Consider the following 1,153,433-nt stretch of genomic DNA (forward strand, 5'->3'; position numbering starts at 1 on the left):
AAGTATTCCTTTCTGTCTGCAGCATTCCATATTTATTGAAGACAAAAGAAAAAAGTGGCATCGCTTTACATGTGGAACCAGCGCTGGATGCCTTGATGCCATGCCTCCTGCACCACCTGAGTTGGCTGGTTGCCACTAAATCCCAGTCTCTGCCATTGCTCCTGCCTGGGTGGCAGCAGCTCCCACTTCCAATCCAGGAGACGGAGCTTCAGGTCTTTCCCAAAATCAGCCCTTTGTTAATGTTTATTTTACATTGTTGGTATAATTGCAAATTTTTGTATCAGATGCCACCATGAGTACACATATTCAGAGTAGGATTCATATTTATGAATATAACAATATGAATTGCTAGCTCAGCCTTTGCAGCATCACAAGAATAACTAAGAAATTCACGACAGCCAAATGAAGAGAAAATTGAAAGTGACATTTTGTGGCTTTCTTGATGTAGAGAATGTGCGTCCAGTCAATTATATAAATACACTTTGCAAAACATTCCACACATTTCATTGGTATCCCAACTAAAATCAAAATGTCACAGAAGAGACAGCCAGGTATGAAAGGGACGATGCCAAATCTCACCGATAACGTGAAATATTTGTTAGTCTGTTCAAAAAACATTTGGGTTGGAATTAATTTCTCCAAATATTAACATATTTACATGAAGTGGATAAACACCTCTGTTATATTGGTGGACAAAGTTATTTAATATTAAATGCTCAAAGAGCTTAATTTTAACTGGGCCACCAATTAAATTTGTGGAATGTTTTGCAAAGTGTATTTATATAATTGACTAGACGCACATTCTCTACATCAAGAAAGGCACAAAATGTCACTTTCAATTTTCTCTTCATTTGGCTGCCATGAATTTCTTAGTTATTCTTGTGATGCTGCAAAGGCTGAGCTAGCAATTCATATTGTTATCATCCTCAACACCGGTGCCCCACAAGGCTGTGTCCTCAGCCCCCTACTATACTCCTTGTACACCTATGACTGTGTGGCCAAATTCCCCTCCAACCCGATTTTCAAATCTCTGATGGCACCACAGTAGTGGGTCGGATTTCAAACAATGACGAGATAGAGTACAGGAATGAGGTAGAGAATCTGGTGAACTAGTGCAATGACAATAATCTCACCCTCAATGTCAACAAAACGAAGGAGATTGTCATCGACTTCAGGAAGTGTAGTGGAGAACATGCCCCTGTCTACATCAATGGGAACGAAGTAGAAAGGGTTGAGAGCTTCAAGATTTTAGGTGCTCAGATCACCAACAACCTGTCCAGGTCCCCTCATGCCGACACTATAGTTAAGAAAGCCCATCAACAACTCTACTTTCTCAAAAGAATAAGGAAATTTGGCATGCCACCTCCGACTCTTACCAACTTCTACAGATGCACCATGAAAAGCATTCTTTCTGGTTGTATCACAGCTTGGTATGCCCAAGACCGCAGGAAATTACAAAATTTTGAATGTAGCCCAATCCATCACACAAACCAGCCTCCCATCCATCGTCTACAATTCCCGCTGCCTCGGAAAGACAGCCAGCATAATTAAGGACCCCACGCACCCCGGACATATTCCCTTCCAGCTTCTTCCGTCAGGAAAAAGATACCAAAGTATTTGGACATGTACCAACCGACTCAAAAACAGCTTCTTCCCTACTGCTATTAGTCTTTTGAATGGACCTACCTCGTATTAAGTTGATCTTTTCTCTACACCTTGCTATAACTGTACCATTATATTCTTCAGTCTCTCCTTCCTTCCCTATGTACAATATGTATTGTTTGTATAGCATACAAGAAGCAATACGTTTCACTGTATACCAATACATGTGACAATAATAAATCAAATCAAAAAAAATAATCTTCAATATATGACACCCCACATCTGTGTCAACTAAGCAACATCTGTGTGGAATGTTGTGAGAAGCAGTGATAGTCCCATTTAGAAGATTGTTGATGTATTCCCATGAAAAGGAATTGTTATATTAAGGTCATAGGTGTGAAACCTTAAACTGTTCCGTGCTCACTTCTTTGCAGCATCGCCACTTTAATAATTTTAAATAATTTGGCACTTTGAATCTTGTAGCTCAGAATCAGTTATTAACAGTTTGGTTGGATCAATTTGTGGAGAGTTCATCAATAGAAAATGTGTTTATTTACTCAATAGCATCATGAATGACTGTCACAAGAGTCTTAACATTCCGCTGCCATTCAACCATCAGTATTGTTGGCAGACCTCTCATAGCTACTCAATATTGTTTGATTTTGTTGCAGGATGGCATTGAAGGCCTTTTATTTTGCTTGTGTTAATCATCAGCATATGCTTTAACTTCTCACTTTTTGTGGCCTCTTGATGTTTGAGCAGCTCCAGTATCCTTCTGCCAATTTAAGATAGGTGCACTTTGGCGTACTGTTCAGTGACAAACGTGGGAAATCTTGGAACAGGAAAGGGCAATCTTGTTGCATTTGCTCAGCTGCCTGTAGTGCAGTTCAAGACAAAATGGTACACTGCTGCCTCACAGCGCCATGGACCCGGGTTCAATTCTGGCTTTGGGTGACTGTCTGTGTGGAGTTTGCACATTCTCCCCATGTCCTCCGGGTGCTCTGGTTTTCTCCCACAGTCCAAACTATAGAATCCCTACAGTGCAGAAGGAGGCCATCCGTCCCATCAGGTCTGCACTGACCCTCTGAAAGCGCACTCTACTAAAGCTTATTCCCCACTCTTTTCTCGTAACCCCACCTAACCTGCAAATCCTTGAACTCGAAGGGGCAATTTTATTATCTTGGCCAATTCACCTAACCTGCACATCTTTGCCTGTGGGAGGAAACCAGAGCACCCGGAGGAAACCCATACAGCCAATGGGGAGAACATGCAAACTCCACACAGACTCCACTCCCCCAAGGCCTGAATTGAACTCGACTCCCTGGCGCTGTGAGGCAGCAGTGCCACCATGCCGCCCATGCAGGTTAGATGGATGAGCCATGCTAAATTGCCCCAAAGATGTCTAGGCTAGTTAGGGTTTCGGAGATAGGGAGAGGGCATGGACCTAGGGAGGGTGTTCTTTCAGAGGCTGATGCAGACTTGATGGGCTGAATGGCCTCCTTCTTCACTATAGGGAATCTATGGTTTTACTGTATTGTTCTATGGCAATCATTGATGATTTGCTTGTTCAAATGTAGCACTATGTTTGTAGTGAATATATTGATTGAGAAATTGTTGCAGATAATATTTATTTTTCCCTTTTGATGAAGGGTCCACCCCTGAAATGCTAATTTGCCTATTCATTCAGCAAATGCTGACTATGCCAAATAGTTTCCGTTTTTTGTTTCACGTTTTCATCTTTTTCTGCTATTGCTTATGTTACTGTTCTGTCTGTTGAGATACAGGATTCACTTTTGCTATTCAGAGTTGATTTGATTTCCTTTATGACTGGAGATCCGCCAGTTCTGATGATGGTTCTTTCATTTCATCCTCTTATGACTTGGGGAAACTTGCAGTATGAACTGGCAAATCTGTTGTGTTGGTTGTGGTGCAGACACAATGAATTGTTGCAGCATTACAAAATTGCTGGCACTTAAACCAGACATATATATTTATGCCAGAAGTACTAAAGCTATTGTAATAGCACATTGACGTTTTGCATGAGTACTAGAAAGCCTACCTGGTATATTAGCAACAGCATCCCGCCCTCTAGGCAATATCATCAAAGTTTGATCCTGTACACAGAAAGTAAAACCGAAGTTTGAATTCCCTCCACGGATGTACGCAATTAGGATGCAAACCAATTGTGCATCTCAGAAGACCAAGGTATTTTGGGCAGAAGTGATTTAATTCCAAATATTCCAGAATCTTCTCAATCATTTGTCATTTTGTTATTTTGTTAATCCCAGCATCTTGAGTGCATCTCCACATATAGGTAAAATCGCCATAGTCCCAGATGACCAGAGGCTGCTTTCTCCTTTGAGGATGATATGCCTTTATGATAAATGTACAGAACTGTAAGGGTTAATGTTATGTCTGAATCAACCACTAGAGGTAGGGGCTGTTTAGCACACTGGGCTAAATCGCTTGCTTTGAAAGTAGACCAAACAGGCCAGCAGCATGGTTCGATTCCCGTAACAACCTCCCCGAACAGGCGCCGGAATGGGGTGACTAGGGGCTTTTCACAGTAACCATTGAAGTCTACTTGTGACAATAAGCAATTTTCATTTCATTTCATTTTCAGGGAGCTAAATCTTCTGGGAGAGTGTTGAGGAGAAGGCAAGAAGACAGACTGTAGAAAAGCTGGTGTGAGTGAGAACAGATCATAGCTATTGTATTAATGTAGAGATTAGTGGTAGATGAGAGTAGATTGTACATCTTTTGTCAATTGTTTATTATAGTGTAACGATTAGTGGTAGATGAGTGCGGATTGTATATTTATTGACAATTGTTTATTATATAGAAGTAACAGTCGAATTCAATGAGGTAGTGTAAATAAATCTTTAGCTTTGTTCAATACAAAAGCTAGTTGTGGTCTTTGTGAACACTACGCCAACCATCCTCGGATCTGAACAACAAAGAATACCACATGATACCAGGAGTGTATTTCTAAAAATATAGCAATTAGTACAGATAGTATAGCTTTCAAAAAAATAAATTTAGAGTACCCAATTCTTTTTTTTCAATTAAGGGGCAATTTAGCGTGGCCAATCCACGCACATCTTTGGGTTGTGGCGGGGGGGGATGAAACCCACGCAGACATGGGGAGAATGTTCAAACTCCACATGGGCAGTTACCCGGAGCCGGGATTGAACCCGGGTCCTCGTCACCATGAGGCAGTAGTGCTAACCACTGCGCCACCTAGCCACCCTAGAAAGTATAGCTTTAAGACAATTGAGAAAAACAGTCACGCCGCAACACTGATTGAACAATGGAAGATCTGAAGAAACATGACCACTTCAGAACGATCGGTAAATCGTGCTTCTTCTGAATTTGACTGGACCGCAGGCATTAGAGTTGTTCAACTCATTTGAGTTTTCAGAAGATGAAGATAAAAAAAAGTATAACATGGTGCTGGAAAAATTCGATGCTCAGTGCAAAAAACAAGTGAACGAGACATACGAGCGCTATATGTTGAGAAAAAGGCTGCAGCTGAAAGGGGAGTTGGTAAATTCTTTTATTACTGCTTTAAAATTAAGAGCACAGTCGTGTAACTTTTCCTCTATTGCTGATTCAATGCTTCGCGATCAAATTCTCTTTGGAATTAATGATGGACGATTGTGAGAAAAAATGCTGAGACAACTGATTTTGACTCTAGATCAGGGGTGGGCAAACTTTTCCATGCAAGGGCCGCATTCAGAAATTCACAATTCACAAAGGGCCGCATAGTATATTAAGTAAAATAATTACGTCACCCGGTTATGATTCTGGGCGCCTCATATAGAACATAGAACAGTACAGCACAGAACAGGCCCTTCGGCCCTCGACGTTGTGCCAAGCAATGATCACCCTACTCAAGTCAACGTATCCACCTATACCAGTAAGTAACCCAACAGCCCCCTCCCCCACCCATTAACCTTTTAAAAAAATATTTATTTTTAAAAAAAAAAAAATTTTTTTTTTTTTTTTAAATTGTTTTTTTTTTTTTTAATGACTTGGTGGGCCGCAGAAATACCTTTGGCGGGCCGCATGCGGCCTGCGGGCCGTAGTTTGCCCATCCCTGCTCTAGATGAAGCGATTAATTTGTGTAAAGCTAATGAACAAGCACCCTCTGAATATGCGGAGATCAGGGCAAATGAAAAAGGTGCAAAGTCGGGAAACATGGCCGACGCCATTAGTGCTCCAAATGTTCCAAATGTTGCAAATATAATGGGTGGGATTCTCACCGGCGGGATGCTCCATTTTGCCGGCAGTCTGGGGTTTCCTGAAGGCGTGGGGCTGCCCCACAATGTGAAACCCCACTGACCAGCCGGCGCAATGGAGCATCCTGTCAGCGGGGTGAAACAGATATGTGGTGCGGCAGCGCGGAGAATCCAACAGAATCTCTTTGCAGCGCAGTGCCCTCTCACAACAGCCCCAGCAGCCAATAAATTTTAAAGATTGTACGATGAAAATCGGAAGATTCAGAGTGTGCAGAGTGAAGGAAAAGAAATAAAAGTCTGACCTGATGATGATGATTCCACCAAATATGCACTGAAAGATACTTTCATGGTCGATGCGATTACTAGGGTCAATGCTCTGGATTGTGATATTGAAAATGACACAATGTTTCGAAGGAATCAAAGAGCATTATTGAAGATAAAAAATTACAATCTGTTTCAAACTCCTAACATTGTTGCTCCAGATGCAGTATTCCACAACATTGACTTTCCAAATCCTTCACTGTCGACAAGAAATCCAGAAAACATTTAAAACAATTTGAACACTTCAACAAGTGCATTAAGGAGATCGATGAGAACAAAAAAACCGCCAAATAGACTGAATTTATAATGACATGTTAATAACTATTACTCTGTAATCACTGCTGTGATATGATATTTAGCTTTTACCAGTGAATGGAAAAATAATAATGATGCATTCTCGATAGTGTTATATTGAAAAAATGTTACAAACAGAGTTTATAACCTTTTTTTCGAAGAAAGGGGGATGTGACCGTATGAGAAATGTACGGAACTGTAAGGGTTAATGTTATGTCCGAACCAACGACTAGAGGAAGCTAGATGGGGAACTATATAAAGCTAAGCCTACTGGGAGAGTGTTGAGGAGAAGGCTAGGAGACAGACTGTAGGAAAGCTAGTGTGAGTGAGAGCAGATCATAGTTATTGTATTAGTGTAGGTGAGTGTGGATTGTATATTTATTGCCAACTGTTTATTATATAGAAGTAAGAGTCAAATTCAATTAAGTAATGTAAATAAATCTTTAGTTTTGTTAAATACAAAAAATAGTTGTGGTCTTTGTGAACACTATGCCAACCATCCTAGGATCTGAACCACAAGGAACACCATAGAGGAGAGCTGACTGGTGGTGATTTAGCCTTGGGATCACCACACCTCAGGCAAGTGGCAAGGTTGAGAAGGCAGGGCCTTCATGAATAACCTATAACACCAGGCTCTGCTCCAAGTTACAGAGCATCACATAAGGGGTTTCTGTCATTGTGGTCAACTCTCTATTAAAGTTGCAGAATTTCAGGTGTAGCAGGAATTAATGTGATTCTTCTGGGATTTTATCATAATTTTTCAAGCAGCTTTTTAAATTCCTCACTTAGATCTGCCAAGTTTTTTTTAAAAATCCATTTATATGATGCAAGTAACTAATTCAATAATTTAAGGGGGGCTGGTATGTGTGAATGATAGCTTAAAAAGTTAAAATGGTAGCATCCTTGTTTCCAGCTTAACAAATGCAGGATTTAAGCTTCTCTCTATAATTTGAACAAATACCATGTTTGAGCTACACTACCAGTGAGCTGTATTGTTCGAGATATCCTGGATGGGATTCTCCAATTGCCGACGCCAAAATCGCGTTTGGCGATTGGCCAGAGAATTGTTTTTACGTTCTTCGGATGCACCGCCCCCTCAGAAATGGCATACAGGCTGAGTACACCGCACACCATTGGGACAGCCTCAGGTTGTCACCTAAGGCCCTCCCCTGTTGCTCCGCCAACTTCTTGACGGCGTCGATCACGTGTCCTTTCAATTTTTGGGGACTTTGAGTGGCGGCTGCAGACTGTGTCCAATGTCGCCACAGTCGGGGGGAGGATCCGTTCCTCTGGCAGGGGGGTTTCGGCAGGGGCTGGACGGTCTGGGGGGGGGGGGTGGGGGTTACAGGGGGGCACTATCTGGCAGGCTGGGTCTGTGTGCGGCTGGCACCATGCACCGTCATGGACCTGGCCATTCTCCGCCGGTATTTGCAGGTAAAGCTGGGGCCTATACATGGCGCGGCTGCTACAACTGGTCTTAAGCTTCCTCTGGGACATAGCCGCAAAATCGGAGAGTCCTGCCCCCTATTTCAGATGAAATGGCTCCCATTTACCTGGTCAATATTCAATTACACTATTAGTAGAGGAGCTGCGATTTCTCCTAGTGCCCTGGACAGGATTTCTCCCTCAGTCAAAATCAAATGTATTTATCGCTTGTGGAGCTGTGTGGTGTGAAAAGCTAACAACACTTCAAAGCTACTTAATTGGCTGTGAACATTCTCAGGCATCTGAAGGCATGATCAGGTGCTGGATAAAATGCAAGTTTTTCTTTTTCTGTAACTTTAAACAAATTCTTGCGACTGAAGCATGCAACTTAACAAACTGTAGACACTGCAATATTGACGTAACTGACAATTGGATCAATTGCTCTGGTGGGCAATTGGTGAGTAGGAGAAAATGCAACAAAATAATTACTAGATTGGTGACATTTCACTTGAGCTTCTTCTCATAATTTATTGTGTTGGCTGAATCCCTCGATGTGATATCCCTCATGTGATCACTCTAAACCCCACTATTTCTATATAGGTAGCAGGTGTCTTTTTAATGACAGATTTATCCAAATATCATGCAGAAGACTAATATCTGGAAGCCGTTGTCATAACATCTCTTCAGCTAAGATGTTTCATCTATTTGAACAGTTATAACATCCGTGTGAGGAGGATTAAACCTTTCACATTATGACTACAGGATTGAGATGTAATGGCCTAACCGTGGGCGGAATATTCTGCCAATATGTTGTAATTTATCGGGAAATAATACTCTGTATACTATAGCAATAAAATGTTAGTGTATATTGTGTTGATTAGTTTCTAAAGAGAGTGCCGGTGTTTAATTCTTCAGACAGTTTCTAAGCTCTCAATCAAAAGTATATTCGCTCAGTGACCAGCCTCTGCTACTCTGTCTGGGGTACTAATTGTCTTTTTCGATAAATTCTGGCCAAATAAATGCTCTGTAAAAATCTACAATTTAAATCAATAACCCACGTTAATGGGGACTGGATGGCAGTGTGGATTACTGCACAGTTCTTGCTCCATTTTTCTTCCTATCATAAATATACCTGGTTTTATGTTTTTTCCTGTGAAATCTTGGATGGGTCAATATATCTCAAATTTAAACTTGACTTCAGCCACAGATGCTTGAAGAAGAGCTCTTTGAATTTGTAGCCTGGGAAACATCAGCATATTGTCTGGACAGATGCCTTTGAATTCTCACTAATCAAGTTTATTGATCTTTCGAAGAGTAAGGGATGGCTTTTTCGGATTTCCAAACAGATGGGCAAATGGTTTTCATTGGCGAAAGGTGACAAAGAACGCAAATTTCTAGACATGCTATTAGCACTAATGGCTGAGCCATCAAACTGAACTTTAATTCTATTGAGAAGAATAACTGTGTATTGTTTAATTTAATTTGAAGTACCTAAGAAATGCAGCAGATAGGTGTCTGTAACTTATTAAGGTAAAAGTAAAATGTGAGTATTTGTGAATTTCTGAATTTTTCTATTCTATTTGGCATGTTGTAGAAATGCAGAAATTTAAGCATAGAGCAAAATAATTTTGGCCAATGCACCTGTATTGCTGTTGGGTTTTACACAGGAGACGTCTGTTCCAGTTTGATCTTTCTTCTCTTTCCTCACATCCGGTAATATTTTATGTCATGTGGTTATCTAATGGACAGTGGAATAGTCGGATTGTCACTGGACGTGTTATCCACAGACTCAGGGTGAAGCTCTCTGGACCCGGGTTTGAATCCCATCATAGCAGATATCGCAATTCAAATTCAATAAAAATCTGGATTTAAACATCTAATGATGGCCATGACATTGTCGATTCTCATAAAATCCCATCTGGTTCACAAATGTCCTTTAGGGAAGAAAATCTGCCATCCTTACCTGGTCGGGCCCACATGTGACTCCAGATCCACAGCAATGTGGTTAACTCTTAAATGCCCTCAGGGATGGGCAATGAATGCTGGCCCAGCTGGCAATGTCCACATCCCACGAAAGCCTCCTAAATATTGTGTCTGAATTAGCGCACAGACCACTTTTTACATTTGGATTAACTATTCCAATTTCCATATTTCTGCTATTAATCTAAATTCATGCCTCTGCTGTTCCAGAGTCACTGATTATCCTTCACTCTGTACCCTTTCATATCCTTCCATCATTTTGAATGTTTCTGTTAGATCTCTTATTTATCTTATCTGTTCCATAAGTTTAATTTAAACTCTAAGTTATCTTCCCCGCATATGAACATCATAGCAAAAATTCTTGCAATTTATTAGACTTTCTAAGAAATATACTCCAATGAGTTTTTATTAAACTTTTCTGAACAGACTCACTTTTTTATGCTTTAGAAGTATCTGTCCTGTCAGCACCTTGTTGTATTTTTCTTTGCTTCTGTTCTGATCCGAGGTCAGACCTACAATTTCTGTTATGATCCTAGACCAAATCCCCAAGGTTTTGGCTAGATCTGATCTTGAACCAATAATGTTTTTTTTTAAAGTAGAGAAAGTTTGAGATTCAAGACACTTGCTCAGTGAACAAAGCCCATCCTTGGGAACATGGATCTGTTGACAGAAAGTGCAGTTGTCTTGGAACATGAATAGAAAGAATGTGGGAGAGCCTGAATCGCAATTCTGAACTTGAGTCAAGCTGGAATAGAAACAAAAAATGCGTGAAAAATTCAGCAGGCCTGGTAGCATCAGCAGAGAGAGAAACAGAGCTAGTTTCAAGTCCGTGTGACTCGTCGTCAGAGCTGAAGAGAGGTGATGGATTCTAAACTGTGCAAGAAGTGGAGCAAAATAAAATGTCAGGGGTCAGTGGAAGCTCAGGAGAGGTTTGACAGTGATATCATGGACACAAGACAAAGAGAGTGTTAACGGTCGTGTCAAAGACTTCAGGCAGGTGTGAATCGTGACCGAAAGGTCAGATGGCAGATTGCGTTAATAGAACAAGGGTCAGTGCTCTTTCCAAAAGCAAAGCATAAGAACAAGTTGGAGGTTGGCCTTGTAGATTTGGGGAAAGAGAAAAATTAAAAGAGAGAAAGGAAGAATGATGAAAATGGAGGACTGAGCTCATGGTCTGAAGTTAAGTCTCTCTGAGATGGGAGTGAGATCTTCTCTGTTCACCAGCTATGAAGGTGCTAAGTGGAGGGGTTTCTGGTGTCCTGCAGAGTTGGAATCTCTGTAGAAGAGAGGATAAGAGGGGCACCCAGAGAAGTCTCGACAAGGAGACAACAGAGAAGGCTCAATGGTGAACCAGAGACGGACAGAAGAGATGTGCAAAGACGACCTCTGCAGATGAGGGCCCTGAGACCACGGCGACTCAGAGGATTGGGCCCTCAGCTCGATCAAGTTCATCGTCACGAGTAGTGTTAAAATCTTCGGCAGTGCGCGGCACGGTGGCGCAGTGGTTAGCACTGCTGCCTCACTGCGCCGAGGACCCAGGTTCAATCCAGCCCCGGGTCACTGTCCATGTGGAATTTGCACATTCTCCCTGTGTCGGCGTGGGTCTCACCACCCCCCCCACAACCCCTTAATTGAAAAGAAATTGGGTATTCTAAATTTATATTTAAAAAAATCTTGAACAGATAATATTGGAGATAATTTGGGAGAGTAACTGTTTTGTTGTGTTTGTGAATACATTTGGGTTGAATCGTGAACCTGTGTTTGTCTCTTGTTCATCTCATAGTTGAGGGCTCCTGCGTAAAAGGTTTTACGAATAATCTGGTCAAAGTTCTGACAATTTCCAGACAACAATGGCTTAACGTCCGACATTTACTCCACAAAATAATTTCTCACAGTCTGTTAGCTCATGTGAATACTTTTCTGCCTGTTGCCATGGTTACAGAAGTGGCCTTTAGTGCCCATTAATGCCCATGGGTTCCAGGTACGTGTATAATGACAGTCCTGTGATCACACTGGTAAACATCAAACCAAAAATCAGTCACCTTCACAGAGTCGTGTCCCCGGGAAAATGAGCAAGTGACCAAAGCTTTTCACCTTCCTAACCGACATATTAGCTGGACGCAGAAGCTAATCCAGGATCCGCCTTCGTGCATTTGCACCTTTCCATTGTTTTTCTGGTGGCCTGTACCATTAAGAAAAACGGCAATCATTGTGTTCCACGCTAATAGCATTTCTCAGGCGCTGGTTGTACAGTGTGTCTTGCAGATCCAGGGTAGAGGAGTGCAACTTCGCTGAAAAACAAAAATCAAAGCAAAATGCTGGGACACCTCAGCAGGTCTGGCAACATCTCTGGGTGCTGCCAGACCAGCTGAGTTTTTCCAGCATTTTCTGTTTTTATTACTGAAGGACAGTAATGATAAGGGTTCAGTAGCTGTGGGGCAGGGTTGGGGCACAGATGGAAGTCGGTGCAAAAAGTAGAAAAGAAATTGGGATAAAGCAGATTTTAGAATGATGAGGAGTAATCAGCCAAGCAGAATTGGAAGGACAAATGTGCACACAGCACTGTCGAACGTCAATAGGGATCTTTTGGACAATACATTGATAAAGTAGAGAATAAGTATACTAAATTAAAAAGAAGCCAATTACTGGGAGCTTTAGAATATTATGGATAAATATAAAAGTTTTAAACCAAATAAAATTCAAAAGGGCCTGTGGTTTTTATTGGATTGGCAATAAGGTAATATTAAAAATGTAAGGTTCAGAGAAGGAAAGGGAAAGCTAAGGTTGTAAAAGAAAAATAATTATTTTCTAAGTATATCAGCAAACATAAAATTGTTCAAAATGAGATGTGCCATCTTTTGAAAAGATGATTGTTAATTATCAAAAATGGCAGTGGTATTTAAGAAGTGCTTTGCATTGATTTTTTTTCCTAAAGTGATGGGCTTTGGAGAGACGCTGAATTCTAAAGTGATAGTAGGTAATTAGGATGGATAAAAAGGAAAAAAATTAGATAAGCTCGTTATGCTCAGGAAAGGCAAAGCACGAGGTCCCCAAGGAGTACACTCTCGAAACTTAAAGGCAATGAGAGACTTTAAACCACATCTCTTAAATATTTAGTGGTTATGAAAGATTAATATAGCCATTAAAGTACCTTGTTTTAAATCTGACACATCTTAGAAATTTCTATATAAATTGGTAATTTTTCTGTAAAAATGGCACGATGTAAAACAATTAAAAGAATCATAATTTACCCATTAAATGTATTTTTACATCAAGTGCACAAATTACAGAGCAGATAAGCTGCTATGGAGTAACCCTATTAAAATATTATTATTTCAAAACTTGTTTCAGACAATGTTCAATCTGTAGATTATTGTGCTTAATATGTACAATTCCTGCTGATTCTTTTAAGCATTAAGATGAGGAAAAGTATTATGGAACATAGAACATTTCCCCACTATTTCTATCCAGTGTCAGTTTCAAGTATTATCAGACTATGGAATATGTTTGATGTTAAGTCAAACTGCTACAACAATGGGTGGAATCTTACCATATTTTTTCAAAGTGTCGGTTCTGGTGGGAAAACAGGGGGTGGGATTCGGCGTTTCTGGGAACGGAGAATCCGTAGGGAGGTTCGCGTCAGGAGAATCGATGCGAACCCCTCACCAATTCCGGTGCCAGTGAGGGGCTAGCACCAGTGCCACATGAAACACCCGCGAATCGCGCCAAAAAGGGCCGAAAAATGGCCGGGTCCTGGGCCGCGCATGCGCACGACTAGCGACCTGCATCGATCATGCCGTATAACATGGCGCCAGCCGTGCGCGAAACCTAACCCGCAAACCCCGACTCCACAGCCCACCTCCTGGCCACCTCCCACCAATTCCTCCAGGCCTAGCAGACGCCCCCCCCCCCCCCCCCCCCCCCCCCGGCCAGTGGCACGGATCCCGGCCAAGTGTGGCGGTGCTGGACACAGTCCACAGGTGGCACCCCGGCTTAGACCACACATGCCCTGCGCCGTTAGGAACTCGGCCCATCGGGGGCGGAGCATCGCGGGTGGGCCAGCTGATGAGGGTCCAACGGCCTTGCGACTGCACGTGGCACGCATCACAATGATGCCAATTTGGAGGGTGCGGAGAATCGTAAACCGGCGTCAAACTGCCTCCTGCCCCGATTCCAGCGTCGGATTCGATTCGCTGCCCGATCCCCACACATGATTTCAGAGTCGGGCAACGGAGAATGCCGCCCGGGAAATCGCATGGAATATTCAGCTTCTTTAGCAAATTTTTTTTTTAACCATGTGAATCACACCTGCTGTGGCGAATAGTGGCAGCTAGCCAATGGTTCGTTCGCACTGGGACAACTTAATTTTTGCAGTCAGTGGGATGCTCCATATAAACACCTTCCCAGCAATTGTTCCAGATCCAGTCAGGGAGGGCTGCCAGAAAGTGTGCTCCAAGATCCAGCGCGGAAGCCCTGATCAAACTTTGGATGCTGTGCAGCAGAGGCAGGACGTCCCTATCCCTATCTTCCCGCGGACGTCCATTCACCAAAGTCACAACCCCACCTGGGAGGCAGTGCCATCTTTAGTGAGCGCCAGCCCACTGCAGAACAGGACTGGGAAATAGTGCCGCAACAGGTGAATGACCTTCTTCGTGCAGTCAGGGTACATCTGCCTCAAGTCTCCTGCTGCACCCCATCACAGTCACTTCACACTCCAAGTCATCTCTCACCCAGCCAACTCACGGGTTCCCAACATCTATTAAAAAGCCCGCTTCCCCACACCTCCCCCCATATACTTCCCATGTTCCCCCAGTACCTCATCTTCTCCTCACATCCCCGCTCCCACTCAAGTCCCAAAGGTGCCAGATTTCATCACTATCCGAACCAGCCTCCACACCCTCTCCCCCTGTCGCCTTTTAGGGTAAACTCGAGCAGAACCGCCATGAGTGGGCTCAGCCAGCCAGAATCATGCGCAAGCTCAGATCCCTCACGCTCTTTGCAGAAAGAGCCCTGAAGTTGGCCGGCGATAAGCAGGACAACATCTGCACAGAGGGTGAAGTGAGGCAGCAGACAAAAACGAGAACCCTCAATGCACACAGTTATGGTTCAAGCCTCACATTAGTAAACTTACACCCTTCCGTTATCCCCAGCAATGCACTAATGCCATCACCCTTCCTTTGCAGGGCAATCAGTCAACCAAGCTGGACCATCCTTGCATCCTCTGGACACCATAGAACCAAGCAGGTTTGAGGGAGACACCACGGAACCCAGCATAGAATAGGTGGCACATCTGTCACTCGCACCCTTCACCAGCACAGATATTCGCACTTTGGTGAGTACCATGAGTAGGCAGGCTTGTGGATCACTCTCTGATGGGCACCTCACAGCTGATAATCCACAGCAGGTGGATGCAGGGATGTCGCAGGAGTCCGGCACTCAAAGATGCCGGAGCCCAGGATTCGGCTCAGCCCTTGACCAATGACATGGCTCTGATTCCAGTCATGCCAGAGCTGCTGGGTCGTGAGCATCAGGAAGGGATCAAAACTTGTGTCCTTGGAGTGCAAGACTGACTGGAGGAACCCCATCGAGGTGATGGTACAGTCACTCCAACGCAATGAGGCCAAAACTGCAAAGGTGGTGTCCACGGTGGAGACCTTGATGCAGGACCTACACTCCATGGCGGGGGGTGTCCGCTCCAGGGTTCAGCTCATAACTCCATGGCTGACAGCATGATTTCCATGGTGCAGGGCTTCAACTGCATGGTTGCAGGCAATGGTGGGAATCCACTCCAGATGCCCTTTGTCCCATGAAGGAACACAAGGGCTCCAGGGTACCCGAATGGGAGAGGATCGGCAATAATGCAGCCCAGGGCCTTCCACCCAGAAGATCCTTGGGGTGACCAGCCGGTCTGATGCCCCCCTCCCTGTGATCGCCACAGTCTAGCAGACCAAGGGCAATAGCAACACCTATGCAGCCTGAACGTAACCCCCAACCCTCATGGTTCAAGCATCCCAGGGGAAGAAAGGCAATATCATCTCAGGAAACAGGGAATGGAAGGCAAAAGGCTGTAGGTCCATGCGTTGCACCTAGACGTAGCGGAAGGGTAAGGAAGAGTAAGAAACTATCGGCACTTAGTGGGCATGGGGAACCTAAGTGCTAGTAGAGATTGGCCACCATTGTAATATAGCTCGAGCATTAAGCATCCCTTTGTTCACCTACAGATCGTCCGCCCAAGCATTTCATGGCACCACGCTCCACGAATCCGGCATGCAAACCCTGCACTTCATCCCCATGGAGTATGGCAATGGCAACGCTATGTCTCTCCCAACTCCCACAACGATGACACAGTAAAGACGCCATGCTACGGTAGAGGGGTGGACTGCCAGATGACCCACAATCAGTAACACACTCATGTATTGCTGTGCTGACTTAATTGGTACAGCTAAATTGTCAAGGAAGGTTCAGGGGACTGATCAAGCAACTGACTTCCTCTAGTGGCCAGCAAGGCACACCTGCTTTGTGTGAAGACTGAAATTAGCATGTCAACTTCATCCTTAGAGGGCAGCCTCATTCCCCCAGCAGACAAGAGCCTTCCATCTGTAACAGCCTTCTACTCTGACACTAATCTTTGACAGTCAACCCTCCATACCCAGTGGGCTTGACCTTCCATGCTGCTTATCCACTTTGTCCTAAAACTGCTGCCTGATTGTGGGGTTAGAATCTCACAGCAGTCGTTCCCCCATTGAGAAGAACCTGATTGATTCCCATTCAGATTGATTCAGATTCCCATTCAGATTGTTTCTGCTGCTCATTCAGACTGAGCCAGATTCACATTCTGAGGGGGATCAGAAGCAATCTGAATGAACATCTGGGGGAGGGACCCGCTGGGTCGGAGAATCGCTGGGAGCTGGCGTCAATCCCGCCCCCGCCGTGTCCCAAATTCCCCGCCACCAGAGATTCGGCGGGGGCGGGAATCGTGCCGCGCCAGTCGGCGCCCCCCCCCCCCCCCCCCCCCACCGCCCCCACCGATTCTCCGGCCCGCGATAGGCCGAAGTCCCGCCGCCGTCAAGCCTCTCCCGCCGGTGGGAATCAAAACACCTACCTGACCGGCGGGACTGGCAGCGCTGGCGGGCTCCGGGGTCCTGGGGGGTGTGCAGGGCGATCTGGCCCCAATGGCCTGGCCCGCGATCGGGGTCCACCGATCGGCGGTGGGCCGTGAGCCGTGGGGGCAGTCTTTTCCTTACGCCTTCACCATCTTCTTCACCCTGGCGGAGGCGGAAGTGACCCCCCTCCCCAGCGCATGCGCGGGGATGACGTCAGCAGCCGCTGACGCTCCAGCGCATGCCCGGACTTACGCCGGCCGGCGAAGTCCTTTCGGCCCCGGCTGGCATGGCGCCAGCCGGCGGAGCGCCAACCGCTCCGGCGCGGGCCTAGCCCCTCAATGTGAGGGCTTGGCCCCGAAAGGTGCGGAGACTTCCGCACCTTTGGGGCGGCCCGCGCTGGAGTGGTTCACGCCACTCCAACACGCCGGGACCCCCCGCCTCGCCGGGTAGGGGAGAATCCCGGCCCAGATTTAATCTGAATGCCAATCTAAACCATTCTGTATGGGAATCCGAATGACTCTGAATGACAAATGGAATCATTCAGGCTTCTTGAGGCAAAGGAGAACCCCTTTCCTGAGCCTCCCGCTTTGCCCTTGCAACCTGGCCTCTCATGGGACGCCATTCTGTGACACCACCCTGGGCAAGTGCGCAGTTAATTCCATGCCCTGCAGTCACATCACAAGTGAATTAACCAATAATTCTTATAACAATTCCCAAAACATTTGGCCCTTGGCAGCCCAATAATTACAGTCACCTGGCTTGTAAGTTGAAACACAATTGCTGATTATTTATAGCAAGATTAATGGTGAAATATGCAACGGACAGCTGGTTAAATATGAATATGTACCTAACTCTTACTGTAACTTGCCTCCCCACCCTCTAGACACACACACATACACACACGCGCACACACACACACAAGGCAGACAAACATCAAGGGAGGAATGTAAATGAAAGAGAAATGAGCCTTTGCTTCAGGTGATGGATCCTTGCAGTCTGAGGCCATCCCAATGGTGTGCGACATACTCAGCGATTACGCCATTTGTGAAGGGATGGAGCGTCTGAAAAATGGCGCCGTCCCCAATTTTGGCGTAAAAACGGATTCTCCAGCCAATCACCGGATGGGATTTTGGCGTTGGCAATCGGAGAATCCTGCCCTAAGTGCTGACGCAGGATCAGGATTCATGGACTTCAACAGCAGCAAAACTGGTGCCACACTTGGACCGATTCCGCGTCTGTTAAGGGGCTAGCACCGGTGCCACATCGAACACAATCGACTCCAATGAGAAATGGTGCTGGATTGGCTGGATTTGCGATTCACACTCAGGAGGCTGATAAGCTGCAGCTACATATATACACTTCCCTCCCCACACACACCATCCCAGCCAACAAGATGGAAGCAAGACGCGCGGCTCCACCTTTCGCAAGTGCCTAGCTGGAGACCCTTCTGGATGCCATAGAGGAGAGGCGGACCACCCTGTACCCGGTCCGGGAGGGAGGCTGCCAGCCGCAACTCTTCGCTGTGCCTGGGTGCTGATGGCAGAGGCAGTGAGTGCAACTAGCTACTCCATCCAGACCAGCCTGCAATGCTGTAAAGAACTGCGCAACATACTCAGGGTGGCCAAGGTGACTAGGCAGCACTGTGTCCCTGGTATCCTGTCCCGAACATCCGTAAACCACCTCCCACCCACCAGGAGGGCAGCCAAACTCCCACCTTGCATCACATGCTGACACCCATACCATGGTTGGGTCCCTAGCCAGCTACCCACTCCCAGTGCTGCTTGCGTGGACTGTCTAACACTGTTGTTTTCTGTTTCCCCCCAGGAGAAGGCCGTCCATTTTCGCCAGGAGCAGGAGAAAACTGGAGTGGAGCGTGGACCAGCAGCCCCTCATTGTGGCAGAGAGCAGCAGGCCCTGGACGTGATTGGAAGAAAGCGTGGTCGTCGGGGTGGAGGTCGACCATAGGGGAGGGAGGGAGGGAGGTTTCCATGACAGGTGTGTCACCCCCCACCCCCCCAACACCACCATCACCACTTTCACCCCTCCCCCACCTCCACGCTACCCTCACCCTCCCCCCACCCTCCCCCCACTCTACCCTCACCCCCAAGCTCACCCCCACACCATTCTCACTCACACCCCCACACCACCCCCACTGCAACCTCACCTCCTCCGCCCCCACTCTACCTCGGAGCTCGAGTCCACGAATGGCACTGATTTACGGTCACAGCTGTCTCCAACACACTCCATCATCTCAGAGACGCTCACCTCGGTTGGGCACTTTAATGAAGTGACTCCTGGGACACTCTCTGATGTACACCACACAGCAGTTCCGGTACATCAGGTGGAGGTAGAAACTCCCGAGGGGGCGGATGGTCGGCTGCCGTCTAGTCGGTTTTGAGCTTCTGGAACGGACAGTCCCATCCATAGAGGAGATGCAGTCGCCGAGCCAGGGACTACATGAGGGGTCGTTGCTAAGCATCCAGCATCTGGAGGTACAGTTGGAGGGGTCCAGCCACCTCAGAAGATGGCCACCAGTGAGGACCCAGGTTGCAGGGCGAGAATCAGAGCAGGCTGCCTCCACTCTTGATGTAGCCTCTGGGGTACCACCTAGACGTAGCATTAGGGCCTGTAAGGGAAGAAAGTTAGATGCCAGATAAGTTGGCGATAGGGGCTAGGGCAAGTATATGTAAATATTTGTTCACAGTAAACACTTGTTCACACTGTTACAACCTGCCTTGGTCATCTATAAGACGGGTGTGAGGGGTGGGCTGGTCTGGGCTAGCCAGAGAGGGGGAGCGGGGGTGGCAGAATAGGCGTACATTGTGGCTGGCCAAGGTTCCCTACACTCTCCCCGACTGTCCCCACCTCCGCCGCCCCAGGGATCCAATGGGACCGTGTGATGGAATGGCTAACTCGCTTGCAGGCATCACCCAGGTGGACGTTTAGAAGTGTTACTGTGGGCAGGAGTCAGACGTTGATGAACAACGCGAAGCACCAGAGCTCATTGCAGAGTGGGTTGGCATCATCCTCCATCCTATTAACCAGACCCGCTATTACTGCCAACCCAGGTCCCACCTGCCCATTGTGCGGCAAGTATGTGTAACGGAGGGGGTTGCAAGCAGGGGGTGGCCAGAGTGGGGGGTTAGTGGGGATGTGGGGTTGGGATGTGCAGTGTCTGTGCCCCTGGACAGTGCCCCTCCCCCCCCCCCCAACACACAGTCAGTGAAACTGGAAGCGATCAGAGTGACTCGTGCACATTGGCTCTGGCGCACACATTGTGCAGCTTCCCATGCCTGCCTGGGCCCCATGTCCAGTTCATACTCACTCTTCCCCTCATCCCTCGTCTGAGGAGGCCTGGCATTCATCCTCCTTCACAAGCATATCGCCCCTCTGCTGTGGGATGTTGTGGAGACAGCAGGCTGATATGATGCGGGCAACCTTCTCAGTGTCATACAAGAAGGCCCCTCCCATGCGGCCCAGGCACCTAAACCGCAACTTCAGATGTCGAAGCACCATTTGATCATGCCCCTGGTGGCTGTAAGGGCGTCCTTGTAGCGAGTCTCTGCGTCAGTCTGTGGCCTTCAGATAGGTGTCGTCAGCCACGTGTGCAGTGGATAAACTCTGTCACCCAGGAACCAAACCCCTACCCGGGAGTGCACCTCGAAGAGATTGGGAATTGTTGAGTGTGCCAGGAAGAAGCTGGTGTGCATACTGCCCGGGTATCGGGCGCAGATATGCATGATGCGTGGCTGATGGTCACATATCAGCTGCATGTTCATCGAGTGGAACCCCTTTCAGTTTGTGCAGAGCGGCCTGTCATCTGCAGGTGCTCACCCCCTGGACCCGGGGCATGTTGGCGAAGGTGGCGAGCCCAGGCATCCTGGTGGGCTCGGTCCACATTGAAATGATGTGGACATAATATACACCAGTATATCATGGTGCAGACACATACTGAGGGACATACACTAGGGGCAATCAACATGCACAAACACCGCAGCCAATCACCAGTTAGAACACACACACTATAAAGGCATCACTTTTCCTGCTCATTCTGGATGCTGCCTCTCAGAAACACAACAGCTCATCAAGTATAATACAGACTCTCACCACGTGCTGAGAGATTCAACTGGTTCAGACAGGCACAGGTCTCTAGTTAAACTAGCATCGTTTAAACCCACAGTTCTCGTATGTCTATTTATTTTAGTAGTAGTTAATAAAATAGAGTTAAACCTTCTTCAGTGTTGGTGGCATATGTTAGCTTCACAAGTCTACACTGCCCAACACTTCAGATGTATTGTGCCGACCGGGCCTAAAAAGGACCTCCGTAACGATGCGGATGCACCTGTGCACTGAGCTCTGTGAGATCCTGGACAGATCCCCACTCAGCATCTGGAAGGACCCCATGGCGTAAAGGTTCAGGGTGACTGTCACTCTGATGGCCATCGGGTGTGGGTATCCTTCCCCAATTCCCTCGGGGTGACAGGTGCGCCATGATCTGGCAGATATGTCGCACTGTCCCCCTGCTTCGCCAGAGTGTTTGACACCATGCCCGGTCTGTCAGGTCCTCAAATGAGTGGCGTTACCGGTATATGTGAGGTCTCATGCCGGAGGAGGAGGAGGCGCCTCTTTTGCACTTCCACCTACTCTTCCTCCTCGGCCTGTTGGGCAGCCATCTCTCCATCCTCAGTGGCTGCCTCTTGTTCTGCTGCTGCCTGCGCCGCTGCTGCAGCATCCTCCTCTTCGAGCAGCTCGAGCTCACACAGCTGCAGGGCATCCCCCAGGGCTGCGACGACTTGGAGGTTGCTGGTTGAATTCCAATATCCATTGTCTGCAGAGGTGAAAGGCCGACATGTTAGCATGGTGACTACGCCTGTGCCCAACCAGGTCCAATGGGCTAATTTGTGCCCCCGGTTGGCACTGTAGATGCTGCCGTCGCATGTTCACCTCCCCATTCCCACACCCCTGGAACCATCAGTGCCGGGCACCATGGGAACCTCTGGCCCTGGCGCCCATCTCTGCTGCCAGAGGTACCATCATATGGTGCTACCCTTGCCAGTGGTGCACTCCGCAGCACTCATCTGGTGCCCCCGTAGGAGTTACTGTCGGTATTTTCCCTTGGGTGGGCAGCGTGACAGCCCATCCACGGGTGGCAGGGTTATGGCGGAGGGAGGGGTATGGGGGTGGGTATTGAGGTGTGGAGGGTGGGGCACCCATACGGCCAATGTCACCCTGCAGAACCAAGGCCAAGGTGGGTAGTTAGTGGAGTGCGCAGCAAGATGGTTGCCTTGCAGGGCAATGGCGGTTTGTGCCTGGACACCGCCCCAGTCCCGTGGGGGGTCATCCCGGCCACCTGGCCTGTTCCCCCATCACCTCCCTCACCCAGCCCTGGCATAGCCCCCACCCCCATCCCAAACAGCCCAGCCAGTGTCCAGCCCGGGCAGCCCACGGTCGCGCCTCTCTGTGTTCCATCTCCTATCTCTCCCTCATCAGCCTCGCCGCCGGTTTCACGATTTTTAAAAGCACAAGTGAACCTCAGCATTGGGAATTCCCCCGGTGGAGGAGGAGAATCGCGGAGGCCCCGGAACATACTGGGTCGGGCTCACTAATGATATCCCAAAGGTGTTTACTGTACGTGTGTTCCAGAACGCATTAATGCAGCTGTTGAGGCAACGGAGAATTGCGATTTGGTGTGAATCCGGCGACAGAACCGATTCTCCGCCCAATCGCGTTTCCCAATTCCGGCATCGGCCGATGGCGAATCCTATCCCTAAGATTTAGAGTGGATTGCAATTAGCAATGGGCATTGTGCATTTTCACTCTGCTTTCCCTCAAACTGCCAAGAATCTACACAAGCCATTTTAAAATTGCACTGTTCATTTTTATAAAGGGTTCTCCCGAACTGTTTCAATAGCTTTTACCGTGATATATTTGTCTGCTGCCTGGCATGAAGCAGTTATATTTTTCTCTGTTATGCTTCTGAGAATTAATATTGATCGGAGGTATGGTTGTTCTATAATATATTTACATAACTAATTTGATGTGCAACTGGAAAAATAGAAATTCGAACTTGCTGAAATAACGTTGCCACTTGTAAAGGGGAATTTGCTTTTCTTCTATAATGCAGCTGGAAGTGTTTTGAAGGGGCTCTACATAGTCAAACACAAATGTGAAGGCTGGTTACCATTCCATGACTGGTGGCTAATGCAGGATATCAGCTTGTCGTCAGGTATGCCATGGATTTTCCAGTTATTTGATTATAAATGCCCTTGATGCTGATAGGATTTGGTCGGCTGATTTACAAGAGCCATCACTGGGCTCTATGAGAATCCTTTTCATGGAATCAAGGCAGCTTGGCCAGATTTCAGGCTTGTGTCAGTTTGCTGCTGTTAATGTCCTTGCCTCACCTTCAGGAGTTAAGGGATACAAACCACAACAGAATTCATTTTCATTCTTTCACAGGGTGTGGGCTTTGCTGGGCAGGGCAGCATCTATAGCCCATCACTAACTGCCCTTGAGTCACCTTCTTGAGCAGCTGCAGTCCATGTGGTTTGGTGCACCCACCGTGCTGCCAGCAGCAAACGGAAGAGAAACAGGCTGTGGTCAGAGGAGCAGTGAAAAACTGCAGCTGTGAGCATGTGGAGACAAAGCAAGTGAGAGAGGCACTCTTGGAACGTGCGGAACCCCCATCCGCTGCTTTCCCACCTATCCAGTCACATTTCCATGGTCCTTCCTGCTATCCACCAGTTCTCCCTGCATCCCACTGCTTCTTAGCACTTGCTGTAACCTCCAGTGTCTTTGGCTCGATGCGAATACTGTCAGTGGTTGTTTTATTTTATATATTTTTTTAATTTAGTGTATCGAATTATGTTTTCTCCAATTAAGGGGCAAACCCGCCCCAACAGCCCTGGACACACCTATACCCACTATTACAGCCTCAGAGGTAAGAGCTGCCTCCTTGAAAGTGAATCCGCGGAAAGTGACAGCCCCCGACATTCAGAGCATTCAGAGCCTGCGCAGACCAGCTGGCGAGTGTATTCGCAGATATCTTCAACACCTCACTCCTCCACTCTGAGGTCCCCATCTCCTTCAAGAAGACCACCATAATACCAGTACCAAAGAAGAACAAGGTAGCCTGCCTCAACGACTACCAACCGGTGGCCCTGACGTCTGTTATCATGAAATGCTTTGAGCGGCTAGTCATGAGACGGATCACTGCCAACCTCCCAGACGGTCTCGATCCACTGCAGTTTGCCGATCACCGCAACCAGTCCACAGCAGACGCTATCTCACTGGTTCTGCAATCAACACTCAAACACCTCGACAACAAGGACACCTATGTAAGACTGCTGTTCATCGACTACAGCTCCGCCTCCATTATCCCGACAAGACTAATAACCAAACTCTGCAATCTTGGACTTGACCCCTCCCTGTGCAGCTGGATCTTCGATTTCCTCACCAACAGACCCCAATCTGCCAGGATCGGCAACAGCACCTCCTCCACAATGGTCCTCAACACCGGAGCCCCGCACGGATGTGTGCTCAGTCTTCTACTGTACTCCCTATACACGCATGACTGTAGCAAGATTTAACTCCAACTCAATCTATAGGTTTGCGGATGATGCGCCTGTGATGGGCCATATTTCAAACAACGATGAATCACACAGCAGGAGGGAGATAAATCACTTGGTTGCATGGTGCACCGAAAACAACCTCTCTCTAAATGTTGGAAAGACCAAGGAATTGATCATCAACTTCAGAAAGTGTAGGACGACACACACTCCTGTCTGCACCAATGGCTCCAAAGTGGAGATGATCGATAGCTTTAAGTTCCTGCGGGTCACCATCACCAACAGTCTGTCCTGGTCCACTCACGTTGATGCAACAGTCAAGAAAGCCAAACATCGCCTCCACTTCCTACGGAAGCTAATGAAATTTGGCATGTCTGCATCGACTCTCGACAAACTTGTACAGATGTGCAATAGAGAGCATCCTATCGGGCTGCATCACAGCCTAGTATGGAAACTGCTCGGTCCAAGATCGCACAAACTGCAGAGTGTGGTGAACTCAGCCCAACGCATCACAGAAGCTTGCCACCCACACATTGATTCTGTATAGACCTCCCGCTGCCTCAGGAAGGCAGACAGCATTATCAGAGACTCCGCCCACCCAGACCCTTCCATCAGACAGAAGGTTAAGAAGTCTGAAGACCCGCACATCCAGACATAGGAACAGCTTCTTCCCCACAGCTACAAAACTCCTCAATGACTCCCCTGATCTGGCTCTTGCTCAAGTATTTTCTTTGTTTGTCCTTTTGTCCCGCACTGTAACCAATCACAGTTTGTCGATGTACCATTTGTCAATGTTCTCTGTTGATTATTATTTTGTCTACTATGAACGTATTGTGCACGTTCCCTTGGCTGCAAAAAAATACTTTTCACTGTACTTCGGTAATGTGACAATAAATCAAATCAAATCAAATCAATTTAGCGTGGCCAATCCAACTAACCTACACATCTATTGGGTCGTGGGGGTGAAACTTACGCAAACTTGAGGAGAATGTGCAAACTCCACACGGACAGTGGCCCAGGGCTGGGATTCGAACCTGGTCCTCAGTGCTGCAGTCCCAGTGCTAACCACTGCGCCACATGCCGCCCTGTTTTAACCGGAGTTGATATTATGATTTGAGGTCAACTTGGTGCTTAATTTGTAATCGAGGTGCTGTTTCCCCCAATCAGTTCTGTTAGTGTCCAGTTTTTGGGAACAACCACGTAGTCTCATAGGACACTTGGATTCAGACTTTCTGAAGGTTCTGCTTCTGATGGACTGGTTCTCCCCGCCAACAGTTGATCCACATGCCTCCTCCAGATGACATCGTCGCGGGCTTGGACGGTATCAGAAACAGGTCCAGTCTGTGTTATGGTCGTGGCAGAAACCCATTTCCTCCTGTAGTATAGTTTCTTGCCAGAGCTTCTTGTCCCTGTTGGAAGACATGGGCGGGATTCTCCGTTAGCTGATGCCGAAATTGGGAAAGGCAATTGGCGGAGAATCGGATCCAACACCAAAATCGCAGCAGGTCCGATTTGACACCAAATCTGAATGCAGCAGCATCTTGACAGCAGCGTCAATGCATTCTGCAATGCACATACATAGACAGTGTTTGCATATCATTAGCGAGCCTGACCCGATATTCTCCGGGATCTCAGCGATTCTTCGCCTCTGGTGGGCCGAGTTCCCGACGGCGTGGTTCACTTGTGCTTTTAAAAAATTGGGAAACCGGTATGGTGCCTGCTGAGGGAGAGCATGGGATTGTGGAAGGTGTTCAACATCGCCATAGTTTGTTGACAGTTGTGCCGGGGGGCTGCTGCCAGGGCCAGGGTGAGTGGTGGGGGTAGCCAGGAGGTGGGCTGTGGGGTCAGTGTGGATGGGCAGGGAACACCATTGCCAAAGCTGGCATGCCACTGCGCACACTGCTGAGTGCCCATGGTGAACATAGGGCCACAGTCGTTTGGGAGCCCACCAGACCAACCCCCTTTGGTGCCCTCTGGCCCCAGCTGATCCATCAACTGTATGGGCACACTCCAGCACAACCAGTGCGTGAGTGAGGGCAGGTGAATGAGTGTGAGGGTGGTGAGTGAGGGTGGTGAGTGAGGATGGGTGAGTAAGTGGTGGGTGAATGAACGAGGGTGGATGAGTGTGAATGAGTATGAGGTGTGGGTGAGTGAGTGAGGGCGGGTGAATGAGTGTGAGGATGGTGAGTGAGGATGGGTGAGTAAGTGGGTGGGTGAATGAGTGAGGGTGGATGAGTGTGAGTGTGTGTGAGGTGGGTGGGTGAGGCCGAGTGAGAATGAGGCTGGGTGAGAGTGTGAGGCTGGGTGAGTGTGAGGCTGGTAAGTGTGAGGCTGGGTGTGAGAGTGAGGCTGGGTGTGAGAGTGAGTCTGGGTGTGAGAGTCAGGCTGGGTGTGAATGAGGCTGGTTGTGTGTGAGGCTGGGTGTGAGTGTGAGGCTGGGTGTGAGAGTGAGGCTGGGTGTGAGAGTGAGGCTGGGTGTGAGAGTGAGGCTGGGTGTGAGTGTGAGGCTGGGTGTGAGAGTGAGCCTGGGTGTGAGTGTGAGGCTGGGTGTGAGAGTGAGCCTGGGTGTGAGAGTGAGGCTGGGTGAGAGATTGAGGCTGGGTGTGAGAGTGAGGCTGGGTGTGAGAGTGAGGCTGGGAGTGAGAGTGAGGCTGGGTGTGAGAGTGAGGCTGGGCATGAGAGTGAGGCTGGGTGTGAGAGTGAGGCTGGGTGTGACAGTGGGGCTGGGTGTGAGAGTGAGTCTGGGTGAGAGTGTGAGGCTGGGTGTGAGAGTGAGTCTGGGTGAGAGTGTGAGGCTGGGTGAGAGAGTGAGTGTGAGGCTGGGTAAGTGTGAGGCTGGGTGAGAGAGTGAGAGTGAGGCTGGTGAGTGTGAGGCTGGATGTGATAGTGAGGCCGAGTGAGTGTGAGGCCGAGTGAGTGTGAGGCCTGCTGAGAGTGAGGCTGGGAGAGTGTGAGGCGGGTGAGTGTGAGGCTGGGTGAGAGAGTGAGAGTGACATTGGGTGTGAGAGTGAGGCTGGGTGAGTGTGAGGCTGGGTGAGTGTGAGGCTGGGTGAGTGTGAGGCTGGCTGAGTGTGAGGCTGGGTGAGAGTGAGGCTGGGTGTGAGAGTGAGGCTGGGTGAGAGTGAGGCTGGGTGTGAGAGTGAGGCTGGGTGTGAATGAGGCTGGTTGTGAGTGTGAGGGTGGGTGTGAGAGTGAGGCTGGGTGTGAGAGTGAGGCTGGGTGTGAGAGTGAGGCTGGGAGTGAGAGTGAAGCTGGGTGTGAGAGTGAGGCTGGGTGTGAGAGTGAGGCTGGGTGAGAGTGAGGCTGGGTGTGAAAGTGAGGCTGGGTGAGAGTGAGGCTGGATGTGAGAGTGAGGCTGGGTGAATGTGAGTCTGGGTGTGAGAGTGAGGCTGGGTGTGAGAGTGAGGCTGGGTGTGAGAGTGAGGCTGGGTGAATGTGAGTCTGGGTGTGAGAGTGAGGCTGGGTGTGAGAGCGAGGCTGGGTGTGAGAGTGAGGCTGGGTGTGAATGAGGCTGGTTGTGAGTGTGAGGCTGGGTGTGAGAGTGAGGCTGGGTGTGAGAGTGAGGCTGGGTGTGAGAGTGAGGCTGGGTGTGAGAGTGAGGCTGGGTGTGAGAGTGAGGCTGGGTGTGAGAGTGGGGCTGGGTGTGAGAGTGAGGCTGGGTGTGAGAGTGAGGCTGGGTGTGAGAGTGAGGCTGGGTGTGAGAGTGAGCCTGGGTGTGAGAGTGAGGCTGGGTGTGAGAGTGAGGCTGGGTGTGAGAGTGAGTCTGGGTGTGAGAGTGAGGCTGGGTGTGAGTGTGAGGCTGGGTGTGAGAGTGAGGCTGGGTGTGAGAGTGAGGCTGGTTGTGAGTGTGAGGCTGTGTGTGAGAGTGAGGCTGGGCGTGAGAGTGAGGCTGGGTGTGAGAGTGAGCCTGGGTGTGAGAGTGAGGCTGGGTGAGAGATTGAGGCTGGGTGTGAGAGTGGGGCTGGGTGTGAGAGGGAGGCTGGGAGTGAGAGTGAGGCTGGGTGTGAGAGTGAGGCTGGGTGAGAGTGAGGCTGGGTGTGAGAGTGAGGCTGGGTGTGAGAGTGAGGCTGGGTGTGAGAGTAAGGCTGGGTGTGAAAGTGAGGCTGGGTGTGAGAGTGAGCCTGGGTGTGAGAGTGAGGCTGGGAGTGAGAGTGAGGCTGGGTGTGAGTGTGAGGCTGGGTGTGAGAGTGAGGCTGGGCGTGAGAGTGAGGCTGGGTGTGAGAGTGAGGCTGGGTGTGAGTGTGAGGCTGGGTGTGAGAGTGAGGCTGGGTGTGAGAGTGAGGCTGGGTGTGAGAGGGAGCCTGGGTGTGAAAGTGAGGCTGGGTGTGAGAGTGAGGCTGGGTGTGAGAGTGAGTCTGGGTGTGAGAGTGAGGCTGGGTGTGAGAGTGAGGCTGGGTGTGAGAGTGAGTCTGGGTGTGAGTGTGAGGCTGGGTGTGAGAGTGAGGCTGGGTGTGAGTGTGAGGCTGGGTGTGAGAGTGAGGCTGGGTGTGAGAGTGAGGCTGGGTGTGAGAGTGAGCCTGGGTGTGAGAGTGAGGCTGGGAGTGAGAGTGAGGCTGGGTGTGAGAGTGAGGCTGGGTGTGAGAGTGAGCCTGGGTGTGAGTGTGAGGCTGGGTGTGAGTGTGGGGCTGGGTGAGAGTGAGGCTGGGTGTGAGAGTGAGGCTGGGTGTGAGAGTGAGGCTGGGTGTGAGAGTGAGGCTGGGTGTGAGTGTGAGGCTGGGTGTGAGTGTGAGGATGGGTGTGAGTGTGAGGCTGGGTGTGAGTGTGAGGCTGGGTGTGAGAGTGAGGCTGGGTGTGAGAGTTAGGCTGGGTGTGAGAGTGAGGCTGGGTGAGAGATTGAGGCTGGGTGTGAGAGTGAGGCTGGGTGTGAGAGTGGGGCTGGGTGTGAGAGTGAGTCTGGGTGAGAGTGTGAGGCTGGTTGTGAGTGTGAGGCTGGTTGTGAGTGTGAGGCTGGGTGTGAGAGTGAGTCTGCGTGAGAGTGTGAGGCTGGGTGAGAGATTGAGGCTGGGTGTGAGAGTTAGGCTGGGTGTGAGAGTGGGCCTGGGTGTGAGAGTGAGTCCAGGTGAGAGTGTGAGGCTGGTTGTGAGTGTGAGGCTGGTTGTGAGTGTGAGGCTGGTTGTGAGTGTGAGGCTGGGTGAGAGTGAGGCTGGGTGTGAGGGGGAGGCTGAGTGTGAGAGTGAGGCTGGGTGTGAGTGTGAGGCTGGGTGTGAGTGTGAGGCTGGTTGTGAGTGTGAGGCTGGGTGTGAGTGTGAGGCTGGGTGTGAGAGTGAGGCTGGGTGTGAGTGTGAGGCTGGGTGTGAGAGTGAGGCTGGGTGTGAGAGTGAGGCTGGGTGTGAGTGTGAGGCTGGATGTGAGAGTGAGGCTGGGTGTGAGAGTGAGGCTGGGTGTGAGTGTGAGGCTGGGTGTGAGTGTGAGGCTGGGTGTGAGTGTGAGGCTGGGTGTGAGTGTGAGGCTGGTTGTGAGTGTGAGGCTGGGTGTGAGTGTGAGGCTGGGTGTGAGAGTGAGGCTGGGTGTGATAGTGAGGCTGGGTGTGAGTGTGAGGCTGGGTGTGAGAGTGAGGCTGGGTGTGAGAGTGAGGCTGGGTGTGAGAGTGAGGCTGGGTGTGATAGTGAGGCTGGGTGTGAGTGTGAGGCTGGGTGTGAGAGTGAGGCTGGGTGTGAGAGTGAGGCTGGGTGTGAGGAGATTTTGGTTGGGTGTGAATGAGGCTGGTTGTGAGTGTGAGGCTGGGTGTGAGAGTGAGGCTGGGTGTGAGAGTGAGGCTGGGTGTGAGAGTGAGGCTGGGTGTGAGTGTGAGGCTGGGTGTGAGAGTGAGGCTGGGTGTGAGAGTGAGGCTGGGTGTGAGAGTGAGCCTGGGTGTGAGAGTGAGGCTGGGTGTGAGAGTGAGTCTGGGTGTGAGAGTGAGGCTGGGTGTGAGTGTGAGGCTGGGTGTGAGAGTGAGGCTGGGTGTGAGAGTGAGGCTGGGTGTGAGTGTGAGGCTGGGTGTGAGAGTGAGGCTGGGCATGAGAGTGAGGCTGGGTGTGAGAGTGAGGCTGGGCGAGAGATTGAGGCTGGGTGTGAGAGTGGGGCTGGGTGTGAGAGTGAGTCTGGGTGTGAGTGTGAGGCTGGGTGTGAGTGTGAGGCTGGGTGAGAGATTGAGGCTGGGTGTGAGAGTGGGGCTGGGTGTGAGAGTGAGGCTGGGTGTGAGAGTGGGGCTGGGTGAGAGTGTGAGGCTGGGTGTGAGATTGAGGCTGGGTGTGAGAGTGAGGCGGGGTGTGAGAGTGAGGCTGGGTGAGAGATTGAGGCTGGGTGTGAGAGTGAGTCTGGGTGAGAGTGTGAGGCTGGGTGTGAGATTGAGGCTAGGTGTGAGTGTGAGGCTGGGTGAGAGTGAGGCTGGCTGTGAGTGTGAGGCTGGGCGGGAGAGTGAGGCTGGGTGTGAGAGTGAGGCTGGGTTTGAGTGTGAGGCTGGGTGTGAGAGTGAGGCTGGGTGTGAGAGTGAGGCTGGGTGTGAGAGTGAGGCTGGGTGAGAGATTGAGGCTGGGTGTGAGAGTGGGGCTGGGTGTGAGGGGGAGGTTGGGAGTGAGAGTGAGGCTGGGTGTGAGAGTGAGGTTGGGAGTGAGAGTGAGGCTGGGCATGAGAGTGAGGCTGGGTGTGAGAGTGAGGCTGGGCGTGAGAGTGAGGCTGGGTGTGAGAGTGAGGCTGGGTGTGAGAGTGAGTCTGGGTGTGAGAGTGGGGCTGGGTGTGAGAGTGAGTCTGGGTCTGAGAGTGAGGCTGGGCGTGAGAGTGAGGCTGGGTGACAAAGTGAGAGTGAGGATGGGTGGAAGTGAGCGAGGTTGGTTAAGAGGGTGAGGGTGAGGCTGGATAAGACGGTAATTCTGGATGAGTGAGGATGGGTAAGAGGGTGAGGGTGAGGCTGGGTGACAAAGTGAGAGTGAGGATGGGTGGAAGTGAGTGAGGTTGGTTAAGAGGGTGAGGGTGAGGCTGGGTAAGAGGGTGAGAATGAGAGTGGGTGGGGGGTTAGTTTGTGAATGAGAGTGAAACAGAGGGCATGTGAGTTTGATAGAGAGGGCGAGTATGTGTGTTTGTGCAATGATGTGAGAGAGACGGCAATTACGTGTGTGACTGTGAGAGATAAAGGGTGAATGAGTGCGTGTGTGTGTGAGAGAGGGTAAGTTTGTGTGTGAATCTGAAAGAGTGTATATGTGTGAGAGATAAAAAGTGAGTGTATGGGAGAGAGTGAGTGTGTGTAAGATGGAGAACATGCATGAGTGTGAGATAGAGGGTCAGTGTGCAGGTGAGAGAGAGGGTGAGTGTATATCTGAGGGAAAGAGGATGAGTGTGGCTATCAGTGTGAGAAAGAGAACAAGCGTGTGTGTGAATCATAAAATCGTAGAATCTCTAGTTGATGTTGTGCATATGGGGCGCGATTCTCCGCTCCCACGCCGGGTGGGAGAATCGCGGGAGCTCCGCTCTGGCACCCCCTGCGATTCTCCCACCCCCCACCCCCAAAATGGCGTGTCGCGTTTTGCGACACGCCGCTCGGAGAATCACCGCTCGCCGTTTTTCCCGGCGACGGGCGATTCTCCGGCCCGGATGGGCCAAGCGGCCTGATGACCCCGACGGATTCAAGCCAGCAGCAACCACACCTGGTCGCTGCCAACGTGAACAGCGCGCAACAGGTAAGTGCGGGGCCTGTGGGGGGCGGAGAGGGGATTGAGCACCACGGACGTGCTCAGGAGGTGACTGGCCCGCGATCGGTGCCCACCTATCGTCGGGCCGGCGTCTGTAAACAACGCACTCTTTCCTCTCCGCCGCCCCGTAAGATCAAGCCGCCATGTCTTGCGGGGCAGCGGAGGGGAAGACGGCAACTGCGCAAGCGTGGGTTGGAGCCGGCCAACCTGCGCATGCGCGGCTGACGTCACTTAGGCGCCGCCGGCCATGTCATTCTCGGCGCGCCGCTTTGACGCAAGCGTCAAGGCCCAGCGGCCGAGTTTCCCGCAACGCCGATCCTCGTCCCCTGGGGGGGTGAGAATAGGGGGCGAGGAGCGGCTCCGACGACGGAGTGAAAGACTCCAGCATCGGCCGTTGCGGAGAATTTCGCCCATGGACTTTCAAAAGACATTTGACAAAATATCATACAATAGACTTAGTAAAATAAAGCTCATGCCACAACAGAAGGACAGACATAAAATTGGCTTAGGGACAAAAAGTAGAGAGTGATGGGGAATGGTTGTTCCTCAGATTGGTGGGAAGCATACAATTGTGTTGCTCCAAAGATCAAAATTAGGATTACTGCATTTTTGATACATATTAATGACCCATATTTGGGTGTACCAACCTTCACGATGAGGATGACTGCCCACACTGATTTAAAAAGAACAGAAGTTAAGATGTGGACTGGAGGTTTAATAACAAAGGAAGAACTGGGAGCCAGAGCTGGGATTTAAAAAGAGTGGGAGCTGAGAGTCGGAACAGAGTGGGATTGGGTTGTACCGGAAGTGAAGTGACAACACAGGACAAGGAGTCACGTGTGGTGAGTTTTCAGGTAAGTTTTTCATTTAATCTAAATTAATCAATGATAAAGTAAGGCTTGATTGATTAATTAGTGCAACTGAAGCCTATTTATCATATAATTACAATCAGTGCTCAATCAACTAATCAGATGCAGGGAATAAAGTTACAATTAAATAACAAAGGGTAGTTACACTAAAGGAGTCTGAATTTTTTCAGGAAGGTTCTTAGATAATAAGAGCCAAGTAAAGGGGCAAGAGGTTTAGAGGGGATGTGAGTAAAACGTTTTTACCCAGAGGGTGGTGGGAGTTTGGAATTTGCTGCCTGAAAGGGTGGTAGAGGCGGAGACCCTCATTACATTTTAAGAGGTATTTAGATGTTCACTTGTGACCCCAAGGCATTCAAGGACATGGGCCAAGTGCAGGAAACTGGGAATAAAATAGTTAGGCAGTTGTTTTTGTCCAGCGCAGACACGATATGCCAAAGAGCCTTTTCTGTGCTGTATGACTTTGTGACTATGACTCTCAATTTCAGTTAAAGTCCCTTTAAGATTCTCATGTCTGGGACAATCACATGTGGAGGAAGTGTCATCAGCCGCAGTAGCTCGAGCATTTGGTTTTGGTGCTTGAGCAGCCGCTGGTGTCACTGCGGTGCATCCGTTAAATTAAGAGTTTTGTGGAAAGTACGTTTATCGATGTGTCCTGCATTAGTGGGAGTGAATCCAGAAGAATCACTTGAAATTCTGCTATGCTTCAACGTCAAATGGTTTGTTACTCTAGCGAGGAGCAGTCCACTGAGAATACCAAGCGTCTGATCGCTGGACATACTGAAATCATAAACATTTTATACAGTCATCGAAACACCTACACAGCCCATGTCAGCTGGATACAATTCAATAACAATTTCCATGTCTGTACATGAGAACTAACAAGGTTTCACAAATTGACAAGTCCGTTCGCCATAAACCCCATGATGCCTCACATACTGCTATGTTTCACTTCGAAGCAGGTTTTACGATTATATAGGATTGTCAGTGTTTATTATGGTATGTGTGTTAGTAAGCATGCATGATTATAGTTCGCATTATCAACGTGCATTTGTAATTAGTGTGAGTCTAAAGATTGTGCATTGATATGCATTCAACACATATACAAAAATTGCAAGTGCCTCTGCCCTAGGCCCCACACCTACAATCAGAATGCAGCTCAGGAGCATGCAGGCAGGATAGGCTACTGCCGGGCAATCAAGGGGGCAAGTAGCGCAGGAGTTTCCTGAGTGTATCATTCTCCAACCAGTATTCAAGTGAGAGTGATGACAGCCAGAGCCAAAGTCCATGGCACCATGCCGGATCAGCTGTACAATTTTGCTCAGTTGGCTGGACAGCTGCTTTGTGATGCAGAATGAGACTAACAGTGCGGGCCCAATTCCCATACCTTGCCTCCTCATCTGAGGTGCGGTGATTCTCACGCTAAATCACCACCAGTCAGCTCTCCCCCTCAAAGGGAAAAGCAGCCTATGATCATCTGGGACTATGGTGATTTGACTTTGGGGAGTTCGGTTAGCTCAGTTGGCTGGATGGCTGGTTTGTGATGCAGAGCGATGCCTCTGGGACAATTGTGACTTTCACAGGATGACAGGAGGAAAATTGGGAAATCGGTAGTGATGGGGCACTCAGTAATAGGGGAACAGACAGACACTTCTTCAGTTGCAGACCTGAATTCAGCATGGCCCATTGGCTTCCTGGTGCCAGGGTGAAGTGTGTCATTGAAGGAAGCAGAATTTGGAACACTTGCAAAAATGTTGACTAATTAAGGAAACAGGAAAAACCTGGATAACTAATATGCTTGAGCTTTCGGTGTGATGTAACAATGAGGATTGTTGAAAGTTAATGTGGTATACATCAATTTCAAAAAGGCATTTGATAAAGTGCCACATAATGATTGTTCTTTGGATTGGAGGAAGATATATTTTAGTGTTCCCACTTATCTGTGTTAGGACCACTTGCTTTTCTTAATCTATATTAATGACCTAGACTTTGGTGAATAGGGCAGAATTTTAAAATTGGTGGATGCTGCAAAATGTGGAAGTGTTGTAAACTGTAAGGAGGACAGTGATAAACGTTTAAAGAACATAGACAGGTTGGTGGAATGGGTGGACAAGTGGTAGATTGAATTTAATGCAGCGAAGTATGAAGGGACTCATTTTGGTAGGAAGAACAAAGACAGACAATCTAAATTAAAGGGTAAAATACAGAGGTAAAGTGACAGAGGGCCTGAGGGTATATATGCACCAATCATTGAAGGTGTTTGGGGAGGTTGAGAAAGTAGTTCATAAATGAGATATGGAATTCTGGGCAATATAAACGGGGACATAGAGTACAAAAACAAAGAAGTTATGATGAATTTGTAAAAACCCTAGTTTGACTTCAACTAGAGTATTGTGTCCAATTCTGGGCACCAGAGTTTAGGAAGGATGTGAAGACATTAGAGAGGGGAGGGTGCAGAAAAGATGAGTAAGAATGGTTCTCAAGATAAGTAACCAGCTAATTTGTTAGATTGAAGAATCTGGGGTTGGATTCTCCGCTGTCGGGATTCTCCGTTGCACCGGCAGCCTGGGGGTTTCCCGATGGTGTGGAGCTTCCCACAATGGGAAACCCCATTGGCCGGCTGGCACGATGGAGAATCCCAGTGTCACGCTGCTCCTGAAATCTGGTGGGGTGGGACAGAGAATCCCATCCCTCAGCTATACTACTTCAAGAAGAGAAGATTCAGGTTTTTATTGGAGATTTTTGTCCAGAGGTCTGGACAAAGTTGAAAGGGAGAAACCATCCCCACTGTTGGAAGAATCCAGGACCAGAGGACACTGATTTAAGATGACTGATAAAAGAAGTCATGGTGAGGTCGGGCAAAACAGTTTTATGCAGTGCTAGAATCAGGAGAGATGGAATCGGATGGCTCCCTTTATTCCTCTTATTTGATTGTGGCAGTTCTTTTGAAAAGGATATATTTGCCAAGTTAATGTTTAACTGTTTATGCACTGAATCATAAAAGAAACAATCAGACAGGTGTTTTTGAATATAACAAAGAAAGCGGTTTGCATTAATATACTTAACCCACTCTGAATAAAATAATAAAATACACACCAACCTTCACGCACAAACACATAATCGAAGTTTGCACATGACAAGCACACCGATAGATTGGTGCTGCTGCATGAAGAGAACAGGGAGTGAGCCACTGGGATCTCCTCACCTGTAAATGGGCATTTCTCTTTCTTAACACTCTGAAAATATGGGCCGGAATTCTCTGGCCGTTGGAATTTTCTGTTCCCACCGACAGTGCAGCCCTGCCCGCGGGTTTCCCGGAGCTTAGGGTGACTTCAATGTGAAATTTCATTGACAAGCGGTAGGAAGAGAGAATCCCGCCACCAGCGAACGGTGCCCTGCCGAGCAACACGTGGCTGGGAAACCACAGAAACCCACCGATGATGTCAAACGTGTGAGCTTCCGTTCTTTAATGGCAAGACACAAAAAGAGGTAAGGAGCATTGAAGGGAAGCAATTGACCTTGAAGGAGCAACAAAATCTCTGGACAAATGCACATCATTCATCGGTGGTAAGAGTGGATCAATTTCAGACTATGACTTTCATGAAAGTGTTCTTAGGCAACACAAAGTGAGTTCAGGATCATGCCATTCCTCCTGGGTTAAATGGGTTCAGTTGAGACATGACTAAATGAGGTGATCCCTGATGTCGATGGCATCATAATGAAATCCTTGAATTTTGTGTGCCCGTGCATCTTCCCTTTGCAGCTTGGCTACCTCTGAGTTCTGCATTTTCCTGTTGTTCCCCATCCTCTTCCACGTCCTGACCCTCCTCATTCCTCTGATCAGCTGTGGCTTTCCAGTGCTTCATCCTCTTCAAGGTCCACACCTTTCTTGAGGGCCATGATATGGCCAGCAAAGTAGACCACTACACTGAGCGGGATCTTTGCAGGGGTCTGCTGCAAGGCACTGCCCAGCGGGTCCAGGCACAGGAACCACATCTTCAGCAGCTCAAAGGACGACTTGATGGTTCACCTTGTGGGTAGATAACTTTGGTTGTCATGCTTCTGTGGATATGTCTCAGTCACACAAAGTGTGGGGGAGAGTAGTCATCTCTTCAAGGGATTTTGTTTCACCCCCACAACCCAACCAGAGAGCTGAGGGGGGAGGAATGCAAAGCTGTGACACTCCAGGGGTGATGGGGTCATGGCAGCTGCTCAAGGAGTGAGCACACACATTCTTGTAAAATGCTGAGGGAGTGGAATCCTTCCTATTGAAGAATCTCATTAGCCAGTCACTGGTGTCTTGATGGCCATATGGGTTTAGGTAATTATACCCTGCTCCCGGGGATATCCAGGAAACAAGGAATCTTTGTCCCTGTGAGGGTCCATTTGTCTGAATTTAATCTCCTAACCAACTCTTGCAAATTGGACGTTGGTGGCCTATAAGATGCAGTGGTGCTCAACTGTTTGTAAGATTCCATCAAGGTCACAGGAGCCACTGGCGAGGAAATCCAAGGCCACAGTGACTTTGACAGTTATTGGCAGGGACTGGTGAGCAGTGCTGTGAGGTGTGGAGCATTTTGCTATGAGGGAAAGTCTCTCTGACCAGTTGTTTGGACAGTCACAGTCTCCTGCATTGATTCTTCGACATCTCCAGTTAGCTATGTCTCAAAATTCTTGAGTCATGCTCCCATCTGCTACCTTCCTTGCACTCAGTTGGACTCTCAATAATGGCCCTGCGATGCCAAGCACAATTTGACCATTCATCCTGAAATCCATGCATAGTTGATGGCAACCTTGTGCCAATGGCTGAGTGTCCTTCTCTGACATGTACCCTTTTATGGGACCAATTAATTGTAGTAGGACACCACGACTGGCACCCGATTGTGTTTCCATTCACGTGCACCTTGATCGAGCCTGCAATTCGTGCAGCCAGATCAAAATCCCAACTTCACCATCTATGATCCCTCAATGAACACTTTAACTAGCTTAACTGACAATATCACTGGAATGGCTGGATGTCCTCCCCTGGCCTATTTCAACTTGCCAACTGCAGGAATGGTGATGGAAAACTGGCACGCTGGCTGGAGAGACAATTTCCTATGCCTGCTGCCACCCGCTATTCCTGCCCCAGAGGAACCTAAAAGGTAGGCCCTATTTTAATAATGCTACACAAATGCAAATTGTTGCTGTTGAATTTAGTAAGCTGCTAACTATGTTGAATTCAAACTTTGTTTTCAGAATTATATTAACTTGCTTTGATAAATGGAAGGATGGAACAGAGCCTATATATTGTGAAATTGTTTAATATTAATCTCTGTTCCACTGCTTATTGATAACAGTTACTGAATATTGTTGTAAATGAGTAAAGTAATCCAAATTAATTTGTAGTGGTGACTCACCCGCATAGCTTTGTATTTCCAGAAAGGTATTTTGTTTTATCAGTGAATCTCTGCTTTCAAAGTGAAGGGTGTTGGTACTAGACATTGAAATATTTGCAATCTTTGTCACAGTATTGGGAATAACATGAGTTCAATATAGAACCAGAACCAGGTCTCCTTCTGCTGCATTCTTTAATCAGAAGGACAATATTTCAGAAAGCTACTAACATGTAATCTTTCATTTCAATTTCACAGAGTGATGTTACCAATTTGTGCCAAATTATGGCAGTTTTGTGCTCTGAATTCTTGTGGATTTGCACAAATCTTTACAGGTGAGACATCTACAGCTGGATGAAAGTGGAAAATTACATCTCATCTGTCTGGGCTGAATTGAACCAAGGTCCCAGGAGTGAAAAAGGACATTTGCTAACCTGCTATGCAACTCTGTCCTCTTGATCTAGATGTATGATGATGCATTAATACTGCACAATCAGAATCAGTAAATGACATTTATTTAATTAATATCGTAACTGTTCATCAGAACCAGAATAAAATATGTAGTCCACCATATATATTTTCTGCATTCTTTTTGTACAATGTGTGTCAAGGTAATCAAATGATTGCCTTTTTTCCTTTTTTTTCTAAAAGCAGTGACTTGTGGTAGAATCCTGGTTGAGGTGCCTTCACGTTACTTGTTTTATAAAGTATATCAGCAAATGAGATAAGTACTGGTGAATCCAAGCTGAAGCCAGTTCTCTGTCCTTTGCCTCGTGGCAACACTCTTACTTGAATCAGCAGCTTGTTAGTTCAAGAGACTTGAGCACATAATCTCGAATGACACTTCAAACGAGACAAACTGTCCCTCTCAGGCGGACATGAATGATCCTGTGGTACCATACAAAAAAATGAGTGGGTGAATTCTCCCCAGTGTCTTGGCCAATATTTATCCCGGAACCAATATCATCAAGTAAAGATTATCAGGCCAATTTCTTTATGGAAGTTTACAATGTGCAAATAGTCAGCTGTGTCAGAGTGCATTCCAGCACTTCAGAAATGCTTCATTGGATGGTAAGTACTTTGGGTTCTCTGAAATGTTAATAGGTGCTATATAAATGCAAGTCTTCCTTTTTGCATTCACATTCTGACTGATATCATTGACTAATATAGAAACATAAAAAATAGGTGCAGGAGTAGGCCATTCGGCCCTTCGAGCCTGCATCATCATTCAATATGATCATGGCTGATCAAAGAAATTCAGTGTCCCACTCCTGCTTTCTCTCCATACCCCTTGATTCTTTTAGCCGCAAGGGCCACGGCCAGCTCCCTTTTGAATATATCCAATGAACTGGTCCCAACAACTTTCTGTGGAACAGAATTTCACAAGTTCCCAACTCTCTGAGAGAAGACGTTCTTCCTCATCTCAGTCCTGAATGGCTTATCCCTTATTCTTAGGTGGTGACCTCTAGTTCTGGACATCCCCAATATTGGGAACATTCTTCCCGCATCTAGCCTGTCCAGTCCCATCAGGATTTTATATGTTTCCATCAGATCCCCTCTAATTCTTCTTAACTGAGTACAAGCCCAGTCGATCCAGTCTTTCTTCATATGTTAGTCCTGCCATCCCGGGAATTAGTCTGGTGAACCTTAGCTGGGCACCCTCAATAGCAGGAATGTCCTTCCTCAAACTAGGAGCCCAAAACTGACACAATACTCAAAATGTGGCCTCACCAAGGCCCTGTATAACTGCAGCAATACATCTCTACTCCTGTACTCAAATCCTCTCGCTATGAAGGCCAGCATGCCATTAGCTTTCCTCACTGTGTACCTGCATACCAGCCTTCAGCGACTGATCCACCATGACACCCATGTCTCGTTTTCCTAAACTGCCACCATTCAGATAATAATCTGCCTTCCTGATTTTGCCACCAAAGTGGATAACCTCACATTTACCCACATTATACTGCATTTGCCAAGCATTTGCCCACTCAGCCAGCCTGTACAAGCCTGTTACCCTTTGCATCCTCTTCACAGCACATACTGCCACCCACTTAGTGCCATCTGCAAATCTGGATGCGTCCAAATCATTAATGTATGTTTTAAACAGCTGGGATCCCAGCACTGAACTCTACAGAATCGCACTAGTGACTGCCTGCAACTCTGAAAAGGACCCGGGTAGGTGGTGGCATAGTGGTATTATCACTGGACTAGTAATCTAGAGACCCAGAGTACTGTTCTGGGTTCCCAGATTCAAATCCCGCCACTGCAGATGGTGAAATTTGAATTCAATTAAAATCTGGAATTAAACGTCTAATGATGACCATGAAACCATTGTCGATTTTTGTAACAATCCGTCTGGTTCACTAATGTCCTTTAGGGACCAGATTCTTACCTGGTCTAGTCTACATGTGACTCCAGACCCACAGCAATGTGGTTGATTCTTAACTGCCCCTCAAGAGCAATTAGGTATGGGCAATAAATGCTGCCACAGCCTGCGATTCCCTGAACGAATAATAAAAAAACTATTCTCACTCTCTGCTTCCTGTCTGCCAGCCAGTTCTCTATCCACATCAATACATTACCCCCATGAGCTTTAATTTTTGTCAAAAGCCTTGTCAAAATCATTGAAAGTCCACATACAGTGGTCACCCTTGTCCACTCTACTGGTCGCATCCTCAAAAAATTCCAGTAGATTTGTCAAGCATGATTTCCCTTCAGTGAATCCATGCTGATTTGGACCGATCCTATCCATGATTTCCAAATGCTTAGTTATTTCATCCTTAATAATTGACTCCAGCATTTTCCCCACCACCGATGTCAGGCTAACTGATCTACAATTCCCCGCTTTCTCTCTCCCTCCTTTTTTAAAAAGTGGGGTTACATTAGCTACCCTCCAATCCATTGGAACTCTTCCAGAGCCTATTAAATGCTAGAACATGATCATCAATGCACCCATTATTTCTAGGGCCACTTATAGGAACTCTGGGATGCAGAGCATCAGGCCCTGCCGACTTATCGGGTTTTAATCCCATCAATTTCCCCAGTACAATTTCATGACTAATAAGGATTTCCTTCAGTTCCTCCTTCATGCTAGACCGCCTGTTCCCTAATATTTCCAGAAGGTTATTTATGTCCTCCTTAGTGAAGACAGATCCAAAGTAATTGTTCAACTGGTCTGCCATCTCTTTGTTGCCCAGTATGTATTCACCTGATTCTGGCTGTAAGGGACCTGTATCTGTCTTCACCAGTCTTTTTCCCTTCACATATCTATAAAAGCTTTTGCGGTCATTTTTTATGTTTTCTTCAAGCTTACTCTCGTATTCTATTTTCACCCTCTGAATTAAACCCTTTGTCCTCCTCTGCTTGTCCTTCCTTTCTCCAAGTCGTCAGGCTTGCTGCTTTTTCTGACCAATATATATGCCTCCTCTTTGGCTTTAACACCATCCCTAGCCATGCAAAAGGAAGCCATTCAGCCCAAGTCTGCACCGACCCTTTGAAAGAGCACTCAACCCATTCACCCATCCACCCAGCCTTATCCCTGTAACCCTATAACCTAACCCGCAATCCTTGGACACTAAGGGATAATCCACCGAACCCATACATCTTTGGACTGTGGGAGGAAACCAGATTACCCAGAGGAAACCCCTACGCAGACATAGGGTGAACATACAAACTCCACACAAATAGGGACCCAAGGCTGGAATTGAACCTGTGACACTGGCGCTGTGAGGCAGTAGTGCTAACCACTGTGCCACCACGTCACCAATGGTCAATGGATAGTAATCAGTGCAAACGCCGTCTGATATCCCGTCTCTGCCCTGGAATATTGAGCACAGTAAGAAGTCACCAGGCTAAAGTCCAACAGGTTTGTTTTGAATCACTAGCTTTCGGAGCACTGCTCCTTCCTCAGGTGACCTCTTACTGTGCCCACCCCAGTCCAACACCGGCACCTCCACATCCTGGAATATTGAGATAGTTATTATGGATTTAGTAGTCTAAGATCAACTAACTCAACACAGAGCAGTTTAATCCTGGTCTGCCTGGTTCCAAATCACATAGCTGGGGGAGCTGTGTGTAAAAAAAAAGTTAACTTTTCATTTCATGTATTGTTTAAAGGAAGAACCATCTCTTTTCTCGCTGCCAATGCTCCACACCCCTACATATGCACAGCAGTTAGGGCAGCAACTTTTGGCGGAGTTTGTGCAATTTAAAATTTGCTCTCCACTCATCCATCCCAGCATGTGTCATATAAAATGGACAGAGGTGCACAACTTTCCAGGACAGGTTTGCACAATCAAATGCAGAGTTCAGCAAAAAGAAACTATGGGAATTTCGGCGGAGTAGCTCCTTGAAATCGGTTGAACAAAATCAGCAGACCTGCCTATAGATATTACAGATGGTTTATGAATGTAATATCGCACACATTCTGAATGATGCATTGTCAGAATGAATAGCAGAAGCAGGGAGTTCGCTCATTCGCTATCTCGTGCCCTGAATCGTTGAGCTCCAGAACTCATCAAGGACTGACCCCAACGCCATTGCCAGGTATTGGTTAGGGGGCGGGCGATATGCAGATCTGGAGTAGCGCCAGGCAACGCAGTTATTGGTTGGGAAGGACTGATGGGTGTGTCGGAGCTGTGCAGCGTGCTGCCATAAAAATGAGCAGGGGAGGTGGGAGCTGCTGCTGACGGAGATGCAAAGCGAGGTGCTAATGCTGCTGCTAATACCGATCCTGAGCCCAAAGCAGGTCGCCCACTGCCCTCACTAGTTCTGTGCTGATCCTTTCGGACAACGAACGAAGAATCTTTGACATTGCCTGCTCCTCCGTTGTGACTGCAGGATTTCTCCAGTGACTGCGGGTATTTGCAGGTAAAACTCAGTCAATGCAAGTGTCACCGCTGCATCTGTGTGTGTGTGTTTCTGCATTATGTTTTAACGTGTTACTGTCACCACACAGGAACAAGTTGTCACAATATATTGCTTGTTTTAACCTCCCGAGAACCTTGGCTGACTCGATTTGTCACGAGAATGAGTGGAGCACTTGGAAGAAATGATATTTTTCAAAGTCTAACTCCAGACAGTTTGCTTTCTCAGCGGGCGAGTGGAAACGCTCCACTCAGCAGTGAAACTGTAGAGGACACTGCACTGTGGGCCATTCGGCCCGCGGCGCCTGTGCCAGCACTTTGAGCAATCGAATTAGTTCCCTTCTCCAGTTTCCCTGAGCAAATTCATTAAAGAGGACCCTCTTGACCATAAGGTTGTTGTCTTCGGGGGCGCTGTATTGCTGTCATGATTTTTAAAATATGTTAAAAGTGACTTCAATCTTTACTTACTTAGAAATGCCAATTAAACCTGGCCGTGATTGATAATAGCAGGCGGCAGGAACGGCGCCACATCTGTTCGAAGTCGCTTCTTTCGTTAGTAGTTCTGCCACTGCCTTTAGATGCTGTAACTTGGACTTTCTCCTTTTGTAAATAGTCGACGTTGAATCGGCGCCCTGGGTTTTACCCAGCTGCTTGCAGCAACGTGCCATTGATAGATTCACACTATCTGTGGCAAGACCTTCACACTGTGCACCATGACTTGTGGAAGGAAGCCCTCTGCCTTGCGCCCTAGTTACTAACATAGGGCTTCAGTGTGGAAGAATGTGTGCACGTCCCAATCTGGTGTAGGGCAATCATTGACAAATGATGTAGGGCAATCAAAATAACGTCCTTATGAGAGAAACAAAATTAGAATCAGTTCGAACATACCCTGCCCCTTGAAATTCGAAATTGAGTGGAGATTTATTGCGGACCAGACGGATATGCCTAACACCCCCCCCCCCCCCCTCACACACACCACCACAGGGAAAAACAGCGGAGTTTACCATTCTTCCTTCCATTACCAATTGGCCCCAGGGAATGCAGTAACCTTTCTGTCGATCATGTCTCCAGTGTGTCAATTGAATTATAGATGCGATGTTGAATTCCATTTCTACATTTGAATGCCTCGTCAGGGGCTATGAGAATGGATTTTTTTGAATGTTTGGCACAACTTTTTTTTAAAAAGTGGTCTAGTCCCACCGAGGGGTTGAAAAGAGCCTTTGAAAGATTGAGGTTGTATTTCCAGTGTTTCGATTGATGGGCTCACACTTTTAGGGATTCTCTCCTTCAGCGAAGCAGTTCTCCGAGATGTGCGCAGGGACTGGCGCAATACCGGGTTGTACCTGGCGTTTGCTGTGAGGAGCGTTGGCGGAGCAAGTGGAGGAGACGGACCAAATTTATATTAAAAAGAAAAGCGCGGGGTGCAGGTATTCGCCAGTTCCTGGGTTGAGTCGAAGCCCGGCCCACAGAGATCTCAATCCCAATAACAAACATGTAACTAGAATGACAATGACTAGAATGCCGACGCCACAATATTGATGGTCACACCACTTGACTTATTCACATTTTTGAGGTAGTTTTTTTTTGCAGTAAGATTAATCGGGTATTTCACATGTTAGGCGGGTTTGATTTAGATTTTTTTAGGTGATCAGTAAAATGGGTTGTGTTGGGTTAATTTTCACAGTTCCAGGGTAGAATGTTCCTCCAGGCAACACTTGTGGAGCTGAGTTCAGCCACCCACCACCTCCCGTCTGAGTGAGTGTTTCAGTAGCTGAGCTGTCCACATGGCGGAGTTGGTGTAGCAGTCAAAGTCCAGAGCAGGTTTGTGTTTTGGAGGGGGTGAGTTACTCAATGGAACTTCAGTGGAGTCAATCGGCTCAAGGCGATGTGCCAGTTCAGGGAGTGCTGTGGCGATGATGTTGGACAGCGAAGGAGCTGTCCTCCTGCTCCGGTGCTGAAACGTACCCTCGCTACCCGTTCAGTTCGTGCAGCTCAATCCCCCCCGCCCCAGTGAACAGGGGCAAACTGCCACGGATTAATGAAACGAGACATTCACATTAAAATGCCACCTCAGTCAAGATGAGAATTGCGAGAATTCTGAGCCTGTGTGCGAGGGTGTCTGTAGATGGGTGTGTATAGCCATTCAAAATGTGCATCTGTATTGTTGGGAGAATACTTTTGTGGAGCAACGTGAGGAGTAGATTGTATGTATGTGTGTGTGGGGGGGGGGGGGGGGGGGGGGGCGAAGTGGTCAATATATCAGACCTGTGCCAGCGATTCGCCATGAAATTGTGACCCTCGGATTCAGGAGGATTCAGGATTCATTTTAATCCACTTTGAAAATCCTGACCATCTCCCAACAACCTTCCAGAAACAATCTTTTCAATTCAAGTGAGATGTATGTTGGTCTTCTCTCTTCACGCTTGATCTAAATTAAAGAATGTTAGTGCTCTCTGACATGTTTTTTTCTACAGCTAAACAGGGGCACCGTACTGGATTCTTGTGTCTTAATACCTTCCCGCAATACTGGAGAACAATATGAATTTGAGGGACACTTTTTTTCTTTTCATATTCCAAATGCTTTAATACTTCCACCCTGCCATTTGCCAAACCGCATTCCCCCGCAGCCCAATGAACAGAACTCCCGATGCTGTGGCGTTCAGAGATGCCAGTCAGCAAGAGGCAGAGAGATTCAGGACCTTTCCCAGGGGCTTGTCGGTGTTGGTTTATTTCAAATTGGCTTTTCATGGCCCGGAATCAATTCTATTAACGTTGCTTTTATTGATCAGTTAAATGGACCAATTGCACGACCAAATATTGGAGCTTTGCTTCGGGGTGCTAACATCAACGTTATTGCTCATTGCAGCCCTTTATTTGAATACGAATTATAGACAGACTTCCCGTGGAAAACAATCTGTCTGCGATCTTTACACCCTGATGCCAGAATCCATTTCGCAATCATTTTCCGTGTGATTTGGGCTTTCAGTGGGTGATCTGTTCAATGTACAGACTGATTTGCCTGTTCCAGCAGAAAGCGGGATAGCGGCTCCATCTGCTCATTCTCAGCAGTCCGGGCCATTGGTGCTGTATGTCTGTAATAAGTTTTTCTGCAGTCGGATGTTCTTGCGAACACAAATTGAAGCAAGAGAATCGATATCTCCGTGGACTGTTGGGAGAAAAGTTATTTTTGCAGAGTTGTATTAAAGGTCCGCTGTCTTCATGAATTCCTGTCCAAACGTAAAAACGTATCGCTTGTTGCAAAATTACACATGACCTTCCTAGTTTATTTTGTTTACTCATGGGGTATGCCATCACGGGCGGGGTCAGCTTTTATTGCCCATTCCTAATTGCTCTTGAAAAGTTGGCCTTCTTGAACCGCTAGAGTCCATCTGGTGTGGGAAACCCACTCTGATGTTCGGGAGGGAGTTCCTGGATTTTGAACCAGGAACTGCAAATATATTTCCAAGTCAGGAAGGTGAGTGGCTGAGAAGGGAATTTCCAGGTGGTGGCATTCCCATGAATCTTGGTACTGGGTTTGGAAGGTGCTGTCTAAGGAGTCCTGGTGAGTTCCTGCAGTGCATCTTCTGGATCATACACACGGCTGCTACTGTGCATCAGTGGTGGAGGGAGTGAATGTTGAAGGTGGTGGGTGGGCTGCCAGTCACGTAGGATACTTTGTCTTGGATGGGATCAAGTTTCTTCACTGTTGTTGGATCTGCACTCACCCAGGCAACGGGATGTCACACATGCATGTCTCAGCAGAACTCAGTTATCAGAAACCAAGCTCGTTAACCCCTTCTCCCAGGCTATAGTATAGCGATCCCACTGCTCCTCTGACTGAGCATTGCTGAGAATTGCCACCACTGAAGTTCAGTTGGAAAAGGTTTCTCACTTACATTGTGCTATGAGCCACATAATATTTGCAAATCCATAAGCAAAATTATGCTCCATATTTGGTGCATCATTGTGAAGCATTTGTCTCACCTCTTGTAATTATCATCTTCACTCTCTATGTAATCATTAACTGCTTTATACATCAGAGATGCTTATCATAAATTGGTTTAAACTATACACCAGACAATGATTTAACTTAATCATGCCACTTAACTCTTTTCATATTCAAAGGATGTGACCAATCATATGAGTAATTCTGACTGCCTGACGTTGCAGCTGCAAAATAGTCACTTAGATGCTCAGTTTTTAATACAAACCAGTGTGCTTGTGTTAACGTGTATGTGTTTAATATATCTATCTATCACTTCTAATGAGGAGCAACATCTTGAAGCAGTTCAGACAGGAATAAAGGAAAAGAAACTTTAGAGTGAGAATTACAAGAGGTGATGGAAAGCATGGCCGAAGCGATGGGTTTTCAAAAAGATTTTAAAGGCGGACAAAAAGGCAGAAGGGGTTTAGGCCAGAATGAAGGGTATAGAGCTGGCCTAAAGGAAGTAGGCGAGATCATGGAAAGGGAGGATTTTAAAAAGAAATGCTAAATGCATACCTTTATGTGTGTACGTATGCATTTTACAAAGATTTTGGTAAACTGGAGAAATGTATTCTCCGTATATTTTGGTGCATTATAGCCATTTTGATTTCATTATAGATTGCGATAAATGTCCATTTTCTTTTGTTCAAAAATAATTTTAAAGATATATGTCACAGTTGCTGCTGTATCAATAAATCAAGTTTAGTCACCAGACCCTTTCTTTTAATAATACCATTGGATCATATCTTGGCATCAGCATACATTATAATGCAAGTTATCAATTATTAGGATTTAAATTTTACTTACAAATGTGTTCACAGCTGCCAAGGACAGTTCTGAATCTTTCTGTCTGCATTAAGTCCACACCCATGAAACCCATCATTGTCATACTCCAGTGGTTTCTTATGCTGCAGTGAATCAATTTGAACATTCTCCAGATCCTTGCACCACCCTAGCTGAATATTTACTCCAGCCATGCATCCTTGTTTGCACCCTGCGTTTCTTCAGTCCAAGTCCACTGTTCATTCCCTGCTCCATCTGCTGTGCCATTAGACCTTAATTTTTCTCTACAAATCCACTCTTTGCTAACAGAGAAAGAACTGTATGCTCAACCTCTTCTCAATTCAGCAGAATATTTGTCATTTTTTGTTTTGGTCAGTTTAGCATCTGATTCGCAGATAATCATCATGTTTATGAATCCACAGATCGAACAATGGAGGAAATCACATCACACGGGCTTTTGGTTACAGGTGGATTCCAGCTCAAATGTCACTTCTTTGGATTAACCTTTCGTCACTGTTCTCTCTTCACATTGGCTGCTCCTATCACTCTCTGATATTCATTACTCTTCCGGATCTGTAATAGTCTCCATTCTTCAATCTGTGATATTAATCCCTCCTGTAATCACAGCTCTTGTGATTTTTTTTGTGGTCAGCCTACTTGACCAATCTAGTAAAAGGTTAATGTATGAGCCAAAAGGGTTCAGCTAAATATATGGCAATCCCATGTCTTTGTGCTATTATGGGGCCCTCAGTCAATACTGCTTGTTTGATGGAGTGGGTTGCGGGTGACATTGTCCAGAGAGGTCATGAATGTACTTGATTCCCGGACCTGGCACTTGAAGGCTGACTCTCTATCATAAAACTGTGCTAATGCAACAGTCTACAGTCTTGATATTAGCCGGTGTTGTACTTCACAGGCATTCTGCTCTACTTTGCCAGCTACTCCTCATTATATTTCAGACCTACCTTGTCTACCCCACCCTTCTTGCCATAACCTTACCTAGTTTTATGTTTTTACTCTCTCAAGTGTAAAATCATGCTTTTCCTTATCATTTTGTCTTATTATCAATTTGGCCTTTTTAATCATGTTCTGATTTACTTTTTAGCACTTTACATAAGAACATAAGAACTAGGAGCAGGAGTAGGCCATCTGGCCCTTTGAGCCTGCTCCACCATTCAATGAGATCATGGCTGATCCTTTGTGATTCAGCTCCACTTTTCCGCCTGAACACCCTAACCCTTTATTCCATTATTCTTCAAAAAACTATCTATCTTTATCTTGAAAACGTTTAATGAAGGAGCTTCAACTGCTTCACTGGGCAGCGAATTCCATAGATTCACAACACTTTGGGTGAAGAAGTTCCTCCTAAACTCAGTCCTAAATCTACTTCCTGTTATTTTGAGGCTGTGCCCCCCTAGGACTGCTTTCACCCACCAGTGGAAACAACCTCCCCACATCTATCCTATCTATTCCCTTTATAATTTTATATGTTTCTATAAGATCCCCCCACATCCTTCTAAATTCCAATAAGTACAGTCCCAGTCTCTCAACCTCTCATAATCCAACACCCTCAACTTTAACAAGATTAACCTAGTGAATCTCCTCTGCACACCCTTTAGTGCCAGTACATCCTTTCTCAGGTAAGGAGACCAAAACTGAACACAATACTCCAGGTGTAGCCCCACTAACAGCTTATACAGTTGCAGCCTAACCTCCCTAGTCTTAAACTCCATCCCTCTAGCAATAAAGGACAAAACTCCATTTGCTTTACTAATCATCTGTTGCACCTGTAAACCAACTTTTTATGACCCATGCACTAGGACACCCTGGTCCCTCTTCACAACAGCATGTTTTAATATTTTATCATTTAAATAATAATCCTTTTGCTGTTATTCCTATCAAAACGGATAACCTCACATTTGTCAACATTGTATTTCATCTGCCAGACCCTAGTCCATTCAGTTAAACTATCCAAATCCCTCTGCAGACTTCCAGTGTCCTCTGCACTTTTTGCTTTACCACTCATCTTAGTGTCGTCTGCAAACTTGGACACATGGCATTTGGTCCCCAACTACAAATCATCTATTTAAATTTTGAACAATTGTGGGCCCAACGCTGATCCCTGAGGGACACTACTAGCTACAGATTGCCAACCGGAGAAACACCCATTAATCCCCACTCTTTGCTTTCTATTAATTAACCAATCCTCTATCTGTGCTACTACTTTACCCTTAACACCATGCACCTTTATCTGATGCAGCAACCTTTTGTGTGGCACTTGTCAAAAGCTTTCTGGAAATCCAGATATACCACATTCATTGGCTCCCCGTTGTCTACCACACTGGTAAGTCCTCAAAAAATTCCACTAAAGTAGTTAGGCACGACCTGCCCTTTATGAACCCATGCTGGATCTCTCGAATTTCCATCTAGATGCTTTGTTATTTCTTCCTTGATGATAGATTCCAGCATCTTCCCTACTACTGAAGTTAAGCTAACTGACCTATAATTACCCACTCTCTGCCTATCTCCTTTTAAAAAAAGTGGTGTCATGTTTGCTAATTTCCAATCCGCTGGGACCACCCCAGAGTCTAGCGAATTTTGGTAAATTATCACGAGTGCATTGCAGTTTCCCTAGCCATCTCTTTTAGCACTTTGGGATGCATTCCATCAGGGCCAGGAGACTTGTCTACCTTCAGCCCCATTAGCTTGCCCATCACTACCTCCTTAGTGATAGCAATTGCCTCAAGGTACTCACCTGTCATAGCCTCATTTCTATCAGTCGCTGGCATGTTATTTGTGTCTTTCACTGTGAAGATCGACATAAGAAACCTGTTCAATTCCTCAGCCATTTCCTCATCTCCCATTATTAAATCTCCCTTCTCATCCTCTAAAGGACCAATATTTACCTTAGCCACTCTTTTTTGTTTTATATATTTGTAGAAACTTTTACTATGTGTTTTTATATTCTGAGCAAATTTACTCTCATAATCTATCCTGCTCTTCTTTATAGCTTTTTTAGTAGTTTTCTGTTTCCCCCTAAAGATTTCCCAATCCTCTAGCCTCCCACTAATCTTTGCCATTTTGTATACTTTTTCCTTCAATTTGATACTCTCCCTTATTTCCTTAGATGTCCACGGTCGATTTTCCCTCTTTCTACCATCCTTCCTTTTTGGTGGTATAAACGTTTGCTGAGCACTGCGAAAAATTGGTTGGAAGGTTCTCCACTGTTCCTCAATGTTTCACCATAAAGTCTTTGCTCTCAGTCTACCTTACCCAGCTCTTCTCTCATCCCATTGTAATCTCTTTTGTTTAAGCACAAAACACTAGCGTTTGATTGAGCTTCTTACCCTTTATCTGTATTTTAAATTCCACCATATTGTGCTCGCTCCTTCCGAGAGGATTCCTAACTATGAGATCATTAATCAATCCTGTCTCATTACACAGGGCCAGATCTAGGATCACTTGTTCCCTCATAGGTTCCATTACATACTGTTCTTGGGAACTATCGCGGATACATTCTATAAATTCCTCCTCAAGGCTGCCTTGACCGACCTGGTTAAACCAATCGACATGTAGATTAAAATCCCCCATGATAACTGCTGTACCATTTCTACATGCAACAGTTATTTCTTTGTTTATTGCCCGCCCCACTTTAATGTTACTATTTGGTGGCCCGTAGACTACTCCTATCAGTGACTTTTTCACTTAACTATTCCTGATTTCCACCCAAATGGATTCAACCTTCTCCTCCACAGCACCAATGTCATTCCTCACTACTACCCAGATGTCATCCTTAAATATCAGAGCAACACCACCTCCCTTACCATCCACTCTGTCCTTCCGAATAGTTTGATACCCTCGGATATTTAACTCCCAGTCGTGACCATCCTTTAACCATGTTTCAGTAATGGTCACAGAATCGTAGTCATTCACTATGATTTGCACAATCAACTCATTTACCTTATTCCGAATACTACGAACATTCAGGTAAAGTACCCTTATTTTGGCTTTTATACCTCCATTTTGAATCTTAACACCTCTATCAGTAACCTCTCCTGAGTTATTTTTCCTTTTAACTTTTCTCCTAATTTTCCTTATCGTTGAACCCATAACTTCATGTAATAACCTGCTGCTTCGCTTTCCATTATTTTTACTTCCAGTTTTATTCCTTTTAGTATTACTCGGCCTATTCACTGTGCTCTCCTTAGTCACTTTACCCTGTACTGTGGCCCTTTTGATTTTTGACTATGGTTTCTCTGCCTTACACTTTCCCCTTTACTGCCTTTTGTTTCTGTCTCCGTTTTACTTCCCTCTGACTTCCTGCATCGGTTCCCATCCCCCTGCCACATTAGTTTAAACCCTCCGCAACAGCACTAGGAAACACCCTCCTAGGACATTTACAAGTTGTTCCACTGCCTTTCACATATGTGCCAATGTTCCTCACCACCCTCCTTTCTTTTTTTTTCTGTTCCTTTTATAAATGCTGTCCATTGTGATTTTTTCCAGTTGTGATAGTGTTATACCTGAAACATTAACCCGTCCAGTCTTTCTCAGATGCTGTCACCTGCTGCTTGTTCCCAGCGTTTTGATTTTGTTGCATCGTTCCGAATTTTGCACTTTTTTAAAGTAAAATTTCAGCTTGCGTGTTGTCGAATTGCAAACTTTCACTCTACCAGGGTCACAGCCTTTTTGTCTAAGCCAGAGTCTTTAGGTGCTGACTGTTTGCCAAGAGATAGGCTTAGGTTTGCATTGATATACAGTTGAATTTAATTCTAGCATTAACACTAGCATTGGCGTACGGATTGTCTTGTACAGGGAGCAGCACACTCCCTGTTATGTCAGCAGCATGCTCCTTGTTATGTCTGTGGCTTATGTTTATCTGGATCTGAGTGAGAAAAAATTCAGTTTCCAGATACAGGTCTACCTTTTCAGGTCCCCAGATACGAGTCATCAACAGTATCGCGGAGTACTGCAGACTTGTCTGGCACAGATGACTGAGTTTCACACTGAAAACAAGGGTGCATTTTTGATTCTCTGCAAGTATTGATTAATATGAGTAACGTCATCATCGCCTCAGCAGGGCACCTGCCAGTATGTTGTTTATCTATTTAGTGAGTCTGAAGAATGTAATTCAGAAGGTGGAGGGTTTTGTTTAAAAATGAGATAACTGGAATGTCTGCAAAAGCTGCCTGATATCCTTCTGTAACTTCAGTGATAAATCAGCAGAAACTGTAGAGAGGACATGCAAAGATTTTGTCATTTTTCCAGTGATTTTGCTGGTCTGTCATCAAAGTCATGAAATGAAATGGGGAGACCTATGTCGAAATTTTCCTCATGAATGAGTTATACGAGGTGACACAATGGTGCAGTTGTTAGAAATGCTGTCTCTCAGTGCTGGGTTCGAACCCAGCCCCGGGTCACTGTCCGTGTGGAGTTTGCACATTCCCCGTGTCTGCATAGGTGCGCTGGATTGGCCACGCTAAATTGTCCCTTAATTATAAAATTTTAAAAAAAAATATTAATGAATTGCACCACTGAACTATGATGTGTACTTGCCCTAAACAAAGGTTTAATATAAAGGCAAAGGATGGAATGCATGTCAAAACTGATACTCCAGTATTATTATTTCTATAGACAGTTTCATTTTGGCTGAATGCTACTGCACTCACCTCTGAACCAATCACATCTGGGTTCAAGACCCAGGATGTAAACAGATTGTTTAGGCTGATGCCTCAGTGCAGTCGTGTGATAATGCTGCATTGTTGGAAGTGCTATCTCTCGAAAGAGATATCTGCCTGTTCTGGGGAATATAAATTAACATGTGGCTTTTTTTTCAAGGGAAGGTGCAGGACGTTCTCGTGTTGTCCTTGCCATTCAATCATCAGTCACTGTTTATGAGGTTCATTGGCTGGCCATTGATCTCATTGCCATTTATGAATCCTGACTTGCACAGATTGTCTGTTGTATTTGCTTAGAAGATAATTCATAAAATATAAAAACAATTATATTCTTCCATAAAACAGTGAAACTTTGATTTCATACCACTGAAATCTTTTGATGTTCTCTTTCTGTGGGATTTTCAATTTGGTAGCACTCATAGCACCTTTCACAACCTTAGGATGGTCGAAAACACTTTACAACAGTGACTTCAAAAATACTGCATTGACTTCAATGTAGGGGAAGCTACTTACTAGGAGTCTGTGGAGAATGTATGCAGCTTGCCCCGACCAATATAATGACAAAGCAAACTGGAATTGCCCTCAGCACCCCTTCAGAGTGAGATGATCATAATGCAAGACTTATTGAGGTAGATCTTAACTTGCATCAAAGGACAGGAATCTGGAAGTAGCAAATTGGCTGCAGGTGCACATCCTGCCTGATTTTACTTTTCATTGATTTCTTTAGGGAGAAGATTCAAGCAGAAAGTGTCATTCCTTATCTGAAATCATCTGCTTTCCACTACAGCCCTAAAACTGTCCCTATTGTTTATTTCCCGTAGTAAAATGCATGGGGTACCATATATTCCATTGCTATCTTGTCATTTTTGCATGCAACTAACTAGACAACAAACATTCTGGTGGATGCAAAATAATTCTTTATCCCAAAAGGTTCCCTGGCAATGTCCACTATTAATGCATTGGAAATTATGTTAATTTCAAATTTTAGTTTTATTGTCAAAAATAATAATGCCATGAAAATCTTCATTCTGTTCTCCTTTTATATTACCGTACTAAAATGTTCAGAGTTTCCAGTGACAATACGATTTATATGCTTAGTTTTCATAAAACCTATGAAACATTCAGCATTTGGACTTATAAAACTGTCATTAAGTACTCTGGTATCGTTAATACTATAATGCACGATTAATATTACATCTATGTCTAAACATACAATGTTCATGATGAAGAGTTATTACAGAAGACATTAAGATTAGATAATCAATGCAAGTTTATTCAAAATAAAATGCTGGAAAGAGTAACAATGAGTGGCAATTTTTATCTTGTTTCTGACAGATTTGATCCAATGAAGTCCAATCTGTTGTGGTCATTTCTTTCCTTGCTTGGGTTATGCTTGTTGATGGCAGAAGGATGGTTGGAAAAGAAAACGGCGAGGAAGCTTTATGTACGTGGAGTCTCACTCCCGAAAGAGGTAATACTGTTTTGCATTGCTGGCCATTATTGACTGACTGACGTGTAATCCAGGTTTGCCATAAATGAGCTATCTCAAAGTAAGAATTACCAGCATTGAAAAGCTATTTACAAAAGCCAAATAAACCACAGAATTGGACCCTATAATGTTGGTCAGTTTGTATACAATTTTTAAATGCTACGATGTGGGTCTATAATGAAAGCCTATAGTAAGGTTGCATGCTGTTAGTTCATGGCGTGGACAAGGTAATTGTGTTTATTTTTCATTTCCTTCCATTGTCTTTTTTAAAAAATAAATTTAGATTACCCAATTATTTTTTCCAATTAAGGGGTAATTTAGCGTGGCCAATCCACCTACTCTGCACATTTTTGGGTTGTGGGGGTGAAACCCACGCAGACACGGGGAGAATGTGCAAACTCCACACAGACAGTGACCCAGAGCCGGGATCGAACCTGGGACCTCAGCGCCGTGAGGCGGTTGTGCTAATCACTAGGCCACCATGCTGCCCCCTTCCATTGTCTTTTAACTGACATTCAGACCCTGGAAGTATTGCAGAATCTGATCCGTCGTATTAGACAGCTAGGGCAGAAGTGGATGGGGTGGGGGTTGATGTGGTGGATGATGGATGTACGATTTTACATGGGAATGCACTCCAACCAGTTCATTTCTAACCCATCAGTGGTCTTATGAGGCCTTCACTCATCCTGGGGTTTATTTAAATGTTGTTCGCCAATTCCTTACCTGGACACAGGTAAGTGTTGGAGAGGGACTCGAGGGAGAGCTTTGTTGCAGTTTCTGGCCCAACAATGGAACATTTCTGACTAGACTTTTGAGGATTTTCTTCAGCCCAATAACTACCTAACTACACTCCCCTGGTATGAAAGCTGTGATTACTGCCCCACCGATGTGTGGTTTCAAAACAGTCAACAGCACTATTGATCGTAAACTATTTAAAATCCTATTTTTACAATTGAAGTAACCATTTAAAGGCCATTTACAAGCTTGCTGACAGATAAACACCATAACTCAACATGAGGATGGCTTAATTAATTGTGAATTCTAGGCTATTGAGGTCGCTCATGATGAAGGCATGGGTTCAGTAGTGTAGAAAATGTCACACCAAATAAAATCCTATCTACAGAACCAGTATGATCACACAATTCATACAACCAATCTCTGGATTAAACACTACCGTAATTAAGCAATTTTTGAAAATTATTTTCAATTAAACAGGGATGTTTGTATGATGAATAATCATATTGGTGATATGAAACATTACAAAATTTTACAGGAGATTCTTTGTGGAAAAATGCTCTAACTTTTATGAAGACAGAACGATAATGTGTGCAACAATGGATTGAAATCTAAACCTGGGGACATTGCCCTGATTATACTGGGAGGGACCATTTATTCATTCCAACTTCATACTTGAACATAATTCAGGTTCTGTATAGTTAAAAGGATCATGCATTTGCTGTAACATTTCTTGATCTGTTTGGGTGCTGCACATGTACATGGAGCTTCTGTCATTGCATCATAGAACATAGAGTGCAGAAGGTCATTCGGCCCATCGAGTCTGCACCAGCCCACTTAAGCCCTCATTTCAACCCTATCCCCTTAACCAAATAACCCCTCCAAACCTTTTTGGACACTAAGGGCAATTTATCATGGCCAATCCACCTAGCCAGCACCTCTTTGGAATGTGGGAGGAAACCGGAACACCCGGAGGAAACCCACGCAGACACAGGGAGAACGTGCAGACTCCGCACAGACAGTGACCCAGCAGAGAATCAAACCTGGGACCCTGGTGCTGTGAAGCCACAGTGCTAACCACTATGCTACCGTGCTGCCCAATCTATTGCAGAGTTCAGCCATCCCAATTTGAAAGCTTGCATTTTCCAGTCATGAATTCTGTTGACATTGTCACCTGAGTCTTCAATTCTCCAAGCGTGTGGCCTCGGCAAACTCTTCCTTTAATGTGATGTTTCAAATGCAGCCAGGTAGATGATTGACACAAGAAGGTGTGAGAGCTAGAAGTTCTTTATTCACTTCACCCATTTCATCTGAGAGTTAATGTAAATTTGAAACACTTGTAGAAAATAGAATCCTCAGCTTCCGTAGCTGTCACGTTATCAGAATATGTTAGTCAAAATGACATGTGTGCAGTTGCTTAATGGCTGATGAACATTCAGATTGGAAAGCACATTGATACAAAAAATTGAAGGTTATGTGCGATTACCTACTGGTTTTGCAATGCAGCAACAAAGTGTACTTGTACTAAGTCTTTAACATTGCAAGCCTTTCTAAAGCACATCACAAAGTGAGTGATGGTAGGGCTCATGCTAGAGATGGGGAAATGCCAGATCTTTAATGTTGTGTTTTGACAAGACTTTTGAAGAGGAAGAGGGATGTGCCAAGGTGCATGCTTTATGGAGAGAATTCCAGAGTTTGTTTCTGGGATGAAATCATCCCGAGGATAATCTTGAAGAAGGATTTGACTGCAGATGAGAAAGGTGATATCTGGTTTGAAGGGTTCAAGTTAAATCCAGCAGTGTAATTGGCCAGGTGTTTCTGATTTGTGCCCACATCTGTGGCATTTAGATTCAAGAATGCAAAGGTGGATATTGCACTTGGAGAGCAGTGGAAGTGGGATGTAGTGATTGAAAACAAAGTTTTAACGTTCCTGAGTAAGCCAATGAACCACCATGCTAAGAATCAGTCAGGAGTTGCATGTTAAAAATATCTATTGGCAGAACATCATTAACACAGAAACTCAGTTTGTATTACGATTCTTTAGGATAATGTACACTTTGCCCCATGGATTTAAGATCTATTCCAACAGAAATTAAAATTTAACAGATTCTATAGTCACAGAATTGTTAAGAGGGCAGAAAAAAGCCATGTGACCCATCATGTCTGCATTGGCTCTCTGGAAGAGCGACTCACCAAGTGCCATCCTTCCACCTTCTCCCTGTAACCTTTCACATTCTTTTGTTTCAAATAATCTTTCATAATCTTTTTTATTAGTGTCATAAGTAGGCTAACATTAACACTGCAATGAAGTTACTGTGAAAATCCCCGAGTGGGCGGCACGGTAGCACAGTGGTTAGCATTGTTGCTTCACAGCGCCAGGGTCCCAGGTTCGATTCCTGGCTTGGGTCACTATCTGTGCGGAGTCTGCACGTTCTCCTCGTGTCTGCGTGGGTTTCCTCCGGTTTCTTCCCACAAGTCCCGAAAGACGTGCTGTTTGGTAATTTGGACATTCTAAATTCTCCCTCAGTGTACCCGAACAGGCGCCAGAATGTGGCAACTAGGGGATTTTCACAGTAACTTCATTGCAATGTAAGTCTATTTGTGGCAATAAAAATTATTATTATATATTTGCCACACTGCGGCCCCTGTTCGGGTACACTGAGGGAATATTCGGAATGTCCAATTCACCTAACGGCACGTCTTTTGGGACTGTGAGAGGAAACCAGAGCATCCAGAGCAAACCCAAGCAGTCACAGGGAGAAAGTGCAAATCCGCACAGACAGTGACCCAAGCCGGGAATTGAATCCTCTAGTTCCCTTTGGAATGGTTCAATTAAATCTGTCTCTAGCACACTCTCAGGCAGAGCAATCCAGACCCCTGTCATTTTCCATGTGCAAAAGCTTTTTCTCACGTCACTATTGCTTCTTTCACTAATTACTTTAAATTTGTGCCCTGTCATTCTTAACCGTCAATGAGTGGGAACAATTTCTCCATATCTGATCTCTCCAGGACCCTAATGTACTCTAATATCTCTATCAAACCTCCTCTCAGCCTTCTTTTCTCTGAGGAAAACAGTTCTAATTTCTGCAATCTATCTTCATAAATGAATTTCCTCATCACTGGAACCGTTCTCTTGCATTTTTCTGCACTCTCCAATGCACTTTCCTAAAGCCCTAGCCTGGGATACTGCATGTTTTATGAACCATACTCTCCACCTTCAATGACTTACGCACATATACACCTAGGTTCCTCTGTTACTGCAGTCCATCTAGCGTTATTTTATGCTGTCTCTCTATGTTCTTTTCACCAAAATGAATAACTTCACATTTCTCTGCATTGAACTTCAGGTCACCTGTCTGCCCACTCCACCAACTTGTCTATACTATCCTCCACACGGTCAACAATTCTTTCCAGTTTTGTATCATCTGAAAATGTTGAAATTGTGCCTTGCATACCGAGGTTTAGGTCATTAAAACACAGCAGAATATCATGGCCTGCACCATCAGCTTTAGGTTTGCTCAACAAGTTAAAATTCTGCCTCTTTAAATCCAATATGAACACCTGAAAACGTAATAGGTATCGAATTGAGCTGTTGTGTTTCAGAATCCCACATTGTACAACTAATATCAGGGGCTGGATTCTCCGCTGTAGGGATTCTCTGTTACACCAGCAGGGCACCCACGCCCGGAGATTTCCCGACGGCATGGGGCTGCCCGCAATGGGAAACCCTATTGGCCGGCTGGCGGGACGGAGAATCCCGCTGCCGGCGGGATGGAGAATCCCGCCCTTACTGTTGAATAATAGTGTTCACAGAATCACAGCATTGTTACAGTGCAGAAGGAGGCCATTTGGTCCAGCATGTCCAGACTGGCTTCCAAACCAGAATCATGAGTTAGTGCCATTCCTTGTCTTTTCCCCGTACCGCTGCACATTGTTTCTACTCAAGTCATAGTCCAATGCCCCCTTGCATGCCGAGATTGAACCTACCTCCACCTTCCTTCCAGGCAGTGCATTCCAGATACACAATACTCCTTGGGCGAAATTCTCCGGTGACCGTCGCAATGCCCGGGACCCGGCACCAAAAACGGCGCTGATGACTCCGGCGTCGGGCCCCACGAAACATCGCGTATTCTCCGGGCCCAAATGGGCCAGCAGCAGCGTTACCCCCATTCACGTCGGCGTCACCCACTGACGTCGGGAGACGTAATCAATGCCTCCCGGCATGACTACGCAAAAGAGCTCTCCCCCCCCCCCCCCCCCCCCCCCCCCCCCCCCCCCCCCCCCCCCCCGGCAACCTACCCGCACTCTGTGATCTCTCCCCCCAACCCACCGGCACTCGCACTCTGTGATCTCTCCCCCCCCCCCCCCCCACCCCCCCCCCCCCCCCCCCAACCCACCGGCACCCGCACTCTGTGATCTCTCCCCACAACTCACCGGCACTCGCACTCTGTGATCTCTCCCCCCCCCCCAACCCACCGGCACCCGCACTCTGTGATCTCTCCCCCCCCCCCCCCAACCCACCGGCACCCGCACTCTGTGATCTCTCCCCACAACTCACCAGCACCCGCACTCTGTGATCTCTCCCCCCCCCCCCCCCCAACCCACCGGCACCCGCACTCTGTGATCTCTCCCCCCCCCCCCCAACTCACCAGCACCCGCACTCTGTGATCTCTCCCCCTCCCCCCCCCCACAACCCACCGGCACCCGCACTCTGTGATCTCTCCCCCCCCCCCCCCAACTCACCAGCACCCGCACTCTGTGATCTCTCCCCCTCCCCCCCCCCACAACCCACCGGCACCCGCACTCTGTGATCTCTCCCCCCCCCCCACCCCCCCCAACTCACCAGCACCCGCACTCTGTGATCTCTCCCCCTCCCCCCCCCACAACCCACCGGCACCCGCACTCTGTGATCTCTCCCCACAACTCACCATCACCCGCACTCTGTGATCTCTCCCCCCCCCCCCCCCCCCAACCCACCGGCACCCGCACTCTGTGATCTCTCCCCCCCCACAACCCACCAGCACCCGCACTCTGTGATCTCTCCCCCCCCCAACCCCCCGGCACCCGCACTCTGTGATCTCCCCCCCCCCAACCCACCGGCACCGGCACTCTGTGATCTCTCCCCCCCCCCCCCCAAACCCACCGGCACCCGCACTCTGTGATCTCTCCCCCCCCCCCCAACCCACCGGCACTCGCACTCTGTGATCTCTCCCCCCCCCCCCCCCCCCACAACTCACCAGCACCCGCACTCTGTGATCTCTCCCCCCCCCCCCCCCCCCAAACCCACCGGCACCCGCACTCTGTGATCTCTCCCCCCCCCCCCCCAACCCACCGGCACCCGCACTCTGTGATCTCACCCCCCCCCCCCCCCCCAACCCACCGGCACCCGCACTCTGTGATCTCTCCCCCCCCCCCCCCCAACTCACCAGCACCCGCACTCTGTGATCTCTCCCCCTCCCCCCCCCACAACCCACCGGCACCCGCACTCTGTGATCTCCCCCCCCCCCCCAACCCACCGGCACCCGCACTCTGTGATCTCTCCCCCCCCCCCCCCCCCCACAACCCACCGGCACCCGCACTCTGTGATCTCTCCCCCTCCCCCCCCCCCCAACCCACCGGCACCCGCACTCTGTGATCTCTCCCCCCCCCAAACCCACCGGCACCCGCACTCTGTGATCTCTCCCCCCCCCCAACCCACCGGCACCCGCACTCTGTGATCTCTCCCCCCCCAACCTACCGGCACCCGCACTGTGTGATCTCTCCCCCCCCCCCCCAACCCACCGGCACCCGCACTCTGTGATCTCTCCCCCCCCCAACCCACCGGCACCCGCACTCTGTGATCTCTCCCCCTCCCCCCCCCACAACCCACCAGCACCCGCACTCTGTGATCTCTCCCCCCCCCCCCCCCACAACCCACCAGCACCCGCACTCTGTGATCTCTCCCCCCCCCCAACCCACCGGCACCCGCACTCTGTGATCTCTCCCCACAACTCACCGGCACTCGCACTCTGTGATCTCTCCCCCCCCCCCCCAACCCACCGGCACCCGCACTCTGTGATCTCTCTCTCTCCCCCCCAACCCACCGGCACCCGCACTCTGTGATCTCTCTCTCTCCCCCCCAACCCACCGGCACCCGCACTCTGTGATCTCTCTCTCTCCCCACAACTCACCGGCACTCGCACTCTGTGATCTCTCCCCCCCCCCCCCCACCCCACCGGCACCCGCACTCTGTGATCTCTCTCTCTCCCCCCCAACCCACCGGCACCCGCACTCTGTGATCTCTCTCTCTCCCCCCCAACCCAAAGGCACCCGCATTCTGTGATCTCTCCCCACAACCCACCGGCACTCGCACTCTGTGATCTCTCTCTCCCCCCCAACCCAAAGGCACCCGCATTCTGTGATCTCTCCCCACAACCCACCGGCACTCGCACTCTGTGATCTCTCTCTCTCCCCCAACCCAAAGGCACCCGCACTCTGTGATCTCTCTCTCCCACCTCCCCAACCCACCGGCACCCGCAATCTGTGCTTTCTCACCCCCCCCCACCCAACCCTCCCCCAGGACCTGTCACCCACCTCCACGATGAAGGGCGTCAACCATCAGCACTGGTTGACGCCGTTAAATACCAGTTCTGATTAACACCGACGTGACCCATGGCCACGTCGGCGGGACTTTGGCCCATCCGGGTCGGAGAATAACGGCAGCACAGAAACCCATAGCCTCCCGCCAGCCCCTGCCATTCTCCGAGGTGGGCGGCGGAATGGCGACTTTTTGCGGGTGGGAGAATTCTGGACATGGCGGGGGCGGGATTTTCGGTGGCCCCGTGTGATTCTCCGACCCTGCTGGGGTTCGGAGAACTTCGCCCCTTGTGTGAAAAAAAACATCTCTCCCATCACATTTGAATCTTTTGCAAATCACTTTAAATCCATATCCTCTCATTCTTGATCCTTTTGTGCGCGGGAACAGTTTCACCGTATCTAATTTGTCCACCCCCACATGATTTGAACATCTCTATCAAATCTCCTCAACCTTCTTCTCTCCAAGGAGAATATTTCCAACCTCCAACCGATCCTCATATTTGTTGTTTCTCATCGTCACACAAAGAGTGTTGGAAGTTAAATTCTTTTCCACAAATTAACCTTTCCTTTTTAACTGAGTATCAATCTATTCAATTCCCCAGTACGAATATTTAACTTAAGTTTCAATATTATACAGAAGTTCTAATAAGGGAGGGATTTCAATTCATCTTGGTCACCTTTCGACAAGGTTTATGTTTTCCTCCTATCGCAGCATCTCATTGGCTTTTGAATGACTCCAGAGCATTTTTTTTGTTTGCTACCCTAATTGGAAGAACATTCGGTTATTCATTTATCTCGCTAAGTCAGTCTTGAACTTGTATTTTACTCTAACGTGCTTCCATGTTAGTTTGCATCTGCTACACATTTTCAGCTGAGTCAGGAAGTTGTGGCTTCAAGCCCCATTCTGATTTAAGTACATAATCTAGGCTAGCACAGTACAAAGAAAGTGCTGCGCTGTCAGAGATGCTGGCCATAATTAAGTGTTGCACGGGCGGGCGCATGTCCAACCCGGAAGCGCGCAAAACCGCACAAAAATAAGTTGACACGCGGCCCAATATCACCGCACACTCATGCAATATTTTGGTTGGCAGGCTTGCCTGAGAGCCGGAAGCACACCCGCCGACAATCAAGCCGGCAATTTACTCCATTAAGGGGCCAAATGAATGCAATTTTATGTGGCCTGTCTGTTTTTGCGATTGGCAAAGTGGCCTTTACGTTTTCGCTTCAACCTTGACCCAGGGCAGATGAACTGTCCAGGCTGAAATAAAATGTTAAGAAGGTGTCTGGGGACTGAGGTTTGTGTTTGAATGTGCTGCATAGACACACTTTGCATGGCTGTTCCATTGCAATTTTTGCCTGCGACAGCTCCACAGCAGCTGCCCCCTGAGGGAGTGCATTAGAAACGCTAGTCCACACCCTCCCTTTTCTCAGCACCCACTCTCTTCCCGCCTTCCCAGCCAATGCTGAGCCTTACCCAATGTGTCTCTTACTCTGAATAATGATAAATGGACAAACAGAGACAATCATATTCTGCGGCTGGAAGCACATTTTGCACCGAGTGTGCGCCCCTGACAGATTTTCAAATGTGATTTCACAGTGCCGGCCCATCTGTATAATATCCGTGGCATTATTTGAAGAAAAGCAGGGGATCTCTGCCATTATCGGTCCCTCAGCCAACTTCACAAAAACTGACTAACTGATAATTTATCTTGTTTTGTTACTCATGGGGATTCACGGAATGCAGGGTGGCTAGTGTGTTTGTCTGCATATCAGTGAGCGCACTTCAACAGTTATTTATTTGAATGTTCAGGGTTAATATTTCTTATTCCACTCAGTGTCTTATATGCATTAATTATAGTTCCCTCTCATTCACCTTTATTCAAGCCTGAAAAGTTTTATTTTTTAATAATTCCCCATGATTCAGTCTTCTGACAGAAGGGATCAGCTTCATTCCCCTTGTATGCAATGCTTCCATTTCTTACAGTCTCTCTTCCTTAACTAGTTAGATGCCAATCATTCCATTTAATAATTAAGACCATACATTTATTTCTATGAAATATTAATTGAGCTACTGGAAAGTATGGGACCAATTTTAGATTTCAGGGACAGAGTTAGACATTGCGGATTGGGTCCCTAACATACACCTTACTGGAAAGGAAATTCGGGTAGGGTCATAACGGGCAACCAACACGTGACAACTCATTTTTCATTCTGTCAAAAATTTGAGTAAAATTTAAATGCTTTGAGTGCAAATAAGGGGAATAAGATTTTCCTGTCGAGCAATCGATATAGCAGAACAAACCTCCATTAAAATCTTTTGGTGATAGAGGGGCTGGTTTAGCTCACTGGGCTAAATCGCTAGCTTTTAAGGCAGACCAGCAGCATGGTTCAATTCCCGTACCAGCCTCCCTGGACAGGCGCCGGAATGTGGTGACCAGGGGCTTTTCACAGTAACTTCATTGAAGCCTACTCGTGACAATAAGCGATTTTCATTTCATTTCATTAATCCTTTCAGAAGTAAACTCAATAAGATTTCCAGTTAGGAATGGAATTAGGAATGGAATTGAAGGTTTTACAAATAATTATGGACAGAGGTGATGAAATACTCTGTGGAACATGGCCCTATCTGTGCTGTGGTCATTGAAATGCCTGGAACAAAACTGGTCAGGCTTGAGTAATGCAGCTGTAATAGAAATAAGGATTGTGGAGTTTGGCTTTCCTTGAGGATTGCAGGACAAAAAATGCATTTCTTGTGTAATTAGTCATGCAGAGTTCATTTTTTTAAAAATGAGAGTACACAATTCTTTTTTCCAATTAAGGGGCAATTTAGCGTGGCCAATTCACCTACTCTGCACATCTTTGGGCTGTGGGGGCAAAACCCACGCAAACACGGAGAGAATGTGTAAACTCCACATGGACAGTGACCCAGAGCTGGGATAGAACCTGGGACCTCGGCGCCGTGAGGTCGCAGTGCTAACTACTGCCCTATCGTGCTGCCATGCAGAGTTCATGATGGGGGAATATATGATTTGTGGAGTGTTCCAAATGTCTCCTACGGGTTGCATGGCTTCTTATATTCCAATCTATGAATCTGTGTGTTTATTTTGATAAGTTTAATTACTGTCAGTGATTACATTGTTATAATCTGGTCGCCTCATTATAGGAAGGTGTGGATGCTTGGAGAGGGTGCAGAGGATTCTTGGAGAGGGTGCAGAGGAGATTTTCCAGGATGCTGCCTGGACTGGTGGGCTTGTCTTATGAAGAAAGTTTGCGGGAGCTAGGGCTTTTCTCACTGGAGCAAAGAAGGAAGAGAGGTGACTTGATAGAGGTGTACAAGGTGATGAGAGACATGGATAGAGTGGATAGCTAGAGACTTTTCCGCAGGGTGGAAATGGCCGTCATGAGGGGACATCATTTTCAGGTGAATGGAGGAAGATATAAGGGAGATGTCAGAGGTAGGTTCTTTACACAGAGAGTGGTGGATGCATGGAATGGACTGCTAGAGGAGGTAGTGGAGTCAGAGTCATTAGGAACATTTAAGCGACTCTTCGACAGGTTAGGATAAATGGCTGGCACAAGCTCCAAAACCTAGGACTTGGCTCCTCACTCAGCAACTGGATCCTCGACTTTCTGATCCACAGACCACAATCAGTAAGAATAAACAACAACATGTCCTCCACAATAGTCCTCAATACTGGGGCTCCGCAAGACTGCGTACTTAGCCCCCTACTGTACTCCCTGTACGCAAACAAATGCAAAATTTTCAAAACTCCATCGACAAGTTTGCTGACAATACGACCAGTGAGCCGAATCACAAATAACGACGAGTCAGAATACAGGACAAGAATACAGGACGGAGATAGAGAAGCTAGTGGAATGGCGCAGCGACAACAATCTATCCCTCAATGCCAGCAAAACTAAAGAGCTGGTCATTGATTTCAGGAAGCAAAGTACTGTACACACCCCTGTCAGCATCAACAGATCCAGCAGAGGGCAGCAGAGCAGAGCTTCTGATTGGCTGTTCCGGGGAGATTTGCATACGTGCAGTGCGGTCAGCGTAAGTTGAAGGTGCACCTGCATCAGTGACCCGAGGAGTTCGACGGAAGGTGAGCATCCAGCAGAGGGCAGCAGAGCAGAGCTTCTGATTGGCTGTTCCGGGGAGCATACGTGCAGTGCGGTCAGCGTAAGTTGAAGGTGCACCTGCATCAGTGACCCGAGGAGTTCGACGGAAGGTGAGCATCCAGCAGAGGGCAGCAGAGCAGAGCTTCTGATTGGCTGTTCCGGGGAGATTTGCATACGTGCAGTGCGGTCAGCGTAAGTTGAAGGTGCACCTGCATCAGTGACCCGAGGAGTTCGACAGAAGGTGAGCATCCAGCAGAGGGCAGCAGAGCAGAGCTTCTGATTGGCTGTTCCGGGGAGATTTGCATACGTGCAGTGCGGTCAGCGTAAGTTGAAGGTGCACCTGCATCAGTGACCCGAGGAGTTCGACGGAAGGTGAGCATCCAGCAGAGGGCAGCAGAGCAGAGCTTCTGATTGGCTGTTCCGGGGAGATTTGCATACGTGCAGTGCGGTCAGCGTAAGTTGAAGGTGGTTTGTGAAGGGGCTGTTCTCGAGTGAGCTGGAGCTGGATGAACTTCGGATCATTCGGGAGGCGGAGGAGGTTATTGAGAGGAGTTATAGGGAGGTAGTCACACCTCAGGTAAAAGAAGAAAGTAGATGGGTTACCGTCAGGGGAGGGAGAGGGAACCGGCAGGCAGTGCAGGGATCCCCTGTGGTCGTTCCCCTCTATAACAAGTATACCGTTTTGGATACTGTTGCGGGGGACGACTTACCAGGGGAAAGCAATAGGGCGCAGGTCTCTGGCACAGAGTCTGTCCCTGTTGCTCAGACGGGAAGGGAGAAGAGGAACAGAGCACTTGTCATTGGGGACTCCATAGTTAGAGGAACAGACAGGAGGTTCTGTGGGAACGAAAGAGACTCACGGTTGGTATGTTGCCTCCCAGGTGCCAGGGTTCGTGATGTCTCTGATCGTGTTTTTGGGATCCTTAAGGGGGAGGGGGAGCAGCCCCAAGTCGTGGTCCACATAGGTACCAACGACATAGGTAGGAAGAGAGATGGGGATTTGAGACAGAAATTCAGGGAGCTAGGGTGGAAGCTGAGAGCTAGAACAAACAGAGTTGTTATCTCTGGGTTGTTACCCGTGCCACGTGCTAGCGAAGTGAGAAATAAGGAGAGAGAGGAGTTGAACACGTGGCTACAGGGATGGTGCAGGAGGGAGGGTTTTGGTTTCCTGGATAATTGGGGCTCATTCTGGGGTAGGTGGGACCTCTACAAACAGGATGGTCTTCACCTGAACCAGAGGGGTACCAATATCCTGGGGGGGAGATTTGCTAGTGCTCTTCAGGGGGGTTTAAACTAATTCAGCAGGGGGATGGGAACCTAAATTGTAGTCCCAGTGTACAGGATGTTGAGAGTAGTGAGGTCAGGGATAGGGTTAAAAGTTCGAAAGAGGGCACCGGCAAGCAGGACGCTGGTTTGAAGTGTGTCTACTTCAACGCCAGGAGCATCCGGAATAAGGTGGGTGAGCTTGCAGCATAGGTTGGTACCTGGGATCTCGATGTTGTGGCGATTTCGGAGACATGGGTAGAGCAGGGACAGGAATGGTTGTTGCAGGTTCCAGGATTTAGATGTTTCTGTAAGAACAGAGAAGATGGTAAAAGAGGGGGGGGTGTGGCATTGTTAATCAAGGAAAGTATTACGGCGGTAGAAAGGACGCTTGAGGACTCGTCTACTGAGGCAGTATGGGCCGAGGTTAGGAACAGTAGAGGAGAGGTCACCCTGTTGGGAGTTGTCTATAGACCTCCGAATAGTCCCAGAGATGTCGAGGAAAGGATTGCAAAGATGATTCTTGACAGGAGCGAGAGTAACAGGGTAGTTGTTATGGGGGACTTTAACTTTCCAAATATTGACTGGAAATACTATAGTTCGAGTACTATAGATGGGTCAGTTTTTGTGCAGTGTGTGCAGGAGGGTTTTCTGACACAGTATGTAGACAGACCAACAAGGGGCGAGGCCACATTGGATTTGGTACTGGGTAATGAACCCGGCCAGGTGTTAGATTTAGATGTAGGTGAGCACTTTGGTGATAGTGATCACAACTCGGTTATGTTTACTTTAGCAATGGGCAGGGATAGGTATATACCGCAAGGCAAGAATTATAGCTGGGGGAAAGACAATTATGATGCTATTCGGCAAGATTTAGGAGGTATAGGATGGGGAAGGAAACTGCAGGGGATGGGTACAATCGAAATGTGGAGCTTTTTCAAGGAACAGCTACTGCGTGTCCTTGATAAGTATGTACCTGTCAGGCAGGGAGGAAGTTGTCGAGCAAGGGAGCCGTGGTTTACTAAGGAAGTTGAAGCACTTGTCAAGAGGAAGAAGAAGGCTTATGTTAGGATGAGACATGAAGGCTCAGTTAGGGCACTTGAGAGTTACAAGTTAGCCAGGAAGGACCTAAAGGGAGAGTTAAGAAGAGCGAGGAGAGGACACGAAAAGTCGTTGGCGGATAGGATCAAGGAAAACCCTAAGGCTTTCTATAGGTATATCAGGAACAAAAGAATGACTCGAGTAAGATTAGGGCCAATCAAGGATAGTAGTGGAAAGTTGTGTGTGGAATCAGAGGAGATAGGGGAAGCATTAAATGGATATTTTTCGTCAGTGTTTACACTGGAGAAAGACAATGTTGTCGAGGAGAACACTCAGGTTCAGTCGACCAGGCTAGATGGAATTGAGGTTCAAAAGGAGGAGGTGTTAGCAATTTTAGAAAATGTCAAAATAGATAAGTCCCCTGGGCCAGATGGGATTTATCCTAGGATTCTCTGGGAAGCCAGGGAGGAGATTGCAGAGCCTTTGTCCTTGATATTTATGTCGTCTGTGTCGACAGGAATAGTGCCGGAAGACTGGAGGATAGCAAATGTTGTCCCCTTGTTCAAGAAGGGGAGTAGAGACAACCCTGGTAATTATAGACCTGTGAGCCTTACTTCGGTTGTGGGTAAAATGTTGGAAAAGGTTATAAGAGATAGGGTTTATAATCATCTTGAAAAGAACAAGTTGATTAGCGATACTCAACACGGTTTTGTGAAGGGTAGGTCATGTCTCACAAACCTTATTGAGTTTTTTGAGAAGGTGACCAAACAGGTGGATCAGGGTAAAGCTGTTGATGTGGTGTATATGGATTTCAGTAAGGCGTTTGATAAGGTTCCCCACGGTAGGCTATTGCAGAAAATAAGGAAGTATGGAATTGAAGGTGATTTAGCGGTTTGGATCAGTAATTGGCTAGCTGAAAGAAGACAGAGGGTGGTGGTTGATGGCAAATGTTCATCCTGGAGTTCAGTTACTAGTGGTGTACCGCAAGGATCTGTTTTGGGGCCACTGCTGTTTGTAATTTTTATAAATGACCTGGAAGAGGGTGTAGAAGGATGGGTTAGTAAATTTGCAGATGACACGAAGGTCGGTGGAGTTGTGGATAGTGCTGAAGGATGTTATAGGATACAGAGGGACATAGATAAGCTGCAGAGCTGGGCTGAGAGGTGGCAGATGGAGTTTAATGCGGAAAAGTGTGAACATAGAACATAGAACATAGAACAGTACAGCACAGAACAGGCCCTTCGGCCCTCAATGTTGTGCCGAGCCATGATCACCCCACTCAAACCCACGTATCCACCCTATACCCATAACCCAACAACCCCCCCCTTAACCTTACTTTTATTAGCACACTACGGGCAATTTAGCATGGCCAATCCACCTAACCCGCACATCTTTGGACTGTGGGAGGAAACCGGAGCACCCGGAGGAAACCCACGCACACAGGGGGAGGACGTGCAGACTCCACACAGACAGTGACTCAGCCGGGAATCGAACCTGGGACCCTGGAGCTGTGAAGCATTTATGCTAACCACCATGCTACCCTGCTGCCCCAAAGTGAGGTGGTTCACTTTGGAAGGAGTAACAGGAATGCAGAGTACTGGGCTAATGGCAAGATTCTTGGTAGTGTAGATGAACAGAGAGATCTCGGCATCCAGGTACATAAATCCTTGAAAGTTGCCACCCAGGTTAATAGGGCTGTTAAGAAGGCATATGGTGTGCTAGCCTTTATAAGCAGGGGGATTGAGTTTCGGAACCACAGGGTCATGCTGCAGCTGTACATAACTCTGGTGCGGCCACACCTGGAGTACTGCGTGCAGTTCTGGTCACCACATTATAGGAAGGATGTGGAAGCTTTGGAAAGGGTTCAGAGGAGATTTACTAGGATGTTGCCTGGTATGGAGGGAAGGTCTTACGAGGAAAGGCTCAGGGAATTGAGGTTGTTTTCGTTAGAGAGGAGAAGGCTGAGAGGTGACTTAATAGAGACATATAAGATAGTCAGAGGGCTAGATAGGGTGGACAGTGAGAGTCTTTTTCCTCGGATGGTGATGACCAACACGAGGGGACATAGCTTTAAATTGAGGGGTGAGAGATATAGGACAGATGTCAGAGGCAGTTTCTTTACTCAGAGAGTAGTAGGGGTGTGGAACGCCCTGCCTGCAACAGTAGTAGACTCGCCAACTTTAAGGGCATTTAAGTGGTCACTGGATAGACATATGGATGAAAATGGAATAGTGTAGGTCAGATAGGCTTCAGATGGTTTCACAGGTCGGCGCAACATCGAGGGCCGAAGGGCCCGTACTGCGCTGTAGTGTTCTATGTTCTATGTTCTAGGGCCGAGGTGGAGATGGTTAGCAGCGTCAAATTCCTAGGGGTGCACATTTCCAAAAATCTGTCCTGGTCCACCCATGTCAAAAGCACAACAGCACTTATACTTCCTCAGGAAAGTAAGGAAATTCGGCATGTCCACATTAACCCTGACCAACTTTTACAGATGCACCATAGAAAGCATCCTATCTGGCTGCATCACAGCCTGGTATGGCAACTGCTCGGCCCAAGACCGCAAGAAACTTCAGAGAGTAGTGAACACCGCCCAGTCCATCACACGAACCTGCCTCCCATCCATTGACTCCATCTACACCTCCTGCTGCCTGGGGAAAGTGGGTAGCATAATCAAAGACCCCCTCCCATCCGGCTTACTCACTCTTCCAACTTCTTCCATTGGGCTGGAGATACAAAAGTCTGAGAACACGCACAAAGAAATTCAAAAACAGCTCCTTCCCCGCTGTTACCAGACTCCTAAACAACCCTCTTATGGACTGACCTGATTAACACTACACTCTTGTATGCTTCACCCGATGTCAGTGTTATGTAGTTACATTGTGTACCTTGTGTTGCCCTATTATGTATTTTCTTTTCTTTTCTTTTCATGCACTTAATGATCTGTTGAGCTGCTCGCAGAAAAATACTTCTCACTGTACCTCGATACACATGACAATAAACAAAATCCAAATCCAAAATCGTGGGCCGAAAGGCCTGTACTGTGCTGTATTGTTCTATGTTCTATGTAATCCCATGTGATTACTTAATGTACTACATTGTATGCTATTATTGCTATCATGGTTTATGGAAACGTTCTTGACAAAGTGTTGTCAATGTGTGCAGAAATGACTTGAATAATGTAATCATGCATATGTCTTTAAGGGGAATGTGGGATCAGAGCAAAGAAGCAGGACAATGAGAATGTACAAATATTTCACAGTCACAGATAAAATATATATTATTTGCAAAAAAATTGACCATTTTGACTATGTTGAACACAGTTGTGTTGATGACAGTCATAGAACAGTACAGCACAGAACAGGCCCTCCGGCCCTCGATGTTGTGCCGAGCAATAATCACCCTACTTAAACCCACGTAACCCGTATACCCGTAACCCAACAATCCCCCCATTAACCTTACACTACGGGCAATTTAGCATGGCCAATCCACCTAACCCGCACATCTTTGGACTGTGGGAGGAAACCGGAGCACCCGGAGGAAACCCACGCACACACGGGGAGGACGTGCAGACTCCACACAGACAGTGACCCAGCCGGGAATCGAACCTGGGACCCTGGAGCTGTGAAGCATTGATGCTAACCACCATGCTACCGTGAGGCCCCTAGTCGAGTTGATTATTAACACAACAGTATTACAAATGTCTGCCTGGTTTATTTGCCTTAACTAGTTTGCCAACTAAGCTTGACCCCTGTATCCTTTTGTGTTTCAGTTGAAATTCTACTTCTGTGACAGTAGCTGCTTTGTGACTGATTTCATGACATTGAGGCTTGCAAAGTGCAATTGAACTTGCACGTCGAAAAATAGTTTTTTAAAAAATGGTCACGTTATTAGCTAGAACTTGTGAGGCTTGCACACTTACTTATAAATGTTATGAAATTATTATGTTAATCTTTTATTGTCCTTATTATGTTTTGGCCTTGTTTAGTGATTTTCATAGGCATGTTTAGGTGATTTATTTCATTTAAGACAGGCTGTGAGACGTTAAATTTTAGATGTATACCCCATTGCAAAGTTGACACTTTATTACATCTGATTATGTGTCTTCGAATCTCTCAAAATATTAGGATTTCCTAATGAATTATTAAAATCTAATGAGCTTCAATATACAACAACTTACATTTATATAGTGCTTTTAATGTAGCAAAATGCCCCAAGGGGCTAAACGGAAGCATAATTTAACAAAATTGGAAATATTAGACATAATCTTTTCAGAATGACAGTTCAAGTTGGATAAGCTGTCTAACTGATACACATAAAGTGACCTAACATTAACTCCAAGGATCACTGTGCTTTGGGAATTTGAGATTTGAAATTGTCCTCTAATGTTGAACATAAAGGGGGTGGGATGGGGGAGGGGGGTTGAGGGCTGGAAGGGTGGCGGCGGGTAGGTTGGCGTTTTGGATTATAATTCATCTACAACCTTTCCCAGGTGAAGCTTGATTATAAAAATATGACTATAGTTGATGCCAAGAAATTGTATTGATGGGCTCATGAATTTTATGAAATGAGACCCATAGGAATAATGAAAGGCAATACATAGAAGGAGCTTGTCTGCTCCATTTATCTGTGGTGGTGATCAGTGCAGTGGAGCAAGATAACAGATAGCTATAAGCTCTGGGAGTGTCAGATGAGTTGAGGAACATTATTTTATCATGTGCTATACATGATGTAATTTACTCTTGTGGTAAATGTTTTATTTGAAATAAAATTTCTAATAGATAGTGGGCCTTTTTCAAACCCTGCCAATTATTGCATTTACTGACTACGACTCACTAATCTAAGTCGATGCTGATGTGATATTACAAAACGTAATGTCAAATTCAGCACAATGTCATAGCTAAAGACAATTGAATTATGCATCAATGACCCTGTGGCTCTCTTGCACAATGCTAATCTAACTGTGTGATAGATCTATAGTAGAGAGAGGTTGTTCATGAAGGCCCCGCCTTCTCAACCTTGCTCCTCGCCTGAGGGGTGGTGATCCTCAGGTAAACTCGCCATTAGTCAGCTCTCCCCCCTCGAAGGAAAAAGCAGCCTATGGTCATCTGGAACTATGACAACTTTACCTTACCTAGATGTACATTAGGTGGAACTATAACCCCTTCCTAATGAACAACAGCAGCGTGGGTTCAATTCCCGTACCAACCTCCCCGAACAGGCACCGGAATGTGGCGACTAGGGGCTTTTCACAGTAACCTCATTGAAGCCTACTTGTGACAATAAGTGATTATTATTATTATTAATAACAACAATGAAGAATGAAAGGACTAAGATGTAATTGATTGTAAGGCATTATTACCACAGGACTGGCTAAAGACCAACAGTCTTACAGCCATCAGTGAAAGTTTCCATTATCCAAGATCCTGGCTGCAGAAAGTTACGAACATTACTGAAGGACCTCTGCCCTGGTAAGGTTTTGATGGGGTACAACGGAGGGTTAATAAGTGTAAAGTGTCACATATCAGAATTGTGAGGAAACTCACAGCTCATGGAATAATCGGGACAGTAGCAGCAGAGATACAATATTGACTTAGTAAATAGAAACCAAGAGTGGTTGGAGACAATTGTTTCTTGGACTGGAGAAAAATATGAGTTCTCAGGAATCACTGTTAAGACCCGTGCAGATCTATGTTAATGAACTAGATTTTGGTTTTCTAGGGCACAATTTCAAAATTTGCGGATAACGCAAAACTTGAAACTGTTATGAACTGTGAGGAGGATGCTGATAAACGTCAAGGGGCAGCAGAAATTCATTTTGGTTGGAAATGAGGAAAGCCAATATAAACTAAATTCTGAAGGAGCTGAAGACCTGAAAATATATGTCCACATATGACCAAATGTAACAGGGCAGGTGAAAAAGCACAAATCCTGGGCTTTATAAATATGGCATAGAGTACCAAAACAAAGGAGTTGCGATAAACCAGTAAAAGAAACCCTGTATCAGTCTCAATCTGAATATTGTGCCCGCTTCTGGGCACCGGACTTTAGGAAGGATGTGAAGGCATACGACAGGGTGCAGAAAAGATTCACGAAAATGGTTCCAGGGATAAGGAACTTCAGTTTCATGTATGTTTAGGCTTAAGAAGCTGAGCTAGTCTCCTTGGAGAAGAGATGATTAAGAGGAGGTTTGTTAGAGGTGTTCAAAATCATGAGACATCTAGACGGAGTAGTATGAAATTCCTACAGTGCAGAAGGAGGCCATTCAGCCCATCAAGTCAGCACTGACCCTCTGAAAGAACACACTACCCAGGCCCACTCCCCGTTCTATCCCTGTAACCCCAAAACCCCATCTATCCAGCACATAATTGGACTGTGGGAAGAAACCGGAACACCTGGAGGAAACCCACACAGACACGGGGAGAACATGCAAACTCCACACAGACAGTCACCCAAGACCGGCATTGAATCCGGGTCTCTGGTACTGTGAGGCAGCGGTGCTAACCACTAGCCCACCATGCTGTAGAAAGAGAGATATTGTTCCTTTTGAGCAACACTTTGCTAATGTTCAGCGACAGTGTATATTCCTGCCTATGAAATTAGCACTTTAAATCTTGAAGAAAAGTACAGCTTCATTCCTACATGGAATGATTTAATGAATCCCTTGTGAGGTAGTGTCCTGAGGTAGCTGTAGCATAACAGTGCCGTAATGTGGGCCATAGGTCTTAGTACACGGCATTCTGTAATATATCATGACCTCTGTGGTTCCCTCAGCACTAGGGTAGCTATATAAAACATGCCTCTCATTTTAATAAACTGATTCTGTCATTATTAAAGAAAGCAATTTACATGATTTGTAAGTTGCATGCTCCGCAACGTCAGTATGTTTTATCATCACAAAGGGGAAATTTGGACAGAATATGTACTTCAAGGAATGAACGTCATTGCTACCCATAATGACTTAATAGGAAAGTGCACTGCTTGGCATTGTACTGAGAGACTTGAGCACAGAAATTCAGGCTGATCCTCCTGAGTTTCACTGTCTGAGATGCCTACTTTCAGAGGTCATGGGCGGGATTCTCCCCTACCCGGCGGGGCGGGGGATCCCGGCATAGCGGAGTTGCGCCAACCACTCCGGCGTTGGGCCTCCCCAAAGGTGCGGAATTCTCCGCACCTTTGGGGGCTAGGCCCGCGCAGGAGCGGTTAGCACCACGCCGACAGGCGCCAAAACCGGCATCAACGGCCTTTGACGCCCGATGCCGGGCTGGCCGAAAGGCCTTCGCCGGTTCGCACATGCGCCGGTGGTGACGTCAGCTGCCGCTGACGTCACCACCGGCGCATGCGCACTGGGGGATTCTCTTCTGCCTCCACCATGGTATAGGCCGTGGCAGCGGCGGAAGAAGACGAGTGCCCCCACGGCACTGGCCCGCCCGCCGATCGGTGGGCCCCGATCGCGGGCCTGGCCACCATGGGGGCACCCCCCGGGGTCCGATCGCCCCGCGCCCCCCCCAGGACTCCGGGGGCCCGCTCGCGCCGCTGATCCCGCCGCCACCAGAGGTGGTTCAAACCTCGGCGGTGGGAGAGGCCTCCCAGCAGCGGGACTTTGGCCCATCGCGGGCCGGAGAATCGCTGCAGGGGGCTCGACGTGGCGCGATTCCCGCCCCCGCCAATTCCCGGGTGGCGGAGAATTTCTGCCACAGTGGGGGCGGGATTTTCGACTGCCCCGAGCGATTCTCCGACCCTGCATGGTGTTGGAGAATTTCGCGCCATGTCTGCTCTTTTAGCTGGATGTAAATTTCAGAGAAGAGTTGAGGGCCTTATTGCTGGTGTCCTGACCAATATTTATTCCTCAACCAACATCATTAAAAACAGATCGGAAGGTCCTTTCAGACTGGTGGCGCTCTCCCTTTAGGGACCTGGGAGCTCTGATTATTCCCTCCCCCCACACCGGTCAACCCCGCGACACCAAGACCAACCCGCTCCTGACCCCAAGGGCATCAACTACCCCAGGACACCTCGTACTTACCTAAAGTGCAGTCCTGGGACTTGGGGCCAGGTGCTGCACTGCAGTACCCCTTTTGGCCTCTGAAGCAGTGTGCCTGGAGGAACTGGCAAGATGTTGGCAAATCAGATTGCTGATTTAGCTCCCCAAAGCGGGACTTTCATCCAAATGCGGACGGATGTGCTGTCTGCTGCCAATCAATGCTCGATTGAAAGTAAAATGGCAGCAGGCTTGACAGAGTTGACGGTATTACAATCCTGGACCAGACCCTGACATTTTGATTGATTGATTTATTGTCACATGTACCGAAGTACAGTGAAAAGTATGTTTCAGTGGCCAAGGAAACGTACACAGTAAACAATAAGAATAATGGACAAAGCAAATTGACAACTAAGTAATTGGTTATAGTGTGGAACAAGGGCCAAACAAAGCAAACAAGGTATGAGCAAGAGCAGCACAAGACATCGCAAATTGAGACATTTGCTGGAATACCGGACAGGAACCCCAATCACTTTTGTTTTATTTGTAAAACTGTGAGGAAAGGATTCTTCACTCCAGGAGTGAGTCCATGCTCAAATAGGGATATGATGTATTAAAACAAGCTTTATTATGAACAGAGTATAAACTAGACTTGATGCGGCCATTGAATCTCACTTGAAAACATAGGCCTGGCATAAAATAATGATGAACCCACTTTTGTGACCTCTTAATTGTACCATTTGCAGCAACAAAGTCTGTCTGTCTTTTAAACCAGGATTTAAAAAAGAATACATGCGGCATATACATGTACACCCTAACCCAAGCTTTTTAAACCATTACTGCACCAGATACATATAATACTATACACCAATTGCTTACATTAATCACAGCAGAGATGTGTTCCCCATCAACTATCAGCTGGGTGCTGAGCGCTTGCTATCCTGAAAACTCTGGCCTAAATCTGTATTGATACATGTTGGTGTAGATGATTGCTGAATGTAGGATCTCTTAAGAGTGTGCTACTCCCTGTAATTGAAAACCTCGTTGTTATTCACTTTTGAGATGAATACACCAATAATGGACACTCGGTTCAGGTACTGGAAGGCTGCAGGTATCCACTGAAACATATATACACATGCCAGTCCTGAACGTCATGGGGTAAAGGAAGAAAATTGCAGACAAGGAGGAGGAAAGACTCGAGTTTCTTGCCAAATGTAATGTGTCCCACATTTGATTAATAGATGGCAAAAACATTTCATTTTCCCATGTGAGATCAGAATGTGAATATGTCAACAAAAAGCTTCAGAATACATTTGAACAACATTATCAATCTCAAAATTGTCCTTTTCCCACTTCAGTCAGCTGCACAGTGATGTTCTTATTCAAGCATATGCCTGCGGTTCATTAATTTGAACTGACAATTAATTGATCAGCAGGACTGACTTACAGAGTTAGATAATTGAGGCATTTGATTGCTATAAATGGTATGAATAAAGCTTGAGCAGTTCTTTAAGTGACTTCCAAACCCCCAAATTAACCATCTTGTAATTTTCCCTTTCCTTGCTCTGTGTTTCTATGCTTTCTGTCTGCGGTGATATAACATTTTACTGGCTCACATAAATAGCTACACTCCCTTGCTGGGGTTAGTTAGGAAGGTCTGACATAGAACATGCTGCCTTTCTTTCAGATTGCCAGCATCTGCAGTATTTTGCTTTTGTTTTAGTTAGGAACGTGCACATTTCGCCCAACTGATGCAAGTGAAAGTTTACACTTCATAGAGTTAATCAATAATGCTCATTACTAATGATGTGGAGATGCCGCGTTGGACTGGGGTGAGCACAGTAAGAAGTCTTACAGCACCAGGTTAAAGTCCAACAGGTTTGTTTCGAATCACTAGCTTTCAGTGCGCAGCTCCTTCATCAACTGATCACTTATTAATAATGGCATAGAGGAGGTCTCGTGGCACAGTGGTAGTGTCCCTGCAGAAGCTCTGGTTTCGAGTCCCACCCCAGGACCTGATGGCAAAGGAAGGTCTGTTTTCAACGTGGCCAAACAGATTGAGTATCAACCTGCAAAATTCTTCCAACACGCCAATGACAGGCTGCAAGAGACTCCTGGGAGACTCCTGGTCAGCCATGCTTTTGCTATAATTATTTACAGTAATGGCTACACACAGAGTATACTTGAATTAACCTGTTCCACATCTATCTGCATTCCTAAACTGAGAGTGATCCTTTTCCCAAAACAACATCCATAAAGTTTAACTTTACGAGTCAAATCCAGCAAATATTTACCACGCACGATTTGTATCTTTATTTTAGGAAGTCTTCTTTTAATTCAGTGTAAAATCATTGAGGCTTTCAGAACCGAGCAGCTTCCATGTGCAGATTAGGTGGATTGGCCATGATAAAATTTTCTTTGTGTCCAAAAAGGATAGGTGCGGTTACTGGGTCACGGGGTAGGGTGGAGGCATGGGCTTAAGTAGGGTGCTCTTTCCAAGAGCTGGTGCAGACTCAATGGGCTGAATGGCCTCCTTCATCACTCTAAATTCTATGATCTCTCATTCTCATCCTGGAAACCTGCTTTCGGCAGAGCTTCTGTTTCCAACCTGTCACAGCTAATATCCTGGTTGCTCATCACCTGTGCCCATCTCTGCAGTATGGAACTAACCCTGCCACTGATGTTTCGTATATCGTTTTGGATGTTCTCCTATCCAAAGAGCATATCTCAGAATTTATGCTTTCAGCACGCAAGTGCAACAGGCAGTCTTATGTTTCCACTTTGAATTCCCACCCTTTGTAGTTCTAAAACCTACCATTCTATACTCTATTGTTCTTCACTTCACTGAAGTAAATACCTGTTTACCCTGCTTCCAGGTTAATTCACATATCAAAATTTCCTTTTATCCAATTCTTTAATCTTTGTTTTATTCCAGCTTCTTGAAGCTCAGTTCGAAAGGAAATGTTCAGAATGAGGGACAAATATATAAAAGACAATATTATGATTGACCTGGATGGGCAGCACGGTGGCGCAGTGGTTAGCATTGTTGCCTCACGGCACCTAGGTCCCAGGTTCGATTCTGGGTCACTGTCCTTGTGGAGTTTGCACATTCTCCCTGTGTCTACGTGGGTTTCGCCCCCACAACCCAAAGATGTGCAGGGTAGGTGGATTGTTCACGCTCAATTGCTCCTTAATTGGAAAAATAGAATTGGGTACTCTAAATTTTAAAAAAAAATGATAGACCTGGATATGTTTTTGGTTACTTTGGAGGTGAAGCCAACCACCGGATCTTCTCTTAGAGAAAATAATGAATGAATTCCACTTCGCCTACATCTCACAATTCCTTTAGGACCCAGCGATACTTTGACAGTGACCCCAATGGAACTACATCCACTTAATCCCAAGATCCCATTTGTAGTCAACTCAACAGTGACAGTCAGCATAGAAAGGTAAATGGGAGCCTTGGGAGTGATGCCCCAGACATCAAATAACATAGAAAAGGTGGAAGAACTTCGTTCCTGGCAAGTCTTAAAGTCCTTTTTCATTTTTACTTTTCATCATGTTCAATATCCTTGAAGTTAAAATTGGTTTGAAGGGTTAATTATAGCCTGTTGCTAAATCAAAGCTATGTCACTATTTGCATTGGCACATGACACATTTCTTCATGAGACTGAACAGTTGGCTTACAATTTGAAAACTGGCAGGTCAGTAATCATTTACCTTTGGATGGAGACATCTATCCTCTCAATGTGCTACCGTTAGTTTTCTAGTTAACATGCATCATTTTAATGCTGTGAAAAATGTCTAAAACCAAGCTCAAATTTTCACAACATATACGGTTTACATTTATTTAATATATTCTGATCATTCTTGCTGCAATCATACAGGGCCTTGGTGAGGCCGCACCTGGAATATTGTATGCAGTCTTGGTCACCTTATCTGAGGAAGGATGTTCTTGCTATAGAGGGAGTGCAGCAGAGGTTTACCAGGCTGATTACTGGGATGGTAGGGCAATGAATGAGGAGAGATTGAGTTGGTTAGGATAGTATTCGCTGGAGTTCATAAGAATGCGGCGGAATCTCATCAAAACCTATCCAATTCTAACAGGACAAGACAGGGTTGATGCAAGAAGGATGTTCCCGATGGCGGAGTGTCCAGAACCAGGGGTCACAATCCAAGCATATGGGGTAAACTATTTAGGACAGAGATGAGGTGAAATTTCTTCACCCAGAATTAGTGAGCTTGTGGAATTCGCTATCATTGAAAGTAGTTGAGGCCGATTTCCGGTGATGGTGATGTGCTGAGCGATTGCGTGAAAGAGATTCTCCCTTGGGAATTTCATTTTAGGCCCTTTTAACCTGTAAATCGGATAGCAAAATAACAGGAAAAAAAAACGTACCCTCACCCCAGACTAACAAATGCGTTTGGATCAGCCACAGAGCTGGGAAAATAGCAAAAGTAAAAGTCAGGAGAGGAAGATACAGAAGCAGGAACACCAACGCAAACGCCAGCACATCCGACAGAGCAGTTCATGGAGCTTCTTTCAAAAGAGCTCCAAAAACACAAAGCGGGATTCTCCAGTCACCAAAATCGCGTTTGGCGATCATCTGGAGAATCACTATTTGCGCCGAAATCGGTTCCCTGTCCCCTCGAAAACAGTGTACTCGCAGAGTATGCCACACGCCGTATGGATTGCCTCAGGACATCACCTGATGCCCTTCCCCAATGCTCTGCCCCGATGGGCCGAGTTCCCAATGGCGTGGAATATCTAACCTTGTTTTTCGAGAACCCGGCATGGCAGCTGCAGACTGAGTCTAGTGCTGCTAGTCAGGATGGGAGCCGTTTCACTGGCAGGGCGGCCTACGTCGGGGGCTGGGGAGACTGGTGGGGGTTGGTCCCAGGGTGGCGAGGCTGGTTACAGGGAGGCAGTTTTTGGCAGATCGGGTCCGCACGTAGCTGACGCTATGTTGCACGGCGCGGCTGCTGCAGGCCGCTGCCATGCACATTCGCGGCCACGGACCCGTTAATTCTCCAGCCATATCCACAGGTAAAGCCGGGGGCTTTACGCTGCGTGGCTGCTGGCCCCCCACCGGACAGAGGATCGGTGCAGCTTTTGCGCCGTTTTTCATGGCGTAAAGCGCCACTGTTCCCATGCAGGCGTCAGCACTTAGTCTGCAAATCGGAGAATCCAGCCTAGGGGCCTTATAAAGGAGGATCTCATGTTAGCCATGAGGTCAGCCAGAAAAAACGCTTTGGCCCCCTTCAAAGAAGCATTGGAAAGAACGGTGCGGAGACTGGAGACCCGGGAGGTGACGTGCAAGACCTGGAGAAAGCAGCCACTGACCAGAGAGATCGGATCGCTGAAGTGGCAAGGTTGGTACTGAGGGGGAACATGGAAGATCAGTAGAACAGGTCCCGCGCCCAGAACCTGAGGATTGTCAGGCTACCTGAGGGCACAGAGGGTAGAAATCCAACAGAGTACGTCGCAAAGCTCGCGGGGGAAGACACATCTGGCAAGTAATCTAGTGCACGGAGATAAAGGAGGGGAGAGGCATGGTGCAGCTATCGAAAGGGAGGGAGCACAACAGGGTACACCTGGGTGGCCACAAACACACCCCTGTTATGTTTTACTACCATGAGGCAACATGTAAATAGTCAAACAACACGGTTGTGGTAACCGATTACGAGATGCCCAATGTTCGCATGCCTCGTAGCTGTATAAATGTTTCCTGTGTGTTCATATCGACTACCTTGTCTTCCCCTTTGTTATTTAATTTTTCTGTTTCTATTTTTTATTCTTTTGCTTTTTTGCAATTGTGAAAACCAATAAAAATAATTTAAAAATGAGAAAGTAATTGAGGCCAAACCAGTGCATGTGTTCAAGAAGCGTTTAAATATAGCACTTGGGTTGAAGGGAATCAAGGATATGGGGAGAAGGCGGGATTAGGCTATTGGGTTCGATGATCAGCTACGATCATAATGAATGATGGAGTGGGCTATGTTTCTATTATTTCCTAAAACCAGGGGATATAATCTCAGGATAAGGAGTAATAATAATAATCACTTATTGTCACAAGTAGGCTTCAATGAAGTTACTGTGAAAAGCCCCGAGTCGCCACATTCCGGCGCCTGTTCGGGGAGGCCGGTATGGGAGTAGGTTATTCAAGACTGGGATGAGGAGTCATTGAGGGTGGTGAATCTTCGCAATTTTCTACCCCAGAGGGCTGTGGAAGCTCATTGAGTGTGTTCAAAACAGAAATCAAGAGACCTCTGGAGGTGAATGAATACAGAGATTTGGGGATAGCATGGGAAAATGGTGCTCAGGTATATGATTAACCATAATCTAATTGAATAGTGGAACAGGCTCACTAGGCTGAATGGCCTACTCCTCTTCCTATGTTCTCATCAAACAATTATTTGGAGTATTTGATTTTATTGTAAACTTCTGAAATAATTAAAGCTATTTTGCAGTTTACCTCTGAAGTTCAGTGAAAGGCACCAGGGAAGCTAAAGCAATTTTTGTCTTGAGTTTTTCTCCCTTTCTTTTATACCACCCAGGGAGTGATAATTCATACCTGACAGTGATTCCACCCAAATTGCTATTGAGTCTGGACAATACAGGGGAAACTTTACTGAACTGCTGCTTGGGAACCTTGTGGAATCAGGTGGGATAGTGTTTGCACAGTCCGCCCAATGTTACTTTGATGGAGTGTAAAACTGGACAAGGTGTAAAACTGGAATTGCACTGCATCCCGCAGATTCCCAATGGATGATGGGTTTGGTTTAAATAGCTCCAGTGATGTTATTGATCATGGTGTCGTCTGATCTTCAGATTACCGACCTTTTCTTTCTAGCTGGGATCATAAATAATGATCAAAGGCCATATGTTTTATTGATGATGTTTGCCACTCGAGGAGTGCCCCCATTCCAGCCTTGGCTGGAATTCACAAAGTCAGCATGGACCATATCTCCAACTAAGGGCCTTCCTGGTCTGACTGGTTCTGTGCCTCATTCTGTGTTTACCGACTGATCTTGTGCAGGGTGTGTGGGGATGAGGGGAGCGGTGGTAGTGGTGGAGACAAGGGGCCTGAATTCTCCTCTGTCAGGATTCTCCGTTTTGCTGGCAGCCCGGGGGTTTCCCAACGGCGCGGGGCTGCCCCGCAATGGGAAACCCCATTGACCGGCCGGCGAAGCGGAGAAATCCAACGGCGTGCCGTCGGACGGAGAAACCCGCCCAAGGTTTTTTAAAAATGATCACTTTTAAATATTTTTACAATTAAAGGGCAATTTAGCATGGCCAACCCACCTTACTTGCTCATCTTTAGGGGTGAAACCCACGCAGACACAGGGAAAATATGCAAACTCCACATGGACAGTGACACGGGCAGGGATCGAACCTGGGTCCTCAGCACCATTGAGCAGCAGTGCTAACCACGGTGCCGCCATGGAGGCAAGGGTTAACATTACATTTCCTGTTTGCATTTGACGAAACTACTTTGACAAGTCTATGTGTTCTGAATATATTCTGGAAAACTACCTGCTGCCTAGCCACACACCAGTATTCTATGCATTTTAAACAAGCAGGTGTATGGCATAACTACTACCACAACAGCTGAGGCTGGAGAATGTAATCTCTTTGATTTGTGTCCTTGTGTAACTATTGCAGGCTAGTCAAAATGGAAATGAAAGTTAAGGCTGGATTTCCTCTGCTTTCTGACCAAGATTGAATGCAATTACTGTAAGTCGGTTGTTTAAGATTCAGTCCCTGAACAAGGAGTATAGAAGGTATTTTTAACCAAAGTATAAAGGCTTTATCAAGTTACACATTAAAATAGAAAAAACTATTAAAATATCACCCAGCTTTAACATTAACAAGGTTTCAAAGTGATCAATCTCAAGTTACCTTGTGGTAACACTTGAATGGTTCAACCTCAGTCTGAAAGATTTTAACATATACAATTATGGTCCAGATTTGTTCGTGCAGAACCTTGAAGGCTCTCTGGGCCTGCATGTCAAGCAATTTCACTGCCTCAAGCCCAGCACCCATCCATCAAATCTTTCACATTCCACAACAAAGTATAAGCAGATATTAACATTTCCCATGCCACCATTTCTCCTGTGTGAGATAAATATCGGACACATAGGCATGAAATTGGACTTGTGTTGTTGATGCTTGAGCTCAGAAACTGGTGTAGCCCACGTGGCACGTACTGACTGTAAGGACGCGAGCGTGGGTGTGCATTATGTGGTCTCATCAATCAGGTGGGCGCTCGTTTCAGGTGCCACTCCAGCACTTGTTCAAAGTCCAGTCAGGAGGACTGCAACCAGGAAGAAAGCCCAATGTCTCGCTGCAGGGCAACCTCGAGCACAATCAGCATGAACGAGTAAAGCTGGCCGGTGTAATGCCCGAGTGAGGACCCTCACTCCATTTGACGAGAGAGCCCTTGAGCTGGCAGGAGAGAAGCAGGTCTGCACCTGTGCTGAGGGCGAGATGAGGTGCAAGAGATGAAAGAGAGAACCCTCATCAAATCCAACAATGACACCAGTCTCATGTGAGTTGTGTTTCTTCTTTATTTTTCCAATTAGGGGGCATTTTAGCGTGGCCAATCCACCTACCCTACACATCTTTGGGTTGTGGGTGTGAGACCCACTCAGACACGGAGAGAATGTGCAAACTCCACAAGGACAGTGGCCCGGGGCCCAGATAAACCTGGGTCCTTGGTGCCATGAAGCAGCAGTGCTAGCCACTGTGCCGCTCTCATGTTTCTTCTAACCTTAAGGCCCTGTCATGCACTAATGCCGTCTGACTTCCCTTGCAGATCAATCAGTTGCCCAGCCCATTCTCTCGCCCTTTGGAGAGGATGGATCGGAACAGCTCCGAGGGAAATATCATAGATTAGCATCAAAGGGACATTACAGTTGTCACCTGGACCCTCCACCGACACAGATACTCGCACGTTGATGAGTACAATGAGTAGGCAGGCTTCAGGGTCACTCACTGGTGAACACTTAACAGCTGAATATCCACAGTAGGTGGATGCAGGGACGTCCCAGGGAACTGGCACTCTGAGGGGTGCCGGACCCCGGCACTCTGCTGAGCCCAGGCTAAATGACGTGCCCCTGCGCCCGGTCATCCCACAGCTGCAGGAGCTACAAAGGCAGAGTTGGAAATATCAGGAGGTGATGTCAGCATCCCTCCTTGGACTGCAAGGCCGACTGGAGGAGTCCCATCACATTCTGTCCGAAGGGATGGTGTCGTCACTCCGAGGCAATGAGACCGACACTATGAAGGTGGCGTCCGCAGTGGAGACCTTGGTACAGGATGTGCACTCCATGGCGGGCATGTCCGCTCCAGGTTCAGGTCATGCACTCCATGGCGGGCATGTCCGCTCCAGGTTCAGGTCATGCTCTCCATGGCGGGCATGTCCGCTCCAGGTTCAGGTCATGCACTCCATGGTGGGGGATGCCCACGCCAGGTTCAGGTCATGCACTCCATGGCTGAGGGCATGTCCGCTCCAGGTTCAGGTCATGCACTTTATGGCGGGGCATGTCCACTCTAGGTTCAGGTCATGCACTCCATGGCGGGGGTTGTTCACTCCAGGTTCAGGTCATGCACTCCACGGCGGGGGTTGTCCACTCCAGGTTCAGGTCATGCACTTTATGGCGGGGCATGTCCACTCCAGGTTCAGGTCATGCACTCCATGGCATGGGATGTCCACTCCAGGTTCAGGTCATGCACTCCATGGCGGGGCATGTCCACTCCAGGTTCAGGTCATGCACTCCATGGCATGGGATGTCCACTCCAGGTTCAGGTCATGCACTCCAAGGCGGGGCATGTCCACTCCAGGTTCAGGTCATGCACTCCATGGCGGGGGTTGTCCACTCCAGGTTCAGGTCATGCACTCCATGGCTGAGGGCATGGACCGCTTTGTGCAGGGCATCAACTGCATGGTGCAGGCACTTGTGGGCATCCACAAGTGTCAGCGCCAGAGGATGGCGAGGCTTTTGGATCTCACTCCAACTGCCGCACCACCCCTTGGAGGAGCCCAAGGATCCCGGGCATCCACAGTGAAGAGGATCATTCAGCGCACAGTCCAGGACCTTCTACCCAGGAGACCGTGGGAGTGACCAGCCTACCTGTGTCCCCCCCACCCCCCAACACGCCTTCCTGTGACCGACACCCTGCAGCCCCGTACACCGAGGAGGTTAGCACTGCAACACCAATGCTGCCCGAAAACAGGCCGTGACCTTGAAGGTTTCAGCCCTCCACGGGTCACCCGCCAAGGTCACCTTATTCAGCAGGAAGTGACAGTTAGCAGCCTGTCTCCACCTCAGAGCCTGGGGAAACAACTAGACGTAGCGGTAGGCTAAGGAAGGCAAAGCAATTATAGCCACAGCATTGGAATGGGTGTGTTTAGGCATGATTAGATATTGATCACTGATGTCAGCACAATTTTATGTATTAAGTATCACATTGCCTTCCCACTCTCATTTCATTTAATGCACAGCCAACCCCAATGTTTAGGTGGAAGTGCGATGCCGGTGCATCCTCTATCTCTTCTTGGAGAGGCTGGAAGCTTAATAGTTGTTCCCCCCCCCCCCCCCCACTCTCCTCCCACAGTAATTACACAGTTGTGCTGATGTAATCCTGGTCACAGGCACCATCCCCCTCCCCCTAACCCTGGCCAATACACAGGCCATTTATCAGTGGAACCATTCTTTCAACTTGAGGAAGCCATTGGTTGAAAGCTTGTTCGAGTCTGTCCACTTCCACCATAGGTGCAGACCCACCCAACACCCCTAACCTCGGAGGAGGCAGGTCCAGCTGAGATGGGCCATTCAGTGTCTCATGGCCCAGAGACTACCCTGTTCAGTGGCAGGTCATACTCTGGTTTCTGTCAGGCAGGAGTCAGACATTTGCAGGAGATATGGTGACAATTGCTCTGTCTTCACTGCAAGTCATCATCATTCTCCTTGCATCATTTAGTTATTGGGTTTCTGCGCCCTGCTCATGAAAAGAGCGATCTAATAGAATATGCCCTGCTGGCAGCACACAAGTAAGAAAGTAGCAATCCCCATGGGGGGACATGTTGGCCACCATCCTGGTCCTCCCCAAAATGAGACAATCAGGGAATCCCGAGGCCTGCGTCTCGTTTGGGCCATAACCATTGCCCAAACTGACTAGAGAAAATCTAATCTGAGGATCACCGCACCTCAGGGGAGGGACAAGGTTGAGAAAGCAGAGCCTTCATGAAAAGCTTCAGCCAGGATAGAAATTGAATCCTGCTGTTGGCCTCATTCGGCATCACAAACCAGTTGTCCACCCAACTGAGCTAAATCAACCCCTTCTGTGTTGTACTAGCTAAGGTCCCTTGTTAAGTGTATAATCGGTCTGTAGCCTGTTCCACACGGGGCTACATGCTGAAGTCATTTAGATGAGGAGCGAGCAGAAAGGTTGCCTGCTGCTTGCCTCAATGGGACAAGGCACGCATTGTGATTCCCATATCCAAACAGGCCTTTTCCTATGTTTCCTACATGATGTCTTGTGTTGTGGACACATTGAGGATGCACTATTCTAAGAAACTTAAGCTAAAGATTGACAATGTTCAACAGTAACCCAAATTCTCCAGACAATCTGTGAAATGTGTTTTCTGTCACGTTCCATCAATTGAACCTCAAGCTCTTCCTCATCTCAGTCCTGAATGGCTTTCTCCTTATTCTTAGGTTGTGACCCCTAGTTCTAGATGTTCCCAACATGGGGAACATTCTTCCTGCATCTAGCCTGTCTAGTCCCATCAGGATTTTAAGACTCTCGATTATCCTCCAACATTATAAGTTTAACTCTGCAGTGAGCAACCATGAAGAGTCTGTCCCAGCCTTTATATCCAGGCTTCGCCAGCTTGCTGAACACTGTAATTACAGGACTACGCTTAATGACATGTTGCACCATCCGCTAGTTTGTGAGAGCCATAGCCTTGGCTTTCTGCCAGAGACCACAATTAAGTTGGATAAAGTGATCGAGACATCTCGGGTACGGACTGTGCCACAAATGGCGTCATTGACTTCAAAATATGGCAGAAGGCGAGGTTAACCAGGTCCGGGATGGATTGGCAGCGAGGCCTGCGGCAGAATCAATGGGCACAGTGCAGGACCAGATACAGTCCTTGTGACAGGACAGGAACTGAAGGGTCGGGTAGGAGACCGGGTGTCAAACCGGATCCAAGGTGGACTGCTATCATTGCAGGCGGGCCCTCCCAAGGAGATCTACAATGTTTGGGAGTTTGTGTGGTTCCGATGCAACCACCGGGGACATATTCAAGCATGTCACCATGCACGGCAATGCAAAAATAAATAGCAGCAGCAGCAATCCACAGCGCCACTGAACATAGTGAGGAAGTGCTCTGAAGAACAGCATACAGTGTATCGGTCCAATGCAGTCCAATTGAATAAGACAGTTCCGAATGAAATTGTCTTAATGGTTAATGATTGCCCCCTTAAAATGGAAGCTGCTTCTGGGGCTTCAGTAACTAGTGGGTGAGCAGACTTTCCAATATCTTCGTACAGGAAGCAGGCTTTAAGCTTAAAGTACTACAGCCAAGCTTTCAACATACACCGAGGAAGTTTTGAATATCCTGGGAACAGCCAATACCCCAGTGTCCTGCGAAGGGCAGGAGGCCAATCTGCCTTTGGAGGAAATAGGCCCAGTCTGTTGGGAAGAGACTGGTTACAGAAGATTCAGCTCAACTGACTGGGAATCTTCAAAATATCTAATGACGTCCTCCAACATGTCTTCAGGAGATATGAAAATGTCTTCCATGAGGAATTGAGCTGGATTAACAGTGTAAAATCCAAGATATATGTCAATCCGGATTTGACACCCAAGTTCTTCCGAGCCAGCCCAATGCCTACACATTGCATCAGAAGGTTGAAGCAGAACGAAAGAGATTGAAAAAGCTGGGTTTAATCAAGCCAGTTCAGTTTTCAGAGTGGGCGGCGCCCATAGTCCTTGCCTTAAACCTGACCACTTGATAAGGATTTGTGGGGACTATAAACTGACCATATATTGAGCAGTCCAGGTCGATCGGTATCCGATTCCCCGAAACGAGGACCTCTACGCTAAGCTGGTGGGGGGCCTCACCTATTCAGATTTGGACCTCAGTCACACCTACCTGCAGCTAGCGTTGAATGATGAGTCTCAGACATTTTCTACAATCAGTACCCACAAAGGCCTTGTCCAGTATACCGGACTGCCGTTCGATATTGCTTCAGCCTGTGCTACCTTCCAGCAGATGATGGAAAATCTCTTCCAGGAAATTCCCATGGTGCTGGTTTACCTTGATGACATTCCAGTCGCAGGCATTACACCAGAAGAAGACATGGCCATCTTAGAGTAAGTATTAAAGAGGTTTCACGATGCAGGACTAAAACACGGAAAATGTACTTTTCGGGCCTCAGAAGTGGCATACCTAGGATTTTGCATTGATGCGATAGGGTTGCACCACTTGGAAGAAAAGATCAAAGCCATACGAGACGTCCTTGCACCCAAAAATGTCAGCAAGCTTGAACCCTTCCTCGGTATGGTCAGTTATTAATGAATGAAATTGCTTATTGTCACAAGTAGGCTTCAAATGAAGTTACTGTGAAAAGCCCCTAGTTGCCACATTCCGGCACCTGTTCGGGGAGACTGATACGGGAATGGCCATTCTATCTGATCTCACTCCTATTATGGAAGGTTTATTTAGAATTTAGCCCCAATATTGGCACCATTTCACCAATTATTGAGGAAGAATCTGTGGTGACAATGGAGAGAGCCCCAAGTGGAAGCCTTCCAAGTTGTGAAGCAAAGATTACAGTCTTCCATGCAGTCCAAGCTATCCGATCACTTTTGCTTTGACTGCATGTTTTGGTACATCATTTAGGTTGCGCCTGATGTGACCTTCCTGTCCAGTACATTTTGAAGACTCAGTGGTCAAATTGGATGTTCAAACACTGTAACAGCCTTCTGGGTTTCCTTTCTTAAACCGATTTACTCCTGAATTATGTACCCCTGTGGCATTGTGAGTATTAACGGAGATCAGGACCAAGCAATGGCAAACAAAGCCCATTATTGTCATACAGCATCACTCTGCCCTGCATGTCCATGTCATGCCCCCATGTCATTGGCATGTTTATCCTGGTTTCTGTCTCTGAACAGTAACAGTATTATTCGGGGAGATCATCTTGGATGGACTATGTTCTGAATGACATCACACTGACACATCCATGTTCCTTTGATCAGAGCATAGCAAGATAACTTTCACATGACCCAGGTTTCACCATTCTTTACCAATACCCCTGGAGAGTTAACCAATTCTTTACGCATGCCACTCTTGAGGATGCCAGCTGTTTCCACTTTGAAGACCTCGATTGGCTTCTGATTGGGTGGAAAGTGTTGACTTCCAATATAGTCACAGCAAAATAATATCCTTCTTTCCATCCTTCGCCGGAATGTTTTACTTGGTAAACAAATAACAGACACTTAAAATTGCAATACTTTTCTCCACTGTTATGGGAGCAGTGTTTTCAGATCACCAAAATGTATCATGGAGTTCAAACAACCTCTCCCTTTAATGTTTTGTTGCTTTTGAAGCACACAGCTTGTTCTCCAGGTGTGGTATTACAATTATGGACACGTGGGTTTTTAAACACAAAACAATGTTTATTCCATGAATTCAACTTAACCTTTTAAATAAACACCAGATCACTTAATACCCCTTACTTCAAAGATAACCCCGAAAATAATACAACACTAAATAATCCCTCAAAATATTCCTTCAAACCTCCAAAAGACTTCATCTTTAACAACAGACATGAGGTTACATTCAATATACTTATAGTCTTTGGATTTTCAGACATCAACAGACCAGTTCTGTGTTTTCTTCTTGCAGCTTTTTGCAAAACACACAAACACTCCCAGCTTTCTCCTCAAACTTGAAACCAAAAGCATAAGTGAGCTCATCTCAGCTCCCCCAACCCTCTGACATCACTTCAGTAATATGAGCTGCTCTATTTCTTAAAGGTACATTGCTTAAACATCAATTTCTTAAAGATACTCTCACATGACACCACCAGTCCATTTATCATGTTCCCACTTGCATTCTATATCTGTTCCAAGTGGTTCTCCCTACTGAAGCTTCTATGTACAATCATTCAGTCACTTTCTGTGTTCTCTCTACCGATTGGAGTGTGTGGTGATGCCCTTGGAATTGCATCTGTATCTTGACTCCAATTTCTCTCCATAAACTCTCCATAAAGAGTTTTTCAGGCAACATTGCCTGGTAGAGCCTCTCCAGTTTAATTTTACAAACATGACAGCAAAGCAATTACTTGACGTGTTATCAGACATGCCCGAGGTCTACATATTCTCACAACTTCACTCTTATCTTGAAACGTGGAATGTAAGCAGCTTCAGCTGTCATTCTTGATTCTGAGTCATTTTAACTTAGTTATTTCATACCTTTAGCTAATAATCCTATGATTCCTAGCTGGCCTATGTTTATAAACACATGCACTTTGTGTTTTCGAATACCTAATCTAAATCTGAGTGGTTTATAGTTGAGAAGTTAAAAACACCTGGAAATTACAGCATTCCGACAGTTCAGAAGGATACCATTCGGCCCATCGAGTCTGCATCGACTCTCACCCTAACTAGGCCCACTCCCCCACCCGATCCCCATAATTTTGCCTAATCTGCACATCCCTGGACATTAAGGGGCAATTTAGCATGGCCAATCCACCTAACTCGCACATCTTTGGACTGTGGGAGGAGACCAGAGCACACGGAGGAAAGGCACACAGACATGTGGAGAAAGTGTAAACTCCTCACAGATAGCAGGGGCAGCAGGGTAGCATGGTGGTTAGCATAAATGCTTCACAGCTCCAGGGTCCCAGGTTTGATTCCCGGCTGGGTCACTGTCTGTGTGGAGTCTGCACGTCCTCCCCCTGTGTGCGTGGGTTTCCTCCGGGTGCTCCGGTTTCCTCCCACAGTCCAAAGATGTGCGGGTTAGGTGGATTGGCCATGCTAAATTGCCCGTAGTGTCCTAATAAAAGTAAGGTTAAGGGGGGGGGGGGGTTGTTGGGTTACGGGTATAGGGTGGATACGTGGGTTTGAGTAGGGTGATCATGGCTCGGCACAACATTGAGGGCCGAAGGGCCTGTTCTGTGCTGTACTGTTCTATAGTCACCTGAGTCCAGAATTGAACCCGGGTACCTGTCGCTGTGAGGCAGCAGTGCTAACCACCATGCTGCTCCTAATCTAAATGCACATTTTACATGCAGTAGCAACTAATTCCTGACCCCACATCCTTCAATCAAAGCATGCAATCCCAAGTTCTGGACATTCTATAACACTCTCTGATGAATCATCTGAACATTTGAACCAACACACTGTTCCAATTAAATTATTAGGAATATTATCTAGACTATGACAATGTTATAACCCATCGAGACCCACGGGTACGACCCGATGGGTCTCCTCATGGGGCTTGTGGAGTACGAGCTCCCCACTGAGGGTCGCAGGTGTAACAGGAAGGATAGTCCTGGCCCCTATTTTCAGCGTCATAAAGAGCTGAACCAACCCTGCAGCCCCAGACTCCAAGCCATTTGAGAAATTAGTGGCACTCGTTACAAATCACTACAACCTGAAGCTGTTGGTCATTGTCAAATGATACTGATATAACACAGCTGAGAAAACGCCGGGGGGGGGGGGGGGGGGGGGTCTGTTATGGAGGTTTTAGCGTGGTTACGTAAACTGGTGGAACACTGCAACTATGGGCTATCCCTACCCGAGGTGCCGTGAGACTGCCTTGTATGCAGTGTTAGCAACATGGCAGCCCAGTGGAAACTGCTGGCCAAGCCATTGCTGGATCTCAAAAAGGACGTTGACATCTCTCTCTCTCTCTCTCACGGGAGAGTGTGGAGAGAGGAGCCCAGGAGTTCTAGGGGATGTCAGGGGTGGAGGTGACTAGTGTAGGATGGCCCTCATTTAGGCGAGCAGGAGTGGAACTAGGAATAAGGCCTCTGAGACACTGCCCTTGCCTGAATAACATCATGACCAGACCTGTTGGCCGCGGGCCGCTACAACTAAGAGGGACACCTCTCCAGAGTCACTGGAGGAAGGTCCACAGAGACGCGGCACCTATGGCCGGAGAAACTGGAGAGACAGACAATATCAGGTCAGCCAGCAAGCACTTCACCCTGCTTAGAGCCAGGACCCTCCACATAGAGCAGCACAAAGAAGACGAGTGCATGCAATTGAATTGCATCGCCGTGCTGAGGGTTTCCTCCTTCAAAATCACTGTCCAGGTGAATGATCGCCCTCTGGAAATGGAACTGGACACGGAGGCTGCAGTCTCGGTGATAGGACAGCAAAGGTTTGAAAATATCATGGCAGGAGTCCAGGAGTTAAACTTGCAGGTCACCGAGGCGAGATAGGCAACCTACACGATGCACCCCTAGCCATCACAGGTACAACAAGAACCCCCGTTACCTATGGACCGCAGTCCGTCAGGATGCCTTGATAATAGTGTGGGGCCCCGGCCCACGTTTTCTGGGCTCTAATTGGCTAGAGAGGCACCATTTGGACCGGCACCGTTCTAACATCCTCTGAGCTGGCGGGACCTCAGTGTTGAAGTGTCTGGGGGCGGCCTGTGGGGTGGGGGGGGGGGCCTCCGCAGTGGCCTGGCCCGCGATCGGGGCCAACCAATCGGCGGGCCGGCCTCTCTGGCTGGGGGCCTCCTTTCCTACGCGCCGGCTCCTGTAGCCCTGCGCCATTTGCCGTTGGGGCCGGCCCGGGGAATAAAGCAACTGCGCATGCGCTAGTTGGTACCGGCCCAACTGCGCATGCGCGGACCCTGTGGCGCCGGGTTCATGCCGGGATCGGCAGCTGGAGCGGCATGGGATGCCCCAGCGCCGTGCTAGCCCCCTGTGGGCCGGAGAATGGGGTCACGGAACGGGCGCCGACGCCGGAGTAAAACACTCCCGTTTTCACGCTGGCGTCGGCACTTAGCTGCCCGATAGGAGAATCCTGCCCAGGGTTTTTAAAACTACAAAAGGAATGAAAGAAAACGGTTTCCTTTACTACTGCTCCGTCTTCCACTCAAAAGGTCCCAGTGTGGAATTATCTCGTATCCCTAGCTTGTTAGAAACACATATCTTTCTTGAACCTTTTGTTTTTTTTTACTCCAGTTGAATTAATATTAGACATCCTTATACAGACATCAAAAATCAGAATATGCTTAAGTTATAATGCACCATATCGTCTATCTTGTGGATAATTCATGCTGAGTATTCTCTCTTGCCAATGATTGTCCCAATTTCATTGTCCGCTCAAAGGAAATGAGACCTAAATTTTGGAAATCCAAATTCTAAGTCCCTCTTTTTAGTTGGTCAGTTTCTCTGTGTTGATTTAAAAGATTTTCACACTCACCTTAGCCCCACATCAACCATTTCATCTCATCAAGAAACTAGGAACATCGAAGATTCATTCCACAGTGAATCTTCATGATGCATTTCTGCAGGCTACGTGTCTTATATTTACATTGAAACATTGTTACGTTAATTATCATACAAAGGTATATAGGGTAGGTAACTGAGATTTGTTTGCACACCGATTTCCCAAAATCATGCCGCACATAACATCAAATACAAGCTATTCCTGGGCTTTCGAGTTATCTTCTTGCAAAAGTGGGTTTGGAAGGAGATTTTTGGTATCTCTCTTTTGTGAGGACTACAAAGAATCCAGCACAGGTTTGCAGAGTCAAACAAAAAGTAACTTTATTGACAAATATGTACACAGCAGCAGTAGTTCACCACTGTTTCCTACTCGAGCTGGTACCACACTGGCCAGCTCTATTTATACAGGTGAAACTGCTAATGATTTCCCTGCCCCCCCCCCCCCCCCCCCCCGCCCCACCCCCCTCATTGGGGGGGAGCTCATGCTCCTGAGGTGCAGGATTGAAATCTGTCTCTGAGCTCCTGCTGCCTCTGTCTGTAACCCTGCTTCTACCTGGTGAGCTATTCTGTATGCTGGCTGCCGTTTCTGAACTTTGAAGCCTGGACTATGGCAAGGGAGAACGGCGCTGCAACTGGTTGAATGGAGGGAAAGGAGAGCCTGTTGCTGCTGCCAGTAGCTTACAAGGGAGAGAGAGAGAGCTTGCCTGCAATTGCCATACCCGGGATTCGTACTTGTCACTGGCTGCCTTTCTGCTTATCGGCTTGGAATGGAGCGAAGAGCGGATCTTAGTTGCCTTGTTGCCTGGCTGAAAGTGGAGTAGAATGTACTCGACTTTGCAGTTTTAGACTGGATGGTGTCTGGAGACTGAATGCTGGGATTGGGACAGCAGTAGGGTGGTAGCTCAATTCACTATGTGTACTGCTTATACTGCTGTTGTGTTTTATTGCTGGGGGATTGTATGGTTATGAGTGTATTTTTGTTGTGAATTGATATTTTGAGCTTAGTGGTTGGTGCTCACCAGTTGCGGCCCTCCTGTTCCTATGCAGGGGGTGTTTAAGGGACCCTTCCTGGTGCTAGTGAGGGGTAGAGGTGTTCTCTCTCTCCCTCCTCAACCGTGCACTGCCTGTCCTTTTCCGGTGGATTGAACTACATGCAGGCAATTCTTCACCGACGTGGGGCTGTAGCTGGAGCTGAGGGAGGGGAGTGTACGCTGGCTTGTGTGCTGGCAGTTTTGACTTGTATTTAATTGTTTGTTGGGTTTCTGGGTTTTTTTGTGGTTGCTCTGTATCTGTTTTTTTTTGCAAAGGGAGATCCCTCCCTCCCTCTCTCTCTCCTGCCATACTCCGTATCGGTGTCTCCTTTTCCGTTGGTCTATGTTGCTCCTTTGGGTGCCTTTCCACCAATGTGGGGCTGCCATTGGGGAGGTTTGAGGTGGGGGGGCGGGGGGGGAAGGGTGGCCTTATGCTGGCTTTGTAGCTGGTTCCCTGTTTAAAGGAACTGTTTTGGATTAAACTGTGCCCCCTTTTGGGAGGGGAGGGGTGTTCACTCCCTTTCTCTCTCAATCTCACCCGCTCTCCTCTCTCCTGTTCTGGTGGTTTGTTCTGCTCGTTGGGCGCCTTTCCGTCAGGGCCAAGGGGTGGTTGTGTGTGTTGGCTTGAGAGCTGATGGTTTTTGTATCTTGTAAATGCTTTTGGCATATTACTGTTTTTCATGACTGAGTTTTCTTTGCATGTTGCTGATTCTTTTGTATTTTTGATTGTCAATAAACTTAAAATATTTCCTGGGATAACCAATTGACCCCAGCCAATAGGATTCGGGCAGGTTATAACACTGTCTTTGCATGACACTGGGTGGCACAGTGGTTAGCATTGCTGCCTCACAGCTCCAGTGACCTGGGTTCAATTGCAACCTCGGATGACTGTGTGTGGAGTTTGCACGTTCTCCCCTTGTCTGCGCAGGTTTCCTCTGGGTGCTTCGGTTTACTCACAGTCCAAAGATGTGCAGGCCAGGTGGATTGGCCATGCTAAATTCCCCTCGGTGTCCAAAAGGTTAGGTGGGGTTACTGAGTGACAGGGATAGGGTTGAGGCGTGGAGTTAAGTAGGGTGCTCGTTCCAAGGGTTGGTGCAGACTCAATGGGCTGAAAGGCCTCCTTCTGCACTATAAATTCTATGGTGTCTTGGGTAGTGGCCAGCCTGTCGTATGCCATTTTCCTGTTGGTCAGGATAGGCAAGGATACAAACATCTCAACGAGCATATGACCAATTAGCTATTCTCACCTACATTTCTTTGACTTTGACTAGAATCTATTCATCAGGGCAGAGCATTCATACATCCTTGAAACACCTAGGGCGAAATTCTCCCCCCCCCACGACGGGTGGGAGAATAGCGGGAGGGCCTTCCCGACTTTTTTGACGTCCTCCCGCTATTCTCCCCCCCCCCGCCGAAATCCCGACACGAATCGCTGCCGCCGTTTTTTTACGGCCGGCAGCGATTCACAGCTGTTAGAAGGGCCGAAGTCCCAGCCCTTTACGACCTTTTTACGAATGGCAAACACACCTGGTCCTGCCATTCGTAAAAACGTCGTGACCACCTGGAAAAAAATAACCATGGCACCGATTGGCACGGCAGTACCACGGCCGTGCCAAGGGTGCCATGGGCCCGCGATCGGTGCCCACCGATCGCGGGCAGCGGGCCCGATGCCCGCGCACTATTTGTCCTTCCGCCGCCCCGCAGTATCAATACGCGGGGCGGCTGAGGGGCAACCCGGACCGCGCATGCGCGGGTTTCGCGCAAAAACGCGATGACGTCACCCGCGCATGCGCGGGTGGAGTCTTCCCACCTGCGCATGCGCGGCTGACGTCATATGATGCGTCAGCCGGCGCTAAGTCCGACAAGCGGGCTTAACGATTTTCGTTAAGCCCGACTTGTCGGGGCCTCCGACGTCGGGCTGCTAGCCCCGACGGGGGACCAGAATCGGTCCCCCGTCGGGAAGGGGCGCGATGCCGTAAAACCCGCCCGGGTTTTACGGCAGTTTGACGATTTCTCCCGTTTTGGGAGAATTTCGCCCCTAGGGTTATCACTAAGCTCAAAATATCAATTCACAACAAAAATACACTCATAACCATACAATCCCCCAGCAATAAAACACAACCAACAGCACTTTCTCTCTTTCCATCACACACCTTGAACCACTTTCTCGAATACTATTTTATACATCCTTTAATCACCATTAATTTCATCTCATTCACTAGCTCTGGTGAAATATTACTTTCCAGTATGATGGTGAAATATTACTTTCCAGTATAATACCATAATTAATCTTTAACACATACTCAGTGAAACAAATCTTTTCTCTTCAGGTGGTTGGCTCAAGTTAGAAATATTTCCTAGCTCACTTGCTTGGAGAAAAAGTACCCAAATGGAGTGATTTTCACTCCGAGGGGAGCGGGTGGGGGATGGAGTCAGGTCCACGACCTCCAGACACCTCCGAGACAACCACAGGAATTGTTGCATAATGAGGCAAGCTGTTTGAAAGGCCTGCCATTGTACTCTGCAACTTTGCCCCAGTAGTTTTTATGGCCTCAAGTTTTTATACCTCACAATCATCTCTTCCACTCCCCATAACCATACATACCACCTCATATCAACCTGTGCCCCGCCAGCCCAATAACTCCTTATAACCTCCATGCTAACATTGTGCCAACTCATGACATCCCACCCATCACCCTTTTCCATTTCACCTTCCACGCATCTAGTACCACCACAGGAAGACCTCAGGGACCATGGCAGAGATTAATTAAATTGAAGCTCTAAATATCTATCACAGAGTTCGATATACAAAAAACTCCAATTCGTAAAAGCCCATTGGATACCTTTTAACCCCTTATAAAAAATACACATTTTTATTCATAACCGCCAATCAAAGACAGATAATCCTTCAATAAACTCTTCAAGCTGTCAGTAAAATCACAAAGATATAACCCCAACTGTGATAATGAGAGATTTTGGGAAGCAGCCAAGCATTAATAATGCAATCATTATAGCATTTTAGGGTTACATTAACAAGCAGCTATTAAAACCCTGAGAACATATTTTTTCTATTTTTAAAGGGCTGAGCGTTTAAATGACTTTAACACTTTTATAGATTCTACCTGCTGTTTAAGAGCATTTATGATCTCTCTAAAGTCTCATATCTCACACATTATGAGATAAAACTTTGGGGCTTCGCGATTGGCCAGAGAAGCCAGCATTGTTGAGTGCTTTTACTTCCTCTTTTTCTCAGCAGAAAACACTTTACTGCTTTTGATGTGGTCTAGAGCTGCCAATCATAACTAAATGTTTATCAACATTGTGGTTAGATTCACAGCAGAATACTTAAGATCCATTCAAACTGGAGGGAAATTAAATTAAGCAATCCAGACATCTGGCTGTCTGGAGGCTGTCAACCAAAGTCTAAGGTCATCGTGAACTCAGCCGAGGTTCACGACGGCCTCGGAGCCCGCTCCCCGCACCTAATTCACCCCCACCCGGGGGGCTAGGAGCGGGCCTTCATCTTTCTCGGCAGCGACCTCGTCACGCCGGGAATGTGAGGTCATCCGCGCATGCGCGGATGACTTCATTGCGCAGACGGCATGAACCCATGCATGCGCGGTGGCCATCTTTCTCCTCAGCCGCCCGGCAAGACGTGGCGGCTTGATCTTGCCGGGCAGCGGAGGGGAAAGAGTGCGCCCATTTTGGACGCTGGCCTGACGATCGGTGGGCACCGATCGCGGGCCTGTCCCCTCCCGAGCACAGTCGTAGTGCGCCCGTCCCAATCGGGCCCCTAGATGCCCCAAACGGGCATCTGGCGCCCGTTTCACGAATGCAGCGACCAGGTGTGTTTGCCGCCATCGTGAAACGGGCGTGAAGGGCCGGCCGCTCGGCCCATCGGGCTCGGAGATTCGCCGTTCGCCGTGAAAAATGGCGAGCGGCGATTTTTCCGAGCGGGTGGGGGGGGGGGGGGGGGGGGAGAATCGCGGGGGGCGTAAAAAATGTTGGGGGGCCCTCCCGCGATTCTCCTACGCCACGTGGGGAGCGGAGAATTGCGCCCGCTCTTTCTCAATGATGTGAATAAAAGCTTTGCAGATCAAAAGATCTGAGAGGGGGGGGATTAAACAAAGGTGATGTGGTTTTCGCTATCTCAGAATTTACAGCTGCTGCAGCAGCTGTAAGGGGCAATTGAGTTTTAAAGCAGTGAATTTTTCACTGTTTCTAGACAGCACTTTAGCTCTGTTACGTGAAGGGTCTCTGGCGGGCGTCTCTGTTATGGGGGTCTTGGGGGGGACGGGACGGATTACCCTCTTGAGTGCGTATTGTTGGGGGGGGGTGTGGATGACCCAAAAAATCCTTTGGTGTGGGGGTGGGAGGAGGCCAGCCGTCAGAACTCGCTACCTTGCCGCCCCCTCAAAATGGCTTCCCGATAGCAGGTGTCACGAGCGAATCCCTTGCATTCCTGCCATGCATGAATTTGCATGACAAGGAATAGTGAATCGGCTCCGGGTGCTGCTCCCAGGATGAGCACAAATCAGAGGTGATTAGTCTACCAACTGGAGAAGCCTGCCTTTGCTCCAGTGAAAATAGGGGGCTGGGTTGGCCGCCCCAGCGCGCCACATTTCAGGTTAACCCCGCTGGTGGGATGCTCTGTTAAGCCAGCCTGTCAATGGTGGTTCCCATTGTGGGGCAGCACCACGCCGTCAGCAAACCCCCCGGGCTGCCCGCAAAATGGAACATCCCGCTGGCGGAGAATCCAGCCCGGGGTCTGTTTGAATTCAGCCTGACTTCGAATAGGCTGACTGAGTTCAGTTTTCGCACATGTGGAACTCATATCCTGCCCTTGATTTCCCAGGCCGGAAGCATAAATAAATTGCGCCATTCAGGGCACTTATCCCGGGACAGGTGTGCTGAGCGAGGGAATTTCTTGAGTCGAGCTTGGGAGTGAAATTCCAGCCCAATGTTTCCATTTCTCATTCTTTACTTCATCAGAGGCTGATTTACCCTTATTCTCTCAAACTAATTTTTAAATTACTGATGTGATATTTGCTGCTTTATCGCATTCTATACTGATTCACAATCTCAGGCGGACAGCCTGTGTCTTCCACAAGCTTGATGCTTCCTGCATAATTCTTTACACAGCCCCCGTGTATCAAAAAGGAAATGTAATGGCCAAGGGAAAGGAGGCGTTGAGAATCGAATTGATACCCATTCCTTTTCCCAGTTCACTCTCTATAACAAACATCAGAGCTTATTTCAACCTTCTAATCCTGATTCCCCTTAGATCATGCTTTCAACTCCCACATTTTGGGTTTTCACAAAACATTTTGACAGTTTTATACAGCCCACTCCCACAGGCACTTTGACAGCTTTTGAGGAAGCTGTTTCCATTGAGATAATCTTTAACTGTTTCTGCTGGCTACCCTTCCATTGCTACATCGATCAATCTCATCTTCCATGGATAATCATTCTTCACTTTTCTTTCAGAATCATGGGTTTGATTTTATCGATGCAAGGCCAAATCATGTTAGGTAGGCCTTAAAAATGGCAGATGGGAAGCGAGTAGGGATTCCCAACTCCATTCCCATCACCAGCAATTTTCACCAGTGCCAGAAAGGCCATAAAGACTATAAAGTTCCTTTGTTCATTTCTGATCTCTGTTGAGTTTGCTAAACTGGTAGACTAGTGCAGTGTTTTCAAACTTTTTAGCTGTGACCCATTTTTACCCACCAGCCAACATTGATGATCCACACCAGCCAACCTTCGCGACCCACGCCAGCCGACCTTCTCGACCCATGTCACCTGAATTTCCCGACCCGCTATTTTCTTTTTCCTTTCCCCCTGAATTTCCCGACTCACTATTTTCTTTTTCCTTTCCACCTGAATTTCTCGACCCACTATTTTCTTTTTCCTTTAATGGGATAGCTGAGCCTGCTTGGTCCTCACGACCCATGCCAGCCGACCTTCTTGATCCATACCAGCCAACTTTTGCGGCCCACGCCAGCCGACCTTCTCGACCCACACCAGCCAACATTCCGGACCCACGTCACCTTAATTTCGCGACCCACTATTTTTGTTTACCTTTAATGTGATAGCTGAGCCTGCTTGGTCCTCACGGTCTCACTTGGGCAGCACGGTAGCATAGTGGCTAGCACAATTGCTTCACAGCTCCAGGGTCCCAAGTTCGATTCCCTGCTTGGGTCACTGTCTGTGCGGAGTCTGCACATTCAACCCGTGTGTGCGTGGGTTTCCTCCGGGTGCTCCGGTTTCCTCCCACAGTCCAAAGATGTGCAGGTTAGGTGGATTGGCCGTGCTAAATTGCCCTTAGTGTCCAAAATTGCCCTCAGTGTTGAGTGGGGTTACTGGTTTGTGGGATAGGGTGGAGGTGTGAGCTTGGGTAGGGTGCTCTTTCAAAAGAGCCGGTACAGACTCGATGGGCCAAATGGCCTCCTTCTGCACTGTAAAAAAAAAAAAAATTCTATGAAATTCTAAAATTCTTGCTTTGTCATTCAATGTTACATTTCCACTAAGTGTAATGATATGTATGTAGGTACGCCAGTGAAGGGTTAATTATTACATTTCAGTGTAATTCAAACACTAGAGGACACTACCAATTCCCAGTATATATATCAGACCTCAAGGAATGTTGGGTAGTTAGCAGAGGAGAAGTATTCATCACAGCATGAGGAGTAGTTCAGATTAGAGAGAGAGTTAACACGAGGTCATCATTAGTTAATACTAGATTATAGATTACTGTTTAACAGATTCATAGAACATTACAGCACAGTACAGGCCCTTCGGCCCTTGATGTTGCGCTGTCCTGTGAAACCCCTCTAAAGTCCCTCTACACTATTCCCTTATCGTCCATATGCCTATCCAATGATCATTTGAATGCGTTTAGTGTTGGTCACTCCACTACTGTTGCAGGCAGGACATTCTCTGAGTAAAGAATCTACCTCTGACATCTGTCCTATATCTATCTCCCCTCAATTTAAAGCTATGTTCCCTCGTACTGGACATCACCACCAGAGAAAAAAGGCTCTCAATGTCTACCCTATCTAATCCTCTGATCATCTTGTATGCCTCAATTAAGTCACCTCTTAACCTTCTTCTCTCTAACGAAAACAGCCTCAAGTCCTTCAGCCTTCCCTCATAAGATCTTCCCTTCATACCAGGCAACATCCTTGTAAATCTCCTCTGTACCCTTTCCAATGCTTCCACATCCTTCCTATAATGTGGCGACCAGAACTGCACGAAATACTCCAAATGCGGCCGCACCAGAGTTTTGTACAACTGCAACATGACCTCATTGCTTCGAAACTCAATTCCTCAACCAATAAAAGCTAACACACCATACGCCTTCTTAACAACCCTCTCAACCTGGGTGGCAACTTTCAGGGATCTATGGACATGGACACCGAGATCTCTCTGCTCGTCCAAACTACCAAGAATCTTACCATTAGTCCAGTACTCTGTCTTCCTGTTATTCCTTCCAAAATGAATCACCGAGGGCTCCAGTGGCGCAATCGGTTAGCGCGCGGTACTTATACAGCAGTGCAGACAGCGAGCTATTCCGAGATTGTGAGTTCGATCCTCACCTGGAGCAGTTGTTTGGGGCCTCACGGTAGCATGGTGGTTAGCATCAATGCTTCACAGCTCCAGGGTCCCAGGTTCGATTCCCGGCTGGGTCACTGTCTGTGTGGAGTCTGCGCGTCCTCCCCGTGTGTGCGTGGGTTTCCTCCGGGTGCTCCGGTTTCCTCCCACAGTCCAAAGATGTGCGGGTTAGGTGGATTGGCCAGGATAAATTGCCCGTAGTGTAAGGTTAATGGGGGGATTGTTGGGTTACGGGTATATAGGTTACGTGGGTTTAAGTAGGGTGATCATTGCTCGGCACAACATCGAGGGCCGAAGGGCCTGTTCTGTGCTGTACTGTTCTAAATTCTAAATACCTCACACTTTTCTGCATTAAACTCCATTTGCCACCTGTCAGCCCAGCTCTGCAGCTTATCTATGTCCCTCTGTAACTTGTAACATTCTTCTGCACTGTCCACAACTCCACCGACTTTAGTGCCATCTACAAATTTACTCACCCATCCTTCAGGTCATTTATAAAAATGACAAACAGCAGCGGCCCCAAAATAGATCCTTGTGGTACACCACTAGTAACTGGACACCAGTCAGAACACCTTACTTTATTCGTAATTATAGCTCATTAGGGTGTGCGAACTTTATTCAATTAATCGTTATTCAATAAATTAGTTTTGCTTCACTCTAAAGATCGGTGGTTTCTTTATCATCAACTCATCAGACCATTCTGGATCACATATTACCACAAAGTGTAATACAACACTAAGGACTTCAGCTGATGATATAAGTTCACACTGCAGCCGTTGAAAAAATTTAAAGAAGTTTGTCTTCGAACTCGCCATGTTTAATCTTCAAATGCCTTTGAAGCTTTGAGGGTTTTAATCCTTCATTTGGCAAAACTTTCCTGCTTATAACATACAAGGGCTTTACATCCTGATTTGCACTGGTACAATTATTAAACCCATACCTCACGAAAACTTATTGACCTTGCTCAGCTTCTTCTTAATGGGTTGCCCACCAGAGGCCCTGGAGCTCAAACCAGCACTGCTGGCATCTGCAAAATGGAGGAATCTCTCTCGCACCTAGAGAACGTGACCTGCACCCTGCTGCTGCTTCTGGAGGGAGGACCCCATTGATTTTCAAGAAGAACCTGCTCCTGGGTCAGCACGCTGATGTCAGGAGGAGGCTGTCTGCCTTGCTGCCTCCGGGCCTACGCACTGCTGAGGGGGCACGGATGCAGGGGACGGCCGGCATTCTGAAAGCTGATCGCAGCCGCCATTTTTGAAATGCCGGTCACGGCTGTTGGGCACTTCTTCCTGTGATCAGGAACGTTTTGATTGATGGCATGCCGACCCTCCCAACACCTGCTTGCGACCCACCCGCAGGTCGCGGCCCTAAGTTTAAAACACTCTATTAGTATAAATTTAGAGTACCCAATTCTTTTTTTCCCAATTAAGGGGCAATTTCGCATAGCCAATCCACCTTCCCTGAACATCTTTGGGTTGTGGGGGTGAAACCCATGCAGCTAAGTTTGAAAATGACTGGACTAGTGGATGAGCTTCAGACTGGATTCCCACTCCACATTATGATTCAAGACTGTACTCACTGTCTAGGTTTAAATGTGAAGAATGGACATTGAATTGAGTTTCTAAAGGTTGCTGATGGTCATGGAACTGCTTTGAGAGAGGGGGGCTCAACACAATTATAAGAACTTGCAAAAATAATTATATGTTTATTTCTTCAAACAAGTAAGCAGAATTTCCGTTTTGAATTAGAGAAAATTACCACATGGATTAACTATTTTAACCATGAGCAAAAGAAGCTTAGCGTTCGAAGGAGAGTGCTACTAATTATTTTCTAAAGCTGGTGACAAGAACGAATAAAGTTCACAACACCGAGATGTTGATGTGCCTGTGACAACACCACACTAATGAAATAATGGTGATGCCAGTGGTGGATATGTTAATATTTACAATTATAGGTGCAGATATCATCAGCTTTATTTTATAGCATGGAACTTGAATCTATTTGAATTGTCTTTTGTGTTGATATGCTGCTGGCTGGTCAGTCAAGTCATTACAGTAATAACAATGGGCGCAATTTAACTAAATGGGAACAAAGTCCCATAGAGAGCACTTTTAGCCGCATGTTTCCTGGCGCTCATAGTGCAGAGAAACACAACTCAATAAAACGGCACTCCCGTTAGCGAGGGGGCCTCAGTGGGGAATGCATGGCTGAGACCACGCATAGCCCCGTTTTGTGCACTGAGGATCTCCGCTCACCGGAACGCCGCAGTGTAGCGAGATACTGAGATGCCAGTGTTAAGCGATCCCCACCCCCCTCCCCCAAGCATCAATGCACAATGCCGAAACACCCGCACAATTTTACCGCGACTGGGATCGGGCCCATGGTGACCCGCATGGGTGCAGGGATGCCTGAGGACCCCTTTAAAGTTGCGTTGGGGCTTTGGGTGGGTTCAGGGGTCGTGCCGGGGGTAGAGAGATTGGGACACATTCCTCAGGGCAGAAAACGGGATTAAGTGTGGCCTCCTGGGGAAATCCCTGCTAAGGCCCCAAAACTACCCAAATGGGTACAGAGTCCCATTCGATAGCATGGGGTTTCTTGGTGCTCCAGGCGCTGGGAAACACCCGACTAAAGGCATGATGTGACCATCAATTCACTCGAGACATGATAGGAAGTAAACTGTGATTTTAATAGACTTACAACTGAGCCTGCCTGCGACCAGAAGAACTGAGGGCAGGCTCACAAGGCTGCAGCACTTTATACTTCCGGTAGTGGGAGGGGCCATGGGAAGAGCAATGGGCGGAGCTGAGGGTGGAGCCCTGTACAAGCTCCTCATCTCCCCCTGTGGGCAGAGCCGCGCAACAGCTCAGAGACACAGCCCACAAGGACACAATACTATACAGTGTGAATTACATGAAGTACATTCACCACAAGGCACTCATTATGGGACTCTATTCCCGTTCGGGTGGATCGCTCCCATCATACTCAGATGTTGCAAACTGTTTTCTAAACTCATCTATCTTGTTGCAAATGCTTCGTATTCAGATGAAGAACATTTAGCTTTGATTTTTGCATGGTTGTTTACAACTCTGGATTTGCTCTGTGTTGCATATTTTTGTTTGCATTTCCTGCCCTGGCCTGTCACACTCAGTCAAGTTCCCCCTCACTAACCTGTGCCATTGCTCTCTCATATACCCCTGACTTTTAAACCTTCCATTCTTGAAACTCTCCCCTTTCTTAGTTAGGCCTCTTGTCTGAGTCTTTGGTGGAATATAATGTTCATCATAACTGTCCATACTTGTTATTTTCTATGAGACTGAGCACTAACCTGCACTCCTACCTTTAACTTTGATTTCCTAATTTTCCAAGCATCCCCACTCTTTAGTTCAAAATCCTCTCTACTTCCTGAATTGCATGGTCCGCAAAAACACTGGTCCCAGCACAGTTCAGATGTAGGTATTCCCAACAGTACAACTCCCAGTTTCCCCAGTACTGATGCCAGTGCCCCATAGACTTATCCCCACTTCTCCCACACCAGTCTTTGAGCATCGTATTCACCTATCTAATTTTACGTACGCCTTGCCAATTTGCATTTGGCTCAGGTAAAGAAACAGTGATTATAACCTTGGAGGTTCTGTTCATTAATTTAGTGTTTAACTCCTCAATCTGCCCTCACAGAACCTCCTTCCTCATTCTACCTATGTCGTTGGTGCCTACATAGACCACAGTCACTGGGTTCTCCCCCTCCCACCACAAGTTCCTCTCCAGCCCAGAGCAAATGTCCTGAGTCATGGTACAGGACAGCAACCACAGCCTTCGAGACTCTTGATCCTGGCTACAGAGAACAGTGTCTATTCCCCTAACTGCACTATCCGCAACTACAACTACATTTTTCTTTTCTCCCCCCTCCCCACTTGAACGGCTCCCTTAACCATGGTGCTATGGTCAGTTTGCTCATCCTCCCCACAGTTCCCGCTCTCGTCGACACAAGGAGCAAGAATCTCACACCTATTGGACAGAGACTGGGCTGAGGCTCCTGCAGTGCTATCCCTTGGCTTCCTCTACCTGCCTCAATTGCAGTCACACCCTCCTATCCCTGACCATTGACAGGATTTAAGGCAGTTAATCTAAGGGGTGTGACTGCCTTCTGAAATACTGCATTCAGGTAATTGATGTGTCGCAATGTCTGAAGTTCAAACTCGAGCTCACTAACTCTGAGATGAAGTCGCTATGATCAGCAGTGAGGCCCACCAGCTCCCACATGTTGCAGCTGCAACACATCACCTGGCCCTGCATCCTTATTTGCTAATCAGCAGAAGTTTCCTCTCCCATCTATTCAAGCTACAATGATCTTCACTGCCTTCTAATTCTGTGCTGTTCGTAAGAAATGCTCCCTCAAGGCCATTGAGCATAAAAACTGGCAAGTCATGCTGCAGTTGTATAGAACCTTGGTAAGGCCGCACTTGGAATATTGCACACAATTCTGGTCGCCACACTACCATAAGGATGTGGTGGCTTTGGCAAGGGTGCAGAGGAGGTTTACCAGGATGTTGCCTGGTCTGGATGGTGTTAGCTATGTGGAGAAGCTGAATAGGCTCAGACTGTTTTCATTAGAAAGACGGAGGTTGAGGGGTGACCTGGGAGAGGTCTACAAGATTATGAAGAGCATGGAGAGAGTGGATGGGTAGGCACTCTTTCCCAGGGTGGGAGGGGTCAGTCACCTGAGGGCACAGATTTAAGGTCCCTGGGGTAAAGTTTAGAGGAGATGTGTGAGACAGATTTTTTACGCAGGGGGTGGTGAGTGCTGGAACGCGTTTCCAGGGAAGGTTGTGGAAGCAGATACATTGACGGTGTTCAAAAGGCATCTTGACAAACACATGGATAGGATGGGTAGAGAGGGATACGGCACAAGGAAGTGCTGAGGGTTTTGGCAAAAGTTGGTATCATGACCGGTACAGACTTGGAGGGCCGAAGGGCCTGTTCCTGTGCTGTATTGTGCTTTGTTCTTTGTTATTTATATACCATTTTCCTTAGCCATATGAACATTGATACAATCATTTTCTCCTACCTGGGGTATTTTTTGCTGTGGGAAACCTCCCCTTGCTTTTTCCCACTTTCCTTTTGCTTGTCCTACATTTTGCAGAGGTATCCTGTTTTCCTGCCTCCTTTTCAACATTTTGCCTTGGCTTATTTGACGTCCAAATATCCTCCATTGAGTTGGCAATTTGTTATAAACAGTGACAATTCCTGATGAGCCTTGGAATTTTGGGTTAGTTATTAATCATAAACACTTCACTAAGAACAACAGCATGTCTGGATGGTGTTTAAATGGTTCCTTGTTCAGGCGTGTGTTTTATACGTCTAAAATTGCTCCGATTACTGTTCGATCAGAGACAGAATCCTCTCCGCGAGACTGAACATTAGGAGATGAACCAATAAAATGATCATTCATTAATAGACAATAATCTTACATGGATACATCTGAGTAGGGACTTGCTTTTATTTGATCTTAACATGTTGAGAGTTAATAAGGATAAAATACAACGTTGTGGAAGACTCCATGAATAAAGCTCTATTATTTCTAACTTACCTCAATGTACCATTTATAACTATAGGGAGCAGCCTCCTTTGTTGCTTCTTTGAACGAGGATATAAATAAGAGAGCCCGAGGATGGTTTTACCATTGAATTCCTGGCGTCCCTGGAAAGCATCAGAGCGCACCTTTCTGTATTTCACTGCGGAAATCAGAGATCCAAAGTGTGAGAGCCTTAACTCCTTGATTTCCTTTAGTTGGAGCCCACGTATATAAGAATTCAATAAATCTCTTTCTCGTTGATGAATGCTGGAGAGATTGGTGCTGGATCTAAATCTAATTGTTCTGGACAGCCGATCTGAATACCACAAAGGCAGCAACCAACGTTTTGATTTCCTATCAGGTCACTCCTACGAGCTCAATGTTTACGATTGGAGTTGAGGAGAGCTCTATTACTGTAAGAATTAGAACATAGAACATAGAACAGTACAGCACAGAACAGGCCCTTCGGCCCTCAATGTTGTGCCGAGCCATGATCACCCTACTCAAACCCGCGTATCCACCCTATACCCGTAACCCCCCCCCCTTAACCTTACTTTTATTAGTAAGAAGTCTTACAACACCAGGTTAAAGTCCAACAGGTTTGTTTCAAACACGAGCTTTCGGAGCACGGCTCCACCGTGCTCACCTGAATTCACCACGGATTCACCACTCACCACGGATTCACCTGAAGAAGGAGCCGTGCTCCGAAAGCTCGTGTTTGAAACAAACCTGTTGGACTTTAACCTGGTGTTGTAAGACTTCTTACTGTGCTCACCCCAGTCCAACGCCGGCATCTCCACATCATGGTTACTTTTATTAGGACACTACGGGCAATTTAGCATGGCCAATCCACCTAACCCGCACATCTTTGGACTGTGGGAGGAAACCGGAGCACCCGGAGGAAACCCACGCACACAGGGGGAGGACGTGCAGACTCCACACAGACAGTGACCCAGCCGGGAATCGAACCTGGGACCTTGGAGCTGTGAAGCATTTATGCTAACCACCATGCTACCCTGCTGCAATTATGGGCGGGATTCTCTCAGCCCGGGGCCGGGCCAAAGAATCCCCGCGACCGGTGTGAATCGCGCCACGCTGCCCCGGCGCCGACGTGGTTGTTGCGCCGCCGTTCGGGGGCCGCTCTGCGTGGCCCCCCCCCAACGATTCTTGGCCTGGGATGGGCCAAGCAGTCGTCTCAAAACAGCGGAGTCCCGCTGCCGTCATTTACACCTGCCCTCAGCCGGCGGGACATCGGCGTGGAATGGTCTAGGGGCAGCCTGTGGGGTGGGGGGGAACCCCGTGGCGCCCAGTTCATGCCAGGATCAGCAGCTGGAGCGGCGTGGATCGCTCCAGTGCCGTCGGGGCCAGAATTGCTGATCCTGAGGCCATGTTGACGCCGTCGAGAAACATGACGGCATTTCCGACGGCGTCAACACTTAGCCTCAGGATCACAGAATCCCGCCCTATATATCTCTGGTATATTGAAAAATATACTGACCTTGGACAGAGTATAGCACAGGTTAACCGGAATAATATCAGGGTTTAATGCATTAAGTTATGAAGATAGGTTGGATACATTATATCCCTTGAGTTTAGTAGATTATGGGTGGTCTAATTGAGATGATTATAAAATATCAAAAGAATTTGATTGGGTAAAAAAACTGGAATTATTTTCTCTGCTATGGGGATTAAGAATATTGGCATAAGCTTAAAAACTCCACCAATCAGGAGTAAAATCAGAAAGCAATATTGAACATAAAAAGCAGTTAAAATCTGGAACACACCGTCCAATGTTGTACGTTGTACCACCTTTGAAGGTTGTGCATATTGAGACACGTGGATCAGAAATTTATGCCCCCCCCCCCTGAGGCGGGCTCCGAGGTTGGTGTTGGGTGAGTGGGGTGCGGGGGACAAGGACGTAAAATCACATGGATGAGATTCCCTCCTGGATCCCACTCGCCCTGACCCAGACTCATTGGCTTGAATAAGTGGGTAAGTCAGAGGCTGAGGGACAGCAGGAAGAAGGGGCTTCAGTTACTCAGAAATCCCCCAAATCCTGATAAATCAAATGGCAGGACCTAATTCTTCGAAATATTCTCTGTTTTTTTTACTCACGGGTGTCAGGGCAGACATGGCCTCGGATGGGAAGCCCCCATGCCCCTATTAAGGCACTTAAATGTCCACTCCCTGCGCAGTCTCAATGTTTAGGCTGGTGGGCACTGATTGGATCAAAGTGCCAAGTAGTAAAAAGTGACCTTTCTCAATTTCGGGGGGAGGGATGGGGGCTTGGTGTGTGGTGGTGGGAGGAGGGGTCCTGGGATCTCCATCCCCCGACCCATGCCCCGCATAACGCCCAATACCGAGATTGCCCCTCTCTTGACCTGCCGTGGGATACCCTTACTCTCCTCACCCTGTGACCTTTGGTATGTAGCTGGTGCGGTCTGGGACTTTGGCTCAGGCACAGCACCGCGGTACTTCCTTTAGCCGCAACTGAACAGAGAATGATTCCCCACTGGCTCTCAGGATGACAGGTGGCAATTACTCACCGTTGTGAAAGTTCAGGCCTTGAAGTTTTCCAGACTGAGAGAGATTTTTGAGTAAGACCTCAAAGGATATGGTGAATAGGCTTTGTGAAGAGAGTTGACATACAAATCAGTCAAGATCTAATTTAATTCTTTATACAACAATAACAGTATCCTCTGTTCTGGAACACATGTCATACAGTGAGTAGAACAACAGAGAAGCTGATTCCAAGTACCACAGAAATAATGCCGAATCTTAAGGATACTCTTAGATAAAGTATGATTGGCTATATGCGTATACACATTGTGCCAATAGATTCATCAGCTTGGATAAGTAGGTAATTCAGAGGCTGAGAAACGGTATGAAGAGAGAGATTTGGTTACTCAAATCCTTCATTGTGGGTTTTCCAAAAATCCTGATAAATCAAACAGCAGGATTTAATTCTTTAACAGATTCTGGGTGCTGGATTCTCGGTCGGTGGGATCCTCCATTTCACCTGCAGCGCACTCACGCCCATGATCCCCTGAAGCCGTGGGGGAAAACCAGAGAATCCATCCCTGTTTCTTTAAATTTATTCCTGGGATGTGGGGGTCACTGACTAGACTACCGTTTATTACTCATCCCAAATTGCCCTTCAGAAGATGGTGCTGAGCTACCTTCTTGAACTGCTGTAGTTCATGAGTTGCAGGTACACCTACTGTGCTGTTAGGGGGAATTTTGACCCAGTCAGAGTGAATGAACAGCAATATATTTCCCAAGTCAGGATGGTGAGTGACTTCCTAACCTCCTATGGTGGTGGACCCTATGGTGGCGATCTTTGGGGTGTCGGAGGTGCTGTTGTTGGAGGGGAAGGTGGAATTCGCCTTTCTGATTGCTCGGCGACAGATAGTCTTGAATTGGAGGTCGGTCACACCACCAGGGGTTGCGACATGGTTGGGAGACTTGTACAAGTTTCTCAAGTTGGAGAAAATCAAATTTGCCCTAATGGGGTTGGAGGAGGGCTTTGCGGTACAGGGGAGGCCGTTTACGGCTATATTTGAGGAGGGGACAGTAAATGGGGAAAGAACGTACAAACTCTGTTGGATGTTAGGAACATAAGATTTAGGAGCAGAAGCAGGCAATTCAGCTCTTCGAGCCTGCTCTGCCATTTGGCAACTTTGAAAATCAACTTAATCTGCTAGTTTCTCATTGTAATTTTATGCTTTCATCTGCGCAACTTGCAATGCTACTTTGCCCCTTTTGATCATCTGATTCATGAATAAATACGGTGAATAGCAGCGTCAATGCAAATGATGGTGGGGCATAAATGGTTACACCTCACCAGTTAGACCCCTGCCCGTGTATCTGTCTCCTGCCATGAGTCAGATTTTTAACCAGGTCAATAATTTGTCTCAATTTCATGAGCTTCAAATTTAACTAACAGTCTCTTAGTATGTAGTATGGACTTTATCAAATGTCTTCTGGAATATTAATAACATTCAAAGACACACCTTTGTCCACCTCCCCATGTTTCTCTCTTTCAACTATCTTATGGAGTAGAGTAAGGTGCACAATTTTCCAATCTGAATGAATGGTCGTCAGATCAAGAGAACTTTGGAATATTATAGTTTGTGCATCGGCAATGTTCTTAGGAAATACATTTAAAATTATGGTCCTGAGGATTTTTCATTCTTTAGTACCATCGTTTTCTGCATTGCTATTATTTAATTGTTTTGAGTCCCTGTCCCTGATTGAACATTAGTTTCCTTGGGACGTCTAGGATGCTGGGATTTGACACAATTTGGCGTGTTCACCTCCTATCCGGTGCCCACCCCCACCAACCCCCACCCCTGCTGTCCAGTGGGAGCCCTTCCAGATTCGGTTCCCGCCTCCGGACTTAGGTCTGAGCAGAAAATCCCAGCCAATGTTACCGATATCAGTAGGTCTTTACTTCTGATTATCCCCTTTTCCTAATAAAATTTCAAAACTTATGTTGATCCTCGTATTTCTCCCAAGTTTCTTTCCATATTCTCTTTTTCTAATTCCTACTGCCCGTTTTTTCAATGTTTGTAGTTTGTGCTGTTTTTACTTCCCCCATTCATGAGCATCTGTGCGATTTTTTTTTTTACAATTTTGTATGTGTTTTCTTTTAGCTTTATGTTGTCCCTTACCTCCCTGGTTTTCTCTGGCTGTTCTTTTGGCAAGCAGAGCTCTTGCCCCTTAGGAATATGAATTGGCTGTGTATCACATTAAATATATTTTAGAACACCTCCCACAGATCGTCTGTCATTTTACCCAGGAACAGATTTGTCCAGTTTATTGTGGATAGTCGCCATCTCATCAATAGAAGTCAGCCTTATGTAAATCCAGAACCATAATAGCTGTTTTGCATTTCGTCCGCATTATGCTCAATCAAAACATGCTCACTATTGGACAAATGTTTGCACGTTTAAGCTTGCTGACTAAATCTGGCTCATTCTTCATTCATTGATCTAATATGGCATGCACCTTATTGGATATTGTTACAGCAAATTGTCCTTAAACTCAGTCAAGAAATTTACTTTCTGACAAGTTGGTCTAAATTTTCATTCCGGATTTGGGAACCCAAGTTTGGGGCACTTTCTTGGTCCTGACCCCATTGCATTCTCATTAGTCATATGTGCAGTCAACTGTTCATGGAAAGAGGTCCTAATTGGCCTGGAGGTAAGCTCAGGGTGGTGAGTGTGGGGAGAAAGCAGGAACAAGTTTTGGAGAGTAAATCTAAAGGGCAAGGAGCCATTACCAGGCTTGCCACTGCCTGGAGGAATGGAGCACGCAGGCGAGTAGAAAGCCAGCAGACTCGGGCCCACATTTGATTGGAATGGATTTGTTTATTGTCACGTGTACCAAGGCACAGTGAAAAGTATTTTTCTGCGAGCAGCTCAAACAGATCATTTAGTATACGAAAAGAAAATACATAATATGGCAAAGCAAGGTACACAATACAAATACATAGACACCGGCATCAGGTGAACCATACAGGAGTGCTGTATTAATCAGGTCAGTCCATAAGAGGGTCGTCTAGGAGTCTGGTAACAGCGGGGAAGAAGCTGTTTTTCAATCTGTTCAGGCATGAGCAGACTTTTGTATCTCCTGCACAAATGCCCACTCCTCAGAAACTCAAGCCGCCCTGCTTAAGCAATGGCAACTTTGTGCCATTGCATGGGCACCTTGGTTTGGTTAGCAATTTCAACACAGGATTTTTCATCAGCAGCCACAATCAATATTGGCTTACTGCTGTGCTTCTGACAGCTGTATACTAACTGTGCCCCAGACCGTTCACCCTTCCTGTTATTAACTTTGAAAATTTTATTCTGTCCCTCTCCGGCCTGTTAACACACTCTCTTCAACAAGCATCGCAGCAAGTTAATTGGAGGCATGCAACATATGGCTACCCTGGCCCTCTCTTTAAAAAAAAAATCCAACAAGTCACAGAGGCACCAGAAAGACAATGCTGTCCTCGTATGCCATTTTCAGAGCAAGTCCACATCCAATCTCAACCTCATTGACGATTAAAAATGCTGCCCATGTCATTTCCTTATCTCAATCAATATGAAATTCATCATTACAGGAACACCACCTTTATGACATGCTAGCAGTTTACAACTGCTACTGAAGAGCCTATATACAATTCCCACTATTGTCTTAAAACCTTTTTGTAACGTGTGATTTAAGCACATGGACAGTATGGAGGTTATAAAACCACGTTAGTTCATTCCACTGGCACCAAAGCAGTACCAACCCTGGAAGGAAGGGCTAACGCTGAGAAAATAAATTATTTACAGAGAATATTCTATGATCTCTGTGCTACTTGGAGCCTTATTTTCTCAATGTAGTCACGCACCAGGTGCTTCCAGGCTTCTCCTGCAGTCCTGTTCTCTCATTCTTTCTTTCATGAGGCTTGTCAGCTGGCTCAGGGGTACTGGCAGCCAGTCTTTCCAATTCCCTTCCTGCCTTCCTTGCATCCCTCAGGGGATTCAAGTGGACGTGGCTCCTGTCACACTGCCACTCACATGCCTTGGCTTTGTCCCAGCTACTTCCTCCCTCACCTCATGAAGCACTGCCCCTCAGCAGGGCGGTGCCTATACTGGCTGACCAGTTCTCTTGCTTGATGCTCTACCAAGATCACCACCTCCTGCTTGAGGCCTGCTATATTTTTGTAATTCTACTTACAAAGTCTTCATTGCCTGCTTATATTTCATCATGCACACTCTCATTATAAAAATAATTTCATTGTTTTTAAAATAAATTCAGAGTACCCAATTCATTTTTCCAATTTAGGGGCAATTTAGTGTGGCCAATCCACCTACCCTGCACAGCTTTGAGTTGTGGGGGCAAAATCCACGCAGACACTGGAAGAATGTGCAAACTCCACACGGACAGTGACCCAGTGTCAGGATCGAACCTGGGACCTCGGCGCCGTGAGGCAGCAGTGCTAACCACTGTGCCACCATGCTGCTCTAAAATGATTGCGTTGTTAATCACTTTGACTACTTGGCCTCCTCTACCATTTTTCCTCTCTTCCCTTTCAATCTTAGAATTTGGTGTATTTATTCCCCTGTCCTGACTGTATTGCAGCGATATCTTACTAATGGAATTCATTCAGTTTATTTCTTTATGTTCTACCCATTAAAAAAAAAAATTACTTGTTGGATAGGTTTAGTTTCTGGGAATCCCCATTCTTGACCTCACTTGGTTCCCCTTTATCTGGACACTAACCATCATGTTAACCCTGGTTATGATGCTGCATCTCTCCATGGGGTGTAACTGAGCTCTGGAGCAAACTGTCCAGATTCTTCTCGCCTTCCTTAACGTGACAGTGCCTCAAATTTGCAATTTGGCTCGATGACTCGAAGCTGGAGAGATTCAAGATAGAGCCATCTATTGCCGATGTGTTCCCCCGGGACAGTCTCGCTGGTCACAAACTCCCACAGTACATTGCAATTATTGGAGCAGAGGGCTGAGACTCACTGTCAGGCTGAGATTGCTCAGTGACATATACAGTGCTGCAGGCATGGCAACAAAGAGAAGTGTGGCAATTGCTTGTTGATACCTGAAATAACAAAACAACATCAGCCCATGTATCTTTTGCCTTTGTCATCCATTCAGATTATTAAATGAAGGGAGACCAAAGATGTTAAATACAATATACTGCTGCAATTTATTATACATTTGTCAAGAGCATGTACGTAAACATGTCCTTGAGATTTATTTTTTAAACAATCAATCGAAGTTAAAAGGTAAACTTGTATTGAAACAGTACAGGCAGGAAATCTTGTCCACATGAAAACAATACATACAAGGAATAACCTTCATTAATGGCTGAGAAAAATTGTCACTAATCTTAAAGCGTTTATTTTGTATGCATTTCAGTAAAGTTTTGACTGTTTTACACTGAATGTTGGAAGAATCAGTTTGAAGGACATTGGGCAGGGTCCTTTGTCGGCTGATGCTGAAATCGGGAAACGCGATTGCGTGGAGAACCGCAAGTCAGCCGAAAAGTCAGGTTGGCTTCGGGCACCCGACGGAATGCCATGCTCTGGTGCATCGACAGCAGTGTGAATGCGTTCGTACAGTAAAGGCCGTTGGCATATCATTAACGGACCCGTACCGGTATTCTCCGGGTCGCCAGTGATGCTCCGCCTCCGCCAGGAGGAATTACCGAAGGCAGTGGGCACTTGTTGTATTTAAAATAGGGAAGTAGGCAGAGGGAGAGAGCGCAGGTAGGTCATGTTCCCAGAGCTGCGACCGTGGGCTGCTGGTCCGGCCGCTGGCATGGCTGTTTGGGGCACGGACCACCGTTGCCGCGGCCTGCAAAGAAACCACCTTTCCCGCACCCCACTGACCGCCCACCATTGTTTGTGGTTGCGTAGAGCAACCCCTCCCTCCATCCCACCAATACACCCACCTCCCCACACCCGCAACCGGCCACCACCCGCTGACAGGACATACATAGAATTTAGAATTTACAGTGCAGAATGAGGCCATTCGGCCCATCGAGTCTGCACCGGCTCCTGGAAAGAGCACCCTACCCAAGGTTAACACTTCCACCCTATCCCCATAACCCAGTAACCCCACCCAACACCAAGGGCAATTTTGGACACTAAGGGCAATTTATCATGGCCAATCCACCTAACCTGCACATCTTTGGACTGTGGGAGGAAACCGGAGCACCCGGAGGAAACCCACGCACACACGGGGAGGATGTGCAGACTCCGCACAGACAGTGACCCAAGCCGGAATCGAACCTGGGACCCTGGAGCTGTGAAGCGATTGTGCTATCCACAAGGCTACCGTGCTTGGCCCACTCAAGGGGAACACCATGGTAGATCCTACATGAGGGCGCCGGACATGGATCACAGAGTGTAACGTTGGCATGGTAGTGCCAGCTACTGATTACCCTACCGGGTGTCAGGGCCAGAAGCTCCTGTGGTGCTGGGCACCGACAGGATAAGGGGTGCGGTGTAGAGGGCAGAATGCCGGGGATGGGTGTGGGGATGGGAGAGAATGAGGATGGGCTTGTGGGGTTAGGGGCAGCAGTGCAGGCCGAGGCCACTGTGTAGCCCGTTGGACCTGGTTGGGCATGGTGGTATGCACCATACTAACATGCCTGACTTTCACCCCTGCAGACAACTGATTTCAGAATCCAGCCAGGAATGGTTGCTATCATCCTAGGTGCCATAGCCCTGGGGACAGCACTAAGGCTTTACGAGGAGAAGTTGCTCGGGGAGAAATCTGAATCAGTGGACTTTGCCCAGAGGAACAGGAGCCAGCCAGTGAGGATGGAGAGCTGGCCGCCCAACAGGCCGAGGAGGAGGAGGTGGGACGGAAGTGCCGCATTTGCCTCGTGTACCGGCAGTGCCTGCCATTCGAGGACCTGCCGGACCGGGCATGCCGTCGAAGACTCAGGCTGAGCAGGAGGACTGTACAGCATAACTGCCAGATTATGGCTCACCTGATACCACAGGGAATGAGGGAGGAGCCCAACTCCCGGTGGCATTCAATGTGACAGGTGCCCTCAACCTCTCCGCCATGTGGTCCTTCCAGGCGCCAATTGGGGACCTTCCTACAATCTCACAGACCTCGGTGCACAAGTGCACCAGCACTGTCACGGAGGCTCCGTATGCCCGATCGGCGCACTATATCAAGTTCAATATGGACCGAGCCCATCAGCATGTCCGGGCAGCAGGATTCCTCGCCAGCGCCGAGATGCCCCAGGTTCAAAGGGTGATGCACGTTCCCCTACGAGCACTGGCACATGAGGGGGTGATCTTCAGTAACCTAAAGGGGTTCCACTCCACGTACATGAGGCTTGTGCGTGACCATGCGATGCACATCATGCACGTCTGTGCCCGACACCCGGGCAATATCCACAACGCCATCATCCTGTCATCATCAATGGTTCCAGACACCTTTGTGGTGCACCCCCCAGGTGAGAGGTTGTCTCTTGGGTGACAGGGGTTATCTGCTGCGGCCATGGCCGATGACACCTATCTGGAGGCCACAGAGCAATGCGGAGACCCTCTACAGCGACGCCCATGCACAACCAGGGCCGGATCCAGCGGTGCAACAGTGTCCTGAAGATGCGGTTCAGGTGCCCGGATCATTCTGGAGGGGTCCTCCAGTATAGCGCGAGGAGGGCCTCCGATATCGTGGTGGCCTGATGCGTCCTCCACAATATTGCATAGCAGAGAGGTGATGTGCTGGAGGAGGGGGTTAATGCCAGGACATGTCCGACTAGGAGGATGCGGAGGAGGGCCATGCTGGGCAGGGCATGGGGCTTGTGAAGGGGCCGGAGGCCGCACAATGTGGGCACCATGGACGTCATGCATGGGACGCTCTAATTGCCTAAAATTTCACTGACTATGGAGCCTGGGCTACAGCGGCATGAACATCCTGTCCCTCCCCCACAAACTCCCGTACCCCCAGCCAGCCACCCCCTCCCATGGCCATCCTCCCTGCAACAATACCCCGTCCCCGCACCTGCAAACTGCTCCGTGATTCCTACCTGCCTCACTATAAGTAGTGGGCCGTGAGTTAGCAGTAACAGTGGGTCTGGTCCCTGGGATGGAGGATGATGGTGGCCCACTCTGCGATGAGCTCCGGCACAATTTGACAATGTCTGACTCCTGGCCACGGTAGCACATTCCACCATCCACCTGGGTGATCCTCGCATGCAAACTGGCCATTCCATCACACGGTCCCACCAAAACATTGGGGTTACGGTGGTGGGGACGGGGTATGGGGGTTGGTGCGGAGAGGGATGGGGTAGGGCTGTGTACCAGGGTGGTACGTGGTGGCTGACATGGGAGCCCTGGACCCTGCCCACCTCCAAGTACTGCACATCCGGCCCTCTGACCCCATCCACCAGCCGCCCACTCTGCAGACAGCCCAATCCAGCCCCATCCATCACACCCATTTGACATAGCACCGAGGCAATTTGAAACGTTTGTGAACAGGTGTTGTTGTGAACAGGAGACCATGGGTGGGATTCTCTGATCCCCCCCCCGCTGGGCCAGAGAATTGCCGAGGGGGCGGCGTGAATCCCGACCCCGCCGGCTGCCGAATTCTCCGGCGCCGGGGTTTTGGTGGGGGCAGTGGCTCCCCCGGCGATTCTCCGGCCCGCGATGGGCCGAGCGGCCGCCCATTTTAGGCTGGTGCCGGTGGTGTAAATTAGACCTGGTACTTACCGGCAGGACCTGGCTCTGCGTGCGGCCTCCGGGGTCCTCGGGGGGGGGGTTGTGCAGGGGAACCTGGCTCCGGGGGATGCCCCCACGGTGGCCTAGCCCGTGATCGGGGCCCACTGATCCGCGGGCGGGCCTGTGCCCTGGGGGCACTCTTTCCCTCCGCACTGGCCGCTGTGGAACGGTGCAGTGATGAAACCCCTGCGCATGCGCTGGGATGACGCCAGAACACGCTGGCGCTCCTGCGCATGTGCCAACCCGCGCCGACCGGCAGATGTCCTTCAGCGGCAGTTGGCGCGGCGCCAAGCCCCTTCCACGCTGGTTGGCGCGGTGCCAGCCCCGCCGGCGCTGGCCTAACCCCTGAAGGTGTGGAGGATTCCGCACCTTCCAGGCGGCCTGACGCCGGAGTAGTTCACGCCACTGCACGACGCCAGGACCGCCTGCCCCGCCGGGTAGGGGAGAATCCTGCCCCATGTATCTACAGGTTTGTACCCTTGCCCCTAATGCTAACCCGTGTGCTGCTCCCATGTCAACTTAACTGGTGTGCAACCTTCTGGTCCATGGGTCCTAACACTCTGTAAAGATGGATCCCAGGTGGTACATGCGGGGTAGAGGCAGCCTGCTGCGATTTCCACCCTGTGACCTGGGTCCCCTTTGGCGGCCGTCCTCTGAAGTGACTGGGCCGGGATGAGTCTGGCCGTCTCTCGAGTGTCGCAGGTGGTGCCGGAGACCCAAATGTGGAAGCCCTGCCCCAAAACCCGACCCTCGTTTTCCCGGGGTGAACATGGCTGTGTTTCACTTGGGGCATAGAAGACTAAAGCTGCCTTCAGTCAGAGCTGATCTTTCGGGAACCAACATATTCACTTTAGAAATATTAGGAGAATGGTTTTTTGGAGACACGCGTACTCTCTTGTGTAGATCCAGGGACCTCCTTGCATATTGCTGAAATGGTGCAGCAGCTGTCACAGATGTAGGAAAAAATCACAGGGTGTAGGAAGGTGGAGCTACTGGACCTTGAAGGGCAACATTTTTTGCCTCCATTTGCTTGGGCACCCAGGTGGCAGGAAGTAGAGTGTTCCCGAGAAGGGAGCAAATAGAAGAGAGAGAATGGGGATGGCACCGTTACACATTAGCACCACAGAGGCCAGTGGGCATGACCAAAGCAAGGCCAGAGGGAAGGCACCAGGTCAGGAGATAGCAGGAGTGTAGTGCTTATGAGGAAGGGGAAGGTGGAGGACGGCAACCAAATTTTACCCTGAAGCAAGGGTGTACTGACCTCTGACATCAGATATCAAAATGACTTAAAACTAATGTGAAAGGCAGTTGAGGTTAAGCTGAGACCAACATATGTGGCATGGGACATGTGAATAACAGTGTGTCGATCCTCATGAACTGCCAGTGACTGTGAAGGTTTTATCATAGCACTGAATTGTTATGCATCAGGCTCTTTCCAGGGCTCAGCTGGAGACCATTAGAACATAAGAACTAGGAGCAGGAGTAGGCCATCTGGCCCCTCGAGCCTGCTCCGGCATTCAATGAGATCAAGGCTGACGTTTTGTGGACTCAGCTCCACTCTCTGGGCTGAACACCATAATCCTTAATCCCTTTATTCTTCAAATAACTATCTATCTTTATCTTAAAAATATTTAATGAAGGAGCCTCTACTGCTTCACTGGGTGAAGAGGTTTCTCCTAAACTCAGTCATAAATCTACTTCCCCTTATTTGAGGCTATGCCCCCTAGTTCTGTTTTCACCCGCCAGTGGAAACAACCTGCCCGCATCTATCCTATCTATTCCCTTCATAATTTTATATGTTTCTAAAAGATCCCCCTTCATCCTTCTAAATTCCAACGAGTACAGTCCCACTCTACTCAACCTCTCCTCATAATCCAACCCCTTCAGCTCTGGGATTAACCTAGTGAATCTCCTCTGCACACCCTCCAGTGCCAGTACGTCCTTTCTCAAGTAAGGAGACCAAAACTGAACACAATACTCCAGGTGTGGCCTCACTAACACCTTATACATTTGCAGCATAACTTCACTAGTCTTAAACTCCATCCCTCTAGCAATGAAGGACAAAATTCCATTTGCCTTCTTAATCACCTGTTGCACCTGTAAACCAAAGTTTTGCGACTCATGCACTAGCACACCCAGGTCTCTCTGCACAGCAGCATGCTTTAATATTTTATTGTTTAAATAATAATCCCGTTTGCTGTTATTCCTACCAAAATGGATAACCTTACATTTGTCAACATTGTATTCCATCTGCCAGACCCTAGCCCATTCACTTAACCTATCCAAATCCCACTGCAGACTTCCAGTATCCTCTGCACTTTTTGCTTTACCACTCATCTTAGTGTCGTCTGCAAACTTGGACACATTGCCCTTGGTCCCCAACTCCAAATCATCTATGTAAATTGTGAACAATTGTGGGCCCAACACGGATCCCTGAGGGACACCACTAGCTACTGATTGCCAACCAGAGAAACACCCATTAATCCTCACTCTTTGCTGTCTATTAATTAACCAATCCTCTATCCATGCTACTACTTTACCCTTAATGCCATGCATCTTTAGCTTATGCAGCAACCTTTTGTGTGGCATCTTGTCAAAGGCTTTCTGGAAATCCAGATATACCACATCCATTGGCTCCCCGTTATCTACTGCACTGGTAATGTCCTCAAAACATTCCACCATATTATTTAGGCACAACCTGCCCTTTATGAACCCATGCTGCGTCTGCCCAATGGGACAATTTCTATTCCGATGTCTCGCTATTTCTTCCTTGATGATAGATTCCAGCATCTTCCCTACTACCGAAGTTAAGCTCACTGGCCTATAATTACCCACTCTCTGCCTACCTCCTTTTTTAAGCAGCGGTGTCACATTTGCTAATTTCCAATCCACCGGGACCACCCCAGAGTCTAGTGAATTTTGGTAAATTATCACTAGTGCATTTGCAATTCCCCTAGCCATCTCTTTTAGCACTCTGGGATACATTCCATCAGGGCCAGGACACTTGTCTACCTTTAGCCCCATTAGCTTGTCCATCACTATCTCCTGAGTGATAACAATCCTCTCAAGGCCCTCACCTGTCATAGCCTCATTTCTATCAGTCACTGGCATGTTATTTGTGTCTTCCACTGTGAAGACCGACCCAAAAAACCTGTTTTCTCCTCAGCCATTTCCTCATCTCCCATTATTAAATCTCCCTTCTCATCCTCTAAAGGACCAATATTTACCTTAGCCACTCTTTTTTGTTTTATATATTTGTAGAAACTTTTACTATCTGTTTTTATACTCTGAGCAAGTTTACTCTCATAATCTATCTTACTCTTCTTTAAAGCTTTTTTAGTAGCTTTCTATTGCCCCCTAAAAATTTCCCAGTCCTCTAGTCTCCCACTAATCTTTTGTGGTAGTGTGACTAGGGGTATTACGGTACCTTAGAAGTGAGCTGCAATTGATGCAGAGGACTCGCTGCCCATTGGCCCGGGTAAGTCATGTGCCTCTCAGCCGATTGGCTGAGAGGTAGGTAGCTCCATCTACAAGGCGGGATATAAGAACCCGTGCTTCCCGGCAGTCGGCCATTCTTCTGTACGTCTGCTGCCGGGCACACATCTTGTGCATTAAAGCCAATCGTTTGGATCTCATCTTCGTCTCGTGTCCAATTGATGGTGCATCAATTAATGCACAAGTTTTAAAAGATGGAGCTTCGTATCAAGCCGGAGTGCCTTCGACTCAGCCCGCACGCAGCAAATGCAACAGCAGCATTTAAACACTGGCTGGCGTGTTTCAATAGTTACTTGAGCACAGCCGAAAACCGCCCGACGAGGGAACAAAAACTGCATATTCTCACCTCGTGCGTTGGCACCGCTGTTATCATGGGGGATTTTAATCTGCATGTCGATTGGTTTAACCAGGTAAGCCTTGAGGAGGAGTTTATAGAATGCTAATAGACGACACAACAGACTATGACGCAGCTATGGACTTGCTTAAGGGACATTTCATCCAGCCGGTGAACCAGGTCTACGCACGGCACTTGCTGGCCATGAGACAGCAATTCCCTGGTGAGTCTAGACGAATCCTACCAGACCCTTCTTGTTCTGAGGAGAAACTGCGCCTGCCCACAAGTTTCTGCGGCCGAACACACCGAACTTTTAATTCGAGACGCTTTGGTTCCAGGTATTCAATCTTCCCAGATCCGCCAGAGACTCTTAAAGAAAGAAACTTTAAGCCTCACCAAGGCACGGACCCTCGCCTCCTCTCTAGATGTCGGTAATCGCAACGTCCGCGCGTACACTCCCGACCGCGCGGCAGCCCCCTGGGCAGCATGGAACACAACCCCCCTCACCTCCGCATACTCGGAACCCCCTCAGGCCTGCGCCGCAGGGAGCCCCGATAAACCCACTGGGCCCCGCTGCTACTTTTACGGCCAGGCCAAGCCCCCCGCCAGCGCTGCCCGGCCCGCACCGCAACCTGTAAAAGCTGCAGCAAAAAGGGCCATTTTACGGCCGTTTGCCAGTCAAAGGCGGTCGCTGCAGTCCCGAACAGCGACCGCTGGTCCCCCCCCCCGCGCTCCTCACGCGCCTTTCGCGGCCTGCAGACCTCGCTGCCCCCACCCCCCACCGCCATGAGTGATCCCCGGGCGTTGCCATTTTGTTCACCCCCCACCACGTGCGGCCGACGGGCGCCGCCATCTTGGATCGGCACCGAGCACTCCGATAGTGACCACTCGCTGCCGGACGACGACTCGGAATTCCTGCCATGACTCGCCTCAGTAACATTGGACCAGTCACGGCCCCGCACGCTGTCCACAGCGACCATGCAGATCCTTCTCAACGGCCATGAGACGAGCTGCCTGCTGGACTCAAGGAGCACGGGAAGTTTCATCCACCCCGCCACGGTAAGACGCTGCGCACTTCCCGTTTGCCCGGTAAAACAAAGAATCGCTCTGGCCACCGGTTCGCACTCGGTCTAGATCACAGGGTGCTGCATAGTGGACCTCACGGTCCAGGGGAGGAAGTTTAAAAACTATAAGCTCTTTGTCCTTCCCCACCTCTGCGCGGCAGCACTCCTGGGGTTAGATTTCCAGTGCAACCTCCAGAGTTTAGCGTTCAAATTCGGCGGCCCTATGCCCCCCCTTACTGTCTGCAGCCTCGCGTCCCTCAAGGTCGATCCCCCATCCTTGTTTGCAAACCTCACCCCGGATTGCAAACCTATCGCCACCAGGAGCAGACGGTACAGTGCCCAGGACCGGACCTTCATCAGGTCCGAAGTCCAAAGGCTTCTGAAGGAAGGGGTTATCGAGGCTAGCAACAGCCCCTGGCTAGCACAAGTGCTGGTGGTTAAGACCGGGGAGAAAAACTGGATGGTCATAGACTACAGTCAGACCATCAACAGGTTTACGCAGCTGGACGCGTATCCTCTCCCACGTATCTCCGACCTGGTTAACAGGATCGCGCAGTACAAAGTTTTTTCCACGGTGGACCTTAAGTCTGCCTACCATCAGCTCCCCATCCGCGCGAGTGACCGAAGGTACACTGCGTTCAAAGCGGATGGGCGATTCTACCACTTTATAAGGGTTCCTTTCGGTGTCACAAATGGGGTCTCGGTCTTCCAACGGGAGATGGACCGAATGGTCGACCAACACGGTTTACGGGCAACCTTCCCGTATCTCGACAATGTCACCATCTGCGGCCACGACCAGCAGGACCATGACACCAACCTCTGCAAATTGCTCCATACCGCAAAACTCCTTAACCTTGTATGCTTTTTCCTTCAATTTGACACTCCCTGATTTCCTTAGATATCCACAGTCGATTTTCCCTCTTTCTACCATCCTTCCTTTTTGTTGGTATAAACCTATGCTGAGCACTGTGAAAAATCACTTGGAAGGTTCTCCACTGTTCCTCAACTGTTCCACCATAAAGTCTTTGCTCCTAGTCTACCTTAGCTAGTTCTTCTCTCCTCCCATTGTAATCTCCTTTGTTTAAGCACAAAACATTAGTATTTGATTTTACCTTCTCACCCTCCATCTGTATGTTAAATTCCACCATATTGTGATTGCTCCTTCCGAGAGGATCCCTAACTATGATATCATGAATCAATCCTGTCTCATTATACAGGACAAGATCTAGGACCGCTGTTCCCTCGTAGGTTCCATTACATACTGTTCTTGGAAACTATCGCGGATACATTCTATAAACTCCTCCTCAAGGCTTACCTGGTTAAACCAATCGACATGCAGATTAAAATCCCCCATGATAACTGCTATACCATTTCTACATGCATCCGTTATTTCTTTGTTTATTGCCTGCCCCACCATAATATCACTATTTGGTGGCCTATAGACTATTCCTATCAGTGACCTTTTTCGCCTTACTATTCCTGATTTCCACCCAAATGGATTCAACCTTATCCTCCATAGCACCCATGTCATCCCTTACTATTGCCCGGATGTCATCCTTAAATAACAGAGCTACACCACCTCCCTTACCATCCGCTCTGTCCTTCCGAATAGTTTGATACCCTCTGATATTTAACTCCCAGCCGTGACCATCCTTTAACCATGTTTCAGTGATGGCCACTAAATCATAGTCATTCACGATGATTTGCGCCATCAACTCATTTACTTTATTCCGAATACTACGAGCATTCAGGTAAAGTACACTTATGTTGGCTTTTTTACCTCTGTTTTGAATCTGACCACTGTGGAATCTTTGAGTCAGTCACCCACAGCTGCATCGAGGCACAGGTACCCTCTATGTTCATAGAACATAGAACATAGAACAGTACAGCACAGAACAGGCCCTTCGGCCCTCGATGTTGTGCCGAGCCATGATCACCCTACTCAAACCCACGTATCCACCCTATACCCGTAACCCAACAACCCCCCCCTTAACCTTACTTTTTATTAGGACACTACGGGAAATTTAGCATGGCCAATCCACCTAATCCGCACATCTTTGGACTGTGGGAGGAAACCGGAGCACCCGGAGGAAACCCACGCACACACGGGGAGGACGTGCAGACTCCGCACAGACAGTGACCCAGCCGGGAATCGAACCTGGGACCCTGGAGCTGTGAAGCATTTATGCTAACCACCATGCTACCGTGCTGCCAGGTGGCGGATCACAGTAACTTCCTGCTTCTTATGGCATCTCAGACACAGAGCCAGGGGTTTTGGGATTCCCTGAGAAGCAGAAGGTCATTGACTGCACCTATGTCGACATGCGGGCTCAAAATGATCAACTGGAGACCTTCATGAACCTAAAGTCATTCCACCCCCTGATGCGCAGGTAGTCTGTAACCATAGTAAGGCTTTTCTTCACATCTGTGCAAGATTCCCTGGAAGCTGCCATGATTCCTTCATACCGAAAAGTTCCCATTATCTCACATTTTTCAGCCACTTACACAAATTCATGGGTGGCTTCTGGGCTGAACATACTTTACATATGGAGGTGGTTAATGACGCTCTTTCAGCAGTCACAAGTGAAGCCTGAATGCAACTATAATAACCGCCATGTGTTGGCCCAGAGTACCAGGCAATTGGCATTCTACAAATGTGCGTCGGGTGCCTTGACCACTCATTCCCCTGCAACGGTGTCCTCGATAGTGGTGATGTGCTGCTTAACTGTGCAGCACAAGGGCCTACAGCTGAACGGGGGAGAAGCCATGCCCAGTGCTCCAATATCTGTGGAAGAGGGTGATAAGGAGGAGGATACCCCTGTATATCCTCAGGAATGTGTCAGCGAGGAGGATGAGGAATGCAGCAATGGCAGAGCAGGAAAGAGGCAGGGTCATGTAGTCGTGGCTGAATTCTGTACCAGAGGGGCCATCGCCAGAAGTGCCATAATCCAAAATAGATTTACCTAAGGTCCTGAAATCTCACACTTAGCATCAGCCAGCTCCTGGTGAGCAGCTTCTACACAATAATCCTTTTTACATGGAAGCCAAAGTTTCACATGTAAATTCCCACCGCTGACCAGAAAGAAACGCAACAGCAGTGAGTTCGACTCAATAAACTTGGCTGAAAACATCACCAACATAACCATCAGGTTCAACATATTGTAAACACACAAATTGGAAGTCCTTCACAACCTGGACCCTTCACATTTATGCCAATGGCTGTTAATGAGGTGCCAAAGCTGCCACCTTGTGCATACTCAAACCATGTTTACTATGCTGAGAACCAGTAGGAATCATTACCTCACACCTACCCACTGACAAGATTGTATGTGTTAGTGGACATGCAGATAATGCACATTGTGCAGGGGGAGGCCACAACTGTGCTAGACCAGCTCTTTGAATGTCCTTTTATATTATACATTCACCTCCATGGTCCACTTTCAGGAGTGGGTGATAATGCAGCCTTAAACCTCCCTTACAAACCACAGCCTCTGCCACAAAGACAAAGGCTTCCAAAGCTAATGTGGAGAGTGTGCATGGATCTACCAGTATCTAGCTATGTTGCTGATGCACGCTCCAGAATTTTCCTTCCAACAATACCCCCTTGAGGTTGGTGTGTGTTTAACTGAGTGGAGCTTGGAAGGCATTGCACCTCCCAGCATGAGCACTCCACAACAATCTCTGCTACCACTCTCTACTCCTATTCAATTTCTATATTAAGGAATAGTCAAATCTTCTGTAGTGACAGATGATCTTGAAGTTTTTTTTAAACTTTGCATGATGATATTTATTTACTTTTTGTGGTGTGACTTTATGCTACGCAGAAATATACCCGTCACAATTTCACTGACAGCTTGGCTACACATAGCTCTGGGCCCTGCTTCCAATGGTTAAATTGCTTGTCCATCTGCCCTGGGGAGAGATATTAAAGGAATTGACTGGGGTAGCTGTTGCTCTGCTTTCCTTCTGCTGTATTATGGTGAATCTTGTCCTCTTCTAAATCATGGCAAGTATTGAGATAATTTAAATTTGAGGAGGTTAATGAACTTATTTATTTAAGTGTGCAAATGCAAAGCCATTGTTGGATGTAAAAGGAAGCAGCGGTGTCCAGATTGTGATAGCAGTTACACAAATTGCTGTCTTGAAACAGATGTTGTACACCTGGTCCTGGGCAGAGCTGGTAACTCAGATGAGCAGAATGCTGCAATCTAGTGAGTTGATGAAGGGCTTCTTTCCTTGCCAGCATATTACTTGACAGATGTAATGATTATAGCAGTTACTATTTTGTGGCTAATGAGGCTTAAAGAATCACCTACCAATAATAATAATGGTTACAATGCTTGCTGCAAAGCATCCATCATTAGTAAAATAGTGAAACTATTTATGGTATGTGGTAATAAGTAAATACCGGCAGGCAGAAAATGTGGCAGTGGTTGCTCATTGTTCTCTGAATCTGATTGGCAGAGCTTGGTATGTTATTTAAAAGCTTTCACCATATATCTGCAGTGCACAAAGCTCAAAAAGGGCCCTTGTAACTCATTTAGATAGATGACCTGCAGGCAAGGTCTCCTTTATACATCAAAGGTTTGCAGCCTCTGTAGGGATAGAGAAGAGCTGATAGAGTCTAGAGAAGTGATGTATCCCCATATATTCACCATTCCACTGGTTTTGTTTTGACCATAAGCTACACTGTAATTAAATGACCATTTAACACTAACTTTCCTCCCTAAATGCCTTGTCATAGCGGATGTGGGTGATTATGCCAAGCATTCTGTATTCCACACACATTGTAGGCCATGAGTTTTTAACTGGACAGACTCAAGATGATCAACAAGGAGATACAGAGGGTGCAGGAGGGCGCCATATAGGCGTAATCCTGAGGAAATGTGTAACAGTTGTTGAGATTGTTTTTTGTGAGAGACACATTATGGTACAGATTTTTCAACTTACATGGTGGGTAGGGGGTGAAGAGACTTCCAAATGCTGCAGTGTCATATGTTGTTTCCCCCTCGTTGGCCCTGCATGGTGTGTTATTTGCTGCCTAGTCTCCAGATTTCTTCTCCATGATTTCCCAGGTTGTACAGATGGGTTGTACTGTGCGTATAGCCTACTGAAAGAAAATGGCTGTTGACGATCTTCCATATTCTGGCCTTTCAAGAAGTAGTTTTCTGGAAGGTGATTTTAAAAAAAGGGTTTGAACAAGAACTGGTAACCATGTTTGGCAATTCAGTAGACTCGGGAGGCATTGTCCAGCTCCATATTCATGTGAGTAGTTTTTTAAAACTGATTTTTTTGGGTGGCAATGCCAATTATCACTTTAAGAAATGCAAATTACCCTGCCTGTCAAGTACAGCCTAAATTTTGTGGCCCGACGCCCACCAGCAGGATTTTTCACTCCCGCCGAGGAAAATGGAATTTTGGCAGACTCGTCGCACCCTCTGTGGCAGAATGCATCCCAGCAGGACTGCAAAATCTCACCCCATGTTTTACTGAATTCAGATGGTCTGACTGTGCTATACTACTGCTTAGGCACATGTTTTAATGGTGGAGCGAGTGACTGTTTAAGCCGGTGATGGAGTGTAAATCAAATGGGCTGCTTCTTCTTGGATGTTGTTAATGTCTTCGGGTACTGTTGCCGCTGCACGCATCCTGGAAAATGGAGTGTAGTCCATTGGTTGTGTCTTGTAGATGGTGGACAAATTTTGAAGAGGGAAGTCCTTCATTACAGAATACCCACTCTCTGACCAGCTCTTGTAACAACAATATTTATATGGCTGTTCCAGGTGAGTCTCTGTCAGTGGTGACTTCCAGGATGTTGATGGCGGGGGATTCAATGGGCGGGATTCTCCGACCCCCCCCGGTGGGTCGGAGAATCACCGGGGGACGGCGTGAATCCCGCCCCGCCGGCTTCTCCGGCGCTGGAGATTTGCGGGGGCGGGAATCGCGCTGCGCCGGTCGGCAGCCGCTCATAGCTGCCCCCCCCCCGGCGATTCTCCGGCCCGTGTAGGGCCGAAGTCCAGCCCATTCTATGCAGGTCCCACCAGCGTAGATTGGAGTAGGTCCCTTACCGTCAGGACCTGGCGGCGCGGGCAGGCTCCGGGGTCCTGGGGGGAGGGGGGTGCGAGGTGATCTGGCCCCGGGGGGGTGCCACCACGGTGGCCTGGCCCACGATCAGGGCCCACCGATCCGTGGGCGGGCCTGTGCCGTGGGGGCTCTCTATTCCTCCACGCCGGCTGTGTACGCCTCCGCGATGGCCGGTGCGAAGGTGAACACTGCCTGTGCGGGGATGACGTCAGCAGCCGGCGGAGTCCCTTCCACCCTGGCTGACGCGGCACCAAAGGCCTTCCACACCGGCCAGCGGGGCGCAAACCACTCCGGCGCCGGCCTACCCCCTGAAGGTGCGGAGGATTCCGCAACTTTGGGGTGGCCCGACGCCGGAGTGGTTCTCGCCACTCCACTGCCCCATTTCTGCCCGCTCCGCCGAATCCCGGAGAATCCTGCCCAATGATGGTAATGTCAAGGGAAGTCAAGGGCCCTGCAATTATACAGGGCCTTGGAGAGGCCACACTTTGAATATTGTGTGCACTTTTGGTCACCTTATCTAGGGAAGGATGGTCTAACTAGAGGGGGTGCAGCAAAGGTTTACCAGACTGATTCCTGGGATGGCAGTGCTGACGTGCGAGTAGAGATTGAATCGGTTAGGATTGTATTCGCTGGATTTCAGAATAATGAGGGGGGGATCTCATAGAAACCTATGAAATTCCAGCAGGTCTGGATAGGGTTGATGCAGGAAGAATATTCCCGATGGTGGGTGTGTCTAGAACCAGGAATCACAGTCTGAGGATACGGGTAGCGCATTTCGGACAGAGATGAGGAGAAATTTCATCACCCAGAGAGTGGTGAGCCTGTGGAATTCGTTACCACAGGAAGTAGTTGAGTCCAAAACATTGTATGGTTTCAAGAAGCAGTTAGATGTAGCACTTAGAGAGGAGGGAATCAAAGGATATGGGGAGAAAGTGGGATCAGGCTATTGAGTTGGATGATCAGCCATGATCATAATGAATGGCGGAGTGGGCTTGAAGGGATGAATGGCCTCCTCCTGCTCCTCTTTTTTCTACATTTTCTATGTTAGCACTGCTGCCTCATGACACCGAGGACGGAGTTCGATCCCGGCCCTGGGTCGCTGTCCGTGGAGTTTGCGCATTCTCCTGTGACTGCGTGGGTTTCACCCCAACAATCCAAAGATGTGCAGAGTAGGTGGATTGGCTATGCCTTATTTCCCCTTCAAAAAATAATGGGGGAAAAATGATTGTAGGTAGAGTGATGGGGCAGCTAGTGGCTGGATTTGGCTTGTCCTACTTCAACTAGATATGAAATGATTGGGCAATTTTCCCTTTTGTCGGAGGGATAGCTTTTGCTGTATCCAATGGTCTCAGCCGTTTCTTGATATCATGTGGAGTGAATTGAATTGGCTGAAGGCCGATGATGATGGTGGGTTGAGGTTTCAGGCAATATGAAATGAGGAAATTGTTTTGACGTTGGGGCAAGTCATTAACGGACTGGGCATCGGATTCTCCGCACCCATGTCTCTGCTCACCCACTGACATGCAGCACCTGTGACCAGTCAATGCGTGGCCATCATTATTTTCACTTTGGTGAAACTGGTGGTACTGAGATTTCTGATCAATCCCCCCCCTCCCCCCCCTCCCCCACCACCATTACCACCCCCGCCATCACTTTTATGCGGGACTTTGTCAAAAGCCTTCTTGAAGTCCAAATGCACCACATCTGCTGGCTCCCCTTCATCAATTCTACTCGTTATATCCTCAAAGCATTCCAGTAAATTTGTCGAGCATGATTTCGCCTTCATAAATCCATGCTCTGTCCAAACCTGCCACTGTTTTCTAAATGCTCTGCTAAGCCAATGTGCCAATGTGCCACCCTTACTCTACCCACAATCATGAACAAAATGATGGATGGTGTTGTTGACAGTGCTATCAGTTGGCATTTACTCACCACTAATCTGCTTACAAATGTACATTTGGGTTCTGACAGGACCAATTAGCTTCTGGCCTCATTACAGCTTTGTCCAAATATAGATTAAAGAGTTGAATTTCAGAAGTAACATGAGAGTAATTGTCCTGGACATCAAGGCACCACTTCACAGAGTGTTTCAAGAGCCCCAATAAATTGAAATCCAATGGATTTAGGGGGATATCTCTTCACTGCCACTAGCACAAAAATAATGGTGTGGTTGTTGCTGACCAATTATTTCAGTCCTCGGTCCAACCATCTTCAGCTGCTTCATCAATGACTGTACTTATATCACAACATCAGCAGTAGGGTGTTTACTGATGATTTCATAATGTTCAGCACCATGACTCCTCAGATAATGAAGCAATCTGTATTCATATGCAGCAAGAGCTGGACAACATATAGGCTTGGGCTCATAAGTGACAAGTAACGTAAGTGCCAGGGTGTGGCAATCTCTTAGGTGGCCATTAGAGTTAGTCTAACTCCCTTCCCTTGACCTTTAGTTTAATTGCTGACAATGTGGGCATGCTGCTGTAGAAAGAAGAGTCCAGCATCATACTTTTGGCTACTTTCTCCAGAGCATATCAGTGCATCTTTCTGTCAGGCGATGACAACCAGTCTTCATGACCTGTGCAGTACATTAATGCCATTTACTGTGCACTGTTGTTTTGTTAATTTGGCACCGGACAAACATTCTCTGGCCTGTCAAGCTGATGCCTGCTTTTTTCACAGGCAGAGTGGTAAGCATGTTCTCTCACTGTATCTGTGGAAAGTCAACTGACTGATTCAAAATTTATTAAACTTGTAGAGTCTTAAGTGTGGAAAAAAAAACTTGCATCATTCACCACAAAGATTTTGTCTTAGAGTTTAGGCCAAATTCAAAGGCCACATGTAAATTCAGCGGGAAAAAAAATCTTCTGTAAAAGCCAAAGTCTGCCTCATGATACAAACAATTATTGGAACTTCATCTTATCTCAGACAAATTCAAAGAACAGTGTGATGAACGTAGACATGACATACTGGAAACCAAAACCGAAGCAATTGCTTCAGCAAAGTCTGATTTAATTTAGAGTAAGTTTTAAGAAAAGCAGAATGAAGACATTACCGTCTCCCTGAAACAATGTGGTACAGATCTTTGTGAGCAAAGCTTGCGACACCCCCCCCCCCCCCCCCCACCCCCCGCATGCCCCATGTGGCTACAGGAACAGGACAGAGGCTGGGAATTCTATGGCGAGTAACATAGCTCTTGACTCCCCAAAGCATTACCAACACTTACAAGACATAGGTCAGGAATGTGATGGAATACTTTCCATCACTTATATAAGTGCAGCTCAAGCAACACTTAAGAGGCTCAACACTATCTAAGATAAAGCAGCCCACTTGATTTATCCCCTTCCACCACCAGCGTGCAGTAACAGCAGTGTTTACCAACTACAGTATGCACTGCAGCAGCTCACCAAGGTTCCTTTGACAGTACCATACAAGCACTTGACCATTACCACCGAAACAAGTAAGAGCAGCAGGCAAAAGGGAATCCCATCCACTTGTAAGCTTCCCTCCAAGTCACATGCCACCCAGATTTTGAAATATATCGGGCTGGATTCTCCGATTTTGGGACCATGTCCAGAGGGTCCGTGGCGTTTTATCTGGGAAAACTCGGCGAAGCCCCGGCACCGATCCTCTGACTGGTGAGGGACTAGCAGCCGCACTACGTAAAATGCACGACATTTAACGTATAAACGCCTGGAGAATTGCCGGGTCCATGACCGAGCATGCGCACGACGGCGACCTGAACGGCCGTGCCGTACAACATGGCACCAGCCGTGTGTGGACCTGACCTGCCAGATAGTATCCTCTTGGACACCCCATCGCCATCCCCGGGCCACCCTCCATCAGTGCCCCCAGCCGTCGCTGAAGCCCCTGCAGCCAGCAACATGGCTCCCACCCGACTGTTGGTGGCGCTGGACACAGTCCGCAGCCACCACGCCGTGTTCCTGACAGCTGAGACCACACGCCAACTGCGCGCTCGGGAACTTGGCGCATCGGGGGACGGCCTTCAGGTGACGTCCTGCGGCTGTCCCAATGCCATGCAGCGTGCTCCTCAATAGCGCCGTTTTGGACAAGGCGGAGCATCTGAAAACAGGCGCCGATCTCAATTCCACTGTAAAAAGGGATTCTCTGCCCGATCGCCGATTATGAACTCAGCATCAGGGAACGGAGAATCCTGCCCATCACCTTTCCTTCACTGTCATTCAGTCAAAACACTGGCACTCTATCCATAACCGTAGTATCAGTACACCTACACAATACAGCTCATAGCTGTTCAAGTGGTTCATCTTGTCAAGGGCATATTAGGGATAGCAACAATTGCTGGCTTTTCGCCCAAGAAGAAATAAAAAAGAATTTGGTTTATATAGTCAATTTCATTTGTTAGGACCTCCTAGAGACCCATAACTTTTAAAGAAACATAGATTTCCAGTGACTGACAGCATCATATGGCAAGGTTACTCATTTGAAGACTTTTACTGTAACAAACTAAAATCAGCGTCGACTGAACATAATTTAGTCAGCAAGTTTGACACCAAACTGCAGAAAAAATACTAACTAATTAACACAACCGAAAACCCAATACCCATTTATATATTACACTACATTTCCAGCAGATTTGTCGGCTGGAATTTTCCAGTCAGTCCCGCCAACAGCGAATCCCTTTGTTACTCACAGCAGCATCCCTCTCTCCGTCTAGCTGCAGATCTTTGACTGCGTCTGAGTGAGAGCCTGTGAGCCTTTGATCAGCAAGACCAGGTGCTCTTGTGAAAAGATGCAAAAACATGGCACTCGAGTTTAAATGCATTTTGACCTGGGCCTCTGTCCCCATGGCAAGCAAAAATCGAGGACCTATCTCAGAGCAGAGTTCAGATCGATCTCAGGGCATTCTGTTTCACCTTAAATTAAAGGCAATATTTTAAAACATGATTGCCTAAAGACAGCTTGCCTTTGTGAGAGTTTTGTTTAAATATTAAGTGCTGGTGATCTCCCTGGGCAAGCATTTGCTGAAATAAGTTATTGATACTGGAAAGTCCGTGAGCTGAAATAACATCAATAGACATGCAGTTAATAACATGAGCGTTTCAGCATTCTCTCTTTATGTGAATCTAGCTCTCCATTAGCTAGGCTTTTTCAAGGTAGAAACCACCCAAACCTTCTAATATCACCAGGCAATCACTACTTCAACAAAAACATCCAACAAGATAAACCGAATGTTGCGATTAATCATTATTCTTGAAATTGTTTGGTTGCTGGAGGCTTATCTTCCTTTCTTATCACTCTCTTCCCCGTGTTTGCTTGTTAGTGTCTCTGGTTTCTATGCTTTATTTTGTTTGGATAATTTAAATTAGATTCTGAGAAACAAATTATTGGATGCTGTTCAAAATCGGATCCAATAATTTCTTAACTGGGCTAGATTGGCCATTTTGTGCTAAAAATCCAAACCGGACTCCACACAAGGGTGACAAAAATGACTATCCTTTCCTTCACCTACTTCAATAATGTTTATCTGTATATAAATTACCTGGGTGATTGCAGATGATACAGCATGCATATCTGATTTGATGGCATACTATTAAGCAAGGATGAAGACTGTAATTTTCTACTGCAGACTTTTTGCCAAATTAGAACATGGCAGGAAGAGAAAATGAGTCACTCTGAGGTAATGTTTAAAGCTGAATTGAATTGAAATCTCGGATCTTGAAGTAGGAATCCATTCAGAATCATGCATTCTAGGAATAATACTGCATCCAGCGTATTTCAGAGTGCAATTGTGATTTACCCCATAGGATTTTTTTTTAACAGCTGTTGCAAATACAAAAGGTACTTTTTACTGTTTTTGTTTCGTTATGCACTAGATGCTGTTTTTCTTTCATTAACCAGATGTCCGTGCTGGAATCATGCAATCTCTCTGAGGTATCCCATTGGAATGCCAGGTGTTCATTGGATACATTGTTTTGGCAGTGATTTAACGCTAATAAACCCACAATAACTTATTGTTACATACAAATTCTCACGTTTTTATCCAAACCATTTTGAGAGAAATTGCCTTTCGAATTTTCATAATTCTCAGTAAAGAGGGTTTCTTTAAAATTTTGGAATCAGGAGTGACTCATATAAATGCTGCAGTTTTGATGTTGAATTTTCCAATGGCTTTGTTGCACTGCATTGATGTACTATGGATGGAGCACCTCAGTCCAATAGAACTCTGGTTACATTAGTTGATTCTATTGCTGTTGAGTGAGGGAAGATAAAAATTGTGCGCAGAATACTAATTCTCAACTTCACACTGCTCGCAAGATTTTTAATGATTTGTCTCAAAGATTAGAAAATGAAAAAGTGGTCATTTAAAATATAATGGTTAAGAACTAGGCTGTACATCTACCGTTCATTTATTACATATCTCATTCAGATGAACTTAAAAATTACAACACAATTACTGAAACATTTAAAAGGGGCTGATAATATGATCGCACGTGACTGATGCGCCTCGCAGGTTATCTGTTCTCGAGGCCATATCACCTAAATCCCCTGATCTGGCTATCTAGCATTAGGTACAGAGTTCATTAGGGTTCCTTAAAAATCTTCTTAATGTGACAGCAGACCCTGAACCAACAGCATTTGGAATTGATGCTGAATACAAGGTCCTAACCAATAAATGTTTTAAATTTCCCTGGCTGTTCTCGCTTATGCCCCTTGTCACCATTGCATCCCTGCCCCTCTGCATTCCATCCTATGTGCAGCCATGCCTCCCATAGAATACTACTGGTGCTTGGAGATTTGATCACACAACTAATTCTTCCAGTATGTCATGTGTAACATGCTCGGAATGTTATGAAATATTAGTGAGCTGACCATATATTATAGAGTGATGTCAGCTTATTCCTCCACAAGCAAGAGTGCCTAACCAATGCTCTCTCCGGTGGCACTGTGTGGGAACCACACCAATGCAGCCCACCAGGCCCCCCATTTCCCCACTCATCCACATATAAGGCTGTACTTTTGGTATCATTACAATGGGAAGATGTGTGGTGTATCGCAGTCAAGTGTCTAATAAATGACTGCATTATTGTTTTACATTGTTCATGTTTCCTTCTCCTCAGCTCTTGGAAAGAAAATCATAATATTTGTTTCCTGCCAGAAACTCCACTCCCTTGATATCTACTCATCACTTTCCCTAATGCTGTCTTCAGCTCAACCAGATTGTTCATGACCTCGGTGTCCACTTTGACCCCGAGCTGAGCTTTGGATTGCATTTCATCTCCATCACCAAGAACACCCACTTCCACATCTGTAACATTGCCTGTTTCTCAGGCTGTCTTAGCCACCAGGTGTAATCCTCATCCACAACATTGTCAGCTCTGAACAACACTTTTTCATTACTTTTCCAGTCAACCTTTGAGCCTCCGCTTGCATGAAACTTTATAAGTCATCCAAAATTCTCCTGCCCATATCATATTCGGCACGATGTCTAATCTTCCCATTACCACTGCACTCACTGATTGACATTGGCTCCTGGTCCCCAGTGCCTTCAATTTAAGATACTCAACTTCATTCTTTATATCCCTTTAAGGCGACACTTTTTCCTATTTCTGTATCCCTCTCCAGCCCTACAGCCTCCCACACATTCTCTGGGTGGATGTTTCCAATTTTTTAGCAGAGTGGCGCAGTGGGTGGGAAAAATGTCAAGGAAGCTACTGGCCCCAAAAGCACCTTCCTCTGCCATATCGTTTGGCTGATAGCAGTAAAACAGCGAAGGGGTGGGTCCCACGATGTAACGATTGAGTCCACCACCCAGAAATTTACATTTAAGAAGATGGGGGCACCATTTTTAAAGGGCACCCGATACAAAAAATTAGAAATATAACTCCATCCCCCCCCAGAATACCACCCCCTAAACAGCCCTCCTGAACACCGCAACAGAGCACCCCCTCATGCAAGGCCCCCTCGACACTGACCCCCCCCCCCCAGGCGCTGTGCCCTGACAGTACCAGAGACCGTGTAAGGGGGCAGTGCCTGGTCATGACCGTCTCACCACTGAGCGATGCTCGAACCTGAACTCCTTGAGCATCTTCTGCTCACCAGGTGAACACGATGGGAGACCTGTCGTAATTCACATTGGCGTGCCCCCATGTGACGCGAATGGATTATGTAACGGGAGAGGGGATTATCAGGTGTAGAGACCTTTCAATGTGATGACAATTGCAGCGAGAAGTCACGCTCACGTAGATCACGTTTATGCCCCTCAACATATTTTGCATTTCCATCACCACCACACCTGCTTTGAACGGGATTGTAAAATCTCAGCCTCTGTCCTTGCAATTTTGACATTTTGTTGACCCCCCCCTCCCTCCACTTTCCCTGTTCCTGGGCTTTGTGCTTTTAAATCCCCTCATAAACACATCTACCTCTCCAACACCACTTAAATATCCCATCCCCCTGACAAATCTTTTAATCGCCCATCCAATTACCAATCCTTTGACTTGGCTTCCCTTTTTGATTGTTGCACTATAAAGTGTTTTTCTACATTAAAGACACCTGCGTGATAACAGCTATCCTTTGGACAGGGGAACACTCTATGTTTTCAGGTGTCCCCTGAGGTTTCCAACTCTGGACATATTCTTGGAGGTTTCATCAAAGGATGCTCCTCCCCCAAATGCCCTGACTCCACACTTCCAATGTGTCCATTCTGTTAGCCATCCCACACTAATTGGAAAGCAAAATTCTCTTCATTGCCCTGTTGGATGATTCCGGACTTTCAATGAAACAACATTTCTTTTCCCACTTCAACACGTTTATGACAAATAAACAGCTGTGTGCAAATAAAACACATTTTGTTATTATGACCCCATGATTTTGTCCAGGGTGGCTGGCAGCATTTCTGTGGATACTCATTTTCAACTCCTGGAGATGCTAAGTCAATCAAGGAGAAATTGCAAGTCTGCTGTCCCCTTTAGGGTACCGTATGGCATTTGGGATACGAGACAAAGTTGCAGGGAACCCCCTTCAGGGACAACATCAGCAGGGGCTACAGACCAAAAGTCAGCTGCCATTGCATGAACTTTACCTCCCCGTACTTTTCTTAGGGTGAGGTACCAAACCCACCAATGGCAGTTGGATCATGAACGTTTTAATGGAATTTGGAAGAATGATGCAATAAGTGTCGTGATATCATTGGTGTGTTGTAATTCACTGACTGACCACTAGGAGTCGCACTAATATATAAGTGAATGTTAGAGTCAGGTGACAGCAGACAGGCTGGAGGGAGTTGGAGAGAGAGGTTGCTTGTGCATGTTCATACTGTTATTTATCTGTTGTTTTGTATATAGTTTACCCCCAGTTAATGTTATTAAATCATTTATAGCTATAGCTGCAAGTGTTCTTGTAATATAAATCAGGCCATCCGACAAGAACATTACAATAAGGTGCTCACAGATAATCCCACATCTAATCCTGAATAGCTTTGTTGCAGGGTGCTGCATGGCATGTGTAGGTAGTGGTGCAAACATCTGCTGTCATCGGACCCCATTAAAAGCAGCCAAAAGCAAGTGCAGTTGCCTGTCGGCAAAATGTTTTCCCACTGTAAAGATCTTCAATAAACGTTCTGCAGGCTCTTTGAAACTCTTCAATTCCACTTTCAGGTGTTGATCCTGACAGCTACTGCCCCTAATGGAAACAAATATTACTTACCCGAAGTGGTCAAATCGAGAAACTGCCAACTAGGGGGTGGATTTTTCGCTGCCCACTGTCAGTAGCCGCATTCCCGATGCAATGTAGAATCCCAGGAAGATCAGTGCCAAGAGCTAATCCGTTGCTATGCTCCAGACCACAGCTGGTGGTGGAATTGAGGTTTGCATCCCACTCCGGCAGGTAGATGTACATGGGTCATTTGAGCTCATTTGTATTCTATTAATGGACTTGACACTGGATTCTCCATGCCTCTGTGATGCTCTGACCCTCTCAACCAGGATACACCCTGGCATGGATTGTGCAAGTATTTGCCATTATGGTCCTGTCGCAATGGACCTTGTGGTGTACTCGCAGTGGGCCAGGGGGGTAGGTATTGAATGTAGATGCCCCAAATGTCAATTGGAGGGCCCCTCCCCTCGCACAATACGAATCCTACCCATCCCACCTCTAGCCCTCCTATCAGACCCCCCATGTCAGACCCTCCCCAGTAAAAACCCCTATCAGACCCGCACATCAGAGACCCCCCATATCAAAGACATCTCAATAGAGACTCCCTCAGTAGAGACCCCCATATCAGAGTCACCCTTGTCTGGAAGATAAGGAGCAGTCGAGGCAGAATCAGTGAGAAATCACAGCTTTTTCATCTATCTGTCCCTTACACCTGCTGCCTCAGACAGAGGTGTTAAAAGCAGCACCTGTACTTCATAGAAAGCCAAATATCACAAAACTTTAAGCCCCTTCAGGTCGTTTGATCTATAGGGCTTCTGTTTACTTTCAAAGTGAAATAGCTTTTAGGAGGCAGTAATTGACAGGGTAACAGATTCCAGATAGCCAGGGTTGACCCAGCAATTCTCATGGTGGAGGGGGGAGGATGTCCCTACTTGTTGGGGGGGGGGGATGAGGGGGGGGGGGGGGAGGAATTGCATTTTGGGGGGGGAAGGAGCCAGTCGTGGGTCCTTGGTATCGGGCTGCCCGCTCAAAATGGCAGCTTGAGAATGGGATTCGGAACAGAATCCCTCGAGCCCCCCGCCATGCATAAATTAAATGGCAAAGAAGAGTGAATTGCTCCAGAGGGCTGCTCTTAACGTCTGTGTAAGCCAGGAGCGATTCACTTCTGGTGGGAGAACAACTCCCAAATGCACCATCCTGCCCAACATTCGTAAATAAAGCCTATGCTCAGGACCCCCCCCCCCCCCATACCAAGTCGCACAGCAGAGTGCTTGCCTAATGTGGATAAAATCCTGCAGGAATGGTCCTTATTTAGCTGCCTGACAGGCATCTGCTGCCAATTTTCCCAGTGCCATCCCACATTGCCAGTGTCTGAATGGCATTGGGTCCTTTCCAGATGCATCCCCCCACTATTTTGCCAGAGCCACGCCCCAGCCTGACCCCATGTAACCTGAAAAATTCAGCCTTTGGAGTGCTTGGATATTGATATTTTGTGGTGTGTTTGTGCACTTCTTTATTGTTTTGTTTTAGTGCACTGGCACCATGTTCTGTAATTAAATATGCACAGAGGTTCGGCAGTTGCTAATAACATGTTTCATTTGGTACAGGAGTGGTTTCACGGATGATCAAATTAGCTTTCATCTTCTGTCTCACCATATATCTTCACAACAGCATTATACTGTGCTACCCAAGAGGTCCTATAATTACATGCCTAAATTCAGAACTTTGAGGCAGATCCCCGAACCTTTCACCCATTGAAGTGAACCCTTTTCATGCTGTTCATCTGTTTGTGCTCTCCTCTGAAACACAACCAAATGCATATATGAGTTTTTATTACTCTTAGCCGACTGAACACATTACAAAACATTCAACAAATGCAAATCTTCCCTTACATAAATTTTGTGTGTTAGGATGTGTAGTAAAATATCCAGTATTTCAAATTAATGCTATCAAATTCCTTTGTTTATCAATGGACTGATCAAGAATTAAAGAACAAAGGGCCAGCATATGGAACAGTGAGCACTGCTGCCTCACAGTGCCGGAGACCGTTTTGCACAACCTAAAGATATGCAGGTTAGGTGGATTGGCCACTCGAAATTGCCCTTCATATGGAATTTCTTTTTTAAAATTCTCCTTATAAATATATATAGCGTGCCCTTTGTCTTGAGCTTCTGCCTTATCCTGAATCTGCAGTAGGTTAGCTGTAGTTACTTACATACGTAATCTGATTTTCCATTCAGCAGCCCTAAATTTAACTCCAAACAGGTGTTTTTACAAGGATTGTAAATCTATTAAATCCAATAATGCGGCTAAGTGTTGACGCCGCCATAAACGTCGGAGCCAGCTGCCGATATGGGCACCAGCACGGCCGGCGCGAGTCCGCGCGTGCATGCCACAGCCGGCATGGGTCTGCGCATGCGCTTGGGTTGCCGTCTTCCCGCCAGCCCCTGGGCAATATGGCGGAGCCCAACAGGGGCCCTGCACGGAGGAACATAGGCCCACCCCCACAATTAGCCCACCCGCCGATCGGTTGGCCCCGATCGCGGGCCTGGCCACCGTGGAGGCCCCCGCCGGAGTCGGATCCCCCTCCCCCCCCCACCAGGACAGCCCCCGCAGCCAGAATCGTGAGGACCCGCCAGGTAGGACCACAGGGAACGACGGCGGCAGGATTCGGCTGAACTCGGTGGCATTCGGCCCGTCGAACGAGGAGAATCGCTGGGGGTGGGGGGGAGGGGTGTGTGACGTTGAGCAGGCCCCGACCTGCACCGCACCGAATCTCCGGTCGCCAGAGACTCGGCGGAGCGGTGTCAGAGTGACGTCACGGGATTTGCGACCCCTCCACGACAATTCTCCGACCCGGCGCAGGATCGGAGAATTCCGCCCCCTATCTATTTCTGTTTTAAACACACTCAGTGATTTGCCCTCCATAGCCTTCTGTGGCAAAGAGTGCCACAGATCGTCCCTTTAGTCTGAGATTGTTGTGTGTGGGTGAAGAGAATTAGCATGCTTTCCACTTTTCGTATGCTAGTTTGCTTCTCATTTTCAGCCTCCAGTGCTGCCTAACAGCAATGTGTCTATCAGTGCTCAGCTCCTCAACTGTCCCTCTTTATGCCAATACATGGAAATTGGGTCCTTTGAGGCCCAGACTAAGATTGCACCTGGAAGAGGTTCCAGTCTCCAAACATGCAGTGTCCAGGCCCACTGACCAGGAGGTGGACATGCCCTAGCACTTATGAACTAAATTGCACGCTGTGGATAAATTGCTCCACTACCTTGTTTACATCTCAGTAGAGTTGAAGTGAATCCTGACAAAAAAACCTGCAGTGCAGCCAAAAGGCAAACTGGTGTCTAAATATGTCACCTTTCTGGCAATAATTGTGACCAATCCAGAACTAAATGTGGTGCTTTGCATCATTGCTTTGAACTCAATCGGTGGGACTGAGGGCGGTCCTGACGTATGACCAGCCCAGGGCCTCTTTAAGTTTTTCCAATGCTTGTACCCTGGAGAGGACACCCCAGTTTCTCTGTAGATCATTACCACAACGTGGGACGCAGCAGTTATCACAGAGTTGACCATCGAGGCACAAACCATCGTCTCACAAGACAGAAGACTGCCAGACACAAATTGAAAATTAATTGATGGGAGAATCTAGAATCTCGGTATATCTTTGATCTATTCTCTCAATTTGTTCAGTTGTTTGCTGTCCTCTATTCGGACACTGAGGAATGTCGCATCCTTCCACCTTTAAATAATAATAATCTTTATTATTGTCACATGTAGGCTTACATTAACACTGCAGTGAAGTTACTGTGAAAATCCCCTAGTCGCCACATTTTGGCACCTGTTCGGGTATGCAGAGGGAGAATTCAGAATGTCCAATTCACCTAACAAACCGTCTTTCAGGACTTTTGGGAGGAAACCGGAGCACCCGCAGTAAACCCACGCAGACACAGGGAGAACGTGCACACTCCGCACAGAAAGTGATCCAAGTGGGAATTGAACATGAGACCCTGGGTCTGTGAAACATTACTGCTAACCACTGTGTTACCATGCCGCCAATAAAAGGTGCAGCTGTGCGACCCAGATGGGACAGCTGTCATACTTTGCTCAGTTAGATCTTTTTTCATTTGACCTCCATATAAAATATGCAATATATTGTGTAATAGATCATAGAATTTACAGTGCAGAAGGAGGCCATTCGGCCCATCGAGTCTGCACCGGCTGTTGGAAAGAGCACCCTACCCAAGGTCAACACCTCCACCCTATCCCCATAACCCAGTAACCCCACCCAACACTAAGGGCAATTTTGGACACTAAGGGCAATTTATCATGGCCAATCCACCTAACCTGCACATCTTTGGACTGTGGGAGGAAACCGGAGCACCCGGAGGAAACCCACACACACACGGGGAGGATGTGCAGACGCCGCACAGACAGTGACCCAAGCCGGAATTGAACCTGGGACCTTGGAACTGTGAAGCCATTGTGCTATCCACAATGCTACCGTGCTGCCCACGGTAGAGCCCACTCAGAAACTAAAACCTAACCAAGAATAAAATTCCATGGCTAAAAAAATTGCTTTTGCTTCAAATATGTAAAATTTGAATGGTTGAGCTCTTTTCCTGTTCACTATGTTCGTGTAGGACCCCTCATCTAAATGTAACAACAAGTTTTAAATGCTCAATAAAACCCTGTCAATCCCCTTGTAAATTTCACTAAACAACAGATTTTATATGTAAAATCAATTGTGCCTGTGTTAATTGTTTTCTGCTGGTTTTGTTCAAGTCAGTGGACTGCATTATTCAGCATTTTATGTCACTCTTGAAGTACGTAAAATATTGGTTGGCAAATGAATGCTGATGGGATCCAAATTAAACTATCATCCACTAACTGAGCTTCTGCCCAGAGAGATCCATTCTTTGTGGCATCGCGGCCATCCACACTGTACCAGCTGATGCTATTGAATGAATTGTTAACCTCAACATCGAACTATAAAACTGTTGCATCAGCATGTGAAAAAAAAATGACTTCTGGGACCTGAATTTAAATCCAGTCCAGCCTTGTAGCATGTATGTCTCCTCTATCTATTTATTCCAAGGGAAATCTTAGTTGAGTTTCAAGTGGGCATGAATTTCTAACACAAAACTCATTTGGCACTAGTTTGCATTGTCCTTTAAGTAGGTAGATGATTTGGGAAATGGAAAATAAACCACATTACAGTTATCTGGAAGTTAGGGTCCGAGTATATGGTGGACTCTAAAAAAGAGAACAAGGGTTTGTGTGATTCTATATCGATTCTGGAAACGCTAAATGCCGACTGGGCGCTTGAAATGTAGAGTAAGTCACTCCTTAGCACTGACACCCCTCACCTTGATGAGTAAAAAATAGTGGAGGCCTTTAAAAGCATTTTCTCAGTTTAGAATTAGCATTTTATGACCTTTAACATTTAACTACTGCAGCTCATCTCTTCTATTAGCATTCCTTACAGTGTCAAACTGAAGGGCAGGAAAGACAGTTAAGGATTGCTGTTGGAAAGTTAAAATGTTTTATCCTCCTGTGTGAAAATAGCATCTTTCAGTTGCTGATTATTATTGCGCAATAGATACAGAAGCAAACTTAAAAGATGTTTCTGTGTCTCATGTGTATACATTTATTATAATATCAAAGTGGTTATTCAACAAATACTTCCAAGTCTTACCTTCATTTTGGTATCTTAATGGGAGCGCACACTCATGCATACTCCCTCACCACACCTGCTCTAACCCTCACGCCCTCACTCATCTGCTCTCACCCGCACCGCCACCCACCCTCATCCACATCCGATCTCACCCTCACTCACCCACCCTCTTCCCGGGTCACTGCAGCCTCTACTTTCCTTGGACCCCCTTCGGCCTTGGTCCCTTTTGGGCTCCCTCGGCTCTTCTCAAGCCCCTCTTACTCGGCTCTTCACTCTGGCCCTGGCTCTTCTCGGGTTCCCCAGCGGCCCTGGCACCTCTTAGGCCCCCTCAGCCTCAGCTCTTCAGAGGCCCTTCTGGCCTCAGCTCCTCTTGGGTCCCCTCAGCCTTGGCTTTTCTTGGGACCCGCAGCCAAACCGCCCACCGTGCCCTTGCAGGTGTCCTGCAGAACCCAGGGTTCCGTAGAACCAAGTTTGGGGGCCACGGATCGAGACAAAAAAGTAATATTTCATAAGATATGCTGTTCTGAACCATCTGGAAGGTAGGGCGACATGTCTTTAAAATGGGTTGAGTTTTGACTGTGTTTGTTTAAACATTATCACTAGTCAATTGAGATGATTATTAGTTCTGATGATTCACTAATCTTAATAGTGAAATGGAGCCGGATTTACACATTCAGTATTCAGTTAGCCCTGTACTTTGGGCCCATAATTTCCTGAAGCTTGTGCTGAAATAGTGGGAAAATGCCATTTTCTGTTCAGAGCAAATGATTGAAGAAATTTGGCCACGAGTCATTTATGTCGATATTCATTAGTTAAGGGTATCCAGGGAAATGGATTAAGGCAGATTAATGGATCTGAGCTTCAGTTCGCCATGATATGAATGAATGGTAGGGGTGGCTCACAGAGTTTAATGGCCTAGACCTGTTCCTGATTCTTTGACTGAAGGCGTGTACCTCGATCTTGACTCCTTGTAGAATAGATCAAAGTAAGTGGCTTATAACGTTGCCAGAAAAAGTGGTAAGCCCGAGTGGGAGTAATTTAGAATCCAGCAAAGAAGGACAAAGAAACTAATAAAGAAAGCGAACAGAGAATATGAATGAAAGCTAGCAAGAAATATAAACAAAAACAGAAAATACTGGACAATCTCAGCAGATCTGACAGCATCTGTGGAATGAGACGGGAGCTAACGTTTCAAGCCTGTATGACTATTTGTCAAAGAAATACAAAGGTGGACTGTAAAGGGTTCTTTAGCTATATGAAAAGGAAAAGATTAGCAAGGACAAATGTGGGTCGATCACAGGCAGAGGCATGGAGAATAGGGAAATCACAGGGAAACTAAGCAATTGCATGGACAGAATTTTCCTTATAATGTGCAGTGTGTCACAGCGGGTGGTAAAAGTGCTGCTGAAGCTATTGGCATCAACAGCGGTTTTCTACACTGCATTGAGAGAGAAATAAAAGGCAAGGGGTGGGTCCCACAATGTCACTTAGTTTTAAAAGATTTTTAAATGCTTCCCCAATATAAAATAAAAAGAAGACCCCATCCCTGAACACCACCCCCAACTTCCCCCCAACCCCCACAGAACATTTCCCAACCTGTCACTATTGAAGCAATATGCTGCCTTTCTGTTTTTTCTACCAAAGTAGTTAACTTCACTGTTAATCACATTATATGCTGCCTGCCATACTCTTTCCCATTCACTTAGCTCATTCAAGTCTCCTTAAAGCATCCTTGCATCTTCCTCACAACTCATTCCCATCAGCAAATTTGGAAATATCCCATTTGGTCCCACATTCACATCATTGGCAGATGAGCTTAAGCAATGGGCAATGTTATGGAGTTGCAAGTGGGTAGTCTTGGTGATGGTGTGGCTATGTGGTTGGAAGCTTAGCTCAGGATCAAATCAGAGTCATGGTTGTGATCAGTCTTGTTCAGCCCCAGATAGTCGAAGGAGAGATACGGAGCCAATAGCTAGAGAATGATGTTTGTGGTAGGGACCAAATTCATTGAGTTCAGTCTTCCCAATGTTTTATTGACGGAAATTTCTGCTCATCCAGCATTGGATGTGAGGCAAACAGTGTGACAAAACAAACACAGTGAAGGGGACAAAATAGGTGGCGGTGAGGTAGAGCTGGATGTCGCAGCGTACGTGTGTAACCTGAGGTTATTTTTATAGATGATACCGCATGGCCTGCGCAGCACATTGATGGGAAATAGGCGGGAGCCAAGGGGAGATCCTTGGGGATACTATGGCCGGGATTCGCCGTTCATTGCTACCCCCTGCAAGCGATAACAAAGAATTTGGTGTCCCATCCAAAACTCCATTCACTTTCAGCAGGACCGGAGAATCCTAACCGCGAACGACTTAAGAGAATCCCAGCCTATAATTAAGATTGTTGCAGTGGTAAGAGAAGCCATTGCAGGCGATTCTCTAGCTTTGACCAAATATATAAAAATGGAACCAAACAGCGGCCACAACTGAAAGAGGCATTGAAGGAAGATAGTGTGGTTAACGTGTCAAAGGCTGCAGATAGTTCAGGATGATTGAGGAGCTATAATTTAGCATAGGCACAGTCCTATCAGATATCCTTTGTGTCTTTTATAAGAACCATTTCAGTGCTGCGGCAGGATATCACTGGTCCAGTGGTGTTATTTGAGGAAGAGCAGAGGAGTTATTCTGCAGTCGTGGTCAACATTTATTTTTCAACCAACACTGAAAAACAGATTAGCTAGTTTTTTATCTAATTTGCTTGTGCGCAGCACGTGTTGATGACCACATTTCTCTGCATTTCAAAAGTAATTGCACTTCAAAAATGCTTCCTTGGTCACTGAAGACCTTTAGTGATGTCTTGAGACTATGAAAGGTACTTTAAACACACAAGTTCTATTGTGGTGGGATGACAAATGGCAAAGTAATAATAATGTAACAATGAAAAAAGTAACTGGTGGAAACACTCAGCAGATCAGGCAACATCTATGGGGAGAGAAACAGAGTTAGCTAAAGGCAAACATAGTCCCATAATGAGCACGTTTAGCTACATGTTTCCCGCTGCTTGCAGTGCCGAGAAACACAATGGTATAAAATGGCACTCGCGTTAGATAGGAGGCCTCAGTTGGGAATGTTCCGTCTAGGCCGCACATCGCCCCATTTTGCTCACCGGAATTCCTCAGTAGTGAGGAGCAGTGTCCCTCTCATTGGAGACGCTGGGTCTCCCTGGGAAGGCGATAGATCACATACCGTAGGTACCTCGGGAATCGGCACATTAAAGTGAGACTAGCTGTCTCGCTCTAATATGCAGGTTTGCTAAAAAATGATCACGCCCAAAATGGGTGAGATTTACATCGCAACATCTCATGAAATTGCACTAGATCCCGCGAGGCATTGCGAGCCGGGTAGATCCCCGAAGCGGGGTCTCCCAGCTTCTATCGGCCACGCTGCGCCGTGGCGAGCTGCTTTTCTGGTGCAGCATGGCTGTAAAATCGTGCCCAACATTTCAACTTGGTGAACTTTCACCAGATTATTACATGATTGGCAATCCCAACTACTTTCATTACTTATTAGATCAGTTAATAAATCTTTCAAAACTATGATAAAGCTTAAAAGGATTGCAGACAGTACTCATTTTATATGCGCGATTTTGTTTTTTAAACAAAGCAATGATTTAAATAATATAATCAAAGGGAATTGGAGAACTTACTGAAGGAGATAAATTAATATAATGTGGAAAATTGCCCAGATATGTCCTGTACACAAGAAATAGGACAAATCCAACCCAGCCAATTTCCACTATTGTCCATCACCAGTAAAGTGATGAAAGGAGTCATCAACAGTGCCATCAAGCGGCACTTACTCAGCAATAACCTGCTCACGGACGCTCAGTTTGGGTTCTGCCAAGGTCACTCGGCTCCTGACCTAATTGTTTCAAACATGGACAAATGAGCTGATTGCCAGAGGTAAGGTCAGAGTGACTGGCCTTTACATCAAGGCAGCATTTGTTCATGTGTGGCATCAAGGAGCCCTAGCTGAACTGGAGTCAATGGGAATCAGGGGGGAAACTCTGCTAGTTGGAGTCATACCTGGCACATTGGAGAGTCATTGTGGTGGTTGGAGGTCAATCATCTCAGCTCCAGGACATCACTGCAGGAGTTCCTCAGGGTAGTGTGCTAGGCCCAACCATCTTCAGCTGCTTCATCAAGGATCTCCCTTCCATCATAAGGTCAGAAGTGGGGATGTTTGCGGATGACTGCACAATGTTCAGCACCATTCACAACTCCTCCGATAATGAAGCAATCCATGTGCAAATGCAGCAGACCTGAACAATATTCAGGCTTGGGTTGACAAGTGACAAGTTACATTTGCACCACAGAAATGCCAGGCAATGACCATCTCCTCCAAGTGTGATCTAACCATCGCCCCATGATATTCAATGGCATTACCATCGCTGAATCCCCCATAATCAACATCCTGGAGGTTATCACTGATCAGAAACTGAACTGCACTAGCCATATCAACACTGTGGTTACCAGGGCAGGTCAAAGACTGGGAATCCTATGGGAGTAACTCACCCCCTGACCCCCCCCAAAGCCTGTCCACCATCTACAAGGCGCAAGTCAAGAGTGTAATATAATACTCTCCACTCTGCCTGGATGAGTGCAGCTCCAACAACACTCAAGAAGCTCAACATGAACCAGGACAAAAAAATCCCACTTGTTTGCTCCCACTTCCACAAGCATTCAAACCCTCCACCACCGGCGAACTGTGGCAGTCGTGTGTACCATCTACAAGATGCAACGCAGTAACTCGCCAAGGTTCCTCAGCCAGCATCTTCCAAACCCATCACTACCATCTAGAAGGAGAAGAGCAGCAGATACCTGGGAACCCCAACACCTTGAGGTTGCCCTCCAAATCACTCAACATCCTGACTTGGAAATATATCGCTGCTCCTTCACTGTCGTTGGGGCAACATCGTAAAACTCCCCCCCCCCCCCCCCTAACAGCACTGTGGGTGTACCTACAGCTCAGGGACTGCAGTGGTTCAAGAAGGCAACTCACCAAAACCTTCTGATGGGCAATTAGAGATTGCATAGCCAGCAATGCTCACATGAATGAAAAAAATATAGGTTGAATTACTGTCCAAACATGACTGGCATCGATGATCTCGCCGTTTCAACTTTAAAACTCCCCCTTCAACTTTAAAAGTCTTAATAAAGGACACATTTCATTGGTAAAGTCCAAAAAATATCCATACTAATTTAGCAACACTGACTTAAAAATGAATTTTGAAGATCACTACAAATGGCACTTGAAGTGGAAGATTTGGGAAAGGGCTCATGGTGCAAAGGGTCACAGTCCCAACTTAAGCTCTTGTGCATGCTGTGGCAGAACCGCAGAATATGACTTAAAAATATTAGTTGTAATCAGTTGTAATAAGATTGGCAGTCGTAAAATTGCAGTAGACCTAAGTTATTGACATGCAAAATATTGATTACTATTTCTTTTCATTTGCAGCAGAGTGGACCTTCAGACTTGATAAAGAGGAAAGGTAAGTGACTCTAATTTAAATGTGCAGTCTACAACCTTCAGTCAAGGTCCCACAGTCAGAGATAGGGCCCTTATTCAAATATGCAAAATGCCTAACCCCTATTTCAGCTGGGTGCCCTGTATACCTGAGGTTTAGCACCCGGCACAACCTTGGGGGAGATCTTCCCAAATTCCACCCTCTCCTCCCTTCAATCATTTCTCATCCAGAGAGTGGGAAAATTGATGTTGAGTTTCTTCCCCCGGTTGTATTTACTCTTTGTTCAGCACTCAAGACATTAGAGGCCTGATTTCAATACAACCTGCCTGACTGGAACAAAGTTCAAAACGGGTAATGATTTGCTTCGCATTGGGTGACAGATTGATTGAATGAATGGGAATCCCATCATTCACACTGAAATCAAACCTTGGAATTAAGGGTCTAACATGGCGATGTCTTGAGGGGTCCCACATGTCCTATGCACTGTCTTATCTGCACACGCCCTGAATTAAATTTGGCACATCAGGATCAACCTTAAGATCCCATTTTAGATTACTTCAGGGCACGAATATTTCTCCTGTGCTTTGGTGACTAGAATTGAATGCGGTATTCAAGAGCATCCGATATTACATCAGTGCAACATTTTCATTCACACCAGTTTTATTTGAGGCTCCTTTGAGTGAGACAGACAACTTAGCACCAATTTGTGATAAACAAGAATAAATGTATGCTGTAAATTTGTGCACTTAGGAACTGAGGTTGACAGTACCTTCAGCTTGACTGGCTTACAGCCATTAAAACCATCAGGTTGAAACTTCTGTCCTTTCATTCTGGATTAGGTTTAAATCACAGTGCCAGAGATGGCCAGCCACTCCAGTCAGCCATTGATTTTCCCCCAAGAGTTGGACAGCAATCTTTTGTTTTTAAAAGGTGGAAACAATTTGGTTTGGCAACAAAATCCTTCTTTGTGTGCGAATCCTATTTTTAATGCTTGTATTTGAAGAGCCATTGCAGATATAAGCTTACCATAAATTAAGCTGACAGAAACGGAAGGATTAACCATTCATTTCTCAGCCTGAATCTGTCAATCAAGCATGGATATGGAACTTTTAACTTTTATCTGCACACCCAAATCAGTTCAAAAGCAAATTACTTTGAATCCTGAAGATTTGCCATATTTTAATTAGATGATTGTCAATGACATTAGTTGTGTTTATCGACCTGCATTTCTTTCTTTTTCTGTCCATTATTCTGCCTATTCATTGGCAACCTCTCTCCCATACCTTCCTACCTCTATCAGTAACAACATCTTTCTGTGTCTTTTTACATCTTCACAATTAGCTTGCCATTATGGAGTGCCTATAGTAAAGAAAAAGGTCACAAGGCAGCAGGGTAGCAGGGGCAGCAGGGTAGCATGGTGGTTAGCATAAATGCTTCACAGCTCCAGGGTCCCAGGTTCGATTCCCGGCTGGGTCACTGTCTGTGTGGAGTCTGCACGTCCTCCCCCTGTGTGCGTGGGTTTCCTCCGGGTGCTCCGGTTTCCTCCCACAGTCCAAAGATGTGCGGGTTAGGTGGATTGGCCATGCTAAATTGCCCGTAGTGTCCTAATTAAAGTAAGGTTAAGGGGGGGGGTTGTTGGGTTACGGGTATAGGGTGGATACGTGGGTTTGAGTAGGGTGATCATGGCTCGGCACAACATTGAGGGCCGAAGGGCCTGTTCTGTGCTGTACTGTTCTATTCTATTCTATTCTAAGGCGCTTCACAGAATGCTAACGCTCAAGTGTTAGTCAAACTCCTTCCTGCTATGGTTTGAGCATGATTTATGAGTTATTAACATACAGCATAGCTGATCAGTCTTAAATCCTTGTTTAACTTTGCCCCATTTAACATGGTTTAACTTTAACATTGGTGGGGCCTGTATTCGTGCTTAGTGTTGTGTGATTTATTTTAACCTTGTTTCTCATCGGCCGCGTGATCCAATCAACGTAATTTTGGAATAGCTTCTCCAGCTCCCTGACTCACTATCTTCACTGCCAACCCCCAGACCTGGGACTCTCATGCACCCTGACTCACTGCCGACCCCCAGACTTGGGGTCTCTCCCTACCTCTGACTCACCATCCCACTGCCGACCCCCTGACTTGGGACCCTCCTGCTCCCTGACTCACTGCCGACCTCCAGACCTGGGCCTCTCCCTACCCCTGACTCACCCTCTCAGTGCCGACCCCTAGACCTGGGACTCTCCTGCTCCCTGACTCAATGCCGACCCCCAGACTTGGGTCCTCTCCCTACCCCTGACTGACCGTCGCACTGCCGACCCCCAGATCTGGGGCCACACCATGTCCCTGACTCACCCTCTCACTGCTGACCGCCAGACCTGGGCCTCTCCTGACCCCTGACATCCTCTCACTGCTGACCTGACATGGGGCTTCTCCCTCTCCCTGACTCACCTCACTGCTGAACCTCTGACCCGTGGCCTCTATCTCTCTTAAACCCACTTGAATGGTCACAGAGCAGTCTGGAAAGAGAGTTCAACAAAAGTTTATTGTGGAAGTAAACTATGAACAAGCACAATCCAAGCACGTGCTGGGACTGCACCCAACAGGCTGGCTCCTATCTGGGCCGGCTTTTACGTCCCATATCCAATACCTCGCAGATGGGTCTCCACCCCTCAGCGTGTGAGTTCGTATTTCAGGAGCCTCATGGGGAGATTAATCAGCTCATCCGTGTGGGCCTGTGGGGTTATAACACCCATCTTCTTGCTCCTGTTCCTCATTTCCCCCCATCACCACTTCCCTCACTGTGAGCTAGATCAGTGACAAGATGCAGGAGGGGTAAGTTCTCTTCAAGTCAGTTCGTGCACAATTTCACCTCTCTTGACCCTGAAATGGCTCCCTCATCTATAGTGCGGGTGGAGATGGAGTAAGTGAGGCAGCTGCCCCAGTGCGTTAACCATGGTGGAGAATAGCCATGGCCCAGCCTGGTCTCAAAACATATTCAATCTATTTTAAAAATATATATTTTTACGGATTTCCAAAAAAGGAAAGGAGCAGGTAAACAAAGTACAATACAGTATCATAATGCAACTTCCTTCCAATAAACAGACAAACAAAAACGACAAAAAACAGTAAAATTAACAATCGACAGTAATAATCTCTCAAAATAAAGAGTTAAATAGTTGCCATCTACAAAAAAAAACTTGTTGGATCCTCTTATGGCATACTCAATCCTTTCCAAATATAGAAAAGACAGTAAATCGTCCAATCAGGATTAAGCATTGGTTGGCTTAGGTGACTTCCAGGTTAATTAAATCTGACTGCGGACTATTAATGAAGCAAATGCAATGACATCTGGAGGTATTCCGAGCGTCGTATGTCCCACGAGTCGTATGCCTCACTGTGTCAGGCGCAATGAGATTGTTCGATTGCACCCCCATGCTCCATAAAAATGGCTAAGTGTGGGTGAATACCGGGCTGGATCACACCCAAATGCAAATCACACTGCCAAATCTGCCCAAAATGACACAGAGCAATTTTTTGGGATAATTGCACCCAACGTTTCGAGTCTGGATGACTCTTTGTAAAGCTGGACATGTGGGTCTGGTCTGCAGGGGCGAGTGAGCACCTGTCACATCTGTTGCTTGTGTTGGAGGAAAAGGTACTAATTTTGGCCTTGGTAAAGTGAATTCTGTGCAGAACGTAAAACTGAATTAAGCTTAAATGAGCACAGAAGGATGAGGAGTTGATCCCACCAGTCATCTGTAAGGTAGAGCCCAAGCTCTGCTTCCCAAGCATTTCTTACCTGATGGATGTGGTGATATGCATCACTGTAAATACACAAGGGATTAATGTAAATACACGTAGACTAGCTAGACACTAGAGGGAGCACCAGAGACATGGCACACAGACACTCAACCAATAGAACAGTTAGATAGGACACGGCCAATGGGCATTCACGATACACACAGAGGTGACACCACCACAGGAGGGCATTACACCAACCCATATATAAAGGACACAGCACACATGATCCTCCTTTTTCCAGTGGAGACAGTCAGTGAGTAGAGACACAGGGTTGATTCAATATCACTCCCACCACGTGGATTGTAGCAGACTGGTTAGTCAGTCTGAGTAGCTATAGTAGGATTAACAGTAGGGGCGAACCCGAGTGGAGAAGTGTAAATAGTTTAATAAACGTATTGAAGTTATCTCCACGTCTGAATCTTCCTTTGTCAAGTGCACCACAAGGAAGCTGCTTATGCTACGCCTAGAGCATAACAAGACAATGGAGAGGGCAGGATCCAGAGGATATCATGAGACCATACAACCTTGAAATAGAACCACTGCTGGTTTGAGGCAATGACAAAATCCTGTCCAACTTGGAGGTCATTGAGGAAAGGATGGACAGTGAGAGCGAACAAAAACCATGGGCTTGAAAATAACGTTGAAGTTAGATTCGGGTAAATTAAATTTGGCTACAAGCTTGCTAAAGCTGATAAAGCTCCCATCCACAAACACGTCAGTAAAATGTTTGAGTCCCTTTTTCCTCCACAAGGCAAATGCCAAGTCAAGCATGGACTGCAAGAATAAGCCGTTATTACAAATAGGATTTAATACCGAAGGAGTGGAAAGTTTAAAATGCTGATGAAATTTTTTCCATGGGCGCGATTTAATGGAAATGACAGAGTCCCATGTTGAGCTTGTTTAGCTGGGTTTTTCCTGGTGTGGACAACACCGAGAATGCCCCTGCTATTAAACAAGACTGTGCTTCAATTGTGAGCCTCGGCGAGGAACGCCTGGCCAAGATCGCACTGACTCCCATTTCCTGCGCTAACAAGCTCAGCTCGCCAGTGCAGCAAGAGATCGGGACGCCATTCTAAAATGGTGACATCCAGGTGTCACTGCCAGGGTACCCGGGTGGCATTGCCAGGATGGCAGTGCCAAGATGCCTGTGTGGCATCGCGGGTTCCAGGGTACCATGCTGCCCAGACCCCGACCACCCAGTGGCCCCCAATCGCCTGTGAGACCCCTCCCCAAGTGTCAGTATGCCTGGTCCACTTATGTGGATACTAGTGTTAAACAGCACCTGCTCGGGGACTCCGAGGTGAAGCCGTTTGATCCCAGGTGCTGGGTTGGTTTGGGGTAGACTTATTCAAGGGACTCTAACTACTCACCTGAATATGCAAATCCGTACAAAATGTGACTAATAGAAATGGGTATTCATTGTCGGATTATAATGAAAGCTGTATGGGGAAATGAGAAAAACCATGGGCTTGAAAATAACGTTGAAGTTAGATTCGGGTAAATTAAATTTGGCTACAAGCTTGCTAAAGCTGATAAAGCTCCCATCCACAAACACGTCAGTAAAATGTTTGAGTCCCTTTTTCCTCCACAAGGCAAATGCCAAGTCAAGCATGGACTGCACGAATAAGCTGTTATTACAAATAGGATTTAATACCGAAGGAGTGGAAAGTTTAAAATGCTTTTGACACCAGTTTTCCTGGCATAAAAGACCACAGTTTTGACGATGGCGTGGGGTCTTAGTCTCTAAAATGGAGAATCTAGCCCGTGATTTTCAGGAAGGCTACTACAACTTTAAGTTGTATTATACTGTAAACAGAGAATGTTTTTCAATTTCTGTGTAATTTGAGCTCCACAATGAACTGCTTAAAACCATATAGACTTCATTCTGCCTTCAACAAATGTGCATGCCACAAGACCTCATACATAGATACATAGAAGATAGGAGCAGGAGGAGGCCTTTTGGATGTTCGAGCCTGCTCCGCCATTCATCATTCCCGCCATTCCCGTACCGGCCTCCCTGAACAGGTGCCGGAACGTGGCAACTTTTCACAGTAACTTCATTGAAGCCTACTTGTGACAATAAGCGATTATTATTATTATTATTATTATTATTATTATTATTATCACGATCATGTGATCATCCAACTCAATAGCCCAATCCTGCTTTCTCCCCATAGCCTTTGATCCCATTCTCCTCAAGTGCTCATGACACATCTGTTCCTGAATCTATTCATGTTAACTGTTACAGTTGTTTATGCCAAAGTAACTTCACTCAAAACAATTTCCTGGTTTCTGTCCCTGAAATTGCTGAACAATATTTTTCATTGGCCATTTTCTCTCCGGACCATAGTTGGATTGGATTGGATTGGAGTTGTTTATTGTCACGTGTACCGAGGTACAGTGAAAAGTATTTTTCTGCAAGCAGCTCAACAGATCATTAGAAAAGGGAATTAAACAAAATTCAAGAAAATACAAGAAAATACATGAGAATACATAATAGGGCAACACAAGATATACAATGTAACTACATAAGCATTGGCATCGGTTGAAGAATACAGGGTGTAGTGTTAATGAGGTCAGTCAATAAGAGGGTCATTTAGGAGTCTGGTGACAGTGGGGAAGAAGCTGTTTTTGAGTCTGTTTGTGCGTGTTTTCAGACTTCTGAATCTCCTGCCCGATGGAAGAAGTTGGAAAAGTGTGTAAGCCGGGTGGGAGGGATCCTTGATTATGCTGCCCGCTTTCCCCCGGCAGCGGGAGGTGTAGATGGAATCAATGGATGGGAGGCAGGTTCGTGTGATGGACTGGGCGGTATTCACGATTCTCTGAAGCTCCTTGTGGTCCTGGGCCGAGCAGTTGCCATACCAGGCTGTAATGCAGCCCGATAGGATGCTTTCTATAATGCATCTGTAAAAGTTGGTAAGGGTTAATGTGGACATGCCGAATTTCCTTAGTTTCCTGAGGAAGTATAGGCGCTGTTGTGCTTTCTTGGTGATAGCGTCGACGTGAGTGGACCAGGATAGATTTTTGGTGATGTGCACCCCTAGGAATTTGAAACTGCTAACCATCTCTACCTCAGCTCCGTTGATGCTGACAGGGGTGTGTACAGTACTTTGCTTCCTGAAGTCGATGACCAGCTCTTTAGTTTTGCTGGCATTGAGGGAGAGATTGTTGTCGTTACACCACTCCACTAGGTTCTCTATCTCCCTCCGGTATTCGGTCTCATCGTTATCCGGCCAGTTTTGTTTTATTTTAAATTCAGAGTACCAAATTCTTTTTCTTCCAATTAAGGAGCAATTTAGCACACCTTTCTTGGGTTGTGGGGGCAGTCACGGGGAGAATGTGCAAACTCCGCACGCACAATGACCTGGGGCCGGGATCGAACCCGGGACCTTGGCGCCGTGAGGCAGCACTGCTAACCACTGCGCCACTCCTTCCCCAGACCATAGTTAATAGATTGATCTACCTGTGTTTATTATCCTAGATGCCATTCCAGTCACATTTCCTTGTGCACATAATTGTTGCAGATAATGCTCAGACATTGGAACAGAAGATAAGCCATGCTTTCTACTCAGGGCTCTTTGAAGCCATTCTCTTTGTATAGGCAAGTCTGTTGCTCCAGGAGACAAAGAAATTTGTTCATTAACCCGTAACTCCTCAAGATGTCCGACGTATAATTTGTACTTAATGTTTCGAGTCAGTATGACTCTTCTTTGGAACTATTATGAAGAAGAAGTTCCAAAGTTCTGGAAATCTCCTGGCTCAGCAAACCTGGCTTGGGAAAATGTGCTTCACGAGGCGGGCTTTTCATTCCAGAACTGGAGGGTGCATGCCCCAAGGTTGGCTGTTAAAAGCCTCTCCTCAGTTCCCTGGAACTACTTCCCAGATGTTTTGTTCAATATTAGGCCCTCATTCCTCACACCTCCTCAGCTGCCCACCAGTACAAGGCCCCACCCATGCCATCTCATGCCAACCCACACCCAATGGCCCCTTTTATCCTCTGTGCCAACCCATGCCTCCCACAAACTCTCACTGGTCCCTCATACCCTCCATGACCAATTATTCACTCCTGACAGAATCAATGAATCCTAATGTAACAAAAAGTGTAAAGTTGCCATAGTCCCAGATGACATAGGCTGCTTTCCCCTTTCATGGGGAGAGCTGACCAGTGATGGTTTAACCTGAGAACCACCACACCTAAGCCGACGGGCAAGGTTGAGAAGGCAGGGCCTTCATGAAAAGCCTCAGCCGGTACAAGAATTGAACCCGCGCTGCTGGCCTTATTCTGCATCATGAATCAGCTGTCTAGCCAACTGAGCTCAACCGGCCCCATGTAACAATGGCATGTGTGGACACACTTTAAAAAAAGGTATAATTTAATTTTTTAAAAACCTCTGCTACTGCAAAGAGTTAATCAACCAATCATTACAGATTCAAAAGCAGAAACTATGAGCACATGGCATCTCTTACTTTGGGCCATTGACAAAATAGATCTAAGAAAACAAACTGCCTATCAAGCAGTATTTTCCATTGTGTGCAGTTTCCTGCCACACTCTGATTATCTTTAACCAAATCACTATGCTGCTCTATGGCCTTGACCTGAATCCTCTGCTTCCCTCTTGAGTTTAAAACTCTGTCTGCAGCACTAGTTATTCAATTTGCAAGGCAACCCAATATAAGTGGAGGACAGGCCCAATGATACAGCTCCCTCTATTCCAAATACAGGTGCCAGTCCTTCATGAATCAAAACCCTTGATTCCTCTATCACGGTTTGAGGCATAGATTTGACTCTAATCTGTTTGATACTATGCTAATTTGCAGTACACAAATTAGGTATTAATTCAGGAATGAAAATATTTTTGATTTCTGCTTCTTAATTTGGACACTAGCACCTCAAACACATTCCCTCAGCTGAACCCCATTCACAGGTGGTCTGTCTATGCTGTTGGTACCATTAGACCATAGGACATAGGAGCAGAAATAGGCCACTCAGCCCATTGAGTCTGCTCCGCAATGGTACCTATATGGATCATTGAAACAAAGAATATAGGAGCAGGATGAGGCCATTTGGCCCTTTGAGCAACTCTGCCATTCATTGTGATCATGTCTGATCATCCAACTCCATAGCCTAATCCTGCTTTCCCCCCATATCCTTTGATCATGATAATTAGATTCAGCGTCCTTTTAAACAAAATCCCCATCACTCAATCTTTCCAGCATAATTGAATAGTCTTTCAGTGGTTTTTGTTCTTTAACTTTCCACAAATGTTATTTCTTCAAACCGGAAATCCATCCGTACCAGCAATCTGCTTGGTGATGAACCCTTTTCTTTTGCTGTGGATCTTCTTCCCCAAATCTCCACCTGACTGACTCTGATAGTCTGCACACAGCAAGATCAGCTGCCTCCTTCCTTGTGTCAAGGTGTTAAAATTGCACCTTACTCTCAATACGTTTTGGTCTGAATTTCTGTCTCCATAGCAAGTAGGTGACATGGGCTTATCTCCAAGCATATTTAGTATGCGGTCACATGTGCTTGTCTCTGGGCCAATTTCATAGGATGTCACATCCCCCTCTCCAAGTTACCCCATTTTACCTTATATTAAATGAAGCAATTGAAAACAAAACTGTCTTATAAAGTCCAGCATTTGTAATAGTGTAAATTCCTCTCCAGCTGGCTTGGGACCATTTCCTGCTGTTCTCTGGATTTAGATAGCAGTTGAATATTCATAACTCAGTCCAAGTGTAATAGAAAAGTATTGGCAACACATGCAGTGAAGTTATTTGGGAGAGAAATGAAAGACCCAGCAATGTTTCAGCTTTAGCTTATTATTCCCTTATGAACTCCAGAACAGCACAGGCACAACAGTATATTTAAGCACTGCAGAAATTCCCTGCTGCTTCAGCTGCTTATACAGTTGTCCACCAGGTTCACACCAATGTTCGCAATAATTGGTTTGCAAATAAGCATACTCAGGAATCTTGTTTGTTACTCCTTCTGGAGTCCAACAATGGGTCTAACAATTTTATCTGAAGGTGCCACGACAGTGCAAAATTTCACTGAGGAAATGCCAGGCTATATGTCTTCCTGATGCCTTTCACAGTCTTCCTCACTGTTATCTCCTTATCCAGAGATTGGTTAGAATATGGAACTTACAGGATGGCACAGTGGCGCAGTGGTTAGCACTGCTGCCTCATGGCATCGAGGACCTGGGTTCGGTCTTGTCCCGAGCCACTGGCTGTGTGGAGTTTGCACATTCTCCCTGCGTCTGTGAGGGTCTCACCTCCATAACTCAAAGATGTGCAGCGTAGGTGGATTGGCCACGCGAAATTGCCCTTTAATTGGAAAAAGAAAAATAGGGAACTTCCCTCAGGTATTTTGTATGATGTCATCATTTCAACAGGTGGACTCCTGTGGTGAGTAACGCACCTCCTGCCTCCCCAAAGCCTGTCCACCACCTACAAGGTGCAAGTCAAGAGTGTAATGGAACACTTTCCACTTGCCTCGATGAGTGCAGCTCCAAGAACATGCAAGAAGCTCAACACCACCCATGACAAAAACAACCCACTAGATTGCTTCCCCTTCCACAAACATTTATTCCCTCCACCGCCCATCTGCAAGATGTACAGGTAGAAGACACCAAGGCTCTTTCGGCAAGACCCTGCAAACTAATGACTGCTACCATCGAAAAGGACAAGGGCAGCAGGCAGACGAGAACACCACCACCTGAAAGTTCTACTCCATCCTGACCTGGAAATATATTGCCGTTCCTTCACCTTTGCTGGGTCAAAATTCTGGAACTCCCTCCCTAACAGCACTGTGGGTGTACCTACACTATAGAGTCTGCAGTGGTTCAAGAAGGCAGCTCAGCATCACCTTCTCGAGGGCAATTAGGGACGGGCAATAAATGCTGGCCTAGCCAGGGAAGCCCACATCCCGCAAAAACACTGCTGGGGGTTCTTCCAATCTCCCACCTTAACATCAGCATTTTTAACTGCAAGTTTTATTTTCTTAACTAGTAAGCCACATGGAAATCACACAGCCACCAACCGGACTCACGATAATCGCACACATATGCGAGAAAGATTTGTTCCCATGATTTAAACCGTGGTCTGCAATTTATTGGGGGTTCCTCCGACACAGTCATAAATCCAACAGAAATTACGTTCCTGCAGGCACTCCCAGTGAAGATTTGGCAGCGAAGTGGGAAACCCCCCCAGGAAATTCCCAACCCATGTATTATCTTGTATTTATCTGAGAGCTTGCTTCTTGCAACTACTCTTGAAGTGAAACAATAAAAGCAATTTAGAGGAGTCAGGTTTTTTTTCAGAGCTCTCCAGTCACTTAGCAACTGTGAGAAATGACGTTCAACCTAGAGAAATTGCAGGGAATTAATTTCAATCCTAAAATAGTGCATATAATTACACAGCCAGGGGTATATCATTGAACAAAGTTTGCTAGGTCAGAAGATTCATCCTGTATCTCAATGTTTAACATCACTTCACCATACAAAGGTGGATTGAATATCAGGTTACAATTTTTTGCATAGAGTCAATGAGCTGGTAGGGTTATAATGGGAAGGTTAAGGCATGACTGTGGTCACCCTTTAAATTTTATCCATTCCTGGACACCACTAAATGAAAATAGGATGTGTGCATCAAAAACTGTTAACCTAAGAAAATATTAAATGAGATAAGCATGTTAATCCCACCAAACACGTTCTTCCAAAGGCCACAAATGATAATCTCCAATATTAACACACTCCATTTGGGGCAGCATGGTGGTACTGCTGCCTCACAGCCCCAGGGTCCCGGGTTCGATTCTGACTTTGGGTGACTGTCTGTGTGGAGTTTGAACTTTCTCCCTGTGTCTGCGTGGGTTTCCTCCCACAGTCCAAAGACGTGCAGGTTAGGTGGATTGGCCAATGATAAATCACAATGAAACACCCCGCTTAGGTTTACCTTTGAAATCATTGCAATTAAACTGATTAACAGCTTTTTTTCTCTCCCCAACAACATTGACAGCATGCCTTAGATTCACCTTACAACATAGTTGGTAACACTCATGGAGATTTTGCCGCTATGTTGCAGTACAACTCAATTTTAAATAGTAGTTTAGATAGATTGGTGCAGTCTTCTTCGGCAGTTCCCTGGACTGGAGGATTGCTTCCACACTAAAGAGTTCTGTGGTGACTGAGGAGTCCAAAACGCGACTTGCATTCTCTGTCAGGTGAGCTAATGTTGGTTGGAGGAACGAGTAGGCGGGGTGCCTGGGTTGCCACGTGTTCCTTTCAGTGTCGATGCTTGGCTTAGCACAGGGCTGTTTGGCACAGGGCTAAATCACTGGCTTTGAAAGCAGACCAAGCAGGCCAGCAGCACGGTTCGATTCCTGTACCAGCCTCCCCGAATAGGCGCCGGAATATGGTGACTAGGGGCTTTTCACAGTAACTTCATTTGAAGCCTACTTGTGACAATAAGCGATTTTCATTTTCATTTCATTTTCATTTCTTAAGCTTGCTCTCGGCGATGAAACACAAAGGTGTTCAGCTCTTTACCAGATGCTTTTCCTCCAGGCAGTCTTGGGCCAGGGATTCATAGGGGTCGGTGGGGATGTTGCACTTTTTCAATGAGGCTTTGAGGGCGCTCTTGAAGCATTTTTTCTTCCCTCTTGGGACTCGCTAGCCGTGTCAAAGCTCCAAGTAGAGCACTTGTTTTGGGAGACTCGCGTCAGGCATGCGGATGATGCAACCCATCAGGCTGAGTGGGGTCAATTCTGTGATGCTGGAGCTGTTGGCCTGAGTGAGAACACTGACATTGGTGTGCCTATCCTGCCAATGGATTTTCAGGATCTTGTGGAGGCAGTGCTGGTGGTACTTCTCTGGGATGTTGAGGGGCTGCTTTACAAAGTCCACTTCTCTGAGCCCGATAGGAGGGTTGGCATCACCACTGTTCTGTAAACATGCACAGTGCTGGGTTTCCTGGTCCTGGTCTTCAAACGCTCTCTCCCTCAGACCGCTGTTCTGGAACACTGAAGACAGTGTTGAAACTTGTCATCGATGTCTGGCCTTGTTGACAGTGAGCTCCCAAGGCATGGTAATTGGTCCATGTTGTCCAAGGCCTTGTGGGTTTTGCTAACCTTGGGGCAGTGCTGTGTGGTGGGGGCAGGATGGTAGAAGACTTTAACATTTCAAATGTTTAGTGTAAGGCCCATGCTCTCATATGCCTTGGTAAAGGTTTTTTTGTTTTTTTAAAGAATTTGTATTCTAAATTTTCAACATTTGGACAGTTTAAAACAGTAACAAAACTCACCTAACACATTAAACCTCCCACCCAATCATGCCTCCCCCCTCCCCATCCCTTACTGCTGTCTGGATGCATCTATATCAAATGTACTGCACCGGTTCAAGAAGTTGCCTCATCAGTCCCTTCTCAATGGCAATTAGGAATGGGCAATAAATGCTGGCCCAGCTAATGACACCCACATCCTGCAAATTAATTGTTTTAAATGAATCAAGTGATCAGTAGGGAGTATGAGGGTAGAAGTTCACTGCAGTGCTTATGTAGAGAACATGAAGAGAAGAAAATTTCCATTGGTAAGTAAATAGATTGGCTGTCCAACTTCCTGTACCACTTTACATGGACGACTAGTTTTCACCACAGCTGAAAAAGCTTTGCTCCAACATCAAGCAACATTGTGGTCACCTTGGAGGTGGAGTATGTGAATCAGACAACTGTTGACACCTGCAGAAAGTCAGCATTAAAATCCATAATAGGTATAATCAGGGCATAAAGCATGTAATTTGTGCTTCCTTTACAAACCAAAATATTGTGTTAGGAAGTAATTCAACTGTGACAGATTATATTTAATATGAGTAATCTAATCATAGACTTTTCCATTACTTCTTGTCCGGACTCTCATCTTCCAGACTAATGTGTTTGCATTCTGCATATGCATGTGTCAGGATTTTCATTCTGAAAAATATCTCCATTACAGTGTATTCTGAGTCTGATTCAGTGCTGTACCCATGGAGCACCAATGCAAAGGCAATTGCTTTCATTGCATTATGATAAGTCCTCACTATACCTTACCCTATTTTGACTCATTTTGATTGAATCTTCAGTTTTTAATGGAGCTTGATTCGCGTTTGGTGTTGTGAATTTGCATTAATCTTGTTTTGCACAGAGTATGACATAAGGTCAGTGAGTGGGAGAGGGAGAGATTGGGAAGTAAATTGAAACTGCTAGCATATTTCTTCCTTTTGTTAAATTGATTTTATTTTAAAAGTTATTTCATTTAAAAATATAGTAATTTGGAACTGTTTAGTTTTTCACCTTAGTGGTCAATGTTTTTGTCATAATATACACATCAGTATATAATAGTGCAGACACACACTGACTGACACACTGCAAGACCAATCAACACACACAACACAGCAGCCAATCACCAGTTAGGGCACGCTCACGATAAAGCCAGAGGGCACTAGTTTTTCTGCTCATTCGGGATGCACCCCTTAAGGACCGCCTCAAGCAGGACCTCCAGGACCAGGAAGTGATTTCAAAAGTGACGGAACTGACTGACTGGGTCAGCTCCATGGTATGTGTGAAAAAACCTTCCGGCGAATTGCAAATATATATTGATCCCAAGGACCTCAACCGCAATATTATGAGGGAGCACTATCCCATTCGAAAGCGCGAAGAACTTACCTGTGAGATGGCTCGCGCCAAATTATTCACCAAGCTAGACATATCCAAGGGGTTCTGGCAGATCCAACTCGACGCATCCAGTCGGAAGCTCTGCACCTTTAACACCCCCCTTTGGCTGGTATTGTTACAACTGGATGCCGTTTGGCATCATCTCTGCATCGGAAGTGTTCCACAGGATTATGGAACAGATGAGGGAAGGTATTGAAGGGGTTCGCATTTACGTGGAAGACATAATCGTCTAGTCCACCACCCCGCAGAAGCACATTGATCGCCTCCAACGCGTCTTCCGACGGTTCCATGAGCATGGCCTCCGCCTCAACAGGGCCAAATGCTCCTTTGGTCAAACAGAAATTAAATTCCTCGGAGACCACATCTCCCAGTTGGGTGTGCAGCCGGATGCGGACAAGGTAGCTGCCATCAAGGCCATGAAGACACCGGTGGACAAGAAGGCGGTCCTCGACTTCCTGGGCATGGTCAACTCTCCAGGGAAATTCATCCCTAACCTCGCCTCTCACACCACGGCTCTCAGGAACCTGGTCAGGAAGACGACAGACTTCCAATGGCTCCCTGCCCACGAACATGAATGGCGGGAACTCAGGGCAAAGCTGACCACGACCCCGGTGTTGGCATTTTTTGATCCGGCCAAAGAAACAAAGATTTCCACAGATGTCAGCCAGTCCGGCATTGGAGCAGTGCTCCTTCAACGTGATGATGCCTCCTCATGGACCCCCGTTGCATACGCATCACGTGCGATGGCGCCCACCGAACAGCGTTATGCGCAAATTGAAAAAGAGTGCCTGGGCCTTCTTACCGGAGTCGTTAAATTCCATGACTATGTCTGTGGACTCCCAAAGTTCACAGTCGAAACAGACCACAGACCGCTGGTCAATATCATTCAAAAAGACCTTAACGACATGACGCCTCGCCTGCAGCGCATTCTCCTTAAGCTCAGGCGTTACGACTTTGAGCTCGTCTACACCCCGGGCAAGGAGCTCATCGTCGCTGACACCCTCTCTCGGTCTGTCACCACACCCTGCGACCCAGCGGGATTCGTTTGCCAAGTTGATGCTCATGTGGCATTCGCTGCATCCAATCTGCCCGCCACGGATGAACGACTCATCCAGATTCGCCGTGAGACAGCTGATGATCCCCTGCTCCAACGTGTCATGCACCACCTAACGGATGGGTGGCTCAAGGGCAAATGCCCTCAATTCTATAATGTTAAAGATGACCTGGCGGTGGTAGACGGGATTCTTCCCAAGCTGGACCGCATTGTCATCCCGCATGGTATGCGCAACCTTGTTCTCGAGCAGCTCCATGAGGGCCACCTGGGAGTGGAGAAGTGCCGCCGACAGGCCCGTGAGGCAGTGTACTGGCCTGGGATTAACGAGGACATAGCTAATGCCGTGCTCAACTGCTCAACATGTCAGCGATTCCAGCCTGTGCAACCACGGGAAACCTTGCAACCCCATGAGTTGGTCACGTCTCCCTGGACCAAGGTGGGTATCGACCTGTTCCATGTGCTTGGCCGGGACTATGTCCTCATTGTGGACTATTTCTCGAAATACCCGGAGGTGGTAAGGTTGCACGACCTCACCTCAGCTGCGGTCATTCGTGCGTGTAAGGAAACCTTCGCTCGACACGGCACCCCGCTCACGGTCATGTCCGACAATGGCCCCTGTTTTGCCAGTCAGGAGTGGTCCAACTTTGCCAGACGGTACAACTTCACCCATGTCACGTCCAGTCCCCTTTACCCCCAATCCAATGGTAAAGCAGAGAAGGGAGTGCACATAGTAAAACGACTCCTGAGCAAGGCAGCCGATGCTGGTTCTGATTTTTACCTTGCCTTGCTTGCCTACTGCTCCGCCCCCTTATCCACCTGCCTGTCACCGGCTCAACTACTCATGAAATGAAAATCGCTTATTGTCACGAGTAGGCTTCAATGAAGTTACTGTGAAAAGCCCCTAGTCGCCACATTCCGTCGCCTGTCCGGGGAGGCTGGTACGGGAATCGAACCGTGCTGCTGGCCTGCTTGGTCTGCTTTATAAGGCAGCGATTTAGCCTTGTGAGCTAATCGCACGCTGCGGATGACGGTGCCGTCCATTCATATCCCGGAGTTGGACCACGTTCCGGTCCTTCACCGGATGCAGCTGTCTCGGGCCCAGCACAAATCGGCCTATGACTCCCATGCCACGGATCTCCCTGATCTGGCTCCCGATGACGACGTCCGTGTCCAGCATCCAGATGGTGGCTAGTCCGCCACTGCTGTGGGGCTCAGACAAGTGGCCCCCCGTTTATTCTTGGTTCGTCTACCGGACGGCTCTCTTCTGCACCGAAATAGGCGGGCACTGCGACTCCTTCCGCGTTCGCAACGGGATCTTAAGGTCCTGCCTCGCCATCACGACGACCCCATCATGGACTTTGCAGATCTCCCTGTCGCTTTGGCACCCTCCGAGTCTGACACAGTCCAGCCCGTTCCAGAACCGGTGGCTCTTGACCCACCCTTAAGGCGGTCAACCAGAATTCGTCGCCCACCTCAGAGACAAAACTTATGAACTGCCTGAATTCATGGACTCTCTGAATTGTTTCATTGCTTTGTTTAATTAACTCACTGGTTTGTACATAATGTTGTTCTAGTTACTATTTTGTTGCATACTGTCCATCTGCACTCGACACCTTCCAATGTGAATAGCTTAGTGTTTCTGTACATAGTCTTGTAAATATGCTCGCACATGCCACACGTAGTTAGGAACGCTCTCATCATACATTATTTATTACCATGAACACATTTTTTTACAAAAGGGGGATGTCATAATATACACATCAGTATATAATGGTGCAGAGACGCACACTGACTGACACACAGCAAGACCAATCAACACACACAACACAGCAGCCAATCACCAGTTAGGGCACGCTCACTATAAAGCCAGAGGCACAGATTTTTACCATGTGCTGAGACTATAGACTGGTTAGGATAGGCATAGGTCTTCAGTTTAATCTAACATAGTGTCGACCCACAGTGCAAGTGTGTTCAACAGTTCCTAAGCTTAATAAAATAGTGTTGTACTATTACAAATGTTGGTAGCCTGTATGTGTTACTGCTGAGGTAAACGCAGTCTCCACAGATCCAGAGTACCCAACACATTAGTTTTCATGCTTTTTTCTGATGGAGAAAGTCACCCAGAACCCAACTAAAACTTTAACATTGGTTGTAATGGGAAAATCTGATTTGCTTAACATTGTTTCATTTAAGGTTGCACTTTTCAGGAACACAATGTTAAGCGAGGAAACACTCGGAATACTGTTCCAAAGGCCGGGAATGTGGACAGGGGATTTAAACATGGGCACAAGGGAAGGACACAGGATTAATAGATAAGCCTAGTTTGTGCAAATCAGCAGTGGGAATCTGGGATACTTGCCCCTTCGGGTGCTCAGGCTAATTTGGAACCTTTGCTGCTGCTGTCTCCATTGAGACCAGATAGCACAGCTCTCTGGTCTGAATCCTTCATTTATTCAATGAATGAAGTCCCTTACCTTAACCTGGATAATGTGGCCAATGGAAGAGCCCTTGCAATTGCCCTAATTGAGATCAGGGGCTGGATTCTCCCCTACCCGGCGGGTGGTCCCGGTGGGATGGAGTGGTGTGAACCACTCCGGCGTCAGGCCACCCAAAGGTGCGGATTTCTCCGCATCTTTAGGGGCCAAGCCCTCACCTTGAGAGGCTAGGCCCACGCCGGAGTGGTTTGTGCCCCGCTGGCCGGCATGGAAGGCCTGTGGTGCCACGCCAGCCGGGGCCGAAGGGACTTCGCCAGCCGGCGGACGTCTGCGCATCTGCGAGAGCGTCAGCGACTGCTGACGTCATCCCCGCGCATGCGCAGGGGAGGGGGTCACTTCCGCGTCGGCCATTGCGGAGGCTATGGCCAACATGGAAGGAAAAGACTGCCCCATGGCACAGGCCCGCCGGCGGATCGGTGGGCCCCGATCGCGGGCCAGGCTACGATGGGGGGGGGGGGGTGCCCCCCCCCCCCCCTCCCCCCCAGGACCCCAGAGCCCGCCTGCGCCGTCTGGTCCTGCCAGTAAGGGAGGTGGTTTGATTCACGCCGGCGGGACAGGCATTATAGCAGCGGGACTTCGGCCCATCACGAGCCGGAGAATCGCCGGGAGGGGCCCGCCTACTGGCGCGATTCCCGCCCCCGCCGAATCTCCGGTGCCGGAGAATTTGGCGGCCGGCGGGGGCAGGATTCACGCCGCCCCCCCCGGTGATTCTCTGACCCGGCGGGGGGTCGGAGAATCCAGCCCATGGTCATTCTGCACCAAATGGGAGTCAAACCTTGGGACGTTGAGAATGTTGTTGCTCATATGGTGACTTTAACTTAGATTTTGCTAACGTAAAAGCAATGTAACATATTTATAGTAGAAAAGCTCTCAAATCAGTTCACATCTTCTCAAAGATCTAATGTAAATACTAACCACCTGTAACTTATGTAACCAACTGTTATCATGGACAGCACAGTAGCACAGTGGTTAGCACCGTTGCTTCACAGCTCCAGGGAACCGGGGTCGATTCCTGGATTGGGTCACTGTCAGTGCGGAGTCTGCACGTTCTCCCCGTGTCTGCGGGGGTTTCCTCCGGCTGCTCTGATTTCCTCCCACAAGTACGAAAGACATGCTGTTAGGTGAATTGGACATTCTGAATTCTCCATCAGTGTATCCGAACAGGCGCCGGAGTGTGGCGACCAGGTGATTTTCACAGTAACGTCATTTCAGTGATAATGTAAGCCTACTTGTGACACTAATAAAGATTCTTATTGTTTCTTCATTTCTGTTTCCCTATGAGCTCTGGAAGCTAGACTTTGACTATATTCATTATTGGGATGTGAGCATCACTGGTTAGGCCAGCATTTATTGCCCATCCCTAACTGCCTTTGCCGGTGATGGTGAGTCACCTTCTTGAACATCTGCAGTCCAAGTAGTGTAGGTACACAAAGAGCACCGTAAGGGAGGGAGCCCGGGGTTATGACCCAGCGACAGGGAAAGAGTGAAAATATCATTCCAAGTCTGGATGGTGTTTGACTTGGATGGGGATTTGTAATTGCTCATGTTCCATGAAATGAAATGAAATAAAATGAGAATCGCTTATTGTCACAAGTAGGCTTCAAATGAAGTTACTGTGAAAAGCTCCTAGTCGCCACATTCCGGCGCCTGTTCGGGGAAGCTGGTAGGGGAATTGAACCGCGCTGCTGGCCTGTCTTGGTCTGCTTTGAAACCAAGCTATTTAGCCCTGTGCTAAACCAGCCTCTGTTCTGATGCCTTGTTCTTCTAAGTGGTAGACGTTACGATGAGAGTGTTCATCAAGCTTTGTCCTGGGTGGTGTTGAGCTTCTTGAATGTTGTTGGACCTGCACGTATCCAGTCAAATGAATTGCAAGTATTCCATCACATTCAACTTATGCCTTGTATATGGTAGACAGGCTTTGGGGAGTCAAGAGGTGAGTTACTTGCTGCAGAATGTCAAGCCACTGACCTGTTCTTGTACCAAAATGTTTATATGGATAGTCTAGTACAGATTTTGACCAATGGTGACCCCTGAAGGTGTATTTCATAGAATCATAGAATTTACAGTGCAGAAGGAGGCCATTCAGCCCATCGAGTCTGCACCAGCCCTTGGAAAGAGCACCCAACCCAAGCCCACCCTCCACCCTATCCCCGTAACCCAATAACCTCACCCAACCTTTTTGAACACAAATGGCAATTTAGCATGTCTAATCCACGTAGCCTGCACATCTTTGGAATGTGGGAGGAAACCAGAGCACCTGGAGGAAACCCACGCAGACACGGGGAAAACGTGCAGACTCCGTACAGACAGTGACCCAAGCCGGGAATCGAACCTGGGACCGTGGAGCTATGAAGCAACTGTGCTAAACGCTCTGCTACCGTGCTGCCCAGCCCAAATGGTGAGGGTTTCAGTGATGGTTATGCCACTAAATGCAAAGGAGGGGTGGTTGGAGATGATCATTAGCTGGCCTTTATGTGGCACAAATGTTACTTGTCACTTATCAGCCCAAGCTTGAATGTTGTTCAGGTCTTGCTGCATGCAGACGTGAATTGCTTCAATATCTGAGGAGTTGGGATTGACACTAAACCTGATGCAATCATCAACAAACACCCTCCACTTCTGAAATATGATGGGGGAAAAGTCAATCATGAATGAAGCAGCTGAAGATGTTTGGGCCGAGGATACTACTAAGAGAACGAGGTCCCCTTGCTCAAGCTCAATACCTCAACTCTTTCAATGTGCAGCCTGTTTCTGAACAATGCAAGTGATTGCTGATGGCTGGGACACTTTCTTCACTTTAGTGCAGCCCAGTGTGCCAGCACCCTGTTATTGTGTTTGGTGTTCACTGTCTAGCAAGGAATCCACAGAACTTCTTGTGACTTGTCCAAACCAATATTTTTTATTAATGCACACGTGGTAAGGTAACAATCAGGTACAGAGCAAGTTATCATGGAGTTTCGTTATACTCCCCTGGAACTTCCTCGATGCACGACTGTCGTCATGTACATTTTACAACCTTCGGTGGATCAGTAGATCTGCCCTGACTTATATCTAAGTGCCTTGTCACATGATCACTGTCTCGAGACCCCATGGTTGGTCTGTACCGCTACCTGCTGGTTGGAGGTCGTACCACCAACTATATACAACACTGTCTGCAGGCATATCGCCCCAGCTGTGAACCAGGACAGCCATTTTTAGGTCAATGTCTACTTTCTACAGCAGTATTTCAAGGCACAAGCTACATATTGGTGTGAGGTATTAATTCACCCATGTAATCATTGAGTGCACCATTGAAGCCTTGAAGGAATATGAGTGCAGGCTAAAGAGGCTGAATGGCCTATTCCTGCTCCTAATTCATATATATGTTTGTGTGTAAGAATATGGATTGATTTGCGGCAAATTGCAATATAGTCTGGCTGAGGTCTCATACTATTCTTGCGTTCAGCTGATATATTTTTGTCATCAGTCAACAATCTTTCCTGGTTTGATTCTTTAATGTTAACGTGAGGTTGAGTCGCGGCAATGATATGCCTCTTCTTTAAAAAAATTCCTTTATTTGGATCAAGGTACTTGAGACCTATAAATCTGTGGTGCAGTCAATGTGAATCTCTGTGAAGCACCATAATGTGCAGAATCTCCTTTCTTTCATCTATTTGAAATGCAATTTCTGCAAACTGGATTGTGTTTCAGTCAGCAAATCATTATATATTCAGAGGAACAGCTAAAGGAAATGACTGAAAGTGTGTCGTGAGCCTCGACCTTCTCTAAGTCGGTTGTTAGAAGTAGAACATTGTGTTCAATAATATGACTGAATATTCGCTACAGCGCTGTGCAGTTCTGTGGAGTAGTGGAATACGTGTTGTTAATCTTGATTAACTGATTGAGTTATGACAGTAAGCACATGGATTTGCCACATGGAATCAGGGAGGATAACTCCCAACCTGTCTGGTAAAGGCCTGGGGCCTGAATCACACTTACCGTCCTCTCAGCCGTGGTTGCTGAATGTCATTGAGCAAGAAGACCTAAGGGAGAAAAAAAAGGCAACAAATTGTCCAACACCCCATAAAGTGGGTGGGTGAATAAAGGAGTATTTAGCTGGCTTACAGAAATCCTTGTGCTGGACTGTTGTTAAATTCTGACTTCCAGTATTTTGTCACTTTTACCGCCTTCAGTCCACACTAAGCATTGGTCCTTTGCCTGGAGAGTGCTCTTTTGGGGCCATTTATTTCCTTGTCACAGATTCAGAATCACAGAATAATACAGTGCAGCAGAGGCCCTTTGGCCCATCGAGTCTGCACCGACGCATGAAAAACACCTGACCTGCCTACTTAATCCCACTTGCCAGCACTTGGCCCATAGCCTTGAATGTTATACGTGCCAAGTGCTCATCCAGGTACTTTTTAAAGGATGTGAGGCAACCCGCCCCCTACCACCTTCCAGGTAATGCATTCCAGACCGCCACCACCCTCTGGGTAAAAAGGTTTTTCCTCAAATCCCCCCTAAACCTGCTGTTTCTGACCTTAAAGGATATGATCAACCGATACTCAAAAATGGGGGGGCTGGATTCTCCGCTGTCGGGATTCCCCATTGCGCCGGCAGCACATCTATGTCTGGGGATTTCCCGATGGCGTGGGGCTGCCCACAATGAAAAATCCCATTGGCCGGCTGACGGGACGGAAAATCCTGCCAGGGGTTCAAGGGGCATGCATACACATATTCGTTATATTTATTTGTGCTTTGCTTTTAGTTTTACTCCTATCTGAAATGAAGGGCAGAATTTTCCCCAGGTTCTGACTGAAAACCTCAGTGTGACAAGTTTTCCGTCGAGATCTTCCAACACCCGTACCAGCCTCCCCGAACAGGCGCCGGAATGTGGCGACTAGGGGCTTTTCACAGTAACTTCATTTGAAGCCTACTTGTGACAATAAGCGATTTTCATTCATTTTCATTTAATTTCACTTAGCCATTTTTTAGATGGTGGCACGTTTTGCAGCATTTTGTGAGTGGCGGGACCCATAAATGCCGGCACACCCGACTCCACAGAGATCCGGGTGCCATTTTTAAAGGGTACCCCAGGCTCAAAATAAAGTTAAAGACACCTGTTCATCCCCCCACACCGCCCACTAACATCGGGACCCCCCCCTATTAATGATTGCTGGCATCAATCATTGCCCCCTCCCCCACCCATCAAGGATCACTGGCATTGGGGCACCTTTAGGCCCCACCCCTCCACACCCCGCCCCTGTTGGCACAGCCAGGATGTGATGCAGCAGAATGCCAGGGCACTGCCCTCTCATATCCCTGACCACTAGAGGGCTGCCCTGGCCTTCGCCTGCTCTCTGTTTTGGAGACCAGTAGTGACCATCTGATGTTCCAGGAAGATTTAGTGTTAAGTCAATTTTGAATATTTAAGCGTGGGCATGAACCTGATTTTGTTGCCAGCGGGTATGGGGAGCATCTTATTCTGTGATCTCCCCGTCGCAAATCCTGTTATGGCCCTCTCGCGAGAGTTTCCAGCCATGACAGGATTTGCGCCGGGGTGTGACGTGACTGGAAACTCACCCCCAAAGAGAGAGTGATGAAAGTGAATGGGTGGTAAAGGTGATGGCGATGGAATATGGGGTGCATGACATCATTTTATTAGCGCTGTACTAATATCAGGATTTGTTTTCTCAGCTGCAGGTGATTAAGAAATATACCCACAGTATAATACATCAATGTACCACATGATCTATAATACAAAAACGATATTTAAGGGTCAGAAACAGGAGCTAATTTTCACACAGAAAGTTATCACAAAGAAGGAATGACAGATGAATCTGCTTTGATGATCTTTGGAGATAAATTTTGTCAGGTTAGCGTCCTGCTCTTTGAAAAATATGTGGTGGAACATTCCACAATTGCATTGTGGGACCATTACAAATCGGATGGTCTACACCTGGGCAGGACTGGAACCAATGTCCTCGGGGGTGCTTTTGCTAACACTGTTCGGGAGGTTTTAAACTAATGTGGCAGGGGGATGGGAACCAGATTAGGAAGTTAGAGGTCAGTAAAGAAGCAGCAACTAAAGCCAGTAAGGTACTGGATAATAAACTCAATGTGACTAACGGGAAGAGTAGACAGCGAAGAGATGATTATCGCAAAGGGACAGGTGGTCTGAGGTGCATTTGTTTTAATGCGAGAAGTGTAGCAGGTAAGGTAGATGAATTTAGGGCTTGGATTAATACCTGGGAATATGATGTTATTGGTATTACTGAGACTTGGTTGAGGGATGGGCAAGACTGGCAACTAAATATCCCAGGGTATAGATGCTTCAGGAGGGATAGAGAGGGAGGTAAAAGGGGTGGAGGAGTTGCATTACTGGTCAGAGATGATATCACAGTTGTGATTAAGGAGGGCACGATGGAGGATTCGAGCACTGAGGCAATATGGATAGAGCTAAGAAATAGGAAGGGTGCAGTAACATTGTTGGGACTTTACTATAGGCCTCCCAAAAGAGAGCGTGAAGTAGAGGTACAAATATGTAGACAGATTATAGAACAATGTAGGAGCAATAGGGTGGTCATGATGGGAGATTTTAACTTCCCCAGCATTGAATGGGACTCATGTAGTGTTGGAGGCGTAGATGGAGCAGAATTTGTAAGGAGCATCCAGGAGAGTTTTTTTAGAGCAGTATGTAAATAGTCCAACTCGGGAAGGGGCCATACTGGACCTGGTATTGGGGAATGATCCCGGCCAGGTGGTTGACGTTTCAGTCGGCGATTACTTTGGGAATAGCGATCACAATTCCATAAGTTTTAGAATACTCATGGACAAAGACGAGAGTGGTCCTAAAGGAAGAGTGCTAAATTGGGGAGAGGCCAACTATAACAAAATTCGGCAGGAGCTTGGGAATGTGGATTGGGAGCAGCTGTTTAAGGGTAAATCCACATTTGAAATGTGGGAGTCTTTTAAGGAAAGGTTGATTAGAGTGCAGGACAGACATGTTCCTGTGAAAATGAGAGATAGAAATGGCAAGATTAGGGAACCATGGATGACGGGTGGAATTATGAGACTAGCTAAAATGAAAAAGGAAGCATACATAAGATCGAGGCAACTCAAAACTGATGAAGCTTTGGAGGAATATCGGGAAAGTAGGACAAATCTCAAACGCGCAATAAAGAGGGCTAAAAGGGTCATGAAATATCTTTGGCTAACAGGGTTAAGGAAAATCCCAAAGCCTTTTATTCGTATATAAGGAGCAAGAGGGTAACTAGAGAAAGGATTGGCCCACTCAAAGACAAAAGAGGGAATTTATGTGTGGAGTCAGAGAAATGAGTGAGATTCTTAATGAGTACTTTGCATCGGTATTCACCAAGGAGAGGGACATGATGGATGTTGAGGCTAGGGATGGATGTTTAAATACTCTAGGTCATGTTGGCATAAGGAAGGGGGAGGTTCTGGGTATTCTAAAAGGCATTAAGGTGGACAAGTCCCCAGGACCAGATGGGACCTATCCCAGGTTACTGAGGGAAGCGAGGGACGACATAGCTGGGGCCTTTGCAGCATTCTTGAGCACAGGTGAGGTCCCGGAGGACTGGAGAATTGCTAATGTTGTCCCTTTGTTTAAGAAGGGTAGCAGGGATAATCCAGGGAATTATAGACCTGTGAGCTTGACGTCAGTGGTAGGCAAACTGTTGGAGAAATACTGAGGGATAGGATCTATTCACATTTGGAAGAAAATAGACTTATCAATGATAGGCAGCATGGTTTTGTGCAGGGAAGGTCATATCTTACAAACCTAATAGAATTCTTTGAGGAACTGACAAAGTTAATTGATGAGGGAAGGGCTGGAGATGTCATATACATGGACTTCAGTAAAGCATTTGATAAAGTTTCCCATGGCAGGTTGATGGAAAAAGTGAAGTCGTATGGGGTTCAGGGTGTACTAGCTAGATGGATAAAGAACTGGCTGAGCAACAGGAGACAGAGAGTAGTGGTGGAAGGGAGTGTCTCAAAATGGAGAAAGGTGACTAGTGGTGTTCCACAGGGATCCGTGCTCGGACCACTGTTGTTTGTGATATACATAGAATGAAGGTGATGCATGAATCTGCAACCTCCCACCCCATGGCACTGAGCAGCAAAACCTGATTATGGAAGAAAAAATAAAAATGTCTTAATATGATTGGTTAGAAATGTAACTAATATTTACCTCAAACCGATTAACCATTCACCGAATCTGGATAGACAAGAGGCATTGCCATTGTTTAAAAAAACATCCTTTAATCTCCTGGAAACCCATGGAGTATTTAACATTTGGGTGTGGAGCACAGTATGTGAGGAAATTTATAATATTAGTAGAAAACCTTTCATGCATTACTGAATTCAGTAGGTGTTTTCCAGCAGGGTGACCATTATTAAAAGAGAAATCCAACCTTTCTCCAATTATTCAAACAGCTGCCTCGTCCTGAACCATGAACCAGTCTCCGGAGTTCAATCATTGATCTGTGAGCATAAATCAGCTCTGCCCTTGGTGGAAAGAACAATCAGTGTCTGTTTCCCCACACGATTGCCAGGCGCTTGCTCCTGATTGACGGATAGTTCCCTAATAACCTCTGTTGGCAGAGGGCAAGTTTGTTGATTTTCTGTAAGGGAACAATTGGCTGAGCTGTTATAATCTGAAATTGAATAACCTGCAGATGCTGAATGTCTGGGCATATAGGTGCTCAAGTCAGTAGGATCAGGTGACGGTTGTTAGTGACTCTTGAGTCATGAGGTCACTGCATTCAGGAGAGAAAAGAAATTGAGAGACATTTGTGACATGGGAGATAGGGGCTGGATTCTCCGTTTTTGACATAGCCATGAAAAACCGACGTGAAAAGGCCACTTATTCATCGCCCTGCAGAGGGCTAGCAGGGACCGGGCAAGAAGCTCGCAGCTTCAGCTGCAGAAACAGGCCTTCGCACTTCCGGGGCAGAGCCCGCGCATGCGCATGGCGGAAGCCTCCAGTGGCCGCGCCGTGCTCCATGGCAGACTCAGACTCTCGGACCTTCCAAATAGTGCCTCCAATCGGCTACGTGCCCGGCGCTGACCGCCCGCCCAAAAATACCCAGCATGAGGCTCCCCCTGCTCTCCAATCGGCCCAGCCCCGACCATGGCTGCCGTGGACTGAGCCCACAGCCGCCACGCTAATATCCCAAACGGCAGGACCATGAGTGGTCCACGCCCTCAGGACTTCGGCCGGTCTGGGGTTGAGAATGGCGGAGCGGGCCTCCAGCAATGGCTGCAGGTAGGGGATATGCGGAATTCGCCGCTTTTCCGGTCCCGATTCTGTGTGCGGAAGTGGATTCTCCGCCCCGGCGCCAGGCGCGATGTCGGCATCGGGGTGCAGAGAATCCAGCTCCAGGCCTCGCAGTCCAAAGTCTTCTCGGGACACTGCCTGACTCCTCTTTATGTTTCAGATGAAGCGCTCACTATTTCAACTCTCTTACCTCCTTTAATATCCTTGTTGTCTACCATTCTCAAAGCCCACTGCGTATTGCTCAACATATTGTCCTTTCTTTCTTCTCTCAGCCTCTACACTGAGTGAATCCTCATCCTGAGTGATTTCCACCTTTCATCTCAACTACACTTACCTTTACCTTCTTAGAATTCAATACCTCGTGCACTCTCTACAAAAGTCCCTCCAATTATATCCTCCTACCTATATTCATTGTCATCCCCTCAATTGTGCCAATCTTAACTCCTGCAGTGCACACCACACTGATTTGCAACGATATCACCATTCCTTCACTGTTGCTGGTTCAAAATCCTGGAACTCCCTCCCTAACAGAATAATGGGTGTACTTACATCACATGGACTGTGATGGTTCAAATAAATGGTTCACTACCATCTTCTCAAGGGAAAATAGGGACAGGCAGCAAATGCTGGCCTTGTCAGTAATTCCCCATCCTGCAAAGGAATTAACAAAAAGGTGTCTGTCACTCACATGGGTTCAATCACCAATGAGGTTGTTTCTAACTATCAGGGACAGATTTTCTATGTTTCCTCATTGGCTAAGATCAAAGTGTATGCGAAGGCCATAAAAGTGGCAACTTCAACTGCTTCCTTTTTGGTCAGAGTAGTTGGTCAGAGAGGTTGGCTAAATTAAATATCACAGCAGCAAACTGTTTTGTGAGTTTTAAAGACATAGGCCGGGATTCTCCGAGCCTGCCCCAGGTCGGAGAATCACCGGTGACGCGGGAAATTCCCGCCACGCTGCTCCAACGCTGGGACGTGATTCTCCGGCGACCGGCGAATTGGGGCCAATGGCGCCGTGCAGTCGACGTGGCACTGGGAGGCCCCACGGGATTTCTTCGCGGTCAAACGGCTGAATTCCCGCCGAGTCCTGCCGACGTGGTTCCAACCTGTACCACCCGGCGGGAGCTCGGACCTGCGGCCGTGGTGGTCGTCCTGGTTGGGGGATGGGGGGGATCAGGCTCCAGGGGGGCCTACTGATCAGTGGCCGTCCGCAGTATGGAGGGGCCTACCTCCTTCTGCGCAGGCCCGCTGTTGGGCACCGCCATGTTGCGCAGTGCCGGCTTGGAAACGACCACCATGCTGATGCGCCGGCGCGGAGACAGCTGTCGCGTTCATGTACAGGCGCGGTGACGGCCATCACGCGCATTCGCAGACCCGCGCTGGCAGTGCTGGGCCACGTATCGCCACCGGAGCAGCACGCAGCACTCCGGCGCCATGCAGGTGCCCTAAGGGCCGCGGAATCGCTGGGCCAGGAGGCCCGTTGATGCCGGCGTGCACCACTCCAGTGTTTACGCCGGCATCAACACTTGGCCAGGATTTCGGAGAATCCTGGCCATGACATCTCACACACACTATCACTCACACACTGGTGCAGATCCATACGAGACAGTTAGGTCGCAGGAGAGGCTGAAATCAGGATACGCGTGGGCACCGATCGGCTTCTGATCTAACTGGCCCAATTCCATTGGCATGTTCCAGATCCCGCCTGGACGTGGAGGTGCCAATTAACACCAGTTGAAGCCAACCTTCATATCGTTAATGGGACCGACCCCCTCCAACAGCCTCCCACGATCTAACCGGATCCCCGACGAGATGTCACACGGGCACTTTTTACCACACCTGTATAAAAATGTGAGGTTAGCGCAATAGTTGCTGATGGGATCAGAGGAGCTGTGTCACCATTTTCGAAACTGGACACTCAGCCCGGGTCTCTGGAGCTGCTGTCCCAGTGCTCGGTGGGGGTGAGGGGTGGGGGTCGGTCAGGGCCCCTCCCACAGCCTGGGGAGTGAGGGCTCAGCACCTGGGGGTCCAACAGGCCACCCCCACATAGTTATGCCCATAACAGTGGCAACTTTGACTGCTGCCTTTCCGCCCCACTGAACACCCCAGGACAGAGCCCTGTTCATGGTAATTTGCTAAAGGTCAATTTAACTCCCTCTGATAGTGGTGGCCTCTGGCTGCACAGTTGAAGCTATCAGTAATAGGGAATAGGCATTGTTAGTTATATAAGCACTTCACAGTTCTCAAGTGGATTCCCTTGGGTAGACGTGCCATGTCGCAGACCAGTGTTGCTGCCTAGCATCACAATAAGACTGTGAGGTCTGAACACTTTGCCTGAACACTGGAGGTCAATACCACAGAGGCAGCAGCCAATAATCAAACAAAGCAGAGCTGGGCTTCATCACTGGGGTATCCCTGCAACCAGAGGGTGAGTGTGTGGGATGGGAAATGGGATTAGGGGACCACCGGGCCTGGTCCAGGTTAACTTTGTTCCCAGCAGAGGTCGGAGTTCTGGGGTACAGTGCCCAATATTTGTAAACATTAACCACAGCAAAGAGAGGTAAGTGCATTCCAAGCACTAAGTGCATTCCAATCACTCAAGTGTGATTTTACTGCACTTAACTCTCTTTACTGTGGTCAATGTTGACAAACATTGGGGTCTCACACTTAGGCCATGAACAGTGAAGGGGGGTGAATGAATCAAAGCTGCAGATGGTTTGTAAAAGCTGCCAATCACAGACCACTACTAGAAGCTATGAGTGGCTTGCAGCAAATGGATCTGTTGGAGCTAGACGCAGATCACAGTGCTATCCTTATATGAATGGACACATGGAGCTACAACGTAAGCGTTACCTCCGGAATTCTCTGCCCCTGTCTGGTCTGCTCTCCAGCTTTCGGGGGGGGGGGGGGGTATGGGGGGGTATGGGGGGAGTCCCTTTCGGCAGGGGGTCCTTATTGCGGTCCCCTTATTACACAGGGGTCCTTGCCCCTATCACAGGGGTCCTGGAAGACAGGTTGGATCACCCCCATACCTGGAGGTGGTGGTGGGGGGGGGGGGGGGGGGCACACAGGCAATACAGAGACGGGGGGCTGCTGTGCGGTATGGGGTGGGGTTTTGGGCTGATTTACATTCGTGGGGTGGCCGGCTGCGGGACCTCACTCCCGCTCATGGTGGCGGCCCGATAGTGGGATTCCCTGCGAATCCCTTGTATTCTAAGCCATGCATAAATTTGCATGCTGCAGAACACTGAATTGCTCACCGGTTTGCGCTCCAAGGGGGATCATAATCCATTTGCAAATCAGCTCCGACGGGTGAACATAGTCTCCCAAACAGAGAATCCAGCCCTTTGTGTTTGGATGAGAGGCCAACACAATATAATGAAAGGTTGATGGGATCCATTTCCCATTAAGTTTCAATGTCTCTTTTGTCCCTGGCGAAACATAGAGGCGGGTTGTCTGTAGGCCCCATTGTCTGAAGGTATTAATCCATCCTTAAACAAGTGAGAAGTGTGAATTTTACAAATGGCTGTGAGGTTCCTTCAATCAAGTCCACATTTAATCAGCTATAACTGCCCTCTCTGCTGTCTACAGTTCAAATGTCAAAAATCACATGGCATGCTGCTGCCATCTTAACAGCTTTTGTGTTCACTTTTTAAAATGTAGCCTTAAAATTTATAATCTTGTCTGCCTGTGCTGAGCTTAACACCAACACTTTCTTTATTTCTCTCACCACTGACAACCCCTCTGCATTCTAAGATAAATCTTTCCCTGGAAAAACTCGGGTTGCTTAATTCTGCATTTTCAAATTTGTAACACATGAACTGTTACGAGGATTCAGACTTGAACAGGATAAATAATTACATTGGCAAAGGCATTGAATTATAAAATTCTCAAACTAATTTTCTTGAACTGTGTTTTTAAACAACAAGGATATGAACAGCATACTGATAGCTGATAAAAAGATGAATAACATCATGCAGAACCTGTCAATGATAAACAATGGGAGTGATCTAACGGTAACGTTTCAAAGTGTCATTTGAGGCGGGTTTTGCTGGGAGTTTCCCGCCGGCTCTGATGGCGAGTTGCCCACCGCTGTCTAACCACACTTAGTGGGCGCAAGCAAAAGACCACGCTGCGCCCAAAAAGCAGCGTACCATGGCGCGATGTGGCATTGACCTCAGGACAACCTCCATGGAAAGACCCTAACCAAATACAAAAATGACATTCTGTGCAGGTTTAAACACAATGCATTTTCTTTCCTTGTCCTCCATGACCTTTCTCCAGCCATTGACAGTCAGTCACACTCTCCTCCTACAGTAGTTCTGTTCCATTGTCCAGCTTGGTGAAAATGCCCTCGTTTGGCTCGATTAGTCAATTTAATCATAAAGGAAGAAAGACTTGCTTTAATTTTGTGGTTTTCCTGACCACTGGGCGCCCCAAAGCACTTGACAACCGATGTGATACTTCGAGAAGTGCAGTAATTGTTGTAATGTGGGAAACTGTGGCAGCCATTTTGCACTTAGCAAACTCCTCCAAACAGTCCTGCGATTATACGAACAAAGATCATAATAACCAAATAATCTATTTTTTACAATGTTAGTTGAGGGATAAATGTTAGCCTAAACATTGGGGATAAGTACCCCACTCTTCTTTCAAATAGTGCAAGGCAATCTCTTACACCCACCCAAGTAGGCAGATAGTGGCTCGGTTTAAGGTTTCACCCGAAAGAAGGCACCTTAACAGTACAGCATTTCCTTGGTACTGAACCGTAGTTTCAGCTTTGATTTTGGAGGCAAGAGTGCTACCAACTGAACCACAGCTGACATGCAGTTTTCAGCCCGTAAGATCAAGTTTTTACCCAAGGTGACACTGACTCTCCTATTCCACGAGCCTCAATTTTGTTAACCAGCCTTTTACACAGTACTTTGTCGAACACTTGCTGAAAATTCATAGATATAACATTAACTGCATTTTCTTCACCAATCTTCTCCATTGCTTCATCTAGAATTAAATTAGATTAGTCAAGTACAATTCATATTCTGCAAATCAGTGCTCGCTCTCCAGAAACTGGGGCTGGTTTAGCACATTGGGCTAAGACAGCTGGCTTGTAATGCAGAACAAGACCAGCAGCGCGGTTCAAATCCCGTTCCAGCCTCCCCGAACAGGCGCCGGAATGTGGCGACTAGGGGCTTTTCACAGTAACTTCATTGAAGTCAACTTGTGGCAATAAGTGATTATTATTATTAATTAATTAATCTAAAATTCTTCAAGTATCTGTTAGATGTTTCTACAGTAATCAATGGTGTTAAACTAATTGGCCTGCAGTTACTACAACCTTATCACACCTTTGCTTGAATCAGGGTGCATACTTGCCGATCTCCAATCTCCTCTTTCACCTCCCACATATCTAGGAAAGATTCGAGGATTATGGCAATCTGTTCCAATATCTCCAGCCCCACTTTCATTAATAACCTTGAGTGCAATCCATTTGTGCCAGGCAACTTATCCGCCTGATGGAAATCCACAAGGTTATGAGCGGCATAGACAGAGTGGATAATCAGAAGCTTTATCCCAGGATGGAAGCGTCAATTACTAGGAGCATAGGTTTAAGGTGTGAGGGCAAGGTTTAAAAGAGATGTACAGGGCACATTTTTTACACAGAGGGTGGAGGGAGCCTGAACTCGCTGCTCGGGGAGGTAGTGGAAGCAGATACGATAGTGACTTTTAAGGGGCATCCTGACAAATACATGAATAGGATGGGAATAGAGGGATATAGTCCCTGGAAGGGTTGGAGGATTTAGTTCAGATGGGCAGCATGGCTTGTCCAAGCTTGGAGGGCCGAAGAGCCTGTTCCTGTGCTGTATTTTTCTTTGTTCTTTGAAGCATAGTCAGTCTTTCCTATAAATCCTGCCTGTCAATTTTCAATCTAGGCATTGCCGCGACTTTTCCCACTTCTACTGATGTTTTAAAAATATATTCTGATCTTGCGCTGATCTGCTAAAAATATGGAATTTTCTTTTATTTGATAGGTCCCAATTGACCTTTTGCTACATTCCTGCTATTTGCCTGCCAGTAGAAAGCTATTGGTAGTAGAGAACTTGAGTATTTCTGAAAACAAGTGGTATGCTGTTGAAGCTTATTGCCTTGCACTCATCGAGACAGATACACTAGAATACCAAATAGAACAACATTTTACCTGCAAGAGAAGAGAGTATTGATTGGTTGGCAAATGGACTCTGGTTCCGTGGCAACTGGCTCGATGTCAACATCCCTCCTTACCAATCAACATCCAGCCAACCAATCAGCACTCTCTTCTCTTCCAGTTTAATTGTTGATTCCTTTTGTTGCTCGTTCTGGGTGAGTGTGCTTAACACTCAATTTGGTTCTGTTTCGTTTGTTAGCTTTGGAGTCGCCAGGTATCGTTAAGATACCGCCACAAGTTTCAAGGTCAAGTTCAAAGCAATAAAACCATACACCAATTAGTAAGTTCAAACAAGACACTTTTATTATATTACAGTAATCTACTAATCATGCATATAAAACTATAAGACTAGGCTAATCCTACCACTAATAGGCCAAATACTTATCTGGATAAGGGGACTGCCGGATCAGGGAACAATGGCCTCTAGCTTGTCCTGGGTCCGCAGGCTTCCAGTAGTTATGGACTAAAGGGGGTCAGGAGTGTCTATCTTGTAGCGTGCGTTGTGACTTACTTGCTGGCGGCTGCTGTCCAGGCCTCTCCTGCTGCAATGGTGTTCTGCTGGGAGGGCTGGTTGGTCAAGGAGAGGCTGGCAGAGAGAGAGAGAGCTGGGGTCGCGGTCTCTGTCTTATACTCCTCTCAGTGTCTTGCGCCCACCTGGGCGGACCCTCTATACTCTCGCAATCGATTGGGTCTCTTCCCAATCAATTGATTTGAATTCCCCAATAATGGGGCAGTATCTCGATCACTGGGGCGGTTCTTGGGACTTATTGTTTTGGGCTTCTTTGGCGCCAAAAAGTCTGGCCTTCCATTGAATGTATCGATTAGTGTTAACTTGTTTCTTTTGTGCCTGGGGATCTCCCGGTATCGCCTCATTAATATGTTAACTGTTTTCTTTTCATAGAGCTGTCTGGTTTCTGCAACAGCCAAAACTGGTTTCTGCAGCAGTCCAAATATACAAGCGCTCTGCAAGCTGCTTGCTTTTTACAACATGTCCATTTTCCCTGCATTCCTTGCAATCTTCCATTTTGTGTCCGGCAGTGGTCACCCCAGGTGGCTACACTTTATATTTGGTAATTTTGTAAATCTGCCCTGATGAGTACAAGATGAAAAACTTTGACAGCGGGTCTCTTTTTCAGCAAAACTACCATTCTATTCTTATGTTCTCCTCTTGATGGTCTTATTTCCCATTTCATTTTCCCTCTCAATATTTTTATCCTGGTTCTTGCAGAATTTACCTGACAGGCAACATGCATTTTATTTTTTTGTTTCATCACATTCTGTGGCCACGATTCAGGGAACTGTCATAATATACATCTATGTATTTAATGGAGTGCAGACAGGCAGTGATTGACACACAGGAAGACCAGTAAGCACACAGAACAGAGCAGCCACTCACCAGACAGGACACTACCACTATAAAGCCAGAGGGCACTAGGTTTCCCGCTCTCTCGGGACCCAGCCTCTGAGATAGTTTGAGTTCATGAGCTAGCCAGTGCAAACACCATGTGGTAGCTCGTAAGTCTGGTCAGGCTAGTACATAGGTCTCCAGTCAAGTCAGCATAGTGTCAACCTACAGTTGAACATGTATAATAGTTAAGACGTTAAATAAAATCATGTTGCATCTTATCAAGTGTTGGAGGTCTGTCTCTCGCTACGCTGCATCAAGTGCAGTCCACATCGACCCAGCCTGTCCAACACATCAGAGACATAAGTTAAAGTCCAGTGTTGGGTGTGTTTGGCAGAGAGTTTCATGGCGGCCACGTTGGCGAGATCACGGCTTGTGTTCAACAGCACTCAGTACCAAAAATTAGACCCCACGAGAATCTTGCCATTATTGGATCCCTCGCCACCGGATTTGCCTCACATGCGCCTCAGCGGCCCGCCTCAAACAAGGGCGAGCTGGTTTTAAACATTCCCTCAGAACTCACAAGCAGGCAGTGCGCACACCTGCTCCTCTTTTGGCAATGCCGGCCTGACAAGGCTTCTCATTGCTGTGCATGGGAGGCGGGGCACTCTGTTCTTCTGAGGGACCTGGAGGGTCAGCAATGGGAGTCAGTGGCAGCGGCTGTCAGTACGGGAAACATGACCAGGAGGACCACCATCCAATGTGGGAGAAAATGAACGACTTCCAACGACTTGGAAGGGTAAATTACCACCTCTCTCCTGGCATCAGTTCCTCCTGCTGCCCATCAAATTCCCCAAATCCCCTCCTCCCTCCCAATTGACTGGCTGAAACCTCGCACCTTCCCCACATCGGAACTTCATGCTTGATCCTCAGAACCCAATGGCACCCACCGGGGATTTCCAAGTACCACAGGATGTAACTGTCATGCATGCTCCCAGGGTAACTGGCACATATATGCATGATTCTGAGGCAGTGATCACACACAATCTGAACATTCAGGGAGTGGAATCCCTTTCTGATAAAATAGGGCACTCCCTGATGCTCCGGTACTCACAGGGTGAAATGTGTGGCACCGATCGCCCCCGCTGGACTTGGGGCATCCCGGCAATGGTGGCAAATCCAACATCCCGACATCTTGGTCGGCCTGGTCCAGCTTTTGGTAGTATGCAACCATCCCAGGCTTTGGCTTCCTGAATTTCTGCCTTTGTTTGAATATATATAGTCTGTACTTGAACATTCCTCCTTAAAGAACCATCATTGTTCCATTACAGCTTTCCCTGTCGATCTTTGGATCCATTTTACCCTATTTACCTACATAGCCTATTGAACTTACCCCTCGCCCAGTTTAGAAGTTCTGCTTAGATTGCTCCTGCTCGTCACCATTACTAGTCTAAACCTCAGTGTGTGATGATCACTCTTACCCACAGACACTTGGTCCATTTGGTCCCCCGCCATTTCCAAGGACAAGGTCCACCAATGTTTCCTTCCTGTTTGGACCAAAAATATACTGTCGAGGAAGTTATTCTGCACACATTTCAGAAATTCCTCCCCCACCCAATTGACATTTGGAGAGATTAAAATTCCACAAAATCTATATAATTCTTGTACATCTCTGTGATTTCCCTGGAGATTTTCGGCTCTATTTTTCTCTCTCACTCTTTGGAGGCTCCAGTGGCATTCTCATGCACTTTTTGTTTCTTAACGCAAATGAAATGGATACTGTCCTTACCCACTCAAGGACATCTTCTCTTTCCAACACTACAATGTCTTCCCGAATCAGCAATTCTATCTCACCTTTCCTTCCTTGTCTTTTCTGAACACTCGATATCCTTGAATATAGAGTGGCCAATGTTCATAATTTCAAACCACATTTCTATTATTGCCGTAAATCATATTCTCACACAACTGTTTGCCTCCGCAGATCACCAACCTCATTCATCACACTTTGTGTATTTATTTAGATTCATTTTTTAAATTAATTATTTCATAGGATCTGGGTGTTTCTGGGCCAACATTTTGTGCCTGTCCCTAACTGCCATGGTAGGATTTGAATCCATGTCCCCAGAACATCTGGATCACTAGACCAGTGGCATTACCACTGCACCATTGTCTCATGTTAACCTGTCTTTCTTTGTCAGCTCCTAGTTAACATGCACAAATTCCATCTCGAATACTATCCAACACTTTCACTCTTCTGATCAGGGTCAGACCTTAAGGGGAGCAGGGTCACGTTACGCCATGGGGGGGGGGGGGGGGATTGGGCTGACGAGGGAGGATGGGTCAGATCAGGCTGCGGTGGGGGGGTGCTGTCGGGTCAAGCTGTGGGGGGGGGGGTTTGGATTGGGTCTGGTGTTAGGGGCCGGGTCGGATTAGGCCGCTGCCGGGGGGGGGAGTTTGGGTTGGGTTGGATGAGTGGCGTGGGACGGGGGGGAGGGGGTCGGACCAGATGGATAGGGGGGGGGGTTTCTGGGATGGGGGGGGGGGGGTGTTCGGGCTGGTGGGCTGCAGGGGATCCTCTGGTAGGTCACACATATCTGGGATGTCCTGTGCGAGGCTCGGTCTGGATGTTTAAATAGTTACTCTCGAGTTAGAAGTGATTTTTCTTCCTTCTAACTCTATCAGATTAACTATCAGGGTAGAACTGGCAGAACCATCCAAAGTTATCGATTTAAATCGCTTGGGTCAGATGGTTCTCAGTCCAGCATAACTGTCCAGGGGACGTTTGCATTAGGTGAACCCTTAAATAGGAATTTGCTAGAGGGATTCCCCAGCACATCATAGGGGTATCCCCTAAATGCGATGCTGGGGAACCAGGAAGTTATGGGCCTCAATTGTTGGAGTTGTATGTTCACTTTCTAATTGCTAATTCTGTAAAAGCAGTCCAACTTTAAATGCTGCAGAAGTACATCCATCTACTCCTTGACATTCCCCATGCACCAATTGCTCATTAACCTCATATCTTGACTGCTGAGCAATATACTAACGAACTGACCCCATGATTTCTGCCATCATGGTGGCACAGGTGGCACTGAGACACCGTGGTTAGTACTGCTGCAACATAGCACCAGGGTCCCAAGTTCGATTCCAGCCTTCGGTGACTATGTGGAGTTTGCATATTCTCCCTGTTACTGCGTGAGTTTCCTCCAGGTGCTCTGGTTTCCTCCCACGGTCCAAAAATGTACAGGTTCGGTAGGGTTTTGAGGATAGTGCAGGGGAGTGATCCTAGGCAGGGTGCCTTTTCAGAGGATTGGTCATAGTCGCTGGGCCAAATGGCCTCCTTCTGCACTGCAGTGAGTCTATAGATTCTGTCGCTAGGTGTTCAGAAGTCCCGGGGCCCGATTCTCCCAGCCCCACGCCGGGCTGGAGACTCGGCGCAACCGCGCCCCGACGCCGGCGCGCGATTCTCCGAGCTGCGGAGAATCGGCGCCATTTGCGCCGGTGCGTTTGGCGCGGCGCCGGTAGCGGGCCACTGTACGAGGCCAGGCCGCCGATTCTCCAGCCCGGATGGGCCAAGCGGCCACGCGGAAAAAGCAGAGTCCCGCCGGCGTCGTCCACACCTGATCGCTGCCGGCGGGATCTCTGCGCGAAGGGTCGGGGAGGCGGCCTTTGAGGGGGGTGGGGAGGTGGGCTCCGTCCCCGGGGGGGGCCCTCTGATGGGGTCTGGCCCACGATCTGGGCCCACCAAAGGGCGGGCCAGCCTCTTCCCCCCCCCCCGGGCCTACTTTGTTGCGAGTCCGGCCCCAGAACCCCCGCGCCATGTTGCGTCGGGGCCGGCATGTTCCGTAAAGCCACTGCGCATGTGCGGGTTGTGCGCTCGCCACTGCGCATGCGCGGGTTGGCGCCGGCTCCAGTGCACGCCAGGAAGTGAGGCTGGAGCAGTGTGAACCGCTCCAGCGCTGTGCTATGGGGGCCAGAATCGTTAGTGCCCACGCCCGTTTCTCGCCGATGCGTTCACGACGGCACGGACACTCTGTCCCACAATCGGAGAATCACCCCCCCTACTCATTGGACTTCTGGCAGAAGATCTTGGGACTCAGTTACTGAACCTTAGTTTTTAACCTTTTGCAACTATGTCAACTATTACATGCACAGCTAAGCAAGAATGCACAATTAATAAATAAATAAATAATGCCTCATGCTGTTCAATTGGCAGATTCTGTGAAAGGCTGCAAATGGAACTGCACTTTGTAAGCCTACGCAATACTTATGTGCACTTAAACACTAGTGGGTGAACAATACTGAGTTCCTGGTCTCAGCTACACTGCAGTGATGCATCAAATGGAAGCTGGGGAGGAGAAAATAAATCACAGGGAGAGTCTCAATGTGCCTATTCTGTGTGCCATTTGGTGGCTGACTAGCTGTTTGATTAGTTTACACCTTTGTAGCATTTCTCCCTTGAATGCAAGGGATCCATGGGCGCGATTCTCCGACCCCCACACCGGGTGCGAGAATCGCGGGAGTGCCAGGCGATTCACGCCACGCCGCCCTGGTACCCGCATGCGATTCTCCCACCCCCCCAAAACGGCGTGTCGCTTTTTGCGACAGGTTTGCTCGGAGAATTACCGCTCCGGTCGAGCGGCGATTCTCCGGCCTGGATGGGCTGAGCGGTCTGCCTAATACGACCGGTTCACGCCGGCGCCAACCACACCTGGTCGCTGCCGGCGTGAACAGTGCGCGACAGCTGCGTTTGGGGCCTGTGGGAGGCAGAGGGTGGATCGAGCACCAGGGGGTGCTCAGCAAGGGTCTGGCCCGCCTTCGGTGCCCACCGATCGTCGGGCCGGCGTCTCTGAAAGACACACTCTTTTCCCTCCGCCGCCCCGCAAGATCAATCCTCCATGTCTTGCGGGGCAGCGGAGGGGAGGACGGCAACCGCGCATGCGCGGGTTGGTGCCGGCCATCCTGCGCATGCGCGAGTAACATCATTTAGGCACCGCCGGCCGCATCATTCAGGGGGTGGGAGAATCGGGGGCGAGGAGCGGCGTCCGACGCCGGAGTGAAACACTCTGGTTTTCACTCCGGCGTCGGCACTTTATCTCCCTTTGGGAGAATCGCGCCCCATATCTCAAAGGGAACCTTGTGCGAGTATCCACTGGGTGGGAGGAAATAGGTAAAGGTTGCACGTCCCCATAACTGTGCATACCTCAACAAAACAAAGTCTGCATTTCATCACAGAAATTCGTTTTTTTTTTCACTTCCAATTCCAAAGTATTTTGACTGTTTTGCAATTTTGATCTAATGAGTATTTGGTTCTCAGGAATGATCTTGATTCTTGTTCACTGGTAATTAGTTTGAGTTTGCAGTGATGTACATCTTTCACCAGACAACATTTTCTTACTCCTTTACCAACATAAAAACGTTTGAAACCCATTAGAGGCAAAATTATGAACTCTTCACCTATGTCTTAGTTGACAATGGAATCATTATTATTGTAAAATTGTTACTTTGGGATCATCTAACATTTCTGACATTATAATTATGGCAATTCATATTGAGAACAATTGTTCAACCATGCTTTGACTATCAGAGGTCTTGAGGCAGAATGAGTAACATCCCTGTCTCTGAGCCAGAAGCTCTGTGTTCAAGTCTCACTCCAGGACTTCATGGCCCAGGAAGGTGCACTCATGATGCGACCAAACAGGTTGAGTATTAACCTGGAAATCATTCCAATACAAGACAAGCAGTAAGAGTTGGAAAGATTCCTGGCCACGCAAGTCGTCATCTTTGACCATAATTATTCCTAGCTCTGGTCGACACCATGCATGCAAACGTGTCCGTTCCCACAGGAAATCTGATTTCTTGAGGTGCAGGTTGGCTCAGTTGGCTGGACCTGGGCCAGATTGGTACCAACAGTTTAGGGCTTGATCACTGTTCTGGTTGGGGTTGATTCGGGACCTGCCTCCTTGCACTGTGGTGTACGCTGTGGCACTGTCCACAGATTTGTCTTCAGGCAAAGAGCTGAATTATGGCTGAATTAAAATGCAGTTAATTTTTACCATGTTGAAACTTCAGTGTATAGCAACACCAATGGAAGAGGTGACATTTTCGACAATATTCGTGCCATAACCAAACCAATTTTTAAAAACATTTCCAAAGAGAAACCATAGTATAGATTCTGGGTGCAATTTTAAAGGATTAATTATCTTAGTCTGCTGGACATTGAAAAATTGTCCAGCCAATTTCCTTCTTCGGACTGGAAGCGTCAGACAGCTCAGGTGAAGTAAGAGTGGATCACTTTGCTGGAGTGTTCTTGCAGGCACATTGCATCTACCTGGTCATTCAATTGCCCTTTCCCAGAATTTAGGATTGGGTCACTCTTGGTGCCACAAGTGTAGGGAAACACCCTGCTAAAGGAACCCAAAATGGGACTTTTATTTTACCATTAGCATATAGCTAGGAAGGGAGCGAGTTGACAAGTAATGCTGTTTGGTATATTTTGAACGAGGAAAAGGTGGTCAGTTAGATATATTGACAAACTGACTGTTCCACTGAACTGAAAAAGTACTTGATAATAATCCATTGAAGTTGAATTATATGCCTTAAATTATAAACCCTTTCAGGCCATTTACTTATTTTACTTCTGAAAAGTTGCAAACAGTCTGTTTAAACATCTCTGTACACTTAAAACCATTAAGTGTAATTATAGTAAAGTGTCTTCTTTGTAATGACCCACTTTTTTGTCTTCACATTAATAATTAATACTGTCAGGACCATTGAAACAGAAGAACAGGAGTAGGCCATTCTGTCCCTGGAGCCTGCTTCACTATTCAATTAGATCATGGCTGATCTGTACTTCAATTCTCTTTGCTCTTTATCCATTATACAGTTACTTAATAAAAATCGATCAAGCTCAAACTTTAAAAAAAAGTCAATTGACCCAACATCCACAACCTTTTAGGGGAGAGAGTTCTAGTTGTCCACTCTCCTTTGCATCAATAAAAAGATTTTCGATTTTACTTCTAAATGGCCCAGCTCTAATTTTAAGATTCTGTTCCATTTCTCTAAATTTCCCCACCAGAGGGAATGACTAATCTGTATCTACTCTTTCAAGTCTCTTTATCATTTTAATGATCTCATTTAGGTTCCCCCTAAGACCTGGCAACATTCTGATAAAACTGTACTATACTCCTTTCAAGATCAAAATATCTTTCCTGAAGCTTCGCTACTTGAAGTGGAATGCAGGTTCCAGTTCGATTTTGAACAAAGGTGCAAACCATTGAAAAATCACTGCCTCACTATTCCAACCCCCTTTAACTATAGGGCAACAACCATTCGGTTGTTTTCCACCTGTGCACTAGCTTTCAGTGATCTGTGCACGTAAACACTCAAATCACTTTATTCGTTTTCTACCCCTATTTTCTCACGTCCCACGAGAGTGACGGTTTGCAACAGTGGGTCACTTTGCTGGAGTGTTCTTGCAGACACGGTGCACACGCCCGTCCATTCGATTGCCATGTCACAAAAATAAATTATTTTATGGCATCAGGACACCCTGGAGAACTTTAACAATAATAATAATCGCTTATTGTCACAATTAGGCCTCAATGAAGTTACTGTGAAAAGCCCCTAGTCGCCACATTCCGGCGCCTGTTCAGGGAGGCCATGTAAGCACTTTTGAAGTGCGGTTACTATTATCACGTAGAAAAGGCAGCTATAAATTTGTGCACAAGTTCCCACAAATAGTAAAGTGACTGTTGCAGAAACGGGCCTGGCACATGAAGGGTTAACACGGGGCTGAGTACAGTACTGTCCATACAGTGATGTAAGAGAACACATGGACAACACCGAGGGGTCACTGTAGTGTTGAACAAAGCCATGTGGAGAAGCAAGCAGGGAGAACAAAGGTGGCACGGTAGCACTGTTGCTTCACAGCTCCAGGGTCCCAGGTTCAATACCCGGCTTGGGTCACTGACTGTGTGGAGTCTGTACGTTCTCCCCGTGTCTGCGTGGGTTTCCTCCGGGTGCTCCGGTTTCCTCCCACAAGTCCCGAAAGACATGCTTGTTCGGTGAATTGGACATTCTGAATTCTTCCTCAGTGTACCCGAACAGGCTCCGTAGTGTGGCGACTAGGGGATTTTCACAGTAACTTCATTGCAGTGTTAATGTAAGCCTACTTGTGACACTAATAAAGATTACTATTAGATATGGAAGGGTTATGAGGTCTCCAGATTGTCTGAATCTATGAACACAGAGACCTGAGGGGAAGATGGAGCAGCGGTAATCATAGAATCCCTGCAGTGCAGAAGGAGGCCATTCGGCCCATCGAGGCTGCACCAACCCTTTGAAAGAGCGCCCTCATCTAGGCCCAATCCCCCTGCCCTATCCCCGTAATCCCACCATGGATCAACCCACAACCATCTATAACAAAAGAGGAATCAACAAGGAGTGATTTAATGCTGAGGAACAGAAAAAGATGAAAAGCTACCCAGATGACAGAACAACCTCCAGTTCAACAAAGGTTATCTGCAGCGACTAAGGGCAGGATTTACCCCCCCCCCCCACGCCGGGTGGGAGAATCGCCATGCCGCCCCGACCCCTGCACACGATTCTCCCACCCCCCCGAAACCAGCGCCGCGTGATTCGCACCGGGCCGCATGGAGAATCGCCGCTAATGGCGAGCGGTGAATCTCCGGCCCGGATGGGCCGAGTGGCTGCTACGACATGACAGATTCCCGCCGTCGCCGTGCACGCCTGGTCGCTGCCGGCGGGAACTCAGGGGGTGCGGCCTGTGGGGGGGGAGAGAGGGGCTCCTCCACCGGGGGGGCCGATTGGGTCTGGCCCACGATCGGGGCCCCCCCCCCCCCCCCCCGGGGCCTACTTCTTTCCGCGGGCGGCCCCAGAACACCGGCGCCATGTTGGTGAGGGGCCGGTGCACATAAGAGGTTCCCCGATGAGCTGCCCCAACTGCGCATGCGCGGGTTGGCGTGACGTCCATTTGGCTGCCTGGAGCAGCATGAACCTCTCCAGCGCAGTGCTGGCCCCCTGTGGCGTTCTCGATGGCGCGGGCATTTGGTCTGCACCGCGGAGAATCGTCCCCAGAGCCTGCCACTCCTCTGACAGTAGTGAGAACAAGGGGCTGGATTATCCCCTACTCGGCGTGACGGAGGGTCCCGGCATAGGGGAGTGCCGCCAACCACTCAGGGATCGGGCCTCCCCAAACGTGGGGAATTTTCCCCACCTTTGGGGGCCAGCCCCGCGCTGGAGCGGTCGGCACCAGAAGACTGGCGCAAAAAACCGGCGCCCCCGGCAGCGGGGCTGGCCGAAAGGCTTTCGGCGGTCGGCGCATGCGCCGGCAGTGACGTCAGCGGCCAGCTGCCGCTGACGTCACCATCGGCGCATGCGCGATGTGGGTTTCTCTTCCGCTTCCGCCGTGGCGGAGGCCGTGGCGGCCGCGGAAGGAGGGAGATTGCACCCAGGGCACTGGCCTGGAGTCTGAGCGGGGGACCCCGATCGCGGGCCAGGCCACCGTGGGGGCACCCCCCGGGGTTCGATCGCCCCCCGCCCCCCCCCCCAGGACCCGGGGCCCGCTCGCGCCGCTGATCCCGTCGTTACAGAGGTGGTTTAAACCTCGGCGGCGGGAGAGGCCTCCCAGTGGCGGGACTTCGGCCCATCCGGGCCGGAGAATCACCGCAGGGGCCTCTCCAATCGGAGTGGCAAGATTTCCGCCACTTCCCGGGTGGTGGAGAATCTCTGCCACGGCGGGGGCGGGATTTTCGGCGGCCCCAGGCGATTCTCCAACCCTACTGGGGGTCGGAGAATTTCGGCCAAGATATAGAAATTTCTAAGGCCCCCAGACTGCCTGAACGTACGATGTCAGAGGCCTGGGGGAGATCGGGGAGTAGTAACGATGTAAATACATGGGGTAAACTGGGATAACTTATAAATACATTGGCTAAAGACTTGAGGGGAGGCATAGTTTAAGGCTCTGATGCATAAAGGGTTAACACAGGACTGTATACCACCTACACAGTAATGTAAGAGAACACATGACCCACACTTAGGGGTCATTGTAGTGTTGGACAGAGCCGTGTGTAGAAGCAAGCATGGAGACAGCTCCTAACTAGAACTTTTACTGTGCCTATATATAGTTTCTATTAGTTAGTTAATACGAGCTTTTAGACCACCTAAGACTATGAATACCATAATAAGACCTACTTAACTAAGATGCGCCGAACTGCATCCAACACCTTACAACAATAATCAATTAATAATCTGTTTTAGTGATGTTGATTGAGGGATAAATATTAGCCAGAGTTGCCCAGCTCTTTGTCAAAACAGTGACATTTGGATCTTCAATGTCCGACTGCAAAGACAGATAGTGCTGTGGTTTAACTTCCCCCAGCAGTGCAGCGCTGCCCGAGGGCCAGCCTAGATTTTGTGTTCAAGACTCTGATATGGGACTTGAAGCAAAGGCTGTAGTCGCTGAGCCAATATCAGTTGAAACCTGCAATTGGTTAAACTACTTTTTGTTGTCTTTATCAAATTACATTGAACATTGCTTTCAGAGATTTTGTCTGCTTTATACCACTGTTAACTTTGAAGGCATGAGTGGATACTGTGGGTGTCCAAATGTTCTTTTTAATCGCTTGAATCCTGTATTGTGTTAAAATATATTGGAGCTTGTAAACTATTTAAAACCAAAGCGCTTGTGCTGACTGAAACAGACACTGCATAAATTACAGATAAATGTCCCTTGTTTCTGCTAAAAGCCCTTTGTGCTGGAGAGTGGCAGCATTGATTGTGAAACTGATGCTATTTCAATTCTCTTTTGTCTTCAAGATTAGTCATGACAGGTGAACAATTATCATTATAGTGGTACATAATGATTTAAGCATTTATCTTCTGCTTTTTGTGTACATTAGTCATAGATCAGTCCACCTTCGTGAAAAAAATAACCTTTGAGCTTTGAATGACAAGGAATGGCAGGCCCTGTTGTGCTTTGGTTCGTCGAATGTTGTGTGAAAAATGGTGCTTTGTTTTGGTATTAAATTGGTAATCTGATTCAGAGAGATCATACGGAAAGCTGACGCCATTGATTTACACCTGGGAGCCGGTGCCAGCATGGGTTTGTTCCTGTGTGTCTTGATGTTGCTCACTCTTGAGCTCAAGGAGCTATCCTGTCTGCCACCTCTCATTCGCCCCCTTCTCCCATTCACCCCCTTCTCCCTCGCTACCCCTCTGCTGAGCCCTTCTCTCCTGTCACTTAAATTGTCAGAAAGCTTTTCAGTCTCCCAACAAATCTGGCAGCTTTACAATTACACCGTGAAATGATTTGGTCTAAAGGTTAGCTCAGGATCTGTGAAAACTTGAGCAATAATTACCTAATGTTCAATCTACTTAAAGTATTAAAAAAAAATCTTCTTTTTCCCGAGAGAAGAATACAACATAATTTGCAGTTTCTAGCTGAATGGTTAATTTGGTTAATCATGGTTAGTTGCAAAACAGAGCATTAAAGATAATGATAATTAGTGTTTCCACTCAAGTCCAACTAACAGGTGAATACAGTCACTGCCATCCCCCTGGGACTCGGCACATCGCCCTCTGACACTCCTCCTTCCTGCCTTCCACCTTTATTAAATCTGCACCATCTTTGATTCCGTGAGTAGGAAATGTGCCCTCTGCTGTTGCAGTGTCACTAAACTCAACCTTGTGAAAACTGAAGGAGGTGACCAACAGAGGCTGGAGTGCAATGTTAGCTCCAAGAAAGAGCTTCATCCTGCACTTATTGAGTATTATACCTGATCTGGGAATGCCAAGTAGGAATGTGTTGCATTCAGCAATTGTTATTTCTGTGACATTGATAAGCGCAGAAATATCACAAAAATATAGTGTACATACACATCCATTATTTTTTCTTCTCCTTGTGCTTACTTAGTAGATAAACATCGCTAGTAGTATGTCAGTAACTACCTCAGAACAAATTGCAACTGTCTGAATCACATGATACATGGCATAATGTACTCTCCAGTCCTGTGTAAAGAACACACAACTACACCCATTTAAAAGTGTACCACAACAACAAGGTGGTTATTCTGATGTCTGATTTTGACCCTGAGTCTTGTTGATCGCATGAGTAGAATTATTTACTGAATTTGGAGAGTGAATGTTTCTGATTGTTACATTCTCTCTGAAAGGCAAAACACAAGCAATGAGTTGGATGGTTAGAATGTTTCGGATTCTACAGGGCAAATATTTATTGGAATAAACTTCCCTCATTGACAGCGATTTCTGATGCATTACAGATTTGTGCTGCCTGAATCTTGATTTAATATTCCAAATGCTAGTCTCGCAGTGGCAGATGTGTTTGTTCAATATAATGATGGCTAACTATCAATCTCCAGTATCCTGGCTTGAGTATTCCATATGATTTTACTATAAAGCTTGACATTATACACAAATGTATCTTTGACTATATTTATTGTCTTGATTGCTTCTAATTGTTTTGCATGTTGCCCATGTCTCATCCTATCTAAAATTTCAAATTAAATCTTGTCTAAAGCTTTTCACTTTGCTATGTTCTAGGTTGGTGTCTCCCTGTAAGCTAGTTCCATCTGATGTGCACTGTTGCAACGCGCCAGAAAATAAATGCCATAATTGTTCATGCCTTGCACACACTTGTGTTTAATTAGTTTTATTATTTGTTCTTGGAATGTAGACAACAGTACATTTAAGCAACAATGTTTACTGCCGTACCCAATTGCTTTGAAGGCATTGAGGATCAACCATTCAGTGTGGAAGGAGAGCCAAATGGATTCCAGAGAAGGTTGGGGTGGGATAGACCATTGAAGAGCATTATTTAGTTTTTGTGACATTCCAGTGGGTTACGTTGTTGTTTCTTCCTGATCAAAATCATCATTATGAGTTATCTACATGAAGGCACACCCTTGGAAATTGAGCACAAAATCACAGCTATATATGCTGACCCAAGCAGACATGAATCTTGCCAACAGCATCTGACCTTTGGCATGGGAGGTTCCTGACCTGCGCTGACACAACCTGGACCGACATGGGTCTTGCCAGTCGCAGTTGCACACGATCATTGTCGATGATCGAAGCACCATTTTATCTGGCTGCCTCTATCCTTTCTCTCTCCACCGCACCCCCCCCCCCCCCCACCCCCCCCCCCCACCCCCGCTTTGCAGCTGACCACAAAATCCAGACCTATCTCGGGTCATTGATCTCTCTTATTCAAAGTGTGGAATTAAGCCATGAAGATTACTCCCAGTTTTAATCTCCAGTTTATTTGAGTTAGCTGAGCTCAGCTGGAATGGTGGTTGGGTATTCAAATAGCTTTAGTGCTGCCGGACTGCCATCTCTTGTTTTAATCAGCAGGTCAGCAGCTGATCCAGCAAAGTCTGCAGAACAACAGGAATTGGTCCACTGCTATTTCCATATTTACGCAATAAAGTACAAATGCAAGAAGTTGCTGTGTCTCTCAGAATCACAGCATTGTTACAGCCAATTGCGTCTGTATCAGATTTCCAAACTTGCACTGTGGCTTATGGTGCCATTCCCCTGCCTTTTCCCAGTATCTTTGCACATTGTTCCTGTACCATAAATAGTGAATGTTGAAAGCTGTGCCTTCATAATCTATGCTGAATTCCGATCAACGTATGTGTGGAGTGTAGCCGAGGACAGAATGAAACTTAACTATTGATATTCCTTTGCTTTATCCTGACACCCTCTCACACTCACCAAGTAGATACTAGGAGCTTTTAATAATAATCCTTTATTAGTGTCACAAGTAGGCTCACATCAACACTGCAATGAAGTTATTATTAGCTAACCATGGCACATGACCATCTGTAAATATCGGGGAAAAATTATAGGAAATAAATTACTTGTAACATGGGCAGTTCATTTCCTGCATAGATAGCACGAGTCCAAGTATTGCCAAATTTGAATTTTAAACGGCACTAGGTTATGAAATTTTGAGATTCTGGAAAAGAATAAGGTAGCCCGAGAAATAACGAGAAGAATTATGTTTTAAGTATGTGACAATTCAGTGAGGAGGCAGGGCAGGCTAGAATTCAAGGGGACCCTAAGAACAAGAAATTTCAAAGGGACAAAGATGATCCTGTTAAGATAGAGATAACAGTGAGTAGCACTGCTGCCTCCTGGCGCTGAGGTGCCAGGTTCGATCCCGGGTCTGGGTCACTGTCTGTGTGGAGTTTGCACATTCTCCCTGTGTCTGCATGGTGATTTTAAAAACTCACCACTATTCTTAGAATTCCCCCATACCAAAAGGGCCGACATTCTAAATGGTGAACAGGGATTCTCACTCCCTGACTCCGCTGCAGGCTTCGGTGGGTGCTATTCAGGTCAAACTATATTTTCAAGTTATCCCCCGGTATAACCCATACCTTCATCGAAGATTTTATCTACTTATCACTTAGTAGCATCGATGTCCTGGGTCCTGCATTGCTGAGTAAGTAACGTAGACTTTAGGAAAAAACCACTTCTTCAGGTTAAGTTAAGTTATTTTATTATTATATTTTTTTCTTTTAAAAGCTGAAAACACTTTCTTTACAGAAAGGTAAAAAGATCTTGCTTCTGGATCCTTCCTGTTGGTTGAAGGGACCTTCAGGCCCACCTTGACAATCAATCTTCTTTAAAATCTGGTCTCCTTGAGATGTATTCGCTGGTGAACTCGGTTGCTGTGTCCTATCCTTCCCATGTACCGAGCTGTGAGAGCTGGCTCTGCTGGCTGTCCCCTTTCTTCGGGTTTATATTCTCTTTAGAAGTGTTATTAAGTTTTAACGACTTTATTGTAAATGAGCTTGTTTCACTTTGATAGTTAAAAAGTATCTTTGATGTAAACATATTAATACAACTAATTATGCATTTTGGGCATAACGTCACCTCTCAGATCTGATTAAAAAATGCTTTGGTTTCAATAGGCGTTACTTTTATTTCTGTGATTTCGAATCGTTTAATTTTCCAATTGTCCCCCGCTCATAACTTTGCCTTTGATTTTGACTTTAAGTTATGTTTCTTGTCGACAGGTCGTCTCCAATCTTCTTTTAATTGACTTGATGTTCGTAGAATATTACACTTAGAATTGACACCAAAACTCGACTGAGCATAATCCATCCTTTCCAACTAAGAGAGTTTATTTCAATTAAGGTGTGAGACTTTGCTTTTAGCTGTATGCTAAAATTTTACTTGGTTATGACTTGAAAGACCTGCCTGTTTTAAATATTCGCCACTTAATTCAATTGAAACTCTCATCCATGCTTTTACAGATACTTCCTAAAATAGTTTCATTCAATGAAGGTGTGAGCCATTGTTTTAGCTTAATACATGAAACCTGTGTGTTTGCTAAGCCTGCTTGTGAGAAAGAATCTGCATTTTATAATCCTGCTCTTTGCAGCTGCTATTAACCTTTTGTGGGATCTTTCCCTGTATCCTCTCATGTTTATCTTAGACCAGATATTGCCAGACTTCCATGTTTCAAATGACACATTTTTCTGTATTTTCAAGAACAGTGGGTTTCGCCCCCACAACCCAAAGACGTGCAGAGTAGGCGGATTGGTCATGCTAAATTGCCCCTTAATTGGAAAAAATTAATTGGGTACTCCAAATTTATTTACATTTAAAAAAAAAGATAGAGATAACACCCAGGTTTGTGATGGAAAAGAGAGAGTGATCTGAGGGTAAGACTGCTTTCCAGATGGTTCATCTTAATGCCAGATTTTTTTTTGGGATGGGGGGGTACGTTTCTCTCTCTCTACCAGCTGTAGAGGCTCAAAATAAAATCATCTTGGCTCAATCTCATACTTACTGGATACAAATCCAACTGCAAGGTTGACTAAAATTTGGCAGTAAATTGCTAATGTAACTGATGATGAAGCCGTAATAACAGCCAACATAGTAATGAAATGTGACCAGTGTTTTTTCTGATGACCAATTAAGCCACCTTGGATTGGATTTTCTTTCTTGAGGTGGTGTGGTAATGGGGCAGGACATGGACTTGTCCTTCCACTCCTGCTGAAGTGCCGTATGGTAATTGGTCTTGCAAAGCAGATTCCCGGCTGGATTCATGTGGGTGTTCCTAGAACAATACAGCACCCAGAGAGACTGCCACAGGATCTAACGGGCAAAAGAGACAAAGAAAGGTAGCTGAGTTTGTTTTCTAGGCCTCGAGACCAAGACATAGGCCTACATAGGTGGCTAAACTGGTGAGAGTGGACATCACTGTCATAATTTACACACAAGTATATGATGATGCATAGACAGACACTGACTGACACACTGAACGGCCAATCAACTCACAGAACACAGCAGCCAATCACCAGACAGGACACGGCCACTAAAAAGCCAGAGGGCACTAGTTTTCCCGCTCATTCGGGATGCAGCCTCTGAGACAGCCCAGAGCCCGTGATCAGCAACACGAACATCTACCATGTGCTAGCAGTATAGTCTGGACAGGTTAGCCTCAGGTCTCCAGTCAACCTAACATAGTGTCAACCCACAGTGCAAGTATGTTTAACTATTTCATAGTTAAATAAAATAGAGTTGTACTTCTACAAGTGTTGGTAGCCTGTCTCTCTCACTGCTCTGGTAAACGCAGTCCTCGCAGACCAAGCATACCCAACACACCAATCACTGCTCGGCCTTCGCCATTAGCTGATAATGTGACCTTGGGTAGGATTTTCAAATGCCAGTGGGACCAGGGCCTGCTATGGTGCACTTTCAAGATTGCGAAAGGTCATCTCAGGATCACAACACTTTTGGGATAGTTTGAAATTATCCAAGAGATTATGAGGGGAGAGGGAACAAGAAACATGCTCACCTCCAATTAACGGTCCGTTAGGCTCCTTTAAGAGTGTGTGAAGGGTGAGCGAGGGCGTGGATAGGTTTTTTCCAAGGACCAAAATGATTAAACCAAACAGTTTAGTGCACATTAGTGCCCAGCTGTTGGCTTCATTGAGGGGCTTCAGAAAGTTTATTTCTATTTGTGGCAGACTGAATTTTGACCGGGCAGCTTGTGCCAGCTACCTTACTTTCTGAGCATGGCTGCTTTCCTCTGTGTTTCCAGCTCTAAGGAGCTGCGTGTTCTATTTGGCACTGTAGTGGTAGATCACAACACGTTGTCAGCTGCTGGAACTAAACAGGGGCCTTCTCCAGAATCTCGGTACTACTAATTGGATGACAAGTTCATCTCCTGTCCAATTAAGGTAATTGCATTCAAAATTAAGGCACAGGGTCAGAAACCAGAATTAATCTCCCAACCCCGCTTTGAAAAGAGAGACACTGGAATCACACCCTGTTTCCAGACAATGACACATCAAAAGTGCAAAAAACATTCAGAAACTGTCATTCCCAGTACAGATAATGGGAGCTGATTGTCATCTCAGCAGGTATGTCCTAAACTAGTTTTTGGATTTTCGCCTTCCAGGAACATTCAAAGATTGATATAAAAGCCAGCTGCAAAATTTGATCAGAGTAGACTAGTTCTGGGTGTGTCAGTGTGTGTTTTTTTATTTGTTCATGGGACGTGGGTCACTCGCTTTGACAGCATTATTCCATTCCTAGTTGCCCTTGAGGGGTCAATTAAGAGTGAACCACATTGCCGTGGATCTGGAGTCACACTTAGGCCAGACCAGGTAAGGACAGTAGATTACCTTCCCAAAAGGACATTAGTGAACCTGATAGGTTTTTAGAACAATCAATTCATGGTCATACTTTTAATTCTAGATTTGATCAAATTTAAATTTCACCATCTGCAGTGATGGGATTTGAACCTGGATCTCTGGTTTTCTAGTCAAGTGACAATACCACTATGCCACCACCACCCCAGTGGAAAGACAAGAGGAAAGACAATGGCAAGGGTATTGCAGCTAACTCTCTCTCCTGACTAATAAAGCAAGCCAAGTCAGCAACGTCACCGCTGAATAGGAAACAGGACAACTTCTCAGCCAAACTACAAAACACTGGAATCTCAACATCTACTTTTCATTACTATTGGTATCACAAATCACAATGGGTGCAGCGTTCCACCATCTACTCTTCATGGATAAGTCAAAGATTGATTTGTATTATTTTCACTTACTTTTGGACTCGATTCTTATTTCTAGTCTGCGTGAATGTATATGCATGTGCCTTATCAATTTCCTCACATTTCATTGCTATTAAACAAACTCTTTCTTGAACTCAGGAAAACCTAGTTAACTTGGCTCCTTTTAACACGTAAATACATTGGGCTGGGAAAAGGTATCCACCAGGGAAGTGATCCTTTTTAAATTACTCTCATTGCGACCAACTGAGGAGGACTGAATAAAGTAACAGAGCCAGTTCAGTCCCCCTCAACCACGATAACAAATTTGGGGAACCTTGCCTGGGGACCGGTCATAACAATTCGCATCTGTATTCATCATAACAGCTCTATCCACCCCAGGCAGAATAATGTGGGTTGCTGTTATTTATAAATATAGATTGAATCAAGTGTACTGAAGCAGCTTATAAATACCAACAGCTTATATCAACAACTTTGAATTTGGTCAATATCTGTGGTCAATGGGGCACAAGGGGATTGTAAAAGTGAAACAAAGGGTATGTGGGGAAAAATTCCACAGCTGCATCGTGCACGAACCAAGGCACAATGTGTCCGGAAAAGATTTACCCGGCTCACCACGCCTCGGGAGATCTAACGAGATCTCGCAAGATGTCGCGATCTGGATCCCACCCTCAATGGGCAAGAACCAGATCCGGCTAATCTGCATTGATATGCCAGAGTTACCGAAGGTGCAGGATCTCACCCCGTGCCTCGGAGACCCCGGGCGAGCGCCGGTTAATACTGGCTTCTACAAACGGGGGACCAGGCGCACTGGCACTTCGGGGGGGGGGGGGGGGAATGGTCTCCCAGGGTGTTGGGAGCCGCTGGGTGGCGAGGCTCTTGGCAGGATGGTAGCCTGGCACCCATAATGCTACCTGGGGAGCCTGGCACTGCAATGTGGGTGATACCCTGGCAATGCCAAGGTGCTCTGGTGGCATTTTGCCTGAGTCGGGGATTGGGCCCAGGGGTGCCCTTCCCTTATTAGGTGGGGTGTGGGTGGGGGGCTTGATGACCCTCTTATAGGCGGGTTGGGGCATTGGGAGGGTCTGGGGGTCGCATTGGGGGGTCTTGTGGTCGGGGTGCCATTTAGTGCAGGAAATGGGACTGTGTGGCCTCAGAGGAACATTCCCCATTGAGGTCTCTGAATAAAACAGAGTCCTGTTAGATAGTGGGGGGGGGGGGGGGGGGGGGTTTCTGTGCTGAGAGGAATGGGAAACAACCGGATAAACGTGCTTGACATGGGACTCTGTTTCATTTCCGTTAAATCGCGTTCTTGGAATTCTCATGCCTCTATTTTTTCCAAGTGTGAACAGGGCAATACGTTAGTGTTATTCCATGACCTTCTGTGCTCCTTCTCAACTGTTATGTAACATGGTTAGAAGTGCAGAAGAGTGCCATTAAAGCATACAAATGACTTTTCCACCACAACTGGTGAATGCACAATGACAGACCAGCAAATGCTTGAGGGGTCTGCCACTATGGTCTCAACTCTTGGAGATTTGACGAAGTTCTGGGGGAATGGCAGAGAGATTAGCAACATCAGTCGCAGTGGTTTTGGAACTTTTAATGAAGGTTTATTGATTAATTCCCACTGTACAGCTCTACATATATTGCCTTCTGTTTGAACATTTTAAGTTATGTGTTCCTGATCAATACTCCTCCAATAAACCAACAGAACAAATTAAAGCCTCACAAGAACAATATAATTCACTTCTATTGTCACTTGCAGTTCTTCTCAATGCATTCAGTTTTAAGTATTAATTAAAGTGACAGTAATGGACGGTATTTGGGTCGGCTTTAGTTTGGATACACAATGGGTAAGTGCCATCTTTGAAAATCGATTGTAGAAATAGGGACTGGATTCACCAATTTCGAGGCTATGTTCCCACGCCGGCGTGGGAACGGTGGTGTTTTGGACAGAAAAAATGGTGTTAAATGGCCACCAACGCTCCGTTTGGCTGGGGGCTAGCAGTTGAGCAGCATGGAGCACCCGGCTGTAGCTGCCGATATAGCCCGGAGAATTGCTGGGTTCGTGGCTGCGCATGCGCACGCGAGCGGCCTGCAGCGGCCGCGCCGTACAACATGGCACCGGCCGCTCGCGGACCCGGACTGCGAAATAGTGTCCCTGCTTTGGCCTGCTGGCGCGCCCTGGATCACCCCCTGACTAGACCCCCAGCCCCTGGCAATGTCCCCCCTGCCGTGGATCGACCCTTCCCCGACTGTGACAGCGCTGGACTGAGTCGGCAGCCGCTATGCTGAGTTCCTGATGGATGAGACCACGCGCGAACAAAGGCGTCGGGAATCCGGCCGGTCAGGAGCGGAGCATCGGGAGCGGGCCTCAGGCAATATCCTGATCCCGTTGGTACAGCGCGGGGCAGACCCGGAGAGTATGCCTCTTTGGAGGGGCCGGAGCATCCCGAAAGTGGCGCTGCCCCGATTTGGTCGGGAAAGGGGATTCTCCGGCCGATCGCTGAATGCGATTTCGGCATCAGCAACCGGAGAATCCCGCCCAGGGTCATTCGAAATGGCAGACAGTACTTATGAGAGCTTGAGGTACATTTCTACTAGTGCTTATTTAGGTTGACTTCTGTGAACCAGTTCCTGGTATTTATATAAGTACTATGAGATCCTGCTACCTTATCTCAGGACAGTTTTGCTTCCAGGATAAGGGTGGTGATGGATTTAATAATGTGTTTTACATGGAAGAATTCACAGATCCCAAATCGCCCAGCCTTTGGCCTAAACAAGTGGCAGTGTGCTTAATACTGGAACTATTGTGAAGTAGCAGCAGAGCACAGATGCAGTACTAACAGAAGCAACCCTTGTAAAAACACAAAGCAAGTCATGTTCCTTGTAATGTTAGCTTCATTCAGATATCAGACGAAAAACACAGTACTGTTCACGTTTCAGACGCATTACAGGCAGTTCCTCGGAGTGAGAGGTTAATTGCTGTTAATAATCACCTTGCTGTGATTCCACACGGCCCCACAGTGCAGCCCAACCCAGCAGCGCGGGTTCAATTCTCGTAGCGGCCTCCCCGAACAGGCGCCGGAATGTGGCGACTAGGGGCTTGTCACAGTAACTTCATTGAAGCCTACTTGTGACAATAAGCGATTATTATTATTATCTGCCTAACCCACTGAAAATATGCAATAATTACTCAGGTTCCTTCAAATGATCCCACCTCCAGTATGATTTGCCAATTCCTTGTTTTCACTCGGTCACATATTTTTCAGATTCTATCCCTCTTTTCGGGGAGTACATCACACTGCCTAGGACCTACCTGGAGCCATTGCCAGAGGCCCGCTCCGCCATTCTCCGCCCCTGACCGGCCAAAGTCCTAATGGCGTGGATCTAATGTGTTCCAGCCGGTTAGGATACTCGTGTGGCGGCTCCGGACTCAGTCCGTGGCCGCCCTGGTCGGGAGCGGGCCGATCGGAGGACATGGGGGGGCCTTGTAGGTGGCCGGGATATGTTTGTGCAGGCGTTGAGGATCGGGCGCACAGCCGATCGGGGGATTTATTTTTCAGGTCCAGCTCACTGCGGGTGAGCTAAATTGGTGGAGAGTCAGGCTACTGCCCTCACCCAGGAGTGGAGTCTGCACGTCCTCCCCGTGTGTGCGTGGGTTTCCTCCGGGTGCTCCGGTTTCCTCCCACAGTCCAAAGATGTGCGGGTTAGGTGGATTGGCCATGCTAAATTGCCCGTAGTGTAAGGTTAATGGGGGGATTGTTGGGTTACGGGTATACGGGTTACGTGGGTTTAAGTAGGGTGATCATTGCTCGGCACAACATCGAGGGCCGAAGGGCCTGTTCTGTGCTGTACTGTTCTATGTTCTATGATGTCCTGCCCACCGGAGCTCCCAGCCAATCCGATTGGCAAGCAGCTCCATCACACCCGGCAGTGCCAGAGCTAAGTAATGGGAGCTTCTGGGACGGCAGGAAGAAAATCTGAAGGAACGCTGGATGTCCCTAAAAGGTAGACTCTGGGGATTTAGAGTGTGGAGGGATCCCAAAGATGAGGAAGAGGCAGAGGAGGATGGGGTGCTGGGCTCTATCAGGCAGTTGTGCAGAAGGAAGGGGGGGGGTAACGTTGTGAGGGTAATGCCCTCATTGTGAGGGGAGACCTTTAAAATGAGCCCCCTTCTGTCCTGCCTTTAATGGAGTAGGTTTTTAAAAATGACCAGCTCACTCTCGCCCAACTGCCCACACAAATTATGATATGACATGGGCAGGGTATTTTTTTGTACAACGGCTTGTTAAGAAGTCTAAATAACCCTTAATTATTTATTTGCAGATGGTGTTTGTCACAATATGTGGATATTGTAAGGAACCTGAAGAGTTAATGTAATGTTACTACGCTAGTCACTAGATAGTGCTATAGAGCAACCATATAAATATCACATGCCTCCTTGGCTTCTGGGAGAGAGACAGGAGACACAGGAGAAGAGTGGAAGACAGTCAGACTGAGTAGACGTGAGATAAGTTAGCTGATAGCATAGTTTAGTATTGGAGAAGTGTAGTGTGTTCTTTACTTATCTAATTCCTTAGTAAATGTAATGAATTGACTTTGTTTGTTAAGCACCACTTACTGTTCTTTGTCAACACTTCAACCTTCACCATCCTGAAGAACAATACAAAGAACACAACAGGCTGCTGAATTTAGCGCCCGCCCACCTAGCATATTGTTGGGTGAGCTCAGGGGCGGGGCTACCCAGCCGACCTGTTTCTTGTGTTTTCGGGGCATGTAAAATCTAGCCCATTATCAAGAACCACTTTTAGCAAATGATCCCTTAGTTGACAGCCTCTTTTGATTTGTTGCATTCTGTTCCTCTAACTATAATTTCAAAGAGCACTGGTTCTGTGGCAGAATTCCTGTAATTACCAGATTATTCTTTCTGCATCATCTTAACTCTTTGTCAGACATTACTTTATAAGCAGTAAGAATAGCACGTAACATTTTTGTGGTACTTACTGTCAATTGGATCCACTTGCAATATGCTGTTTGAGTTTTTTGCTAAGTAATGGCATTGGCCTTTCAGATAAACCTGCTTTGTTCCACTTTGACAATCATTCCAAAGCCCTAATGAAATTAGTAATGTTGTCCCCTTTTTTAACAACTATGTTGTGACCTCTGAGTCTGATTACTGTGGATTATAATCTCACACCAGGGACTTGATCATTAAATCTATGCTGACAAGCTATCAATGAAAGAGTGATGGATTTACTGAGGTACCATCTCTCAGATGAGATGTTACATCAAGTCCCCTCATAGGAGAATGTACAAGGCCCCAACATTACTGAGGAGGGGAATGTGTTTGTTCCAGTGCCTTAACCAATATGAATTCTTAAATATTTATTCTTAAACCTATATAATTAAAACGCCATATCATGGTTTATGTGGGCAGTTGGGCGGGAGTGATTTAAAGGCAGAAAGAAAGAAGAGGCACATCAGTCCAAGTTCCACAGACATTGCGATTTCTATCGCAGATTTTGGGGTTAATGTTCCTTTGGTCAACAATTTCCTTTAGATGTCTTCATTCCTGAGGCCACAAACTAATCAGTCGTGAAGTGTATCATCCAAAGTCTGGCTAAATTCCCAGTACTTTGCTAGATTTCACAGTGATGCAACAAAGTGCAAAATATTTTCCCCTTCCTCCTGTGCATGACAGTGAAAGCGGAATCTTTCAGCTGTTAGTAGTGGGGGAGAGAAATGTTTTTGCAAGACAACTCATTAACACATCATATGTATGAAATTCTGTCGCAACATGAATGTTTTCCTCCCATCTGAGCTGAGAAAGGACATAGTATGCAGGTCTCCTGGTGTCTGATTGGCTTTAAGGGATGACAGGAACCTTTCCTCATAAACGTTCCATGTCTTCTCCACATCAAAAGCGTCCATGGCGCGTTTTCTTCCTGCCATTTTTGGATTGCAGCTCCCTGATCTGTGCTACTCAGCCTCCAGCCTGTCTTCCCTGCCATTCATTTTCTCTCTGTTTACAGCAGACAATCTCACAGCGCACAAGCAGACTAGCTGTTTCTGTGCCTCGCTATTGCTTCCTGGGCAGTAAGCTACAGAGTCGCAGACGTGTAGGTTCTCGTTCCAACGACCTGTTTCAGTGCCTTGTGCACAGTCTCTGCAGCTCTACCTGCTTCAACGGTAGATCCACCCTTTGAAGTATGCCCCCAGTAACTCACAGTTGGCCGATGGCTTTTTCTTTTTGAAAACCCTTTTACTTGCACAGGTGGCTGTCACGATCATCGGACGATTTGTCGAAGCTCCTATTAAACTGTACGGTGTTCATATATTTACTCGAGAGTTATTATTACCTACCACAATGATTATTTCTCCGATATATCTCGATTATATATCGCCTAACCTCTCCCCTGATGGTGTATGGGCCTGATCTCCGTTGACGATTCCTTCTTCTGTTGACGATAGTTGTTTCTCTCCCGTTTTCTGTTTGCGGCCCACATCTCGTCGCCAGTTTCTCTTTTGTTATATTCTTTGTAGTAGCCGCATGGAGAAAGAATCAGAGGTGCACATGTCAAGTTCATATAACATCATGCAATTGGGTTTATTTACAAGATGCTGCTCAGACAGGGTACATTGGTGAGCTCCACAAAAGCTCGCAAAATGCTCCGATAATGTCATTGCGCAGCACGTGACATTACATCAGTCAATGGTGTTACTTTGATGCATGATAATGTGGAGTGATCGTTTCTCGGCCTTTTGGCTAAGATGAGTGTGACGTCAGGTGCAATGCCTGGATCTGGTATGTCTCTCTTGTGGGGACCATGAATTGAATTCAATTTGAATTGGTTATTGAAGCAGGCAAAGAGCTGGATTAGGGGTTTGCCCCTGTCCACACTCTGAGCTCTAACTTTGTAACTCTGATAAAGTAATAAAGCATTAAAAAAATGTTAAAAAAACAATGTGGAGTGGACATTTCCTCTTGTGGGAGAATTTAGAACTATGGGTCACTGTTTAAAAATAAGGGTTGCCAATTTAAAATGGAGATGAGGTGAAGTATTTCAGGGTGTCGCAGAGTCTCTGGTTATTTTTAAAGCAGAGGTGGATAGATTCTTGGTAAGCAATGGGGTGAAAGGTTATCAGGGGTAGGCTGGATGCAGATTTGAGGTTGCTTTCAGATCAGCCATGATCTTCTTAAATGGCAAAACAGGTTTGAGGGGCTGAATGGCCTGCTCTTTGTTTGTATATTCATATTAGTTGATCATTATCAAATTGCGATGGACAAATTGGCATAATTCCTTCAACTGTAACTGCTGTAACTAACAAGAAAATTGATTGTACAATAGAAGAATCATAAATAGTCAACATAGTATACCACTTTTATTTACAGTAGTTTTTCAACTTAACTTTCTTTTTGAGTGAGTAGAAGAGAAATAAGACACTGTCACAACAGCAGTGCTGAACTAAAATATGACTGGAACCCAATGGATTTAACTGCTAAACACAAGAAGAATGGACAATTAAGTGCACATTCCAGGAAAGCTCAAGTTAACAGGGTGCAAAGAATTTACTGGAATCTTGCCTGATGTAGAAAAAGACAACTGTTTTTAAGCATTCTTGGGGTGTGGGTGTTGCTGGCTGGGCCAGCATTTGTTGCCCATTCATAATTGCCCCTGAATTGAGTGTCTTGCTCGGCCATTTCAGAGGGGGCAGTTAAGAGTCAACCACATCGCCGTGTGGGTCTGGAGTAACATGTAGGCCAGACATTGCTGTGTGGGTTTAGAGTCACACGTAGGCCAGACTGGGTAAGGACGGCAGATTTCCTTCCCTGAAGGACATTAGTAAACCAAATGGTTTTTTTTACCACAATTGGCAATGGTTTCATGCTCATCGTTATATTTTTAATTCCAGATATTTATTAAATTCAAATTTCACCATCTGCAGTGGTGGGATTCAAACCCGGGTCCCCAGAGCATTACTCTGGGTCTCTGGATTACTGGTCTAGTGACAATACCACTACACCATTACGCCACGAGAATTAGGGCTTTTGTTGAAAAGGTCACTGTTTTCAGCTCTTGTGAAGCAGTCCATGGTAGCCTATAGTGGAACATCAATAACATTCAGACTTGAGGTGACAAGTCGAAGGCAGTATTTACGCCAAATAAGTGCCGGATAGTATCCATTTAATAGAAGGGAAAGCCCAGGCATTTCCCCTTGGTTATTAAGGATAAAGCTACCAAGTCCCTCAAGATCAAAACCCTTGAGGTCAGTGTTGATCAAAATTGGACCAGTGATATCAATACTGCGGTCACAAGCTTATGCCTCGAGATTGGTATCCTGCAACAAGTGGTTCATCCCCTAACCCTTCAAAATCTCTAAAATATCGACAAGGCTCCCATCATCACTGGCCAGATAGTGCAACAACAGCAACAGTTGACACTGTCGCCCTGCCACTGAACCTGATATCCAGCAGGAAACTGAGGATGCAGTCTGCATTATCTACAGAATGCATTCCAGTAACTCCTTCCCTTCATCCTCATTGCCATGACTTACAAGAAGAGCAATATTGTGAGAACACCATCACATCCAAGTCACACACCCTCCTGACTTGGATATATGTTAATGCATCATTGACGTTGGGCTAGAATCTGGAAATTCTACACTCAACACTTTTTGTAAGAAAGAAGGGTGACAAAGATTAAAGAAGATGGCATTCTACTAACCTATCAGGGTAACCAGAGATGGATGATCAGAAATTACCTATCCAGTAACCACCATATTCCAAAAACATAGTCAAAATTAGTGTCTAATTTCAATAACAAGAGGCCTCCCCGATGCATGACTCCAGAAAAATGACTGAAATTTGCAAATTATTTGATTATCCTTCTGTGAGTGAAGCTTATTGAGTTCTGTCATGCTACATAAAGAGGTAAAATAAAGCCGATATCATGCTACATCTCAGATGAAAATGCTTCATTTTTGTCACACACACATACGCAACTTTAAATTTATTTCAATTTGACTGAAAACTTGTTGTAAAATTGACTTACAGTCAAACAGAAATCAGTTTATTAAACATTTAACCTGGCCACATGGTGGCACAGTGGTTAGCATTGCTGCCTAGTGCCAGTGACCCGGGTTCAATTCTGTCCTCAGGTGTGTGGAATTTGCACTTACTCCCCCTGTCGGCGTGGGTTTCCTCCGGTTTCCTCCCATAGTTCAAAGATTGGCCGTGATAAATTACCCCTCAGTGTCCAAAGATTGGGTGGGGTTAGGGAGATCGGGTGGGGGATTGGGCCGAGGTAGGGTGCTCCTTCGAAGGGTTGGTGCAGACACGATGCTCCAGATGGCCTCCTTCTGCACTGTAACGATTCTATAATTCTATGACTACCATTTTTCTACCTCTCCCATCCATCTCCAAGTCACACTTGTGCAATTTCTGACAAGAGTCAGAAGCAGGTAACCTGCTGACCCATTAGTTACAGAAATTCCCTTAGGACAATGGGGTATGAATGTTTCTCGTTTCTCTGTGGGAATAAAGAGTTCGATAGTAATAGAAATTATTTGGTTTACAGGGTCACTGGCTACGATAAAATTCTTCAACGGGCATTTGTTCACTTCTATAAAAATATGGCACAAGTGAAAAAGGATTTGTTGAATTATTTTTTTCACTGTAAACATTATTCTTTTGTTAGTGTGAGACATCATTGCAATGAATATGGTTCTCCCAGCTGTTTTCACCCCCTTACAAAATATTTTGTCACATATGCACTGCCACTTAGAGGCAGAAGCAGCAATTTCAAATGTACAATATTTAAATCTGTTGACAACACAAAATGAGGGGTATGGTTAATACCGAGGAAGATGGCATCAAAACGCAAGGAGATGTCAGCAAACCTCAGAATGCACATGTAAATAGCAAATTAATTTTGATAGGGATATGTGTGAGGTGGTGCATTTAGATAGTACCAAGGTGCCAAGCTGGCATTTTTTGTGCACATATGAATCCAATAAGAAATTCAGGGGGGGAATTTCTTTACTCAGAGAGTGGTTACAATGTGGAGCCTGGTACAGTTGAATTGAATAGTATTTAAGGGGAAGCTAAACAAATACATGAGGGTGAAATAAACAGAAGGATATGTGAAGAGGGTGAATGTGGAGGAGATTTGTGTGGAGCATTGACCAGCATAGACCCCTTGCTATGTAAACTTCAGGCGCGATTCAACAAAACATTTCAGAATCCAGTTTCGGGCGCATGTATTGGCATGTTTCTCAGCGCCTGCAGCGCCAAGAAAGATTTTGTTCTTCGACGGCAATTTGCCTGCTTTTTGGACTCAGCGCGGAACACCCCGTTGAGGCCACACTTTTGTCGTTTCTGCACTGACGAGCTCGCAGGAAGGTTATTTGTGGATCTGTGCACCATTTCTAAAGGTAGCCCCGGTCTTGCGACCCCCTCAGCGATCCCACCTTGGCCTCCAGACCCAACCATTTCACCCAGCTTACCTCTTCCGGGGTCCTCGCGCACCCTCTCACCCCATCCCTTATGGGTAAGACATGGCCTGACCCCTGGCACTGGCCGCCTGACATCCAAATACCGTGACACCATAACAGTGCCCCCTGCCAGCCTGGCAGTGCTACCTGGGCATCCTGGCAGTGCTCAGTTGGCACTATCAGCATGCCCAGGTGGCAGTGCCAAGGTACCCAGATGCCAGCGGGAGTTCCAGGGTACTACCCTGCCCTATCCCAATCACAAAGGGGTCTCCAGGTCTCCAATGGCCTGGGTGATACCCCCAGGTGCCATTGCGATTGGTACACTTTTGTGTGAACCAGTACTAAGTGGCAGCCGGACGAGGCCTCGCTGGGGAGGCCATTAGTTCCAGTGTGCTGGGAGAATCTAGCGGGGCGAGATCCAGATTGTGACGATTCGTGAGTTTCAACGGCCACGTCGTGACACCAAGTGGGGCGTGATGAGGCCGGTAAATCACGCCCTTCAGTTGCAAAAGATGCGAGTGAATGACCCTCACTGTCACATTTCGATGGTATCTTCTGCTCTTGGTGGTGATCAGTTTAGGTGACTGGAGGGCACGTAATTAGGCAGGGTGTTGGCGTACCCAAACCTGCCTCTGCCAGAGTTGGGTTCTGGGCAGGAAGGCCCATGGTCACTCTTCCTGTGAAGACGCCTGTAACCTCAAGAGAATTGTACCCAACGGAATTGACCTTCACCTTCTACGAAAGTGTAAAGCAGATGATGGAGAGTTAGCAGTACATGCTCCAGAGATATAAGTCAGTCTGCTGTGTCACTATTGTTCACTTTACACACGCTTACAGTAATTCCTTGCTGAATGATGTACCGTATATACTCGCGTATTATGCGATCTCGCGTATCATGCGACCCCTAAATTTTCATCCACAAAACATGATTTTATGCTATATCTCGTGCATCATGCGAGTCACTTTTTTGGAAATTAATGCCCAAACTAAAACTTCCAAATGGTATCATTGTCTGTGGATTCTGCAGAGTGGATTCTGTTGTGAAAGCTGTTCGCGAATCGAACAGCTTTCCAGCTGGCTTTACTAGCGTCGTTCTGCCACTTGACGTTTCCATTCATAAAAACGGCAAGTAAAACACCCGCGAATTCTGTGAATACTACTCTTCAGATTTTGACCACAGCATTCTGATGGGAAGATGTTCAGCCACTTGACGTTTCCATTCAGGTTTTTATGAATGGAAACGTCAAGTGGCTGAACATCTTCCCATCAGAAAAAGCGGCAAGTAAAACACCCGCGAATTCTGTGAATACTACTCTTCAGATTTTGACCACAGCATTCTGATGGGAAGATGTTCAGCCACTTGACGTTTCCATTCATAAAAACATGAATGGAAACGTCAAGTGGCTGAACATCTTCCCATCAGAAAAAACGGCAAGTAAAACACCCACGAATTTTGTATCTAGCGTATCATGCGACCCCCCAAATTTAGGTTACAATTTAGGTCTTCAAAAGTCGCATGATGCGCGAGTATATACGGGTAGTTGTATTCCTGAAAAGTACAAATGAAAATCAAACAACATTAAGAGAATCTACTTTTCCATAGCAACCAATGTGAATGCTTCAGTTAGGTCCTGAAGGTTCCTCTCATCAGAAAATATACATTAAGACAGTTTAGTCTGGCAGTTTAAATACTGCACTTTGCTAAATTACTGTATTCATAAACAAAATAACTTTTTAAACAAAATTTTAAAATATATAAGAAATGCAAATTCTTTCCACTGACCTCTTGGTTAGCATCTTTCCCTATCACCACCTCTCTGTTTCTTCCTCTCCCCATCTCTCCCTCTGATCATTTTTCCCCCTCACCATCTCTCACTCACTCTCCCTCTTCCGTCTGTCTCTTCCTCTCGCCGTCCCTCTCGCTGTCCCTCTCTCCCTCACTTTCTTACCCCCATCTCTTCATTTAACCACCTCTGCCACTCTCCCATCTCCCCCTATCACTGCCTGTCCCACTCGCCATTTCCCCTGCTCACTATCTCTGCTGCTCACTGCTTTTTCTGCTCTTCGCCTCTGCTATTTGCCACCTGTCCCTCTCCCCAACCCTCCGACTCACCACCGATTGTGCTCCCTGACCATCATGCTCGCTGTGTCCCTCTCAAAGTCTCACTTTGAGCAAGGGCTCAGGAGATGAGCGGTAAGAGTCAAGAAGTAATCAGCAGAGTGAGAGCAGTTTCAAGTTGCAGGGTCCTGAGGATAAGCTTCAAGCTGGAGAGGCAGCAATCGAGGCATAGCCAGCGAGAGGCGGTTCAGAGAGTTGGAAAACAGGAGGGTTGCTCCAAATCAGCACCGGCCAGGTCAGATGACCATGTCACTCCCAGTGTGAAACAATGTTAATGTGAACCCGCAACACTTAATTGCAGCACTGGAATTTTCCAGCCATTCACCTGGCAGGATCTTTCAGTCCTGCATTTAACGGGAATTCCCATTGACAATGGTGGGACCAGAAGATTGTACCGCTGGCAACCGCAGACCGTCTCTGCCCCCGCAAAACATGTGACTGGGGAGGGGGGGTTGAAAATCCCGCCCAAGGTTAAATCGAGACAATTTAAAAAACAGGGCAGCTTAAAACGAACACTCACTGAACAAAGTCAAATCACTAGCCCCCTCAATAAAACTCGGCACCGGACCCCCTCAAAGGCACCTCCACCTCAACAATTGAACCCCAGTCAATAAACCCCATCTCAATAAATTAACCCCTCAATAAACTCCACTCCTCAACATCATTAACCCCCATTATTAAAACGCCCACCACTGCATTGACACCGCCCCCCCCCTCCCCATAACACCTGTCACCTTCAATAGAAAATCTTTTCAGCAGACTCCCCATCTCAGCACTAAACTCCCACTACAGAACTCAACCAACCCCCCCTCCCCCCCCCATTTCAACAATTTAAACCCCTCAATAAATCTGCATGGAATAACATCACGGTGACTCTTCAGGCCAAGATGCTGGTTTATGTGGCCTGTGTTCTCAGCAAAAGAACACGAAGCACAAGAAATAGAAGCTGGTGTCAATCATAAGGCCTGTCGAGCCTGCTCCACCATTTAATATAATCATCGCTGGTACCGCAGCACGGTAGCATGGTGGTTAGCATAAATGCTTCACAGCTCCAGGGTCCCAGGTTCGATTCCCGGCTGGGTCACTGTCTGTGCAGAGTCTGCACGTCCTCCCCGTGTGTGCGTGGGTTTCCTCCGGGTGCTCCGGTTTCCTCCCACAGTCCAAAGATGTGCGGGTTAGGTGGATTGGCCATGATAAATTGCCCGTAGTGTCCTAAAAAGTAAGGTTAAGGGGGGGGTTGTTGGGTTATGGGTATAGGGTGGATACGTGGGTTTGAGTAGGGTGATCATTGCTCGGCACAACATCGAGGGCCGAAGGGCCTGTTCTGTGCGGTACTGTTCTATGTTCTATCGCTGATCTCGGGCTTCAACTCCATTTTCCCATCTGGTCCTCATATTCCTTAATCCCCCGAGAGACCAAAATGCCTGTCCTTCCCAGCCTCAAAAGTATTCAACAATGAAACATCCCCAGCCTTCAGTAGGTAGAGAATTCCAAAGATTCACAAGCCTTTGTGTGAAATAATTTCTTCCCATCTTAGTCGGAAATGATTGACCCCTTATCCCAAGGCTAGCCCCGTGTTTTCGATTCCCTGACCAGCGGGAACAGTCTCTCAGTGTCTACCCTGCGAAGTCCCTACATAATTCGATAGGTTTGAATGAGATTGCCTCTCATTTTTCTAAGCTACAAAAAATATAAACCCAATTTACTCAGCTTCTATCACAGAACAGCCCCATCGTCATTTAATGAATCTCCATGTACTATCTTCTTAAATGTGGCGATCAAAGCTGCTCACAGTATTCCAGTTGTGTCCTCCCGAAAGCTCTGTACAACTATAGAAAGACTTCTTTATTCCCGTACACCAATCCCATTACAATAAAGGCCGACATGCCGTTTGCCTTCCTAATCGCAAGCTGCACCGGCAAGCTAATTTCTGTGTTCTTTGTACGACTACACCCAAGGTTCTTTAAACATCAACATTTACAAATTTCATACCTTTTAAAAAATATTCTGCTTTTCTATTCTTATGACTTCACACTTCCCTTTCCCACATCTACCTTGTCATAAGGATGTGGAAAATGGACAATGAACAGCTATCAGGAAAGGAAGCTCAACTAATTTCATCATCGCCGTTTGCGACACATCTCATGGAAGCACAGAATCACGGGTGCGGCAGTCCGCTCAAAGGCAAAACTCCAGAGTATGTTGGCAGTGATCAAGCAGAGGCAACCTCACAGGCTTGAGCATGCTTGAAGAATGGAAGGCGGCCACATACCGAAGGATTTTCTGTGCAGAGTGGCAGCTGTAGCCAGAGAACCAGTAGAACGCCCTCAGCTCTGCCTCATGAATGCTCTCATGCTTGCCATGAAGGCCCTAAATATTGACTCTCGCACCTGGGAGACATCAGCTGACGGCAAAGGAAAAACCTTTGGGTTGTTATGTATCACAGTGATGGCCAGTGGCTTCTGTGGCTGAAGGCAACACCACCGGAAACAACAGCCCACACGAGACCTGATAACGACTTTGTGCAGCGGCACTCGTGACACAACCTGGATCTCACCGATTGCTCTCTTCACCCTTCAGCAGGAGGGCACCATTTTGAATCTACCCCCACCCCCCCTCCCCCCCACCCCTGTCCAACTGACTTGATTTGCTACGTGTCCTTCATCTCACATAGATGGATGGAAGATATTACCAATGACAGCAAAGTCAAAATGATCCCCAAGGAGACTGTGAAGGACTGGATTATCCCAGTCCCAGAGAAAGGCATTATTTAGATCCTCAGTTCTGCCTTGGTGGTATGTTGCAGAGTTAATAACTGCACGTTGTGATAAATCTTTCAATCTCTCGAGGATGCATCTTTTTGAACAGATTGAAGGACACTTTGTATGCTGACATCTGTACTTAACCTTTCAACTCTATTAGGGCTCCAATTTACATTGAAGCAGTTGCTGCAAAACATTATTTACACTGTAAATGTAAATTAGCAGCATTGCACTTGAACTCCCAGCGGCAAATGGTGACATTATTTGCACCATTAGATTATTTGAATGGTGGAGTAATTTGTTACAGCACTGAGCCTCTTACAAGACAGTTCCTTTCTGGATTTTAGATGAGAAGGACTTCAAATGCAACAGTCCAGAGGCTCTGCTTGGCAGCTGCTATTGAATTTAAATGAAGATTTGAGAATGCGAATTAAAGTAAATGTGGTGTCAAAATGAAGAGACTCTGTTGTCAGGTGGAAACGTCTGTAAGCTGTTGTAATGTACAGGTACACTGTGTAACCCAACCTGTTTAGATGTTAGCAGCTGAAGCTGTGTGATTGTGACTTGTGGTAAACAAACCAACAATAAGTGAATGTATTCCGCATCGGGTTCCTCAAACGTGCCAACCTAGAAAATGTGAAGAGCTGATAAACAGCTTAAAAAGATGAAACAGACAGGATTACCCCTGTTTTATAGAACCCATTGGACTTTTCTTCCATTCATTTTGAATAGAAGGAAAACCAGGCAGATTCTGTCAGCGAACCTCGGCACCAAATTGTCCTCTATGTGCTCTAAAGAAGATGCTTAACACTGAGTCGATAAAGAGAAAAGCCTAGCCCATGGCCTATATTGAGCTCTTCAGTCTGCATTGTGCTACATTACATTGAAGGTCCGAGTGATTAGCTGCATATCTCCACCAATGTATTGCAAAAGAAAGACTTGCATTTACATGCTGTTTCCCGCAACCACTGGGCCTTTCAAAGCGCTTTACAGCGAATGAAGTACTTTCTGAAGTGCAGTCATTGTTGTAATTTATTTATCTACCTAACTCTGCCACTCTCAAGCAGCCTCCGGAGTAGGGCAGCATGGTAGCACAGTGGTTAGCACTGTTGCCTCACAGCGCCAGGGTCCTAGGTTCGATTCGCTGCTTGGGTCATTGTCTGTGCGGAGTCTGTACGTTCTCACTGTGTTTGCGTGGGGGTTCCTCCGGGTGCTCCGGTTTCCTTCTCCCTCTGTGCACCAGAACAAGCGCCGATAATATGGCGACTAGGGGATTTTCACAGCAACTTAATTGCCGTATTAATGTAAGCCTACTTGTGACAATAAAGATTCGTATTATTATTAGCTGCCTGGCTTTGGCTCTAGGTCATTTGGCAGACTGCCTCTCTGGTTTAAGTATGAACAGAGGGAGAAAACTCGTAACGGACAGTGCATGGCCTGCTGTATTGTTGAAGCACACGATAAATAGAAATTGACCAGCAATGGAAACGTGAACAAACCTTTCTTGTCCTTTACCCGGGGGGAGGGGGGGGGGGGGGGGGGGGAGAGAGCTAAATAGAAATCCAGCACCTTGCCACCACCCTTTCCAACTTCAGCCACATTAGTTCAAATCAGAGTTGAAACAGAGGACCTCGGTATCTCAATGGTTCATGGGGTCCAGACTATATTCTTTCGCAAGAAACAAAAATATTTCACTCCATCCAACCTCAGTATGTAAATATGATATTTGTTCTTCAGTTTAAGGCCACAGATGCATATGTTAATACAAAACGGACAGGTCAGAAAAGACAATCAAGCTATCCCGACCACACATTCTAGTAACTCCTGGGGATCAAAATAAGAAAGAAATTAAAAGAAAGATTGGTATTCCTAGAGGTGACGTGACAGTGAATTAAACCAAAAAGCATGAGGGCTAGAAATTTATGCTCCCCCCCCCCTCCCCCTCCCCCCCCCCCCCCCTCCAGGTGAGTTCTGAGGCAGGGAGGGGGAGCATGAAATATCATGGACAGGGGGCGGGATTCTGTGATCCTGAAGCTAAGTGTTGACGTCGTCGGAAACGCCGTCGAGAAACGCAACAGCGTCAACATGGCCTCAGGATCAGCAATTCTGGCCCCTACAGGGGGCCAGTATGGCACTGGAGCGGTTCACACCGCTGCTGATCCTGGCATCAAATGGGCGCCGCGGGATCTGCGCATGCGCAGCGGCTTCCTTCAACGCGCCGGCCCCGACGCAACATGGCGCAGGACCACAGGGGCTGGCGCAGAAGGAAGGAGGCCCCAAGCCAGAGAGGCCGGCCCGCAGATTGGTGGGGCCCGATCGCGGGCCAGGCCACATCGGAGGCCCCCCCCGGAGTCGGACCCCGCTCCCCTCCCCCCGCCACAGGCCGCCACCCGACCCTTCGATGCCGAGAACCCGCCGCTGAGAGCAGGTATGGATGGCGCCGGCGGGATTTTGCCTTTTTATGATGGCCACTCGGCCCAACCCGGGTCGAGAATCGGCGGGCCAGCCACGCAGAGCAGCCCCTGACCAGCGCCGCGCCAACCACGCCAGCCACGGAGAATCGCGTGCCGGCGTCGGGGCAGCGTGGTGTGATTCGCACCGGTCGTTGGGGTTCTCCAGCCCGGCTCCGCGCTGAGAGAATCCCGCCCATGATTCCCTACAAGATCCTGTCTGCCTCAACCCAGCTGCAATTTTAAGCTGGGGTGGGCAGGGCTTCAGATGGGAAGCCAGCCTTTTCCCCATTTGAGACATATAAATGGCCACTTCTTTTATTATTAATTTACGGGATCTGGGCGTTGCTGGAGAGGCCACCATTTGTTGCCCATCCCAAGTTGCCCTTGTGAGGGTATTGTTGAGCTGCCTTCTTCAATTTCTGCAGTCCTCGAGGTGTCGGTACACCCACAGTGTTGTTAGAAGGCTTTAAATGATTACATGAATAGAAACAATGTGCAGGATAAAGGGAAAAGGTAGGGGAATGTTGTTAAGTCATGATGCTCATTTGGAGAGCTTTGATGCAGACACAATTAGTGGCTTGGCCTCCTTCTGAGCTACGATTCTGTGGTTCTGTTAGTGATGGAGTTCCAGGATATTGTATGAGGGATGGTGAAGGAACAGTGATATAGTTCCAAGTCAGGATGGTGAATGACTTGGAGGGGAAACTCTAGCTGGTGCTATTCTCATGTATCCGCTGTCCTTCTAGATGGTAGCAGTCCTGGGTTTGGAAGGTGCTGCCGAAGGAACCTTGGTGAGTTCCTGCAATGTATCATGTAGATGGTGCACATGGCTACCACTGTGCACTGGTGGTGGAGGGAGTGAAGGAAGGGGTTCAGTCAAGTGGGCTGCTTTCTTCTTAATGCTGTTGAGCTTCTTGAGTGTTGTTGAAGCTGCATTCAGCCAGGCAAGTGGAAAATATTCCATCAAACTCCTGACTTCCACCTTGAAGATGGTGGACAGGCTTTGGGGAGTCAGGAGGTGAGTTACTCATTGCAGGATTCCCAACCTCTGACCTGCTCTTATAGCCACAGTATTTATATGGCTAGTCCAGTTCAGTTTCTGGTCAATGGTCACCCAGGGGATGGTGGTATTGGGGGATTCAACCAAAGTAATGCCATTGGAGGATGGCTACATTTAAGGGTTGTGGAAGTTTTAAGGACCGTTTTCCAGCCAGCCTCAATTTTCAGGTTGGCAGGATCATTATCCTGGAGTGGGAGAAGTCTGAAAATCAACAGGCCTCGATCTCTGGCACGTGGGTCAGTGCATGCAACTCTTTCACAAGCCCCCTTCTGACTGGAGCAACTCCTTACCCCCTTTCTAGTCTGGTAGCCTCGCACTCCCTTCATTTCCCCACCTTTCCTATGAACCCCAATTGCCCCTTCATGCCCCCCACCCCAGGCCATTCATACCCTTTCCATCTTACGACTCCTTAAACATGCCTATGCCTCCACTCTCCACGATTAGCCTTACATGTCTTTTTGAACTTCCTCTTCTGGTCACTGCAGTGCTGTCAATCTGATTGGCTGACACCTTTCTAAGATGAAAATATCTCCCGAGTAAGGGGTGCAGGCTGCAGCCAATATTTTAAATATAAATTTAGAGTACCCAGTTCTTTTTTTCAAATTAAGGGGCAATTTTAGTGTGACCAATCCACCTATCCGGCACATCTTTTGGGTTGTGGGGGTGAGACCTACGCACATGGGGAGTATGTGCAAACTCCACACGGACAGTGACCCAGGGCTGGGATTGAACCTGGGACCTCGGCGCTGCGAGGCAGCAGTGCTAACCACTGTGCCACCGTGCTGCCCAGCCTGCAACCAATTGTTGCTTATTTGAATGTAAATTGGCTGCGGGTCACGAGGAGTCAGTAGGGATGTGTTCCCCGCTGACAGCACAGAGGGTGACCCTGCCAGCTGAAACTTTCAAGTGGTGGGCCTCACTAATGGCAGGAAAATGCTATCACTGTCACAAGGCGATCCCCAAGTGGGACTTTAGTTGCCTTAATTGTCCACCTCTGGAGCGAGCAGATGATCCTTGTCCCAACCTGCTTATGGGAAATTCTCCTGGAGTTGGGAACATGTTGGAGTACTATTCCAATGTGGCCCCTATTTTTCTGTTCCGTTCCCACTGTTTAACCCATGGGGCAGGGAAAATTCAGCTCATCCTCTTGGTGCCAATTCAAATATCATAGAATCCCATAAAATCCCTACAGTGCAGAAGGAGGCCATTCAGCCCATTGAGTCTGCACCAAACCTCACCCCCATCCTTACCCCCTTCCCGTAACTCCAGCTAATCGTTTTGGATGCTAAGGGGCAATTTAGCATGGACAATCAACCTTATCTGCACATCTGTGGACTGTGAGAGGAAGCTGGAACACCCAGAGGAAACCCTCGCAGATATGGAGAGAATGTGTAAACTCCACACAGACAGTTACCCAAGGTCAGAATTGAACCCGGGTCCCTGGCACTGTGAGGCAGCTGTGCTAACCACTGTGCCGCCGTGCCGCCCTGAATGGAATTATATTTTATCGGTCAGATTTTGAGAGAGGGGCTCAAGGAAGAAATGTATTCATTTATTGTTGAAAACCATCTGGATACTGGACTGTGCAGACCACAAAGGCCAAAGGTGTTACTAACTCGTAGCTGTTGTTCGTCGAAAGTGACAGTGAGGTATTAACATTGACCTCACTGTCCAGAGTGAGGGGTAGGAAGAACCAGCCAAGCTTTACCTCTACTAACTATCACTGCTGAAAAATGGGCACATGTAGATGTTGAGAGATGAATTTGTAGGCAGGCCCTAATGAGCCTCATTGTCAAGAGGTTTATTGACATGTTTCCAGGCTCAGACAGTGAACATTTAGGTAAAATATAAAAAGTGCAGCCAGAAATGCATCAACAATTTGAGACCAGAGAAATTTTGGATCAGCCGAAAAACCTGTGCAGAGATTGCACTGTGCGAGTAACTTGCACCCATTCGTATTGATGCAAACATCACATTGGTTACTCAATGCCATGCTTGCAGCAACCACAGGAAGCGATCTGACCCTGGGGGGTGCCCCCACGGTGGCCTGGCCCGCGAACGGGGCCCACCGATCGGCGGATGGGCCTGTGCCGTGGGGGCACTCTTTTTCTTCTGCCTTCGCCATGGTCTTCACCATGGTGGAGGCGGTAGAGACCCCCTCCCCTGCGCATGTGCCGGTATGACGTCAGCAGCCGCTGACGCTCCGGCGCATGCGCGTACTTACGCCAGCCGGTGAAGTCCTTTCGGCCCCGGCTGGCGTGGCTCCAAAGGTTGTTCACGCCAGCCGGAGGTGTGGGAACCACTCTGGCGCGGGCCTAGCCCCTCAATGTGAGGGCTTGGCCCCTAAAGAGAATTCCGCACCTTTTGGGGCGGCCCAACGCCGGAGTGGTTCACGCCACTCCGACACGCCGGGACCCCCCGCCCCGTCAGGCAGGGGAGAATCCTGGACCATGAGTTTAATCTACCTTTGCTGCCTAAAGTCAGCTGGTACCTTTTAAAGGGAGGTGGATTTTGGCTGAAGCAGATTGGAATTCATTGCTCAGGTGAATTTGACCGAGGAAAGATGTGGGAATGGCAGATCATGGCAGAGATTATCACCATGTTTGTCCAATGCAACGCTGGATGTATTGGCGCAGATATTCAAAAGATGGAGAAAGATCCTTCAGCTACAGAGACCAGGAAGATGAGGAAGAGACTGAAGATGTTGAAGTACCATCACTTGATCCCACAGTCAATGCTATTATCTCAAATAGTTTTGTCAAGGGAGGTCGTGTCTGATAAATCTGTTGGAGTTCTTTGAGGAAGTAACAAGGAAGTTGAACAAAAGAGAACCAGTGGACGTGATCTATTTAGATTTCCAGAATGCCTTTGGCAAGGTGCCGCATAAGAGGCTGTTAAATATGTTAAAAGCCCATGGTATTAAGGCTAAGATACTGGCATGGATAGAAGATTGGCTGACTGGCAGATGGCAGAGAGTGGGGACAAAGGGATCTTTATCAGGATGGCAGCCGATGACTAGTAGTGGGCTTCAGGGGTCTGTGCTGGGACCACAACTTTCCACAATATACATTAGCGATCTAGAAGAAGGAACTGAAGGCACTGTTGCTAGGTCTGCAAATGATACAAAGATCTGTAGAGGAAAGGTAGTATTGAGGAAGCAGGGGGGGGGGGGGGGGCTGCAGAAGGAGCTGGACGTGCAAAGAAGAGTGGGCAAAGAAGTGGCAGATGGAATACAATGTGGAAAAGTGTGAGGTTATGCACTTTGGAATGAAGAATGGGGGCATAGATTATTTTCTAAGTGGGGAAATGCTTATGAAATCAGAAGCACAAAGGGACTTGGGAGTACTTGTTCATGATTCGCTTAATGTTAACATGCAGGTTCAGTGGCAGTTAGGAAGGCAAATGCAATGTTAGCATTCATGTCGAGAATACAAGAGCAGGGATGTACTTCTGAGTATGTATACGATTCTGGCCAGACCCCATTTGGCGTATTGTGAGTGGTTTTGGGCTCCGTATCCAAGGAAGGATGTGCTGGCCTTGGAAAGAGTCCAGAGGAGGTTCACAAGAGTGATCCATGGAATGAAGAGCTTATCATATTAGGAACGGTTGAGGACTCTGGGTCTGTACTCTTTGTAGTTTAGAATGATGAGGTTTGATCTTATTGAAACTTACAGGATACTGCGAGGCCTGGATAGAATGGACATGGAGAGATGTTTCCACTAGTAGGAAAAGAGGGCACAACCTCAACTGAAGGGACCATCCTTTAAAACAGAGCTGAGGAGGAATTTCTTTCGCCATAGGGTGGTGAGCTATGGAATTCTTTGCCGCAGAAGGCAGTGGAGGCCAAATCACTGAGAGATAGATAGGTTCTTGATTAATAAGGGGATCAGGGTTTTTTTTTAAATTCAAAATACATTTAGAGTACCCAATTCATTTTTTCCAATTAAGGGGCAATTTAGTGTGGCCAATCCACCTATCCTGCACATTGTTGAGTTGCGGGGGCGAAACTCGGGATCAGAGGTTATGTGGAGAAAGCAAAATAATGGGATGAAAAACATATCAGCCATGATTGAATGGCGGAGCAGACACGATGGGCCGAGTGGCCTAATTCTGCTCCTATGTCTTACGGTCTTTTAGTAAGACTGTGTGCACAATAGAGGACAGCATTGGGGTGAGATCTACACATGGTGAGTCATTGGATACGAGTGGCCAGGGTAAGGGGGAAAGGGGGGAAAGGGCAGTGCAGTTGCCAGCTCGCTAGAGTATGCAGATTCTGCTGCAGACTACTCAAAAAAGGAGTTTGATGCGGCAGCCTCAAAGAAAAGGTTGATTGGCATGCACACTGAAAGGCCTGGTGCATTGGAAAGCCTGAAAGAAAGGCAGAGGTGATTGTCAAGGAGAATGGAGCAGTCCACCACCAACTTGGGACAACACTTTGTGCACACTTTCCAGGGCGAAATTGGCGGCCAACTCCATGAGAACATTGTGGACCTAACCATGATGCAGCAGCTGATGGCTAATGTCTCAACTTCTCCTGCAGAATCATGACATATCATCCAACTGAGCGCTGCATTGAACGCTGAGAATGAAGATATTGAAGCCCAGCCAGTTTCCTCAAGGGTCAGACTTCATTACTCAAAGGGTTGTCATGGTCACTTGGCAGTCTAGCACATTGCTAGGATTGTTGTGACATTGTCCCTTCAGAGTGGCAGCGATCCTGCAGATCACAATCTTGCTGCCCTCTTTTAGGATAGCAGCAGTCGTCCTCACAGCATTGCCACTCCTCCGTTGGCCTTGTCGTCTGTCAGCCAGCCAACCCAAGCTGCTACTTCCCTTGCCAAAATGGTGAACGAGAGCTGTGACTTCGAATGTCAGAACTGCTCAATGTAGTCCTGCGTGGCCATCTGCAGTCTTCCCTCAGTGAACGTCAGCAGCCTTCCACCGGGCATGCTGCAGCCATTGTGGTAGCCTTGTGTAAGAGCACAAAGCCAGGCAAAGGCACATGGAAGACAGGCGCTAAGGAAGTGCATAGGGGTGTTTAATTATTTTTTTATGGAATATTGGATCATTTTGCCATTGAGCATTGAAGGACAGGTCCCATGCATGCACACTACTTGACAAACATCATGGCATAAAATGGTTAATGGGGCCAATAGAGTGAAACAACACCTTTCAATTATCAAGGCATTGACACGTACTTCATAAAGAAATTGGCTTTAAAACAAGTAAACATTTCCTGTCAAGCATGCATGGGCGGCAGGGTAGCACAGTGGTTAGCATTGTTGCTTCACAGCTCCAGGCTCCCAGGTTCGATTCCCGCCTTGGGTCACTGTATATGCGGAGTCTGCACGTTCTCCTCTTGTCTGCCTGGGTTTTCTCTGGGTGCTCCAGTTTCCTCCCACAGTCCAAAGATGTGCAGGTTAGGTGGATTGGCCGTGCTAAATTGTGCTTCGTGTCCAAAAAGGTTAGGTGGGGTTGCAGGGTTATGGGGATAGGGTGGAGATGTGGGCTTAAGGCTCTTTCCAAGGGCCGGTGCAGACTCGATGGGCTGAATGGCCTCCTTCTGCACTGTAAATTCTACGATTCTATGATTTCTTTGATAAAGCTAATTTGGAATGTGGTTTTCATGTGGTAAATTTTATTTCAGCATTGTGATGGTCATCAACAACGAAGGTAAGGTGTTGAACTGTTGTTGAATGGGAATTGAGGTTGAGTTTATTGGAAACCAATTTACGAGAAGCCAATTATGGACAGCTCAGCTGTGCGGCGGAATATGTTGGTTGCTCCCTCCTTTCCTCTTGCTCCTCCCCCGCTTCCTCTTTTTCCTATTGCTCCTCAGCTGTTTGCCATACACCTGGTGGCAAGGGTGGTGCCATCACAAGATGAGGTTGATGTGGCCGACTATGACAATTCATGACGCAAGCTGTGGCGCTTATCGTAGGGCTCCTCCAGAGCTTTTCAGGCAGCAATATTGGTGCTTCAACACTTCAATGTCCTGCTCAATGACATTTCCAGTGATAGTATAGTTCTTCTCATATGTATGCTGCCTAGATGTGTCTGATCTGTACACTGGAGACATGAAGCAGATGATCAACAGGTAGCCCTTGTCACCGAGCAGACATTCTATGCTTTGACGTTATGGCTCACATACTGATGGTACAACAGTCTGGCATCAAATAAAGGCATCATGACAGCTGGCAGGACACCAGGCTTTCACCTGTGTGATGTGCTGAACTGATCTCACGCCAACTATACATTCAAGATGTGGATCTCTTGGTCTTTTTGCATTTGTGGAAACATCTGCTTGCCATATGCCTGGTATATTTAGATGCGGCACCTGTAATCAATGTATGCTCAAGGAATAGAACTCCACATCCTGAGGAATCCTACTGTCCTGGTGTAGCCACACCCTGTTTGCTTCTACCTGAAGAGACAATGCAATATATTCTCCTCTCCTAATTCCCGAGATATTAGAGATGCCATCTGTTTTCGCTTGGAAGGATCCTGACATTAAGAAGTTCATGGCCAGGTCATGTTTGCAATGACATCTTTGACTCCCTGCAAGCCCTCATCTCCTTCTTCAAGCAGTTCTTCGTTGCCTCTACCATTCTCCCTGTCATGCTTCAGGCCAAGGGGGCTGTTAACTCTAGAATCCATGACAAGGGTAAGTGATCTGATCAGAACCCTTGCCAAAGTCGCCAACGCATGCAACATCACTCCCTGTAGACTTCACCAACATTGAAGTTACGGAGCCGAATACAAAGCTCTGCATGAAAATTTAACTCCATGTTTTGAAAGTAGAAATTAAATGCAGGCAAATAATCTAAACTTGTGTGCAGTCTTTTGGAAAGATGAATATTGCATCTTTGAATGATTAGCTTACAAAAGGAGAAATATGTGCACTCATGCATATACACATACAATCCTCTATTATTTACAAAGGTAAGTCAGCTGTTTGTGAAGTACTTTTGACAGCCTTTCAGCTCACCAGAGCAATTACAGGCCATTTCCTTCTGCATGAGTTGGAACCCAGCTGTTGCTGAGCAGTAATGGAGCTAATGGCCCAGCACTCAGTGAATTGCATGTCTGCCTGGTCTTTCTCTGAACATCATCATGATTTCAGATTTGTGCCTGGTCTCATTTCCAGCTGGAGACTCGGGCATTGTCTGGTCACGCACTCAGTATAACCCCCCATCTCACTGAATTATGAATGACACAATATTACTGTTGCCCATTGACTGACTTTGTTAGTTGAAGGTACTCAACAATCTGAATCTTAAATTACCTTTGTTCTCTAATCATTTAAATTGTACTCTGAGGCACCAGCATTTCTGAGCGACTTGCTTATCTTTATTGTGTGAACTCATGTTTCCTTATTTTAGTGGCAGAATAAAGAGATATTTGGTTGTGCTGTGCTTTGAACTTGTGCTAAACCCGATCTGAGTGTTTGTTGCTGATATTGGGTGTCACAAATGGAAAAGTGCTCCATTCTCAAACAATGAGAGCGAGGAGGCCGAATGGCCCACTCCTGCTCCTATTTCGTCGAACTTCAAAAGTCCATAATAGGCAAAAAGGAACAATTATGTTCAAATTCTGATTATGTTTTTCTTTTAATATACTGGATATCGAAGTAGTGAAAGATGGGCAGTGAAAAAAAAAATAATGTTCGAACAATTTTTAAAAATGATGATGGCTTGGAAAGTCTATAACTCCCTCAGAATAAACCAGTGGGAAGGTTTCCCACAGGCAGGCAGGAATGCAGATTGGGCAGGCAGGAACGCAGATTGGGCAAACGACAGGCGCATAATTAAATAATTAAGGCCCTGAAAAGTGGCATTTTAGAGGACACTGCCTGTGGCCGGTTGGGGTGCGTTTGGAAATATAGGCTGTGTCCCCTAAAGAGGGGGCTGTGGGTATCAAAGGACATCTGTGCAGCCTGTGCAATCCAAGCAGAGTGACTACCTTTGGAGCAGAGGACCCTGTTGCCTTCACTCTTCCATAATTCATTTTGACTGCTCCAAGGGTGCCTCTATTTTGATGTGTGGTCTCTATGTGCCTCAACCATGCTCACCTTTTCTGGTGGGATTCGAGAGGCTCAACAGCTGCTTGCCCTATGATCGCCCTGGCAACACTGAGAGCCCACCGGCATACTCAATGAGGCAATCAGCAGACAGGCACCCAATTCGGAGGTCACCTCTGAGCAAGTATCTCCCTCAGTTTGGCTCCTGGCAAGTGTGGACCCAGAGCCCCTATTTAGATCTGACATTGGGCCCCAAAGCCGGTGGCAAAATTCTGCCCATCATCTATGTCAAAACAAATAGAAAACTGGGTTTCTAGCTAAGTGAATGATGACTCGATAGAGTTTTCTAAATGTGTAATGCAGTGTTAGCAAGCTAATTTAAACTTGAAGATAAATGCAAATCAGTTGCACACTTTCAAAATTTTAATAAGTACTTTAACAGTAATTAGAAATACTTCATCACAGCATGCATACTTCTCAATTATACCAGGACTCCCATTGTTAGTTGAGGAACTTATACTGTGAAGAAGTATGTCTCTTGATGATTGCTGCTTTACCAGCTTCCCTAAGGTAGTGATAACATAGAGTTTGATTCTTTAAACTCTGATTATGTCTTTTATTGAAAGTGCGAGAGAGATTACAACTGTATGAAATGTATTTTCCCTCAGTTCTATATCCAGGTTGCTCATTAGTGACATACGAATACATTGTATTAGGAAGAGTGGAATTATTTTTTGCCTTGATTTTCTGTTAGGAATGAATGAATAATGTAAAACAAGAGTTGAAATATACTTCACGTTGATGCTTTCAGCACGGTGAGCTGGGAAGTGGTAAAGTATAAGCTTCACATAGGTCCAGATCATCGAGTCTCCGGATTGCTGGAGGCCATCCAAAATGTGCCACAGGACCCATCAGAAGCTCTGGTATGCTGACTCAGTGGGAATTGCCTGCAAAGTTTGAACTTCCGATAGGCAATTCGCCTGCTCCCCGGGACCCTTCAAAAACATCTCCAACTCTGAGTTCTAACATTTTCTTTTATTCTTTCATGAGATGTGGGTGTCATTGGCTAGGCCAGCATTTATTGCCCATCCTTAATTACCCTTGAAAAGGTGTGGTGAATTGTCTTCTTGAACCACTGCAGGACATCTGGTGTAGTATACCCAATGTGTTGTTAGGGTGGGAGTTCCAGAATTTTGACGCTGCGACAGTGAAGGAATGGCAAGATAGTTTCGAGTCTGGATGGTGTGTGGCTTGGATGGGAACTTGCAAGTGGTGGTGTTCCTTTGTGTTTACTGCCCATGTCCTCCTAGTTGGTAGAGGTTGCGGGTTTGGAATGTGTTTTCGATGGAGCTTTGGTGAGTTGCTGCAATGCATTTTGGAGATAGTACTGCTTCCACACTGCATCAGCGTGAAGGGAGTGGATGTTGAAGTTGGTGAATTGAATGCCAATCAAGTGGGTTTGCTTTATGCTGGATGGTGTCAAATGTCTTGAGTGTTGATGGAGTAACCGGATCACTGGGGAGTCATCTGTCACACTCCTGATTTGTGCCCTGTAAGTGGCAGAGAAGCTTTGGGGAGTCAGGAAGTGAGTTAATCTCTGCAGAAAGTAACCTGCCTTTGTAGCCATAGTGCCAAAAAGGCTGGTCCAGTACATTACTGGTAACTCTGGGATGTTGATAGTGGGAGAATTCAGCAATGATAATATAATTGAATGTTAAGCGGAGATTTTCTCTTCTTGGAAATGGTCATCCCCTGCCACCTGCGAGGCATGAGTGCTTTTTGCCACTTATCAGCAGAAGCCTGAATGTTGCTGCATAAATGCACAACTGTTTCAGCATAGTGCTTCAATTTCTGAGGAGTCGCATATGGCATTGAACATTGTGCAACCATCAGTGAACCTCCCCATTTCTGATTTTGTGCTGGAGGGAAGACCATTAATGAAGCTGCTGAAGATGGTTGGATCCAGGACGCTACGCTGAGGAGCTCCTGCACTGATGATGATGGGAGAAAGGCTTGGGAAATTGTGGCAGTGCTTCATGTGGATGGTACAAATTGCTGCCAATGTGCGTCGGGGATGAATTGGGCGCCAATCAAATTGGCTTTGACCTGAAAGAGGTATTTTTGAATTGTTGGAATTGCACTCAGCCAAGCAAGTGGAAAGTACTCCATCGCACTCCTGATTTATACCTTGTAGATGGTGGACAGACTTTGGGGAGTCAAGAGGTGAGCTAATCACCCCACAGAATTCTCATCCTCTGACCTGTTATTTTAGATATAAGGTTAGTCCAATTCATCTTCAGGTCAATGGTCACCCTCAAGATGTTTGTAGTGGGGGATTCAGTGTTTGGAATGTTGTTGAACGTTGAGGAGAGATGATTAGATTCTCTCTTGTTGAAGATGGATTTTGCCTGACACTTGCATGACTGGGATGTTACTTGCATTTATCAACTTGAGCTGAACGTTGTCCACATCTTGTGAGATGTTAGCCAGGCTACTTCAGTATTTGAGGAATTGCTGCAAGAAACCCTATGCCCTCACATGAGTAGTCAAGGGCAGTGAATACATTTTAAATGTCATATGCTTTCTAAAGCAAGATTAGCCTCAGACATTAATCAATATGTTACACCCCCTTGCTGCCCTACCAACAATCTCCCTCAACCAGGCCCTAGATCTGACATTTATATTTTCTATTGCACCCTCAGTTGGCAATGCTGTGAACGTTATATTCATATCTCACATTGCCAGCTATTCATTCAAGACAGGACATCCCACAGAGATTACACACTTCCCTTTCTCTTATAGGTCAAGGTGGTGCACAGCTGCAACAGCAGGGCCTAACTGGTGTGAGACAGGAATGGCTCCATGTGCTAACCCCATGGAGGAGGCAGAGCTAGCCATTATTGAGATTGACATTGTCATTGCTGAGGCTGTGGCACATAACAGGAAAAAACCCAAAGAAGGTGACAGCGGCCTCACAACTAATCCATCCTCTTACACCCCCCCCCCCCCCACTCCCCCTAATCCCACTGAGCCTCCAGATTTACAAGCTACAGATGGTGTGAGCAAGTACCTTTTATCCCAGCCCACTCCTCGCACCCCCCCCCCCCCCACCCTCCACCCCTAACAGTACGCACCTTACGCCACAGCCTTACCTTATGTCCTTCCCCTTTCAGGATGTCCAAACAAGTCCAATCTGGCCCGTCAGTGGAGCAACAGCAAGAGGGTAGTAATGTTGAAAATGCATTGCCACTCAATTTCACACTTGCATCCACCAGCTCAGATACTGATACTGCACATAATTACGGAGGGTCGCAGGGAGACAGGATCTGAACTTGGTGACAACTCTGGCTGTGAGTAACGGCAAGCTTAGATTGCTGACATCAAACCTGTGGATTACAATGTGCAAAGGGGCTTGCGGAGTCCGGGGTACAGCAATCTGTCCTCCATCATGTTACTGGGATTGTTGAAATGTTGCCCCCAGAGGAGCAGAGCAGACAGTATTCATACTCCCACCCCAGCTACTCTGCCAACGTGCTTGCTAATACCTGTCAGCTGGCCAGTCCAGTCCGATGCTGCCATTCCGAGATGATTCATTCTGAAGCCGGGCCTTCCAGCCCACAGCTGCATATATGTTTATCACCACAGTCATCCTCCTAGCCACTGCCAATATAGTCCTTGCCCTGCTCTGGGGTTGGATTTATTGATAGTAAGAGTGTCTTTACTGAAGTGCAAGCTTCTTCTTACACATTGTTCCTCACTGAGGTTTAGTTAGGAGATTTGGTCGTAGTCAGCCTAAAATGACTAAGCTACCTGTCAAAAGCCTTCTCTTCCACTCTCCCTACCCTTACATTTTTTAGCACCCTTTCCTGCTCTGCACACTCCCTGTTCCTTCTCCAGGTCATGCTGTATTCCAAATGGGAAGGCCCACTTCTGTACCTATGTCTGGAGAAAACAAAAACTAGCATGTGTAGAAACCTCAAAGTCAGCAAAAATTCCTTGAGCATGATTTTCCCTACAACTTTGCACACAGCTGCAGACATCATTTTTGGGACTCTAAGTGTGCTTGGTGCTTCTTAGAAACAAGCTGGGCTGTTTAGCACAGGGCTAAATCGCTGCCTTTGAAAGCAGACCAAGCAGCATTGGTCAATTCCCGTACCAGCCTGCCCAAACAGGCGCCAGAATGTAGTGACTAGGGGCTATTCACAGTAACTTCATTGAAGCCTACTTGTGACAATAAGTGATTTTCGTTTCATTTCATTTCAAGCGCAAATGCTTTCAACTTTCTCATCCTGTGCGTTTAGCAACTCAGCAGTCCTGATTTTAAAACCAAGGATGGCAAATTGAATTCAATAAATCTGGTGGCCTAGCAACAGAAGAAATTACCTTAAAAGCTGCTGAAGTTTTGCAACAATCCACCTGGTTCACAAATGTCTGCATGTAATGATGGTCTCAAACTGCGTGAGTACTCTTCATGAGATCGACTACCGAACCATCCAATTGGCAGGAGACTATGCTGATGGATAATAAATGTCTTTGCTTGCATTGTTCACATCCCAAGATCAAAAGAAAAACAAATATATTCATTAAATATGTTTGGATTTATTTTTGCGTTGGCAAAGCATTGGCAGAGGAGCTATGTATCAATGTAACTTTGGGAAAGTTTCAGTATATTTTCTACTGTGTGTTGGAGCACAGGGAAAGCCTCTTCCTAATTCAGTGCTAATTGGAAATCTCACAAATGCCATGAGAACATTGGAAAAAATTGAAACGACATACTAATGCAGTTGGGAGAGCTCCCTTGAGATTAATGTGAGACATGTCACTGAGGTAGTGTTGAAAGATATTTTCTTGCTGCTGGCTATACTTTAAGTGATTTAAGGAAACTTGACACTAAGGTTGGATGAAAAGAGTGGAAAAGTGTTCTATTCTCCAGCATAGCGTTTGTGATAACCCATGAGGATCACCGGGGAACCTTGACAGATTCCCTGTGGGCTTCATAGAATACAAGTTCCTCTGGTCAGTGGGAGGAGGCCAGCTATCTGGGGCTCATTAGAGGGACCTTTAAATGTAGCTGGGAGACCCGGACCGGCATTTCCCAATAGTCCTGAGCTGGGACGCTTGTCTTGAGTGCTGCGGTAGTAGTGGCTGTATTTTCAGTTTAAACAAACCAGTTTGGCCTTTCACTCCACACCACCTACAATTAATACAGTGTTCCTTACCTGGATCATCTTCAAAGCAAAACTCCCAAAAGGAGAGAAAAAACAGATTAAGGAATACTTGAGTGTGAGTTGGTAAGGATTCCAGTCACATTCTCACAATTCATCACTTCAGCAGCTCACTGACCTCTTGAAGGCCTCTGCTTTGCAATTGGCTGCAAAACATAATTTCTGTACCACCATTTGGACAGTAATACAATAACAAGAACATTAAAGGCTGCATCTTTGTGAGGTTTCTCATGACCTGTTAAACTGAAGCTTCAGTTATGGGCATTATAGTTATGCTAAAATATTACAGAAAATTAGTACTATTTACAGCCAGTAATCCAGAGTTTTTATTGATTGTTTACCTCAAAGTGATTTTGCTACCAGATGAACCCTTATTTGAAATTCTGAAATCAAATTGAATGCCAGCAGGAGGAATCTGTTAAATTGCCAGACTTGCGTTTGTAACATTTGGTGACAGGAGAATAACTGGCAACCCAATCACTTATTATTAACAGCACAAACACAAGCCATTCGGCAGAACAGATCTATGCGGTGTTTATGTTTCACATCAACAACTCCCACTCATCTTCATCTCATCCTATCAACTTATTTTCCAAGTCCCCTCTCCCTCATGTACGTATTCCGCTTCCTTTTAAATGCAGCGATGCAAATTGTCTCAGCCAATGAAAATAGCTCTGGGTTCAGCTCCCACTCCACAGCCTGAATTTTCAGGATGGTGGGGAACACATCACTGCCGGCTCCTTCAGCCCTGATGCTACATTATGCTTCAATGAGCATTGATTGCCATAAGGTGGGACTTCTGCCCTTCACTCGGAAGGAAGTCTTACCTTGGAGAGCTGCTGACCCATCTGATTGGCCAGCATCTCTCCAGTCCCTACAGGCACAGCACTGCAGTGGCCGGAAGAGGCATTGCAGGTGGTTTCCTGGCACCAAGTGCTGGGAACTAGAGTGCAGGTAAGAGGCAGAGCTTCCAGGGAGGGAGGATTAGGGAACGCCCGGGTGGTCAGCTGGGGGGAGCGGTGGGTGGACGATGGGGGCCTTGGAGAATACAGTGGGGTGAGGAGGGAGGGCCAGAGGCACCTTAAGGGGATGGTGCTCTTAGTCAGAAGGGGTTTTCTGATTGCTTTGCTGCCCCACTTGGACACTTGTCACCTGAGATCCAGCGATGCTTCCCGCCCTCCCAAGCTGTCATCTGCAGGCCAGCCTAAACATTAAGGCAGAGGAGGAAAAAGGCATTAATTTGAGCTTCTCCCTTAATGTCCTGCCCTTCCCAGCATAAAATCGTTATTAGGAAGGGATAGGCAGGAACTCGGAGGGAATACCCTCCATAGCTAGAATTACCACCACCCCAACACCCCCATGGTGGATACTGAGTTTGGGCAGTGGGGGGGGGGGGGGGGGGGGGGGGCACTGTCAGAAGAGTGTGAAATTGCACAGATGGTGATTTAATCCTACTAACATTTCCTGGGTAAGTATTCTCCTAACAGGTCGAAACCATCCAAAGTCTCCGACTTTAAATCAGAGATTAAGAGGGCTTAAGGTTCATGGTCATTACCCAGCGAAGTTGAAATTTCCTGGCACATCCCATGTAGTCAGTGCATGGGGACTTCCAAGGGGTCCCACAGTGCATCTTCCAGGGTACTTCCAGGGTATGAAAATCCAGAAAATCGAAGACCTGGGCCATTATCGCCTGTAATCTTTTTACAATATGGAGACCAGAGGCGGAATTCCCCGACCCCCCGCAGGGTCGGAGAATCGCCCGGGGCCGGCGTAAATTCCGCCCCTGCCGTGGCCGGAATTCTCCGCAACCCGGGAAATGGCGGGGGCGGGAATCACGCCCCGCCGATCGGCGTGCCCCCTGCGGCGATTCGCCGGCCTGCGATGGGCCGAAGTCCCGCCGCTGACAGCCCAATCCCGCTGATGTGGTTTCAGCCACCTCTGGTGGCGGCGGGATTGGCGGCCCAAGAGGGCCCCCGGGGTCCTAGGGGGACGCGGGGCGATCGGACCCCGGGGTGTGCCCCCACGGTGGCCTGGCCCGCGATCGGGGCCCACCAATCGGCGGGCGGGCGAGTGCCGTGGGGGCACTCTTTTTCTTCTGCCGCCACCACGGCCTCCACCATGGCGGAGGTGGAAGAGAATCCCCCTACCGCACATGCGCCAGTGGTGACGTCAGTGACCGCTGACGCACCGACGTATGCGCGAACCGGCAAAGGCCTTTCGGCCAGCCCTGATGCCGGGTGGCGGGCGTCAAATGCCGTTGCCGCTGGTTTTGGTGCCGGTCGGCATGGCGCCAACCACTCCGGCGCGGGCCTAGCACCTAAAGGTGCAGAGAATTCCGCACCTTTGGGGAGGCCCGACACCGGAGTGGTTGGCGCCACTCCGCTACGCCAGGTCCCCCTGCCCCGCCGGGTAGGGGCCCAGGGATTCTCCCCTACCCAGAGAATTCCGTAGCTTTAGGGGCTAGGCCCATGCCAGAGTGGTTGGCGCCACGCCGACTGGTGCCAAAACCGGCGCCAACGGCCTTTGACGCCCGCCGCCCGGTGTCGGGGCTGGCTGAAAGGCCTTCGCCGGTTCGCGCATGCGCCGGTGCGTCAGCGGTCGCTGACGTCACCACTGGCGCATGCGTGGTAGGGGGTTCTCGTCCGCCTCCGCCATGGTGGAGGCGGTGGCGGCGGCGGAAGAAAAAGAGTGCCCCATCGGCACTGGCCCGCCCGCCGATCGGTGGGCCCCAATCGCAGGCCAGGCCACCGTAGGGGCACCCCCCAGGGTCCGATCACCCCGCGCCTCCCCAGGACCCCGGGGGCCCGCTCGCGCCGCCAATCCCGCCGGCTCCAGCGGTGCTCCAATTCCCGCCGGCGGGAGAGGCCTGTCAGCGGCGGATCTTCGGCCCATCACGGGCCGGAGAATCGCTGCGGGGGGGGGCCCGCCGATCGGCGCAGCGTGATTCCCGCTCCCACCGATTCCCAGGTGGTGGAGAATTCCGGCCACGGTGGGGGCGGGATTTACGCCGGCCCTGGGCAATTCTCCGACCCTGCTGGGGTTCAGAGAAATCCGCCCCAGGAGTGAGCACCATTCTTCAAATATGGTCCACCAAGGTTCTACAAAAACCTAACATAACTTCTCTGCTTTTCATTTCTATTCCTCAGATGAACTCCAGTGATTTATTTGCAATTGTTACTTCATATTGCTACTTCTAATGATTTCTAAATATGTACACCAGATCGCTTTGCTCCTCAAACTCCATTTTCAGGGATAGGTGATTTCCTTATTCGTCCTTGCAAAATGCATCACCTCTCATTTATCCAAATTAGAATTAATTTGCAGTTTATACAGCAATGATGCAAGTTTGTTAAAGTCTCCTTTTATTTTGTCACAGTGTTAGACAGTGTGAGCTATATTCTCCAAATTTGGTTTAGTCCAGAAACTTTTATTGTAGATTTGAAAATGTAGATTTGAAAATGAGTGCAAAATACCGGGCGTGATTTAATTGAAATGAAACCGAGTCCCATGTCGAGTGCATTTAGTGAAATGAAAATCGCTTATTATCTGTCACAAGTAGGCTTCAAATGAAGTCACTGTGAAAAGCCCCTAGTTGCCACATTCCGACACCTGTTCAGAGAGGCTGGTACGGGAATTGAACCGTGCTGCTGGCCTGCCTTGGTTTGCTTTCAAAGCCAGTGATTTAGCCCTGTGCTAAAGTCGGGTGTTTCCTGGTGCTGGTAGCACTGAGAATGACCCCGCTATCAAATAGAAGTCTGTTTCATTTCGGGTCCTCTGCGATGTACGCTCCACCGAGGCTGCTGTCAGTCCCATTTCCTTCATTAACGAGCTCCGCTTGCCAGTGCTGGAAGCGATCAGAATGGTGTCCCGGTCTCTAGATCCCCCAGAGGCCCACAATGTCCCAACTCACCTATAAGGGGGTTCTTGAGCCCCCCTCTCCCCCCCCCCCCCCCGCCCCTCACCATCCTTCTCATAAGGGCAGGGCACCCCCAAGCCCGATTCCCAGGATGGACAAAATGCCACATGGGCACCTAGGCACTGCCAGCCTGGTGCCCTGGCCCTCTCCCTGCCAGGCTGTTGGTGCCATGGTGGCACCCCGGTGACACAACAGGGTGCCCAGGTGGAACTACCAAAGTTCCCGGGTGGTACCACCTTTCCCAGAGCCCAATCACCCAGCGGCTTCCATCTTGCATTGGTACGCGCGAGGCATAGCAAGCCGATTACTGGTCATGTCCTGAGTCGGGCGTGGAGCAGCTGTTAGATTGCACTGACTGTGTGGCAAAACATATTGTTATGGGATGAGAAGAGTTGCAAGAGCCCTATTCATGACAATGATGCAGTATACGTGACTGGATAATTCTTCTCAAAACAAAAGATAATTTAACAAATCTTTTATTTACTTGTGTTGTGACATTAAACAAAACGGCAAATTGTTGGGCAGCATGGTGGCGCAGTGGTTAGCATTGCTGCCTACAGCACTGAGGATTTGGGTTCGAATCCCGGCCCTGGGTCTCTATGTGGAGTTTGCACATTGTCTGCGTGGCTTTCACCCCCACAACCCAAAAGATGTGCAGAGTAGGTGGATTGACCATGCTAAATTGCCCCTTAATTGGAAAAACATATTTGGGTACTCTAAATTTATTTTAAAAAAGCAAATTGTTCCAAGTTAATTTTCATGTAGCCAGGCACCCTTTGACAAAATTACACCGATGGAGCTCTTACCACAAAGAAATGGGAAACATTCAAACTTCAAAATGGAACTTCTACAACAAATAAGCCGGTAGGTTGCCTCCTTCGACCGTAGTCCTTTGGGCTATTAGAAAGTGCATAAGTGTGTCTGGAAATGAAAAGGGAAAGTAGAAAAATGATTGAGTTGGCTCAAATTTTCATAAGGATTCATTAGGATCAACAGAATTGTTGTAAACTACATGAAGGGAAGAGTGTGTGGCAGAAACATCTTAAGAGACCATGCAGCAGCAAAAATTGATGGTGGAAGTTAATGTGGAGATTGAACTAAGTTGTTAAGTTAATGATCTTGGTGAAGCAAGTCACCCTGAGGAGGATTTAAATAAAAACGGTACATGGAAAAAGAAATAGGTTCAACAGGAATCAATCTCTTACACCCTTGGTAGCATCCAACCACGTGAATTAAAATCATGGTGCAGTGACTTTAAACATAGACACTTAGACATATAAATAGTTTTGCAATGGTAAATCGATCAGTTTATTTCTTTCACTTGTACGAAGACACTTTTGAGATTTCGACAGACGATCTGCTTATGCTGTTAGCTGCAGGCAATACGCTGCCTGAGGGAATTAGAGAAAAACAAAGACTGGTAATTAATTTGTTTTCAGACGAATACTTCAGGATAAAATAATTGTTGAGCTTTCTCCCGGCATGCGCCCCAATGGTTAGCACAAAACTGACTAATCTTTATTATTCCGAGCCCATGATGAAAGTAAAGATGAAAAAATGAGCGGTGTTCATATTTAACATCTGCCAAATTATGGAGCAGGAAAACATAAGAAATAAAAATGTATTTCATGCACTCTGTCATATCCTGTTGCATTTCCCAGTGCTGTCATCTCCCAGCACCATCTCCTCCCCATGTATAAATATCCTTCTGCAACTATTTGATTGTTTAAGTGCATCATAATAATAATAATCTTTATTGTCACAAATAGGATTACATTAACACTGCAGTGAAGTTACTGTGAAAAGCCCCCAGTCGCCATATTCCGGCGCCTGTTCGGGTACACTGAGGGAGAATTCAGAATGTCCAATTCATCTAACAGTACATCTTTTGGGACTTGTGGGAGAAAAACGGACTAACCGAAGGAAATCCACGCAGACACGGGGAGAATGTGCAGACTCTGCACAGACAGTGACCCAAGCCGGGAATCGAGCCTGGGACCCTGGCGCTGTGAAGCAGCAGTGCTAACCACTGTGCTACCGTGCCAGCCAATAGCCCGCTGCTGACTGTAATATGGGTGATATTTCTGATTCTCTTTTTTAAATGAAGAGATCAATTTCAATCAGCTGGGATGGTTTATCTGAATCAAACATTCAGTTTTCCCTGTAAAACCGAGTGACATAATCTGATGGCTGTGCAACCTCTGCTCTGTCCTACCGGTGACACAGAAAGAAAATATTAGAAATGTATTCTAGCCCCTACGAGACCCATGGGGACGGCCTGATTGATCTCCCCGTTGGGCTTGTGGAATACGTACTCCCCCGCTGAGGGGCGGAGGCCAGACAGCAGACTCACTAATACCCTGAGATGAAGGTTGGCCCCAGAAGGAGCTGGCATCTCTGGATAGTCCCGGCTGGGACTTGAACTGTTACTTTGTTATTGTGTTTCCTAGCGAGATTAGCGAATAAACTAATTTTGACTCGCGTTTGATACGTGTGTGGAAGACTGGACTCAGTATATGGAACGTATACTCTATTTCCCCGGGGCAAATGCAATTACTGGGGAAGAGCAACAGAAGGCGATTCCTTTGACCACCTGCGGGGCACCCAGTTTCAGTGTCATAAAGAGCCTAACCCACCCCATGGCCCCAGACTCCAAGATGTTCAAGGAATTAGTGATGCTCGTGAAAAATCACTGCAAACCCAAGCTGTCATTCATTGTCCAAGGATATCGATTCTAGCTGAGAGAACCCTAGTGGAGTCTGTCACAGAGTTTTTAGCAAGGTTACGCAAACTGGCACAACCCTGCGACTACAGGTCATCCCTCTCTGAGATGCTACGAGGCCGCCTTGTATGTGGTGCAAACGACACGGGGAACCAGTGGAAATTGCTGGCCGAGCTGTTTCTGGACCTAAAAAAGGCTGTTGGAGATCTCCCTCTCATGGGAGAGCATGGCAAAAGGAATCCAGGACTTCCAGGGGATATCAGGGATGGAGGTGAAGAGCATAGGACGACCCCCCCATTCAGACGAACAGACTAAGAGTGGGACCTGTGAGACACAGCCCTTGCTCGAATACTGATGGGGCCAGGTGCATTGGCTGAGGGCCATTGCAAACAGGCGATAGACCCCCAGAATTAACAGAGGAAGATCGACAGAGGTATGGCGCCTGTGGCCAGTGAAATTGCAGAGACAAGCAATGACAGGTCAGCCAACAAGTGCATCACCCTGGTCGAGGGAGGCAATTGCTTAGAGCCAGGACCCTCCACATACAGCAGCCTGACGAGGACAAGGGCATGCAATTGTATTACATCGTCACACCGCGGGTTGCCCCCCATCAAAATCATTATCAGTCCATCAGGCTGCCCTTGATAACAATGAAGGGCTCCGGCCAGAGTTTGCCGGACCATGATTGGCTACAGAAGCTCAGTTTGGACTGGCATCGATTTTCAGGATGGGCTGCGGGGGATTACTCAAAGTCCTGGCGAAATACCTGGAAACTTTCAAGGAGGGCCTGGGGAAAATCAAAGATGCCGAGGCCAAGATACACGTAGACCCTGAGGCCCAACCAAGGTATTCCGGGGCCCACGCAGTTCGCTACGCATTGCTGACAAAGGTAGAGGATGAACTCGACCGCTTGGAAAGCCTAGGAAGCATCCAGCCAGTGCAATTTGCAAATTGGGCAGCGCCTGTAGTCCCAGTACTGAAACCAGACAAAATCATCCGCTTGTGTGGGGATTATAAGCTAACCATGAACAAGGCCTCTCAATTGGATAGATACTCTATGCAGCGAATAGAGGATCTCTGCGCAAAGTTGGCTGGAGGATACTCTTTTTCTAAACTCAATCTGAGTCATGCATACCTCCAGTAGGCGCTATACTCAGATTCCAGAAAATTTGTGACCATTAATACCCATACAGGCCTCTATGAATACACAAGGTTGCTGTTTGGAGCATCATCGGTTTGCGCTATTTTGTAGAGAGTCATGGAGAACACCCTCCAAGGACAGCTGCGAGTGGCGGTCTACTTGGGTGGCATCCTTGCCACCGGAGCCACAGAAAAGGAGCACCTGGGCAACCTGAAGAAAGTCCTCCGCCGGTTTCCCGAGACAGTCATTCGCCTCGAGAGAGAAAAGTGCATTTTCTACACCAAAGGTAGTAATAATAACCATCTTTATTATTGTCACAAGTAGGCTTACATTAACACTGCAATGAAGTTACTGTGAAAATCCCCCCGTCGCCACATTCCAGTGCCTGTTCGAGTAGGTCACGTACTTAGGGCATTGTGTTGATTGAGACGGCCTGCATCCTGTAGGGGAGAAGGTGCGAGTAATTAAACAAGCCCCCATGCCAGAGAACGCATCATAGTTATGGTCATTCTTCGGACTCATGAATTATTCCCGGACGTTTATCCCTAACCTGGTGAGCAAATGCACGTCACCGAACGAGCTACTGAAGAAGCATCAAGATAGACGTGGAGAGCGCCGCAGGAAGAAGCCTTTGCCAGGGTAAACAGCAGCTACCATCATCAGAGTTGTTTTTTTAAATAAATTTAGAGTGCCCAATGCATTTTTTCCAATTAAGGGGCAATTTAGCATGGCCAAGCCACCTACCCTTTGGGTTGTGGGGGTAACACCCACACAAACACAGGGAGAATGTGCAAACTCCACACGGACAGTGACTCAGAGCTGGGATCGAACCTGGGACCTCGGCGCCGTGAGGCAGCTGTGCTAACCACTGCGCCGCCGTGCTGTCCATCATCAGCGTTGTTGACCCATTCTGATCCCTCAAAGCCCCTTTTGGTCACTAGCGACACCTCATCATACGGAATCGGGGAAGTATTATTCCATTGTTTGGATGACGGACAGGAAAGGCCAATAACCTATGCTTCATGGACTTTGGCCGCGGCGGAGTGCATCTATGCCCAAATTGAGGAAGAAGGGATAGCCGTAGTCTTTGCAGTAAATAAATTTCAGCAGCATGTGTATCAGCATCAATTCATCATTGTGACAGACCACAAGCCATCGCTCAGATTGCTTAAAGAAGACAGGGCGATTCCACCAATAACATCTGCACGTATACAGTGATGGGCTCTACACGTGTTTGAGCATTGCCCGGGCAAGCAGATCACAAATGTGAATGCTCTGAGCTGGTTCCTGTTGCCGACACGCTACCCCATTTCCACTAAAGACTGACAAAGACGGATCGACCCTAAACTTTATAGATAGCTTGCCGGTCAACGCCGTACAGATACGCAGCTGGACATAGAGGAACCCAGTACTGGCAAAGTTATGCCATGTCATCTTACACGGGGGGCAATAAAACAAACTGCCTGAGTAGCTGCAGACTTTTGAGATCAAACAGTAAGACCTCCGTGTGGAAGATGGCATTCTCCTGTGGGGAGCTCACATCGTGACCCCTAGCCTGGGCAGACAGGCCTTGCTTCAAGCCCTGCACAATGGACACCCGGGGGTTTCAAAGATGATAATGCCCACCAGAAGCTATGTGTGATGACCAGGCCTAGGTGGCAAGATTAACTGCCTGGCCCAGCAATGCGCCACATACCAGGAGCATCAGAAGCCTCCACCAGTTACACCACTCCACCCATGGGACTGACTGAGCCTGCCTTGGGTGCGGCTACACGCAAATTTAAAATAAATAAATTTGAGCATCCAATTATTTTTTTCCAAATTAAGAGGCAATTTAGCGTGTCCAATTCACCTACCCTGCACATCTTTTCATGTTGTGGGGTTGAGACTCATGCAGATATGGGGAGAATGTGCAAATTCCACACGAATAGTGACCCAGGGCTGGGATCGAACCTTCTCCTCAGTGCCATGAGGCAGCAGTGCTAACCACTGGACCACCGTGCCACCCTGCCTACACGCAGATTTTGCAGGACCTCCAAGGTTCAATGTTCTTGCTAATAGTGGACGCCCATTCCAAATGGCTAGACATCCATCGAATGGCCCAACCATCGTCAGCTGCTTCAAAGACCTTTCTCCCCAATCATAAGGTCGCAAGTGCGGATGTTCGCTGATTACTTCACAATGTTCAGCACCAATCATGACTTTTGAGATACTGAAGCAGCCAGTGCCCATATGCAGAAAGACCTGGACAACATTCCGGCTTGCACTGACAAGTAGCAAGTAAGATTTGCTCCACACAAGTAGCAGACAATGACCATCTCCAACAAGAGAGTGTCCAAGCATCTCTCCTTGACATTCAATGGCATTACCATCACTCAATCCTCATCTTATTATTGACAAGAAACTGAACAGGACTGGCCATATAAATACTGAGACTACAAGGGCAGGTCAGAGCCTGGGAATGAGTAACTCACCTCCTGACTCCCAAAAACCTGTCAACCATCTTCAAGGCACGTCTGATAGAATACTCTCTACTTGCCTGGATGAATATAGTTTAACAAAGCTCAACAAGCTCAACAGGGGCAAAGTAAGACAATGCAGCCTGCTTTATTGGTACTCGATCCACCACCGTAAACATTCACTCCCTTCATATCTGATGCACAGTGGCAGCTGTGTGTACCATCTACAAGATGCACTGCAGCAACTCACCAAGGATCCTTTGTTGGCACCTTCCAAACCTGCAACCTCTACCACCCAGGAGGGCAAGGGTGGCAGGTGCATCTGAGCAGCACCCTCTGCAAGTTCCCCTTCGAGCCACAAACTATCCTGACTTGGAACTATATCGCCATTCCATCACCATTGCTGGGTCAAAATCCTGCAATTCCTTTCCTAACAGTACTGTACCTAAACCACATGGGGTATAGCAACTAAAGAGCTCACTATCACTTTCTCAAGGGCAACTAGGAATGAGCAATAAATGCTGGCCTAGCAAGCGACACCCACACCACATGTTGGAATTCACAAACACCGTTTCAATTTCTAATTTCCCTCTTACTGTAGGGATGTTCATCTGGAAATAGATGCAGGTTTCCAATTCTTATGTTACTACGGTAAAATACGTGACTAATTCATAGAATCATAGAATCAACAGTGCAGAAGGAGGCCATTTGGCCCATCGAGTCTGCACTGGCCCTTGGAAAGAGCACCTTACTTAAGCCCACACCTCCACCCTATCCCCGAAACCCAATAACCCCCACCTAACCTTTTTGGACACGAGGGGCAATTTAGCATAGCCAATCCACCTTACCTGCACATCTTTGGACTGGAGGGAGGAAACCGGAGCATCCAGAGGAAGCCCATGCAGACATGGTGCCAGTTCTAACAGTGGAGTGCTTATCCATCCTCAGCTGTTCTGGCAACCACGTTGTATCTGATCCCTCGCAGTGGTACAGGCATCTGCACTCCAGGCATCTGTTGCTGGAGCACGCATCCTTGCACTCGGTAGAACACTTTCATATTCCTCGCGGTAAAAACAGAATATGCTGGAAATATTTAATGTTTATTCATCCAACAGGTCACTCACCTGAAATGTTAACACTTCATTGTCTGCAGGTGCAGCCTGATATGCTGAGTATGTCCAGCATTTCTTTGCTTTTATTTCAGATTTCCAACATCCGCAGTATTTTCCTTTTCGATTTGTGTCATATTCCTTGAAGGTCTGGAATGGGGCACATGTCTGATTGTAGTCTGTCTTGTGGATTGTTGTCTTGTCCGAGTATAAGATTGCATTTTCCTCTTTGTTCAGAGTACAAATGGCTAAGAAACCAAGCGAGATACTGGGCAGAACTCTCCATTGTGAGTCCGCCTCGCTATCGCTGCCTGCCAACGAGGACAGAGAATTTGGCGCTCGACCAAATGTCCATTCACTGCAGCAGGAATGGAGAACCGCTGGAGTGAAGGAATGGAGAATCAAAGTCACTGTTGTTATTTTCTAACTTTCAAGAATATAACTTGACATTCAACTTGAGAATTAGTACCAGAAAGAAAGTGTTAACTTTTCATACAAGTTTTTTCTTTCTCGCAAGTATAACTCAAGATTATAGAATCCTGATCAGATTCATTGGTGGGGGGGGGGGGGGGGGGCGGTTTCTCCAGGGGCAGGAATTCCGATGGCCCAGCGAGTCAGTTCCCACCCAGACCCAGGAACAGGCAAATAGCTAATTATCAGGCCCAATTTGCCACCTCCTGAGATCCTCCTGAGACCCAGCTGGGTGTCCCATGGTGTGAATTGGTGCAAGTCCTGAAAGACAGGGCACCGCCGGCTTACACTCAAAGGGGTGATTACACTCGGGGTCCTTCATGGATGTGAGGGTCGGGAGAGGGGGGACTTGTGCTGGGCGGGAGGGGCTCAGTTCAGGGATCTTTTCTGGGATGGGGGTCATTTGGCTGGTCTCTTAACTGACTATTGGTGCATGAACCCAGGCAGGCTGCCACTGCTGCATCTTCTATATAATAATGAGGTCTGAGACCCAAAATCCCAGGTGCCTCCTCCTCCACATTTGGGTATCATTCGTTAGCACTCTGCAGGTGAGGTGTCCAAAAATGGACCTTGTTGAATTTCTAGACCCTATTATATAAATTTCAAACATCAAAGAATCTATTTGCCAGTTTGCAGGCCTTGTTTCCTCATCAATTATTTCAAGTGTAACCTTGTGAACATTCCTACGTGACATGACACACGTTTCTGTCTCTCAGTATCCTGAACAACGAGCTTCCTGACTTTAGCTAATCTGATTGCTGTGCTCTTTACCATGAAGGGAAGGATTTCATTTGAAGTCCATTATTTGAATCCTTAAGCCCTGTACCAAAAGTCCAGAATTCTTCATGTGTGAAGCACACATCCAATTCCAGGTGGCATGGGGTAGGTCTGGTTCAAATTTTCATCCCAACTCAAATTTGCTTTAGTTTCTTTATCACTGTTCAGATTAACCTACCTACCTTGGAGTTTCCCCTCCCCCAAATCACTCACCATCCTGACTTGGAAATATATCTCCATTCCTTCACTGTCACTGGGTCAAAATCCTAGAATTCCCTCCCTAACGGTGCTGTGGGTGTACCTGCACCTCATGGACTGCAGCAGTTCAAGAAGGCAACTGAACACCACCTTCTGAAGGGCAACTAGACATGTGCAATAAATGCTGTCCTAACCAGCAACGCCCACATCGCATAAATGAATTTAAAAAGCAGCTCGCTTTGTTGATGTCTGCCTTGGAATTTTGTTGGGGCTGAGGAATTGTATATTTAAATTTTAACTACTTTTTAAAAAAAATAAATTTAGATTAGCCAATTATTTTTTCCAATTAAGGGGCAATTTAGCGTGGCCAATCCACCTACTCTGCACATTTTTGGGTTGTGGGGGCGAAACCCACGCAGACACGGGGAGAACGTGCAAACTCCACACGGACAGTGACCCAGAGCCGGGATCGAACCTGGGACCTCAGCGCCGTGAGGCGGTTGTGCTAACCACTAGGCCACCGTGCTGCCCTTAACTACTTTAATTAAGGTGACCGATTAATTATATTTTTCTTGTCTGCTAAATGAACCCATATCCTTTTCACAAGGTGCTTTTGAAGCTCATAAATAGTAAAAACAGTTCGTGCATAGTCTCTTGTTGATTACACTTTCCATTAATGCATTTTCCAATCCTTGTGGGTCTCGGAATTCATTCAGTTTTAATAATATAGAGGAAAATGTTGATGCTCGGCCTGTTTAATTAGTCAGTTACATCTGAATTCATGTTCATTACAGGGAATACGCTGAGACCTAATGATCCTGCACTCGGGTCTGCGTTCTCAGAGTAAGGTCTTTTTACACTGGGGATTTGTCTCGTGTTTTACACCAACTCTGTCTGCCAGTTCTGGCTGACGATTTGGCAGATGCAAAAATTGTTAATAACCTTGAGAATGAGATCGCAAGAAAAAAAAAAATCCCTGGGAATATAAATACCTCAGTCCAGACACAGATATCAATTATTAAAGTGAATGAAATTTTACCATTAATCCTCCGAGGACTTGTACCTTTTATGCTGCCTGATACCACACAGACCTTGGAGTTCATCGGTTGATGGAATAACATTTGGGAGTCAATTTTAATCTTACACGCTCAAAGGAATGCTTGAAACTCTCCCCTTTGATCTTGGTGCAAGATTCCTACTGTTGTACCTTACACAGATCATTTTGGGTCAGGACAATGATTACAACACCTACATTTACAGAATGTCAGCCCTTCTGTGTAATCCTGCAGAATCTACTTTGGTGCCGCTTTTTGATGCAACACTATGGCTGACAGCAGAGTGCCTGCAAAATAAATAGGCCCCAAGTGTTGTCAGGTTATTAAACCATATGAGCCATCATAGCTGTTTCTGATTGGATGACTCAACATCTAATAGGGATGTCTGGTTAATAGTCAGAAGCTGGAACCTTTGGTTAATTTTCCTTTCCTTAACTTGAAGCACCAAGGCCAATTGTATGAATACCTAATATCCCTCAGGTTGAGATCAGCAAACTCAGGTATGTTCTGTTCTATATGCCTCAGTTGCACAACCACCTTACCAAGTGAGTATTAAGAGCTAATCCGTGCTAGTTCCACCAATGGTTGCAATGCCCCAGCAATGCCAAATGTAAACGTTGCCTGCAGTGGGTCAAGATGCCATGTAGAGCACACAAGAATGCACCAAGGCACTGTAAATACTAAACCTATGGAGAACGTGGGTTGGGGAAAGAGTTACAGTACTAATGAGGTTCAGTACATTTCTGAATCCACTCTACAGCCTAAGGAAGCTATGTGCTTGGTGAACTGGGATTTGTGTTATTGCCCACTTTATGTTCTTGCGATTTGAACATTTAACTTGAATCCAGCAATAACTGGCTGAAGACTGCCTAAAATAGTTTTACTTTGGATCTTTAAAATTAGCAAAGATGAGACTTTGCCTCCACCATTTGAGTTCCTTTAAGTATCTGTCTCAGTGTTTAAAGCAGTTTACTAACTAGCTGTAGAAAATATGATTGAAATGATCTCTTTACAATAGACCGCGATATATCTGTGGCTACATAGATCAAGGTAGCAGATCTAGAATGTTCTATTTCCAACATCTTACCATGTGCAAAATAGAACAGAAGTTATTTGCTACTCCTCAAGCTCTGTCTTTTCTAATTAATGAACTGGCTAAAACATTAAAGCACAAATCCTCTACCTTTGGTTCCTGAAATACCGCAACTAAGGAGACACGTCACCTGGTCCTGATTTCTTATGAACATTCTAGCACTCCAGATAAAATGCTCATTTTATTGTTCTTTACACTCCATGAACTCGGATATATATTTCAACCCTTCAACCACCAAGAGCAAGTGCTTTTTTTCGATAATTAAAAATGACTAATTTTTTTAAAAATGTTCTGAGACACTTTTAACCTCAATTATTACTACACAGCAGCCGCAATTTCTTGAGGTCTTCATCATCTGCCCTAAAATACCCAAAGATTATTCGAATAATTCATTTTGTATGCATTTCCAAGCATCTCTCCTTTTTGGTAAACCTTGAACAGCATTGGTATTTTGGTCACATTTGAATTCAACTTTTGTCAGGGAATTAGATCATTTACCATGGGCGCAATTCTCCGCACTCACGACGGTGCGGAGAATAGCGGGGTTCGTAAAATTTTACGGCCACGCTAGTCTGACGCCCTCCCGCTATTCTCCCCCCCCCCCCCCCCCCTCCCGATACGAATCGCTGCCGCCGTTTTTTTACGGCGAGCAGCGATTCTCAGCTGGCCGATGGGCCGAGTTCCAAGCCCTTTACGGCTGTTTTTACGAACGGCAAACACACCTGGTCTGGCCATTCGTAAAAACGGCCGTAAAGTGCCGATTTTTAAAACAATGGCACCGATTGGCACGGCAGTACCACGGCCGTGCCAAGGGTGCCATGGGCCCGGGATCGGTGGGTACTGATCACGGGTAGCGGGTCCGATGCCCGCGCACTCTTTGTCCTCCCGCCGCCCCGCTGTATCACTTCGCGGGGCGGCTGAGGGCCATCCTGGCCCGCGCATGCGCAGGTTTCGTGCAAATGCGCGATGACGTCATCCGCGCATGCGCGGGTTGGAGTCTTCCAATCCGCGCATGCGCGGCTGACGTCATGTGACGCGTCAGCCGGCACAAACTCTGGCAAGCGGGCTTAACGAAATTCGTTAAGCCCGCGATGCCGGAGTTTACGGCGGCGGCATGCTAGCCCCGACCAGGGACCAGAATCGGTTCCCGGTCGGGGAGGGGGGGGGCTGGCGTCAAACCCGCCCGGATTTGACGCCAGCCTTACGATTTCTCCCTCTCTGGGAGAATCGCGCCCCATATACTTCAACTTGATTCCGTTTAATTTGCATTCTCACCTGCACACGCATAAAACATTTCATTTATCTGGTGCTTTCCTCTTGGCATTGTTATCCAAATAGACTGTCTCATATCAACCCTCATGGCTTTAAAAGGCAGTTTTCTTAGAATCTGCGTGAACTGTTTGAAATAAAGACAAAACCGTTTTGGAATTCCTCTTGGACACCCAAAGGCAATTGAGTGAGTTATCAGAACGTTACAATGTACACTGTTCAATCTGCCACCTTGCCAGAGATTTCTGATAAATAGTCCTCCAAGCTCAGCGTCACAGAATGTTGAGGATTTTCTTTTCTCGTCTTTTTATTTAAAAGACCTAGGGGCGCAATTCTCCGCACTCACGACGGTGCGGAGAATAGCGTGGCTCATAAAATTTTACGGCCACGCTCGTCCGACGCCCTCCCGCTATTCTCCCCCACCCCCCCCCCCCCCCACGCCCGACTCCCGATCCGAATCGCTGCCGCCGTTTTTTTACGGCCAGCAGCGATTCTCAGCTGTCCGATGGGCCGAGTTCCCAGCCCTTTACGGCTGTTTTTACGAACAGCAAACACACCTGGTCTGGCCGTTCGTAAAAACGGCCGTAAAGTCCCGATTTTTAAAACCATGGCACCGATTGGCATGGCAGTACCACAGCCGTGCCAAGGGTGCCATGGGCCCGCGATCGGTGGGCACCGATCGCGGGGAGCGGGTCCGATGCCCGCGCACTCTTTGTCCCTCCGCCGCCCCGCTGTATCGCTTCGCGGGGCGGCTGAGGGGCATCCCGGCCCGCGCATGCGTGGGTTTCGCGCAAATGCGCGATGACGTCATCCGTGCATGCGCGGGTTGGAGTCTTCCAATCCGCGCATGCGCGGCTGACGTCATATGACGCATCAGCCGGCGCAAACTCTGGCAAGCGGGCTTAACGAAATTCGTTAAGCCCGCGATGCCGGAGTTTACGGCGGCGGTATGCTAGCCCCGACTGGGGACCAGAATCGGTTCCCGGTCGGGGAGGGGGGGGCTGGCGTCAAACCCGCCCGGATTTGATGCCAGCCTTACGATTTCTCCCCCTCTGGGAGAATCGCGCCCCTAATGCTTTGTTGAATATGTACCGAAACAGGCGCTGGAGTGTGGCAGTAACGTCACAGTAACTTCATTGTATTGTTAATGTAAGCCTACCTGTGACAATAAAGATTATTATTACCTTTCAACCTCCAGGCTACAAGTTTTCCTTTTTGTGGATTCTAACCTATTTATTTAGCCTCTCATGGTAAAATTCAGAATAGCACTCCTTGTTTTCCAAAGATAATCGAGCAAATTTATCCTATCTCATTTCTCATTAAGTAATTGTCACCTGCTGCCCTCAATATTCAACTACTCCAGTCCATTCCCCAACCCCACTCATGAACCATTATGTTCCATTGAGTGTTCCGTCATTTCAGTCAATGCTTATTTCCAAAACATTTAAGCCCATTCTCCACCAGCTATTAGTTTAGCTCGTTTTAAGAGGGACGTGTCATTAACTGCTTTTAATGGCAATTTTTCCTATTTATTCATTACTCTGTGGAGTTGAAATTCTTTTAATTACCCTCATTTCAGGCTTGTTAATTTTAAGCCTATATTTTCACGTTATGTGCTACATTACGTTTACCTTATTGCTACCTTCATGATCCCCCTTCCCTCTGCCCCAACCCTTTCAATTTATCATCTGCAATGAAAACAAATTGAATTTTCTGAAACTGCCCTTGAAATTTGAAAACTAGTTCTGGCAGCATCCTTATCCTTTGTCTTTTAACCTATTTCCAGCACGCCAATGTTCTTTTGAAGATAGCATGCCCAATTAATATTTTAAATGGAGCTTCATCAGTGAATAACAACAAGGCTTGTTATCAAATGCCTCAAGACGCAGCCTTATATTTGATTAACTGTGTTGATTATAGTTTTCAATTCTATTCATTTGCTTTCTGTGCAACCTAATAAGAAGATCAACAATTCCTTGGGTAGTTCAGTCTGTAGTTAGAGTATGGTTGCATCGCTGACTTTTTCCAGTTCTGCTGAATAGTTATGAACATCAGTCATTACAGCTGTAGTATGTAATGCCCATCTCCATGGTTCTTCAATTAGATGCCTGAATGACTCTTGATATGGTGGCCCTTTCTTACAAGACACCTCCAGCCAGTGGGCAAGACACCCATTGCCTTTATGAACTACCAGCCCCATCTCTATGTAAAGATGCTTGCTGACCCAAACTTAATTTTCCCGTTTGGCAGTAAGAATTTTAACTTAAATGATTTTAGAATGGTCTTAACCTCGTTCCTAGGGTGGCACAGTGGTTAGCATTGCTGGTTCACAGCTCCAGCGACCTGGGTTAAATTCCGGCCTAGGGTGACTGTATGTGTGGAGTTTGCATGCTCTCCCTGTGTCTGCATGGGTTTCCTCCGTGTGCTCCAGTTTCCTCCCATTGTCCAATGATAAGTAAGTTAGGTGGATTTACTATGCTAAATTGCCCCTTAATGCCCCAAAAGGTTAGGTGAGGTTACTGGGTTATGGAGATAGGATGGAGGTGTGGACTTAAGTAGGGTGAAAGGATGCTGCAATCTGAAACCTGTCATTTGGACTCAAAACATTATCTCTTTTCTCTCCTTACAGATGTTGCCAGACCTGTTGAGAGTTTCTAACATTACCTTGTTTGGCTTAAATAGAGTGTTCTTTCCAAGGGCTGGTGCAGATGTGATGGGCCGAATGGCCTTCATCTGCACTGTAGGGTTTCTATGATTCTATGAATTACGTATCAGAAGTGGTTCACAGCAAATAATTTCCCCTGGTTCGGTAATTGATTAATAAACTTGCTCAAAAGTATCAAAGGTGGCTTGTGCAAAAAATAGAAATGTCACGTAAATAAGCTTCCTTTTGGGGTTTTGGATTTTGTGCATTGGTGGGGCTATTTTCACCAAATTAAGTAGTTTTACAGTATAGTGACTTCAGTAGTAAGCTGGAGAATACAGCAGCTAACCTGAACACAGTAAGGACTCACAACAACAAAATGACGACCAGGTATTAGCTCGGACACCACTCTCCTGCACACTTTCAAAATAGTGCCATGGGATCTTTTACAACCAGCTGAGAGGGCAGAATAAGACCTTGGTTTAATGCCTCATCCAAAAGACAGGACTGCACTCAGGTGTCAGCCTAGATTGTGTACTTATGTTTCCTTGTGTTGAGTTTGAAGCCACAACCTCCTGAGTCAGGCGAGATTGCTATCACTTAAATCACAGTTTACATTTATACATAATCTGAACAAAAAATTGATTAATCCATAAAATAATTTTCAATTTATTGAAGCTTAATTCTTCTGTATTGGTGTAGCATCTTGTAACAAAGGAAGTTTCATGTACTCAATGAAAAGTCTCTATCAAACACGGGTAGTTTTGCAGATCTATAAGAACGTTTGAAGCTCTGCGTGGAGATTAAGCGTTACATTTTCTTTTCTTTCCATAGTGCACTTGGGCCAGTATGGTCTTTATGGAGCTTGTGAAAAGAACTTCTGTGGCCGTGGGCAACAGTGTATCATCAGTAAAGAGACTGAGCTGCCGGAGTGTGTGTGCATACAGCAATGCAAACCCAATTATATACCAGTTTGTGGCTCCGATGGGAAGTTTTATGAGAATCACTGCGAACTGCATCGTGCTGCCTGCCAACAGAGAAAGAGAATCCACATTGCAGATAATAAAGAGTGCTTCTTCCAAGGTAAGCCATGGTATAGCAGCAAGCATGAATCTTAACGATGGATCGTCATTGTGCAGTGTTTGCATGTGTTCAGTCCCAAAAGCAGATGTAACCTGCCCCAGGAACTAGACTAAGAGCTCATTAAGCCGCATGTGATCATAAATAGTCCAGCAGCATTTTTGCCGAGATAGTTTCTCAGATTATATCCTTGCTTTGCTTATCGTAAAAAAAATTCAAGACTATGCCAAGGGCTTTCCACAAATGAAAAAGATGCTTGCAGTAGATAGCTTCCATAAGTTTATACTAACAAAGGTTGGTATTGGATCTGTGAGAGTTTATCATATTGTGATACATTAGATATAACATCAGTGGAAAAAAAATCATTTAATTTATCAGTTTTTGAATGAAAGCTCTAGATTCCTACGTGATTGATGAAACCTTCTTGATATTCTTGATCTGATTTGATTTGATTTATTGTCACATGTACCGAAGCACAGTGAAAAGTATTTTTCTGCGGCCGAGGGAACGTACACAGTATGTACATAGTAAACAAAAAGAATAATCAACAGAGAACATTGACAAATGGTACATCGACAAACAGTGATTGGTTACAGTGTGGAACAAGGGGCCAAACAAAGCAAATACATGAGCAAGAGCAGCAAAGGGCGCCGTGAATAGTGTTCTTACAGGGAACAGATCAGTCTGAGGGGGAGTCGTTGAGTCTTGTAGCTCTGGGGAAGAAGCTGTTCCGATGTCTGGATGTGCGGGTCTTCAGCCGTCTGTACCTTCTGCCTGATGGAAGGGTCTGGAAGAAGGCAATGCTTGGATGGGAGGGGTCTCTGATATGCTGTCTGCCTTCCTGAGGCAGTGGAAAATGTATACAGAATCAATGTGGGGGTGGCAAGCTTATGTGATGCATTGGGCTGAGTTCACCACATTCTGCAGTTTCTTGCGATCTTAGACCGAGCAGTTGCCATAGCAGGCTGTGATGTAGCCGGATAGGATGCTCTCCATCGAACATCTGTAGACGTTTGTGAGAGTCGATGCAGACATGTCAATTTTCTTTCGCTTCCATAGGAAGTAGGGACATTGTTGGGCTTTCTTGACTGTTGCATCAACGTGAGTGGACCAGGGCAGACTCTTGGTGATGGTGACCCCCAGGAACTTAAAGCTATCGACCATCTCCACTTTGGAGCCATTGATGCAGACAGGAGTGTGTGTCGTGCTATGCTTCCTGAAGTCGATGATCAGTTCCTTGGGCTTTCTGACATTTAGAGAGACGTTTATTTTGGTACACCATGCAACCAAGTGATTTATCTCCCTCCTGGAGTCTTTGCCATTACCTGCTGTTCAATTATTTCTTTCACCTTCCAATTTTGTTCTGTGAACCTGCACCCATAGTTAACTAGGTTGAGACCATTCTAAAGTAATTTGGACTGGAACTTTGATTGTTGACAGGGAGAATAAACTCTCATTGTTTACTCGTTCTTTAAGCCAAAATGAGAAGCATTCGATCACTTTCAAGGTTTATTTTCGGAATGCAAAACAATTTAAGCTTCACCAAAAGCAAAATACATTTTGTTATGGGTCAGGGTTTAGAGAACCCCAAAGTGTATCATGGAGTTCTCCTGACCCACAACTTTTAATAGATTGTGGTATGGGGAGCACACGGCCCACTCTACAGGTGTGCTACAGTAGAAATGGAAAAGTATTTTTTAAAGCAAAACAAAGTTTATTCTACAAACTCAAGTTAACCTTTTTAAAACATATAGTGAACATCTTAGCAACCATTAATTCAAATACAACCCCCAAAGAATACAATACTAAGTAATGCTTAATAACTTTCCAAACATCCAGACAAAAAAAAACACCTTTTAACAGAAGCACATTAGGTTTACATTTACTACTGACAACATTTATAATTTTGAATTTATCAAATGATCAAGAGATAGCCTTTTTATGGCAGAGAGAACAGCAGTACATCTGCTTGGTCTTGCTTCAGCTCCAACACTGAAAACATAACTGCAGCAAATCGCCTAAAACAAAAGTAAAAAGCTGACAGACAGCACAGCTCCACCCACAGTCTGATATCACTGCAGTAATAAACACCCATTTCTTAAAGATACTCTCACATGACAATTGGCTGCTGGAAATGCATGAATGCCAACTCAGTTTGGTCTCGCAATTTTTCAAAGCTATAAAGGACCAAAACAAAGGTACTAGATTTAATGAAAGCAGAAACTATAATTAAACAGTACTGCACCAAAATAATTCAAACCTTTTCTCGTAACGTTATGGTTCTCTGTCGAGCAGTCATAACTCAGTCAAATGCACATAAAAAATGTTGGGAATGTGAAACACAGCAGTAAATGCTGTAGACATCCAGCAATTGAATCAGCAGAAGTGCCAACAGATGGCATGTCTTTCTCCCATTCGACATGTTGTTGAATCCGTTATCTCATCCAATTAATGCTGAAAGGCACAGTTGTGAGTGAGTCATAATGATGTGTCTTCTTGGTAATGTTGGGTCTGCTAGATGAATAAATACTATGTCAAACATGATGTGACATCGTCTGTATTTATCTGTGTTACAATAAATTATCAGAGTTTGTGCAGTGGAATATGGAAGATGTTGTCATGTTAATGCAGTTGACCATTAGTCTTTTATGTGGCAATGCTGCTATCATGGTGGCTCACGAGTAATGTTGCACGCATGGTGAGGTACATTTTTTAGTTATGATGTTGAAGCAACAGGAATGGACATTCTCACAAGCCAAACTCCAGGAAATTTTCAGAATTAGCCAGAATGAATCTTTTCATGTAAAACATTGCACGTGAATGTCTCGGGGTGTGGTCAGCTCGGGCGGGGGAGGGTCGGGGTGCAGGTTGAGAATGGGGTGAGAAATCCTGTACAGGTGGTAGGGATATGGGGAGTCCCCTGGGGGGTCAGGAGTATGGGGTGTCCTATGTGGGGCTGGGTCTGGGTGTTTAAAATTGTGACTCTGAGGTTCGAAGGTTTTTATCCCTTCTAACTTTTTCAAACTAACATTAGAGTATCACTGCAGAACCATCCAAAGTTAGCGATTTCAATGGCTTTGCCAGATAGTTACCAGCGCAGCCCATTGTCCAGGGGAAGTTAGTGCTTCTAGACAATTGGCAGGTAAATCTTTACCTGGGAACATCCAAGAGGGGTTCCTCAGTGCATCTTTTGAACACCTGATTCTCCAATAATGGGGCTATGATCCACATCCATGACAAAACGCGTGTAAATCACTCTGGACTTACCTGGAGAAAGTCCAGGGTGATTCTCCGATTTGCAGGGGGCTAGCAGAGTCCTCACAGCTTCAGTTGCTGATACAGGGCCCTGCACTTCCGGTCGGGGGGGGTCCGCGCATGCGCACGGGGGTGGGCCTTCGGCGGCCGCCCCGCGCGACATGGCCGACCCACACTGCAGACTGGCACCGAAAAGATAGCCCCTCCCGCAGATAGAACGCGTCCGCGGATCGGTGGCCCCCAATCGGTAGACTGGCCGTCCTGGAGGCCTCCCCCCCCCCCCGTGAATGATCCACCCGCCTCCCCACCAGGGCGGTCGTGTACTGAGTCTGCAGCCATCATGCCAAGTTGTCGACGGGTGGAACCATGAGAGAACCACGCCATCGGGAACTCGGCCAGCTGGGACTGGAGAATCGCGGGAGCTGCGTTGGACCCGATCTCGGGTTTGATGCCCAATCTCCACTCCTGCGCCAATCGCAATTTCGGTGCAGAGGCTCGGAGAATCCCACCCCCCAAATCTGACACTGTGCGGCGAGGAAATTATGGGCCATGATTTTCATCTTTCAGTTGACTGGAAATTTTGCCATTTGAACTGAGACAGAGCAAAATGCAAGGCCACATTACATTGCGAAGGTGAGAAACAAACAAGTCTTTCTTTGACTCAAGAAAACTTTGTTTAATTGTCTCCTTATTGTGCACAGCATAAATATTTGAATACTTTCTGATCTAGAAATTGCACGTCCTCGTGAAAAAGAAAATGAAACTTTTGCTGTGGCCAGCTGACGGGGTTAATAGAGGGGAGCCAGTTTAAACTTTCTCACCTGGTCGTAACATATGCAAAACTGTTATTCGCAAGGTCCCCAAACTGCAAAATAAGAACTGACTCTTGAATTTAATTTGTTATGAACTAAGCCTCCCTTCGCTTCCAAAGACACTGAAGTGACACACATTGTAATATTGTGCTTATGTAAGTCAACTATTGCCTCCATATCACACATGAATATTTTAAAAGATACTGAATTAAGAAACCCAACTTAGTAATTCTGTAGGCACTCTAGTTTTTGTGCTTGTCGAATTAGATTAAAAAAAGTTAACAGGCATCTGTTTGACATCTTGTAGATCAGAGGGTTGAAAAAGTTTCCAGGGCAACTTTATCAGAAAACAAATTGTCTGTAAAAAAAACCCTTATAATAATAATAATAATCGCTTATTGTCACAAGTAGGCTTCAATTAAGTTACTGTGAAAAGTCCCTAGCCGCCACATTCCGGCGCCTGTTCAGGGAGGCCGGTATTGAACCTGCACTGCTGCCTTGTTCTGCATTACAAGACAGTGCAAGGACTTTGGAGGGAAAGATAGTTTGGAGATAGAAATAGCGAGCAGTCCTGGCTAGCAGAACACAGTTTGATGGTGCTTAGTGTGATCTGATCCATTCTGACAATGGGTTAAACCACTCGTTAGCCAGATAACCATAATTCTATGCTCCTCGGACATAAAGGTGCATGGGGGAATGACCAGGGTATGAGAGATTTTACTGGGAACAATGACATTAAAGTAGAGATGAAGGAGTGGGCTGTGGATATTAACAGATGTGGAAACATAATGCTGAAACCACAACTGAAAAAGTAAGCTATTTTTGTCAGGAACTTCCCCTGATTGGCTGTTAGGAATTGCAACACTCAGTTCAGGAGTGAAATCCTTCAAAATCACCACTGTTTATTTTTCCTGATTATTTTAGCACGTCATCCGAACCGAAAGACGTATTACTGGCTTGCGCCATATAATTTGCCAATCTTTTTGTCTTCTTTCTCCATACTGATACCTTGCAATAACAATGGGAATTATTTTAATTTCTTTGGAAAAACATTAAAACTTTGAACAAACTAAGAAAACCCTGAATCCTAATCAGCCTTGACACTGGACTGAATTTTCACCTGGGCTCATAAATACCCGACCTGCGTACTTTTGAGGTTGGCAAATTGAGCACCCGGCCCATTTGTGGCTTCATGGAAGATTTTCATCTTTTCACATTGGGATCGGGTCAATGCATTTTATGAGTTACTATGAAGTGTGTAAGGAGTGTGGATGAAGAGGCAGGCTGGTTCGAAGGCCAGTATCGGTTCTCTAAAACAAAAGTCCAGCTCCCAAAATTGTTTAAAGGCCCCCTAAACCTAACTCCTTATTTGTTCATACCCTACCCACCCCCATGACACCAAATGCCCCCTCACATTTCCCATGTCACTACATGTCACTTCACATACGCCCATGCCACCTCACATACGCCCATGCCACCTCACATACGCCCATGCCACCTCACATTCCCATACCACCTCGCATCCACACATGCCAATTCATGCCTCCTCTATGTCACCCAGTATGTAAAATATGCAATTCTCAGGAGCAATGCAATAGCAATGCAAATTATTTTCATTTCTTTGGAAAAACATTGAAACTTTAAATAATATAAGAAAACCCTGAATCCTAACTGTCACTGACATAGGACTAATAAAACCCAAAGTAAAACAATTACTCTCCTTTAGATGCCAATTAGGTTTGCAAACAAACAAGAAACCACGTCAAAGACATTTTCTGTTATTTTCGACTGGTAAATTTTTTATAGTTCTTGGGTCAATAAGACTTCCTGTTGAGTTGAAGCTTTGAAATCCAGCCAAGCATTCAGAATGGAACACCAAGCAAAACAAATGTTTCCAGCTCCACTGGCAGAAAAGATATCCATTTCCGTTTCGAATCAGAATCAATTAATGAAGGGGGAGCAAGTGGAGATCATTATTTCTACTTCAGTAGCGAGAATTTTTTGAAAGCAGCCAAGTCCATCAGTACAATAAAACCAGAGGACAATGTTATGAGGGCAGAGGGAATTTCATTGCATTTTTAAACCATTATGGTATTTTCTCCATTGAAAAATACTGTGATGCGCGTGAACCATTATGTAATGATGGTTAATATGAGGGTCAACTCATCTCTTCAGATCAGATCCCTTTGATCAATCACTGTATTAAAGCAAATCTACTTTATATCATAGCATTTAATCGTGTCATTTGAAGATGTCAAAACATTTTACACTTGCCTTTCAGAATGTTGCCAACTCAATAAACTCTCAAATCTAATGTGGCCATTTCAGAGACATGGATAGAGCAGGGCGAGGAATGGTTGTCGCAGGTGCCGGGGTTTAGATATTTCAGTAAGCTCAGGGAAGCTTACTGAAATATCTAAACCCAAGCACCTGCGACAACCATTCCTCGCCCTGCTCTATCCATGTCTCCGAAATGGCCACAGAGGGGGAGGGGTGGAATTGTTAGTCAAGGACAGTATTATGGTGGCTGAGAGGACATTTGATGAGGACTCGAATACTGAGGTAGTATGGGCTGAGTTAAGAAACAGGAAAGGAGAGGTCACCCTGTTAGGGGTTTTCTATAGGCCTCCGAAAAGTTCCAGAGATTTAGAGGAAAGGATTGCAAAGATGATTCTGGATAGGAGCGAAAGTAACAAGGTAGTTGTTATGGGGGACTTTAACTTTCCAAATATTGACTGGAAACACTATAGTTCGAGTACTTTAGATGGGTCCGTTTTTGTCCAATGTGTGCAGGAGGGTTTCCTGACGCAGTATGTAGATAGCCCAATGAGAGGCGAGGCCGTATTGGATTTGGTACTGGGTAATAAACCAGGACAGGTGTCAGATTTGGAGGTAGGTGAGCACCTTGGTTATAGTGATCACAATTCGATTACGTTTACTTTAGTGATGGAAAGGGATAGGTATATACCGCAAGGCAAGAGTCATATCTGGGGGAAAGGCAATTATGATGCGATGGGGCAAGACTTAGGATGCATCGGCTGGAGAGGAAAACTGCAGGGGATGGGCACAATGGAAATGTGGAGCATGTTCAAGGAACAGCTACTGCGTGCCCTTGATAAGTATGTATCTGTTAGGCAGGGAGGAAGTGGTCGAGCGAGGGAACCATGGTTTACAAAAGCAGTTGAAACACTTGTCAAGAGGAAGAAGGAGGCTTATGTAAAGATGAGATGTGATGGTTCAGTTAGGGTGCTTGAGAGTTACAAGTTAGCTAGGAAGGCTCCAAAGAGAGAGCTAAGAAGAGCCTGGAGGGGACATGAGAAGTCTTTGGCAGGTAGGATCAAGGATAACCCTAAAGCTTTCTATAGATACGTCAGGAATAAAAGAATGACTAGGGTCAGAGTAGGGCCAGTCAAGGACAGTAGTGGGAAGTTGTGCGTGGAGTCCGAGGAGATAGGAGAGGTGCTAAATGAGTATTTTTCGTCTATATTCACACAGGAAAAAGACAATGTTGTCGAGGAGAATACTGAGATACAGGCTACTAGACTAGAAGGGCTTGAGGTTCATAAGGAGGAGGTGTTAGCGATTCTGGAAAGTGTGAAAATAGATAAGTCTCCTGGGCCGGATGGGATTTATCCTAGGATTCTCTGGGAAGCTAGGGAGGAGATTGCAGAGCCTTTGGCTTTGATCTTTAAGTAATCTTTGTCAACAGCAATAGTGCCAGAAGACTGGAGGGTAGCAAATGTTGTCCCCTTGTTCAAGAAGGGGAGTAGAGATAACCCCGGTAACTATAGAGCAGTGAGCCTTACTTCTGTTGTGGGAAAAGTCTTGGAAAGGTTTATAAGAGTTAGGATGTATAATCATCTGGAAAGGAATAAATTAATTAGAGATGGTTTTGTGAAGGGTAGGTCGTGCCTCACAAACCTTATTGAGTTCTTCGAGAAGGTGACCAAACAGGTGGATGAGGGTAAAGCAGTTGATGTGGTGTATATGGATTTCAGTAAAGCATTTGATAAGGTTCCCCACGGTAGGATATTGCAGAAAATATAGAGGCATGGGATTCAGGGTGATTTAGCAGTTTGGATCAGAAATTGGCTAGCTGATAGAAGACAAAGGGTGGTGGTTGATGGGAAATGTTCAGACTGGTGTCCAGTTACTAGTGGTGTACCACAAGGATCTGTTTTGGGGCCTCTGCTGTTTGTCATTTTTATAAATGACCTGGAGGAGGGCGTAGAAGGATGGGTGAGTAAATTTGCAGATGACACTAAAGTCGGTGGAGTTGTGGACAATGCAGAAGGATGTTACAAGTTACAGAGGGACATAGATAAGCTGCAGAGCTGGGCTGACAGGTGGCAAATGGAGTTTAATGCAGAAAAGTGTGAGGTGATTCATTTTGGAAGGAATAACAGGAAGACAGAGTGCTGGGCTAATGGTAAGATTCTTGGTAGTGTGGACGAGCAGAGAGATCTCGGTGTCCATGTCCATAGATCCCTGAAAGTTGCCACCCAGGTTGAGAGGGTTGTTAAGAAGGCGTACGGTGTGTTAGCTTTTATTGGTAGAGGAATTGAGTTTCGGAGTCATGAGGTCATGTTGCAGTTATACAAAACTCTGGTGCGGCCGCATTTGGAGTATTGCGTGCAGTTCTGGTCGCCGCATTATATGAAGGATGTGGAAGTATTGGAAAGGGTACAGAGGAGATTTACAAGGACGTTGCCTGGTATGGAGGGAAGATCTTATGAGGAAATGCTGAAGGACTTGAGGCTGTTTTCGGTAGAGAGAAGAAGGTTAAGAGGTGACTTGATTGAGGCATACAAGATGATCAGAGGATTAGATAGGGTGGACATTGAGAGGCTTTTTACTTGGATGGTGATGTCCAGCACGAGGGGACATAGCTTTAAATTGAGGGGAGATAGATATAGGACAGATGTCAGAGGTAGGTTCTTTACTCAGAGAATAGTAAGGGTGTGGAATGCCCTGCCTGCAACAGTTGTGGACTCGCCATTAAACGCATTCAAATGGTCATTGGATAGGCATATGGACAATAAGGGAATAGTGTAGATGGGCTTTAGAGGGGTTTCACAGGTCGGCGCAACATCAAGGGCCGAAGGGCCTGTACTGAGCTGTAATGTTCTATGTTCTAACATGCTTTTAATCGGTTTCCAAAACCCAACATCACCAGATGAAAATGGTATGCAGGAGGAAATCCGATCTTTGACCTGCATTTCAAATGGGGAACCTAACCTCAGCTGGGACAGGGGGAGGTTGGTGGTATGCATTTTGCACACTAGGCAACCCGATCTGTAAGAAGGCCAGATAAAAGTGACATTGAGTCAGGAATGCGAAGGAATGGGGGCGGCATGGTGGCACAGTGGTTAGCATTGCTGCCTCAGTGTACCCAGAGACCTGGGTTCGATTCCGACCTTGGGTGACTGTCTGTGTGGAGATTGTACATTCCCATGTGAGCCTAGGTAGGGTGCTCTGTCAGAGATTTGGTGCAGACCTGATGGGCTGAATGGCCTTTTTTGCACCATAGACATTCTGTCTCCACAACCCTTTCAGGCAGTGAGTTCCAGACTCCCACCACCCTCTGAGTCAAAAAGGTTTTCCACGGGCCCCCTTTAAACTTCCGGCCTCTTACCTTAAATCTATGCCCCTTGGTCATTGAGCCCTTCACTAAGGGGAAATATTTTTTGCTGTCTATTTTATCTATGCCTCTCATAATTTTAAGCATCTTAACCATGTCCCTCCCTCAGTCTCCTCTGCTCCAATGAAAACAAGCCGCATCTATCCGATCTCTCTTCATAGCTAAAACTCTCAGGCCCAGGCAACATAATAATAGTCTTAATAATCTTTATTATTGTCAAAAGTAGGATTACATTAACACTGCAATGAAGTTACTGTGAAAGTCCTGGTAAACCTCCTCTGCACTCTTTCCAGTGCTATCACATCCCTCTTATAATTCCAGAATTGCACGCACAAAAGTCTAGCTGTGGCCTCACCAACATTGTATACAGTTCAAGCATTACCTCCCAGCTCTTAAACTCGATACCTCGGCTAATAAAGGCAAGTATACCATATGCCTGATTTATGGAGAGACAAGTAGTATTGAGGAAGCAAGGGGGCTACAGAAGGATTTGGGCAGGGTAGGAGAGTGGGCAATGGAGTGGCAGATGAAATACAATCTGTAAAAGTGTGAGGTTATGCACTTGGGAAGGAGGAATTTAGGCATTGACTATTTTCTAAATGGGGAAATGTTTAGGAAATCAGAAGTATATTGTTATGTTAATTGAGTAACATAAGTCGCCACTTGCTGGTGACGATGTTGAAGAATACTCCAGTCTTCGAAGTAATTTGAAAGTATTTATTGAGCAATTGACAAATGAGTTCGACACTCTGCTGATCTAACTCTAGCAACACAGTAAACTTGACTCTAAACCACATGTGGTGGCCTGACTGATACTTGCTACACTCGTTCTGTTCTCTCAGTGTCTGCCGGGGAGTGAGGCCAAGAGCTTGTGTGTGTTGTGCTTTATAGTGGTCATGTAATGCCCTCTGGTGGTGATGCCACAGCTGGGTGTTCTGATTACCCATTGGGTACATGTCTGGTTCTGATTACCCATTGGGTACATGTAGACATATCATTACATCTCCCCTTTTTGTCATGTTTACATTTCTAATGTGGTCATAAGAAAAATGGTTGACAGTACTAAACGTAATAACATGATATATATGACTTGGATATAGAGTAGGCATAGGAAGGAAAATGTTCATAATTCCAGTCTTTGAGGTCTCCGTCTCGTCCTTGATGATCTTCTGAGAGGTGGTGGTGGTGACGCCGGTGGCTTGATAGTCGTGTGGGAATCACGACCAGTGGAATCGAGGGCGTGGTGTCTTGAGGTGTCACTTCAGCAAATGGCAGTAGAGGGGAGATTGGTCGTGGGCGTGTAATTTTCCAAAGTGCCCTTTGATTTCTTCCAATGATGGTGCCATCTGCTGTTTTTACCACGTTGAATCTGGGGCACGGCCTGTCGAATGATGGCAGCTGGGGCAGACCACCCACCATCAGGCATTTTGACCCTGAATGTGTCTTCTGGAGATAGCGCGGCCAGATCGGTTGCATGTTTGTCACAGTGATGTTTCTGACCATCACAAAGCTGTTGCATCTTTTTTATTACCGGTAGGTGATCTGGGTTAGGCAGGTGTAGGGCCGAAAGCATTGTTCTCAAGTCCCTGTTCATCAGCAGTTGAGTTGGTGACATGCCAGTTGTTAAGGGAGTAGCACGATATGAGAGTAGTGCTAAGAGAATGCCGGATGCAGAGTCCGAAGCTTTGTTGATGAGCTGTTTGATTATGTGCACCCACTTTTTGACTTTGCCGTTGGACTGTGCTTGATGTTGTAGCCTTTTGCAAATGTGGTCCATTCTCAACAGTAGAAGCACGGCCTATTGTCACTCATGACAGTACTCGGTATTCCATGCCGAGAAAACGTTCCTTTGCATGCTTTGATCACGGTCTTTGAGATGAGGTCAGACATCTTCAGTACCTCGGGGTAGTTTGAGAAGTAATCTAAGAGTAGTATGTAGTCACGACATTAGAGTGGAATAGGTCAATGCCTACCTTGGACCATGGAGAGGTTTCCAAGTCATGTGGTTGAAGCGTCTCCTTACACTGCGCTGGTTGGAACTTCTGACAGGTCTCGCAAGCACAAGACCATGTCCATGATGTCCTGGCTGATGCCGGACCAGTAGACGGCTTGTTGAGCTCTGCGCCTGCATTTTTCTATGCCAAGGTGTCCCTCGTGAATTTGACGCAGCGGGATCACTATTCTGTCCATCTTCAGCAGTATTCCGTTGATCAGCGTTAGGTCATCTTTGACGTTGTAGAATTGCGGACATTGCCCTTTTGGTCACCAATTGTTGAGGTTGTGAATGACTCATTGCAGCAGGGGGTCTCTGAAGAGAATGATTCGTCCGTTGCAGGAAGGTTGTTTGCGCACATTTGTACCTGAGATTCGATGTGCTGGATTATCTCTAGTGGTTCACTTGGTTTGGTGACGGAGCGGGACAATGCATCTGCAATGATTATCTCTTTGCCAGGCGTATACACAAGATTGAAATCGTACCTCCGAAGTTTGAGTAGAATTCTCTGTAAGCGAGGAGTCATGTCATTTAGGTTCTTTTGGATGATGTGCACCAGAGGTCTGTGATGCGTTTAACAGTGAATGTTGGCAGGCAGTAGACGTAGTCATGGAATTCTAAAATGCCAGTGAGAAGACCTAAACACTCCTTTTCAATTTGAGCATACTGAGTCTCTGTCGGTGTCATCGCACGTGATGCATATGCTATTGGGACACATGATGACGTGCCATCTTTCTGTAGCAATACTGCTCCAATGCCATCCTGACTTGCGTCGATCGAGACCTTGGTTTCGCGATCTGGGTCAAAGAATGCTACGACGGGTGCAGTGGTGAGTTTCGCCTTCAGCTCCAACCACTCTGTCTGATGTTCCGTCATCCACTCGAACATGGGTCGATTTCTTTATCAGTTTTCTTAGAGACGTTGTGTGGGTGGCCCAATTTGGGATGAATTTGCCTCAGAAGTTCATCACTGCAAGGAAGCACAGTACTGCTTTCTTGTCCTCGGGGACTTTCATTGCCTCAATGGCTTTTATCTTGTCCGTGTCAGGACGTACACCGTATTTCGATATCTGATCGCCAAGGCACTTGAACGTGGACGTTCGAAAGCTGCATTTGGATTTGTTTAGCTTGAGGCCATGCTCATGTTTGCGTCGGAATACTCTCTTCAGTTGCAACACATGTTCCTCTTGAGTCGAAGACCAGATGATAACATCATCCACGTAGACACAAACTCCCTCTACTCCTTCCATCATCTGTTCCATGATGCGGTGGAATATTTCTGATGCCGAGATGATCCCAAATGGCATTCGATTACAGCAGAATCTGCCGAATTGCGTGTTGAAGGTGTGGAGCTTTCTGCTGGATTCTTTTAGTTGGATTTGCCAGAATCCTTGGGATGCATCTAGCTTGGTGAAGAAGCACGCGTGTGCCATTTTGCTCGTGATTTCTTCTCTTTTTGGGATCGGGTAATGTTCCCGCATGTTTTTGTTTAGATCCTTGGGGTCGAAGCAGATTCGTAGGTCCCCCAAAGGGTTTTTGACGCACACCATCGAGCTGACCCAGTCAGTCGGTTCAGTGACTTTGGAGATGATGCCTTTGTTCTGTAGGCTTGCGAGTTCTGATTTTAAACGGTCCTTCGGTGGAGCAGGAACTCTCCTTGGTAGGTGGACCACTTGTTTTGCATCAGCCCGCAGCAGAATTTTGTATTCGTATGGAAGTGTGCCATTCCGCTGAAGACATCTGGGTATTGGTTCAGTATGTCTTCAATGCTGACCTGAAGATCTTGATGAGATGACGTCATGGTGTGGACCCTTTGAATGAGGTTCAGTTGCTTGCAGGCTTGCGCACCTAGCAGCGACGACCTGTCTGGTTGGACAATCGCAAATCTCAAGCTCATCTCTGTGTGTCTGTTGGACACTGTTAAATGGCATGACCCCAGTGACGAGATTACATTGCCATTCTATTCCTGGAGTTTGCAGGCAACCTGAAGGATTTTGGGAGCCTTCTTGACCTTCGTGAAGTCAAGCTTCGAGATCAGGTTAGCCGAGGCACCTGTGTCCAGTTTGAACTGGATGGGGCATCTGTTGACATCCAGCATTGTGTTCCATTCAGCCTCGGAATCAATGGCATGGATTGATTTTGCTTGCAAGGTGTTCTATGTGGAGTTTTAGAACTTTGCTTTGATTCCCACTTGGAATGTTTTGTCTAGGTAGTCATCGTCTGGATCCATTGCACTACCTTGATTAGACTCATCCGTTTGGTGTAGCACACTTCTGATGCGATTCTGCTTTAAATGCGGTCACTGACTCCTAAATTGTGGTGCAGATCTGCACTGGGAAGCATAATGGTTGAGTCTCCCACATTGGAGACATCGTTTGCCTTTTGCAGGGGATTTTTTTGAAAGTGGGCAGTTCCACACTTTGTGCACGTCATCACGTCGCGTCATGATGTTCCATGTGTTGCCGCGCATGCACAGTGCCGTTCTCAGCCATTTCGTACCTTTGGTCGTAGTGCGCACGTGTGGTGCGGTTCTCGGACGTTTTGTGTTTTTTTCGTACTGCGCATGCGCACAGTTCCGAGTTCGTGCATGCAACATGGCTGCATTCCGAGATATGGAGGCGCTGCATTCGGGAGAAGGCCGGAACGCTCTCTACCTCGTGGGAGGTTTTTTCGCCTCTTTCAGCGTTTCTGTATTATAAGTAGCAATTTTTTGAGTGTTCATGTACCGTGCATGTTTCGATAACGATCTCCAGAGTCATATATTTAATTTTAAGTAGTTGTCTCAGAGGATCGGAGTGGATTCCAAAAACTATCTGGTCTCTGATCATTGAGTTAGTTATTGCACCGAAATTGCATGATTGGGCTAGCAGTCTAAGGTGAGTAGAAAAACTGTTGAAGGATTCCTCCTTACCTTGCAGCCTTTGTTTAAAGATGTAGCGCTCAAATATTTCATTTGTCTGGACCTCGCAGTGGCTATCAAATTTTTCAAGGATGGTTTCATACTTTCCTTTATCCTACCCTTCAATGTAGTTAAAAGAGTTGAAGATCTCTATCACGTGTTCACCAGCACTAGTCAGTAAGAGCTATTTTCTGGGCATCGGTCGCGCTGGTCAAGTTAGACGCTTCTACATACAGTTGAAATTTTTGTTTCAAATGCCAGTTAGCATTAAGGTTACCGATGGTCCAGAAGTGACGAGGAGCTTGTGGTCTGTCCATAGTGCCTGGATTCGGCTGCTTTGTTCCAGAGGCGATGCTTCTGTGTGGTCAGCAGGCTTTGTTCCGCAGGCTATGCTTCTGTTGCCAAAGAGCTGTCTGATTTTGTCTCTGAATTTAACTAGGTAGATACAGCAGCCGCTCTGGTACCATATATTGTTATGTTATTTGAGTAACATAAGTCGCTACTTGCTGTAGACGATGTTGAAGAATACTTCAGTCTTCGAGGTGAATTGAAAGTATTTATTGAGCAATTAACAAAGCTACTATATGAGTTCGACACTCTGCTAATCTAACTCTAGCAACGCAGTAAACTTGACTCTAAACCACATGTGGTGGCCTGACTGTGATACTTGCTACACTTGTTCTGTTCTCTCGGTCTCTGCCGGAGAGTGAGGCTGAGAGCAAGTGTGTTTTGTGCTTTATAGTGGTCGTGTAATGCACTCTGGTGGTGATGCCACAGCTGGGTGTTCTGATTACCCATTGGTTATATGTCTACATATCATTACAAGAAGCACAAAGGAACTTGGGAGTCCTTGTTCCCGATTCTCTTAAGGTTAATGTGCAGGTTCAGTCGGCAGTTAGGAAAGCAAATGCAATGTAAGCATTCATGTCAAGAGGGCTAGAATACAAGAGCAGGGATGTACTTCTGAGGCTGTATAAGGCCAGGTCAGACCCCATTTGGAGTATTGTGAGCAGTTTTGGGCCCTGTATCTAAGGAAGGATGTGCTGGCCTTGGAAAGGGTCCAGAGGAGGTACACAAGAATGATCCCTGGAATGAACTCCTTGTTGTATGAGGAACGGTTGAGGACTCTGGGTCTGTACTCGTTGGAGTTTAGGAGGATGAGGGATGATCTTATTGAAACTTACAGGATACCATGAGGCCTAGATGGAGTGGACGTGGAGAGGGTGTTTCCACTTGTAGGAAAAACTAGAAGCAGAGGACACAATCTCAGACTAAAGGGACAATCCTTTAAAACAGATAGGGAGAAGGTAGGAGATTGGGGATGAGAACAATATCAGCCATGATTGAATGGCGGAGCGGACTCGATGGGCCGAGTGGCCTAAATTAGGCTTCTATGTCTTATGATATTATGGCCTTCTTAACTACTTTATCTACCTGCCCTGCTTCCATCCTGTTTCAAAATGTTATTGTGAGAATGTAAGAATGCCTTTTCTTGTTGGGCATGCAGATGCCTTTAATATCATCAACATATTCTTTGTTGAGATTTATAGTTGGGCACAGTCATGTAATGGTATTCTGGGGAAAGTAGTGGTGATTTTGAAAATCAGAATCGAAGGCTTCAGTGAAGGAATGAACAATGTGTGTAATAAAGTGGAACATGGTCTGTAACAATTATTTGTTTTCTACTATTTACTGTTGTCGTAGCTAATGGTACTTTACCATGCAAAATCTTTTCTGCATCAAAGTAAGTTGTGATAAAATTAAAAATAGTCGCAGAGCTTTTGAGAAATCAAAAACAACACTGAATTATTCCTGCATGTATTCTTTTTTCTTATTTCATTTTTGTTAGTGATTCAGAAAGGGGGGGAACTGTTTCTTTCAAGGACTTGTACAGCACCTTGACCGTTAAATAAAAATTACACTGCCAAGACTTAGATTACACCGAGAAACTTGACCCCAATCCAGTTGCTTTGGACCGACACCATGCTCTACGTGTCAAATACAGCAGGACAAGTATTGATGACTAACTCATGCTGTAACATTAGCATATCCAACAGGATGACATGTTTAGTATGGAAGTGCTATGTTCTCAGTGATTGCATACCAATTCAATTCAATTCATTCCATCCGTTTTAATAAATTTAAGCTCCATAAATTTTAAGCAACAAATACTGCAGCTGTCCATCTGAAGGGACTATTTGTGAAAATTAAATGTTTTGTGAGACCTTCATTTGCATTTTTCTCAGTAAATCTGGCAACATTTGTATGGTCAGTAAATGTAGATAATTGGTGCACTGAGGTGACATGCCTCAAAATCAAACCAAAAGCAGTCGGTTTTAACCCAGCCCGCCTCATTTAAATTGCGACATACTCAAGTTGTTTAATGGACCCCGCCATTTTCTCTGCTTCTCTCTCGATATGGCCCCCAGGAAACAATGACACTAGTAAATTAGTATTCTGAAGGCCAGTACAGTGTCTCAGAGGTGGTATGTAGAAATCAAAGAAGCAGCAACATGGGAACAGGCCATTCATCCTAACTAGCTCAGGTTGCTGTTTGCTTTCCATACGAGAAAATAATCTTAATCATGTTCCCTTGCTCCTAGATCTCTTTTCCTTCATCCATCCATGCTTTGAATGTTGATATGTTGCTGTCTCAGTCACTAACCAGCGGAAATAATTTTGCGGCCTGTCAACTCTCCCTGTAAAGACGTGCTCTCTACTCTCTATATCCTATTGTCCTGTAATTGGTATTGGCGGAAGCTATAGTTTCTGGAATACTTTCTTGCCTGCAGGTATGTCTGAGAAGCTATAATTTGTTTTTGGAATGGCTGTATGTCCAGGTGAGTGCAATAAAATAACAAGAAAATTTCAGGGAAGATGTTTGTGGGAGTTCTTTTATTCCTGCATTATGAAGAGCCTAGGTGGCTACTAGATGCACAAGGCATCGCAGGATAATGATAATAATTCATCTGGCCTGTGGGTACCCACTCAACATGATTTGCCAGTCTGGAAGCTCGAACCCTGACTGTACACTGAGGATATATCAGAAGGCTGTGCTTCTACTATCCGGGGGGGGAGAGAGAGGGGGGCTTCTCTGCACCACCCCAAAGGCAGAATGTTTCTCAGTGGCGGAAGGCAGCCTGACGTCGGTCGGTGGCGGGACCTTCTTGGCCTGCCGTTGTCAATGGGATTTCCCAATGAATCCAACCCCCGCCTCCAGAAACCCACGGTGGGGGCCATTGTTCCGGGACCGGAAATTCCCATTGGTGAGAATGTCTGGAAAAATCCCCTCTCCTCCCCTCCCCCAAGCTATATCAGTTGCCAGCTGAAGAGTTACAGTCCACATTGACAAGCAGCACACTGTTGCCAATGAACAGTCCAGAACCTTTATGGTTCCAGATTCTTCCAGGTAACCCTACATCACCTTATTCAGATCAGTGTGTCACTGGAGTAAGGGGAATGGAGCCTCTTAATAAATCTCAATCTTAATGGGCCGTGTAAAGCAAGAGGGAAAGCAAACAACCCATTAGAAACAGAACAGATACAGGTGCTCTTGATTGTTAGTGTGCATTTCAAGGCACCTGGAAGTTCTTTCATTTCTATAAACTAGAAGAGGTTCCACTTAATTAAGCTGCAAATATTATGGGCTGGATTTTTCGGCCGTGCCCATTGCAAGATTGCTATGGACAGGATGTGGACCGCGTAAAGGTCTGTTGACATAGGGCAGAAATTTCTGGTCACTTGCGGGCGTGGCCGAGAAACCCCGCCCTCTGTGTCTACTCACTTAATTTTGCACATTACGAAGCTGTCCTGAATTGTTTATAATTTGCCTGTCAATTGTCCCTGTGTTGGTGAGCCAAAACATTGCAGCAGGTTGGTTGACTGGAGATAAGCGATGCCACTTTTTCCTCTGATTTCCAAATCTTCGAAACCATTCATGCCGAACAAGGGCGACAGATATAATTGCACATTTGAAACAATTTGACTTGTGCTGAGTAGGCAGTCAGAAAACAAAAGTCCCATTTCTTTCTCAGGCCTGATGGAGCCCCACAATACAAACTCTCAAGGGTATCAAGAAGAATTATGCCCTAATGCCACACTGCACCATCCAATAAAGCATAGTACTAGGAGCAGCACGTTGGATTCTGCAAAGAAAATATATTTAGTCAGGGAGAATTTACTTGGGATTTTGAAGATGTGACTGAGCAATAAAATAGCTGAAAACAAAGATGGATATATTGAGCTTGTAATCGCTGCCATTAATGTAGCCAATCCCTGCTTTTACCAAGTGATTCCTGCAGTTCAACTTTTTAAATCTACTGCATTGTCTGTTACTGAGCTGGGGTATTTTCTCCTCGGATACACTTGAAGGTCTGATTGTTGATATCCCCACATTTATGTCAGTTGCTGATAATAAGAAAATGTTTTTATTAAGAGAACGCAGATTGAAAAAGACACATTGGACGCAATTTTCCCACCGCGCCGTCAAGTGCATTGCAGGAGAGGGCCAAAGCGGGCTTCGGGGTGGGCACAAAATCACACGCAAATCACCCAACCCGTGCGCCCAGCGTGATCTGGATCACACCCATCATGTTTAGATGACCATTAAAAAAGCACAGCCTATTTGAGGCCACATTCTCCCGGTGCCTGGGAGTCACCGGTCACACTGGCGAGGCATCGATTGGGTGACGATTAGTACTGGCCTCCACAAGTGGAAACCAGGCGTGATAGCCATTCCGGGTGGTTGGGGACAGGGCAGGGCAGTACCCTGGCAGTGTCAAATTGACATCCTGGCAGTGTCAACCCGGCAGTGCCAACTAAAAGAAAGGGGAAATAAGGAAATAAGGGCCCTTGCAACACCAACAACAACAACAACACTGCAGCTTCCATGTTTTTAAACAAGGATTTCCAGTTTCTTTAAACTTTAGAGCAGTGGCGGGCAATCTGCGGCACGGGGCCACATGCCTCCCATCTAAGTTCTGACTGCGGCCCACGAGACATTTTGTTGACGGCTGCTCACGCACAGGGTTGCTGCATTCCACTGATTTCCCTCTACATAGCTTTTTTCTACCAGACTGAAGTGATACGCACATGAAGCAAGGGGCATTGTGTACCTTGTATTGGCCTATTATGTATTTTTAAAAATTTTATTTTATTTTCATGTACTAAATGACCTGTTTGAGCTGCTCGCAGAAAAATAATTTTCACTGTACCTCAGTACACGTGACAATAAACAAATCCAATCCAATCTAAAGTGAACAGAAGTGAATGCTGATTGCACGCAACATGGATTGTGACAGCCATGCATTCCCTCTGCATCCAATATAAATATTTATTTTGTTTTTACCATTCGAACTTAATGATAGTTGTATTAACATATGAGCGATTGAGCATTTTCTGCAACTCGTTATGAAATATTCGGTGTGTATTAAATTAATTTAATCTTATTCATCGGGCAGCACGGTAGCACAAGTGGATAGCACTGTGGCTTCACAGTGCCAGGGTCCTAGGTTTGATTCCCCACTGGGTCACTGAATGTGTGGAGTCTGCACGTTCTCCCTGTATCTGCGTGGGTTTCCTCTGGGTGCTCTGGTTTCCTCCCACAGTCCAAAGACGTGCAGGTTAGGTGGATTGGCCATGATAAATTGCCCTAAAATTAACCAAAAAGGTTCAGAGGGGTTATTGGGTTACGGGGATAGGGTGGGAGTGAGGGCTTCAGTGGGTCGGTGCAGACTCGATGGGCCGAATGGCCTCCTTCTGCACTGTATGTTCTATGTAATTATTAGTGAACAAATCTGACTTCAATCTTGCCACCGACTGAGATGAAGGATCAGTAGCCTAGCTTGCTCATCACTGTATTAGGGATTTTGAGAACTTCTAATAAGGCAGTAAAAGTCCAGGATCATATTTGATATATACCTTCCAGATATAAGATAACTTCTTCATTTTTATTTATCCAGAACAATTTTCTAGATCAGTCACAGTAAGGACATATCTCCCTCTGGCTGCAACCACTTGGTGCTGTAGAATGCATGATAAAGAGCCCAGGGGAGTAAATGAAAGTTAACTGCATGAACACATGAAATCAGCATTGCTTAAACGAGTAATTGGAATATTTTTGGATTGGCAAGGTTTGAGGAGAAAATATTGATACTTAGATTTTGAGCTTGTGTTCGCCATCAGTGGGAATGGCTAACGTAGTAATCAGAGAATATCCCCAACAAGTTAAGATGCACTAATTAAATGCCAGTGGTTGAGATAATGGACGGAATTCTCTGTCTGTCTGCTGGAGGAGGGATTCTGCTTTCCCGTTGGCAGTGCACCCCTGCTCGTGGGTTTCCCAGTGGCATGTGCTGGCTTTAATAGGAAATCCCATTGACATATGGCGGGAAGAGAGAATCCCGCTGCTAGCGAATGGCACGTTGCTGAGAAAGACATGGCTGGGGGGACCGGATGATCCAGCCCAGTATATCTTGCTCAGCAAAATAAGCATTTCCTCAAACATTGCTCACGGTGCAAAAAAGGCACAAGTTCAGTTGGTAGCAACGTGAAGAGTTGGGAGACCAAAACAGAAGTAAAATGACATTTAAGGAGAAAATATCCCCTTTAAAACATTGCACAAAACTGCAGCCGCTGCAGCTTTGACCAGGTCACACAAGGTCACATGAAGTGGGGGTGAAAGGTGACGGTTTGCGAATAATTAGAACAGACAGAGGGCAAACAAGAAAATGAGAGTCAGAAAGAAATAGAGAGGATGAAGAGAGAAATAGTGAGAGTCATGCAGGGAGATTGATTCAAAGATAAACATAAGGATGGCATGCAAGAGCCAGAAAGAATTAAAGTGGGAGATGTGCAGGAAACCTTAATGAAAGGAAACAGTTTTTGAAAAAGAAAGCCCTTGGTCCATGAGCAATGCCACAGGACGTCCTGGTGCTTTTTTTGAAAAGGCAGACGAGTTCAGCGGGAGTGAGTAGCATGGCAGAATGTATGCTTTGCTTTAATGTTACGCATTTTCATGTAAGTATTAGGCTCTCCCAGGGCAGCTTAGATATGGGATAAATGCAAGGTGTACTGTGAATATGAAGACAAATGTAGTGTCATTCTACAAGCAGTTAAGTGCTCTGTTGCTATTCTCGTCAGGAACTAGATTGAAAGCTGTAAAAAGCTGCAAACTCATTCCAAAAAGTATTTGTTAAACTGCAGCAAAAAATAACTTTTATTTCAGGGAGGGGCTGACGTTACCCTGAAGCTCTGGGGTAAAAAGACATTATGCCAACCCATGAAACCAACTAGGACTTTCCATTAGCACAGGAGGAGGAAGAATTGCTTTATAAATGTACAATTCTGGATTATTTCTTCACAGAAATGATGAATGTGGTGAGGAAGGAAAGACAGAAAAACACTTGGAAAGCATCAATACCTTGATCACAAAGGCAAAAACAAGCTTTTTTTTAAATAGCTTTGTGCACCAATAATATTATTCATTTTTCAAAATATAGTTTGAATCAGTTTCTCTATGAAACCGCAGCATTAATAGGTGAACCCTGAAATTGGCCCTTCGTCATATAAATGCACAATTCTCATGGTTCATAGAATTTACAGTGCAGAAGGAGGCCATGGTGGATGATAACAATGCAGGTTTTTGATTGGGGAGCTAGGAAACATACAAGCACAACGTTCCCATTTCCTTCCACACATTTTGTTCGCTTTTCAATAAATGCCACAATGTATGGACAGTGGATAAACTGCTGTCAAGCTTGTCAATGGATCTGGTTGCTCCAGGGTGGGGCTGGGTGTATGGCGGGGGTGGGGGGGGGGGGGGTGGGTGGTGGGGAGAGTGGTATCTCTACTATGTTTCCTCTTGCACTCACTCATCAACCCCTCCCTACAACAGCCTGGAGAAGGCATGGGAGACACTTCAAAATAGGTCAGCAACTTTGTCGGTCATGTAAAACAGTGGGGGCAGAAACAGAATGTCATGGAAATAATAATAGACAGAAGCTTCGAGCTTCGTTTTAGGAATTTTAGCAATGCAACATCGTGGAGAGGCTGCAGTAGCTAAATAGCCATTCCACAGAGATCAGACAGAAGAAACTATGGGCGCGATTCTCCGGACTCACGACGGTTCAGAGAATAGCGGGCGTCGGAAATTTTTACGGCGACGCTGTTCCGACGCCCTCCCGCTATTCTCCGAACCCCGCAAATTGTCGGAGTCGCGTTTCCCGACAAACGCCTCCTTCCCGCCCCTGACACGACCAGAATCGCCACTGAGAGCCCCCCCGCTATTCACCGGCCCAGATGGGCCGAAGTCCCGACGTCATGGCGCCCTGTTTGGACGTCGTGAAACACACCTGCTTTTTAAATTCGTCAACCAGTCGGCCTGGCTGACGACTGCTTGGAGGAGGTCAGGGCACCACTCTGCGCACCGCTCAGCGCACCGTTCAGCGCACCGCTCGAGTCTGGCCACAACGGGGAAGGCATCCCTGGGAACGGGAGGGGGTCCAGAACGGGGGCAGTGGGGGGGAGACGGGGGAGGCAGTGGGGGAGACGGGGGAGGCAGTGGGGGAGACGGAGGGGGCAGTGGGGGAGACGGAGGGGGCAGTGGGGGAGACGGAGGAGGCAGTGGGGGGCGACGGAGGGGGGGGGTTAGGTAGAGAGTGAGCCGTCCAACCCCGTAACAAAATGTCTGCCAGCATGCCATGGTGTGCAGGTGACGAGGACACGGCCGCTGGTTCCCCTGTGGCTTCCGGCCACAGGCCACTGACGCACCCGTGAGGAGGCCATAGTTTACTGGCCGTTGGATGCAGAAAGTGACCAGGGGTTAGGCTGACCGCGTGTCAGCAGCGCGACCAGGCCACCGGGACACACTGGTATCCCATGGCTGGCGGCTGCCGAGGTGTCGACTAACGTCCGTCTAACATGTCCCGTTTCTCTGCCTCCTACCACCCTTCTGTAGGTTAGCACGATGCATGGGAACAGAACGGCTATGTTCTGCGCAGTGGTTGGGGCCGCTCTACTGGATTTGGAGATGCAGCATCATCCACACCCACAACCCGCAGTGGCTGCAGGGCCAGCTGCAGCAGCAGAGGGAAGGGCCGAGGAGTTGCCAGTCATCGAGCAGCATGGGGGGGGGGGGGGGGGAGGAGGAGGAGGAGGAGGAGGAGGAGGAAGAGGAAGAGGAGAGAGTGAGGGTGCAGCCACGGCGTCAGAGGCGACGACCAAAGCCGAGGGTGTACCGTGTCCGGGTCTCTTTCCTAACAATGCCGGACATCACCTGCAGGAGAAGACTCCGGCTGAGTAGGCAGACGGTGATACATATCTGCGAACTCCTGTCGCACCTCGCCCCACGTGGAACGGGGGGAGGACACGCGATCCCGGTAGCCATCAAGGTGACGGTCGCTCTGAACTTCTATGCTACCGGCTCCTTCCAGTCTCCGAGCGGGGACGTCTCCGGGATCTTCCAGTCATCGGCCCACAGGTGTATCCGGGATGTGACCGACGCCCTCTATGCCATCGCCGATCGCTACATCACCTTTCCCGAGGACCAAGCAAGTCAAGACTCACGAGCCCGTGGATTTGCCAGTGTGGACGGGATACCGAGGGTTCAGGGGTCAATCGACTGTGTTCACGTCCCCATGCGCCCGCCTGCTGTGGACAAGGAAGTGTTCACAAACAGGAGGGGGACATACTCCATTAATGTCCAGGTGGTATGCGACCCCCACATGAGGTTCATGAACGTCTGTGCAAGGTTCCCAGGGAGTGTGCATGACTCCTACATACTAGCGCAGTCGTTCATCCCTGCGATGTTTGAGGGACGTCCCCCCCGGCTGAGGGGCTGGTTGCTAGGTGACAGGGGTTATCCGCTGAGGTCTTGGCTGATGACGCCTATACGGAGGCCTCAGACCAATGCGGAAACACGATACAACGAGGCCCATGCAGCAACCAGGGGTGTGGTGGAGCGCTGCCTTGGCCTCCTGAAGATGAGATTCAGGTGCCTGGCCCGCTCCGGAGGGGCCCTGCAGTACCAGGCCGACAGGGTCGCTCGCATTGTAGTGGTCTGCTGTGCGCTGCACAACATCGCGATGCAGAGGGGAGATGACCTGTTGCAGGAGGCGGAGGGAGAAGCTAGTGGCAGTGGTGCCAGCACAGAGGAGGAGGAGGAGGCTGGCGGAGTGGCGGGCGCAGAACGCAGACACGACCCAGGTGCTGGTGATGTCCAGGAGGCGGCACGACGGACCCGGCAAGGACGGCGGGCACGCGACGCCCTGGTGGCAGCACGGTTCACGCATCGCATGTGACGTCCCCGATGAACACCAAACCACCACCTGCATCGCTAGTCATGCAGAGGGTCACCACACAACTGCCACCACCACAACCCCCCCCCCCCCTCAGTGTACACTGCTCCACTTCGACATGACGCTTATCACTGGGTCCAGACGGTATGGCACAATATTGATGGCTGTGTCAGCGGGTGTGATCAGTGCCATGTGGAATGATGACAGCCCGCTCTGCGAAGAGCTGTGAGCTCAGAATCGTTAGAGAGAGTCTGACCCATGGCAATAGCTGAACCATCCACCTTGGTGGCCGCTGAGTTCGTCACTGACACTCCATCACGTGCCCACGTGGGCTTGCTGTGGGAGGGGGGTAGGGGCAGGGACTGCACACCCGGCACCGAGGTTTCACCACCCGTCACCCCCAGCGACACTCGGTCACCATCACGATTCCTGTGGCTGTGGAACAATCACACGGTATTACAAGTAAGGTGGAACAGTGCGTTTAATATTAACAATTATTTACAGGTGCCCTAGCCCCTACAACTAAACTGTGCCCTTCACCCGTGCCAACTTACTCAGTGTCTATCTTAGTTGCCTTACGGGCCCTACCACTACGTCTAAGTGAATCCCCAGATGATACAGCAGGAGTGGAGGAGGATTGCTGCGAATCGCCCCCCTCGACTCGTTTCTCCTTGGCTGTGCGTTTCCTGGGGCGACCCGGCCTTGATGGGCCAAGCTGCTCTGCGGGCGTCTCGGGTGACATTGTGCCACCCTGCTCTGCCTGCTGCCCACCCGATGCACCAGGGATGGGACGGGGGGAGGCCGAGAATTCCGGGACGTCCCGTGATGGGGCCCCGAAACCACCTCCTCCCTCGGGGAGCCCGGTGGCCCCCGGGCCTCACTTTGGGACAGAGGTGCGAGCGGGGAGGTTCCCGTCGCACCACCGACACCTGGCGCTGCCAGTCCTGGAGGCCTGCAACGGTATCCACCAGGATCCGAAGGTTTGCAGAGACGGAGTCCAGGGAGTTAGACATTCCCGCCAGGGACTGTGCGATCTCAACCTGTGTGTGCACGACGCCATCCAGCACATGTGTCAGGCGGTTGATGGTCTCCGCGACTGACAGCTGGGACTGTGCCAGCGACTGCTGGGACTGTGCCAGCGACTGCTGGGACTGTGCTATCGACTGCTGGGACTGTGCCATGGCGTGCTGCGACTGGCCAATGACCTGCTGAGACTCGGCCATGGCCCGCAGGGCGCCGGCAATGTCGTTTTGGCTCTGGCACATTGCTGCCTGTGAGAGGGCAACCCTGTCCAGGGCCGAGGATGACGCGTGCACATTAACCCCAACGTCTTGCATAACCTGACCCATTGCCTCCACCGCGGATGCCACCCGTGCGGTGTCGGACTGGGTCTCTGCCATGAGCGGCACCACTCCCTGCTCTTGGACGCGGTTCGACTCCTCTAACAGCGTCTGCAGAGTCTGGAAGGAAGCCCTCATCCCGTCATTGTTTCCCTGGGTTTCCTGAGGCATCGGCTGTGCGGGTGGGTTGATAAACTCCAGGAACTCAGAAAACGTCTGGGAGCCAGCTGCATCCTGGGCCTGGTCTGGCCTCCGCGAGTCCGGGCCCTCTGTTGCTCCGACCTCCACCTGCTGTACCTGCTCATCTGTGATGTGCCAACCAGACTGTGCCCCAGGAGACTCATCACTAAATAGGCCCGCCGGGGTGTGTATCTCTGGGATGATGGATGTGGTGGGAGAAAGCAGTGCCGCAAGCCCGACGCTCTCAATGCTTAGGGCCTCGTCCATGGTGTGGGGCTGCTCAGCGACAGGAGGGTTGTCCCTGGCCATTTCTGGTGGTGGTGGTGGACTTCGAACCCTCTGTGCGTCCTGGTCCGCAGATTGGGTTGGGGCGGATAGGGCTGCCCGCTGATCGGGCACCCTCTGTTGTGAGGCCCTGGGTGAGGTGGCGGCAGATTCCTGTCTCCGTCTGCAGCCAGACGGACCTGGTCGTTGGGCATCACGTCCTAGGGAAGAGAATGAGACGGGTTATTTCGATTTGCTCGGCAGGCCGCTGGACGGTCCCAGTGGGCAGGGTGTGTGAAGGGACAGAGGATGGGGGAGGTGTCCCAGTGGGCAGGGTTTGTGAAGGGACAGAGGATGGGGGAGGTGTCCCAGTGGGCAGGGTTTGTGAAGGGACAGAGGATGGGGGAGGGGGGGGTGTTTGTCAGGGAGGGTTGTCTCACTTGCTGCAGTTCCGCCAACCTCGCATTGCGCGATATCGCGGGTGGCAGACCCCCCAACAAGGTCCAGTGCCCTCTGTTCAAAGGTGCTGAGGGGGTGCATGTTGGGCGAACCCCCTCCAGTCTTGTGCCGCTCACGGTGGTTATGACCGGCCTTGGCCTGTTGGGGGAGGGAACATAGGTAGATCATTACAAAACGGTAGGTATCAGCAGTCCGTTCTGATACTGGCACAGTTTGGGGGGGGCAAGTTGTCATCAGACGATTGCATCTCTCCTCGGGGCCAGAGCGCTGGGTCTGTGACAACTTTGTGAACCACCCTCAAATAACTCTGCCCCAATCCCTCTCCCCCCCCCCAGTTAAGGGTGAGGGATGGTTGTGACTAGGGGGCACCCTCATGGCACTTACCCTGGCAGACCTGGTGAGGTTGTGTAGCTTCTTTCGACATTGCTCTGCTGAGCGAGGGGTCTGCCCCACAGCACTGACGGCAGCAGCCACGTCACGCCAGGCCTGGCGTACCGTGCTGGCAGGTTGGCGATGCCCTCTCCGCGGGCGGATGATGCCCCTCCTCTGCTCCACGGCATCGAGCAGCGCCTCGACGTCTGCATCTACAAAGCGAGGAGCAGCTCTCCTCGGCTCTGACATCCTGCCCGACAGATTCTGTGGTCGCCCGCGCCTTTTTATGGCGTCGGGCGGCGTCACATGGGCAGGTTCGTGTCGTCGTCGCGTTCCGTCGTCATCACACACGTAATTGACGCGGCCGCGCTACTAGCCCATTTCCAGGAAGTGAATCCGTCGGGAAATGAAGCCTTCGCGACCGTCGTAAAACGGTCCCGATTTTTACGACGGTTTGCCGACTTTCCGCGGGTGCGGAGAATTTCGCCCTATAACTTTACAGCCTGAAATAAACAACTCTAGAAGTAAACAGCATCTGGCTGGCCGTGTTTATGTTAAAGAAACCTTAGGAAAGTATGTATTTCTTGCCCTTGCTAAAACAACTCTTAAACAACTTGTCAGCATAATAAAGTTTTAGCTGTTTGGTAGCAGTATTTTGTTTACATTACCCGGCCTTCTAAGCGTTGTTCAAAAGCAATGTTAAAATATAGTCAAGAATTCCCATCATGCTTTAACAAGTTCCTAAATTGCAACTAATATTAATATATTCTCTAAGCGGGCAACTAAACCTCACATTAATTTGCCTTCCACACAGAAATATAAAAATGTTTTAAAAATTATTAAAATTTCATTAAATGAAAATGATAGAGTTGTCAGGGGAAATTGAGATATATTTGCTGTCGGTGCTTGATTTTGCAGATACCTTGTCATGGAGGGAAATATTATTTGTATCTCTTGTTTCATGTTTAGAAGCATCCTCCATCATAAACTGGCTACCTGCCACTGTCCCCCTTGAACTGCCCATCACACGGTCCTCTTCCCACCCCCTCCTCACTGGCTCCATTGTACTGCACATCACTTTCATAGAATTTACAGTGCAGAAGGAGGCCATTTGGCCCATCGAGTCTGCACCGCCTCTTGGAAAGAGCACCCTACCCAAGCCCACCCTAACCCCATAACCCAGCAACCCCACCCAACAATAAGGGCAATTTTGGGCAGTAAGGGAAATTTAGCATGGCCAATCCACCTAACCTGCACATCTTTAGACTGTGAGAGGAAACCTGAGCACCCGGAGGAAACCCACGCACACACGCGGAGAACGTGCAGACTCCGCACAGACAGTGACTCAAGCCGGAAATCGAACCTGGGACCCTGGAGCTGTGAAGCAATTGTGCTAACCACTATGCTACCATGCTGCCTAAATGTCCAATCACAATGTCCCCAACTCCCCCTCCCGGCCCCCTTGTACTGCCCTTGCTGGAGGACCACTGTTGTGTCATGTGAGAGAACCTTTAAGAACTGGGTGTTTATTAAATAGCTGTAGTGGATGAACCTTTAAGAAATGGATGTTTATCGAATAACTGCAGTGATGTCAGAGTGGAGCTGAGCTGGCTGTCTTTCCCTTTTGTTTTTGAGCAGGCAGCTACAGGGTGTTTTTAATTTCATTTTGAGAGCTGGATAGCTGCAGGAAAAGCAAGCAGCTGTATAAGGATTTCTCGGCAATCTGAAGACTGTCTCCAGATAATTTGGCTGATTTAAAAGTGATAACTGCTCTCAGTAGAGAATTTAAACCTGATCCCTGTGTTTAAAAAGGGTCTTTTGTCTCATGGATGTTGCAAGGAAAGATTAAGAGTTACTTATAGAATATTGTATCTGTGGTAATGATTGGTGTTGATAGTTGTTAAGATGTGTACTGTGGGTTTATAACGTGTTAACTGGTTTCATAAATAAACATTGTTTTAATTTAAAAGTACTTTTGCTCTCGGTGGCACCACACCTATAAAGTAGGCCCATTTGATCCGCATAACCACAATCTATTAAAGGTTGTTGGTCAGGTGAACTCCATGATACACTTTGGGGTTCTCTAAACCCTGGTCCATAACAGTTGTGAGACACATTTATCAAAATTTGCTCTGCGCAAGGGAGAGTTGTCAGTGGAAGAGATTCCCCAGGTTAGGTACATGAAACACAAGCCTGTGCCCACCTGGTTTAGGTGTAAATTATGGTCATATTGTCAGTAAGAAAACATGAAGGCAGATGCTAACTAAAGGTTCTTGATTACATTCAGCTTCTGCTCCTACTCAACTGACTATGCCCCACATTGCCTGTCAGCAGTTTATATAATGAAGCCATCCTGTCAATCCTATTAATGGTGAAACAAACTCCGCTGTTCAGTAACCTGACGGAATACACACCCGATAAGAAAAACACAGACTTTAGTCCATCAGACTTGGCAGCTCTTCATCACATATATCATCACTCACTCATTCACTCACGGACACGAGGCCAGAGACATTTGTTACAGGGGAATTAGTGAATAAAGAACAAAGAACAAAGAAAAGTACAGCACAGGAACAGGCCCTTCTGCCCTCCAAGCCTATGCCGACCATGCTGCCCGTCTAAACTAAAATCTTCTGCACTTTGTTATGGGAGTGGTGTTTTCAGAATGTATTATGGAGTTCAACCAACCTCTCCCTTTAATGTATTGTTGCTTTTGAAGCACATGGCTTGGTCTCCAGGTGTGGTAGTACAATTCTGGACACGTGGGTTTTTAAACACAAAACAATGTTTATTCCATGAATTCAACTTAACCTTTTTAAATAAATATTTGATCCCTTAACACCCCTTACTTCAAAGATAACCCCGAAAATAATACAACACTAAATAATTCCTCAAAATGTTCCTTCAAACCTCCAAAAGACTTAACACCTTTAAACAGAAACACATCAGGTTAAAGACATTACTATTATGAGTTTAAATCACCCAAATGATTCAGAGGTAGTCTTTCCTGGCAGAGATCACAGCAGATCCAGCTCACTGCAAACACAAACACACCCAAGCTCTTTTCCTCAAAACTGAAACTAAAAGCAGAAGTGAGCTCAACTCAGCTACCCCCACCTTCTGACATCACTTCAGTAATATGAGCTGCTCCACTTTTTAAAGGTACATTGCCCAAACATTCATTTCTTAAAGGTACTCTCACATGACAACTTCCTGGGTTCGTATCCCTCTATTGCCATCCTATTCATGGATTTGCCAAGATGCCCCTTAAATGTCACTATCATCGCTGCTTCTACAACCTCCTCCGGCAGCAAGTTCCAGGCACCCACTACCCTCTGTGTAAAAAACTTGCCTCGTACATCTCCTCTAAACCTTGCCCCTCGCATCTTAAACCTATGCCCCCTAGTAATTGACCCCTCTACCCTGGGAAAAAGCCTCTGAATATCCACTCTGTCTATGCCTCTCATAATTTTGTAGACCTCTATCAGGTCGCCCCTCAACCTCCGTCGTTCCAGTGAGAACAAACCGAGTTTATTCAACCGCTCCTCATAGCTAATGCCCTCCATACCAGGTAACATCTGGTAAATCTCTTCTGCACCCTCTGTAAAGCCTCCACATCCTTCTGGTAGTGTGCCGACCAGAATTGAATACTATACTCCAAGTGTGGCCTAACTAAGATTCTATACAGCTGCAACATGACTTGCCATATTCACTGTATATTCTCACTGTATATTTTTCACTGTATATTCCCTACCTGCATTAGACCTTCCAAAATACATTACCTCATGCATTAGAGAAGGAATTTTATGGCCCAGTCATGGTGGGGGTGGGGCTGGAAAATGCAGCAAACAGTTCAAAAGTCCATTGTCTTTGGTGAGACCGGACGATCACACCACTGGGAAGGGCAGTAAAATTCTGCCCCTGGATGTGTGCTGCTCGCCAGGAGCAGCTTTCCTGTTCTGCCACCTTGGTTTTCTGAGGGAATCATCAGATGTAGAGAACGAGGCAGCATCTGTTGTCTGCTTTAAATATCTGTACACAGCTGTTCGGCCAATGTTACAGATTTCCAGTGGCAGTCAGGAATGATTCGGCAACGTCAGAATTAAGGGTGGTGGTGATGGTCTCAACCATGTGTAGAGAACAGGGTGCCTAGTGTAGACGGGCAGTAGGCGTTACTGAGCGTTACTCTGCTTTCGATTACCTTTGGCGTGGAACGAGCCCATTAGGTGGCCCAGGCAGCAGGATTCACTGCCATCGCCGGCATGCCCCAGGTCCAGGAGGCGATTGCCGGGACACATGTCCATCTCTGGGCATGAACTGGGAGTTGGTGAAAGAGTGCAATGTCGGCTCTTTAGCAAATGGCACGCGAGCAAATGGGAAAACAACCAAAGAAAATCAAAAATTACTGAGAAATTAGTATTTAACCACACCTCTAAAATTTCACCTCAGTTTTAAATTCTCTTCAGCCTTTTTCTTTGTTACTTAGCTGTGCGGAGAATTGTGTCCCGGCGTCGGGGCGGCGTGGCGCAAATTGCGCCGGTCGCGGCGATTATCCAGCCCGGCCCCGGGCTGAGAGAATCCTGCCCCACATTCTTCACCATAATGGGTGGGATTCTCCACCCAGCAACGCCGGAATCGCGATTGGGTGGAGAATCAGGCCTCAGCCGAACATCGCTTTGGCGCCAGGCTCCCAACGGAACGCCATGCTCCAGCGCCTCAATGGCGGCATGAATGCGTTCCATGCTCCCCGTCAGCGTGGACATGCAAATCGTACAGTAACGGCCGTTAGTGGATCATTAACTGGCACAACATGGCCCGGTAGTCTCTGGCCTCCCGCGATGCTCCACCTCCGCCAAGCGGAAGTGACACCAGCGTAGTTCACTTGTGGTATTTATAAAGAAGGACCGGGAGCCATGACTGAAGAGGAGGCACATTTCCAGAGGCGCAATGGTAGGCTGCCAGATGTGCCGCTGGGAGGGGAGGGTCGATCTGCCGGAGCAACGGGGTGTAACGGGGACATAGGTTCAGAGTGCACCTCCCCCACCCCCACCCCGGAATCAGGGTGTCCATGCAGGATCGCCATTACCACAATCTGCAAGGTAGCCATTTGACAGCTCCGCACCCCACTGACTTCCCACCATGTCCTGTAAATGTACAGAGCGGTACCAGCTGTGTGGGTACCTGTCACCTCCTCCAGGCCACCACGAGGAGCCCCCACACCCCTGCTGACCCATCAACAGGATTGCATGGACCAGCACAGCTAGTGCCAGCAGGTGTTGACATCCCTCAGTGCACCCATTCAAGGTGCTGACCCACTGCGAGGAGGGGCAGTGCAGAGTGCAAACAGCTGTGCTTGAGGAACCCACCAGCACAATCCAGGCACCGGAATTGCGCCTTCAACATACCGATGCACCGCTCAATGATGCTGATTATCACTGCATGGGTGTTGTTATAGTGGTTCTCCATGTTGGACTGAGGCCTGGGGATAGGCGTCATCAGTCATGACCGCAGGAGATAGCCCCTGTCACCCCGGAGCCAATCCCTCTCTAGGGGTTGCGCCTCGAAGGTGTCAGGCACCGTTGAATGCGCCAGGACAAAAGCATGTTGTTGGGATCACAGGCACATACATGCACAAATCGCAGCTGGTGGTCACATACCAACTGCACATTGAAGGGTGGAATCCCTTTTGATTGATGAAGGGCACCCCCTCATGCGCCAGTGCCCAGAGATGGACATGTGTCCCGGCAATCGCCTCCTGGACCTGGGGCATGCCGGCGATGGCAGCGAATCCTGCTGCCTGGGCCACCTAATGGGCTCGTTCCACGCCAAAGGTAATCGATTGTGCCGCATGGGCATACAGGGCATCCATTACGACACGGATGCACCTGCCCATAGTGGTCTGCGAGATCCCAGGCAGGTCCCCGCTTCGCACCTGGAAGGAGCCCCTGGCAAAAAAGAAGTCTGTGTGGTCCTGGAGATGTGCTGCTCCTGGAGGTTGCTGCGGGGGGTGGGGACACCGGGTAGATCCACATCGTCTGGTGGTGACCCTGCAAGTCACGTGGTCAGATCGCGGGTGGAAGTGGTGTAGGATGAGAGTAACTCACGTGCCATAGGGACATGGCAATGCATGTGGGCTCACTTAGTTGACCTCCATGCCGACCTCCACCTCAGTGACTGCCTGCACTCCCACCCCGCTGACCAGATCCAATGCCTCTGCTCCATGACGGTGAGAGACTGCAGCATCGGCCCCCTCCAGTCTTTTCTCTTATCCCAGCGGCTGGGGGCAGCCTTTTCCTGGAGGGGACGGATAATGCACAGTAAGACACACTCAGATGGGAGCAGCTGGTGGCCTGTGCGAGCAGGACACCCGGCCATGGCGGGGCGTATGGGTGTGGCATGTGGTGCAGAGTGGAGTGTGAAGGATCTGCTGGCGGGTGGGAGTATGGGAAGGGTGTGGTCCCAGGTGCACGGAGGTGGGGACTCACCATGTCTGGCCTGGGAGGTTGCCCCTCCTAACCCAGTACTGCCGACAGGTACACCTGATGGCTGCGTGGTGTTGGGATGTGTGGGACGAGAGTGGTACCATTGGCACAGAGGTGGTGACTCACCCAGGCTGCCCTGAGGAGGTTGTGCAGCTTTTTCCTGCTCAGCTGCCCAGTTCTTCCAGTGGGGCCCACAGTGCTGAGGGCCTCTGCCATCTGCCCCCAGGCCCAGTTGACATCGATGGGTGGCAGCTTCCTTCCCAACTCAGGGAAGAGGGTGTCCTGCTTCTCCTCCATGGCATCCAGCAGTATTGTGAGCTCTGCATCAGTGAAACTAGAGGCGCTCTTCGAGGTTCCATCTTCACAGCTAGAATGAGAGTGTGTGGGGAGTGGAGTGCCAATATGCAGTTCCAGGTTGTCAGGCTCTCTGAGTGCCAATCCCAACCCCAGCGAATCCGGGCTGGCATTAGTTGGAATTGCACTAGTTCCATGTAGCGTGAGTGCTAGCACATTTGCATGTTCTGAATTGCCCTGGAATTGGTGTCCCCATCGGTACCGTGGAGGAACCTTGTAAGGGGTCTAGTGTGAGGACTCCCAGTAGGTATTCAGGGAGCCTGGCGGTACAGTCCACGGTGAAGATTTGAATCAGCTGAGGAGGCATTTTAGGGTGGAACGGTTGTCGGTGTTAATGCCGCTGTTCGAGAATCGTGGGTTTGAGCCGGGGAGGATGGATAGTGTATACAGGAGGTGGAGGGAAGTGGGGCTAGCCGAGATGAGGGATGTGTATTTGGCGGAAGGGTTTGCCAGTCTGGAGGAGCTAAGGGTAGAGCTGCTGAGGGGGAGTGAGTTCAGGTATCTGCAGGTTAGGGACTTTGCGCAAAAGGTCTGGAGGGGGCTCCCTAGGTTGCCGGGATACACTGCTGCTTCCGGATATGGAAGGGGAGGGAAGAATTGGGGATATATACAAGTGACTAGGGGAGCAGGGAGGCGAGCGGGTGGTGAAGATCAAGTAGAAATGGGAAGGGGAGATCAGTTGGGGAATATGGAGTGAGGCACTGCGTCGGGTAAACGGGACCTTCTCTTGTGCAAGGATGAGCCTGATACAGTTTAAGGTAGTGCACTGGGTGCATATGACGCGGGCGAGAATGAGTGGGTTCGATCAGGGGATAGCAGATGAGTGCGATAGGTGTGGGTGGGGGCCAGCGAATCACGGCCACATGTTTTGGGGTTGAGTGTTCACGGGAGTGTTCACGGTCTTAGCCAGGATAGTGGCGGAGGAGGTAGCGATATTTGGGGTTTCAGAAAAGCCGGAGCTCAAGGAGAGAAGGAAAGCTGATGTCTTGGCCCTTGCTAACTGATTGTGCGGCGGCGAATTTTGCTGGAGTGGCGGTCGGCATTGCCACTGGAGGCAGCGGCTTGGTTGGGTGACCTGTACGACTTCCTGCGGTTGGAGAATATAAAATATGAATTAAGGGGCTCCGCAGAGGGGTTTGAGAAAAGATGGGGGATGTTTGTGACCGTGTTTGAGTTGTTTGGCACGGGGGTGGGGGGGGGGGGGGGGGGGGGGGTTGATACATGTTGGTAATGAAATACATTATTTTAAAGAAGGAAGGCAAATGGAATGTTAGCCTTTGTTCCAATGGAGTGGTGTATAATAGAACAAAGTCATACAAATAAACGGTGCAGGGAATTGGCAAGATCACACCTCGAGTACCACATAAAATTTTGGTTTTCTTATGGAGGGATATATGTACACTGGAGACAAGAAAAGGTTCATTCCTGGGATGACGATGTTGTGTTCTGAGGAAAGTTTGAGCAGATTGGGAGTTTCGAAGAATCAGGGGTGATCTTAATGAAACATATGAGACCCCGAAGGGGGTTGATGTGTAGGAGAGGTTGACCCTCATTGGTGGATCTAGAACTAGGTGCCACACTTTCAGAATAAGGGGTCTTCCATTTAAGACTGAGGTGAAGACACATTTCTTCTTTCAGAGGGTTGATGGCCTTCGCAATTCCCCACCCAAGAGAGCAGTGGTGGCTGAATCCTTCAAGACTGACTTAGATTTTTGATCTGCAAGGGAGTCGAGGATTAAAGGGAGCTGGAAGTAAAATGGAGTTGAATCCATATTCAGATCAGCCAGAATGAACGGCAGAACAGGCTTCAGGCGATGAATAATCTATTCCTGCTCCTATGTTCTCACGTTTTTAAATTCTTCCTCACACCTCAAAGTTTCCTCTCTGCAAGGACATTGTTAAATGGAGCTTTACGTTGTCATATTTTGGTCGGGTATCATCATGAAAAGTCAGTGCTTACTCGAGTAGAATGTTATGAAATCACAAAGGAGGATTCTTCACAAGGTTACCTTGGCCCAAGGGCTCAACACATATTTGATGGATTAAAGTGGACATATAATGTCCACTGTGATTATAGGTCAGTTCAATAGCATATTACGATGGATACAGCTACGGAGATCTTTATGTATTTGTGTATTGTGTGGCATAATGTGCACGAGAATTTTGAAAATGTTTTCTTCATTAGAGAGTCACCGTGACCCCAAGAACCATATTCGGAGTGTCGGATTGAGTGTCGGATTTGCCGGAGCTCCAGACAGGGGCAGGGGCAGATGTCTTAGCCTCGCTGGTGGCAAGGAGGCAGATCCATTTGGGTTGGAGGTCAGTTTCTCCACCCTGTACCTCAATATGGCCGGGAGATTTAATGGAGTTTCTCAGCCTAGAGAAGGTTAAATTTAGTTGAAGAGGGAATGAGAAGGGTGTCACAAGAGCTGGCGGCCGTTCATATCTCACTTTCAGGGATTAATCTCAGTCAGCAGCTAAATTAATTGCTTTGGGGTTGAGGAAGGGATTGTTAATTGTTTGTAAAATATGTAATGTAAATTATGTTGAAAAAAATTGAAAAAGCAAAGAAAAATATTTATTAAAAAATGATACAAGTATTTAACATCTGAAATGGGCAGCATGGTTTATAGCATTACTTTTTTTGTGTGACTGCTGTTGTTAAAAGGTAAACTGGCACCATAAAGTTCTGAAAGAGATGTGGAGGTCATTCCGAATTCTCCAGCTGCCTTCCGAACCACTCCTTGTGGAAGAAACTGCACGTTCTACTGTGGCTGTATTTCATGCGAGATGGAGGTCAATAACTTGGCTGCACTGGAGGGAATTAATTTGTCTTCACCTGAAAAATGGCCAGAGGAATATTAAAATGCAGAAGTTGCTAATTTTGACTGCTCTCAAGCACAGATGCCAATTTCCTGACAGAACTCCAAAGGTCAAATTCACTAGCTCTGAATGACTTTGGACCTTCTTTATTCCTCTCTTTCAAAAGACCTTCTTGGTTGTAAGGATTAAAATTACTTTAGTGTTCTACTTAGATTAAGGTTGCAACAATTCTTCACAGGGTTTGTTGGTAAATAGATTGAAAATGTCGTACAAAATCATTCACCCAAGAAAGATCTCCATTTCAGCCTCTGGTTTATAATACTCGCTGTAACCTTTAGAGCAATAGTAGTCTTTCCATCTTGCTTCTATGAAGAAAAAAAGATTTAAGTTTGTCGTATTTGTTTCTGTAAATCCTGCTTATGGTGTCAGCCTATTCCTCATTATGACTGACAGAGAAACATTTCTTGTGATCTTCAGGGTATAATTAACTGATCGTAGAATTGGAGTGAAACGATGTATACTCTATACAGTACGTGACTAATGCTCATGGTCTTTGATAACCTCAATTCATCTGATTTGTAGGGTGTTTACGTGTCTTTAATGAATACCTTCATATTCAGCAGGAACCAGCTGCAAGAAACACTGTGCATATGGGTTCAAACATCAAAAGACTGTAAATCTCAAGAACATATTACACAGTGCATGGTGTGGTAGATTTTAAATAGCATGCTGATGGAAAATATGAAGGTAATTATATAGAAATAGAATTTTAAAATATATTTGCTTGCATTCATGTGCATCAGGTAAAAATCAGTGTAAAATATTCTTATCACGTTTCTCTCTATTTTAATGGACACATAAACCCACTTAAAAATGAACAGGTTAGCATGCAGAATTGAAATAATGGCCTTGCCCACAGTAATTTTGGGGCCTTTGTGCTTACTGGTCTGTTCCATCGAGGAGTTGATGTGAGCAGAATAAATGATTTGAGGGAGTGCAAACTAAATTAGGAAGGTGAGGGGAATAAGCATTGTTTAAATGAGGATAATTTTATGGCCCCCTGAGGATGGGTTGACAGGTTTGTGGAGGGCTAGACATAGCATTGGGCACCATGCCAATACACACTTCTGGCACCTTCCTGCCTGCCCCCACCCACCCCTTCTGCAATTTCCGCAGAATTGGGGGAGGCATTGGGAGGTCCATTCTCTCACCTCTGGGATTTTTCCCATGGTGGCAGGAGGCCGGTGCCAAGTTTCCAGTCCGCCATGTTTCTCTGGTGAGCTGGTGGACAGTCCAAGTGCTGGTGGGAGGCGTCTTCTTTCGGGGCCCCCTATGCTCATCAATGTTCTTCCTCAAGGTATTCCATTTCCACCCTGCCCATCTCGGCCACCCCCTTCCCCAGCAAGGCTCCAGAAACTTTAATACCTGAACTCTATCAAACTTGCTTTCCTCTGGGACCTGAAGTCTCAATGTTGGCTACTGCACACGATGGTGCTGCTCGGACCAGAAAATTGCCGTCTATCTGATTGGCCGGTAGTTCTCAAAGGCAGGACTTCCACCCTGATGTGCACAAGGTGTGCCTCAAACCATTTAAAGACCCGTGGGCTGGTGAGGGGTGGGGGGAGGTGATTGGCAGACAGAGACCTCCTTTCTCTGTTCTCTCCTTTACCCCCCTTGTGGGCATATGGATGCAGTCAGTGATGCTTCCACTAGAGCTTGAGATTTTCAGCAAAGATTCATTCTTTTGCCTGCTGCAACCAAGGGAAAGGCGACTGTCCCTTTGGAGTTATCCATGTGGATGTTACACCTTTCATGATCGTGGTGTGTCCCAAAGCACTTTAGTCAATTAAGTAGTAGATTTTTGGAGTGTAATCACTATTGCAATGTAGGAACCATGGGAGCCAAAGGTCCCACAAAACAAATATAATAACTAGGTAATCTGTATTTTTGGGTGATGTTTTTTGACAGATACATATTGTCCAGGTCACTGGGTAGAGCATTGCTGCCCTTCTTTGCAATAGTGACATGGGATCTTTCTCTCCGCCCAGAGGACAGACTTGATTTAATGCTCACAAATATTAAAGTTTCACAAGTTCCAGTGATTACATCTTAGCTAAAGTTCAAGATTTGGGGGATTTTGCATTCCATTCCGGCATTATTGAAGAACTGTCCTGTCAGCTTCTGCATAACTGGTCACGTTCTTTGGGTAGGTTGTTGTTGGGAATTCATTCTAAGAGCATGCTGGAAATCAGATGTAAGTTACAAGGACTGATGTGTAAAACGTAAATGCTGCAAATTTTAGGGTAAGTAATGAACAAAGGATAACAAAAATGCCTCGTAAAACATACTGGCCGGTAGAATACGTACAGATGCAAGAAACTAACAAGAATGAAATAATACTCCAAGGCCTTATTGAGGACTGTCAGCTTGGAGGAAATTGATGATTGTCTTTTTGCCAATCTATATGAGAACTGTAACATGATGGTTGTATGACTGGACTAGTAATCGAGAATTTGGAATGATGATCCAGAGATTAAGGGTGAGATTTGATGGACTAAAGTCTGCTGAATGTATCCAAGATAGTTTTCTTGAATAGTATGTAATTGAACCTATGAGAAATTGAGGGCAGCACGGTAGCATTGTGGATAGCACAATGGCTTCACAGCTCCAGGGTCCCAGGTTCGATTCCGGCTTGGGTCACTGTCTGTGCGGAGTCTGCACATCCTCCCTGTCTGTGCGTGGGTTTCCTCCGGGTGCTCCGGTTTCCTCCCACAGTCCAAAGATGTGCAGGTTAGGTGGATTGGCCATGATAAATTGCCCTTAGTGTCCAAACTTGCCCTTAGTGTTGGGTGGGGTTACTGGGTTATGGGGATAAGGTGGAGGTGTTGATCTTGGGTAGGGTGCTCTTTCCAAGAGCCGGTGCAGACTCAATGGGCCGAAGGGCCTCCTTCTGCACTTTAAATTCTATGATCTTCTATGAAATTAAGAAATCCTAGATCTGGTCCTGTGTAATAATACAGGAATAATTAATGATCTCATAGTTACGGAACCTCTCAGAAGGAGCGATCACAGTATGGTTGAATTTAAAATACAGATGGAGTGTGAGAAGGTAAAATTCAATACCAGCATCTTGCGCTTAAACAAAGGAATGAAGGAGAAGTTGGCTAGTGTAGATTTGGAGCAAATACTTTGTGGTGGGACAATTGAGGAACAGTGGAGAACTTTCAAAGATATTTTTCACAGTGTGCAGAAAAGGTATAAACCAGTAGAAAGGAAGTACTGTAGGAAAAAGGATAATCAGCCATGGATATCAGAGGAAATAAAAGAGGACATCAATTTGAAAGAAAAGGTGTACAAAGTGGCAAAGAATAGTGGGAAACTAGAGGATTGGGAAATCATTAAAGGTCAACAGAAAGCCACAAAAAAAAGCTATTAAGAAAGGAAAGATAGATTTTGAGAGTAAACTAGCTCAAAATATAAAAACAGTGCAAAAGTTTCTAAAAATATATAAAATTAAAAAGATTAGCTCAGGTAAACATTGGTCATTTAGAGGATGAGAATTACAATTTAATAATGGGAAACGAGAAAATGGTTGAGGCATTGAACAGGTATTTTGTGTCGGTTTTCACAGTGGAAGACATAAATAACATGCCAATAATTGATGGCAAGGAGGCTGTGGCAGGTGGGGACCTAGAAATTATCATTATTAATAAGGAGGTAGTGTTGGGCAAGCTAATGGGACTAAAGATAGGTACGTCTCTTGAGACAGATATAATGCATCCCAGGGTACTAAAAGAGGTGGTGAGGGAAAAAGCAAATGTGCTTGTGGTAATTTACCAAAATCCGCTGGACTCTGGTACGGTTCTAGCAGATTGGAAAACAGCAAATGTGACACCACTGTTTAAAAAAGGACATAGACAAAAGGCCGGTTAACTTAACTTCTGTTGTGGGAAAAATGCTTGAATCTATCGTTAAGGAAGAAATTGTGAGACATCTGGATAGAAATTGCCCCATTGGGCAGATGCAGCATGGATTCATAAAAGGCAGGTCATGTTTAGCTAATTTGGTGGAATTCTTTGAAGACATTACGAGCGCGATGAAAATGGGGAACTGGTGGATGTGGTGTATCTGGATATCCAGAAGGCATTTGACAAGGTGCCACGCAAAAGGCTGTTGCATAAGACAAAGGCGCATGGCTTTACGGGTAATTTATTAGCATGGATAGAGGATTGGTTAACTGACAGAAAGCAAAAAGTGGGGATAAATGGGTGTTTTTCTGGTTTGCAATCAGTGGCTAGTGGTGTGCCTCCGGGATGAGTGTTGGGTCCACAATTGATTACAATTTTCATGGATGATTTGGCGTTGGGAACCAAGAGTAATGTGTCAAAATTTGCAGATGACACTGAGATGAGTGGTAGAGCCAAGTGTGCAGAGGATACTGAAAGTCTGCTGAGGAATATAGATAGTTTAAGTGAGTGGGCAAGGGTCTGATAGATGGAGTTCAGTGTTGATAAATGTGAGGTCATCCATTTTGGTAGGAATAGACTATCATTTAAATGGTAAACAAATTGCAGCACGCTGCTGTGCAGAGCGACCTGGGTGTCCTTATGTATGAATTGCAAAAAGTTGGTTTGCAGTTGCAGCAAGTGTTGGAATTTTGTCCTTCATTGTTGGAGGGATGGAATTTAAAAACAGGGAGGCTAAGTTTTAGCTGTGTAGGGTGCTGGTGAGGCCACACCTGGAGTACTGTGTACAGATTTGGTCTCCTTACTCAAGAAAGGATGAACTGGCACTGGAAGGTGTGCAGAGAAAATTCAATTGGTTGATTCCAGAGTTCAGAGGATTAGTTTATGAGGAGAGACTAAGGAAGCTGGGACTATACTCATTGGAAATTAGAAGAAGGAGGGGGGATCTTATAGAAACATTAAAAATTATGAAGGGAATAGATAGGATAGAAGCAGGGAGATTGTTTCCACTGGCAGGTGAACCTAGAACTAGGGAGCATAACCTCAAAATAATGAGGAGCAGATTTAGGACTGAGTTGAGGAGGAACTTCTTCACCCAAAGGGTCGTGAATCTGTGGAATTCATTGCCCAATAAAGCAATTGAGATGACCTCGTCAAATTTTTTAAGACAAAGAGAGATTTTTGAACAGTAAAGGAATGAAAGATTAAGGAGGGGGGAGGCTGTTGGGTGGTGGGTTTGAGTATGGTGATCATGGCTCGGCACAACATCAAGGGCCGAAGGGCCTGTTCTGTGCTGTACTGTTCTATGTTCTATGTAAATGTTAGGGTGAGCGGGCGGACAAGTGGAGTTCAGTCCACAAAAAGATCATCCATGATCTTATTGATTGGCGGAGCAGGCTCATGGGGCCAGATGGCCTACCCCTAATCCTAGTTCTTATGTTTTTGTTTTTGACCCACCTGAGGTTGAAGGTCATGTGAAGCTCAGGAAGGATTGGGTAAGCCAGGTATTCCATTCAGGATTCAATAGTAGGGCCCAGGGGAGTAGCGATGTTGGTGGGCAAGAGGGTGAGGTTCCAGATGGAGAAGGTGGTGATGGACTATGGGGGTAGATATGTGATTGTAACAGAGACGTTGGATGGGTGGTTGGTGGTACTGGTGAGTGTACATGGCCCTAAAGTGACGATGCAGGGTTTGTGAAGGGCGTTTGTGAGGGCCATCCCGGACTTGGACACACACAATAAGCTCATCGTCGGAGGGGATTGTAATATGGTGCAAGAGCGGAGGATTGACAGGTCACAGCCGCGTTCACTGGCCCAGTCTAGCTGACCGGGCTAATGAGGGAGATGGGAGCAGTGGACCCGGAGAGGTTTTTGCCTCCTAGAGAGCGGGAGGATTCGTTTTTTTCCCTGGTACACAAAATATATTCGAAAATAGACATTTTTGCGGTGGGGAAGGCATTATTGGTTGGAATTAGGGGATCAGAGTATTCGGCGATAGAGCTCTCAGACCATGCACAGCGTTGGGTGGATGTGGTCCTGGTGAGAGGGATAGCCCAGAGGCTGGGGTGGAGAATGGATGTGGGGTTGTTGGGGGACCGAAGCTTCTATGGTAAGCTCGGGAAGGTGATTGAGGATTTAACTGTACAGGAGAAGTATCGCAGGTAGTGGTGTGGGAGGCCAAGTTGGATAAAGAGGAAAGGGAGGAGTGCCAAAAGCTGGTGGAGGAGATGTCGGAAGGGGGATGCTGTACCTCTCAAACATATATTACTACAGGGAGCAGGGTAGCACAAGTGATTAGCACTGTGACTTCACAACGCCAGGGTCCCATGTTCGATTCCCTGCTGGGTTACTGTCTGCGGAGTGTACATGTTCTCAGCGTGTCTGCATGGGTTTCCTCCTGGTGCTCCGGTTTCCTCCCACAGTCCAAAGACGTGCAGGTTTGGTGGATTGGCCATGCTAAATTGCCCTTAGTGACCAAAAAAGTTTGTGAGGGTTATTGCGTTACTGGGATCGGGTGGAAGTGAGGGCATAAGTGGGTCGGTGCAGAATCGATGGGCCGAATGGCCTCCTTCTGCACTGTATGTTCTATGTATATATGTCTATGTAGGGTGGCGAACATGGAGAAAGTGAGGGGTTGGGTTGTGGGGGCGTCCCAATGGGTTAGGGTGGAGGCAGGTTTGTGTAAGGGGTCAGGATTGAGGACGCTGGCAACAGCACCGCTTCCGATGGCACCAGGCAAGTACTATGGGAGTCCGGTGGTAGTGGCAATGTTGAAGATTTGGAGGCATTGGAGGCAGCACTTTAAGTTTGAGGCTGGGTCAAAGGAGATGACAATAAAGGGAATCATAGTTTTGTACCAGGGAGGTTGGATGGTGGAATCTGAAGATGGGAGGAGAGGACGATAAAGGTAATAAAAGATCTTTCCTGGGGGGCCATTTAGAACATAAGAACATAAGAACTAGGAGCAGGAGTAGGCCATCTGGCCCCTCGAGCCTGCTCTGCCATTCAATGAGATCATGGCTGATCTTTTGTGGACTCAGCTCCACTTTCCGGCCCGAACACCATAACCCTTAATCCCTTTATTCTTCAAAAAACTATCTATCTTTACCTTAAAAACATGTAATGAAGGAGCCTCAACTGCTTCACTGGGCAAGGAATTCCATAGATTCACAACCCTTTGGGTGAAGAAGTTCCTCCTAAACTCAGTCCTAAATCTACTTCCCCTTATTTTGAGGCTATGCCCCCTAGTTCTGCTGTCACCCGCCAGTGGAAACAACCTGCCCGCATCTATCCTATCTATTCCCTTCATAATTTTAAATGTTTCTATAAGATCCCCCCTCATCCTTCTAAATTCCAATGAGTACAGTCCCAGTCTACTCAACCTCTCCTCATAATCCAACCCACTTCAGCTCTGGGATTAACCTAGTGAATCTCCTCTGCACACCCTCCAGCGCCAGTACGTCCTTTCTCAAGTAAGGAGACCAAAACTGAACACAATACTCCAGGTGTGGCCGCACTAACACCTTATACAATTGCAACATAACCTCCCTAGTCTTAAACTCCATCCCTCTAGCAATGAAGGACAAAATTCCATTTGCCTTCTTAATCACCTGTTGCACTTGTAAACCAACCTTCTGTGACTCATGCACTAGCACACCCAAGTCTCTCTGAACAGCGTAAGAAGTCTTACAACACCAGGTTAAAGTCCAACAGGTTTGTTTCAAACACGAGCTTTCGGAGCACGGCTCCTTCTTCAGGTGAATCTTCAGGTCCTTCAGGTCCTTCTTCAGGTCCTTCTCCACATCATCTCTGAACAGCGGCATGCTTTAATATTTTATCGTTTAAATAATAATCCCGTTTGCTGTTATTCCTACCAAAATGGATAACCTCACATTTGTCAACATTGTATTCCATCTGCCAGACCCGAGCCCATTCACTTAACCTATCCAAATCCCTCTGCAGACTTCCAGTATCCTCTGCACTTTTCGCTTTACCACTCATCTTAGTGTCATCTGCAAACTTGGACACATTGCCCTTGGTCCCCAACTCCAAATCATCAATGTAAATTGTGAACAATTGTGGGCCCAACACGGATCCCTGAGGGACACCACTAGCTACTGATTGCCAACCAGAGAAACACCCATTTATCCTAACTCTTTGCTTTCTATTAATTAACCAATCCTCTATCCATGCTACTACTTTACCCTTAATGCCATGCATCTTTATCTTATGCAGCAACCTTTTGTGTGGCACCTTGTCAAAGGCTTTCTGGAAATCCAGATATACCACATCCATCGGCTCCCCGTTATCTACTGCACTGGTAATGTCCTCAAAAAATTCCACTAAATTAGTTAGGCACGACCTGCCTTTAACGAACCCATGCTGCGTCTGCCCAATGGGACAATTTCTATCCAGATGCCTCGCAATTTCTTCCTTGATGATAGATTCCAGCATCTTCCCTATTACCGAAGTTAAACTCACTGGCCTATAATTTCCTGCTTTCTGCCTACCTCCTTTTTTAAACAGTGGCGTCACGTTTGCTAATTTCCAATCCACCGGGACCACCCCAGAGTCTAGTGAATTTCGGTAAATTATCACTAGTGCATCTGCAATTTCCCTAGCCATCTCTTTTAGCACTCTGGGATGCATTCCATCAGGGCCAGGAGACTTGTCTACCTTTAGCCCCATTAGCTTGCCCATCACTCCCTCCTTAGTGATAACAATCCTCTCAAGGTCCTCACCTGTCATAGCCTCATTTCTATCAGTCGCTGGCATGTTATTTGTGTCTTCCACTGTGAAGACCGACCCAAAAAACCTGTTCAGTTCCTCAGCCATTTCCTCATTTCCCATTATTAAAACTCCCTTCTCATCCTCTAAAGGACCAATATTTACCTTAGCCAATCTTTTTTGTCTTATATATTTGTAAAAACTTTTACTGTCTGTTTTTATATTCTGAGCAAGTTTACTCTCATACTCTATCTTACTCTTCTTTATAGCTTTTTTAGTAGCTTTCTGTTGCCCCCTAAAGATTTCCCAGTCCTCTAATCTCCCAGCAATCTTTGCCACTTTATATGCTTTTTCCTTCAATTTGATACTCTCCCTTATTTCCTTAGATATCCACGGTCGGTTTTCCCTCTTTCTTCCGTCCTTCCTTTTTGTTGGTATAAACCTTTGCTGAGCACTGTGAAAAATCGCTTGGAAGGTTCTCCACTGTTCCTCAACTGTTCCACCATAAAGTCTTAGCTCCCAGTCTACCTTAGCTAGTTCTTCTCTCATCCCCTTGTAATCTCCTTTGTTTAAACACAAAACACTAGTATTTGATTTTACTTTCTCACCCTCCATCTGTATTTTAAATTCCACCATATTGTGATCGCTCCTTCCGAGAGGATCCCTAACTATGAGATCATGAATCAATCCTGTCTCATTACACAGGACAAGATCTAGGACCGCTTGTTCCCTCGTAGGTTCCATTACATACTGTTCTAGGAAACTATCGCGGATACATTCTATAAACTCCTCCTCACGGTTGCCTTGACCGACCTGGTTAAACCAATCGACATGTAGATTAAAATCCCCCATGATAACTGCTGTACCATTTCTACATGCATCAGTTATTTCTTTGTTTATTGCCTGCCCCACCATCTCGTTACTATTTGGTGGCCGATAGACTACTCCTATCAGTGACTTTTTCGCCTTACTATTCCTGATTTCCACCCAAATGGATTCAACCTTATCCTCCATAGCACCGATGTCATCCCTTACTATTGCCCGGATGTCATCCTTAAATAACAGAGCAACACCACCTCCCTTACCATCCACTCTGTCCTTCCGAATAGTTTGATACCCTCAGATATTTAACTCCCAGTCGTGACCATCCTTTAACCATGTTTCAGTAATGGCCACTAAATCATAGTCATTTACGATGATTTGTGCCACCAACTCATTTACTTTATTCCGAATACTACGAGCATTCAGGTAAAGTACACTTATGTTGGTTTTTTTACCTCTGTTTTGAATCTTAACATCTCCAGTTTTATTCCTTTTGTTATTACTGGGCCTATTCACTGTGCTCCCCTCAGTCACTGTACCTTGTACTGTCGCCCTTATGGATTTCTGACTATATCTTCTCTGCCTTGCACTTTTCCCCTTACTTCCTTTTGTTTCTGTCCCTGTTTTACTACCTTCCAACTTCCAGCATTGGTTCCCATCCCCCTGCCACATTAGTTTAAACCCTCCCCAACAGCTCTAGAAAACACCCCCCCTAGGACATCGGTTCCAGTCCTGCCCAAGTGCAGACCGTCCGGTTTGTACTGGTCCCACCTCCCCCAGAACCGGTCCCAATGCCCCAGGAATTTGAATCCCTCCCTCTTGCACCATCTCTCGAGCCACGCATTCATCCTATCTATCCTGACATTCCTACTTTGACTAGCTCGTGGCACTGGTAGCAATCCTGAGATTACTACCTTTGAGGTCCTACTTTTTAGTTTAACTCCTAACTCCCTGAATTCCGCTTGTAGGACCTCATCCCGTTTTTTACCTATATCGTTGGTGCCTATGTGCACCACGACAGCTGGCTGTTCACCCTCCCCCCCCCAGAATGTCCTGCAGCCACTCCGAGACATCCTTGACCCTTGCACCAGGGAGGCAACATACCATCCTGGAGTCTCGATTGCGTCCACAGAACCGCCTGTCTATTCCCCTTACGATCGAGTCCCCTATCACTATAGCCCTGCCATTTTTTTCCTGCCCTGCTGTGCAGCAGAGCCAGCCACGGTGCCATGAACCTGGCTGCTGCTGCCTTCCCCTGGTGAGCCATCTCCCTCAACAGTATCCAAAGCGGTATATCTGTTTTGCAGGGAGATGACCGCAGGGGACACCTGCACTGTCTTCCTACTCTTGCTCTGTCTTTTGGTCACCCATTTTCTATCTCCCTCAGTAACCTTCACCTGCGGTATGACCAACTCGCTAAACGTGCTATCCACGACCTCCTCAGCATCGCGGATGCTCCAAAGTGAGTCCATCCGCAGCTCCAGAGCCGTCAAGCGGCTTTGTGGGGTGTCAGACGGTCCCGAGCTGGAGACGGGTGCAGGGGCAGACGTTTTAGCTTTCACCTCGCAGATTTCCCAGCGGCTGGTCCTGTCGGGGTGGAGGTCAGCTTCCCGACCCTCTGCCTCAGCATGGCAGGGGGACCTACTGGAATTCGTGACCATGGAGAAGATGAAATTTGAGCTGGGAGAGTGGCGAAGGATGGGTTCTACAATTCATGGGGATTGTTTATCATGCACTTTCAGGAATTTGTTGCCATTGAATACCAGGCACCAGCCACCCCTGTTCCAACCACCCAGAGGCTTCACTACCCCAGCGAGACCACCCTGCCATCCCGCCACCTCCCCCCCCCCCCCCCCCCCCCCCCCCACGCCCATCCTCCTCCAGATCCCATCACACTTGGCTCACTACTTTGTGAACCAGTACCAAATGGCGCGCAGTTGAGACCCTGCTGGGGAGGCCGGTGAAACCTGGGCCCTGGGTGAATTGGGCCAAATGGATCATTTAACTTTGCATGCCTGGATTTTGACCCAGCGAAAGCGAGCTTCAAATCGTGACATCTCCCGAGATTCTATTCAACCTCATGAGACATTTTGAGCGTCGTGATTCCCTATGGAGGCCTCTTGCAAGATACGACGGCCTCGTCCCGACACCAAGTTGAATCGTGCCCTAAATAAATCCGGAATAATGAGCTACAGTTTCAGTATGGTGATCATGAAACTACCAGATCACTGTAAGAACATATTTGGCTCAATAATGTCCTTACGGGACGGATATCTGCAACCCTTATCTGGCCTGAGTCACAGGCCTATGGCAAGTGGTTGACTCTAACTACTTTTTCAAATGGCCCAGCAAATCACTCAGCTGTAAAAAAAGGTTATGAAATTGCCTTAATAAAAATAAAACTGGGCGGGGGTATTTAAGATGAGGGTGACCCGTTTGAATTTATTGATAGACTGGAATAGAGGGGTGCATTCTCCGCTGCTGGTAGTGGAATTCCATTCCCGGCAGCAAGCTAAACACCCCACGCGAGCAGAAATATACAAGTGAGACATTAGCATCTATTTGCAAATGATTAACGGGCTGGAAGCTCGATTCTCCAGGCCCCTTGATGTTCCAGGGCTCTCAGTAAGGATTCAAGCGGGTGTAGATTGGGCAGGCATTTGAGCGTGTCTCTGATGTGATGGACCACATGGTGGGTCATGGGGGTCTGTGCATGATGGAGGTGCCCCCACAGTCCATCAAAAAGCCCCCCCTCTCCCCACAAAGCATTTCCTACCCCACCCCCTCCCAACCTACCAACCACCGTTGGCACCAGAAACAATCCACACCGGCCGCCACCCCTTTCCCCAAATCAGAGACCCTTGCCTGAAATTCTGAAGAGCAATCCAGGCAGTTGGGGTGAAAAATCACTACATTTTCACTGACCCCTTCCTAACATCTTGGTTTTCACTTCACCAACTTTTGTGAATCCTATTAATATATTGGATCTAACAGTATGCCAGCATTACTACTGAAAGCCTCTGCTCCTGAATTTGTATGCGCCCAGTCAAGCTGTTCCAGTAGAGCTGGGCAGTCAGCCGACAATATGGAAAAATGCCCAGGCACAATTATGTTCTGAAAGGCTATACATATTGAACCTGGCCCTCTACCATTCCATCAGTCCACTCTCAATCAGGAAGAAGTTTTACAACACCAGGTTAAAGTCCAACAGATTTGTTTCGAATCACTCGCTTTTGGAGCACAGCTCCTTCCTCAGGTGAATGAAGAGGTGAGTTCCAGAAACATATATATAGACAAAGTCAAAGATGCAAAACGATACTTTGAATGCGAGTCTTTGCAGGTAATTAAGTCTTTACAGATCCAGATGGATCCAGATACAGATACAGATCGCAGGTTAAAGAGGTGTGAATTGTCCCAAGCCAGGACAGTTGGTAGGATTTCACAAGCCCAGGCCTGATGGTGGGAGGTGAATGTAATGCAACATGAATCCAAGGTCCCGGTTGAGGCTGTACTTATGTGTATGGAACTTGGGGCAGCACAGTGGTGCAGTGGGTTAACCCTGCAGCCTCACGGTGCCGAGGTCCCAGATTCGATCCCGGCTCTGGGTCAGTGTCCGTGTGAGTTTACACATTCTACCCATGTTTGTGTGGGTTTTGCCCCCACAACCCAAAGATGTGCAGGCTTAGATGCATTGGCCATGCTAAATTGTCCCTTCATTGGAAAAAATGAATTGGGTACTCTAAACTTAAAAAAAAAATGTATGCTGAACTTGGTTATAAGTTTCTGCTTGGCGATTCTGCACTTTCACGCGTCCTGAAGGCCGCCTTGGAGAACGGTTACCTGCTTACCCGCTTACTCGTGTAAGGCTTAAGACAATTCACACCTCTTTAACCTGTGATTATCCCTCTCTCCAGTTGCTCCGTCTGAACCTGTAAAGACGTATTGCATCTATGACTTTGTCTACATCTATGTTTCTGGAACCCACCTCTTCATTCACCTGAGGAAGGAGCTGTGTTCAGAAAACTAGTGATTCGAAACAAACCTGTTGGACTTTAACCTTATGTTATAAGACTTCTTACTGTGCTCACCCCAGTCCAACGCCGGCATCTCCACGTCATCTCAATCAGGAAAGCAGTGTCATGACAACCCTATTCAGTGGTCACACACCAACAACCTTATTGGGTTCCAGCAAGACCACTCAACCCCAGACAAGGACAAAACAGTGGAATTGCAGAGGTGAGGTGAGTGTTACTGCTGTTGATATCAAAGTAGTATTTGACTAAGTGTGGCATCAGGAATCCATGCAAAATTGTAATCAGGGGGGAATCTCCCAACTGATTGAAATAATACCTGGATCAAGGCAAGATAGTTCGGTTGTTAGAGAAAATGATCTCTGCCAAAGGACATTATTACGGGAGTTCCTCAGGGTAGTGTCTTTGGCCCAACCATCTTCAGCAGTTCTATCAATGGCCTTTCCTCCGTCACAAAGTCAGGCAGAAGTGGGGATGCTCACTGATGGCTGCACGATATTAGTTCATTCACAACACCTCAAATAATGAAGTTGTCCATCCCATGTTGGACAGTGTTCAGGCTGGCATTAAAAAAAAGCATGGGATTTAGGTATCACTGGCTTGGCCAACATTTATTTCCCATCTGTAATTTCCCCTGGGAAGGTGATGGGGAGCTGCCTTCTTGAACCAGCAGTCCATGTGGTGTAGGTACTCCCACAGTGCTGTTCGGGAGGGAGTTCCAGGATCTTGACCCAGCAACAATGAAGGAACAGAGATCGAATTCCAAGGCAGGATGCTATATATGGCTTGGAGGGACACTGATAATTGGCAAGTAACATTTGCATGATACAGGTGCCGATCAACGGCCCCCTCCAACAAGAGGGAGTCAAACATCTCCCATTTCTCCCATTCAACAGCATCACCATAGCTGAATCCATGAACATAAACATGCTGGGGGATACTATGGACCAGAAAGTTATTGAATAACATTGTGGCTACAAGAAAGGTCAGAGGCTTGGTATTACGTGGTGAATAATTCTCATCTTAACTCACCAAAGCCTGTCCACCATCTATGAAGTGCAAGTTAGGAATGTGGTGGAATTATTATTTTTTAACCGTTCATGGGACATGGGCATCACAGGCTGTGCCAGCATTTATTGCCCAGCTCTAATTGCCCTGAGGGGGAAGTTAAGAGTCAACCACATTTGTGTGGAGTCACATGTCGGCCAGACCAGTAAGGATAGCAGATTTCCTTCCCTAAAACACAGTAGTGAACCAGATGGGGCTTTTATGTCAATGGCTTCATGGTCAGATATTTTATTGAGATTAAATTCCATCACCTGCCGTGGTGGGATTCAAACCCGGGTCACCAGATTATGATGCTGGGTCTTTGGATTACTGGTCCAGCGACAATACCACTACACCACCGCCTCCCCAGAATGCTGTCTACTTGCCTGGATTTGTGCAGTCCCAATAGTATTCAAGAAGCAGGACTCCAAACAATCCACTTGATTGGCAGCCTGTCCATAATGTAATATTTATGCTCCTTGCATCACTTCTTCATCATGGTTACAGTGTGAGGGCAGCACGGTGGCACAGTGGTTAGCATTTCTGCCTCACGGCGCCGAGGTCCCAGGTTCGATCCCTGCTCTGTGCCACTGTCCGTGTGGAGTTTGCACATTCTCCCCGTGTTTACGTGGGTTTCACCCCCACAACCCAAACATGTGCAGGGTAGGTGTATTGGCCACGCTTAATTGCCCCTTAATTGGAAAAAAAAAGAATTGGATACTCTAAATTTATAAATTTAAAAAAAATGGTTACAGTGTGTACCATCTGTTGTGGTGGACTCCTTCCAACTAACCACAGAAGACTCAGGAACAAGTTAAAATTGTTCATTCATAATTCAATCACAGAGAGCCGTACCCCATAGAAAGCTGTGAAGCAGCACTCACGGGGAGAGCATTTTAATACAGCCCTCCTGTCAAGTCACAGATACACACTGTTTATACAGTTAGTCAGTGCACGGAGTATTGTTTCAAATTCCAACCTTGTATTGTTAAACCTTTCACTTAAAAGCAGGACTGCTATCACCTCCAAGTTGGAGACGATCTGCTCTGACAGAAACCACCAAGTCCTTGCTGGAGGGTCCTTGATTCAGGGTTTGTAAAGTTCTCTCAGGGTATAAGCATTTGACTACCATGTGATTTTTACTCCAACAAAGGGTGCGTGTTTTATCACCCCCCGCCCTCCCCTTTATCTATTTATTTCCCCGAACACCATCGAAAAAGTTTCTTTGACGGCATCTTGCAAACCTGCAACCGATACTGCCAAGCTGGAGAAAGGGAGCAGCTATGAGGGAACACCGCCACCTGCACATTCTCTTCTAATTCACATACCATCTGACTTGGAACCATGCCACTTCACCATCGCTGGGTCAAAATCCTGGATCTCTCGCCCAGCAGCACCGTGGGGTGTACCCACATCACTAACCTTTGGCCATTCAGGTGGGCAGTTCAAGCTCACCTTCTCAAAGGTAGTTAGGGATGGGTAGTAAATGCTGCTCTTTCCAGCAACCCCATCATCGTCTGAATAAATAAAAATCCACAACATCCTTTCTCAGGACGGCATTGCAGCCATCTGGAAAAATGCAGAGAGACAGTTATTGTTGACATTGCTGCTCATTATAGGAATTAGCACTGGAAGACCTGTAGAGATTCTGAGCTACCTGTGGACGGTGTGGTAGACAGTGGGTAGCAGTGGGTTGCTTCACAGTACCAGGCTCCCAGGTTCTATTCCCGGCTTGGATCAGTGTCTGTGCGGAGTCTGCATGTTCTCCCCGTGTCTGCGTGGGTTTCCTCCGGGTTCTCCGGTTTCCTCCCACAAGTCCCAAAAGACGTGCTGTTAGGTAATTTGGACATTCTGAATTGCCCTCATTGTACCCGAACAGGGGCCGGAATGTGGTGACTGGAGGCTTTTCAAAGTAACTTCATTGCAGTGTTAATGTAAGCCACTTGTGACAATAAAGATTATTATTATTATTCATGTGCACTACTGACAAAGTCTTGGACAATGAGAGACATACCAAAATTTGGTGATGCACATCAGACTTTCTAAATGGCCCACGTGATTCCCTGTTTCAGATGGTACAGCTCTGCACCTGGCTATTAGCTGGCCTGGAGATCTACAGCAGAATAATACCACTGGAAAACAAGCTGAAAGGTCTTGTATCCTTCCATTTCTGACAAAAGCATCCTGACACAGATTGCATCTGCCAGATCTCTGCCCATGATTATCCAACAGGAAATATTGCTGGAGGCTCCTTTCCAATGTTCTAAAATAAATGGTGTCATTTAGGCATTTATGCAATTCATCTGTATTTACTCACAAAGACAACTGCTTCACTAACTCATCCACAGAAATTCAGCACAAGACCTGCTGGGGACTGTTGAATGTGAATTTAAAGGAGCAAATGTAAAGAAGGCTTTGGAATCTTTTTTAGCACAGTTAGAAGGTTTTGTGCATTGTGTTCTGGCACTGCCATATTTATGACAGATCCACAAAATTGGGGCGTGGATGTCTCAATGGGAAATTTTTATAGAATCCCGACAGTGCAAAAGGAGGCCATTTGGCCCATCAAGTCTGCACCGACCCTCTGAAAGAGCACCCTACCTAGGCCCACTCCCCCACTCTATCCCTCTAACCAAATCTGCACATCTTTGGACATTAAAGGGCAGCACGGTGGCCTAGTGGTTAGCACAACCGCCTCACGGCGCTGAGGTCCCAGGTTCGATCCCGGCTCTGGGTCACTGTCCGTGTGGAGTTTGCACATTCTCCCCGTGTCGCGTGGGTTTCGCCCCCACAACCTAAAAATGTGCAAGCTAGGTGGATTGGCCACGCTAAATTGCCCCTTAATTGGAAAAATGATTGGGTACACTGAATTAAAAAAAAAAAAATCTTTGGACATTAATGGATAATTTATCATGGCCAATCCAACTAACCTGCACATCTTTGGACTGTGGGAGGAAGCCGGAGCTCCTGGAGGAAACCCACACAGACTCAGGGAGAACGTACAAACTCCACACAGATAGTCCTCCAAGGCCGGAATTGAACTTGGGTCCCTGGTGCTGTGATGCAGAAGTGCTAACCACTGTGCCAACCTACTCAACTTCTTCGAAGAGAGAGGAAAATGCGAAGGCGAAGCAAAATGAAGAGGAGAAGCAGAGGTGTGGTAAGCCACTCAATGCTGCACACAAGGAATAGTGCATCCACTTGTTCATTATTATTCAGCTGCATTTGCAGACAGAGAAGAAGCTCGCTGGATTTGCCAGAGATGTTGGATGGATTCTCCATCGGCAGACACCAGAATCGGGAAACGCGATTGGGCGGAGAATCGGTTTTGACGCTGTAATCGTGGTGGGCGCGGTTTCACGCCAAATCACAATTGACCAGTGCCTCAACAGCGCCGTCAATGTGTTCCAGAACACACGTGCCTGACCTGATGTTCTCTGGGGCTCCCGTGATGCTCTGCCTCGGGTGAATTCCCAACGGTGAGGTTCATTTGTGCTTTTAAAAATCAAAAAACATGCACCGTGGCTGCTGAGGGAGAGAGAGGGAGATAAGGAAAGTGTCCAACATCGCCATAGTTTGCTGACAGTTGTGCTGCTGGCCGGGGGTGAATGGGCACAGGACTGCACACGCTGCTGACTACCCACTATCAACTAAAAGCCGCAGGTCATGTAGATATCCCCCAGACCACCCCCCACAAGAACTATACCAGGTGCCAAACAGTTTGCGATGCAACCGGTCGCTCCCGTGGGTGAAATCGGGATCTCGCCACGGTGTAGCGAGGAACCAATTATCACCACTTAAGCCTCATTTCCATAACATTAACGAGAGCCGCCCCATATCCAACGGCCTCCCGTCATTCAGCAGCCTCCCAAGCAAGTGGTCACGCTGGCACCGATTAGTACTCCTTTTGAAAAAAAGTGAACCTGGTGGAAGGGCTTCTGTTGGGAGCCGAACAGGTGAGTAGCCATCTTTACTCACAGGCAAAGAGCCCGGGGGTGCTGGGCATGCCATCCGAGTGCTCGGTGGGGGGGGGGGGGGGGGTGAGGATCGTTCCACTACCATGATAGCGCCTGTGTCCTGTGTACCCATTCCGTGGGCAACACTAGCCCTGGCTGTCTGCCCCACCAACCACCCATAACCCCCATCAGCTGCCTCGGCCTCTGGCCATATGGCTGAAGGCTATGGCTAATAGGGAATTGGCAATCGTGGTGAAGTGAGTACTTCACACAGCCATAGTGTGCTGACTTTGAGACGCAGCCTCATCAGAACTGTGGAACTCGAGGAACCTTGTCGCGACTCCATGTGACGGATCCGGGTTGGCACTCAGCGCCTCCTCCTCCCGGTCAGTGCCCGTAGGGCCCTGGGGTTGACCTTGCGACGGAGGAGCAGCTGGATCGAGCCCTCGGCGATGGTCCTCAGTGACTGGGCCATGCTCTGCAGTGCATCAGCAATTCCTACCTGTGACTGGGACAACTCCACAGCACCTCAGCCATTCCCATCTGAGAGCGAGACATGTCCCGCAAAATCTCATCAAGGTCGGTCTGGTACTGGGCGACATTCCCCTACGAGTCGGACATTCTGCCAAGTCCCTCACCCATGGCCGTCAGTGACTGCACGACGCCTTGGATGCCTTGACTAATGGTACTGACGTTGTGCACCAGGCTCTCCTCTGCGGTCGCCACCCTTGCAATGTTGGCCTCGATGCAACACATTGCAGGTAACATCTCCTGCGCCCGTAGCCTCTGGGATTCCTCCAAGTAGCTATGGACCTGCTGAGGTGTCGCTGACATCTCAGTCTAAATGTCCCGGCTGATCCCTAACGTCACCATTTGCTCTGGGATGACCTCATCCACAGGCACAGCATTAGGCTGGGACCCAGCTGGGTCCTGGGATCCAGCAGACCTCTGACTGCTGTCTCACCTGGGGTTCCTACCTCCATCTGATGTGTATCAGCAGAGTGATGCTCACCAGATTGTGCCCCAGAAGCCTGACCACTAAAATTTCCCACCGAGATGCGTGTATCTGCACTGGTGGAGGGCGATAATGATACCTCGATCGTTGTTTCTCAGAGCTCTCTACCTCAGCGTTCTCCTGAGAAGGTGCCACCTGAGAAGGGCCACGCCATCGGCTGGAGGACCTGCGGGAGAATGGATCAGTCAGTAAGGCAATAGCAACTCACGATAGACAGGTCCTTTGCCTGGGGCCCAGTGGTTCCACGCCTCTGCCGCGTCCTCCAGCCTCCGTGTTGGTGCCCGCTCTGTCCTCGGCCATCCCAGGGCATGCTCCTCAAAAATCCTGAGGATTCTCATGTCCAGCACAGCACCGCCAGTCCGGGCCCTCTCCCGGCGATTATGGAAGAGCTTCCCCTGCGGAGAAACAGAGAGGACATTGTTAGCCATACATGTAGTTCACAGTGGTGGGGGCTGTGTGAAGGAAGGGTTGAAAGATTGAAGGGAGGTTGCATGGAGAGTTAGGGGATGCATGCTCTCATGGGGGCACTGGTGTCTACTAACTTGTGCTGCCTGGTTTGGTTCGTTGACCAGTCCTCCTTGTCACACTCCCAGCGCTCAGAGCCACTGCCACCTTGTCCCGGGTAGCATTGGCTGCCATATGGCTGACCCTCTGGGACATTCTGTGGAACAGGACATCCCTCCTGGCCTCCACTGTGGCCAGACCTGCATCTCTAATTCTTGGGGTCGGTCTCCTGGGCACCTCTGTTGCGAGCTGGCTGGGGTTGTCTGCAAAAGAGCTGCTCGACCTTGTTAGCGGAGGGCTGGTGAGCGGGGTGACTCGAATCAGCTAGCGAGCTTTCCCTTTGCAGCAAGAAGCCCATGGGACCTCGTTACGTGGACCAATTAATATTGAATAGCGTTGCCGGCCTCACTGGGCCAAGCGGCGGAAAGCTCGCGGCAATTCCTGCTCACTCCGACACTTAGCTGAGCCCATAGTCTCAGGAACAGAGAATTCCGCTGGTTGTGTTTCTGTACAGTCAGATAGGAACAGAATCCTACCACATACAGCAAGCTGACCTGCAGCCAAACACCAACAGTCAAACAGGCAGAGGCCAGCAAACAGGCGAGGTCTGACTATTTTGCTGCACAAACTCTTGTTCAGACCATTCCGCAATCTGCATTTGCGTGAACTGTTCTCATGCTCTGAACACATACAAGTCCCTTAGCTGGTACTGAACTGCCAAATGTTTCTCATCTGCTTATTGCAGAATAAAGCCATTTTCATCAGAAAATTAATTCTGGCATTCTTGTGGCTTCCATAACATTAACTACAAACATTTAAATTAAGTGAAACACTGCGGATGCTTTGGTTTGGATTGGATTTGTTCATTGTCACAGTGAAAAGTATTTTTCTGACAGCAGCTCAACAGATAATTAAGTACATGGGAAGAAATGGGAATAAAAGAAAATACATAATAGGGCAACACAAAGTACACAATGTAACTACATAAGCACCGGCATCGGATGAAACATACAGGGTGTAGTGTTAATGAGGTCAGTCCACAAGAGGGTCGTTTAGGAGTCTGGTAACAGCAGGGAAGAAGCTGCTTTTGAGTCTGTTCGTGCGTGTTCTCAGATCTCCTGTCCTATGGAAGAAGTTGGAAGAGTGTGTAAGCCGGGCGGGAGGGGTCTTTGCTAATGCTGCCTGCTTTCCCCAGGCAGCGGGAGGTGTAGATGGAGTCAATGGATGGGAGGCAGTTTTGTGTGATGGACTGGACGGTGTTCACGACTCTCTGAAGTTTCTTGTGGTCCTGGGCCGAGCAGTTGCCATACCAGGCTGTGATGCAGCCAGACAGGATGCTTTCTATGGTGCATCTGTAAAAGTTGGTAAGGGTTAATGTGGACATGCTGAATTTCCTTAGTTTCCTGAGGAAGTACAGGCGCTGTTGTGCTTTCTTGGGGATAGCGCCGACGTGAGTGGACCAGGACAGATTTTTGGAGACGTGCACCCCGATGAATTTGAAACTGCTAACCATCTCCACCTCGGCCCCGCTGATGCTGACAGGGGTGTGTACAGTACTTTGCTTCCTGAAGTCAATGACCAGCTCTTTAGTTTTGCTGGCATTGAGGGAGAGATTGTTGTTGTTGCATCACTACACTAGGTTCTCTATCTCCCTCCTATATTCTGACTCATCGTTATTCGAGATCCGGCCCACTATGGTCGTATCGTCAGCAAACTTGCAGATGGAGTTGGAACCAAATTTTGCCACGCAGTCGTGTGTGTACTGGGAGTAGAGTAGGGGGCTAAGAATGCAGCCTTGTGGGTCCCCGGTATTGAGGACTATTGTGGAGGAGGTGTTGGTGTTCATTCTTACTGATTGTGGTCTGTTGGTCAGAAAATCGAGGATCCAGTTGCAGAGTGGGGAACCAAGTCCTAGGTTTTGGAGCTTTGATATGAGTTTGTCTGGGATTATGGTGTTGAAGGCGGAGCTGTAGTCAATAAATAGGAGTCTGATGTAGGAGTCCTTGTTTTCGAGATGTTCTAGGGATGAGTGTAGGGCCAGGGAAATGGTGTCTGCTGTGGATCGGTTGCGACGGTATGCGAATTGAAGTGGATCAAGGTGTTCTGGGAGTATGGAAGTGATGCGCTTCATGATCAACCTCTTGAATCACTTCATTATGACTGAAGTCAGGGCCACCGGATGGCAGTGACTAAGTAATCTCAGTATAGTTCCGAAGAGATAGAAACCACAGTATAAAACATCAACTCATTCCCACACAGGGAATAGTTAGTACGAGGAATAGAAGTGTTGCATGAGTGTCATGGAGCACATTTACAGAGGCTTGGATTAGGGCATGTTGCTAACACAAAGATCCTCTGACTTGCTGTGCTTTATACTTTTTCTACAGGTTCTAAAAGAGAAAAATGTTAAATTGCCAAACTAAAATGACTCATCTTCATTAATAAACAATTCGTCAAGCAAAACGAAACTCGATTGCGATCTGATAATTCCATTTGATCTCTGGTTAGAATACCCAGCCTCTCTGTACAGGTTTCATTATTAAATCAGCTGTGATCCAAGAGATTAATGATTAGCACTGCTGCCTCACAGTGCCAGGGACTTGGGGTCAATTCCAGCCTTGGGTGACTGTCTATGTGGGGTTTTCACAGTCTCCCAGTGTCTGCGTGTGTTTCCTCCAGGTGCTCTGGTTTCCTCCCACAGTCCAAAGATGTGCAGTTTAGAGGTTAGGTGGATTGGGGCATGCTAAATTGTGCCTTAGTATCCAAAAGGTTAGGTGGGCTTACTGGTTTACAGGGATAGGGTGCTCTTTCAGAGGATCAGTGTAGATTTGATGGGCGGAATGGCCTCCTTCTGCATTGTAGTGATTCTATGAAACACCTGCCTGTGAGGGAAGGTGGAAACAGCCTCTTATGAACTTGTGCCGACCACTGATATGGAATTAATCTAACTGCACTATGAACAGTGTCAGAATGAAGACCAGGCATACAGCTGTAGCTTGCCATGTTCCATATAAGGGCAGCACGGTAGCATTGTGGATAGCACAAATGCTTCACAGCTCCAGGGTCCCAGGTTCGATTCCGGCTTGGGTCACAGTCTGTGCGGAGTCTGCACATCCTCCTCGTGTGTGCGTGGGTTTCCTCCGGGTGCTCCGGTTTCCTCCCACAGTCCAAAGATGTGCAGGGTAGGTGGATTGGCCATGATAAATTGCCCATAGTGTCCAAAATTGCCCTTAGTGTTGGGTGGGGTTACTGGGTTATGGGGATAGGGTGGCGGTGTTGACCTTGGGTAAGGTGCTCTTTCCAAGAGCCGGTGCAAACTCGATGGGCCGAATGGCCTCCTTCTGCACTGTAAATTCTATGATATTGTGGTCCTCCACTGATATCCAGCAATATGAAATGAGGCAGCAGTCAGCATTGCAAAACCATCCTTTTTCGTCCCTTTTCACTCAGGGCTACTGAAATCAAATGTAGGATCAGCTCCCAAGCTAACTGAGAACTGACAACCTCTGCAAAAGTGAGGGGAACTTTGAAAGCTACTTAATCTGCTTGGCTCAGCTATTTCCGTTTTGTTGTCAGGCATATCAGATTAAAAACTGTTCAGATCAGTACTGAAACATATCAGATTAAAACTTGATTTTAGTGACCTTTACTTAATTAATTGGAAAAAAGCACAAATCTGATGTTCTTGATTAATAAGGGGATCAAGGGTTTGGGGGATGAGGAACATATCAGCCATGATAGAATGGTGGAGCACACTCGATGGGCCGAATGGCCTAATTCTGCTCCTATATCTTATGGGATACCCTCCATTATGTTCCAGAGAGCTTTCAAAAAATCAATATTGGAGGGTCAACTGTACTGAACCTTGAATGCGGATTTCGAAAGAGCAAATTTCCCTAACTAGATTCCAAGGAGTAAATTCATATTCGACAAGCAGAAACTCGAGTCATTTTAAACCCAGAATGGAAAAGGTCAGCCAGATAGGTCAATTCACATTTTAACTTGCAAGGCAACACACATATGCTTCAAAAAACTACATCTAAAATTATCATTGAGTTTTGCTGTTTAAAGAGTCCTTCTGTTAAAAACATTGGAATCAATAAATGGTGTGAAATTGAAGCATTGGACTGTAATAGCAGAATGCACCCTACATGCCCTGGGCCAGGAATTCACCGACACGGCGTCTCCCTCCTGACTCGACTTAGTGCAGGCAAGTGGGGCCGGATTCTCTGCTGGCTGATGCTAAAATCACGGCGGGCACCCATTTGACATCAAATCGCAATTCTCCGTCACCTCACCAGCAGCATCAATGCGGTCCGGAACGCTGGTACAGTAAACACCATTTTCATGTCATTAGCGGGCTGAACCCGATATTCTCCGTGGCCTCCGATGTGCCGAGTTCCCAATGGCGTGGTTCACTTGTGCTTTTAAAAGTTGTTAAAACCAGTTTCGTGGATGCTGAGGAAAAGAGAGGGGGTACGGAAAGTGTCCAACATTGCCATAGTTTGCTGACAATTGTACCGCTGGCCAGGGGGCTTTGGCCAGGACTGGGGGGAGTAGTGGGGGGTCGAGGTGGACGGGCACGCAACACCATTGCCACAGCCGGCAAGGCAGCCATGTAGCTGCACACATCGCTAACAGCCCACTGTAAACCTAGGACCACAAGACATATAGGTTGTCCCCAGGCCACCCCCCTAGGTGCCCTCTGACCCCAGCTGTATGGGCGTGTTCCAGCACAACCAGTGCCATCTTGTTGGCTGGGGTGAGCATATGTGGGGATTGTAATGTGTATGTGTGGCTGCAGCTTGTCAGCCTCCCGAGTGTCAATCACGGACCCGGCGAATCCGGCACCGTTTTTCATTGGAATCGATTGTGTTCTCAGAAACCCCAAGGCCCTCCCAAAAATGGCAAAGTGCCGGTGAATAGCTGGGTGAATCTCGGCACTGCAAACACCAGGAAACACCATGCCAAAGGAGCCCAAAAGTGAATTTTGTTTGAAGTCCGCTGAATCACCCCCAACATCTTTAATTATAGCTTCCAACATTTTCTCTATGACAGATGTTAAGCTTGCAGTTTCCTGCGCTCGGTCTACCCTTTTTGAACAAAGAAGTTGCATTCATTATTTTCCAGTCTAATGGAACCTTCCCCAAATCTAGGGTTATGTAAAATTAAAATAAATGCAACAAGTATTTCACTAGCTGCTTCTTCTAAGATGCAAGTCCATTGAGAGCCAGGTACTTGTCAGCCCACAGCTCCAACAATTTGCTCTGTCGTACTTTCCTGATGATTAGTTTCTCGCTCCTTTTCCTGATTTGTAGTTATTTCTGGGATGGTGGGGTGGGGGGGGGGGGGGTAGCAGGCCATAGAATTGCCGGATCCATGGCCACACATGCGCACGACAGCGGCCTGCAGCAGCCGCACCGTTCAACATGGCGCTGCTCGCACGCGGACCCGGCCTGCAAAAAACTGCCCCCCTTTGACCAGGCTCGCCACCCCCGGACCATACCCCACCAATACCCCCGGACCATACCCCACCAGTATCCCCGGACCATACCCCACCAGTACCCCCGGACCATACCCCACCAGTACCCCCGGACCATACCCCACCAATACCCCCAGCCCCCCCAAAAGCTCCCACGTACTGCGGAACGGCTCCCAGCTGACTGTGGACACAGTCCACAGCCGCCATTCGGGTTCACGAAAATAAATAGGATAAGCTGTCGGGAACTCGGCTCATTGAAGGTGGAGCATCAGGGAGGGCCTCGGGTGATGTTCTGAGACCGTCCCAACAGCCTACGGCATACTCTGCAAGTATGTCGTTTTTGAGGGGACAGAGCATCGCAAAAGCGGCGGCGCCACCCCCCCCCCCCCGATTTTAGCGCAAACGGGGATTATCCATCCGATCGCCCAACGCAATTTCAGCGTTGAAGACCTGAGAATCCCACCCTGTGAATTCTCCATCTGTGTATCCAAACAGGCGCCGGAATATGGTGATTGGGGGTTTTTCACAGTAACTTCATTGCAGTGTTAATGTAAGCCTACATTATGATCCTTGCCCTCATAATTTTCCTTATTTAAGTTATTTAAGTACTAATCTTAGAGCCACTCTTCTCTCCCTCGAACTGAATGTAAAATTCAATCATATTATTATCACTGCTACCTCGGGATTCCTTCACTGAGGTCATTAATTAATCCTATCCCAGTGCACAATACCAGGTCTGGTATAGCCTGTTCTCTCATTGGCTTCAGACGTGCTGTTCTCAGAAACTATCCCAGAAATATTTTACGGATTCCTTATCTAAACTAGTTTACTGATCAGATTTTTCCAATATATAGATTAAAATCCCCCATGATCATTGCTGTGCCTTTCTGACAAGCTCCCATTATTTCTTCCTTTATACCTGGTCCTACCATATGGTTACTGTTAGGGAGCTTGTGCACCATTCCCACAAGTGTCTTCTTGTCTTTATCATTTCTCATCTCTTCCCAAAGAGCTTCTACATCCTGGTTTCTGGAGCTCGGATCATTCCTCTCTATTGTGCTAATACCATCATTAATTAACAGAGCCACCCTTCCACCTTTTCCTAGCTTCCTGTCCTTCCCAAACGTCATGTATCCATCAATATTCAGGTCTCAATCTAAGTCATCCTACAGTATTGTCTTTTCATTTCCACTTACTTCGCCATTGTATTGGAGAAGCTCGGAACCCTCTTTCAGTTCATCAAGGAAGGTGGCATTGCCAAATCTGATTCTGGGGCATGAAATGGGGCAGGTGAAGCATGTTTCAACAGGGAGTGTATGGAAAAGAGTGATCATAACATTGTTAGTTTTAGAGTACTTACTGAAAAGGACAAGGAAGTGTCTGATGTAACAATCCTCAATGGGAGCACAGTTAAGTTCAGTGAATCAAAATGGTCTCTTTTCCAGATGGATTGTCATCAAAGACTAAAAGACAAAACAATAAATGAACAAATTGAAAATTGTTAAAGAGGAGATAGTTTGAGTATCGACATGCTGCGCCCCATGAGGGGAGAAAGAGAAAAGTCCAAAGCTAAAACCCTCTGGAAGACTAATTTTTAGAAATTAAAATTATACAGAAAAAGATATTTCGAATAAATATCAGGCTCATTACAATTTAGAGAATCAAATTGAATATAGAGAGTACAGAGAACTGAAAAAGGGACTAAGAAGGGCAAAGAGAATACATGAGAAGAGGTTAGTGGGTAACATAAAAGGGAAACCAAAACATCCTGTATAAATATTTAGATAGCTAAAGGGTAATCAAAGGAATATGACAGTCAATTAGGGACTAAAAATAAATGTTATTCATGGAGGTAGAAGGCATGGCTGAGATATTAAATTAGTACATAGCATTATCATCTTTGCTGAAGCCAGATATAGTATCACAGTAACGGAGGAGATTGTAGAGAAATTGGATAGGATGAAAATAGATGAAAATAAGAAAGGATTTAAAAGGTTGGCGAGGCTCAATGTAGAAAATATGGATGGGCTGCAACCTACGTTACTGAAGGAAGTAAGAGTTGAGATTATCGAGATGGTCACAATCTTCCAAACTTCCTTAGATACAGGAATGATGGCAAAGGGCGAGAAGATTGCTAATCATAACAACTCACCGTGCCAACACTCTGACTGTGCAAACCCCGAAGTCCTGTATTGGATTTGTGATTGGGTTGTGTAACAAAAAACAAATATCAAAACCTGAAAAGGACTGGGGTCATCAGTATGGAATAGACATCCCTTACCTAAAGCAAAGTACATTTTCTCATTAATTTGAGCAGTCAGGTGTTAGAGAATGTCAGCTGCAGCAACAGTAACTGGAAACATATTAGTGAAGGTGTCTACCTTTGTCAAATATGGTATAAAAGATATTGTCCTTTGCTGCATTACTGGCAGCAAGCTGATTTTATCCAAGTGCACATTTAATATAGGTTAAGTTCATTATCAATAACTCAATAAATGTGAAAGGCATTTTATTGTTTGTAATGGAAAAAAATCTTGGCCTAATGATAATCTAATAATATAATTTTCTGAATATTCCTTTTGAGTATTTAATTTTCTTTCACAGTTTCCCAGTATACTTGTACTATTAATAATGCATAAATTGTCCAATAGAAGTTTGGAATATTATGCTATGTTCCTAATTGAGCACCTAAAGAAGAGTGACAACATATTGTTGTGTTACCCACTTTACTCAAACAATCCAATAACAACAATTTGTTTTATGCCTCAGACTTTTACAATATAGAAATATTTCCAAGGCACTCCACAGAGTAATCAGATGGGAAAATATGGATACAGAAGCAAATAATGATACATTAACAAGAAAAGCTTGTAAGTGGGGTAGATTTAAAAAAAACTTCCTCTCTGGTTCTATTGTCAATTATCTCAAATCTGCATCTTCTGGTGACTGTCCTGCCAGTGAAAATGGTTTCTCCTTATTTATTCTTACGCTCATAGTGGCTCTACCCAAGACACTGGCTGCAAGGAGGAATCAGTGTGGAATTAACAAAGTCTGTGGCTGAGGCAGACGATGATGGCCATATTGTTCACAGCAATAAAAAATCATGGGGAAGACCTGCCTGATTGCCTTCTGGGACCTTTATGTTTCCAGATTGTACTCCCTCCTGGTGCAATTAAATTGAAGAGATGTACTTGGCAAGGTACATTGAATTTCAATATTCCCTGTTGAAATTTTGCATGATACTCAAAACCCTGTGCTTAAAACCCAGGTTACTTGGCCATCAGAGAATTCCTTGAGTTGTCAACACCTTTATAAAATGGCAATCCTACAGATAGTCTGAACAAGCTGCTGAGCACACAGCTGAGAATAAAGGATGATAAGGAGCATTACTGGACAGTAACAAGATAAAAGGTTCAAAGTGAATTGTAAATTACAGAACAAAGCTCAAGCAGTTTACACAGGTATCCAAATGTGTGACATGCTGATGACACACTCTTTTGACAATTTTCCGGTCATATAGATACAATTGTTTTTTTACATTTTTCTGTTGGGCTTCCACACTAATCACCTATAATAGATGAGCTTTTCTTCAAGTGACTTCAAGCTATATAACAGGAGGGAAAGTGTCTTACAGCATTATGATGCTAAAGAAGTGGCATCACGGTGTCAGCACGTAAACATTGCCAATTAAGCAATGCGCTACCTAAAGCAGTACTGATTGAGGGCAATCTATACCATAGAGAAGTGAAGTACCAATCACCACTTCTAAAATGTACAAGTCACAACAAATGCATACACAACCTTCCCCTTTCTAAAATCAAATCAAATTACTGCGGATGCTGGAATTTGAAACCAAAAGAGAAAATGCTGGAAAATCTCAGCAGGTCTTGCAGCATCTGTAAGGAGAGAAAAGAGCTAACATTTTGAGTCCAGATGACCCTTTGTCAAAGCTAAAAGGTGTAGAAATTCCCTTTCTAACCAAAAAACAATCCAGCACAGGAACAGGCCCTTCGGCCCTCGAAGACTGTACCGGTCATGATAACAACCTTTGCCAAAACCTTCAGCACTTCCTTGTGCCGTATCCCTCTTAAATAGATGTAACCCTTTCTCTTGCAAATATACATCAGAAAAGATTCCAGAAAAATATTGAGTGCTAATCCACAGCAGCAAGTATTGGTAAGTGTGCTTACAATTCACCATGTGGCAAATTTTTGATCTTGGCTAGATTTCAAACTGAGACCAATACCTGAACAAAGGGGGAGAGTGAGAGTTGAGAGGGAACTGACCATTTAGGCAACAGCACTGGCAAAAGCCTGACAAACTATCACCTGCCTTTCCTGAAAAAATGATTGAAACAGAGATCTGCTAATGCGCAGGTCATAATTAGTGACATTTACCATGAAGGTAAAATAGAACAGGCGCTGCTTTAAAAATACACTTTATTGCTGTATGTACAATTGAACACATAATTAAATTTCACTTTATTGTTCTACTCATTAGTTATAAACAAATCATGTCAGCCCTGATAAATATGTGAGCTGAGCCAATCATACCCCTTGCTATTTAAATTCTTGATAAAGGGGCCATTCTGAAGTGATTAAGGCAAAGTAAAATAGACCTGTTGTTATTTTTATCTAAGGGTGCAAATTAGATTATAATTAGTGACATGAATGAAATTATTCAAGTTTATTATACTTGCGTGATTATAATTTCTGTACAGGCTTTGTACACATATCAAAGGTAATGTTTTCCTTTATCAACAGATGAGAAATGCACAATGGCAAATTATCCTCCATTTTATACACACCATGTTTTTGTTTCTATTGAGTTTCATGGAAAAAAGATTGGGGAAGATGCATAATGGGCACTGGTTCACAATTACTTCACACTTTAAGTTGAAATGACCCTATTATATTTTATGTGAAGCTTTTACGGATTTCATTGATGAGGTTTTTGGATCTTTAGGTTACTCTTTATCAATTTTTATTTACAAATGGCCAGATATATCTGACTTCTCATGATCTCTGGCTAGAATTCAGTGGAGACACCAGATGGTTGCGGGGAGTTAGAAGAATTGGGTTGGAGTTTCTGCAGCAATGGGAAAATTTTCCTGACTTTTGGGGCAGGAAGCACCTGACTTAAAGCCAATTATCCTTGAGCCCTCCAGGATTTAATGGTGGTTCAGGGGGTTAATGGAACTCAAACAGATTTTTTTCTGCTCCCACCAAAGACCACCCAGCAAAGCCAGGTTTTCCAGTGCCAACCAGGGAGATCCCTCACTGATTGGCACTCAATACCCAATCAAGCGACCTGGTATCAGAAAGAAGGGTGTGGGGGTGTTGGTGTGGGGTGTGAATGGTAGTGGCTTTCACCCTTGCATCCAATGGCCCTGGCTGGCAAACACCCCTTTTGCCCCCCCATCCCCCCTCACTCACCTGTCTCTAGGAATCCAGCAATCATCCATGGTGAAGGTTTCGGAGCAATAGCGACTGCAGCCATCACTCGTGCCTTCTGATGGCAGCTGTCAGAGGCAATTACGCCTAACTGGGGCTTTGATTACATGTGAGGCCCAACACTGCCCAGTTAAGTGCTTGCTGGACAGAGCAGTGTGACCACCCCCCCTCCCCCCCCTCTCCCCCCCTCTCCCCCCCCTCTCCCCCCCTCTCCCCCCCCTCTCCCCCCCTCTCCCCCCCCCCCCCCCCCCCCTCTCCCCCCCCCAGTTCTCTAAATGGTGGGAGAGAACAACATCACATTAACTAAATTTTACACTGGGAGTCATGACATTTCATTCTGTGCTTTAGTTAAACCTAAATGGAGGCAGTAGGTGGAGCTAAAAGAAAATTGCACATGTGATGGCCATAGTTTGACAGCTTGTAGGTTCCCAGGTCTCCCATTGAATGTCTCAATTTATTCAGCTTTTTCCATTTCTTGCCTTTTTTGATTGATCGCCCCCTCATCCAACCAATCGCTTATCTCTTTCCATTCCATCTGCAACACTTTTCTCTTGTGTCTACCAGATCTACAGCACTAGCCTGTTGTAATTTAAAGCTAGTGGTTCTGAAACTTTTCTGGGTTTGCAGCTCAAGTGCCGACATTGCAGTTCGTTGAAGTATCTGAAAATATCCAGAAAAGTTAATTTAGTTCCATTTGTTATTTTTCAGTAATATATAGAGTTTGAAAAGTATTTAAATATTGTATCAACAGAGGAACTGGGCAAGTCTAAGTCATTTTAAAGTTGTGGACTTTGATGTGTTAATATTGCAAGTATTGGAATTTTACAATTGCAAAACCATTGTTTTGAAAATCTCTTGCTCTGTCTCGGATAGCATTGTGTAACAATAAAATATTTACAAAGAGCAGTTGATAAAAGGTAGATAAAATTATTTTCCAGGAAGTTTCAGGATTGCAACTCTATTGTTAATTGCATATTAATAGTGTTCAATTGTATGTAGGTGGTGGACTTTGACTGGGGTATCACAAGCACACGAAAAGAGACACATACTGAAATTTGATTAGGTGTATAATTATAATGTTTAACTCAGTGTTGGCAGTTTCAAAATCACTAGTTTTAGTGTGATTACCATTGTGTAGGTTGAGTTAATATGGTCTGAAGCATTTTCTGCTAAAATTGATGGAATCCATTTTAATAAAAACGAAACCAGTATTATTGGAAACCTGCCAAATGAGTTAAGTAGACAGCCTTAATTGTGAGACAATTAAAAAATATGCAATTCACCCCCCCTCCCCCCCCCCCCCCCCCCCCCCCCCCCCCCCCCCCCCCCGCCCCCAAGTCCCATTCTTCAAGCCCGCCCCTTGACAGTGCCAACCCGGTGCCATGGACTCTGATGGGAGGTGGTGGTGGTGGGGGGGGGGGGGGGGGGAGCAAGGTGTGAGTGCCCTCTCCACACTTACTTCCATGTCAATATCAAAGATCTGTCAGATCATAGAATGATACAAAATCATAGGTTTTTACAGCCTGAAAAGAGGTCCTTTGGCCCATCGTGTCTGTGCCAGCCATCAAGCACCTATCTACTTTAAACCCATTTTCCAGAACTTGGTCCGTAGCCTTGTGTTTCAAGTGCTCATCCGAATACATCTTAAATGTTTGAGGGTTCCCGCCTCGACCACCCTTTCAGGCGGTGAGTTCCAGATTCCGCTCTGCGTGAAAAAGATTTTCCTCACATCTCCTATAAATCTTCTGCCCTTTACCTTAAATCTATGCCCCCTAGTTATTGACCCATCCACTAAGGGAAAAAGTTCCTTCCTATCTACTCTATTTATGCCCCTCATAATTTTGTACACTTCAATTTGGTCCCCCTCAGCCTTCTCTGCTCTAAGGAAAGCAACCCCACCCTATCCAGTCTCTCTTGATACCTGCAACGCTCCAAACCAGGCAACATCTTGGTGAATCTCCTCTGCATCCTCTCTAGTGAAATTTTTCTTTCTTATATTGTGGCAACCAGAACTGCACGCAGTACTCCAGTTATGGCCACCATCTTTTTATACAGCTCCATCATAACCTCCCTCATCTTCTATTATAAGCCTCAGCTAATAAAGGCAACTGTCCCGTAAGCCTTCTGAACTATCTTATCTACCTGTCCTGCTGTCTTCAGGGATTTTGGGCATGTACCCCAAGGTCCTTCTGATACTCTGTACATCCTAGGGTGTTACTATTCATTGTGTATTCCCTTGCCTTGTTTGTCCTCCTAAAACGCAGTACCTCACACTTTGCATGGTTAAATTCAATCTGTTGCTCTTCTGCCCATCTAAGCAGCCCATCTATATCATCCTGTAATCTAAAGTTTTCCTCCTCACTATTTCATAGAATTTACAGTGCAGAAGGAGGCCATTCGGCCCATCGAGTCTGCACCGGCTCTTGGAAAGAGCACCCAACCCAAGGTTAACACCTCCACCCTATCCCCATAACCCAGTAACCCCACCCAACACTAAGGGCAATTTTGGACACTAAGGGCAATTTATCATGGCCAATCCACCTAACCTGCACATCTTTGGACTGTGGGAGGAAACCGGAGCACCCGGAGGAAACCCACGCACACACGGGGAGGATGTGCAGACTCCGTACAGACAGTGACCCAAGCCGGAATCGAACCTGGGACCCTGGAGCTGTGAAGCCATTGTGCTATCCACAATGCTACCGTGCTGCCATAATAAGGATGTACCACACCACCAATTTTTGTGTCATAATAATAATCGCTTATTGTCACAAGTAGGCTTCAGTGAAGTTACTGTGAAAAGACCCTAGTCGCCACATTCCGGCACCTGTTCGAGGAGGCCTGTTCGGGAATTGAACCCGCGCTGCTGGCCTTGTTCTGCATTACAAGCCAGCTGTTTACTGTGCTAAACCACCCCCTCATCTGCAAACTTATTGATCATACCTGCTACATTCATGTCCAGGTCATCAGTATACACTACAAATAGCAAGGGACCCAGCAATGACCCCTGCTGAAAACCACTGGACACCGGCTTCCAGTCACAAAAACAAACCTAGACCATCACCCTCAGCCTCCTGCCTCTAGGTCAATTTTGGATCCAATTTGCCAAATTGTCTTGGATTCAATGGGCTCTTACCTTCTTGACCAGTGTCCCATGTGAGACCTTGTCAAAAGCCTTCCTGAAATCTATGTAAACTACATAAACTACATTACCCTCATTATCACAGCTAGTCAATGTGGTATTATAATAACTTTCAGCATTACAAGGGTTAATGGACTACCATGAATAGCCACCAGAGGGAGCTGCAGATACTACTATATAAAGCAGTGATGCTAGACCTTAGGGGAGGCGTGTATGCAGAAGACAGCTAGTGGCGGTCATAAGAACAGTTAGTGTGAGAAGGTTAGATTACAGTTATACTAGTTGGTGAGGTTAGCAGTAGATAAGTGCAGTTAGATGTTATTGATCAACTCTGTATTCTAAAGGGACGAAGTGTCGAAACTCATTTTAGCAGTGTAAATAAAATCATAGCTTTCTTTAAGTAAAAGCTATACTGTGGTCTTTGTGGAACACTACGTTTTCCATCCTAAATAAGCAACACAAAGAACACCGCAGTCAACTCCTCAAACAATTCAATAAAATTTGTGGCATTCAGTTCGAATTTCATTGTAGGTTTTGGATCAGACTTTCGAACTCACACGTCTTGAGTGGTACCAGAGTCAGGTTAAAAAGTATTGCTGAAGTCAGGCCTTCTTGTTGTCTTTGGTATTGGTGAAGTTTGTCAAAGCAGAAAATATTCTTTGAACCACCGCTTATTTCAAAGGGCAATATAAAAGAGACTCCGTCCTTCAATGTACCTGCCAGTTGTTCATTGTTCCTGTATATTTAGTTTTCAAACAGCAGAATATACAGGTATCTGCAGCTGTTAAAAGCAAAAAATATAGGATTCCTAATACAGAGGTTAGACAAAACGGTGGAGCAAAAGACAGCATTCAGAAACAGAGGCGAATACAGACAGTGATAAAACTGACCGTGTACTGCCGGCTGTACCGGGAAGACTCGTGACCTGTGGAAAAGGCCTAATCATTCCTGATTATGTTAAACTTGAGGTGGATAATTGTGATTGCTCGAGAGCTGCTGCAGCTTAATAATTTTATTTTCGGCAACAGGTTTATTGACCCATAACTTCTACAATATGCATTATGTTGCAATATTGATGAGCAATGCGCCTCTGAAGAATATTATGAAATATCCTATATTGAAAAGTGAGGCACATTCTTCTATGTTGGTGGCTGGGGGCATACCCAGCATCTCACTCAAATTCCCACTTAAACTGACATTCTATTTCAAAGTGAACAGGAAATATTTTGAGTAGGGGGATGGGGTGGAATAGGTGCTGCATGTGTATCTATTGCAATAAGAATACAAGTTTCGAAATATGGAGTACACGATAAGTAAGGTACTTTATTGCACTGGCTGATGATGACTGTGCCACATAAATTTCAGGAGCAATTTTGAGTTTAAAAGAATCAAGAGCTAACTAATGTATTTGAGCAATTTTCAATTATTTTTATGAAGGTCAGCTGATTCATGTCCTTTTTTAAATTTGATGCATTTACTTTGTTGAAATGTTAGAGAGCAAAAACAATAACCAAGGTCGCGATTTTCTTCCCTCGCCCGCGGAGCACCGCCGGCCCACTGGCGGGTTTTGCCACGGTGGACGCAGCAAGTCATTGCTGCCGCCGGATCTTTCAGTCCCACTGAGGTTTGTAGGTTTTCGTGTGGCTGGCACGCCCCGCTGCCAGGGAACCTACCCGAGGGGTCAACTTCGCCGGGACTGGAAGATTGTTCCAGTGGGAGGGGCCAGAATGTCCCACCCCAAACCTTCTTTCTCAACAAAAAAAGCAGTGCGCTTGACACCTGGGGCGAAATTCTCCGACCCCCCGCAGGGTCAGAGAATCGCCTGGGGCCGCCGAAACTCTCGCCCCCACTGTGGCAGAAATTCTCCGCCACCCGGGAATCGGCGGGTGCGGGAATCACGCCCCGCCGATCAGTGTGCCCCCTGCGGCGATTCTCCAGCCCGCGATGAGCCGAAGTCCCGCCGCTGGGAGGCCTCTCCTGCCGCCGTGGTTTGAACCACCTCTGGTGGCGGCGGGATCGGCGGTTCGAGCAGGCCCCCGGGGTCCTGGGGGGGCGCGGGGCGATCAGACCCTGGGGGGTGCCCCCATGGTGGCCAGGCCCGCGATTGGGGCCCACGATCGGCGGGCGGGCCAGTGCTGTGGGGGCACTATTTTTCTTCCGCCGCCGCCACGGCCTCCACCCTGGCGGAGGCAGAAGAGAATCCCCCAGCGCGCATGCGCCGGTGGTGACCTCAGCGGCAGCTGACGCACCGGCGCATGCGCGAACCGGCGAAGGCCTTTCGGCCAGCCCCGGCGCCAGGCGGCGGGCGTCAAAGGCCACTGGAGCCGGTTTGGGCGCCAGTCGGTGTGGTGCCAAACGGTCCGGCACGGGTCTAGCCCCTCAATGTGAGGGCTTGGCCCCTAAAGGTGCAGAGAATTCCGCACCTTTGGGGGGGTCCGACGCTGGAGTGGTTGGCACCACTCCGCTATGCCGGGACCCCCCGCCCCACCGGGTAGGGCAGAATCCCGCCCCTGGTTCATGAAAATACTCGCCTCTGACGTTGTAAGATTTTTTTGTTGTTTTTATTGACACTGCGACAGAAATGTATTTGTTATCAGCACAGTGATCCAAGTGATTCTTCGAGATGTTTAGTGAGTGAGCAAAGACACTCCCCTCCAATCCTAGTCAGTTTGACACCAGCAGAGGACAACTGATTTCCACACATTATGCTTCTCTGAAAATGAAATGAAATGAAATGAAAATCGCTTATTGTCACAAGTAGGTTTCAAATGAAGTTACTGTGAAAAGCCCCTAGTTGCCACATTTCAGCGCCTGTTCAGGGAGGCTGGTACAGGAATTGAACCCGCGCTGTTGGCCTGCCTTGGTCTGCTTTAAAAGCTAGCTCTTTAGCCCTGTGCTAAACCAGCCTCTGTGAGAGGGTTTGTAGCTAGGTGGACCAGATAAAATGGTGTGGCCCTTTTCTCGGCCTTGTCTGTGCCTGACCCAAGCCACAATTTTATGAGCAGCTCAGGGCGGAAGGGGTGCATCAGACTATTGGGTCATGCCAATTCATGTCCACTTAAGGGTCATTTCCAGCTTCAGCTGCTGCTTGACATTGCTGTAATGATGTAACACTGGCAGGAAACTGTGGTGATATGAGTGGGAGCAATGCCATTGGTGCAGAGCATTATTTTCCCATTGGCTCCAGCTGGTCATGTGCCTCTCGTCTGATTGGCTGGGACTAGTCATGTGACTGCTCACCAATTGGTCGAGATGCAAGTAGACCCCGCCTCCAAGGTGGGGTATAAGTACCCAGGTTTCCCAGCGGTCGGCCTTTCTCTGTAGTCGACCACCGGGCGAACAACTAGCTGATTAAAGCCACAGTTTGGATCTTCATCATGTCTCGCGTCCAATTGATGGTACATCAATTTAATCAGCTAGAATTTTGGAATGGAGCTACGCATCAAGCCTGACTGCCTCCGCACCAGCCCGCATGCCTCAAATGCGTCTGCAATCTTTAAACATTGGCAGGCGTGCTTCAACAGTTACCTGAAAACTGCAGCCAGCGAATCTTCCAAGGAGCAGAAACTCCACATCCCCCACTCGTGCGTGGGCACGGCGGTATATTCAATGATTGAGGACGAAAGCGATTATGATGCAGCCATGGATATCCTGAAAGGACACTTTCTCCGGCCGGTCAACTAAGTATACGCACAGCATCTCCTGACGACTAGATAGCAGTTCCCTGGTGAGTCACTCGACAAATTCTACCAGGCCCTCACAGCTCTAGGGAGAATGTGCGCCTGTCCCCAAGTTTTGACGACCGAGCACATGGAACTTTTAATTAGAGACACTTATGTTGCCGGCATGCAATCCTCCTCTATCCGCCAACGATTGCTGGAGAAGAACGCCCTCAGCCTAGCTGAGGCACGGACCCTTGCAACCTCCCTGCAGGTCGCTGACCTGAACGCCCGCGCATATGCCCCCGGCCGCACGGCAACCCCCTGGACATCGTGGCACGCGCCACCCCCGTCCTCCGCTGACGCCAACCCCCCCCCCCCCCAGGCCTGCGTTGCGGGACACTCCGACAAACTATCGGGGCCCCGCTGCTATTTTTGTGGCCTCTCCAAGCACCCCCGCCCACGCTGCCCGGCCCGCTCCACTCTGTAAGAGCTGCGGGAAGAAGGGCCACTACGCGGTGGTCTGCCAGACCAAGTCGGTCGCTGCTGTTCCGTGCAGCGACCGCGGATTGCCCCCCCCTGGGCCCTCCCAGGGTCCCGCGCCGCGACCTCTCCGGCCCACCCCCCGGCCCCCGCAACAGGCCCACGGTCCTCCCGACCTCCGCTCCCAGCTGCCCCGACCGGCCCGCAGACGCCACTGACACTGCCCCCAGCGGCCACGAGGTCCCCACGGGCGCCGCCATCTCGGGCCCCGGACGCCACGTGCGGGTCATGGGCGCCGCCATCTTGGGACCCCGATTCCACGTGCGGGCCCTGGGCGCCGCCATCTTGGGCCAACACGGAAGGCCCTGCCAGCGATTACTCTGCCACCGAGGATGATCTGGAACTCTCGCCATGACTTGCTTCCATCACTCTCGACCAGTCGCGACCACGCTCGCTCGCCAAGACTACGACAACGATCCAGCTCAACGGACACAAGACAAAATGCCTACTGGACTCCGGGAGCACGGAAAGTTTCGTCCACCCTGACACGGTAAGACGCTGCGCGCTCCCCATCCACCCAGTTAAGCATAAAATCGAATTGGCCTCGGGTTCGCACTCCATCCAAATCACCGGGTGCTGCATAGCGGACCTCACGGTCCACGAGAGGGTTTTCAAAAACTTCAAACTCCTCATCCTCCCCCGTCTATGCGCTCCGGCACTCTTGGGCCTGGATTTCCAGTGCAACCTGCAGAGCTTAACCTTCCAATCCGGTGGTCCTAGTCCCCCCCTTACTGTCTGCAGCCTCGCGTCCCTCAAAGTGCACCCACCTTCCTTGTTTGCTAATCTCACCCCAGATTGTAAACCTGTCGCCACTCGGAGCAGACGATACAGTGCCCAGGACCGGACCTTCATCGGGTCCGAGGTCCAGAGGCTCCTTAAGGAAGGAGTTATCGAGGCCAGCAACAGTCCCTGGCGAGCTCAAGTGCTGGTAGTTCGGACTGGGGAGAAAAACCAGATGGTCATAGATTACAGTCAGACCATCAACAGGTTTACGCAGCTGGACGCATACCCTCGCCCCCGTATTTCCGACCTGGTTAACAGGATCGCGAAATACAAATACTTTTCCACAGTGGACCTTAAGTCCCCCTACCACCAATTCCCCATCCGCGCGAGTGGCCGCAAGTGCACCGCGTTTGAGGCAGATGGGCGCCTCTACCACTTCCTCAGGGTTCCATTCGGGTCACAAATGGGGTCTCGGTCTTCCAATGGGAGATGGACCGAATGGTAGACAAGCATGGGTTATGGGCTACCTTCCCATACCTCGATAACGTCACCATCTGCGGCCACGATCAGCAGGACCATGACATCAACCTTCAAAAATTCCTCCGAACCGCGAAACTCCTTAATTTAACCTACAATAAGGATAAGTGCGTGTTTAGCACCGACCGTCTAGCCATCCTCGGCTACGTAGTGCGTAACGGAGTGATAGGCCCCGATCCCGAATGCATGCGCCCCCTGATGGAACTCCCTCTCCCCAACTCCCTCAAATCCCTCAAACGCTGCCTGGGCTTCTTCTCCTATTACGCCCAGTGGGTCCCCTATTACGCCGACAAAGCCCGCCCCCTCATCCAGTCCACGTCTTTTTCCCTGTCGATGGAGGCCCGCCAAGCCTTTAGCCGCATCAAAGCGGATATCTCAAAGGCCACGATGCCCGCTATCGACGAGTCCCTCCCATTCCAGGTCGAGAGCGACGCGACTGACGTAGCTCTGGCGGCCACCCTGAACCAAGCGGGCAGACCCGTGGCCTTCTTCTCACGAACCCTCCACGCTTCCGAAATCCGCCACTCCTCAGTGGAAAAGGAGGCACAGGCCATAGTCGAAGCTGTGCGATATTGGAGGCACTATCTGGCCGGCAGGAGGTTTACCCTCCTCACAGACCAACGGTCAGTAGCTTTCATGTTCGATAATGCACAGAGGGGCAAGAACAAGAACGACAAGATCTTGCGGTGGCGGATCGAGTTGTCCACGTACAACTACGATATCTTGTATCGTCCTGGGAAGCTCAACGAGCCTTCCGATGCCCTATCCCGCGGTACCTGCACCAGCGCGCAGATTGACCGCCTCCGCTCCCTCCACGGACCTCTGCCATCCAGGGGTCACTCGTTTTTACCATTTTATTAAGACCCGCAACCTGCCCTACTCCGTTGAGGAAGTCAGGACCGTCACCAGGGACTGCCACGTCTGCGCCGAGTGCAAACCGCACTTCTACCGCCCCGAACGAGCGCATCTGATCAAGGCATCCTGCCCCTTTGAACGTCTCAGTATAGACTTCAAGGGTCCCCTTCCCTCCAACAACCGTAACACATATTTCTTGAGTGTTATCGACGAGTACTCCCGCTTCCCTTTCGCCATTCCCTGTCCCAACATGACCACAACAACCGTCATAAAGGCCCTCCTATCCACCTTCTCCCTGTTCGGTTACCCCGCGTACATCCACAGCGACCAGGGGTCCTCCTTTATGAGTGACGAACTGCGTCAATTCCTGCTCAGCAGGGGCATAGCCTCTAGCAGGATGACCAGTTATAACCCCCGGGGTAACGGTCAGGTCGAGCGGGAGAATGGCACCATTTGGAAGACTATCTTGCTGGCCTTACGGTCCAGAGATCTCCCTATCCCCCGTTGGCAAGAGGTCATCCCCGATGCCCTGCATTCAATCCGGTCTCTCCTCTGTACTACCACTAATCAAACACCTCATGAACGTCTTCTTGTTTTCCCCAGGAAGTCGTCCTCAGGATCCCCTCTCCCAACGTGGCTGGCCGCCCCCGGGCCCATCTTGCTCCGGAAGCATGTGCGGGTGCACAAGTCCGACCCGTTGGTTGAGCGAGTCCAGTTACTCCACGCCAGCCCGCAGTATGCGTACGTGAAGTATCCCGACGGTTGGCAGGATACGGTCTCGCTCCGGGACCTGGCACCCGCCAGCGTGCGGCCTTCTCCTCTTCCATCAGCACCCCCCCCAACCCCAATTCTGCCCAGCGCCCTCCCCGCGCCCCCACGACCCAGCGCATATACCCCCCCTTCCCGGATTACAGCGTCTCCACCACCGGCCCGGGGTACGGAGACACATCTACGACCGATGCTCCCGGAGGCAAGGACGACCATCGGCCCAACGTCACCGGCTCCACTGCGTCGGTCCACCAGAACATCACGGGCACCCGACAGGCTGACCGTGACCATCTGATGCAACCATGGGACTTTATTGGACTCTATTGTAATTTTTTTTGCATCCTAATGTAGTATGTAGTATTGTTTATTTTTGCCACGAGCCAGTGGGCAGCCCATATCTTCTATTACATATCACCAGTCCACGGACCCCACCTCTCTCTCTCTCTTCCCCTCACACCCCCCCCCCCCACCGCCTTCTTTCTCCACAAGGGGTGAATGTGGTGATATGAGTGGGAGCACTGCCATTGGTGCAGAGCATTGGTTTCCCATTGGCTCTGGCTGGTCATGTGCCTCTCGTCTGACTGGCTGGGACTAGTCATGTGACTGCTCACCAATTGGTCGAGAGGCAAGTAGACCCCGCCTCCGAGGCGGGGTATAAGTACCCAGGTTTCCCGGTGGTCGGTCTTTCTCTGTAGTCGACCACCGAGCTAACAACTACAGTTTGAATCTTCATCATGTCTCGCGTCCAATTGATGGTACATCAGAAACACTACTCTGTCTTCGAGTAGAAAGTGGGAAGAGGGTGGTGGCGTCTCCTTTATAGGACCCCTACTTCGATCAAAGCTGCCACCCCCCTCTGCCTCCCCGCCCCCACTCCAAGCCTTAAATCCTCCTCCATTTCCACTTCCTCCCTGCCACATCTACCCTGGGCAGGAACCCCCTCGTCAGGGTCTGCAAAACCGGCCCCAGCGATACTCGCCAGTCCCTCACTCACCTCACATATGGCTCCAGCGATGTACGCAGTGGGGGGCTTGAATGCAGTTCCGCTCCAGATGATGGTTCTGGGGCCAAAGAATTGCCAACCCTCTGTTTGGCCGGCAACTCTTGAAGGTGAGACTTCCTCCTCAGTTGTGGGGTAGCATTCTCACCTCAAGACCATTCATTTCTGAAGGGACGTTAAGTCACTGCTGGACCATGAGTTTGGGTGCAGATATGCCTGCTTCCACATCTGGCCATGGCACCCACTGGCTGGATGTAAAATCCAGCCCAGTGTGTGGATGGTGTCAATAATGCAGGCTATTATTTCATCTATCGCATCCAGAATATCACTTTTCCAATGGCACCTGGATGGTGCAGCACTGTCTTGCAATCATTTCCTGCCTCTCTCTTTGTTATCAATCAAGTTATCTGACATTGTAAATACAAAATAATATTTCTTCTGCTGTGCACACCAATATATTTTTGATTAATACGCTAATTCTGTGTCTACAGGTCAGCAAACCTCTACAGCACTATCTTATAGCACTAACATGAAATGTTCGCTAGATATATACATCACTAACTTCTCAAATGATCAAAGACAACATTGACTTTTAGGTTTAACCATACAAAACATTTCACACATTTTGACAGTTTGTTTTCTTGCATTATCCCATTTCATATCCCTCCTGTACAATATCAAGCACACTATTGATTTTTAGTCTTATTATTTTTATGAGCAAACTATCGCACAAAGTAGGTTGCAGCGTTTAGTGAAAATTTTAAAATATCAGCATTTATCAGCTTGCTTCTTCAAAATTTCAAACACATTAACAGCAAAAAAGAGAACACATGAATTTATGTAACACCATTCACAACCTCCGGACGGTACAATGCATTTCTCAGCCAATAAAATATTTGTGAAGTTCAGTTACTATTTTAATGCCGGGAAGTGCTACAGTCAGTTTATAGACTGCAATGCCATACAAACAACAATGAGATAATATGATCACATGGACTACTTTTCAGTTATATGGGTTGAAAGCCAGGAGTATTGGCCGGGATCTTGCTCTTCTGCAAATAGTGCCATACGTACAGATGTAACTATGAATTAGGAGCAGCTGTGGGCCACTCAGCCCCTTGGGCCTGCTCTACCATGCAATAAGATCATGGCGGATCTGATCTTTTATACCCACTTGAAAGGGCAGATGGGGTCTGTCTCCTTGGAAAGTAGCAACTTAGACAGTGTAACAATCCCTCAATCTTACAGTGGGCTGTCAATCTTGATTATGTGCTGAAGGCTTTGGACTGAGGTATGAACATTTGTCACTCAGAGTAACTTATACTATTACTGAGCCAAGGCTCAGTTGATGTAATAAGAAGTAATTAATTGCCTGGTTCCCCAGGGTCACATTTAGGGGGCATTCCAATGATGGTTCCCAAGTAAGGGTTTACACTGCAGTTGCCCAGAAATGCTAACCCCCTCTGCTCATTTGCACTGGTCGGGGAGCCATTCGACAGAAGCAATTTAAATAGTTAACTTCGATGGGTTTTACCAGTTTTACCCTGATAGTTACTCTGAAAGAGGACAAAAATCACTTGTTTTTAATTATAAATTTAGAGTACCCAATTCATTTTTTCCAATTAAGGGGCAATTTAGCGTGGTCAATCCACCTATCCTGTACATCTTTGGCTTGTGGGTGCGAAACCCACGGAAACACGGGGAGAATGTGCAAACTCCACACGGACAGTGGCCCAGAGCCGGGAACGAACCAGGGACCTCGGCGCCGTGAGGCAGCAAGGCTAACCCACTGCGTCACCGTGCTGCCCCAAAAATCACTTCTAATAATAATAATAATCGCTTATTGTCACAAGGAGGCTTCAATGAAGTTACTGTGAAAAGCCCCTAGTCGACACATTCCGCCGCCTATTCGTGGAGGCCGGTACGGGAATTGAACCCACGCTGCTGGCCTTGTTCTGTATTACAAACCAGCTGCTTAGCCCATTGTGCTAAACCAGCCCCTTTCTAACTTCAAACTGATTAAAAAACCCGGACCTGGCCTCACAAGGGACACCCCTCACACACATGACACTCCCGGGGGACCCAGCAAACAACCCAACACCCCCTCCTCACCCGAACCAACCCCAACCCGATCCCGACACCTTCTGCTGCCTGACCTGAGCCTGCTTCCCCCACCGATCGTCCTGAACTCCACCCCCTCTTCCTGACACGACACACCCCCCCAAACTGACCCTGTCCGACCACCCCCTTCTGGACTGCCTCCCCCGGTCCGGTCCGACTGTGCCCCACCCCCACTATCTGGTCTGATCCCACCCCACCCCTCCTCTCCGGGACGGTCCCCTCAATCTTTCCCCGATTGCCTAAACTTTCAAATTTACGTGCTCACTGTAAATTGTCCCTTTAAACTGGGGTGTTACATTACCTCTCTGCACCCCATTTACTTCACGACAATGCAGCCGGGGATGCGCTTCGCTGCTCCTGTCTCACCCAGTCTGAGTGAGGAACATTGGGCGAGACAAGGACTTCAGAACCCCAGCAAAGTCCGACCAGAATGGTAACCCAATGGAGATTAACACTTTGAGCAAGTTACGGACCATTTCTTCTGTTGTAGTACACCATTAACTTTGTAATCCACATGGAAGATTTTCTTATTCTTTTAAGGCTTGCAATAAAAAGTAGTGGAACACGAATAATCTACCCTCATGGATCAAAGAATGAAAATCAATGGAATGTAAATCGTATCACACACCTGTTCATTACCTATTTTGTTAGCGCCATGTACTAGTTCAATCACTACTTTATTAAATATGTGAGTGTATATTTAATGTATATAAAGTCTAATAGAACACTTCTTTCTTTCCATTTAAAATTTTCCCATTAAAATGTATATCTTGACGTATTAAAGACTGTTAGCCTGAAACAGTTTTGTTAATACCACTGAAAATTACCAGCAAAAATATTCATTTTTAATACAGTTGCCCAATTCCTCCCCATCTGTGAGCAACCAGATGTAAAATCATGGAAAATTACTGAAACAAAATCTATGCTGAACCATTTAATAGTTTCATTGGTGCACACTAGACAAGTCTTTCATAATTTTAATAAGTTTTGAGATGAAAAACATGTAGAAGGCGTCTACAAGTGCTTGTACATCTGAGAAAAAGAACACCATTTGAAGAAGTTCTTGAAAAAAATGCAATTGCCCAGTCTTTGGGGAATTGACCCTGCATCTCCTGAGTGTTCAGTAAGGCACCAGAGAGGGGGGAGCAGCTGGACATGGTGGCGCAGGCCTCTGTATCTTTGATTCCAAAGAAAGATGAGGACCCATTGGAATGCGGTTTATACAGGCCTTCTCGTTATTAAATACGGATGTAAAGATTCTGGCCAAGTTACCGGCCAGGCGATTGGAGGGGAGTGTGTCGGAGATAGTGGCAGAACACCAGACAGCGTTTGTGAAGGGGCGGCAGATGTCCAGTAACATTAGGAAGCTATTGAATGTGATCATGACCCGGTTGGACAGCAGGGTGCCGGAGGTAATAGTAGTGATCGATGTGGAGAAGACCTTTGATCGTGTTGTGTGACGATATTTATTTGAGAGTCTGAGGAGGTTTGGGCCGACATTTGTGGCATGGATACGATTGCTCTATGTATTCCCCCAAGGCGAGTTTTTGAGTGAATGGGGTGGAGTCAAGACATTGTAAGCTACAAAGGGGAACGAGGCATGGGTGTCCGCTGTCATTAATAGAGCCACTGGAGATCGTGCTCCGGGCCTCGGAGGAATAGCAGGATATTGTAAGGGTGGGGCTGGAAGCACAGGCTGTTGTTATATGCAGATGACTTGTTGCTTTATGTAGCGGATCCATTGGATAGAATGGGAAGAATTGCGGCGTTGCTGGGAACATTTGGGGCCTTCTCTGGGTACAAATTGAATTTAGGAAAGAGTGAGATTTTCCCGGTGATGTGACCATCAATTCACTCAAGACACGAGAGGAAGTAAACTGTGGCTTTAATAGACTTACAACTGAGCCTGCCTGCGACCAGAAGAACTGAGGGCAGACTCACAAGACCGCAGCACTTTATACTTCTGGTAGTGGGAGGGGCCATTGGCAGAGCCATGGGCGGAGCCATTAGCGGAGCCTTGTACAAGCTCCTCATCTCCCCCTGTGGGCAGAACCGCGCAACGGCTCACAGACAGAGTCCACAGGGACACAGTGATACACAGTGTGAATTATGCCTTATACATTCACCGCACCCAGTGAATACTTTAGGAAGGAACGTGGACCTGGGGACCCTGCTGGTCAGGATTGCAAATGTTCAGTTTAGGTATTTGGGGATCCAGATCGCACATGACTGGGCAGTGGTGCATAGGTGGAACTTAACGGGACTGGTGGAGGGGGTAAGAGGGATCTAAAGAGGTAGGATGCCATGCCATTGTCACTGGCAGGGAGACTACAGGTTATAAAGCTGTATGTGCTGCCCACACATATTTATTTTTCAATCGTCCCAATTTTTTTTCTCCCCAAGTCTTTTTTTCGAGGGTTGATGGACTAACCTCTGAGTTTGAATGGGCGGGTAAGACAAGTTTGAATGGACGGGTGAGTAGGGCGCTATTGCAGAGGAAAAGGCAGGATGGGGAGTTGGCGCTATCGAATCTGCTGCAATACTACTGGGCAGACAATGTGGAAAAGGTGAGGCCATAGTGGGAAGAGGGGGGTGGGATTGGGTGTGGGTGGTGAAGGACTTCTGTAAGGTGCCGTGTCTGAGAGCTGTGTTTGCTCCTGTTTGCCCCGGTGAAGTACTCTAATGGTCCAGTGGTGGTCTCTTTGATAAAGATTTGGAATCAGCTGAGGAAACATTTTCAGCTGGAATGGGGTCGGTGCTGGTCCGGTTGTGTGGGAATCATAGGTTTGCGCAGGATGGACGGGATGTATGAGAGGTGACGGTGGGGGGGGAGGAGTAGAACAAGCGAGGGACCTGTATACCTGTATTTAGAGTAGCGGTTTGTGGAATGGATGAAATTTCAAGAGAAATTTGAATTGCCATGGGATTTTGCAAGGAGTTCGGTTACTGGAGTATATGCCCCAGGGGAGGATTGGGGATATTTATGGATGGCTAGGAAAAAAAGAGACAGTATTGGTGAACAGGATTAAGGTCAAAAAAGAGGAGGAGCTGGAGATCAAGCTTGGATGGAGGATATGGACTGAGATGATGTTCCAGGTCAATGCGACCCCCTCGTGCGCGAGGATGAGTCTCATTCAACTTAAGGATATGCATATGACACGGGACTTGGGATGAGTGGATTTTTCCTTGGGATGGAAAATCACTGTGAGAGGTGCAGGGAGGGTCGACGAACTACGCCCATATGTTCGGGGGGTGTGAGAAATTGGAACATTTGGGGGGGGGGGGGGTGGGGGCTGATTAACATGTTACTGGAGTTTGGGGTAACACCGTGCCCCCTGGTGGCAGTATTCAGTGTGTCGGAAATGCCGAAGCTACAGGGTGGGAAGGAGGCCCATGTAGTGGCCTTCACCTTCTTGATTGACCGGCGGATGATACTATTCAATTAGCGGTCGGCAGCAGCGTCAGGGATAGCAGTGCGGACAGGGGATGTACAGCAATGCCTGAGCCTGGGGAAGAGGACGTTTGCCATAAGGGGGTCGGAGGAAGGGTTCTGCATGAGATGGTATCTGTTCTTGTCCATGTTCAAGGAATTGTTTGACACCAGGTTGAAGGCAGAGGTTAGGGAGATATAAAAGGGAAAAACTTACACAAAATGTGTATATTATTGGTATGTGTGGCTGTTCCTGTAACAATAATAATTGGTTTGAGTTTGGAATAAAATGCATTTTTAAAATAACAAAAACAATTGCCAGAATTTCTCATTATGGAGCAAAGGGTGCAGTCAATAGAACTTGTTTCTGCAAATTGACCCATGAGCCAATGTAAAAATATGAGCATGAGTTTTCAGCGTAATTCACGTTTAAAATTTCCCAATATTTTGTGTTATTCCTGTGATTCTAATCTAAATCGCACTGATATATCGAGAAGAAACAAACAAAAACCCTACCCCGGTGTAATTTATGATGTCAGTATTTACAGTCACACTCAGTGTTGTATTACGGTGCCACTACTGAGAACCTTGTTGTGTATGATTTCTTTAGGTATCTCAATGATGAGATCTTGAGACTTGTTTGTTTAAATGAAGGCTGTTTCTGGAGTATTCTTTCTGAGTTTATTGCCATGTAACTCTAACATTATACCCTGGGCAATGCTATTCTCCACATTACAATGGCATGCAGACACATAATGATAATCTTTATTGTCACAGGTAGGCTTGCATTAACACTGCAATTAAATTACTGTGAAAAACCCCTAGTCGCCACATACCTGCGCCTGTGCGGGTACATGGAAGGAGAATTCAAAATGTCCAAATTACCTAACAGCACGCCTTTTGGGACTTGTGGGAGGAAACCGGAGCACCCAGAGGGAACCCACGCAGACACAGAGATAACGTGCAGACGCCGCACAGGCAGTGACCCAAGCCGGGAATCAAACCTGGGACCCTGGCACTGTGAAACAACAGTGATAACCACTGTGCTACCGTGTCGCCAAACTACAGTTGACAACATCCAGTGATGTTTCATAACTAATCTGAATCACGGAATGTGGTTTCAGAGTAATAGTAGATCTTCGGCTGGATTCTCCTATTCTGGGGCTGTGTCACCACGCCGGCACGGGAACAGTTACGATTTACTCCAGAAACAATGGAGCAAAACGGCCACCAATTCCTCCGGGTTGCAGGACGGCAGCGCAGAACACCCGGCTCCAACTGCCGATACGACCCAAAGAATTGCCGGGTCCGTGGCCGCGCATGCACACGGCGGTGGCCTGCAGCGGCCGCAGCGTGCAACATGGCGCCGGCCGCTCACGGTCCCAGCCCGCAAAATAGACCCCCACTTTGGCCGGCTTGCGCGTCCCGGACCACTCCCCCGCCCCCCCCCCCCACAGTGCATCCTAGCCCCGAATAATGTCCCCCCTCCGCCCGTGGATCGGCCCTCACCTGACTGTGTTGGCGCTGGACTGAGTCCGCAGCCGCCACGCTGAGTCTCCTACGGGTAAGACCACACGTATCCCACGTCGTCGGGAACTCGGCCGGTTGGGGGCGGAGCATCGGGGGGCGGGCTTCAGGCAACATTCTGAGGCTGTCGATACGCTTTGGAGGGGGCGGAGCATCGCAAAAACGGCTCCGCTCCTGATTTGGTCGGGAACTCGGACTCTCGGGCCAGTCGCCGAATGTAAAATCCAGCCCCTTGTTATTTTCAGTGCAAGTATTCTTCTCACCTGGAACATTTCAAATTTTGGTCTGGATCTTCTGAGTGGCAGCAACGAACATTGGATTAATCATAAATAAGTTAGTTATAAATTCCCCCAACTTGGTGCTGCTGTGCATTTCTATCAAGATCATCCAAGTCCAACTTTCATAGCAATGTGCAGCACAACATACCTTGTAAAACTCCTTCAGAGCAGAGTTGGGAAAAGATGTGCCACCTTTCCACGGCACTCACTGTTACATGATAAGTGTAGAAGTCAAGTTTTAATGCTAGTGAAAGGATGAGTGAATGAGTGAGCAGATGAATGAGTGAATGGATAGGTGGGTGAGTGGGTAAGGAGGTAGGTAGGCATGAGATGGGTGAACTAGGTTTGTGGGTAAGGTGGTTGAGTTGGATACTTGGGTAAGTGGGTATGATGGGTACGTGGATAAGTGAGTAGTAAGGTCAAGGGGTAGTTGGGTTGGGTGAGGAGGGTAGTTGAGTGATTCGGAGGGTTAGTCAGTTTGGGAGGGTAGTCAGGTGTGGTTGAGGGGAGTAGTTGGGTGATCGGGGGTAGTCGGGTCAGGTTGCGGGGGGGGCGCGGTTGCATGGGGGGGGCGGTGGTGTATAGTTACTCAGATGTTAGACTAGGTTTTAATTTGTCAACATTTCCTGGGTAAATATCCAGGTAAGGACATTGGACCTCTCCGCATACTCTGACCCTGAGTTAGTGTCAGAGACATCTGTAGAGGATCTTGGGGAGAAGAGAAATTGCCCATTGAAATTTGAAACTTGCTGGGTGTTCTAACCTGCCCGGATCCTATTGGCTGGGGATAATTGGTTACCTATGTTACTTAAGGAATATGAGCTCCCCCATGAGAGGGGGTTAGAGCGAACATTAGCAGGACTGCTGTATAAATAGAGCTGGCCAGTGTGGTACCGGCCAGAAAGGGAACCAGTAGTGAACTACTGGCCCTGTGTACATATTCTTGGAAATAAAGTTACTTTCTGCCTGACTTTGCAAACTTGTGCTGGATTCTTCCTGGCCCTTGCAAAACCGGGCAATTCCCATGTAGATTCGCCCGTTAGGACTTCCACAGGGCCTCGACCTGCATCTCCTGTCTGCGATGGTCTGGAGACAGGATGCTTTGGTTCTGTGGTGAATGTAATTCACACTGTATTGTATTGTATGGTATTGTGTCCTTGTGGGCTCTGTCTGTGAACCATTGCGCGGCTCTGCCCATAGGGGGAGATGAGGAGCTTGTACAGGGCTCCACCCATGCCCCCCCCCCCCCCCCGTACCAGAAGTATAAAGCCGTGTGAGCCTGCCCTCAGTTCTTCTGGTCGCAGGCAGGCTCAGTTGTAAGACTATTAAAACCACAGTTTACTTCCAATCGTGTTCCGAGTGAATTGATGGTCACATCAGGCTCATTGCAGTAATGTTTTGAGAGTTGATATTGCAGTTTGGAAGGATGCTGTCCATTCCAGAATGATGCTTATAGGGAGCTTGGCTGGGGAAAAACTGAACCACAGTGCTTGAATTTACATCACGGAATTCAAATGACAGGAAATAAGGCGCTGCATTTCTGTTACAACGCAAACAGCACTGTTCTATACTGAGAACACCAAGTCAGGGAATCAACCATTTCTGTCTTACATGAGGCATTGGTCTAGATTTTACAGAGCTGTACGCATTCTCCTGGCTAAAATGTCTGGTGAGTGGGCGGGGGGGGGGGGGGGGGGGGGGGGGCTGAATCTATTCACCTATCCACAATCCAATTGTTTTCCCCAGTGCAATTTAACACTGGGGAAGTGTTAATTGCTTTAAGGCAAGACTCATTGGATTGGATTCTTGGCTGTATGCCCAGCAGCACTACCAGGAGAGATGGCCGCTGCTGGGATGACAGGCAGTCCCCAAAGTTGAGGAGTCCAGGTAAGTGCAGATTTGAGGGTCTCAGTGAGAAGGGTGGGGTGCAACGGACCAAGTTCATGAGGCCAGGGTTAAAGGCTGGGGGAGGGGGGGTGCGTGGGGGGGGGGGGGGGCGGGGTTTGCTGCTGACGTGATAGGAGCTGCCTCCAATGGATCTAGGGGACCCTCAAGGGAGGTTTCCGTGTGGGCCTATGTTCCTTCGTGCCGGGCTCCTGTAGGGCTCCACCATATTGCCTGGGAGCTGGCACAGAGACGGGAACCCACGCGCATGCGCGGAATCATGCCGACCGTTCCACGCATGCGCTGAATCACGTCGGCCGTGGCGTGTATGTGGGGGGGGGGGGGGGGGGGGGTGAATCTATTCACCTATCCAAAATCCGATTGTTTGCCGGATTTTGGGGACAAGTGGATATTCAACAGGAAGGCCACCCGTTAGATTTTACAAGTTCCCCGCTTTCAAACCTGCTGGTGGGAGAACATAAACTACAGCCCATTAATTTCTTGCCACAGAGACGCAGTATTTGTTTTGGGGGCATTCTCCTGTGTATCCTCTCAGGCTGTACAGGCATCCTGATAGCACAGGTTACAAGCATGCATGAGAGTCGTTTCACAATATAAGCCAGAAACTTAACCACTAACCATTTGGGCAATGACCAAGAGGTGGGCATGTTAGGAGAGTTATTAACAACTCTGTATGCAGTGGTAACACCGCAGCTGAATCTGTTGGTCGAGTAATTAGGTCCCATTTCTATGCATTTTATAACAGAACTGCTGCTGAAACGCAACAGCTCCTTGATACAAGACAAGTCCCTAATGTGCAACTGCATGGAGCAGAACAGTAAAATACTGCAGGTCAGAGGAAACCCTTTGTAGTGAATCCTTTGTGAAACCTCCCCGTCCTTTGTTGCTTGGCTAATGAAATAAATTAGAAGCTAAATGGATTCCAGAGATCTATCTCTCCAATATTGAACACCATTAGCTGGGCGCACAAGGGTTCATTTACAAAATTTTAAAAACAATGAAGACTTCTACCAGTATTTTTTTGTATGGTCTGTTGTCAGACATTCTGCAAAAGGTTTTGCTTGAGTTGCAGGACGAGCAATGTGAGATTTTTCCAGCCAGTTTGTTTCTGTTCAGCTCTCTTCAAGATTTGGTTGATGTTTTTGTAGGTACTGAATAATGTGAATGTGAAAAATTGATGAGGAATGCAAATCAAAAGAGATGAATCCTTGACGTTTGTCCAGAGGAAAGCTTGTTTGTAGCTTTAAACTGATTTTATTGAGAGTGTGTATTGTTTATTTTAGCTGTCTATTTGATGGCTTCAGTGAGTCATTGCTCGTACGTTTTCATTGACAAAAGGTTGGAAAAGGAACATTATTATTTTAGTATCATTCCAGATGTGATTGGAAAGAATAGTTTGTTCTGAGTTTAACTGAATTTCTCCTCAGGTCCGCCAAATCTCAACTGCAATGTTCTCATCCCTGCTTTCAGATTCCTGCTTCTACGACCTCCCCCAGTCCCACCATGCCTTAGCTCCTGCATTGGCAGCTATGCCTTCAGAATTCCCTTCCTAAACCTCCCCACCTCTCTCTCTCTCTCTCTCCCTTTCAGGCATTACTTAAAATCTACCGTTGTGACCAACATTTTGTTTATCTGTCCTGATATCTCCTCAAATGGCTCAGTGTCAAATTTTGTTCGATCGCCCTCTTTTTAGATCCTTGGAAAATAGGCAACAGGTTTAGATAAAGGATCTGGATCGGCGCAGGCTGAGAGGGCCGAAGGGCCTGTTCCTGTGCTGTAATTTTCTTTGTTCTTTGTTCTTTGTTCCCAAACTTTGGGAGGTTTTGCCATGCTCAGTTACGATATAACTGTGAGCTGTTGTGTTTGATTGTTTTGCCAATTTGACATTAGTTGTTGAGGCATTCTCAGATTTTAATTTCCTACTTCTGGCTGCAACCTTAACGTGAAGTTTTCGCAGTGTCATCAAAATGGAGAGAGTTGATTGAAACTTGACTATATTGTAGGAAATGTGGTTTAAACCAATACATAATTCAGAATGCAGCCATCATGTTTCTTGCATTAATGATGTACACTATTTTGTACAAGCCCCCCCACCCCCATCCCACCTAACCATGCTGCCATTTTTGTGGGTAAACCTCCGTGCCCTCTGTCTTGTCCTTTCTTTCTCTCTTTCTATATAGTCTTTTTCTCCCACATCCCTGTATTCCAATGGTCTCTACGACACTGTTTCCTTCTCTTGCACTAACTATACGCAGAAAAAGTATGCAAACGGTAAAATTATTTCATGCTACCGTCTATACTTTTCTCTGACTATATTATATACCATATCTCATTTCTAACTTAATTATCACACAAGATCCTGCAGTTATAAGAATGTCAGAATCGCAAGAAGATTCAGCAAATGGACAACTGCATCCGCAGTAATTTTCTTTTTTAACTATTAAAATGTTCACAACTAAAATAATGTGCTGTTACTATTCAAGGCCATAATTAATGCCTGGCAACAATTTCAAAGGAGTTACATTTCCGATCATCAGAAGTGAGGTGCTGTGAATTTACATAATACTGTCACAAATAACAGACATCTACAGGGACAAGATAAAAGTACGATGCAAAAGCACAGTGTTAATTTAAGTGAAGTAATCAACAGAGCACATTCTGCAAGTGAACATCACTTGTCAGCTTGGTACCAAGTTTTCCCTGTACATCCAATTAAAAATAATGTGATCATTTATCTTGGTATTCAGGGTGTTCCTCTTGTCTTATTGTTGCAAAGTGTATTCTTCAAGCCTCTTTCAATCCATTTTGCTCAAAATTTCAGCTGACAAAGAGAAATAAAAAGGGTGGCTCCTTACTAGTTCAGCATGCATGTTCCGTATTCGGCCTATGCAATTTATCTTGCTGAAGGATTGGTCTTGCTTCGCAAAGTAATGTCCCCGTGCATCCCTTTCGCAAAATATAAATATACCATTGTACTTTGTTACCTTTTAGCAAGTAGTAAAAAGAACAGGGATACAATTAATATCCTGTAAATTGAAAGCCTGAAGGACAGATTGCTCTGTTATATGAATAGAATTTTTAAATTAGGGTCCTTTGTTGAGTTTCCAGCTGTGAAGTAGAAGGAACTTCACCTATGCTCGGTGCTGCTCCTGTCTTGACCTAGATTTAAGGAACAACCAAAATACAACTGACCTTGAAATGGTTCAATATGTGCCTTTCGATAATGTCCACAAAGGCTTCCCTCTCATTATGTGGTGTTATAACATATTAAACAGCCTTCCTCTGAAAGCATTTATCATGTTTTCTTTAATCTCCAGTTTGTAATTGCTTCCTATCCATTGTGACACGGCTGAAGCAAAAAGCACAAAAAAAAATACAAGGGAGAGAATTTTGACTAGTACCAGCTTCCAGACAAGAAAGGGGTGATCTTAATGTGCACCCAAAGATGTCAAGCTCAGATCCGATCAAAATTAGATCTCATGCCCCACTTCCATTAAATTAATATGCTGCAAAGCAATAAATTCTCCAGACGTAGCTCTCTCGTTAGGACTTGACCGATCGTGGTTGCCTCCAATGGCAAACCAGCTCGAAGCAGCAAGGCACCTCTCCTCGTGCTTCCTCAGCAGTGAAACCATGAACAGGCTTTGTTGCCTTCTCTGCGTGACCTTCAGTGTTCTTTTAGTCAATAGATAAGTATCGTGCCTCTAAATATAACTTAGGTTCAGCCTTGTCAAATTTGACATAATGGTATGACATAAAAAAGAAAATCAGTTTAGTCTTTATTTATGACAGACATCAAGTCCCAACAGAACAGGAATATGTCAATAGCAGTACTCTAGATATATTCTTTTTGAACATGTCCCATTGTTTCTGCTCTCTCCCTTCTGCCAAATTTTTGGGGTAACAATTGAATATGTTTTGCAGAAAATGCTAATGAGCGCTCTAAAGATTTATATTCACTCTTTTACAACAAAGCAAATGATAATTACATTTAATTGTTCTCATGTGTGTACATAATGAACCTATTGCTTGTTATATTTTTGAACCAGCCCCTTCAGAATGCAAGTATTTAATTAAATTATAAGGTTTATTCTGTGCATACCGTGTTAAGCACAGGACCATTTTTGCTTCCTCTGAATTGTCCAATGCAAGACACATATTTTTTGCAGACATCAACATTTTGAACTAATTAATACTCTACACAAGAGCAATAGTATGCACATTGGTAGCTTGGATTAAGATTTAACAAATTTTGCAGAATCTTTTTCATTCTATGTAATACGATGCAACCTGAATGTACGAGCTCAGATCATCCAGTCTCCAGATGGTCACAGACCGATGTGTTCTGAAAGATGCGCCAAGGGATCCTTCAGAAGTTCTAATGCAAGAATTCCATGGGAATCAACTTGTGAAGAACAATTCTCAAGCTTTCTGGGCGCACCAAGAAGTCCAGTTCTGAGTCAGGATTGGAAACCTTGGAGAGTTCTAACTCTCCTGGATAGTTATCCAGGAAATATTAGACTGAACTAACTCCTGGGTAACTAAAAGCTCACCACCCTCCCTGCCCCCCACCCCCCCTTGACTCTCCACTGAACCCTTATCAGAAACCCCAACTATCCAACTCCTCTCCGACTCTCCTGAACCTTTGAACCTCCCCCAATCCAGACTCGCCCCAACCATATCTCACCACCATACCCGACTGTACATCCCACCTGACCTCACCACTATACCTCCAAACACCCTGCAACCAATCACCTGCTACCCTATCCAGCCTGCCACCCTACCCACATACCTGCAGTGTAAGATTTTTAAATGTTCCAAAAACTTACCAAATTACAGCAGCCAATGCCATAAATAGAGGGGCATATCTTGTATTGCAGCATCATTGAACAATCCAAGGAGGATTCTGAAGAGGCCTGGTTTGGAAGTCCATGCCAGATATGAGATATAGAGCCTTGGTGAGATTGTACCTGGAGCATTATTTTTGTCTTCTTACCTAATACTTGCCTTTGAGGAAGTGCAATGGAGGTTCACTTGACTAATCTCTGGGATGGTGGCATTGTCCTCGGAGGAGAGATTGAGGAGACTGGGCCTGTTAAGTTTCAAAGAATGAGGTGAGGTCTCATTGAAACAAGACAAAATTCTTATCGGGTGTTACAGGGTTGATGTAGATAGAAAGTTTCCCCTGGCTGGGGAGTCTAGAACCAGAGACGTAATCACTGAATAATAGGTAGGCCATTTAAAACTGAGATGAGGAGGAATTTCTTCACTCAAGTGATGGTGAATCTTTAGAACTCTCTACAACAGAGGGCTGCGGAAGCTCAATCTTTGAGAATACGCAAGACAGAAATTGATAGATTTCTGTATACTAATTATAGCAAGAGATATGATGATGGTGTGGGAAAGTGGCACTGAGGTAGATGATCAAGCAGAATCTAAATGAATGGTGGAGCAGACACAACAGGCTAAACAGCCTACTCCTGTTCCTATGATTCTATGAATCTGAGAAATGGATAGGAAGGCAGAACATTGGTAGAACCAGAGGAAAGGAAAACACCTTCTTTGGGAATATTGGAACAGAAGTTGATCATTTGGCCCTTGAAACTGTCCTGTCATTCAATAAGATCATGGCTGTTCTGTGACCCAGTCCATAGTAAAGTTTCCATCATTCCAGATGACCATAGGCTGCTTTTCCCTTTGAGGGGGGAGAGCTGACTGGTGGTGATGTAACCTGAGGATCACCTCACCTCAGGCAAGGGGCAAGGTTGTGAAGGCAGGTCTTCATGAATAACCTCAGCTGGTATGGGGATTGAAACTGCGCCATTGGCCTCACTTTGCTTCACTTTGCCCAGCCAACTGAGCTAAACTGGCCCCCTTCCCAGCCCATATACCCACATTTGATCAGAAGGACCCAAGGTTCTACCATGATATACATGAAGAAATGCTCCCTTATGAACTCTTCTGGCTCTTAGCGTACTCAAATAAAACAGTGCCTTGTTTAAGTTATTTTCTATAGTTATTTTGATTCAGTGACCTTTGGAATTGTCATTTGTTTTAAAGAAATGCGACAAGAGCATTAACACTGCAATGAAATTACTGTGAAAAGCCCCTAATCGCCACATTCTGCCGCCTGTTCGGGTACACAGAGGGAGAATTCAGAATGTCCAATTCACCTAACAGCACGTCTTTTGGGACTTGTGGGAGGAAACCGGAGCACCTGGAGGAAACCCACGCAGACACAGGGAGAACGTGCAGACTCCGCACAGACAGTGACCCAAGCCATGAATCGAACCTGGGACCCTGGCCCTGTGAAGCAACAGTGCTAACCACTGTGCTACCATGCCGCCCAATCTAGAGACCTCTGGCTGCATAATTTCCAATCACACCATGGGAACTGGTGGGATTTAAATATAATTAATCATTCTGGAATTGAAAATCTAGCATCAGTAATGATGACCATGAAACTACCATCGATTGTGGTAAAAACCCATCTGGCTCACTCACGTCCTTTAAAAAAGAAAATCTGTTGTTCTTACCTGATCCACGTGCAGCTTTAGGCCCACAGCAATGTGGTAGATTCCCAACTGCCCTCAGATATGGCCAAACAAGCCACTCGGCTGAAGGACAATTAGTGATGGTGATCCCGCAGAGAACACCCACATCCCATGAAAGAATATAGGAAATCTGCTTACCTGGAGTTAATTTTATAATCAAGACTATCGATTTGTTTTGGAAAATAATTTTTTTAATGCCCATCAGATATGCGACTTTTTAGCAGTGAATCTGCAACAATGCCTTGGATTTCCTCTGCTCCCACAGCACTACCCGAGGGGTGGAGGTGTGGGAGGGACTTCTGCACAGAGATCCAATGCAAAAGGGATGCCCACCTTACATGTGTTGACAGGAATTTGGCTGTGGCACGGTGCCACAGTGTTGGTTGGTCGTTGTGCCAGCTGAAAATTTGCAACTGCATTAAAAAATGCTGCCTGTTTTCATCTCGACAGTTTCGGTAATGTAATTAAACACCGAAGCCATTTGAAATTTAAATCCCCACTTGAGATAAATGGCCGTCAGGACCGCACTCTAGTCCCTTGTACCTGGCATTGCTTGAGTATTAATGCCTATCATTATTTTGTTCATTTGAAAATATTTCAGTCAGTGCGATAGGATAGCCCCACTTCAAACGTCAATGTCGATAGATGGAAAAAGGGACACTGACCGGGCTTAACTGTCTCCTACCCTATTCCCACCCAAACGACATTGATTTCACTGACACATCCTGAAAATGTATTTATATCGATTCCAGAATTAGGTTAGAAGTTCAATAGCACATTGATATATCCACAAACATTCTTTTGACCTCTATTGGGTTGAATGACATTCTTATCATAAAAATAAAGTACTGCGGGTGCTGAAAATCTGAAATAAAAACAGAAAATGCTGAATAAACTCAGCAGGTCTGGCAGCATCTGTGGGGTGGAAGAGAGTGCATGTTTCAAGTTTGTAAAACACCAAGAAGCTGTGAAGAAGCGTCATATGGACTCAGAACGTGATTAACTCTTGTTCTTCCACCCACAGATGCAGCTCAACATGCTGAGTTTTTACAACATTTTTATCATCTTTGTTGGCAAAATTTCATCCAGTTAACCATTTTCCTGGAGAAGGTTGTTGCAAATAGCTAAATCCCAATGTGATTTTATCTGTCACTATAATTTGATAGCCTGCCTAAAGCATGCTCCTGTAACACTATCTGTAAATCTTATTGAGGACTCCAGCTAAATAGAGCACATTACAGTTGCTGAATTGTTAAGTTAGAGAAGGTGAGATTGTGGGGCATACTTTGATAGCATTTGGCATTTCTCCCAACACTTTTGTTTGTGCTAGAGGGCTGTTGCCCCTCTGAATCTAAACACAACTCCTGAATTTGGTGCAGTCATTGATGAATGTAGAAATCCTGAAGTTGCAGTCTGTCACTCACTTTGCCACAGGCTGTGCTGTACCCACCACTTACCCCAGACCTACCACCCTGAGCTAACCATCAGCAATTTACAAGAACTTCCCCTTTTCAACTCACTGCTAGAAACCCACTCCAGAATTTTTCCAGTTCCTGGTGACAGGCTGGAATATGGGAAGACTGGCAAAGTGGTGCAGGAATGCAGGGGGTATACAATGTTTTCCTGCCATCATGTCAATTTGCCAGCAGTGGGAATGCTGGCAACCATGCACCCACCAGGAATCAGCACTGACCACTGATAATAGTGACACTGCTGAGGCCACTGAGCCGCCACATCTTCAGTTGGGCCTAGCAGCTCTTGAGGGCAAGGCGCCATCCGTAAGAGGGACAGCACCTCTGCCAGCAGCCACTTGATTAGCCTCCCTGGGTCGCACGACTGGCCAAAGCACGTTTGTTTCCAGCTTCCGGTCCTGGTGATCAAATTTCAGCCTCCACAATAAAACTCAACCCTCCTCCCCCCATAAAAAGTGCCGCCTTGTTCAGTGAGATGCAATTGATTGAAAAACAATGATGTGACTCATAACTACCACTGAACAACTGATCTAGCGCTTTATAAAAAGTGTTGAATATTATTAAGACTCTCCGTTATGATTTGGTTACGTGATTTATAAAAATTAGACTTTGTTAATTATATTTTTTCATTTATTTTGCCTCCACCTTCACTCATGCGTATGATTAAATCTTGATTTTGCTTGGTGCAAAGTTTTGAAAAAGTGATTCATTAATGTGATTACAAGTTTAGATAGCTTGATGATATCACTGAAGCTCACCAGTGGGAATCCATTTTAAAGAGAAAGTGTCATTTGTTGCACGCCGGGAGAACTAAAGCTCTCGCCACAGGATCGCTCAACCTTACAGCAAGGTCTTCTTCTAGGTCAGCGACAAGTGCCCTGCTGACTGCAAAATCCAAGCAAACGGGTCACAGAACCAACACACCTTCCCAGAGGGCATATGCACTTGGCAAGCCTGAACCGGACACGAAACGCATGGCTAGCCACTTAACGGGCAGCCAGAGTGAAACACGCGCTGGGAAAGGCTCAGCACTATTGGGGAGGGCAGGAGCTGAATAACGGAAGGGTATGGGCCAGCATTTCCAACGTATTCCCTTGGGGAAGAGCTGCTGCAAAGATGTCTCAGAGAGCTGCTGAACTGTTTAAAAAAAAAATTGCAATGGAGAGAAACGCTGCAAAGAGGCAACATATTCAAACATAAACCTCAGACCCCAGACACCTTTAAAACATTTTATTTCAGCCTTGACATTACATCCCATGCTGGATCGAGGTTGCAGCTAAAATATAAAGGCCATATAAAATTGCCTTCCATTAGCCCATTAATGGTCTAACTTGCCAGATTGATTGCTGGCAGGCACGCTTCTAACTCTGGCACGTGCCCGCTGACTAAAATCTCATGCAAGTGCACAATGACATCGGGGCGTGCGGCTGACATATTCTCGTGCAATTTTACGTGCTTCTGTGTCAGGGCCTCGTATAATAATGTACATTGTACCAGAGACCACGTGGGATCTGCAATACACTTCGGTGTTGCTATGAAATTATAGCACCGGTCAACCTTTAAATCGAGGCCAAAAATAAGTCAAATTAATTTGCAAGTCAAAAAATGCGCAGCTGCAGTTAAACACAGTGAATAATTGGTACAAATGCTTAGATAGCAATATAAATAGAATCAATTTGCAAAGAATTGAAGCACTGTTATTTAGAAACGTGAAGAAGGCGTTTAGAGGAGCCAGTGAAGACTTGCACGATACAACCGCTATATGTGAATAGTGCAAAGATTTCAGCCCAGGGCACAAATCCCAAATTAGGCTGAGCCACAGATAAAAGAGAAACCTGCAGCATTTATCCCAGTCCATATGCCCCTCAATAAAGAGCTATCAAAATAATGAACAGTCAGTCAGTCAAGTTGAAAGTCAGAGTGGCATTTCATTTTCTAATAACTTTAGGGCAAGTATTAGCAGTATTTCTGACTCGTTGCCAATTGCCCCATCACCAGTCTGAAGTAATGCTGGCACAGAATGTGGGCGCGATTCTACGCTGCCCACGACGGGTCGGAGAATAGCGGGAGGGCCTTCCCGACATTTTTCCTGCCCTCCCGCTATTCTCCCCCCCCCCCCCCACGGCCGCCCCCGTTTTTTACGGCGAACAGCGATTCTCCCCAGGCCGATGGGCCGAGTTCCCAGGCACGGCCGTTTTTACGAACGCAATCACACCTGTTCTCACCGTTCGTGAAAACGGCCACAAAGTGCCGTCCCGGGCAACCATGGCACCGATTGGCACGGCCGTGGTGTGGCCGTGCCAAGGGTGGCATGGGCCTGCGATCGGTGGGCACCGATCGCGGGCAGCGGGTCCGATACCCGCGCACTATTTGTTCCACCGCCGCCCCGCAGGATCAGTCCGCGGGGTGGCTGAGGGGCATGACGGCCCGTGCATGCGCGGGTTTGATTCGTCTGCGTGATGACGTCATCCGCGCATGCGCGGGTTGGAGCCGTCCAACCCGCGCAAGCGCGGTTGACGTCATCGTGCGCGTCAGCCGCCGTGACAATTGGCGCTCGGACTTAGCGACGGTCGCTGAGCCCACGATGCCGTGCTTCACGGGGCCGCGCTGCTAGCCCCGCCCGGGGGGGAGAATCGGGTCCAGGGAGGGGCGGCGGAGGCTGCCGTGAAACACGGCCAGTTTCACAGCAGCCTTTACGATCCGCCGCATTTGCGGAGAATCGCGCCCCTTCAAGGGGTTTCACACCCTCAACGAAACAAGCAAGATGACATGTTAGACCACCTTACCCTTTCTTCTTTACTGCGCTGGGTACCAGCATAATCCTCAGTCTCATATAACATTTCCATAACTAATCATTCACCATGCTTTTGGGTTGTGGGTGCCCTAACTCAATGGGTGGGATTTTCTGCGCCTCCCGCGAAACCAGGCCACCATTGGCTGGAGGCAGGATCTTCTGGTCCTGCCACTGTTAATGTCAGTGGGACTGGAACATTGCACCGACGGGAACAGCGAGAAAATTCCAGCTAATAGCTGTTTCCTGTCCTCACACCAGTTATTTAAATGCATATCTCGAAAGTGCATTTCTCCACACCTCTATTTCATTTCTACCATGTCAATTGGTGCACACTGTGAATCTAACTTTGAATCACCCTATTACCTTACAGGATAAATTAATGCACAATGTTTGCCAAAGACAACCCACCAGAGGGAGACGTCCCAAAACTTAAGTATCTCACTCACTTTGAGGACAAGACCATGGATACTTAAGCTTTCGTTGCCAGAAATGCCATGGCCAGCAGGTGCACCAAAACTAGAATTCACAAGAGATTCCTCACCAGAGAAATTTCTTCCTCTATTCCGGCATGCTGGATACAGTCAGAAACTTCATTTTCAAAGACTCCTGCAATTTTTCAATTCTATGTGTCTCCCAGGAGCCTGGAATTTGATTGCCTGCACAACAAACCAATCACATATTGCGACCGTCACAAAGCAAGGGTTCACAAAGATAATAGTTGAGGGATGTGATTATAGATGGGGGAGGTGGTTCAAGCCTGCTGGAACGTTCCTCCTGTTAACCAACAGTCATCACAAACCCTAATGATTCTCCGGATTTCTCATCTGTATGGAGAAGGATGCTGCACATTGTTTTGTAATTGTAAACCTGATTTGTAAATACTTTCAATAACGCAGTGAATCACTTTTCTTCTTGAATGTAAAACCTGTGCTGATCTGCCTTGATAGGCGATCTGAACGAGCTGAGCGGAGTTCAAATCAACGAGTGCCTATTCTGATGGGCACTGAGATGTGTTACATCGCATCTCATGCATGAGGTTTAGCTGCTATTTTCTGCTCATGTGAAACTGTCCTGGCACTTCAGTTTCCATTATCTTTGAGGTTAGATATTTCAGGAATCACTGGTCAAACAAAATTAATTATAGTGTAGTAAATTAATAAAGTGCAGGATTCGATCACAGATATCATCACAGATTTTCCCCTCTCCACATTTATGCTTCTGTATTCCCCTTCACCGATAGGTACACTCTACCATTGAGCATGTTAAGACTCATACATGACAAATGATGTTTGAATGAGTTTTTGGAATCCTGCTGCTGCTTATGAAAACATCCCCCAGCTTGAGTCACTGCCTTCAAGAGAAGGAAGCCAAGAAATATAACAAAGCTGATTGAAAAGAAGAGAAGATGGGCATATATTTCAACAAATGAATTCACCAGTGACAGTCTTTCAGAGTAGCTGTACCATGGTGAAAATTGTATCTGCACAGGAACATTTTAAAAATGTTTATTTATAAATGGCATATTAAAATGCGCATTTATGTTTTATCGGCAGAATTACATTTACAGGTAATCCAAAAGTACATGGATTTAACTTTTTTTTTCCACAGTTGACTGGTTATCATAGTCAAATTAAAGGAGCACCTTTGTCAAAAAGTGCCTGGCAAATGCTTTTCATTTGCATACAACACTGCTGGGTGAGCCACATCACAGCATCCTTTGGGTATAGCATTATAACAGAAATGTCAAAGAGCTTTTCTTTTCTCCGCAACAAAGAGTTATACCAAGCACTTATTTTTGATGAGGCCCCTTTAATATTATGAAAATGCCAGTTTAACATTCAGATTACATTTCAGAAGGACTGTTGGTACTTCATAAACCAGACTTGAAACAGTTGTAGCATGGTTTCAGTTATAAAAGCACTGTTGGCTGGACATAAATGTTGCATCGATATCCGTCGAGCTATTATAGTATTAGAGGTAGCACTGTCCCAAATCCACGTTTGCTATACTCTGCGGTAAAGCTGTACATCAAAGTTTCAACTTTGCTAATACTCCAATGACATTCCTGATACAATTCAAAGTCAATACCTCCATCAATAACATCTTTAATGGTCCCATCTGAAATGAACTTGTAAATTATTTTGACCATTTACTACTACTCTTCCTACTCTTCCTGTCTTAACAATGAGCATCTTCTTTACAATCATAGATTTACCATGTTAAGTAAGAGTTACCATGTTAAGTAACATATAAAGTAATGCTATTGCAATTAAGGTGGAGGAAAGAGTCTGAGTTGTGATGTGCCCATGTTATTATGACGATGTACCACGCACAATAAAAGAAAAAGCCACAGACTCTCCATTAAAAACAATAATCTAGAGATCCAGAGTACTCTGGGGTGCCAGGTTCAAATCCCGCCACTGCAGATGGTGAAATTTGAATTCAATACAAATCTGGAATTAAAAGTCTAGTGATGACCATGAAATCATTATCTATTATCGTAAAAGCCTATTTGGTTCACTAACGTCCTTTAGGGAAGGAAATCTGCCACCCTTAACTGGTTTGGCCTATATGTGACTCCAGACCCACAGCAACGTGGTTGACTCTGAACTGCCTCTCAAGAGCAATTAGGGATGGGCAATAAATGCTGGCACAGCCTGCGACGCCCACATCCCACGAACAAATAGAAAAATATATCAAAGGTCACTCGCTGAAATACAATTCTGCCTGTGTGACTGCTGGGTGGCACGGTGGCACAGTGGTTAGCGCTATTGCTTCACTGCGCCAAGAACCCAGGTTTGATTCTGGCCTTGGGTGTATGTGTGGAGTTTGCACATTCTCCCCGTTTTTGGGTGGGTTGCCTCCGACCTGTTCCGGTTTCTTCCCACAGTCCAAAGATGTGCAGGTGAGGTGGAGTGGCCATGCTAAATTTCCCCACAGCAACCAAAGATGTACAAGTTAAGTGGGGTTATGGGGTTATTGGGATAGGGCGGGGGAATGTGCCTAGGTAGGGTGCACTTTCAGATAAAACCAAATTACTGTGGAGGCTGGAATCTGAAACCGACAGAGAAAATGCTGGGAAATCTCAGCAGGTCTGGCAGCATCTGTAGGGAGAGAAAAGAGCTAACGTTTCGAGTCCAGATGACCCTTTGTTAAAGCTTTGACAAAGGGTCATCTGGACACAAAACGTTAGCTTTTTTCTCTCCCTACAGATGCTGCCAGACCTGCTGCGATTTCCCAGCGTTTTCTCTTTTGGGTGCACTTTCAGATGGTTGGTGCAGACGCAATGAGCCGAATAGCCTCCTTTTGCACTCTAGGGATTCTATGGTTTGAGGGACAGGATCTACTAGATGCATTGCACCTGAAAAGCCACTTCCGAGATCTATCCAGCTTGCCATGCCGCGTGAGATCTAACGGAATCTCGCAAGACGTCACAATGTGGATCCCATCCACTTTCTGGCAAATCTGCATATTAGAGTGAGACAGCTAATCTCACTCTAATATTTAAAAATTGCTACTGGTCATGTGCCAACCCACCCATCTGGACACCTTCATCAGTATCATCAAGGGGATGGGCATTCCCTGCCTAGTCACCAGTCCACCTGGTGTTGGCACTCCTTAGAAGCGCAGCCCCACAGAAGGGGAAGCAAAGGAATAGCATGGCTTACCCCAAACATAGGACGCATGCACTGTGGCCGTTAGAAGCCTCCCTGGCGCACAGCCCCTCTCAGAGTAAAAGCCTCACCAGTAACACTATCAGCTGGCCCACCCCGAAGGAACACATGCTGTCTCCAAGCCCTGCCTATTGACCGTCCCCTGATCCCATCCATCCTGCCTCCCTTAAGAAACATGACCAGCTCCCTGTCACAACCTTTGTGTAGAACCCAGAATCAGCATCATAGTGCAAATAAGGTCCCAGCAAATGCACAAGTCTCGCACTCAGTCCCATCTGTAGGCCCTACCCGCACACACTAAGCTTAGAGCTGCCTGCTTGTACAGTATGAATGTCTCCACCATACAACCAGTGTCCACCCTTCTGGCTGGCGAGTACAAGCCCCACCCAGTGAGGAGATCTACAGCAGACTCCACTAGCAGAAACAGGACAGGGGCCACAGAACCTCTGGCTTACGTTGTTTGTGGCCGTCAGCAGTACTGCAGTTGGCAGGGATGGATGGTGAGGATAGAGGCTCCACACATCACATGTGGGGTGCCAGTCACTGATGGGGAGAAGAATGCAGTGCGGACTACATCATCTGGAAGGGGTTGGGGCAGGGTTGCGGGACAGTGTGATTGATGTGGCTCACTCACTGGGATTGCTGTTATAAAAAGCAGGCTCATACTGCTGCTCCCATGCCCTGCCGTCTCTCTCTGAGGGTGTAACATATTGAACGTTCATGTGTCATGGGTGGACCAGCCTCATCTTTTAGGTATCCTGCAAGACAAAAGACATGGGGTGAGATCCTGGGAAGCTCTGGTCTATGGGGAGGAGTGATTCACTTTCTATAGAAACATCGGTGTGTTGCATTGGACTCACTTGTTGGCTCTTGCTCAACTCCATGTCAGCCTCTGCCCTCACCTCGGCCTCCCCCCCTGAGTTGAAGGGCCCTTTCGTCAGAGGGATATCTGGGATTCCCCGTCCAGTCTTCTGGCGCTCCAAGTGATTATGGCCCGTTTAATCCTTGGGGACACAGAAAAGACATAGTGAGACGCTGGAGGCTGGTTTTAGTGGGGGTTTGTAGCTGATGGCATGTGTGTGCCAGGCTCCTGGCCAATGAGGACAACACATGCGAAGGGGGCTTGTGGAGGGTGGGATATAAGGGAGAAACAGGTAGGTGGGGTGGTATTGGCCTCTAGGGGATTGGGGGCAGATGTGAGGTATGGAAGTGATGCGAGAGGTGATGGTTTCTATAGTGATATCATGGTTGTGATGTAATTCACAGAATGACCACTCGGAGTCTCATTCGTATACAAGTGAATGTTAGAGTCAGATGATCTCACACTGACCATGCAGCTGGAAGAGAGAGGTTGCTTGTGCATGATCATACCATTATTCGTCTGTTGTTTTGTATATATTTGACCCACAGTTAATGTTAATAAATTGTTGATAGCTTTAGCTACAAGTGTCCTTGTAATATAAATCAGGCCATCCAACAAGAACATTACAGTTACTCACCCGAGCAGCTCAAAGGAGGTCGTTCATCTTCTTCCTGAATTACGTGTCGGCCCTCTTGGTGAGGATGATAGCACACACAGACTCTGCCATCTCATCCCCGGGCTCATTCAGGATCACGGGCTTGAGTGTCCTCCTCACCCTGGGAAAGAGAGTGACCCTGCTCTTCTGAACGGCATGCATGTGTTCAGTTTGCGAGTCCAGGTGCTGGTCCTCTGGCTGCCATCTTCTTGGTTGGAATCACAGTCTGTGCTCAGTGGAGCGCTTAAACGCTGCTCCCTCCCGTTTGCCAGGCTCCGAACGTGAATCGTGACCTCAGCGAATCAGGCGCCTGCGGGGCCGGGAATCAGGCGGGCTCCAAGTGGCCGTCCATTTGTATGACATGTTCCTGGCTGGCGCTCCGAGTGGCAGCATGGAGATACCACGATTCTCCACTGGCGGCAGCACTTGTCTTCAGAACGGAGAATCAAGCCCAATGTTTCGAGTCCATATGGCTCTTCGTCAGAACTAAAGAGAGGGAGAAATATGTAATATTATACCGCAGCTGTGAGATATTGATTGATTATGAATGAAGTATATGCTAAGTTTTCATGATGAAAGCACACAGCAACTTGGTTCTGTTGCAGCAATATGGGTTTCTTACCATCATGATTGTTTTAATAAACAGAGTACAAAATAAGTCAACAGTCTCAATCATCAGTGAATATTCTTCTAATGGGCAGCACCACAATCAACCTGCTTTCCTTCTGGACACATTAATAGGTCAAAGAAATGCTTAATAAATATGAGTGCGAGCTATTCTGTACTGAGCCATATACCAGGCCACAGTCGGAACCAAATAATATACAACTTGTAGATTGCGGTAACTCAATAGGTAGTGTTTTTATTTATCTTATGTTGTGTATTCTCGCAGACGTAAATACAAAGACTAGGCCTAAAGCCTGATTGATGATGTCACTAGTGCTCACGTGACTTAACCTTTAAAGAGACACTGCCTCAACATAACATATAGGATGCGACCCTCACAATAGAGAGCAAAGTCTCAGAGCGAGCAAGTTTAGCCGCGTATTTCCCGGCACTCGGAGTACCGAGAAACACATGGGTATTCAACACAACTCACTTTGAATAAGGGGCCTGGATGGGGAACACACGGCCGAGGCCGCACAAAGGCCCATTTTCTTTACAATGGGGAGCTCCGCTCGCCGGAACTCCCTACTGCAGTGAAATTCGGGACGTTATTTTTAAATGGCATCCCGATCTCCAAGGCCCCCAAAAGAATCCCCAACCTCCCCCCTCCACAGCCCGAATGCAAGATGGGAGAGTTCCTCCCCACCCCCCCCCCCCCCCCCCCAACCCAACACCCACGCCAGGCAACCCTGGCCTGATCGTGCACGCACAAAAATGCCAACCTGGCACTCTGGCAGTGTCCTGCCAGCTGGCAGTACCACTTGGGCACCTTGACAGTGCCAAGTTGGCACACAGGTGGTAGTACCCCACCAGGCTGGCACCCAGGCTAGCACTGCCAGGGTATCCAGACGGCACCAGCAGTGCCAGGGCACCACCTTGCCCAAAGGGAAGGCAGCCGGAGACTTCTGATCCCTTTGGAGGCCTCCACTAGTTCTGTTCAGTCTGGTCCACGTTTGTGGGGACCAGTACCAAACGGCGCTCGCCCAGGATCTCTGAGGCAAAGGCAAAATCCCAAAGCCTCAGTTACCTCAGGAATCTGCAAATTAGAGTAAGGATTCACCTTGCAATGTCTCGCAAAATTGTGTTGAATCTTGCTAGGCGTTGACAGCTGGGTAGTGGGGTCTCCTGTCTTTCAATGGACATGCTGCACTGCGGTGGGCTGCTTTTCTGATGCAGCCTAGCCAGAGCATCATGCCCATGATATATAACATCCCCTCCCCCTTTACTTTGAAACATCCCCTTAAGCAAACATCCCCAGTATTTACATAGTTTCAAAAGCAACACATATACAAAAGCAGCAAATCTATTTATATAAACAATAACAATAGTTTCCAGTCAATGCATATTTAATAAGAGAATCTGTCCAGCAGGCATTTGTCTGGGCCAGTACCGTGGCAGGTACCCACTTGTGTTGTAAACCCGAGCCTATACTTTCTCACCTTGAAGGAAAGAGTGCCTCTTGGAGTTAGTTCACGGTAGCACAGTGGTTAGCACTGTTGCTCCACAGTGCCAGGGTTACTTCGCGGCTCGGGTTACTGTCTGCGCGGAATCTGCACGTTCTCCCTGTATCTGTGTGGGTTTCCTCCGGATGCTCCGGTTTCCTCCCACAAGTCCGAAAAGACGTGCTTGTTAGGGGAAGTGGGCATTCTGGATTATCCCTCGGTGTACCTGAAAAGGTGCCAGAGCGTGGCAACTAGACGAGTTTCATAGTAACTTCATTGCAGTGTTAATGTCAGCCTACTAGTGACAATAATAAAGATTATTATTATTACTGGACATCTTGGCTAATTGATTCTTCTCGACAATTTCAGGAGTATCTTAAGAGGTCAAACGTGGTTCACAGCTTGCTTTTTAACAGCATATATGTTGGCAGGTCCTGGGTGGTGGCAAGAAGTGTGTCGGTATGTGGGCAGGAAGCTATTGATGCATCGAACTAGTGATCCCTCCCCCCTGTGAAGTTTTCAAGGAGTGCTTCAATTATAGTACAAATCTTTCTCCAAAACCATTGGTTGAGGGATGATAAGGCGCTGGCTGAATGTGCCGAATGCCATTTTGCTGCGCGTAGTCCATGAATTCCTGCCCGAGAGACTGAGGACCATTGTCGCTAACAATCTCTTCAGGGTTTCTGAACATCGTGAACATTTCATCTGCAATTTTATTTACCGGAATGTAATAGCTGAACCTTTTAGTGTAGACCTTCCAGCTTTCCGATTCTTCTCCAAAAGTCCCAATGGTGCCAAATTGATCCGCTATTTTTTTCCCTTGTTGTTCGGGTTCTTCCTCCCTTGCCCTTTCTTACTGGGTCCTGAAGCTGGATGCAATTCCTCTCCTGTTGATCCAATGTTGGGGCACGCCAGCGAGTAAAGTAAAATAAAAATCTCTCAGTCTGGCTGCCCAAAATCCCCCCCATCACCAACGACTCACCTCTGAAAGGGGCACTGCCCCAACATAGCCCATCTCTGATTGCCTTTGAATTGAATGACTTGATAGACCATTTCAGAGGACAGGCAAGAGTAACAAATTGCAATGGGGTCTGGAGTGGCACGCAAACTATTCCAGGTAAGTAAACTCAGATGGGATTTTACAAAACTCAATGATAGTTACCATTACTGAGACCAGCTTTATATTCCAGATTTATTAACTGAATTCACATTCCACCACCTGCTGTGCTGGGGTTTGAATTCATATCCCGCGGATATTAAACTGGGACTCGCAATTACAGGTCAATTGACAATACCACAATGCCATTGTCTCCACTTACTGGGCATGGAATTTTCCTGCTCTGATGAAATTGACATTGGGTCAAGACATCATCCTGCCCTGTTCTGTCTTTCCCAAAGGTTGAACTGAAGGACAGTGGGACGCTTTGGTTCTATCTGTTATGTAATTAAGGTAGAAAGGAAGGCAGTTAAGATCTGTTTTAACACTGAATCATGGATTTTTCACATTTCCGGACTTGCCAGCATTTAGAAAAGTCACAGAGAGTTTCTCCAGTGCAGCTATTAAGGCTTTGATAAGTTACACTGAAGAACTGCAGCCATGGTCATTGGAAACCGCTGTTCAAAGCACTTTGTGCAGGATTCTCCGATCCCGGGGCGAAGTGTTGATGCCGTTGTAAATGCCAGAGCGTTTTGCGATGGCGTCATCTGGCCCCTAGGATCAGCGTTCCTGCGCCGCACAGAGGGCCAGCATGGCACTGGAGAGCCTCGCACTGCTCCAGCTGCCAATACGGGCGTCAGCACGGGCGCCGTGGGTCCGCACACGCGCGCCATGGCCGGGGCGAGTTTGCACATGCGCATGGGTTGCCGTCTCCGCGCCGGCCCCGACGCAACATGGCGGAGACCTACAGGGGCCCTGCATTGAGGAACATAGGCCCCCAGCGGGATAGGCCTGCCTGCCGATCGGTAGGCCCCGATTGGGGCCAGGCCACCGTGGAGGCCCCGCCAACCCCCACCCCCCCCACCCCCCGGTCAGATACCCCCTCTCCCGCACCATGCCACCCCCCACAATATGAACGCCGAGGTCCCGCCAGGTAGGGCCACACGAGAACGGCGGGACTCGGCCTAACTCGGCAGGCACTCAGCCCATCGCGCCGGGCGAATCGCCGTGGGTTGTGGCCACCGACAGGCGCCGTGCCGTCTGCGTCAGTGCCAATGGCGGCGATTCTCCGATCGCCGGAGAATCGGCAGACCAGCGTCAGAGCGGCGAAGCGTGATCCCCCCCCCCCCCCCCCCCCCCCGGCGATTGTCCAATCCAGAGTGGGGTCGGAGAATCCCGCCCTTCTTCTCTCAGATAATGAGTGTTCTCACTGTTAGACCAAGTGATTGTCAACTTCTTGAAAGGACCTCACCTTGAAAGGCACTTGCCCATTGCCAGCCTTCAGAACCACATGGGAGCAGAGTCTATTTGGTTAGGATTGAGAAGCAATATCGATATCTTCACACTACCTGGGTATTTTATAGGCCTCCAAATGGAGACAGAGGAAAAATCTGCAGAGGCATCACAGCAATGTGCGAGAACTATACAACAATCGATTGTGATGTGGACCTGCATGTGGAAAGTACGGGTTTCCAGTAGCCACAGTGGAGGCTTGGTGTGGGGCTGTTGGCCGATAGGGGGATCTGTGAAAAGATAGGTGTGGCTATAAGTAACCATGTGGAGCAGAATAAGACTGGTGAGGTCTCCGCCTCTGTGCTCTGGAATGCGTTGAAGGCGGTGATCAGAGGCGAGTTCATCTTGATCAGGGCGCACAGGCAGAAGGCGGAGTGGTTAGAAAGACAAAGATTGGTAGAGACCACTCTGGTGGTGGACCAAAGTTACTCGGTGGCCCCTGAGGAGGTGCTGCTAAAGGAGAGGAAGAAGCTCCAGGTGGAGTTTGAGCTCATGTCCACAGGGAAGGCAGTGGGGCAACTGTGGTGGTGGCTCGGGGGAGCGATGTATGAAAAAGCTTGCACATTAGTTGAGGCAGCAGGTGGCAAGGGAGATTGGGAAGATGAAAGATTCGGGGAGTAAGGTGGTCACTAAGTCAGGGGAGGTAACTGAAGTAATTGTTGCTTTCTACCGGAAACTGTACAGTTCGGAGTCTCCAGTGAGGGATGAGGGCAAGAGGTGATTTGGATGGCTGGACTTCCCGAGGGTTGAGGAGGGAAAGGTTCAGTGGTTGGGCATCCAATTGGACTGGGGGAAGTAATAGGGTGCGTAGGATTAATGCAGTCTGGGAAGCCTCCAGGCCCGGACGTGTTCCCAGCAGAGTTCTATAAAACGTTTGGCATAGAATTGGGGCCCCTATTAGTGGTGATGTATAATGAGTCGGCCAGTATCGGTTTCAGGATTCAATTCCACTCATTTTAAAGAAGGACAAAGACCCTGAGAAATGTGGATCATCGTTGTTAAATGTGGATGTGAAATGGCAGCACGGTGGCGCAGTGGGTTATCGCTGCAGCCTCACGGCGCCGAGGTCCCAGGTTCGATCCTGGCTCTGGGTCACATTCCGTGTGGAGTTTGCACATTCTCCCCGTGTTTGCGTGGGTTTCGCCCCCACAACCCAAAGATGTACAGGCTAGGTGGATTGGCCACACTAAATTGCCCCTTAATTGGAAAAAATGAATTGGGTACTCTAAATTTATATTTTAAAAATGTGGATGTGAAGCTGCTGGCCAAGGTGCTGGCAACAAGTATGTGCCGGAGGTGATAGGTGAGGATCAAATGGGGTCATGTAAGGGTGGCACTTGTTAACTAACATTAGAAGTTTATTAAAAGTGATCATGATGCCCCTGGGAGGTCAGGAAATTGAGGTAATAGTGTTGATGGATGCAGACAACGCGTTTGACTGGGTTGAATGGACGTATTTGTTTGAGATGCTGGGATGGTTTGGGTTTGGGCAGGGGTTCATAGATTGGGTTAGGTTGTTGTACAAGGCTTCCAAGGCGAGATTCTACCATAAGAATGTGGGAGTGAGCAGGGATAGAAAGTTTTAGGATTCTGTTTGTCGGGGAGAGGTTTTCGGAGTTTGGAGAGTTGGAGGCGGAATTCCAGGATTCTATCCGAGGACGAGATAGGGGAGGGTAGGATCTCAGATGTATACGGGGAGTTGGAGGAGAGAGAGACATCTTCAGTGGAGGAAATAAAACTGAGATGGGAAGAAGAGCTGGTGGGGATGGAGGGGGGGGGGGTGCTCTTAGAAGCTAGCCTGTGGAGTGAGGTCCTGTGAAGAGTGAACTCATCCTCTTCATATGCGATACCTCTCCATTCACCTGAGGAAGGAGTTGCGCTCCGAAAGCTCGTGTTTGAAACAAACCTTTTGGACTTTAACCTGAGGAGTTGAGCTGGGAAAGAGAGAGAAGGAAAATAGAATGACTGTCAACATACAAAGGGAACCCCAAATCTTCTACCAGCGTGTAAATACTAAATGTGTAGTAAGAGCTGGACTGTGTCCTAATAGGGACAAAGAGAGGGATATATGCTTAGAGACATAGGACAGGGGTAGAATATTTAAATCATTCATTATATTGGTGTTTATAAAGGAACGGGAATCTGAGAGAATATTGGTACAGATGTAGCAATAGTGGAAGTAATGGATAGTTTAAACATTGAAAAGGTGGAGGTACTATAAAGGCTGGCTATGCTTTGGGCAGAGAACTCACTTGGTCCAGATACTTTGGGCGCGATTCTCCCGAGTTACGAAAAATCGGGAAGCTGGCGTCAAAAACGGGCGCGTTTGACGCCAGCCTCCCCCCCCCCCCCCCCGACCGGGAACCGATTCATCTCCCCGGTCGGGGCTAGCATTGCGCGGCCGTGAACTCCGGCATCGCGGGCTTAACGAATTTCGTTAAGCCCGCTAGCCAAAGTTAGTGACGGCTGACGCGTCAGATGACGTCAGCTGCGCATGCACGGATTGGACGACTCCAACCCACGTATGCGCGGATGATGTCATCACGCATATGCGTGAAACCCGCGCATGCGCGGGCCGGTATGCCCCTCAGCCGCCCCGCGAATGGATCCAGTGGGGCGGCGGAGGGAGAAAGAGTGCACGGGGTAGGTACCCGCTGCCTGCGATCGGTGCCCACCGATCGCGGGCCCATGGCACCCTTGGCACAGCCGTACGGTGCTATGGTTCCCGAGAACGGGACTTTACGGCCGTTTTTACGAACGGTCAGAGCAGGTGTGTTTTACGCTTGTAAAAACGGCCATAAAGGCCTTGGAAATCGGCCCATCGGCCAGGAGTGAATCGCTGCTCGCCGTAAAAAAACGGCGGGCAGCTATTCGTGTCGGGAGGCGGGCGTGGGGGGGGGGGGGGAGAATAGCGGGAGGGCTTCGAACCAGCGTGTCCGTAAAAATTTACGCCGCCCGCTATTCTCCGATTTTTCGTAAGTCGGGAGAATCGCGCCCTTTGCATCCCAGGTTGGTAAAGGAAGTGGGGATGGAGATAGTGGCCTGTTCTGCCAATCTTCCCTTGATATGGGGCACATGCCAGAGGATTGGAAAATGACAACCCTTAATAAAGAAGGGTGTAAGGACAATCCAAGCAACCTGCAGGCTGATTAGTTTAACATCAGTGGTGGTAAGGTTTTGGAATACACAATTCGGGGCAGGGGGTCATTCTATCAGGCACTTGGAGAGGTTTGAGTTCATAAAGAAGAGCCAGGACAGATATGTAAAAGGTTGATTATAATTGATTTTTTTGACGACGTGACAGAGAAGGTTGATGAAAGAGGTGCACTAAATATTGCCTTTGTCAAATTTAAGGAAGCATTTGACAAAGCACTGAGGGAGGTGGGAGGTGATGACGTAGTGTTACAGCCAATGGACTGGTAACCCAGAGGCCAAGGTTATGCTCTGGGAAATGGTAAAAACCCATCTGGTTCACTTGAAAAGCCCCTCGTCACCACATTCCAGCACCTGTTCGGGTAAGCTGGTACGGGAATTGAACCCGCGCTGCTGGCCTTGTTCTGCATCACAAACCAGCTGTCTAGCCCACTGAGCTAAACCAGCCCTGTGACCCCAGACCATGGTTGACTCTTAACTGCCCTCTGAAATGGCCCGGTATACCGCTCAGGGATAGGAAATAAACGCTGCCACATCCACTGAATGAAAAAAATAAAAAGTTACGTATAAGGCTGGCTAACAAAATTTAAGGTTATAAAATAGGAGGGTCAGCGCCCAGTTGTATAAAAAATTAGTTTAAAGATAGAAAGCAGCAAGTTGGGATAGAGGCTGTTTTTAAGACTGGCAGACATTGGTGTTTCCCACGGGTCAGTATGAGGATCACTGTGTTTTTTCCTTTCTAAAAATGACTTGTATTCTTGGAATACAGACTTCAAAATTAGCTAACAATACCAAACATGGAGGTGTTGTGGCAGTGACGATGATATGAATTGCCTGTAGCAGGACATGGACAGCTTTGTATCATGTGCAGACATGCGGCAGATGGAATTTAATACAGAGAGGTGATGTGAGGTGATGCATTTTGGCAGAAGGAATAGGGAGAGATGTATAAACTTCATGTCATAATTCTAAAAAGCGTGCAAAGACAGAGTGACCTGGGGGTGCATGTGCACTGATCTTTGACGATGGCAGGACATATTAAACCAATGGTTAGCAAAGCATATGGTATCTTGGAGTTTATAATTATAGACATTGTGTACACAGAAACATAGAAAATGTGAGCAGGAGGAGGCCTTCGACTCTTCGAGCCTGCTCTGCCATTCATCATGATCATGGCCGATCATCCAACTGGATAACCTGTTCCCACTTTCCCCCCACATCCTTTGATACCTTTAGCCATAAGAGCTAGATCTAACTCTTCTTGAAGACAAACAATGTTTTGGCCTCCACTACTTTCTATGGTAAAGAATTCCACAAGGTCCACCACTCAGTGAAGAAATTTCTCCTCCTCTCAGTCCTAAATAGTTTACCCGGTATGCTCAAACTGTGACCCCTGGCTCTGCCCCGCCATCGGGAACATCCTTCCTGCATCTACCCTGTCTAGCCATGTTAGAATTTTATAGGCTTCTATAAGATCCCCCCCCCCCCACGTCAGTCTTGTAAACGCCAGCAAATATAATCCTAACCGACTCAATCTCTCCTCATACATCAGTCCCGTCATCCCAGGAATCATCCTGGTAAACCTTTGCTGCATTCCCTCCATAGCAAGAACACCCTTCCTCATAAGGAAACCAAAACAGCACACAATATGCAGGTGTGGTCTCACCAAAGCCCTGTATAATTGCAGCAAGACATCCCTTCTTCTGTACTCGAATCCTCTCGCAATAAAGGCCAGCATACCATTTGCCTTCTTTACCGCCTGTTGCACCTGCTTGCTTATCTTCAGCCACTGGTGTCCAAGGACATCTAGGTCTCGTAGATTCCCCGCTCTCAATCTATAACTATTCAGATAATAATCTGTATTCCAGTTTCTGCTACCAATGTGGATACCCTCACATTTATCCACATTATACTGCATCTGCCATTCATTTGCCCACTCCCACAACTTGTCCAAATCACATTGAAGCATCTCTGCATCCTCCTCACAGCTCACAGCACCCTCCCTCCCACCAACCAACACACCTAAGTTTAGTGTCAACGGCAAATTTGGAGATGTAATACTTAGTTCCCTTATCTAATTAATTAATATACATTGTGAATAGCCGGGGTCCTAGCACTAATCCCTGCCGTACCCCATTATCCCTGTCACTTGGGGAAAAAACCCTGTTTATTCCTATTCTTGTTTCCCTGACTGCCAACCAGTTTTCTATACATCTCACTACCCAATACATTACCCCTAATTCCATGTGCTTTAATTTTACACGCTAATCACTTATGTGGAACCCTTCTCAACGGTTCCACATAAACCACACCCACTGGCTTCCATCTCGTTAGCACCACTAGTTACATCCTCAAAGAATTCCAGTAGATTTGTCAAGCATGATTTCCCTTTCGCAAATCCATGCTGGCTCTGCCCAATTCTGCCACTGTTTTCCAAGTGCTCTGCTATTAAACCTTTTATAATGGACTCTGGCATTTTCCCACTACTGATGTCAGGCTAACTGATCTACAATTCACTGTTTTCTCTCTACCTCCCTTTTAAAATAGCGGGGTTACTTGATGTACCCTCCAATCCACAGATAAGTATTCCAGAGTCGATAGAATCTTTCAAGTTGACCACCATGCATCCATTATTTCCAGGGCCATTTAGTTAGGTACTCTGGGATGTATATTATCAGGCCTGGAGATTTATTGCCATTCAATTCCATCAGTTTATCCAACACTATTTCTCTACTAATATTGATCTGCTTGAGTTCCTCCCTCTCACTAACATTTCCCAACATTTCTAATACGTTATTTGTGTCCTCTTTTGTGAGGTCATAACCAAAGTATGTATTTGTTTTGTCAGCCATTCCTTTATTCCCCATTATAAATTCTCCTGTTTCTGACTGTAAGGGACTTACATCTGTCTTCACTAATCTTCTTCTCTTCACATATACAGAGTTGCCAACTAGCACAGATTTTCCGTATTTTGTATGGGAAATCTGTTCCAATACGGGAGTACGCTTTCTCTCATTGCAATACGGAAAAGGAGACAGCTGATTTGTAAGCCACCTCCCGAAACCGCAACAGGGCCCTGTGCAAAGGCTTCGCCCCCCTCTCCTCTCCGCCCCACACAGTAACAGTGCATACATGTCAGACACGCATGCGCTGTTGCTGGGGCATCGAGGTGCGGATTCATGTGTTAATCAAAACAAGGATAAGCGTTCAGATGTTCAGCATAATTTTGAACTTCATGTAAAAAGGTGAATGTTTTGTTCATATTTTTCATTCTTTGATTTATTGAATGTTTGAAACTTAATTTTAAAACATCCCCCCATGATGATGTTAATGTATGAAGCATTGGCTGGTTTAGCTCACTGTGCTAAATCGCTGGCTTTTAAAGCAGCCCAAGCAGGCCAGCAGCACGGTTCGATACCCGTACCAGCCTCCCCGGACAGGCGCCGGAATGTGGCGACTAGGGGCTTTTCACAGTAACTTCATTGAAGCCTACTCGTGACAATAAGCGATTTTCATTTGCATTTTCCATTTGTATTTTAGATTTGTGCAATAAAGGTGTAAAGTGGTATTTCAAATTGGTGAGCATTTTTCCCTTGAAATGAAAATTCGGATTTTACTGCCAAAATACTGGTTTTTGACATATGGAATACTGATTTCTGTTGGAAGATCTGCATATATCCAGAACCTTTAGAGTCAGTTTGTACGTTCCCGCAACTCATTCTCTTTTTAGCCCCTTCTTAATCAACCCTTTGGTCCTCCTTTGCTGAAATCTAAACCGCTCCCAATATTCAGGTCTGCTGTTTTGTCTGGCCAATTTGAAATGAAAACATGAAAATTTGTATGCCTCATCCTTGAATCTAATATTTTCCTTAATTTCCCTTGTGGACCATGGTTTGGCTACCTTGCCCATTTTATTTTTGCACCAGAAAGGAATGAACAATTGCTGCAGTTCACCCATGCGCTCTTTGAATATTTGCCATTGTCTATCCACCACCATCCCTTTAAGTAACATCCCCCAATCCATCATTGTCAATTTGCTCCTCATATCATCGTAGTTTCCTTCATTTAGATTTTGTATTCTAGTCTCAGAATCAAGTCCATCTTGATGAAGAATTCTATCAGATTATGGTCGCTGATCCCCAAAGGGCCTCGCACATCTAGATTGCCAATTATTCCTTTCTTATTGCACAACATCCAGTCTAGGATAGCCTGTTCTCTCGTTGGTTCCTCAACATATTGGTCCAGAAAACCATCCTGTACACACTCCAGGAATTCTTCCTGTATGGTATTGTAATTTAATTTGCCTAATCTATGTGCAAATTAAAGTCCTCCATAATTACAGGTGTTCCTTTATCGCACACATCTCTAATTTCCTGTTTACTACCATCCCCAATATCACCATTAAAATTTGGGGGTCTACATACAACCCTCACTAACATTTGCCCTTTGGTGCAAACAGATCTACCGATACAGATTCCACATTGTTGGAGCTAATACCCTTCCTCACTATTACATTGATTTCCGCTTTAACCAGCAATGGAACCCCACTGCCTTTCCCTTTTTGTCTGTCCTTCCTAAATACTGAATACTCCTGGACGCCGAATTATTGGTCGTAAAATGCCACCATTCCCATGCCGGTGTGGCGACATAACCTCAGAATCGGGGAATCCAGCTCATAATGAATGGCAGAGCAGGCTCAAAGGGCCCAATGGTCCAATCCTGCTCCTATTTTCTATGTTTCTATGCGCACAGGAAGCTATTTCATACTTTAGTTACTCACTGAAAGGGGATGTCGAGTGGAAACTCGGAGGTCAACTCCAGCTATATTAAAGTCATATTTAACCTATGAAAATAATTACCATGTAAATCCATGTTTTTTGAACAAATGCCATTCCCTCCTGCTAAATCACTCACAAAGTGATTAAAGAAGCTTAAGTAGCTGATAAATCCTCAGACAAACCTTTGCTATCAGACAAAGTGGTGGGATGAGGCAGATAAGTGGGCATTAATTGCCCAGTTAAATGCCTCAATTGGCGGTGGGGCAGGAAGACTGTCCGTGAGCATTCCTGCCATGGACTTAATCGTGGTAGGGTAAGGAAGGTGGCAGAGTCCTCTTGCCTGTCTAAATGTACCCCAGCCACAAAACTCACCACAGGGAAGGAAACAAGGTTCACCCTATGGCCCTTTGACTCCATGACCTGAGAAGAGCTGAGCAGGAGAATGTTGGGCAAGTCAGAGTGTGGGGCTTGCCATCTGACAGCATTATGCCACACAACTGTCTCAACCGCCTGAGGTCCTGGGTCCTTGGTGAACTGACTGCAGGTTGAGGGGGTACACTCTTGCTGTTGACTTCCTCTGCCACTTCCACACCTCCCTTGTTGGAGAGGGTGCCCTCTTAGCTCCCATTCTTAGGATAACTCACCTCACTGCAGCCCCTCAGATCACACAGCGAGATCTCCAGATAGGAGCGGGAGACCCGAGGAGCAACCTTCCCAGATCTCCTCTTGTGGATGCTTCAGCCTAAAAACATCATTTACCGATGAGTGCTTGTACCTCATGCCAAGGTCCCTTTAATTAGAATTCTTCCATTCACTGAATGGATGCATCATCCTGCACAGCCTCCCTAATTGGTTGGCAAATGCAGAAGTGGGATGACAATCAGTTTGCTGTGTTCAAGAGTAACACCAAGTGTTATATTCAGCATGTAGGGTTTCAGAGCTGAAAATACTCTCACCATTCCTGCAGGGACTAAGGGGCGGGATTCTTGGAAACCGGCGGGTCGGTCAACTCCGGCGCAAAGAAGTGGCATGAACCACTCTGGCGTCGGGCCGCTCCGAAGGTGCGGAAACCTCCACACCTACAGGGGCTAGGTCGGCGCCGGAGTGGTTTGCGCCGTGCCAGCCGGCACGGAATTGGCTTGGTGCTACGGCAACCGGCGTTGAAGGGCGTCCGCCGGCTGGCGTGAGTTGGCGCATGTGCGGGAAAGCCAGCGTGTGCCAGCATCATCCCAGCGCATGCGCAGGGGGGTTCATCGCCGCGCTGGCCATCGCGAACCGCGGAGGAATAGAAGTCCCCCACGCCACAGGTCCGCCTGCGGATCGGTGGGCTCCGAACGCGGGCCAGGCCACCAGGGGCCAGATTCCCCCCCCGAGGACCCTGGAGGCTGCCCACGGAGCCAGGTCCCGCCAGTAAGTACCTGTCGCAACATACGCCAGTGGGACCCACCGAAACCGGGGGGGGGCACTCGGCCCATCGTGGGCCGGAGAATCACCGGGGGAGGCTGCTGCCAGTGGCCGCCGACCAGCGTGCCCCGATTCCCGCCTCCGCCAAATCCCCGATCCGGAGAATTCGGCAGCTGCCGGGGGCGGAATTCTCGCTGCCCCCCGGCTATTCTCCGATCCTGCGGGGGGGGGGGGGGGGGGGGTCTGAAAATCCCGCCAAAGGTGTTGGAAGGTTCTGCCTGTCATGATCTCTGTATATATTAATACATGATTAGTTAATGTGCAGTGAGTACAGTCAGATGATCACTAGATGGCAACACTAACAGGAACTATTTAAGGAGTTTCCCGCTCTTTCTTAGTGTGAGTGTGTGTGTCTTGGAGCTAGAGGATAGAAGTGACCAGCTCAGAGTGAGGTGTATTGTATTAATTGTTATTTAAGCTAATCTTCGTTAATTATGTTACTAGTCAAAGTATTAAAATAAAAGTACTCACAAGTATATTATTTTGCTACAATTTGTCATCAACTGGAAGACTTCAACTGTTTATCATCAAGTTAAATACAACTCGGCAAGACAAATGAGTAATATATATTACATCTCTGTAATATAACATTGCCTTTGCACACACAACATTAAACATAAATTTCAAAAATGAAAAGAAACAACTTGCAGAGCAAAACAGCAATGAGCAGTAATAAAGCAGAGTATTAGAATGTAATACTATGTAATAGTATTAGATTCTGTGTTTCTGGCTCATTCCCAGTCTTGGGTGCTCACTTACTCACCCTCACCCATTGTGAGAGTCAATAAGAGTGCCTGATGTGTGGGTGAGGCTGAGTGAGGACTCTGATACTGGGAGTGAGCCACACTTATGGGCACGTTCTGGTCTCTCTGGTTTTACCACACCCACTGCACGATCATACCCCCCACACACACCCCCCCCCCCACACTCTCTCACCACCCACACTCTCTCAACCCCCTACCACCTCCACACTCTCTCACACTCTCTCTCATGCCCTCACACACTTTGTTACCCTCTCACATACTCTCTCAAACCCCCATAATCACCAACTTCCGTTCACACTCTCCAATCCTCTTATATCGTCTACGACCCCTCACACTTGCTTCGCGCATCACATTTTCTCTCTCTCCCACTCACAATCTCCTCAGTCTCTGACTCTCTCTCTCTCCCTTACACTCTCCCTCTGCCCCCACTCTCTATCTCACACACATTCTTTCACACAGTCTCCAGTTAGTCACTCACTCAGACGCTTGTGGGCACCGTTCCTGCTGCCTCATACTCTAATCCGTCGTGCTCCACTCCGGCCCTAGCTACAGACGCGTAGGCTTTCTCCAGATGCCTGGGCCCTCTCCGGATGCCCGGGCCCTCTCCGGATGCCCAGGCCCCACTCTAGCATGCCAGGGCCACATCTGCTCCTGGGCCACCTCTGTTCCCTGGTATCTCTACTCCCTGGCACCCCTCTTCTCCGGACTGAGAGTTGCTGTTACATTACTGTCCATTGATCCCAGTGTCCCCCAATCCCCTTCCCCTTCTGCCGATTAACTAGTTTCGCTGCATTCTGATTTAGCTATCCTTGTCGAATTAAAGAACCTGCCTGTTTCTAAATGCTATCATTGCTATTTTTACCTGAGGAAAATTTCACAGTGTGTTCTCTACCTAGATATCCCTCTGAGTATCCCTTTGTAGTTTCCAGTTCTGGAGAATGAGGAGAGGAACCAAAAACATCTGTTTTAAGTCTTAGGGATTTTGTTTACTGAATATTTTTCTCAGGTTCAACATCGCAGCTCACTACCAACAGGGAATTCTCCGCCAGCTGACTTAGAATGTTGTTTCACCTGCCCAACATCCAGGTAATTTGTATTGATCAGAGGAATCTAACTGGTAATCTTCATTGTGTATTCCAGCTTACTTGATGCATAATCATCCTCAATTACAGAAGTGGTGAAATAGGTTAACTGCCGCATAGATTCATTAAACAGTCAATGGATAAGTGAACTGAAATAACGATGCATTCGCTACACTTTTACTGAATATTTAACCTTTGTGTGATAGTTTCCTCGTTACTCTAATGAGTCCAGCATTACAGGTTAAATGCCACCTTCTGTCAGCAAGATAAAAAGGGAACACATACCAGAATTTGAGAAAGCGAGTGTATCAACCAGGCGCAGCACCACCTTCGGGTGGACTGTATGTTTGATATTTGTTGATAACTGTATTTAATCAGAAAATGCATTAGGATGGTGAATATTCTATATCTGTGCAATTGGAAAGTATTTGAACAGTTGACAGATTTTTCCCTTTGTGATATTGCACCAACTTACAGTGAAATGCTATTAAAATATCTCATCAGAGAGCACTATAAAATGAAGTAGAATGTGAACAATACTGATCTGGGTAATCCTCGAGCCCAACATGTTTATGCTTTGGCTACTTCCGGGTTAGGTGCAGAGGTGAGACAACATTGACTCATTAAGCCACACGATGTGTTGGACAGGCTGAGTCAATGTGGACTGCACTTGATGCAGTGTAGCGAGAGACAGACCTCCAACACTTGATGAGATGCAACACGATTTTATTTAACGTCTTAACTATTATACATGTTCAACTGTGGGTTGTCACTATGCTGACTTGAATGGAGACCTGACACTAGCCTGACCAGGCTTGCTAGCTACCACGTGGTGTTTGCACTGGCTATGCTCACGAGCTCTGACTGTCTCAGAGGCTGGGTCCAGAGAGAGCGGGAAACCTGGTGCCCTCTGGCTTTATAGTGGTAGTGTCCTGTCTGGTGATTGGCTGCTCTGTTCTGTGTGCTTATTGGTCATCCTGTGTGTCAATCACTGCCTGTCTGCACTCCATTATATACATAGATGTATATTATGACACCACATTCAACAAGACTGCCTTAGTGCTACTGTAGGCTGAAAGGTATTCTTCATTCCAAAGAGACCCATTGTTCTCTCTAAAAGCTCTGGAGCAATACCTGTTTGGGTGGTGTTACTCTGCTTCTGCAGCATGATACAGACATTTGGATTTGGGTTTATTATCACATGTACCGAGGTACAGTGAAAGGTATTGTTCTGCGAACAGTCCAGACAGATCATTCCATGGATGAAAAACATAGGACTTTCGATAAACACACAATGTAAATACACAGACATAGACTTCGGGTGAAGCATATGGAGTGTAGTGCCACAACAGGAGAGAAGATGTGTGGAAAGATCAGTTCAGTCCATAAGAGGGACATTCAGGAGTCTGGTAACAGCGGGAAAGAAGCTGTTTTTGAATCAGTTCGTGGATGATATCAGACTTTTGTATCCCCTGCCCGATGGAAAAGATTGGAAGAGAGAATAGCCCGAGTGGTAGGGGTCTTTGATTATGCTGCCCGCTTTCCCAAGGCAATGGGAGGTGTAGACAAAGTTAATGGATGGGAGGTGGGTTTGTGTGATGGACTGGGCGGTGTTCATGACTCTCTGTAGTTTCTTACGGTCTTGGGCCGAGCAGTTGCCATACCAGGCTGTGATGAAGCCAGATAGGATGCTTTCTATGGTGCATCTGTAAAAATTGGTCAGTCAATGTGGACATGCTGAACTTCCTTAGTTTGCTGAGGAATAATTTGGACTTATTTCCCCTTTAAGAATGACTAACAGCCCTTTAAAAGAGCTGGTACGGTAAATTATATTCCCTTAATCTGGCATCCTCCCAGTGTTTTTATTATAAAGAGCTGCCGCATGTTATATAATGGGGCCTGCTTCCCGCTTTATAGATACTCACAATACTGCAAGACAACAGGTCCCAGTGGTCCCTGCCAATCAGTTCTATTGACCGGAATCTTCCATTCTGCATTCTAAGTTTAGTGGCAGGAGCGGAAGTGAGAGTGATTTCTGCTGTGGGGTGGAAGAGCTGATCGTGCACGTTCTTGTTCTGTTCACTTCATGACATATGCAATTGCAGGGAGGTCACTGAATCTCACACGGAGCAGGGTGGGCAGGAAGTCGCCGTCCTGACGTTGCCTCATGGGGTCAAAGGTCCAAGTGCCATTTTTAAAGGGCATCTTTACTCACGGCCATTCACTCTCTGCAGGAGCTCTGGATTCCGCCGCGACCAGGGTACCACAAACCAAACAATGTGTGGGATCCACGGTTCAGTGAAGCCTCACTGCAGCTTGTCTTCCAGGCAATCCAGGAAAGATGGGAGGTGCTGTTTTCCCGGGATAGTGAAAAGAGGCCCTCCTGTCTGACCAGGGCAGCCTGGATGGAGGCCATGGAGGAGATTAGTGCCTGTAGGCCCACAGGAGAACTAACCAGCAGTGCAGGAAGGATATGAGAGTTTGGGTTTCAGGACTCTGTAGCAGATAAAACCATAATAGATAGGAGCAGAGGTATCCATTCATCCCATTGAGTCTACTGCTCCATTCACTGAGATCATGACTGACCTGATGGGCTCATCCTCAACTCCACTTTCCTGCCTTATCTCCATAACCTTGGATTCCCTTATGATTAAAAATCTGTCTATCTCAGCCTTGAACATAATTAACAACCCAACCGCCACAGCTCTCTGCAGTAATAATTCTACAGATTCACCACCCTCTGAGAGAAGGAGTTCCGCCTCCTCTCTGTCTTAAATGGGCGACCCCTTACTCTGAGATTATGCCCTCTGGTGTTCGAGGTTGAGGGAGAATGCATGCATTTAGCACTAGGGCTCCTTACATCAGCACAGTTTGGAAGGGGTGGCTGGGGCAAACGTTCCACTAGGGGTTTGATTCGAAGTCGAGGGGGGTGGGGGGTCGCGATTTTGTTTAGCAAGAAAACGGTGTTTGTGGTGGCGAGTGTGCTGCTGGACCCAGGGAGGAGGTTGGTGATAGTGAGTGGGGTATTAGCGAAAGCACCGGTGGCGCTGGTGAATGTGTATGCGTTACACTGGGATGATGTTGAGTTTGTGAGGAAGTTGTTAGGAGCAGTTCCGGACCTGGACACTCATCGATTGATTATGGGTGGGGATTTTAATGATGTAATGGAGCTGAGGATGGGCAGGCCGAGTTCCAAGTCAAGGGGGGGGGATCAGGAATGGCGAGGAAGTTGGGGGCATTCATGGATCAGATGGGGATGGTGGACCCATGGAGGTATAGACATCCGGGGGAGAGGGAGTACTCCTTCGTCTTGCATGGTCATCGAGCGTATTCCCGTATTGACATTGTCATGGTGGGAAGGTGGTTTTGTCAAGGGTGGAGGGGCCGGAATACATGGGTATCGTGATCTTGGACCGCACGCCACATTTCTTAGATGTGAGGCTTAGATTGGGGCGTGCACAGAGGCCGAGATGGAGGTTGGAGTCGGCACTGTTGGCGGATAAGGTGGCAGAGTCGATCAAGAATTATGTGGAGCTTGATCAAAATGGGGAGGTCTTGGCAGCCATATTTTGGGAGGCTTTAAAGACAATGGTTTGGGTGGGGGGGGGGGGGAGTCATTTTCTCTCAGGCTGATAGGGATAGGACTGCGAGGGAGGAGAATCTCCAGAAGATTGCTGGAGGAGATAGTAGCAGTGGAGAGGAGATACCCTGGGGCCCCAACTATGGAGTTACTGGTGCAAAGAAAGAAGCTGCAGGGGCTGTTTGATTGGCTCACGACAGAGAAGGTAGTGGGGCAGTTACATGGGCTCGAGGACGCAGTATGAGTATGGGGAGAAGGCGAGTTGGCTGCTTGCCCACCATTTGCAGCAACAGGCAGCATCAAGGGAAATTGTGCAGGTGAGGGTGGCAGGGGGAGAGGTAGTGCTGGAGCTGGAGAGAATCAATGAGATGTTTGAGGCCTTCTAAGGAGCCTGGAGGGGAGAAGGCAGGTAAGGATCAGTTCCTGAATGGGTTGGAATTCCCGGAGTTAGAATCATAAAATTTACAGTGCAGAAGGAGGCCATTCGGCCCATGGAGGAGGGGGAAGCAGTAGGCACTGGAGGAGCCACTGAAGCTGCAGGAAGTGATGGACTGCATTGGCATGATGTAGTCGGGAAAGGCGGTGCGGCCAGATGGCTTCCAGGCGGAGTTTAAAAATAGCTTATGGCGGAGTTGGTTCCCCATCTTCTGAACATGCTTAACAAGGCGATGGAGAGTGGAGAGTTACCGCTTACACTGTGCTGACCTCCATTTCACTGATCCCAAAGAAAGGGAAGGACCTGATGGAGTGTGGGTCCTATAAACCCACCTCATTTCTGAATCCTGACGTAAAATTCTTGGCCAAGCGATTGGAGGGGTGTGTGCCGGAGGTGGTCTCTGAGGATAAGGGGGGTTCGTGAAGGGGTGACAGCTCTCCAGTAATATCAGGAGGTTGTTAACCATGGTGATGACCCCCTCGGAGGGGCGTGCGCCAATGTGATTATGTCTATGGACGTGGAGAAGGCCTTTGACCGAGTAGAGTAACAATACCTGTTCGCGACTCCTGGGAGGTTTAGGTTTTGGCCACAATTTGTGGTGTGGATGCAGCTACTTTATGCGTCCCCCATGCAAGCGTGAGGACCAATCAGATGAATTCAAGACATCTAGGGCTGCATAGGGTGACGAGACGGAGTGTCCGCTTTTGCCATTGCTGTTCCTGCTGGCGATTGAGCCGCTGCCGATAGCTTTGGGCACCTCCATGGAGTGGCAGGAAGTTGTGAGGGGTAGCAGGGAGCACAAGGTGTTGTTGTTTGCCCACAACCTATTGTTGTTTGTAGCAAACCCACTGGAGAGTATGGGGAGGATTATGGACCTGTTGGGAAATTTGGCGCCTTTTCAACGTATAATTTGAACATTGGGAAAAGTGAGGTTTTTCTGGAAAATGCTTCGGCACAGAGAGTGAATTTAAGGGCTCATCTGTTTAAGTTGGTGGGGGTCGGGTTCCTGTGTTTGGGGATTCAGGTGGCAACGACTGGGCCAGTATGCACAAATGGAAGCCGACAGGCTTGGTAGAGGAGGTTGCAAGGGACTTTAAAAGGTGGAATGCCTCGCGTTCGACACTGGCAGGCAGGGTGCAGGTGGTAAAGATGAATGTACTGCAAAGGTTTCTGTTTTTCCTCCAGTCCCTCCCAATCTTTCTCCCAAAGGCCTTTTTCCAGAGGGTGGATAAGCTGATATCGGAGTTTGTTTGGCCACGCAGGTTGCTGAAGGTTAGTAGGGCCTTGTTGCAAAGGTGGAGACGGGATGGGGGGCTGGTGCTCCCGAATTTCCTGCATTATTATTGGATGGCAAATGCTGAGAAGGTGCGACGATGGGGTGGGGGGTCGGAATGGGTCTGGCTGGAAGAGAACTCATGTAAGGGGGGAGTGTGAGGCCCTGGTAACCACTCCGTTGTCGGTCTCCCTGTGGAAGTATATGAGCTGCCCAGTGGTGGGGTCATCAGTTAGAATCTGGAACCAGCTGAGGAGGCACTTTAAATTAGGGTGCATGTCGGTGTTGGCCCTGCTCTGTGGGAACCACAGGTTTGTACCCGGGGGGGGGCGGGGTTGCAATGTACAGAAAGTGGCAGAAAGAAGGGATAGTGTGGATTAGAGACCAATTTGTGGAGGGTAAATTTGCAGATTAGGAGGATTTGCAGGAAAGGTTTGAGTGACCAAGGGGGAGTGAGTTTGGTATTGGCAGGTGCAGGATTTTACGCAGAAGGAACTGCCGTCTTTTCCCCAGGTGCCGGAGTGCACGCTGTTACGCTGTTGGAGAAGTTTTTGCTCCCGGATGTGTGGGGGGACACGGAAGGATTGGGGATATATATGCATGGTTGGGAGAGAAGGGATCAAGCAGAAGCAGGAGGAGGAGTTGGGGATGGAGACGGGGTTGGGAGTTTGGAATGGAGTAATGCACCGTGTCAACTCAACCTTCTCCTGCTCAAGGATGAACCTTATACAGTTCAAGGTGGTTCATGGTGCCATATGACTCGGATGAGTGGGTCGTCCCGGGAGTTGCGGATGAGTGCGAGACATGTGGGAGGGGGCCGGAGAACCATTCCCACATCTTTTGGGGGTGTACAAAATTGGACAGCTTCTGGGAGATGGTCTTCGTTTCGAGATTCTGCCGCGGATTGTGGGGGTGAAGCTGACACTGGACCCTATGATTTTCGGGGTGTCGGAGATGCCGGGGTTGCAGGAGGGGAAGGGGGCCAATGTTGTGGCCTCCGCCTCTCTGATTGTCCAGCGACGGCATTGGGTATGGGTCGCAGCGTGGTTTGGGGACTTACATGGGTTCCTCATGTTGGAGAAAATTAAGTTTGCCCTCAGGAGATTGGAGGAATGGGCTTGTGGTAAGGTGGAGTCTGTTTTTGTCCATTTGTGAGGATCTGTTTGGCGCCGGGGGGGGGGGGGATTTTGAACAAACTGTATGTACTATGTTTTGTTGGTGTTATATGGATGTTTTTTTAGGGTGTTTTGGAACATTGGAAATATCAGGTCCAACAAGTTCTGAGACAATGCCCATAAGCAATTCAGCCGGTGTGATCCCTGTGCTGGCATGGGGGGGTTGTATTGTAGAACAATAGGAAGTAGGCCAGCCGATGGCACAACATTCGGCCTGATTGTTTCCTTGTAGCATTTTTAAAAGGCCCTTTCCGCCAACCCATTGGATGTAGGGAGGCATGGCACTGCTTTAGTATGCCAGATTCTGTTTGAATGTTTTGTTAGAAATTGTCCCCAGTAAAAGGGGTGCCATTACTGGACACAATGGCTTCTGGTGCGCATGTGTGGTGAATAGCCGATGTAAAGCGTCCACAATAACTGCTGAGTTCGCAGATCCCGTCTCTTGTATGGATAGCCATTGGGAATGAGAGTTTTCCAAGACACAGAATTTTCAGAGTTTCCCCTGTGTACATTAACAGCTTGGCCGTCGTACTGTCCACATTTATGGTTTGAGCCCCTTCTCGAATATAATCAAACATCTTCCACAACTGTATCCGATGCTCTGGTATCTTAAGTTCCATTTTCGAAGGTCTTCCATTCACTTGCACGAGCATTTCAATTGGGGCTGTCTTATTTACTTTGACTACATTGAGATGGTACATTTCATGCTCCTCCTCAGAGTGCTTCTCTATTTGGTTCAGTGGTGTTGTGTATTGCTGCTGTTTTTGTTAGATTGCCCACTCCACCTCGCACGGCAACGTGCCTGGATACGACCTCTTCAATTGCAATGAAAACAGACAATGGAAAGCTTCCTGAGGTGGTCTCCCCCCCCCCCCCCCCCCCCCCCCCGCATCGATAGCATTCCACCTCCATCCTGATCTGACAACCCATTCTTATCCCAGTTCTTTGACTTTGATCCTGCCACGAGGACCCTGTCTGGTTCTCTACTGTGCCTATTTAAAAAAAAAATATGTTTATTGAAAATTTTTCATTGTAAAGAAAATAATATAAAATGATTAATTCAAGTTACAATGACAAAGAACATGACAAACATTCAAGAGCACTTATTAACTTAACCCCCCAAAAACTAAACTAAACACCTGAACAATTGACAGTAACTAGCTCTTTAAGAAAGGAAATGAATGGCTGCCATCTTAGGTAGGACCCTTTACCGACCCTCTAACGGTCCACTTGACCTTCTCCAAATGTAAGAACAACATGAGGTCACCCAACCAGGCCGAGGCACTTGGAGGACTACGAGACCTCCACCCAAGCAGAACTCCTCTCCGGGCTATTAATGAGACAAAGGCGATGACATCGGGTGGCACGGCGGCACAGTGGTTAGCACTGGTGCCTCACAGCACCAGGGACCCGGGTTCAATTCGGGCTTGGGTCACAGTCTGAGTGGAGTTTGTACATTCTCCCCGTGTCTGCGTAGGTTTCCTCCGGGTGCTCCAGTTTCTTCTCACAGTCCAAAGATGTATGGGTTGGGTGGATTGGCCGTGTTAAATTGCTCCTCCGTGCCACAGATGTGCAGGTTAGGTTATGGGGATACGGGGGTAGGGAGGGGTTATTGGGCCAGTGGATATGTGTAGCGTGCTCGTTCGAAGGGTTGCTGCAGACTCGATGTGCCGAATGGCCTCCTTCTGCACCCATAGGGATTCTATGACATCCGCCTTCACCCTGTCTGCAGCATGAGGGAGTCTGATACCCCGACAATGGTCACCAGCGGACATGGCTCCAGAACGACATTAAGTACTCTGTCATACTGTCGAAGAAAGAGACCCAAAAGCTTATTAACTTGAGACAAGATCAGAACATATGAGTCTGGTCAGCCGGCCCCCGAGAACAATGCTTACACCTGTCCTCCACCCCAAAGAAACAAACTCTCATCCTCGCCTTGGTCAGATGGGCCCTGTGCACAACCTTGAATTGGATGAAACTAAGCCAAGCACGGGAGGGCATGACATTGACCCTGTGCAGAGCCTCGCATCACAGTCAACTCTGCTGATAATTTCTGGCCGTATACGTTCAAAATAAACTTCCACCAGACCCAGCCAAAGACTAATCCTCTTCAACAGGGAGGAGGGTTCTGCCAAGGGGAATCATGAATCTGAAAATATCTAAGCAGATTGGGACCTGGATGTTGAAATTTATCTGACAGCTCCTTAAAGCTGGCAAATATTACTTCAAATAACAAGTCCCCAAACCTCTCCAGACCCTTCCCCTCCCATTGACCCAAATGTCAAGTCCAAACCCGCTGGAAAAAGAGGTGATTATTGCAGATAGGGGCTAACAAGGACATGGAACTAAGTTTAAAATGTTGTTTCAACTGCTTCCACACACCCTACCAGATTCAAGGTAAATCTGGCCAGAGAGAACGGCAGTGATGCGGTTACTAATGCGCCAAAGCTAGAATCCTTACAGGAACTCGCCTCTATTTGCTCCCATATGGAACCCGGATCACTGAACCACCTCTGTACCTTCAAAATATTGACTGCCCAATGGTAAAATAATAAATTGGTTAAATCTCAACGCTATGGCAAGCGGTTCTATTGCAAGGGCAAATGAGTGGAGACAATGAGTATCCCTGTCTCGTGCCCCTATCCATTGGAAAGTAGCCAGAATTCAAAGCATTAGTGCGAACACTAGCAGTGGAGCCCCTACATAATAAGTTAATCCAGGATATAAACATTTGTCCAAATCCAGGCCTCTCAAGAATCTTATCAAAAGCCTTCTCATATCTAGGGAAATAATCACCTCTGGATCGGGCACTGTAGAAGGGGAAGAGGACAACATTTCATAGGCAACCTATATTGGCTGACAGTTGCTGACCCTTGATGACACCGTGTCTGGCCTTCGGGAATCACCACTGGGTTGCAGGGAAACAATTGCAGTGTCAGTACTTTTGCAAGTAACTTAGCTTCCATATTTTAAAGTGAAATATGTCGGGACAACCCACATTCCGTAGGGTCCTTGTCTTTCTTAAGGATCAAGGAAGTAGAGGTCTGCGCAAGTGTAAAGGGCAACAAACCCCATGACAAGGAGTCGTTAAACATATCTAAAATTAGAGGTACCGATTGTTCAGCAAACTTCTGTAAAGCTCAATGGGGAAACCATCAGGGCCAGGAGCTTTGCCCGTCTCCATCAACCTAATGTACTTCTTAATTTTCTCTGGGCCCAAAGGGGATTCCAACTCTTCCCTCCTCTCCCTCTCCACCATTGGGATGGTAACCCATCCAAAAAATCAGTCAAGACCAAACTTTCTGATGAGGGCTCCGATGGATAAACATCCCGATGAAATGTTTCAAAAGCCACATTGACCTGAGACGGGGTGGAAATCAGGCTGCCATTAGAGCCCCATACCAGCAGAATCTCCCGGGAAGCTGCCTGACGCCCCAACGGGTGAGCTAAGAGGTAACTGGCTATCTCCCTGTGTAAAATACACCTCTTAAACGTTGCAGCTGGCCAGCCGCCTTATCCATTGATAATAAGTCAGATTGTGTCAGCAGCTTTTCCCTACTTGCCAACAGCTCTGGGGTAGGGGCAGGCGAGTACTGATGGTCCATCTTAAGGATGGAGACCACCAGCCTCTGCCGCTCCACCCTCATTGTCTTTCCCATGTGTATTTAATAGGACATTTTCTCCTCCCTGATAACCACCTTGAGGGCTTCCCATAGCGTAGGAGGTGAGATAGTATCAATTAAATTGAACTTAATATATTCCCTGATGGCAGTGGACTTGCGTTTACAGAATCTCTTGTCCACTAATAATGCCGTATCCAATCTCGCTGGGATGGACCTGATTCTAGTGTCAAATCAACAAAATATCTGAAATCACAATCGCTGAGCAACCCACCACCTCCACAAAGGGAGGAGAGACCTATCCACCGCAAAAAGTCAATATGTGAGTATACCTGATGCTCATAGGAGGAAAAGGAAACGTCTTTGACGACATCTCTCCACCTCCCCCCCCACCCCCCGCCATGTGTTCTGTGAAAACCAACAACACCCTGGCCACTCTTTATGGAGTCAGAGATTTGGACCGGGACCGATCCAACCTGGGGTCCAGATCACAGTTTAAGTCACCACCCGAAACGGTAGGCGAGGTGGCACGGCGGTTAGCACTCCTGCCTCACGGTGCTGAGGACCCGGGTTCGATCCCGCCCTGTGTCACTGTCCATGTGGAGTTCGCACATTCTCCCCATGGGTCTCATCCCCCCACCCCAAAGATGTGCAGGGTAGGTAGGCTGGCCACGCTAAATTGCCCCTTAATTGTGAAAAAAAAGAATTGGGTACTCTAAATTTAGTTTTAAAAAATGAGCTGATATGAATCCAGATCAGGGATGGTGGCAAACAACTTGTCAATAAAATCCTTATTGCCCCAGCCTGGAGCTTAAACACTAACCAGGATCACCGAGGTGCCCGCCAAAGATCCACAGACAACATGTCTACCATTGGGGTCAGCCAAGATATTAGCAGCAGAAACCGCACCCTTTTATTGATTAAAAGTGCTGCACCCTGGGCCGTAACATCAAAACCCAAATTAAAAACTTGTCTCACGCACCTCTTCCACAACCTTGTCGGTTTCTGACCCGCAAATGAGCCCCCTCGCAGAAACACCACATCAGCATTTAAACTTTTAAGGTGTGCAGATATCCTTGACCTTTTCACCGGGCCAATCAATCGACTGACCTTCCAAGTGACCGAACAAATTGGGCCCCACCCCCCCCCCTCAATCCAGAGTCAGCCAATTCCACCGAGAGGGATTATCCAACAGTTATATAGAAAGTACCGCAATCAGGCCCACGCAAGATGGCCACCAAACCCACTAACAAGAGGAAATCAAGGAACATCTGTGGTCACTATCAGCAAACTACCCTCCCCCCATTCTCCTCCCCCATCCACAGAGACTACCACATCACATATGCATACAGAAAAGGGAGGCTAACATAAACCACTAAAACCTATGTCTAATAATCCTAACCCCAAACAGAACAAAAACGCTAAGCTCATTATCTAAAACACAACTAATATAATAAACTGCAGTCAACCCCTCACCACCACTCCCGTTAGCTAACTCTTCAGCTAGCAAGGTGGCGCCCACCCAGAATTAAGAAAAATGCTTCCAGAAAAAAAGACACAAAGCATAAAAACCCCTTAAAACACAGTACTCAAAAGGGAGCTATGGATTTTCACAACAGTTAGAACAATAGGACTAAAACCCACATAAAACTAAAGCCCCTACCCAAGCCTAACTTGCAAAATATTCAACCCCAACAAGAACAGGAAAATGCAAAACCCCAACAGTTCCACATCTCAACATGCCCATTCCCAATATCCAAAAAACCTCAATCACCCCACACCCAGCTCATCCTCCCTTACAAAGGAATTGCCTCCTGCAGCGCATCAAATAAAGTATTTTCCCTCAAAAGTCACTCTTAGCCGTGCCAGGTACACCACCCCAAACCGGACTCCACTTTTATACAGGACGGCGTTGCCAGCTCTGCTCCCACATCCTGGTAAATGCTGATGACATGGTCTTCCCTTTTGTAGTCATAATGCTCCTTAGCCCATCTCAGAACCCACTCTTTATCTTTGTTACTGTGAAACATCACGATTGCTGGTCACGGTGGTCTGCTGGGGCGTGACTTCTGTTGAAGTGTCCAGTGGGCTAGGTCCAGCTCGGGAGGGGATGTGAGGCTACCCTCTCCCAGCATCTTCCCAAACAACTTTGCAAACTACTCTGTGGAAGTTGGGCTTTCCATCCATTCTGGCAGCCCTACACTTTGGTTATTCTGCCTCCTGCAATGATTCTCCAAATCATTCACTTTGGCCTTCAGCACCTAATTTGCATCGGCCATCAGAGACATCTCAGCTTCCAGAGAGGCAGTCTGGTTGCTATACCTCGAAAGGGCTGCCTCCATGCCTTGTATTGTGTCACATGTGCCTTTACCGTTTCATTGGTTTTCTCCAATGCCAAACAAATGGGAGTCAAGGCCTCATCCATCGATTTGCAGAGATCCCTCTCTGCAACCCGTCAGTGTTTATCTAATTCTACCGCCAATGTGCTAGCAAGCATCTCTGCTTTATAGTGGAGTCATCCCAGTCACAGACGCTGCCTCCATCATTTTTTGCACTGATGAACCCCAAGAGGCCTCCGATTCAGTCGACAAACATCAACTTTCAGGTATTTTCCCCCTGGGTTTTCGAGGCTTTTCACCTGTGTAGAGCCACGCTGCATCTCAAATGGTTCACTTCTCAATCTGACATGCTTTGGAGCTCAGATTCTGTCGCCTGAGCTATCCTGATCGCGTTGTTTAGCATGACTTTAGTTTCAGCCAGGAGTTTTTTCTCGATGCCGAGGTTGTCAATTCCGCACACCAAACTGGGGCTGTTTAGCTCAGGGCTAAATCGCTGGCTTTGAAAGCAGACCAAGTAGGCCAGCAGCACGGTTCAATTCCCGTAACAGCCGCCTCCCCGAACAGGCGCCGGAATGTGGCGACTAGGGGCTTTTCACAGTAACTTAATTGAAGCCTAATAAGCGATTTTCATTTCATTTCATTTCAAACAGTCATGAAGTATATGGCTGAGCACTGCACAGAACTGATAATGCTTGGCCATTTGGCAGAGCCTGGCTATGAAAGCAGACATGGACTGTTCTGGAGCCCTAATAATAGAGTTGAACTTGTACCACTGTAGGATGATCGGGGGCCTGGGTTAAAATGTTCCTTGACCAATGTGACTAACTGATCAAACGTTTTTAAGTCAGGAGACTCCCGGATGTAAGATTTGTTATCAGTTTGAACCCCACACACTGTCAAAGGTATCAACTTCTGCTTGTATTTGATTCACTGTGAAGAAATAGCAGAGTTGTTCGATGTACTGACTCCAGTCTTCGGCACCCTGGTCGAATGGGTCTAACTCTCCAATCATTGGCATTTTCACTCCCTTTTTGGGTGCTAACGTCGATGGTTCCCGATTCTTGTCTGACTTTTGAGGTTTCTATCTTCCCCTCACAAATTCCGAACATGTGAAGACTATGATTGAACCACTTACCTCGTCGATTAGCTCCCGGTTAGCTCTCAGTTGCAGCATGGATCCTGGAATGCCATGGAATGGCACAAAAAAGGCGATTTACCTAACAACATTTTCAAAGTGCCGCAGCGTGGCACGTCAGGGTTTCCTGCTGGGGACAACACCTAGTTTCAATTTGGGAGGATCGTGCCCAGAATACGTAAGCCAGTGCCAAAGAAACAAACAGTTTCAAGAAGAATTTTCTTTATTATCAATGAGCAATACCATGGAAGCGCTATTTGTAGAATAGCATTATGCTATTTTGTATAATGCTTTCACGTGCATTGTATTCCAGTACAAAATATGTTGCATGCAGTACAGTCTATCAGGAAATATGATTTTCATCGACTCACTGTGTAAGACCAACTAAAATATCTTAGAAGAACATCCTTGCTAGTTTGCGGGAAAATTTCCTCTGAACTTTCATGGAAATACGACACATGCAGTTATCAAAACCTGAAACATAGATCAAGTGAGGCGTTTAAATCGGATATAATTTTTGATATAGTTTTCAAACGTATTCTATCTAGGCCAATAAAGGGATACTTTAACTTCTAAAATTAAAATAGCCTCAGGAACACTTTTATCAGAAGAAATTGTATTTCCCTAATGGCTTTGATGGTGAAAATAACGCTCCTTATTTTGCTTTTGTTAAATGGCCTGATATTGGTCTTGTTAAAGTGGCATGCTTCTCATTTTCCACTTCCACTCCTCAGAGATTAAAAATCAGTTAATCGAAAAGGCAGTTGGTCTGGAACATTACTTTGCTTTTTTTTTTCAAAATAAGATGACTTTGATTTATGATTAACCCACATTCCTCTCAAGGTCCGGAGCCACAATGGAATTACTAGCAGCCATCATCATAGACACTTTATCCAAAGCCTTTTTACGTCTACAGTTTTCTCTGATGATGAAAGTTTCAGAAATGTGAAGTGTAGAGCAATATACTTATTTTCGAATTCAGGACAGCACACAGCCAAATTGTCAGAATCTTTGATACTATTCTGGGAAATGTTCTTCCTAAAAAAGGGAAGTTACTCAGGTAAATTCTCTCAAAACTTTCACATGTTCTGCATAGCTGTGCATGCTTTAAAACAGTCATTTTCAAAGTCGGGATCGCGACCCCGGTGTCGTAAGGGTCGCGGAGACATCCATCAGGGCGTTTCCGATCACGGGAATTAATGTGCAACGGCCGCAGCAGGCAGCTTTTAAAAATGCCGGCTATGACCGTCTTTAAAAATGACTGCTGCGACCGTCTTTCAGAATGCGGGTGCGATGCGCATGCGCGTCTGCTCATCTGTGCACATGCCCAGAGTCCAGAAGAAACACCACCTCCTCCTGACGTCAGCACGCTGACCCAGCAGAAGATTTTTTTTAAATTCAGCGCCGTGTTCCTGCCTGAAGCGACGGCAGAAAACAGGTCACCCGCCCCGAACACGTGCTCTGAGCGCGATTGCGATTCTTCCATTTTGGAAGAATCAGCAAACAAGCAACAGGACTGTAAAATTTAAAATGGATCAATTTGTAAGAAGCAAGAGTGGGCCAGAGACACAAACAAGCCAGGATCTCACAACTAAATCTCCTGGAGAGAGTGGCTCAGTAGAATCCACAGCAGGACAAAGCAGTGGTGGTGTGAGCTGTTCAGGAGAGTCCCCAACAGGACAAAGCAGTGGTGGTGTGAGCTGTTCAGGAGAGTCCCCAATAGGACAAAGCAGTGCCGGTATGAGCTCCAGGACCTCTGATGAACAACCTATACAGAAATGTAACATTGAATGACAAAGCAAGTGAAATTGTGAGGATCAAGCAGGCTCACCTGTCGCATCAAAGGTAAGTGAAAATGGTGGGTCGCGACGGTCGTCCAGCATGGGTCCTGAAGGTTGACAATTACTGCTTTAAAACTTAGGAAATCTGGGAACAGCCATTTCTAGTGAATACCCATTCAACGAGAAACGTTTATGTAGAGCACCATGCGAAAGAAGGAACCTTTTGCATGTATACAGCATCTTTCATTGGCTCAGGATGTGAACCATTTTGGGCACAGAAAGATGGCACAGACACAATAATAATTGCTTATTGTCACAAGTCGGCTTCAATTAAGTTATTATGAAAAGCCCCTAGTCGCCACATTCCGGAGTCTGTTTGGGGAGGCCGGTACGGGAATTGAACCCGCACTGCTAGCCTTGTTCTGCAGTACAAGCCAGCTATTTAGCCCAATGTGCTAAACCATCCCCTATAATGATAACGACCTGATCATCACCTTTATTGATATTGTTGAGCATAAATATTGCCCAGGACACCAGTGATAACTTCTTTGTTCTGCTTTATATAACACCATGGCATCTTTACATACACCTGAATTAGAAGATTAGATTAAAGTCTCATTTTAAAGATAGTTGGCGGGATTCTCTGACCCCCGCCCACAGGGTCAGAGAATCCCCAGAAGGCGGCGCGAATCCCGCTCCGCCGCCCGGACGCCGGCTGCCGTATTCTCCGCTGCCGTTTTTCAGGCGGGAGCAGGACTCACGCCATGTCGGTTGGGGGCCATTGGCAGCGCCCCCCTCCAGCAATTCTCCGGGCCCCAATGGGCCGAGCGGCCGTCCATTTTAGGCCTGTCCCACCGGCATGGGTTATGCATGGTTCCATATGGCGGGACCTGGCAGATAAACCGGCATGGGCGGTCCTTGGGTGGGAGGGTGGGGGGGATGGTGCGGGGGAATCCGACCCCGGGGGAGGAACTGACCCTGGGGGGGGGGGGGGGGGGGGGGTCCACGGTGGCCTGGCCCGCGATCGGGGCCCAACGATCTGCGGGCGGGCTTGTTCCGTGGGGGCACTTCTTCCTTCCGCGGCGGCCCCTGTAAGGCTCCGCCATGGCCGGCACGAGAAGGGACCCCCCCCGCGCAAGTGGCAAAATATGACAGCCGGTCTGCGCATGCGCGGAATCACGCTGGCGGTTCCGCGCATGTGCGAGATCATGACAGGCGCTCCACACATGCACAAACTCGCGCAGTCCCTTAGGCGCCGACTGGAGCGGTGCCAACCCCTCCGGCTACTACCTAACCCCCTAGAAAGGTGAGGGTTCCTCACCTTGGGGGGCTGTTGACGCCGGAGTAGTTGGCGCCGGTTTTCCCGCCAGCATGGGGACCTAGTCCCTGGAAGGGAGAATCCCGCAGAACATTTTGGACAGTACTACCACCTCTCAGTGCACCCTGAAGTGTGCCATCCTGGATTTTGTACTCTCCTGAGGTGAACGCACACCCTTCTGACTCTGGGATCTGACTGCCATTAGCTGTGCCACAGCTCAGACATACATTATAATATCTTGGATAGTTTGCAGAACTCCACTGTTAAAAATTGCTGGTCTGTTTCAAGGTGTACCTCAGACCATTGGTTGGCTTTAAGGCTCCCCACACTGGTCCTGCCTATCAGTTGGAGAACCAGCAGGAAGCCTGCTTCACTTTGTTGAGGAAAGACCTGACCAAACTAAATGCCTGTCAGGCACTTAACTGACCGACGTTGCCCTCCCCTGGGATTTAGGATCTCAACAGTGGAAATATCACCTGCGAGAATGGCCAGCCAATCAGAGGCCAGTTGTTCTCTATTGCTGGAAATGCCACTGGGAGCTGGCCTGCCTCAATATGTGTACAAACATGGACCAAAACACTTTTCCACAGTTAGCTTTTTAGAACAAAAGAAATTGCAAACCTGATTTTGACAATCAACAAATGCTTCTTTTTCTATTTTAAAATTAATATTCACTGCCTCTATCCCATGGTTGCTTCCATAGACAACCTACTAAACCCAGCAACATAATCATTCTTTACTCGTCTAAATTAAAAAAGAAACATCTGTTACATTGCCTAATCAGCTCTCATAATTTATTTGTAGGACATTCGTTTAACGCCAACATTTACAAAGGGGGACTTGTCCTTTCTGATGAGAAGCTTTCTGAAGTTTTTACTGTCTAATTAGTCAAATCTTGACAGGCAAATGAAACCAAATTAATATGATTGATTGAATGTTCTATCCTTCTGAAATATCTCAGCTTTGTTAATGATCAGAGACATGTTTTATTTGATGATAAATGATAAAATAAAAACATTTATGCTTACTGAGGGCAATTTCCCTTCTCCCATTCTGGTTTTTAAACATTTTTGCATTTTTGCTACTTCCCCTTCACAAAGGTTCTAGAGTAAAGCAGGTTGTGTGTCAAAGCAATCCATTTAGTCAAGATACTAAATATTAAACGTGTATTTTAAAAATCTGACAAGGGCTAATTTTCTGTTCAAAATTTCTGATGGGAAGGAGAGTGTGCTGCTGTAATCCACTTGTATAACACTGTGCCACAGAGTGATGAAACTTGTCATTCTTCATTTCAAAATGAGGAATAGGATGGGCTCTCATGATGGACTTGGAAATCACAGGTTATACCATTCCCTGACATTGCATTCTTGAGTTCTGAATGAACCTGCCCTCATATGTTATTTTTCCCTCAGGGAGTCAAAGTCATGCATGATCCATTCAACATCTGGCCAGATTGGTTACCTTTGCAAAGTCAAGGAACTGGGCATCTGGTGGGAGTCAATCTTATGTAACGGCAATGAAGAGTCCACACCAAGTTTGGTCGAAAGAAACAAACTGACTTTATTTACAGTTTACCATTATACACAGCTCCAGTAAATCATATACAGCTTGTATTTGGCAAGGGCCACGAGGAAGTTAATTGTTCCCATCCCGTAGGCTACTTGCAGGTTATAACATCAGGCGAATGATCCGTGTGAGTCAGGTGAGGGGTGTAGCCTATGGAATAGTTGGTGGGGATTGGGCAAGCAAAAGGACCCAGCAACAATCAGCAGGAGGAGGCAAGAAGCGAGATTTGGAGGAGCATTCTTGCCCCTCCTGGCCCATGCAGAAATCAAAAATATCACCTATTATGCGGCTCCTGACACTTTGGCCTGACGGGAAAACGGAAACTGCTCTGCTTGCTCAGATCTCAGACTGACTTTACAGATCCGGATTTGTGTAACGCTGTACCTCCCTTCCTTCCCGGAGGTGTCCCACCCACATGATCAAAAGAAGGGGTTAATGGCAAGACACCCTGAGCAGCATCAACTTCAGAAGTGGTAGGTGGCCTGCTTTATTGTAGAGATCAGAGCTCTATTTAAAAATGACGTCCCGATCCCTTCCTGCATTGGGAAGATCTGACAAGCGGAGAGGAAATGCGGCTAAATGCGACCTCGGCAGAGTGTTCCCCGCCGGGGCACGAAAGCATGGCAGAGTGCCGGCAGGTAGCTCATCCCACCCAGAACGGCACTCTGTTTTATTTTGCTTAGATCGCTCCCATAGAAACCTGAGAGTGCAGAAGGAGGCCATTAAAGCCCATCAAGTCTGTACTGACTTCTGAAAGAGCACCCTGCCTTGTACCCAATCCTCATAACCCCACCAAATCCTTGGACACTAAGTGGCAATTTAGTATGGCCAATCCACCAAACCTCCACATCTTTGGACTATGGGAGGAAATCTGAGCACCCGGAGGAAACCCATGTAGACACAGGGGGAACGTGCAAACTCCACACAGTCACCCAAGACACGAATTGAACCTGGGTCACTGGTGCTCTGAGGCAGCAGTGCTAACCACTGGCACAGTGCACATCCTGCATTAGGCAAAACTCTTGAGGGTAAATTGTTAATCCCTCAGCAACCAACCATGTACTTTAATCGGTAGAGATAATGGCTGTTTAAAGAAGAACTGTGTTGCACAAGTGTGAAGCAAAGCACCAGTGTACAAAATTACCCAATTGTGCATTTATTCCGCCAAATGATTCGTTCATTTTCTCTAGGGAGATCGGAAGATTAAGGTCACATTAAGTGGAGATTATTTTCCACAGGGAGTGGATTAGGTGAGAATCCAAACCTTTCACTTCCTTGCACAGCATTGATTGACTTCATTCAGCTTGTCAGTTTGTTCATCTGCCCCCTGCTAAGAACTTGTAGCACAACTTGGTCAGCAATAGCTTTTGGTATTGCTCCTCATAGAACAAAAAGATTGGGTCCCCGTTTCCCAGCTGAATGACCAGGCTACAGCCAAGGCAGGGGGGAGGGTATACAATTGATCCATATGTGGCAGCCTTGGGAGGAGAAATTTAGTTTTAATTTTAAATTAGCATTTTGGAAAACGTGCATTTGAATTGAAATGTGAACAAGGTAAAATTCAATTATGACACCTCTTTCCTCCTCTTCCCCGATAAAGAAATAATGTGGCAACCTTCAATGTCTAGGTTGATAGTTGAAGAATAACTTCTCCATGAGCCACCAGAGAGCTGCGACTACCTGTATAAACATATAAAGCAATAAAGGCGATGAGGAAAGAGAGATTTTAGCATTTGTTACTTGGGTAGGCAGAAATTGGACTCTGGTGCACCTGTTTTAAGGACATTAATGGCAAGGTCCAGCTTCAAGGACCAATATCTGTATGTCCTCAGCGATGCCTGCATGAGTAATTTAGTAGCTATTGTTTAGGCATCTGGAACAGCTGACTAAAGCATTCAGCATGGGACAAGCATACACGAATGAGGACACTCAGACTTTTTTAAAATCCCCTCTGAAAAATTGAGTTGCCTTGAGTGATGCAGGCATCAGGCCTGTTGTGCCTAGGTTTACTGGGTATGGATGTGACCACCACATACGGCAAAGTAAGTACAATTATTTTATTTAAAATGATGAGAAGTGACGAGGAATAGTGAGTCCTCTCCAGCTTTCTTTGGAACCTCCATTCCTCCACACTCCCCCAAGAGTTCTGCCATCCCCAAAGGATTTATCTGAGGGTTAATGCCGGCGGGGCAGGAGACATGAAATGCAATTAGAGCAAAGCGTCCCATTCTAAAAGAAATGTAATAAGTCTTTGTAAAGGAGGAAGGCTTTCTCAAATGCCGTTCTTTCTGTCATTGAATTAAGAACTTTGAAAATTCTCCTTCCCAGAAACCAAGCCAAGGGCATTGTTGATAAATATTGGTGCTGAGCCGAGATCAGGAACATATGCCCTAACCTTCAAACCCGCTGCTCGCCCTGTGATTAAATGTCCTTGAATGCATCTAGATAGAGTTGGCAATCTTAGACAAATGCCACCAGCTCACCACAATTAGTTAAATAAGACCCAGGGAACAATCTTTTATGACTCTCCAACCTCCACCTTTGGGACTATTCCCTGCACCCACTTACATAGCAGTTGACAACTGGTTAAGCCAATTTCGAGACCACAGTTTTCCATTAGTGAATTTGAATTGACTGGATATATTGCTTTGATTTAATTTGCAATTGCTGAAACACTGATCTCCGACCTGCATATTTAACTTGCTTGCTAATTTCATGTTGCTGAATGGTTCATTTTTCCCTTCATTAGCCACTTCCCCATGAGACAGCTTTCTCCTGAATGAAAATCCTGACTACGTTAGCAGCTGTCATTCCAGGACTCCAGCACTTAAGTGAAATGATGGTGCTCATGTCAAGAAAGCATTCCCGTCGCTTCTTACAGTGATTAACTAAATAACTTAACACAAACATTCTTTATATTCATTAAACCTGTTAGATAAATACCATATTCCAAAAATACAGAACTTGATCTGCATTTTACTATTATCTTCTGAATTGCTTTGAATTTGAATTTTATTTTTGGTATATTGTATGCCTGTGAGATTTTTATACACTGCACTGTCAATTTATGTTGGGTTTTTTTCAATTTACAATTTTCTTTCTTATCACTTTGGTCCATGCCTTTCGGTCTCCGGGTCGCTGGACACTGGATGTACTTGTCAAGGTGGTGTACGAGATCCTCAGAAGTTTCAATGTACTGACCCTCCACCTACCCACACATTCACCCATTCATTCACTCATTCATTCACCTATTTACACATACACTCATACATTAATACACTGAAAAGTTGTTTAAATGTCTTCACCTTTCAGTGTGTTAGTGACCACTTGTCAAAATACAGCAGCTAGTGCCATAAAAAGGAGGTGTGGCTTATCTTCCTCCCATGATTCAGCGTTCTAAGGAAGCAATTGAATTGAAGGTATGCTCCACATTTTTGAAGAAGGCAGGGTCAATCCTCCTGGCCAGATATTTAGAGCTGTGGTGTGGCGCAGAACAGTAAGAACAGAGAGGTTATGCTATGGTGACTGCTGCACTTCGGGAGATTTGAGTCATTGCTACCTCATCTGAAGTCATATTCCACCCTCTGCCAAACACTGAGCAGCCAATTTATTCTGCAATTTTGCGAGTCACACTGTAGCTGGGCGCAAGACGTCACTCAAGAGGAATCCAGTTGGGTTTGACAATGTTTTGATGCTTTCTCACAGGCAGTGCGGTTAATAGTGGGAATAGAGTAGAATTGACCTGCTCAAAAATCAACCCAGTACTCACTGACCTACATTAGCTCCAGCAACATGTCACTTTTCAAATTCTCAGCCATGTGTTCAAATCCCTCCAATGCCTTGCCCTGCCTATTTCTGCAATCTTTCCGGATTTAAACATTTCTGAGATATCTCTGCTCTTCCAAACCTGGCCACTTGCGCAGCCCAGTGTTAATCACTCCACCATTGGTGGCCTTGACTTCAGGTAGTTTGACACTCAGTTTTGGAATAGCCTCCTTAAATTTCTTCACCTCGTGTCCTCTCTGTCCTTTAAATTGTTCTTTAAAACATACCTCTTTGATGAAGATCTGATGAGCTGAGCTAACATTTCAATGTAGCTCTGGGTCGAATTCTATTTGGTAATGCTCCTGCCAAGCAAGTGGGACGTGAAACTACATTAAAGACACATGATAAATATGTGTCTTTCTCTACATTCTGATGCTATACAATATAACATAATGGCAGTTTAACACATCGTACAATAAATAGCCAGCTCATCAATATTTTTAAGCTTTGCCTAAGTCTATTGTAACTGACAAAAACTGGTGCTAATAGGGTGACTGGCTTTAAAATTTGGGACTTGTGTTTGCTTGCCCTGCCGCCGCTTTTACAATGGCCTACCGCTGGGTACAGGAAGTACCTTCGTGTTTTGGATGGCAAACTCTTTTCTTATGCAAAATGGGACTTCTAAAACATACATTGGACTCCAGGTTGCCACTTTGGATTTAGGTGGTTTGAGTTTGCATCCTGCCGTCCTGACCAGTGTCAGTGGCAATGGAGCTGAAAAGATGACTTTATTATTCTTGTGAAGCCCCCGAGATGGAAGAATGTTCTTCCTTGCCCCACAGAAATAATTTAGGCACTAACCTGGGCTCCCCTCTCCAATCAACTTGCTGTGCCGCCAGACAGCTTCTGGTTCTGGACCTTGTATGATTATGTTTAATACATTTATTGGTTTGCTCAATAAATGAAAAGTTTGGGGAATAATGAATGCGAATTGAGGACTAAAAGAAAGATTGTGTTGTGTAGAATGGTAAAGGATGGGGAACAGTTAATATTTTGGAATTCTATACAATACGAATGAATGGAATGAGCTGTGGCCAGTAGAAATTGTAAGATGTCTATGACAGAATAAAATTAAATGTAGGCCAATAGCAGCCTGATCCTTTGACCAGTCTGGGCCGGGATTCTCCCCTACCCAGTGGGGCGGGGAGTCCCGGCGTGTTGGAGTGGCGTGAACCACTCCGGCGTCGGGCCGCCCCAAAGGTGCAGACGTCTCCGCACCTTTAGGGGCCAAGCCCTCACATTGAAGGGCTAGGCCCGCGCCGGAGTGGTTGGCGCTTCGCCGGCTGGCGTGAACAGCCTTTGGCGCCACGCATGTCCACGCATGCGCTGGAGCATCAGAGGCTGCTGACGTCATCCCGGCGCATGCGCATGGGAGGGGGTCTCTTCCGCCTCTACCATGGTGAAGACGATAGGTGGGCCCCGATCGCGGGCCAGGCCACCGTGGGGGAACCCCCCGGGGTCAGATCGCCCCGCCCCCCCCCCCCTTACAGGACCCCGGCACCCACCCATGCCGCAAATCCCGCCGGTCAGGTAGGTGTTTTGATTCCCGCCGGCAGGAGAGGCTTGTCAGCGGCGGGACTTCGGCCCATCGCGGGCCGGAGAATCGCCGCAGGCCGCCGAATCTTGGGTGGCAGTGAATTCGGGATACGGAGGGGGCAGAATTGACGCCGGCCCCGGGTGATTCTCCGACCTGGCGGGGGGGTTGGAGAATCCCGCCCCTGGTCTCATCTATCCTATTGTGACCCCTGTTTGTCTTATATTTTTTAAATTACTTTATTAGAGTTACAAAGCCAGAGCTCAGAGGCAAACCCCTAATCTGGCTCTTTGCCTGCTCCAAAAACCAATTGAATCCAATTCATGGGTCCCTACAAGAGAGACATAGCAGATCCAGGCATTACACCTGACCTCACGCTCAACTTAGCCAAAGGGCCGAGATGCGATCTCTCCACATTTTTATGTCTTATTTTATGCCTGTCGGAGTAACCATTCAACCAATCCAACCAGTGACCTCCACCTGTCTGTCCTTAATCTCAGTTGATAGAATTAGCATGCATTATTGTGCTGTGTTATATGGCCTTAGCAATGGCATGGTTCAGTTATACAATTTCCTTTACCACTGTAGTGAACAGTGAATTAATCAGTTCATTAATTGCTCACATGATAGGCTGAATACTATGGGAAGGCGGACTGTGTGTCGCTCCCCCTCCCCCCCACTCCACACACTCCGAGAACCAACATCGGCATGGACCTGACATGCTCCATGCTGACACGCCTCGCAGCCATAAAGTGCTGTAGGTTGGATTACCGAGGGTTAACTGGGACTTCTGTCCCTCAATGGGGAGGCATTCCTGCCCTCTGGAGCTGCCAGCCAAACCATCCACCCCAGTAGTACCATCCATAACCACTGCCGGGACTGCAGAAGACCATGGCCCATGGATTCCTGGAGCAGGTAAGTTTGAGGCCTGGTGGGTTTGGTTAGTTTAGGGAGGGGGGCAGAGGAGAGAGGAAGTTGATTTACAGAAGAAAGGATGGGAGCGTTCAACCTCAGAGGGGCTGCCCCAGTTCCTTCCCGCCCTTTAAGCATTTCAGTGAAGGTAAATTGGGCTGCTACTCCTGCCAGGCTGCACATGCAAAACGTTTTATGGTGTTTTAGGTTTGCTTGATAACAAGCCAAATTGATCTCTGATTTGTCACTGAAACATGGTGCGCAGCAGACTGAAAATTGTAAAACACACCGATTGGTGGGAAATCCATCCGCCAGGCAGAGGCTGACCTACATTTTTCGAGGCCTTGTGCTCCCCCTCTTTGCGGAGGCCTCATGTCACATCCCACCACTTGGTGATGTGGCAGCCCGTCCCCAATGACATCAAGTTCCGCCCACAATGATGTCGAGCCCTACCCTGAATGATGTCAATCCCTTTCTGACCCTGCCCACCCTCAGCTCACACACTACAAGGTACAGAAATCCAAAATCACTGCATGACAGACTGCACTCAGCCCTGCCTGGTTGGCATCTGGTTCTGGTTGAGTCGCCCCACATCCGCGGGCTACTGCTCCTCGATTCCCTGAGACATGATGCCGGTGCTTGCCAGGCCTTCTTTGCACCTCGTGACTGCAACACTGCTCACCTCTCAGAGAACGTGCAAACTCCACACGGACAGTGACCGAGGGCCGGGATCAAACCTGGGACCTCAGTGCCATGAGGCAGCAGGGCTAACCCTCTGTGCCACTGTGCTGCCCTAGATGATCAAATTAAAAAGTGAAAGAAACCTGCACCTGTTAACTTTGAAATGAGGCAACTAAAGGATGCCCTCATCGAGATGTGCAAGATGGGTTTGTACTGTTGAGAGGCAACTTTAAAGTCTGATGTTGATATATTGATACAACCATTTCCTGGTAGGCTAATAAAAAAAAACCTTGAAATCATTTAATGACCAGCTGGATGCTGTGATGAATGACTAGAATATTTCTGGTTGGATGGTCAGAATTGCCGTTCACTGGGCTTCAGCGGAAAGCACTAATTCCATAAGAACCAACAAAAAAGCACAAGCATGCCTTTATATAATAGGGCAATGGCAAGTGCTTTCCACCATGTGCAGGTAGCTTGACTTTACAGGGTAGTGAGTTTCTGCCTCAGTACTTTGAATATTGTAGCTGAGAAACATTGCTAATCTGGAATGCTCGTGATACCAGTAAATAGCAGCAGCCCTTGACAGTGAGGGGAATTGATTTCTTCCAACGAGGCAGTCTAATTTAAACTCTGAGAATCATCAAATGATATTCTAGGTGTTGCATTTTGACAACTTGTCAGTTCTGTTTTAGTAAACTCTTTCTTTAGTTTATCCCTTGATACAGAAACAAGGAACATGATAAGATGTGCTTTATTCTTTGCAAGTAAAACAGCCCAGTAGCATTTAAATCTGATGATGTGCTCTATTTATTTACATTGCATTGCATTATATGCTTAACTTTCCAGACATGTTCTATCTGGTTAAGCCTCAGTGTTACAAATCTGTGGGGATGGATTGAAGAATCAGTGAGTTTATCTCATTGACGTTTCGAGACAATTATGGAACTTCATGTTGCCTGGAGTAATCAGAACATATTGAGATCAGGCTCTGTTGTGAAGTGAATTCCTTCTGCTCAATGAGGGGTTAGATCTTTGAGGGTTCAGAATCAAATACCATTTTTCCTGTGACCATAGCCAATTGAATAATGTCCACTTTTCCCACTGAGTCAGTTTATATTGAATGTATTACTAATCTCTGTAAGGAGCCCTATTCGATAAATCAGGTCTAAATAAACAAACCACCAGAAATATTTTAAGCTTGTTTAAAGTTAGCAAATTTATTAATCTTATTCTTTGCATTTTTCTTGGCCAAAATTAATCATCAACCAAGAACATAGAAATAGATTATCCGGTCATTTATCTCAGTGCTGTTTGTGAGACCTTGGAGCGACCTCGCTGCGCCCGACTTAGTGTCAGGATGAGGCCGTTGAATCTCGTGAGACTCAAAATGTCTCACAAGATTCCATTGGTCACTGGGTGTGATCCACATCAGCATATTGTGCAGCTCATTTAAATATTCATTTTCTCGATTCACCTGGCACCCAGACTCAATGGCCATGTCTGGGAGACCTAGTACTGGTCCACACAAACATGGACCAGCCGTAAAGGCATCTGGTAGGTTCTCCAAGGCCATTGGGGACCCCCGTGTGGTTGGGAACAGGAACGGTAACACCCTGGCACTCCCCCCGGCACCCTGACAGTGCCACACTGGCACAGTCGCTCCAAGGTCTTGCATTCCTCTACTCCTCTCAGTATCCCCCCATTTTCATGGTGGAAGACACCAGTGGGATGCCAGAGCTCCAGGGGAATCAGGGGGCAGAGGTGAGTGCAGTGGCCATTACTAAGGAGAAGATTCTGGGGAAACTGAAAGGTCTGTAGGTGGATAAATCACCTGGACCATATGGACTACACTCCAGGGTTCTAAAAGAGATATCTGTGGAGATTGTGGAGGCATTTGTGGTGATCTTTCAGGAATCACTGGAGGCAGGAAGAGTCCCAGAGGCTGGAAAGTGGCTAAAGTAACAAAGCTGTTTAAGAAGGGAGGGAGGCAGAAGACGGGAAATTATTGGCTTCGGTCATTGGTAAGATTTTCAAGTCCATTATTAAAGTTGAGATTGTGCAGTACTTGGAAGTGCATGATAAAATAGGACTGAGTCAGCATGGCTTTGACAAAGGGAGGTCATGTCTGACAAATCTGTTAGAGTTCTTTGAGGGGATAGCAAGGAAGTTAGACAAAGGAAAACCAGTCGACGTGATTTATTTAGATTTCCGGAAGGCATTTGACAAGGTGCCGCATAGAAGACTGTTAAATAAGTTAAGAGCCCATGGTGTTAAGGGTAAGATCCTGGCATGGATAGAGGATTGCCTGACAGGCAGAAGGCAGAGAGTGGGGATAAAGGGGTCTTTTTCAAAATGGCAGCCAGTAACTAGTGGTGTGCTTCAGGGGTCTGTGCTGGGACCATAACTTTTCACAATATACATTAATGATCTGGAAGAAGGAACTGAAGGAACTGTTGCTAAGTTTTCAGATGATACAAAGATCTGTGGAGGGACAGCTGGTATTGAGGAAGCAGAGGGGCTGCAGAAGGATTTGGACAGGCTAGGAGAATGGACAAAGAAGTGGCAGATGGAATACAATGTGGAAAAGTGTGAGGTTGTGCACTTTGGAATGAGGAATGGAGGCATAGACTATTTTCTAAATGGGAAAATGCTTAGGAAATCAGAAGTACAAAGGCACTTGGGAGTCCTTGTTCATGATTCTCTTAAGGTTAACATGCAGGTTCAGTCAGCAGTTAGGAAGGCAAATGCAATGTTAGCATTCTTGTCGAGAGGGCTAGAATGCAAGACCGGGGATGTACTTCTGAGGCTTTATAAGGGTCTGATCAGACCCGATGTGGAGCATTGTGAGCAGTGTTAGGCCCCATATCTAAGGAAGGATGTGTTGGCCTTTGAAAGGGTTCAGAGGAGGTTCACAAGAATAATCCCTGGAATGAAGAGCTTGTTGTATGAGGAACGGTTGATGACACTGGGTCTGTACTCGTTGGAGTTCAGAACGATGAGGGGGATCTTATTGAAGCTTACACGGTACTGCGAGGGCTGAATAGAGTGGACGTGGAGAGGATGTTTTCACTTGTAGGAAAAACTAGAACCAGAGGACACAATCTCAGACTAAAGGGACATTCCTTTCAAACAGAGATGAGGCGGAATTTCTTCAGCCAGAGGATGGTGAATTTGTGGAACTCTTTGCCGCAGAAGGCTGTGGAGGTCAAATCGAGTGTCTTTAAAACAGAAATAGATAGATTCTTGATTAATAAGGGGATTTTGGGTTATGGGGAGAAGGCAGGAGAATGAGGATGAGAAAAGTATCAGCCATGATTGAATGACGGAGCAGACTCAATGGACCGAGTTGCCTAATTCTGCCCCTATGTCTTATGGTCTTATGGTCTTATTTTTTGTGCAATCATTTGCTTTGTTTAACCTCCCCAAGAACTTCACCTCACACTTTTCTGAGTTGAATTTTATTTGCCACTTTTCAGCCCACCTGACCAATCCAATGATTTCTTCTTGCAGTCCAGAGCAATCCTCCTCACTATTTACCGCACAGCCCATTTTTGTGTTGTCTACAAACTTCTGGACCATCCCCCCTGTCTCTATGTCTAAATAATTGATATATGCCACAAAAAACATGGGACCTAGTACGGAGCCCTGTGGAATCCCACTTGAAACAGCCATCCAGTCACAAAATCATCCATCAACAATTACCCTTTGTTTCCTGCCACGGTCAGCTTGCTACATTCCCCAGGATCCCATGGGCTTTTTTTAAAATCCAATCTGCAAGTCTTGCTCAAATCCATGTAGAGCACATCCACTCCACTACCCTCATCAATCCTACTTGTTACTTCCTCAAAAGTTTCCACCAAATTAATTAGTCACAACCTTTCCTTAACAAATCCACGCTGAGCATCCTTGATTAATGTGTGCCTTTCTAAATCAAAGTTTATCCTGTCTCTCAAAATTAATTCCAATAATTTTCCCACTTTCGAGGTTAAATTGACTGGTGTGTAATTATTTGGTCTATCTCCTGCTCCTTTATTAAAGGTCCCTTATTAAACAAAGGTACAGAGTTAGTAGACCTCCATTACTGTGGCACCTCAGCTGTGTTAAATGAGGATAGGAAAATGATGGTCAGATCCTCTGCAATTTCCTCCCTGGCTTCTTTTAGTCTGGAGTACATTTCACCTGAGTAGCTTCAGCGCTAGGGTCCCAGGTTCAATACCAGCTTGGGTCACTCTCTGTGCAGAGTCTGTACGTTCTCCCTGTGTCTGCGTGGGTTTCCTCCAGATGCTCCGGTTTCCTCCTACAAGTCCCGAAAGACGTGCTGTTAGGTGAATTGGACATTCTGGGCGGGATTCTCCCGTACCTGGCGGGGCGGGGGGTCCTGGCGGGATGGAGTGGCATGAACCACTCCGGCATTGGGCCGCCCCAAAGGTGCGGAAACCTCCGCACCTTCAGGGGCTAGGCCGGCGGCGGAGTGGTTTGCGCCCCGCCGGCCGGCTGCAAGGCCTTTGGCACCGTGCCAGCCGGGGCCGAAGGGACTCTGCCGGCCCGTGCTGGTCCGGCCATGTGCGGGAGCGTCAGCTGATGTCATCCCTGCACATGCGCAGGGGGGGTTCACCTTCGCGCCGGGCATCGCGGAGGCTTACACGGCCGGCACATAGGAATAGAGTGCCCCAGAGCACAGGCCCGCCCGCGGATCGGTGGGCCCCGATCGCGGGCCAGGCCACCGTGGGTGGCCACCCCAGGACCCTGGAGTCCGCCCATGCCACCAGGTCCCGCCGGTAAGGGACCTAGTCCAATTTACGCCGGCGGGACCTACATAGAACGAGCAGGACTTCGGCCCATCGCGGGCCGGACAATCGCCGGGAGGGCTGCTGCGAGCGACTGGCGCAGCGCGATTCCTGCCCCCGCCAAATCTCCGGCGCCAGAGAATTCGGCAGCCGGCAGGGGCGGGATTCACGGTGCCCTTTCCCCCGGCGATTCTCTAACCCGGCAGGGGTGGGAGAATCCCGCCCTCTGAATTATCCCTCAGTACCTGAACTGGCGCCAGAGTGTGACGACTAGGGGCTTTTCACAGTAACTTCATTGCAGTGTTAATGCAAGCCTACTTGTGACAATAATAAAGATTATTATTATTATTGATATTTCCACTTTCAAGGATGCCCTTAATACTTCCTCTCTCCCTGGGCGGAATTCTGCGACCCCCCGCAGGGTCGGAGAATCGCCAGGGGCCAGCATAAATCCTGCCCCCACCGTGGCCGGAATTATCCGCCACCCGGGAATCGGTGGGGGCGGGAATCACGCCGCGCCGGTCGGAGGGCGCCCTGCGCCGGTCGGCGGGCCCCCCGCGGCGAATCTCCGGCCCGCGATGGGCCGAAGTCCCACCGCTGTCAGGCCTCTCCCCCCGACGTGGATTAAACCACCTCTGGTGCCGGCGGGAGCATGCAGCGCGTTCGGGCCCCGGGGTCCTGGGGCAGGGGGGGGCGGGGCGATCTGACCCCAGGGGGTGCCCCCATATGGCCTGGCCTGCGATCAGGGCCCATCGATCGCCGGGCAGGCCTGTGCCGTGGGGGCACTCTTTTTCTTCCGCTGCCGCCACGGCCTCCACCATGGCAGAGGCAGAAGAGACCCCCTCCACCGCGCATGCGCCGGTGTGACGTCAGCAGCCTTTCGGCCAGCCATTCGCGCCAGCTGGCAGGGCGCTGGTCGGTGGAACGAGAGCCACTCCGGTGCGGGCCTTGCCTCTAAAGATGCGGAGAATCCTGCACCTTTGGGGATGCCCGACGCCGGAGTGGTTCTCGTCACTCCGGTACGCTGGGACCCCCCTGCCCTTCCGGGTAGGGGAGAATCGCGGCCACTATGTTTATCACATCAAATACTTCACAGTCCTTTTTAACCACAATGTCTGCGTTGCTCCCTTCTTTCGTGAAGACAGACACCAAGTATTCATTAAGAATCATACCCACGTCCTCTGCCTCCACACATAGGTTACATTTTTTTTATTGGCCCTAATCTTCCCTTAGTCATCCTCTTACTCTTAATGGATTGATAATGTATCTTTGAATGCTCCTTGATTTTTCTTGCCAATAATCTTTCATGTTCTCTCTTTGCTTTCCTAATTTCCTTTTGATTCCACCCCTCTTTTTATACTCCTCACGGAGTACTTGGCAGATAAAGCTCAGCTGCCAGCCTTAAACTCCCTTTTGCAGGAGTAATTGTTGCACAATACCCACCACGAGTAGGCTGCTCGACAAGTTACATCCATCTTTAAACCAAATGCATTTGCAATTCATTCAAACACTTGCTTTATAGATGCAGCTCTAAGGTACTCACTGGGTTATTACGAATGAGATAGTAAATCTGGAAGCATCTTATCAGCATCACAGGAGTAACTGAGCTCCTACACTGTTCCCCGGCATCAATGTGAAGCACCATACAGCTATAACCTACCACCTCCTTTCTCGTCTATGGTGAGGAAGAAGATGACTAACTCACTTATCATTTCCTAGTGCTTCATCCTGCCCATCACCCTCTGCCTCAGCCCTCTTCAGCTAAAACACTCATTATCCCTTTTTCATACAACATTGCATACACTCTTGCCCATCAGGTATGAGAGTGTAGCATGTTGATGCCACCAGGTGACTCACTAAGCAGATTCAGAGGAATGGGAGGTGGAAGAGGATGTGCACACCTCATAGTAGAGGCAGAGGAGAATGCTGCCAATGGTTTCAGAGCTGCAGGACCCAAAACCAGTGTGTACTCAGCGGAGAAGAAAAACATTATAATCATAGAATGCACACAGCAGAGAGAGGCCATTTGGTCCATCACGTCCATGCCAGCTCACTGCAAGAACACCTCAGCTAGTCTCCCTCCCCTGCTCTTTCACTGTAGCTCTGCAAATGTTTTTTCTTCAGGTGTTTATCCAATTCCCTTTTGAAAACCACGATTGGACCTGTCTCCACCACACTCACAGGCAGTGCTTTCCGATGCTAACTACTCGCTGCAAAGGAACCTTTGTAACAGTCTCCTCAGATTCTCCATCAATGGGAACAGTTTCTCTCTATCTGCTCTGTCTGAATGACTCATGATTCTGAACACCTCTATCAAATCCCTGTCAGCCTTATTTTTCCTAAGGAGAACAGCCCCAGCTATTTCCAGTTTATCCACGCAACTGAAGCCTCCCATCCCTGGAACCATTTTCTTACATAGAATCCCAATCCCTACAGTGCAGAAGGAGGCCATTTGGCCCATCGAGTCCACACCAACCCTCTGAAAGGGCACCCTGCCTAGGCTCACTCCCCCGCCCTATTCCTGTAACCCACCTAACCTTTGGACACTAAGTGTAATTTAGCATACCAATCCACCTAACCTGCACGTCTTTGGACTGTGGGAGGAAACCGGAGGAAACCCACGCAGACACGGGGAGAAAGTGCAAACCTCCACACAGGCAGTCACTCTCCCTGAAGCATCCTTCCTTTCCTAAAGTGTGGATCGCAGAATTGGATGCAACACCCCTGTTTAGGCCAAACCAACATTTTACCAGGTTCATCATGCTATCTTCCTTGCTATCTTTTTATTTTTTCTTTCATGGGCTGTGGGTGTCACGAGGAAGGCCAGCACTTATTGCCTCCCCTAATTTCCCTTGAACTAAGTGGCATGCTGGGCCATTTCAGATGGTGGTTAAGATTCAACCACATTACTGTGGATCTGGATTCCCATTTAGGTCAGAACAGGAAAGGATGGCAGATTTCCTTCCTGAACATTCATGGACGCGATGGGTTTTTGCAAAATACAATGATAGTTTCATGGTCACCATTACTGGAACTAACTTTCAATTCCAGACTTTAATTTGAACCCATGTCCCCAGAGCATGAGCCTGGACATCTCAATTGCTTGTTCAATGACCATACCGCTAACACATTGTCTCCCTATGTACTCTATAAAGCCCAGGATCCCCTATGCCTTCTCAATCTTCACAATTTGTGCACAAATACCCCAGGGGCGGGATTCTCCCCTACCTGGCGGGGCGGGGCATCCCGGCGTGTTGGAGTGGCGTGAACCACTCCGATCGCGGGCCAGGCCACCGTGGGGGCACCCCCCGGGGTCAGATCGCTCCGTGCCGCCCCCAGGACCCCGGCGCCCGCCCGCGCTGTCAATCCCGCCGGTCAGGTAGGTGGTTTAATCCACGCCGGTGGGAGAAGCCTGTCAGCGGCGGGACTTTGGCCCATCGCGGGCTGGAGAATCGCCGCGGGGGGGCCCGCCGACCGTCGCGGCGTGATTCCCACCCCTGCTGAATCTCGGGGGGGCGGAGAATTTGGGACACGACGGGGGCGGGATTGACGCCGGCCTCGGGCGATTCTCCGACCCGGCGGGGGGTTGGAGAATCCCGCCCCAGGTCTCTGTTGTTGCACACCTTTGGAATTTAACCTTGTAAGTCATGTTTCATCTTTTCATTCTTCCTACCAAACTTTATTGCTTCACACTTCTAGCATTAAATTTAATTCGCCAGTTGTCCACTGATTTTACCAGCCTGTCTAAGTCCTCTTCAAGTCTTTCACAGTCCTCTGCACAATTCACAATGCTTCCAGTATTGTGCAATCCACAAATTTCGAAATTGTGCCCTGCGCACCATGTCAAGATAATTGATTACAGAGCAAGAAAAGCCATGGTCTTAATATCGGCTCCTGGAATGTGGGGTAATTGAAAGTTGTCATTGTGGAGTTTCCAGTACTCCTTTGTGGCCTCATAAGCTTAGTCTTCCTTACAGATTATAATGCAGAAATCAGTAGCTGCAACATACTTCACAGCAGATGTCGAGCAAAACCCCCGTCCCCGACTATTAAAGCACAAGATGAGTTTAGAGAATGGGAGTGAAGAGAGATGTCAGAAAGTGGAGAAAGACACAGATTTATTATGAGGATAGAGGAACTGGGGAACAATTTTAGCTGGCTGAAATTAAGTTAGCGTAATCTTTTCTTTCCTGGAACAGTGAACAGTTCTAGCAGAAAAGCTTGCGGCCCAATAACACTTGACGTGGTCGAGGCAGATCTGGTATTGGGTTACACACTAAATGCACTTGATGCTGTATCAATCAGGGGAGCAGGGCTGTGGGCCATACCAGGAAGGTTGACATCATGGGAGAGAAAATAATGTTTTTTTTAAAGGAGACAGGGACATTAAATGTGAGGTGTTACCCCTCCTGGACAAGGGTCACAATTGAAATATCACACAAACTACTCACACAGCGATTCTTGAGTCAGGTTTTCTTTATTCGCATCAAACATGTCAAACGGACTCTTATGCAGTTAATTATTGTCACACAGACAAATATTTAACCCTTAATAAAACTGTCACACAGATTAGTACCCAATAAGTGTCACACAAACTTTAACTCAATAAGTGCTAATTGTTACTCAACTCACGAATTAAACTCAAACATCACCCTAAGTTGAACAGCTGGCTATGCTCTTGTCGAAGGATGCTTTACTGGTCATTGAGCCCCTGACTCGGAGTACTCTTCGGCAATGGTTGTTCCTGGGTTTTTGCTGATGAAACTATGAATCCCTGCTTCTTAATACTATTTCTCCCAGTTTCTCTAAGGTACAATGATGCCAGCTTTATTTTGATTTGATTTGATTTATTGTCACGTGTACCGAGGTTCAGTGAAAATTATTGTTCTGCGTACAGTCCAGATAGATCGTTCCATACTGAAAAATCATGGGCCATAAGATAAATACAAAATGTAAATTCATAGACACAGACATCATAGAGAGAGAGAGAGACAGAGAGAGAGAGAGAGGAGGCACAGTAGTTAGCACTGTTGCTTCACAGCACCAGGGATGTGGGTTCAATTTCCAACTTGGTTCACTGTCTGTGCGGATTCTGCAAGTTCTTCGCCGTGTCTGCATTTCCTCCGCTTGCTCTGGTTTCCTCCCACATGTCCCGAAAGATGTGCTTCTTAGGTGAATTGGACATTATGATTTCTACCTCTGTGTGCCCGAACATGCGCCGTAGTGTGGCGACTAGGATTTTCACAGCAACTTCATTGCAGTGTTAATGTAAGTGTCATGTGAGAGTACCTTTAAGAAATAGATGTTTAAGCAATGTACCTTTAAGAAATGTAGCAGCTCATATTACTGAAGTGATGTCAGAGTGTGGGTGGAGCTGGGTTTTTAGCTCAGCTATTTTGCAGTGTTTAGATTTCAGTTTGAGAGAGAGCAGCTGAAAAGTGCTTGGCTGGTTTGCTGTGAGCTGTTGGCAAGGAAAAGCCAGTTTTGAGGAAAATGGCTTGGGTGTGTCTGTGTTTGCAGTGAGCTGGACCTGCCGTGATCTCTGCCAGGAAAGATTATCTCTGAATCATTTGGGTGATTTAAACTCATAATAGTAATGTCTTTAACCTGATGTGTTTCTGTTTAAAGGGGTTAAGTCTTTTGGAGGTTTGAAGGAACATTTTGAGGGATTATTTAGTGTTGTATTGTTTGAAGTAAGGGGTGTTAAAGGATCCAATGTTTATTTAAGAAGGTTAAGTTGAATTCATGGAATAAACATTGTTTTGTGTTTAAAAACCCACGTGTCCATAATTGTAATACCACACCTGGGGAACAAGCCGTGTGCTTCAAAAGCAACAAAACATTAAAGGGAGAGGTTGGTTGAACTCCAAGATACATTTTGGGGTTCTGAAAACGCCGCTCCCATAACATAAGCCTACTTGTGACACTAATAAAGATTATTATTATTACATTGGGTGAAGCAAACCGAGTATTGTGCTACTCAGTAGAGAAGGTGCATAGAGAGATTAGTTCAGTCCAAAAGAGGATCATTCAAGAGCCTGGTGACAGCGAAAAAGAAGCTGTTTTTAACTTGTTAATGCGTGTTCCCAGACTGGGTGGGAGGGATCTTTGGTTATGCTGCCCACTTTCCCAAGGCAGCAGAAGGTGCAGACAGAACCAATGGATGGGAGGCGGATTCATGTGATGGACTGGGCTGTGTTCACGGCGCTCTGTAGTTTCTTATGGTCTTGGGCTGAGCAGTTGCCATACCAGGCTGTGATGCAGCCAGATAGGATGCTTTCTATCGTGCAATTGTAAAAATTGGTAATAGTCAATGTGGACATGCTGAATTTCCTTAGTTTCCTGAGGAGGTGTTGGCTTTGCTGAGGAGGGCAGCACGGTAGCCTTGTGGATAGCACAATCGCTTCACAGCTCCAGGGTCCCAGGTTCGATTCCGGCTTGGGTCACTGTCTGTGCGGAGTCTGCACATCCTCCCCGTGTGTGCGTGGGTTTCCTCCGGGTGCTCCGGTTTCCTCCCACAGTCCAAAGATGTGCGGGTTAGCTGGATTGGCCATGATAAATTGCCCTTAGTATCCAAAATTGCCCTTAGTGTTGGGTGGGGTTACTGGGTAATGGGGATAGGGTGGAGGTGTTGACCTTGGATAGGGGGTAGGGTGCTCTTTCCAAGAGCCGGTGCAGACTCGATGGGCCGAATGGCCTCCTTCTGCACTGTAAATTCTATATCTATATCTTTCTTGGTTGTGGCGTCGACGTGGGTGGACCAGGACAAGTTGTTGATGGTGTGCACGCCTGGGAATTTGAAGCTGTCAACCATCTATACCTCAGCACCATTGATGCAGACAGGGGTGTGTATGATACTTTACTTCCTGAAGTCCATGACCAGCTCCTTAGTTTTGCTGACGTCACCATTGTCATTACGCCACGCCACTAGGTTCTCTATCTCCCTCCGTACTCAGACACATCATTGTTCGAGATCCAACTCACTACGGTCGTGTCATTAGCAAACCTTTAGATGGAGTTGGAGACACATTTTGCCACACAGTCGTGTGTGTATAGGGAGCATAGTAGGGGGCTACGTATGCAGCCTTGCAGGGTCCCGGTATTAAGGGTTGTCGTGGAGGAGGTGTTGTTGTGTATCCTTACTGATTGTGGTCCATGGGTCAGGAAGTCAAAGATCCAGTTTCAGAGGTCCTAGGTTTTGGAGCTATGATATGATCTTGGCTGGGATTATGATATTGAAGGCAGAGCTCTATTCAATGAATAGGAATCTGTCATAGGGGTTCTTGTCGTCAAGATGCTCCAGGGATGAGTGTTTGTTCAGGGATATGGCGTCTGCTGTGGACTGGTTATGGTGGTGTGCGAATTTTAGTGGATCAAGGCATTCTGGGGTATGGAGTTGATGTATCTCATGACCAACCTCTCGAAGCACTTCATAATGATCGATGTCAAGGCCGCCGGTCAGTAATCTTTGAGGCACACACATGTCCTGGTTCTTCTTTGGCACTGGTATGATGGTGGTCTTTTTGAAACAGGTGGGAACCTCGGAATAGAGTAGGGAGAGATTGAAGATGCCCACGAACACACCCGCCAGTTGGTCTTCACAGAATCTGAGTGCATGACCAGGGTCTCCATCAGGACCCGTAACCTTCCGAGGGTTCACTTTCAAAAAGGCCGATTTGACTTCGGAAGAACTAATGGTGTGTCTGAGGCTGTTACTGCAGTTGACAACGGTTTGTTGATTTCTTGCTCGAAACAAGCGTAGAATGCATCGAGTTCATCAGGGAGGAGTGTGCTGCTGCCAGAGGTTCTACTCGACTTTGCTTTGTAACCCATTATGTTGTTTAAGCCTTGCCACAACTGGCGAGAGTTTGTGTCGTTAGTCTGTGACTCTAGCTTTGTTTGGTATTGTCTCTTGGCATACCTAATGGCTTTGCGGATGTCGTGCTTGGATTTCTTGCATAGGTCAGGGTGGTGTGTCTTGAACGCCTCAGACCTGGCCTTCAGTCGGGAGGGAATCTCCCAATTAAACCACGGCTTCCGGTTGGGGAAAGTACATACTACTACCTTCTTTGGCACGCAATCTTCTACACACTTGCTGATGAAGTACCTGACAGTGGTTGCATACACGTTTAGATTGTCTGCTGAGCCTCCGGCTGCTGAGTTTGTGTTTCACAGATCCAGTAAACAAGATCTATTTGCTCAGACAGATTCCAGCAAATACTGATATTTGGTAAAACCATAGCAACTACTAATGTTTCAAGGCCTGCTATTCTTCACTCCTGTTAATCTCTCATTCTGCCTCTGTCTTTTTCCCAGACCTTGTTCATCTAGTTCCTTGAATTGATAACAATCTCTTTTTGAGGCTAGGGGCCTCTGCTGTCTTGCATCCTCTTATAAAAACTGCATTTCCAGAAAAACTCCAGAAACTGCTGTGATTTCTTTAATGTCTTTGTTTCTTGGCCACATTTCCCATCAGTCTACAGTGTCTCTTGTAACTTAGCCGTATTTCCCAGAAGGCTTTGGACCAGGGCTACAAAGGAGATGGTCAAGCAGATTGATAGCTACAAATACTGTGACAACAGTTGAAATTTAGAAAGTACAACAGTGAGAAAGTTTTATTTCTAGGGATGGGCACAGAAGTATGGCAGGAAGGAGATAGGGGGCTATGATTCGGTGAGCGAAGTTGTCAGAGATAGTGTTGTCTGTGAAGACATTGGAGAGGTCATAGGACAGGGCAAGCTTCAAAAAGTGTCCATGAATAGGGGCAGACTATCGATGAATTCAGGAAAACAAAAGGAAGTGGAGCTGAGATGGAGATTGAAATACAAAGGATGTGAAGTCACTCAATTATGTCGAGGACTAAGAGGGGCTTTCAGTTCCCATTTATTTTGGGGGCGGTTGGTGGAATCAGTGGTGCAAGTGGGCAATCTCGCAGGAGCTCCAAAACGTGGTTTATGGTGTCATTATCAAGCCTTTATGCCTGACACGCCAACGTGAATAATGACAGATATTCCATAGCATGCACCTGGCAAACAGAACCTACTAGAGGGGTTCAGGTGAGTGCATTTCTCAGGGAGGAGAGTTTCTTGCCTGTCAGGGGTGTGTTCCTTGGGAGGGGGGTGTTTCTGTGGAATGTTGGGGAAGAAAGGGATACCATTCGCAGTGGTGGTGCAGAGTTCTAGTTTTAATTTCTTATAAGAGGGCGCCATTTTCTTTTGGTGCGCTGATTTTTAAAATGGAAGTTGCTTGCATAACCTGCCCCGGCAGTGTGATGTCATGGAACCCACCTCCCCCCAGCATTTTTTTTCGGCTATGCGTTAGCAATATGGTGGGAAAGACATCGTTGGGACCGGCGGCTTCATGCTTTCTTTCCCACTCGCTGCGCCACTCTGCTTATTTTTGGAAAAACTCCGCCCTTAGGAGAGGAGGGAGGTTATCTCAGTGGTGGGGGTGGTGGGGTTGCAGTCAGTAACAAAAGAGTTTTAAAGGAGAGATGAAGGGGTCGAAGAAAGAGAAACTGCCGGAGGAGAGATCAAAGTGTACTTCAATAGAAAATGCCAGACCTGCAATGTAGCAGTTTACAGAGTGGGAAGAACATTTAGTTAGTCATTAAATGATTATTTTAAGTATGTAATCATTCAATGGTCCAGACTGGTGCCCAGATGTGCCTGTGACAACTGGTTGTGAACTACATCGCCGGTTATACTTATGATGGTTGATATTTCAAAAGCTTGATAGGAAGCTTGACATCAAACCAAAGTATTAATACAAAACTATTGGTCTTTGGAAGATTAATCTCTGATCTTTTTTAAAGAAAAGGAATTACAATCCCACACAATTGCAATATGTTCACCAGAATTACTATATATAAAACGTATCTCATTTCAACTTCCATTGAGAGATGGATCAACTGGTCCTTTAACGAATGCAGACACTTGGCAATAGTTCACATCATCTACCTTTGATCAGATATTAGGTATATTGAAGTGAGAAAATTGGATTATATCAGTTACAGCCTTCACAATTCCAGAGGAGGTGATGCTATGGACAATTCCACATCATAGCAATTTTACAAATGTTAACTAAAATTCCAGAAAAAATAACTAATAGGACAAAAGAGCATGATTTTGTTTTTAACATTTTATGGCCTCAGCCTGTATGTACAACTTTCTGAAAAAGCTGGATAAATGTGTTTTGTGCTAAGTTTGTTCTGACTATTCCTGAACCTGATTTTCTGTAGTTAAACTTAAGCAGCAACTTGGAATTTTGCTAAGTTTCTCTAAGACCAGTTAGTTGTCAAACATTTTGACTGAGTGTGAGTTAATGAAAATATAGTCCCGTTTTTGGCGCAAATATCAGGGTTCTTCTCGGGGCATGCAGCACCGAGATCGACCCTACTCACAAACAGGTCTTTGTTTTTTGGTAGGCCTCTGCAAGAAACGCCCCGCTGAGGATGTGTTATCTCACTTCCTGCACTGACAAGCTCATATTTAAATGAAACCCAGATCTCTCCGCCCACCTCTCTCTCTCTCTCTCTCTCTCTCTCTCTCTCTCTCTCTCTCTCTCCCCCCCCCCCCCCCCCCCCCCCCCACTGCTGTCTCTGGACCTCCCAATGCCCCAACTTATTGATTCGGGGACCTCGAGCTCCCTCTCACCCCACCTCATAAGGGCAGGGCACCCTCAGGCCCAATCCCTGGCATAGGCAACCTGGCACTGCCACCTGGATACCCTGGCAGTGTCAGTGTGGCCTTGCTAGGGTGCCTGGGTGGCAGTGCCAAGGTGGCATCAGGGGTACCAGCGTACTCCCAGCCAGACCATGTGGAGGCCTCCGATTGCCAAGGAGATCCCCCCAAGTGCAGTTACATCTGGCCCATGTTTGTGGAACCAGTGCTAAACGGCACCACGGTAAAGTCTCCCAGGTGCAATCATTCTTGCCAAGAACCAAGAAATGGCAGGCACATTGAAGAATGGAATCTCTTTTATATTGTATTGCCCTTTGAAATAAGCGGTGGTTCAAAGAATATTTTCCCCTTTGACAAACTTCATCAATACCAAAGACAACAAGAAGGCCTGACTTCAGCAATACTTTTTAACCTGACTCTGGTACCATTCAAGATGTGTGAGTTCGAAAGTCTGATCCAAAACCTACAATGAAATTCTAACTGAATGCCACAAATGTTATTGAATTGTTTGAGGAGTTGACTGTGGTGTTCTTTGTGTTGGTCATTTAGGATGGAAGGCGTAGTGTTCCACAAAGACCACAGTATAGCTTTTACTTAAAGAAAGCTATGATTTTATTTACACTACTAAAATATGTTTCGACACTTCGTCCCTTTAGAATACAGAGTTGATCAATAACATCAAACTGCACTTATCTACTGCTAAGGTCTAGCATCACTGCTTTATATAGTAGTATCTGCAGCTCCCTCTGGTGGCTAATTCATGGTAGTCCATTAACCCTTGTAATGCAGAAAGTTATAATACCACATTGACTAGCTGTGATAATGAGGGTAATGTAGTTGATGTAGTTTACATAGATTTCAGTAAGGCTTTTGACAAGGTCTCACATGGGACACTGGTTAAGAAGGTAAGAGCCCATTGAATCCAAGACAATTTGGCAAATTGGATCCAAAATTGACCTAGAGGCAGGAGGCTGAGGGTGATGGTCTAGGTTTGTTTTTGTGACTGGAAGCCGGTGTCCAGTGGTTTTCAGCAGGGGTCATTGCTGGGTCCCTTGCTATTTGTAGTGTATACTGATGACCTGGACATGAATGTAGCAGGTATGATCAATAGGTTTGCAGATGAGGGGGTGGTTTAGCACAGTAAACAGCTGGCTTGTAATGCAGAACAAGGCCAGCAGCGCGGGTTCAATTGCCATACTGGCCTCCCCGAACAGGCGCCGGAATGTGGCGACTAGGGTCTTTTCACAGTAACTTCATTGAAGCCTACTTGTGACAATAAGTGATTATTGTTATTATTTGATCCTCAGCCTCAGGATACTCCAGCACAGACATATTTAAGTGAAGCTAACTGCTCACTTAAATATGAAAAACTGGATCCTGTCCAGAGAGGCCTCTCACGATATTTAACGGCCTTGTTGAGTCATCAAGTCGGGTGTGACAAGGCCTTATGATCGGGCCCTGGATTTCCTGCGGAAAAGTATGGCACAACCTCAATCGAGTAATAAACTTCATACAAAAATTGCATCCTATTTCACACTTATCATTTGGTTAAAGCTCAAAAAAATAGTCATAAATATGCACAAAGCAGTAATCTTCGTCAGTAATCCTGCCGTACAGGACAAGACTCTGAACCGAATTATGTGAAAAATTGGTCTCAGCAAACATTGTGTTAATCTTACTTGCTTCGGAATATGCTTCATTTTCAGATGGGTTTTTGAATTCCAGTTCAAATGCATTGAGAAATCTGTGAATGAAACAGGAATTCAGGTCACAACTCAGCTGGTCTTGTCAGTGTATTGGGGAGGAATGCCTCTGATGTTAACTCAATGTACCGGTTACTGTTGACACTGATTTTTGCAGATAAACCTTTGACAGCAGGTCAGCAGAATTATTAAATGTTGAGAGGCATGAGGATGCCAATAGAATAATAAGGCACTGTTCAGCAAACACTGTAGGCATTTTCTCGCAAAGGCATTTTCCTGTCGTTAGGAAACTCTGGATGTTGAAATTCAGAATTTATATTGACCAAGTAGAAAATAGGGTACACATTTGGCATGGCCCAGGTTTTGGTCCCAGACTCACAGCTTTGGGACCATAGATTACAGAGGAATGAAAACTCTTCCGGGTTCTGGCTCCTGATCGCTCTCCAGTGACACATGTTGCATGAGTGTGCAAGTCAAGAAGGACTGACCAAAACTGGGCCTCAGACCTCATCTAAAAATTCTAGGTTTGTTGTGGGCGCTTACCCCTGAAGAGTATTGAATTTTGGGTCATTTGCCTTGCCAGCAGCAGCCTTGGTTATGTTGTAGGCTGAGGATATGCAGAGCAAAGTGGAACCAACAGTGGCTTAGAGCAGAGGTCATGAGTGTCATGGAGTTGGGAGTGGATTGCAAAGTTTGCTGAACCATCTGCCCTCTGATTGGGGTGACCACCGTGAGAGGCAGGCTACCTTCCTTTATTGGACAGCTTCTGGCAGAATTGCGCCTGTGGTCCCACCATCTGCCAGCACGGGCTCGAACCCCGCTTTCAGTCCCGATGGAAGGCCTTCCCTGCTTGCGGTAAAATTCCATGCTGAGTATCGGGAGGTTATTTAATTGTGAGTGACATCAGAGCTGGGCCCATTCTTGACTTGCACGCTCATGCAACATATGTCACTGGAGAGCGATCAGGAGCCAGAACCCGGAACGAGTTTTCATTCCTCCGTAATCTATGCCACTGCTTTTTTCCTGGCTGGGTAACCAGGAATTGAACCCGCGACTTTTCTTGTATGCATAAGTATTGCAGTGCGTTTATCCACAAACACTGAGAGAAGCCAAAGACTGAGTTTTCTGACAGAGCAATCTTGCAACGATAACCCAACAAACAAACCGAAAGGAATTGCATTCCAAAATCAGTGAGATATTATTTGCATACATATTGCTTAGTCCATGGAGCTCGAACATTAATTAATTCTCAATGAATATTAGATTTACTGCCTGGGATTGGGTGATGTGGCAGTTGTTAATTGTCCATGAAAATGTGAGCATTACTTGCCTCTCTGAGGAGCTTGAGCAATTTGATTGCAGTAATTGGTGCGAGATGCTACATTGTAAATGTCAAACACCGGTTTGAATGTTGAAGATAACTGGCCCGTATCAGAGAAAGAAATAGATTTATTTATCTGTTTGTCTACTGGAATGGAAATAACATAGTTATTTTTTATAGAGTTATATTGAGATTGCTTCCACTCAAAGGAAAAACGAAATATGTAAAAAGTTCATCCAGTCCAAGGAAAATGTGCAATGAGCTCAGAGAATTTATGGATTCATTATGAATAACCCAAAGAAGAGAATAAAGGCAGCACTAAAAGAAAAGGCTGCGTGGAACGGCAAAACCCCCCAAGGCAGCATTAGATCAGGAAGTCCAAAATATTAACCCAGTAATGATGAGGGAGAGCCACAAAATTTTACAACACAACATAAAAGTCAAACTGGTATATGAGACGACCCCATTTTTCCAGCCCCAAATTGGCATTTTTGCACAGTCGGCATATTAATTAATTGATTATTAATTGGCCCCCTTTTCAGCCTCGTATTAGTAGTCAGCCTCAAATTGTTGCCCCACATAACATTACATTACACGTGAGAACACCACCCACCAGGTACCCGGTACATATTTGTGTGACTCGGCCTCATACGCTGCAGGACAGGATGTCCTGAGGTGTGGTACATTGGAGAGATCGTGCAGATGCTGCGACAACGGATAAACGGACATTGCGCGACAATTGCCAGGCAGGAATGTTCCCTTCCAGTCAGGAACACTTCAGCAGTTAAGGGCATTCAGCCTATGGTCTTCAGGTAAGCGTTCTCCAAGGCGGCCTTCATGATGCGCGACAGCGCATAATCGCCGAGCAGAAACTCCGCAAGCATGAGTACGGCCTCAACTGGGACCTTGGATTAATGTCTCATTACACTCACCCCCAACCATCTGGCCTGGGCTTGCGAAATCCTACCAAGTGTCCTGGCTTGAAACAATTCACACCTCTTTAACCTGTGATTATCCCTCCCTCCAGTTGCTCCGTCTGGACCTGTAAAGACTTAATCACAAGCAAAGACTTGCATTCAAAGTAACATCTTGCATCATTGACTTTGTCCATCTATGTAGTTGTGGAACCCACCTCTTCACTCACTGATGAAGGAGCTGAGCTCCGATACCTAGTGATTCAAAGCAAACCTGTTTGACTTTAACCTGGTGTTGTAAGACTTCTTACTGTACCCACCCCAGACCAATATCGGCATCTCTACATTATAATTGGATGCAATAGATTGAGCAGGCGATACAGGCTGTGTTGCGAACTTGCATACCTTGTCAAATAACTGCTGCAGTGAGGAAATTCGGTGCTGGTGAAAAACTGGTGCAAAAATGGAAGAATAAGGGATCCTGAAGGCAATATCCAGGGCCAAATGTGCCATGAGAACAGGGACCAGCCACTGGCTTGATCTTGGGAAGCAGTTCTCAAATCGTCAGAATGGTCTCACTGTGAGCAGGTATGCAATGCATGTATATGCACTTAAGTTGGCCAATTCAGACCCTGATTCCAGCAAATATTTCAGAGCAGCAGTAGTTGATGCAGCTGCTTTATGGAAGGGAAATGTCTCATAGTGTGGCAGAACACCAAGATCAGTCAGGGACAACCAATAAAACCTCGATGCCGAAATGACCAGTTTCCAGCCACTCATCTTCAGACAGTGGCAAATACACAAGTACCTATTATGTCACATCAGCAACATGGATGAAACGCCCGTTAAATTCTGATTTTCTCAGCAGCCAACTAGTTTACTGGAAAGTTTCAAAATCCGTTCGAGTGAAAAACACAGGACGCAAAAAGTTTTACGGTGATAGTAGTCTGCATGTCAACAGAATAAAATTAAAACCAATAACAATTTGCAAAAGTAAAACCATGCCAAAAATCAAGTTCCTACAGGCGTTTTGTGCATGACAATGGGTGAATGGATAAGGGTGGAATGAAGTTATGGGTCAGCACGGCAGCACGGTACTACAGTGGTTAGCACAGTTGCTTCACAGCTTCAGGGTCCCAGGTTCGATTCCCGGCTTGGGGCACTGCCTGTGCGGAATCTGCACGTTTTCCCTGTGTCTGCGTGGGTTTCTCCGGTGCTCCAGTTTCCTCCCATAGTACAAAGATGTGCAGGTTAGATGGATTGGCCATGATAAATTACCCTTAGCGTCCAAATAGTTAGGTGGGGTTACTGGGTTACGGGGATAGGGTGGAGGCGTGGGATGACGTAGCGTGTTCTTTCCAAGAACCGGTGCAGACCCGATGGGCTGAATGGCCTCCTTCTGCACTGTAAATTCTATGATTCAATACAGTGATTCTCGTGGCCTTCATAAAGAATGCAGTGTATAAGTGTTGGATACGTTCATCTGCCATATAACTGATGAGATCAAGAGGAACTTGCACAGAAATAGCACCCATACTAGAGTGATACCAGGGGTTCAAACTCAGCAAGCCATTCAAGGGTCATGCAAATGGAATAGGTGGATGATTGACTGGCACCAAACCTTTACAAATGTTGGAAACATGCATGCTGCCCTGCTTGATATTTTGTATGATTTTGCCATCAAATCAAAGTGTCAGTAGATTGTTCAACAACTGAAGAATACCCAATTCAATGGATGGCAAGGAAGATGATTTCTTGTGAAGGAATGATTATGAAACCAAAAGCACCAGATTTGATCCAAAGAGGGATCCTTACGATGATACCATAGCCAAAGTGACTCCAAATGAATTTGACAAACTCAGCGTCAGATGATGAAGACAATGAATTTGAAGGTTTTTGAATCAGTTTCATTGTGGTTAAAGATATCTTTCCAAATTAACTTATTCAATAAACCATGACAAATTAACTTAATATGAATTATTGTTTCTTCTTACATTTCAAAATGATGAACAATCATGCTGGTGGTTCACATATTATAATATCCATATAAATTGACCCCCATTTTTGGAGGCTTCAAAGATTGACATTTCGACCAACATATACGTTATAGGGGCGGCACGGTGGTGCAGTGGTTAGCACTGCTGCCTCACGGCACCAAGGATCTGGGTTTGATCCCGGCCCCGGGTCACTGTCTGTGTGGAGTTTACACGTTCTCCCCATGTCTGCATGGGTCTCACTCCATAACCCAATGATGTGCAGGATCGATGGATTGGCCACGCTAAATTGCCCCTTAACTGAAAATTTTTAAAAACATATATGTTATGTCCAAGCCAGGGTGGCATGTGAAAGACCCCTCCCACCCAGTTTACTCGCTCTTCAAACTTCTTCCATCAGGTAGGAGAAACAAAAGTCTGAGAACACGCACAAACAGACTCGAAAACAGCTTCCTCCCCGCTGTTACCAGACTCCTAACTGACCCTCTTATGGACTGACCTGACTAATACTACATTCCTGTATGCTTCACCCGATGCTGGTGTCTATGTATTTACATTGTGTACCTTGAGTTGCCCTATTGCGTATTTTCTTTTCTTTTCATGTACTAAATGATCTGTTTGAACTGCTCGCAGAAAAATACTTTTCACTGTACTCCGGTACACATGACAATGAACCAATTCAATCCAAGATGTTTCCACTCGCTGGAGAATATGAAACACAGGGGGCATGGACTCGGGTTAAGGGGACAATCAATTAGTACTGAGATGAGGAGAAATTTCTTCATTCAAGGTTTTGTGAATCTTCAGAATTGCCGACCCAGTGGGTTGTGAATGTTCCATAATTGAACATATTTAAAACTGGGATGGACAGAATTTTGGTCTGTAAGGGGAGCAGCTGAGAAACTGACGGTGAAACCTCTGGGGCGGAATTCTCCAACCCCCCACAGGGTCGGAGAATCGCCTGGGGCCGGTGTAAATCCCGCCCCCGCTGCGGCCGGAATTCTCCGCCACCTGGGAATTGGCGGGGGCAGGAATCACGCCGAGCCAATCGGCATGCCCCCCGCGGTGATTCTCCGGCTGCGATGGGCCGAAGTCCCGCCGCTGACAGGCCAACCCCGCCGACGTGGTTTCAACCGCCTCTGGTGGCGGTGGGATTGTTGGCTCGAGTGGGCCCCGGGGTCCTGGGGGGGGGGGCGGGGCGATCGGACCCCGGGGGTGCCCCCACGGTGGCCTGGCCCGCGATCGGGGCCCACCGATCGGCGGGCGGACCAGTGCCGTGGGGGCACTCTTTTTCCTTCCGCCGCAGCCACAGCCTCCACCATGGCGGAGGTGGAAGAGAACCCCGCTACGGCACATGCGGCGGTGGTGACGTCAGCGGCTGCTGACGCACCGGCGCATGCGCGAACCGCGAAGGCTTTTCGGCCAACCCCGACGCCGGGCGGCGGGCGTCAAAGGCCATTGGCTCCGGTTTTGGCACTAGTCGGTGTGGTGCCAACCACTCCGGCCTGAGCCTAGCCCCTAAAGGTGCAGAGAATTCCGCACCTTTGGGGAGGCCCGACGCCAAAGTGGTTGGCGCCACTCCGCTACACCGGGACCCCCCGCCCCGCTGGGTAGGGGAGAATCTGGGCCCAGATTAGCCATGATCTAACTGAATGATGGAGCAGGCTCGATGGGCATTATGGTCTCTTCCTGTTCCTATTTCCTGTGTTTTTGTGGAACATTACTGATCTAATCGTTCTTGGTGCCTGAAGTCACAGGAGATGAAGGTGCATTGAGTCATATTGATGAGATGCTGCAGTGCATCCTGTAGATCACAAACATTTGAGTCACATTGTGCTCGTGTTGGTCATGGTGGACAATGACAGATGCACCAATCAAGCAAATACAATATCCTGGATAGTAACTCTTTTAGATAACTCTGTGGAACAGGTTTCTGAAGTCTCTGAGCTAATGTTTTGTCATTCTGGTGTGTAGAAAGTTTAAATTTGCCACGGACAATTTACTAGTTGCATAAATAATTTTCCAGGCACATTTAGCTGTGATGGGCAATTTAAGCATCTCTGGCACTCAATTGATGTGACACCATGACGATTTTGCCATTTGTATAACTTGTGTTTGAGCCAGTCATTGTCTAGATGTACAATTACACTGACATCTGTGCAGCATACCCTGTTTATTTGGAGTCAGGCTAATTTCAGGTTATGGGGATTCTGATTCACACTGTGATCTGATGGTAGCAATTATGAAAGCCACCTTAATTGTTATCTTTTATGCACTAGATCAGTGAGTTAACTAATAGACAAAGGACGCGATTCTCCGCTCCCCATGTCGGGTGAGAGAATCGCGGGAGGGCTCACGACTCACGACACGCCGCCCCGGCACCCCCCGCGATTCTCCCACCCCCCACTCGGAGAATCGGCGCTCGCCGTTTTTCACGGCGGCCCGCGATTCTCCGGCCCGGATGGGCCGAGAGGCCTGCCGTTCCCGACCTGTTCACGTCGGCGGCAACCACACCTGGTCGCTGCCGTCGTGAACATGGCACCAAAGCTTCGTTTGTGGCTTGTGGGGGGCGGAGAGGGGAGTGAGCACCACGGCCGTGCTCGGGAGGGGACTGGCCCGCGATCGGTGCCCACCGATCATCGGGCCGGCGTCTCCAAGGGACGCACTCTTTCCCCTCCGCCGCCGCGCAAGATCAAGCCGCCATGTCTTGCGGGGCAGCGGAGGGAAAGACGGCAACCGCGCATGTGCGGATTGGAGCCGGCCAACCTGCGCATGCGCGGCTGACGTCACTTAGGCTCCGCCGTTGCGTCATTCTCGGCACACCGTCTTGACACAAGCGTCAAGGCCCGGCGGCCGAGATTTATGGAACGCCGCTCCTAGCCCCCTTGTGGGTGGTGTGGGGGGGGGTGTGAATAGGGTGCAAGGAGCGGCCTTCGAGGCCGTCGTGAAACTCGGCCGAGTTCACGACGGCCTTCCCAATGCCGCGTGGGAGCGGAGGATTCCGCCCAAAGTTCTATTCTTCAGCGATATCAGTTTGTTCATTAGAGGTCAGATGTAAAATACATTGATCTTTCATGCCAGAAACTTAGTCAGAATTAATTTGGAGCCTTTCAGCCACAGGTTCACAGGTTATAAAACATGGGAGGGTGACTAATTCATTACACTTTTCACAATTCTATAGCTGATACTGGATACTTGTTCTCTGTGTTTCTGAAAAGGTATGAGCAAATGTATTCAAGGTGTTAGATTTTTCACCTGGTAACATTATTACACTGTATCTGCACTGTGTGACAGTGAAATGGAGGCAGCTAGGAGAAGTTAAAGCTGTTCACATGAAGAGCAACATATGTATGGAGTTTTTTACATCAGTTACAAATGCACTGAAAGGTGTTACTGATTGAGATAAACTGAAACATTGATCATCTCTCTTAATCCATAAAAAGAAAACAGCTGTCAAGAAAGCCACTTCAGTAGGAGGTTATATTTCTTCTAAACAAATTAAAGCAGCATTTTCATCAGATTAGAGAGCGCCAGCATGGATTGGTAAAGCGAAAGTCATGCCTGAACAACCTGATTGAATTCTTTGAAGAACTGACTCAAGTAGTATACGCAGGAATGTCTCTGGATGTTACATGGCCTCCCGAAGGCATTTGATGGCTGAAGTTAAAGCTCGTAGAATTGAAGTTAAATTATTGAGCTGGGTAGAAAAATAGCTGAGGGGCAGGAGACAGTGGGTAGGGAAAATGGGCATGTACACAAATTGACAGGATGCATCTGGTAGTGTCCCACACAGATTTGTGTTGGGGCCTCAACTATTTATTGTAGTTATTAACAATATCCTGATGGACTAGAACATTAAATATCTATTCTTGCTGATAACACAAAGAGAAAGGGGAGTGTAAGCAGTGTGGATGGAAGAATAAGATTACAAAGAGAAATTGATGGATTAAATGAATGGACCAAAAACTGGACAGATGGATTTCAATGGTGGTAAATATGAGGTCATCCATGTGAGACCTAAAAAGGATACTTTTTAATTGGTCAATATCTAGAAACAGTGACAGTCCAAAGAGTCTTGGGAGTCAGATCCACACAGGGCAGGGTTTTTTGACTGTTCACACTGCTGGGATCTTGGGGTCCTGTCGATGGTTTAGCAGCTGCGAGGGACATGTCCAATGGGAAATTCCATTGACAACAGCGGGATCAGAAGATCCCGCCACCAGCCATTGGTGAGGCCACCTCCGCTGCTGCAGAACACACCACCGAGGGGGCGGATAATCCCACCCATATTATTGAAATATCATGAACAGGTACAGAAAATAATGAAAAAGGCAGGACTTTATTTCTCCTGGCCTAGACATCAAGGGTATTGACATTATACTCCAGCTATAGGAAGTCCTGGTTACAGCACTTCTGGAGCAATGTGAGCAGATCTGGGCACCGTACCACATCTCAGGAAGGCTATATTGGCCTTGGAGGGAGTGGCATAGGTTTATCAGAATGTACCTGGACTCCAAGGGTTAAATTATGAGGAGGAATTACAGAAATTAAGTTTGTATTCCCTGGAATTTCGAAAGCTGATGAAAGACTTTGGGCGCAATTTAAAAAAAACTTTTTTATTCATTTACGGGATGTGTGGGCATCACTGATTAGGCCAGCATTTGTTGCCACTCCCAAGTTGCCCTTCAGAAGGTGGTGGTGAGTTGCCTTCCTGAGCCGCTGCAGTCCTTGAAGTGTTGGTACACCCATTTGTTTTTAGGGAGGGTGTTCCAGAATTTTGCCCCAGTGACAGTGCTTGAACGGAGATATATTTCCAAATCAGGATGGTGAGTGACTTGGAGGGGAACCTTCAGGTGGTGGGGTTCCGAGGTTCCTGATGCTCTTGTCCTTCAAGATGGTAATGGTTGTGGGTTTGGAAGGTGCTGTCTCAGGATCCTTGGTGAGTTACTGCAGCGCATCTTGTAGATGGTACACACGGCTGCCACTGTTCGTCGGTGGTGGAGGGTTTCAATGTTTGTGGAAGGGGAACAAACAAGCTGGCTGTTTTGTTATGGATGGTGTTGAGCTTCTTGAATGCTGTTGGAGCTGCACTCATCCAAGCAAGTGGAGAGTATTCCATTACATTCTGACTTGTGCCTTGTAGATGGTGGAAAGGCTTTGGGGGATCAGGAGGCGAGTTACTCGCCATGGGATTCCTTGCCTTTGACCTGCCCTGGTAGTCACAGTGCTAATCTAGCGAGTCCAGTTCAGTTTCCGACCAATGGTAGTTCCCAGGATGTTGATTGTGGAGGATTCAGTGATGGTAATGCCATTGAATGTCAAGGGGTGGTGGTTATATCCTCTCTTGTAGGAGATGGTCATTGTCTGGCACTTGTGTGGCGTGAATGTAACTTGCCACTTGTCAGCCCAAGCCTGGATATTGTCCAGGTCCTACTGCATTTGGACATGAATTGCTTCATTATCTGAGGAGTCGCGAATGGTGCTCAACATGGTGCAGTCATCCCCAAACATCCCCACTTCTGACCTTATGATGGAAAAAGATTTAACTAAATGGGAACAAAGTCCCATAGCAAGCATGTTTAGCCGCGTTTCCCAGTGCTCACAGCGCCGAGAAACACAACGCTATAAAATGGCACTCGCGTTAGATCGGGAACCTAAGAAGACACAAATTGCGCACCAGAAGTAGAAGGTAACTTAGGTGCTAAAAGGAGGAATTTAATATGAGCAGCCAATAATATGCTGGAGAAACATAAGGGACTAAAATGTAAAAAAATACTAATGGCTTACATCCCAGAGTTAAAAAAGAGATAGATGCCGAGATGGTGGTTGAACTTTCCAAAATTCATTAGATTCCAAAACTGTCCCAACAGATTCACATTTAGTGAATGTGATGCCACTATTCAAGAAAGGAGGGAGGGAGAAAACAGAGAACTACAGGCCAATTAGCCTGACATCAGTCATTGGGAAAGTGCTGAAATCTAATAGGAAAGAAATATTCACAATGCACTGAGAAAATCATTGTATTATCAGGTAAAGTCAAGATGGTTTTACAAAAGGGAAATCATGGCCAAAATTCCCCGGCTGTTGGGATTCTCTTTTCCCGCCAATAGCACATCCCCACCCACGGGTTTCCCAGTTGTGCGGGGTGGTTTCAATGGAAAATTCCATTGACAAGCGGCAGGAGTAGAGAATCCCGCCGCCAGTGAGTGGCACATGGCCGAGAAACACTCGGCTGGAGAACCAGAGAATCCTGCCTCATGTTTTAAAATGTATTTGTTTTTTGAGGATATAACTAGTCGGGTAGATAAAATGGATAAGTAAATGTATCGTACCTGTATTTTTAAAAAGCATTTGATAAGGTGCCATGCAAAAGGTTAATGGGTAAGATAAGGGCTTATGGAGTTGTGGATAATAAATTAGCATAGCTAGAGGATTGGGTAATGGACAGAAAGCAAAGAGTAGGCATAACTGGGGTATTCTCAAGTTGCAAGGCTGTGACTTGTGGGGTGCAGCAAGGATCAGTGCTGGGTCCTCAGCAATTTACAATCTATATTAATGCCTTAGAGAAAGAGATTGAGAGTAATCTATCGAAATTTGCAGACAGTACCAAGCTGTAAGGAGCACACAGGCTGACTGCGAAGAAATATGGGCAAGTTAAATGAGTGAGCAGCAAGATGGCAGATGGCGTATATAAAGGGAAGTGTGAGGTTATTCACTTTACTTGTAAGAATAGTATTATGGTGGCCACGAAGGGATGGATGATCGCCAATAGATCTCCCCATCGGCTTTGTGGACTATGAGCCTCCCTATTGAGTGGGAAGAAGCTTGTCCAATGAGAAACTGGAGGGGAGGCATTGGCCTAGCGGTATTGTCGCTGGACCAGTAATCCAGAGACCCAGGGTGATGATCTGGGAACCCGGGTTTGAATCCCACCACGGCAGGTGATGGAATTTAAACTCAATAAAATCTCTGGAATTAAAAGCCTGACCTACCCTGGTTCAAAGACCTTTAACGAGTTAGTAGACTTGCTAAAAAAACACTATGATCTGATGCCCTCTGTTATACTCCTGTAACACAGCAAGCAGAACCCCGGAGGAACCTGTCCCTGAATCTTTGGCCAGATTATGAAAGATGACCATGAAACCATTGTCGATTGTTGTAAGAACCCATCTGGGTTGACCCATCTGGTCAACAAGCACTAATGTCCTTTAGGGAAGGAAATCTGCCGTCCTTACCTACATATAATTCCAGACCCACAGCAATGTGATTGACTCTTAACTGCCCCCTCAAGGGAAATTAGGGATGGGCTGATACAGCCTGCGACGCCCACTTCCCATGAACGAATTACAAAAAATAAGCAGCAGGAGTTTAAAACCTGCTACTTCATACTGGGCCAGTTTTCTATAGGCACCCAGAGTTCGATTTGTGTGTTGCAAGCAGCGGCTAAGGCCTTTTCATTTATGTAAATAAAACGGCGTGGTGTTGGAAAACCGGCCTTTGTGAGATTACTACAAGTTTTTTTCTTCAAGCAGCGTTCATTGTTGAGAACAATCAGCTTCTCTGATAAGAAAAGTTTGAACCCGTTAATTTAAGCAAAGAAGACCTGACCCAATGCACAGAGCGCATGCATTACCTCCTCCGGGCTAATAACACTGAGGGAGATGAAGCAGAAAGTTAATTAACTGACAGCATTAGACCATAAGAACATAAGAACTAGGAGCAGGAGTAGGCCATCTGGCCCCTCGAGCCTGCTCCACCATTCAATGAGATCATGGCTGATCTTTTGTGGACTCAGCTCCACTTTTCGGCCCGAACACCATAACCCTTAATCCCTTTTTTCTTCAAAAAAAATCTATCTTTACCTTAAAAACATTTAATGAAGGAGCCTCAACTGCTTCACTGGACAAGGAATTCCATAGATTCACAACCCTTTGGGTGAAGAAGTTCCTCTTAAACTCAGTCCTAAATCTACTTCCCCTTATTTTGAGGCTATGCCTCCTAGTTCTGCTTTCACCCGCCAGTGGAAACAACCTGCCTGCATCTATCCTATCTATTCCCTTCATAATTTTAAATGTTTCGATAAGATCCCCTCTCATCCTTCTAAATTCCAACAAGTACAGTCCCAGTCTACTTAACCTCTACTCGTAATCCAACCCCTTCAGCTCTGGGATTAACCGCGTGAATCTCCTCTGCACACCCTCCAGCGCTAGTACGTCCTTTCTCAAGTAAGGAGACCAAAACCGAACACAATACTCCAGGTGTGGCCGTACTAACACCTTATGCAATTGCAGCATAACCTCCCTAGTCTTAAACTCCATCCCTCTAGCAATGAAGGACAAAATTCCATTTGCCTTCTTAATCACCTGTTGCACCTGTAAACCAACTTTCTGTGACTCATGCACAGGCACACCCAGGTCTCTCTGCACAGCAGCATGCTTTCATATTTTATTGTTTAAATAATAATCCCGTTTGCTGTTATTCCTACCAAAATGGATAACCTCACATTTGTCAACATTGTATTCCATTTGCCAGACCCTAGCCCATTCACTTAACCTATCCAAGTCCCTCTGCAGACTTCCAGTATCCTCTGCACTTTTCGCTTTACCACTCATCTTAGTGTCATCCGCAAACTTGGGCACATTGCCCTTGGTCCCCAACTCCAAATCATCTATGTAAATTGTGAACAGTTGTGGGCCCAACACGGATCCCTGAGGGACACCACTATCTACTGATCGCCAACCAGAGAAGCACCCATTAATCCCCACTCTTTGCTTTCTATTAATTAACCAATCCTCTATCCATGCTACTACTTTACCCTTAATGCCATGCATCTTTATCTCATTCAGCAGCCTTTTGTGTGGCACCTTGTCAAAAGTTTTCTGGAAATCCAGATATACCACATCCATAGGCTCCCTGTTATCCACTGCACTGGTAATGTCCTCAAAAAATTCCACTAAATTAGTTAGGCACAACATGCCCTTTATGAACCCACGCTGTGTCTGCCCAATGGGACAATTTCTATCCAGATGACTCGCTATTTCTTCCTTGATGATAGATTCCAGCATCTTCCCTACTACCGACGTTAAGCTCACTGGCCTATAATTTCCTGCTCTCTGCCTACCTCCTTTTTTAAACAGTGGTGTCAGTGGTGTCACGTTTGCTAATTTCCAATCCACCGGGACAACCCCAGAGTCTAGTGAATTTTGGTAAATCATCACTAGTGCATCTGCATGCGGGGCCCCAACATTCAGCGTGATAAAAAGGCTGACATACCTAGATGCCTCTGGTTCAAAGACCTTTAACGAGTTAGTAGACTTGCTAAAAAAACACGATGATCTGATGCCTTCTGTTATACTCCAGAGACACCCCTGTAACACAGCAAGCAGAACCCCGGAGGAACCTGTCACTGAATCTTTGGCCAGATTCTGAAAATAGGCAGAACATTGTGAATTTGGACCATCCCTGAACAAAATACACCATTGAAATGGAGGTGAGCACAGGAGCTGCAGTCTCCATTATTGGGGAGCGGACATATGGTCACCTACAAACTGATATTCAACTCTTGAGCTTAGAAGGCACGAAGGCCAGGCTAGCCACCTACACCGGGGAACCATTACGAATAATGGGCCCCACAATGATCCTAGTGATTTACAGGCAACAATCAGTCGACTCCCACTCATCATTGTGTGGGGGCAAGGACCAAGTCTCATGAGGAGGGATTGGCTCCAGTGGATCAGGCTGAACTGGTTGGAAATCTTCAGGCTGGGCTGGGAGGTCTGTTTGAGGTCATCAACAAATATTCTGAGGTTTTTAAGGAAGGACATGGGAAAATAAGAGGAGCCAAAGCCAAGATTTACGCCTACCCCGATACTATACCTAAATATTTTGGAGCGAGACCAGTACCATACTCCCTTTGGAAAAGGTGGAGACCAAACCTGGGCCCCTGGAAAAGCTATACATAATAAGGTCCATACAATTTGCATAGTGGGCCGTGTCTGTCGTCCCTATCCTTAAACTGGACAAATCCGTCTGCCTCTGTGGATATTATAAGCTAACCGTCAATCGTGTTTCCAAGGTAGATAGATACCCTTCGAACCGAAGACCTGTACGCTAAGTCAACAGGTGGTCAAATGTTCACATATCAACCACATCTATCTTCAACTTGAATTGGACAAGCCTTCCTGCAGGTTTGTTATAATCAACATGCACAAGGGCAGAGATGAGCGCATTCACTTGCCCTTTGGGGTCTCATCAGCGGCACCATATTGTAATGAATCATGGAAAACATACTCCAAGGATTACGCAAAGTGGCGGTGTACTTGACGTGGTGGTCATGGAGACTTCAGAATGAAGAGTACCTGGTAAACCTAGAAGAGGTCTTGCAGAATTCTTGAGAGCTGGGGTACACATGAAGAGGGCAAAATGTGCGGCTGGATTCTCCGTCCCGCCGCGCCAGATTTCTAGTTCAGCACACATGCATATTGCTCTGTTTTGCCAGCTGGCCAATGGGGTTTCCCATTGTGGGGCAGCCCCACACCGTCGGGAAACCCCCGGGCTGCCGGCAAAAAGGAGCATCCCAACGGCGGAGAGTTCAGCCCGTGATTTTCAAACAAATGAAGTGACCTACTTGGACTACCAGACTACCTCTGGTGGAGGACAAGGTAAAGGTCATCAAGGAAGCACCGACTCCAAGAAACACCAAGGAGTGAAAATACTTCCTGGGATTGCTAGATTATTATGTGAAATGATCACAAATTTGGCCTCCATATGGCCTCCCCTGCATACCCTACTGCAGAAGATGTTTGTGGGAGGCACCACAGGTTGAGTCTTTCCATAGGGTTAACTTCAACTGCTGCCATCTAATTTATTGGCCCATTTTGACCCTTGAAGGAACTCATTTTGACATGTGATGCTTCCCGTTATGAGGTAGGGGCGGTACTTTCACACCGCTGGAAAGACAGAATGGAAAGGCCTATTGCATGTGCACCCAGGACCCTTTCAGATGCCGAGCAGATGTTTTCTCAAATTGAGAAAGAGGTCTTTGCGGTCGTGTTTTGTGTAAACCTGATCCACCAATACATCTACGGTAGATGTTTCATAATATAACTGACCACACGCCCTTATTGGGACTTTTTCAAGATGATAAGGCAATTCTCTCATTGCCTCCACCCAAATGAAATGTTGTGGCCTCTTACTTGCAACTTATGAATACCTTTTAGAGCACCACCCTGGAACCCAAGTAGCTAATGCTGGGGTGTTGAGTCGCCTCCTGCTGCCCACAAGCCCAGCTCCTTTACCAGCACTGGAAGAGCTGACGTGACATCATTGTGACGATGATGCTAAATCTTTCAGAGGCTTTGCCACAAGACAAATTAAGGCCTTGAAGGTAAAATGATCCAACTCTGTCTTTACTAAAATACATGATCCTGAATGCTGGATCCCGAGGATTACCCTCAGAAGAAATGAATCCCTATCTGTCTAAGAAAGATGTGCTCAGTGTTGAAGATGGTATTATTCTCTGTGGGTCCCAAATAGTTGCCCATCGCCCACAGCAGCGTCCAACAATTATGGAACTGCATAATAGCCAACTTGGAGTATCTAAAATTAAAATGCTCGCCCCGAGCTACGTCTGGTGTCCCGGCCTCGACTCAGACATACCGACTTGCTGACATGGTGAGATCTATGCCAGGAGAATAAAAAGACTCCCTCCCTCAGACATCCTACATCCATGGCCTCGCAGGCCATGGGTGTGAGTGTGTGCGGACTTTGCCGAGCCTTTTGTGGGTTCCATGTTTCTGATCTTGGTAGATGCACACCCCAAATGGCTGGAGATACACCGCATGAGCTCTACTGCCTCCCACACTACAATCAAGAAATTGCGACAGTGTTTCGGCAAGCACGGACTACCGGAAGGCCCTGTTTCCGATAACAGCACTGCCTTCACCAGTGGTGAGTTCCAAAACTTCATGCTATCCAATGGCATCAGACAGATCAGAACAGCACCTTATCACCCATTGTCAAATGGGCTGATGTAATGGGCGGTGTAGACTTTTAAAACTGACATGAAGAAATAACGTGCAACATCCATTGCGACCAATTTGGCACAGTTTTTATTCAACTATAGGACCACTCCTCACACAACAGCAGGAATTGCCCCAGAGGAACTAATGATGGGATGGCAGCTTCCTACGAGACTAAACCTATGATTTCGAAACATGGGAGGGTGGACTCCCAACTGGAGAACCAGAAAATTAATTATGACTCTGCAAGAATAGAAAGAACATTCGAAACAGACAATCAGGTTTACGTGAGGGTTTTCGGAGATGGTCCCAGCTGCATCCTTTGGATCATAATGGAGAAAACAGGGTCAGTATCATAGGAAGTGAAGTCCCAGGGTAAGGTCGTAAAGAAACACCTGGACCACCTCAGCAGCTGAGGGATGGGGGGGGTGGGGGTCTTCCCCGAGCAAGCCTCATTACCTGCCATGGTGCAGGCTGCTGCCAGAACGGGGCAACAGATCGAAGACAACCCATCGTCTGTCTCTCCGCAAAACGGGGACACGGACTCTCAGATGGAAGCAAAGGAAGTTGGTGCCCCAACAGAAGGGGACCCCAGAATTTGTGTCAGTAAATCTTTGGCGCTCGCTCCAGAAAAGAAGGTCCCCAATTTGGTTCATACCACCCGATCCGGTCTCGCCCTCAACTGACCTCAGGCCGATCGCTAAGTGGTGGAAGAGACTTTCACCGTGGGCTGGTATTCTGCGGGTTCTTGAGGGGTTTGGATTTGTGTGCTGTAAGCTGCGGCTGTGGCCTTTTCCGTGATGTAAATAAAAGGGTATGGTGTTGGAAGCCTCCCTTGGTGAGATTAATACAAATGGAATGCAGATTTTAAAAAAAGGCATGAAACTTGGAAAAGTTGTTGTTTCGATTGACTTGGGTGCACTCATTCAAGGGACTCAGAAAGTTTGCATGCAGGTACAGCAAGTAATTCGGAAGGCATGTAGCAATTTGTCCTTCCTTGCAAGGGCAGTACAGGAAGAAAGGAATCTTGCCACAAATGAACAGGGCTTTGGTGAGACCACACCAGGGATACGGTGTGCAGTTTTGCTCTTTCCATTTAAGAAAGGACATACTTGCTTTGGAGTTAGTTAAGTGAAGGTTCACAGGATTGTTCCCTTGAATGAGAGGGTCACTCTCTGATGAAAGGCTGAGGGAAATGAGCTGATTCTCTGGAGTTTTGAAGATTAACGTGCAGAGAAAAACATAGAAAATTCTGAAGGGACTTGACAGGGTAGACACTGAGAGATTGTTTTCAATGGCTGGGGAACCTAGAATATGGGGACACAGTATCAGGATAAGGGGCTGATCATTCAGGACCGAGATAAGAAGACATTTCCTCACTCAAAGGGTTGCGAATCTTTGGAATTCTCTATCCCAATGCTCCATTGTTGGCTCTACTTAAGGCTAGGATAGATAGATTTTTAGTAGTTGAAGGATATGGGGAGCAAGGGGGAAAATGGAGATGAAGCCCAAGATCAACAATGACCACCATGAATGGCGGAGCAGGCTCGACGAGCGGGATGGTCTGCTCCCATCTCCTGAGTTCTTAAAATTTGAGTCAGATCCTCAAGGAGTAAAATGAGGAAACATAAACACGGAGAGTGGTAGAGGTTGGAGCTCACTTTTGTGAACATTTGGTTTGGCTCAAAGGCAGTCATAATCTCACTGAAAAGAACACGTGGAAGGGATAAATACTTTCCCCTGTCCATTTGTTCCTATATTTTGTTACTGTCAGTATCAAAACAGAACTCGGACATGAGCCTTGATGTTCGAGAATGTCTCTTGAGTTTGTTTGTTTCAGCAGTGTCAAGTTAGAATTTTGACTCAAGGGTCAACATTGCACAACAAAGAAGGACCTTGACGATTACACATTCTGTACCACGATGCCCTTTTGAAGAGATCAGTATGCAGAGGGTCAGGGTGATTGGATCAGCCCACCTATTATTACATTTTTGTCACTGACCTCCCGTTTTGGCTGAGTCGCTATTCACTTTGTTCAGCCATAATCTGATTCAATAGCAATTGGCTGGATGGATCAGAATGTCATGGTGGCAGATAAAGACAGAAATACAGCACCATGAGCTAATATGCAATGTTTGTAGTATTTAAATGGTTATTCTGTTGACTCATTTAACTCATTCTGTTGACTCATTTTGACTCATTTAAAAGCACTCAGCATTCTGCATCTGCTCCTCTGAATTACTGTGTGGAATCGCTCAGTATGCCATTACTGCATTTACTTTTCTTAAACAAAGTGCTGATCACCTCCTAAGGATCACCATTTAGAATAAATAACATCCACATCGCAACATTTCTATAAACCTTCACACGCATTTAGAATTTGTCCACTGAGTGTTTCCATCTGTTTAATTCATTTTTCTTTTCCCTTTTTTTCATCTCAGGGCTAGATTAATTAACTCTTTGATATTTACGGCGAAGCAGGGAAGGTGTGAGGGAGACCTGAAACTGCCATGAAACACATAAAGGCCGGGATGTGTCGGGCCAAACTTAACAGTGTTATCAGCGTCAGGCGGCAACAGTCTGTGATTGTTAGAAATTGTCCCCGACAATCAGGAGTGTGGGATGGATTGGGTCTGTGGGGGCTGGTGGAGGAGAGAAGCCATTGCGGGAAGTAGGAAGGCCGAAGATTAGGATTTGGCGGGATTACGAGTTTAGTGATTGGAGCTTGATGGGGGTGTAGGAAGAGGCTGCCATGGGAGTGCGGGATGGTTGAATGTCATGTGAGGTGGGGGTGGGAGGTTGTATTTGAACCATGGAGGAAGCAAGGGGCCTCACGGTAGCAGGGGCCTCACGGTAGCATGGTGGTTAGCATCAATGCTTCACAGCTCCAGGGTCCCAGGTTCGATTCCCGGCTGGGTCACTGTCTGTGTGGAGTCTGCACGTCCTCCCCGTGTGTGCGTGGGTTTCCTCCGGGTGCTCCGGTTTCCTCCCATAGTCCAAAGATGTGCGGGTTAGGTGGATTGGCCATGCTAAATTGCCCGTAGTGTAAGGTTAATGGGGGGATTGTTGGGTTATGGGTATACGGGTTACGTGGGTTTAAGTAGGGTGATCATTGGTCGGCACAACATCGAGGGCCGAAGGGCCTGTTCTGTGCTGTACTGTTCTATGTTCTATGATTGAAAGGGAGGAGGACAAGTGCTTCCTTGAAGGGGTGAATGCTCTTCCTCGCCCATAGTTAGCAGCTAAGGTTGTCATCAACTGATTTCCCCCATAGAGAAGACCGGTTCTTTATTATTAGAATTCATAATTCAATAGAAGTATCACTATTAGTGGTTCTGAACCATGTGCAAAGACATTTATTGGCACATTCCTTAAATATGTGTTGATGGGTGCCAATGTGCTTAATTCTTGTGGAGTATATTGATGGCGATGGAATGGTACAAAACAGCAAAGGTAGCAATAAATGACCAATAAGTTCAGAGGCACCCCTGGATCCTTCCGCCATTTGATCACTTCAAATCTTTTTTGTTTGTTCAGGGTCATCTGCGTTTAAGTGTTGGTTGGCAAAGACATTTATGTAGCTTAGTCATATAAAGCAGACCTACGCAGAGTTAGCTGACATCAGCTGAGCTGTCACTAAGTAAGCCAAAATTGACTCCAGTTCCCCAGCGCTTAAAAAATAGAAAGCCTGCCAGAGCTCTCACTTATTGGTTTTTGATGAGCCCCACTTGGAATGAAAGGGAATGGATGTATGGTGAAAACAGAGATCAGGCTCAGCTGGTAACTCACAATGGTCTATTGCTATGGAGCTCTGTCAACTCCGATAAAGAATAATCACTGAGGAAAGGTATTCTGGGAGCCTGCTGAACGATTTTACTGTAGCCTAACATAAATCAACAGTTAGGAGAGAAGCAGTGGGGACAAGGGGCAAAAGATTGACACACAAAATATTTATAATTAAAAATATTTCAAGACGGATGAACCGTATATTTTTGTTAGTGATGAGAAGGTTAACGGGCCGACCTAATATTGGCATAAGTGGCAGCTTTCCCAGTACTTGCGGATAATGTCACCTCGGGTAAGCAGTCTAGTCTAGACTGTCTAGATGAGGGACAGGAGGGCTTTGCAAAATGTTTAAAGTTCTGCAAATGGTATTTTCTCAAAAATAGACATAGAAATTTACATTAGTCATTGAGCTGGAGACTGCCAGAACATAATTCAAGTAAAATAACTTAGTATTATGGCACAAATCTGTGCATAATTAAGTTGAAATGTGCTCCTCTTAATTTGCTGTTGTGTTATTTATGTTCCTTCATTCAAATTCTAGATTGTTCAATCTTTTGAAGCACATAAATGAATTTGTCTTATCAGGAATAGACAATTGGTGGGGTTTAACGGTCACATTAGCCGTGGTTGCAAATCCTGTAATGGCCGCTAATGTCACGAGAGGCCAAAAACGGGGTTTGCGCGAGCCAGATTTCCAATCATGATCTTTCTGGGCCCTCCCCGATGGCTTGATGTCAACTGTCCACAGTCTCCAAGTCAAGGATGGGAAGAGCATAAAGGAGGGGAGAACAAAACGGGAGCCCAAAGGTGACGCTGATTGGGCAAGGGCATAGCCCAGGGCCTCTCCTGTAATGGAGATAGGATGGCACCTGTGATGTGAGTGAGCATTAAGAACCATAATGTATGGGACTGGCTGCTTCAAGGTCCGGGAGGCCTATGGATAAGCGATAACAATGGTATCTGACTGCGGCACCAACCTGACTCTCACCCTCTCATCCCTCGCAGGAATCCAATCGATATTGGTGTGGAACCAGCTGGTCGTTCTACTTATTACAGTGCTGGAGGGGCACAGACTCAGGCGGCAATGTGCGGTGACACCTCGGGCAGGCACAGCGGCAGGGGGCCATAGCACAGGCTCAGGGTTCACCAACTGTGCAGGGGACACAAAGGCACAGAAGGAAACCTAGGGTGTACAGGACCTGAGTTTCCTTCTTGGAGCTGTCGGACAACATGTGCTACAGAAGACTTCACTTCACCAGGTGGATTGTGCTGTACTCTTGCCACATCCTTGTCGACTTGTGGTCATGTTGTGGTGGAGGTCACCCACTTCTTATGGCCGCAAAGGTCACGCCAGCCTATACTTTTTACGCTACATGCCATTCCAGGGGTGACCTGTGTGCAATATTGCAGGCATCCACCCATAAGTGCGTCCATGAGGTCACAGATGCACTCTATGCTAGGAGTTTGGACTTTATTCATTTTGACCGTAGTGTCTTTTGACCTTAGTGTCCAGAAGGTTAGGGAGGGCTACTTGATACGGGAATGGGGTGAAGGTGTGGAATTAGGGTTTAGGACAGGTGCTCTTTCCAAGGGCCGGTGCAGACTCAATGGGCCGAATTACCTCCTTCTGCACTGTAGGGATTCTAGGAATCCATCCTATGACCTAGAAAGGCCCAGCACGACGAGAGGGCTATGGGATTCGACACCATAACTGGTCTGCCAAAGGTACAGGTACAGGCTCTTCATGCTCCTTGGCACCAGCGAGTCCCCTTCATAAACAGGAAGGAGTTCTACTCCCTCCAGGTGCTGCTGGTATGTGACCACCAGATACGATTCATGTACGTGCGTGTACAGTGTGCATGATAGTTGCATCTTTGGCTAATCGCAGATCCCTGGCATTTGAGGGTCAGTGAGCCCAGGCTGCAGGGATGGCTTATATGGGATAAGGTATGTCCCCTGAGGTTCTAACTGATGACACCTGTGCACAGGGCAGAGGCTGCAGTAGAGGCCCGGTACAATGAAGCCAATTGATTCATGATAGAGTGGTGCATCAGCCTCCTAAAGATGTGTTAGCTCTGCTTCAACAGGATTGGTGGGGCCCTCTGGTACAGCTCCCAGAGAGTTTCCTGCGTTGTACTGGTCTGCTGTTCGCTATATAATCTTGCTCTACAGTGGGGTGACAATCTTCCTGAGGACGACCTTGAGGAGTGACACATGCCCTTGGATGAGGGGGATGTTCAGGAGGGAGTTGGGGAGGAGGCTGCTGAGAATCTGGAGGATGGAGGTCAGGCGGGGTCAAGGGTGAGCATGAGCAGGGAGATAGCGACGTCCACATTGCCTCCCACTTTTTCTAGTCCCTAACCCTAACCCCCCCCCCGTCCCCTCTCCCAGCCCCCACCCAGCCCCAGGATATCATGACCGCTCTGCAACCAGAGGATGAAGGTTTCAAAGATGTTAATCAAGGTGCTGGGCTGGTGAGTCCTTGAGTCTGCTGCCCGGTCAATGCAACAAGGTGATGATGACTTCGGTGAGGAATGGTCTGTGATACTCCTCAGCGACTGCTTATGTCTGACTCCTGTCTGTCTGCTGCCAACACACTGACTCCCTGGCTCATGTCTAAGTGAGGTTCTGTCCAACATTCATTTGTCACTTTGCTCTTGAGGGGGATTAGTGGTGAGGGTCTGGAGTTCACTGATTAATGCCTGAGTCCTATTACTGCGAATGAAACATTCACAATGAGGGACCAAACCATTTGCCTGACATTGTGGGCCACTGAGAGGAATCATGTCCAGATGGGGTGAAGTGCTGTGCCACTGGGAGGAGGGTCAAATAATGTGAGGCGTTACGGTGGTGAAGAACAATAAAAGTTCATTCAAAGTGAGAATGTCTCTCAACTACTTCTGCCTAACTTCACTCGTGCCCACACTTTGCCCCTACAATTCTTGTGACTCCCATACCCTCCCACTCTGCCTGGGTGTGTGCCCAGGATACACATCCGAGGTGGAGGCAGCCTGCTGCCTTCCACGCCCTGTTGCCTGAGATGCCTTTGGTTGGTGTCGTTTGAAGGGCCAGGCCCTGGAAAGGCCCGACCTACCTTTGGGTGGCGCTGGTGTTGCCGGTCTATGCCCACGATGAGCAGCATCTCAGTCGTGACATCGCAAGATCCCTTTGGATCTCACAAGGCACGATAAGCCAGGTAAAACCCAGAAGAGGCCTCTCCCAGCATTTACCATCCACATCGCGCCCCCATTCAGGTGCAACATGGCCGGTAGATCACGCCCCCAGTGAAGAAACTGAAAGAAATTGGATAGGACTTACCAAGCAACCCACCGCATGTTTCGTGGCAGTGGGAGAAGGCTTGCCACTGGCCAGTGGCAGGATTTTCTGGTCCCATTCAATGCACCCCTCGTCACCAGAAAACCCGCGGTGGGGTTTGCGCTGTCGGCAGGACTGGAAGATCCCACAGACGTGATTGGCCGGTAAACCTAGCCCACTGACTATTGGTCAGAAATTTCAACTTGTATTGGGGAACACAATCAATTTAAACTTGACATAAATCAGAGACGATTTTCTGTGATGTAAATTAATTCTTGGCGTTTCACGGCAGTGGGAGGTGGCCAGCCGTTGGCGAACGACTGGATCTTCTTGTCCTGCTGCAGTAAATGGGATTTCCCTTTGATTTCACACCACGATGCTGGGAATGCCCCAGCGGGGAACCGCAGTCAGAGGGTCTGGGAGATCCCATCATTGTAAACATCCAGAAGATCACGCCCGATAGCTGAGTTTCAAACTTTTAATGGAAAAGCACAATTTAAATGTTACATATATAAATAAACACTTGCTTTGCAAAATCTAAGTGGACATTATTTCTCTCTTAAGGCTTTAAGTTTTGCTGAGATGCTGTTATTCATTTTCTTTACCTCTTCTGTTACATCCTCCTCCTTTAACACCTGGGTGTGGAGTTGGAGCATGAAATATGCAGGTGGATAGAGAGGACAAAAGGATTAACCAAGGAATTATTTATAATCCTCAACATAAAGTCAGTGGGCCGGATTCTCCACGAACCGGCGGGGCGGGCAACTCCAGCACGAAGGAATGGTATCAACCACGCCGGCATAGGGCCGTCCCGAAGGTGCGGAATCCTCCGCACCTTCAGGGGCTAAGCCGGCGCCGGAGTGGTTTGCGCCACGCCGGCCGGCGCGGAAGGGGCTTGGCGCCACGCCAACCGGTGCCAAAGGGCCTCTGCCAGCCGGTGTGAGTTGGCGCATGCGTGGGAGCGCCAGCGTGTGCTTGCATCATCCCAGCAGGGAAACCGCAGCAGGGTCTCGCTATCGGTGGGGCCGGTTCTCCCCTGCTCTATCTTTCACATAGGCTCTTTACACACTTCCAGGCTCAGCACTAACGTTCAACAATTTCAAATCATAACAATTGCCACCATTTTGAGACGGGCAGCAACTATGCTAATGATTACAGTGTTGCCATTTATAAATCATCAGATCAGAGAATCTCTGCAGTGCAGAAGGTGGCCATTTGGCCCATCAAGTCTGCACCGACCCTTGGAAAGAGTACCCCACCCCTCCCTATCCCCATAACCCCACGTAACCTTTTGGACACAAAGGGGAATTTAGAATGGTCAATCAATCCAACCTGCACATCTTTGGACTGTGGGAGGAAACCGGAGCACCCGGAGGAAACCCACTCAGACACAGAGAGAAAGTGCAAACTCCACACAGTCAGTCACGCAATGTCGAAATTGAACCCGTGTCGCTGGCGCTATGAGGCAGCAGTGCTAACCCTGTGCCACTGTGCTGCCCCTTTCGATCCATATTTTGTTATCACACCCTTTTGCCTTGCACCATCATCCCTTGTGTCACTTAAACTCTCCTGCCTTCCACCCTCTCACATGTTTTTTCTTTCCCCCACTCCCATCTCCTTGCCTTTGCAATTACTATAAGAGCTGTTGTCAGTTCTGGTAAATGGAGGCCGGCTGGGTGGAGACAGGAAGGAGGGGTAGGAAGAACGTTCCATCAATCTATTGATGATAACCCCCCCCCCCCCCCCCCCACCTCAATTAAGTCTGGGTTGGGACGTTTTGAGGATGACCTTCCCACTTGAGAGCCAGTTGAATAGCCACTTAAGGGCCTCCCAGCAGACAGACAGTCAGGTTTGCCTGGAAGATTCCTTGTGCTTTGTCATCCCATGTCCAATGGACAGACCCACCAGAAACATGGTCCGCCCACAGGTGAAGACCTCCGCCTGCCCAAAATACTAACTCTGCTCCTCCCCCACCTTCGGTGGAGCCGCCCTGGCTGGCCCTGGTGAGCTTGCCTTACTTACTTTTACTCCAGGCTTTAGCAATGATCCTGCAGCCTGGGCCTGCTGTGGCACCTGTACTGGCCATGCCTGGTAGCGATGGTGCTGATTCCTCAACAGCTCTCAGAGGTGGGATATCTGTAACCAAACTTCAACTAGTTAAATGGCTGAGTGACGCTAAAGCAGATTGGAGGAAAGGGGTGGAATACCCATGGTAGCTTTGCCACTGGCTGTTCAGCTAGAGGATGGGCCCACTGCTACAAGCATTAAATCCCACCTGTTGGCTCTATTTCTCTCCTCAGAGATGGTGCCAGACAATCTGAGTATTTCAAGTATTTTCAGATTTTCAGCATTTGCATTCTTTTGTATGAAAAATCCCTGCTGCTGATGATATTCACATCTATGTGAAAAAATCTAATTCCCCAAAAATTAATGCTTCAAGCCTAACCCTAGACCCGACTCACAAGGAAGAAAATGGCACCACATTTCAAATTGTTGATGGCTTCCATTGTATTTAGTTGATGTGAATTTACAGTGCAGAAGGAGGCCAATCTGCCCATCGAGTCTGCACTAGCCCTTGGAAAGAGCACCCTACCTAAGGCCACACCTCCACCCTATCCCATAACCCAGTAACCTCACCTCAACTTTTTATTTTGGACACTAAGGATAATTAGCACGGCCAATCCACCTAACCTGCACATCTTTGGACTGTGGGAGGAAACTGGAGCACCCCGAGGGAGACATGCAGACACAGAGAGAATGTGCAGACTCCGCACAGACAATGACCCAAGCCGGGACTCCAACCTGGGACCCTGGAGCTGTGAAACGGCAGTGCTAACCAATATGCTACCATGCCACCCACAGCCTACTGCAACAGGCTGTTATAAGAAACATCTTGCTATCACTGCACTGATATACAGTTCAGCTGATAAACATATCTAACCCACACAAATCCGAAAAAAGAGAGCAGAATAAATAAAGAGACAATGTGAGATCTCACGGAGCGTCATGAAGATCTCCCTCTGTAATCAATGTGCACACAACCAAGAAATTATCTTTATTGTCACAAGTAGGCTTACGTTAACACTGAAATGAAGTTACTGTGAAAAGCCCCGAGATGCCACACTCTGTTCGGGTACACTGAGGGAGAATGTCCAATTCACCTAACAGCACGTCTTTCAGGACTTGTGGGAGAAAACCGGAGCACCCGGAGGAAACCCACACAGGACACGGGGAGAACGTGCAGACTCCACACAGGCAGTGATCCAAGCCAGGAATCAAACCTGGTACCCTGGAGCTGTGACACAACAGTGCTAATCACTGTGCTACCGTGCTGCCCTTGAAATATCATAGCACCTTCTGGGCATCATTGCAAGATATGAATTTTGAAATTTGTAGGAATTTTTTGTTTGAACTTACTTTCATGCATTACTTTTAAATAACAATATGTCAGGCAGAATTCATTATTTTCATCTTTAATGCTGAGGAAAAGATGCAGACTGATGTCATGAACTCGGGAAATGGTTTTCTTAATACCATTGGCATTTGATGGGGATACTTATCCTTTTGCAATAATCATCAATCTTTGAAAAGTAAGTAGAAAAGTGCTCACGTTGGTTGTTGGCTGCTGAAGCACGGTGCCATCTGATAAAAATCCTTGTAAAATGCAGGTTTGTGTTTTGTGATGGTTGGAGTGTCTAGATCAATAAAGTTGATGCCATACTATTACTCACTAATTCTGTTCAGACTTCAGTGCTTTTGGCAATTCGCACCATTTTCTAGAGGGAGACCGGTGTCGCACTAAATAGAAATATTATTTTGTGTTGTGCTGGCATCTTTTGATGCAGATTATAAAATGGTGTTTCACAAAAAAAAACCTTTGCCTGCAACTTTCCTTAATCAAAAGTATGAAGAAAGTTAGAAAGAAAGAAATGCTTTTTGTGATGAAGTTTCATATTCTCGCCAGCATAGATTTTCCCACAGTAGGCATTGGCAGCCAGTGACGCCAAATTATTTCAGAGGTGACCTCTACCGTCACAAAATATTCCCAATATTGCCACACCGTTCCTTCATGCCAGTCATCACATCTGTAACCTTTTAATTGAAGGGTGATTTTAGACCTCACCTGCGATCTATTTTCGGCAGTGCAGTAAATGCAAAGCTTTACATCAAGCTCCAGAGACAGAGCAAATTGCCTCTTCACTGTTAATAGTGTGTTTACTTAATGTGTGAGATGCTGGCAAGGTCTAATTGTCATTTATCATTTTGATGTTGACAGTTTCTATTATATGGTGGAAAATGGCAGAGCTCTATTTCTGGTACCTTCCAAAATCAGGGGTGGTAATGTCTCAGCAACTCCAGTTTCCGAACCTTACTAAATAGCATTTATTTTAATCAGTCTCTTGAGCAGAGTTACTTTATAAAACCGAAAAGAGGCATACGGCATGTTTTTCAGTGAACATTTAGCAGATCTACAGAGTAAGTTTACTCATCAAATCTGTTTTGCAATAAAAACAGCACTTTACCACTGCTGTAACAAGTTTTGCCAGTGAAGTATCTGCTCACAGTGAATGTTGTTAAAAATAGTTGGCATTTCAGCAGAATAAAGCCAGGTTGAAAAAACAATCTGCACTCAACTTTTGAGGTGTTTTTCAGCTATAAAACAGGAGGTGGGATCTTCCGGCTGTTTGGGCTGGCAGGATCTTCCTGTCCGGCTGACGGCACACATGGGTTTCCCGGCAGTGTGGAGTGGATTCAATGGGAAATCCCGTTGACAGCAGTGGGTTCAGAGGATCCTGGTGCCAACTAATGGCGGGCCACCTCCTGCCGTCGATAAACACTCCACGGGGAGGCCAGAGAATCTAACTGTCAACATCCGAACAGGAAACTAGAACTAGATGTTTTCCTCGCCAGGTGTATCATTCTTCTCTCCGGTTGAAATGCAGACTTTGGCAGCAACTTTTCGGATCTGTTCGCCACAGGCGCAAATACCATAATGGCTGCTAACTTCGCCAGAGACCAGGGACAAATGGGATTTACATTGGTGAGAACTCAGTATGCGATATTCCTGAGCTGTTCCTGAACCCTCCCCACTGACAAAACCAGGTTCACGCCCAGCGAGGGATGCAGGGGGGCTCTCAATAAGCACCGGTGATGGTGGGTGAGGGGGGGCTTTACTTGAGATAAAGGGTGCCCCAATCTCAGTAGAGTGGGTCTTGCCAGAGCCTTTATAGTGAGACAGCTAATCTCACTCTAATACACATTTCCCTGAGGTACCCAAGGCGTTGGAATCTAACCCCTTCGCCCTGGAAACCTCGGGTGAGCGCCGTTCAGTACTGGTCTCCACAAACAAGGAGCAGTTGGAATAGCACTTAGAGGGGTCTCCCATGAGATTGGAAGCCCCCAGGTGCTTCCCTTCTGGGCAGGATGACACCCTGGCAATATTCGTGCCATCTGGGCATCCTGGCACAGCCAACTTGCATTTTTCCCACGCCAGGGATCAGGCCTGGGGATACCCTGCGGGGGTGCAGTGGGGGCCCAAAGAGCCCCTTATGGGTGAGTTGAGGCTTTGGAGAGGTTCCGGGGGGGGGGGGGGGGGGGGGGGGTCATGTTGGGGGGTGGACTTTTAATAGCGTTCCAACCTCTCCCTGCACTGACGAGTTCCAGCGAGTGGAGCTCCTCAGTGTAGGAAACAGGACTTTATGCATGTCGTGATCGTGTGGCCCCTTTGAGAGACAATCCTTCACTGCCCATATGACCTGCTCGGAACCTCAGGGGACAGAGCACATGAACTTGGGCCTATCGGGTGCTCGGGCGCGGACCCGGGTAGCAGGGGAATCATCGTAGTAAGCCCTGGAGTCGATGGGTGGAGACTTGTGTTAATTTGTACATATAAAGTTCTTCTGCGTCGTCATATTACCTCACGCTGCAACACAGATACAACGAGTATTTAGGAAGGAAAATGGAAATTTCATAGATTTGTTGGTGTTTATTGCGAGGGGAATTGAATATAAAAGTAGGGTGTTTTACTGCAACTGTAACCTTGGTGTGATTACATCAGGTGTACTGCATACAATTTTGAACTCCTTATTTGAAAATAAAATTAAATAGCGTTCAAAGTAGTTCAGAGAAGGTCCAATGTTCCATTCTTGGAACGAAGGGCTTTTCTTATGAAGAAAGGTGGGACAGTTTGGGCCTGTACCCATTGGAGTTTAGAGAATGAGATGTGATCTCATTGAAACATATAAGATCCTGATGGCATTTTGTAGAATGGATACTCGGAGGATGTTTCCTCTTGTGGGGGAAACTAGAACTAGAGAATGCAGGTTAAAATTAAGAGGTCTCCCTTTCAGTAAGGAGAAGAGGAGATTTTTAATCTCTCAAAACGTCATTTGCATTTGGAATTATCCTCCCCTAGAAAGCTTTGGAAGATGGGTCATTGAATCTATTCAAGGCAGAGTTAGATAGATTTTAGGTAGACTTGGGAGTTAAGGATTGTGGGTGCACACAGAAAACTGGGGTTGGGAACACAGCCAGAACAGCCATGATCTTATCCAATGGTTATGCAGACTCAAAAGGGCTGAATGGGCCACTGCTCCTCCTAAGTCCTAAGTCCAATGTTCCTAAATCTATCCCAAGCAATGACTGACTGTATTCTTTCTTCACCCACTGGCTATAACAAGACATAAAACAGGGAGAATTCCACCCCCCAGCCCCCCCCCCCCCCCCCCCCCCCCCACACACCATGGCGTGTTTTGTAGTGGCATAGTTGGCCCACCATATACTGGCGATGGGATCTTCCCGTCCCACTGCTGGCATTTCCCATTTGTTACATTCCTTGCCTTTTTCTCCAAGATAGCCAGATATGTAGTGTTGACAAAGAACATAAAAATAAGAAGTTTGAATCAAAACAGATTTATTTTACATGACTAAACTTGATTAATTTGCACACTTTACTGAGTAACGGAAGAACTTTATATGTACAAACACACACTTTACTGAGTAACAGATACTAAACTAATAATACTGAATCTGTAGTATAGTACTCAATATTCCATCTAACTAATAAACTACACTGTTACTTGACCTCGTGTTATGTCTCTACAATCAATTCTCACTCTGATCTCCTCAGCTTCTCATCATGTTCTCCCAGAATTCCTAGAGATGCTGCCTTATATAGGGGCTGGTTTAGCTCACTCAGCTAAATCGCTGGCTTTTAAAGCAGACCAAGCAGGCCAGCAGCACGGTTCGATTCCCGTACCAGCCTACCCGGACAGACGCCGGATTGTGGCGACTAGGGGCTTTTCACAGTAACTTCATTGAAGTCTACTCGTGACAATAAGCGATTTTCATATACAAAACATCTAGTGTTTGATTTACACATAGTTTCTGATGTTAACCCTTTACTACTCTTGCACTATACATATTACATCCACCCTTTCGTTTGGACATTTCTTTTCTGTATGACTAAAGAAAAAAATAGAATGCATTGATATGTATACTAAATAAACAAGTGAGTAAGAAAAAAAAATGAATCAAACAGTCCATTTGTGTTTCATCACAAGTTAAGTCTGTCTGGTTTCTTTCTTATTCTGGATGATTTCCTCAATCCAGTAAGTGGAGTGGTAGATGTCTTGAACGCCTTCTGGAAGTCATCTGGTATCTTGGAAGATGTTGTTGTAGTACCAACAAGTCATCAGCTGAATTTGATCAGGTGTTCAACTGGTTGAACCACTTTTGTTGTCTGACCTTTTTCTTTTTTCTGTGCTTGTGGTATCGATTTTGTGTGTCCCTTTCCTTAAAAACTGTTTTGCTTTTTTGTCGTACGCAAATATGAACTCTTTAAATTTGTTCGCATGACTTCTTTTTTGTCTAAACTTGTCCTGTTCTTCCTGGGAGTGTTTGATTCATTTTCAAACTTTTTAGTATCAATGTCCTTTGTATTATCTGACGTTTCGCTGCACTTTATGATCTCAGGTTCATGTGAATGATCTGATGTATCATTGAGCTTTGTGACATCAGTCCCTTCTGGATGATCTGATGTATCTTTGATCTATTGGTGCTCCTCTTCTGGAGTCAACTTCTCCAAGATGTCATTTTCTTGTAGGCTGTTCAGAATTGATGGGTTCTCATTGTCATGTTCTTTTATACAGTTGAGCTGAGATCTGTCAGTCTCACTTTTGTCCTGAACATCTTGTATGCTACTTGTGATCACTTTGTCACTATTCGCAAATACAGTGGGTAGATCATCACAGTCTTCTTTTTGTTGATCAAATAAGCTAGATAGACCTTTGTAGTCTTCTTGTTGATCAATAAGCTATATAGACCTTTGTAGTCTTTGTGTTGATCAATAAGCTATATAGACCTTTGTAGTCTTCTTCTTGCATTGTTCTCTCTCAGGAGTCTTTCATTCCTTCCATTCTGGAATCTTCCATTGCTCGGTTACTGCTATCCGATGTATCAACAGTATGCAATTCCATCAATGTATTGGAGTCATCTACCTTTGGCAGAGTGATATTTAAATTTTCAATCTTGTTACCAGCAGCATAATTGTTGAAACTGAATACGAAAGAGAAAATGCTGGAAAATCTCAGCAAGTCTGGTAGCAGCAGTAGGGAGAGAAAAGAGCTAACGTTTCGAGTCCAATGACTCTTTGTCAAAGCAGCTTTGCTGCCAGACTTGCTGAGATTTTCCAGCATTTTCTCTTTTGTTTCAGATTCCAGCATCCGCAGTAATTTGCTTTTATTGAAACCGAATATCTCTGCCATGTCTGAGTAATATTCTTCAACGTAGGATTCATCTTCTTTAGTTTTAGATCTGTTAATATTTTCTTCCTGTTGCATGCTGCAAACATTTTATTTCATGGTGCTGCAAACGTTTTCTTCAGCTGTTTGTTTAAATCCAGGCAACGTTCTGCCTTGCGAGATAAAAAAAAACTTGTGCCTTTAAAACTGTTTTTTTTTTTCGGGCAGTCTCCCTTTAAGTGGGCGTGTACAAAATGGTCTGACATCATCACGTCCATGACATCATGGGCCAATATGCATTCCCCATGCACAAAGCGATCTTCTTCCAGATTTCACTCTTTTTTCATGTGCGCATGTGCAACCTCCCACGCATGTGCAGAACGATATTTTTCCGGTTTGCATCTTTTTTGTAAGTACACATATACGAACGGGTCTAGCACATACGGAGAACATTCAGAATTGGAATCACGTGGTTTTCTCGGGTGCGCTTCATTTGTTTTTTTCAGCGCAATAAGATTTTAACTGCGCCATAGCTTTCACAGAGGCAAAACTTTTGTTACTTTGCCAATTCAACATTTTAACACTGCTATTTTTGGATTCTTCCCTCGCATGGGACATTTTAATCGAATCTTCAGGCATCATTTGTTGTTTCTTTTGCAGTCTTTTGCTGAACTTTTCATTTCTTTCACAATAATGATCACATTTCTAAACTACCAATTCAAAGTTATTTTTGTCAACTTCACTCTCAAAATGGAATGAGCTATGCACTTCTATAGCTGTTGGCCAGCCGTTAGTAATAATAATGCAGTTTTTCGCTTATCGCTGGCAGTTTCTAGATTGGAGAATGAGAAGTATAACTGAAATTGCTGCTTAACTACTTTCCAGTTTACATCAAGTTTACCAGAAATACTGAGCTGTCGTAGAGATTGAACTTTCTCCATTAGTTCGGGACTTGTCTGTATATTGAAGTAGCACATCTGAAAGCAGTCTTGTCTTCGAAGTCTGAGTCATGTGCGAGTTTTCTTTTGCTAGAGTCTAACTAATATATCTGAATTACTTTAGCAATAACCTGGTACCATGTTGTATTATCACTCCTGGTAACATGTCATATTCCTTGCCTTTTCCTCCAAGATAGCAAGGTATGTAGTGTTGACAAAGAATATAAAAATAAGAACTTTGAATCAAAACAAATTTATTTTACGCTGCTTAACTTGATTAGGTTTGTACACTTTACTGACATACTTGTTTCAAACACTAGCTTTCGGAGCACTGCTCCTTCCTCAGGTGAATGAAGAGGTATGTTCCAGAAACATATATATATATAGACAAATTCAAAGATGCCAGACAATGCTTGGAATGCGAGCATTTGCAGGTAGTTAAATCTTTACAGATCCAGAGATGGGGGTAACCCCAGGTTAAAGAGGTGTGAATTGTCTCCAGCCAGGACAGTTGTTGCTTTTACAAGCCCAGGCCAGATGGTGGGGGATGAAATACGTTAGTAACGCCCTCTAGTGTTTTATTTACACATAGTTCCTGATGTTAATCCTTTACTACACTTGCACTATACATACACCATTGTTCGCACATTCTCCCACTGGGGGACCGATGGTGGTGGTGGTGGGGGAGGGGGGCGGGTTGCCATCTGCGGAGCTAGATGATCCTGTCGGGGAGAACAGTAGTAAAGTTTTGGCCAACAAGTTCATAAAGCTTAATATCTGCTTCTAGACCCTTTGTGTTGGATCTAGCCTCCTGTGCGTTGCGCCACTGTGCTGTTCTCTCTCTCTTGTAGGCCTGGAAGCAACCTTGCTGCTGCTGATGCTCATCCTAGTTCTCATGTGAGTCTAAAGCAGCATAACCTAATGGCATGGTTACAGATCACATAGAGCACAGTTGCAAAGTGCGGATGAGGGGCAGGATTCTCCATCCCGCCAGCTCCGTTTTCCAGCATGGCGCGCCCCCGCCAGCAGCAGGATCCTCCATTCCAGCAGCCGGTCATTGGGGTTTACCATTGCGGCCATCCCACGATGTCGGCAAACCCGTGGATGCGCTTCTGGCAAAGCGCAGGATCCCACCAACAGAGAATCCCACAGAAGGTACACAGGATGCAATCTAATGGAAAGGTTTAAGTGTAATTTGTTGCGGGTTTTATGGGAGTTTCTCCCTGGCTCCATCAGGGAGTTCCCCACCGCCGTCTCCGTCACTTTTTTGGACCCTGGGGAGTTTTGCACCAGTCAAACTCACAACATCACTGGGGAGCTCAACTCACTGGCCACACCAGCTCCTCTGAGATTGGGCCTCCATTTTGAAAGGGTGTCCCAAACACTAAGTCGGCCTGTGAGTCAATCTCCTATACCCCCACCCATGCGCAATGTCACCCCCCCCCAACATAAATGGGCATTACCCCACACCCCTCCAGTTGACGACTCCCCTCTATGGTGCCATTGAGGGCACCACATTTCAGTCCTCCCAATGCTCTCTTTCTGGCCACCCCCCCTTCCAGGACCACCACCCTTCAGCTCTCCCCAACCTTCCAGATGCCCCTTCATACCCACACTGCTTCCCCCACCTTTCATACCTCCTCTCATCTCTCCTTTCATGGATATGCCCCACCCTCTGGCCCTGATGCTTGGCCGTGCGACCCTGGCACCCTTGCACCCTGGGTGTTTCCTGCCAGCTTTGCAATGCCACCTGGGCACCTTGGTAGTGCCAGAGTGGCACTGGGTGCCAGAGAGACAGACAGGGGCCTCTGATGGGCAGGGAGAACTCCCGGGTGCTGTTCCACCTGGTCCACATTTGTGTGGACCAGTAATGAACGGCACCTGGCTGGGATCTCCCTGGAGTGGGAAGGGGGGGGGGGCGTCGGGGCTGGTAGTTGCTGAGAGCCCAATAGATCCCGGGCATGCCAAAGCGGACTATAAGCCTAATGAGGCATGCAAAGCTTGGTCCCGCCCATTGTGGGCGGGATCTTGATCGTGATGCCTCGCAAGATCTGTGTAGATCTCGCAAGGCGTTCTGGCTGTCAGGAAGCTCGTGGGAGAACTCTACCGGCAACGTCACGCTCCCGTACGGACGCAGTGCAGCCGATAGATCACACCCGCAATCCTCCAACATTGTAGGTGGCAAAGTTGTTAAAGTGACCTCTCAGTACAAATAATTGTGAACAAATCCTTTTGTACAAGCCGCTGAAAAAGCACCTGTAAGGTATCAACACTTATGATGCGACCATAAATTCACTCAGAGACTCGAGTCGCTGGCGGCAAGTAGTGAAGATATGTCGCACGTAGACTTCATTCACAGGCCACACGTCGATGCATTCGAGTATCGCGAGGGCCTCAGTATAGGAGGTGGCTTCGTCGAGTTGGGCAGAAATGCGATGGCTCACCCGTGCGTGGAGAAGACTCAATTTCTGTTCGTCTGTGACGGATGATGTCGACAACGCAGCCAGGTAGGCCTTGAAACACTGAAGCCAATGTGAAAACATTTCTTTCACCTCCGCGGCCTGTGGATCGAGCTCCAGTCTGTCAGGTTTGAGGGCTGACTCCATAGTAGTTCTTTAAGCTGATTAAATTGATGTGACCATCAATTCACTCGGAGACTCGAGTCGAAGTAAACAGTGGTTTTAATCAGCTTAGAACTTTGCCTGCCTGCGACCGGTACAATTCTGAAAGCGGTCCCGCAGGTCTGCTGCTCGCATACTTCCTATAAGGGGCGGAGCCATGGGCGGAGCCCGTACATGCTCCACATCTCCCCCTGTGGGTGAAGCCACACAGTGGCCCATAGATGGAGCCCACAGGGTTAATAACATGGTATAATGCAACACAGCATACTGGTGAATTAACAGTATTTATACATTCACCACAACTTGTCAACAAATTCTCCCCCTGTGTCTTCAGCCGCTTTAATTTTCACTGCATTCTTGGATTGCTTTCACTTACCAGTTCCAGGAAGCTCAGGACACAGTTAGCAAAAGCCGCATTAATATTACTGTAATTGAGTCATTAGCACATTGAAATTGACAGTCCACCTCTCCCGTGGGGATTATATGTAAACAGCCTTGATGAAATGGAGTTAAATGTAGAAATTGATGGGTTGCAGGCAGCTTTCCAATGAGCTCAGATTGTTCCCCTCCCCCAGCAGCCACTGACCATTTTAAAATTCCCCCTCATACTGCAAGGATTTTATGAGGAGTGAGTGTACAATTGTGCCCTTAAGCTTCAACATTTGGATTTCAATATGATTTTACCTCTCTCTAACCTTGGGGAGGCAATAATCTACACCTGGGGCCCTGAGAGTAGGCGCGATAGACTTTATTTCAGAGCCTCTCCTTGATTTTCTGCAAGAAAAACACCAAAGATTTTAGTTTGATTTTGGAGATACATGGGATTAGGGTCTGTACTTTCATCCTGACACGTAGGTTTGATCTAGCCCAGATGGATGGAATTAAAAACAGTCTCTGCTGACTGTGAAGATCCGACATTAAACATTCTCAGCGGTTCAAATACATTTCCCACTTGGCATGTGCCCAAAGCAGAATAATCTCATACACTGGCTGTGGCAGTGTACAGAGTAGATTTAAACTTATGCGCACTTCTCCCAAATGGTATCCTCTTCCCCCACACCAGCATATATCTCTGGAGTGTGATTCCCTGAATAATGTTGAACCTTTACATTCAAATATTGCATTTTACTTCTTTTTTTACATTACAATGGGTAAATTGTACCTCTGCCAGCTGACCACGTGAGGACAATCTACATGGGGCTGTTTAGCACAGGGCTAATTCGCTGGCTTTGAAAGCAGACCAAGGCAGACCAGCAGCACGGTTCAATTCCCGTAACAGCCTCCCCGAACAGGCGCCGGAACGTGGCTTCTAGGGGCTTTTCACAGTAACTTAATTTGAAGCCTACTTGTGACAATAAGCGATTTTCATTTCATTTCATTCATTTCATGAGAACCATATGCAACAACAAGGAACGCAAGTCTTCGGCATCCTAAAATAATGGTTCTGCTGGCTGAGCTGCTTGGTGGACACGCTGCAGTACGCGTGAATATGTGCCTCCAGATTTGTGGTCTTCTGTGTATCCTCACCAACAACGCTATCACTGGGACACAGACTTTGCCAGCAGACATTCAGAGGTCACCTCAGGAGAAGGAACAGGGCACAGGAAGGAGGTATCTGGGATCCGTTGACTCCGCCTGGGCTGACTGTATTCCCTTAGTGACTGTCACACTGATGCCTTTTCCTGGCCTCATGCGACGGAGTAGTTTAGCCTCAGGTCTGGTGGCACTTCCCGCTGCCTTAGGAAAGCGGGCAGCATAATCAAAGACCCCTCCCACCCGGTTTATTCTCTCTTTCAACCTCTTTCATCGGGCAGGAGCTACAAAAGTCTGAGAACACGTGCTAACAGATTCAAAAACAGCTTCATCCACGCTGTTATCAGACTCCTAAATGACCCTCTTCTGGACAGAACTGACTTCTCCACACATCTTCTCTACTATTGTAGCACGACACTCCGTATGCTTCACCCGAAGTCTATGTCTATATATTTACATTGTGTATTTATCGTATGTCCTATGTATATTGCGTATGGAACAATCTGCCTGGAACGTATGCAGAACAATACTTCTCACTGTACCTCAGTGCAGTGACAACAAATCTAAATTTAAATCTACCATCTGTTATGATTCTTCCTTAATATTTTCCTCACTGCAACAACACTGTTTATTCTGATGGTTTCTGTGTTCATTCTGCCTGTACCTGCATTGTACTCAAATTCCTGGAAACAAGTGTAGCTGATTTTGTCAGTAGTAAGGCAGAATCGTATTTAGTTCAATCTTGGGCTTGAGGGTGTAGAACCTTAAATAATAATAATCGCTTATTGTCACAAAAAGGCTTCAATGAAGTTACTGTGAAAAGCCCCTAGTCGCCACATTCCGGCGCTTGTTCGGGGAGACCGGTACGGGAATTGAACCTGCGCTGCTGCCTTGTTCTGCATTAGAAGCTAGCTGTTTAGCCCACTGTCCTAAACCAGCCCCTATCACTATTTTGTTAATATATTTTATGATGAACTCTTGCATTGCTGATATAACAATGTGACAGTAACTTAGATTAGTTTATTAATTCATCGACATTGGGAGTTAATTACTTACCAATTTAAAATACCTAGGGCTGGATTCTCCCAAAATAGGGCTATGTCCCCACGCCAGTGTAAAAACGCACAAGTTGCACTCCTGAGTTTCCTGGGGAAAAAAACCTGATTCACTTTCCTGCAGGGGGTTAGCAGGGACCCGGAGTGCTTTACACAGCTTTGGCTGCGGAAATGGGATCCCGCACTTCCGGTTGTGATTCCGTGCATGCGCACGGCGGCAGCCCCCAGCGGCCGTGCCAAGTGCCATGGCGGACTCGGACCGCGGAGGCAGCTCCGTAATGAAGGTCCCCCCGATCGGTCGTGCGCCCCTGCATCGGACTGGCCTGATCCCTGATCTGTGCCCCGACCACCCATAAGGCCCCCCCAATGCTTGATCCCTCCCGCCCCCTCCAGGGCGGCCGCGGACTGAGTCCACAGTCGTCACGCGAGAGTCCCGGCCGGCCGTAGCATGTTAGCTATCGCTGGGCGGGTCTCTGGCAATGGCCCCCCAGCCGCGTGGCATAATTCATGGACACACGGATATTCGGGGCCCAGAGAATCACTGGAATGGCGCCAGGCCCGATTCCGTTGGGAAAGTTGATTCTCCACCCTCGCGTCAAACGTGATTTTGGCACGAGGTTGCGGAGAATCCAGCCCCCAGTGTCAGCATAATGCATTTCTAAGTCAGGTATAATGCAGAGGAAAGCTCCTATCCAGCACTACAACTTTGGAGATATTTCCATTTCCCACATTATTTGATTTGATTTAGTCTCACGTGTACCGAGGTACAGTGAAAAGTATTGTTCTGCGCCTGATCCAGACAGATCGTTCCATACATGAAAAAACATAGGACATGCATAAATACATCTTTTTTTTAAATAAATTTAGTGTACCCAATTCATTTTTTTTCCAATTAAGGGGCAATTTGATGTGGCCAATCCACCTAGCCTGCACATTTTAGGGTTGTGGGGGCGAAATCCACGCAAATACGGGGAGAATGTGCAAACTCCACACGGACAGTGACCCAGAGCCGGGATCGAACCTGGGACCTCAGCGCCGTGAGGCTGCAAGGCTAACCAACTGCACCACCGTGCGGCCCGACATACATAAATACATAATGTAAACACATAGACATAGGATGAAGCAAACAGAGTATTGTACTACTCAGTAGAGAAATAAAAGTACTCAGTAGAGAAGATGTGTGAGTCTATGTCCAATAAATGATGGAAAGAAATCAAGCTAAAACCAGATGAGATGCTCACAGCCAAATGAGACTTTCATTGCAACAGCCTATTCTGCATCTGGGTTGATCAATGCCTAACCCATTATGCCACCCAGACCTCCAGTGAAACCAGTTTTCCTGTCAAATGGCATTTCATTTTTGTCTAGCTCCCAGATATGCAACATTATAATGCACCACCCAGTTTACGAAGAAAGAAAAGTCATTATTAAGATTGCAATGACATTCAAATTTTCTTCTTATTTTATTTCTCCACTGAGCATTAAAGCTGACTTTTCACACAGGATCCCATTTCTTTTGTCGGCACTACTAACCACATGCAAAGGTCATTGCTTGCACTCGCTGCATGAATAGTTATAGAGGAAAGACCTTGCGGTAATTGTCAGCTACAATTTATAGAAGAAACTGGATTTCTCCACTTGAGCTTGAGACCTCTCTGCAAAGAAGATAATTGAAGAGTTCAGATTAATGATCTGTCATAACAACTTAGTTGAAATCATTACTGACCTTTATGGTAGCGTGCGGGTTTGATAGATGAACTTCATTATTGAGTTTTGACTTGAAAGTAAGAGAGCCTTGTCTATTATGTCAAGAAAAAACAATCACCCTTATGGTCCTCATGGTCCTGATGGTGATTAAAATTATCAATAAATTATCTGCCTAAGGATGCAGAAAAACTGAGTAGAATGTATTGTGATGTTTTTTCTGACTGAAATAACCATCTACAATAACCCTCGGCATGACTGAAATCCTTTCAAACACAATTATATATTGTCAATTACAAACTCATCTTTGTCCTGATCCATCTAATTGTAAAGTTTGTGTCAATATACATTACTGCACAATGTGGCACAGGAGGGAGAGGCACACTCTGCCAAATATGGAAACAATACACTTGATGTGAAATCAGTGGAAAGTGATGAAACAGGAATGGTGTCAGTTCAATTTATTTTTATGTGAACTCCCCCAGAATAACAATGCAGCATGTTTTTCTTTGAGAAACGATGGAATCAAATCGAAGTAATAGAGCCATGGTCCAGTGCAGCTGTTAAATTTCACAGCAGATGTGTTGTTATATTGGGCTGAATTCTTCGGCCGCAGCCGCCACAAGATCGCCACGGATGGGGCGCAGATCATGTAAAAAGGTCCATTGACCTCGGGCGGGAATTTCTGGTTGCCGGGCGGGTGCGGCCGAAGAATCCTGCCCATTGTTTTGTCTCTTAGATTTAGAAAGTTACTTTATATTTGAAAGGTTCATAATTGGCTTGCAAGGTTGCAGAGTGAGGATTGACACAATTGGGGGAGGAGGAGGGTGGGGGGGGGGGGGGGGGGGGGGGGGAGAGGGATGATGACTTACTTTGTGTTTCCCGCAAAATAGATCACACCGGGGGCGAAATTTTCTGACCCCACGCAGGGTCGGAGAATCGCCCGGGGCTGCCGAAAATCCCGCCCCCGCCGTGGCAGAAATTCTTCACCACCCGGGAATTGACGGGGGTGGGAATCACCCCACGCCAATTGGCGAGCCCCCTGCGGCGATTCTCCGGCCTGCGATGGGCCGAAGTCCCATCTTGAACCACCTCTGGTGGCGACGGGATCGGCGGCGCGAATGGGCCCCCGGGGTCCTGGGGGGGGGGGGCCCGCAGGGCGATCGGACCCCGGGGGGTGCCCACCGATCGGCGGGCGGGCCAGTGCCGTCGGGGCACTCTTTTTCTTCCGCCGCCGCCGCTGCCTCCACCATGGCGGAGGCAAAAGAGAATCCCCAGCGCGCATGCGCCGGTGGTGACGTCAGCAGCAGTTACTGCTGACGTCACCACCGGCGCATGCGCGAACCAGCGAAGGCCTTTTGGCCAGCCCCGGCGCCGGGTGGCGGTCATCAAAGGCCGCTGGTGCCGGTTTTGGCGCCAGTCGGCGTGGTGCCAACCGCTCCAGCGCGGGGCTAGCCCCCAAAGGTGCGGAGAATTCCACACCTTTGGGGAGGCCCGATGCCAGAGTGGGTGGCGCCACTCCCCTATGCCGGGACCCCCCACCCCACCGGGTAGGGGAGAATCCCGCCCCTGGTTTCTAAATGTTCACCAACCACCCCATTGCATGTTTTTCAGCAGCGGAGGTGGTCTGACAGCGGGATTTCCTGGTGACAGCACTCCTCATCACTGGGGAACCCATGCACCAGCGCTAGACTGGAATTCCCCGGTGGCGCGAACAGCCAGTAAATCCTGCCCATTGTTCCTAAAGCTTTGAAAAAACTTGTACTGTCAAATTGATTTAATTTTTTTTCATAATTCTGAAAGAAATATGCACTGTGTACCATCAGAGCAATCCTTGCACATATATGCAATTATTGTCAATATGTGTTGCAAAGATTGGGGCGGCACAGCAATGCAGTGGTTAGCACTGCTGCCTCATGGCTCCGAGGACCTGGAGTTTGCACATTCTCCCATGTCTGCATGGGTCTCACCCCTACAACCTAAAGATGTGCAGGGTAGGTGGATTGGTCACGCTAAATTGCCCCATAGTTGGGAAAAAGGGGGAAAAAAGTGTGTCTCAAAGATCAATCTGTTCTCTTGTGCTTTTGACCAGTTGTTGGAAGGTGAGACCTGAGGAGCCTGGGTTTTAATCTCATCTAAATCTAATATAGCGAGAGCTTATTCATCTCCCATGGCTGCTGAAGCTACAATGAGACTAAAATTCTGTCCAGTAGGATGACCCAGCCCTTTGCTCTAACCGAATTTCATGGAGTTCTGTTATTAAATATTTAGGTTGGGCCTGCAGCACTCTTTGGGCCTGGAGATAGGAGGAGGACTCAGAAAATCTCAACTTAAAGCAGCGGGGCAGTCATTCTCTGTCACGGCAATTCCTTTCTGTGTCTCAAGCTGATGGTTCTTCAGTTCACCAATCCCACCAAATGGACACCAATCAAACTCTTCAATTGAAGTCAATTCCATCAGAAATTGGTAAAGCAGTACGAACCTGTGATAATGAGAGAAGCGGACCCATGAAGGGCACAGCGTGGATCTAAAGGAAGCAGGTGGCCATGCCACTAAGTGCCAACGCTGTAAGAAGTCTTACTTGAGCAAAAGCAAAATTCAATTTTTAACAAGATCATCCACCTTGCCCTCCATGTGCTATGTGCCTGAAATATGCGCAAGGGAACAAAAAGCCCTTTGTAGGCTCTTCTTTCACCTGTAACAGTGCCTTCACTCTCAGCTACATGTGGGAATAAAGAGTAAAAGACTCCTTTGAGACATCTGTGCTCCTTTATTGTACCTGTTCTCACCCTGTGAAGGAATACTTAGTGTACCTTAACACTTCTAATTTCTTTCTTAGAGAGAAAATAGTCAAAAAGGGCAATGTCTTCCCACTGTACTCTTCCTACTGGAATGCATCAACTAGACACCTCAAATAAATTTATATTTGATAGAGCAAAGACGGGAAGTGGGAGTTTTACTTGATAAAGGAGAACAGTTGTCAGCACTGATAAGGGAAGGCAAAAGAATATTGAAAAAGCACACAAATTTGTTTTCCTTTGCTTTTTGAACAGCGATGGGATATGAGCCCAATATTTCGGGCATGCGCCTAATATTTTCGGCATGCAAGAAGGAATAATAGAATTTTGTTTAAATGGAAACCTTGGTCGTTGTGGAGAACTAACTGCCTGTAAAGGATGGCTGGATACATTTGTCAAAATTGGATCATGGATGGTACTGATTTTGCTGTAGTGTGTGCTTTATTTAACTGAAGACGTTCCTGATGACTTAAAGCCTTAAACTTAAGGTTAAGAATGCCTTAAAATTCCTATGCATTCCTCATTGATCAATATGTAGCTAGATATTGGTTTCACTTTGTCACTATACCTGCAGACGGTATTTCTGATGCTGAACACTCGTTCAGCCACCCTCACCAGTTAGCAATGAGAAGTATGTGAATCAGGGAATCATAGAATGGTTACAGCACAGAAGGAGCCATTTGTTCCTCTGTGTCTGTGCTAACCTCTGAAGGGGCAGTTCACCTCATATTACTTTGCTGTCTTTTCTCTGTAGCCACCAACGATGTCCTTTTTAGCTAATTCTCCAGTTCCCCTTTGAAAGCCTCAGTTGATGCTGGCTTTGACACACTGCCAGGCAATTCTTTTCAGACCCTAACTACTCTGCATGAAAAAATACTTCTTTATGTCACCATTGCTTCTTCTGCCAATTATCTTAAATCTGTGCCTGTTGGTTCTTCAGGTATTGGTTGGCGGTTGTTTGGTTGCTGGGTTGAAAATGAAAAAAATCATTTCAACTTCCTAGACTATATGCTTGATGTATGTTAGATCATTGGTACCACACATCAGGTGGACGTTGAGAAAATCACATTTTCACCATTAGGAGTAAAAGGGCCAGTCACCCGGCATTGACTTCGGTGCTGGAAACGACAAGGGTAAATTACGCCCCATCAACCCTGCAAAGTGCTCCTTCCTATCATCTATGAGCATGTGTCAAAATTGGGAGAGCTGTCACACAAACTAGTCAAACAACAACCTGACATGTCATACTCATGGAAGATAGCATGGATATTCACGGGAGGTACAGATAACATCCCAGACAATGCTGCATACATTCTGTTCCACCAGCAGGGCAGATCTAGCAGAGGTGCCAGCACAGTGCTGTACAGTCAGAGGGAATTTCCCTGGGAATCTTCAGTGTCGACTCCAGGCCCCATGAAGTATCGTGGCATCAGGTCAAACATAGGCAAGATAATCTGCTGATTAGCAAGTACCTCAACCCCTCCATCTCCCCCCACCCACAGCTGAACAATCAGTGCTCCTCCATGTTGAACACCACTTGGAGGAAGCATCAGGGGTGGCAAGGTACTCTGGTGGGGAACTTCAATGCCCATCACCAAGAGTGGCTTGTAGCACCACTTCTGGCTGAATCCTAAAGAACAGAACTGCTAGACTCAGATTTTGACAGGTGGTGAGGGAACAAACAAAAGGGAAAAACATACTTGACCTCGTCCTCACCAATCTGACTGTCATAGGTGCATTGGTCCATGACAGTATTAGTGGGCGTCACCACAGCACAGTCCTTGTGGAGACAGAATCCCATTTTCACACTGAGGACACCCTCCATCGTGTTGAATGGCATGACCACCTGTGCTAAATGGGATAGATTTAAAACAGATCTAGAAACTCAAGATTGGGCATCCATGAGGTGCTGTGGGCCATCATCTGTAGCAGAATTGTATACACCCAAAATTTCTGACATCGTAGCCCGGCATATCCTGCACTCTACTCTTACCATCAAACCAGCGGATCAAACCTGGTTAATTGAAGAATCAAGGAGGGGGCATGCCAGGAGCAACAGTAGACATACCTAAAAATGAGGTGTTAATCTGGTGAAGCTACGACGCAAACTATTTGTGTGCCAAATAGCATAAGCAGCAAGTAATAGTTAGTGCTAAGCGATTCTACAACCAATGAATCAGGTCTAAGCTGTGCAGCACTGCCAAATCACGTCGTGAATGATGGTGGACAATTAAACATCGCACTCCAGGAGAAGGCTGCACAAGTATCCCCATTGTCAATGATGGGGAAGCCTAGATCGTCACTGCAATAAGATAGGGGGCTGGATTCTCTGCCGTCGGGATGCTCCATTTTGCCGGCAGCCCTGGGATTTTGCGATAGCGTAGGGCTGCCCCACAATGGGAAACCCCGTTGACCAGCTGGTGAAACGGAGCATCCCACCAGCGTGCTGAACCAGAAATGTGGCGAATCCAGCCCAAGGCATTTGCAACAATCTTCAGCCAGAAGTGCCGAGTAGATGATCCATCTCGGTCTCCTCTGGAGGTACCCAGCATTATGGATACCAGTCTTCAGTCAATTTAATTCACTCCACGTGATACCAAGAAATGGCTGAAGGCACTGGATATTGCAAAGGCTATGGACCCTGACAATATTCCAGAAATAGTGCTGAAGACTTGTGCTCCAGAACTTGCTGCACCCCTAGCCAAGCCGTTCCAGTACAGCTACAATATTGGCATCTACCCAGCAATGTGGAAAATTGTCTGGGGTGTGTCCTGTGCACAAGAAACAGGACATCTCCAACCCAGCCAATTGCCTTCCTATCAGTCTACTCTCCATCATCAGTAAAGTGATGGAAGGAGTCATCAACAGTGCAATCAAGCAGCACTTACTCAGCAAAGGTACTTAGAATCATGGATGCCAGTCTTCAGCCAATTCAATTCACTACATGTGTCATCAAGAAACAGCTGTCGGCCGCGCAAACCTCCCATGATCCCCCCCCCCCCCCCCCCATGTGTCATCAAGAAACAGCTCTCGGCTGCGCGAACCTCCCATTGATCCCCCCCCCCCCCCCCCCCCCCCCCCCCCAACCACCACCACCACCACCTGCTCCATAAAACCCTTCAGTTCCTTAGCCACTGCTGGTCGCTTCCCTGTTTCCATGTCCTGGACTTCGACTGGTCCAGCTCGGGGTCGATGACTGTGTTAAAGTCTCCCCCCCATAATCAAGTGGTGTGACTCTAAGTCCGGGATCTTGCCTAGCTTGCGTTTCACAAATTCCACATCATCCCAATTCGGAGCATAGACATTCACAAACACCACCCGGACTCCCTCCCACTTTCCACTCACCATTATATACCTGCCCCCCTTATCCGCCACAATTCTCCCAGCCTTGAATGCCACACCCTTAAGGATCAGATTTGCTACCCCCCTGGTCTTCGAATCCAGCCCTGAATGGAACACCTGGCCTTTCTCAAGCTCGTGTGATATGCGAGCTTTAAGTGTGTCTCCTGAAGCATTGCCACATCTGCCTTTAAAGCTGTTTGATATTCAATGGCATTACCACCACTGAATCCCCCACTATCAACATCCTAAGTGTTACCATTGACCAGAAGCGTAATTGAACTAGTCATATAACTACTGTGGCTCCAAGAGCAGGTCAAAGGCTAGGAATCACGTGGCGAGTAACTCACCTCCTGACCCCCCCCCCCCCCCCCCCCCCCAATCATCCCATCATCTACAGGGCACAAGTCAGGAGTGCGATGGAATACTCTCCACTTGCTTGGATGAGTACTGCTCCAACAACACTCAAGAAGCTCGACACAATACAGGACAAAGCAGCCTATTTTTCTTTAATAAACATTTTATTGAGGTATTTTTGGCATAGAAACATTAACAAAATAGACAAGATACATGATACCATAAACATAGTGCAAAAACCGTTTACCTTTCGTACAGGTCCCACCCTTGTTGCCCCCTACTCTAACCTAAACTACTCACCCCCCCCCCCCCACCCCCATCTGCTGACAATTAATTTTCCGCAAGGAAGTCGACGAACGGTTGCCACCTTCGGGTGAACCCCAACAGCGAACCTCTCAAGGTGAACTTAATGTTCTCCATACAGAGAAAGCTAGCCATGTCCAATAGCCAGGTCTCCGACTTCGGGGACTTTGGGTCCCTCCAAGCTAATAGTATCCGTCTCCGGGCTACCAGGGAAGCAAAGGCCAGAACATCTCCCTCTTTCTCCTCCTGGATTCCTGGATCTTCCGACACCCTGAAAATCGCTATCTCTGGACCCAGCGCCACCCTTGTTTTTAAAACTTTGGACATGACGTCTGCAAACCTCTGCCCAAATCTCCGAAGCTTTGGACATGTCCAAATAATGTGGACATGGTTCGCTGGTCCTCCCGCACATTTTACACACCTGTCCTCCACCCCAAAGAATCTGCTCATCCAGGCCACTGTCATGTGAGCCCGGTGAACAACCTTAAATTGTATCAGGCTGAGCCTGGCACATGTTGCGGACACGTTGACTCTATTCAACGCGTCCGTCCATAATCCATCCTCTATCTCACCTCCCAGCTCCTCCTCCCACTTACGCTCTTCAGCTCCTCGGTCTGCGTCTCCTCTGACCCCATAAGCTCCTTATAAATGTCCGAAACGCTCTCCTCCCCGATCTACCCTCTGGAAATTACCCTGAAACCTGAATCCCCCTCAGTGGTAGGAGCGGGAAGGTTGCCACCTGTTTACGAAGGAAGTCCCACACCTGCAAATATCTGAATTTGTTTCCCCTCGCCAGCCCAAACGTTTCCTCCAGCGCCCTCATACTCGGAAAGCTCCCCGCTATGACCATATCCCCATCCTCTCAATCCCCACTCTCCGCCATACCCGGAACCCCCCATCCATAATCCCCGGGGCAAACCGGTGGTTATCACAAATTGGGACCCAGCCCGATGCTCCCATTGCTCCCATATGCTGCCTCCACAGGCCCCAAACTCTCGGGGCCGCCACCAGCACAGGGCTGGTGGAGTACCATGCCGGTGGGAATGGCAGAGGCACCATTATCAATGCCCCCAAACTGGTGCCCTTACAAGAAGCCGCCTCCATACGCACCCACACCGACCCCTTCCCCACCACCCACTTCCTAATCATGGCTATGTGCGCCGCCCAGTCATAGTTGCTAAAATTTGGCAGCGCCAGCCCGCCCTCTCCCCAGATCCGCTCGAGCATTACCTTCCTTACCCGTGGGGTCTTGTCCGCCCAGACGAAGCCCGTGATCACCCTGCTGACCCGCTTAAAAAAGGACCATGGAATAAAAATGGGGAGACATTGAAATACAAATAGGAACCTCGGGAGGACCATCATTTTCACCATTTGTACCCTCCCGGCCAGCGACAACGGGAGCGCGTCCCATCTCCAGAAATCGTCCTTCATTTGGTCCACTAGCCGGGCCAGATTCAATTTATTCAGCCGGTCCCATTCCTGCGCCACTTGGATACCCAGGTACCTAAAGCTTCCCCCTACTGACCTAAATGGCAGCTCTCCCAGCCGCCCCTTCTGTCCCCTCGTCTGAACTACAAACATCTCACTCTTATCCATGTTTAGCTTATACCCCGAAAACCGGCCGAATTCCCCTAAAATCTTCATGATTTCCTCCATCCCCTCTGCTGGGTAAGAAACATACAGAAGCAGATCATCCGCATAGAGTGAAACCCTGTGTTCCACCCCCCTGGATCAGTCCCCTCCCGCCCCTTGAAGCTCTCTGAGCAATTGCCAACGGCTCTATAGCCAGCGCAAACAACAGTGGGGAGAGGGGTCATCCCTGTCTCGTCCCCCAGTGCAGTCTAAAATAGTCCAAAGTTGACCTGTTCATCCGCACACTTGCCACAGGAGCCTGATACAGTAACCTGACCCAGTCAATAAAGCCCCGCCCGAATCCAAACCGTTCCAGTACCTCCCAAAGATAATCCCATTCTACTCGATCAAAAACGTTTTCTGCATCCATTGCGATCACTACCTCAACCTCCCTACCTTCCGAGGGCATCTTGATCACATCTAACAACCTTCTTACATTGGCCACCAACTGCCTACCCTTAACAAACCCCGTCTGGTTCTCCCAATAACATCCTGAACATAGTCCTCAATCCTGCACGACAAGATTTTGGCCAGCAACTTGGCATCCACATTCAGCAGGAAGATCGGCCTGTAGGACCCACACAGCTCTGGGTTCTTGTCCCGCTTAAGAATCAGCTAAATCAATGCCTGTGACATCGTCGGGGGCAGCACCCCTTCTTTCCCTTGCCTCATTGAACATCCTCAACAACACTGGCCCCAGTATCCCCAAGAACGTTTTATAGAACTCCACTGGGTACCTTTCCGGACCCGGGGCCTTACCCGCCTGCATGGCCTTCAAGCCCTCCACTATCTCTGCCAGCCCATTTGGGGCCCCCAGCCCTTCTACCCGCTGTCCGTCCACTGTTGGGAAATTCATTCCCTCCAAGAAGCGCCTCATCCCCTCCGGCCCCGTAGGGGGTTCCGACCTGTACAGCCTGCTATAAAAATCTTCGCCTTATTCACCCCTACTGAATCACCAACCAGGTTCCCCTCACCGTCCCTTACTTTCCCCATCTCCCTCGCTGCCTCTTCTTCCGAAGCTGCTGTGCAAGAATTCTGCTGGCCTTCTCCCCATGTTCATAAATCGCCCCCCTTTCCTTTCTCAGCTGCTCCACCGCCCTCCCTGTGGTCAGCAAGCTAAACTCCGCATGCAGCCTCCGCCATTCCCTCAGGAACCCTGCCTCCTGGGTCTTCACATACCTCCAATCGATCTGTAATATCTCCTTTGCCAGTCGGTCCGTCTCTGCCCTGTCAACCTTCTCCCTATGAGCCTGGATCGAGATCAGCTCCCCCCCTTTACCACCGCCTTCAGTGCCTCCCAAACCACCGCTGCCGAAGTTTCCCCCCCGTGTCATTGATCTGCAGGTAGTGCTGAATGCATTTCCTCAGCCGCTCGCACACCCCTTCATCCGCCAAAAGTCCCACATCCAACCTCCAGTGCGCCCCCCGCCCCCGGGCCCCTGCGCCTGGCCTGCGCGCCTCCCCCTCTCCTCCGGGCCGTTCCAGCGCACCGCGCAACTCTCTCCTCGCCGCCCCCGGGCCTCTGCGCCTGGCCTGCGCGCCTCTCTGCCCCCGCTCTCAGCCGCTCCGGTTGGCCCGCCGGCACCGCTAACCCCACCCCCCGCAACCACGAGGGCCCCGCGGCCGCCGCCATCTTGGGGCGCCGACTCCACGTGCGGGTCCTGGGCGCCGCCATCTTGGGGCCCCGACTCCACGTGCGGGTCCTGGGCGCCGTAATCTTGGGACCCCGACTCCACGTGCGGATCCTGGGCACCACCATCCTGGACTGGCACGCAAGGTTCTGCCAACAACTACTCGGCCGACGACGACTACGACGATGGTTCTTCTCCACGGCTCGCGGCATTCAACTCGACCAGTCACGGCCACGCACGCTCGCCAAAACAACGACGCTGATCCACCTCAACGGCCACGAGACGGGCTGCCTGCTGGACTCAGGGAGCACGGAAAGCTTCGTTCACCCTGCCACGGTAAGACGCTGCGCGCTCCCTGTCCATCCGGTAAAACACAAAATCGGGTTAGCCTCAGGTTCGCACTCCGTCCGCATCACCGGCTGCTGCATCGTGGACCTCACGGTCCAAGGGAAGGTTTTTAAAAATTACAAACTCCTTGTCATCCCTGACCTTTGCGCACCGGCACTCCTAGGACTGGACTTCCAGTGCAACCTGCAGAGCTTGACCTTCCAATTCGGCGGCCCTATACCCCCCTCACTGTCTGCAGCCTCGCGTCCCTCAAAGTGGACACCCCCCTCCTTGTTTGCTAATCTCACCCCCGATTGCAAACCCGTCGCGACCCGGAGCAGATGGTACAGCGCCCAGGACCGGACCTTCATCAGGTCCGAGGTCCAGAGGTTGCTGAAGGAAGGGGTCATCGAGGCCAGCAACAGCCCCTGGCGAGCCCAAGTGCTGGTGGTCCGGACTGGGGAGAAAAACCGGATGGTCATCCACTATAGCCAGACCATCAACCGGTTTACGCAACTGGACGCGTATCCTCTCCCCCGTATTTCCGCCATGGTAAACGATATCGCGAAATACAAAGTCTTCTCCCCGGTGGACCTTAAGTCCGCTTATCACCAGCTCCCCCTCCGCGCGAGTGACCGCAAGTACACCGCGTTCGAGTCTGATGGGCGGCTCACCACTTCCTTAGGGTTCCATTCGGTGTCACAAATGGGGTCTCGGTCTTCCAACGGGAGGTGGACCGAATGGTCGACAAGTACGGATTACGGGCTACCTTCCCGTATCTCGATAATGTCACCATCTGCGGCCACGACCAGCAGGACCATGACGCCAACCTCCGGAAATTTCTCCAAACCGCAAAACTCCTTAACCTCACATACAATAAGGATAAGTGCGTGTTTAGCACCGACCGTCTAGCCATCCTCGGCTACGTAGTACGTAACGGAGTGATAGGCCCCGACCCCGAACGCATGCGCCCCCTGATGGAACTCCCTCTTCCCAATACCCTCAAATCCCTCAAACGCTGCCTGGGTTTCTTCGCTTACTACGCCCAATGGGTTCCCAATTACGCTGACAAGGCCCGTCCCCTCATTCAAACCACGACCTTCCCGCCGTCGACAGAGGCCTGCCAGGCCTTTAGCCGCATCAAAGCGGACATCGCAAAGGCCACGATGCGCACCATCAACGAGTCCCTCCCCTTCCAGGTCGAGAGCGATGCATCAGAAGTAGCTCTGGCGGCCACCCTGAACCAAGCGGGCAGACCCGTGACCTTCTTCTCCAGAACCCTCCAGGCTTCCGAACTCTGGAGGCACTATTTGGTCGGCAGGAAGTTTACCCTCCTCACAGACCAACGGTCAGTGGCCTTCATGTTTGATAATGCACAGAGGGGCAAAATTAAGAATGACAAGATCTTACGGTGGCGGATCGAGTTGTCCACGTACAACTATGAGATCTTGTATCGTCCTGGGAAGCTCAATGAACCTCCTGATGCCCTGTCCCGCGGTACCTGCGCCAGCGCGCAGATAGGCTGCCTCCGCTCCCTCCACGCGGACCTCTGCCATCCAGGGGTGACCCGTTTCTTCTATTTCATAAAGGCCCGCAACCTGCCTTTCTCCATTGAGGAAGTCAGGACAGTAATCCGTGACTGCCACATCTGCACAGAGTGCAAACTGCACTTCTACCGCCCCGAGCGCGCACATCTGATCAAAGCATCCCGTCCCTTTGAACGTCTCAGCATTGACTTCAACCGCAACATTTACTTCCTGACGGTAATCGACGAATACTCCCGCTTCCCCTTCGCCATTCCCTGCCCCGACATCACCACATTAATCATCATTAAGGCCCTCCTCTCTATCTTCTCCCTGTTCGGCTACCCCGCGTACATACATAGCGATCGGGGGTCCTCATTTATGAGCGACGAGCTGCGTCAATTCCTGCTCAACAGGGGCATTGCCTCTAGCAGGACGACCAGCTATAACCCTCGGGGTAACGGACAGGTCGAGCGGGAGAATGGTACCATCTGGAAGACCATACTACTGGCCCTCTGGTCCAGAGATCTCCCTATTTCCCGATGGCAAGAAGTTATCCCCAATGCCCTACATTCTATCCGCTCACTCCTCTGTACCACAACAAATCAGACACCTCATGAACGTCTTCTTATTTTCCCCAGGAAGTCGTCCTCCGGGTCCCCTCTCCCAACGTGGCTGGCCGCCCCTTCTTGCTCCTGAAGCATGTGCGGGTGCACAAGTCCGACCCGTTGGTGGAACAAGTCCAGTTACTCCACGCTAACCCGCAGTATGCGTATGTGGAGTACCCCGACGGTCGGCAGGACACGGTCTCCCTCCGGGACCTGGCACCCGCCGGCGTGCAGCCTTCCCCCCCCCTTCACCACAGACCCACCCCTTTTTTTTCCGCCATCACCCCACCCTGGCCACCCCTTCCCCATCCATGGCGTCTCCACCACCAGCCCGGGTGACGGAGACTGTTCAAGGAACATCGCTCCCGGACTCCAGGACATCAGCGGAACCACCACCATCGGCTGAACCAACGTCACCAACTCCACTGCGGCGGTCTGCCAGGATGTCACGGGCCACGAAAAGGCTGATTGAGTCTATTTAATTTTCAACAACTCCATGGACCTTGTATGGACAATATGTACTATTGTTAATTGTCTGGGCCAGTGGGAAGCCAAAATTTTTTTTCACCCTTCTCTGGCTGCTACTCATACCACCAGTTCCCTCCCGCCCCCCTCCCCCGGCTCTCGTTGATACCCCCCCCACCCCGGCTTCTTTCTCCGCAAGGGGTGAATGTGGTGGTATGATTTGCATAGCTGTCTGCCATTGGTGCAGAACACTGGCTTACCATTGGCCCTGGTCGGTCATGTGCCTCTCGACCGATTGGTTGAGACCAGTCATGTGATGGCTCCCCGATTGGTCGAGAGGCTGAGTTAACCCCGCCTCCAGAGCGAGGTATAAATACCCAGAACGCCTGACGCTCGTCCATTTACTGTAGTCGACCGCAGGGCTAACTTCTAGCTTATTAAAGCCTAACGTTTGTGCAGCAACTCGTCTCGCGTTCGTTTGATGGTTCATCACTACATAGCGAAGCACGTTTTTTAAGCAGAGGGTGGTGAGTGCCTGGAACTCTGTGTCGGGGGAGGTAGTGGAAGCAGATACGATAGCCATGTTTAAGAGGCATCTTGACAAATAGGATGGGAATAGAGGGATACGGACCCTGGAAGCACAGAAGGTTTTAGTTTATATCGGCACCATAATCGGTGTAGGCTTAGAGGGCCGAATGGCCTGTTCCTGTGCTGCACTGTTCTTTGTGCTTCTTTGGTTATAGCTGCCTGCAGCTGCTGCACTCAGGCAGGCAGGCGGGGCTGTAAGACTGCTTAAGAGTGCTGGGCCTCCAAGTCTGCAGCCAGGAGGTCCCATCGCGTGTGGTCCCATCCATCGGGAGCTCGGAGTGGTGGCTGCGGATTCAGTCCAGCACTGCCACAGTTAGGGTCAGGGCCAATCCGCGGGCAGGGGGAGACTTTATTCGGGGCTGAGGGCACTGTTGGAGGGGTGATCCGCGGTGTGCGAGCCGACCAAAAGGGGGGACACTATTTCACACACTGGGTCCGCCAGCAGCCTCCGCCATGTAGCATAGCACGGCCGCTGCAGGCCGCCGCCGTGCGCATGCGCAGCCACGGACCCGGCAATTCTCTGGGGCATATCGGCAGCTAGAGCCGGGTGATCTACCCTGCCGTCCTGCTAGCCCTCAGCAAAACGGGGAATCTGTGGCCGTTTTATGCCATTTTTACTGTTGTAAAGCACCACTGTTCCACTGCCGGCGTGGGGACGTAGCCCCAGAAGATATCCCAAAGTCCAACCACTTTGCTGTGTATTTTCCACATTTTGAATGGTGAGAATTTCAAAATTCAATTCTTAGGTAAGGGAATATATATAATGACCACTTAGGTGAGAAACTGAATGTAGCTCACCACCTATCAGCTGATATTCCAACAAAAGTAAATGCATTTAGGAAAGGAACAGAGAAAAGAGATAACAGTATAGGTCAATATTTTCAATGCTTGGAATATTTGATTGATATTCTGTCAAATTAAATTTCCATAATATTACGTGACTTAATGATATTGGATGAAGTAATGGATTGGACATTGGCCTTTCACCTTTTTGTAAGGGACATCAAGGGGTTGGGAATAAAATCCCATGCATGGCGCGATCTACCCGAATGGCGAGAGAGTGCCGAAGCACGAGATTAGCCATATATTTGCTCGCACTCAGAGCGCCAAGAAATATTCTGCTACCTCACAGCCTTCCGGGTAGATCGGGGGTCTCAGAGGGGAACTCCCCAACAAGACCGCGCATAGCCCCATTTTCTGGATTGAGGAGCTCCGCTCGCCGGAACTCCTCAATGCAATAGAGACTAGGATATCATTCTAAATGGCATCCCGATTTCTTAGGTCCCCAAATCAACCCCTGAACTCCCCATAAAATATCAGCTTGGCACCTTGGCAGTGCCAGCCTAGCATCCTTGCAGTGCCCCTGCCACCTGGCAGAGGAACCTGGGTGCGAGCCTAGCACTGCCAGGATGCTTGTATGTCAGTGCCAGGGTGCCCTTTTGACACCAGCAGTGCCAGGGTACCACCCTTGCCAGAGGGCATGCACCTGGGGGTTTCCAATTCCCTGGGAGACCCCCATGAGTGCCATTCCTTCTAATCCCCGTTTGTGAAGAGCAACACTGAACGACACTCACCAGTGGTCTGTCTCCAATGCTAGAGAGCTAGATCCCACACCTTGGTTAGATATCAGGAACGTATTGTACAGGGAGACTTGCTGTCCCCCTCTAATATGCAGATTTGGCAGAAAGTGATCCAGCCACGATGGGCGGGATTCAGATCGCAAGATCCCGTTAGATATCGCGAGGTGTAGCAAGCCGGGTGGATTCCGGAAGTCGGATCTCCCGGCATCTACCAGGAGCATTGCGCCACGCTGCTTTTTGGGTGCAAAGTGATCGGTTGATCCCACCCATGGTTAAATACAGATTAACCATAATCTAATTGAATGGCAAAATAGGCTAAATGGCCGACTTCTGTTTCCATGTTCTGACAATTCTGCCAATAACAAGGCCAGAATATTCCAATAAAGTCTTCATGAGGCTTTTTGGAGAAAGTGGAAAGAGCCACAAATTATTTTTATCTGTGTAAACAGCAAATGTTATGGCATTGTGATAGAAATTGTCTGCTCACAAAAACGCTGTTAAAGAAATCAAGCTGATTGGATTCCTATAGCAACAGTGCGTTTAAGGTTGTCATCTCGCCTCGAGTGCCAACAATGATGGTTGAAGAAATATTTTAAAAATAATTTCAACAGAGCAGCAACATACTGTTATGATACAATACATCATTACAGACATCCTGTGACTTGCGCTGTAAATAACACAACACCCTTCACTAACTGGAAGATTAAACAACTAAATTGAAAATCCCTTTCTATAGCACCTAATAAGCACCAATATAATATTGTAACAAATGTATGATCATTATTATGTTAATTGATGCACATTAATACTTTGCATTAGTCTTCGGCTTCTTGTGGGTGTTTTTAAATTGACTATATTTAAACCAAAGCCTTTCAGGTTTGACATCCTCATGTCGATTTTCAAAAGATATCTTCTGTTTCACATTTCTAAATGGGATTAAAAATAAAAGAAGAATGTTTTTTTTAATTTAAAGTCATTGTGATTTTAATACGCTGAGAATTGTTTGCATATGTAAGTTATAATTGACATTTTAAGAGTATGTTTCTCTTTGAACAGTTCACCTCCAAATAATATGGAAAAGATTGATCCATTTATTTAATTTTAATCATATGGTCGTACATTCAGGGTATATTTAGCATTCTGGTACTAATGCTGAAACATTGATGTTAAAATCATTGCTAGCCTCCCTTTCCAGATTCCCCCAGGTTATCCAGCATTAATACCAATGCCACCACCCGAACGTGTATGGGAGTGACTGTATACACTGGGTTGTATTCTCCGCTGTCCGCCACCATTCCACTTAACGGGCTGTTCCTCAGGCCAAGAATCACGTGGGCGGGATTTACTACAAGTGTTTTCTAGCATGGCCTTGACGTGGTGGACCTCACGGTGGGTCAATCCATCCGTGGGATACCCTCCTCCTCCCCACAATGCAAGACCTGCCCACCCCCACAAAGCCCCCGCCCCCCCCCACCCCGTGTCCCACCGTCCTTATTAGGCTGTGATTGCCAGCTTCCACACACACACACACACAGTTGTCAGCCTTGCGTCATTCATCTTCCTTCATGGTTGAGTAACTCTAAAGTGCTCGAACTACAATGCTTACAAACAACAACCACTTCAAAGAGTTAAGTGCTGTCAATTTCCAGCTGAGCACTTCAAAATCGCTGAAGTGTGAAAGGGGGGATTGGAATACACTTAACTCTCTTGGAAGATGGATTAAGCAAGGCTGATAGCTGTGTGTGTGGACGCTATCAATCAAAATGCAGGGGTGGGGGCTGGATTGCGATGTGGGGAGGGGAATGGGGGGCTGATTTGCGATGTTTTAAAAAAAATTTAGAGTACCCAATTATTTTTTCCAATTAAGGGGCAATTTAACGTGGCCAATCAACCTAACCTGCACATCTTTGGGTTGTGGGGGCGAAACCCACGCAGATACGGGGAGAATGTGCAAACTCCTCACAGACATTGACCCAGGGCCGGGATTCGAACCCAGGTCCTCCGCGCCGTAGGCAGCAATGCTAACCACTGTGCCACCGTGCTGCCCATGATTTGCGATGTTGGGTGTGTGGACCACATTATCAGGGTGCCCGCTCAAAATGGTGGCCCAATAGCAGGATTCCCTCACAATCCTTACCATGCATAAATTTGCATGACGAAGGATAGTGAATCATTTCCTGGTCTGCACATCCGGTGGCGCAAATCAGTTGCAATTCACCTCTGGTGGGAGAACATGGGGGTGAATTCGCCGCCTCCAAAACCGAGTGTTTCTTGGCGACGAGTCGTGACTGGCAGAGATTCTCCATTCCAGCTGCCAGCCAATGGGATTTCCCATTATAGCTATTCCACACTGCCCGGAAACCCATAAGCAGGGGTATGCTACCGGCAGAACGGAGAATCACGCCAGTGGAGAATTCATCCTGATTACAGGTATGATTGGCAAATGTAACAAGGTGGCAATTGTGTGCATAGCCTTGAAATCAGCTATCACTGACCCACTATTCCATGGCACCCGGACATAGGTGATTTCCCTGGATAATATAGAACTGTACAGGAAAGATTTTTTCCATCTATCTCAGATCCAAACGGAAGAATTCTGAATCTGTACCTTTGCTGGATCCCCAACAAAATAATCATAACTAATCTGAAATATCTTTTGCCTAGGTGAACGGTGTGAATTGGCAGAGTACAGCAGGCTGAAGAACATGTTGCTGGACCTACAGAGTCAGAGGTATTTCCAACAAGAAAATATTACAATGGATACAACAACGCTGAAGAAAATATTGGTGCAGAACATGTTTAAGTACTTTGACATTAGTGGCGATAGCCTTATAGACAACAGTGAGCTGGCAAAGGTGGGTGTCATGGCCTGTGAACTTCAATGTAAAAATGTGTTTGCTTAGTTATTTATTTTGCTTTAGTTCTACAGCTGGTAGCACTCGCATCTCTGAGTTTTGGATTCAAGTTCTATTCCAGGGCTTGAGCACAAATGTCAAGACTGAAAAAAAAAAAAAGAAAGACTGATCTCCAGTGCTGGACTGAGAGAATACCGCACTATCAGATGTGCCTTCTTTCAGGTGAAGCATTCAACCGAAGACTATCTTCAGAGCATGGCTGACCGGCGTCAAACCAGCGCCGGCCCCAATTTCGCCGTCGGGTGACGGAGAATCTCACCCCTGTAATTGTACACCATTGCTGCAAGTCTGAAAGGTTTGTACCAGTGATAATAGCTGCTGGATTCAGCTGTCTAGCACATGTCCCTGCCTCCAAAAGAGAGAGTTATTTTGCTGGCACATTTTTAAAAAAAGGGTGAAGCTTAGCTTTTTTGAGTTTCTTGGCTTTGCTGATCTGAGCAGACTTGGACAATTGAAACCGAACAACCACTAATTGTGGGGAGCCATCAAAATAGATATAGAAGTGGTGATTCAACAAAAAATGTAGCAGGATTCTCTGATCTCCGGCGCCAAAATCGCGTTCAGCGATCGGCTGGAGAATCCAGGTTGGCACCAAGATCGGGGACGGTGCCGCTTTTGCGATGCTCTGCCCCATCCAAAACGATATATTCTAGGAGTACGCCGCACATCGTTATAGACAGCCTCAGGACGTTACCTGAGGCCCTCCCCCGATGCTCCGCCCCCGATGGGCTGGGTTCCCGCCGGCGTGGGTCACTCATGCTGTTCTGTTTCGGGAATACGCGTGGCGGCTGTGGACTGAGTCCAGCACCGCCACAGTCAGAGGAGAGCCAATCCATGGGCAAGGGGGGCTTTGGCAGGGGCTGGGAGCACTGGTGGGGGTGGTCCAGGGGTGGCGAGCCTGGCCAAAGGGGGTCACTATTTGGCAGGCCTGGTACGCGCGCGGCCGGCACCATGTTGCACAGCGCAACCACTGCAGGCCGCAGCAGTGTGAGGCCATGGGCCCAGCAATTCCCCGGCCGTAACCGCAACTGGAGCCGGGGGCTGCATGCCTGCTAGCCCCCCACCAGACGGAGGATCGGTGGACTTTTTGCGCCGTGTTTTCGGTCGTAAAACGCCACCGTTCCCACGCCGGTGTCAGGGCATAGTCTCTAAATTGGAGAATCTAGCCCATGAACTCTGAAGCCCCCATTGAGCCCATGTGGCCTAATTCAAATGGATTTTCTCCAGCTTCCATCTGGTTCTGGTGCAAGGCCCTTTTGTTGTCATTTATACTGACAGAAAAACATTGCAAAAATTCTTCAAAAGGAGACGGGGAAAATCTATATAGAGTCCAACCACTGAACTGCGGCTACCCCATTGCTTATATCATTGTTCAATGAACATCCATAACCACTGTTCTGTTTTCTGTCCTTTTGGCTAACTTCTTAACGAGGTTGTCACATTTTATCAATAAGAATTGTATGTGGTATCTCATCAAATGCCTTTTGAAAACCCATGTGTATGGTACGTACAGTATTTAATTTACTCAACGAGTTCCATTAAACATGACAAACGTGACAGCCTTTTCAAAACCCTTGCCGGTTGTTCTTAATTAATTCAGCCAATAAGAATCAAAATTCCTGCCAATCAGATCGAGGTAGCAAATGTCACGGGCCTGTATTTTCTGCTCCAGTTCTTCTCAGGCGGATTTGGTGATGGGAGCTGATAATCTTCTGAGGACCAAATCGCATTTTACGTTGGCAAAAAGTCAGGGGAAGGCAGTCATGCCCAGACTGGAGGTGGCAGGGTAGGGCAGTGGTTAGCACTGTTGCTTCACAGCGCTAGGAACCTGCGTTGAATTCCCGCTTGGGTCACTGTCTGTGCAGAGTCTGCACGTTCTCCCAGTGTCTGTGTGGATTTCCTCAAGGTGCTTTAGTTTCCTCCCACAAGTCCCGAAAGACGTGCCTGGTTAGGTGAATTGGACATTCTGAATTCTCCCTCCGTGTGCCCGAACAGGCGCCAGAATGTGGCGACTAGGGGATTTGCACAGTAACTTCATTGCAGTGTTAATGGAAGCCTATTTGTGACAATAATAAAGATTATACATTACCCTGGCAATGCCGGGGCAGTGCTGGGGGGTCAGGCATTACGTGGGGTGGGTCGGTGGGTGGGGGGGGGGGGGGTGCAGGGCTGAGGGGGGGGGGGGGGTGGTTCAATTTAAACTTTTGTACACCAGGGCAGCTTTCAAATATGGTGCCACAATCTTTCAAAACCAAGGGTGCAACTCTCCAGAAAAATTTCTGAGTGATCTCAGGGAATTGCCACAAGCTTTCCGGCACTCAGCCCAACGTGCCCAGCAAAACAATTCAACGCTCATTCGTCCACTTAACGAGGCCTCACGGGCTTCGCACCGCAAGTGAAGGCTTGCCAGCTGATTCGTCAGGAATGCGCTCGCCAGCCCCCAATTAACAAGGTCGAGCAGCACTTCAGCTCCAATTGTGCAGCCAACCCCAGCCAGCTCGCAATAATGGGGCCAAGGAAACCTGCCCCAGGATTCGGGGATGCTGATCTGAGAAGGCTCTTGGAGGCCTGGAGTGAAGTCCTGTTCCCTCGAGGGTCCTGGAGGGTGAGCCAGTGCTGCCACGGACGAGGTGGCGGCAGCTGTGAGCTCGGGGAGTGTGACCAGGAAGATTGGAATCCAGTGCTGAGAAATGGTCAACGACCTACAACGGGCACCACAAGTGAGTAGACACCAATGGCCCACCCCTCTCTCCTGCACCCTCCCCCGAGACCTGTCTGCCCCGCGGGAGCATCCACTCCCCAACTCCATGCGACCCCCAACCCTCCCTCCACCCTCTCCCTCTTCAAACCCCACCAAAACCCTCCTTCACACACCCCTTCCCACCACTGTGAACCACCCGTGTGGCTAACGATGTCCTCGCTGTGTCTCCTCAGGAAAAGTTCTCCCACAATCGTCGGGAGAGGGCCCAGACTGGTGGAGACTTGCCAGACTTAAGAAGAGCAGTCACCCAAGCGGAGGCTGGCGGAAGCTGCAGAGGTGAGGAATACCGGGCTGAAGGACCTGTCAAATGAGAGTAGCTATTGCCTTACTGACTGACCACATGTCCGTTCTCCCGCAGGTCCTCCAGCAAATGGAGCCGGCCCATACTAGGCGGAATCCTCTCCTGCCCCAGGAGAGTGCAGGAGAGCACGGAGGACGTCACCGTGATAGTTGCAGCACGGCTGTCATCCCCACCCTCCACCAGCACAGATACACACAACTCGGTGGGACATGTTAGTGGACAGGCCTTTGAGGCACAATCTGGTGAGCACCACACTGCTGCTGATCTGCTCAGGTGGTGTCAGGAACTACCAGACGAGACAGCGATCCGAGGTCTACGGGATCCCAGGACCCAGCTGGGTCCCAGCCTGATGCTGAGCCTGTGGTACAGAGGTACCCGGAGCTGATGGAGACAATAGGGAGCAGCTGGGACATTCAGAGAGAAATGTCAGCAACACTCCAGCAGATCCATAGCTGCATGGAGGAGTCCCAGAGACTACGGGCGCTGGAGTTGTCACACTGAGAGGCCAACATTGCTGGAGTGGTGGTGGCAGTGGAGAACCTGGTGCACGATGTTGGCACCAATAGTGAAGGTATCCAAGGCGTTGTGCAGTCGGCGACGGCCATGGTTGAGGGTGTCGGCAGAATGTCCGACTCATGGGGGAAGTCACCCACTACAAAATTGACCTTGATAAGATTTTGCCGGACATGTCCCACTCTCAGATGGGAATAGCCGAGGCGCTGCGGAGCTTGCCCCAGTTGCAGGTGGGCATGGCTGAGGCACTGCATTGCATGTCCCAGTCACTGAGGAGCATCTCCAAGGGCATCAACATGATGGTGCAGACCATGGGGAACCACCAGGGCTGGCAGAGCCAGATGATTCAGGGGTAGCTGGGGCTTGAACCAGCTGCACCTCATCCCAAGGTGAACCCCAGGGCCCTATGGGCAAGGAGTGGAAGGTTGGGGGGTGAGAGGCGGCACTATCGGGAGAGTGGGCACTTGTATTACAAAATAAACACCTTTGTGCACAACCAGTATGATGCCTCTGTCACTTTCTTCCGACCTCTGAACCCTTGGTCCATCTCTTCAGGCATTCCCCCCCTGCCTGCAGCACCCACCCACCTCCAGCCATGGACATGACCTGGAGTTGTGTCCCATGCCCTGGGTGTTTGGATATTGACTGCTGCGTGTGTGATTTTGCATCCCGCAGTGTTCAGGCACAGTATCCAGGCATCAAGGTGTGATTGGGATGCTAGGCAATGACTCCCATATGCTACATGGCCCGTCCATTCATGGGAATCCACTTGGGATGTGTGAAGTGCTCATTTAACCTTGATTGCCAATTCCCTATTAGCAATCGGCTTCAGTAGCAAGGCCAGTGGCCTCATCAGTCTGTGGAGGTTATGGGTGGTCAGTGGACAGACAGGCAGGGAAAAGGGTTGCCCCAGGAATGAGTACACAAGATCCAGGGGTTGGCATGGTGGTGCTGCATATGGTTGCCCCCCCCCCCCGTTACCCCCCCATGTCTCCTCCCACCCTCCCATGGTGACCCACCTCTGCGTGGGTACCCCACCCCCTGCCAAACACAGGGGCAGCAATCCCAATGCCACAGGGCTCTTTGCTTGTGACCAAAGGTGGCTACTCACCTCCTCGTCTCCCCTCAGAAGTCCTTCCGCCAGGTTAACGCATTTCAAAAGGAGTCCTAATCGGCGCTAGAGTGACCACTTGCTGAGGAGGCTGCTGAATTACGGGAGGCCGTTGGACGTGGGGTAGCTCTTGTTAATTGTATGGAAATAGGGCATAAGTGGTGATAAAGAGTTTCTCGCCACATGACAGCGAGACCCCGATTTTGCCCATGGGAGTGGGCCGGTTGCATTGCAAACTGTTAGGTGCCGGGTGCGTTTCTCATTTTTGGCCAATCACTGGCGTAGTTTCACTTGACCGTGAGCGTAACAATGGCAGAGAATCGCGCCCTAAGTTGCTGGCAGGTTCAATCGAGCCCATCCCACCAACATGATGTCACGGGACTCGCTCTGTGAGGTTTTTTACATTATGGGTGGAATTGCCAAAATTGCGCACTGTTGGATCAGGCACAAAAACTGTGTGAAGATGCCTTTGTTTACCAGTACTCTGCAATTTCAAAGGGCTGCCAAGGATCACACAGCCAGCTGTGGGAGCAGGGTCTAAACAGGCTGCAAAGCTGGGAATCTGAGATCGGAACTCCGATCTCAAAGTCACATTAAAGATGCCCGCCATCCACTGCCATTGACATCGGGACTGTATCAAGGAGATCGGAACCGCCTCCATGGAGATTAGGACACTGCCAAACCCCAGAGATTGATACCCCCCCCCATGGAGATCAAGACTTCCACATCCACTGGGATTGTGGTCCCCCCACAGAGATTGGAACAATCCCTAATGGAGAGAAGAACCCCCATGCCAACAAGGAAACCCCCCCAACCCCCACAAGCAAGAGGGCAACCACCCCCTTACCAGGCAAAGAGGACACCCCTTCCCACCCCAACACCAAGAAGTGACCCAACACCCGTCCTCCTACACCCCTGCCAACATCGGGGCACTCGCCTTCCTCACTGGAACCTCTGCAACCTCCATGTCACTCGCCATCACTGTTAAAAGTTGCTGTTTGGTTCAGAAGAAGGTGAATTTTCAGTCAGCTTTAAACAAAGGTTCTACTTGTAGCTACTTGCAGCTGGAGCTTGTTAATTAGTTAATTGCATTAGGCCAATTTGCAGAGGCTAGATTCACAGTATAAAAGGGATCCAGCTACAGTGCAGACTTTGTTTGCACTGAGTGCTGAATTTGGGTGCATTTGAGTGCTACAGTGAGAGTTTGGTGACTGAGGGAGTAAGGTGCTCCTTACATTTCATTTCTTATATTTATCAAAGAGCGTGAAGGGAGCCGGGAGTTTACAGAGAGTGCAGCTGACTGGGAGCAGAGTCAGAGGGCGGAGTTCCAGTTGGTCCACAGGGCAGCTATATTCTGTAAGGTGAGAGGGGATGGAGGCTAGGGCAGTTGCATGCTCCTCCTGTAGGATGTGGGTGGTGAGGGAGACCACTGGTGTCGCCGCTGATTATACCTGCAGGAAGTGCACCCAACTCCAGCTCCCCAGAGACCGTGTTAGGGAACTGGAGCTGGAGCGGGAGCTCGATGAACTTCGGATCATCCGGGAGGCAGACAGGGTAATAGAGAAGAGTTACAGGGAGGTAGCCACACCCAAGGTACAGGACAAGAGTAGCTGGGTTACAGTCAGGGGAAAAAAAACAAACGGGCAGATAGTGCAAGGATCCCTCATGGCCGTTCCTCTTCAAAACAAGTATACCGTGTTGGATGCTGTTGGGGGGGATGACCTACCAGGGGAAGGCCCCAGCGGCCAGGACTCTGGCAGGTTGATCGGGTTGTTAAGCAGGCGTATGGTATGTTGGCTTTCATTAACATGGGGATTGAGTTTAAGAGCCGCGAGGTTTTGCTGCAGCTTGATAAAACTCTAGTTAGACCACACTTGGAATATTGTGTCCATTTCTGGCCGCCTCATTATAGGAAGGATGTGGATACTTTGGAGAGGGTACAGAGGAGATTTACCAGGATGCTGCCTAGACTGGAGGGCATGTCTTACGAAGAAAGGTTGAGAGAGCTAGGGCTTTTCTCACTGGAGCGAAGAAGGCAGAGAGGTGACTTGATAGAGGGGTACAAGGTGATGAGAGGCATGGATAGAGTGGATAGCCAGAGACTTTTCCCCAGGGTGGAAATGGCTGTCACGAGGGGACATAATTTTAAGGTGATTGGAGGAAGGTATAGGGGAGATATCAGAGGTAGTTTCTTTACAAAGGGAGTGGTAGGTGTGTGGAATGCACTGCCAGCAGAGGTGGTGGAGTCTGAGTCATTGGGAACATTTAAGCGACTCTTAGACAGGCACATGGACAGCAGTAAATTGAAGGGTGGAGGTTAGGTTGATCTTAGATTAGGATAAATGGTCAGCACAACATCGTGGGCTGAAGGGCCTGTACTGTGCTGTACTGTTCCATGTTCTGTTCTCTCACTGACGCTGCCCCGATGCCCTGCACAGTCTCTGGCTCCCATCCCCCCACCCCAATGCATGCACAATCCCCCTAAACACCCGTTGGACCCCCTCCATCACTTGGCAGTGCCAGGGGATAGTGCCAGGGCATTGCCCAGTCATGTCCCTCACTACCCGGGGCAATGCCCAGTTTCATGCCCCAAGCATGGTCATCACAGCTGGTTTATGTTTTTGAAAAGCAGTAGTGATTCACGCCATCATGACGTCACACCGACTGGGTGGCGGGATAAGGCATAGTCGGGCGTTATGGCATCAAGCCCGATAAATATATGTAAACAGAATAAAAATGATGGAAATCAGGTTCAGGCCGGGCATGAACTTGATCATATCACCAGCAAGGGGATAGGAAAATCTCAAAATGGGACGTTACCGGCACAAATCCCGTTTTAGCCCTCTCACAAGATTCAGCAGCCATAATGGGATTCGCGTATGCGGCGAACGTGCTTGCCCTATGTTCCTAACCACACAGCGGAAAAAATCGCCATTGATGCCAGCGGTTTCAATGTCGCTTTTCCCACCTGCTGCCACCCTCTGCAAAAAACTGGTAAAATTCCGAGATTATTTTTGGCTCATATCTATTGTGATCTATTCACACAAGCTGTCCTCTTCCTCTCAGCTTTATCCTTGTTGCAACTAGCCTTCCGTGTGAATTATTCCAACAAGAGCCGTGATGATCTGGAATGCTTTGCTTGAAAAGGCGGAGGCAGCAGTTTCAATAATAACTTACAAAGCCAAATAAATGTATTCTTGAAAAAAGAATTGCGGGCCGATGGGGAGGCAGCAGGTGACGGGACTAATTAGATAGGTCTTTCAAAGATCCAGCACAGATACACTGGATCAAATGGGCTCCTTCTGGGCTATACAATTTTAGCATCCCTGGAGTAGGGTTTCTATTCATAGATTGAAAGATGGGAATGTTGACAAAAGAAAGAATGGAGACATGTCTCCGTTGACAGAGAATAAAATTAATTTTCACTGCACTGTGCTGGATGTCTGCACTGACTATATATGTATGTGTGAGAAAGTAGGTGTGGAAAATAGACAGAACAAGCATCTGTGAAGGTGCGAAAGATAGATTGTGACAGGGAAAGAGTGATATGATGGAAAGTACTGCATTCTGGGACAATTAGTGCCAATTTCTTTTTTAAATGTGTCTTCACTATTGCTGTTAAAATAATCACAGCAGGTCACTGAGTCATAGGGCGAGATCTTTTCGCTGTTCACGATGGGGGGATCTTGCAATCCAGCTGATGGCGTATCCCGCTGTGGGTTTCCTGGCGGCATGGGGTGGATTCATTGGGAAATCCCATTGACGGGACCAGAAGATCCTGCTACCGGCCAATGGCGTGCCTCAGCCTGTCGCCGAGATACACACAGCGGGGAGGCTAGAGAATCTCGCCCATAGTGTTTTACAGCACAAGAGACCCTTCGGTCCGTCATATCTGTGCTGACCATCAAGCATCTATCTATTCTAATTCCTTTTTTCAGCACTCGGTCCGTACCCTTTTATGCTATGGTAATCGGTGCTATGGTGATTTAAGATTATTGAAGGTTGTTAAGGTACAATACCTGTGCACATAATATATTCATCATGTGTGCATTTGGAATCCAACTAAAACAAACACTGTGATCAAGGCTGTCCTGTGATGCTATGAATTCATGTATGAAACCCTACACTATATATGTAGCATTCTGATTACACCACAATTCATTATAAAGTTAATTTCAATCTGATCCAAGGAAGAGGGCAATAGCATTCCGCTCAGAAACCAGAAGAGAGAGACTTTCTAGAGCTATTTAATTGCATCTCCATGCAGACAGTTACATGGAGCATTAGGCAGAAGCCTAAAAATGATGCACTTATTCCTTTTCAGCTAGGACTACTGCACAGCATGGTCTTGAAGAGGATGATGTGGGAAATGTAACTCTTGGCATGAATTCTGGTAATGTTTCAGGGTCAAACCTATTTGTCTAAACTTGTAAAAGTTAAACCTTTGTATTTATTAAAGTTTATGCAAGCCATGTCTCATTTTTCCAGGCAATGACAGAAGATACCCTTGATAACGACCCATTTGACTGCAATCTATTTGATCTTCTTCAGTATGATGACTACAACAATGATGGGGTGTTGACACTAGAGGAACTCTACACAGCATTCCGTAAGTCTTGGCTAAGGAGAGTATCTTTGTGGTCCCGTGTAAAAACACACCTAATGCGAGCTTAATAATTTTCAGTCACTAATTTATCTGCCCAGTGTTCAATTACCAGTCCATCTTGTTTGGATAATGCTTCTTTCGTTACTTAGGTGTGCTTCAATTCAGGAAATTTATGTAGATGACTGTCAAAAGTCAGTCTATGTACTGTGATGTTATTTCCGTACAGTAGTGTTACCATAGAATTCAATTTTTGCATGCAAGGCAGCGTTACTGTAGTGAGACACGAGCTTGACCTCCACCTTTTGTCCTCACATTGTTGAGTCTTACCTTGAAGGATTCTGTTAGTGCAGGCCATAAAGGTTGCAGAACAAAGGTAGGTTCATTGCTGACATCCTTTTGTTTGTCTCCTGTCAGCCACTTTCAGCAAGACGGTCACTTAGCAGCCTCTTAGCTGCAGGTGTTTGTGGGCTTAGAATGAAAATGGGGGAAATTTTGACGATATTCAGATAATTTTATATTGAAAACGAACTGAAGTCATCAGCCCACAGGTTGTAAATGTGATTAAATATTCTATTCTATTCAAAGGTAATTCTTCAAATGTTCCTACTTTGCATCTCAGGCCTGACTGAATGCTCATTGATTCTCTGTCCAACCACATGGTAATGTTCTATGTCTTTGGTGGCAACACAATACTTCCCTTAGAGGAGGGGTGCCTGAAAATACAGGTCTCCATAGGAAATGCAATGAATTGTGAGGCTGCGAATATTGGTGGTGGGGGTGCAGGGTGTGGTGAGGGTGGTTGGTCAGGGGGTTGGTCAGGGACCTCATGGTGATAATATCCCCATCTTAACATGTTATTTTGCTTTAATGCCTCTTAAACCCAGTTTTTGCCCGAGAGACCATGTGAGTTTTCCTCTTAGGTTTCTAAAATTAGCAGCATTTAATTTTAAACAAAACCTTATTCTACTCTGGTGAAAAAATAAGTGACGTCCTCCTGATTGTCAAGTGAGTTTAGAAACTATGGTCAGAAGCTTTGGGCCAGGCCCGCCAGTGGGTGCCCCTGCGGCGGATGAAACGAGCCATACTAAAGTCCATTTACTTCGGCAGGACTGGAAGTCCCAACGGTGGGCGGGCGTGGAAAATTGCTGCCAAAATATATTGTTTTCAAGGTTCTCTTCCATATATCCAATTCCCAGCTCGCCAGAGTACAGTGTGCCAAACACCAACTTTCAAACAGCCGATCAAGTTAGAGAAAAGCAATTTCTCTTGAAAGTTTTTTCATCGGTCCCAGTAAAGGGGAGTACTCTAAACGTGTATGCCTTTCTACCTTTGCTGTGCTTGAGAAGCCATGATATGTTTGCAGGCTAGGCCAGCTCCTAGCATGTAGTAAGGTTATTTACGATTAGAATCCAGAACACAGAACAGTAAACAAATATGTCACGTTTCTGTTGGCCAGCAATTTTAGGGAGTGCATTTAAGTTCCAGCAAATAAATCTCTCTGAACTGTAAATGTTTCAGCTTTAATAATATAATCAGTGTGGGAAGAAAATACATATCTAAAAGTCATCTAGAAATCATGAGTGTATCAGAGGGAGTACCCTCCAGTGCTATAAGCAAGAACTGACACTCAGTAGATGACATATAGTTATGGATTGAAGTTACGCCACGCAGTATTAATAACAAATGCAATTTCTCTGTATGTTGTTGTAATGAAGTGTTATCCTATTTTTTAACAATAAAAAATAATATTAATCTTTATTATACAAGTAGGCTTACATTAACACTGCAATGAAGTTACTGTGAAAATCCCCTAGTCGCCACATTCCTGCGCCTGTTCGGGTATACTGATGGAGAATTCAGAATGTCCAAATCACCTAAAAGCACGTCTTTCGGGACTTGTGGGAGGAAACCGAAGCACCCGGTGGAAACCCACGCAGACACGGGGAGAACATGCAGACTCCGCACAGACAGTGATCCAAGCCGGGAATTGAACCCGGGTCCCTGGCGCTGTGAAGCAACACTCTGCTAACATGCTGCCGACCAAATCATAATGTCTGACTTGACGCAATGGGCTCAGCCAGGATTCAAACCCACGACCTCTGGCATACCCGAGACGAGAATCATACCTCTCGACCAACGACTCAGCAAAAGAGCTGCTTTGCATTGGCCGGGAATCAAAGGCGAGAATTCGACCACTGAACCACCAATGCAAACTACACAGCTGAAGCTGAACTTTTAATCCCAATGCTTGAGTTGCAAACAGATGTGGATAAGTAGCAGCCAAAGCAAACTGCATGTGACCACCACAGAGATACAGGAAGAGAAATAGCAATGAAAGACCGACCTTGTATTGGTCGAAATCGAACCCGGGCCTCCTGCGTGGCAGGCGAGAATTCTACCACTGAACTACCAATCCTGCTTTTAAACTGATCAATGCCTTTATTAAATAAGATAGGGCAAAAAACATTTTGTAATCACAACACTACATTTGATATTAATATTGCACAGCTTGATTTCAATCCATTTGACAATTTTCCCCAATAGCGAGGGGTAATGAGATGAAATTATCTCTTTGGGGTAACAGACTATTGGTGTTTTCCTCATCAAATTAAGTGGTTATGTTATCTGTCTAATTGTGGAGGCTGTTTCAGCATTTTATCTCTGTTGGGTGGATGATTTTCACTTGTTGAGTACACAGTGATCAGTTTATCTGAATCCTTAGCTGACAGCAGATTTCACTCATGCTGTTGCATTATACGTCTAATATCATCGAAAATCCTGTCTGCTAATGTGACAATCTCGGACACAGCATCCCTGTAAACTGTTTAAGGATGTCGATATCATGGACACCGATACATGTAGATGAGCGAGGCTATTAATGTATTTTATCCTGATATCAAAAGAGGTATAAGAATCACCATGATTTGAAATGTTGATGCCCTTTAAAACTTGACAGTGGATATTGCAAGTTGCAGTCCCTTGTGATGTATCAAGTTTTATTACTGATTCTGTTTCCCTTGCCCCTTTTCCTCTGCTTGTCTCCATGAAAATGTAGCCCAATGTCTGTTCCCATTTCCTTCTTATTATCTATCACTTTGAGCTAGAGGTACAGATGTTAGCTCTGCATAAAATGTACCAATGATGGGAATTTATAAAAGGTAAGTCGGACGGTTGACATCTAATACTGGAGCTGTTTGATTGCACTCGTAAGTAACTTGTACCACAGAAAACAATGTAATCTGTTATTCTGTGTTTAACTCTCTTCAGCTGCATAGGTCTCCATTTTCTGCACACCTATTTTCCAAACTATTTATTTCCCAGGTCTGGTTTTCTCTGCTCCTCCCTCTACTTCCTCCTTCTCTGGATCTTTTCAGCGGTGTGATGTTGAGGTGCTGGTTTTAATTTTGCTAGGTTTCTATAGAATGTTGAGTACCTGGCATTGGATGAGAAAACAGGAGTCTGTACTTGTGGCTTTAAGGGACATCACAAATCGCAAGTGCATAGTTTCAAACATTTTATGATCATCATCTAAATCCTGAGTTTTATTGGCTAACTTTAATTCATTGAGAGATACACCTTGTCATTTAAATATGAGTGATTCCCCGTTTGGTGTAGAGATGCTCACAGTTTCATTTTCATTTTGAGAGAAATAGGACATAAAAATGATATAGGGCATAAAAATATTTTTACAACATGGAATCTGAAGTATGTGGCAGACCATGCTGCTATGATCTGAGGCAACAGTCATTTGTCTCTATCTCCTGTCAGATTACAAAGCGATTCTCTACGGTTCTGGATTCTGACACTAAGAATGGATCAAGGGTAGGCTTGGCATGGCATAGCATATTTTAGGACCACCTGCTGTGTCTCAGAATGGTTGCCAGGAGCCTTTGCATCGCAATTCCCTTTTGTGTTGAAGTCTTAGTTTCAGTCGTCATACGGTAAAAAAAAACTTTGATTTCTGACAGGAAAGATTGTTTGGGGAATTACCTCTCCTTCAAATTGCCTACATCATAGTGGCCATTTTAACAGTGGCAGTCCAGAAGCCGACCTTTCACCTGATCTCTTGGCTCCAGGTGATGACAGGGGAATCAAGAAAGAAAAGATAAATGAGAGTAACTATTTTTTGAGATGGAAAACCTTTAATTGTTTTCTCTGGCAAATAGATTTGATATTTACAGAACTTCGATCTCTTTCAGTATTTTGTAATTGGTCAATTCAACTGTAAAATTAAAATGTCAGCCATGAAGACTGCACAAATGAAAACTGAAATGTAAACATATGTTACGAATCCCAAATTGCCTTACAATAACACATCTTTATCGGGACTGAATAAAGTTTTCACACGCCATAATTCTTGCTAGAATATGATGTTCTGGGATGAGTTGCCTGTCTCGTTGCATTATTATATTTTAATATTGAAATATTCTCTGCTTCATATAATATGCCAAACCTTTCACAGGACAGTAGCCCAAGATTTGAAACTCTGTTCCATGTGACAATGTGTAGCTCAGACAAAACTTATAAGCGACTGGTTAATGCACTATATACTTGCACTATTCTTTTATGTTTATGGCATGAGACTAGATCTAGATCCATATCAATTGGGATTGAAAACCTCCTCTCCTGCACGGCTGTGAGACCTGGGGCAGGATTCTCTGTTTGGGAGACTAGGTACCAGATTCTCCGGTTCTGAGGCTAAGTGTGGAGGAACCATGGCGCTTTACGTGGAAAAAAATCAGCAGCACCCCCTCACTGATGCTCCGACCAGTGAGGGGCTAGCAGCCGCGCCACGTAAAATGCTCGGCCTCCACAAAATAAATGGCCGGAGAATTGCCGGGACTGTGGCCGCACATGCGCACGGCGACGACCTGCAGTGGTCGCACCATACAACATGGTGTCGGCCGCGTGCGGACCCAGCCTGGCAGAAAGTGCCTCCCTGGACACCCACTCACCGCCACCTGGCCACCCACCACCAGTCCCCCCAGCCCTCGCCAAAGCGCACCCCCCCCCCCCCCCCCCCCCACCCTCCCGGCCAGCAGCATGGCTCCTGCCTAACTGTGGTGGCGCTGGACAGTCTGCAGCGCCACTTCGGGTTCATGTGCAGCTGGGACCGGATGCCAACCGCGCGGTCGTGAACCCAGCCCATCGGGGGTGGAGCTTGGGGGGCGGGCCGTCAGGTGACACCGTGAGGCCCTCTCAACGGCGTGCGGCGTTTCGGAAGGGGTGGAGCATGCGAAACCTGTGTAAAACAGGCGCCACCCCCCCGAAATCGGCATCAAGAAACAAAGAATATTGCCCTATGTTCTCCTGCCGGAGATGAATCGTACCTGATTTGCGCTCACGCTGGGAGCACACATCAGGAAGCGAGTCACGATCCTTAGCCATGCAAATTTATGCAAAGCGAGGATTGCAGGGTATTCCCTAGGGAATCCCACTATCTGGCCACCATTTTCAGAGGGCAGCCAATAGCGAGGTCCGGCGGCTGGTCCCCTCTCCCTCCCAGCAATGCAATGCAGCGCCCCCATGGGATTTTCTTGGTCACCTCCCCTTCCCCCACCCACACAGTATGTGGGTGACCCAACCTCCCCCCATCAACCTTCCACCAGAGATCCCAATGAGAGAAACCCTAATTAGAGAGACTCCCACCAGAGACCTCCATAAGAGAGAACGCTGGAGGTCACGCATAAAAGAGACTTGTGCCTGCAAGCCCCCTATTAGAGAGATACCTGTCTGGAAGCTGGAGAGCAGTACAGACAGAGACATTAAATACAAAATCACTGCTTTAAAAGTCACCTGTGCAATACACCTACTGGCTAAGGCAGAGGAAGCAGCACCTGTTAATTCCTGGAAAGGGACACGGTCAGGACATATTGCTTTTTGAGGGTTCACTTTCCAGAAGATCGATCTAACTTCGGAAGCTGTGACGGTAGGTATGGGTGTGTCCAAAGCTGTTGGGGCAGTTGGCAACCATTTGTTGGTTTCCTGCTCGAAACGAGCATAGAATGCATTGAGTTTGTCGGGGAGGGGTACGCCGTTGCCGGAGATTCTACTCGGCTTTGCTTTGTAGCCCGTTATGTTGTGTCAACCTTGCCACAACTGACACGAGTCCATGTTGTTAGCCGGTGGCTCTAGCTTATTCTGGTATTGTTTCTAGGCATCCATGATGGCTTTGCGGAGGTCGTACCTAGATTTCTTGTATAGGTCAGGGTCGCCTGTCCTGAATGCCTCAGACCTGGCCTTCAGTAGGGAGTGAATCTCACGGTTAAACCATGATTTCCGGTTGGGGAACACACATACTACCTTCTTTGGCACGTAATCTTTGACACACGTGCTGATGAAGTCTGTGACGGTAGTGGCATACTTATCTAGGTTGGCCGCTGGGTTCTTGAACATGGACCAGTCTACTGACTGCAAGCAGTTGCGTAGGAGCTCTTCTGTTGCGTCAAACCTGCATTGCACGACCTTCTTAACCGGATTCTCCCGCTTAACTTTCTGCTTGTATGCCGGAAGAAGGAGCACTGTCTTGTGGTCTGCTTTTCCGAAGTGCGGGGTGGGGATAAATTGGTATGCGCCCTTGATGTCTGTGTAGCAGTGGTTAAGAATGCTGGGGTCCTTGGTGGGACAGGAGATGTGTTGGTGGAAGTTTGGCAGTATACTTTTGAGGTTGGCCTGGTTGAAGTCCTCGACCACGATGAATAAGGCCTCCCGGTGTTCTGTTAATTGTATTTATAGCGATGTAGAATTCATTAAGCACCTTCTTCACTTCCGCCTGGGGTGGGATGTAGACCGCCGTGATGATGGCAGACATGAACTCCTGTGCAAGGTAGTACGGGCGGCTCTTCACAGTCATGTATTCTAGGTCCCGGGAGCAATAACTCCCCAGGGTCACCATGTCTGAGAACCCGGAGGAGTTTATGAGGAGGCAAACCCCTCCACCCTTTGCTTTGCCCGATGACGTTGTACGGTCTATCCGTTGCATTGAGCTGTCAGGTGTGGTATAGCACAGTCAGTTGAGGCAGGAGTGAGCCATGTCTTGAGAAACAGAACCCACAGCAGTCTCTTACTTCCCTCTAGTGTTAAGCTCATCCAGCTTTTTTTTGATTGTTTGGACATTTACCAGGAGTGTACTGGGGAGAGGAGACTTGAAACCGCGTGGTTTTAGTCTCACCTGAAGACCGGCGCATTTCCCGATCTTCCTCGGTCGGCGGCTGATTCTGGATGGTCCCGGGATCCGATGGGAAATCCCATTGCGGTGAGGGACTAGAAGATCCCGCTGCTGACCAACGGCGGCCACCGAGAAACACTCCACAGGGAAACCAGAGGATCCTGCACAATGAATTTGACAGCTTTTTAAAACATATTGCCTGGTGGTTAAAGGTAAAATCAATTAATTCAATAAAACCTGTCACGTTAATTTAATTTGAATTAACAGTGTTCTGGATAAGTGACGACCACCGTTGGTTCACATTTTATACTTGGTGCATAAGTCGATGCATTTTCCGATGCTTCAAAGGTCAATGCCACGATCTACGGTAAATCTTTTCATGCCATTCCTCAGGATAATGAAATAAGACTTGGTGAATGGGAAACAATCATCACAGTGGCACTGATAGTTGTAACTGTATTCAGTAGACAAGGCTGATTAATCAGAAAAGAAAGAAAGTACAACTAAATCAGCATTCTGAGAACCCCATTGTAAATCGCAGTGACAGGTTTACAATGAGATATGCATATTTATATATACATATTATATATACATATGGATCAAAGGTTTAAATGCGCCTGAAGGTCACCTGAATTTAGTATAGTGGAACTCATCTAATGTTTCTAAATGTCCTGGTGAACATGAAAAAAAGATTAGAGCAGTATTTTCAGAAGCCTGTTATCAGAGGGAGATTAACACCTTCCTGCAGAGGCAAATAACATGTTTGGCAAGGCTGGTCAATTAAAGCTGAGAAAATAAGTGATCATTTTAAGTACTGCCTTTATTGCAAGCAGCCTTGAACATGCTCTAATCAATCGCTGACTGTGCATTTTCTACCCAGCAGTTTACTCATTAAATTTTTTTTCTGCTTTTGCCTGGTGAAAATGCAAATCTGCTGTCCTGAATGTCTGTAATGATGGAAGGTATAACAAGCTTCAGCTCTGTTCAAGGATGACAATTGTCATGTAAGACTACCTTTAAGAAATGGGTGTTTAAGAAATGTACCTTTAAGAAATTGGGCAGCACAGTAGCATTGTAGATAGCACAATCGCTTCACAGCTCCAGGGTCCCAGGTTCGATTCTGGCTTGGGTCACTGTCTGTGCGGAGTCTGCACATTCTCCCCGTGTGTGCGTGGGTTTCCTTCGGGTGCTCCGATTTCCTCCCACAGTCCAAAGATGTGCGGGTTAGGTGGATTGGCCATGATAAATTGCCCTTAGTGTCCAAAATTGCCCTTAGTGTTGGGTGGGGTTACTGGGTTATGGGGATAGGGTGGAGGTGTTGACCTTAGTGCTCTTTCCAGGAGCCGGTGCAGACTCGATGGGCCGAATGGTCTCCTTCTGCATTGTAAATTCTATGTTGAATGGGTGTTTATTACTGCAGTGATGTCAGAGTGTGGGTGGAGCTGGACTGTCTGTTAGCTTTTTACTTTCATTTTAGGCTGGATAGCTGCAGTCACAGCCAGAAGGTGTATTAGAGTCTCTCTCTGTAATCTGAAGACTGTAAGTCGATCTTTGTGATTTAAAACTAATAACAGTAGTTACTTTAACCTGACGTGCTTCTGCTAAAAGGTGTTTTAAGTTTTATGGATGTTAAAAGGAAAGCTTAAAGGTTTACTTAGTGTTGCATTCTTTAGGGGTTGTACTTGAATGAATGGTTGCTAAGATGTTCACTGTATGTTTTAAAAACGTTAACTTGAGTTCATAGAATAAACATTGTTTTGCTTAAAAAAATACTTTTCCATTTCTGCTGTACCCCACCTGTAGAGTGGGCCGTGTGCTCCCCATACAACAATCTATTAAAAGCTGTGGATCAGGTGAACTCCATGATACACTTTGGGGTTCTCTAAACCCTGGCCCATAACAGAGTGCAGAACTGTCTTGTACATGACAACCTCGTCAGAAGCAGCATTCTGTTATTATTGTTCTGCCATTTCCTTCCAGGCTCAGTTTTGAACCAAGTGTACAACCCTTCAACATTTTTTAATATACTTTCATCAAGATTCAGATACTTTCATCTTGTCGTCAGAGGTAAGTGGGGATTTCCTGGTCGGCACACTGGATCTAACCCCACAAAATCGGATGGGTCAGAGTGGATATCTGTGAAGTACCTCACCCAACGTTTCTTCCACTTTGCTGTAAGGAAGCTTCTATTACAAGCCAAGAGTACAACTTATTTGATTTTGCAATTTTTGCTGTACTCAAATGAACCAGTTCTTTTCGCCATAAACCCAGAAATTCTCCCCACTAATCCTCTAACATAGGGCTGCATTTTATGCCTCCCTGGTGGGCATGTTTTTGGCAAGAGGCTCATGAAATACCAGGGACGAAAAACCCACCATCTTTCAGCCCATTTTCATGCTGCCTGGAAAACATGATAGGCAGGCAGGTGCCGTGATAGGCAGCCTTCCTTCCATATTTTTAAATAAATAAAAGGACAGACCAGAATAACGTGCTGCCCATGCCATATTACAGTTGGGCCGGCCATTGTTTTTTTGATGAAACTGATGATGATAATGATGATATTTTTCTGCGGCCAAGGGAACGTACACTGTACAAGGGAGGGGCTTAAATGGCTGGAAGGGTTCTGTCCATTGAGGTTTTACCAGTGTACATAGGAGGGAGCTCCCATGATGAAACCACCATTCCACTTTTCATCCTCCTGACCCCTACATCCCTAAGCCCCCTCCCTGGGTGGCTCGATCTCCGCCCACCCAAAACCGCCAACTTACCTCGCTTCTTGATCCATGGGCCCAGTATTTAGTTCTGGAGCTGCTAGCACTCCTGGGTGGCCTCTCATTGAGGAACAGAAGTCCCACTCTCGGCTGATTTAGCACCAGCAGAGCATTATGGCAGTGGGTAGGGCTTCTTGCAACTACGTAAGTTGCAATGGTGAGGAGGGAGAGGTGGTTGTGAGCAATGTGTTCCCCCCTGTGAAATCCAGTGCAAAGTTAATTGGAACATGCTTAACCGTGTTTCTGAGGTACATCATGGACAGAATTTTACACTCTGTGGATCCTGAGTTGGGGGTGGGGAATGTAAAATAGCATGGATCGGATTCCCTTTGGGATCCCACCATCCCGACCCGGATGCGATTTTACAATGGGGCAGCACGGTAGACCAGGGGCACCAGCTCCCGTGACCCAAGTTCGAACCCCGCTGGGTCACTGTCTGTGCGGAGTCTACACGTTCTCCCCGTGTCTGCGTGGGTTTCCTCCGGGTGCTCCAGTTTCCTCCCACAGTCCAAAGACGTACAGGATAGGAGGATTGGCCATGCTAAACTGCCCTTAGTGACCCCCCCCCCCAAAAAAAAGAAGGTTCAGAGGGGTAATTGGGTTACGGGGATAGTGTGGAAGTGAGGGCTTAAGTGGGTCGGTGTGGACTCGATGGGCCAAATGGCCTCTTTCTGCACTGTATGTTCTATGTTCCAATGGGGTAACCTCAATTCTCAGACTGGCGGGAGGCTGACGACCAATGGGGAGACCTGATCGAATGAGGCCAATGTTGTCACCTGTGCTGTCATTGAGCAGTGATTCGGACTGCTCAATATCCGGTTCCAATGCCTGGACCGCTCTGCTGGTGCCCTGCAGGACACCTCCCAGAGGGTCTCCCGCCTTGTGGTGGTCTGTTGTGCTCTCCACTATCTGGCACAGTCCTGGGGCGACACGCTGGAGGAGTAGAGGCATGCGGCCTTGTCTGAGGAGGAGACGGACTATGAGGGATGGAGGTCCCGCAGGAGGAGCCGGGTGATGGAGGAGAGGTGACGGCAATGGTCCCGCATGCCCGGAAGACCAGGGATGCCCTCATCCTTGTTTTGTCCATCAGCTCACATCCTCCTCCCTCCTCATTCCTCCCCCCAATCCACCTTCCCCCAATCCAGATTTCCCATTACCCCCTGCCCCTTTCCCTCCCTGCCCCCAACCCCCCTCCTCCCCAATCCCTTCTTCCTCCCCCAATAACCCCTCCCTCCCCCATTCCCCTCTTACCACCCATTTCCCATTCCCCGACTGTCCCACACACTCCCCCACCCCCAGGCCCCCCCAACCACTCTCTTCCACCCTCCAAGGGCCCCAAGATGCTGGGCCTGTGTCAGCACTGTCAATGGGTCAAATTGCAAGGCAGCAGAGTGATGAGAACTCGCTGTCAGGTTAGCCCTGGTGCTCCTCAGTTCATGCCAAAGTCTGACACCTATCTTTCTGCTGTCAGCGTGCTCAGCCCCATCCTCTGAACGGGGTCTGTATCGGGGATGTTTGTTTGCCCAGGGGTGGGGGGGGGGGGGGGGGAGAAGTGAGGTGTTGGGGGTGTTGGGGGAGTGGAGGGCAACAGGAGCTGGTGCTGCAGGCAGGCCCACTGTGAAGATTAATGTGACAGGGGCTTCACAGGTATCAGGTGTAACATATTTTAATTGTGAACATTTGACATTTCAATTCCGCACCGCTACAGATAGCGACACCCCCCCCCCCCCCCCCCCCCCCGCACCCCCCCCCCCCCCCACCCCCCAAGCATCCCATTGCCCACTCACTGATCCTCTCTGTTGATCTTTCGGGTCCACTGCTATGTCTAGTTGTGTCCCCAGGATGCAAATCAGAGGTGGGGGCAGCCTGCTGCCTGCCACAGCCTTTGGCCTTTGATCCCCTTGGTGGAAGTTCCATGTAGAGTCTGGAGCCAGGGGGCCCGGCCAGCTTACCAGTGTCACTGGTGTTGCCATTCCACCCTGTTCTGACCTTGAGATGTGCTGGTTTCAGGAGGGACGGATTCAGAAATACTGGAGACTACCTTCATCTCTTTGGTGGCAGACCCCAGACTGTCCTCCAGTGCTTCCTCCTCCCTGACGGAGCACATAGAGCACTGGGGGCCTCCATGGAATGGAGGGGCAGCTGGAGTGAGCTCCAGTGGCCTCTGCGTCACCTGGGTCCACTAGTCTTCCCCATTGTCTTCTCCCGCAGCAATGCTCATCAGTGACTGGGCCACACTCTGCAGTGCCTCGGCAATGTCCATCTGCATCTAGGACATGTCCCTCATTGGCTGGGACATGATGTCGAGGCCCTCAGACATGGTCATCACAGACTGAACCATGCATTGGGCACCGCCACTCAAGACGCGAGAGTCATGTTCCAGGCTTTGTAATGCGGCCGTCACCAGACCAGTGTTGGCCTTGGTGCCACGCATTGTCGGCACCATCTCCAGCAGCCGCATCAACTCTGGGAGAACCTTATCCAGAGGCTCAGCATCTGACTGGGACCCAGCTGGATCCTGGGATCCAGCAGACCTCCGACTGCTGTCTCCCTTGGATGTTCCTGCCTCCACCTGATGTGCATCAGCAACTGTGTGGTGCTCAGCAGATTGTGCACCAGAAACCTGTTCACTAATGTCGCCCACTGAGTTGTGCGTCTCTGAGCTGGTGGAAGGTGTGGAAGATAGCTGTGATAAATCGATGGTTGTCTCCTTGGAGCTCTCCTCTGAGGTGATCTCTTGTCTGACAGAGAGTGGAACAGTTCCGGATGGCCAGGCCTCATTAGATGGTGATTCTGCGAGACAATGGACATGTGATCAGTGAGAGGGAAGGATCATTTTGTCTGACATGAACAACTCACTTGAGACGGGTCATCTGGGTGAAGGGGCAGTGGATCCTGACTTCTGCGGCCCAGGCCAACTTCATTGTTGGTGACTGATCTCTTCTCGGACAATCCTACGATTTCCAGGGTCTGTTCTTCATAGTGGGTGAGGACTCGGATCTCTGGTACTCTGCCCTCCATTTTGGCCCTTTCCCGCTTATTATGAGCTATCTTCTCCTGTGAGGACATTGTGAGCCACACGCTTGATGGGTCAGAAGGGGTCATAGCAGATGGCATGTGTGGGCACCACATGGACATGATGGGGTTGTGGAGGTGGGTGCCAGTGGCTTCTGAGGAGCAAGCACAGAGATTGGATGTGGGGAAGATGCAATGTGTCACCCAGCGATTTGTGGGGGGTGGTTGGGAAGTTGAGGGGTGGCATGCGGATCTGATGCCAGGAGATAGGTGGCAACTTATCCTTGCAGCTCGTTGGAGTTCATTGGTCTTCTTCCGACATTGGACGCTGGTCATGCTGCCCGCACTGACAATAGTTGCTGCCACTGCCCCCCCCCAGGTGACCCTGCTGCTGGCCCTCCCACCCACATGGGAAAACAGGATGTCTTGTCTCTCATTGATGGCATTGAACAGCCAGGCCAAGTCGGCATCTCCAAAACAAGGAGCAGGTCTGCGCACTGCCATGCTTGAGACTGGGAGTGAGTGGTGAGGGAGCGGTGAGACGCTGCGGCGCAAGTCTGGCGAATCAGATGGTGAGACCGGCAGTAATAGCGAAAAGCTCGTGAAGTTATGTTGTCATATTCGAGTCGCAATTTCGCCAGCGCGGCAATTGAGAAACACCCCGCCAAACACGCCCAAAATGATACGCAGAAATCTTTTCCTTAAATCGCGCACGTAATTTTTAAATAATGAAAGTATATTTTTAACAAGCTTTATGTGATAGCGCTATGTTTCCAAACAAGGAAAAAAATATTTCGGATGCGCTTTCAGAAATAGATTGCCGTTTTAGATCTGCATGCGAGGCTGGTGCTGCTTTTGTGTTTGCAGACAACATGTTGATAATTTCTTTAAGCAATTATATGTCCCGTGGAGTAGTCACTGTGCAAATGTAATGCATAAGGTGTATTTCAAAAGTGTTAAAACGTCTCAGTTGAACTAATGAGATGTTTTAATTAAACCAGGCACCTGCAGTTTAAGATAAGGCCTGTGCTTCCATTTCTCATTGCACACAGCATTCTACATCCAGATCAGCACATCACATTAGTCTTCGAGATAATCCTAATCTTGGATTGTACTTTACTTCAGACAGCTATCTAATTGCTTTTAGATCTTTGGTTTGGCTCATTCAATGCACCATTGTAACACAGAACAGGGCACATGGTCTGGATTCTGTGGTGTAGAAAAGAATCATAATCACCTTTTGCTATATTTCTGTTCACATTCTGAATAGATTTTATAGATAAGTTTCAGAATTCTCTGCTTGCTTTAGAATTACAAGTAGATTATATATACGTGCCACGAGACATCAGATTAAAATTTAGCCATTTATAAAAGTTAAGTTCTGTACAGGGAAATTATTTCATTGTGAATATTGGGCGCGATTCAACAGCCAAGTCACAGTGTTTCATAGAATTTACAGTGCAGAAGGAGGCCATTCGGCCCATCGAGTCTGAAGCGGCTCCACCTTATCCCCGTAACCCAGTAACCCCACCCAACCTTTTTGGCCAATCCACCTAACAGCACGTCTTTGGACTGCTGTGGGAGGAAACCGGAGCACCCAGAGGAAACCCACGCAGACAGTGACCCAGCGGGAGTTGAACCTGGGACCCTGGAGTGGTGAAGCAACAGTGCTACCCATTGTGCTACCGTGCCGCCTATTTTTATGAACATTACACCATTGATGTCCACATCTCAGCAAAGATGTGACTGACTAGGTGTGGGGTGAGGCTGTTGACTCTTACGAGATGCCTCTTGCGGCATTTACGAAGCTCAAAACATCTTGTGAGATTCAACAGAATCTCGTGAGACTTTGCAATCTGGATCTTGCGCTTTCTGAACGAGATCCAAATCGCCATATTTAAATGGTCCATTAGGCATTTGCTGGATTCTCCCTGGGCACCTGGCAAACTTCGCAAACGTGGACCAGTTAGAACGGAACCTGGGGGGTTTCCCAGGCCATTGGTGACCACAGGTGGTTGGGCATTGGGCAGTGCGGCACCTTGGCTGTCTCGCTCTCTCTGCCACCTGGGCATCCTGGCAGTGCCACCCTGGCACCACTCAGGTTGCTGGGTGGCACTGCCAGGCCATCAGGCTCCCTGCCAGGGTGCCCAGGCTGGCAGGTGCCCAGGTGCCAGGTTGGCACTGGCAGGGGTCAGGGCCTGAGGGGGCCATGCCCATCACCGGGGGGGAGGGATGGGTAAGCGAGTATGAAAAGTGGGGTGGGTGAAGTGGCCTCATAAAGATGGGGGGGGGGGTGGTGTGATGGGGAATCATGAAAAAGGCTGGCGGAAAGGCGGTTTGGGGGGCCCTGAAAAGGGGGAGCCCTGAGTGACCCCATAGTGAGATGTCCTCACTTGGGCGGGAGGGGAATAATGTCCAGATCTGCCATTTCTGTTTGCCATTGCCCACCTTTGACCAGGTGGAAGGGCATTCCGGGGGTTCTTCCAGGTGATTAGAAGCCCCGTGTGGGATGGCTTCTGGGCAGGGTGGTGCCCTGGCACTGTTGCCACTTCGTCACCTTAACACTGCCAGCTTGCCACCCTACCAAGGTGCCCGGGTGGCATCTTGCCTGAGCTGGGGATCGGGCCATAAAACGCCCTACCTTTATGAGCTGGAGTATGGAGGCTCGATGACCCACTTATAGGTGAGTCGGGGCATTGGGGAGGTACAGAGGCTGTGGTGGGGTATGTAAAGTTCAAGACGCCAATTAAAAAATGGGGACCTGAGGCGGAATTCTCTGACCCCCCTGCCGGGTCGGAGAATCGGCACGGCACCGCGCGAATCGCGCCACGCCGCCTTGACGTCGGGGCGCAATTCTCTGTGGGGCAGAGAATCAGTGGTCGGCGCGGCGCCGGTCGGGGTATGCGCCGACTTTCCGGGCCAGCGCGGTGATTGGGCGTCATCAAAAAGCCGAGTCCCGCCGGCGCCATTCTAACATCCTCTGAGCCAACGGGATCTCGCCGTTGAAGGGTCCGAGGGCGGCCTGTAGGGGGGAGGGGTGGTCCATCCCCGGGGGGTGGGGGGGCCTCTGTCGTGGCCTGGCCCGTGATCAGGGTCCACCGATCGGCGGGCCGGCCTCTCTGCCCCCTGGCCTCCTTTCCTCCATGCCGGCTCCTGTAGCCCTGCGCCATTTGGTGTCAGGGCCGGCGCGGGGAAGAAGGCCATTGCGCATGCGCTAGTTGGCACTGGCCAACTTGGCGCGGATCCCGCGGCACCAGGTTCAGGCCGGAATCGGCAGCTGGAGCGGCATGGGCCGTTCCAGTGCCGTGCTAGCCCCATGTGGGCCGCAGAATAGGGTTCCGGAAGAGGCGCCGACGCCGGAGTAAAACACTCTAGATTTTGAGGCCGGCGTCAGCATTAGCCGCCTGATGGGAGAATCCCGCCCCTGACCTCTCTCTGCACTGGCGAGCGTAGCTTTTTAGTGCAGCAAATGGTCTAAGTGTGGCCTCAGCAGGGAATTCCTCACTGAGGCCCTGCAATGAAGCAGTGTCCTGTTCAATAGTAGGGTCATTCTCAGTACTGCCAGAGCCGGGAAACACCCGACTAAACCCGCTCGACAGGGTCTCTGTTTCATTTCCGTTAAATCGTGCCCTAATTGTGTATGAATCCTGGCCTGCACCTCACCCAAAAGCTGGTGGCAAACACCCTGCCAAACTCCAGCATATTGCAGTGGCCTTGTTGTGCTCGAGCGAGAGCGCATGAGGCCGGTGAATAGCGGGAGAGGCCAAGAACGAGAACCGCGCTGGGCGCCAAACCATTTGCGATACAACCGACCTGCCGGAGCGTGGTGAGAAACCAATAAGCAGCACTTAAGGCAGATTTCCATACAATTAACCAGAGCCACTCCATAATCCAACAGCCTCCCGTAATCCAGTGGCTTCCCCAACAACTGGTCACGCTGGTGCCGATTAGTACTCCTTTTGAAAAACTATGCATGGGATTCTCCTGCAATCGGCGGGGTGGCCTGTACCGGCGGCAAGGGCAGCATGAACCACTCTGGCGTCGGGCCGCCTGGAAGTTGCAGAATCCTCCGCACTGCCGGGGGCTAGGGCAGCGTAGGAGGAGCTGGCGCCGTGCTAATCGGCGCCAAATGGCCTCCGCTGGCCGGCGCTAGTTGCCGCATGCGCAGGACTGCCAGCGAGTTCCGGCACATGCACAGAACCGCCGGCGTGTTTCCTGCGCATGCGCAGGGGGATTCTTCTCCACGCCGGCCATGGCGGAGCCTTACAGACCCCCTCCCCCAACGCACAATCCACTCTTTACTCTCTACTTACACCCCCTGCCTCCACGCCCCTCCAGTGTCCTTTCAGTGATCCTCGACGTGCTTTGGCCTTCCTTGCTCTACCACCTGGGTGTATCCCCAGGATGCACATCAGAGGTGGAAGCAGCCTGCTTCAATGTCCCTGGAAGGCGTCCTTTGGGGGCTCTGGGGCCGGAGCACATGCTCTGGGGCACATGCACTGCCGTGTCGCCCTGTTCAGGGTGCTGGCTGAGAGACGCAGCCTCATCACAGGGATGGAAGCCGGGGGATCTGGTAGCCACTGTCGCCACTCCATAGAACGGGTCCCAATTGCCACCCAGCGCTCCCTCTCTCAGTCGGTGCCCATAGGGCCCTAGGGTTCACCTTGGGATCGAGTGCAGCTGCATCGAGCCCCGACTGCCTCTGCGTTATCTGGCTCTGCCAGCACTGGCCACTCCCCAATGTCTGCACCAGGGTATCAACGCCCTTGGCGATGCTCCTCAATGATTGGGCCATGTTCTGCAGTGCCTCGGCAAAGACCACCTGCGACTGGGATAAGCTCCGCAGCACGTCGGTCATTCCCATCTGAGACCGGAACGTGTCGCGCAGCGCCTCATCTATGTCCGTCTGGTACTGGGTCATGCTTCATATCAGCCTACCGAGGCCCTCAGCCATGGCCGTCACTAACTGCGCCCGCCTTGGACACCTCCACTCGTGCTGCCAACATTATGTGCCAGGCTCTCAACTGCGGTCACCTCCCTAACATTGCTGGCCTCGGTGTCACGCATTGCCATCTTCTATGCCCGTAGCCTCTGGTACTCCTCCAATCGGCTATGGACCTAACTAACAATTTCAAAGTTTGCGGATGACATAAAACTGGGATGAATTGTGAGCTGTGAAGAGGACAGTGTGGAACTTCACAATGACACAGACAAATGGGCAGATAGGTGGCAGATCAAGTTGAATTTGGAGAAATTTGAGGTGATGCATTTTGGTACGTGTAGTGATCCTCGCCTGAGTGTGTACAGAAGGGGCTGATGGGAAATGGAAGTACCACCAGGGGGCAGCACGGGGACATCTAAGAATGACGCCGAAGGCCCGCCCTCGCTCACTTTGGCTGGAGAGACAGGGGAGCAGGACAGGACGGAAGTTGAGTTCAGGGCTGCAAGTGGTTAGGCCTAGTTGCAGAGCATAGAAAAGCAGTATCTTTACAAGTGCCATTCTGTAAGTAAAAGCTAACGAAGTAATTTATTGTGGAGCACAATAAACCATCCTTCAACTGCTGAACGACTTCTAGCATTCTTTTAAGAAACATAACAGTGGAAGAACATGGAGAGACAATATAAAATAGGGGGTAAAATTCTTAAAGGGGTGCAGGAGCAGAGGGACTTGGGTCTACATTTGCAAAGATCATTGAAGGTGGCAGGACAGATGGAGAGAGCAGTTAATAAAGCTGATAGTATCCTGGGCAATCTAATAGAGGCATAGAGTACAAGAACAAGGAGATTATGCTGAATTTAAACAGGACACTTGTTAGACCTCAGCTGGATTATTGTACAGTTCTGGACACCACACCACAGGCTGGATGTACAAGCATTGGAGAGATACAAAAGGGGTTTACAAACATGGTTCCAGGGATGAGAAACTTCAGTTACGAGGATAGAATTGAGAGGTTGGGACTGTTCACCTTGGAGAGAAGAAGGTTGAGAAGAGATTTGATAGAAATGTTCAAAATCACGAGGGGGCTGGACTGAGTAGATAGGGAGAAACTGTTCCCACTTGTAAAAGGACCAAGAACGAGAGAGCGCAGATTTAAAATGATTTGCAGAAGAAGTAAATGTAATGTTCGAAAACAGTAAGTGGTTTAGGTCTGTAATGCACTGCCTGGAAGTGTGGGGGAGGCACGTTCAATCGAGGCATTCACGATGGCATTGGATGATTACTTGAACAGGAACAATTTGCAGGAGCATGGGGGAAAAGCAGGGAAATGGCATTCAGGTCATGATGTTCGTTTGGAGAGCCAGTGCAGATACGATAGGCCAAATGGCCTACTTCTGCGCCATGACAACTCTGTGATTCTGTGATGAAAGACTGTGTAAACACACTGTGGCTTTGACAAAGAGTCATCCAGACTCAAAGGGCGAGATACTCCGCCCCCCACGCCGGGTGGGAGAATAGCGGGAGGGCCTCCCGACATTTTTCACGCCCTCCCGCTATTCTTCCCACCCCCCCCCCCACGTCCGACCCACGCCACGAATCGCCGCTCGCTGTTTTTTACGGCGAGCGGCGATTCTCCGAGGCCGATGGGCCGAGCGGCCGGGCCTTCACGCCCGTTTCAGCACGGCAGCAAACACACCTGCTCGCTGCCGTCGTGAAACGTGCGCCAGATTCCCGTTTGGGGCATATGGGGGCCCGATTGGCACGGCAGTACCACAGCCGTGCCAAGGGGGGCATAGGGCCGCGATCGGTGGGCACCAATCGCGGGCCGTGCGTCCGTAACGGACGCACTCTTTTCCCTCTGCCGCCCCCGCAAGATCAAGCCGCCACGTCTTGCGGGGCGGCTGAGGGAATAGACGCCAACTGCGCATGCGTCAGCGTCAGCCGGCGTGACGCTTGACGTGCGGCCTTGACGGCCGTCGTCAAGGCCGCGCCGCCGTGACGCACAGGGCCGCGCTCCTAGCCCCGCCCGGGGGGGGAATCGGCCCCGGAAGTGGGCGTGAAGGCTGCCGTGGGTCACGGCCTGTCCCATGGCAGCCTTTACTGCGGAGAATCTCGCCCAAAACGTTAGTTCCCTCTCTCTCCACAGATGCTGTCTGAGATTTTCCAGCATTTTCTGTTTTTGCTGTGGGCTCATTTATTTCGACGAGGCACGAGAACATTTATAACTAGGTGGAAACCTTAAAGACATCAGAGCTGTGCGATATTTTGCTCAAAGTAAAAATAAACCTGAGGCTGGATCACATGACATGCTTCCTTTCTAGTGAAGGAGTGCCGCCATCTCTTAAAGGCATATCACAACAGAAAGCATGCTGCTATCTCTTAAAGGCATATTACAACAGAAAGCATGCTGCTAGCTCTTAAAGGCATATTTCAACAGAAGGCATGCTGCCCTCTTAAAGGCATATTACAACAGAAGGCATGCTGCTATCTCTTAAAGGCGTTTTACAACAGAAGGCATGCCGCCATCTCTTAAAGGCACATTACAACAGAAGACAGTGAACACATCAAGACATTCTGACAGTAACATGCAGAGACAAAGTTGAGGTGTCAGAGAGATGACACAAACCTCTAAACAAATCATCTGTTCAACCTTTCAAGTACTTCCTGCCCTGTATGTGGTAGTCTGCAGATTGTGCATTGAACATAACAGCCATCTCAGACCCCACCAAAGTGAAATGGAAGCAAATCACCCTCAATCCCATGGGACTACTTCAGAAAAAGACATCATATTAATTGGCTAAGCTTCCATCAGCAACACCTTTCCGATGAATCCAATTTGTTCCCTATAGAAATAAAAGATTTTGTTCACGCACTTCCTGGGCTGGATTCTCCGGTCACCGACGCCAAAATCGTGTTCAGCGATAGGCCTGAGAATCAAAGTTCCCAACCGAATCGGGGGCGGCGCTACTTTTGTGATGCTCCACCCCCTCCAACACGACAGATCGATGGCCTCAGAACATTGCCTGAGGCCCGCTCCCGATGCTCCGCCCCCGACTGGCCGAGGGCGTGGGTCTCTCATCGTCTCACCCGTTGGGAACTCGGCGTGGCGGCTGCGGACTCAGCGAGCGACCTCCACTATGTAGCACGGCGCAGCCGCTGCAGGCTTCCACTGTGCGCATACGCAGCCACGGACCGGGCAATTCTCCGGGCCCTATCAGCAGCTAGAGCCAGGTGCTCTACGCTGCTGGCATGCTAGCCCCCAGCCAAACGGAGGATCCATGGTCGTTTTCTGCTATTATTCTGCCGTAAAACGCCACCGTTCCCATGCCGGCGTGGGGACATAGCCTCAGAGTCGGAGAATCCCTGTCTTTCCTACTTGACCTCCTGTTGCCATGTTTTACCCCCCTCCCCTTTTTTTCTTTTCTTCCACTTGCTCCTTTCATCATCCATGTCAGTTCCACTCCAGTAAGTTTCTTCTACTGCTGCAGTTGACCATGACTCTTGTGCAATAGAAATGGAAGTGAGACTCCTCTGTATGCCTAAGACACTGGTGACGGGATCCTAACTAATTGGCCTACTGGCCCCATTGGAATAAGCTGTGGCTGTCATTTGCTTCTCCAGGGGCAGTTCATGTGTTCTGATGGCTAGCAAGATGAGCCAATTTGCTTAGTGGCTGAGCATCTTAGGCAAGCAAAGTGGATGAACTAACAGCCACTCAGTTTTAATGTGAAGCAGAGGTGAACAACACTGCACCTCCTTGCTCCACAGGAAAGTAAATTAAAATACCTTTTAATTACTTTTCAGGTGGTAACCGCCAGCATTTCTTTTAAGGATGCTGCTTTGCCTGCTGGACACATGAACAAACTCCCTGTAGCATGCATAGCATATGATATGGTCATTGACAGTCCAATTTGGCATTAGTGCTTTGATTTGCGGACAAACTGGGCCAAAGTCAGTTTCAAGCCTCCTGAACATTCACTAAGCAGTTCTAACCAATAGGTTGATCAATACACTTCCAACATGAAATAAAAGCATGTACTTTGCCAGCCAGATTTGATCTTCAGGTACCTGTTTTATGCTCTTATAGTAAGTGACATTGAATTTTGAAGCTGATGTGTGTAAAACTGATTGTCCATTACCCATATGAAGAACAGATTGGAAGTTGCTGCAGCGCTCAATTTGTACACCAGTGGCTCCTTCCAGGGATCCACTGGTGACCTCTGTAGAATTTTGCAAGCCGACACGTACAAGTGCATCCAGGAGATGACAGGAACAATCTTCACGAGGGCATGCAACTTTGTCCATTTCGAAGCCAGGATGCGGGGCTTTGCACAATTCTCTGATTTTCCTCAGCTGCAGGGTGCCATCGACTGCACTCACGTGGCACTCAGATCTCCAGGACATCAAGCAGCAAACTATGTGAACTGCAAGAGCTTCCACTCACAGAATGTTCACAGTTAATCTGTGAATGCACCAAATGCATCCTGCAGGTATCTGCTTGATTGCCAGGTGTGTGCTCGACTCCTACATTCTGAGCGGCTTTCAGATCCCAAAAATGTTCCAGGGTCCAAGGTTACCCACTGAGGAGGAGGCTGATGATATCTGCGCAGAGGCCACAGAATGCAGCTGAGACCAGATACAATGAGGCTCATGTCACAACTCTCACTTTGGTGGAGCAGACCATAGGTATCTGGACTGGTCTGGTGAAGCGCTGCAATACAATCTGCAGAGGGTGCCATGCATCATGATCGCCTGTTGAACCCTGCACAACCCGGCACTGGAACGGAGGGCGGAACAGCTTGAGGAAGAGGCTGAAGATCTTCATGTTTCTTCCGATGAGGTGGACATTGAAGGAGATGAGGCTGAGGAGGTCCTCGAGGGAAATGATGCCGGCCATGAGGTGATGGAAATGTCGAGACAAGGCAGATTAGCTCGTAATGTGCTAGATTCATGTAGGGTGATGAGGAGATCCAGTGAGCACATCCCATTATCGTCACATGTCTTCCAAACTGACTGCTGGCTGTGCACACCTTCTGTAAATAGGCTCCTGTCATGGGGCCACAGTGATTGCCCATAGTCCTTACATTCTAGGAGAATGATGACAACTTGCAGTGGAGACATTGCATGGATCCTGACAGAGCTTCTGAGAATGTCTGCCTCCTGTCTGGCTGATGGCGGCTCTCTTGCTCTAAATAACTAGGATCATCTCATGGTAATGCAATGGGGAAAGTTTCACCTCTCCTGATCTAACGGCCTCCTTCGTAAGGTGCACCTTTGAGGTTCAGTGATCCGGAGGCTGAGGCATATGGGATGGGGAGACCAGCAACAGCTCAAAGATATCTGGCCAATAACTGGAATGAGTGACACTAGCCCTGTACATTGTGGGAGACGTTTCATTCCCTACAAGATACGGGTATGACTGATATGTTCAGTCACTGTGAAGGAAACCACCAATGTGCTGGGAACCTTGCACAAAGCACATAGAGGAAGTCCTGGATGGAGCATCCTGCCTTTATCTTGTGCAGGAATCAGGTTTTCAGGTGGGGACTATAGGAACACAGCTCATGTGCAAGTGCTTAACACCCATGTCCATGCTGTGGAAGTAGAGCTTCTTAATCTTTCTAACCTTGCTGTTGCATTTTGGTGCATCCCCAACATCCTCAGCAGGGGTGGAGACATCCTGCTGCTTGTGATGACCTTGGTGGGCGTCTTTTCGAGGGCCGAGACCTGGAGGGTTCCAGCTTGCTATTAGGGTTTGGCTGTGTGGCCTGTGGGTTTAGAGCTGGAGCAGCCAATGGAAGAGAGGATTTGGATGAGTGGGACACTCCTGGAGTCACCTAAGTGAATGGTCCCAGAGTGTGCACAGGGCCCCTAGATTTCTCCTTGGGATAGAGGGGCAGCTGGAGTGAGCTTGAGCACCATGGATGCATATCCAGCATCAGTGCAGGAGAAAACCTTTGCACCAATGTCTCCATGGCAGCCACAACCCTAGCTGTGTTGACCTTGCTGGCACAATCACCTCAGACACAATGTGGCCAGACTGCTCCATACAGCCTTTCAATCCGTGGAGTGTACCAGTCATCACTTTCTGATTTCCCCTCCCTCACCTGTGGAGCTCCAGCAACTGAGGCATAAGCGATTCCAGAGACACATCATCTGACTGGGACTCAGCAGATCCCTGGCCTCCAGCAAGCCTCTGAGTGCCGGCACCCTGGGATGTTCCTGCCTCCACCTGCTGTGGCTCTGGCAGTGTGATGAACTCACCAGATTGTGACTCTGAGGCTGCCCTAGAATTTGGACCCACCAAGGTGTGTGCCTCTGCCCTGGTGGAGGGTGTGGGTGAGTGCTGTGGTGGGTCTTCAGTGTTGGGGTCAGTGAATTCCTCTCATACTCTGCTCTTCAGGCTGGAGTTGAGGACCTGGGTGGCGGAGTCCCTGGGCTGCTTCCCAGATGTGCCCGTTGAAAGAAACGAGAGTTCATTTGTGCATGACATGGGCCTGTGCAAGACATGTCTCACAGCATTGTTGTCTGATGGATGTTGCAATACTGGATTCTCACTTGGTTTATCGCCGCCGACCTCACCATCAACACAAGAGTGGACAACATCCTTTCTGGCCAACTGGATGGTGCAGTCCTTAAAGTTTTTGAGGAACTTCAGCTCTGGCGTCCTCCACCCATCTGTGATCTCTTTCTCTTGTTGTGCAGCAGCTTGTCCTGCTAGAATACAAATGGAGTGAACTTAAGCAAGGCACATGCCAGGACAGGTGATGCCTGACGTGTGTAGATGGTGAGTGGGACCAGCGAGGTGATAAGGACACGACCCACAGGGGAGATGAAGATGTGTTTAGAAGAGTGATTGGTGGTGTCCCTTGAGCTGGCAGTGAGTGAGATCCCTGTAGATGTCTAATAGGTGTGAGAGTTGAGAGTAATGAGAAGAGTGACTTACTCTGATAAGACGGAGTAGATCATTCACCCTCTTGTCACACTGGATTCAGACGTCTTCTGCAGGGCACTAGCTCTGACCACCGCTGCCACTGCTTCCCATGCTGGATTGGTGACCCTGTTGGCTGGTCTCTGACCAGAGCGTGGTTATATTGCATCACTACAGGCCTCCACTGAGTCAGCTGGTGCCGCCATTGCTTTGGCAAGTTAAACGCAGTTTTTTCCACCCGCCATTTAATAAGTCTAATGCTTTTTCTGGATGAACGCTCCCAACCTCTTGTTTATATGAAGTATCTTCTGTCAGGTATAGGTGGCCAGCTATCTGAGTGGGAGTTGTGAGTCAACTTTCGTGAAAGTGTACGTGTGAGATGAGGGGTGGTGGAATCATAGGACATACACACATTTAGAGTGTCCAAGTGTGCTGTTTGAGTGGGAGGATGTGAGAAGTCTTGGAGTATAATTACCAATAAGGTTTTTAATTTGTTTCTGAACTGGTGATATTTTTGCTTATTTTAGATATGTAATTTTTCAGGACTTAAAGGGAAAAGTGAGGAATTCCCACCTCCCTGCATAACACAGAATACTTTTGGGGCAAATGTTATTCGTCACAAAAGTAGTTAATATAAAATTGCCTCAGAAATATTTCTTCCGTCAGATTAGTCCTTGGTTCTGGGATTTGTTGTTCGAAGAGAAACGGCTTATGTTTTTGCACTCAGAGTCTCACAGCTAATTGGTCACAAATATTATAGCTGTACCATCACAAATACAAAACTTTCAACTCAAATCAGACCGAGTAATAAATCTTCAAGGATTATCCTATGGATTTAGTGTGTTGTTGTTGGAAAGGAACTGTGATTGAATAGTTTGTTCTGACTACTCTTTCCCTGTCGATTATGCTACCTGCTTTTATAATTGTATGCATCCATTTTACATCAGGGTAAATCCACTCCATGTTTATAATAAACCAAATAATGCAGAAAGTGTTCAGAGGAACTACATGAGGAAGGATCATGTGGCTGAAGAAGATTATGCACTTACTATATATCTGAGCTGATTTTAAACAAAATATTTTACTCTGTCCTTTATCTACCGTACAGGATAAATCCTGAATTGAAAGAACTGTCATGAATAAAGCAAATTAAAAGACAGTTATGCGTGCACCCAATGAAATCAAAATGTGACCACTTTATATTCGTTGCTCCAATTCCAGGATAAGATTACTAGCTTAAATGTTCGTACCAGTTTCTCTTATCTTTTTTAATATGAAGTAAGTAGTGGATTTTTTATTGCAAAATCGTTTTTCTTACTGTACGAATGAACGATTTCTTGACCATGATCTTTGAGGAGTAAAGCAAAAATAATAATCTTTACTAGTGTCAGAAGTAGGCTTACATTAACACTGCAGTGAAATTACTCTGAAAATCCCCCAGTCACCACACTATAGCACCTGTTCGGGTACACTGAGGGAGAATTCAGAATGTCCAATTCATCTAACAAGCACATCTTTTGGGACTTGTGGGAGGAAACCGGAATACCCGGAGGAATGACCCAAGCCTGGAATCGAACCCAAGGAATCTTCAGCAATCATAATAATATCTAATTAGCCCTTTATCTGTAACCAAGTGGTTGGAATCAATCATTACTGCCCTTTTATGACTCAATTACAGCTTTTAATAATATTCCTGCAATCAAAAGGAAATGTAATATGTAACAATTTCTACATTCATCGAACCTATCCACTATTTTTAATGATAGCCCTCGATCTAGGACTGGAATACATTGCCTAAATGGGTGATGGAAGTCATTTCAATGAAAAACACTTCAAAAGGAAAATCTCTGCAAGCTTCTGCAGAAAAGGAGTAGAACTAATTGGACAGCTCGTACTAAGAACCACAACAGAAACATGGGCTGGATGGCAACCTTCTCTGTCGTATGCTCAAATAGATAAGAAATAGTGGGCGGAATTCTCCGCAAGGCCCGACGCCATTGTGAAACCTGGAGAGGTTCACGACAGCGTCGGAAGCCTCTCCCGGCCCCCTATTCTCCCCTACCCGGGGGGATAGGCGGGCCGTACCGGGAAACTCGGCGGCCGGGCCTTGTCCCTGGCTTCAAGGCCCGGTGCGCCAAGAATGACGGGGCGGCGGCGCCTAATGACGACAGCTCAAACCCGCGCATGCGCGGTTGCCGTCTTTCCCCTCAGCCGCCCCGCAAGACGTGGAGGCTTGATCTTGCGGGGCGGCGGAGGGGAAAGAGTGCGTCCCCTTGAGACGCCGGCCCGACGATCGGTGGGCACTGATCGCGGGCCAGTCCCCTCCCGAGCACGGTTATGGTGCTCGATCCCCGATCCGCCCCCCCTAGGCCCCACACTTACCTGGCACGCCGTGAAAAACGGTGGCCCGCATTTCTCCGAGCGGCGTGTCGGAAAACCGGACATGCCATTTGGGGGGGGGGGGGGGGGGGGGGGGGGGGGGGGAGAATAGCGGGAGGTGCGGGAGCGGACCTCCCGCTATTCTCCCACCCATCGTGGTTGCGGAGAATCGCGGCAGGGGATTCTCTGCTTTCTCCCAACAGATTTAAGTACTGATATGTGCGAATGTCCTCTGCTTTATTATAACAACCTTCCTCTCTAAAGTTCTGGATCGTTCATCCTTAATTCTTGATCTTTCTGTGATTCATTTTTAATTTCATACCTGTCCTTGTTTGTTCCAACTATCCCCTTTTAATTTATATCTTGTGATCCTCACCTGGTGCAAAACAATGACATTGTGCATTAAACATGAGCAATGGAGAAAGTAAGATTCTTGAAATTTGTGTTGTGTTTCCCTGGTGGAATCACAAAGAAAGGATATAAACAGCTAAAAACAGTAATTCCCATTGATAAATATATGCACACGTGTGTATCAACCTGTGACTAATATATCAAACAGTATGGCCAGCACTTGAATCCTCTTTCCTATTGATTAACCTGATCAATATCACTGCAATTCTCCATTTCCAAAAGTGCATTACCAGCTGCCGTGTATCCACCCCGAAGAACAAAGAACAAAGAAAAGTAAAGCACAGGAACAGGCCCTTCGGCCCTCCAAGCCTGTGCTGACCATGCTGCCGGTCTAACCAAAAATCTTCTACAATTCCGGGTCTGTATCCCTCTATTCCCATCCTATTCATGTATTTGTCAAGATGCCCCTTAAACGTCACTATCGTCCCTGCTTCCACCACCTCCACCGGCAGCGAGTTCCAGGCACCCACTAACCTCTGTGTAAAAAACTTGCCTCGTATATCTCCTCTATACCTTGCCCCATGTACCTTAAACCTATGCCCCCTTGTAATTGACCCCTCTACCCTGTGAAAAAGTCTCTGACTATGCACTCTGTCTATGCCCCTCATAATTTTGTAGACCTCTATCAGGTCGCCCCTCAACCTCTGTCGTTCCAGTGAGAACAAACCAATTTATTCAACCTCTCCTCATAGCTAATGCTGGAAGCCCGTCTCAAATGTCAGTGTGACCATAGTTTTGTTACAATAATTTGATACCTGAAGCCTTTTTGAAATGGCAAGTTGTGACAAGTTTTCCAACTGTAAGTTACAGCTTGAATGTGTGGATGTGTGTCCTGCTGAAGTTTGGGTGTTTTGGGATGCATTGCAAAGGCTGTAAGAGTGTGTGAGGATTTGACCTAGCTGAGCAGCAATATGTTGTGAGCGGACTTTGGGCAGCACAGCAGCATTGTGGATCGCACAATTGCTTCACAGCTCCAGGGTCCCAGATTCGATTCCGGTATGGGTCACTGTCTGTGCGGAGTCTGCACATCCTCCCCGTGTGTGCGTGGGTTTAGCTCCGGGTGCTCCGGTTTCCTCCCACAGTCCAAAGATGTGCAGGTTAGGTGGATTGGCCATGATCAATTGCCCTTAGTGTCCAAAATTGCCCTTAGTGTTGGGTGGGGTTACTGGGTTATGGGGATAGGGTGGAGGTGTTGACCTTGGGTAGGGTGCTCTTTCCAAGAGCTGGTGCAAACTCGATGGGCCGAATGGCCTCCTGCACTGTAAATTCTATTATAATCTATGACTTGGAAATTTGGGGCATGCGATCTACTCTACTCATTTGGAATGTGGACATTGCTGGAATGGTTGCCGTTTATTATGCCAGTTGCCTTGGGTAGTCTTGTTTTGATACAACTGAGTAACTGGCTGGGCTACTTCAGAGGGCAGTCTGAAAGAGTCAACTGTTTTGGCGTGGGACTGGAATCATACATCAGCCCCAATGTATGGCTTTTTGAATGGTAAACAAATATTTTTCAAATATTATTAGCCTTTATAAGGACTCAAAAATATTGCCCACTAGTCATCCCATACAGCCACTTTCTTTTACAATGTGCTTGAAGGATTCTTGGATAACTCTGTGTATATTGCCCAGTCAATCAATGTAGTCCAGAGAATGCATTCTAACTATTTTAACAGCCCAAGCGTACAGATTGAAGTACGGTCGGCTTGCAGGGGTATGGGGAATGGCACTAGGCTGGTTTGGAGAGTTGGTGTGGACACAATAGAACAAATGGCCTTTCCTGCAGTGCAACAAATCTGTGATTCTGTCAGTGAGCTAATGGAAGCTTTAAATGTGCGAAACAATAGTCCTACTGCCACCTTCATTTTTTAGCCATTCTTAGGAGCATTTATTGCCTATCCCTAATTGCCCTTGAGAAGATGGTGGTGAGCAGCCTTCTTGAACTGCTACAGAGGCTATGGTGTATGTGTACCCACAGTGCTGTTAGAGAGGGAATTCTAGGATTTTGACAGTAGCAGCCTGTAGATGGTACACACTGCTGCTACTGTGCATCGGTGGTGGAGAGAGTGACTGTTTGTGGAAGGGGTGACAATCAAGCGGGCTGCTTTGTCCTGGATGGTTTCAAGCTTCTTGAGTGTTGTTGCATTCATCCAAGCAAGTGAAGTGTATTTGATCACACTCCTTACTTGTGCCTTGTAGATAGTAGACAGACTTTGGGGAGTTAAGAGGTTAGTTACTCGCTGTAGGATTCCGAGCCATTGGCCTGCTCTTGTAGCCATGGTATTTATATGGCTAGCAGTTTGTTGTCTGGTCAATGATAACCCTCAGATTGCTGATAGAAGTGGATTCAGCAATGGTAATGCCATTGAATGTCAAGGGACAATGGTTTGATTATCTCTTATTGGAGATGGACATTACCTGGCACTTGCGTGGCGTGAAAGTTTACTTGCCACTTGTCAGCCAAAGCCTGGATATTGTCCAGGTATGCCTGCATTTGGACATGGATTGCTTCAGTGTCCAAAAAGTCACGAATGGTGCTGAACATTGGGCAGCCATCAACGAATATCCCCACTTCTGACCATATGTTAGAAGGGAGGTCATTGATGAAGCAGCTGAAGATGGTTGGGCCTCATACACTACCCTGAGGAATTCTTACAGTGATGTCCTGGAACTGAGATGATTGATCTCCAACAGCCACAAGCATCTTTCTTGAGCCAGGTAATACTCCAATCAATGAAAAGCATTCCTCCTGATTCCCATAGATTCCAGTTTTTCTAGGGCTCCTTGATGCCATACACAATCAAATGCTGCCTTGATGCCTCTAGCATTCAGCTCTTTTGTCCATGTTTGAACCAAGGCTGTAATGAGGTTTAGAAACCTAGTGAAACCCTAAGAGTGTCAGTGATCAGATTATTGCTGAGTTACTGCTGCTTGATAGCACTGTTGATGAACCCTTCCATCACTTTACTAATGATCAAGAGTAGGCTGATGGGGGCGATAATTGTCCCGGTTGGATTTACCCTGTTTTTTTGTGTGCAGACATACCTGGGCAATTTTTCACATTGCTGTACTGGAACAGCTTGGCTAAGGGTGCGGCAAGTTCTGGAGCACAAGCCTTCAGTTGCTATTGCTACGGCCCATAGCCTTTGGAGTATCCAGTGCCATAAGCTATTTCTTTGTAACACGTGGAGTGAATTAAATTGACTGAAGATTGGTATCCGTGATGCGGGGAACCTCCGGAGGAAGCCGAGATGGATCACCCACTCTCCACATCGAGCCTAAGATTATTGCGAGTACTTCAGCCTATCTTTTGCACTGATGGGGACATTTGTGGAGCCTCCTCCTCCAGCAAGCTGTTTCATTGTCCACCACCATTCACAACTGGATGTGGCAAGAATGCAGAGCTTCAGTCTGACCTGTTGGTTGTGAAATCACTCAGCTCTGTCTATCGCATGCTGTTTCTACCGTTTGGAACACAATACTGCTGTATTGTAACCTCATTAGGTTGACACATCATTTTTAAGTATCACTCAGCAGTGCCACAGAATCAAACCCATATGCACAGAATGCCATAAATTCCAGTTCACTGAAGCATTATATCCATAAATAAAAATTTTTAAAAGTAACGTTGAATAGAATAATGCTCATTTTTGCTTGAGGCTGATCAAATCAGTTAATTATAGCGTGCCTTGTATCTTTCGTCCAGAATGATGCTCTTAACTACAGGTTTGTAAATTTTATGTTATTTCCAGGTCTTTGTGAACAAATAAGCCCTCATACGTTGAATAATTTTCAAATAAGAATGATGAATGTAGTGGCTTGCACATCACCCGACTTATACAAAGTTGCATCCTTCAATATTTATGTATGGTAATTCCAATAGTCTCACCGTCATATCATCAAAGTAAGTATAGAAAACTCAAGGAGGTTGGAATTGGTTCATGCCAGAAGCACAAAGTGGTTTGATAGTGAGTTAGCCGTCCATTTTACGCCTTGTTCAATTGCCCTGCCCATCGACTGTAACATTAGGCGCTGACCTGTTATACTCAATTACCCACGTAACTTTGCACTCACAGAACCATTTCTATCTTGAGAGCACTTTCCAGCTTTAATATATAATAAACATAGATTGACTGTTTATTTTATGACAGACTCATAATCTTAGAATTATCAGATCATATATTTCATCCTTAGGTATAAATATTACTTTCAGCTCTCAGACAAAATATATAAACCTACTGCAGTCCAACTACGTATTAACTGCTTCGCTCTGATGATGTGCCATACTAAGTATTCTTTTTTTAAATTATCATTTGAATAAAAGCCAAGCACAATAATCTTCAAATATCTGTTTGAGCATTCATGGAATTCCAGAAATAGTGTGTGACTCCTCTTTCAATTGATTCCCTTTTAAAACCTCTGACACATCTATCATTTGGATGATGCAAATGTGACATTCAGAATGTCCCCATTTTATGCTCAATATGTAATATTCCAGAAAAAACTTGCTTCGCGCACCTATGCCTGTAGATATTTATCCACCTTACACAGACAGCAAGCTCAGTTGTCCAGAAGTGACTGCTGTTGATGTTACTGACCGGGGAGGGGTAGCACGGTGGCACAGTGCTGCCTCATGGCGCCAAGGTCCCAGGTTCGATCCCAGCTCTGGGTCACTGTACGTGTGGAGTTTGCACATTCTTCGCGCGTCTGCATGGGTTTCGCCTCCACAACCCAAAGATGTGCAGGCTAGGTGGATTGGCCACACTTAATTGCCCCTTAATTGGAAAAGAATTAATTGGATACACTAAATTTATAATTAAACAAAATGTTACTGACCAGAGAACATTATCAAGAAGAGTAAACAAATGTCTAATATCTGATCGGAACACTGTACATGCAAAGTTCACCGGCAATGCTGTTGTTTAAGAGGAAACTCCAGACACCGTTTGATTTGTTAACTCTGCCTGATATTTCAGAGATTGTCAAATATCAACAACAGGCCTAAATTGCTGGGAGGGAGAAAATCTCTAAAAAGAAAAATCTTTAAATATTCAACCAGGGAAAGAGAGTGCTAGCTGGGAGTGAGACCACCAACGAGAAAAAGATACCAACTATGCTCCTAGCAAAGACAGGTCAAATCTCATAAACCGTACAGACGGATGATGAAAGAGTTTGGCGATGTCATGCTGATCAGTTACTTGCTGAACAAAGTGAATTTTCAAATACTTTTCAAGAGGTTCTACCTTTAGAAGATCTGGAGAGCACTACTTCGGAACAGAGGTCAGAGAGAGTGACAAGTTCAGATTCTGTTTCTGAGGTCTTTTCAATGCCTATAGTGACAGATACTGATACAACTACTCAAGAAGTACCATCTACATTGGCAGCACGTGGCACAGTGGATAGCACTGCTGCCTCACGGAGCCGAGGTCCCAGGTTCGATCCTGGCGCTGGGTCACTGTCCATGTGGAATTTGCATATTCTCCCCATGTTTGCGTGGGTTTTGTCCCCACAACCCAAAGATGTGCGGGGTAGGTGGATTAGCCACGCTAAATTGCCCCTAAATGTGGAAAAAACGAATAAAGTACAATCTACAGAGAGGAATAAGGACACTTCCGAGGTCGCAAGTAGCTGAGTTCAAGAATGCCAAATTCCATCAAAAAGGAATAGATGTCCACTACAGAGACTGCCTTATTGTATTGTATATATGTACAGCAATAACATATCAGGGGACCTGATTTATAAATGTTAATTATTGTCATCATAGAATCATAGAATTAACAGCGCAGAAGGAGGCCATTCGACCCATCGAGTCTGCACCAGCCCTTGGAAATAGCACCCTATCTAAGTGCATACCTCCACCCTATCTCCACACCTCCACCCAATCCCCGTAACCCCATCTAACCTTTTTTGGACACTAAGGGCAATTTAGTATGGCCAATCCACCTAACCTGCACATCTTTAGACCATGGGAGGAAACGTTGGAATTTAGAAGGATGAGGGGGATCTTATAGAAACATATAAAATTATGAAGGGAATAGATAGGATAGATGCGGGCAGGTTGTTTCCACTGGCGGGTGAAAGCAGAACCGGGGGCATAGCCTCAAAATAAGGGGAAGTAGATTTAGGACTAAGTTTAGGAGGAACTTCTTCACCCAAAGGGTTGTGAATCTATGGAATGCTTTGCCCAGTGAAGCAGTTGAGGCTCCTTCATTAAATATTTTTAAGATAAAGATAGATAGTTTTTTGAAGAATAAAGGGATTAAGGGTTGTGGTGTTCGGGCCGGAAATTGGAGCTGAGTCCAAAAAAAGATCAGCCATGATCTCATTGAATGGCGGAGCAGGCTCGAGGGGCCAGATGGTCTACTCCTGCTTCTAGTTCTTATGTTCTTATATCTATGCAAAAGAGAGGTACTGCTCAAGGGAACAGTACCTCTTCACCAGACGTAGCACATTGATCCTGAAGAAACCAGAGCAGTGTCAGAAAGTGATCGAAAACAGTTTGGCTTTTAATTCTTCAACAACAAAGTGGAGGATGTGCACGTTCTCGCGATGACTACTCATCGTTTCAACTGCCACAGATTTGGTCACGCAGCAGCAGAGTGTAAGAACAGCACCAAATGTTTCTGATATGGAGTGGGTTCACAGGCACCCCAGTGCTCTGGACCAAAAAAGAAAGCCACATGCAGAATACTCTGAAGGACCCCACAAATGTGTCCTTTTGTTGAGGAGCTAGCACACATCAAGAGGGCAAATCTAGGGAGCATTAAGCATTGAAATCTAACTGACGCCAAAGCGACTATGGATCTGCTAGAGTGACGCTGACACCTCCCTCTAAACCCCCAGATTGGTCCCTATCATCTCCATCAGCTCCAGGTACGTCTGTACCACAGGCTTAGCATCAGTCTGGGGCCCTCCGGGTGGGTGACTGCCCTGTCCTGGGCCACCCCAGTCACCTACAGGACACGCTCCTTGAAGGAGGTGAGGATTCTTATGTCCAGCACTCCTCCGCCAGTCTGGGCCCTCTCCCGACGATTATGAGAGAGCTTTTCCTGAGGAGACACAGAGAGGACATAGTTAGCCACACTTGTGGTTCACAGTGGTGTGGGGGGGGGGGGGGGGGGGGGGGGCGTTTGGGGAGGTTGAAGGGGGCTGGTGAGCGCGGTCCTGGCAAATCAGCTGGCGAGCCTTCATTTGTGGCGAGAAGTCCGTGATACCTTGCTAAGTGGACCAATTAACGCTGAATTGCGTTGCCAGCCTCGCTGGGCCAAGCGCCTGGAAGATCACGGCAATTCCCGCTCGCTATCACACTTAGAAATTTTTCCATAGAATTGCGCTCATAATCTCAAAATATAACAAACATATACACCTCAATTATAAGAAGCTGTGTGATAATAGTGCAAAGATTATGGTGACACTTGGTAAACTACCATACAAGTGTCCACCATTAGCTGCAATCAAACGATCATGTGAAGAGATATAACTATGATCATTAGAAGCATTAAGAACACCAAAGGTGTGCTGTTGAGTACTCTGCAAAGCCCTTCTCAACTATGTATAGGAGACATACCTCTCCAGTAAAGAACAATTCAGCCTATTAAGCAACAGCATTTTAGAATAGACAGGTATGGAGGCAGAGCAGTCCTCATATGGTGCAGCCTAGGTTACAGTGAGAGTGATGTTTCTAGATACACCTGCAAAAGGTATGCCAAATCTGTCGCAATAGCAACTTACATTGACATTGCACCTTGAACATGGTTAAAGCTCCCACTATGCTTCACAGGGAGCATTATAGGGTAAAATGTATTTCACTGAGCTATATAAGCCAGATTAGGCTGGAAGGTAGGGTGATTAAAACTAGGGATGCACATAAGGCCAGAATTAGAGAAGCACAAATAATAACTCAATGGGTTGTGAACTGGGGAAGATTATGGCGGGGGGCGGGGGGCTGCTGCTGTCGTGAGATCACGGAGGTATTTGAAAAGGAAGATTATGTTCCATGCCTGTTCAACAAGCAACCAAAACATTGGAATCTAGGTAACAAATGCATCAGCTTGTAGCGAGAGAACAGCAGCAGATAAATGTAGGCTTTAAAAAGACACCCCACAAGCTAAATGCAAAATATCACTGAAATTATAGCTCTTAGCTCTGTGACAGTAAGCACTAAAAAACCTGGAATATGTGTAATGGCCTGGAAATTGCTTTCTAAATTTAATATTGCCGAAATGCTAAGATCTCTATGGTTGAAGGCAGCAGGTGAAGACTGAGCATCAATTGCTCCAATTTACTTTAAAGGCCTCCGTTATTACCGAGAAACAGAAGTAGACCATTCAGTGCGGAGCCTGATGCACCATTTTTTTTTATTTATGGCAGCTCTTTAGAGACACTTTCCAATGACTCCCTAGTCACTGGCTGAGATTGCAGCCCCCAAAATTTAAAAACTTAAAATTTATGCTAATATGGCCCTGAATGGATTTTGTGATTACATCCCTATTATTTGCTTGGATACTGATTTGAAATAGCTTTGTGCATGACCTGGTTTCTTAAGAATAAGCAGGCTTCTTTAAAGCTAAGTATCGCTTCTTAACTTTTGCTTGGCTTGTCATTTTTATCTATTAATTATTAGTGATTCTCCTGTTGTACTGCTCGCTTGAAGTTGGAAGAATTGAGCTTTTTCCAAAAACACATTGCAAAAAGCATTGAGTATTTGATGGGAGTAGCTTTATCTGAATGCTATAAATGTCTTCTATTTTCTAATAAACTAAGAATACAACTTTCTTTGGAATTCTCATTTTCTAAAATGTGAAACATCGTGGGTAGAAAATCAGTTCAATGCCTCCTGGAAATTGACTGACTTTGATAATTAAAATCTTGTATTTTCAAAATCGTCACCGCTTCACAAAGAGTCAGACAAACTCTAGAACACACATTGAGAATCAGAACCCATTCTGCTCCAGTCGTTTTAAATAGAAATCCTATTCACTCACCTTTTGAAATTGAAACTGACACGCTGTAAAGTCGAGCTCATGGTTGCAATATCAGCAGAGACTGTTGCAGCAAATGGAGCAAGAGTGCGGGAGAACACAGACATCAAGATGCATGGCATTAAGGGTAAAGTAGTAGCATGGATAGAGGATTGGTTAATTAATAGAAAGCAAAGAGTTGGGATAAATGGGTGTTTCTCTGGTTGGCAATCAGTAGCTAGTGGTGTCCCTCAGGGATCCGTGTTGGGCCCACAATTGTTCACAATTTACATAGATGATTTGGAGTTGGGGACCAAGGGCAATGTGCCCAAGTTTGCAGATGACACTAAGATGAGTGGTAAAGCGAAAAGTGCAGAGGATACTGGAAGTCTGCAGAGGGACTTGGATAGGTTAAGTGAATGGGCTAGGGTCTGGCAGATGGAATACAATGTTGACAAATGTGAGGTTATCCATTTTGGTAGGAATAACAGAAAATGGGATTATTATTTAAACGATAAAATATTAAAGCATGCCGCTGTTCAGAGAGACTTGGGTGTGCTAGTGCATGAGTCACAGAAGGTTGGTTTACAAGTGCAACAGGTGATTAAGAAGGCAAATGGAATTTTGTCCTTCATTGCTAGAGGGATGGAGTTTAAGACTAGGGAGGTTATGTTGCAATTGTATAAGGTGTTAGTGCGGCCACACCTGGAGTATTGTGTTCAGTTTTGGTCTCCTTACTTGAGAAAGGACGTACTGGCGCTGGAGGGTGTGCAGAGGAGATTCACTAGGTTAATCCCAGAGCTGAAGGGGTTGGATTATGAGGAGAGGTTGAGTAGACTGGGACTGTACTCGTTGGAATTTAGAAGGATGAGGGGGGATTTTATAGAAACATTTAAAATTATGAAGGGAATAGATAGGATAGATGCGGGCAGGTTGTTTCCACTGGCGGGTGACAGCAGAACTAGGGGACATAGCCTCAAAATAAGGGGAAGTAGATTTAGGACTGAGTTTAGGAGGAACTTCTTCACCCAAAGGGTTGTGAATCTATGGAATTCCTTGCCCAGTGAAGCAGTTGAGGCTCCTTCATTACATGTTTTTAAGGTAAAGATAGATAGTTTTTTGAAGAATAAAGGGATTAAGGGTTATGGTGTTCGGGCCGGAAAGTGGAGCTGAGTCCACAAAAGATCAGCCATGATCTAATTGAATGGCGGAGCAGGCTCGAGGGGCCAGATGGCCTACTCCTGCTCCTAATTCTTATATTCTTATGTTCTTATGTTCAACTGAAGCAACCATTCAAAGTCAAACCAGCAAGTCAGAGGAGAATGCCAGACAGAAAAGGATCAACTGGTCCATCAAGCTTGTGCCCTATAATCAGAATGCAGAGCACCGGCCCACATACAACCATATAATTTGAAAAAAGGAAAAATCCTCAACCAATTCAGAGAAAAAAATCTGTGAATTCCTCTTGCAAACCACAGTAACTAATAAGCAAATCACCCAATACCCCATCAACATTTTCTTGTACAATGCAATATTACAATAGCACCAAAATCTTGTACAACGCCCTTTTGAATGCTTCTATCTTTTTATAATCCATGCACAGATCATTAACATTTTACAACAGATGAATTTACCAGAATTGATGGAAATTACCCAAAGGTGATTTTATATTTTAACATGTTTACTGTAACAAACAAGCTAAAATCAATACTCTCAAACATTCTTTAACAGGCAACTCATCAACCAAACTAAAGAGAAGTTACTTTTAGCATTAACTATGAGATAGGTCTTACAACCCTTTATCCTCTGTGTTGCACTTCTGGCAGATATATAGCATTGCAGGAACCATCCCATAATCCCAGCCGAGCTCATATCAAAGCTCCAAAACCTAGGACTTGGCTCCCCACTCTGCAACTGGATCCTCGATTTTCTGACCAACAGACCACAATCAGTAAAAATGAACAACAACACCTCCTCCACAATAGTCCTCAACACCGGGGCCCCGCAAGGCTATGTACTTAGCCCCCTACCCTACTCCCCGTACACACACGACTGCGTGGCAAAACTTGGTTCCAACTCCATCTACACGTTTGCTGACGATACGACCATAGTGGGCCGGATCTCGAATAACGATGAGTTGGAATACAGGAGGGAGATAGAGAACTTAGTGGAGTGGTGCAGCGACAACAATCTCTCCCTTAATGCCAGCAAAACTAAAGAGCTGGTCAGTGACTTCAGGAAGCAAAGTACTGTACACAGCCCTGTCAGCATCAACGGGGCCGAGGTGGAGATGGTTAGCAGCTTCAAATTCCTAGGGCTGCACATCTCCAAAAATCTGTCCTGGTCCACCCACGTCGACGTGACCACCAAGAAAGCACAACAGCGCCTTTACTTCCTCAGGAAACTAAGGAAATTCAGCATGTCCACATTAACCCTTACCAACTTTTACAGATGCACTATAGAAAGCATCCTATCGGGCTGCATCACAGCCTGGTATGGCAACTGCTCGGCCCAGGACCGCAAGAAACGTCAGAGAGTCGTGAACACTGCCCAGTCCATCAGACGAACCTGCCTCCCATCCATTGACTCCATCTACACCTCCCGCTGCCTGGGGAAAGCGGGCAGCATAATCAAAGATCCCTCCCTCACTCTTCCAACTTCTTCCATCGGGCAGGAGATACAGAAGCCTGAGAACACGCACAAACAGATTCAAAAACAGCTTCTTCCCCACTGTCACCAGACTCCTAAATGACCCTCTTATGGACTGACCTCATTAACACTAAACCCTGTATGCTTCATCCGATGCCGGTGCTTATGTAGTTACATTGTATATGTTGTGTTGCCCTATTATATATTTTCTTTTATTCCCTTTTCTTCCCATGTACTTAATGATCTGTTGAGCTGCTCGCAGAAAAATACTTTTCACTGTACCTCGGTACACATGATAATAAACAAATCCAATCCAATCCAATCCCTCTGTGACTCCCAGCTCTCCAGTAGGTTCAGTTCTCCCTGCCACATTGGGTGGATACTTTCAATGTCCTTCAGAAAGCACTCCACTCAGCCTGAGTCTTTCATATCTGGCTTTCACCAATAAGGCCCACCCCAGTGACTCCTAGTTCCTTAAATTTCCAGGAGTCCTGTCTCTCCACCCCCCTTTTCTGACTGTTCCATTTCACCTTCAGTTAAAGGAGATATTTTAAACCATAACCATCTTGTAAAGTCCAGCTTCATTATAATCCGCACTCACTGCATGGGTCCAAAGGTCACTGACCCCCTGTAATGCGAGATACCTCCTGACATTTAAGTTTGTTCCATGCAATCATCAATACAACCAGAGTTTGAAATTAGTGAGTTTGAGGAAAGAGCACTGGGCAAGGCAGAGTGCACAGCTCAGAAGCAGTAACTGATGTTGGTGGAGGAAGAGAAACAACATGCTGTTCAGAGTAGAAAGAGCCGTTATGACTTTATTTGGGAACATCCTTGGAGTTTACACAAGGTGACTTTAAAGCTGTTTCACCATTTACTATACACACCAGCACAGTTTCCAAGCAACAGCGCACTGAACGCCTTAAACTCTTTACAGTCGATGCTGGGTCATTTGATGCTGATGTCTGTTGTCAGATCTTGTTTCATGTGTTTATTGTATTCTGCATCAGTGGAAACTCACAAGCATGAACAATCACCAAGCTGAGTCCATGACCTTTGCAAACAGCAAAGAGAGCAGTTTCATGGTTGATGCGAAAAGTGCAATAAAACTGACTGTCTCTGTCATTGCCTCAGTTGTAGCTTTCAGCTTGAGGTCATCATCCAACAGTCAGAAATTGATTTTTGCCAATAAGTCCTCTGGTAAGATTTTTTTCTATTTTTGTCTGTCATTTAATAGCCTTAAAAAATGTTAATGAATATTTTTGTGAAATCAATGAGAATTTCTGACCGCAACTATCATTACACACATTATAAAATCATCTGAAAACACCTGTCAGGAGATTTATACTATCGTCAAAATAAACTCCTTTTGAACCAAAGGTGGCATTTGGATCAGAATATGAAGAGACCTTTGGCTGCTCCGAGTAATCTAAGATCCTTAACCAGACCTTTTGGCCTTTGTTCCCATGACATTGATGGGCCGTACTTTTATTTTGCAAAGACAATGGAGAATGTTTCCATCCCTTTTCCTACCTGTAAAATGGGGACCAAGCGAGGAAAATAGGGAACCAAACTGCAATCAGCCAGCTAATGACATTTTCAACGAGGCCAGTTTGTTTAACTGTATAAATCAGGGGCGGAATTCTCCGCAGCCCCGCAGCGAAATTGCATTTGATGCGGTGGCTGAGAATCGATGTTCACGCGGGAATCGTGGCCGGTGCTGCTCCCACGATTCTCCGGTCCACGGAGGATCTCTCTAGCGCAAATTATGTGGCACGGCTAGGGGGGGGGGCATTGACAGAGGCCCCCCCCCAGCGAGTCTCCGGGCAAAACTGGCCAAGTCCACGACGGCAATGTTCTAACCACGTAGCTCGGATCCGCGGGCATGCTCCACTCAGGGGGTGGCCTACATTGTCAATGTCGGTCTGCCATGGCGCGCGGTAGGTCCACTGCAGACCGCTGCCGTGCCATGTGCAGACTCCCGACCGGAAGTGCGGGAACCTCTATCCACAGCCAGAGCTGCGAGAAGCACTCTGGGACTCTGCCGGCCCCCTGCAGGTAGGAGAATCACTGTAAATTTTTATCTGGAAAGTCTGGCTTTAAACGCCAGCATTGTTTACTCCGGCGTGGCGATATAGCCCCATTTTGGAGAATCCAGCCCCAGGTTCCTATAACATTGAAAAATCCCAAGTTTTGCAGGATACGTATGCAGTCAGTACACCTATTTAGACAAGGTGACAAGCAGCTTAATCAGCAGATCTTAAAGTAACTGCTGGAGCCAACCCTGCAACAGGTCCCCAAAGCTTTACAGTTCCATTTTCTAGGCCAAGAGAGGGAAAAATGCTCTTCTTCGCCATAATAACACAGGCATCCTCTGCCAATGCTTGTTCTGCCCCTTCCTTAACCCCATCCACAACAAGGTTCCCTCAACCTGGAAATCATGTTTGCCAAACCTACTGGAGTATTTTGAGGATATAACCAGCAAAATACCTGCCCTGCCAACCAGAAATTCTGGATCCCACACCAAATTCTACGCTGGGAACTTCATTAATTATGCACAAGCGAGTTCCCCTCCAGCTCTCCTGGCAGGCCAGTAGTTGATTCCTACCCTCAGCTGACGGGGTTGAAGGTCTTGGCGCAATATTAGAATACCAGTCCAGCACACTCATATCACTCTCTCCAACCTACTTGTCTTCAACAGAACATGCAGGATGCCAGCAACCCAGGGGGAAAAGGCGAGTAGTCTATTCCCTCATTTAACAACCCACCCCCCAGTTCCACCACCATTAGAGGAGCCTGTGCCCCACTTGGACATCACCCTCGACATCTGGAGTCTTAATCTATCCCCTTCCTGTAAATGCTGGATGCTGGAATCTGAAACCACAGAGAAAATGCTGGAAAATCTCAACAAGCCTGACAGCATCTGTAGGGAGAGAAAAGAGCTAACGTTTCGAGTCTGGATGACCCTTTGTCAAAGTCCCTTCCAGTAACCCATGTGGTATCCCTTTGGCACCCTTATTTGTGAGCTTTTTATGCAGCCTTCTCAGGGTCCAGCTTCACTCCCCTCGTCCTTCCCCCTGCCTTCCATTATTCATCTTCTTCATCCACCTCCATGCCCCTTTGCATGCCATTGTGGGCCCTCACCCTTCCCCCCTCCTTACAGAGACCTCCTTCCATATTGCCCACCTTGTCCCTGGTCAAAGTTCGGACCTTTGTTGCAGTGGAGGTTTGAATCCCACAGCACAGTCTTATCCAAATAAATACTACTGTGTGACACGAGGGACAAGGAGTGCCCTGCACTCCCCAACCCTAGGCACAGTAATGGTCCAACATGGTGACACTGCATGGTCCATGGGCCCAGCAGCACAGTGATGTCCATGAAGACCAGCTCACAATGGCGATAGAGGGCAGGAACCTCTCTGCCTTGGCAGAGTGATGTACAGCGCAGCAGAAGCAGCGCAGCACTGTGGCAGAAAAGTGTTGCACTCACTCCAAAGATGAACTGAGGACTGCCTTATGCAGACCATTCATTAGAAATCTAGTTTGACACTGACGTAATTTCCTGTTGACGTGATGCAAGATTGAAAGGCCTACAGGATACTGGTGGACAGCTGTTTCAGTGAGTTTTCCTGAGATGCAAATGAGTGTAAGTGGTATTTGTGCCACCTGCCAGCAGGAAGAGCGACCTGTCATTAATCCGCCATTGGGAAAATTGAAACATAATTATATGTGGTGTGTTTCTGACTTTTATGGCCCCCACCAGATTCACCACACCCAACTGCCACCAAACCCTTAAAATAGACACCCAAAAAAGGCAGCACAGTAGCACAGTGTTTAGCACTGTTGCGTCACTGCACCCGGGACCCAGGTTCGATTCCCGGCTTGGGTCACAGTGCAGAGTCTGCACGTTCTCCCCAAGTCTGAGTTGGTTTCCTCCGGGTGCTACGGTTTCCTCCCACAAGTCCCGAATTAGGTGAATTGGACATTCTGAATTCTCCCTCTGTGTACCCGAACAAGCTCCTGAGTGTGGCGACTAGGGGCTTTCCACAGTAACTTGATTGCAGTGTTAATGTAAGCCTATTTGTGACACTAATAAATGTTATTATTACCCACCCCCACAAGCTGGTTGGGAGAATACTGCCAAGCTGAGCAAATGACCAGATCCTAGGTGTCTATTTATGGTCATTGCCGTAACCCTCCTTTTCATTTTTATAAATCCCCTCTTTTATAGCCTCGCCCTCCACTCAATGTCACTCTACAGGTGAACCCATGTATTGCCAACTAAGGACCTCCAGTCAGAACGGCACACCACTTTGCTTTAGCTGGATTTTTTTTAACCTTCTTTATAAAACATGGGACTAAAACCTGCTAATATTCTCTCTTTCAAAGTGTTAATTCAGATGGCTGAGTCACCTATCTTTAGTGCTAGCTTTCTCTCTACCCCATGTTAAACTATCAATTCTTCGAAACGTGCAGTTAAATCATGCGCACTGACTCAGTTTGTGCTAAATTGCGCAAACCTGCCAATATGGTGTGAATTGATTGATAAGATTGCCGTTCATTCTTCAGATTTGTTGCGGCCTGTCTTTGGAGCCAAACAAATAATGATCAATTCAGATGAGAACTCCAGTATCATAATTTAACTCTTGTCATCAAAGATGGAAAAGTTATTATCTCCAGTGGTATGTCCCACTGAAAAATTACATAGTATACTTTCCTGATGGATTGGTGAGTAACCCCATTCCAAGGTGTGGTATTAACGCTATAAACCAGAAACTAGAAAGTTCCCTTTATTGCTGATTGGAAAAGTGTAAAGTTGAGCATACCTGGCACATATCTGGCTTATCTATCCATCATCAGGTCCACCAGGCCTCACTTAAAGCTCATTGTTTTTATGTCCTCTGCCAAAATGGCTCACAACTCCCTCAGAGTTATGTTGAATGGCAAATTAAAGCCCAGCTTCTATCTTCTACTATCTAAAACTACCTTAAAACTTTATGCTCTTCTCCCTCAGATAGAAACAGAGAAAATAGGAGCATGAGTAGATCATTTGGCCCTACGAGCCTACCCCATCATTCATAACGATCATGGCTGATTACCCAACTGAATAGCCTGATCCTACCTATCCCCCATGTCCTTTGATATGCAGCCTTGAAAAGCTGGATCCTTTCGCTCTTAGAGCTACAGCTAATTCCTTCTTGAAAACTCATAGGGCGGGATTCTCCATCCCGGGACAACGGGATCGTGTTCCCCGATGCGACAGAGAATCGGGCTTTGGGGCAAAATCAGTATCGAAGCAGGCGCCGACTCGTTCGTAATACTTCGACCCCCTGCTGGTAGAAGGAACGAGATCCACACCACCTTGGCCCACTGCAAGGTCCATTATACCAGGGCCATGCTGATAAAGACCATCCAAGCCCATCTGAGGGGCACCACCCCCTCCCCAACAATGCACCTTCTCTACCAGACCATCCCCAATGCCCCCCATGGACCCCTGTAACAGGGAGACCCCCCAATCAGGGACCACTGTAAAAGGAAGATCCCTCACATGGACACCTGCAATAGGTGGGCCCCCACAGGGACCTTTGTAATAGGGGAACTCCCCACAGGGACCCCTTCCCTAAAATGACCCCCCCTCAGACCAGACTCCACACAGACCCTCCCTCAAAAAAGAAATTCTCGTCTGGAAGCTAGAGAGCAGCCCAGACAGGGGCAGTGAGAAGAATTACAGGTGAAACATTTACCTTGCAGCTCCACGTGTCCATTCCTGGAAGGAGAGCAGCTGCGATGTGTGTCTGGTTTCCACAGATCCATTAGCTGAGAGACATTCATAGCTTTCTAGTAGTGGTCTGTGATTGACAGCTTCTGCAAACCATCTGTATCTTTGATTCATTCATTGACCTGATTAATACTACACTCCTGTATGCTTTACCCGATGCCGGTATCTATGCATTTACATTGTGTAACCTGGGCCAGGATTCTCTCCTACCTGGCAGGACGGGGGTCCCGGTGTGTCGGAGTGGTGTGAACCACTCCGGAATTCTCCACACCTTTAGGGACCAAGTCCTCACATTGAGGGGATAGGCCCGCGCCGGAGTGGTGCCCACTCCACTGGCTGGCGGGGATGGCCTTTGGCGCCACGCCAACCGGGGGCGAAAGAACTTCGCCGGCTGGCATAAGTCCACGCATGCGTCATGCCAGCGCATACGCAAGGGAGTAGGTCACTTCCGCCTCCGCCATGGTGAAGACCATGGCAAAGGCAGAAGAAAAAGAGTGCCCTCACGCCACAGGCCCGCCGGCCGATCGGTGGGCCCCGATCGCTGGCCAGGCCACCGCGGGGGCACCCCCCCACCGGGGTCAGATCGCCCCGCACCCCCCTCCCAGGACCCTGGAGCCCGCCCGCGCCACCAATCCCGCCAGTCAGGTAGGTGGTTTAATCCACGCCAGCGGGAGAGGCCTGTCAGCAGCGGGACTTCAGCCCATCGTGGGCTGGAGAATCGCCGTGGGGGACCCGCCAACTGGCGCGCCACGATTCCTGCTCCCGCCGAATCTCGGGGGGGCGGAGAATTCGAGACACGGCGGGGGCGAAATCGACGCTGGCCCTGGGCGATTCTCCAACCCCCCGGGGAGCCGGAGAATTCTACCCCTGGTGTTGCCCGATTATGTACTTTTTATTTTATTTTATTTTCATGTCCCAAAATGATCTGTTTGAGCTGCTCGCAAAAAATTACTTTTCATTGTACCTCAGTACACGTGACAATAAACAAATCCAATCCAATCTCCCTTTATGTTCAGTGGCCTAAGTTATGAAACACGAATGATTACAAACATTGACCACATCAAAGAGAGGTATGTGCAGTGAAATCACACGCTTAAGTAATTGGAATGCACTTAGTGCTTGGAATGTACTTACCCTTATTTGTGCCTTAAGGTTTAAGGGTATATATAAAACCACCACTCTTGTTTTTTTGCCCCTTAGTGTTTCTCAGTTCTTCCCATACAGATTCCACATTATCAGAGCCATTCCTCCCTATTACGTTAATCTCCTCTTTAATCAGCAAAGCAACTCTGCCACCTTTTCCTTTTTGTCTATCCTTCCTAAATACTGAATACCCCTAGATATTCAGTTCCCATCCCTGGTCACCCTGATCTCCGTAATACCGACTATATCATGCCATTTTCATCTATTTGTACCATTAATTTATCCACTTTATTGTAAATACTCCACACGTCAAGGCGCAATTACTTGTCTTGTTAATATTATTTTTCCCGCTCCCACTATTTTCCGTGTAGCCCTGTTTGATTCTGGCATTTGATTTCTCAGCCTATCACTTTCATTATTCCACTTTCTGTCTTTTATTATTGTTCTTGAATGCCCCCTCCTCAGACTTTTTTTTAGAGGTTCCTGTCCCCCTTTCATTTTAGTATAAACCCTCACCAACCATCTCGCAAATACTCCCCGAGGACATCAGCCTTGTTAATGCCCAAGTGTAACCAGCCTAGTTTGTACTGGTCCTGCTCTCGCAGAATGGCTAAAAAGTACAAGGAGCTTAAGGATATTTGCATCTCCAAAGTGAATCATTCTGCTGCTTTAATGTCTTTCTCTTGGGTACTTAGCCAAAGCACAAAAGATTGATTTCCACAATGACCTTCTTTCTATAGGTTTTCTCCCAATTCTCTCCCACTCTTCTCTGCTTCATCACATTGCTGGGATCTATCTTTTTTCCCTTAACTTAATTTTCATTAAACTTGTGGCAGCCAACATTCTATGCTGACCCCGATTTCACCGAATAAATGGATCCCTGTCCTTGGGCTAAAAACCATTACATTCTCATGTCAAAAAAACCTTGACCTTTCCATCACCACTGATAATCCTATCTCCAACCTCCCTTTCCTCTGCAAGTCTTTGAACATGTTTTTGCCAGCCTGATCCAAGGCACTCTATGTCCCAACTCTTTAATCAAATTTCCATCCCTGTCATTGCACCGAACCATCCATAACCAAAGTCACACATAATACTCTCTGTGATCATGGCTCTGTCCTCCTGAACTCCATTGCTGTCTTTGACACAATCAATCATGTCTCCTTCAAGAATTCTTCTAGTTGCCCAGTTCCTTGTGACTGCCTTTGCCTAATTCAAAACTTGTGCATCCAACCAGAGACAGGGAAACTGCAGCAATGGCTTCTCTTTCTAACCTCACATTTTCACCTTGACACAAACAACTTTTTTCTTCTCATCTGTAAGCAACATAATCTCCAAGCATGCATTGACTTGAATGTCAATAATACATCCATCTGTTGTGATGATTGTATGAAATGGTTATATAATATATTGTATATTTTGTTGTATTAATGTTATTAAAAAAACATGCATTCAAATACATACAGGCAGTCTGTCTGCTAAAGCTGTGATTAAGAGGCCTTAAATTTGAGTTAATCATTGATTTTATCCATTTACCTGTTTACATATAGAGGGCCAATGGAATATTGTTTATGTTTAAGAGATTCCCTGGGATGTAGGTAATTTATGAGGGGTTGTGTTTAGTCCGAGCTATGCTAGTAATGGGACATCTTAATGGGAGGAGCCAGATCTGACTGCGGTTTTGCAGTTTGCCATAGGATTTGAGTCTGATAAGGCAGAAGTATTTGCAAGTTATTCCAAAAAGGGTCTCTCCCCAAAGGTCTGCACAGAGATGCAAGTAATTGAGCTTTGACAAAGGTCATCTGGACTCGAAACGTTGGCTCTTTTCTCTCCCTACAGATACTGCCAGACCTGCTGAGATTTTCCAGCATTTTCTCTTTGGATGCAAGTAATCCTGATTGTTAACTTTATTTATAAGGGACATTTGAACTTAAGTTGCTTAATTGTAATATATAGTGGCAGGTATAGTTAGCGAGTTAAAGTTTATTTTTTCCTTTTATTTAAGAAATGTTTTACCTGTTAATTGGAAAACCATTACTGTGTTGCTAATGTGATTGATTCCACGTTTAACTTAAGATTTGTTTTAACATAAACGATATCTACTGGTCAATGTTCTGAATCATGTGGTTTAGTAGTCTTCCTTCTCAGTCTTACAGACTGCAAATTGTTAGGATTCTCATACAGGAGTCTGAGTATAGTCCACCATTTCTTATTCTGTGTTGTCAGACGACTTGTCCAATATTCCTAACAACAACAACTTGCAATTATATAACATCTTTAACATAATAAGAAGATACCATCTCCCAAACCCCGGAACATTACCACCTGAAAGGACAAGGTACTCGAGAGCACAAGCACCTCCAAATTGTCCAAGAGTGGTTAGCACTGCTGCCTCACAGCGCTATGGACACGGGTTCGATTCCGGCCTTATCTGTGTAGAGTTTGCATTTTCTCCCTATGTCTGCGTGGGTTTCCTCTGGGTGTTCCTGCTACCTTCCACAGTCCAAAGGTGAGAATGTTATGTGGATTGGCCATGCTTAATTGCCCCATTAGTATCCAGAGATGTGCAGTTTCAGTTACAGGGATAGCATGGGTGGGGCTAAGAGCGGGACTTTCGGATGGTTGGTGCAGACACAATGGGCAAAATGGCCTCCTTCTGCACTGTGCAATATAGAGATTCTATGATTCTAAGTCAGACAACCTCCTGACTTGGAATTATCTCGCTGCTTCTCCATTGCTGCCGGAATGTCCTATTTACTTGACCTGGGGGAGCAGGACCTGGGCGAGGGAATGCAGACAGCGCCAAACACCAGGGCCCAGGGCTAGATAGAGAACCCAGTATCCTTAATTTAGAAGGGGTTTCTCATTGTCCATCCCGAGCTACAGGTTGAATGTAAAAATTGGAACCAGATCTTTTTAAAGCCAGTCTGTTGGTGTCAATTTCACTAAATTGCTGCACTGCTGCCTCTAACCTTTGGGCAGCTCCAAGGGCCCAATGTTTGAAGCTGCCTCAAGGTCAGCAGCCATGCAATAGCAATAATCTCCATCAGTGTCACAAGTAGGCTTACATTAACAATTCAGTTTAAGTTACTGTGAAAAGTCACACTCTGGCGCCAGTTTGGGTGCACAGAGGGAGAATTCAGAATGTCCAATTCACCTAACAAGCATGTCTTTTGGACTTGTGGGAGGAAACTGGTGCTCCCGGAGGAAACCCACACAGACATGGGGAGAAGTTACAGACTTAGCACAGACAGCTACCCGAACCGGCAATCGCACCTGGGACCGTGGCGCTGTGAAGCAACAGTGCTAACCACTGTGCTACCGCGTGTGTGTTTGGTCGTTGGGTTGGGCGGTTTGAGGATGGGGGAGGTTGGAGTGGTGATTGGGGAAGATTAGAAAGGGGTTGGAGGTGTTGTAGGGGTTGTGTTTGTTAGGAGGTTAGCCACAGAGATGAATTGTTTTATAAATGTAGTAATTTATTTGTAGCCATTTTCATAACATAAGTTCGTTGTTCTTTGATTAATTACCCTTAGAGAATCAGCATTGTTCCTCCAATTTCACCAGTGCTCCAACAACCTCCAACAACCTCCATTGAAAGCACCTTTCACAATGTCCTAAATCACGTTACAGCCAATGAATTACTTCTGAGTGGTCGAAACTGGTATAATGTAGGCAATTTAATCAAATGGTGGTGCAGAGATGAATGGATAAATGGCCCATTCCTGCTCATAACAGGATGTTTGTATGTCATTATGGGGTTGCCGAGATGAACTAGGCTAAATAACCTTTGCTATTCATAATTATCTTGTGAGTATAGGGTGGAATCATGACTGGAATTCTGTTCATTTTGGTGCTGATAAAAGATTACTGACAGCAACATTGTGGGGTCATATCCTGAGGACAGGAGCGCATATTGGGGTGATAGTGAATCAGTAACCTGTTGTATACCACAAATGATTCTCGAGAGCCTTTTCCATTCTCTTCAATCTTGCCCTTGTGTCTACTTACCTATTATCTCACTATCTTGTTGCATTTTGTGCATTTTTGAGGCATTAAAATATTGTGATAAAGTTTTGTTGAGGCGTAGATATTGAAAATATGTTGTGATGAGAGGCAGTCTTCAAACTTGCTGATCAAGAAAACAGATACAATTGTGAACCACTCAGTCTTTTTTCTCTGGCCTCTTAAAAGTTATGTTGCACATAGACACCTGAGGCCTCCAACACTTCACACTGATAATGACAATGTAAATTATTCAATAATTCCACGTCATTGCTCAGCGGTCATTTAAGCTTTCTATGATGTGAGAATACTGATAAAAATAATCCAATTACACCCCTTGTATGAAGTAATTTTATTGAAAATATCATGCAATCAGGCAGAAGAAAGTCTTCTATTTCTATAGAATTGGGGCAGCACTGTGGCACAGTGGTTAGCACTGCTGCCTCAGAGCACCAGGGGCCCTGGTTCAGTTTCGACCTTGGGTGACTGTCTGTGTGGAGTTTGCACCTTCTCCCTGTGTCTGCGTGAGTTTCCTCCGGGTGCTCTGATTTCCTCCCACAATCCAAAGATGTGCAGGTTAGGTGGATTGGCCATGATAAAATTGCCCCTTCGTGTCCAGGAATATACAGGTAATGTGAGGGTATGGGATAGAGTGGGGGAGTGAGTTTAGGTAGGGTGCTCCGTCAGAGGGTCAGTGCAGGCTTGATATGCCAAATGGCCTCCTTCTGGACGGTAGAGATTCAGTGATTCTAGGATTTTAAAAATATTGCACAGTTTATCTGGGTTGCATGTATTGAATCTTTCCTCCAAATATGAATTTACTGTCATTGTGTCCATTTGGTGCAATGTGCAGAACATGCTAATGAGGGCTGAGGCAGTCATGGAATCAGTGTTATCGTCAGCACAGTGTTATAAATAACTAATAGGATATTTTTCTGTCAAACTAACAGTACTGCATGATACTGTTAAAGTCAAATTTTTACTTTCTAATTTGTTTAATAGTCATGACGGGATCACCTATAGGATTCACACAAACTAACACGGCATTATATTGTTGCTGCTCTTAATATTAATGGCCTATGCTGCATATGTAGCGGATGATATTTGTAACCAGGCGCTCATCATTTTACTCGGACATATCTGCGATTGTTTGGTGAATTGACTGATAGATCTTGAAAGGGCAAAAATATCAAGCATTATTGAAGGGGAGGATTAAAGTGGGGAGTTATAGGAAGAAATTAGGGGTCCAGAAACCAAGGAAGCACCAGGATCTCTGACTCTTCTTCTTGACCCTGTGTGTCCCTCCAACATACAACTGTTGTAGCTCAAAAAGGCATTTGGGAAAGAAATCGACATGATGGGCGCGATTCTCCGCAAAGGCGGAGAGTCGTGAAGGCTGCCACGAAACCGGCCGTGTTACACGGCAGCCTCCGCGCCCCCTCCCGGGACCCGATTCTGCTCCCCGGTCGGGGCTAGCATCGCGGCCTCGTGAACTTCGGCATCGCGGGCTTAACGAATTTCGCTAAGCCCGCGCACCAAAGTTAGCGACGGCTGACGCATATGATGACGTCAGCCGCGCATGCGCGGATTGGACGACTCCAACCCGCGCATGCGCGGATGACATCATCTGCTATTATGCGTCAGACCCGCGCATGCGCGGTCCGTAATGCCCCTCAGCCGCCCCGTGGACTTATCCTGCGGGGCGGCGGAGGGAGAAAGAGTGCGCGGGAATCGGACCCGCTGCCCGCGATCGGTGGGCACCGATCGCGGGCCCATGCCACCGTTGGCACGGCCGTGGTGTGGCCGTGCCAATCGGTGGCATGGTTGTGCAGAACGGCACTTTGCGGCCGTTTTCACGAACTGGTATAGCAGGTGTATTAAAAATCGTGAAAACGGCCGTAAAGGCCTTGGAAATCGGCCCAGCGACCAGGGGAGAATTGCTGCTCGCCGTAAAAAACCGGCGAGCAGCGATTCATGTGGGGGGGGAGAATAGCGGGAGGGCGTCGGACCAGCGTCGCCATAAAAATTTGCGCCGCCCGCTATTCTCCGCCCCGTCGTGAGTGCGGAGAATCGCGCCCGATAATCTTCATTGCATGAGATTTGACAAGTACGATGAAGGAAATATTTGTTGCATGTTGGTTAGTCTTGTATGTTGGTTAGCCTAACTGAAGTGTTGATAAGTCCAAACAACAATTGGTTTATTCTATATAACTATGTACAGCTAATAATGACTAGATGTTACACCACTGAAGCCATGAATGTTCTGCTCCTCGATTCTCAGTCAAGTGTTCTTTTACATCATCATTATAGGGAGTACTATTTACAAAATTCCACATATTAATCCCTACAAGCCCTAATATTGCATCTGCTCATTCATTTTTACATGCAGTCCCATCACAAATTCAATATATCAGGCGTCTTCACAACTCTCCCGTATCATATTCTTGTCAGACTTGGAAGATCAGTCGTCTCTCTCTGAGCTCCCTTTTCTTGACTTGGTGTTCTTCGTTACGAGTCGTAATGTTTGGAAATTTATTCATTTCTGACTCAATGTCTGATTCTTCCAAATATATGACTGATTGTCTTATTCGATTAATAGAAATAAGATTCCTCCTGTATCTACATAGAGTATTGTCTGAAGATGTACTAAATAAGGTATTTGTTGATTGTCATCTTTTTTGACTATTATTCTTTCTTTCCCTTGGTTCAACTTCTGGATCTGGACTTGATCCATTTCTTCCTCGCTTTACTGATGTACTTTTCTCAATCACATTTCCTTCACTCATCATTTGGTTTTGATTTTTCAGATTTATCCCTCTCTTTACATTTTTCATGTTCCCTGGCTTTGCCTCTGGAATCTTCCCTCGTTCACTGGTTGTTTTTTCTATCCTTCTATACTTCTTGTGTGATACCTCCTTGCAATGTCTCATTCTTGAACTCTCAGATAGTCTTTGACTCCTAGCCTAGAAAGTAATTCTCTGGATAGGATGGAAAGCTGTGAGGAATCCACATGGTCAATGTTTTGTTTTCCCTCAAAGACCAGCAGACCTGGGTTTATCAATAAGTAAATTTCTTTTCCCACAGTGTGTGGCTTGGCTCTGTGACCAGATTTTGTTTTTAAAATTTAGAGTACCCAAATCGTTTTTTGAAACTGTGACCAGGGGCGGAATTCTCCGACCCCCCCGGCAGGGTCGGAGAATCGCCCGGGGCCAGCGTAAATCCTGCTCCCGCCGTGGCCGGAATTCTCCGCCACACGGGAATCGGCGGGGGCGGGAGTCGCACCGCGCTGGTCGGCGGGCCCCCCGAGGCGATTCTCCGGCCTGCGATGGGCCGAAGTCCCGCCGCTGACAGGCCAATCCCACCGGCGTGGTTTAAACCACCTCTGGTGCCGGCTGGAGCAGGCGCGCGAGCGGGCCCCGGGGTCCTGGAGGGGGCGATCTGACCCCGGAGGATGCCCCCATGGTGGCCTGGCCCGCGATCGGGGCCCACCGATCGGCAGGCAGTCCTGTGCCGTGGGGGACTCTTTTTCTACCGCCACGGCCTCCATCATGGCGGAGGCGGAAGAGACCCCCTCCACCGCGCATGCGCCGGGGTGACGTCAGCAGCCGCTGACACTCTGGCTCATGCGCGGACTCACGCCGGCCGGCAAAGGCCTTTCGGCCAGCCGTGGCACCGGTCGGCGGGGCGGCAAAGGCCGTTCGCGCCGGTCGGAGGAGCGCCAACCACTCCGGCGTGGGCCTAGCCCCTAAAGGCGCAGAGAATTCCGCTCCTTTGGGGAGGCCCGACGCCGGAGTGGTTCTCGCCACTCCAGTACGCCGGGAGCCCCCGCCCCGCTGGGTAGGGGAGAATCCCGGCCCAGATTTTGACCTTTTTGACTGCCAGCATTCTTCAAGACCACTTTTTGTGAGTGGATAGATGCAGATGCTCTTCCTAAAGATCACCACTGTTGGATGAATGTGGTACTTTAAACAAATTTCCATCTTCCACCTTTGAGTAATAATACTGAAGCATGGCCTGTAACTTTCCCTTGACGTTTGGTTTGAACCCTCTTGGGTCATATAGCTAGGTTTCTATTGGCTGCAGGCAATGTGCTGATATCCACAATTCGTTATCTGATAAAACCACTACATCTGCTCCGTTATCAAGTTTAAATTTGGCTGGGGTCAGTCACCTCATCCAGGAAACATTTTTGTTTCTCCTCTGGTGGAAAATCTTCAACATTATTAATAGCCTTATGCGGGAAGATTTTTGCTTTGACACCTGTCCGTTAAAGGTTTTACTTTGGCACATCTTCCCAAAATGGGCAATTTTCCCACAGGGAGAGCGTTCTGCCATGTTTGCAGGACACTATTTGTGCCTATGGGTCTTTTTGTCACAACAGCAGGGTTTCATGGCATCTTGCACTTTCCCTCCAAATTGTACCTTATTTTCCGATGCTTCTTTGCAGTCTGGGGTTAGGAACTGGTCTCTGGAGATTTCCTGAGGCAGGGTTTTTCTTCACCTCTCAGTATTACCCTGTTCTGTTTCTAGATCTCTGTTTGTCTCACCAGCTGTATTGCTTTTCCTAAGATGCCATCTTCCTTAGATTACAAGAAGTCTGATAGGGATTCGTTGGTAATAATGACTACAATGCAGTCATGTATTAATTCTGTTCTTTGGTTTCCAGCCTCGCATCCTTCAACAATCCTGTAAAAGTAACTAATAAAAGCATCTACTGGCTCACCTAGTTTCTGAACACTTCTGTTGAAATTGGCGCTTTCCAGAATCTTATTGTTTCTCAGGTTGAAATAGTTATTGAAGGCTTTTAAGACTTCTTCAAATTTAACAGAGGGCTCATTGATGCCCTGCCTTGCAATAGCATCACCTGTAATTGTCCTTATGGAGTAAAGGGATCTGTGTTGATCTGTTCAGTTCCAGGCTTAAAGTGCCCAGTTTTGAGTTCGCTTTGAACCGTCCATGTGCCCAAATCTCTCAAGTAACATAAATTAGGAACCATGGCTTTTCTAATGGCTCTTCCTGCCTCTATTTTGGAGTTCTTCGACTGCGCCATCTGCAGTTTTGGTGCCACTTTTACAGGTTAAACATTGGTTTACCTCAGGTTTTGAATTTTCCCTCCAGTATTTGCAGCTTTCTTGTGCTGATCAGCCTGTCATGGAGATTGGCTGCAGCCATTGTCTCTCTGGGGGATCTCGCAGCTGGACTCAGTTTTGGTTTCTTGAAAGCTGCGAAACTAATAAAAATATTAATCCAATGATTTCTTCAGTCCCTTCCCCGAGAGCGCGAGTATTTGAAGCTACTTTTTAATTTCGTTTGTGGTGCCTCGCTGTCACCATTTGAACCCGGACTGCAGGTTTTACTAGAAAGTTACCCTTGCTAGGGATTTGGTTTGGCCCGTGCTGCCTTCCCACTGCACCTTTAAGAAGTTAAAAAAAATAATAGTAATCTTTATTATCACAAGTAGGCTTACATTGTGCAATGAAGTTACTGTGAAAATCCCCGAGTCGCCAAATTCCGGCGCCTGTTCAGTTACACAGAGGGGGAATTCAGAATGTCCAATTCACCTAGCAAGCACGTCTTTCAGGACTTGTGGGAGGAAACCAGAGCACCCGGAGGAAACCCAAGCAGACACGGGGTGAACGTGCAGACTCTAACCCAAGCCAGGAATCGAACCCAGGCGCTGTGAAGCAATAGTGCTAACCACTGTGCTACAACCCTTTTGAATGGTTGCCCACCAGTTCCATGAACTCTGCTGGTTCTTCAGCTTAAGGTCTACGACCACTGGATCAGGAGTTCCTTTGCAGACCACCACAGGGTGGGGTACAGCTCTGAAAGACTTTAAAAGTTGATTTTCTGACTCTTCTTGTCTCCATTTCATCTATGGAGCAGCTTTTGGAGTTTTTCAAATGTGCCTTACAGAGTTCTGCAGTTGTGGTGTCACTTTTACAGGTCTGACATTTAAATTTTCTTTAAAGTTGATTTATCAGTGTTTTGGGATCGACTACTGCTGCCACCATACTGTATGTTGGTAAGTCTAGCTGAGAAATGATTGCTGAAATGTTGGCAATTCTAAAAAATAACTGGCTTATTATGTATAACGAAACTATGTAGAGCTACCCATGTCTGGGTGCTACACTACTGACGCCATGGACATTGTCTTGCTCAATTCTTAGTTATGTGTTATTACATTATCATTATAGGAGGCTCTACATATATAGTCCCACACTTTGACCCTTAAAATCCCTAAAAATTGCTTGGTGGAATTTTATAAGGCCTTGGTGAAATAGGGGCCTGGATTTTCCGAGCCTCCGTGCCACAATCGCGCTCGGCATGGGGGCGGTGAATGGGTGTTGGACCCGCGGCCGGATGTGCAGGACCCTGTATCGGCAACCGGAGCTACGAGGAGCATTCCGGGGCCCTGCTAGCCCCCTGCAAAACGGACAATCACTCTGGACTTTCTCCAGGAAAGTCCAGAACAATTTGTGCCCATTTTCTCATGGGCGTGGGGACATAGCCCCATTATCAGAGAATTCCACCCCAAGATCTCCAATACTATGTACAGTTTTGCTCTTCTTCCCTAATGAAGCATAAACTTGCCTTGGAGTGGGTGCAGCCAAGATTCACATAATAACAGGAACTTGTAACTTTTTAACACCTTTAATATAATAACATTCTGAGACACTTCAAAGCAATATTTAATATCAAGCCACATATGGTTCACATGGAGCAAATGACCAAAGGTTAGTCAAAGAGGCAAGTTTTCTGGGGCATCTTGAAAGGCAGGCAGGGAGGTTTAGGGAACAAATTAAAGGGGTTAAGATTTAGACAGCTGAAAACACAGTCACCATTGGTGGAGAGATTAAAACCAGGGATTCTCATTGGACCAGAATTAGTGGAACAATATTGGCTGCAATCTAGCAGCCGCAATGCTTGGGATGCTCTGATGGTGGATTGCAGTACACCTTCCAAAGGACCTCCCACATCGTGATTTTCTGTTGTGCCCTCCACAACCTGGTACAGCAGTGTGGGGACATGCTGGTTGAGGAGGAGGGGGGACATGCTGCCTCTTCTGAGGGGGAGGAGGAGGATCTGGACCAGCAGGGGATTGTTGCCGAGCGCGGGAGGAGCCACAGGAGTAGCTGGAGGATGGAGGACAGGCTGCGGAATGGGTCTAGCATATCCAGAGGACCAGAGAAGCCCTCAACCTCGCCCACTTCTCATAGGACCAGGCTTTGTCCATCAGCTAACCCACTGCCACCCTTAATTCTCCTCCTTCCCCCCCATTCCCATCCTTCCCCCATTCCCTTCCACCGCATTCCCATATTCCTGCACCTCCCATGCCCCCCAGTCTCCCTCTACCTCAACTACTCTGTTCCATCCTCCCAGAGTCGGTGTAACATCACTCCAGTGCCTGTGTCGGCACATCAGTGGGCCAATATACAAGACAGGAGAGTAATGATCGCTCACAGCGAAGTGAGCTCTGGTGCTCCTCAATTTATGCCATAGCCTGATTCCTATCTTTCAGCTGCCACCCACCCTCGGAAAGGGGTCCGCATCGGGGCGTTTGATCTTGGACCACTATGCCCGGGGCGGGGGAGAGGGGGGGGGGTTAGGAGCAGAGGGCAACAGGGGGTGGGGGGGTGGAGGCAGGCTCGCTGAGAAGATTAACGTGACAGAGTCTTCACATGTATCAGGTGCAACATGTTTTAGTAGTGAACAGTGGACATTTCCATTCCGCCTAGCTACAAATAGTGCCCCCGCCTCCCCACCTGCAGTTCCCACTCAGTGATCCTCAATGTTATTGATCTTATGTGGTCTAGTTATACATCTAGGTATGAACCCAGGATGCACATTAGAGGTGGAGGCAGCGGGCTGCTTTTCGCGCCCTGTGGCCTTTGATGCTTTTGGCGGACATCCTCTGGACGGCCTGCAGCCGGAGGGCCCTGGTCGACTTACTGAAGTCACTGGCTTCAGCGTGCTGCCCACTGCCATTGAGATGTGCCAGTGTGAACACAACTGGAGACCACCATTGTCTCCTTGATGGCAGACCCCTTGTTGGCCTCCAGCGCTTCCTCCTCCCAGACGGTACCTGTAGGGCCTTGGTGGTCTCCATGGGATGGAGGGGCTGCTGGAGTGAGTTCAGAGGCCCCTGAGTCACCAGGCACTGCCAGTCCTGGCGCCTCCCCATTGTCTGCACCATGGTGTCGACACCTTCAGCAATGCTCCACAGTGATTGGGCCAAACCCTGCAGTTCCCCAACAATGTCCAGATGCATCTGGGACATGTCCCTCATGGGCTGGAACATAATGTTGAGGCACTCAGTCATGGTCGTCACAGACTGAGCCATGATTTGGACATCAGCACTCAAGATGGCAGAAGAGGATTCTGGGAGAAGTCAACTCACTCACCTCGACTGTACTGTGGGTAGCCGAAGGAGCCAAGGAGCGATTAAGCCCAAAATGTTATATTACCGTTTCCCTCCCTCCTCCTCCAACCAAAATAAAAAGCACTGTGAGGAGGATAAGCAAAGTAGGATTCTTATATCTATATTAAGTGTTCAAGGGCAGAGATGGCAGTTCGGGCAATGATATGCTTGTCCTGCCAGATGTGGGAAACCAAGGAGCTTTCTAACATCCGACTATGTCTGCAGGAAGTGTGACCAGCTGCATCTCCTCACAGACCGCGCAATTCGGTTGGAGCAACAGCTGGACGCATTGCGGAGCATACAGGGGGCGGTGCGTGTGATAACCGCTGGCTTCAGGGAGGTGTTAACACCACAGGTTCAGACAGGGAGATGGGTGACCACCAGGAGAGGCAGACAGGTAAGGCAGGACCCTCCTGTGGCTTCTCCCCTCTCAAACAGATATACCATTTTGGATACTGTTGGGGTGGAGGGGGGGGGGCGGGGTGTAGTGTTATAACCTGCCTTCTTATCACTTGCTGCGGACTAATGGCAATTCCACAATCCTTCGGGAGTATGAGCTTCCCCAATTGGGGGAGGGGGCGGAGAAATCATTTGCAGATTCCCTGCATAAATAGAGCTGGCCAGTATGGAACCAGCTAGAGAGGAGTGAGCAGCAAGAGTGTTACTGCTGCTGTTGTGTACATATGTTATTGTAAAAAATGTTATTTCATTCTATTCTCCAACTCGTGTACGATTCTTCGTGGCCCTCACAAAACTGGCGACGAGGGTTAAAGTGGATAGCTGTCTATGCTGCTGAAGCCACCACGCGGTCATTTTGCTCACCGCCTGCGGCCCACATATGTTTGGGGTGATTCGGAGCCAGCTGCGTACCCAGCTGCGCCGGACACCAAGACGTTTGATGAACTTGTGACCTTAGTGGGGCAACATTTTAACCCAACCCCATCCACGATAGTACAGCGTTACCGGTTTAATACTGCTGAGAGGACCCCAGGAGAATCCCTTGCCGACTTTCTATCCAGGCTACGCAGGATTGCAGAGTACTGAGACTATGGTGAGACTTTGTCAGAAATGTTAAGCGGCTGTTTGGATTATGGTATTAACAATGCAGCCACCCAGAGAAAGTTGTTAGCTGAGCCGACATTGACCTTTCAGCCATTCAAATAGTATTGTCCCGAGAGAGCGCAGAACGGGGAGTGCGGGAGCTACAGGGAATGGAGGTCCATGCCTTGGGGCGCAACCCCTTCTGCCCAAAAGTGTCTCCCTGCACCCCTGCGGTACCTTGGGCGGGCCGGCGTCCGGATCAACGCCAGTGGCCGCCGGACGTTCCTCCTCGAAGGGAGCCTTCTCCAGAACCAATGGATGAGGAGCCATGTTAGTGTTAGTCTTGTGGCCGCCGACCCCGTCGCGGACACCGGTCCTGGGGGCGTCAGAGGCGCCGTCATTCCAACAGAAACTGGGGCCAGCCCAGGGGCTGTACATTCCATTTGGATGAACCTGCGGCGACTACTCCCGAGGACGTGGAGATGGAGGACGACTGCCTGCAGCTGCATTGTGTGGCAGCTGCCCGTGTGGCCCCCATTAAGGTGACAGTACGGGTCAATGGTCACTCGCTTGAGATGGAGTTGGACACTGGCGCAGCGGTCTCCGTGATCGCCCAGAGGACGTTCGACCGCATCAAGCAGGGTATACAGACCCTTACATCAACCGACACACAGGCCAGGTTGGCCACCTACACGGGGGAACCATTGGACATTGCAGGAACTACGATGACCCCTGTTGTTTACGGACGCCAGGAGGGGCGTTTCCCACCTATCGTGGTGCGCGGCCATGGGCCCAGCCTGTTGGGCCGGGACAGGTTGCGCCATTTGCGGCTGCAGTGGCAGCGCATCCTCCAAACAGGTTCTGGAGGGTAACCTGCCTGCTTACCACTGGCTGGGGACTAATGGCAATCCCACAATCCTTAGGGAGTATGAGCTTCCCAAATGAGGGGGGGGGGGGGGGGGGGGGGGCAGAAAAATCATTAGTTGATTCCCTGCATAAATAGAGCCGGCCAGTGAATCGGCTAGAGGACTGAGCAGCAAGAGAGTTACTGCTGCTGTTGTGTATATATATTTATATGTTATTGTAAATAAATGTTATTTCTCTCTGTTCTACAACTCATTGCTGGATTTTTCGTGCCCCTCACAAAAGAAAGCCTCTCAGGGGAAGATACCAGCAGCATCCAGGCCTGTGGCACCACAGCTGGTTCTGCTGTAGAGCAGGGTCGAGCTAAATCTAAGCGAGTGATATTAGTAGGAGACTCAATAGTCAGGGGCACAAACAGGCATTTCTGTGGCCGCAAACAGTACTCTAGGATGGTATGCTGCCTTCCTAGTGCCAGGGCCCTGGGTGTCTCTGAACGGCTACAGGGCATCCTGAAACAGGAGGATAAACAGACAGATGTTACTGTCCACATTGGTACGAATGGCATAGGCAGGAAGAGGGAAGAGGTCCTACAAAGACAATTCTGGGAGTTAGATCAGGAGCTAAAAAGCAGCACCTCTAATGCAATAATTTCAGATTACTCCCCATGCCACATGCTCGTGAAGCTTGGAACACAAAAATAATGCAGTTGACCACGTGGACAAAGAGCTGGTGTAGGAGGGAGGGCTTTAGATATATGGATCACTGGGATGTCTTCTGGGGAAGGTGGGACCTGTACAAGAAGGACGGGTTGCACCTGAACTGGATGGGCACCAATGTCCTGGGCAGGAGGTTTGCTACTGCTATTCCTGAGGGTTTAAACTAGTGTGGCAGGGGTGTGATAGCAGGCCAGTAAGTGTGGAGACTGGGGAAACAACTGAGACTGAGATTAACATAGCGCAAAGTGCCGGCAGAGGTAGGTCACGGGGCTAAGTGGGACTGCAGGTCTGGAGTGCGTTTGCTTCAATGCAAGAGTATAACAGGTAAAACATGAAACAACAGCCTGGAATACGGCATGATGTAGTTGCAATTACGGGGGCATGGTTAAAGGAGGGACAGGACTGGCAGCTTTACATTCCAGATATTGTTTTAGACGGAACAGAAGGGGAAACAAAAGAGGTGGGGGAGTTGCATTGCTGATTAGGGAGCGGATCACAGCTGTGTTGAGGGAGGACACATTGAGGGATCTTATATTGAGGCAGTATGGGTGCAGCTCAGGAACAAGAAGGGTGAAATCACAACATTGGAAGTGTGCTATAGACTGCCCAACAGCCCGCAGGAGACAGAGGAGCAGTTATGTAGTCATATACCGAAAAGGTGTGAAGAAAGCAGGGTAGTTGTGATGGACTTCAGGGACCAGGGTTCAATTCCAGCCTTGGGTGACTGTCTGTGTGGAGTTTGCACGTTACTGCGTGGGTTTCCTCTGGATCCTCCAGTTTCCTCCTGCAGTCCAAAGATGCACAGGTTAAGCGAATTCACCATGCTAAATTGCCCCTTAGTGTCCAAAAGGTTAGGTGGAGTTACAGGGATAGGGTAGGGGCATGTGCCTAGATAGGGTGCTCTTTCGAAGGGTTGATACAGGCTCGATGGGCCTAATGGCCTCTTTCTGCACTGTAGCAATCCTATGATTCTAATTACCGTATATACTCGCGTATCATGCGACTTTTGAAGACCTAAATTGTAACCTAAATTTGGGGGGGTCGCATGATACGCGAGATACAAAATTCGCGGGTGTTTTACTTGCTGTTTTTTCTGATGGGAAGATGTTCAACCACTTGACGTTTCCATTCATAAAAACATGAATGGAAACGTCAAGTGGCTGAACATCTTCCCATCAGAATGCTGTGGTCAAAATCTGAAGAGTAGTATTCCTGATCATATGGGTAGTTTATTCAATACATGGCCGTCTTTTTCCGATACAGAATTCGCGGGTGTTTTACTTGCCGTTTTTATGAATGGAAACGTCAAGTGGCAGAACGACGCTAGTAAAGCCAGCTTGAAAGCTGTTCGATTCGCGAACAGCTTTCACAACAGAATCCACTCTGCAGAATCCACAGACAATGATACCATTTGGAAGTTTTAGTTTGGGCATTAATTTCAAAAAAAGTGATTCGGATGATACATGAGATATAGCATAAAATCATGTTTTGGGGACGAAAATTTAGGGGTCGCATGATACGCGAGATCGCATGATACGCGAGTATATACGGTAATAGTTATTTAATTATAACTCAGATAGTTTCTGGGCTGGAGCAATTCATATGTTATTTCCATAGTTATTTACATTCCAATAGTTCAGATTTGACTTTTTTGTTTTTAACTTCAAAAGTGATTTGAAATACTTTGGGCTGAATTCTCTGCCGGCGGGATTCTCCGTTTTGCCGGCAGCCCGGGGGTTTCCTGATGGCGTGGGGCTGCCCCAAAATGGAAAACCCCATTGACCACCCGGCGAAATGGAGAATCCTGCCCAGGATCTTTATTTTAAATGTAAAGATGTAAAAAAGTAACAGAACACAGCTAAAGTGAACTGATAACGCCAGTTCCCTTAATGACCTAGGGTTAAACCTTTCATTGTTATTAAAATACATACTGCTTGTAGTTTTTGTTAGTGTCACAAAGTGATTATTGTCAATGAATCACATGTTACTTCTAAGATTGGTTCCTTTAGTTTATTTGGTAAGTAATTAAGTTCTATTAAAAATCACTATCTAAACTTACTTGCAGGGTTGGCCATTACATTGAGGATGCATTTCTTCACGTAGAGAGCCTTGAATCTCTGGAATGTTCTCCCCCAGAAGGCCATGAATGTTCAGTCATTGAGTCTGTTCGAGATTGACATAGTTAGATTTTGGGTCACTCAGGAAGTCAAGGGATTGGGCAGGAAAGTTGAATTAATCAGCCATCGCCTTTCCGAATGACAGAACGAGCTTGAGGAGTCCTGTAGCCTTATAATCCTGTTGCTATTTTCTATGTAGTTATGTTTTTAACAAATATGCATTTTAGAAAAACCAGCTCATCCATGTAAGATAAATTAATGGGTGATGAAGCAAACATTGTAATCCAACCAGAATAGCCCAGCACAGTCAGTGCTTGTTCAACAACACAGTGGCCATTGCTACTCATTGTTAAAGTAAATAGTTTCAAGCTTGCATTGATATCTCCAAGGTTTCTGTGAACACGAATACTTAACATTTTTGATGCACAGGTTAATTATTATTTTGGTCCAGCCGTGACAGATGTGGAGGTGAAACATACTGTTGTGTAGGAAGGCGAATGCGATTCAAGTAGCAATTGTTATCGATGGGGATTAGATATTTACTTTTTGAGAAGCAAGTGCTTACCTTTCATTTGAAGGAAATGCACAGGAACTCAGTAAACCGGTTATTTTCTTGTTTCACCCTTTATCGGTGTGTTTGAAAGCTGATGTGTTATTGCCACTGCCTTTAATAACCCACTGTCACAACTTCCTGCTATAAAAGACACCGGTGAAATTTTTTTCGGTAAGTTTAGCCTGCAAAACATGACCAATATTAAATATCTTCTTATGTGTCAGGAGTGTCCAGAAGCAATAAATAGAGTTCACCCAAGATATTGCTTCTAGGATTCATTTGTGCACAAAAAGCTTGCTTCATATCAAATAAAATGAGTTTACTTACAGGAACTGGCTTTTCTAATGAGCACAATGAAAAGTACCAAGAGAAGTCCTAATCCAAACAACGAGATGATATTTCAGCTAAACCTTTCATTATTCAACAAGATTTAAAATCTGTTGATCTTATTCCCCAACCAGATGTGCACAATATGAATATTTACAAGGCAGACAGAGCCGAATTGAAATGGTGAGGAATCAGAGGTTGGTCCGACACTCTTGATAGTAGCTGAGCGGGTAAAGCATCTGCTGGATGGGCTGCCTAGCCTCGGAAGCACTGATTCATTTCCAGCACCTATCAGAAGATGCTTCCAGGAATATGGTGAGGTTGCTGGTATCAGTTCAAATAACAATGGCATTGGTTACATTGGCCATCACTGCTCATGCTCCAGAGAGAGGCTGTGGTGCAGTGACATTGTCGCTGAACTAACAATCCAGTGTCCCAGGATAATGATCTGGTGTCCCGAGTTCGAATCCCACCATGGCAGGTGGTGGAATTTAAACTGAATAAAACATTTGGAATTAAAAGGCTAATGATGACCGTGGAACCATTTCCGATTGTCATAAAAATGCATCTGGTTCATTAATGTCCTTTAGGGAAGGAAATCTGCCATTCTTACTCAATCTGGTCTGGCCGACATGTGACACCAGACCCACAGCAATGTGGTTGGATTTGGATTTGAGTTTGTTGTCACATGCACTGAGATAGAGTGAATGGTATTGTTCTGCGTACAGTCCAGACAGATCATTCCATACATGAAAATACATAGGGCACAATGTAAATACGCAGACACAGACATCGGGTGAAGCATATAGAGTGTAGTACTACTGAGTAGAGAAGATGCATGAAAAGCTCGGATCTATCCATGAGGGAGTCATTCAGGAGTCTGGGAACAGCAAGAAAGAAGCTGTTTTTGAATCTATTAGCGCGTGTTCTCAGATTTTTGTATATCCCGCCCGATGGAAGAGGTTGGAAGGGGTGGGAGGGGTCTTTGATTATGCTGTTCGCATTCCCAAGGCAGCGGGAGGTGTAGACAGAGTCAGTGGATGAGAGACGGGTTTGCTTGATGGACTGGGCGGTGTTCACGACTCTCTGGAGTTTCTTATGGTCTGGGCTGAGGAGTTGCCATACCAGGATGTGATGCAGCCAGATAAGATGCTTTCTATAGTGCGACTGTACAAATGAGTAAAAGTCAATATGGACATGTTGAATTTCCTTAGTTCCCTGTGGAAGTATAGGTGTTGTTGTGCTTTCTTAGTCGGAGCGTCAACGTGAATGGACCAGGACAGGATTGTTGACCAGGAAATTGAAGCTGTCAACCATCTCCACCTCAGCCCCGTTGATGCAGAAAGTGGTGTGTATGACACTTTGCTTCCTGAAGTCAATGACCAGGTCCACAGTTTTGCTGACGTTGAGTGAGGGATTGCTGTCGTTACAGCATGCCACTAAATTCTCTATCTCCTTCCTGTACTCTGACTCATTGTTGTTCAAAAACTGACCCACTCCAGTTGTGCCATCAGCAAACTTGGAAATGGACTTGGAGTCAGATTTTGCCCCACATTTATGTGTGTATTGTGAGTACAGTAGGGGCTAGGTACGCAACCTTGTGGGCCCCCGGTATTGAGGGCTATCGTGGAGGAGGTGTTATTTATTCTTACTGATTGGAAGTTGAGGATCCAGTTGCAAAAAGAGGAGCCAAGTCCTAGGTTTTGGAGTTTTGATATGAGCTTGGCTGGGATTATGGTGTTGTAGGCGGAGCTGTAGTCAATGTAGGAGCGGTTTCAAGACCTGTGTATTGAGTCAGCTTCTACATGGGGTTATTCCCTGTAGCTTAGCTCAGTACAGAGAGAAACAAAAACACCACAAGCTGGATAAGATGGCTATTTAATCAAGCTTGTTATGTGTACACGGAGAACAGACTGGATATCAGCCAAGACCTGTTCTACCGAACAGAGCCGAGCACAGTAATTATACATCGTTCAAAAATCAACAGCCCACCCCAGTTGAACGCGATCCAATCCCTGAAACTGCTTCTTTTAAACTTATCCAGTAGAATTGCAAGTAGTGTTTAAACTTCACCCAATAGAGTCGCAAGCAGCGCATGACTGATCATCATCCTGAAAGCTGCTTACATCCCAACAGCTTGCTGACTGTGAGAAACAGAACAACAGAAAGACAAGATGTCAGAAGTAATGTTGTTTTGGTCAAGTGAGCTACCCTGAATCCCAGTTGAGTACTTATTACTACTCTGTCCTAAAAATACATGTTTAATGGTTAATAATGATTACTCAGTCCAATAATTCATCTCAATCCTTAATAAAACAACTTATGTAAAACCACTCATGCTAACGATTCAGTTTTAAGAGATATGTCGCTGAATCCCCCCACTTCAGTCAATAAATAGGAGTCTGACATTTGTTGTGGAGATGCTGCAGGGATGAGTGTAGGGCCAGGGAGATAGTGTCTGCTATGGACCGGTTGCGATGGTATGCGAATTGCAGTGGATCAAGGCATTCTGGGAGGATGGTCTTAATGTATCTCAAGATCAACCTCTCGAAGCACTTCATAGTGATAGATGTCAAGGCCACCTGATAGTAGTCATTGATGCACGTTGCCTGGTTCTTCTTTGGCACCGGTATGATGGTGGTCTTTTTGAAGCAGGTGGGAACCTCAGGATGGAGTAGGGAGAGGTTAAAGATGTCCGCGAACACACCCGTCAGTTGGTCCATGCAGAATCTGAGTGCACAACCAGGACTCCATCAGGACCCATTGCATTCTGAGGGTTCACTTTCAAGAAGGCCGATCTGACTTCAAAAGCTGTGATGGTAAGTATGGGTGTGTCGAAGGCTGCTGAGGCAGTTGGTAACGGTTTGATGGTTTCCTGCTCAAAGTGAGTTAATCGGGAAGGGATGCACTGTTGCTGGAGGTTCTACTTGGCTTTGCTTTGTAGCCCGTTATGTTGTTTAAGCCTTGCCGCAACCGACGAGAGTCCGTGTCGTTAGTCTGTGACTGCAGCTTATTCTGGTATTGTCTCTTGGCATCCCTGATGGCTTTGCGGAGGTCGTACCTAGATTTCTTGTCTTGGTCAGGTTCGCCTGTCTTGAACGCCTCAGACCTGGCCTTCACTAGGGAGTGAGCCTCCTGGTTGGGGTACTACCTTCTTTGGCACACAATTGTCTACACACTTGCTGATGAAGTCTGCCATGTTGGTGGCATATTCGCTTATGTTGACCGCTGAGTTCTTGAATATGGACCAGTCCACTGACTCCAAGCAGTTGCATAGGAGCTCTTCTCTTGCCACGGACCAGCATTGCATGACCTTCTTAATCGGATCCCCTTCTTAATCCGTATTCTGTTTCATTGTTATGTATAGTGGTGTAGAATTCATCAAACGTCTTCTTCACTTCCGCCGAGGGTGGGATGTAGACCACCGTGATGATGGCAGAATTGAACTGCCATGGAAGGTAGTATGAGCGGCACTTCACAGTCAGGCATTCCAGGTCTGGGGAGCAGTAATTTGCCAGGGTCACCATGTCCGAGCACCAGGAGTTGATGAGGAGACAAACCCCTCCACCCTTCACTTTGCCTGGTCAGATGCAGTGCAGTCTTCTGGTGTATTGAGAAGCCATCAGGTTGTATGGCACAGTCCGGTCTAATGGGATCTTGTGAGATGTCGCAATCTGGAACCCGCCCACAATGGGTGGGACTCAGTCTCACACAGTTAAGTGAGCTCACTTAACCATGTTGCCACTGTATTGACAACCCGGCACCTATCGGTTTTGCTGAGGGGTCCTGAGGCGGACCCCATTTAACACTGATCCCCACAAATGGCAACCAGGCGGATCAGCACTTGGGAAGATCTCCCAGGTGAGCGGAGGCTCTTGAGTGGTTGGCCTCTGGGCAGGGTGGGACCCTGGTGCTGCTGGTGCCAACCAGGCACCTTAACACTGCCAGCCTGGCACTCAGGCAGTGTCAACTGGGCACCTGGGCAGTGCCACCTGGTTGCCAATCTGGCAGTGCCAGGGTACTCAGGGGACACTGCCAGCCTGGCAGAGGCACTGTCAGAGTGACAGTGCCCAGGTGCGAGGCTGGCATGCTGCCCATGCTAGAGATCAGGCCGGTGTGCCCTGCACATATGTGGTAAGGTGAGGGGGCCTCGAGGATCCCCCAATAGGTGAGTTGGGGCATTCGGGAGGTCTAGGGGTTGATTTGATTTGTTTTGATTTGATTCATTGTTACATGTACCAAGGTACAGTGAAAAGTATTTTTCTGCGGCCAAGGGAACGTACACAGTATGTACATCGTCGGCAAAAAAAGAATGATCAACAGGGTACATTGACAAATGGTTCATCGACAAACAGTGTTTGGTTACAGTGCAGAACAATGGGCCAAACAAAGCAAATACATGAGCAAGAACAGCATAGGACATCGTGAATAGTGTTCTTACAGGGAACAGATCAGTCCGAGGAAGTCATTGAGAAGTCGAGTAGCTGTGGGGAAGAAGCTGGTACTATGTCTGGATGTGCGGATCTTCAAACTTCTATATCTTCTGCCTGATGGAAGGGTCTGGAAGAAAGCAAAGCCTGAGAAGGAGGGGTCTCTGAAATGAGTCCCTGAGGCAGCGGGAGGTGTAGGCAGAATCAATGTGCGGGTGGCAAGCTTGTGCGATGTGTTGGACTGAGTTCACCACATTCTGCAATTTCTTGCGATGTTGGGCCGAGCAGTTGCCATACCAGGCTGTGATGCAGCTGGATAGGAGGCTCTCTATGGCACATCTGTAGAAGTTTATGAGAGTTGATGCAGACATGCCGAATTCCTTTAGCTACCGTAGGAAGTATGTCCCGACGGCGTATTTCTAATGTGGTCCTGCAGTTCGAGATATTCGTGAGGCAACCGCAGCCATGATTGTCAGGGGCGAGCCGATCGTAGGGCATGGGTGGCCTCATACGGGACTGTGCCTTTATTGTGCGGGCTGTCTGGCTCGGGCGAGCGGCCGATCGGGGGAACTGTTTCGGGGGTCCAGGTCCGCGGGCTGAGCCCGCCATGGAGCATGGCGCGGCCGCTGGAGTCCGCCGCCGTGCGCATGCACGGCCTCTGACCCGGGCATGCGGGGGTCTGTATCGGCAGTTGGAGCTGCAGGCTCCCACGACAGCTGCCTGTTAGCCCCCTGCAAGACGGTGAATCTGTGGCCTTTTTACGCCAGATTTTCTGGCATAAAAGACCACAGTTTTCACGACGGCGTGGGGGCATAGTCCCTGAAACGGAAAATCCAGCCCCCAATGTCAAACTCCCAATCCACGTGCCAGAGAGGCTTCAAAGGAACCATATCTGCACATTCAAGGCCAGTCACAAGATTTGTCAAGTGTTAGATAAGGTATAAGTCAGCTACCTTAAGAAAAGGGCAGAGATCGTCCAAACTAAGCTTTGTCCTGGTTCAGTGGCAGCGCTAACCAAAATAAATTGATATTTGGACAGCTAACCAAGACAGTGTGACATATTTTTTATTTTGTTCTTTATTGCAGACGGGGGAGGACTGAATTTAAGTTGAAGTAAAATTGAATGTTCTATGCCTGTTATGCTTACTGGCTGATTACAAAGTTAATGATTTGTATCTAATTTCATCTCACACAAGTGCAAATTAGTCCACTCTCAGAAATTTGGAAAGACTCATGTGAGAACACACTGCAAGGATCCTTATATCAGTTCAGCAAACCAGGGAGGGTTTTAATTGTTAACCTCCCTTCCCTGTGTAATGCAGTCATTTGTCTTGACATAAGGCGATGAAAATAGGCTCTTGATGGAATGCAGGTCTATTGAATAGATAAATTGGTGATGCTATTCTGAGAAAATAAGCAGGATAGGCCCAATATTTGTAATCATCAAACAGCCTGCCAACATTTACTATTTGAGCATATAAAACAGCTACTTATTTCAGAGACCAGAGTTGAACCATCCAAAAGCATAAATTGTCTCCTTCAGCAGAGGACCATTAAGGAGAGAAAATTGCAAGCAAAAAATAACTTGGCTGCATATTATACACTATCAACAAATCCATTCATCTATGCATCAGTGTTGTTGATTACTTAATGAATATTTTGGTGACTGAATGGGATGAAAAGGAAAACTTGCATTTATATTGCAGCACGCCGTGTATCGAACATCCAAAAACGCTTCACAAAAGAAATTGCTTTGACCGTTGTTATGAAAGCTGAATTGGCGACTACTTACGCCCCTCATAATTTTGCAATGCTGTGTAATGTTCTTTCAATGGGCCTGATCCCTCTGCTATACTTTTATAAGCTACTAATTGTATGTTTATGAATTGAAGGACCAACTACTAAAGGTGAGGATGAGTAGACAGCAACTACACTTCCAATATCTCAATTTTCCTTCAGAGCTTTTCACAGGATCCAGGGGCGAAATTCTCCCCGACCCGGCGGGCGGGGGGTCCCGGCGTAGCGGAGTGGCACCAAACACTCCGGCGTCGGGCCTCCCCAAAGGTGCAGAATTCTCCGCACCTTTAGGGGCTAGGCCCGCGCCGGAGTGGCTTCCACTCCGCCGATGGGGCTAAAACTGGCGCCAACGGCCTTTGGTGCTATGCCACCCGGCGTCGGGGCTGGCCGAAAGGCCTTTGTTGGTCCGCGCATGCGCCGGAGCGTCAGCGGCCGCTGACGTCACCACCGGCGCATGCGCGGTGGAGGGGGTCTCCTCTGCGTCCGCCATGGTGGAGGCCGTGGCGGCGGTGGAAGAATAAGAGTGCTCCCACGGCACTGACCCACCCGCCGATCGGTGGGCTCCGATCGCGGGCTAGGCCACTGTGGGGGCACCCCCCGGGGTCCGTTCACCCCGCACCCTCCCCCCCAGGACCCCGGGGGCCCACTCACGCCGCCAATCCCGCCGGCACAGAGGTGGTTTAAACCACGTCGGTGGGATTGGCCTGTCAGCGGTCGGACTTCGGCCCATCGCGGGCCAGAGAATCGCCGCGGGGGGCACGCCGATCGGCGGGGCGTTATTCCCGCTCCCGCCGATTCCCGGGTGGCGGAGAATTCCCCGACCCTGCGGGGGGTTGGAGAATTCCGCCCCAGATCTTGGACCATCTGCTGGTGGTTCCAACTGGTGTGACAAAAACTGCGATATTAGAGTCATTGGGTTTTACAGCACAAAAGATGGCCTTCAGCCCATTGTATGTGCGCTGGCCATCAAGCAGCTATCTATTCTACTCCCATTTTCCAGCTCTTGTCACCATGTATGCTATTATATTTTTTCAAATATAAAAATGACACTCATGAGCAGTCATACGTGCTGAGGCATATGTTTAAATGAGTGGGATCTGCATTGATTTTAAAGTCAGCCAGTTTTGCTGATATCAGTGTTGTGGTGAGAGCTAACAGCTCCGTGAGACTAGCCTGCACAGCTTTCAGCACTTAACCACTGTAGTTGGGGGATGCGGTTTATTTCAACCAGATGTTGCGGGTTTGTGATGCATCTATTTTGCTCTCTAAAACCTTCAGATGTGTCAAAGCACTTTGCCAAAATGAATTGCTTTTGATGTGTAATCTCTGATCTGATAATTTAATCATAGCAAGCTCCTACAACAGCAATGTGATAATAAACAGATAATCTTTCTTTGAGTTGTTAATTGAAGGATAAATAATGACCAGGTCAGGGATAAATCCCCTGGTCTTTGTTACAATCGCGTCATGGGACTTTTTAACTTCTCCCTGAGAGGGTAGATGACGCCTCAGTTTAACACCTCAGGCGGCATTCTCCGTTCCCCCAGCCGTGTGTCTCACGGTGACATGCCGGTCGTTGGCAGTGAAATTCTTGCCTCTTGCCACTTATCAATGGCATTTCCCATTTTAGCCACCCCACGCCGCCGGAAACCCATGGATGGGGTGCGTTGCCAGTGGGAAAAAAGAATCCTGATGCCCAGGGAATTCTAGCCCTCATCTAAAATATGGCGTCTCTGTCAGTGCAGCAGTCTCTCAGTACCTCACTGGAGTGTTAGCCTAGATTTCTTATCACAAATCTTGGAATTGAACCGACAGTCCTCTCTCAGGGAAAGAGTGAGGCTAACTGAACCACAGCTGACATCTAAGATTCCATTGTAGAGGATCTTGGTAAAGCCACATTTATAGTACTTGCACAGTGTTGGTCTCCTTATCTAAGGAAGGATATACTAGCCTGGAAAGAGTGAAGAGAGTGAGAGTTGACTAGGTCTATATCCCTGGAATTTAGAAGAATGAGAGTTGATATCATGGAAACATGTATTAATGGGTTGAATAGGATAAATTCTAGAAGGATGTTTTCCATGGCTGGGGTGTGTGGAATTAGGGATTATAGAACCCATAGAATCCCCAGAGTGCAGAAGGAGTCCATATGGCCCATTGAGTCTGCACAGCCTCTCCGAAAAAGCACCCTACCCAGGCCCACTCTCCCACCCGATCCCTGTAACCCTGTGCATTGATTACAGCCAATCCGCATAACCTGCACATTTTGGGAGTGTGGGAGGAAACCGGAGCATCCGGAGGAAACTCACGCAGACACGGGAAGAACTTGCAACCTTTACACAGTCATCCAAGGCTGGAATTGAACCCGGGCCCCTGGTGCTGTGAGGCAGCAGTGCTAACCAATGTGCCACGTGGCAGCACGGTAGCATAGTGGTTAGCACAATTGCTTCACAGCTCCAGGGTCCCAGGTTCGATTCCCGACTGGGTCACTGTGTGGAGTCTGCACGTTCTCTCCGCGTGTGCTTTGGTTTCCTCCCACAGTCCAAAGAGGTGTGGGTTAGGTGGATTGGCCATGCTAAATTACCCTTAGAGTCCAAAAAGGTTAAGTGGGGGTTGCTGGGTTATGGTAGATACGTGGGCTTGAGTGGGTTGCTCTTTGTAAGGGCCGGTGCAGACAAGATGGGCCGAATGGCCTCCTTCTGCACTGTAAATCCTATGATATCCACACTGCTACCCCTGGTCTCAAGGTCTGGAAATAAGCCATTTCGGACTGAGATGCGGGGACGTTTCTTTACTCCAAGTAGATCTTTGGAATTCTTTATCACAGAGTGTTGTGAGTGTGATGTGAAATATGTTGAAGACAGAGCTTTAGATATCTTTGGATTCCAGGGAATTAAGGAATATGGGGTCAATGTGAAAAGGTGGAGTTGGGGGAGAAGATCATCCAATGATCCTATTGAATGGCAAAGCAGACTCCAGGGGCCAAAACACCAACTCCTGTTTCAATTTCTAAAGTTTTTCTGCTGCTCTGTTCTCCCATGTGAACGAGGATTGACCTAAGCATTCCTGATAACAATAAACAGAGACAGGGATGGAGGTCAAGGTAATTAAGACACGAGGGAAAACAGATCATCTCGCTTTGTTAACATGGAATTACCTTGGTGCGATAATCAACAACTAAGAGAGCCAGGGAGGGGATACATGAAGAATGAAACAGATGAATGCTCAACCTAAAATGGGAATTCCCACGAGAGTCGGAAGTCCATAGCCAAGAAGGCAGCTTACCTAGGTCGTAAGTATCACCTGGAGTCTGCGGGAACAAGCTTGTGTTACTTTCTTGTCATTTACTTGCATGTTATTTAATGTCATCTGAAGACAGTTGTATGAAAACGCTATTGTGTGCTTTAACTACCCAGATCCAAAGCACACTAAAGTTACTTCTAAAAGACGAACAACCTTACGTTGCGCCAATAACTATGAAGAAGAAATCTGTTAAAACTGGTATCCATGGTCGGGCTGAAGTTAAAGATTTAAAATTAACAGCAATTCTCTTGTTCCCAACCAAAAGAGAGGAAACGTAAGTGGTTCAAAACCAAGCTATGGAAAGGGAGCTATCAAACCTTTAAACCTCATGGCATAACCTTGGCAAGTGTACCGGATAGTTTATAGGCTACAATCCAGACATGCGGAAAAGTCATTCGAGTGAGTTCCCCCTTCATAGAGCCAGGGGGAAACTAGGCAACCTTTCTGAACATTCTGTTCAATTTAACTAAAGTTTACTTGTGCAACTACTAAAAACACCAAAGTATTTGTTTTACAAAAAATGTTGTCACCTTGAAGAATTGTAAGTTATAGTTGCAGGACGATTTGGGGCTTTTTCGTGATATCAATTGAATTTGGAGAAGAGCGAGTGTTTCCGGGTTTCCTCTCCGGGGGCTGGATCTGGCTTGGAGGGATTGCTGTTTCGTGTGGCGATTACTCACTTCAGCTACCTGGGAGCGCAGGTGGCTCGGGCCTGGGCCCAGCTCCATAAATTGAATTTTACGAGCCTGGTGGGTAGGGTTAAGGTGGATTTGTTGAGGTAGGACAGCGTCCCCGTATCATTGGCAGGCCGGATGCAGGCGGTAAAGATGAATATCTTGCCGCGGTTTTAATTTTTATTCCAGTGTTTGCCGGTCTTTTTTCCGAAGGCGCTTTTTACGGGGGTGGAACGGTTGATGTTGTTGTTTGTATGAGCAGGTAAGGTGGCTTGGATTCGGAAAACGGTGCTTCAGTGAGGGTGACAGTTGAGGGGTTTGGCTCTTCCGATCTGATGTATTACTATTCTGCGGCAAACACCAAGAAGATGCGGGGCTGGACAGGGAGCCAGAGGCAATGAGGGTGAGGATGGTGGCAGACTCTTGTAGGGGTCGGGGGCGCTGGCAATGGCGCCGCCCCAGTTTTCCCCTGGGAAATACTCGGGCAGTCCAGTGCTGGTAGCCATGCTGAAGATACGGAAGTAATTTCAGCAGCATTTTAAGTTAGGGGCAAAGTCGAAGCTGATGCCAGTTTGAGAGAATCATGTGTTTGAGCCGGTGATGGGGATGGGGGTTTCGGGGATGAGAGTAGTGGGGAATGATGGAAATGAAGGGCTTATTTTTGGAAGGGCAATTTGCGACTTTGGAAGTGTTGACGGAGCAGTTTGGGATTCCGCGGGGGAGGCCTTTCGATCTATGTAAGTGCAGGTCTTTGCAAGGAAAGATTTCCTGACATTTCCAGTGATATCGCCTTCATTGTTAAAGGGGCTGTTGTTGGTGATAGGGTTGGGAGGTGGGTGGGCATCTCGGTGATTTGTGCGAGGATTTTGGAGGAGCATATGGTGTCACTGATTACTTGCAGGCGGGTCTGGTTGGGGTGGAAGTCAGTCTCTGTGCCAGTGCCTCAGTATGGCTTGGGGACCTGATGGAATTCCTCTATTTGGAGAAGGTTAGGTTTACCTTGAGAGGGGCGATTGAGGGGTCCCAGAAGAGATGGGGTCTGTTTAGTCTTCATTTTAAAGAGTTGGTTACCATCAGCTGCTATGGAAATGAGAGGGAGTGGGTGGGGTAAGTCGGGAGTGGGGGTGCTATTATTTGAGTTATTGGGATGTTGGTTGGTCGCGTGATGGGGAGGGGGGGGGTTGTTCTTATTGTTTTGCATTGTTTTGTTTTACGTACAAAATGTTAAGAACCGAATAAATATATTTTCAAAAGAAAGTTACAGTTGCAGAACGGTATCTGATGGTAGGTCAATTTGAATTCCTTCACAGCACTTTGTTCTAATTGGATTGCAGTTAACCTTTGTTTTATACAGTTTAAATTAAAGCTGTGCGGCCATGTTTTAAATCTATTTAAAAAGCACTGTATTCCTAGTTTGCTTATTACAAGTCGGAGGCGAGCAATTGTGATCGACATCCACCCCATCCGGTAAGTTTTTGCTCAGCAAGAAATAATTAGGAAGGAAAGAGGATTTACCTCAGTGGAAGGCGTGTCACAGCTTACAGGAGAGCTCATCCAATGGATTCTGGCAGAGGCTGAAAAGAGGAGGAGGTTTAAAGGAGGAGGCAGCCGAGACTAAAATTACCACCCGGCCAGTGATAATGGCAAGGTAGACCAGTTTGTCAATAAATTTGGGATTGTTCTCGAAGTGTGTTAATCACCTTTAACTTCAGAACATTATCCTGGGCCTCTGGATTACTAGCCCATTGACATTGCCACAACGTCGCCACCTCTGGGATATGACATACTCCAGAATCTATGGCCCATAAAGAAATGTACAGACTGATGACATTAGCCTGCTTCAAAGGATTCAGTAGGGCATCATGAGGGCATCGCTCTTTGCCATCTGATATTTGGCAAGGAGCTGGGGAGCAGAAACATGAGGAGGAAGCAATCCAGCCCCTTCCCGTTGGCGAAGAAATTATCCAAGTGCGATACAAGTCACCACAGCTCCAATTCCCCATTCAACAACCGTCCTATACCTGATCTTCAATTTGTCTTTGACCAACAAAGCATCTGCTTGGTCTGAATGCAAACAATAAAAGCCAGCCCAGAATAAACATTCCAGATCAAATTTATAAATGAAGTCATGTGATGTTACATACATAGGTCAACCTATTTGTTCATGGGATGTGGACGTTGCTGGCTGGGCCAGCATTTATTGGCCATCCCTAATTGTCCTTGTGGGGCATTTAAGAGTCAACCACATTGCTGTGGATCTGGAGTCACATGTAAGACAGATCAGGTTAGGATGGCAACTTTCCTCCCGAAAGGTCATGAGTGAACCAGATGGGTTTTTATGACAATCAACAATAGTTTCATGGTCATCATTCAATTCCAGATCTTTTTCTTGAATTCAAATTTCACCATCTGCCATGGTGGGATTCGAACCCAGATCCCCAGAGGATGACTCTGGGTCTCTGGATTACTAGTCCAGTGACAATACTGTTGTACAATGCTTTAGAGCCTTTACCTTTGCCTGTCCCAATACTTCCACATAGTGCTACCTTAGTGGCTACAGCATTTGCTGGTAGAAGGCTGCTTATTTCTAGTGGAGGAGACTGCAGATGGCCTTGAAGGATGATCTTGAACAGCTCCAATTGCAAGGCGTACCAGCATGGATGGCAATATTCTGCAATGGCTGGCTGACAAGAAACAGCATAGTATTGGCAGCGGTGGGAAGACCAATGCTGTCTCCCTGAGGGAAGACAACAGGTTCATGTTCAATGCAGCTTCTGCCCCTCTTCAGCACACACTTTGAAAGCGACACGATTTCCTATCTCGGCAGGGTTGCAGTCATGTCACCATTGCGCCAGTTGGGGAGTAAACCTTGTCGAGAGCTCTTTCTACTGAAACCAGAAACATGGCTGCACAGGGAAGATCAATATGAGCAGACCGTTTGATCCCTCAAGATTGCTCCTTCATGCTCCTTGATCAAGAAAGCTTTTTGAGACCCCCGGTCATTAATCACTCTCAGTGACCCCTTATCGCTTAACATCTTTATCATTCTGAAAAGTATTAAAATAACTTTAGATTTCACTCAATGACAGTAGCTCAACTACACGATGGGGTTTGGAGGTCCCACTATTCAAAGCTTGTCGGTGTCCATTGGCATCTCCTTAACTCCTTAAGATGGGGCGCCTGTGTGGTAGTCACCATTGTTGTATATATCACATAGGAGATGTATTATGGTAATGCCTCTGTACCACAGGTACGGGGTAGATCCCTGCCTGCTGGCTCCACCCAGTAGGCGGAGTATAAATGTGTGGGCTCACCGAGCTGCAGCCCTTTCAGCAGCAGCTGCGGGAGGCTACACATATCTGCTTAATAAAGCCTTGATTACTCTCTACTCTCATCTCGTCGTAATTGATAGTGCATCAATTTATTAAACAGAGATTTTATAACGATGGCTCTCCGCATCAAGCCAGATCACCTGCAGCTGCAGCCTCAAGAAGACAACGCCAAGTCGGCCTTCGCCCATTGGCTAGCTTGCTTCGTAGCCTACATCGGATCTGCGACAGAACCACCCAAAGAGGCACAGAAACTCCAGATCCTGTACATGCGGCTGAGCTCCGATATCTTTCCCCTCATCTGGGACGGCCGACCTACGCTGAGGCCATGGCGCTTCTGAAAGAGAACTACACCCAGCAGACCAACAAACTCTACGCCAGGCACCTCCTGTCCACGTGGCATCAACTCCCCGGTGAGTCTGTGGAAGATTTCCGGCGTGCCCTGCACGCCCTGGCGAGGGACTGCGCTTGCTAGGCCGTTTTGGCCGTTGAACATTCCGAACTCCGAATCAGGAACGCTTTTGTTATGGGCATAGGGTCGGCGTACATCCACCAGCGCCTCTTAGAAGGGGGTACCCTCGACCTCGCGGCGACCAAGAAACTCGCGGTCTCACTGACGGTCACCTCCCGTAATGTACAAGCGTACGCCCCACACGGCGCCCTACTTCTGGACATCGTGGACCCCACCAGCGAACACCCCATCGTGGACCCCACCAGCGACTGCCGCGCAGTCGCCAGCCAACCCCGGGGGACCCAAGCGCTATTTCTGCGGACACACAAAGCACCCCCCGCAGCGCTGCCGAGCCGGAACACAGTCTGCAAAGCCTGTGGGAAGAAAGGACATTTCGCTGCTGTGTGCCAGGCCCGCTCGATCGGCACGGTAACCAAGGCCATTGTTCCTGCACCCCCCACGTGCGACCCGTGGGCGCTGCCATTTTTGCCCCCGCAACCGATGTGCGGATTGTGGGTGCTGCCATCTTACTCGCCTCAGAACACGTGCAGCCTGTGGGCGCCGCCACCTTGCTTGCCTCAGGACACGTGCGGCCCGTGGGCGCCACCACCTTCCCCCCATCAGGCCTCGTGCGGCCCGTGGGCGCCGCCATCTTTAACGCCGCTGCCATCTTCTCCACCTCAGGACCCCTGCTCATCGGGCACCTCATCGGGCCGCTCATCGCCTGCAACCGCTGCCAACCAGCCAGGGGCCTTCCAACACCAGCTACAGCTCGCCTCCAGCACGATCGACCAGTCCCAGCCGCGCAACCTCGCAACCGCATCAACGACGGTAAAGGTCGATGGGCACAAGACATCATGCCTTCTTGACTCCGGGAGCACAGAGAGCTTCATCCGCCCCGATACGGTAGGGCACTGCTCCCTCGCGGTACACGCCATTAACCAGAGAATCTCCCTGGCCTCCGGATCTCACTCCGTGGAGATCCAGGGGTACTGCACCGCCACCCTCACCATCCAGGGCTTAGAGTTCAACGACTTCCGACTCTACGTCCTCCCCAACCTCTGTGTGCCTTGCTACATGGCCTGGACTTCTAGTGCAACCTCCAAAGTCTCACCCTGAAATTCGGCGTGCCCCTACAACCCTTACTGTATGCGGTCTCACGACCCTTATGGTTGACCCTCCTTCTCTGTTTGCAAACCTCACCCCGGATTGCAAATCCATAGCCACCAGGAGCAGACAGGACAGGACCAGCGGCTGCTGTGGGAAGGCATCATTGAGGCCAGCAACAGCCCCTGGAGAGCACAAGTGGTAGTTGTGAAAACTGGGGAGAAAAACAGGATGGTCGTTCACTACAGTCAGACCATCAATCGGTACACGTAGCTCGGCACGTATCCCCTCCCACGCATAACTGATATAAGAACATAAGAACTAGGAGCAGGAGTAGGCCATCTAGCCCCTCGAGCCTGCTCCGTAATTCACTGAGATCATGGCTGATCTTTTGTGGACTCAGCTCCACTTTCCGGCCTGAACACCATAACCCTTAATCCCTTTATTCTTCAAAAAACTATCTATCTCTACCTTAAAAACATTTAATGAAGGAGCCTCAACTGCTTCACTGGGCAGGGAATTCCATAGATTCACAACCCTTTGGGTGAAGAAGTTTCCCTTATTTTGAGGCTATGCCCCCTAGTTCTGCTTTCATCCGCCAGTGGAAACAACCTGCCCGCATCTATTCTATCTACTCCCTTCATAATGTTATATGTTTCTATAAGATCCCCCCTCATCCTTCTAAATTCCAATGAGTACAGTCCCAGTCTACTCAACCTCTCCTCGTAATCCAACCCCTTCAGCTCTGGGATTAACCTAGTGAATCTCCTCTGCACACCCTCCAGCGCCAGTATGTCCTTTCTCAGGTAAGGAGATCAAAACTGAGCACAATACTCCAGGTGTGGCCTCACTAACACCTTATACAATTGCAACATAACCTCCCTAGTCTTAAACGCCATTCCTCTAGCAGTGAAGGACACAATTCCATTTGCCTTCTTAATCACCTGTTGCACCTGTAAACCAACTTTCTGTGACTCATGCACTAGCACACCCAGGTCTCTCTGCACAGCGGCATGCTTTCATATTTTATCGTTTAAATAATAATCCCGTTTGCTGTTATTCCTACCAAAATGGATAACCTCACATTTGTCAACATTGTATTCAATCTGCCAGACCCGAGCCCATTCACTTAACCTATCCAAATCCCTCTGCAGACTTCCAGCAGCCTCTGCACTTTTCGCTTTACCACACATCTTAGTGTCATCTGCAAACTTGGACACATTGCCCAACTCCAAATCATCTATGTAAATTGTGAACAATTGTGGGCCCAACACTGATCCCTCAGGGACACCACTAGCTACTGATTGCCAACCAGAGAAACACCCATTAATCCCCACTCTTTGCTTTCTATTAATTAACCAATCCTCTAACCATGCTACTACTTTACCCGTAATGCCATGCATCTTTATCTTATGCAGCAACCTTTTGTGTGGCACCTTGTCAAAGGCTTTCTGGAAATCCAGACATACCACATCCATTGGCTCCCCATTATCTACTGCACTGGTAATGGCCTCAAAAAATTCCACTAAATTAGTTAGGCATGACCTGCCCTTTATGAACCCATGTGTCTGCCCAATGGGACAATTTCTATCCAATGCCTCGCTATTTCTTCCTTGATGATAGATTCCAGCATCTTCCCTACTACCGAAGTTAAGCTCACTGGCCTATAATTACCCACTTTCTGCCTACCTCCTTTTTTAAACAGTGGTGTCACGTTTGCTAATTTCCAATCCGCCGGGACTACCCCAGAGTCTAGTGAATTTTGGTAAATTATCACTAGTGCATTTGCAATTTCCCTAGCCATCTCTTTTAGCACTCTGGGATGCATTCCATCAGGGCCAGGAGACTTGTCTACCTTTAGCCCCATTAGCTTGCCCATCACTTCCTCCTTAGTGATAACAATCACCTGTCATAGCCTAATTTCTATCAGTCACTGGCATGTTATTTGTGTCTTCCACTGTGAAGACCGACCCAAAAAACCTGTTCAGTTCCTCAGCCATTTCCTCATCTCCCATTATTAAAACTCCCTTCTCATCCTCTAAAGGACCAATATTTACCTTAGCCACTCTTTTTAGTTTTATATATTTGTAGAAACTTTTACCATCTGTTTTTATATTCAGAGCAAGTTTACTCTCATAATCTATCTTACTCTTCGTTATAGCTTTTTTAGTAGCTTTCTGTTGCCCCCTAAAGATTTCCCAGTCCTCTAGTCTCCCACTAATCTTTGCCACTTTGTTTGCTTTTTCCTTCAATTTGATACTCTCCCTCATTTCCTTAGATATCCACGGTCTATTTTCCCTCTTTCTACCTTCCTTCCTTTTTGTTGGTATAAACCTTTGCTGAGAACTGTGAAAAATCGCTGGGAAGGTTCTCCACTATTCCTCAACTGTTTCACCTTAAAGACTTTGCTCCCCATCTACCGTATCTAGCTCTTCTCTCATCCCATTGTAATCTCCTTTGTTTAAGCACAAAACACTAGTGTTTTATTTTACCTTCTCACTCTCTATCTGTATTTTAAATTCCACCATATTGTGATCGCTCCTTCCGAGAGGATCCCTAACTATGAGATCATTAATCAATCCTGTCTTATTACACAGGACCAGATCTTGGACTGCTTGTTCCCTCGTAGGTTCCATTACATGCTGTTCTAGGAAACTATCGCGGATACATTCTATAAACTCCTCCTCAAGGCTGCCTTGACCGACCTGGTTAAACCAATCGACATGTAGATTAAAATCTCTCATGATAACTGCTGTACCATTTCTACATGCATCAGATATTTCTTGGTTTATTGCCTGCCCCACCATAATGTTACTATTTGGTGGCCTATAGTGACTTTTTCATCTTACTATTTCTGATTTCCACCCAAATGGATTCAACCTTATCTTCCATAGCACTGATGTCATCCCTTACTATTGCCCGGATGTCATCCTTAAATAACAGAGCTACACCACCTCCCTTACCATCCACTCTGACCTTCCGAATAGTTTGATACCCTCGGATATTTAACTCCCAATCTTGACCATCCTTTAACCATGTTTCAATAATGGCCACTGAGTCATAGTCATTCACAATGATTTACACCATCAACTCATTTACCCTATTCTGAATACTACGAGCATTCAGGTAAAGTACACTTATGTTGGCTTTTATACCTCCATTTTGAACCTTAACACTTCGATCAGTAACCTCTCCTAAGTTATATTTCCTCTTCACTTTTCTCCTAATTTTCCTTGTCGTTGAACCCATATCTTCATGTAACAACCTGTCGCATCGCTTATCATTTACGTTTTTACTTCCCGTTTTATTCCTTTTAGTATTACTGGGCCTATTCACTGAACTCTCCTCAGTCACTGTACCTTGTACTGTCGCCCTTTTTGATTTTTGACTATGGCTTCTCTGCCTTACACTTTCCCCCTTACTGCCTTTTGTTTCCGTCCCTGTTTTACTACCTTCCGACTTCCTGCATTGGTTCCCATATGGTCAATCAGATTGCACAGTACTGGGTCTTCTCGACAGTGGACCTGAAATCTGCCTACCACCAGCTCCCCATCCACAAGGCGGACCGCCCATACACTGCGTTTGAAGCGGACGGCTGCCTTTACCACTTCCTTAGGGTTCCCTTCGGCATCACTAACGGAGTCTCGGTCATCCAATGGGAGATGGACTGAATGGTTGACCGCTATGGACTGCGGGCCACCTTCCCGTACCTGGATAACGTCACCATCTGCGGCCATGACCAGCAGGACCATGACGCTAACCTTTTCAAATTCCTCCACACCGCCAAACTCCTCAACCTTACGTACAACAAGGAGAAGTGCGTGTTCAGCACCAACCGTTTAGCCATCCTGGGCTACATGGTGCAAAATGGAGTTCTAGGGCCCGACCCCGATCGCATGTGCCCCCTCATGGAACCCCCTTCTCCCCCACTGCCCCAAGGCCCTCAAGCGATGCCAAGGGTTTTTCTCGTACTACGCACAGTGGGTCCCCAACTATGCGGAAAAGGCCCGCCCACTCATTCACTCCACCACTTTCCCCCTGACGGCCGAGGCTCACCAGGCCTTCAACCGTATCAAGGCCGACATCACCAAGGCCGCGATGCACGCAGTCGATGAGACGCTCCCCTTCCAAGTCAAGAGCGATGCATCAGACGTCGCTCTGGCCGCCACACTCAACCAGGCAGGCAGGCCCGTGACATTCTTTTCACGCACCCTCCATGCCTCCGAAATTTTGCACTCCTCCATCGAGAAGGAGGCCTAAGCCATCGTAGAAGCTGTGCGGCATTGGAGGCATTACCTGGCCGGCAGGAGATTCACGCTCCTCACTGACCAACGGTCGGTAGCCTTCATGTTCACACAGCGGGGCAAGATCAAAAAGGATAAAATCTTGAGGTGGAGGATCGAGCTCTCCACCTCCAATTACAAGATTTTGTATCGCCCCGGTGAGCTCAACGAGCCTCCCGATGCCCTATCCCGAGGTACATGTGCCAGCGCACAAGTGGACTGACTCCAGACCCTACACGACGCTCGCTGTCACCCAGGGGTCACCCGGTTCTTTCACTTCATAAAGGCCCGCAATCTGCCCTACTCCATTGAGGAGGTCAGGGCTACCACCAGAGACTGCCAGGTCTGCACGGAGTGCAAACCGCACTTCTATCAGCCAGACCGAGCACATCTAGTGAAGGCCTCCCGCCCCTTTGAACGCCTCAGCGTGGATTTCAAAGGGCCCTTCCCCTCCACCGACCGAAACACGTACTTCCTGAACGTGATCGACGAACACTCCAGATTACCTTCGGCGTCCCATACCCCGATATGACGTCTGCCACAGTCATCAAAGCATTCAACACCATCTTCGCCCTGTTCGGTTTCCCTGCTTACATCCACAGCGACCAGGGACCCTCCTTTATGAGTGTTGAGCTGCGTCAGTACCTGCTCAGCAAGGGCATTGCCTCCATCAGGATGACCAACTACAACCCGTGGGGAAACGGGCAGGTGGAGCGGGAGAATGCGACAGTCTGGAAGGCCGTCCAGCCACCATAAAATTCACTGTGTTCCTCGCGCATGCAGAGCTGAACAGTGTGAGATCGCGGGGGGGCAGCCTCCCCAGTCTGTGCTCATTTTCACTCCTGCCACCCAATTTATAATCCAGAACAGAAGACATTTCCCAATGTGCCTGTACCTGAGCTGGCAGCTGTATGTGAATTATCAAGGATCAGTGCTGTGTCTTCATTGTCAATCTCCTCTTGAAGTTCCTTTGCTAATTGTGTAGGATACACCTCTTCAATATTTGAAAGGAAAACGGTACTCAGGCTAGGGTTGTGCTGAGGGGAAGGGAGAATGGAAGAAGTACATGCTTTAAGCAGCTGTTCATTGTAGATAAAAGATGTAAGGGGAATGTGGAATATAAGAAGCAGAAACCATCATCTTCAATTGTTTCAGTCTTGCTGCTGGCCACAGCCTCAATAATAGCCAGCATTATCTTCCGCAAGGGAGTTAAGACTTGCAGGCCTGCCTATCCCTCTCCACTTTGGTCCTTCAACCTCCTGTTTTGCTTCACCTTGTCCTGTTCAGTAAATGTGTAGGTGAGTGTGGTACAGTCTGTGAGGGTGACGTGGTTGTCACTGTTGAATAGCTAGCAGTGTGCCAGCAGTGAGATGTAGCTACGAGACTCGCAGCAGTACTGTCTGTCTTACTCAGTCTGTGAGGCTGAGGTCGAGCACATGAATGGTAGATTTGAGGCCTGTTTGATAAGGAAAAGGTAGGTGATTTTGGTAATTTGAGCACAGTCTAAGGCTACTAATGCAGTTGTTAATATATGTCCTTTTAAGATACATCCACTGGCCATGACCACTTGTGTGAGGTTGTTGAACCTTTTAGCTGCACTACACCCAGGTCCTTGAGGCTCAACACCTGGCATTGACTTCCATGACCTGTATTGCCTTTTGATCCTGTACCCGGAAAGCCACCTTCCAGCCTGAAGATACAGGACTTTTCTTTTCCTTTTCACCTCATTCACTGAGACCTCCAGTGTGGCATCTACAAACCTTGGGACCAGCTCTCTTCCAGGAAAGATTCTCTTCAATCACAACTCCCAGTATCAGCTGGAATCACAATGCACTTCCCATTTAGGAAGTGCAGGCCAACCTTATGTGGTGCGATAGTCACAGAGGCTATTATCTCCTTTCTGGTTGTCCAGCCTGTGAACAGCATGGTTAGTGTTGCCCAGGCACCAAGATTATTCAAATGAACAGGCAGCATGGAGTTAGTGAAGTGCCTACATTGCAATCAACTTGCACAGATTAATCGTGCATTGTGATCCCTGTGACTTTTTTCAGGCGCTATCCATCCAGTTTAGCACTCCCTATATTTAAAGGGACAGAGGTATCCTGGAAATGGCAGGAGTAGGCCTCATCAAAGAGATGAAGGTCAGTACAGAATAATGACTGGCAATGGAATGGAGGGAGAAAAGGTTGTTGCAAAACTGTCTCTCTTTAATAATAAATGTCAGGCTACTGAACTGGTGGGCTCACATAGTTGTATTTAAGAGGATTATGCACGACATGAATTTCTGCCTGAGGCCCACTATCCTTTACTATGTCATTTTGAAGAACTTGATTCATATACCTACCATTTAACGTGGTTCCCAAGGTCACTTGGATCTAATTTTGGACCCAGTAAAAGCAACCTGCGTCGTCCTCAATAGCTCTTTCACCACAATCGGAAAACTGCCACGGTAATCAAAATTTGTCTGTCCCAATGGGCAAAATAAATTTCAGATATAAAAAATAATGTGCGGGATTCTCTGTCGGCCGACGCCAAATTGGGAAAGACGATTTGGTGGAGAATTGGACTTGGCGCCGAAATCATGGTCGGCGCCGGTTTCACACCAAATGGAAATTCTCCGTCGCCTCGACAGCGGTGTCAGTGCGTTCCAGAACGCACGGACATTAAATGTTGTTGGCATATCATTAGCGGGCCTGTCCCTGTATTCTCTTGGGGCGAATTCCCGACGGCAAGGTTCACTAGTGCTTGTAAAAATCGTGAAACAGGCATTGTGGCTACTGAGGAGGACAGAGAGAGCTTCTGCCAGGGCCCAGGGAGAGTAGCGGGAGGGGGAGCTTCTGCCAGGGCCCAGGGAGAGTAGCGGGAGGGGGAGCTTCTGCCAGGGTCAAGGGAGAGTAGCGGGAGGGGGAGCTTCTGCCAGGGTCAAGGGAGAGTAGCGAGAGGGGGAGCTTCTGCCAGGGCCAGGGGAGAGTAGCGGGAGGGGGAGCTTCTGCCAGGGTCAAGTGAGAGGAGCGGGAGGGGGAGCTTCTGCCAGGGACAAGGGAGAGTAGCGGGAGGGGGAGCCTCTGCTAGGGCCCAGGGAGAGTAGCGAGAGGGGGAGCTTCTGCCAGGGCCAAGGGAGAGTAGCGGGAGGGGGAGCTTCTGCCAGGGCCAAGGGAGAGCAGCGGGAAGGGGGAGCTTCTGCCAGGGGAGAGTAGCGAGAGGGGGAGCTTCTGCCAGGGCCAAGGGAGAGTAGCGAGAGGGGGAGCTTCTTCCAGGGCCAGGGGGAGTAGCGAGAGGGGGAGCTTCTGCCAGGGCCCAGGGAGAGTAGCGGGAGGGGGAGCCTCTGCCAGGGCCCAGGGGGAGTAGCGGGAGGGGGAGCCTCTGCCAGGGCCCAGGGGGAGTAGCAGGAGGGGGAGCTTCTTCCAGGGCCAGGGGGAGGAGCGAGAGGGGGAGCTTCTGCCAGGGCCAAGGGAGAGTAGCGAGAGGGGGAGCTTCTGCCAGGGGAGAGTAGCGAGAGGGGGAGCTTCTGCCAGGGCCCAGGGAGAGTAGCGAGAGGGGGAGCCTCTGCCAGGGCCCAGGGGGAGTAGCGGGAGGGGGAGCCTCTGCCAGGGCCCAGGGGGAGTAGCAGGAGGGGGAGCTTCTTCCAGGGCCAGGGGGAGTAGCGAGAGGGGGAGCTTCTGCCAGGGCCAAGGGAGAGTAGCGAGAGGGGGAGCTTCTGCCAGGGGAGAGTAGCGAGAGGGGGAGCTTCTGCCAGGGCCCAGGGAGAGGAGCGGGAGGGGGAGCTTCTGCCAGGGCCAGGGAGAGTAGCGGGAGGGGGAGCTTCTGCCAGGGTCAAGGGAGAGGAGCGAGAGGGGGAGCTTCTGCCAGGGCCAAGGGAGAGTAGCGAGAGGGGGAGCTTCTGCCAGGGCCCAGGGGGAGTAGCGGGAGGGGGAGCTTCTGCCAGGGCCCAGGGAGAGTAGCGGGAGGGGGAGCTTCTGCCAGGGCCAGGGAGAGGAGCGGGAGAGGGTGGCCAGGAGGAGGGCTATGGGACAGGCCAGGCACGGAGTATCATTGCCGTGACCTGCAAGGCAGCCAAGGAGCTGCACAAGCCACTGACTGCCCACTGTGAACCTAGGGCCACGAGATCATATGGATGCCCCCAAGGCCACCCTGCCAGGTCACCTCTGGCCCCAGCTGACCCATCAGTGGGATGGGTACGCTCCAGTTCAACCAGTGCCATCTTGTTGGCTGAGATGAGTGTGTGTGGGGAGTATAATGCGTATGTGCAGCTACAGCTTATGAGCCTCCTGAGTGTCAACCACGGACCCAGCAAATCCGGCTCTGTTTCTCATTGGAATCAATTGTGTTCCACGTGGCACCGGTGCTAGCCCCTAAACAGTCGCTGAATCGGCCCAGGTGCAGCACTAGCTTTGCGGTCGTGGAAGTCCATGAACCCTGCCCGGGTGTCAACACGTGCAGAGGGGCGGAGAATTCCGCCCTTTGTCTCATGAACGGAGAATCCGGCTGAATGACTTTGATTCTCCATTCCTTCACAAAGACGGGATTCTCCGGTCCCTCTGCAGTGAATGGAGATTTGGCTGAGCACCAAAATTCTCTGTCCTTGCTGGCGACGGTGGTGAAGCAGCCTCGCAACGGGGAATCCCGTCCAACTTTTCAGCTCACATTTTTCCGATGAAGATTTACCTTAAGATGTCAATGTTTTCTGTGATGGGTACAGGAAATAAATTGAAACATTTACCTCTACGTGTTTAACCTTTAAAGCAGACTTGCCCCAATACATCTGGAGTTGCACCCTGCTGATGCTTTACAGAATTGAATCAACAAGAATATTGTAGTCGGCTCATTGGCATTCCTCATGGTCCCACAAAAATCATATAAAAAATGGAACATATCACCTTTGTACGTGGTTTGTAATGATTCCGTTAAGGGCCACTGGCTAGGCCACCCTATGCCTATTGCGCAATGTGCCCAATCGTACCTGAAAATTGCAATGTGCTCCTATTTTCTATTCCCTAATAAATGAGTCAACTTCAACCCAGCCAAATGCATTCCCCCATTGCAGTATCAATATGCTTGAAGCCATTTACTGAGTTTGTCAAATTAGTGGCAAATTACATGGACATTTTACAATGGGTAGTTACCAACAGGAATTTGGGTTGAAAACATGCACAAAATCATTTGCACTTGGCAAAAAGGGAGAAGTTGATACCACAAATTTTAAATCCATGAATACGCAGAGTATAGAATTAATGTAGAGCTTTCCATACCATCCCATATTATTGATATATTGCCATGGTTTGGCATGCAATTGTACGAACATCAATGGCATTTAGTCAAACTTGACACAAAATAAGTTGCTTAAAACCTGGAATTATCTCATTTTGAAATCATACTTCTAACTGGAATAGAGCGAATGACACCAAATTTTATTTGTAATGCTGATTGTTTTATAGGGACACTAAATTAACAAGTCTCTTAAAACAATATTTTTTTTACATTCAACTTGTTCTTTACAAGACCATAAAATAATTTCAAATGAAAAAAGGTCGTTCAGCCCATTTTAATTCATCCATCCAGAGACAATCTAATACCTCCCTCTTGTAACATTTTGTTATTTCTGAAATGATTACATGTTCACAATTGAATGATTACAAGCCCATTAAAAAAATTTAAATAATTGAAAACTTTGACTGCTTAAGAAGATCAAAGATCAAAACTTGCAGTGAATCACATCATCCATGTTTGCGTGATTTGAGTTACATTTCGATTTCTTGCCACGTGTACCAAGGTACAGTGAAAAGTGTTGTTCTGAGTACAATCCAGGCAGATCTCTCCATGCATGAAAAAAAAGGGCATACAATAAATACACAATGTAAATACATAGACATTTGGTGAAGCATACGGAGTATAGTGCTAACAACAGCAGAAAATATGCGTAGAGAGTTTAGTTCTGTCCATAAGAGGGTCATTCAGGTGTCTGGTAACAACGAGGCAGAAGCTGTTTTTGATTCTGTTAGTGCGTATTCTCAGGCTTTTGTATCTTGTGCCCGATGGAAGAGGTGGGAAGAGAGAATGACCCGGGTGGCGGGGTATTTGATTAAGGCTGCCCACTTCCCCAAGGCAGCAGGAGGTGTAGACAGAGTCAATGGATGGGAGGCGGGGCCGTGTGATGGATTGGGCTGTGTTCATGACTCTCTGTAGTTTCTCCCGGTCTTGGGCCCAACAGTTGCCATATCAAGCTCTGACACAGCCAGATAGAATGCTTTCTCCGGTGCATCTGTAAAAATTGGTAAGAGTCAATGTGGACATGCCGAATTGTCTTAATTTACTGAGGAAGTATAGGCACTGTTATGCTTTCGACATGGGTGTACCAGGACAGATCGTTGGTGATGTGCACGCCTAGGATTTTGAAGCTATCAACCATCTCCACCTCAGCACTATTGATGCAGACAGACTTGCAGTTAATAGGAGCATCTGATTTTGCATGGCATCACTTAAATTTCATAGACTACCATCTACCTATCACAACATTTTTACAGTTGCTGAGTTATAGAAGATGAGCTGATATACAGTATGTTATGAGTTAGTTACTTTCTTATTGTACAAACGGTAGCTTTATTTCCCGATTATAGTAAGTTCAGTTGATATTTCTGACCTGTTCGGAATCTGTGTAATGCTTGAAACATTAGGACGTTTCAAAGCACTGTTTATTAGAATTTGTAGCCATTTTTCTAACTATTTCCATTCTTTTTGAATTTTTATACAACATTCCTTTACTGCTGAATGCCCAGGCAACTTTTCTCTATTTCAATGAGATCAGGAACTCACTTGCGTGCGGCATTGCTCCGCATGTGACACGTGGGATTCTGGATGGTTGTCCATGGTGCATCAACCTGCAGCAATTGAGTATATAATCCTACCTTAGGTTATTATTTTCAGTGACAGAATTATCAGAAATAAACTGTTTTAATTTTGTAAAAGTCAGAAAATTTGTTTGCACCTCACTTCAATTTTCAGGTTAGCTACCATTTCAAGCTAGGTGGATATTGAGAATGAAACCTGAGTAGAGAATAAAGCAAAATCGGAGACTTATGATGAACAGTAAAATTTATCTCCCATGAAGGTCTTCCAACAGATTAAAAGAGAGAATCGACACTAAAATCCTAATTAATTCATGTTCTGTCTGCAAAAGATGAATGGCCTACTTGTGTAATGGTCAAAAGAATGACCTTTATTTAATTGCCAAATCTTCGAATTACAGTCACCACAGGGAATTGTTAATAATTCATATCAGCTAAACAGAATTGTTGGGAATTATGGGTAACGCTGCAGTTGATGTGATGCATACAGTTTTGTTCTACACTATACCATTCCCAACTGAAATATAATCAATTCTTCTTTTCTGATCTGTATTTAGAGCTTTGAATTCTCCTTCTGGTTTCTCAGTTTTTCTCTCCTGCACCAATCGCACAACCCAGAGGGCGATTTAGACAAGTTGCTCTGAGACCATCTATGCTGTACTGAAACCAGTTGTCCGGAGATGCATAAGACTGGCCTGACGACCTTGATCTCCATAACTTATTGGAAAAGCATCCATTTTCTTATTGGGGTATTCCCACGGCAATATGGGTAAATTCAGCAATTTATCAGCAAGTGTGTAGTTTTTTTCCAAAACTAGCCTTGTATGCGCTCCCTTATCCATGAGATGGACTTGTGAGCAAATTAACTCTCAGAAGCAGATGAACAGAAGAGAAACTACTTTGCCTCACTTCAGGTCGATAGAAATATTTCACCTGCCTGACACTTTTTTAGTCATTGTTTTTGCTGATTCCAAGGGACCCAATGCATGACATGATAACAATGCTTACATCAAAGATGTGCAGGTTAGATGGACTGGCATTGATAAATTGCCCCAAAGTGTCCATGAATGTGCAGGTTAGGCTACGGGATTACAGAGAAAGGACAGGGTGGGCGGGGGAGTGGAACTAGGTTCAGTGCTCTTTTGGAGGGTTGGTGCAGACTCAATGGGCCGAATGGCATCCTTCTGCACTGTAGAGATTTTATGAAAAGCAAACATTGCGGATGTTGGAAATCTGGGCCAGGATTCTCCTAGCCTCCGCGCCTCTATCGCGCTCGGGGCGGAGGCGGAGAATGGGCGTCAGACCCGCGATAGGGTCCGACGACGCTTCCGCAATTCTCTGGGGACTGGAGAATCGCTGCCAATCACTATGTGCGGTCGACGCGGCGCTAGTCGGGGACTTGAAAGAGGCCCCCTCGGTGAATCTCCGCCAACAACTGGTCAAGTTCCCGCCGGCTGGCCGAGTTCACTCATTGTTCCAGCAGGAGCTCCTCGCTGTCGATACGGTGCCCTGCACTTCCGGCCACGGGTCCGCGCATGCGCACACGACCACCTGTAAAGGCCCCGCCGAGATCACGCGCACCCGCAGATAGGTTGCCATTCTCTGCAGGTCCTCCAACCGTCAGCGTGGCCTATCCAGGCGGTCCCCTCCCCTGACTCCGGGGAGAACAGCTTGGAGGAAAGCTCCGAGGAAGCAACTGTCATGATCGCGTCACAGCTGTCATCCCCAGCCTCAACCAGCGCAGATACACACACCTCGGTGGGAAATGTTAATGGTCAGGCTTCTGGGGCATAATCTGGTGAGCACCACTCTGCTGCTGATGTACATCAGGTGGAGACAGGAACACCTTGGCAAGATAGCAGTCGGAGGTCTGCTGGATCCCTGGACCCAGCTGGGTCCCAGCCCGATGCTGCGCCCTGGAACAGAGTTTCCTGGAGCTGATGGAGACGATAGGGAGCGACCGGGACGTTCCGGAGGAGATGTCAGTGTCATTCCAGAGGATCCATAACTGATTGCAGGAGTCCCAGAGGCTACAGGCGAAGGAAATGGCGCCGGCAATGAGTGGCACCGAGGCCAACACTACTAGGCTGGTGACCACGTTGGAGAGCTTGGTGCACGACGTCGGCACCATGAGTGAAGGTGTCCAAGGCGTTGTGCAGTCGGTGACGGCCATGGCTGAGGGTCTCGGCAGTATGTCTGCCTCATTGTGGGATGTCACCCATCAGGCCAACCTTGATGGAGTTCTGTGGGACATGTCTCGCTCTCAGAGCGGAATGGCCGGGGCGCTGCGGAGCTAGTCCCAGTCGCAGGTGGGCATTGCTGAGGCATGACAGAGCATAGCCTGGTCACTGGGGGATGTGTCCCAGTCACTGAGGAGCATCGCCAAGGGTGTCGACACGATGGTACAGACCATGGGAACCACCAGGGCTGGCAGAGCCAGATGGTGCAGGGGCAGCCAGGGCCTGAACCATCAGCCCTTCCATCCCAAGGTGAACCCCTGGGCCCTATGGGCACCGACCGGGAGAAGGTGGCGCTGAGTAACAACCCAGATCCGTCCCATGGGGCGGCGACGGTGGCCACCAGCACTCGTGAGTTCCATGTCTCAGATGAGGCGGTACTCTCGGGAATGGGGCATTGTGCAACACAATAAACAACTTTTTGCACAACCATTTTGATGACTCTGTCATTTTCTTCCGCAATGTGGGCTGACCCCCGGACCCTTTGCCTGTCTCTCCAGGCAACCACCCCTTCCCGTGGCACCCACCCACCCTCCATAAGAACATAAGAACTAGGAGCAGGAGTAGGCCATCTGGCCCCTCAAGCCTCCTCTGCCATTCAATTAGACCATGGCTGATCTTTTGTGGACTCAGCTCCACTTTCCGGCCCGAACACCATAACCCTTAATCCCTTTATTCTTCAAAAAACCATCTATCTTTATCTCAAAAACATTTAATGAAGGAGCCTCAACTGCTTCACTGGGCAGGGAATTCCATAGATTCACAATCCTTTGGGTGAAGATGTTCCTCCTAAGCTCAGTCCTAAATCTACTTCCCTTATTTTGAGGCTATGCCCCCTGGTTCTGCTTTCACCCGCCAGTGGAAACAACCTGCCCACATCTATCCTATCTATTCCCTTCATAATTCTATATGTGGTCATATCCCAGGAGCTGTGTCCCATCCACTGGGTGTTCGGATGTTAGCTGCTGTGTGTGTGGTGTTGACTCCCACACAGAGCCCAGGCATCAAGGTTTGATTGGAATGCTGGTTAATGACTCCCAAATGCTATCTGGCCTGGGGAACCCACATGGCGGGCTGGATTCTCCCCTACCCGGCGTGACGGAGGGTGCCGGCGTAGGGGAGTGGCGCCAACCACTCAGGGGTCGCGCCTCCCCAAAGGTGGGGAATTCTCCCTACCTTTGGGGGCCAGCCCCGCGCCGGAGCAGTTTGCACCAGAAGACTGGCGCAAACACCCGGCGCAGTCGGAAGCGGGGCTGGCCGAAAGGCTTTCGGCGGTCGGCGCATGCGCGATGCGGGGTTCTCCTCCGCGTCCGCCATGGCGGAGGCCGTGGCGGCGCGGAAGGAGAAAGAGTGCCCCCACGGCACTGCCCCGCGGAGTGAGCGGGGGGCCCCGATTGCGGGCCAGGCCTCCGTGGGGGCACCCCCCCGGGTCCGATCGCCCCCCGCCCCCCCAGGACCTCGGGGGCCTGCTCGCGCCGCTGAGCCCGCCGTTCCAGAGGTGGTGTAAACCTCGGCGGCGGGAGAAGGCCTCCCAGCGGCGGGACTTCGGCCCATCCGGGCCGGAGATTTGAGGTAAGTTTTTAAAAAATGAAATCCCGCCGGCGCCAGCTGTTTTCACAGGCTGCCGGCGGGATTTGCACAACGCCGGTTTATGACCGGCGGGAGAATTCAAAAACCTGCGGGAGCGGAAATAACGCCGCTTCCCGCCTATTCTCCGACCCTGCGTGGGATCGGAGAATTTCGCCCGGCATGTGTCAATTACTCGCTTTTTAAAATAAATTTAGAGTACCCATTTATTTTTTTTCCAATTAAGGGGCAATTTAATGTGGCCTAACCTGCACATCTTTGGGTTGTGGAGGTGAGACCCACCCAGACACGGGGAGAATGTGCAAACTCCACATGGACAGTGACCGGGGCTGGGATTGAACCTGGGTCCTCAGCGCGTAGGCAACAGTGCTAACAACTGCGCCACCATGCCGCCCTTTCAATTGCTCAGTTAACCATGATTGCCAATTCCCTATCAGCAATTGCCTTCAGCCGCGCGGCCAGAGGCCACAGCGATCAGTGAGGGTTATGGGTGATCGGTGGAGCAGACAGGCAGGGACAGGGGTTGCCTCGGAATGGGGTTGGGATCCAAGGGTTGGCACGGTGGTGTCATGAGCTACGGCCCCACAGTTGCCTCCCCAGCGCCCCCAACCCAATCTCCCATGACGGTCCGTCCCTGCGGAGGCTCCCCCACCCCCTGCCGAGCACTGGGATGGCCAGGCCAGCACCCCGGTCTCTTTGCCTGTGAGCAAAGATGGCTACTCCCCTCCTGGGTTCCCCACAGAAGCCCTTCCATCAGGTTCCTGTTTTTAAAAAGGAATACTAATCGGCGCCAGCATGAGCACTTGCTGGGGAGACAGGGAAATGGCGGGAGACCGTTGGGTGACAGATGGCTCTCGTTAATTGAATGGAAATGGGGCTCAAGTGGTGATAATTGGTTTCTCGCCACGCTAAGGCGAGATTCCGAATTCGCCGGCTGGTTGTATCACAAACTGTTTGTCGCCTGGCGCAGTTCCCGTTTTTGTCCTCTCCTGCTATTCACCGGCTTCATAACGCTTGAGAGTGAGTGTAACGAGGCCCGAAGATCACACCATCTGTTTCTCTCTCCACAAATGCTGCCAGACCTGCGAAGTTTATTCAGCACGTTTGGTTTTCATGATAACAATGCTGTTATTTATCATTCTGCCTGTTAATTGTGTGTGGAACTGAGCATTGTCGAACAGATCACTGAACTGAAAATGCAGAGTCAAATCTTCTGGATCCCTGACCTGCCAGGAGAAGATATATGAGGAGGAACTATTTCTCGCAGAGGGTGGTGAATTTGTGAAACTCGTTGCCCCCTGGTGCGGGGGAATATGAGTCATTAAATGGTTTCAAAAAAGAGGTAGATATATTTTTGATTAAAAAATGGGTTAAAGGGGAGATGCGGAACAGGTGGGGAGATGGATTCGAGACCAGGAACAGATCAGATTGAATGTGGAGCAGGCTGTAAGGGCTGAATTGCCGACTTCTGCTCCTAATTCCTGTGTCCGTATGTCCTCGGCGGGATTCTCTGATCCCGCGCCGGGTCGGAGAATCGCTGGGGGGGGTCGCGGGGGGGGGGGGGGGGCGAATCCCACCACGCAGCTCCAATGCTGGGCCGCAATGCTCGACGTGGCCCCCCGGCAATTCTCTGCGCTCGACGGGCCGAGTTCCCCCGAGGCCTGCCGCCGTCATTCGCCAGCCGGGATTCACTCGGCATTCTGGCTGCGGGGGGGCGTCTTGGTGGGGGGGGGGGGGGGGCCTCCACAGTGGCCAGGCCCGTGATCGGGGGCTACCGATTGGCGGGCGGGCTAATTCCGGGGGGGGGGGGGGGGGGGCAGCTGTTCCTCTGCGCCGGGCTCCTGTTGGTCTCTGCCATGTTGCATGGTGGCCAGCGCAGAGACAGCAATCCACATGCGTGGACCTACGCCGGCCTTGGCGCCGATGCATGGACCCGCGTCGGCCGTGCTGGGGCCCGTATCAGCAGCTGGAGCTGCGTCAAGCGCTCCAGCGCCGTGCTGGCCCCCTGTTGGTTGGGGGATCGCTGCTCCTCGCGGCCAGATGCCGCCATTGTAAAACGCTCCGGCATTTACGGTGGTGTCATTAGAGAATCCCACCCCCTGTGTTCCTATGTTCCTATAAGACTTCCACTTGCTGACTATTACTAATGTTGACTCCATCACAAATTCTGACCGAAAATAATATTTCAGAAGGATTGTCACTCTAATGGAGGAAACTCAAAGCCTTATTCTTGTTAAAGAATTAAGTGCTGCTACTTTTTTTTCAAAGACATTATAATAGAGGAGGCAGTGGCGTAGTGGTATTATCGCTGGATTAGTAATCCAGAGACCTAGAGTAATACTCTGGGGACCTGAGTTCAAATCCTGTCTTTGCAGCTGGTAAAATTTGAATTCAATAAAAAAGTCTGGAATTAAAAGTCTAAAGGTAATCATGAATCGATTGTCATAAAACCCACTTTTGGTTCATTAATTTCCTTTGGGGAAGGAAATCTGTCATCCTTACCTCGTCTGGCGTACATGTGACTCCAGATCCACAGCAATGTGGTTGACTCTTAAAAATGCCTGGCCCAGCCAGTGAAACCCACATCCCATGGACCAATTAAAAATAACTTGGCTGAAGATAGAATGTGGTTTCCATTGGACCTGACAAAGACACAGTGAATGCAATTCTCAGGCTCACCTCGGAATGCCTCTTAATAAACCCCAAAAGCTGGTACAACAGGGTGAGGGACCATGTGAAAGACAGACCTCCCGATCGGAATTTGAGTTTTGATAAATATAATTGATGCTGCCCCAGATTCATGTCTCCTTATGCCAACATTTCACCATCTCTCTCTCTCGAGGATGTTTATCCCTGGTGTCAAACATTGAAGGTAGGGCAGCACGGTGGCCTAGTGGTTAGCACAGCTGCCTCACGGCACAGAGGTCTCAGGTTCGATCCCGGCTCTGGGTCACTGTCCGTGTGGAGTTTGCACATTCTCCCTGTGTCTGCGTGGGTTTCGCCCCCACAACCCAAAAATGTGCAGAGTAGGTGGATTGGCAATGCTAAATTGCCCCTTAATTGGAAAAAATTATTGGGTAATCTAAATTTATTAAAAAAAACAGTGAAGGACACAATTTAAAGATCAAAGTATAGAGCAGAAAAATATTTGTTTTATTAAAAAGACTCCCTTGTTATGATTTCTTTTCAACAAAGCTTGGGATCCTGCCCTACTGAACTACAGGTATATCTAAGTATACGGTTTTAGAATTATAATTCGGATTCTTTCATAATCACTTATCAATAAATCACTTAGCAGTTGATATTTTGGTGCCTGATAACTTATTAGTTTAGTTCTGGGATATCCAAGCTTTAATCTTCGAACTAAGGTCATCCAATCTGAAAGTCAAGACATAGTAGACCTATTTATATTGATATTTCTTAGTCACTGATTTGTCCTGTTTCAGACTATGAAAATGTTGAAATTTCTGCTCTTCGCATGGTTGCTTCATTGCCAGATAAATCCTAAATCAGGCCACCAATGTCTGTTAGTGCCAGCAATAGCTAATATATGTGCATTAATGTCGCTTTCATTATTATATATGGCCCCTGGGGCTGCACGGGATGTTTCTATGTGGCTCATGAGTTAACTTACTGCCTTCTCATCACTGGGACCTGGATTTCATCCAGCCGTAGGCTGATATATGAGGGTCTTCTCCTCTCCCTGTAACTGCTTCCTGTAGGGGTTCTGCATGAAATGAATTTAACCTGGCGTGCACATAGACTCACTGCACAAAACTGCTCAAATATTGAGGGAACTGGACATGTGGTGAAATCCAAACATAAATCTGCATCCTGCCATTCCGTGCATGACAGATCTTCAATGAAATCCCAAAATCGTCAAATACCTGTTTTCTGCCAAATCATTCAAGTGTCTAAAGCATTCCTCTCCTGTTGTGTGGTGCATGCATCGCAGTAAATCATGAGTATTATAAATATTTTACCAGCAAGTTGGAATAAGTTAAAACTGGATGTGGTCATCAAAATGTGCAAGTCATTATATTCCTCCAGCACTGATTATCTTTTATTGTGATAAAAACAGTAAAATATATTTATGGCACGCTTTTATTATCTTTTTACTGATCTGCTTTAGGTAAGCCTACACAAGTGGTAACAGCGTGTGAAATTAATAACTTGCACATAATTGCCAAAGGCATTATCATTAGGGTTTTATATTGACGATTAAGCTTCAGTGAGATTCATGGCGCTGATGAAGTATGCATGCTTACTAAATGGATGCAGGAATGTAGCAGCACAATGCAGAGAAGGTGGAATTGGAGTTAACAGGAATAAAGGTCACTAAGCCCAAGAGAACATTAAATTGAATCTCTCTTCCTCCAAATACCTGTCATTCAGGAAAGAAAATGTTGGCCTGAATCTTGGTTCTGGGCTCAGCAACACCATGTCAGGTGCATTTCAGGTCCACAATCCTGTGTCTGTTGGAAGCTGATGCTCAATGACAATTTTTGAAGTCATGGAAGGGGCCACCCAGCACTTGCAGGCAGGCTCTTTCTCCAACCATCCTTGACAAAAATGGCCTTGAGGCAAGAACATGCCAACAAACCAACATGCTGACCAGAGGTGGGAATTGAGGGCCCATCCATCTCCACAGAAATTCTGCCCATTTTCTTCATATTTTCGTCTGTCATCTCCCATCTCGACCTGAACGTGATAACTTATTCTGAAGTGAACAAAAGGAAGGACTTGGAATTTATATTGTCTGGGGGCGGGTTCAGCTCAGTTAGCTGGACAGCTGGTTCATGATACAGAGCAAGGCCAACATTAATACCTGAAGAATGGCAGTTTGGATGAAATACAAGAACACTGACAGCTCCATGACTTTGCCCCTGAGGCCCATCCGTCAGCAGATTTCCCAGCTCACCAAACCAACCTCGGGAGAAACTTCCCCAAATGGTGTGACCTCCATTCCAGGGGGGGTGGTGGAGGGGTTGGTCAGGATAAAATCAGTCCCATTGCCCCATTGACCGGCTGGCGTAATGGGGAATCCCGCCGACCGGTCGGGGAAGAAATGTGGTGTGGCGGGGCGGAGAAACCCGCCCAGGATCTTTATCTTACCAGAAGTAAGACCAATTGTAACACCACCTCATGCGCAGTGGAAAGCTATTCAAGATCGCGTAACGCTACAAACCAAGATCAAACATAGGTTCTTGCTGGTGTCATACAAATCTACACAGTACAATTACCCATTCAGTCATTGGGGAGCACTGACACTGTTTCAATCAGTGTTACATTCTGCCGCTTAATTACATATGGTTTAGCACTTGCAACAATTGAACGAGGAGCCAATAGAACACACATGGTAATCGAGAAAACGTGCAGCAGCTAATCAACAATGTAATGTGTCTGACACATTCCTAGTAAAACTGACAACTCAAAAGACAAACAACTCAAAAAACCAGCCCTCAATATAGTTTCTGGCCAAAGTCACCGCTTTATGGTGAGTGAAAAAAATTAAAATTGTGTTTTTATTGCACTCCATTCCAAGATTTTTACTAGCGTTTTGGGATTATTCCTTTTTTCTCCTGATAGTTGAATCCAGAAAGCCTTCCCTGTGATGTGAAAGTAATTGGTTGCAATGAGAGTGCAGTGGAGCCTAGCTCTGTAATCTGCAGTTATACTGAACATATCCTGTAGTTGTGAAACAGAGAAAATGAAAATGCCCCAAAGTATGTTTTTTTTATTTAGAAATTGCTGCAGAAGGCGTTGATCACTGCAGATTTGCAATTTACTTCCAACTGATTGTGGGGACAAGCTATATTGAGAAATTTTGATTTCCTTCACAATTTCTGGTGCATTTTTGGAACAATTGTAATTCTGCCTTTGGAGAGAAAAGTAATTCTACAACTTGGCAGGTATTTTAAACATTAATACAAAAAGGTTGTTACAAGTTAGAAGTGGTGGCTTTTATACCATCAGAAGGTAACATACAGCAAGTCTGCTGTGTTATGACTGCTAAACCCAGGGCAGCACGGTGGCCTAGTGGTTAGCACAACCGCTTCACGGCGCTGAGGTCCCAGGTTCGATCCCGGCCCTGGGTCACTGTCCGTGTGGAGTTTGCACATTCTCCCCGTGTCTGCGTGGGTTTCGCCCCCGCAATCCAAAAATGTGCAGAGTAGGTGGATTGGCCACGCTAAATTGCCCCTTAATTGGAAAAAATAATTGGGTAATCTAAAATTAAAAAAAAAAAAAAAAAAATGACTGCTAAACCTTATTGTAGAACCCACAGAGTGATCACATGAAATGAAGGAAAATAAAGGTTTGTTGAGAAGCGGCCTTGTGCTCGCACCTTGTATGAGACTGGTCCGGTCTCTGACAGCACCACGCCCGGATCCATGCGGCGTCATCGGCAGAATTCCAGACATGTACTCGGTTGCCCGGGGAAAAGCTTTGCAGGGGCGTACGCCACCCCACGTCCACCTGGGTCCTGTCCTGGCCCCGGTGGACCTTAGAACATAGAACATACAGTGCAGAAGGAGGCCATTCGGCCCATCGAGTCTACACCGACCCACTTAAGCCCTCACTTCCACCCTATCCCTGTAACCCAATAACCCCATCTCACATTTTTGGTCACTAAGGGCAATTTATCATGACCAATCCACCTAACCTGCACGTCCTTAGACTGTGGGAGGAAACCGGAGAACCCAGAGGAAGCCCACGCAGACACGGGGAGAACATGCAGACTCTGCACAGACTTTCCCACCATTGTCTGGGAATACCAGGCTCAGCCGAGATGCAGTGGCAAACATTTAAAGGGATATTCCAGACTACACAGAAGGGGTGCATTCCGATGAGAGAGAAAAATTTCACAGGGGCAACGCACTATCCGTGATTAACTACAAATGTTAAAGACAGCATCAGAGTTTATGAAAAAGCTTATCATTGTGTGAAAACGGGTGCTAGGCCAGAAGATTGGACACAATATAAAGAACAGCAAAGAATGACAAAAAGAGTAATAAGGAAGGAGAAATTAGAGTACAAGAGAAAGATTACTAGAAATATAAAGATAGATAGTAAAAGTTTCTATAGAGAGGGCGGCACTGGTGGCACAGTAGTTATCATTACTACCTACAGCGCTGAGGACCTGGTTTCGAATCCCAGCCCTGAGTCACTGTCCGTGTGGAGTTTGCCCATTTCACCCCATGTTTGCATGGGTTTCATCCCCACAACCCAAAAGATGTGCAGGCTAGGTGGATTGGCCATGCTAAATTGCCCCTTAATTGGAAAAAAATATAATTGGGTACTCTAAATTTATTTTTAAAAAATAGATAGGGTGACACGGTGGTGCAGTGGTTAGCACTGCTGCTTCATGGTGCTGAAGGCCCAGGGTCGATCGCGGCCCTGGGTCACTGTCCCTGTGAAGTTTGCACATTCTCCCCATATCTGTGTGGGTTTCGCCCCCACAACCCAAAGATGTGCAGGGTAGGTGGATTGGACACGCTACATTGCCCCTTAATTGGAATTTTTTTTTTAAAGTTTCTGTAGATAATATAAAGATAGTACGAAAATAGTTCTTTGGTCCCATATCAAGTAAGGAGATGGCGGATTAATTGACAAGCATTTTGCAACAGTACTCACTCTCAAGGATGCAAATAACATTCAGAAATAGTTGTAAATAAGGAAATGGACGGAAGGAAGGGATGCAAATAATTTAGAATCACCAGGGAAGTGGTACTGAGCAAGTTGCTGGGGCTGCAGGCTGACCGATCCCTGGTTTGAATGGACGTAATCCTAGGGTCTATAAATAAGTGGCTACTGACATCACTCATGCATTGGTTTTGATTTTCCAAAGTTTCCGAGAGCAGCATTTTACGCTCCCTCCAAGGTGGATTTTGAGGCAGTCGATGGGTGAGGGCAGTGTGTGTGTGTGTGTGTGTGTGTGTGTAGGCGGGGGGGAGGGGGGGGGGGGGGGAGTTGTATAAAATTGAAATGAATAGTTTTTACCTGGGATGCCACCCACCCCACAATTTCACGGTTGGACGGGCAGGGTCATCGAACACACCTCTTCTGTGTATCCTGAAACAGATGTATTTCTGATTTTTTTTTTTAAAATGGTTAAAACGATGTGGGCAACAGGTGGGGAGGTGGATTCAAGACCACAAAGGGATCAACCGTGATCTGATTGAATGACGGAGTAGTCTTGAAGGACTGAATTGTCTGCTTCTGCTCCTAATTCTGATGTTCCAGATCACCAATTGCCACCCCTCCCACTGGTGCTGCTGGGAATAGAGAGCTGCAAATCATTTTATTGGCCATCAGCTCTTGGAGGTGGGTGTCCTAATGGAGCGTGTCGGGTAAGCAAAGGGTCCCTGACATTTCAGTGACAGGGTATTCTGGAGTCACCTCAGAAGGTTGCTCAGGTAGTATTGGAACTGCAGATTTTCATCAGCTAACACTGACAACACTCGAGATGCTGAGCACGCGTGTGAAGCACTGTCTGCTGGAATGTTTACTGGGAGGAGAAAGCTTTAGAAATTGCTGAAAGAAAATAGGAACCAGGGAAATTGTCATTTGCAGAATGGGGCTCTATAAAAAATATGTTCAGACTGTGCAGTACAATGAAGCCTCTGTTATTCTAATTGGATTTGTTTTTAAGGTCTGAAATGGTACTCGCAAACATATGCTAGATAGATTCAAAGTTATTTTCTCTGTGCGAGTATTGCCATTTTGGGCATGCCTAGAAAATTTAATAATTGACTTGAGCAATAGTGAATTAAAGAGACTTCAGTGACAATGCAGAAAGAACCTGAAATCTGTTACCAGGGTAACTTGACGTAATTTAAACTTCTAGACAAAAGCAATGTTTCATAAGTTGATACAGTATGCAACAAATGTGACCAAAAATCCTCTGCCCATTATTATCATGAGCTGCTGTTAATTAGAACAAGTGAAACCAACACTCATTTGTTTGATATACCCTCAACACGATTGTACTTCATCACTAACATAGTTTGAACACCTTCAACAGTGAATCCCTTGATTTTGACCTGATAACATTAACACATGTTAATGAATTGAACCATGGCTATATATAAATATATATATAGAACATAGAACATTACAGCGCAGTACAGGCCCTTCGGCCCTCGATGTTGCGCCGACCTGTGAAACCATCTGAAGCCTATCTGACCTACACTATTCCATTTTCATCCATATGTCTATCCAGTGACCACTTAAATGCCCTTAAAGTTGGCGAGTCTACTACTGTTGCAGGCAGGGCATTCCACACCCCTACTACTCTCTGTATATATACAGAGAGAGAAAGAGAGAGAGAGAGAGGGCAGCTAGTTCCCATATTGCATGTTCAACCACTTTGTTTCTCATGCACTTAGGCATTATAAGAGATACAAATTAGGCATTATAAGAGATACAAATTCCCAAAATCAGTTCTTCTTGGCAGGGAAATGATTTCTGTAGAATCGAGTCCAAACCTAGTTTACAGAGTGCAAGTGCGGGGGTGGCACAATGCCGCAGTGGTTAGCACTGCTGCCTCACAGTGCAGAAGACCCAATCCCGGCGCTGGGCCACTATCTGTGTGGAGTTTGCACATTCTCCCCGTGTCTGTGTGCATCTCACCCCACAAGCCAAAGATGTGCAGGGTAGGTGGATTGGCCACACTAAATTGACCTTTAATTGGAAAAAAAGAATTGGGTACTCCAAATTTACTTAAAAAAATACAGAGTGCAAACACTGTGACTGAAAATAAGAACTCGCAGGATTAATTTTGATTGAAACAGCAGTCCTGGTACCCCATATAAACCCACTGTGCCTGTCTAATTAAATAACTATATGTTTACCACTCTGCATATTATGTTGCATATTACGCAAATGTAAAATGCAATTACTATAGGAATCTGATAAAGACGTCATAAACAGCATGACAAGGGATCAAAGAAATACTTTGGGAAAAGATAATCCGATAATCAGGAAATTTGCTTTTTGGCTCTGTAAAGCTTTGATTGCCTTTCACAGACAGATTCAACACTCATTACATTTTCTTATAAGATGAAGACCTGCTGATTCAACAGGAGGTGTTGCAAATGATTTGTAGATAATGAATTTAAGAGCTTGTTTATGATTTTGTTCACCATTTCATCTTTGTTTCAAACAGTGCAACTGATTAGAAGAGTTTCTCAATTGCAAGGGGATGGTATAAAATCCGACATCGGTAGTGATTTGATTATTGCTCCCATCATGACATTGGGTGAAGAAAATGATCCTAGCCCTGCCTTTTAACTCCCCTCGACCATTTGTGTTAGCTGCATAACATTGTGAATGCATGGCGGTGGAAACTATCTGTTCAGCTGAGACATCTACAATGTATTTGAATAGACTGTGTTTGAGTTAATAACCATCTTTTTCAGTCAAATGCTGCCTCTGCTTTAGTTGAGTCTCACTGCACGCACCCTTTATATTTATCCCTGTGTCAATCCTGCATGGAGCTCCCTCTTTTCACAATGAGACTGACTGCTTAGTCGGTAGTCTGCCATGGTTGTGAGCTTGTTCCCAACACCCTCATGCCATTTTACAGTGCATCCAGTAAATTATGGGATTGACTTTTATTTTCGACATTGTCAATGGGGAGTGAGTGTTGGTGGGGTGTGTGGAGGGGTGTGATAAATTGGTGGAAAAAGATTCTTTGAAAGGAAAACCGGGTACAGCGCATGACAGGTGGTCAGTTCCATGTCATTAGTTTCCCATGTCACTCTAGTTGAAAGTTACCTCATTGTCTTTGATGGAAAGGAAAATCTGATTGGGTGCAACAATCGCTCTAAACTTTCTTTGTTCTGTGAGGCCAGTTTATTGAAATGAGCGATATCTTTATTTATTTTTTGTTCAGCCGCGTGTACACATCACCTACACGACACATCTAGTTTGGAGAAATAAAAGCAAAATATTGTGATTGCTGGAAATCTGAACTAAAAACAGAGAATGCTGGAAGAATTCAGCCGGTCTGGCAGGATTGGTGCAGCGAGAAATCAGAGTTGATGTTTCAAGTCCAGATGACTCTTCAGAGCTTGAAGAAGTGTCTGAATAACAAAGTCACATGCACTCAAAACATTAACCCTACTTCTCTCGCCACAGATGCCACCAGACCTGCTGAGTCTTGACAGCATTCTTGGCTTTTAGTGCAACTTCAAGAACTTTGGTTGGGTTTATAACAGTTAGTCGATTTGAAATCACCAGTTTCATATTGAAAATTGTCCCAACATTTCTAACTTTTCTCTAGCAAGGCCAACTCTTTCTTCATGCCCTTAAATCACAGAATTGTTGTGGTGCAGAAGGAGGCCATTCCACTGGCCGTGTCTGCACCAGCAATGGAAGCATTGCTAAATCATATTTAGGTACAGCTAGAAAAAACTTGCAATGTGAAGCTGGGTTGCTAAATACAGTAGCTGTTTCCCGATTTAAAACACATAACTGTGTTTTAGGATCATCAAAGATACACTAAAGAATGATTTAATCATGTTAAGAAAACAAAGATAGTTTTAAGTGATTCATATTCAAATTGGTAAACATTAGAAATAAGGTATTATATTAAGCAGATTTAATTTAATGTTTCTGTGCCTGGGGCTTGGTTTCAATTCCAACTGTGTTTCTATTGTGCTTAGAGAGGGTTACAATGTGAAGAATAAATAGAAGTAGTGGGGATTTCTTAACAACTGTAAGGATAAAAAAAAGCTTTTAAGTTTTCATTTTAGTCAAATGTGTTGACAGTTGGAGACAGGGCCTCGGGGAGTGAACACCTCTAAACCCTGCCAGAAGAAATAATAGACAGAGCAAGAGGTGCAAAGGAACAGGCTTCATAAAGTAAAGTTGCTGTCCAGATGACCTGGGAATTGGGACAGAAAAAATGTTTAAGGTGACTGAAGTGAAGTGAACAGAGACCAAGGTTTATTCAGAAGAATCCAAGGAAGAGTAAACAAAGTGCCATATTAAAGAGACAATTCAACTAGATACAAAGTGGGACAGCAGCCTTCAACGGTAAATCAAATGTCTGATGCCATTTTAATACACATTGGGAATTGACAGGTAAAGAATTGTGACCAGTTTGTACAACAGTCAAGACAAATTAATTCTAAAGAGGTTGGTCTAAAATCTTGGACTGGATTCACTGTTAAAAGTGGACCAGAAGCTTTGTTTAAAAGAGTAATTTGGAAAACCTGATCTGGATTTTGCAATTCAAAATGCTTGGGGAAAGCATAATTATAAGAAAAGATTGTCACGAACCATGCTAATTGTATCTGCAAGGTATCCCAACTTAAAGCACAATTTCGTAGTGGTGTACAGATCTGTTTTTTGGTATGGTGTGAGGTGTCATATGAAACACCAGTGAGAATAACCAGCCCAGTTGGTGTGTAACAGTTATTAAAGACTATTTATTAAATTGAAGAAAAGAAAACTACAGGCAAAAAGGACTATAATACTCCAGGACAATTAAATATATGAATCATTAAACACATTTTATGTAGAATGTACCCCTTGTTCTAAAATGTATCAAAGAACCCTGAACTCCTTAGGACGTGCCCTTTCCCCAAACAACATCCAAATCAAATAAATCTAGAAATCAAATCAACCACTCATACAGGGCTGATAATCAAGTTTGGGAAATGTCTTTTCCTGGTCCAGCAAAGCTATTTAAAGCTATTTTACAAAGATTTCTGCACAGTCTTTGCGCTCCGACCTAGATGTAAAAACTGGCCTCTCAGGCTGTTAGATGTAAACTGCCCTACCTGTTTCTGACGCTGCGTGCAATTATACCATGCTTCCCCTTTGATTCTTCACTCTGTACAGTTGGTTGTCTACCCCTCTCAAATTCTTTGACTCTAGAAAATAGCATGTGTATACCTCCTCTAATCTCTCAGTCGTCTCGGTAAGTTATTTCTACTAATATGGTGATTTACACCTGATTCTGTCCAGAAGCCTGCTAATCTTGTTACTGGGAAGTTGCATCTCAGCATGCCTTTGAATGCTGGCTATTGCTGTCGCTAGGCAGATTTTCATCTGTAGCTGGGCAGATTGTCGCCGATCATATCTTGTTAAATTCATTTTACTGCTGTTACTTGGCAATTCCATGGTAAGTCCCCCTTTATTAAAAATGAAATGTCATAATTTAAATGCTGTTTCATTCTTATTAGTTCTATCTCATTAAACATTACAAAATTCAAGATCATGCATTAACATGGAAGATACCCCAGAGAATTTACACCCACTGTTCCCAAAAGACTATTTTACACTCTGGATGAAGCATCGGCAATGACGTTTCCCCTCCTGGCCACAAGAAAGATTTTTATGGTAAAAGGTTGCAATAACAAGCTTTATCGGAACAACCAGGTGTTCCTATCTTGAGATTCTACAGGGTTGTGGGCCGGAGATATGATTGCCTCTGTTGGGTTGCTGGCAACTTAAATCTCGGAACATTGTAGCATCAGTACCAGTCTTAAAATCTCTTTCTTAATGTTAAAATACTTCTGCTGGAATGCTTTAATTCTCTTGAGAAATATCCCATCGACCTCTCAAGGTCACGTTTGTCTTCTTGCTATTGACAACTCTTACATCAATGTCACTAGCATCCACCACCAGTGTAAACTGCTTGTCATAATTGGGTGTTGCTAACACTGGCTTTGTTGTCAACATGGCTTTTAAATGGTTGAATGCCGGTTGGCAGTCATCCGTCCAGTCAAAGTGCTTGTTCTTCTTTCAGAGCTCTGTGAGTGGTACTGCCACACTGCTGAAGTCTGACATAAAATTATGGTAGAATCCACTCATGCCCAGAAATCTTAAAATCTCTTTTCTGGAGTTGAATTCCAAGAAGTCCCAAATGGCCTATTTTCTTGCACCTTGATCATTTGATCATGTCATGTGTCCCGTTTATGAAACTTGAGCCTTTGCGAATTCACTTTTCGTTAGATTTATCATGAGATTAGTTTCTTTCAGGAGTCAAACAGTTCCTTTGGGTGGTGGAAACGCTGTTCCCAACTCTGGCTGAATGCCACTGAGGCATCAATATATACAGCACAATGGCTCAGTCCTAAGCCTCTGAAAGGTTGTGGGGATGTTCTTCATCACATACGGCATAGCTTTGAATTGATAAAGTCCTTGTGGTGTCACAAAAGCAAAGATCTTCTTTGTCCTCTCAGTCAAAGCTACTTGACAATAGCCCTTCAGCAAGTCTACTTTGGTAATGCATTTCAACTGTCCAATGTTTTTGATGCAGTCTTCGAAATGTGGAATAGGAAACTAATCGCTCTTGGCTTCAGCATTCACCTGCCTGTAGTCCACACACGGACTCTGGGTTCTATCGGATAGGGGAGCTCCAATCTTTAGAACGCAATCCAATAATGTCATTCTGGACCGTGTGCTCAAATCCCTCTGTACCTGTGATACCATAAGCTGGACTTAACCTATATGGATGTTATTTGATTGGAATGGTGCCCCCCATACCTACGTCATCTGTTGCTAACCCCATTCTACCGAGTTTATTCCAGCAAATACATTTATAGGATTGCAGTAACTCTGTCAGTTTGCTCCAACTGTTATCTGGGAGGTAACTTAACTACTGGTTTAGATTTTCCAGTACTTTCGCCTTGCCCAAATCTGACAGGAAAGTCACTGTCAGATATGATCACGTGTCGTCCCCCTGCTTCACCACTAACAAGAACTTGTTCTCATCTCCTCTAACTCACTACTTCTTCAACATGTTCACATGGCACTCTGTGTGATTTGCCTCTACCAGGGCGAGAGTACCAGAGAGCTTATCTCACTAATTTTCCGTTCAATGTGATATGGTCCACGGGTTCGCCTGACACTGGTAACAACAGGAGCGCTCTCTCTCCTGATCTGAAACTATGAGTCTGAGCTTTCCTATCAGCCCTAGCTTTCATTTCCTGTTGGGCTGTCTTTAAATATTTTCTTAGCACCTCACAGGCCTCATTAACTCATTTGCTAAACCTTGAGGCAGAGGTCACGATTCTACCATTGTGTTGCACCCGGCGCCGATCTGGGCAACTGGGACCATCCCGGAAGAGGCCCCGATCGGACTTTGCGTTGGGCTCAAAACCTTGCACGAGTCACCCGACCCTTTATGCCGGGTGCGATCTGGACCATGTTACCGCTGGGCGTGATCATGATAATGTTTAAAGAAGCTATTACGCTTATTTAAATATGAGAGGGCTTATTGAGACTGCATCTCCCGGTGCTCAGGAGTCACCCGCAGTGCTGGTGAGGCCTCACCCTCGCACCGTTTAGTATTGGTCAGGGAAGATCAGGTGTGATGGCCACTCCGGAGGTCTCTGAGACCATTGGAGCTATTGGTTGGGGATAGGGCAAGTGAGCATGCTGGCACTCTCCCAGGTAGCAGGGTACCCTAGCAGTGCCAACCAGGCACATGTGCTAGAGGCACTGCCTAGGTATCAGCTTGGCACTGCCAGGGTACCTGGGTGCCAGGTTGGCACTGCCAAAGATTGTGGCTTGAGGGGGGCACATACCATGAACAGGGGGAATGTGGGTGTTATGAAGGATGGGGGATGAAGGAGGAGAATTAAGGAGCTTCCTAAAGTTTGGGAGGTGAAGTGGGATCCTGAAAGGTGTGATGGGGAGGCCTGGAAATGGGAGGGCCCTCAACGATCCCAGAACAGGGTGTCCTCACTTGTGGTGGGAGGTATGGGGTGACGCCCATTCCTGTGGGAGTGGCATTGCCCATAGGTGGGTGTGTGGGGGGCCCTCAAGCACACTTTGAGATTGGGGCACCCTTTCCAAAGGCCACCCGATCTCTGAAGTGAGTTCAGCTCCCCACTGCTGAAATAAATTTTAAGTGTGGGCTAGAGCTGGAATTCTTTGAGGATGTAACTAGTAGAGTTGACGAGGGGGAGACAGTGGATGTGCTGTATTTGAACTTTCAGAAGGCTTTTGACAAAGTCCCGCATACGTTCTGAAGTTCATAAGCTATAGGAGCAGAAGTAGGCCATTTGGCCCATAGAGTCTGCTCCGCCATTCGATCATGGCTGATCTCATCCTGTCCTTAACTCCATCCCCCTGCCCGTTTTAGGAACATAGGAATTAGGAGCAGAAGTAGGCAATTCATCCCTTCGACCCTGCACCGCCATTCATTCAGATCTTGGCTGATTTCTTCCTGGTCTCAAATCCACCTCCACACCTGATGCCCATATCCCTTTAACCTGTTTCTTTTTATCAGGAATATAACTATCTCCTTCCTGAAACCATTTTGATGATTCAGATTCCACCACACAATGGGGCAGTGAGTTCCACAAATTCAACACCCTTTGCGAGAAGTAGTTCCTCCTCATCTCAGTTCTAAATCTCATTCTCCATAATCCTTCAACCCATTACCAATTAAAAATCTGTCCAACTTCTTCTTAAATTTACTTCCTGTCCCAGAATCCACTACGCTCTAGGGTAGAAAATTGCACACATTCACAACCCTTTGGGAGAAGTAGTTTCTCCTCAACTCCATTTTACATTTGCCACCTCCTAACCTTCGACTATAAGAGATTAGTGTGTAAAATTAAAGTGCTTGGGAGTAGTGGTGGTGCATTCCGATGGCTAGAAAACTAGTTGGCAGACATGAAATAAAAAGCAGAAATTAAGGGGTCTTTTTCAAATTGCCAAGAATGACGAGTGGGGTATCTCGGGGATCGGTGCTTGGACCCCAGCTATTCACAATATATATCAATAATTTTGATGAGGAAACAAAATGTAACATCTCCAAATTTGCAGATGACACCAAATTGGGTGGGAGGGTGAGCTGTGAGGAGAATGCAGAGACCCTTCAGTGTGTAATTGGGTGAATGGGCAAATAAATGGCAATTGCAGTATAATGTGACAAAATGCGAGGCCATCTACTTTAGTTTGGTAGCAAAAATGAGAAAGCAGACTTTTTTCTGAATGGCCATAAATTAGGAGAGGGGAATGTGCAAAGAGACCTGGGTGTCCTCATACACCAGTCACTGAAGGTAAGCATGCAGGTACAGCAGGGCCGGTAAAGAAAGCAAATGGGATGTTGGCCTTTATAGCGAGAGGATTCAAGCACAGGAGCTGGGAGGTCTTGCTCCAATTATTAGGGCCACGTTGAAGCCACAACTGGAATATTGTGTGCAGTTTCTGTTTCCTTATAGTGAGGAAAGAAGGTTTAGCTATAGAGGGAGTGCAGCGAAGATTTACCAGACTGATTCCTTGGATGGCAGGACTGACGCATGAGGAGAGATTGAATCGGTTAGGATTTTCTTCACTGGAGTTCAGAAGAATGAGGAAGATCTCAAAGAAACCTACAAAATTCTAATAGGACTAGACAGGGTAGATGGAGGAAGGATGTTCCTGAATCGCAAGCAATGTTTAAACATCACCCAATAGAATCGCAAGCACTGTTTAAACTTCACCCAATAGAATCGCAAGCAATGTTTAAACTTCACCCAATAGAATCGCAAGCAACCCATGATTAATCCTCATCCTGACAGCTATGTACAATCTCAGCATCCTGTCCTGATTATTTGTGAGAAACAGAACAGAACCAGCCCCCTGGATTGTTTCACAAAGACCGGGGGCGCGATTCTCCGAGCCCCGCGCCAGGCCGGAGATTCGCCGCGCCATGCCGCCCCGACGCTGGCGCGCGATTCTCCGAGGTGCAGAGAATTGCCACCATTTGCACTGGCGCGCCGCCAGTCGTGGGCTGCTGTTGGCGGTAGGGCCGAGCAGCCGCGCGGAAATGGCAGAGTCCCACCGCCGCCGTTCACCCCTGGTTGCTGCCGGCAGGAACTCTGCGCGAAGGGTCGGGGGTGGCCTGTGGGGCGGGGAAAAGCGCTCCTTTACCGTGGGGGGGGGGGCCTCCGATGGGGTCTGGCCCGCGATCGGGGCTCACCGATCAGCGGGCTGGCCTCTCCCCCTGGGCCTACTTTGTTTCGCTTCCGGCCCCAGAACCCCCGCACAACGGCGTTCACTAAGGCGCAAACACTCAGTCTCCATTTTGGAGAAACATGCCCAGGATGTCAGAAGTAATGTCCTTTTGGTCAAGTTCACTATCCTAAATCCCATTTGATTACTTATTACTGCTGTGTCTTTAAAATACATGTTTAATGGTTAATAATGATTACTCAGTACTCTCAATATAATTCATCTCAATCCTTAATAAAGTAATTTATGTAAAATTACTCTCGTGCCATGCTAACTATTCAGTTTTAACAGGTATCATCACTGAAACCCCCCGCCCCCCTTCAATTTCACCCGCAGTCAGATTTTGAGTCACTCTGCTGCAATTCAATCAACCTCTTTGAATTGAACACATTGGTCTTGTTCTCTGTGTCTGTCTCATTCTCATTTAGCTTGCTAAATATGCTATCAGATAAGCTGATCTTCCTGGCCTCACCCTGGGCTCGCATCTGCTCCCTCTTTTTCGACTTGGCTTATGTTGCTTTCTTCATGCCACTCTGAATGGTTGCGGACGTTTCTATCTGGTAAAGGTACTTACTACATCAAGCAAACTGTTGCAGTTATCAAAGGAAGTTCAGCTTGCCCAGAATCATAACTTACTCTTTTCATATACCCATTGTTAGAACTAACACCCTGGGGATGATACATGCTCTTAAGTGAAGAAACTTCTAACACCCAAGACCGTAATTGTCTGAAAGAAGTAACTCTGTCTTTCCAAGATAACAGTGAGATGGTCTTGTGATTGAGATGTTAAACAGAGACTCATCTGCCTTCTCAGATAGACATAAAGATCCCATAGTACTATTTCAAAGAAAAACAGTCCCCTGTGCCTTGGCAAGTGTTTACCCCAAATTAACATCACATGGGAGCAGGAGTAGACCATTCAGCCCATCGAGCCTGCTCCACCATTCAATATGATCATGGCTGATTGGACACTTCAAAGTCTTTTACACCCACTATCACATTATTATGAATCAGAAATCTATCAATCTCTATTTTAAACATACACAGTGACTGAGCTTCCACAGCCCTCTGAGGTACAGAATTCCAAAGATTCACAACCCTCCGTGTAAAAAAATATTTCCTCATCTCGCTCTGAGGTGGCATCCCCCTTATTTTGAAATTGTGCCCCTTGGTTCTGGACTCCCAAACCAAGGGAAACACCTTTTCTGTATCTACCCTGTCCATTCCTCATCCCGGGAACACGTTTGGTAAAACTTTGTCATAAGGGGACCAAAATTGCACATGGTACATTGGTTATATTGCTCCAATGCTTCTATAACCAAGCTTCTATACAATTACAAGCTTTGATACAATTTTAGAACAGTTCAGTTCTTCCTTGTAACATTGCTGTTCGTGGAACTTTGCTCTGCGCCAAGTTTTTTTTTTAGATTACAGCACTTCAAAAGTGCTTAATTTACTGTAAAACACTTTGCAATGTCGTGAGATCAGGAAAGGTGCTACATAAGTGCCAATCTTTTTTTTCCTTAATGCATCTCATATTGTTGCTGGTGCGAGTGAAGTACATAAAATGGCATCACCTCACTTTACGGGCAGGATTGGTCTAGCCTGTACTCAGCAGCAGTTTAAAACTGTCCAATTTCCTCTGACCCTCAGAAATACTATGTACTTATGCATAGACATGCATGAATGGCATGTGTTACTTCAGCTAGCAGTACACATTTAGATCTACTTTCCAGTATTTGTCTGCTGTCTATCTTGAGAAGCATCTGGGCGGAATTTTTGAATTCATATTGCAATGTCTAAGTTGATGCAAACGCATTCCTACTTAGCAACTGAACTGCTATACTTAAAACACCCTATCCTTTGTTTTTCGCCTTTTGACTTCACATCTGTCACTGTGCAATGTACAAAGTAGACCATTCACTCAGTGACAATAATGATTGTGTAGCATTTGCCAGTCAGATTCTAAGAAGTCTGGTAGGTGCAGTAACAGCATTGCAGCTACATCAATGTAGTAATGGCCTGTCAAACTGGCCTGTCGTCATAATTTAATTCTCTCCTAGGAAAATGTCGATATCTGAAAATATAACCTTTATTTTCCTGCATGTTCAGCCGAACAGATCTCAGCTATGTTGAGGGATGAAGTTATTTAGCATAAAATCTGGCTGCTCATTGATGCGCTAATGTCACACGGCTCCCTTTTTTTCTCATCATCTTAAATATCTGTTCTGATCAGTGACAGCGACAGGGTGGATATGTCTGCCATCTGTCTGCAAGCACTAACTTGTCACCTGAGCTTTGCTTCCAGTGACAGTGTCAAGTACTTCTTGACTCAGGTGTTCTGAAGCCCACTGTAAGTAGTGTGCCTGCATTCAATCTTGGAAGAATTATGCGGCATTGTAAGATTGTCCAAACTGTCTCCAAAGTGACTTGAATTATTCATACCATTTGTGAAATACAAGGAACATTTTGTGTCAGGACAATTATGTATTTTTTTGTTATTTTAAACTAGGTCAATGATTGATGAATTGGTTCCTGTTGAAAAATAGGATCAAGGAAATGGAGGACGGAACCAAGATAAAACTTGGATGAAGAAATATGTTCTTCAAACTTGGAGTTATCTGCTGTCTAATGCAATAATACTGGCCTATTTGGAGAATTGAAAAGGCGGTTGGATTAATTCCTGATTCAGGAATAATCAGCCTGAAACACGAGCTGGATGGCTGAGGCTGAATGAGTTTTAGTGGTCAATGCAGTTTAAGTGCCTCTATGCCCGACACTAAAGAACCGTACTCAGATCTAGAATGCTGAATTGTCCCTTCGTGTCCAGGATATGCACGTCAAGTTCCAGAAATAGGGGGGAAATGGGCATGGGTAGAGGGCTCATTTGAAGGGTCGGTGCAGACTCGACAGGCCGAATGGCCGCCTTCTGCACTGTAGGGATTCTATAATTCTATGATTCTATGACTGTTTCATCTGGAATTATATATCCTTGTACATGCCATTGTCTAATTCATGGGATGTTTCATTTCAGCTGATATAGATTGTAATAAGAAAACCCTTAAACTGCTGCCGCATAATAGTCCTTGAAAGAAATGGAACTTTGTGTTTGGTCATGTAGCTAAGTTGTCATTAATTTCTTATTAAGATAGCAGGCAACATAATGTGGTGGTTTGTACAATGACCTTACAGTTGCATTGCCTGAGTTCAAGTCTCGCTCAGACTATAGGAGTAATAGTTCTTTCCCTGCTGAATGCAAGCATTTCATATGAAATGAGTTTGGACAGGTCTTTAAGATGTCATTTATGAGGAATGTTATTTGTCCCATCTTAATCTGCATCCAGAAAGATCCTAAAGTCAACCAATTTGGCATCTGATTGTTTCTTGAATGATTCCCAACTTTATAGCTTGGGATCCTAGTCTGTTAAAAGCTCCAGAGAGACTGGCTTGGAGTCATTGATCCTGATATTAATCTGCAGGTCATTTCCAGGTAGAAGGGTTGGAATTGTGTCGGGGAAGCCTGGAAGTGGAAATTTATGATCATAACTCAACTGTAGCAATAAATTTTGACCTTAAGGTTTTATGTCTCCAAGCTCTGGATGCCATATGCAATTCCATAGCAAGGTCCCAGCTCTACTTAAAGGGACAGTCCACAAATTTAAATTGGAAGTGTTCAAGGTGAATGATACTTCAAGCACTTTCATTCTGTCTTGTTCAGTATTCTCGATCACATCATTCCTCACACTTACCTTCCAGCAGTATCTAGCCTTAACTTTCAGTGTACTTCCTAACCTCCTCATTTATCTATACAATATTGACACTCATCCCAATCCTTGTACAAACCTTCTGTTACATGATGCATGTGCTTCACAGTCAGCTTCACTCAATAGATTGCATCCACTGGATGTATAGTTCATCTTCATGCACTCCAAAGTCTTTGTTGGAGAAGAGAGTGCAAGAGAGAGGGCCAGGATGGGAGGTGGGCCAACACATACAGTTTATCTGAGAGAAAGATATCCTGAAGTTAAGTGGCATACTGTTATATTATTTGTTCTAGCCGCAAAGAGAAAGAATCAGAGCTGGCGCACATGGAGTTCTTACAACATAGCACAATGGGCTTGTTTATCAGATGCTGCTCAAACAGGATACAATGGTGAGCTCCACAAAAGCCCACGGAACGCTTCAGTGACACCATTCTGTAGCACGTGACACCAGCAAATGTGTTATTCTGACATAACACCCCTCCCTCTTTACTCCTTCAGTATCCCCAGCATTTTTACTTAATCAAACACTTTAACACATATCCAACATGTTATGCCATAATTAACATTGTTAGAGATACATATGTACATTAATAAGATAGTCTCTTTGGTGGACGCCTGTCTCGTTTTGGCAGAAGATGATACTCAAGAACTTGGTTCTTAGGAGTGTTTGGAGTGTCTTCCTGAACACTGGTCAGTGTTACATCGAACAAATCAAACTCAGGAACAGTCTCTGGTTGTGTGGATGATTCTGTCATCACAGATTCTGTAATTTCGGAAGTTGTAGCCCTAAAGTTGATCATGTCACCGTCCATACTTTCTGTGGTACAGATTCTGTACTGTCACCGCGTGCAGACAATAATTCGTCAGCGTGTTGATACCAAATTTGTTCATCATTAGATAGCAAAGTGTATGAAATCGGCCCATTTTAGCTAATGCAATTGCTGGAGTCCATTTTCCACCTGAGGTGTAATTTCTCACAAGAACATGTTCCCCATGGTCAAAGACTCTGCTTTTGGAATGTTGTTCCCTTCTAGCCACTTATGTCTGTTGTTGTTGCCGGACTATATCTGAAACTGAAGAGGAAGTCAAAAGGCTGAACTGTTTCCATAGTTTCCTTTTTAACATCAGTATAACCCAGGCATTGTCAAACTCGGGGGTGCGATCAGCAGCCGGCTGTTAATAATGCCGGCTGAAAGTGGCCTTCAAACTGGCTGCAAACATGCAAAAAAATGTAGCCGCACTGCGCATGCGTGCCAGATCATCGGCGCGCATGCGCAGTGCGGCCGCATTTTTTTTTTTGAATGGACACAGCTTTTTATTTTACAGGTTTGGGGGGGTTTTATTCATTTATTTTATTTTTATTTTTTTCATTTATTTTATTCATTTAATTTCTTTTTACAAGTTCGGGGGGGTTTATTTGATAAAATTGTACAGAAAAAAAATGCAGAACTTTGGACCGATGGAGACTCCATACTTTCCGACACCGGAAGGCTTCACCTTCATCTTCATCCAACAGGTTCCATTGGAGGAGGGTTACGAGGGCCAAAAATCATTTCCTCCATTTTTGTCAGCAGCAAACAAGTTATGAGAAAATGGAGGTTTGCGCAGGTCAGCCGGCGTGGGTCATGAAGGTCGGCTGGCGTGGGTCATAAAGGTCAGCCGGTGTGGGCCATGAAGGCCGGCCGGCATGGGTCACGAAGGTCGGCCAGTGTGGGTCGCGATGGTCGGCCGGTGTAGGCCGTGAAGGCCGGCCGGTGTGGGCCATGAAGGCCGGCCAGCGTGGGTCGCGAAAGTCGGCCAGTGTGGGTCACAAATGTCGGCCAGTGTGGGTTGCGAAGGCCGGCCGGCCTGGGTCCAAAGGTTGGTCGGTTGGTAAAAATGGGTCCCCAGAAAAAAGTTTGAAAAACACCGGTATAACCAGTGAGATTTGTCTTGTTGAATGTGTTGTGTGTCAGTATGTCATTAGAAAGCTATTAACACGTTTCGATAGAGAGCTTTTATCCCTCTAAACCTTCACGTGTGATTGTACAAAATAACCAGCGAAGCCATTGGGAGCTAGATTGTAGAGGGCAGATTTGATATTGTGGATGCCACACCCCTTCAGGTAGTCCTCGATTTCAGCTGATGTGAACTGAGTATCATTTTCGCTCATTGTTGTTCAGGTCACCCGAATCTTGCGAATACCTCGTCAAGCCTTTCTATGGTCTGTTCAATTGTTGCCAGTTTCATGATTGCAACGTCTGGCATGATGGCATCAACCATGACCAAAAACATGTCTTTAGATTGGTCCCGCATAATCGACATTTTCCATGGCCTGGGAGGCTATTCGCATGGATGCAGACATTGGAGTGGACGTGCAGTTCTCAGTGTAGTGTAGGATTGGCATAACCCCACCTTCTCCTCTACTTGGGCATCCAGCCCAGGCCACCAGAAGCAGCTTCTCACCAACTACTTCATTCTAACAGCACCCTTGTGCAGCTGTCCCAGGATTCTACTTCGTAAACACAGTGGAATGATTACTCTAATACTCCACAACAATACTCCATTTTGTACTGTCAACTCAAGATGTCTGGTAAGATGGGGTTTAAGGTCTGGAATCTTTCTGGGCTCTTGTGTTAGAGAGCCTTTTTGATTCATGTCCATCACCTTCCCCATCACCGATCTATTCAGGTAAATATTCGCACCTGAGAAGACGTAATCGGAACATTTTCCACATGAGACAGATCGAATATGTCATTGAAGTGTTGATTTGTGTTAATCTTTTTGGTCTTGTTGATCTTGCAGTGTTAGTCTAGAAAAAGCATTTACATGCTGTTCAGACCTATGGGGCTGGATTCTCCGCAACCCCTCGCTGAAATCGCATTTGGTGTGGGGGCGGAGAATCCAATTTGCCGCTGAAATCGGGCCCGCCGCCGGTCCGCCGATTCTCCGTGCCCCGAAAATTAGCGTGTGCGCGTAGTACTCCGCGTGGCTGAGGGACCGTTGCCAGAGGCCCGCCACACGATCCTGCACTCCCGACCAGCCCGTGTTCCCGACAGCGTGGAACTAAACTGCTATGGCCGGTCGGGATGCTCGCGTGGCGGCTGCGGACTCAGTCCACGGCCCCTCTAGTGGGGGGCGAGGGGGGGATCGGGCACTGGGAGAGGGGCCTTATGGGCGGCTGAGGAAGAGATCGGGCTGGACGGATCCTCGGGCGCGCGGCCAATCTGGGGGGGGGGGGGGGGAACCTACTTTTCGAATCTACCTCCGTGGACCTAGTCCGCCATGCGTGGACTCCAGACTGGAAGCGCAGAGTCCCGTATCCGCAGCTAAAGTTGTGTGAATCACCCTGGGTCCCTGCTAGGCCCCTGCAAGTCAGTGAATCGACTGTTCTTTTATATTGGAAACTCGGGAGTGAAACGCCAACATTTTTACGCCGGTGTAGGGACATAGTCCCATTTTGGGAGAATCCAGCCCCATGATATTTGAGGACATAATCGTGCGCTGACATGATTGACACATAACTGTGTAATCGACTGGCAGCAAACAAAGGGAATGCAGCCCAAAAATTGTCATTAAGGAACAATGATCAGTCAATAGAGTAAACTGATGGTTAAATAAGATAGCAGAGCCTTTGAATACCAAAAATAATGCAGAGAGCTTCTTTCTCAAGTTGATCAACATTGGACTTGGCGCGAGTCAACGTCCTGGAAGCAAATTCTATTGGTCACTCTTTGCTTGAAGGCATTTTATGTGAGACAAATGCTCCAACCAGATAGGGTGATGTGTCGCAAGCCAGCTGCAGCTTCAGTTTTGGAATATAATTGACCAGTAACTCAGATTCCTGTAATTGTTTTTGACATTTTGGTAAACCTCCTCACAATCTTTCATCTAGAGCCAAACTTCTTTGATACAAAGCCATGGGTGGGATTCTCTGGCCCCGTCCGCTCAGCGACCGGAGAATCCCGTCCGAGGTCAGTGGACTTCCGCATTGTCCGCGGCTCGCCCGTGGCGTTCTTGCAGCGGGCAGAGCGGAAGAATCCAGCCCAACATGTGTAAAGGCTTCAGCCTTGTTGCTAAGTGCGGTCCAAACTTTACATAGTAATTCAGTAATTTCAGAAACTGAGACATGTTCCACAGTCGTGGAGCATCCACCGTCTCCAACATCTTCTTTGGTTCTTTGTGAAGACCGTCTTAGTTGATGATGTGTTTAAGATAGTGAATAGATCAGAGGTGGCATGTGTCAAGTTTGTATATCATAGTGTAAGGGGTTTGTTTACGAAATGCTTCTCAGACAGAGAGCAATGGTGAATTCCGTAAAAGCCCGCCAAATGCTCCAATAACGTCACAGCATAACACATGACATTACACCAGCCAATGGTGTTCCTCTGATATACACAGTCCTTTTGGTTGGAGATGGAGAAAAGAAAAGTTCGTGGATAACTGGTGACAGAATTTCAAGTACCTCTGACATGCATATTCCAACTTAATTCCATCAATGACTGAACCATGAGCCGGTTGAATATGGTGATAAACAGGTTTGTGGCTTTGCTATGGCTAAATGCAAGGACAGCTATGAAGAATTTGTGTGGGTCCTTGATCAGCTCAATCGGACAGGATTGCTGAACCCCAGAGAAGGACAAGGTGCATTTAGCCAGGCACTCAAAGATGTGGCACACTCACGGCACACAACAGCCAAGAGGATGGAGGAGTTCAACTCAGTCTATCATGGATGGATGTTGCAGGGACCTGCGAGAATATCTCCCATGGAGAGAGTGCCTGCCTTCACACAGCTTCACAAAAGGCTCCCAAATGAGCTCCTGCAAGTCACGACCACCACCAAGCAGACTTTAGATACCAACTTGCCTGGTGCCTTAAATGGAATGACATATACCTTATCCATGGCTTCAAAAAATGTCACAAATCTTCAAAAAACTGGTTTGCAGCAGGGTGGAAGCACTCAGTCAATAATCATGAGCCAAAGTTCAGTAGGAAGTTCGTGGAGATTTGAAGGTGGTGAGATTTTGGACTGACTGCCTGAAAGGATTGTAGAGACAATTATCCTCAAACTTTTTTTTGCACTTGAAGTGCGTAACCTAAAAGGCTTTGGAGCAAGAGCTGGAAAATGGGATCAGGCTGGTTGATGACACGTTGGCTGGCATGGGCACAAATGGCATCACATTGGTTGGCATGGGCACAAATAGCATCACATTGGTTGGCATGGGTACAAATGACCTTCTTCCATGTTGTGATTTTTAATGGTTTTATGATGCGGCGTCAGCCCGGGTTAGTGGCAATAGTGGAAGGCGTTCATACCACCCCTCTGCTATCTTGTGTGTTCTTGAAGTGAGAACACCACTTGAAGAGTTCCCATTTCTCACCAGTTGCTTCTGCCTCTTCTCCCATGGGTCAAGTTGGGACTTGCACAGGAGTAGTAGACTTTGAAGAGGCCCTTGGGTGCTCTAAAATTCATAGGCCGAAGCCACTCAACAAATAGATCTGCGCAGCCTGTCTTTTCCTCTCTGAAACCTCATGGGATATAGCACGTAGAATATAGCATGTAGGGGCCAAATTATACATGGTGCCAAGTTTACCACAATCACCCCCCTCTCTCCAGGCTTAAATGCCCGATGAGCGGAAATCTGGCTGCCCCACAGCCATTTCAAAGCAATTGACCATTAATAGGCTAGAAATGGTATTTCCACTCCATAGGAACTGGAAGTCTTGCCTCATAGAGCAGCTCTCCAACACTTTGGGACAGAGATGTACTATGTTTAATCAGGGTTTGGGTAAAGGTTAGGGTGTCTTGGGGGCAGTGGAAAGTCCTGCCAAGGAGAGCAAGGGGAGTGGGCCAATGCAGCTTGAGACCCCAGCAGAGGGGGTGAGAAACCTGGGAAGATGGGTAAATCCTTGGGGGGAACTCTCCATTGGGCAGGGGCCTATTAAGGAGCGACCCTTGACCCACTCTTGCCTGCCATAATGAAATCTTGAGGCTGACCAGTTGGAATATGCCTATCTGACTGCCAGTTCAATTCCGGAAGTAGCAGGATGAAGCCTTTCAGTGGAAATTAATGACCCACTGAAAGTCCTTAATTGGTCCACTAACGGTGTGTCACATGTGCCACTCCCACCTCTGGTATAATTATGCTGGGGGTAAGGTGGGTGGGTTGGCGGCAGGCAGGCGCCCACTAAATTTAATGAGTCTTCTCTCCCATTGACTTCAAACCCGTCGGCAGTGCAGAGTAAGGTCCAGCCCTCAAGACTGTAAGAAGTGGAAGTGGAAGAAATTGTAATTCACCAAGAGTATGCGTATGGGTGTTTGATGAAATGTCATGTTGTTAAAATTCCTTTTTATATTGCCAAAAAAATTAAAAGCTCAAACCACTTCCACATCTTGTTCATTATTGTGTCCCCAGGGTTCGCTCACCCTTTCTCTTGTTTCATGGTGAATGTCAATGCATGCTGGGAACGATTAGATAGATGTGTGATTGCTGGACGACTGGTTGAAGGATGGTTTATGCAATGGTGGGGCTTGGTGGTGCACACAGACATGAGATATAATTTGTTATATTTCATCCTTTGCATTATTAGGATTTCACTGGGATTTTGGGGTACAAGGTAAATGGCTGGTGTGGTGATGGGTGCCCCATCTTCACCCTCCTGCTCCTCTCCTCTATATTCTCCTCAAAGTTGACTGATTAGCTCTCATTTTTTCCCCATCCATCTGCAAATCTCCCTCTCTTCTGTGCCATGTTTCTTTGGGTGGTGATGTTCTTCCTTTCCTCATGTGCTATCAAGCACATACAAGATACCCCCCAATCTGATCCTATTAATTTGAAAGCCCCTGAGGTTAGAAATGCTGTACCCACACAAGTACTCTCAGCGAGAGGCAACTGAGACAGCAGCTGAAACGCAAGGTTTTATTCAAATCAAACAATAATAAGTTTAAAACCCGCTTGAACGGCTGCTCAATCTTGTCTCTGTTTTCCTTTTCATTTTCTGAATCCCAGGAAAACTGTCCTGCTCAAGTTTCATAGAATGGTTACAGCAGAAGGAGACCGTGTACCCCATTGTGCCGACCCTCTGCAGGAGCAAGTCACAGTGTGCCACTCCCCTATCGTTTTCCCAAAGCCGTGCAAATTGTTCCTTTTTGGATAATGATCTAATTCACTTCTAAATGCCATGGTTGAATCTGCCTCCACCGCATTCCCACCAGCGCATTCCATATCAATAATAATAATTGTTTATTGCCACAAGTAGGCTTCAATGAAGTTACTGTGAAAAGCCCCTAGTCGCCACATTCCACTGCCAGTTCGGGGAGGCCGGTACGGGAATTGAACCCGTGCTGCTGCCTTGTTCTGCATTACAGGCCCACTGTGCTAAACCAGCCTCCTCACCACTTGCTGTGTTACTATAGAAGTCTTGTTTACACAGTTAAAATGAACAGTTGACTTTGCCTGGTTGACATTTTTGTGAGATTATAATAAGTGTTTTTTTTCCGTGGTCTCTTTTGTCAATGTTTATTTTCACAAGATTAAGAGGTATGAAGTCATTCAGGTTTCTGTTATTGACAAATTAAAAGTCTCTGATTGGCAATTTCCCAAAGTTGTAGGAACACCAATTTCTTCCACTAAAAATTATGAATGGGTCCCATTTATCTAAACAGTTTCACATGCCAATTTTACTATTGGGTTCATTGGTTCTATACATAGACTACGGTGGGTGAGAGGACATGGAAGGGCAATGAATTGTCATGGCGGGAATGAGGAGCTTTGGAGGTATGTAGGGGTATGAGCTGGCATGCGGTCATGGAAATTGGGTGGACGTGGCTAATGGGATATGAGGCATGAGGACTAGGGGGCCTAAAATGGAACCAAACAACTGGAACAAAGTCCCAGATAACTGAGATTGGCCTTGATGCTTGGCTGCCCCTGTGGCCACCTCCAATCTGCTTTTCGATTGACAAGCCTGACTCCATCCTATACTATGCACAAGCAAAGATCGCGTCATTTGGGGTACTTTCTACTGAGGCTGGCATGGCCAGGAAATTACCCCACTCAAGCTACGTACTTTGGTCGTGAAAATTCAGGCCCTCTGAAAGGTCATTGACACGTTATGTCTTTTTCTCTCTCCATAGATCCTGTCTGATCTTTCCAATATTTTCTGTTTTTGTTTTAGCTTTAAGAGGGTCTAGGAAGTTATGATTTTGGGGTGTGCGTGGGTTTCCTCCGGGTGCTCCGGTTTCCTCCCACAGTCCAAAGATGTGCGGGTTAGGTGGATTGGCCATGCTAAATTGCCCGTAGTGTCCTAATAAAAGTAAGGTTAAGGGGGGGGGGGGGGGTGTTGGGTTATGGGTATAGGGTGGATACGTGGGTTTGAGTAGGGTGATCATGGCTCGGCACAACATTGAGGGCCGAAGGGCCTGTTCTGTGCTGTACTGTTCTATGTTCTATGTAACAGCATGTTAGTGCTGGCTGCACAAAGCTGGATTGCTGCATATATTTCAATCAACAGGCACATATTCTGTGAAGAACACTGCTGATGTTAAACACGAGAATCCTAAAACCCAGAAGGCCAAATTGGAACTCCGGTTCTTAGTGGTGTATACTTTCAGTTTGGTGTAATATGAGAAAAAGGTGAACCAGGGAGGAATATTGTGTGAATAATTAAAAAAGAATATTTATTGCTTAAATGAAAAAAAAACACATTATAAGAAGGTCTATGTACACTGATAGCTGTGCACACAGTATTACGGGAAATTACCGCTTGGTTCCAACTATGTACATTCCCAGAGATGCCCCTTTGATTCCAAACAACATTCAATATTATATAACTCCACAAACTAAATTCAGCAAATAATTACCACGCACAGGTTATCTGCCCATGTTTGGGAGCGCCATCTTCAGTTTCAGCGAAGGCAAAATCAGCTCAGTTCGGGTTTTGTTCTTAACTGCTTGCCTGTTTAGCATAACAGCTTGTCACCTGTTACTGCAGCTGGGTGTGGCTGATGGTAGTTGTGTCTGTGCTTGTTTTTGTCTCCCTTTTCCCTCAGTCATTGTATGATGGATATACCATTTTGACCTTTGATGTTATCCGCCCTGTGAAATCGTCTTTTTGCATATACAGGTCAATTTCATTGCTTCTCCACTCAGAAGTTATCTTTTCTATACATCCCAGTGTTTTCCTCCAGTCTCCTAGGTAAATACATTTCAGACTGATATGTTAATTCACATTTCAACATCTTTTCAGATATCTCCATTATATTTTTTTTTATCCCAATTTAGTTTTTGGAAATGAAATGAAAATTGCTTATTGTCACGAGTAGGCTTCAATGAAGTTACTGTGACAAGCCCCTAGTCGCCACATTCTGGCGCCTGTTCGGGAATTGAACCGTGCTGCTGGCCTGCCTTCGTCTGCTTTAAAAGCCAGCGATTTAGCCCAGTGTGCTAACCAGCCCCTGTTCCCCCAATTTTTCCCCCAATTCTTAACAATACAACTTTATCTTTATTATTTCCTGAGCTGTCTCACTGACCTCTAGGATGGTCTCTCAGGTGCCTTCTTGACAGGCTAAATTCTGATAGCTTATGGGCGTGGTCCTCTGGCCAAGCTGCGCCGAGAAAGCAGCAGTGGGGCGGAGCGTGGCCGTTGAAAGTCGGGAGATCCTGCTCCCAGGATTTATCTGGCTTGCAACATCTCGCGAGATTCAATGGGATCTCGCAAGACATGGCAAGGTGAATCCTGCCCTAATGGGTGGGATCACTTTTTGGCAAATCTGCATATTAGAAAGAGGCAGTAAGCCTTACTCTAATGCACAGATTCCTGAGGTACCAGAGGCTTTGGGATTCAACCCCTTCACCTCGGAGACCTCGGGCGAGCGCCGTTTGTTACTGGTCCCCACAAACGAGCACCAGGTGGAATGGCACTCGTTGGGGGTCTCTGAGGGGATTGGAGGCCCCCAGCTGCATGCCCTTTGGACAGCGTGGTGCCCTGGCACTGCTTTTTTTTTTTTGTTTTTTTAAATTTAGATTACCCAATTATTTTTTCCAATTAAGGGGCAATTTAACGTGGCCAATCCACCTACTCTGCACATTTTTGGGTTGTGGGGGCGAAACCCACGCAGACACAGGGAGAACGTGTAAACTCCACATGGACAGTGACCCAAAGCCGGGATCGAACCTGGGACCTCAGCGCCGTGAGGCGGTTGTGCTAACCACTAGGCCACCGTGCTGCCCTTTGCCCTGGCACTGCTGGTGCCACCTGGTTATAATTGACCATTTCAGTGCCAGCCTGGCACCTTCGCAGTGCCACCTGGGTGCTGGCCTGGCACTGTTAAGGTGCCCAGGTGGCACTGCCAGCTGGCAGGGGCACTGCTAAGGTGCCAAGCTGCCATTACTTGCACATGCGCGATCGGGCCTGGGTTGCCCGGCATGGGGTGCAGTGGACCCTCCCATATTGCTGGGGGGAGGTTGGGGATTCTTTTGGTGGCCTCGGAGAATGGCATTCCGAACTCTTGCTATAACTGGGAGTTCCGGCGAGCAAAGCTCCCCATTGTAAAAATCAGGGCTCTACGCAGTCTGGGCCGCACGATCCCCGTTCAGGCCTCTTATTCAACATGAGTCACATTGAATAGCCATGTGTTTCTCAGCATTGTGGGTGCCGGGAAACACGCAGCTAAACGCCCTCGCTCGAGGACTTTGTTTCCTTTTGGGAAGACCGCGACCAGGATCTTTGATTCCCTGAGTTGAACCTTGTGGTTTTATTCTCTGCACTGCCTCCACAAGAATGGAACTCTTGCAACTTGGCAACCAGACCTTTGACTTGACAGAACATTTGGGTTCATTCCAAGTTTGGAAAGTGATGAAGTGCACTAATTGTTGTAATATAGTTGGAATCTATTCAAGTGACTCAGCTAAACTGAGAGAAACTATAAAATCTCAGGAGGCTAGAGAAGGTAATTTAAATAGTATTTAATAAATCAACACCAAGCAAAGCCCGAACGTGGCTTACAGTTCAAAGGTCCCAGCCTGGACTAGCAATTGCGCTGGTCCCAGACTGGGTAGCGTTTATAAGGTGGCTTTGCGAGCCGCAGCTGGGTGGGCTTCCATCCACGAAGGGGGACCTCGTATTCTATGAGCCCCACGGGGAGATCAATTGAGGTGTCCCATGAGTCTGATGGGTTATTACATCCCCTCAAAGTTGGATAGTTACCCTGCATCAGATTGTACAGAGGTAATCTCTTTTGCTGTTTTGTTCATGGCTGTGCTTCTAGCAGCTGTGCGACCAGATTCTGGGGGGGGGGGGGGAAACGTACATCATGTCGGGACCACTTTTCTCATGCAGAACACCGAAGGGGCCCTTTTGGGGGCCTGTCTTTGACTGCATCATCCTGTGAGAGCACTGAAGATACTACGTCTATATCTGATGCTGAATCATCCGCGTCCTGTTGGCTTGAGCATAGGTCCGTCGTGGGAAGTGGCTCATGGAGTGCAGGGTGATCAGGGTTCAGATTCATCTGGCGTGGCTTCTTCAGGGGTGGGCTCCCTGCCTTTGAGGTTGTCCACGTGCTTTCGCACACTCCACTCTCTAGTCCCAACCATGTATGAAACTGGCCCCGTTCTCTCCACTATGATCCCTGGAATCCACTGGGCATTGTCCCTGATATTGCAAACATGGACAGCGGAGGCCTGCCCAGCTGTGACTCACAAATCCACCTTATAAAAGCTGGCCCGGACTGTGACCAGTGCAATCGCTAGTCCAGGTTTGGTTCTTTGAACTGTGAGATGCGATGCGGCCTTTGCTTTGTGTTGGTTTAAAACTTCTGTCACTTGTACGGTGATCATGATACCTCTTCTAGAGGTCCTGCTTCCTTTCCACCTTCTCGCCAAGGCTCGGGAGTGTTAAACACAGGCGGATATCGAGGTGTCGACCCTTCCGTAATTCTCCCAGTGCTACACATGTTCTATGTGCAGCATTGTTCGGAAATTGAATAAAATCCATGCCAGCTTTGTTTCAATGGACCCTGCAATCTGTCTTTTCAAGCCCTGTTAAAACATCTGGACTGCCCGCTCAGCCAGACCGTTAGAGGACGGGTGGTATGGTATGGTTCAGACGTGTTTCACATAAATGCCTGGAATTCCTTGCTGGTGGAAGGGACATCATTATCAATGACAAACACCTCTTGGATCCCATGGGTGCTGAAGGATTGGGGTAACTTCTCCACGGTGCCTCCGTGTCTGCATGGGTCTCATTCCTGCAAACCAAAGCGATGTGTAGGGTAGGTGAATTGGCCACACTAAATTGCGTCTTAGTTGAAAAAAAGAATTGGGTACTCTAAAAGTTTTTTTAAAAATGTCTCCAGGGTGATTTGTGAAATATGGAAGTCATTCAGTGCAACTGCATCCACTTGGACTTGGCGTCTATAAGAAACAGAAACTTGGAGCTGGATTCTCCGGTCGCTGATGTCAAAATCGGGTTCGGCATTCAACCAGAGAATTACAGTTCCTGACCAAATCGGGGGTGGAGTCGCTTTCATGATGCTCCGCCCCCTCCAAAGCGGCGTACTCTCTGAGTACGCCGCGCCACGTATTGGTGGCCTCAGGACTTTGCCTGAGGCACTCCCCCCGATACTCCGCCCCCAACCGCCCGAGTTCCCGACAGTGTCAGTCGTGTGTGGTCTCATCCATCAGGAACTCCGTGTAGCAGCTGCAGACTCAGTCCAGCGGTGCCACAGTCGGGGGAGGGCCGATCTGCGGGCAAGGGAGACTTTATTAGGGGCTGGGGGCACTGTGGGGGTGGTCTGGGCTGCACGAGCCGGCCAAAGGGGGGCACTGCTTCGCGGGTCGGGTCCGCGAGCGGCCTCCGCCTTGTAGCATGGCATGGCCGTCGCTGTGTGCATGTGCGGCCACAGATCCGGCAATTCTCCAGGCCGTATCGGCAGCTAGAGCCGGGTGCTCCACACTGCCAGCAAAATGGAGAATCGGTGGTCGTTTTACACCATTTTTACTGCCGTAAAACACCACCGTTCCCACGCCGGCGTGGGGACTCAGCCCCAGAATCGGAGAATCTAGCACACTGACTTCATGAAGGGCCCGGTGAAGTTGGCTTGGAAGTGCACCAGGGGGCGCCACAGCCACTCCCAAGGGTGGAGAAAGGCTTACGGAGGGAGTACAATGTGTGGCAAGCCACACATTGCTGCACTATTCGCTCAACATCGCCATTTGGCCCTGGTCATCGCAGGTTAATTCCTGCGAGCATCTTCATCTTGGAAACATCTTTCAAGATAGTGCGCTGGCCTGGCCTTATTATGACCATGCAGGCTCCCCACAGGAAGATGCAGCCATTCACACAAGTTCCTGCTGTTTTGCCAGATAGGCCCGCAGTCTCTTTGGGAATTTTCCTTGTAGCCCGCCATGTAAAACGACGTGGTGCAATTTTGCCAACATAGGATCCCTTTAGGCCCACTTGTGAATTTGTATGGCCTCCACAAGTAGGGCATCCACAAAATTCAATGTCAATATGACTTTGTCCGCCACTGGCAGGCACAGGGGGGGGCTTACAGGCGGAGGAAGTCGGCTGAGGGCATCTGCATGTGCGACCTGTGCTCCTGAACAATGTTCAAAGGTGTACTAATATGCCGCCAACAGCAGCACTCATCATTGGATTCAGGCCGAAGCTATAGGTGCTATCATCTTGTCTTTCTGAAAAAGACAAATTCAGAGCTTGTGGTCCATGATCACTGTGAAATGACCCCCATGAATGTACTGGCGAAATTTCTTTACTGTGAATATTACGGCCAGCTTTTCCTTCTCAATTTGCACACAGCAGCGTTCTGCGTCAGCTAGTGTTCCGGACACATAAGCTATCGGCCATTCCGTCCCATCGGCAGACCGGTGGGACAATACTGTCCCAGTGCCGTATTGAGAGGCGTCATATATGAGTACGAGTGTCTTTGATGAATTGTAGTATGTTGACGATTTGGATAACAATTGCCGTTTCACTCTGGCGAATGCTTCCCCCTGCGGCGCTTTCCATGCCCATTTTCTGATTTTTATTTAATAGCACATGCAGGGACACCAACGTGATAGCCAGGTTTGAGATGAACCTCCCATAATAATTGTTGAGCCCTAAAAACGACCTCGGTTCCGTCATATTCTCAGGTGTTGGGGCTCCCTTGGTGGCCCGGATCTTTTCTCCACCAGGTACAACCTGTCTTTATTGATGCAGTATCCAAGGTATATGATCTCTTTCGCTTGGAAGACGCACTTGCCCCTCTTCAGGCGGACACCCACGTCAGAGAACCGTCGGAGGACCTCTTCCAGGTTGCCCAGGTGTTCCTTCTCAGTGGCTCCTGGAATGAGCATATCGTCCAGGTAGACAGCCACCTGGGAGACTCTAGGAGGATGTTTTCCAATAACAGGTGGAATATTGCACATACTGACGACATCCCAAGTGGAAGTCGGGTATACTAGTGCAAAACCCTGTCACCACTTCTAACGTCTTCGTCTGCTTTCGTTTAATCTCTGTTCTTGGATTATGCCTCTGCAACCCACACTGGGACATTCTCTATGTTAATGGCATGATATAAATGTAAATTGTTGTTGTCACCTCACCAGACTAAATAATAGCCATTAAAGTTGACAGTACAGAAGGAAACCATTGGACCCTTCATGTCAATGTCAGTTCCCACCTAAAACGTCAAACATAATTGCACAGCCTTGCTCGCTCCCGCATCCCAGTCTCTTCCCCTGTTTTACATATTAGAGACTCATAGGTGTGAACAATAACACTTAATTCCGTAATCATCGGTGAGCTGTTTGTCCTCCCTGTTATTATAAAGTTTGCGTGCAACAGCGAGTACTGCACGTCCTCCATTTTCTTTTTGTATTTTTATGTATCATTTAATATCCTTTTCATCTCATATATAATTGTAGTATTTAAAAAAGTCCTCCCACATTTCCTGCCATTGAGCTACTGTCAGAAAGTAGAAAGGATTATAAAAAATAATAGGTTGTTGCTGAAGCCAATGAATTAAAAAAAAGCATTTCACCTTCTGACAAAATCACATCCACATTGTCAATTTAAGTGTGCTTTAGGAAACCACTATGCATCTAAATTTCAGTATTTTCTCCCATCTCTCTCTTGGAAGGTGTCCCATCATCATAGCTACTTCTTTCAGTGCTGTTGTCAAAGCAGACAGGTGCAGTACAGTGCCTGCTGATTTTCTCTGTGCCTCCTCAATAGCCATTCTTAAAACTCTGATCATCCGTTGGCTTCTTCCTCTTCCAAGATTTCAATAAGAATGTGAGGAACCTCAGGAAACCAATGCTCTGAGCTACTGTGCCATCCGTCAATGCCCATGTTAAGAGTTGAGCAGTTCAAAACTATCACAAAACTATATCCTCCACAGCACAGGATAACCAGTGTAATTTGCGTTCCAAAATGTGTTTCAATCTGAGCATTCTGGATTTAAGCCTCAATATGAAAATGAATGGTGCAGTAATTTCTGTAGCACCATCGGTGCAATTGACTCTTAAAACTAAAAGGATTAGAGTCCGAGATTACCCAGGAACTTGCTAATGCATTAACTGCATTAAGCTGCATGTGAGTGAATCGTCTGTAATTACTAATGGCAAGCAAAGTGGGTAAATGGGGTAATGGAGTAGGTTTAAATCTATAATCCATCCGACGGCCTGAATAATGCTGTGCTTTGGAGATTAACTGAGTCGGTAGACAGAAGCAGCACCATTGATTTTAACAAACCTATAATTTGTTTCCGTTGTGAGAATCAATTTCAGATCTGCACAGTCCGACTGCATTGCTCTTTTGATCTATTGTTGCATGTGCCTTAAAAAAAACAAATTATGTGACCACTGTCATGGTTTCTGGTTTGAATATATAGAGGTGTTTTGTTCTTAAACTGCGGGCTGAATCTTTGCAACCAGGCTCAAGGACTAAAAGCAGGAGACAAACCTGTACCAGCGGAGGTGGCATTTTACCAATGGTGGTGAGTGTTATGTAGGCATCATCACGATACTTTAGGCTGTTAGGAACAAAATGTATTTATTGATAAAGAGAAATTATGTACAGGGGTTTGCAGCCCCAGGCAGCCTTGGAGCAGCAGCCCTTGTCTGCCCTAGTCCTTACATGCCTACTCCATGGCTTACAGATGTATTCTGCCCAAGAGAGGATTCCACCCTCTGCGGTGATCATGCGCCCTCGTTCCCCTTGGTCCCTCAAGGCAGGTGACCCTCTTCTGCTGTGCTGTCTTAAAGAGACAGTCAACACAATCACTGCAGCCAATTAACAGATTACCATTGGGGTCACAGTCCAGTATGAGGATAGCGGTTTGGCTCTCCTCTGGGCCAGCAACTTCGCATTACCACCACTGCAGCAGCCACTGCTGAGACTGCAGGAGGAAGGTCCAAGGTGCCCTGGAAGAACGATGAATGTTTTGGTAAGCCAGGACCAGCAGACATTCCCAGGGACTGAACGCAGGATGATTAGGTCATCTTCAAGCGGCAGCTTGCAGTCAAAGGAGCCATTGTTGCCATGGGCCCTGCTGCAGCCACAAGGGAGGGCTCCACCTCGAAACCCCTGGGGGGGGGGGGGGGGGGGGGGGGGCACCTAGGGTTTACCTAGTGGTGGGCATTTTCGACGGGTGGAAGATGCTTGCAAGGTAGGAGGTGGCCCTTAATTAGCTCAGTAGTCCAGTCGGTGGGCAATCATGCTGCTGAGGCTCCCACCACTGGTAAATTGCCTTGGTAATGGGAAGACATTGAGCTCTGTTCTACTTCCATATTACCAGCCTTCTCGCCCCCCAGCCAATCGCCAGAGGGCTGGGAAATTCATCCCGAGTGTATAACCTCTTCTGTGGGACTGTAGAAATTGTTGTGTACACACATTGGCTGCAATCCTGTGGAATGCCCTTACCTACTAAAGCATCAGCTGACTGGAAGAGCCGAACGGCTTGGAGAAAAGGCAGATAGGGGCAGATTAGGGGCAGCACGGTAGCATGGTGGTTAGCATCAATGCTTCACAGCTCCAGGGTCCCAGGTTCGATTCCCGGCTGGGTCACTGTCTGTGCGGAGAGTCTGCACGTCCTCCCCGTGTGTGCGTGGGTTTCCTCCGGGTGCTCCGGTTTCCTCCCACAGTCCAAAGATGTGCGGATTAGGTGGATTGGCCAGGCTAAATTGCCCTTAGTGTCCTAAAAAATAAGGTTAATGGGTGTTGTTGGGTTACTGGTATAGGGTGGATACGTGGGCTAGAGTAGGGTGATCATTGCTCGGCACAACATCGAGGGCCGAAGGGCCTGTTCTGTGCTGTACTGTTCTAATTCTAATTCTAATAATTTGGAACTTCAAAAGTGGTAATAGTGATAGAGTGAATTTGTAAAAACATTATACTGGGCTTCAACAACAACAACTTATATTTATACACCGCCTTTAACATAATAAAATGCCAAGGCATTTCACAGGAATGTTATGGAGAACTGGACACCTAGCCAGATGAGGTGCTATTCGGACAGATGGCCAAAATGTTGGTCAAAGTAAGAGCATCCTAATGGAAGAAAGAGAAGCAAGGATGCAGGCAGAGCATGCACGTAGGTTTGACAGGATAATGGGCCAGGGCAGCACAGTAGCACAAGTGGTTAGCACTGTGGCTTCACAGCGCCAGGGTCCCAGGTTCGATTTCTGGATTGGGTCACTGTCCGTGCGGAGTCTGCACATTCTCACCGTGTCTGTGTGGGTTTCCTCGGGGTGCTCTGGTTTCCTCCCACAGTCCAAAGACGGGCAGGTTAGGTGGATTGGCCATGATAAATTGCCCTCAGTGACCAAAATGGTTAGGAGGGTTTATTGGGTTCCGGGATATGGTAGAAGTGAGGGCTTAAAGTGGGTTGGGCAGACTCGATTGGCTGAATGGCCTCCTTCTGCACTGTATTTTCTATGTTCCCCATGGCGCAGGCTGGCATCGACGTCCCACATGTGGCTTTGCAGGTGATGTACCTAAATGCTGAGACGTGTGAGAAATTGGGAAGGGTTCTGCATCTAAATGTGCAGTTGGTATGCAACCATGTTCAGCATCTCACCATGGTGAGTGTCCAGTACCCTGGCAGATGTCATGATGGGCAGGATTTTGGGTCATTATGTTTGTGTATAAGGCAAAACCAGATTAAACTGGTCTCTGTGACTGACTGAAATGTTATCCATGTGGTTTTGTTGGTAAACATATGATGCTAGGAAGTTACAATTTTGGGACAGTTGTATGGCATGCAGGCATTAGCATTGGCTGAACCGAGAAGTCATTAAAACCAGCAGGCGGATGAAGTTGACATGTTGACTGCAAAGGTTAGGTGGGATTACGGAGTTTGGGCCTGGGTAGGGAGCTCTTTCAGAGGGTTGGTGCAGACTCGATGGGAATGGCCTCCTTCTACACTGTAGGGAATCTATGATTAGGCTTGCATCGCTTCAATACTGCCCTGGCATTCCAGTAGAAAGAAAACCACGCTAATGTCACTGAATTGGGTGTTTTGGACTACCTACCTCGATTTCCAGATGCCGCATTCATTTTGACCTGCTTGCCCCCAGTAAGTTCACCCTTTTTCAGATTTCAATTGACAGCCAGAGATCTTTTGAGCTTAGGGAGGCCTGCGGTGGGCCCTGATTTCCCTAGCTCTACTCATGAGCGCTTGGCTCTGTCAGGCCATTTAAATTGACCATGAGAGGACATCCAGGTGCTCCCGATGCTAGACAGGTAAGTGGGGAGGCCCAGGACAATCTGGCCTCTGAGCTCCAGATAGTTTAGGCAGTCATGGCCTCTCATTCAAAATAAATTTACACCACAAATATAACATACTGGAGAGACAACACTGAAAGCAAAAGTTGAAAGCTAATTGTTTCCCGAACTTGATATGCCTCATAAAAAAACTCGTTATGGGGAACTGGAGGAAGAATAATGTAACAAGATTTTGAGTGGCAGCCATAATGCTGTCAGCCTTGTATCTTTCATAGTGAAGGTCAAAAATGATCATTAACCTCCGGTATCACATCATTTAAAAAGCCTTTGAATGTTCTGCTTTGCCTCTCTATTACAATAATGATGTGTGAATGTATTTAATGCAGTTTTCAAACAGTCGATTTGCCTTTTGTATACTGAAATAATTTTGCATGTTCAATAACAGCTCAAAATGGGCAATGAACATCACAAAAATAGTGCTTTTGTAGAATTTCTTTTCCTATACAATTACTTTTTTTCTTCATAAGGAATGAATTTTTTCTAAATGATAACATTTCATACACTAGCAGCATATTTATATTCAACCAGCTTTACTAAATCAGCAGAAATGCATACTTCCACAGAAACAAAACTAGATACAATTTGCAAACATATTGAATAACTGGAGGGCAAATGAAATGAACAGAACTGTTGATGTGATCTACAAAACAAAGATGCATACAACCAAATAAAAGAAGTAAGTTGCCACAACGACGATGGCAGCTCACTCGTCCCAGAATCCGAAGGAACCACCCAGCATCCACCTAGGCACCGGAAACAGTGCCACACCCAGCACTGTTAAGGGAGTTGCCCTGTGAGTCCTTAACATCAATTCAGGTATTAAGTCTTATGGTATTAGGTCAAATATGGTCAATGAAACTCTCTGCTGGTTACTACCTACCATTAATCAGTCCTTGTCCATGTTGAAAACTGCTTGGAGGAAGCACTGAGAGTGGAAAGAGCACAAAATGTACTCTGGGTGGGGAACTTCAATGTCCATCACCAAGGGTGGCTCGGTAGCACCACTACCGACCGAGCTGGCTGAGTCCCAAAGGACATCGCTGTTATCCTGGGTCTTCGGCAGGCAGTGAGGGAACCCATAAGAACTAGGAGCAGGAGTAGACTATCTGGCCCCTCGAGCCTGCTCCACCATTCAATAATGGCGTCCATCTTTTTGTGGATGCAACTCCACTGACCCGCCCACTCAACATAACCTTTTATTGCTTTACTGTTCAAAATTCTATCTACCTTTGCCTCAAAAACATTTAAAGAGGGAAAAACTTACTTAATCTCCCCCTCACCATTCTCCCCATCACAGATGCATCTGTCCACTATAGTAATTAAATAGTAATAATTAGTAATAAAATAATAGTATTGATAGGAGTGACCATCACACAGTCCTTTTGAAGATTAAGTTTCATCTTCACATTGAGGATGCCTCCATCGTGTTGTGTGGCACTACCACCGTGCTAAATGGGATAGAATCAGAACAGCAACTAGCAACTCAAGACTGGGTATCCATGAGGCGCTGTGGGCCATCAGCAGCAGAGAATTGCACTCCGCCACAATCTGCAACCTCATGGCTCAGCATATCCCACACTCTACCATTACCACTAATCCAGAGGATCAACCCTGGTTCATTGAAGAGTGCAGGAGAGCATGCCAGGAGCAACAACGCCATACCTAAAAATGAGGTGGCAACCTGGTGAAGCTACAACACAGGACTACTTGTGTGCCAAACAACATAAGCAGTAAGTAATAGACGGAGCTAAGTGATTCCACAACCAACACATCAGATCCAAGCTCTGCAGTCCTGCCACATCCAGCTGTAAACAACTCACTGGAGGAGGAGGCTCCACAAATATCCCCATTCCCAATGATGGAGGAGCCCAGCACATAGGAGCAAAAAACAAGGCTGAAGCATTCGCAACAATCTTCAGGCAGAAGTGCCAAGTGGATGATTCATCTCAGTCCTCCAGAGGTCCCCAGCATCACAGATACTAGTCTTCAGCCAATTCGATTCACCCCACGTGATAGGAATAAATGGTTTAAGGTACTTGATACTGCAGAAACTATGGACCGTGACAATATTCCGGCAATAGTCCTGAAGACTTGTGCTCCAGAACTTGTCGCACCCATAGCCAAGCTGTTCCAGTACAGCTACAACACTGACACCTACCTGGGAATGTGGAAAATTATCCAGGTATATCCGAAGCACAAAAAGGACAAATGCAACCCGGCCAATTACCGCCCTATCAGTCTATTCTTGATCATCATTAAAGTGATGGAAGGAGTCATCAACAGTGCTTTCAATCGGCACTTACTCGGCAATAACCTGCTCACGGACTCTGTCACCCAGCTCCTAACCTCATTACAGCCTTGGTTCAAATAGGGACAAAATAGCTGACCTCCAGTGGTGGTGTGAGAGTCACTGCCCTTGACATCAAGGCAGCATTTGACTGAACATGGCATCAAGGAGCCCTAGCCAAACTGGAGCCAATGAGAATCAGGGGGAATCTCTCCACTGATTGGAATCATACCTGTGGTTGTTGGAGGTCAGTCATCTCAGTCCCAGGGAATCACTGCAGGAGTTTCTCAGTGTCGTGCCCTGGGCCCAACCATCTTTAGCTGCTTCATCATTGACCTTCCTTCCAACATAAGGTCAGATGTAGGGATGTTTGCTGATGATTGCACAATGTTCAGCACCATTCGCGACTCCTCAGATACTGAAGCAGTCCACGTGCAAATGCAGCAAGATCTGGACAATATCCAGGCTTGGGCAGACAAGTGGCAAGTAGCATTTATGCCATGCCGCACAAGTGCCAGGCAATGACCATCTCCAATAAGAGAGAATCAAAGCATCACCCCTTGACATTCAATGGCATTGCCATCGCTGAATCCCCCACTATTAACATCCTGGGGGTTACCATTGACTAGAAACTGAACTGAACTAGCCATCTAAATACTGTGGCTACCAGAGCAGGTCAAAGACTAGGAATCCTGCGGCGAGTAACTCACCTCCTGACTCCCCAAAGCCTGTCCCCCATCTTCAAGACACATGTCAGGAGGGTGATGGAATACTCCCCACTTTCCTGGATGAGTTCAGCTCCAAGTACACTCAATACGTTCAACACAATCCAGGACAAAGCAGCCTGCTAGATTGGCCCCCCCCTTCCACAAACATTCACTCCCTCCAACACCCATGCACTGCAGAAACTCACCAAGGCTCCTTCAGCAGCACAATGGGTATGCCTACAGCACATGAATTCAGCAGTTCAAGAAGGCAGCTCACCACCACCTTCTCGAGGGCAATTAGGGATGGGCAACAAATGCTGGCCTAGCCAGCAAAACCCGCATCATGTAATAAGGAATAAAGAAAAAAAATTACCATATGAGATAAATAAGTCAGGTAAGATCCACAATGAAAAATCTTGAAAGTCTGTGAAAATCAGAAGTTAATGTACTACATAAATGGCCATATCTGATTCTATGGTTTCACATGACCTTCACTTGAGCTGCAAAATATCATTTCAACATTTTCCTGTTAAATTTATCATAATTATACCTTGAATGAGTACCTTCAGCAATAGATAAATAAAGAAAGAACTTGCATTTATGTCACACTTATCATAATGTCAGAAGTGATATACGTCTGATGAATTTAAGCAATTTATAATATGTTGTAATATGGTAGCTATTTTTAATTTATTCATGGGATGTGAGCATCATCGGAAAGGCCAACATTTATTACCCATTTCTAATTACCCGTGAAAGGGTAATGATTACAAATACACATAGAAATTGGACTCACATTAAACAAAAATGACCTGCAGTAGTTGGTGATTTGGACTAGTTGAGGAACAACTGTTAACAGAAGATAATAGATTACAGAGGTCTTTGTCCCCATCCAACTCAAAGGTAAACTGCTTGAGGATTCCCTAAACAGTGTGTTTTATCAAATCAGTTGTACCATCTGAAGGTAATGGTTCACAATTTCATTCTTTTTGAAAGAAGTGAAATCCCTTATGAGTTATCCAGATTCCATTTGTTCTTGCAAAGTTTAAAAAGTACTTGACTTCACAAAGAATGCGACTTTTCCCACCTCTGATGGTCTGTCTTTGGAGCTGTATTCATTCTTCTTGTGTAGACTGCCACATTATCCATGTAATATATATTCTTTGCACACTAACCATCAAGTTCACCCAGGTCCTGTGCCAGCTCCTCTCGGAGTATAGGCCCTAGATATCTGTGTCAGTGTCAGGTTTCTGTTCTTTAAAGTCCTAATTTCACAGATTATGAGAAATATCCAGTTGATAGGTTACGATGCCCCGTCTGCTTTCAAATGCCCCATCTGATTTCATTAAAATCAGATACTTAGGAAATCAAGAGTGTGGATATTTAGCACAAACAGTACATAGCTGATTGATTCATATTCATGCTTTATTTGATGACGAAAGCACCTTGGGATGTTTTACGGCAATGAACACACTATATAAATGCAAGCAGTTAATATAAAATAAACATAGAGCTGGGTGCAAATTGGAGATACATTTAGCATGCTGGAGATTGAAAATCCAAGAGTCAAGTTATTTTAGCACCAAAAGAAAAGTTTGAAGTGTTTTATAAATATCAAACACAGTTGAATAACCAGACTTGCCATCCTTCTGTTGCAATTTGGATTTGGAACCAAAGTCCACACTTGAAGCAAATTATACCCAATGCCATTCCTGGACATAATTAAAACTCTCTAGGGCTGGATAACCTAGCAGTAATATGCCCTCTGTTCACTTGGCGTAACATTACTGACCAGTCAATGTTAAAAACTTCTGAATGCAATCCAATGATAATGGGTGGTGTCCTGGTCCTGCCCGCTGACCGATCCTGCCAAAAGACACAGAATCATAGAAAAATACAGTGCAGAAGAGGCCCTTCGGCCCATCGAGTCTGCACCGACACATGATAAACACCTGACCTACCCACTTAATCCCATTTGCCAGGACTTGACCCATAGCCTTGAATGTTACTTTTTTAAAGGATGTGAGGCAACCTGCCTCTCCCACCCCTGATTGCCCCACCATGTTCCCCGGTCCGGATCCCACCCCCGTGGGGCAGAAAATGGAATCTGGATAACTCATAAGGGATTGGACTGCTTTCAAAAAGAATTGTGTCTCAAATAGGTGGAAGTGGTAAAACGCATTTATTCATTCACTGTGCTGAAATTTTAATGGTCGTCAGATTGAGTAGATAACAGAGCACATTTATCTCAAGTTGCCAAAAGAAGAGTTTGAAGCATTTTATCTCTCAAGTTACAGTAGAAATCAACAAAGGGAAAATAATTGGACCGGCCCAATAATTAACAGACATGTCAGTCTACAGACTAAAACTAATCTAGCGGCAGCTTCAGAACACATTTAAAGTGGCAGTGTAATGGACAGTAAGAAAGTGCATTCGCTGAAAATAAAAGGTGCATTTAAATGATTTAAAAAAACGCAATTATTGAAGCAACCAATAATGTCAGGTTGCTTCTGGCATTTATACAAAAGCATTATTGAATCACTGTCAATCAAGATGGTTTAGAACAAAAAAGGGCTGCAGGGCAGAAGTGAAAAGCAAACCAGACTCCTGTATAGGTTGTCCAGACAACACGTTTGAACCTGGTGTGTCTGACTCAGTGATTTGATTAAGGAATATGATAGGTCAATGGTAAATATGAACAAGGGCAAAGTGATCGTCGGTTCAAAGTGTCAAATCACTTAGTTTACATTATAGCTTGGTTTCAACAATAACATTGGGTGGTATTATATATCCTGTCTTCCACCTCCTGTTTCTTTTGAACTCCCTTAAACATGGCATATTTTAAATATATTTCCACTCAACATTATCATGAACCAAAATGATAACAGTTATCACGATAACAACTGGTGCACACAACAACTGGCATCATGTAACATTTTAATACTGGTGCTTTACTAGTTTTTAAATATTTATTTATAATCTAGCTTGGTTTTGCTAAGATGACAAGATGCCAGTGTTGAAGACAACATAGATAAACAGCCACCTGAAGATTTAATGTGAGTGAAGCTCTATAGGGGCAAGCTGGTTGGCAGCCGTGTTTCTTTGTTTCAATTTTTGTCACAAATAAATTCACCAAGAATCTGTTTATGGCAGGTAGATTAACCTCTCCCATGGTTGATGATCCATTGACCTCTATACACAATGGTAGATTTGGGCAGAATTCTCTGCTTGCCGACGCCAAAGTCGCAAAACGCGATTGGGCAGAGAATCCCGTTTTATGACCGAATCGGGGTGGTGCCTATTTTTGGATGCTCGCCCCTCCAAAATGGCGTCATCTTGGAGTACGCCGCACGCCATTGGGACAGCCTCAGGACATTACCCGAAGGCCCTCCCCAGATGCTCTGCCCTCGATTGGCCGACTGCGCGGGGCACCTGTGTTCTTAGCGGTCGGGAACCCGCCAGGCGAGAGCCGTGCGACTGGCCGGGGGGGGGGGATTTGGCGAGGGCTGAGGGGACTGGTGGGAGGTGGCCCGTGGATGGCGAGGGGATGTCCAGGGGACCACTATCTGGCAGGTCGGGTCCGTGCACGTGCGCGGCCACAGACCCAGCAATTCGCCGACTGTTCATATCGGGAAGGCCGTGCGTTTTACGTGGCGCAGCTGCTAGCCCCTTACCGGTCGGAGGATCGGTGCTGGGACCGTGCCGATTTTTCTTACGTAAAACACTACGGATCCTCCGGACATAGCCCCAAAATCGGAGAATCCAGCCCTATGTTCTCCCGCCAGAGGACAATTGCAATTGATTTAAGTTCCCCCTGGGAGCGCAAATCAGGCAGCAACTCAGTGCCCCCCACCATGCAAATTTATGCATGGCTAGGAATCGGAGGGATTCGAGAAGAAATCGCACTATCGGGCCACCATTTTGAGTTTTGTGCAGGTGGCCGATAGCGAAGTCGCACAGCCGGCCACCCCCACCAGAAAATCCAGGTGTTCCCCTCCCCTACTGACTTCGTAACCAGGGAGACCCCCGAACTAGAGGGACCCCCCAGGGACCCCTAATCTCAAGGGACCCCCCCCCAGGGACCATTAACCACAGGGACCCCCGAGCTAGAGGGATCTCCGAAATAAAGGGACCCCCCCTCACATAGAATCACGAGGGCCTGGAGAATCTGTTGCCAAGCCTGATAATTGGATGCAAATGGGTCATAAGACCATGAATGGCCATTAGCATCCTCCCACTGGCGTGCAGGTGTAAACCCCAATCCCACTGCCAGCAGAGGCCCAGGGCGTAGCTGCCAGTTCGACTTCCGGTATAACCTCGATTTTGGCCAGATACCCAATTGGCTCCGCCTGATTGCGATCGGCATCAGGAGGCGGAGAATCCAGCCCAATTTATTGGAAATTTTTGAGGGAATAACGTATGTTAAAGTCTAGTTTAACAAATTCCATTTCCATGTTTAGCAATCATATTCCATTTTACTATTTACAACAGATGGATTCCATCAAGGTATACAAAAATGGAAGGGTATAGCTGAGAAGAATGGTGTAATGCTTATCATGTACAACAAATCTGAGCTGTTTTAAGATTTAATAAAACCAAAGCGCTGGATAAATTCAGCAGGTCTGTCAACATCTATGGAGAGAGAAACAGAGTCATCTGGCGCAATGTATCTGAAAACAAAACATTGGGCTTGTTGTGCCAGGGACGACCCCGCTATCTAATGGCGCTCTGAGTTTTTTGGGGGCCTTGATGGGGAACACAGGCCTCATTGTAGCATCATTCCAGTGCAGGAAGAGATCAAATAATGCCCCAAGCACTTGACCAGGTTGGCATACGGGTGCTCCTGCTAGGGTGCCCCAGTTACACTGCCAGGGTGCCAGCCTGGCTAGAGGCCATCCACCTGGTGGCCTACAATTACCTGGGGGAGCCCTTCAAATGCCGTTTTGCCTGGTCCCCGTTTGTGGGCACCAGTACTAATGAGCACCCGGGCTGGGGCTTCCTAGGCGAAAACAATGGATGCCGAGTGCCGGTTAGATCCAATAGCAGCGTAGCTAAGTGAGCTTTTAAACTCTTTTAACTATGCAAGTCTGAATCCCACCCATTGTTGTCTCGTTAGATCTCGTGAGGCGTAACGTCCGTCGGAGATCCCGGGAGAGGCCTCTCCCAGGATCTACCAGCCACGCCCTGTCCCGATTCCATCAGGACGCAGCCGGTAAATCGTGCTAAACGTTTGAAGCTCAATGTGAATTGAAATGCTCTGTTTCTCTCTCCACAGACATATGAACGGGTGGGGAACAGAGAGAAGTAGACCTTGGAAAATAGGCAACAGGTTTAGATAAAGGGTCTGGATCGGCGCAGGCTGGGAGGGCCGAAGGGCCTGTTCCTGTGCTGTAATTTTCTTTGTTCTTTGTTGTTTAGACGCTGAGTTTTCCCAGAATTTTCAGTTTCCATTGCTGACCTCCAACATTTGCGAATTTGTGCTTTTGTTTTAAGCTGAAGGCTGTCCTGTGTCCTTGGCTTTCTAGCGGGAGAACACTAAATTAGGAGCTAGCATCCAGACTTCCACATTTCCCGATAAACCATTATCTGTGTCTCCAGACTGCTAATTTATTTACCATACTTCTCTCATTTGTTTCCTTCTTCTCTTTTCCAAACTGTATGGTTGCCTTTAATTGAGATGTGCAGCTGTTGTATTTGGGCTTTAACTGTGCTCAACTGAGTTCCTGTTCGGAAGAAATATTGTAAACAATTTATTTTTTAAAATGCCATGTTCCTCCTTCCTCCAAGAAATTGCTTCTTGGAATTGAACAGAAATACATCAAGAGATATTGCTCAGAAACTAGCCGATAATCTTTTATATAAGCATCCTACAGCACATCTCTCCAGGACTGAAACCCTCCTTGAATGAAAGGAAAAATGCAGAACACCCATCTAAATATCTATATTTTAGTATCTATATTTTAAAAATCTACACGGAAAAAATTAATCCAGATTATCCTTCTTATTTACAGATTTCTCAGTTCTGAAATGTAACTGTTAATTTGGGCCAAATCGCAGGCAGTTTTTTTTGCTGCGAGTGGGGCATTGGATTAGTCACTTTAATGTCCATAATTTCCTCTTAATGCCAAACCCACATGAAAAGTCCTTTTTCCAGAATGCTTTTCATTGGGTTCACAAGGTCATTTATAAAAATGGCTGATAGTGTAGGAAAAGCACTTTTGTAAAAAAAAAAGTAATTTTCTCAACTGCCGTCACTTTGTGAACAAGTGTGTGACATCTTTTTTTAAAAATGTTTTTAACCCAAATTATTTTGATGTAGATGCTGATTTCCCAGCATTACTGCTGTCTGTGATCTTGAAATTGGCCCAGAGGGTTAAATCACCTACCAAATGGAAACCAGAGTTTGCATCCAGCTCGACAGATACGTTAGGCGCTGCTTATAATTGTTGCTGAGTGACATTGTGTAATCTCTGTTTCAGTGCTCATTGTGGCAAATACGCAAGCAGCAAAGGTCCATAACATCGATAGTCCATGATCGTGATACATGGCTAAATTCCAAATATTTGAGAATGAATTGGATTGTTGTGGCTCTGGTACAGAAAGGTTAACCCAGGCAACTACACGGCCTCCTCCAATCCAGAGCACATTGTTGTTCCTTCCCGACCTTAATTCAGATGATCAGTGTCTGGTGCTTGAACACTCATCTAAGCAACTGGTAAGGGGGACTTCAGGAAGATGCCAAGCAGGATCATACACTCAGCATCTCTGGCTGAAGATGTACTTACTTTGTGTGCTCCGCCATCATTAAGGTTGGGGAAATGCATAGAGTTTTCTTCTCCCATTAGTCATCTAGTTGTCCATCACCATACAACTTGATGTAACAGAGCTCCAGAGTTTTGATCTGATCCATTGGTTGTGGCATTGCCTTTAGTGTGCCATATTCATTGATTACCATCCATGTTGTCCTGTATCGTAGCCCTTCACCAGGTTGATCCCTCATTTTATACCTGGTATTGATGCTGGCATGCATTCTTAAATAAATTAGGATTATCCCCTGTTGGAGCGAGGGATATGCCAGGTCATATCAATACAGGTTGTGGTTTTATCTAATTCTACTGCTGCTTATGGCCCAGAGTGCCCCATGGATGTGCAGCGTTTGAACTAACAGATCAGTCCTGAATCTATCCCATTTGGTAATAATGCCACACGACACAAGGAAGACTTCTCAGAACAAAGAAAGGGCTTGTCTCCTCAGGAAGATGTGGTGATTACTGCTACCAATACTGTCATGGATGGAAGAATCAATGATACTTGGCAAGGATGTGGTGAAGTAGCTTTTCTCTCTTGGTTATCTCCGTACCAGCTGCAGGCCTAATCCAATGGCTGTGTTCTTCAGGACATAACCAACTCGGTCAATGGTGGTGTTACCGTGCCACTCTTGGTGTGAACATTGACGTCTTGCATCCAGTGTAGATTCTGAGGTTTTGCTACCAAGTGTATTCAACATAGGAGAGTATCAGTTTATCCCCTGAGTGTTGTTGGTAATCTGCAGGAAGCATTCTTGACCACATCTGAACTTTTGCCATGAGATTTCTTTGGGTTTAGAGTCAATGTTAAACACTCCCAGTGCCACTCCATTCCAACTATATACCACTGTGTCGCCATCTATGGCCGAGGAGTCTGGGATGTTGGTGGAAAGGCATAATGGGGTGAACATGCCTCTGTCAGGTAGTTGCTTAACTAGTTAGACCGTTTGGTAAATGTTTGATACAAGTGAGTGTTTGCTGAGGCAATTCAGAAAGCAGTAAAGAGTTGGCCATATTGCTGTGCGTCTAGAATCACCAGGTACGGTTTGTGGATTCCTGAAGGAGATGGGTTTTATGTTGGTCATTTCATTCTCCCCATTACTAATAACAGCTTTTGTTATAGACGCCTGGATCCTATTGGCTCGGGACAATTGGTTACTCCATGACTCCTGAGGAATGTGAGCCATGAGGGAGGGGGCGGGGCAATTGTTAACCTTTTAACTGTAAACATAGAGCTGGCCAGTGTGGTACCAGCTAGAGTGAGAGAACCAGTAGTGAACTGCTGGAGCTGTGTAAATATTGTTGTAAATAAAAGATTACTTTCTGTTTGACTCTACAAACTCATGCTGGACTCTCCACGGCCCTAACTAAAGCTTTTTATTCCAGATTTATTCAATACCTGGATTTAAATTGTCCAGCTGCATTGGTGGGATTTGAATTTGTATCTCCTGATCATTGTCCAGTAATCCATGATCATAACCACTATGCTACTGTATCCTTAGATGCAGAACTTTTGAAATGGGCTCAGGTGGCTAGCAGGTTAGGCTGGTAAAGAAATCTATTGGACAGTTCTATCAATTCAATCAAAGGCTGTCTTAAGGTCTATATATCCACTACCAATGAGAAATTGCATTTGTCCAATATCTACTGTCCATAGCAGACAACATGATAAGGTAAGATGTCAGGTACCATTAAGTGAAATGTCCTTTTCTGGAATACAGGATTAAGCTGCACAGCTGGCATAGATTTAGGAACAATGATTCATAAATCTAAATTAATAGATGGTGGATATCCTGTGAACATCATTTATTTGGATTTTTCCATGACATTTAATAATGTTTTGCACATGAAACTTTTAAAGTTGGGCCAGACATATGAATTGATGGTGATTTATTCAGCTCAACAGAACTGATTCATGAATAGGAAGCAGAAGGTGACTATAAATGGAAAAGGTTCAGTAATTGATAGAGTTCCACAGGAGTATTTTACATTTCCTGCTGTCTGTGCAAGTCATAAAATATATAGAGGAGAAGACTTGAAGTATTTTTAAGTTTTTGATGACAGAAAGCATTTGGCTCTGTTGACAAATAAAAGGATCAAATAGGGAAAAAAGGTGAAAACTTACAGGTGAATTATAATGTAAATAATTTTGTGTTTCAACCGGAAACCAGAAATGTATGCACCATGTACAACTGTAATTTATTTTTTTATTTTTTATTTTTATAAATTTAGATTACCCAATTATTTTTTCCAATTAAGGGGCGCGGCCAATCCACCTACTCTGCACATTTTTGGGTTGTGGGGGCAAAACCCACACAGACAATGTGCAAACTCCACACAGACAGTGACCCAGAGCCGGGATCGAACCTGGGACCTCAGCGCCGTGAGGCGGTTATGCTAACCATTTGGCCACCGTACTGCCCTTACAACTGTAATTTAAAAGTGGACAACTAGATGATTGAAGTATAGTTTTCAAAGACTAATTGAAAATTTCTAGCCAATGTGAAGCTTGCATTTAAGAGAACTCATCAAACATTAGTGTTTTTTGAAAGCATGTGACAATGGGATTCACAATGAAATGTGAATGCATTCAGTGCACTGTAGTGCATTGAGTTCTGGCTGTTTTCATTGCTGGGTGTGCAGACAGTAAGATAGCAGTAATGCTACTGGAATAATTATCCAAAGGGCTGGACTTATGCTCTGGAAATGTGAGTTCAAATCGCACCTCAACAGCTGGAGGAATTTAAATTTGATTAGTAAAAATCGGCAATAAATTGCTGGCTCATCAATAATGATCATGAAACTAGAAAATTGCTGTATTAGTGAACCGTTTGGTATTCCCTTCATAGAGGTCATCGAACCCCTACAGTGTAGAAGAAGGCCATTCAGCCCATCAGGTTTGCACTGACATTCCAAAAGAGAACCAATCAACCTACTTCAGCATGGCCAGTCAAGCTAACCTGCACATCTTTGGACTGCAGAGGGAAACTGGAGCACCTGGAGTAAACCCATGCAGATGGGGGAAGAACATGCAAACTCCACGCAGTCACCCAAGACCGGAATTGAACCCAAGGCCCTGATGCTGTGAGACAGCAGTGCTAACCATTGTGTCACCGTGCTGTTTCTTCTGGGAAGGAAATTTTCCCATCTTCACCTGGCCTGGCCTACATCTGACCCCAGACCCACTAAATGGTGACCCTTGAATGGCCAAGCAAGCCGCTCAGCTGCGCAGAACGACAGAAAAAAAGTGCGAGGATCTAGATACACCACCATGGAATTCTGCAGTTCATGAAGGCAGCGCACCACCATCTTCTCGAGGGTAACTTGGATGAGCAAGAAATGCAGTTCTTGCTAGTGGCGCTCATATCCCAAGAACGAGCAAGGACTAAACAACATAACGGGCTACAAAGCGAAGCCGAGCAGTATCTCTGGCAGCAGCGCACCCCTCCCCGATGAACTTAATGCATTCTATGCTCGGTTTGAGCAGATAACCAACAATCCGCTGTCGAGTGCCCCAGCAGCCCATAATTCACCCATACCCACCATCACAGTTTCCGAAGTCAGATCGGCCTTCCTGAAAGTGAACCCACGGAAGGCGATGGGCCTGGACGGGATCCCTGGTCGTGCACTCAGAGCCTGCGCATACCAGCTGGCTGAGGTATTCACAGACATCTTTAACCTATCCCTACTCCACTCCAAGGTCCCCACCTGCTTCAAGAAGACCACCATCATACCGGTACCAAAGAAGAACCAGGCAACATGCCTCAATGACTACCGCCTGGTGGCCCTGACGTCAGTTGTAATGAAGTGCTTCGAGAGGCTGATCATGAAGCGCATCACCTCCATACTCCCGGAACGCCTTGACTCACTTCAATTCGCATACCGTCGCAACCGGTCCACATCAGACGCCATTTCCCTGGCCCTACACTCATCCCTAGAGCATCTCGAAAACAAGGACTCCTCCATCAGACTCCTATTTATTGACTACAGCTCCGCCTTCAACACCATAATCCCAGCCAAGCTCATATCAAAGCTCCAAAACCTAGGACTTGGCTCTCCACTCTGCAACTGGATCCTTGACTTTCTGACCAACAGACCACAGTCAGTAAGAATGAACACCAACACCTCCTCCACAATAGTCCTCAACACCGGTGCCCCGCAAGGCTGCGTACTTAGCCCCCTACTCTACTCCCTGTACACACACGACTGCGTGGCAAAACTTGGTTCCAACTCCATCTACAAGTTTGCTGACGATACGTCCATAGTGGGCCGGATCTCGAATAACGACGAGTCCGAATACAGGAGGGAGATAGAGAACCTAGTGGAGTGGTGTAATGACAACAATCTCTCCCTCAATGCCAGCAAAACTAAAGAGCTGGTCATCGACTTCAGGAAGCAAAGTACTGTACACACCCCTGTCAGCATCAACGGAGCCGAGGTGGAGATGGTGAGCAGTTTCAAATTCCTAGGGGTACACATCACCAAAAATCTATCCTGGTCCACTCACGTCGACGCTATCACCAAGAAAGCACAACAGCGCCTATACTTCCTCAGGAAACTAAGGAAATTCAGCATGTCCACATTAACCCTTACCAACTTTTACAGATGCACTATAGAAAGCATCCTATCGGGCTGCATCACAGCCTGGTATGGCAACTGCTCGGCCCAGGACCGCAAGGAACTTCAGAGAGTTGTGAATACCGCCCAGTCCATCACACGAACCTGCCTCCCATCCATTGATTCCATCTACACCTCCCGCTGCCGGGGGAAAGCGGGCAGCATAATCAAGGATCCCTCCCACCCGGCTTACTCACTTTTCCAACTTCTTCCATCGGGCAGGAGATTCAGAAGTCTGAGAACACGCACGAACAGACTCAAAAACAGCTTCTTCCCCACTGTCACCAGACTCCTAAATGACCCTCTTATTGACTGACCTCATTAACACTACATCCTGTATGCTTCAACCGATGCCAATGCTTATGTAGTTACATTGCATATCTTGTGTTGCCCTATTATGTATTCTCATGTATTTTCTTGAATTGTTTAATTCCCTTTTCTTCCATGTACTGAATGATCTGTTGAGCTGCTCGCAGAAAAATACTTTTCACTATACCTCAGTACACGTGACAATAAACAAATCCAATCCATTCCAATCCAATCCAACTAATCAAACACGTGACATCTCATTTTGCATGTGCCTAGTGTACTTGAGACTGAAGAACTGAGGGCCTACATTTATTTTAATTGGCGATATCCCCAAAATGGAATTATAGCCAGCTAGAAATGCTCCAGAATAAACACACACACATTCAGAGCAGGGTTTTCAGTGGGGAGCCTGAAGTAGGGACAGGCATTTTGTAAGTGGACAATTCTTTCCCTAATATAGGGTCTCCCTTCATTATTTGGTCTTCAGTAGAAGATGCAACAGGTAAACATAATTTAAAGTAGAGTTTTGATAGCCAACAGAGTTTCATTCTTGAAAGTTAGCACACAAAATCATGTATAAGACCCCAAATGTGGAAAATCAGGGCCAGGATTCTCCCCTACCCGGCGGGGCGGGGGTCCCGGCGTAGCAGAGTGGCGCCAACCACTCCAGCGTCGGACCTCCCCAAAGGCGCGGAATTCTCCGCACCTTTAGGGGCTAGGCCCACGCTGGAGCGGTTTCCGCTCCGCCGATGGCACCAAAACCGGCGCCAACGGCCTTTGGCGCTACGCCGCCCGGCGTTGGGGCTGGCCGAAAGGCCTTCACCGGTCCGCGCATGCCCCCGGGGTCCGATCGCCCCGCGCCCCCCCAGGAACCCAGGGGTCCGCTCGCGCTGCCAATCCCGCCGGCACCAGAGGTGGTTTAAACCACATCGGCGGGATTGGCCTGTCAGCGGCGGGACTTCGGCCCATCGTGGGCCGGAGAATCGCCGAGGGGGGCACGCCGATCGGCGGGGCGTGATTCCCGCTCTCGACGATTCCCAGGTGGCGGAGAATTCCGGCCCAGATATCTGCACAAGATTAGAATAATTTATTTTGATTTATAAGGGTTATTAAGGTATTTCCCATGAGATATTGCTTTTAACACCCTAATAAGCCTTGCATAGAGCTTCTCTGCAGGCTTATGTGAGATGGCCATGCTAAATTTCCCCTTGGTGTCCAAAGGTGTATAGGTTAGGTGGATTAGCCATGATCAATGTGCGGGGTTACGTGGATAAAGTGGGGGAGTGGGCTTGGATACAGTCAGTGCAGACTCAATGGGCTGAATAGCCTCCTTATGCACTGTAGCAGTTCTATGGATTCAGGTGTTTCAGTCACTGGTCGCTTCATTGGTTCATCATGAGAACATTGGATGTCAGGCCACCTTGTGCCATAACATAGGCAGCTGGTAGCCAATATGCCTCAGCGTATGGGGTGCACCCTGACCTCTGCCTGTGCCATCTGCCTACCTTGGCCTCCACGATGTAATTCCTGACCTGTCATAAGTACATAGCGGTAAGCTGCAAAAATGCTTAAATGACCTGAGCTGACATTATGCCATGGTCAGCTCAAATATGTGTAGGCATGCAATACATCTTAATACATGCCTGGCCCAGCCGCACCATGCAGGGAATACATTATTTATTACTTTAACCTTTATAAAGCTACATCACCCTTTGAGTCACAACTTCTTAATGATGAAATAGAGTGATGGCAGAGAAGAAAAGAAAGGGAAATGTTAACTCTGTTAATTAAGGCTGACATGAATACAATATTGAGCAATGACCTTAATTCTAAAGATCAAGATGTAGAATCAATTTGGGTTGTGATAAGAAGTAGCAATGGTTAGAAGAAATTTGGGGAGATTAGTTTAGAGCCCCCTCACAGTAATTACACTATAGGAAGGGGTATACATGAGGAAATAATGGGTGCTTATCAGAACAGTATGGTAATAATCGTGGGTGGTTTCAATCTAAACAGAGATTGGATGAATCCGATCAGCAGAGGTAGCCTGGAAGATGAGTTAACTGTTTTCTCAGGATAATTTCTTACAGCAGCCCATTCCCGAGACAACAAAAGGAGGCTATTCCAGACTGGTAGTGCGCATTGAAGCAAGATTAATTAATGATGTCATAGCAAAAGAGCCTCGACATTGCAGTGATTTTAACTTGATTGAATTCTCCATTCTATTTGAGGGAGAAAAGAGTGGGTCTAAGACGAGTGTTTTAAACATAAATAAAGGCAATTACAAGGGTATGAAGACAGAGTTGGAGAAAGTGAACTGGGAAATTAAAGGGTAGGAGATGCAGCACCAGGTATTTAGGAGATTTTTCAGAACATTGAAGAATAACTGAAGGAAATGTGTGTCCTCTAGAGAGTAAGTCTGGAAAATTAATAATCGGAAATAAGGAAATTGCAGAGACATTTTGTCTATCTTCACTGTTGAAGGCACAAATAACATTCCAGAAATACTTATAAATCAAGTATGAAAGGGAGGGAGGAGCTTAAAACAATTGGATTCAAAAGAGAAAGAGTACAGATAAAAACAAAAGACTGGTGAGACGTCAGGACCTCATAGACATTCTAGCTCTTAAAAGAAACAGCTGGAGATATACTGGACGTGATTTAACAGATAAAAAAGTATAATTTCGGGCGCGATTGGAGGGTGTTTCTCGACGGCCACATTGGGGAGGACACGGCCTGTACTTGACAGAAAATGAGCCCCACGAGTGTCTCGCTATTACTGGCTGTCTTGCCGTCTGATTCACCAGACTTGCGCCTCAACATCTCGCAAATGGGAATCAGAGGAGCAAAAGGGGCTGGTTTAGCTCACTCAGCTAAATCGCTGGCTTTTAAAGCAGACCAAGCAGGCCAGCAGCACGGTTCGATTCCCGTACCAGCCTCCCCGGACAGGTGCCGGAATGTGGCGACTAGGGGCTTTTCACAGTAACTTAATTGAAGCCTACACATGACAATAAGCGATTTTCATTTCATTTTTCAAATAACAAGGGGGTGCTGCTTTAAAAGCTCCATCACTACTCACTCTCTGTCAACACACAAGCATGGCAGCGTGTAGACCCGCTCCTTGCTTTGGGACAGGCTTCTCGATGGGGAGCGGAGTACCAGAGATCTGAGTCCTCAGCCGCTTTGAGGAGTGAGCCCGGGCATAGGATGCTGTCCGAAGAGAGAGTAGTTACCAACAGCAAGGTTGGCCTGCAGTGCAGAGGTGAGGATCCACTGCCCCTTCACCCAGATGACCTGTCTCAAGTGAGTTGTTCGTGTCATACAAAATGATCTTTCCCTCTCACTGATCACATGTCCATTGTCTCGCAGGATCTCCATCTGATGGAGCTGGGATATCCAGAGTCATACCCCAAAACCTCGCCACCCAAGAGACCCACCTCGGAGGAGAGCTCTGAGGAGACCACCATCGACGCGTCAGAGCTATCACCTTCTACCAGTGCAGACACACATACACCTCGGTGAGCGGCATTGATGGGACAGGCCCCTGGGGCACAATCTGGTGAGCACCACAGTTGCTGATGCACATCAGATGGAGGCAGAAACCTCCAAGGGAGTCAGCAGTCGGAAGTCTGCTGGATTCTAGAACTCCGCTAATTCCCAGTCAGATGCCGAGCCTCTGGACAAGGTTATCGTAGAGTTGGTGCAGATGCTAGGACACAGCCATGACATTCAGGAGAGGATGTATGTGACATTCCAGTGAGTGCACAGCTGATTGGAGGAGTCCCAAAGGGGGCGGGTGCAGGACAATGTGTGGCAGCGAAGCTAACACTGCTAGGGTGGCAACCACAGTGGAAAGCCTGTAGCACAAGAACAGCGTCTTGAATGGTGGTGCCCAAGGCATGACTCAGTCTGTGATGACCATGTCTGAGGGCCTCGACATCTTGTCCCAGTCACTGAGGGACATGTCCTCGATGCAGGTGGACGTTGCCATGGCACTGCAGAGCATAGCTCAGTCACTGAGGAGCATCGCTGACGGCATAGACTCAATGGTTCAGACAAGGGGGAAGCACTAGGACTGACAGAGCCAGATAATGCTCATTCCAGCTGCCCCTCCATCCCATGGAGACCCTCAGGGCCCTACGGACACCGTCAGAGAGGAGGAAGGGCTGGAAGCAAACCCAGGAACTGCCACCAAGTGTGGTGTTCTTTGTGTTGTTTATTTCAAAATGGTTGGCGTAGTGTTCACAAAGACCACAAAATAGCTTGATCTTAAACAAAGGTATAAATTTATTAACACTACTAATTTGGATTTGACACATACTCCGAAAGAATACACAGTTGATTAATGACATTTAACTACACTCATAGAACATAGAACAGTACAGCACAGAACAGGCCCTTCGGCCCTCAATGTTGTGCCAAGCCATGATCACCCTACTCAAACCCACGTATCCACCCTATACCCGTAACCCAACAACCCCCCCCTTAACCTTACATTTATTAGGACACTACGGGCAATTTAGCATGGCCAATCCACCTAACCCGCACATCTTTGGACTGTGGGAGGAAACCGGAGCACCCGGAGGAAACCCACGCACACAGGGGGAGGACGTGCAGACTCCACACAGACAGTGACCCAGCCGGGAATCGAACCTGGGACCCTGGAGCTGTGAAGCATTTATGCAAACCACCATGCTACCCTGCTGCCCCATCTACAGCTAATCTTAATACTGATATAAACTATGAGCTGCTCTAACTCACGCTAATAATACTCCGGATTGTCTTCAGCTAACTCTTGGACTACTCTCCCCACAAGGCTTTATTTACTTTATCAGTAGCTCCCTCTAGTGGCTACTCTACACATTTCATTAACCCTTGCAGTCCTTACAGCTCTGATAATAACACACCAAGGAGACAACAAAGGTCTCCAGTTCCTCCGAACCCGCCTCCTGACACTGATGTATCGCAAGGGCAGTGGGTAGAACAGGGTGGCACGGCAAAGCCAGAGACACCGGTAAGTTGGCCGAGGTGCCCACCAAGGGCATCAAAGGTCACAGGGTATGAAAAGCAGCAGGCTGCCTCCACCTCAGGCTTCCTGGAGACACACCTAGACATAGCACTAGAACACGCAAGGTCAAGAAGATTCGAGGAACACTGAACGAGCACTGGAGGACACTGGGGGGTGACTATGTTGAGCTCGGGAATTGGAAATATCCAATGTTCCCTATTTTAAAAAATTGCACCTGAATACATATGAAGCCTCTGCCACGTTAAACTTTAAAGAGGGCCTTCCTGCATTCCCCACCCCCTGTTGCACTCTGCTCCTCACACCGCTGGGCACAGTGGTCCAAGATTAAACTCCCTGATGCAGACCATTCAGAGGATGGGTGTGAGCGACTGTCAGCAGAACAACAGGAGTCAGACTTTAGCAGAACCTGAGGAGCACCAGAGCTTTCCTCACAGCGAGTGATCATCACTCTCCTGCCTTGTGTATTGATCCACTGACAGTGAAGACACAGGCCCATCACCCTGGCGTGATGTTGGACAGACCCTGGGAGGGTGGAACAGGGTAGTGGGGGTGGAGTGGGGGTTGAGAGGGTCAGGGAATTGGGGAGAGGTGGGAGGGTTGGGAAGTGGGGGCAGAGAGGAAGGAGGGGAATGCCGGAGAGGAAGGAGTGGAATGGGGGGGGGGGGGGAATAGGGTAATGGGGAGAGGATTCTCTGATGGACAAAGTCTTGTCCTATGAGAATCAGGTGAGTATGGGGGCCTCCCTTGTCCTCCGGGCATGCCAATACTTGCCCCTGCCTGTCCTCCATCCTCCAGCTCTTCCTGCAGGTCCTCCCTGGGCTCATCCTCCATGCCCTCCTGGTCCGCCTCCTCCTCTGATGAAGCCGCATGTCCCTCCTCCTCCTCCGGCACGTCACCCCACTGCTGTGCCAGGTGGTGGAGGGCACAGCAGACACTACAAAGTGGTTGCACTGCAGGGCATCATCGAGCGGTGTAGGCAACGGAACAATATTTTGAGCAGTCCGATACATCGCTCAGTGACAACATGGATGGTAACATGGGCGCTACAAGTTCCGGGAATGACCCCTCTAATCCTGCCCAGAATGGACTCTGTTTGCTATCCCTATTCCTATCTCAACAAGAAACAAAATACAGCTCTCAATCCATCTGACATTCCAATGGCAAAACAAAATACTCGCTTTTCAGAACAGATTTGGCTCCTGTTAGAACCCCTGGTTTGTTTCAGCTTCCCTCTTATCCTCTGACAAGTTGGCACTGCTTTAAATATTATTCGGAACTTATTTGTGGACTCAGTGTTAGCCAGATCTAAACACAAATCAAAAGCTTTCTCAAAATGTCTGAGTAACTTAGCTCCACCCATCAATTACATCATCTTCCCAAGCTGAAAACAAATTAACTCCCCAGGCTGAAAATACAACAACTCCCCAGGGACTCCCCCTAGACAATCCCCCGAGTGGATTTCTGATCTTGAAAAACAAGGTACTTTGATAAATCTGACGGGCTGGATTCTCCGCAGCCCCGCGCTGAAATTGCGTTTGGCCCGGTGACGGAAAATCAACCTTTTGCGAGAATCTGGCCTGGCGCCACTCCCGGGACCGGAGAATGGCTCGCACGCGAATTACGCGGCACGGCTGGGGGGGCCATTGCCAGAGGCCCTCCCAGCGATACACCTGTCACGACCGGCCGAATTCCCGACGGCGTGGTTCTAACCACGTCTGGCCGGTCGGGACTCTCGTGCGGCGGACTCAGTCCACGGCCGTCCTGGTGGGGGGGGGGTAGGGGGAATCAAGCACCAGGGGCGGCCGAGGCGGCGCTTGGGTGGGTCAGATGGAGCTGCATGGTGCAGATCGGTGGGACCATGTTTGTTGGCCCAGGTCCGCTGGCTGAGTCCGCCATCTCGTTCGGCGCGGCCGCTAGAGGCCACTACCGTGCGCATGCGCGGACTCGGAACCAGAAGCGCGGGGGCCCGTATCCACAGCCAAAGCTGTGTGAAGCTCCCCGGTCCCTGCCAGCCCCCTGCAGGTAAGTGAATGGACCTTTATTTTTTCAGGAAAGTCTTTAGTGAAATGCCAGCATTTTTACGCCGGCTTGGGGACATAGCCCCATTTTTGGAGAATCCAGCCCGACTACTTTGTCGTCAAACACACACCAGCACAGGCTTTTGAGACTTAAGTTGCCAAATGTCCATAATCCAATATATCTAAACTCCTGCACTCGTCACACTTGATCAAGCACTGAGTGCCTTTGAACGGCGACTCCCTACCCTAACCACCGGAAGTCTTCATGCAAACCTGGCTGAGTTTGCTTTCAGCTTGCCTGCGTTGTGACTCCACTATCCGGTTGCATACCGGCGGCGTGGGGGGGGAGGGGGGATGAGGTTCTTAAGTGGACATTGATTTCCCACTTAATGGCCTCAATTAATGTCCACATGGTTAGGGAGGGAAATCCCCACCCAGCACCTTCCCCCCCCTCATTAAATGCACCTCACTGCCTCAAAACTCTCCACCAGCAGGGGCATTAAATTCCACCCTTTTGTTTTGCTGTTGTGAGACCATGGGAGCGATTCAACATCACGTTGGATCTGAGCGCACTGGTTAAATAGCGGTAAAAGCCAAAGTTGAGAGTCACGCCGTGCACAAATCATTTGGCAATCTAACTGGCCCACTCCCGATGGAGAGTTTCTTTTCACAACCAAATATGGCATGCATATCATTGATGCCAATTAGCACTGGTTTCCATATCATTAGAAAGATTGTAGTTGAATGTAATGGCTTCCCGGGCCTGTTAGTTGTGAGAGCACTTCACAGATCTCAAGTGGCTACTCATGGGTACACGTCATGTCTCAGACAATAAATATTGCATCGCATTTCAATCAAACTTTGAAGCCTGAGCAGTTTGCCTGACCTCCAGAAGTGACAGCACCATCGAGGCTAAAACCAGCAATCAAACACTCAAGATCCGGGCTTCAGTGAGATATCCTTGTGACCAAATGTCAAGTGTGTCGATCAAGAGAGGTTACCTGAGGACGGTCTCCCTAATTTTTTTTTAAATGTTCCAATTAAAGGGCAATTTAGTGTGGCCAATCTACTACCCTGCACATCTTTGGGTTGCGGGAGTGAGACCCACACAGACACAGGGAGAATGTGAAAACTCCACACGGACATTGACCCAGGGCCTGGATCAAACCCGGGTCCTCGGTGTCATGAGGCAACAGTGCTAACCACTCCATCAGCGTGCCGCCCTCTGCCTAATGTTCCCTAATGTTCCTGGCAGAAGTCTGGGATCTAGGGGCTCCTGCAGTGGCTAGGGCTGAGTGTGCAGATTGCGGTTTTTCAGTAAAACTGGAATGGTGGATGGTACTCTGTGAGAAGGTGGGAAATGTAAGGGTGGGGAGGCTCGGGGGGATTTGAGGGTCCCAGGGTGGAAGTCCTAACTGACTGTGGGTCACTCTTTTTCTCCTAATTCCTGTGATAGTCACCACTGTTGTATATATCACGTATGAGAGGTAATACGTTAAGGTTCCTGTACTACACGTACGGGGGACTCTCTGTGCTGGTGGAAGGTGGGGGTGGCAGTTGTGACACCTCATGGTGATATTCCCGGTACTCTCCTCTGAGGTGGTCTCTTGGGTGGCGGGGACGATTCCTGATGGCCTCCCTCATTAGATAGAGATACTGCGAGAAAATGGACATGCAGTCAGTGAGGGGGAAGAATAATTTTGTCCGGCACGAACAACTCACTTGAGACAGGTCATCTTGGCGAGAGGGCAGTGGATCCTCACTTCTGTGGCGCAGACCAGCCTAGCATTCGGTAACTGCTCTCTTCTCAGTCAACACCGCAATCTCTGGGCTCGATCCTCATAGGGGTTGAGGACCCGTGTCTCAGATATTCCATTGGCCCTTTCCGCTTATTTTGGGCCATCTTCTCCTGTGGGGACAAAGAGAGGGTATTGCGAGCCGTATGCTTGATTGGTCAGGTGGGGGGTGGTGTCTATGGCAGGTGGCATATATGGGCACCGCACAGGGACAGGAAGGGGTTGTGCTGTTGGGTGCCAGTAGGTTCTGAGGCACAAGCACAAATATTGGTGTGGGGAGGGTCTGAGTTGTCAGATTGAGGGTGGGTGTCTTTGGAATTTGAGGGGTGACAGGCAGAACTGATGCCAGGAGAGAGATGGTAACTTACCCTTGCAGCTCGGTGGAGGTCATTAGTGTTCTTCCGACATTGGACGGCGGTCCTGCTGGTAATGCTGCCCGCATTGACAGCCGCTGCCACTGCCTCCCAGATGTTATTGGTGGCCCTGCTGCTCCCCCTCCAGCCCCCCCTCGGAGAAACAGGGTGTCCTGTTTCACATCCATTGCATCCAGAAGCCTACCAGGTTGGCATCACCAGAGCGAGGAGCAGGTCTGCATGCTGCCATGCTGGTGTGGTGGCTGGACCAGGTGGTGAGGAATCATTTAAAGCAGGTCCCGCTTGTTAGCAGTGCGCTGCCGAGGCGCGAGTCTGGCGATTCAGACGGTGAGAAACCCAGTGATGGCGAGAAGCTCATGGGCGCCCATTTCCAGCACTAAGTGCCGTTAAATACGGACGGCGATCTCACCAACGCAGCCGTCGTGAAACACCCCGCCAATCACGCCCAAAATGACACTTTGAAATGTTTCCATTCAATGGCGTCCCATGTGTGCAAAAATACCCTTCAGTTACAATAGACAGTACATGTCAAAAAGTACAATGAAATCATCTTTAAGTACGTGTTCCAATATAAATCGTTCTTTGTTATTTCGCCTTTGATAGGATGTTTGGAATTCAGATTCTAATGGTCACAGGGTTCCTTTTTTTCACCTTTATGAAGCACTATCTCATCTGAGGAAATGGAATGATCTAGTGGAAGGGGGCATCCTACTAGGTTGCTTCCCTTACTGGCCTTTTCCTAAGGGCCTCTCCTATCTCCCTTTCCTTCCGCTGCTGTTTTGCCTCTGTTTTACGAACACTTATATGAATCTTTAATGCTATGATAATAATAATGCCAAGACACGTATAAGTTTATGGAAGCGAAGAGTGAGGAGCTACGATACAGTAACAATAAGAACATGTTTATGAATATCCAAAGTGTTCTCCATGGTAATGGCTCTGTGACTAACGGGCAGGACGAAAAGGATTATCCTGTCCACAACCAATGAATGAACTTCTGGACAACTGAGAGCAGATTATTTCCAGAGTTAATGAGCCAGAGTTTGCGTTCAGTGGTGAAGCAAGGGTGCTCTCTGCTGGGCTTGAACCAAACCCCGCTGAGAGATCTCTCTGAGGTAAAATTCACTTCTATCATTCAGCAGTGTTAGTGGAACTGTAACTACACTCTTTACTAGGATTGCAAACATAGAATCATAGAATCCCTACAGGGCAGAGGGAGGCCATTGGCCCACCAAGTCTGCACCGACCCTTAGAAAGACCACCCTAGCTAGGCCCAATTCCCCACCCTAGTCCTGACACCCCAGCCTAAGGGGCAATTTAGCATGCCCAATCCTTTTTTAAAAAAAATTTAGAGTACCCAATTCATTTTTCCAATTAAGGGACAATTTAGCGTGGCCAATCCACCTAGCTTGCACATTTTTTTTGGGTTGGGGGGGGCAAAACCCATGCAAACACGGGGAGAATGTGCAAACTCCACACGGACAGTGACTCAGAGCCGGGATCGAACCTGGGACCACGGCGCCGTGAGACAGCAGTGCTAACCACTGCGCCGCCGTGCTGCCCTCGCATGCCGAATCCTAACCCACACATTTTTGGACTGTGGGAGGAAACCGGAGCACCCAGAGGAAACCCACACAGACACAGAGAGAATGTGCAAACTCCACATAGTCTCCACACAGTCACCGGAGGTCGGAATTGAACCTGGTTCCCTTGTGCCGTGAGGCAGCAGTGCTAGCCACTGTGCCACCATGCTGGAGCTGCAATGGTGCCATCAAGCTGTACAAGGAACCAATCACATTGAAAAATTTTCACAATTTTCACCAAACCAGGAACAAACTGGTAAAATAAAATCTTTTAATTTTTTTTTTACAGACAGCAAATTAAAGATTGGGTCATACACATGGGGAGAAGCTCGAGTTTTAAAAATATCCTGATTTTAAAAAAAAAGAAATTATTAAGAAGAAATCAATTTTCAAACGTTACTAATTAATCATTTGAGAGGACTCTGAAAACAGAATTATTTTCTCAGGGACAGTTATGTTGTTAATTAAATATTATTAATCACATCACCATTAAAAATCCAGTTTCACCCAATCGAATGGGGTGTCACATTTTGTGGAATTTCGAACTTCAATGTGAGAGTGGAAAAGGGAAAGTCCTCCGTTTATTCAATGTTTTCTGTGATCTGGGGTGGGAGGAATGGTGCTCATTGCGTTGCCGGTAGTGGAGACTGAGCGACTGCAACTTCACAATTTCCACGCTAATTTACACATGCTTGACATCCTGATGTTGCAGTCAATTTCAGAAGGTAGGAAGATAAACGTTCATAGATTATCCCCACAGGATGATTGTTTCAGATCCAGTTTGTGGAGACCCAAAGCCTGTGAATTTAGCCACTTCCTTGTTTGACACTCATTCTCGTTAACTGTTCAGTGGCATTTGCACCCTCTCTGTAGCATTCCAAACCTTGATGAAGTTCTCTCTTGCCCATCTCTTCAGACAATAGATTGTATGCTTTTCCAGTCTTTCTTCCTCACCTATATCCTTCTCATCTTGACTCATACTTGTTGTAGTCCAAGTGACTGACAACTTGTCAATATATTATAGAGTGTCAGGATGATTGTTTCAGATCCAGTTTGTAGAGTCTCAGTCTTTACCGATAGTATCCTAAGTTTCGGTTTGCTTCTTTTCTGGCTTCTTCACGTAGTCTTGATGTGGAAAATGTTGAACTAACTTTCCCCACGATAATGATGGATTATTAGCACCTACCTTCAGGAGATTATATAGTTGGGTGTCAATGACTATGTGCATTGCCCATGGTCTGAGGTGGAAGAAGTCGACTTCACAGGTTAAATTGCTTTCCCTCATTCCCCTCACTGTTGTTTCTTCTGATTATATAGGCGGCACAGTGGTGCAATGGCTGTAGGTCTGCCTCACAGCGCTGAGGATATTGGTTTGATCCCGGCCCCGGGTCACTGTCCATGCGGAGTTTGCACGTTCTTCCCGGGTCTGCATGAGTCACACCCCCACAACCCAAAGATGTGCAGGGTAGGTGGATTGGCCATGCTCAATTGCCCCCTAATTTTAAAAAAAATTATGATTATGGGGAAGTTCAGTATATAATTTTTACCCTTTAATGAAAAGTTGTTTGAATTTACAAATATCACATGCTGTATACAAAAGGTACTGCAACATTATGATTGGCTACCAAATGGTTAAGAGCTATTTTGACAAGCAAATAAACCGCAGATTGTGGGCAGCATGGTTCATGTTAACTTCTATTGCACTCCTTTTGTGTTTTTTTTTATTCCTGGGCATGATAAATCAATGTGCATTTCTCCACCATGGGCCTGTTTCTGGGTGATCCAAGCACTGACCGCAATTACATAAAGTCCTCATCCCAATATTAAACATAGCCTGTAGCAGACTGCAGATCACAGCAACCGAATGATTTCCCTGTTCAAACAGCATGACAAGCAATAACTGCTGAGATTAATGTTGAATTCAGATGTTGCTGGTATGTAGGGTGCAGAAAAATAAATATCCAATTATCTCTTGGAAATAAAAATCTGTGTGAGAGTGAATGTGGGAAAGTCGCAGGAGTGGCTACAATCAGCCAGTCTTGATTTATTTTTATTTTTTTGTAAAACATTTTATTAAGGTATTTATAATTTTATAATAATAATGGTAAACTGTACAAATACAGATATAAACATCGTGCATAAACCATCTCCATTCCGAGCAAATTCCACCTACCCTAAACAGAAAATAGCCTAAATAGCTCTCTCTTCTGGCACTCCTCAGATCGCCACCTCTGGACTCGGCACCACCCTTGTTTTTAGCACCGTGGACATGACCTCTGCAAATCCCTGCCAGAATCTCCTAACCTTCGGGCACGCCCAGAACCAATGGACATGATTTGCGGGCCCTCCCACACACCTCGCATATCTGTGCACTATCCCAAAAACTTGCTCATCCGAGCCACTGTCATGTGTGCCCAGTGAAGAACCTTAAATTGTATCAGGCTGAACCTAGCACATGATGAGGACATGTTGACTCTGTTCAAAGCATCCTCCCACAGACCCAGCTCTATCTCCCCCCCCAGCTCCTCTTCCATTTGCACTTTAGCTCCTCTATCTGAGTTACCGCCGACTCCATGAGTTCTTTATAGATATCCGAGACCTTCCCCTTCCCACCCCCGTTCTAGAAACTACCCTGTCCTGTATCCCCCATGGCGGTAAGAGCGGAAAGGTCGAAACCTACCTTCGCAAAAAATCCTGTGTCTGCAAATATCTAAACCCATTTCCGGCAATTCAAATTTATCCTCCAAATCCTCCAAACAGGGAAAGCTTCCCTCTATGAATAAATCTATCCTCTCGATCCCTGCTCTCTGCCATCTCCGAAACTCCCATCTAGCCTTCCCGGAACAAATTGATGATTGTTATAAATTGGAGCCAAGACAGATGCTCTCTCCACTCACATATGCTTGCTCCACTGCCCCCAGACTCTCAGGGCCGTCACTACCACCGGGCTTGTGGGGTATCGGGCCAGCGAGAATGGCAGAGGTGCCGTTATCAATGCCCTCATAGTTCAGTGTCTTCAGTCACCTGCCAGCGTTTTATCTTTAACAAAGTCCATCGCCTCGTCCGGCAATCCAAAATAATGCTCTTGCTCCTCATAGGTGACACACAAACGAGCTGAATGTTGAAGTGTTGGCTAGTGTAGACTTGAGAGATGAACAGACACTTCCAACACTGATGAAGGTTCAACTCAATTTTATTAACTAACTTCTGACTAACTAACACACGGTGACTGTGGGTCTAAATGATGCTAACTTATACCAGATACCTAAGCCTTGTCCGAACCAGTTGATCCTCTCAGCACGTGGTGTGAGTCTGTGCTGGGCTGGATGAGTTCTTCTTACACTGAGAGGCAGCACCCAGAATGAGCGGGAACCGTGGTGCCCACTGCCTTTAGAGTGTGTGTATTCTAACTGGTGATTGGCTGCGGTATTTGTACATGTTGATCGGTCCCTGTGTGTGTCCATCAGTGTGTATCTGCACCATGATATACTGGTGTACATTATGACAGATGTAACATTCCAAACTTCACCCCCTTCTTAAATCCTGCTCTTTTGGCCAGTTCCGCACCCAGGTCCTGGTAGATGCGCAGCTCGCTGTTATCCCACTTGCAGCTCCGTGTCTGCTTGGCCCACCACAAAATCTGTTCTTATCCAGGAACCGGTGCATTCACTCCACCATTGCCCTCGGCGGCTCATTCACATGCGGCTTCCTTGCAAGCGCTCTATGCACTCTGTCCACTTCCAAGGGTCAAGCAAAAGCCACATCACCCATTAACATTTCCAGCATACTCGCCACATATGCCCTTGCGTCCGATCCCTCGCTGCCCACCGGGAAGCTGACAATCCTCAAGTTCTGCCTACCGGACCATTCTCCAGGTCCTCCACCATCTCCAGCCGCCTTTTCTGGTGGTCCCTCATCAACCTCACCTCCGCCTCCAGCACGGTTAGCTGTTCCTCGTGCTTGGCCACCTTCTCCTCCACCTTCTGAATAGCCAGTCTGTGGCTTCTAGCCCCGTTCCACTCATTCAATCGACGCCTTGATCGGGTCTCAACCTTCCGTCTTTTGCTTGGCGAAACTCTCCAAATGAATTTCACCAACTGTACCATTGACCACTGAGCCGCCAAGCCAGGATCCTTCACCTCCTCCATGTTTTCCTGTGCTGTAGGTTCTGCACGTGCCTTCTTTGCTCGGCTATTTCTTCTTATAAGACCGCTTCTGGTCCACGTCAAAATGAGAGCACAATTCCATATACTGGTGGGGGATTCCTCCTCACTGTCTCACCCGCCACCGATTTTTCCAATAAAATTCCTAAAAAGTCGGGAGAAAAGGTCCAAAAGGTCTGTCACGAGCGGGAGCTACCAAATACCAGGGGCTGGTTTAGCACAGGGCTAAATCACTGGCTTTTGAAGCAGACCAAGGCAGGTCAGCAGCGCGGTTCAATTCCCGTAGCAGCCTCCCCGAACAGGTGCCAGAATGTGGCGTCTAGGGGCTTTTCACCCGAACTTCATTTGAAGCCGACTTGTGACAATAAGCGATTTTCATTTTCATTTTCATTTCATTTTTCATTTCATGGACGCCACAGGAATTCCAGCCAGTCTTGTTTTCTAAGCAGCGCTGTTCAATCAGCGTCTCCTTAATTAAAGCATTCATTACTTTCCTATCTTATTGCAAATGTCAGGAGATATGAGAAATACCTTTCACCATTATCTATTATAGATTTTTCCTGGAATAACAATGTTTTATTAATAGAGGGACTATTACACAAACTATGGTTCCAGAAAAAAAAACAATAAGCAACAACTAATGTAAAGTATTGGAACCTGGGGAGGAGAGCAAGTGGATGTACATTTGTTCAACTGGAAAGCACTGGAAGAACATTCCCGTGAATATTCTAGCCTTGACTTGAACATCGATGAGTGGTACAATATCTGCCACATTTCTCTGCACAGTGATTAATAATACAGGTGCTGGAATGTGGCGACCCGAGGCTTTTCACTTCATTACAGTGTTAATGTGAGCCTACTTGTGACAATAAAGATTATTTTTTCAAATTTAAATTGCACTTTGAATTGGAACAAGTATTTTCTAAAAATTTTTAAATGTGTATCGATTATACAGGGGTTCAGCTAATAAGTCCATCCAAAGTGGATTATCACATCAGATCAACCATGATCCGTTATTTGCTGGAAAGAGCAGTGAGACCTATACACCTAAGGCTGTTGCGGGCCTTCCTCTCTGGGTCTCACCCTGGCCTGATGGGTGGCCGGATCCTCAGGGTACGCCATGGGACCTTGCACATGGGCCACAGCCTGGAGCCTCTGTTGAGGTTGCTGCTGCCGTCCCCGGCGCCTAACTGCCCGGCCTGCCAGCAGCATCACTAGGGCAAGTTCCGCAGGGTCCAAAATATCGTCCTTACTGTTTAATACCTGTAAGGAGTTGGGAGAGGGTGTGACACTGACAAACAGTGATGTCTTCCACCCCGGGACCCTCCATTCCCCCATTGATCCCCCTTCCCCCACAGCAAGAATGCCCTGCCCACGCATACTCGGCAGGATTGGGGGCTCCCGCTCATTGGACATCAGTGCCTGTACCCCTGACACCCACGCATAACGTTACATTGACCTGGACCTGGTCCATTCCCCATTGCAATCACCCACCCTCCGGCCATGGACATGCCTCCTGGGCTCCTGGCTGAGGCCCATCCCCTGGGTATTCAGATGTTGGCTGCCGAGTCAGTGGTGTTGCCTCCCGTAGTGTTTTACACAGTGCCCAGGCGTTGTGGTCTGATTGGGATGCAAGGCTATAACTCCCACTTGCTAAATGGCCCACACACCCATGGGAATCCATTTGGTGTGTGTGAAGTGCTCACTTCACCACGATTGCCAATTCCCTATTTCTAATAGCCATCAGCCACATGGCCAGATGCCTCTGTGGTCAATGGAGGTTTTGGGTGGTCTGTGATCCAGGGGTCGGTATGGTGGAGCCGCGCATGTTTGCCCCCCCCCCAGTGAAGCACTTGTTCGCCCCCACCCCCCACAGCAACAACTCCCCCCCCCCCCCCGCCATGATGGACCTCCACCCCGGTTGCCCCCCCACCCCTCTCCGAGCACATGGGGAGCAAGACCACTGCCAACAGGCTCATTGCTTGTGAGCAAAGACATCTGCTCCTCCTCGAGTCCCCGTAGCAGCCCTTTGGCCAGGTTAACGTTTTTAAAATGGAGTACTGATCGGTGCCCATGTGACCACTTGCAGGGGTGGCCGCTAGATCACGGGGTGCCATTGGATATGGGGTGGTTTCCGATAATTGTATGGATATAAGGCTGAAGTGGTGATTATTGGTTTCTTGCCACGCTACGGCAAGATCCCGATTTAACCACCAGGAGTAAGCCGGTTGCATCACAGACAGTTTTGGCGCCCGACGGAGTTCTCATTTTTGGCCTCTCCCGCTATTCACCGGCCTTGTTGTGCTTCCGCTCGAGCGCAACAAGGCCACTGAATCGTGCCCAAAGAGTTTACTAATGATGATGGGGTGTTAACAATAAAGGACACACCTGGAAAACATAGCGAAAAGTTAAAATGAAAGGATCTGTATCTGAATGCAAGAAGCGTTTGTAATAAGGTGGATGAATTAATGGTATGAAAGGAGATAAATTAATTTGATCCAGTGGACATTATTGAGATGTCGCCTGAATTCTCCATTTTGGTTTTGTAACCTCTGGGATTAGTGCGAAAGAGTTTGACAGCTGGAGCTGTTTTTAAGCACTCCACTTACCACACACTGCAGCCATGAAGGTGAGGCTCAGATGACCTGCCCCCTGAGGCAGGGAGCCTGAGGCTGACCGACAGCTCCGTGCCAGTGAGGAGCAGAGGGACACCATTTTCCCTATCCTCCTGAACAGGACCTGGGTGGTGGTGGAAGAGACAGTCAGCACTGCCAGCCTCACCAGCTGGAGAGGAGACACACTGGTGTTCCAGGGTGGCCGGGGGGGGGGGGGGGGGGGGGGAGGGGAGGGGGCACTGCTGAAGCCTCTGTCCTGAGAGATGCAGAAAACCAGGGAGGGCTCCAAAGGCTATGGTGCAGGTGTCCTCTGGTTGGGTTGAGCTCTGCTGATCGCCTGCTTCCTCTGGAGTGGGGCTGTGCATCTAAGGAGTGCCAACACCTGGTAGCCCCCTGATTGAGCTTGGCCATGCCCATCCCCTTTATGAAACAGCTGGGGTGTGTGGGTATCCAGAGGGGCGGCCTGGGCATGCTCTCAGATGACCAGAGGCTCTCTGAACAATCAAAGGACACCGGGGCACTCAGCAGTGTGAGCAGCCAGGAGCCTGAAGTAGCCCAAAGTAGCCATTGCTGCTTTTTAAACACATACTGCAGCAATGGCAGTCTGAGCCAGGCCACCACAATCCTCGAGATAACAGACTTGGCATCGAGTTGTCCCCCGCAAGGCTCCCTGTCTGTGAAGCCACCTCCCCCCCCCCCTCCCCTCCCAGCAAGCCTGACAATATTTGAGGCTTTTGAGAGTTTTTGTCAGCCTTCCGCTCCCCCTCCGTAGCCATGACGCCCAGGCCTACCTTGTAAGCACATGAACTAATCTGGAGACTTCCAGCTAAGAAGGGCGGAGCATCGCGGAGGGGGTGGAGCATGAAGTGTCCAAACCGCTAATGATTTTAAAATCCATGCAAATTACGGTTGTGCAAGAATGCACCGGCGCAGGGCACAAACCTTGATATCACCCCTCGCTAGGGACCGGAGCATGACGTTGAATCGGTGGCAGGCGCAAAATGAGTTTTGTTCCATTTTGCGCGATTTGCTGCCTGATCACGAGTCGCGCAGTGGCTTCGTGAAACGAAGAATCCAGCCCGAAGTCACAGAGCAACCAAAGTGGAAAACTAAATATTCCAGGCCACTTGACGTTTAGAAAAAGTAGGCAAAAGAGGTGATGTTCCTTCATAATACAGGATGAAATAAAGGCAGTAAGGAGAAATGCTTTGAGATGTGTAACGAATTTGGAACCAGTATGAGTGGAGTTACAAAATAACAAACACTCATGAGACAGTTTACAGTCCCCCAACAGTAATCATTGTGTTGAGAAGTGTATAAATCAAAAATTAGAGAAGCAATTATCAGGACTCATGCTGGGGGTTTCAATCTTCATAGACTAGGCAAACCGAATCAGCAAAACTAACTTGGAGAAAGAGTTCAATGAATGAATTCGAGACACTTTTCTAGAACAATCAACTTTTTTAAAACTCAGGATTAGGTTATTTTAGATCTTGTGCAGTAAATTGGGATTAATTAATAATCTATTCGTGAAGGATCCTCTGGGGAGGAGTGATCATAATATAATAGAATTTCATGTCAAATTGGAGGGTGAAATATACTTCCAAAATTAGGATCTTAAAATTAAACAAAATTACTAATGTGGGGCGGGATTCTCCCCTACTCCCCTACTCCGGGGTAGGGCCCCCCCAAAGGTGCGGTATTCTCTGCACCTTTCGGGGCTAGCCCCACGCCGGAGCGGTTGGCACCACGCCGACTGGTGCAAAAACCGGCGCCAGCAGCCTTTCAGGCCTGCCGCCCGGCAGCAGGGCTGGCCGAAAGGCTTTTGCCGGTTTGCGCATGCGCCGGTGGTGACGTCAGCGGCCAGCTGCCGCTGACATCACCACCGGCGCATGCGCGCTGTGGGTTTCTCTTCCGCTTCCACCGTGGCGGCGGCGGAGGAGAAAGAGTTCCCCCAGGGCAGTGGCCCACACCCTGATCGGGGGGCCCCGATCGCGGGCCTGGCCACCGTGGGGGCACCCCCCGGGGTCCGATCGCCCCGCGCCCCCCCAGGACCCCGGGGGCACGGTCGCGCCGCCGATCCCGCCGCCACCAGAGGTGGTTCAAACCTCCGCGGTGGGAGAGGCCTCCCTGCTGGGGGTCGGAGAATTTCGCCCGTGGATAGTGGGTGAATTGGTTTTGATCTTCTAGAATACTAGATGTTCTAGAATTGTTCTTGTGGATTAGGAAGGTGGCAAATTTAATCCCAACATTAAAGAAAGGATGGAGAGTGAAAATGTGTAACTAGCCTCCAATTAGCCTGACATAATAGAAACAATGTTAGAATTTACCATGAAGACATAGCACTTTCCATTCAAATTCCACAAGTTTCAGTGTTTCAGCCTGGGAGGCATGGTAGCACACTGGGTAGCACTGTTGTTTCAAAGCTCCAGGGTCCCATGTTCGATTAGCGGCTTGGGTCACTCTCTGTGCGGAGTCTGCATGTTCTTCCCGTGTCTGCGTGGGTTTTCTCCCACAAGTCCCGAAAGACGTGCTGTTAGGTGAATTGATATTTTGAATTCTCCCTCTGTGTACCCAAACAGGCGCCAGAGTTTGACGGCTAGGGACTTTTGACAGTAACTTCAGTGTTGTGTTAATGTAAGCCTACTTGTGACAATAAGGATTATTATTTTCAAACTATTTGCAATCCATAATTCTCATTAATTCCCTTTTCTTCCCATGTACTGAATGATCTGTTGAGCTGCTGAGCTGTACCTCGGTACACGTGACAATAAACAAATCCAATCCAATCCATAACAATAACTTTGAAGACAGGACTGAGTGTAATATATGTCTGCTGAAGATACAAAGCTAGGTAGGTAAGAGAGTAAGCTGTGAGGAGGATGCAACTGCAAAGAAGCATAGACCACTTATGAAGCCTAGATACTGTCAGTCAACTCTTCACTCAAACTGAGCGGAAAGTGGTGAGGGAGGGAGTTTAGACAACCATTGTACATCAGACAGCACCAAAGGAAGATTCAGCAGAATCAGGTAACTTTCAGGAAAGGCATTTTCAGACGGTCTCGCATGTCAGGAGTTTCCCTGATTTTCCCTGTGAGGTCAAGAAGATTACTCTTACACCTATCTTCACAGTAATTCACAGAATTTCAATACCAGCTGCAGATCTGCTTCAGCCCAATTGGAAAGCTTGGGTGGCTACTGAACTCAGGCTCCAGTTAAAATGTAATTGGAGCTGGCTTTCCAAAAATGCATCTATTTGCATACATTTGAGGCCCCCACTTGCTTTAGGCAAGAGTTTGCAGAACCCTATTGGTTAGAATCGGCAATAGGGAAAGGATTGAGTTACAAGCTGGTAAGCAACCATTTAGTTTTTAACTGTCTATGTACCAAGGTTCTGTCCAGCTGATGGGGTTGAAATTGAGCCTCTTGTGTCTGCGGACTTGCCAAGTGTCAGTGGGGAAAGAATAGGGGATGTTGCTGTTTGTCCAAGTGTTCCTGGAGAGGAGAAAATGGAAATAGGAGAGAAACTGAAGGGAAACTGGGAAGGGTGGGCGTTCAAATGGGCCAGCGGGGAAGGAAATATAGGGGAGGCAACTGAAGTATCAGAATTAATGGTGTTTATTTTTGTCATCAAATAATCCATGTATTCCTCGCATTCACTGTGGGACGAAAGTCAGGGAAGTATTGCTCTTGCAAGCTGGGACACCCAGGGCATTATCATTTTACAAAGTGGTCTGATTTTCTGTGATCCAAGAAGTTGTGGATAGCACCCAAATTACTTGGTCAATACCAATATGCTTGTCAGGAAAGAGTGACATTTTGATAACGTGCAGCTCATTTGAGACCAGCATCACACCATCATCCTTCCTCAGGTTGTCAAAAACTCTTCAGAAACAATAAAGTACTTTTAAATTGTAGTCATTTTATAATAAAGGAAAATGTGGCACCGAACGTACATTCAGTGGTCGATGAGCATTCCTTTCTCCAAGCTCCAGGGTCCCAGGTTCGGTTCCCGGTTCACTGCCTGTGCGGAGTCTGCACGTCCTCCCCGTGTGTGCGTGGGTTTCCTCCGGGTGCTCCGGTTTCTTCCCACAGTCCAAAGATGTGCGGGTTAGGTGGATTGGCCATGCTAAATTGCCTGTAGTGTCCTAAAAAGTAGGAGGGGGGGGGGGGTTACTGGTATAGGGTGGATCCGTGGGTTTGAGTAGGGTGATCATTTGCTCGGCACAACATTGAGGGCCGAAGGGCCTGTTCTGTGCTGTACTGTTCTATTCTATTCTAGTGCCCACGAGCCCTGCGTTTTTATCAGGCAAAGGACAATCTCTCCTGTATGCCAATCTCTCCCGGCTAATAGGGCATGTCTTTTTCTTTTTTTGAAAGTGTAGAACGTATGAATCGTCTTTTGTTACCAAAAGATATACTAAGATAGAGACATCTGTATGCAGCTCAGAATTCACAAGATGGGGTTGACAGGTACATGAACCAGATTCACACAGTAAGCAGTCTTCTCTGAGTTGATGCTGCAGATTAAACAGTCCTTTGTAAAAACTAGACAGAATAGATATTTGAGTTTATTTTCTGACTCCCCGCAGACATACTGATTCACACACTGTGCATGATTCTCTGACCATCAATTTATCTCAGCAAATAAAATCATGCACAGCAGACATCCAAATCAATGATATGCACCCTAATCCCCAATATCAGCTCCTGTGAATGAGGTTCCCTCCCAGAGTGCAAAATCAAAACAAAATCCCCGATCAGGATTAAAGGCCACACCCATTTGCCTTTCAACACGATGGTGTGTGATTAAATCCTCATCTACTATAATATCCAATATCAACTGTAAATTATCATTCAATCCTGCTTTATTGTCATCCCAATTGAAAGGATTGGAACAGTTCATCCTGTGGCTATGTATAGTGACAGACTAACTAACTGTGCATTGGCTGGATGCAAATTCTCCCTTTGGATTCCTACACCATCATATCAGCTGCATCATATGAGGCCCACACTGACCTTGGAACAAGTTCTTTCTCCATCATCTTGGTCACGAAGGCTGAGGCCAGATTTAAAACCCCAAAATGTACATCTTTCTGAAAAGTAATCGTCAAGTTTCATATGTTCGCAATTATAATTTTGTCTTTGGGTACTCAAGAAATGACAGAATAAACCACTAAGAATCACAGAAAAGTTACAGCGCAGGAGGAGACCATTCGGCCCATCTTGCTCATGCCAGCCCAAGGACACCAAGGTGCCCTTTCTGATCCCACCTTCTTACACACGCTCCATAGCCCTGTAGTATACAGCACTTATGGTGCAGATCCAGGTGCCTCCATCAACAACACAGCGAATTCCAGACTCCCACTACCCTCTGCTTAAAAATGTTTTTCCTCGTGTCCCCTCTGCACCTTCTGCCACTTATCTTGAATCTATGTCCTCTAATTCTGGAATTTTCCACCAAGGGAAACTATTTTATCCTGTGCATTCTATCTCTTCCCTTCATAATTTTGGACACCTCAATTAAGTCACCCCTCAGCCTTCTTTGTTCCAGGGAAAATAACCTCAACCTATCCAATCTTTCCTCGTAGCTACGCTTTTCTAGCCCTGGCAACATTCTTGTAAACCTCCTCTGCACTCTCTCGTCCTTCCTATAATGTGGTGACCAAATGCACACAATGGGCGCGTTCTCCGCTACCCACGACGGGTCGGAGAATAGCGGGAGGGCCTTCCCGACATTTTTCCCGCCCTCCCGCTATTCTCCCCCCCCCCCCCCCCCCCCCCCCCCCCCCCCCCCCGGGCAGGCCCCACGACACGAATCGCTGCTCGCCGTCTTTTACGGCGAACAGCGATTCTCCCCAGGCCGATGGGCCGAGTTTCCAGGCCATTACGGCCGTTTTCACGAACGCAATCACACCTGCTCTCACCGTTCGTGAAAACGGCCGCAAATTGCCGTCGCGGACAACCATGGCACCGATTGTCACGGCCGCACCACGGCCGTGCCAAGGGTGGCATGGGCCTGTGATCGGTGGGCACCGATCGCGGGCAGCGGGTCCGATACCCGCATACTATTTGTTCCTCCGCCGCCCCGCAGGATCAGTCCGCGGGGCGGCTGAGGGGCATGACGGCCCGCGCATGCGCGGGTTTGACACTTCTGCGTGATGATGTAATCCGCGCATGCGCGGGTTGGAGCCGTCCAACCCGCGCATGTGCGGCTGACGTCATTGTGCGCGTCAGCCGCCGTGATGCTTGGCGCGCGGACTTAGCGACGGTCGCTAAACCCGTGATGCCGTGCTTCACGGGGCTGCGCTGCTAGCCCCGCCCGGGGGGAGAATCGGGTCCCCATGTTCACGTATTTGTCAAGATGCCCCTTAAATGTCACTCTTGTTATGAGGGCCATAGACAGGGTGGATAGTCAGAGACTTTTTCCCAGGATAGAGGGGTCAATTATTAGAGGCCATAGGTTTAAGGTGCGAGGGGCAAAGTTTAGAGATGTACGAGGCAAGTTTTTTACACAGAGGGCAGTGGGTGCCTGGAACTCGCAGCTGAAGGAGGTGGTGGAAGCAGGGCCGATAGTGACGTTTAAGGGGCATCTTGTCATATACATGAATAGCATGGGAATAGAGGGATATGGACCCCGGAAGTGTAGAAGATTTTAGTTTGGACGGGCAGCATGGTCGGCACAGGCTTAAAGGGCCGATGGGCCTGTTCCTGTGCTGTACCTTTCTTTGTTCTTTGTTCCCAGCCTTATAGCCCCAACAAATGCCTCCTTTTTCTTTTTGACGGGGCCTACAATATCTCTCGTTATCCAAGGTTCCCGAAATTTGCCATATTTATCCTTCTTCCTCACAGGAACATGCCGGTCCTGAATTACTTTCAACTGACATTTGAAAGCCTCCCAGATGTCCGATGTTGATTTACCCCCAAACATCTGGCCCAATCTAGGTTCTTCAGTTCCCGCCTGATATTGTTATAATTAGCCTTCCCCAATTTAGCACATTCACCCTAGGACCACCCTTATCTTTGTCCACCAGCACTTTAAAACTTATTGAATTGTGGTCACTGTTTCCAAAATGCTCCCCTACTTAAACTACCACCTAGCAGGGCCCATTCCCCAATGCCAGGTCCAGTACAGCCCCTTCCCTAGTTGGACTATCTACATATTGTTTTAAGAAGCCCACCTGGATGTTCCTGACAACCTCGGCCCCATCCAAGCCCCTAGCACTAAGTCAGTCCCAGTCAATGTTAGGGAAGTTAAAGTCTACCATCACAACAACCCTGTTGCTTTTACTCCTTTCCAAAATCTGTCTACCTATCTGCTCCTCTACCTCCCGCTGGCTGTTGGGAGGCCTGCAGTAAACCCCCAACATTGTGACTGCACATTTCTTATTCCTGATCTCTACCCAAACAATAAGGGTCCCAACACCAAGTCCTGTGGAACAACACTTGAAACAACTTTCTAATTGCAAGGGCAGCCATCGACCCTTTGTTTCCTGTTACTATGCCAACTTTTCATTGCCCTGTATCCCTTTCACTTTCTTAACCAATCTGCCATGTGGGACTTTGTCAAATGCCTTGCTAAAATCCATGTACGCCACATCCACTACACTACATTCATCAACACTTCTTGTCACTTCCTCAAAGTGTTCGATCAAATTAGTGAGGCAAGACCTTCCTTTAACAAATCCAGCTGACTAACCCTGACTACTCCATGCCTTTCTATGTGGCAGACAATCCTATCTCTCAGGATTGATTCTCCAAATTTTCCCACCACTGACTTATTTCTGTATCCACATTTGTCGAAAATGTTCAGCCCTATTTGAAATGTTGATTGCTGTCCTTTGTAGATTGAAACATATTTGTCCCACAGGCAATTATCATTTTCAAAATTTAAATGAGGATGTTATGTAATTCAGCTTCATTAAATAATCCTAATTTACACATCGCGGCCGTATCATCAGAAACTATAGTCTCTGGTGAATACCAATTCTCCGACTTAAATTTGCCTTTTTCTCTTTTTGCTGATAAACGTAATTCCTTATTAGTCTCCTGTAAGATATGAATAAAGAGCATTTGAAATGGTAGCTAAGTTGATCTAAACTGAGCCTCGGGCTGCTTGCAGACATTTTCAACAAGATGCTGCATGTTTAGTTCAATGAAAGAGTTTGTCATCTTCATCTTGCTGTTGTAATCAAATGACGGGCTATAGATCTAAATAAATGCTGCAGACCACTGTGCAATTAGAACGTGTTGAGACAATTTAATGGGTAGTAACATTTAGCTTTGAGATCCCCATGATTTCTGAACTGGTTGGTACCACACAGAGGATCCTTGAAGCAGAACCTTTTTGGAATTCAGCATCAGTTCAACAACTGAAACATTCCAGGGGAATAGATGATTTAATGAGGTAACAAATTGTTCTTTTAACTCTGAAGCCTATGATCCTACTCACCATAAATTGATAGATTGTGAATCTTTGCTTTCTGTCTCGGGCAGATGAACTGAGTTCAGATTGCTTCAGTATAAGAGTGGATCCATAGAACAAAATTGCCCTGCATTTAATATTATTATGCATTAGCAAGTATGTTGGTTTCAATTAGAAAAATCATATTTGAGGCAGATAGAATAACAGTATTCCTGAAAGTACATTCTTAGAACAGAGGAGCGGGAGAGTCTCTCTGCGACAGCTACATTTAACCAGGTTGGTGTTTGACTCCAACACTCATGGACATAAAAATGAAAAAGAGATCCATGCTCGATGTGTTCAACAACATTTTTACTACAGCTTGTCCTTTGATAGCTTCGATATTTACCAGAAAATAAAAGCATAGGAACACGTAGAGGCCATTCAGCCTGTCGAGCCTGTTCCACCATTCAGTTTGATCATGGCTAATCACCTAGCTCAACATTACATGCATGCATTATCTTCTTATCTCTTGACGCCATTAGTGTTGAGACACCTAATGATTGCTGTTTCAAACATGCTCAATGGTTGAGTTTTCACAGCCCTCTGGGCTAGAACATTTTGGTTCACCGCCCTTTGAGTGACAAAATTCCTCCTCATTTTACCTCTTATTCTGAGATTATGTCCCTTGGTTTTAGACTCACCAACCAGAGGAAACAGAATGGGCGGGATCCTTCGTTCCTGAGTCTAAGTGCTTCCGGCAGCGGAGAATCAGGACTGGTCCTCGCTGACATTTGGAGTGGTGCCCAGGTAGATTCCTAGTCCTTTGACATGCAAATATATGTAGAACAAGTACATCAGATTCCCTTCACACTCCAGCTTGAGCTCGGGCCGCCATTTGGAACAGGCACCCCGATTCCAAAGTCAGCAGCAATCCCCCCCCCCCTCCCTCCCTACCTCCCCACAGCACAGATGTCGATCCCCCCCCCCCCCCACCCCCCCCCCCCCCCCCCCCCCCCCCCGCCCCCACGGCCCTTGCTGACAAGGGGAGCACCTAACCCCTCATCAAGGAAGGGCATCCTCCACCCCCCTTCCCAACCACCATGGGAAGAACAGGTAATGTTCCCCCCCATACCACCCACGCATGAGGGTGACCTGACCCCCCAAAACCCAAGCCCCAATCCTCCCCTCAGCCAACCCCCTTCAGCCCTCCCTCCCCGCCCTCCCTTCAGTCACCCCACCTTTAGCCACCCCTCCTTCAGTCCCTGCCCAGCATCCTCCCCAGCATCGTCAACAGTGCACTTCCCACTGGCACCATGGCACTGTTACTCTAGCCTCGGGGGATGAACCCCAAAGACTTTTGTATCTTCTGCCCGATGGAAGAGGTTGGAAGAGAGAGTAACCCAGGTGGGAGGGGTCTTTGATTATGCTGCCCACTTTCCCAAGGCAGATGGATGTGTAGACAGAGTCAATGGATGGGAGGGGGGTTTGCGTGATGCACCTGCCTGTGTTCATGACTCTCTATCGTTTCTTACGGTCTTGGGCCAAGCAGTTGCCAAGCTGTGCTGCAGCCAGAGAGGATGCTTTCAATGATGCATCTGTAAAAATTGATAAGAGTCATGATGGACATGCCGAATTTTGTTAGTTTCCTGAGGCAGTATAGGAACTGTTATGCTTTCTTGGTTGTAGCGTCAACGTGGATGTGCCAGGACAGATTGTTGGTGATGTGCACACCTAGGAATTTGAAGCTGTCAACCATCTCCACTTCAGCAACATTGATGCAGACAGGGGTGTGTATGACACTTTGCTTCCTGAAGTCGATGACCAGCTCCTTAGTTTTGTTGACATTGAGGAAGTGATTGTTGTCATTGCGCCATGCCACTAGGTCCTCTATCTCCATCCTGTACCCTAACTCATCGTTGTTTGCGATCCGACCCACAACGGTTGTGTCATCAGCAAACTTGTAGATGGAGCTGGAGCCGAATTTTGCCACACACCCGCATGTGTTTGGGAGTACAGTAGGGGGTTAAGTACACAGCCTTTCGGGGCTCCGGTATTGAAGGCTGTTGTGGAGGTGGTGTTGTTGTTTCTCCTTGCTGATTGTGGTCCATGGGCAAGAAGTCGAGGATCCAGTTGCAGAGCGAGGAGCCACGTCCTAGGTTTTGGAGTTTGGATATGAACTTGGCTGGGATTATGGTGTTGAAGGTGGAGCTGTATCAATGAATGAGTGTAGGGCCAGGGAGAGAGCGTCCCATGGTTGTGGTCTCATAACTAATCTCTCAAAGTACTTCATAACGTGCTCCTCTGTCACTGTCAGGATGCAGAGGGGGTTCCCCAAAGATCCGGGAGGTTGGGTGTCTGAGGCTGTGGATGAGGCCTTGACCCCGGGACCTTCCCCTGGGATGTGTGTTCTGTGTCTGGACTGCCCCTTCCAGCCCTGGGCAACCTGAAGATCACCCTTATAAACACTCTTGTTTATGACTGACCACTTCAACAATGCTAAATGCTTTCTGTGGTTACAAAAGAGGAAGTGAAACCACGGAGCTTCTTTGAGTCAGGAGCTGTCAATTATAACAAGACTGCTAATAAACTTTGTGGTTAAGATCAATAAAGGGTTCTTGAGATGCATTCAAGGGAAATATACATTAACAGACCCTCTGGCAGCTGTGTCTGAACCATTAAGATGTCAATCACAGTCTAGTGAAAGGAACTGCTTTGTGAAATAGGAAGACTGTGACTCTTCAAAAAGCTGCAGTTTCAAAAGCATAGGACTGAGTGAGCAGATGTTAGGAACGGGAAAGTGCTGCTGCATTGATTCTTCACTGAACTGCCTGGACTGCTCATCAGCTGTCAGACAGAGCAGTTCATGGTGAGGAGGCCACTTCAGATTTTAAGTAGTCTGACCAGGATGATGCTATTGAACAGAGGGCTGCCTGACTTCAACTTGTCAAGGCTGATTTTCAGATCGTCCAGGGCTGGAAGGGACAGTCCAGACATAGGATCCCCATCCCATGGAAGGTCCTGGAGTCAAGCCCTCACCCACAGCCCTCACCCACCCAAACCCCAGGACCCTTGGGGAACCCACCTCAGCAGCCTGACAGTAGTAGAGGGATATGTTCACAATGGGCTCACCCCCTTGACCCCCCTCAGAAGCCCAACCGCTTGGCCACACAAACACCAAAGTCTGCCTGGTGGATTTCCTGCTGTGGGGGTTGGAGAAACATGCGGGGAAGGCAGAATTGAACGTCCATCCTGTTAATTGCATGCTAATGCATAAAACTCAGCATTTTGCATGTTCCTGCTGGTGTGGGGCAGGTAGCCCATTACGGGCGGCAATGTGGAAACGGAAACTGAAGACGGGTGTGCCGCCAGCGCCGATCCTGGATGGAATTCTCCGCTCCTCACGCTGGGTGGAAGAATCGTGGGAGGTCTGCTCTCGCACCCCCCGCGATTCTCCCACCCCCCCACCCCCACCCCCCCAAAATGGTGTGTCGCGTTTTGCGACACGCCGCTCGGAGAATCGCGGGCCGCCGTTTTTGACAGCGGCCGGCGATTCTCTGACCCGGATGGGCCGAGCGGCCTGCCGTTCGCGACCGTTTCACGGCGGCGGCAACCACACCTGGTCGCTGTCGTCGTGAACATGGCGTGAAATGCCTGTTTGGGGCTTGTGGGGGGCCTAGAGGGGACTGAGCACCACGACCGTGCGCGGGAGGGGGCAGACCCGCGATCGGTGCCCACCGATCATCGGGCCGGCGTCTCAATGGGACGCACTCTTTCCCCTCCGCCGCCCCGCAAGGTGAAGCCACCACGTCTTGCAGGGCGGCGGAGGGGAAGACGGCAACCACGCATGCACGGGTTGTCGCCGGCCAACCTGCGCATGCGTGGCTGACGTCATTAGGCGCGTCGGCCGTGTCATTCTCGGCGCGCCGGGCCTTGACGCCAGCGACAAGGCCCCGCGGCCGAGTTTCCCGGCACGGCCCTCCTAGCCCCCCAGCGGGGGAAGAATAGGGGGCCAGGAGAGGCCTCCGACGCCGTCGTGAACCTCTCTGGGTTTCACGATGGCGTTGGGCCTTTGGGAGAATTCCACCCCCTGTTTTTCAACTGCGCTCCATTCTTCGTCCGAGCGGGATTCCCGATCGCGGCTGTGGTGAATCCTGCCTCACAACTACATCCACCCTGTCACGCTCTGTAAGAGTTTTGTACATTTTAGTGAGGTCACAGCTCATTTTTCAAAACTGAAGGGTAAAAATACAGGCTTACTATTGCAGTTATCTTCCTGTCTGACCATTGATGTTAAAAGCTAGGCCAGAAAAATTTCTCTTTAAAGGTGCGTGTACTTGATGAAAGTGGGATTTATGCAAATGTTGATCGATAGCTGGTTAATTTGGCCTTCTCTAGTTGTAATATAAATATCTTTCTGTCCAATGAATGTATGGTTGGACACTATAAAACCACATCAAAAATGTCTGAAAGTAGATGTGATGGTTTTTGTCACAGATCTCATTTACAAACTGCATCCTTTGATATTTTGGTTAACAGTTCCTTCCAAAACATTCCAAGGCAGTACTAAAAGTTGATGCATTAATTTGCTTCCACAAGCTTCACAACATGGGCAAGAAAGCGTGCTAATGGATTGGATTGGATTGGATTTGTTTATTATCACTTGTACCGAGGTACAGTGAAAAGTATGTTTCTGCGAGCAGCTCAACAGATCATTAAGTACATGGGAAGAAAAGGGAATAAAAGAAAATACTTAAGAGGGCAACACAAGGTATACAATGTAACTACATAGGCACCGGCATCGGATGAAGCATGCAGGGTGGAGTGTTAATGAGGTCAGTCCTTAAGAGGGTCATTTAGGAGTCTGGTAACAGCTGTTTTTGAGTCTGTTCGTGCGTGTTTTCAAATTTCTGTATCGCCTGCCCGATGGAAGAAGTTGGAAGTGTGCGTAAGCCGGGTGGGAGGGATCCTTGATTATGCTGCCCGCTTTCCCCCGGCAGCGGGAGGTGTAGATGGAGTCAATGGATGGGAGGCAGGTTCGTGTGATGGACTGTGCGGTGTTCATGACTCTGAAGTTCCTTGCGGTCCTGGGCCGAGCAGTTGCCAAACCAGGCTGTGATGCAGCCCGATAGGATGCTTTCTATGGTGCATCTGTAAAAGTTGGTAAGGGTTAATGTGGACATGCCAAATGTCCTTAGTTTCCTGAGGAAATATAGGCGCTGTTGTGCTTTCTTGATGGTAGCGTCGACCTGGATGGACCAGGACAGATTTTTGGAGATTTGCACCCCCAGGAATTTGAAACTGCTAACCATCTCCACCTCGGCCCCGTTGATGCTGACAAGGGTTTGCACAGTACTTTGCTTCCTGAAGTCAATGACCAGCTCTTTAGTTTTGCTGGCATTGAGGGAGAGATTGTTGTCGCTGCACCACTCCACTAGGTTCTCAATCTCCCTCCTGTATTCTGACTCGTCGTTATTCGAGATCCGGCCCACTATGGTCGTATCATCAGCAAACTTGTAGATGGAGTTGGAACCAAATTTTGCCACGGATCTTAATGGATCATGAGCAGCAGAACTCCAATCTGCTGAAGGAAAAAAAATTTGAGGTCGCACAGCTACAAGATGAAATTGACGACCATAGCAAACAGTGGCTTGGTAATGTTTTGTATTCAAAGCACTAATTTCACCAGGTTATTTTTCACTCTTGACTGACAAATATTCAGTCAAGTAAAACACACTTAGACATTTTCTACCAGTTCACTTTTATGTCTGTTATTGCAATCAGATTTGCAAATAGAGTCATTTTTGAAGAAACAGTTGCGTATATAAAAACCATACAAGTATTAACTGCACCAGATGCTTTGAAATATAAAAGTACTGTATAATTTGAAGCTTGTAGTCACAAAAACATTTAGTTGTAAATTACTTATTGGTACTGACATGAACAGTTTATTGCCTTTCTCTATATGTCCTGATTTTCTTTATAGCGTGTTAATTTATTGACCAATTCTGTAAAGTAAATTAAATGAGGATTAATCAATAGAAAATGGGTAACCACGTAATTAGCATTCCCATTGTATTGCAGTGCTGACATACACTGAATTTTGCTTCAGGAACACCTCCATTTTAAAATTCTCCTATGTTCTTGAGCATATTCAAGTTAATTGTTTTTCTTTTGGAAACAAAACCGAGAGAAGACATTCACCATCTGGGCAGTAACCTGACAGAGCAAATCACTCGCACTCTATAAGGGAACAAAACTCAAGCAGGTTCTGCAACAGTTTGCTCTGCCAGGTTGCTAGGTAAGTGCTGAAGTTGAAAATAATTATCCCCATTATTCGCGGAGGAACATTATATATGACCTTTCTACTTATATTTCTAACAGAGTGTTTTAAATTGCAAGGCAAATTACTTGCTTCCAGGCTTCTAGAAAAGTGTGCCATTAGTAGGAAGCACACAGCTTGTGATCCTGCCCCACTGACCATTAATGGATGGATGGCTATGTGCCTGTGATTTTTCTTGCAGTGAGCTTCTCGCAAACATAGCTGGGATTACAGGAGCACAGAATTGTCCATTAAAAGTGCTTCTTACCAAAGACTGTTCCTCTTTAACAAAGCATTTCTTTTAACAACTTTCGTATTGGTATCTTGTGTAATCTCAAGGTTCAACAAATTTATAGCATTGAACCTCTAAGATTAAATCAGTCTTGAATGACTATTTTGTGTCTGTCGTCTTATGCCCACTACACCACCATCGGAAGGGCAACTAGGGATGGACAATAAATGCTGGCTTAACCAGCGAATCCCACATCCCGTAAATTAATTTTTTTGTGTGCGTTTTTTTCACTTTTGGGATTATTGTTGGGCTGGATGGGAAGTTCTGACAATAATGTCCTTGTTATTGGTTAGCAATGACACTTGACTCCACAGGACTAACAATTAATGTATTGCTAATCAGATTATGCAGTTGGTTGTTGGAAATTGTACAGACAATACATATTATATCCAAGGAATAGAAATCAATATTTGTGATTCATCAGCAAGAAACTTATGAGAAACAATTCACCTCTTTGTGGTGCCTAATATATCTCTTCTGTGTAATCTTGTTCACTTGATTCTCAAATATTTTGGGAGGCAAAGTTAGACAGGACCCAAAAACTGGCTTGGGGTAATGGCACAGATTACCCAGTGCTCGTTGGGATTTTATGTTGCCTGCTCATTTGAATGATCTCCGCATGCAACCAGTGCAAAGTGTGCTGTTGAATGGATGCACATGTGAGCAGGGGCTGCAAAATCGTGAGAGGCAAATATGAGCTAAAGTTAACCTGCACTACTTAAACTCAGCATTCGGAAAGGGAAGCTGCACTGAGACTTGAGCATGTTCCGAACGGCATTCTAAAATTGATTTCAATGTGGAGAACATTCAATACTGCATAACATGGCAGAGAGTGGGCACTTAAGATTTTTTGACACTGCACTGGAGGCCGTGGTGCTCGAGGTGGTGAGCTGGGGAGATGAAGGGCGCGATTCTCCTGAAAGATTTCTAAGTGTCGTAGAGAGCTTCCTGGTGTTCAGTCCAGTGCAGTCTGCAATGCTGTTCAACGTTAATTGGTACACTTAACGAGGCCTCTCTGGCTCCTCGCCACAAATGAAGGCTCACCAGCCGATTCACTGGCACCGTGCTCGCCAACCCCTACTAACAAGATCGAGCAGCAATTAAGCAGCACTTGCTCAGCCAACCCCAGCCAGCCTGTCCAAAGATGTGCAGGTTAGGTGGATTGGCCATGTTAAATTGCCCTTCGAGCCCACAAACGTTAGATGGGGTCACTGGGTTACAGGGATAGGGTGGAGGTGTGGGCTTAGATAAAGTGATCTTTCCATGGGCCTGTACAGACTCGATGGGTCGAATGGCCTACTTCTGTGCTGTAAATTCTATGAACTTGCAACAATGGTACTCAGGAGACCAGCCCCAAGATTCTTCCGATGCAGACCTGGGGAGGCTCCTCGACGCAGTGGAGGGCAGGAGAGATGTCCTGTTCCCCGAGGGTCCTGGAAGGTGAGCCATTGGGCAGGCAGTGCTGCCTGCGACGAGGTGGTCCTCCGGGAGGGTGACCAGGAGGACTGGCCTCCAGTGCCACAAAAAGGCCAACGCCCTACATCGGGCAGCATGAGTGAGTAGACGTCAAGGCCCCCCCCCCCCCCCTGCCCCCAATCATTGTGGTCAGTCACCCATACGGAGGCTGGCAGATGCCACAGAGATGAGGAATCATCGGGCTCCACCTGGACGACCTGTCAAATGTGAGATAGAACAAAGAACAAAGAACAAAGAAAAGTACAGCACAGGAACAGGCCCTTCAGCCCTCCAAGCCCGTGCCAACCATGCTGCCCGACTAAACTACAATCTTCTACATTTCCTGGGTCCATATCCCTCTATTCCCATCCTATTCGTGTATTTATCAAGATGCCCCTTAAATTTCACTATCGTCCCTGCTTCCACCAACTCCTCCGGCAGCGAGTTCCAGGCACCTACTACCCTCTGTGTGAAAAACTTGCCTCGTACATCTACTCTAAACCTTGCCCCTCGCACCTTAAACCTATGGCCTCTAGTAATTAACCCCTCTACCCTGGGAAAAAGCCTCTGACTATCCACTCTGTCTATGCCCCTCATAATTTTGTAGACCTCTATCAGGTCGTCCCTCAACCTCCATCGTTCCAGTGAGAACAAACCAAATTTATTCAACCGTTCCTCATAGCTAATGCCCTCCATACCAGGTAAATATCTTCTGCACCCTCTCTAAATCCTCCACATCCTTCTGGTAGTGTGGTGACCAGAATTGAACACTATACTCCAAGTGTGGCCTAACTAAGGTTCTATACAGCTGCGACATGACTTGCCAATTCTTATATTCAACGCCCCGGCCAATGAAGACAAGCATGCCGTATGCCTTCTTGACTACCTTCTCCACCTGTGTTGCCCCTTTCAGTGACCTGTGGACCTGTACACCTAGATCTCTCTGACTTTCAATACTCTTTAGAGTTCTACCATTCACTGTATATTCCCGACCTGCATAAGACCTTCCAAAATGCATTACCTCACATTTGTCCGGATTAAACTCCATCTGCCATCTCTCCGCCCAAGTCTCCAAATGATCTAAATCCTGCTGTATCCAATGACAGTCAGTTGTTATTGCCTTACTGACAGACCTATCCCTCCCATTGACCACATGTCCATTCTCCCGCAAGATCTCCAGCCAGCGCCGGCCCATCCCGGGCCACCTCAGAGGGGAGCACCGAGGAAGACACGATCGAGGCGTCACAGCTGTCATCCCCACCCTCCACCAGAGCAGATACACGCACGTCAGTTGGAAATGTTAATGGTCAGGCATCTGCGGCATAATCTGGTGAGCACCACACTGCTGATGATGTACATCAGCTAGAGCAGGAACACCCAGATGAGACAGCAGTCGGAGGTCTGCTGGATCCCAGGACCCAGCTGGGTCCCAGCCTGATGCTGAGCCTGTGGAAGAGGTTTTCCCAGAGCTGATGGAGACATAAAGGAGCGGCTGGGACATTCAGAGGTAGATGTCAGCGACACTTCAGCAGATCCATAGCTGATTGGAGGAGTCCCAGAGGCTACAGGCACAGGAGATGTCGCCGGCAATGAGTGGCACCAAGACCAACACTGCTAGGGTGGCAACCGTAGTGGAGAGCCTGGTGCACAATGTCAACAATATTAGTGAAGGTGTCCAAGGCGCTGCGCAGTCGGTGACGGCCATGGCTGAGGGTCTCGGCAGAATGTCCGACTCATTGCGGGATGCCACCCAGTACCAGGCTGACCTTGATGAGGTTCTGCAGGACATGTCCCACTCTCAGATGAGAATGACCGAGGCATTGCGGAGTTTGGCCCAGTCGCAGGTGGGCATTGCTGAGGCGCTGCAGAGCATGGCCCAGTCACCGAGGAGCATCGCCAAGGGCGTCAACGTGATGGTGCAGACCATGGGGAGCCAGCAGCGCTGCCAGAGCCAGATGCTGGGAGAAGCTGATGGAGAGTTCAATGTAGAAGAATACTGTAAAGTTGAGTTAGAGTGTAGCTTATTAGAGTGATAATTAATTATTGTCAGACTGATTCGGTACTATTATTTTGTTATCTGTTACTCAGAAAAGTGTGCAAACCTAATTAAGTTAAGTTGTGTAAAATAACTTAGTTTTGATTTTAACATTTAGTTTTATGTTCTTTGTCAACACTACGGCCTGGCAGTAGAGTTTTACGCCTGGAAATCCTGGATCAAAGGTACATGGATTCACAGTCCTGTAGGGGGCTAGCAGAGACCCGGAGTAGATCTCTCAGCTTTTGCTGCAGACAAGGGCCCCAGCACTTCCCGGTCATAGGCCGCGCATGCGCATGGTGGCAACCTCCAGCAGCCGCGCGCCGTGCTCCATGGCGAACTTGGACCGCGGAGCTAGACCCACAAAGAGACCCTCCGATCGGCTGTTCACCCGACCCTCAACCCCCGCACAAACATTCCCCGGCCCCTTCTAAGGACCCCCTGGCCTCCGATCCGCCCATGCCCGAACAGGGCGCTGTGGACTGAGTCCGCAGCCATCACGCGAGTATCCCGACCGGCTGGAGCACATTACTTCCACGCCATCGGGGCTTTGGCCGGTCGGGGGCGGAGAATGATGGAGCGGGTCTCTGGCAATGGCCTCAGGCGGCGCGGCGTACTCCCCGAGTATATTGCTTTTCTGGGCCCGCAGAATCGGTGTACCAGCGCTGGTCTCGATTTCATGCAGGAACATGGATTCTCCGCACCCGCGCCGGCCGCGATTTCGGCACGAGGGTGCAGAGAATCAAGCCCTACATCTTTGGCTATCTTGGAGAACAAAACTAAGAACATAACACACCTCTCTGCTGAGGCCGCATCTCATAGTCAGCACCCGGAACAGGGCAGCACAGCTGTGTATGTGCCGCCAAGTACGCCGGGGTGTTATAGGCCAGGGTTTAGAGAACCCCAAAGTATATCATGGAGTTCATCTGACCCACAACTTTTAGTAGATTGTGGTATGGGGAGCACACGACCCACTGGTACAACAGAAATGGAAAAGTATTTTTTAAAGCAAAACAATGTTTATTCTATGAACTCCAGTCAACCTTTTTAAAACATACAGTGAACATCTTAGCAACCATTAGTTCAAATACAACCCCCAAAGAATACAATACTATGTAATCCTTTAAGCTTTCCTTTTAACATCTATACAACTTAAAAACACCTTTTAACAGAAGCACATTAGGTTAAAATCATTAGTGTTATTAGCTTTAAATCACCAAGATTGATTTATAGTCTTTAGATTACAGAGAGCGAGTCATACATCTTCTGGCTGTGACTGCAGCTATCCAGCTCTGAAAACAAAACTAAAACACACCCTGCAGCAAACAGCCTGAAATGAAAGTATAAAGCTGACAGACAGCCCAGCTCCAACCACTCTCTGACATCACTGCAGTAATAAACACCCATTTTTAAAGGTACTCTCACTACAGATATTTATATACACACCCATTTATAAACACCCATTTCTTAAAGGTACTCTCACATGACAGGTGCCCTCCAGCCACAGAGCCCAAGAATACGCCCACCAGTGGCATCGAAGGCCACAGGACGTTGTAGGCAGCAGGCTGCTTCCACCTCTGATGTGCATCCTGGAGACACACCTATACTTAACATTGAGGTAGTAAGGCAAAGCATATCGAGGCTTACTGAGGGCACCAGGTTAGGGAGGAGATGGGTAGGTAGGGGATGGTGGGGGTGAGCGGGGTGGGGGAGTGGCACCATCAGGAGCATAGGGAATTGTATTATCAATTAACACCCTTGTGCACAACCAGCACTATGCCTCTGTCACTGTCTTCTGCTATGCATGCCAAGCTCCGAACCATTGCCCCATCTCCCCAGGCATATCCCCCTCCTCCCCGAGCTCCCTGCGTGCAGGTGATGGGTGTGAACGAGCGCTCAGCAGACGGAGGAGTCAGACTATTGCATAGATTGAGGAGCACTAGCGCTCAGCTCTCTGCGCGTTATCATCAACCCCCCCCCGACAGTGACCCTCTGACGGTGCCGACAGAGTCCCAGCACCTGAGAGTGACACAGACCCTGCGACTGTGGGAGATAGGGGTGGGGGGGGGGGGTGGGTATGGTATAGGTGATGGACCAAGCCACATCCTATGTGAAGCGGGTGGGTATCAGGGCCCCCCTGTTCCTCCGGGCTTGCCGGGCCCTCGCCGCTGCAGCCTGGCCGACAGCTGGTCCTCCCTTTCCTCCCCCGGATCGTCCTCCAATCCCTGATGCTCAAGCACCATCACATCATCCTCCTCCTCCGAGGTGGCCACATGGTCTTCATCCCCAACCTCCATCTCGTTGCCCCGGTGCTGTGCGACGTTGTGGAGGACACAGAAGATCATCACATGATCAGTTAATTTATCATGAACTAATGTGTCTGAGGGAAGGAAATCAATATGTATTTTTTTTTGCGTGAGAGTGTTAATTCCAGTGGAAGTAAATAGATTAGCCAACTCTGACCCAGTTAAATATACTATTCCTCATCCTCAGTAAGAGATATCTCTGAATTTACATAGCTTCCTCTCAGAAAAAGCATTCATGAGAGAGCCCATGAAAATGTTACATTTACACCAGACTTGACTATAAACTGAGTATTTCTCTCAATAGTCACTGAAATATTCAAAGTTGTCCATGTTTTGAATCTTTAAGTTATACAATGTACTACTGTGCCCTTGGAAATGTAGGGGTTTGTGTGTGTTATATCTTCATGCAGTTTCTTTCTACTTTAGGGAATCATGGGGAAGGGGTGGAAGGATTAATAGGCTCAGTCTGTTGAACCATATTGTAAGATCTCTTATTTTCAAATAAGAGACGAGGGTCCGGTCGTAGTTTGAGATTGAGTTTTATTGCAAAAACTTAGTTAGTACACTTTCAAATACAAAATAAAAGAAACAAAAACCCAGCAGGGTATAAGGAAGAAAACAATGGAAAGAGAACAAAGGCAAAGAGAACGGGCAACACTTGCACCAGCAGCTTTTATACCAGCACGATTTGGTTCTGCCCTCTTGAATTGTGACTTCTGAATAGCGTTCCTTACTCACATTGGTATCTAACTTATTGGCTGTAGTTACTTTGCTACATTGTCGCATTTGTAGTCTGGGTTCTATAAAGCTAATGTGTTCTCACAGTATACTTTTCCATAGTTATAATATTTTCAAAACTTGATTTTAACTATTTCCCAACAATTTGGGATTGATTCTTCAAAGAATTCTAAGGGAAAATTCAATTAAAGCAAGAAGGCAGGAAATATTGCAGAGGAACAAATTCACAGATGCCTTTGGTGGTCCCTTTGTTTAGGAACAGCCTTCAACACTAGAATGTGCAAACCGATGAACTGTTACAATTCTTTAAATATAGGAAGCACGCTTATTAGGCAAAAGGGGATGATGGGTATTCTTGAGAGGCATAACCTTAGCAGGGGCTTTGGTTAATTGTTTAAAGCAACATTTAATAAGCATAAAAGCACAATACACAACAAGAATGATAATGAAAAATAAGGTCAAGCCCTGAAGTAAAGAGCTTTCCATAGAGCCCAGCCAGCCAGATGCCCAACTGTACAAGGTGTTTGGTGGTTGTTTGAGTTCTTTATCTCCTTTTGGATGTGCTTTCCCAAATTAGTAATTTCCTCGGAGCTGTCTGGAATATAGTTTTTGCACGCTGCCCCTATCAGGGTACAAGTTCCACCCTTTTCAGCAAGAACATAGTCCAGAGCCATTCGCTTCTGCAGGACCAGGGTACAAATGGCCACCATTTCTGAATTTACTTTAACTAGAGCTTCAGAGGTATCATTGCCCACCTTTTACAGGACAGACGCCATGTTAATGGACTTCCTTGCCAAATTAGCAATCCCATAAAAAGGGATGAGGATGGAGAAGAATCTTTCCATCTCCGTGATAGCGTGCCTCATCTGAGGTTCTTTGAGAGAGGTAGAATAGTGAATAAAGGGGACAACATACCCCAATTAACAAGGTCTTGTCCAAGAGCATGGAAGCCAGGGATAGGCCCTGTGTCCACAAATAAAGTAAGTACCATCATAAGAGGCAAAGTGGGCCACCACCTTGGGATGCCAGTGCTCTGAGAAGTACCTTCTGCTGGTAAGATTGTGAAGACCTGTCAATAGGGAGGCACCTTTCGACCATCCCTTAGTAATAGTTCACCCATGTAATGTAATACAGTTCACCACCTTGCTCACATCAAAATAGTGGATGCAATTGTTGTGTCCTGCCTCTTGGAGCCCTAACCGTTTGCTAAATTAAGGTCCAAATTCAATGGAAATGTGAAAGTGCCCTTATAAAGTGACTTAGGGAGAATTTCTTCCTGCGCCAGACATATAAGGATATAGGGCTATAAGAGAGATGTGAGTGGACAGGGTATATGAAAGTAATCAAGGGTAATTCATCTGTGATTGATGTGATGTTAGTAGAGAAGCCAGATGTGATGGCAAGGTCAAGGCAGTGGTTATCAATTTTATATTAGTCTATTTAATGTCAATTACCAATTACCAATTACACAACAAGGATTGGTGAAACAATCATGTGGGTTCTTTATTTCAAAATAAGATGATGTACAAATAATGTTAACTTGGAGGCTAAGTATACATATCTCACTTCTACCATCTGTGCTATAGACTGAATATAAGTCATGGATCGAATACATCACATCATGTTGATGTGTTAGTGATCCTCAGCAGTTTAAGAAATGCTCATATAATATCACAATATTCCCTTTTGTTCAAAACTAAACTTTTACCTTTCCAGAATCAAATATTCACATGACAGCAAAAGAAAAGAAAATTGGGCAGATTCTCAGCTTGGGAGACTCGGGGCTGGATTCTACAATTTTGGGGCTATTTGGCGTTTAATGTGGGAAAAATCGGTGAGGCCCCAGCACTGATCCTCCGACTGGTGAGGGGCAAGCTGCCGTGTCATGTAAAACACACGGCCTTCCCGATATAAAACCTGGAGAATTGCCGGGTGCGTGGCCGCGCATGTGCGCGACGACGACCTGCAGTGGTCGCGCTTTACAACATGCCACCCGACCTGCCAGATAGTGCGCCGTGGACACCCCCAGGCCACCCCCCACCAGTCCTCCCAGCCCTCGCCAAAGCCTCCCCAGCCAGCAGCATGGCACCCGTCCAACTGTTGGTGGCGCTGGACACAGTCCGCAGCTGCCACGCCGGGTTCCCGAACACTGAGACCCCACGATAACTGCACGGTTGGGAACTCAGCCCGTCAGGAGCATTGAGTGAGGTCCTTCAGGTAATGTCCTGAGGCCATCCCAACAGCGTGCGGCGTGCTCCTCGATGACACCGTTTTGGAAAGGGCGGAGCATCTGAAAACAGGCACTGCCCCCAATTCCATCGTAAAAAGGTATCCGATCGGCGATTACAAAATTGGCGTTGGGCAATGGAGAATCCCACTCTCTCTTCTTCCCCTGAAGTTGAATTGCACCAGAATTGTGCTCACGCTGGGGGCACAAATCAGGAAGTAAATCACAATCCTTAGCTATGCACATTTATACGTGGAGGGAATTGCGAGGGATTCCCTAGGGAATTCTGATTTTGGGCTACAATTTTGAGAAATAAGCCCGATTAGCAAGGTCCGGCGGCTGCCCCCCCCCCCCCACGTGTAGCGTAATCCAGCCTCACGTCACAAGACTTTCTTGGTCACCTCCTCCACCCCCACTCTCCACCCTCTGAGGGTGTCCTGACCCCCCCATCAGAGATCCTCTAATTGGAGCTCGCCCACCAGCGAAGACCCCATAAGAGACACCCCTGTCTGGAAGCCCCCCAGAAGAGAGACACGACCCCTGTCAGGAAGTTGCCCAGAAAAGAGACCACTGTCAGTAACCTCCCCTGCAACCCCCCCCCCCCCCCCCCCCCCCCCCCCCTCCCCGTGCAAAAGGCAGACCCCTGTCTGGAAGCTGGAAAGAAATTCAGACACTGGCAGTGAAAAAAAATCACTGCTTTAAAACTCATCTGGGCAGTATATTTGCTGGCTCAGACAGAGGAGGCAGCACCTAATAATTCCTGGAAAGCAAAAACCAGTCAGCTTGGATTAAACTGACTCAGATCTTTGATTTGCAAGCCTTTCAATCATTTCTCAGTGAAATTGCTTTTACTAGGCTGTGATTGACAGCTAATATCCAGCTGTAATTGTCAGCTCCTGGACCACATCAAAGACAGTTAATTACTCTCTGCTAAGAAAAAGAGGGAGTGAGAGCACTTAGGTACTTAATTGATTAGTTTCGCAGCTGGGTACTTCAAAGCCACTCAAACGTGAAGGGGTGAGCAGTTCTTGCATTGTAGGATGGATAGTGACCCTCCAATGTACTTTGGGGACAATCCCCTTAAAGAGTTACCTCCTTGGCCCACCACGAGTTTCACCGCATCCGGACCATGTTTGTCAAGATCTGCACCAATTCTCACCCGCGTGATACCCAGAAAATCACGCAAACCCGAAGAATATGGTGCCTGGCCTGTTAATAGGATGCAAATGGGTCTTAATGAACCATTTACATCCTGCCACTGGAGTGGTCTGAATCTCGAACCCGATGTCAACGCTGATCCCGCTTTTTGACACTGGATTCTCCGCAGCACCGGGAACTCCACTGCGGGTGGCGGAGAATACAGCCCATTGTGTCTGAATAAGCCCTTACACAAAGCCATATATTTACAAGTCTTGGAAACATATCGGCAGTTTGATTGGCTAGTCCAGACGTAGGAATGGTGATCTTTGCTAGAGGCTGCTGTATATTTTCAGAGTGTCGGTTCTGGGTACTTTCTTTGTGTTGTGATTTAGACTATGTTCCAATTGCAGTAGGATTACTCAGTGTATCTGGTTGTGGTATTGTGCTGATATAGCACAATACCACACTGTCACATCATTTGGTGTTTGTACTTGATACGATCTGGGTTTTCAGCATATGCTGATGATTTCTATTAGATTCAGAGAAGGTCCCATTAGATTGGAAGATAGCAAATGTAACTCCATTACTCAAAAAGCGAGGGAGATAGAAAGCCAGAAACTACAGGCCAATTCGAAGCCGTTACGCAAGAAGTTATAACAGGGCACTTGGGTAAGCTCAAGGTAATCAGGCAGAGTCGACATGGTCTTTGGAAAGAGAAATAATGTTTAAACAACTTATTTGAGTTATTTGAGGATCTAATCTGTGCCGTGCTTAAAGGGGAACTGTTGATGTACTGTAGCTAGATTTCCAGAAACTATTTGATAAAGTGACATATCAAAGGTTATTGTAAAAAACAAACGCTCATGTTATAAGGTGCAGTGCATTGGCATGGATCGAAAACTACTTGGCTAACAAAAGCAGAGAGTAGGCATTAATGTGTCTTTTTCAGGTTTTCAAGATGTAATGAACAGTATGTCAGAGGTATCAGTGCTGAACCTCAATTGTTTGCAATTTATAAATGACTTGGATGATGGGACTGAAGGGATGGTTGTCAAATTTGCTGATGACACAAAGCTGGGAGGTAAATAAGCTGTGAAGAGGACAGATAGAGATGGAGCATGTGAGTGGACAAATTATAATGTGGCCAAATGTCAAATTGTCTATTTTGGCAGGAAGAATTAATAGAAAGCATATTATCTAAATGGTGAGAGATTGCATAGCTCTGAGGTACAGAGGGATTTGCGTGTCGTGGTGCATTAATCGCATAAGAGTAGTATTCAGGTGCAGGAAGTAATTAGGAAAGCTAAGAGAATGTTATTATTTATTTTGTGAGGGGAAATGAATACAAAAATGTGAGACCACATTTGGAGCACTGTGTTGTAAGGTTTAGGGTTTCAAGGTATAAAATAAAACCCTTCCAATCAAAAAAAAATCCTAAAGTCCGAATTTTAAATTTCTAACACTGGGGGGCTCAGTTGTGCTTGACCTACAAGGTCTCGTATTTATCAATCAAGTAGAACTTATTAAGCAACATTTTACATATACTCCACAAGAAGCAGTGAAAACAATATTGAAGCTACTCATCTCTCAAGATCCTAGGAGTTTTTGGTGTTGCCAGCAGAGACATTGGGTTCACTCAGCCCTGCGCCGGGCTGGAGAATCTTCGCAACCACGCCACGCTGCCCCGACGCCGGCGCGTTTGACGCGGTGCCAGTCGCGGGCCGCTGCCGGGCCGCCGATTCCCCGATCTGGATAGGCCGAGCAGTCGCGCGGAAGCGGCAGAGTCCTGCCGGCACCTTTCACCCCTGGTCGCTGCCAGCGGGAACTCTGCGCAAAGGGTTGGGGGCGTACTGGGGGGGGGGGGGGGGCTCCGTCCACGGGGGGAGCCTCCAATGGGGTCTGGCCTGCGATCGGGGCCCACCGATCGGCGGGCCGGCCTCTCATCCCCCCCCCCGGGCCTACTTTGTTGCACGGCCTGCCCCTGAACCCCCATGCCATGTTGCATTGGGGCCGGCGCGCTGAAGAAGGGACTGTGGGTTGGCGCGGCCCAACTGCGCATGCGCGGGTTGTCGCGGCGCCTATTTGCCGCCGGGAAGGGTGGCTAGAGCAGCATGAACCGCTCCAGCGCCGTGCTGGCCCCTTGTGGGGGCCAGGATCAGTTGTTCCCGAGCCTGTTTCGCAATGTCGTGAAACGCAATGGCGTTCACAACGGCGCGAACACTTGAAATGAAATGAAATGAAAATGGCTTATTATCACGAGTAGGCTTCAAATGAAGTTACTGTGAAAAGCCCCTAGTCACCACATTCCGGCGCCTGTTCGGGGAGGCTGTTACAGGAATCGAACCGTGCTGCTGGCCTGCTTGCTCTGCTTTCAAAGCCAGCGTTTATGCCCTGTGCTAAACAGCCTCCATTTCAGAGAATCACGCCCAATGTCTTTGTCTTTTTTGTCTTTGAAGTGTTATTGAACTGTGTCCAGAAACGTCTGGTATCACTGTGCTAACAAAGATTATATTTCTCAAGTTAGATCCCTCAGTTTCTTATTAATCCTCCGTTATTTGGAGGTAATCCCAATTCTGTTGGCTGTCGGGTGCCTTGTGTCATCCTGTGTCACCACGCCTCTGTAATTTGAGCCATATCGACACAGGACATGTATTCATCCCTTTTCCTCTGGGCCCCTCAGAGTTTGAATTTCATTGCAAACAAATAACACATTTCCTTTAAGTACAGAAGTCCTAAATAAAGTTGCATTCTCTTGTCAATAACATTATTATTATAAAAGCAGGCAATAAAGGCTTTCTTCAGTTGCAGATCAATTAAAGCAATATATGGGTTTTATTTATGTCATCCTCAATTCACACTGCTTTAGTCTTTCCCCCAAACCAATTTTTTAAAAACACCTAATTGTACTGTGGTAATTACGGTAGCATACAACGGTTCCATTCAGGAACTTAAAGTTGTAAAACAATTCTGATTCTCACAAACAACTGCCTTCCTGTAATGAATTCCAACTAGCAGAAATTCAAACTGAACCATTTAAGTTAAAGACCATTTAACCATTATGGTTAAAGAATAAAATCCAAATATGCTGCAGACCCAAAAAATCATAGAATTATCTAAGTCTTGCCATATTGGTCACCTTATTTAAGGAAGGATATAAATGTGTTGGAAGCAGTTACCAAACTCATACCTGGAATGGGTGGGTTGCCTGGTGAGGAAAGGATGGACAGGCTGGGCTTGTAAAAGCTGGAATTTAGAAGAGTAAAAGGTGACTTGATTGAAACGTATAAGATCCTCGAGGGACTTGACAGGGTGGATGCTGAGAGGAAGTTTCCTCCTGTGGGTTAATCTAGAGCTAGGGGGTCACTGTTTAAAAATGAGAGGTCACCCATTTGAGACAGAGATGAGGAAGAACGTTTCTCTCAGGGGGCACCTATTTAAAACGGAGATGAGGCAAATCATTTTCACTCAGAGGGTGGTGGGTCTTTGGAACATTCTTTCTGAAAAGGTGGTGGAAGCAGAGTCTTTGAATGTTTTTCAGGAAGAGGTGGATAGATTCTTGATAATCAAAGGGCTGATAGTTTTTTTTTGGGGGGTGATTCAGATTTGAGGTTACTATCAAATCACCCAGGACCTTATTTAATAGCAGAGCCGACCAAGGGCTGGATGGCCGATCCCTCATATGCTCATATGTTCCGATTGGTTCAACTATATATTCTACTCTACAATCACTTCTACCCATTAAAATAGGCAAATGGCTCAAATTTCTGTTGACTTGGGTGGGTCGGGGAAGTTCTCAGATGATGGTGTTATTCTATTATCTAAGGGTCTCCACTTACATGGGTGAGTGCAGCTCCAACAACACTCAAGAAGGTTGACAACTTCCAAGACAAATCAGCCCAGTTGACTGGCACCGCTTCCACGAATATTCACTCCCTCCACCACCAATGCACAGTGGCAGTCATGTGCACCATCTACAAGATGCATTGCAGGAACTCACCAAGGCTCCTTAGGCACCACATTCCAAACGCATGACTGTTACCATGTAGAAAGGGAAGGGCAACAGACACATGGAAACACCACCACCTGGAGGTTCCCCTCTAAGTCATTCACTGGTCTGACTTGGGAATATATCACCATTCCTTCACTCTCACTGATTCAAAATCCTGGGACTGCCTCTTTAACAGCACCGTGGTTGCACCTACACCACAAGGACTGCCGCAGTTCAAGAAGGCAGCACTACCACTTCTCAAGGGCATTCAGGGATGGGCAATAAATGCTGGCCAAGCCAGAGACACCAACATCCATAAATGATTTTTTTTTAAATAGAGTCTGATGATATGGTATTATCTCGGGGTATTGGGGTATGATGTGTCACAGTAAGATTCTAAACCTTGCTCTATTAATCTACTGAAGGTATTTTCTGCAACTTGTGCACTTAGGGTATTTTACCCTTGCCGTTTTAATTATGTTCCCGGAACATTATTTTAAGGACAAAATAAAATCCATTGAATGTGTTCTGAGACACTCAATATGTTGTGGCAGACAAACTTTGATTGACAGAAAAAAACATTGTACTTAGCTGTAAAGATTGACTGAAGGAGACATTGCAAGCAGGAGTGTGCACAGTACTTTGTGAACTTGATTTGTTCTTCCCATAAAGGACTGTCTCTGTTATGGTATTACTGGTATATCAAAAGTGGCATTTCATCTATCCATGCCAGACACCTTCAATTATTTAAAAGCAAAATACTGCGGACGCTGGAGATCTGAAATAAAAACAGAAAATACTGTATAAACTCAGCAGGTCTGGCAGCACCTGTGCTCTGAGTAACAGAGTAACAGAGTTAACGTTTTGAGTCCTTAAGGCCCCTCTACAGTATAATTTCTTCGTTTGTTGTTTAAATAAGTCTTTCCCAGTCTACTGTTCCTTCATCGCTGGAAAATTAAGATGGTTGAATTAGCTAACCACTTGTTAAGAAGTTCCAATGTGTGCCTAAAATCCTCCGAGTTGGATTTAAATGTAGATTGCTTGATGGCTTTGCAAACTAATTTGAGATTGTTAAAAGTGTTTGACTTAATGAGATATCAATGTTACCTTTTTCTAGAGGTTATTCAGCTGACTCTCTCTGAAGACAAGAAGATCAGTGTAACCACAGTAACGGTGGGACTGAGCGCCGTATTATCTTGTGCTATTCAGGGCACCCTGAGACCACCAATCATCTGGAAACACAATGGAATCATATTAAATTTCTTGGATCTAGAAGATATCAATGTACGTGACACATTGGGCTTGCCATGAAGTGGAACCCTTTGCCTTTTTTTACATAATGTGTTCATTTAAACTTTTGCCAATAATGTAAAACAGGTCACATGGAGTCGGCCGTCCACTGTCTATCTCTCCACAGTTTAATTTCCAATGAAGGCAGTGGAAATGCAAATTAAGTGTGATGTATAATGGATGAGTGATCTATTATTATCTGTTTCACCACATCCTCAAAAGATGGTTATCAAGTGAGTTCCCTGCCTTTTTTGCCCCCCTGACAAAGTTGAAAGTCCCGCCTAATGTTTCATTCTCTAATTCTATCATTCATCTCTTAATTGGCACAAATTTGCCTTGCATGTGCTTTCTTCAGTCACTGTGCATCAAAGCAAGCAATTATTATAAAATAGCTGCAAGGCTTTAAGGAATATTAATTTATTTGCCCAATGGCTGTACAAGTATTTTAGGACCATATCTCATATATATTTCTATGTTTCCACATCTAGAATAATAGGATCAGAGGCATGTAATTAAATCCCAGTTGTTCCACCCTCACTTCCCCTAAGCAGGTACTGCGGCGCACTGCTGGAGTACTATTTTTGCAACCACTCTAAACTCGTGGGTTTGCATGGTGAGTTTGCATCAGCATCTGCACTGGTGGAATTATTCTTTCCCAAGCTACCTCTATCATTAAAATGTTCAATGAGCAACATACTAGGATTTAAATTACCTCAACACGAACACGAGCAAAAAAAGGGAAAGTAGTGATGTAGACTTCCAGCCAGATATCTCTTAACTTTGAACGACTGCGCATTTTCATTCAGAGCGATCATTAATCAACAAGTCAGAAAATGTGAGTTGCGGTGATAAACAGCATACTTCTTGCACCATCTCACTCCAAAAAATAAGGCCATAGCTGACAACTGCAAGGTAGGCTGTCACGACGGCCCTGGGATGGCTGAATATATCATTCTTCCCTGTGCTGTATTTCCCTTCTTCCTTCATGTCCCCATCTTGCTGTTTTTTTCCAAAACTAATCTGGCCATGAGATTTCCAAATGTTTTCTTCTTGTTTTCCCCCATCATTATCAATTAATATTAAAATACCTGTTAGGGAAACAAAGGTAGTTTTGAGGGATTCATATTTGTATTGGTAAATATTAGTTTTAAGTGGGTTGAATTGAATGTTTCTGTGCCTGGAAGGGTAAAACCTATTCATCTGCACAAAGTTGTTGTACGTGTAGGGATTGGTTAAGCTCCATCTGCTTTTCTACTGTACTTAGAGAGGACTATGGCATGAAGAATAAATAAATAAACCAGCAGTGGTTGCTTAGCAACTGGAGTCTTGTAATGTAGAGAAGCGTTTAATTTTTATTTTAGCTAATTTGATGACAGTTGAAGATTGGTAGTGAGAAGGTAGGCAGTTCGCACAGCTCTGTTACAAGCAGTTGGTCTAGAAGTCTGGAGAGGAAACATCTCTCTCAACTTTTGTGAGAAGAAAAATCATACCATGCAGCAATGGTTAAGAAATCAAGTGTAGAGATCTGAAGAGTAGCTAGTTAAGGAAACTAGAAAAATGAAGGGAAGTTTCCAAGAAATCTGTGGTTAAAGGTACTATAACAGACCACTGTTCAGTAAAGATTGAGTAGAGAAGCATTTAGAAGGGTGACATGCCAAAAAGATATCTGAAGTGATTTTCAGGTTTGTGAGATTTTACTACAACCTGTGGAATGTGAGCTGAAATAACTATGGAAATTGGTGCCTGAATCTCAGAGTTTGTTTACAAGCAGTTGAGACAAATTAAACCTAAAATGGGTTGGTGGAAAATCCTGGACTGGATTCCCTGTGATAGCAGAATTATGGTGGCATGGTAGAACAGTGGTTAGCACTGTTGCTTCACAGCGTCAGGATCCCAGGTTTGATTCCCGGTTTGGATCACTGTTTGTGTGGAGTCTGCACGTTCTCCCTGTGTCTGCGTGGGTTTCCTCCGGGTGCTCCGGTTTCCTCCTACAAGTCCAGAAAGACATGCTGTTAGGTAATTTGAACATTCTGAATTCTCCCTCTGTACCCGAACAGGTGCCGGAATGTAGCGATGAGGAACTTTTCACAGTAACTTCATTGCAGTGTTAATGTAAGCCTACTAGTGACAATAAAGATTATTATTATTAAAAGTGTTATTTGGAAAATATGGTCTGGATTTTGGAACACAAATAGCTAAGGGACAGAATAATGTGTTTTTGGGAGTGTTGTTTGGAAACCCTCATGTGACAATCATCTGGGAGGTCTCTGCAGAGACATTCACAAACATTCACTTGGGGTTCAGAATGGAGATGTATTTGCCCACAGTCATCTTGTGTGTTTAAAAGGGACTTTGTGTTAACGAGACTATTGTAGCTTAAAATGTACTTCCGTGTTAATCCTAAAACTTGTGTGTAATTGTTAAACTAAAGGGGGGAGTAAAGGCGTATTGTATAATGATCCAATTTTTTCATGTTTAATAAATGTTTTTTCTTGTTTTTAAAACTAATAAGCAGTCCTGAGACTCGTCTTCTATGTGTTACTTTGTAAACAAAAAATAAAAGTTGCGGTCTTTTAATCAAGGGTTCCATTCTGAGATCTTCCCGTCCAGTTATAACATCAGCTGGGATTGTAACACACTTAATCAGTAAGACAATTCTCAGTGCATTAGGGCATTCTATTGATCAGAACTGCTGTATTTTTCTGAAGAGTATATTTCATCTTTGTGCTTATTTCATGCTTGGACTACCTGCTCCTCATTATAAAACTGTGCATTTTTTGGTTGATTTTTTCAGGATTTTGGGGATGATGGCTCTCTTTACATTACTAAAGTTACAACAATCCACATGGGGAATTACACCTGCCATGCTTTTGGCTACGATGAGCTCCTCCAGACCCACATCCTGCAGGTGAATGGTTAGTAAGTGTCTTACCTGATAGTCTTAGACAGTCTTCAAATACCACATAACATGCCATCTGATTATTTTCTAATCACAAATTAAGTTTTATAAATGCCTGGCTTAGCTGCTATGGCAACTTGACTATTCTGGTATTTATACTTCTTATCTCCCTTGGAATGGAACAAATATAATATAAATGACAAGATAATTGAGCAGAGTATGACAGAACTTGCGGGCAAAGTAGCATTGTGTTAATGATACACGCCATTATTAATGTGCAAATTGGCCGACTAATTCAGGGGATTAAGGAATTAATCGGTGGGAAACTCAAGAACTTGCTGGTTTTATTTGTCCTACTTTGTCTCGTTGTTTTGCAAAACAGACTATTCATCCCGAGTTTCCCCATTATTTTAAAAACTTGTTAGGTTCCCCCAATAATTACTCATTAGACTCACCATAGATTGAGAACTGTTTCAACAATGTGATCATTGTTAATGCAGTACCAGTCAAACTCTCTGAACAGAAAATTAAGCAATGTAAGATGTGGGATCTCATTTATTCAGGTGGTAAATTGTTGTTTTGAGTTTTGTTTACAGTGTGACTTTTAACATTTTTCCTTAATGTTCTTTTCCATCACTTTTGCCTGGGAACCCTCTCACTGGGGGGGGGGGGGGGGGGGGGGGGGGGGGGAGGAAGACTGCAGTGTAATTTGAACCCCCCATTTAGACCGCAGAGGACAAGGGGTTAAACTGCATGGAAGGTCAATTCCACTAGTCATGCACGTGTGACTGTCAGGGATTAATGTCAGGGTAGATGGCTGTGACAGATGAATAGATCGGTTAATCTTCAAACCTTGTGACCTGGGGGAATGAGGGTGCGCTCTAAGGATGAGTCTTCCATATGGAAGTGTGGCCCTTGTTGAACCAGTTGGAAGCATTGACCCTAAACATTGAAATCCAATGCTCTTTCTCAAATCTACATCAGATAGATTATACTCATATGAACCCCAATGAAAGGCCTGACGGTGAAGTCTTTCATCACTCACCCCATTCACGGTCATGACAGGGTGTCAACATCATTGACGTGCCCCGTGAGGAGAAAATGCTGGCCTAATGCATGCACTCAACTAACTTATCACCTAGCTCATGGGATGTTTTTTTGGGGGGGGTGGTGATTGGTGGTTAGATATTCCTGAGGCACTCCCTCTGGTCGACTCGCTTCATCCAGATGGAGTAGATAAGAACAACTATGGGGAAGCGGCTACTGTGTGGAAGGGGAGGGAGTGAAGCATAGTGGACAAGTGGTCACTGAAGGTTAAGCTGCAGACACATAGAGGGCTGAGTGTTGGGGCACTGTCAGGAATACTTATCGTTCAATATGATGTTCTCTTCCTATCAGTTTATGACGCTGCAGAATCAGGGAGCCAGTCAAGTTGGCTATCCTACTCATTGCTATTGAACAGCAGCAGTGTTATCAACATGCCACTGCACACGATCAGGACCAGCGCCCAGCAGGGGAGGCTGGGTCCGTGGCTCTTCCAGTGGAGACTTGTAGGAGACACTACCGGCTAAGGGTCTTCTGACGCCAAACATCCTCCAGATGTCAGAGCTGCGATGCCTGAGCCACTGCATCTGTCCTGGGGGACAGTGGACCACTGTCGCGATGTCATGCAGGAGCTGGCACCTCATGGCGTGGGAGGTCACTCATTGCCTGTACAAGTTTTTGATAATATTTTTATTAAAGTTTTAATATTTTATACAAAATAATACAAACAACCCTTAAACCAAACACAAACTCCAAAAAAGGCCCATAAATCCAAGAAGCAAGAACACCCTTATTCATCCCCCCCTCCTGCCATTTGTACCTCCGCCAACACCCCTTTAACAGCTAACAGGGACTAATTCTCCAAAATACAATATAAACAGCCGTCATCTCCTGTAGAACTCTTCACTCGACCCCCTCACGGTGTATTTAACCTTCCTGTGGTGCAAAAATTCCATTAAATCCCCTAATCATGCCAAAGCACTCAACGGCGTTGCTCACCACAAGCCCAACAGGATCTGCCTCCATGCCACCAACAAGGTGAAGACATGTGCCCCTACACCCATCCGCAGCTCCGGCACATCTGAAACACCAAAGAGAGCTGACAAAGGAAAGGGCTCCAGCTCAATATTTTGGATCGCCGACATGGTGCTAAAAAAAAGGACCGCCAAAAAACCACCAGCTTCGAACAGGACCAGAATATGTGTGATGTATGGGCTCTGTTGAACAGCGCTCACACCTATCCTACACCCTCTGAAAAAACCGACTCATCCTTGCCTTTGTGAGGTCTGCTCGAAACATGACCTTTCGCTGGATCGGACTCAGTCTCACACACGACAATGTGGTGTTCACCTCCTACGGCACCTCACTCCATGTCTCCTCCTCCAGTATTGGCCTAAATTCCTGTACCCATTTTGCATTTATCTCTTCCGTCAAACCCAACTCTTCGCCCACAATCTGCTCGTGGCCCTTAAAGCTACCGCTGCTCTGAACCATTGCAGCCCAGGTGATCTGTGTGGCATTTCCCAGTCAGCCACACAGAAGTGCTTAACAGAGAGGACAGATGTGCTATTTGCGAGGATTCACATGTACATCAACCTGGGCAGGACCAGATGGGCCATGGGTTTCACCAGCTTAGCAGGCATGCCCCAGGTGCAGGGTGTAATCGACTGCACCCATGTGGCCCTGCGGTCTCCATGGTGGCATGGGGTGCCTTTAATAAGCTGCAAGGGATACCATTCCTTAAGTGTTCAACTCGTTTGTGATCACACGATGCGCAAGTGTGTGCTCATTTCCCAGGGAACATCCATGATAGTTACAACTTGGGGGTGTCTCAGATCCCAGGCATCTTTCAGGGAGAGGATTGGCTGGAGGGATGGCTCCACGGGAACAGAGGTACCCACTCAGGAGATGGATGATGATGCCAGTGCCGAGGCCACAAACATCTGCAGAGCTCGTTATAACAAGGTTCATGTGTTAACATGCACGCTTGTCAAGCAAATGATTGGACTGCTGAAGAGGGACACTTACATAACAGTACAAGAACTCTATTACAATAGTGGCCTTTATCCACTTCTGCCCAGGTTCACTTGTGCCCACAAGGTGTCTTTAGTTTCTTATTTCTTCTCACCGTCCCGCTGCATCTCTGTGTATTGCCAATGCACAGCTTATGTTGAGGTGGTGTGCTGCCTTCCACACCCTGTTGCCTGAGATGACTGTCGTGGGCGTCTCCTGGGTGACCTGGGCCTTGACAGTCCAGGCTTACTTACAGGCAGCACGGGTGTTGCAGTGCTGCTATCCTCAGTGTATGGAGCTAGAGGTGTGTTGGTCACAGTGCAGAGGGTTTTGGATGGGCTGGACACTCCAAGCGACTCCTGGATGGAAGGCTCCGGGCTGCGTTTCTGCTGATCCTCTTCCCTTTGGGTGCCCAGGAGCCCCTGCGCTTCTTCATGGTATATTAGGAGCTTAGTTGGAATAAGATCCATAAGCCCCACCGTCATCTGATGCTGACACTCGTGAATTCTCACCAGTGCCTGCACCATGCAGTTGAAGCCCTGAACCATGGAGCTCATGCCCTCAGTCATAGAAGGCATGAGCGGGCATCACCGCCATGGAGTGCATGGCCTGCACCAACGTCTCCAATGGACACCACCCTCACAGTTTTGGCCTCATTGCATAGACGTAATGGTACCTTCTCCTCGAACGGAAGGCGATGGGACCCCTCCAGCTCCAGTAGCTCTGGGACAACCGTAACCAGGGGCTCATCATACATCAATGGCCAGAGGACAGCAGTGTCCTGGGCCCTGGCATCCCTCTGAGTGTTGGATCCCTTGGCCGGGACATCCCTGTCTATACCTCCTGTAGATCATCAGCAGCAAGATGCTCACCAGTGAGTGACCCAAAAGCCTGCCCACCAGTTATTCCCACGGAGGTGCAAGCGTTCGTGCAGATGGAGGGTGCGAGTGACAGATGTAACGCTTCTTTTTCTGGTCTCTGAAAAGCCTCTCTTGGAACTGCTCGGGTCTGTGGTGACCACTGGGTGCAAGGATGGCCTGGGCTGGTCTACTGATTGACCTGTAAGGGAAGGGACATGGCAATAGCGTTTCATGGAGGGGTAACTTACAGCAGAAAGGTTACTCACGTGAGGCTTGAACTAGGACTACATGTCTTGAGGGTTCTCACTTTTGTGTGCTGCCCCCACTTCACCCACTGGACAGATTTGGTTCTTCTCCTTGTGAGCCAACTCAAGGGTTCTTACCTCAAAGGGCATGAGGCATCTCAGCTCGAGCATGGCTCAGATTGGCTGCGCCTGCTCATGCCATTTAGGCAAAGAGACAGATGGTGACAGATGGTCCTGCCAGTTCAGATGATGATGAAGTCTGGCATGCGTGGGACTTGAGTGGGAACAGTGATATGAGGAGCAGATTAGCTACTAGGGACAATGGGAGTGGGGGGGAGGGGGGGTGTTGTTGAGGGAGAGGGCTGCATGATAGGTGTTGGGTGGCTGGGTGAGAGATGACCTTGGAGGTGTGAAGGGGTGCCGCTGGAAACTTGAAGACGCAGACTTAACTTGACCGCACAAAGGTCATTCATCTTCTTATGGCACTGTTATCCCATACTCTTCTGCAGCGGGCTGGTACGCACAAAGGCTGCCTCACAGATAGGTGTGGTGGACTTACTGAACGGACATCTGCAGGAATGCGGGTATATGAGGTCCCGCATCTGCTGCACAGCATCCAGGAGTTTGGTTAGGGCTCCCTCAGAGAATCTTGGCACCGGCTTCCTGGCAGCCATCCCCCGACTGTATCTGGAACAAGTTCTGGGGAAACATTTACAAGGAGCTCACCATTGATTGCAGAGACTAAGTTGTCTCGGGGCGAGCGAATCAATGGAAGCCCACCACAAACGCAGCATGATTTACATGATTTTTAAAAATATTTGTATAGGAGGCTCAATATTCCGTGAGATTCCCGGCTGCCAGTACTGGCAGGATTTGCACCAGGTTTCTCATCAGGAACCAACACTTTGTGAAATATGGTAAAAGTCCGCCCAACCATTCAGATTTGACTTTGCAACAGAGCCAGTCATAGTTGTTAGACATTCCAAATCACAACTCTCCAAGATGTCTGCACTCCGCTATTGTTCCACTATTGTTGGCTGTGCCTTCTATTCCTTGGGTCCCAAGCACTGAAATACCCTCCCTACTGGGCAGCACGGTAGCATTGTGGATAGCACAATTGCTTCACAGTTCCAGGGTCCCAGGTTCGATTCCGGCTTGGGTCACTGTCTGTGTGGAGTCTGCACATCCTCCCCGTGTGTGCGTGGGTTTCCTCCGGGTGCTCCGGTTTCCTCCCACAGTCCAAAGATGTGCAGGTTAGGTGGATTGGCCATGATAAATTGCCCTTAGTGTCCAAAATTGCCCTTAGTGTTGGGTGGGGTTACTGGGTTATGGGGATAGGGTGGAGCTGTTGACCTTGGCTAGGGTGCTCTTTCCAAGAGCCGGTGCAGACTCGATGGGCCGAATGGCCTCTTTCTGCACTGTAAATTCTATGATACACCACTCTGCCTCTCTACCTCTTTCTACTCCCCTCAGACATTCCTTAAGCCTACCTCTTTGACCAAGCATTGTGTCATCAGACGTAACACCTTCTTTGTCATACTTTGGACTGGATTATGCACTCCCTCGTCAGTGGGTTTGAAGATGAGGGATACATAAAATCCAGCAGGTGGTCTTTCTGCTGTATACTCAGCCACCCCTGCTCTGTCTGTGGTCAGGGAAGGGTCAAGTGGCTCTATCAGCCTTGGGTGGTACCATCAGATGGGTGGCCCATGCCATGCAGGACTCCTGGCAGCTTTAGCGGTATAGGGCAAGGGGACACACACCTCCTTTGCGAGCCTCCTTGGTCCATCTCCATCGGAGGAACGCCCCCTCTCCAAAGATCCTCCTCCTAAGCTTCTTGAACCTGATCCTGCTGCCCCCGCCCAACACCCATCCCTGAGGCCCTGGACCCTGAATTACGTGGGCTCCTGAGCATGGTAGGACTGCCTGCAGTCCAAGCTGTGGCTACAGAGCTGCTGAGTTTCCAATTGGCTGGCAGCTCTAAGGCTGGTCTGCTTCCAGAAAATGATGAGAATTCTGCTCCGAGCATTGAGTTGCTGCTCAGGATCGTGGTGGACTCCCCTACATCCTTTTAACTGGGGAGGGGTTGAGGACCACAGCACCCCTATTTGTAATTCTCTTTTGAAGTGCCTTGGCACATTTCAATACGTGAAAGGTGCCAAATAACTGTAAGATAAATGCTTTCCAAATTGGCTTTTGCTACTGGCTTATTGCATGAAATGTTAATGAACAATTAATCAGCTATTATATGGGTTCCAAGTCTTTGCTAATGCCCCAAGAGTGTTCAATTTAGTTTGCATCCCGGGCAAAGCTTCTTCATCCTGAATAATTTCCAGTTCAATAAGTAAGATTGAACTCCTACCACAGTTGAGGCAAATAGCTGAAACATATTTCAGGAAAGGCTGATAGATTTGGATCAGGGAAGATGCGAATCGTGGAGTATGAAACCAGCTTGAACTACTAAAACACCAGATAGTAACAGCTGTAGGCCATCTGGCACCTTGGGCCTGCTTCTCAATTCATGGCTGTCCTGTTTGTGTTTCGAGTTCCACATTCCGATCTACCCCTGATAACCTTTGATTCCCATGTCTAACAGGAATCTATCTATTACCTCCTTAAGATATTCAGTGACCCCCCACCACCACCACCACCATTTTCTGAGGCTGAGAGTTCCAAAGTTGCACAACACCCTGAGAGAGAACAATTTCCTCACTTCGGTCCTAAAAGGGCAACCCCTAATTTTAAAACGGTGACCTCTAGCTCTGGACTAACCCACAAGAAGAAACTACTTTTACCGTTCAACTTATCAAGACCATTCAGAATTTTATACACTTCAATCAAGTTACCCCTCACTCTTCTCAGTTCCAGTTGAAATCAGTCCAGCCTATCCTCATAAGACAACTCACTTATTCCAAGTATTTGCTTGGGTGAAATATCTGCATGGTTTTGTAATTTTATGTTACAATCTGGCTTGGTTCCGACAGAAAGCCTGGCTCTTACCCCTATTTTGAAATGTATTTAAGGACAAGCCACAAACATTTCGACGCCTGGGGATAATTTTAACCATTAGTTATCATCCTGACTGTATTTGATCAGGCCCACACTTAAAATTCCACACATTTTTGACTGGGAAAGCTGTTAAAGTATATCAATCCAATCCCATCCCATAGTTTCTTGTCTGGTTGGTTGAATTAAAATCTAATAGTTTTATTTGAAGCTTCCTAATTGCTACACTAGAAATTGTTAGGATCCGGCATGTGGTAATTGCCACGCAAACCAAATCCCAAAGGGAAACTTGGTCAGCTTCTCACAACTCTTTTCTTTTATTTTGACCGTGAGAAGATATGTGTACCGAAGTCAGAAGCCACAAATTCCAGGAACGCTTTTGGGGATTTAACATATTTATAACAAAATAAAAGAAGACTTAAACACACAAGATTACATTTACACAGGTAAAATTAGTCTTACAGAACACTCCCCCGAAATCCAAGTTTTCTACTTGGTTGGACTCACAAAGAAACAACCCTTTAGATAACAATCCCTCATGTTTAACTTGAAAAGTTCTGATAAAATTGCCACAAGAAAACCGACCATTGCTATCGGGAAGAATTTCTCATCTCCCACTCTGCTTTAAAACAGAACCCCACTTTATGAAAAAATAGACACTGGAAGGCTGCTCACTTTCTTAACAGCTCTTTCTCTCAGCACAGAGCAGCACTCCAGGAGGTTTATATGGTGACCCCAACACAGTTCCCAACCGGGTAGCAAGGTGGCACAGTGGTTAGCACTGCTGCCTCAGGGCGCTGAGGTCCCAGGTTTGATCCTGGCTCTGGGTCATTGTCCATGAGGAGTTTGTACATTCTCCCCGTGTTTGCGTGGGTTTCGCTCCCACAACCCAAAGATGTGCAAGCTAGGTCGACTGGTCACACTAAATTGCCCCTTAATTGTAAAAAATTAATTTGGTACTCCAAATTTTAAAAGAAACATAGCTCTCAACCTCTCCTTATATTGTTTTCCACTTCATCTTGATTTGATTGTCCTTAGCCCTCTTTGAAACACGCCTTTCTCAGAATATGAAAGATCTTGGGCGGGATCTTCCGTACCCGGCGGGGCAGGTGGTCCAGGCGGGTCATAGTGGCGTGAACCACTCCGGCGTCGGGCCGCCCCAAAGGTGCAGAATCCTCCACACCTTAAGGGGTTAGGCCCACCCCGGAGTGGTTTGCGCCTCACCGGCCGGCAGGATAGGGGCCTGGCGCCACACCAACTGGCACTGAAGGGCCTCAGCCGGCCAGCGCGAGTCGGAGCATGTGCGGGAGCACCAGCGCGTGCTGGCATCATCCCCGCGCAAGCGTGGGAGGGTTAATCTCAGCATCGGCCATCGCGGAGGACCACAACAGCCGATGCGCAGTAATAGAGTGCCCCCACGGCACAAGCCCGCCCGCGAACCGGTGGGCCCCGACCGCGGGCCAGGCCACCGTGGGGGCACCTCCTGGGGCTAAATGACCCCCTCGACCCCCCCAGGAACCCTGGAGCCCGCCCACGCCACCAGGTCCCGCCAGTAAGGGACCTACTCTGATTTATGCTGGCGGGACCGGCTACAGGCGGGCGGGACTTCGGCCCATCGCCATTCTCCAAGGCGGGCAGCGTGACTCACGCCGGGCCAGTTTTTGGGGGGCGGGAGAATTGGAAGGACGGTGGGAGCAGGATTCACGCCGACCCCCGCCGATTCTTCCACCCTGTGGGGGGGTCGGAGAATCCCGCCCCTTGTATGTTCTCTCTACTGCCCCACTTTCAGCTAAAATAACATTTATCCATTTATGACCTTTTCCATTCTGTAAACCCCCTTTTACTTACCTTTGAAATTTAACAAATGAACATAGCAAATTTACTTCATCTCCTAATGCAAATTTCTATCCGGGTCTTATTTACTTGTAGAAAATTCAACTTATTTAATTCAAATGCACGTCTTTCACATCTTTCACATTGACAACACTTTGATATCCTAAACCTTGTGGCCCAACTGTCTTCAGTTTAATTAAAATAGTCACACACAGACAAACAAGCCTGCTTCACATAATAACACAATAAACCCCAAAAATATTTAAAAATAATACCATCTTTCTTTACAAAACCAAATTTGAAAGCTCATTTTTAATTCACCTATGCTTCACTTTTGCTTTTAAGGTGAATATCAGAAAGCAGCATTAAAGATGTAAATCCATTTCAACACAGCAGAGCATTATGTGCAACATGTTTGTGCATCATAGTTTATGGGACAATATATTGAAATTAATCCAAATGTTAAACTTTCTCTTTGAATTTTATTGGTTGACCTTAAAATTAGGAAAATAAAGGACTTTGCAGCATTTTTTTTTCCAATAAAGGGGCAATTTAGCGTGGCCAATACACCTACCTGTACGTCTTTGGGTTGTGGGGATGAGACTCATGCAGGCATGGGGAGAATGTGCAGATTCCACAAGAACAATGACCCGGGGCTGGGATCAAACACGGGTCGTTGGCTACGTGAGACAGCAGTGCTAACCACTGCACCACCGTGCCACTCCTAAGAACGTTGCAGCATTGAGTGTGGAAGAATTGAGTTTGGTTAAATTTTAATGACTGTTCTCAACTTGGTGTTCAGTCAGAGTCCCTGTATAATGTCATAGAGTTTTACAGCACAGAAGGAGGCCCTTTGGCCCATCATATCTGTGCCGGTCATCAAACACCTGTCTATACTAATCGCATTTTCCACCACTTGGCCCATAGCCTTGCATACTACGGTGTTTCAACTACTCAGCTAAATGCTTCTTAAATGCTCTGGGGGTTCCCACCTCTCCCACCCTTTCAGGCAGTGAGTTCCAGATTCCCATCACCTTTGGGTAAAAACGTATTCCTCAACTCCCCTCTAAATCTCCTGCTCATTACCTGAAATATATGCCCCCCTGGTTACTAACCCTTCTACTAAGGTGGAATGTTTCTTCCCATCTAACCTATCTATGTCGCCCATAATTTTGTGCATGTCAATCAGGTCCTCCTCAGCCTTCTCTGCTCGAAGAAATCCAATTCCAGCCTAACCAGCCTCTCTCCATAGCTAAAAGGTTCCAGCCCAGGCAACATCCTGGTGAATCTCCACTGCACCCTTTCTGGTGTAATCATATCTTTCCTATAGTGTCGTGACCAGAACTGCACACAGTTCTCTAACTTTGACCTAACAAGCATTTTATACTGCCATCAGAACGTCCCTGATCTTTATATTCTGTGCCTTGGCTAATAAATGCACGTACCCCATGTACCTTCTTAACCAGCTTACCTACCTGTCCTGCTGCCTTCAGGGATCTATGGACATGCACCCCAAGGCCCCTCTAGTCCTCTGTACTTCCTAGCATCCTACTGTTCATTGTGAATTCCCTTGTCTTGTTAGTCCTCCCCAAATGCATTGCCTCACACTTGAGTTAAATTCCATCCGACACTGTGCTCTGGCCATCTGACCAACCTGTTCTATATCACCTTGTGATCTAAGGCTTTCTTCCTCGTTATTTACTACACCACCCATTTTTATATCACCTGGGAACTTACTGATCATACCCCCAATATTCCCATCTAGATCATTTGTTGGGTGGGGTTACTGGGTTATGGGGATAGGGTGGAGGTGTTGACCTTGGGTAGGGAGCTCTTTCCAAGAGCCGGTGCAGACTCGATGGGCCGAATGGCCTCCTTCTGCACTGTAAATTCTATGATAATCTATGATTAATGTACACGACAAACAGCAAGGGACCCAACACTGATCCCTGTGGTAACACCACTGAATATAGGCTTCCATCACAAAAACAACCTTTGATCAACACTCTCTGCATCTTGCCACTAAGTCAGTTTGGGATCCAATTTGCCAAATTCTCCTGGATCCCATGGTGCGTGAAGCAAAAATTGTTGGAAGTGCTCAGCATGTCAGACAGCATTTGTGGACAGAAAAGCAGAGTTCATGGGTTGAATTTTACGGCCACCTCCAGGCAGGCAAACAAGCAGGGGGACCTGTAAATTAGGGCACCATGCTATTAGTGACATACCTGTAGCCATCCCACCCACCCCAGATCTATCACAATTTTATGAGTGGCGGGGGTAGTGACAGGTGGGCAACCTGTCCTTGACCCAACTGAGGCCTATAAATGGGCAATTGATATCCAATTAAAGACCTCATTATGCCATGATTCCAATATAAGGACTGTCTCCAATATGTAGCCCCAGCAGGTTTAAATCTTTGAACTGTTCATCAGTGAAAGGTAGGGGTCTCCTTCTCAGGCCCTGTGTCAATCAGAGACACCTCGTTTTAACTCCACTAAGCGATGACTTTATATAAGGCCCAAAATGGCCTGAAACATTAACTCCATGGCCTGGCTGAGCACAAGCTCCCCACACCAGTGTAAATGTTAGGGGCCAGTCCACCTCTGCTTGACCAACTTGCCTTGCTGTAATTATTTGGGTAACGGCCCTTTAGTTAGCATGAGGCAGGCTTCCATTTGTCTCCAGGAGGAGGTCCCGCTTCATAAAGCAGGAGGCCAATTGGGGACCTGGAGCTCTGCATCACACCAGGATTGGTGGTCACTGCCAGAAAGCCTGGGAGGAAGAGGAACCGTGGATGCCCCCAAGCCCAAGTGAGTCCAGCATCTTATCAGGGCCAGCTTGGCAGGCTATAAATCGAGCACAGGCCTCTCTCGCCAACCGTTATATGGGAGTAGTGGTGGGATGAAGCCCTTAACTGAGCATTAATTGCCCACTTATGCGTCTCAATAGAGCCACAGCTGGCAGCCAACCCAATGCCCCGCCGTCTGTAAAATCGTGGTGGGGCAGGGGAGCTGGTGGCGTGCATTCCACCTATGGCATGGTTAACTAATTTACAGGCCTACCTGCCTATTATCCTTCCCACTGGTGGCTCTTAAAATTCAGCCTCATTCAGCCCTGAATTGAGTATTTCCAGTACTTTTATTCCTTATTTCAGATTTCCATCATTCACGCCATTTTGCTTTGTGAGCATGTGAGACAATTTTGATGTTCCAAAACGACTTCCAATTTAACAGGATTCATAATTAGTATCTGTAATGTCTCTCATGAGGGAACGGTTAGCTCAGTTACTTCAATAGCATGTGGATCATATTCCTGTTCCAGCTGGACTAGGTTCAGGGAACGCCTCCTCACCCTATCTGTGCCATTAAAAAATGATGGCACTTTTCTGTAGCTCAACGAATAATGGCCAAGGACCTGCCTTCAGGCAGAGAACTGAACTAGAAGGATGTCTTGTGCATGCAATGTGCACTGCCCTCTGTGAGAAATGCTGTATTATCATGATGAGATGAGGTGAGTTCTGTCATTACCAGTTGTTTTTATTCTCATCTGTGATACTTATTGAGTAACTCATTTTTTAATGTTTCTTTAGTTCCTCCAGTGATCAGAGTGTACCCAGAAAGCCAGGCACAAGAGCCAGGTGTGACAACCAGCTTAAAGTGCCATGCTGATGGAATCCCCAACCCCAAAATTACCTGGCTGAAGAATGGTCTAGACATTACATCAACATTACCTAACCAACTCGTGCTACTAGGTAGTATCCAATTCCATTGGCATGATTTGTTGGTGAACTTAATAACAATATTTGCTTTTATATGGCTTTTTATTGCATCAAAAATCCACAAAGCATTTCACACAGCAAACTTCTTTTAAAGCTGAGGACTGATTTAAGTTGGCAAACAGCATCCATTCTTCCTTTCTGCGCCTGCAAAATCTATTTTACCGTGAATGATGATTTCAATCAATTGAATTAAACACTTTTTTAAAAAATCTTTTTTTAAACCGATTTAAAGTGCCCAATTGTATTTTTTTCCATTTAAGGGGCAATTTGGCGTGGCCAATCCACCTACCCTGTGTTGTGTTTTTTGTGTTTGCATCTTTGTGTTGTGGAGTGAGACCCATGTAGACACAGGGAGAATGTGCAGACTCCACCCAGAGCCGGGATTAAACCTGGGTCCTCGTGCCCTGAGGCAGCAGTGCTAACTGTTGCGTTACCGTGCTGCCCAACTAAGCACTGTTTAATGTTAGGTTTTTAGAAGTTTCAGCTTACCCCATCTTACCACCAGAAATCTGCTGGTGATTTCTAACTTTGATTTACATATCTGTGCACATAATCAGCTGACACAAAGCAAACTTGTTTCAGAATTAGTTTTACAGCAAAAATAATTCAAAGACATGAATTGCAAATTAATAATTATATTTGTGACACAGTGGACACAGTTTATTGATACACCCAGAATTCTAATATTAACGTACATTCAGAATCAACTATAGAAAGTTAAGAGTAAGTATTTGGCAATGGAATTTCCCTGTTATAAGTTGTGAGTACAGAGGGGCATTACCATTATCTCAAAGGACATGTACCCACTGATTCACCAACTAAATTGAAGCATTGAGCCATTATCTGAAAGGACATTCAACCACTTAAAAAAAACACCTAAAAAGACAGACACCTATAGGAGCATCATATGCACGGCCACATGCACAATAAACCTAACAAATACCTAACTTTTTACAAGGTGAGTCAGGATCCTGATGTTGGGATAAAGGATAGGTTTTGAACAAAATTTGCCAGTTTTACCACTGGCCACCCAGGCGAAAGAGGGGGATACCAAGGAGGGGATAGGGAAGGGGGCAGGAAGGGGGGAAGCGGAGATTGAGAGAAAATATACCAAAAAATATATATGTATGTAAGAAACTGTACAAACTGTAAATATCAGACACAAAAGTTTCACTCGGTAAAATTGAAAAACGCCAATAATTTTTTTAAATATTTGTTATTTTACAAGGCCCCACACCTCCTTCCGAGACTCCCAAGGGCCTGTAAAATCTTGACCATGTTGCAGCAATTTTTTGAATAGACACCAAAATAGGGTTTTCAGCACCTAGAGGATCAACAGATCTAAATCCAATCTGATTTAAACTCGGCCAAATAGAAGTGATTTTTTTTTTCTTAACAATACAATGATCAGCCCGAACATCTGAATCTAAATTGATCTACACTTGGCAGCATGCATGGTGCCACGGTGGTTAGCACTGCTGCCTCACATTCAATTCCGAACTTAGGTCTGTCTGGAGTTTGCACATTCTCCCCTTGTCTGTGTGGGTTTCTTCCTGCTGCTCCGGTTTCCTCCCACAGTCCGAAGATGTTCAGGTTAGTGGATTGGTGATGCTAAATTGTCCCTTAGTGTCCAAAGGGTTAGGTTGGTTTACCAGAATAGGGAGGGACCATGGGTCTTGGTAGGATTCTCTTTCAGAGGATCAGTGCAGACGCTATGGGCTGAATGGCCTCCTTCTGCACTGTTGAGGTCTTCTCAACCTTGCCCCTCATCTGAGGAATGGTGACCTTCAGGTTAAATTGCCACTCATTAGCTCTCTCTCAAACAGGGGAGAGCAGCCAATGGTCTTCGGGGTGTGTGGAAACATTTACACAGTATAGGCTCGATTCTCTGGAAATGCATTGCATTTTGGTATGTCTATTGATACAGTGCGTCAATGCTTTGACATTCAAAGCACCAAAAGTTCCCCAATTTCAAGCAAGGGAGGTCCAGGCTCTTTCCAAAAGAGAAACAAAATAAAATAGAAATAGACATCCCAAAACGCCCATCGTGCTCCTCCCAGAGGATCGCTCAAAGTTTTTTTTTTATAAATGTTTTTATTCAGTTTTCGTATTTTATATTGAACAAATTACAAATTGTTAGGAGAGAGAAAAAAAAACAAACAAAAACAAACACGCAAAAATTAACATCCATATTTACAGGTAAGCATCTTCGTAGTAGTAACTGCGCCCCCTCCCCCCCTCAACATGTTTATTTAGCTTGGTTTTGGGCCTTAGCTAGCCATCGAACCCCCGTAACGAACCTGTAGCCCCCCCCCCCCCCCCTCCCGCTACCTTCCCCCGACTATTCTTCCTCTTGTACATTGGCCACAAATAGGTCCCGGAACAGTTGCATGAATGGCTCCCACGTTCTGTGGAAGCCGTCGTCCGACCCTCGGATGGCAAATTTGATTTTCTCCATTTGGAGAGATTCCGAGAGGTCGGACAGCCAGTCCGCAGCTCTGGATCGCTCAAAGTTAATTGTAACAAAGACACCCACCTATCCACCACATTATGGAGAATGCTTTGGAGGGTATGAAAGCAGAAGAATAAAAAGGAAAATTTATCTCTGACGTGGAAATGGTTAATAATGAACAATGGTTAATAGTAATTGACTGAACTGTATTACGAGATTGATGAGTCCTGACAGTGGAAGAAGGCGTATTAAGACTTATTGACATCATCATTAATCCAGCATGTTTCAGATTCAGCTGTGTGTGCCAATCAGCTTGTATTACTGGTTTCTGCAACTCCCCTAAATCCATCTGTCAATCATGGCATTAGTTCACATCAAAAAACGGGCTGAGGTGAAAAAAAATTGGGAGCATGTCTGAGGTGATTGTATTCTCTTTTAACTTGTTAATATTTAAATTGTGATCTTATTGTGAGACTGCTGCTTTTTTTTTTTAATCTCTTTTTAAAATTGCCATCCTTAATTTCAATTCCTGCAGAGCATCACCCCTCCCTATCTCTAAGAAACCCTCTCAAAAAATCTCCAAGATTTTTGCATCACTACATTAAAGATACTACCTAAATAAATGCACGTTCTTGCCGTGTCTATGTTTCTGAAAGAAGACTATCAATGCAGAATTACTTGTCTATTTTTGTTTGTGTTCCACATTTCTTCAGCAAATGGAGGTGAAATTCACATTAACAGTGTGCGTTATGAAGACACAGGGGCATATACTTGCATTGCGAAGAATGATGCAGGAGTTGACGAAGATATCTCATCTCTTTTTGTCGAGGATTCAGCTCGAAAGACTCGTATGTCTAAAATGCATTAATCACTTAAATGAAAATTGCACCAATTCTTGATTATATTGGTAGTTACCATAAGGGACGTGAATGTCTCAGAGAGTTGGAACACTATCTTTTCCAGCAGCCTAGGCTGGCCAGATGAAAGTCTTCCATCTCTGCCAACTGTCTGAAATGAGTTTAGAAAATTTTCTCAGAGTGATTCCACAGCACTAATTGATCTAAAAATAAGTTTTAAGTGGTTACCACTGTGGCCTCACAATGCCGGAGACCCAGGTCCAATTCCAGCCTTGGGTGACTGCCTGTGAGGAGTTTGCTCTTTCTTCCCTGCATGTGTTTCCTGTGGGTGCTCAGGTTTCTTCCCACAGTTCAAAGATGAGCAGGTTAGGAGGATTGGTCATGATCGATGCACAGGGTTACGGAGATAGGGCGGGAGAGTGGGCCTCGGAAGAGTATGCTTTCAGAGGGTCGGTGCAGACTCAATGAGCCAAATGGCCCCCTTCTGTACTGTAAGGATTCTATGAATTCTAATCTGAATCAGACAATTTAAAATGGCGGATGAAGGAATAGCAGAGTGGCACAGGCAGATTTTGCTTTCAGAGCTATTAGGATATGAACTTGTAAGACAAAACAACACCACTTCAAAAGATCTTTTTTTTTCAAATTAAAAATTAACAGTAAGATTCAAATAGAAACATCATTCCTTTCATCAACACATCAAACTAAGGAAATAAAGTCTTCTCAGACTAAAATTCGAAAGCACAAAAGATCAATCTTCTGACAGCTTGGGCTGCAGTTTGCAACCCCCCTACCTCATCCCCCCACCCTTCCCGCTGGGCGTGTATTCAGAAAGTGGGGGGGGGGGAACACGTGAAGGCTGGCAAGCCCACCAACTTGCTGCCCACCCGAGAGTTGTCCCCAACAATATGCGAGGTGAGTGAGCGCTGAAATCGTCAGTCTGCCTCCCTTTCTGAATAAATCATTAACGTTTAATTGAACTTTTTACCAAGCAAATTGAGCTGAAGAATATGCTCCCAACACCACAAAATAGATGTGGTTAATAAGCAGGAAGGAAGGGGGTATCCTTCAGGGAGTACCCTGTGCACATTGGATGTACCCCTGCCCCAAGATGCCCCACCTTTGTTTCTCCTCACACCCATCACTTTGTTCCTCCTGCCTGGCCTCCAAAATCTAATATCCAGCCCCCCACCTGCCATTGCCCTCACTCACCCCTCCCTAGGCTGCCTAATCTCACCCTGCCCTTAAAGGTAGGGACTTACCTTGGTCCCATCGAAGTTCCGCGTGGGCCTAATTGCAGTCCCAGCAGTGCTTTCTACTGAGTTCTGGCGCAAAGGCAGGACTTCCTTCCATTGAGGGGCAGAAGTCATATTCTCAGCCAGTTTAACAGTGCAATATGGTCAAAGGGCGGGCTCTTTTTAGATGGGTCAGTCGTTAGCTGTGTCTTGAAATGGGGCTGGCGCGATTGATAAACCCGAACTCTACAAAATGGCTAGAATTTATTTGCGGGGGGTAATTTTGTTGGGCCAGAAGGAGCAAGTGTGCTCATCCTAACTAGGAAAAAATACTTAGACCCAGTAGCAACCCGGGCTTGTTCCCTTGGAGACTGACTTACCTGACCAAGCCCAGCATGCTACCTGATGCATCATAGGAGCCAATTGACTGTCCAACTTGCACTTCAGGCAAAAGTTATATTATCTCCTTCATCCTCCAATTCTGGCCTCCTGACTTCACCATTAGCCGGGGTGTCTTCAGCCACATAATAGGCCCCACAGTCTGGAATTCCTTCCCTTAAGCACTCTACCTCATCACCTTCCCCTCCTCCTTTAATCATAAAATCATAAAATGGTCATAGCACAGAAGGCCATTCAGCCCATCATGTCTGCGGCAGCCCTCTGCAAGAGCAATTCACCGAGCACTACTCGTCCGCCTTTTCCCCCATGGCCCTGCAATTTTTTAAGCTTCAGATAATTATCCAATTATTTTTTTAAAGTCGCTAACTGTCTTCGCCATATTTTCAGGCGTTATTTTCCAGATCCTAACCATTCACTGCACGCACAAAAGGCTTTTCCTCCTGTCACCATTGCTTCTTTTGCCATTTACCTTAACTTGGTATCTTCTGATTCTCGATCCTTCCACTAATGGGAATAGTGTCTCCCTGCCTGCTCTGCGCAGACTCTTAATGATTTTAAAACCTCGACCAAAATTCCTCTCAGTCATTTCTTCTCGGAGCAAAATAACTTCAGTTTCCCCAACATATCCTCACAAATAAAGTTCCTCATCTCTGGAACCTTTCTTGTGAAACTTTTCTTTGCTTTCTCGAATGCTTTCACTCCTGTGCTGGTGTGCTGCCGAGAACTGGCAGCAAGACTCCAGTTGTGGCCAAACCAGCCTTTTTATAACTTTCTTGCTTTTGTGCTGTATGCCCCCCATTTATGAAGTTCATGATTCCATTTGCTTTATTAACTGCTCTCTCGATCTGCCCTGCCACCTTCAATGATCTGTGTACATTCATCCCAAGATCCCTTTGTTCCTGCAACCGCTTTATAATTGTACCTTTTATTTTTCATTGTCTCTCCCCATTTTTCCTGCCAAAATGAATACTTTACACTACACTGCATTAAATTTCATTTGCCACTTGTCCACCAATTCCACCAACCTGTCCATATCCTTTTGAAGTTTAACACTGTCCTCCTCAGAGTTGATAATACTTCCAAGTTTCACCTCACCCGCATATCTTGAAATTGGGCACTATACTAGATACCAAAGTCTAGGTCATTAATGTAGCTTTAAATTGAGGGGAGATAGATACAGGACAGATGTCAGAGGTAGGTTCTTTACTCAGAGAGTAGTAAGGGCGTGGAATGCCCTGCCTGCAACAGTAGTGGACTCGCCCACACTAAGGGCATTCAAATGGTCATTGGATAGACATATGGATGCTGAGGGAATAGTGTAGATGGGCTTTAGAGTGGTTTCACAGGTCGGCGCAACGTCGAGGGCCCAAGGGCCTGTACTGCGCTGTAATGTTCTATGTACATCAAGAAGAGCAGGGGTGCTTACACTGGCTTGTGTAAGCCTGTGTAATGCTTGTGTAATGCTACTACCAAACTTCTTCCAGTCTGAAAAACAATCATTCACCATTACTGCCTGTTTCCTGTCACTCAGACAACTTCATGTCCATGTTACCTCCATCATTTCAATTCCATGAGCTCTAACTTTGCTCACAGGTTTTTTACATTTATCAAATGTCTTTTGGAGCTCTATGTACCCCATATCAACTGCATTACCCTCATCTACCTTCCCTGTTACCTTATCAAAAAGAACAAGCAAGTCAAACATTAATTATCCTTAACAAATCTGTGCTAGCTTTCCTTAATTAATCCTCTTTTTCTATTCATTTATGGGATGTGGACATTGCTGGCTTGGCCAACATTCATTGCTAATCCCTAGCTTCCCTTCAGCAGGTGGTGATGAGCTGCCATCTTGAACCGCTGCCGTCCCTGAGGTGTAGTTACATCCACAATGATGTTAGGGAGGGAATTCCAGGATTTTGACCCAGCATCAGTGAAGGAACGTTAATACATTTCCGAGTCAGGATGGTGAGTGACTTGGAGGGGAACCACCAAGTGATATTCCCAGGTACCTGCTGCTCTTGTCCTTCTAGATGGTAGTGGTTGTGGGTTTGGAAAGTGCTGCCAAAAGAACTTTGTTCAGCTCCTGCACTGCATCTTGTGGATGGTACACATGGCTGCTACTGTTCGTCGGAAGTGGAGGGATTGAATGTTTGTGGAATGTTTGTAGCAATGAAGCGGGCTGCTTTGTCCGGGATGGTAATGAGCTTCTTGAATGTTGTTGGAGTTGCACTCATCCAGGCAAGTGGAGAGTATTCCATCACACTCCTGACTTAGGCCTTGTAGATGTTGGAGAGACTTGGGGGGGGGGGGGGGGGGGGGCTGAGAAGGGAGTCCTAGCCTTTGACCTGCTCTGGCAGCCACAGTATTTATATGGCTAGTCTAGTTCATTTTCAGGTCAATGGGAACCCCCAGGATGTTGATAGTGAGGAATTCAGAGATAATAATGTTTCTGAATGTCAAGGGTTATAGTTAGATCCTCTCTCATTGAAGTTGGTGATTGCCTGGCACATGTGTGGCCCAATTGTAACTTTCCACTGTCGGCACAAGCCTTAATATTGTCCAGTCTTGCTGCATTTGGACATGAACTACTTCAGTATCTGAGGAGTCGCAAACAATGCGACACATTATATAGTTATCTGCGAACATCCCCACCTCTGACCTTATGATGGAAACAAGGTCACTGATGAAGCAGCTGAAGATGGTTGGGCCCAGGACACTACCTTGAGGAACTCCTGCAGCGATGTCCTGGAGCTGAGATGGTTGACCTCCAACCACCATAACCATCTATCTTCCTTTGTGCCAAGTATGACTCCAACCAGAGGAGAGTTTTCCACCTGATTACCATTGATTCCAGTTTTCCTAGGGCTTCTTGATGCCATATTTGGTCAAATGCTGCCTTGATGTCAAGGGCAGTCACTCTCACCCCATCTCGGGCATTCAGCTCTTTTGTCCATGATTTAAACATGGCTGAAATGAGATCAGAAGTTGGGTGACCTCGGCAAAAGGCAAATTGAGCATCTGTGAGCATTTTCCCAAGTTACTATTACCTTTTCCCAAAAAGATTATTTTTAAAAGCCTCCCCACCACTTATGTTAAACTGGCAGGCCTGCAATTGCTGGGCTTCTCCCAACACCCTTTTTGAACAAGGATGTAGCATTTGTGGTTCTCCAATTCTCTGGAACCCTGTACCTAAGGAGGTTTGGAAATGAATGCCAGGATCTCTGCAATTTTAATTCTTTCCTCTGTACCCTTGGATGCATTTCACCTGCTCTTGGTGACTTATCAAATTTAAGTACAGCCAGCTTATCAAATACCTCCTCCTAATCAATTTTGAACTCAATCAAGTCTCTCAACGACTTCCACTTCAACATGACTTTGGCTGCATCTTCTTCTTTGGTAAAGACAGATGCCAAGTCTTCATTCGATAATTCAGCACTAGCTCCATGCAAAGGTCCCCTGTTTCAGCCCACAATGAGTTCCAATCATCCTTTTACTACCTTTTTACTATTTATTTGTCTATCAAAGGCTTTTTTAGAATAATAATCTTTATTGTCACAAGTAGGCTTACATTAACACTGCAATGAAGTTACTGTGAAAAGTCCCTAGGCGCCACATTCCGGCGCCTGTTCGGGTACACAGAGGGAGAATTCAGAATGCCCAATTCACCTAACAAGCACACCTTTTAGGACTTGAAGGAGGAAACCCACGCAGACACAGGGAGAACATGCAGATTCCGCTCAGACACTGAACCAAGCCGAGAATCGAACCAGGGGTCCTGGCGCTGTGAGGCAACAGTGCTAACTACTGTGCCACCGTGCCACCCTATAAAGCCACCTGGTTCATTAATGCCCTTTAGGAAAGGAAATTAGTTGGATCTCCTTCTATGTTTGCTGCCAGTCTCTTCCCATGTCCTATCTTTGCTTCCCTTATTTGCTTTACAATTCCCCTCTGAACCTTCTATAGTGAGTCTGCTTCTCAATTGTATTATTCACCTGACACCTGTCACATGCACCTTATTTTGGATGCACTTTTCTCTCTATCTTTCTCATCATCCAGGGAGGTCTGGGTTTCTGTGCTTTACCTTCCCCCACTTTGACCAAGCTTTTGGTCACACTTCCTAATATCTCCTCCTTTGGCTCATCATCCTTTGTTTCTCTGATTGCACCTCTGCGATGTGCCTCAGGACATCTTTGTTATTGACGGTGCTATATGAATCCATATGGGTGTCACTGTTAAAATTGGTGACTCAAGTGGGTCAACACTTATCCAATTGGGCAGGGCTGATTTTCACACCTTGCCAGTTCTGCAGGAGAATACAACAGTTTTCTAAATAAAGGAAGAATCCAGGTGAAGAAAATTCTGCCCTCGTAATTAAAGGAATGTGCCAGTTGTTTTTGTGATATGTGTCACTTCTCTGCATATTACTTTTGTTTCCCTGCTCCCTATTATGTCTGAAGGCTTTTCATTTAATTTTGGCTGCGGTAGAATTTAAATTAACAGTGTTTTATGAGACATGTTATTATATGTTATTATATGGCTCATAACTTCCTCATGCTCATTCCGAGTAAGCATTCTTTGTCACACCCTTCATTTTATCTGAACCAAAAATTTTCCATCATATTATTTTAGACAGTTGCTAGGAGGATGTCATTGATTGTATATCAGCTTTGCTTACCCAATGGCCCCTACGAACAGGTGGAGAGTAGAGCTGATTCTTGATGTATCTCGCTTTCATTTTGATGACTGGCAAATACATTGATTACAGTGAACAGGTCTGATCTGAAATATGCAAGTCTGGGAATGCTACAAATATTTTTAAGGGGACATTGTCATTACCATCTCAGTTAGAGAAGTCATACAGTTTTTCATAAATATTTTCTTTTTAAGTAATTGCTTATTCACAGTAACACCTTCACGCTGGACTGATCCATCTTAATTATATTTAAACATTGTGTTGTGGGTTTATAAATAAACCAGGATTTCTTATCAGAGCATTAGAAACAAATGACTTACGAGCAGGAAGTAAGCCATTCGGCCCTTCGAGCTTGCTCTGCAGTTCAATTAGATCATGGCTGATCTGACTCAATTCCACTTTTCCAGCTTTCAGCCTTCGTAACCCTTAGCTCCCTTGTCCAGCAAGAATCTATTTAAGTCAGCCATGAATAAAATAAAGCCTCACTGTTTTCTAACGGAGAGAATGCCATTGGAAAAAACTAATGATACTCTGAAAAAAATCCTCATCTCTGAAGTGAAGATCATTTATTTTTAAACTTTGTCCCTTAGTTCTAGCCTCCCCCACAAGAGGAAGCAGCAAGAGGAAGATCCACCCTAGCACGTCCCCTCAGGATCTTATTATATGTTTCAATTATCACCTCTCATTCTTCTAAACTCTATTGGGTAAAGGCTTAACCAACCTTTCTTCATAACATGAGTCCTTCTCTGAACAGCTTCCAATGCAGTTATATCCTTTTTCTAATAAGGAGGCCAAAATTATACATAGTGCCCCAGATGTGTGTGAGCTCACCAAGGCCCTGTACAGCTGCAATAAAAGTTCCCTATATTCTATTTCCCTTGTAATAAACACCAACATTCCATTCCTTCCTAATCATTTGCAGACAGCATACTAACTTTTTTGTGATTCATACACCAGGACACCCAGATCCCTCTCTACCTCCGGGTTCTGCAGCCTCTCGCTATTTTAATATTTCCTGTTCTTCCTGACAAAGTGGATAAGTTCCCATTTTCCCACATTTTACTCCATCTGCCAAATTTGTGCCCATTTACTAAACCCATCAATACCCCTGCAGAGTCTCTACTTCCTCTGACAACTTACTTTCCTACATATGTTGGTGTCATCAGAAAATCCAGCTACCATATATTCAATCATTGTTATGAATTGTAAATAGTTGTGGCCTCAGCACTGATCCCTGTGGTATTCTACTAGTTGCAGCCTGCCAATCTAAAAAAGATCCATTTATCCCTATTGTCTGCTTCCTGTTACTAACCAATCCATTATCCATGTAATAATATTCATGTATAATATTTTACCCACCACCACCACTTTCACCTCCACCACACCCTCGTGAGGTCTTATTTTGTGTAGTAACCCTTGATGTGGCACCTTATCAAAAGTTTTTTGGAAATCAAGGTACACCATGGGCGGGATCTACCGGTCGTGTCGCGCCCAAAAAACAGCATGGCTCAACGCAACTGGTAGTTGCCGGGAGACCCCTCTTCCGGGATCTACCTGGCTCACTACACCTCAGGAAATCTAACGCAATCTCGCGAGAGATATGAATCCCGGTCATTGTGGCAAATCTGCATTTTAGAGTGAGACAGCTAGCCTCACTATAATATGTGTTCCCGAGATCTAACCAAGGCATAGAATCTAACTCCCTCACCTTGGAGACCTTGTGCAAGTGCCACTCAGTGTTGGTCTCCACAAATGGGGACCAGACAGAATTGCACTCATCGGGGTCTCCCACGGGATTGGAGGCACCCCTGGGTAGGGTGACTATTTGTGACTATTTCTTTGCTTGCTTGCTTCTCATTCTTAAAAGGGCACCACTTTTGTGAAAATGTGTTTCACAATGTTTAGAAAGGACCAGAGAGAACTGTGCATCATTTTTATCATCACATCATATCACAAAAAGTGCAAAATATGTTTCCATGGGACATGTAACATCATGGCTTTTGGACATGTAAAAGAGAAGATTTTCATGAAAATATTAGCTCTTGTAAAAAATGACTCTTTTTGTTCTCCACATATCCCAAGACAATTACTTGAAACTGCTGTCTGGTGCCACATGGGAGTTTTCTTGCAGTGGTATTTCCCTACAGTTTGATATCTCTGCAGTCGTGAAACTCTTTTAGAGATTGACAGTGGCTCCAATTGTCTGAACATAGGCTTCAAACTCCAAGGCACTGGACATTTTATTCCCAATAAAATCAAAAATAATATGATCAACAAAAGTGAAATTACCTTCGCTTTATGGCAATTTTACATTAATACTATGAACATTTGCGAACAATTTAAAAGTCTGTAATATTGCTGCAGTTTTGAATAATTCAACATTATGCCTTGAAATACTGAAAAGAGATTGTAACCTTTAAATCATCTTCTGATCCATTTCCTAACAGCATAGACTCAAACCTTCATGGTAATTTCTGGAAACATCGCATGGCTACTTTTAGGTCTTCATTGTTTCCACAGAAATAGCTGACTTATGATTCAGTAGTTAAAAAAAGAGAAGACATTCATGTATATAGCCCTTCAGGAGCACTGGGCGTCTCAAAGTTCTTTAAAGCCAATTAAGTACTTTTGAAGTTTAACCTCTGTTAATAATTATAATAATCTTTCTTAGTGTCACAATTGGGCTCACATTAACACTGCAATGAAGTTACTGTGAAAAGGGCGACACGATGGCGCAGTGGATAGCACTGCTGCCTACGCCGCTGAGAACCCGGATTCGACCCTGGCCCCGGGTCACTGTCTGTGGAGTTTTCACATTCTCTGCATGTCTGCGTGGGTTTCACCCCCACAATCCAAAGATCTGCAGGTTAAGTGGATTGGCTACACTAAATTACCCCATGATTGGAAAAAAAATAATTGGGCACTCTAAATTTATATTAAAAAAAAGAAGTTACTGTGAAAATCCCCCATACACCACACTCCGGCACCTGTTCGAGTACACTGAGGGAGAATTCAGAATGCCCAATTCACCTAACAAGCACTTATTTTGGGACTTGTGGGAGGAAACCAGAGCACCCGGAGAAACCCACGCAGCCACCGGGAGAACGTGCAGACTCCACACAGGCAATGACCCAAGCCAGGAATCGAACCCGGGACCCTGGCGCTGTGAAGCAACAGTTCAGGAAATCTAAATTTCAGTTTGGTAATTATCAGGGGTTTAAGATGGAAGGAATGTCTCGCAAGAATGTTTTCACTGAAAAAAATCGATGGATAGAAATATATATGTTGCAGTGTATGGCCACAAGTATCTAAGAAACTTGTTGCTTCAGAGAGATCTGGCATTTGGGCTTTCATGCTTTCTTCAGCTGGCTTTGACACATTTTACAGGTAGGATCCTGTGCATCCCAGACCAACTCCATTCACACTTTGAACTCCATCCATATTCTGGTGGACTCAGAGTTGACCTAGAGCCATGTGACCACAATAATCGGCAAGTGTATAGCAATACCCAACTGGTAATATGCAGCACACTCCTTTCACAATACTTAAACTAAAATGCAATTCAACGAAAGCCCTTCCCCTTTAATTAATTGATAAATGACTCCAGTTTCATGTGAAATGGAATCAAGTCATGTCATTGTTCTGAGCCATATGGATGAAGCAGAATTGGAGAGATATTTGCCCACGCTACCCTTTTTTGGTGCCTTGGATCCAGTTCAGAGCAACATTAGCAGGCAGCCAGGATGCTACTTCGCTTTCCCATCTCCCCCCTCCAATCTATGAAGGATAAGAGGAGCATTAACTAATTTGAGTAAGGGGTTAAAGCAATCTTCACTGTATTTATGGTTAAAATTAATCTTATGTTAATGAATAGATATATATATGTGAACAGCTTTTGCATGTGTGAATGAACTGAAAATTTTGACATTTGTTTTCCCTTTTTTTAAATCATTTTCTGGCTTTCTCCAATCTCTGATGCTGCAGTTGCAAACATACTGTGGCGCGAGGAAGGTACTGCAGTGCATTGTTGTGTTGTAGTGATCATGTGCTTGTCCACTGTTTGTAGCACAATTTATTATTTCTAATAACAGGTCCTTCTCCGTACTGTGCCTCCAAGTCTAGTATTCTCACTACCTCTGAGACAGGCTGCATCTTTTGAGAACATCGTCCCAAATATTACTTGCTCTTTTAGACACAATTGAAACTCTCGATTACCCTTGGGTCTACTAACAACTGAACACCTTGCAAGTGGATATTTCTGTTACATTGATACCAATCTGTATCTATAAACAATGGATTTATTCATAATAAATGGATGCTGACTTAAATATAATAAAAGATTTTAGCAGCATTTTTTGGAGTAAGAGTTGCATATATTTTTATCACATAATTATGTAGAAGATATTGTGGCTCGATTGATGGTGCCTCTGCCTCTAAGTCTGAAGCTTTGGGTCTAGATCTCACACCACGACTTGGTGGCTGCAAAATGGGCATTTATGACTTGGCTCAACATCCTGGTAATTCTTCCAATACGTTGCCAATATTTATCCTTCTTACTCATGTCATTGTGTGCTTGCAGATGAACAAAAGTCTTGCCAAGTTCTTCAGTGACAACAGTTTCCATTTCATTGAATAGCTTTAGTGTTTAGAATGCGTGTGCTGTGTTTGCAGCCCAGATAGTGCCATTGTCACCTACAGAGTGGTATTTGTCTCCAATACTACAAAATTAGAGCAAATGGAAAGAAATATCTCCCTTTCAAGTGTGGTCTCTGATCTGTACTGTTAACTGATCTCAGCCAGGGCAGCACAGGGGCTTGTACAATTGGTCAATTGCCCTAGATTGTCAAGGAAATAAAATCAAGCTGGGTTTCAGATCCAACTCTGTAACCAGTGCCCTTTTCGGGCAAGTAAATGCCAGTATGGGACAGACTGAAATGTAATGTAATCTTAGTAAGAAGACTTACAACACCAGGTTAATGTCCAACACATTTGTTTCAAACATGAGCTTTCGGATCACTGCTCGTGTTTGAAACAAACCTGTTGAACTTTAACCTGGTGTTGTAAGACTTCTTACTGTGCTCACCCCAGTCCAACGCCGGCATCTCCACATAATGTAATCTTGGCTTACATAAAAAATATAAGATAGCAGAGTCTTATCAGAATTCATGGAATTATAAATGAGCATGAAAGAAGGCGAGAAAGGGGAAGGATACAATTATATAACCATAGAAACACACTACTTCTTGAAGAATCATGGTACAATTAAAACCAGGAAGAAACTATATTCCACAGTAATTCAACAATATTATTAATATTGCACTATAAAATGCAAAGATGAAAATTGATCAAGAAATAAGCATTAATCAGTCACAGGGTATGTAAATAGGCATTAGTTGGCTGTAGTACAGTTTAAATTCCCCAGGTTGTTCCTGAGTATTTCGACCAGACACCAAAATTATGGCAACAGCTTTGAATACATTCTCCTGCATGATGTTGACAGTATCTTTGAAATCAAAGCTGACAGCTGAATCAAAAGCTTTCCTAACCTTTATGGTAATGATAACCTTTATGTTCTACTTTAAATTGATTCTTGCCTCTTGGATTTTGCCACCTTCCTGCACTTAGTTCCCCACACTATTTCCCTGCCAGGAGTTTGGATGAGGTTTTTTTTATTTGTTCATGGGATGTGGGCATCGCAGGCTGTGCCAGCATTTACTGCCCATCCCTAATTGCCCTCGAGGAGACTGTTGAGAGACAACCACATTACTGTTGGTCTGGAGTCACATGTAGGCTAGACCAGGTAAGGATGACAGATTTCCTTCCCTAAAGGACATTAGTGAACCAGATGGGTTTTTACAACAATTGACCCCAGTTTCATGGTCACCATTAGACTTTTAGGGCGGGATTCTCCCATTCAGAGGCAGAGTGTCCACGCCGTCGGAAACGCCGTCACGGGCTGCTGGGAGTACCGATTCTGGCCCCTACAGGGGGCAGCACGGCGCTGGAGCAGTTCACGCCAGTTATTAGACCGTGACTGCCACCATGGATGAGATCAGCTAACCATTTACCTACTGAATCAGGGCCAGTTTTACTCTTAAATACATTGTACTTAATTATTTGTACCCAGTTGCATTTTAAGCTCTTCAAGGAGTTTCACTGGATTTCCAAATTTCCGGTCGGCTGGATCAATGACCTCATGATTTTCTTTCAATGTCCAGGTATATCAGCTGAATGTTTATTTGGCAAAGTCAATTGAATCTATCAATCAATTCTAGACAAAATATGACGATCTAAAAATGCATCTGTCACAAATCATTACAGAAAACTAGCCTCTGAAAAAAATCAAGTTATTTCATGGCATGCTTGGGTTCCCTTGCTCCATGTGCATTAAAACATCTAGGTAAATTACAGGATTATTGATAGTCTAAGAGTTATTTTCAGCAAATTTTGATAAACCTTTTAATAACAGTTGTTGACAAAATGTGAATTACATGAATTACATGGATTTTCATAATTAACAATTAGCAACTGACAAAATATATAATTGTGCAGTTTATATATACATATATATACATACATTAATATTATCTGAATGTTATACAATATTACTGCTTGAATATAGTGTACAACAGTTAATATGTATATAACACAATTCAAATAAATTATGTAATATCAATCTATATTAATGGTAATATTTCAAAGAATTTGTTTGCATCACGTCTCATCCTATTATTTGACCAAATGTCAGGAGGGAAAATCCCTCAATTAGAAAGCCTACCTTTATAATAAACAATCCTTCAATATAGGGCTATATTCATCAATTTACATCTCCCAATGCAGAGCTGTGTGTGACAGAAGGACATAGCAGAAACTTGGATAGAGAGGTGGGAAAGTTTGCTTGCAGAATTTTCCATCCACCATGGAGGTGTAAGCTCATGGGTAATGACACAAGCAAGCTGACCTCTACATCTGAATCACCAAAGCTACCTCCCACAAACATAATGATTTATGCAGCACTGTGTTTGAGGCACTAAGTGATAACATTTGCCCCAGAATACATAGAACTAAAGTATCCATAAGTATACGCCATATATGGACTGTGTTATATATAATACCCATGTAGATCTCTAAACATTTTGTGCATAGATTTATAAAACTGCAAAAAAGGGTTAAACTTTCAGATGGTCAATAACACAAACTAAAATGTTCCCAGAGCCTGTCATTGAGGTATTGTGGGTGTGTTAATGTTATGCTTTGAGAATGCACTGATGGATAATGACCCAATTACATTTTCTCACAATTCACTGTATGCAGTTGTTTTAATACCTTTCTGATGCCAAGTGAGACTTGTCGTAGAAAGTTGTTAAACTGAGACACATCTCCGCAATTTCCTTTTTCTTTGAAGGCTGCATTTCTACTGCCTTCAACATTGCTTTGCCTTTTTTCCACTGTTTTCAAAATCGCTTCAGAATTTCCAAAAGTAATATTGTTTAAAACTCTACATATTTCATTTCACAGATTGTGCAAAATAAACATTTTTGTGTTTTGTCTTCAAGGACTAAGTGTGGGAAATATGTTCTATGTATTCTCTGATGATGGAATCACAATAATTCAGCCAACAGGATGCGAGATTCAAAGACGGATCAAAGCCAATGACAAGATCATTGCAAGCTTTGTAAGTTTTAAACATTGTTACATTGCAATGCCTTGATCTTGTATGTGCTGTTTGTATTCGCCCGTCACTTTAATATGCTGCTGTGTTGACTGATCATTGCAGCCCTTTACTTAAATCAGTGTTGCAAATTTGCCTCATTCTGTTTACCTAAGCGAACCTCCTACAAACATAATGATTAGCTCTGGCAGAATGTCAGTTCCATTTAAATTATACCTGACTGCAAAAATTGATCAGGCCTCCCGCCAACATTATCAGGTGAGTGGACCTATTGTCCAGTACCCTCCTGCCAGTGTACATTAAAATGAAAATTGGATACATGCATATTAAGGGCCATCTGTTGCAAGATAGGCAGCTAAATATGTGAATCATTCCTCCTCTGCAGTACTCCTTTTGGACAATTATATACAGACAACTGTGTTTTCTAAGATGCAGAAGTAAATTTAGGTGTAGGGTTTAAAGAATAAGAGTAAAGATAAGGAATTGTATTAATGCCTCTGAAGCTCAAGTTATGATGAAGCTTCAAAGCAAGGTTCTAAATATTTGAGAGGTGATTTCTTTTTCATGGGACCCTCTGCCATTTTCAAGGCAGGCAAGTGGAAGGACCCAAGAAAATTCTCCCTTTGCTCTTAATGCAGCAAGTGTTGTTGCTGCAATGGTTTAGAATACTATTCCATAAGTGGTTGAGGCTTGTCTCTATCCCAAACACTTGGGATTTGCATTTCGCTCTGTTTACTACAAGCTTTCTATCGTAAAGCAGATTAGCTTCAAAAGCAAGATTAGCCCAATCTATACTTGCCTACGTCAAAATGACTGCCTTTTCTCCATTGTATCATTATTGCGCAACAATTGATGATTTATCAGTTCTTCCCTTTCTTCCAATGGCTTGCAACCATTCAAAGATTTTGTATATTTGCCAGGTTTCTGTCGCATGTGTTGCTACTATACTTCACAGTATTTACTGAATTAAAAACCTGAGCTGATAAGGCATTAATCAGGCCAAGCTCCAGATGAAGATTTATTTTGTTCAGGCTTTGTAATAAAAACATCCCTAAAGTTGAATATTATCTATCTTGACAGGAAGACATTTGTCCCTGTAATGAAGGAGAAAACACGCCGCACTGTGTTTGGGCCTCTGCTGTCAACATCAGAGATAAGTACATCTATGTCTCCCAACCCACTCAGAGCCGGCTTCTTATCATTGACATTTCGTCTCAGAAGGTGTTACAGGTACCTTTTTTTAAATGTATCTGAAGTATTAGATAATAATTACAGATTTTAAAAAGTGGTTATACGGGTTAAACATGGCTAAGACCTCAGGGGCATGAGTTTAAATCCATATCACTCGGTAAGCAGGAAAGTCTGTTTTCTGATGGCTGTAACAATCCTATGTCAAAATGATTTGAGTAGCCTTATTCCACCCCAGAGCATTGATCTAGATTTGTGGTTTGCCAGTTCAGTGACCAATAAAATGGGAGGGGGGGGGGCGGCTCTTGGAAAGAGCACCCAGCTTAAGCACACGCCTCCACCCTGTCTTGGTAACCCAAGAACCCCACCTAACCTTTGGACACTAAGGGGCAATTTAGCATAGCCAATCCACCTAACCTGCACATCTTTGGACTATGGGAGGAAACCGGAGCACACGGAGGAAACCCACACAGACATGGGGAGAGCATGCAAACTCCACACGGACAGTCACCTGAGGCCAGAATTGAACCCGGGTGTCTGGAGCTGTGAGGCAGCAGTTCTAACCACTGTGCCTCCATGCCGTGAATATGGAGACTGAATAATCTTCATTTAATTTGTACTGTGAGAAGTGTTCAATGCTAAATCTGACTTTTAAAAAATGATAACAGTTCCAAATTTATTAGCACTTAACATCAGTTGGCATTTGAAAGCAATCTCAAACTCAGTAGGTGAAAGCGCAGGTAAATGTTATACATTTGAAACATTAAATATAGGGGGCACAATAGCGGAGTGCCCTCTTTGAGCATAGGATCTTCCATTGTTTCCAGCATGAGGCATAAAGTTTTGGCAATTTTAAAATGACCAATCACTTCAATTCAGAAAATAATAAATTATACCTTGAATTTAAAATCACCTTTATTTCATGAAAATATAGTTTGGTACAAACCACAATCTATAATAAAAAATTGATTTCTTCTGCCTTAGCTGTTTATAAAGTCTTTTAGATTGTGATGTTCACATGATTGAAATACAGTTACTGACCACCGCGGAATGGATGTCAATGTGCTTATGAAGCAGAATCTGGGACTGAATGGATATAACAGTCTTTCATTGTAATTCTTTTGTAGGCTGTATCGACAGACCCTGTCCCAGTGAAACTGCAATATGACAAGTCACATGACCAAGTTTGGGTCCTTAGCTGGGGAGACGTGAGAAAAAGCAATCCTACTCTGCAGGTATGAAAGAGTTAATGTGTCTTCCTTCCCTGAAGAACAGAAAAAGGAGAGTTCATGGACTTGAAATTAATGATGCCCAAATTTTGTGAGGAATATTTAAATGTATGACAGACTTTTGATCAACAAGGGGGTCAAGTGTTTATGGGGGTCAGATGGAAGAGTGGAGTTAAGAGCATAATTAGATTAGCCACAGTGTTATTGAGTGGTGGAGCACTGTTGAGGGGCTCAGCGGGCTACTTCTGCTCCTATTACTTATGTTCATCATATTTAAACATAGAAGATACTCTAATTCTTCCTAATGAGTTTCACACAAATTTATTCTGGAATCTTTACTTTCATTCACTCATGGCAAGTGAGTGGCAGTGACATGGCCGCACTTTTTGTCCATTCCTGATTGCCCTTGAAAAGTTGGTGATGAGCTGCCTTCTTAATCACTGCCGTCCATGTAGTTCAGCAACATTCATGGTGCTGTTAGACATGGAGTTCCAGGGTTTTAACCTGGTAAGGAATAAGAATAAGCAATATATTTCCAAAGCAGGCTGGTGTGAGACACAGAGAGGATGGTGATGCTTCCATGCATCGGCTGCCCTTGTTCTCTTAGGTAGTGCAGTGGAGGCCACAAGTTTGGAAGGTGCTGTCAAAGGAGCCTTGGTAAGATGCTGCAGTGTATTTTACAGATGGTACACACTGCTGTCACAGTGGTGGTAGAGGCGGTCTGTATTTATGGTGTGGACGTGGTGACTATTAAGTGGGCTGCTTTGTCCTGGATGGTGTTAAGCTTCCTGAGTATTGTGACAGAGCAGATTATTGGCATGCTGAAACATTGCTTTCATGATTGAAACAGTCTGGAGGAGTCCTGTTGTACTTAGCACAGCGGGTATCAAATTCCATGCTGGCCTGCTTTGTGCTGCATAGAATCATAGAATTTACAGTGCAGAAGGAGGCCATTCGGCCCATCAAGTCTGCACCAGCCCTTCGAAAGAGCACCCCATTTAAACCAACATTTCCAACCTATCCCCGTAATCCAGGAATCACACCTATCCTTTTTGGACACTAAGAGCAATTTATCATGGCCAATCCACCTAACCTGCGCAACTTTGGACTATGGGAGTAAACTGGAGCACCCGGAGGAAACCCACGCAGACACGGGGAGAACGTGCAGACTCCACACAGACAGCCCTCACCTTCCCAGGGTAAGAGAAACACAGCATGAGATGGGGCATTAGTGAATGAGGAATGGGTGCTAAGTGGGGAATTTGTAAAGGTGGATATTCAATGCAGAGGGGGAAAAGAGGGGCCCCTTTTCACAACATTTTTAAGCTTCCAATAGCGAGTGAGTGTTCATATTTATAATAATAATAATTGCTTATTGTCACAAATAGGCTTCAATGAAGTTACTGTGAAAAGCCCCTAGTCGCCCTATTCCGGCGCATGTTCGGGGAGGCTGGTACCGGGAATTGAACCCATGCTGTTGGCATTGTTCTGCATTACAAGCCAGCTGTTTAGCCCACTGTGCTAAACCAGCCCAGTCTCCAAGCTAGCAGACCTGCTATTATATTAGCGGTATAAATGCATAATTCAGTAAATAAGGTTAGACACATATGACAAGGATGGTGGTGATTTGTGATTCCAAAATTTTGACATCAGTGGAAAATGTTGCAATCTCGGACGACCATATCGGCGCTAAATTTCTGCAGCTTGAACAACATAGGCTCGGGGTTGCTGAGTTTGAGTCTGAGTTTTAGACATTGCGAAGCATCAGGGAGGGGCAGATAACTTAGTTACTTAGTTCCAGGAGGCAGTCACAACCCTGAGGCTGGATAAAACTTTAAAGTAAGTCAGTGGTCAGGGGAAAAAGATTGTGGCTGCGATCTAACTGCCCCATTGACCGTGGATGCAAATCCCATAATGACCGCTGAATCTCATAAGAGGCCAGAAACAGGCAGTTTCTCAAAATGAGGTCTCTCTCTCCTCCGTCCCCCCTCCCCTACCGGTGACATAATCAGGTTCACACTCGGGAGGGCATGAGCCTGATTTTCTCGGGCTTGACCACGATACTTCAGCCCTTATCTTAATTTCCCACCCAGCCGGGCATGAATCATTACTGGTTTTCAAAATTAATAAGTTCTTTGAGGTGACCATATCAGAGGGGCACAATTGACTACAGTCCCCGGATAGTGAGGGACATGCTCAGGCATTGCCTCCTGGCACTCTGGCAGTGCCTCCTGGCACCATCCCCTGGCACTGTTAGGGCATTGCCAGGGGGCACTCTGGGAAGCTGAATTGCTGGGGTTGCCCTTCTCCATGGGGGCATCTCGACGTACATGGGGGGGGGGATGTTTCCCATGTCCATGGAGCTTTTGGTGTCCGTGATGGGATAGGTGACTTTGGGTGCCCGATCTCAGGATTCCAGGCATTGCTGGCTTTCATCGGCCTTGCCCTTTGACCTGACCGTGAATCTCGCTTTCCCTTTGAAATTGCAGAGCGTGCTGTTTAATATGGTGGGAAAAGCCAAATGCGCAGCCTGTGAGCTTCATACTAGTTTTCATGCCTGAGACAACACTGCATTTTTGGGACGTTTCCGACTTGCGAGTGAGGCAGGTATGGGGACCCACAGATATCGATGGAGCAACCTCAACCTTGCGCTTGCTATCAATGTGGATGAGGAGAAGGAATGCTGGAGAGATAAGCCAAGTGACCATTGCATCATGGTGCAGGATGCCATTTCAGTGAGTGGAGCGAAAAGGAATGTGGTAGTGCTTGGGGACAGTATAGTTAGAGGGATAGAAAATGTTCTCTAAAACCCTGACCAAGAGCCCTGAAAGCTGAGTTGCTTACCCTGCGCCAAGGTTAATTACATCTTTTCCCAGGTTGAAAAAAACATGGAATGGGAGGGGGAAGATCCACTTGTTGTGATCCACATAGGAACCAACAAAATAGGTAGAAGTACAAATGAATTTCTGCAGAGAGAGTTTGAGGAGTTAGGAGTTAGTTAAAACACAGAACATCAAAGGTGATCCATTTGCCAATTAGCATATTGGGTTAAACAGATTAGAGAAATAAACACTTGACTCAAAGGGTGGTGTAGGAAGAAGGGGTTTTGATTGATGGGGCACTGGCACCAGTAATCCGGAAAGAGACAGCTGTTCCATTGAAATGGGCTTCACTTAAACCGGGCTGTGACCAGTGTCCTGATGAACCTTTTAACAAGACGTATGCTTAGAATTTTAAACTAACAAGGGGAACAGAGTGAGTTCAGATGAAGAGAAACTTGAAAATACAAAGAGAAAAGTTGAGATAATGGAACAGTGAAATAAGTAAAGAAAAGCAGATTAGGACAGAAAGGGACAGTTTAACAATAATTGTGCATCAGTGAGACAGGTCCATGCAGTGAATAGTAGCAAAACACAAAATTAAAGCTCTTTATCTCAATGTGTGAAGCATCTGCAAGAAGATAAAAGACTGGCACAATAGAGATAAATGGTTTCGATCTAATAGCCATTCCAGAGATAGGTTACATCTTGACCAAGGACTGAAATAAATATTCCAGTGTACACATTATTTCAATAAGACAAACAAAATGTCAAAGGAAGAGAGGAAGCTTTATGGTAAAGGATGACATGAAGAATGCCCCTTCGATAACACCTCACAAACCTGTGGGATGACAAGGACAGCAGATGTATGGGAACACCACACCTGCAAGTTTCCCTGCAAGACACGCACCATCCTGACTTGGAACTATATTGCCATTCCTTCACTGTTGCTGGGTAAAAACCCTGGAACTCCCTTCCTAACAATGTAGAACAAAGGGTTCAATGATGGGATATGTTAATCAATGATGTAGATGATGATGTATCACTGACATCAGTCAGTCGAGAGAAAGAGAGTTTGGGACCCTATGCTCAGGAGCAACATGCCTACTCTGTAACCTGCTTTCAAAACAAATTGAATAACTTTGGACGTGAAGATGAGCACCAATGAACAAAAGTTAAGCCAAGTGCCAGAGTATGGCCAAAGCCTGTCCGGTACAACAGCCAGAGTCCACAGAGTCCAGGGGCTGGTTTAGCTCACCAGGCTAAATCGTTGGCTTTTAAAGCAGACCAAGCAGGCCAGCAGCACGGTTCGATTCCCGTACCAGCCTCCCCGGACAGGCGCCGGAATGTGGCGACTAGGGGCTTTTCACAGTAACTTCATTGAAGCCTACTCGTGACAATAAGCAATTTTAATTTCATTTCATTTCATAAGAAGGACCATCCCAGAGCAAACAGAACTATGTGGTATGGGTGTACCACATGGACTGCACCATTCAAGAAGACGGGTCACCGCCACCTTTTCGAGGCAATTAGAGATGGGCAATAAATGCTAGCCTAGCCAGCAACACCCACATCCTGTGAAAAAATGAAAACAAAACATAAGAACGTTAGTTGTGGAATATCTTGGCTCAGAAGATCATGAAGTGGAATCAGTATAGGTGGAGATTAGGAATAGCAAGAGTAAGAAAACAATGGTGGGAGTATTTTTATGCTCCCTTATAACAGTTATACCAGTAGACGGAGCATTAAGCAGGAAATTCGAGAGAATGTACTAAAGACAACATAAAAATTGAGGGAGGCTTTGATCTTCATTAGATTGTCCAATCAAATTGGCAGGGGCAGTTGAGGAGGTGAGTTTATAAAATGCTTTTATACATAGAAACATAGGAAATAGAAGCAGGAGGTAACCATTCGGCCCTTTGAGCCTGGTTCGCCATTCATTATGATCATGGTTGAACATAACATCAAGTTCAATACCCTGATCCCACCTTCCCCCATATCCCTTGATCCATTTAGCCCCAAGAGCTATATCTAATTCCTTCTTGAAATTACACAACATTTTGGCCTCAATTACTTTCTGTAGTAGCAAATTCCACAGATTCACCACTCTCAGGTGAAGAAATGTTCCCTAACCTCAGTCCTAAAAGGTTTACCCCTTATCCTCAAACTATGACCCCTAGTTCTGGACTCTCCCACCATTGGGACTATTCATTCTGAATTTACCCTGTTTAATCCTGTTAGAATTTTGTAAGTTTCTATGAGATCCCCTCTCACTCTTTTAAATTCCAATGAATATAATCCTAACCAATATAGTCTCTCTTCATATGACAGTCCTACCATCCCAATCAGCCTGCTAAACCTTCGCTGCACTCCCTCCACAGCACGAATATCCTTCCTCAGATAAGGACACCAAAACTGCACACAATACTCCAGGTGTGACCTCAGCAATGCCCTATATAATTGCAGTAAAACATATCTATTCCTATACTCAAATCCTCTCGCTTGAAGGCCAATTTGCCTTCTGTACTGCCTGCTGTACCTGCGCGCTTACGTTCAGCAACTGATGAAAGAGGACACCAAGGTTACGCTGAGTATCTACCTCCCTCAATTTACACCCATTCAAATAATAATCTGCCTTCCTATTTTTGCTACCAAAGCAGATAACGTCACAGTTATCCACATAATACTGCATCTGCCATGCATGTGCCCACTCACTCAGCCTGTCCATATCCTGCTGAAGCATCTCTGCATCCTCCTCCCAGCTCACTCGCTCACGCTATGTGGGACCTTGTCGAAAGCCTTCTGAAAGACCAAATAAACCGATTCTCTCTGGTTAACTCGACTAGTTACACCTTCAAAGAATTCTAGTAAATTTGTCCAGCATGATTTTCCTTTCATAATTCCATGGTGACTTTGTCTGATTACACCACACTGCTTTCCAAATACAGTGCTATGAAATCCTTGATAATGGACCCCAACAACTTCCCTACTACCGATATAAGGCTCACTGGTCTATGGTTCCCTGTTTTCGCTCTCCCTTTTGGAATAGCGGGGTTACATTCGCTACGCTCCAATCTGTAGGAACCATTCCAGAGTCCAAAGAATTTTGGAAAATGACCACCAATGGAACTACTATTTCTAGGGCCATTTCCTTAAGTATTCCAGGATAAAGATTAGCAGGCCCTGGAGATTTGTCCTCCTTCAATCCCATTCATTTCCCCAAAATCTTCAGTTCCTCACTAAAACTTGTGCTTCTCAGAAGTTCAGGTACATTATTCATGTCTTCCTTTGTGAAGACAGAGCAAAGTACGAATTTAGTTCCTCAGCCATTTTTGTTCCGTTATGAATTCCTCCCAATTTTGACTGTAAGGGACCTACATTAATTTTTATTAATCTTTTTCACTTTACGTACCGATATAAACTTTTACAGTCAGTTTTTATGTTCCTGTTGGAACCAACAATTCTACGGACACTAGTTTACTTTCAAATTGTATTTTCCCATTCTTAATCAACCCCTTGGTCTGCCTTTGCTGAATTTTAAACTGGTCCCAATCCTCAGGTCTATTGCTTTTTCTTGCTAATTTGTATGCCTCATCTATGAATCTAATACTATCTCTAATTTCCCTTGCAAATCATGGTTTGGCCATTGTTTGTGGCAGTTTCCAGGAGCAATATGTTGTGAAGGCAACTGGGGGTAAAAAATATTTTATATCTAGTATTGTGTAATGAGACAGGGTTAATAAGTAATCTCAAAATAAAAGTACAACTGGGAAATAGTGATCACAATTGAATTCTAGGCTAGGTTTGGAAACGACATACTCTTCTGCAAATTCTGTGAATCTCAAGCAAGAGTCTTTAACTTAAACAAAGCCAATAATATATGTATAAAAGGAGAACTAACTCTGGTTGACTGGCTAGCTCAGTCAGTAGAACATGACACTCTTAGGCCAGGATTCTCTGAAATTGGGGTAATGTGCCCACGCCCACCGGAGAATGGGCGCGAATCACTCCAGACTTTTTTCAAAAAGTCCGGAGTGATTCTCCAGTTTTAAGAGGGATAGCAGAGCCCCGGCGTACGCCGCGCAGCTCCTGCTGCCGATACGGGCCCTGCACTTCCGGCCGCTGGTCCACGCAAGCGCGCGGCGACCGTTTTCACGTCGACCCCTCGCAACATGTTGCAGCCACACAGCGGGCCAGTGCGGAAGAAGATAGGCCCCCTGCGGATCGGGCACGACCGCCGATCGGTAGCCCCAATTGCGGGCCTGTCCGTCGTGGAGGCCCCCCCCCCCCCGGAGTCTGATCCCCCGCCCCGCCCACCTGGACGGCCAGCGCGGCCGCAACTCTGAGCTCCCACCAAGTGGCACCAGGAAACACGTAGGCGGATCTTGGCGGGACCTCGGGCAGTCGATCATGGAGAATATCCGTGGGGGCATCTTTCAACGGCCCCCGACCGGTGCCCCGTCAACCACACGCGCGCGGCTGGCGGCGATTCTCCGGTCCGCGGAGAATCACGTCCCGGAGCCGTGGGTCTGAGACCCCATTCTCCGCCCCCGCACCGAGCGCGATTTCGGCACAGAGCCTCGGAGGATCTCACCCACAATCTTGGGGTCGTGGGTTCGAGCCCCACGTTGGGTGCTGTGTTTAGCACTGCTTCCTCACAACACTAGGGATCTGGTTTCCATTCCAGCCTTGGGTGACTATATGTGTGGAATTTGCATGTTCTCCCCTTGTCTGCATGGATTCCCTCCAGGTGCTCTGGTTTCCTCCACTGTCCAAAGATGTGCAGGTTAAGTGGATTGGCCATGCTAAATTGCCCCTTAATGTCCAGGGATGTTCAGGTTAGGATATGGGAATCAGCGGGGTGGGCTGGCAAGTTGGCCTAATTAGCGTGTTCTTTCAGAGGGCCGGTGCAGACTGGATGGTTGAATGGTCTCCTTCTGATACTATGATTCTAATAGACTAACAGATATTGTGTTAAATAAACAGAAATATTGAAAGAAACAATTCAAAATGTTCAATAAAAATACATTCCATGGAAAAAGAACAACACAGCTCTCCCTACCTGCCTCCCCGGTGATGGCTAAGCTGCCCAATATTGAGAGACCAAAAGTCAGTGAATTGCCACTGTATGCCTGGTTTGGATGGACAACTGGTCAGTGATACATTAATGGAGCCTGGCCAGGAAAATAGACCAGGCTTCCCACTTCAGCTCTCCCACTTCAGCTCCCAGGCGGGTGACACATATGTTTTTCTAGTTTTCCACGTGTAGAATTAAAAGTCCTTCCATTGTTTCATCTATAGGTTTGTTCGGAATCACTAGCTTTCGGAGCACAGCTCCTTCATCAGGTGAGTCACTGATGAAGGTGCTGCGCTCCGAAAGCTAGTGATTCCAAACAAACCTGTTGGAGTTTAACCTGGTGTTGTAAGACTTCTTACTGTGCCCACCCCAGTCCAACGGCGGCATCTCCACATCATGTTTCATCTATGGTATTGTGAGTCGAGCATTTAATCGAAAAAGTTTGGTTTGGTAAGGGTTGACTTGCAAACTTCCTTTCTTAACAAAAAGAATAACTTTGGACCTGAATTAAAATCATTACATTCTGAGATGGCCAGCTAGTTTGGTTGTGTTAAACTAGATCCAGAATATTTTTCAAAAGCATGGAACGAATAGATTCCCAAGTGGAGTTATGAAATACTTAACTCATGACCATCTCAACATATTAATTTTCCAACTTAATCAGTGAAGTAAATTAAAGATAAACAGCTAGAAATTCTGAACCGGTACTAAAGGATTAACTGCTGCTTAAAAACAACACACACAGAAATGTCTTAGGAACGCATGGAGAATTTGGACAGGAACTTTGCCAGTGGGAATTTCTATCGTCCTGCTGAATTGATACATCAGAAGTAGTAAGTTTCTGAATTTGCGCTACTGGAGAAGGGTCTTGATCATCAGTAGCACATATGAGGAATTAAGTTGTCTGAGGCATGTCATTTTCTGATCCAAATCTTTGCCACGCAATAAAGACAGGTGAAACAAAGTTAAAAAGTGACTCGAGTAGAAACCAGCTGTCCCCTTTCTGGATCATTAGCCTGTGTTTTAGGGCCTGATGATGCAGTTGTTCAGCGGTATGGGCCAATTAACACGAGAAAGCACAGGACTTACTTTCTTTTGCAGTCAAAAGAAATCAAACCAGCTATCTTTCAAAGAGCCAGCACAGATATTATGGGCCAAATGACCTCCTTCTATGCTGTAGGTTTCTCTATTAAATGAATTAATTATTTAATTCACTGATGTTTCTTTCTGTGCTTAAAATCACTCTTCCAAATTGTGGTGAAGTGTCATGCATATTCTCCAGCTAGATGGATAAATTTGGCTTCAATGTATTTTGACAACGTGCATATTCAACTAAGGCACTCAGCTATGATGGCCCTTTGGCCAAATACTCTGCTCACACTGAGACTTACAGTTGAATAATGTCAATTTGGGTTAGATGGGTAAATTAATTCTAACTCATGAAAATGGAAAAATATTGGTAAGTAACTAAGTCAAGAGCAAAACAATGACCGAAAAGAACTCAAGGTCACAGATACATGGCTGCAGGATTATGCTGATTATTCTGATGCTTATTTTTGCAGATCATCACCCAGGCAAGTGGAACTGGAGGCCATCACACAATCCACACGCAACCAGTTGGCAAACAGTTTGATCGGGTGGATGACTTTTTCATTCCTCCAACTAACCTTATCATCAATCACATTAGGTAAAATTCTACTTGTTTTATCTGTGACAGTGCAACAGCAGGGTATATTTCTCATATGGAGTGTCTCACTAGGGTAGGTGTAATCTTATAATAATAATCTTCATTGTTGTCACAAGTAAGCTTACATTACTGTGTGGGCAGCACGGTAGCATAGTGGTTAGCATCAATGCTTCACAGCTCCAGGGTCCCAGGTTCGGTTCCCGGCTGGGTCACTGTCTGTGCGGAGTCTGCACGTCCTCCCCGTGTGTGCGTGGGTTTCCTCCGGGTGCTCCGGTTTCCTCCCACAGTCCAAAGATGTGCGGGTTAGGTGGATTGGCCATGCTAAACTGCCCGTAGTGTCCTAAAAAGTAAGGTTAAGGGGGAGTTGTTGGGTTACGGGTATAGGGTGGATACGTGAGTTTGAGTAGGGTGATCATTGCTCGGCACAACATCGAGGGCTGAAGGGCCTGTTCTGTGCTGTACTGTTCTAAATCTAAATTCTAAATTCTAAATTAATACTGCAATGAAGTTACTGTGAAAAGCCCCAAGTCGCCACATTCCAGCGCCTGTTCGGGTACACAGAGGGAGAATTCAGAATGTCCAAATTACCTAACAGCACGTCTTTCAGAACTTGTGGGAGGAAACCGGAGCGCCCGGAGGAAACCCACGCAGACACACGGAGAACGTGCAGACTCCGCACAGACAGTGATCCAAGCCAAGAATCAAACCTGGGACCCTGGCACTGTGAAGCTACAGTACTAACCACTGAGATACCGTGTCGCCCATAACTCCAGCGTAGTTTCCTCCAAATACTTGAGGGAGAATGAGGAGGTTTCTGTTGGAATAAAGATGAAGCAGTAACTGCAACATTTGTAGCCTTTGAAGGCTAGTCCTCCAAACAAAAAGAATACCTACGCGATCACACTATTTCAGCACACTAATGAGACATTTGTGGATGTTATTTGAGGATTGAAAAATGAGTCCAGTAAGTGTGAAATGATTAATTAACACCTGCACAATATGCAGGCTTCAGTCCACTTTAAATTCCAATCCAAGATAAATTCAGTAAAGTAAAGGCGCCATAGTCCCAGGTGACCATAGGCTGCTTTCCCCTTTGAGGGAGAAAGCTGACTGGTGGTAATGTAACCCCATGTCAGGCGAGGAGCAAGGTGTGATTTTTCAACCGTTTCTCTGCCAGGATCATCCTGTCCCATTGATGGCAGCCCCCGACCCCGGGTTCCCCAGTGGCAGGGAGTGTGAATAAAGGGAAGCACCATCGTCAAAGATCCCAATGCAGGCCAATGGCAGGCAATCTCCAGAGCCGTGGGGGTGGGCGGGGGGGTGGAGGAAAATCCTGCTCAATGTATGAATCCATCACATTAGAGTGTGATGTATAGCAGAAGAATTAAACTGTAGATTCATTTTTGCATTGACATAACATAATGCAAAACATTATTACACTGATGCAGGTAGTAAAATTAAAATATTGTTTATGGAAGGTTGTTTGTCTAACATTTGGTACCGCTGAGTCACAGAGAAGGAGTGAATATTAGATTAGATTTTAGAACTAACCAAATGTCATACAGCAGATGTGGAAGCCAAGCAGCAAATCTGGACAAACGTCAAGCTCTAACTCCATCTTGCCAAGACAGAACATTAGTCAGGTTCGCTCCGATTGTGTGTTGTTCCTGAGGGGAAACCTGTCCATTCACTGGTGACTACCCAGCAACAGCCAAAGCACCACATGCTCATGGACACATGTGAGATTTGCCTTGTTTAGGTCCAGCGTACTTTGTTTTTTTTACACTAAATAATTGTACTAAATACCTATGTAATCAACTGTTAAATCTGCACAGGAACAATCATAAGAAGACATATTTGTAATTGCCAACAGAGTGTTGCATTATTAATTCTGGGTGTCTACTGGTGAATCCAGTCACCAAACTATTGCTGGTTCTGAAGGTCAAGTGAAACTCCGTTACATGGTGGTCCATATTTCCATGTGATACAAAGCACCTCTTTCATTCCTTGGTAAATTATATGTTCACATCTAGTTCAGCAAACAAGTGGTCTCAGCTGGTGCATTTATCATGAGCAGGAAACCTGGTTGTTTAGTTGACCTACATACAATTCTAATACAGCAACTCATTAGTCTATCATGAACACTGCTTTAAACCAAGAACAGAGGATGCTACTTGTGTTAAATTTTCCCATATAATTGATAGTAAAGCCAATGTGAAGGGCATGCAGACCAAACTGTTTAATTGGTAAATATGTCATTCCTGTTGCTCAGTCAAAACGACTAAAACATTGTAAGATGGTGATATAATTGAAGGTGGAGATTATGGAATGAGGGTCTGGCACATACAGGGTTAATATGGGACTGAGTATATCACTGCCCACACAGTAATCTGATAAGGCACCTGACCCAGACCCAGGGGTCAGTGTTATGCTGAGCAGAGACTGGAAAAGACCTAAGCATTGAGATGACGCTGCTGTAACCTTCACTGTACAAGTGTAATAGTTCTACTTGTCAATAGAAACATACAGTTAACCGACTGAAGATTACAAAGACTTCTTTAAGAGACATAATTCGGTGACTAACACTCTCCCAACATAGTGGCAGACTGGGATTAAAATCCCTCAACATCGCCAAAATGCTGAAACAATCTGAGATGCTGGAAGACTAAGAAAAGCCACGACGAAAGTTCTGAGCTGAGGGAAGCTTCTAACAGAAGCTGAAGGCACAAGTCCAGCTTCCGAGTGCAGAATCCATTCGGCCTGCAAGGCTGAGCTAAATTCCAGACTGCAGCAAGGCCTTGAGAAACCTATTCAGTGGCAGAGGCGCCATTGAAAAAAGAACACTGCTAAAACCCGATGTCCTTGTCAGACCTTCAAACGTATAAGGAAAAAGAAAATATTATTTGCGTCTCTTGGGAATATTACGACTGTCCAGCTCGGAAGACAGCAAGCATGAGTTTGGACCTGACCACATTGGCAAAGCAAACCACTGGAAATAAATATGAGCAGGCAGTCATTGTTAGACGTTTTCTTCAAGGAGTGCACCACCTCCATTTTCTGGAGTCCACCAAAACCAACAAGTGCAGGAAATCCCTTTGTCTCAGAGTCAAGGAAGACGCCATCTTTAAAACCAGGAGAAGCTCCAGAGAAAGTTTAAAAGGCTGAAGGTGGAGCAAGAAATCACCTTACAGCACAAAATTCTGATTTAATAAAACTCTAGATGGCCAAACATCTTATTTTGAAGCTTTCCTTCAGAATTAAATGTTTGGAAAAATAAAATACAGATTCTGCACAGCCATTCTTTAAAGATCAACAACATTTACAGCTGTAACTACAGGAAATATTAAAGAACCATGGATCAAAAATCCAACTTTCCAGATAGGTTTGGACTTATACAAGGGGCAAAGGAAAATGTGGCAACCTTGAGAATCAACTTTTTACAGTACTGGAATACACCAGGTCTCAGTAGGAAATTAGAGGAAGTCCACATTACTGCCTTAAAATATTGTTTTTTTGATCTCACAAACCACATTATCCTAATGCAAGGCATTGATTAATCCACAACCAGCTTTGAGGAACTATTCACAGTCCTTGATAAATATTTTAATCTTCAAACTGCGAAAGGTCAGAGCTTAAAAAGAAGAATGGCAAAGCGAGGGACGATGAACAAAATGCCCTGGGCGGGCTTCTCCGCCGGTGAGATGCTCCGTTTTGCCAGCGCCCAGGGGTTTCCCAGTGGCGTGGGGCTGCCCCATAATGGGAAACCCCACTGACCGGCCAGCGTAACAGAGCATCCCGCCGACAGCAATGTGGCGCGAACATTACATACAATGCTGCCAGAGAGGCAGGGAACTTTCTAAAAGTCCCTGATGAATATATTTTTGAATAGCCTGATATGTTTCCAAAACTGTACCTGCAGCTGGTAGTGAATGACAAGGAAAAAGTCCTGTAACAGGTGGAACAATAAAAAGCAAGAATAAAATCAGAAAATGTTTATATCAAACTGGAAGATTGAAATGCATGATTCAAGCTGAGTATTTATCTTTGAAAATGCACGGTAAACTGAAGTCTTCAATGAACAAACTATTCGAGATCTGAACAAACAAATTTCAGAGATGTCACAAAAGCCCAAGGAGGAAGTAACAACTCTCAATTCTACAGTTGGCAAATCAAAGCTGGAGTTGGTCAAATCTAGCCAGACACAATAACAGACAGAAAAGGTACTTCGAGAAGTTGTGGCCTTGAAAGACTCTTTAAAGAATCAATACCTGCCCCTTGAAAAAGACAAAAAAAATTTAAAGGCATTTAACGCTACTCCAAAAAATGCTGTGTTGGAGTTATCAGTAATGACAAAGCATTACACTGAAACACAGAGTGAGAAGACAAGAGCTGAACAAGATGATAAACAGTTGAAAGGACAGCTAATTGTCCTGTAGGTTAAAACTCAAAAACAATACATAACCCTTCAGCAATATGATGGAACAAAGAATACCTTGAGCAGCAGAACAAACTCAGGAATACTCTGGGAAATTACAAGAAACCTCAAAACGATGTCATTTAGCTTCACTTAAAAAAGGAAATCCTGTTGAAGGACCTTTGCATGCCACAGGATCCTGCGGGTCAGATTTTGTTCTTCAGGAGCATTATAAAGTAAAACAAAACAAATTTAATACTGCTTTAAAAGAACTGAAGAACTACTTATCAGAGAACACTCAGGAATAATCTATATCCTGGGAGGAATTCCTGGAGTGCACGGAAGAAACTGAAACACAGAAGAAAACAGCTGCTCATTTGAAAGAGACCTTAGAAAAACATTATGGTTGGAATTCTCCGGTTGTTGGATCCCCCCATTACCGCCAGCAGGGCACCCCCGCCCACAGGTTTCCTGGCGGCATGGGCTGGCTTCCGTGGGCGGTCCCATTGGCAAGCTGTGGGAGCGAACGGTGAGCCACTAGGAAATACGTGGCTGGGGGAACCGGAGAATCCCACTCTTCATTTCCAAAGAGATATATAAAGAGATGAAAATCAAGAACAAAGAATGGCAAGTGAAGGTAGATGTTCTTACAAACGTTTATGAGGTGTTCAAAAAGAAATTGACAGAAGTGCATGAACAGAATGTGAGCTTGAGCAATAGCACAGATGAATTATACTCTGCCAAGGAAAAGCTTATCAGAATCAACTTTTACGTACAAATAATGAGTTTGTTAAGGAAAATCAGAAAATGCATACATTAAAGTGGAACTGGAAGATTTGAAATGCAAAATTCAAGCTGAGTATATACCTTTGAAAATCCACGATAAACTGAAGTCTTCAATGAACCATGTAGCGTCTGAAGGTCCTTCAACAGGATTTTATTTTCATTGTGAAGCTCAATGACTTCATCTTAAGATTTTTCCAGAGTCTCATGGAGTTTCTTCTGACGTTCTGCAGTTCTACTGATAGAGGTTTTATTTATCACATCATAATGCTGAAGAGGTATGTATGGTGGTTGAATTTTATCCTGAAGAACAATTAGCTGTTAAAAACTGAAGAGAACACTGGAGTTTTGCTCACAGGAAGTAGAACACTTGAAAGAGGACTTGAAATACTTAAAATGATGAACTTGTACAAACAAATTACACACAGATAGGTCTTCAATTAAAGCTTGATGAGCTTCAAGCCTCAGAAGTATCTGGTAAACATTGTGAGAAATTGCTGAAGAATCAGAACAGTTGTAGAATTAATGAACAAAACCAATGAAGTTATTGAATGATAATCCAACCTGAACAGCATGATGGATGAGATGCCTAGTATTAGAAGACAAATCCGGACTAGATAAGGAGAATTCTGAGGAGCACACAGGCTCTAACGAATTAGCTGAAAGAGCCTAAAGAGCAGTCAGTGACCAGGCAAGAAACATTCCAAACTTAATAATAATCTTTATTAGTGTCACAAGTAGGTTTACATTAACACTGCAATGAAGTTACTGTGAAAATCCCTTAGTTGCCACATTCTGGCGCCTGTTCGGGGAGAATTCAGAATGGCCAATTTACCTAACAAGTCTTACGGGACTTGTGGGAGGAAGCCGGAACATCCGGAGGAAACCCCGCAGACACGGGGAGAACATGCAGACTCAGCACAGACAGTGACCCAAGCCAGGAATCGAACCCGGTTCCCTGGCGCTGTGAAGCAACAGTGCTAACCACTGTGCTACCGTGCTGCCCTTAGAGGTGTTCCAAAGATAACTCTGAGACAAAGATAATGCAACTTATCAGAGAGGTGTAGAGCTGAATGAAGACTTGCAAGCTCGATAAACAACTGAAAAAGAAGAATACAATAAAAATTGGGCTAGAATTGTGGAATAGGTGTGAATGAATGTTCTATTTTTGAAATGTCAATGTCCATATACATTGAGATGACTCGCACGATGAAAGAAGAGAAAGAAGTGCCAATGTTTGTCCAGACTGCAACGACCGAGTTAGAGTAGCAGCAACCATTGATAATGGAACAGCTGAACAGCTCCTCTCCCCCCGCTGCTCCACTCTCCCCGCTGCTGCTCCTCTCCCCCCGCTGCTCCTCTCTCCCCTCTGCTGCTCCTCTCCCCCCGCTGCTACTCTCTCCCCCCGCTGCTCCTCTCCCCCCGCTGCTGCTCCTCTCCCCCCGCTGCTGCTCCTCTCTCCCCGCTGCTGCTCCTCTCTCCCCACTGCTGCTCCTCTCCCCCCGCTGCTGCTCCTCTCTCCCCGCTGCTGCTCCTCTCTCCCCGCTGCTGCTCCTCTCCCCGCTGCTGCTCCTCTCACCCCGCTGCTGCTCCTCCGCTGCTGCTGCTCCCCTCCCCCGCTGCTGCTCCTCTCCCCCCGCTGCTGCTCCTCTCACCCCACTGCTGCTCCTCTCTCCCCTCTGCTGCTCCTCTCACCCCGCTGCTGCTCCTCTCCCCCCGCTGCTGCTCCTCTCCCCCCGCTGCTGCTCCTCTCTCCCCGCTGCTGCTCCTCTCTCCCCACTGCTGCTCCTCTCTCCCCGCTGCTGCTCCTCTCTCCCCTCTGCTGCTCCTCTCCCCCCGCTGCTGCTCCTCTCCCCCCCGCTGCTGCTCCTCTCCCCCCGCTGCTGCTCCTCTCTCCCCGCTGCTGCTCCTCTCTCCCCACTGCTGCTCCTCTCCCCCCGCTGCCGCTCCTCTCTCCCCACTGCTGCCCCTCTCCCCCCGCTGCTGCTCCTCTCCCCCCCGCTGCTGCTCCTCTCTCCCCGCTGCTGCTCCTCTCCCCCGCTGCTGCTCCTCTCACCCCGTTGCTGCTCCTCTCCCCTCGCTGCTGCTCCTCTCCCTCCGCTGCTGCTCCTCTCTCCTCGCTGCTGCTCCTCTCCCCCCGCTGCTGCTCCTCTCCCCTCTGCTGCTCCTCTCCCCCCGTTGCTGCTCCTTTCCCCTCTGCTGCTCCTCTCCCCCCGTTGCTGCTCCTCTCCCTCCGCTGCTGCTCCTCTCCCCGCTGCTGCTCCTCCCCCCGCTGCTGCTCCTCTCCCCCTGCTGCTGCTCCTCTCCCCTCTGCTGCTCCTCTCCCCCCATTGCTGCTCCTCTCCCTCCGCTCCTGCTCCTCTCCATGCTGCTGCTCCTCTCCCCTCTGCTGCTCCTCTCCCCCCCCCCGCTGCTGCTCCTCTCTCCCCGCTGCTGCTCCTCTCCCCCCGCTGCTGCTCCTCTCTCCCCGTTGCTGCTCCTCTCCCCCCATTGCTGCTCCTCTCCCCCGCTGCTGCTCCTCTCACCCCGTTGCTGCTCCTCTCCCCCGGCTGCTGCCCCTCTCACCCCATTGCTGCTCCTCTCCCCCGGCTGCTGCTCCTCTCCCCCCGCTGCTGCTCCTCTCACCCCGTTGCTGCTCCTCTCTCCCCGCTGCTGCTCCTCCCTCCCGTCTGCTGCTCCTCTCCCCCCCCCGCTGCTGCTCCTCTCCCCCCCGTTGCTGCTCCTCTCCCCCGGCTGCTGCTCCTCTCACCCCGTTGCTGCTCCTCTCTCCCCGCTGCTGCTCCTCCCTCCCCTCTGCTGCTCCTCTCCCCCCCCCGCTGCTGCGCCTCTCTCCCCGCTGCTGCTCCTCTCTCCCCTCTGCTGCTCCTCTCTCCCTGCTGCTGCTCCTCTCCCCCCGCTGCTGCTCCTCTCTCCCCGCTGCTGCTCCTCTCTCCCCGCTGCTGCTCCTCTCCCCGCTGCTGCTCCTCTCTCCCCGCTGCTGCTCCTCTCCCCCCGCTGCTGCTCCTCTCTCCCCGCTGCTGCTCCTCTCTCCCCACTGCTACTCCTCTCCCCCCGCTGCTGCTCCTCTCTCCCCACTGCTGCTCCTCTCCCCCCGCTGCTGCTGCTCCTCTCCCCCTGCTGCTGCTCCTCTCTCCCGGCTGCTGCTCCTCTCTCCCCGCTGCTGCTCCTCTCTCCCCGCTGCTGCTCCTCTCTCCCTGCTGCTGCTCCTCTCCCCCCGCTGCTCCTCTCTCCCCACTGCTGCTCCTCTCCCCCCGCTGCTGCTTCCCCGCTGCTGCTGCTCCTCTCTCCCCACTGATGCTCCTTTCTCCCCGCTGCTGCTCCTCTCCCCCCGCTGCTGCTCCTCTCTCCCCACTTATGCTCCTCTCCCCGCTGCTGCTCCTCTCTCCCCGCTGCTGCTCCTCTCACCCCGCTGCTGCTCCTCTCTCCCTGCTGCTGCTCCTCTCTCCCCGCTGCTGCTTCTCTCTCCCCGCTGCTGCTCCTCTCTCCCTGCTGCTGCTCCTCTCCCCCCGCTGCTCCTCTCTCCCCACTGCTGCTCCTCTCCCCCCGCTGCTGCTTCCCCGCTGCTGCTGCTCCTCTCTCCCCACTGATGCTCCTTTCTCCCCGCTGCTGCTCCTCTCCCCCCGCTGCTGCTCCTCTCTCCCCACTTATGCTCCTCTCCCCGCTGCTGCTCCTCTCTCCCCGCTGCTGCTCCTCTCACCCCGCTGCTGCTCCTCTCTCCCTGCTGCTGCTCCTCTCTCCCCGCTGCTGCTTCTCTCTCCCCGCTGCTGCTCCTCCCCCCACTGCTGCTCCAGTCACCCCGCTGCTACTCCAGTCACCCCGCTGCTGCTCCTCCCCATGCTGCTGCTCCTGTACTATATGCACTGTGCTGTATTGTACATGCCTGGGCTTGTCCAGGCTGACTTCCCCTGTGGCTCCTCCCCTCAGGGCTTCTGTACAAAAGTGGCAAGTTTCTGCCTCCGGATCCGGTTCGGGTCCGGAGGCAGGAGGCCTGCAGTTTAGTGTATTAAAGCCTCAGTTACGTTTATCATTCGTTGTGTATTATTGATGGTGTATCAATTTAACACACTAAACTTCTAAAGATGGACTCTTCACTCAAGATGAACTCCTCACTCATGCGTGATCGCTTAGAACTGGACCCACAAGCAGCCGACGCAACAGAGACTTTTGAACACTGGCTAAGCTGCTTCGAGGCGTACCTCGCATCTTTCAATGAGGACTTCACGGACCTCCAGAAGAAGCAGGTCCTTCACGCACAGGTGAGCCCAAGAGTCTTTAACCTCATCAGTGACGCCCCCTCGTATGCGGAGGCGATAACGCTGCCAAAAGGACATTATGTGAAATCCGTCAACCAGGTATATGCTGGGCACCTCCTCACCACGAGACGCCAACGCCCTGTGGAATCACCCGTGGAATTCCTGCGTGCCTTGCGCATCCTCTGTCGAAACTGTGACTGCCGGACGATATCAGCTACCCAGCACACGGAGCTGCTGATCCGGGACGCCTATGTCGCGGGCATGCACTCGAACTATATCCGCCAGCGTTTATTGGAAGGGGGGACACTCGACCTCCCAGAGACAGTCCAGCTCTCCAACTCACTGGAGGTTGCTTTCCAGAACATGGGGGCCTACACCTCCGACCGCGCAGCACCCTCGTGGGCCTCTTGGGCGCAGCCATCAACTGACCCGGCCGCAACGCAAGCCTGCACCGCACACCGGCCCCCCAATGCCGGAGGCCCGAAGTGCTACTTCTGCGGCGAGAATAATCACCCCTGACAACGCTGCCCGACACGGAACGCAACTTGTAACGGCTGTGGGAAGAAGGACCACTTTGCAAAACCCTGCCAGGCCCGACCCCCCAAAATCTTCCAGGCCTAGCAGCGCTGCCTGCTGCCTGTCAGGGCTATCCCCAGCTGCCCCACCACCCACCATGGGCGCCGCCATCTTTAATCTCAGCCGACACATGCGACCCACGGGTGCCGCCATCTTGGATGCCATCTTGCACCTCGCCCGCCACATGCGACTCATGGGGGCCGCCATCTTGGGACCCTTCCGCTGCCTCCGGGGAACCCAGCTCGCCCGACCGTACGCTGGCTACCGCTACGCCGACACTCGCCTATGTCACACTTGACCAGTCCCGGCCGCACCACCTCGCGAAATATACAATGACCGTCCGGATCAACGGGCTCGAGGCGGTCTGCCTTTTCGATTCCGGGAGCACGGATAGTTTCATACACCCAGATACGGTAAGGCGCTGCTCCCTCCCCATCCTACCTGCGACCCAGAAAATCTCCCTGGCTTCCAGAGCGCATGCAGTGGAGATCCCCGGGGGTACTGTGTTGCCACCTTCACCGTGCAAGGCGTAGAGTACACCAACTTTAGGCTCTACATCTTCCCCCATCTCTGCGCTGCCCTATTACTGGGGCTCGACTTCCAGTGCCCCTCCAGAGCCCCACCCTAAAGTTCAACGGGCCTCTGCCCTCCCTCACCGTCTGAAGCCTCGCGACCCTTAAGGTCGCCCCACCCTCCCTCTTCGCAAACCTCACCCTGGACTGTAAGCCCGTCGCTACCAGAAGCAGATGCTACAGTGCCCAGGACAGGACCTTCATCAGGTCGGAGGTCCAGGGCCTACTGCGAGAGGGAATCATTGAGGCTAGTACCAGCCCCTGGAGAGCCCAAGTAGTGGTCGCCAAGACTGAGGAGAAGCACCAGATCGTTATCGATTACAGCCAGACCATCAACCGGTACACGTAGCTTGATGCATACCCTCTCCCCCGCATATCTGACATAGTCAATCAGATTGCACAGTATCGAATCTTCTCTACAGTCGACTTGAAGTCTGCGTACCACCAGCTCCCTATCCGCCCGGAGGACCGCCAATACATTGCCTTCGAGGTAGAAGGCTGCCTCTATCACTTCCTGAGGGTTCCCTTCGGCGTCACCAATGGGGTCTCGGTCTTCCAAAGGGAAATGGACCGAATAGTGACAAGTACGGGCTGCAGGCCATGTTCCCGTATTTAGACAATGTCACCATCTGCGGCCGTGACCAGCAGGACCATGACGAGAATCTCCAGCGCTTCCGCCACACCGCAAAACTCCTGAACCGAACTTATAATAGAGAAAAATGCGTCTTTCACACAACCCACCTGGCCATCCTCGGCTACGTCGTGGAACACAGAGTCCTTGGGCCCGACCCCAACCGCATGCGCCCCCTCCTGGAACTTACCCTTCCCCACTGCCCCAAGGCCCTGAAGAGATGCCTGGGATTCTTCTCTTATTATGCCCGTATGCCCAGTGGGTCCCCAACTATGCAGACAAGGCCCGCCCACTGATCAAGTCCACCGCGTTTCCCCTGGTGACTAAGGCCCGACTGGCCTCGATCGCATCAAAGCAGACATTGCTAAAGCCGGATGCACGTGGTGGACGAGTCCATCCCTTTGTGGAGTTACTGATTTAAATATTAGTTTTGATTTGACTTAGATTACTATTTTTAAGTTGATTTGAATTACTATTTTTAAGTTGACTTAAATAATTTTTTAATTTCAATTGAATAACTATTATTTTTAATTTGTTGTCAGATCAAGAGGGATACATACTCAGTTTTTATTTACATCTAATTAAATAGTATACAGGGATTGGATTTAACCTGACACAAAAACATCTTTCTAAAGTTTAATTTCAAAGGTTTAATTTAAAGGAATAAATCATGGCAGGACAGCTCCAAGGCATAGTCTGCTCCTCTTGCTCCATGTGGCAGGCTGGGGACAGTTCCAGTCCCCAGGGTCAGCATGAGTGCAGGAAGTGGCCCCAGTTACAGCTCCTGGAAGCTCGTGTTTCAGAGCTGGAGCAGCGGTTGGAGTCACTGTGGAGCATCCATGACTCGAGAGTATTGTGGATAGCACGTCTGGAGAGGTGGTCACACCGCAGGCTCAGACTCCGCAGGCAATAAAGGAATGGGTGACCACGAGACAGAGCAAGAGAGCGAGGCAGGTAGTGCAGGAATCTCCTGCACTAGTGCAGGCCATTCCCCTGCAGAACAGATATACCATTTTGGATACTGTTGAGGGGAATGGCCTCTCAGGGGAAAACAGCAACAGCCAAACCCGTGGCACCACGGTTGGTTCTGCTGCAGAGGGGAGGGGTGATAAGTGTGACAGTGCAATAGTTATAGGGGATTCAATTGTAAGAGGAATAAACAGGTGTTTCTGTGGCCGCAAACGAGACTCCAGGATGGTATGTTGACTCCCTGCTGCTAGGGTCAAGGATGTCTCATAGCGGGTACAGGACATTCTGGAGGGGGAGGGTGAACAGCCAGTGGTTGTGGTACACATTGGTACAAACGACATAGGTAAAAAAAAGGGATGAGGTCCAAAAGGCAGAATACAGGGAGCTAGGAAGGAAGTTAAGAAATCGGACCACAAAGGTAGTGATCTCAGGATTACTACCGGTGCCACATGCTAGTCAGAGTAGAAATGACAGGATATATAGGATGAATATGTGGCTGAAGAGATGGTGTGAGGGGGAGGGTTTCAGATTCCTGGGGCATTGGGACCGGTTCTGGGGGAGGTGGGACCTGTACAAAGTGGATGGGTTACACCTGGGCAGGACCGGGACTGATGTCCTAGGGGGGCTATTTGTGAGAGCAGTTGGGGAGGGTTTAAACTAAAATGCCAGGGGTTGAGATCCTACGCAAGGGGTCAGAGAAAGAAGGAGCAAGGACAAAAGCAAAAGGTAGAAAAGTGAATAAGAAAAGTGATAGGTGGAGAAACCAAGGACAAAATTCAAACAGGGCGGTAGAGAAAAATATTGGGAGCAAGACAAGCATTGTGAAAAAGATAAACTTAAAGGCTCTGTGCCTTAATGCATGGAGCATTTGCAATAAATTGGATGAACTAATCGCGCAGATGGATATAAATGGAATTGCGGAGACATGGCTGCAGGCTGAACAGGGATGGGAACTGAATGTCCCAGGGTTTTCAGTGTTTAGGAAGGACAGGCATAAAAAAAGGTGGTGGTGTGGCACTGCTGGTTATAGAGGAAATTAACACAATAGTGAGAAGGGATATTAGCTCTGACAATATGGAATCTGTATGGATAGAGTTGAGAAATACCAAGGGGCAAAAAACATTAGTGGGTGTCATATGTACACCCCCAAACTGCACTGGTGAGGTTGGGAATGGCATTAAACAAGAAATTAGTAATGCATGTAACAAGGGAATATCGGTGATCATGGGTGATTTTAATCTTCACATAGATTGGCAAATCAAATTAGCCACAATGCCATAGAGGAGGAATTCCTGGAGTGTATACGGGATGGTTTTCTTGACCAATATGTGGAGGAACCAATGAGAGAGAAGGCCATCTTAGATTGGGTACTGTGTAATGAGAAGGGAATTATTGCCAATCTGGCTGTATGAGAACATTTGGGGATGAGTGACCATAACATGATAGAATATTTTATCAAGGTGGAGAATGAAGCGGTTGATTCGGAGACTAGGGTGCTGATTCTTAATAAAGGGAACTATGAGGATATGAGGCATGAGTTGGCCTTGATAGATTGGGGAGAGTTATTTAAAGGGATGACAGTGGATAGACAATGGCCTACATTCAAGGAACGCATGGAGGGACTACAGAAACTGTTCATTCCTGTCTGGCATAAAAGCAAAGGGGGTAAGAGGGCCAATTCATGGCTTACAAAGGAAATTAGAAATAGTAACTGATCCGAGGAAGAAGCATACAGATTGGCCAAGAAAAATAATAGGTCTGAGGATTGGGAGCAGTTTAGAACTCAGCAAAGAAGGACAAAGGGATTGATTAAGAAGGGGAAAGTACGGTATGAAACAAAGCTTGCAGGGAGCATAAAGACTGACACGAAGGGGGCGATTCTCCAAGCCCCACGCCAGGTCGGATAATCGCCGCAACTGCATCATGACGCCCCGACGCCGGCGTCCGAAGTGTGGAGAATCGGCGCCATTTGCACTGGCGCGTTTGGTGCAGCGCGGCTGCGTGGCCGCGCCGATATGACAGAGTCCAGCCGGCGCCGTTCACCCTGGTCGCTGCCGGCGGGAACTTTGCGGGAACAGTCGGGGGCGGCCTGTGGGGGGTGAGGGGGAGCTCCTTCACCCGGGGGGGGCCTCCGATGGGGTCTGGCCCGCGATCGGGGCCCACCAATCGGCGGGCCGGCCTCTCCCCCCCCCCCAGGCCTACTTTAAGGCGCAGCTGGCCCCTGAGCACCGACACCATGTTGGTCGGGACCGGCACGCTAATGAAGTCCCCTGCGCATGCGCAGGTTGGCGCGGCCCAACTGCGCATGCCCGGGTTGGCGTGGCACCCATTTGGCACCGCGAAATGAGGCTGGAGCAGTATGAACCACTCCAGCGCCGTGCTGGCCCCCTGTGGGTGCCCGAATCGGTCATGCCAGGGCCTGGTTCGCGCCGTCATGAAACGCAACGGCGTTCACGACAACGCGAACACTTGGGCTCAATATCGGAGAATCGCCCCCTAAGAGTTTCTACAGATATATGAAGAGAAAGAGATTGGTAAAGAGAAATGTAGGCCCCCTGCAGACAGAAACAGGGGAATGCATAATAAGGGACAAAGAAATGGCTGAGCAATTAAATTGGATTGGATTGGATTTGTTTATTGTCACGTGTACCGAGGCACAGTGAAAAGTATTTTTCTGCAAGCAGCTCAACAGATCATTCAGTACATGGGAAGAAAAGGAAATTAAACAAAATTCAAGAAAATACAAGAAAATACATAATAGGGCAACACAAGATATACAATGTAAATACAGACTTTGGTTCTGTCTTCCCAAAAGAGGACACAAATCAGATCCCAGAAATGTTGGAGAATGAAAGGTTTAGTGAGAGGGAAGAACTGAAGGAGATCAATATTAGTAGAGAAATGGTACTCCGAAAACTAATGGGATTAAAGTCGGATAAATCCCCAAGGCCTGAGAATCTGCATCCCAGAGTGCTTCAGGAGGTGGCTCTGGAAATAATGGATGCATTGGTGGTTATCTTCCAGGATTCTATAGACTCTGGAACTGTCCGTGCAGATTGGAGGGTAGCTCACGTCACTCCGATCTTCAAAAAGAGAGGTAGAGAGAAAGCAGGGAATTATAGACCAGTAAGCCTAACATTGGTAGTGGGGAAAATGCTTGAATCCATTATCAAGGACTTTATAGCGGAACATTTAGAAAGCAGTGGCAGGATTAGTCAGAGTCAGCATGGATTTATGAAGGGAAAATCATGCTTGACAAATCCGTTGGAATTCTTTGAAGAGGTAACCAGCACAGTCGACAAGGGGGAGCCAGTCAATGTGGTATATTTGGACTTTCAGAAGGCGTTTGACAAAGTCCCACATAAGAGACTATTTCCATCCTTGACATCATGTTGTAGCTTTTACTAAAATACGCCTATCACTGGCCACCATTGCCAAGTAGAAGGAACCACTGCTCTACACCCAGGTTGTGTTCTTATAATGAAATAAGTCCTTTATTTGCTTCATAAGACAGAAGGCATCAATCACTGTTGTGGAATTGATTAAACACATTGCAGGTTCATTTATTAGGCTCGGCTCATGAGAACAGCCTGAGGTTGTTGTATCGCTTGGAGCATTAGGGGATGTTTGCTTAGGTGCTTAAGGCAAAGGTGAAGCAAAAAGTGGAACACACAATACATACGTCATTTCCCTTCAAGTGATGTACACAGAGCATGTTTACCCTCTTAATGGTACAACAATCAGGGGGTGTAGATTCACTCACAGTGTGCCATACTAGAAGCCCTCAAGTTGGCTGCAGCCAATCTGCAAGGTAACTTTTACGTAGTCAGTGGTGAATGTTTAAACTTCATCACAGGCAGGTGAAGCTGGCCAATATCCTTATCAACAATTATCTCAATGTACTTGGTGGGTTTCGGGCATCTTGAATGCAAGAATTGATTTGCACCCAGCCAAGCAGGATACTTTAAATATAAAAAAAAGAGCTGCACTACCGGCACGGTAGCACAGTGGTTAGCACTGTTGCTTCATAGTTCCAGGGTCCCAGGTTCAATTCCCAGCTTGGGTCACTGTTTGTGCAGAGATGCACGTTCTCCCTGTGTCTACGTAGGTTTCCTCTGAGTGCTCCGGTTTACTCCCACAGTCCAAAGATGTGCAGGTTAGGTGGATTGGCCATGTTAAATTACCATTGGTGTCCAAAAAAAGGATAGGTGGGAATAGAGGGGAGGTGTGGTGCAGACACGATGGGCCAATGACCTCCTTGGTTTAGCATAGGGCTTAAGAGCTGGCTTTTAATGCAGACCAAGGCAGGCCAGCAGCACGGTTCAATTCCTGTACCAGCCTCCCCGAACAGGCGCCGGAATGTGGCGACTAGGGGCTTTTCACAGTAACTTCATTTGAAGCCTACTTGTGACAATAAGCGATTTTCATTTTTTTCATTCATTTCTGTACTGTAAATTCTATGAAACTATTCTATGCCACTTTTTGTTTTTGTTATAAGGATAACACAATTTCACTGCTATGAGGAGAGATTGAATAAACTGGGATTGTTCTCCCTATAGAGTCGCAGGCTGAGGGGCGACCTGTAGAAGTTTATAAAATTATTAGGGGGGTAAATAGTGTGAACAGTTGGAGATTTTTTCCCAGGGCGGACTTGAAAATTATAAGGGGGCACAAGTTCAAGGGGAGGGATGATAGGTTCAGTGGAGATGTGCAGGTGAAGTTTCTAACACAGAGGGTGGTGGTGGCCTGGAATGCACTACCAAGTGAGTTGGTTGAGGCAAATATGTTAGCGACCTTTTGAGACTTATCTGGATAGGCACATGAACAGACGGGGTATGGAAGGATATAGGCGGTTGGTGTAGATAGGACACGTAATTGGAGGGCCGAATGGCCTGTTCCTGTGCTGTATTGTTCTTTGAAAGGTTGTATTCCCACGCTGGTTATGTGAAGTTGGTAAGGAGCACCTTGAATGTTTTGGCCTTATCCTCAATAGCTGAAAATGTCACGAGACAAAAAGCATCACTGCAATCTACAATTTTACAGCCCTAAGTAACCTACCAGAAGTCTGCAATCTTCTCAGCACAGTCACTTGCTGTTCGATTCTAGTCCTAGTTTGGCGACAATTACAGAGCTGACTTTGAAGATTCCAGAATGTCTGAGGTGATTTTAATGTTAATAAAGCAACCAAGACCTCTATTGATATCAGGGCCGGGATTCTCCCCTACCCGGCGGGGCGGGGGGTTCCGGCGTGTTGGAGTGGCCCGAACCACTCCGGTGTGGGGCCGCCCCAAATGTGCGGAAGTAAGACTCAGCGATATAGCCATTTTTGAGGGGTCAGAGCATCCGAATAACAGCGCCGTCCCTGATTTCGGCGAAAAAATGGATTCTCCGGCCAATTGCCAAACCCAATTTTGGCGTCGGCAATCAGAGAATCCAGCCCGTTACCTAACTATCTGTGATTGGCAGCTTATTGTACTTGCAGATCATAACCTTTGCATCTCCATATTATCCAAGCCGCAATCTAAACCTCCCAGGTTCAATACTGACTGCTGAACATCCAGCAATACGATATGCTTTTTAACTTCTGACCTGAATCTGAAAATCCCTTTGATCAAAAATCAGTAGATATCTCCACTATCATCCAGATGTCTCCTCAGGTTATTAGTCAGGGAAAGCTGAATAATTCATCCATTTAATCAGGTGATGTTCTGCACCCAGGTGGATCACTCTGGCTGATATCAAATAGACTAGATGGAAGAAATGTAAATTGCAAACCATGATAAAGTGTTCACACTTAAATTAGCAGTTGAAAGGAGTTTTCTGACAGCTTAGGGTGAACCAGCATGAGATATCTGTCACTGAGAATGATATTCCATGTGACGAATATATAGTCATTCCCGATAAATACATAAATATGATAGAAAAACCCAATCGACATATCCCATTAAGTGTCAGTAAAAACAAATGCCCTCCTCAGAACCAACATGGGTTTTCAAGATATAGTCAATGAGTAGATATCAGATGTCACGTGACAATGATTAAGCTCTTGATAGCACTATTTACCATACCAGATCTACCTGACATTTTTTACCAGAGCTGTTGATTTTCAGGAGTGGTGGGTTTGAGAATTTGGTGGTGAGGGGAAAAGGGCACCTTTGTACTTGGAGACTAGCTCTATTTCTCCCAATTTACTGCAGTTGGAATGACCAAATCGGTACCGGTTAAATACCACCAATCCCCCCCCCCCCCCCCACTCTAATTCCCCATTCTTCTCACACCAGTTTCCTCTTTTTAAGATTATATTCCTCCTCACCTCTTTCTTTGTCACCTTGAATGATCCCTGAATGCAGGGGCAGGTAGATAAACCACTGTCAATGGATTTCTGTCAGTGCCACTCTAAAATACACCACAGGAACCAAGTACGAGAATACTCCTTCCCATTCTAATGACACATTCCCGCTAACTGAAGGCTCCCTAACTTTCACCACTTGCCTCATCAAGATCATGGTGGTGATTAAGCTGCTATAACCAAATCTATCTTGGTCAGTCCCCTCGCTTCTCTGAATAATTTCTCTTCCTTTCAACACCTTCCTCTTCCACCCCTCACCTCTCACTGAAAATAATGGTTCATGACTGCGCTCCCAAGCATGCCAAGTTTCTCAATGACCCATCTTCATCGCTTTCCTCCCTCAGTCTCTACACCAAGTAACTCCTCGTTCGAACTGATTTCAACCCGCATCTCGATTCATTGTGTTCTCTCTCCTCTTGATCTCACTGCCCTCCTACCCTCCCTTAATCTTACCCTCCCCGGAATGGTCCCAGCTCATAGTCACCGTCTCCCACTTAACCTTACCATCTCACATGACCTCGCTACACCCATAGTATCAATCACAGAGAGGCAGATCATTTCCTTGTATCGTTCACCCTCACACCCTGTTTCCTCCTCCAAATTTATCTTCCCTCTACATCCATCATTGGAAAAAAGCTGCCCCAATTCACTTACAACTGCAATTTAAAATTCCCACTGTCTAGTCTATCATCTTCCATTCAGCGTGACATTTCTGCAGCTATCAGTCTGTTCAACCACACCCTCTCCTTCACCTTTGGTACCCTATTTCCCATTAAATCCATTATCCCCTCTCACACTGGTCATTTCCTTGGTAAAACCCTCATCTTTGCTTCCTCAAGTCCCAGGATACAGACTTGAACAGAGGAGGCAGACAATGGGTTAAGCCATTCACTGCCAGAACTGACCAGACCATTTTGAGCACAAACGTCTGATTAAACTTCTCACTACACTAAGATCATTCTGGAATGCAAAGCTTCTCCAGCTTCTCTAAACTACAGAAAACAAATGTCTTAAACCCCTCTCCCATGTCCCCTCCGCTCTCATTTCCTCATAATCTCATGAAATTAGAAATTACATCTTATGTGACTGTGACAGAGGTAAACATGCGGAATGGTCCTCTTTTGTGTTGTATGTATTTCTTATTCTATTCTTATACTATGATTGCTTTATTTAGAAATCTCTCACTTGAGCTTAACCATGCAGACTGTTGGCACTCAAAGCAAGGAGGAACCTGCAAGGGAGCCAACAACAGATATTTGTGTCTATCACAGAAATAGTCTCTTAACCAAATGTCTCACTCAGTATTCAGCTCAATTATTTTTAATAGATGAGTCTTCTATCTAGCTGCAGCGTAACAGAATAGAAATAGATGGTAAATTGTTGCTTGGATATAGTTTTTCTTGTTAGATTGCAATGTTAAACCAATTGTCTTTGTCTATGGAGGTGTTTCTCCTGCTTGTCTGCCTAATGGCAGCTCGGTAGCACAATGGTTAGCATTGTTGCTTCACAGCGCCAGGGACCAGGGTTCAATGGACCAGGGTGTCACTGTCTGTTCGGAGTCTACACATTCGCCCCGTGTCTGGGTGGGTTACCTCCGGGTGCTCTGGTTTCCCCCACAAGTCCTGAATGACGTGCTTTTGGGCTGAATTGGACATTCTGAATTTTCCCTTGTTGTACCCGAACATACGCCGGAGTGTGACCATGAGGGGATTTTCACAGTGACGACATTGCAGTGTTAATATAAGTCTACTTGTGACACTAATAAAGATTATTATTATTAAAAACTGGAACCCCAGAGCCCATGTTTTTACGAAAATTTCCATCACTTCCATCAGGGTAGCACGGTAGCATGGTGGTTAGCATAAATGCTTCACAGCTCCAGGGTCCCAGGTTCGATTCCCTGCTGGGTCACTGTCTTTGCGGAGTCTGCACGTCCTTCCCGTGTGTGCGTGGGTTTCCTCCGGGTGCTCCGGTTTCCTCCCACAGTCCAAAGATGTGCAGGTTAGGTGGATTGGCCATGCTAAATTGCCCGTAGTGTCCTAAAAAGTAAGGTTAAGGGGGGGGGTTGTTGGGTTACGGGAACAGGGTGGATACGTGGGTTTGAGTAGGGTGATCATTGCTCGGCACAACATCGAGGGCCGAAGGGCCTGTTCTGTGCTGTACTGTTCTATGTTTTCTGCCATAGTTACAGTGGTCGGAACACACAAAACCCGAGGAAACCTAAGAAATTCACACCTATATATATATATCTGCTTTTCACTTCTGTCTTTACTCAAATAATTAATACTCCATGTAATTTATCTTTGAATTTTCTATTTTAGATTTGGATTTATCCTGCACAGATCAGAAACAGCACTTCATAAGATCGATCTGGAGACTGTGGCCTACATTAAAACAATCAGTTTAAAAAATTACAGCTGCATTCCACAGGCAATGGCCTACACTCATCTGGGCGGCTATTATTTTGTTCATTGTTTGGCCAATGACTCAGCCGCATCCCAGCCACAAATCATCATTAACAGTGTCACTGACTCTGTAATCGGATACAATGATGGGGTGTCAGGTACCCCTTACATCTCCCCTGATGGACACTACCTTGTCAGCACGGATGATTACAAGGGGTTAATTAGAGTCCAGTCTATTAGCTATCAGGGTGAGATCAAGTCTGCATTTGATATTACTACAAACCTACAGATTGTTGATGTGACCTTTCAGCCATCTTTCACAGAGGCCAACCAGTACTACATCTACGGCAGTTCTCAAATTCAGACAGATCTGCTGTTTCTGGAACTCTCGACAGGCAACGTTAACATCATTGAGGGCCTGAAGGATCCCATAAAACCAAATGACTGGCTGTGGGATAGCAACAACAGGGCCATAGTAGGCAGTGGTCTATTTGGACAGCACCTTGTTACCCCATCAAAGGATTCCTTGTTCATCATAGGTGCAAGACGAAACAAATTGAACTGTGAGATAAGCAACATAATACGAGGTAACACAATCGTGTGGGTTGGGGAAGCATGAAAGGCTACAGAGTGAAGCTTATAGTCATCCAATGACCTTTTACACTGCTTTTAAGACAACTGTACAGTTAGCATCAGCATTTTTTTTACACTGAAAAGCAATCTTAATGTACACAATGTTGCTGAACTTAACAGTGTTTGAACATTATTAGTGTGAGCATTAAAATGCAACTCTTGGTTGAATAATAAATTAACTCTTTGAGTGTTAACCCTTTGCGTTTTGTAAATCACTTCATGTCTATCCCATATCTGCAAAAAAGATGTATATTTTCTATAACGTTTCACTGTGGACTATCATAAACGTAGACGAAGAGACAAAAGGAGCTGCAAGATATTTCTTTTTCAATCCTTTTGCAGTCTAGAAACTGAAACTGTGGTTATTATAATTCTACTTTGATATCAATCTCATTATTTCATTTCTTTTAATAGAATGAAATGATTATACTAGAGTCCTCAAAGGGTAACAAAGCAAAAACAATAAAGCTACCTGTTGACTGAAATTATTCAGCTAATTGTTGTTTGAATAGTTGGCTCCATCCCACTAATTTTGTGACTCCTTTACTATGTTTTATTAATGTAGATGGTATGATATTCTAAATTTGGCAAATTTGTTTTTGCAACGTCATGGCATATGGTGAACCTATTGTTGCAATGTGCAGTCCTAAATTGGCAGCGGAAGAAGCTGCCGGTGTGGGGTGGGGGGGGGGGTAAATTTGCGGCGTTGTTACTGCATTAGTTAACCCTGATGGCGTTAAGAGCGGTTAACCCTGATGGTGTAAGAGCATTCATTGCTCAGTGTTGGATGACATGCTGGAGGAAACGCTTGCAGTAGAATTTCGACCACGTATAAAACAAAGTTGTAAGGATGGTCAGTGGTATCTGAAATGACAATGTACCATATAGCAGACTGCTGCATCTGAACTGAATTGAATCAAACATCAGGGCCAGCTCCAGCTCACTGTCAGACATCAGCCAGTCATGAATATCCATGTCTCCCGCCAATAGCTTTGAAATGTTCCCTTGCTACTTACTGATCAGCCAACTTTTGTCTGATTAAAAGAAACTGAATATGATCGTATCCAAAGAAACCTTTGACCTTTCCCTCCCCCACCCTGCCTCCAAAAACAAACCGTTTAAAAACATATCTTTAACCAGCTATCCAAGGGAATGATAAAGAATATTTGAACCAAAGGACATTGGCATTCTGCAGGGCTCCTTAAAGACTAAGTAGTCTTTGTTTTCCCATTTTAAGAGTCTTTTACTCCTGTAACGTGATGCTGTGTAATGGAACTGTGGGTCTCCCCATTTTATTTGTTATTACATTGTCAGAATGAACTGTTGGAATACACCTAGTTTAAGAAATAAAGAACTTGAAGGCAAAATTTATGCAGAAACTCTGCCCAGGAGTGAGTTTTTCAATTTCATTATAGCATATAATAAAGACTAATTCTACAACTTAAAGTACTATACAGTGCAAACTAATGGTTTATTTAATTTTTCTTGACATAAATATGATGACCACAGTTTTATAGAATGCGGCCACAAAAATGTTGACATATATAACTGTCCCACCCCCATTTTCAGTGGGTGGGAATGACGATGGGAGCGGAGGAGCCAGTGGGAGTTCGGGAACTGCTATTAAGCTGGCGAGATTTCCTGTTGAGATTGTCCCTGTTCCCTTGTCAATGACATAATGGGGTTCCTGATATGAAAGGTCGAGGGCCTATTGGCATACATTTACATCTACTTAGTGGGCACCCCACCGTCTCATTCCGCCATATAGCGACAACCCCCAGCCCACATCCACCTTCCCGCCAACGTAATGTCACATTGGCAGGGTTTAATATAACAGGATATATAAAACAGGGAACTGGGAAAGAAAACCTACCGGGATGCACAGGTAAGTACAGGCCACCAGGAGGGAGAAAACATGCCCGGGCTGTGTCCCGGCAGTGCCTGGGTACTTCCCCACAGCACTTCCACTGGTAACTGCTCCCAGCACTCCTTGGGGGGCACTGTCTATCAGGTGGGGGGGAGGGGGGGTGGCTTCCATTTGGGAGATTTGGGTTGGGGGGTTGACCCTATGTCCATGGGGAGGGGGGCAGTTCTGTATCGATGGGGGAGGTGGGGGGTGCTTTTCAGAGTTATTTTAGACCAGGGCTCCCTGATCTTTTAGAAAATACAATGAGAACCCCCGCAAGGCAGCTGGGGGCTGCCCTCCACTTTTCCCAACGGAGACAATACTTTGGGGGGGAAAAAATGTCAAAATTCCACCCAACATGTACCTTAATGACAGGTTTATCAATTACATTGATACTTTGCATGCTTTCACAATTAAAAAGAACTTTTTGCAAGCTAACCCTTGTGGTGATATGCATCACTGTAGATACACAAGGGGTTAATGTAAATACACGTACACTAGCTAGACACTAGAGGGCGCACCAGAGACATGACACACAGACACTCAACCAATAGGTCAGTAAGATAGGACATGACCAATGGCATTCACGATACACACAGAGGTGACACTACCACAGGGGGGCATTACACCAACCCATATATAAAGGACACAGCACACATGATCTTCCTCTTTCCAGTGGAGACACTCAGTGAGTACAGACACAGGGTTGAATCAATATCACACCCACCACGTGGATTGTAGCAGACTGGTTCGTCAGTCTGAGTAGCTATAAAAAGATTAACAGTAGAGGCGAATCCGAGTAGGAGAATTGTAAATAGTTTAATAAACGTGTTGAAGTTATCTCCACGTCTGAACCTTCCTTTGTCAGAGTGAACATTAAGGAAGCAGCTTATGCTATGCCAAGAGCATAACAAGACATGGTACCAGTTGAGTGACTGTTTCAATCCATATAGTTACAACTCAGCAAGCAATGACAACCAGCAACAACAGCCAGGCAAGACGATGTTCGGGATTCTGGTTCTGCAGCAGCTCAGGTACCAAGGGAATCACAGTGAAAACTATCTCTGGTCCAGGCAGAGATTCAAGATCTACCTGGTAGCTTCCGACCTAGATGGCATGGCGGATGCAGAGAAAATAAAGCTTCTACTCACCATCGCGGGTCCAGAGCAGCTGAATTCTTCCAGACCTCCAAATACTCAAAGGGCAAAACAAGAGCGATTTCCAGGCAGTCGTGGACAAATTCCAAGAATTCTGCGAGGAGAATACAAGAAAAAACGGTAAAAGAAGCACCAAAACTCACCACGAGGTAGGCTTGCAGCAGAAATCTGCAGTTTTGGATTGCAGCCATCTTGGTAAAGGTGCTGCAAATGCGCAGTGGAGAAAAAGGCCCCAAGTAAAGGAACAGCGATCTGAGAATGCTCAATCGCTTCCTACGACCTACGTCACATGTGCCATGACATCAGAGGCCCCAGACCACGCCCACTTAAAGGGGAAATGTCTCAAAACACACAAAAAAATAATTTAAAGCCGTAAAACAAGATTCTTTCACCTGGAACGACAGCACAATGGCTGAAATTCGACCAGTAGCTGAAAGCAACCTCTGCAGAGCCCTGCAACAAGCAGTTAGCACCGCCCAAAGAGATAATACAGTCCTTGGATACTACGACTCCGACCTTTATTTCTTCTTTGGACATCATGAGCCCAATGCCAGCTCCGACACAAAAAGTGATGATATGGCCCTCGAAGACTACGACTCAGACAAAGGTTTCATCATTCGAGATGGCGACCCCAGTACCGAATCCGACACAGACGCGGATGTGTTCTTCGGATTTTAGGATCTTCAGCCCAGCATATATGACATCCCGACTCGTGAGTGCAGGATTATGCTGCGGCCTGACGCCAAGAGACAGAGAGCGGTACAAGCCCACAGAGAGCGGCCTGCTGCCACACAGAGAGTGGTCCACGCATCGCGAAGGGTTCCCAACTCCACACAGAGAGTGGTCCACGCACCACAAAGGGTCCCAGCCTCTACACAGGAAGCGATGAAAGACTCAACAGTGAGACAACTGCACGTCTCCACACAAGAAGTGACTCCAGTGACACAAGCCTCCACAGCGAGCTCGTGGACAGCCTCCACGATAGAAGCAACACAAGACTCCAAAGCTCAGTCCTTGCATGAAGACAATGAGGGTCTAGCAACCTCCTCTGAGCAACCAGCAGCAGACGATGCAAGTCTGCCACGCTCAAGTGAACAACAGAAAGACTATGACAGTCTGCCATGCTCCAGTGAACAGCAAGACGACTGTGACAGTCTACCCAGTTCAAGTGAACAACAAAGTGACTATGACAGTCCACCCACATTGTTTGAGCCCCCAGAAAAAGATTCTGACAGTCTACCCAGCCCAAGTGAACAACAAGAAGCTACTGAGGCTCTACCCACTGTATGTGAGACAAGTGACGACAGCATCCCACTTCCCATACAATGTGACAGACCTCAGCTAGAATGTACAGAGGCACTGGACGATCACAGTGAAACTACTGATGACTCCGGTGACACCACGTTACTTCAAACCTCATTCGCTCGAGCCTCTCCACAAGCAAATAGATTCCTGAATGTTTTGACTCCTGACATGGAGCATCAAGAAATCTCAGCTGACTCCAGTGAACCTGCTATGACTCCGGACGGGGAGCAACGACAAACCAAACTGACTCAGGTGACACACACCAGACTCCAGATGGGGAGCAACCACAAGCCAAAGCTGATTCAAGTAAGCCAGACATGACTCCAGACGGGGAGCGCCGCAAACTCAGTGACGGCACGCTCAAGAAAACAGCAGATACCACAAAGCACGCTGACATGGGTAACTGTGTGAAGGACTCGTATTATCCACAGAGTGTGGTCCTTGAGCGCAGCGAACATGGCAACAAAACCAACCAACACAACACCACAACCTGTGAAAACCATATCAAAGACAACGACACGATGCGTACCAAAGGCAACACCGTCGACAGCAAGCACGACAAAGACTACACCAATGGAACTACGACTGGTTCTACATGGTACAACTCTGCCCATGAGGGACACTGTTACTGCTCAGCTCAGTACAATGACATACCAGGGCAGGGCGATGCATCTTCCCAATTCACGTGCGCTGCACTAGCAACAAGCAACCTGGCTTTCAGGCCAGATGCCATCCAACATCGCTATCACAAGCCTCGGAAGAAAAAAAGACTCCAAATCAGACACCAAAGTGATTTGACCACTTTTTGGTTCCTTATGCACAGGGACACTGATGGCGTTCACAAGGACATGCCACCATCAAAATCACCAACTCACCAACCCAACAAGAAAGACATTCGATCATAATTGATGGGTTTCGGACTCACACATATGATTTGGACTTATTGTTTAATGACTGTTATTATAACTTGTACAGAGCATCGCTTATCTTTGGTTCAATTTTCTTTAAGTGTACAGAAAATATGTAACACGGAAAAGGGGGAATGTGGTGATATGCATCACTGTAGATACACAAGGGTTAATGTAAGTACATGTAGACTAGCTAGACACTAGAGGGAGCACCAGAGACATGACACACAGACACTCAACCAATAGGTCAGTAAGATAGGACACAACCAATGGGCATTCACGATACACACGCAGGTGACACTACCACAGGGAGGCATTAAACCAACCCAAAAATAAAGGACACAGCGCACATGAGGCGCGATTCTCCGCACCCCACGCCGGGTGGGAGAATCGCAGGAGGGCCGGGCGAATGACGCCACGCCGCCCTGGCACCCCCGCGATTCTCCCACCCCCCTAAAAATGGCGTGTGCATTTTTCGACAGGCCGCTCGGAGAATCGCCGCTCGCCGTTTCTCACGCCAACCGCCGATTCTCCGGCCCGGATGGGCCGAGTGGCCTGCTGAACCCGACCGGTTCACGCCGGCGCCAACCACACCTGGTCGCTGCCAGCACGACAGGTGAGTGTGGGGCCTGTGGGGGGGGCAGAGGGAGGATAGAGCACCACGGGCATGCTCAGCAGATGTCTAGCCCACGATCGGTGCCCAACGATCATCGGGCCGGCGTCTGTACACGACGCACTCTTTTCCCTCTGCCGCCCCGCAAGATGAAGCTGCCATGTCTTGCGGGCAACCGCGCATGCGGGGCTGACATCACTTCGGCGCCGCTGGCCACATCATTCCCGGTGCGCCGCTTTGACGCAAGCGTCAAGGCCGGACGTTCGGGATTCACGCACCGCCGCTCCTAGCCCCCTGGGGGGCGGAGAATAGGGGGCGAGGAGCAGCCTCCGACACTGGAGTGAGACACTCCGGGTTTCATTCCGGTGTCGGCACTCAGTCTCCCGTTGGGAGAATCGCGCCCATGATCTTCCTCTTTCCACTGGAGACACTCAGTGACTACAGACACAGGGTTGATTCAATATCACACCCACCACATGGATTGTAGCAGACTGGTTCGTCAGTCTGAGTAGCTGTAAAAGGATTAACAGTAGAGGCGAATCCGAGTAGGAGAATTGTAAATAGTTTAATAACGTGTTGAAGATATCTCCACGTCTGAACCTTCCTTTGTCAGAGTGAACATCAAGGAAGCAGCTTATGCTACGTCAAGAGCATAACAAGACAACGCTCACATTGCGATGATGCTTGATAAAACTATTTATCTCTAGGCCCTTTCCATTACAACACACTGTGCGGTATTGAACAATTTTAGTTCTTTAATATAGTGCTGAGGATTAAAGTGCATACTGAGGCTCAGAATTTGTGAAACGACATCAAAGATGGATGATAGCTTCCTTGTGTTGGCCATCACAAATATTGATTGAGAATGTGCAGCAAACAAGCATAATGATAAAAACACCCACTAACAGTTTGGGAGCCATTAATGTAAGAAAATGTCACATGTGAAAAACAACACAATAAACCACATTGTCAGTTTAGGTAGAGGGGTGGGACTTGAGCTTTTGACGTAGCACAAAGCCCAGAACAAACTACATGAAGCATGGAGTGATCTTTTGCTAACCAATAAAAACAAAAAACAATAGATGAAACTGTCGTCCTGTTATATTTGTCTAATTCTCTATTCTCTGACAATTCTTTCCTCCCTCCTCCACCCAAAAGTCTCCCTGCCAAAGGGAAGAGACAGAAAAGCTCACATTAAGAGAGGTCAGTTTATTCCTCTCAGATATTGACCAGCCTCAGCTCAATGTTGTCTCAGAAATTAATTACATGGACACTCAAACTGCAATAAAATGTTCAATGAATAGGCAAAATGTCTCTGTTGCTGGTGGGGGAAGGGAGAACATGCAGAATAACTATTTGCAGAGGTGATGCAAATTCAGGTTTTGGAATGAAGAATATCAGCATGTACACAAACATTGCTCCAAAGATTTCAATGCTGCTTTCCAAGTCTTGAAGATATGACCTGTAGAGGTTGTTGGGTTGTATATTCTGATGACAAGGGCCTAACAAGCAGAAGGGTTTATTCAACAATCTTAGCAGCTCGTACATTCTGAGTGTCTGCCCATATTGGGGGAGAATCCCTGCACTCCCAACACGTCACTTCCTGTGTCCTGGTCCTCTCGGTGTACATGTGATCACCTGTTCTACATGGTCTATTCCACTATTGCCATTTGGGTGCAACATTTTGAATAGATTCACTTGAAAGCATCAACCATTTTCAGCAAATTAGCCCGTACTCTGACAGCAATTTAATTCCATCTCCTTTTCCTGCTATTCTAATAAGATAAATTTCCAAAAGGTTACCAGTAGATTCCAGTTGTTATATTGGCATGATCTACGCTAATTAACTAACGTAAACCAGAGATCAAACCTGAAACTTTACGGTTTATTTGGTTTACCACATGATGCATTTATCCATTGGCCAGTGAAGGAGAAAAGGGTAACTGTAGCTATCAGAAATTTGAGGAATAAAGTTCCTTATTTTTAGTAAACATAGTGGCATTTTCTATTCAGGTGTTTTTCCTCTTTCAATCAGATTCATTCCTCCTAAAATAAGCATCTGCCTACAATTCATCCTCCTTTTAGTTTCGGCCCAAAGCCTCCTGGCTCCCCAGCGTCAGATTTGTGGGGGTGGTGGTGGTACCCCTCTCGGATGTTCCTAGGTCATTTTCTAGGAGCAACCCTGAACAATTGCATTGTGCCGGACAGCATCTGACAAAGTAATTTAAATTGCTAAACTTGGACGGTTATGCTAATAGTTACTCTGAAAGAATTGAAGAAATAAAAGCACATCTAACTTCAACATAACTATTTTAAACATCCAGACTGAGTACCCCTCGCAAGGGACACCTGACACCACCCCCTTGCCCACACTAAGCACCCCACAGTATTCTCCAACCAAAAGGGATATTAACCCCCCTCAACCTGACCCCCGACTCAAGAGGCTGATCATTCAACTCGGAATCAGCCCCTAGATCACCGCAGACGATCCTCCGACTGCCAAGGCCCGGGGTCTGCTCCATCACATTCTCCAGCAACTGCACATGTGACTGTGAAGTGTGTTCACCAGACTATGCAAACCCCTGTTCCAATGAGCAAATTCCCACCGAGGTGCCAGTATCTACACTGGTGCTCGGGGCAGAGAGCAGATATGATGCTACATACTCCAAGTGCGCTCGTCCTCACCTTCTCAGGGGAGTGATGGTCTGGCATCTTGAGGAGGATCGGAGGAAGAGGCTTTGCCTGTGTTCGTGAGACAGAAGTAAATGGGTTAGGAATCATCATCAACCTTTCCACAAATCACAAAGCTCTGCAACGTTAGTCATGTCCAACATGAGAGATGAGATTATACAGGCACAATAAACACTAGGAACAACATCTGAAGCTTCTGATTATGAAGCTTGCTTGGCTTTTAGAGTCAGAATGATATTTTTGAGTTTTATTGCATCATGCCAAACCTCTAGCCACTTCTCACTTCCCCTTTCTCCTTTTCTATCAGTTTCTGACAATTACTGTGGTGATATGAGTGGGAGCACTGCCATTGGTGCAGAGCATTGGGTTCCCATTGGCTCTGGCTGGTCAGGTGCCTCTCGTCTGATTGACTGGGACTAGTCATGTGACTGCTCACCAATTGGTCGAGAGGCAAGTAGACCCCGCCTCCGAGGTGGGGTATAAGTACCCAGGTTTCCCGGCGGTCGGCCTTTCTCTGTAGTCGACCACCCGGCTAACAACTAGCTGATTAAAGCCACAGTTCGGATCTTCATCGTGTCTCGCGTCCAATTAATGGTACATCAATTTAATCAGCCAGAATTTTGGAATGGAGCTACGCATCAAGCCTGACTGCCTCCGCACCAGCCCGCATGCTTCAAATGCACCTGCAATCTTTAAACATTGGCAGGCGTGTTTCAACAGTTACCTGACAACTGCAGCCAGCAAACCCTCCAAGGAACAGAAACTCCACATCCTCCACTCGTGCGTGGGCACGGCGGTATATTCAATGATTGAGGATGAAAGCGATTATGATGTGGCCATGGATATCCTGAAAGGACACTTTCTCCGGCCGGTCACCGAAGTATACGCACGGCATCTCCTGACGACTAGACAGCAGTTCCCTGGTGAGTCACTCGGCGAATTCTACCAGGCCCTCACAGCTCTAGGGAGAATGTGCACCTGTCCCCAAGTTTCAGCGACTGAGCACATGGAACTTTTAATTAGAGACGCTTATGTTGCCAGCATGCAACAAACACTCCTCTATCCGCCAACGATTGCTGGAGAAGAACGCCCTCAGCCTAGCTGAGGCACGGACCCTTGCAACCTCCCTAGAGGTCGCTGACCTAAACGCCCGTGTATATGCCCCCGGCCGCACAGCAACCCCCTGGACATCAAGGCACGCGCCACCTCTGTCCTCCGCTGACCCTAGCCCCCCCCCCCAGGCCTGCGCTGCGGGACGCTCCGACAAGCTAGCGGGGCCCCGCTGCTATTTTTGTGGCCTCTCCAAGCACCCCCGCCTGCGCTGCCTGGCCTGCTCCGCTCTGTGTAAAAGCTGCGGGAAGAAGGGCCACTATACGGTGGTCTGCCAGACCAAGTCGGTCGCTGCTGTTCCGCGCAGCGACCGCAGATTGCCCCCCCGGGCGCCCCCCACATGGCCCCGCGCACCGACTTCTCCGGCCCGCCTCCCGGCCCCCGCAACAGGCCCGCGGCCCTCCCGACCCCCACTCCCAGCTGCCCCGACCGGCCCGCAGATGCCACTAACACTGCCCCCAGCTGCCACGAGGTCCCCACGGGTGCCGCCATCTTGGGCCCCGGACGCCACGTGCGGGTCATGGGCGCCACCATCTTGAGACCCCGATTCCACATGCGGGTTCTGAGCGCCGCCATCTTGGGCCATCACGGAAGGCCCTGCCAGCGATTACTCTGCCACCGAGGATGACCTGGAACTCTCGCCATGACTTGCTTCCATCACTCTCGACCAGTCGCGACCACACTCGCTCGCCAAGACTACGACGACGATCCAGCTCAACGGACACAAGACAAAATGCCTACTGGACTCCGGGAGCACGGAAAGTTTTGTCCACCCTGACACGGTAAGAAGCTGCGCGCTCCCCATCCACCCAGTTAAGCATAAAATCGAATTGGCCTTGGGTTCGCACTCCGTCGAAATCACCGGGTGCTGCATAGCGGACCCCACGGTCCAGGGGAGGGTTTTCAAAAACTTCAAACTCCTCATTCTCCCCCGTCTAGGCGCTCCTGCACTCTTGGGCCTGGATTTCCAGTGCAACCTGCAGAGCTTAACCTTCCAATTCGGCGGTCCGATTCCCCCACTTACTGTCTGCAGCCTCGTGTCCGTCAAAGTAGACCCATCTTCCTTGTTTGCTAATCTCACCCCAGATTGTAAACCTGTCGCCACTCGGAGCAGACGATACAGTGCCCAGGACCGGACCTTCATCGGGTCCGAGGTCCAGAGGCTCCTTAAGGAAGGAGTTAGAGGCCAGCAACCATCCCTGGTGAGCCCAAGTGCTGGTAGTTCGAACTGGAGAAAAAAACGGATGGTCATTGATTACAGTCAGACCATCAACAGGTTTACGCAGCTGGACGCGTACCCTCTCCCCCGTATTTCCGACCTGGTTAACAGGATCGCGAAATACAAAGTCTTTTCCACGGTGGATCTTAAGTCCGCCTACCACCAGTTCCCCATCCGCGCGAGTGACCGCAAGTATACCGCGCTTGAGGCAGATGGGCGCCTCTACCACTTCCTCAGGGTTCCATTCGGTGTCACAAATGGGGTCTCGGTCTTCCAATGGGCGATGGACCGAATGGCCAAAAAGCATGGGTTACGGGCTACCTTCCCGTACCTCGATAACGTCACTATCTGCGGCCACTATCAGCAGGACCATGACATCAACCTTCAAAAATTCCTCCGAACCACGAAACTCCTTAATTTAACTTACAATAAGGATAAGTGCGTGTTTAGCACCGACCGTCTAGCCATCCTCGGCTACGTAGTGCGTAACGGAGTGATAGGCCCCGATCCTGAACGCAGGCGCCCCCTGATGGAACTCCCTCTCCCCAACTCCCTCAAATCCCTCAAACGCTGCCTGGGCTTCTTCTCCTATTATGCCCAGTGGGTCCCCAATTACGCCAACAAAGCCCGCCCCCTCAACCAGTCCACCTCCTTTCCCCTGTCGATGGAGGCCCGCCAGGCCTTTAGCCGCATCAAAGCGGATATCGCAAAGGCCACGATGCGCGCTATCGACGAGTCCCTCCCATTCCAGGTTGAGAGCGACGCGACTGACGTAGCTCTGGCGGCCACCCTGAACCAAGCGGGCAGACCCGTGGCCTTCTTCTCACAAACCCTCCACGCTTCCAAAATCCGCCACTCCTCGGTGGAAAAGGAGGCACAGGCCATAGTCGAAGCTGTGCGACATTGGAGGCACCATTTGGCCGGCAGGAGGTTTACCCTCCTCACAGACCAACAGTCAGTAGCTTTCATCTTCGATAATACACAGAAGGGCAAGATCAAGAACGATAAGATCTTGCAGTGGCGGATCAAGTTGTCCACGTACAACTACAATATCTTGTATCGTCCTGGGAAGCTCAAAGAGCCTTCCGATGCCCTATCCCACGGGACCTGCGCCAGCGCGCAGATTGACCGCCTCGCTCCCTCCACACGGACCTCTGCCATCCAGAGGTCACCCGTTTTTACCATTTTATTAAGACCCGTAATCTGCCCTACTCCGTTGAGGAAGTCAGGACCGTCACCAGGGACTGCCACGTCTGCGCCGAGTGCAAGCCGTACTTCTACCGCCCCGAACGAGCGCATCTGATCAAGGCATCCCGCCCCTTTGAACGTCTCAGTATAGACTTCAAGGGTCCCCTCCCCTCCAACAACCGTAACACATATTTCTTGAGTGTTATCGACGAGTACTCCCGCTTCCCTTTCGCCATTCCCTGTCCCGACATGACCACAACAACCGTCATAAAGGCCCTCCTATCCATCTTCTCCCTGTTCGGTTACCCCGCCTACATCCACAGTGACAGGGGGTCCTCCTTTATGAGTGACGAACTGCGTCAATTCCTGCTCAGCAGGGGCATAGCCTCTAGCAGGACGACCAGTTATAACCCCCGGGGTAATGGTCAGGTCGAGCGGGAGAATGGCACCATTTGGAAGACCATCCTGCTGGCCCTACGGTCCAGAGATCTCCCTATCCCCCGTTGGCAACAGGTCATCCACGATGCCCTTCACTCAATCCGGTCTCTCCTCTATACTACCACTAATCAAACACCTCATGAACGTCTTCTTGTCTTCACTAGGAAGTCGTCCTCAGGATCCCCTCTCCCGACCTGGCTGGCTACCCCCGGGCCCATCTTGCTCCGGAAGCATGTGTGGGTGCACAAGTCCGACCCGTTGGTTGAGTGAGTCCAATTACTCCACGCCAGCCCGCAGTATGCATACGTGGAGTATCCTGACGGTCGGCAGGACACGGTCTCCCTCCGGGACCTGGCACCCGCCGGCGTGCGGCCCTCTCCCCCTACATTAACACCTCCCCCCCAACCCCAATTCCCCCCAGCGCCCCCATGCCCCCACAACCCAGCGCATATACTCCCCCTTCCCCGATTACAGCGTCTCCACCACCGGCCCGGGGTACGGAGACACATCTACGACCGACGCTCCCGGAGGCAAGGACGACCATCGGCCCGATGTCACCGGCTCCACTGCGACGGTCCACCAGAACATCACGGGCACCCGACAGGCTGATCGTGACCATCTGATGCAATCATGGGACTTTATTGGACTCTATTGTAATTTTTTTAGTATGTAGTATGTAGTATTGTTTATTTTTGCCACGAGCCAGACCCCCCCCCCTCTTCCACTCACCCCCCCCCCCCCCCCCCCCCCCGGGCCTTCTGAGGCCATTGGTGCAGAGCATTGGTTTCCCATTGGCTCTGGCTGGTCAGGTGCCTCTCGTCTGATTGGCTGGGACTAGTCATGTGACTGCTCACCAATTGGTCGAGAGGCAAATAGACCCCGCCTCTGAGGCGGGGTATAAGTACCCAGGTTTCCCGGCAGTCGGCCTTTCTCTGTAGTCGACCACCAGTCTAACAACTAGCTGATTAAAGCCACAGTTCGAATCTTCATCATGTCTCGCGTCCAATTGATGGTACATCAATTACCATCTCACCAGACCCACATCACCCTCCAATCTCGCCTCTGCTAATGGACCTGGATGACTCAGACTCCGAGAGAAATAAAATCTACACCACAATGAGTTCTTGGGAGAAGCATGCTCTCCAATTGCCCCTTAGGTGGGGTTACTGGGCTATGGGGATAGACTGGGGCGTGGGCCTGGGTAAGCTGCTCTTTCGCAGGGTCAGTGCAGACCCGATGTGCTGAATGGCCTCCTTCTACACTGTAGGGATTTTATGATTCAATGCACTTCACACATTTACTTCTTTTGAATCTGAGAAAGAGAACCGCATCCCGCCCAAGGGAAGGCGACCATTGAGAGATAGCACCGTTTCCCAGACAGCCTGTTAAATAATCCGTTGACTAAGTTAAACTACCCCGACATTATCAGGATACTTGAAAAATTGCACTTTCAGAAAGTACAAAACTGGTGGGTTCTTAAACTGCATGCAGAAGACTCTGGTAGATGTTATACTCTACCAATACATTTACAAGTTTATTGCTGAACTATTTATCACACAATATATTTAAAAATGAATGAGTATTTCACAATGTTAATGACCAAAGTATAAAAACGTAGGCCGGAATTTTCTGCTTGCTCCCACCGGTGTCCCACCGATCCTCTGATATGCCCCTCCTGCCGCCGCAGGTTTCTTGGCAACAGGGGGGTGCGTGCAATGGGAAACCCCATTGACAATGGAGGGACTAGAAGACCCTGTCACCGGCCAATGGTGGTCCCCCTGCCGTTGCAAAGCACGTCAAGAGCATGCGGAAAACCCCACCCGGTGTTTTAGTTCTTATACAGAATCCAATAAAACTTAAAAAACACAATGTCACAGGTAATATCAATTTAAGAATAACCATCAGTATACAAAGTAATGTTGTACCTGAATTTCTGAGTAAATCAGTTGGATAGGAAAACTGTCTGCTTTACGATATCCAACTGCTCACCAACCAGTGAAAACACTGGAGGGGTGGGGGATTTCCAGTTTCTTTCTACAATATTCCAGAATTTCAGAGGGGAAATTGGAACAGTTATACTCTTCCAAATCAGATTACATAATTCTTCAGCAGCAATGGGTGTTGCCTCTTTGATTAACTGCTCTTAGATGTGTCATTATTATTCACTATAATTTAATTGTTAAAATAGTTTTATTATTCATGCCGTGAGCCTCGATATGGTCGTCATGTTCGTAAATAAGTCCTTTCTGAGAACAAAATTGACCAAGCATAAACATGGTCTACTCCCTTCACATCAAAGTGATACTGCTGACAAAGTTTATACGCATCGAGAAGCCACTATCCGGAGGGTCCTTACAATGACAACTAGCACTAAAGTACAATGCTCGTTTGGATAAGTAAAACCCCAACTGCTAGAGGAATACTCGGCCCCTAGTCTTACTATCTTACTGGACGCAATATGTGGACCAAGCAGATTTACCAACATTCCCATTATCTAAACCCTAGTTTTTCAATAATAAAGTCAGCAAAACATTTTTTAGAAGTTGAATGGGCAACCTAATTACAATAGGCAGTCCTCCTCAACTAAAATGGGATAACGATTAGGGGCTGTCTATTATTGAGCAAATTACCATCTCACACGCCATCTTTTAATTAAATAACATCAAAAAATTCATTATAAATATCTCTATGTAATTTGAATTATTAGGCTTCGTTAGGGCAGTCACCTCCACACGAGATCCATCTTGAACCTAACGCGTCTCATACACTCGGAAATCAAGGTAATATTACTTTGATGTATTTCTGGCGGCGGGCATGAGCTGAGTAGTCGCACAAACGATGGCTCTGGTTTAGAGGCTGGTTTAGCTCACCAGGCTAAATCACTGGCTTTTAAAGCAGACCAAGCAGGCCAGCAGCACGGTTCGATTCCCGTACCAGCCTCCCTGGACAGGCGCTGGAATGTGGCGACTAGGGGGTTTTCACAGTAACTTCATTGAAGCCTACTCGTGACAATAAGCGATTTTCATATCATTTTCTGTCCTAGAAACATGCTTTCCCTTAATGAAGCCTAATAATTCAAATTCTATTTCCTTTGGTGGGGGGGGATGATTTCTGCAGAGTTCTCATTTGGACCCTTACAATATCCAGAAAATTGCTAAAAAAATATATATTTTGGACTAACGGGAGGAATGTAACACTTTGTAACAATTTTTCATTGGGTGGGGTGCTGGTTGAACTCTACAGAACCAAATTAGATATCCTGGAGTCTAGCTCCCTCCAGCTGAAGTTGAGGGAAGTTAGTTTAACAGTACGCCTAACCTTTTTTCCTGCTCCCCACTTTTACCAACCAGCCAATCTTCATGACCCACGCCAGCCAACCTTCACGAAACACCATTTTTTCTTACCTTTAATGTGACAGGTGAGGCCGCTTAGTCCTCACGATCACTCGTCAGGTGCAGACTTCAGCTGGTTCTTTTGTACTTTATCTTTGAGAGGACGGAAAATCCAATCTCACACGTGTAGGTCATTGTGTCCAGGTGGCATTGCCAGCTGACGTGGGCATTGCAAGGATGCCAGGTTGGTGCCAAGATGTGCCAAGGTGCCTTATGGATAAGGTGCCAAGCTGACATTTTTTGAGCACGTGCGATCAGGCTGGGGATGCTCTGCGTGGGTATTGGGGGAGTGCAGGGGGAGGCCAGGGACCCTCTCATAGTGCATTCAGGCTGGGGGGAGGTTGTGGATTGCTTTGGGGGCCTCGGAGATTGGGGCGCTATTTAAAAATGGCATACCTATCTCTTGCTACACTGTGGAGTTTCAACAAGCGGAGCTGCCCAGTGTACAAAATAGAGCTATGTGCACCTTCGGCCGTGCATTGCCCTCTGAGGCCTTTTATACAACATGAGTTGTGTTGAATAGCTATTTCTTGGCAGTGCGAGCACTGGGAAACATATGGCTAAATGTGCTTGTTCTGGGACTTTCTTCTAATTTGGTTTAATTGAGCCCGTAGCACCTCTATTGATCCTCTGCTGTGGATGTTCAATTGTTGAATGTATTCAAGACTGGATTCAATAGATTTTTGGACACAAAAGAAATCAAGTGATGGTAAGGCAGGAAAGTGGAGTTCGGGCAGCACGTAGCATAGTGGTTAGCACAATTGCTTCACAGCTCCAGGGTCCCAGGTTCGATTCCGGCTTGGGTCACTGTCTGTGCAGCGTCTGCACATCCTCCCCGTGTGTGCGTGGGTTTCCTCTGGGTGCTCCGGTTTCCTTCCACAGTCCAAAGATGGGCAGGTTAGGTGGATTGGCCATGCTAAATTGCCCTTAGTGTCCAAAATTGCCCTTAGTGTTGGGTGGGGTTACTGGGTTATGGGGATAGGGTGGAGGTGTTGACCTCGGGTAGGGTGCTCTTTCCAAGAGCCGGTGCAGACTCGATGGGCCGAGTGGCCTCCTTCTGCACTGTAAATTCTATGATAATCTATGACATAGAAATTCAGCCACGATATGACTGAATGATATTACTGAATTTTATTACTGAATCCTGGGCGAAATTCTCCCCTACCCGGCGGGGTGGTGGGTCCCGGCGTAGCGGAGTGGCGCCAACCACTCCGGCGTCGGGCCTCCCCAAAGGTGCGGAATTCTCCGCTCCTTTAGGGGCTAGGCCCGTGCTGGAGTGGCTCGCGCTCCGCCGATGGCACCAAAACTGGCGCCAAAGGCCTTTGGCGCTACGCTGCCTGGCGTCGGGGCTGGCCGAAAAGCTTTCGCTGGTCCGCGCATGCGCCGGAGCGTCTGCGGCCGCTGATGTCACCACCGGCGCATGCGCGTGGAGGGGGTCTCTTCCGCCTCCGCCATGGTGGTGCCCGTGGCGACGGCGGAAGAAAAAGAGTGCCCCCACAGCACTGGCCCGCCTGCCAATCGGTGGGCCCCGATCATGGTCCGGGTCACCGTGGGGGCCCCCCCCAGGGTCCGAGCGGCCCGCGCGCCCCACCCCCCCCCCCAGGATCCTGGAGGCCCGCACGCGCCGCCAATCCCGCCAGCACAGAGGTGGTTTAAACTACATCGGCGGGATTGGCCTGTCAACGGCAGGACTTCGGCCCATCGCGGGCCGGAGAATCGCCGCAGGGGGCACGCCGATCGGCACGGGGGGGCACACCGATTGGCGGGGCCTAATTCCCACTCCCGCCGATTCCCGGGTGGCGGAGAAGTCCGGCCACGGTGGGGGTGGGATTTACGCCGGCCCCGGGCGATTACCCGACCCTGCGAGGGGTCGGAGAATTCCGCCCGATATTACTGAATGATATCACTGAATGGCTCAGAGCCATATGGCACACTATTGTTTATGTTCTTATCAGTAATGTGTTTTGAGTTCTTCCCTTACTATTATCGGTAAACTATCATTTATATTTTTCATAAGCATTCAGGAAATGGTGGGTCTTGACTACTCACCTCGCAAAACAAACATAAAGAAAGAAGAAAATAAATGTGAAGATGGATCATCAATCCCAGTCCTGAAAATACACTTTATATGCTCTCAAAGATGGGGACAATTATGTGCACTCTTAATGCGCAAGGCTGTTGTCTCAACTGACTGATGCTATTTCCTTCATGCCTTGCAAATCACTCTAAACTCCTTTTGGGAGGGACAGTAGAGGGAAGATCTCCATTCTTTTCATCAAGCTTATTCAGGCGGCATTTTCACTCTTCACAGCCTTTGGAAGATATTTCCACCCTCATTCAAGTTGGAAAGGAAAAGTGAAAGTAAAATCTTTCAATTCTTTGGTTTCGGGCCTGATTATACCGTCCGCATCCCGCCCGACCATGGATGCAACGCTGCCAGTAGACGCTGGGAGAGGCATTCACCGGGCTTCCTGACAGCCGTTGCACCTCATGATGGGCAGAACCTAGTTCCACACAGCTAAGTGAGTTCTAAACCCAATTAAATGTACTGATGTCGGATCTAAGCAGCTCCCACATCTACCGGCCTGCCTAACGAGGCTCCAGCTGGGGGCCGATTAGTACTGGTCCATACACACGTGGGCCAGGTAGAATCGCCACTGGTGGGGGTGGGGGTCTCCCAGGCCATTGGAGCCCCTGGGTGGTCAGGAGCAGGGCAGGGTGGCCCCCTGGCTCTCCCCCGGAACCCGGGTGCATTGGCACTGCCAGGCTCACAACTTGACTGCCACCCAAGTACTGCTGAGGTGCCCGGATGGCACTGCCATCCAAGTCTCCCACTTTGGGACAGAGGGAATCAAATCACTGCACCAGCCTGACTCATCTTTGGATGCTTTGATTTGGTTCAGTGAGTTTGAAAAATTCCCGAAGAAAATAATTGATTTTTTTTGCACTGCTAACAAGGATAAATGAGCATTCTTCCATTTGAAAGGAAATATCAGCTTGATGTATTTTGATAAGCTGCTTATAGATTAAACAAATGGTGATGGAATAACTAAGCTGCATTCTATCAAGCTGAATGCTCACTGCAGGACCATCATGGCAGAAGATAGTTTTCCTTTCTCCCGTAATTTAGATATTAGGAGGTGCTTCAAGACACACTTATAAAAATTCAGTCCAGGTCAACATGTTGACTCCCCTGTCAAATGTATCACTAGCAATCATAGAAAAAGGGCAATTTCTCCTCATAGGTAGCAAAATAAGAAATGCTCTTTTAAATTAATGGGGAAGTAGTTTGATGGTACTTGTGTTGCACAATTGTTCCCACCATGATTCCATTAGTATAAATGAGTCATTGAAAAACAGCTTAGGTCCCACAATGCTGAAATATAAAAGATGATTCACTAACTGTGCATTATCAGTGAGCAGTGACACTTACAGGGAGCACTGATTGAGAATTGAAAATCCCCCAATTGCAATCAGTCAGTGGGCAGAAAATCAGGTACTGTGAGCCTGCCGTCGCAAAGGCAGCTGGATCAGCAGCCCCCAATCAAAGGATCTCCAATAGCTGTGCAATTTTGTTTCTATTTATTTCAAATTGATTTCCTGTTCCTTTTATGTGGTCTCCTAAAGATGGCAAAACACAGAAGAATAAAATTCCACAAGAAGCAGATGAACCGCGAGCTCTTTGGCAGTGGGGCAACCTAACTGTTCTTATCCTTTCTTACAGAAAGTAATGAATTCCTGGCCTACATTGGCATTTAAGTACATGGAAACAACAGATTATATATAGAACCAAAGGATTCCTCCGGTGCATAAGGAGGCCATTTGGCCCACCACATCTCCACTAACCCCCCCACCCCCCGGCCCTATCCCAGTAACCCCATAACCCCACCTAACCTGCACGTCTTTGGACTGCGGGACGAAGCCGGAGGAAACCCACGCAGACACGGGAAGAAAATGCAAACTGCACACAGAGAGTCACCCAAGCCCGGAATTCGACCCAGGTCCCTGGCGCTGTAAGGCAGCAGTGCTAACTACTGCGCCATCCTATGTTCACGAATTCCATGGCTTCAATAACATTTACTCATTGTAGTTATCACAAAAAATTAACAAATATTACTTTGATTTTAAAAAATGTCCCAAATTCATAAACTGAAAACATGTTTAATTTATCTCTCTTCAAACAACAAAAAGGTTTATTTTTTTCACCTTGATACTCAAAACCCGCCCAGACAATCTTTCCATTACCCTTTCTCTGTCACAAATTTTAATTTGTTTATCCCCTTAAACTTTAGGTAGCTTTCATTTCTTTGTGAGTTGCTACTCCATTCTCTCAATGTATTTAATCAATTCAATATCAACAGCAATTATATCAAGACATAGTTTTAAAAAAGAGTCAAATTATCAGAAATAGAAGTGTCTACAATTGGTATGGATGTTAAGTGTAAGTTAATCATAAATATTTTATTGAAAAGGTAACAAATAAGTCTGAATGAGTCAACTTTTCAACAAAAGTCAATGGGGCGAATTCTCCATTGGATAGACTAAGTGCTGACGCCGGGACTGAATCGCGCATGTTCTACGTGAATGAAAGCAGTGCCAGTCTCGAGTGATTCAGGTCCTGTTAATGGACTAGCATCGGTGCCACGCAGAACGCGTACATTTCCAATGCATGCCGACCATCACCCCAGCCAAGATGATGGCAATGGTTGCCCTGGAACACACCCGTTCCGTTGATGGGTCAGCTGGGCCTAGAGATACCTAGGGGGGTGGCCTTGGGGGACAGCCATATGACCCATGTTGCTAAGTTCCCACTGGGCAGTCAGTGGTGTGTGCAGCCGCATGGCTCCCTTGCAGATTGCGGCAATAATGGTACATGCCCGGCTACCACACCCCACAGTCCACCTCTTGACCGCATCCTGCTACTCCCCGCCCTGGCAGATGTTCCCCAGCCAGTGGCACAACTGTCAGCACACTATAGCGATGCTGGACATTGTTTCTACCCATTCCTACACCCTCAGCAGCCGCAGTGCCTGTGTCCCGATTTGAAATAACACAAGTGAACCTCGTCGCCAGTAATTCCTCCTGGTGGAGCTGCAGCATTGCGGAAGGCCAGGAAAATGCTGGGTTGGGCCTGTTAATGATATGCCACACGCTTTACTGTACAATTTGCATGCCCATTCTGGCATGAGGTGTAGTACGCATTCAAGCCGCTGTCGAGGGACTGGAGCATGACATTCCATTTGTTACCCAGCACCAACCTCGATTTTTGGCTAACGCCGAATTCTCCGCCCAACGCCAACAATCTCCACCCAATTGTGTTTCCTGATTCTGCCGTCAACCAATGGAGAATCCCGTGCAACATCTTTAGTCCCCAATTATCACTGTTATGATTAACAATCCTGAACTCTTGGAGCTGCAAGAATTAATTATTATCCGTGATTCATGTTCCACCTATTGTTAAAAAAACAAGAGTACAAAAGACATAGTCGGCTTGGAGCCAAGAGAGTTAATTTGATCTAGATACATCAGTCAATTTTTAAAATGTTAAAATTCCTCTATATTTAAAATCTCAATCAGCAACTTAGATGCAGAATGAATTAAACGACTAAAAAGAAAATAGTTAAATCTTTGCCCATTGCAAAAAAAAGTTGGAAGAAAAGTTTTCAAATGAAATGACATCATCACTATACCCCAAAAAAACTAACGAACAAAGGAGCACATGTCTCCTTGAAGAGAATTATGAATTGTTCTTGAAATTGCGTTCTTTAAACTCAATTTTTCCTAAAATCTGAACTAAGGATGTCTGGGATTATTTCAATCTCAAACTGTTTATTTTCAAATTCCAATTTACGTACTTTGACCTTAAAATTTCCATTTCCTGTATGAGAATTGCTTTGCAAGTAACGTCCCAAATAGTGATCATTATTATTCTATATATGGATCTCATATCTCGAGAAGTAAGTGTGGCCAGCAACCATATCCAGTATGGAGGAATTTTGAACATCTGCCTAATTTCAAATTATGCTTTTAATCCTGTTCACAACTTTCAATTGATTTTAAATTCAGTGCTGAAATTGCTGTTGCAAAATCACAATTTAGGAACAAAAACATTAAGACTAGAAAAAAATCTACACAAATTCTTAAATGGAGGTGCACAATCGTTCACTCATGGAAACTCTGATGGAAGTTCACACACCACATCCATAGTATTTAATTTAGCTTTCATTCAACCTTAACAATTTGAAATTGAAATTACATTAGAATAGTCAAAAGAAGCAAAGAGAATAGATTAAGACAGCAGTTTTCTTTCTTCAAATACTGTAATTAAAATTCAAAGAAAAAGATAATTTCTCCAGAAATATAAAAAAACCTAGAAAGTTTAACAATCAATCTTTCACACCACAGATAGCCTTTGAAGTTAAGTCAAAGTGTAAAGCAATACATTTTATTGCCCAAGAGTCACTTCTCCCCCACCAGAACAAATAACTTGCTTTATCAACTTCACTGTCATTTTACCACAGCGTTAAACAAACAACTTTGATACAACTGACAGAATCAGACCACAGAACGTTAACTAAAAAAATTAATTAACACAGGCACTAGACACAGACTCACAAACAAGAAAATAAATCACATAGGACACAGTAATAGACAAGTTTTCCTTTTCATACAGCATGTTAACTTCACTGTGAGATACAACCGTTCTCAATGATGCTTATATATTTATTCCCATCCCTTGGTATCCAAACAATAGCTACTGCTGCATTAATGATCAATTTAAACACATGGTCGACTATTAACTGTTTTGGCCATAAACTGAATGAATGTCAAAATGGCCTTGGGCAGAACTCACACCTCGAAGTCTGAACAGGTAATACAGTCACTCAGTAATTGCTTAACATCATTAATTACACACACACACAGTCAAGTTTTTCCTGGAAGGTTAGGGGGGGGATTCTCCAACCCCCCGCTGGGTCGGAGAATCCACGCGGGGTGGCGTGAATCCCACCCCGCCGCTCCGACGCTAGGTGCTGTATTTTCCGGCGCCGGTTTTCAGGCGGGGTTTACACCACGCCGGTCAGGGGCCATTGGCAGTGGCATCCCCCCCCTGCAAATCTCCGATCTCCGGGCCCCAATGGGCCGAACGGCTACGTGTTCCTGGCCAGTCCCGCCGGTGTGAAATGGACATGGTCCATCCCGGCGGGTCCTGGCTTGGAGGGAAGCTAGCGGAGTCCTTGGGGAGGAGGGGCGCGGGGGTATCCGGCCCCCACGGTGGCCTGGCCCCCGATTCGGGGCCCACCGATCAGTGGGCGAGCCTGTGCCATGGGGGCACTCTTTCCCTCCGCGCCTGCCTCTGTAAGGCTCCGCACTGGCCGGCGCAGAGACGAGCCCCCCAGCGAATGCGCAGGAACACGCCGGCGGATAGGTACATGCACCGACCCCACCGGCGCCGGCCTAGCCCCCAGAAATGCAGAGAATTCAGCAACTTCCGGGAGGCCCAACACCGGAGTGGTTTGCGCCGCTCTTGGCGCCGGCGTCGGGCCGTCCCGCCAATTGCGGGAGAATCCCGGGCTAAAACTTTCCAATTATGCTCTGATGTTATTCCTCTGCTTCTGTAGAAATTATTATGTTACGGTTTAATTGACATCTTATTCACTGGCTGAGTGGATCGATGATTGGACCTCCCCTTACAGGTTTCCTCCCTGAATCAAAAAGGTTGATCAGACTAATTAGACCAAGGTCGCACTTGATATCATTGCCAGTCATTCGGTTTTAGCCTTTCTCAACATTCAGCCCCATTTTCGAGCATCAATTTGTAAAGTTTAGGGCTTTGAGATACAAAACATTTCTCATTAACTCTGTGTAGTGATATATTGTATCTATTACGGCACTGCCCGCATATCACAGGTACTACGATAAATCCCTGCATGCTGGCTCCTCCCAGCAGGCGGGGTATAAAAGTGTATGCTCTCCTGCGCTGCTTCCATTCTGGTTCCAGCTGCAGGAGGCACAACATCTTGTGCAATAAAGCCTCGATTGTTTCACCATTCTCGTCTCGTGGTAATTGACGGTACATCACTCTGAAAGTCTGAATTTTTAATTTCTAACACTGGGCTCCTGAGTTGTGCTTGACCTACAAGTACAAATAATTAGTATTTATGAATCAAGCAAGATTTTACATATAGCTAGAAAGAAGCAGCGAAGACAACATACAGGTTTATCATCTCTCAAGATCCCAGGAATGCTTGGAGAAAATGATGGAAAATCTCAGCAGGTCTGGCAGCATCTGTAGGGAGAGAAAAGGGCTAATGTTTCAAGTTCAGATGACCCTTTGTCCTTTGAATGCACTACCTGAGAATATGGTGGCGACAGATTCATTTATGGCTTTACAAAATAAATTCAATAATTATCTGGATGCAAAAGATTTGCAGGTGTCAGGGGGAACAGATGGGTGAGCAGGACTAGCTGAGTTATTCTTGCAGAGGGGCGGTAAAGATGTGACGGGACAAATAGGCCTTCTCTGTGCTGTAATTATTTTATGGTTCTGGGTGGTAGAGATCCAGGATTTGGAGGTTTCTGTGAACAAGACATGGCAAATTGCTGCAGTGTATCTTTTGGATGCCACACACTGCTTTGACCGTGCACCAATGGTGGAGGGAGCAAATGTTTAAGGTGATAAATGGGCTGCCAATCAACTAGGCTGCTTTGTCTTGGATGTTGCAAAGGCTTTTGCATGTTTTGGGAGCTCTAATTGTCCAGGGAAGTGGAGGGTTTTCCATCGCACTCTTAACTTGTCCCTTGTGGATGGTGAACAGGCCTTGAGGAGGCAGGAGGTAAAATGTTCACTGTAGAAGTCTGAACCTCTGATTTGCTGCTGCAGCTACAGTATTTACATGGCTGGTTCAGTTAAGTTCCTGATCAATGATATTCCCTCGGATATTGATGACTGAGGAGCTGGGCAGCAGGGGTGGGGTGGGGGGTGGTGGGGGAGGGGGAGGTGGGGGGGGGGGTGTTAGTGGGGGGATTGAGGGGATTGGCATTGGGGGCTCTCTGGGAATTCAGTGATTGTAATTCTAACGACCTGTCTTCACATGAGGAAACACCAGATCGACAACCTTAAAACACTGCAAATCTTTCTTCAACCCCACATCTGTGCAGAGATCCTGGGTGGGCCTCTGACCGAGGCTCTGACTGAAAACCAGCATGTTTCTCTCCAGAAACAAAGCTGGCTTTTCAGATCAGATTTATTGTCTCTCAGTTGAGAGAAAATCTGGGGGTGTGGTTTCCGCTGTCACTCTGGCGGGGCGGCGGAGGCCAGCTCCATAGAGAATGGGGAACCCTCTTTAAAGGGCACTTTGGGAATTCAGTGATTGTGATTCTAGCGACCTGTCTTCACATCAGGGAACGCCAGATCAACAACTATAAAACCTTGCAAATTTTTCTTCAATCCTGATCTGCATTTAAAATAACTTACCCCAATAAAAAGATTTGCGGGTTAGGTGGATTGGACATGACAAATTGCCCCCAAGTGTCCAGGGATGGGTGGTTATGGGTAGAGTGCTCATTCGAAGGGTTGGTGCAGACACGTTGGGCCAAATGGCCTCCTTCTGCATGGTAGGAATTCTATGATTCTCTGAACCCCCTCACGGACACGGAGTCCTCCCTCACAAGTATCAGGGAAACCAGCCCTCCCCCCACCATGGACGTATTGGGGCCATTTTGAAAAGATGAAATGAAATGAAATGAAAATCGCTTATTGTCACAAGTAGGCTTCAAATGAAGTTACTGTGAAAAGCCCCTAGTCGCCAATTCCGATGCCTGTTCGGGGAGGGCGGTATGGGAATTGAACCCACGCTGCTGGCCTGCATTGGTCTGCTTTAAAAGCCAGCTATTTTGCCCTGTGCTAAACCAGCCCTTACCCCCACCCCCACCACCACGCAAGTATCGGAGGTGGGGGGTGCAAACTCCCACTCACCACCATTGCTGGCACACTACCCCTGCACTGTCATACTGCGGGCACACTACCCCTGCACTGTCATACTGCGGGCACACTACCCCTGCACTGTCATACTGTGGGCACACTACCCCTGCACTGTCATACTCCCCCTCACAGGCATTGAGGCCTTTCTCCCATCCCCACCACACAGAAGGGGTACCCTCCCCCAGTGGGGGAGAGTTACTCCTCCTGCCAGAGGCTCTTGCCACTGAAAGTGTGCCAGGGGGCAATGCCTATAGCTGTCCCTCAAGCGCTGGCACTCCAGGCACCTCCGCACCCCAGTGTGGTCACCATAATAGATGTTTGCTTTTGAAGACCAGTCATGGTTTGTGCCGGCATGGCGGCGAGTCACCAGCAGGGCATGGGGAAATTCTCAAACCGAAATCTCGCTGGCGCAAATCCCGTTTTGGCTCTTTCTCGAGACATAGCACCAGAACCAGGATTTGCGCCTGCTGTGAAAAGAGTGCTGGATGGCGCTCCCTATTTATGTGTTTGTGTAGGAATTTTAAAAGGGCTAGATCGTTATACTTCCAGATTCCAAATTGTGTGTTAACCAGTTCTTGAAACTTGTTTTAAAACATTTTGTTTTATAAAAAATGAACCCTCCTGAGTTTATGGAGTCTGGTTAAAGTCTCCTCTATTCTGTGTGTAACAGTAGTGAAGGTAAATGATTGGCCATTTTCTTGAATGAATTAAACATTTACACTAAAGGTACAACCTGCAGAGTAGTAGGGCTAAATAAACTGCATACTGCTTCCATCCCGTTCGTTACAGTACGATAACTGCAATGTTGTCAGGGCCAATCGCCTTTGTTGTATTCAGTGCATTCAGCTGTTTTGTGATATCATGTCGAGTGAATCAAATAGGCTGAAGACTGCCATCCATGACCCTGGAGGCCCAGATGACGGCAAAGATGGATCATCCAATCAGCACTTCAGGCGGAAGAAAGTTACAAATGCTTCAGCCTTATCTTTTGGTCTGATGTGCTGGGCTCCCACATCACCGAGGATGGGGATATTTGTGGAGTCGACTCCTCCAGCGACTTGGTTAATTGTCAACCACTATTCACAACTGGATTGTAGAGCTTTGATTTAATTTGTTAATTGTGGGATCACCTAGTTCTCTCTATATTTCATGCTGCTTCTGCTGTTTAGCAGAAGGGGGGCAGCAGGGTAGCATGGTGGTTAGCATAAATGCTTCACAGCTCCAGGGTCCCAGGTTCAATTCCCGGCTGGGTCACTGTCTGTGTGGAGTCTGCACGTCCTCCCCCTGTGTGCGTGGGTTTCCTCCGGGTGCTCTGGTTTCCTCCCACAGTCCAAAGATGTGCGGGTTAGGTGGATTGGCCATGCTAAATTGCCCGTAGTGTCCTAATAAAAGTAAGGTTAAGGGGGGGGTTGTTGGGTTACGGGTATAGGGTGGATACATGGGTTTGAGTAGGGTGATCATGACTCGGCACAACATTGAGGGCCGAAGGGCCTGTTCTGTGCTGTACTGTTCTATGTATGTAGTCATGTGTTGTAGATTTACCGGGTTGACATCTCATTTTATGTGTGTCTGTTGCTGCTCCTGCATTTCTCATTGAGCCTGGGTTTTGACCCGAACTTGATGGTTATGGTGAAGTGAAGAATATGCCTGGCCATGAGGTTACAGTTTGTGGTTGAATACAATTCTGCTGCTGAAAATGGTTCATAGTGTCTCATGGATGTTGTTTTGTTATTTTGAGCTGTTAGATCAGTTTTGGATCTATCCCATTTAGCATGGTGGTAGTGCCACGCAACATGATGGAAGAGACTTCATCTCCACCAGGAATGTGCAGTGGTCATTCCTACCAATACTGTAATGGGCAGTGAGGCACTCTCAATTACGACACGAAAGTTAGGTCAGTAATCAAAGGCTTTAATAAGCAGTGAACAATGGCAGCCTCCATGAGAAGTGTGCTCGCAAAATGGAGTCTCATCTTAAGTACTGTTTCCCAGGGGGCGTAGCCAGAGGCGGAGTCCCCCAGGGTTCCAAGCCTCTTAAAGGGGCAATGTATTCCGATCATCACAAGCCTCTTAAAGGGGCAAGGTATTCCGATCATCACAGGCAGATGCATCTGCGATGAGTAGAATGTTAAGAGAAAGGTCAGATAGGTTTTTCCTTCTTGCTTGTTCTCCCGCCAATTGCTGCAGGCCCAGTTTAGCAGCTGTAACTTTCAGGACTTGGCCAACTCACTCCATGGCGCTACCAAGCCAATCTTGGTGATAGGCATTGAAACCACCATCCAAAGTACATTCAAAGTACAAATATAAATCCCTAAAAACAACCTTTATATTCCTAACATTCACCTTTAAACATACTTAATGACCCAACCTTTTGTGATAAATAATTCCATAGATGCACTACCCTCTGTTAGAAAAAATTCCACCTCATCTCCATCTTAAATAGCCGACCCTGAGATAATGCGTTCTGGTCCGAGATTCTCCCACCAGGGGAAACAAGCCCTCAGCATGCTGTGAAGCCCCCTGAGAATCTTATATGTCTCAATAAGGTCCTCTCTCATTCTTCTAAACTCCAATCAGTATAGGCCCAACCTACTCAACCTCTACTCATTAGAAAATCCCTTCATACCTGGGGTCAACCTAGTGAATCTACTCTGGGTGATCTTCAATGCCAATATATCTTCCCTTAGATAAGGGGACCAAAACTGTTCACAGTATTCCAGTGCCGGGATTCTCCCTACTGGGGACTAAGTCCCCACGCCAGCGGGAGAACCGGCGCCAACCACTCTGGCGATCAACAGCCCCTAAAAGTGCGTAATTCCCTGCACCTTCGGGGGCTAGGTGGACGCCGGAGGGGTTGGCGCCGCTCCAGTCGGCGCTGAAGGGACGGCGCTCGTTCGCGCATGGGCCATAGGGATGGAGTGATCTCGCGCATGCGCGGAACTGCCGGCGTAGATCCACGCATGCGCAGACCGGCCGCCATATTTTGGCACCTGCGCGGGGGGTTCTCTTCTCCACACCGGCCATGGCGGAGCCCTACAGATGCCAGTGTGGAAGAAAGGAGTGCCCCCACGGGACAAGCCCGCCTGCAGATTGGTGGGCCCCAATCACGGGCCAGGCCACCATGACCCCCCCTCCCCCCGGGGTCAAATCCCCCCCGTGCACCCCTGAGGACTGCCCCCGCCGACTTACGTGCCAGGTCCCGTGTGTGGAGAATACGGCAGCCGGCGTCGGGGCAGCGGGCATGATTCACGCTGCCCCCACGGGGATTCTCCGACGCACCGGGGATTCGGAGAATCCCACCCCAGGTGTGGTGTAACTAATGCCTTGTATAGGTTTAGGAAGACTTCACGATTTTTATACTCCACTCACTTTGAAATCAAGGCCAACATTCCATTTACTTTCCCTATTACCTGCTGAACCTGCGTGCTAGCTTTTTGTGATTTAAGCACAAGGACTTCAAAATCCCTCTGTGCTGCAGTTTCCTGCCGTCTTTCTCCATTTAAATAATATTCAGCTTCTTTATTCTTCCTATCAAAGTGCATAACTTCATATTTTCCTACATTATCTTTCCTCTGCCACATTTTTGCAGTCATTTCACAGGTCTATATCCCTCTGTAGACGCTTACATAGAATTTACAGTGCAGAAGGAGGCTATTTGGCCCATTGAGTCTTCACCGGCTCTTGGAAAGAGACCCGACTTAAGCCCACCCTATCCCTGTAACCCAGCGATCCCAACTCACCTTTTTAGACACAAAGGGCAATTTATCATGGCCAATCCACCTAACTTGCACATCTTTGGACTGTGGGAGGAAACCGGAGAACCCGGAGGAAACCCACACAGACACCGGGAGAAAGTGCAGACTCCACACAGACAGCCACCCAAGCCAGGAATTGAACATGGGACCCTGGATCTGTGAAGCAACTGTGCTAACCACTGTGTTATCATGCTGCCCTTTCTGTTATCCTCACCTTCCTAGGCATTTTTGTGTCATTTTCAAACTTGGCAATATCACATTCACTTCCCTCGGCCAAGTCATTAATACATATTGTAAATAATTGTGACCCCAGCATTGATCCCTGTAGCACTCCATTGGGCAGCACGGTAGCACAGTGGTTAGTATGGTTACTTCACAGTGCCAGGGACCCGGGTTTGATTCCCGTTTGTGCAGAGTCAGCATGTTTTCCCCATGTCTGCGTGGGTTTCCTCCGGGTGCTCCAGTTTCCTCCCACAAGTCCCGAAAGACGTGCTTGCTAGGTGAATTGGACATTCTGAATTCTACCTCAGAGTACCTGAACAGGTGCCGGAGTGTGGTGACTAGGGGATTTTCACAGTAACTTCATTGAGTGTTAATGTGAGCCTACTTGTGACATTAATAAAGAATATTATTAATGATTATTACTAGTTACAGTATGCCATGTTGAAAATGCCCTTCTTATCCAAACTCTTTATCTTCTATCAGTTAGCCAATCCTCTATCCTTGCATATATACTACCCCCAAAGCCATGGGCTATTATCTTATTAAGAAGCCTTTTGTGCTGTACTGCAACACACACATTTTGGAAATCCAAGTATATAACATCTACTGATTCTCCTTTATCTATCCTGCTCATTACCACCACAAAAAATTCCATTAATTTATCAGGCATAATTTCACATTCATGAAGCTATGCTGACTCTGCTTGATTATATGATGTATTTCTAAATGCTCCACCATTACACGCTGTTTCTTGACTAGTTTGGGGGGCCAGCTCTCCAAAATTTTGCACAATTCCCCAGATGGTTTATCAGAATGGCTTGCTCGGTCACTGAGCAGTTAAGAGTCAACCACAACGTGTGGATCTGAAGTCACATGCAGGCCAGACCAGATGAGAATGGTAGGTCTCACCACCTGGTATCAGATGGATTTTTACAACAATCAAGTAAAATCATAATTACCATTACTGATATTAGCGTTTTTGTGAAACCCGAATGAGAGAAACAACAGGAACGCACGGTAGAGTAGAAATCAACAACCGTTTTATTCTGGTATACACAAAATAACAAAACTATAATTCCTCTCCCCCTATATGGCGAGGCCGTATTGGATTTGATACTGGGTAATGAACCAGGACAGGTGTTAGATTTGGAGGCAGGTGAGCACTTTGGTGATAGTGACCACAATTCGATTACGTTTACTTTAGCGATGGGAAGGGATAGGTATATATCGCAGGGCAAGAGTTATAGCTGGGGGAAAGGCAATTATGATGCGATGAGGCAAGACTTAGGCTGCATCGGATGGAGAGGAAAACTGCAGGGGATGGGCACAATGGAAATGTGGAGCTTGTTCAAGGAACAGCTACTGCGTGCCCTTGATAAGTATGTACCTGTCAGGCAGGGAGGAAGTGGTCGAGCGAGAGAGCCATGGTTTACTAAAGCAGTTGAAACACTTGTCAAGAGGAAGAAGGAGGCTTATGTAAAGATGAGATGAGAAGGTTCAGTTAGGGCGCTCGAGACTTACGAGTTAGTGAGGAAGGATCTAAAGAGAGAGCTAAGAAGAGCCAGGAGGGGACATGAGAAGTCTTTGGCAGGTAGGATCAAGGATAACCCTAAAGCTTTCTATAGATATGTCAGTAATAAAAGAATGACTAGGGTAAGAGTAGGGCCAGTCAAGGACAGTAGTGGGAAGTTGTGCATGGAGTCCGAGAAGATAGGAGAGGTGCTAAATGAATATTTTCCGTCAGTATTCACACGGGAAAAAGACAATGTTGTCGAGGAGAATACTGAGGTATAGGCTTCTTCCAGACTAGACTAGAAGGTACCAGACTAGAAGGGCTTGAGGTTCATAAGGAGGAGGTGTTAGCGATTCTGGAAAGTGTTAAAATAGATAAGCCCCCTGGGCCGGATGGGATTTATCCTAGGATTCTGTGGGAAGCTAGGGAGGTGATTACTGAGCCTTTGGCTTTGATCTTTATGTCATCTGTGTCTACAGGAATATGCCAGAAGACTGGAGGATAGCAAATGTTGTCCACTTGTTCAAGAAGGGGAGTAGAGACAACCCCGGTAACTATAGACCAGTGAGCCTTACTTCTGTTGTGGGCAAAGTCTTGGAAAGGTTTATAAGAGATAGGATGTATAATCATCTGGAAAGGAATAATTTGATTAGAGATAGTCAACGTGGTTTTGTGAAGGATAGGTCGTGCCTCACAAACCTTATTGAGTTCTTTGAGAAGGTGACCAAACAGGTGGATGAGGGTAAAGTAGTTGACGTGGCGTACATGGAGTTCAGTCAAGCTTTTGATAAGGTTCTCCACGGTAGGCTATTGCAGAAAATACGGAGGCATGGGATTCAGGGTGATTTAGCAGTTTGGATCAGAAATTGGCTAGCTGGAAGAAGACAAAGGGTGGTGGTTGATGGGAAATGTTCAGACTGGAGTCCAGTTACTAGTGGTGTACCACAAGGATCTGTTTTGGGGCCATTGCTGTTTGTCATTTTTATAAATGACCTGGAGGAGGGCGTAGAAGGATGGGTGAGTAAATTGCAGATGACACTAAAGTCTGTGGAGTTGTGGACAGTGCAGAAGGATGTTACAAGTTACAGAGGGACATAGATAAGCTGCAGAGCTGGGCTGACAGGTGGCAAATGGAGTTTAATGCAGAAAAGTGTGAGGTGATTCATTTTGGAAGGAATAACAGGAAGACAGAGTACTGGGCTAATGGTAAGATTCTTGGTAGTGTGGATGTGCAGAGAGATCTTGGTGTCCACTTACAAAGATCCCTGAAAGTTGCCACCCAGGTTGAGAGGGTTGTTAAGAAGGCGTACGGTGTGTTAGCTTTTATTGGTAGAGGAATTGAGTTTCGGAGCCATGAGGTTATGTTGCAATTGTACAAAACTCTGGTACGGCTACATTTGGAGTATTGCGTGCAGTTCTGGTCGCCACATTATAGGAAGGATGTGGAAGCATTGGAAAGGGTGCAGAGGAGATTTACCAGGATGTTGCATGGTATGGAGGGAAGATCTTATGAGGAAAGGCTGAGGAACTTAAGGCTGTTTTTGTTAGAGCGAAGTAGGTTAAGAGGTGACTTGATTGAGGCATGCAAGATGATCAGAGGATTAGATAGGGTGGACAGTGAGGGCCTTTTTCCTCGGATGGTGATGGCTAGCACGAGGGGACATAGCTTTAAAGTGAGGGGAGATAGATACAAGACAGATGTTAGAGGTAGGTTCTTTACTCCGAGAGTAATAAGGGCGTGGAATGCCCTGCCTGCAACAGTAGTGAACTCGCCAACACTCAGGGCATTCAAATGGTCATTGGATAGACATATGGATGATAAGGGAATAGTGTAGATGGGCTTTAGAGGGGTTTCACAGGTCGGCATAACATCGAGGGCCGAAGGGCCTGTACTGCACTGTGATGTTCTATGTTCTAGGTCAGGGTTTTTATACTGAGTAGTTTCCCCTTGGGGAAATCACGCCCCTAATTACCAGGAGAGTTCATACTCAGCTGTGTCAGGGGGAAATGTATGGACCACAGTTCTTGGCCCCCAAAGGGGTCGTAATGCCTCTCTACCCCCAAGTCCTGAGAAACGTCCATGTCATCAGGCCGAGTCCCTCTTGTTCATTTTGGGAGCAGATGATGGTCTGGCGTCGATGCGATGGGTCCAGGGGTTTATAGCGCACCAATAGCTGATGTTTTCGAGTGGAGCTTCGATGCGGGAGGAGTGCGGCTGGCAACAATGCTGGTGTCCAGGGCGATTGGACGACTACAGCGGGCAGGCCTGTCTCCATGTCCAAATCGGTGTCAGAGCCTTCTGATGAGATGTCTGGCATCTCAGCTTCCTAGGCTCCAATGGGCAGATTGGCATGGAAACCTAGGTGGCGACAGGGACCGTGGGCAGACTTGGACTGGCGTATCTGGAGTCTGTTCTGGAGGCTCCCGAGTTTGGCGGCAGATGTGCTCCCTGGCGGCTGGTTTCATGTCCCTGTGTCTGGCCTGAATAGGAAACCGGATCAGCTGCCTGCAGCACCACGCCCGGGATCCATGTGGTGCCAGCACCAAAATTGTGCACGTACATAGTGAGACCCAGTTTGAAGTCACGCCATGAGCGTCGTGAGGCTGTGCCTGCTAAAACTGGTGTGCTTGAGTTTGCCCTGAAATGAGACATACAGGAAGAGTGTAATCCTGCCAGGTCAGATGGTGCTGGTCTGGTATGAGCGGACCATGTGCAGAAGTGGGAATTTAAGGAGTGGTTTATGTACTGGGGGGAGGATGGGATTGGGGGGCGTGAAGGGGAGGGTGCCATGACAAGTGCTGGGAATGTGTGAGCTGGCTGGGTGAGAGATCACCAGGTTGTTTGAAGGGATGCACCAGTGTACATCAGAAGGCAGATTTGACCTGGCTGTGCAAAGGAGGTCATTCATCTCTTCCAGGACTTTTTTCCCGTGCTCTTATACAGCGAGCTGGCACTCATTATTGTGGCCACTGTCTCCCAGGCAGAGGTAGTGACCTTGGTTGATGGATCTTTGCAGGAACGTGGGTAGAGGATGTCAAGTCTCTGCTCCACGCACCATCAGGTATTTGGTTAGGGCTCCCTCCAAAAATCCTGCTGCTGTTTCCCTGGCAGCCATCCCCCCACTGGACTTGGGACAAGTGCAGGGGAGGTGTTTGAAAGGAGGCCCCCAGTGATTACAGAGATTTCCCAGGGCAAGCGATTCAGAGGCAAGCTGCCATGAACGCGGGGTGAATCATGTGGGGAAAAAACACTTTGTTAAAGACGCTCAATATTAGGTGTGTTTAGACAGCACGGTGGCGCAGTGTGTAGCACTGCTGCCTCATGGCGCCGAGGTCCCAGGTTCGATTCTGGCTCTGGATCACTGTCCGTGTGGAGTTTGCACATTCTCCCCGTGTTTGCATGGGTTTCACCCCCACAACCCAAAGATGTGCAGTGTAGGTGGATTGGCCACGCTATATTGCCACTTAATTGAGAAAAATGAATAGGGTGCTCTAAATTTTTTTTTTTTAAATTAGGTAAGTTTTCCCGTCATTGCCATCGACGGGATTCTCACCGGTTTTCTCAGTGGAACAGACATTTTTTAAAAATATGGTCAGATTCCGCCACTGCATGTTTGAACAATGACTTAGTATGTCCGACTTTAATTTTACCACATGGAAATTAAAGTGTCCAATGAAAACATAATGGTGGAAGTTTTCACAGACAAGAAGTGATGGATTCAGGGATGTTAATCTCCTGAAAGTGAAGTCAGGTCAGGATCCAAATGTCATGCCAGTGTCTTCTGGCTGGTTTAGCTCACAAGGCTAAATCGCTGGCTTTTCAAGCAGGCCAGCAGCACGGTTCGATTCCCGTACCAGCCTCCCCGGACAGGCGCCGGAATGTGGCGACTAGGGGCTTTTCACAGTAACTTCATTGAAGCCTACTCGTGACAATAAGCGATTTTCATTTCATTTCATTCTCTGTTTCACCCAGGTGGGTTTGCAAGCCCCTTTGGGGCTATTGGGTAAGTAATTAAAATGCTTAAATAGGTTATTAACTGCTGTTTTGGTCAATAATTCTGGCTTTAGAAGCTAGTGAAACTATCAGAAACTTGCCAGGATCAACCAGGTGGGTAAACAACATCTCAGGTGAAACTGACAGGCTAGGAAGCCTTTGAGCAGTGACAACAGACGAATTCCAGCTACTTTCAGGTGAGAGGCTGCTTAACAGGTGATTGCCGACTTTTTGGAAATCAGTTTCCTTGCCTTCACTTTGCAATTTCCTGCTGTTAGCCTTCACTGTCGTATGTTTGGCATTGTTTAGCAGAGAGCAACTCTCTGATAAGGACTTGGCGGACTGTCTTGAACCTCAGGGAAGTCAGGTTGCACAGCTTTACGTTAGTTCTGCCGTGCAAGTAAACACCATCTGTAGATGACCTGAAGTTATTTGAGAGCAGCAAAGAGAAGAATATGCCAAAGAGTGACATTTAACAGAACACAGCCCTGTTTGACCCCACTGCAGATCTCAGATGGTTCCGATATTGCTCCAACTTACCCATTATGTTGTGATGGAAAGAGAAGATCACATACCAGCAGCTTTGGACAGCAACAGATTTTCCCAGCAGCTTAAATAGACGACCTCTGCTCACAAGGTCGAATGCCTTGGTGAGATGGATGAAGGCAACATTTAGCGATCTCCTTTGTTCACGGAATTTCACTTGCAGCTGCCAGACTGAGAAAGTCATGTCAATTTTAAATTTTCCAGTTCTGGAACCACACTGCTACTCAGGGTAGGTATGTTCAACCAGGATCTGCAGCCTGGCAAGAGCTACATGGGCAAATATTTGTCCCACAATGGTTAGCAGGGAAATGCCTTGGTAGCGTTCTAGTCATTGTGGTTGTCTTTGTTCTTTCATGCATCACAGTTTTTGCAGCACACTTATCCTGAGACACTGCCGCTCTCTCCAGCAGAGACGAAGAAATGCGTGCAGATGCTGCAGGAATGCACACTTCACATGCTTGATGAGTTCAGGCAGTACAGCATCAGCACCTGAAACTTGCATCCATGAATAGAGAAACAAGCAGACCTAGGAAATTTGGTGAATCCATTGTAGAAATCAGAGCAGATGCATTACTTTTTCTAAAGATACAACAGAAGTGCATACCATACCATAGCAAGGCAATTCTGGGCCAATATTTGTTGCTGCATGGATAACTAAACAATGTGTCATTGACAATGGTCTTCACACTTGGCTGGGTGATAATCCCGTGTACAAAATTTATGCTCCAAGGCCAAATAAACATATTATTATAAAGCAAGCATACATAACTGTGATAGATTTAGTTTACAACAGTCAACGAGAAACGATTATCGTTACTTCAGCAAACACAGCTTCATTATAGAAATGTATTCCACATTATAAACAGCAAAGGGATTGGCAATCACTCCTCAAGCCATTAGACAAAATATTTTCAAATAGAGTATGTGTGGAAGCAAATTTACAATTAAATAGGGATTTTCAGTTAATTTTCCTTCTTTCATGGGATTTGGGATTTGGCTAGACCAGAATTTGTTGTCCCTTTCAATTTTCCTCGGGAAATTGAGCTACTGGAGCTCATATGGTGCAGATACACCCTGAGGGCTGTGAGGGAGGAAATTACAGGATTTTGATCCTGCAACAGGGAAGGAATGGTGATATAGTTCCAAGTCAGGATGATGGATGGGAAATTGCACCAAGTGCTGTTCCCATGCATTGGCAGCCTTGCCCTTCTGGGTGGCCTGGTTGCAGTTATAGAAGGTGCTGTTTAAGGAGCATCGGTAAGTTACTGTAGTCCTTCTTGCACAGAGATCACACTGCTCGCAAACTGCAGACAGTGCATCAATGCTGGAGTGAGTAAATATTTAAGTTGGTGGACAGGGTGCCAATCAAGCAGTTTGTTTTGTCCTGGGTGGTGTCAGTTTTTTAGTCTTGATGGAGCCATACTTATCCAGTTACTAGAAGGTGATCGAAACCAATCTGCTCAGATAAATTACCAGCACACAGCACTCATTGTTTTATCGGGATATTAATCAATCCATGTTATCTAAATTTATGTATTGGTCATGTCATATCCAGCAGAGAAGAGAAAGTTAATAAAAAGATCAGATTTGATCCATTGCTATTTTTCTGGTACTTTCATTAGTGCATAGAACACAACTCCACTGTAGCAGCGCCAATCGTGGAGCCAACAATAAGTCCAATTATGAGGTACACCTCCCACATTCTACTTGCTGAATTAAATTGACTTCAATGGAGAACACAATTTGGCAGGTTTCAAAACAGGTTCAAATTGCCATGGCTGGGGCGGGGCAGGAGGTGTACAATGGAAGCCAAGCTCTTTCCCATGGAGAAGGAAGAGGAACAAAAAGTCGACAGTGTAATATTTGTACTTCAGACTGCCGTGATGTGAAGGCTTGGCATCACATCATTGTCCTGCCCTGTCAGCAAGGCAACGCATGATATAAAACACAAAATTAGGAGAGGTAAAGAAAATAATTCCAAAACCAGAAAGAAGGAACACCAATGTTATTTAGAGATATGTACCATATTGTTCTGACATGGCTGCATGCTGTGGCCAAACGGCCACCTAAGATGGTGTCCTGCAAAGGATGCTGGGAGAATTGGCCAAGTTTGAGGACAAGCAGGCTGCAGCTCAAATGAACACTAAGAAATAAACTGCAGCCTAGACTCTTGCAATACACAGGAAAAAGGCCATCTCCAGGCCGTCCCAGGAAAAATAGCACTATCCCGTCAATCTCATTTGTTTGCCCGATACAGCGGCACCTAAACTCCTTATTTGGAAGGGCCTACCTGCCCCAACACTTGTAGGCATGGCCACTGAGTGCCTACCCCAAAATCGATGTGGCAGCCCCTGATTGACAATGACCCAGAGACCACCCAAAAAGGGCACAAAATCCAAGCAGGTGAAAAGGTGTAGCACCACCTTAGAATCTCTCTCTGCAGCAGCAACGGAACAACGGTGACCTTCACCGGTCAATGCAAGAAAGACCATCACCCTACCAACCGAAAGAAGACCAGAGCCAGGAAGTGACCGGACCAAGGACTGACCATTGAGGACTACAAGATTCAGGCTACAGATAAAGGGCAATATCTTACAAGTCACTCTGAAGTTAAGTTATGGTCTTGAACAAACTTACTCTGCGGTGTAATTTATGTTGAGAGTGTGATTGTGTAACAATAACATTGAATGCATGCAAATAAATATTGATTGATTTGAAGAAACAGACTTGCCAGCCATTTGTCCACAGTATACGGGTTAAGACACACTGTGGTTTAGCAACAATGCATTCCACAAATGAAGCAGAAGATGTTGCTCTCATTGGCTCTGGTGGAAGTCACTGATTGATGATTCTGAAATTCTTGTCTCTGAAATATATCAAAGTTGATCTTACTATTCATTTATTTTACACAGTTTAGTTTTGGTTAGGCATTAATTAATTGTGTAACTGTTGCAGCCATATAATATTCACAAGCAAGACAAGCCATGAATAATGTGAGTGCTGGGTGAACTCTGTGTCATGGTGAATTAAATCAACTGTCCTTCAATTCTGGGAATTATTGATTGGTTTCCGAGCTGATTGTTTCATGAATTTTTCAACATTCTCACTTTCTGAACACAATTTCTGGCAGACCTCCCATGGTCTTTTCAAAGTAGAACCGTATTTCTTCAAGCAAAGTTGCATTCCCTGCTTTGATATTTCACTACATTCTGCTGCAGAGGGGGGCCTCTCTAAAAATGAGCTGCAAGGCTTCCCTCAGATTGCCCGATAGATCCCTGGAGATCCGCATTGAGGAAGTCAAATTAAAGCAGGAGATACTGTCACAGGCTATTGCTGGGGCCTTTAAAAAGGGGTGCAGAGGAGGTTCACTAGGCTGATTCCGGAGTTGAGGGGGTTATCGTATGAGGAGAGGCTGAGTAGATTGGGATTATATTCACTGGAATTCAGAAGGTTTTGGGGGGATCTAATAGAAACATATAAAATTTTGAAGGGAATGGATAAGATAGAAGTAGAAAGGATGTTTCCACTAGTAGGTGAAAGTAGGACAAGAGGGCATAGCCTCAAGATTGGGGGGGGGCATATTTAGGACTGAATCAAGGAGGAACTTCTTCACTCAGAGGGTGGTTAAAATATGGAATTCCCTACCGAAAGGAGTAGTAGACGCTACTTCATTGAATATATTTAAAGACAGTGCACAGTGCGAGGAAGAGAAGCAAGATCAAGCAGGAACCACCATCCTAACTTTCATCACTTTTTTGCTTTACGCCAATAGCAAAAGCCATGTGAAGAAAATATCTCAGAGGATGACAATTCTACTGCAGATGCACTGTCGTATTTTCCTTCACTCTCAGCCGCCAGCAATAGACATTGGAGTTCTGCTTGAGTTAGGTGAAGATTTCAGCATGGTGTCAGCATTTTTCAGTGCTCCCGAGAGACTGTAGCCATTCCATTCTACCGACAAGCCCTCTCAAAGGGAGCCAGTGGGCCCAAATGATTCAACTTTAGCTGAAGCTCCAATCCCTGGCATATAAACCATGGGTTCAACCCTATGCTTTGCCTTTGTGAGGCAAACATCCATCTTGGAGATATTGGTGCAACAAATGGATAGAAGTTTCAAAGAGTCACTCAGCAGCTGTACTTTGCTCATCTGAAGAACATTAGGTATGAAGTGGGGTATCAGCAAGTTCATGTAAAAATGACATTGGAGTTTTCATTGTGTCATTGGACCCTAATTTATATGTATTCAGGAGGGCCCGTGTGATGAATGCAAGAAATCGGCATATATTGTATTTTGTATCTGTTGCAGTAAGGTTTTTTAAAAACCTGTGTTGAGGTATATATTACCAAGGTTAGGGTATCCAGACTGCGTGTCTGCTAAAGCTGCAATTAAAAGGTCATTAAAAAGTGATGTAATTATTAATTGTAACCATTTACTTGTTTACAGAGATATGCCTAATGAAACATTGTTATGATTGCTGGAGATAAGGGACAGCATGGTGGCACAGTGGTTAACACTGCTGCCTCATGGTGCTGAGGGCCTGGGTCACTGTTCATGTGGAGTTTACATAATCTCCCCGTGTCTGTGTGGGTCTCACCCCCACAACCCAAAAACATGTGCAGGGTAGGTGAATTGGCCACACTAAACCCTTAATTGAAAAAAAAAGAATTGGGTACTTTAAATTTAAAAAGAATGATTGCTGGAGATTCCATGGAGAATAGGTAACTTATGAGGGTTTGTATACAGAACGAAAGAGAAAATGCTAGAAAATCTCAGCAGGTCTGGCAGCATCTGTAGGGAGAGAAAAGAGTAACGTTTCAGGTTTGATGGCTCTTTGTCAAAGCTGGGATTGTATATAGTTCTAGCTAAGCATCATAGTGGGATACAGATGACATAATTAATGGGAGCAGCCAGGTCTGTCTGTAGTTTTGCACTCTGCTAGAAGTTTTTAAGTTGACAGCAGTTTTTCCAAATGCTGTCAGGTTGAACAGAAGAGTCTAACAAGACAGAAGGATTTTCAAGTTGTTGCTGAAAGGATCTCTCTCTCCAAAGGTCTTCACAGATAAGCAAGTAAATCTGTTCAGTTAATCTTATAAGTGTCATTTGAACTGTATTAGCGTTGCTTAATTGGAATTAGTAGCAGGTATAAATGATAGATTTTCCTTGTGTTTAAGAACTGTTTAACTGATAATTGTAAAGCTATTTTCTTTGATGTCAATGTGGTTAATTCGCTGTTTAAATTAAAGTTTGTTTTAACATAAAAGAAACCTATTGGTCAAAGTCATCACACCTGGAGTGAAGTATGGTTTCCTCACAGTTTTACAAATTTTTAAAAAAGTGTTTGGGGTTCTTGGCTGAAAGTGTTTGGGGTTCTTATCTGGTATCCTAACAAATGTTGGGAACTGGTTCGGGATTTTAACACCCTACTGAAAAGTGTGTTATTAAGATCATTGCTGACAAAAATAAGGGACAGCACGGTAGCATTGTGGATAGCACAATCACTTCACAGCTCCAGGGTCCCAGGTTCGATTCCGGCTTGGGTCACTGTCTGTGCGGAGTCTGCACATCCTCCACGTGTGTGCGTGGGTTTCCTCCGGGTGCTCCGGTTTCCTCCCACAGTCCAAAGATGTGCAGGTTAGGTGGATTGGCCATGATAAATTGCCCTTAGTGTCCAAAATTGCCCTTAGTGTTGGGTGGGGTTACTGGGTTATGGGGATAGGGTGGAGGTGTTAACCTTAGGTATGGTGTTCTTACCAGGAGCCGGTGCAGACTCGATGGGCCGAATGGCCTCCTTCTGCACTGTAAATTCTATGAAAAAATACACCAAGAACATCCCAGGAAAGAGCCAACTGCTAATTTAGCTACCCCTCAAGTGGGCGGGGTTAAAATAGGGCATTATGATTTCTAATGTTTAGGAGCTGTTTAAAAAACCACTTCCCGATCATCCCAATAAGCAATTATTTTTAATTTAGCTGTCTGGCTATTTACAGCATTGTATCTTTGGATTATTGAACTAACATCATATCTGCCAGATATCCCCAGGCATACAAATTAAAGGTGGATGCCACTAGATTCATGTCAATAGAAAATAATGGTCCAGGTTAATGCTAAAATTCAACAGGAAATCATACCAGTGAACAAAGGGCATAGGACACACTTCTGTACAAATAGCTGAAATGGGTGAGCATAACAACAACACAAATACCATCGACCAAATCTTTGGCCATTGTGGTGATATTTGCCTCTTTTGATGTTTAAATTCCACCTTTCTAATGTATGAATTTTATCAGTATTTTGTCCATGGTTTGTGTGTGTGATTCGTTTTCATTTATTCTTACACAGAATGTGGGTGTTGCTGGTTAGGCCAGCATTTATTGCCCTTCCTTAAATGCCCAAAAGAAGGTGGTAGTGAGCCACCTTCTTCAACTGCTGCAGCCCATGTCGGGTACGTACACCCATACTGCTGTTATGTTGGGAGTTCCAAGATTTGGACACAGCGACAGTGAAGGAACAGCGATTTTCACAGTAACATCATTACAGTGTGCATGCAAGCCTACTTGTGACAATGAAGATTATTATTTGATTATTATTAGTTTCAAACCAGGATGATGTGCATCTTGGAGAGGAATATTCAGATGGTGATGCTCCCATGCATCTTCTGCCCTTGTTCTTCCAGGTGGTGTAGGTTGAGAGTTTGGTAGATGCTGTCATAGAGCCTTGGTGAGTTGCTGTAGTGCATCTTGTAGATGGTACACATTGCTGTCCGTCAGTGGTGAAGGGAATAAATGTTTAAGGTGGTGGATGGGCTGCCATTCAAGTGTGTCAATTTGTCTAGGGTGATGTTGCGTTTCATAGTGTTTTGGGGGCTGCACTCATCCAGGCAAAGGACAATGCTTGAGAACAAATAGGAACAGAAGTTGGCCATAGAGCCCCTGGAGCATGCTCTGCCATTCAATAAGATCATGGTTGATCTGTTTGTGTTTCAAGTTCCACATTCCCATCTACTTCCAATAACTTTCATTCCTTGCCTAACAAGTGTCTAACTACCTTAAACTATTCAGTGATCACACTTCCACTGCCTTCTGAGGCAAAGACTTTCAAAGTCAGAGGCCATCTAAGAGGAAAAAAAAATCTCCTCATCCTTGTACAAAAGGGTGACCCTTGTGGCAGAATTGTATGCTCTACCCAAGGCGGGTTCTGAGGTTGGGGGGCATGGGGGGTGGGGGGGGACACATAAAATTGAGTGGACTGTATTTCCCCAGCCATCCAAACCTAGATGAAATTTCATGCTTGGACAGACAGGGCCTTGGGCGAGAAACCCACCCATTCACCTATTAAGGCACTGAGGCCAGTTATTGTCCACTTAAGGGCCTTATTCCGTCACCCTCAATACTTAGGCTAGCGGGAGTAGGTATGATGGGAAAGTGACATTCACACTTTTCCCCATCTCAGGCAGGAAGAGGGGGTGCCTCACTGAAGGCCCCATCAGAGTTGGGGCGCCCTTTCCCCCCCCCGGAAGTTGGAGCTCTGGACCCACTCCTCCCTGGCCTACCAGTGCAGGAAGAGATCGGGACACCATTTTAAAATGGTGTCATGACCTCTCGACCCCCCCAACGTAACCCCAGAACCCCCCAAAGCCCCAACTCAGCTATAAGGGTGCCCCCCGGGCCCCCCGCACCCTATCTCACATGCACAGGGCACCCCCAGGCCTATTCCCCAGCACAGGAAAAATGCCAGCTTGGCACCTTGGAATTGCCAGCCTGGCACTATGCCTGAAGTGCCAACTGGGCACCTTGGCAGTGCCTGGATGGCACCCAAGTGGCACTGCCAATGTGCCAGGCTGGCAGTGCCAGGGTGCCACTCTGCCCAGAGGGCAACCACATGGTGGCCTCTAATCCCCTGGGAGACCCTCCCAAGTGCTGTTACATCTGGTCCGTTTGTGTGGACCAGTGGTAAACTGTACCATGGCGACGTAACCCAGGTGCAAGCGTTTGTTGCCGGGCCTCGGGAGAATCGGGCGTTGACATATTAAAATGAGCCGAGAGGCTCACTTAAATATGTAAATCTGGATCTCACCCAACGAGGGCGAGATCCAGATTACGATGTCTCGCGAGATCTCGTTATACATCGCAAGGCGTACTGAACGTTGCAAATCTCACGAGAGGCCTCTCGCAAGATTTAACAGCCATGTCACATCACTGAATTGGGGGCGATGAGGCCGTTTGATCATGCCTTTGGTGTCATCTGCAAATTTAGATATTATGCCTTCACTCCCCTACTCAATGTCATTATAAATTATAAATTGCAAAAGGTTGAGTCTCCAGCACAGACCCCTGCAGGGCTCCAGTCATCACATTCTGCTAATCAGACAAAGATCCATTCACACATACTCTTTGATCTTTGATACCCTTTAATAACCTGGCACCCTCAAATGAGTATTTCATCACATTCCTGACTTGTGCTTTGTGAATGGAGGACAAGCTTTAAGGAGTCAGGAGGTGAGTTACTCACCACAGGATCCCAGTCTCTAACCTGTTCTTGTAGCCACAGCATTGATATGGCTTGTCCAATTAAGCTTCTTGTCAATAGTAACCCCTTCCCCAGTAAGTTGATAATGGCGGATTCAGCAATGATAAAGCTATGGAATGTCAAGAGTTAGATTTTTCTTTTGTTGAACATGGTCATAGCCTGGCATTTGTGTGGGTTAAGTGTTACTTGTCACTTATCAGCCCAAGTATGAATATCTTTCTGCACATGGAAAAGGGTTGTTTCAGTGTGACGAGCTGTGAATAGTACTGAACACTGCATTCACCAACGTACATCCCCACTTCTGAAGTTATATTGGAGTGGAGGTCATCGATGAAGCAGCTGAAGATGTATGGGCCTAGGATCCTCAGGAACCCCTGCAATCATATCCTGGGTAGGAAATGACTAACCTCCAATAACCACAAACAACTTCCTTTGTGCAAGGTATGACTCCAAATAGTGGAGATGTTTCCCTCAATTCCCATTGACTTCAGTTTTGCTAGGGCTCCTTTGTTGCATTTCTAGTTCCTTTATACAAACTCACCAATCTCCCACGTAGACTGGTAAACAGATTAGATTCTAATTAATATATATGCATATAATAGCATGGCTCAACAGATGGATCTACTCAAAGTATGTGTAGTGACCATTACTTATTGCTTCATCTCCGACACAACTAACTGGCTGATGGTCATCTGCTGCTTTATGAAAGACCATAAGACATAAGAGCAGAATTAGGCTATTCGGCCCATCGAGTCTGCTCCACCATTCAATCACGGCCCATATGTTTCTCATCCCTATTCTCCTGCCTTCTCCCCGTAACCTCTGATCATCCTATATCCTGGTTCCTTAATCATTTGTATAGTCTCTTAAAGTGATATCACAACATCCCTTTTTATTTCAAAAGATAGCATTACGTACGTTAAGAGCAAAAATGCACCCCACAACCCAAAAATATGCAAGCTAGGTGAATTGGCCAAGCTAAATTGCCTCTTAATTGAAAAAAATGATTGGGTACTCTAAATTTTTTTTTAAAAGATTAAAAATGTACACACAGTGGATTGGTTGCAAGAACTTTACAAAGAATAGATCACTGTTCATTATTTAAGAGTCCATGTAACATATAAGATTTTACTAATCCTCCCAGATCTCGTGTTGGTATAACCTCCCTGAGATTTCGACTTATCACTTTGGTGTTCTTGACGTTTGGTGCATTGACATCCTCGTTCACCCCGTGTCTGCGTGGGTTTCCTCCGGGTGCTCTGGTTTCCTCCCACAGTCCAAAGACATGCAGGTTAAGTGGATTGGCTATGATAAATTGTCCTTAGTGACCAAAAAGGTTAGGAGGGGTTATTGGGTTACGGGGATAGGGTGGAAGTGAGGGCTGAAGTAGGTCGGTGCAGACTCGATGGGCCGAATGGCCTCCTTCTGCACTGTATGTTCTATGTAATCCTGTGTTTTGAGAGTACTGGTTGATTCCATGGTAGTCTTCCACAATTTCACTTGCAAATTGATCACTGGATGTGTTCTCGGTTCAATTGGGAGTGCTGGATGGGAAACCCATAAAGTTGCAACCATGTTACATTTCTATTTTCTTTCTGTAAACTCACCAATGACACACAATTGATAAACTATAAAGAGGTTCAATATATTTGAAAACCCCAACTGATGTAGCTGATATGACTCAACAGACAGGTATACTTTAGGGATTCAGCAACCGTTAGTCACATCCCTAGCAACACCTCCACTACTAACTAGTTGCTAGTCACATGCTGCTTGGTAAACTGGTTCTTTGATCAGTTGCATGTTTTCTTAAAGTGAAAGCACAGTCAGTCAAATACTGCCTTGATGTCAAAGACGGTCACTCATAATAATAAACGTTATTATTGTCACAAGTAGGCTTACATTAACAATGCAATGAAGCGACTGTGAAAATACCCTGGTCGCCACACTCGAGCGCTTGTTCGGGTACACAGAGGGAGAATTCGGAATGTCCAATTCACCTAACAGCACGTCTTTCGGGACTTGTGGGAGGAAACCGGAACACCCGGAGGAAACCTACGCAGACACAGGGAGAACGTGCAGACGCCACACAAACAGTGACCCAAGCCGGGAATCGAACCTGGGACCCTGACGCTGTGAAGAAGTTCAGCTCTTTTTTTCCATGTCTGAGCCAAAAGTATAATGAGGTCAAAAACTGAATGCCCTGGCAGGTTCCAAATTGAGTGTCAATGAGCAGGTTATTGATGAAAAATGCCACTTGATAGCACTGTTGAACTATTTACTGTAGTAAATTTATCTGTTCCTTGTTTACCGTGAGTCTTTTGTCCAGAGTTAATATTCCCAGTGTCTTCAATCCATTTTACCTCATCAACATTCACAAATGAACATAGCCCTTTAAAAGCAGTTCTAACCAGATAATCTGCCCTGACTCTATAGCATTCTTGATAAGTCTTATGTGCTGTGCTGAGAGGGACACATTTTATTATAATCAGCTGTAATACATTATATGATTAACAGGGAGTATTACAAGTGATAGTTCCAAAGAGCAGCAGTTCTAGCAGCACAACTCCAGGACTGCAATATCAGTCTGTATTACTGTGGAATATACTGTAGAACTGCCTCTTCTATTGAAATGCAAGCACCACTTAATGCTCTTGAGTCCACCGTAGCTCATTCATGCACAATGAATGTCATTATTTATTGGTGCTAAAATTCCCCTTAAATTAGTTGATCCTTGAAAATGTAGTCAAAGGTTTAATATGAGCAGAAGTTAATAGGCTTCCATTGTGTTAAATTGCAATTCCGCTGAATCTCAAAATTTCAGTTTTGTTTTATAGCAGCTTTTTAATTCTTCTAGCAGAGTGAATGACAATGAAATAATTACTAAGTAGTGGTTAGACTGTGCAATTCTCTCAACAGCAGTGTTGAACACCTGGTATTCACAAGCACAGGCCTTGACTCGGATGGTATTCACAGTTCTTCCCACACACTACAAGGTTTTTGGATACTGTTCCAAGGTCTTGTTGCATTGTTCGTTAAATGCATAGAATATATTTGATGGGGTAAGTATTAAAGGCTTCGACACCTTATTACCATTTAATAAGAAGGATTAAGAATTTCATTGTTATGGCAGTATAGATATCTTGGTTATCCAGCAGGGTAATGGTTGCTTTTCTTGTGACAGCTCCTCTATAATCAATGGTGTAAAGATGACTCATTGTCCATCAATACAGAACTCCTCTTAATTCAGCCATGATGGGCAGAACCTTCTTAAATTCCACTTTGTGGTAATATGTCGTTACTCTTTGCCTCGTGATCCAGAATGGTCTAATGATGTGATGATCAAGAAACCACCAATCTTTAACTTGAGGCAAAACTGATTTATTGAATAACACTTAAATTAAATATAGTTTGCACACTCGACAGTGTTGTAATTGTTAATAAAGTATTATCTATGATTAAGTATTAGCTAACGAAGTACACGTGATAATTCTCTCTAACCTAAACTCGTCCTTGAGTTGTGATCTGTCTCTCTCCTCTGCGAACACTACCTGAGATTCCCTGAACTTTGATATTTATACTGGGAGCTGGTGGTGCACTCTAGTGTTTGAAGTACACTGAGATGTAATAATTAACCCTTTAGTGTTATGCCTATATACATATCATTACAAACCTTACCAAACAAATGGCAATGTGTCAGTTCCATTGAGAAAAACGCTACCAATTCCTCTGGCACTATTGTCGGGGAATCTCACCTGATTTTGAGTCTTATGTGAATTCCATGAGCCCCGCCATGCTCTTGGCAGCCTCCTGCTGATTCGCTCGCCCCAGGGAAACTTAATCAGTGGGAATACCCATTTAAACGCCTCACCAGCACTTGTCCCACATTCATTCGAAGGGAACTGCTGCCAGGAAACCAGCACTGTATTTCTCAGGGGGAGCCCTGACCAGACTCCTGGATGGTGTGCAGCAGAGGTGTGACATCCTGTACCCGCTCTCCAGGATGAGGCCCACCAGCAAGGTGATCACCCCTGCCTGGGAGGACAGAGCAGCTTTAGTTAGTGGCAGCTCCCCGCAGGAGAGGATGGATCAGCAGTGCCGAAAAAAATGAATGACCTTCTTCGCGCGGCCTGGCTACCTCCAGACTCTCAATGGACCCCCTCGCCCACCGCTCACACCTCCAAGGTAATCTCTCACCTAGCTGCCTCGTGGGTTGGCCACCTGTCACAAGGCCCTCTTCCAACATCCCCCCCCCCCCCCCCCCCCCCCCTGCCACCACCCAATCCCCATGGTTCTCCCACATTCTCAATGATACTCCTCACATTCCTGCTCCCACATCAGCCCCACACATACCACTCCTCAATCTGAACTGGCAGGACTTCAACCTACACCCCAGCTACACACTAGCAGTGGGGCCCTGTACAATAAACAAATCCAAGATATGAACCCCAAGAGAGAGAAAAGAAGAGAAAAAAAGGTGAGAATATGAAACGAGAGGATCTGAACTTTTGCCCAAAACCAAGCCTTCCGAAAATTTCAAAGAGATATCCGCACTCCATCCTGTCAAACGCTTTTCCGGCATCTATGAAAGCAATCACCTCTGGTTCGGGCACTTGAGAGGGGAAAAGAACAATATATAACAGCCGGTGTACATTAGCGAGCAGAATTAAAGGGACAAATTGACCTCCAAACTTCTTATAAAACTCAATGGGGAATCCATCAGGGTCGGGGGCTTTGCCTGTCTGCATTAACCAAATGCATTTTATAATTTCCTCCGGGCCCAACTGGGATTCCAACGCCTCCCACCACACCACCAATGGGATGGATAACCCATCTGAAAACTCCATCATAGCTGAACTCTCCTCTGGGGGCTCCAACCTATAGAGATCCCGATATTTGACCTTAGGTGGAATGGAAACCAAATTCCCACCCGAGTCTCTTATCTACACAATCTCCCTGAAAGCAGCCTGCCACCTCAGCTGATGAGCTGACAGGTGACTGGCCTTCTGCCCGTGTTCATAAAAAGCCCTCCTTGAATGTGGCTGGCCCACCGCCTTACCTGTTGATCGTAAATCAAATTGCAACTGCAGCTTTCTCCTAATTGCAAGCAACTCAGGGATAGGGGCAAGCCAGTACTGATGGTCTATCTTACGGATGGAGCCCACCAGCCTCTGCCGCTACACCTTCACAGTTCTTGCTATGTGAGCCTTGTCGGAAATGATCTCCCCCCTGATAACCACTCTCAGGCCTTCCCACAACGTAGAAGGTGAGATGGACTCACTCTTATTAAATCTAATATACTCCCCAATGGCGGAGGATATGGATTCTCAAAATCTTTTGTCTGCCAACAACACTGCATCCATTCTCCACGGCGGGCACTGGGAGGGACCTGACTTTAGAGCCAAATCCACAAGATGTGGGACATGGTCTGAAATCACAATCGCTAACACCCTGTTCTCTTCACCCAAGGGAGGAGAGACCTACCCACCACAATAAAGTCAGTCAATACTTGAGTAAACCTGATGGACATAGGAATAGAAAGAAAAGTCTTTATCTCTCGGGTGGAAAAAACGGCAGGGATCTGCCCCCCCCCCCCCCCCCCCCCCCCCCCCCTCCAACTGCTCCAACAACGCCTGATGGAGTCAGAGATTTTGGCCTGGATCGATCCAACCTCAGATCTAGAACGCAGTTTAAATTACCCCCCAAGATTAGCTGCTGCAAATCCAAATCAGGAATGGAGGCTATCAACTTGTCAATAAAACCCATATCATCGCAATTTGGCGCATAGACTTTAACCAGGACTACCGGGGTGGCCGCTAAGTATGCACTGAAAATCACATGTCTGCCATTAGGATGCACCGATCCTTTTATTGATCAGAATTGTCGCCCCCGCCAGGGCCCAGCAATCAAAGACTGTGTGAAAGACTTGACCCACCCACCTCTTCCGCAACTTTATCTGGTCCCTTCCCTGCAAATGAGTCTCCTGCAAAAAACCGCATCAGCATTCAAACTTTTAAGGTGAACAAATACCCTCAACCTTTTCTCTGGGCCATTCAACCCACTTACATTCCAGGTGACCAAACAAATTGGGGGTCTCCCATCCCCCTCTCGATCCAGAGTCAGCCATTTCCACCAAGAGGGGTCATCCAACAATTACTTAGGGAGTGTAGGCACAAGGCCTGATGGAGTTAGAGATTTAGGCCTGGATCAGGCTAACCATGGTGGCCGCCATACCTACCAGCAAGACCAAACAAAAAAAAATCTGGAGTCACCATCAGCAAACTATCCTTTCCCCCACCTCCCAGACCCCAAATAATACCACATCCAAATGTATACATGTCTCTCAAACGATAACCACTAAACCCGACTTCTAATAACCCAAACTCCAAACAGAATGAAAATACTAAGCTTATTATCTAAACCAAACTAACATCATGGCCGGAATTCTCCAATCCTGTGCCGGGTCGGAGAATCGCCGGGGGGGACGGGGGGGGTGGACGCGTGAATCCCGCCATGCCGCTCCAACTCCGGAACTCCAATACTCCTACCTGGGAAAAACCACGCCAACGCGGAGTAAGCCATGCGCATCTGTGACACTGTTCCGGGCCGCGCCGTCGCACTTCCCGTGACACCCGTGCTGGCCCCTTCCATGGCGCAGAATATACGCATTTTTGATCGGGTTTTGACACTGGCCCATAAGTTGAAGCTACCCCCAGCATTCTGGTCCTGTAGGCTAACTCTTCAGCAAGTAGGGCGACGCCCACCGAGTGAGGAAAAACACAAACACAAAAAAAAAGACACGGTATAGAAAAACATTTAAAACATTGTATTCCAGGGTGGCATCTTGGCGCAGTGGTTAGCACTACTGCCTCACGGCAAGAGGACCCGGTTCGATCCCGGCCCCGGGTCACTGTCCATGTGAAGTTTGCACATTCTCCCTGTGTCTGCTCGCGTCTCACCTCCACAACCTAAAGATGTGCAAAGTAGGTGGATTGGCCACACTAAATTGCCACTAAATTGGAAAAAAAATTAATTGGGTTCTTTAACTTTCGGAAAAAAACATTGTACTCTAACAGGGAGCTATGTATTTCCCATAACAGTTATAGCAAAGAGAACATACCTCGCATAACGTTAAATGCCCCCCCTCACAAATCCAACTTACGAAAAACTCATCTCACACAAGAACAAAGAACTGCGAACATTTACAAGGAACCCCAACAACTCCCCATATCCACATGTCCACCTCCAACATCCAAGACCCTCACAGGAACCTCCATCAACTCTCATCCTGCCCAGGTATTTTTACAAAAGAATCTTCCTCCTCCGGCGCATCGAAAAATTTGCCTCAAATATCACTCTGAGCTGCATCAGGTCAAATTCCACTCTTATACAGGGAAGCTTTGGCCTTGTTAAAAGCCACCCACTTCCTTGCCAGCTCTGCACTAATGTCTTGATAAAACCTGATAGTGTGGCTTTCCCATTTACAGTCACGATGTTCCTTAGCCCATTTCAAGACTCATTCCTTTTGCTGGAAGCTGTGGAACTTCACAATAAGTTCACATGGTGGTTTGTTGGGGCAGGGCTTCTGTCGGAGTGTCCGGTGGGCTCGATCCAGCTCAGGAGGGGACGTGAATCCATCCTTCACCACCATCTTCGCAAACTACTTCGAAAAGTATTCTGTGGGAGTTGAGCCTTCCATTCCCTCCAGCAGCCCCACAATCTGAATATTCTGCCTCATGAAATTATTCTCCAAATCGCCCATTTTGGCCATCAGTGTTTTAGTCACACTGGCCACCTTGAAACATCTCAGCTTCCAAAGAGGCAATCTGGTCGCTATGCCGAGAGAGAGAGAGCCAACTCCACTCCATTTATTGAAGCGCGATGTGCTTTTACCACCTCGTTGGTCTTCTCCAATGCCAATCGAATGTGAGTCAGGACATCTTCCATCAACGTAGAGGTCCCCGGCCACAACCCGCCTTTGCTTCTCGAATTCCAGCGCCAAAATGCCAGTAAGCATCTCAGCCGTTCGCGGAATGGCTGGAGTCCAAGCAATAGCCTCCGCCATTTTTCGACCAAAGAGCACTGAGAAGTCTCCTATTCCATCGACGAACTTCTGCTTTCAAGTTTCTTAGCCTTGGTTCTTCTGGACATTTCCCTTATGTGAGCACCTTATACCATCACTCAAGTGGGATTTAAGCTAAAATACCCCCAGCAACTGGGCAAAAAGTGCTTAAAATGCAGTACCTTGTATACATCTTCCCCCTACATAACGCCACCAAAGTCCCACTTGCCATTTTAACTCACCACCATGCACTCACACTCACATTTCTGGGCTCAACACTGAGTTCAACCACCTCCGACCATGAACTCTGTCTCCATTTTGATTTGGTGAGTTTATTTTGCCAAGTGGTAGCTAAATGATTTATTCTGATTGTCTACCTCCGTGCACAAGGGAGAAGAAATATCAATGTTTGTTCTGCTAGGGACTAGATATAATGACGGTACTTCCTCCACACCACCTCCCAAATCCTCATCTCTTCCTAAATTCTGCATCATGAAAATTAAATCAAAATCTCAGGAATTTCCTGAAACACACATGGTGGCAGCGGGATCCTCCATCCCGGCAGCCTGCCAATGGGGTTTCCCATTGTGGCCGCCCTCACACCATCGGGAAATCTTCAGGCGTGAGTGCGCTACCGATGAAGTGGAGGATCCCGCCAATGGAGAATCCTGCCCACAATCACACTTCCACAGATAATCAGTCCTATTCATATGCATCAATAGTGTTGGGTTGCCCAGATAGAACCAGACGCTCTGGCATCTAGTTTTCCCACTATTACCATATATGGAGAGAGGTTAGGTGCAAACAATATACCTAGGAATGGACCCTTGGGGTTGGGTTCCTTGTGTCCTGCAGAGTTACAATTGGCAACACCATTGGGTACTACAAGCCCCGGCCCCAGATCTCATTGGCTCAGGGCCAGAGAACTTTCTGGCAAGGCGTGAAGAGAGGTATTAAGATTGGCCACCAGCATCCTTCCTCGTGAAGACTCGGTGCAGAGGTAATCAAGAAGATTAGACAACTGACCAGAAACGGAAGGTAAGAACATAGAACATACAGTGCAGGAGGAGGTCATTCGGCCCATCAAGTCTGCACCAACCCACTTAAGCCCTAACTTCCACCCTATCCTCGTAACCCAATAACCCACCTAACCTTTTTGGACACTAAGGGCAATTTAGCAATTTATCATGGCCAATCCACCTAACCTGCACATCTTTGGACTGTGGGAGGAAACTGGAGCACCCGGAGGAAACCCACGCAGACATGGGAGAATGTACAGACTCCACACAGACAGTCACCCAGCGGGGAATCAAACCTGGGATCCTGGTGCTGTGAAGCCACAGTGCTAGCCACTTGTGCTACCGTGCTGCCCAGCCATTTGTGCTACCATGTTGCCCAGCCACTTGTGCTATTTTGCTGCCCCGTGCTAGCAGCATGCGAGACCCACCTTCGTGGACAAAGACCCTGGAGAAATCGAGACTCAGAGAATCAGACCTGCAGCTCGACTGAGTTCATCAGCTCAAGTAGTATTAAGAATATTGAGATCATTTATTATTGTTTGGGATAATTTTACTGTTTCGTCAATAAATTTGGTTGAATCATCCACTTGTATTTGTCCTTTGTTCATCTCGCAAAGTAAGGCGCCTGGGTAAAATGTTTTATTAATAAACTGGGCGAAGTGCATGAGGTTTTACAGACAACACACTTTTCAACTCTAAAACTATTTTGACAAACGTCTGGAATCCAATCTAATCAGTCTGGTATTTAGACAACCTCCTCACCCCACACCCCCAACAAAGCATTCAGTTTGTGCCTGATGAGGGTGTTACTGCAAGATAGCCAGTTTGACTGCTTTCTTGTGTTATCCACCTTGTGAATGTCTAAAATAGATATAAATATTTTAAGTCAGTGCCAACAAACATTCCTTTTTATATCTTCTGGCATGCAATGTTGCCCTCTATAGCTCTATTCTTGTGCTGATGCGTGCTTATTCAGCACACTCTATTAAGATTTGACAAGCAGTCTCATTTAGGGCCCTCGCTTCATAAAGCACCTGAGCTACATGTGATGAAGAGTGATCACAGGCTGAGGCCAGATAAGATTTCAAAAGCTAAAGATGGCAGAGAGAATTAGACCAGGTGAGGGAGCAAAAGACAGGTATGAGGCAAACACATCAACTCCTATCAAATCTTCAGGAGACCCAAGGAGGTGATCCATACAGGTTTATTTTCTAGTCAAAAGAAAAGGCCACATTGCAGCGTACTGCACATATTTTCCAACCGGGCCGGTTTTTAAAAATTGATTTCACAAGCCCCAGCTGATTAACCTCCACCCATCAGCGGGGGAGCTTGTATTCCACGAGCCCCATGGGGAGATCAATTTGGGTTGTCCCTGTGGGTCTCGTCAGGGTTATTGCAATTCCAAAAACAGAAAATAACCTCTGCCATATGATGCTGAAGCAAGAAACAGCTGAAGGCACTGAATACAGCAAAGGCAATGGGCCCTGACAACATGCCGACTGTCGTACTGAAGACCCGTGCTTGAAAACTGGTTGGGTCCCTGGCTAAGCTGTTCTGCTAGCACAGCTACAATACCATGATGTGGAGATGCCGGCGTTGGACTGGGGTGAGCACAGTAAGAAGTCTTACAACACCAGGTTAAAGTCCAACAGGTTTGTTTCAAACACGAGCTTTCGGAGCACGGCTCCTTCTTCAGGTGAATGGAAAGGCTTGTTCCAGAAATGTTTATATAGACACAGTCAGAGATGCCCCGGAATGCGAGCACCTGCAGGCAATCAAATCATCAAAGATGCAGAGAGAGAGGTAACTCCAGGTTAAAGAGGTGTGAATTGTCCCAAGCCAGTTCAGTCGGTAGGCCTCTGCAAGTCCAGGCTTGTTGGTGGGGGCCGAATGTAATGCGACATGAATCCCAGATCCCGGTTGAGTCCGCATTCATGCGTGCGGAACTTAGCTATAAGTTTTTGCTCAGCAATTTTGCGTTGTCGCGTCTCCTGAAGGCCTCCTTGTAGAATGCTGACCCGGAGATCAGAGGCTGAATGTCCTTGACTGCTGAAGTGTTCCCCAACTGGAAGGGAACAGTCCTGCCTGTTGATAGTCGCACGATGCCCGTTTATTCGTTGTCGCAGTGTCTGCATGGTCTCGCCAATGTACCACGCTTCGGGACATCCTTTCCTGCAGCGTATGAGGTAGACTACATTGGTCGAGTCGCACGAGTATGCGCCGCGTACCTGGTGGGTGGTGTTTCCACGTGTAATGGCGGTGTCCATGTCGATGATCTGGCATGTCTTGCAGAGATTACCCTGGCAGGGTTTTGTGGTGTTGTGGTTGCTGTTCTGAAGGCTGGGTAATTTGCTGCAAACTACCCAGCCTTCAGAACAGCAACCACAACACCACAAAACCCTGCCAGGGTAATCTCTGCAAGACATGCCAGATCATCGACATGGACACCACCATTACACGTGGAAACACCACCCACCAGGTACGCGGCGCATACTCGTGCGACTCGACCAATGTAGTCTACCTCATACGCTGCAGGAAAGGATGTCCCGAAGCGTGGTACATTGGCGAGACCATGCAGACACTGCGACAACGAATAAACGGGCATCGTGCGACTATCAACAGGCAGGACTGTTCCCTTCCAGTTGGGGAACACTTCAGCAGTCAAGGACATTCAGCCTCTGATCTCCGGGTCAGCATTCTACAAGGAGGCCTTCAGGAGACGCGACAACGCAAAATTGCTGAGCAAAAACTTATAGCTAAGTTCCGCACGCATGAATGCGGACTCAACCGGGATCTGGGATTCATGTCGCATTACATTCGGCCCCCACCAACAAGCCTGGACTTGCAGAGGCCTACCGACTGAACTGGCTTGGGACAATTCACACCTCTTTAACCTGGAGTTACCTCTCTCTCTGCATCTTTGATGATTTGATTGCCTGCAGGTGCTCGCATTCCGGGGCATCTCTGACTGTGTCTATATAAACATTTCTGGAACAAGCCTTTCCATTCACCTGAAGAAGGAGCCGTGCTCCGAAAGCTCGTGTTTGAAACAAACCTGTTGGACTTTAACCTGGTGTTGTAAGACTTCTTACTGTGCTACAATACTGACATCTGCCAAAAAATGTGTAACTCAGGTAATGTCCTGTCCACAAAAAAGGAGAGAAAATCCAATCCAGCCAATTAACACCCCATCAGGCCACTCTAAATCATCAGCAAAGTGATGGAAGGTGCCGTCAGTAGTGCTAACAAGTAACACTTACACAGTAATCATCTGCTCAGTGATGCTCAGTTTGGACTCATCAGGAGCACCTGACTCCTGACCCCATTATGACCTTGGTCCAAACATGGAAGGAAAGTTCCAGGGGTGAGATAATGGTGATTGTTCTTGGCACCAGGGCAACATTTGACCAATTTTTTAAAATAATTTTTATTCATTTATGGGATGTGGACATGGCTGGTTAGGCCAGCATTTATTGCCCATTCCTACTTGTCCTTCAGAAGGTGGTGGTGAGCTGTCTTCTTCAACCACAGTCCTTGAGGTGTAGGTACACTCATTGTGCTGTGAGCGAGGGAGTTCCAGGATGTTGCCCCAGCGACATTGAAGGATCGGCGATATATTTCAAAGTTAGGGTGGTGAGTGACTTGGAGGGGAACCTCCAGGTGATGGGGTTCCCAGTATCTGCTGCTCTTGTCTCTCTAGATGTAGTGGTTGTGGATTTGCAAGGGGCTTTCCAAGGAATCTTGATGAGTTACTGCAGCGCATCTTGTCGATGGTACACATGGCTGCCACTGTTCATCGGTAATGGAGGATTTGAATGTTTGTGGAAGGGGGAGAAATCAAACAGGCTGTGATGTCCTGGATGGTGTTGAGCGTCTTGAGTGTTGTTTGGTGCTGCACTCATCCAGGCAAGTGAAGAGTATTCCATTACACTTCTGACCTGTGCCTTGTAGATGGTGGACAGGCTTTGGGAGAAGTCAGGAGGTGAGTTACTCGCTGCAGGACTTTTAACCTTTGACTTGATTGTATCATTAAGGAGTTCTAGCAAAATTCAAGTCAATGGGAATGAGGGGAAAAACTTCTCTCTGGATATTTAAAAATTAATTTATAGGCTGTAGGCATCATTGACTCAGCCATCCTAGCTCCTGTAGGTACCTAGGTGTAGGTACCCTCACAACGCTGTTCGGGAGTGAGTTCCATACTTTTCACCCAGTGACAGTGAAGGAACGGTGATATATTTTCAAGGCAGGGTGGTGAGTGATTTGGAGGGAAACCTACAGGTGGCATTGTGTGCAGGTGTCTGCTCACCTTGTCCTTCCCGATGATAGTGGTCATGGGTTTGGAAGGTGCTGCCTAAAGAGGCTTGCTGCAATGCATCTTGTAGATGGTAGGCACGGCTGCCACTGTTTGTTGGTGGATGAGGGATTATTTGTGGAGAGGGTAACAAACAAGTGGGATGCTTTTCCTTGGGTGGTGTTGAGCTTCTTCAGGCAAGTGAGGCAAATTCCATTACAGTCCTGACATATACTTTGAAATGGTGGACAGGCTTTAGGAAGTCAGGAGGTGAGATACTTGTCACAGGATTCCGAGCCTCTGATCTACTCTTGTAGCCACAGTATTTATATGGCTAGTTCAGTTTCTAGTCAATGGTAACTCCCACGATGTTGACAGTGGGAGATTCAGTGATATGATGTCATTGAATGTCAAGGGGGAATAGTTAGGTTCTCTATTGTTGGAGATGGTCATCGCCTGCCACTGGTGTGGCACAAATGTGTAAGTCACACCTAACACACAGGAAGATTTTTGTGGGTTGTAAATATGGTCATAGACTGTCTTGTTATACAGGTAGAACAACAAGTATAGTGATCCAAGTGAGATTTGATTGAGTAATAATTCAATACTTAACAAAGCAAGTGATCGACAGCATCTTCGATCCTTCTTCCCTGTATTGTGGCACAGACAATATCTTACTTGTCCTCTTCTCCTTTCTTATTCTATGTCTTTTCCAACTGTGCTGTTGATGTCTTCCAAATTCCTTCGTTATCATTTTTCTTGAGCCCGTTTCATATCATATTTAGCCATGTTCCGACACTATCTATTTGGCTTGTCAGGTATCGTTTTTGATTAGTTTAAAAACTGTTATCTCAAAACCAATTTTGCGTATTCAGTACATTCTGGGTGTGATTCAGCGGCCTCCTCGCGCCCGACTTGGTATCGGGACGAGGCCGTTGAATCGTTTGAGAGGCTTCTCGTGAGATTTGCGATGCTCAAAACATCTCAAGAGATTTAGGCTCATTTAAATAAGCATTTACCAGATTCTCCCAGCGCCTGGGATTCGATGGTTGTGCCTGGGAGACCTCGCCAGGGTGCCATTTAATACTGGTCCACGTAAATGTGGGCCAGTCATAGCAGCACCTGGGGGTGGGGTGTGTGGGGGGGGGGGGGGGGGTCGCCAAGTCACCAAGTCACCAAGTCGCCAAGACCATTGGAGACTATTGGTACCCTGGCACTCCCACTGGCATCTGGGAACCTTGGCACTGCAGCCTGTTACCTTGGCACTGCCACTCTGGCACCGCCATCATGACACTTCCGAGGTGCCTAGGTGTCACTGCCAGGGTGCCAGTGCCAAGGTGCCCAGGTTCCAGGTTGCACTGACCCAGGGGTGGGGTGAGTGGGGCTCGAGAACCCCATAAGAGCTAAGTTGTGTGAAGTGGGGTAGTCCGGAGGCCATCATGGGCCATCATGAGGAACCAAAAGATTATGGCCTTTAAAAAGGACAGCCCAATCTGCGAGTCATCTTCCTGTCACCAGTGTATAAATGACGTAAGTGCAGCCCCGACAGGGAGTCCCTCACCAAGGCCAAAAAAAAGGCAAAGTATCGTTGGAAAGCAGGATGCTGAACACGCCTGAAATCAGACATACAAGAATACTATGAACATTCATTTTTGACCTAATTTGAGCAAGGTTAACAGTGATGCTGTGCTTTAACACAAAAGGAATTATTAAAAATATAAAAAGAGCATCAGAAAAAAGTCAGCAAATCCTAAATAATTGTTGGAGACCAATCATCCCAGACCAAGGATATTGCCCTAGGCGTTCCTCAAGGTAGTGCACCAGCCCTACTTCATCAGTGACAGTCTCTCCATTCCGGAGATGTCAGGAGTGGGGATGTTTGCTGATGGTTACAGAAAATGTTCAGTACTATTTGCAACTCTCTGTGTACTGAAGTAATCAATGCTGCAATCAAATACTGTAATCAAATGCTGCATGATCTGGACCACACTCAGACAAGGGCTAAGTGAAAAGTAAAATTTGCACCACACAATGTCCCAAACAATGACCATCTCCAACAGGAGAGAACCTAACCATCTCTCCTTGACATTTAATTGCATTACCATTGCTCAATTAATCACAAACAGTATCCTGGAGGTTACCTGGAAACTTAACTTTAGCCATATAAATGTTGTGTCGACTGGGGCAGCATGGTGGTGCTGTGGTTAGCCCTGCTGTCTCACTGCACCATGCGCCCAGATTCGATCGTGGCCCCAGGTCACTGTCCGTGTGTAGTTTGCACATTACTTTAAAAAAAAATTTTTTTAATGTTGTGGCTCTCAATTCGGCAATGAATAACTCACCTCCTAACTCCCCAAAGTCTGTTCACCATCTGCAAGGCAAAAAGTCAGGAGTGTGATGGTATAGTCTCCATGCACCTGATGAGTGCTGAATGCTGTCCACTTGATTGTCACTCCATCCACCACCTTCCACATTCACTTTCTCGACTGCTGGCATATAATAATATCATGGGACACCATCTGAAAGGCTCAAGGGTACATCAACAGCACCTACTAATCCCACTGCCTCTATCACTTAGAACATTAATCAGCAACCTTTCAGATGGAGCATGCTAAGTCTTCATTCATTCACTCTAGTTTAAGGTTTTGCAAGCCAGTAATATTTGTTAACATTTATAAGGTCTCTATATATAATTAAACTATTATTGTATGCCAGTTTTAAAAATGTGTAAAGTGCTTCAATTAAAACTAAATTAAAATGTAGGGGCCCGATTTGACGGACTCGAGTTAGACCCCCTGATTTAATGGCATACAATAATAGTTAATGGAACTCTCCATAGAGGCCATTCTTTAAATCATTTCCTGAGTGCAGGAAGCCTACGCATGAAGCGAGATGTCATTTTTCAGACCGTCCTGATCTTTTGGCCCCCTTCAGCATCCCCATCTCAGATTCAGGAACGCCCCACTTCACCAAACTTATTTCTGGGTTTGTTGTATCCCCCCTCACCCCACCATTTATGGGCAAGGCCACCCCCCACCCCCGGCCTGACTCCTGGCATGGGCAACCTGGCACCTGGGCAGCGTGGTGCTGCCAGCCTGGGACCCTGACAATGCCTCTCCCAAACTGGGAGCGCCACCAGTCAGGGTGCCTTGTTAACATGTCAAGGTACCAAGCTGGCAGTGCCATAGTGCCTGGGTGATGGGGGAGTGTCAGGGTATCACCATGCCCAGTCCCTGACCACCAAACGGTGCTGGTTGAGCCCTTGTTGGTGACTTGGTGTCGGCCACGGTCCTTGAATCTCACAAAAGGCCTTCATTGGGAATCCTATATTTAAATGAGCCTGGATCTTGGCCAGCGAGTGCAAGATCCAGATTGTGGCGCTTCGCGAGATTCTGTTGGGTCACGTGAGATGTTTTGAGCATCCCAATTCCCGATGAGGGCCTGTGACGAGATTCAAAAGCCTCATTCCGACACCAAGTCCAGCCCAGCGAGGCCGCTGAAATACACCCAAGATCTTACCAGTTTTGTCTGATCGTTACCCTTGCTTTTTGTTGCTGAGTTTTCCAATGTTTGTCATAGAACATAGAACATAGAACAGTACAGCACAGAACAGGCCCTTCGGCCCTCGATGTTGTGCCGAGCAATGATCACCCTACTCAAACCCACGTATCCACCCTATACCCGTAACCCAACGACCCCACCCCCCTTAACCTTACTTTTTAGGACACTACGGGCAATTTAGCATGGCCAATCCACCTAACCCGCACATCTTTGGACTGTGGGAGGAAACCGGAGCACCCGGAGGAAACCCACGCACACACGGGGAGGACGTGCAGACTCCGCACAGACAGTGGCCCAGCCGGGAACTGAACCTGGGACCCTGGAGCTGTGAAGCATTTATGCTAACCACCATGCTACCGTGCTGCCCTAAATGTATTTGGATACTTTAAGCTGCACGCACGCTACGAGATAGGCGCTCCTAACCCTTAGTCCATACCAGCTGGAAGCCTGCAGACTCAGGATCGAACGAGAGTCCATTGTTCCCTGACCCAGTGGGTCCCTTTTCCAAAACTAAGTATTGGCCTTTTAGTGTTAGAAATAGTCTAGCTCTGTAGTATTTTATGCATGAGTAGCGATTGACTGTGTATATAATAAATGTGTTTTGATTTGAACCTTACTAACTGGTGTATTGAGTTATTGATCAGCACTTGAGCTTGAATCTCGTGGTGGTATCATAAAGGTAAGTGGCGACTCTAGAGCAAAGTGATTAAACAGAGCCAATTAAGTAAAGCACGACGAGCAACACCACAAATACACCACTCTCTTGCTGAAGAAATTCCTCTTCATCTCTGTTTTAATGCATCATCCATTCAGTCTGAGGCTGTACCCCGGGTTCTAGTTTTTCCTACTAGTGGAAACATCCTCTCCACGCCCGCATCTATCTAGGCCTCTCAAAGAATCTTATTTTTAAAAAGCGCACAATGCATTGAAAATTTTTGAAACTTTATATAAACCTCGTTAATGAGCAATGAATTATTATGCATTCTATTCGCACTTTGGTGAGAACACTGATGATCAGCTTGGATTGTCCAGCATCTCAGACAAGATGGCTCCACTTCATCTAACTTTTGACAACCGTCCACACCACACCACAAATATTACCAGCAACGTATAAATAACCGAAATAAAGCTCAGGGAGAGAAATACAGGTTAACGATGTTGTGCTGAAGTGGATGGATGTAAAAACTGTCAGTTCTAATAGGCAACTCCATTTTGCTCAGTGACTGATGATCAACATTTCCTCAGATTATTTACGTCCAAATATAATACAAAACCGTCAAAGTTCAAATTTAAACATTTATTGTCACTGGAAAGAGAATTCTCTATCCTTTTATCTGCCCAAATCTGACACACCTGTATTGGGCAGATAATTAATTAAAAGTCACTCAAGGTAGATTTAACATTGTTACTCGTCACCAAATCAACAGGTTTGGGTTGGTGGCTCACTTTACGCTTAGCAAAACTTGTACATTTGCTACCCAATTGGTTACATCTGAAAATATTAACAAAAACTTTTTATTTGTTTCAAAACATGAAGTGATAGAACTCATATTGAAATCCATTCAAGTGCACAACGCACATGTTGACATTGTAATGAAAATGACATAAGGCTCCCTTGGGGTTTTTGCTTCCTCCTCTACAAGCAATAAAAAGTAAGGGAAACTATTTTTCATGAGCGCAATCTCATTTGAAGACTCATTTACAGACATACACTCTTGCACAAAGGCAACCAAGGGCATTGTAGTGGGAGACATTCAGACCTCCTTAGACAGGTAATAAAAACCAGAGAGAACGACCTACTGTCACTTTCTGGATTCATTCTTTTCAGGATTACACAGCTTTTAAAATAAAACACAGGAAAACTTCAGCAACATTTATTTTTGAAATCGGCTCATCAATACCGATTTTGTTTAGGCATTGCAGACCTTCCAATCTATTTTTCAGTCTTAACAGTTGACATAAATAACTGGCATTACTTTGGCAGTCTTTCGTCACCACACTTACTTTCGGGCCTAGTTTTGCTGTAGCAGGAAATCCCACTTCATACTTCACTTGTTAAGTTTCGTGCTTGTTACTTATACTGTTGAGATTGTGCGCATTTCTGTTAGGCAGCAGTCTCTTCCAGTTTAGACACTTACTCAAAATCAAATCTGCACAACTTGCTTTGCAGTCCCTAGTCGTCTCACATCATTTCTATTGATTCAGTTTCTCTCGCAGATAAAAACAACTTCCATCTTGACCACAATGTTTAGATATGAAAAATATACCGTGAGGATTTTAAAGCAGCTCAGACTAGAAATTTAGCTGTGCAGTGGCGCTGCAGCCAATGTTATCGAAAGCCAGAGGTGCTCAGAATTGCAAGCGCTGTGCTTTCGATTGCCTCGATCATGTCCCACTGGGACTGTGCTACATCCCTCTTTGACTAGCCCAGGTCAGCCAGCTCCTTGCCAATGCTCTTGACACTCTCAGCCATGACCCTTTGTGAATGGGCCAAGCTCTGGAACACCACAACAATGTCCATATGGACCTGGTACATGGCTGCCTTTGACTGGGCTCCCTTGTCCTGAGCCTCAGCCATCAACCGCACAGATTGCCTTGGATGTCTTGATCCATGGCTGTGACTTTCTCACCCAAGGCTTCCACTGCGCATGGCACCCGTTCAGTGTTGGCCTGGTTACCACTCATTGTCAGCACAATACCCTGTACCTGAAGCAATTGGGCATCTCCAATTGTACTGGCAGGTGCTGGAAAGTTGCTGGCACTCCCTCCTGTAGATCCTGGCTCTGCGTCTGCATCTCCAGCAGTGATGGGATCATACTTTACAGAGGCGCGGCACCTGTCTGGACTACAGCTGTTTCTGAGGATCAGGTAGTCATTTGACTGTTCGCTCCCTTGGGTGTCCCTACCCCCACCTGATGTGCTGCAGCATGTGTGACGTGCGCACCAGAAGGTGACACAGGAGCCTCCTCACTCAAATGCCCCACTGAGGTAATAGTCTCTGTGATGGCGGAGCATGCAGGTGGCAGCAGTGACGGAAGTCAGTATTGTCCCGAGGTTGGTGTGCCAGGGTATGCCGGGGTTGTGCCTGGGGGCGAGATACCCCAGATGGGCCAGCCTGGCCTGATGCAAGACAAAAGACAAGACACATGGTGAGACCTGTCTGGAGTGGTCTGGGGGAGATGGGTGACTCACTTGTGACTGAGACAGCACTCTGCTCATTTGGTTGTCGCATGCCGACATCCGCCTCGGAGAAAGCCCCTCCTGAAGATTAGGGGCTACAGTGGATTAAAATGCTGCTCTTGTGTTCTAGGGTTTCAATCTCATTCATGATGGTGAACTGAAAACATAGGGTTCAATTTTCCAGGCTTTAGGATAATATGCAACTTCAGCGTGTCTGCCCAGGCAACTTTATGTCAAGTGGCCTTCTATTCGCCCACCTCCCGCGTCTGAGCAGACCCATTGGAAGAAGTGAGCACTGCTGAAGAAGATAATCCAGGGAGTGCCTTAAAATGGAGCCGCTCATGAAGGCCTCCTTCTACAGATGTGAAAAAGATGACAGAGAACAGTGCAAGGGCTCAGGGTGCAGTTAAACCCTACAGAAGGTCATCCGCAGCCATTCCTGGTCCCCCGTGAGCCTTGCTGCTCCTGATTCCTTTCAGGTAAAGGACCTGAGTTTAAGCCTCAATTTATCCTCTCCCCACTGCGCTTGATTCCCTTCAGTTTTGCTGCCGCTTGCAACTCTCGCTTAAGGTAAAATTCATTTTGGTTTAAAAAATACAGCAGTGAATGAAAACAGGCTTTCTGGTGTGGAAATGTCTGTGGGGTACAAGCTCACAGAAGGTTAATGGTAGCATCATGTGGTGGTATGGTGCAAACAAAGTTATCATTTCATGTTTTATCTCAAGATACAGAACATAAAAAACAGGAGGTAATGTTGAGGTTATGTTGAACCTTTGTAAGACCTCAGTTGAAGTATTGTACATTGAGCTCCTCAGCAGTCTAGCTGTGCAAGACAAGGGAGCATCAATTAAAGATTAAACATAAGAAGAGATTTAGAGGAGGGCAGAAACTTCTCCACACAGAATTGTGAGGCTGTGGAATTCGTTTCAGGGTTAGGGGGCTGAGGCAAAAACCATATGGGCCAAGATTTTTAGGGTGGCAGATGGTACAACCCCAGCGGAGGTCACGGAATAGGAACCATCAGGTTTCCTATGCCCTCCGGGGAATATGAACTTCCCCGGCAACGGGGCATGGCTTCCCCTAAACAGGAGTAGCCCTTCTAATGTAAAAACCCTGACCTGGGTGCAGGTTGAGAAAGGAGCCACTCCAGGGAGTGGTGGTGTTCGACTGTGGTTAGTAATGAAACTCTTTGTACTTTTCTAAACTAATGTTTATGCGTGGCTGCTCAGATCTAACACTGGCAATGAGGATTCAATGGAGCTGCTGTCGACACCGATTGCTACTTGCCCGGCCTACCTTACAGGCCTCATCATGTCCAACTGGAAGCCATCACCATGCCACATATCGGGAAGTTAGAGCCATTCAATGCAGGTACGAATGATTGGGTACAGTACATGCAATTCTTTTTCCACACTAAAGCGAATATTGATGACCAGCACCAAATTGTTACCTTACTGTCCGCTTGTGGGGGGCATTATAAAAAGCCTGACTCACCCGGACCCTCTGGACACCCGCTCGTCCGACTCCCTGGTGCCTGGAGGGGAACATTTCAACCTGAGGCTGCCAATGATAATGCACTGTTCCACACAGCCGCCCAGGCCCCAAGGCAAAGTATCAACAAATTTGTAGCTCGCCTCAGGAGACTAGCTGAGATCTGTGAGTTTGGGCGAAGCATTATGAGATGGGTAAGTATGCGAGATCCGCGATGCAGCCACGCAAAGAAACCTACTGGCCGAGACGCGTTTAGACCCCCAAAGAGCCGGGGAAATTGTGGTATCCAGGGAAAGCACTGGAAAGGGAGTCCAAGAACTCCAGGGGATGGCGGTGCTCAGTTTTGAGCTTCAAAACAGGCTCCGCGCACAGCTCGCTAGGACCGAAGAAACAATTCCCCAGCATTGGGACACCGACAGGCATGGGGCGAGGCGCCGGAATAGGCCCTGGGAACACCTCTGAACTTTTTCTCCTGACCAGGAGGATCGGGAATATAATTGCCAGCCTGCAAGGGTTGCAGCGGGATGCAGGGATTGGGGCACAGAAGGCCCCGCAAGCAGCCACCCACCCACTGCACCACCAGGCATCACCACCTCGCCTGTGACAGGGCCCACTACATGGGGGACGATGATAACTAACACCAACAACTTAATTGTGTGGCATGACCAAGAATTGCGGCCATCTAACTGTATTCCAGGAAGGTTTGGGGACAATCAAGGGGGACTCAGCCCCAATACGAGTGGACCCCATATCCCAGCCGCATTATTTCCATGCTCACCCCGTTCCATATGCTTTGTGTCCAAGGTAGATGTGGAGTTGGACCACATGGGGAACATAAGATCATAAGACCAGGCAAGAACAAGGAAACTTGGATAGGACTATAATAGAAAACAGGGAATGGCAAATTTGTTAAAATTGCTTGTTCACATGTGCCAACTCTGGGGAAATTCCAGATTCCCAGAAATGCATAGGTCACTAAAGCCTGTATTGGACGAAGAAAGCCAAAGTGCCACAAATCCTCAGGATAATCTGGATCCCTTGGGACTCGAGTTCAGCCCCAGCTTGGCACAAAGGTACTGAGAGGCAACTAAAATAAGGGGAGTTATTTACTGGCTCTTCCCACAGTGTCCCAAATTTAACCTGCTCTTTTGAGCAGAACCACAAGAACAGGCCTCCTTTAAATACGTAAATAGTGCCCCCATCAGGTAACTTGATCTGGATCCAGATGCTCTAAAAGAGGCCAAAAAGGGATGTTTAAAGGGATTATTTAATGTTGCCTGATGGACTAGGAGAGGGAGGAGGGCTTCTCAGAACCTCAAAATCAAGCTGAGGACCTTCAGATGTAAATTGAAACATCGAAAACAGGTTAATATTCTTTTAAATTCTATCAATATAATGGCAGTACCTGAAGATTGGCAATGACTCATATGAACGGATATTTATAACGGAATGAGACATGAATCAGAGAATTGTCAGTGCATTAGTCTGTCAACATTATTAAAGCACTTAGGAGCACTTTACAGCATTGTTATACTGTTCATCTGAAGAGCACGGAGACCTTAAGGGGTATCACTATGGTTTCAGAAGCCAGAGCAAGCACCTCTTGAACCAAATGAAAATGTTTTTTTTCCCTTTTCCTCTGAAGCTCTCCACAAAGGTTATTTGGCTGGCATAATACATTTGGACTTTCAAAAAGCAATCGCCTTTATGTTTCAGTTTGTGAAAGAAAATATGAAATGGATGAATGCTTTATTACTTACCTTTACTAGCGCATGGCTAGGCAAGAGAAAGCAGAAGGTGATGATTAATATACAAGCACCCTTTGGCGAGAGTGAGATTTCATTTTTCGTGTCAATTGATCAAAGCAGCCGGGCACTTCCTGTAATATTTTTAATTCCACCATTTGGCTGCATTTTACTTACTCCTGCTGGGTGTGTTTTCGGCAGGGGCATAACAAAATAGGGCAGGTGCCTGCCTACCCCACCACCTTGCCACCCATCCCTAACTCACCCCCATAATATGGGTGGTGGGCAGGCCCAAATCAGCGACACTTCCACCTAACTTATATAGATATTCCACAGAATCTCCACAATGCAGAAGGAGGACAGTCGGCCTATCAAGTCTGCACCAACCCTCTGAAAGAGCACCCTAACTAGACATACTCCCCAACCCTATCCCCATAATTCCACCTAACTTGCACATCTTTGGACACCGTGGGGCAATTTAACATGGCCAACCCACATAATCTGCACATCTTTGGACTGTGGGAGGAAACCGGAGCACCCGGAGGAAACCCACGCAAACACAGGGAGAATATACAAATTCCACACAGAAAGTCACCCAAGGCCAGAAATGAACCTGGGTTCCTGGCACTGTGAGACGCAGTTAGGAAGTGGGGGGGGGAAACAGGGGGGGGGGGGGGGGGGGGCGGGGGGGGGGGGGGGGGGGGGGTGCGCACACACCCAATTTTTAAAATCTGTTTTACAAAGGGCATGAAGGAAATTCTCTATTCAGGGGCTGCACTTTGCCAATCGGAAAGCAGCTCCCCTAAGATAGAACCCCGCCCCACTTTCCTCACATGAACCAACAGCCTTAAAATCACCCCCTGAACCTCTCCCTAACCTGCTCAAACCCTCCCAACCCATGACCCCAGACTTACCTGATTCCGGGAAACCATGTGCGCGATTCTCCGCTCCCACGCCGGATGGGAGAATCGCGGGAGGGCCGCTCTGGCACCCCCCGCGATTCTCCCACCCCCCCAAAATGGCGTGTCGCGTTTTGCAACACGCTTCTCGGTGAATCGCGGGTCGCCGTTTTTCACGGCAACCCGCGATTCTTCAGCCCAGATGGGCCGAGCGGCCTGCCGTTCCCTAACGGTTCACGCCAGCGGCAACCACACTTGGTCGCTGCCGGCGTGAACATGGCACCAAAGGCTCATTTGGGGCTTGTGGGGGGCGGAGAGGGGGGTGAGCACCACAGCCGTGCTCGGGATGGGAATGGCCCGCGATCGGTGCCCACCGATCGTCGGGCCAGCGTCTCAAAGGGACGCACTCTTTCCCCTCCGCCGCCCCGCAAGATCAAGCCACCACATCTTGCGGGGCAGCAGAGGGGAAGATGGCAACCGCGCATGCGTGGGTTGGTGCCGGCCAACCCGCGCATGCGCGGCTGGCGTCATTAGACGCCGCCGCGGCGTCATTCTCGGCGCGCCGGGCCTTGAAGCCAGCGACAAGGCTCGGTGACCGAGATTTACGGCACGGCCCTCCTAGCCCCCCGGGGGGGGGGGGGGGGGGGGGGGGGGAGGATAGAGGGGTTAGAGCGGCCTCCGATGCCTTGCGGAGAATTCCGTGCCAGGGGTCTTCTTCCTCCTCCTCTTGTAGGCCTGGCAGTGCCCACCATTGTGCTTTGTGCTGCAGGGACTGATGTATCTGCTGGCTAATTTGATTGGCTTGCAGCTGCGGAGTGCACAACTTCCTCCCCAGTGAGAAGTGGAGGTCCCACTTAGCCCTTGTTGAAGGGCTAGTGTGGAGTAGGTCAGCTCTGTAATGATAGACATCAGCAATTCTGCATGTTAACATTTCAGACCTCCGACCAGAAAGTGGCAGGAGAGACGCACAACATGCCACTGCAGCCTCGAGGAGTCTGGGGTTAGACGTCATCGTGGATAGTCGTGTTTAGTGTTAGCTCTCATGTTCTAGTTATTAACAGTTCATAGTTTATGAATATTAGTATTGTTTCCCTTCCCACATTATTGTAATTTAATAAACCTTTAACTAGTCTCGAACTTGACATTCTCTGGTGCACTGACTCAATCATTGCAACGCACGAGAACGTAACAAGTTCCATGCCAACTTTGCGAACCATCCACTCTCCATGTACGGGAGCATTGTGGATAGCACAATTGCTTCACAGCTCCAGGGTCCGAGGTTCGATTCCCGGCTTGGGTCACTGTCTGTGCGGAGTCTGCACATCCTCCCTGTGTGTGCGTGGGTTTCCTCCGGGTGCTCCGGTTTCCTCCCACAGTCCAAAGATGTGCAGGTTAGGTGGATTGGCCATGATAAATTGCCCTTAGTGTCCAAAAAGTGTTGGGTGGGGTTACTTGGGTTATGGGGATAGGGTGGAGGTGTTGATCCTGGGTAAGGTGCTCTTTCCAAGAGCCGGTGTAGACTCGATGACTGAATGGCCTCCTTCTGCACTGTAAATTCTATGATAATCTATGATAATGTTCAGCCCAGATTACATGGCCAAATTATGTATATAAATAGTCAAAAGGATCGAGAGTAATTAGGCTAACAATTTGAAATGTAAGGTAGTTGCATACAAGAGTGACCCCTGATGTGTTGGGTAAGCTGGGTCTGCGAGGACTGTGTTTACTGCAGCAGTGAGAGAGACAGGTTTCCAACACTTGAAGAAATGCAACTCAATTTTATTGAACTCTTAACTATCATACATACGTTAACTGTGGGTTGACACTATGCTGACTTGAATGGAGACCTGAGGCTAACCTAACCAGACTATCTTACTACCACATGGTGTTTGTTCTAGCTGCTGCTCAAGAGCTCTGACTGTCTCAGAGGCTGGAACCTGAGAGAGCGGGAAAACTGGTGCCCTCTGGCTTTATAGTGGTCGTGTCATAGAACATAGAACAGTACAGCACAGAACAGGCCCTTCGGCCCTCAATGTTGTGCCGAGCCATGATCACCCTACTCAAACCCACGTATCCACCCTATACCCGTAACCCAACAACCCACCCCTTAACCTTACTTTTATTAGGACACTACGGGCAATTTAGCATGGCCAATCCACCTAACCCGCACATCTTTGGACTGTGGGAGGAAACCGGAGCACCCGGAGGAAACCCACGCACACAGGGGGAGGACGTGCAGACTCCACACAGACAGTGACCCAGCCGGGAATCGAACCTGGGACCCTGGAGCTGTGAAGCATTTATGCTAACCACCATGCTACCCTGCTGCCCCTTGCTACCCTGCTGCCCCAGTGTCCTGTCTGGTGATTGGCTGCTGTGTTCTGTGTGTTCACTGGTCATCCTGTGTGTCAATCACTGCCTCTGTGCCCCATCATATACCTGTGTGTATATTATGACATCTCCCTCCCTTTTTTTTAACTTTTAAATAAATGTGTGTCGGTCAATAAATAGTGAGCGTGTGTGTCCAGGAGCCTGACTATATACAAAGCATGTTAACGTATTTATATGGGAAGGTGTCTAGTGCAGATAGAGGGCAGATAACAAATTAGGAAAAAGAAAACAATATGTACAGATGTGTAAACGGATCACAAGGTAATGCAACATTCAGTCTATAAATTCAGTCTCTGTGGCGGGTGATGAATTCTGGTTGACCGCCTCAAGGGTGGGTCAGGAGCCGCCTGCACTTGAACGGGCGGAACTGCCTCCAATGTAGAGGTCGGTAAAATAACTGGCAGATCGGTGGCCTCGTGGCAGGGCGCGTCCTGAGGAACCAGCAGGAGAGGCGGGACATCACGTTCAGGTAGAGGGCATGGAAGTAGCCGCAGTGCCCGTCTATTACGCCGAAAAAAGGAGCTATCAGGCATGCGAACGAGGAACGATCTCGGGGCTACTGGCTTAACCACCACAGCTGTGGCAGACCAGCCACCATCAGGTAGCTGAACACGAACCCGGTCAGCAGGGACCAGGTCGGGGAGATCTGTGGCGTGGGCGTCGTACGCTGACTTGCATTGGGCCCGAGACTGTTGCATCCTCTGCAGGACCGGAAAATTGTCAAAGTCCGGGATGTGGATAGCCGGCACCATTGTCCGTTGTGTGCGGTTCATTAGCAGCTGTGCTGGGGAAGGCCAGCGGGCAAAGGAGTCGCCCTGTAGGCTAACAGCGCCAGGTTAAAATATGAACCCAAGTCAGCAGCTTTGCACAACAGTCTTTTAACGATGTGGACCCCTTTTCAGCTTTCCCATTCGACTGGGGGTAGTGGGGGCTTGAAGTGATGTGCCTAAAATTGGACAGCCGGGCAAAATCCGTCCCCTCCTGGCTGAAGAAGCACGGGCCATTATCAGTCATAACTGTAAGTGGAATGCCATGATGGGCAAAAGTCTCCTTGCCTTGATTACTGTTGCTGATGTGAGGTCAGTCAGTCTGACCACCTTGGGGTAGTTGGAAAAGTAGTCCACTAGGAGGACATAGTCTCGGCCTTTTGCATGAAAGAGGTCAATACCAACTTTGGACCATGGGGAGGACACCAGTTCATGCGGCTGTAGAGTCTCTTTAGGCTGAGCCGGCTGGAACCTTTGAAACGTTGGGCAATTGAGGACAATATTGGCGATATCCTGACTGATGCCTGGCCAATATACTGCCTCTCGGGCTCGACTGCGACACTTTTCGATCCCCAGGTGACCCTCATGGATTTGGCCGAGGACCAGCTATCGCATGCTCTGTGGAATTACTATCCTGTCCAGCTTCATTAGTATGCCGTCCACTACCGCTAGATTGTCCTTTACATTATAAAACTGGGGACACTGCCCCTTTTGCCAACCATCCATGAGATGTCGCATGACCCGCTGGAGTAAAGGATCCCTGGCCGTCTCCTGACGAATTTGCACGACCCTTTCATCAGTGGCTGGAAAGTTGGAGGCGCAAAACTTCACCTGAGCGTCTATCTGACAGACAAAGTCCGACTGCTCACACGGCATGGTGATGGATCTAGAGAGTGCGTTGGACACAATGAGCTCCTTGCCCGGGGTGTAGACCAGGTCGAAATCGTAGCGGCGGAGTTTTGAGGAGGATATGTTGTAGCCGTGGCGTCATACCATTGAGGTCTTTTCGGATGATGTGAACCAATGGCCTGTGGTCCGTCTCAACCGTGAATTTGGGGAGTCCATACACATAATCATGGAATTTGTCAATCCCTGTAAGGAGGCCCAGGCATTCTTTTTCAATCTGAGCGTCTCGTTGCTCAGTAGGTGTCATGGCTCTCGAGGCATATGTGACTGGGGTCCAGGAGGAGGAGGAGTCCAGCTAGAGGAGTACTGCCTCAATGCCAGCCTGGCTCGCATCGGTGGAGATCTTCATCTCCTTGGCGGGGTCGAAAAACGTCAGTACCGGGGCCTTGGTGAGTTTCGCCCTTAGCTCACGCCACTCTTGCTCATGAGCGGGGAGCCACTGGAAGTCCGTAGTTTTTTTAACGAGATTGCGGAGAGCTGTGGTGTGTGATGCAAGGTTGGGGATAAACTTCCCAAGGAAGTTGACCATCACTAGGAAGCAGAAGACCGCCTTCTTGTTCTCCGGGGTCTTCATGGCGGTGATCGCCGACGTCTGCATCTGGCTGCAGGCCGAACTGCTAAATATGGTCGCCAAGGAACTTGATTTCTGGTTGACCGAACGAGCATTTGGCTCTGTTGAGTCGGAGGCCATGCTTGTGGATCCTGTGGAACACTCGCTTGAGGCTATTGATGTGCTCCTGAGGAGTTGTGGACCAGATAATTACATCATCGACGTACAATCGCACCCCGTTGATGCCCTCCATCATTTGCTCCATTATGCGGTGGAACACCTCCGAGGCGGAGATTATGCCAAAGCACATTCGGTTGTAACAGTAGTGACCGAACAGGGTGTTAAACGTGCACAGCTTTCAACTGGACGCATCCAGCTGTATTTGCCAAAACCCCTTGGAGGCATCCAGCTTCGTGAAAAACTTGGTGTGAGCCTTTTGCTGGTGAGCTCTTCTCGTTTAGGTATAGGGTAGTGTTCCTTCATGATGTTACGGTTCAACTCATTGGGTCGATACAAATGCGAAGTTCCCCTGACGGTTCTTTGACACAAACCATGGAGCTGACCCAGTCCGTGGGTTCCATGACCTTAGAAATGATGCCCTGGTCCTGGAGGTCTTGCAGTTGCTGCTTGAGGTGGTCCTTAAGGGGTGCCGGCACCCGACGATGTGCATGAACCACAGGTGTGGCATTCGGCTTCAGCAGTATCATGTATCGGTAAGGGAGTGTACCCATACCTTCAAAGACACTGTGGTATTGTGCTATGATGTCATTTAGTTGGGCTTGGAAGTTGACATCTGGCGAGGACGTTGCCTCTGTGGACGACATGGTGTGAACCCGCTGCACAATCATACATACTTTAACTGTGGGTTGACACTATGCTGACTTGACTGGAGACCTGAGGCTAACCTGACCAGACTATCTTACTACCACATGGTGTTTGTTCTAATTGCTGCTCAAGAGCTCTGACTGTCTCAGAGGCTGGATCCCGAGAGAGCGGGAAAACTAGTGCCCTCTGGCTTTATTGTGGTCATGTCCTGTCTGGTGATTGGCTGCTGTGTTCTGTGTGTTTACTGGTCATCCTGTGTGTCAATCACTGCCTGTCTGTGCACCGTCATATACCTGTGTGTATATTATGACAACCCCTGGAATGAACAGCTTGTCGTATGAGGAACGGGTGAAGAGTCTGGGTCTGTACTCGCTGGAGTTTAGAAGGATGAGGGGGGATCTTATTGAAACTTACAGGATATTGAGAGCCTGGAACTATGGACGTGGAGAGGATATTTGCACTAGTAGGAAACACCAGAAACCGAGGGCACAGACTGAAGGAACGATCCTTTAAAACTGAGATGCGGAGGAATTTCTTCAGTCAGAGGGTGGTGAATCTGTGGAGCTCTTTGCCGCAGAAGGCTGTGGAGGCCAAATCACTGAGTGTCTTTAAGACAGAGATAGATAGGTTCTTGATTAATAAGGTGATCAGGGGTTATGGGGAGAAGGCAGGAGAATGGGGAGGAGAGAAATATCAGCCATTATTGAATGGCAGAGCAGACTCGATGGGCCGAATGACCTTATTCTGCTCCTATGTCTTATGGTCTTATGGCATCCCTGCCCAAGTTGAAAATAACCCTCATTACTTTTCCTCTCTACTTCTGATTTCCCTCTTCCCCTTTTCTTTCCTGCTTTACATCCATGTTTCTAACTCCTTAGGCCAGCTTTTAACCTGATCCATCTGATCGGATGGGGCAGATAAGCAGCTAAAATTGCAAAACCTCTGACTGTCATGATCCTGATGGAGACCCGCTAGCCACCATTTTAACTTTGCGATTCACTCACTTCACTGAATATCTGAGCAATATTTCAGGGAAAATATAATCTCATAAAATTAAAAAGCAGCACTAATCCTTGCATCCCTGGGATGACGGCAGGGATATTCCTTAATCCTGCTTTTCCTCTGCTAGCATTTGCTTCACCAAGGTGCAGTGAAAACCTGACTTTTGTTTAAGTTATTCATGCGTTTTTTTTTTAAACATTGCCTTTTAAAGTGCTTCTGCTTCTTCCAACTGCGGGCTCAGTGCGTCAAGCTATCACTGTGTCCGCTGCCTGTCCCAAGTGGGCACCTCAGCCAGCATGAGAAACATCAAGGCTGATTAGGTCTGCTGTGAAGCAGGAATAAAGCTGATCAATTTTAATTCTGGTTCCATTCGCTTGCTGCAGGGTGGTGGTGAGAGTTAAAATTCCCCCTTTTGATTTATAAAATGTGATCTTGACAACAATTCAAGAGGCCAACAGAAAAGAAAAATGGGTTGCAAGGCCAACAAACATTGCACAGTGATTCCAGTGTATTAATCGCTGTATCTTCAGTTTGCCCAGTGCCAAAGCATAAAATTGACTTCATTGAAAAGTCATATCTTGGCGCAATCTCACATTCTCCAGGGTGCCCTATATTTGTGGTTTATTTGTTCTGTCTTGCAGTTGAGCATGTATTGAAGCTGAGTCTTCCTTAGCGTGAAATGTTGAAGTTGTGTTTTAAATGGGATTTAGTAGCTTGGTGGCCGAGTACTCCGTACTAACATCCGTGAATTGGTTCTGTCGAGACAAGCGGGGTGAAAGATTTCTCTTTCTACTGCTGCTAAGTCTATGTGAACTTAATTTGCGGCCGACTGAACCTCGATGGATAGCCCAACAGGAAGAAGCTGTTTGGAATTCAGCACATTTTTGTTGGAAAAATGTCGAGCGGGATTCTCCGAGCCTCCACGCTGAAACCGCGCTCGGCGTGGGGGCAGAGAATGGGGCGTCAGACCCGCGATTGGGTCCGACACCATCCCCGATTCTCCGCAGATCCGTGAATCGCCGCCAGTCGTGCGCGCGCGGTCGACGCAGCGCCGGTCGGGAGCCATTGAAAGTGGCCCCCGCGGCGATTATCAACCGGCAGCTGGCCATGTTCCCGCCGGCGTGGTTCACTCATGGGTCCACCTGGCGGGAGCTCCGAGCGGCGGCTGCGGACCCAGTCTGCGGCCAACCTGCGGGAGCCACCAATTGGTGGGAGCGTCGATCTGGGGGGGGGGGGCTATATTGTTGGGGCCGGCTTGCTGTGTGGGTCCACCATGTTGCGCGTGACTGCCGCCACAGGCGGCCGCCACATGCATGTGCGGACCCGCGGCCGGACGTGCCGGGCCCCGTATCGGCAGCTGGAGCTGCGTGGACTACTCCGGGGCCCTGCAAGCCCCCTGTAAAATGAAGAATCACTCTGGACTTTCTCCAGGAAAGTCCAGAGTCATTCACGTCCATTTTCCCATGGGCATGGGGACATAGCCCCATTATCAGAGAATTCCACCCATCTACTTTCAATGTAGGCTAGTCTTTGAAAATGGCTTTCGACAAATTAAAACAAGGCGCTGGATTCTCCGATTTTGAGGCTATGTCCCCACGCCGGCGTGGGAACGATGATAATATATGACAGAAATTATGGCGTAAAACAGCCACTGAAGCTCCGTTCGGCTGGGGGCTAGCATCAAGACAGTGTACAGCACCCGGCTCTAGATGCTGATGTGGACCAGAGAATTGCCGGGTATGTTACTGCGTATGCGCATGGCAGCAGCTGCGTCGTGCAACATGGTGCTGGCTGCTTGCGGACCCGGCCTGCAAAATAGTGCCCCCACTTTGGACGGTTCGCGAGCCCCGGACCACCCCCACTCCACAGTGCCCCCAGCCCCTGGCAAAGTCCCTCCTACCCGCGGATCAGCCCTCCCTTGTGGCAGCGCAGACTGAGTCAGCAGCCGCCAGGCCGAGTTCCCGACGGATGAGACCATGAGAGACCCATGGCGTCGGGAATTCAGCCGGTCGGGAGCAGAGCATCTGGGGGGGTCACAGACAATATGCTGAGGCCGTTGGTATGGTGCGTGGCGGACTCTCAGTCAGAGAACACCGCTTTAGATGGTGCGGAGCATCGTGAACCGTAAAATCCCACCCAAGGTTTTTAAGCTTGGTGTTGCCTTCCAATAGGGGCCAAAAGAAAGCATAGAGAGTGTGTTGAATGTTTAAACTTAATTTTAAGGAGAAAATGATTGCGACATAAACCACATTTAGCAGTTCACAGGAAAAAGTGAAACTAAAAGCTGCTATTTCCCGCTGCCCTTGCGCTTGGCATGATTAACGAAGGGAACATCTCACAAGAGGCACAAATCGCATTTTAATTTGGCCTTAAGTCATGCCAATATCGTCCCCACCTTCCGCCAGTGATGCAACGGGAGTATTGGCGTTCAACATTGGAAACCCCATTGTAATAAATTTGAATCTGATTATCAGGGCTCTACGCCATATCATCCTGCATGACCACACCTCCTCCACCACCCAAAACGCATTAGATAATCCATTTATGTAGGCGTGAGAGCACACCGGCATGATTTACAATTGGTCTCCCATGACGTCCACCTGGTGAGCATATGCCAAAGCAGTCCAGGTGAGTGCATTACTCAGGGTGAAGAGGGACATGCCCAGGCAGTTATTCCTAGCAGTGGCAGTGCCAAGGGCCTGTGCCAGCAGGAGGGGTGTTGCGTACAAGGTAGGGTTCCATTCTTACTTTTGTGCACTGGAGCTACATTTAACATGGCACCCTGACCATTAAAAAATAAATTGGCAGCGGGGACAGCTGAGTCAGAGCCCACCCCGCCAGCATGATCTTGTGGGGCATGCCCTTGTGCTTTTTTCTAATCTCCGCAATAATACGGTGGAGAAAGCCGATGCTGGGGCTGGCAACTTCAATGCTGCTTTTCCCACCTGCTGCCACGCATCTCCAAAAAAGAGAAAATCCCACCTAAAGTTGAAGGTGTTGCCATGGTGACAAAGTAACAGCAGCAGCCAGCAACGCCCCTTCAAAAATAGTTATTTTTGTGGGTATCACACTCTCTCTCTCTGACTGTGGAAGTGAGTCCCAGTAGCAAAAAGGATGACAGCTGAAAAAAGAACTGGAGAATTTATCTGCCAAAGCACAACATTGGAATCAAAGCCCAACTATTTGCCTCCTGAATATCAAACCTCAGCAGCCACAGACTTCATCATCAATGATTCTCATTTCTTGGGTGGAATCTAACCAAAGAATCTACGGTAAAGTGTCGAATTTCACAGGAAACTGGCTTGGAACTCGTCAGTTCACCTAACCTGCACATCTTTGGATTGTGAGGATGAAATCCATGCAAACACAGGGAGAATGTGCAATCTCCACACAGGCAGTGACCCAGAGCTGGGACTGTAATTCCCGCTGCCTCGGTAAAGCAGCCAGCATAATTAAGGAGCCCACGCATCCCGGACATACGCTCTTCCACCTTCTTCCCTCATGAAAATGATGCAAAAATTTGAGGCCACGTACCAACCGACTCAAGAAAAGTTTCTTCCCTACTACCATCAGACTTTTGAATGGACTTACCTCGTATTAAGTTGTTCTTTTCTCTACACACGAGCTATGACTGTAACATTATATTCTGCAGTTTCTCCTTCCTTCCCATGTATGGTATGTGTTGTCTGTGTAGCAGGCAAGAAACTCTGGGCGGGATTCTCCGCTGGCGTGATTCTCCATTTTGCCGGCGCCCGGGGGTTTCCCGACATGGGGCTGCCCCACAATGGGAAACCCCATTGACCGGCTGGTGTAACGGAGAATCCCGCCGGTGGGTCGGGACAGAAATGTGGCATGGTAGGGCGGGGAATCGAGCCAAATATTATTCACTGTATACTAGTACATGTGACAATAATAAAGCAAATCAAAAGAGAAGGCTTTTTTTATCTGTTCATGTGACATGGGACATGTGACAGGCTGTGCCAGCATTTATTGTCCATCCCTAATTGCCCTTGAGGGGGCAGTTAAGTGTCAACCACATTTCTGTGGTCTAGTGTCACATGTAGGCCAGGCCAGGTAAGGATGGCAGATTTCCTTCCCTGAAGAACATTAGTGAACCAGATGGGTTTTACGACAATTGACAATGGTGTCACGGTCGTCAGTAGATTTTTCAGATTCCAGATTTTTATTGAATGAAATGAAAATCGCTTATTGTCACAAGTAGGCTTCAAATGAAGTTACTGTGAAAAGCCCCTAATCGCCACATTCCAGCACCTGTTCGGGGAGGCTGGTACAGGAATTGAACTTTGCTGCTGACCTGCCTTGGTCTGCTTTAAAAGCTAGCTCTTTAGCCCTGTGCTACACCAGCCCAAATTTCACCATCTGCAGTGGTGGGATTGAACCTGGGTCCCCAGAGCATTACTCTGGGTCCCTGGTTAACTAGTCCATGACGCCACTGGTTACCCATGTTAGCAAGTTGAGGTATTCTGTTGTCCATCCAATACCACCAGGCTACATGGTGACCCTGAATGGCACTCCGCATGTGCTCCCCATTCCCAACCCCACCCTTCAGCCGTTTCCCCTGATGTGTTGCTTTCCACACTGCACCCCTGACTCCATTAGTGTGTGTTACCCGAGAACCTCTGTTCTCAACACCCGTCCCTGTCAACAGGGGTACCAGTGGTTTCCGCAACCCATGTCAGGCTCTGCGGCCCCTGTCCTGACCCCCCAGGACGGTCTACTAAGGGTGGCCTCACCGGATGGATCATATGTAATCCCACCAGCAGGGTGGCACCTGGTTGTGCAGTGAAGAGGGTCACAGTTTGCCACCAATCGCCTCCATGCTTAGAGGCTGTGTGCCTTCCCACAGATGGGGTTGAGCGAAGGGACTGGCATCTGCCGGGAATGTAGCAGTGTGATGTAGATCCTGGGTGTGACAACACAGGTTGTGACAACTTGTCCGGGGGCAGGATGGATGGGAGCAGGGATGCAGTGGGTAGACAGCTGGTGATCCTGTGCAGCAGACTAGCTGATAGTGTCACTGTTGAGGCCTCTGACCTGAGAGGGGTACTGTACCAGGGAGCGTGCCGAAGGCCATGGTGCATGTGTCCTTTGTTTGGGGTGAGCTCTGCTATTTCCCTGCTTGCCCTGCGGTGAGGCGGCAGCTCTGATTTGTCCACTGAGGAGTGATAGCACCTGGTGGGCCACTGACTGGCCACGTCCATCACTTTTATGGATCAGCTGGGGTCTGAGGGCCTGAGTGAGCTCCCAAATAACAAGCGGGTCTGTGAACATTTACAGGACACAGTGAGCAGTCAGCAGGGTGAACAGCCAGGGGCCTGTAACTGGTACCAAGTGGTTGCTTCTAAAACAGTTACTGCAGCAATGGTGGTCTGTGCCCGGTCACCCCGATGCTGAGGTTACATCCCAAATCCACTGATAAGTCAGGCAAGTCGTTTCCCACTACCCTCCCCAGCCCTGATCACCACCCATCCACCAGAAAGCACCGCAATTTTAAACATTTAAAAAACCTTTCTTATCTTTATGGCAGCACGGTAGCATGGTGGTTAGCATAAATGCTTCACAGCTCCAGGGTCCCAGGTTCGATTCCCGGCTGGGTCACTGTCTGTGCGGAGTCTGCACGTCCTCCCCGTGTGTGCGTGGGTTTCCTCCGGGTGCTCCGGTTTCCTCCCACAGTCCAAAGATGTGCGGGTTAGGTGGATTGGCCATGATAAATTGCCCGTAGTGTCCTAAAAAGTAAGGTTAAAGGGGGGGGTTGTTGGGTTACGGGTATAGGGTGGATACGTGAGTTTGAGTAGGGTGATCATTGCTCAGCACAACATTGAGGGCCGAAGAGCCTGTTCTGTGCTGTACTGTTCTATATGTTCTACCTTCTGCCTCTCCCTCAGCAGCCATGGCACCCAGTCCCCATGTGTAAATATCTGAAATGAAATGAAAATCGCTTATTGTCACGAGTAGGCTTCAATGAAGTTACTGTGAAAAGCCCCTAGTCGCCACATTCCGGCGCCTGTCCGGGGAGGCTGGTACGGGAATCGAACTGTGCTGCTGGCCTGCTTGGTCTGCTTTAAAAGCCAGCGAACTGTAGTGAACTGCGCCTGCTTGACCTCTGTCTGACCCGTGCGGGGAACAGCGGAGGTGGGGAGCATACAAGATCGGACTCAAAAATGAAATGTAAATGTTGGTTTTGCATACCGCTGCCAGAGTGGGGCGCAAATCCCGTTGGCTCACCAGCGGGATTTGACACATGGCATGAACCTTGATTTTGGCCGGACATCCGATTCTCCACCCGAATGAGGCCCGCATTTCCAACGTCATGGGGCAGAGAATCCAGACCGGTGTTAGCCGAAAACAAACAAATCCAGTTGACAAAAAGGGATAGGAACTTCATGGAGAAAGACATTTCCTGGGCTTACCAATTGGATGAGGACGAACCTTTACTTAGAACAGGGTTTTTCAAACTGCAGGTCACAACCCGAGGGTGGTTCGTGGGCGGGTGGCTGGAGGGTCATGGAGCAATAAGTTGTGGCATTCCTGATGATGGGCGAAGTGGCCAACGGCCGCGATTGGCTTTTAAATGTGAACGTGCAGTCCTCCGGCCTGAAGTAGCGGCAGAGAACAGGTCATGTGCCCGGCACATACATTGACATTATGCGTCCCGTATGTCCATGTTTTTGCTGCAAAGTCACAGAGGAGACTTTCTTCTATTTTCGAGCTGCGAGAAAGCAAGGCAACAGGACTGTGAAGAACTGAAGATGGATTGTTTTCACCAAAAAAAACTGAAATCAGGAACAAAGCAGTATAAAATGATTTCTTGAGGTATGACTTTGTTAATTGTGTCAATCCAAATCAGGATGCAAAGTCCATGTGTTATATGCAGGGAAGTACAGGCAAAGGAGAGTGTGAAAAACTCTCAAAACTTCAAAAGCATTTGAAGATTATGCATGGCGAGTTCGAGGACAAACTTCTTGATTTGTTTCAAAGGATGCAGTGAGAACTTAAATCATCAGCTGAAGTCCTTAGCAGAAATGTAACATTGGATGACAAAGCAAGTGAGATTTTGAGGACGAAGCAGGCTCACCTGTCACATTAAAGGTAAGTGAAAATGGTGTGTTGAGAAGGTGGGCCTGTGTGGGTCGCGAAGGGCGTTCTGTGTGGGTCGCAAAGGTCGGCCGGCGTGGATCACGAAGGTTGTTAAAAGTGGGTCCTGTAAAAAAAGTTTTGACTGAGAAATTTCCATAATATTATTAATCCTACCTACTGTCCTGGTTTAAGATAGTTCATACCTTGATTACCTGTGATTATCACTCACTCCACTCACACTGTTTGTTCCTGTAAAGACCCACATTGCTACCAGTCTTCACATTGCAATCTGTAATTACCTTGCAATTGTGTCTCTCCTACATATGCTGTGATTGTGACCCTGCCTCCACTTCACCTGATGAAGGAGCAGCGCTCTAAAAGCTTGTGATTTCAAATAAACCTGTTGGACTTTAACCTGGTGTTGTGAAACTTCTTACAGTGCCCACCCCAGTCCAACGCCGGCATCTTCATATCATAATATTATTCGGCTATTAACTGAATCTGTCCAACTAAAGTAAATGTTTATGTAATTTCTCTTTAACAGAAACAGTTACTTGTATTTCTTCTCATTGGGATAGCTAATTCCCAATGCTTCCAACCGCAATTGAGTAATTTTACATTGAATTTACATAGAATTTACAGTGCAGAAGGAGGCCATTCGGCCCACCGAGTCTGTACCAGCTCTTGGAAAGAGCACCCTACCCAAGGTTAACACCTCCATCCTATCCCCATAACCCAGTAACCCCACCCAACACTAAGGGCAATTTTGGACACTAAGGGCAATTTATCATGGCCAATCCACCTAACCTGCACATCTTTGGACTGTGGGAGGAAACCGGAGCACCCGGAGGAAACCCACGCACACACGGGGAGGATGTGCAGACTCCGCACAGACAGTGACCCAAGCCGGAATCGAACCTGGGACCCTGGAGCTGTGAAGCGATTGTGCTATCCACAATGCTACCGTGCTGCCCTTTTGTCGAGGTTTTGCATATCTTCTTAATTTTCCCACATTTTACGGAAGCCTTTTGGACTCAGTTCAACTGGACTGAGTTTAACAGCTTTAGACAGTAAACCACCCCCCCCCCCCCATCTTAAACCACACCCCCTCCCACTTTTTACAGTTTGTTGTCAGTTGTTTCTAAGCTCCCTAGCCTGCCCCAACACAATCCCATCCCTCCCCCATATGGCCCCCCCATATTGCTGTTAAGTTTCTCACGTTAAAATATTCTGCTAACGTACTTTTTGCCGAATTAGCACTCTTCATTCCTTCGTAACACCAGTAATAACCCTTTTCCCTCACTTCCTGACCTGACCCTGTTTTTCCATTCTCCCCATACCCTGCCCCCCCAAACCCCTCCCATTTCCCCACTGCCCCTTTCCAAATATATCACTCTGTAAACTTCTACCTTTCTTCAGCTCAGCCAAAAGGTCATTTAGACTTGTAATGTTAACGGTGTTCCTCCCCACAGAGGCTGCCTGACCTGCTGGGTTTATCCAGCATTTTGTCTTAATTACAGAAGTCCCTACGTGTAAGCTATAATAGTTGAGAATTTGATTTGATTTATTATTGTCACATGTATTAGTATAGAGTGAAAAGTATTGTTTCTTGCATGCTGTACAAACAATGCATACATAGGGAGGGAAGGAGAGACTCAGAATATAATGTTACAGTTATAGTAAGGTGTAGAGAAAAGATCAACTTAATACAAGGTAGATTCATTCAAATGCCTGATGGCAGTAGGGAAGAAGCTGTTCTTAAGTCGGTTGGTACGTGACCTTAAACTTTGGTATCTTTTTCCTGACGGAAGAAAGTGGAAGAGAGTATGTCCAGGGTGCGTGGGGTCCTTAATTATGCTGACTTTTCCGAGGACTTCCGGTTGCGGTGATGCGGAGCTAAGCCGCGCGTTCGGCAGCTCCCGCTATTAAAGGACTTTTGGGCCTGTTTAGGGCCCCAAACGGCGCTGTTTCGACGATTCCCGGTGGGGGAAGGTGTTTGGAGGAACATTCCCCGAAATTTATGGTGCGTACCCGGAGTGGGACAAAGGAAAAGGCTGCAGCAGCTCCCCAGAAAAAGCGGGGGAAGGAGGACAAAATGGCGGCCGGCGGAGCACCCGAGGATTGGTGGCAGTGGGCGCAGGAGCAGCAAGCTGCTCTTCTGCGCTGTTTTGCGGAGCTGAAGGTTGAGTTGCTGGACTCCCTGAATGCGACTACCAACAAGCTGCTTGAGACCCAGACAGCCCAGGGGGCGGCCATTCAGGAGTTGCAGCGGCAGGCCATGGAGCGGGAGGAAGAGGCCGTGGTCCTCGTGGGGAAGGTGGAGATGCACGAGGCACTTCACAAAAAGTGGCAAGACCGCTTGGAGGAGCTGGACTTTCGCACGAGGCGAAAGAATTTGAGGATCCTGGGCCAGGCGGAGGGGCTGGAGGGGTCGGATCTTCCGTCCTATGTGGCCACGATGCTGAACTCGTTGATGGGAGAGGGGTCCTTCCATGTGCCCCTGGAGCTTGAGGGAGCCCACAGAGTGCTGGCCAGGAGGCCCAAGTCAAATGAACCCCCGCGGGCGGTGCTGGTGCGGTTCCATCGATTCAGTGACCGGGAGTGTGTGCTGCGCTGGGCCAAGAAAGAGAGGAGCAGCAAGTGGGAGAATTCGGTAGTGAGAATCTATCAGGACTGGAGTGCGGCGGTGGCTAAGCGGCGGGCCGGGTTTAAGCGGACGAAGACGGTGCTGCATGCCAAGCAGGTCAGATTTGGAATGCTGCAGCCTGCGCGTCTGTGGGTGACATATAAGGACCGGCACCACTACTTTGAGTCCCCGGAGGAGGCGTGGGCCTTTGTACAGGCGGAGAAGCTGGACTCGAACTAGGGTCTGGGGGCTGCGGGGTCCTGTGTACTACGGTCGTTGCTGTTTTTGCTGTTGCTGTTTTTGTAATTTTGACATGTGTTTTCTATGCTGGTTTTTGCTCTGTTTCCGGGTGGTTCTGTTGGGTATGGTTTTGGGTTATGTGGGGAATGTTGGAGGTTTGTTTTTTTCTTCTTCTGTACGGGGCTGGGGGGTGGGGTGGAGCTGGAATTTGGGAGCTGCGGCAGAAGGGTGGGATGGGGTAGTGTGAAAGCACGGGCTTTCCTCTGGTTTCCTGCGCTGCGGGGCAGGAGGGGTGGAGCTGGCGGTGGGGGCGTGGCCTCTACTTGTTTTTTTCCTGCGCTGAAGCGGTGCCAAGGAGGTGTGGCAGGAGGGGGGATGACCCCATGTCGGGAGGGGTCTGGTTTTGGCGGGAGTTGCCGGGGTCAGCAGAAGTCAGCTGACTCACGGAAGTACCATGGAGGGTGCGTCGCGGCTAGGAGGGGTCCTAGCCTTGGGGGGGGGAGGGAGGAGGGGGGGGGAATACCGGGTTGCTGCTGGAAGGGCCAGGAGAGAGCTGGTGTGGGCCGGGGGGGTAGAGGGCAGGAGGTATCGTCATGGGGAACGGGTCGGGCGGGGTGTGCTGGCCTGGGGCGAGCAGTCGATGAGCTATGGCTAGTCGGCGGGGGAGGGGGGCGGGGTGCCCTCTGATCCGGCTGATCACCTGGAACGTGAGGGGGCTGAATGGGCCGGTTAAGCGGGCTTGGGTATTTTCTCATTTGAAGGGGCTGAAGGCGGACGTGGCCATGCTCCAGGAGACCCACTTGAAGGTGGCGGACCAGGTTCAGCTGAGGAAGGGGTGGGTGGGGCAGGTTTTCCACTCAGGATTAGACGTGGAGAACCGGGGGGTGGCGATTCTGGTGGGGAAGAGGGTGGCGTTTGAGGCGTCTGAGGTGGTGGCGGACAAGGAGGGCAGATTTATTATGGTGAAGGGTAGGCTGCAGGGAGAGAAGGTGGTGCTGGTAAATGTGTATGCCCCGAATTGGGATGATGCTGGCTTTATGAGGCGCATGTTGGGCCGCATTCCGGACCTGGAGGCAGGGGCCTGATCATGGGGGAGACTTTAACATAGTGCTGGATCCCCCACTGGACCGGTCCAGTTCAAGGACGGGTAGGAGGCTGGCGGCGGCCAAGGTGCTGAGGGGGTTTATGGGCCAGATGGGAGGGGTGGATCCCTGGAGGTTTGGGAGGCCGAGGGCGCGGGAGTATTCCTTTTTCTCCCATGTGCATAGGGTTTACTCCCGAATAGATTTTTTCATCCTGAGCAGGGGATTGATCCCGAAGGTGCAGGATGCCGAGTATTCGGCCATTGCAATTTCGGACCATGCTCCGCACTGGGTCGATCTGGAGATGGGGGAGGCGCGGGACCAGCGCCCGCTGTGGCGTCTGGATGTGGGGATGCTGGCTGATGAGGAGGTGTGTAGGAGGGTCCGGGGAAATATTGAGGGGTATATTGAGACCGACGACACGGGGGAGGTCCGGATGGGGATGGTCTGGGAGGCTCTGAAGGCAGTGATCCAGGGGGGAGCTGATTTCCATCCGGGCCCATAGGGAAAGGAGGGAGAGGGAGAGACTGATGGGGGAGCTCCTGGATGTGGATAGGAGGTACGCGGAGGCTCCGGAGGAGGGGTTGCTGGGGGAACGGCGTAGTTTGCAGGCCAAGTTCGACTTACTGACCACCAGAAAGGCGGAGACACAGTGGAGGAGGGCGCAAGGCGCGGTATATGAGTATGGGGAAAAGGCGAGCTGGATGTTGGCGCATCAGCTCCGCAGGCGAGATGCGGCTAGGGAAATTGGTGGAGTGACGGATAAGGGTGGGAATGTGGTGCAGAAGGGGGCAGAGGTGAACGGGGTCTTTAGGGACTTTTACGAGGAACTGTACCGGTCGGAGCCACCGGTCGGGGGGCGGGTGGGGGGATGGAGAGCTTCATGAACAAGCTATGTTTCCCAAAGGTGCAAGAGGAGCTGGTGGAGGGGCTGGGGGCGCCGATAGAGTTGGAGGAACTAGTCAGGGGGATTGGTCAAATGCAGTCAGGGAAGGCGCCGGGGCCGGATGGGTTCCCGGTGGAATGTTATAAAAAGTATGCGGATCTGGTGGGCCCCCTGTTGGTGCGAGCCTTCAATGAGGCATGGGAGGGGGGGGGGGGGGGGGGGGGGCCTTGCCCCCGACGATGTCATGGGCGCTGATCTCTCTGATCCTGAAGCGGGATAAGGACCCCTTGCAGTGTGGATCATACAGGCCAATCTCGCTCCTCAATGTTGACGCTAAGTTGCTGGCGAAGATCCTGGCCACCAGGATAGAGGACTGTGTGCCAGGGGTGATACACAAGGATCAGACAGGATTTGTCAAGGGAAGACAGCTTAACGCGAATGTGCGGAGATTGTTAAATGTTATTATGATGCCGGCGGTGAAGGGGGAGGCGGAGATAGTGGTGGCGCTGGATGCAGAGAAGGCGTTTGATAGAGTTGAGTGGGGGTACCTGTGGGAGGTGCTGGAGCGGTTCGGATTCGGGGAGGGGTTCATCAGATGGGTGAGGTTGCTCTACGAGGCCCCGATGGCGAGTGTAGTTACCAATAGAAGGAGATCAGAATACTTCAGTCTCTACCGTGGGACCAGGCAGGGATGCCCCCTGTCCCCCTTGCTTTTTCCATTGGCGATAGAACCTCTGACTTTGGCGCTGAGGGAGTCGGGGAGGTGGAGGGGCCTGGTGCGGGGTGGGGAGGAACATAGGGTATCGCAGTATGCGGACGACCTGCTGTTGTATGTGGCGGACCCAGAGGGGGGAATGCCGAGGGTGATGGAGCTGTTGGCTGAGTTTGGGAGCTTCTCGGGCTATAAGTTGAATCTGGGCAAGAGCGAGGTATTTGTAGTGCACCCGGGTGATCAGGAGGAGGGAATTGGGAGGCTCCCATTTAAGAGGGCAGTGAAGAGTTTCAGATACCTGGGGGTGCAGGTGGCCAGGAGTTGGGGGACTCTCCGTAAGCTTAATTTTACCAGGCTTGTGGAGCAGATAGAGGAGGAATTCAAAAGGTGGGACATGGTGCCGCTATCGCTGGCGGGTAGACTGCAGTCCGTCAAAATGACGGTTCTCCCGAGGTTCTTGTTCCTTTTTCAGTGTTTGCCTATTTTTATCCCTAGGGCCTTTTATAGGAGGGTGACTAGCAGCATCATGAGCTTTGTTTGGGCGCATGGGACCCCGAGGGTGAAGAGGGTCTTCTTGGAGCAGGGTAGAGATGGTGGGGGGCTGGCGTTACCCAATCTCTCGGGGTATTATTGGGCGGCCAATGTGTCGATGGTGCGCAAGTGGGTGATGGAGGGGGAGGGTGCAGCATGGAAATGGTTGGAGATGGCGTCCTGTGGAGGCACAAGCCTGTGGGCCCTGGTAACGGCGCCGTGGCCGCTCCCTCCTACGAGGTATACCACGAGTCCGGTGGTGGCGGCTATCCTCAAGATTTGGGGGCAGTGGAGGCGACATAGGGGGGAAGTGGGGGGCTCGATGGAGGCTCCGTTAAGGAGGAACCATCGGAACATCGATGGGGGGTTCCAGGGTTGGCACAGAGCGGGCATCAGACAGCTGAGGGACCTGTTCATTGATGGGAGGTTTGCGAGCCTGGGGTAGTTGGAGGAGAAATTGGGCTCCCCTCGGGGAACATGTTCAGGTATCTGCAGGTAAAGGCGTTTGCTAGGCGGCAGGTGGAGGAATTCCCTTTGCTTCCCGCGAGGGGGGGTGAGTGACAGGGTGCTTTCGGGGGTCTGGGTCGGAGAGGGGAAGATATCTGATATCTACAAGGTAATGCAGGAGGTGGAGGAGGCGTCAGTAGAGGAGCTAAAGGCTAAGTGGGAGGGGGAACTGGGGGAACAGATCGAGGATGGGACATGGGCTGATGCCCTGGAGAGGGTTAACTCTTCCTCCTCTTGTGCGCGGCTTAGCCTCATCCAATTCAAGGTGCTGCACCGGGCCCACATGTCCGGGTCTAGGATAAGTAGGTTCTTTGGGGGCGAAAACAGGTGTGTCAGGTGTTCGGGGAGTCCAGCGAACCATGCCCATATGTTCTGGGCATGCCCGGCACTGGAGGAGTTCTGGAAAGGGGTGGCGAGGACAGTGTCGAGGGTGCTAGGATCCAGGGTCAAGTCAGGCTGGGGACTCGCGATTTTTGGGGTTGCAGTGGAGCCGGGAGTGCAGGAGGCGAGAGAGGCCGGTGTTTTGGCCTTTGCGTCCCTAGTAGCCCGGCGGAGGCTCTTGTTACAGTGGAAGGATGCAAGGCCTCCAAGTGTGGAGACCTGGATCAATGACATGGCGGGTTTTATTAAGCTGGAGAAGGTCAAATTCGCCCTGAGAGGATCGGTACAGGGGTTCTTTAGGCGGTGGCAACCTTTCCTCGACTTTCTGGCTCAGCGATAGGATACTGGGTCAGCAGCAACCCGGGGGGAGGGGGGAAAAGGGGGGGGCGTTGACTATGTTTATTTAATTTTAATTTATTTTTAAGTTCTCTTGTTTACTGGATTTGGGGGAGTGGGTGGTGAGATACATGCGTTGGTATGGTCTTGGGGGTGTTACAGTTACTATGGTGTTTTATTGTTGCTTTTCATTGTTTGTTGTTATATTTTCTGTAAAAAATTTCAATAAAAATTATTTATAAAAAAAAAATTATGCTGGCTTTTCCGAGGCAGCGGGAATTATAGACAGAGTCAATGGATGAGAGGCTGGTTTGCGTGATGGACTGGGCTACATTCACGACCTTTTGTAATTTCCTGCGGTCTTGGGCAGAGCAGGATCCATACCAAGCTGTGATACAACCAGAAATAATTCTTTCTCTGGTGCATCTGTAGAAGTTGGTGAGAGTCATAGCTGACATGCCAAATTTCCTTAGTCTTCTGAGAAAGTAGAGTCATTGGTGGGCTTTCTTAACTATAGTGTCAGCATGGGGGGACCAGGACAGGTTGTTGGTGATCTGGGCACCTAAAAACTTTGTTCCCATGTAGACAGGGGCATGTTCTCCACTACGCTTCCTCAAGTCGATGACAATCTCATTCGTTTTGTTGACGTTGAGGGAGAGATTATTGTTGTCACACCAGTTCACCAGATTCTCTATCTCATTCATGTATTCTGTCTTGTCATTGTTTGAAATCCGACCCACTACTGTGGTGTCATCAGCAAATTTGAAAATCGAGTTGGAGGGGATTTGGCCACGCAGTCATAGGTGTTTAAGGAGTATAGTAGGGGGCTGAGGACACAGCTTTGCGGGGCACCGGTGTTGAGAATGACCATGAAGCACTTGTGCACATGACCAGACTCATTAACTGCATATGAGAGAAAATTTGTCCATCCTAATTTTATAAAGCCTGAGTAGAACTCACAAATGCAGTATTTTTATAGACAACGTCCATAGGTATGTAATATGCTGTTAACTCAGAGCTTTAGAAAATGAGTATCAAGTAGCTAATGGATGGTTTCACTGGAAAGTTGTCTTTCGGGACTGAAACAGCTGTTAGGGCCAAACAGGTAGTTTTCCATTTTTAAAAAAAGCCAGGTTTGTTATCCAGGGAGAATACAATAGATTTATAACACTGGAGCAACACAACAGTTTATGTTAATCATATGGACTTTAGTTGATGACAGGAAATGAATCACTGTAAAAGACCAGATAAATATCTTCAAATATTTTCAACTCCTTTACGTAAGAGCATTTGTATAGATATTTGAGGCAAAATATTCCTCTCAGAAAATGATAAATATCAGCATAGGAAATATGAGCTAGAAGAGCCATTTGAAATAACATCACGAACTGTGAAGGCAAAAAAAATAATCGACAAGGATTATATAAATACTTGGCAATATTTCATCCATCTCTGGATGCAATATTTTCTTTGAACAAATACATATGAGTCTAAATGTTTTTGAAATTTCAATCACGTCAAGGTAAAGAGGAATGGAACAGTTCACGCTCCAGCTTCAGCAACAATCACACCCACATTCGATAAAACAGACACCACTAGAAAGTGAAGCTCCTCCTGTTTAAGCTCCAGTCATTGAGGACACTCAAGGCAAAGATTGACATTTCAGAACTCTAGATGAATCAAAGGATATGGGGATCATGTGGGAAGTGGAATGGAGGCCAAATGAGGATGAAACTTTGGAAAATATTTATAGGGACCTTATAATGACTTGTTGAATAGGATCGTATGGAGGATCCCTGTTCCCTGGAAAGGCTAAGGCGAGGCCTTCGGCCCATTGGGTCTGCGCTGACCCTCTGAAAGGGCACCTTCCCTAGGCCCACTTCCCCGCTCTCTCCTCATAACCCCATAACCCCACCTACCTGCACATCCCTGGACATTAAGGGGTAATTTAGTATGGCCAATCCAGCTAACCTGCACATCTTTGGACTGTGGGAGGAAACCAAACAGCCGCAGGAGACACACGCAGGCACATGAAGAACATGCAAATGTCACACAGTCACCCAAGGCTGGAATTGAACCCGGGTCTCTGATGCTGTGAGGCCGCAGTGCTAACCACTGTGCCACCATGCCACTGCCGTTTCTTCTGGTTGCTTCGGTTTCCTCCCATGGTCCAAAGATGTGCAGATTAGGAGGATTCCCTTGCTATATTACCCCTTAGTATCCAAAGGTTAGGTGGGGTTATGGGGATAGGACAGGGGCATGGGCCTGGGTCTGGTTCGGGTGCTCTTTCGGAGTGTCGATGCAGGCTCAATGGGCCGAATGGCTTTCTTCTCCAATATAATGATTATCTGATTCTAGAAACACAAATCAAAAAAATCAGATGTGACAAAGACAGTGACAGCAAAATGCTCTTTGGCTGAGACACTGTGCCACCATGCTGTCCCTTTCAGCCCGGGCACTGTCCAGATGCTACCCCCCCCCAGCTGAGATCATCCTATGCAGGGGCCTCGTCATGCCTGCTGCCACTGATTGGACACCAAACCTAATTGCAAAATCGAATAAATTGGTTGGAACGCGGAGCAGTCGGGGTGGGGGGGAGGGGGGGGGGGGGGGGGGGTGAGGCGGTCGGAGGGGCGAGGCAGTCTGTGGGGGGGTGAGGTGGCCGGGGGTGAGGGGTGGAGTGAGGCGGCCAGATTGGGGGGGGGGGGGTTGGGGGAGGTGGTGAGGCGGTTGGGGGGGGGGTGGTCAGCCAGGGGGTGGGGTTTAGTAGGAGGATAGGGGTCAGGTGGAGGGGTCAGGTACTGGGGGAGGGGGTAGTATCCTGTGGGTGGGTGGTGAACACTAGGCTGGGTCCAGGTGAGAACTGCCTGGAGGGGTTTAGGCAGGTTGTGCATTGCCTGGGGGTGGGTGGCAATGGCGTGCATTGTCTGGGGTGGGAAGGTCGGATGGGGTGGGAGGGTCGGATGGGGTGGTGGGGGCGTTGAAACCTGTCCCAGGACCCAGGAAGGGTGTGAACATTATGGGGGATGCGGGCGAGTGGTTGAGCATTGTTGTGAATTCTTGAGTTTTTTGCCACTCTGTGGTGAATGTGATTCACACCGGATTGTAATCTATACATACATGTCTGTATTGTAAGTGCAGTTACACTACCTGTCCTCCAGGGGGAGTAGCTCTGGGAATGCTCGAGTTCTATGGGGGCTTATCCCTTGGCTCTGCCCAGGACTCCTCCCCCGCAAGCTGCTATATAAATGTCACTGCCACAAGGTCAGCCGGCCAGTTCACTGTAAGTTCAATGGCTAACCGGCTGCGTCTGTTGTGAATATATTAAAACCGCTATTCTAATCCTACAAGCACGAGTCCGTAGACTTGTTGGTTCCAACACACTCCAACTGATTTATTTAGAGTTTCACTGATTTTATTTTAAAAATTCTAAATAAACCCAAGTGAAAACCAGGACTCCAGGGTTAGTACAGGGAAAACAGCCCAGGTCTGCAGATTCTGACCAATTACAAAGAAATAAGGCAGGGTAAAACTGACAAACAGACGTTTAAACTTCCCACAAAAGTACTGGGGGGGGGGGGGGGGGGGTGGGAAGTGCTTATTACGGGACTTCCCATGGGTCTCGCATGTATTTTTCCAGGTACATCCAGTCTCCAACAATCTGGAGACCAAACAACCTGGGTCCTTTTACCTTTAATGATTTCATGCAGCACTAAAACTGTTTACATGCAGGAAAGCATCTTCAAGCGATACACATGACCCTTAAAGCAGGGATCAATAGGGGGAGGTAGTGGCATAGTGGTACGAGTAATCTAGAGACCCAGAGTCATCCTCTGGGTACCCGGGTTTGAATCCTGCCACGGCAGATGGTGAAATTTGAATTGAGTAAAAAATCTGGAATTAAAAGTCTAAAGATGAAACCATTGGCGATTGTCCTAAAATCCTATCTGTTTTTACTAACGTCCTTTAGGGAAGGAAATCTGCCATTCTTACCCAGTCTGGCCTACATGTTCTGACATTATCATAAATGTAGGAACTGCAAGGGTTAATGAAATGTCTAAACCAATAGAGGGAGCTACATGTACAAGTATATAAGGCATTGATGCTAAAACTTAGCTCGGAGAGGTTGGGGAGATAGCTCGAGAACAGACTGAAGGTGAGATAGTGTGAGTTACTCAGCAGGTCAGGCAGGCAGCATTTGTGGAGACAGAAACAATAGGCCGTATTCTCTAATTTTGCTGCTTTATTCGGAGGAAGCATCTGGTCTTACGACCAAAAAGTCGGCACTGCCCCCGCAACGATCCTCCGCCCGGTGGAGGGTTAGCAGCCGCGCCACATACAGCCTGGTTTTACCAGCAGATACAGATGGAGAATGGCCGGGTCTGTGGCCATGCACGCACAGGGTGGCGGCATATGGCGGCCACTCGAACAACATGGCGTTGGTTGCAGGCTGACCTGGCTTGCCAGATAGTGTCACCCTACAACCCCACTCGCCACCCCGGACCACCCCCACCAGTCCCCCCAGCGCTCACCAAAGACCCCCAGCTAGCGGAATGGCTCCCTCCCGACCATGGCGGTGCTGGACACAATCTGCAGCCGCCACACAAGGTTGACAGAAAATGTGAGCACATACAACCAATGCCGTTTAGAAGTTGGCGGAGCAGCGGGGGAGGGCCTCAGGTGATGTCTTGAGGCCGTCCCGATAGTGTACTCAGCGATTACGCCATTTTTGAGGGGGCAGAGCATCTGAGAAATGGCGGCGCTCCCCAATTTCAGAGTAATAACGGACTCTCTGGCCAATCGCCAAACCCGATTTCGGCATCTGCAATCAGATGGATGGATTAATTAATGTTTCAAGGTTGTTCAAGTCATTAAACTCTGCTTCTTTCTCGACTACACATGCGGACTCGGTCCACGGAGGCAGATGAAGAACGTAGGCCTCCCCTATCGGCCGCGTGCCTGAAGATCCAACTGCGCCGATCTGTCCCCCGGCCCGCCCATTGGTCACCCCCCCGGTGTACGATCCCCCCTGCACAACCCCCCCCCCCCCCCCCCAAACCAGGGAGGCCGCGGACTGAGGCCGTAGCCACTACGTGACCTTCCCGAATGGTGAGAGGTGGTTAGAACCACGCCGTTGGGAACACGGCCGGTCAGGAGCGGAGGATCACTGGCCGGGCCTCAGTCAATGGCCCCCCTGCCACGTGGATTATCCCGCGAACTCACCGATTCTCGGGTCCCAGAGAATCGCTGGGCCGGTGCTGGGCCCGATTTTGGTGTGAAATTTGATTCTCCGCCCCCGCGACAAACGCAATTTTGGCGCGGGGCTGTAGAGAATACAGTCCTGTCCTTTTTTTTCAAATTTAGTATACCCGATTAATTTTTTCCAATTATGGGGCAATTTTAGCGTGGCCAATCCACCTAGCCTGCACACCTTTGGGGGGCTAAACCTACACAAACACGGGGAGAATGTGCAAACTCCACATGGACAGTGACCCAGAGCTGGGATCGAACCTGGGGCTCAGCACCATGAGGCAGCAGGGCTAACCCACTGCACCACTGTGCTGCCCAGCCCTGTCTTTTCTAACTGCCTAGCTCTTTGACCATTTCATCCAGAATTTTCATCTTTCGTTTCTAATTCCTCAGCAAAGATTGATACATTTTGCATATGGTACATAAAGATTTGTGTCCCCTGGACATGTTTTGTGGAGAATACCACATACTGTTTACATTATATATATACCAGCGTGTCCTGCACATAAAAGAACATTAGAACTTTCTATGAATATTAATATGAAGCTCTTTCTGGATATCATTTTCCAAAATTACCAAAAGTAAATGTTGTCTGGTCTCAGTTTTTCTGCTTGAGATTAATCCATTTTGGATACAAACTGAAGAAACCCGCAGGAGGCAAATTGTTTTCATGAAATTGAATAAAACAGCTAATATAAAATATCAGAAGTGCATTGGAACAAATGGCTTAATATCATGTCTAGACAACTCAACGTACATGATTAGCTTAAAGCTCTCAGAGTATTCAATTGTGCATTTTCCCACATAGGTTTCTGATCTGTAAAGTGTTTGAGAAGGAGCACATTGTTTTTATGGGTTGCATCGGTTGCATTATGGGGGTTGTAAATGTTCAACATTTCCAGCTGGTGATTCTTGTTGTCTATTAGAATAAGGAAAAGTTGCAGCAAAACTCTGAAGGAAGCTAGAGTGCCCCGAAGGACAGCAGCATCCTCCGCAAAAGGAGGTGGATGTGGATCATAAATCTCACCTTGGGTGGTCACTTGGTCATCTGCCCAGCCTAGAACATTCCAGATTTTCATTTCCAATGGACTGGTGAATTTCCAAGGAAACTTTACAAACTGCTGAAAACAGACATTTGTGCCATTACATTCCCTTCTCTCTCACCAAAGTTAGGGCAAGTGATCAGGACAATCCCTATTGACAGTTGCAATCTTTATGGGTCAGGCTGTTTAAATGGAAAAGCCATTAGCTGGTTGACTTAAATAAAAATCCCCCTGCCCTTTGTGCTCATATTTATTTTTATGACAGTATTTTTCTAAGAAATGATGAAAGTTTTCTTTGTGGCAAACTCTCCTTTACGTTTTTGTGAGTCACGCCTTGATCACATCATTCTGGCCTGGGGATTGGGCAAGTGATTCAGTCCCAATGCTGAACTGAAACATGTATAAATACAGTGCAGGGTGATTCTTGCTTCAGTTTCCTTCCAACCCCTTTTGCGATGAAGCGCTTTCCCCTCGTCTTAGCTTCTTCTATCAAAGAAGGAGCATAACAAAAGCCAAAGATTATTGAAGACCGTATTAGAAACACTATGATAACATTATAAATGGACAATCACAGTGATAATGGCTTTCTTCACTTGTGTTAGGAGACTGGCAGCAATCAGGAACACAGCATGGTTTGTTAGGGGATGTTATGTGTGAAGACGAGGAAGCGACGGATCAATTAAGTTGGTAATTTGCACTTGTTCCCACTTATGAAAGCAATGCCACACTTCCAGTAGTAATGGTTTTGCTAAGATTACTGTGTTTGATATTGACATTGTGGCACAATGAATCCTATGTATTGTGGAAAATGGATGAGGGCATACATAAGCCATTAGCTCACAGGGCGGAATTTGACCAGTCGCAAGGTGATGGGTTTTGAGGCAGTGGGACCAGTAAAATGACAGAGGAATGTGTCGGAGTAGAGTTGATGTGTTCCCACCAGTCGATGTTCCTGGAGGTGGCCTGGCAGGTCGAGAATATACATACTGGTGACAGGCAGGTACAATTGGTATAGCTAGCTAAGAAGCTATTGTCTCCTATTTTGAGGTGCTTTTTAAAAGTTTATTGGGAGCTTCGGCAGTTGGCCAGCGAGAAGGAGGCAACAGTCCTACAATGTCTTTTCATGTTTGTCTCAAATTCTTGGTTAACTGAGGAGGGGTCCAGGCAAGTTTGGCGCATCCTGCTCATTCATCTCTCCACAGAGCTCATCGATAAGGATATTCAGGTCAGTGTGTACATTCTCCATCCACATCAAGGATGTTGCATTTGATTCTTTGGCTGGGATTTGGGTTCTATGGCGGATGCGGCAAGCCAGCCAAAAGTTCATTGACTTTGGTGGCACCCGGAATTCCCGCTGGCGACTATAAGAGTCACCATTCACCTGCCAGAGTGGTACCACTTATAGCATGGATGGAATCCTCCATCATCCGGACATGGGTGCAAACAGCCTCTGGGAACACTGACAGAGCTTCACACGTTTCACACCACTGCTTCAGCATCTGACAGTTTGCTGGAGGCTCTTAGAGTTTGTCATCTGCATGAAACTGAATATCGCTGGGTCCTTCCTCAATCCTGCAATAGGAAATGTCCACAGTTTTCACTGCCTCTTAGCTACCCGTATTCTTCTCTGCCATCCTCATCAATTGGCGCCATCCATTCTAACCCTACAACTGAGGTGAGAGCATCTGCGCTGGTGGAGAGCGTGCTGGAATTATATGACGCTGTCTCCTCAGATTGTCTCTCATCATTTTGTGTTAGTTTAAATGTTCAGAATTGTGCTCCTGGGATGTCTGCTGCAAACAGCCATTTTGCATTGTCAATGGAGCAATCAACTCTAAAAGACTAGGCGCTTCGGTTGTGTGGCTGCTGGCATTTTGCTGTGATTAGTCATGCCCGATGCCTGGGTTGGCAACTTCTTTGCACATTTTATATATGCCTTTTGTGACGTTCAGGGCTGTGAGCTTGGCATTACGAAGTCCACTCAACTTATCAGACAGCAGAAAGTCATTGAAATGCATTGCAACTATGTTCATGTGGCCACTCCGCCAACGCTGGCCTCCTTTGCAACCTTCAGTCATGTCTTCTTGGTGAGGTTTCATTGAATTTCGTTTCATTGACTGTGAAGAGTACATCTCTCCTTGTGCTTCTCACTGGAGAAGCACTTCCAGGGAGGCATCACTAAACCCAGGAGCCACCCTTCTCTAACTGCTGCATTTATTGATGACGTCCATCAACTGGCAAAATCCACTGATGGCAAAATCCACTTTCATATCCTACCGCCTGCAAAGTATTAATTCCACTAATAGTATAGTGTTTAAGAATAATACAGCAGCTTGTCTTTTCTGTTTAGCAAGTTCATTCTTCATACAGCTCAGTAGAGTTACAAACTGCTTATGGTTCCACACCCCAAACTGTGTCCATTTAGACTCTTTATTGGAGGTTGAGCCAATAGTCATCACCAGTCTTTGACAATGTGATTGGCGTAACAATGATGTAATTGTTGGGCGGCATGGTAGCACAGTGGTTAGCATTGTTGCTTTATAGTGTCAAGGTCCCAGGTTCGATTCCGGCTTGGGTCACTGTCTGTGCGGAGTCTACACGTTCTCCCTGTGTCTGTGTGGGTTTCCTCCGGGTGCTCCGTTTCCTCCTACAAGTCCAAAAATACATGCTGTTAGGTGAATTGGACATTCTGAATTCTCCCTCAGTGTATCTGAACAGGCTGAGTCTGGCGACTAGGGGCTTTTCACAGTAACTTCATTGCAGAGTTAATGTAAGCCTGCCTGTGACAATAATAAAGATTATTATTATTATTCCATTGACACATGTGCCACACGACCCATTTTCGACCCCAGTAAAATTCAGTCTATATTTTTAGTAGCTCATTGATATTCAAATTGGTTACAACAACTGGACGGTAGCTCATCTGTTGAAGAAAGTGAAGAAGTTGAGCATTGAAAATTATAGGTCTGTGTGTTTGCGTTTGATAATAGGAAAATTGATTGAAAGGGTAGAATCTTCCAGGACCATTGGAGGCAGGTACAGGGCAAGTGGCGTGGGCAAATCTGCAGGAACAATTCCAGAATCTACAAAATTTCAGAAGATAATCACCAATTCAATCACAATCTCTCTAGCTACCTCTTTCAACTGGGATGTAGATCATTTGGTCTCAGGGACTAATTAATCTTCAGTGCCATTAATTTCTGCAATACAATATTCTTACTGAGACAAATTACCTTCAGTTCCTCATTCCCCTTGTCCCTTGGATTTATAATACTAGGGGATTTCTTGTATCTTCCTCAGTGAAGACAGACACAAAGTAATAATTTTGCTTCTCTGCCAGTTCATTATTCACTATTATAAATTCTCTTGACGCTGCCTGTAATGGCCCCATATTTGTCTTACCTAAATGTTTCCTTTTTAGGTACCGAAAGAAGATATTACGGTCAGTTTTTATGTTTTTGGCTAGTTTACATTCATATTATATTTTCCATTTCTTTATCAGTCACTTGGTCCTCCTTTGCTATATTCTAAAATCCGTCCAATCCTCAGTTTACTACTATTTCTGGCAACATCACAAACCATTTCTTTTAATCTTATACAATCCTTAACTTCCATTGTTAGCCATGGTTGCCTGACTTTGCTTTTTGGGTTATTGTGGCTTAAAGGAATGTGTATAATTGCTATAAACTATGTAATAATTTTAAAAACCACTCACTGTCTAACCCTAACCATCATTAGGGCTGGCTTAGCTCAGTGTGCTAGACAGCTGGTTTGTGATGCAGAACAAGGCCAGCAGCGCCGGTTCAATTCCCGTACCAGCTGAGAATTCTGAATGTTCCTTCAGTGTTCCCGAACAGGCGCCGGAATGTGACAACCAGGGGCTTTTCACAATAACTTCATTGCAGTGTTAATGTCAGCAAACTTGTGACAATAAAAGATTATTATTCATTGCAACATATTTTCTCAATCTATTCCAGCCAATTTTCACCTTATACCTTCATAATTTCCATTGTTCAAATTTAACACCCTGGCTTCAGATTAAACTACCTCACTTTTAAGCATGACATAAAATTCCATCATATTATGGTCACTCATCGCTAAAATGATGTTTTACATGATTGTGAATTCACATTTTTGGAGGCTAATATTAGATTTAAAATAGCCTGTTCTCTAGTTGGTTCCTCAAGCTAATGCCATCCCTAAGACACTCCAGAACCTCATCTTCCACAGTATAATAACAATAATCTTTATTGTCACAAGTAGGCATACATTAACACCACAATGAAGTCACTGTGAAAAGGCCCCAGTCACCACACTCGGGACCCTGTTCGGGTATACAGAGGGAGAATTCAGAATGTCCAAATTATCTAACAGCATGTTTTTCAGGACTTAAGAAGATAAGAACTAGGAGCAGGAGTAGGCCATCTGGCCCCTCAAGCCTGCTCCGCCATTCAATGAGATCATGGCTGACGTTTTGTGGACTCAGCTCCACTTTCCGGCCCGAACATCATAACCTTTAATCCCTTTATTCTTCAAAAACTATCTACCTTTATCTTAAAAACATTTAATGAAGGAGCCTCAACTGCTTCACTGGGCAAGGAATTCCATAGATTCACAACCCTTTGGGTGAAGAAGTTCCTCCTAAACTCAGTCCTAAATCTACTTATTTTGAGGCTATTCCCCCTAGTTCTGCTTTCACCCGCCAGTGGAAACAACCTCCCCGCACCTAGCCTATCTATTCCCTTCATAATTTTATATGTTTCTATAAGATCCCCTCTCATCCTTCTAAATTCCAATGCGTACAGTCCCAGTTTACTCAACCTCTCATCGTAATCCAACCCCTTCAGCTCTGGGATTAACCTAGTGAATCTCCTCTGCACACCCTCCAACACCAGTACGTCCTTTATCAGGTAAGGAGACCAAAACTGAACACAATACTCCGGGTGTGGCCTCACTAACACCTTATACAATTGCAGCATAACCTCACTAGTCTTAAACTCCATCCCTCTGGCAATGAAGGACAAAATTTCATTCACCTTCTTAATCACCTGTTGCACCTGTAAACCAACTTTTTGCAACTCATGCACTAGCACACCCAGGTCTCTCTGCACAGCAGCATGTTTTAATATTTTATCATTTAAATAATAATCCCTTTTGCTGTTATTCCTACCAAAATGGATAACCTCACATTTGTCAACATTGTATTCCATCTGCCAGACCCGAGGCCATTCACTTAATCTGTCCAAATCCCTCTGCAGACTTCCAGTATCCTCTGCACGTTTCTCTTTACCACTCATCTTAGTGTCGTCTGCAAATTTGGACACATTGCCCTTGGTCCCCAACTCCAAATCATCTATGTAAATTATGAACGATTGTGGGCCCAACACTGATTCCTGAGGGACTCAACTAGCTACTGATTGCCAACCAGAGAAGCACCGATTAATCCCCACTCTTTGCTTTCTATTAATTAAGCAATCCTCTATCCATGCTATTACTTTACCCTTAATGCCATGCATCTTTATCTTATGCAGCAACCTTTTGTGTGGCACCTTGTCAAAGGCTTTCTGGAAATCCAGATGTACCACATCCATTGTCTCTCCATTATCTACCGCACTGGTAATGTCCTCAAAAAATTCCACTAAATTAGTTGGGCAGGACCTTCCCTTTATGAACCCTTTATGAACCCATGATGCGTCTGCCCAATGGGACAATTTCCATCCAGAGGCCTCGCTATTTCTTCCTTGATGATAGATTCCAGCATCTTCCCTCCTACCAATGTTAAGCTCACTGACCTATAATTATCCGCTTTCTGCCTACCTCCTTTTTCAAACAGTGGTGTCACGTTTGCTAATTTCCAATCTGCCAGGACCACCCCAGAGTCTAGTGCATTTGCAATTTCCCTAGCCATCTATTTTAACACTCTGGGATGCATTCCATCAGGGCCAGGAGATCTATCTACCTTTAGCCCCATTAGCTTGCCCATCACTACCTCCTTAGTGATAACAATCATCTGAAGGTCCTCACCTGTCATAGCTTCATTTCCATCAGTCACTGGCATGTTATTTGTGTCTTCGACTGTGAAGAGCGACCCAAAAAACCTGTTACTCAGCCATTTCCTCATCTCCCATTATTAAATTCCCTTCTCATCCTCTAAAGGACCAATATTTACCTTAGCTACTCTTTTTTGTTTTATATATTTGTAGAAACGTTTACTATCTGTTTTTATATTCTGAGCAAGTTTACTCTCATAATCTATCTTACTCTTCTTTATAGCTTTTTTAGTAGATTTCTGTTGCCTCCTAAAGATTTCCCAGTCCGCTAGTCTCCCACTAATCTTTGCCACTTTGTATGCTTTTCCCTTCAATTTGATACTCTCCCTTATTTCCTTAGATATCCACGGTCGATTTTCCCTCTTTCTACCGTTCTTCCTTTTTGTTGGGAGGAAACCGGAGCAGCCGGAGGAAACCCACACAGACACAGGGAGAACGTGCAGACTCCACACAGAGAGTGAGCTAAGTCGGGAATCGAACCTCGGACCCTGGAGCTCTGAAGCAACAGTGCTAAACACTGTGCTACCGTGCTGCTAGGTTTACCCAGTCTATATGCAGATTGAAATCACCCATGATTACTGTGTTGCCCATGCTAGGTGTTTCTTCATTACCTGATTAATACCATACTCCACACTACCACTCATGTTTGGTGGCCTATAAACAACTCCTATCAAAGTCCCCTAAATTTGTTCGGTTGAGTTGCTTCCTTCTTCTGTTGTTGAAGTGGTGATGTTGATGTCGGTATTTCTTTGTGAACGTCGTCAGTGTTCTTGTGTTTAAGTGACCATCAAGTCATCGTGGGGTGTTCAAAAGGTCGAATCACTTTGTTGTCTGATTTTGACTTTTTTTCTATACTTGTGGTAGCGATTCTGTGTTACACCGTTGTCTGACCTGGATTTTTTCATGTGCTTATGGTATTGATTCTGTATGTCATCTTTGATGTCCGTCTGGACTTTTTCCTGTGCTTGCTTGCGGTATTGATCTAGTGCGTCATCTGCCTTGAAAGCTGGTGTGCTTGCTTGTTCTAGAGCAGATGTGAATATGTGAGATTCTTTGTCATGCCTTGGCATGTTTGTAGTCTTGTCATTGTTTTGCAATGTGCTGTGGCATTGTCCTTCATGTGCAGAGTTGTACCATGTTGTACAGGTCGTTGTTTCATTGTTGTTGTTTCTGTTGTGTCTATCTTTGTTGTTTTTGTTGTCATTTTTATCATTTCTGTCTTGGTCGTTTTCGTTGTCGTTCTTGTTGTTGTTTTTGTTGTGCTTGTTGTTTCTGTTTTGTTATGCTTCTTGCCAGTTTTGTTGTTGTTCTTGTAGTTTTTGTTGTTGTACTTGTAGTTTTTGATGTTGATTTCATTGTTCTTGTTTCTGCAGCGCGTCTTGTTGTTGTTTTTGCTCTTGTTGCGCTGCATGTTGTTTTCGTTGTTGCTCTTGTTGTTCTTGTTCCTGCAGTGCTTCTTGTGGTTTTTGTTGTTCCTGTTGTGCTCAAAGAGTGTTCCATGTGGATGATGTGAGTCATTGTCACAGTTATTGGTGTCAGTGCCCTTTGTGGTATGTTACATTGAGCATTTCTTCTTGAGAATTGTGAGAATGATCTGATGTTGCATTGATGTTGGTGACATCAGTCATTTGTGGTGGATTTGATTCCTCTTCTTTGCTTCCTTAGAACTCCTCTTCTAGAGTCATTTTTAGTTCACTCTGATCTCTTGGTGCTCCTCTTCTGGAGTCAAAATCTTCAAGATTTCTATTGACGTGGTCTCTCTGGACTCTTGGTGCTCCTCTTCTGGAGTCAAAATCTTCACAATTTCATTTGACGTGGTCTCTCTGGACTCATGAGTAGCCCTCCTCTGATTGTTGAGTGATGCTGTGCAGACGGGCTGAGATCTGGCAGTCTCACTGTGATCCTGCACATCCTGAATGGGAATTGTGATTTCTTCATCACTTGTCTCACATAGAGTGGGTAGACATTCAGTGTCTTCTTGTTGATTAAATGAGCTGGGTAGACTTTCATAATCTTCTCTGGTGGCTTAAATAAGCTGGGTAGACTGTCATAGTCTTTTTGTTGTTCACGTGAGCTTGGTAGACTTTCATAGTCTTGATCATGCATGGTGTTCGCTATGGAGTGTTTGCTTGCTTCCATTTTTGAGTCTGTCACCGAGCTGTCTGTGGAGGCTTGCATCGCTCTCTTTGTGGAGGCTTATGTCGCTCTCTCTGTGGAGTCTTTCATCACTCTCTCTGTGGAGTCCTTCATCGCTCTCTCTGTGGAGTCTATCATCGCTCGCTCTGTGGAGTCCTTCATCGCTCTCTCTCTGGAGCCTTTCATCACTCTCTCTGTGGAGTATTTCTTCGCTCTCTCTGTGGAGTCTTTCATCACTCGCTCTGTTGAGTCCTTTATCGCTCTCTCTGTGGAGTCTGTCATCGCTCTCTCTGTGGAGTCTTTCATCGCTCTCTCTGAGGAGTCATGCAGTGTTCTCGCTGTAGAGTCGCCCTTTGCTCTCTGTGTGGCATTGTCTTCTTCTTGGATATTGCTATCATGCAATGCATCGACGATGTGCCATGGCATCATGGTATTGGAATCATCTACCATGAGTAGAGTCGTGTTGAGCTTTGCAACCGTGTTGCTGATGCTGTAATCAGCATATCCGAATAACTCAGCCATGTCTGAGTAGTATTGTATGTATTGTTCGGTAAATGTTTCGGAGATGTTAATGTTCTCTTCATGTTCAATTAACAAATCATCTTCTTTGGTTTCAGATTTTTCATTCTGCTCTTCACTTTGGGTGGTGAAAACTGCTTGTTCCAGGGTATTATGAAAGTTATTTTCAACTGCTGGTGTAAGTTTGGGCATTGTTCTGTCTTTTGAGATAAGAAAATTGAGTTTTGCAGCTTTACATTTCTTTTTGTTCATTTCCATGCATTTCCCTTTTAAGTGGGCGTGGTCCGGGTCCTCTGACGTCCGGGTCACCACGCCGATTTCACAATTTTTAAAAGCACAAGAGAACCACGACGTCGGAACTCGGCACATCAGAGGTGGAGAATCACGGAGGCCCTGGAGAATACAGGTTGGGCCCGCTAATGATATAAAAATGGTGTGTACTGTACGTGCGTTCCGGTACGCATTGACGCCGCTGTCGAGGTGACGATTTTGCGCCACATCAGTGCCCACCGCAATTTTGCCGTCGGAACCTATTCTCCGCCCAATCACATTTTGTGATTTCGGCAAATGGAAAATCGCACCGATGGTGATGTTTTTTAGGATCAAGCACAAAATCATTTTCTTTACTTCAGGGGTGTTCAAAATATTATCACTCATTTCTCATAAGTCATTGATGATGTTAGAGCTCCTTCGTACTCACTGCCAACTGGTAATTGTAACCATGTGCTCTGGAGACTTTGGTGGTTGAGGTGAAGTAGGGTCATAACAGCAAATGCAGCATAGATTGCACAAAGTAGGGCAAGGTTCATTTAGCATGAGGTGGGAGCTGTGGGAGAAGACTACAGTGTGGTCAAATTAGAATAAGCTACAGGATTTAGCGCATAAGTTACAACTGGAAAATATGATACTGTTCCAACTAAGTTTACTTTGACGATGATTTATTTGATTTAAGCCTTGTTCAGCTATATGCAAAGTAGAGCTTGCAGAAAATTGCTATTTATGTGTTTTTTCCCCCCCCAGTGTGATTCAAACCCAGGATGTGGTCTCCTGCACTGATTGCTAACCTGCTCCTGTTTCTTAATAACAAACTACCGATGTTTTGCTCAAACCATATTTCGAACTCTATCCAAATTTAGCAACAAAATAATGGACCAGGTCTCCATGGAACCCTGGCTTTATAATTTCTGGCGGTAAAATGTTCTTCACCCTGTAGCCACCTGGGGTGGCCACGTCCCGATTACAAAATGGACACTTGCTGAGAATGAAGGGAAAATTGGACAATGCTAAGAAAGCAAGCAGGTGCAAGGTTTGTCTGTGGATTGAAGTTTGCAGCTTCCAGACAAGACCAATGCTGCAAACCCATTAGCATATTAATAAGCTATCTCCGGGGACAAAAGAGAAACATTTAAGCAAACGATACCAAAGCAGACACCCCGGCGCCAGAGGAGACGAAAACAAAAGCAGGCCAACGGTCACCTAGGGCCACCCCTTTATTGGAGAAAATCAATACTGATGATTAGGATATGGTCCAATTAATTGAGGCCAAGTTCAAGGCCCGCCCAAAAGCGCGCGAAGCCCCTTTGGGGTATAAGAGGAAGCCCCCAAGACAGAATCATTCTTCTTGGCCTTGGCTCTCAGCGACGAGAGACCTGCCCAGCTTCTTGGCCTTGGCTCTCAGAAGCGAGAGACCTGCCTAGCAGCTGCACCAGACAAGTAAGTCCAAAGTCAATGCACACTACGAGATAGACACTCCTAGCTACTATTCCATACAATTTCGATGCCAGCAGCCTCAGAACCGGACAACGGCCATTGTTCCTCTGACTGAGTGGGCACCCGAAGCTAAGTATAGGCTTTTAGTAGCAGTGATAGTTTAGTTAGTAGAGTTTGTGCATGAGTATAATTGACTGTGTGTAAATAAATGAGTATTGATTTTGAACTTACCAACTGGTGTATCGAGTCTTTGATCAGTATTCGGTTTTAAACCTTGTGGTGGTATCGGAAAGATACCTGGCAACTCTTGAGCAAGCACAATTAGAATTAAGGATGGCGACCATCTTAACCGCCATAAACAGAGCCAATTAAGGAGCGAGCATAACGAGCAACAACCCTTAGGATGCTGTTCACAAGGCAATTCATTTAGGTGTATCCATTCTTTTGGGCCATCTTGTTAGCAAGCTGAACAACCAATATCATATGAAAATCTAAGTAACCAACATTACAGCCATCCTGTCAGTTTTACCAGCTGTGTGGCGGAAAAGCCATCCTTTGGAGCTGCGAGAGATTGAGCTTTGGGTGGAGGCCTATAGTCACAGAAGATGAAGATTGAGATATGGGGCGGGATTCTCCACTTGCCGACGACGATTTTGTAATCGGGGGCGATGCCTGTTTTTGCCACTTCCAAAACGGTGTCATCGTGGAGTAAGCCGCATGGTGTTGGGACGTTACTTGAAGGCCCTCACCCGATGCTCCGCCCCTGATGGGCCTAGTTCCCGACGGTGTGGGGCATGTGTGCTCTCAGTTTTCAGGAACCCGGCCACACCCGGGTGGTGGGGGTGATTTGGGGGGGAGCGGTATTACTGTCCAGGGGAGCTTCGGCGAGGGCTTGGGGACTGGTGGAGGGTGGCCCGGGCATGACTAGGGGTGAGCCCAAGGTGGCACTGTCCGACAGGTCGGATCCGGCAATTCTCTGGCCGTTTATAACATGAAGGCTGTGTGTTTTACATGGCACAGCTGCTGGCCCCCCACCGATCGGAGGGTCGCTGCTGTGGCCGCGCTGATTTGTTTCATCATAGAACTAGACACTTCCTCCGGACATAGCCTCAAAATCGGAGAACCCAGCCCTCGAACTTTGGAGTGGGATGATTGTCCATCATTGAAGGGAGCTGAGAGAGGTGGCAATGTGCAGAGGGGAGGCTGAAGCTTTCCCAGAGTGGCTGGTGTGAGGGGTTACAATCAAGTCTTAGAATGTAAGGTCAAGATTCTGATAAAGTGCTGTCCTTCTGTTTTCGCATTCATCATAGACTTGAAGAGGTTATAGAACATTGCATACATCTTGCCGCAAGAGTTCCATGGACAAGAAATAGTATAATAATAACGGCCACAGTAAAACAATAATAAAACCATTTGCACAATGATTTTCTTTACATGATTACCTTTCTAAATACTTCTTTCATTGTAGTTCATAGATAAACATTTTCTACCACATTAACTTTAGAAATGGCATAGTAACTTGCTAATGTAAAGAGAGAAGGCACTTTCAAAGCAGAAATATTTGTGTTTTTCTAGATTTGTGAGGGAGAAGGGAATTCTTTCAGCACTAAGATTTCTTAATGTGTGCAAACTGGGCTTTTCTGTTGCAAGGGCAAATGCTGTAGAGGTAAAATTGGGGGCAAGTTCTGATTCTGCACAAAAAGGGCTTGAAAGTAAATTTTCTCCAGAGAGGGAAATCATTTTTTTTTAAGTTTAGAGTACCCAATTAGTTTTTTCCAATTAAGGGACAATTTAGCGTGACCAATCCACCTAGCCTGCACATTTTTTGGGTTATGGGGGCAAAACCGACACAAACACGGGAGAATGTGCAAACTCCACACTGACAGTGACCCAGAGCCTGGATCGAACCTGGGACCTCGGTGCCATGAGATGTCAGTGCCAACCACTGCACCACCCAAGAAAGGGAAATAAATAATTAATTTGTAGAAAATAAGTAGCAGTTCCCACTCTTGACCAGACATACAAATAAATTAGTAGCTTCATAAATCTTTATGTATACTATGGTGAAGCAGATCTTTGCAATTTCTGTTCATCTTTTCTCCTAATGTAAATGTACACCTATAAAAAATTTAAAATTGAACTAATTTTTATCATGATTTTTTCAGCAAATATTACGGTAACAGTAATTAGCGTCACTCTTATAACTGTTGGGGTTGATTTCAATATTATTTTAGGTACAGAGGTGCTTTGGGCAGCCCAAGGATCTTGACTGCTAGAATATTGCGATTCCATAAGCGCAACCTGCAATAAATATATGCACTTACAAACTAGTCAGTCTCTGCTGGCAATACACAAGGGAACTAAGATGAAGTGTAGTCCTCTGGAAAAGCAGAGTTAGAAGGTAAGGGATAATTGGATTGGATGCACAGGCAATCAGTACATATTAAGTCACACATACTGCCCTTATTGTTATATAATATGAGGACTTTATATTGTTATTCAAAGCTGAGGGCAGCATGGTAGCACAGTGGTTAGCACTGTTGATTCACAGCGCCAGGGACCCAAGTTCATTTCCCACCTTGGTTACTGTCTGTGCGGAGTCTGCACGTTCTCCTCGTGTCTGCGTGGGTTTCCTCCGGGTGCTCCGGTTTCGTCCCACAAGTCCCGAAAGACGTGTTGTTAGGTAAATTGGACATTCTGAATTCTCCCTCAGTGTACCCGAACAGGTGCCGGAATGTGGAGGCTAGGGAATTTTCACAGTCACTTCATTGCAGTGTTGATATAAGCCTACTGTGAGATTAATAAAGATTATTATTATTAATTATAAACCTATGACAATTTGAGAGCAAGAGAAGTACAGTTGATTCATGCATTAGAGCTTATCTGTTGCATAGGGCAAGGAACTGGGATGCACAAAACTGTGGTGCTGTAGCACTGTGTAGTCCTGATGCTGTTGTTACAGTATGGCAAGTTGATGTATTTTATCTTGGTAGATTGCAATATAAATTCCGGCACAGTAATTTGCAACAAGAAAAATTGTCAACAAGACATAGGGTTGCATTCTCCACCGCCCACTGCCAGTAGCAGGGTTCCTTCTGCAGCGGAGAATCCCACATCAAACAAAAAAACTAGATCAGCGTTCCAGCCCCTGCTTCTTCACTTACCTGTCCCTTACACCTGCTGTCTTAGACATTGGTGTAGAAAGCAGAAGCTGTTAGAAAGTCAAAACACACTCAGGTCCTTTGATCTGCAAGGTTTCTATCACTTTCAAAGAGAAATAGCTTTTTAAAGGCTGCAATTGACAGAGTAATAGCCTCCAAACAGCCAGGTGTCTTGATTATTTATTTTCATTTCCCATTAATGCTTAAATGCATCTCAAGTACTCTGCTGTGAACCTAACCACAATGTTTGTGAACATCTAGGAGATAAGTGCTTTCACTTTCTCTTTTTCACAACAGAAAGCATTTACTGCTTTTGATGTGTGACAACCAGTCAATCATAGTTAGAAATTTATAAACATTGTGATTAGCTTCACAGCAAGGTACATAAGATGTGTTCAAGCATGAAAGAAAATGAAAATAAATAATCAAGACACACGGCTGTCTAAAAATAAACAATCCAGACATCTGGCTGTCTGGATTCTGTCACCCTGCCAATTAAAACCTACTAAAAGCTATATTGTTTTGAAAGTGAATAGAAACCATGCAGATTAAAGGATCTGATGGGGATTCAAGCCCTGTGATGTAGTTTTAGCTTTCTATGAAGTGACAGCTGCTGCTTTCTACAACCCTAATCTGTCTGAGGTCACAGCTGTAAGGGACAGGTAAGTGAAAAAGGAGTGATTTGTCACTGTTTCTGCCTGGACTACTCTTTGCCTTCCAGGTAGCGATGACTGATGGGATCTCTGATCTGAGAGGACCTCCGATAGGGGTGTCTGATATGAGGAAGTCTCTGATATGGAGGGATCTCCGATAAGGGGGTCTTCGAAATGTGGGGCCTCTGATGGGGGAATCTGATAGTGTGATGGGGGTCTGGTAGTGGGAGGCTGGCATACCCTCATTCACACGTGCTGTTGTGGGGGGGATGCACCAGCAATTCCTGAGGGTGGGGGAGAGAATGCTCCTACTTGTCACAGGCGGGGCAGGATTTGTGTTGTGGGGAGAGAGGGGACAGCCACCAGACCTTTGTATCAGGTTGCCCGATCAAAATGGCGGCCAGAATCCTGGGAGCTCAATTTGCATGGCAAGGGAATCACTCTTGGGCGTTGCTCCTAGTCCCAGCGCAGACCAAAAGCAAGTCTACTCCGGCGGGAGAACATGGGGCTGGTTTCTCCAATTTTGAGGCTATGGCTGGAGGAAGTGTCTGGTCTTACGACGAAAAGTTTGGCGAAGCCCCAGCACCAATCATCTGACCAGTAAGGGGCTCGCAGCCGAGCCATGTAAAACCTGCAGAGATTGCATCGTGCAACATGGCGCTGGCCGTGCCCAGACCTGACCTGGCAGATAGCGTCCCCCTGGACACCCCCTTGCCATCCCTGGACCACCTTCCCCCAATGCACCCAGCCCTCGCCGAAGCCCCCCCCCCAACCCAACAGCACGGTTCCCCACCGACTTTGGCGGTGCTGGACACAGTCCGCAGCCGCCATGCTGGGTTCACGAAAACAGAGAGCACATGCGTCCCGTGCCGTCGGGACTCGGCTCATCATGGGCGGAGCATTGGGGGAGGGCTTTCAGGTAACGTCCTGAGGTCGTCCCAATGGCATGAGGTGTACTCCTCGATGATGCCCTTTTGGAGGGGCCGGATCATCCGAAAACAGGCACTGCCCCTGACTCGGTGGTAAACAGGGATTCTCCACCCGATCGCCGATTACGATATCAGCATCGGGCAACGGAGAATCCAGCCTGTGGCCTCCCAAACAGAGAATCTTAACGCTGTTCAAGTTATTTTGCATGATACACTGTTTTGCACCCCTGATATAATATCCCATGTATATACATTGTCCATTATACTGCTATTAAAATAAAGCAGAATCTCTTGATTATGCACTCTGGTTGCTGAATAACAAATCTAATTGTTCTTTGGCTGGATTCTCCGTACCCCCTGTGTTTCCTGGCAGCGCACCGTTTCCTGGCAGTGGGATTCTTTGCTCCCGTCGTTTGTCAATGGGATTTGTCATTGAAGCCAGCCTACGGCACCGGGAGACCATGGACAAGGGTGCACTGACAGAGAATGACAATGGCCGGAGAGTTCCCGCCATTACATAAACAGAGTTTCAAATCAATCAAACTTGAAATATTATTCCAAACTTGGAATAGTGCAGATCAATAATGGGAAATTATCGGTGGCATGCTGGTAGCACTGAACTTTAAGAGGGTTACATCTGCAAAACTGTAACAATCTGGTTTATGCACACCCGTGGCACAGGAACATTTATGCATGGTGTGTGAAGAGCGGGCGTGGTTGACTTTTGCAATCAATTGCTCACCCCTAAATTGTCTTGATTCCTTGCATATGGGAAACACATGCAAACGGTCAGGCTTGCAGGCTGGCCTGCAGTCATTAACAAAATCTGGCCAACTGACAGCACCTAATGGAAGTTTGCTCACCCTTAGAGGGGAGGCATTCACTCTGTCTATCAGAAGCACTAATAGCTGTCAGAGTAGATCAAAGCAGCCATGGGTGACTGTTTTGGTGGCAGAAGCTATCCTCCTACAAATATAGAATCCCAGGTTGTGTGGAAGGAGGTGACAGAGCAGATAATCGCTCAGACGTCAGAGTAAATGTGAAAGAAGTTTCAGTCATCCAGATGTGCGAAGTGAATAGGTGTATAGATGCTTCTCGCAACTCTTCCTACATTTCTCTCCATGAAAGCCGTGCATTCAACTTTTGTAACGCTCTCCTGCCCTTTCAGAAATACAGGATAAAGACACATTTCTATTTAAATATTCAATTGAAGAGGAGAGCACATTTTGCAGCAGGTCCCTGTACAACCTATCACTGGAAACTGTCAAGTTCTGTTCCACCTTGGAGTGCTGCACAGTGTTCTGATCTCCATATTAGAGAAAGGATATCGAGGCATTGATGAATCTGCAAAAAAGGAGGTTTGAACCAACAGGAGACATCAACATGTTCAGGCTCATTCACTAGAAAAGCGAAGGCTGATAGGTGACCAGATATAGGTCTTTAAAATTATAGGAATTAGGAGCAGAAGTAGGAACTTCAGCCCTTCGAGCCTGTTCCGCCATTTAGTCAGATCATGGTTGAGTCTTCCTGGTCTCAATCCATAGCCCCACCTGTTACCCGTATCCCTTTAACCAGTTTTTCAATCACAAATATATCCAGCTCTTTCTTGAAACCATTTAATGACTCCGATTCCATTGTACTATGGAGCAGCGACTTCCACAAATTCACCACCCTCTGCAAAACACAGTTCCTCCTCATCTCAGTTCTAAATCTGCCAACTCTCAACCTCTATCCATGACATCTCATTCCAGATTTCCCCGCACGTGGGAACATTTGGTCTACATTTCATTTATCAATCACATTTAGTATTTTATACACCTTGATCAAATCCCCTCATCCTTTTAAACTCCAGTGAGTATAAGGCCAAACTGTTTAACCTCTCCTCATGCGTCAACCCTTTCATCCCCGGAATCAATCTGGTGAATCTCCTCTGAACTGCCTCCAATGCCACTACATCCTTCCTCAAAAAAGGAGGCCAAAAGTGGACACAATACTCCAGATGTAGTCTCACCAACATTCTATACAATTGCAACAACACTTCTCTACCTTTATACTCGTCCTTTTGCAATAAACGCTAACATTCCATCTGCCTTTTTAATTACATGCTATACCTGCACACTGACTTTCTGCGATTCATGAACAGAGAAACCCAGACCCCTCTGCCCAGATACATTTTGAATCTGCTTTCCATTTAGATAATAACTTGCATTTGTATTTTTTTGGTCAAAATGGATAACCTCACACTTGTCTACATTAAACTCCATCTGCCAAATTTTGGCCCAATCTCCTAGCCTATCAATGAATGTCTGTAATATCTATATCTCCTCTTCACTGCCTGCTTTCCCACCTATTTTAGTATCATCCACAAATTTTGCTATGTGACTCTGCCCTTGCTTGCAGATCATTTATATCAATTGTAAACAGCTCAGGTCCGAGGACTGTACCCTGTGGCACCCCACGAGTTACAGTTCACCAGCCAGAGAAAGATACATTTATCCTGACTGCCTGCTTTCTGTCAGTCAGCCAACCATCAATCCAATATAGTACTCGTTCCAATCCCTTGTGATCTCACCTTCTAGATCAGTCTTTTATGCGGCACCTTATCAAACGTCTTCTGGAAGTTTAGATATACCACATCCACAGGTTCCCCATTATCCACCTTGCTGGTTACACCTTCAAAGGACTCAAGCAATTTTTTCAAGCATGACTTATCTTTCATGCTGACAATGGTGGATTGAGTTTTGTCTTTCCAAATGTTCAGTCATCTCCTCATTAATGATTGATTCCAGCAACTTCACCATCACAGAGGTCAAGCAAAGCGGTCTATAGTTTCCTACTTTTTAACTCTCTCCCTTTTTGAAGAAACATATTAGCGTGTTTCCAATCCACCGGGACCCTTCCAAAATCCAGGGAATTCTGAAATATCATAACCAATGTATCCACTATCTGCGCTGCCCCCTCCCTTGATACCCTAGGCTGCAGGCTATCAGGTCCAGGAGATTTATCTGCCCTTAATCCCATCAGTTTATCCAATACCGTCTCCCTAGAGATGGTTATTGGACAATGTTCCTCTGCATTAACTGTTGTTTTTGGAAAATGTTTATCTTTTACCATGAAGGCAGAGGCAAAATATTGGTTCAGTGCCTCTGTTATTTCTGTGTTCCCCATTATTACCTCACCAGTATCGTCCTCCAAAGGACCATTATTTACTTTAGCGATTTTCTTCCTCTTTATACACTTATAGAAGCTTTTGGTATCACTGTTTATATTTTCTGCTGGTTTCCTTTTAGAATTCAGCTTAGCTCTTTTGATTTTATTTTTAGTAGCCTTTTTCTGAACCTTAAAGTTCTCCCAATCTTCCAACTTACCACTGGCCTTTGCAGTATGATATGCCCTAGTTTTTGTCTTTATGGATTCCATGACTTCCTAGTTTATACAAGGAACGTTTTTATCCCTTTTTACAATTCCGCTTCCTCTCAGGAATGTACTGTAATGAATGGTATTTAATATCTCCCTGAACATCCGGCATTATTCCTCAACTGTCCCACCCGCAATTATCTGTCCCTCAAGTCCCTTAACTCTTTACTCAAGTCTATATAATTACTTCTGCCAACGCTAAACCACTGGTATGACACCCTGTCTTCTCTCATTCAGTCTGAATTTGAAAGTCTAGCATGCTGTGATCACTTTTTCCAAAAGGATCCTTAACAACAAGTCTATTTATCAAACCTTCTTCATTACATCATACTAAATCTAAAGTAGCCTGCTCCCTGGTTGGCTCCATAAAATATTTCTCAAAGAAACAATCCCTCACATACTTTATGAAATCTCCCTCAAGGCTACCTTTGTCAATTTGATTAATTAAGTCAAAATGCATATTCAAATCGCCCATGGTCACCATTGTGCCCTTCTCACAAGCCCTCATTGTGTCTTGGTTTGTACCGTGCCCCACTTTGGAACTATTGGTCGGGGGGGCCTGTAAATTACTCCGACGCATCACGGCTCCGAGGTCCCAGGTTCGATCTGGCTCTGGGTCACTGTTCGTGTGGAGTTTGCATATTTTCCCCGTGTTTGCATGGGTTTCGCCCCCACAAACCAAAGATGTGCAGGATAGGTGGATTAAACATGCTAAATTGCCCCTTAATTGGAAAAAAATGAATTGGGTAATCTAAATTTATTAAAAAAAAGAAAATTACTCCGACAAAGGGGTTTTTGTCCTTGGTTTTCATTTTCACCAGATCGATTGAACATTTTGGCCCTTAGTGCCAATATCATTTCATAATGCAGCCTTGATGCCATCTTTAACCAATAATAATTATGAAAGGAATTGATAGCGTAGACGTAGAGATGAATCCACGTGTTGATTTAAAAACTCGGAACTATGAATATATCATAGTCACTAATAAATCATAATCATTAATAATTCAAGCAAAATCTCTTCACTCTGTTGCACGTTTTACTATGGGCGTAAAACGCGTTTATTGGGGTGTATTAACTTCCAAGTGCTTAACACCGCTAGGCTCTGTTGTATGTATTTATTCAGCTTTAGGAGTCGCCAGTTGCCGTATAGACAACGTCACTAGTATTCCAAGGTCAAGTTCAAAGTAATAAAGACGATACACCGATTAGTAAGGTCCAAACGATAATATTTATTATACAGTAATAATAAATATTCATGCACACACTAAGAGACTAAGCTATGACTAAACTAAAGTAATCAGAATACTTATCTAACAGGAACAGGCAAGGTCAGGGAGCGAGGCCTTCGTCCTGGTCTTGGGCTGCAACCTTCAGCAAGCGTTCTGGTCACTGGGGGTTCTAGCGGGCTTAGTTCGCGTAGCGAGCGTCGTACTGGCACTTACGGTTCGGCGGCTGGTGCTCAACGGCTGGAGTCAGTGGATCTTCTAAGTCGTGGTCAGAGCCGGAGCACGGAAAAACAGACCGGACAACACGAGGTCCCTATCTTTTATAGGGGTTCCATTGTCCTTCCCTCTTCTCGGGCGGGCTCTACCTATTGGATCAATTTCTTCATCGATACTGGATTAATTCCCCAATGCGAGGGGGTCTCCGTGATGGAGGGGGCGTTTCTTATGTCCTTTTGTTTGGAGGTTTCTGGTGCCTCGATGTCTGGGCCTTGATTAGAATGTGTCCATTCAGAACCAAATGTATCTATTGTGTGGGTGTTCAAGTCTGATGGCCTCATTAGCATGCAAAGCGTTTTGCCATTTGCACCTAGCTAAGGTCTTCTCACCTGAGCCCAAACTGGTTTCTGCTGCTGCAGAATGCAAAAATGCTCTTTGCAGACTGCTGTTCTGGCTAAACTGTCTGTTTCCCAGCAGTCTTAGCGCTTGGTCTAATTTTGTAGCTCAGCATCCATTTTAGGTGGCTACAACTCAAAGCATGGTTAGAATGAACTTCACTAACATAAGGAATAATTGAGGCAATTAGCACAGAAACATTTAAGGGGAAGCTAGGTAATCAGATGAGGGCGAGAATATACATTCTACACTGTAAAAAAGAACATCTCACAAACTCTACCTATTGCATATAGTATTGGGGCAGACGTCCAGTCTCAGTATCTGCTGGAAGCTCACAAATGGTGAGGTTGGAATGCCTGGTGCGTGAGCAGTTCATAAAAAGCTTCAATTAGCATTTAAATTACCTATTTGAATACCTGGATACTATTTGTCTGACTGCTCAAAAGACGCAATAATTTTCCCAGTCTGTACAAAAGGGTAGAACAAAAGGGGCAGCATAAACTGAATGGCAAAATAAATGTAGACAAAAAATAGGTCATGGACCTATGGAGTGGCACTGCACTTATCTCTGTTTAAATGGATGTCTGCAATTAGCAATATAAATCATTAAAAGCAAGATGGGAGTAAGGGACACTGAACAGAGTTTCCTTTCCAAATTTAGGGGTTATTAGTATGTAGCTAGTGCTGTGTTATATTCCTCTTTACAAATGCTCACACCACACAAACATGACAGTGATGAGATAATTTCTACTTTAGGATGGCCAACCAGCAGAGCTTGCAAACAAGTTACCATGGCAAAGTACCAGCTGGAATTATGAAGCTTGTTCATTGGGCTAGTGGGTTGGACACCCCAAAGCAGACATCCTGACCCCACTCGCCAAGTGAAAACTGGCCAATATCAAGTGGTGGTATTTGGATGCTAGTCCCAGGCTAGTCCCAGGGCGGCAGCAGCCCGGGCTATTTTGACATTCCTGAAATATATCATCTCATCATTTATGTTAGTGCTATTTGTGGGATCTTGTTACATAAAAAAATGGTTTTCCTGTATTCCAACAGAGATTCCATTCCAAAACTGGCAACCAATATGAACACACTAAATTCCCACAAATAGCAATGTACTGATGACAAAATAATCAAGTGAGGTTGACTGAGGCATAAATATTGGCTCTGGCACCTTGGATAAATTCCCCCTTCTTTAATGTACTGCTATGGGATCTTTTACATCCACCTTTGAAAGTAGACAGATATGAAATTTGTTACTTTTCAGTTGAAACCTAAATGTTGTCCAGGTCAAGCCCTACTATGTACTATTTAGTTATTTGAGTCACTTCCCTTGGCTAGATTAGGAAATAGTAGGCCTTCAATTGAAAGCTAAACGTAGAAGACCCAGCAAGGGGGCAGCATGGTGGCGCAGTGCTCAGCATTGCTGCTTCACGGTGCCGAAGTCCCAGGTTCGATCCCGCCCCTCAGTCACTGTCCGTGAGTAGTTTGCATATTCTCCCCGTGTTTCCGTGGGTTTCACCCCCACGTCCCAAAGATGTGCAGGGTAGGTGGATTGGCCATGCTAAATTGCCCCATAATTCGAAAAAATGAATTGAGTTAGGGTTATTAAACTTATTTTTAAAAAAGAAGATCCAGCAAGGCTGGCAGTGCACCGTTGCATACTGTCTACACTGTAAAAGAGTGTACAGTGCAAAATCTACCCATTGCATTTGGTATTGCCGGCTGTCTCCCAGCCTGAGTTATCTGCAGGAAGCTCACAAAAGGCGAGGTTGGAGCTGTTCATAAAAAGCTTTAATTAGCTTTTAAAACTTCGTACCCACTTTTATAGCTGGATAATATTTGTCTGCCCATTCAAAAGACTCAATGATTTTCCCAGTCAGTACAAAGCCAAAGAACAAAATAGGTGGCAGAACAAATGTAGACACAAAACAGGGTCAAAGATTAAATGATGGAGTGGTACTGTACCTAATTCCATTTAGATGAAAGTCTGCAATTAACAATACTGTAGGAATCATTGGCATAATTCAACAACTCATCTGAAAGACAATGAGTGAGGCGGGGGGGTGGATTTTTAACTAATTTAAGACAGGCGTCATACTGGGCAGGAGGGGAAAATATCACGAGAAGGCCAAAAGTCGGCTTTACGTTGGTTTAAAACCAGGTCCTAGTAATGCCACCAATGGTGGGCTGCCTTTCCCGCGGTGGTACATTGGGAATATCATTTCAATATTTTTGAATCTCATTATAAGGACTCCACGCAAGAATCATCCCCCCACACTGGATCATCTGCGCACGTCAGCGTGCAATTATAATGATGTGTTTTACGATGGTACATCAGTGATGGGCACTTCGAGGTTAGTTTGCTTGTCACTTCAAGGTTAGGGCATCAATCTCGCATTGCATAACACTCACTGGATTCAGTCAGGCTTCTCAAGCAGCAGCACTTCACTTTCAGAGGGTTGTCACAGGATAGTCTCTCCCTAGCAAATCAGTGGTACTGCAGGGCTAGGCCTGTGCTGAGGAAGGCAAGCAAAGGGCCACAAGCAAGGGCTGCAGGGCAAAGCTTGTACTGGGGAAATAGGGCAAGTGGCCACATACAGGAGAAGGGGCTGGAGAGCTAGGCATGTAATGGGGAAGAACAAAGAACAAAGAAAATTACAGCACAGGAACAGGCCCTTCGGCCCTCCCAGCCTGTGCCGATCCAGGTCCTTTATCTAAACCTGTCGCCTATTTTCCAAGGATCTACTTCCCTCTGTTCCCTGCCCGTTCATATATCTGTCTAGATGCATCTTAAATGATGCTATTGTGCCCGCCTCTACCACCTCCGCTGGCAAAGCGTTCCAGGCACCCACCACCCTCTGCGTAAAAAACATTCCACGCACATCTCCCTTAAACTTTCCCCCTCTCACCTTGAAATCGTGACCCCTTGTAATTGACACTCCCACTCTTGGAAAAAGTTTGTTGCTATCCTCCCTGTCCATACCTCTCATAATTTTGTAGACCTCAATCAGGTCCCCCTCAACCTCTGTCTTTCCAACGAAAACAATCCTAATCTACTCACCCTTTCTTCATAGCTAGCACCCTCCATACCAGGCAACATCCTGGTGAACCTCCTCTGCACCCTCTCTAAAGCATCCACATCCTTCTGGTAATGTGGCGACCAGAACTGCACGCAGTATTCCAAATGTGGCCTAACCAAAGTCCTATACAACTGTAACATGACCTGCCAACTCTTGTACTCAATACCCCGTCCAATGAAGGCAAGCATGCCGTATGCCTTCTTGACCACTCTATCGACCTGCGTTGCCACCTTCAGAGTACAATGGAACTGAACTCCCAGATATCTCTGTACATCAATTTTCCCCAGGACTCATCCATTGACCGTACAGTCCGCACTTGAATTAGATCTTCCAAAATGCATCACCACGCATTTGCCTGGATTGAATTCCATCTGCCATTACTCTGCCCAACTCTCCAATCTATCTATATTTTGCTGTATTCTCTGACGGTCCTCCTCGCTATCTGCAACTCCACCAATCTTAGTATCATCTGCAAACTTGCTCATCAGACCACCCATACCGTCGTCCAGTTCATTTATGTATATCACAAACAACAGTGGTCCGAGCACGGATCCCTGTGGAACACCACTATTCACCTTTCTCCATTTTGAGACACTCCCTTCCACCACTACTCTCTGTCTCCTGTTGCCCAGCCAGTTTTTTATACACCTAGCTAGTACACCCTGAACCCCATACGACTTCACTTTTTCCATCAACCTGCCATGGGAAACTTTATCAAACGCCTTACTGAAGTCCATGAATATGACATCTACAGCCTTTCCCTCATCAATTAACTTTGTCACTTCTTCAAATAAATCTATTAGGTTTGTAAGACATGACCTTCCCTGCACAAAACCATACTGCCTATCACTGATAAGTCTATTTTCTTCCAAATGTGAATAGATCCTATCCCTCAGTATCTTCTCCAACAGTTTGCCTACCACTGACGTCAAGCTCACAGGTCTATAATTCCCTGGATTATTCCTGCTACCCTTCATTAAAAAAGGGACAACATTAGCAATTCTCCAGTCCTCCGGGACCTCACCCGTGCTCAAGGATGCTGCAAAGATATCTGTTAAGGCCCCAGCTATTTCGTCCCTCGCTTCCCTCAGTAACCTGGGATAGATCCCATCTGGACCTGGGGACTTGTCCACCTTAATGCTTTTTGGAATACCCAAAACTTCCCTCTTCCTTATGCTGACTTGACCTAGAGTACTTAAACATCCATCCCCTAGCCTCAACATCCGTCATGTCCCTCTCCTTGCTGAATACCGATGCAAAGTACTCATTAAGAATCTCACCCATTTCCTCTGACTCCACGCATAAATTCCCTCTTTTGTCTTTGAGTGGGCCAATCCTTTCTCTAGTTACCCTCTTGCTCCTTATATACGAATAAAAGGCTTTGGGATGTTCCTTAACCCTGTTAGCCAAAGATATTTCATGACCCCTTTTAGCCCTCTTTATTGCGCGTTTGAGATTTGTCCTACTTTCCCAATATTCCTCCAAAGCTTCATCAGTTTTGAGTTGCCTCGATCCTATGTATGCTTCCTTTTTCATTTTCGCTAGTCTCACAACTCCACCCATCATCCATTGTTCCCTAATCTTGCCATTTCTATCCCTCATTTTCACAGGGACATGTCTGTCCTGCACTCTAATCAACCTTTCCTTAAAAGACTCCCACATTTCAAAAGTGAATTGACCCTTAAACAGCAACTCCCAATCTACATTCCCTAGCTCCTGCCGATTTTGTTATATTTGGCCTTTCCTTAATTTAGCACTCTTCCTTTAGGACCACTCTCGTCTTTGTCCATGAGTATTCTAAAACGTACGGAATTGTGATCACTATTGGCCGGGATCATTCCCCAATACCAGGTCCAGTATGGCCCCTTCCCGAGTTGGACTATTTACATACTATTCTAAAAAAAACTCTACTGGATGCTCCTTACAAATTCTGCTCCATCTACGCCTCCAACACTACATGAGTCCCATTCAATGTTGGGGAAGTTAAAATCTCCCATCATGACCACCCTATTGCTCCTAATTTTTCCATAATCTGTCTACATTTTTGTACCTCTACTTCACGCTTGCTTTTGGAAGGCCTGTAGTAAAGTCCCAACAATGTTACTGCACCCTTCCTATTTCTTAGCTCTACCCATATTGCCTCAGTGCTCGAATCCTCCATCATGCCCTCCTTAATCACAGCTGTGATATCATCTCTGACCAATAGTGCAACGCCTCCACCCCTTTTACCTCCCTCTCTATCCCTCCTGAAGCATCTATACGCTGGGATATTTAGTTGCCAGTCTTGCCCTTCCCTCAACCAAGGCTCAGTAATACCAATAACATCATATTCCCAGGTACTAATCCAAGCCCTAAATGCATCTGCCTTACCTGCTACACTTCTCGCATTAAAACAAATGCACCTCAGACCACCTGTCCCTTTGCGTTCATCATCTCTTCTGTGTCTACTCTTCCCTTTAGTCACATTGAGTTTATTATCTAGTACCTTACTGGTTTTAGTTGCTGCCTCTTTACTGACCTCTAACTTCCTAATCTGGTTCTCATCCCCCTGTCGCATTAGTTTAAAATCTCCCCAACAGTGTTAGCAAAAGCATCCCCTAGGATGGGTGGGCTAGTGACCTCAGACAGAAGGAGATGCAGGACTAGGCCTGTATGATGAATGGGGAAGGTTGCCCTCATGATTACATGACTGGGGGGAGGGTGCAGATGAGATGTATGTTGAATAGTTTAAGCTGCCTCAAGGTGGGAATGGGTGGCGTCCACACGAGCCACAGGCACATCTTTTGGGGCTACCAAACAGACATGTACCAGAGGTGCAACAAGGGCTGTCTGTGAGGGTGGGAAACCTGAATATTATGCTCCTTCAAGATGGTGGAAGGAGGTTCCACATTCACACAAGAAGGGTCCCATCAGGTCTGACAGTGAGTGCTCAGTACCACCATCCTCCGTCCTGACGCAATAGATCATTAAAATGAGGAATGGTTCTGTTGGTGAGGGCTCTGTGAGCAGATTGTTGGGCAGGTGCATGTGCTGGGATGAGGTGGGGGGCTGAGTAAAGGGGCTGAGCTGTGCATTCCCAAATGAGAGGCACAGCTGAGACATGGTAGGATCCTATCGATCACAGTGCAGGGAATCAGGAAAGTGAAGCAATGGTGCCCATTCATGCAGGACTGATGCTGTCAAGTGGCACTGATTGATCTCCTTGTATTAAACTCTTGTTCGCAGTGTGGAGATTAGCCAGAGTCAAAACAAACTCCAGAGCAACTGGGCGATTGGACAAGCTTCTGAAGCCTGTTAAAAAGTTGGCACTGGATAGTTCACTGAAGAGAAGACATAGCCCCCCCCCCCCCCCCCCCCCAACTTCAAATGATCTAATTCCTGGCTAAACATTTACTCTCATGTTTATTCCCAAGAGTGTACTATTAGAATGCAGTGAATGGAGCTCTCAGTCTCTTGGCTGACAGAAGATAGTCCAAGGGCCCAGCCGAAGCAATGTTGTAGCAGTTGGTCACATTGGGGTTGGTGATCTTAAAATGCACCCCACATTTCAGAGAAGAGTACTCTCCAACACAGGAACAAAGCCTTGAACACACGTTCACTGATGAGGTATTGACAGAAAGAGAACCTTTAGAGACTAAAACTGTCACTTGTCCATTTCTCATTGATACTGCAGAGATGAGCATTAGGAAGATGGAGGCTGGATTTATCGCTGCCTGCATTATAGCTTAGAGGCCGGAGAAAAGAAGGAGATGATTTGCATGAATAATCACCTTGATCAGCAAAGGGAGGAGCAGTACCTTCAAGACCAAGGGCCAGCAGGGCTTTCTCTGGCTGCAGGCAATGAGGCTCACAGGCATGTCATGCATTAGCAGTCTCAAGAACCAAGGTGCAATGGACTGGCATGTCTTATCTTCAGCTGAGCAAGAAACATGGGTCTGCATCTCCAGGGATCTGGTGACTCACATTTGCCACATTCTCCGGCAATTGGCACCATGGGGACTGGGAAGGCATCCATTGGCAGTGGAGTTGAAAGTAATGGCTGCATTGAACGCCACCTTGTCAGATTCCACTGAGGAAGTCTTGGGGATCTCTCAAGCAACTGCACACACCTGGATACATGAGATAACATGCAGACCTCCTTTTTGGCAAGGCCCACTTCAACAGCGATCAAGCAAGTCCTGATGGACTTTGCTGAGATTTCCAGATTCCCACAGATACAGGGTGCTATCAACTATACTATGCAGCAATGCAATCTTCCTGACAACAGGCACTCCAATTCATAAAATGGAAATGCCACCACTCACTCAATGTACAACTGGTCGGCAAGCATAAAAAACTGATCATGCAGGTTGCACCAGATACCCAGGAAGCATCCATGACTCATACATCTTGACAGCCCACAGATCCTGGATATCTCGAGGATCACACAGGATCCAAGACAGTCTATTCAGTGCTAACAGGTACCCACAAAATAAGTGGTTGATGTCACTCTTGTGGTGGCCTCAGATCCCTGCAGACTGAAGGTATAATGATTTCAAGTTACTACCCAAGCACTAGGATCCCAATGATATAATACCAATGCCTGGACAGATCTGGCGGAGCACTCCACTACAGTCCCAAGAAGGTCTCTTGGATCACTGTGGCTTTCTGTGTGCTGCACAACCTGGCACTGCAAAGGTGGAAGGATTTCCCAGATGATGAGATCGATGAGCTTCATATCTCCTCCGATGAGGAAGATCTCAAAGTGGATGAAGGCGATGGGTTTGAGGAAGCTGAGGCTGCAGGGGATGAGGCCATAGCATGGGCCTAATGAGGCAGGCATGTGTGTGTGAGGCCCAGATTCTGGAAGATGGCGAGCTGCGGTCAGTACCCTCTTGGACAAGTGCATCATGGGCCACCATGAAATGAAATGAATGAAATGAAAATTGCTTATTGTCACAAGTAGGCTTCAATGAAGTTACTGTGAAAAGTCCCTAGTCGCCACATTCCGGCGCCTGTTCGGGGAGGCTGGTACGGGAATTGAACCATGCTGCTGGCCTGCTTTGGTCTGCTTTAAAAGCCAGTAAGTTAGCCCAGTGTGCTAACCCAGCCCCTAGACTGTTATTCCTCTCTTTTTGTCCATGCACTTCACTGTGAGTAAACTGTCACACATCAGGATCCGATTGTCCTGATTCCTTGAAGGATGATGAACCTTTGGCAGCATGTGCCTTGCTGAGTTGAGGTGCTAATTGGAGGGCATCCCAATGTCAAAAGTAAAAAGGTGCTGCCTCTTCAAGGGCAAAAGGTGATGTTCCACTGCTATGAATCCATTTAGAGATGACTCATATATCTGTGGTGCATTCTTCCAAATCACTCTGACATCTGGCACTCTCAGTTAGGGGTCCAGGCTGCATTTATCCTCAGCTGAATATAGATGTGGGCCACCTGATCTTGATGACATCAAACACTTGGCTGCCAGATATTAAAATGCGTCCTCTTTAACACAGACATTATGCCCTCATTGCGAGCCCTCCCCTTGCCAAGTCCACAATGCAAACACATCATGAAGCCGTCAAGGGGACCTGCCTTTGCTAATAAAAAGCACACTTGTCCGGACTGTACGCAGAACAATACTTCTCACTGTACCTCAGTACACATGGCAATAAATCTAAATTCAAATTTAATCCAATCCACTTCAGCTTCAATACATCTTCACTCCTATCCCATTTCTTCCCTCACAATGTCTAAAGCAAACACATGTGCTTCCAGACACCCTGAATGGCTTTATCGCCTGCCAGAAATCACCATTTGAAATTAGCATCAGTTGACGTTGGCAAGTGCTCAGGTGAGGAGATGCACAGTGCTGCATCCCCAGTTTGTGATGAGAACTTTGCCCCCGCAAGATATACAACCCCAGGATGAGAGACGCTCAAGATTGAATGTTTGAATGCCAGGACAATAACGTGGTTAGGAAGGACTGAGTTTTGTCAACTTGAGGTGGCAAAGGCCCCCACTTATTGTTGAGCTTAGCAGATGTGCGCTTTGAATGTGGAGAATGCAGTTAGCTTACAGCAGCACACACGAGCTCGGACTGCGTGTTCATAATATAAAAACATTGCTGACAGAAAGCACAAGGAGTTGCACTATATATGCCCCTTCTCCATGCGTGAACAGGCCTCTCCTTGCAGACTACACCTTCGCCTTTCAAGAATGCAGACGAGGTAGTAGAATATACGGCAGCACGGTAGCATAGTGGTTAGCATCAATGTTTCACAGCTCCAGGGTCCCAGGTTCGGTTCCCGGTTGGGTCACTGTCTGTGTGGAGTCTGCACGTCCTACCCGTGTGTGCGTGGGTTTCCTCCGGGTGCTCCGGTTTCCTCCCACAGTCCAAAGATGTGCGGGTTAGGTGGATTGGCCATGCTAAATTGCCCGTAGTGTCCTAAAAAGTAAGGTTAAGGGGGAGTTGTTGGGTTACGGGTATAGGGTGGATACGTGAGTTTGAGTGGGGTGATCATTGCTCGGCACAACATCGAGGGCCGAAGGGCCTGTTCTATGCTGTACTGTTCTAAATTCTAAATATCTCTGCCTCTGTCTTACACAGCCAAGAATAACCATCACATGATCCTCAAAGCATGTCAGTGAGGTTTTTCCTGGGAAAGGGGCCACACACTGTGGTGACATGGAAGCACACTACATAGACGAGAAGCCTGTGATAATGATATCTGCAAGAAGTGTGGAGAGGGACCCTGGTATCATATCTGATTGACAGCAACATAGCTCATCGGAAAAAGGAATTCTACACACGAGGAGATGTGAAATAGGTGTGATTCTATTTATATTTGTGAAAGGCAGTACGGTGGCCTAGGGGTTCGCACTGCTGCCTACGGCGCTGAGGTCCCAGGTTCGATCCCGACCCCGGGTCACTGTCTCCCCGTGTCTGCATGGGTTTCACCCCCACAACCCAAAGATATGCAGGGTAGGTGGATTGGTCACACTAAATTGCCCCTTAATTGGAAAAAAATAATTGGGTACTCTAAATTTTTTTAAAAAGAAAACATTTGAGTACATTATATGTTCTAAACAGCCATGCCACCATTGTGGTTCCTAAATCATGGTAACTTTCCTAGCCTTATACGTCTTGGTGCTTTCCCGACATCCACAGCAGAGGTGCGGGCAGCCTGCTCACTGCTATGCCCTGTTATCTGTGAAAACTGGTGAGCGTCCTCTGGAAAGCCAGGGCCTGAGGGCCCCAGCCTTTGGGTGTCCTGCTGTGGGACAGGTGGACCCTCCTCGGCCTGTGGAAATGATGTCACAGGAAGAGGAGATTTGGATCAGCCATAGAGTCCTGGAGACACCTGGCTGGACGACCCTGAGGTGTCCAGCTGCTGGTCCTCCTCCTTCTGGGTGCCTGAGGTACCCCTTGCTAACTCCTTGAAGAGAAAGGGCAGCTGGGGTCAGATCGAGGTGCTGCACCCCCCTCTTACATTGTCACTGATGGATGCCACCAAGAACTACAGCAATGGAAGAGCTGCTCCTGTAGCAGTGCAGAACCGAAGGTCTCCACTGCAGCTGACGACCTGCCAGTGTTGACTTCAGTGCCTTGACCTCACTTCGGAGTGAAGATGTGGTGATTGTATATCTGGGTAGATGCAATACAACTGAGCAAGCACTAGAGGGAGCACGGGAGAGATATAAAAAAGACTAACAGGAGGTCAGGACACACTTCACAGGAACGGGAGCTGGTAGCAAGACAGACTAGCAGCATAGATGTAACTTTAAGTTAGGCACTGAAGAGAGAACGAACTCACAATAAAGCATCTACTTCAACTTTAAGACTACGAGCTTTATTAAGACACAAGGAACATCACAGACAGATTCCTCTATCATCTTTTGCAGTCTGAGGAATACAGCTGATATCCCTTCCTGATATTCCCTTGACTGTCGCTGCAACATCAGCAGCTGATTTAGGATCAGCTACAGAGGCTTGTCTTCAGACTGGGCAGAATGCTAGCCTCCAGGAGTCCTCCAAGCATCAGCGATCTTGAATGTTCCTGTTTCATCCTGCTGTGAACCAGATTGTGCACTGTGCACACCAGATTGTAACCCTGAGCCTGCTCTAGAACTAGGTCCTACCGAAGAGCGAGTGCCTGGAGGGTATGGATGAGCGCTATGATCGTACTTTTGTTTGTCTTCTCTACTTCCTCATCCAAGGGCTGGAGTTGAGGGCCTGGCTGATACTGAGACGGGTGCGCCTGGATTCACTTTAAACATGGCGCCCGGAATGCAGAAGCAGTGAGCTGACGGCGGGCCAGACAAAGCAGAGGCCACCCACGAGCAACTTAGCGCGTTTCACAAGTGCACATAATTAATGAGGTGGGGAGTGAATGATACGGCGTGAAAACCAGCCATTGCAGCCAGCAGATAGAACTCTGGGTGAAATTCTCCGACCCCTACGACGGGTTGGAGAATAGCGGGAGGGCCTTCCCGACATTTTTCCCGCCCTCCCGCTATTTTCCCCCCTCCCCCCGCCCAACCCCCGACACGAATCGCTGCCGCCGTTTTTTTACGGCCGGCAGCGATTCACAGCTGTTCGATGGGCCAAAGTCCCAGCCCTTTACGCTGTTTTTACGAACGGCAAACACACCTGGTCTGGCTGTTCGTAAAAACGGCGGGAACAACTCGCTTTTTATAACCATGGCACCGATTGGCACGGCAGTACCACGGCCGTGCCAAGGGTGCCATGGGCCCGCGATCGGTGGGCACCGATCGCGGGCAGCGGGCCCGATGCCCGCGCACTATTTGTCCTTCCGCCGCCCCGCAGTATCCATTCGCGGGGCGGCTGAGGGGCATCCCGGCCCGCGCATGCGCGGGTTTCGCGCAAATACGCGATGACGTCATCCGCGCATGCGCGGGTTGGAGTCTTCCAATCCGCGCATGCGCGGCTGACGTCATATGACGCGTCAGCCAGCGCTAACTCCGGCAAGCGGGCTTAACGAAATTCGTTAAGCCCGTGATGCCGGAGCTTGCGGCGTCGGGCTGCTAGCCCCGACCGGGGACCAGAATCGGTTCCCGGTCGGGAAGGGGCGCGCTGGCGTCAAACCCGCCCGGGTTTGACGCCAGCCTTACGATTTCTCCCGTTTTGGGAGAATCGCGCCCTCTGTCTTTCACACCCGTTCCCACACTTAAAAATAGGGAGAAAATTCCACCCAATCCTTCCAACACTTACTCAGTAGTGTTCCGGAGTATCATCCCAGATTTCTTCATGCTCAAGTTTCTGGAGTGGGTCCCGAACTCTGATTCTGAAGAAAGTGTGTAAGCCTCAGGTTCTTTTAGATTATTTTCTCATGCTATTTCACCATAATTAATTACTAATGACAATATAATTTTAAAGGGCATGGAAGAAAATGTGTTTATATCCAATTAATATATTGTTAATCCTCACGTTGCAGCACTATCATGCCATGGATAGGAAACGGACGAGGTGCAGAACAATTTTGACATTGTCATTCAAGTGTTTCCTAGTCGGTTCTTATTTAAACATGGCATCACGCCCGTGGGGAATCTGCCATCTCACTACCTAATGTCTTTCACAGTAACTTCCCTTAATAAATTATGCAGTTTCCTCAACCACATTAGGTAGGGTTTCAGTGGCTCATAAGATGAATGTCCTTGACAGCCCCACTGCAAGTCATTTACTACGGATCCTGTTCCGCATGAGAATAGAAAGCAAGGATGAGTTACAACCAAAGGAACCACATTTTGATACTTTTTTGCAATAATAATCAGAATGGTTAAAGTACAAAAGCTTCATCAACACATAGCAAATTGCTATTTCAATAAAAGTGAGCCGGAATTTTTTATAAATATGTATAAGTAGGGCTGTAAAACTAGACGATGTTCAATCAGCCTTAGCAGGCATTGTTTTATTTTTCACAACACTTACAGTCAGGAACACTAGACCTTTTTCTTTTTTTCTGATCCAATTGGTTTTGTCTCTGAAAGAGTAAATATTCATATTACCCATCGCAGGCAAAACTCTCAGTGCAGTGATGTATAAATAAATGTTGTGACAGATGATCTCAGAGTAACTCCGAAGAGAGTTTCCACACTGTTTCCACACAAGGCCTGTTCTTGCTGATGGCCTGATAGTCAGGAAAGGCAAGTTATTTTTCTTTACCAATGAGATTAACAAACCCAGCAAAGACCAAGATCAAACATAAAATATAATAAAAGCATAAAGTGCTGGAAAGCCTAAGTCTTCCCTGACCATGGTGGTTTAGATAATCACTGGATAAAACCCATTGAGATAACTTGATATATTTTAATTAATGGCTAACCTTTATATGGCCTTTATATAAGAACATTTCCCAACTCCAGAACATCCAAACAGATTTCATAGCTGTTCAAGTGCTTTTGTAATGCCGTCACTATTGTAATGTGACAATCAATTAATGCCATAAATTAGTGCACAGCAGGGCCCCATAAACAGCAATAAAATAATGATGAACAAACATGTTATGGTACAATTGGTTGAGGGACTAACATAGGCCAAAGAACAGAGAACTCCTCAGCTCATTTTCAAATGGTGCCATGGGATCTGTTACCTCCACCTTAAACAGAGCCTTAGGTTAATATCTCAACCAAAGGATAGAACTTCCAACAGGGCAATGCTCCATCTGCACTTTATTGAATTTGCAGCCTTGATGATGTGCTCGTTTCACGGATGGAGTGGAACTTGAGCCTACAACTTTGCCAGGAAGTGATACCACAAGTGCAAAAACTCTGAAGGCAAATCCTCTTTCAAAATGCTTCGTTTTTAGAAATTTTCTCCCTACTGACACATTATCGTTTTTCTTTATTCAGCAAGAAGTCTTACAACACCAGGTTAAAATCCGACATGTTTGTTTCAAACACTAGCTTTCGGAGCACTGCTCCTTCCTCAGGTGAGCAGTGCTCCGAAAGCTAGTGTTTGAAACTTACCTGTTGGGCTTTAACCTGGTGTTGTAAGACTTCTTACTGTGCTTACCCCAGTCCAACGCCGGCATCTCCACATTATTTCTTTATTCATTCACAGTATGCGGGTGTTGTTGGCAAGGTTGGCATATATTGTGCACCACTAATTGCCCTTGAGAAGGTTGTGGTGAACTGTTTTCTTCAATGCAGCTGGGTGACTTGCTGGGCTATTTCTGACAGCAACCGAGTCAGCCACATTGCTATGGGATTGGAGTCATATATAGAGCAGACCAAGGATGGCAGATTTACTTTTATAAAGGACATTGATGGATTCATACAGGAATCCAGTAGGGTCATGGTCACCAACACGGACAATAGATCTTTATTCCAGATTTAGTAAATGAACTGAATTCCTCTTGCTATGGTGAGATTGAATTTATGACTCTGGATCATTAGTCCAGCCCGTCTGGTTCACTAATGTCCTTTAGGAAAACCTGCTGTCCTTACCCAGTATAGCCTACAAGTGACTGCAGATGCGCAGCAATGTGACTGCCTCTTATCTGCCCCCTTAAATGGCCTAGCAAGGCACTCAGTTAAGGGCCATTGTAATGGGTAATAAATGCTGTGATACTCACATCCTGTGAAGACATGAAAAGGAGGCGTCCATGCTGTAGAATGTCAATCTAAGCCAAGGCCTTGAAAAATAAGGGACTCTTCATTTTTTCACAAGTGTAAAGAAAGGAAATAGAAAGAAAGGGCTTGCATTTATATATGACCTTTTTTAAACTCAGGATACAATCATAGAATCCCTACAGCGCAGGTGGAGGCCCTTCGGCCCATTGAGTCTACACTGACCCTCTGAAAGAGGACCCGACCTCAGCCCACTCCCTGCAGACCCGTTACCCCCACCTAATGTTTGGAAACTAAGGGTAATTTATCATGGTCAATTCACCTAACATGCACACGTTTGAACTGTGGGAGGAAACTGGAGTATCCGGAAGGAGCCCAAGGAGACGTGGGGAGATTGTGCAGGTGGATGTCTCAAAATGCTTCACAGCTAATGTAAGAAACAGAGCAGCCAATTTGCACACAGCAAGGTGCTGCTAACAGTAATGAGATAATGACAAATAATCTCTTTAATGTTGTTGACTGAAGTATAAATATCGACCAGAACAGTACAGATGTATTCCCGTTGTGTATTTTCAAGTAGAACCATAGAATCTTTTACATCTCCCTGGAGGGACAGGCAGGATTTGGTTTAGCTTATCGTCTGATAGATGGCACCACCAATTGTGCAGCATTCCCTCAGTATTACATTGAAGTGGCAGCTTAAATTCTGTGCTGACATCAGGGAGCCTGGTGGCACAGTTGTTAGCACTGCTGCCTCATGGCACTCAGGACCCAGGTTCGATCCTGGTCACTGTCCATGTGGAGTTTGCACATTCTCCCCATGGGTCTCAGCCCCACAATGCAAAGGTCGATTGGACACACTAAATTGCCCCTCAATTGGAATTTTCTTTTTTTTAAATCACCACCAGTCTCTCAAAGGGAATGCTGCCTATGGCCCATTTCATTTAGGGCTCATAGGGTGAAGGCGGGAGACTGGGGATGAGGAACATATCAGCCATAATTGAATGGCAGAGGAGACTGGTTGGGCTGAATGGCCTCATTCTGCTCCTAAGCCTTATCGTCTTATGGTCTTACCTGTGGACTGCGTCTTGAACCAACAATCAGAAAACTGATAATGCAACTACTGGACATGGACTGACAGCTTAAAGGTTTAAGAGAACTTTAAGTTAACCTTCCTTCAGTGCCAAATGATAAAAAAAATGACATTCATCATTTTATTTTCAATTTTAATGTCATTCTCTACCAAGGTGACAACTCGGCTTTAATGGACAATCCACCAGACCCGTATCAATTTGACCTTATTCCATCTGTGAGCTTGAATTGTGAGCATCAGTAGTCTAAAGCAGTAGTAGGGACATAACAGCTGAGACTGATTCTGTTCACACACTCACACTTCATGGGCGAGATTTAAGGGACATGAAATCCAACCGGATCCCCCCCCCCCCCACCCTCCCCCGGAACCACCCCCCAACACCCCAACTTACCAACGAGGGGAGTCATTGAGACCCCACATCTCAACTCATAAGGGCAGATACCCTGGATCCGATTCTTGATGTGGGCAAGATGCCACATGGAAGTGCCAGGGTGGCACCCAGGTGGCACTGCCATGGTGCTCAGGTGAAATTGGGGGTGCCAGAGTACCACTCTGCCCATTGCCAAACCACCCAGCAGCTACAATCACATATAAGAGCCCCCCCCCCCCCCCAAGCGCTGGTATGTCTTGTTCAAGTTGGTGGAGACCAGTGCTAAGCAGCGCTCGCTTGGGGTTTCCAAAGCAGGAGTATGAGACCCCGTGCCTTGGGTAGCTTCGGCACAAACATATTCAAGTGAGCCTGACTGCACACTTGAATATGCAATTCTGCACTCCACTCTCTCGTGAGCTTTAACTAACAGCCTTGTTGCGTCCCGTATTGGGCGCAATGAGGCCGGCAGATCACAGCCCATACTTCCCCAGCCAAGGGACACTGAGGCCAATTACGCAATGCCATTCCTGTCTGTCTGAGGCCAATTACGCAATGCCATTCCTGTCTGTCTGAGGCCAATTACGCAATGCCATTCCTGTCTGTCTGAGGCCAATTACGCAATGCCATTCCTGTCTGTCTGAGGCCAATTACGCAATGCCATTCCTGTCTGTCTGAGGCCAATTACGCAATGCCATTCCTGTCTGTCTGAAGCAACTAAATTAGTATAGACCAGAGATCAAACTTAGAGCTGACCTGCAATCCAAATCCGTATTCTGGGATAGAGATTGGTCATTACATTCATTTTCTCACCAAAAACAGGGACGAAAGTGATCAGTTTCACTATGACCTTTGTTTCGCTCTGACAGGACTAGGGCTATGTGCCGTAAGGTCACTTGAGAAACGTGCAAAGTTATATTGGCCTGGAGAACTTTCAGTAATTTGGGCCTAAAATAAGCATTAGACATGAAGAGGAGTACCCTTCAAGGAAATGATCCTGCCAACCTACCTCACTCATGTTTGCTGTCATGGATGCAGCCCAAGGAGTTTCCACCAAAACAGTAAGGAAGGAGATTTTACGGTTTCTATGTGGAGCCAGGAGGCAACACCATACCTTCCGGCTGCCTCCCCCCCCCACACACCGCCAGGCCAACTCTCCACCTCTTCCTCACTCACACTACAGATAGAGCAAGTGGACAAAAATTTTAACTTCCTATTGGGTGTTCAAGCTGTCTGTGGAAATGCAAAAGATGGCAGCAATTGACCTAGAATACCATGTCAAGCCTTAACGTAGGTCACTCAGTTCAGTTGACAGCTGTTTGTGGTGTGCTTTATGCAGGTTCAAAACGTTCTTCCCTACTAATCCGAGGAGCAACTGAGGAGCAAACCAGTCATATCTAAAAAGCACACTTCCCTTGCCCACTCCTCCAAGTTCATGTTTCACACTTTCAAACCAGATTTGAGATGGTACCCAACGTTAAACAAGCAAAAGGATAGAGACTTACTGTAGTTAGTTTCAGCAACAATACATAACTTTTGTGCAGAACCTGTACTGTTTGTAAAAATGTTTGTGAATCTTATTACTGCCGGTAGAGCAATGCCGCTGCAGATACTAATGGGAATGACAGGCAATATTTATCCTTCAATGCAATTGTATTTACCTCACTGAGTTTCTAAAGATGGGACATGTGAACATTTGTGTCCTTGATAAATCTGGTACCAGAATTCCATTTCTGAGGCACTGGTGTGTTACGCAGGAGGTGTCCCCAAAGGCACCTCAAGATTGAAAACTTTGACCTTTGTTCCACTCTGGCAGAACGAGTCACAGTACATTGACTTGATATATGACTACCACGGAACAAGAAAGAGAGAAATAGGATGGTTTTAGTTGAGATAAATAGGTGTTCAATACTACACACTAAAATCTACTAAATCGTTCCAATGAATTTAAACATCCATGAAATAATACCCAGAATTATCTAGCCTAAAGATGTTGAGAACCATTATTTCGTGATTAAAAATATTAAAGGAAGAGATTTATTGGGGGCAATTCTCAACTACTCACAGTCCAGTTCTCACCTGAAAAGTCAGACAACCAGCGATTGAAAATTAGGGAGGCAACTCAGTTGCCCCAGCAACACTCAAAACCCACCAATGTGATTTTCAGGCAGGCTTTCAACAGATGATTGGCTGCTTAAATATGCAAAGCAGGTACAATGTTAATTGTAGGGTCCCAATTGCAATCTCCAAGTTAAATGCATATGTTCTGTCCATTGAGGCTATTATAACCAACAAAGTAATCTTGAAAGGAGGACGGCAGGGTGGCGCAATGGTTAGCACGACTGCCTCACGGTGCCGAGGACCCGGGTTCGATCCTGGCCCCCAGTCACTGTCCATGTGGAGTTTGCATCGCATGATCTCCCCGTGTCCACGTGGTTCTCACCCCCACAACCCAAAAGATGTGCAGGGTAGGTGGATTGGCCACGCTAAATTGCCCCTTAAAAAAAGTAGTCTTGAAAGGGATCATAGCTCAGTATTGAACTTAGGAAATTGTATGAAATATTCTTCCTGGGCACTTGAAAATCTCAGCGCCTTTGCAGGCCTATTCAAGACTCCCCCAGGGTTCCAAAGGCTATAAGCGCAGGGGATAGCGCCGGCAAATGTGCGGCACCGAGGCCAACACTGCCAAGGAGGCAAATGCAGTGGAGAGCCTGGTGCACAATCTCGACAGCATGAGTGGAGGTGTCCAAGGTGTGGCTCGCTCAATGAGGGCCAAGGCAAAGTGCCTCGACAGCATGTCCCAGTCACTGGGAAGCGTGCCCGTGAGGAAGTAGTGCTAACCATTGCGCCATCCTGCCGTCCTCCTTTCAAAATTACTTTGTTGGCTATAATAGCCTCAATGGACAGAACATATGCATTTAACTTGGAGATTGCAATTGGGACCCTACAATTAACATTGTACCTGCTTTGCATATTTAAGTCCAGTCCTAGGTCGACCTTAATGAGGCAATACCCACCTGAGACCTTAGTCACAGTCTCAGGTGGGTATTGCCAAGGCACTCCAAAGCACGTCCCAGTTGCTGGGGGAGATGGCCCAGTCTCAACTGGGCATTGCCAAGGCACTGAGGAGCATTTCAGAGGGCGTCAACACCATGCTTCAGACGTTGGGAAACCACCAGGACTGGCAAAGCCAGGTGATACATAGGCAGCCTTGGCTTGATCCAGCTGCCCATCTGTCCTGAGGTGAATCGCAGGGCCTTATCGGCACCGACTGGGAGGAGGGGGCACTGGGTTCAACCTGGATGAGGCCACGACCTATGTGAATTGGGCGAGGAAGAGGGCCTCCCAACCCTCAGGGTTACAGTACCCTTGCCGCTGCCTGCCTTCCATCTTCAGGCTGGTCCTGCGAGTCCTGCTGGGCTTGTCCTCTACCCCTTCCTGGATCAGTGCCTCCTCGTCATCCTCCTCCTCTTCCTCAGTGACCACATGTTCCTCCCTCTCCACCTCCAGCACGTTGCCGTGCTGCTGCGCCACATTGTGGAGCGCACAGCAGAACACCATAAAGCGGGCAACACTCTGAGGGTTGTAGTGCAATGCACCACCAGAGTGGTAGAGGCATTGGAACTGCATTTTGAGGAGTCCAATGCACCACTCATGGACAGTCCAGGTGGCCTCATGGATCTTGCCGTATCGGGTGTCTGCATCAGTCTCCGGCCTCTGTACTGGCGTCATTAGCCAGGTCCTCAGTGGGTATCCCATATCCCCCAAGTGCCAGCCGGCCATCTTGGAGTGCTCGAAGAAGAGGCTGGGGGCGTCTGACTGCCCCATGGTTTTGTTACACACTGCCTGGGAAGCATGAACACACATGCATGCTCTTCATGTGATGGTCAGACATGAACTGGACGTTCAGGGAATGGAGCCCCTTCCTGTTAACGTAAGGCACTCCCAGACGACCCAGTGAGTGCAAGGTGACATGTGTGCCATCTACTACCCTCTGGGCCTGGGGTATCCCAACGCTGGTGAAGAAACCTGCTACCCGGGCATCCTGTTGGGTCTGGTCCATGTCAAAACATATATTGTTCGCTGCCCAGGAAAACGGCATCCATGACCTCACGGATGCACTTGCGGACTGTAGCATGTAAGATTCTACAAACGTCCCCGCTCGAGCCGTGAAATGATCCTAAGGCGGAGGAGGTGTAGAGGTTCAGGGCTACAGTGACCTTGACAGCCACCGGCAGTGGGTATCCTCCTCCTCCGTGTGGTGCCAATTTCACAAGGACGTGGCACAGGTGCCACCATCTCCTTGTTGAAGTGGACCCTCCTTTGGCACACGCTGTCCGTCATCTGTTTGAAAGACCAGTGACACCTGTATGTCTTGGGCCGTCATCGGCCTCCCCCTCTGGGTCCCTCCCTGGCTTAATGGGCAGTAAGGTCCTAAGAGCGTGGGGTGGGGTCCTGCATATGGGCCGCCGCCTCAAGCCTCTGTCAAGGCTGTTCCGCCACCTCCTCTGGCATCTGGCCTGCCAGCAGCACCTGTAAGGCAGCTTCTGTGGGGTCCAAGATATCGCCATTCTGTATAATATCTGTAAGGAATTGGATTTAAGTGGTGATTATTAGTTTCTCGCCATGCTATGGAGGTTTCCTGATTTCACTGACAGGAGCAGGCTGGTTAGATTGCAAACCGATCGTCGCCCTGCGCGGTTCTCGTTTTTGGCCTCTCCTGCGATCTAATGGCCTCGTCGTGCTCCTCTTAAGCACAAGGTGTCCACTAAATCATGCTTCTGGTCGCAGGAATTGATTTCAAATGGCCCTCTCACTCGGAAACAAGCACAAACAAATCATCCCGAAGAAAAGTCATATTGGACTTAAAATGTCAACTCTGTTTCTCTCTTCACAGATGTTGCCAAACCTGAGTTTTACCACTACTCTCTGTTTTTATTACTGGGTCGCCTATAGTAAAAGTATAAACGTTGTGTTTTGCATTTGATGTATGCTGTTTGCCTTTCCATCTGAAGCTGTGGTTTGACCATTACAATGAATGTGAATGCAACTCTCATGATAGATATCAAGTGAATCGAATCCAGTGAGTCAATTCTCAGAAAATTGTCATTTGGATGAAACAGCAGAAATCTGTTGATGAAATAACACAGGAAGGTTTTGGCTGCCTCTATTGATTGTTGTTGAAATTTGACCACAGTCATTGAAGCTTTCAGAAGAAATGAAACATTTAACAGCAGGCTACCAGAATTGTTTCAAGCATTCTCAAAATACCGTCCAGCTCAATCATATCTGAATCAGATACATAAAGGAGATTTGGAGAAATAGAAATTTGGCTCGATTGTTTTAAACTACGAGAATTAATTTGTGTTGATTAATACACGAGAACTTTAGTGTTTTTGAAAATTGGCACTGATCTGGAAGAGTAGCAAATTTCAAAGATCTTGGATTCCAGGCAGGATGAGTGGAGGGAAACTTTGCTTGTTTGTTACATTAATGCGTCCAATCAAAGTGCTGTCCAGCCAGTGGATGCCCTTAACATTATTTGATTTGATTTATTATTGTCACATATATTAGTACACAGTGAAAAGTATTGTTTCTTGCATGCTGTACAAATAATGCATACCGTACGTAGGGAAGGAAGGAGAGATTGCAGAATAACATGTTACAGTTATTGCAAGGTGTAGAGAAAAGATCAACTTAATGCGAGGTAGGTCCATTCAAAAGTCTGATGGCAGTAGGGAAGAAGCAGTTCTAGAGTCGGTTGGTACGTGACCTCAAACTTTGGTATCTTTTCCTTGACAGAAGAAGGTGGAAGAGAGTATGTCTGGGATGCGTGGGGTCCTTAATTATACCGGCTGCCTTTCTGAGGCAGCGGGAATTTTAGATAGAATCAATGGATGGGAGGCTGGTTTGCGTGATGGACTGGGCTACATTCATGACCTTATGTAGTTTCCTGCGGTCTTGGGCAGAGCAGGCTCCATACCAAGCTGTGATACAACCAGAAAATAATGCTTTCTATGGTGCATCTGTAGAAGTTGGTGAGGGTCGTAGCTGACATGCCAAATTTCCGTAGTCTTCTGAGAAAGTAGAGTCGTTGGTGGGCTTTCTTAACTATCGTGTCGGCATGGGGGGACCAGGACAGGCTGTTGGTGATCTGTACACCTAAAAACCTGAAGCTCTCGGCCCTTTCTACTTTTTTCCCATTGATATAGACAGAGGCATGTTCTCCTCTACGCTTCCTGAAGACGATGACAATCTCCTTTGTTTTGTTGACATTGAGGGAGAGATTATTGTCGTCACACCAGTTCACCAGATTCTCTATCTCATTCCTATACTCTATCTCGTCATTGTTTGAAATACGACCTACTACGGTGGTGTCATCAGTAAATTTGAAAATCGAGTTGATGGGGAATTTGGCCACACAGCCATAAGTGTGTAAGGAGTATAGTAGGGGGCTGAGGACACAGCCTTGTGGGGCACCTGTGTTGAGGATGATCGTGGAGGAGATGTGGTTGCCTATCTTTACTGATTGTGGCCTGTGGGTTAGAAAGTTCAGGATCCAGTCGCAGAGGGATGAACCGAAGCCAAGGCCACGGAGTTTGGAGATGGGTTTCGTAAGAATGATGGTGCTGAAGGCTGAGCTGTAGTCGATAAATAGGAGCCTGACACAGGTGTCTTTGCTATCTAGGTGTTCCAGGGTAGAGTGCAGGGCCATGGAGATGGTGTCTGCTGTGGACCTGTAGCAGCAGTAGGCAAACTGTAGTGGATCAAGGCAATCTGGGAGGCTGGAGTTGATTCGTGCCATGACTAACCTTTCGAAGCACTTCATGATGATGGATGTCAAAGCCACTGGACGACAGTCATTAAGGGACGCTGGTTGACTTTGTTTTGGTACAGGGATGATGGTCATCTTCTTGAAGCAGATAGGGACCTCAGATTGTTGGAAAGAGAGTTTGAAGACGTCTGTGAATACCCCCGCCAGCTGACCCGCGCAAGACCTGAGTGCTTGTCCGGGTACCCCATCTGGGCCAGTGGCTTTCTGTAGGTTGACCTTCGAGAAGGCTGCTCTGATGTCTGCAGTGATGATCTCAGATACAAGTTCACCCACGACTTCTGGGGTGGAGGGCTCACTCTCGCTGACCTCTTGCTCAACGTGTGCATAGAATGCGTTGAGCTCATCAGTGAGGGGTGCGTTGGAGCCGACGATTTTACATGCCTTCATCTTGTAGCCCGTTATGTCTTGCACACCTTGCCATAGACGGCGGGGATGCATGTGGCTAGCCTGGGACTCGAGCTTGGTCCGGTACTGTATTTTGGCATCTTTGATGGATTTCTTTAGACCATATCTGACTTTCTTGTATAGGGTAGGGTCACCTGACTTGAACGCCTCAGACCCAGACTTCAACAAGCAGTGGATATCCCTGTTCATCCAGGGTTTCCATTGGGAAACACCCAGATTTGCTTCTATGGCACACAGTCTTCTACACACTTAATAATGAAGTTAGTTACTGTAGTGGCGTACTCGTTCAGGCTGGTTGTAGAGTTTTAAAATACTGACCAGTCCACTGACTCTAAGCAGTCCCGTAGGAGATCATCCGATTCCTCAGACCAACAATGCACAACTTTCTTTGATGGATTCTCCCGCTTCAGTTTTTGCTCATAAGCTGGGAGCAGGAGCACAGCCTTGTGGTCAGATTTGCCAAAGTGTGGGCGGGCGATAGAGCGGTAGGCATGTTTGATATCTGTGTAGCAGTGATCCAGGATGTTTGGGCCTCTGGTGGAACAGGTGACGTGTTGGTGGTAATTTGGTAGTACGCTCTTGAGCTTGGCCTAATTGAAGTCCCCAGCTACAACGAACAAAGCCTTGGGATGTTTCGTTTCAAGGCTATTTGTGGTGGTAAATATTTCGTCCAGTGCGATTTTCACATTCGCATCGGTTGGGATGTAAACTGCCATCAGGATAACGGAGCTGAACTCCCATGGAAGATAGCAGGGGCGGCATTTTAGCGTCAGGTATTCTAGGCCCGGGGAGCAGAAACTTGCCAATGTTGCTACAACTAGGCACCAGGAAGTGTTGATTAGAAGGCAGACCCCTTGCCTTTCCTGAGGCCGCCATACAGTCCATTCAGTCGACTGAGAAGCCCTCTGGTTGTAGGGCACAGTGCGGTGAAGCAGGAGTGAGACATATCTTTGTGAAACAGAGAACACTAGCACACTCCCTTACTTCTCTTTGAAAAGTGAGTTTGGCTTTAAGTTCGTCTATCTTGTTTTCTAGAGATTGGACATTAGCTAGGAGTAAGCTAGGCAGAGGAGCTTTGGGGCCATGTTGTTTCACTCTCACCTGCAGGCCTGTGCATTTTCCACGCTTCCTGGAGTGACTGCTTCTTTTCGAGCCTCGGAGGCGGTGAGTGTATACAGTGTTAAGGGAATAGTTGTGTCCAATGCGGTTATTCACTCTGGTCGGTGTGTGGATGGAGGATTTGTTGCCTTGCTTGTGGTTCCTGCATCAGTAGGTGGGCCTGCGCGGTCAAGCGTTCCGGGTTGTTGTCGGGCTGCGGTTTGTCTTCACAGGTCGGTGGATATCTAGACCATGCTCCGGCGTGGATGGGATGAAGGCTGGTCAGTGGATGATGTCTCTGGGATCGCGGTTGCGGATGAGGCGATGGCCGGGTCCATGTGTTGGGGTCCGCAGGGTCCTTTCCAGATCGTGGTCTTCCTTCAGAGGATGGAGGATCTCTAGACCTGCAAGTAAATTTAAAAGAGCAGTATTAGTGATTGTTAGGCTGTGGGAGTTGACTTTTAGGAGTGTGGGATGACTGTAGAGAGGGGGGGGGAGTGGAAGGAGTGCTTGAGGCCTGCAGGGGATGGCAGCTCTCCGGGTCGGTGGGGTTGGAAGCAGGGGGGCAGGGGAGGGCTGCTGCTGCTGCCATGCTGGTCTGGTCGTTGGAGAGCAGAAGAGTAGAGGTCCCGACTTCTGTGGTGCTTTCCAGGTCTCTGGGAGCTTGTAGGCTGAAGGCCCTGGCTTCTAGGGTGTTTTCCTGGTCTCTGGCAGCCACTGTAGGGGAATTCCCAGGCCTGGGACTGCAGCTCCGGTAGCTGCTCACACGTGGTCGGCTGGTCCGGGACGATTTCAGGTCATCAGTTTCAGGTGTCTCCAGGGTCCTAAAGATCGCTAAATCTGTAAGTAATTGAATTGGAACATTGTTAGAGAATTTAAAAGAGTTAGAATGAAGTTTTAGAAGTATAGAATGAGAGTAAAAGATAGAATTAGCTGGTATGCTGGGCACAGCTTGCAAGAAGTCGGCTCGCTCCGTCGCCATCTTGCTTTTCTTCTTACCTTGTGGTGACAGAAATGGAGAGAATTCAAAGGTATAAGTCAAGAAAATAATGCAGCATCATGGATGAGACAAGGATACCATTGATGAGCAGAGCATTATGGTGAAGAAAATATGAAAATACAAGGCCCGGAAATTATTATTGTTGTCAGAGTACAGCTCTGTACATGTCAGAATGTTTCTGACATTCCAGAACAGTTGTATGTATGTATGTCCAGTCGTAAACGCATTTGAAAACTTAACCAACCCAAATGCAGGCAGATGCCAAAGGCAGCAGCACGGTGACACTGTGGTTAGCACTTCTGCCTTCCAGAGCCAGGGACTCAGGTTCGATTCCTACCTTGGGTGACTGTCTGTGTGGAGTTTGCATGTGAAATGAAAAATGAAAATCGCTTATTGTCACGAGTAGGCTTCAATGAAGTTACTGTGAAAAGCCCCTAGTCGCTACATTCCGGCGCCTGTCCGGGGAGGCTGGTATGGGCTGTTCTCCCTGTTTCTGCATGGGTTTCCTCCAGGTGCACCGGTTTCCTCCCACAGTCCAAAGACGTGCAGGTTAGGCGGATTGGCCATGATAAATTGATTCTTAGTGTCCAGAGATATGCAGGTTAGGTGGGGCTACGTGGATAGGGCGTGTGGTGGGCCCAGGTAGGGTGCTCTTTTGGAGGTCAGTGCAGACTCGATGGGCCTAAAGGCCTCCTTCTGCACCGTAGGGGTTCTATGTTTCTATGAGGTGGAATGAGCAACTGGAGGCACTGCCAATGATTCTATGGCTTTATGAGGAATTTCTTCAAAACCTTTACAATGATGAGGCCATCGGAGTCACAGAGAAGTTTCAAAAGGCGCTGAACAGTTGCAAGTTTCAACAAACTCCCCCATGATGGAGGGAAGGTCATTAATGAAACAGCTGAAGATTGTTGTGCCTGGGACACCACCCTGTAAAACTCCTACTGTGATGCCCTGGAGCAGAGATGATTGACCTCCAACAGCCAAAGTAGAAGTCTGGAAATTAGTTCAGAAGTGATGAGGGCCATATGAAATGGGTGGGATGGTGTAATGTGGTAATCCCGCCACCTTTCCGTCTCCCCTGATTAAGTCAGGAGTGGGAAGGCTAATTGAGGCCCTCAAGTAGTCCCTTGTTCAAAGGCCAAACTGAGAAACCTGGCATCAGGAAAAGCGTTATCTGCAGGAAGGCACTCCCTACACGTTCTGTCAGTCCCTCTCCTGCCCCATCTTAGTTGGTGCTCCCTCCCTCGGAACCCCATCCTGTCCCGTTTTCCTCATCCATCATCAGTCCTCTGAGCAACCTTTCTTTACAACAATCTGAGGTCCCTATCTGCTTCAAGAAGACTACCATCATCCCTGTACCAAAAAAATGACAACCAGCGTGCCTTAATAACTATCGTCCAGTGGCTCTGACATCCATCATCATGAAGTGCTTTGAAAGGTTAGTCATGGCACGAATCAACTCCAGCCTCCCAGATTGCCTTGATCCACTACAGTTTGCCTACCGCTGCAATAGGTCCACAGCAGACATCATCTCCATGGCCCTGCACTCTATCCTGGAACACCTAGATAGCAAAGACACCTGTGTCAGTCTCCTATTTAGCGACTGCAGGTCAGCCTTCAACACCATAATTCTTACGAAACCCATCTCCAAACTCCTTGGCCTCGGCTCCTCCCTCTGTGACTGGATCCTGAACTTTCTAACCCACAGGCCACAATCAGTAAAGGTAGGCAACCACATCTCCTCCACGATCATCCTCAACACCGGTGCCCCACAAGGCTGTGTCCTCAGCCCCCTACTATACTCCTTATATACCTATGGCTGTGTGGCCAAATTCCCCTCCAACTCGATTTTCAAATTTGCTGATGGCACCAACTTAGTGGGTCGGATTTCAAATAATGATGAGACAGAGTACAGGAATTAAATAGAGAATCTGGAGAACTGGTGCAACGACAGTAATCTCACCCTCAATGTCAACAAAACAAAAGAGATTATCATCAACGTCAGGAAGCGTAGTGGAGAACATGCCGCTGTCTACATCAATGGGAAAGAAGTAGAAAAGGTCGAGAGAGCTTCAGATTTTTAGGTGTACAGATCACCAACAGCCTGTCCTGGTCCCCTCATGCCGACACTATAGTCAAGAAAGCACACCAACGACTCTACTTTCTCAGAAAACTACGGAAACTTAGCATGTCAGCTACGTCCCTCACCAACTTCTACAGATGCACCATAGAAAGCATTCTTTCTGGTTGTAGCACAGCTCGGTATGGAGCCTGCTCTGCCCAAGACCGCAGGAAACTACAAAAGGTCGTGAATGTAGCCCAGTCCATCACGCAAACCAGCCTCCCATCCACTGACTCTATCTATAATTCCCGCTGCCTCAGAAAGGCAGCCAGCATAATTAAGATCCCACGCATCCCGGACATACTCTCTTCCACCTTCTTCTGTCAGGAAAAAGATACCAACGTTTGAGGTCACGTAACAACCGACTCAAGAACCGCTTCTTCCCTACTGTCATCAGACTTTTGAATGGACCTACCTCGCATTAAGTTGATCTTTTCTCTACACCTTGCAATAACTGTAACATTATATTCTGCAGTCTCTCCTTCCGTCCCTATGTACGGTATGCATTGTTTGTACAGCATGCAAGAAACAATACTTTTCACTGTATAACAATATATATGACAATAATAAATCAAATCAAAGCCTCAGTCCAAAACCTGCAGGAGCCACCACTTCCAATGGTGCTGTGGGTGCTGCAGAGCTTTCAGCCTCAGATTGGCTGCCAGCTCTTGGGGACACAGTATCCATCCCACACGAAGCAGTGCAGAGAGATCATCCTGGGGAGCCGGGGGTCCCAGCAGCAGCGTTCCCACTGCCAAGTAGCTACGTTATTCCATTGGGGTTCCCGGTGGAGGTACGACCAGGTTTCACGGCGGATGACAGAACTCCCCGCTGCCCATATTAAATTCTATCCAAAAAGTTTACGATAAGAATATAATATAGATTTAATGTAATTTAAATAAAACTTTGCCTTTGCACACCATGTCCAAAATGTTGCGTGGAGTAAGGATACACTAATCATACATAGCAGGCTAATTATTCACAAAATGGATGCTTCAGCGTGATGCAGGATAACTTTAAGGGACAGAAAGGATTGATTTTGTCTTTGAAACAATCTAAAAAAACAAATCACAAAGCTTAGCTACAATTCTGTACCAACTGCAGGGTAAGGAAAAGTTCACACATGCTCATTTTCCAAAAGCAATTTTCTGCTCCATGCTGTAAGTGACCATTTTCCAATTGTTGCCTGTGGTTTCGTGACTGATTGACCCACTGTGCTTGATGAAAGGCCCCCTTTCTCCCCTCCCTTCAATACACTTTGTTTACTCAAACGCCCTGTTTAACACTGTGATTTTTTAAAAATCTCACCTTTTACTGCAATTATTTTGATCAGACCACCTTTATGGAAGCTGTAATTTCAGTCAATCATTCAGTGACAGGCAGTCAAGATGCTTAATGGCATTTGCCTTTCAAAATGCACTATAATTACAAACCTCAAAAGCATTTGGTTATACTTTTATGTGTGCTGGCGTTTATCATAAAACACCACCAAAAGGATTACTGAGCCAACCATACCTAAGATTAATATTCCATTTGTGTTAAAGAATAGCCATTAAAAGTAAAAACAAATCCAAATTCTGTGTAAATGCTGACACTGTTTTTTGAATGCATTGAGTTGGAGAATTGTCATTGTTACAACAGCATAACATAAACATCTGTTAGCTGCACACAGGGGATTTTATATACGAACAGAATTTGAAACCTTCATTCTAACAGGATTTTGACCTTCACGTGTAATGAGATATGCTTATCAGCCTGAACTATTTACCTCAGAACACCGGCTTATCCAAAATTCAAATGCACCCAGAGGTTATCTACCAAAGAGGAGTTTGCCATTCTGTTTTCTAAATCCACAACGCAATCAATGCCGCCATAGTTATTATTGTGTGGCCTGGTTAACTGACTTCAAATTATAGTGAATACCTACCCAAGCCTTAAGTACTACTTAATATAAAAATGAATGCTGCCAATTAATTTCAACTCACTTCTATGATTAATGCATTTAACTTTTTTCTCAGCAATTAATGTTTTTAATATATCAATTATGGAAGTTCTGGAAATAATACCGTGGTTCAAAAAATGGTATTCATTTTCTTATTTTCATATACATTCCACTGTATTTTCATATTAAAAATGTGAAATTGGTTCCGTTTACCTTAAAATTAATCCTCTAATGAATCAGTTGTCACTAAAGTTTCCCAGTCACTCGGCTGTTGGTGTGATACAGATGTAAAGGCACCAATCACTTATAAGAAATTGGGTTAACACGTTATGCATTCATTTATTAAGACTGGACACACATGAGCAGATATAATCATAGAATCCCGACAGTGCAGAAGGAGGACATTCAGCCCATTGAGTCCACACCAACCCTCTGAAAGAGCACCCTACCTAGGCCCACTCCCCAGCCCCACCCGGAAACCCCCAAACCCCATCTCACCTTTCTGGACATTAAGTTACAATTTAGAATGGCCAATCCACCCAGTCTGCACATCTTTGGTCTGCGAGAGGATTCCAGAGCATCCAAAGGAAACCCATGCAGACACAGGGAAAATGTGCAAACTTCACACAGGCAGTTGTTAGCAGGAATGAATTCAGAAGAATCACTCAACACTCAGGTATGCTTCAACGTCAAATGGCTTATTACACTAGCGGGGAGCAGTCCGCTGGGCATATTATGCGCCTGTCCGCCAAGCATAGGAAATCATGAATATGTATACAGATAGAATAAATAACAACTATTGTTTGCCATGCAGTGTTGTTGCTCAACAACAGGTGGAGGCCTTCTTTATTGACTATCCTTGGCATCTGTGGTTCTGTGAACCAAGCAGCATTCCTCAGAGGCAGCTGCTGGTAAGGGATGCTCTGCTGAATAAGCCATTCCCATGTATGTCTGTGGGAACTAACAAGGTTTCACAAATGATCAACTCCGTTAACCATAAACCCCATGATGACTCACAAACTGCTATGTTTTGCTTTGAAGCAGGTTTAAGGACTATATAGGATTGTTAGTGTGTATTATGGTATGTATGTTAGTAAGTGTGTATAATTGAAGTTGGTGTGCGTGCATTATTACTTTGTATTTGTGATTAGTGTGTGTCTATAGATTGTGCATGGATATGCATTCAACACATATATATGTATTGCAGGTGCCCCATGCCTACACATTCACCCAAGGTTGGAAGTTAACCCATGTCCCTGTGCTGTGAGGCAGCAGTGCTAACCACTGTGCCACTGTGCAGCCCTACATAGAACATAGAACATAGAACAGTACAGCACAGAACAGGCCCTCGATGTTGTGCCGAGCAATGATCACCCTACTCAAACCCACGTATCCACCCTATACCCTAATTATGTTCAACTGAGATTTTTATCACTTGGATAAGACCCCAATGGCATTTTAACTGCCGACTGATGGTTTGGAGCAAGGAGCCTTCTGTTCAGCTCTCATCCAGGGTTTGTAAGCTGAATGCAAAGGTTGGGTCGAGTCTTTCTAGCCACTCTGTCACGGTATCTTTCAGTCCTGCCGAAAGTCAATAGACTTTTGTCTGACCTACCTCATCCCCCACAACGGATCCCCCCATGGCCGAGCCAGAAAATCCTTGCCTTAGTCTTTCAAAGTTCACAAAGAGCAGCAAAGTTCCTGAATGCACCAACAACAAAGTTTCCACAATTGCCAACTGAGATCTACCATCACTCTCCTTCCGACCCGTGAAATGCTCCTTAACCCACTCTGCGACCTGCCAATTCTCATTCTGGTAGCCTCCAAGTCACCGAAACTGTGCAAACTACAGGCTGACTCTGGATGCCTATTTGGGTGGATAGCGGACTGGCAGAACCTTAATAATGCCTGGCTGTTAAATTTGGGATGGACATCCTATTCATCCTCTGGGCTGGCAATGTGTCCGACTTTCCAACTGGAAATCAAATTTCCTATTACCATGGAATCCGAGACTTCGCAGTGCAGGAGGAGGCCATTTGGCCCATCAAGTCTGCCCCGACCCTTGGAAAGAGCACCCCACCGAAGCCCAAACCTCCACAGTATACCCGTAACCGAGTAACCCCACCTAACATTTGGACACTAAGGGGTAATTTTTTTTATGATGGCCAATCCACTTAACCGGCACATTTTTGAACTGTGGGAGGAAACCGGAGCACCCGGAGGAAACCCACGCAGGCAGGGGGAGGAAGTACAAACTCCACACAGTCACCCGAGGCCGGAATGGAACCTGGGTCCCTGGAGCTACGAGGCAGCAATTCTAACCACTGTGCCGCCCTTAAATTACATTTGGTTTTGATTGTTTGCTGTCTTTCAATTTTTCACTTTCTGCGATCAGCCCAAGTCATACATCAATCATGGCCCTACGATCCCCTTGTTCTGGTCACCCTTAGTCACATACCTCTTCATGTTTAAAGTTAGTAATTTATATAATTCATTGTAACCCAATAAAAAGCTTCAACTAAATTATCCTGAAGGGAATTGGTTTGATCATCAATTTAATAGGGTAGAGACAGATTTGCAACTGCTATTGATTGAGCCACTTTACACACATTTCGAACTTCACACAATGCGAAAGCTCTGCAGAAGGAAGCTAACTTCACAACTCAACCCTAATTCAAATAGTTCTTTTCCATCCAGAAGGAAATGCTCAGTTCCAACCAATCTTTCAATGGTAGATAAACTGATAACCTCAACAGCCTTCAAGAAGTCACTGATGAACAAATATAACCTTTACTCTTATCACATTACTCAAGAACTTGGCAATTGTGTAGGATAATCACAAGCTTTATTTGCCAGCCATTTATGATCCCTTACAGCAAACACCTTCCTCCTCTGCAAAAGAAATTCGCACATATCCCTCTGAAATGCTCTTCAACTGTACATTAGCCGTAAGTACTGCAGCTGACTCCTGCTAAAGTCACATCAATGTTCATCATCCCAGAATCAATGCACTCGTCTCTCAGGCTCTTTCCACATCCCACAGAAACGTTTATGTGTTGCCATGAATATAATTTACTGTCTTATGTTAAACTGCCTCTGCTGGATAATTGTTAGTGCCTGAGGCAAGTGGAGGGAGCATCTCAGGGGTTTGAAGGCTAACAACAATCGACTCCCATTTTACTTCAACCAACAATGATTTTAATTCTTTCTTTCTGCACTCAACAGGGATCTTTGTGACTCTCAGCCCACTGGAAAGCAAGTTCATGCACTGCCTGACTACTTCCCATGAATTGAATATTGCATAGCCATTACTAAACTACATCCATTTCCTTTGACAGCTATTTTCTTTCTACACATTTCTTGTTGCACTTTTCCTCTCTATGTAATTTATTGGCTTGTAATTTTGGTTTACCATTTTCCTCTTCCATCTGTTTAATATCTCGTGCCACCCACACTATCTGCTTTCAACTCATCATTCACTTTCACCTTTATGCTGTTGAGCACTTTTTTCTGTTTCATTTTTTTCCCTCCTATTTTCCTTGTGGGAATTGTATGTGCTGAGGCAAGAGGGTGTGCCTAGTGGTGCAGGAGAAAGAATACTTTCAGCAGCAAGATGGTGAAAAAGCATGGTATCCTTTCAGAGGTATGGTTTGCTTTTAGTGAGAGGCACCTGCCTGTCTCTTCTGACACTTGCAAGGTCCCTTGAGAGTGCCACATGAGGGTAATTTTTGTGCACTCCCATCATGGGCCTTCAGGCCCCTGCCAAGAAGATCGTGGTGGTTAGTGGTCAATCATCTCAGTCCCAAGATATTGCTGTACAAGTTCCTCAGGCTAGTGGCCCAACCACCTTCAGTTGTTTCATCAACGACATTCCCTTGATCATAAAGTCAAAAGTCGAGATGTTGACTGGTGATTTCACAATGTTCAGCACCATATTTGACTCCTTATATGTGCCTATATGCAGCAAGACCCGGACAATATCCAGGTCCGGCCTGACAAATGGCAACTAACATTCACACTACACAAATGGCAAGCAAAGATCATCTCCAGCAAGAGAGAATTTAACCATTACCCCTTGACATCCAAAGGCATTATCATCACTGAATCCCTGACTATCAATATCCTGGGGGTTACTAGCAACCAGAAATTGAACTGGCCTAACAATATAAATCCTGTGGATTCAAGAGCACATCAGAGGCTAGGAATCCTGTGGTGAATAACTCACCTCCTGACTACCGAAAACCTGTCCACCACCTTCAAAATGCAAGTCAGGAGTGTAATGGAATACTCTCCATTTGCCAGGATGAGAAGCGCAATACCATGCAGGAGAAAGCAACATCCTTGATTGACACCCCTTCCACCACCGTCAATATTCACTCCCTACGCCATCAATGCATTGTGGCAGTAGCGTGTACCGTAGATAAGATGCATTGCAGTAATTCAACAAGGTTCCTTCGACAGCAACTTCTAAACCAGCAGCGTCTACCACCTAGAATGACAAGGGCTGCAGATACATAGAAACACCATCACCTGCAAGTTCCACTGCAAGCCACTCACCATCCTGACTTGGAACTGGATCACTACTCCTTCACTGTCGCTAGGTCAAAATCCTGGAACTCCCTTTTTAACAGCACATGGCCGCAGCGGTTCAAGGAGGAGGCTCACCACCACCTTCTCAAGGACAATTAGGGATCGGCAATATGTGCTGGCCGAGCCAGAAACACCTACATCCCACGAACGAATGAAAATAAACTGGCAGGTATGCAGGCGTGTATGAGTGAATGGTGGATTAACAGTGCAGAAACTGATTGAATCAAGAAGCTGACTCCAACTCACTGGCTTCCCTACTTCACTGCAGTATGTTTGCTTGCATGTGAGCTGTATGTTCATTGTTCACTGAAACAATAACAGCATGGCCTCTGTAACCTAACTGTAGATGCACAGGTTTTGCAGGCTTCCCAGAACTGACCAGTGAAATCAACATAAGAATACAGCAGCAATTGAAGGGGTTGGAGACATAAGGTAATAAAAATTCACTAAGAACTGAAAGCTCACAGCTGCTATACTTGCCTGATTTGTTCAGAGGGCATGTACTGGGACATTGTTTTCAAACATTCTAGAGGTGACTTTCACAACTTTGAAAGTCTGCACATCTCACTTTGCGCCTTTGATCTATCTGATCAACATGCGTGCTGCTTATGCTGAATTACTTTGCACCTCAAATGAGAACTAAGTAGGACCAACAACAGTCTGCACCTTACAGGCCTGCACTCCACCAAAGTGTAGTGATGAAGTGAGGTGCGAGTCACAGATGGCACTACCTCACTCCATGTGTATAGGCAGAGCTAAGAGTCCAGTGTTTCAAGAGGCTCAGGGTGAGACATCAGGTTCTAGCAGACATTTGCAGACTGCTGGAACCAGACCTTCTGCCAAGTGAACCTGCGTCTATGTCATATCAATGGCTGTCAAACTTATCACCATCCTCAATCTCTTTACGTCAGTCTGCTTCCACAGCTCTATTGGAGACAGTCGCAAGTTCTCACAGTTCATCGTCACATCTGCACCAGTCAAATGACCGATGTTGTTCGCCAAGGGAGCCAATTATGCCAAGATTGCCACCAATGATGCCAGTCAGAGTGAGCATGTGATTGTTTTTGTGGCTAACGTCCAACAGGTGCAGGGCATCATCGATTTCACGCATGTGGAAATCACTGAATTACCCAGGTTACCCAGGAGAATTCATAAAACGGCAAGGGAAACCCTTCCATCAACGTGCAGCTTGTGTGTAACCACAACAAATTGTTTTTGTTGGTGTGTATAAAATTCCCAGCCAGCCATCATAAAGCTTTCACCCTGCAGCGATCTACCCTCCCTGATATCTTCACATCTTGAAACAGATTTAATGCTAGCTTCTTAGATACCACTTACCCTTTTAACACATAACTCATAACACCAGGAGGAAGGTAATGAAAGCCAAATGAAAATGAGCTGTGTATTTGAGCTAGCATCATCATAGTGAAGATGCACTTCAGGTTTTGGACAGATCTGGTGGTGCACGTCAATACCAGCCCGGGTCTCTAGAATCACCATGGTGAGTGGCGTTCTATGTGACATTGCACAACAGTGAGGTTTGGACCTGCAGGAGCACAGAGATTCCAGAAGAATTAGAAGACGAGAGAGAAGCAAACCGTGATGAATCCAAGGCACCAACATTGGTGCCCGAGATGCCCTCATTATTGTAAGGTTCACTTTGGTTCCCCCAGTCCACCCATCGGACAGCTACTTTCCACCCCCACTTATATCCCCCGACACAGAGCAGTCCTGCAAACAATCAAACATCCCTTCACAGCCCTTCATTGCTCAGCATCAAATCATATCAAATTGTGAAATTGATGGAAAGAAACGATATTTACGTGGTGCAAAATAACACAGTAACATAACAATCTAACATTTTGTACAACATATTTGTTCAGCTGTAAATCTTCACTTCTTTTTCCTGGCACCTTTACATGATTCGACCTTTGGGAGTTCAGCTCATCGACAAGCAAACTGCTCAGTACCCATCTCTAACTGCTAGGGCATTCTTGGCCGATATCCTCTGCATTTTGGTGCCAATGGCATCCCTGCCAAAGACTTCTCCACCTGCAGCTGTGCAGGGGCAGACTCTGGGACGCGGGGCAGCATGTGGGGTGCTGACTGTGGCAAGTGGAGGAGCAACAGGTGAAAAGTCAAAGCGCTTGGAACAGATTCCACACTTTCATATCACCTTTCACCGTCAGCCCTCTCCTGGCCTATCTGTACTCTCCTGCTAACAATGAGCTTGAGAGCACTTTGCTGCAGATCAGCGAGACAATGAGGGTCCAAGGCTGAGCTTTCATGATTGCCATGTAACATTCAGAGGGTGAAAACCATGGGCAAGTGCCTGCACGCACTCATTTGATGCTCCATGCAAGTAGCCACTCTTCCATGGAGGAAATAATTATTAGTGTCAAGTTGATGTAGTCATGTGGTTGTTTTGTACTTAATTCTGTCACTGGGTAGCTCTCCATCCGTGTTGGCCAGGTAGATGAAGACACCATTGATGTTCAGTGCCTCACGTATGGAGCTATGAGTGGTAAGGTGGCTGGAAGGCCACCACTTTCTCTGCCTCTCATTTGTGCTTCTGCAAGGAGGAGCCCTTTTAAATCAAATGGACAATCCAAATTCCAAATATGGTTCTGAAGTTTCTTTACACAATGTTTAAATTTTGACCCCAGTTCTCATTATCTTCATATCTCTGGATGTAGCAGGGTCAGCCCTGAAACAGACGTTATAGCAGCAGGGAGATTTTCTCTGCCCTGTAGATGACCTGGGAGTGTATGATGCTGACACTAGGTAGTTTAAATCTTTTATGACTTTGTGCTAATATGTTTATTAATGAAGCATGTTGTGTCATTTTTTGCAAAGGTTTAAGATGCCATGCAAGCCTGATTTAATTTACAAATTAACAATGTTGTTAATCAATTTTCTTATTATTTTGTGGAGTAGTGCAAATGAATCATCTGACTTGCATTTTTGATTTGTGATTTATTATTTTACAATTCTTTTTATTTATTCTTTTCCAGAGCCAGCACAGTGGTTAGCACTGCTGCCTCATTGCGCCAGGAACACGGGTTCAACTCCAACCTTGGGTGACTGCCTGTGTGGAGTTTGAACGTTCTCCCCGTGTCTGCATGGGTTTCCTCCGGGTCCTCCCACAGTCTAAAGATGTGCAGGTTAAGTGGATTGGCCATTCTAAATTGTCCCTTTGGGCATGAATCTCCGGTCTCGTTGCGCTCTCGCTCAAGTGTAACGAGGCCGGTTAATAGCGGGAGAGGCCAAAAACTAGATCAGCGTCAGCCAGCAAACAGTTTGCCATGCAATCGGCCTGCTCCCATGGGCGAAATCGGGATCCCGCCACAGCGAAATCGCCGACACAGAAATTACATTCGCCGATCGGCCGGAGAATCCCCATTTGTGTCGAAATCGGGGGTGGCGCCTCTTTTGCGATGTTCCACCCCCTCGAAAACGCGTAATCAAAGAGTACGCCGCATGCCTTATGGACGGCATCAGGATGTCACCTGAGGCCCTCCCCCGACGCTCCACCCCCAATGGGCCGAGTTCCCAATGGCGTGGAACACTTTTCCTTTTTTTTGTGAACCCAGCATGGCGGCTGCGGACTGAGTCCAGCGCCGCCACAGTTGGGGGGGGGGGTAGACTTTCCGCAGGCAGGGGGGGCTTTGGCGGGGGCTGGTGGGGGGGGTGCTCCGGGGGGGGGGGGAGGGTGAGAGGGGTTACAAGGGGGCAGTATGTGGCTCCGTGTCCGCACACGGCTGCCACCATGTTGCATGGTGCGGCCGCTGCAAGCCGCTGCCGTGCGCATGCGCAGTTACGGACCCAGCAATTCTTTGGCCGTATCCGCAGGTAAAGCCCAGGGCGTTACGCTGCATGGCTGCTAGCCCCCCACCAGATGGAGGGTGGGTGCAGCTTTTGCGCCGTTTTTTTCTGCCGTAAAACGCCACTGTTCCTATGCCGGCATCAAATCGGAGAATCCAGCCCCATAACTGAGAGGATTATACCCTTCAGTATCAATAAGTACATAATATGTGATACATTGCTTTATAAATTTGTTTTATTACAATAATGGGTGAACTGATGTTGCTCTTAGGCTGTAAAGAAATAACATTAAACAATCAAAACTGCACTCCAGATCCTAGACTACCCATTATAGATAACACTAAATCACGTCAAGGTTATTAACTAATCAATGGATACAATGACTGTTAGAAGTCCTTCAAGCTTTGGTTCCATGGTTCACGATTTTATAATTGGCTGAGCACAATTTTGTTTATTTAAAGATGGACCATGCTGTGTTCCTCCCCACCATATGGCAGAAAAGGGCTGAGGTGCTTAAATTGGGACGAATATCTTGTGCAAAGGCAGAAGCTCATCCTCCAGGCGAGAACAGAATATTATGAATTCAATTATTTAGAGATATAACTAAAGGGGCATTCAGATTCGGAAACGATCCAAAGTGAACAATGCATGCCGCAACACACCAATCTGAAATCTAATGGCAATAATTATTAATGAGATTAAATTGGTGTGATAACATTGGGGACCATTTAGGCTTTCAGCTTTACCTTATAAAGCAGACCCTGGGGTACCAAGTACGTCTGGTAAATTAACATTTTGTTCACTATCCAAAATGACATTAAATATACAGAATTGCAAGTTAAATTTAATACCAAGAAATTAATAATCTTTATTATTGTCACAAGTAAGCTTACATTACACTGCAATGAAGTTACTGTGAAAATCCCCTAGTCGCCACACTCCTGCATCTGTTTGGGTACACTGATGGAGAATTCAGATTGTCCAATTCACCTAACAGCACGTCATTCAGGACTTGTGGGAGGAAACTGGAGCACCTGGAGGAAATCAACGCAGACACAGAGAGAACATGCTGTCTGCGCACAGACAGTGACCCAAGCCGGGAATCGAACCTGGGACCCTGGAGCTCTAAAGCACCAGTGCTAACCACTGTGCTAACATGCCGCCCAAAACATGTTGAGGTCCCACCGACATCTGAACTCGGATCACTGGATTCAAAGTCCAGAATGCTAACCATTACACCAAATTGATGACATATAAGTTGTGCTGTAGAACAATTTGTCAATCAAGCTGCTTTCTTCAATTCCTTTGCATATTTCAATTTTAGAATAGACAATCAAAACATTTCTAAAAAGTAAAGCAGTCTTTCTGGGGATATATTTACTCTTTATGTAAAGGTAAATGAATCCTAAATGAATCCTAAACCATGCAGGTTTGTAATGACAGTTTAACAAAGCAATTTTCTTTAAGATCAGACACAGAACAGAATGTAGTTTTTGTATTTTTTTTAAATAAATTTAGATTACCCAATTATGGGGCAATTTAGCATGGCCAATCCTCCTACTCTGCACATTTTTAGGTTGTGGGGGCGAAACACACGCAGAGATGGGGAGAATGTGCAAACTCCACACAGACAGTGACCCAGAGCTGGGATCGAACCTGGGACCACAGCGTCATGAGGCAGCTGTGCTAACCACTAGACCACCGTGCTGCCCGTAATTTTTGTATTATGACGTGGAGTCTTCATACGGAGTGGTTTAGCACAATGGTCTGTCTGTGCTGTAACAATTTGCATTTCTATTGTGCCAATAACATGGAAAAACGTTCTAAAATGTTTCACAAAGATGTTTTGAGAAAGAGATGCTATGAGAGAGGGGCAGATTATAACGAATAGAATATCCTTGCAAACGCTATATAATCAAGCCCAATATATGTTTTCCATCCACCATACATCGCATTCAGTTTTTGTTGGACAAAACATCTGTTTTTCCTGATCACTGTATCCCTCTCTGTAAGCTTCTCTCCCTTTTTAAGTGTGAAGAGATTTAGGCCCGTAACTTCCTGCAGGATTCATGACTTAAGTCGCTGGTGCTCCGCACATGCATGGCGTGACGACCTAGAAGTGCGCACATTCAGGATTATGCGCTGCTGAATGAAACCCGGCAGGTTTTTATCCCCCTGCTTGAAGCCCTGTGCTGCTGAATAAAAAACCCAGCTGCAGCACTAACCTGGGCCACTTACCTGGAGATTTTGGTGAGTTTTTACACCTTTTTATTCACACGGACATTTTCAGTCTGGCAGAGGTGGCAGAAATGTTTTTGGTAGATTAAAATTTTATATTATTAGTATGTTTCAAATGCAAATCACATGGAAGCAAGATATATTTTTATTTTTTTCCAACTTTGGTTTGGCATGAGGCTGTTAACTCCATTAAAAGGTTACTTACTGTCTAAAGTGAGTTTGAAGTCACAGAAAGTGAAATAATAATTTTTTTGAAACTTTGGTTCTCATAAGGATGTTATTCCTTTAAAGGAACTAGAATGGACAGAATGTGGTGATCATTCACTAACGAGTATGATGAGACACCTAAGATACTCCGTGTTACTGGTTACAGATTCAGTGGGTCCTTGGGTGGCTGATGAGCCCAATCCTGGAACTACGTCTTCAATCACTCACTTGGCAGGAGTTTCCAAAAGGCGGGATCAGTTCTTGGACTCTAAGTCGCGGGTATTCTTTACTTAGACTCCTTTTCCAGGCCTTCGTTGCCCTTGGGTGTTCTCAAAGAATTGTGTCCCTTCAGTCAGGAGGCTCCTCCACGTAGGCTCTTTTGAGAAATCTGTCGTCTATGTTCCATTTCTTGAGTAAGCCTTCAATGGATCTTTGAAGAGCTTCCTTAGTCCTCCTCTTGTTTGGGATTCTTCCTCGAGCTCGGTGAAGAATTTTTGCTTTGGTAGTTGGGACTCTGACATCCGAAGCATATGGGTGGTCCAGCAGAGTTGGTATCGGATGATCATGGCCTCAATACTGGTGCTATTGACTGTTTCAAGACTGTTAGCATGGCAGTCCTCCCAGCTGATTCAGAGCTAAAGTTACATTTGGATCTTTCAATGTATTTTAAGCTGAGTTGTTTACAAGTCTCCCTGATGTAATGTTTATCCTTGGAAGCCTCTGTGGTTACTTAAAATGCTTTAACAAAGTTTAATGCCTTAGTTGATATATGCAAGCCTCCTGTAAGCTAATGTGATCTATTTGTTTGATGGATATTGCAAATAACCAATCACCCACCCTTAAGAGTGTTGCCAAAAGACACTCTAGAATGATGTCAGAGGAGATGTGTACCAGGGCACTCCACTTCAGCAGCTGCTGCTTTTGGACGTTGAGCTCATCAATTAACCATTGTTAAACCCCCCACTGTCTCCTCTTCCCTCCCCCCTCTCTTTCATCCCTCCCCTTTCCACCCTCCCCTTCCCCACTTCCCTCCCTCCGTCCCTTCTTCCCTCCCTCCCCTTCCCCCTCTTCCCTCCCTCCTTCCCCTCTTCCCTCCCTCCCCTTCCCCCTCTTCCCTCCCACCTTCCTCTCTTCCCTCCCTCCCCTTTCCCCCTCTTCCCTCCCTCCTTCCCCTCTTCCCTCCCTCCCCTTCCCCCTCTTCCCTCCCACCTTCCCTTCTTCTCTCCCTCCCCTTCCCCCCCTCTTCCCTCCCTCCCCTTCCCCCTCTTCCCTCCCTCTTTCCCCTCTTCCCTCCCTCCCATGTATGCTGTGTTTAAGTGAGAAAATATATTTTATTGCAAACAATTAGTAAAAGTTGGGGCAGTTTTATGTCATTGTTCAGCTGATAAAGTTAAACATTAAGTTAAATGTTAACTGGTTTCAAAGTTTTGTATTTGTAAAATAATTTTCATTAATAAATGGTTTACTTTAAACTTTACAAGCTTCTACAAATATCTCACTGAAACATCAGAGGACAGCTTTTAATTGAGATAATTATAAATGCATCAGAGCATTGAAGTAAACAAGACAGAAACATATTTGACATGGTGGCACACTAGTTAGCACTGCTGCCACACAACACCAGGGACCCGTGTTCAATTCGATGATGGTGTTTATACATTCTCCCCCTGTCTGCATGGGTTTCCTAGAAACGTGGAATAGAACCATACAATCACTACAGTGCAAATGAAGGCCATTCAGGCCATCAGGTCTGCACCGACCATCCAAAAGAGCACACTACCTCACTACCTGGATCCACTACCCTGCCCTATCCCCAAAACCTAACCTGTACATCCCTGGACACTAAGGGGCAACTTAGCATGGACAATCCACTTAACCTACACATCTTTGGATTGTGGGAGGAAACCAGAGCCTGTTTAAAAGAGAGAAAAAAAACTGTGAAAGAAAACATCTACATTCCTTTAAAACACTTGCTAAAACAGTTGCTATTGTTTTCCATCTGTTCCCAAGCTGGCCACGTCATAAGGGGGTGGGGCTGCACTTCTTCTGCGCCGCACTGGAGCCTGTGCAGACCGGAGTGCTGGAGGCCCCGGGTTGCCAAAGAGACCAGGAGGTCCCTCGTAACATTGGGGACACAGGTAAGTGCGCACATTTCGATTTCAAAATCGGCAGCTCATGGCAGGAAATTATGGGCCTTATGTAGGAGGGCGTTCAAGAGGGTAGGTGTCAAGAAGACATTTCAACTTGTGGCGGGTCCAAAACTACAGGCATCAATATAAGATAGTCACTATTAAATCCAAAAGGGAATTCAGGAGAAACCTTTTACCCGGACAGTGATTAGAATGTGAAACTTGCTACGACATGAAGTGGTTGAGACAATTAGCACAGAAGCATTTATGGGGATGCTTGATAAGTATGTGAGGGAGAAAGGAATAATGTATTTGTTTACAGATTGAGATGAAGTGAGGTGTGAGGAGGCTATGTATAAGATATTCACTGGCACAAACCTGCTACGCAAAATAATCTGTTTCTGCCCCTTGAGATTCTGTCATTCTAAGTACCAACAACTTGCATTTATATTGGGTCATTAATATAGCCAAAGGTTCTGAAATGTATTGTGGTTGGGAAAGGGATTTCAGGATAGGGAGAGAGAGATTATAAGAGCTGAATGAAAACTTGGTAAAAAAAAATGGGCTTTAGCACATACTTTATAGGATCATAGGGCTGAGGTATGCCAGGTGCCAGTCTCCAGCGACTGTCACCCTCCCCACCACCCCCATGGCCAACATGTCTGGGGGAAGTCCGCAGAAGAGAACACAGCCAATTAATGGAGGCAGGATTTCTGCCTCTCTGGTTCAGGAAGTTCCAGATCAGATGGTTCTCAGTCGATGAGAGGCCAACAGTTCACGGGTACTTCAGGCTTGTGGGATTAGATCATTTGGGTACATCTCATTGGTTGTCAAGCTGGCAGACCCGACGAGAAGTCATGGAGTTGGGCAACCTGACAGAGTAAAGGATTTGAAGGGGAGGGGGGCTCCAATTAACTTGGAGGAGGTTGGGGGGGCGGTATCCGCCATCCACCAGCCCACACAGGGAAACCTGCCAGGCTGGCTGTTTGGTGTGGGCCTCTTCTGCTTCCATTAAATCTGGTGGCAGTGAGATGAGATTCTTCGGTGGGAATTAGTTGCTCATAAAGGCCTCAATTGGCCCACTGGTCAATACCCTATCACCGGTATAATTTCAACAGGGGTGGCCACACTGTTCGGTAGTGGGCAGATTGCCTGCTGGATATAACAAGCGCAATCTAACCAAATCTGATCCATGTCCCTTAGCGAGCGCATTTAGCCACGTGTTTCCCAGTGCTCGCAGCGTCGAGAAGCACAAGGCTATCGAACGTGACTTCAGTTAGATACGGGGCCTCAGTAGGGAGGGCACGGCTGAGGCCGCACTTAATCCCATTACCTGCACTGAGGAGCCCTACTCACTGAAACGTTTCAGTACGTAAAGATCGGGATGTCCCCCAAACCCTCGCAAGAGCAGTCTCCCGCACCCCCCCCCCCCCCCTCCCCTCCCCCCAGCCCGGCCCGATCACCGGCATGCAAAAATTGACAGCTTGGTACTACCAGCTTGCATCCTGCTAGCTGGCAGTGCCATCTGGCCATCTTGGCAGTGCCAGATTAGCACCCAGATGGCACTGCCAGCTGCCAGTCTGGCACAGCTAAACTGCCAGATTTGCAATGTCAGGGTGACAGAGTGGCAGTGTCAAGATGCCCAGGTGGCACCAGCAGTCCCATGGTACCACCCTGCCCAGGAGGCAAGCACCACGGGGCTTCCAGTCTGTCTGTGGAGACCAGTACTGAATGGTACTCGCCCGAGATGTCCAAGGCGAAGGAGATAGATCCCAGAGCCTCGGTTACATACATATATAGATACATAGAAGATAGGAGCAGGAGGAGGCCTTTTGGCCCTTCGAGCGTGCTCCACCATTCATCAAGATCATGGCTGATCATCCAACTCAATAGCCTAATCCTGCTTTCTCCCCATAGCCTTTGATCTAATTCTTCCCAAGTGCTATATCTAGCCGCCTCTTGACTATATTCAAAATTTTAGCATCAACTATTTCCTATGGTAATGAATTCCGCAGGCTCAACACTCTTTGTGTGAAGAAATGTCTCCTTATATCTCTCCGAAATGGTTTTCCCTGAATCCTCAGACTGTGACCCCTGGTTCTGGACACACCTATCATTGGTAACATCTTCCTTGCATCTACCCTGTCTAGTCCCGTTAAAATTTTATAAGTCTCGATGAGATCCCGCCTCATTCTTCTGAACTTCAGCGAGAACAATCTCAACCTAGTCAATCACTCCTCATATGACAATCCCACCATCCCTGGAATCAGTTTGGTAAATCTTCGCTGCACTCCCTCGAGAGCAAGAACATACTTCCTCAGAGAAGGAGACCAAAACTGCACATAATACTCCAGGTGTAACCTCACCAGCGCCCTGTATAATTGCAGTAACACATCCCTGCTTCTATACTTGAAACCTCTCGCAATGAAGGCCAACATGCTATTAGCCTTCTTTACCACCTGCTCCACCTGCATGCTTACATTCAGCGACTGATGCACAAGGACACCCAGGTCCTGCTGCACACTCCCATTTCCCAATTTACAACCATTCAGGCAGTAATCTGCCTTCCTGTTTTAGCTTCCAAAGTGAATTACCTCACACTTATCCAAATTATACTGCATCTGCCATTGGTTTGCTCACTTGCCCAACCTGTCCAGGTCATGTTGCAGGATCCTTGCATCCTCGTCACAATTCACCCTCCCACCTAACTTTGTATCATCTGTTGGGCAGCATGGTGGCCTAGTGGTTAGCACAGCTGCCTCATGGCACTGAGGTCCCAGGTTCAATCCCGGCTCTGGGTCACTGTCCGTGTGGAGTTTACATATTCTCCCCGTGTTTGTGTGGGTTTCGCCCCCACAACCCAAAAATATGCAGAATAGGTGGATTGGCCATGCTAAATTGCCCCTTAATTGGAAAAAATAATTGGGTGCTCTAAAATATTTTTAAAAATAAAAGTAATCAAAAAAAAACTTGGTATCATCTACAAACTTTGAGATGTTACATTTTGTTCCCTCGCCCAAATCATTAACATATATTGTGAATAGCTGGGGTCCCAGCACCGATCCCGTGGCACTCCACGAGTTACTGCCTGTCAATTTGAAAAGGATCCATTAATCCCTACCCTTTGTTTCCTCTCTGCCAACCAGTTTTCTATCCACCTCAATACACTTCCCAATCCCATGCGCTTTAATTTTGCACAATAATCTCTTAGGGGCTGGTTTAGTCCACTCAGCTAAATCGCTGGATTTTAAAGCAGACCAAGCGGGCCAGCAGCACGGTTTGATTCCCATACCAGCCTCCCTGGAAAGGCGCCGGAATGTGGCGACTAGGGGCTTTTCATAGTAACTTCATTGAAGCCTACTCGTGACAATAAGCGATTTTCATTTCATTTTCATGTGGGACATGTCAAACGCCTTCTGAAAGTCTAAATATACCACATCGACTGGCTCCCTCTTGTCAACTGTGCTGACTACATCTTCATAGAATTCCAACAGATTTGTCAAGCATGAATTTCCCTTCATAAATCCATGCTGACTCTGACTGATCCTGCCACTGCTTTCTAAATGTTCCGCTATAAAGTCTTTGATAATGGATTCAAGCATTTTCCCCACTACCGATGTTATGCTTACTGGTCTATAATTCCCTGCTTTCTCTCTACCTCACTTTTTAAATATTGGAGTGACGTGAGCTATCCTACAATCTGCAGGAACAGTTCCAGAGTCTATAGAATCCCGGAAGATGACCACCAATGCACCCACTATTTCCAGAGCCACCTCCTTAAGCACTCTGGGATGCAGGTTCCCAGGCCCTGGGGACTTATCCTCCTTCAATCCCATTAATTTTCCCAGCACCATTTCTCTACTAATGTTGATCTCGCTCAATTCTTCCCTCTCACTAAGCCTTTCATTCTCCAACACCTCAGGGAACTCCATGTTAGAAAAGTGATCCCGCCCATAATGGGCGGGCTTCACATCGCGACACATCGCCAGATTGCGTTAGATTTCACGAGGTGTGGCAAGTTGGGTAAATCCTGGGAGTGGGGTCGCCCAGCAGTTATCGCCCACGTTGCCACAGTGTGCTGATTTTCAGGCGCAGCATAGCTGGTAGATCGCCACTAACATGTCTCCCACCTTCAAATTAATCAGCGGGGATTGTAAAATCTCGCCCATAGAATTCTACAACACAACAAAATGTCGTTTGGCCTCTACACTGTATCACCCTGACTCAATCAGGAATGTCCAGGCAAAGCTCAGGTCAGCCCCTTTAGGTTACCCCATGTGTCTGACCACACATAAAAAAATTCAAGGTCTTGTACACTTAAATAAATATATGTGTAGATATATATATATATGTCTCTTATCCTGTGTACGTAACGGTAAATATACTTTTTTCAAAAACCCAATAAAAAATATTTATAAAAAAAATAAAATAAAATAAAATACTTCACAAAACAACAACAGAAAAGAGAGGAGACATTATTGCATTCGGCAGCCATATCTGTACTGGCTCTTCTGCAGAGTCCTCGCTTTTTGTCTATAACCCCGTAAGTTCCTCAACTTCAAGCACCTGTCCCAATCCCTTTTAAAACTATTCATGCAATTGATTTCAACCACCTATGTTATTCTCTAAGTCTGAATAAAGATTGTAGACTTCCAGTTAACACAAATACTTTATTCAATGGGTTTGTTCTGTTTCCAGAGCTTAACTCGATATAATACAGTCATGAGGCATGACCAGTGAAGCTAAGGTAAGCTGTCTATGCTGAGCTGTCTCTGTCTGCTGCTGCTCACTAGCCTTGTGCTTCTCAAAGGGGCGGATCCTCCCTTGGGCTGGACCATTTATACCCATCTCTGATGCCCTCTAGTGATGCTGTGGCTGTTACATTTATCTGCAGTCCCTGGTGTATGTGCAAATGTATGTACAGATGTACAGATCACTACATCCTCCCCCCCCCCCCTTTTTAGTGGACATGTTTCTAGACTGGCCTCAAGAAAACTGTACATAACAAGTGGTGAGAATATGCAAATCTACACACTGAAAATGATAAAAGTAATACAGAAACAATTAACTGTGTTGTGAGTCCATCGTGAGAAATGTCCATATTCGTCTTGTGTATGTGTTGAAGTGTCGTCACATATCTAGCTGGTCGGGTTCCTTACGGCTTCTGCTGGAGCATCTTAACGGTGGTAGTAGGGATGATGGTTTGATGTCATCAAGAGTACTGTCTGGCATTGTGTGACGAGGAACGTCCTGTGGACAAATGGACTCGGTCAAGTCCACTGTGGGAAATACTGGCGTTGTAGGTCAAATCTTTAACAGATCCCGACAGTTACAGCGAAAAAGTATGCCCGCAGACGATTTGACAATGTAGTACCGCGGTGCCTCCTGCCTGATCACCGTGGCTGACTCAGACCATCTGCCTTCTGGGTCCCTGGTTCTGATGGTGTCACCTATTGTCAGTAGCTTGAGTGGGATCGCATGTTGATCGTAGTATAGTTTTTGTTTGGAGCATAGTGCCCGCATGTCGTCGAGAACTGGTGCGTTGCCGGGGTCTCGGAATTGCTTTGCCGGTAGGGTTGTCTCTGCCGAAGAGCATTTGCGCTGGCGACAATCCTGAGTTCAATGGGGTTGCTCGGTATGATAACAGAGCTAGGTTGTTGTCGGAACGTGACTCGGCTGCTTTTCTGATGAGTCATTTAATGATGTGGACACCTTTTTCCCCTGTTCCATTTGATTGTGGGTAGCGATTCTGTGTCGCACCATTGTCTGACCTCGACTTTTTCTTGTGTTTGCGGTATTGATTCTGTATGTCATCGTTCGTGAAAGCTTTTTGCTTGTTTGTTCTGGAGCAGATGTGAATTTGTGATTTTCTTTATCATGCCATGGCATGTTTATAGTCTTGTCATTGTTTCGCAGTGTGCTGTGGCATTGTCCTTCACGTGCAGAGTTGTACCATGTTGTACAGGTCATTGTTTCATTGCTGTTGTTTCTGTTGTTTCTGTCTTTGTTGTTTTCATTGGCATTCTTGGTGTTGTCGTTCTTGTTGTTCTTCTTGCCGTGCTTGTTGATTCTGTTTCCGTTGTTTTCGCTTTTATTCTTGTTCTTTTTCTTGTCGTGCTTGTTGTTTCTGGGGTGCTTCTTGTTGCTTTTGTCGTTCTTGTTGTGCTGCATGTTGTTTTTGTTGTTGCGCTCAATGAGTGTGCCATGTGGATGATTTGAGTCATTGTCACAGTTATTGGTGTCAGTGTCCTTTGTGGTATCTGCTACATTGAGCGTATCTTCTTGAGAATCGTGAGAATGATCTGGTGTTGCATTGATGTTGGTGACATCAGTCATTTGTGATGGATTTGATTCCTCTTCTTTGCTTACTTGGTGCTCCTCCTCTAGAGTCATTTCAGGTTCACTTGAATTATCATTGATTTCTTGGTGCTACTCTTTTGGAGTCATTTCAGGCTCATTTGACTCATCTGTGATCTCTTTGTGCTCCTTTTCTGGAATCAAAATCTTCAAGATTTCTATTAACATGGTCTCTCTGGACTCTTGGTGCTCCTCTTCTGGAGTCAAAATCTTCAAGATTTCTATTGACATGGTCTCTCTGGACTCTTGGTGCTCCTCTTCTGGAGTCAGAATCTTCAAGATTTCTATTGACATGGTCTCTCTGGACTCTTGGTGCTCCTCTTCTGGAGTCAGAATCTTCAGGATTTCTATTGACATGGTCTCTCTGGATTCTTGGTGCCCCTCTTCTGGAGTCAAAATCTTCAAGATTTCAATTGACATGGTCTCTCTGGATTCATGGGTGGCCGCCCTCTGATTGTTGAGTGCTTCTGTGCAGACGAGCTGAGATATGTCAGTCTCGCTGTGATCCTGCACATGCTGTATGGGAATTGTGATTTCTTCGTCACTTGTCTCACATACAGTGGGTAGACATTCAGTGTCTTCTTCTGGTGGCTCAAATAAGCTTGATAGATCTTCATGGCTTTGTACATGTATAGCTTTGCTGTGGAATGTTTGCCTGCTTCCATTTTTGAGTCTGTCACCGAGCTGTCTGTGGAGGCCTGCGTCACCCTCTTTGTGGAGGCTTCCATCGCTCTCTTTGCGGAGTCCTTCATCGCTCTCTCTGTGGAGTCCTTCATCGCTCTCTCTGTGGAGTCTGTCATCGCTCTCTCTGTGGAGTTTGTCATCGCTCTCTCTGTGGAGTTTGTCATCGCTCTCTCTGTGGAGTCTGTCATCGCTCTCTCTGTGGAGTCTGTCATCGCTCTCTTTGTGGAGTTGTGCAGTGTTCTCGCTGTAGAGTCGATCTGTACCCTCTCAACGGAGTCGTTTTGTGCTCTCTGTGTGGCGTCGTCTTCGTCTTGGGTATTGTTGTCATCCAATGTACCGACGATCTGCCATGGCACCATGGTATTGGATTAATCTACCATGAGAAGAGTCGTATTGAGCTTTTCAACCATGTTGCTGATGCTGTGATCAGGATCTCTGAATAACTCAGCCATGTCTGAGTAGTATTGTGTGTATTGTTCAATCGACAAATCATCAATTTTTGTTTGGTGTTATGATCGTTCTCTTCATGTTCAATGAACAAATCATCTTCTTTTGTGGAGGCTGGGACCCTTCGTGGTGCGTGGACCACTCTCTGTTTCTTGGCGTCAGGCCGCAGCATAATCCTGCACTCACGAGTCGGGATGTCATATATGCTGGGCTGAAAATTCCCCAATCTGAAGAACTCATTGTCGGGGTCTTCACGGTACAACACTTCTAGTTGCGGTTCGGATTTGGCACTGGGGTAGCCATCTTCCAAGATGAAATCTTCATCTGAGTCATAGTCTACAAGGACCATATCCTCATCTAGGGCGGTACTAACTGCTTGTTCCAGGGTGCTGTGAAAGTTATTTTCAACTACTGGTGTAAGTTCGGGCATTGTTCTGTCTATTGAAGCAAGAAAATTGGGTTTTGCAGCTTTAAATTTATTTTTGTTTATTTTCGTGCATTTCCCTTTTAAGTGGGCGTGGTCCTTGTCCTCTGACATCATGATGCCCGTGACATCATGCCTAGGACTCGGTTGCCCATGCGCACCCCGAGTTTCCTGTTCTGTGCGCTCTTTTCGCAACTGAGTATGTGCGGTTCCTTTCTCAAGATGGCTGCCGCTCAGAACCTCCGTCTTTCTCCGATTCAACCCTGCCTCCGCCTCATGGTGAGTGTTCGTGCCCTTTTTACCGATTTTGTTTTCTAAATTATGATTCTGTGCTTGTAGAGACTCAAAGTATTTATTTTGTTTTTGTTCATAAGCAAGGCATTTTTGTATAGCGATTTCTAGAGTTAGATACTTATTTTGTGAAAGTTCTTCCCTCAAATTTTTATCCGATAGTCCAGAAATTAATTGATGCATTATCACAGTGTCTCTGAAATCAGCATAATCACAGCCTTGTGGTATTAACTTCAGATTTGTAATAAAATCAGAGATGGGCCCCCTGTTTCTCTGACAAGAGTTAAATCTTTCCAGCATCTCACCAGACCAGACTGTTACAGCGTTCATCAAATTTTTTTGAGTACAACTTCTAATTTGGTGTTGTCCTCAATTTCTAAGTAATTAAAGCAATTATAGATTTCTCTCTCTTCATGCCCTCATGTTGAGAGTAGTAGGGCTATTTTTGTTGCGTCAGAGGCAGTGCTTAAATCATTAGCTGTAATAAATATTTGGAACAACTGTTCAAATATTTTCCAGTTATAACTTAAATTACCGGCTGTTTACAGCTGCCATGGAGTTCCAACAAGTTCCATCGAATCAGTTAGTCGTCGAGGACCCATTTGCTGCGAAGTCTTCCACAGTCGAATATCTGAAAAAGGGCGAACTGTGGTCTCTCCCTCAGGGATTCTGCTCTGTTACGTAATTTTCACGTTTTATGATATTTTTCTTCTCTTGCTGGTGTCTAGCTAGATTTCTGAAATCACTCCTGGTATCATATATTATTCTCTAAGTGTGAATAAAGATTGTAGACTTCCAGTTAACACAAATACTTTATTCAATGGGTTTGTTCTGTTTCCAGAGCTTAACTAGATAAAATACAGTCACGAGGTATGACCAGTGACGCTAAGGTAAACTGTCTATGCTGAGCTGTCTCTGCCTGTAGCTGCTCACTAGCTATGTGCTTCTCAAAGAGGCGGATCCTCCCTTGGGCTGGACCCATTATACGCGTCTCTGATACTACCCTCGAGTGATGCTGTGGCTGTTACATCTGTCTGTAGTCCCTGGTGTATGTGCAGATGTATGTACAGATGTACAGATCACTGCACCACCTTTTCAAATTTGGCATTCTGGTTCCCAACAACATTCCAACTGAAAGACATTCTCCTCACCTCCCCTCCTGATATTTTGCCAATGATTTTATACCTATGATCTCTGATTGTTGATCCACTCACTAGAGGGAGTACTTTTTCTCTGTCAACTCCTCCAACACCTCTCTTCATCTCGAAAGTCTCTATTAAGTCACCTCCTAACATTTTCTGGTGAAACCGGAGAGCGGTCCAAGCTCTACAAACCTCTCCTCATAACTGAACTCCCTCATTTCTGGCAACAACCTGGTAAATCTCCTACTATAGTTCCGACATCTTTTTCCAGTATTTCCTGAGGTGTGGCATCCTGAATTGCAAAATTGAGAATTTAAAAGATGCTTGAGTGATGAGGAGAAAATACCAGAATGTTAGGTCTGGTCAACTTTATCTTCCGATTCTACAACAATGGAGTAATGAACAAGAGCACAGAATTAGAAGTAATGGGATTTCATGTGAAATTGTAGGGCTGGAAGGGGTTCCGAGCATCTGGAGGGAGGAAGAAATAAAGTCATTGAAAAGTTTGATATTTTTTATTCACTCATAGGTTGTAGGTGTCGCTGGCTGGGCCAGCATTTATTACCCATCCCTGAAGGCATTTAAGATTCAACCACATTGCTGTGGATCTGGAGTCACATGTAGGCCAGACCAGGTAAGGACAGCAGATTTCCTTCCCTAATGGGCATTAGTGAACCAGGTGGGTTTTTCCGAAAATCAACAATGCTTTCATGGTCATCATTAGACTGTTAGCTCCAGAATTTCTATTGAATTCCATCTGGCATGGTGGGATTAGAACCCGGGTCCCCAGAGTATTATTACCCTGGGTCTCTGGATTACTAGTCCAGTGACAAAACTACTAAACCACCGCCTCCCGTGACAAGGATAACACTTTTAAGTGTGAGGCATTAGTGAGAACAAGGGTGTTAAGTGGCTGTGTAGACTCACTATAAGCAACAGCAGAGGTGGCTGTAAAATCTAACTATTTATATTCAGCTTCACCTGAACACTTTTTAAATCATCGATTTTACAGACACCCTAACTGGAAAGTTAGATATAATGAGGGAACATATATATTGGCCGGGATTCTCCGAGCCGCGCTGGATAGGAGAATCGGCGGGGCCACGGGAAATTCTCGCCATGCCGCTCTGACGCCGGGCCGCCAATTCTCCGGCGACCGGAGAATCGGCACCAATCGCGCCCGCACGGCGGCTACACCGCCGGTCAGGCGCCGCTGAAATCGGCCCCCATGGCGATTCTCCGCAGCTGACCAGCCAAACTCCCGCCTGCGTGGTTTACATCTGGTACCACCCGGCGGGAGCTCGGACCAGCGGCCACGGTGGTGGTCCTGGTAGGGGGGTGGGGGGAATCTGACTCCGGGGAGGGCCTCAGCGGTGGCCATGCCCGCGATCGGGGGCCACCGATCGGTGGGCCATCGCGATCCGGGGGGGGGGAGCTACTTTACTCCGCATGGGCCCGCTGTGTGGGTCCGCCATGTCGGCGGCGCCCACGCTGAGGTGGGCCACCGCATGCATGCACGGACCCGCTTGCGGCCGCCGTGCGCATGCACGGCCGTGCGGTCTGGACAGCACGGCCCTGCCGGCAGCCAGAGCTGCGGGACATACGCCAGGGCTCTGCTAGCCCCCTGGAAAACGGAGAATCACCCGGGACTTTTGAGGAAAAAGTCCTTGCCTGTTTCCGGCAGGCGTAGGGACTTAGTCCGTAAAAGAGAGAATCCCGGCCATTGTTCTCTACCAGTTTCCTTACATTAAGCACCAACCCTTCATCAGTTATTTTGCTTTAAAGGACAGTTTTAATGAGCCAAGGTAGGGGAAGAATATCCAACAAAAAATTAAAAGACCAACCGGTCACATACAGCACATTGTAATCTATCTTGTTTAAAGTTGGGGGGCAATTGGTTCAGATGGCTGGACACCTAGCATGTGGATCAGGTTAGGCCCGACAGCATGGGGTTCAATCCCCGTTCCAGTCCGAGGTGGAGTCAGCATCTGTACCCTCACCCTCCCGACATTGCCATGGGTCAGCAAACAATTGTAAAGAACCTGCCTTTGAGCAGGAGAAGAAGCATATTTAAAATCTCTGATTAAAATGTATCAGGAAGCACATCGGAGGAAACAGGGGAAAAAAGCGGACGATTGCAAGTAGCATTTCTAACTTGGAAGGCATGTGCTCCTTTGATGAAAATACAACTTCAGGCCTTGCTCAATATCCAGAAAGGAATTATTTAAAGAAATCACACTGAACAGACCTGTAGGAAAACTGATTGATTCTGGGGGTCAAGGTATGGTATAAATCACTGGTTTCAAACACTTTATTAGGTTCAAATTAAAATCCCCTGCACCATATGTAGAGAGTAGCATTCATGTGAATGTATCTTCACAGCACAATTGTTTCCCAATTTGACCAAGCATCTGGGGAGATAGCCATGTAACGTTTCGGGGTTTCGAAATATAAAACCCTTTTAATTAAACTCTAAGGTCCAATTTCTTAATGTCTGACACTAAGACCATCAGTTGGGCTTGACCTACAAGGTATAAATAACTACTATTTATGAAGCAAGTAGAATTTAATTCAGCAAGATTTTGTATAAACTTAACACGAGCAGTGAAGACAATGCAAAGATTTCTCATCTCTCAAGATCCTTGGGGTTCTTGAGCGTTACCAGCATTGGCAATGTCTTTCTTTTCTCGGTCTTTGAAGTGATGTTGAACTTCGACCAGAAGAGTCATACCACAGGAGCCATGGTAACACTGTGCCAACAAAGACCACGATTTTCCAACTTTTATCCTCAGTTTCATTATTCCTTCTCCCGGATTTGGAAATTATCCAAATTCACCTCTTCCATTGGCTTAAGATGCAAGTCATTTGGTGTTCCCTAAAATACAAATGCCCTGCCCTGAAAATACAGTTAATCAATTTAACCAATGCAAGGATTTTGTTTAAACATAAGGGGCAGAATTCTCCCATTTTGAGACTAAGGCGTGGATTCTTCCGCCCGCCCTCCGCAAGAACACCACCGGCGGGATGCAGACAATGGAGAAGCCCATTGACCTCTGGCGGGATTCTTCAGTCGATGGGCGGGCGTGGCCAGAGAATCCCACCCTAAGCACGGTGCCTTTCCCACTGACTAGAATGGGGGGAATTCTGTGCCAGATTCTACGTTTGAAAGTTCATTAATTATGCACAGGTGAGTTCCCTTCCGAATCACCTTGTGGGCAAGCAGCAGATTTGTCAACCCGACCGACAGCTGGCAGGTTTCGAAGGTCTCAACACCATATTTAAACACTTGTTCAGAACACTTACATCACCAACCCACCCTGTCTTCAGGAGACCTTCTAACATGTCAGGAAGGCAGAAGCAAAAATTGCGTCGCCTCAAGACGAAAACATCACTACTTTCACCACCAAGGCCTTTGAGGCCCTCAATGAGGGGTCCAGGTCAATCGGCAAGTGCTCAACCCCAGGGATAGCTTAAAGAAGCACACCAACTGCACATCTCCAGCCTGGGAGGCTATTGCCCAGGAGATCAGTGCAGCTGTCACCTTCAAATGAAATGCCACACAGTGCAGGAAGCGAATAAATGGCCTCATCTGCTCTGCTAGGGTAAGTCCTCTCTTAGCTCCCTCCACGATCAAACTTTCAGCATGGCATCATGTATTCAAACAGCTATTCGCATCACGGATCTCAGACACACTCCGTGGTGCTTGATGAGGGGGGTGGGAGGGTGGGATGCTCTAGATTCTGTGTGCTCTTTCTGCTGCTTACACGCGACCTCCACACGATGCACTTAGTGATGCTCGTGATGGTTTGTGCCTTCGCAGATGCTTCTTTTCCAGTTTATACCTTTTAGAGAAAGATATTTCCATGTGTCAGTGGGGATGTTCATAACGACCATTGAGACCTTGACCCAGCAAGTCTTACTGGATTAGCGCTTGATAGTCCACAGTCACACACTCTGGTGAGCAACATCAGGATGTAGGCAAGATGTTGGGAAGCACCTTGGCCTCCCTGAAGCTGCCCATCTTGTTCAGGAGTCGGGCCACAGCGCTCTGGTACCCACAGGAAGGATGCATGTCGGCTGGACACCTTGGCATGCATGCACCTGCACAACCCCAACAGCGCAAGCTGCCGAGAGTGTTTCCGCCCATGAGCAGGAGACTTTTATGAGGCTGGGCCTCTCCAGGGCTCGAGCCAGCAGAGGATGTCCACCAAGGTCATCACTCTCGCAAGTCCTGAAAGACATGCTATTAGTTGAATTGGATATTCTGAATTCTCCCTCTGTGAACTCGAACAGGTGCCGGAATGTGGCGACTAGGGGTTTTTCACAGTGTAGGTGAAAATATTCATGAATAGACCTTTGAGTGAGTAAAGAAGCAATTTATTAATTTTCAGAGCTCTGGGAGAAAAGGCCTTTGACCCCCACGGCCTGTGCAGCACCTTTTCGCGCCTGAGCTGAGGTCGCACTAGGTTAATATACAGATTGAAAGTGGAATTAGTTTGCATTCGCATTTACATATACCCAATCAATTCTGTTTGTGTCACAATTCATAACATGCACCTTCAATGCCATAAATGGCTACAAGTTAGCTCCTGTAGCCTCTAATTGGCGGTTTTCCTTACCCGATCAATTCATTAGAAAGATAACGGTTACATAAAGTCATGGGGTCAATAGTCCAGCCACGTTGAAACATGTCCTTCCTCATTCCTTGCTAGTTCCTCAATTTGGGGCCCCTTTGTCAGTTACAAGTAGCTAAGAATACAGACATTGGGCAAAGGTTGCAAACGGCTCATTGTCTCTCTGGATGCATCTGGCTGTGGATCACTTGTTTTTCACAAAGCTTTACTACTTCAGCAGCAGACACTGATAATAACATGGGGTCACGAACATTGACAGAGTCCATTTTATATCAGGTGGCATCCATTTTGTATCTTCAGTAGTCCATTCGGAATTCTACCTCTTCAATAGTAACTTCATTGCAGTGCTAATGTCAGCCTACCTGTGACAATAATAAAGATTATTATTATTAAGTTGGAATAGGACAAGGTAACAGGCTGTGGACGTATCCCTCTGACTCTGCCGTTAAATTGCCTCCTACATCATGGAACCCCATTTCTGTTCCCAAGTTCCTAATATCTCCAAATCATGACAAACAATAAGATGTAATTTCTCACAAACAACAACATTCCTGTGAATAATTCTAATTGGCAGAAATTCAAACTGAACCATTTAAAAAGCAGTTGAGAAATAAAATCCAAAGATGTTACAGTTCCAAAACACACCCTAAAAATTATTCAATTATCAAAATACAAAATTATAGCAGACTGCCTTGGATGTGTCTTTATGTAAGGGGTGCTGTATCAAAATGTGCAATTGGGACTGCTGATTTGAGATCATCAGCCTTACAACTTGGAAAGGAAAAGAAACTCCATTGTTGAGGGACTTTAGGTAGTATTCTCAGTGAAGACAGAAAAAGGTCAAATTTAATAACTTTTAAAAGGTTGAGAGAAAAGACTAGAATTAAGGAGAAGGCTGCTGTGCACCAGCAAACCATGAAATCCCAGCTTTATCACAAGAGGGATTACATGATCTGTAAAGAATCATCTCTCTGCAGGTTCCAACCTCCTAAGTGAGCTTCAGTTGATAAGTAGCGCTACTTTTACTGTGGAACAATCAGCGAAGTTCGCCTTCCATGAATGACTCAGCTTCGTGGTGAAGCTCATTATACAGACTCAGTTTCTTGGCTTCAGGGATATTGGGGCATTTATTTTAGAATGCACTAATCTAATCTTGACAACTTGCCTTACACAAGTGTATGCTCCATGCTGTTTGTGAGTGACAGGCAGCATATGCCCCGGGGTTCGAACCTGCAGCCATCTGGCATTGAAGCTGGCACAATTTCTGTGAGGGAGCTTGTGTATATTTTAAACAAAGAAGCTTTTTTTTGGTCACACTTTTAGGATTTTAAAGTAAAAGAATCAATTTTCGTCATTGGGCAGAATGTTTTCAGTCAAGTGTGGGGAGGGGGGGGGGGGGGGGTGGATCCTGTGTGAGGTGGGAAAATCCCCAAAAGCGATGTTGGGTCAGGGTGCGGGCAGCATTCCCAGCTTCTTCCATTTGCTCTGGTGCAGATTTTGGTTCCAACAGGAGCACAGTTAAGAGCCTTTTTAACCATGTGTTTCTTCTTGCTCAAGAGCTGGCAGGTGTCACCATGTGCCTGTGCCTCACAAGGATGGCCGAGGTAATTGCATAGCAGGAAGAGCTTCTTCAGTAACACTAAGAAGCTGGGAATGTATTGACCGGTTACGTTGAAGAGCCCCAGCCATGGCCATTGAGAGACCGCTGTTCAAAGAATGTCATCTCTTAGATAGTGCTCTCACAGATTGACAGGTGATTACCAACCTCTTGGCAGTCCCTTCACCTCTCTAGCGCAACACTCAACTTCAGCTGCATTTCCTTGCTGCAGCTCTTCAATCAGAATGGGAGCACCTTATGCTGAGGGGCAAGGCTCAGGCTCTGAGCAAGAGAGCACAACAGCGCCCATACCTCCTCAGGAAACTGAGGAGATTTGGCATGTTATTATGGGCCAGGGTTTAGAGAACACCAAAGTATATCATGGAATTCACCAGACCCCCACCTTTTAATAGATTTGGTTATGGGGAGGTCAAGGGCCCACTTTACAGGGGTGATACATCAGAGATCTAGAGTATTTTTCTGCAAAATAATGTTTATTCTATGAATCCAGTTAACATTTTATAAACACACAGTAAACATCTTATCAACTACCAACACTGATAATCCCCACAGATACAATACGCTATATGTAACCCTTAATAACTTTCCTAACAACATCCATAAGTCACAGACCCTTTTTAATAAAGATAGTAGGTTTGCATTCCTTAGGTATTACTTCGAAATCATCGTGATCTGGAGACAGTCTTTAGCATGCAGAGAGAGAGGGCAAAATACGCCTCCTTGGTTTGAATCCTCTCCAACTGAAAACTAAACTAAAACTCAGAGACAAAAACAGCTTCCAGCTCAAAACAAAAGTAAAAAGCAGAGCCAGATCCCAGCTCCACCCACACAATGACATCACTGCAGCCACTTGAGAAGACAAACATTTTGTAAAGTGATATTCCCATGACAATATCCACATTGACTCTTACCAATTTTTACAGATGCATCAGAGACACCATCACAGCTTGGAATGGCAACTGCTCAGCCCAAGACTATAAGAAACTACAGAGAGTCGTGAACACAGCCCAGTCCATCACTTGTACCCACCTCCCATCCATTGACTCTATCGACATCTCCCACTGCCTTGCGAAAGCGGGCAGCAAATCAAAGACCCCCTCCCACTCGGGTTATTTACTCTTCCAACCTCTTCCATTGAGCAGGAGATACAAAAGTCTGAGAACACTCACTAACAGGGTCAACAACAACTTCTTCCCCTCTGTTACCAGACCCTTGAATGACCCTCTTATGGACTGAACTGATCTCTTGACACATCTTCTCTACTGAATAGTACTAAACTTTGTGTGCTTCACCTGATGTCTATGTATTTACATTGTGTATCTATTGTGTTTCCTATGTTTTTTTTCATGTATGGAATGATTTGTCTGGACTGTACGCAGAACAATCGTTTTCACTGTTCCTCGGTACACGTGACAATAAACCGAAATCCAAATCTTATGGCTGCTGGTTTCTGTAGCTTCCTGGAATATAAGACCTAATTTTCAGCAGACCCAGTTGACACACGTTGCACATATCTGACAAGCTGCCTATCACTGAAGGATCATGCTTCCTGAACCCCACTGCTGACCTCTGCCTTTTTCCCAGCTGTCTGCTCTCTTCCGCAGGGAGAGAAAGCAGAGATGTTTACAATGGTTCATTTGGAAAATGTGGAAGGACACCCATCTGTGGGGTTTGGTGCAACTGTGAGGCAGGGACGTGAGAGGGCAACAGCCTGATGGTCAGTATGCTGACTATCCTGAATATTCTATTCAATATTTATCTTAAAGGAAAAAGAGCACATGTTGAAAATCACCTCTCCATGTCAGTCATTAATGTTACGACACCCTGGGCAAGTGCGTGATCAATTCTAGCCCCACTCATCCCCGGGTCACAACACAAGTGAATTCACCCGTAATTCTAAAAAAAACACCCATGGCTGCTCATTCATTACAGTCACCAGGTTTATAAATTTAAACACAATTATTGTCTATTTATAACAAAAACTATCATGGAAAATGCAGTAAATACATCTGGTTAACTACCACCTAACCCCTGACTCCAACTTTAACTGCCCCACCTTCTACCCACACAGAAGGAAGACAAACACAAAGTGGGGAAAAGGGGTGAAAAATACATACGTTTGCTGATTAAAGTCTCTGGCTTGCAGTCTTCTCTGTAGAGTCATTCATTCAGGGTCCCCACAGGTGACAAAATACAGTACTCACAGGCGGCGGGGGGGGGGGGGTGTTCCCCTGTTATAGGGGGTCTTTGATGGGTTTATCTGGTGGAGATCTCTGATGGACGTATCTGGTGGGGGTATCTGGTAGGGATGTCTGGTTCGGGGGTCTGGTGGGGGCCTATGATGGGTAGGGGGGCTAGGTGGTAGGCAGGATTTGCATTATAGGGGGGAGGGTGCCCCTCTTTGGTCTTGGGGCACACCTTAAATAATCACCCCCTTGGCCCATCGCAAGGTCTATTGCATCAGAACCAACTCGCACCCGGCTGAATACCGGCCCAGAGGGCCAGAGAATCATGGAGATGTGGAGAATCCGGTGTCCAGCCCATTAATCGGATGCAAATGGGTCCTTTTGACCTATTTCCATCCTCACTGACACCATCAGGAGGAGACCTTCGCCTGAGGTGTGGTGATCCTCAGGTTAAAATCACCGCCAATTAGCTTGCCCCCCTCAAAGGGGAAAACAGCCTATGGTCAAATGGGACTATTGTGGCTTTACTGAAAACATCTTTTTCTCTCTTTAAGCAGTCTTTCAAAGAACTCTCCATCCAGAGAACAGCAAGTAATCCTGTGTTTGCTAACTTTATTTAGAAGTGATATTTGACCTGTTATGTGTTTTGCCTGATTGGAGATAGAGAAAGTATCAGGTAGTATCAGGAGAGATGCACTTAATTTAAATCCAGTGCATCTGTAAATTAGATCCAATGTCGCTGAAAACTCAGTTCAGAGGCTGTAACATGATTCTGGGTTTTGGGGCAGGTGGAGGGTTGCATTGCAGGTAGATGTAGATTTTGGCTGGAGTGATGGTCTTTTGGTAGGTGTTTTGGAAATTCAAAGGTAACTTTGATTTTCCTTCTATTTCTTGACCAAAACCATTATCAATTGTGAAGAATGGAAATGCTTAAAAGTAACCATAGAGTTGGTGTGGAAGAGTCAACGACATTTGGAATGACTGTGAAATTTTACATTTGCTTCCCACTACCTGATTACAATGCTGAATCAGATTGGGTTCAAATTCTCTATATGTTATTAGACAAATAAAAATGATTACTTTCTACCATGTGTTGCAATAAGAAGGAAAATAATTCATTTTCAAATAGCCAACAGCTCTCTATACAATTGAGCAGAGTTGAGTCTAGGTTATTCATTTCTGTGACATGGATTCAAATCAGCTCAAATGATAATTGTAAATGTTCAACGTGTGGTGTGTTTGGGCAATGCCACTAGAGTTCCGAGTGGGCATAAGGAAAGTCGATGCAGGAAGAAAAGGACGAGACAGGAAAGGGGAGGATGGGGAGAGGCACTGCAAAGCCATGAGAGCATGAAGCCAATTGGTAGAAAGAACGCTCAGGAGTATAGAGGGGAAATTGAGAGCTTTTGCACAAGAGCAAGAAATTAACCCTTGTCAAGTTGTCATGGGAACCCATTAGACTCGAGAAAGGAAGCAATGAAGGCAAAGCACTAGCTGCCGATATGGCCGGAGAATTGGCGGGTCCGTGGCCGCAGCCATGCAACATGGCGCGGCCGCAAGCGGACCCAGTCTGCCAAATAGTGCACCCCTTTGGTCAAGCTCACCATCCCTGAACCACCCCCCAACAGTTCCACCAGCCCCTGCAAAAGTCCTCCCTGCCCGCGGATTGGCTCTTCCCCGACTGTGGTGGCACGGGACTGAATCTACAGCCGCCACGCAGAGTTCTCGACAAATAATAGCATGAGAGACCCACGTCATCGGGAACTTGGCCGGTTGGGGGCAGAGCATCAGGGGGTGGGCCTGAGGCCATCGATACGGTGTGCGGTGCACTCCTAGAGTATGCCGCTTTGGAGGGGGCAGAGCATCGTGAAAATAGCAGCGCCCCCGATATCGGCGCCAACACTGATTCTCCAGACGATCGCCGAACGCGATTTAGGCGCCAGTGATCGGAGAATTCTGCCCCAAGTATTTAATCCCTTTTTGTTCATTCATAGAACGTGACATCTCAGATAATAAGGATTATATAGCAGTGAAGGGGAAATACTTTCAGAGATGCTACAGTTAACTTTTCAGCTAGCCTGCTGAGAGAAGGCATCAAAAATGTGGAGAAGTGCTGGCAGGGATTCATTATGTATGCTGCTTAAAATCAGAATGTTATCAGCATGAAAGCTAATTTGTCTTGGAGTCTAAAATAATGTCACACACAAATTGAAAATCCCTTGCAGCCAAACTCAATGGCTCCGCAAGAAGTAAGAATATTTACATCCAGCGACTTGGCCTTGGGAAATGGCTCTGATTATATGTCATGTGTGATGTCCCCTGAACAGTGCTTAATGCGATAAAACTATCTCATTGACTCTTCAAACGCTACTATCTGTAAGTGTGATAACAAAACAAGACTTAGGTGCAAAGATGTATTTTCCATAAATATAAGTGAGTTTCTCAACAGCATGTATTTTCACAAGTAAAGAATTGTTTTCTAGGTCTCAAGGTCTTTACTCTTTACTCAGTGAGATAATGCACCATGTAGAAACTAGGTCCGTCCAAGATCAGTTTGAATTCTGTGCAGTCAGCTGGTTCCAGCTAGGATTGAAGTGGGGCAGTGTAAGTAGCCTCAAACCAGTGGAAGAAACATAAATCCACCAAAGCTCCTATTGCTGATCACTACATGAGGAGCCTCCTGTAAAGTGTTCACATGAGGACATCAGATGAAAACAGGTGACAATGATATCCAGTGTTGAAAAGCCTGCCCCTGGACTGTGATACCAGAGAGCTGGTAGTGACTGTGAAACCACCCCACCCTCCCAACATGACATTTTAAGTAAGCTATGACTGAATCAATTAGTTAATTAACATGAGACCGCTCTCCAGTCAAGATAGAGAGACATTGAAGACACGATCAATAAAGTATTTGTTTTAAATAGAACAGTGATCATTATCTTGAATTCTGCTGCCCTGCAGAAAAATTGTACCTCAAGGTTGAACGCAAAAATGACAATCTTGTGTACTTAGTGGCACTAAACATTTTTAGGTATAATAAAGCTCAATGACATCTATATTCTGCTGCAGCATTAATCATTTAACAACCGTATTATACTAACATACAAAAGCAATGTGTGGCATTTCTCTCTCTCCTGTTTGCCAAAGCTTCTTGCGGTATTCACAGCTAATGGTTTCTTAAAAATGCATTTTTTAAGAATTTAAAGCACCCAGTTCTTTTTTTTTCCAATTAGGGGACAATTTAACATGGCCAATCCACCTACCCTGCACATCTTTGGGTTGTGTGGTTGAGAAACACGCAGACACGGGAGAATGTGCAAAATCCACATGGACAGTGATCCGGGGCAGGGATCGAACCCGGGTCCTCCGCGCCGTGAGGCAGCACTGCTAACCGCTGCACCACCGTGCCGCCCTTAAAAATGCATTTCGGTTGCACAAATGCAACCTGCTAATCACGTAACCAAAAGAAAAAGTATGCCTGAACCCAGATCATATAGACATCAGAATTTCACTAAAAGCAAGAAAAAAATGATTCTCATATGGAAATGACTAAGCCACAGCTTTTCTGAAGTTGAAAGTTAAAGCTATTTTTCAGGCAGAATGGAAGCAACCTAAGTTTATCAATGAAAGGCAAAGGCAGGTTAGTATATCAGCACAGAGCACAATATAATGGGCGCAATATACCTGAATGGGAACAGAGTCCCGTAACACGCACCATTAGCTGGGTGCCTCTGGCACTCAGAGTGCCGAGAAGCATCAGGCTATCAAATGGCCTTTCAGGTAGATTGGGGCATAGCAGGAAATGCACGGCCGAGGCTGCACTTAGATCCATTTCCTGCACTGAGGAAATCCGCTCGCCAGAACGTCTCAGTGCAGGATGAGATTGGGACACCATTTTAAAATGGCACACCCCTCTTCCCGGCACGCACAGGGCACCCCCAGGCCCGATCCTCATCATTGGAGAAATGCCAGATTGGCACTGCCAGCCTGGCACCCTGCCAGCCTGGCAGTCCCACCTGGGCACCTTGGCACTGCCAGGGTTCCACCCCAATCACCTGGGGGCCTTCAATCCCCATATGTGGAGACCAACAATGAACCTCGCTGGCCCAAGATCTCCAAGGCAAAGGGGTTAGACCGTGGGAGTGCATATTAAAACGAGACTAGCTGTCTCACTCTAATATGCAGATTTGCTAAAAAGGAAACCGATCCCACCCATTTTTACATTGCACCATCTCACGAGATTGCGTTAGACCTCATAAGGTATGGTGAGCCGTGTGGATCCCAGAAGAGGATCACCTGTCATCTACAAACCGCACTACGCTGCTTTTCGGGCAAAACACGGTGGGAGGTCTCGCACAACAGATTTGGTCACTTCAACTCCGGGTTATTTGATCTTGTTTCCACTAATTTTCCTAGCACAGATACATTGTTAAGTGACCACTGCATAGTCCTTGTGGAGACCAAGTGCCATCTCCACTCTGAGGACACCCTCCCTTGTGTTGTGTGGCACTTCCAGCCATGCCAGGTAAGACACATTTAGAAATTACAAAGCAGTACAAAATTGTGTACATTGCACCATCAGCACAATCAGTAAAAGTATGCTTGAGAAACCTTTGGCTACCGGCAGTCATAGGATGGTATTCTACAATAATATGTAACCCCCATGGCCCGGAATATCCCTCACTCTCCCATTAATACCTGGTTCAATGAAGAGTGCAGGAGAGTTTGCCAGGAGCAACATCAGGCAAACTTAACATTGATGCAGCAACCTGGTGAAGTGGCAACACGGGACTGCCTGTTAAACAGCAGAAGCAGCATATTGAGTGTGGCAGGCGCAGATTTGACACCAAATCGCAATTCTCCATCATCTCGACAGTGGCATCAATGCGGTCTGGAACGCACGTACAGTAAACACCATTTGCATGTCATTAGCAGGCCCGAACCGGTATTCTCCGGAGCCTCCGCATTGCTCCGCCTCCAATGCGTCGGGTTCCTGACGGCGCGGTTCACTTGTGCTTTTAAAAATCGTGAAACCGGCATGGTGGCTGCTGAGGGAGCGAGAGGGGGTATGGAAAGTGTCCACCATCGCCATAGTTTGCTGACAGTTGTGCCTTTGGCCGGGAGGCTTCTGCCAGGGCTGGGGGCAGTAGTGGAGGGTGGCCAGGAGATGGGCTGTGGGGTCGGAGTGGACGGGCACGTAACACATTGCCACAGCCGGCAAGACAGCCATGCAGTTGCGCACGCCACTGACAGCCCACTGTGAACTTAGGACCATGGGTCATATAGGTTTCCCCCCAGGTCACCCCCGTAGCAGCCCGCTGGCCCCAGCTGGCCCATCGGCTGTATGGGCATGCTCCAGCACAACTAGAGCCTGCTTATTGGATGGGATGAGTGTGTATGGGGATTATAAAGTGTATATTCGGCTGCAGCTTGTCAGCCTCCCGAGTGTCAATCACAGAGCCGGCGAATCCCACACCGGTTTTCATTGGAATCGATTGTGTTCCACGTGGTGCCGGTGCGAGCCCCTCACCTGGAATTGGTCCAGGTTCAGTGTCAGTTTTGCTGTTGTGAAAGTCCACGAATTCTGCGCCGGTGTCACCGCTTAGTCTGAGGAATGGAGAATCCTGCCCAATATGTTTTAAGCAAATATAGATTCAGGGAGAGGAGGAAGGGGGAGCATAAAGAGGTTTGTGATGTGCTGTAAAGCACGGAGATTCAATGATAAAAGTGATGATGGTGCAAAGTACAAGGGCATAGAGGAGTGTTAGAACAAGTAAAGGAATAGATATTAAACTAGAGGGAGCATGAATGGAAAAAGCAGAATCAATAACAATAGCTGCTATCCAGAAACACAAAAGAAAATAAACTAAAAAAAGGAGAGGTTTTGGGCTTGAAATGTGAACTGAATTATCATACTTAAGGAAGAAGGAGATGGGGCAGAATCATATGCTCCCCATACCCCACCCCCCTCCACCCACCCACTGGTGACTTTTTATGTGTGTGGGGAGTGTGAAACTGCAGGGACAGGAATCGCTACAGATACCCATCCACCCCGCATTTGCAGCGATTTTATGTTGGAGCGGGCAAGGCCTCAGAGAGGAGACCGGCCTTGCCTCAATTTTGGCCCTTAAGCGACCAATTAATGGACGTTTAAGGACCCTTTCCGCCCAGACTCACTATTTAAGCAGGCAGGCGGATTGAAGATTCTGTAAGACCCTTTACCTCGACTAAAGATGTCTTTGTCTTTACTCTGGATATCTCTGGCACATCAATTTGGCTGAGGTTTCACCAAAGGTGAAAGACCTTTATTAAACCACTGAGTAAAAGTAGACACTCACAATAATACTAGTTGAACCAGAGTCCGTCCCCGTGGTCAATCCAATGACGAATCCTCCGTTCATGTCTTCTGAGCAATTGACCAAATTGTTTTAACCACTGCAGCTGATGGATCTGTGGTCTCTTTCTTTATACCTATTTTGCTATGGCCCTGTGCCATATAAGGTAAAGCCTTTAGTCCATTTTTAATTTCATCACTGTTTATCTCCTTGCTTTCTCCAGATCTTCCTAGCTTGGCCGCCTTTTAAGGTCACATTTGAGGTACCATAACCAGCTTTGTTATCTCCAACACCATTATCAATCTCCGAGCTGGGAGAAGGCAGAACATTTATTGTCCCTTAATGAAACTCAGTCTGTTTATCCTCCCTAGTACAAGCCCTCCTGCAGGTTAAGTCATTTTGCAGAACTTGCTGATTCTAGCAAAGCTTTCACGTGACTAAATTAGTCATTGTGCTTTTTTGTTACAGGCCAGAAAATGGGATGAGAATAGATTGGTGCTTATGGCTACCACAGCCACAATGGCCTGAAGGGCCTATTTGCATGCTGTAAAACTCTATAAAGGGGAGACAGTCCCTTCAGTGCACAGGGGCCTTAGAGGCGAAATCTAGCATTTGGCTCTCCAGCTGCACCATCCAGAATATGCTCCTGTCAGCACATAGCCGTGCCACCGCAAAGATCTTCTCCACGTTTCGGGGATGCCGACCTGGCCAGGCTGCTGGATACCGTGGAGGCGAGGCAGAAAACCCTGTTCCCCCGAGGGCTGGAAGGACCAGCTACAGGGCCACCAATGCTGCCTGGGAGACAGTGGCAGCAGCCGTCAGTTCTGGCAGCGTTACTAGGAGGATCTCCGTCCAGTGCAAGAAAAAGACCAACGACCTCCACCAGGCTGCACAAGTAAGTTGACACCTGCCCCCTGGGACTAGTCCCATCGGCCACCCCCCCCTCCCCACCCCCCCCCCCCCCCCCCCCACCCCCGAACTCCTCACTCCCCCCAATTATGAGTCAACGGCTGGCACCTCGCGCCGACACCAACCACCCCCCCCCCCCCCCCCCCACCCACCCCAGCAATATACCACGCCTGTGCTCCAGCAGCCCCTGGGACCTACCAGCCCAACCCACCTATGCCCAGGAGTGTCAACTTCCATAGACCCCCTCTGATGCATCAAGCATGCAGCTCACAGTACCTTCTCTTTGTCCCAGCTGGAGACAACATATTAGGTGGAAAAGGGCCCAGACAGATGGCGAGGTGTCGGACATCAGAGTCCTCATCCCCTATTAGGAATGGGCCCTGGAGATCACGTGGTTGACCGAGGAGAGAGCAGTCACCAACAGCGAGGTTGATTTGCACCACAAAGGTGAGGATCCACTGCCCCTTCACCTGTATCGCCTGTCCCAAGTGAGCTGTTCATGTCAGACGAAATGGTCCTTCCTTCTCATTGACCAAATGTCCGTTCTCTCGCAGGATTACCATCCAATGGGGCCGGGCCATGAAGGTTGTCCACCGCCCTCCTGCCACCCAAAAGAACATGTTGGAGGAGACCTCCAAGAATGCCACCATCAATGCGTCACAGCTATCACCCCTACCATGCACCAGTGCAGAGACACACGGTGGGCGACATTAATGGGCAGGCGCCTGGGGCACAATCTCAAAATTCCGCATTATGACTCTATGCAGTTCAGCATAGTTCTTTATACATCTTCGGTTTTGGTCCTTTTTATACCTTAATGTTTCATGTTACTATTATGAGACAGTATCCACACACAAGGTTACAGTACAACCAGTCTACATTCATGGTTATAAAAGAAATTAAGAAACAATTACATTGGGCGTAATCTTACTAAAATTTTTCTAAGTAACAGGTTCAGACTGAAAACCAATGTGTAGCTCTCCAGCTGCACAGTCCAGTTTTCACTCCAGGTCTTGAGCCTCTCTACTTAGAAAAGAAAATGAGTGGGCGTAGTTTACGTTGGCACTCTGGCAGGCTGGGGCCTGGTAGAGCTGAACCAGGCTCCAAGGCGATTGGGCGCCATCTTAAAAGGGTGCCCCAATCAGCACTGAAGTGCAACTCGTACTACCCCCCCTCACCCCCTTCCACCACCACGGAGGTATCGGGGGCTACCACCCCCCAGCCAAGACAATCATTGGGCTTCCCCATTCCCCACAGACAATCATCAGGGGCCCTCCGTCCGCCCATCACCACCGCATAGGTAATGTAGGCTTTACCTGCCGTCAGTGCCCGATTCCCCCCCCCCCCCCCAATTCCTGCAAATTTCATTTTCTGCTTGCATCGCCATTCTCTCTGACGCCCCCCCCCCCCCCCCCACACATACCTGTACACTCCCCATAAGACTCCCACAAGGGTTTGCCTATGGGACTGCCCTCTGGCTCTGCCCCCAGCACTGTCCTAACACTGTCCCTTGGAATAGGTTGACACTGCCAGGTTGGTAGGTGTCACTCTGGCAGTACCAACCTGGCAGTGCAAACCTGTGCTGGGGCAGGGCCAGGACCAGTGCCAGGGCACTACCCGGGCATGCCCCTCTCCCCAGAGGCTCTCCATACCTTTGTTCCCCTGGAGGGATCCCCTTGACTGAATCTTGTTTTAAAAAAGCTGTTGTAAATATTCAGTAAGGGGGGATTCATATGGTTGTGGGGTGAGGGGGGGGGGGGGGGGGTTCTCTGCTGGTGGGGGAGACGGGGTGGGGCGGTGGCTGGATAATGATATTTAAATCTATTCAAATCCATTAAAATGAGACTCTTGAATTTGTGGACATGAATCTTGTGATGTTGCTGGTGAGCGGGCGGGATCTTTCCAGAGAGAATCACGTTTCCTGATTCCCTCCAGATTTTCCGCTTGCTTCACCATTCTCTCTGATGGTGAATGCAGGCTGAAAATCGCCCCATAAAGAGGTAAATACTGTGACTTCTAAAGGCTTGTGTGGTGGGGGGAGGGTTGGAGGGGACAGGTGGTTCTGATGTTGGGGGGGGCTTGGGAGGCCTGGAGTAAGGATTTCTCATCCCAGTCCACAAATAGTGCTCATCAAGACTGGCCTTGCTAAGCCTCAGTCTTCCCAAGCTCAGACCGGAATCAGCCAGCACACTTAAAATACCAATCCACCACCCAGGAGCAGGCTGACAACACCCCGACCCTCAAGTTAAAATTAGAAGTCAGCATATTGGAGTGGCTTCCTGACACGGTTCAACATTTTGGAAATTTAACCTCTCCATCCCCAACTGCACCCAGTCCTACTGCCTCACCTATGTTTGAACCCCTCCACGGTGCACATTTGGTGCCTTCGTTAGGCCCAGTTGCTTATGTTATTTCCCTCCTACTTAAAGTTTGAATGTATTCTAATGAGATTGGTATAATACTTGGGCGCAACATGACACATTTTCAGATCTAATTTCAAGGTTGTACTCTTGGAGAAGGCTCCAGGCTGATGTACACAGGATCTGGCACTGAGACAGCACACTCATACATATAGAGCGGGATTCTCCGACCCCCTCCCTTGCGGGTCGGAGAATCCCCGGGGGGAGGCGCGAATTCCACCCGTCGCCCCGACACCCACCCGTCGCCCCGACACCCACCCGCCGCCCCGACACCGGCTGCCCTATGCTCCGCCGCAGTTTTTCAGGCGGGGGCGGGATTCCCGCCACGCCGGTTGGGGGCCGTTGACAGCGGCCCGCCTGGCGATTCTCTGGGCCCCGATGGGCCGAGCGGCAGTCCATTTTTGGCCAGTCCCACCGCCGTAAATTCTTCATCTCACACACGGCGAGACTTGGCAGGTGAGACTGCAGGGGCAGTCCTCGGGGGGGCACGAGGGGATCCAATCCCGGGGGGGGCCTATGGTGGCCTGGCCCGTGATCGGGGCATACCGATCTGCGGGCAGGCTTGTTCCGTGGTGGCACTTCTTCCTTCCGTGCCGGCCCCTGTAGGGCTATGCCATATTGCCCGGGGGCCGGCGCGGAGAAGAGAACCCCCTCCCCCCGCGCACGCACGGAAATACGCCGGCCGGTCTGCGCATGTGCGAGATCACGCCAACCATTCTGCACATGCGTGAACTCACGCCGACCCTTCGGCGCCAGTTAGAGTGGCACCAACCCCTCCGGCATCCACGTAGCCCCCTCAACAGGTGAAAATTGCTCACCTTGGGGGGCCGTTCACACCGGAGTTGTTGGCACCGGTTTTTCTGCCGGCGTGGGGACTTAGTCCCCAGAAGGGAGAATCCCAGCCATAGAGTCAAAGAATTTTAAGTGAACTGTGCAGTTTTGGTCCTTTTAACTTTATCGCGTTTCCATTTCATGAATTGATACAAATAATTGACAGGTAGCTCCTGAATGGATAAAACCCACTTTTGTACAATGACCACCATTTCAGCTAATGGTCATTGGGGTTAAACTGACATTCAGAGAAGTAGGTTTACCTGCAGGTTCTCAATGACTTCATTAAACCCAAGAGTTGATGATTGGGATTTCTGTACAGAGCCTTTCATTAGTAGCTAACCCAACAAGTTGGAAGGACAACAGTGTTCCTGGATAATATTGTCATGTAAGACAACAATTACACCATTTTACTGATGAGTTTAACCCGCAGGAATGAAATCCATGGCATCCCCAGCGATTATGTGGGATGTCTGTCACCTAGCCCCTTCCAGCAGGCAGTACTAAATCCATTCTCAGCCTCCCCCTCAGACCTGTGCTACTGGTTCATGAAATAATTCTTAGCTTTCTCAGTTCATATCATGTATTTCATCAACTTACTCACTATGATAGGAATAAAACAAACATCTGGCCCAAGTCGTTATTGCTATAATTTTAATTTGATTTCAGGATTATGAGAATTGGTGCCCCATCAGTGGCACACAGTTACCAACAGCTAATGGTGGTAGCCTATATACAAACAAATTGAGAAAAACAATTATTTTAGAGTGTTTACTAACTTCAATCTTCATGATGTGAATTCTCCTTCACAGTATTTCAAACTATTTGTTGTTTCATTCATTGGGCCATGATTCAGGTGCTTCTGACAAAGCAGTTGGTTGGCAAGGCAACTGTCCTGAAAATATATCAGTAGTACGGAAGTCAACAATAATTTCCATTTAAGTAATGATTCTCTTATAATCTTATAATATTGTTATGACCACAGCAGATGTTATTTGCTACACCAGCCAGATCCCAGAGGGTAAGCTTTCTTACTGATCATATGCATTTTTTTTGTGTTTTGAAAATGAGGAGGAAGAGCCACCGACCCCAAAAGCAGGGAATTCCAGTAACACTTTTCGGACTTTAAAAAATAAAAGATTTATTTGAAAAGAAAAACAAAATCTTAAGTACATAAGATTAAAATTACACAGTTAAAACAGTCTTACAGAATAACCTACACTGAAAACTATTTGATCAAAATACACAAGTAAACAACTCCTTGAAAGATTATAACCATAAAAATCCAGTAATTTCACCCACGGGAAAGAATTTCTGGTACTTTAATGAAGGTGTGCCACATGGCTCCTCAAATACTTCTACTCAGATGTGGGCATCCCAAAAGAAATTTCAGAAACAGACTGCTTTCTGAAAACAAAGATTTTTCTGCCTTGAAACTGGATGGCTACTTCAAATTCACAACTTTTACACCTTCTCCACACACCAATCTAGTTTCAGGTCGTTTCCCCACACAGCCGCTACAATCCAGCTCAACATCTTTCCTTAAATATCTGTTTTCTCTTTCATTTCAAATTCCATTGTGCTCAAACATCTCTTTGAAATTAAGTTCTCAAAATAAAAGAAACTTTCATGTTTTCCTGTTATGTTGCTAGTTTCGGTCAAAATTTAATATACCCTCTCCTGTTTATTTATGAAAACTTTGTAAGTTGTAAAAGTTCTTTGTCACTTCGAAATTCGCCTTTGAAACTCAACAACTGAAAAGCCAAGTCCCTACTTATCTTAAAATGCAAATTTTAGAACAAACCTGTTTATTTGTAAATCCCACCTCAGCATAAGCTCTCATTACAAATGCATGAATTAACACCTTCACCCCTTTATCTCTCAGTTCTCCTTGTCTTTAATAATCTTCCCCCAGTTTAAGTAACCATGAACACACACACAAGCACGCACACACCTCACTTCACAGAATTCCACCATATTCCCCAAAATGTTTTTAAAAATCTAGCATAAATCATCAGAAATAAATTATCTTCCTGTCCAGAAGCATCTTCCCAGTGGAACATATTTCCATTTTCTCGCTAGCTGCTCGGAGAGCCTTGCCCACAAATTGTTCCCTTGTATGCGACTGCATGACTGGGGTGGAGAGCCGAATCTCATGCCTTACAGGATCGATAAATGTGGGATTTTAAAAGTTTTTATTCATTCACGGGATTTGGGCATGGCTGTTTGGGCCAGCATTTATTGCCCATCCCCAGTTATCCTTCAGAAGGTCGTGGTGAGCTGACTTCTTGAACCACCGCATTCCCTGAGGGTAGGAACATCCACATTGCTGTTAGGGGAAGTGTTCCAGGATTTTGCCCCAGCAACAGTGAAGGAACAGCGATATATTTCCAAGACAGGGTGGTGAGTGACTTGGAGGGGAACCTCCAGGTGGTGGGGTTCCTAGGTATCTTCTCCTTTTGTCCTTCTATGGTAGTGATTATGGGTTTGGAAGGTGCTGTCTAAGGAACCTTGGTGAGTTACTGCAATGCATCGTGGAGATGGTACACTGCCACTGTGCGTCGGTGGTAGAAGGTTTGAATGTTTGTGGACAGAGGAGCAATCAAGCAGGCTGCTTTGTCCTGGATGGTGTCGAGCTACTTGAGTGTTGTTGGAGCTGTATAAATTCGGCATGAAAATTCTAGAATAGAGCAACCAAATCACTCTTTTATTTTATTATTCTGCCTTGATGCTAACTGAGCAATTCACAAGGTGCTTTGCAATACAACGAGCAGAGTGCCACAGATTTCAATCCACGATTTTCAGGAGATTGCAAACCGATATAGATAGGTTGCGTGAGTGGGCAGAGAACTGCCGGATGGAGTATAATGTGGGAAAACTTGAAGTTGTTCACTTTGGCAGGAAGAATAAAAAAGCAGAGCATTACTGAAATGGAGAACGACTGCAGAACTCTGAGATGCAGAGGAATCTAGGTGTTCTCATACATGAGTCACAAAACATTAGTATGCAGGTACAGTAAGAATGTAATTAAGAAGGCTAATGGAATGCTACCCTTTATTACAAGAAAAAGTGAACATAGAAGTAAGGATGTTTTGTTTCAGTTATACAGGGCATTGTTGAGACCACAGCCAGAATTCTCCGGCCTTGCGATTCACTTTTCCTGCTGGCACCACAGCTCCGCCAGGCACGTGGTGTGGCTTCAATGGGAAATCCCATTGACAAGCGGCGTGAGTATAAAATCCCGCCGCCAGTGAATGGCGCGCTGCTGAGAAACACATGGCTGGGGGAGGGTAGCATCCAGCCCCACATTTCGAATACTGTGTGCAGTTTTGGGGTCTCCTTATTTAAACAAGGATGTAAATGTGTTTGGAGGCAGTTCAGAGGAGATTTACTGAATTAATACCTGAAATGAGTGAGTTACCTACAAGGAAAGGTTGGACAGGCTGGGCCCGTTTCCACTGGCGTTTAGAAGAGTAAGGGGTAACTTTATTGTCGTATATAAGATCCTGAACGGTATTGACAAGATAGAAAGGGTGTTTCTTTTTGTGGATGAGTCCAGAGCTGAGAGCACTGTTTTGAAATTAGAGGTCACTCTTATAGGACAGAGATGAGAAGAACTTTCTTCTCTCAGAGGGCTGTACAACTTTGGAACTTTCTGCCTCAGAAAGCATGGGAGGCGAGGTCATTGAGTAATTTCAAGGCAGAGGTAGATAGATTCTTGTTCGGCAAGGCAACAACGGTCATCAGGAATAGAAGGGAATGGGGAATTTGAAACATTAACAGATCAGGCTTGAAGCAGGCTTGAAGGGCCAAATGACCTACCCATACTCTTTATTCATATGTTCATAATAAACGGAGAGAAAAAAATGACTGGATTGATAGTGAGTGAGATAAAATACAGAAGGAAAAGCATTAATTATGTAAAATATCCAACAATTAAAATCGGAAATAAAGAGACTCTGCACTCGCAAAAGTTAATTTTCTGTGCCAGAGAGTTTTCTTGGCATTAGTGAAGACCATTTATGCCATTAAAAATGTACTTACCCAATAATAAATAAGCTCTACCTTTACTGGGTGAGGTTAGTTGAAGTACATCATCTGTAGACAGCAACTTAATTTTATGGACATAATTTTAACTCCGTGTAAGTGGATGGATTTTGAATGTGTTAAAATCTTTCCCTGTATTTACTTTCAAAGCATGGTTTCTGGAGGAGGAGGGCATCTTGGACAGCAGCTGTCACATTTAATTGCACATTTGCAGTCATCAAAAGTTGTTCAGTTTACTTTATAAGTGCTATTATCCTCATCATTATTTCTGCAGTAAGAGCCAAACATGATCAAATGCCATGTATGTGTGGTTTTGGGTGCACTTGTGCAATGCGTTCTAAGATTGTGACAAAACTGGTACAGGAATAGCTGAAGGCAGGTGAGAAATCTTTATCCGATATTTCACATGCATCAGAGCACGTCAACACACCAAGTGCAATTTACTGTTGCAGACTCTACATCCAATTAATACTACATCCGTCCTGGGAATGTTTGACACTGATGTATTGGCTAACAAATTGTTGAAATATTCCATTTCCCAGGAGTTACTTTCTCTACTTGTTGAGGACATTCTTTTTTACCAAAATAAATACATTTAAACAATTTTGCAAAAGACTACATACAAAATGACTTCATGTGCATACATACCATGGCACTGTGCCTGAATCAACGGCTGAAACATGAAATAAAAATGACCGAAAAAATAGGTCACATCAATTTCATATATTCGGCAAGTATTTTGAGTGTTTTCATAAGTTATGATTACAGATCTCTGTCGTCTGTTTTTTTTTCTCTTGCTTTTGGTAATGATTTCTTTTTAGACATTTGTGTTGACAGGAGCCTTTATGCCAGTGATTGGCTGTGAATAAAAATGAAGATAGCAGATGGTGCCCCATATCACTGTTCCTTTCTGTGCAAGTATTGAATGTAGGGACGAATCGTGTTAACCTTGTTCTTATCTGGTTTCGCCAGGACTGGGAAGTGAAACCTTAAATTATCAGAGACAGGTCCAGGAGGCTGCTCTAACATATCGACATTTCAGCCCGTGAGAAAATGAAAGGGTATATTCAAATTTCTTTGCTATCTCATTTTCTGTATTGATCCTTACTTATTAAGTCTATCTGTAACCTGATCTAATGACACAGAAACAAATTTCAATTTTAGCCTGTTTCAATCACCGTGCTCTTCTTTTGCTTAGTGTTCTGCAGAGCAGTATACACCTCATGGTGACCTTGCCACACACAATTACGGAACTGTTTCTTACATATGTATTGCAACCATGTTAAAGCTAATGGAACTAAACAGCAGCAACAAAAAAAATAGAGAAAATGTAACCCAGCCATTTAATTAGTTTCTAGGTAGTAAAGGATTGCTGGTAAATTATTTTTAATCAAGCAGAGTTCATAAAAATATGTGTCGGGACAGGGAACTGGTTGTTATTGTATAAAATGAAGACTCATACACGTGACTGCTAGTTTTCTATGTGAGAGTCTCAGATATACAACTTCAATTAAAATATTTCTGAGCAAATACATTTGCTCCATGTTTAGCTGCCTAATTTAACATTATTGCTCTACGTTTCTGTCACTAGACCACTCCTCGATGGTGCAGCTCCAAATACACATGTTGTTCCCTGCTAGCTAAAAAGGCTGACATTTTTCATGCGTGCGGCTAAGTATTAAGTGCCACTTGGCTAGTAAACCTCCAGGGCATCACAGCTGAACATGATTTCTCTTCTCATCTAGCATCCAGAGAGATCAACTTTTCAGAAAGGATACCAGATACTGATCAAACGCTGTAAAAGGGCCAATTTTATCTTGTCGTAGCTCAGCATCGATCAGAACTCAAACTTGACACATGCCTCAATATTGCAGCATGCAGCATCAAGCTACTGAACCAACAGGTATTCCGAGCTTTTCAGTTCAGAGGAACCAGAACATGAATATTCTTAAAGATATGTCTATATGTACGCAAGGGTCTGAATTTTGCGGCAACGTAGAGGCTCTCCATCTTTGTAATTAAGTTCTCGGAGCTTTAAAGTCAGGTCAAGCTTCTCAAGGGACAATATTCGGACACTCTTTTTCATTCATTAGCATGTCGTGCATGCTCATTAAAAGGTCAGCTTGCTAGAATTAAGTTTCGCCTCCAAAATAATTTCCCAGCCAGTCAGAAATTAGAATGTTCACATTTACGATTGCATATAGGGGCCTGACCGTGGCAAGGGTAATGAGCCTTCCATGACTTTGAAGGGAGTAGCTGTTGCTTTGGCATTCTTGGGGATCGCTCAGAAATATCAGCTTCTGGATTGAGATAGGATGCCAGTGGGCCAGGCTGCACAAAAGCTGGGCAGAAGGAGAGAAGACCAGTGGGAAAGGGTGGAGCGGAGGAGGATGGACAGGGGAGACAGACTAAGTGGGAAGGATGGGAGACGGTCTGGGAAAGGAAGCCAGACTGTCGCAGGCATGTTTAGAAATGTAAGCATATCGCGCAAGTCTTGATCCCATTGTAGAATGGTGGAAGACCTCCCTTGGCAGGTAGCATCATAAAGAGGTGTGTCTAAAGGCCTGTGTGAGTTCAGGAGTTTGTTCCGAGGGGTTTGAAGGAAGTTACTGGGATTTAGAGGGCCCAGATAGGGTCAGAGGAGGGAGTTAGATCAGGCATGGTGGAAGTGCTAGGGGCAAGGGCAGGTAATGGGTGGACTCATGATGGGGGCATGGAAGGTTAGGATACAGCGGGCCCCCAGAAGGGGTCAGGATCAGGAGGAGCACGGGCACGTCACCAGGGTTGAGAGCAGGAGTGTTGATTTCAATGATAATTGGGTCCGAATGGTTACAGCAGGGAAAGGGTTGACAAGGCGGTGATTGTGTACAAATTTGTAGAAAGCCTGTTGGGCAACAATGGAAGGGTAGAATGTGTTTGACATGCAGGCAAACCTCATACACACTTTCAAGGTTGTGGCACAGTTCGTAAAACCTCTCAAGCATTCGATTTTGGAGGGGTTTCATATCAGGCTGAAGAAGTTAATGTCTCCTTTACTGGGCCAAGCAAAGGGGCAGTCTATTAATTACTGGTCCACTCCATGGAGTACCAGGCTCAGCGGAGTATTGTCCACAAGATTCCAACGCCCAGTAAACCAGCTTTGCTCCATGATTAATGGATCACATCCCAGTGAGAACCTATCAATGTCTGAAGCTGCTCTACATTCTGTGTGATTTGTCATCTAATGTTGTCAGAGGCAGGGATGAAGGGAGGGTGGAAGGTGAATTACTCCAAGGGGCACAGGTGGTGGACAGCAGCAAACCCCTGACTCCACACCTCCATCCTCCCTGGTAAATGGCCATAGCTGTTAAGTCTTGCTAAATGTCAAGGCCATGATAATGGAGGTAAGTTGAATAGTGCCTGAGGAAGGTTCTCTTACATGGTTATCATCACTCCAGACAATGCACAGTATCTCCATGCACAGGGCTTAGCACGAGCTTTGTGGCTCAGAGACGGGAGCCAATCTACAAAGACAGGGCCTAATCTACAAAGAAAATGCTCACCAGATGGATTACTGCAATTTATTCACTGATCCACAGAGGCCTAGATTATGTAAGTCCCAGGCAACGCTGCTCTTCTACTCAGTCATCTCCAAATGAGGAGGAACTGGTGCAATTTAGCCCAGGGCCAGGGGGAGTAACAGCCTAATCAGCAAGAGGCAGGGAACTTTAACAAGACCAGGATGCTGGCGAACAGGGGCAAGTGAAATGGTGAGCATTGGTCCAAACCCGGGTATATCGCAGACAACACAACTACTCGCAGCTGAGCAAAGGCAATCCCAGAGATTCTTTAAGATATCCCGGAATGCGGGTGCACACTTCTGTAAACTTCTCCATGAGGACATGTGGTTGCAAGGTCTTGGAGGCAGTCCCATTAAAGATCACTGCCGCACTAAACATATTTGCCAGTGGCTCCTTCCAGGGCTCTACTGGGCACCCGTGCGGCATCTCCCAGTCAGCAGCTCACAAGTACATACAGGAGGCAAGAGATGCCATGTTCAGGAGAGTGCACCAATTTGTCAAAATTCATTTGGATCCCAAAAGCCAGAGCATTGAGTTTTACAGCAATCACAGGATTCCTGCATATACAAGGAGCTAATGACTGCACACATGGGGTCTTGAGACTTCCCTAGCATCAGCCAGTCACATTCATCAACAGGAAAGGCTTCCACTCTTTCACTGTGTAAGTGGTGTTTGATCATAGAAGCCAAATCTTGCACGTTTGTGTTTGGTTTTTTTTAAATTATAAATTTAGAGTACCAATTATTTTTTCCAATTAAGGGGCAATTTAGCATGGCCAATCCACCTATCCTGCACATCTTTGGCTTGTGGGGGTGAAACCCATGCAGACAATGTGCAAACTCCACATGGACAGTGGCCCAGGGACGGGATCTGATCCTGGGTCCTCAGTGCCATAGGCTGCAATGCTAACCACTGCCCAATCGTTTGTGTTTATTTTCCCAGGGACCTCCCATAAAGTTTGCATTCTGACATGCTCCCAAGTATCACAAGTTTTAGAAGGACAGTGGCAATTGCAAAACTAGCTCCTTGGGGACAAAGGATAACCCAAAAGACCTGGCTGATGACACCAGTTCACCGCACACCCAGTGCTACTATGCCATACATGCCTCCACAAGGACCACCTTTCAGCAGATGACAGGCCTCCCAAAGATGAGGTTCAGGTGTTTAGGCTGCTCAGTGGGGCTCTCTAATACTCCCCACAGAGAATATTCCGGATCATCGCTGTCCGCTTTACCCTGCTCAACCTCATGCTACAAAGGTAGGATGTCTTGGCTGAGGAAGGCATGGAGGACCGAAATGTCTCCTTTGACAATGAGGACGGTGAAGGGGATGAAGCTGACAAGGACCGGGATATCAAGGAAGCACATGTAGAGGCTATTGCAAGGCTACAAGGTGGCAGACAGGCTGATAACAATCTGATAGCTAACTGATTGCACGCAGAGTAAGCTGCCGATTCATGTTCTTCACTATTTGATTTTCTATCATCTGCTGGCCAGCAGGCCACAACTCGCTTTGGGTAACACATATTATACACTGCATCATGTACCTTGATATATGGTAGCTGATTTATATTGCAGTACTTAACATCTGCCCTGCTGGTGGTTTGATCCGTTGCATGTGTCAAACTGTACTGATATACAGAGCCCTCGTGCTAAATGTGCACATTAGAATCTGCACAGCACTCTGTTCACCCTCGGGCAGTTATATACAGAAATTAGATTTTTCCTATGCCTGCACAAATGTGTAGCACATTGAAAAGGACACTGGTCAGGATTCTCCGCAGCCCGACACTGAAATTGGGAACGGTGATTGGGTGGAAAATGGCTCCTGACGCAGAAATCGCAGCAGACGCCGGTTCAACACCGGATCGCGATGCTCCGTCCCCCACTAATCGGCACCTTCGAGACTTGCACCGCGCGCAGCAGCAACCCTGTTGGAATGCCATTATCCTGCCCACCCGCAATGCTCCGCTTCCAATGAGCCAAGTCCCCGACAGCACATGTGGTCTCGGTGGTCGTGAGCCTGGTGTGGCGCCTGCGAAGAGAGAGAGAGGGCGTGCAGTGTCCAGGACCGCCACACTCAGCCAAGATCCGTGTTGCTGGTCGGGGGGGGGGGGGGGGGGGGGGGGCTTATACCAGGGCTGGGGTGTGTGCTTGGGGCTGGCCAGGAGGTGGGATGTGGGATCGGGGTGGGCAGGTACGCGGTCCAACACAGCCGGCATTATCTTTTCCGCCGTTGGCGGTGTGTGTGTAAGGCTGTAGGCGTACGAGAGGCTGCAGCTTTCCACCCTTGCGCATGTGCAACACAGATCAGGCAATTCTCCAACTAGTTTCTGCACGTTCTGCAGGAGCTTCACCTGGCGCCGGTGCTAGCCCCTCACCTGTAGTGGAATCGGTGAGGATTTTGAGCCGATTTTCCCATTGTGAAACACCACGGATCCTCCGTTGGCGTTGGCACTTCTCCTCAGGAACGGAGAATCCAACCCATTGAATTTTACCTTGGCAGTGATGCATTCAATTCACCCTCACATTTACTCCCAATAGGCGACAGACTTTGCAGAGAGCTCTTTCAGGTGGACACATGAGAACATCATTTGGCCTCTCAAAATTGCTCCTCCATGTAAATTGGTTAGGGAAGTTTGTGTCCTGGTTCCCAATCGCCACTTATTTACAGCAAACCCATATCCCATATTATCTTTTGTCACCCCAAAACATTTTGAGGTTATGTTAGAGTCCACTAAATGACAGTGGACTTTGTGTTGTTAAATGCTAAATTCTCCAATTGCAGAAACTCCAACAAATCTCAATCCTAAATGGCCTTAGTAATTGTGCGAGACTGTGATCCATCATTGAGGACATCCCAGCCAAGTTAAACAGCTTCGCTGTATGGACCCGCAGAGCTTTATAACAGCACATTATGCTTCACACGGATAGCCTCATAGTCCAGCGCACACATTCATTCTACTCACTCTCATCTCATGATATAATGCCCCAGTTCTTCAATGAGGTCTGGTACATACTATGCAAACCTTGATAATGTCATGAACAAGCCAAACAAATCTCCATGTGAATTCTCAAAAAGGCTTCAATCAACTGCACGCAAACCTCTTTAATTCTACACTCAACCCCTCTTGCATTCAAAACTAATTTTCCCATTGCCTCCCTACTTGTAGTTTTCACCTACATGTTAGCTCAAAATGACAAATCACCATTGACAGCCAGCAATGATTGGACTTACCCAGCACAGCATTTTCCAAACATAGTCAACTTTTATTACTAAATACAACTTCACTCTTTGAACCTGAAACTGCATCTACAGTGTTTGTTGACACTCACATAGCCAGTTTAACTCCCCTCGAATACTTTTTGAATCCACCCTCGTCTCACATCAGGGCAACAGTGGCAGGAGATGCAGTGACCTGGCTGAACACTCTGAGGAAAGATCATTTTCAGAGGTCAGAACATGATGAACTACATGATGAACATGATTGCACAATGTATGTCCAGGACGCACATTCACAATTGATGGCCAGTGCTTAATCATGCGCATGTTGGATTATTGAATAATCACTATGTTGATAATGTGAGAGGTGTGAATCTATAGGAGCTCATTATCTGACTCTGATGGGGCCCAAATTCCACACCCTTAAATGCTCATGACCATGGAAACAACTAACAGCAAGGAAGGAATCCAGGACACTTCCAAACAGTGCAAGTGAACATATATTTACAAGAGCCAAAACAAAACACAATGGTTGTAACACCCGTGTGCCTTCAAAACATTTTTGTCTTTCTATTCCTATTTCTACATCGTGGTGGAGCTCCGACATCAATAACTGAGGTGGAGGCTGCCCGCTGACTGCTCTGTTGACAGTGATGAGGGTCCTTTAGTGACCTGAGGCCTAGAAGGTCCTGGTCTGCTCAGGATCACCTGCACCTGTGCACCTTCCACGGCCTGTCCTGCTGGAGGCAACGGGATCACTAGAAAAGGGGAGGTTGAGTAGCAGGGTCCTCTTGGAGCATCCTGTGTTGTGACCAGCAAAGATGTTAATTGTCTAGCAAACCAAATTCCAGAAGGAAACCTGGCTTATGAGCCATTCATTTTTCTGTATTCTGAAACCAGAAGAAAAAATACAAATCTCAGAAGCAAGAGGTTCAGTAACATTTTTGGTATTTAAAAAAAATAATGCTAAAAAATGCATTAACAAGAAGAAAAGAAAACTTAACTTCACAAGATTAGAGCTACACAGTTTAAAATTAGTCTTACAAAACATCGCCGCCAAAAGACCCCCTACTTGGTCAGACCCACAAGGAAACACCTTCCAGGCAACATTCACTTATAAATATTTAACTATTAAAAACCAGTAACATTACCCAAGGCAAACTGCTGTAGCTTCAATGAAAGCATACCACACAAACTCACTTCCATTCTGCTGTGGAAATCCAAGAAACCTTCAGGAACAAAACTTCTCTATGCAGACTAAGACGTTTCTGGCTTGACTGGGTGATTCATTCAAACTGCAATTTCTCCCAACTCATAACTTTTTCTTGGCTCTAAAATACCTCCACCCAAACCCCCCTCCCCCACCATTGCATCTCAGCTCCAATGTTCTCACACCTCTTTAAAACTCAAAGCATTCCAAATATAACATTTTTAATGTTTCTATTTTGACTCTGCTTTTTGGTTAATAAAATGTAATATTCCTTCTACTGTTCACCCATGGAACTCCTGTGAGTCACCTCTGACTTTCTTTTGATATTCAAGCAAACTCCTAACTTATCTAAAAATGCAAATGTTGGGCATGGGGCTATAAAGGGTCATGGGGTGGGTGGAGGGGAATAGGTTGGCATGGAGGGTATGAAGGATCGTGGGGATTGGGTGGAGGGACATAGATTTGCACAGGGACTATAAAAGGAATGGGAATTGGTGGAAGGGCATAGGATGGGATGGAGGCCATGGAGGCCATGGGGGTTTGTTCACAAGTAATGCCTCAATGTCCTTACTTGACAGCCGATGAATGATCAGACTTGTGCAAGGAACCCCTTGTATTGGAGAATTCGACATAAACTTGGCAGGAGTCAAAGGAGACAGCTCAATGTAAATCATATGTTTCAAGCTATCGGGCCCACCAGAAATCCTGGTCTGGTTGTCATATGGCTGCAAATGTGTATATTCTGAATCTGAGCCCAGCACATGTGTTTGTGGAGCTGAGATCAACAGGGCTGAGACCATATTGGATAGCGGTTGAGTCTTTGATCTGTAAACATGACAACCACTCACACCTATATAAATTGAACATTATTCCTCACTACAATTCTGTGCTGGAATTTGGCCCAATACAGCACTGGCGCTATGAAGTGAAGGAACACAGCCACCAGGAAGGCAGGATATCATGCCAGGATGTTGGTGAAAATATCAAGTACGTCCCTGCCAAAGCCTTTAGCAATACCACTCCCTGATTAATCTTTGGCAAAGTTTACACCGTTAAGATTGTATATCCAAGCATTAGTGCACAGAGGTAGATAACTGATGCAAATAATTTCCTGTTTCAATTAAAATCATTATCGACTTGTGATAGATTTCATATTGCTTGTTATCTTAGTGTGGCTGGGCAATTGATGCTGAGCACAGTCATTCGAAAGTAGAATTGCAGACAGAGAACCTCAAAATGCACCTGCCACAGTATCAATACCCAAAAGCAAACTCAGAGCTCCGACTTTGAAGGAGACCCACACTGCACCAGCATCCAAATTAAAAATAAAGTTTGTCCAATCAATGTCGTACCCTAAGGTACATGAACTGCTTATTTAATTCCTTCCATTCTTTTGTTGCCCCTGCTGTAGAAGACAACAACAGGAACCGCAAGTGTAAAAAGATTATTTCACTTTCCTCATGTGGTTCCATCCAACAGGAGGCTGCCAGCACAGCACCTTTCCTAATTCATTTGATTATGTGGAGAATAAAAACATTGATGTGTCGAGTGGAGGGTTTTACTCCAAGATTGGATTAAAGATGTAGTCCCAGGGTAATAATAAAATACCAAATTTAGCATTGCCCTCCCTCATGACCTGTGTGACAGCAGTTAAGATTAAGACAGCAAGGGTTTATTGAATTTTCTCCAGCATTATCAACCCTCACTTTTTGAAAACAGAGCGCCACCAAGCCAATTCTTACTCTTTCACTTAATATTTACCCGTTTCCCTGACGCATTTGTTTTTTTTTTCGGAAAATCAATCTTTTAATTATTTTTCCCAACAGATGCTGGAGACTAACACATGGAAAAAAAGTGATAATTCCTTCTGAGCAATCCCCGATCAAAGATGCTCGTGGGTTCTTAAGGTCACAATCTCTTCTGGGATTTCTCGTGCACAGTTCGATTGGCATTTTACTCTCTGTTTTGTTGTCACTGGGTAGAATTTCTATTAGAGTGAAACACGTTGCTTGCCTCCTTCAGCCCATGATGCCTGTATGTTCGCACAGCAGGATTCCACTGAGATTTTCTTCAATACTTCAAAGCAGGGGAGCAACAACAATTTGTCAAGACCTTGCTCCAGTCATACGAACCTCTTGGTGACATCCGTAAAGTGCTCGTAAAGTGTCAGTAGACTAACGTGAATTACCCCCACCCACTCCCCTAACCCTCCCTGCAGTGGAAAGGACAGGGTGGTCATTGTAGTACTAGAATTTAAGCGAGGTGAGAGAGAACTAATCACAATGTAAAAGCGTGAATTACATTTTGCAAAATGTAATGAATATTTCAACAATACCCTCATTCTATCCAGTCAGCTTCAACTATCATCTGAAAGAAACCCTGAAAATTATGTGCCTCCTCTTAGTGTGCTTTTCCACTCATTTTATTTCATCAATTTAACAGGAGACATTAATGTCAGTCAGTGAACTAAAGCAATCATTTAGCCTGTGCTGCTGCATATTCTTTGCAGACACAGAAAAATTAAACATTCAGATTTTGCCCAATGCCTAGGGTAATGTCCGATACTTTGTTTGAATAAATAAAAATAAAATAATTATGAAACCATCGAAATACGCTGCTGACTATACAGTCTTGTGATTCCTTGAACAGTTGAAAGGAGAAATCATGTGGCCAAAAAATGAAGCCTTATGTTGGGGTTTCATAATGCCCAATCCGGAGTTATCAGAGGACGTCGAGTGAGTGTGGACTTTTTAACAAGCTGTGCATAAGTGCAGGTGTGTCAAACTACTGAACCTACTGAAAAGAATCCAATCACAATCTCCCTAATAATGCAGGAATGACATTCTCTTGTGAGGATGGGCTGGTGTTCTGTGAGCCTGGCCCTTTGCGAACCTGAAAGCAGCCAATGTAGTTCATAAATTCAGAAAACACGACGGATTGTGACTCCAGAGGAATGAGGATGTGATCACAGAATTTACAATGCAGAAGGAGGCCATTCGGCCCATCGGGCCTGCACCAGTCCATGGAAAGATCACCTCATCTAAACCCACATCTCCACCCTATCTCCGTAACCCAGTAACCCCATCTAACCTTTTCTGGAGACCAAGGACAATTTAGCATGGCCAATCCACCTAACCTTCACATCTTTGGACTGTGGGAGGAAACCGCAGCACTCGGAGGAAACCCACGCAGACATGGGGAAAACGTGCAGACTCCACACAGCCAGTGACCCAAGCTGGGAATCAAACCTGGGACCCTGGAGCTGTGAAGCAACTGTGCTAACCACTGTGCTACCGCGCCGCCCCAGTGATGAAAAGTCTACTCCAGAAATTAATACACCGAAGAGAAATTAATCTGAGCAAGAGCAAGCTTTGTGCGTGAAAACCCGGATAAAGCAACCCATCCAATTATGCTCATTTCTTTTATTTTTTTTCCCCTTTAATTTAATTTCACCTTCACCTTTCAATGGGTGAAGAGCATTGAGCAGTAATAATCGTTACCAAGCGTCCCATTTATTTTGATCAGACATTACTGTTCCTGCATAATTGGATACGCCTATACATTGTGGGCACTTGTTCTTAGTCGTCCAGGCTAATGGATGCGTAGGGTCCTTCAGAAAAAATGATACGGTTGTAAATACGGAACTGCATTTAATACCTTGTTGACATGAGCTTCCATCTGGAATATTCTAATAGCAAGTTATAGGTTCTTATTAACTGACTGTCACATATATAATAATTTATTGTGCATAATTTGACCTTTAAATAGCCTTTCTGCCTTGTGGCCCATGAACATGTTTAATATCTGCATCTATTGAATCATAAAGCACAGGATGGAAAAAGGAATATTGAAAATTAAGAATTACAATGCACAGTATTGACTGGGAGAAAGGAAATTAGGGGAGAATTTAAATTGAGTAATCACTGAAGATTTTAAAAACCTTACATCAAAATGCTTTTTATCATTTTCATGAGTGTTTTTAAAGTCATCTCCACAAATGTTGTGAAGGCAAAATGAACCCCGATGCATTCAATATGTAATGTGATGGGTTACAATTCGGTTTCCGTGCAGTAATATTCGCACTTTAATGAATATTTTGATGAATGTTTAGTTTCCATTCTATACTTACGTTTTTTTCATGTTTGCTAACCTAATTGATCAAAATGTGGAGTTGTAGGAGGCGATAGTGTGGTCGCAATGGGGTATTTTAGGTATGGCAGCTTGGAAATTCAATGAAGAATCCAGTATAATGGGCATGAATCATGCTGTACTCTCATTATGTGCCAGTGATAGTAAAGACAGGGTAAGACACAGCCAGATACCATGCTTGAAAAAGGCACGGGGTACTTTGCATTTGTAAATAGTGGGGTTAAATCCTCTTTGGGTAAAATTGGATTGCATTGAATATAGAGAGCACCAGTTCCATTCTGGAAAATATGGTTTGCATCAACCAGAGGTACCAACTAAATTGCTCGCCCAATCCCCTCTCATTCCAATTTCTCATTCCAGCTCACCAGCAATATTTAATAGGATAGTGTAGAATTTACAGGTTAGCTGCTGATTTGTCATTTCAGCTGCTGGTGAGTGTGGTTAGCTGTTAGTTGCCATAGAGGCTGTCAGAGTTGTTAATAACATCTCCATCATGATGGCTGCCATTGTCATATTCATGAAGCTGACTGCTCAGCTTCTGTCCGACAGAATTATCTTCAAGCTCCACCACAACCTGGGGCTGCATGCCGCAATGCTCTGTCCATTGTGCACCAGCTCACTAAGCAGTTTCCTAGAATGCCTCACAATTCCCGGTCATGTCTATCAGCCTTCTTAGGAAACCTGGGAACTCAAATTCCAGCATCCGGTCCTCTTCAGCAGAGTTTATATGTGATATTGACTTCCAGTGTCATCTAGTCTCCTGCGGCCAGTGATTCATCAAATGAAGATATCTTCTCCAACTGAGCTTGCAAAGTACACGTGGAGAGGATCTTGCAAGTGGTGGTGTCCCCATATATCTGCTGCCCTTGTCCTTCCAGGTGACAGAGGTGGTGGGTTTGGAAGCTGCTGTCAAAGGAGCTTTGCTGCGTTGCTGCAGTGAATTTTGTAGATGGTACACATGCTGCCACTGATTTGTTTAATTCATTTACAGGATGTAGGCGTCGCTGGTTAGTCCAGCATTTATTGCCCATCCATAGTTGTCTTTCATAAGGTGGTGGCGAGCTGCCTTCTTGAACCGCTGCAGTTCTAGAAGTGTAGGTACACCCACTGTGCTGTTAGGGAGGGAGTTCCAGGATGTTGCGCTATCAACAGTGAAGGACCGCAAGATATTTCCAAGTCAGGTTGCTGAGTGACACCAGGTGGTGGGGTTCCTAGGTATCTGCTGCTCTTGTCCTTCTAAATGGTAGTGGTCGTGCGTATGGAAGATGTTGTATAAGGAACCTTGGTGAGTTATTGCAGTGCATCTTGTGGATGGTACACATGGCTGCCACTGTTCGTCAGTGGTGGAGGCTAGTCCAGTTCAGTTCCAGGTCAATGGTAACCTCTGTGATGTTCTCTGTAGTGTCTATCAGGATGTCTTGAGAACAAAATGTTAACAAAGAACATGAAGCTATGCTACAGAACAAAGCTGATTTATTTACACTACTTAAATAAGATTCGAACAAGTCGACTTCTGGTGACGGCGGGCGGGAGGCAGCCGCACATTAGAGGGTTCCTGCTCGGGAAGCATTTTCGGGGTCTAACACCAGGTCCCAGAGATAACAGAGGCAGCAAAAGCAGGGAGGAGGCACAGTGAAGAAGGATGTCGAGAACAAGTAAAAAAACAGCCGTGAAAAAAAAACTGAAAGTCCGTCGGGGAGTGGAAAGGTCACCGCGGGGACGGCAAGGAAAATGGAGGCTGGGGCACCAGGGGAGGCCACATTGCCCATGGCTGAAGAAATGACTAAGGTGATGGCTGCGGAACTCAAAAGACAGTTTACAAAACACATGGAAGCGATGAGGAAGGAGATGGGGACGGTATTGAAAGTGCCTGGTGGAGGAGGCGATTACCCCGGTGAGGGCGGCGGTATTAAACGCAGTGGCGGAGGTACGGGAGCAAGGCGAGGCGCTGAAGGAAGTGGAAGAGACATTGTTACAGCACAGCAATCAACTTACCTCGATGGGGAAGGAGATGCGGAAGGTGATAGAGATCAACGAGGGTCTGCGAGCCAAAATGGACGACTTGGAAAACAGATCCAGGTGACAGAATCTGAGGATTGTGGATCTTCCCGATGGAATGGAAGGCCCAAGGCCGACTGAGTATTTTGCCATGATGTTGGCGAAGCTATTGGGGGAGGGTGATGATCCCTCCCGATATGAACTGAATCGGGCTCATCGGTCATGGAGGCCTGTACCAAAGGAGAGTGAGCCACCAAGAGTAGTGACTCTGTGTTTTTGTAGGTACAGTGTGAAGGAGAAGGTCCTGTGCCGGGCAAAACAGAAGAGGGTGGTGCAATGGGATGGAGTTGGTTTACGCATATATCAAGACTTTACGGTGGAGCTGGCGAGGAGGCGGGCTGCCTTCAGCCGGGTGAAGAAGGCACTGTACATCAGTAAGGTGCGGTGCGGTGTAGTATACCCAGCTAAGTTGAGGGTGACCTACAAATCCAAGGACTTTTATTTTGGGACGGCGGAAGTAGCGGAGGAGTTTGCGAAGGCAGAAGGACTGTGGCTGAATTGAGAAGTGGTCATGTACAGATGTAGCCTCATGTAATTGTATTTTTTCACTGAGGCGAGTGTATGTGCTAAATGCGCCAACGTTGTATATACTTGGACAAGGGAAGAGAGGGGACTTTCACTTGCAATGAGGGTACTTTGGAGCTTGGGTGTGTATGCGGGGTTTGTGTGCTGAAGGGGATTTCTTGGTTTTCCTGGGGCCAGGCAAGGGGGAAAGAGACACGGGCAGGGGCCTCCACGCTGGCCGGTTTAAGCAGGCCAGTGAATGGGAGTGAGGTGGGGGGAGGGGCTGCGGCCATTGGAGCCTGGCAGAATAGGGCCCGATGAGTCTAGCTGGGGTGGAAAGATGGGGGGAAGGAATGGAGGTTGGGGGAGGATTTTTGTAAGAGGGAGTGTAGAGGAGGAGCCGGGAAGGGGGAGGGGTGAGCTCGCAATGCATGGGTGTCGTCTACGGTACTCTTTTGGGGCTTGGATGGCATTGAATGTTAGAGGGAGGAGGGTGGAAGGGACTCTATAGGTTAATGGTGACCATAGGCAATTCCTTTCTCTTTTATTTCTCCTTTGTTTGTCCCACCGTGGGAGGGTTTGTTCTATTTCATGTTTATATTGTCAGGTGGGTCATTTCTTGGGGTGGTGGGAGGATGGGATTGTTGTTGTTGATAAGGAAAATGACTTTGTATTTGTTACCATTTCCTGCTTGTGGGTGGGGTGTAAACTCTGGAGAAAATGTGAAAATGGAGAATAAAAATACTTTACAAAAAAAAAGATTCGAACAAGTCAACAAGGTATAAGTTATTAAATTATGAATGTTTGTGGAAGGGGGAGCAATCAAGCGGGCTGCTTTGTCCAGGATGGTGTCGAGCTTCTTGAGTGTTGTTGGAGCTGCACTCATCCAGGCAAGGGGAGAGTATTCCATTAAACTCCTGACTTGTGCCCTGTAGATCGTGGACAGGCCTGGGGGGGGGGGGGGGGGGGGGGGGGGGGGGGGGGGGGGGGGGGGGCGAGGCCAGGAGGTCAGTTACTCGCCATAGGATTCCAAGCCTTTGACCTGCTCTGTTAGCCACAGTATTAATGTTACTAGTCCAGTTCAGTTTCTGGTCAATGGTAACCGCTGTGATGTTCTTTGTTGTGTTTATCCGGATGTCTTGAGAACAAAATATTAACAAAAAACATTAAGCTATGCTATGGAACAAAACTGATTTATTTACACTACTTCAATAAGATTCAAACAAGTCAACAAGGTATAAGTTATAAGGTACAAGAAGAACCAGGCAACCTGCCTCAATGACTACCGTCCGGTGGCCCTGACTTCAGTCGTAATGAAGTGCTTTGAGAGGTTGATCATGAAGCGCATCACCTCCATATTCCCAGAACGCCTTGATCCACTTCAATTTGCATACCGTCGCAACCGGTCCACAGCAGACGCCATTTCCCTGGCCCTACACTCATCCCAAGAGCATCTCAACAACACGGACTCCTACATCAGACTTCTAATTATTGACTACAGCGCCGCCTTCAACACCATAATCCCAGCCAAGCTCATATCAAAGCTCCAAAATCTAGGACTTGGCTCTCCACTCTGCAACTGGATCCTCGATTTTCTGACCAACAGACCACAATCAGTAAGAATGAACAACAACACCTCCTCCACAATAGTCCTCAATACTGGGGCCCAGCAAGGCTGCGTACCTAATCCCCTACACTACTCCCTGTACACACACGACTGCGTGGCAAAATTTGGTTCCAACTTCATCTACAAGTTTGCTGACGATACGACCATAGTGGGCTGGATCTTGAATAACGACGACTCAGAATACAGGAGGGAGATAGAGAAACTAGTGGAGTGGTGCAGCGACAACAATCTCTCCCTCAATGCCAACAAACTAAAGAGCTGGTCATTGACTTCAGGAAGCAAAGTACTGTACACACCCCTGTCAGCATCAACGGGGCTGAGGTGGAGATGGTTAGCAGTTTCAAATTTCTAGGGGTGCACATCTCCAGAAATCTGTCCTGGTCCATCCACGTCGACACTATCACCAAGAAAGCACAACAGTGCCTACACTTTCTCAGGAAACTAAGGAAATTTGGCATGTCCACATAAACTCTTCCCAACTTTTACAGATGCACCATAGAAAGCATCCTATCTGGCTGCATCACAGCCTGTTATGGCAACTGCTCGGCCCTGGATTGTAAGAAACTTCAGAGAGTTGTGAACACCGCCCAGTCCATCACACAAACCTGCCTCCCATCCATTGAGTCCATCTACATCCCACGCTGCATGGGAAAGTGGGCAGCATAATCAAAGACCCCTCCCACCCGGCTTACTCACTCCTCCAACTTCTTCCATCAGGCAAGGGATATAGAAGTCTGAGAAAATGCACGAACAGACTCAAAAACAGCTTCTTCCCCGCTGTTATTAAATTAAACTATACAATGTTAACGACAGAACTCTACACTATGCAACTAATATATCTCATGCCTAAACACCTTCTCCCTGAATCCCAAGAGTCACATGATATTTTTATGACTGCCCCTTATCTCCACCTGATGGTGAGAAGTATTAACATCATATTGTTAATCCTTTGTATTCCTTACAATATACATATTGTTACAACCCTCAGAATGTTGACTGTATGGGATTCATTGTGAAAGCCTGTGCATCCATGGTGGAAGGATTGAGTGTTTAACGTTGTCGTTGGGGTGCCAATCAAGCAAGCTGCTTTGTCCTTGATGGCGCAAAGTTTCTTGAGTGTTGTTGGAGCTCCACACATCCAGGCAAGTGGAAATTATCCCCTTTTGTGGGGATCAGCAATGAATGCCGCTGGTGGGCCAGTAGATCCCAGGTGGCAGTTCAATCTGGTGTCAGCACGGTTCAATGAGTTTCTTTGGCCTCTACCAGAATCCATCAGCCGCATCCTGTTACAATTCCAGCGAGAGGCGGCTGGTAAATCGTGCCCTTAGTCATTTTTCTGGTCCTTGAGGAGTTCCCCCGCAGTCTAGCCCATACTTTGAAATTTTCTCAGCAATGGCACTCACTGATGGGACCGGTTCCTCGGAGATCAGGCTGCCAATTTGAAAGGGTCCCAATCTCTAAGTGAGCTTGAGGGTCCCCCCCCCCCTCCCCCCCACCCATTGCAAAATCCATGCGCATTACCCCACATCCCCACAAGTGAAGAAACCCCACTGTGGGATCGCAGAAGGGCCTGTCTTTTCAGGCATACCCTCCCCCTTTTCAGGACCCCAATCATCACTGCTCCCAATATTTTGGAGACTGCTTCATACCTGCCCTTCACCTCCCGCCCCACCCATCATAACCCCCTCCGTCCCTTTCATGGGTATTGCCCCCCCCCCCCCCAGGTCCTGGCCATTGGCAGTGCCATCCGGGCACCCAGGTACTGCCACCCTGGCACCCTGGAAGTGCACCTTCCAGCCTGGCTGTGCCAGACAGGTACCTTGATAGTGTCAGAATAGCAGTGCCAAGGTGCCATCCTAGCATTGCCAAGATGACCAGGTGCCAGAGGGAGAGCCAGAGTGCCACATACCCTGTCCCTGACCATTTCCAATGGCCTGGGAGACCCCCCAGGTGTGTTTATGCCTGGTCTATGCTTGTGCTAAATGGCGCCATAGCAAGTAAACGGTGCTATAGCAAGTAAACGGTGCTATAGCAAGTAAATGGCACCATGGCAAGTAAACGGTGCTATAGCAAGTAAATGGCACCATAGCAAGTAAACGGTGCTATAGCAAGTAAATGGCACCATAGCAAGTAAACGGTGCTATAGCAAGTAAATGGCACCATAGCAAGTAAACGGTGCTATAGCAAGTAAACGGCACCATAGCAAGTAAACGGTGCTATAGCAAGTAAACGGTGCTATAGCAAGTAAATGGCACCATAGCAAGTAAACGGTGCTATAGCAAGTAAATGGCACCATAGCAAGTAAACGGTGCTATAGCAAGTAAACGGCACCATAGCAAGTAAACGGTGCTATAGCAAGTAAATGGCACCATAGCAAGTAAACGGTGCTATAGCAAGTAAACGGTGCTATAGCAAGTAAATGGCACCATAGCAAGTAAACGGTGCTATAGCAAGTAAATGGCACCATAGCAAGTAAACGGTGCTATAGCAAGTAAATGGCACCATAGCAAGTAAACGGTGCTATAGCAAGTAAACGGCACCATAGCAAGTAAACGGTGCTATAGCAAGTAAACGGTGCTATAGCAAGTAAACGGTGCTATAGCAAGGTCACCCAGGCGCAGGCGTTTCTTTCCCGGGTCTCAGAAGAATCGGTTGCCAACATATTAAAATGAGCCTAATGAATCATTTAAATATGTATAACTGGAACTCGCCCAGTGATGGAGAGATCATTGGGTGAGGTCCAGATTGGGACATCTCACGAGGTCCAATGAGATCTCACGAGGCGTTCAGTACGTTGTAAATATCATGAGATGCCTCTCGCAAGATTGAAGGACCTTGTCGCGTCACCCGGTTGGGAGTGATGAGGTTGTTTGATCATGTAACCTGTGTAAGCATGCAGCTAATAAGCAGCATTGGCTGCACACCTGAGTGTCATCAGATAACATGAATATTGGATGCTATTTGAGATAATGCTGAAAGGCGAATATAGTGGGTGCCATGAACCCCTTCACCCCCATCCCACTTGTGCTGTCCTGCACCAATTTCTGGGGCATTCAACTCCTACATGCGGCACTCCCATGCACCTTTCCTTCTATACTTGGCAATCCATGCAGTTCAACCCATGCATCCAACTGCTGGAATGCCCTACGCAAGCCATCTACTTTGTGCTATGCTCCTACATAGCCCAACCCCTGTGCAGCCCGTCTCTGCATGTGATATGTTCTTTGCAAGCATGCCACTGACGCAACAAGGGTCTTAGCAGAGCTAATGGCCCAGGACATTTTGCTGTGTCATATCAAATCGCATAACCCATGAAGGTCATCATTGCCTCCACCAAATGCAGTAGAGTGATGATGTATGCTGTAGATGTGACATTGCTGTGGTGCTAGTTCTCAAGAAATTTGGGTCCGTTGTTAATTCCTTGTTCAATTTTTGATTGATTTTTTAGTTTCTTCCTGTAAAATAAAGTAAGTCCAAACAAGCAGATGGAATTGGATCATAGATCTTAGTTAAATGCTCCACCACAGCAGCACTTGTAGACTTGTTAATAAACTTTCCCCTGTAATTTTGAATTATTCATCGCCTTGAGGACCACACTGTTTTGTTCTTCCTAGGCTATACTTAACTTCAATGTTGTATGTAGCACAGCAGAAAATCATTTTTGAAATCAGAAAGTGTATAAAGTGTTCTTTCTTTTCCACTTATCGTGATTCCTCTGGGAAATTTTGATAGATATATGGAGTCCACTCGTCAGTTATGAAGGAAATGAGCTTCCAGTTGTGAGCTGTTCTATTGAACAGTTAACATAAGCTCGATTCGTTACTGCATATTCCCAGAGCTCAGTACCTTTGTCATGATTCATGTCCCTCCTTTATATCCTTTCTCTCAGGCCTCTGACAATGCTACTCCGCAGCCAGCTGCTAGAGGATTAGCAGGAATAGTCAGCGCTGCCTCTCCCTCAATTTTCATTCCTTCTTGAAAGCATCTGAGCTTCCTCTTGTAAGGATTCATGTGTCAGTGAGTGATGTCCAAGAATAATAGAAATAGGAGTTGCAGTAGGCCACAAAGCCTGCTTCACCATTCAGCAAGATCATGATTGATCTTCTGCATCAACTCTATTTTCCTGCCCTACCTCCAGATCCTCAACTCCTTTTGTGCTCAAAAATCTATCAATCACAGTACTTAATATAATTATCGACTGAGTATCTTATATCCCGTTGCATTTCAAAAGATTCACAAATTCTGATCCCCAGTTCTACATTCTACAGCCAGTGAAAACATCTACACGGTCAAACTCTCCAAGCAGCAAGCCACCATACCACTGGACCAGGCGGAGAAGAGCTCTGAAGAGGAGCACAAAATGAATATTGTCAGAATAAATAAGACAGCCCCAATCGAAATAATTCTGTAAGTGCATGGAAAACTCTTGAAGATGAAGTCGATACCAGAGCATTGGTTACAGTTGTGGAAGAGCAGACATTTGATTATGAAATTTTTTGGCACCACCAGTGAGCCAATAGTCTCACAGCTCCAGGGACCCGGGTTTAATTCTGGCCTTGGATGACTGTGTGAAGTCTATACTTCCTCCCCGTGTCTGCTTGGGTTTCATCCAGGAACTCATGGTTTTTTTAGGGCATAGACCAGTTCCTTACACCTGCATCAAAAGATTGAAGCTGAGCTACAGCGATTAGAGGAGCTGGGAATAGTTAAACCAGTGCAATCTTCCGAGCGGGCAGCCCCCATTGTCCCCATGCTGAAGCCAGACCGATCAATATGTGGGGACTATAAATTATCAACCAACCTGCCTGGGTGGGTAAATACCCGATCCTCCAAATTGAGGACCTCTATAACCTGGCGGGATATCTCCCTCCTCCAAGTTGGGCATCAGTCAAGCATACCTGTAGTTGGAATTAGATGAAGAATCCCAAAGGTTTGCCACAATCAAGACACATAAGGGCCTATTTCAGTACACGAGACTACCCTCAGGCATTTCCTCAGCCTGAACTATTTTCCAGCGTACCATACAAAAGCTCCTTCAGGGTATGCCAAAATCGATGGCCCACCCTATTGGTATTTTAGTCACTGGAAACATACATAAAGAGCACATGTCAAGTTTGGAAAAGGGGTTGAAGTGATTCAGAGATGCGGGAGTACACCTTAAACATGGGAAATTTATCTTCCCAGGCTACAGAAATCACGTACTTGGGGTTCAGAGTGGATGCCACATCTCTACACCCACTGGTAGGTGAAGTCAAAGCCACATGAGAGGCCCCAGGACAGGAAGTGTAGCCGAGCTGAAATCCTCCCTGGGAAAGGTAAACTATTATGGCAGGTTCATTCTCAAACTGGCCATGGCATTGGTGCCTCTACACCAGTTTCTAAGGAAACAATAACATTGATAATGGAAGGAGCAGCAAGAGGAAGATTTCTGAGCAGGAGATAAAAGATGCGATTGGGAGGATGCAGTCGGGGAAGGTGGCAGGGCCGGATGGGTTTCTGGTGGAATATTATTAAAAATTCAAGGATAAGCTGGCACCCCTGATGGTGGGGATGTTTGAGGAGGCGATAGGGAAGGAGGTGTTATCTCAAACTTTTGGGCAGGCATCGATTTGCCTATTGCTTAAAAAAGATAAGGATCCGACGGAGTGTGGGTCGTGTAGGCCCATATCACTTTTAAATGTGGACGCAAAAGTATTGGCGAAGGTACTGGCGGGTAGGCTGGAGGAGTGCCTCCCGAAGGTGATAGGTGAGGATCAGACGGGGTTTGTGAAAGGGAGGCAGCTCTTTTCAAACGTTAGAAGGGTATTGAACGTGGTTATGGCACCGGCAGAGGGGAAGGAAAGAGAGGTGGTTGTGGCATTGGACGCTGAGAAGGCGTTTGACCGGATAGAATGGGGGTACCTGATGGCAGTTCTGGAGCGGTTTGGGATTGGACAAAGATTTGTGAACTGGGTGAAGCTACTATATAAGGAGCCAAGGGCGAGTGACCGCACAAACAATATCAGCTCGAGATACTTTTCTCTCCACTGTGGGACCAGGCAGGGATGTCCTATGTCCCCCCTGCTGTTTGCACTCGCAATTGAGCCACTGGCCATCGCATTAAGACGTTCAGGGGTATGGAAAGGAATAGTGCGTGGGGGGGAAAACAGAGCATAGGGTGTCCTTATATGCCGATGACTTGTTATTATACGTATCGGAACCGAGTGTGTCGATAGGGGGAATATTGGAGCTGCTTCGGGTGTTTGGGTCTTTCTCAGAGTACAAATTAAGTCTAGACAACAGTGAGCATTCTGTGGTGTCTCGGCCAGGTGTGAGGGCAGGGATTGGGGGGCAGCCATCCCGTAGGGCAGGGACTCACTTTAGATACCTGGGGTTGCAGGTTACCCAGGAGTTGGGGGGGGGGGGGGGGGGGGGGAGGGCTCTGCAGGTAAAAAAATTCTAGTTAGGTGGGAAGAGTGAAAGCTGATCTGGCAAGGTGGGATGGTCTCCCTCTGTCACTGGTGGGTCGGGTTCAGGTGGGTAAAAGTGTTGCCACGATTTCTGTTTATTTTCTAATGCCTGGTGATTTTCCTGCCAAAGGCATTTTTGAGAGAGATTGAAGGCATGATTACCTCGTTGATATGGGGAGGGAAGGTGGCCAGAGTTAGAAAGGTGCTGTGACAGAGGGGAAGGCAGGCAGGGGGTTCGGGTCTCCCGAACCTGATGTATTACTACTGGGCGGCGAATGTGGAGAAGGTGCGGAGCTGGGTCAGAGGGGTTGATTCCCAGTTTTTCAGAATGGAGGAGAGTTTGTGCAGGGGGTCGGGATTGAAGGTGCTAACAACAGCGCCACTCCCGATAGCCCCAGGGAAATACTCAGGGACTCCGGTAATAATGGCTTCATTGAGAAGTTGGAGGCAGTTCCGCCAACACTTCGGGTTGGAGGCAGGGTCAAGGGAAATGCTGATTCGGGGGAACCACAGATGTGAGCCAAGGAGGTGGGATGGAAGTTTTCGGAAATTGGAGGAGAAGGAGATTAAGACACTAAAAGATTTGTTTCTTGGGGGTCGGTATGAAGGATTGAAGGAGCTGGAAGCGAAGTATGGGCTGGAGCAGGAGGAAATGTTTAGATACATGTAGGTTCGAGATTTTGCCAGAAAGGAGGTACAGAGTTTCTCGGTGGAGCCAGCCTCCACATTGCTGGAGGAGGTGCTGACGACAGGGGGACTGGAGAAGGGGGTACTATCGGCTGTTTACGGAGCTATTTTGGAAGAGGATAAGGCACCACCGGAAGGGATCAAAGCAAAGTGGGAGGAACAGTTGGGAGAGGGTATGGAGGAGGGGTTCTGGTGTGAGGTGCTCTGGAGAGTGAACGCCTCCACCTCGTGCGCGAGGTTGGGGCTGATACAGCTGAAGGTGGTATATAGAGCACACCTCACAAGGGCGAGTAGAAGGAACATTAGTTGGGGGAGGGTGGGTGTGACGGTTGGGGGGAGGGGTCTGTGTGTGTTAATGGTGACTATGGGTGATCCCTGATTCCTTTTCGTCATTTGTTTATGTTAACATGCGGGCTAGTGTTTGGGGTTTGGTGGGAGGATGGGATCGGCGTTATTGATATGGGGATTGACATTATATTCATTACTGATTATTGTTTATTGTTGGTGTGTGCAAATTTGGGACAAAATGAGAAAAAGGAGGAGAGTAAAAATATTTTTTTTAAATGGAAGCTTTCCACTTGGCAAAACAAGCCCTGCAATCTTCAAACCTTTTAGTTCATTTCGACCCAGGGAAGATCATTGTCTCACATGCGATGCATCATCATATGGGATCAAGGCAGTTCTACCACATAAAATGGAGGATGGATCAGAATGGCTAATTGCTTTTGCCTCAAGGGCTCTCTCTGTAATTGAGCAAACTTACGCCCAAATCATAAAGGAGGGACTAACCGTCACTGGTGGTGTTAAAAAGTTCCACCAATACGTTTACGGATGGCGATTCATAATAATAACCGACCATAAGCTGTTATTGGGTCTTTTGAGAGAGGCCAAGCCAATACCTCCAATTGCCTCCACCAGGGCGTTGCTGCACCCTATGATTATACTTTCCAACACCTTTATGGTGATGAAAGATTTCGGCATGGCACCCAAATCTCAAATGTGGCACATTGAGTCAATACTACTTGCCAAATAATAATAATAATAATTATCTCCAATGCGGCGCATTGAGTCAAATTACCTTGCCAAAGAACTTGATGCCACCGCCAGGGCCCCAAGAAATCATCTTGCCGCTGAATTTCCTGGACACATTGCCAGTGTCAGTCAGACACATATGAAAGTGGACCCAATGAGATTCGGTATTCTCCAAAGTGAAATGAATGACAGAAACAGGTTCGCACATCAATTGAGGCCCTACTTGACATACAGGGACGAACACACCTGCGAGGATGTAGTAATTCTTTGGGGCGCTCAAGTCATCGTTCCACCCAAAGCAAGGGAACCCCTCTTATAGGTAATAGAGTTTAAAGAAGAAATGATTTAGTGACATTATACTATTAAAAGTCATATATTAACCATGACAGCAGAAAATGGTGAGAGCATGGGAAAGGATTAGATAAGGAAGTCAGTTTGAAAACTGACTATACACAGCAAGGCCACACTGCAGAATAAACTCATCATTACTGGGCAAAGATCCCAGTCCTAGAAAACATGGTGGGAAACAGGTGTTTTGATCACACCATATTATGAAAACATACAGAAATTCTCTCAAGCCACATTATCTCTTAAAACTTGATAGATAGCCATTTTGTTCGACTTAGATGAATTATAATTATTTAAACCCAATCACAGCCATAAAGGGGACAGAACCTTAAAGATTATGATCTCCTTAAGAGACCGGGAGAGAACCTTCTTTCCCACTCCGAAATCATCTTTAACCTAACCTTTGAAACCTATTCCTTTGCTTTACTTTGCAAACTGCAATTTCCTTTCATTTAATTTTTCTATTGTACATTTTGATCTGAAGAAATTACCATGAACTGAATTGTATTTTGAATTCAACTCAACCATCTGTGCTTGCATTGGACAAACAAACTTTCTAAATTCTCGCATAGAATTTGACTTGATCAGTACTTTCAAACTGACACAAATAAAGCTATACTTTACTTCACCCAAGAAGCTCAGTCTCAAGTTCTGTCGATTAATATATAGTGCGGCGACACATAAATATATTAACAAAGTACAGATACATCACCCCCTTACAAGAGTTACACAGCACCCATCCAGGCCAAACGCTGTGAAGATGTTAGCTCGCAGTTATATCTGGTGGCCGGGAATCCATAAAGCTATTGAGGAAGAGGTACGGCAATGCATCCCCTGCCAGGATCAACAATCAATACCCCCTTCGGCCAATCTCCACCCCTGGGAGTGGTCAGGTCGTCTATGGACCAGAGTACATGTCGACTATGCAGGCCCTTTCTTGGACAAGATGTTTCTTGTCTTGATGGACATTCATTCTAAATGGCCATCCATACAAGGGATGGAAGCTAGGACCTTGGTACTACTGTGGATGCCATACATAGCCTACCAGAAGCCATTGTGTCCAATAACGCCACCGCTTTTACTGGGGACTTGACAACGTACTTCACAAAAGGGTGACAGATGATTCCAGCTGGGTGATCTGCTTCTAGTTTGAAACTTTTCCTCAGGAACACTCTGGTTAGCCAGTCGGATTGTTCCCCAATCTGGACCCTTATTGTATGTGGTAAATATCAATGGCAGGACTGTGCGGAAGTATGTCTATCTTGTGAGGAACCAGGGGATGTGAACACCCATCCCAGGACAGATAGGTCCAACAAGTACCGCTGGTGCTTTTGTGGCTTTTCCAGAGCTGAGGGAGCTGGGAATTTCAGAGTCAGCCCCACCAGCAGTCCAGGTGGGAGCTGGCGAGGCGAGCAGCTCTACAGAAGAGGTGGCATCTCCTGAACCACCATCTTCTGCACACAAGAAGACTACTTTGGACATTGTGGAGCTGGCTGGGGGACGAAGGAGGACTCAAAGGTCCCTGGGCAGATTGACTCTGTGATTAACTCTTATCCCATACACCTAATAGAACATAGAACTGTACAGCACAGTACAGGCCCTTCGGCCCATGATGTTGGGCCGAACTAGTCTAAAACTAAGATCAAATCAACCTACTCCCCATCATTCTAGTGCACTCCATATGCCTATCCAATAAACGCTTGAAAGTTCCTAAAGTGTCCACCTCACTAATGGTTGCAGCATAACCTCCCTAGTCTTAAACACCATCCCTCTAGCAATGAAGGGCAAAACTCCATTTTCCTTCTTAATCACCTGTTGCACCTGTAAACCAACTTTTTGCAACTCATACAGTAGCCACCCAGGTCCCTCTGCACAGCAGCATGTTTTAAGATTTTATCATTTAGATAATCCCTTTTGTTGTTATTCCTACCAAAATGGATAACCTCACATTTGTCAACATTGTATTCCATCTGCCAGACCCTAGCCCATTCACTTAAACTATCCAAATCCCTCTGCAGACTTCCAGTATCCTCTTCATGTTTTGCTTCAGAAGTTTTGTTTGAGCATGGCAGTATGGCTCTTGTTGTAGAAGTCACGAGCCAACTACAATGGCGATTAGATCTGGTCACCAAGTAGCCAGCCTGTAATCTGACAGCCTGACAGGGATAAAACGGGCACAGAGGACTGACACGGGGTGAATGCACTATAACTGCAACCAGGACGACTGGACACCAATCTGTATGGTGCAAACAAGCTAGATATTGAGGAAATAGAATTCCTTTCTATTCAGAAAGATACAAGATTAGTGACGGGAGCAGGTGCTTCTGCTGGCTTTGAAATTTTGGTGGTACCTTGCTTCTGACAAAATGCCCAGAACACATGGCTTTGTCATAACAAACACCTTGTTCCGACAGAGAGACAAGTACGAGATACTTGGTGGTAATCCCTTTGCACCAAGCATTAGCACCTGCTTGACTACATCATCTGACCAAGGGGCCACAAGTATAGGCGTATCACCCACTGCATGACAGGAGCTGACGACTGCTGGATGGACCGCCGTCTAATCCATTCTGTGATCAACGTCAATGTAGTTCCAAAGCAGCAAAGACAACAGAAACAATGCTTCAGGAAAATTAACACTGAAATGAGAGCCCTATTCAGCCAGCGCCTCTCAGCCAGCCTGAAGACTCCTAGTGGCACAGAGTATTCAGAGGGCCTAGTCTGCGCTCAAGGCCTCCATGTTTGTTGGGTTCCAGAGAAATGTGTCTTCAATGGAAAAACACCTAATTTCCTTTCCCTTACGTATTTTGATAAGTGGATGATGTGTTTGCTATATTTAAATCCTCAGCTGCGTGTTATAAAATCCTTGCTTGTCTAAATGGGATCTATCCTGCACTCAAATTCACTTTTGAAGTGGAGCAGTCAAATGAACTCCGTTTCCGTGAGAAACTCCCTTTCCTTAGTTGAGAAATCTGCCAGGGGGTTTCTACCACGGTCAGCACATCCCCTTCTGTTGTTCACAATGGGCTAAGACTAGTCCATGCTTGCAAAACCCAAAACACAGTGTTCATCATTAGATGTTATTCTCTAATTGAATAACATTTGCTAAATGATCCTCAGTGTGTTAAAAATTACACTGACAACTAATTTAAGATTTTAGTCGGGCTTGCTTGTGGCATGTGTACTGGATACTACATATAATGATAGACCAGGTCCTGTACTTTGCAGACTGAAAGAGCATGTCTACGCATATTGTACCTGCATCAGCTGAATAAAGTAAGTCACAGCCAATTGCTGGTTCATTCCAAAGAGCAATGCCATGACTAACCATCGTTAAACTGCCTGGTTTATATTTTCAAACAATGCTTGGCAGTTAACTGCCAGTAACCATCAACTGGTGCATTCTCCATAACAATACCTCTACCAATCAAAGTCCACTTTCCAACTAATCAGCAGTCTCCTCTCATAGCATATAAATTGCAGTTCCCTTTACTTTTGGTATTCTTGCGAACTGGCCTGCTGAGAGCAAGACCAAAATCTTCAACAACATGTCTCCTCTTTAAGCAATACTAAAGGGCATTGTGTTTATCTCCACTGAAGAGCATTGCGTTTATCTCCCTGATCACCTTGAAATTCAATCATTTTTGTCTAAAAGGTAAGAGGAGATTAATTTCAGGAAGGACAATGAGTGCATACATCAGACTTTCTTCTGCACCTACCAACGAATTTTCTGGAAACTTTATCTGCCCAATAAAAAATATGTGCTCAGACACACTCTACATAATTTACTGCTTGTGTAACTGATGGCAGATGTTCACTTATACAGAAGTGTTAATTTGAAACTGATGGAATATATTTAGAATAACTTGGATTATTTAACTTGGGGTAGGAATGTTATATTGAACAGCAAATTTACTATTTTAATTAATGTCGTCTGAAAGCTCCATCTGGTGTCAATTAAAATGCACATAATACAATATAATTGAATGTGAATTTTGATATCAAAATGACAGATTTTCCAACCGCCTGATTTAGAAAGCTAATTTATTGGTGATGTTTAAAATGGCTTCTAGAAATGAACAAAAAATTAAAAGCAAAAATATCAATCTGCTAAAGTTGAACTAAAATTTTAAAATCAGGTCCCCACATCATCCTCCCCTGCCCCAGTTATTGCAATTATCATGCCATAAAAGTTGTATTTTTATATCTTGGATTTATGCAGAGGTAACACTCATCTCTATGTGTGTAACAGGGTTTATTCAGAATGCATTTAAAATGTCTACTCTATGCTTCAGCTTTCTACTGCTTTGTTTACTTTTCTCTGAGTCCACACCCAGGCTTAACTCATCAAGCACAGTAAGCATCAATTGTAAACAGACTCACATAATCATCACAGAACTACACCAGATTCAGACTTCAGTAACAGAAACATTTCTAATCAGAGGATGCCATTGTGCAAAACATTGGGAGAAACCAGTGGAAATATCCTTCTAAAATGATAGCTGGGAAACTGAGGACTACGTATCCTTTATGCCATGCATCAGTATATGAGTCTGGTAGATCACGATAACCCATATAATCATTGATCTTAGATGCTTCCTTGTGCATGTGGTCAAAATCGACCATTATGTTTCCAATTTTCCCAGCTTGAGATGAGTGGAAAACTTAACAATATTAGATCCTGATCATGTGCCCCCAGTTACATATTGGAAATGCATTGCCTCCCAATTTTGGGTATTTTTCATTCATCTTAGTTCCTGCTTAAATTGAGCAGTTAAAATAAAACTAAGCTCCTTTGACTGTTTCAGATCACTTGTGAAATTGATCTTTGCAGCACCTTATTGAATAATTACTAATTCTATCATGTTGTGAGCAGTTAAGAAGCAGTCTGCAGAAACAATACTTAAAGGGATCCTCAATTCTATTCCGGCAAGTCTCTGGTTAGTATTTGAGGTGCATGTGACTCTTTCCCTTGATTCGTTTAGTTGTAGTATTTTAAAAATTCTCAGAGGAACTAGGAGTATGTATGTGTTTTGCATCAAAACAGTTATCTTTATCATGAGTGTTCTGCTGAGTCTAGAATTGTTGGGGTAGGTGAGAAGCAATAGTATCAGAAAGGAAAAGGGAAAGAACCGGGAGATGTTGCTTGAAGTGGGTGAAGGAGGAAAAGTTGCAAGCTGCTCGATACCTTGCATCTACACAGGTAAAAACATGCCTACCTCAACCTAACTGAGGAAAAGTGTGTGCAATCCCTCTACTTCACCAGGGACGCTGTCACTAAGCCATGTCACCATCTACAGCACTAAGCCTTGTACCAAAGGAGGGATATCACTGCCTGCAGCCGTCATGTTAACAGTGATCCTTAATTTCGATGCTACAGGATCATTCCAGCTACAACAGGAGGCATCAACAGCCCCACCCAGTTTGCTGATCAGATGTTCTGATTGACTAAGTCACTTGGAATCTCAAGCTGATCTTCACTGTAAAACATGACCATTTCGACGGTGACTGCACTTCAAAGATACCTTGATTATAAAGTGCTTTGGGATGTTCTGAAGTAATGAATTGCAAGACTTTCTTTTTTGTGGTAGTATGGTCCCTTTAAGGGGTGGGCTCCACTGGCTACATGACCAGCTCGGCCAATCACACGGGAGCATGCAAGCCCCAGCCAATGGGAAGTTTGCGCACTGTAATAACCCTCACAAACTCAAAGGGGCACCGTAATTGATCTCCCCATGGGACTTGTGGAATAAGAGGTCCCCCCGTTAGTGGGCAGAAGCTCATCAGCGACCACTTGCAAAAATTGCCTTGGGGTATTTGGACTGTAAGCCATGTTGTGGCCTTTGTTTTTGCTGTTGAATTAAACTATGTTTGAATTTATCTTCTTAGTTTTTATAGGGAGGACCCTGGGAGCAGGGTCCTGAGCAGTGTGGGCTAGGGAGATAAAGTGTTGAGACTTGTTGTACAGTGTCCTGTGCCTGTTATCTAATTGCCTTTGCCTTTTATCGATCCAAAACTTAGTTAAATACGTCTATGTCTCGATGTCTCGAGCCACCACACTGGCAACGAGGTAAATATTTTCGATCGCAGCCGACAGTCATTGTGGATCAAGTGGAGAAGGAAAGAACAGTTGAGAAAGTAGAGAAGCTCCAGCAAGAGTTGGAGTTATTTAAACTGTGACTGGAAATGCCGATCATTGGGAAAGTAGACCCATTTGACCAAAGGGTTGAGAATTGAAATCAGTACATCAAAAGGCTCCATTTATTTTACTGTAAATAAAGTCACCAGCGAGGACAAGCAGAAGGTGATACTTCTGACAGCATGTGGGCCCCAAACATTTAATCTGATTAGGAACCCCATGTTCCCGGAGACTCCCAACTCAAAGACCTTTGAGCAAATAGTGAAATTGGCGAAAGACCATTTCAACCCAAGGCCCTCAATGAACGTTATAAGTTTAACTCTGCAGTGAGGGACCATGAAGAGTCTGTCTCAGCCTTCATAGCCAGGCAACACCAGCTCGCTGAGCACTCTGACTTCAGGACTATGCTTAGTGATATGCTGCACAGCCGGCTAGTTTGTGGGATTCATAAACTTATCATCCAAAAGAAGCTTCTGATGGCTAGAGGTCTGTATCCTTTCCAATTCTGGCAATTATGTGAGAAAAAGTGATCGAGATAGCTCAGGCGACAGATGCGCCGCAAAAGGTGCCACTGAGCTTCAATAGGTGGCTGAAGGAGAGGTTAATCAGGTATGGCATGGTATGAACACGAGGTCTACGGCAGGGTCAACAGGCACAGCGCAGAACCAGGACGGACCGGAACCCAAGGAGCGGGAAGGAGTGTGGGTAACAAACCAAATCCGAGGTGGACTGCTAAAGTTGAAGGGGGGGGGGTCTATCTCCTGAAGGCCTGCCATGTTCAAGAGTTTGTGTGCTTCCGATGCAACTGAAGGGGACACTTTCAAAAACATTGCCATGCAAGGCAAAGCTCGCAATGCAAAAAACAAACAACACCAGCAGTCCACAGCACCACTGAACAAAGTGGAGAAGAACTCTGAAGAGCAGCATGCAATACATTGGTTGAATGCAGTCCAATTGAATAAGATGGTCCCGATTGAAATTGGTAAATGGTAGACCCTTTAAAATGGAAGTCGACACAGGGGCTTTGGTGAGCATAGTGGGTGAGCAAACTTTCCAATATCTTTGTACAGAAACACAGTCTCACAGTTTAAAGGGTACCACAGCCAAACTTTCAACATATACCGGGTTAATTTTAAAGATCCTCGGAACAGCCAATATCCCAGTGGCATATAAAGGGCAGGAGGCCACTCTGCCATTGGTTGCCATGGAAGGAAATAAACCCCATCTCTTGGGAAGAGACAGGTTACAGAAGATTAGGCTCAACCGGCTGGGACTCTTCGAAATAACGACGGCATACTCCAAGATGTCTTGAGGAGATACGAAGATATCTTCCACGAGAAATGGAGCCGAATTATGGGCGTAAAGGACAAGATATATGTCTATCCGATCCGATGCCCAAGTTGTTCAGAGTCAGACCAGTGCCTACACATTGCATCAGAAGGTTGAAGCAGAGCTAAAGAGATTGGAGGAGTTGGGTATAATCACACCAGTTTCAATTTTCAGAGTGGGCAGCGCCCATAGTCGCTGTCCTTAAACTTGATGGTTCAACAAGCATTTTTGGGATATATAAGCTGACCATAAATCAAGCTGCCCAGATCGATCGGTACCCGATTCCCTGAATTGAGGACCTCTACACGAAGCTTGCGGGGTCTCACCTATTCAAAGTTCAACCTCAGTCTGCAACTAGAGTTGGATGAGGAGTCTCAGAGATTTTCTACCATTAGCACCCACAAAGGCCTCTTCCAGTATACCAGACTGCCATTCGTTATTGCTTCAGCCAGCGTTATCTTCCAGCACATGATGGAAAATCTCTTCCGGGGAATTCCCATGTGATGGGTTTACTTTGATGATGTGCTAGTCACTGGCACTACACCAGAAGAATACATGGTGGCCAAGAGGGGGATTTATGGTACAGGGGTCCACCTAAAATGTAAAAAATGCACTTTTCAAGCCTCAGAAGTGGCATGCCTAGGATTTTGCATTGGTGTGACAGGGTTGCATCCGTTGGAAGAAAAGGTCAAGACCATACGCAACCCTGCATGCAAAAATGTCAGCGAGCTTGAATCCTCCCTCAGTAAAGGTCAGTTATTATGGAAGGTTTATTTCAAGTTTAGCCACAACATTGGCACCATTTCACCAGCTATTAAGGAAGAATCAGCGGTGACAATGGAGAGACCCCCAAGAGAAAGCCTTCCGAGCTGTGAAGCAACATTAAAGCCGTCAAACACCTTGGTGCATTTTGACCTGAGAAAACCAATCGTCCTGACTGATGATGCATCCCCTTACCGTCTAGCGGAAGCTATGTGCCACTAAATGAGAGATGGCTCAGAGCGCCCTGATTGACTTTGCCTCAAGGACCCTTTCTAAAACAAAACAAAACTACACCCAGATTGAGAAGGAGGATTTAGCAGTTATATTAGTGTGAAGAAATTCCACCAGTATGTGTACGGTCGACCGTTCGACATAGTGATTATTATAGCAGCAGCATCTTCACATTCTTTCGGAACTTTGAGATAAGAGAACAAAGAACAATACAGCACAAGAACAGGACCTTCGGCCCTCTAAGCCTGCGCCCACCATGGTACCTGCCTAAACTAAAACCATATGTACTTACGGAGTCCGTATCCTTCCACCCCCACCCCATTCATAAAGAATTTACAATGCGGAAGGAGGCCATTCGGCTGATCGAGTCTGCATCAGCCCTCTGAAAGAACACCATACTCAAGCCCATGCCTCCACCCTATCCCCGTAGCCCCCTTAACCTTTTTTGGACACGAAGGGCAATTTCGAATGGCCAATCCACCTAACCCACACAACTGTGGACTGTGGAAGGAAACCGGGGCACCCAGAGGAAACCCACACAGACACTGGGAGAACGTGCAGACTCTGCACAGATAGTGACCCAAGCCGGGAATCAAACCTGGGACCCTGGAGCTGCGAAGCAACTGTGCCAACCACTGTGCTACTATGCTGCCCTGCAGAATTCTAAAGAATTTGTATAAAGAGTGTGGCAACATTTTACAAGTCTTAGCTCCTCTAGTGTAAGGCTACAGGGGATTGTATATGTAATTTTCCAATTGTAGTACTTGGAAATTATTGTTCAACCACCTCATTGTACTGGTAATGACGACTGCATATGGAATCTTTGGACCAACCATGGTGAACATTTGATCCCAAGTTAATCAAACGATTGGTTCTTTGAAGGGGTATATTACACATTGAAATTCCAGGCAGAAGGAATTGTGTTTTCTCAAATATTAACACGTGTCAAAAACAATATTAGGCTGTCCACAGCTTTGGTGCACAACTACTCCATCATAGTGTTAAAAAAATGGTCTGTGCATTGAATCACAAAGGAAATTAGGTGCAATACCCCATGGGTATTCTCTGGGTCTTCCTTTTCTCACTCACTGCTGAGACACTGGACTTTAAACAAACCATTTACATGTACATGACTGAAAAAAACTGCAAATAATACAGACTTTCTTTTCTGGTTCTGAAAGCTTTTGTAATTTTAGTTATTGTTTGTTTTCAGTATCTTGCATCATAGAATGGTTACAGCATAGAAGGAGGCCACTCAGCCCTTTGCCTATGCTGGCTCTCTGAAAAAAAGCAGCTGAGCCAGTCCCACGCCCCCTGCCCCTCCCTTTTCCCTGTAACCCTGCCATGTTATTCTTTCTCTTCAGGTAAATATCTAATTCCCTTCTGAAAACCATGATTGAATCTGCCTCCACCATATCCTCAGCCGGTGCATATTGTCATTGCATCGGCAAGTACATGCTTTGGCAATTACATTGTTGATCTAATTTCCTTATTAAAGACAGGGGTGGGACAGGGACCAGACCAAACGATAAGGAGTTTGGAACTCTGCTCAGCTGTATTTAGAATAAACTTGTTAAAGGGAAAAGACAAGCTGCTGTATTGGCCCTCCATCATATACCAGCATTGATATTAACACATATTGCCATGCCCTTTAAAAAAATTCTATACCATATTTCACCAGTATTTTATTTCTGCAGTGATATTACATTCATTTTAGTAGTTGGCACTATTTTAATAATACCTTAATCCACCTAGTGACACTGACAAGATTGCATCAGATTAAGTTCATGGGAAGGAAAAGAAGACAGAATGTAAACGGGCCAGTTGATCTCATTGAAGTTAATCTATTGGAGGGTTATAGGGCGAGAATCCCTACCAGGGAGGGAAGCGAAGCCCAGGAAATGGATGGCACTCCTGTCCCTCAATGAGACGGGAAAAATAATTTAAAAGGTCCTTTCTGCACCTCTTGTGGTCCTAGCACCATATTCAGCCTACAGGGGAAGCCACCATTGCTCTCCTGCTCAGGCCTCAGTCTGAAATGGTAGCTCAAGCCCCAAAGATATCATTGGAGACTGACTGCATACTTTGTAGGTATCCTGCCAGGTTGGATGAGTGTTGTTATCAGCTACAGCTTCAAATTAGAGTTATCCAGATTGTGGTGGTGGGGTCGGCTGGGAAGAAGCGGATAGGTCTCCCACTCCATTTAATCTGCTTGCTTCCCGCCAGATGGAGGGAGTTAAAATCAATTCTTCACTGGGTTAGCCCTTATAATATTCACTAAATGTTCTTTAATTCCATCACAGATCATTGTCCATCCCTCGCACTCAGTGTCACTAATCTGAATTTGCTTGTGCTGGCTTACAGCAAGTATGTGCTGATGTCCCAGTCAGAATCGAGGTGACACAACCCCAACTTTAGCTGAGCCTTCCAGCCAGCAAATACCTTCTTCAATTAGACTGTCCTCCAGATCATTCAGCATCTATTCCTTTTTCTCATGTCAGCTGTGGAGAGGTTAATCCTGCTGGCTGCAGGAGAAAGAATATTAGAGCAGACAGCCATATGGGGAGGAGAGCATAAATAATGGCAGAAGTTGGAATATAAATACATCTTTGAGTTACTGTGAGATTGATCATGACAAGCTACAGACACTATTTAATGACAAAACTAATGATACCTGGCACCAGAAACCAAATTTAAAACACAGAACATCAATCTCAGGATGAAAGAAAATAACACAGCAAAGAATAAGTAAAGTAGGGATTGTGATTTTTTTTTTTGTTATGTGCTGCAATCTGAACAAATTGCCTGTCATTTTCAATTTATACCTCAGCTCAAATTGCCATTGCTGGTTTAACTGGTCATGTGTAAAGCAAGTAGCCATGGTACCACCAGCAACCAATTACATTTACATAAAACCCTTGGGTATCACTGACCCCAGTCTCAGCCACTCCTTCGTCACACCGCCCTACCTCGTGCACCTCGATGTAACGTCGCAAAACTGTAAATGGTAGTGATCATTAGAAGTGACCAAGAAAAATGGATTACTTCTGCAACTGCGACATAATGGGTTCTCTTTGAATACGGATGCAACTGGTCACCAGAACGTGTTCTAAACCGAGCCTCAAAACACTCTGCACCTACACACAGACCCAAAACATATTGCATCATTTCTCTCTCCTTATACTTGCAGAAATTCCTTTGATCATCCTTATTTGCGTAATATAGTAGATAACCGTACAGTCATCATAAGAGCCTATGCTGGAAATCTAGGGAGAGTAACGCAAGGGCCAAGGGACAAAACCCAAATCGACTACAATTTATTCAATCAAATGAAATCAAAGGCAACATTTCAGCAGCTCAAGTGTCATTCAGTTCACATTGATTTTCTTTCCCAAGAATCACAAATGTGTAAAAGTACTTGCCCAATATTATTTTTGAGGCTATAACTTCTTTGAGTACATCTAGATTTATATTCTCCATTTGCTGATGTTAGTGTGTTTCTCTGCTTTGCGCTGTTCTCATTTTTCCTATTAGAATGCCGACAGGACCTATTCTCTCTTTCCTTGATCAGTTCATGCCACCTGCTGGGGAGAACGCAGATGGATGGATTGGCTCTCCGGATACCACTAAGTCTTCACCTGATGTAGGCATCGAGGTATATGGCAGCAACACCTGGTCGACTCAGCCTCAAATGTTGGTTTCTCATGGAGAAGTGTTCATCCTCCCTCAGCATCACCCTATCAGAGTGTGATTGACCCTATGTATTTCTCTAATCAATGTTCTAGACCTTCATCCTTCCCCACCATCACACCTCCCTCAGGATGCTTTGTCCTCCGCTTTGCTGAAAGTATTAACTCTTTGGGGCATAGTTCTTGCATACCCAGTTACAAGTTAACCATTTGCCCATTGTTCTTACGTGAGTTTAACGTTTACTGCTGGCAGGTTGTTCAGATAAGGGGTGAGGTGGCGACATCATAATCAAACCTGCCGCTGGTTTCATCCTCGACTGTTGTCATATACACTTTCCAAAGAAATCAGTGAATAACAATCAGGAATAATAAGCTGATTTGATTTGTAGCATTCCTGCATTACAACAATGACTGCACTTCCAAAGTACTTCATTGACTGTAAAGTATTTTGAGACATCCAGCCGATGTGAATATCGCTATATGAATGCAAGCCTTTCTTTTTAGCCCAAGTTAATTATTTGGTTTTAATTACTTAACATAAATACTGGTGATTATCTGCAATAGACTTTCTGAAGGGATGGATTGTGTCCATATGAGGCACTTAGCTTGAGGGAAAAAATGATTCATGCAGGAACTAAAACACAGGCATGTGAAAATTCCCAAATTTAGAAAATGGCCTGATGGTTTGTAGATTTTTTTTTTTCAGTCTTATACATTTCTATATCCTGCCACATCCACCGAGAAGAGTTAATTCAGTTCCAATTGGGCAGCGCGGTGGCCTAGTGGTTAGCACAGCTGCCTCACGGCGCCGAGGGTCCCAGGTTCGATCCCGGCTCTGGGTCACTGTCTGTGTGGAGTTTGCACATTCTCCCCATGTCTGCGTGGGTCTTCGCCCCCACAACCCAAAAATGTGCAGAGTAGGTGGATTGGCCACGCTAAATTGCCCCTTAATTGGAAAAAATAATTGGGTAATCAAAATTTATTTTAAAAAATTCAGTTCCAATTGAATCTGGGACATTCTGATCTGTATGGTGGTTACATGCTGCCTTTAACAAATGATCTATTGCGGGAGACGCTTACAGTAGTGTTTTATTTTTTTTATGAGGTCTCACATTGTATTCACTCAGATGTGTCACAAAAATCAAAATAACTGGACCAAATATCTGACCCAAGATCTGCTCAGTCACCTTCAAAGATAGATAAACAATTTTGCTCGGGCTCCTTGATGTCACTCTTGGTCTAATGCTGTCTTGATGTCAACGTCAGTCACTCTCACCGTACCTTGAGTACAGCCCGTTTGGCCATGTTTGGGCCAAGACTGTAACAAGACTGTAGTCAGGAGCTGAGTCGGCATGACGAAATCCAGTGATATATGGACACACATACATATATGGTAGCAGTAAGCTTTAGAGGGTTAATTATCCTCCTGAACTGCCCGTAAGAGCAATGCAATGCATGTACAGAAAACAAAAAAGAAGAACTAGCGATGATGAATTAGATTATCGGGCAATAAGAAAATGTACTGGAAAGACTTCAAGTAATTTCTGCTCCAGTACATCCAATAGGACTTTGTTGTCAGTGCAGATGGGGGTTTTGATATGAAAGAATATCACACCAGAGAGACAGCAGGATAACACAAATATGCAGCCTTGATTGTGTGATTGCGATGTAGAGTTGAAACAAGTAGAAACATAAAAAGTAATATGCCCATGAGGTTGGTAATAAGTACTAAACAATAGTCTATACTTTCTGCTCTTGTGGCTTTCTATGTACAGCACAAATAAATGTAAAGGGCTTATGGTTTCAATACCTTGTTTAAATGTCAATATATGTAATTGAGTTTTACCTAGATGGCTTCAGGTTTAATTACCGCAGCTTTTGCAATTGATCCTAGTACACCTACCCAGAGATTAGAAATGCAAGTTTCAAAATGAGCTTTTACCTCCGTTGAATACAGATTCATACTGACTGAAATACCATCTTCAATACAGCACTGATCCCAGGGCTTGGAATGACATTTGAAAGCAAGAAAGTTGGTCAAGTGAAAACATGATAGCGCTAGGAGAATGGAACACTGATTCTATCATGACATCTTTTCACAGCACAGAGCATTTCCCGGCCAAGCATTGCGCAGGTCAGAAACAACACAAAGTTATCCAAACGCATGGAAGCCGATAGTGTGCCCTTCCATACTTAACATTTCAGTTCAAATCAATAAATAGTATGAAGGCCCATACTGAATATCTTGGATGCACATTGTGCCACCATAAATGCTGTAAAATGGTGCCTTGCACTGCCAGTCTACCCAAGCCTCAAACTCTTTTCCAACTCCCATAGCCATCGTCCTTTGCATACAAGAGTCAATAGGCCCAAAGGTGGACAGGCCATCCAACACCTCCACTTCCCCCTCCCCCCCCCTGAAAAATTTCGTAAAGGTCAGGGAAGTGCAAAATCCAGCCTAAAGAGTCTGCAAAGGGATGTGAATGGGATAAGTGAGAGGGCAAACATTTTGAAGATGGAGTATATCAGGGGCCAACATATGTTTTTCAAGGGCTCTTCTTGAGATTTTCTCATGGGTTACTGTAATAACGCTCAAAAGACCCCCGGGGATACCCCAATTGATCTCTCCATGGGACTCGTGGAATACGAGCTTCCCCACTAATGGGCGGAGGCTCGCCCAGTTGGGGCTCATGACAGGTCGATGTAAAATCCAGCCCAGACAGGGACAGGCAGACTGGTGATTCTGGGCGGGATTCTCCGACCCCCCCCGCCGGGTTGGAGAATCACCGGATGCCGCGTGAATCCCGCCCCGCCGTCTCCCGTAGTCTTTGGCACCAGAGATACGGCGGGGGAAGGAATCGCGCCGCACCTATCAGCGGGCCCCCCCCCCCCCGGCGATTCTCCGGCCCACGATGGGCCGAAGTCCCGCCGCTGACATGCTGGTCCCGCCGGCGTGAATCAAACCACCTACCTTACCAGCGGGACCAGGCGGCGCGGTCGGGGTCCAGGGTCCTAGGGGGGTGCGGGGCAATCTGGCCCCGGGGGGAGCCCCCATGATGGTCTGGCCCGCAATCGGGGCCCACCGATCGGCAGGCGGGCCTGTGCCGTGGGGGCACTCTTCCTTCCGCGTTCGCCATAGTCTTCACGATGGCGGGCGCAGATGTGGCCCCCTCCCCTGCACATGCGCGGGGATGACGTCAGCAGCCACTGACGCTCCGGCGCATGCGCGGACTTCAGCCGGCCGGCGAAGTCCCTTCGGCCCCGGCTGGCGTGGCGCCAAAGGCCGTTCCCACCAGCCAGTGGGGCGCCAACCACTCCGGCGCGGGCCTAGCCCCTCAAGGTTAGGGCTTGGCCCCTAAAGTGCACCTTTGGGGCGGCCCGATACCAGAGTGGTTCACGCCACTCCGACACGCCGGGACCCCGCGCCCCGCCGGGTAGGGGAGAATCCCGTCCAGTGTGTACACGGCCATAGCGGCCGTTTTCTATGTCTACAGTAAACCACTGTTTATTCACCTACAGGGGTCTCTTGGGTCTTCATACTGGCAACAAGGTAAAAATAGCAATTGTGATTCTGGATATCTCAGCCACACCGGAACATTGCCAAGTAGAAATCAGATTTGGGAAGTTTTGAAAGTGCCGCTTTTCAGGGAATCAGAGGCCGTTGTGCAGGCCCAATATGCCGAATGAATGCAATATTTCTTCTAGGTGAATGGCATCAGCGGAGACGACCGACGGAAGCGATTCCTCCTGATTGTCTGCAGGGCCCCAACCTTCGGCATAATCAACAGCTTCACTGACACAGCAGCCCCAGACTTGAAGTCAACATGGCAACTCAGAGGTAGTTGTTGGCAGAACTAACATTGAACCTGAAAAGAGCCATTGAGTTATCCCTGTCGCAAGATAATGCTGGGAAGGGGATCCAGGAGCTCCAGGGTTCCATTGACAACAGTGTCCAAAGCTTAGGATGATTCCCGTACAGGAGTGCGGCAATTTCTCAACGCAGAGATCGCATGACCAAATCGCCACCAAAGCAGCAACAAAGTACACAACGTTGTGCCCAGACTCAATCATCAAGGGTCACTACAGACCAGTGTAACACCTCCCCGAGAGGACGACCAGGAGCACCAGCAGTATTGGCAAAGAAGGGGAGATGACAAGGTGCCATGAGCCAGGGCCTTGCACATGGCCCAGCCCAAGAAGGATGACATGATGAAGCTGACTTGCACCACAGCATCTAAAGTGGTACCGATTCAGATTAGACTTCATGTCAACGGTCACCCCCGATAATGGAGATTGATACTGCTGTCTCCATCATCGGTCAACAAACTATCGCACGGGCATCCGTTGGGCTTGCATGATACCAAGGCCCGGCTGGAGACATATATTGGAGCCATTGAACATCATAGGGACTACCGTGACCCCAATCACCCACAGGCAGCAGCCAGTCAGGCTTCCACTATTAGTGCTCCAGGAGCCGAGGAACAACCTGTTGGTCCACGATTGCCGCGAACACTTCACCTGGAATGGTAACATATCTTCCAGATGGGAACCGGCTGCCTGTACGATATCCTCGGGAAATATCCAGAGGTTTTCCCTAGGCAGGACCCCTATGCCTTGCTCATGAAGGTGGAAACTGAATTACAATGCTTGGAAAATTTGGGTATCATATGCCCGGTCCGATTTGCAGAGTGAGCTACACCAGTGGTCCTGGTGTTGAAATCGGATAAGTCGGTTCATCTCTGCAGCAATTATAAATTGACAGTGAACATGGCATCCTGCCTGGACTGATATGTTGCGTGTAGAGGATCTGTACGCGTAATTAGCCGGGAGCCACTCATTAACAAAACTGGACATGAGCCACAAGTATCTCCTACTAGAACTAGATGCAGCATTACGGAAGTACATGTCCATTAAACCCACAGGGGCCTGTTCAAAGAACAAATAAAAGTACAGCACAGGGACGGGGCATTCGATCCTCCAAACCTGCGCCGACCATGCTGCCCGTCTAACCTAAAACCTTTTACACTTCCAGGGCCCGTATCCCTCTATTCCCATGCTATTCATGTATTTGCCAAGATGCCCCTTAAACGTCACTATCGTCCCTGCTTCCACCACCTCCTCCGGCAGCGAGCTCTAGGCACCCACTACCCTCTGTGTAAAAAAAAACTTCCCTCGCATGTCTCCTCTAAACTTTGCCCCTTGCACCTTAAACCTCGTCCCTAGTAATTAACTCCTCCACCCTGGGAAAAAGCTTCTTACTATCCACTATGTCCATGCCCCTCATAATTTTGTAGATTTCTATCAGGCCGCCCCTCTACTTCCATCGTTCCAGTGAGAACAAACTGAGTTTATCCAACCTCTACTCATAGCTAATGCCCTCCATACCAGGCAACATCCTGGTAAACCTCTTCTGTACCCTCTCCAAAGCCTCCACATCCTTCTGGTAGTGTGGCAACCAGAATTGAACACTGGGGGCTGGATGCTCCGCCATCGGGATTCTCCGTTTTGCCAGTAGCCTCGGGGTTTCCCGATGGAGTGGGGCTGCCCCACAATGGGAAACCCCATTGACCTGCCGCCGAAACGGAGTATCCCACCGGCGTACTGAACCAGAAATCTGGCGCGGCGGGACAAAGAAGCTAGCCCTATATTCCAAGTGAGGCCTAACTAAGGTTCTATACAGCCGCAGCATGACTTGCTAATTTTTATACCCAATGCCCCGTCCGATGAAGGCAAGCATGCCCTATGCCTTCTTGACTACCTTTTTCACTTGCGTTGCCACTTCAGTGACCTGTGGACCCTGTACACCCAGATCCCTCTGCCTGTCAATACTCTTAAGGGTTCTGTCATTTACTGTATATTTCCCACATGTATTAGACCATCCAAAATGCATTACCTCACATTTGTCCGGACATCATCTGTCTTCTCTCCACCCAAGTCTCTCATCGATCTACATCCTGCTGTATCCTCTGACAATCCTCATCGCTATCCACACTTCCACCAACCTATGTGTCGTTCGCAAACTTACAAATCAGACCAGTTACATTTTCCTCTAAATCATTTATTATATACTACAAACAGCAAAGGTCCCTGAGGAATGGCACTAGTCACAACCCTCCATTCGGAAAAGCACCCTTTCACTGCTACCCTCTGTCTTCTATGACCGAGCCAGTTCTGTATCGATCTTGCCAGCTCACCTCTGATCCCATGTGACTTTATCTTCTGTTCCAGTCTGCCATGAGGGACTTTGTCATGTAGGCAACATCCACTGCACTACCTTCATCAATCACCTTCATCACTTGCTCTAAAATCTCAATTAAGTTAGTGAGACACAACCTCCCCTTCAGAAAACCATGCTGCCTTTCTCAAATATGTCTACTTGCTTCTGAATGGGAGTAAATCCTGTCTCGAAAAATCCTTTCCAATAATTTCTCTGCCACTGACATAAGGATCACCGGCCTGTAATAACCTGTATTATCCTTACCCAACTTTCTTAAACAAAGGAACTGCATTAGCTATTCTCCAGTCCTCTGGGGCCTCACCTGTAGCCAGTGAGGATACAAAGAATTCTGTCACGGCCCCAGCAATTTCCTCCCTTGCCTCCCTCAGTATTCTGGGGTATTCTGGGGTAAATCCTATCAGACCCTGGGGGCTCATCTACCTTAGTGTTTTTCAGGAACACCTCCTTTTTGATCTCACTGTGATCCAGACTATCTACACACCCTTCCTCAGACTCATCATCCACTAAGTCCTTCTCTTTGGTGAATACTGATGCAAAGTACTCATTTAGAACCTCACGCATTTCCTCTGGCTCCATGCATAGATTCCCTTTCCTGTTCTTGAGTGGGCTAACCCTTTCCCTGGTTACTCTCTTGCTCTTTATATACATGTACAAAGTCTTGGAATTTTCCTTAATCCTGTTTGCCAATGATTTTTTGTGACCCCTTTATTCCTTCTTGACTTCTTGTTTAAGTTCCTTCTTACTTTCCTTATATTCCTCATGGGCTTCATCTGTTCCCAGTCTTCTCGCTCTTCAAATTGCTTCCTTTTTCTTTTGGACGAGGCTCACAATATCCCTCGTTATCCAAATATCGAAAATTGCCATATGTATTCTTCTTCCTCGCAGGAACATGCTGGTCCTCATGAGGCATGGTCCCATAATGGAATTGAAACCTTGCCAGCTTTGAATCACAAGACCCTGTATTCTATTTCGTCATGCCTTGTTTGAATGTCTGCACGCCCGCTCCGCCAAACTGATATTTGAAAGCCTCCCACATGTCAGATGCTGATTTACCCTCAAACATCCACCCCCAATCTAGATTCTTCAGTTCCTGCCTAAAATTGTTGCAATTAGCCTTCCCCCAATTTAGCTCCTTCACCTGAGGACTCCTCTTATCTTTATCCAACAGTACCTTTAAACTTACTGAATTATGGTCACTGTTCCCGAAATGCTCCCCTACTGGAACTTCGAACACCTGGTCGGGCTTATTCCCTGATACCAGTTTCAGTATGGCACCTTACCTAGTTGGACTATTCACAGATTGTTTCAAGAAGGCCTCCTGGATGCTCCTCACAAACTCTGACCCCTCCAAGCCCCTAGTGTTAAGTGAGTCCCAGTCAATATAGGGGAAGTTAAAATCACCAACCACAACAATCCTGTTGCTTTCACACCTTTCCAAAATCTGCCTACATATCTACTTTTCTATCTCCCCCTGGCTTTTGGGAGGCCTGCAGTAAACCGCCAACATTGTGACTGCACCCTCCCTATTACAAGTACAAGTATACTCAGCTTCCATTTGGGGTCTCATCCGCATGTGCAATATTCCAAAGGGTAATGGAAGGCATCATCCAGGGATTGCCCAAAGTGGCAGCATTCATTGGGGATGTGCTTATTTCAGGGGTCACCACAAAAGAACACTTGGACAACTTCGAAGAGGTCCTCAGTGGTTCTCCCAAGCTGATGTCTGAAGAGAGGCAAGTGTGTGTTTTAGGCGAAGGTGGTCACACACCTGGGACATCGTGTGGATAAGGATGGCTTATACCCAGTAGAAGAAAATGTCCAGGCCATAAAGGAAGCCTTGCCACCAAAATATATGACCGAACTGAAGTCATTTGTGAGGTTCATGAACTTTTATGGGAAATGTATCCTGAGCCCAGCATGCCAGGAACACCAGAAACTCCCTCTGTCAGCCCTGCTCCATCCCTGGGAATCACCAAGGTGCCCCTGGGTGCGTTGGCACACCAACTTAGATAAGCCGTTCATGAGGTCCATATTTCTGATCTCTGCAGATGTCCACTCCAAGTGGCTGAATGTGCGCCGATGCCCACCACTACCTCGAAGACTGCCATGGAGAAATTACACCAATCATTTAGTACCCATGGGATCCAGAGTTACTGGTCACGGACAATATGACCCCATTTAGCAGTGAAGAATTCCAATCGTTTATGTGTGCAAATGGGATAAGGCAAATCCGGACTGCTCCGGAGCGCCCATCCGCGAATCGTTTGGCGGAGCGGGCTTGCAGACATTCAAACAAGGCATGACGAAATAGAATACAGGGTCCTGTGATTCAAAGCTGGCAAGGTTTCAATTCCATTATGGGACCATGCCTCATGAGGCCGAGGTGGAGATGGTCGACAGCTTCAAATTTCTAGGGGTGCACAACACCAAAAATCTGTCCTGGTCCACCTACATCGGCATTCCACCAAGAAAGCACAACAGTGCCTATACTTCCTCAGAAAACTAAGGAAATTCGGCATGTCCACATTAACTCTTATCAACTTTTACAGCTGCATCACAGCCTGTTATGGCAACTGCTCGGCCCAGGACCACAAGAAACTTCAGAGAGTCATGATCACAGCCCAGTCCATCACACAAACTTGCCTCCCATCCATTAACTCTGTCTACACCTCCCGCTGCCTGGGGAAAACAGGCAGCATAATCAAAAACCCCTCCCACCTGGCTTACTCACTCTTCCAACTTCCATTGGGCAGGAGATACAAAAATCTGAGAACATGCACGAACAGACTCAAAAAAAGTTTCTTCCCTGCGGTTACTTGATTCCTAGACTGTTCTCTTATGGACTGACCTGATTAATACTACACTACTGTATGCTTCACCCGATGCCAGTGTCTATGTATTTACATTGTGTACCTTGTGTAGCCCTATTCTGTATTTTCTTTTCATTTTATTTTCATGTACTAAATGAACTGTTTGAGCTGCTCATATAAAAATGCTTTTCGCTGTATCTCTTACACGTGACAATAACCAAATCCAAGCCAATGTCACAGCAGTGGTCGCACTGGCGGAGTTATTAAGGAGTCGCCGTCACCGAACCCACCCGAGCTTAACATTGCCAGGTCTAGACGGCAATGTAGAGACAAAGCAGAAACCAAACCACCAAACTCCTGAGAGAGGCTTTAAACTGGGAGACGTTGCACATGTCCATAATTTTGAGGAATGCGCTCATTGGGTCATTGGGGTCATGTTGGAGAGAATGGGGCCCATTTCATACAAGGTCAGAACTCGAGAGAAGACCTCACGGAAACACATGGACCACCTTAATGGCAGCGGAACCCGCCTCGGAGGAAACCACGGCAGGTAGAGCAGTGCCCCCCATCGCCCCATATACCGCAACACAGTCAAGAGGCACAGCCAACCATGGACCAGGATGACGACAACTCAGCCTCGGACATAGACATAGCAGCACCACCAGCTACGGATGGTGTCCCTGAGCGCAAAAGCACCCTAGTTATAATAAAGACACATACTCCTAGACCAAAAGACATAGGAGCAGAAGTAGGCCATTCAGCCCATCAAGTATGATCCACCATTCAATGAGATCATTACTGATCTGATGTGATAACCCTCAACCGCACTTTCCCAGAAACTGGGGCAGTGAGCATGGGAGAGACTGGAGGAGCTGGGGCAGTGAGCATGGGAGAAACAGAGTCCGTGATTGGAGGAGCTGGGCTAGTGAGTATGGGAGAGATTGGGGAGCTGGGTAGCACAATTGCTTCACAGCTCCAGGGTCCCAGGTTCAATTCCCGGCTTGGATCACTGTCTGTGCGGAGTCTGCACATTCTCCCCGTGTGCGTGGGTTTCCTCCAGGTGCTCCGGTTTCCTCCCACAGTCCAAAGATGTGCAGGTTAGGTGGATTGGCCATGCTAAATTGCCCTTAGTGTCCAAAATTGCCCTTAGTGTTGGGTGGGGGTTACTGGGTTATGGGGATGGGGTGGAGGTGTGGACCTTGGGTAGGGTGCTCTTTCCAAGAGCCGGTGCAGACTCGATGGGCCGAATGGCCTCCTTCTGCTCTGTAAATTCTATGATCTAGTAAGCTGAGGTAGTGAGCATGGGAGAAACAGGATCAGTGATTGGAGGGCCATTGCTCACAGATTCTGGGTGGGATTTTCTGGTGCCCCAACCACGTGTTTCATGGCGGCACACCTTCTGCTGGCGGTGGGATTGTTTCTTCCCGCCACTTGTCAATAAGATTTCCTTGGAAGCCACCCCCGGCCCCTGGAAATACGTGGGCGGGAATGCACTGCTGGCGGGAAAAATGAATCGCAATGGCGGAGAATTCCGGCCTGTGTCTATCTCATTTGTTGCCCCCCCTGATCGATCTTACGCAGTCTTTTTGAGTGCTTTTCCAGCACCCCGATTCATTTTGAACCTCGGTGCCTATTTCGTCCAATTACCTTATCAATCCACAATCTTCCTTATCATTCTTTTCCTAGCTCTGGCCTTCTCAGTTTGCACTCATCTTTCCCCTCCATTTCATTGCTTCTTTCACCATTGTATTTATCACTCCAATGCGGAGCATTTTCTCACTTCTTTGGTTAATTTGAATGGTGTTGCAAATGCCTCTCATTCTCATCTTACAACTAATTGCACTGTGTCTTCTCCCTTCTTTCTCTCCTCCCCTCACCACATCTGGTTCTGTCACTTGAATTAATTTTGTCTCTTTGCCTGTGATCATTTCTGCCAAAACCGCGCAACAATTACTAACTTCTTGGTAACATTCGTGTGGCTTGCATATTTGTAGTCTGCCATGAAACTTTATTCCCCAGCAGATGGATAGTGTTCATCAAAATTCCCACGCAAATCGAGCATTTATTCAACTACGTCTTCAGGAATATAAATGGCTTGATACAATATTATATGTTGTACTGTCTTAATTAAAGGGTTCTCCCTTCACTTCACTTACTCCAAAACACCAGATGTAGAGCAACACTTTGCTGCCCCAGGCAAGGAATTTATAAGAATTACCAACCAAATTATCAGAACTGCACCATTGCTGACAGAAAAGTTACTACTTCTGGGAAAACAGAACACCAATTTAATCAGTAAAGTCATGCCAATTCTCAACCTGCTCCCAAACCTTTACGCATACTTAATACTTTGGCATCCTCGGTGCATTAAGTGTCCTATCTTGAAATATTTTGTAAATTTGTTCTGCATCCTCATCCCCAAATTAGTGGAGGCGGCAGCTGTCACTGCTGCTGTTGTAGATGTAGCAAAATCACCCTTTCCTGCTGTCTATTAATAATGACTCCAATCTGCTATCATGGAAAGTCCCAATTCATATCAGAAATTAGCTGCTCCTGTTCCTCTGTGTCCCCTCTTCTCAGCTGTTTATTTTTACCTCTTTCCCAGCTCTGACAGTGCATGCATTAAACAACATTTCATCAACTAAGACTGCTCTTTGGCCTCCATCAATGCTACTATCTAATTAATGTTGAGGGGAACGCACACAGGGACTAGGCTGTCTCCAAGTTGTTTATATCTTTCTTATCTGTCTTGGTTTCTGCTCGCTATGGTTATTCTATGTGTAGCTATTGCTTTGTTGATTATCTGTGTACAGTGCACTAACCGCTCCCCTTGTTTAACCATTACTTGTTTCATGAAGGATGTTGAAAAGCTCTGCTTTTCCAGTCTAGAATTCTAGGAAATGTACTCAGATTTGTTGAAAGAAATATAAAAATATAGAATCTACACAAGCATGTATCTCTTTTCTCAGGTATTGCAGTACATTAATGCCATGTACTATTGACTGGGGCACCAGGGCCCACATCTCAGCCACAGATGGATGACATCCATCATCAGTCTTGCCACAGATAGCAAGTTAATTAATCTCATCAGTTCTTTATGAGCCCGGGGGCTTCAGCTGTTTTTAACTCTTTTTACAATACATGCTGTCAAAACATAGACATTAGAGATTCCAGGGGAGAAATAAAAAGGGACGAGAGGTATCAAAAGATTTCTATTGTTTCTAAACAGGGTTCTGATTAAGATAATAGAAAAGGATTCCGATTATATGCAGCAACATGCAAATCAGTCTCGGTATCTTTTATTCATGCAAGCATCTGCTTTAAAACTACACTTGGAATAGATCATGCTGAAGTAATTTTTGTAATCTGACTGTGACACCTCTTTTTCTGTCTGGTTATTATACATCTTCTTAAAAGAAGGGACCATCGTACTGGAAAATGAAATCACTTCTCTATTTTCAGATCACAGGGCAGACTTTTGCTCGGGGATAGGGAAGTCCTGACGTTGAGGTCATACGTGGGTCTTGAGCCGCAGGGCTGGGCAGCGGGACTTCATCTGCAATTTTCCCAGAGACGGCCTACTAACTGACCGCCACCAGTCCCATTGTCCAATTGCAGTAGGTGGGCTAGCCCTGTTTTCCACTCAAGGGTTCTCCCAGATAGAGTATCTGTAGATGCAGAGTGAATATCTATCTGCCCAGCATAAGAAAGCTACCACCTAACTTACCAGTGTTGCACTTCTTAAGCCCAGAAATGATTATAGGCCATATTAGTCAACTAAAGAATTACACATTTATATGATGTTGTTCTGTCTAGTAACTTAACCCATTTATTTAAAATTTCCAGTACTTATTTGCTTTTTGCCTTGTCCACATGTGGAAACGGTTTTACATCTGCTAAACTAGCATTGACAGAAAATAATGATGAATCTTACCTCTTCATCAATACTAATCCTTCACTCTTAAAACTGCTTGTACGTTTTGTATTGGATGTAGATGTTGAAAAAGGATTACAGGAAAGCAGTAACAATTCTGAAAAGTGAACGCTTAAAGAGATTGCACAGAAGAATATTGAGTAGTGCTCTTTTAATACCTTCAATGGGGAGTAGTCGACTCAAGCTTGCTGAAAGCATGTCATTATTAGAATGAATTGCTAAGCTTAGTTGTGGTCCTGTGAGTTGTAGTGTCATAAGAGGAATGGAATCAGCTTTTTTGTGGCAAGGACAGAGGAGATGAGAGCTTTTCTATATGCATATGTTGTACAAGGATAAGCCTTGATTTAGAGTCACTAATTACAGACTGCTGCATTTGGGACTTAATTAGAGGTGTATTGTACAATTATTTTCATAATAACACAGTTCCATGTCTAATGTCTTTCCCTGGAGGTAGCTTAGTCATGAAATTTAAATATCCCCATTGTCTTCCTTTCCTTGGCAAATCTCTTTCTCCACTGTACAACTATGGAGAGTTCATAGCAAAGAGGCAGGTGAGCCTCTTTTTGTCTTTAATGCATCGACAGACCAGCAAGGAAAAACCAAAGTAAACTCCAATGTTATTTTATTAGTGAAGTTGATGGGTTGGATTTTCATCCCGTCAGGGTGACTAGGGAGCCCTTTAAAAGCCGCAGACTGGTCCCAATTCCAGGATTCCCAATCCCACGAATGAGGTGTCCAATTTTCAGGAGTGCCTTTTAAGGGTATGGGTTGATTTGAGTTCTGAGACCAAACCTTGCACTCCCGACCTGGTTTGTTCCATTGTGAGGAAAGGCACGACCTAATCTTCTGCAATTTTCATGTAGTCGGGCCAGATTTTCAAGGAGCCATGGTCCACAACATCACAGGGCTGTTGTGAACCATAGGCCAAAGCTTCCTGATCCAATGTATTCCCCCCATTAATCCCCTATGGCCCCTCATGCCCTCACCCCCTCACACATGTACATGTATTGTACAACACTAATCATTGATTTAGAGTCTCTAATTACAGAATGCTGCATTTGGAACCTAATTAGTGTTAGATTATACAATTCTACTTCAGAAAAACACAGTTCCGTATCTAACATATCTCCACTGGACAACTAAGGAGAATCATCCCACCCACTCTCTAAGGCCCCTCATGCTCCCCATGCTCTGCTATGGTGCTTCTCTCCACTACACACTGTATAGAAACAATTAATTATATTGTGACAGTAGAATGTGTAAAAATACTACTTAAGTCGTTTATTGATAGCTTTCAACTTTCTTTTATAAAAAGCTCCTTTTTACTACAGGCAATAAAAGTGTCAATCATCCAGACCATTTAAAGTATCGATAGCAGAAACTACAAGCACATGAAACCTCTTTATCTTGTGTAAATAAACATTGTGAAATAAACATTCCCTTGAATTGACTAGACTTGGTGTCCTTCTTCTTCCCAGTGCCATCTGATAGATTAAAGAAAATGGTGACAATGATGAGATTAAAATCTGTAAATACAGACAACAAACAACATCAGTGAGCAAGATCAGCCAGCTCACAGTGATCCATCTGATCAGATGGCAAAAATATTGGCTGAGTTCAAACTGTCTTCTTGGTCGATCAGATCAAAAGTGCTCATCTGAATAAGAACAGATTTTCAACCAATGACAAGACTAGTTTTGGGTATCAGTTACGGCAGCTATGATAAAATGTTTACTGGGTCACTGTTAATTTGGAAATGAGACAATATGGCTGCACCCATGAGGTACATCAGAAGGCTTGGAATATATGAGGAGGGTCAGTTCGTATATTGAAAGAATGGGCATGTTTCTCCGAGCTAATGACATTATCCATCTTGAAGATGAAAGTGAAGAGGTCAAGGTGTGGAATAAGGGAATTCTTGAGCTCAAGAAATACATTTTATTAACGGAAATTGGCTTGAAAATGTAACAAACATTCTTCCTCCCAACAAGGAACAGATCTGTCATCCAAAACAATCAACACCAACTTAAAGAACATTTAAGCCGTAAGTCACTAGAGAGAACGGAAAGCTACCTATCTGGAAATCAGAAAAGAAGTGAAAGAGTTGGTGAGTAAGTACATTGCAGTGCAGAAGAACTTATCTCAACACGGCAACTTTGCCCATGCACTACGAGACAGATTTGAGTGTGGATTGGTGGATAAAAGTAACCAATCAAAGTTACTGAAGACAAATATCATACTTTTGAACTAGTGTGTAGGATTGTTCTTTCATGCATCAAAGAATGCTTGTTAATTTTGTCCCATATAAGTGACTACTACAGCTCCTGTCCATCGCCAGAAGGCTTCTGCCAAGCCTAAAGTGGGACGACCTGATCAGAAGCATGCTTGTAAATGCGATTTGGCAACTTGTTATTTTTGTAATACCACCCATCTTCAAAGGCACGTCAGTACAGAAATGTCAGATGTGTTAATTGCCTGAAGAAAGGCTATACTGCACCTGCTTTCTGAGTGAAGGCCTAAGCAGGAAAGAGAGTTCATTCTTGTGCTAATGAAAAGCAACAAGGGTGGATTTCACAAACTTAAAGTGAATCCAAAGTGCCTAGGCAAAGAGAAGTTAGACCCGTACAGCATTTATGCCACTAGAAATCACTCAAATAATAGTTTTGTGCAAAGATGCTGGTAAATTAATAGTACATCAACACGTGTATTAGATGTGGTGTTACCTGCGTGGTCGATATCACGTGTTCCTCAATCCTTGGTTGATGGTGAGGTCCTCTGAATCTTGTTGAAGAAGATTCGAACTCGTCCAGTAACAACAAAGATTTATTGAGTAACTATAACAATAAGTGCATGAGTTCTTTACCTTAACTTGGAAACTAGGGATAAGGTTAACAAGATTTAGCAACAATAACTAAACATAACTCCACTAACTATCTAAACTATTCTGATGTTACCCTGTTCACAGTACACCCAGGAGGGAGAGAGAGAGAGAGAGAACCCGTGTGGCTGCTTTTTACACCCCTGTTGGTCCAGCCCTCTAGTGATCATGTGGTGCTGCTATTTACCCATTAACCCCTTGTATTCATGCACCTACAGAGATCACTACATCACCCCCTTTTTCGTGTGTTACAGATTTTCTGTGTGGTGTAAATAAAATTGAACAAACATAATGAATTCAGTCAACTGGGGACAAATAATACAACTAACGCTGTGTACAGTATGTAATGGTAATGATGACTGTTCAAAGTCAATCAATGTTTAGAAAGTCCAATCTTAACGGAAATCTTTCAGTCCAGATTATATGAATTTGTTCAGTTGAGTTGCTTTCTTCTTTTGTTATTGATGTGGTGATGTTGATGTTGTTATTTCTTTGTGACCGTCGTCAGTGTCCCTGAGTTTAAGTAACCAAGAAGTCATCAATGAGGTGTTTGAATGTTCGAATCATTTTGTTGTCTGATTTATACTTTTTTTTTAATGCCTGTGGTAGCGATTCTGTGTTGCATCTTTCTTGAAAGCTGGTTTGCTTGTTTGTTGTGGAGCAAATACGAATTTGTGAGATTTGTTGCCATGCCATGGCATGTTTGTACTCTTGTTGCGCTCAATGTGTGTTCCGTGTGGATAAATTGAGTAATTGTCACAGTTATTGGTGTCAGTTACATTGAGCATTTCTTCCTGAGAATTGTGAGAATGATCTGATGTTGTATTGATGTTGGTGACATCAGTCATTTGTGGTGGATTTGAATGCTCTTCTTTGCTGCCTTGGTGCTCCTCTGCTGGCGACATTTCTGGTACATTTGAATCATCTGTGATCTCTTTATGCTCCTCTTCAGGAGTTATTTCTGGTTCATTTGAATCACCTTTGGTTTCACTGGACCCAAGAGTAGTCCTACTCTGTGCTTCTGTACAGGCAAGCTGTGATCTGTCAGTCTCGCTGTGATCCTGCGTACCCTGTATGTGGGTAGACATTCAGTGTCTTCTTGCCGGTTAAATGAGCTGGGTAGACTTTCATAGTCTGCTGCTGGTTGCTCAGATAAGGTGGATAGACCTTCATGGTCTTCTTCGTGCACGGTTGTCGCTCTGGAGTCTTTAATTGCTTCCATTTTGGAGTCTGTCAATGACCTCGCCATGAAGGTTTATATTACTCTCTTTGTGGAGTCTTTCATTGCTCTCTGTGGAGTCATGCAGTGTTCTCTCTGTGGAGTCGATCTGTGCGTTCTGTGTGGCGTCGTCTTCTTCTTGGGTATTGCTGTCATCCAATGTATCGACGATCTGTCATGGCATCGTGGTATTGGATTCATCAACCATGAGAAGAGTCATGTTGAGCTTTTGAACCGTGTTGCTATTGCAATGATCATCAATTCCGAATAACTCATCCAGGTCTGAGCAGTAATCGTCAATGAACAAATCCTCTCTTTCTACTTTGGATTTGTCATTGTGCTCTCCTCTTTGAGTGCTGCAAGCTGCTTGTTTCAGGGTGCTGCGGAGGTAATCTTTAACTGTGAGTGAAGGCTCGGGCTTCATTCTGTCGTTCGAGGAAATAAATCTGTGTTTTGTGGCTTTAAATTTCTAACTTGCAATTTTCGGGCATTTCCCTTTTAAGTGGGCGTGGTCCGGGTCCTCTGATGTCATGACACTTGTGATAAAATGCAAGGAATCGATTGCGCATGCGCAGTTCGAGTTTCCTGTACTGTGCGCTCTTTTTGCAACTGCGCATGCGCGGCTTCTCGCGCATGTGCGCAAGTGTATTTTGCAATTTTTTCTCTGTTTGAGAAGTGCACATGTGCGTACTGGCCTGAACGCTCTCGCTCAAGGTGGCTGCCAAACAAAAAGTGCTGCTGCATCGAGTGAGATCCTGCCTCTGCCTCGTGGTAAGTTTTGGCGCCGTTTTTTCCTTTGGATAGATTGACGGTACTGATTTTTTTTCTGTTCATGCACTGCCCACTGTTTAATCACGATGTCTAGATACTGTTGCTGTGAAAGTTTTTTTGCTAAAGTTTTATCAGATAGTCCATAAATTAATTGATCTATTATCATAGCATCTCTGAAATCAGCATAATTACAGCCTTGTGCTAGTACGTGGAGGTCTGAAATGAAATCAGTGATTGACTCTCTGAATCTCTGGCACCTATTACGAAATTGAAGTCTTTCCAGCATCTCACCAGACTGACTTTTACAGTGTTCTTCAAATTTTGCGATAATGACTTTAAATTTAGTTTTGTCTTCACCTTCCAAGAAATTGAATGAATTATATATCTCCATGGCCAGTTTCCCTGCCACAGCTAAGAGGTATGCTCTTTTTTTTTAAATCTGGCGCAGCAGTCATGTCCATAATTTCCAGAAACAGATTAAATTGTTGTAGGAAAATTTTCCAATCATATTGGAGATTACCAGAGGTTCTGAGGTGTTCTGGAGCTGAACGTGACTCCATCTTACCAGTTTGTGCCCAAGAGATACGAGTGTTGCGATGCCTTCCTTGGCCGAATATCTTATCCAAATTTTTTTCCTTGCCTCTTCTTTTTTTATTGTCGAACCTAATCTAGTTAGTTTCTGTTTTTGTTGTTAAGGCCAACACTCCTTGGTACCATGTGGTGTTACCTGCGTGGTCGATAACACATGTTACTCAATTCTTGGTTGATGGTGAGGTCTCTGAATCTTGCTGAAGAAGACTCGAACTCGTCCAGTAACAACAAAGATTTATTGAGTAACTATAACATTAAGTGCATGAGTTCTTTACCTTAACTTGGAAACTAGGGATAAGGTTGACAAGATTTAACAATAACTAAACGTAACTCCACTTTCTAAACTATTCTGATGTTACCCTGTTCACAGTACACCCACGAGAGAGAGAGAGAGAGAGAGAGAGACCCCATGTGGCTGCTTTTTATACCCCTGTTGGTCCGGCCCTCTAGTGATCATGTGATGCTGCTATTTACCCATTAACCCCTGGTGTACATGCACCCTACAGAGATCACTACATTAGTGACAGTTGCAGATTCTTCCATTAAAAACAGAAACATGTGCTCGACCAAATTTAGTGATGTAACTAAACGAGAGAGCAGCAAACCTACTAAGTGAAGTGCTAGGAGTGTAGGTCAAATGGTGTGCAATGTCCAATGCAAGGGAAAATCCCTGAAGTTATCCATTGCTGTAGTATAATATGTGAGCAAAATACGCAAGGACTGGCTTTGTAAAAGGAAGTTAGACAAGAAGCATATTTTTCACGTTGAGACAACTAAGAAGCTTGACCAGCTATTGGGTGGTTACAGCAACTTTTCCAAGACAAGCTGCGGAGGTATAATATGAAAGTGCACATCTGATGCATGAACAGTATCTAGCAAGGCTCCTTGGGCCCCAGATATTGACAATCGATAACAACAACTTGGAAACAGGGATAGAAGGTTCCATAGCCAAATTTGCAGACAACGTAAAAATAGGTAGGACAGTAAGTTGCAATGAGGAAATAAGAAACTTACAGATTTAGTAGATAGGTTAGGAGAGTGGCCAAAATGTGGCAGTTGGAGTTTAACGTGGCTCAGTGTGAGGTCATGCATTTTGGTCGGAAAAATGGGAAGGCAACTTATTATCGAAATGGGGGGAGACTTTGGTGTGGACGTACAGGTGGGGGCGGGGAGGGGCGAGGGTATCTGACCCCAAAGGGGTCCAGGCCCGCGATCGGGAGCTTCCGATCATGTATACTACCAAGAGTGAAGGCAACTACCCACAAATAGAATAGGAAGTGCATAGAATTACTCTCGGAATCAAATGGTTTCACCAGGTTTTGTTGGGTAGAAACGTTACATTCATAACAGATCAGAAACCCCAAGTAGCTATTCTGAGGCCAAAGTCTGCAATACCGCCAATGACAATGACAAGGGTGGTGCAGTGCGTATCTCATATTACAACTACAGCATTGAATACTGCAGTTTGAAAGAGGATGCTATCACTGATACACCGTCACGGTAGCCATAGGAGGACTCAAATGTAGACTGCGAAGGTGCAATATTCACAAAACAAGATGAAGGAGGGATACTCATGCAGCCCACTCACTATCCTAGGTTGCCCATTACTGCTCTGGAGATAACAGTCTGGCAGAACTCCATACTGGTCACGCAGGAATAGTCACAATGAAATACAAAGCCAGAGATATTAGCCTGGTCTAGACAGTGATTTAGAGCTGAATTCTACACCCCCCCCCCCCCCCCCCCCCCGGAGTACAGGATGGCAGATGCATAATTTAGGTTATTATCTATGATTAAGGCTGGATAAGAACCTGAAGAAAAGAGTTTATCTATGCAGTGAGATTCTTCAATTTTATTTTATGAAGTAATTTCACTTAAGTCTCTACCCTGCTCCATCTTTTCCTTCAATCAAAGTCCGTCACGTCCACGTGAAAGGTTATTGACTGGATTACAAGGGAAGGAAATAACACTAAGCTTTAGCTTTGTTTGGCCTGAGGAAGGGGTTAAGATTCACATCAGTGAAGGAAGAATTGATCAGGCAGAATGGAAATCTCATTGCTTCATTGAACCAGAGCACAACACAAAACCATCTATCCAGCAGCATCTTCTGAGTGACACAGTGTTCATCATTACAACAAATCTCATCATTTGATGTCAGTTCTGTACAGAGAGTTTCATGCCGGATCCATAAAAATGCTTGCGTTATGTCAGAGCAATTTGGATTCGAACAGAGGTTTATGAAGTTAAATGAGTCAGATAATTTGGATTGAACTGGAAGTAATTGTATATAAACAATGTTCTGATGACAACAACTTGCATTTATGTAGCACCCTTAGATTAGTAAAAGATCCCAAAGCACCCCATATAAAAATTGTAAAACAAAATCTGGCCCTGGCCCACAAAAGGGTTACGGCAGATGTCTAAAAGAAATGGTTGCCTAGGTATTTTTTAAGAAATACCTTAAAGCAGGAGAGAGAGTTAGAAAGGCAGAGAGGGTAAAGTAGATAGTGAGGGAGAATGTAGAAGAAGTAGAGAGGCAGAGTGTAAGGGATGTCGAGAGGCAGAGAGGGTAAGGGAGGTCGAGAGGATCAAGGAGGTAGAGAAGAAGAGAGGATCAGGGAGGTAGAGAGGCAGAGTGGGTCGGAGAGGCAAAGAGGGAAAGGGAGGAATAGAGATAAAGGAGGTAGAGGGGAAGAGAGGATAAGGGAGGTAGAAAAGAAGAGAGGATCAGGGAGGTAGAGAGGCAGAGTGGGTCGGAGAGGCAAAGAGGGAAAGGGAGGAATAGAGATAAAGGAGGTAGAGGGGAAGAGAGGATAAGGGAGGTAGAAAAGAAGAGAGGATCAGGGAGGTAGAGAGGCAGAGTGGGTCGGAGAGGCAAAGAGGGAAAGGGAGGAATAGAGATAAAGGAGGTAGAGGGGAAGAGAGGATAAGGGAGGTAGAGAGACAGAGAGGATCAGAGAGGTAGAGAGGCAGAAAGGGTAAGAGAGGTAGGGAGGCAGGGGGTGTTACAGCGATAGAGCAGGTAAGGAAGGGAATTTCAGACCGTAAGCACCTGAAAGTCGAGCTGCCACATGCAATTGTGTGATTAAAATAGGAAGAGACCCGAATTGGAGGAGCACAGAGATCTGCACAGAGACGGGGGTTGTGAACAGTTTGGTTCAAGCTCGGATAGTTGCCAGGGAGACAGGTGATGTTAGAGGCTATCAGGAACAGAATTTGTCGCTGGGTCCAAAGACAATTGGCCTTCTCTATATTTATTTGGAGGAAGTTTTCTTATCCAGTATTGAATGCCGGAAAAGCAGTCTGATAACTTAGAGACAGAGAAGAGGTCATGGGAATTGCTGTTGTTAACCCCGAATACAATCTTATTTCCAAGTGATGATCTTTTACTCAAATTCCTCTATTTCTTGATAAAAAGCAATGAACCCATTAATCACCCCGTCCCTTATATCACAGCCCTTCCTGATAATATCTGTGATTTTCCGATAACTTACTGCAGTTCCTTTAGAAAAATGAATATACTTTACAACGTTAAAACCACAGTCAATCTTTTCCTGTTGAAATACATCATCTGAACACAAATTAAATCATGGGTCTCTCGGCTCCATGCTCGCTACTAACAAAAGGCTTTGTCAAATACTTTTTTATGACAACATCTTGTCAAGTATTCTATTTTAAAGGGTAAATGAATAGAAGAGCTAAGAATTGAAGTATTATGAAATTACTTTTATTCAATCAATAGTATTTTTAAATAAACAATTTACTCTGTGCGCAGGAAATGCCAGTTAATTTGAATGTTACACATGCATTATGCCAGATGTTATGGGCGGGCATATTTCTTTGTTACAACAGCTGGCAATGCAACAATAAATATATTTTGGTTTAAAACTGCACCTTGGGCTGTAAGCTGTTTCTCTTAGACTCAGTAGAAAATACAGGAATACATAACAGAGATCTGAAAAAGTTATGCCACAAACATTTGTTCAGTTTTTGTGATAGACATAGTAAAATGATGTCAATCAGGTCAAATTAACTTCAAGTCCACGCTACGATCTCATGAGTGCATTTGCTAGCCACTGGGGGCCTTCTTAAAGCAGGAACGCCTCCCTTAAAGTAATTCGCGATCCCTTTCTTTTGGCTGATTTCACTGCAAGAGTGATGGAAGAAGAAGCAATTTCACCATGAGTGGCAGGCAAGCCTTCAGCTTCTCTTAGCAGGAGGGGTAAAGTTGAGGAACAAACTCTTCACAGCTGGTGATAAGTGATTCAAGGGCATGGAGAAAGATGGCTGGCCTTTTCAGCTTCAGGAACCTGGACACAGTTCAGCAACCACTTCACTTACCTTTTAAGGGTGAGCACAGCTCTTCAATACTCCATCTATCTCAACAACACATGGCAATAGAGAAGGCCTTGTGGGGATGAGGGGAATTGAGAGGCCTGGGGTTTTGAAAGCCCAGATGGGGCAGGAGGCAGAGGTCACAGGGGGATTGCAGGCTTGTTATCAGAGACCTGAGGGGTAGAAGGGGTGAAAACGGTGATTTGACAGGATGTACAAATCACAGATGTGGGACGGGGGATCTAAGGCCTACACAGTGGCTAGTTTCATCCTGGACATAGTTATTTCAGTCTAGTCTGAGAAGGGGATCATTATACTGTGGCCCTTATCTTGGTTTAATGGCATTGACTGCCAACACAGACTACTTTACAAGTATATAAGGTATGTTTTTAAACAGACAGTAAAATTCCAATGAGTCAATTGCCAGGAGATCAGCCCACAAATTTGTGTTAAGTGGTGCTTTGTGATAGCTGAGGAGGCCCAGTTTCCACATGAATACATCTCTATATAATCCGATATGCCTACAAATGCAGTCAAAGTCACAAATATGTCTAAATGCCAAATGAAAACACAGTAAAGCAGTAAATGTGTGAAAAAGTCTTTGTCCAGTTTGTTCACACCATACAATAGCCTCCCTTGTGAAAACCCAGAGCTTTGCATTGAAAAATGGTGGAAGGCAGCTCTGGGAAAACTCCACAGTCTTTTTCTGCTCAGCATGCTGTCTTCGGATGTGTGCAATACAGTCGGGCATCTCATCAAGGCAGTCAAATGTGTTTTTGATGTTTTTATGCAGTGCGAAATCCCAGAGCATCTTATGCGGGTTCAGATTAACGCTCGTCAATTCATCTTACTTCTTAACAGTGATGTACGTAGCTGGAGTGGGAGGGCATTTTGGGGTTGAGGTGACACACCCAGCGAGGGGTATTTAGCACCACGTCAACTCTGTGGCTGACTCAACAGCTCAACAAATGGCCTAAACAGGCGCGGCACATAATTTATACAGAGGACAGACAGTGTTGATGAACCACATTGATGCTTGGCTCAATAATTGAAGCTGGAGTGGTAAATCTATCACTGTTGTGGGATTCCTTCCCCTCAGTTCCTGCCAACCAACCCCAAAATCAGTAGACTGGTTCTATCCAGAAAGGCAGCAGGATGTTTACCAATGCTCTGTCCTGGTTGGCTAAATTCTAGCAAGTACCCAGAGTACACATGCGAATCCCACACCTTTACTCAGCTTAGTTGCACATCAATTCTCGGAAATTGAACAGATGAGGTGTGTTTTGATGAGGAGAGTGTGTGCACCATACGAAGCAAACAGAAACCAGGCTTATGTGGATCTGTCAGTAATTTAGAAACAAACACAGCAATGGGTTTTCTTGTATGCCAGACATACAACTGACCAAAAAAGAAAGATAGAGCACAGAACTCTCATTCATGGTACAATATGTATGGTGATAGAGTGCTAGTTTCCCCCATTCAGATATCACACAGGCTAAAAAAAAAGTGGCCTCCTACTGTATTATAATTTCCATATTTCTATAATGCAGCATGCAAACTCACCAAGCACCCAGCATACAGTGACTTCACCCTTCCCTGTGGGTAGGAGATACCACCTTTTGTTACTCAAACAGGTTTGAAGCTCAAAAGTTTGCAAAAGGGAATCAAATAATGCCTAACTAAGGTAGCAGAAGCCTTTGGGTTTAAGACCTATTCTACGGCTTAAGTATATAATTCTAAACTGGCACTATAGGAGAGTACCACGGGATCACTGCATTGTGTTGCTATCTTTTGAATGAAACATTAGGTCAGCAAATTAGAATGGATATAAAAGATCCCAATGCAGGTTTTCAATTAAGGCCCAGATTGCCATCTCTCCATCATTGTGAGAATCCCAAAATGGCTGAACCCACCATTTTTCCATCTTCACAGGGATGGGACTACAGTCAGGCCTTCAAAAAGGATCCCAGGTAAGTCACCCTTTGGGAAAGGTAAGGCACCATTTGCGATTGCTAAAAGTGAACATGATTATGCACAAACTCATTGGAACTGTCCAGCTGTAAAGGAACTGTTAAAGAGCTGTCCAGCTATTGAGGAACTGTCCAGCTGTCAAGAAACTGTCCAGTTGTCAGGGAACAGTTAAAGACCTGCTCAGAGACTAAGTAATTGTTAAAAATCTGTTCAACTGTCAAGGAACTGCCCAGCTGCCAAATCTATCAACACTACCTAGGAAATGTTAAAGCTGTCGAGGAACTGTCCAAGTATACTAGGTGAGCTGGTATGGGGTGGGGTGGGGAGGGATAAGGGCAAAGTGTGGTGGGTTGTGGATGTGTTGCCATTAGTTTACAACTAGGTTGGTTTGGAGGCAATTAGTGGTGGGTAGAGTACGGGTGGGCATGTGTTGGCGTAGGTTAGCATTGATGAGGCATAGGACATGCATCTGAGATGAGGGAGGGTGAGGGCAGCCCCCACAATGGCCACCACCCCAAATGAAAGTATGACCTCCAGCAGACATTTTTAAAGGTTGGGATCGCCTAGCTGGGAAGTCACTGAACTTGTCAAACTTAACCTAGAAACAAATATCTGGGCCCAAGGAACTTTTTCTGGCTTGCTGGCTGTAATATAAAGGGCTAATAGCTATTATGCTACTGGCTAATGTACATCATCAGTGATGTCAAATCAGATGTCTCTGGAACTCAGAGATGTCACAATGTGTGGATATTGTAAGGCACATAAAGGGTCAATGTAATGTTACTACTCTAGTCACTAGATGCTGCTATAGAACAATCATATAAATATCACATGGCTCCTTGACTTCTGGAGATACATAGAGAGTGTGGAAGAGAGCAAGACAGAGTAGTGGTGAGATAATAGTACAGCTAATAGTGTAGATGTGTAGTGTAATCTTTACTTAACTAATTCCTTAGTAATTTGTTCAAATCTAATTCCGTGTAGTGTAATAAATTAACTTTGTTTATTAAACACGCCTTGCTGTTCTTTGTTAACACTGCAACCTTCACCATCCTGAAAGAACAAAACAAAGAACACAACAAGAAAGATGCCTCTGAAAGGTGTCTCATCCTTATCTATCCCTGCACATGGCTGTAAATAGTTAATAGACATCTAGAAGTTCCTGGATGCTTTGTTTCCAATAGTCCCTGTTAAATACACCCTAGGTCCATTTCTTTTTTTATATATATTACTTTTTCGGAGTTACAAAGCCAGGGCTCAGAGTGTGGACAGGGGCGAACCCCAATCCAGCTCCTTGCCTGCTTCAAAAACCAATTCAAATTCAAATTGAATCCAATTCATGATCCCCACAAGAGAGACACACCAGATCTGAGCCAAAAGGCAGAACAGACACCACACTTGATCTGAGCCAAACAGCCGAGAAGCGATCTAGGTCCATTTCTGATGTTGTTTCACTGGCCATTAATTGCCCTATTTGCATACAATTGAACATGAATGTATTGACTGTAAGTCACTTTGAGAGACTCCAAAGACAGGCAAGATGCAATGTAAATATTATTTTTTCTTTGAATTATAAAAATTAAAATGCTCATCAAAAGTATTTGACATCTGCACAAAAAAATTACATAGTATTTCAAAAAGTACCATATGAGAAGATAGATAGATAGAGATAGAGAAATACAGCACAGAACAGGCCCTTCGACCCACGATGTTGCGCCGAACTTTTGTCCTAGGTTAATCATAGAATTTTGGACAATTTGTCATGGCCAATCCACCCAACCTGCACATCTTTGGACTGTGGGAGGAAACCGGAGTACCCGGAGGAAACCCACGCAGTCACGGGGAGGATGTGCAGACTCCACACAGACAGTGACCCAAGTCGAAATCGAACTTGGGACCCTGGAGCTGTGAAGCAATTGTGCTATCCACAATGCTACCGTGCTGCCCTTAAGAAGTTAACCTACACTCCCTTATTCTACCCTAATCCAAGTACCTATCCAATAGCCGTTTGAAGGTCCATAAATTTTCCGACTCAACTACTACCACAGGCAGTGCATTCCATGCCCCCACTACTCTCTGGGTAAAGAACCTACCTCTGACATCCCCTCTATATCTTCCACCATTTATCTTAAATTTATGTCCCCTTGTAATGGTGTGTTCCACCCGGGGAAAAAGTCTCTGACTATCTACTCTATCTATTCCCCTGATCATCTTATAAACCTCTATCAAGTCGCCCCTCATCCTTCTCCGTTCCAATGAGAAAAGGCCCAGCACCCTCAATCTTTCCTCGTATGACCTACTCTCCATTCCAGGCAACATCCTGGTAAATCTCCTCTGCACCTTTTCCAAAGCTTCCACATCCTTCCTAAAATGAGGTGACCAGAACTGCACACAGTACTCCAAATGTGGCCTGACCAAGGTTTTGTACAGCTGCATCATCACCTCACGGCTCTTAAATTCAATCCCTCTGCTAATGAACGCTAGCACACCATAGGCCTTCTTCACAGCTCTATCCACTTGAGTGGCAACTTTCAAAGAACAATGAACATAGACCCCAAGATCTCTCTGCTCCTCCACATTGCCAAGAACCCTACCGTTAACCCTGTATTCCGCATTCAGATTTGTCCTTCCAAAATGGACAACCTCACACTTGTCAGGGTTAAACTCCATCTGCCACTTCTCAGCCCAGCTCTGCATTCTATCTATGTCTCTTTGAAGCCGACAACAGCCCTCCTCACTATCCACAACTCCACCAATCTTCGTATCATCTGCAAATTTACTGACCCACCCTTCAACTCCCTCATCCAAGTCGTTAATGAAAATCACAAACAGCAGAGGACCCAGAACTGATCCCTGCGGTACGCCACTGATAACTGGGCTCCAGGCTGAATATTTGCCATCCACCACAACTCTCTGTCTTCTATCGGTTAGCCAGTTTGTTATCCAACTGGCCAAATTTCCCACTATCCCATGCCTCCTTACTTTCTGCATAAGCCTACCATGGGGAACCTTATCAAATGCCTTACTAAAATCCATGTACACTACATCCACTGCTTTACCTTCATCCACATGCTTGGTCACCTCCTCAAAGAATTCAATAAGACTTGTAAGGCAAGACCTACCCCTCACAAATCCGTGCTGACTATCCCTAATCAAGCAATGCCTTTCCAGATGCTCAGAAATCCTATCCCTCAGTACCCTTTCCATTACTTTGCCTACCACCGAAGTAAGACTAACTGGCCTGTAATTCCCAGGGTTATCCCTATTCCCTTTTTTGAACAGGGGCACGACATTCGCCACTCTCCAATCCTCTGGTACCACCCCTGTTGACAGCGAGGACGAAAAGATCATTGCCAACGGCTCTGCAATTTCATTTCTTGCTTCCCATAGAATCCTTGGATATATCCCGTCAGGCCCGGGGGACTTGTCTATCCTCAAGTTTTTCAAAACGCGCAACACATCTTCCTTCCTGACAAGTATCTCCTCAAGCTTATCAGTCTGCTTCACGCTGTCCTCTCCAACAATATGGCCCCTCTCATTTGTAAATACTGAAGAAAAATACTTGTTCAAGACCTCTCCTATCTCTTCAGACTCAATACACAATCTCCCGCTACTGTCCTTAATCGGACCTACTCTCACTCTAGTCATTCTCATATTTCTCACGTATGTGTAAAAGGCCTTGGGGTTTTCCTTGATCCTACCCGCCAAAGATTTTTCATGCCCTCTCTTAGCTCTCCTAATCCCTTTCTTCAGTTCCCTCCTGGCTATCTTGTATCCCTCCAGCGCCCTGTCTGAACCTTGTTTCTTCAGCCTTACATAAGTCTCCTTCTTCCTCTTAACAAGACATTCAACCTCTCTTGTCAACCATGGTTCCCTCACTCGACCATCTCTTCCCTGCCTGACAAAAGGTGATTTCAAAGTGTCACATTGAATGGTTAATATACGACAAAACTGCATTAGTGTTTATCAAGCTGCCGTCCTGCAGTGATCCTGTCATTCTCGTTGAAAATAATTGGGAACTTAATCACATTCAAAAATGCTTCTTCTAAAAGTAATCATCATTACTCACTGTGATTCTACTCTCCTTCCTGTCACACCCTCTTCACTTTCTCTATCTGTCTCTGTCCCCTTATCATTAAACACCCCTTTGCATTAACATTCTGATATTTGTCACAAAAATGTAATCAAGTTAAACCATCGTCGGACAGCTGCGGAGCAATCCAGCAAAGATTTTTGTGCTGTTTGTCAGCATAGTGATAAAACACTGAGATTGAAGAAGCTACTTGTTATGGATTTACATCTTATATTGCAGGTTCTGAAATGACAGACGTACTGCACTTTATTTGATACAAACCAGCAACAGCGCTGTAAATATCTTATGTAATGGCACCCTCTGTTGGCAGCAAAGAATGGTACCTAACTACATAATTAGCCATAGTTCACAGAGCACCAAAGGCACAATGTGATCATCGGTATATCCACATTTTTAAGAATGGGCATATTGAGAGATAGATAAAATTTGTACACATTGGGTCCATTTTTTGAATGTAAAATGAACGTGGAACTTGCTAACTCAGCAGCGGGATAGTCTGCACCTCTAAATCATGAGGCACATTTCTTTAGAACAGCTGCACAGACATTTGAAGCAGGCATTTAGAACATTGTACTTGCAAATTAGCAGTCTCACGCTTATTATTGGGTTCTTCCGAAAATTTGGGTCTGCCCTACTCAAGATTCTGGAGCAACCACTGAGGGATAAGTCATTAAAAGAAGAACAGGCATTTTCCAATATTTGGAGCAGACATTTTGGAATGGATACTCCGTCCAGTGATGCCGGAATCGGGAAAAGTGATCAGGCGGAGAATCGCACGTCAGCCAATAATCGAGGGCCGGCGCCGGACACCCAATGGAATGCCATGCTCCGGTACCTTGACAGCAGTGTGAATGCGATCCATGCTGCACGCAGGCGTGGTCATGCAAATTGTATAGTAAACGTCGAAGGCATATCATTAATGGGCCTGACCCTGCAATTTCCAGGCCTCCCTGTCTCCGCCAGGAGAAATTACTGAGGTTCACTTGTAGTAATTAAAATCAGGAAACAGGCTCAGTGGCTGCTGAGGGAGAGGAGGTATGAAAAGTGTCCAACATCGCCATAGTTTGCTGACAGTTGTGCCGCTGGCCGGGGGGCTTCTGCCTGGGCCGGGGGGTGCAGCGGGGGGTGGCCAGGAGGTGGTCTGTGGGGTCAGGGTGGACAAGCACAGACCACCATTGCGGCAGCCGGCAAGACAGACATGCGGCTCCGCACGCCGCTGACTGCCCATTGTGAACCGAGGGTCAGGGGTCGTATAGGTGCCTCCCCGGGCTACTCCCCTAGGTACCCTCTGACCCCAGCCAACCCATCAATGGGATGGGCATGATCCATCGCAACCAGTGCCATCTTCACGGCTGGGTTGAAGGTGCTTGGGGACTGGAGTGCAAATATGCAGCTCCTGCTTGTCAGGTTCTCCAGTGGCAATCCTGATCCTGTCAAATGTCATGCCAGATTTTGTTGGAATTTCACCTATGCTAGCCCATTAGGATGTCCTGAATAGCTCCGACTCTGGTGCCGCTCCCAGGCCGTGGAACTCACCAGTGATTCATTCCTGCCGTCAGCATTTAGCCTCCGAAACAGAGAAACCAGCCCTTTATGTCTCTGAGATATATTTCTGATGCAGATGGTCATTTGGGACTATGGCTACTTTACTTTCAACAGTACAGTTTAAAACAAAATCTCCACCATTGCAAAAATGCTTGGCCGTGTCAGATTGCATTTGTGTGATTGCCAGGCCCTTAGTTTCCAAACGTAAAACATAATACAGTCTGTACTCAATTAATCATTTCCATGATGCACGGAGCTAAAAATAAGGAATGGGTTGACTCAGTGCACAAACTGATGAGAGTTGACATAGTCAAAATAAAAATGTAGCTGTAGTCAGGATATTTTATAATGCTATCAATACATTCCATTTATTAGGTATAGAATAAAAGATGAATAGTATCCAGTTTCAGGCATTTAGCAGCAGGACATGAAGCACTGATTCGTTAGGCCAGATTCCTGCCAATGTTAGCACCTAATTTTCCACTAACATCTCCAGCATACAATGGAAGAAGCTGCCACAAATAGACAGGAGTATTAAAATAAGGCTATACCAATATAGTGAGATCATTGGCGGAATTCTCTGTTCCTGAGGCTAAATGTTGACGCCGGGGCAGGATTCACGCAGTTCTACAATAGCAAAACTGTAGCCGCACCTGGACTATTCAGCGACATTTAAGGGGCTAGCGCGGCTCCACATGGAACACTCGATTCCAATGAGGAATGATGCCAGATTCGCCAGATTTGCAATTGACACTCAGGAGGCTGACACACTGCAGCCGCATATACAACACAGTTCACTCCCCACACACACCATCTCAGCCAACAAGATGGCAGCGAGGGGCACGGCACACTGTTTTACGGACGGCAAGCCTGAGATCATCCTGGACACCGTGGAGGAGAGGCAGGCGACCCTGTACCCGGCCCGGGAAGGAGGCTGCCAGCCGCCACCATTCACTGTGCCTGGGGCAAGTGGCAGAGACTGTAAGCGCCAGGAGCAACACCGTCCGAACCAGCCAGCCGTAAGAATCTGCAGGGTCTGCTCAGGGAGGCCAGGGTGAGTGTCCTGGCACCAACCCCTGTCCCACACACCCTCCACCATCCCAGAGACACTACAACCCCTACCAGGAGAGCAGCCGAACCCCCACCATGTGCCACATGCCGGCACCCATACCGGCCGCCATGGTGGGGTGCCCTGGCCACTGAAGCCATCAGCTAGCCACCCCCTGGACTGCATGGGTCGCACCGTCTAACACTGTCATTTTCAATTTCCCCCACCCCCTCCCACACTCAGGAAAAGGCTGCCCATAACCGCCAGAAGCGGGAGACGACCGGCAGACCTGCAGCCCCTCACCGCGGCAAAGCAGAGGGCACTGGGCATGGTTGGTGGACCCGAGGAAAGGGAAGTCGCCAGGGTGGAGATCGGCAAGGAAGTGAGGTCCCGATGAGTTGTGGTTCCCCGTGCCACATGTCAAACCCGCCCCCCCCAATACCACCCTCACCCCCACGCTATCCTCACACCACCGCCACACCCACAGCACCTCCATACCCCCAATCCAACACCTCTACCAGCCTCACTCCCCCCTCCCCCGGCCAGTGGTCTAAACATGTGTCTTGTCTTGTGTCTTGCTGCTGCTGGTGATGGGGCGGGTCCACCTGGTGCCCCTTCTCCACCCCCCCAGGCAGTGCCACAGCCAGAGCCCCATGTGCTGAGAAGCAACAAGGACACCGAGATGGACACAAGCCATAGACCTGAGACCCAGAGCTTCCCGGAGCCCAAGTCCTAGGATGACACAGATTTTCCATCACAGCGTCTCCAACACCCTCCACCATCCCAGAGACACTCACATCGGTCAGGCACTTTAGTGAAGCGGCTCCTGGGACACTATCTGTGCGCACCGCACACAAGCTTTGGTACATAAGGTGGAAGTAGGACCTTCCGAGGGAGTGGACGGTCGGAAGACGGGCAGGCCCAGGGACTAGCTGCCACCCAGAAGAGTTTGGGGCGTCTGAGATGGACAGGCCAACTCCACATGGGTGGCTTCCGCAATTGAGGGGGCAAGGGTTTCGGCTATGGATCAGCATGACCCATGCCACGGGCAATCTGTGCAGATGGTGGTTGAGGCCCAGGTCAGTATAGGGTAGAGTGTGTAGATATTCTGAGTCATGTTGATATTAATGAAGAGGTGGTGTTGGGCATCTTAAAAAGCATTAAAGTAGATAAGTCCGCAGGGCCTGATGGGAACCATCCCAGAATACTGCGGGAGGCAAGGGAGGAAATTGTTGGGGCCTTGACAGTAATCTTTGCGCCTTCATTGGCTACAGGTGAAGTTCCATTGGACTGGAGAGTAGTCAATGTTGTTCTATTGTTTAAGAAGGGCAGCAGGGATAGTCCAGGAAATTATAGGTCGGTGAGCCTTATGTCTTAAAGATAGGATTTACTCACATTATGAAACAAATGGACTTATTAGTGATGGACAGCATGGTTTTGTGGAGAGGAGGTCATGCCTCACTAATTTGATCGTGTTTTCGGGGAAGTGACAAAGATGATAGATGATGGAAAGCAGTAGATGTTGTATACATGGACGTCAGTAAGGCCTTTGATAAGGTACCTCACGGTAGACTGGTACAAAAGGTGAAATCACATGGGATCAGAGAAGAGCTGGCAAGATGGATACAGAACTGGCTTGGGCACGGAAAACAGAGGGTAGCAGTAGAAGGGTGCATTTCTGAATGGAAAGTTGTGACTAGCGGCGTTCCACAGGGATCAGTTCTGGGGCCTTTGTTGTTCGTGGTGAAGATAAAAGATTAGGAAGAAAATGTAGCTGGTCTGATTAGTAAGTTCACAGATGACACAAAAATTGGTGGAGTTGTGGATAGTGAAAAGGATTGTCAGAGGATACAGCAGAATATCAACTGGTTGGAGTCTTGACCAGGGAAATGGCAGTTGGAGTTTAATCCGGACAAGTGTGAGGTAGTGCACTTTGGAAGGTCCAATGCATGTAGGAATTACACAATAAATGGTAGAACTCTTGTGAGTACTGACAGGCAGAGAGATCTGGGTGTGCATGTCCACTGATCACTTAAAGTGACAACGCATGTGGATAAGGTGGTCAAGAAGGCATACGGCAGCTGGCCTTCATCGGTCGGGGCATTTAATATAAAATTGGCAAGTCATGTTGCAGCTGCACAGGGCCTTAGTTAGGCCTCATTTGGAATATTGTGTGCAATTCTGGTTGCCAAACTACCAGAAGAATGTGGATGCTTTGGAGAGGGTACTAAGATGTTGCCTGGTATGGAGGGCATTAGCTATGAGGAGAGGTTAGATAAACTCGGTCAGTTCTCACTAGAACGACGGAGGTTGAGAGGCAACCTGATAGAGGTCTACAAGATTATGAGTAGCATGGACAAAGTAGATAGTCAGATGCTCTTTTTTAGGGTAGGAGAGACAAGTACAGGGGCACATAGGTTTAAAGTGCATCGAGAAAAGTTCAGAACAGACGTGCGAGGCAAGTTCTTTACACAGAGGGAGGTAAATATATGGAACGTGCTGCCCAGGAAGGTGGTGGGAGCAGGTACGATAGTGGATTTAAGGGACATCTAGACAAATATATGAATAGGGTGGTAATGGAAGGATACGGACTCCGTAAGTACAGATGGTTTTAGTTTAGGCAAGTGCCATGGTCGGTGCAGACTTGTAGGGCCGAAGGACCTGTTCCTGTGCTGTATTGTTCTTTGTTCTTTGTTCTCACAGGCAGCCATGTGCCAGAGCCACCTGGACATTGCAGCCGTGCTCCTGAGCATGCCCCAGTCACAGCGGGCCATGGCTAAGAACCCCGGCGGCATTGCCCAGGTGCTGGCTGATGTGGCGCAAACACACAGAGTGGTGACCCTCAGGGAGACATGGCCCAGTTCCAGAAGGAGATGGCACAATCACTGGCTGATGTGGCACAGACCCAAAAGGTGGTGGTCCACTCCCTGTGCACCATGGCCGCAAGCATGCACACCCTGGTCAGGATGGCAGTGGGCCTCCAGGACTGGCAACGGCAGGTGATGGGGTGCCTCAGGGGTTTGCTCCGCTCACACCCCGTCCCATGGAGTAGCCCGGGGGCCATCAAGCACCTTGAGGGAGGGGGAGGTAATGGGGCCCCGCCCGTGACTCCCACAGGGTAGGTCCTGGAACACCACAGGGCCTCGGACTCTCCCCACCCCCCCAACCCCGTCCCCCACTCTCCCTCCTGTCCCTGCCACATCGGGTGAGCAGCTGGCAGAACAGGGCAGCACCATGCCACCTGGGACACCCGAGCATCAGCAGGGTCCATGCAGGTCCAGTCACCCCAGAATAATAATAATAATAATCTTTATTGTCGCAAGTAGGCTGACATTAACACTGCAATGAAGTTACTGTGAAAAATCCCCTAGTCACCACATTCCGGCACCTGTTCGAGTACACAGAGGGAGAATTCAGAATGTCCAATTCACCTAACAGCTCGTCTTTCGGGACTTGTGGGAGGAAACTGGAGCACCCGGAGGAAACCCACGCAGACACGGCGAGAACGTGCAGACTCCGCACAGACAGTGACCCAAGTCGGGAATCGAATCTGGGACCCTGGCGTAGTGAAACAACAGTACTAACCACAGTGCTACTGTGCCATCCTTGGAGAACCCAGGTTGCAGGACAGGAATCACAGCAGGCCGCCTCCACTCCTGATGTATCGTCTGGAGATCCACCTAGACGTAGTGTTAAGGCCCGTATGGGGGGGGGGAATAGTCAGACGTTGGGGGTGGGCTTGGCTCAGGGACCACAGTTCAGCCAGCGCTCACCACTAAATGTGCCACCCCCATCCCACCACTTGCCGATTGAATTCCAATATCCATTGTCTGCAGGGGGTGAAAGGCCAACATGTTAGCATGGCACGTACCCCCGTGCCTAACCAGGTCCACCGAGCTACTCAGTGGCCCGGGTTCGCACTGCGGACCCTGCCCCTGCGTGTCCCCCCCCCTTCATCTACACACCCCTGGCCCCGTCGGTACACGGCACCATGGGGCCCTCTGGCACCCTTCCCTGCTGCCAGTGGTACCATCGGCTGGCTCTGCCCATGCCAGTGGCCCACTCCGTGGCCCCACTCCAACTCACCCCTGTACGTGCTACTGTGGCCGATGTCCTTGAGCAGGCCACATGATGCCCCGTTGGTGGATGGCGGCCAGTTTGGGGGGACAGACATATAGCGGAGTGTGGGGATGGAGTGTGGGGGAAAGGTGGGGACTGGGTGCAAGGGTGGCGGGATAGGGGCACACATATAGCCGGTGTCACTCTACAGAACTAAGGGCCAGTGATTAGTGGGATGTGCAGCAAGATGCCTGCCTTGCGGGTCACGGCAGTGGCGGTCCATGCTTGAACACCCTGATCCCGTGGGGATCACTCCGCCCCCCCCGCCACCCCAGCCCTAGCACGGAACCCCCAACCCCCAGCCCCAGCCAGCCTGGCTAGTGTCAGAACCAGCAGCCCACAGTCACGCCTTTCTGTGTCCTACATCCTCCCTCTCCCTCATCAGCCACGGCACCTGCTACTCAATTTTTAAAAAGCACAAGTGAATCTCGCCATCGGGAATTCCCCCCAGTGGAGGTGGAGAATTGCAGAGGCCCAGGAGAATACCAGGCCAGGCCTGCTAATGATATGCCAAGTGTATTTCTTGAATTGAAAATGACTTGTTGTCGCGAGTAGGCTTCAATGAAGTTACTGTGAAAAGCCCCTAGTCGCCACATTCCAGCAGCTATCCAGGGTGGCTGATGCAGGAATCGAACTGTGCTGCTGGCCTGCTTGGTCTGCTTTAAAAGCCAGCGATTTAGCCTGATGAGCTAATCCAGCCCCTACTTGTACATGCAGAGTGGAACGCATTGACACCGCTGTCGAAGCTCCGGAGAATCGCGATTTGGCGTGAAACCGGCGCCCACCACGATTCTCCGCCCAATTGCGTTTCCCGATTCCGACATCGACCAACGGAGAATCTCGCCCCATGCCTCACAATTTCACCAATACTGTTTAAGTTGCACTGAATCATCATCATGCCCGCATAAAAAAGACTTCCAGCATTGCTCAATGTGAGGGGGGAAAAAGGAGACCTGCGGGGCAGCACAGTAGGACAGTGGTTAGCACTGTGGCTTCACAGCACCAGGGTCCCAGGTTCGATTCCATGCTGGGTCACTGTCTGTGCGGACATTCTCCCCGTGTCTGTGTGGGTTTCCTCCGGGTGCTCCGGTTTCCTCCCACAGTCCAAAGACGTGCAGGTTAGGTGGATTGGACATTCTGAATTGCCCTTAGTGTCCTCAAAGGTTAGGAGGGGTTATTGGGTTACATGGGTAGGGCGGAAGTGAGGGCTACAAGTGGGTCTGCGCGATGGGCCAAATGGCCTCCTTCTGCACTGTATGTTCTATGTTTAAAGGGTCTCGGCACTATTCTCTGGAAAGATTTGTGAGTGTTGTAGTGAGTGGGAGTTGCCGTGAGTTTCCCCCCCCCCCCCCCCCCCCACCCTGTTAATAGGGTCGAGCAGCACTTAAGCTGCACTTGCTCAGCCAACCCCAGCCAGCTCGCAACAATGGCGCCCAGGAGACCAGCCCCAAGATTCGGGTACGCTGATCTTGGGAGGCTGCTAGACGCGGTGGAGGCCAGGAATGATGCCCTGTTCCCCCGAGGGGCCCGGAAGGTGAGCCAGAGGGCAGCAGCCAGCCCCGCCTGTGGTGACGTGGCAGCAGCAATGAGCTCGGGGAGTGTGATCAGGAGGACTGGTCTCCGGTGCAGGAAGAAGTTCAATGACCTACACTGGGGAGCAAGGGTGAGTAGACGCCAAGGCCCCCCCTCCAACCCCACCACCCGAGATCTCTCCCCCCACACGGGAGCATCTTCCTGCCCTCCCCCTTCAACCCACAATCCTATCTCACTCCCCGGCCCTTCAACCACCCCAACCCCTCCTTCACACCCCACCCTCCCACCACTGTGAACCACTCGTGTGGCTAACGATGCCCTCTGTGTCTCCTCAGGAAAAGCTGTCCCACAATCAGAGGGAAAGGTCCAGACTGACGGTGGGGTGCTTGACATCAGAATCCTCATCACCTTCGAGGAGCATGCCCTGGATGTGACCGGTGTGGCCACGGACAGGATCGTCACCAACGCGGAGGCTGGCGAACACTGCAAAGGTGAGGACCACCGGGCTCCAGGCCCGGAGGGCCTGTCAAACATGAGTTGTTATTGCCGTACTGACTGACCCATCCCTCCCACTGACTACATGTCCATTCTCCCACAGGTCCTTCAGCCGATGGCACCGCCCATCGCAGGCAGACCCCTAATAGTCACGGCCCAGCTGTCATCCCCAACCTCCACCAGCGCCGATAAACAGACTTTGTGGGAAATGTTGGTGGTCCGGCTTCTGGGGCACAATCTGGTGTGAACAACACAGCTGATGATGCACATCAGGTGGAGGCAGGAACCCCCAGGTGAGACAGCAGTCAGAGATCTGCTGGACCCAGGACCCAGCTGGAAGCTGAGCCTGTGGTACAGAAGTATCCGGAGCTGCTGGAGACGATAGGGAGCAGTTGGGACATTCCGAGCGAAACATCAGTGATACTCCAGCAGATTAGAGGAGTCTCAGAGGCTAGGGGTGCAGGAGATGTCACCAGCAATGCCTGGCACCGAGGCCAACACTGCTCCGGTGGCGACCACAGTGGCAATCCTGGTGCACAACGCCGGCACCATTTGTGAAGGTGTTCAAGGTTTCGCGCAGTCAATGACAGCCATGGCTGAGGGCCTCAGCAGAATGACCGCCCCGCTGGGGGATGTCACCCAATCCCAGGCCGACCTTGATGAGATTCTGCAGGACATGTCTCGCTCTCAGATGAAAATGGCCGAGGAGCTGCTGATCTTGTCCCAGTTACAGGTGGCCATTGCTGAGGTGCTGCAGAGCATTGCCCAGTCACTGAGGGGCATCACTGAGAACATCGACACGATGGTGCGGACTATGGTGAAGAGCCAGGGCTGGCGGAGCCGGATGGTGCAGGGGCAGCCGGGGCTCAAACCAGCTGCCCCTCCGTTCCAAAGTGAACTCCAGGGTTCCATGGGCACCAACCAGAAGGAGGAGGTGCTGAGTGCCATCCCAGACCCATCCCATGGAGCGGCAACAGTGGGCATTAGCTCTCCCTGAATTCAACCCCTCTGATGAAGCCGCTTCTCACAAGCAGCACACAAGACAGGGCAGCATGGCTGTGCATGTGCCGCCGACAAGTGAGCGGGGGCCCTCCGACCTCAGAGCACCCAGAGGATACTCGCCAGGGGCATCAAGGTTAGGGGTCGAGGTAGGTTCCTCCACCTCAGATGTGCATCCTGGGGAAACACCTAGACATGGTGGTAGAGCTCGGAGGGCAAAGCACATCGAAGATCACTGTGGGCACCGGGGGAGGGGGGGTGTGGTGGGGGGATAAATAGGGTGTGAAGGGGGTGGGGGAGGGCCAGCACTATTGGGCGGATGGGGAATTATCAAACACATTGATCACCTTTGTGCACAACCAGTATGATGCCTGCAATGCGGGCCAACCACCGAACCATTGACCCATCTCTCCAGGCATCCTCCCCTCCCCGTGGCACCCATCCACCCTCTGGCCATGATCATGTCCCGAAGCTGTGTCCCATCCCCTAGGTGTTTGGATGTTGGCTGCTGGGTGTTTGTGGTGTTGCCTCCTGCAGTTTCAAGCACAATATCCAGGCATCAAGGTGTGATTGGGATGCTAAGCAATGACTCCCACGTGCAACATGGCCCACCCACCCACGGGAAACCACTTGGGTTGTGTGAAATGCTCACTTAACCCCTATTAGTGACAACCTTCAGCCCCACGGCCAGAGGCCTCGGCAGTCAGTGGGGTCATGGGTGGTCGGTAGGGTAGACAGGCAGGGACAAGGGTTGCCGCAGAAACAGGTACATATGATCCAGGGTTGGCATGGTAGTGCTCAGGTGGTTTCCTCCCCCAGGCCCCCCAGAGTTGCCCCCCAGCATCTCCCCCTCCCCTTCCCATGGCAGCCAACCCTTTGGAGAGTCACCAATCCCAGCTGAGGGTCCCCCACACCCACCTCCCACCGAGCACTGGGGTGGCAAGCCCTGCACCCATGGGCTCTTTGCCTGTGAGTAAATATGGATACTCACCTCCTCGGCTCCCCACAGAAGCACTTCCACCAGGTTCATGTTTTTCAAAAGGAGTACTAATCGGCGTGACCATTTGCTGAGGAGGCCGCTGAATGACGGGAGGCCGTTGGATATGGGGTGGCTCTCGTTCATTGTATGGAAATGGGGCTTAGGCGGTGATAATTGGTTTCTCGCCATGCTACGGAGCGATCCCGATTTCGCCTACTGGGAGGGGCCGGTTGGATTGCAAACTGATTGGAGCCTGGCACTGTTCTTGTTTTTGGCCTCTCCAACTATTCACCGGCCTCGTTTCGCTTGAGCGAAAGCATAACGAGGCCGGAGAATGGCGTCCTCTAGGCTGCAGTGGTTTTTCTAGCGCAATCCACCCAAAATCGGCTCACCCAGTTCAAATATTTGAGGAATTTCAAATGCAAATTGTGTTCAGCACAACTAGAGCCTCTGCAAATTTCCACGTTGGCTTAGGAAACATTGTGCAGAAGCCAGTCCCGCCCTAAAAATTGGCCACCCTCCCTAATCGAGTTAATCATCATGGGGCAAATTTCCATTAATTATTCTTGTTTATGGGCTGTCAAAGAAGGAAGGAAGGCTTGCATTCACACATGGCATTTCATGGCCACCCAAAGTCTCAATACAGCCAATAAAGCATGCTTTATGACGTGCAGTGACCACTGAAACAGAAAGCACAATAGTTAATGTACACACAGCACATTCCCACATACAGCAATGTGATGATGATCAGGTAATCAGGGGAGGGGGTTGTGGTACTGATTGAGGCCAGGATACCGGGGAAATAATTTTCATAATAGCACCAGTCGAGTAGGCAGATCGGGCCAACCTTTTGACGTCACATCTGAAAGTTGGCACGTCCAGCAATGCAATACTTCCTCGGTACTGGACTGGAGCATTGCCTAAAAATGTATGCTTGACCGCTGGAGTGGGATTTGAACCTGGAATCTTGTGATTCAGAAACAAAAGTGCTACCAACTGAGCCAAACCCATTTTGACATGTGGGCACCTTTTAAACGCTGTTTAATATTTTTTTAAACTTGTATTTTACTAAGAAACTGATGACTTTATAGTGAAGCTACTAAATAGTTCCGTATAGTTTATTTTCAGTCATTTTCAATTAATGAAAATCAGATGCTCACATGTGCTTTCTGAATATCTTGTAATGCAAGAAGAAGGAATAATAATAATCTTTATTATTGTCACAAGTAGGCTTACATTAACACTGCAATGAAGTTACTGTGAAAATCCCCTAGTCGCCACACTCCGGCGCCTGTTCAGGTACACGGAGGGAGAATTCAGAATGTCCAATTCACCTAACAGCACGTCTTACAGGACTTGTGGGAGGAAACCGGAGCACGCGGAGGAAATCCACGCAGACACGGGGAGAACATGCAGACTCCACACAAACAGTGACCCAAGCCGGGAATCAAACCTGGGACCCTGGCGCTGTGAAGCAACTGTGCTACCGTTCCGCCCAAAATAATTATGTCTAAAACATTACTTGATTGCACTGACTCGTGGAAGATTTTGTGTGATGATATGCTTTGAGTGCAAACATTCAACTCAGAGACCAGAGCAATTTTAAGAGCAATTTACCCCCATGTCGCCAAGTGTGCCAAAAGCGGAAACTCAGGAAAGTCTTTTCTTGTCAAATTAATATGGGTAAAGAAATAATGTCTGCCATCTTAAAAGCTATTGGTTGCCAGGTATATAGATTGTTCTGCAGTTGTGAGCAGTAAAAATATCCACCAAAATCGTGAGAAATATTGGAGCTTTAGTATCGATCATTCAAAGTAGTTAAATAGTGGGAGTGAAAGCTAGTAGAAACATTAGTAATTAAATACATTTTTTTCTTCCTTTTTTTTCTCTCTCTCTAATAACTTGTAATTTGTCATATATAAAATATGAAAACTCAATAAAAAAACATTTATAAAAAAAATGATGAGTTGAGGCAGAAATGCCGTTGGATGAATTGATGATTTACAATAAACAATCACAGATGTGTTCATTTAGTGTTTGTCTGTGAAGAAGTTACATAGAAACATAGACAACATAGAAAATAGAAGCAGGAGGAGGCCATTCAGCCCTTCTAGCCTGCTCCGACGTTCATTATGATCATGGCTGATCATCAAGTTCAATACTCTGATCATGCCTTCACCCCATATCCCTTAATCCCTTGAGCCCCAACAGCTGTATCTAACTCCTTCTTAAAGTTACACAAGGTTTTGGCCACAACTACTTTCTCTGGTAGGGCATTCCACAGATTCACCACTCTCTGGGTGAAGAAATTTCTCCTCACCTAGGTCCTGAAAGGTTTACCCCTTATCCTCAAATTATGACCGCTAGTTCTGGGCTCCACCACCATTGGGAACATTCTTTTTGAAATACCCTGTCTAATCCTGTTAGAATTGTATACATTTCTATGAGATCCCCTCTCACTCTTCTAAACTCCAATGAATATAATCCTAACTAACATAGTCTCTCCTCTTATGGCAATCCTGCCATCCCAGGAAGCAGTCTGGTAAACCTTCGCTGTACTGCTTCCATAGCAAGAACATCCTTCCGCAGATGAGGACAGAGAAACTGCACACAATACTCCAGGTGCGGCCTCACCAATGCCCTAGACAATTGTAGTAAAACATCTCTATTCCTATACTCAAATCCTCTCACTATGAAGGTCAACATACTATTTGCCTTCTTTACTGCCTGCTGTACCTGCACCCTTACTTTCAGCGACTGACGCATGAGGACACCAAGGTCTTGCTGAGCATCCACCTCTCTCAAATTACACCCATTCAAATAATAATCTGCCTTCCTATTTTTGCTGCCGAAGCAGATAACCTCACATTTATCCACATTATACGGCATCTTCAATGCATGTGCCCACTCACTCAGCCTGTCCAAACCCCACTGAAGCATCTCTGCATCTTCCTCACAGCTCACCCTCCACCCAACTTTGTATCATCTGCAAATTTGAAGATAATACATTTAGTTCTCTCATCCAAATCATTAATATATAATGTGAACTGTTGGGGTCCGAGCACAGATCCCTGCGGTAGCTCACTAGTCACTGCCTGCCAATCAGAAAAAGACTGATTTATTCCAGCTTTTTGCTTCCCATCTGCTAACCATCTTTCCATCCATCTCAAGACAGCCACCGCAATCCCATGCTCTTTAACTTTTACATATTAATCTGCTATGTGAGAGCTTGTCGAAAGCCTCCTGAAAGCCTAAAAAAAACCACATCCTCCAGTTCTCTCTAGTGAACTCTACTAGTTACATCTTCAAAGAATTCCAGTAGATTTGTCAAGCATGATTTTCCTTTCATAAATCCATGCTGACTTTGTCTGATTACACCAGTCCTTTCCAAATGCTGTGCTATGAAATCCTTGATAATGGACTCCAGCAACTTCCCTACTATCGATGTTAGGCTCACTTGCCTATAATTGCTTGTTTTTGCTCTACATCCCTTTTTGATTAGTGGGGTTACATTCGCTACCCTCCGATCTGTAGGAACAATTCCAGAGTCCAAAGAATCTTGGAAAATTATCGCCAATGGATCTACTATTTCTGGGGCCACTTCCTTAAGTACTCTGGGATAAAGATTAGCAGGCCTTGGAGATTTGTCTGCCTTCAATCACATTAATTTCCCCAAAAACATTTCTTCACTAATACTAATTTCCTTTAGCTCCTAACTAAAACTTGTGTTTCTCTGAACATCCAGTATATTATTCACGTCTTCCTTTGTGAAGACAGAAGTAAAGTGCGGATTTAGTTCCTCAACCATTTCTTTATTCTCTGTTATGAATTCCCCATTTCTGACTGTCAGGGCCCTACATTAGTTTTTATCAATCTTTTTCTTTTTACATATTGATAGATTATTGATTTCTTGATTTTGACTGATTGATATTTTTAGATGCAAATTGAGTGCATAGCTAAAGAGTGGAATTATTCCAAATGCCACGTCTGTGAAAAGATAGTCTTTATTTCAGATAATGAATTAACTATTGAACTTTAGTGTCTTGTCTGTAGAAATTTAGGCATTGTTTCAACAAATGTTTCATATAATGAATAAACTATTGTATTTCAGTGCATTTAGCAATAAGAATGTATCAACTAATTAGTTACAGCAAGGCTATGGCCAGCAGTGGGGTGAGAAATCTATTCTCATGAGGCTGCGCACATAGACACTAAATTATTACTGATGGATACCAGTCAATCTTAAGTAATGGCCAATGTTTGATTAATAAATCAATCTTTGATTAATAAATTGATTAATAAATTGAATAATAAACAGACATCTCTTTGAACAAATCAGGAAGTCTCAGCTGATAATTAGGAACCAATGAGAGTATATGAGGGATTAGACCATCGATAATGATTCCCTTAAAGTAAGGCCTTGTGGCCGAAGTCAGCCTCCTGAGTTTCTGCTTTCCTAAAAGCATGAATCATCCCATTTGTTTATTTTAAAAGTGATTTATTTATGCTTTTATGATTAATGATTTCCTTTGCCATGTATTTGACCAACTCATGTATTGTTTAATATTTTGTTTCTAAGTTTTGATTTAGTTGGTATGCAAGTGTATTAAAGTGAATAATTAGAAATAAAGCTGTATTTTTTACACCGCCAGTCAACCGCACAATTGACTCTTACTGGAAGATAAAATAAGAAAACCAACATCACCTGTAGAAACATTCACAGTCAGTTATTATGTTCACCGTTAATTTACTTTTAAATTGTATGTTTCCCCTTCTTACTCAATTCCTTAGTCTGCCTTTGCTGAATTTTAAATTGTTCCCAATCCTCAGATCTGTTGCTTTTTCTAGCTAATTTGTATGTCTCTTCTTTGAATTTAACACAATCTCTAATTTCCCTTGTAAGCCATGGTTTGGCCACAGTTCCCTTTCTACTCTTGCACCAAATAGGAATAATCAACTTTTGTAATTCATCTATCATTCCTTGAATACCTGCCATTGCCTGTCCGCTGTCCATCCGTTCAGTAATGTTTCCCAGTCCGTCATAGCCAGCTCCATCCCAACAAATGTTTTTAGCCCCTTGATGTTTCTCAACTCCACCCGAATGGATTCCACATCATCTGTACTAATATATCCCCTCAATATTGTATCAGACCTTTTGGTCTGTCCTTCCTAAAAACTGAATAGCCCTCAATGTTTAAATCCCATTCTTGGTCACCATGGAGTCATGTCTCCATAATCCCAACTATACCATATCCCTTTACATCTATCTGCGCAACTAGTTCATCCATTTTATTTCAAATTCTCCACGCATTCAGGTAGAAAACCTTAAAGCTAGTTCTTTTAACACTCCTTGTCCTGACCCCACTATTTTTTACAGTGTCATTATCTGCCAAAGGATTGGATTGGATTGGATTTGTTTATTGTCACATGTACCGAGGTACAGTGAAAAGTATTTTTCTGCGAGCAGCTCAACAGATCATTAAGTGCATGGAAAGAAAAGAGAATAAAAGAAAATACATAATAGGGCAACACAAGGTATACAATGTAGCTCCGAGGTCCGGGTCGGCTCGAAATTGAGGTCGGGGCTTCATTTCCAGTTTGGGCCCAATCCATTTCCAGGTCGTGGAGGTCAGGTTGGGTCAGGTCAAAAGGTCGCCACGGGCCTCGGAGGATATTCAAGCCTATAAGAAAAGATAAAAGAGAGAGGTTAGTAATAATATTCATCTTAGAATTAAATTTTAAAAGATTAGAACGAGTATAAGTTAAGTAAAAAGTGGATCTGTTGGGGAGAGCTCGCAGAGAGTCGCCTCGCTCTGGCGCCATCTTCTGGACAAAGGACCTTGATTCTCTGCTTATCATTTTTTCTGTTCTCCATTCTGTCTTTTTTGTCTTGTTCCTGATTCTCTCTACTCTGAATCCTTACATAGGTTCCCATCCCCTGGGCGGCACGGTCGTACTTAGGACCCAGGTTCGATCCCGGCCCTGGGTCACTGTCTGTGGGGAGTTTGCACATTCTCCCATGTCTGCATGCGTTTCACCCCCACAACCCAAAGATGTGCAGGTTAAGTGGATTGGCCACGTTAAATTGCCCTTAATTGGAAAAAAATATAATTGGGTACTCTGAATTTATTTTAAAAATAGGTTCCTATCCCCCTGCCATATTATTTGAAACTCTCCCCAACCACTCTAGCAAGTACCCCAGCAAGGACATCTGTCCCGGTCCTGCCCAGGTGTGACCCGTCCAGTTTGTACAGATACCACCTCCCCCAGGACCGGTCCCAATGCTCCAGGAATCTGAACCCCTCCCCCTCACACCACCTCTTCAGCCACCTATTCATCCAACACATCCTATTATTTCTACTCTGACTAGCACATGGCATTGGTAGTAAACCTGAGATCACTACCTTTGAGGTCTAACTTCTCAACTTTCTTCCAATAAAAGCGAATTACTGCGGATGCTGGAATCTGACGCGAAAGAGAAAATGCTGGAAAATCGCAGGTCTGGCATCTTCTGTAGGGAGAGAAAAGAGCTAAAGTTTCGAGTCCGATGACTCTTTGTCAAAGCTTGGTACTTTCACCTGGATACTGTCTCCAATGGTGGTGCTTCAATCTTCAAGCCTGCCGCTCCAATTCTCTTTCTTCTGTTCCTGCTCCTCGAGTGTAATATAAATCAGGGCGGAACCAGTAAAAAGGCCATTTTTATTTTTAAAACCAAGGAGCAGCAGGTAAAAATGACTTTGATAGCCAGGCCTGCAAGCACTGCCTTTCTGGAGAACTCTGGCTTAAAACAAGCTATTTTTCCCAGATTCAACTGCAACAAGGGTGTGACTCCATGTAGACGGGTTCAGGTTTTGAACGTATTTTAGTTTATTTATGCTCAGTCCAAGTTAGATTATATTTCAAAGGGCACTTCTGTACATTTTTCAAAAATGAATGCCTGTAGAATTCACTGGGGATATTCCTGTGTGGATTGAGCGCTCATCTTTGCTTAGATTTATAGCAATAAACAGTCAGTATGAAATACGTGTAGCCTAATAGATTTATAATGATACTTTTTGCAGTGTCCCACATTTTATTTGCAGTATACAAAGAGACTGAACGCACTTCTGATTAATTCTGTATACAAGGGTGTTTGCAAGATCTTTTATAGGATTTGCTCCAGTAATTTAGTCATCCAAAATTTTAAAAACTAAACAAATTATAATATTAGAAAGCTAATTTCTCAAATATAAATTTTAACAGTCAGCAGAATAAATAAATTAAATTATGAAAACAAATGGTCCCAGCATAATTATAGATGCAACATGACAATCATTTTCTACAAAGAATGTCACATGCTTTCATTAATAATGTGCTTCTCACTACACTTCCAGGAAATATGGATCTCCCGATTAGTGAAAGCTGCTGACCAATTTATTGAGGTTATTGAGCATAATAAGATGTTCTCGAAGATTTGAGAAAGGATTAGAGAAAGCTGGGGAGGTTTCAAGCTGTAATTTTAGAAGAATTATAGGCCTTAGATTTCTGATTCTATAAAAGGATAAAGTAAGAATTTTCATTTATATAGCACTTTACACGAACTCAAAATGTCCCAAAGCATTTCAGAGATGATTAAGTGCACTTGAAGTGTAGCTGTAGCTGGGATGCAGGTAATCTGGCAGCTAATTTGCAAACAGCAAGTCTCCACAAATAGCAATGTGCAAATTAGCAAAGGATCTGCATTTTTTAAACTGATGTTGGTTGAGGGATTCGTACTGTCCAGGACATAGGAGCAAACCTCACTGCTCTTCTTCAAAATGGTGTCATGGTCTTTTAACATCCACCTGAGAGGGCAGGTAGGACCTTGGTTTAACATCTCACCCAAAGGGCCATGAGATTAATTTTTCAATTTTCTCTTCCTTCCAAATGCAAATCATCCTCCTTGCAATGGGATGGGTCAGTTCAGACACTGTTTCCTTTGCCAACAATCTAATCAATGCTACCATGTGATTCCAATGTCAAATATAGCACAGGAAGGCTAGAGAGGTAGCAGAGAACCGATGGGCTGAATGCCCACCTGATGTGTTGGGTAAGATGGGTCTGCGAGGACTGCGTTTACTGCAGCAGTGAGAGAGACAGGCTTCCAACACTTAAAGAAATGCAACTCTATTTTATTGAACTCTGAACTATCATACATACTTTAACATGTGGGTTGACACTATGCGGAGTTGACTGGAGACCTGAGGCTAACCTGACCAGACTATCTTACTACCACATGGTGAATGTTCTAGTTGTTGCTCACGGGCTCTGACTGTCTCAGAGGCTGGATCCCAAGAGAGCGGGAAAACTACTGCCCTCTGGCTTTATAGTGGTCGTGTCCTGTCTGGTGATTGGCTGCTGTATTCTGTGTGTTCATTGGTCATCCTGTGTGTCAATCAATGACTGTCTGTGCATCATCATATACTTGTGTGTATATTATAACACCACCTACTGTGCTGTAATCATTCTGTGATTAATTTCTTGCCAATTTCAGTCTTTTTTTTAAGAGTATCGAATTTTATTTTTTCAAATTAAGGGGCAATTTAGCATGGCCAATTCACCTACCCTGCACATCTTTTTGGGTTGTGGGGGTGAGACCCACACAGACACGGGGAGAATGTGCAAACTCCTCACGGGCAGTGACCCAGGGCCGGGATTGAACCCGGGTCCTCGGCGCCATAAGGCAGCAGTGCTAACCACTGTGTCACCGTGCCGCTCGTCAATTTCAGTCCTGAGGAATAATTTGCAATATTACTCTGAGAGTGAGCTGTGTTTCTGACATAACGTATGCATTGATGGATATTTTTGGTAGCAGTCAGTATTTTGTTATGTCATGTGGGTTGTCCCTTTAAGAAATGTTTTTGTCTTATCACATGGCTTCAGTGATGTCATTGTGTGGGTGGAGCTGGGCTGTTGCTTTGGGTTTTACTTTCGCTTTGAGTTTGAACTGGTTTTGTACTACACAGGTTGAAAAGAAGTGTCTCTCGATCTTCATTTTATATGCTGTTTGTAGACTGCTTGGTAACTTAAGAGATAACTGCTTTCCGGAAAGAATTCACATCTGCTGTTTGAAAAGGGAAACAGCTCTTCCTTTATTTTTCTTGTTTTTTTTTTAATCTAGAGGTGATAGAACATAGAACATAGAACAGTACAGCACAGAACAGGCCCTTCAGCCCTCGATGTTGTGCCGAGCAATGATCACCCTACTCGAACCCACGTATCCACCCTATACACGTAACCCAACAACCCCCCTTAACCTTACTTTTTAGGACACTACGGGCAATTTAGCATGGCCAATCCACCTAACCCGCACATCTTTGGGACTGTGGGAGGAAACCGGAGCACCCGGAGGAAACCCACGCACACACGGGGAGGACGTGCAGACGCCGCACAGACAGTGACCCAGCCGGGAATCGAACCTGGGACCCTGGGAGCTGTGAAGCATTTATGCTAACCACCATGCTACCGTGCTGCCTTGATGTCAGGGAAGGCAGTACAATGCTCCTCCTGCAGAATGTTTGAGGTGAGGGACTCCGTCAGTGTCCCTGCTGATTTCATCTGTGGGAAGTGCACCCATCTCCAGCTCCTCAAAAACCGTGTAAGGGAACTGGAGCTGGAGCTGGATGAACTTCAGATCATGCGGGAGGCAGAGGGGGTCATAGATAGAAGCTTCAGGGAGGTAGTTACGCAAAGAATAAAGATAGATGGGTGACGGTGAGAGGGGCTGGGGGTAAGCAGTCAGTACAGGGATCCCCTGTGGTCGTTCCCCTTAGTAACAGGTATACCGCTTTGGATACTGTTGGGGGGGACAACTTACCAAGGGTCAGCCATGGGGTACAGGTCTCTGGCACAGAGTCTGTCCCTGTTGCTCAGAAGGGAAGGGGGAAAGGAGTAGAACATTAGTCATTGGAGACTCCATAGTTAGGGGGATAGATAGGAGATTCTGCGGGAATGAGAGAGACCCGCGGTTGGTGTGTTGCCTCCCAGGTGCCAGGGTCCGTGATGTCTCAGATCGTGTTTTCGGGATCCTTAAGGGGGAAGGGGAGCAGCCCCAAGTCGTGGTCCACATAGGTACCAATGACATAGGTAGGAAAAGGGATAGGGATGTAAGGCAGGAATTCAGGGAGCTAGGGTGGAAACTTAGAGCTAGAAAAAACAGAGTTATTATCTCTGGGTTGTTACCCGTGCCACGTGCTAGGGAGTTGAGGAATAGGGAGAGAGAGCAGTTGAACACGTAGCTGCAGGGATGGTGCAGGAGGGAGGGTTTCAGATTCCTGGACAATTGGGGCTCATTCTGGGGTAGGTGGGACCTCTACAAACGGGATGGTCTACACCTGGACCAGAGGGGTACTAATATCCTCGGGGGGAGGTTTGCTAATGCTCTTCGGGAGGGTTTAAACTAGTTCAGCAGGGGATTGGGAACCTGAATTGTAGCTCCAGTACACAAGAAGCTGAGAGTAGTGAGGTCATGAGTAAGGTTTCAAAGTTGCAGGAGTGTACCGGCAGGAAGGAAGGTGGTCTAAAGTGCGTCTACATCAATGCCAGGAGCATCCGGAATAAGGTGGATGAACTTGCAGCATGGGTTGGTACCTGGGACTTCGATGTTGTGGCCATTTCGGAGACATGGATAGAGCAGGGCGAGGAATGGTTGTTGCAGGTGCCGGGTTTAGATATTTCAGTAAGGTCAGGGAAGGTGGTAAGAGAGGGGGAGGGGTGGCATTGTTAGTCAAGGACAGTGTTACAGTGGTTGAGAGGACATTTGATGAGGACTCGAATACTGAGGTAGTATGGGCTGAGTTAAGAAACAGGAAAGGAGAGCCTGTTAGGGCTTTTCTATAGGCCTCCGAAAAGTTCCAGAGATGTAGAGGAAAGGATTGCAAAGATGATTCTGGATAGGAGCGAAAATAACAGGGTAGTTGTTATGGGGGACTTTAACTTTCCAAATATTGACTGGAAACACTATAGTTCAAGTACTTTAGATGGATCTGTTTTTGTCCAATGTGTGCAGGAGGGTTTCCTGATGCAATCTGTAGATAGGCCAACAAGAGGCGAGGCCATATTGGATTTGGTACTGGGTAATGAACCAAGATAGGTGTTAGATTTGGAGGTAGGTGAGCATTTTGGTGATAGTGACCACAATTCGATTACGTTTACTTTAGCGATGGAAAGGGATAGGTATAAACCACAGGGCAAGAGTTATTGCTGGGGGAAAGGCAATTATGATGCGATGAGGCAAGTCTTAGGATGCATCGCCTGGAGAGGAAAACTGCAGGGGATGGACACAATGGAAATGTGGAGCATGTTCAAGGAACAGCTACTGCGTGTCCTTGATAAGTATGTACCTGTTAGGCAGGGAGGAAGTGGTTGAGTGAGGGAACCATGGGTTACTAAAGCAGTTGAATCACTTGTCAAGAGGAAGAAGGAGGCTTATGTGAAGATGAGACGTGATGGTTTAGTTGGGTCGCTTGAGAGTTACAAGTTAGCTAGGAAGGCTCTAAAGAGAGAGCTAAGAAGAGCCAAGCGAGGACATGAGAAGTCTTTGGCAGGTAGGATCAAGGATAACCCTAAAGCTTTCTATAGGTATGTCAGGAATAAAAGAATGACTAAGGTAAGAGTAGGGCCAGTCAAGGACAGTAGTGGGAAGTTGTGCTTAGAGTCCGAGGAGATAGGAGAGGTGGTAAATGAGTATTTTTCGTCAGTATTCACACAGGAAAAAGACAAAGTTGTCGAGGAGAATACTGAGATACAGGCTACTAGACTAGAAGGGCTTGAGGTTCATAAGGAGGAGGTGTTAGTGATTCTGGAAAGTGTGAAAATAGATAAGTCCCCTGGGCCAGATGGGATTTATCCTAGGATTCTCTGGGAAGCTTGGGAGGAGATTGCTGAGCCTTTGGCTTTGATCTTTAAGTCATCTTTGTCTACAGGAATAGTGCCAGAGGACTGGAGGATAGCAAATGTTGTCCCCTTGTACAAGAAGGGGAGTAGAGATTACCCCGGTAACTATAGGCCAGTGAGCCTTACTTCTGTTGTGGGAAAAGTCTTGGAAAGGTTTATAAGAGATAGGATGTATAATCATCTGCAAAGGAATAATTTGATTAGAGATAGTCAACATGGTTTTGTGAAGGGTAGGTCATGCCTCACAAACCTCATTGAGTTCTTAGAGAAGGTGACCAAACAGGTGGATGAGGGTAAAGCAGTTGATGTGGTGTATATGGATTTCAGTAAAGCGTTTGATAAGGTTCCCCTCGGTAGGCTATTGCAGAAAATACAGAGGCATGGGATTCAGGGTGATTTAGCAGTTTGGATCAGAAATTGGCTAGCTGATAGAAGACAAAGAGTGGTGGTTGATGGGAAATGCTCTGATTGGTGTCCAGTTACTAGTGGTGTGCGACAAGGATCTGTTTTGGGGCCGTTGCTGTTTGTCATTTTTATAAATGACCTGGAGGAGGGCGTAGAAGGATGGGTGAGTAAATTTGCAGATGACACTAAAGTCGGTGGAGTTGTGGACAGTGCAGAAGGATGTTACAAGTTACAGAGGGACATAGATAAGCTGCAGTGCTGGACTGACAGGTGGCAAATGGAGTTTAATGCAGAAAAGTGTGAGGTGATTCATTTTGGAAGGAATAACAGAAAGGCAGAGTACTGGGCTAATGGTAAGATTCTTGGTAGTGTGAACGAGCAGAGGGATCTCGGTGTCCATGTCCATAGATCCCTGAAAGTTGCCACCCAGGTTGAGAGGGTTGTTAAGAAGGCGTACGGTGTGTTAGCTTTTATTGGTAAAGGAATTGAGTTTCAGAGCCATAAGGTCATGTTGCAGTTGTACAAAACTCTGGTGCGGCCGCATTTGGAGTATTGTGTGCAGTTCTGGTCGCCACATTATAGGAAGGATGTGGAAGCATTGGAAAGGGTACAGAGGAGATTTACAAGAATGTTGCCTGGTATGGAGGGAAGATCATATGAGGAAAGGCAGAAGGACTTGAGGCTGTTTTTGTTAGAGAGAAGAAGGTTAAGAGGTGACTTAATTGAGGCATACAAGATGATCAGAGGATTAGATAGGGTGGACAGTGAGAGCCTTTTTCCTCGGATGGTGATGTCCAGCACGAGGGGACATAGCTTTGAATTGAGGGGAGATAGATAAAGGACAGATGTCAGAGGTAGGTTCTTTACTCAGAGAGTAGTAAGGGCGTGGAATGCCCTGCCTGCAACAGTAGTGGACTCGCCAACACTAAACGCATTCAAATGGTCATTGGATAGGCATATGGACGATAAGGGAATAGTGTCGAGGGACTTTAGAGGGGTTTCACAGGACGGCGCAACATTGTGGGCCGAAGGGCCTGTACTGCGCTGTAATGTTCTATGTTCTATGTTCTAGACTATCAATAACAAGTCTTAAAGACAGTAAGAGGGCCGTGTGCTGGACCACACCTTTGAAAAGGCTTTTTGGTTTAATAATAGGAATCTTTATTGTCACAAGTAAGCTTACATTAACACTGCAATGAAGTTACTGTGAAAAGCCTCTCGTCTCCACACTCCGGCCCCCGTTCTCGTACACAGAGGGAGAATTCAGAATTCTCAGCTGGTACGGGAATTGACCCCCCGCTGCTGGCCTTGTTCTGCACCACAAACCAGCTGTCTAGCCCACTGAGCTAAACCAGCCCCTTTCTGGGATCTTGTTATTAAATTGGAAGAGTAAAGGGGGGATTTATTAAGGGTTATCCATAGAATACTGTAGCTCTGTAGGGTCTTTATGTTTGTAGTTGATAAAAATGCTTACCGTGTGTGTTTATAAAATTGTTAACTAACTTTGTGGAATAAAGCTTGTTTTTTGATTAAAAGTGCCTGAGACCTCTGTTGAATATCACCTGAAAGGCAGGTTCTTGTGCTCATTATAACCAGAATCAATGAACAGTTGTAGGTCAGGTGAACTCCATGATATACAATGGTGTTTTCTAAACCCTGGCCCATAACAGATATACACGTCCGTCATGGCACATCAATTATAGAATCTGTACAGGTTGTTTGGCAGTGGTACAGAAGAGCTGTAGAACCCTATTGTTGTAATTATCAGAGCTGCAGCAGTAACCAGCAGTATCTGGAATTCAGCAAATAATTTAATCTTTTGCAAAAGCCTCCATACCTGACCAGACAGGAGCAGTGAGAAGAATTACAGTTGTAGCACTTACCTTGCAGCTCCACATGTCGATTCCTCGAAGGAGGACAGATGTGGTTCCCACAGATCCATTAGCTGCAAGCAATTCATAGCTTTCCAGTAGTGGTCTGTGATTGACAGCTTCACTCTTTGGGTAATGAGGTCATTCCTGAACTCTTTATTAGATGTATTACTGACGATATATTTAGGTTCCTGATTCTGATCTTGTCTGCAATTGGAAAAAGCTCCTCTACATTTACTCTAACTCTTTCATAATCTTAAAGACCTCAAACAAGTCCCCTCGCCTCCTCAATCTTCACTTTTCTACAGAGAGGAGCTTCAGCATGCTTCATAATTCCTGATAGAAATCATTTCACCGTCAGAACCATAGAATCCCTACAGTGCAGAATGAGGCCATTGGGCCCATCGTGTCTGCACCGACCCTCTGAAAGAGCACCCTATCTGGGCCCACGCCCCAACCATGTAACTCCACCTAACCTGCACATATTTTACAGTAAGGGCAATTCAGCATGTCCAATCCACCTAACCTGCACATCTTTGGACTGTGGGAGGAAACTGGAGCACCCGGAGGAATCCCACGCAAACTGGAAGAATGTGGAAATTCCACACAGTCACCCAAGGCCACAACTGAATCCGAGAACCTGGCGCTGAGAGCCAGCAGTGCTAACCACTGTGCCACCCATTTCTGTTAATAATTCTTTTTTTCACCTTCTACAGTGAACCAATATCCTTTTTACGCTATAAAGATCAGAAATGTTCGCAGTGTGGTCTAACCAAGACGCAGTACAAGCTGAACTTACCATTTCTTTTCAACTCCATCCCTTTAGAAACCAATCACAGTGCCTTGATTGCTTTAATCATGACCTTATTAACCTGCATTACTTAGTGTTAGCGATTTGTACATCTGCGCCCCTCAGGTCCCCTAGCTTCTCCATCCAATTTAGACACGAGTCGGGTGGGAGAAATCAATAGCAGCAAGAACACCAATCTGTTAGTCCAGCTTCCATTTCGCCTCTGACTATTTTCAGTGGAGTGGGAAAGGGCGAAGTTTGGCAAGCTCACGCACAGCTGTTACAAGGTGCCAGCATCATTCTAAAAGTGGGATATTCAGCACTTCTGCAATTTTCAGCAAGACAACTGTGAGTTGAAAGCCTTTCTAAATCACACCTGCCGAGTAGAGACGTGAACTATAGATTGGAGTTGGGAAGACTATAAAAGGGGAGTAAAAACGGTGTTGCCCCTTTTACAGTTCAGCATAAAATGCTGTGGCCTGGGTTATATTTCTGTTCCCTAAAGTGAGTGAGGACATTGCTGTGATTGGAAAAGATAAGTGACCATTAAATAGTGTGGTTGCCAGGCCGTTAGTTGTGACAACTGGCAAGCTGCCAAGTGAAAGAACAGCATTGTAAAAGTGGGAAGTCTTCAGACACAGGAGAATAGATCATTCACTTCATAAAGTGCTGTTCAGCATTGTTCAATATCACACATGTAGCCCAGTGGGAGATCAATAGCTAATTGGTTAAACTTTTACCATGGCTTTCATTCTTTTTATAAAGAACACCTTAGCCTTTTTAAAATTATTTCCATGGGTTATGTGCATGTCTGGCAAAGCCAGCATTTGCTACCCGTCCCTAATTGCCCTTGAGTTGAGTGGCCTGCTAGACTATTTCAGACAGCAGTTAAGTGACAAAGACACAGCTGTAGATGTGAAGTCACATGTAGCCATGTAAGGACAGCAGATTTCCTTTCCTAAAGGGCATTAAAGAACCAGGTGGCTTTATACAATAATAGTTATGATCATTATAACAAATTATATTGATTGAAATCAAATTGCATCACCTGCCACGATGGAGTGCTAGCTGCAGTGAGTGAGACACTGGATTTGAGATCAGTGTGGGAGCTTAGGAAAGTGGGGGAGGGAATTATTGGCTGTGTCTGGTTTCCATTACCATGTTCACAGGTCAATGGAAGCATGAGCAGACCAAATCCAGAGAGCTGGAAGATAAGTTACAACAGTCCTACAATAATCGAGTTAACACACCCGTGTAATATCACAGGTAAGTGTTTGGTAGGTGAGTATTTCTCTTTTCTACCTTTTTGGACTTGCTTTGAGATTGGAGGCTAGGTAGAAAATGTTAGTGTGAAATCTAGAGGTCAGTAGTATAATTAAAAACAAATTGAAAATCTAATTAAATAAAATAGGAGGTCAGATGCAGGGAATGTGTTGTATTTGCAACATATGGGAGCTGGTGGAGCCCATTGTGGTTCATAGTGACCACATCTGCAGAAAATGTTAGTTTCTCGAGGAACTTCGGCTCAGAGTTAATGAGTTGGAGTCTGAGCTTCAGATATTGCAACACATCACGGCGGGGGAGAGTTACCTGAACAGGAGGCAAAAACACCCCTTAAGTTAACTACCTTGAATTCAGTCAGTGGTCAGGAACAGGAGGGTGCAACTACAAGTGAGGCAAGGAGAGGGATCCAAGAGGTAGCACTGCAAGAACTTCAGCTGCCCTTAACTTAACTGCCCTTGTCCAACAGGGTCGAGATTATTGCTCCCTGTATAATAATGATAATAAAAATCGCTTATTGTCACAAGTAGGCTTCAAATGAAGTTACTGTCAAAAGCCCCTAGTCGCCATATTCTGGCACCTGTTCGGGGAGGCCGGCATAGGAATTGAACCCACGCTGCTGGCATTGTTCTGCATTACAAGCCAGCTATTTAGCCCACTGTGCTAAACCAGCCCCTGGTTTATGGACAAGAATAGGGGCGAAAGGGAAGATGAGGAAACTGACCACAGCAAGCTGGTACAGGGAGCCATTCAAGTTGGGGGAGCAAAGAGAAATGTAGTTGTAGTCGGGGATAGTATGGTTAGGGGAACTGACATTGTTCTCTATAGAATTGAGAATCCCAAAAGTGTCGCCTGCCTAGTACCGGGTTCAGTACATCTGCTCCAGGCTGGAGAGGAACTTGCAGTGTGAAGGGCAGGATCTCGTTGTCATAGAACATGGAACATAGAACAATACAGCACAGAACAGGCCCTTCGATGTGGTGCCGAGCTTTGTCCGAAACCAAGATCAAGCTATCCCACTCCCCGTCATTCTGGTGTGCTCCATGTGCCTATCCAATAACCTAAAGTGTCTGACTCCACTATCGCAGCAGGCAGTCCATTCCACACCCCAACCACTCTCTGAGTAAAGAACCAACCTCGGACATCCCTCGGACATCATGGTCCATGTAGGTACCAGTTACAATGAGAGACGATGTTCTGTTTAGAAAGTTTGAGGAGCTAGACACTAAGTTAAACAGAACCTCCATGGATAAAATTTCTTACCTGAGCCTCATGCAAATTGACATAGGGCACATAAAATTAGAGAGATGAATACGTGTCTCAAAGACTGATGTTTAAGACGTGGGTCTCGGTTCCTGGGACATTGGCATCAGTACTGGGGAAAGTGGAGGCAATACCATTGGGAAGGCCTGCATCTGGACTGTGCTGGGAGCAGTGTTCTTGCAAACTGCATAACTAGGAAAGTAGAGAGGGCTTTAAACTAAATGGGGTGGAGGGGCAGTTCTAGAGAGGGGATTATATAGGCTTAAAAAGCAAAAGGATATGACAGCATTACAAGACAGCTATTTAGGTAATGATACTCAGAGTGTGATAGGAGGGACAGAGTATACAAACACAACAAAAAGCAACAAGTACGGTAAAAAAAGGGACAAAATGGCAATAGGGCAGAATTAATGTGTGGTGAATGTGATTTACACGGGATCATAATCTGTATATATATATGTGTCTATATTGTAAGTGCTGTTGCACTACCTGACCACCAGGGGGAGTAGCTCTGGGAATACTCGAGAGTTGTACTGGGCTTCTCCCTTGGCTCCGCCCAGGACTCCTCCCCCGGGAGCTCCGACACTCCTCAGTCGAGAAGGCAGCACAAGCCATCGTGGAGGCTGTTCGTCACTGGAGGCACTACCTCACAGGTAGGAGGTTCACCCTCATCACCGACCAACGATCGGTTGCCTTTATGTTTGACAACTCACAAAGGGGCAAAATAAAAAATGATAAAATCCTTCGGTGGAGGATCGAACTCTCCACCTATAGTTACGATATTAAATATCGACCGGGGAAGCTCAACGAGCCCTCGGATGCCCTATCCCGCGGGACATGCGCCAGCGCGCAGATCAGCCGTCTGAAAGCCATCCACGTTGACCTCTGCCATCCAGGGGTCACCCGGCTCGCCCACTACATCAGAGCCCGAAACCTGCCTTTCTCCAACGAGGAGGTAAAAGCGGTCACCAGGGGCTGCCCGATCTGTGCAGAGTGCAAACCGCACTTCTATAGACCAGACAGGGCCCACCTGGTCAAGGCTTCTAGGCTCTTTGAACGCCTTGCAATCGATTTCAAAGGGCCACTCCCCTCCACTAACAAGAACATTTATTTCCTCAACATCATCGACGAGTTCTCCCGATTCCCTTTTGCCATTCCATGCCCTGATATGACCTCCCACACAGCCATTAGGGCCCTGCATAGTGTCTTCACCCTGTTCGGTTTCCCCAGCTACATGCACAGCGACCGGGGTTCGTCCTTTATGAGCGACGAGCTGCGTCAGTACCTGCTCGACAAGGGCATCGCCTCGAGCAGGACTACCAGCTACAACCCCAGGGGGAACGGGCAGGTGGAGAGGGAGAACGCGATGGTCTGGAAGACCGTCCTGCTGACCCTCCGGTCTAGAAAACTCCAAGTCTCCCAATGGCAAGAAGTCCTCCCAGATGCACTCCACGCAATCAGATCCCTCCTCTGTACAGCTACAAATCAAACCCCTCACGAGCGACTCTTCATTTTTTCTAGGGGCACTACCACGGGAGTCTCACTTCCGGCATGGCTGAGGACACCACGCCCGGTCCTCCTGAGGAAGCACGTCAGGGGGCACAAAACTGACCCCCTTGTTGAAAAGGTGCGCCTCCTCCATTCCAACCCCCAGTACGCATTCGTGGAGTTCCCGGACGGTCGCCAGGACACAGTATCTCTTCGGGACCTGGCACCCACTGGATCCAGCCCCCCCTACCCCCACTGAGGAACCCTTTACCCCGTTCCCTATGCTGCTGCCCCCTCGCGCCCCCGATCCCGCAAGTTCACCCCACTGTTCCACGCACCAGAACCAGCCCGCCCCCAGCGCCCCCAGTCTCCGGTCGAGCCAGAGGTGTATAAAGTTCGGACGAGACCCTCCCCGGAGTTTGCCATCGTACCCCAGCTCTCAACACCCACCCAGCCGCCGCAAGAGGCTGCAACCCCGGTGCTCCGCAGATCGAAAAGAACAATTCGTCCACCGGAGAGACTAACTCTGTGAGCCACCACCCCCGCTGGACTCGATTTTTTCACAGGGGGTGAATATGGTGAATGTGATTCACACGGGATTATAATCTGTTTATATATGTGTCTATATTGTAAGTGCTGTTGCACTACCTGACCACCAGGGGGAGTAGCTCTGGGAATACTCGAGAGTTGTACTGAGCTTCTCCCTTGGCTCCGCCCAGGACTCCTCCCCCGGAAGCTGCTGTATAAAGATCAGTGCCACAGGGACAGCCAGCCAGTTCACCGAAAGTTCAACGGCTAACAGGCTGGCTCTGTTGTAAGTATATTAAAACCGCTATTCTAATCCTACAAGCACATGTCCGTAGAATTGTGTCTTTATGTAAATGCACGTAACATTTGGCACAGAATAGATGAATTAATGGCACTAATTGAGGTTAATGGGTATGATCTTATAGCCATTGCAGAGAAATGGGGATTCTCCGGTCACCGAAATTGCGCTCGGCGATTGATCGGACAATCAATGTTCCTGCCGAAATCGGGAGTGCCACCGCTTTCATGATGCTCCTGAGGCCTTTCCCTCAATGCTCTATCCTCGACCGCCTGCGTTCCCGACGGCATGGGTCTCTCATGCTATTATTTGCCGGGAACTCAATGCGGCAACTGCGGATTCAGACCAGCGCCACCACAGTTGGGGGAGGACCGATCCACGGGCAGGGGGAACTTTGGCAGGGGGCACCATTGGGGGTGGCCTGGGGGTCGTGAGCTGGTCAAAGGAGGGTCACTATTTGGTAGGCCGGGTCCGCGCATGGCAGGGAGATCAAAGCAGGGAAATAAATACATGTGGCTTTTTGTAATGACAGGGAGGAAGGAAAAGGTGGTGGGGCAGCTTTGTTAGTAGGAGATTAAATAAGTACAAGAGGAAGAAGTGATCTTGGATCGGAAGATGTAGAATCCATATTTGTGGAGGTAAGAAATAACAAGTGGAAGAAGACACTGGTTGGAGTGATCTATAGGTCCACAAACAGTAACTATACTGTAGGATTCAGAATGAATCAGGAGATAACAACGGTAGGAAAAAAGGCAGTACTTTAATCATGGATGACTTTAATCTTCATGTAGATTGGGAAAATCAAATTGGCAGAGGGAGCCATGAGGAAGAATTCCTCAGTGTGCTCTGGACAGTTTCCTAGAACAATATGTTGTGGATCCAACCAAGCATCAGGTTCTTTTGGGTCTGGTAATTAGGATTAATAAATAATAAATAATCTCAGAGTAAAAGATCCCTTTGGAAGCAGTGACCATAACAATGTAGGATTTAGCAGACTTTTGAGAGCGAGAAACGTGGGGCGGAAATAACTGTGCTAAACTTAAATAAGGGTAGTTGTAAAGGGATGAGAGTGGAGTTGGCTGGAGTGGACTGGGAAACAGGAAAGACAGTGAAAAATTAAAAAATGAAAATCGCTTATTGTCACGAGTAGACTTCAACGAAGTTACTGTGAAAAGCCCCTAGTGGATCAGCAATGGCAGACGGTTCTGAAAATAGTTCCTGGCTCACAACAAAGATACGTTCCAGTGAGGAAGACGGATTCTAGGAAGAGGATAAATCAATATGATTAACCAAAGAAGTGAAGGATAATCTTAAACTGAAAGAAAAAAAAAACATATAATGTGGCAAAGATTAGTGGCAAGCCAGAGGATTGAGAAAATGTTAAAAGTCATATAAAAATGGACAGCCAGAGTTTATTTGAATATATAAAAAGGAAGAGAAAGGCCAAAGTGAACGTGGGCTCCTTAAAGAATGAGACTGGGGGGGGGGGGGGGGGATAATACAATAGCAATCACGAGGGAACAAGTACTAAGGAAACTAATAGGACTAAAGGCTGAAACGTCCTCTGGGCCTGTGGGTTGCATCCAAGAATATTAAAGTAAGTAGCTACAGAGACGGTGGATGCACTGGTAGTAATCTTCCAGGATTTCTTAAATTTTGGAAAAGTCCCAGGGGATTGGAAAACGATCAAAGGGAGGGAGACAAAAATCAAGTAACTATAAGCCAGTTAGCTTAACCTCTGGCATTGGGAAAATGTTAGAGTCCATTATAATGGATGTAATAGCAGAACATTTAGAAATACATAATATGATCAAGCAGTGTCAGCATGGCTTCAGGAAGCGGTAATCATACCTGATAAATGTATTAGAATTCCTTGAGCAAGGTAGATGAAGGGGAACCAGTAGATATAATATACTTGGATTTCCCCCAAAAAAAAATTTGATAAGATACCATATAAACGGCTACTTAATAAGGTAAGGGCCGATAGTGTGGGTGGTAGTAAATTACCATGGAAAGAAGATTGCCTAACTGATAGATGACAGAGAGGTGGGATAAGAGGGGTATTTTCAGGATGGCAACCTGTAACTAGTGGAATGGCAGAGGGCTGAGCCACAATTATTTACAATGTATTTTAACTACTCAGACGAGGGAAGTGCCACGTAGTACCATGTTTGAGGAAAACACAAAAATAGGAAGGTGAGTGGTAAGGATGACACAAAGAGTCTACAAAGGGATATAGACAGTTTAGGAGACTAGGCAAAAACTTGGCAGATGGAATTTGATGTAGGAAATGGTGAAGTTATTCACTTTGGTAGGAAGAATAAAGGAGCTGAATATTATTTTAATGGAGAAAGACTGCAGAACACTGCAGCACAGAGGGATTTTGAAGTCCTTGAGAATAAATCACAAAAAGCCAGTATGTAAGTTCAGCAAGTAATTGGAAAGGCCTTCATTTGAAAGGGAATGGAGAATAAAAATAGGGAAGTCCTTCTAAAACTATACAAGGCATCAGTTACATGACACCTTGAATACTGCCAACAGTTTTGGTACCCTTATCTAATGAAAGATATACTGGCATTGCAGAAGTCCAGAGAAGGCTCACTAGGTACCTAGGTTCCCGTACCAGCCTCCCCGAACAGGTGCCGGAATGTGGCGACTAGGGGCTTTTCACAGTAACTTCATTTGAAGCCTACTTGTGACAATAAGCGATTTTCATTTCATTTTTTTATTTTTTCAGGTTGATCCTGGGTATGGAAGGAAAACTAAACCAGGTTTTAAACAAAGATTCAACTGAATCCAGTCCAGAATATTACATCATTTCCTTTGAGGTTTCGTTTATGGTCACTGCTTTTACACTAACTCAGAGTTCTCATCACCGATTTCCGTAATTATTTCAACTCACTTTCCACAGGCGACAGCAAAATCTCACAAAACTGAAAATCACTTCAGATATCTTTCTGGCGTCTCAGCCTTCTTCTCAGCTCCATCAGTGCTCTGTTCTAGTACCTTTAACTTCAGACTTCTTGGCAACTTATCTTCATTTTTCAAGCTTCCTTACCGAGCTGTTCTTTATCTCTGCACTTGTTTTCTTAAGCATTAAGCTTTTCTTCTAGCAAAGCTGAGAGAAATATTCCCTCTCTAGCCTTCCAAACCAACTGCTTCTCGCAGAGCTGTGAGAGCTTCCTTCTTTCTCTACCTATCTCCAACTGCTATTCAATGAGCTAAACTAAAACTTTTCTACCCTACAATGCCCCCGTTTCTAAGCACTATTTTCAGGCATTCATTCTTTCCACTGTACCCTGATCTTAGCACAATAGAAATACAGTTTGAACTGAATCAGCCTCCACACGTACAAGCACCTTTGTCCAGTATGAATCTAACTTCCAGGCACAGGAACATTAAATTCAACACACTTAAAACTATCCCTATTTCTTATACTTACCAAAACAAATAAAAACCCATTAAAACTATCTTTGTTTTCCTAACACATTCCCTTCATGATAAAGTAAAAAATGGGGATATTGCTGATGATTGTTGTTTTGAGCACCATTTGCGATTTTTCAGATACTGAAGCAATCCGTGTCCATATGCAGAAAGACCTGGACGATATTCGGGCTTGACCTGGTCAGAAGCAAGTAACATTTATGTCACATGACCTCCAGGGAATAACTATCTCCATCAAGAGAGAACCCAACCACCATCCCTTGACATTCAATGGTGTTGCCATCACTTAATCCCCTGCTATCAGGATCCAGGGGTTATCATTGACTAGAAACTGAACTGGACTAGCCATATAAACACTACCAGAGTGTGACAGAGGAATCCTGAGGTAAATAACCTACCTCTTGACTCCCCAAAGTCTGCCCATCATCTGCAAGCGACATGTCAAGAGTGTGCTGTAATCCACTTTTCTGGATCAGTGGAGCTCCACAACACTCAGGAAGCTTGACACCTTCTGGAACAAAGCAGCCTACTTGATTGGTGCCCCATGCATCACCTGCGGTATTTACTCTCTCCACACAGATGCACAGTGGCAGCAGTGTGTACCATTTACAAGATGCACTGCATCAACCCACCAAGACTCCTTTGACAGCATCCCCCAGGCTCATGACCACTACCATCCAGAAGGACAAGGCAACCGATGCATGGGACTACCACCTGCTGCAAGTACCCTTGTGAGCCACTTCTGAGCTGGTGGGCATATGGCCTTGCTAGGGTAATGGGATTTCTACCAGTGCAGGGAGTTATCAACTGCATGAACATGGTCCTGTGAACATCACATCTCAATGGGGAAAAATGCAAAGTGGCATGCTGTCTGCATCACTTCCAGCAGGTGTGAGGTAATCCTCCATTACAATTCTGTGTCCTGCTAATGGGCCTTACCAAACTTTAACCCTAAGTCTTCAAAAGAAAAACGTGGATAAAATTAGATAAAGTCTAATCCACAAGGTCATGAGATGTAGAAGCAGTAGGTGATTCGACCCATCAAGTTTTTTCCGCCTTTCAATGAGATCATGGCTGTAATCTGATGTAATCCACAACTCCAATTCCCCACCGTATCCTCATAATCCTTGATTCCATTTAATTAAAAATCTGCCTATCTCAGCTTTGAGCAGAGTTAACGAACCAGCCTCTACAACCATCTGTGGTAAAGAATTCCACAGATTCACTACCCTCTGAGAGAAGAAATTCCTCCTAATATCTATCTTAAATAGGCGACCCCTTACTCTGTGATTATGCCCTCTGGTCCTCGACTTTCCACAAGAGGAAACATCCTCTCAGCATCTACCCTGCCAAGCCTCTGAGAATAGTCTATTGCTCAATAAAGTTGTCTCTCATTCTTCTAAACTCCAATAGTACAGGCTCAACCTACTTAACATTTTCTCATAAGAAAATCCTTCCAGGGCAGCACGGTGGCCTAGTGGTTAGCACAACCGCCTCACGGCGCTGAGGTCCCAGGTTCGATCCCGGCTCTGGGTCACTGTCCGTGTGGAGTTTGCATATTCTCCCCGTGTCTGCGTGGGTTTCGCCCCCACAACCCAAAAATGTGCAGAGTAGGTGGATTGGCCACGTTAAATTGCCCCTTAATTGGAAAAAATAATTGGTTAATCTAAATTTAAAAAAAAAAAAGAAAATCCTTCCATAAATTCACCTAAAGTTTCCTAATCAAGTCTGCCTCATTACACATCACCAAATCCAGAATTGCCAGTTCCCTGGTAGGCTCTGACACAAGCTGCTCCAAAAAGCTATCTCTTAGACATTCCACAAATTCCTTTTCTTGGGATCCACGACCAACCTGATTTTCCCAGTCCACCTGCCTATTGAAGTCCCCCATGGTTATTGTAATATTGCCTTTTTTGCATGCCTTTTCTATCTCCTGATTTATTGTGTTCTGGAGCACAAGTCTTCAGTAATATTTCTAGAATGTTGTCAGGGCTTGTAGCCTTTGTACTACAGGACCTTGCTTGTGACATCACTAGCACCAGCCTGGAGGAATTTACTGGACCTGACATTGAGGGCAATAACGACCTTTTCAACTTTTGCCAGCGTTATCCTTGCCTTGCTCTATAGCGCCGTCTGGTTGATGGAGGCACTGTTCAGTGACTACCTCCTTGGTGAAACATAATTGCTTCAGACACTGCTTCCTGTTGGATAAGAGGTAGGGGTATTTACTGACTATCTTCAGTTGCCTCCTCCCTCTGGGCTACCTCTGCTCCATTTCCCTCTCATATTGCGACCTGTGAGGGGCTGTAACCACATTCCACGAGTGAGAGTAAGCTTTCTGCTCAGGGGCCTTCAAAATATAGTCTGCTCCTTTCACAGATCCAGCAATGTTCCATCCTAACTTAAAGAATCTATGTGAGTTCCTCCTGGGGTATTGTGTTCAGTTTTGGTCTCTTGACCTGAGAAAGGACGTACTGGCGCTGGAGGGTGTGCAGAGGAGATTCACTAGGTTAATCCCAGAGCTGAAGGGTTTGGATTACGAGGAGAGGTTGAGTAGACTGGGACTGTACTCGTTGGAATTTAGAAGGATGAGGGGGATCTCATAGAAACATTTAAAATTATGAAGGGAATTAATAGGATAGATGCGGGGAGGTTGTTTCCACTGGCGGGGGAAAGCAGAACTAGGGGGCATAGCCTCAAAATAAAGGGAAGTCGATTTAGGACTGAGTTTAGGAGGAACTTCTTCACCCAAAGCATTGTGAATCTATGGAATTCCTTGCCCAGTGAAGCAGTTGAGGCTCCTTCATTCAATGTTTTTAAGATAAAGATAGATCGTTTTTTGAAGAATAAAGGGATTAAGGGTTATTGTGTTCGGGCCGGAAAGTGGAGCTGAGTCCACAGAAGATCAGCCATAATCTCATTGAATGGTGGAGCAGGCTCGAGGGGCCAGATGGCCTACTCCTGCTCCTAGTTATTATGTTCTTATGTAACATTACACTGTATTCTGTCTAAATCCACCTTCCAGCTCTTGGTCTGTAGCCCAGTAGCTACAGCCACCTCAAGCACAAATCTGGTGTTCCTGATTAATAAGGGGATTTCTTGATTAATAAGGGGATCAGAGGTTATGCGAAGAAGGTAGGAGAATGGGGATGAGGAACATATCGGCCATGATCGAATGGCGGAGCAGGCTGGATGGGCCGAATGGCCTAATTCTGCTCCTATATTTTATGGTCTCGTAGTATTTCTACTATCACTGTGTCAGCAAAAAAGGCAAAAGCACAGCATCGGAAAGTTCTACAGGTTCTGTGGTGAGGCCTTGTTGCGCTAGTGTGGTTTGGGTGCGACAGGGGTTTGGCTCCTCATGCAGCTGAGTGCACGTTTAGTTGAGCGTGTTTAAGAGAAGGTGTTAACAAAACCAGCGTGATCCAAATGGCAGGTCAAGAGCCAGATCAGTGTTAGACACTGACTGACCTCACAATCTGCCAACTCTGCATTATTCTGGTTCACAAACAAAATGCCCAGGCAATTACTCTTCCTCACTTTGCAATTGGTACAGACCACCACCAATGTCATCTGTAGTTCACCCCCAGCCTTTTTAAAATTACCTCTGAGCTCCTATAATGCCCAAGTTAACCCGCCATGCTGATCTCCTTGGAGGATACCAAAACAAACTAATTATTTAATATCTCCACCATTTTGTTGTTATTTTCATCTGTGAACTTTACATGTGTATCCCTCAATGCTCTACTCTTTCCTTCCCATTTCTCTTTTGTTATTTGTGTTGCAGAATACCTTTTTTTGTTCTCTTTATGTTCCTTGATTTTAGAGTCATAGGATTGAACCTTTCACAGAGGTGGTGGCCACAACCCCAGCAAGTCCATTTCTGTTCAGCCAGGTTGCCTCGAGAAGCTCCCAACAATAATTGCCAATATAGCTGGATAAGGATAAGTTAGGGTCTTCCACCTGGGCCAACCTGACAGGCTCCTGCCAGGGGGTTGGGGGGGGGGGGGGGGGGGGAAGGAGTGGTGAGAGATCCCCCATTTGACACAAAGTGCTTGAATCTGAGGTATCATCTCTCAACCCACAAAGGTTGCCGATTTCACCTGGCAACCAAGCCACGCGGCATGGACAATTCTCAGATTTGGTTAAGTATCTGCGCAGGTGGATGAGCGACGGACACGTCACTGTTTCAGCCGTGGCAGCAGATTATACAGCCGCAACGTCCCCCCTCCTGCTCTGCCCACCTACCAACCTGTTCCAGGGTAGGGGTGGGGGGGGGAATTCCACCCATATATTCCTGATAGTGCAGAAGGTGCCCATTCAACCCATTATATAATTTATCTTTGTCTTTCTAATTGGTTCTTGCCTAATTTCTACCCTTTTCATATTTCCTTTTTGTCCCCCTCACCTTAGTTATTGCTGGATTTAGTGTTTGTCCTGTTTCTTTCATTAATTTTGCCTTTGTTTCTTTATTCATCCATGGTGTGCCTTGACTGGAAAGTTGGCTTGTGTTTTTTAGTGGAATATATTTCTCCTGGACTCCATTGTTCATTGATTTAAATGTTTCCCATTGCTGTTCCATTTCCACTTTTGTCAGTAAATATTTCCAGTTTAGCTTCCCTAGTTTCATCTTCATCCCCATAAAATCATCTTTTCACAAATATATTGCGTTGCTCTTTGTTCTACTTCCGACCTTCCCAACCTGTCACTGAAACTTTCTTTCAGTATTATAAAGTGTAACTGTATCAATGAATGTAATATTATTGTGACCAAAATGATGCACATCTTTTCCTCCTCAAACAAACATAAGTTTTGCCAGAAATGTTTTCAATAAACTTGATCAGCAAATTTAAAGGGAAACCGCATTCTAACACGTTGCACCATAACCAATGCTCATCGCAAGATAAGCCACAAAGCAAGAACAAGAGAAAAGCAATGGGGTGTGTTGTGATATGCCTATGGGCTATATCATAGGCATATGGTGTGCGCCCTCCAACCAGCAGATGGCAGTACAGACACACCATATGGTCTCTAGACCAAGATCATGTGACCTAGGACCCGAATATAAAGGGAGGCACAACCCGGCCATCTTGAGAAGAAGATTGAGAGGGTAATAAGATGTACATGTAATTGGTCATGTGTAAGTTCCAGAGGAGTAGCAAGACTCCATGATGACGTGCTCTGTATCAGATTGCCATCTTACGTCACGAGACACAATAAAAGGATCCTGGTTTGGACATATTGAAGTGTTTGGTGAGCACAAGGCACTTAAAGTACAAGGGACCAAACACAACAGGGAGTGGTTGGAATTAATACAACATCCACACATGTTATAAGACAAACAGCAAAAATACAAAATTTGAAATATTTTAGGACAGCTTCAGTCCAAATCTCGCAAAGCGTATTATTAAAGTGAACAACTCCTTCTATCATTCGTAATAGTTAATTAGAAATAAGGATGAAAAATTATGTGCAGCCTACGTCAATCCTTAAATAACATTGTCTTGCAATAACCTATTAAACAGTATGAAATATCTCCTGGTTAGGACTGGGCTATGTTCTTTTCCTAAGTACATTTATTCTGCTTATATTAAAAGAATAAACATGTGAATTATTACCTAATTTATCAGAGTTGCATAAAATTAATGGCAAATAAACGTCAGACTTTATAGGATCGGTGAATGGTTTGTATGACTTCTTGCAAGTAATGGCCATGAAGATTAAAATGTTCTATATCATAGTAATCTACATTCAGTAATAGGAAATTTACGACTTAATAATCTTTGATATTCACCACTAGATGATTGATAGTGATTGCTTGGGTGATTAACTGTCGGAAAGGTTAAAGGACTGTGGTCATAAAAATGTGTTGCTGACTTGATTGAAAGGTGGATAATGCAGATTGTACACAGTCATTTAAAAGGAGACATTCGAACTGTTCCTGCATTAGAAACTGACAGGTCTAGTTAAAGTCAAATTCATTGATGTAAAGATCCAAAGAATAAAACGTGCAGAAAAAGAGTCTGAATTCAGATGGCTTTCTGATGCTCAATAGTAAATGCTGAATTTATTAGTAAACAATATGCAAGAAATGATGGATTTGCGGGCAGCACGGTGGCACAGTGGTTAGCATTGCTGCCTCACAGCGCCGAGGTCTCAGGTTCGATCCCGGCTCTGGGTCAGTGTCCGTGTGGAGTTTGCATATTCTCCCTGTGTTTGCGTGGGTTTCACCCCCACAACCCAAAGATGTGCAGGATAGGCGGATTGGCCACGCTAAATTACCCCTTAATTGGAAAAAAGGCATTGGGTACTCTAAATTTATAAAAAGATAAAGAAATGATGGATTTGTTTATTTTAGGATCTAAATAGTGCTACAGCCCAGCACTTTTAATTTTACAGAACAATCTGCAGCATAATACCAACACATAGTACAATGGCATACTAGAATGTTGGTGCTGATATGTGACCATCCATCCATGTTGAGTTTCCAATCCTGTCACTCTGTGAGGAAATCTAAGCTGGAGCTGTTCTTAAATCACTATTCCAACAACAGCAAAAAGACTCAATCAAATAAATTAATACATTTCAGATCATTTGTGAACAGAATGAGCGTAAAGCAAGTCCAGTCCTTCCAGTCTATGGTCTGACTGAGACCCAAGTGCAGAACTCGGGAAGGATTTCTTTAATAACTGAGCAACTGTTGTATAATGGACACAGTGCACACTTGGAATTTTCAAGAGTTTCAGATTGTGTCAGAGCCATTTTGAATTAAGAACTGTGGGAAAACCTTGATCGATGAACATAATAACTATGCACCAAAAGTCAAAGGTAGGAGGCACATTGGGCTGAATTTTAATCTTGAAGAACGCATGGATTTGGGAGCAAGTGGGTGGCTGGTTAAAACTGGCAAAACTGACAGCGTGTTTGGAAGATCCTCCAATGGAATCCCTCTAGATTCCACTTGAGCATATTAAGTCTGTGCGCCAGCAATTCCCTGAGGAGAAACAGGTTGTCAATCGTCACATTTTAATCTCTCAATTGGAGCAATATTCCAACACAGATTTCAATTACATTTTCTCCCGGGCTTCCTGAAAGTTGCCAGTGTAAACTAGACGACTATAGCGCAGCAATTGAGGGGGGCTGAATTAACCTCAGGGAAATGTGCCATAAATACTCAGCACTCACAGCTGTTTTCCCTGCCACTGGGAAAGGGGTTGCTCACAGTACTTTTGTTGAGACCTTACTTACTTGTTGGAGGATACTTTCGATACTTTGTATGCTTCCTCGCTCACAACAGGATGCATTCTACTTAGGCTGCTTTAGGTTGAAAATCAATTGATGAGCAAGATGGGCAGAAATAGCACCAGCAACAACATGGAATCATCGAATGGTTACATAATACAGAAGGAGGCCTTTCAGCCTGTTGTATCAACGCCAACTCTCTGGACGAGAAACTCAGTTAGTCCCACTGCCCTGCATTTTCACCATAGCTCTGCAAGTTTTTTTTCCATTCAGTTAATTATTCATTTTTCTTTTGGAAGCCTAATTGAATCTGCCTCCACCAGGCTTTCAGACAGATTCAAACTGCACCACGTTAAAAAGTTCTTCCTCATGTCACTTTTGGCTGTTTTGCCAATCACGTTCACTGTTCTTTGTATCTCAACCTTTCCATCAATGGGTAAAGTTTCTCCTTTTTACTCTGTCCAAAACCATCCTAATATTGACCATCTCTATCAAACTGCCTCTCAAACACGGTGGCACAGTGGTTAGCACTGCTGCCTCACAGCACCAGGGACCCAGGTTCAACAGCCTTGGGTCACTGTCTGTGTGGAGTTTATACTTTCTCCCAGTGTGGGCATGGGTTTCCTCCGGGTTCCTCCCACAGTCCAAGGATGTGCAGATTAGGTGGATTGGCCATGCTAAATTGCCCCTTAATGTTCAAAAGGTTAGATGGTGTTACTGGATTACGGGGATAGGGTGCAAGTGTGGGCTGAAGTAGGATGCTCTTTCCAGGGGCTGGCGCAGACATCTTGGGCTGAATGGCCTCCTTCTGCAATGTAAATTCTATGATTCAATTTCTCCTCGAAGGAAAACAACCCCAACTTCTCCAATTTATCACATAAATGAAGTCTCTCATCCCTGAAACTATTCTCATAAATCCTTTCTCCATCTTGTCTAATACCCCTCTCCAAGACCCTCCCCAGCACCTGCAGTGACATACCTGTAGTGGCACAGGAGAGCGGGGAACAACAGAGAGGGGACCAGCAGAAAGGTGCAGCTTACAGGAGGCATGATCTAGAAAACCAGATGTTCAACACCAGTGTCTCAGGTTGACCTGCTCTTACATGTTTCTATAGCCTGTCAAAGTCACCATTGCCCTCGATTGCTTTGGCATGGGTATCTATGCTAAATTTGAAAATCCATTTTAAATTACTGTTTATAAATTGCTTTCAGATTGAGGTAATAAGGAGAGATATAAAAAAGTTTTTAAAAAAATTAAAAATGAACTAAATAAAATAAGGATGGAGGGTCAGGTGCTGGGTTGTTCCTGCATGGTGTTGGAGCTGTTGGTCCCATTGTGGATCCTAGTGACCACATCTGTACTAAGTGTTGGTTGCTTGAGGAACTCCAGCTCAGAGTTGATGAGCTGGATTCTGAGCTGTGGTGCCGCAACACATCAGGGAGGGGAGAGGTACCTGGACACTGTGTTTCAAGAGGCAGTCACACCCCTTAGACTAACTGCCTTGAATTCGGCCAGTAGTCAGGGACAGGAGGGAATGGCTGCGAGTGAGGCAGGTGGAGGGATCCAGGAGTTAGAGTTGCAGGAGCCTCAGTTTGTGATAGTGTAGTTAGGGGCATTGACACTGTTCTCTGTGACCAGGATCGAGAGTCCTGAAGGTTCTGTTGCCTGCCTGGTTCGGGACATCAAACCTGAGCTGCAGAATAACTTGAAGATGAGAGGGTAAAGATCCAGTTGCCGTGGTCCACATAGGCACCAACGACACAGGTAAAACAAGGATAGAGGTTCTGAAGGAATATGAACAGCGAGGGGCTGAATTAAAAAGCAGAACCAAAAAAGTAATAATCTCACGAGCTAATTGATACAAGGTTTATAATAATCTTTATTATTGTCACAAGTAGGCTTACATTAACACTACAATGAAGTTACTGTGAAAAACCCCTAGTCGCCACTTTCCTGCACCAGTTCGGGTACATGGAGGGAGAATTCAGAATGTCCAAATTACCTAACAGTACGTCTTTCAGGACTTGTAGGAGGAAACCAGAGCACGCGGAGGAAATCCACGCAGACACGGGGAGAACGTGCAGACTCCACACAGTCAGTGACCTAGGCGGGAATCGAACCTGGGACCCTGGCACTGTGAAACAACAGTGCTAACCATTGTGCTTATAAGATTAAAGAGGTAAATGCGTGGCTCAAAGGTTGGTGTGGGAGAAATGGGTTTGAATACATGGGATTATTGGCACCAGTACTGTGGAAGGAGGCAGCTGTTCCGATGGGACGGTCTTCAACTGAATCAAGCTGGGACAAAAGTCCTGGTGAATCGCATAACTCGGTCTGTAGAATGGGCTTTAAACTAAATAGTCGGGGAGAGGGTTCAATTGTATGGAGAATTAGAAAATCAAAGTTAAAAGAGAAGGTCGAAGTGCACGATGAGGGGCCGGCGTAAATCCCGCCCCCGCCGTGGCCGGAATTCTCCGGCACCCGGGAATTGGCGGGGGCGGGAATCGCGCCACGCCAAACGGCGTGCCCCCTGCGGCGATTCTCCGGCCCGCGATGGGCCGAAGTCCCGCCGCTGAGAGGCCTCTCCTGCCGACGTGGTTTCAACAACCTCTGGTGGCGGCGGAATTGGCAGCTCGAGTGGGCCCCCGGGGTCCTGGGGGTGGTGCGGGGCTATCGGACCCCGGGGGTGCACCCAAGGTAGCCTGGCCCGCGATCGGGGCCCACCGATTGGCGGGGGGGGCACTCTTTTTCTTCCGCCACCGCCACGGCCTCCACCATGGCGGAGGCAGAAGAGAACCCCCCTACCGCGCATGCGCCGGTGGTGGCGTTAGCTGCCGCTGACGCACTGGCGCATGCGCGAACCGGCGAAGGCCTTTCGGCCAGCCCCGACGCCAGGCGGCGGGCGTCAAAGGCCATTGCCGCCGGTTTTGGCGCCAGTTGGCGTGGCGCCAACCACTCCAGTGCAGGTCTAGCCCCTAAAGGTGCGAAGAATTCCGCACCTTTGGGGAGGTCCGACGCCGGAGTGGTTGACGCCACTCCGCTACGCCGGGACCCCCCCGCCCCGCCGGGTAGGGAAGAATCCCGGCCGAGGACTTTAAACAAGTTAATGGAGCCGAGGCCTCAGGAGAGATTAGTAAAGTTTCCATGTAATAGAACAGAGAGTATAGAAGGTGGCAGGAATCTAACCTCAGGCAGAGCAGAAACGGGGACAACCATGAGAAAGGAGGTGGTCAATGCAGGACTGAGGGTGTTGTACCTAAATGCGCACAATATCCAAAACAAGGTTAATGAGCTTGTTGCGCACATTGAAATTGGCTGGTACGATGTTGTGGGAATCACAGAGACGTGACTGCAAGGGGACCAGGGCTGGGATCTAAATATCCAAGGGTATGTGTCCTATCGAAAGGACAGGCAGATAGGCAGAGGGGGAGGGGTTACATTGTTAGTAAAAAATGAACTTAAATCAAAAGCAAGAAGCGATATAGAGTTGGAAGGCAGAGAATCTGCGTGGGTAGAGTTGAGAAATCACAAAGGAAAGAAGATCCTGATGGGAGTTATGTACAGGCCCCGAGCAGTAGTCAGGATGTGGGGCAGAAAATGAATCAGGAGTTGGAAAAGGCATATAAGAAAGGCAATATTACAATGACCATGGAAGACTTCAATATGCAGGTGGACTGGGAAAATCAGGTTGGTAGTGGATCCCAAGGAAAGGAATTTGTGGAGATGTTTTTTTGGAGCAGCCAAGAGCCCACCATGGAACAGGCAATTCTGGATTTGGTGATGTGTAATGAGACAGACCTGATTAGGGAACTTAATGTGAAGGAACCCTTAGGGGTAGTGACCACAATATGATAGAATTCACCCTGCAGTTTGAGATGGAGAAGCTGGAATCAGATGCAATGGTTTTACAATTGAATAAATGTAACTACAAAGACATGAGGAGGAGCTGGCCAGAATTGATTGGAAGGGGAGCCTAGCAGGGATGACAGTTGAATAGCAATGGTAGGAGTTTTGGGGGTTATTCGGGAGGCATAACAGAAATTCATTCTAAGGAGGAGGAGACATAGAACATATAGAACATTACAGCGCAGTACAGGCCCTTCGGCCCTCGATGTTGCGTCGACCTACGAAACCAATCTAAAGCCCATCTACACTTTTCCCTTATCATCCATATGTTTATCGAATGACCATTTAAATGCCTTTAATGTTGGCGAGTCCACAACTGTTGCAGGCAGGGCATGACTCTCTGAGTAAAGAATCTACCTCTGACATCTGTCCTATATCTATCACCCCTCAATTTAAAGCTATATCCCCTCGTGCTAGCCATCACCATTCGAGGAAAAAGGCTCTCACTGTCCACCCTATCTAATCCTCTGATCATCTTGTGTGCCTCAATTAAGTCACCTCTTAACCTTCTTCTCTCTAACGAAAACAGCCTTAAGTCCCTCAGCCTTTTCTCACAAGATCTTCCCTCCATACCAGGCAACATTCTGGTAAATCTCCTCTGCACCCTTTCCAATGCTTCCACATCCTTCCTATAATGCGGCGACCAGAGCTGCACACAATACTCCAAATGCGGCCGCACCAGAGTTTTGTACAGCTGCAACATGACCTCATGGCTCCGAAACTCAATCCCTCTACCCATAAAAGCTAACACACCGTACGCCTTCTTTACAACCCTATCAACCTGGGTGGCAACTTTCAGGGATCTATGTACATGGACACCGAGATCTCTCTGCTCATCCACACTACCAAGAAACATACCATTAGCCCAGTACTCTGTATTCCTGTTACTCCTTCCAAAATGAATCACCTCACACTTTTCTGCATTAAACTCCATTTGCCACCTCTCAGCCCAGCTCGGCAGCTTATCTATGTCCCTCTGTAATCTGCAACATCCTTCCGCACTGTCCACAACTCCACCGATTTTAGTGTCATCTGCAAATTTACTCACCCATCCTTCTACGCCCTCCTCCAGGTCATTTATAAAAATGACAAGCAGCAGTGGCCCCAAAACAGATCCTTGTGGTACACCACTAGTAACTAAACTCCAGGCTGAACATTTCCCATCAACCACCACCCTCTGTCTTCTTACAGCTAGCCAATTTCTGATCCAAACTGCTAAATCACCCTGAATCCCATGCCTCGGTACTTTCTGCAATCGCCTACCGTGGGGAACCTTATCAAATGCTTTACTGAAATCCATATACACCACATCAACTGCTTTACCCTCATCCACCTGTTTGGTCGCCTTCTCAAAGAATTCAATAAGGTTTGTGAGGCACGACCTACCCTTCACAAAACCGTGTTGACTATCCCTCATCCCAACAGGGTGGCCTCTCCTTTCCTGTTTCTAACCTCAGCCCATACTACCTCAGTAGACGAGTCCTCATCAAACGTCCTTTCTGCCACCGTAATACTGTCCTTGACTAACAATGCCACCCCTCCCCCTCTTTTACCACCTTTCCTGAGCTTACTGAAATATCTAAACCCCAGAACATGCAACAACCATTCCTGTCCCTGCTCCATCCATGTCTCTGAAATGGCCACAACATCGAAGTCCCAGGTACCAACCCATGCTGCAAGTTCACCCACCTTATTCCGGTTGCTCCTGGTTTTGAAGTAGACACACTTTAAACCACCTTCCTGCCTGCCGGTACACTCCTGAAACCTTGAAACCTTACTCATGACCTCACTACTCTCAACCTCCTGTATACTGGAGCTACAATTCAGGTTCCCAACCCCCTGCTGAATTAGTTTAAACCCACCCGAGGAACATTGTCAAATCCCCCCCCCCAGGATATTGGTACCCCTCTGGTCCAGGTGTAGACCATCCCGTTTGTAGAGGTCACACCTACCCCAGAATAAGCCCCAATTATCCAGGTATTTGAAACCCTCCCTCCTGCGCCATCCCTGTAGCCACGTGTTCAACTGCTCTCTCCCCCTATTCCTCGTCTCGCTAGCACATGGCACGGGTAACAACCCAGAGATAATAACTCTGTTTGTTCTAGCTCTAAGTTTCCACCCTAGCTCCCTGAATTCCTGCCTTACATCCCTATCCCTTTTCCTGCCTATGTCGCTCCCCCTCCCCCTTAAGGATTCCGAAAACACGATCCGAGACATCACGGACCCTGGCACCTGGGAGGCAATACACCAACCGCGAGTCTCTCTCGTTCCCACAGAATCTCCTATCTATCCCCCTAACTATGGAGTCTCCAATGACTAATGCTCTACTCCTCCCTCCCTTCCCTTCTGAGCAACAGGGACAGACTCTGTGCCTGAGACCTGCACCCCATGGCTTACTCCTGGTAATCCTCCCCCACCAGTATCCAAAGCGGTATACTTGTTACTAAGTGGAATGACCACAGTGGATCCCTATACTGACTGCTTCGTCCCAGCCCCTCTCACCATCACCCATCTATCTTTATTCTTCGGAGTATCTACATCCCTGAAGCTGCTATCTATGACCACCTCTGCCTCCCGGATGATCCGAAGTACATCCAGCTCCAGTTCCCTGACACGGTTTCTGAGGAGCTGGAGATGGGTGCACTTCCCACAGGTGAAATCAGCAGGGACACTGACGGCGTCCCTCACCTCAAACATTCTGCAGGAGGAACATTGCACTGCCTTCCCTGCCATCCCCCCTAGATAAAACAAGAAAAAGAAAGGAAGTGCCTACCTGATATTCACTCAACCCCTTAGGTTAGAGGAGGTGGAAGGGTCGGGGACACTACAAGTGCAGTGTCTCGGGTTTAGCACCCGCCCAACTTATATACAGGTACTACACACCTTCTCAGAAATCCCCATGGCCGACTTCCGGTTTCCTGCTGCTCTGAAATAAAAATCAACTCAGAAAAAAAAAAGTTAGTTAAAAAACAAAAAATCAGCTTACCCTCCGCTCTCTTTACCAAAAAATCACTCCCCTCTCTGCCTGCCCCACTGGAAGAAATGCTAAGGGGAGGACAAGGCAACCAAGGCTGACAAGGGAAGTCAAGGATAGCATAAAAACAAAGGACAATGTGGCAAGGTTTAGTGGGAAGCCAGAGGATTGTGAAGCCTTTAAAAGTGAGCAGAGGACAACTAAAAAAGTAATAATGGGGAGAAGTTGAAATATAAGTGCTAGCTAGCTAGTAATATAAAAGAAGATTGCAAGAGTTTTTCTTTGATATATAAATTGTAAGAGAAAGGCGAGAATAGACATTGGAACACTGGAAATGAGGCTGGAGAAGTAGTAAAAGGGAACAAAGAAATGGCAGAGGAACTGAATAGGTACTTTGCATCAGTCTTCACGGTGGAAGACACCAGTGGCATAACAGAACTACAAATGTGTCAGGGGGCAGAGGTGAGTGAAGTGGCTATCACTAAGGAGAAGGTACTAGAGAGACTGAAAGATCTGAAGGTGGATAAATTAGCTGGACTAGATGGACTACGCCCTCAGAATGAGGGTGAGAGTGGTGGGTGAATGAATGAAGATGTGAGGAACTACATAGAAAGAGAAGAATGATTGTAATGACAGATAAGTAACTATGAAGAATGACGTGCTGGTGTTGACTTGAGAAGGCAGCCAGAGACTGGTCTGGTGTGGACAGCAGGATGTAGGTGAATGCCCCACATTACTCACGTTTCTTGACCTGCTTAGATTGTTAAACCACTTCCCATGAAACCAGGAGTGTGGCACTACATCATCTTGGTCTCAACTGCATACATCCTCCTCCCCTTGGTAGGGAAGAATATCTTTGGCTGGCTTCTCACTGCCATCAGCAACAGATGAGGGGAGATGTCAGCGAAACCGAGACACAGACTCGGCCCACCTCAGCTTCATTCTAACACTTGCATCTTCTTTTTTGTCAACTCCAAACTCATTCAAATTGCATATTTGGAGGGTGGCTTTATACACTGGAGTTGGGGTCGCATCACCTGGCTTCACATCACACCCATTGCCACAGATCGGAAACGTAACACAAAAGTTAAAAAGCAACCGACAGACAAACTGCACCTACTTCCTCAATTCCTTCATTCTGTCGGTTCCTACAACCAGGCCCCTCACCTCCATTTCCAGCGCAATAGGGCCGTGGAACCAAAGAAGGGAGCCTTTCAGCCCATCGGGTCTGTGTCAGCTTTTTGAATGAGCTACCCGCTTCATGCCAGCCCCTGATGTTTACCCTTTCTCCTGCAAAACATTTCCCTTCAAGTATTCATTCAGTTAAGCGTTTTAGTCGTTCAAAACTGTGATCATTATCAGTACATTTCAGCTGTGTAAAAATGTTTTTCTTCATGTCATCTCTCTTTCTTTTACTAATTACCTTTAATCCATGTTCCCTGTCTCTGTGCTGTTATTGAATCTCAATATCCTTCATGACTTTGAATACCTCTGTCAAATTTCCTCATAACCGTTTCTGTTATAAGGCAAACAACCTCAGTTTCTCTCGTCTCTCTATTGGACTGAAGTTGTTCACTTTTAATAACAGTCCACTCAATCTCCTCTCTGTGCCCTCTCTGAGGCTTCGACATCCTGACAAAAGGTGTGAAGTGGCCACACTACTCCAGTTGTGGTCCAATTTTTTCCAAAGGTTTATAATTACTTCCATGCTTGAGAGTGCTCAGCAAAAAAATACATAACTTGACCAATGGCGCTGTTTATTCCCGTTGCATTCATCCAAGAAAGACCCAGTCCGCTGGATGCTGAGGTGCTTCAAGCTGATTTCTTCTGACTCTCTTCTGTGTGCTCTGCATCAGCCTTTGGGAACTTTTCATAGCTTGTTGTTGTAGAATAAATTTCCAACCAATAGTGCTCATTGCTCGAGTAAAATACTGAGAAGGCTGTATGCCAAGTGAAAATTTCAAATAGATTTCCCTCAACCATTTCATAATTTTAAATATATAGATTGAGCCTTGTTATCCCTTTTCTGTTCCAGTGAAAATAGTCCCAGCATCCCAAGACTTTCTTCATCATTAAATTTTCCATCACTATTGATGTGCCCCCATTGGATGTTCTCTGTGACTTTAATGTTCTTTCTATGAAACGATGCTCAACTCTGCACACGGTGTGCTCTAACTGTGATCTGACAAAAAATGTGGATAAATCCAGAATGCATTCATTTCTCTTCTACTTCAATGAAATTCAGAATTTGGTTGGCCATTTTTATGACTTCATATGCCCAGGCTCGCATTTTCATTGAATTTTCATTGAATCCTTAGGTCTCACAGTTCATGCTCCTTTGAGTGTGTTATCCCACTCTTTGCTTATTCAACCAGATCATGTTTACCAACATTAATTGGCTATGGTCACCATTCTGCTAACCCATCCACATCTTCTACAGTCCTTCTCAGTATTTGTCAAACTTGCTACCATTTATGTCATCAACTAATTAGAGGTAGTGTTGCTGTATCCAACTAAACATACAAAATATGGGGCGGCACACAGCACGGTGGTTAGCACTGCTGCCTACGGCGCTGAGGACCCGGGTTTGAATTCCAGCCCTGGGTCACTGTCAGCGTGGAGTTCGCACATTCTCCCCATGTTTGCATGTGTTTCACCCCACAACCCTGTTGCACATGCAACTGGCTGTGACTGCAGAGTAGGTGGATTGGCCATGCTAAATTGCCCTTTAATTGGGAAACAAATAATAATAACTGGATACTCTAAATTTAAATAAAAAATACTGCTGATGCTGTGAATATGAAATAAAAACTGAAAACATTAGATATATTCAGCAGGTCGTTCAGCATCGGCAGAGAGAGAAACAGATCATGGACCTCAATTTATAAATCTAATTGTTCTGAAGAAGGGTCATCAAGCTGAGATGTTAATTGTGTTTCTCTCTTTGCAGATGCTGCCTGAATTGTTGAGTATTTCCAAGTTATCTATATTGGGAACAAAAAATGGACCAAAAACTCACCAATGGCAACATCGCTTCCAGCCCTACTCCAGTACAAGCCAAACCCCTTTATATGAATTCTTTGTTTCCTGTCCGTCAACCAGCTTTTCTCTGGACGCATTGCTACAATACAGCACAGGAAAACCCCTTCCAGCAACCCCATGACTTTGAGGTTCTGTCTGCTTGACCTATTCTCCCTGTCCTCCACCTTTGTTCTCAGAGTCTTGTTCCTCGCCTCCATCACCTGCATCTCAGCTTCCAACAAGGTGATTTGATCCCAGTGCCACAACAAGGCCGCCTCCACACCTTTCAGCACCTCTCCACACTCCTTCATCGTCTCTGAGGTCTTTTCCAGCTTCTCCCGGATCGGGCCAAGTGCTTCCTCAATTGACCGCTTAAGGGTTTCCATCATCACCCTGCCCTGCTTCTCGAAATGCTTCGCAAACTGTTTTTCAAGCCCCTGTGCCATCACCCCAGTCAGTGTTGCCACAGTGACAGGAACAGCCACACCCAAGGCAGGGTCCACCACCTTCCCTCCTACTGAACTACACAGGCTTTCTGGCTCTGTCGAAGGATTACCCCCTGCAACCTTCTTGCCACCAACCGTCTTCATAGACTTTGACATATTTTTGCCGATAAATTCCTTATCCCATATGATGGGCCGGTTTTGACAACCAAAATACCCAGGAACTGGGTTAAAAAGTCCAAAAAACAAAGATCATGACCTTATTCGAGACCTGCTCCTCCCCATCGCCATCGGATCGCTGTAATCTTTCATACCTAATACCATTCTGTAAAACTCTACTGCATCTGTTCCAAAAGGCCTTAATATCCTTCCTAAAATATGGGATGCAGAATTTTATACTATATCCCAGCTGAGGCCTAACCAGTGTTTTATTAACGTTTAACATAATTTTTTTTAAAAATAAACATTTTATTGAGGTATTTATGGTTTAATAGCAACAACAGAAGACACAGTGTACATACAAATATAAACATAGTGCAAAAGCCGTCTTCCTCCCTCACAGGTCCCACCTTTCTTACGCACTAATCTAAACTAAACTAACCACCAGCCCCCCCCCACCACCCCCCACCCCCCTTCCTTCTGCTGACGGTTAATTTTCTCTAAAGAAGTCGACGAACGGCTGCCACCTCCGGGTGAACCCTAACATTGACCCTCTCAAGACGAACTGGATTTTCTCCAGACAGAGAAAGCTAGCCATGTCCGATAGCCGGGTCTCCGACTTCGGGGGCTTTTGAGTCCCTCCAAACTAATATTATGGGCCAGGGTTTAGAGAACCCCAAAGTGTATCATGGAGTTCACCTGACCCATAACTTTTAATAGATTGTGGTATGGGGAGCACACTGCCCACTCTACAGGTATGGTACAGCAGAAATGGAAAAGTATTTTTTAAAGCAAAACAATGTTTATTGTATGAACTCAAGTTAACCTTTTTAAAACATACAGTGAACATCTTAGCAACCATCAATTCAAATACAACCCCCAAAGAATACAACACTAAGTAATCCTTGATAACTTCCCAAACAACATCCAGAAGACAAAAGAAACACCTTTTAACAGAAGCACGTTAGGTTAAAGTCACTACTGTGAGCAGTTATTAGTTTTAAATCACCAAAGGATCGATTTATATTCTTTAGATTACAGAGAGAGACTCTAATACAACTTCTGACTGTGACTGCAGCTATCCAGGTCTGAAAATGAAACTAAAACACACCCTGCAGAAAACAGCCTAAAAGTAAAAAGCTTACAGACAGCCCAGCTTCACCCCCTCTCTGACATCACTGCAGTAATAAACACCCATTTCTTAAAGGTACTCTCACTACAGATATTTATATACGCACCCATTTATAAACACCTATTTCTTAAAGGTACTCTCACATGACACTAATAATATCAGTCTCCGGGCTACCAGAGAGACAACGGCCAGAACGTCTGCCTCTTTCTCCTCCTGGAATCCCGGATCTTCCGACACTCCGAAAATCACCACCTCTGGACTCAGTGCCACCCCTGTTTTTAATACCGTGGACATGACATCGGTAAAGGCCTGCCAGAATCCTCTAAGCTTCGGGCATGCCCAGAATATATGGACAAGATTCGCTGGCCCTCCCGCACACCTTGCGCATCTGTCCTCTACCCCAAAGAACCTGCTCATCCGGGCTACTGTCATGTGGGCCCGGTGAACGACCTTAAACTGTATCAGGCTGAGCCTGGCACATGTTGTGGACGCGTTGACTCCACTCAACGCATCCACCCAGAGACCATCCTCTATCTCACCTCCTAACTCCTCTTCCCATTTGTGTTTCAGCTCCTTGGTCTGCATTTCCTCTGACCCCCATAAGCTCCCTATAAATGTCAGAAGCCCTCCCTTCTCCCACCCACACTCTGGAAAGTACCCTGTCCTGTATCCCCCTTGGTGGTGGAGCGGGAAGGTTGAGACCTGCCTGCAGAGGAAGTCCCGTGCCTATAGGTACCTAAACTCATTCCCTCCCGTCAATTCAAATTTGTCTTCCAACTCCCTCAGGCTGGGAAAGCTCCCCTCTATAAACATATCTCCCATCCTCTCAATCCCTGCTCTCCGCCATATCCGGAACCCTCCATCTAGCTTCCCCGGAGCAAACCGGTGATTATTGCAGATTGGAGACCAGACCGATTCTCCCTCCACTCCCACATGCTTCCTTCATTGCCCCCAGACTCTCAGGGCCGCCACCACCACGGGGCTGCCGGCGGGAATGGCAGAGGCGCCGTTACCAGTGCCCACAAACGAGTGCCCTTACACGATGTCGCCTCTACTCGCTCCCACATCGACCCCCCACCACCCACTTCCTAATCATGTTCATATTCGCCACCCAGTAATTATTACTAAAGATCAGCAGCGCCTGCCCGCCCTCCCCCCCGGCTGTGCTCCAACATCCCCTTTTTAACTCGCGGGGTCTTACCCGCCCATACAAAGCCAGTGATCACCTTATTGACCCGTTTAAAGAAGGACCGTGGAATAAAGATGGGGAGGCACTGAAACACAAACAGGAATCTCGGGAGGACCATCATTTTCACTGTCGGTACCCTCCCAGGTGGTGACAATGGGAGCGTGTCCCACCTTCGGAGATCCTCCTTCATTTGGTCGACTAGTCGGGCCAGATTAAGCTTGTGTAGCCGTTCCCATTCCTGTGCCACCTGGATGCCGAGGTACCGAAAGCTTCCCCTCACCACTCTAAATGGCAGCACCCCCAATCGCCTCTCCTGCCCCGTTGCCTGGATTACGAACATCTCATTTTTCCCCCATGTTCAATTCGTAACCCGAAAATTGGCCAGAATCCCCATAATTTCTTCCATCCCTTCCAATGGGTCTGACACATATAAGAGCAGGTCGTCCGCATCTAGTGAGACTGTGTTTCACCCCATCCCGGACCAGCCCCTTGAGGCTCTCAACGCAATTGCCAGCAGTTCTATGGCCAGTGCGAACAGCAGGGAGAGGGGGCATCCCTGCCTCGTCCCCCGGTGCAGCCTAAAATAGCCCGATGTCAGCCTGTTCGTCCGAACACTTACCACGGGTGACTGATACAGCAGCCTGACCCAGTCAATGAAGCCCCGCCCAAATGCAAACTGCCCCAGTACCTCCCATTCCACCCGGTCAAATGCCTTCTCTGCGTCCATTGTGACCACTACCTCCCTACCCTCTGGGGGCATCATAATTACATTCAGCAGCTGTCTTACATTGGCCGCCAATTGCCTCCCCTTAACAAATCCCGTCTGGTCCTCCCCAATCACGTCCGGAACGCAGTCTTCAATCCTTGAGGTCAAGATCTTAGCCAACAATTTGGTGTCTACATTTAGTCGGGAGATCCGTCTGTGGGACCCGCATAGCTCCGGGTCCTTATCCCGCTTCAGGATCAATGAGATAGTGGCCTGTGACATCGTCGGGGGAAGCCCCCCTCTCTCCCATGCCTCATTAAATGTCCTCATCAGCAGTGACCCCAGTATCCCAGAGAACGTTTTGTAAAACTCCACAGGGTACCCATCCGACCCCGGGACTTTACCCGACTGCATGGCCTTCAGCCCATCCGCTATGTCTTCTAACCCGATCGGAGCCCCCAGCCCTTCTACCAACTCTTCATCAACCTTTGGCAACTTCAGCTTCCCTAAGAATTGCCTCATCCCCTCCTGCCCAGCTGGCGGTTCCGACTCATACAGCCTGCTGTAGAATTCCTCAAAATCCTTATTGACCCCAGCTGAATCTCCAACCAGGTTCCCATCCCTGTCCCTTACTTTCCCAATCTCCCTGGCCGCCTCCCGCTTTCCAAGCTGCTGCACAAGCATTCTGCTGGCCTTCTCCCCATATTCATAGATTCCCCCCCCCCACCCCCCGCCTTACTCAGCTGCTCCACTGCCTTCCCTGTAGTTAACAAACCAAACTCCACCTGTAGCCTCCGTCGTTCCCTTAGAAGACCTGCCTCTGGGGTCTCCGCATACCTCCTGTCGACCTGTAGTAATTCCTTTATCAGTCGGTCTGTCTCTGCTCTGTCTACCTTCTCCCTGTGGGCCCGTATCGAGATCAGTTCCCCTCTAACACCGCCTTCAATGCCTTCCAGGCCACTGCAGCCAAAACTTCCCCATGTCATTGACTTCCAGTTAGTTCTGGATACATTTCCTCAGCCGCCCACACATCTCCTCATCAGCTAAAAGTCCCACATCCAGTCTCCAGTGCGGGCACTACTGTCCTTGCTCACCTGTAGGTCAACCCAGTGCGGGGCTGGATCCAAGATCGTGATCGCTGAATACTCAGTGTCCACCACCCCCGTCAGTAAAGCCCTGTTCAGTGTAAAAAAGTCAATCCGGGAGTACACTTTATGCACATGGGAGTTGAAGGAAAACACCTTCACTCTCGGCTGCCCAAATCTCCATGGGTCCAAACCCCCCCCCGCCCCCCCATCTGCTCCATAAACCCCTTTAACTCCCTTGCCATTGCTGTCACCCGGCCTGTCCTCGAGCTACACCGGTCTAGCCCTGGGTTAATGACTGTGTTGAAGTGCCCCCGTATGACCAGCTTATGTGAATCCAGGTCTGGGATCTTCCCCAGCAGCCTCCTTATGAATTCCACATCATCTCAATTCAGCGCGTACACATTCACGAGTACCACCGGCAGCGCCTCCAGCTTCCCACTGACCATAATGTACCAACCCCCCACATCCGCGACTATTTTTCCCGCCTCGAAAGACACTCGCTTATTAATCAGGATCATGACCCTTCTCATCTTAGAGTCCAGCCCCGAGTGGAAACCCTGCCCGACCCATCCCTTTCTCAGTCTGACCTGATCAAGTTACTCTAAGGTGCGTCTCCTGCAACATTGCCACGTCCGTATTCAGTCCCCTCAAATGTGCAAACATGTGTGCCCTCTTAACCGGCCCATTTAGCCCTCTTATGTTCCATGTGATCAGCCTGGTTGGGGGCTTCTCGCCCCCCACCCCCTCCGCCGATCAGTCATCAGCTTTCTTGGGCCAGTCTTCAGCCCGTGCCCCACGCATCTGCAGACCCCCCCCCCGGCAGCCTCCGTCCCCGACCTCCCTATTGTCCCACAGCAAAGGCCCCTCCCCATTCAGCAGAACATTTCCCTCCCTCCGCCCCCCCCCCTCCCCCCAGTAACAGCATTATGCACACAGCCCCCTTCAACAAGCATAACATCTGCTCACCCCCCACTGCGCTTCCGTGAGCTGGCCCATCCAGCTAGCTTGGTGGCCCCCGCCCATGGCACCAGACATTTTCCCACCTATTGTTCCCTCCTCCCTCGCTCAGACACACATATGCAGACAATACAATCACAACCCACTTGCCCAAAAGAAACACAAAGAAAATCAAAAATAAGATCCAACATCTGCCATTCACACCTCCATCCCGCATCTGTGCGAATGCAAATTTTAACTCTCACAGCTCGTCGACAGACCCTAAATCAGTACCGAAGGCATTACAGATAACGTCCAAAAACAAAAACATTTTTTTAGAAAAACATGAACGCTGCAGCAAAGTTCAGTTCAAACACTTCAGTCCGCTACCAGCCCTTTCCTTCTTGCAAAATCCATCGCTTCCTCGTGCGACTTGAAGTAGAAATGCTGCTCTTCGTGAGTGACCCAAAGACCGGCCAGATACAGCAGTCCAAACTTTACCTTCTTCTTAAAAAGGGTAGATTTTATCTCGTTGAACCCTACTCTTTTCCTGGCCATGTCCGCGCTCAGATCCTGATGTATATGCAGGATGCTGTTCTCCCATTTACAGCTCCGTGTCTGCCTGGTCCACCGTAGAATGCACTCCTTGTCCAGGTACCTGAGGAATCTCACTAATGTGCCATCAATTGTACGAGAGACGAGTTGCTTTACAAAAGTTAGGCTTTAATAAACTAGAACTTAGCCCTGCGGTTGTCTAAAATAAAATGGACGACCGCCGGGCGTTTGACTATTTATACATCGACCAATCGGTCGAGAGGCACATGACCGACCAGGGCCAATGGTAAGCCGGTGTTCTGCCCCAATGGCAGACAGGTATGCAAATCATATCACCACATTCACCCCTTGCGGAGAAAGAAGAAAGAAGCCGGGGGGGGGGGTATGAACGAGAGCCGGGATGGGGGGGTGGGGGGGTGGGAGAGAACTGGTGATATGAGTAGCAGCCGGGAGGACAAAAATTTTCTCTCCTTTCTTTTATCGAATTTGGGGGCTTCCCACTGGCCCAGACAATAAGCGATATTACACAAAAGTCCATGGAGCTGTCGAAATTTAGAACGATTCGATCAGTCTTTTTGTGGCCCGTGACGTTCTGGCAGACCGCCGCAGTGGAGGAGGTGACGTCAGGTCGGCCGATGGTGGTGGTTCCGCTGACGTCCTGGAGTCCGGGAGCGATGGTCCTTGAACAGTCTCCGTGACCTGAGCTGGCTGTGAAGACACCGTGGATGGGGAAGGGGGAACCTGAGTGGGATGCTGGGGGGGAAAAAACAGGGGGGGGGGTCTGTGGTGGAGGGGGGGAAGGCCGCACGCCGGCGGGTGCCAGGTCCCGGAGGGAGACCGTGTCCTGTCGACCGTCGGGGTACTCCACATACGCATGGAGTTAGCGTGGAGTAACTGGACTTGTTCCACTAACGGGTCGGACTTGTGCACCCGCACATGTTTCCGGAGCAAGATGGGTCTGGGGGTGACCAGCCACGTCGGGAGAGGGGATCCGGAAGATGACTTCCTGGGGAAAACAAGAAGACGTTCATGAGGTGGCTGATTAGTTGCGGTACAGAGGAGTGAGCGGATAGAGTGTAGGGCATCGGGGATCACCTCTTGCCATCGGGAAATAGGGAGATCTCTGGACCAGAGGGCCAGTAGTATGGTCTTCCAGATGGTACCATTCACCCGCTCGACCTGTCCGTTACCCCGGGGGTTATAGCTGGTCGTCCTGCTAGAGGCAATGCCCCTATTGAGCAGGAATTGACGCAGCTCGTCGCTCATAAAGGAGGACCCCCGATCGCTGTGTATGTACGTGGGGTAGCCGAACAGGGAGAAAACGGAGAGGAGGGCCTTAATGACGGTTGATGTGGTCATGTCGGGGCAGGGAATGGCGAAGGGGAAGCGGGAGAATTCGTCAATTACTGCCAGGAAGTAAATGTTGCGGTTGTTAGAGGGAAGGGGCCCCTTGAAGTCAATGCTGAGACGTTCGAAGGGGCGGGATGCTTTGATCAGGTGTGCGCGCTCGGGGTGGTAGAAGTGCGGTTTGCACTCTGCGCAAATGTAGCAGTCACGGGTTACTGACCTGACTTCCTGATGGAGAAAGGCAGGTTGCGGGCCTTAATGAAATGGTAGAGGCGGGTCACCCCTGGATGGTAGAGGTCCGCGTAGAGGGAGCGGAGGCGGTCTATCTGCGCACTGGCGCAGGTACCGCGGGACAGGGCATCAGGAGGCTCATTGACCTTCCCAGGACGATACAAGATCTCATAGTTGTACGTGGACAACTCGATCCGCCACCGTAAGATCTTGTCATTCTTTGTGCATTATCAAACAAGAAGGCTACTGACCGTTGGTCTGTGAGGTGGGTAAACCTCCTGCCGGTCAAATAGTGCCTCCAATGTCGCACCGCTTCGACTATGGCCTGGGCTTCCTTTTCCACAGAGGGGTGGCGGAGTTCGGAAGCCTGGAGAGTTCTGGAGAAGAAGGCCACGGGTCTGCCCGCTTGGTTCAGAGTGGCCGCCAGAGCAACTTCTGATGCGTCGCTCTCGACCTGGAAGGGGAGGGACTCGTCAATGGCGCGCATTGTGGCCTTTGCGATGTCTGCTTTGATGCGGCTAAAGTCCTGGCAGGCCTCTGTCGACGGCGGGAAGGTCGTGGTTTGAATGAGGGGACGGGCCTTGTCGGCGTAGTTGGGAACCCATTGGGCGTAGTATGCGAAGAACCCCAGGCAGCGTTTGAGGGATTTGGGGGTATTGGGGAGAGGGAGTTCCATTAAGGGGCGCATGCGTTCGGGGTCGGGGCCTTTCACTCCTTTACGCACCACATAGCCGAGGATGGCTAGACGGTCGGTGCTAAACACGCACTTATCCTTATTGTATGTGAGGTTAAGGAGTTTTGCGGTTTGGAGGAATTTTCGGAGGTTGGTGTCATGGTCCTGCTGATCGTGGCCGCAGATGGTGACATTATCAAGATACGGGAATGTAGCCTGTAATCCGTACTTGTCGACCATTCGGTCCATCTCCCGTTGGAAGACCGAGACCCCATTTGTGACACCAAATGGAACCCTAAGGAAGTGGTAGAGGCGCCCATCTGCCTCAAACGCGGTGTATTTGCGGTCACTAGCGCGGATGGGGAGCTGGTGATAAGCGGACTTAAGGTCCACAGTGGAGAAGACCTTGTATTTCGCGAAATCGTTTACCATGGTGGAAATAAGGGGGAGAGGATACGCGTCCAGTTGCGTAAACCGGTTGATGGTCTGGCTATAGTGGATGACCATCCGGTTTTTCTCCCCAGTCCGGACCACCAGCACTTGGGCTCGCCAGGGAATGTTGCTGGCATCGATGACCCCTTCCATCAGCAACCTCTGGACCTCGGACCTGATGAAGGTCCGGTCCTGGGCGCTGTACCGTCTGCTCCGGGTCGTGACGGGTTTGCAATCGGGGGTGAGATTAGCAAACAGGGAGGGGGGGGTCCACTTTGAGGGCGCGAGGCTGCAGACAGTGAGGGGGGGTATAGGGCCGCCGAATTGAAAGGTCAAGCTCTGCAGGTTGCATTGGAAGTCCAGTCCTAGGAGTGCCGGTGCGCAAAGGTCAGGGAGGACAAGGAATTTATAATTTTTAAAAACCTTTCCCTGGACCGTGAGGTCCGCGATGCAGCACCCGGTGATGTGGACGGAGTGCGAACCTGAGGCTAACCCGATTTTGTGTGTTACCGGATGGACAGGGAGCGTGCAGCGTCTTACCGTGTCAGGGTGTACGAAGCTTTCCGTGCTCCCGGAGTCCAGCAGGCAGCCCGTCTCGTGGCCGTTGAGGTGGACCAATGTTGTCATTTTGGCGAGCGTGCGTGGAAGTGACTGGTCGAGCTGAATGGCCGCGAGCCGTGGAGAAAATCCGTATTCGTCGTCGCCGCCCGAGTAGATGCTGGAAGAACCTTGCGTGCCAGTCCCAGAAGGCGGTGGCCAGGATCCGCACGTGGAGTCGGGATCCCAAGATGGCAGCGCCCAGGACCCGCACGTGGAGTCGGGGCCCCAAGATGGCGGCGCCCAGGACCCGCACATGCAGTCGGCGTCCCAAGATGGCGGCGCCCAGGACCCGCACATGGAGTCGGCGTCCCAAGATGGCGGCACCCAGGACCCGCACGTGGAGTCGGCGCCCCAAGATGGCGGCGCCCAGGACCCGCACGTGGAGTCGGCGCCCCAAGATGGCGGCACCCGTGGGGCCCTCGTGGTTGTTGGGGGCGGGGCTAGCCGTGCCGGCGAGCCAAATGGAGCGGCTGCGAGTGGGGACGGTGAGGCGCGCAGGCCAGGCCCGGGGGCGGCGAGCTGGGAGGAGCGGCCCCGGAGGGGAGTGAGAAACGAGCAGGCCAGGCGCGGGTGCCCGGGGGCGGGGGGGGGGGAGTGTTGCGCGGTGGTTAGGAAGGGACCGGGAGGGCCCGGAGAGGCGCCCAGGTCGGGCGCCGGGGCCCGGGGGCGGGGGGGTGGAGATTCGCGCGGCGATTAGGAAGGGACCGGGAGGGCCCGGAGAGGGGTGCAGGTCGGGCGCCGGGGCCCGGGGGCGGGTGGGGGGGGAGATTCGCGTGGCGGTTAGGAGGGCTCCGGGGGCCTGGGGGCGGGGGGGAGAGAGTTGTGCTGCGTCTAGGAGGGGACCGGAAGGGCCCGGAGGAGAGAGAGAGGCGCACAGGCCGGCCCACCGCGGATGGCGGTGGGGAAGCGTGGCAGGAGGCCTGGCTGGGGACATAGGCGCGGGCGTTTTGATCGGCGACCTCCAGGGAGGAGGAGAGAGTCCGTGCCTCAGTTAAGCTGAGGTCGTCTCTCTCCAGCATCTGCTGGTGGATAGCGGGGGACTGCATCCCAGCCACGTAAGCGTCTCTGATCAGTAGTTCCATGTGCTCCGTAGCTGAGACTGCGACGCAGGAGCAATTCCTCCCCAGGATTGCGAGGGCCTGGTAAAATTGGTTTAGTGACTCACCGGGGAGCTGCCGTCTGGTGGCCAGCAGATGTCGGGCGAATACCCTGTTGACTGGTTTAATGAATTGTCCCTTTAGCTTTAGTATTGCTGCATCATAATCCTTTTCTTCTTTGATTATTGCGTAGGCGTCGATACCCACGCTGGAGTAGAGGACGTGCAGCTTCTGTGCCCCAGTGGGGGGGCTGGTTGCAGACTCCAGGAACCCTTCGAGGCATGTCAGCCAAAGTTGAAAAAGTTCTGCAGAGTTCGGAGTTTGCGGGCTAATGCGGAGGCATTCGGGCTTGAACCGGAACTCCATCTTCAAAATTGTAGTTTATTAAATTGATGTGCCATCAATTGTACGAGAGACAAGTTGCTTTACAAAAGTTAGGCTTTAATAAACTAGAACTTAGCCCTGCGGTCGTCTACAATAAAATGGACGACCGCCGGGCGTTTGACTATTTATACCTCGGCAAGCAGGCGCGGTTAACTCAGCCTCTCGACCAATCGGTCGAGAGGCACATGACCGACCAGGGCCATTGGTAAGCCGGTGTTCTGCCCCAATGGCAGACAGGTATGCAAATCATATCACCACACTCACCACCATTGCTCTCGGGGGGGGTCACCTACACGCGGCTTCCTCACTAGCGCTCTGTGCACCCTGTCCACCTCCAAGGGTCAGGTGAACGTCCCCTCCTCCAGTAGCTTCCCGAACATACCCGCTATGTATGCCCCTGCGTCCGTTCCTTCGGATCCCTCCGGGAGACCCACGATTCTCAGGTTCTGTGGCTGGTTTAGCATAGGGCTAAAGAGCTGGCTTTTAAAGCAGACCAAGGCAGGCCTGCAGCATGGTTCAATTCCCGTACCAGCCTCCCCAAACAGGTGCCGGAATGTGGCTTTTCATAGTAACTTCATTTGAAGTCTACTTCTGACAATAAGCGATTTTCATTTCATTTTTAATTTCATTTCTGCCGACGGGACCTGTACTCTAGGTCCTCCACCTTCTCCTGGAGCCTTTTCTGATGGTCTCTCAGCATCCCTATCTCCAACTCCACTGCAGCTTGGTGCTCTTCCTGCTCAGTCAGTGCCTTCTCCACTTTCTGGATCGCCCGGTCTTGAGCATTCAGTCTGAGTTCCAGCCGCACAATTGATTCCTTAAATGGGTCCAAGCATTCCTGTTTCTGCTTGGCGAAGCCCTCCTGTATGAACTGCATCAGCTGCTCCGTCGACCACTGGGTGGTTGAGCCAGAACTCCGGTCATCCGTCATGCTTTCTCCCGCTGCAGCCTCAGCCCAAGCCTTCTCCGTTCACCTATTTCTTCCTTTGCGAGCACTACTGGTCCACTTCTCCAGGCACTGATGTCGGATTCCTCGTCACAGTTGCATTCAACATCAATTTTCCACTTCAGATCTGAGAAAAAAAATCGGAGGAAAAGGTCCAAATTCCGCCTCGAGCCGGAGCCACCAAATGTGCAACCTACTCCTTCGTAGCCGCCACCGGAAGTCAACGTTTAACATAACTTTCTTGCTTTGTGTTCTGTGCATCTATTAATAAAGCAAAGCTTTCCGTCATCCTTCTCAACTTGACTTGACACCTTCAAAGATTTCTGCACAAATATCCCCAGGATTCTCTGTTCCTACACATGCTTTAAAAGTTTCTATTGCCTCTCCTCATTCTTCCTACCAAGATGCATTACTTTGCACTTAGCCACATAAAATTTTAGCTGTCACATGTGTCCATTTCTGCAGTGTACCTATATTCTCCAGAAAGCTCTTGCTATCCCATCTCATTCTGAGTATCGTGTCATCTGCAGCTTTGAAATTGTTCCCTGTATACCCAAGTCCACATCATTAATATATATCAATAAGAGCCATAGTCGTAATACTGATAAATGTGGAAAACCACTGCCAAGTTGTCAACAATAACTTGTGTTTGACAAATTCATGCTGGTGATCCTTCACAGAATGGTTGCAGCACAGAAGGAGATTATTCAACCCCGAACATCCCTGCTGGCTCCCTGCAATAATTTCTCTGTTAGTTAGTCCCACCCTATCCCCCTAACCCCACAATATTTTTCTCTTCAGATGCTTATCCAATTCCCCTTTGAAAGCCACGATTGAATTTACCTCCACCACACTCTCAGGCACTGCATTCCAGATCCCAACCACTTAACTGGACTAAAATTATTCTCCCTCACATCACCATTGCTTCTCTTGCCAATCACCTTACATCACTGTCCTCTGATTCTGGACAAAGTGGAAAAGTTATCTCCGTATCTACTTTGTTCAAAGCCCTCATCATTTTTAACACCTCCATCAAATCTCTTCCCAACCTTCCCTTCTCGATGGGCAAAGGAGTTAGGTCACAGATTAGCCATGATCCCATTAAATGGCAGGACAAGCTCGAGGGACTGAATGGCCTACTCCTCTTCCTGTGTTCCTAACAAGGCCAACCCCAGCTTTTCCAATCTATCCATGCAGCTGAAGCCCCTCTCCACTGGAACCTTTCTCATAACCCTTTTCCAAAGCCATCCCACCACATATACAGCCTTCCTGAAGCACAGTGCCCAGAATGGGAAACAATGTTCCAGTTGAAGCTGAACCATGTGTTGTAAAGGCTCACCATGACTCGTTTGCTTTTGTACTCTATGGGCATGATTTACCAGCTGGGTCACACCGGAATCGGAATGAGATGCGGCCAATAGAAATTGGATGAGGTCAACCCTGGGATTCCCAACGGCCATTATGCCTCGCAAGACCGAACCCGTCTCTCACGGTTAACTAAGTTAAAAAAACCCACTCAGCCGCGCTGATGCCAGATCGAATGACCACCCGGGATCTACCGACCTCGCTGAGGAGACCCCAGCCATACCTCATTTACCATTGGTCTCCACAAACCAGGCGGAACGGCACTGGGGGGTGGGGGGTCTCCCAGGCGATTGGAAATCCAGGGTGGTCAGCGTCTAGCAATGCTGACACCCAGGAATTACTGGTGCTACCCGGGCACCTTGACACTGCCAGCCTAGCACTGTCAGTATTCTGGGATGGCAGTGCCAAGGTGCCAGGCTGCCATTTTGCCTGGGCTGGGGATCGGGCCATGGGGTCCTCTGCCGGTATGTGGTGGGTTGAAAGGGGGTTCAAGGATCTCCCCCCTCACAACAGATTGGGGCATGGGGGGGGGGGGGGGGTCCAGGTTCGGGTCGGTGGGTCGTGAGATTGAGGTGCCATTTAAAAATGGTGCCCAATCTCTTCCTGCACTCCTCAGTCAGGATATCATAGAATTTACAGTGCAGAGAGAGGCCATTCAGCCGGTCCTTGGAAAGAGCACCCTACTCTCATCCAGCAGAGGGCAGCAGAGCAGAGCTACTGATCAGCTGTTCTGGGGGAATTTGCATACGTGCAGTGCGGTCAGCCTAAGTTGAAGGTGGTTTGTGGAGGGGCTGTTGGCAAGTGACAGTTAAACCCGAAACACTTCGTGAGTGTTTCCCACCCTACCTCCTCCTCTAACCAACCCCCCCACCCCACGGTGGTTGGGAAGCGGGAGCAGGGGCCTGTCGTGAAGGTGAGTGAGTGCCTTTAAATTTGCTTAACTTTCAGCGGGAGCAGGGTTTGAGGTAATATCAGGTAAGCTCTTCCTTTCTTTTTCTTTTTCTTGTTTTTTTTAAATCTAGAGGTGATGTCAGGGAAGGCAGTACAATGCTCCTCCTGCAGAATGTTTGAGGTGAGGGACGCCGTCAGTGTCCCTGCTGATTTCATCTGTGGGAAGTGCACCCAACTCCAGCTCCTCAAAAACCGTGTTAGGGACCTGGAGCTTGAGCTGGATGAACTTCGGATCATTCGGGAGGCAGAGGGGGTCATCGATAGGAGCTTCAGGGAAGTAGTTACACCAAAGACTGGAGATAGATGGGTAACTGTAATAGGGACTGGGAAGAAGCAGTCAGTGCAGGGACCCCCTGCGGTCGTTCCCCTGAGTAACAAGTATATTGTTTTGGATACTTGTGGGGGGGGACGACTTACCAGGGGTAAGCCATGGGGTACAGGCCTCTGGCACGGAGTCTGTCCCTGTTGCTCAGAAGGGAAGGGGGGAAAGGAGTAGAACATTAGTAATTGGGGACTCAATAGTCAGGGGCACAGATAGGAGATTTTGTGGGAGCGAGAGAGACTCACGTTTGGTATGTTGCCTCCCAGGTGCAAGGGTAAGTGATGTCTCGGATCGTGTTTAAGGGGTCCTTAAGGGGGAGGGGGAGCAGCCCCAAGTCGTAGTCCACATTGGCACTAACGACATAGGTAGGAAAGGGGACAAGGATGTCAGGCAGGCCTTTAGGGAGCTAGGATGGAAGCTCAGAGCGAGAACAAACAGAGTTGTTATCTCTGGGTTGTTGCCCGTGCCACGTGATAGTGAGATGAGGAATAGGGAGAGAGAGCAATTAAACACGTGGCTACAGGGATGGTGCAGGCGGGAGGGATTCAGATTTCTGGATAACTGGGGCTCTTTCTGGGGAAGGTGGGACCTCTATAGACAGGATGGTCTACATCTGAACCTGAGGGGCACCAATATCCTGGGGGGGAGATGTGTTAGTGCTCTTTGGGGGGGTTTAAACTAATTCAGCAGGGGCATGGGAACCTGGATTGTAGTTTTGGGGTACGGGAGATTGAGAGTATAGAGGTCAGGAGCACAGATTTGACTTCGCAGGAGGGTGCCAGTGTTAAGGTAGGTGGTTTGAAGTGTGTCTACTTCAATGCCAGGAGTATACGAAATAAGGTAGGGGAACTGGCAGCATGGGTTGGTACCTGGGACTTCGACGTTGTGGCCATTTCAGAGACATGGATAGAGCAGGGACAGGAATGGTTGTTGCAGGTTCCGGGGTTTAGGTGTTTTAGTAAGCTCAGAGAAGGGGGCAAAAGAGGGGGAGGTGTGGCACTGCTAGTCAAGGACAGTATTACGGTGGCGGAAAGGATGCTAGATGGGGACTCTTCTTCTAAGGTAGTATGGGCTGAGGTTAGAAACAGGAAAGGAGAGGTCACCCTGTTGGGAGTTTTCTATTGGCCACCTAATAGTTCTAGGGATGTAGAGGAAAGGATGGCGAAGATGATTCTGGAAAAGAGCGAAAGTAACAGGGTAGTTGTTATGGGAGACTTTAACTTTCCAAATATTGACTGGAAAAGATATAGTTCGAGTACATTAGATGGGTCGTTCTTTGTACAATGTGTGCAGGAGGGTTTCCTGACACAATATGTTGACAGGCCAACAAGAGGCGAGGCCACATTGGATTTGGTTTTGGGTAATGAACCAGGCCAGGTGTTAGATCTGAAGGTAGGTGAGCACTTTGGAAACAGTGACCACAATTCGGTGACCTTTACGTTAGTGATGGAAAGGGATAAGTATACCCCGCAGGGCAAGAGTTATAGCTGGGGGAAGGGCAATTATGATGCCATTAGACATGACTTAGGATGTGTTGGTTGGAGAAGTAGGCTGCAAGGGTTGGGCACACTGGATATGTGGAGCTTGTTCAAGGAACAGCTATTGCATGTTCTTGATAAGTACGTACCAGTCAGGCAGGGAGGAAGGGGTCGAGCGAGGGAACCGTGGTTTACCAAAGAAGTGGAATCTCTTGTTAAGAGGAAGAAGGAGGCCTATGTGAAGATGAGGCATGAAGTTTCAGTTGGGGCGCTTGATAGTTACAAGGAAGCGAGGAAGGTTCTAAAGAGAGAGCTGAGACGAGCAAGGAGGGGACATGAGAAGTCTTTGGCAGGTAGGATCAAGGAAAACCCAAAAGCTTTCTATAGGTATGTCAGGAATAAAAGAATGACTAGGGTAAGAGTAGGGCCAGTCAAGGACAGTGGTGGGAAGTTGTGTGTGGAGGCTGAGGAGATAAGCGAGATACTAAATGAATACTTTTCGTCAGTATTCACTCAAGAAAAAGATAATATTGTGGAGGAGAATGCTGAGACCCAGGCTATTAGAATAGATGGCATTGAGGTGCGTAGGGAAGAAGTGTTGGCAATTCTGGACAAGGTGAAAATAGATAAGTCCCCGGGGCCGGATGGGATTTATAAGTCCCCGGGGCCGGATGGGATTTATCCTAGGATTCTCTGGGAAGCCAGGGAAGAGATTGCTGAGCCTTTGGCTTTGATTTTTAGGTCATCATTGGCTACAGGAATAGTGCCAGAGGACTGGAGGATAGCAAATGTGGTCCCTTTGTTCAAGAAGGGGAGTAGAGATAACCCCGGTAACTATAGGCCGGTGAGCCTAACGTCTGTGGTGGGTAAGGTCTTGGAGAGGATTATAAAAGATACGATTTATAATCATCTAGATAGGAATAATATGATTAGGGATAGTCAGCATGGTTTTGTGAAGGGTAGGTCATGCCTCACAAACCTTATCGAGTTCTTTGAGAAGGTGACTGAACAGGTAGACGAGGGTAGAGCAGTTGATGTGGTGTATATGGATTTCAGTAAAGCGTTTGATAAGGTTCTCCACGGTCGGCTATTGCAGAAAATACGGAGGCTGGGGATTGAGGGTGATTTAGAGATGTGGATCAGAAATTGGCTAGTTGAAAGAAGACAGAGAGTGGTAGTTGATGGGAAATGTTCAGAATGGAGTTCAGTTACGAGTGGCGTACCACAAGGATCTGTTCTGGGGCCGTTGCTGTTTGTCATTTTTATAAATGACCTAGAGGAGGGCGCAGAAGGATGGGTGAGTAAATTTGCAGATGACACGAAGGTCGGTGGAGTTGTAGACAGTGCAGAAGGATGTTGCAGGTTACAAAGGGACATAGATAAGCTGCAGACCTGGGCTGAGAGGTGGCAAATGGAGTTTAATGTGGAGAAGTGTGAGGTGATTCACTTTGGAAAGAATAACAGGAATGCGGAATATTTGGCTAATGGTAAAATTCTTGGTAGTGTGGATGAGCAGAGGGATCTCGGTGTCCATGTACATAGATCCCTGAAAGTTGCCACCCAGGTTGATAGGGTTGTGAAGAAGGCCTATGGTGTGTTGGCCTTTATTGGTAGAGCACAGTAAGAAGTCTTACAACACCAGGTTAAAGTCCAACAGGTTTGTTTCAAACACGAGCTTTCGGAGCACGGCTCCTTCTTCACCTGAAGAAGGAGCCGTGCTCCGAAAGCTCGTGTTTGAAACAAACCTGTTGGACTTTAACCTGGTGTTGTAAGACTTCTTACTGTGCTCACCCCAGTCCAACGCCGGCATCTCCACTTTATTGGTAGAGGGATTGAGTTCCGGAGCCATGAGGTCATGTTGCAGTTGTACAAAACTCTAGTACGGCCGCATTTGGAGTATTGCGTACAGTTCTGGTCGCCTCATTATAGGAAGGACGTGGAAGCTTTGGAACGGGTGCAGAGGAGATTTACCAGGATGTTGCCTGGTATGGAGGGAAAATCTTATGAGGAAAGGCTGATGGACTTGAGGTTGTTTTCGTTAGAGAGAAGAAGGTTAAGAGGTGACTTAATAGAGGCATACAAAATGATCAGAGGGTTAGATAGGGTGGACAGCGAGAGCCTTCTCCCGCGGATGGAGGTGGCTAGCACGAGGGGACATAGCCTTAAATTGAGGGGTAATAGATATAGGACAGAGGTCAGAGGTGGGTTTTTTACGCAAAGAGTGGTGAGGCCGTGGAATGCCCTACCTGCAACAGTAGTGAACTCGCCAACATTGAGGGCATTTAAAAATTTATTGGATAAGCATATGGATGATAAGGGCATAGTGTAGGTTAGATGGCCTTTAGTTTTTTTTCCATGTCGGTGCAACATCGAGGGCCGAAGGGCCTGTTCTGCGCTGTATCATTCTATGTTCTATGTACTCAAGCCCACACCACCCTATCCTTGTAACCCAGTAAGCCCACCTAACCTTTTTGACCTTAAGGGGCAATTTAGCATAGCCGATCCACCTAACCTGCACATCTTTGGACTGTGGGCGGAAACCCACGCAGACACGGGGAGAAAATGCAAACTCCGCACAGTCATCCGAGGCTGGAATGGAACCTGGGACCCTGAAACTGTGAGGCAGCAATGCTAACCACTGTGCCACCAGGCGACTAAGTACGGCCTCAGTGAGGCATTCCCCACTGGGAGTCAAAAAGAAAGTGCCGTTAGATTGCTGGGTCGTTCCCTGCGCTTAAATCATGTCCTATGCCTCTATTTATAAAGCCCAGGATCCCATGCATCATTTTAACCACTTTCTCAACCTGCCCGACCATATTCATTGATTTGTGCACATTAACCCACAGGATTCCTTCTCCCTGCACCATCTTGAGAATTGCATTCTTTATTTGTACCCTCATTCTTCCTCCCAATATCACTTCACACGCTTTGCATTAAAATTCATCTGCCACCTGTCTACCCATTCCACCAGTCCATCTGCAACCTCTTGAAGTCTGTCATTATCTTCCTCACAATTCACAATATTTCCAAGTTTTCCATCTTCCACAAGTTCTGAAACTGTGCCCTGCACACACACCCAAGTCAAAGTCATAAATAGAGATCAAGAAAAGCAGCCATCCCAGAACTGACCATTGGGATCCACCACGATATAACTTTCTGCAGTCCAAGAGACAACGTTCACCACTAATCTGTGTTTCCTGTTATTCAGCCAACCTGCTGCCAGTGCATTCACAGTCCATTTTATTCCATGGGGGTTAAACTTTGCTGGAAAATGTAACACTTTATCAAACATTTTTTGGAAGTCCACATAGACCACATCAACTGCATTACACTAAGCAACCTTCTGTTTCCTCATTAGAAAACTCAATCAAATTACTTAAACATGATTTCCCTTTAACAAGTCCATGTGGGGTTTTCTTAATTAATCCTAATGACTACTAATTTTGTCTTGCATTAACATTTTAAAATACTTTTCCAACTCGCAGGGTAAAGCCGATTAGTCTACTTAAGCCAATTTGGCCTTGTTGCTTGGTTTATCCATACACTCTCTTTTGAATAAGGATGCAACATTTGCAATTCTCCTGCCTCCTTGCATCACCCTGATATCTAAGAACAATTGGAAGATTATGGCCACTTCCTCTGCAATTTTAACCCTTACTTTCCTCAGCATCCTTGGACACATTCCATCTGGTGCTGGTGACCTATCAACATTCAAGTACAATCAATTGTTCTAATACCTCTTTTTCATCAATTGTTAACTCATCCAGCGTCTTAGCTACCTCCCGTTCCACCAAGACCTCGCCAGCATCTTCTTCCTTGCTAAAGAGAGATGCAAAGTGCTCATTAAGTACCTCAACTTTGCCCTCCGCCTTCATGCATAGATTCCCTTTTGGTTCCTAATCAGCTCCACTCCTTCTCTTACCACCCCTTTACTACTTACATGCCTCTACAAGACTTTTAAATTCCCTTTAATTTTAACTGCCAATCTCTTCTCACACTCTCTGTGCCTCTCCTATTCCCTTTTTCATTTCCCCTCTGAGTTTGTATGTTCAGCCAAGTTCTGGTTAGTATTATCAACAGGACCATCTTGCTCTCTATCTCTTTTGTCATCCAGTGAACTCTGCAGATCACTTCTGAATGCATGCTAGTCTTATCTTTGATGATGGATTCGAGGAATATGTTTACATCTGATGTTAGACTGCCAAAACTATAGTTATCCTACTTTCCCTTAATGAGCACTCAGCCACTCTTCAGTCCCATGTCATGGTACAATTTACATAGGAAGTAAAATTATGGTCAGGGGCAGCACAGGGGCAGAGTGGTTAGCACTGCTGCCTCACAGCTCCAGGAACCCGGGTTCAATTCTGGCCTTGGGTGACTGTCTGTGTGGAGCTTCCGCTTTCTCCTCGTGATTTTGCTGAGTGGGTTTCCTCCGGGTGCTCCGGTTTCCCCCCACAGTCTAAAGAAGTGCAGGTTAGGTGGATTGGCCATGCTAAATTGCCCCCTAGTGTCCAAAGGTTAGATGGGGTTACTGGGTTACGGGGATAGGGTGGCAGTGTGGGATTAAGTAGGGTGATCTTTCCAAGGGCCAGTGTAGATTCAATGCACCAAATAGCCTCCTTGTGCACTGCGAATTCTATTTTTAAAAAAGAACCAAAACAAAACTAAAAACAGGTAACTGTAAGCCAGTTAGTTTAACATCTGTCATTGGGGAAATGTTAGAGTCCATTATAAAGGATGCAATAGCAGAGCATTTAGGAATACATAATATAATCAAGCAGAGTCAGCATGGCTTCATGAAAGGGTAATCATGCCTGACAAATTTATTAGAATTCTTTGACATGATAATGAGCAGGATAGATGAGGTGGAACCAGTAGATGCAATATACTTGGATTTCTAAAAAGCGTTCGATAATGTCCCGCACAAAAGGCTACTTAAGGGTGGCATGTGGCACAGTCGTTAGCACTGTAGTCTACAGCGCTGAGGACCCGGGTTCAAATCCCGGCCCTGGGTCACTGTCCATGTGGAGTTTGCACATTCTCCCCGTGTCTGTGTGGGTGTCACCCCACACCCAAAGATGTGTAGGTTAGATGGATTGGCCACGCTAAATTGCCCCTTAATTGGAAAAAAGAATAATTGGGTACTCTAAATTTATTTTTTTTAAAGGCTGCTTAACGAGAGCCCATGGTATTTGGGGTTATATATTAGCACGGATAGAGGATTGGCTAACAAATGGAAGACAGAGTTGGGATAAGAGGGGCATTTTCAAGATAGAAACCTGTAACTAGTGATGTGCCACAGCGATCAGTACTGGGCTATCAATTATTTACAATATGTATTAATGACTTGGACGAGAGAAGGAAATGTGCTATTGCCAAGTTTGCAGGTAACACAAGAATAGGTGGGAAGGCTTGGCAAAGGGAATGTAACTTAGGCAGTTATGCACTTTGATAGGAAGAATAAAGGAGCTAAATATTATTTAAATGGAGAAATATTGCAGAAAGCTGCAGTGTAGCAGGATTTAGGAGTCCTTGTGCCTAAATTACAAAAAGCTAGTATGAAAATTCAGCAGGTAATAGGGAAGGCAAATGGAATGCTGGCCTTTATTTCAAAGGGAATGGAGTATAAAACTGGGGAAGATTTGCTAAAACTATACAAGGCACCAGTTGCACCATGCCTGGAACAGTTTTGGTCTCCTTAACTGAGGAATGATATACTAGCATTGGAGGCAGTCCAAAGAATACTAGGTCGATGCTAGGATATGGAGGGATTTTCTTATGAAGAGAGGTTGAGTAGGTTGGGTCTGTACTCATTGGAGTTTAGAAGAATGAGAGGCAACCTTATTGAGACATATAGGATTCTCAGGGGACTTGATAGGGGCGATGCTGAGAGATTGTTTCCCTGATCTGCCATCAATGAACACGAGATGAGCAGTGAACGTAACTGAGGCTTTAATAAACTAAACAGAAAACCTCCTGGCCTCGGATCCCGAACTGGGGTAGCGGCGGAGACCAGTCACCTTTATACTGAGCCAAAGGGGAGGCGGAGCCAGCAGGCAGTGGTTTACCACATTACATATAATACAGTGGCAGTTTACCATAATATACATATTATATACGACAGTGGTTCGGAGCCAGCAGGGACAAGCCCAGGCATGTAGCAATACAACAGTACAATACAATACAGTGGTTTACCACATTCACTCCCTGTTAAAATAAGAGTCCAGAGGAGGTGAAGTGGACTCAAAGATCAAGTCTGTCGGGGGCCTTGACCTTCCATTGTGATCGCCTCAGTCCCGGCTGTGGTATGGGCACCAGTGACGAGACCTGCGCGTCCGGGAGCGTGTCGTCCTCTTCTTCACCCAGTAGTTGAGTCGGTGGAGGGGAGGGTCGGTGTAGGGGCGGTGGTGGTGGTGCTGGTCGGCGATGGGCCTGCGGGTGCCAGACCTTGAAGTAGCCGGGTAGTGATGGTGGGAGACGGTGTAGGGTCAGGGGTGGTGGTGATGGTCGCTGGGGAACCTGCAGGTGCCAAATCCCGGAGGGAGACTGTCCTGTCGCCCGTCCTGATGTGCCACGTAGGCATATTGTGGATTGGCATGGAGGAGCAGGACCTTCTCGACGAGGAGATCTGATTTATGACTCCTCGCATGCTTCCGGAGGAGGACGGGCCCTGGGACTGTCAACCAGACGGGAGCGAAACCCCGGAGGTCGACTTCCTTGGGAAGGCAAACACACGTTCATGAGGGGTCTCGTTGGTGGCAGTGCACAGGTGCGACCAGATGGAGTGGAGCGCATCGGGGAGGACCTCCTGCCAGCAGGAGACTGGGAGACTTCTAGACCGTAGGGCCAGGAGGACGGCCTTCCAGACCGTTGCGTTCTCCCTCTCCACCTGTCCGTTGCCCCGGGGGTTGTAGCTGGTCGTCCTGCAAGATGCGATGCCCTTGCTAAGCAGGAACTGACACAACTCATCGCTCATGGAGGAGGAACCCCGAACGGTGTGGATGTAGGTGGGGAACCCGAACAAAGTGAAGATACTGTGCAGGGCCTAGATGATGGTGGCAGAGGTCATGTCAGGGCATGGGATGGCAAAGAGCAATCTTAAGTATTCGTCAACAATGCTGAAGAAGTACGCATTATGGTCAGTGGAGGGGCCCATTGAAGTCGATGCTGAGGCGCTCAAAGGGACGCGAGGCCTTTACCAGGTGCACTCTGTCTGGCCAATAGAAGTTCGGGATCTGAGGCCAGGAGGCTTTCTGTTTAGTTTATTAAATTGATGTGCCATCAATGAACACGAGACGAGTTATGAACGTAACTGAGGCTTTAATAAATAAACAGAAAGCCTCCTGGCCTTGGATCCCGAACTGGGGCAGCGGGGGAGACCAGCCACCTTTATACTGAGCCAAAGGGGAGGCGGAGCCAGCAGGCAGTGGTTTACCACATTACATATAATACAGTGGCAATTTACCACAATACACATATTATATACTACAGTGGGTCGGAGCCAGCAGAGACAAGCCCAGGCATGTAGCAATACAACAGTACAATACAATACAGTGGTTTACCACATTCCCCTTGTGAAATAGTCTCGGATCATGGGGCATAATCTCAGAGTAAGGGGTCGCCCATTTAAGACCGAGATCAGGAGTAATTTTTTCCCTCAGAGGGTGGTGAATCTATGAAATTCATTACCGTTGAGGGCAGCAGAGATTGGGTAATTTCAAGGCTGTGAGTGACAGATTTTTAATCAGTAAGGGAGTCAGGAGTTACAGGGATAAGGCAGGAAAGTGGAGTTGAGGATTATCCCATCAGTCATGATCTCATTGAATGGCGGTGCAGACTCGACAGGCAGAATGGCCTCATTCTGCTCCTACGTCTTATGCTCTTATTCTGAAGAACAATATCACAATAGTTTCAGAATGAAGAATTGAAAATTCTCGTTGTTTTATGACGATTGCACTAAAATGGAGATCGACACATCCAGTGGGTGAGAACAAAATGAGGCTTGATTATGACATGCCCCTGAGCATTGACTGAACAGCCATCTGATACTCAAAGCCTCAGCTCATGAAGAATAGGCAACTAAGTGAACAACCAGTGATCTGCTTGGGTCTGAGAAGCTACAACAAAATCAATCAGACACTGACAAGATACACTTTGATGAGCCAGATGACCTTTTCTCACTCTTGACTTTTCATATATTTGTATCCTAACCATGTGTATTTCCGATACAACAGAAAGTATTGCTACACTATAACCAAAGAATTCAGGAAAAACTTTCAGAAAATCTGAATATTTAAACTGGAGAAAGATGTGTGAATGTGTAATGAAAAGAATGGTTTCATTATTTGGCTAGGACTTAATTTTCCTCTCTGACCTTTACATATTATGCCAACCCGACAAATCGTTTTTTTTATGCATGGCATTTCCAGCTTGGCATTTTACTTATTTTATACTAATATCACAATTTTCTGGCTGTTCATTCCAATTAGTGCCAATTCAATCTCAGCCTCTCACTTATGAACACCAAGCCATTTCCCCAGCTTTTAGTGCATCATCATTCAATTAAAGACAGACTGCAGGTGCCATGGGCTAAGAAAAATGATACAACAAAGGACTGAAAGTGTAGCAATCAGTGTGCAATGGAGATTGTTCTTCCTGCCCCGAAAACGAACAAGAGCTGTGCAATGATCCTATCTGCTATTGCAGTTCCATACTGGCTTGCTCACGTTGCTTCTCTCAGCCCGGCACTAATCTCATCATTGATGATGTTCAGGTCAACCTAGTCTGGCAAAGTTACAATTGAAAGAAACTACAAAGCTCACACTGCATTATGGGGTGCTGCAGTTTCTTTCCTTGCCACATGTGGGTGCCATGGCCAAGCACATGGGTGTGCAGCAACACCGTACCTGAAATGAAAAATTGAAAATGAAAATCGCTTATTGTCACAAGTAGGCTTCAAATGAAGTTACTGTGAGAAGCCCCTAGTCGCCACATTCCAGCGCCTGTTCGGGGAGGCTGTTACTTGCAAACACTGGAAGACATTTTCAGCCACCCGTGTTGTTTTGCCACATTGTCGGGCCCGAACAGGCGCCGGAATTTGAGGACTAGGGATTTTCACAGTAACTTCATTGAACCCTACTCGTGACAATAAGCGATTATTATTATTATATTGGAATCCAAACTTCTACAATGATTGATATTAAGGCACAGAAACTTCGGTTTCTGTATGGTTGTACCACAGAGTATGTTGATAGCGGGGGATTCAGCGATGGTAATGCCATTGAATGTCAAGGGGCATTAGGACCCCTACTGTTCCAACAAAACTAAGCCCTATATTTGTTAATCCCTTGAAATTCTCCACCCAGATAACTACAACGTTGGTCTTGTCTGTGATACCCCTGAGACAAATAATACATTAACAGGGAATACAACAGAACCACAGCCCAGATAGAAGTCAACACCTTAAGCAGATAGTAGAAATGCAAATTTGGGTTTGAGATCTGATTACATTAAAAGTAGGATTCTAGTTTCTTCCCGGCCCACTATGATCTCCCTGAATTATGCACCAGTTGCACCCAGGATGATGTGCAGATGGCCAGCTGCCAGTGCCAGTCTTCCACTATTGCCACTTGAATTCAGTCTCAACAGGCTGTATAAGCACAGTCTGGTCTGACTGCCCACCAATGTTTCCTCATCCACCTCATCTGCACAAAGATGTGAGACTTCAGATTGGGAATATGGCAGCTGAAGAAAAGAGAAATAAACTTCAACCAGTGTTTTCCATTCACTACAAACATCACTCGACCTCAGGGTATGATGCAACGTTCTTTTGATTAAGTGAAAATAATAAAGTTCAGGGTCGAAGGTACACGGGGCAGGAAGAACAAACCTATTGCAAGTGCCTGATTGTGTGTACTGTGCAACTAGAATGAGGCCACGTTATTGAGGTACATCTATGATGTTTATCTTCACACACAGATAGCACATTGCAGCACAAGTTACTATTCCAGGGTGTGGCATTGGAGATTTAAATAAAATTATTGGACTCAATGCCATGATCCTGGCCAGGATTACAGGTGAAACCCAGTGAAATGAAAATCGCCTATTGTCACAAGTAGGCTTCAATGAAGTTACTGTGAAAAGCCCCTAGTCGCTACATTCCGGCGCCTGTCCGGGGAGGCTGTTACCGGAATCGAACCGTGCTGCTGGCCTGCTTGGTCTGCTTTAAAAGCCAGCGATTTAGCTCAGTGAGCTAAACCAGCCCCTGGCAGCCTATAGTGCCTGGTACTGCCATCACGATAACACCAAGAGCCTCCCAAGTGCAGAGTGGACTAGGGAGATGTCCTTGTAAGGGAGACATAGGTTTCAGCCCTTATGAGACCCGCGGAAATCATGATGTAAGGCGAGGTATATTCAGAACCCGACCTGTTACTCGTTCTGGGTGAGTGTGCTAACACTCGATTTGCCTCTGTTTCGTTACTTAGCTCTGGAGTCACCAGGTATCATTAAGATACCGCCACAAGTTTCAAGGTCAAGTTCAAAGCAATAAAACCATACACCAATTAGTAAGTTCAAACAAACAAGTTTATTATAATACAATTATAATACTACCCATGCACACGCTAAGGTGATTAAACTATTCCTACCACTAAATAAACCAATACTTATCTTAAAAGGAACTGCCGGATCAGGGGACAAGGCCTCTTGCTCTGCACTGGGTCCACAGACTTCAGGTTGGTACGGGTTAAAAAGGGGTCAGGAGTGTCTATCTCTGGTAGCGATCGTTGTGAGACACTTACTTGCTGGCGGCTGCTGTCCCAAACCTCTCCTCTCTCTCGGTCAAGGTCTTCTTCGGTAAAAAGCTGGTCGAGGGGTTGGTCCAGAGAGGAGGGCTGGTCAAGAAGAACGAACTAGGGCAGCACGGTGGCCTAGTGGTTAGCACAACCGCCTCACGGCGCTGAGGTCCTAGGTTCGAATCCCGGCCCTGGGTCACTGTCTGTGTGGAGTTTGCACATTCTCCCCGTGTCTGCGTGGGTTTCGCCCCCACAACCCAAAAATGTGCAGAGTAGGTGGATTGGCCACACTAAAGTGCCCCTTAATTGGAAAAAATAATTGGGTAATCTAAATTTAAAAAAAAAAAAGAAGAACGAACTAAGTTTGGGACCTGTTTTTATAGGTCCTCGGGCTTTGCGCCCTTTTGGGCAGACCCTTTATCTCCTGGGGATCGATTGGGTCTCTTCCCAATCGATTTGTTTGAATCCCCCCAATACTGAGGCTGTCCCTCGGCTACTGGGCAGGCTTTCAGGTGCTTTGTCTTCGAACCCCGCTGGTGTTGGGGTGTCTGGTATCCTATACAATGTTGCAATCACCTCCCTATTTCTGTCCATTGTCCCTGGGATCGTTCCATTACTATGTTAACTGTCCCGGAGATTGCCTCATTAGTATGCGGAATGTTCGTTTCGGTGTTGTCTGCTCTCTTAGCAGACAGAATACACAGTGGCTTGTTGCAGCCTGCTTGTGCTGCAAACTTTGTCCATTTTACCCTGCAAGCTTTGCGTTCCTCCATTTTATATTGAGGGAATGGCCAACTTCGTTCTGGGTGAGTGTGCTTAAAACTCGATTTGGCTCTGTTTCATTACTTAGCTCTGGAGTCGCCAGGTATCGTTAAGATACCGCCACAAGTTTCAAGGTCAAGTTCAAAGCAATAAAACCATACACCAATTAGTAAGTTCAAACAAATGAGTTTATTATAATATAATTATAATCTACTCATGCACACTCTAAGATGACAAAACTATTCCTACCACTAAATAAACCAATACGTATCTTAAAAGGAACTGCCGGATCAGGGGACAAGGCCTCTTGCTCTGCACTAGGTCCGCAGACTTCAGGTTGGTACGGGTTAAAAAGGGGTCAGGAGTGTCTATCTCTGGTAGCGATCGTTGTGAGACACTTAATTGCTGGCGGCTGCTGTCCCAAACCTCTCCTCTCTCTCGGTCAAGGTCTTCTTCGGTAAAACGCTGGTCGAGAGGGCTGGTCAAGAGGGAGACGTAGGTTTCACCCCTTATGAGACCCGCGGAAATCATGATGTAAGGCGAGGTATATTCATATCCCGACCTAATTCCCATTCTTTCTCATACGTTCCCAATGGAAAAGTGATGGAAAGGTAACAGAACAAAGAATAAAGAAAAGTACAGCACAAGAACAGGCCCTTTGGCTATCCAAGCCTGTGGCAATCATGATACTCCAACTAAAAACAAATCTTCTGCCCTTTACTCGGTCGGTATCCCTCTATTTCTCCCTATTAATGTACTCATCCAGGTGCCTCTCACATCTTGCTAATGTGCCTGCTTCCACCACATCCTCTGGCAGCGCATTCCAGGCACCCACCACTCTCTGCATGAAAACGTACCCCGCACGTCTCCCTTAAACTTTCCCTCTCTCACATTGAACCTGTGCCCCCTTTGTAGTTGACACTTCCACCCTTGGAAAAAGCCTTTGACTATCCACCTGTCTACGCCTCTCATAATTCTGGAGACCTCTATCAGGTCTCCCCTCAGCCTCCGTCTTTCCAGTAAAAACAATTCTAGTTTATTCAACCTTTCCTCATAGCCAACACCCTCGAGACCAGGCAACATCCTGGTGAATCTTCTTTGCACTCTCTCCAAAGCTTCCACTCCTTCTCATAATGTGATGACCAGAACTGCACGCAATACTCCAAATGTGGCCTAACCAAGGTTTTTTATAGCTGCAACATGATTTCCCAATTCCTGTACTCAATGCCCCAGCTGATGAAGGCAGGCAAGCCATTTGCCTTCTTAATCACCTTAGCCACCTGTATTGCCACTTTTAGGGAACTGTGGATGCACACCCAGATCCCTCTGGATGTTAATGTTCCTACGGGTTTTGCCATTTACAGTGTAATTCATACCTAGATTTAATGCTCCAAAATGCATCACCTCATATTTGTCCTGATTAAACTCCACCTGCCATTTCTGTACCCAAGTCTCCAATCTATCTGTATCCTGTTGTATCCTCTTGAGAATTATCAGCACTATCAGCAACTCCGCCAATTTTCGTGTCATCTGCAAACTTACTAATCAGACCACCCACAATTTCCTCTAGACCATTTATATATACACTACAAATAACAAGGGTCCCAGCACTGAACCCTGCAGAACACTACTAATTACAGATCTCCATTCTGAAAAACACCCTTCCATTGCTGCTACTCTGTCTCCCATAACCAAGATGTGGAGATGCCGGCGTTGGACTGGGGTGAGCACAGTAAGAAGTCTTACAACACCAGGTTAAAGTCCAACAGTGGGATTTACTTCATACAGGTGCTCGCATTCCGGGGCATCTCTGACTGTGTCTATATAAACATTTCTGGAACAAGCCTTTCCATTCACCTGAAGAAGGAGCCGTGCTCCGAAAGCTCGTGTTTGAAACAAACCTGTTGGACTTTAACCTGGTGTTGTAAGACTTCTTACTGTGCTCCCATAACCAAGCCAGTTCTGTATCCATCTGCCAGCGCACTCCGAATCCCACGTGATTTTAGTTTTTGTACCAGTCTGCCATGTGGGACCTTGTCAAATGCCTTACTTTTTTTTTCAAATTTAGATTACCCAATTATGTTTTCCAATTAAGGGGCAATTTAGCGTGGCCAATCCACCTACTGTGCATATTTTTGGGTTGTGGGGGCGAAACCCACGCAGACACGGGGAGAATGTGCAAACTCCGCACGGACAGTGACCCAGAGCCGGGATCGAACCTGGGACCTCAGCGCCGTGAGGCGGTTGTGCTAACCACTAGGCCACCATGCTGCCTCAAATGCCTTACTAAAGTCCTTATAAACTATGTGGGTTTCCTCCAGGTGCTCCGGTTTCCTTCCACAGTCTAAAGATGTGTAGGTCCGGTGGTTTGGCTACGGGGATAAGGTGGAGGTGTGGGCTTAGGTAGGGTGCACTTTCCAAAGGCCGGTGCAGACGCGATGGGCCAAATGGCCTCCTTCTAGACTGTAAATTCTATGATTCTATGATACATCCACAACCCTTCCCACATCAATTTTATTTGTCACCTCTTCAAAAAACTCAATCAAGTTGGTGAGACATGACCTTCCCTGTACTAAACCATGCTGCCTGTCACTAACTAGTCCATTTTCTTCCAAATGTGCAGAAATCCTGTCCCTCAGTATCTTTTCCAAAAGCTTCCCCACCACTGGTGTCAGGCTCACCAGCCTATAATTTGCTGGATTATCCCTGCTTCCTTTCTTCAACAAGGGAACAACATTAGCTATTCTCCAGTCCATAGGAACCTCACCTGTGGTCAAAGAGGATGTGAAGATATGTGAAGATTAAGGCCCCAGCTATTTCTCCCCTTGCCTCCTGCAATAACCTGGGATAGATCCCATTTGGCCCCAGGGACTTGTCTACCTTAATGCAATTTAGGATACTCAACAGTTCCTCCTTTGACATATTGGTACTTGGTTCCAACTCCATCTACAAGTTTGCTGACGATACGACCATAGTGGGCCGGATCTCGAATAACGACGAGTCCGAATACTGGAGGGAGATAGAGAACCTAGTGGAGTGGTGTAACGACAACAATCTCTCCCTCAATGCCAGCAAAACTAAAGAGCTGGTCATCGACTTCAGGAAGCAAAGTACTGTACACACCCCTGTCAGCATCAACGGAGCTGAGGTGGAGATGGTGAGCAGTTTCAAATTCCTAGGGATGCACATCACCAAAAATCTATCCTGGTCCACTCACGTTGACGCTATCACCAAGAAAGCACAACAGCGCCTATACTTCCTCAGGAAACTAAGGAAATTCGGCATGTCCACATTAACCCTTACCAACTTTTACAGATGCACCATGGAAAGCATCCTATCGGGCTGCATCACAGCCTGGTATGGCAACTGCTCAGCCCAGGACTGCAAGGAACTTCAGAGAGTCGTGAACACCGCCCAGTCCATCACACGAACCTGCCTCTCATCCATTGATTCCATCTACACCTCCCGCTGCCGGGGGAAAGCGGGCAGCATAATCAAGGATCCCTCCCACCCGGCTTACTCACTTTTCCAACTTCTTCCATCGGGCAGGAGATTCAGAAGTCTGAGAACACGCACAAACAGACTCTAAAACAGCTTCTTCCCCACTGTCACCAGACTCCTAAATGATCCTCTTATTGACTGACCTCATTAACACTACATCCTGTATGCTTCAACCGATGCCAATGCTTATGTAGTTACATTGTATATCTTGTGTTGCCCTATTATGTATTCTTATGCATTTACTTGAATTGTTTAATTCCCTTTTCTTCCATGTACTGAATGATCTGTTGAGCTGTTTGCAGAAAAATACTTTTCACTGTACCTCGGTACACGTGACAATAAACAAATCCAAATCCAAATCCAAATCCAAATATTGACATTCTCAAGAGCGTTCACACACCTGTCCCTGACCTCAAAATGTCCTTCTCCCTGGTGAATACCGATATAAATTACTCGTTAAAGATTTCACCCACTTCCTGTAGTTCCACGTGCAACTTCCCTCCATTGTCCTTGCGTGGGCCTACTCTTTCTCTTGCTACCCTCTTGCTCCTAATATATGCATAAAAAGCTTTGGGATTCTCCTTGACCATATTTGCTGAAGACATTCCAATGGATTTTTAGCATTAATTTGTTTAAAAATCATCTTTATTGTCACAAGTAGGTTTACATTAACACTGCAAGTAAGCTACTGTGAAAAGCCCTTGTCGCCACATTCTGGTGCCTGTTCGGCAACACAGAGGGAGAATTCAGAATGTCCAATTCACCTAACAGCTCGTCTTTCGAGACTCGTGGTTGGAAACTGCTCGGAGGAAATCTACGCAGACACAGGGAGAATGTGCAGATTCCGCACAGACAGTGACCCAAGCCGGGAATTGAACCCGGGACCCTGGCTCATTGAAGCAACAGTGCTAACCACTGTGCTAGCATGCAGCCCTATATATACATATTCACACTGAAGTATTCTCACAGACAGCAGAAGTGAAGAATCACTGACAATTTAAAAATCTCAGCATTTTGCAGGCTCTAGACGGTGTTTTCAGTCTCAGCAGAATATTGATGCCAAATGCTCACAGTTTTGCAATCAATACTAAATCCAGTCTGTTAATCTCATCCAAGAGACTAGCCTTTACATAATTGATGCAACTTGCAAGTTACTTTGTCCTTCAAATCCCTCACATTGTGCCACAGATTTCAGATTGACTTAGTATGAAGTATCTTCTGTGCATTGAAATGCCTTCCCCAAAGCAGTTGCTGCAAGTCCAACTTTAGTGGAAAAGAATGATGAGGAATCGAGGAATGTTCCGAAGACAAAAATAAAATTGTTCCACTAGACGAGCAAAACAAAGGTTAAAAGTCAGATTTCTATTTCTAGGCTGTATAAGTGTTTGGGTTTGTTATGGAGTCTGCTCAATAACAAGGATGGAATTAGGGCAGCACAGTAGCACAGGGGTTAGTACAGTTGCTTCACAGCTCCAGGGTCCCAGGTTCGATTCACTCTCTGTGCGGAGTCTGCAGTTTCTCCCAGTGTCTGCGTGGGTTTCCTCCGGGTGCTCCGGTTTCCTCCCACAGTCCCAAGATGTGCCAGTTAGGTGGATTGGCCATGATAAATGGCCCTTAGTGAGCGAAAATAAAGGTTAGATGGGGTTACGGCGATAGTGTGGAGGTGTGAGCTTAAGTGGGGTGCTATTTCCAGGGGCCGGTGCAGACTCTATGGACCGTCTGGCCTCCTTCTGTACTGTAGATTCTATGATTCTAGAAAATTAATCTGTACAGAGGCAGCAGGGCAGGATCGCAGAGGGAGGCCCAACACTTCCGACGTAGATGAGCACAGCAACCATCAGTTTGAAAGAAACCTATTTGCATATTATATGAAGCATGTTGGTTCATGTGAAACAGGTTGGATCAAGTATCGAGACCTGATTCACAGTAATTCAGCCGCCTTTCTGCAGACATTGTAATTTTAAAACCTTTTTTTTTTGGAAAATAGTTTATCGAGGCATTTATAATTTCAACAATTGAACATTTTAAACAACAGAGAAATCCAACACACGCACAGACCCCACAATAACATACCCAACTCCCCCCAGCCCTAAACCCTAACTACCCATACATTAGATTCCCAGCCCTTATTCATCACTTCCATGCCTCCCCATTTCCAGATGGAGAGTATTCCATCATGCTCCTGATTGGGCCTTCTAGAACCCTGACAGGCTCTGAGAGTCAATAGGCGAGTTACTTGCTGCAGAATTCCCAGCCTCTGACCTGCACGTGTAGGCACCAAATTTATGTGGTTGGTCCAGTTAGGTTTCTAGTCAATAGTGACCCCTAAGAATGCTGGGGGGAATTCAGTGATGGTCATGCCATTGAATGTCATGGGGAGCTGGTTAGATTTTCTCTTGTTGAAGGTGGTCATTGCCGGCCATTTTTTTTGTGTGGCCTGAATTATAACTTATCATTTACCAACCAAAGCCTGGCCATTGCCCAGCTATTGCTCCTTGTGGATATAGTCTGCTTCAGTATCTGAGGCATCATGAGTGGTATTGAACATTGCGCACTCATTGGTAAACATTCCTACTTCTGGCCTTGTGGGGCAACACGGTGGCACAATCATTAGCACTGCTGCCTCACAGCACCAGGGTCATGGGTTCAATTTCCACCTTGGCTGACTGTCTGTGTGGAGTTTGCACTTTCTCCCTGCGTCTGCGTGGGAATCTTCCGGGTGTCCCGGTTTCCTCCCACAGTCCAAAGCATGCAGGTTAGGTGGATTGGCCATCCTAAATTACCCCTTAGTGCCCAGAGATATGCAGGTTAGGTGAGATTATGGGGATAGGGCACAGCAATGGGCCTAGGTAGGGTGCTCTTTCAGAGGGCTGGTGCAGACTCAATGGGCCAAATGGCCTCCTTCAGCACTGTAGGAATTCTATGGATTCCATCAAAGCAGCTGAAGGTCAGTGGGCCTGGGCCATTACATGAAGAATTCTTGCAGTGATGTCCTGAAGCTGAGTTGATTGTCCTCTAACAAGCAATCTTCCTTTGTGCCAGGTATGACTCCAGCCAGTTTCAAACGTTTCCATTGACTCCAGTTTTGCCTAGGGCTCGATGCCACATCGGTTAAATGCAGCCTTGATGTCAAGGAGAGTCTCTCTCACATCAGTTCTTTTGTCCATGTTGGGCAATGACTGTCATCAGGTCTAGAGCTCTAACTGAGTGTTGGTAAGCAGGTTATTGGTTACTGCTACGTTTGTGAGGGCCACGAAGAATCCAGCACGTGTTTGTAAGATCAAACAGAAAGTAACTTTATTTACAGCAATATGAACACCGGACTAGCTCTTCACTACTGATTCACTTTCTAGCCGGTACCACACTGGTCAGCTCTATGTATACAGCTGCACTGCGAATGATTGCCCGTCCCCGCGGCCCCTCCCCCTCATTAGGGAAGCTCATATTCCCCAAGGATTATGGGGTAACCAGGTGCCCCATAATTCTAGCCAGCTCGCAGAAATATCCTCAGTGTCTTTTTGCACAGTGCGGAAGGGTTTCCTGTACGGATTGCTGCTGCACACCTTCTATCTCCTTGCCCTCGCCCGCTGCCCGGACCACCTTGGTGTGCCTCATTGCCATCCAGCGGTGGCATTACTTCTATGGAGGCGTCCACCACCTCAATCTTAGGGACCTGGGTGGGGGGTGATGCACGCAGCAGTACCATGCAACTACCGATTGCACCAGTTCACGGACTCCCAAGAACCTTGCCATTTTTGCGGTCTTGTGGAGTCTCATGCCATGTTTACGTTGAGTGTTCGAGGCTGCAGTCCCTTTTCAGTTTCTTGTCGACTCTTTTCCTGAAATTCTGTTTGCATTTCAGTCCCATACTCCTGATCTAAGGGCACTTGGAGCAGAAAGGGCGGGGAAGGCAGACGACCACCTCGTTAACCTGCTCCTTGGCCTGGTAAAACTCGGCATTAACAGGCCAAGGCAGCGGGCAACCAAGGGGGTCGTCCGGCCAGATTGCCTGCCCTTCTTCCGTGGCTTTATTCGCAACCGGGTGTCCCTGGAGAGGGAACATGCAGTCTACAGGCACAGTCTACAGGCACAGTCTACAGGCACTCTCGAGGCCTTCCGTGCCCAGTGGGCGCTGCAGGGTTTGAACTGCTTTATCGACCCCTCTTATCACATTTTAAGTTGATGTTGATCGGTTTCCGTTGTGCTTTGTTATTTTTGGGCAGTGCCCCTAACGGAGGCGGCCTCTTTTAATTTGTCCTCGAGTTTGTTTCAGTTATTCTATTAAATTGAATGGACCCTAAAATATATCATGGGATAACCAATTTCCCCAGTCACTAGGATCCGGGCAGGTTATTGCAGCCACTGACAGCATTGTCAGTCACACTTTGCTGAATTGGATTTGTCCAGCTTTTTGTGGACAAGACGTACCGGGACAATTTTCCACATTGTCAGGTAGATGCCAGAGTTGTACTGAACAGCCTGGCTAGGGGCACAGCACAGGAGGTTCTGGAGCACAGGTCTTTAGCAGTACTGCTAGGGGTGCTGTCAGGGCCCCTGGTCATTGCTATTTCCAGTGTTTTTAGCTGTTTGTGAATTGAGTTAACTAAAGACTAGCATCTGTGAAGCTGAGACTTCAGCAGGAGGAGGTTGAGATAGACCATCAATGACACACTTCTGTTGAAAACGGTTGTAAACACGTCAGCCTTGGCTTTTGCACTGACCCAAGACCAAAACACCATAAGAGAAAGGAACAGGAGTAGGCCGTTTGGACAGTCGAGCCTAGGGGAACGGTAGCACAATGGCACAACGCCAGAGACCCGGGTTCGATTCCCGGCTTGGGTCACTGTCTGTGCGGAGTCTGCACGTTCTCCCCGTGTCTGTGTGGGTTTCCTCCGGGTGCTCCAGTTTCCTCCCACAAGTCCCAAAAGACGTGCTTGTTAGGTGAATTGGACATTCTGAATTCTCCCTCTCTGTACCCGAACAGGCACCGGAATGTGGCGACCAGGGGCTTTTCACAGTAACTTCATTGTAGGGTTAATGTAAGCCTACTTGTGACAATAATGAAGATTATCATTATTCTCTGCCATTCAGTATAATCATGGCTGTTCCGACATTCCTCACATCCACTTTCCTGCTGTTTCCTCATAACCCTTGATTCCCTCACTGACCAAGAATCCATCTACCGCAGTCTTAATTATACACAGTGGGTGTGATTCTCCGGCCTCGTTGCGCTCTCACTCAAGCAAAACGATGCCGGTGAACAGTGGGAGAGGCCAAAAACGAGAATTGTTCCAGGTGCCGAACAGTTTACGATGCAACCGGCCCGCTCCCCTCAGCGACATCGGGATCCGTAGCTTGGCGAGAAACCAATTAGTACCAAGGAGGTACGGAGACAGTGGTGTAGTGGCATTGTCGCTGAACTAGTAATCCAGCAGATCCAGAGTCATGCTCCTTACCTGATCTGGCCTACATGTGACCCCAAATCCACAGCGATTATGGTTGACTCTTAAATGTCCTCAGGGATGGGCAATAAATGTTGGCCCAGCCAGTGACACCCACAGTAAAATTCCTTGATGTCATTACTGAACAAAATTCTATAATGGGCTGCACGGTGGGGCAGTGGTTAGCACTGCTGCCTCACAGCGCCGAAGTCCCAAGTTCGATCCCGGCTCTGGGTCACTGTCTATGTGGAGTTTGCACTTTCTCCCCGTGTTTCCATGGGTTTCACCCCCACAACCCAAAGATGTGCAGGTTAGGTGGATTGGCCACGCTAAATTGCCCCTCAATTGGAAAAATGAATTGCATACTCTAAATTCATGTTTAAAAAAAGAAGGGGGTGAAATTCGGGATGCTATACCTGGCCCGCCTCTGGGTGACCCCTACAATGGTCGGGGGGAAAAGAAAATCGGGGGAGCACGGTAGCACAGTGGTGAGAACTGTTGCTTCACAGTTTTAGGGTCCCAGGTTCGATTCCTGGCTTGGGTCACTGTCTGTGGAGAGTCTGCACGATCTCCCCGTGTCTGTGTGGGTTTCCTCCGGATGTTCCGGTTTCCCCTCACAGTCCAAAGATGTGCAGGTTAGGTGGATTGGCCAAGCTAAATTGCCTTTAGTGTCCAAAAAGGTTAGGTGGGGTTACTGGGATACAGCGATAGTGTGGAGGTGTGACCTTAAGTAAGGTACTCTTTCCAAGGGCCGGTGCAGACTCGATGGGCCAAATGGCCTCCTTCTGCACTGTAAATTCTATGATTCCATGATTCCACTAAGGCCCTGTCATAATATACACACATGTATATGATGGTGCACAGACAGGCAGTGATTGACACACAGGATGACCAGTGAACACACAGAACACAGCAGCCAATCACCAGACAGGACACGGCCACTATAAAGCCAGAGGGCACTAGTTTTCCCGGCTCTCTTGGGATCCAGCCTCTGAGACAGTCAGAGCTCGTGAGCAGCAACTAGAACATACACCATGTGGTAGTAAGATAGTCTGGTCAGGTTAGCCTCAGGTCTCCAGTCAGGTCAGCATAGTGTCAACCCATAAGTAAAGTATGTATGATAGTTAAGAGTTCAATAAAATCGAGTTGCATTTCTTCAAGTATTGGAAACCTGTCTCTCTCACTGCTGCAGTAAACGCAGTCCTCACAGACCCAGCTTACCCAACACATCAGGCCCTATTTCCATACAGTTAACAGGAGCCACCTCTTATCCAACTGCCTTCCATGATTCATCAGCCTCCCCAGCAAGTGGTCAGGCTGACACCGTATTAGTACTTTTTAAAAAACGTGAACCTGGCGGAAGGGCTTCTATGAAGAGCCGAGGCTTGCCACCCCAGTGCTCGGCGGGGGTTTGGGGACCCTCCGCAGGGGTGGTCTGCCATGGAAGGGTGGAGGGAGGCTCTGGGGGGCAAAAGGTTCAGAGGTCGGCCCACATTGCAGAAGAAAGTGACAGAGGCATCATACTAGTTGTGCTCAAGGGTGTTTAATGTGTTCTACAATTACCCACCCACACGATGTTGCACCCCCCTCCCCCTTCCATCCCCTCCCGATGCCCTCAGTGACCCTCAATGTGCTTGGCCTCTACTACATCTGTAGTGTCCCCAGGATGCACATCAGAGATGGAAGCAGTTACCTGCTTACCTCATCCCGTGGCCTTTGATGTCCCTGGCGGCCGTCCTCTGGGGGCTCTGGGGCCGGAAGGCCCCAGCGCACCTGTCGGCGGCATATCCACAGCCGTGCCGCCCTGTTCCATGTGCTGGCTGCGAGGCTCGGCCTCATCAGAGGGTTGGAACTTGGGGGAGCTGGTGGCCACCATCCCCACTCCATAGGACGAGTCCGGGTTGGCACCCATAACCCACTCAGTGCCCTTAGGGCCCTGAGGTTTACCTTGGGACAGAGGGCCAGCTACTTCAAGACCTGGTTGCCCCTGCATCTGGCTCTGCCAGCCCTGGTGACTCCCCGATGTCTGCATCATTGTGTCGATGCCCTCGGCGATGTTCCTCAGTGACTGGGCTATGCTCTGCAGCGCCTCAGTGATTCCCACCTGAGAGCGGGACATGTCCCACAGAACCTCATCAAGGTCAGCCTGGTACTGGGTCACATCCCCCAGCGAGTCAGATATACTGCTGAGACCCTCAGCCATAGCCGTCACCGACTGCGTGACGCCTTGCACACGTTCACTAATGGTGCTGACGTCGTGCACCAGGCTCTCCACTGCGGTCGCCACCCCCAAGCAGAGCAACAGGTGACAGAGAGCTGCAGGCCACCCTGTAAAGACCAACCCCCCCCCCCCCTTCCCCCCAACCCCCAACCCCCCCCATAGCCACACTAAACTCAAAATATAATTATTTTTCACTGGGTGCCTCCATCTTGTGCACGTCACAATTCCCTGCCTGCCTCAGGTGGCACCCACCTCTCCTGGTGAGGCTGCTGGCGGAAGAGTGCTGTGGGCCTTCCCATTGGACCTGCTGATTCTATAGTCCATTCATGGTTTGTAATTGGATAAGGCTCCAGAAGAGGTTTCTTAATTGGTCCCCTCTGAGAAAATCTTGATGCTATTTGGGCACCTGAAACCATTCGGGCCGGAACCTTCTTTTAGTCCCAGTGGCAGAAAACATTTAAAGACAGAAAGATTTCACCAGTGCCCCAGATCAATATTCCTGCTTTGAAGCAACACTTAGAAAGGACAATTGGGGCGGCATGTGGCACAGTGCTTAGCACTGGGACTGCGGCGCTGAGGACCTGGCTTCGAATCCCGGCCCTGGGTCACTGTCCGTGTGGAGTTTGCACATTCTCTCCGTGTCTGCGTGGGTTTCACCCCCACAACCCAAAGATGTGTAGGATAGATGGATAGATGGCCACGCTAAATTGCCCCTTAATTAGAAAAAAAAACTTGGTACTCTAAATTTATTTTAAAAAAGGACAATTGATACCCTATTTCCTTCATTTTTTTTAAAGAGGTGAACGTGACATTTTTTACAAATAATATAAACAGAATATTAGCCTTGCATTGACTTCACTCAGTGTCAGGACAGTTTTGTTCCTTAAAGTTATTGATTAATTGATTGATATTTATTGTCACATTTACCGAAGTACAGTGAAAAGTGTTTTTCTGCGTCCAAGGGAACGTACATAGTACGTGCATAGTAGCCAAAACAATTATCAACAGAGAACATTGACAGTGGTGCATCAACAAATAGTGATTGGTTAGTTAGTCATGATCCTGTTGGTAGCATTCTCCCCTCTGAGTAAGAAGGAAGTTCAATACAAAAATATTGATTGGCACATTCAGTACAGCACTGAGGGGAAACTGTTTTTTGGATGTGACGGTTAAAATGATAGCCCCATTTTCTCTCAGATGGATGCACAAGATCCCATTGCAGTATACCTGGGAGGTGGTGGTGTTGTGGTATTGTCAATGAATTGGCAATCCAGAGGCCTGGGTTCAAATTTGACTTCAATACAAAATCTGTAATTAAAAATCCGGTGATGACCAGGAAACCATTGTCGGAAAAACAAATCTGGTTTACTGGTCTGGCCTACACAACAATGTGGTTAACTCTTAATTCCATTTCTGTAATGGCCGCTCAGTTGTATCAAACCACTAAAAAGCCAATACAGCAGCTCTAGTGTATCTACACCACAGGGACTGTGGCAGTTCAAGTAGGCAGCTTACCACCACTTCTCAACGGCAATTGGAGCTGAGCAATAAATACTGGCCAGCCCGCAACACCTACATCCCATAAATTATTTTTAAAAGTATTTTGAATTAGTTTATCAGGGCCGGGGAGATTATCACGAGTAATCGTGACTCAATGCACCGTTAAAACTCAGTTATATTCCAACTATCAAACTCAACTCAACTATCAATTCATTGAATTTGGGTTGATAACAACCGCGAAAAACTGGAACTGTACCTTGTGGATGAGCAGGGTATGACTGATAGTAACTTGTCACTTTAATGTTTCGGCACACATATGTGGATATAAAAGGTTACTGTCAGTTTTACAGAGTAATCGCGGTGAGTGTGGACAGTTTTGCATTCATTACCTCAAATCCTACACACACATAAATAAATGGGATTAATGAATGAGAATAAGTGGTAGATTAGTCACTTTAAAGTTTAATGGATCACATTCCTTACATTCCAAATGTCAAGCAGAAAGAAAACACTTTTTCCACAGGAAACATTGTGAAATCAGTGTCACCGGCACGGTGGCACAGTGGTTAGCACTGCTGCCTCACAGCTCCAGGATCCTGGGTTCAATTCCAGCCTCGGGTGAGATTCCAGTCTGTGTGGAGTTTGCACTTCATCCCCGTGTCTGCGTGGGTTTCCTCCGGGTGCTCTGGTTTCCTCCCACTGTCCAAAGATGTGCAGGTTAAGTGGGTTGGCCAAGCTAAATTGCCCCTCAGGGTCCAGGGATGTGCAGGATGTGCGTGGACCTAGGTAGGCTGCTCTTTCAGAGGGTCGATGCAGTCTCAATGGGCCGAATGGCCTCCTTCTGCACTGTAGGTATTCTATAAATTTCTGCCATCTTAATACTGCCCAGCTGGAACCACGAAGCTATTAGACAGTAACTCACCCATGTGTATCATCTTTCATTAGCGTAGCAGAGGAACAGATGAACACTTAGCATAGACCTTCACCCCCTTTAATTACATTTTCCGGAACTTGTTCAGACTTCTGACAAGTGTAAGCCTTCACTGCACCACAGATAATGTATCCATCTGTTTGTGGTACTGGCTGCCAATTTGGATACTAGGATTTCCCTGGACCTGCTGATAAGTTCAAAGCTTAATGACAACTGTTATATAAGAGAATGTGAACTGACAGTGGCAGAGGTCCAATATCAGATGATAGGCTCTACACGTCAAATCTTTTGGGAACTGGGGGGGGGGGAAAGGGTAATCCCATGGGTTGGATTCTGATAACATGATTTGGAGTTTTGGAAAGAATCCCGAGACAATCCTTCAACAAATAAGATGATTTTGGGGAGGATGCTTTTTATGCTTTCCGAATATTACTAACTGTAAGTCAGCATATGATTCAACATGAAACATTTTTCCTTCCTGCCCAGCAGCTGTGTCACTTGTATGAGCTGTCTTTTACGTCCGGTCACAAGTTCAAAGGGAGGATTCATCGGTTTATGCAGATTCACACTCTGATTCCAAACTAGAATTTGAGATTGGATAGAATAAAATAGATTTGGATTTCAGAGGTTTAAAAAAAACATTACAAAGCACTGCCTTCGTCTCCCAAATTAAACATGGTCTAACAGAAAATTATTTGGACATGTTGGTGTTGGATACGCCTGAATGTAACTCATTTTAAAGCCATTAGCTGAGATAGGACCTGGGTATTTCACCGTAGGGGCCTGGGTATTTCACCGTAGGGGCCTGGGTATTTCACCGTAGGGGCCTGGGTATTTCACCGTAGGGGCCTGGCTATTTCACCGTAGGGGCCTGGGTATTTCACCGTAGGGGCCTGGCTATTTCACCGTAGGGGCCTGGGTATTTCACCGTAGGGGCCTGGGTATTTCACCGTAGGGGCCTGGGTATTTCACCGTAGGGGCCTGGGTATTTCACCGTAGGGACCTGGGTATTTCACCGTAGGGGCCTGGGTATTTCACCGTAGGGGCCTGGGTATTTCACCGTAGGGGCCTGGGTATTTCACCGTAGGGACCTGGCTATTTCACCGTAGGGACCTGGCTATTTCACCGTAGGGACCTGGCTATTTCACCGTAGGGGCCTGGGTATTTCACCGTAGGGGCCTGGGTATTTCACCGTAGGGGCCTGGGTATTTCACCGTAGGGGCCTGGGTATTTCACCGTAGGGGCCTGGGTATTTCACCGTAGGGGCCTGGGTATTTCACCGTAGGGGCCTGGGTATTTCACCGTAGGGGCCTGGGTATTTCACCTTTGGGGCCTGGGTATTTCACCGTAGGGGCCTGGGTATTTCACCGTAGGGACCTGGCTATTTCACCGTAGGGGCCTGGGTATTTCACCGTAGGGGCCTTGGTATTTCACCGTAGGGGCCTGGGTATTTCACCGTAGGGGCCTAGGTATTTCACCGTAGGGGCCTGGGTATTTCACCGTAGGGGCCTGGGTATTTCACCGTAGGGGCCTGGGTATTTCACCGTAGGGGCCTGGGTATTTCACCGTAGGGGCCTGGGTATTTCACCGTAGGGACCTGGGTATTTCACCGTAGGGGCCTGGGTATTTCACCGTAGGGGCCATTCTTCTAAATGTCCCTGTGCCAAGTGGTACAATCCTCCAATCGGAATAAGAAATATTGGAAAAGCTCCGCTGTACAGGAAGCCTGTATGGAGAGAGAAGCCGAGCTAATGGGTGCGATGTAACGGAAACATTTCTAAGTGTTATTTTGGGCGCGTTTGGCGGGATGTTTCTTGATGGCTGCAGTGGTGAGATCACGGCCCGTATTTAACGGCACTTAAGACCGGAAATGAGCCCCCGTGAGTTTCTCGACATGACTGCCTGTCTCGTTGTCTGATTCACCAGTCTCACACCTCAGTTCGGAGCTAACAAGGAGGAGCTGCTTATAAACGCTCCCTCACCACTCAATCCCAGCCCGCGCACAAACATGGCAACGCGCAGACCTGCTCCTCGCTTTGGTGACACCGACCAGGCAAGCTTCTCGACGCTGATGGGAGGCAGGGCACCCTGTTCACCCAATGGGGTCAGAGGACCAGCTACAGGGCTACCAATGCTGCCTGGGAGGCAGTGGCAGTGGATGTCAGTTCGGGCAGCATGATCACGAGGAACGCTGTACTATGTAGGAAGACCATCGACCTCCACCGGGCTGCATGGGTAAGTTACCACCTCTCCTGGCATCAGTTCTACCTGCCGCCACTCAAATTCCCCAACCTCTACCCCCTCAAATCACTGGCTGACACCTCGCACCCGCCCCGCATCCGATCTTCGTGCTTGTTCCTCAGAACCCCCTGGCACCCGCAAGGACAGCCCCTTCATGTCCAGTTACGGTGCTCACACTCGCCACCTGTGATAAGTGTCCCTGAGCCATCAATCGCGTGGCTGACAGTGCTCTCTCTTGTCCCTGCAGGAAAGATAGTCCACAATAAGCAGGAAAGGGCCAAGACAGGGTGCGGAGCATCAGAGATCTGCGTCCTCGCCCCCCCCATGAGGAATGGGCCCTAGAAATCGCCGAGGTTGTCCGAGGAGAGAGCAGTGACCGACAACGATGGTGGCCTACGCCGCAGAGGTGAGGGTCCACTGCCCCTTCACCCAGATGACCTGTCTCAAGCAAGTTGTTCATGTCAGACAAAATGATCCTTCCCTCTCACTGACCACATCTCTATTCTATCACGGGATCTCCATTTGATGGGGCCAGGCCATCCAGAATGCCCCCCCCCCCCCGCCACCCAAGAAACCACCTCAGAGGAGAACTCCAAATAGGCCAGCATCGAGATGTCACAGCTATCACCTCCCCTTCCACCAGCGCAGAGACACACAACTCGATGGGCGACATTAGTGAACAGGTTTCTGGTGCACAAACTGGTGAGCACCACACAGTTGCTGATGCACATCAGGTGGAGGCAGGAACATCCAAGAGAGACAGCAGTCGGAAGTCTGGATCCCAGGACTCAGCTGAGTCCCAGTCAGATGCCAAACTCTGGATCAGGTTCTCCCAGAGCTGACGACAATACTAGGACACAGCCGTGCCATTTCGGAGGGGATATCAGTGACATTCCAGCAAGTCCATAACCGATTGGAGGAGTCCTAAATGCTACGGGCGCAGGAGATGATGCTGACTATGTGTGGCGACCACAGTGGAATACCTGGGGTACGAGATGTGTTTTGAGTGGTGGTGTCCGAGGCATGGTTCAGTCCGTGACAACCATGGCTGACGGCCTCAACAACATGTCCCAGTCGCAGGTTGACATTGCTGCGGCACTCCAGAGTGTGGACCGTTCAGAGGACCATCAATGAGGGCGTCGCCACCATGGTGCAGGCACTGGGAGCCACCAGGACTGGCAGAGCCAGGAGATGCAGAAGCCTCTGGAGCTCACTCCAGCTGCCCCTCCATCCCATGGAGATCCCACAGGCACCATCAGGGAGGAGGCCAACCCGGGGCCAGCCACCAAGGAGATGCTGGTGATCTCTAGCTCTTCCGAACCCCCCCCCCCCCCCTCCTGGCACCTGGGCACCTCAAGGGTAGTGAGCAGAACAGGGTGGGACGGCAAAGCCAATGACACCGAGTCGGCCAGGGCCATCTGGCTCCAGGCCCTCCAAAGAACGTCCACCAAGGGCATCAAAAGCCACAGGGCACGGAAGGAGCAGGCTGCCTCCACCTCTGATGTGTATCCTAGAGACACACCCAGACGTAGCAGTAGACCACGTAAGATCAAGAAGATTGAGGATCACTGATTGGGCATGGTGGGGGAGGGGAGGCACTGTGTGTAGCTAGGGGGAATGGAAATGTCAAATATTAACAATTAAAACATGTTGCACCTGATACGTGTGCAGCCTCTGTCCTGCTCATCTTCACAGCGGGCCTGCCTGTATCCTCATCCCCTGTTGACCTCCGCTTCCGCCCCAGGCACAGTGGTCCAAGGTCAAACGCTCCCAGTGCAGACCCCGCTCAGAGGCCGGTACGGGCACGCTGTCAGCAGAAAGACGAGAATCAAGACTTAGATAGAAACTGAGGATCCCCAGAGCTTTCCTCACAGCGAGTTATCATCACTCTCCTGCCTTGTATAATTGACCCTCGGGTGGTGTTACATAGACCCTGGCAGAGTGGAGCAGGGTAACCTTGGAATGTGGTGGGGAGGGGGGCATTGTTGCTCGGTATGCCTTTGCTTAATTGCTCTGTTTTAATAACCTTTGCTCTAGAGTCGCCAAGTATCTTTCTGATACCACCACGAGGTTCAAAGCCAAGTTCTGATCAATAACTCAATACTCCAGTTAGTAAGTTTCAAATCAAAACACATTTATTATACACAGTCAATCACTACTCATGCATAAAACTCTACTTACTAGTCTATCACTGCAACTAAAGGCCTATACTTAGCTTTCAAATGGCCCACCAGGTCAGAGGAACAATGGCCTTTGTCCGGTTCTGAGTCTGCAGGCTTCAAGCTGGTATGGAATAGTAGCTAGGAGTGTCTATCTCGTAGCGTGCGTTGACTGGAGACTTACTTGGTTGGTGCAGCTGCTAGGCAGGTCTCTCCTTGTTGAGAGTCACGGTCAAGAGTTCTTTGAGAGCTGCCAAGAGAGCGAACTGAACTTGGGGACTCTATTTTATAGTCCCCAGTGGTTTCGCGCCCTTTTGGGCGGACCCCGGACTTGGTCCCAATTAATTGGACCATGTCCCAATCGTTTCTATCAGTTTCTCCAATACTGGAGCTGTTCCCTGATTGTTGGGCGGGCCCTAGGTGTCCGTTGGCCTGCCTTTCTCCTGGCTCCCACTGGCGCCGGGGAGTCTGGTTTGGTCCCGATTGCTTCAATGTTTCTGATTGTTTCTGGGGATTGCTCATTAGTAGGTAGATGGCTATTGGTTTCGGTTCTGTCTGGGTTCTGCAAATCTTAATACACAGGAAACCTTGCACCTGCTTGTTTGTCCTGTGGCTGGCCGATTTTCCCTGCATTCTTTGCGGGCCTCCATTTTGGAATCGGGAAGTGGCCACCCCAGGTGGCTACACTCCCTCATTGTGATCCTCAACATGAAGCATGAAGGATCACATTACTGCGGTGTCTTCATTCCCTGACCCAGCGGGCACTCCTCCTTGGCCTCTACACTGACCATAACTATGCAATAAAAATTTTAACTAACAATTTTACATACACATCATCAAAACTCTAAAGGGCGCTATCTCATAAAAGGACATGCATTACAAAACAAAAAACTGGAACCTCTAACTAGCCTCAATAATCTACTCTCACTTAAATCATTCAAATATACTAACTTACTAACTGTACAAACTGTACAAAAGTCTGCACGATGCTGCAGAGTATCGCCAGTGCTAGAAGTGCTTTGACAACATATGAAAGGGAATACCATGTGATAAACTTATCACACCATGATGGGGTACTGTTACTTGTCACTGGGCTCTGTGTACTATGGGGGAGTGAATCATTGACGGCCGTTGGGGTGGGGGTGAGGGGGTTCGCGTTCGCGCGCAACCAAATGCATAGTGTCCAGAAAAGAAAGATGGAGGTCGCCTTCATCTTCTCTTCTCTCTTTCCTTCTCTTCTTGTCCTGGAGCTTCTGGAATTATGTGGATACAAGCATAACATCTGTTATTATCTTGCTTAAGATCTCGTGTGTTAGTCTGTCTGTCCTTTTAGTGCCAATTACCCTTTATAATTGGTCACCATCTGTGACTCCCTCATTTTTTTTTAAACCAAATTTCAGGACAAGACGCACTTAAAAATACTGAAACAGTGCGAGCCGTCTCGCAGCCTGTGCGATTTACCATCCCCACCTTAAAACAAAACAAAAACTTTTGAACCAGAAGAGCCAAAATGAGGTGTGTATGGGCCACGGCGGGTAAGAGTTGGATGGAATCCCCGGGTAAGGCGGACTGGGCTCTACCCGAGCTTAGCTGACCAGAGGGGGGGGGGGGGGGGGGGGGGGGGGGCTCAGACAGGGGGGGATAAGTGCCGTTTCTCCACTGCCTGAGTAACCGGCAAGAACGGGCAAGAATGTAGTCATCGTGGGGGGTTGCAGTAATGTCTCTACCGACAAATCAGGAGAGCAGTTACGAACAGGGTTCAGGCAATTTCTCAGTGGTTTCGGCTGATAAGCATGCCGGTAAGTTCTCATAGGTATCTGCGGACAAATTTGGCGTGGGGCTGTGGCAGGCTGTTTAAAGTCAAACAAAGAACATTTGACAAACACAAACATTCAACGAATATCGTGCAGGTTCCATCAGAAAGGACACCGTTTCTCTCTTAAGTGGTTCCTTTTTAAACATCATCTGGACACCTCAGTCATCTGTTGCGAACAGGGTCGCAAAGGGATTCTCGTGGTTGGAGTCAGACTCAATGTCATCATCTTCTCCCGGATGCCATACTCTTGTGTGGATAAGGGTCGCCAAAGCTGCGTGGTGTGAGTTGGGGTTCATCTCATCGTTCCGGATGAGCCTGAATGAATTGTCGCGGTGCCATATACGTGTGTCGAGTTCGGAGCTAACGGAGCCGGGATCGTCATCGTAGGGCGGTGGTCCTGGGTGTGGGGTATTAAGGAATGTGATCAGGAAGGGATCACTCGAATCGTAGTCAGAGTCGCTGGGTGTGGGGCCTGTTGCAGGGGGATGGTAGCGAGGTGTGCTGTGGCTGTCGTCTGTGTTACTGTCGCTGTCGCTGCTGCTGCTGTCTGTGGGCGTGATGGGGCGGAGTCGAGAGTCAGGGGGCGGAGCTGAGAGTCAGGGGACGGAGTCGAGGTCGAGTCCGTGGATGGGCTGGTCGTGCTGGGGGAGGGGAGGAATGCGTTTCCTGTGGGCGGGGCGAGGTCATCTGCTGTTGCGAGCAGGACGTGGTGTGCATGGTTGGACTGCGAGCCATATGCCTTGAGCTGGTTAATATGAAACCACGCAGTCTTTCCGTTGGGGTACTTTATTTTATACACCGAGGGGCTTACTTTGTCTGCAATGGAGTACGGACCTGAGTACTTGGGTGACAGGAATGTGCTGGGGTTGTAAAGGGATAGCATAACCTGCTTCCCTACTGCAAACTCAGTCACATGCACTGTCTTGTCCAAACAAGCCTTGCTCTGTTTCTTTCTGGTGCCTAGTTTTACTGCGGCTGCTAGCTGAGCCATTTTAACATTCTCTACAAGCTGTCTTACTGCGTTCTCGTGGGTGAGGGCCATCACTTCGGGGCTGATCAAGTCTAAACCTAATAAATATTCTGTGCCTTTCATGGGGCATCCGGTCACGAGAGTGTGCGGGGTGTAACCTGTGGATGTGGAAACAGTGTTCCATAAAAACATGAGAACAAATGGGAGGACTGAGTCCCAAGTGCTGTTGTTCTGTTGTACCATCTTTCTGAGGGTGGCTTTTAGGGTCCGATTAATCCTTTCCACAATACCACTTGATTGGGGGTGGTATGCGATATGAAATTTTTGAGTAATGCCAAATATTGTTTGGACGTTTTTCATAACGCATCCCGTAAAATGGGAGCCTTGGTCGGATTCAATGCTGCGGGGGAGTCCCCATCTCGTAAAGATGTGGTGGGTCAGAATTTTGGCTGTGGTCTTCACCGTATTAGTCCTTGATGGGAATGTCTCTACCCATTTTGTAAATGTGTCGATGACCACCAACACATATTTGTAACCGTTTCTGCAAGGGGGTAAGAGTCCTATAAAGTCAATCTGGAGGTTAGTCCAGGGGCCATTAACAGGGCGGGTGTGGCTAAGTTGAGCCTTTTTTGCATATCTATCCGGATTGTTTTGGGCACAGATCAAGCAATTCTCAACGTAGTGGGTGATATCTGCTTTTAAATTTGGCCACCAACAGAGCTGCCTGAGGTGGGCTATAGTGGGCTCAATTCCCTGGTGTCCATGACTGACATGGAACAAACAAATGAGTTGATTCCTGTCCTGCTCAGGAACTACATAGAGAGTGTCTTTCAGGATCACACCGTCATGTGTGGTCAGAGAATTCCTAAATTTGTTGTACAGTGCTGGGACGTTTCCCTTTAAAATCTCCCTGAGCTTTTCATCTTGTTTCTGTGCCTGCCCTAAATAAGAACATAAGAACATAAGAACTAGGAGCAGGAGTAGGCCATCTGGCCCCTCGAGCCTGCTCCGACATTCAATTAGATCATGGCTGATCTTTTGTGGACTCAGCTCCACTTTCCGGCCCGAACACCATAACCCTTAATCCCTTTATTCTTCAAAAAACTATCTATCTTTACCTTAAAAACATGTAATGAAGGAGCCTCAACTGCTTCACTGGGCAAGGAATTCCATAGATTCACAACCCTTTGGGTGAAGAAGTTCCTCCTAAACTCCGTCCTAAATCTACTTCCTCTTATTTTGAGGCTATGTCCCCTAGTTCTGCTGTCACCCGCCAGTGGAAACAACCTGCCCGCATCTATCCTATCTATTCCCTTCATAATTTTAAATGTTTCTATAAGATCCCCCCTCATCCTTCTAAATTCCAACGAGTACAGTCCCAGTCTACTCAACCTCTCCTCATAATCCAACCCCTTCAGCTCTGGGATTAACCTAGTGAATCTCCTCTGCACACCCTCCAGCGCCAGTACGTCCTTTCTCAAGTAAGGAGACCAAAACTGAACACAATACTCCAGGTGTGGCCTCACTAACACCTTATACAATTGCAACATAACCTCCCTAGTCTTAAACTCCATCCCTCTAGCAATGAAGGACAAAATTCCATTTGCCTTCTTAATCACCTGTTGCACTTGTAAACCAACCTTCTGTGACTCATGCACTAGCACACCCAAGTCTCTCTGAACAGCGGCATGCTTTAATATTTTATCGTTTAAATAATAATCCCGTTTGTGTTATTCCTACCAAAATGGATAACCTCACATTTGTCAACATTGTATTCCATCTGCCAGACCCTAGCCCATTCACTTAACCTATCCAAATCCCTCTGCAGACTTCCAGTATCCTCTGCACTTTTCGCTTTACCACTCATCTTAGTGTCATCTGCAAACTTGGACACAGTGCCCTTGGTCCCCAACTCCAAATCATCTATGTAAATTGTGAACAATTGTGGGCCCAACACGGATCCCTGAGGGACACCACTAGCTACTGATTGCCAACCAGAGAAACACCCATTAATCCCAACTCTTTGCTTTCTATTAATTAACCAATCCTCTATCCATGCTACTACTTTACCCTTAATACCATGCATCTTTATTTTATGCAGCAACCTTTTGTGTGGCACCTTGTCAAAGGCTTTCTGGAAATCCAGATATACCACATCCATCGGCTCCCCATTATCTACTGCACTGGTAATGTCCTCAAAAAATTCCACTAAATTAGTTAGGCATGAACTGCCCTTTACGAACCCATGCTGCGTCTGCCCAATGGGACAATTTCTATCCAGATGCCTCGCAATTTCTTCCTTGGTGATAGATTCCAGCATCTTCCCTACTACCGAAGTTAAGCTCACTGGCCTATAATTTCCTGCTTTCTGACTACCTCCTTTTTTAAACAGTGGCGTCACGTTTGCTAATTTCCAATCCACTGGGACCACCCCAGAGTCTAGTGAATTTCGGTAAATTATCACTAGTGCATCTGCAATTTCCCTAGCCATCTCTTTTAGCACTCTGGGATGCATTCCATCAGGGCCAGGAGACTTGTCTACCTTTAGCCCCATTAGCTTGCCCATCCTCCTTACTACCTCCTTAGTAATAACAATCCTCTCAAGGTCCTCACCTGTCATAGCCTAATTTCTATCAGTCGCTGGCATGTTATTTGTTTCTTCCACTGTGAAGGCCGACCCAAAAAACCTGTTCAGTTCCTCAGCCATTTCTTCATTTCCCATTATTAAAATTCCCTTCTCATCCTCTAAAGGACCAATATTTACCTTAGCCACTCTTTTTTGTTTTATATATTTGTAAAAACTTTTACTGTCTGTTTTTATATTCTGAGCAAGTTTACTCTCATACTCTACCTTACTCTTCTTTATAGCTTTTTTAGTAGCTTTCTGTTGCCCCCTAAAGATTTCCCAGTCCTCTAATCTCCCAGCAATCTTTGCCACTTTATATGCTTTTTCCTTCAATTTGATACTCTCCCTTATTTCCTTAGATATCCACGGTCGATTTTCCCTCTTTCTACCGTCCTTCCTTTTTGTTGGTATAAACCTTTGCTGAGCACTGTGAAAAATTGCTTGGAAGGTTCTCCACTGTTCCTCAACTGTTCCACCATAAAGTCTTAGCTCCCAGTCTACCTTAGCTAGTTCTTCTCTCATCCCCTTGTACTCTCCTTTGTTTAAACACAAAACACTAGTATTTGATTTTACTTTCTCACCCTCCATCTGTATTTTAAATTCCACCATATTGTGATCGCTCCTTCCGAGAGGATCCCTAACTATGAGATCATGAATCAATCCTGTCTCATTACACAGGACAAGATCTAGGACCGCTTGTTCCCTCGTAGGTTCCATTACATACTGTTCTAGGAAACTATCGCGGATACATTCTATAAACTCCTCCTCAAGGTTGCCTTGACCGACCTGGTTAAACCAATCGACATGTAGATTAAAATCCCCCATGATAACTGCTGTACCATTTCTACATGCATCAATTATTTCTTTGTTTATTGCCTGCCCCACCATAACGTTACTATTTGGTGGCCGATAGACTACTCCTATCAGTGACTTTTTCGCCTTACTATTCCTGATTTCCACCCAAATGGATTCAACCTTATCCTCCATAGCACCGATGTCATCCTTTACTATTGCCCGGATGTCATCCTTAAATAACAGAGCAACACCACCTCCCTTACCATCCACTCTGTCCTTCCGAATAGTTTGATACCCTCGGACATTTAACTCCCAGTCGTGACCATCCTTTAACCATGTTTCAGTAATGGCCACTAAATCATAGTCATTTACGATGATTTGTGCCATCAACTCATTTACTTTATTCCGAATACTACGAGCATTCAGGTAAAGTACACTTATGTTGGTTTTTTTACCTCTGTTTTGAATCTTAACTTCTCCAGTTTTATTCCTTTTGTTATTACTGGGCCTATTCACTGAGCTCCCCTCAGTCACTGTACCTTGTACTGTCGCCCTTTTAGATTTTTGACTATGTCTTCTCTGCCTTGCACTTTTCCCCTTACTTCCTTTTGCTTCTGTCCCTGTTTTACTACCTTCCAACTTCCTGCATCGGTTCCCATCCCCCTGCCACATTAGTTTAAACCCTCCCCAACAGCTCTAGAAAACACCCCCCTAGGACATCGGTTCCAGTCCTGCCCAGGTGCAGACCGTCCGGTTTGTGCTGGTCCCATCTCCCCCAGAACCGGTCCCAATGCCCCAGGAATTTGAATCCCTCCCTCTTGCACCATCTCTCGAGCCACGCATTCATCCTATCTATCCTGACATTCCTACTCTGACTAGCTCGTGGCACTGGTAGCAATCCTGAGATTACTACCTTTGAGGTCCTACTTTTTAGTTTAACTCCTAACTCCCTGAATTCCGCTTGTAGGACCTCATCCCGTTTTTTACCTATATCGTTGGTGCCTATGTGCACCACGACAGCTGGCTGTTCACCCTCCCCCCTAGAATGTCCTGCAGCCGCTCGGAGACATCCTTGACCCTTGCACCAGGGAGGCAACATACTATCCTGGAGTCTCGATTGCGTCCACAGAACCGCCTGTCTATTCCCCTGACGATCGAGTCCCCTATCACTATAGCCCTGCAATTTTTCTTCCTGCCCTGCTGTGCAGCAGAGCCAGCCACAGTGCCATGAACCTGGCTGCTGCTGCCTTCCCCTGGTGAGCCATCTCCCTCAACAGTATCCAAAGCGGTATATCTGTTTTGCAGGGAGATGACCGCAGGGGACACCTGCACTGCCTTCCTACTCTTGCTCTTTCTTTTGGTCACCCATTTTCTATCACCCTCATTAATTTTCACCTGCGGTGTGATCAACTCGCTAAACGTACTATCCACGACCTCCTCAGCATCACGGATGCTCCAAAGTGAGTCCATCCGCAGCTCCAGAGCCGTCAAGCGGTCTAACAGGAGCTGCAACTGAACACACTTCTTGCACGTGAAGGAGTCAGGGACAGTGGACGTGTCCCTGAACTTCCACATCGCACACGAGGAGCATGACACGGGTCTGGGATCTCCTGCCATGTCTTAAACCCTAGGTAAACGTAAACAACTAGAATTTCAAAGTAAAAATAAATAAATTAGACAATGAAAAGAAAAAGAGAAACTACTTACCAGTCACATACCAGGGTTAAAAAGCACCTCCTCACACTCTGCACCGATTTACCTCACTGCACCAAATTACCAAGTTGCAATCCCCACTCTTGGATAGATCTTGGATATTGGTCTGTGAGACCTGAAATACGTGTACTGGGGCGCTTTCGGGGGGGGGGGGGGGTTTCCAAAAATAACCATGCCTGGAACCTGCTTTCGCTAGTGTATCAGCTTTCACATTTCCAGGTGGGAAAGAACGGTGGTGACTACGAACTTTTATGATTCCATATGTCCTGTCCTTTGCTTGTTCTAAAATGAAAAAGTTAAATGAAATTAAATGAAAATCGCTTATTGTCACGAGTAGGCTACAATTAAGTTACTGTGAAAAGCCCCTAGTCGCCACATTCCGGCGCCTGTCCGGGGAGGCTGGTACGGGAATCGAACCGTGCTGCTGGCCTGCATGGTCTGCTTTAAAAGCCAGCGATTTAGCCCAGTGAACTAAACCTGCCCCTAGCTCCTAGTGGGGGTGATGGTAGGGGTTTTCCGTCTGCGGAAACAAATCCTCTTGCTTTCCACAGGGGTAGGAATTCTGTTAGGCTGTTGCAGACATAGAGGCTGTCCGAGTATATGTCTGCTGGGCTGGGGAAGGAATCGGGATGAGCTACTATATAAGCAATGGCTGCCAGTTTTGCGGCCTGCGAGCCTAAGTGTCCTGGTAGCTTTAAGGAGATTTCTTCTAGGGCGCGTCCCTGTGCGTCCTCTACATAAATTCCACATCCTGTTATGCGTTTTACATCTAATACATTGGAAGAACCATCCACATATATTCTCAGGGGTGCGCACGTGTCTGTGTGCTGGGGCTCTGGGGTGAACTACCTATCTTCTTGGGAGGAGTTTTAGCGATGAAGGGGCCTATGTTATGGTGTGGTGAGATAATCTCACGTTCATGGGGGGGTGCCTGGGTACTGTAGGTTGTCGGCAAGGAAGGTGTGGGTTTTAGTCCTTTTAACAGTGATGTCCCGTCCCTGCAAAAGAAGGGTCCATCGGGCTGCTCGGATCTGGCTGACTGTGCCGTCCTTAAGTCGTCCGTCTAATAAAAGTTGTGTTGGGGTGTGTTCTGTAAGGATTGTGATGGGGTTGAGCCCTGTTATGTATGAAAAATACTGAACTGCCCAGAAAACTGCGAGCAGGTGCCTCTCACAGGCAGAAAATCCCTGCTCCACAGGATCTAAAACTCTTGAGGTCTTAAGTGTTCGTGCCGTTCTTGGAGGAGTACGGCCGAAAGGGTGTGGTCTGTGCTAGCTACCTCTATAGCATAGGGGGAAAGTGGGTCTGGAACCTGTAGTGCGGGGGCTGCGATGAGTGCGCGCTTTAAAGCATCCACGGCCTCCGTATGCTGCGGAAGCCATTCCCAAGGAGCTTTTTTCTTTAGGAGGGTGGATAAGGGCGCTGCTTTAGTGGCAAAACCGTCGATGTGGTTTCAGCAGTAGTCAACCAAACGACCGGAGGGCTGAGACATTTTGGGGAAGGGGCAATTTGACAATCGAGTCAATCCTTTTATGCTCGATCTCGAGTTTACCATGCGTGATAATTGTTCCCAAATATATCACCGTGTCATCCAAAATTTGGGCCTTTTTGGGGTTACCTTTACATCCAATCTGCTGCAGGAGTCCTAGGAGTTCTGACAGAAGCGAGATGTGCTCTGCCTTGGTGTCTCTCTGCAGTAACATGTCGTCTACGTACTGGACCAGACATTCGGGCCGTGAAAATTTAGATAAACCATTTACCAGCTGTCGGTGGAAAATGGAGGGGGAGTTGTAGAATCCTTGTGGGAGGCATGTCCACGTATATTGTTGACCTTTGAAAGTGAACGCAAATTTATACTGGCACGCTTTAGCCAATGGAATGGACCAGAATCTGTTGCTGATGTCCAAAAGCCATAAAATATCGTGAATGGAGTCCCTGTTTGAGCATGGTCTCGGGACTTGTGGCTACAGTGGGGGCTGGTGCTGAGGTGACTTTGTTGAGTTCCCGGTAATCGATGGTCAGTCGCCATGATCCATCGGGTTTTCTCACTGGCCAAATCGGGGCATTATTAGTGGAGGCTACTGATCTTAGTACGCCCTGTTCTAATAAGCTATCAATAACTTTTGAGATTTCTCCCTCTGCCTCTTGGGGAAATCCGTATCGTGTCTGGGGTCTGGGGTCAGGTCCTGTAATCTGAACCGAGCCAGCCATTCTGCCACAGTCGTGTTTATGATGTGCAAATGCTGCTCTGTTTTTCTGCAGAACGGCCCTAACCTGCTTGTCCGTGCTAATTGTGCACGGGTCAAACCAGTATTCGCCTACTGCGCTGATCCTATTAGCATAATCTCCTACTGTGAGCGTGGCGGGGGCTCTTGCCGTTTCCCCCATTTTCCGGACACATTTGTTTACTGGATCGAATGAAAGGTTGTGAGAGCTCATGAAATCAATTCCCAAAATGTGTTCTGCTGTGTGGAGCAGATCGATTAAAACTATGGGGTGTTTGGTTGTAATATTGCCAATCTGAATGGATACAGGGGCTGTGATGTGTCCCTGCTGTGAGTGGCCTGTAAAGCCGCTGAGGGTGATGGTGTCTGCAGTGGGCCACGTGTCTTTTTGGAACAGGGTGGAGGAATTAAGTGTGGTGCGGGACCCTCCTGTGTCCCAAAGAAATTCAACGAGCTGACCCCGTACTTTTGCTGCAACGACCGGTCGGCTGGACCTATCCCAAAGGGTGTCGCAGACCCAGGTTGGGGAGCCCGAACACCGTCAATCTGTGCCGTTCACGTCTGCCTGGTCTGAACGGGTGCTAACACTATGAATAGGCTTTGTCCTATTTCTATTTAGAGTGCCTGTCTGTTGGGCTCTCTGTGGTTTTTGTGGGGCATTGCACTCTCGTGCAAAGTGTCCTCATTGGAAACAGTTGCAGCATTCTTGAGATTTCTGGGGTGGGCTGTTCCTACTCTCATTTACCCATGCTGGGTTGTGGTGTGTTTTAATTGCATGTATATCTGCATCTGCCTGCTCTTCATCGGGTTTCCTAAATGCTGTTTTATTGTGTCCGGATTGCTCCCAAGCGCGGGACAACCTTTTTAAAACCCATTTTTCATTGTGGGCCTCATCTGAGGGGTCATAATTCGCACAAGCTCTCTGTCCTGCCTCTGTGTCATAGATCATAGAATTTACAATGCAGAAGGAGGCCATTCGGCCCATCGAGTCTGCACCAGCTCCTGGAAAGAGCACCCTACCCAAGGTTAACACCTCCACCCTATCCCCATAACTCAGTAACCCCACCCAACACTAAGGGACACTAAGGGCAATTTATCATGGCCAATCCACCTAACCTGCACATCTTTGGACTGTGGGAGGAAACCGGAGCACCCGGAGGAAACCCATGCACACACGGGGAGGATGTGCAGACTCCGCACAGACAGTGACCCAAGCCGGAATCTTTTAAGTTATTTTATTATTATATTTTTTCTTTGAAAAGCTGCAATCAGTGTCTTTACAGAAAAGTAAAAATATCTTGCTTCTGGATCCTTCTGGTTGTTTGAAGGGACCTTCAGGCCCACCTTGACAATCAATCTTCTTTAAAGTCTGGTCTTCTTTAGATGTATTTGCTGGTTAGCTCGGTTGCTATGTCTTGTCGATCCCATGTACTGAGCTATGAGAGCTGGCTATCTCTGAGCTGACTCTGCCTCCTCTTTAAATTCTGGTCTTCCTTAGATGTATTAGCTGTTTTAGCGCTGCTACTTTAGGGCAGCACAGTAGCATAGTGGTTAGCACAATTGCTTCACAGCTCCAGGGTCCCAAGTTCGATTCCCGGCTTGGATCACTGTCTGTGTGGAGACTGCATGTTCTGCCTGTGTGTGCGTGGGTTTCCTCTGGGTGCTCCGGTTTCCTCCCACAGTCCAAAGATGTGCAGGCTAGGTGGATTGGCCAAGCTAAATTGCCGTTAAGTGTCCAAAATTGCCCTTAATGTTGAGTGCGGTTACTGGGTTATGGGGATAGGGTGGATATGTGGGCTTGGTTAGGGTGCTCTTTCCAAGAGCTGGTGCAGACTCGATGGGATGAATGGCCTCCTTCTGCGTTGTAAATTCTATGATCTACTTGGCTCTGTCCCTTTCCCATTACCTAGCTGACTCTGAGGTGCTTGTTCCTTCTCTCCTGGACTTCCTAATCTCCTGTCCCCTTTCTCAGGGTTTATATATCTTTATTAAGTTTTTATGACTTTATTGTAAAGTAACTTTTATTTCACTTGGATTGTAAAAGGTACCTTTAATCTGAATTTTTCAAACACGACTAAGTATTCATTTTGGGCATGACCTCAGCTCATAGATCTGATTACATTGTGTCCTTTGTGATGTTTAAAATGCTTTGATTTCAAGAGGTGTTACTTTTAATTCCTGTCATTTCTATAGTTTTATTTTCCAATTGTGTCCCCAGCTCATACTTTTGACTTTGATTTTGGCTTTAAATTATGTTTCTCGTAGACGGATAGTCTCCAATTTTCGTTTAATTTACCTGGTAGGAGAATTTCACACCTATATATTTGTCCCCCTAGTCATTCTTTTCTAACTGCTGATTTTACTTCAATGAAGGAGTGAATCCTTGCTTTTAGCGTAATGCTAAAAATCCACTTGGTAATAACTTGAAAGGTTTACATTTATCACCTAACTCAACTGAAACCCTCATCCCTGTTTTTCCAGATGCTTACTAAGATGGTTAATTTCAGTGAAGGTTTGAGCCATTGTTTTTAGCTTCATACAAAAATCCTGTTTGTTTGCCAAGTCTGTTTGGAAGAAGGAATCTGTATTTTATAATCCTGCTCTTTGCAGCTGCTGTTAACCCTTTGTGGGCTCTTTCCCTGTATCCTCTCATGTTTCTTTCAGACCAGATATTGCCAGACTTCCATGTTTCAAATGACACATCTTTCCATATTTTCAATTACAGATGTCAGTGGACCGTGCCAAGGTGATGTAGGTGGACCTTGCCAAGGTGCTGCCAAGAATGTCCCAGCCACAGACGGACATTATTGAAGTGCTTCAGAGAGTGTCCCAGTCACTGAGGATTGTGTCCCAGATGCAGATGGACAATGCTGAGGCACTCCAGAGCGTGACCTCATCACAGGGGAGTATTGCCGAGGGCATTGACTCCATGGTGCAGACAATGGTGGGCCGCCAGAGCTAGATGATGCACGGGCCTCTGGCGCTCCCTCCACCTGCCCCTCCATCCAAAAGTGACCCTCAAGCCCCAATGAGAACTGTCTGGGAGGAGGGAGCACCAGAGGCCGACCTGGAGTGATGTTACAAAGACTCTGGGATGGATGGGTGGGGAAAGGGGGTCATGAAGAGGGAGGGGGGTTAGGGGTAGGAAGGGGAGAGAGGGTGAGATGAAGAAAGAAGCCTTGTCCTATGAGAAGCGGGCGAGGATGAGAGTTGGTCTCCCTGGTCCTCCAGACATACCGGACCCTCGCTGCCGCCAACTTGCTCCATCCATAGAGTTCTCCCAAGGCGCTGAGAATCTCTGACTGTCCCAGAATGTAGCTGCCGTGCACACTACGGAGAACGGGCAGAATGGTGTTGAGGGCATGATGGGATCAGCCATGATCATATTGAACGGTGGAGCATACCCGAGGTAAAATTGCCTGCTCCTGGTTCTGATGTTCTAAGAAATAACTATTCTGCCTGATTTCACCATCCAGCTCTTGGTCTGTAGCCCTGTAGATAACAGCATCACAAGCACAAATCTGGAGTTCTTGATTAATGAGGGGATTTCTTGTTTTTTTTTTTAAATATGGAGATCAGTAGTGATGGGAAGAAGGTGGGAGAATCAGGATGAGGAACATATCAGCTACAATCGAATGGCACAGCACACTCGATGGGCCAAGTAACCTAATCCTACTCCTATATTACGGACATTGGGGTTGGTTCTGGGGAGGTACGATCAGTACAAACTAGATGAGTTGCAACTGGACAGGACATGGAATGATGTCCAAAGCAGTATTTTTCAAAATGGGAGAATGGTGTAAAATGGGTCACCAAAAATGATCCCCAAAGATATCCAGACCAATTTTACCTGATCTCTGGGTAAATTCTCACTGCAGTAGAGTATGCCTATACGAGGCCACTGTAGAAGCTGTAGCAGTGTATGTTTTTGCCGGGTCACTGTTAGTCACCGCCACCAACACAGCCTCCAGCGGCGATTCATGTTTCTATAGCTGATTGGCCAGGTTAGTCAGCACCTGTGAAATCCAGCATCAGGTTCTAACCCCTCGATTTTTTTTTAAAACAGTGAAATGGATCAGAAAGAATGAATGCATAAAATAATTTTCCCTATGAGAACATATAAACACTCAAGTTTCTCATCATTTATATCACAAAGAGAAATGGGAGTGTCTCATTATTCAATTGGAATGTTCCCGCCCCCCCCCCCCCCCCTTAACATGAACATAGCTAATCATTGTGGGTGAATTTAGTCTTTTAATTCCAGTTGTAAACACATTTATTAGAGTACAAATACATTCCTTTTTCTTTTTTGAAAAATAGGAGAAAAACATTTAAGGATCAAATGCAGAGTGTTTATGAAAAAGAAAACCTCATCCCAGAGGAGGACCTTTCATGTTCAATGAGAGAAGTGATAAAAACATTAGCATTACCAACTTGTTAGCATTACCAACTTGATGGCATCAAGCACTCACAGGTAACTAAAGGGCTAACACATTTAGATGCAGAATAAAACTTCCTTTACTCTGACACAATACTCTTAGCTCCGACTTCAGTAGAAAGCATGCAACTGCAGCTGCGTGACACTATTTCCATGTTCCACATCAATTGACCTTTTGAGTCTGATGGTCAATTTAGTACTGAGCATCAGCACCTTAAAAAAGAGAAATCAGTTACCAATTCAGCTCCAGCAGGTGGGAAAACATTTATACCAGTTCAACGACACAAAATAGTTCATGTCAGGTTCACATTTGTTTTGAAAAGCAAAATAAACGTGTGCTGTTCTCATCCAAATCGTCAACTGTATTCAGTCAACGGCTTGCTAATACAAGCAACTTGTAAATAAAAATGGGAAAATATGTCTTTTGAAACATGGAAGTCTGGCAAAAGCTGACCTGAGGGTACATGGGCAAATGTAGGGAAAAATCCCATGAAGGGTTAACAGCAGCAACAAAAAAAAGGTTTTGAAATGCAGATAGCCTTTATCAAACAGGCATTAAGAAAACAGCTTGTGACTGCTCAAGCTGTAAAACTGATGCATCTCTTTCAAGTTGGGGCAGATTGAACTTTTAGTTACATGGAGAGAAACAATATTTTGCAACTTCTTAGAAGTTAATTATTTTAGTAAGCAGCTAAAAAAGAATTGCCAGGACCTTCAGTTAAATTGGGTGACAAATGTTGATGTGTGAAATTCTGCTGACGCCAGGTGAATATGGGAAGCCGGAGAAGACGTGCCCACCAGAGCACAGGTAACCCCAAATCGGAATCAGAGTTCTGACAAGCTAAGGACATTATTTGGTAATAAAGCAACTTTAGAAGTGACAGGAACCAGATGTAACACCCTTCTAGGATCAAAGCACTTTTGAACATTACAAAGGAAAAAAAAAATGTAATCAGAGTTCAATGAGTTAAAAGTCATGCTCAACATGAATACATAGTCATGTTAGAAGTAATTAAGATTAAAGGTACCGTGAACAATCAAGAGCAAAACAAAGTTACTTTATTATAATGTCATATAAACTTAGTAACTGTGGTAAGGGAAATATAAACCCTAAATCGGTAACAGCCAGCAGAGTCAGCTCTCATAGCTGCCCTCAGTACATGGGACGGATAGAACACAGGCACCAAGCAGAACTGCGAATCCATCAGGAGAAAACCAAAAGATAAAGAAGAGATTGTCAAGGTAGACCTGAAGGTCTTTTCAACCACCCAGCAGAATCCAGAAGCAAGATCTTTTTACTTTTTTGTAAAGAAAGTGATTTTATCTTTTAAAGGAAAAAATAATAAAATAACAAAGTTTTAACCTGAAACAGTGGTTATTACAAAGTCTACTTTACTTACTTAGCAATGCGGGACCCAGGATCAATGCTACTAAGTTATAAGTAGATGAAATCTTCTATGAAGATATGGGTTATACCGGGGGATAACTTGAAAATATAGATTGACCCGAATAGCACCCACCCAAGTCTGCATAGGAGTCAGGGAGTGAGAATCCCTGTTCGCCATTCAGAATGTCTTATTGACCCTTTTTGGTATAGGAGGAATTCGAAGAATAGTGGTGAAATTTTTACTTCAAACTCCCGATACATCTATGGTTTTGATTTAATTTTGCCCACCCCGCAGTGATAAAATGCTGTAGGCAGTCAGGAAACTCCCACCATGGAGAGCTACAGGCCAATCTGATTAACTGGAAGCTTTAGCAGTGCCACAACTCAGTAGTGGGTGCTGCTGGTACTGCTGCAGGAGATCATGAAGGCCAGAGACCAGTAAGTCATAGAAACATAAGAAATAGGATTAGCAGAAACTCTAATTATGCAGTTTATCAATGTTGTTTTGGGATAAGGTTTAGAGAACACCAAAGTATATCATGGAGTTCACCTGATTATGAGGAGCACAAGGGCTACGTTTCAGGTGTTATGCAATAGAGGCCTTTAGCACTTGTAATCAAAAAACAAAAGTTTATTCTACGAATTCAGTTAATATTTTATAAACACACACAGTATGCATTTTATCAACTACAAACATAAATACCCCACACAGCTACAGTACTCTCTATATATAACCTTTAATAACTTCCCTTCACTGTTTCACACAAGTAACAAAATCCATAAATCAGACAATCCCTTTTACCACAAAACAGTAGTTTTGAATTCCTTTCAGAAGTTATTACTTTGAAGTTATCAAGTGATTTGGAGACACCTTTTTGAACATGCAGAGAGACTCCAAGATCCTTGTAGTCTGAAAACTTCCAACCATCTAAACCAAAAGTAAAATTCAGAGCCACAAACAGCTTCCAGCTCAAAACGAAAGTAAAAACCAGAGCCGCCGGGCAGTTCCACCCACACAATGACATCACTGCAGTAATTTGAGAAGAGAAACAGTTCTTACAGGGACATTCCCATGACAATGGTTACTACCATTTTCCCACCAAAGTTAGGCTGGCCAATTAAAAGAACCTCTGCGGATATTCCCAGTAATAACTAGAACTAAGTAAACAGCTGGTCTGTTCAAAAACAAATGCTGCATAATACATTGGGAATGTCAGTTATTGAACTAAAATAGGATTTGAGCAGGGTACTCATTAACTGTGAAATATAGTTTACATTCAGGGTGGGCCCATAACTTCCTGGTTCCCCAGCGTGCATTTAGGATCATAGAATCACTACAGTGCAGACCATTCGGCCCATTAAGTCTGCACTGACCCTCTGAAACAGCATCCTACCTAGGCCAACACCCCCACCTTATCCCCCTAACACCTTTTAAACACTCGAGAGGAAATTTAGTATGGCTAATCTTCCTAACCTAATTAGTATGTGCTAACCTGCACATCTTTGGACAGTGGGAGGAAATCAGAGCACCCGGAGGAACGTACAAATTCCACAATCATCCAAGGCTGGAACTGAACCTGGGTCCTGGTGCTGAGGCAGCAGTGTTAACCACTGTGACTGTACCACCATAGGCCGTACTCCAATAATGAGCTGGGGAATCCCTCTAAGAAGTTCCCACGTTAGAGTTTCCCAGGCAATTTCCCAGAAGTGCTAACTTCCTCTGACAATTGGGCTGGGATGGGAACCATCTGACAGAAGCGATTTAAATGACCAACTCTGGACGGTACTGCCAGTTCTACCCAGATAGTTACTCTGAAACAGAGTTAGATGAAAAACAAAATCACTTTTTACTCCAGAATAATCAATTGAACACCCAGACCCAGCCTTGCATGCAATACCCCCATCCCCGGTCCCCCCCCCCCAGGGGGTCCCCCACCGAAGTCCATGGAGTTTTGAGTTGCATGCAGGAAAATCCTGGCCTGTTAAGTGTTCTTCACAACTTGCTCTCCCAGCTATCTTTATATCGGCAACAAATTTGGGTACATTATTTGGTCCTTCACCCCAAATCATTAATATCGGCTGCAAGCAGTTCAGAATCACAGAATACTACAGTGCAGAAGAGGCCTTTTGGCCCATCGAGTCTGCAAACGCATGAAAGGCCCTGACCTGCCCACCTAATCCCACTTGCCAGTACTTCGACTATGATCTTGAAATGAAGGTTTGTTAGACAATCCTCTGTTCATGCTAATGTTATCTCCAACACCATGAGCTCTTTATCTTGTGAACATCATCTTCTTGAATACCTTAGGGGGATCCCCATTATCCATCCTGCTTGCTACATCATCAAAGAACTCTAATAAATTTGTCAAACACAATTTCTCTTTCATAAAACCATGTTAACTCTACTTGAATGTATTATAGCTTTTTTGAATATTCTGCTACAACTACCTTAATGATAGATTGCAGCATTGTGCTAATGATAGATGTTAAGCTAACTGGCATATAGTTATCTGGTTTCTGTCTCCTTCCTTGCTTGAAGAGAGGACTTACATTTAGGATTATCTAATCCGCTGGGACATTGCCCAGAATCTAGGATTACAACCAATGCACTCACTGTTGCTGCCACCACTTCTTTTAAGGCTGCATGCTTCCAGGCCTTGGGACCAGTCAGCATGTTGTTGCATTAGTTTACCCAATTACTATTTTAAAACTAATATTGGGGTCCTTTTATTGTCTTCTATCGAGAATAGAGATACAAACTATTTGTTCAAATTTCCTTGCTTCCTGTTATTATTTCCCCAGCCTGCTCTGATGGACCAAAATTAAGGGGCAATATAACATGGCCAATTCAACTACCCTGCACATCTTTTTGGGTTGTGGGGGTGAGACCCATGCAGACATGTGGAGAATGTGCAAACTCCACACTAACAGTGACCCGGAATTGAACCCAGGTCCTCGGTACCATGATACAACAGTGCTAACCTCTGCGCCACCGTGCCGCCCACCATTCACATTTCTACGTATGGATACTTTTACTGTCTTTTCAAAATGATTTCGGTGGTCACTCTTGCTGGTTTATAAAATGTTCCCAATCTTCTGACCTCCCATTAATCTTTGTAACAATGTATGTTCTGCTTTCAATTGATGCCATTCTTTACCTTAACACAGATGGCTCATCCTTCTTGTTGTGTCTTTCTTTCTCAAAATATTATATCTTCATCGAGAATGAAATATCTGCTTAAATATCAGCCACTGCTTACGTACCATCTTACTTTGATTTATTTTCCCGGTTCACTTTAGGCAATTCTACCATTGTACCTTTGCAACTGCCTGTTTAAGACAGTAGTTTCAGACCCAAGTTTTGAAACCCTCAAAATGAAGGCAAAATTTTAATATTGTGATCACTCTTCCCTATAAGGATACTTTACTATAGGATCATTAATTCATTCTGCCTCCTTATACATGACCTGATCTAAAATTGAATGTTCTCGGTTTGGTTCCACAACTAGTTCAAGAAAACTGTGCCAAAGGCTCAGTCTGAACTCATGCTGAAGGTTAACTTTGCTGAAGTTCCTGACATTCTCAGCTATTCCTCTCATTGGAGTCTTCAGATACTTTCTCTCAGGGAAGATGGCACATTTATTTGAGCTGTGTATTTTCTAGTAATTAGTTGATATCTATATTTGCAGAGGCCTAGGAGCAAATGACACAACAAACTATATTTGCTACAGCTAATGTGTGGAGTTAGGGAAAGTACAAGTAACTGAATGCAGGGTACTGACCAGTGTAAGATACAAAACGTTTCAAAATAATTATGTTTTAATCATGAAATCATTTAAAAGTCTCTGTGCACAATTTTTAGTTATGTCCTGCAAAACTATAATTCCAGTAGAACGATGAAATATAATTCCACTCCAACTGCTTGCGATTGTCAATATCAGCTCGAATTTAGAAGAAAATTTATCCAATGGGATTTTAAAAAAAAATCTCTTTTGGAGAAAAGTTTAAATGCGCACTTATGGCATGTGCTTGAGAGCCAGTAAACAAAATAATTAATTTCTAGCCATGTAGGCTTGGGTAAATGGCTAGCTGTTCCCAGGATGTTTCTTTTCTTTAGGAAAGCAAAATTGCCAGAAATATCATCATACCTCATTAACATTCCCTAAAATTGACCAGCTGCGACGCTAAGACTTTCAAGTTTCACAGACAGTAATACACCAATAGTTTTGTTTATGAGTCATAATCCAAGTCATTTTTCATGCTGACACCTTTTCACAGAGGGTGAGGGGGTTGGGGTGCAGGGAGTGTGGGTAGGGCCATCTGGATCCTACTGCTTCAAAGTGTGCAAGGGATAGAAACTCTCAGTGCATTTTAAAAAAAACTTGGATATGCACTTAAAAATGCCACAGCCTACAGATCAAGAGTTGGAAAGTGAGGTTAGGCTGGTTAGCTTGTTTCCAGCTTGTACACACATGGTGGGCCAAATGGTCTCTTCTCTGTCATAAATGTTCTGCTTCAAACAGCAACAATAACTATTTCAATAACTATGTAACATTGTCATAAATATCATCATAGTTATTTCAGTAGTTGTGGTGTCCCTCAGGGATCAGTGTTCACAATTTACATTGATGATTTGGAGTTGGGGACCAAATACAATGTGTCCAAGTTTTCAGACGACACTGAGTGGTAAAGCAAAACGTTCAGAGGATACTGGAAGTCTGCAGAGGGATTTGGATAGTTTGGGTAGGGTGTGGCAGATGGAATACAATGTTGACAAATGTGAGGTTATGCATTTTGGTAGAACTAACAGCAAAAGGGATTATTATTTAAATGTTAAAATATGAAAACATGCTGCTGTGCAGAGTGACCTGGGTGTCTTACTGCATGCGTCGCAAAAAGTTGGTTTACAGGTACAATAGGTGATTAAGAAGGCAAATGGAGTTTTGTCCTTCATTGCTAGCGGGATGGAGTTTAAGGCTAGAGAGGTTATGTTACAACTGTATAAGGTGTTAGTGAGGCCATACCTGGAGTATTGTGTTTACGTTTGGTCCCCTTATCTGAGAAAGGACGGGCTGGTACTGGAGGATGTGCAGAGCAGATTCACGAGGTTAATCTCAGAGTTGAGGAGTTTGGATTACGAGGAGAGGTTGAGTAAACTAGGACTGTACTTGTTGGAATTTAGAAGGATGCGGGGGTTATCTTATAGAAACATATAAAATTATGAAGGGAATAGGTAGGATAGATGCGGGGAGGTTGTTTCCACTGGCGGGTGAAAGCAGAACTAGAGGGCATAGCCTCAAAATAAAGGGAAGTAGATTTAGGACTGAGCTTAGGAGGAACTTCTTCACCCAAAGGGTTGTGAATCTATAGAATTCCCTGCACAGTGAAGCAGTTGAGGCTTCTTCATGAAATAATTTCAAGATATAAAGTTTTTTTGAAGAATAAAGGAATAAAAGATTATGGTGTTCGGGCGGAAAAGTGGAGCTGAGTTCACAAAAGATCAGCCATGGTCTCATTGAATGGCGGAACAGGCTGGAAGGGCCAGATGGCCTACTGCTCTTAGTTCTTATGTTCATACTAATGGCAATGCGAAAAAGTAAATGGAATAATTATTCCTGTGCATGTTCTCGAGTACCTCCTTTGCCTTGGCCTTTTGAGCAACAATGCTCTCGGAAATTATTTCTCCAATTGCGAAACAATGGATCGTGGGGTAAAACTGTAAAAATAGGGAATGGAAAAAAAACTATGCAAAAGGTGGGACCTTCCAGCATGGTAATTGGGGAGTCCAATATGGATTTGAGAAATGTTAACCCAATCTCAAATGAGCATATGACAACAACACAATACTGCCCTAACTTTGCAATCTCATTTAAGAATGAACTTGAATCTAGACAGCCATTCATGACCGCAGGATGTCCCAAAGCGTTTCATGGCCAATGAAATACTTTTGAAATGTAGTTACTGCTGTAATGTAGGGCAAGATTTAGAGAGGCCATGGGAATGGAAAATGGATATGTCAAAGTTGCGTAATAAGGAAAGCTGTTCTAAGATTGAAGTGAAGGCAAATTGATGTGGTAGAACAAAGAGCTTCCCTGTCAGTTGTCACTTGGGAGTGCTTGATGCTTGCAATGAGCACTTGAAATTGTAAAATGTTCCACTTGCTTACAGCATTAACCCTGACTCACATGTATGGATATGGTTTTGAGTGAGGCTGCTCATGCTAACATTTATTTTCTTTCACTTTATGCACTCTTGGGGTGAAATATAGGGAATATTGATCACAACCCAGGTTCCAACATCCAACCTTTAAATAAACACATCAATATGCTATTAAAAAAAGACAATGGCCATACATCACTGTTATTTATTGGTTTACAACTTAATTTCAATGGAATCTGAAGAAATAAGCAATACATTTTATAACATTTGTTCAACAAAAATATAACAATATGTACAATCACTGATAAAAGTACGAAAAAAGCATACAGACACCTACTGTCTTTCTAAAAGACATAAGTTACTAGTAGTATCAAAAGTATGAGAAAAACATTAGTTGATTATATTATACTTTACAATGACTTTTTTTTGTGAATGGACATGTGCAGAATATTTCTTTAATACCTGTATGCTTACAGTGATTGTGCAGCTTATTCAATATGCCTAACGCTCGATTTGATAATACATAGTCCATGAAGTGCACTCCAGTTTTTTTATATTTATATATACTTATATATATATATCAAAAATAAAGCCCAAAATACCATTAACAAATGACTTTGTGAAAAAATGCAATCACCTAAGCTTGAAGAGTTTTAAATTAGATTTAAATAAAGCACTGAAAAGATTTGCTACTATGAATACTACACAATCTTGTTGAACAAACTGATCAATATGATCAGCTAAATTTCTAAACAGTCACAGGTTAGGACAAGCAGATGCAAGTCACACTGTAATCCGAATATAAAGAAAACTAATTCAGATATAATTTTATCTTTTTGTATCTCCATTTTTATTTACACTTCAGAGGCAGGAACCCTTTTAGTCCTTTAGGAAGGAAGTTTCTGGCGATCATTCATAATACTGCACTTATTGTTTTAATTTACTACTTGGTTTCAAAAGCCTTGCTGCCCCTACTATTAAATAAAGGCACAAAGAACCATTCCCAAGATTCCTGACCATAATTGATGGCCAATCACAATCCGGGAATTAAATTAATTCTGGCAAAAATAATTAAATATAACTTGAACTTGCTCACCTTGTAAACTTTTCTCACCAAATAAGGTGTGAAGACAATGCCACAGTGAAGTGATTTTTAAAAAAGTCAAGTACTGTCATTAAACAATTGCGAGCCAATGTAAGAATTAAAGACTTCTTGAGGTTTCTCTTGATGAAAATAATATTTTTTTCCAGTTACATATATGACCATATGCACGTACAAATAACCAGACCACCAAATAAGTAAAAACAACTAGATTTTGAATGTTTTGAAGTAGTAATTTTTGAGGCAAATTGTTTGTATCTACCGTTCGTTAGAAAAGATGGGATTGGTTACCTACTGCATAAATGAAATCTGCAGTGATTAAAAATGAACGAGTTAAATTGTACACTCAGCAACTGAAAACAGTTCCTGCACAGTTCAAGAGCCCAAACAATACTGGTATATTTAAATAGATTTTCAAGCAATTGCCCGATACAAGCACTTTCAATGATCAGCATATCTGAAGTGTAGATCTGACAGTCATCTGATGAAGCATTGATCTGATTCAATTCCTCCTAAACACTTCTGTATATATAAATAGGACATCTTCGTCTGTCTTTCACTTAATGGAAAACAGTTGCTTAATCTAGATACCCGTCATATGTATGTGCACAGTGTTTGAGAAGCATACACATTAATTTATACTACCTGATGATCTGCTCCTTGACTGCAGGCAATAAGAATTAACAAATGGAGCTGGACTATACCCTGAAGGTGGACTGCCTGCATATCGGCGTAAATGGCGGGGGTAAGCCCAATTGGTTGGCTTGCCCATCTTTAAATTTACGCGAATGGGCCAATTGGAGGGCAGTAGCTCTGCAGTGCTAGCATTGCTACCAGGTACAGTGACCACTGCTGCTCCTGCAGCTTGGCCAAGGAGGTGTTCAGTGATAGAACCAGGCCTCCAAGTAAGTCCAGGATCACAGGTTGGCAGGCCTCAAGTAGGAAGAAGAGGGGGCATGTTGGACAGGGCAGGGTGATGGTGGATGCGAGGAAGAAAAACTGTGAGGTGGGAGGGGGGGGGGGGGGGGGGGGGGTCTTCAATTGCCATTAGGGATCCTGAAGGGACACAACCCACTCCTTTCACTGGCCAACAGCCCCCAGCAACAAACCTGCTGTGCTATAAGTTGGATGGAGGCCTCTCCTACTGCCCACTTAAGGGCTTCAATTGGGCCACAGTTCGGTGGCCTACTTGATGCTTCCACGACTGCCCATAAAATCACAATGGAGTTGGCTGACTGGAGCAGGCACACCGCCGAAAAGGCAGCCAACTGAGTCATGAAAGTCAGTCATTATGTGTTAATACATTAAAGTTGAAGACACTAATTTAAATGTGAATTATTAAACTGTAATATAAACATATTGAGGAGAAGCTGAATATGCTATATCCCGTTTGTGGAGGAATTCATAACTTATAGTACAATATATAATTTACAGCTGTAATTATGCCACTACCTGTGTAGCATTGCTGGATTTAAGGATTGCTAAACCAAATCAGTCCAGTTATTTGTACATTATGCTCATTTTCCAATTATGCAGAAGATATTAAATTACAATGTAATTAGTTAATTAAAACCACGATACAGCCTATACTAATAAAATAAAAAAATAAATTTGGCAAGCATAAATTTACCAAGTACTGCACTTCAGATAGCTGCATTTTCATTTAATTTTCATTTCATTAGGTGCTGTTTTACAAGCCTGGAAAACTAAAGTGTATTCAATGTAATAGCTGTTCACTCAAAGACAACATGGACAGGTCTGCCTGGCCTTGCCACATGCAGCACGTGACACACTGAAGATGTACTTTAAGGCAGAAAGAATGAAAAAAAGCAGCTGCCTGCATTCTGAAAAAGAAAACATGTGGCCCTTAGCAGTTCTGTGTTCCAATGTCACAGTCAGAAGCTGAAATGTTCCAAAGGTCAAACTGCAGAAACTTGCTCGTCTTCTGTAAAATGGAGAAAATATTATTATTTCACATTCATAATAAAAGTACAATGTCCAATTTATAGCTCTTGCACCAAGGCTAAATCAAAAACATGAGACGTTTTTATTTAAAGAAGCGGTTAGGATAATGAACGCAAAGTGATATTTATGCAGCTATCATATGCATACGGATAAATGATACCACATTCAGAAATAAATCCAAGTAAAGCAGTTGTCTGAATTGTTTAAATGTTCAACTCCAAAGTCAGTGAAGGCTCCAAGATTAGATTACTGGTTTAAAATCTGAAACATTTAAAGTATCATTGATTGCAGAGTGTGGTTTTATTCGATGTTGTAAACAATGTAATTTACACTGAGGGATTAAAAACTGAATGGCAATTGCAATATAATTCTTGCAGAAGAATTTTAGAGAAATAATTTGCAGTTGATTAGTAGGAAATTGTTGATTTAGTATATATTATAAAGTGAATAAGAGAATCCTGTTACCTGCAATAGATAACACAGGCAAAGCATACTTGTAGACAGACTCACAGGTAACAAAACACCTCAACTACTGCTGCTAAAGGAATTGGCATTGAAAAATATGCGTAAAAGCTCGATAATTGCTTGGTTATACAGAACTTGGAATATTACTGAAAACAAAAAACATGGGGTGCCATCCTATCATCCCACAGCACCCGGCACACCTCCTGCTATTCCTAGATAATAGCGCGAGAGCCCCTAAACGGGTTTTGCGCCACCTGTTGAATGAAGTGTGATGGATCTGACCCGTGGCCCCAATGCAAGCTGATTCATGCTCTTGCTGGGCATGAACCAAACTCGCATATTTATGGGTCATTAAACTCATTTAAATAAACTCAGTCCTTTCGTGGCCAGAGCCTCCTGGCTTCTGTGGTTCACCGCCCCACAGGCGCGTGAATCAGTATAAGTTTTGGAAAATGGAAACCAGACCTGATGGCCACACTGGAGGCGCGAAGGCCATTGGAGCCCCCGGGCAGTCAGGGATAGGGCAGGGCAGTCTGGTAACACCAAGGTGCCATGACAGGGTGCAAAGGGGCATTGCCCAGTTGTGTGCGGGGGGGGGGGGGGGGGGGGAGAGAGAGATTGAGGAGGGATCCTGAAAGGGAGTGGGCCCCATGACAGGGTATCACTCACTTGGTTAGCAGGGTGGTTGGGGGGGGGGGGGGGGGGGGGGTCACCTTCATGCTCGCATAGAGGAAGGGCTCTGGGGTCAAAGGTTGGGGATGTTGCAAATGTCTCGCAATGTCTGCTAGTTGGGGAGAACTTCAACTTAACTTTGAGATCGGGGCATCCTCTCAAACGGCATCCTGGGGCGCGATCTACCGGCCATGCTGCGCCTGAAAAGCAGTGCGTTGCAGCGCATCAAAGTCTGGTAAATGATGGGAGACCCAGCTCCCGGGATCTACCTGTCTCGCCTTGCAAGATCTAACGCGATCTCGTGAGACACGTGATGTGAAGCCTGCCCACTGTGACTGGAATCACTTTTTGGCAAATCTGCATATTAGAGAGAGACAGTTAGGCTCACTTTAATATGCAGTTCCCTGAGGTAACCGAGGCATTGGGATCGATTCCTTTCGAGAGGGGCTCAAGAGATCGGGAAACCAATTTCCTGCACTGAAGGGTTTTGGCGAGCGGGGCGCCTCAGTGCAGGAAATGGAACTAAGTGCGGCCCCGGCCACGTGTTCCCAGCTGAGGCTCCATATCTCACCGGAGTTGCGTTAGATAGCATTGTGCATCTCGGGGCTGTGAGTAGCAGGGAACATGCGGCTAAATGCACTTGCTGTGGGAAATAGTTCCCATTTGGTTAAATCATGCCCCTGATCTCGGAGGAGCCAGTCTTCGCCATTTTTAGGTCCCTACTTCAAAACAATGACTAAGTGTGGGAGGACTGCGATGGGAATCACACAGGAACAGCGGCAGGATTCGCCCCGATTTTCCCACCCGAAATGACACTCAGTTGTTTGTTGTTTTCTGGGAGAAAACCCCACATGGTGTTGAAACTTTTCACCATGCACTCATCAGTCCAGACTCAAGAATATCAAATCTCAAACGGACAGCAATTTATCCTGCATGAGAAAAGGAGGCTGATTGATTGGCAAGTGGGTTTTCAACATGTAGACATCGAGAAATATCAGCAGGGAACAATTATCTCCAAAGCATTCAATCAGTCAATTTGCCGTTATCAATTTTAAACAAATATTGGGGATAACTGCTCTTTGGTGCATTCTCCAAGACAATGCCTGACAGAGTTCATCTGTCAACCAATCAGCAATATTTTCATATGCAGTATAAATTGTTGTTCCCTCAAAAATTGGTAAACGTGCATCTGTCCTGATGACTGCAGGATGAAAAGCTTCCACAGCATAAAAGATTAGATAGATATACTTAACTATATTTGTCCTAGAATTGTAAAGGAACAACAGTCCAGCACATTCATTACACCCAATTACAACACATTACTGAATTAAAGAGAAAAACAAATCGCCTCAAAGTATGAACAGTATAACAATGAAAGAATAATTGGGTTTTAAATGGGAAAGAAATATTTTAGAATGAGGTTAAAAGGCAACATATGCAATAAATGGACAGCCGAAAAATTTAAAAAGTAAATGGAAAACAGTAACTATTAGACTGAAACTACTTTCAGAGATCCTCATTAGCAATTGGACTGCCAATGAGAAGAGTTACATAATTTATGAAATGGTCTCTGCATTAATTGTGCTCGTTGTCACCAGATCAACAATTTAACAGAAGTTCAGTTGTTTTGCATATTAGTGGGGTCAGAAAGGCCTTGAATTGAGTTGGCAGAATTGAGCTTTTCAGAATTTTAAAAGTCTAATTAGTTTAAAGGATTATTTTTTGATAAAACCTATAGAAATAAATAAAACACTTGGTAGCACAGTAAATTAGGGATCACTGTCTCAGAATAGTGAGGCACAGGCATGGCCTAGCAATGTGCTGAATCCCTGACCTTATTGGCTTTGTCATGGGAATTATCAAGCCTAGGCCAGACATTTCCAGAAAGAGCAGGCGGGAAAGAAAATCAGCAGGAGTAGTCCCTGGCATCTTGCAGAGAACCTTCTGGCAGCCTGATTGGATTAGTTGTGATGAAACATTTTAAATAGACCACTCAAAAAAAGTAATTACATTCATACTCATAGCTGGGACCGATGTGACATTGATTAGACAAAGAAAAAGGAGAAAAAATGGGGTTAACCCAAAAATACAGGCAAAAACTTTCAAGGGCAAAAATAGTTTAAAGGATTTTGTTTGATGATTACTTTTCAAATACTCAATTCTACTTTGTAACACAAGATGTTCTATATCATTCACTGCTAAAGTGATTTCAGCTACAACACAAAATTACTGAATTAATGCTAGACCAATGAATACTGACTAATTACTAGAGGTTACTTTTAAGGGTTCTTATGGATGGACAACCTACCATCATCTTCGTTATCTTGAAGATCCTGATGGTTAAGCTGCACTAGTCTAGGGTTGGACTCAGAGATTTTGTGCCACTGAGGTAGGCCCAGAGCTTTAGGCTGGTTGCTTGATGTAGGTTGGTTAGCAATGGGCACCGGCGGCAGTCTAGTTGGGTCACACGTCTGTGTTACCATTCGTGACCTTTGCAATGCCACATTATAGTCTGGAGGCTTTAAGCGTGGATGGTGATGTCCTCCTTCTTTAACATCTGCTATTGGAATTCCCACGTATCCCGGAGGAGTGGGTGGTGGCTCTCTATATCTACCATCCCTTTGTGCTGCAGTAACACAATACACTAGCATAAGAGATAAGCATTGTTACATTAATGAGGTTCATGAAAGAAAAAGTCAATGAGATTAAAACATTTAAAGATATGAAATGTTAGGAGGTTAAAATATACAAAATTATTTCTAAACTGAAATAAAGTAACAGCAGCAACAAAATCTGATCATACCAGTATTTTAGATTAGAGTTATAACATGCAAAGAAAACTAGCATAGTCTTATACAAAAAGTTATATACTGCAGATACTGGACATTTGAAATAAAATCACAAATAACTGGAAACACTTTGCAGATGTAACAGCATCTGTAGAGAGAGAGAGTTCAAATTTCAGGTCGATGGCTTTTAGTCAGAACTGAAATATTAATTATTTCTCTCTCCACAGATGCTGTCGGATCTGCTGAGTATTTCCAACTTTCTCTGCATTTAGATAGTATATCCCAAAGATTCTCTGCACTTCTGAGTAAGATGAAAAAATAGAATATTAAAATCTTACAATAGGCTACCATTTGGTCCACTGACTTGGCTATACCGACAGTATGAAGGAGCTATACAATTAGCCCCAACCCCAACCCTTGTTCTTTTCCCCACAGCTCTCCAAATTTTTCATTTTCAAATCTATATCCAATTCCTTTTCAAAGTTACGACTGAATCTGCTTTCATAACCCTTTCAGGCAGTGCACAGCACATTATAACTCACTGCATAAAACATATCACCTTATTTACTTACCCTTTTTTTTGCCAATTAACTTTAATCTTTATATTCTGGTTACAGGTCCAACATCAGTGAAAATATTTGTCCTTACTTATTCTTAACAAAACTGTTCAATACTTCTATTAATTCCCCGTTTAATGTTCTCTGCTCAGAGGAGAACAATCCTAACTTCTCCAATCTCTCCACATTATTAAGGAAATTAATCAGTGAGATAATTCTGCTGCGTCTCCTCTGCACCCTCACCAAGACATTGATGTTCTTCTAAAGTGCTTAGAATCAGATACTTTACCCTAACAGAGACCTAGCCAATGATTAGTATAGGGTTAGCATAATTTCCTTTTTGCATTCTATGCCGTTGCTTAGAAAACCAATTATCCCAAATATTTTTTCAATTATTTTATCAACTAGTCTCCCACCTTCAAGGATGTGTGTCTGGAGGCCCAGGGAAATGTTTTGCATTTCCTTTCATGTCCGAGGCAAACTAAAGCACTAAGACAACAAACCTAAGTCCTATTATGTCTTAATGATGATAACATAACTGCAAAACCACATTTCTGTTCTAACGGAGGTAAGTTAAATTGAATCCAAAACTGTTGCTATATTATGATGTATTTAATGGCAAGACATGATGCCATAAATAGCCAATGTCATAATCATCTTTATGCCATTACCTAGATCATTATAACGCTATCTAATCCAGGTATGCTTTGCAAAAGATTTCAATGTTTGGGGTGACAAGGACAGAATTTCTAGAATATCTTGAATGAATTATAATCCTGCACGTTACTACCAGCAAACCACTTCTAAAATATATTAGCTACTCCTTGCACCCCAAACAGTAATTATTTCGTCAAATATTACTTTCAATAATTTACTAAATCCAAGTCTAACAAAATATTTAGTACAACAATCATTTACTAACTGGGAATGTAAACACCTGACAAACATGCTCACTAGGATAGTACTCTAAATTCTGTACCTCTTGCAGTCATCTCTTAACTGATTTAAATACAAATAAATCATAAACATGAAATATCTAAATCTAAATGCAGTTTTCCTTACCAATAAGACCCTTTTCTGTGCTTGAAGTAACAGCTTTGTAAGAGGGGTCAATGTTCGGCTTAGAGTTTGAAACACTTGCATTGCGTCCAGATACTTCAACTTTAGTCTCGTGCAAGCCTATTCGTTTGGCAGTCCCACAATCCATTTCAAACTTGTCCAAATGAGAATTTGTTGAAGGCGTCCAGCTTTCCCTGGAATGAACACATTCAATGGTGTCTTTAGACTGAATCGAACTAGTACTTTTAGTCAGGTCTCCAGAGTTTAAGTGACAGCCTGTGGTCCAAGAGTGTGTCAGTTCAATTTCTGCAATTGGTCCATCTAAAGTATGAGTATATTTAGTTGCATTTAGTAGGTCCCAACTTTTCTGATTTTGGATTGTCTGGATGTTGTCATGGGAGTTGCTGAAGCAGGAAGTCCAGCTTCCACGGCCACTGTCCGCTGCATCAATTGAGATGTAATCATTGTGTTCGCGGGCAAGCTCTTCATTACTTGAAGATGTAACTGCTGTATCCATTACCAGGCACCCTCGCTTTTCAGTACTTAAAATTACAGAAGAACTGAAGGGGAAAACAAATGTGTCACTATTATTTAGCCTACATTTGACCAACCTTTAGCTGTCGGTGATTAACTTTCGATAGCTAAAACCCATATACCCCAAGTGCTTTCTGAAATCTTACAGAATAAATAACTTTCCCCTCATTCAAGCAATATCTTGTGAGGGAAATGTAGGAAAAGACAGAAATCTAGATTTGATGTCAGTGAAGTGGTTAAAGATAGATATTTTGCTATTGATCAATGCATGTTAAAATTATGATGCATTTCATTGAGGTTATTTTAATCTGCTTGACAGGTCAACTGCTGGTCTATTACCACAGGCAATGCTGGACAAGTTATTTAGTTACATGCATGATGAATGACAATGCCAGTCTATCAAGTAAACTCATTTTTCATTTGACTTTATTCAGAAAGCTATTATTTGGTATCCTTTCATTGTCTCAGAAATTCACTCTTAGACTAACCTCAAATTGTCACTTCCTCTACTATATCATTGTAATATTTTATTATTAGGAAATCTGCTGTACACTCTATATTTGACATCTGTTTTGAACCCTGATAAGTACCGAAGAGCGATTGGTACAAAGGTGTAATCATCTCTGTGATTTTTATAATGTATTAAAAAATAGGGATGAAATAATCACAATTCTGTCCTTCAGTAAGCCAGCTTGGGTGTCAAATGTGCTGATGGTCATGTTGTACAATTAGGTTCACTGTGATAGATAGATTGAACATGAGTAACTTTACAAATATGACCGTGGATATCAATGCCATAGGATCACCTTTCTCGTAACTACATTTAAGTACGGGTAAATGAGACCAATGACTGCACACCCAAATCATTCATTGCATCTATTTTTTAACATTAACAAATTCATTAATAGTAATATACAAGGCAAATAATAAGCAAAATAAATTACTGAGATACCAACCCCAAGCACAGGTTGCTCAAAATGTGCATGGCGAGAGTGGTTTATGTTGCATAAAGTTTAATTGCGCAACTGCTTTCTATGTAAGATTTTTTTTTAAACTTTATATGAAAAGTTAGTAAGTAATACAATGGTAACTTCACATGGCTCAAAATACACAGTTGTAAAAAAAGCCATCTCTTATAAAAAGTTTTTATTCGGAACACAATAAAACAGGATGCAGAGTGGGTGGGTTACAAAAGTAAACTTGTATCAACTCAAAGTGCAGCTTGATTGAGCCATAAATTAAGCTAAAATCATGTTGTATAGATAAAGCCTACAGGACAGAGTGAGTGCATTACGAAGTAGAAAACTAAGAGAATTCTCATGACATTGTAAGCATGAGAATGAACCAAGATAAGTGAATATTTTCTCCAGCCACAAGCAAACTTTACAGGCAGCGACTCTCAGTCACGCACTCAGTATTTTATGCAATGCCTTTTTTTTTACATAATCAGTCACTGAATTATGTAATGGCACACAATGGAGAAACTCAAAAAATACTGGCCTATCCTATCAGGATAATAACAAGTAGGTGATGTTTTAGCTTACAAAAGTGCAGATGGTCATAAAAATACGATAAAAATGAGATAACCAAAAAAGTGGAAATTACAAAACGAATTTGTCTAACACCTAATATTTGGGCAGCATGGTAGCACTGTTGCTTCACAGCGCCAGAGACCCAGATTCGATTTCCGGCTTGGGTCACTGTGCGGAGTCTGCATGTTCTTTCAGTGTCTGCGTGGGTGTCCTCCCACAAGTCCCGAAAGATGTGCTTGTTAGGTGAATTGGACATTCTGAATTTTCCCTCGGTGTACCCAACCAGGCACCGGAATGTAGCAACTAGGAGTTTTTCACAGTAATTTCATTGCAGTGTTAATGTAAGCCTACATGTGACACTAATAAAAAAAAATTATTGAATATTTTGGAAGGATCAATATTATCACAAATAAACCGAAGGAAATGTGTAAATATTTGAAAACAATGACAAAAATTACAGCCAGTAACAAGAGCACCAGCAAACCAAGATGAAAGATTTAATTATAAATTTTAGTATTATTGTTGCATGATGAAAGATGGTGTTACTTTCGGTCTACGCAAATATTCATGATTTTCTTAAATTCTGAAAGTGGCTAAGAGTGGCTAATTTATGAAAGTGGCTAAGAGTTACTGAGCTATTTTTCTCTTTGAACATTTGAACAACTGGTGGACTCTACATCATGAAAACTTGCTTACAGTCCATATCTGCTTCCAGCTAGTCTACAGAAAGATTTTAATTGCTATTTAGTGCAATTCCTGTTAATAGGCTGAGTACTGCATTGTCATTTACAAGTAAATACAACTTCATGCCGTTTAGAGTAAAATGCCCATTGCGTGCCATCTTACCTTGCATAAGGTTGTATGGATCTGGCTGCTGGCAGCACATTTCTTCCTCCTGCTGCTTCCACTGTATCTGGGACACTATGGGATTGCGGCAAATATCTCTCATCCTGCATAGCAGCATACATGGAGTCACCAGAGCAATTGCTGACAATGCTGGAGCGCGACGAAATCTCACTGTGACTTGAGTCGGAAAAATTGTCGATTCTTGTAATTGGAGCCAGGGCCAAAGCTGAACATAAAATACAAGTTTAGATTCATGCAGTTGTACTGCAGGTGCTGATTTGATAAGCTGATACTTTGTATAGTACAAGCAGATAATGTGGAAGTTACACTTTCCATTTCACTACTTTTTAAAATCAGGCAAACCAGACCTATGTGCATGTACATAAAAGCTCTAGTTACCTGCCTGCAATAAATGGTTACATTGACTCGGTCCGGTTTTCCAAGATAATTGGATGGCGGCAAGAGTTCAGGCCAGAAATAGTTCGGCAGGATTTCTCACCAGAAATCAGCTTGTTCACAGGCTTGGCTCCCAGTCAGATGGGGAATCAGCAGGGGAATGCTGCAGGAGCAGGTGGTGGTGCTGCTAGTTGGAATGTGGAAGAGTAGAGGTGTTACACAAGGGGTAGGTTTGGATCCTTGAATCTGGGATGGGGGTCAGCCTCTTGGCTCAGGAGGGGAGATGGGGTATTATATTTTCAGAACTTGCTCTGATGAAAGGTCACCAAACTGAAACATTAACTCTGCATTTCTCTCTCCACAGATGCTGCCAGATTTGTGGAGCATTTCCAGCATTTTCTGTTTTTTATTTCAGATATCCATCATCCGCAGATTTCTTATTTTCTATATAGATGGTGGACTAAATATAAATCAGCAGTTCTATTAACTCTCCTTTAACATTTCCTACCTACTTTCTATTTCCCTGGACCTATCAGAAATTATTTCCCTTAGTGTGTACATCCATTTTCCTATTATTCCTCCTCCAATCTATTCTATGATCTTTGTTTGGATCCACTAACCAAGGTGCAGGGTGCAATATTAGGATGGGACATCCCTTACCGCTAAATAGATGTTGTTTAATGTCAATTAAGCATAGATCATTTACAACTGGCAAAAATAAAACTGCCAACAAAATGGAATTAAAATGCAGCATCTTATTTTAAATTACTTACACTTACAATACATTCAAAATCAATTCTTAAACGATCTGAAGCCACTACACAAAACTTATTTATAGATCTAGTCAGGTTTAAATACAATGTACTGTACATACGATAGTTCTTTTACGAGGTAAATATGCATTGTCACTTTTCCCAGCAAATACATGCATTATTGTAAAATAGTATAAAATATCATGGGTTTAACATTCAAGGAAGGAATCACATCTAAATTTGTGTTTAACATGTGTGCAAGAAACAAAACTAAATTATGTATTTTGGGGAAAAACTCATTTACATTTTTGCTGCATGTTACATCAAAAATCAGTAGTAAAAATAAACCTTCACAAAAGATCTGTCAATTGCAAAATATCTGCAGTTCACCTGCTTTTCAAAGGATTTTTTTCAAAAAATTACACCAATCGTAACCTTCGTAAATGTGAAGAAGAATTATCACAGAAGCATGGAATCCTGACAGTGCAGGAGCCCATTCGGCCCATCGAGTCTGCACCACACCTTTGAACGAGCACTCTACCCATATCCACTCACCCAACCACCCCTCCCTGGGAATGGGACGTTTTGGCGTGGCCAGTTCGGCGTGGCCCATTTGGCGTAGCCGATTCGACGGAGGAATTTTTCGGCGGAGGGACGTTTCGGCGTCAAATTAGTCGTTATAGTCGTTTTTTTGCCAAATAGTCCAGTTCTATTGAATTCCTGAGGGGTATTGCTCATAATTACGAAATGAAGAAGTAATTTCTAAGATTAAATAGCTTTACTAGGTTTTTTAATTAATTGTTTTTTATAATACAGTATTTGCAAAATTTTAAAGACAGTTTAAATATTTTAAATATAGAGATGCTGATGACGTCGAAATGTCCTGGCGCCTAAACGGGTGCGCCGAATCAGCCACGCCGAATCAGCTACGCCAAATGGGCTATACCGAAACGTACCAAACCCCCCCTCCCTACCCCCATAACCTAACCTGTACATCCTTGGACACCAAGGGGAAATTTAGCATGGTCAATCCATCTAACCCAGGCATTGTCAAACTCGGGGGCGAGACCCGCGGGTGGGTCGCGGGCAGGTGTCGGGAGGGTCGCGGAGCCATCAGTTGCGGCGCTCCTGATCGTGCAAACCTGCGCGCAACAGCCGGCTGTTAATAACGCCGGCTGCAAGTGGCTTTCAAAATGGCCGGGAACATGTAAATAAAATGCGGCCGCACTGCGCATGTGTGCCAGATTGTCGGCGCGCATGCGCAAAACTATGCGCATGTGCGCCGATGATCGGGCACGCACGCGCAGTGCAGCCGCTTTTTAAAAAAAACGGTCGTAGCTTTTCGTTTCGGGGTGGTTTTATTTGACCATATTTTACAGGAAAATAATGCAGAACTTTGGACAGATGGAGACTCCATACTTTCCAACACCGGAAGGCTTCACCTTCATCCAACAGGTTCCATTGGAGGAGCGTGTACGAGAACCAAAGGGACCCAAAACCATTTCCTCCATTTTTGTCAGCAGCAAACAAGGTAAGAGAAAATGGTGGGACGCGCAGGTCGGCCGACGTGGGTTGCGAAGGTCAGCCGGCTGCTAAAAATGGGTCCCCGTAAAAAAAGTTTGAAAAACACTGATCTAACCCGTACATCTTTGGACTGTGGGAGCCCCGGGAGGAAACCCACGCAGACACAGGAGAACGTGCAAACTCCACCCAAGGCCGGAATTGAACCCGGGTCCCTGGCGCTGTGAGGCAGCAATGCTAACCACTGTGCCACCCAAAGATGAGTTTTTACAAGAATTGACAAGAGTCGTATGGTCCTCATTACACTTTTAACTTCATACTTTTATTGAATTCAAATTCCACCATCTACCTTATGGGATTTGAACCCAGATTTCCAGAGCACTAAATGGAGTGTCTGGATTACTAGCCCAGTGACAAAACAACAATCAATGACTGTTAACACTGGCTTTATATTCCAGATTTACTCGCTGTCTTGGTGGGATTTGAACCCTCATCCCTGGAGCATTTAATTACTAGCTCAGTGACATTAACACTACAACCCCCCCCCCCCCCCCCCCCCCCTGCCCCATGTATGAGTGTTTCATGCACCTGTGATGCTTGCAATCGGGGGTATTATCAACACAAGGACCACAGTTCTGATTGACAGGTTCATAGTATCATCTTAGGACAACTATAATGGGCAACAATGTGAACTTTGCTGCACAATCACTATTTTAAAAAATGTTCTCAGCTTTGAACAATATCCTGATCGGGACAGTGTAAAACATTAAGAATAACCAGCATAATATCATTGCACTCCCATTGTAAAGTGTTCCTCAGTCTTGCTTCTAAAAACCCCATGTGACCTTGTAACGTCTCACTCCTTGTATTCTCCATCAATCCATAATGACAGGCAAGAGATACCACAGCTGGTGGCCTCTTCCAACCTCTGTGTTCTCACCCATATCAAGGAGAAAACCGTTGAAATGTATTCCCAGGTCAGAAATATACATTGCAAACTTCAGAATAAAGTTAGCCCTATACTAGTCCAACAAATTAAATTCTAGAATGATTTCTGTGTTGTTCCCACAGCCATTAATTGGCATCTTCTGTGAACTACACTTTACAAGAACTTTCACATGGTTCTTCCAAACTAATTTGGGGTGGAGAGCGTGCAGAGGATGGTCATACAACGAGTAGAAACAATGACTTTGATTCTCCGTTCCCGCTGCAGTGAATGGAGATTTGGCTGAACACCAATTTGTCTGTCCTTACTGGCGGCGGGGCGGACTCGGAATGGAGAATCCTACCCCACATTTGTTCCCATCTGTCTTCAATTCTCAAGTTAGTTGCAGACATGAGAAATCAATACTCAATTCATCACATCACCCAGTCACATTATTTGAACTGAAAAGTGATGGTAATTTAGAGACTCCAGCAGGTGGAGATTATGCAATGTGGATTTAATTTTTTCTAATATTTAAATGACAGGTCCAGGAAGGAATTCTATGAAGTATGTTTTGGTTCAGACATTTCTCTCATAGCATTATATAATAGACAAGAGAAACAATTTAAATCGGTATTTCAATAAAGTAAAACCTATCGACAGATGGCTACAAAGGGCATTCAGTAACTAAAAGCTTAGATATTGTATTAGACCCAAGTTATGCCCTTAATTACTGTGCAACAGAATAATAGCAACCATGCGAGGAACATAGCAGTCAGATGTCTCCCAAATACAGATAATGTATTGCTGAGAGTCCAGAGTTCTCTTTGGGTTTTTTTTGTAAGACGATAAGATTGAATGCATTGCATGAATACTTGCCAATGAAACGCTAGTTACAAAAAACCAAGCTCAGCTACCATGGAGAGAGTGATAATTCTGCCAACCTTAAACTAAACTCTGCTATAGCGGTGTCATCTTAAATCTGGATGGCAGTATTGATGGGTTGGTGGGAGAGAAGGATAAAATCAATTCCTGATTGTTAATCAGTGACCTTTGCTTTAAAAGTACATATATATGAACACCAGGTGTCAATAAAGTTGTGAAATGCTGAAACGTACAATAAATTACTCTACCAACCCTTGCTGTTTATGCTTAGACATAAAAACAACCATTTAGGCAAGCTTTCTAAGGGCTGCTGGCAATTCAACAGAGTACCTTTAAAAGTGTGTGAGGAAGGAATATAAACAAAGAGAGAGGAAAATTTGCTTCCTTCCCCTCGGTCCCGTAATCCCTTGAAATTACTCCCGTTGACTTTTTAGCACCTTCCAAGCAGCTGTTGCATTTATTGAAACCGTGTGGTTTCATAGACAAGTGATCTCTAAGTTTTGTCGAAGTAAACATTTAAAGGATTGATAGGTATGTAACTTGGGAAAACACATGTCCGAAAACAAAAGCTCATACAGAGTAAATGTTTACGTGAAAATCTGTTTCCTGCACTATCCAGCATTTTAAAATTGGTGTATCAAAAATCCCACTTGTTTGTAAGCTTACTAAACTGAACACTAATTTATGTCGGGAACAGTTGAAAACTCTTGCACCAGAGTAGCACATTTGCAATGCAAAATTCAGGTTTGCACTCATGCTTTCTTAAAACGATGTGGTCTCAAGTTTCAACCACTGCCATCCTAGGAAGGTGATAAATAGAGGCAAGAAACTTCTCCACACTGATGGAAAATGGGGAGAGATGATAACCCTGGGACCATCCTGGCATGCTTCCAAGCAGCCAGTATCAGATCAGTGGAGATCTGAAAACAGATCACCTGCTCTTCCTGCTGACTGGAATATGATACATGAAAACAGAAGAGCAGTAGTGAATTCTCAGTACAGCCAACACAAAACAGTGAATTGTGTTTCACTTTTCTCATGTTCTAGATCATGATCCACCTTTGAATCAGTTTTCAGGAAGGCAATTTTATTTGATGTTACATGTAGAATATCTTGCTTTAGTTTCTTTCAGTTTTTATTTTCTGTCAAACCACTAACATACAGGTTTGAGAAACACTCATAAGGTTTTCCTTCGTTTGTTCCTCATCATCTTAGGGTACAACCATTCAAAAGGTCGGTTGCTGGAGGTGACACTAGTGCTGGTGCTGCCATGTTGGTCTGTTTCTACAGCTGGCACACCATTTCCACCTGAAACACCTGCCATATTTCTTGTAGTTCCTTCTGCCTCCTTTCTGTCTGCTGAAACCTGTCTGTCTCTGGAAGAACTTCTTTCTCGGAACCTCCTGAAGGGCGACCTCATTCTCTTTCTACTCTTTGGTTCCTTCTCTCTTTCGTCTCTATTGCCTAAGACCTCGTCCATGCCTGTGCCACCTGTCAAGCCTGTGATCTGAAGAATTTTCTTTTGCAAATAGACACCACCTATGCCATATGTCTGTGCGGCAGTATTCTTATGCCTGACCTCACTAGCAAGGGAAGAGGAGCAGCTGGATACATTTGATGGACTTGAATCCTGTGACCACAATGGGCTACTTCCTGATGGAAACAGGGAGGAAAGGTTTTATGTTAAAGAATAGAATTAATCCAGCAACATAGTAATCAAACATTTTGGGGTCATTTTCCTTTCTTTTGGCACACATTTAAAAACCGACATAAAGCCAGGTATGCCTCTAATCATGAGTAAATGTATTGTCCAGTGCTCGGAAATCCAAAGTCAAGTATGCAAAATATGCGACTGTTGATTGGGTATCCTGTCAACTCCTTTGGATCAGAGTTCAGATCCTGGATCATAGAATTTACAGTGCAGGAGGAGGCCATTTGGCCCATCGAGTCTGCACTGGCCCTTGGAAAGAGCACCCTGCCTAAAGCCCCACCTCCACCCTATCCCCGTAACCCCACCTAACCTTTTTCTTTTGACACGAAGGGCAATTTAGCATAGCCAATCCACCTAAACTGTACATCTTTGGACTGTGGGAGGAAACTGGAGGGCCCGGAGGAAACCCATGCAGACATGGGGAGAACGTGCAGACTCCACACAGACAGTCACCCAGGGCTGGAATTGAACCTGGGACCCTGGAGCTGTGAAGAAACCGTGCTAACCACTGTGCTATCATGCTGCCCACAGATGGAGTAGGCTCAAGCACCAAATAAAAGTTCCTTTTAGTTGGTCTCAAAAGTTTTCTACCCTCTTCTCTTCTTGTTGCCAGTTCATCATTTCACAGTCATCAGTCACAATTTGGTACCTCAAGCATGTGGCCATTATTCATAAATAAGCCTCTGCGTTGAGTATTAAAAGAATAATCAACTGCAAGGAATATCACAGATAAACAAAAGGGCCATCTGTGCACATTTACAACAAGAATAATGGACCATTCTTGTCTTTCTAACCCAGAGATACTTCTGTCAATTGTGGGGTCCCTATCACTCTGGGTGGTATTGGCTAACTTTGTACAGATCATGGCCTTTGTCTAAAGATTTGCTGATCTGTATGCCTCAATTACTCTCTGGATAAATCAATTGAGTGATCTAGGAAATGCTACTTATTTTTAAAACAACTTTGAGCTCAGGGTCCAAGCTTCAATGAGCATAGTGGCACAGAAAGGAAAATGGGATCCCAGTCTTCATAGGATACAGATTAATTCTAGAATGAAATCCAGGCAGTCAAAAATAAGCTTTAGTCAGAGAGAAAATCCTTTCGTCAAATATGTTTCTATAAATCCTCTTTTTTAAATAAAACCGCAAATCTGTCAAGGTAATTTTTATTGCTCATTATACGAATCAGAGGAATTCATCAGGTTTTGTGTTTGCAATCTGAACTTGTTCAAAGGAAATTAATCTAAAATTTAGGGTTATGCTAAATCCTTATTGTTCTACTTCAAATAAGTAGGCAATTGTATTACTGCAACTTAATGGAAGAACTGTCATCTGTTTCTAAACTAAAACTTCATACAGAATAAATTATATGAAAGAACATTGCCAACCATACTTTCAATAGGCCATAATGTTAAAGGATGCACTGTTATTAATGTTCGAGTTGTGAATTGCCAGAACATGATCAATTTAAACTGCTCCACCCATTGCTTTGCACAAATAGCATCCCATGACCAGCCTCTCAGCCTATTCATGACTTTTAAAATAAAAAATGATTTACTGGATTTGCCCCATTAACTGCATGTTAAATTCACCACAGAGGTTTAAGTCAATGTAAATAACAGTTTATTATCTTTTTAATGATGCAACAATTTCAAATGCAATGCCAGGCAGCCTCGTCCAGTCAGAAATTGAAAGTTTAAACTGTATTCAGGCAATAAACTGTCCTTGGTGATTTAAAAAATGTACACATTTTCCTTTTTCTGTCGCTTTTTATCTCTTGCAGCCAATTCTTTCCTTCCCCATTTTCATCTCTCTCTAACTCATTTGACTCTAATTCACCCTACTTCTTAGTATTCCTACGTATTTCCCAATCCGTCAATCTCATTGGTTAAGGAGACAGTACTGGTAACCAGTGCGGGTTATGGAGGCCTCAGATTCTCAGTTGTTCTTGTCACACAATATCAGCTCCCAGCTCCAGTGAGTTACACAGTAAAAGATTAGTGCATTGAAGGGTGCAGAAAGAATTATAATGGGGCATGCCATGAGATGCCTGCTTCAGCAAGATTCCGACCAATATATTTGTTAATTAATATCTTAGCAGCTATATCCAGCACTGCCATGTGCTGAAACACTGGCCGTGGTGTTGGAGCATCACAATGCTTTATTGTAGAACCAGTTTTGTACTTCTCTCCAGAATTATACTGTAAATTCTGCATCATTGTGAGAAAGAAACTGCTTATCAATGAAAATTGGCCATACAATTCTATCTTAAAATGTGTTTCTGTAGAAATCTAGCCTAATGTTTCATCACAATACTCTAAGATTTTACCACGAGGACGAAGTGCTTATTTGAAGTTTTCTGCTGTTCAAATGATGCTCCATGGCTAAAGATTACCTTTGCGGGGAAAGCTCTGAGGTGACACAGGAGGAGAAGAAAGCTGGGATGACGTCGTTGATACAGCATCTTCAGCATTTTTCTTGCTTCTATCTGCATGCACATCCTCAGACACAACTGGAGCCTTCTTCAAGGACTGTGGAGAATTAGTACCTGGAGGAACACAAATAATAGAGCTATTACAATTCTGCTTTTCCAATTTATGACATCATAATCTCCTCTCCTAAACTGGTGACAGTGATTTATCCTGGTATACAATGTTAATGACACCGAAATTAGCTGATACCACACCAATACTATTCTTCATTATGCCAATATACAGTTTGACTGAAAACAGCTGAAGGAGAAACATCGCAACAAGCCCTGAACTCACTCATATATCGCCACTTTTTACCTGAAATTTGAACATGCAAACTAGGAGTAGGGCAGTCACTTGAGCCTATGCCAACATTTGATAAGGTCATGGTTGAACAAATTGTGGCCTCAATTCTATTTTCCTGTGTACCCACTCTGATGTCAATCAAGAATTTATCTAACTCGGCCTTAAAATATTCAATGACCCTTTCTCCACTGCTCTTTGGGGCGGGGTATCCCACAGACTAACGACCCTCTGAAAGAAAACATTTCTTCTCATCCCTGTCTTAAATGGGACACCCCTTATTTTTAAACTGTACTCCCTAGTTCTAGTTGTCTCCATAAGGCAACATCCTCTCAGCATCTACCATATCAAATCCTCTCAGAATTTTGTATGTTTCAATAATATCATCTCTTATTTTCCGAAACTCCCATGTTTAGCCAAACATCCCATCTTTACTCAGTAGATAATCCCTTCATCCCAGGAATCAATCGAGTTGCTCATCTCTGAACTGCTTCCCATGCATTAATTCCTTCTTAATTAAGGGGATCAAACTGTCCACAGTACCAACTTCCTGTACTACTGCAGCAGAACTTTGCTACTTTTATACACCATTGCCCTTACAATAAATACCTATATTCCATTTGCTTTCCTGATCACTTGCTGGACCTGCACATTAAAGTTTTGCAGGGCTCCCAGGTCCCTTTGTACCATGGAAATCTCACTCCAATTAAACAGTATATTGAATTTCTATTCTGTCAAAGTGGACAAGTTTGCATTTTCGCACATTATACACCATCCACCAAATTTCTGCCTTAACTGATCTAGACCCCTTTGCAGACTCCTGCTGTCTTCTTCATAACTTACTGTCCTTCCTATCTTTGTGTGATCACCAAATGTAGCAACCAGGTTTTACACAGTGGAGACTCCAGCACTGATCCCTGTAGCACTCCAATAGTTACAGCTTATCAATCTGAAAATGGCTATCTATCCATAAACTCAGCTTCATGTTCATGCTCTTCTATTACCCTTTACACCTTGAACCCTTATTTTCCATAGTAACATTTGATGTGAAGCCTTGTGAAATGCCTTTTGGAAATCGAAATGTAGTACATCTACAGGTTCCCATTTACCATCCTGTTTGTTATATCCTCAAAAATCTCTAATAAATTAGTCGTACATATTTCCCTTTCACAAAACTATGCTGTCTGATTGCATTAAGGTTTTCTAAGTGCCCTGCTACAACCTCCTTAATAATAGATTCTAGCATTTATAATAATAATCTTTATTGTCACAAGCAGGCTTACATTAACACTGCAATGAAGTTACTGTGAAAAGCCCCGAGTCGCCACATTTCGGCGCCTGTTTGGGTACACAGAGGGAGAATTCAGAATGGGCAAATTACCTAACAGCACGTCTTTCGGGACTTGTGGGAGGAAACTGGTGCACCCGGAGGAAACCCACGCAGACACGGAGAACTAGCAAACTCCGCACAGACAGTCACCCAAACCGGAATCGAACCTGGGACCCTGGTGCTGTGAAGCAATAGGGCTAACCATTATGCTATCATGTCGCCCAAATTTCCCTATGACAGATGTTCGGCTTATATTGGCCTGCAATTTCTTGTTGTCACGATCGCAATTGGTGTTTTAACTGGATGGGAAGATCCCAGAATGAAACCCTGGCTCAAAAGACCACAACTTTTATTTTTTTCAATAAAACGTGGAGGAACAGAGTCACAGGACTGTTAATTAGTTGTTTTAACAACAAGGAAAAAACATTGATTAAACATGAAAAAATTATGTTATAATACATATTCACTCCTCCCTTAGTTTAACAATTACACACAGGTTTGGTTAACATGAATTACAAAGTATATCTTAATCTACAATGGTCTTGTTAACCCAAAGTCCCCTTTAAGCACGCAAGATGATTGTGGTAAAATACACTCTCCACTCTGAACCTCAAGTAAATGGTTGTGGATCTCTCCCCAGAATCCCCCCTGATGATTGTCATGAGAGTTTCCAAATTCCATTCCCACGAACATTCAAAAGTTTTCTCTCATAATAATGCTTTCCCTTAGCGGTTCATATTCCGAAATACAGATCAGGTTTTTCAAATGACACTTTGAAACAAAACATTAACTCCACTTTTAATAGCAAATCCAGTCCAGGACTTAACACCAACCTCTTAGAATTTATCTGTCTTGACTGCTGAGCAAACTCCTCAATTGCGTTAACTCTCAATTCCCAGACTGTACTGAAATGGCATTAGACATTTGTTTCACCTTTGAAGCTGCTGTCCCATTTTAAATGTGGTTTCTGCAATTGCCTTTTTACCTCACAACACTGTGTTTACTCTTCTTCTGAACAATACCTTGGATTTGGATTTGTTTATTGTTACATGTACCAAGGTACAGTGTATTTTTCTGCGAGCAACTCAACAGATCATTAAGTGCATGAAAAGAAAAGGAAATTTTTAAAAAAATACATAATAGAGCAACACAAGGTACACAACATAACTAGATAACACCGGTATAAGGTGAAGCATAAAGGAGTGTAGTGTTAATCAGGTCAGTGCATAAGAGGGTTGTTTAAGAGTCTGGTAACAGTGGGGAAGAAGCTGTTTTTGAGTCTGTTCATGCATGTTCTCAGACTTTTGTATCTCCTGTCCGATGGGAGAGGTTAGAAGAGCGAATAGGCCGGGTGGGAGGGGTCTTTGATTATGCTGCCCACTTTCCCCAGGCAGCGGGAGGTGTAGATGGAGTCAATGGATGGGAGGCAGGTTTGTGTGATGGACTGGGCTATGTTCACGATTCTCTGAAGTTTTTTGCGGTCTTGGGCCAAGCAGTTGCCATACCAGGCTGTGATGCAGCCAGATAGGATGCTTTCTATAGTGCATCTGTAAAAGTTGGTAAGAGTTAATGTGGACATGCCGAATTTCCTTAGTTTCCTGAGGAAGTACAGGCGCCATTGCGCTTTCTTGGTGGTAGCGTCGACTGCTAACCATCTTTGTTCTTTTCTAGACAGATATATGAACGGGCGGGGAACAGAGGGAAGTAGACCTTGGAAAATAGGAGACAGGTTTAGATAAAGGATCTGGATCGGCGCAGGCTGGGAGGGCCGAAGGGCCTGTTCCTGTGCTGTAATGTTCTTTGTTCTTCTTTATCTCCACCTCGGCTCCATTGATGCTGACAGGGGTGTGTACAGTACTTTGCTTTCTTGGTCTCTGTTCACTTAACTCAAGATCTTGGACAATTCTCTTAATTTCTCTAGTTTCCTTAACCAGCTGCACTTTAGATTTCCGGCATCTGTTTTGCTAACCATTTCTCCATAGTATGGCTTTACTTCCAACAATGCTGAGAGAAATGATCCCTCTCGAGCCTTCTAAAATTAACTGATTCCAGCAGAGGGTGGACGCTGCCTTCTCCCTTACTACACATCTCCAACTGCAATCAAATTAGGTCAACTAAAACTTAAAACCTTTTCTACCTTACTAGACTCCAATTGCTGAGCAACCACTGCTGTAGCCCTCTCTAAGCACAATACCCCCACACATTCAAACACCTTTGTCCAGCATGAATCTAACTATAGATTCTACCCTTCCAGGCACAGAAACAATAAATTAAACCGACTTAAAACAATTAATTTATTTCTAATGTTTACCGATACAGATATAAATCCCGTAAAACTACTTTTGTTTTCCTCGCACTGTTTTCTGACCCCTTCCTTTCTTGAATAGAGGAATTGTCTTTGCTGCTTTTCAATTTGATGGACCCGTTCCAGAATCTAGGGGTTAAGGCTAAGTGAACAACCCTGAATGGATTTCCTCCCTCCTCAAACCGGAGAGGCTAAATAAATGACACTTTCAAGCTGACTGAAAGCAACAAACACTTAAGACAGGGACTTGGGACATTGCTGCTCCATATATCTCAGTACAATGTCATTCATTATGTTTATTTATTAAAGCACTTGTTTCATGAAACCAACATTCCACATTTATTTTCACACGCTCAGTTATCCCTGAACCCAAAACCTCTGACACCTATTTGTGAGATCCTCAATACAAACTTCAGTCACTGCAATCTACAATTATAAGGGCAGGGATATAATATATGGATGCTTACACAGTGGATAGAAGAATGTTGTCACCAAACACTAGAAATAAATCTGCAATAATAAAGAGATTACCTCCATTTTATCTGAGACGCATAATAGTGCTAAGGTTAGAGTTAATGTGCTGTGTTTTAGCACACAAAATCTGGTAGGCTGGTTTCGGGATAGACTTTAAAGTTACAAAGATCTGAAATTTGACCCCAAGGTAACCACTTCTGGGGTTTATAGAGCAGGATCAAGGGATGGGCAGCCAATACACTTCCAGGAAGCAGATTGAAAATTGAAGTAGTTTAATGAGGTTGATAGCTTCTCATTTAACCTACAGTGAGTTGTTCGTTTCCCAGGCCATATAAAGCCTAAAAGGTGAGGACGACTTCAGCACTGCTTGAGGGCTAGAAGCAGGAGTGCCACTGTTCACCTTACTCCCACTCTCTCTCTACCACCATCTCAAGCTCCTTCGCTCTTCAGAAGTTCAGCCCTCCAGCTGGCAAAAATGGCGGAGGATTGCATACGGAGGCTGGTGGGGTGAAATGTGAGAACGAGGGGCACACATTTCACCCCACCAGTTTCCGTATGCAATAATCCTCCGCCATTTTGCCAACTCCAGCGTGATGCGACCACCAAACACATCTTCCCTTCACTCCCTCTCTCAGCATTCCGCATAACCTTTCCCTCCCCTCCGAGATAATCTAGTCCACTCCTTCACCATACCCAACCCCTCTCCCATCACCCATGGCACCTTCCCATGCAATCGCAGAAGGTGTAACACCTTCCCCTTTACCTCTTCCATGCTTAACATCCCAAGCCCAAAACACTCATTCCAGGTTAAGTAGTGTTTCACTTGCACTTCTTTCAATCTGGTCAATTGCATTCGCTGCTCGCAATGTGGTCTCCTCTATATCGGAGAGACCAAGCGCAGACTGGGTGATCGCTTTGCTGAGCACCTTCGGTCTGTGCACATTCAGGACCCTGACCTTGCCGTTGATTGCCATTTTAACACAAGACCCTGTCCCCATGTCCACATGTCTGTCCTTGGCCTGCTGCAATGTTCCAGTGAAGCTCTATGCAAACTGGAGGAACAACCTCTCATCTCCTGGTTAGGCACGCTACAGCCTTCCGGTCTCAACATCAAATTTAACAACTTCAGACAATCTACCGCACCTCAACCCATTTGTTTTCATCCTATTATATTTTAACTGTCCTTTACAATTTTTTTCTCTCTTGTCTTTCTTTATATATATTTAACCCCCCCTCCATCTTACCACCTTTCCTTACCCTTTTTCCACTTTGTTTCCCCCCCCACATCTACATCTGTCACAGTTTATCCACTTGTGTTAGTTTCTCTGCTGTTTGGCCGTTCACACCTTTTGTTCTCTCTGGGGACTGCTATTAGCACTCTTTCCCCGTGGTTTCTGTGGC

General features: G+C 46.7%; 2 protein-coding genes, 1 non-coding gene and 1 pseudogene across 18 annotated transcripts in view; 2 read left to right on the forward strand and 2 right to left on the reverse strand.

Moving 5' to 3' along the window:
* The first annotated feature begins 43,094 nt into the window (after positions 1-43,094).
* Positions 43,095-753,041, forward strand: LOC119965323 (follistatin-related protein 5-like). 3 transcript variants are annotated; one of them, XM_038795915.1, is made up of 16 exons: positions 43,095-43,308; positions 55,086-55,221; positions 152,708-152,738; positions 257,502-257,750; positions 478,325-478,515; positions 487,750-487,870; positions 684,919-685,085; positions 687,886-688,006; positions 700,581-700,742; positions 703,935-704,069; positions 714,390-714,416; positions 717,962-718,080; positions 719,158-719,307; positions 720,393-720,500; positions 729,953-730,077; positions 750,946-753,041. In XM_038795915.1, exons 2-16 carry the CDS (start codon positions 55,096-55,098, stop codon positions 751,646-751,648), a joined length of 2,535 nt encoding a protein of 844 aa, XP_038651843.1. In that variant the 5' UTR covers positions 43,095-43,308; positions 55,086-55,095; the 3' UTR covers positions 751,649-753,041. The 3 variants fall into 3 exon arrangements, with proteins under 3 accessions (XP_038651843.1, XP_038651844.1, XP_038651842.1); XM_038795914.1 differs by having other exon boundaries at positions 43,096-43,308; positions 152,705-152,738; XM_038795916.1 differs by lacking the exon at positions 714,390-714,416 and having other exon boundaries at positions 152,705-152,738.
* Positions 103,989-104,083, forward strand: trnai-uau. The gene is made up of 2 exons: positions 103,989-104,026; positions 104,048-104,083. It is a non-coding gene; the product is annotated as a tRNA-Ile (tRNA).
* Positions 753,042-1,005,714: 252,673 nt separating the features above from the next.
* On the reverse strand, positions 1,005,715-1,005,919 carry LOC119965527 (annotated as a pseudogene).
* A 121,711-nt stretch (positions 1,005,920-1,127,630) lies between these two features.
* Positions 1,127,631-1,153,433, reverse strand: part of LOC119965324 (rap guanine nucleotide exchange factor 6-like) — a 498,093-nt gene continuing 472,290 nt past the window's right edge. For 11 of the 14 annotated variants that reach the window (XM_038795925.1, XM_038795924.1, XM_038795922.1 and 8 more), the window contains 5 exons: positions 1,147,545-1,147,697; positions 1,138,961-1,139,186; positions 1,136,052-1,136,608; positions 1,133,952-1,134,287; positions 1,127,631-1,130,486 (listed from right to left, as the gene is read on the reverse strand). In XM_038795925.1, coding sequence (XP_038651853.1) covers positions 1,130,461-1,130,486; positions 1,133,952-1,134,287; positions 1,136,052-1,136,608; positions 1,138,961-1,139,186; positions 1,147,545-1,147,697 — 1,298 coding nt within the window. In that variant the 3' untranslated portion in view covers positions 1,127,631-1,130,460. Of the gene's footprint in view, positions 1,130,487-1,133,951; positions 1,134,288-1,136,051; positions 1,136,609-1,138,960; positions 1,139,187-1,143,386; positions 1,145,093-1,147,544; positions 1,147,698-1,153,433 lie in introns of those variants that run through there. The other 3 variants (XM_038795927.1, XM_038795920.1, XM_038795930.1) reach the window with 3 other exon arrangements.

Source organism: Scyliorhinus canicula, chromosome 4 (genome assembly GCF_902713615.1).
Source record: "Scyliorhinus canicula chromosome 4, sScyCan1.1, whole genome shotgun sequence".
Classification (NCBI taxonomy): domain Eukaryota; kingdom Metazoa; phylum Chordata; class Chondrichthyes; order Carcharhiniformes; family Scyliorhinidae; genus Scyliorhinus; species Scyliorhinus canicula.

Bases quoted from the DNA above. Each gene is read 5' to 3' on its own strand.
- LOC119965323 (XM_038795914.1), top strand. From the start codon at position 55,096: ATGAAGTCCAATCTGTTGTGGTCATTTCTTTCCTTGCTTGGGTTATGC. The intron at 704,070-714,389 runs GTATGTCTAAAA...CTGATGCTGCAG, and splicing joins GGATTCAGCTCGAAAGACTC to TTGCAAACATACTGTGGCGC. The intron at 714,417-717,961 runs GTACTGCAGTGC...TTTGTCTTCAAG, and splicing joins CATACTGTGGCGCGAGGAAG to GACTAAGTGTGGGAAATATG.